Raw genomic sequence first — 1153433 nt, forward strand, 5'->3', positions numbered from 1 at the left:
ATGTCAACCTTTGGCAACATTTCCAATACAGAGAATGAACAGAAAACATGTGCCAGTCTGCAGACCTCACATACGCCAACGCATTCAAAAGTATTAGAGTTGGTGTACTATCTCAAAGAGCACAAGCAATATTAAAAACCAGGCACATCCATGCACTTTATGGCCATAACTCATGTGCTACTGATGTCATGGAACAATTAGCACACAAAAAATGTCAATTGTATGTCCTTGATGCCAACTCTTGCAAGCGGTTCAAAATTCAATGAAACAATGTTGAAAGAAGAAATGCAACCAATAATTGAAATTTTCTCCTCAGATAAACTGGACGTACATGTTATGGCACTACCCATGTGTCAACAAGCCACAACAAGACTAAATACCCTAGAAAACTCTATCTTCAAAATTGTCTTTAAACTGTAGAGTAATGCTTAAACATAACCTTGACATGGAGCAAGGACTAGTTAATGAAGCACTTGGTACAGTTGTTGGCTTTCAAACATACCAACGTGACAACAACATTCAATGTGTCAATAGTCTCTTTGACAAACTAAAGGATAGGACGCTCAACAGCCCGCTTTCTTCTTTTCAAAGACATGTATGTACGCAGAGAACAATTTTCACTAACTCTAGCATACGCAGTTACCATTCACAAATCACAAGGTTTTATCCTAGATAAAGAATGAATAGATATTGGTAGCGCAGTCTTTAATGAAGGCATGAGTTATGTAGCACTATCACACTTATGTACACTTGACGGGATATTTCTAATCAACTTTGATGCAAGTAAAGTAAAGGCAGATATTCCTTGCATTCTAGAATACAATAGGCTGCGTTCACTCCACAGCCCCATCTAAAAACCTATCCTGTTCCACAAAAAGCAAAACGTTGTGAAAGAAAACGACTTCAAACTGAAACGATACAGAATATCACTACAATTCCTCCAAAGGAAAAAAAAAGAAACTAATACTTCATCAAGTACCACAACCAAAAGAAGAATCTACTGGTCAAAGTAACTCAACTACTTCTTCAAAGAAGCAACACACACTCTGAACAAATGACTTTGACACAAAACTGTCAGGTCCATTCAAATTTTCAAGTATAACTGCTGTAAATTGCTATGCAAAAAATAGCAATAGATATTCTATTCCAATTGCCACCAATTATTGAGAACATTTACTTACACAGTACAGACCAATTGTTTTTGCAAATGTTAGTCCTTCATAAAAATGCAACCAACAATCCTGGCAACACTTACAGTGTTCATGGAATAAGACAAGAATTGGACTACTGTGCTGGAATTGTCAAATTCACTATAAACTCACAAGAAGATCCACAAGAATTTCTAATGTACTTACTACAAGTACTGGAAAACAAAACATACCTATAAATTAAATCTTTCAGATTTCATACATGTGGAAACATACATGCACTCTCTGCAACCATGTGGCAAAGGAAGAAGTCCCTAATGAATGATTTGTGTATGTATCCATACCTAACTGTGAATCCATTCCATTTCAGCAACTTGTACAAAATGCAAACCATGGCAGATTATGTACTACCTGCAATTCAGATAATTGCTCCACTTTACAAATACAGACACATAGTAAATACGTAATAGTAATGCTTTTACGTTACAATGCAGATGGTACCAAAAACAACTGTAAACTGACTGGATTCACACATGGTCAAGTATCACTTGGTGAGAAAACCTTCACAACAATAGGTATAATCTACCAGGCAGGAGACACAACCAATGCAGATCAAGACACTGCATATATAAAAAGGAATTGTGGATGGTTCGAATGTAATGATTGTACCATTACTCTAAAGCAGAGATTACCAGCAAATCTTGTAAACGCTTACTTAATATTCTTAAAACCAAAATTTAGTATGTGATCTGTGTATGAACATAAGCAAAACTTCAACTTCAAAACTGCACAGTCAGAGTATGCCAACATGTATCTAACTGCCCCAAGATTCTGCAACAAGCAAACAGATAAATAAACAACCCAACAGCTAGATGAATAGCATAAAAGTAGAAATAAACAATTAGAATACGCCAACAGGTATCTAACTGCCCCAAAAAATCTGTAACAACCCAACAGATAGATGAATAACATAAAAATAGAAATAAACAATTAGAATACGCTGACAGGTATCTAATTGCTCCAAAAATCTGCAACAAGCCAAAAGTTAGAAGATTAGCGAGAAACAAGAAAAAAACAGTAAAACAATTAAAGAAATATATTGTACCACAACATAGAAGTTTTTTTTTTTAATCCAGCATGGATTTTTTTTTCCCACAGACCCAATGATTTAGTAAACACTACAATCTTAACTGCATAGCCTAGTCAAAACTTCACATACAAACTCTACAAATGAAACAGTACACAAACTTTTGGGTTGTGATGGGTGTTTGATTCTATGGGTGTGTTATGCTGCAGTGGTTGTGGCCAGGGCCTAGAGTCTTGGGTGCATGGCCTATGGCCTACGGCCTCCGGCCATGCACCCAAAGACTCTAGGCCCTGGCCACAACCACCGCAGCATAACACACCTATACTACCAAACATTTTGACTGTGGTATGTGGGCTGCTTATAGGGGATATTAATCACAATCAGTCCTCTACTAACAACCCAAAAACAACATCATACTAAAGTAAAATAGCCAGTAGTGCATTTATTATGTCCGCGGACAGCTGCGAAGACCGCGGACATGGCGAACACTTCAGGGGCACCTGCCACCTAAACAAATACATTATTTGACCCATCTCTTACTCCCCAACCCTCCCCAAGCACTTCTGCACACCAACACACTGCCCAAAATTGCATTTTGCCTCTGTTCACTGCCGCGCAGTTGGTGGATCCAAGATTGTGCGTGCACAACAAAATGTGACGCACCTCACGCCTCACTCAAGCTAATCGGCAGACATGTCACGTGTCCGCGGACACGATGCAAGCCAATTAGTCAATCGGTGTCCTGTCTGCGGAGTGAACAGAGAAGTGTGTCCAAGTAGCAGACATAGATTTCACACATTTTTTTGCCTTACATCTTGGCCATTTAAAAAAAAAACTACTGGACGGATTTACAAAAAATTAACAAAAGCACGCTTTCGGGACTAAGCCGCCGCTCCTGCCATAAATTTGGTGGAAATCCGTCCAGCAGTTTGAGCTGTAGGCGTGCGCAAAGTTTTTTCCCAATATGTCTATGGGAAAAAAGACATTTTGGGATCCCCCCTATAACTTTGCCCCCCCCGGACCAAACCTCACCAAAATTTGCAAAGAAATTTAGAGTGGGCCATATACTCTTTTTGGCAAGTTTGGTGAAGATCCGTCCAGGCGGAGCGAAGTTATAAGCCGCCCAAAAAGTGCTCTTCCTATGGGATTAGCAACTTAACCATAACTACCATGGGCTGTGTAATATCAGTCACATGCTGTTTCTTTCCATACTATAATCCCCTGGTTCACCATATAATAATAAAATAACTTTGCAAGACCTTATTTTCAAACATTTTAAATTCTAAAATGACTGCCGAACAACAATGTCAATTGTGAGTCATGTATGCCTTCTGATTGGATATCAGCATCCCTGTATGCACTGTCTATATTTCACCATGGGCAACTTAAACTGGCTGACAACACTCAGGGAGTCCCTTAAATTGATTTTGGATTAATTATGTTTTGGTTGTGCCTTACTGATGTGTGCTCCATCTTGAGGGAGAGCCTTTGGCCGCCTTTCCATTGCCAATCAGATTATACTTACACCAGACTGGAGGAGTTGCTTCATTGTGCAGTCTCCAAGATGATAGCCTCGTTGCCCTACTGCAACCATCAGCCAGCTTTTGCCAGTCCAGAAATGCCCTAATATAGCACATTTGATGTGTAAATATGTAGGAAGATACAGGATTATGTGCACAAATGATATGTCAGATCCAACCCTCTTCATATACACCTTCAATCCTTCATGAAATGGTCACACAGTTTTATTAAATAACATGGTGGAAGGTAATCAGATATTAACTGGGTGTATTGTATTAACTCACTGGTGCCCCGCTTTGCTCATGTTGAAAGGAAAGTAACCCAAAAACTGCATGGAAAAATAATCCCAAAAAGTCAAATAAGCACTGCACCTCTTTGCAAGAGTAAAAAAGGTTTACTACATGCAAAAAGGTGTCATGTGGTTCCTAAGAAACCGAACTGACATGGAGTGCTCTGATTTATTCAAAGGGTATATCTTTTTTAGACTGAAATGCCATAATTAACAATACTAACATAATAATGAGATAGAACATAATACCTCCACCCACATTGGCTGACACCTATATAACACATTAATGTCCCCCTATAGCTCCTGGTCATATCTAATCTAAGCCAATTCCCCTATTCATTTGGTCACCTACATCATCACCTGTAAATCCGGGTACAAGATTGGTGACTTCCCTCATTGATATATTCATGAATTAAGACTCTCACTTGATGTGCATCCATCCATTCCAGACACAAAATAAACTGGTGAGACCAACTCTGCTTTGACAAGACAATAGGCCTTTTCATTATACCAGACGCTGTGGCGCGCACACGTTGCCTAACTGACATTGTGCTTAATTATTTGCCATCAGCTCTGCTCCTCCTATCCCAAATCATGGAACAGTCCAGACACAGCTCCCCCCTTATCTCGTTCGAACCCCTGGTGCCCAATAATGACGTGACTAGGGAACCACTCTTGAGTCTGAATTTCAGGGATATATTTGCTTTTGGTTGTGTGTCTACTTCTAACTCATATGGGATGACCGTGCTTTGGGGAGAGCAGTAGTGCTCTGAATCTTCGCTTTATCCATCAGCATCACAAAACCTTATGCCCTGTTCTCATGAATTTGTCCTTTAAAGGGCACATCACCACCAACTTCCCCCGCCCACTCTCACATTCCGTTCCCACTTATTGAGGCTCTGCAGCTGGATACCAAGTGGTTCTCTGTGTGCTACGAGTGCCTCTGACCTCAGCTTCTTTCCTGGGAGACTGAAAAGGGGATTCTTTTATAGAGTTCAGCTACACAGAGCCACAGCTCCACATCAAGGCCTGCATTTTATTCTGTTCAAAGTGTAACAGGCCTTAGCTTCTAATATGGCGATACTTCTGCCGTATTAACATGCTGACCTCGCTTCTAACACAGTACCGTTCTGACTCTATCTTTCACCTACTTCAACCTTTTCCGCACCTCGCTGCCATTCATTACTTGCATACATAAACTAAACAATGGGCCGATAATACTGCCCTACCTATTATCTCTGCAACCGCAACAATAGTACACATGTTGCTATTTCCATGTTGCTTTATGTAAGCATCTATTCTGTGGCAAACCCAACTAAAAACAATGCACGCGCCTTGCTTGTGCTGTGGAACCCTCGGCCCATTCCCATAATATTTCGTGCTAATACGTTTTTATCAATCTGACCCTTTTTACCTGGCTGAGACGCTGCATGTGCATCCCAACAATGTTTTAATATTTCCAGCGCCCCCTTGGTTCGTTGCTGCAGGAACAGATAAATGGGTGCGCTCATTTAAGCTTGAAATGGCATGTTGATACTGAGATGCACAACTTTCCAATGTCTGGTCACAGCTGCTTTAGTTTAAATGCTTCTCTCTGGTAAGTACCAACAACTTGACTCCAAAGGCCTGACCACGAGTTGGGCAGTAGCCCTTAAATGCGACGGTGACAGTGTTACCACCGCATTTAAGGGTCTGCCCAATCTCGAGTCTGCCGTTTTTACCCCCAGCGCAGAGCTGTGTGTAAACACACTGGAAAAATGCACATTTTCTGCACAATTACCGCCGGTGGTATTACCGCATGGTAATTTTGCGAATGAGGACTAAGGGCCTCATTACGACCCAGGCGGTAAGGGGTTTACGACAGCGTAAACAGCGCCGACCCTTACCGCCTGATTCCGAGGTCCCTTAGCGCCATGGAGGATTTAACACCTGCTTTTAGCAGGTGTTAAAATCCATGGCGCTAAGGGACCTTGTTGTTAAGTACGCCACCGTAATTTACGGTGGCGTAATTAACGCCTTCCCCACTCCCATTATGCCCATTGGGGCAAAAATGGGAATGGGGAAGGGTAAATGGGGATTGGGGACTTACCGCCCCGCCAACCTCGGAATGGGGCGGTAAGTCCGCCAACCACCATGGCGTAAACGTAGTTTACGCCATGGTGGTAAAGGTACGACCCAGGCGGTAACTTACCGCCTGGGTCGTAATGAGGCCCTAAGAGTGCCCAAACCATGATCTGGTGGTAATACCGCCAGATGGGTGGGCACTAACGCTAATAAAGTTGGGCGGTATCCTAGCCGAGATACCGCCCAACTCGTGATCAGGCCCCAAGTGCTACTCTGAAATGGATGTTTCTGTGATCATTGTCATGCTCCCATGCAAATGCTGTCAAAAGACATCCATCCTAAAACCGCACCTTCATTCAACCAGACCCATGCTGCGACTAGAGGAGATGTAGGAAGTCACAGGGTCGCATTCTGAATATTATTCTTGAGCTGGAAGCATCGGACCCCTGACCTCCGGAGGTCACTGCTTCATAGGGGCACTTTATTTTATAAAGACAGAGGCCATGGAAATAAGCAAACTGGGCCACGGGAACTTCCCACTGCTCGGGGCGGAAAAACTGACCGTCCTCTAATTCACTGCAAGTTAAACTGGAAGCCTGCACGGGGAGCATACATTTCTCCCTTTCGGGCAAAACGTGTTCAGGTGTTAACAATCTTAAGATTGGCAACCATTTGTACGTTTACTTCAAATAACCGGTAATGCTATACCCCCAAAATACAAAAAACCTCACCCACCACCTGCCACTTTCTCGGTCTATGATACTGTAGTTTATCGGTGCCCTAAGGAAACCCTGGGGGTACAATGAGGGATGCTTGGCTGCTAGTTTCTAATTAACAACGGGATGAAACGTGATTCATGAGCCAACAAGTCGGGGGAAATCCCACACATTACCTGCTGGCAAACATTAACAGACTCTAGCAATGCAATGATGTTGTATGCCATTAAATGTCATTCTTGTTTTATCCTGAAGGTAAGCAGAGGTGGATAAGCGAATCATTTCACGTCTTCATCTGTTGTAGCTTTAAAGGGCAGACTATCCAACTGTAAAAGTTGGGAACAAAAATCAAACCGCTTTATATCATGTATCTATTCAAGCATTTTGACTTGATTACTATTCAATTGGGTAATAGCACTCGTTATTACAGCAGATATAAGCAGAAAGAGGCAAGCATGAAAGCTATACAAGGACACACATTAGTATTACATTTGAAGGCGCGCGACTTAAACAGAAGTTTACATGCCTCTAAAATGATTCGACTCTAGAGAAAGCAAAACACTTCAACAGATTAACTCTAGATCATAGGGGCGTGGAGAGTTTGGGGCGATCTGAGAAAAGCTGCATCCTTACGTTTCCATGGCCACCTCGCAAAAGTGAAAGATTCGAGAGCTTTCTATCCATTTAGTGGCTATTTGTAAGCTGTGGCAGGCCTCTAAACACGCACTTCAAAGGGACAAGACTAAAAGGGGAGGGCACTGAGGACATGGTTATGCCCACGAGGGACAAAAGAGGTGAGACTGAGGGGTTAGGTATCTTGCACAGCTTCGCACAGAGGGTGGAGAGAAAGGCAAGAAGGTTAGATTATCAGGGAAGAGACAAAGGGACCACATAAGGGACGCCCTGCCAGCAAAACCACCGCCAATATCTTTAAGCCTGTTTTTTACGAGTCCATGTCACCCATACATGGAAGGCTTAGTGTAAGAGAAATGACTCCAGTCGTTTGCAGAATTTCCTATGGTCTGCTGCAGTGTCAGTGTGGTACTCAACTTTTTAAAAGATATGGGACAAGGCGAACTGAGTGACGTATAAACATAGGGTCCCCCAATGAAGCGATTCCGGTTATATTTGCCTTAAGATGAGCGGTATGACTGTTGTTACAATCAACATCACTTATACTAAGACCATTTGTATTTTCTGAAGGTGTCTTAAGGTAATAAAACATGGAATAAAGTCGTTGTCCACAACAGGTGTCTTCATGACTGGACTTGGAGGGTATCATCGAGACAAGGAATTCAGGAAAACAGTTATCTAGATAACTCCTATGTAAAATCACTATATTTACATAAAAGGTGTGGCTTTTCTGAAAATACGGAATGGATTTGTCTCTTGTGGACTGGACTTGGAGATCGTTTGTCAATAGACTGGGTTTATTGCCAAAACATGACGTGAAGGAGGTTTTGAATATTGTGCCAAAAGCAGTGAGAGACCATAAAGAAAGATGCTCCTGTGTTTTATATAGCACACCTAATAGGCGTTTAAATCATCTGGTTTTGGAAAGTTGGATCCAAGAGTATAAGAGAAATGATGAGTCGGTTCATGAAGTGTTCTACTCATATCATGATCACCCCCAGCTATTGAGGCATTCATCCATACATGGCACCCCAGGTCATCTGGGAGATGATCTTACAGTCCCGTTATTTCCAGAAGTGCAAGCAACCACCATGATGTTTGGGAGAGAGTCTTCCTGTTCTGTTTTTTCCTTTGCGTCCTGGGATGTGTAACCGTGGCTTCATAAAGGAAATGCAAACTACAAATCCCAGAGCACAAAGAAAACATAAGATGGATAAGCATCTCCCAGAAACATGGAACATGTTGGAAAGTATGATCCATCTGGTCCTGCATTCTACTGATATTCCACCATAAGGCACGGGCTGCCAAACATTTTTTATGTTGAACCCCCTTAAGTAAACATACTGCCAGAGCTGCTTAGCATCCCTATTAAACTCTGATACGGTCTACCCATTTTCAGGAGCTTTGTGCTCCCCACACAAAGGGCAAAGTACTAAAGCATTAATTACAAGTTTAGTGGTGCAGTAAAAATATGGTAGTAAATCTATTACCAGCACTTTTTTGGGTGGGAACTGATGTTCCGCCAGATTCACCACACCCCGAAATTGCAAGAATGGAGGCAAAATGGAAGAGAAATCTCCTGCTCATATATAGCGGGTTCTCCTCCACTTTATCTCCAAAAATGGAGCATTTACCTTGAGTAGAATTTAGAATGAAGGTGTGTCACAGGGAACTGAACACAAACCACGGCATCAAAGTGAATATCGATAGATTTACAACATGTTAAATAATACCTCTTAACATAGCCCAACTAAATGCTACTCAGTTTATTGAATTGGTAAGATGAAGGCGGTAGACCTGACAGAATTCAAACATAATGGGCTTCATTACAAGTGTGCTGGTCTGGAAACAACCGTGCTGGTAAGCATACCAGCACCGTTGTTTCTGGACCGGCACACTACAACTCTGCGGCTGAGTGCTGTCCCATCTGCCAGGATCAGACCTGCCAGGCACGACGGCACCCGCTCACAGAGTTCTCACCGGAGCACCGGCACCGTTGTTAACGGTGCTGGTGCTCCTGTGTCCCCATTCCCATGGAGTCCTACTGGACTAACAGAATTGCCGGCGCCTGACTTCCTGGCTGCCGGACTTGGAATAGCCCAGTGGCACCAGGGAGTCAGGCGGCAGTGACTTTTTACGGGTCTGGCGGCAACCCGCCGGAGCACCGGCAGGGTTACCGCCAGACCCGTAATGAAGCCCATCGTGTTTTCTCTTTGGGCACAGAATGGTCAAATGCATGCAAAATAAGTGCTCAATATGAGCATTCTGAAATCTGATAGTGGATTACAAAAAGACTATCCACTACTTGAAGCAGAGCTCTCGAATCATGTGGATGCCAGTTTGCAGTCCTGTATATATCATAAACGCAGGACTATATGTACTAGAAAACAATTGAGCATAAACACCATGATTGCTTTATTACTTCAATGACATAGTACAACCTGAGATCTTTACAAAGTAAACTATGACTTTCACATTCATACTACCCAATACTACCCAGAGGAGCTTGTGTGATAGCTGCCTGCTTACAGACCTTGTTTGGCACACGCAAGTATCTTGTTATATTTGTAAACCTACAAGTAAAGGTATTAAACGACCTTTCAACTAAGCCTCCTGCTAAAGCTGAGCAGGAAAAATCCACAGTTATTAATTGGGTTCATTTAAATGTGTTTTGATAGCCATAGGGTCTTTCCAGAGAGGCGGCCGTTGCTTCTCTTTATATCACAGGGCACAATTTGTCAAATAGCTCTCAATATTGATGTGCAGCCCCTGTGCACACTTGTTAATTGGTTAATGAACAAGCAACACCCTGCAGTCACAGAAGGTACAAAGTGCCACAAAATATCTATGTTTAATCCTGTGCCCAGGTTCCACGTGCATCCATGCAAGTTAAACAAATAGGTGGGAACACTATATGTTATCTAACGGAAGAAATCAGACTCAAGGCAAAGCCTTTGGGGTGATGGGTCTCTCTGTTTTTTTTTTCCTCAAGTACTATATGATGTTCCTTATGAGATTGTGTCTGACACTTTTAAGTGTTAGCTTACGTACATCCTATCATATATGATATTCTGTTAACTCATGAACAGCAGAAGCTGCCCCAGGGACTTCATTTCACCAAAATACCAGGGGTAGCGGAAGTGACATCACATGACCCTTGACCTCTGATGACATCACCAGAAGGATGTCATTTGACCCCACTCCCCGAAGTGACATCACGGGATAGCATTGTTCCTAAGTACACTACAAATATTATGGTTACGATATCACTATAATGTGATATACATTTCTGACAAGAAGGGATCACCATATGTATCATTAATATCAGTGTGTATAGGCCCATATTACCAAATTACTGTGAATGCAAGCAGACGTCCAAGGCCAAATTATAATGATGTGTTATTAAATAGCATTTACGCTTAAGCGCTTTATATAGAACAAATATACCTACAATATCACCCAACCTGTGTTGGTACTCATTTATCGACCTCAGAACGATAAAAGGCTGAGTTTAGGTGTTTAAGAACAGACTAAATCAGTGGCTCACCCCATAAAGTGTGCCTGAAATAAACCTTTAATGAGTCTAGCAATTTTTGTATAGAATTCCAGAAAGACAGATTATTTGTTTTTCTTATTCTTTCTTATTTCGGGTCACTGCTCAAAGTGTTACACTTTTGGTACCCCCTGATTTTTTAAAAGGTCTGAAAAAGAAAGCCAGCCACTCCAGAAACAAATAGCCACGTGGCACTGAGCACAGCCCAGGAGCTTACATCTAAAAAAAGAAAAAAGAATGTTTGTAATTTTATTTTAGGGTTATGATATGATATATGATATGATTGTTTATTTATATAGCGCCTATACACAATGTGTTTCAAAGCGCTTCAAGGAAAGGGAGGGAACAAGGGAAAATACAACCACATTCTTACAGGCCATGAATAGTATTGATGTGAAATTAACTATCGTACTCGGCCTGACGACATTTCAGATAGTGCAAGAGCTAAGAGATAGATAAGGAAGGGAGGGGGAGAGTGGGAAGGAAATGGAAACAGACAGGCAACTACCGTACTAGGCCTGACGACATTTCTGGTAGAGCCGGAGAAAAACAAAAGGTGAGGGAGAGGGGTGCAGAAAGGGAGGGGAGGAACAAAACAATCGACTATCATACTAGGCCTGACGACATTTCAGATAGTGCTGGAAGGGTGGTGGGGAGTAAAAAAACAGTAATGGGAGCGTGGAGGAAACAGACGAGGTTGCTCTCATATTAGGTCCAGGGACAATTCTGATAGAGTAAGTGCAAAGAAGAAAGAAAGTAGAGGAGATAGGAAAAGGGAGAAGGGAAAGGAGGAGAGAAAAGAGAGTAAGCAGTCAAAAAGAGTGGAGAAGCAAGAGTAGAGAGCAAATACAATTGCAGAAGTCAGTAGTAACACATAATGTTGCAAGCCAGGATACAAGATGAAGATGAAGATAAAGGGTAGCAAGGAAGACCACAGGGGCAGCAAGGGGGCCACAGGGGGTTGCAGCTGCAACCCCTGGCGACCCCCAAATGACGTCCCTGAGCTTCCCACTTCCTGTTCTCTTCCACGGAATGTCTGTTAGAGCTACTGTCCAATTAGCAGCATACGATGACTTTTACAGCACATTGGGCAAGTGACATTCCACAAAACATGATAGGATTTTAAGACAAAAGACACATTTCTATTGGCACATGCCAGAATGATAATGCTGTCTTTATGATGTGGTGTGTTGCTGGCTTTGTTAATTGCTACTCAATGTTTCATCTAAACCTGAGTGGTGCTATGATTCGAGTTTCTTTGAGGTGTCAGTGGGCAGTCTGAAGGGGGATCTGGCAACTGACCACAAATTGTAGGGCACAAATAGATTGCTTTCATTCAGCTGGGACCTCCCTCTGGAACAGCTTCCCTGCCTCTCTGAAACTTAAGGAGAACCATCTCCGGTTCCGGAAGCATCTCAAGACCTTCCTCTTTGATTCTGCCTTCTCTCTTCCTCTCCCCTGCTGATTTCCTGTCTGATACTGCACTGGTCACCTGGCTACCCACTGATTTCGGACCCAGGTCCCTGCCCGCCCAGTTGCATACCCACACTGCCTCCCAGCAACCCTTGCACTTGGGTCGGTATCTGTAACCCTACAGTCCCCCTACCTGCACCTTTGGACACCTGCTGTCTGCACTTACCCTTGCACCTGCCACCTGCTGGCCGCTATTCTTGTTATTGTTTTGATACCATGTACAGCACCGCCCCTACTCTTTCCCCTGGAAATGTTGCCCTCCCACCCTCCCCTGCACTTGTGCGATCTTAATTTCACTTGGCCTAGTAATATCGTTGTCTTTGTCCTCCCTCTGTTCCCCCTTCCTTGCCTTGTCGCACCTTGAAACACTTGTTTATAGGCGCGTTACAAATGCCATATCATATCATATCATAAATGTGTGCTCTGTCGTAGTATATCCTAACATAGCATAACTTGTTCTCTCCACCTTCTCTGAAACTTGGTGATCTTCTCCTGAGTGTTACCTCCCCTGATTGCTTGTAGAGCGCTTGCTGCCAAATGCCCTCCCTCCCCTGTTGTTAGCTCCCTGCTCCCTTGCTCTCTGCTACCCTTACTGTATTTTCCCCCTATGATTTTAAAGCACTCTGTTGCTTTCTGAAGCTAGCTCTGCGCCCCATAAATACCATGATAATAATAGCTTAGCTCATTATCACACAATATAGTATAACAAGGCATATAAAAGCTGGAGAAACATTTTTTGTATGGATATAAACAAATCAATGCAAGCCCCCTGATATTTTAAAAGTAAAAAATCATGTCTACAGGGTCATGCTGGATAAGGTATGGCAACAATAACCATCTCTAAACCATTTTGCCTCCTACCTCAGCTGACAACAAACTTTGACGCACAACGTACGCACTGAAACAACACAGTTAACATAATGGAATGTGCACCACATACAGACATGTGTCTACATTCAATTTCCCTAAACAGCACGCTAAACCACCACATACACACCAACAGAAACCTCCACACACCTTAAAAACCACTTTGGCAGACAATGCATGTAACCACACAATAAACATGTTATGTTGTGTTATTGTGCTTTATACCGCGCACCGCTGCCATTTTCATGTTCTCCAGGCACTCTGGGAGGGCTTAGTTAGTGGGATTGAGAGGGAAAATTGCAAGATAGCTTTGATGAGCTGTTGGTAAAGTCAGTTCAGGAAAAAAACGGTCACAGTGTGCTGTATATTTTTTTGTTGGTAGACGTTATGTGGAGTTTGGTGTACGAATGTGAATGAGGTGATTTGTGTATAATTGGTTTACTTTCATGTTTGCCATTGCAAAGTGGGTACATTATGTGGTGGGTTTAGGTTTTGCTGTGATAGAGGTATCTATTGGGCTATTGTCTGTCTACATGACTGACCTGGAGTGCACATTAACCAGGTATCTAGACAACTTGCAAAAGATCTCAAACAGAACACAAAGGGCCCTACTTTGTAATCATTTCAGCAAAGCAACCTCAGCCTTGCGGATCATGTAGTGCCTAACGTTGAAGTAGTACTACAAAGGATGCAGTAGCATAATAACAGGGCAAAGCAATGAGTTTCTGAGGCAGAGCACTGCATGGCTTGACTGGCTGATGAGAATGTTATGTTGATGGGATTTATACCATGCACCACTGTCATGTACATGGTGTCTCCATGCACTCTGGCATATCTGAAAGAGAGGGGAAGGGGTTAGGTTGGAGGGATGGAACAAAGGGAAGGCACTAGATCACTTTGCTATTGTGTTGATGCACGCAGACCTGAATACTGTAAGCTCTTTGTGCAGGTAATGTTAATTGTTTTGGACAAAGAGGCATTTGTTTCACGAGGGATGTAAGGTGGTTGTAGAGGTTTAGTGGTGTGTTGTTTGAAGTCTTTTGGGAGGGATGTGGAGCATGTCATGTGCAGGTAGCATAGTTGATCTATACATATTTCAACTGAGCATAGGGTTTGAAGATATTAGTCTGTAAATTTGCAGTTTTGAGTGTGTGAGATGTGTCTGGACCGGGCTAGGTAGGTATATTAAAACGCCATGTATTCAAAGTTTTCCTGAAGGTCAAGTGATTCTCAATTGTGCATATTCCTTTTGGCAGGGCATTCCAGAGATTTGCAGTGATCTATTTCTAGCATATCGATTGGCTTTTAGGACTACCTCATTGCTGGATCTCAGTTTCCTCCTTAATTGGTAGGGAATCATGTTGGATGAATTAATCTCCATCGCACTGGAGGGCTCTATCAGTGATGAAGTGTGCTTTGAAATAAATTATTCTCTTGATTAGTAGCCAGTGGAATAATCTTATTGCCAGCATTGGTTTACAGTGACTTTTTCGAATGGCTTATTTTCGAATGCCATTTTCTCGAAAACATTTTGCTGAAATTTCTTTTTCGAATGTTTCTTTTTTTTATACGGGGTATAGACATATATAAATAAAAATAAATACATTTGAAAAAAAAAAATTCTGCAAACTGGTTTCGACTAAATTGCGTTCCGAACATAAGTATTCGAAAAATATGATTGGATACCGCCAGCATTCTATGTACCCACCTGTCCAGTCGAAGAAGAAGTCTTTCCACTTTGTTGTGGATGCATTAAAGTTTCTTAGTTCGGTAACGTGCATGCCAAGGTAAATGCTGTGTGTTTAGTAGATTAATGATAACACCAACGATTTGACGGTGAGTGTACGGTGCGGGAAGGTGGAGAAAAGCATTATCGACCTGACTGATCTTAGGTTGTAGACACATTTCATATTCATATGATCACCAAGTTCCTAGTGTCATTAACCAGAGTGGGTTGAATTCCTAGGATTGGTGGCCATATGAAAGGGTGATGATGTGGAATTTTGGTTATCATAACAAAACTTCTGATTTGGAGGCGATTAGGCAAAGACTACTGTCAATCATCCAGTCATGGATGCTGAAGAGGCAGACATATATAAGTTCAGAGATGTTTTTATTTATATCTAGCATGAAGGCAATTTGCCTATCATCTGCATACATTTGGAAAGAGTAGGTGAGAAGTGAAAAGAGGTTGGCAGCTAGTTTCACATAAATGTGTCCAGAAGGTGTCTCACCCACTAGTCCCCGGGGATCTGTCATCAGGTGGCCAGTACATGGCTATCAATTTTGGATTCAGTTCCTGGGAGTGGACCAGTGCAGGAGGATCACCTGGGTGAGGGATTGTCAGGGATTGGGAGTGGGACACCGGATAGTGAGACGTGGTATCCCCTTCCCTGTAACAGTATTACCCCATCCTACCCGGTAGGATATTTAGGAACTCCACCCTCTCCCCCCTTTACAACACAAACACTTTCTCACGGACAACCCACTCTAAGGGAAAATAGACTAACACCGAGACGTGTACCTGACATGTCCCAATACTAGGGTCAGGTGAGGTCAGGAAATTATCAACTATCATTCACACCTGACTTCCATTATACTTCCACACAGGGATAAAAGGCAGAGCATGAGAGCACACTCTGAGTGACACAAAGCACACGAGGAAACAGCAGTTTTGAGATGGCAGCTGAGCAAGAGGGTAAAGACGGCAAAACCAAAGGGGATCGCAAGGAGGGAAATTCCCTTGACCTTTTCGATAAGGAACCATTACTTTCCAGAGACCTCAAGAATAGAAAGCGTAAGAACAGGAAACCAGGCTGAAGAATCCTGCATTGTGTGTCGGAGATACCTGCGGCTCTTCTGCATCAATAGTCAAGGCAGGGAGAATCACCAGCCACTGTGGTACCGTCCTTGGCTCCAAGAACAAAGCAGCATCAGTGAAGTCAACACAGCCGGTGAGTTGGGGAGACTGATACAAGACTGGTGTGTTGAAGCCAAGGTTGCAAGCAACAGCATTGTATGGCAAGCGCTGGAATGAACATTGTTAAAACATGTGTGGTAAAAGACGCTAGTGAAGTTAAACTGCTGATGAGTGATTAAACTTTAAAGCAAGTTGCAATACCTTTGACGGAGTTGTCGGCACCACGTGGGTGCTCAATCGAAGGTCTGTGTAAGGTATCCAGCTGAGAAGTAATAACAGTAGATACATTTGGGTGGGCTGAGCCCGGCAGAGAGAGACCAATTCAAAGAGAACAAATAAATGGGAATCGAAGTGGTCCTGCGAAGGGTCAAGCAACATTCCACACACAGTCGAAGTCTTTGATTTTGATGAAATAAAGAAGGTTTGGAAAAGTACCTGAATTTGGTCTGAGCCCGGCAGAGGGAGACCAATTGAAGGTTTTGTGTTAATGTGGGTCCGCGCCCAGTGGAGAGGGACCCCTGGTGAACACTAAATCACCCAAGAAGTTGTATAAGTGAAAATCCTAAGAAGAAAGGAATGTGAATGTTTTGTCATGTTGCATCAGGCCATCTGAAATAAGAGACTTTGAATGGCAAAGAGACTTTGGCACAGAAGGCCCTGATGTTGATGTTTTGAACTGCATCCTCGCGCTATAGAAGCCAGAGAGTGTGCTAAGCTTGAGTGTGCCGTTTTGTCTCATGTTGAAAACGTGGTGAAGTGAAACCAACGGCTTGAATATTCTGACATATTTCTTGAACAGTTTTCTTTTGCATAACATTGTTTCCCACACTATTTGTATTTAGAAGTAAGGATTGACAATAGCTTTATTAGTATAGTCCCTTTTATTTTGACAGACTCGACTAGGACTGCGTTATTATTATTTGATGGTCATAGCTTGCTCCCTGTTTGGATTTAGGATTAGATAGGCAATTTTCAAACCCAATTTAAGTTCAATAAACGCCATTGAACTGTGATCACTTGTGTCTATCTTACTGTTTCATACCATGTCTTCCTTACACCGCACAATACTGAACATTGAAGGACTCTATGGGCGATGGGGACACAGAGCAAAGTTGCCTGATTTAGCAAAGGATACTCTGTTTTGCAGCGATGGAAGTAATCGAATTAATGGCATTCCTTTTGATCCAAATATAACATTCTAACCTGTTAAGTAATGTTTGGTGGTTTACCTGTGTCAAAAAGAGAAGATCATTTTAGTCGGATGAGAATGGCAGCGTTAGCATTGTCATGAATTTACATCAGACGAATGCTCATTCACTGTGATTTTGTAACTGTAGAGTGGGCCGTTTCTCAAAGATCTTGCACATGAATGGGTTGTTGACAACAAGATAGTAGTTTTCCATGACATTGAAGTCAGCTGAGGGTTTCTTGACATAAGGAGTGGATGTGATTGTCTTCTGTCTTTACCAGCTCAGTTGAGGGGCTAGGTCTTAAAAAGGTGAATGTGGCCAGCAGCTTATTTTCCAGAAGAAGAGGATCAGAGGGATTTAGTAGAGTCTGAATACTCAGTTGGATGTTGGAGATTTTCTCTGGGAAGAAGTTAGACTAATCATCTGCTCATGGCTGGGAGGATGCACGTTCTGTTTATTACTTGGGTGGGGGTAGTACTTTGCAGATGTGAGAAGGTTTTGTAGATTTGTTAGGCAGTTTGGAGATGGAGCCTTGATGGAAGGCCTTTTTCCCACTAGTGGTGTCAGGGTAGCCTCTAATGTTTGGCAAGCATTTTTCTTCATGTTCTTGCTCACAGGTGTTTTTTTCTATTTTATCCTAGTTTTCTATTGGTTCATTTTAAGAGGACTATATCCAAGTTGTTCCACATGTTAGAGTTCTTGTTGAGGAATTTACAGTACTTGCGATCAACATTTGAAATATCATCCAAGAATCGACACACTCATAGCCCTGAAACAAGAACCATTGTCTGGTTAACTGACCCCTGTGTGATATGTTTATTTATTTAATTGCTGATAGGCTTAAATACATTAATAGCACATCCCAACTCTTTCTGAAGTGTGGCACCAACCATATTTCCTACTGCCCATGATCACGATTTTAGCTTAGACCTTTTTGCATCACGATCTGTGATGATGTGACAGCCTGTATTTAACTTACATTTTCATCAACTGACTTCAAAGACATGGCATTGATACTGAAGCAGTGGAACAGCCCGCCTCTGATTAAGGAGTACCAATGGGAGCTATGTTCAAATCTCAACTCATACAGAGCCATTTTTGGATTGGCCCTGTTTATTTTTTACAACACAAAAAAAGATACACAATCTAGGGTTGAAGCTACAAAACACTTATGGCATTACTTTTCCTCAGACCTTGGTAGATGGAGGGGGTCCTGCCTGTGCTCTTGGACTTGCATTGGTTGTCTGTTCTGCAGGACACCGAAATCTGCTGCCTTTTCATGGCCAATGTAGCTTTTGCCATGTTTTTCCATTTCATCAAACACATATTTTAATTACTACAAGACCTTACCTTAATTTCTTCCATTTAATTTTGGGTTGAGTTGGGTTGAGTTGCTGTGGGACAAGGGTGCCCCACTGATATGGTGTGCCACTAGATAGAAACCACACCGCCCAAGTGCAAGGTTTTGGCCACCCAGGTGGTTACATGTCTTTATACCAAAGTAATTTATAGAGAATGCACATATATCGAATATTTGATATTGAAAAATGTTATAGTGAATGCACTTGAAGATCTTTGGCCCGTTAAAGCCAAAACTCGAGTAGGGCACTCCTGGACTACATTAATGTATTTCTTTACCCTTGTGTTAGTGGGAAAGAAGCATTCTCAGTAGCGTCTATCCCAATATTTTGAATGAATCTTGCGCACACCAAATGAAACGACGCAGAGCCAATACATAAGTATGGCTTTAGGTACAAGATTTCGAGTTGCTGTTGGCTTTATGTCTTTTCACATTTCTTATTCTCTCTATGTGGTGGTGTTGGTAGCAATTGTGGTGGTTTGTGTGTCTTGAGACAGGCACAGTGGTGTTTTAATTAAATGTAATTATGTTTCTCACATGAATTACAGCGAGACATTTGAGTCTCTTTTCAATTTCTGTTGTACTTTTTCATTGCAACTTGACTGTCTCGAATATTTGTTTTGTTGCATATTAAATAATTAATTATCTTTATACAACCTTTTCAATGTTTTTATTGTCCATTGTAATTTCCCCAAAAATATTGTAATCACCAATTGTGTACTATAAGTACCTTTTTCTCTTCTGTTTTCGGTTCGGTTCTGACCCCACCTTTTAGGTCCTTCTCGTAAATAACTGTATTTGGGATGACTCGCAATTTTGTTTTGGTCAAAGCTTTTCATATATATGCTATTAAAACCCTATTAATTATTGCTCGGGAGTACAGTACACAGAATTAAAGGCCAACTTTTTAATTTTGGATTTTGCAGTCCATTTGAAGACAGATGTTCTCCTGGCCAAGCCATCTAGCTAACCCCTTTAGCGTAAGACATTTTAATTTGTTAGAGTGCATTATTTTACAGTATAATCCACAACACTAATGCAGGTTCCCAATATTTGTCTGCAGATATGCATTTGCAATCTATGTTAAGGAATTGCAATATCTGTCATTAGTTTGTACCAAATCATTGTACCTTTCGGGTACCATTTTCCTTCGGCTTATGTCATTTCCATTGCAAGGCAGATCCATTCTGTCCCAAAGATTGTCAATCCACGAAGGCACGCTTTTAGTGGCATGGACGGTTACTTGTTGTAGAAGATGCTGCTCCCATTTAGAGATCAGTGCAGTCAGATTGGATTAGGTCTTCATAAATAGACCTTTTAGAATCAAACCAGCAGTAAAAGTGCACTTGGAAATCTTTCCTTCAGCTTTAAGCATTGCACAGATCATTGTCACATAAGCAAGTTATATCAAGCAAATTCTCACTTTCTCTGTTTAATGTGATGCCATGATAAGAGAGGAAGTCATTATGAGGATGTTGATCACACAATCTCCAGGGAAGGCTTTGCAGTGTCACAGTGCCAAGTACCATTGATGGTTCTGATGGATCAGACACTGTAAGTAAGGCACAGCACCGAGTCAGGTATGAACATGTGGGTAACGGGAGTGAAGGGCAGTGGCAGCTCAACATTTATTTTGAAGAAGCTAGTGCTGTGGAGCAGATAAGGGAAATGTGTATTCATTCATTCATTCATTTTGTCATTTGTTATAGCGCCTTTCACCATAATTATGGTCCCAACGCACCTTTGGTTGAATGCCCTCGGAGGGGCCAGAGACCAACATTTTGGGAAAATGTGGGTGGTGCTATTAGGCATGTGTGCATTTCAGCCATTAAAGGTATGGATTTCTCTGTACAGCATGGGGTGCTTTTCCAACTGTCTTCAGAAGCTGAAAGTGGTACTGCAAGAATTACATAAACCCATATATCTTTGCAATTAGCCCAGAATTACAGTACATCATGTACTATGGCCTCTATCCTATTACATTAATGGGATGCAAATTGCAACTTACTGTATGTGTGTGTAGAGTATAATTCATGCCAATAAGCGTAGTGCATTCTGGGACAGGCAGATATAGTTCTCGAATCGGAAAAACGTAACATGTGAGGTCACTTTAGCTGCACCAACAGACATTTTGAGGGTGATTGGTGTTGTGGCCATATTCACACAATTCAATACATGTTCAATTACATTAGTTCGTTTTTACACCTTCAACATTGATTGAATAAAAAATATGATGACCAGATGGATAGTCACTTCATCTGCTGCCATTGGTCATTGAATGGAACGGACCATCAATCATGGCAAGGGGGGTTGCTCTACATGTTGCAGGAGCTGAGTTGACACGAAGTGATTCTGTGTGGAAAAGCATATGGGAAAAATGATAATCACCCTATTTCTCAACATATGATTAAAATGACTTCTTATGCACAGCGTTTTGACTGCACCGATTGAACTTACTTGCCTAACCAAAAATCAAACTGTATATAATTAATAATTTCTGATCCTAAGATGAGCAATGCTGCTAAGATTACAAGATCTTTTTCCTGACTAACGAAACATTTATAATAGACACAAAGCTGTCAAACTTCTAAAATAGTGCAAAAAGAGCAAAAAATAAAAATATGTGTTCAATACATTGTAACTGCAAATATAAATCTCCTGCTGTAAAGTTAGTTTCTACGAAGCGTGCCGTTATTTTTCATAAATGCAGTTGTTTAAAATGTAAGCAGATCAGTTGGGTTGTAACTCATTGACTGCACTGTTACTGACTCCATCTGGGCATTGAGCTAATTAAAAGAGTTGCTGTATAAGGCATGCTTAATTACACAATCAACATTTGTAATGTCGGATGACACCCGTTGCATCCCTTTATTGCATTACAGGAGCTGTTTTCTTTGCGAGTAGTCTGTGTGATCTACTGTACAATACACTATTTCTTTTTTTAATGTCCCATCAGCAGTAAAGTGATTGCTTGGCACTATTCTGTATCACATAAAACGAGTGATACTCAATGCATTAAAAGGATGCCTAAAGTACTTCATTATCCTTGTGGCTCAGGTTTTAAATGTGCTTTTAAAGAATGCATTCCCTGAACAACTAGGCAGTGGATACATTAAAACAATAAATCATAAATAAACAAAATATATACAGTACACTCAGTATTGTCCTATTGTATAAAATGTGAAGAATCAAATGATGTAGTCCCTTCTCCCCGATGGGGAGGCCATTCCTATGAGGCCATGGAGGTGAGGCCACTACCCGATAGCCCCCCCTCTGCGATACAGGGAGGACATCATGGGCAGATGCAGTATTTCCCCCATTCACTCACCTGTTTGACACCTCCTTGCATACCTTCCTCTGCTCCTACCAACTTCCCTATCTACTTATGCTAAAACTTTGAGGCCTATAGTACTGGGACGAGGGAGAACAGGGTGGACTATATTGAGTTTGCAGATCAACATACTTTGACGAAGAAGAAGTGCAGAGCCCTGTATAAACACTCTGAGAACTGGATTGAGTGTGTAGTCCTCAAACCTCAAGTAGCTTAAAGATGATTGAAGGACTAATAGAATGTCAGTCCCTCCCCAGAGGCACTGTGAGCAAAGTTTAAATACTGCAGACGGCTAAACTGTGAAGCAAGCTGCTGACCGGGGTGTGCAAGCCCAATGTCTCCCCCTGCTCTGCAGAGGACGACAGACCGAGGCGAGCAGGAGAAGAAATCTGGGTGTGGAAGAATGCTGTGTGAGGCACAGGGTCCGAAACATGCAGCCCGGCTCCAGAAAAAAAGGAAACAGAGAAAAGCCACCGGGAGTCTCGAGGTGCCCGAGACCAACAACAAGGACCAGAAGCCCAACAGAAAGGTACAGGTGCTGCCTGGGAGAAATAAACAATGCTGAAGGGGTAGAGGGCCCAATCAAGAGAGACCACAATTACGGGGTCGGGGACCCAAACACGACAGACCACAATTTCGAGGTCGGAGACCCAAGCAAGAGAAACCATATTGACAGGGTCTGGGATCCAAATGAGAGAAACAAAGTCGAAGAGGTCTGGGAACCAAGGCAATACCTGGCAAGGTAGTACTGCCCACGGAGCCACTAGAGAGGCTCAGATAAAGAGCAAGAGAGAGCACATTGAAAGGGTCTGAAACCCAAGGCAATACCTGGCAGGGGAGTATACGAAGTCTGCCCAAATGAGCCACTGGAGTGGTCGAACCAAAGCCTGAGAACGGCCAGGGGAAGGGAGGCACCCCTCGTAATTTGTTCAAATGTGAAAACAAGCCTGAACAAGACATGGGCAAGGGAGGCAGTCCCCTACTCTCTAGAACTGTGAAAACCAACCTGAGAAAAGCCAGGGGGAAAAGCCAGACATTACCCTAACTTTGGTGAACTTTCAAGAGAAGCCTGAACAAGGCCAGGTGAAGGGACATATTCCCCCATTTTATATGGAATTGTCCTTGTCCAGACGAAAGGAGTCATTCTTCTGGACCAAGAGGACAGTAAACCACTTTAGTTTGTGTTCAAGCATAAGGAACAGAAGTAGGATGTTGACACTGGATGGTGGACTCATTATTTTTGCACATTCTCACATTTTCCTTAGTGTTTAGTTGAGGCAGAGAAACTCCTCTAAGAGGTAGGGAAGTGTAGGGGTTTCTCTTTATTTCTATAAGAATAAAAGTATTTTCCTAAAACGATGCCACCTGTGTTTCATTCTCCTCCTTTCACACCATTCCAATGACTAAATAATATTAGTAGAGCAGATTGAAACCTGGAGCCCCATTGATTGAGGAGTCTACCAGTTGATGCACTTCTACAGATGTTTGAGAGAACCACGGTTGCCTGAAAGTCCATGTGCATGAAAGAATGTCTACTTCACATTCTCCCCCTCCTTGCAGTGCATTTGAGGCCATGGCCCCACAAGCAGGTGCAGGTGCTTTGACTCATTGGGAATGACATGGAGAAAGCATGGGCTGAAGGTTGCTTCTGGTCTTCCAGTATATTGCAGCAACACCAGTGAGCATAATACGCGGTGGCAGGCCATGTTGCTATCCCAGTTGCCCTATGCAAATGGAACAAGGCACAGGCGCCATCGAGGGACTGCAGCCCCCTGCAAGGCCGCATGGATCATCAACAATGTTCCTCCCACAGGAGCCGACGCTGGAGCTCCTAAGACACATGAGACAGAGGTGAGGGGTGGCCAGAACAGCTCCCTCCGACAGTCGAATATATATATATATATATATATATATATATATATATATATATATATATATATATATATATATATATATATATATATATATATATATTCAGTGAAGGGGGCGTGGCTAACCACCATGTAAGCAGGTTTCATCTCCAGGCAGCTCCGCTCGATGCGATATTGATATTGCTGCAAAATCACGATTTAACACGGCAAAACACGTCGGATAATCGCTGCAAACACGGGTGAACGCCCAAAGCACTATTACCCGTGGTCCGGGAGAGCTGCAAACGTCCTTTCTGTCAAAACGCCAAGCTGCGATCGGACTGCGGGCCCTGGGAAATGGCGCCTGCCAAGTGAGGCGCGACCCGGCCCTACATACTAGTCCCAGCGCGGCCCGAACCCAGGGGGCCTGCACCAGCAAAGGAACCCAATGCGAGTAGCGAGAGAGGAGGAAGAGACTGCGCCGCGGAATGGGTGGTGGAGAGACCAGCAGAGGAGAGCTGAGGAGCCCTGGAGACCGGGGCTCGGGAGGCATGAGCGGGGACTATTGCCGGGCGCCCAGCAAGAAGATCAGTGCACTGACACCAGGGCCCACAGAAAAGGGAGGCGCACAGACAGTCCACGACCCCATGCAGCCGTGAAGGAACGCGAGCACGCGGCATGCCCCGGTATGGAGAGGCGCATGATCGGCCCCCTCCCAATACTGCAACGGAGCCCGAGGGAGAAACCAAGAAGAGCGAGGTAAGGAGCGGAGGAGGCAGGAGTGCCGAAAAGTCCACAGTAGCCACGAGCCACTAGAAAGCGGCCCACTGCCTCCCGGGCCCCGGTTAGCAAAGTCCAAACCATCTGCCACTGCAAGCTGAGGCAAGCCTGAAAAGGCATGAGACCGAGCCGAGCACCATTAAGTGCCCTGCATTGAACACTGAAGCAAGCCTCCCACATTGCACCTTGCCAGACAGGGCCGCTTGCACCCTGCCTGGCGGGCGCGAACACAACCAGAGACCCACTACGTAATGCCCCAGAGCTCCCTCCTGTGAAGGGACTTTTTTGATAAATAAGTCAATATTCAAGCGAGCCGAGCAGTGCCCCCACTGCGACCCCTGTGCACACAACAAACAGCAGAAGAGCCCGGGGGCGCAGGAGAGAGCCTGGTAATCTAACTCACATAGAGCAGGCAAATAGCCGGAGACACCCAAAACCAGAGAGCACCATAGGGTTGGCGCAGCAACCAAACTATCCATAAAGCACAATACCACCGCCACCCACGAGGCAGCGGATCGGTGCTGGGAGCGGGCTTACCAGTCTGGGGATGACCTCTAAAAGGGCAAGGTGCAAGCAAAAGCAGACTACCATGGAAACCTTCACTGCAAGTGGTGCAACCAAGCAGGATTCCGCCACTACTGAAGCTGAAATGGCACGTAACGAGCCCCCTGAACCAGCAAACTCGCAGCTCTTGGAAGCCATCAGGGCACTCCAGAGAACAATGGAGAGCAAAATTGACGCTGTGCCGATCGACCTAAATTTGCTGCGCCAAGATGTACGATCCATTGCGAACAGGACTGACGCGCTTGAAACCCAAGTGAGTGAGAACTCTAAAGCAAAAGCCCAACTTCTGAAAATCGTAGATGCCCTCAACAGAAGGTGAAAAACCTAGAGAACAGAGCGGACGAAGCAGAAGGACGGGCACGCAGCAATAACATCAGATTAATAGGCCTGCCAGAGGGAATCGAAGGGAGCGACCCCACTAATTACATCGAGGACCTCCTACTGCAAGAAATAGAAGCCGGCAAATTATCCCAGGGTTTCACCATAGAGAGAGCTCACCAGGCCCTTACCAAGCGGCCGCCACCGGGGGCCCCACCCAGGCCGATAATAGCCAAAATGCTAAACTATAGAGACAGAGAGACAATCCTCGCATTCTCGCGATCGGGCGGCCGCATCCAGAGAGACTCTGCAAAGGTCGCCATCTATCCAGATTATACCTTCCAGGTTCAAATGAGCAGGGCTCAATTCATCCACTCCAAAGTGAGACTGAAAAATACAGGAATGCACCACATGCTTCTCTATCCTGCTAGACTAAAAATACTACACAACAACAAAGCCCACTTATTCGACACGCCTGTGGAAGCTAGCGAGTGGATGGACAGCGAACAGATCCCTGACCTTGAAGTAAAGCAGCGAAAACCACGCCAAGCCACGCGCTAAGGAATAGGACACCATACAGATGCTGAACAAGGCACCCACGGAGCAGCGTGCCACTTCCATAAGCAGCAAGATTGATCTGCAATGAGCGGCCCAGGAGACAAACACTTACATAAGCAACAACAGCTGAAGAAGACTTGCTTCTTCCCCCAGTAGTAGTTTGGGTACTTTACCCGCCCGTAGGGCACCAAGAGACCTCCGGGTGAAATGGATCAGAAACGGGAGAGTCATAACGGGGGCACCTCGCTAGACTTGTTTGGTTACAGGGGTGTTTAATGTTTAAGTGGATGGAACCCCCAAGTTGGAATTACAGTTGGGGTTGTATTTGAAGGGGAGCCAAGACTGCCCAGAGAGACTAACTCTGCCAGAAAGGAATACGGCACCGACACAAGCGCCACCCAGAGACCCTCGACCACACCACACACATGGCTGAAAAAACCAAAATCATGACATGGAATGTTAGGGGAATTAATAGCTACGTCAAACAAAACCAAATCCACACATTCATGAGGCGTAGCAAGGTGGGAATAGCCCTCCTCCAAGAGACTCACCTGAACGCACAAAGGTTAACGGCACTAGCCAAATTTTGGAGTGGGACGGTGATAGGCACTGCATACTCATCGTACGCTAGAGGAGTCCTAATATGGATAGCTCCAACCATCCCCATCAAACTACTGCACACCAAAGTGGACGACGAGGGTAGAATGGCCCTGATCCACAGCACCATAGAGGGAAAGGAACTATGCTTAATTAATACCTACGCCCCAAACCACGATGCAACAGTCTTTTTCCGCTCACTGTACACCGGACTGGCCCCATATAGAGACAGCATACTGGTCTGGGGGGGTGATCGCAATTGTACCCTCAACCCATGCACTGACAGATCAGACAGCAAGCACGCCCGCCCATCCCCTCCTGCAAAAATACTCCTAGCACTGCTGCAGCAATTGGCACTAAAAGACCTCTGGAGAGAACAGCACCTTGAAGAAAGAGTGTACTCCTACTATTCTGCCCCACATGCTGTACACACCAGAATAGACTCCTTATTTGTGAATGAGAAACACTGTGCATCGTTTAGCAACACCCAATATTAGGCCAGAGTATTGTCAGACCACTCCCCACTTACTACCACTTGGTTGGTACTACCACCAAGACCCCCGGCACCCATGTGGAGGCTCAGAAGCGAAGCCCTACTAGATAGGGCCTTCTGTGAGCAAATCAGGAAATCTACAATAGACTATTGGCAAATAAATGAAAATAGTGTCCGACACATTGGCACAGCATGGGAGGCATACAAGGTGGTAATGAGAGGAGAAATGATAGCGGCCGCGGGTGGGGCCCTGAAAGCTGTGGTGACCTCCCTGGAGAAGGCTGAGGGAGAGTTAATCGAGCTAGAAACCAAGGCCACCTCAGACCCAGCCCAAACTAAAAGGGTGGTTGAACTTAAACAGACCTGCCAGGAACACTGGGAAAGAATAGGGAAACTCAGTTATGCAAAACACATTGAAAGGAACCACGCCTTAGGAGATAAGCCGGGCAAGCTGTTAGCGCAGCTCTATAAGCATGACTCCCCCAGACTGCCCATCTGCCAAATCCGCAAGACAGATGGAGAGGTGGTGCAAACACAGGCTGAGATCAATCTGGAATTTGCTAGGTTTTAACAAACCCTCTACACTGATTGCCCATCACCCACAGAAACCGAAATAGATGATGTGCTAGACCTCATCAGGCTGCCCAAATTGGATGAGCAAACAGCAGAGGCACTAGACGAGCCCATTACCCCCGAAGAGGCCATGGCCACCATTAGAACACTGCCATCGGGGAAAGCACCTGGACCCGATGGGCTCCCAGAGGAGTTTTATAAAATGTATGAGGACACATTGGCCCCACTGTTAGCCCAAGTATACAATGAGGCATACGAATTAGGCACCCCCCCCCCGATACTATGAGAGAAGCCTTAGTAATCCCACTGTTAAAGCCAGGAAAAGACAGCATAGAGTGTGGTTCTTACAGACCCCTCTCCTTGTTAAACGTAAACAACAAGATTTTGATGGCATTACTGGCGAGAAGGCTGCGGAGGTCTATCACTCTCCTGATACACCAAGACCAGACAGGGTATGTGCCAGGGCGTTCCATCACTGAAAACCTACGCAAACTACACCACATCATATTCAGTACCAATGGTAACCCCAGGAACTATGCAGTGGGGTCCCTAAATGCCACCAAAGCATTTGATTCAGTTCGCTGGAACTGGCTGTATGCCACCATGACTAAAATGGGCATCGGACCAGCCTTCCTAAAATGGATTAATATTACCTACATCAATCCCACCGCTAGGGTACGCACTAACATCACCTATTCCACCAAACCCCTGAGCTGATCCTCATTCTGCTTTTGGATTTCCAATATTTACAACAGGACAATTGTGCAGGTTGCTGTTCTTGGTTCCTGGTTCCTAGTTCCTGGTTATTAACCTTCCAGATGGCATGCCAAATGGCTTCTGCTGCTACTGCCTCTGCGTCAGCACCCCCACCCCCTCCACCACCACCACGTCCCCAAGGGCCTGCAAAGGTGAACAGGCATGAGAATGCAGAGGAGATGAATGAAGAGGATGAAGAGGATGAGGTAGTGGAAGTCCCTACTACTAGCACTCATCGTGAGTCTTAGGTGTGGCGGTTATTTACCACCGTTGATGGAAAGTCAAAAGCTCATGTGAACTAGGTGATCTGCACTCAGTGCCGCATGGTGCTGAGTCGTGGCAAGCCTGGTTTGTATAGCTTTGGTACTACATCAATGAAGCCTAAAGTCATTCCACAGTGGGGCTATTCGTAAGGTTGTAACACTGGGGCAGCCCTTCTACCCTTTCAACTGCACTCTCTGCACCATTTCCTCATTGGCTACTGTTAAGCAGTCACACAATCATCCACCAATCACATCCAAGAACTCTACATCTAAGTCTGTCATCACAGCTCAGCACTTTAGATGTACTATTGATCACTCTCAGTACAATTCGGTTGTGACTGCAAAGGACCTACAGCAACAACTACTATAAAACTCCCTAAGATTTCTACTTGCAGATTCATGCACATCCACATGCAAGAACAAAGACTACGGGTATGAATATTTTTTACACAGTACATGTATACCTCTTTTAGGAATACAATACATCCCGGGAGCATAACTCAGCGGCAATGTGCGCACCTTGGAAGCAAGACAACACGAAGCAACACAGGTTCGATCCCCGGGTCCGCGCTTGGAAACATCTGGGTGTTTAAGCATGCTATAAATACGCAACTAAGACAAAATAATTATGCAACTAATAAACAAACAATTCCTGTAACAGCGCCTCGATGCCCGCAGGCTGTGTAAGCACTTTAAAAATGTAAAATAAAATAAATAAAAATATGAACAGAGTAACTGCCACTTACCCTGTATAAAATGGAAAATGAACTTACTGTCATTTCTCCCATCTGCTATGATGAAGTGTCAATTGCAAACCTTTCAGCTCTCCAAATTTTTGTTTACACACACACCTATATAAAAAAATATTGTTTCATATTATAAGATGGGTGAAATAACAGTATAATTATGAAAAAGACTGTCCAGTGTATTATAAAATTACACGCAGCCAGGATGAGTACATACATCTTCATTCTAGCACACACCCAGACAATATCATTAAAAAGGCTCCCAGATCAAACAACACTGCTGCCTCTATATGAAATCCTTCTGCTTTATTTCCCACACCTTCACAAAGGCATAATTTGCATGGTTTTATGTACAATCACTGCCATTTACCCTGTAAAAATAGCAAAGAATGCATATGATTATTTCTTCTACCTCTTAACATCCATTAATATAACATTAAAAAAACAAGTGTGCTCTATATTTATACTATTATACTCATTTGTAAAACTTATTCAACTAATAGATTCTAAATAAAATATACAGGATGCACATAGGCAAAGGGAAGTGCATGTGCATACTATGCTCAGTTGTAAGAAAACACTACTACTACAAAAAAACAATGTATACATTAACAAAAGTGCTATAAACACACATATTCACTAACTTCTTTCTGTTACAATTGCAGTGAAGACCACTTTCCTGAAAAGCATCAGCGTCTGAAGTACGAACAAGGACTTGGAAGAAACATACTTTTTCCATACAAAAAAGTAAGTACAAAACTAACATAATATTCTAACGGTTACTCAAACACACTACCATTTTAGTATTGTAGAAGAAACAAGTATATTAACCATTTACCATTAGATGTAGTATTAGTGCTTCCCCTTACCAGTTGCATACTTTAAATTGTCATCTGAAGCCAAGTATGGTAACACACAAATACAAGAATAGCCTTCCCAACATGATGTAGCTGCCCATTGCACAATCACACACATCCACAATCATACTTATCATCATACTCAGACACTCATGCACAAAGCATGCATATACTGCACAACAGCCCAACCCACACTTTCTTTTTTCTCTCCAACAGACTCCAAGGAATGCCTTCCAAAAAGCAACTCTGTAGAAAGCAACGCAGAAGTGAAGCAAATCTAAATAAAAGTGTCCAAAATAAGCATCCATCTCTAGCAGATTTTGTACAAAACGTTTTTAGATATTTAGTAGCGCAACTCACTGAATATAGATATAGATAATGGAAATGTGATAAATGTTTACTAAGACTCCCTTACCTTACATTTATATAACATAGAAAATACTAAACCCCCTGTCCTGCTAGTGATTTTGATGTCCGCGGACCGTGCACACGTGCGCGGGCGGACGCGGTCACCATCAGCACTATCCAAAAACTTAGGGGGTATCTTACATTATTGTATCATACAATAAAAACACAAAACATGTTCAAAAAGCACCACATACATACATTACATTTAATAATAAATAAGAAGTGAAAACTGTATATGTAAGACACCAACCAACCACTGAAGTAGCATTTGCAATATAATGGAATATACCAAAACAAAATAAATATGCCTCCAACTGAATTACCTCACAGAAACGGCACAGCAAGAAGCAAGAGCATACTTACACAGCAGTAACAGCAAAAGTTTGTAAAAAACGAGTAAGTACACTACATTTATTTCATATACTTATACATTTTCTGTATTAGGTACACTAAAACTAATATTTATTTTTGTTAACACAGAAATGTCCAGTACTTTAGAATGGCTGGAAGCACATTTCCCACAAGATGAAATTAGTGAAGAGAGTGATAATAATGGTAGACACAACATTTCTCAATATAAGCCAATTAATAACCATTACTTTATGTGTACTTAACACATTTTTTAACAGACCAGACAACCAATAAATATAATATACCAAAAGAGATATTAGAAGATCCTCTGAAACGAATAGAACTAAAAATGGATTAGTTAATGCAACACTTCAATCAACTAAAAGAGTGTGTTGTGGACCACATTGAAGAAAACATTAAATACCACTGTCCCACATGTACCTGTTCCCCCTCTCCATGTCCTGGCCAACTATCCCCAAACCCTCCCCACCAAGAAAAACGCTACGATGAGACTTCATCCCTTCCTCCCCTCCCATACACCATGTCCAAACCCCTAATTCCCCTGTATTTGTTTCAGTTTCTGCTTCCCCCTCTCTTTCCAATTTTTCTACTGTTCAACAATAATAACATTTTAAGTGTGTTCTTAGTATATGCCCGTGTCTTATTTTAATTTTTTTAAAGGCAGTGCGGTTGCCCGGGATGTCCTCAATTAACCAAAATGGGGGTGTCCTAAGGACAGTATACCTGACTGTACTGTCCGTAATTAAAATGCAGGTGTCCTAAGGACAATATTCCTGTTCGTACTGTTCGTAATTGAAATGGCGATGTCCTCAAAACACACAAGACGTCCGCTTGTCCGCAATTAACCCAAATGGGAGTGTCCTAAGGACAATATACCTGTTTGTAATGTTCGTAATTAAAATGGAGGTGTCCTTAGAACACACAAGATGCCTGCCTGTCCGTAATCACCCAAAATGGGGGTGTCCTAAGAACACCCCCGCTGTTCGTAATGTCAGCAACCAGAATGAATATATACGTAGAACACATATCCCGTCCGCCTTTCCGCAATGTTTTGACGCACATTTATTTTATTCGGGGACTTCAACACTGTTCGTAGAACATCCGCGCACATGCACATCACACACTTGGGTCCTACGAACATCGCGCCCCCCCGCAACTGTCCGCCGCATGTGTGTCACACTTTTAATTAGTTCAGGGACCCAAACACTGTCCGAAGAACACCCGTGTGCATGTGCACAACCTTCCCTTTCATTTGGTGTCCTGTGCCAGCTATCCCATTTGCGAACATGTCCGCGAGATCATCATGTGACCGCACCCACGCTGAGCGTGTGTCCTTATTTGCGGACACTGTCCGCCCCCCAAACATTTAAAAAGTGCTTTTTTGAGCAATACAAGGTATTTTACAGTAAAAGTTCACCATTGCACATGGCCCAGACAATGTCCCTGCCGATCTACATTTTGGAACTTTTTGAGCCCTTCCTTGGTGTTCGGAGTGTTCAGGTATGGCACGGATGTCTGCAAAGCATACCCCAGCACCCCTATAAAAGGCCAAACCCCAGAGCTGATCCTCATTCTGCTTTTGGATTTCCAATATTTACAACAGGACAATTGTGCAGGTTGCTGTTCTTGGGTTCCTGGTTCCTAGTTCCTGGTTATTAACCTTCCAGATAGCATCCCAAATGGCTTCTGCTGCTACTGCCTTTTCATCAGCACCCCCACCCCCTCCACCACCACAACGTCCCCAAGAGCCTGCAGAGGTGAAAAGGCATGAGGATGCAGAGGAGATGAATGAAAAGGATGAAGAGGATGAGGAGGTGGAAGTCCCTACTACTAGCACTCATCGTGAGTCTTGGATGTGGCAGTAATTTACCACCATTGATGGAAAGTCAAAAGCTGATTCGAACTAGGTGATCTGCACTCAGTGCCGCATGGTGCTGAGTCATGGCAATCCTGGTTCGTATAGCTTTGGTACTACATCAATGAAGCAACACCTAAAGTCATTCCACGGTGGGGCTATTCGTACGGTTGTACCTTGCTATAAAGGTAGTAGGTTGAGTTCCTTTGCAGCATCCTCCGTTTCCGCTCCTGTCACCACAAAAGGCACTCCTTTTGGACAGTGCATCCCTCCAGCTGCCTCACAGGCCATTAATGATGCTGTTGACCCTTACCTTTTGAGGGTCACAATATTGTGCATGTACTGTGACACAGTACTCTGCAGGGGGGAGAACCTTTGGACTGCTTTCAAGACTGCGCTAAAGCAGCATGAGAAGGTCTGCAACCTACCTGAATAAGGTCCACCCTACATCTTCCTCTCTCCAACTGCACTTTCTTATCCCTGTGGTTGGTGTCCCTTCCTTACCCTTCTTTCCCCTCCTGTCCTTGTGTGTCGTTTTAAAAAAACCAAAAAATAATATAAAGCAACAAAAACCCCCCAAAAAAAGGTTCTTTTCAGAGCCGCCTTTCACAGTTTAAAAATAGAAGTGACAAATAAATAATGCAGGGCCCTCTGCATTTTTAGAAGTCCGCGGACAGTCCGCTGACATTTCTTTTTTGTGGGCGCTCCCTATCAGAACCATTGCACTTTTTTAAAGGAGGAAGTGGTGGCTCTGAAAAGAGCCTTTTTGTGGTGTATTTTTGTGTTTCAAAAACTTGAAATGGTCAACACCTACTGCAAAATGGATTGCTCTACTTCCAAAAAAGGTTGCAATGCATTTTGTATATTTTGCAGAAAAATCTGATTGCCGGCATAAATAAGATGTACTCCATCTCTGTGAAAAATGTGTGTGCTACAATACATAATGTTTTCATTCTGAAAAGAGGACATACCAACATCTCTCAAAAAGGCACAAACATCCTTGTTAACATTGCGCCTCACTTTCTCCATTTGTGGACCAAATGAAAAATAACGCAACCACATTTGTCTCTGCGCAATATGGGAAAAAATTACTCTGGAGTTTGGATACATGTCATGACTTCCCAAGTCCTTCTTTCATTGCAAATTGCAAAGAGGTTCCAGACACATGTCCTAAACTGTTCCCTCCACAATGAACAATGGATTTCACTGTGTCACCAAAGAAGCATAGAAAGGTACCAAATCCACCCACTTCATTCCACGCACTCCATGCCAGTGAACTTCCACATGAGAGAATCCAAGATGTGCAGCCACTCCACAGCGATCTGCATGCACCTCCAATCAATTTATCCATGAATATCCCAAAATCCATACAATCTGCTTTCTGAAACACACAGCCATAGCTATTTGCACTTTTCTCAGGAAAACAACCTACTGACAAACTCTCTCCTTACACAACACACCCAGTAAACCTTATTGACCAATCCCTTGCTCTGCTCATTGTCATTTGCATGCCTCTCAACCCCAAAATCTCTGCATGTAATATGCACTGTCCGCGGACAACCGCGCTGTCCGCGGACAAATCGGAAAATCGGAGCATGGGGAATGAAAATGTAAATAGTGTGCCCCATTTCCCTTTGGGGTTGGCTCTGAAAAGAGCCTTTTAGGGGGGCAGAGGAGGTGCAGATGCTTCAGAAACACCTTTTATTTTGTATTTTTTGTTTTGTTTTTTTTTTCTTATTTTCCTCCAAAAATCTTCACATTAGCTTCTCCAAAGCAACCCTTATGTTCCAAAACAGCATGCCATTTCCCATAAAAGATAAAGAAATGCCATCTTCTTTAAAATAAACAACATTACCAGAATCAATGTTGTCATTATTACAAAAGAACATACCAGCTCTAAGCATGAAAGCAAACATGCCTCGGTTGATTGCACACCTAGCAATATTTTGGTGAGGACAAAAAACAGAACTATTGTCCCATATTTCTAGGTAACAAAGCAGAAAAAATAACTTTGGCATTTGGGAGGTCTTTCATGATTGCCTGAACCAAGTGTTGCTGATCTTGCAACAAAGTAGTGGCACTGGCATAGCCCAAATGCAGAGCACCACAGTGTAGGACAATTACATGTGGACTATGAAACCTAGCCATAGCCTGACAAACGACTAGAATTGCCTGCAAATTCAAATCAGGCACAGTGATCCACACCACATCCACTCCTTTTGTGTCAAAATGGTAAGCCACATTCCTAGATTTAGCATACTGCTCCAAACCATTCACAAACATATCTCAAACCACCAACACCCTGAATTTCTGCACCTCCACCATCTTCACTGCACACAACCTCTCTCAATACGAAGCAGAACCTCAACACCTGATTGGCTAATCCTGAAAATACACTTCCACTTCATGCTCGGAAAACCCAAATGTGGCATGTCCCTTCTGGGAACAACTGCGCTGTCCGCGGAGCGCATTAGTAACACTGAGGCGGCCCTTCTACCCTTTCCACTGCACTCTCTGCACAATTTCCTCTTTGGCTACTGTTAAGCAGTCACACAATCATCCACCAATCACATCCAAAAACTCTACATCTAACTCTGTCATCACAGCTCAGCACTTTATATGTACTATTGATCACTCTCAGTACAATTCGGTTGTGACTGCAAAGGACCTACAGCAACAACTACTATAAAACTCCCTAAGATTTCTACTTGCAGATTCATGCACATCCACATGCAAGAACAAAGACTACGGGTATGGATATTTTTTACACAGTACATGTATACCTCTTCTAGGAATACAATACATCCCGGGAGCATAACTCAGCTGCAACGTGCGCACCTTGGAAGCAAGACAACACGAAGAAACACAGGTTTGATCCTCGGGTCCGCGCTTAGAAACATCTGGTTGTTTAAGCATGTTATAAATACGCAACTAAGACAAAATAATTACGCAACTAAAAAACAAACAATTCCTGTAACAGCGCCTCGATGCCCGCAGGCTGTGTAAGCACTTTAAAAATGTAAAATTAAATCAATAAAAATATGAACAGAGTAACTGCTGCTTAACCTGTATAAAATGGAAAATTAACTTACTGTCATTTCTCCCATCTGCTATGATGAAGTGTCAATTGCAAACCTTTCAGCTCTCCAAATTATTGTTTACACACACACCTATATAAAAAAATATTGTTTCATATTATAAGATGGGTGAAATAACAGTATAATTATGAAAAAGACTGTCCAGTGTATTATAAAATTACACGCAGCCAGGATGAGTACATACATCTTCATTCAAGCACACACCCAGACAATATCATTAGAAAGGCTCCCAGATCAAACAACAATACTGCCTCTATGTGAAATCCTTCTGCTTTATTTCCCACACCTTCACAAAGGCATAATTTGCATGGTCTTATGTACAATCACTGCCATTTACCCTGTAAAAATAGCAAAGAATGCATATGATTATTTCTTCTACCTCTTAACATCCATTAACAAAACATTAAAAAAACAAGTGTGCTCTATATTTATACTATTATACTCATTTGTAAAACATATTCAACTAACAGATTCTAAATAAAATATACAGGATGCACATAGGCAAAGGGAAGTGCATGTGCATACTATGCTCAGTTGTAAGAAAACACTACTACTACAAAAAAACAATGTATACATTAACAAAAGTGCTATAAACACATATATTCACTAACTTCTTTCTTTTACAATTGCAGTGAAGACCACTCTCCTGAAAAGCATCAGCGTCTGAAGTACGAACAAGGACTTAGAAGAAACATACTGTTTCCATAGAAAAAAGTAAGTACAAAACAAACATAATATTCTAACGGTTACTCAAACACACTACCATTTTAGTATTGTAGAAGAAACAAGTATATTAACCATTTACCATTAGATGTAGTATTAGTGCTTCCCCTTACCAGTTGCATACTTTACATTGTCATCTGAAGCCCAGTATGGTAACACACAAATACAAGAATAGCCTTCCCAACATGATGTAGCTGCCCATTGCACAATCACACACATCCACAATCATACTTATCATCATACTCAGACACTCATGCACAAAGCAGGCATATACTGCACAACAGCCCAACCCACACTTTCTTTTTTCTCTCCAACAGACTCCAAAGAATGCCTTCCAAAAAGCAACTCTGTAGAAAGCAACGCAGAAGTGAAGCAAATCAAAATAAAAGTGTCCAAAATAAGCATCCATCTCTAGCAGATTTTGTACAAAAAGTTTTTAGATTTTTAGTAGCACAACTCACTGAATATAGATATAGATAATGGAAATGTGATAAATGTTTACTAAGACTCCCTTACCTTACATTTATATAACATAGAAAATACCAAACCCCCAGTCCTGGTAGTGATGTTGATGTCCGCGGACCGTGCACACGTGCGCGGGCGGACGCGGTCACCATCAGCACTATCCAAAAACTTAGGGGGTATCTTACATTATTGTATCATACAATAAAAACACAAAACATGTTCAAAAAGCACCACATAAATACATTACATTTAATAATAAATAAGAAGTGAAAACTGTATATGTCAGACACCAACCAACCACTGAAGTAGCATTTGCAATATAATGGAATATACCAAAACAAAATAAATATGCCTCCAACTGAATTACCTCACAGAAACGGCACAGCAAGAAGCAAGAGCATACTTACACAGCAGTAACAGCAAAAGTTTGTAAAAAACGAGTAGGTACACTACATTTATTTCATATACTTATACATTTTCTGTATTAGGTACACTAAAACTAATATTTATTTTTGTTAACACAGAAATGTCCAGTACTTTAGAATGGCTGTAAGCACATTTCCCACGAGATGAAATTAGTGAAGAGAGTGATAATAATGGTAGACACAACATTTCTCTATATAAGCCAATTAATAACCATTACTTTATGTGTACTTAACACATTTTTTAACAGACCAGACAACCAATAAATATAATATACCAAAAGAGATATTATAAGATCCTCTGAAACGAATGGAACTAAAAATGGATTTATTAATGCAACACTTCAATCAACTAAAAAAGTGTGTTGTGGACCACATTGAAGAAAACATTAAATGCAACTGTCCCACATGTACCTGTTCCCCCTCTGCTTCAGAAACACCTTTTATTTTGTATTTTTTGTTTTGTTTTTTTCCTCTTATTTTCCTCCAAAAATCTTCACATTAGCTTCTCCAAAGCAACCCTTATGTTCCAAAACAGCATGCCATTTCCCATAAAAGATAAAGAAATGCCATCTTCTTTAAAATAAACAACATTACCAGAATCAATGTTGTCATTATTACAAAAGAACATACCAGCTCTAAGCATGAAAGCAAACATGCCTCGGTTGATTGCACACCTAGCAATATTTTGGTGAGGACAAGAAACAGAACTATTGTCCCATACTTCTAGGTAACAAAGCAGAAAAAATAACTTTGGCATTTGGGAGGACTTTCATGATTGCCTGAACCAAGTTTTGCAGATCTTGCAACAAAGTAGGGGCACTGGCATAGCCCAAATGCAGAGCACCACAGTGTAGGACAATTACATGTGGACTATGAAACCTAGCCATATCCTGACAAACGACTAGAATTGCCTGCAAATTCAAATCAGGCACAGTGATCCACACCACATCCACTCCTTTTATGTCAAAATGGTTAGCCACATTCCTATATTTAGCATACTGCTCCAAACCATTCACAAACATATCTCAAACCACCAACACCCTGAATTTCTGCACCTCCACCATCTTCACTACACACAACCTCTCTCAATACGAAGCAGAACCTCAACACCTGATTGGCTAATCCTGAAAATACACTCCCACTTCATGCTCGGAAAACCCAGATGTGGCATGTCCTGTCTGGGAACAACTGCGCTGTCCGCGGAGCACATTAGTAACACTGGGGCAGCCCTTCTACCCTTTCCACTGCACTCTCTGCACCATTTCCTCATTGGCTAGTGTTAAGCAGTCACACAATCATCCACCAATCACATCCAAGAACTCTACATCTAACTCTGTCATCACAGCTCAGCACTTTAGATGTACTATTGATCACTCTCAGTACAATTCGGTTGTGACTGCAAAGGACTTACAGCAACAACTACTATAAAAAACTCCCTAAGATTTCTACTTGCAGATTCATGCACATCCACATGCAAGAACAAAGACTACGGGTATGAATATTTTTTACACAGTAAATGTATACCTCTTCTAGGAATACAATACATCCCGGGAATATAACTCAGCCTCAACGTGCGTACCTTGGAATGCTAGACAACACGAAGCAACACAGGTTTGATCCCCGGGTCCGCGCTTAGAAACCTCTGGGTGTTTAAGCATGTTATAAATACGTAACTAAGACAAAATAATTACGCAACTAAAAAACAAACAATTCCTGTAACAGCGCCTCGATGCCCGCAGGCTGTGTAAGCACTTTAAAAATGTAAAATAAAATAAATAAAAATATGAACAGAGTAACTGCCACTTACCCTGTATAAAATGGAAAATGAACTTACTGTCATTTCTCCCATCTGCTATGATGAAGTGTCAATTGCAAACCTTTCAGCTCTCCAAATTTTTGTTTACACACACACACCTATATAAAAAAATATTGTTTCATATTATAAGCTGGGTGAAATAACAGTATAATTATGAAAAAGACTGTCCAGTGTATTATAAAATTACACGCAGCCAGGATGAGTACATACCTCTTCATTCAAGCACACACAAAGACAATATCATTAGAAAGGCTCCCAGATCAAACAACACTACTGCCTCAATATGAAATCCTTCTGCTTTATTTCCCACACCTTCACAAAGGCATAATTTGCATGGTTTTATGTACAATCACTGCCATTTACCCTGTAAAAATAGCAAAGAATGCCTATGATTATTTCTTCTACCTCTTAACATCCATTAACATAACATTAAGGATCCGTTTGGAGCCCAAAGTCAAGTGCAATTCTTGGTATGACTCTGACCTAGCTACACTTAAACGTAATTGTAGGGTGGCCGAGAGGGAATGGAGGGCATCTTGCTCATCCTCTGACAAACTGGCCTGCCGCCTGCTCCAAAGGCAATACAGACTCTCTGTAGCGAGTCCACATTCAAGCCCGTGTCTCTGTGGCATCTAACAACTTGGCTGAACATATTAAAATCTGCAAGGAGCTGGCCAACCCTGCTGCGGTATCCACCCCTCCTCTCGCCTCTCAGGCTCTTTGCAATGCCCTCGCTGCACACTTTGTCTAGAAAACCCAGGATATCTTGTCCACTCTCTCCTCCTTTCTCACCCCCTCCCCTCTCCTTCTCTACTTGCTGACCCACCTTCAGCTAACCCCCCTCCCTCTTTCTCCTCCTTTCTTCTATTCTCCCTCGATGAGGTCGCTAGACAAGTCCAATCTATGAAAGCCTCGTCAAAATAGGTCCATCCCTGTTCCCCTAAAACCTTTAAGGACCACATTGATACCCTTGCTCCGGCCCTTGCCAATTTTTGCAACCTCTCCTTTGCCTCTGGGTGTTTCCCCTCCCTTTCTGTAGCACTCACTTGTGCATCCTCTATTCAAGAAACCCACTGCTGATCCTTCTTGCCCAGCTAACTATCGCCCAATTTCCATAACTCCCTTTTTGGGTAAGCTCCTGGAAAAGCTTGCCATCTCTCAGCTTAACCTTCATTCTGACTCTGTTGGCTCTCTCCACGACCACCAATCTGGCTTCAGATCTGCCCGAAGCACAGAACTGTCATGATGCCTACCTTCACAAAGGCATAATTTGCATGGTTTTATGTACAATCACTGCCATTTACCCTGTAAAAATAGCAAAGAATGCCTATGATTATTTCTTCTACCTCTTAACATCCATTAACATAACATTAAGGATCCGTTTGGAGCCCAAAGTCAAGTGCAATTCTTGGTATGACTCTGACCTAGCTACACTTAAATGTAATTGTAGGGTGGCCGAGAGGGAATGGAGGGCATCTTGCTCATCCTCTGACAAACTGGCCTGCCGCCTGCTCCAAAGGCAATACAGACTCTCTGTAGCAAGTCCACATTCAAGCCCGTGTCTCTGTGGCATCTAACAACTTGGCTGAACATATTAAAATCTGCAAGGAGCTGGCCAACCCTGCTGCGGTATCCACCCCTCCTCTCGCCTCTCAGGCTCTTTGCAATGCCCTCGCTGCCCACTTTGTCTAGAAAACCCAGGATATCTTGTCCACTCTCTCCTCCTTTCTCACCCCCTCCCCTCTCCTTCTCTACTTGCTGACCCACCTTCAGCTAACCCCCCTCCCTCTTTCTCCTCCTTTCTTCTATTCTCCCTCGATGAGGTCGCTAGACAAGTCCAATCTATGAAAGCCTCATCAAAATAGGTCCATCCCTGTTCCCCTAAAACCTTTAAGGACCACATTGATACCCTTGCTCCGGCCCTTGCCAATTTTTGCAACCTCTCCTTTGCCTCTGGGTGTTTCCCCTCCCTTTCTGTAGCACTCACTTGTGCATCCTCTATTCAAGAAACTCACTGCTGATCCTTCTTGCCCAGCTAACTATCGCCCAATTTCCATAACTCCCTTTTTGGGTAAGCTCCTGGAAAAGCTTGCCATCTCTCAGCTTAACCTTCATTCTGACTCTGTTGGCTCTCTCCACGACCACCAATCTGGCTTCAGATCTGCCCGAAGCACAGAACTGTCATGATGCCTACCTCCAAGGAGCCAGGTCCGACCCAGCAACCCCAGAGGCAGGCATCATTCCCCCCAGGGAAGTGCCAGCGGGCCCAAGCTGGGGCCCTTTGGACACAGTCCTGGCGCCTTAGGTGCCAGGCTCATGTTGGACCCCTGTCCTGGCGCCTTAGGCGCCAGGCTCATAAAGCTAGACATGTGTTCAAGTGTTCTAATGTGCACTTACCTGATGCAGACCATGCTGCTACATCCAGGCCCTCTTGAGGCCTGAATGGAACTACTTTACCTGTGGGACTACTTTCCACCTGGGTGTTGTCGGGGAAGGATACATACCTGGAACTTCTTCCAAAGCTATTTAAACCACACCCGATCAGCAACTCACGCTTCGCGTTGTTCTGCTCCTCGCAGCTGGACGCTCACCGTGTCAGCTCCTGCATCTGGACTTCAGCCACGCCTGTCAGCATCCTGGGTCACCTGCAAAGGGAGATAAGAGAGAATTGGAGAGAAAGAAAACCTTACCTGCTAAAGCTGCATCACAGAGACATCACACCGACGATCCTGAAAGGGAAGACATCATTTTTAAAAGCATTTCGCTTCGATCGCTGCAGCGCTGCATTTCACTCACCTTTCCTGGGCACCTCCATCTTCAGCAGCGATCATCCGGATCCGCAGCCACTTCCCAGAGCCTAGAGAGAAAAAGACAAGAACACAAGGTGAGAGAAGGAAGGGAATAGGAAAAGCTCAGTTTCCTTCTAAGACTTACCTGTTCGGTCATTCCCATTTCATTTCGGGTCCTGCCGCTTCCTGGCATTCCGGACCCCGGCCCCTATGGGGTAAAAAGACAAAGACATTGAATGAGCGAATGCAAAGACATTACCCGAACGCTCATCCAGAACTTACCTGTCATTTACTGGAACTGCACGTTTCACTTCGGGTCGGCGCCATATCTCCGGCATTCCGAACCCCGGGCCCTAAGGGGAAAAAGACATAAGCGTTAGCGCTTTCTGCAATAAGACAATGAACATTATTATTAAGCTTGAACTTTTGAACTTGCAACAGAACTCTTACAGCGCCTCACCTGAATAGTCAAGCTTATTTTGAACTTCCATCAAACCTCAATCCAGCGACGTAACTGGTTTTCAACGCACCCCTGCATCAGAAGCAGGATGGAGAACTCATCCTTCCAGACCCTAAGGTGAGACTTCACGGGGAATCGTGGAAGGGTATCGTGGAGGGTTGGAAGGAAGTGGGAGGCTTGAGCATTATTCCGTCAGTAGGTAATACTCCCTTTTCATGCACAGGGGAATATTCCTGCGAGCCAGAAAAGCCAGAGTAGAGGGCCCTTCCTGTCCATCTTCAGAGTCCTGCGCTTCACCATTGAAGAAGCATCAGCACTCGAAGCCAGACCTGCGCCTCCGTGGGAATCAGGTGAGCGTGACAAGAACCTTCTCTCCGGAACATCCGTGAAGACCTGCTCTCCAACCTTGACTCTAACATTCCCTCTGTCCTCATCCTACTTGATCTCTCCTCTGCTTTTGATACAGTCAACCATACCACCCTGCTCAATTGTCTCCATGACAACCTGGGTATCACCGATCAGGCTCTGGCCTGGCTGACCACTTTTCTCTCTGATCGACCCTCCCAGGTACAACTTGGGTCCTTCCTATCTTCTATCTCCCTCTCCACCTGTGGTGTTCCCCAGGGGTCTAACCTTTTGCCATGGCTTTTCAACCAATACCTGGCAACTCTCGCATACTGCATTTCCATCTTATGCTCAAATTTCCAGTGCTATGCTGATGACAACCAACTCATTTTCAGGCTTCCTTCATCCACCTCGTCTCCTTCCCTCATCTCTGACTGTCTCATCACCATTCAAAATTGGTGTGCCACCAATGATCTCTGTTTAAATGCCAACAAGACTGAGATTCTCCTCATTGGTACACCCTCGCTATCCTTTCCCCTCACTCTCTGGCCGGCCTCCCTTGGCCCTCCTCCTGCCCTACCAGAGAAGCTAAGAACCTCTGGGTCATCTTTGACTCCACACTTTCCTTCTCCCCACACATTTCTGATGTCACTAAAAAGTCAAACTTCTTACTGCACCTCCTTAGAGGTACTCTTCCTTTCCTCACCTTCCCTCAGAAGCTCACTGTCTCCCAAGCTCTGATTCTCTCTAGTTTGGACTACTGTAACAGCCTCTTTCTAAACCTACCTGCCTTCACTCTTTCCCCCCTTTCCAACTAATCCAGAACAGAACTGCGAGACTTGTCCTTGGCCTCAAGCCCTGGGATCGTCTCTCTCCAGCTCTGAAATCCCTTCATTGGCTCCCAGTGGATGCAAGGATTAAATTTAAAACCCTTTGCATTGTCCACAAGGCTTTCTCGGGCCTGACTCCAAAATACCTTCAACTATCCCTCTGTAAATCCCTCCCCTCTCGACCCCTTCGCTCCTGTACCTCTAACTCCCTCAGGATCAGTCATTTTTCAAAGAAACAAGCTGGAGGTAGATCTCTGTGTTTGGCTGGGGCATCCCTTTGGAACTGCCTCCCTGCCGCCTTGAAACTTGAGGAGAACCATCTACGGTTCCGGAAGCTCCTCAAGACCTTCCTCTTCGCTTCTGCCTTTGCCCCGCTTCTCCCCTGCTGATCTGCCTTCTCCCTTGGCACTGTGCACTTGGCTACCTTCTGTCCTTCCAGCCAGGTACCTGCTCACCCTGCCATCCTCCTGCACTGCCTCCGGGCCACCCCTTGCACTAGGGCCTGTATCTGTACCCATACAGTTCCCCATCCACTTTTCTTCTGCACTTATCAGATACACCCTATCTGACTAACCTTGCACCTTGCCTCTTACAGGTTGTACTACCACTGCTAACACCCTATTTAATTATTTATTTACTTACTATTTATTTTGTTCTCTCCTATGCACTTCACCCTTTATTTTTCCCTTCCCCATGCATTTCCCCCTTTTCCATTCTCCATGCACTTGCGCGTTCTCAATGTCACTGGGTCCAGTAAGATCATTGTTTTTTGCTTCTCCCCTGCTGCCCTCCCTTCACCTGGTAGCGCTCTGAAACACCTGTGTATGAGCGCGATATAAATAAAATATCATATCATAAAAATATCATATCATAGGTGTGTTATGCTGCGGTGGTTGTGGCCAGGGCCTAGAGTCTTAGGTGCATGGCCGAAGGCCGTAGGCCGTAGGCCATGCACCCAAGAGTCTAGGCCCTGGCCACAACCACCGCAGCATAACACACCCATTCAATCAAGCACCCATGAAATATCCACAACCCAAAAGTGTGTGTACTGTTTCATTTGTAGAGTTTGTATGTGAAGTTTTGGCTAGGCTATGCAGTTCAGATTGTAGAGTTTGTAATAGGACTGCGTTATAAGATACCTTTGGAAGTAAATATGTTGGATTATGGTGTATGAGTGTGTACATTTTCTTTGAGATCTAATGGTAAATAAACTACTTTGCCATGTATGCCTTTCACTAATTCAGGGGGAGGTAATTTTGCTGTTTTTGGTTGAAGGCGTATTATTGCTTGAAATGGGTGCACTGTTTGAATTATGATGAATTTAGTTGTTGCAGGGGTTTTGGTAGTGGGAATAATTCCAAGTTATTTGTGATAGCACGTGAAGGTGTTTGGTTGTTGTCAAGTATTGCAGTGCAGTAATTGCAAAGTATTATGGGGTCAGTCATTTCGTATTTGTTTTCTGCTATAAGGTAGAGAGCTAATTGGAACCATTTGGAATCTTCATTGTCTTATATTTTGTACGTTATGTGTACAGTTTTTGTGCTACTTTTATAAAATGTCCTGCAGCAACACCCACACATGGTTTGGTACCTCAGTGGAGGTACTTTTAATCTTTAGTATTTCTTTTTTGTATGTGTTTAATAGAAGGTTACTATTTCAACAGTAGTTGCTAGTTTGTTGTAAAGCTAATGCATTTTGTAAGTGGCTTTCACAATATTTCCTCTGGATATGCTCTATTTATTCGAGTAGTTCTTTGACTGTACCATGTAGAAGATTGTTATTTAAATTGACTAGTGCTAAAGTCAAGGGATTGGGCCTCATTATGAGTATGGAGGTAGCCATGCCACTTTTAGCGGCATGGCTACCCTCATACCGGGTACCAGGTCTGGGTCCCGGGAATAGGGAATTTACCGGGCATGCCGACTTTGGCAGGCCCGGTAATTCACATTCTCGGGACCCGGTACATCCCCATTTGAGCCCCTATAGGGCTCAATGGGAATGGGGAGGATGCTAACAATGGGACCTTTAATGACAGGCTTGTTGTTAGCATCCTGGTCTGCTAACGGGTCCCGCTACGGACGCCTGGTCTGACCAGGCGTTCCAGAGTGGGACCCGCTGCAAATCTCGTAATAGGGAATGAACGCCCGGCACTGGCACCATTCAATCCGTGGCCACCCTCGTTGTAATGAGGCCCATTGTGTGCACCATACATGATGGAGGTGCAATATTCATAATCTTGCCATGTTGAATAGTGAAATGATAAATGCTTTTTTATTAGAGTTTTGCATACTGTGAAACATGTAATAAGTAACCAATAAAACCCACTTACTACATAATTGCATTATCACAGACAAAACACAAAGAGACAACAACGCATACAAATATAAGCATATACAGGGAAAGTGAAGTAAGCAAAAACGCGTCAGTACTACCAGACAGTGTTTATAACCTAACTGATTATCTTCATGCACTGAAATTATTTCTCTGCTTCAAAGCTGCTACTTCACCTATGTATATGTATCACATGATGTGACTGGACCCTAAGGAAAGTAGTGTGAGTACAATGTATACAAATATGAGCATATACAGGGAAAGTACAGTAATAAAAAAACAGCAGAACTATCAGAAAGTGTTGATAACCTTACTGATTATCTTCATGCACAGAAAGGATTGCTGTCTTTCAAGCCTGTGTCTTCCCCTATGTATATGTTTCATATGATGTGACTGGACCCTAAGTGAATTACTGTAAGAACATTTTTGAAGGATAAGTCTACAAATATAGTACCTTTTGAATATTTAGTTCCTGACTGTTACTGAAGAAATCCATGTGGCCTAGATATGTCAGTAAAGGAAAAAAGAGGGAGCCAGACATGTGATGTCATCAGTGATGTCATCAATGACATTTGTGATGTCACCTTAGATGTCCTGGGTGTTAGCCTTAGCAGTGCACAGTGGTGGCGCGAGTTATGGTTGCTTAGCTTACCATAACTGACAAATTTCAAGGGTTGTTCAGTTTTACGTGGAACCATAACATCCCTTTTACAACGTTTTTTTCACTGAATTTCATAGGTTTTTAGTAGAGCAACTTAACCATAACGTAAAAATCTATCAAATTCGGTGAAGAAACTTGGTTGAAGGTACGTTATAGTTAATTTGCAGTAATAACAACCTATGCATATTATGGTTACAAGTAAAACCGAAAACCCCCAGAAATGTGCCAGTCATGGTAGGCTAAGCAACCATAACTTGCGCCACCACCGGGCACTGCAAAGTGCTCCCTAGGACCCCTATAAAAGGCCACACCCCAGTGCTGCTCCTCATTCTGTTTTTGGATTTCGATGACAGAGCACTTGGTGTCATTTCCATTGCTATTGCTGAATTGCTGCTGCATTGCTACTGCTGGATTGCTGCTCAGAGCACTTGGCTGCAATTGTTATTGGTGTTGCTAAATTTCCAGGAGTACTGCTGCAGGTTGCTGTTTAGCATATTGCTGTGTTCTTGCTGTTTTGCAGATTGCTCTGTTCCTGGTTCCAGGCTACTTTTACTTGGATAATGGCATCCATGTCTACCTTTGCTGCTGCCTCTGCCTCAGCACCAACCCCACCCCCACCAACACCACCGCCGCCTCATAGAAAGGAACAGGCATGACAATGCAGAGGAGGGAAAAGAGGACATAGAGAATGAGGTAGTGGAAGATCCCATTAGCACCTGCCAACGTCACTTGGATGTGGAAGCTCTTTACCACCGTTGAAAATAAGCCCAAGGCTAGAGCAGCCAAGGTTCGCTGCAAGGAGTGTGACATGGAACTCAGTCATGGCAAACCTGGACTGTACAGTTATGGGACTACCTCCATGCAGCGACATCTGAGATCCAGCCACAAAGCAGCAGTTCGGAGGGTCGTCCCCTTCCACTACAGCAACCTCGACATTGGTTCCTGTCACCATAAGGGACACTCCTGTGGGGCAGCAGATCCCTCCAACAGCCTCACAAGCCATATGCAATGCAGCAGATCCTTACCTTTGAAAGGTTACTGTTTTGTGTGCATACTGCGACACAGTACTCTACAGGGGTGAGCAGTTCCTGAATGGTTTCGAGGCTGCGGTTCGGGACCATGAAGGAAACTGCTCCCTACTGCAATGTGTCACACCCAACCTCTTCCTTCATCTATCGGACCTTTCTTATCTGTTTGGTTGGTGCCCCTTCCCTACTCTCCCTCCCCTCCTCTCCCCTCCCTTGTGTGTCATGTTTAAAAAATAATTAAAAAATATCAAAACAAAAAAAATCCAAAAACAGCTCTTTTCAGAGCCACCTTTCACAGTTTAAAAATAAAAGTGCCAATAAAGTGGTGCAGGCCCACGCGCAGTCCGCAAAGTCCATAGACAGAGTGGTAGTCCTCAAACATCAGAAGCATGTAGGGTGTGGCAGCATGTAAACCATTGAATTATTTTACGGGACAAAGTGGTGGCTCTCAAAAGACCCTTTTTGGATATTTGCGCAAAAAAATATGATTGCCACCATCAGTAACATGGACTCCATCTCTGCGGAAAATGTTGGTGCTACGAAATGTAATGTTTTCATTGTCGAAGGAAGACATACCAACATCTTGCAGAAATGCGCAAACAGCCTGGTTGACATTGCACCTGACTGTCATGATCTCTGCTTCCAAAAGATCAGGACTTGCCCGACTCCCTTGGAAGCAGACCCATAACCCCGGTTCCGAGTGCCAGCCAGTCCCAATTGGGACCTTTTGGACCCTGTCCTGGCGCCAGTGGCACCATGCTCATAAAGATGCCCAGTCCCAGCGCTGGAAGCGCCGGGCTCATAATGCTTGGGTGGACTTACCTGCAGCAGACCGTGCTGCTTACTTACCTGCCAGTTGAACCCCTGATCCTCTTCTGTTTGGGACTACTTTTCCTGTTGGGTGGGGCAGGAGCCACTCCCTAGGTTCAGAACACTGGAACTCTTCTGGAAAGCAGGAACTCTTTTCTTAGGCGTGGCTGTGGAAGGAGACACCTAAGCACTACAGGAGGCTATTTAAACCACACCCGATGGATGAATCTTGCTTTGCGTTATTCTGCATTCTTTGCAGCAGAACGCTCATCGTGTCTTCTGCTTCTGATCCTGGGCCTAAGGGAACAAAGGCTTACCATCCTGGAATCCAGTCTTCAACAGCACCTGTAAAGACAAAGAAAGAACAGGTTAGCACTACGGTCTTCAGTGGCAGCGCATCTCTTACCTGGTCCATCGGCTGTCACCAACGCCTCGCGCTGCATTCCGGCATCTGAAAGACAAAGGCTTACCCACTCTTCGCATGTTCCGGAGGTCTTCGCACTGCATTCCGGCATCTGAAAGACAAAAGCTTACCAGCTCTTCGCACGCTCCGGAGGCCTTCGGCGCTGCATCCCGCATCTGAAAGACAAAAGAAGGTGCGTTTAAAGACATTGGGCAACTTTATTACTCACGTGCCATTACTCCTTCCCACGCCGAATCCAGTGGGTATTCCAGCACCCTTCAGCTTCTCTAAATCTCCGAACTTGTACCTGCAAAATAAAAGGGACAGTTAGTGCGCATCGTGAAGCAGGCTACAAGCGCTTACTTACGTGCTTCCAGGCGCTTCTATTCCTCACGCGGGTTCGATCCTCAACTCTCATCAGCCCGCCATCCGCCATCGCCGGAACCCTGCAAAACAAGAGATATCATTACAAAAGACTTTTAAGACATTTGAAGTGCCCAGAACTTACCGTTCGTGCAGTTAACGACGGACAGCAGTCCTCTGAGGTCAAGAGGCCTGCACCCTTATCCAGTGAAGAAACTGGTTACGGCACCCTGCCCCGAGGCAGATGGAGAGCTCGGCGTTCACTTACCTAAGGTGAGGGTGTTAACCTTTGGGGTTCTACAGGAGAAGAGAAAGGGAAGAGGAGAGAGGCACCCAATAACCCCAGTTCATTAATCCCATATTTTCTATCCGCAGACATCTTACTCTTCGAGTTAGACATACAGTGCATAGAGGTCCAGCCCAAAGAGCCAACCGTGTGTTACACATCACCTTTGAAGATACAGCATTCACCCAGTCAAGACCGGCGCCTCTGCGGGAAACAGGTGAGCGTTACAGAACGCAAAGCCTATCGCAAAATTCCCACCCAGGCGCTATGAAAACCTCGGATACCGACCAGCTAGCCCAGTTACTTGAGGAACTAAGAGCAGAAGTGCATGCAGCCCGTCAGGAAACGAATGCCCTAAGAAGGGAACTGATTATTTCCAAGGAGCGAACAGACGATCTCGCTAGACAATTGCTACAGTCACAAGCCGGACAAACTCCGTTACCCGCATCAGGGGCAAATCTTCCTTCAACATCCTCTACGAACCCAGTGCAGATCAACGTACCTGGGAATGTACCTCTGGCTCCGCCCGAACGATTTTCTGGTGACCCAAAGAGGTTTGCAGTATTTATTAATCAGTGCCGGTTGCACTTCTTATGCCGGCCAGCAGCCTTTCCAACTGATCAAGCTAAGGTAGCTTTCGTGCTTTCGTACCTTAGTGGCAATGCGGCAGACTGGTCGATCCCTCTAGTTAATCAAGATGATCCGGTTCTCCATGATTTTCGAGCTTTTCAGCTCAGTATGGAAAAACTGTTTGCAAGACATTCACAGGGGCAGGCCTTGGACAATGAGCTCCTTTCATTGCGACAGGGTAATCAAGACCTTTTGGCTTATATTGCGTCTTTCAACAGACTGATAGTGGAAACTCAATGGCCTGAGGACAAAAGGATTACGCTGTTTTATAGAGGTCTACGTGGAGAGCTCAAAGATGTGTTAGCCCAAGTAGTGAATCCCCCGCAAGACTGTTCGGACTATATTGACTTAGTCGTTCAAATTGACCATAGACTGCAGAACAGGAAGGCCGATCGTTCCAAGTTTGATGCTTGAGTATTTTCCAAACCACCAACTCCTACCAAAGGAGTAGACTCCGGGGAACCCATGCAAATAGGGGGCCTGAAAGGACCACTAACACAAAAGGAGCGGGAAAGGAGAAAACAGCTGCAATTATGCCTCTATTGCGAAAACTCGGGGCACTTTCTTCGAGACTGTCCGGTGAAACCAGCCAAGAAGGCAGTAGGAGCTGCAGTTACCAGGGTCACAAACTCTGAGCAGGGAAACGACCTCGCCCGACAAGAATAGAGGTCCTCTTGCCGAGCGTTAAAACCAGTTCCGTGACCTCGCATTTCGTGATACCTATGGTCCTCATTAGCCCTGAACATCCGGATCGATTACATGCGATTGAAGCTTACGTCGACAGCGGTGCCATCGGCAATTATGTGGATCATGAAATGGTTTTGAGGATGAATCTGACTCTTTGTCCAAAGGCTGTAAAGGACGTCATTACTACGGTGGATGGTACGGAGATAGCCTCCGGACCAGTAACGCATACCACCCAAGAAGTGACGCTAGTAAGTCAAGATGGACACCATGAGAAGATCGTGTTCGATGTGATCAAGGCCCCCCAGTTCCAGATTATTCTAGGAATTCCTTGGTTAGAGAAGCACAATCCTCAGATCGATTGGCGAGCAAGAACGGTTCAGTTTCCAGAATGTGTCTCCACTTGTCACCCTCGACCTGGTGTTGCACTGGCAGCAATTTCCTCGGAGGCTCCTCAGTTACCTCCTGAATACCTAGAATTCCAAGATGTTTTCCGGAAGGATCAGGCTAACTCTCTACCTCCTCATAGGTCTTATGACTGCCAGATAGACCTGATACCTGGATCTACTCCTCCTTGTAGTAGAATTTATGCCCTCACCGAGCCTGAGAATCTTCACCTCCGACAATACCTGGATCAATACCTAGCGAATGGGTTTATTCGTCCTTCCAAGTCCCCTGCTTCCTCAGCTTTGTTCTTCGTTCCAAAAAAAGAAGGGGACCTTAGAACTTGTATAGATTATCGCGCCCTGAACCAGATCACCGTTAAGAATAGATATCCGTTACCTTTGATCCCTGAACTCCTGGACCAAGTCAGAAAAGCATGCATATATACAAAGCTGGATCTTAGAGGAGCCTACCACTTGGTACGAGTAAAAGAGGGCGATGAATGGAAGACGGCCTTCCGCACCAAGTATGGGCTATTTGAATATCAGGTCATGCCCTTCGGACTTTGCAATGCCCCGGCCGCCTTTCAATATTTTATGAACGATGTCCTCAGAGAGCTCATAGATGTGTGTGTTGTTGTTTACATTGACGACATCCTCGTTTATTCTTCATCGGAAACTGAACATCGGAAACACGTGAAAATGGTCCTCGAGAGATTGCGTCAACACAAACTTTTCGCTAAGTTGGAAAAATGTGTTTTCAACGTGACTGAAGTTGAATTCTTGGGATTCATATTATCACCTAGCGGAGTGCGTATGGATTCAAAGAAGGTCGATGCAATACTCAAATGGCCATCGCCATCCTCCGTAAAAGGTGTTCAAAGCATGTTAGGCTTCGCTAACTTTTACAGCAGGTTTATCTCCGAATTCTCTCGAATAGTCCAGCCCATCACCGCCTTGTTAAAGAAAAACAAACGTTTTGAATGGTCTACCGAGGCGGAACAAGCTTTCCAGAATTTGAAGACTAGATTTATCTCTGCAACGATCTTAAAACACCCTCGCCCAGAACTCCCCTACATCGTTGAAACTGATGCTTCGAGCCTTGCCATGGGGGCAGTTCTATCACAAAAGGACCCAGTAACCAATCAGTTGCATCCCGTGGCATTTTGGTCCCGCAAATTCTCGCCTCCTGAAATCAATTACACTATTACTGATAAGGAACTTCTAGCTATCAAGTCCGCCTTTAAGGCTTGGTGGCATTATCTTCTGGGGGCCCGACACACCGTTACTGTGATTACAGATCACCGAAACCTGCAATATTTGAAAACCGCAAAAGCTCAATCCTCTAGGCAACTCCGTTGGGCACTATTCTTTGCCGAGTTTGACTTCATAATTACCTATCGACCTGGTACAAAAAACGGTAAAGCTGATGCCCTTTCTCGGATGGGAGTGGAAGAACATTTGATCAATCTTAAACCTGTACCTATCATTCCCGAACAAAGAATTCTAGGTGTAATTGCCACACAATCCATAGAGGAAGTTAAGGATAAAGCCAGGCTACTGGTAACTCCAGCAGACATACAGAATTGGCATCTGCAGGGAAAGGACTTTACGGTGAAGGACAACCTATTATATTTCCAAGAACGGTTATACCTGCCCAGCGCAGATTTACAGAAAAAGGTAATCTCTTGTTATCACGATTCTTTAATGGAAGGACATCCCGGTATGACCAAGACCTCGGAAAAGATCAAGCGCTACTTCTGGTGGCCGTCTTGGAAAAAAGATATCAGATACTTTATAATGTCCTGTGGAGTATGCGCCCAAAACAAGAGTCAAAAGGAAAAACCAGACGGCCTCTTACGCCCTATTGACATCCCACCTCGCCCTTGGCATACGCTTTCTATGGACTTCATCACCGATCTACCTCCATGCTCCGGATACAATACGATCCTAGTAATCGTGGACCTATTCTCCAAGATGGGGCATTTCATTCCTCTCAAAGGCTTACCAACAGCAGCAACTCTGGCCCGAGAATTTCTCGAAAACATCGTCCGACTGCACGGTTTTCCTTCAGTTCTTATTTCGGATCGAGGTAGTCAATTTATTTCTCATTTTTGGCGAAGTTGCTGTCGGTCGGCTCAAATTGATGTGAGACTTTCGACCAGCCACCACCCTCAAACCGACGGACAAACCGAGAGGACCAATCAAACTCTGGAACAGTATTTGCGCTGCATGCTACAACAAACTGAAAAAACTTGGAAAGATATCCTTTGGATAGCCGAATATGCCTACAATAACTCTGTCCACTCGGGAACTGGGAAGACCCCGTTTTTTCTTTTATATGGTAGTCACCCTCGAACCTCGGAGTTGGATCCACACCAAGATCTTGGAACACCAGCAGTAGACCACCTGCATTCTACAATCACCCAAGCCTTTAAGGAAGCCGTTTCTCACCTTCAAAGGGCTAAAGAACAATACAAGAAAGGAGCAGACCAACATCGGAAGGAAGCCCCCCAATATCAAGTAGGAGATCAAGTCTGGTTATCCACCAAATATCTACCTCTAAAAGGACCACGCACATTCAACCCAAGATACCTTGGTCCCTATTCCATCACTACCATAGTAAATCCTGTAGCGGTCAAGTTGGACTTGCCCCCTCACATGAAGATACATCCGGTCTTCCACGTCTCTCTATTAAAACCCGTGCAACCTCAAACCCGACTAACTACATCTCCAAAACCTATTCTAGTTGATGGAGAACTCGAGTTTGAAGTCAAAAGCATCCTGGATTCCAAGATCTCCAAATCTAAACTATTTTACCTGATTGACTGGAAAGGCTACGGTCCCCAAGAAAGATCCTGGGAACCTGCAGAATATGTCCACGCGCCTCGTCTAATCAAAAGATTTCATCGAACATTTCCTAACAAGCCCAAACCCCCGGAGAAGCCCGGTTTGGGAGGGGCCTTGAGGGGGGTGCTGTCATGATCTCTGCTTCCAAAAGATCAGGACTTGCCCGACTCCCTTGGAAGCAGACCCATAACCCCGGTTCCGAGTGCCAGCCAGTCCCAATTGGGACCTTTTGGACCCTGTCCTGGCGCCAGTGGCACCAGGCTCATAAAGATGCCCAGTCCCAGCGCTGGAAGCGCTGGGCTCATAATGCTTGGGTGGACTTACCTGCAGCAGACCATGCTGCTTACTTACCTGCCAGTTGAACCCCTGATCCTCTTCTGTTTGGGACTACTTTTCCTGTTGGGTGGGGCAGGAGCCACTCCCTAGGTTCAGAACACTGGAACTCTTCTGGAAAGCAGGAACTCTTTTCTTAGGCGTGGCTGTGGAAGGAGACACCTAAGCACTACAGGAGGCTATTTAAACCACACCCGATGGATGAATCTTGCTTTGCGTTATTCTGCATTCTCTGCAGCAGAACGCTCATCGTGTCTTCTGCTTCTGATCCTGGGCCTAAGGGAACAAAGGCTTACCATCCTGGAATCCAGTCTTCAGCAGCACCTGTAAAGACAAAGAAAGAACAGGTTAGCACTACGGTCTTCAGTGGCAGCGCATCTCTTACCTGGTCCATCGGCTGTCACCAACGCCTCGCGCTGCATTCCGGCATCTGAAAGACAAAGGCTTACCTACTCTTCGCATGTTCCGGAGGTCTTCGCACTGCATTCCGGCATCTGAAAGACAAAAGCTTACCAGCTCTTCGCATGCTCCGGAGGCCTTCGGCGCTGCATCCCGCATCTGAAAGACAAAAGAAGGTGCGTTTAAAGACATTGGGCAACTTTATTACTCACGTGCCATTACTCCTTCCCACGCCGAATCCAGTGGGTATTCCAGCACCCTTCAGCTTCTCTAAAGCTCCGAACTTGTACCTGCAAAATAAAAGGGACAGTTAGTGCGCATTGTGAAGCAGGCTACAAGCGCTTACTTACGTGCTTCCAGGCGCTTCTATTCCTCACGCGGGTTCGATCCTCAACTCTCATCAGCCCGCCATCCGCCATCGCCGGAACCCTGCAAAACAAGAGATATCATTACAAAAGACTTTTAAGACATTTGAAGTGCCCAGAACTTACCGTTCGTGCAGTTAACGACGGACAGCAGTCCTCTGAGGTCAAGAGGCCTGCACCCTTATCCAGTGAAGAAACTGGTTACGGCACCCTGCCCCGAGGCAGATGGAGAGCTCGGCGTTCACTTACCTAAGGTGAGGGTGTTAACCTTTGGGGTTCTACAGGAGAAGAGAAAGGGAAGAGGGGAGAGGCACCCAATAACCCCAGTTCATTAATCCCATATTTTCTATCCGCAGACATCTTACTCTTCGAGTTAGACATACAGTGCACAGAGGTCCAGCCCAAAGAGCCAACCGTGTGTTACACATCACCTTTGAAGATACGGCATTCACCCAGTCAAGACCGGCGCCTCTGCGGGAATCAGGTGAGCGTTACACTGACATTCTACATTTGCAGACCAAATGATGACGAGCGCAGCCACATCAATCTGTGCGCAATGCACGTAAAAAATACTCGGGAGTTTGGGAACATGTCCATGACTTTCCCAAGTGCCACCTTCATCGCAACTGCAGAGAGATTCCAGTAACGTGGCCTAAACTGTTCCCTCCACAATGAACAATAATAATGGCTGGATGGTGCTGCATCACCAAAATGGCACAAAGGGGAAGCAAATCCAACCATTTCATGTCACGCACGCCATACCAGTGCACATCCACATGAGGGAATCCAAGATGTGCACCCACTGCACACTGCTCTGCATACACTGGCAAACAATGTATCCATGAGTCTCCCAAAATCCACACACTCTGCCTCCTGAAAGACACAGCCATAGCCATAGCCATAGCAATCTGCACTCATTTCAGCAAACAGACCTCCTTGCACACCACACCCAGGAAACCTTATTGACCAATCCCCTAGCCTCCACAGTCCGATTTCCATGCCTACCATCCCCAAAAAACCCAGAGGTGGCATGTGCGATCCGCGGCCTACTGCAGGGTTTACAGATAAATCGGCTAATTCAAAGGGGTGGGGAGAGAAATGTAATCCAAGGTAGGAGATGGTTCCCATTGTGGTGGCTCTGAAAAGAGCCATTTGTTTTCTTTTTTTAGATACTACTGAATAAACACCTTTTTGTTTTCTTTTTTCCATTTTTTTCTCTACTTTTCCTCCTTACTGCCTTACATCAACCTCTGCAAAGCATCCCTTAGATTCCCCAAAAAAAACGAGCATTTAAAAAAAGGACAACGAAAAGCCATCTCCAGTAAAGTAGTGCACACTAAGTGAATCAATTTTCTCATCTCAGCACGTTACAAAACTACACCCATGCCTCTATTAACAAGGGACCTTCTGACATTTTGCTGGGATTGAAGATATTGGGATTGTTCCATTGTTCTCTTGGTATTATTTCAGAAAAAAACACCTTTGCATTAGGGAAAAGCCCCATTAGGTCTTCCAAGAACAACTTCAATACAGGAACCAAACTTGGGGCACTGATGTAGCGCAAATGCTCTCCTGCACAGTGCTCCACCAAAACATCAGGACTAACAAAAGTAGCCATGTTCCTGCATACAGCAAGCAGTGCCTGCAAATTGCAGCCAGGCATAATGTATCATAAAGCCTCCAGGCCTGGAAAACTAAGATCTGCAGAAAACCATCTTGCCTTTGCATAACTCTCCAAATCACATACAAATGAAACTCCCACTATCCATACAATAACTCCAGCCATCTTCACGACACAACCAACACAGCAATGAACCCCACCAACACCACCACCTCCTCCCAAAGAGCATAGAAAGGGGAACAGGCATGTCGATGCAGAGGAGAAAAAGAGGACAAAGAGAATGAGGTAGTGGAAGATCCCATTAGCACCTGCCAACATGAGTCTTGGATGTGGAAGATCTTTACCACCATTAGAAATAAGCCAAATGCTAGTGCAGCCAAGGTTTGCTGCAAGGAGTACGACATGGTACTCAGTCGTGGCAAATCTTGGCTGTACAGTTATAGGTCTACCTCCATGCGGCGACACCTGTGATCCAGCCATAAAGCAGCAGTTCGGAGGGTTGTCCCCTTCGAAGAGGGTAGTAGGATGACTTCCACTGCAGCAACCTCGACATCTGTTCCTGTCACCACAAGGGGCACTCTTGTGGGGCAGCAGATCCCTCCAACAGCCTCACAAGCCATATGCAATGCAGTAGATCCTTACTTTTCAAAGGTCACTGTTATGTGTGTGTACTGCAACACAGTACTCTGCAAGGGTGATCCGTTCCGGAGTGGTTTCGAGGCTGCGGTGTGGGACCATGAAGGAAACTGCACCCTACCTCAATGTGCCGCACCCAACATCTTCCTCTCTCTATCTGCCCTTTCTTATCCATGTGGTTGGTGCACCTTCCCTCCCCTCCCTCCCCTCCACTCCCTTGTGTGCCATGTTTTAAAAAAAATAAAAATAAAAAAAAATACAAAAATGGCTCTTTTCAGAGCCACCTTTCACAGTTTAAAAATAAAAGTGCCAATAAAATGGTGCAGGCCCCCACGCAGTCCACAAACAGCATGGTAGTCCTCGAACATCCGAAGCGTGCAGGGTGTGGCAGCATGTAAACAATTGCATTCTTTTACGGGACAAAGTGGTGGTTCTCAAAAGACCCTTTTTGTTTTTTTTATTTTTGTTCTTGGAAGTTTTGAACTGCAAACACCTACTGCACACATGCTTGCTATGCTTCCAAAAATGGCTGCAAAGCATTTTGGATATTGCACAAAAAAAGATCATTGCCACGATCAGTAAGATGGACTCCATCTCTGCAGAAAATGTTGGTGCTACGAAATGTAATATTTTCATTGTCGAAGGAAGACATACCAACATCTCGCAGAAATGCGCAAACAGCCTTGTTGACATTACGCCTGGCTTTCTCCATTTGCAGACCAAATGATGAAGAGCACAGCCAAATCTGTCTATGGGCAATGCATGAAAAAATTACTCGAGCGTTTGGGAACATGTCCATGACTTTCCCAAGTGCCTCCTCCATCTCAAACTGCAGAGAGATTCCAGTAACATGGCCTAAACTGTTCTCTCCACAATGAACAATAATAATGGCTGGATGATGCTGCGTCACCAAGGTGGCACAAAGGGGAAGAAAATCCAGCCACTTCATGCCACACACTCCATACGAGTGCACATTCACATGAGGAATCCAAGATGTGCACCCACTCCACACTGCTCTGCATACACCTGCAACCATTGTGTCCACGAATCCCCCAAAATCCACACACTCTGCCTCCTGAAAGACACAGCCATAGCTATAGCCATAGCAATCTGCACTCCTCTCAGCAAACAGACCTCCTTGCACACCACACCCAGGAAACCTTATTGACCAATCCCCTGGCCTCCACAGTCCCATTTCCATGCCTACCATCCTGAAAAGTCCTAGAGGTGGCACATGCCATGTTTCTGCAAACAGCAAGCAGTGCCTGCAAATTGTGGCCAGGCACACTGCATCATAAAGCCTCCAGGCCTGGAAAACCAAGATCTGCCGAAAACCCTCTTGGCTTTGCATAGCTTTCCATATCACATACAAATGAATCTCCCACTATCCATACAATAACTCCAGTCATCTTCACTACACAACCAACACAGCAATTATTACCCTCCCTTCATGTTAAGCACACCCTCAACACCTGATAAGATAATCCCCACAGTCCCATCTCCATGCCAGGCATGCTAAGAAGGACCGGATGGGGCATGTGCGATTCTCCAACTACTGCAGTGTTTGCGGATCTCATAACTCAGGGGCAGCCCTTCTTCCCTTTCTACTTCAGACTTTGCAGCAGTCTCTCATTGGCTAATGGTAAACAGTCCCACAACCATCCACCAATCACATCCAAGATCTCTACCTCTAACTCTATCAACTTACTACAACAATGCCGATCTACTGTTGAACACTCAGAACACAGGTCTCGTATGATACCCAAGCACCTGCATCCAAAAGTACTGAGAAACTCTCCATGATTTCTACTTCCAGATTCATTCATCAACACATACTACAGGTATGCATGTGTTGTATAATGTACAAAGAAAATAAAAACTACATATATGCATACATGCCAACATTCTCAACTACCTAGGAGGAACATTCGACTCCAGAAAGTGGGAGAAAAGAATGTCCCCTTAGGAATGCATTGGGGTTTTATTTATTTCACACGTGAGTAAAAAAAAAAAGGCAATATTTGTTCTCTAAAAATAGGGAGTCTCCCGCCTAAATTGAGACAGTTGACATGTATGTGTATGTTACCAAATCATTGCAAGTACATAGATTGCATGCATAAAACAAGGTGCCTGCCACTTGCCCTGCATAACCTACTCAATAATCATACTGTCATTTGTGTTGGAGAGCAGGTTGAATTACCTGCAGTGAACGCTGAGCTCTTTACTCAGTCTGGACTTACGGCACTGCGAGCACAGCTCTTGCCGCCCCCACGCCCTGCTTCCTGGAGGAGGTGGTTCTTTCATCGTCCACGTGACTGATCACGTGACAACTGCCGGTACTTTACAGGAAGCGAACCGCCCGAGCGGCGCATTTGTGTTGGAGAGCAGCTTGAATTACCTGCAGTGAACGCTGAGCTCTTTACTCAGTCTGGATTTACGGCACTGCGAGCACAGCTCTTGCCGCCCCCATGCCCTGCTTCCTGGAGGAGGCGGGTCTTTCATCACCCATGTGACTGATCACGTGACAACTGCCGGTACTTTACAGGAAGCGAACCGGCCGAGCGGCGCATTTGTGTTGGAGAGCAGGTTGAATTACCTGCAGTGAACGCTGAGCTGTTTACTCAGTCTGGATTTACGGCACTGCGAACACAGCTTTTGCCGCCCCCGCACCCTGCTTCCTGGAGGAGGCGGGTCTTTCATTGCCCATGTGACTGATCACGTGACAACTGCCGGTACTTTACAGGAAGCGAACCGCCCGAGCGGCGCATTTGTGTTGGAGAGCAGGTTGAATTGCCTGCAGTGAACGCTGAGCTCTTTGCTCAGTCTGGACTTACGGCACTGCGAGCACAGCTCTTGCCGCCCCCGCGCCCTGCTTCCTGGAGGAGGCGGGTCTTTCATCACCCACGTGACCGATCACGTGACAACTGACGGTACTTTACAGGAAGCGAACCGCCCGAGCGGCGCATTTGTGTTGGAGAGCAGGTTGAATTACTTGCAGTGAACACTGAGCTCTTTACTCAGTCTGGACTTACGGCACTGCGAGCACAGCTCTTGCCGCCCCCGCGCCCTGCTTCCTGGAGGAGGCGGGTCTTTCATCGCCCACATGACTGATCATGCGACAACTGACGGTACTTTACAGGAAGCGAACCGCCCGAGCGGCGCATTTGTGTTGGAGAGCAGGTTGAATTACTTGCAGTGAACACTGAGCTCTTTACTCAGTCTGGACTTACGGCACTGCGAGCACAGCTCTTGCCGCCCCCGCGCCCTGCTTCCTGGAGGAGGCGGTTCTTTCATCACCCATGTGACTGATCACGTGACAACTGCCGGTACTTTACAGGAAGCGAACAACCCTTGCGGCGTTAAGCCCGGTGGAGACAAGCCTGCTGGCTGTTGTGCGGTTGTTTGGCGCTGGTGGCGCGATTATCGGTTGGGAGACTGCAGAGGTTTTATCTCTTTGATCCCTTCCGAAAATACACATTCTACTTGTGCCTTGGTGTAAGGGTGAACACTCGTCAGCCCACAGGTAACTAAGTTATGTGCTACGTCAACTTGCAAAAAGTCAAGCACTTTTTTTTTAACCTCCTTGCTCAAGTTTGATCTTAGTTCCAAGTCTGAGAAACTATCAGGGTAATTCATCGAATTTCGCAGAAAAGTGTCGCAAGCGGCTGGCGCAGAGTGTCCGCGTGCGATTGTCTGCGCCAGGCACGTGCGCTAAAACCGATTTCCGCGCACAGCGTATTCATGGATTTTAGGCTCCCAAACCAGCCGTGGTGCAGAGTATCGCAGCGACCCTGCAGCAGCGCCAGTAACGCCCCCAAGAACGCCCTCGCGCAAGGAAAAGCCATCAAAATCGCTACATCATCGCAAAGGGCTGCGCTAACCCTGGACCAGTCTACAGGGCTGCCAAACAAGGAACGCAAAGCGGGTAACGTGCATATCAGGGGTACGCATGAAGTTATACATGCGATTAGCCAGGGTACGTGTATTACAGGGGTACGCGTGAATTTTTACACGCGATTAGCCAGGGCACGTGTATCACAGGGGTACGCAGGAATTATCACACACGATTTGGCTGGGTACGTGTATTACAGGGGTACACGGGAAGTTCTACATGCAATTCGGCTGGGTACGTGTATTACAGGGGTGCGCGGGAATTCTCACATGCGATTTGGCCAGGTACGTGTATTACAGGGGTGCGCGGGAATTATCACACGCGATTTGGCTTGGTACGTGTATTACAGGGGTGCGTGGGAAGTTCTACACGCGATTGGCCAGGGTACGTGTATTACAGGGGTACGTGGGAATTATCACACGCGATTTGGCTGGGTACGTGTATTACAGGGGTACACGGGAAGTTCTACACGCGATTCGGCTGCGTACGTGTATTACGGGGGTGCGCGGGAATTCTCACATGCGATTTGGCCAGGTACGTGTATTACAGGGGTGTGCGGGAATCATCACACGCAATTAGGCTGGGTGGGTCCTCACAGGTGTTCCCTGTACACCCTCCACGGCCCCTGCAGGCAGCCCACAAAACAGGGGACTACCCTGCACACCTGCTCATGTCCCCCTGCACCCCCACCACCCAGCAGTGCAGGGGCAGCCTCCACCAGGCCCCCACCCATGTCTCCCAACACCCCCACCCCCCAGCAGTGCAGGGGCAGCCTCCACCAGGCCCCCACTCATGTCTCCCACCACCCCCACCCCCCAGCATCCAGGGGCACCCTCCACCAGGCCCCCACCCATGTCTCCCACCACCCCCAGCCACCAGGGGCACCCTCCACCAGGCCCCCACTCATGTCTCCCACCACCCCCACCCCCCAGCATCCAGGGGCACCCTCCACCAGGCCCCCACCCATGTCTCCCACCACCCCCACCCCCCAGCATCCATGGGCACCCTCCACCAGGCCCCCACCCATGTCTCCCACCACCCCCCAGCCACCAGGGGCACCCTCCACCAGGCCCCCACTCATGTCTCCCACCACCCCCACCCCCCAGCATCCATGGGCACCCTCCACCAGGCCCCCACCCATGTCTCCCACCACCCCCACCCCCCAGCCACCAGGGGCACCCTCCACCAGGCCCCCACTCATGTCTCCCACCACCCCCACCCCCCAGCAGTGCAGGGGCAGCCTCCACCAGGACCCCACTCATGTCCCCTATCACCCCCACCCCCCGCCACCAGGGGCACCCTCCACCAGGCCCCCAATCATGTCCCCTATCACCCCCACCCCCCCCCCGCCACCAGGGGCACCCTCCACCAGGCCCCCATCCATGTCTCCCACCACCCCCACCCCCCAGCAGTGCAGGGGCACCCTCCACCAGGCCCCCACTCATGTCCCCTATCATCCCCACCCCCCCGCCACCAGGGGCACCCTTCACAAGGCCCCCATCCATGTCTCCCACCACCCCCACCCCCAGCCACCAGTGGCACCCTCCACCAGGCCCCCATCCATGTCTCCCACCACCCCCACCCCCCAGCAGTGCAGGGGCACCCTCCACCAGGCCCCCACCCATGTCCCCTATCACCCCCACCCCCCAGCAGTGCAGGGGCACCCTCCACCAGGCCCCCACTCATGTCCCCTATCACCCCCACCCCCCAGCCACCAGGGGCACCCTCCACCAGGCCCCCACTCATGTCTCCCACCACCACCACCCCCCAGCATCCAGGGGCACCCTCCACCAGGCCCCCACCCATGTCTCCCACCACCCCCACCCCCCAGCCACCAGGGGCACCCTCCACCAGGCCCCCACTCATGTCTCCCACCACCCCCACCCCCCAGCAGTGCAGGGGCAGCCTCCACCACGCCCCCACTCATGTCCCCTATCACCCCCACCCCCCGCCACCAGGGGCACCCTCCACCAGGCCCCCATCCATGTCTCCCACCACCCCCATCCCCCAGCAGTGCAGGGGCACCCTCCACCAGGCCCCCACTCATGTCCCCTATCACCCCCACCCCCCCGCCACCAGGGGCACCCTCCACCAGGCCCCCACTCATGTCTCCCACCACCCCCACCCCCCAGCAGTGCAGGGGCACCCTCCACCAGGCCCCCACCCATGTCTCCCACCACCCCCACCCCCCAGCCACCAGGGGCACCCTCCACCAGGCCCCCACTCATGTCTCCCACCACCCCCACCCCCCAGCATCCAGGGGCACCCTCCACCAGGCCCCCATCAATGTCTCCCACCACCCCCACCCCCCAGCAGTGCAGGGGCACCCTCCACCAGGCCCCCACTCATGTCCCCTATCACCCCCACCCCCCGCCACCAGGGGCACCCTCCACCAGGCCCCCACTCATGTCTCCCACCACCCCCACCCCCCAGCATCCAGGGGCACCCTCCACCAGGCCCCCACCCATGTCTCCCACCACCCCCACCCCCCAGCCACCAGGGGCACCCTCCACCAGGCCCCCACTCATGTCTCCCACCACCCCCACCCCCCAGCATCCAGGGGCACCCTCCACCAGCCCCCCATCCATGTCTCCCACCACCCCCACCCCCCAGCAGTGCAGGGGCACCCTCCACCAGGCCCCCACTCATGTCCCCTATCACCCCCACCCCCCCGCCACCAGGGGCACCCTCCACCAGGCCCCCATCCATGTCTCCCACCACCCCCACCCCCCAGCAGTGCAGGGGCACCCGCCACCAGGCCCCCACTCATGTCCCCTATCACCCCCACCCCCCCGCCACCAGGGGCACCCTTCACAAGGCCCCCATCCATGTCTCCCACCACCCCCACCCCCCAGCCACCAGGGGCACCCTCCACCAGGCCCCCATCCATGTCTCCCACCACCCCCACCCCCCAGCAGTGCAGAGGCACCCTCCACCAGGCCCCCACCCATGTCCCCTATCACCCCCACCCCCCAGCAGTGCAGGGGCACCCTCCACCAGGCCCCCACTCATGTCCCCTATCACCCCCACCCCCCAGCCACCAGGGGCACCCTCCACCAGGCCCCCACTCATGTCTCCCACCACCACCACCCCCCAGCATCCAGGGGCACACTCCACCAGGCCCCCACCCATGTCTCCCACCACCCCCACCCCCCAGCCACCAGGGGCACCCTCCACCAGGCCCCCACTCATGTCTCCCACCACCCCCACCCCCCCGCATCCAGGGGCACCCTCCACCAGGCCCCCACCCATGTCTCCCACCACCCCCACGCCCCAGCAGTGCAGGGGCAGCCTCCACCAGGACCCCACTCATGTCCCCTATCACCCCCACCCCCCCACCACCAGGGGCACCCTCCACCAGGCCCCCATCCATGTCTCCCACCACCCCCACCCCCCAGCAGTGCAGGGGCACCCTCCACCAGGCCCCCACTCATGTCCCCTATCACCCCCACCCCCCAGCAGTGCAGGGGCACCCTCCACCAGGCCCCCACTCATGTCTCCCACCACCCCCACCCCCCAGCATCCAGGGGCACCCTCCACCAGGCCCCCATCCATGTCTCCCACCACCCCCACCCCCCAGCAGTGCAGGGGCACCCTCCACCAGCCCCCACTCATGTCCCCTATCACCCCCACCCCCCCGCCACCAGGGGCACCCTCCACCAGGCCCCCACTCATGTCTCCCACCACCCCCACCCCCCAGCATCCAGGGGCACCCTCCACCAGGCCCCCACCCATGTCTCCCACCACCCCACCCCCCAGCCACCAGGGGCACCCTCCACCAGGCCCCCACTCATGTCTCCCACCACCCCCACCCCCCAGCATCCAGGGGCACCCTCCACCAGGCCCCCATCCATGTCTCCCACCACCCCCACCCCCCAGCAGTGCAGGGGCACCCTCCACCAGGCCCCCACTCATGTCACCTATCACCCCCATCCCCCCCGCCACCAGGGGCACCCTCCACCAGGCCCCCATCCATGTCTCCCACCACCCCCACCCCCCAGCAGTGCAGGGGCACCCTCCACCAGGCCCCCACTCATGTCCCCTATCACCCCCACCCCCCCCCCGCCACCAGGGGCACCCTTCACAAGGCCCCCATCCATGTCTCCCACCACCCCCATCCCCCAGCCACCAGGGGCACCCTCCACCAGGCCCGCCCCCATCCATGTCTCCCACCACCCCCACCCCCCAGCAGTGCAGGGGCACCCTCCACCAGGCCCCCACCCATGTCCCCTATCACCCCCACCCCTCAGCAGTGCAGGGGCACCCTCCACCAGGCCCCCACTCATGTCCCCTATCACCCCACCCCCCAGCCACCAGGGGCACCCTCCACCAGCCCCCCATCCATGTCTCCCACCACCCCCACCCCCCAGCAGTGCAGGGGCACCCTCCACCAGGCCCCCACTCATGTCCCCTATCACCCCCACCCCCCCGCCACCAGGGGCACCCTCCACCAGGCCCCCATCCATGTCTCCCACCACCCCCACCCCCCAGCAGTGCAGGGGCACCCGCCACCAGGCCCCCACTCATGTCCCCTATCACCCCCACCCCCCCGCCACCAGGGGCACCCTTCACAAGGCCCCCATCCATGTCTCCCACCACCCCCACCCCCCAGCCACCAGGGGCACCCTCCACCAGGCCCCCATCCATGTCTCCCACCACCCCCACCCCCCAGCAGTGCAGAGGCACCCTCCACCAGGCCCCCACCCATGTCCCCTATCACCCCCACCCCCCAGCAGTGCAGGGGCACCCTCCACCAGGCCCCCACTCATGTCCCCTATCACCCCCACCCCCCAGCCACCAGGGGCACCCTCCACCAGGCCCCCACTCATGTCTCCCACCACCACCACCCCCCAGCATCCAGGGGCACACTCCACCAGGCCCCCACCCATGTCTCCCACCACCCCCACCCCCCAGCCACCAGGGGCACCCTCCACCAGGCCCCCACTCATGTCTCCCACCACCCCCACCCCCCCGCATCCAGGGGCACCCTCCACCAGGCCCCCACCCATGTCTCCCACCACCCCCACGCCCCAGCAGTGCAGGGGCAGCCTCCACCAGGACCCCACTCATGTCCCCTATCACCCCCACCCCCCCACCACCAGGGGCACCCTCCACCAGGCCCCCATCCATGTCTCCCACCACCCCCACCCCCCAGCAGTGCAGGGGCACCCTCCACCAGGCCCCCACTCATGTCCCCTATCACCCCCACCCCCCAGCAGTGCAGGGGCACCCTCCACCAGGCCCCCACTCATGTCTCCCACCACCCCCACCCCCCAGCATCCAGGGGCACCCTCCACCAGGCCCCCATCCATGTCTCCCACCACCCCCACCCCCCAGCAGTGCAGGGGCACCCTCCACCAGCCCCCACTCATGTCCCCTATCACCCCCACCCCCCCGCCACCAGGGGCACCCTCCACCAGGCCCCCACTCATGTCTCCCACCACCCCCACCCCCCAGCATCCAGGGGCACCCTCCACCAGGCCCCCACCCATGTCTCCCACCACCCCACCCCCCAGCCACCAGGGGCACCCTCCACCAGGCCCCCACTCATGTCTCCCACCACCCCCACCCCCCAGCATCCAGGGGCACCCTCCACCAGGCCCCCATCCATGTCTCCCACCACCCCCACCCCCCAGCAGTGCAGGGGCACCCTCCACCAGGCCCCCACTCATGTCCCCTATCACCCCCATCCCCCCCGCCACCAGGGGCACCCTCCACCAGGCCCCCATCCATGTCTTCCACCACCCCCACCCCCCAGCAGTGCAGGGGCACCCTCCACCAGGCCCCCACTCATGTCCCCTATCACCCCCACCCCCCCCCCGCCACCAGGGGCACCCTTCACAAGGCCCCCATCCATGTCTCCCACCACCCCCATCCCCCAGCCACCAGGGGCACCCTCCACCAGGCCCGCCCCCATCCATGTCTCCCACCACCCCCACCCCCCAGCAGTGCAGGGGCACCCTCCACCAGGCCCCCACCCATGTCCCCTATCACCCCCACCCCTCAGCAGTGCAGGGGCACCCTCCACCAGGCCCCCACTCATGTCCCCTATCACCCCACCCCCCAGCCACCAGGGGCACCCTCCACCAGGCCCCCACCCATGTCTCCCACCACCCCCTCCCCCCAGCAGTGCAGGGGCAGCCTCCACCAGGACCCCACTCATGTCCCCTATCACCCCCACCCCCCGCCACCAGGGGCACCCTCCACCAGGCCCCCATCCATGTCTCCCACCACCCCCACCCCCCAGCAGTGCAGGGGCACCCTCCACCAGGCCCCCACTCATGTCCCCTATCACCCCCACCCCCCCGCCACCAGGGGCACCCTCCACCAGGCCCCCATCCATGTCTCCCACCACCCCCACCCCCCAGCAGTGCAGGGGCACCCGCCACCAGGCCCCCACTCATGTCCCCTATCACCCCCACCCCCCCGCCACCAGGGGCACCCTTCACAAGGCCCCCATCCATGTCTCCCACCACCCCCACCCCCCAGCCACCAGGGGCACCCTCCACCAGGCCCCCATCCATGTCTCCCACCACCCCCACCCCCCAGCAGTGCAGAGGCACCCTCCACCAGGCCCCCACCCATGTCCCCTATCACCCCCACCCCCCAGCAGTGCAGGGGCACCCTCCACCAGGCCCCCACTCATGTCCCCTATCACCCCCACCCCCCAGCCACCAGGGGCACCCTCCACCAGGCCCCCACTCATGTCTCCCACCACCACCACCCCCCAGCATCCAGGGGCACACTCCACCAGGCCCCCACCCATGTCTCCCACCACCCCCACCCCCCAGCCACCAGGGGCACCCTCCACCAGGCCCCCACTCATGTCTCCCACCACCCCCACCCCCCCGCATCCAGGGGCACCCTCCACCAGGCCCCCACCCATGTCTCCCACCACCCCCACGCCCCAGCAGTGCAGGGGCAGCCTCCACCAGGACCCCACTCATGTCCCCTATCACCCCCACCCCCCCACCACCAGGGGCACCCTCCACCAGGCCCCCATCCATGTCTCCCACCACCCCCACCCCCCAGCAGTGCAGGGGCACCCTCCACCAGGCCCCCACTCATGTCCCCTATCACCCCCACCCCCCAGCAGTGCAGGGGCACCCTCCACCAGGCCCCCACTCATGTCTCCCACCACCCCCACCCCCCAGCATCCAGGGGCACCCTCCACCAGGCCCCCATCCATGTCTCCCACCACCCCCACCCCCCAGCAGTGCAGGGGCACCCTCCACCAGCCCCCACTCATGTCCCCTATCACCCCCACCCCCCCGCCACCAGGGGCACCCTCCACCAGGCCCCCACTCATGTCTCCCACCACCCCCACCCCCCAGCATCCAGGGGCACCCTCCACCAGGCCCCCACCCATGTCTCCCACCACCCCACCCCCCAGCCACCAGGGGCACCCTCCACCAGGCCCCCACTCATGTCTCCCACCACCCCCACCCCCCAGCATCCAGGGGCACCCTCCACCAGGCCCCCATCCATGTCTCCCACCACCCCCACCCCCCAGCAGTGCAGGGGCACCCTCCACCAGGCCCCCACTCATGTCCCCTATCACCCCCATCCCCCCCGCCACCAGGGGCACCCTCCACCAGGCCCCCATCCATGTCTTCCACCACCCCCACCCCCCAGCAGTGCAGGGGCACCCTCCACCAGGCCCCCACTCATGTCCCCTATCACCCCCACCCCCCCCCCGCCACCAGGGGCACCCTTCACAAGGCCCCCATCCATGTCTCCCACCACCCCCATCCCCCAGCCACCAGGGGCACCCTCCACCAGGCCCGCCCCCATCCATGTCTCCCACCACCCCCACCCCCCAGCAGTGCAGGGGCACCCTCCACCAGGCCCCCACCCATGTCCCCTATCACCCCCACCCCTCAGCAGTGCAGGGGCACCCTCCACCAGGCCCCCACTCATGTCCCCTATCACCCCACCCCCCAGCCACCAGGGGCACCCTCCACCAGGCCCCCACCCATGTCTCCCACCACCCCCTCCCCCCAGCAGTGCAGGGGCAGCCTCCACCAGGACCCCACTCATGTCCCCTATCACCCCCACCCCCCGCCACCAGGGGCACCCTCCACCAGGCCCCCATCCATGTCTCCCACCACCCCCACCCCCCAGCAGTGCAGGGGCACCCTCCACCAGGCCCCCACTCATGTCCCCTATCACCCCCACCCCCCCCGCCACCAGGGGCACCCTCCACCAGGCCCCCATCCATGCCTCCCATCACCTCCACCCCCCAGCAGTGCAGGGGCACCCTCCACCAGGCTCCCACTCATGTCCCCTATCACCCCCACCCCCCCCCGCCACCAGGGGCACCCTTCACAAGGCCCCCATCCATGTCTCCCACCACCCCCACCCCCCAGCCACCAGGGGCACCCTCCACCAGGCCCCCATCCATGTCTCCCACCACCCCCACCCCCCAGCAGTGCAGGGGCACCCTCCACCAGGACACCAACTTCCCTGGCACTGAAGCTGGTGCCCCTCTGCCTCCTTGGCCGGGGGTTGCCACTGGTGCCAGATGTTGTAGTGCCCAACATGGCAACCCCAGAGGCAGGAGTGGGTGGGCAACTGGGTCCTGGGGCTGGGCTGTGGGGCGACGGAAAAGCAGTCGGGAGCCTTTGGTTCCAGCAGGGGTGGTCACAGCAACAGCACCCCTGGCTGATGTGCAGGCAGCAAATGGCAGGGCACGTGGGCAGCAGGCAGTCAGGCAGCAGCAGATGGCAGGTGGGAGCGTGCTCAGGGCTCTGGGGGGCAGTAATTTGGCCTCCTGGGCAGGAGCGTGGTCTTTCGTGTGTGAACGCGTGGACAGCTTGATACGTAGTGAGTGATTTTGCACGTGAAAATCCCACACATCTGCGTGTAAATCGATGAAAGGCCCTTAGCGCGTAAACGCGTATGCGCGTCTATGAAGTCACGTGCACGCGTAGGAAAAAGTTGCGTGACACGTCCGAGTGTCAAAGCGTGTTATTGGTGGAAATAGCCCTACACGCAGAAGTGCCAAAGCGTGTAATTGGTGCAAATGGACCTACACGCGGAAGTGTCAAAGCGTGTAATTGGTGCAAATGGACATACACGCAGAAGTGACAAAGCGTGTAATTGGTGCAAATGGACCTACACGCAGAAGTGACAAAGCGTGTAATTGGTGGGAATGGGCCTAGCACGTACACGCCGCGTAAGTGACGCTGTACGTGTGGGCCTGCATATAAGGTATGTGTAGAACACCAATTCCTTGTACTGCTTTTCATGGAGAGCGAGTGGGTGAATTCTGTACTTCTTGTCGTTTCACACGCGATTTACTTCACGGCGTTTCAAGTTCGTACTCCCTGTTACCTCTGACAGCTTTTTCTATTTTTTCTCTTGTACTGGTTTACCTGGGCCTGTTCCCTCAAACAGTGTTCCCTTCTACTGTTGTCCTGTCTCCTCAGACAGCTTACATATCTTCTTTTGGCGGGGGTGTTGCCAACCAAACACGCTCATTTTTCACGCTCTTTTACCTGGCAGACGGTGAGTCACGCACGTATCTAACATCTGTGCTTGCCCCGTGTGTAGCCTACCCCTTCAGAGGTCATTCTAGGCTGCGTGTGACACGCATATGTTCATTCTTGTGTTACTGGGTGCCACAGCGTAGTGCAGGTTTTTCTTTCTGCACACGTGGTCTAGGAGGGGTTGCGTGCACGTCATCTCCCTTTTTTGGGCCTCCTGTGCGTTGCGTGACCCGTCATCTTTCCCCAGGGGTTACATTCAGCCTTGCTAGAGCACTAGGGTACAATTACCATCTGGTACCCAACTCCTTTGACCCCCAATTGCCCAGGACAATAGTCTACATCCACTCCCATACGCACATTAACATCAGTGCCATGGCTGGGAGGCGAGGATTCCGTAAGGGTGGCAAAGGTGGAAGAGCCACAAGTGGTGGCCGTGGTGGATCCGGTAGGGGACGTGGTCGTAACTTGCAGGGTGAGCCTGTCCCCCCATGTGTGGAGGACCAGTCACGGGCACCCATAATCCCCCCCTCCCCCCCTCCCGTTGAGACTGATGTGGCTGACACCATCCATGCTCAGCCCTTGTTGGACCAGCCCATTGTGGCACCAGACCTGGCTGACTCCATGGCTGACTTCCAGGTCAGCAGGGCTACGACACGTGCGCTGGTGCACGTTGATGCCATCATGCCACGTGGATCTGGGGCAGCAAGGTCATCTGCTGCACCAAGGAGGCAGGGCGGAGAGGCTGCAGGGGCAGCTGCGGCTCTATCCACCCCAGTCCTCACACACCCAGCCAGGACAGTGTCGGTCCTAGTCCATGCTGCTGACATTCCCCCTGACACCATCACACTAGAGCCAATGCCTGCACCAACTCCCATGCTGAGTGTGCAATCCCACACTCCTGATACAGAGTCCACCAGGGCTCCTGCCCCTAGTGTCCAGAGCGGCGCAGGACACTCAGGATCACCACCACCTTCCAAGCGGAAGAGGAAGAGTGCTCGTCCGGCACAGGCTGATGCCCCAGACACGGCTACACAGTCCGGCCCGTCCAGGAAGCCCAGCTTCACGGATGACGAACTGAATGCACTTGTCGAGTATGTGTCCGGACATGACAACGAGATGGTCATTGTTGCAGGATCCAAGACCACACCTGCACAACGCCAGGCACACTGGCAGACCGTTGCGGACATCGTAAGTGCCCTTGGAATCGTGAGGCGCACAGCCAATGATTGCTATAAGCGCTGGAATGACCTAAAGCGCAGGGCAAAGAGTAAGCTGGCCTCAAGTCATGCCGCAACTCTAGTGACTGGAGGTGGGTCTCCAGTAGTAGACATGGAACTCACTCCACATGAGTCAGTCGCTGGGACCTACGTCACGGAGGAACAGATCCAAGGCGTGGGAGATCTGGCTGATTACGAGGCATTGTCCGGTGAGTGCACATGCATGTGTGTGTCATCCATGTGCATGGTGTGTGTGTGAGGGCTTCTGTTTGTGTGCCAAGTGAGAGTGTGTGCGCCTGAGTCGTATGGGTCAGCCATGTGCTTCATGCAATACTTCCTGCGCAGCTGCATTTGGCCATAGCAGTATCCCTTCTGCCAACAGTAGACATCTAGCCCAACTGCACGCCAGTTGCCCTTGAAGTGTCACCTTGCCACAAAATAGTTGCTTATTTTTCACTGTTCATTCAGTCAGATTGTTTGCATTCCCCCACTTTTACTAGCCATGTCGCTGTCCACTAGTCACATGTCTGACATGGCTATGGTAAAGTGGAGTGACTTTGTTACCTGGATATCATTTGTACACACATGTCCCTGTGCAATTGGACCATTTCAGACTGGCAGCTCCAGGTGAAAAATCTGACCTGTTAGAATTAGAAAAGCAATTACATGCGGGAACTGGACTGAATGAATAGGTGCTGCCCTCCTCTCCATCTTCACTCAATAGCAATGGTACATGCCATCTGTGTGATGGCATGTGTGTTTCACCTGGCAATCACAGGCCAATGTGTGATGCCACTGCCAGGCAGCATGCAGAAAATGTGTTCATCTTCCATCTTGGTGTCATCAGTGTGTGCCATTTGCCTGCACTTCATACGCAGTGAGGGTGCATGCATGGGAGGGTTTTAGTCATGTGGGACATGTGTCAATCAAGTACTGGTTCTCTTGCTTCTCAGCCCTCATTGTGTGCCATGGTGCTAATGCCTGTTTCCATTTCTTTGTTTTCATGTCTTTGCAGGGGAAGACGCACCTGATACTGCTGGGGTTGTGGAGATGGTGCAGACCCAGGAGGAGTCCGAGGGCCGACCAACCACCAGTGAGGGACGTGGTGTGGTGGTGGGGGAGAACCCACAAGTGCTGCAGGTCGTGCTCTCAAGGGGTGCCTCTGGCTGCACCTCCCCCGAGCTGTACTCAGGTGTTGATTCAGATGAGACCTACGTGCTGTCGCAGGTGAGTGTTCCAGGGAGGGATTCTGTTCTGTCTCACCCACCTGCACCAGGGTCAGAACCCTCCATGGGGATGTCAGTGTTGGCAGCTACGCCTTTGGTGGTTACGGATGCAGGGTCACACTCCGCGACATCTGATCCTGTTCCTGGGCCAGCAGATCAGAGGGGGAATGCAGTCCTGCAGCCTCAGGCAGTGCCGGCACAGCAAGGCGCAGTTCGCCTTGCCCCAGACAGGTGTGGTGCCCGCCGATGTGGTGGCCGTACGCCATTTGGCAATACCGCATGTGAGCAATCCATTTACGGTATGGCAACCCAACAGGCTGCATCATCCGAGATGATGGCTCAGGCCATGGATAGGGTGGCCACTTCCATTGTCCCCCCAGAAAGGCTGATGGAGCGACTAGAGCAGGCAACCGACTCCATCTGCCAGTCACACAGGGAGGACATGTTGGGGTCCAACAGGGACAGGCGGGCGGCACTGGCGACTCTGCGGGAGGCCATCTCCATTGAGTCCCAGGGCCACAGGGAAGCCCTGAGGCAGGAGCTCCTTCACCTCAGGACGACTCTTGTTGAGCTTGAGGCTTCAACACACCAAAGGACAGAACAGCAGCTGGAGCGTCTCACCCGTACGCTCTCAGCTGAGATGCAGGCAACGAGGGCGGAGGTCCGGGCATCCCGTGAGTTGTTGCATGGGGACCTCCGCACACTCATCCTCCAGAACCAGACCTACCACACCCGCATGCTTGCAGCCATGGAGGAGCAGACTAGGGCCTTGCGTGGGCTGCCTCCCATAGTGCAACCACCTCCAGATGCAGCTGCACAGGGTGATAATAGCGACAGCAGTGATACTCCCACAATAGGGTAGCCGTGTGGGCCATGAGCCCATGGAGGTGTTTTATTTTCCCAGGATCCACGCAGGTGGGTTCTGGTGTGCATCCTGTCCTCGGACCTCCTGGGTGGCCTCCCCAACCCCCCCGGGCCCATCAATGGCCATTTTTGATTGTTTCTTATTTTCATTTTTATTTTTATTTATTTTATTCCCTATTTTTTTGGGACGATTTGTTGGCTTCCGTGGTTCCTGTGGGCATACGCTGCATTGTGGCTTGGCACATGCAGGCTTGTAATGTATTTGGTTCAGATGCTTGGGTTTGAGTCACACACACCCCTCCTGCTTCCCGTTTCCATGGGCTTGCAAAGGGTGTGCCCAAGTGACAGTGAATTACACAGTGATGTTGGACTCCCATGAGCTGTGTGGGCAGTCTGTAGTCAATACTGTGTATACATTCCTAGTGCATATTGCTGTTGTGTTGTACACTGCATGTTGCATTGATGTGTAACTCATCTTCTGTGTCTACCTCCCAATTTGCAGGTCCCTTCCTCATGTCTACACAAGGACCTCTAGTCTGGAGATGGGGTCCATGTTGGCAGCAGTGCACCTACAACTCTACATGGCGCCAACACTGCACAGTTGGTAGTGGTGGGAGTGCAGGCATTTCCAGGTGGTGAGACTATTAATATGTAACATTTGTGATGTCATGTTAATGGTAGTACGTGCTCAAGTATGTTGTTGGTCCGGCATTGCTGTGAGCATTTCAGGTGTTGCAGGTTTCTAATAGGGACACTGTCCATAGTGACACTAGTGTCATGTTGTGGGGATTACTTTGTTTACCTGCAAATAGCATGACATGGCACGGTGTGTCGTGTGGCGGTGCTGGGGTTGGGTTGGCTGACATGGCACTGTCCTCTTGTTGCATTTTGCAAGTGGGTATTATTTTTAGCTGCTTGAATGTGTAACTCCACAAAACTGCATTGGTGGTGTCTGTGTGGGTAGGGATGCACACATTGTGACACTTCCAGGTGAACAATCTCACGCTGATATGGTATTCACGGTTCATTCTCCAGACATTCAGGATCAGTGTCAGGTTGAGTCATCATTGATTGTCAGATGGAATGTGCCAGGGCAGTGTGCACTCCACAGGGGTGTGATTTCTATGTGAAGTAATTAGCCACTAGCTGTGTACGGGCTGGCTCCCCCCGTGCCCTTTCCCCTCCCATGCGCAGCGGCTGTGCATGTGGTTGGGGATGTGGGGCCACCACCATGTCCACGGCCAGGCCCCGGCGTGTTGCAACGTTGTGCAGGACACATGCTGCCACTATGATCCTGCACACTACTGGGGGAGCGTATAACAGCTGGCCGCCAGAACGGTCAAGGGAGCGAAAGCGTGACTTTAGCACTCCGAATGTGCGCTCCACTATGCCCCGAGTCGTAATGTGGGCTGTGTTATATCTTACCTCGGGTGGCGTGGTGGGGTTCCGAATTGGCGTCATCATGTGGGGGCTGAGAGGGTAGGCACTGTCCCCTGTGGTGGTGGTGATTGGTATCATTGGTGGGGTTGTGACCTTGCTCAGTATCCAACATGCATGCATGTGCAGTGGCATACATACTCACCAAGTAGCCATGTATCGCCATGCCACCCAGCTTCTAGGTCCCGGCTTAGGGTGGACATTCGGTAAATGAAGCTGTCGTGGGTGGACCCGGGATAGTTGGCATATACTGAGGTGATGATTCCCTTGGCATTACATGCTACCTGCACGTTGATGGAATGCCAGTACTTGCGGTTCCTATAGATGTGCTCAGATGCCCTGGGGGGACGTAGAGCCACATGGGTGCAGTCGATGGCACCTAGCACTTTGGGGAATCGTGCCACACCGTAAAAATCCAGGGCGGCAGCATGCCTTTCTGCAGGTGTTCTGGGCAGGTATATGTGCCTGCGGACTGATGGGCGTGCAGTGATGATGTTCAAGACCTGGTGTAGGCAGCGTGACTGGGTGGCCTGTGACACCCCACCCACTATGGCACTTGTCCGCTGAAATGATCCAGTGGCTAAGAAGTGCAGTACATTGAGGACCTTCTCCAGGGGGCTGAGTGCTTGGGAGCACAGGGTGGGTGATGTGAGGTCATCCTCCCACTCACTCACCAGGTCCAGTATTATGTGTGGTGGAAACCTGTACCTCCCATACACCTGGTCATCAGGCATCCCGAAAAGGCTGGTTCTGGGTGTGAATATTCTGGCCCTGACTATCCTCCTCCTCCTCCTTTGGTAGCCCACTGCCACTGCTGCTAGGAACGGTATGTTCATCCTGGCGTCTGAGCTTGTTATTGTTAAAGTGTGCAAATTTATGCTTTGCGCGTGTTCTAAGCGAGCGTGTGACCCGCGCACCCCTGGAATCCAGTTCCCAGTCCAATAGCATGTGGAAATTCCCACGCACCACGGGATACAGGTGCACTGACGTACTTGCGTGTGTAAGTGCCCGTGCACCCATGAAATACACGTACATAGGCCAATCGCGTGTACGCGCACTTTTGTCCAATTACACGCTGACGTGCAGTATTTCCACGTGTGCTCCGTCATCACGTGCTGAGTGGGGAACACCCATGCGGGTCACGTCACAGAGGCGCTTACGCGCTGAGGGACTCTGGTCCAATAGAATCGCGTATGCGTGCTGACGCGCTTACGCGCTAAGGGCCTTTCCTCGGATTTCACGCTGACGTGCAGGATTTTCACGTGCCAAATCACTCCGTATCAAGCTGGCCACGCGAAAACACACGGAAGACCACGCTCCTGCCCAGAAGGCCGAGTTACTGCCCCCCAGTGCCCCGAGCAGCCTCCCACGTGCTATCTGCTGCTGCCTGCCTGCCTGCCTGCTGCCACCGTGCCCTGCCATTTGGTGCCTGCACATCAGCCATCTGCAGGGGTCCAGTTGCTGTGTCCACCCCTGCTGGCACTGAAGATTCCCGACTGGGATTACATCGCTCCACAGCCCAGCCCCAGGACCCAGTTGCCCACCCACACCTGCCTCTGGGGTTGCCATGTCGGGCACTTCCACATCTGGCACCAGTGGCAACCCCAGGCCAGAGGGGCAGAGGGGCACCAGCTTCACTGCCACCGAAGTTGGTGTCCTGGTGGAGCATGTCCTGGGGCAGTATGATGCCCTCTTTGGATCGTCCCGCGCCAGCAAGGAAGGACGGGAGAGGATCTGGGCCGACTGTGTGGTTGCCATCAACGGGGAGGGGGTGGCAACCCGCAACGTCCTGAAGATCAAGAAGCGCTGGGAGGACTTGAGGTCCAGGACCCTTGTGAAGGCCCGGCGCCTCGTGGAGGGGGGCCGGGGCCGCATGAGTTCCATCCAGATGAGGGTCCTGGACGTTGTACGCCCAGCGCTCCACACCCAGATCCTTGAGAGGGAGGCCCGTCTGGAGTTGAGCGGTAAGTGTCCAAGCATTACTGTGTGAGACAGGGCATGTTGCGGTGTGCTGGTTCTATGATACTTGCCTGTATGTGTGCCATAGGCCATGTATGCATGTATGTGTGCAGGGACATCATAGTAATGCATGTGCGACCAGTGATGTGTGACCCACATGGTTGTTGCATGTGTTCAAATGCCGCATGGGGAGCCCTATGCAGATTTTGAACATGAGAGCATGCCAGTCTCTGTACCTGGACATGGGTGGGGGTGAGGGATGGGTGCTGATGCCAGGTACATATATGGTAGCCATGTCTGTGTGCCTGACCTGCGTGTCTGTGACTTGTGCATGCCATGGATGCATGACACATGTGTGTGACAATGCACAGATTCAGTGAAGCAGCCAAATTACCCTTGTATCCGCTGTGTTTGGTGTGTTTGGGGCCAGATGGATGTGACTGAGGTGAAGTGTGTGCATGTGATAGGCATGAGCCATGATGCATGTGAGTTACATATCATTGAATGTTTCAAGAGTCCATTGGACATGCATGGAAATGTCCATGGCATGCACCATGCCTGTTACTGTGTGTGTTTTGCCTGGACTGACCCATGTGTTGTGGAGGGACATGATGGAAGTGTACTTTGACAGTGGTGCTCATCTGCTATTGCTTCCTGTCTAGGGGACCATTGTACAGTACCCTGATGCTTGTGTTCTTTGTCTCCCTCTACGCAGCGGCTAGTGAAGAAGAGGGCGGAGACGGCGCTGTGGAGCAAGGCGGCGGGGATGCCCCCACGGCTGCAGCGGAAGGGGTGGGTGAGCCCCCACAGGGGCCTGCTACGGTGGGAGACGGTGAGGAGCCATCCAGGTTGGTGGTTTGCACAGAGGAGGAGGAGGCCGCCACTGGGGCACACATGGGGCCTGGTGGGGGCATCCCTGCTGGTGCAAGTGGTGCAGTCCAGGGGCAGGAGGCAGCACAGGTCACCGTGGAGGGGCCTGTGCATGTCGCTGTCCCTGACCCTGTGAGTGCACCACCATGCACCAGCAGGGATGCCCCGTCCCAGGCCCGTCTACAGGTAGAGGGGATGTCCATGTCACCTGACTCCCCTCCACCTGCGGACGTGGGAACCCCTGGCCGTGTGGAGAAGGTCCTGATTGGGGTCGCGATGCGCACAGCTGTGATTCGTGATGCCGTGCATGCTTCCCGGGAGGAGCACGCACGTCATCACGAAGTGCACCGTGCCGACGTGGCCCAATTGGGACCGGCCATGTTCGGGGGTTTGCTGCATGTGTTGGCCAATCTGGCGGCCCTCTCCTCCTCTGTGCAGGCTATACACCAGTCGTTCTCCTTGCCGTCTTCCTGCCCAGATGCCACCAGGGCCCCCTGTGGACCTGCCCCGACCAATGCAGCCAGCTCGGTGGGGATCCCATCCCTGCCACAGTTGGGAGTCGGAGGTCCAGCAGGGGTGGACAACACAGCAACTGGACCCCAGCAGATGGAAGATGTGACAGCATCATCGGGCAGGGCACGTGCACGACGGCGTCGGTGGTTTCCATCAGCCTGGATGCCGTCGTGCTGGCAGAGGCAGTGGCGTCGGAGGCAGCAGCAGGCTCGACGTGGGAGGCATCATGGCTCGGGGCCATCAAGATCAGAGGGGCAGGCATCGGCCGGAGGGCAGGGCAACCCTGGGATGGTGGTGTCTTCCGTGTGGGAGCAGTTGGTCCAGCGGATAGGTGCGGAGCGGCAGCGGGCGGAAGAGGAGCAGCTCACCATGGTCAGGGCGGAGTTCTCCATGCGTCGGGCGTTGAGGCGGGCTGAGTGCCTCGAGGAAGCTCGCAGGGAGTTTGAGCTGAACATGGGGTTATCCCTGCGAGACCTCGGGGCCAGGACAGAGTCCCGCCTCCAGGACATCGACATGGAGTTCGATGATACCCTGGCCAGCAACATCACCGAGTGAGCCGCAGGACTTGCCCGCTGCCTTTGTATATAGTTATTTAGTTAGTTAGTGTTATGTTTCCTTTATTCATTTTTATTTTTTTGGACCGCTCAGACAATGGCCACTTTTTTGTAGATATTTTTTTCATTAGGTAGTAGTAGGTTTCATTTATGGTGTTGGGCTCATGGACCCTGGAATATTCGTGTATATAGTTTGCTTTTTGAAGAAACATTTTTTTTATTGATTATTGTGTTCACCATGAGGAAATGGTTTTTCATTATTTTCCTTCCACATGACATTGCTTTGGACAACATTTGTTTTTGGATTACTTTGTTTTTTTTATTTTTACATTTGTTCTCGGACATGGACCATTTATTTTGTTATCCCCATTATTGTATGTTTGATTTGTTTACTTATTTTTCATCTTTAATACATGTTTTTTTAACTTTCACTTGTGGTATTTTCTCATTGGTTTCATACATGTCATGATATGGGTTTTGACATTCACTTGCACCCGTTGTGTATGTGTGTGTGACGGACATGTGTTCATTTACATACTTGCCATTGGGGTTGTACCATGTAATTGCATTCACTATGTGGGTGGATGCAATCCTTGCCTGGGTGTTTGTGCTGGGTATGATGCCCATTACTGCCATGATTGAGTATCGTCAGGACCTGGGGGCAGGGGGACATGTGTGGGTGCCTGGTGGAGGATGCCCCTGCACTGCTGGGGGGTGGGGGTGGTGGGAGACATGGGTGGGGGCCTGGTGGAGGGTGCCCCTGGTGGCGGGGGGGTGGGGGTGGTGGGAGACATGAGTGGGGGCCTGGTGGAGGGTGCCCATGGTGGCAGGGGGGTGGGGGTGGTGGGAGACATGAGTGGGGGCCTGGTGGAGGCTGCCCCTGGATGGTGGGGGGGGGGTGGTGGGAGACATGAGTGGGGGCCTGGTGGAGGGTGCCCCTGGTGACTGGGGGGGTGGGGGTGGTGGGAGACATGAGTGGGGGCCTGGTGGAGGGTGCCCCTGGATGGTGGGGGGTGGGGGTGGTGGGAGACATGAGTGGGGGCCTGGTGGAGGGTGCCCCTGGTGACTGGGGGGGTGGGGGTGGTGGGAGACATGAGTGGGGGCCTGGTGGAGGGTGCCCCTGGTGGCGGGGGGGTGGGGGTGATAGGGGACATGAGTGGGGGCCTGGTGGAGGCTGCCCCTGCACTGCTGGGGGGTGGGGGTGGTGGGAGACATGAGTGGGGGCCTGGTGGAGGGTGCCCCTGGATGGTGGGGGGTGGGGGTGGTGGGAGACATGAGTGGGGGCCTGGTGGAGGCTGCCCCTGGATGGTGGGGGGTGGGGGTGGTGGGAGACATGAGTGGGGGCCTGGTGGAGGGTGCCCCTGGATGGTGGGGGGTGGGGGTGGTGGGAGACATGAGTGGGGGCCTGGTGGAGGCTGCCCCTGGATGGTGGGGGGTGGGGGGGGGTGGGGGTGGAGGGAGACATGGATGGGGGCCTGGTGGAGGCTGCCCCTGGATGGTGGGGGGTGGGGGTGGTGGGAGACATGAGTGGGGGCCTGGTGGAGGCTGCCCCTGGTGACTGGGGGGGTGGGGGTGGTGGGAGACATGAGTGGGGGCCTGGTGGAGGGTGCCCCTGGTGGCGGGGGGGTGGGGGTGATAGGGGACATGAGTGGGGGCCTGGTGGAGGCTGCCCCTGCACTGCTGGGGGGTGGGGGTGGTGGGAGACATGAGTGGGGGCCTGGTGGAGGGTGCCCCTGGATGGTGGGGGGTGGGGGTGGTGGGAGACATGAGTGGGGGCCTGGTGGAGGCTGCCCCTGGATGGTGGGGGGTGGGGGTGGTGGGAGACATGAGTGGGGGCCTGGTGGAGGGTGCCCCTGGATGGTGGGGGGTGGGGGTGGTGGGAGACATGAGTGGGGGCCTGGTGGAGGCTGCCCCTGGATGGTGGGGGGTGGGGGGGGGTGGGGGTGGAGGGAGACATGGATGGGGGCCTGGTGGAGGCTGCCCCTGGATGGTGGGGGGTGGGGGTGGTGGGAGACATGAGTGGGGGCGTGGTGGAGGCTGCCCCTGGTGACTGGGGGGGTGGGGGTGGTGGGAGACATGAGTGGGGGCCTGGTGGAGGCTGCCCCTGGATGGTGGGGGGTGGGGGTGGTGGGAGACATGAGTGGGGGCCTGGTGGAGGGTGCCCCTGGTGGCTGGGGGGTGGGGGTGGTGGGAGACATGAGTGGGGGCCTGGTGGAGGGTGCCCCTGGATGGTGGGGGGTGGGGGTGGTGGGAGACATGAGTGGGGGCCTGGTGGAGGGTGCCCCTGGTGGCGGGGGGGGTGGGGGTGATAGGGGACATGAGTGGGGGCGTGGTGGAGGCGGCCCCTGCACTGCTGGGGGTTAGGGGTGGTGGGAGACATGAGTGGGGGCCTGGTGGAGGGTGCCCCTGGTGGCTGGGGGGTGGGGGTGGTGGGAGACATGGGTGGGGGCCTGGTGGAGGGTGCCCCTGGATGCTGGGGGGTGGTGGTGGTGGGAGACATGAGTGGGGGCCTGGTGGAGGGTGCCCCTGGTGGCGGGGGGGTGGGGGTGATAGGGGACATGAGTGGGGGCCTGGTGGGGGCTGCCCCTGCACTGCTGGGGGGTGGGGGTGGTGGGAGACATGGGTGGGGGCCTGGTGGAGGCTGCCCCTGCACTGCTGGGGGTGGGGGTGGTGGGAGACATGAGTGGGGGCCTGGTGGAGGCTGCCCCTGGTGACTGGGGGGGTGGGGGTGGTGGGAGACATGAGTGGGGGCCTGGTGGAGGGTGCCCCTGTTGGCGGGGGGGTGGGGGTGATAGGGGACATGAGTGGGGGCCTGGTGGGGGCTGCCCCTGCACTGCTGGGGGGTGGGGGTGGTGGGAGACATGAGTGGGGGCCTGGTGGAGGGTGCCCATGGTGGCAGGGGGGTGGGGGTGGTGGGAGACATGAGTGGGGGCCTGGTGGAGGCTGCCCCTGGATGGTGGGGGGTGGGGGTGGTGGGAGACATGAGTGGGGGCCTGGTGGAGGGTGCCCCTGGTGACTGGGGGGTGGTGGGAGACATGAGTGGGGGCCTGGTGGAGGGTGCCCCTGGATGGTGGGGGTGGTGGGAGACATGAGTGGGGGCCTGGTGGAGGGTGCCCCTGGTGACTGGGGGGGTGGGGGTGGTGGGAGACATGAGTGGGGGCCTGGTCGAGGGTGCCCCTGGTGGCAGGGGGGTGGGGGTGATAGGGGACATGAGTGGGGGCCTGGCGTCGGTGGTTTCCATCAGCCTGGATGCCGTCGTGCTGGCAGAGGCAGTGGCGTCGGAGGCAGCAGCAGGCTCGACGTGGGAGGCATCATGGCTCGGGGCCATCAAGATCAGAGGGGCAGGCATCGGCCGGAGGGCAGGGCAACCCTGGGATGGTGGTGTCTTCCGTGTGGGAGCAGTTGGTCCAGCGGATAGGTGCGGAGCGGCAGCGGGCGGAAGAGGAGCAGCTCACCATGGTCAGGGCGGAGTTCTCCATGCGTCGGGCGTTGAGGCGGGCTGAGTGCCTCGAGGAAGCTCGCAGGGAGTTTGAGCTGAACATGGGGTTATCCCTGCGAGACCTCGGGGCCAGGACAGAGTCCCGCCTCCAGGACATCGACATGGAGTTCGATGATACCCTGGCCAGCAACATCACCGAGTGAGCCGCAGGACTTGCCCGCTGCCTTTGTATATAGTTATTTAGTTAGTTAGTGTTATGTTTCCTTTATTCATTTTTATTTTTTTGGACCGCTCAGACAATGGCCACTTTTTTGTAGATATTTTTTTCATTAGGTAGTAGTAGGTTTCATTTATGGTGTTGGGCTCATGGACCCTGGAATATTCGTGTATATAGTTTGCTTTTTGAAGAAACATTTTTTTTATTGATTATTGTGTTCACCATGAGGAAATGGTTTTTCATTATTTTCCTTCCACATGACATTGCTTTGGACAACATTTGTTTTTGGATTACTTTGTTTTTTTTATTTTTACATTTGTTCTCGGACATGGACCATTTATTTTGTTATCCCCATTATTGTATGTTTGATTTGTTTACTTATTTTTCATCTTTAATACATGTTTTTTTAACTTTCACTTGTGGTATTTTCTCATTGGTTTCATACATGTCGTGATATGGGTTTTGACATTCACTTGCACCCGTTGTGTATGTGTGTGTGACGGACATGTGTTCATTTACATACTTGCCATTGGGGTTGTACCATGTAATTGCATTCACTATGTGGGTGGATGCAATCCTTGCCTGGGTGTTTGTGCTGGGTATGATGCCCATTACTGCCATGATTGAGTATCGTCAGGACCTGGGGGCAGGGGGACATGTGTGGGTGCCTGGTGGAGGATGCCCCTGCACTGCTGGGGGGTGGGGGTGGTGGGAGACATGGGTGGGGGCCTGGTGGAGGGTGCCCCTGGTGGCGGGGGGGTGGGGGTGGTGGGAGACATGAGTGGGGGCCTGGTGGAGGGTGCCCCTGCACTGCTGGGGGGTGGGGGTGGTGGGAGACATGAGTGGGGGCCTGGTGGAGGCTGCCCCTGGTGACTGGGGGGGTGGGGGTGGTGGGAGACATGAGTGGGGGCCTGGTGGAGGGTGCCCCTGGTGGCGGGGGGGTGGGGGTGATAGGGGACATGAGTGGGGGCCTGGTGGGGGCTGCCCCTGCATTGCTGGGGGGTGGGGGTGGTGGGAGACATGAGTGGGGGCCTGGTGGAGGGTGCCCATGGTGGCAGGGGGGTGGGGGTGGTGGGAGACATGAGTGGGGGCCTGGTGGAGGCTGCCCCTGGATGGTGGGGGGTGGGGGTGGTGGGAGACATGAGTGGGGGCCTGGTGGAGGGTGCCCCTGGTGACTGGGGGGGTGGGGGTGGTGGGAGACATGAGTGGGGGCCTGGTGGAGGGTGCCCCTGGTGGCGGGGGGGTGGGGGTGATAGGGGACATGAGTGGGGGCCTGCCCCTGCACTGCTGGGGGGTGGGGGTGGTGGGAGACATGAGTGGGGGCCTGGTGGAGGGTGCCCATGGTGGCAGGGGGGTGGGGGTGGTGGGAGACATGAGTGGGGGCCTGGTGGAGGCTGCCCCTGGATGGTGGGGGGTGGGGGTGGTGGGAGACATGAGTGGGGGCCTGGTGGAGGGTGCCACTGGTGACTGGGGGGGTGGGGGTGGTGGGAGACATGAGTGGGGGCCTGGTGGTGGGTGCCCCTGGATGGTGGGGGGTGGGGGTGGTGGGAGACATGAGTGGGGGCCTGGTGGAGGCTGCCCCTGGATGGTGGGGGGTGGGGGTGGTGGGAGACATGAGTTTGGGCCTGGTGGAGGGTGCCCCTGGTGACTGGGGGGGTGGGGGTGGTGGGAGACATGAGTGGGGGCCTGGTGGAGGGTGCCCCTGGATGGTGGGGGGTGGGGGTGGTGGGAGACATGAGTGGGGGCCTGGTGGAGGGTGCCCCTGGTGGCGGGGGGGTGGGGGTGATAGGGGACATGAGTGGGGGCGTGTTGGAGGCTGCCCCTGCACTGCTGGGGGGTGGGGGTGGTGGGAGACATGAGTGGGGGCCTGGTGGAGGGTGCCCCTGGTGGCTGGGGGGTGGGGGTGGTGGGAGACATGGGTGGGGGCCTGGTGGAGGGTGCCCCTGGATGCTGGGGGGTGGGGGTGGTGGGAGACATGGATGGGGGCCTGGTGGAGGGTGCCCCTGGTGGCTGGGGGGTGGGGGTGGTGGGAGACATGGATGGGGGCCTTGTGAAGGGTGCCCCTGGTGGTGGGGGGGGTGGGGGTGATAGGGGACATGAGTGGGGGCCTGGTGGAGGGTGCCCCTGCACTGCTGGGGGGTGGGGGTGGTGGGAGACATGGGTGGGGGCCTGGTGGAGGGTGCCCCTGGTGGCGGGGGGGTGCGGGTGATAGGGGACATGAGTGGGGTCCTGGAGGAGGCTGCCCCTGCACTGCTGAGGGGTGGGGGTGGTGGGAGACATGAGTGGGGGCCTGGTGGAGGGTGCCCCTGGATGGTGGGGGGTGGGGGTGGTGGGAGACATGGGTGGGGGCCTGGTGGAGGGTGTCCCTGGATGCTGGGGGGTGGTGGTGGTGGGAGACAAGAGTGGGGGCCTGGTGGAGGGTGCCCCTGGTGGCGGGGGGTGGGGGTGATAGGGGACATGAGTGGGGGCCTGGTGGGGGCTGCCCCTGCACTGCTGGGGGGTGGGGGTGTTGGGAGACATGGATGGGGGCCTGGTGGAGGGTGCCCCTGGTGGCGGGGGGTGCGGGTGATAGGGGACATGAGTGGGGTCCTGGAGGAGGCTGCCCCTGCACTGCTGGGGGGTGGGGGTGGTGGGAGACATGAGTGGGGGCCTGGTGGAGGGTGCCCATGGTGGCAGGGGGGTGGGGGTGGTGGGAGACATGAGTGGGGGCCTGGTGGAGGCTGCCCCTGGATGGTGGGGGGTGGGGGTGGTGGGAGACATGAGTGGGGGCCTGGTGGAGGGTGCCCCTGGTGACTGGGGGGGTGGGGGTGGTGGGAGACATGAGTGGGGGCCTGGTGGAGGGTGCCCCTGGTGGCGGGGGGGTGGGGGTGATAGGGGACATGAGTGGGGGCCTGCCCCTGCACTGCTGGGGGGTGGGGGTGGTGGGAGACATGAGTGGGGGCCTGGTGGAGGGTGCCCATGGTGGCAGGGGGGTGGGGGTGGTGGGAGACATGAGTGGGGGCCTGGTGGAGGCTGCCCCTGGATGGTGGGGGGTGGGGGTGGTGGGAGACATGAGTGGGGGCCTGGTGGAGGGTGCCACTGGTGACTGGGGGGGTGGGGGTGGTGGGAGACATGAGTGGGGGCCTGGTGGTGGGTGCCCCTGGATGGTGGGGGGTGGGGGTGGTGGGAGACATGAGTGGGGGCCTGGTGGAGGCTGCCCCTGGATGGTGGGGGGTGGGGGTGGTGGGAGACATGAGTTTGGGCCTGGTGGAGGGTGCCCCTGGTGACTGGGGGGGTGGGGGTGGTGGGAGACATGAGTGGGGGCCTGGTGGAGGGTGCCCCTGGATGGTGGGGGGTGGGGGTGGTGGGAGACATGAGTGGGGGCCTGGTGGAGGGTGCCCCTGGTGGCGGGGGGGTGGGGGTGATAGGGGACATGAGTGGGGGCGTGTTGGAGGCTGCCCCTGCACTGCTGGGGGGTGGGGGTGGTGGGAGACATGAGTGGGGGCCTGGTGGAGGGTGCCCCTGGTGGCTGGGGGGTGAGGGTGGTGGGAGACATGGGTGGGGGCCTGGTGGAGGGTGCCCCTGGATGCTGGGGGGTGGGGGTGGTGGGAGACATGGATGGGGGCCTGGTGGAGGGTGCCCCTGGTGGCTGGGGGGTGGGGGTGGTGGGAGACATGGATGGGGGCCTTGTGAAGGGTGCCCCTGGTGGTGGGGGGGGTGGGGGTGATAGGGGACATGAGTGGGGGCCTGGTGGAGGGTGCCCCTGCACTGCTGGGGGGTGGGGGTGGTGGGAGACATGGGTGGGGGCCTGGTGGAGGGTGCCCCTGGTGGCGGGGGGGTGCGGGTGATAGGGGACATGAGTGGGGTCCTGGAGGAGGCTGCCCCTGCACTGCTGAGGGGTGGGGGTGGTGGGAGACATGAGTGGGGGCCTGGTGGAGGGTGCCCCTGGATGGTGGGGGGTGGGGGTGGTGGGAGACATGGGTGGGGGCCTGGTGGAGGGTGTCCCTGGATGCTGGGGGGTGGTGGTGGTGGGAGACAAGAGTGGGGGCCTGGTGGAGGGTGCCCCTGGTGGCGGGGGGTGGGGGTGATAGGGGACATGAGTGGGGGCCTGGTGGGGGCTGCCCCTGCACTGCTGGGGGGTGGGGGTGTTGGGAGACATGGATGGGGGCCTGGTGGAGGGTGCCCCTGGTGGCGGGGGGGTGCGGGTGATAGGGGACATGAGTGGGGTCCTGGAGGAGGCTGCCCCTGCACTGCTGGGGGGTGGGGGTGGTGGGAGACATGAGTGGGGGCCTGGTGGAGGGTGCCCCTGGTGGCTGGGGGGTGGGGGTGGTGGGAGACATGGGTGGGGGCCTGGTGGAGGGTGCCCCTGGATGCTGGGGGGTGGGGGTGGTGGGAGACATGAGTGGGGGCCTGGTGGAGGGTGCCCCTGGTGGCTGGGGGGTGGGGGTGGTGGGAGACATGGGTGGGAGCCTGGTGGAGGGTGCCCCTGGATGCTGGGGGGTGGGGGTGGTGGGAGACATGGGTGGGGGCCTGGTGGAGGGTGCCCCTGGATGCTGGGGGGTGGGGGTGGTGGGAGACATGAGTGGGGGCCTGGTGGAGGGTGCCCCTGGTGGCTGGGGGTTGGGGGTGGTGGGAGACATGGGTGGGGGCCTGGTGGAGGGTGCCCCTGGATGCTGGGGGGTGGGGGTGGTGGGAGACATGAGTGGGGGCCTGGTGGAGGCTGCCCCTGCACTGCTGGGGGGTGGGGGTGTTGGGAGACATGGGTGGGGGCCTGGTGGAGGGTGCCCCTGGATGCTGGGGGGTGGGGGTGGTGGGAGACATGAGTGGGGGTCTGGTGGAGGCTGCCCCTGCACTGCTGGGGGGTGGGGGTGTAGGGAGACATGGGTGGGGGCCTGGTGGAGGGTGCCCCTGGTGGCGGGGGGGTGGGGGTGATAGGGGACATGAGTGGGTGCCTGGTGGAGGCTGCCCCTGCACTGCTGGGGGGTGGTGGGAGACATGAGTGGGGGCCTGGTGGAGGGTGCCCCTGGATGGTGGGGGTGGTGGGAGACATGAGTGTGGGCCTGGTGGAGGGTGCCCCTGGTGACTGGGGGGGTGGGGGTGGTGGGAGACATGAGTGGGGGCCTGGTCGAGGGTGCCCCTGGTGGCAGGGGGGTGGGGGTGATAGGGGACATGAGTGGGGGCCTGGTGCAGGCTGCCCCTGCACTGCTGGGGGGTGGGGGTGGTGGGAGACATGAGTGGGGGCCTGGTGGAGGGTGCACCTGGATGGTGGGGGGTGGGGGTGGTGGGAGACATGTGTGGGGGCCTGGTGGAGGCTGCCCCTGGATGGTGGCAGGTGGGGGTGGTGGGAGACATGAGTGGGGGCCTGGTGGAGGGTGCCCCTGGATGGTGGGGGGTGGGGGTGGTGGGAGACATGAGCAGGTGTGCAGGGTAGTCCCCTGTTTTGTGGGCTGCCTGCAGGGGCCGTCGAGGGTGTACAGGGAACACCTGTGAGGACCCACCCAGCCTAATCGCGTGTGTAACTTACCACGCACCCCTGTAATACACATACCAAGCCAAATCGCGTGTGATAATTCCCGCGCACCCCTGAAATACACGCGCCCAGGCTATTCGCGTGTGGAAATTCCCGCGCACCCCTGAAATACACGTACCCTGCTGTAATCGCGTGTGGGACTTCCCGCGCACCCCTGAAATACACGCGCCCAGGCTATTCGCGTGTGGAACTTCCCGCGCACCCCTGAAATACACGTACCCTGCTTTAATCGCGTGTGGGACTTCCCGCGCACCCCTGAAATACACGCGCCCAGGCTATTCGCGTGTGGAACTTCCCGCGCACCCCTGAAATACACGCGCCCAGGCTATTCGCGTGTGGAACTTCCCGCGCACCCCTGAAATACACGCGCCCAGGCTATTCGCGTGTGGAACTTCCCGCGCACCCCTGAAATACACATACTCTGCTGTAATCGCGTGTGGGACTTCCCGCGCACCCCTGAAATACACGTACCCTGATGGAATCACGTGTGGAACTTCCCGCGCACCCCTGAAATACACCTACCCTGATGGAATCGCGTGTGGAACTTCCCGCGCACCCCTGAAATCCACGTACCCGGCCAAATCGCGTGTGAGACTTCCCGCGCACCCCGGTATACACGCACATGTATTTTTTGTCAGCGTGTCCGTGTTTGTGGGTACCCCTTTGCACATCATTTCTCCTGGAGGGCCACAGTATAGGACATTCATCATGGCAGTATATGGGTGCTATTTGTTGGCGCACCTTTTGGCGCACATTTCTTACAGCCGCAGAGACGCTACCGCCTGCTTTCTTGTGGCGGTCGTGTTTGTGCCTGTGCGCTGGTTTGAGCGTGCGCTTTTTTGCCCTATTCTATTCCATGAATACGTGTTGTAGGCGAGCGTGTGGGCGTTCCGCGCACTTGTGCCCTGTACTTCCCCCGTGACGCCCACGTTTTTGCAAGTTGTTCCCCATTCCGAGTGTTACGCCCGTGTTCCGCCTACTTTTGTTGCGTGCGCCGCGCTATGTGCGAATTTCGCTGTGGCCTGTGCGATTTTCGCTGTGACCTGGCGCACGCTGTTAGATGGCCTGTGCGCCAACGTGCGCGGCGCACTTTTTATCGCACATCCGCTGGTTTTCTCACGCACGGACTTCCATGAATCGACGTGCGCTGCTTTTCGTGCGATTTTCGCACTTGCACTGCGATTTTCGCTATTCCACTGCGATTTGCACGTTTTTGCCCACTTGCGCCGCGCTAATTATTCCATGAATCGGCCTGATAGTATAACTTAACTGCAGGAATGCCATGTGTGTTGGACAAAGTTATATTTGGTAATAATTCTTGCACAACGCCAACTGGTGCAATGGTAAAACATTCCTTGAACACTCCGGTTACCGATCTGGCACCCAAATCTTGTGACAAGTCCAAAAGCCTTACGCGAACCTCAAAAGAAACCATCATCTTGACGCCGATCAAAAAAACGCCTGTTCCTAATCGTGACATTCGCAATTTTTATGAGAAGATCCCGAGTGATTCTAATCAAAGTTATGACCCGACTCTAATACCTAAGGCTAATGACCTCATTACTTCTCAAATGCCTATCGATGTGTCACAGAAAGTAGTAGTGCCGCCTAGTGTTCCTAATGTTTCAAATCTAGGTATTACTATCTCTGATTCTACTATACTAGCCATAGCACAGTCCCCTCAAAAAATTAAGAAATGTCCTCAAACCATCCCAGTGGTAGTAGAGGAATCCTTGAATGAAGATGAAATATCTAGTCATGATGATTGTCCCATGTCTTGTAATGAAACACGTATGAATGATTCTGTGGTGTGCATAGCGAATGACGAAATAATAGAAGTGGTCCCTAAAGAGGTCCCGTTATTAGATACATCAGTCCATGTAGATGGTCGAGAACTGGAAAGCTCGAGAGCGTCAGTCCTGACAGATTACAATCGACCAGGCTCTATGGACTCAACTAGACATGGTGAGGACATATCTTTTTTACAACCTACGCCGCGCCGATGTCAAACCACCAGGAAATCTTGTGAAAACTCGGCCAATCCTGCTCCTATGGAGATTACCCTTGGAGCCATAAATACTAAAATATCCAGTCTGTTCAAACTGTATGAGTCCCTGGACCATAAGATTACTAGTCATGCCTCCAAGTTGGATCTAATTGGGAATGGGCTGAAAAATGGTTTTCACCCTGCTTCCAATACATCTAAAATGGAAAATGTCAGGCAAAGATTGTCTATTCTAGAGGCTCATTGCTTGTCCAGTCAAACTGTTGAAATTCATGCTGGCTCAAGTATTGCGCAGAGACTCATAGCATTGGAGTCTCTTCGCAACTCACCTGTCATGACGGATTCAGTCTTGCCCTTATTTACCAACATTATCCATACTGTAGAGAGTGTTGAGATCGTCTCAGAAAGGCAAAATGATTCTTGTATTAATGTCGACTCTCCTGAGAGAACTGCTACCCAAGATCAGTGTGGTGTTAAAACTGCCAATAGAGTTGCACAAAAAAGAATCTCATAAAATGACACTAAGTAAAAAAAAAGAAAATGGTGCAAAATAAATTGCCTTTAGGAAATACGAATGTCCTACCTAAGCCTAACTCACAGCAAGGAAATGCCACTGTTATGAATCCGACAAACTCTGATTGCACTATACCAGGCAACTCGAGAAACCTTATCTAATAATGTAGCATTGCACACAGGTGTACATGAACCAATAAGACCTGTCCCCACTCCAGCTAACCACTCAGAGACACAGGAGTCGACCATGGGTTACGCGCCTTTAGATGATCTCCTTGAATTGCTGTCCCATGGTTCAAATATAGATATACTAGGTCAGCTCCAAAAGCCTGCAGAATCCTTGACACACATACACTCAAGAGTGATGGCAGTTGGTGTTGAGAATCCTTCCACTTCAACTGCTGTTCCACAACAAGGCTTTGAAAATCGGCTGAGTACTCTTAAAGCTGCAGTTGATTCCTATCTCTTGAAAAGATTGACAGAGGTGTTGCCAGAAACGACTCCCGCCAATCTACAGTCCCTTTAACCTAAAACAGTACACTTTAGCAATGAACAGACTAATGTCCCATTTAAAGACTCAAAAATGACAAACTCTAAGACTTTCACAGCCTCAACATCTGGGGGCTGCTCTGGGAATAGGGCCACTCAGAACTCTCAAAAAAATACTAACACTCAGAAAACATTGTCTAAAGTTCATACGAGTGACAAGAAAGACTCTAATGCCCAGAGATTTAAAATTTATCACACCTTGATTTTGAAATGCCGTGATGGGGCTTTTCCAAAATATGATCTATGTCGCGCTAGTGTGCTAAACATTTTTGGCGATGTCGAGGGATTGGAAGCAATTGCTTCTAGTGATATAGATCAAATTAAATTCCTTTGTGATAGAAATCTATCTGTTGTTCGCTTATGGGTTAAATCGGGAGTAGTGTGTAACTCATTATGGAATGCGAGAATGGAACTGTTCAATATGGGTTTTTTATTGGCCCATGACCCATCCTGACAGAACCCTCCTGAGTCTGATAATATAGAGGCATTCACAACCCTTACAGTAGAGCCAGCTTGTGTACGTCATTTCTGTGTCAATGAAAATAGCCACGATTTAATATCATCCTCGATGCCTGACACTCATTTATAACCACGAATGGGAGCTATAAGTATGGAAATTTCACTTGCCAGTTGGAATACGCGGGGCTCTTCTCATCTTCAATTGACTACAAATGATAACCTGAATAACTATGATATCGTAGTCTTACAAGAAACATGGATGTTACATGCCCCCATATGGGACGACCATGACCTTGTTCTATTACCAGCAGAATCCTCTGGCAAAGGAAGGTCTACTTCTGGATTGCTAGTGGCAGTGAAATCCAGTAGGGGACTTGGAATTTCTGCATAGAAATCCCCCAATAAGTTCATTCAACTAGTCAAGATCACCATTGGCCGAGAAACGTATTCCCTGATTAATCTTTATCGAAATCCAGTTGGCATTCTTGAGGAAATATTTTACAGTACCCTGTTGAATCTTTTTGAAATAATTGCTACAGATAAATAAATCTCCGGTATATTGGTAATGGGTGACTTGAATCTCTCATGCCTTGAAACTAACAAAAAGGGTATAAACTCTGATAGTCAGAGATGGACACTATTCATGAATGATCTCAATCTAACGATGGCTAATGGTGCTATTCTTGGCGACATTCCCCCGATGAACACTTGGGAGAGAGGAAATTCCAAGTCCACTATTGATTATAACTTCATGAGCAATAATATTTTTATGAATACCACCATATTTACTGTTGTTAAGCAAGTACAAAGTGACCACCATCTATTATCTCTCTTTTGGACTATTGAAAATCAAATTTTGCCCGCCACCAAGCAATGGTATACACAAGCTCTTACTGTTAATAATGATAAGAATCGTTTTAGCTGGTCTTATGATAAACTTTCAGCCCTGAACACTGCTATTCTGAACAGTCATAGGACGAACAATGTTGAATCATACGTTGATGTCTTAAATACCTTTAAGAATATTCACTTAGTGAAACATAAGACCTCTATGATTCATACCCATGGATTTGACTTGGCCCTTCATGAGCAAAAAAAGGCATATAGGAAAGAGATTAGATGCCTCCGCAAACTACCCATAGCTGATCAGACTAAAGCCATTAAATCAGCTAATTGTCACTATCGCAATTGGGTACGATCAAGGAAGGCAACGCTATTTCAAATTGATGGTGAACATTTTTTGACAGCTTGTTACAAAAAGAATTCTGCCCAGGTATGGGAATTATTAAACAAATGCAATGCTGGCTCTCAAGTGAATTCTCAAATTGATGCAGTGTCAGAAGCGCAATGGATTAACCATTTCACTAAACTATATGCTGATAGCAAAATGAGCAACTATAATCATAATAGGAGTATGGTGAGCAGTTGGCGTTTGAAGTGCTCAGTAGCTATAGTCGAGGACTTTATTAAGAGGTCATCCTCCTCAAGGGCAGCAGGCCCTGATGGCCTCTCGAATTACATGTTTAAACAAAAAGTAAATGAGTGGGCGAATATCTTAAATAATGCCTTTCATCACATTATGCAAACTAAAACCATTCCTAATTCGTGGCGTTCATCTATAATTGTACCAATATATAAAAAGGGTGACCATAAGGACCCCAAAAGGTATCGGCCGATAGCATTGCTAGATGCGCCGGGAAAAATCTTTTCTAGGATGGTTTTAAGAGAATTTAATGAATGGACAACAAAGGCTGGCCTCCGCGATCCTGCCCAAACTGGGTTTGTCGCGGGTTTGGGGACTGCAGTAAATCTGATCACTTTGAACGCCATTAGGCACCAAGCTCAAACCAAGAGATGCCCACTTTATTTTGCATTTGTGGACTTACACTCTGCATTTGACTCAGTTTCCAGACCAAAACTTATGGCTAAATTAATTCATGCTGATTGTCCTCCAACTTTAACTGACATTATTTTTTTACTTCATTCCCAAACAAAGGTATTTGTAAGACTGAATGTGGAAGGGGTACTTTCAAATGTTGTCGTTACAAATAGAGGCTTAAAACAGGGATGCATTTTGGCATCAGCACTGTTTAACTTCTTTATTAATGATGTGTGATGGATTTTTACCAAGCTTGTAGCTGATGCACCAAAGTTAAAGGGTGTGAAAATTAATGCTCTATGGTACGCAGACGATCTTGTCCTGGTCTCGAAGACACCAAGCGGATTCCATAATCTGTTAAACTCACTCTGCTTATATTTACGAGAAAATGAATTGGTTGTTAATAGTACCAAGACCCAAATTGTCACATATGTCCCTAAGGGTGTGCGAAGACATAGAATGGTGTGGCAAATAGAAAACACTGTTTTACAAATAGTTCCAAATTACATTCACTTAGGCCTCTTTTTTGATGGCCGTCCTTCCGACAATGCGCAACTACGTAAAATAGAACAGAAGTTATCCACTGCCATATATCAAACTAGAATAGTCATCTCTAAGTATGGCAAATTTTCAACAAAGCCCGCTATTACATACTGGAGTCAGAACGTAGTTGCTACAATACTATATGGTCTGGAGACATATTGTACAATTCCATTGACTTTTTTGAATTCATTAGAGGCTAAACTTTGGCGTGCTACTTTACATTTACCACAATGCACCCCTGGAGTGCTCATTCGCTATGAACTTGGGTTAATCTCACTAACTGCAATGTATAATTGGCATCTATGTGCCTTGTTTCAGAAATGTTTGCTGTCCTCAAGTAACAATACTACACTAGCTATAGTTGCCAGCTATTTACTTAAAACTTCTGAAAGATTTCCGAAACAATGGTTAAACAACATCTTTGCTGTTATGCTGCACGCTGACATTTCTCTTGAGACCCTCTTATTCAATCCAGACCGGGCTAAAAAAAAAAATTAATCTAATGGATTGGATTGATACGAGGGACAGCAGTCTGCAATATAAGGATTTTGATGCCTCAGTATTTGGTCCTAAACGCTATAGAGAAATGGCTTCATATTTAAATCTAGCTCTGTCAGCGGCTTCAAGAAATGCCATATTGCATTTCCGATTTAATATCTGGCCTACTCGCGAGATTAAAGCTAGAAGAAAACTAATACCTTTTGATGATAGATGGTGTCATTTTTGTAAAGATGATAAAGTCGTTGAGACACTGCAACATGTAATTATTGATTGTCCGGCACTTATAAATTTGAGGAGGATTCATTTTTCAAAACACCTCGCGTATTTTGCACAGATTGACACTGAACATCGATGGATAGCATTGGCTGCTACTGAATCCATGAGTATTAGATTAGCCACCATTAATTTTTTGGCAGCCTTGAAAATGGAATGAATGGTAATTACCCGTCTGCACAGATGCACTTTAAATCACTTTTAAATGGCTTTCTGAAAGTGTTTTCTAAGTTGTTTGTATATTGATATCCTTGTGATGAGTGTGTTGATGGTGAGTTGTTGTTGTAAACTGAAAACTGCAAACTGTAATTGTGTATGTAAAAATCCCTTTTATTCTCTTTTTATTCATTGTAATTAGAATTGAATGATTGATAAAATTCTAATAATTGAAAAAAGTTGATTTATTTCAACTATATTCAATAAATAAAAAATAAAAATACTGTCCTCAAATCAACTGGCAGTTACTTACACTGCTGTTTGCTTTCACAGTTTTCTTTTACTGCCCACTAGCATAACACCTACACACCACAAATTTCAATTCAAGCACCACTGCCTGTGATTTTTTTATGAAAACCCACATTGGGAACATTTGCACAGCACATTCAAATGCCAGATCCTATGTAAAATGCCCACAATGCACAAAATGCACAATGCACAAAAAAAGGGAAACTGCATGTATGTTAGCAAATCATGGCAATTATATGCGTTGTACAGTTGGGAGGAAAGCAAAGCAATGCATGTCTACATTGGAAACAGTGCTAGCTATCAATTTGGATAAATAAAAAAACAAAAGAAAACAACGTCTGTACTCGTATAGTGAACATCCATGTGTCACAAACTTAACAAAATTCCACAGACGGTAATTTTCTCCTTCCCAATCTGTACATCTTTCTGCCCTTTTTCGCACTATAATATTACTTCCACTAATCCATTTCCAAAACAAACAGTGCAAAAACATCTGCACTCTTAAGAAATGCAGCCCCATACACCACAGTTATCACTGCAGCACTGCCCCATACCAACAATGCTAACACTCCCAAGTACCCACGCATATGCAGTACTGCATGCACACACATACTAACTCTTCCTGCTAACAAATCCTCCTAAGATCTAAAACAATGTGTTCTCCTACTGCTATTACTGTACCATTAACCCACATACCCACTAACTTCCTTCTTTCGCAATTACAGTAAAGAACCACCTCCTAAAACCAGTGACGTCTCTGCTGGAAGATGAAACCCAGAAGAAACCAACTCTTCACATCCGACAAAGTAAGTGCAGTACTGTTGTAGTGTTCTGCCTGTTACTCAGACAGTGCAGTGTTGTTCTATTGTATCCTAGACATTTTTTTCCAACCTCATAGAACTCGCTTCACCCTTATTCATTGCACCTTGCCAGGTCCACTGTTTCTATTCTCATCAGAACACTGGTACGTTACTACCCACTAGTTTTATAAAAACATTATAATGTCCTTATTTCGTCAACCACATTACACTGTCATTACACCCTGAAGCAAACCTTTCACACAGCAACACACACACATACCACTACAACCCTTCCAACCAAAAGTAACAGCCCTTTGCACAATCACAATCCTCTACATATACCTACCTTCATATTCATACGCTCATGCACAGTACACACAACTGCATTGCACAACTTCCTAACCCACACTTTCCTTTTTTCTCCAACAGACAGACACAAGAAAATGCCTACCAAAAAGCAACTCTGTAGAAAAAAACGCAAAACTAGAGCAAACAACACTCAAACCACGCAAAATGGCATCCACCTCTAGCAGACTTTGTACAAAAAGTTCAAACAAAACAGGTAATACAGTCACTGAGCAAAATGGAACCAGGTAGCAGGAAAGAAAAGTGTGACTTCTCTTCCAAAATGTATAACTAAAACTGAATGTATTAAGAAGAATGCAACTACCAGTAGTGCTACCACTACATCTACCAACATGAACATAGCCACAAGTAAGCAATCCAAAAAATGTATTTGACAAAAAATGTTCCACCATAGAATCCTTCAGAACTTATAAAAGCTGGAGAAAAATCACGCCCACCCCTCCAAACCTACTGCAGAAAACTGATACTGGAAGCTCTCATAGACAGTGCAATGCTTCTCAAAAGAAAATGATTTATATTAATTTTAAACAGAATGAAACCACTAACAAAATTAATTACTAAACTACAAAAAGTACTTTGCAACATACGCAATATTAACATAGATACCTTTGTAAACCTCTGTGCAGGTGAGTGGATTCAAACAACCAACACAGAGCCATATTTCAATGAAGTGGCACACAAACAAGATCAAACAAACCCAATAGCAGTGGCTGAGGGTATGAAAAGGTAGACAATGCTATAATGCCAGAAGAAACGCTCATTGAGAGAATATCCCCCAAAAACCTTACAATCAACTCTCCATTCCACCAAAACAATCCGTCCTGTCTACAAATGGCCGTGCACCTCAATGTGTAATGTACGAAAGCAATCCTTCAAATCTTTGCGGCAGTTCCTCAATCAATGTGTAAAAGCCAAAGACAAATTAAAATGTTCAAATATTACAAACCATGGACTTCTGTCCAGTGCGTAAATACACAGGACTGCGAGGACATTCATTAGCATGCATTTCCAGACCTGCTCACAAAAGCATCTTCCACCACATCAAAATGTTAGCAACACACCATTCTACTATACAAAATCTTGTTCAGAGATTCTACTATGCATAAAGTCCTGCTTTAGCACAGGAGCATTTAAATCACATTCTCCTACATGGTACAGCCAAACAACTGTTGGAAGAAATAGACCACATCCAAAGCAAATATTTTGAAGTGAACAGCAGTTACAAAATCCAGTAACTGTAGAAGAGAGTAGCGACAACCTTACAGAGCCCAACCTTCTGTTACACACGTACAAAAAAGAAATAGCCAAGTTTAAAAGCACATCTGCTGAAGTACCAAACCAAGTATGTGTCTGTTGTCGCAAAACTTTTTATACAAAGAGCACCAAAACTATAGATATAACATACAAAATAGAAGTCAATGAGGAATCCCAATGGTTCCAATTAGCTCTCTATCTTATAGCAGAAAACAAATATGACATTACTAACCCCTCAATACTTTGAACATATTGCACTGAAAAACTTGACAATAACCAAATGCCTTCACTCCAACAGCTTAATTTGTATGAGAGAATTATGATCCAAACAGTGCACCCATTTCAAGCAATAATATGTCTTCAACCGAAAACAGCCAAGTTGCCTCCTTCTGAATTACTGAAAGGCATTTGTGGCAAAGTAGTTTATTTGCCATTAGATCTTTAAATAAAATTTAGACACACTGCTAGTGCAACAGCAATATATCAATCTTTGAATATCCTAGTGAATCATGTACCTACAAAAGACACATTAATTTGGCAGCAACTAGTAGACTTAAACAAAGTTAGAGAAGCCCTTCATTATCTTAAAGAGAACAATGAATACTACAAAGAAATAAACATTGCAGAAAACCTGAGAGAAACCACACAAATAATTCAGGATTCCTCATCAACTGGCCAATTTGAACTTCTAGATCCTACTATAGCCTCCAATATTTAAGACCAATATACAATGCACCCACTGCACTCCAAAGACACCATAGACGATGCACTAGAAACATATCAAATGCGGCAAGCCAAGGGATCTCCAATCAGCATATGGGGAAAAATGTAGAAGCACAAGCCTTTCCTCTACTCTTTCTTACTGGAAAAGGTGGAAGATATGATGAAAGATGCACACAAATAACAGCATCAGAATACTACTCTTTACGAATGTATTCTGAAGACCCCAGATTCAGACAAAACGTTGAATACATATTCCACCTCTTCTTTGAAAGTGAACTAGCAACTCTATGTTACCGAATTTCGCACACATTGAAAACAGGTTCCAATTTTTAAACATGTCTGCTACGCAGCTACTTCAAAAGGTGCAAGAGAAAGATGAGGTTTTAAATTTAAGTATTACAAATCTCTTGGCAAACATGCATGGTACGAAAGAATACTGGTTCTGACATCACACAGATGACGGTGTATGCTACGCAACCTTGGCCCACCCACATGGTTTGTCACTTTAAGTTGTGCAGAGTATGCATGGGAAGACTGGCACGATTTCCTATGCGTAGAAAACGAAAGCAAAGCTGTGATAGACATGGAAACACGAGGAGAACTCTGCTATCTTGACCTTGTAAATGTGTCAAGGTACTTCCATCACTACTTTATTGCAATGCTGCACTTCATCTGTAATAAAACAATTCTTCCCCTCAGAGAAGTGCAACACTTCTTTTGGAGGGAAGATTATCAATCCAGAGGAGCACCACACATCCCGATGCTTTTGTGGATTAAAGATGCTCCTAAATTTGGGCAAGACAGTGATGCCACTGTTTTGCAGTTCATTCACAAATGTGTCACTTGTGAAATACCTTCATAAAGCGCACATAGTGACCTACATGCACACATTTTGCAGTTTCAAAGATACAAGTGTGGCAAGTACTGTCAGCACAAATATAAAAGCAAAGGCAACTACTACACCAAATGCCGCTTTGGTTTCCCTAGATCAATTTCAGCAAAAGGACAAGTAAACAGCTTCATGTCTTCTGTTAGACACAGTGTGAAAGGCAAATCGCCTAAGAACACATACGACATAAAAAGAACCGTAGCATCAAAGTACATCAATGATTACAATGCAATCATTGCCCTCCTATGGAATGCAAACATAGATGTGCAGTGCATTGCAGACAATTCAGCTGCAGTTGCACAATATGTCACAGCCTACTTAACCAAAGCTGAGAAAACAGAGCTCAAAGACCTCTGGGATGACATATAATTTGACAAAACACTGCCACAAAAATTATACAGCTTTGGCATAAAAATGCTCTCTCATAGAGAATGTGGCTGCTATGAAGCCGCAGACCATTTAACTGGCACAGCCTTATATGGGAAATCTGAAAACATAGTCTGGCTAAGCCTGGGTCCTGCTGCATCCAGAAAGAGTTCTCAAATCATACCAAGAAATAGAAACAATAGCCAAAAAATGATCCCAACAGCCAGGACATTTTGGAAAACAATTTATTGGATACATACTACCCAAATAGGAGTACTACTTTGGAAACCATGTGTCAATACCACATAACCCAAAAGATCTCATACAAAAATAATGTAAAACCAGATGAGAAAAAAGGTAAATACATAGTCGAAGGTTGTGAGGGCAGCCTGGTTAAACTTACCAAACACAGCCTAATTAATCATATGAAGCTATCATTAAACACTCCTCAATATAATGAAGGTTACACTATATGTCCCTACTGCAACTTTTTAAACCATGGAGAAAAGAAGAAGATTTATTGGACACCGATGCCTCCTATGAAGATGCTTTCAATGGGTATTGCACCAAAATGTTACCCTCATTTATGCGCCCCCGCAGTCACTACGTCTTTGGAGGCACACAAAATGAGGGTGACATTTACTGTGCCCAAGCAGATTGGTGGTTGCAGGGTGTCTCCTGCTCTACCTGGGCACAGTTATGGGGGTCAGGGGTTTCGGGGGTGTCCCCTGCTTACAATATCAGAAAGCGGCGGACACATAAAAAAAAGAAAAAAAAGAAAAGCACCCTGCAGCGTCAGCTCCAACCCACGTTAGTGGGAGGAGCTGACACCGCAGGGATCACAGAGTGTGGGCGGAACATTTCTGTATGTGCCACCCTAAAGGTAAGTGGAGTGGGGGGTTGGGAGGGTAATGCAGGCCGGGGAAGTGGGCACATTGATCCATAAGATCACTGCACCACGCCGTAACTGGCATCAGCATTTATTCGGCCGTCACAGTTGCGGGCGGCTCAGTGATCACATAGATCCGTTCAATGCAACTGAAAGCACTATAACAGATATAAACTTTGCACGCTATAAAAACATGCTGGACAATGAACGCTAACAAGTAGAACAACTTCAAGTACAACTAAATATAGACACTCCTGAGAGCAGTCAACCTTCTATTACAGGAAGCCAAAAACCACTTGGAGAATCACTCATACTAAATGAGGCAGAATTAGCCATGACTGAAGTAGAAAACACCATGTGTCAGTATTAGCAATCTGAAGAATACTTTGCTGTACTGCAATCACAACTCAATAATGAGCAGTATAACATTTTCCTAAAAGTAAATAAAGTAATTGAACATAGTGTGCCGCACGAAACTAAAACATGTACCTGTCAAAACTATACACCTGTACTCCTGTATGTAAGTGGTCAAGCTGGTTCAGGCAAAACATTCTTAATAAAACATCATCAGCAAGTTCCTCCAACAATTGAGAAACAGCAAGCTTTCAGCTGTGTTAACTGCCTCCACAGTTTTAGCTACCTATAACATAGATGGTGTTACTTTACACCGATTGCTACTCCTTTCAGTAGAACAGCAAAACAAATTGGACTACTACGACTTTTAGCAGAAGCTGCTATTGAGCTACGGAGAGTTTTGAATCAAATGAAAATGCTCCTAATAGATGAGGTGAGCATGGTCTCCAACCTAATGTTGGCTATGATTCACCTCAGATTGCAAGAGGTCCTCAAATAGACTACGAAGAACTCTTTGGAGGAAAACACGTTATTGTTTCTGGAGATCTTCTTCAATTAACACCAGTGAAAGGTGAACCTAGACACAAACTGTGCTGTAACACACTTGGCAGCATAGGAAATGTAAATCTCTGGCAACATTTCCAGTACAGAGAACTAATTGAAAACATGCATCAGTCTGCAGACCTCACCTATGTCAAAATTTTGAAAAGTATTCAAATTGGTGTACTTTCTAAGGAAGCACAGTTTATCTTAAGTAGCAGACACATCCATGAGCTATACGGGCATACCACATCTGCTACTGATGTCATGGAACAATTAGCACACAGAAATGTAAAATATATGTCCTTAATGCCAACCCTAGCAAGCTGTGCACAATTCAATGAAACAAAGTTGAAAAAAGAAATGCAACCAATAGTGCACATTTACTCCACAGACAAACTAGACATGCACGGTATGACAGTACCTATGTGTCAACAAGCCACTTCATGAATAAATAGCTTAGAAAATTCTATATCCAACACAGCTGGTTTGGAGAAAATCTTAACATTGTGTTTAAACTGTATAGCAATGCTCAAGCATAACCTTGATGTGCAGTAAGATGTATTGAATGTAGCACTTGTTAATGGCTTCCAGACATACCCACGTGACAACAACATTCAGTTTGTCAACATCCACTTTGACTAACTTTCAGAAGTTAAAAGGATAGGAGGCTCAACAGCCGGTTCCTTCTTTTTAAAGACACGTATGTACGCAGAGAACAGTTTTCTCTGTCTCTAGCATACGCCATCACTATTCATAAATCGCAAGGTTGAACCCTAGATCAAGCATTGATTGACATTTGCAGCACAGTCTTTAAATAAGGCATACATTATGTTGCACTGTCACACCTACGTACACTTGAAGGACTATTTCTACTCAATTTTGATGCAAGCAAAATCAAACCTGACATTCCTTGCATCGTAGAGTACAACAGACTATGGGCCCTTTACACACCCCATCTCAAAATGTACCCTGTTCCTCAATAAGGCAAACTTTGCAAAAGAAAACTAGTCCAAACACAAGTTATACATGATTTTGCAACAGTACGAGCATATAAATTGAAAGCAGCTTCTACTCCATCAATTACCACATCCACAGAGTATGTTCTGAAAAGGCAGAACTACTGAAAGAAAGAAAAGCACCTCTTCAAAACAATCATGTGGACTTCCATCGAATCACTCGGACACAGACTATCTGGTCCATTCAAATTTTCCAACACAACTGGTGTAAATTGCTATGCAAATGTAGCAATCAATGTTTTATTCCAATTGCCACCAATTGTTGAAAACATTTACTTAAATGGCAGAGACAAGTTGTGTTTGCAAATGCTACTCCTTCATAGGAATGCAACAAACAATCTGGACACCATTTACAGTGTCTCAGGAATAAGGCAGGAATTGGACTACTGTGCAGGAATGGTGAGGTTCACTATAAACACACAGGAAGATCCACAAGAATGTATAATGTACTTACTGCAAGTACTGGAAAGCAAAAACATTCCTATAAATTAAATCTTACAGATTTCATACATGTGGAAACATACATGCACTCTCTGCAGCCATGTCGACCAGGAACAAGTCCCTAAAAAGCGCTTTGTGTATATATCTATACCTAACTGTGAATCCATTCCATTTTAACAGCTGGTTCAAAATGCAAACCATGGCATATTATGTCCTACTTGCAATTCAGACAATCGGTCCACCTTACAGATACAATCACATAGCCAATACATAATAGTAATGCTTTTACAATACAAGGCAGATGGCACCAAAAAAAAAACGGCAAGCTTACTAGCTTCACACACGGACAAGTATCAATTGGCAAGAAAACCTTCACAACAGTAGGCATAATATACCACACGGGCACCACAACCACTGCAGGTCACTATACCGCACACATTAAAAAGAATTGTGGGTGGTTTGAATTCAATGATACTTCAATTACTCTGAAGCAGAAATTACCAGTTAATCTTGCAAATGCCTACTTAATATTCTTGAAACCAAAATGTATCTACTGATCTACAAAAGTAGCATAGCCTACTGCCCAATACTCACCAACAGATATGTAACTACAAACAAAAAATAACCTTCTGCCCTGTGAAACTATGACAACTTAAGATACACCAAGTGCCCATGAGGACATCAGTTGCGCTGCTATACAGTTTTTTCCCTAATGACCCAATGATTATAGTCACTGAAACACCAACTGTGGAAAGAACACAGTAATATTGTTTCACCCATAGTACTTAAAAAGAAAAGTATTGAGTATGAGGGTCAACAAACTGTCCTCAATGACCTGTAAAACAACCAACTGTTAGAATAAGGCAACAGCTGTCTAACAAAGCCCATACCACTGCAATCAATGCACAACTGCATGTAACTACACCCATAATACTGCAAAGGCACTTCACAATACTGGAAAATGGAACTCTGCCAACAATGAAGAATGAAGGGTCTTGAAGACATTCCCTGCAAAACTGTGAAACTGTAAACAGTTAAAATATGCCAACTGCTATCTAACTGCAACCATAATACAGCAATATTACTTCCCAGTACTACACAACTTCAAATCTACCAGCAGAAATGAAAGTTCGTCTGAGGAAACCCTTCAACACTTATTAAGTACAGACAACCAGAATACACCAAGTGCTATCTTACTGCACCCACAGTACTACAATATTACTTCCAGCAGGTAAACTACCAAAATCAACCTTCAGCAAACACAGTCCTACAAATCTACCCTCAGTAACTTTCAATTGAGTTTCCAATACTACACTATTTAGAAAACAACAACATCAATCAAACGCATAGAGACTTACTGCTAAAAAAAGGAAACAGATAAACAGTTAGAATACTCCAATTGGTATCTAACTGCAGCCATAGTACCACCACTCCCAAAAGGAACATCATACACCATTTACATTCCTCCTACTTCAACAGTGCTTATAACAGCAACACCACACATATATGCACCTTAAACATTCCTGTAAGTAGTGCACACAAAAATGAAACAGAGTGTGCCACATAAGAACAAATTAATGTAGAAGGTTTTCTTTTTACTCCTGCATGGATTTTATTTCCCACAGACCCAATGATTATGTAAACAAACACAGGAACTGAGCACATTGCACAGTACACTTGTTTAAACATGGTACTTCTAAAGTGCTAATTATGAGGGTACACAAAGTACTGAAATATATGGATGCTGCAAGAGATTTAGCACCTTTCATATCGAAGCTAGCCAATGCTTCTTTTTCCAAAGGTACCATCCCAAATAACCTTAAAGAGTCTTGGGTACTCCCTCTCCTTAAAAAACAGACATTTGACCCAACCATACCGACTAACTATAGGCCTATCACTACAGTGCCATTCCTCCTCAAAATTTTAGATAAGATGGCATACCTTGAAATACAGAAGCACCTGGAGTTCAAGCGACTCCTAGGAGCCCGCCAATCAGGTTTTCTGCCACAACATGGCACGGAAATGGCACTAATTGATCTCAAAGCACAAATTTATGAGCTCAGGGACAAGGGTAAATCAGCCTTGCTTCTCCTTCTTGACCTCGCGGCTGCATTTGACCTGGTGGATCATAAGGTCTTATGTAGCCATCTGGACTCAGCAGCACATTTTTCAAAGGAGGCCATAGTCTGGATACAATCTTTCCTTAGCATTAGGACTATGAGAGTCTTCTCCCCCTCAGCAGCCGCAGACTGTGGAGTGCTGCAGGATTCTTGTGTCTCACCCACACTGTGCAACATATTTACCAAGCCCCTTTTTGATGATCTGGACCATCTTGGTATCACCTACACTAACTATGCAGATGATACCCAGATTCTCCTACCACTTTCTGGGGATTATGATAAGGATTTGGCCTTGGTAAATAAAGTTTACATCATCATTCAGGCATGGATGGCTGTCCATGGCCTATGCCTGAAGGATGACAAACCCGTGCTTACTATCCTGGGCACTACATCTCAAAAAACTTGGCCCTGAATACATCTCCTTTAACATTACTGGGAATTCCATCAAAGTCACCAAAGAGGTAAAAACGCTAGGCTTTTACCTCGATTCCACCCTCACATTCACCAAACAAGTAAACTCTATGGCGTCGGCCACTGCATACACATGCAAATTAATTAGAGCGGGTAAACTATTCTTATCCACAAATACCTGTCTTATCCTGGCCAGAGCCCTAATTTTATTTAAATTGGACTACTGTACCTCCCTCTACATTGGTGCCAATAAATACATTGTCAGGAAAATTCAAACACTGCGAATAATGCCCTTAGAGCTGCCTTAATTATAGATAGGAAAGAGCACATTTCAGTGATTAGGAGGCAGTACAACTGGCTAACCACTAGCAATAAAATCCGACTGAAAATTTCCTCACTAACCTACAAATGCTTAAACAATGCAGCACCTCGCTACCTTACTGAGAGAGTCAACAGAAAATCTTCTAGTAGGCCTACTAGAACAGCTAAAACCAATTGCCTAACTGTGCCAAGATTCAAATTGTCTAAAGTCGGGGGCAGCAGTTTCCCAGTTAAAGCAGCACAGCTGTGGAACTCCTTGCCCCCTACCTTGAGAGCTGACCAAACATATGTTAACTTCAGACAGAATCTTATCAAATGGCTCAAAGATAATGACCAGTAATGCACCTGCCCTCATTTCACCCGCACTGTAAATAGATTTCAGAATGCTCTATGTATTTATGTCCTGTTTGTATAGTGTTATTCTTGTATTGTATGTATCTATGCTACATCTATAGCATGTACATTATGCATCTGTATATTCTGACCTGTATTTTATATGCCAATATGTAACCTGAGCAGAAAGTCTTCTTGTTTCTTCTGCGCCCTGATACCTTCGGGTCTGGCGTGCATTATAAATAAACAAACAAACAAACAAACAAACAAGGCTGGAATCCATACTAGTGTGCAGATCTTCACAGGTGTTCCATTACATGCATGACAATAGCTTTTAAGTATTGTGTTGTTTTTAATTATTCTACTACTAGTATGCATACAACAGGTCATGTTTTCCTACGTCTCCTACTTCACGTGACAACAATTCCTCAAGTGTTTTTACTATTTCCACTATTTCCATATTCCATAAAATGTCCTGAAAAAAGGTCCCAAACACCTTATCAAGAACATTGTGCGCTCCCAACCAGGTTGACCACTGAGATACCTTGAAGCTAGAAAAAGGTACGGTCGGCCAAGTAATGAAAACCAAGATAGGAAATAAATTGCTATCATACCATGTCTTTAAACTCTGGAACAACTTTTCTGTAACCCAGAGAAATTCAAGTTAAAGCCCAAAAAGTATCTCTCCAACAAGGAAAAAAAACTATAATCTCTCTCTTAGAAACAAACCTAAAGAAATTCAACTAACTCTTCATCAGAAAAAAACCAAGACAATTTCCCTAAAAGAGGTTAGTGTGCTGTGAATCAGAATAATTCCACCATTCTAACTTATATTCTAAGTTGTCCTTATTCTTTAGTTCCCATTATTTTCTCATTCCATGTTCTGTCGCTTTTACCATTCCCCCCAAGGCATCGCAAAGCGTATCTTCTTCTGCATGGCATGCTGTGTACAAATGAAATATATAAATACCACACAAATCGCTTCCATTGTGCCTGCAGAAGTGTTGGGGGTGTGTTGGGATATTGAACAGTGTGAAAAAGATAACATTGAAATGTTGGCTATTGCTCATGGCCACTCAATTCCAGTGATGAGTAGAATGTAGGTAGAAAGTCCCAACCCAAAGTATGTACAACAAACATCACAAAGCATTTATAGTTGTACTCCAGGAATTTGGGCTTCATAATTCATACATCTTGTGCAGTCAGACACTAAGCAATCCGATTTCTGCTCACAAAATCCTACTACCTTGTTGCTGGATAGATGTTATTTTTTCATCAAATCCCTTTTGGAATGATACAATAATCTAAAGTAGGTCGAGTCCTCTTAATGACTGCTCTCCACTCATGTCATCACATCACCATATCACCAACGACCAACTCAAGCTTCATAACAGGTGAAGGCACAATACTAAAACCTGGCTTTTGGGGTAGTGTGCCAGCAATTATTGTATGCAGACACCTCACTGATGCCATAGGACACTTAAGTGCACTTGGTACCCATAAGTGAAGAGTGGATATTAGCGGTAGTATGCTGCAGTTCTCCATAAACTGGAGTACACATCTAACAGACAAAACAATTGTTGACTCTGTTTTTGTGAATGAATGCATATATGTGACTATGATTGGTCCTATTTACATGATTGTTTAAAGCACATCAGAAGAATAAAGGAAGTGTAAAAATTACTGAATTCCCAACCAACTGAACAAGATGGAAGCACTACCAGCGACACCTGTGGTTGTCTTTCTCATGCAACAGTGAGCATTTTAGAGGCCTACTAGACATAATTAAAGTTATCACTGTGCCAGCATCACAACTCTGAGCTAATCTGTGTGCCGATAATGGTCTTCCAAATGACTCCATCACACGTACATAATATTTCTCAGAAGTAAAGCATATTTTTTCTATAGGAAGTAGATAAATTATGGTGGCCATTACTATTAGAGAAAAAACACACTGCATACGTGTATTCTTGTATTCGGAACTGCCCGCACACTTGCACTTGTTTGTATACATTTAAGTTTTGGCCTTATTTGGGATGCCCTAATAGACCCACAGCAGCCACGAACCTGGCATTACAAATGCATGCCACTGTGCCCAGCTCATATATGTATTCTTAAAGAAGACATTTATAGGTAGATAAAAGGAAATGTGAAAGAGAACAAAAGTAAATATTGTATTTGCCTGTGTCTACATGACAGCTCGATATGACTATATTTTGAACCAGTGACTCAGTTGCTGACATTAGCCTAGGAAGTGTGGAATAGGCTAAAGATATGGCATGCCATGCATGGTATTCAAGGATATAGCACATGTTATACTACAAGGACATAACCAGGTGGAAATAGTAAAAGCACTTGAGGAATTTTTGTCACGTGAAGTAGGAAACATAGACAAACATTTCCTGCTGTATGCATACTAGTAGTAGAATAATTAAAAACAATACAATACAATACTTAAAAGGCCATTGTCATGCATGTAATGGAAATGTAAATGTGTGCTTGTGTGGGCTACATTGACCCACTGAACAGAATTTCGCCAAAACCAAGCTGCATTGCCGTAGAAACAGAAAAATGGTTGTGCTGGCTCCTGTGAGCACCATGGCCTCAAAATTGCATTTTGCAGCAACAAAATGATGGCTGCACCGTCTTGCCAAGCACACATTGGGAAGGATGGAACAAGGGGACACACTGAGGGAGCGTGCCAGTGTGTTCTTACCTATACAAATGGAATAAAGTGAAAAAGCAACGTTGCCTTGCTGCAAGCCCAAAAATCCCCATTAAAAGGGAAACTTTTTCACTTTTAAAATAATACTGCTGACGCTATTTCCATCTGTTCTTCATTAAACCACTGTGATTAATAAGGCCCTGCCATGCCCAATATACACCATTGTGCTTCAGCAAAACCAAGCATGATTTCTGAATGACAGGCCCTGTCAAACCAACTCTGAGGAAAATCAACAAGAAACTCCACTTTTACCTGCATGGGAAAACACGTTCATTTTCTTTACAAAGTATCAAAGATCAGTAGTTCAAAAGAAACTCCAGCTATCTGAGCCATGTCAATTTCAAGGCATCTGTGCTTCAAACAAAACTCCTGCATACAAGAAATAACTATAGCTGCAAGACAGTGTGGTAATCTGATGGAGATTGAAAACTGAATTTAAAAAGAAATGCCAGCTTTTCACCACACGTGTAAAATGGGCTTTGCAAAACTCAAGGAGAAAAATACCTGTTTTAAAAAGTAAACTGTTGAATGAAAGCCTGTCATTATCTAGCAATGTGAAGGGGTTTGTTGTTGGGGAAAATACACACATGGGTTATTTTATTCAACTGGCTTGTTTAATTCAGGACCAAATATAAGAAAGTAAAACTGATAAACTATATTGGCTGGATTTTGCAAGTTCCGAAAGAAAAAAATAGGTTTCTGCTTAGGGGAGATGCTACCAACAGAAGGGCCTCTCTCAGCAGATACCAAACACCCCAGTGATAATTATTAGGTTGGACAGAATCTAGTCTAGGTTGAACTCACTGACAATGGAATTGCCAGGACAAGGAAGTGTGAAGTGGGGAAGGGGCAATAAACATTAAATCCAGATGGGAAACACCCACCTTGCTCTGGAGGAAATGACAGTTGGTGGCAGCTGAAGAAAGAAAACACTGTCCAGTGACAGACAAAGGACTGCCATTTGCTTCCAAAGACTATTTATGAATAAGAATGGAAAGACTTTTATCTCTGCAGCAGGACTTTGTAAAAATTTAAACATTTCTCATTTTAAAAGTGATTGTATGGGCTTTCATTTAAGACATGGTAGAATTCACTTACCCCTTGGGAATGGAAATGGCAAAGAATTAGGTATTGCAAGGAAAGTATCCATGATGCCAATGCAAATTTGTATACTTACATCACTTACTATAATCCACACATGTGTATACATTTATGGAATTTTAGGCCAAATCGTTCATACTCAAAATTACCAAAAAGTATTAGAAGGGTGAAACAGTGTCTCACGGATTGCAGAGTTGGAGTGCTATGCTCTAGACAAAATATGTAACCTGTGTATGTAATTTGCCAAGAGATTTTAACTGTATAATTGTACTGTTTGTGGCAAAATTGGATTTTAGCTAAAATAACTGTGGGAGGTTTTTGAACATTGTAAACTTACATCATAAATCTGTCCTCCTGCTTTGAAATCCAACCAGTTGAGAGTGAGGCGGAGACTAGCGCCCCTGACCAATCCCGTGGGTTAGAGGTGTGCTAAGCTAAGCCTGCCCAGCCATATACTTTGATGATGTCACTCTGCATTATAAATAAGCGTCCCTGACAAGACACACACACTCTTCCTGATTTTCCTGCACCAGTGCTCCTGTTCCATTCATCCTGAGGAGTCCACATTACAACTACAAGGCCAAAGCATTGCTGACCCTACTCCAGGGTCCATTGCAAAACCCAAGCATTGCTGATCCTATTCCCAGTAAGGACATTGATCCAGAATCAACCCACTAATTTCCCATTAAAAAGGGGCAAACGGTGGTACCTTTGCATCCTGAACCAGCCTGGCTTGCTGGCCACTAACTGCTGCCCACTAACTACATGCCTGCTGCCATCCAGCCATCCAGCAGACCTTTAGTATCCAGTCACCAGAATTACCATCCGGTGGCCCAACCTTGCCCAGCAGTCTTTTGCCCAGCTGTCCTTTGCCAGGTGCACTACAGTGTGGTGACCAAAGCCTATTGACGGTCCAGAAATCCAAAAACTAAAAGTGGACTGTAAGTATAATTGCTACCCCATAGAAATCCTTAGCCTATCTTGTCTTGCATTTGTCCTTATCCCACTCTCTATGCCATCCTACCCTGATAACTGTCAGAATTCTCTGTGTTCTTGCCCTTGATCTCCAAGCGTTAGCGCCACTTTTCTCTTCATTTCTGTCTTGCATAGATCATAAATCATTAACAATATGAACAATATGGTGTTTAAGTAAATTAATTTTCCCTAAAGAAAAGGGGTACACTATGTGAAGGGTTACAACTGCAGCATAAGTTTTATATTCATGTGTGGCGTTCCTCTTTTCTTAGCCATTAAATTTAGTTTAAGTAAAATTTGCCTTTCACTTTTAAAACCGATTTTCTCTTTTTCACTCTACCTTCCAAATCCCTCTCAATTCACCAGCTACCCCATTCTTTCACTTCTGTAATATCCCTGTGATGCACCTCTGTCCCTCAGACTAAAAACTGCATCACGATTTGCAATATTTCACCCGTTTTTTAAAGAATCCGTTTGGGTAAATTTACACAGAAATTGAAAGGAAATGCAACTTTTACACGTGTCATTTGGCTGCATTTCGTTTTAAACTTACCACTCAGTTTTCAATTGTATGTTCTTGGTAATCCATTGCTTGTGATTGTTAGTATCTTTGCATTGTTGCTTTAGTGACGAATTGTATTTGCTTCAAAGTTTTTAACACACATTCATTATTTATTTGTCCATTTCCGAGTGTCACATTGCAAGGGGTTTAACTCTTACTTGGTGAGGGAAGGTCGGATTTTGATTACGTTTTCTGCCTCGTATTCCTGATTACCTGCTGTGTCTTTGTATCCATTCGGAATTCAATTATTGGTGGGTAGAGGGAACATTGCAGGGGGAAATCCTAACTCGGGTGCTATCTTTCCTAAATCAAATAGTGCTTCTGTTCCCTGGTGTTTTGCATATGTTCCACTAGAAAGTTAAATCAAATGCACTTCTTACATTTTCACAGTAATTATCACCCCATTGGTGATTACTGCCCCATATAAAAAATGGTATGATATCTTTTGAATTTTAAAATAAATAAATAAATATTGCATTTTACCAACCAGCCTGGTTCATGGTCCATTGTGACCTTTGATATTTGAAAAAGGGGGTATGATATGAGTTGTGTAACATCTCAAACTGACTCTGCATAAAATAAGGAGAAAAGCATCTCAGTTGTGCACTACATACCAGGCCGAGACCAAGGTGTGTGTAGCCTGATTGAAATCCTCAACACTTGCTATAAAGTATTGAAGACAATACAATTTTAGCTTGGTTAAGACAATATTAGTTTATTATCAGGTACAATGGTATATTACAATTGGCTTAAGGTAGCCAAATGCCTAGTCATCTAATTAGTGATGTGCTTGAATGGATGAACAAGATTCCCACTGTCCCTACCTACTATCTAGCTAAACCACAGCCAAGGAAATGGGGGTGTCAGAATCAGCGGGGAAAGAAGACACGTTGAGCTTGACTCTAGTCTGGCACTGTGAAGAGACATGAGAGGTGTAGGATACGTGGGAGGCCCTCTACCACTACTCATCATTTTTTCACTTACCTGGTGTGGCAGGGGGGCGAGCCCCGTGGGGCTCTCGCTTCTGGCTCAAAGCGCCCGGTGTCCGGCGGGTGCGAACCACTGCGGGGAGAGTGGCAGGAGGAGAGTTTGACTGGGGCGCTACACCTGTCAAACAATAACGCAGGTGTCCTAAGCCAAGCTCAGGGAGGAGAAAAACCTCCCGCAGAGCAGAAGGGCAAAAGCTTGCTTGATCTCGATTTTCAGTATGAATAGAGACTGTGAAAGCAGGGCCTCACGATCCTTCTGACTTTTTGGGTTTCAAGCAGGAGGTGTCAGAAAAGTTACTACAGGGATAACTGGCGGCCAAGCCTTCATAGCAACGTCGCTTTTTGATCCTTCGATGTCAGCTCTTCCTATCATTGTGAAGCAGAATTCACCAAGCGTTGGATTGTTCACCCACTAATAGGGAACGTGAGCTGGGTTTAAACTGTTGTGAGACAGGTTAGTTTTACCCTACTGATGATGTGTTGGTGCAATAGTAATCCTGCTCAGTATGAGAGGAACCGCAGGTTCAGACATTTGGTGTATGTGCTTGGTTGAGGAGCCAATGGGGCGAAGCTACCATCTGTGGGATTATGACTGAATGCCTCTAAGTCAGTATCCTCCCTAAACTGTAACGATACTGCAGCGCTGTGGAGCCTCGGTGGCCTAGGATAGCCGGCCTCTGGGCCGGTGCATAGAGCCGCTCGCCTTGACACTCGAGTGTGGACAGAAGGTGGCCACCTCTCTCTTCCGGAGTGCACTGCATGTTCGTGGGGAACCTGGTGCTAAGTTCAACATGATTCTGAGTCAGGGTTTCGTAAGTAGCATAGCAGCTACCTCGCTGAGATCTATTGAAAGTCATCCTCTGAGCCAAGCTTTTGTCGCAAGGCCCTCCAAGGGTCTCCATCCTTCCTCCCGCTTCGCTGTGGGGCGCACGGGAAACTCCCACCCGCCCTAGGTGCACACCCGTGGGGGGGGTGTGGGCTGGCCAGGGAGCGCTCTTTTCACCTTTCCCGGTCAGCCCGGCCGACCAGATGGCCTCGGACCCGGGCCCCGTCGCTCCCCACAGGGAAAAGCTCTAAAGGGGCCATGCTGAAGACTTGGGCCGGCTGGAGGGGCTGGTCCCTGGCCTTGCGTGTCTGCCTCGCTAGTGGGTTAACCGTCCTCCAGCCCAGCGGCGGTGCCAGGGAGCCCCGGCGTGGTCCCTGTCCCTCCCCAGAGGGAAAAGTTCTAATGTGGATCAAAAGGGTGATGTCGTGGGAAGAGGCTCTGCCCACAACTGGATATGCAACTGTGGTATAGCAAAGCATACAAGAGGGAAAGACTTTCACTAGAAGAAGCTCCATGGGCAAGTTGCGGATGAGGGAATGTAAGCAAATTGCCAGTAATTCCTCAGTTTAGTCCAACCTAGCTTGAGAAAGTGATGCCATTGTGGTTGGTGAGAGAGAAAAGGTATAGGGGCTTATAGCTGCCACACCTGTGATTTGACGCAGAGAAATGCCCTCTTACCAGAAATGGGCCCCATTGCAATGCAATAGTGGAGTTGAAAGAAATGTGTTACCAGTGCAGGCCACCATCAATGACGTTATTGGCTCATAGCTCCATGTCCTGCAAATCTGCATGCTTAGCTAAACATGTTTTCATCAAGAGATACCGACAGTTTTTTGCTATTATTCATCCCCCAAACTTCTGGTCTTGGTGTGTATTTATGTTTAGCGAAGGCTCTCCAGACGGTAAAATCTACAAAACTTTCACCGAGCAGTTTTGCCAATATGGCACGAGTAACAAAAAGTAAAAAAAAAAAAAAGAAAGGCTCAGCGTTAATCAATCTAGTTCAGTGTCCCTTTATTTTAGGAGCCCAGGCTCATGATTAAAGTGCAGGGTGAGAATGTTTACACAGGGTCTCTCCTTTTAGAAACCCATTTGTACTCTGCTGCTGTCTAAGAGGAATGCATTCGTGCAGGTAGAAGCAGCTGGCTGCCACTGACAGGCGCAGCTGAAAATAGACTGATTGTTGTTTGCAATGTCAGAGATGTATTTTCAGGCACGCAGCCGTTGATAGCATGCTTGCTAGCAACCGATAAATCAAGGCTATCCGGGGCAAATCTCCAATTCTGTTAGAAGCCGAGCAGGAACAAACAGAGATTCGGGTTTTCAATCTAGAGGACCTCCTCTTTAAATATATTTTCCTGGCTCCGGGGAAAGGGTAGGTCGGGGAAAACGCAAGAAACACAATCCCGGCAGCCCACATTTTTAGTGTAAGCACAACCCTCTCGACGTTCAGCGCAACAAGATCCGCAACTGCGCCAACATGTTGGCTATAAATATCTGGTGGCTTGTGCTGAGGTGTCGGTACCACAACAGAATGGTTTCGCACTATCTCAATAGACTCCTTACATTTAACACCGCGCTTACACGATTTTTAATGTTCTCTTATGTAATTTTTCTTTGAGTCACATGCGCGCCCTTTTGGGATTAATACGTACTCTGTTACGATGCGTTTCTACTTGATCCGGTTGCGGCACATAGGTTTTTGGATGCTGTTATACATATTGTCTAGTTGAAAAAACAATAAGTATACAACCGCTTAAATAACAATAGAAGCAAACGTCATTGCAAACTAGTAACCTGCCGAAAGCAACAACTGGAATCAAGTGGAACCATCCACATAGCAGGATTTCTTTCAAAGCAATATAAAAATTAAAAAAAACAAGCACCAGCCAGTGGATCAAGAAGAACCAATTTGTGAGTCTTAACAGCACTTTACTTTATTCATGGAATCGAACAGGGCTCACCGGCGCACGGCAAAAGAGGCGCAAACCCGGAAACACGTACACCATGCGAAAGCAGGCAGAAGTGCCCCCGCGCACCAAAGCCAATGCATAAAAGTGCGCGCAAACAACAAACGCGCATATACAGCCACGATGAATGTACCATTCCTCTCAGCAATGATCGTGGGACACCAAAGGAGGAGGAGGAGGATAGCCAGGCCCCGCATTTGTATTCCCAGGACCAGCCTTTTTGGGATGCCTGATGACCAGGTCTATGGCAGGTATTGGTTTCCACCTCATATCATCCTAGACCTGTTCACTGAGTGGGAGGATGACCTCACATCACCCACTCTATTCTCCCAAGCACTGAGCCCCTTGGAAAAGGTGCTCAATGTACTGTATTTTTTGGCCACTGGGTCATTTCAGCGGGCAACTGCCATAGTTGGGGGCGTCTCACAGCCCACACAGTCATGCTGCCTACACCAGGTGTCGGCTATCATGACAGCACGGCCCTCAGACTGCAGGCACATATACATGCCCAGAACACCCGCAGAAAGGCAGGCCGTGGTCCAGGACTTTTACGGGGTTGCACACTTCCCCAAAGTATTTGTGCCATTGATTGCACCCATGTGGCCCTACGTCCACCTAGGGCCACTGAGCACATCTATTGCAATCGCAAGCACTGGCATTCTATCAACGTACAGGTTGTATGCGATGCCAAGGGTATCATTACCTCTGTATATGCAAACTATCCAGGGTCCACCCATGACAGTTTCATATTCAGAATGTCACCCCTAAACCGGGACCTGGAAGCTGGGAAGCATGGCAACACATGGCTCATTTGGTGAGTGCAAGTGCCTGTGCACATGCATGCATGTCATAAACAGACAAATAGACAAAGCCAACTAATGACACCCATTCTCACCTCCCCAGGGGACAGTGCCTACCCTCTGAGCACCTACATGATGACACCAATACGGAACCCCACATCACCCCATGTAAGATACAACGCAGCCCATATTGCAACCAGGGCCATAGTGGAGCGCACATTCAGAGTGCTGAAGTCACGCTTCTGCTCCTTTGACCACTCTGGTGGCCAGCTACTATATTCACCACCAGTAGTGTGCAGGATCATTGTGGCAGCATGTGTCCTGTACAATGTTTCAACACGGCTGGGTGTACCGGTGGACATGGTGGTGCCCCCACATCCCCAACCACATGCACGCCTGCTGCGCATGGGAAGGGAAGGGCATGTGGCGAGGCAGCCTGTACCCAGCTTGTGGCACAGTTTTTCACCTAAAATCCCAGCCCTGCGGAGTGCACACAGGCCTGGCACATTCCGATTGACAATCAATGATATAAAAGGGACAATCAACTGTCACAACCATCCCACCCTGAGAATGTGCCCATGGAAGTGCTACATTGTGTGCATCCCTAGCTACTTAAACCAACCCAATCTGGTGTGACCAAAAGGCACATATTCAAGATGCAGAATGTCACTACCCCCATGCAAAACAGCACATCCAAATACTGCTATGTCACCTAAACCCTCCCATACACCATGTCACACATCTGACACACCATGCCATGGAATGTAAAAAGTCACAACTAAATGCACAACACATGACACAACTGTCACAAAGTGCACTCTGACAAATGTAAATAGTCACAAACAATTCCCCCTGAAACATAAAAATAAAACCATACACAGGAACATCCATTTACCAGCATAACACATCATAAACACAGGACCCAACAGTGAAAATGTCAGACAGTGACCAATCACAATAGCACAAGTGCCTTAATATGACAAAGCCACCACATGTACCCCTTCCATCTTGAGTGGGTCTCTGCTAGCTAAAGGGGGCAGGGCAATGCATACAGCATGAAGGGTATCATTGATGGAGACAGGAAAGGTAATACATGAAGATATAACATCATATACACATGTACCAATATCCAAACCAAAATGCATGCTAAACATGCACCGGTCAAACAATCTTGAATCCCCAAAAGGGGTGTATACACAGGTTGGACTGCGGGCTGGCCACAGAAATGATGGAAGCCCAATGCCTCTGCGTAATTACTGTCACACGCTGCCTTCCTTGCAAGCCCATGGAAAGGGGAAGCTGGAGTGGCATAAGTGTCTGGACCCCAAGTCACAAACACAAAGACAAGACAAGCGTGTATAGGCTGCGCGGGAACACACAGTGGATGCCTATGGGTGCCCCACAAAGCAACACACTGGTACATGAATGCACAATAGATAAAAAGAAATAAAAAATGAAAAATAAAAAAATGACCATGGTGGACTGGGGGGTGGAGGGGACCCAGGAGGGAGGAGGTGCATGGTGCACCTCAACACCCACATGCGTGGATGTTGAGAATAAAAGGAAAACCCTGCATGGGTTCATGGCCTGCACGGCTAGACTATAGTGGGAGAGCTCTCACCGCTGTTGGCACCCTCTGGTGTAACATTAGAAGGTGAGGGTGGCAAGGGAGGCTGACCACAAATAGTCTTGGTATGCTCCCCAATGGCAGAAAGCATGCGGGCCTGAAAGGTCTGATTCTGCATGATTACAGTACGGAGGTCCCCATGCAGCACCTCACGCGTTGTATGGAGTTCTGCCTGCAAGGCCTCATGTGATGTACAGATCTCCTCCCGGGTTGCATGGAGTTCCACCTGCAAGGCCACACGTGACGCACAGATCTCCTCCCAGGTTGCATGGAGTTCAGCAGAGATGTTGTTTGTCAGCTGCTCCATCTGCTGTTCCGCCCGTCTACTGCAGCCCATCTCAAGTGCAGCCAGAGTAGTTCTGAGGGAGGAGTTCTCTCCCCTCAGAGCATCCCTGTGGGCCTCTGCCTCTGCAGCCATGGCTATGAGCAGAGCCCCCAGTTCAGCCTGTTGTTCCCTGTTGCCGGCCAACATGTCCAGCCTGTGTGAGCGGCATGTGGACCACACTTCCTGCTGCTGGAGGTCCATCTGCCTTTCAGGGGCGAGAATGGAATTGGTCACCCTTTCCATGCCCTGAGCCATCATCTCACATGATGCCCCATGTTGCTGTGCAATGGCATACATGGAATTCTCCCAGACCGTATTCCCGGGTGGCACACGGCAACTGTGTTGCCGGACACCACACCTGTCAGGCCCAAGCGTACCTGGCCCTTGCTGTGCTGGCACTGCCTGTGGCTGCAGGACTGCATTTCTCCCTTGCTGAGCTGTCCCAGGAACAGGAGCAAACAGTGTGGAGCATGAACCTGCATCCGTAAACCACCACAGACGGACGTACCGACACTGACTGGCCCTGTGAGGGGTGTACCCCCCCGCAGATGTGTCAGACAGAACAGCAACCACAGCAGAATCACTCACCTGTGACATCAATGAGGGTTCAATGTCCGATTCTGCACCAGAGGCATAGGCATCCTCAGAGGTGGACTCAGAGACACCTCTGGCCAGGATGGTCTGGAGCACCAATGGATTTTTGTTGGCTACCACACCATGGCCTCCACTGATGCCTGGTTGGGGATCTGAATCCATCACTCCCTCCACCATCTCCTCCTCCTTCACGTCCTCCTCCACTGCTTCCAGTGCCTCATCACCTGCAGAAAATCAAAAGAAGACATGAACACACATGTTAACAGAATAGGCCACACACAGGTATCACAATGTTGACAGCCAACACATGAACCAGCTAAGTCACACATGACACAAACGCAGTGTCAATGAGATGGAAGGGGAGCCTGGAAGAAGGCATGGATGTGTGTGAAATGGCAAAAGAAGACATGTACTGCATGGTACATAGCACCTGCATCACACACAAGCTTGTGACTGGCATAGTCCATCAACAAACATGACAGATGCCAACACACAGATGGCACGTAGCGCTACCATGCCCGAACTGTCAACCAGACCCAGATGGAAGCTCGATACTACTGTCCATGAGCCATGTACAATGCATGTCATTTGACATTTCATTGAAATCACTATGATAAAACACACATGTGTCACAGGCTTCAACGACGCTAGGGTGTTGAAATACAGTGAAGGAAGGCACATGGATTCATCAATGGCTGTTACGCTCACGTGGTATCCACAGGTACGCCACCCAGCCAGGTTACTCGCTGATATGCTTCTCAGCTTTGCCCTGATGTGGTCTGCGGGGAAGGTTCTGTCTGAAATACAGGAGGACTGTGTTCAAGACTGACCGACTGGGGTAAGTATCCTCCCTCCAACCCCGTATGATTTCAGTCCCTCTGGCGCCCTCTCCTCCCCTTGTGGTAGAATTAGGTGTGCTCTCCGTCCTGCCTTTTTTGCAGGGGCGCGTTGTCTTTCATGGGCGAGTGCGGTCCAGTTACTTCACTGACGCCGGCCCGTTTGATATTGTTCAGGTAGGTCTTATTGCTGTTCTTTAGGTTTGTTGCTATCCTGCATGCCTTTCTTTGTTTAAAATGTCTCTTTTTTCTCCCTTAGGTATGCGTAGCTTCAGCGCGGCGAACTGGCTTGGTTGAGCCCCACTGGTAAATGATGGCGCATTAAGAGTGCTATGATGCGGTAAGTAAGCGCTATGCGCAGCGCTGCAAAGTCTTGCCTTTGCTAACCTGTGTTTTCCTTCCTTGTAGGTCACGGTGTTCTTCAGCGCGAGTGGAATGTCCGGAGTGGTGCCAGCCGAGAGGCGACCAGCCAGGTAAGCCTTTTGAGCAGTTCGTAATTTGTAAATGTCTCTACTGCTTTCTTTAATTTTAATATTGCCTCTGTCTTCCTCTTTCAGGTCGTTCTGTCCGGGAAGCGTGCAGATTCGAGGAAGCTGTTCTCAGTAGCTGCGAGTGTTTAAAGATGAAGACTGCAGGTAAGATGCTGCTGCTAATGATGTTCCTTTTGTCTCCTTGCCGGTTCTGCTTCTCTGAGGTTCCAGGGAATAGCTGGACACGGTGAGCGTCACGTTGCAAGCTGCAAAGTAACGCGAAGCGTGTTATCTTGCTCGGGTGTGGTTTAAATAGCCCCAACAAAATAGTCCAGGTAAAGTAGTCCCTAGGCTACCACACCCAAAACACTACAACGCATAGCTTGGTTCTTAGGAACCAAGCTATGTGGATGCCTCCATACACAATACAATAAAGTAGTTCCCAAGCACATTGTTTTTCATGGTGTATGAGCCTGGCACCATAGGCACCAGGACTGGCCCCATACGGACTTTTGAAGAGGATGCCAGGCTCTAGAGGCCCGAGTCCTGACTCCACCTGGCCAATGGGTTTGCCAAAGGGGGTTTTGGGCGAGGGTCGTGACAGCGCAGGTCACCTTGACATCACGCAAGTGAACAGGCATGTGGAAGGGGAGAACAGGGTTCAGAAGTGTGTGCAGGGGAGTAGCCAGGTCTGGAAAAGACCCGGGGCTATGCTGATGTCGGAACTGTTGGGACTGGGGGCTAGCTAGTCTTTTGGCTGTAGCTCCTGAGATTCTATCCGGAGCTACAACCAAAAGATCAGGGGCTATAGCCCCCTAAGCCCCCCCCTAGCAACGCCCCTGAGTGTGTGGGTGCAGTGCAGTACACGTATACGGCCTCAATTATCATTGAGAACACAGAGGCAGTTTTGTGAATGTTGTGGACTGATGCAAGTGTAATGGCAAGTTCAGTCATTCTGTGTAAAGTGTTTGTAGTGGGTTGTAGGGATACAGCAAACCCCACCCCCATGGGCGGGGGATTGCTTGGAGGCAGTGCATGGCTCAAAATGGTTCCTCAGAGCACTGTGTTGTAGCAGACAGTGTAGGCAGGTGTCAATTGCATTCTTTCAGCCATCTGGGACTACAGCAGGGGAGAGGAGGACAGTAAGCACAACACATGAGGAAGCATCAGAATTGCCCCCAGACCCAGAGAAGCAACAACAGCAGTTACATAGAGGCTTCCGCTCGACACAGACAAGAATCCCAAAATAATGGCCATGAGGAGCAACTGACCCTGAGTGAGCAGTAAAGGGGTGACCAAATGCCATGAGAAGGAAGCAAATACTGCAGCTTGCCCAGGACCCATAGGGAATGCACAGGGTCCAGGAATGAACACTCATAGCCACATCCGCACAGTCTGAGTCTGAGTGAGATACCCTGCACCAAGGTCAAAGGACGTTCCACACAGTCCAGGTCTGGCAGAGTTGCAGAGGGAAGAGTGTATATTCATAGTAATTCGGGTACAGCCCGTTGCAGTAGTCCACCATGGGAATCACCAGTCCTGTGGAGACAGTGAGCTGCTGAGGGATGGAGAGGTAAGGAAGAATGCCTCTGAGGAGGAACAGCTTGCAGGGTGACCTCACAGAGACGTCAGACATGTGACGATAGAAGGTGAGTGTTGAGTGTAAGATCATCACAGGCTATCCGCGACCATAGGTTGGAGCAAGAATAGGGCCAAGAGAGGCTGCAAAGAGATTGACATGGAAGGAAGGAGCAGGTGTGGTGATGAGGATTGCCTCTGTGTGCAAGACATGGTTTGTATGAAGTCTGCATGACAACAAGCACGTATCAGTCCAACATCACATGGGTCACACATGGCAGTCATGTCAATGTAGCCTGAACTGGCAGACAATCATAACACATCACCCAAGCAACATACTCATGGCCTGGACACACATGCATCACCACTCACCGGACATTGTCTCATAATTTGGCAGGTCTCCCACGCCTTGGACCTGCTCCACTGCAATGAAATCACCAGCGATCTCCTCATGTGCAGTGGGTTCTTCATCCTCTGGTGGTGTCCCACTGCCAGTCACCAGAGTAGAGGGGAAAATTGAAGCCAGCTTGTCTTTTGCTCGGCGTTTGAGGACATGCCAACGCTTAACAACATCATCTGCTGTGCGCCTCTCATATCCCAAGGCACTGATACAGTCTGTGAGGCACTGCCAGTCGGCCCTACGTTGAGCAGGCATATGTGTGCTCCCTGCCTGCACCAGCATGTTGCGGCCGTGTTCCCTCACGTAGTCCACAAGTGTGTCCAGTTCCTGATCACAGAAACTCTGCTTCCTTGACGTGTGGGACTCCGGAGTCGTGTCTGGGGTACCAGCCTGTACCTCTGGATCATGCTTCTTCCTCTTGCAAGATGGTGCGGCCCTGAGTGGCTTGTGCCGCTCTGGTCAGTAGGGGCTGAAGTACAGGTGGACTGGCCAATGGATTCAGGCAATGATGTAACAACCGAAGGTCTGACTGCAGGTATTGGCAGCTGGGTGCTGTTGCCAGGACCCTGTGGCGCACTTGCCTCGGTAACAAGGGCTGGGACCAATCCAGTCCTGGCTGGGTGACCCAGAGCAGGGGTGGTGGTAGCAGCAGCTACCCCTGCAGCTTCCACACATGGCTGCTCAGGACAGCAGATGACACTGGTGCTCCAGATCCACGTGTCCTGATGACAGCAACTTGCACCACACGTGGCTTGGCCTTCTGGACACGGAAATCAGCCATTGAGTCACCCTGTGCCTGTTCTGGGATCTCTGCAGTCTGGATTGGCTGACCCAGAGCCAGGGTGGTGGTAGCCGCAGCTGCCCCTGCAGCTCCACACCCTGGCTGCTCGGGACAGCAGATGGCACTGCTTGTCGGGTCTGACGGGTGCTTGGGATGTCAGCAGCAGCTGCATCTCTCTGACCCACTTGGTGGGGGAGGGCATGGCTATCCCTGCATGGGCCTGGACACCTTGCCCTTGTGGACCACCCTAGCCACGTCGTCCACGTTGGCCAGCCTGGCCCACCTCGCCCACCGCAGCCACCTCGTCCACCGCAGCCACATCTAGGAGGTCACTAAGCTTTGCCTCCCTTACCACTTGTTGCCCTCCCAGTCATGGCAATGATGTACTAGCGCAATGGGAGGTGCAGACAAAAATTGTCCTGGGCAATTGGAGTGAGGGGGCAGGGTACATGATGGAAAAGTACCACTGTGTTCCAGCAAGGCTGTATGTGACCCCTGGGAAAAAATAATGGGTCACGCAACACTCAGGCACCCCAAAAACAAAAACAAATGTGCATGCAACCCCTCGGTAGCCCACGTGCGATGAAAAAACATCCTACAGTACGCTGTGGCACCCAGAAACACCAAAAATGCATACGCTGGGAACACATAGGCTACTATGACCTCATCAAAAATGGGTTTACACGACACACAGGGGCAACTACAGTGGGAAAAATGGGTGCGTGACTCACCGTCTGCCTAGAAAAATGAAGAAAAGCACATGTGCATGTGCGCGTAGGCAACTTCCCCAGCAAAACAAGAAGTACGCACTGCCACAGTAGTGAACAATTTGCACGTGAACCCACAAAAGTATGAATATCACGCGTCGGTCTCCACGAAAAGCCCATACATTGCACTGTTGGCCTACGTGGACCTTTAACCGGTACTGAACGGCAATGCCCAACATCCAGTGCGTGTCACGTAACTTACGCGCTTTGGGCCTTTCCTCTGATTACACGCTAACACGCTGTTTCTGCATGTGTGGAGTCACTCTGCATCCAGAAGGCCACGCGAAAGCACACAGAAGACCCACGCTCCTGCCCACAAGTCCATTTACCTGCCTCCAACTGCCCGAGCTGCCTCCTACAGCCATCTGCTGCTGCCAGCCCACCCCGTGTGCCTGCTGCCCACGTGCCTTGCATTTTGGTGCCTGCTCTGAAGCCATTGCCAGTGATCCTGTTGCTGAGACCACCTCTGCTGATCCTGAAGACTCCTGACTGCCATTCCATCACTCCACAGCCCAGCCCCAGGATCACCTGCCCACCCACACCTGCCTCGGGGGTTGCCATGTCTGACCCATCTCCATCTGAGGCAAGTGGCAACCCACCGGCAGAGAGGCAGAGGGCTATCAGCTTCTCTTCCAGGGAAGTTGGCATCCTGGTGGAGCAAGTCCTGGAGCATTATGATACCCTCTTCCCTGGACCATCGGGAGTCAACAAGGAAGGACAGAGTAAGATCTGAGTGGATATCGTGGGTGCACTCAACTCGGAGGGGGTGGCACCCCGCTACTACTGACATGTCCGTAAGCGCTGGGAAGACTTCAGGTCCAGGACCCTCAACAAGGCCCGGTGCCTCCTCAAGGCTGGTGATGATGGAGTGAGGCACCAGGGCCTGTTGACCAACAATGAGATGCAGGTCTTGGAGCGCATCGACCCAGCGCTGTACGCCCAGGTCTTGGAGTCGGTGCTCCATCATCATGGGCTCCTCAGCAGCGGGAGGGACAGGTGAGACCACACAGGGGCAATCCGATGCAGGAGACAGTGGGGAGTCATCCAGGTTGGTGGTGGACGAGGAGGCCAGCACATCAGCCCAGCCCATGGGGCCCGGTGGCGGTCCCCACTGCCAGGGGCTGGAAAAATTTGCAAGTTTGGCGGCAGCCTGGCAGTTTTACCGGCAAGGCTACCGCCAAACTTGTAATGAGGCCCATAGATATGTTCCTTGATACTCTCCCGCTCAGTCTGCTTTCACAAGACACCAGGGCCCTACTGGATCTCCCATCTCTTTATCTGATATTATACAGGCAATTGACCATCTGCCATCAGGGAAATCCCCTGCCACCAACGGCCTCACAGCTGAATTTTATAAGCGCTACAAGGGAATCCTCACTCCACACCTTTTACAGGTGTGGCAAGAATCCCTCATGTCCCAGTTGCTTCCTGGCAGCATGCGTGAAGCTGTTGAAACCAGAGAAACCTGAAAACCAATGCGGCTCATATCGTCCCCTTTCTTTAATTAATACAGATGTAAAGGTGTTCGCAAAATTACTTGCCACTCGACTGATGCCAGTCATGTCATACATTATTCACCTGGACCAGTCCGGATTCCTCCCGGGAAGGTCCGCAGCACTGTAAATGCGGCGCCTCTTTAACATATTGTCACAGATAGACCCTGTGGTCCAGGCGATGGATTGCTACACTAGACATTCAAAGGGATTTGAATTCATACCTTGGCATTTCATGTCTGCTGTGCTATCAAAGTGCGGGTTTGGCCAGTGTTTCTTACAGCCTTGCACCTCCTTTATGCATCACCGGTAGCCAGGGTCAAAACAAATGGGTTGCTCTCCTTGCAATTTGAGATAGGCAGAGGTACCCATCAGTGATGCTCCCTACCACTCCTGATATTTGCTATTATTATTGAGCCATTGGCAGACTTAACAAGACTCAAACATAGACACTGGGGGATCAGAATGGTGGAGGAGCCGCAGATAATTTCCCTTTATGCATATGATGCGCTGGTGTACATTCAGGCCCCCGAAAACACTTAATGCGTATCATGGAAGATATTCTAAACTTGTGAGAGATCTCAGGCCCCTGGGTGAATTGTAGCAAATCAGACCTCTTTCCCCTCACAGACATTACCAGCCCACCCCAAGATCTACAGGGCTTCAAGTGGGCCCCAGTTGAACTGGGTTGCCCAGCCCTTTAAGATGAGTAGCAATACCCTTGAGATGGATGGGGATTCAGATTGTATTCATACATCAATAATCAAGACTCCTCAGGTAGTTTGGCAAAAGGGAGTCTGTTTTAATGTCAAATGTCTAAAACAGGGAGTACAACGAACATCAGCACTCACTCGATCTTCCTACTCACTTAATTTTAGTAAAAATTGTGATTATATCATGCAAAATCATCATCAGTGAAGTGCTGACCTGCGTCACTTAGCCACGTCATCCTGCGTGGCAAACTACAAAACCTATTGGCGGGAGTGACAGGCTCTAAGTGAATATCTAAGGATAAGTTCCATATCAGTATACAACAGTGAAGGAAAGGGATAGGGTACTTAACATCCGGTGGGGCAACTAAGCCCTCACCTCAAAATGGCCACTATGAACCTCACTAAATACACTAAGTTCCATTGGCTACTAAAACTATAGGACACTTAATTACGCGGCCCTCTACAATTGGTTGGCTTCTAACCCCCGTCAGTACTTTTCCACCTACGTCTAGCAGCATGCAGACTGAACATCCAGGTGCTGGTGAGCTCGTTTAACACCAGCTTCCCACCAATTAATGTATCAATCCATCATCACCTCAATGGTCCTGTGTCAATTAGTGCTTTGAAGACTGGCCTTGAGTTTGTACTGGGCTCTGAGAAATTTAAGGAGTGTGGGCACAGCCTGCCCTCATGCGTAGGTGTGACCACCTCAATCGTCCAACTTCATTCTTCCACATGACTGGAGACCATGGAATCGAGTCTTTTAGTGTATTTAATATTATTTTCTAATAGTCCTCTGACGTCTTTTGTTTTGCTCAAGCCTTCTGGACAGGAGTCTCTGTTCTTTCACACGATTTGTATCCAATGTCAGCCAATTCCAGTTTAATAAGACCTTAGCTTCTTGGCTCATCCAACTCCTTTTGCTGAGATTCATTTGTAATCCAATTTGCTTTTTAACTGAGACACTGAAATGAGGCCTTCTTGCTTAATGTTCAGCACTGCTCATAATGTGTAGTGGAAACATCCATCCTTTACTCATTCATATGCATCTATATACATATTGGCGCTTAAAGCAATCTATTTACTATAAAGCTTGAGGCTAGCTTTTAAGATTACTTTGCTGCTTGCATTTCTTTTGCATCTGTACATGTATAAACTAGTTTAATATCTTCATCTGTTCAGGTGGCATAAGCTTCTTCACCTTGATTCCAAGATGTCACTTATACTTGGTACTTTCTTGATGCCTCAGAGAATATCTGCATTCTCTGGTCCCTGCATCTCTTCTGTGTGTGTCATCTCTTTCTGTGGGAACGTCACCATGCACCTTTGCCATTCATCCGCTCTGCTTCTTCAGGAATCTCATTCAAATGACCATCATATTGTGTTGTATGCAGGTACGGTTTTGTCAATGGGTGCCTTGCCTCCTAGATTCTCCTAGGTATGGGTATTCTTATTGGTTCTGCACAGAGTCCACGCTATGCCCTTTGTTGGTTCAACTGTTCTGCATACGTCACATATTTTGGTTCCCACTCTATAGGCAATGGGGGTGGGGCGGTTGGAGTAGGGGTACTTGGCTCCTCCTCTACACTCCCCTTTCTGGGCGATTCATCGACCACTTTCTCATTATCCTTCACATCTAGACATCCTTGTCTGAAGAAATGTTTCTATGGGATCCATATCTTTATGACTCCCTTCAGGCATCCTGCTGATTTCAAATGCTCATCCTTGTTCCATGTCATGAGCATGCACTGTCCACTTGGACTGCAATAGATCCATCTATCCACTATAAAAAAAGTAACATGCTCCATTAATTTTGGCACAAACCAATCCTCAGCAATAGTTGTGGCGAGATTCTCCGTAGTTGTTTGCACAGGGTAGTGAAGCTGTTCCAACGCCACCCTTAATAAGGCTATAGGCATCACAGGTTTACCAGTGCAGTCCTGTCGCCACAATGCTTCAGAAGGGTTTAAAGAACACCTTCTTCGTGTCCACAAATTATTTTCCTCTTGAGGTGCTTCCCCTTGGACCTCCACAAACTGTGTTTTTGACAAGTGGTTGTATCCTTTAGATACAGTCATCATAACAATACATTTTTCATTCACATCAAAAGTCTCAACATTCATCATCTCTTTATCTGTAATTGCTATGCGCTTGGCCTCAGCGTCTGCTGCTTCATTTCCACGTGAGATAAAATCTGCCCCTTTAGTGTGGGCTGCGCATGTAATGACTACAATGCCTACTGGGAGTTGTAGTGCCTTAATAAGCCTATCCAATAAGGCAGCGTGCTGCACTGGCATGCAGTCTGCTCAGAGGTAGCCCCTCCTTTTCAACGTGCTAACCCTGCCTGCACCATTGACATCATATAGGCGAAGTCGCTGTACACTGTTACTCCCTTGTCTGTGTGATTTTCGATCGCGAGTATCAAAGCCAATAATTCTGCAGCCTGTGCTGAATAATGAGACGGCAATCGAGTACTAATAAGCACCTGAAATTCACCATTTGATGTGCGTTTTACCACAGCAGAACCTGTATATCTTTGTCCATCATTTTGATCAATCCTTGAGGAACCATCAATAAAAACAATCTCTCCTCCTGCTAATGCATTCTCTTTTATTCTAGGGAGTTCATCACAGAACTCTTCATAGTTTGCGCAATCATGTACAGGTTCTCCTTCTGTCATTGGCTCAGCCACAAAAATGGCAGGATTCACTATTTTGCATAGAACTATTTTGATCGCTGGGTTTGATATGACTAACTCATAGGCAGAAGCCTATTTGAGAAGTCAAAGTGCCTTTTGGTTTTTCTAAAATGGCAAATAGTGCATGCTCAAATAACATCATGGAGCATCCCATCACTATGCTTGCAGCCTTCTCTATGCCAAACGCGGCAGTGGCTAAACTTTGCTCGCATGGAAAATGACCGCTCATTACTGAGTCTAAGATTCCACTGTAATATGCAAGGGGCTTTTACCCCAACGTGGTTCTCTGCATGAGCACTGATGTCATAACAGTGCCATCTGTATTTGAGAACAAAAAGAATTCCTCAGCATAATTAGGAATCCCTAAAACTGGAGCCGTGCAAATTGCTTTTTTCAATTCGTTAAACCCTCTTCCATTTCCTCAGTCCACACAATTTTTCTTGTGTTGCCTGTGCTTTCTTTAGAGCCTGCAATAAAGGCCTTGTATACGAACTGTAGTCAAAGACCCATGCTCTGACATAATTACATAATCCCAAAAACCTCTGCATGTGTTTTATCGTGTGTGGCTTTGCTGTTTTAAAATAGCCTCAGCTCTTTCAGGGGTAACCTTTTTTCCCTCATCTGAAATCAATGTGCAGCACTACTTTTTGACAATATTGTAACTTTTCTTTGTCAACTTTATATCCTTTGTCAGTGAGAATAATCATCAGCTGGACAGAATCGCGTCTACACTGTTTCTCTGAGGTGCTGCAAACTAAAGTATTGTCTACATATTGCAACACAACGCTTTCTAAAGCAATATTGCTTAAGTCCATCTGAAGGACTCTATTGAAAATCGATGGAGACTCACAATACCCTTGTGGTAAACAAGTGCTTTTCAGGCGCATTTGCCTAAAAGTAAATGATGTCAGAACCTGCAAGTCTTTGTGCAATGGGTTTGAGAAAAATGCATTTATCAAGTCAATCACCATGAAATATCATGCTTCAACAGGCCTATTACATTGGATCTTAGAGGGGTTAGGAACTAGAGGGAACTCGGCCTCTACAATCTTGCACTAAATGCCACAACCCCCCTTACGTTTTTTCACAGGGTGAACTGACGTATTACACAGTGACTCTGACGTCACTAAGATGCTCTGATCCATCAAGGCGGAAATCGTCTTAAAAATACCTTCATCTGCCTCTCGGGACATAGGATATTGTCGTGCTTGAGGTAAAATTGCTCCTGGTTTCAATATAATCTTTACTTCTCCAACCCCCTTTAGTAGGCCTATGTCATAGGGGCCGGTGGTCCATAATGAAACTGGCACTTTTGCCATGTCATTATCAAAATACTCTGGACGTTTTTGTGCTATCATCATTTTCTGAAGAACTTGTCTTTTAATTACTCTTACCCAATAAGTAATGCACATCTCAAATATTATTTCGTCATCAGATGGGTGATCTCCAAACAGATCCTCAGTGACATTAGTCAATCTGTAACCCTCCACGATGGCGATTACTGTGCGCCATTGTTTTCCTTCATCTTCATGTCCATCAAGCAAAACCATTTCCCCCTCGCACTATGGCTGCTTGGATCTTGAAGGGAAAACTTGTCGATTTTCTTCGAGAATAGGTATTCTTGGTCTAAACAAAAATTCATCTGGAGTTCTCATTGCTCTGCCTGCTAGACCTGGTAGCCATGATAACAGAATGGGTACTCCATACTGGAAAACCTACTGGAAAACCTCTGGTTTTAATGGAATCGCTCTCATAGCTAGTCCTGAAAATGCCATAATAATTTCGCACATGTTTAAATAATGCATTCCTGGTGTTGAACACACTATACCTTCATCAGTGAACGAGATTGTCATATTCAACTTAGTCATTAAATCTCATCCCAATATATTGACAGGTATTTGCCTCGAATATAGCAGTGGCACATTCATGTCACATTCTCCTATAGAAACTGGTAATTCTTCAGTGAAAGGAACTCTGCGTGTAGCTACTGTGAACCCTTGAGTATTCATGGCATTGCCACTCATTGAAAACTTTCCCTCTCGTATACAAGAGAGCGTTGCACCCGTGTCTACTAGAAACAAAAAACTTTTGCCCCCTATACTGACATCCACCCATGGTTGCTCATGAGGGTTTGGCGTCATGGATAATATTGAACACATCAGGTCTCTCAGTGAGCTGTCCAATTGCGGGTACAGCCTCGTCCCATTACTTGTGAAAGGATTGCCTCCATTGGCAGTGAAATCCCCTATCCCAGGAGTCATTAACTGACCTGTGTTTGTGTGTTGCTGAAGCTGCACAGGTAATTGCTGTGACTGTCCTTGTGGCGGATTAACTGCCACCTTCTGTGGTTGCAAGCCTTGCTGCACTCTCAGTGCTTGCTGCTGCATTGTTTGATTCTGCACAAATTCATCTCCATTCTGCTGCGAATATGCAGGTGGATTTGGCATCCCCCCTCTTAATAACTGGCCATTTTGCACCATCCCTTGACTCATACACGTGTGAGCAAAATGCCCTGTCATTCCACAAGTCCAACATCTAGGCGGTAGTCTCCCAACCTGCTCATTTTGCATACTCTGGTTACCATTCTGCATATTTTGAAACAAACCTTGGTTATTCTGAAAGTTTTCCTGATTATTCTGACAATTCCCTTGATTACCTTGTCATCCCCTTCCTCGAAAATCCTCTTCCTCGTGGAGCATATCTGCTATTGTTTTGATCTAACTGCCTTTGATTATTCACCTGTGGCATGTTCACTATCTGCTATGAATTCGATCCATCTACACTGGTCAACAGTGCCCCTTCAATGGTGTATTTGGACAGTGTTTTCTGCACTAACTTTGCCTCCTCGCCTTTTTCGAATATCGTCCTTTTTGTGATTCTTTTCCTGCAAGAGTCTGCAGTAATGCGCAGTGGTCAGCTGAATCTCCGACCACAGTTTAGCTTCTATACCCACTAACTTCTTGAGCTGCTTCTGAACTGGCTATGGCAGCCCTTGGCATAATATATGATAGAATACTGGTATAAATTCAACCCACAATTTTCACATTTCCAAGGGCCAATATTCCTGAAAAAATGTAATGTAAAGCAATGGATCATCTCCTTCCTGCATCTTTTTTGTCATTATAGCTCCCATATTGGACGTGTCCGGATATAGTACTCGAAGAGCTTTCCAGACTGCCACCCTACAGTTATTGAATGTTGCTCCGTTGTGAATAGTGTTGACTGTAGTCACACCAGGGTACCCTGCCCTTGTCCATACGTCATCAGCTCTCTCACCAAGTATGGCGATTAAAAGACCCTTAATGGCCCCTATAGCCAATGTATTTCCTCCTGTCATTTTTTCCAATTCATGTATCCATTTCTTGGTGCCGAAAGTTAAACTCTGGAGTTTACATTTTAGATTATCTCCATCCATTTGAGGCCTGTGGGCTCGTTCCTGCGTTCTCTAGCAAAGGAAACTGTGAGGCTCCAAACTCTTTCTCATTTCTCACCATTTGTCTATCTACTGCAGGGGTAAAATTACCACATCGCTGTCTACCTGGCAATGATCTTAACCTACTTACATAAGGCAGCGACTCCCCCCTCTCACCATGGGGTTGCCACCTAGGTCGGTCTGACTGTGTCAATGGCTCAGATGTCTTAGATACAGGCACGTTTAAATCCGACCATTTTACTTCCTTATCCATAGGAAAGCATCCCTCAGGATCACATGCATCATCTCTCTCCTACCCATGGAAGGTTTCCTTGTCTTTGTTGACATTTCCTGTGCCCAACTCGTGCAACTTCTCTCTTCTTCATTTCTTTTCAGACTCAGTCTGTCTAAAGACAGCTTATGTCTCGCACTACATGAGGCTTCTTCTATGTCATATAGCTGAGTGCTCTCAAGTCGATCATTTTTTCCCTTCCCCTTTGACCCCTTCTGAGCTCTCATTTCATGCTATACTTTATCAATCGCTTGCCCAATGCTCCTTGAGTCAAACTCGTCTCTAAATTTGCTCTAGACGGGCCTGTTAATGAATTGTATTCTGGAAAAAATTCCTCTATATCCTCCCATGCTACTTTTGGTTCAGGATTTCTTACTTCCTTTCCTAAGTAATCGAGATTGTGTGCTCTCTGCCTTCTTTTGCGTTCCATATATTTGTCAAATTCTCTTCGCTTTCTCGCTTCCTCTCACTCTATTTTCCTCTTTTCTTTTCATATCCCTTCTTTCATTTTCCCTTCGTATCTCCTCGTCCCTTCGTCTCTGTATTCTTTTTTCTCTTAACTTCTGCTTCCTCTTCTACTCTTTATCTTTCTAGCCTCCCTTGTTCATCAGCTGTTCTTTGTCTATTGTCACGTTTTCTTTGTTCTTCTGCTCTCTCTTGTTTTTTTGATAGCTTGTCTTGATATCACTGCTCTCGTCTCTGTCTATCTTTTTGCTCCTTTGTCTTTCAATCGTTCTTCCCTTTCTTTGACTTTTTTATATTGCTCATCTTGATCTTCCCTTTGTTTTACATCCTCAATGGCTTTACCATCTAATTTAAGCAGAATCTGACCTCCATCCATTTGTTCTGTAAGAGTGCTATCTCATCAGTTTTATCTCTTTCTCCTTTCTATCTCTTTATTTCTCTTCCTATATCTAGAGATGTGCTTGCTCGATCACTTCATTCCTTATCACGTCTATCCTTGTCATTACATCTTTCTCAGGATTTTTATCTGGACCCTCGTCACTACATGGCGTAGGTGACTCATATGCCGGATTACTATATCCTGCAGCTTCTTTAAGTTCCCTTAATGGGTATAACCCATTGTCTTTCTTACTCTCGTCTTCTATTTCAGATGGAGCGGGTGGAGCAGAAGGCTCTTCACCCCTCTCTTTGCATACATTAAGTATCCAATCTAAAGGAGGTGGCTCATCTCGCTCGTCTTGGTATATTTTCCAGAGCTCTAAGCTCGCTATGCGCTTGTCTAGCTTCTTCCCAATATATGCTGCATGCAAATATGTCATCATATGCTGCAAGACTGCCTTCAATAGTGACCCTTCTTGTGGCCACTGCATAAATATTTTATCTGCAGTTCCTTTAAACCATTCTGCACTGTACTGTCTAAGCTTAGGTGCATGTTTCGGTAATTGCTTGCAGAGATCCACTAAGTGAGTAACATCCTCCATTCTCGATTTGTCTACTCTTAACTTGTTTGACAATCGTTTGCTTTTAATCACAGATAAAGAATATGTTTCAAGAAAATAAAACAACATGAGTAAACACCAACCGTCACAAGCTCCAATCCTGTTAATCACAGTTTCATTTTAATCTTGCAAAAAAACAAAACAACCATCAAATATAATTTTAAAAAAATAATTTGATTTTTTTTTCAGCTTCACGCTTCTCTAATTATCATCAGTTTTTCTTTAACTATGACATCATAATTTTTTCAAAACCCCCTAAAACAAACAGACAAACTTGACCGGTCACATAAATCTCCTACGATCGTCTCTTTAAGACTCGTCTTGCCCTCAGATACTTCATTAAAGTGTAAATTAACCCCTTTAGATCCATCTTTAATCAAATCTGTTTTCTGTGTGTTCCACTATGGGACTCTGGGTTAAACGTCTTCTAACGTTCTTTAAAACTTAGGTATGGGCGTATCCTCTTCATCATGGCCTCTCAAATGATATTACTTAGTTATATTGCTCGGCTACACTCAAGTCAATATTTCATTCCCCATTACACAGCCACAGTAGTGGCTGTGTAGTTATGGTTAAGTTGCTAATCCCATAGGAAGAGCACTTTTTGGGTGGCTTATAACTTCGCTCTCCCTGGACGAATCCTCACCAAACTTTGCAAAAAAAGTATATGGCCCACTCTAAAGTTTGGTGAGGTTTGGTCCGGGGGGGGGGCAAAGTTATAGGGGGGATCCCAAAATTTTCTTTGTTTCCCATAGACTGAATGGAGAAAAAACTTTGCGATGGATTTTCACCAAATTTGCGGCAGGAGCAGCGGCTTAGTCCCGAAAGCGTGCTTTTGTAAATTTGGTGAAAATCCGTCCAGTAGTTTTTTTTAAAACGATCAAAAAGTAGGTCTAAAAAAAATTAGTGATATTAGTGATATCCGCGGACAGGACACCGATTGGCTGATCGGCTGCGTCATGTCTGCGGAAATGTGACGTCTTTGCTGATTGGATGGTGAAAAGCGTGAAGTGCGTCAGATTGTTCCGATGCGCCTGCCATCTTGGATCTGATGACAGCGCAGCGGTGAACAGAGGCAAAATGCAGTTTTGGGGAGTGTTTTTGTGTGCAAGAGTGCTTGGGGAGGTTTGGGGAGTAAGAGATGGGTCAAATACTGTATTTCTTTAGGTGGCAGGTGCCCCTGATGTATTCGCCATGCCCGCACTGTCCAGGATGTCCGTAATTAGTCAAAATGAGGGGTGTCCTAAGGAAACTATTCCCGTCCGTGCTGTCCACAGGCAAGTTGAAACTGTTCTAAGGACATGCGCGGTGTCCGCAGACATAGAAAATGCCCATTTGGCACGGTTAAAATGTTTGATTCTATGGGTGTGATATGCTGCAGTGGTTGCGGCCAGGCCCCCAAGACCGAAGTTATAAGCACCGAAGTTGTAAGCCACCATGGGTGTGATATGCTGCAGTGGTTGTGGCCAGGGCCTAGAGTCATCAGTGCATGGCCAAAGCCCATGCACCCAAGACTGAAGTTATATGCACCGATGTTATAAGCCACCATTGGGTGGCTTATAACTTCGCTTTCCCTGGAGGAATCCTCACCAAACTTTGCAAAAAGTGTGATATGGGTTGGCCCATATAGACAGTTAAAATGTTAGATTCTGTGGGTGTGATCTATGGGTATGATATGCTGCGGTGGTTGTGGCCAGGGCCTAGAGTCTTGGGAGCATGGACGAATTTTGGTTTTAAGAAGATTAAATAAGCGTTTGTAAGATTTTCTGGTAATCTCTGCTTTAGAGTAATGGTACTATCATTACACTCAAACCATCTACATTTCTTTTTTATAAATGCAGTGTAGTGACCTGAATTGGTTGTGGCTCCAGCGTGGTAGATTATACCTATTGTTGTGAAGGTTTTCTTACCAAATGATACTTGACCATGTGTGAATCCAGTCAGCTTGCAGTTGTTTTTGGTACCATCTGCATTGTAACGTAGAAGCATTAGTATTACGTATTTACTATGTGTTTGTATTAGTAAGGTGGAGCGATTATCTGAATTGCAGGTAGTACATAATCTACCATGGTTTGCATTTTGTACAAGTTGCTGAAATGGAACGGATTCACAATTAGGTATGGATACATACACAAAGCGTTCATTAGGGATTTGTTCCTGTGCCACATTGTTGCAGAGTTCATGTATGTTTCCACATGTTTGTTTTCCAGTACTTGTAGTAAGTACATTAGAAATTCTTGTGGATCTTCTTGTGAGTTTATAGTGAATTTCACCATTCCAGCACAGTAGTCCAATTCTTGTCTTATTCCATGAACACTATATGTGTTGTCAGGATTGTTTGTTGCGTTTCTATGAAGGACTAACATTTGCAAACACAATTGGTCTGTACTGTGTAAGTAAATGTTGTCAACAATTGATGGCAATTGAAATAGAATATTCATTGCAACATTTGCGTAGCAACTTAGACCAGTTATATTTGAACATTTGAATGGACCAGATAGTTCTGTTTCCAAGTCATTTTTTCGGAGTGTGAGTTGCTTCTTTGAAGAAGTACCTGAGTTACTTTGTGTAATAGGTTCTTCTTTGGTTGTGGTAATTGATGAAGTATTAGCTTCTTTTACTCTCTTTGGAGGATTTGCAGTGAGATCCTGTTGCATTTCTGTTTGAATTAGTTTTCTTTTACAACGTTTTCCTTTTTGTGGAACAGGATATGTTTTTAGATGGGGGTTTATAGTGAACGTGAACGTAGTCTATTGTATTCTGAAATGCAAGGAATATCAGCGTTTACTTTACTTGCATCAAAGTTGATTAGAAATAGACCATTAAGTGTACGTAAGCGTGATAGTGCTACGTAGCCCATGCCTTCTTTAAAGACTGTGTTGCCAATATCTATATATGCTTTGCCTAAGGTAAGACCTTGTGATTTGAGAAAGGTGACTGCGTATGCTAGAGTTAGAGAAAATTGTTCTCTGAGTACATACATGTCTTTGAAGAGAAGGAATCGAGCTGTTGAGCACCCTATCCTTTTTACTTCTGAAAGTTTGTCAAATAGAATATTGACAAACTGAATGTTGTTGTCACGTGGGTATGTTTGAAAGCCAACAACTGTACTGTACCCAGTGCTCCATTTACTAGTCCTTGCTCCACGTCAAGGTTATGTTTAAGCATTACTCTACATTTTAAGATAATATTTCCTCCAAACCAGTTGTGTTTATTTAGTCTTGTTGTGGCTTGTTGACACATGGGTAGTGTCATACCATGTACGTCCAGTTTGTCTGTGGAGCAAATTTCAATTATTGGTTGCATTTCTTTTTTCAACATTGTTTCATTGAATTTGGAACAGATTGCAAGAGTTGGCATTAAGGACATACAATTGACATTTTTGTGTGCTAATTGTTCCATGCCATCAGTAGCACATGAGTTATGGTCATAAAGTGCATGGATGTGCCGTGTTTTTAATATTGCTTGTGCTTTTGAGATAGTACACCAACTCTAATACTTTTTAAAATGTTGGCGTAAGTGAGGTCTACAGATTGGCGCATGTTTTCTGTTAATTCTCTGTATTGGAAATGTTGCCAAAGGTTAACATTTTCTATGCTGCCAACAGTTTTACGGCAGAGTTTGTGTCCTAAGGTTTTAAAAATAGGTTCACCTTTCACTGGTGTCAATTGATGATCTCCGAAAACAATAATTGTTTTCCTCCAAAGAGCTCTTCATAGTTTGTTTTAAGTACTTCTTGCAATCTCAGGTGAATCAAAGCCAACATTAGGTTGGAGACCGTGGCCACCTCATCTATTAGTAGCATTTTCATTTGTTTTAACACTCTGCGTAGTTCCATTGCAGCTTCTTTAGAAAGTTTGTAATATTCTAATTTGTTCTACTGGAAGGACTAGTAATCGGTGTAAAGTGACACTGCCTATGTTGTAGGCAGCTAAACCTGTGGGGGCAGTTACAGCAGCTGACAGTTTGTTGTTTGTCAATTGTTGAAGGAACTTGCTGATGATTTTGATTAAGAATGTTTTGCCTGAACCAGCTTCACCACTGACGTATAGTAGTATAGGTTTGTAATTTTGACAGGTACATTCGTTATTTTCATGTTGTACACCATGTGCAATTTATTTTGTTACTTCGTGAAAAATGGTACGCTGCTCTTCGTTCAATTTTGATTGTAGTACAGTTAAGTCTTCTGTATCTTCTTCATAGTGGCACATGGTGTTCTCTACTTCTGTCATAGCTAATTCTACTTCATTTGCTATTGGTGGCTGTCCCAGTGGTTCTTGGCTTCCTGTTACAGAAGGTTGACTACTGTCGGGAGTGTCCTTATCTAGTTGGGCCTGGAGTTCTTCTTCGTGTTGCTGTTCATTGTGCAATATTGTTTTGTACTGTGTAAAGTTTACATCGGTGATAGTGCTTTCATTTGCTTTGAAAGCGCCTTCATAGGAGTCATAGTTTTCTAGTATCTCTTCTTCTTTTCTCCATGGTTTAAAAAGTTGTAGCAGGGACATGTAATATAGTTCTTTATGTTGAGGAGTTTTTAATGACAATTTGATATTATTAAATAAGCTTTGTTTGGTAAGTTTCACTAAGCACCCTTCACAATTTGTCACTCTATATCTACCTTATTTTCATCTGGTTTTATATTATTTTTGTATGTGAAGTTTTGGGCTATGTGGTATAGACACATGGTTTCCAAAGTGGTACTCCTGTTTGGGTAGTATGTGTCTCGTAAATTGTTTTTCAAAATGTCTTGGCTTTTGGGATCATTTTTGGCTATTGTTTCTATGTCGTTGTATGATTTGAGAACTCTTTTTCTAGATTTAGCAGGACCAAGACTTAGCCATACTATATTTTCTGATTTTTCATACAAAGCAGTACTAGTTAAATGATCTGCAGCTTCATAGGAGCCACATTCTGTATCAGAGAGCATTTTTATGCCTAAACTGTACAATTTCTGAGAAAGTGTTTTGTCTGATGATAGGTCATTCCGAGGTCTTGAAGCTCTGTTTTTTCTGCTTTTGTTAAGTAGGCTGTAACATATCGTGCAACTGCAGTGGAATTGTCTTCAATGTACTGCACATCTATGTTTGCATTCCATAAGAGGGCAATGATTGCATTGTAATCATTGATATATTTTGCTTCTTCTGATCTTTTTATGTAATATGTGTTCTTAGGTGATTTACCTTTAACACTATGGGCCTCATTACGACCCAGGCGGTAAGTTACCGCCTGGGCCGTGACTTTACCACCATGGCGTAAACTATGTTTACGCCATGGTGGTTGGCGGACTTACCACCCCATTCCGAGGTTGGCGGGGGCGGTAAGTCCCCAATCCCCATTTACCCTTCCCCATTCCCATTTTTGCCCCATAGGGCATAATGGGAGTGGGGAAGGCGTTAATTACGCCACCGTAAATTACGGTGGCGTAATTAACTCCATGGTCCCTTAGCGCCATGGATTTTAACACCTGCTAAAAGCAGGTGTTAAAAGCGCCATGGCGCTAAGGGACCTCGTAATTGGCGGTAAGGGGTCGGCGCAGCTAACGCTGGCGTAAACCCCTTACCGCCAGGGTCGTAATGAGGCCCAATGTCTAACTGAAGACATGAAGTTGTTCACTTCACCTGTTTATGTAACTGGTCTAGGGAAACCAGAGCGGCATTTGGTGTAGTATTTCCCTTTGTTTTTTTATTTGCAACGACAATAATTGCCACATTTGTGTCTTTGAAATTGTACAATTTGTGCATGAAGATCACTATTTGTTGCTTCCGATGGAATTTCATAAGTGACAAATTTTACGATAAACTGTAAAACAGTGGCATCACTGTCTTGACCAAATTTAGGAGTATCTTTAATCCATAAAAGCATGTGGATATGTGGTGCTCCTCTGGATTGGTATTCTTTTCTCCAAAAGAAGTGTTGCACTTCTCCGAGGGGAGGAACAGTTTTATTACAAATAACGTGTAGTATAGCAATGAAACAATGATGGAATTATCTTGAAACATTAACAGGATCTAGAGAGCAGAGTTCCCTGGGTGTTAGTATATCTATGTTTGATTTGTTTTTGTTTGATATGCGCAGGGAATCATGTAAATCTTCCCATGCATATTCTGCACAACTTAATATAACAAACTAAGTGGGTGGGCCAAGGTTTCTTATCATACAACGTACATCTCTGTGACATCGGAACCAGTAGTCTTTCGTACCACGCATGTTTGCTAATGGATTTGTAATGCTTGATTGTAAAACCTCATATTTTTCTTGCACTTTTTGTATTAATTGCGTAGCTGACACATTTTGAAAGTGGGCTCCTGATTTCATTGTGTGTGCAACTCTGTAACATAGAGTTGCTAGTTCACTTTCAAAGAGCAGGTGGAATATGTATTCCACATTTTGTCTAAATCTGGGATCTGCAGAATACATTGGTAACGAGCTGTATTCTGATGCTGTTAGTTGAGTGGGTGTATCATCGTACCTTCCTCCTTTGCCAGTAGGAAAGAGTAGAGGAAAAGCACATGCTTCTATACTTTTTTCCCATATGCTGATTGGGGATCCTTTGGTTTGTCGCATTTGGTACGTTTCTAGTGCATCATCTATGGTGTCATTAGAGTGTAATGGATGAATTGTATAATGGTCTAAAATATTGGATACTGTAGCAGGATCTAGAAGTTCAAATAGACCAGTTTCTGGTGACTCTTGAATTATTTCAGTTGTTTCCCTTAAGTTTTCCTTAATATTTATTTCTTTGTAGTATTCATTATGGTCTTTTAGATATTGCAAGGCTTGTCTAACTTTATGTAAGTCTACGAATTGTTGACACATTTTTTTGTCTTTTGTAGGTACACCATTTACTAAGACAATTAAAGATTGCTGTATTGGATGTTGCACTCCCAGAGTGTGCACATTTTCTTTCAGATCTAATGGTAAATTGACTACATTGCCACAAATGTCTTTCACCAATTCAGAGGGAGGTAATTTTGCTGTTTTTGGTTAAGGCGTATTATTCCTTGAAATAGGTGCACTGTTTGAATTATGATGCTGTCATATAAATTGAGTTGCTGCAGGGGTTTTGGTAGTGGGAATAATTCCAAGTTATTTGTGATAGCATGTGAAGGAGTTTGGTTGTTGTCAAGTTTTGTAGTGCAGTAACTGCAAAGTATTAAAGGGTCGGTTATATCATATTTGTTTTCTGCTATAAGGTAGAGTGCTAATTCAAACCATTTGGAATCTTCATTGTCTTCTATTTTGTATGTTACGTTTACAGTTTTTGTGTTACTTTTATAAAAAGTTCTGCGGCAACACACACACACATGGTTTGGTACTTCAGCAGATGTACTTTTAAATTTTAGTATTTCTTTTTTGTATGTGTGTAGTAGAAGGCTGCCATGTGTAGTATAGTTGCTAGTCTGTTGTAAAGTGATTGCATTTTGTAAGTGGCTTTCACTTCCAAAATATTTTTTCTGGATGTGTTTGATTTCTTTGAGTATGTCTTTGGCTGTACCATGTAGAAGATTGTTATTTAAATTGGCTAGTGCTAAAGCAGGACTTTTAGCATACTACACTTTATAGAGTAGATTTCTTATAGTTGAATGATGTGTTGATATCATTTTGATATGATGGAAGGTGCTTTTGCAAATAGGTCCTGAAATGCAGGCTAATGAATGTCCTTGTAGTCCTGTGTATTTGCGCACTGGACAGGTAGTTATCCATATTTTGCAGCAGTTTCACTTTGATTTTGTCTTTGCCTTTCACATACTGATTGAGGAACTGCCGTAAAGATTTGAAAGATTTTTCGGGAATTTGATGTGCATGGCCAATTGTATACTGGACGTTCTGGTTCAGTCAAATGGAGAGGTAATTCTGAGTTTTCTGGGGATATTTTTGTAAGCAGTATTTCTTGTTCCATTATGGTATTATTAAGTTTTTCAGACACTCGTCCGCTGCTATGTATGGCAATTGTGTTTGTTTGGTTTTGTTTGTATGCTTCTTCATTAAAATATGGTTCTGTGCTTGTGGTGTGACTCCATTCACCGCCACAGATATTTAAGAAGTTATTTTTGTTGACATTACGTTTATTGAGAAGTCTTTTTTGTACTTTATTAGTTAATTTTGTTAGTGCTTTCATTCTGTTTAACACTAAAATAAATAACTTTCTTTTGAGAAGGATTGGACTGTCTATCAAAGCTCCTAAGATTAATTTTCTACGGTAGGTATTAAAGGTTTTGCATGATTTGTCTCCTGTTTTTATAAGATTCTGAAAGACTCTGTGGCGGAACATTTTTGCTAAAATAATTTTTTAGGTATGGTTACTTGCTAGTATATCAAGATTTATAGGAGCAGTTTTAGCAGTAGTGGTAGCTGAATTCTTGTTAATCATTTTCTGTTTCGTTTTACATTTTGAAAGAGGAGGCAAAGTTTCTGTACTGGAAGCTTGTTTTGTTTCGCTAAATGACTGTATTAGCTGTTTTGCTTGAACTTTTTGTACAAACTGTGGTAGAGAGGATGCTTATTTTGGACACTTTCATTTTCATTTGCTTTTTTCTGTGTTGCTTTCTACGGACTTGCTTTTTGGTAGGCATTCTTTGGGGTCTGTTGAAAAAAAAAGAAGGTATGAGTTGGGCCGTTCTACGATATATGTGTACTGTGTGCATGAGTGTCTGAGTATGATGGGAAAGAGATATGTGGTGGTGTGTGATTGTGCATTGGGCAGTTACAATTAGTTGGGAAGGCTATTCTTCTATTTGTGTGTTACTATACTGTGGTTCAGATGAGAGTAGAAAGTGAGCTAGTGGTGAGGAGAAGCATTAATAGTAAACCGAATGGTATAAAATTAAAACAGTTCTTTTTTTTGTAATACTAACATTCTAGGGGTTGAGTTATGTTATTTGTGTTCCATAAAACGGGGATTTGTGTGCCATTCTGCCTGCTAATCTCTTACTCTTTTTTTGTGGAATGAGCAGGTTTCTTCGGATATGTTGTTTGTAGTTCAGATGCTGCTGATTTTCAGGAGAGTGGTCATCACTGCAATTGTAAAAGAAAGAAGTCAGTCATTTTGTGTGTTTATAGCACTGATGTTAATTTAGACGTTGATTTTTATGTTTTTGTAGTAGTATTCTTGTTTGATATCTGAACATAGTGTATGCATGCATTTCATTTGACTATGTGCAGCCGTTATATTTTATTTACAATATGTTAGTTCAACATGATTTGCAAATGAGTAGAATTTTAAATGTTTTTTGAAGCTGTGTTGTAGATAGCAGACAGGTTTGGAAGTGACAGTTGATTATAGAAGGTGGGAACAATTGCAATAAGTTCATTTTATAGCTTATGCCAGTTTAGTGGCATTACACTGTTTATATGCATTCATAAGAGTTGTACATGTACTGTGAATAAAATATGCATACATGTAGTTTGTATTCATGCATGTGGATATGCATGCATCTGTAAGTGGAAATCCTGGAGACTTGTAGAGTAGTTTTTGCAGTAGGTGCTTTCCAATGATATGGGACTTGATCAACAGTACATTTGAAGTGCGGAACTCTGATGATGGATTTAGATGTAGAGGTCTTGGATGTGATTGGTGGATGGTTGTGTGACTGCTTAGCTGTATCCAATGAGGGAATGGCACCGAGAGTGATGTGGAAGGGTAAAAGGGCTGGCTAAGAGTTACATGCCTCGCAGACACCGCGGCTGTCTGCAGATAGGGTAGGGCGTACCACATTTGGGGTTTTCCAGAAAATCCAGCATGGAAAGGGGACTGTAAGGATCAGCCAATCAGATGTTGAGGTTGTGGATTTGTGTTGAAAGAGACTGTGTGTAGTGAAGATGGCAGAGGTGGAGAAAGTCAGGATGTTGGTGCTTGGAGATATGTTTGTGCATGCTTTACAGCAATATGCTCAATGCAGGCATGTGGCAAACAATTTCGATGTTAAGGGAGTGGAGGTGGTGTGGAACGCTGTGCCTGATTGCAATGTACAGTGAATTGTACAAGTTTGTGAAGATATGGGCAGGATGAACAGTCCCCATCTGGTGGTTTTGCACTATGGCGCTTTCCATTTGGGCTACGCCAGTGCCCCTACTTTGTTGGCAGATTTGGAACACTTGGTTCAAGCAATAATGAACATCCTTCCAAATGCCAGAGTAATTTATTCTGGATAACTACCTAGGGCAATATGGGACAATAGTTCTGTTTTTTGTCCTCAGCAAAACATTGCTAGGTGTGCAATCAACCGTGGCATGTGTGCTTTCATGCTTAGAGCTGGTATGTTTTTCTGTAATAATGAGAATATTGATTCCAGTAATGCTGTTTATTTTAAAGAAGATGGCATTTCCTTATCTTTTTTGGGAAATGCCATGCTGTTTTGGAATGCAAGGGTTGCTTTTGGGAAGGTTATGTGAAGATTTTAGTAGTAAAGTAAGAAGAAAAACCCCCCCAAAAAATACAAAATAGCAGGTGTCTGTCAAGTATCTGCAAAAAAACCAGAGCCAACCTCAAAGGGGAAATGGGGCACACTATTTAAATTTACATTCACCACATTCATATTTTCGATACATCTGCCGACATGGCGGTAGTCCGCGGTAGACATGGCAGTAGTCCGCGGACAGCACGTATTACATACAGGGATTTTGGGGTAGAGAGTCATGCAAATGAGAATGAGCGGAGCTAGGGATTGGTCAGTAAAGTTTACTGGGTGTGTTGTGTAAGGAGAGATTTTGTCAGAACGTCTTTTTCCGGAGAGAAGAACAGATAGCTATGGCTGTGTGTTTCCGAAAACAGATCATCTGGATTTTGGGAGACTCATGGATACATTGGTTGCAAGTGCATGCAGAAGGCTGTGGAGTAGCTGCAGATCTTGGATTCCATGATGTGGAAGTGCACTGACATGGAGTGCGTGGAATGAAGTGGCTGGACTTGGTACCTCTCTCTGCTACTTTAGATACAGAGCATCATCCAGACATAATTATAATTCATTGTGGAGGGAACAGTTTAGGACATGTGTCTGGAATTTCTTTGCAATTTGCAATGAAAGAAGGACTTGGGAAGGTCATGCACATGTTTCCAAATTCCCAAGTAATTTTTTCTCGTATTGCGCAAAGACAAATGTGGCTGCGTTCTTCTTCATTTGCTCCAGAATGGAGAAAGCGAGGCGCAATGTCAATAAGGCTGTTTGTGCCTGTCTAAGAGATGTTGGCATGTCCTCTTTTCACAATGAAAATATTATCTTTCGTAGCACATACATTTTTCGCAGAGATGGAGTCCATCTTACTTATGCTGGCAGTCAGATTTTTCTGAAACATTTACAAAATGCATTGAGACCTTTTTTGGAATTACAGTCATCTATTGTGCACTGTTTATTTGCCACTTCCATTTTTAAACTGTGAAAGGTGGCTCTGAAAAGAGCCTTTTTTCCAAATTTCTGTTCTTTTATATTTTGTGTTTTTTTTTTTACACACGACACACTAGGAGAGGAGAGGAAAGGAGGGTAATGAAGGTACACCAACCACAGGGATAAGAAAGTGCAGGTGGAGAGAGGAAGATGTAGGGTGGGCCTTACTTAGGTAGGTAGCAGGCCTTCTGGTGCTCCGTGACCGTAGTCTCAAAAGCACTTTGAAGACTCTCCCCCCTGCAGAGTACTGTGTCGCAGTACATGCACAATATTGTGAGGCAGCTGGAGGGATGCGCTCTCCCACAGGGGTGTCTCTTGTGGTGAGAGGAGCGGAAACGGAGGATGTGGCAGAGGAACTCAACCTACTACGTTGATCACAAGGTACAATCTTGCGAATGGCCCCACTGTGGAACGGCGTTAGAGGTCGCTTCATGGATGTCGTACCAAAGCTGTACGAATCACGTCTCCCACGACTCAGCACCATTTTGCACTGTTTGCAGGCGACCTTGTTCACGTGTGCTTTTGGTACGTTACCATGAATGGTAAACAACCGCCACACCCAAGACTCCCAGCAAGTGCTGGTAGTAGGGGGTTCCTCTACCTCATCCTCTTCATCCTCTTCATCCTCGTTCTCTAGATCCTCACGCCTGTTCCCCTCTGTAGGCCCTTTGGGAGGCGGTGGTGGTGGAGCGTTTGGGGGTGGTGCTGAGGCAGATGTAGCAACAGCAGCCATGGATGCCATCAGGGTTGATGAGATAATCTCAGCAAGAGCAGCAAAGGCAGCAAAAGTCAATCTGCAATAGCCAGAAGTACAATGAAGATCAACTCTGGGGTGTGCCCTTTTATAGGGTTGGAGGGGTGCCCTTTGCGAACAGTTCGAACACCCAAAAAGGTTCAAAAAGTTCCAAAAAGTTTTGTGGAAAGCCAGGGTCATTGTCTGGGACATGTGCAATGGTGAATTTTTACTGTAAAATAATTAGGATTGTCTGAAAAATTTCTTTTAAAATGTTGGGGAACCGGATAGTGTCTGCAAATTAGGACATATGCTCAGCGTGGGTGCGGTCACATGATGACGTCTGGAACACGTCCGCGAAGGGAACGGGTGTCCGCAGGACACCAAGTGCACGGGAATGGTCGTGCGCAATGGCGCGGGTGTTCTACGGACAGTGTTCAGGTCCTCAAACAAATTAAAAGTGCGACACAATTGAGACGGACAGATACGGACAGGCGCGATGTTCGCAGGACTTGCGGGTGTGATGCGCATGTGCATAGATGTTCTGCAGACTGTACAGACAGGTATAGTGTCCTTAGGACACTTCCATTTTGTTTAACTACAGACATCCCAGACAACAAGTGTGTTCTTAGGACAGTTTCAACTTGCCTGCGGACAGTACGGACAGGTATAGTGTCCTTGGGACACCCCCATTTTGTTCATTTACGGACATCCCGGACACTGGGTGTGTTCTAAGAACAGTTCCATCATGGTTGCGAAGGGTACGGACAGGTATAGTGTCCTTAGGAAACCCCCATTGTGTTCATTTACGGACATCCCAGATACCGAGTGTGTTCTAAGAACAGTTCCATCTTGCTTGCAAATGGTACGGACAGGTATAGTGTCCTTAGGACATCCCCATTTTGTTAATTACGGACATTCCGGACAGGTGCGCTGTCCACGAACACCTTTACTGCTTTTTAAAAAAAAATAAGACACAAAGGATTTAATTAAAAGACACAAAATATGTTTATTATATACAGATACACAATTTATGAAAGAGAGGGGGAAGCAGAAACTGATACAAATACAGGGGAATTAGGGGGTTGGAGAGGATGGATGGGAGGGGATGAAGGGATGGAAGTCTCATCAAAACGTTTTTCTTGGTGTTGAGGGTTTGGGGATAGTTGACTGGGACATGGAGAGGGGGCAACAGGTACATATATGACAATGGTATTTAATTTTTTCTTTTATGTGGTCCTCTACAAAATGTTTCAAAAGATTGAAATTTTCCATGAGCATGTCCATTTTTTGTTCCATGCTCTGCAGAGTATTTTCCAATGTGTCTTTTGGTGTATTATTTTGAATGTTTGTATAGTCTGTTAAAAAATTACACGGCCACAGTAGTGGCCGTGTAGTTCTGGTTAAGTTGCTGTATCGATAGGAAGGGCACTTTTTGGAAGGCTTATAACTCCGCTCTCCCTGGGCGAATCCTCACCAAACTTTGCACACAAAAAAAAGTATATGGGCCACTCTGAATTTTTTTGCAAAGCTTGTTGATGTTTGGTCAAGGGGGGGAAAAGTTATAGGGGGTCCCAAAACATCTTTTTTTCCCATAGAGTGAATGGGGCAAAACTTTGTGCACGCCAACAGGCCAAACCGCTAGATGGATTTTCACCAAATTTGTGGCAGGAGGAGGACCTTGGTCCCGAAAGCGTGCTTTTGTAAATTTGGTTCCAATCCGTCCAGTAGTTTTCTTTAAAACGGCCAAAAAGTATGTCTCAAAAAATTAGTGATATCTATGTCCGCTCCGCAGTCGCACTTCCCTGTTCGCTCCGCGGACAAGAAATCGATTGGCTAATCCATAGCATCATCGTGTTTTGTAAAAAAAGACACCATTGCACTTCTTTCACTTATGAAATACTGTTTCCGAAGTTGAGCGTTAATGAGGGTGGGATGGCATGTGGCAGCAGAAAGTCAAAAAGTGGTGTTTTATTGTCACCAAAGTCATACTGCGTCTGAGTTACAATGTATTTAGAATAATATTGCAGTCATACTGACGTCCTACAGTTTGAAATCTGAGGCAGCCACCTGCACTGTTTGATGGAAACAGCGGTTCTGCACGTGTATGGGAGTAGCGGTCCTCATGAATGGATTCTCACATGTTGTTGCAAAGTGAGAATGTATTTGCATTCTGAGTGAAGGTCACTTGCTTTGCTTTTTTGGTTGCGAGCTCAGTAGGCCCACACATTCCACTAAACCCATAAGGGTCAATTGTTTTTTGACCTTGAGCAAAAGGGAAAATTAAGCAACAATGCAGGGAGTGAAAGTTTGCAAAAAAATACCATTTGATAAGGTTATGTTTTAAAAACGTCTGTAAGCCACATGAAATATCAGTTCACGCAGAATCTTTGGTGCAAATACATTGCTGTCTGACTTTATCCAAAACCAATGGAGGCGGTAAATATCATGTAAGCTTAATTTTACAACTCTATACCGGACCGAGTTTGAATTTGTTATTTCCAGAACAACAATTTTGACAATATAACTGAAGTATTATGTTTCTGGGCAGTTGTAATTTTTTTTCTCTTACGAAGAGAGCAGATTCTCCGCGTTTGCAGGCTATGAACAGACTTACCCTTGTTCAACGCTACTATTTCTTATTTAAAATGTCATGTTTGACCACATCGCTTTGTGTATCACTTTGGACGTTCTTTTGGTCTTTTTTGAAATCACGAGATGTCATTCTTTGTTACTTGAGCATTAATTTTGGCTGTGTAACTGAAGTTACATCTTTCTTTTTTTAACTTATGGAGAGTACAGATTTTAGGCGTTTGTAGCGTGTCACTAGATTTACCCATGTTCAACACTAATAATTCCTTAAAATGTCATGTATGACCACTTTGATTTTTGTATTACTTTCCACGTTCTTTTTTTCTGTTTTTAAATTGTTTGCTGAAGGCTGGGTATTGATACGTACTTTCTCTTACGTTTTCCGACCAGCTACATCCTGCCTCACTGTGCGTTCCATGGATTCCAGATGACGAGTGATGGCTTCTTTGGACGCCAGATGCAACTGATCGTGTCCTGTCCATCACAATTTTGTGGGATGATCGCGCAGGACCTCTTAGTCCATACGCTGAAGTGGCCATTAGGAGTAACATAACATCTTTTATGGTGGTGTAGGCCAAAGGTCATGGCGACGTCTTGGTTGCTTTATTGAAAACGATAAAAACTGGCGAATTTCAGGGGTTTTTCGGTTTTACTTGTCACCATAATGTCCTTTTAACAAAGTTTTTTTACTGAATTTCATAGGTTTTTAGTAGCGCAACTTAACCATAACATCCCTTTAACAAAGTTTTTTGACTGAATATATATGTATATATATATATATATATATTCAGTGAAAAAACTTAGTTAAAGGGACGTTATGGTTCAAAGTAAAACCGAAAAACCCCTGAAATTCGGCAGTTATGGTAAGATAAGCAACCATAACTCGCGCCACTGTGCACTGCTAACACTAACACCCAGGACATCAAAGATGACATCACAAATGTCATTGATGACATCACTGATGACATCACATGTGTATGTACTTTCATGAAAACTCTGTACAAGGGATTCTTATAATGCTGACCAAAAACTGTCAAGGATCAATGGGATAAATATCATGAGCTAATTAGTGCATTAAGCAATGCATTGATATAAATAGTACTGTGAAGGTACCATAATTAGCACCAAGGTCCCTTTGCGGGTCCAATCCTTTACGGCTGGTAAAACCAGCCGTTAAGGTGGGAACCCGCAAAGGGACCTTGTAATCAGGCGCTAAGGGATTACCGGTACCGGTACCCTTACAGGTACCGGTAATCCCTTAGCGCCAGGGTCGTAATGAGGCCCCTTGACTGTTACTGAGCAAAACCATGTGGCCTAGATATGTCAGTAAAAGAAAAAAAGGGGGAGCCAGACATGTGATGTCATCAGTGATGTCATCAATGACATTTGTGATGTCATCTTTGATGTCCTGGGTGTTAGTGTTAGCAGTGCACGGTGGCGCGAGTTATGGTTGTTTATTTTACCATAACTGCCGAATTTCAGGGGTTTTTTGGTTTTACTTTGAACCATAACGTCCCTTTAACAAAGTTTTTTCACTGAATTTCATAGGTTTTTAGTAGCGCAACTTAACCATAACGTCCCTTTAACAAAGTTTTTTCACTGAATTTCATAGGTTTTTAGTAGCACAACTTAACCATAATATCCCTGACTTCATATACATGTAACATAGAACATACTAACCCCCTTGTAGTGATTTTCATGTCCACGGACTACCGCCATGTCCGCGGACATATCGAAAATCTGAGCGTGGTGAATGTAAATTTAAATAGTGTGCCCCATTTCCCCTTTGAAGTTGGCTCTGAAAAGAGCCTTTTTTTTGTTTTTTTTACAGATGCTTGACAGACACCTGTTATTTTGTATTTTTTTTCTTACTTTACTCCTAAAATCTTCACATAACCTTCTCCAAAGCAACCCTTACATTCCAAAATAGAAAGGCATTTCCCGTAAAAGATAAAGAGATGCCATCTTCTTTAAAATTAACAGCATTACTGGCATCAATATTCTCATTATTACAGAAGACCATACCAGCTCTAAGCATGAAGGCACACATGCCTCGGTTGATGACACACCTAGCAATGTTTTGCTGAGGACAAAAAACTGAACTATTGTCCCATATTGCCCTAGGTAGTAATCCAGAAAAAATTACTTTTGCATTTGGAAGGATCTTCATTACGGCTTGAACCAAGCGTTCCAAATCAGCCAACAAAGTAGGGGCACTGACGTTGCCCAAATGGAAAGCACCATAGTGCAAAACTACCAGATGCGGACTGTTCATCGTGGCCATATCCTCACAAACTTGTACAATTCCCTGTACATTGCAATCGGGCACAGTGCTCCACACCACCTCCACTCCTTTCACATCAAAGTTCTTTGCAACATGCCTGCATTGAGCGTACTGTTGTAAACCATGTACAAACATATCTCCAAGCACCAACACCCTGACTTTCTCTACTTCTGCCATCTTCACCACACACAGTCTCTTTCAACACAAATCCACAACCTTGACATCTGATTGGCTGATCCGTAGAGTCTTCCTTCCATGTTGGATTTCCTGGAAAAACCCGGATGTAGCACGCCCTGTCCACGAACAGCCGCGGTATCCGCGGACGGCGTCCACTTTACTCTCTGTGCCATTCCCTCATTGCATACAGCTAAGCAATCACACAATATGAATAACGTCCTCAGAACACCCCCATTTTGTGAATTTTCGAACATTTCAGGACAATTATCATTTCATTATTCAACATATTAACATTACAAATATTATACTTTCGTCTTGTACTCTGCACACAATGCTATGTTTCTCCATTAGTAGCTCAGTATACTAGATAGAATCCCATAATACAATGCTATTTATATCACTGCATCGTTCAAAGCACTAATACCGGTATGATATTTATTGCAATATCCTTGACACTTTTTTCGCAACATTATAATAAAAATTCCTACTACACAAATTCCATGAAAAGTACATACAGTTGTGATGTCATCAGTGATTTCATCAATGACATTTGTGATGTCATCTTTGATGTCCTGGGTGTTAGTCTTAGCAGTGCACGGTGGTGGCGCGAGTTACTTTTCATAGCTTACCATAACTTGCGATTTTCAGCGGTCTTTCGGCTGTACTTAGAACCATAACGTCCCTTAAACAAACTTTTTTTAATATCAGGCAAACAATATACAAACATGGCGTGCAAAAACCAACTTCTCACAGATGGCTTTACACAGAATGTTGCAAAGCAAGAATTTATGCTCGTTCACAGTGAAGGTCAGCTGCTTCCATTTTTTTCTCGGGCCCCGGAGAGGCTCATGAAGCGGACTATACGGTTGTATTGTGTTTTGACCTTGACAGACAGAGATTGTGATGAAAGACTTCTCTTGAAGGAGTGTTGCTAAAACGTAAGAGAAGATAAGGATGAAATTTCTGAAACAAAACCACTTTTATATATTATATCATGTGGGGATGCGCATCGGCACCCGCAGGGGGTGATGGGCGCACCTGGGATTGGGGGCACCAAGAGCCGAGGCAGCGGACCGACCGCTCCTCTCGCGGCGGTCGCCTGCGCCGGCAGCGGGGAAGCCCGAGCCGATGCTCAGCGACGCAGCGTGTCACCGCTGCACTTACCTGCCGGAGGGCGGGCCGTTGCTCGGGGACGCGGCGCGACGCTGCCGCATTCGCCCGTTGGAGATCCCACACCCAAGGACGGGAGGGGAGCGGAGACCCTCCCTGACAAGGAGGGGGGGCGACCAGCCCTTCAGCGTGCCACGGATCGCGGCTGGAAGACGCCTGGAGCCAGGGCCCACCCATACCCAACGCGACCATGTTTTGGGTCACGTGATTGCCTCAGCAGTTCCCCACGGAATGGATGGGATCATGCAGGCACGGCAGCCTTTATGGGAGGCGGGTCAACACGGCAGCAGCCAATAGGATGTCGGCTGGTCAGGGCTGATGGCGATTGGTGGGGGCTTGATGCTAAGGTAGCCCATAAAAGCCCGCCAAAAGAAACTGATAAGGTTCTCTCATTTTTCAGGGAAAGGACGAAGAGGAGGAACGAAGACCAGAGTGGTGGGCCTATCCAGACACCACGATATAGAATAAGCTTGAGGACTGCCTCACCATATTCTGAAGGGATCAAACACTGGTGAAGTGAACCAGAGGACATTATGTTTTGATTTGTTAAGGACCCTTTATCCAGTTGGAATAAATATAATTTTCAGCACCTGCCTGTCTCCTGAAGGTTATTTCCCACATATCACTATGCGAAAGATCGTTCGCACACGCAGAGTCGTATTTTGGGACTGCACTACTCGTAGACAATGGAAATTGCAATTGTACTGTAAGTAACCCTTTAGATTATTTTATACCAAATATAATTACAATAGCGTAGCATTAAAGACCGCTCAAGTTGAACTTGTTCGTTCAAAGTGGCATAATGTTTTCTACCGCGCACTATCACCGCCGAATTGATCCCCTGTCGTTTAGAGGGCTCTGAAAAAGGCAGATGACACAGGGTGGGTTAATAGAAATAATTTAACCGGTCTATAGGCGGTCAAGCGCTCTACTCGCTGTGCCACTTCACTGTAGCATGTCAAGTGGCACAGCGAGTACAACGCTCGCTTTGACATCCGTGCACAGTTTGCTAACGCAAGTTCGAATCCCGGCAAAGCCTTTCATCCTTCCGTGCTCGATAAATGAGCACCACACACCGTGGGTAATAATAAGCACCGCTTAGATACCTCACGGTTCTTAGCGCTATATGAATGGGAAAATATTATTATTTTATTATTAACATACTCCGTTGCACTATCTTCGATAGCAAATAGTTTCACGCCCTAATAAATAAAATGATGATTTTTAATGAAGATCGGCTGGTGAGACTAATTTATGTTTTTTAAAACAGGTATGTCACCCCATTTTGCCTATGTCACGATTTACAGACTCCAGCGGATGGGGTCTTCAACTGCCAGGTGCAGGTCCAAATATGCAACTTCATGACCCTCACCATTTTATGGGACAATCGCCAAGGACCAATATGCCCTTACGCAGTACTAGCGGCTACAAACAACATACCAACCAATAGGGTGGTCTAATGGCTCGTTGTTGGAGCAACCTTCCGATTATCAGAGCGACCATTTACTGCTTTTATCATAAACCAACAGCCTATCTACCGCAAAGGAACAACGCGTGGCTCAAAATAAACTTTTGCTGATCGACAGCAGAGACAATAGCAAATCGCTGAATATTCACTAAACATTTCATGTGAAATAAATGTACTTTACCAAATGTACAATCCTGCTGTTTACTTTTAAACCACAGTTTCATATTCCGAATTGTGGCGCACTGAGTTGTAAGATGATCTAACACCCTCTGTACCGCAAAGGAACATCGCGTGCCTCAACATGAACTTTTGCGGATCGACAACAAAGACAAATGCAAATTGCTGAATATTCTCTAAACATTTGATGTCAAATAAATGTACTTTACAAAATGTACTATCTTGCTGTTTGCTTTTAAATCACTGTTTCATATTCCGAATTGTGGCGCGCTGTGTTGTGACATAATATGTGTTGTCTTCCGGGTTCTGTGTAAAGTCACTTAGGACTGGAGAGGACTGGGTGCGTTTGATGACGCACCCTGTAACGTCACGGAGAGAGGCGGGGAAAATGAATGCTTTGATAATATCAGGTTTAGGGGCGGGAGATATGATTTAGTGTCCCAAAAGCAAGTCAGCCAGGTCAATAGCGCCAGTCATAGGATTATCACACCGCACACCAGCCGGATTTATCGTTTCTTTAGTGGACAAAAAGTCGGTTGACGCCCACAGGAAATTGTACTATTAGCGGACAAAAAGAGTGGTCTTAAAACACTTTCACCCTGACAACGAACAATACAAACAACGTTCTCAGAACACCCCCATTTCGTGTAATTGCAACCATTTCGGGGCACCGCGAGTGTTCTTAGAACACATTCAACTAGACAGATTACAATACGGACAGCGTCCTGAGGACACCCCCAGTTTGTGTATTTACGAACAATTAAGTACACCGCGAGTGTTGATAGCTCATTTTTACCTTCCTTGCGAACAAAAATGACACATACTCCGTCCTCTAAACACCCCACCATTTAGTTTATTTACAAAATGTCAGAACAGCCGTGTTCTCCACGGACAAATCAAACACAACAGAAACGTCTAGCACATAAAAAAACAAAACATTGAACCTATCTCATACTCCCCCACCCTCCCCAAACACTCTTACACACCAACACACGGCACTAAATACAATTTTTAAACCACGTTTCACCGCGCTGTCCGTGGTCGTCTGCGAATGCAAGATGGTGGGCGCCACAGAAAATCTGACGCGCTCCACGCCCCTCGCCGTCCAATCAGCGAACACGTCGCATGTCCGCGGACATGACGCAAGGCCATGGGCCAATCGGGGTGCTGTCCGCGGAGCGAACAGGGAAGTCTGTCCGCGAAGCAAACACAGATATCGCTAATTTTTTTGCCTTACATTTTGGTCATTTTATAAAAAACGACTGGACGGATTTACACCAAATTTGCAAAAGCACGCTTTCGGGACCAAGCCCCCGCTCCTGCTGCAAATTTGGTGTAAATCCGTCCAGCGGTTTGGCCTGTGGCCGTGCGCAAAGTTTTTTCCCATTATGTCTATAGGAAAAAACACAAGTTTTGGGACCCCCCCTATAACTTTTCCCCGCCGGACCAATCCTCACCAAACTTTGCAAAAAGTGGGCCATATACTTTTTTTGCAAAGTTTGGTGAGGATTCGTCCAAAGGGAGCGAAGTTATAAGCCACCCAAAAAATGCTCTTCCTATGGAAACACCAACTTAACCATAACTACCGCGTCCATGTAATTACACTCTTTCTCTTACGTTATGTTTATCCTGACTCCCTCTGTTACTCTCCTTTATTTTACTATGCATGCATCAATTTGCCACACTCCTCAGTTTCTACTCACCATTTGCATATTTTCTTCTTCTGACCCTCAGGAACGCACAACTCCGTTTACCGCCTCTTCAAACTGTTGTCTGATTCACTTCTCGTAGACCTAGGAGGGGATTCTATGGAAACTAGGCAACCCATCACACCCTCCTTGCAAGGATTGTTTCAATTTCACTAACCACTATCTACGGGGAGCTTCACATCCTGTCAGCCGAATGGCAAAGGTTGTGCGATATTGCAGGGACTCTAAAGTTTACTTATGTTACAGAGGATGGATTTTTTAATAAACCATCATCTCTCTGCTACAAAGATAACTGGGTTGCCCAACCCTTTAAGATGAGTAGCAATACCCTGGAGATGGATGGGGATGCAGATTGTATTCATACATCAATAATCTAGGGAGTACAACGAACATCAGCACTCGTTCGATCCTCTTACTTATTTTTATTAAAAACTGAGGCTATGCCATGCATAATTGTCATCAGTGACGTGCTGATCTGCATCACTTACCCACATCAATCTGCATGGCAAACTACAAAACCTGTTGGAGGGAGTGATAGGCGCTATGTGAATATCTAAGTATAAGTTTCATATCAGTATACAACAGTGAAGGAAAGTGATAGGGTACTTATCAGGTGGGGCAACTAAGCCCTCCCCTCAAAATGGCCACTATGAACGTCACTAAATACACGACATTCCATTGGCTACTAAAACTATTGGACCCTTAATTACACTGTCCTTTATAATTGGTTGACTTCTAACCCTCGTCAGTAGTTTTCCACTTACGTCTAGCAGCATGCAGACTGAACATCCAGATGCTGGTTTGCTCGGCTTAACACCAGCTTCCCACCAATTAATGTATCAATCCATCATCACCTCAATGGCCCAGTGTCAATTAGTGCTTTGAAGACTGGCCTTGAGTTTGTACTGTGCTCTGAGAAATTTAAGGAGTGTGGGCACAGCCCGCCCTCGTGCGTAGGTGTGACCACCTCAATTGTCCAACTTCATTCTTCCACGTGACTGGAGACCATGGAATCGAGCCTTTTAGTGTATTTAATATTATTTTCTAATAGTCCTCTGACATCCTTTGTTTTGCTCAAGCCTTCTGAACAGGAGTCTCCGTTCTTTCACACGATTTGTATCCAATGTCAGCCAATTGCAGTTTGATAAGACCTTGGCTTCTTGGCTCATCCAACTCCTTCTGCTGAGATTCATTTGAAATCCAATTTGCTTTTTCACTGCGACACACTGAAATGAGGCCTTCTTGCTTAATGTTCAGCACTGCTCATAATGCATAGTGGAAACATCCATCCTTTACTTGTTCATATGCATTTATATATATATATTGGCGCTCACTGCAATCTATTGTTACACTCACCTGATATCCACAGGGACACCACCCAGCTGGGTTACTCGCTGGTATGCTTCTCAGCTTTGCCCTGATGTGGTCTGCGGGGAAGGTTCTACCTGAAAATACAGGAGGACTGTGTTCAAGACTGACCGACTGGGGTAAGTATCCTCCCTCCGCCCCGTATGATTTCAGTTCCTCTGGTGCCCTCTCCTCACCTTGTGGTAGAATTAGGCGTGCTCTCTGTCCTGCCTTCTTTGCAGGGGCGCGTTGTCTTTCAAAGGCGAGTGTGGTCCAGTTACTTCACTGACGCCACCCCGTTTGATATTGTTCAGGTAGGTCTTATTGCTGTTCTTTAGTTTTGTTGCTATCTTGCATGCCTTTCTTTGTTTAAAATGTCTCTTTTTTCTCCCTTAGTTATGCGGAGCTTCAGCACAGCGAACTGGCTTGGTTGAGCCCCGCTGGTAAATTATGGCGCATTCAGAGCGCTATGATGCAGTAAGTAAGCGCAATACGCAGCGCTGCAAAGTCTTGCCTTTGCTAACCTGTGTTTTCCTTCCTTGTAGGTTGCAGTGTTCTTCAGCGCGAGTGGAATGTCCGGATTGGTGCCAGCCGAGAGGCGACCAGCCAGGTAAGCCTTTTGAGCACTTCGTAATTTGTAAATGTCTCTACTGCTTTCTTTAATGTTGCCTCTATCTTCCTCTTTCAGGTCGTTCTGTCCGTGAGGCGTGCAGCTTCGAGGAACCTGTTCTCAGTAGCTGTGAGTGTTTAAAGATGAAGACTGCAGGTAAGATGCTGCTGCTAATGATATTCCTTTTGTCTCCTTGCAGGTTCTGCTTCTCCGAGGTTCGAGGGAATAGCTGGACACGGTGAGCGTCACGTTGCAAGCTGCAAAGTAACGTGAAGCGTGTTGTCTTGCTCGGGTGTGGTTTAAATAGCCCCAACAGAATAGTCCAAGTAAAGTAGTCCCTAGGCTACCACACCCAAAACACTAGACCGCATAGCTTGGTTCTTAGGAACCAAGCTATGTGGATGCCTCCATGTTGGCTGACAATACAATAAAGTAGTTCCCAAGCACATTGTTTTTCATGGTGTATGAGCCTGGCCCTGTAGGCGCCAGGACTGGCCCCATGAGGGCTTTTGAAGAGGATGCCAGGCTCTAGAGGACCGAGTCCTGACTCCACCTGGCCAATGGGTTTGCCAGAGGGGGTTTTGGGCGAGTGTCATGACAGCACTCCCCCCTAAGGCTCCTCCCATGGTTTTCCTTCTGTCTGGCCCAGGTTTGGTTGGGAAGTTCCGATGGAATTTCCTGATTAGACGTGGTGCGTGGATAGTCTCACTGGGCTCCCAGGATCTATCTTGTGGTCCAAATCCTTTCCAATCAACGAGATAATAGAATCCAAGATATCTTTGACTTCGAATTCTGGTTCTACGTCAACAAGTATGGGCTTAGGTGGTGTCCCAATCCGTGTGCCGGGTTGCATTGGTTTCAGGAGGGACACATGGAATACCGGGTGGATGTGTAGATTAGGTGGTAAATCCAGTTTCACGGCTGCTGGGTTGATAATTGCCTTAATGTTATAGGGCCCTAAGAATCTGGGAAGAAAGGTCCGGGTTCCCTTGATGGGTATGATTTTAGTGGCTAACCAAACTTTGTCTCCTACTTGATAATGAGGGGCCTTTTTCCGGTGTTGGTCGGCGAATCTCTTTTGTTTTTCTTTGGCATGAATAAGGTGTTCCTTTGCCCTTTTGAAAGCGCGAGTAATGGTTGTGTGTAGAGTCTTTACCGCTGGCCTTTCCAAGCTGGCTGGAAGGTCTAGTTCAGAGGTACGTGGATGTCTGCCAGAAAGGGTATAGAAGGACGTTTGTCCCGTGCTTGAATGCAAAGAATTGTTATATGCATATTCGGCTATCCATAGTAAGTCTTTCCAATTCCTTTGTTCGTGGTGCAGCATGCACCGTAAATATTGCTTGAGTGTCTGATTGGTTCTCTCGGTTTGGCCGTCTGTTTGGGGATGGTGACTGGTAGATAGCCGAACATCGATCTGCGCCATTGCACAACATTTTGTCTAGAAGTTTGAAAAAAACTGGCTGCCTCGATCAGAGACCAGAACCGAAGGGACGCCATGTAGCTTAACCACGCCCTCCAGGAACACTTTTGCTAAAGTGGCTGAGTCTGGGAGGCCTTTGAGAGGAATAAAATTGGCCATCTTCGAGAATAAGTCCACAACTACAAGGATGGTGTTGAACCCTTGGCTTGGAGGTAGATCAGTGATGAAGTCAAAGGAAAGAGTGTGCCATGGAACTGGAGAAATGTCCAATGGTTGTAGGAGACCAGATGGTTTTTGTTTCTGTAATTTATTTTGTGCGCAGACACCGCAGGACTGAATATACTGAATGATGTCCTTACGCCAGGTAGGCCACCAAAGGTTCTCTTTCACCTTAGCTAGGGTTTTGGCGATGCCAGGATGCCCTTCGATCAGTGAAACATGATAGTTTTTCAAATAATATGCTGTTGTAATTCCTTCTTGGGTACATATAGGCGATCCCTAAAAAAGGTTAGATGGTCCTTGATGGTATATTCTTCTCCTTGAGTTTGCCATGCGAGGTAGGCATCAGGATTCATTGTCTGTTGGATTTCTTTTCATAGCTCTGCTTGTGTTAAGGCTGTCGTGATACCCAAGAGTTTGTCTTCAGGTATAATAGGTACTGGGTCTGGAGTTGTATATACTATTTTATCTATGCCCATGCGAGATAAGGCATCCGCCTTTCCATTTCTGACTCCTGGTCGAAATGTGATTACACAATCATATTCGGCGACGAAAAGGGCCCACCGTACTTGGCACGAGGACTGGGCCTTAGCTGTTTTGAGATATTGCAGGTTTCGGTGGTCTGTGATGACTGTAATGGTGTGTCGGGCCCCGAGAAGGTAGTGCCTTCAGGCTTTAAAGGCAGATTTGATAGACAGGAGTTCCTTGTCCGTGATGGCATAGTTAATCTCTGGAGGTGAGAACTTTTTCAACCAGAAGGCCACATGATGTAGCTGGCCGGTTTCCGGGTCTCTCTGTAAAAGGACAGCCCCCATTGCGAGACTGGTCGCATCAGTTTCAAAGACGTAAGGGAGGTCTGGACGAGGATGTTGCAGGATTGGAGCGGAGGTAAACCTTTGTTTAAGTTCCTGAAAGGCTTCTTCTGCTTCTTCGGTCCAAGCAAACTTTTTATTGTTTTTTCGTAATAGTACTGTGATTGGGTGCACAACCTGAGAGAAGTCTGGGATAAACCGGCGGTAGAGGTTTGCAAAGCCCAGCATGCTTTATACCCCTTTCAGAGACATCGGGGAAGGCCATTTCAGAATGGCATCTACCTTGTGCACGTCCATTCTGATGCCTCCTGGAGTAAGGATAAACCAAGAAATTCTATTTCAGTGACGTGAAAAAAGCATTTTTCAAGCTTTGCAAACAAGCGATGTTGACGGAGCTTGGTGAGGACTGAACGAACATGCCTGACATGATCTTGTTCCGAGACTGAGTATACTAAGATGTCGTCTATGTACACTAAGGCGCACACATCAATTAACTCCCTTAAGACGTCATTCATGAGATACTGGAATGCCGCAGGAGCATTGCATAACCCAAAAGGCATGATTTGATATTCAAACAAGCCGTACCTAGTATGGAAGGCGGTTTTGTAATCATCTCCTTTTCTCACTCGGACCAGAAGGTACGCTCCTCGAAGGTCCAATTTGGTATAAATCTGGGCATCTTTAACTTGGTCTAGCATCTCAGGGATAAGTGGCATGGGGTAGCGGTTCTTCACAGTGATCTGGTTCAATGCGCGGTAGTCAATACAGGTTCTCAAGTCTCCTTCCTTTTTTGGTACGAAGAACAAAGGACTGGCTGCGGGGGTCTTCGAAGGACAGATAAATCCGTTTGCAAGGTACTGGTCTAATTAGGATTTCAAATGAAGGTTTTCTGGTTCTGTGAGAGCGTAGATCCTGCCGCAAGGGATTTGTGCACCAGGAACAAGGTCGATCTGGCAGTCATAGGGCCTGTGCGGCGGCAATGTATTGGCTTGGTCCTTTCGGAAAACATCCTGGAAATCATGGTATTCACTTGGCAAGGTATTAGTTGCTCCCAGGGTTGATACTGACGCTCCGGGAGTCATGGGGATACAGACGTCGGGTTTCTCCTCTTGGTAATAGCAGGCAGGGGAGCAGTCACCGGGGAAGGTTAATTTTCATGCCCGCCAGTCTATCAAAGGATTGTGAGCAACCAACCATGGCATCCCTAGTATTAGCCTGAACTGAGGTTCCTTGATGAGATCGAATGAAATAGACTCCCGATGTCCGTCCTGGCACAGCAAGGTTACCCTGGCTGTGCACTGAGTTACTGGTCCAGAAGCGACTTCTGTCCCATCAAAGGTGATTACCTTGTCCATAGTTGGCTTAGAACACAAAGGAAGCCCCCATCTCTGCTGCCAGTTCTTGATCAATATAATTTCCAACTGCTCCGCTATCGATGTATGCTTCAATGGCATGCATTCTTGACGACTGTTGGTGGTTAATTAAGATCACTGGTATTGCAAAGTGCGAGGTCAGCAACTCTTTCTTCTCACTCGACAAACTAACCTCTACGTTTGTCGAGCTTGGTAGTTTTCCGATTCCTAAACTTCATCCTTCTCTGTGGCCCTGACAGTTCTTCTTGGGGGTTTTACTGGACAGTCCTTCGGGAAATGTCCTGGTTTCCCACAATACAAACAAATCAGTTATTGTCTTCTTTTGTCCCGCTCTTGTTTTGTTAATGGAGGCCGTATCCCTCCAATCTGCATGGGTTCTACAGCATTTTCATTTACACGGGGTGTGTTTTCCCTTGGTCGAACATACACGGTCCGAGGGTCCGTCTTAGACCGGTCTGCCTTTCGGACCTGTAACCGGTGGTCAGCTGCACGACTAGATTTATGAATTCTGCACAGTCTCTGGGTGGATCAACCACCTGGGCCAAGACGTCCTTTAATTCGCCTCGTAAGCCTCGATGGAATAACGTGGTTCTTTTGTTTTCTGGCCACCTATCTTCGGCAACGAGTCTGTTGAAGGTAGCAATGTACGTTAACAAGTCCTGATTCCCCTGTCGGAGGGACAAGAGTTCATTGTCTACTGCTTGTTCCTGGGTATGGCGAGCAAAAAATGTTTCCATTTCTCTCTGGAACCCCCCAAAGTCATGTAATAGAGGATCGTCATGGGTTACCAACGGCACTGACCAATCTGCTGCACTACCACTCAGGTATGATAAGACAAAAGCTACCCGAGCTTGGTCGTTTGGAAATGCTCCAGGCCTACAAAGAAAATGAAGGCGGCACTGATTGATGAATGCCGCATACTTCCATGGGTCGCCTAAGAACCTTTCTGGTGGTGCCAGGGGCACTGTTCCAGGTAACGTGATCTGTACCGGAGTGGGTGGTATGGTGGGGTTTTGCATCGTTGGATTGCTTCCAGGTAGAGGCGTCTGTCCTGCCTGTGATTGCAAGTATTGCCTGCTAATCTCTTCAGTGCGTTCTTTGGTCACTATTAGGTCTCTCCGGAGGGCATTAGTCTCTTGTTGGGCAGAATGAACCTCAGCACAAAGCTCTCCTAGTAATTGGGCTAATTGGTCCATTTCTGATGTCCCCATGGTGCCCAGGTGGATTTGTTATGGTAGGCTTTGCGTTCTGTTACGCTCACCTGGTATCCACAGGGACGCCATCCAGCCGGGTTACTCGCTGGTATGCTTCTCAGCTTTGCCCTGATGTGGTCTGTGGGAAGGTTCTGCCTGAAAATACAGGAGGACTGTGTTCAAGATTTACCGACTGGGGTAAGTATCCTCCCTCCACCCCCGTATGATTTCTGTCCTCTAGTGCCCTCTCCTCACCTTGTGGTAAAATTAGGCATGCTATCTGTCCTGCCTTCTTTGCAGGGGCGCGTTGTCTTTCATGGGTGAGTGCGGTCCAGTTACTTCATTGACGCCGGCCCGTTTGATATTGTTCAGGTAGGTCTTATTGCTGTTCTTTAGTTTTGTTGCTATCCTGCATGCCTTTCTTTGTTTAAAATGTCTCTTTTTTCTCCCTTAGGTAGGCAGAGCTTTAGCGCGGCGAACTGGCTTGGTTGAGCCCCGCTGGTAAATGATGGCGCATTCAGAGCGCTATGATGCGGTAAGTAAGCGCTATGCGCAGCGCTGCAAAGTCTTGCCTTTGCTAACCTGTGTTTTCCTTCCTTGTAGGTCACGGTGTTCTTCAGCATGAGTGGAATGTCCGGATTGGTGCCAGCCGAGAGGCGACCAGCCAGGTAAGCCTTTTGAGCACTTCGTAATTTGTAAATGTCTCTACTGCTTTCTTTAATGTTGCCTCTATCTTCCTCTTTTAGGTCGTTCTGTCCGGGAGGCGTGCAGATTCGAGGAAGCTGTTCTCAGTAGCTGCGAGTGTTTAAAGATGAAGACTGCAGGTAAGTTGCTGCTGCTAATGATAGTCCTTTTGTCTCCTTGCAGGTTCTGCTTCTCCGAGGTTCGAGGGAATAGCTTGACACGGTGAGCGTCACGTTGCAAGCTGCAAAGTAACGCGAAGCGTGTTGTCTTGCTCGGGTGTGGTTTAAATAGCCCCAACAAAATAGTCCAGGTAAAGTAGTGCCTAGGCTACCACACCCAAAACACTAGACCACATAGCTTGGTTCTTAGGAACCAAACTATGTGGATGCCTCCATGTTGGCTGACAATAAAATAAAGTAGTTCCCAAGCACATTGTTTTTCATGGTGTATGAGCCTGGCGCCATAGGCGCCAGGACTGGCCCCACAAGGGCTTTTGAAGAGGATGCCAGGCTCTAGAGGCCCGAGTCCTGACTCCACCTGGCCAATGGGTTTGCCAGAGGGGGTTTTGGGCGAGGGTCGTGACATCTATTTACTATAAAGCTTGAGGCTGGTTTTTAAGATTACTTTGCTGCTTGCGTTTCTTTTGCATTTGTACATGTATAAACTAGTTTAATATCTTCATCTGTTCCGGTTGCATAAGCTTCTTCACATTGATCCCAAGATGTCACTTATCCTTGGAACTTTCTTGATGCCTTATAGAATATCTGCATTCTATGGTCTCTGCATATCTTCTGTGTGTGTCATCTCTTTTTGTGTGACGTCACCATTCACCTTTGCCGTTCATCTGCTCTGCTTCTTCAGGAATCTCATTCAAATGGCCATCATATTGTATGCAGGTATGGTGTTCTCAATGGGTACCTTGCCTCCCAGATTCTCTTAGGTATGGGTATTCTTATTTGTCCACGCTCTGCCCTTTGTTGGTTCAACTGTTCCGCATACGTCACATATTTTGATTCCCACTCTATAGGCAATGGGAGCGGGCGGTTGGAGTAGGCGTACCTGGCTCCTCCTTTACACTGTGACCATACGCTATATGGGGATAAAAGTCGCAAGATATGGTTCTATGCTATATGACTAACTACGCTGTGTACATGGCTCAATTAAGGGCCAAACCTATGAGCTGGGCTCATCAAGCCACCACAATAGCCGGTAACATAGCACTTCTCAAAATGAATGTTCTTCCTAAACTCCTCTATCTCTTCCTCAATGTACCGTTGTGGACTGGGTGATTATTTTTTCAGGGGTGCGAAAGCAAAATTTGTAAATTTTGTATGCCACTCCGGGGCAGTGCTGTTGAAATGGGATACATTAGCACAGTCATATGATAGGGGAGGGTTTGCAGCCCCTAACTTCTGGCTGTATTGGATGGCCACACAGGCACAATTTGTGGCCTCCTGGTTTGACAACAACTGAACCCCTCCTCACACACAGTTGGAGAGACACTCAGCGGGTGCAGGGACCTGCGATCGCTAGTTCTCCCTGCCCGATTTGCCGATGCCTGGATTCGATCCAGCTAGTGTCACGGCATTGGCCTGACATAAAATATTGAAGGAGATAGGTGTTCCTGCCCCATAAAATGAGGACTTCCCCCTTTGGAATAGTGTTCCCTCCCTGCCGCAGGTGGATACTGGCTTTCATGGGGTTTGGATACGACACAGGGTCTACACATTATGGTCACTGTACTTGGAGGGTAACTTCATTCAATCCACTGATATCCCTGGGCTTGTGTGCAGTATGAACTCACATGGGTTACAATAGGTGGGCCTGCGCAAGGCATGTAAAAAACTGTGGACTTGCTTTCCGGCTGAACCTGAGAATGATGCTCTGCTGGGGTTTGTTCTGACAGCATACGACAGTCGAAGCAGAGTGTCAACCTTATATCACTTGATTCAAGCTCACTCAAGCATACCACATCAAAATTCACATGCTAAATGCGCAGGTGACCTTCAACTACATATCACTGATGATCTGTTAGGAAAGATTTCGTAATTGTAGGTAATTTTCCTTCCATGTGACAACCCCTAAACTTTTTGCTGTTGTTTTTCACCTTGTTCTTGACTTTGCCAGAGAAATGCAGCCTTCTGCCGCACTCCTCTGGGCTTTCGCTCCTTTCTTACGGGGAAACTGACATGCCCTTAAGACAGTCAGTACCGGGGAACGCTGTTTCCCGTAGTTTCTTTTATCATGTTGCGGCTTTCGTGCAACATGACACAAGAGGGCACTGTAAGCTAAGTTACAGCTCTCTTGGGTCTCTAGCCTTCTACAGGCCCTAGATACTCGTTTAGGATTGTATTTGATCGGTGCAAGTGATTCAGGGACGGGAATGGTGGCAGCGATCGTTTCTTTGTATTTTGAGCTCCTTTTGGCGTTCTAAGCACGTTTTCTGCGCTTAACCCAAAATGGTGGCCTGGCTCCCAAAATGGCCAGACCACGAGGCTCCTTTGTCCTGTCCGCTGACCGTCTTGCTCCCTTCACCTTCCCCAGGTCGAGCCGACCCGGGGCCTTCCTTATTTGGGCATGTACTTTCCCGCGAAACACGGATGCTTTCGCGGGCTTCTACATGTCTTTTGTGTGCCTCCAGGGTGTGGGCTTTTTTTTTGGGATGTCTGGTCCCAATACACATCCTGGGTGCCAGAGAGTCTAGGGTGGTGTGAATGCCTGGGACCACCGTGGTCCGTGATTGGTCCACGAATGGTGTGTGTGTTGATGAGCGGATCTCCCATTGGGTCCCCTCCGTTTTGGCGCGAAGGGAACCGTGGATAAGATGGGGCTGGAAACACCACTACCATGTCGATCTCCTGAGTTCTCACGAACGAAGGAATACAGGAGCCAAGTATCCTGCAAACAAGAGGCTGGACCGAGGAATCGCTGGTGACCCGCTGAAGGACTTCTGCTCTGCACTGCTGTCACCTTGTGAAACCCTTTTCACCTTTGATCGAACCAGAAGGCCTGTACTGGTACTTTGACCTTTGGAATAGCGGGAACAGCTATTCTCGGCATCTTCATCATCTCCTGCCAGTAAGCCTTCGGAAGCGTCTCTGGGCCATCCAGTTGACTGACCAGCTTACAAGGGAGTCTTGCTCTGTAACCGCCGCCAGGTTGTGTTGTATTTCGAGTCCTTGTCACTCTCACACGCTTAGTACACTTGGCGTTCCCAAGTCTGAAGTGAGTAGTGTACATTTGGCTCAGATACACGCGGCCACTCCGTTGCCCTGCTGTGGTGACAAAACTGTGCAGGTTTCATCGATTGGGACGTCTTTTTACTCAACACGACGACGAGGCGTTCCCTGCTCTTCTGAACCTGCCAGCTGCTGAAACTGACGCGGAGAAGCCTGGGTCTGCTTGCATCGGGGACCGGTGAGTAGTTTAGCTAGGATCTGGTCGCCCTCCTGCAGGATCCCATTGCTTTTCCCCACTGTGTAAAACAGCACCCTTTTGCCGTACTCGCGCTCTGCTTCTGCCCACTGTGGAGGCTGCGCTTGAGTCGCGGAACTTGTTCTCCTTCATTTGTGCACTGAACTGAACTGCCTGATTTCCTTAGAAGAGACTCTCCTTTTGCCCGTTGGCACCAGCGTGTGCAGGTACTTTGAGCACAAGGCTCCACTCTTCGCAGGGCTCGGACTTCCATGTAGTTAGGTGCCTCTGAAGGCGAACTGAGTCTAAAGCATTGTATCGCACTGCCTGTTTTCCTTCCCTTGCAGGTGGACTACAAATTTCGTGCATATAACGCTTGCGACTGTCGTATTTGTATATATATTGTATTGGTATGGTATGTGTTGGCTTAATATTGTGATATTGTGATTTTCTCGCTACGGTCATTGTTTTAAAGGCCTTAAAATAAATGTGTATATATTTTTGATATAACAACTGTTTGGAGTAGTTTGTAAGTGATCTTGCTTTGTGTGCTCATTGCGGGCTTTCAGTCACCCTCACCCCTCTTGAGACCTAGTCTTGACCGCCGCGATCGCTACCTTGATTGGTCTGGCTCGTCCAGAGGTTACCCTGTTCCAAGTAATTAGGTTGGCCTTCTGAACTTCTGCGCCACCAGGACAGAGTTCAGAAATCCGTCTTAACAAATTGGTGTACAACGGTGGGATACGACTGAAGGTATCCAGTGTTGCGCACGAACTAAGGCATTTCAGGTTATTCCAACCAGGACACGTAGTGAATTGTTGTAGTATAACTTTAAAAAGGCCATAGTCCTATCTAACAGTATGAAAACAAATACCTTGTTAACTTTAAATGCTTCCAAATCAGAAACATTGAAGAAGATGTGTGCGGAGAGAGGTGTTTCCTCTCAAGGCACGAAATTGGAAATGATCCAAAGAATCGTGGCGTGGCAAGAAGCGCAGCTTGACGCTATAACTTCTGAGGACAGTGCGGAAGGTGGTGGGGCTGCTCTCACTGGTAGAACCGACGGTTCTGCCGCCGCACTGATCCATCGTGACCACGAGGACAGGGAGGACGAGGTGTCTAATGTTTCCTCTGCCAGTGCTGATGGGGAGGTTATGCTTGAATTCAAGAAGCAAGAGCTGCGGTTTAGGCAGCAGGAGCTTGAATTCAGCATAGCCAAACTAAAAAGCGAACAGGCAGAAAAACAAAAAGACAGGGATCACCAGTTGGAACTGGCCAAGCTTCAGTTTGCAAATGGGTCCAAGGGTCCTGGACATGGGTCTGGGGCCTCCTCTCATCCACGATTTCCGAAAGATCTGCTCAGTGTGTATGAAGAAAGGAATGACATTATGGACTGGCTGAATGCGTTTGAGTATGCATGCGAAGTTCAACAAGTTGACAATGCTGATAAGATTGCCTGGTTACTCAGCAGACTGCCCCATTCTGGCTGTAGTGCCATTATGGAAATGTCGAAGGCTGAGCGAGCTGATTTCACAATGTTAAAGCAAACTCTCATTTTAAAGTTTGGGAAGACTCCGGCCCAATATTTGAAACGTTTCAGAGAGTATAAGAAAAAGGAAGGTGGTACTTGGGTATCTTATGTCACTGAATCCTTGAAAAACTTAACTGGCTGGGTCGAAGGTTATAAGGTTTCTACCTTCGAAGGCATGATAAATCTTGTCATGCTGGAACACATTTTTGCTTCTTCTTCCCCGGAGCTTAAGCAGCATTTGGCCGATTCGAAGGAGATAGATCCTAAGAAGCTGGCCATTGCAGCCGACTTATGGGTGTCACATCGAGTGTCCCATAAGGACAAAACTCATCCTGGTAAGCAGGAGGAAGGGAAAAAGTCCAACGATATGGAGGGTGAAGAATCTGCTAAATCTTCTTCTCATAAGGGCCACAAAAAGAAAAATAAGGGTAAGACACAAGAGAACTCACAGGGTAGTGGAGGACAGCCTCCGAAACAGAACTCTGGTTACAATAAGCCTCCCTATGTAAACAGACCCAATGGATCTTGTTTTGCTTGTGGAGCAACTGACCACGTGAAGGGGGATCCCTGTTGTAAGGTTAGACCTTTGGGGGTCCACTCCGCTAATCTGGCCTTCTCCTCCTACGAGGAAGAAGAGATTACAGGAGCATCCTTCTCCTCAGACTCATTTCCCAGCGGGATAGAGGCTGAGGTAGTTTTAGTGTCCCTGGGTTCCTGGGAGCCTAAAGTCGCAGAGGCTTATGCTAGGATTCCGGATAATACCAAGCACTACTTTAAAGACAGTGTGCTGATCAATGGAGTGGATACTCCAGCTCTTAGGGATAGTGGGTGCAGCCGCACTGTAGTGGATTCTACCTTGGTAGACTCAGAGGAAGTTGCCAGAGCTACTCTGATGCCCACTAAGTTGGCAGACGGCCCCCTCCGTATGTTTCCCGTAATACCTGTAAATCTTACTTTAAATGGTACAGCAGTCAGGATTCCAGTGAGCATTCAGAGAAACGTCCCGGGAAAGGTCTTGTTAGGTAATGATCTCAGAGCTCTAGGGCTCGTAGGAGACACTGCCGAAAGACCCTACACACGGTCTCAAGCACGGGCAGCATTGGCCAAGTCCAATACGCCGCCCCAGCCGAAGGGGAAACCCAAGGCGAAAGGAGTCGACAAGTCACGACGAGGGAAAGAGAATATTCCCCTGAGCTCGCCTACCACTGCGGTGGAGGAAGTTGGTCAATCGCCCGGGCCTGACGAGGAGGTGGCGATGCCTGAAGTTTTCGACCCCAACGATCATCCTGAACTAAAAGACTTGTTCGTTGAAGGAGGTCCTGATAGGGACGAATTCAGTAAAGGCCAACGTGAGTGCCCATCTCTGGAAGGCCTAAGGAGACAGGCCTGCGCCCAGCTTGAGGGTGAACCTCCTGGGACGCATAGGATTTATTGGGAAGGTGGACTCCTGTATAGCGAGCCCACAGAGTCTACAGAAGGAGACCATAGGAGGTTGGTGGTTCCCTTTGCTGTTAGGCCCTTCCTCCTGCAGTTGGTGAATGAAGTTCCCCTTGCTGGTCACCTTGGTATGAAGAGGACCAAGCAAAGGTTATCCATGCACTTCTACTGGCCCAAGATGGGGGTGCAAGTAGAAAGTCACTGCAGGAGTTGTGCCTCCTGCCAGATGTCTGGTAAGGTTGGCGCGACAATCCAAGCTCCGTTGGTACCGCTCCCAGTTGTGGGGGTACCATTTAAAAGGGTAGGGATCAACATCGTTGGTCCCCTTGACCCGCAAACATCCTCGGGCAATAGGTTTATCCTGGTGCTGGTCGACCATGCAACCAGGTATCCTGAGGCCATCCCATTGAAAACTGTAACTGCCAAGTCAGTTGCAAAAGCTTTACTCGGCATATTTACTAGGGTTGGCTTCCCTAAAGAAGTTGTGTCGGATCATGGCGGCAACTTTATGTCGACGTATATGCAGGCTATGTGGAAAGAATGTGGGGTCACCTACAAGTTCTCTTCTGCATACCACCCCCAGACCAATGGTCTGGGGGGGCGTTTTAACAGGACGTTAAAGAGCATGATTGGGGCTCTGGAGGAGCCTCAGAGAAGAAAATGGGATCTTCTTGTTTCATGCTTACTGTTTGCCTACCGAGAGGTACCACAGGAGGGTGTTGGCTTCAGCCCCTTCGAACTTCTGTTCGGTCATCCCGTACGGGGACCCTTAGCCATCGTCAAGGAGGGATGGGAGATGCCCACTCCCCCTGTTACTACCAATGTAGTTGATTATGTGCTAGGGCTCAGAAAACGGATGGTACTTCTGATGGGCTTGGCTAGTGATAAATTGAAGGCAGGGCAAGTGCTGGTGAAACATTGGTACGACCAGAAAGCTTCCCTCATCAACTTTACACTTGGTCAGCAAGTCCTGATCATGAATCCCATAAGGCCTCGAGCTTTACAGGACAAATGGTCAGGCCCTTACCCAGTGGTGGAGCCCCTGGGTGAGGTTAACTATTCAGTGGACCTTGGAAGGCCTGGACAGGCTCCAAAAGTGTTTCACGTGAATAGGCTGAAGGCTTTCGTCCCAAGCGTCGGAATCGCAGCACTGCTACTGGCTTCAGACGTTGAGGAAGAGGAGTCTGAACCTCTCCCCGACCTGTTCCAAAGCAGTCCTTCAGATAGCTCTTTTGAGGGTGTCCGAGTGGCCCCTCACCAAAATGGACAAGGCTCAGTGGTTTACCTTGGACATGAAGTAGGTGGAGGGAGGAGACAGCCTCTACCCAGTAAGGTACAAGCAGTACAAGACTGGCCTACCCCCACTACGCAAACCCAAGTGAGAGCCTTCTTAGGACTCACGGGGTATTACCGCAGTTTTGTGGCAGACTATGGCACCATAGCTGCCCCTCTGACTGCCCTCACAACTCCGAAGAAACCCAAGAAGGTAACTTGGACCGACGAGTGTGAGAAGGCCTTCAATGGCTTAAAAGACTCCTTGTGCCAGGCCCCTGTCCTCAGGGCCCCTGATTATCAAAGACCTTTTATCGTGCAGACGGATGCCTCTGACACTGGGATAGGAGCTGTACTATCACAAGTAGATGAGAAGGGTAAGGAACACCCTATCGGTTTTATTAGTCGCCAGCTTAAGGACAGAGAGCTCAGATGGTCCACGGTAGAGAAAGAATGTTTCTCTGTTGTGTGGGCCCTAAGGAAGCTGAGGCCCTACCTCTATGGGACCCACTTCACTGTGCAAACTGACCATAAGCCGTTAAAGTGGCTAATGAACATGAAGGGGGAGAATCCAAAGTTGCTTAGGTGGTCCATAAGTCTACAAGGCTTCGACTTCACTATTGAGCATAGGCCAGGTGTCCAACATAGCAATGCTGATGGGTTGTCCAGAATGTTTAACCGACCTGAACAAGAGACTCATCCAGGGGTGGATTAGTTCCCCCTGTCCATAGTCTGGGAGGGGCGAGTGTTAGGAAAGATTTCGTAATTGTAGGTAATTTTCCTTCCATGTGGCAACCCCTAAACTTTTTGCTGTTGTTTTTCACCTTGTTCTTGACTTTGACAGAGAAGTGCAGCCTTCTGCCGCACTCCTCTGGGCTTTCGCTCTTTTCTTACGGGGAAACTGACATGCCCTTAAGACAGTCAGTACCGGGGAATGCTGTTTCCCGTAGTTTCTTTTATCATGTTGCGGCTTTCGTGCAACATGACACAAGAGGGCACTGTAAGCTAAGTTACAGCTCTCTTGGGTCTCTAGCCTTCTACAGGCCCTAGATACTCGTTTAGGATTGTATTTGATAGGTGCAAGTGATTCAGGGACGGAATGGTGGCAGCGATCGTTTCTTTGTATTTTGAGCTCCTTTTGGCGTTCTAAGCACGTTTTCTGCGCTTAACCCAAAATGGTGGCCTGGCTCCCAAAATGGCCAGACCACGAGGCTCCTTTGTCCTGTCCGCTGACCGTCTTGCTCCCTTCACCTTCCCCAGGTTGAGCCGACCCGGGGCCTTCCTTATTTGGGCATGTACTTTCCCGTGAAACACGGATGCTTTCGCGGGCTTCTACATGTCTTTTGTGTGCCTCCAGGGTGTGGGCTGGGATGTCTGGTCCCAATACACCTCCTGGGTGCCAGAGAGTCTAGGGTGGTGTGAATGCCTGGGACCACCGTGGTCCGTGATTGGTCCATGAGTGGTGTGTGTGTTGATGAGCGGATCTCCCATTGGGTCCCCTCCGTTTTGGCGCGAAGGGAACCGTGGATAAGAGGGGGCTGGAAACACCACTACCATGTCGATCTCCTGAGTTCTCACGAACGAAGGAATACAGGAGCCAAGTATCCTGCAAACAAGAGGCTGGACCGAGGAATCGCTGGTGACCCGCTGAAGGACTTCTGCTCTGCACTGCTGTCGCCTTGTGAAACCCTTTTCACCTTTGATCGAACCAGAAGGCCTGTACTGGTACTTCGACCTTTGGAATAGCGGGAACAGCTATTCTCGGCATCTTCATCATCTCCTGCCAGTAAGCCTTCGGAAGCGTCTCTGGGCCATCCAGTTGACCGACCAGCTTACAAGGGAGTCTTGCTCTGTAACCGCCGCCAGGTTGTGTTGTATTTCGAGTCCTTGTCACTCTCACACGCTTAGTACACTTGGCGTTCCCAAGTCTGAAGTGAGTAGTATACATTTGGCTCAGATACACACGGCCGCTCCGTTGCCCTGCTGTGGTGACAAAACTGTGCAGGTTTCTTCGATTGGGACGTCTTTTTACTCAACACGACGACGAGGCGTTCCCTGCTCTTCTGAACCTGCCAGCTGCTGAAACTGACACGGAGAAGCCTGGGTCTGCTTGCATCGGGGACCGGTGAGTAGTTTAGCTAGGATCTGGTCGCCCTCCTGCAGGAGCCCATTGCTTTTCCCCGCTGTGTAAAACAGCACTCTTTTGCCGTACTCGCGCTCTGCTTCTGCCCACTGTGGAGGCTGCGCTTGAGTCGCGGAACTTGTTCTCCTTCATTTATGCACTGAACTGAACTGCCTGATTTCCTTAGAAGAGACTCTCCTTTTGCCCGTTGGCACCAGCGTGTGCAGGTACTTTGAGCACAAGGCTCCACTCTTCGCAGGGCTCGGACTTCCATCTAGTTAGGTGCCTCTGAAGGCGAACTGAGTCTAAAGCATTGTACCGCACTGCCTGTTTTCCTTCCCTTGCAGGTGGACTACACATTTCGTGCATATAACGCTTGCGACTGTCGTATTTGTATATATATTGTATTGGTATGGTATGTGTTAGCTTTTGTGATTTTCTCGGTACGGTCATTGTTTTAAAGGCCTTAAAATAAATGTGTATATATTTTTGATATAACAACTGTTTGGAGTAGTTTGTAAGTGATCTTGCTTTGTGTGCTCATTGCGGGCTTTCAGTCACCCTCACCCCTCTTGAGACCTAGTCTTGACCGCCGCGATTGCTACCTTGATTGGTCTGGCTCGTCCAGAGGTTACCCTATTCCAAATAATTAGGTTGGCCTTCTGAACTTCTGCGCCACCAGGACAGAGTTCAGAAATCCGTCTTAACATGATCTCTGAGCGGATATGTGTGCACAAACATGCAAAGTGTCATTTAATTCTCGATTCCAACTGCTACAACTAAAAGTGCTACATTGGTAGCACTAAACTCCAGATAGGATACGTTTGTTTTCATATGCTATGGGACTGCCCGCAACTTACGCCCTTTTGGAGTGATGTGTGTGCGACGCTGTCGGAATTGACTTGTAAAAACTGTTGATCCCTACCATTGCTCTGTTTGTTCCACATCTCTGACTAATCATTTGGCAGCATGAGTAGATTTGGATGGCTATATGTCTCCTCCTGGCCAAGGGCTGTATTCTGCTATGTTGGACTAGTGCGAATGCTTCCAACCAAGACCACTGGTTGAAGGATGTAGTGTGGGCTAACAATATGGAGGAACAAGGGGCAGGTATGCAACTGCCTGAATCTCGTCCAAGTGACATATGGAACCCACTTAAGATGTACCTTCTACGCACAGTGTCTATGCCGCATGTGGTCTCAGCCACCCAGTAGATACGAACTATACCCCCTCTTGTCAGAGACTTTATACGAGGGCTATATGGGCCCTCTACTCTGTATATGCACAATTCATCCTGTCATAATTTGTATTGCCCAAACCCAGGTCCCATTGGCCTGACTTCTCTACTGTTAATGATATCCTGCTGTATTGGAGGCAGGGGTTGCACAGTGAGACTCTCCCTGAGCTTGGAGATGCTCGATTTGTAGTAAATACGACTTTGATGTTAAATCTTTGATAGTCAATAGTATGTTGTCTTTTTTGGTCAACCTCCTAAGGTTGAAAAGATAGTAGTCTTCACATTAATTCAAACTTACAAGTGCTCAAGAATATTTTATTAAGAGTTCATTAAGCAGAGGCCCGAGCCAATGCATCTCAGACTCTTTGTCCTTCTTCAGGGCGGGCTCTAAAACACATTAACAAATGTGCGGTTATTGTAACCTCTTATTCATAGAAAACTCAGTGGGCCTCATTACGACCCTGGCGGAATTCCAAAAACGAAGGCGGAAATGAAATACCGCCATCGAATACCGCTCGTTGCGATCATGACCCGTCACCGTAAAGTACGATGCCATTAGCGACACCGTAGTGAACGCCAACGCTAACTGCACCAAGCACGCGCACGCGCGCCTTGCAAAACCGTAATTTCCGCCATGGCGCAACGGTACGCGAATTCTGACCCTAGCGGACATGTACTCAACGCCATCAAGCATGGCGGAAAGTACCTTTCCGCCATGGTGAGAACTACGGCATCGCCAACCAACCGTACATGGCCCTACTGAGTGCCTGTACTCCACTCCCTGCCCACATTGCACAACTCCACGTAGGCAAACGCGGCCAGTACAGTACCACACAACTCCACTCAGAAGCCGGAACCCAATGCAGATCATCTCACAATACATCGCGCCACAAATCGGAATATGCTACATCACTAGTAAAGAATAAGGCCACACAGTCAATATCTGAACATAATTTTAATGCACATCCAAATCACCAAGCCCATACAGCTATTCGCAAACTAACTCCCAAATGACTTCCATCACTGTGGGCTGCATCCGCAATGAATGACCAGCTTCTACTTGCGTGACGCCCTGTTCCTTCATGGTACACAGGGCCTACATTTACGACCAAAAAGGCAACACGGAAGCGCCTAGAACCGCAGGGCAGTCCCATGAAGTAGGCACTAGTCCAGCTGAAAGGTACATATGTTGCTCCTAGCCACTAGTACTGCGTAAGGGCATGTGGCCCATTGGCGATCGTCCCATAAGATCGTAATGGTGCTCCACTGATTAACTCGAAGCTGCAGGTGTCGAGTGTAAAATCCATCTGCAGGAGTGGCGTACAGATGGCAGCGGCAAAAGGGGAGGAGATACCTGTCACCCAAAAGAAACAAATAATAGCATGGGCATCCGAACTTCATATGAATTACTCAGTTCATTCAACACACTAAATATACAACCATATGCATGCTAGCAAACTCAAAAGGATTAATGCCACCAAAAAATCACTTGCGAATCATAACGACATAAATCGAGCTCAATGCACTATTACTAACGAGTGTATGTGTGCATGCGTCTGTCAAAACAGAATCCATTAGATGTGATTAGTAACGTGCAGAGACACAAGTGTTTGAAGGCGCGTCGAGACAGGGAGGGTTCAACAAGGGCAGACAGATGATGGACCCACTATGGCAGCTTTGCATCACATAGCGCAGGGGAAGGGGATAGATATCAAAAAGCCATGCACATGACAAACTCTCAATTAAATCATCTGTCCATGCATCCATTCATCATTCCCTCATCCCGGAATAGAAACGCCTGAATATTTACTCACATTACATTTGAAATTTCCATTGAGTCTGTGCGTAATGCAGTCTGCAAAATCCACTGTGCTCCTGCCCGGTTCACTAGTGTAGTGAAGTAACATGTATTTGGGGACGTCCTGCCTCATCGTCCACTACGCTATTGCGCATCCCATTCAATTCACATCAAACATTGCATTCTCGTCATGGGCCCTGTCCCAAGGACATTCAACAATAGAACGTTACATTTCCAGTCAGACCTGTGGGCGTCTCCTCGCCGCTTGTTGAAAAGCAAAAGCGCTGTCCTTCGAATTCCTCATTTGCAACATCACGTTGAAAAGGCATCTGTGAACGCTTGGATTCACAATTACATCTATGTAGTGCGGCTGTGTGTGAAAATGGCAACTGGCTTCAATCACTAATGGGACTCCCCGCCCGTCGGTGAACGTCGGTACAGTGCTGCATGAGGGTCCACCGTTGATCGAGTACTACATTCCACTGACCCTTCACAAGTTTGTCTGCGACTGCAGAAATAGTATGTGAAACAATGGGACCATAGCAGAATCAACATATTAACCAATATTTCACTGCCATCGGGATCATATACATGATTGTAATTGCAAGATGCCATGCGTCTAATAGCAGCGTTGTGTGCGGGACGTGCTCGCCCAAAAGTAATTGCAGCTGGCACAGGTGAAATGAATCACCACAGGTGGAGGCTACACAGCCTGAAAACACATAAATTGCACAGCTAAACCCCTCCCACAACCACACCCACTCCCAAATGCTACCGACAGGACTAGCGATGTTGGGCCTGGGGGACCTGATAGCACTGAAAGTACTCCAACTCCAAGAAGAAGACGAACAACAACGACTGCAACAACCGGCCGCACAGAGGAGACGCAGGAGGAGGAGGAGGAGGAGGGCAAGGCAGGGGCAGCAAGGCCCACCAGCACAGCCACTACCACCACGCAGGCAGCCCGCAATCCCACGCCTCCGTGCCAATCCGTTCAACCTCACTGCTGAGCAGATCCACACCCTCTACCGTTTGGACCGGGACACCATAACCGCCATTGTCGACATAACACATGCTGACCTTGTCAGCATGATAGATAGCCCAACCGCCATCCCACCCCTACTGAAGGTGGTGTCTGTACTCCACTTCCTGGCCACAGGCACCTACCAGCACACAGTCGGACAGTTGCATGGCATTTCACAGCCACTATTGTCACGGACACTATTCCAAGTGCTTGATGCCCTCCTGGAGCACGCAGACGACTACATCTCTTTACCACGCTCGGAGCAGGAGCTCACAAACGCAAAAGTGGGATTCCATGCACTTGGCGGCATACCGGGTTGCATTGGTGCCATCGACTGCACCCATGTGGAATTGGTTGTCCCACATGCCATGGAGGTCCAGTACCGCAACCGGAAACAATATCATTCTATCAATGTACAAATGGTGTGTGACTCCAACAGGATCTTTACACATTGTTGTGCCCGATTTCCAGGATCAACCTATGGTCTTGAGGAACTCTACAGTACCACGCTACATGGAGCGACACGCAGGGCACCGATCCTGGCTACTCGGTGAGTCTCATTTAATGCATGTGAATGTGGGGTAGGTGATGCGTCAATGACGTGGCAGGAAGGGGGGGTATGCGTACGTAGCAATGTTATTCCACAAACATCCTTCTTTGTCCACATACAGGTGATGCCGGGTATCCACTGAAGAGATGGCTCCTTACACCAATCCGGAACCCACAGAACCAGCATGAGGAGGACTACAACCATGCCCACTCACGTACCCGTGTAGTCATAGAACAGGCATTCGGCCTACTGAAGGCTCGTTTCCGCTGCCTCAGCAGGTCTGGCGGGGCACTCCTGTACCGCCATGAGAAGGTTGCAAAGATGGTCATGGCATGTGTAATGCTACACAACATATGCGTACGTAGAAATGTGCCCATGCCCCCTGACGCAGAACTGCAAGCACCTGAAGATGGTCATGATGAGGGTGGGGATGTGGCATCACCTCAAGGAGTCCGCAAGGCACAGGAGGCCCGTGAGATTCGTCAGAATATCATAGATGCATGCTTCTAGTACTCACGCCTGGTGGCTGTTACATGGACACGGGACTTGTAGCACTGTGTATGTCGGGAACATGCACAATGTGGCCTGTACGCCAAGAAAGGCCTCGTACACAAAGATCAATGTCCACACATCTCATTGGATTAATGTGTATATATGTATTGCAAATGTGAAATGGTATTACACACCCAATCGACCCGCCACCCGGAAGAACCCTAAACACCCCCTCCACCCTCCTACCTCCCCCCAGAACACCAGTGTCCAGAGATGCTCATTGTCATTGGTCAAACGCTATTGCAAGCCCCCTCTCCGGGTGTCAGGGGCACCCCTGCCTGTGGAGCGCAGGTTCCTCCCAGATCTGCGTTGGGGGCTGCCCTGGACGGAACTTGCAACGGATGATGTCTCTGCCTGCTCACGTCCATGCATGTCCCTAAGGGTTTGTGAGAGCTCAGTGAGCACACGGCGCACAGCGGCAAGTTCACCACATACATCTTTGGACGTCGCATGCAGTTCCCCCCTCAGGCTCTCGGTGCTTCCCTCAATTTGTGCCCTTAGTGTCTCTGTACTTCGCTCCATTTCTGCCCTAAGTGCCTCAGTAGATGTTTCAATGGCTGCCTTAGAACCCCCACATTCATCAGCATGCTCCTTGAGGAGCGTGGCCAGTTGCTGCTGTTGCACTATAATCTGCTCGAGGGACTGTTGCCTCTGCTGGGCCATGCCCATTTCCGGTGGTGTCACAGAGGGGCTGATCACCTCATGTTGCCTTGCCACAGGCCTTGTGGGGGTTGGCCAGTCGTCGTCTTGTGGGTGCCCCTGCGTGGTTTCCTCATGGTGTACGGGATGAAACATACAGGGGGATTGGGACAGGTCATGGATGGATCCTACATCTACAGCACCGTTTTCTGTGTCGGAGCATGCTGGCATGAAAGCAGTGTCACCTATGGTGCTGCTGCCACCAGAAGCAGTGCCTTCTGTGGCATCCATTGGGGGGACCTGTGGTGCTGCTGTTGTGGACATGCTGGCTGCTGGGGTGCCTGTTGATGTCCCCTCCAGTGTGCTGCCACTCGATTCGTGCTGCTGACGTGTCTTGATCCGTGCAGCTCAGGTGGAGGGTCTTTGGCCGTTGGTCTTGGCCCTCTTTGCAGGTGTGCTGGTAGGGGTGTCCTGAAGCTTGTCGTTTGATTCGGACCCTGTGGTGGAGTAAAGGAGGGCAAGCGTTATTTATGGGTCTGTTGTAGTTGGAATGGCAATGTATCACATGCATTGGGGTGGTACCTGAAGGTGATTTGGGTCAGGGCCTTGGGGGAGGTCTCATTTTCGTGTGGATTGAGGGTGCAGTTATTTTGCGGCCTGCAGTTAGGGTGTGCATGCTGCACATGCAGAGGGTGTTTTTAGGATTTTTACTTATTTATGTATTTAATCTGACTTTTACAGGGCGCTATCATGGCAATGTATGTGGACGTTCTCCTGGACATGTGTTTCTATTGCACTATGGGGACACATGGTGCTTCACATGATTGGACTTTGTGGATTTAGCATTGTTTAATTTGGCCCACCTACCTGATTCTTCGGATGTCTGCACTCCTTTCTCCATCCCTCCGACTCCCTCTATGCTCTCCATTCCAATGGTGGAGGCACAGATTTCTTCCCAGGGGGTCAACTTGATGGGTGAATCAGATCCTCCCCCGGTAGCTGTGGCAATGTTGCGGTTGGCTGAAAGTATGCTCTGGACGCGTATCCGCAAGTCGTCCCATCGCTTCCTGCATTGCTGTGGGTTGCGGGGTGCGGTCCCCGCCGCACTTACCCGCTGTGCCACCAGGGCCCATATGTCCTTCTTGTTCGCAAGTGCCGTCCTGGTCATTTGCGTCGAGAAGACGACGGCAGCGTTCTCCTGGAGGGTCTCTGTGAGCACGGTGAGTTCCTCATGGGAGAAGTGGACCTGCCGCTTGCGATCGCACGCTTTTTTAGCAACTTTTCCCATTTTTCTTTTTTATTATGGGGTGGCTAACGGGTTGGGATGTGTCTCAGGGTCGGTTTTTAATGGTTGTGTTGGGATTCTGATTTTATAGGTGTACGGCGTCCTGTTTCCCGTTCCGGCCCCATGTTTTTACTTCCGTTTCCGTATTTTTACGGTGACCGTAATTTGCGCTGACCGCTCATTACAGTGACCGCTAAGATGGGTGGCGGAATTGCACCTACGGCTACGTACGACGGCGGTATGGGCCGTTTTGGGGTCATTTCCACCATCGCGGACTTTGCACTTCCGCCATGGCGTGGTGCTCGTGCCCGATGGGTCGGGATTGGCCGCACTTTGCTCCATCGTGCAATGGCGGAAACGGTATTTACGCTATGGCGGTCATGTCAGTTACTTTCCGCCAGGGTCGTAATGAGGGCCAGTGTCATGTTACATAATAAGCAAGAAACTGACATTTTTTGCATCAAACAAAACATACCTGTCCATTAATCGTGTGCACTTCAAAACGTGTTTAGTCCACTCTCCTTGTGTTGCACTGTGTGCTACTTAGTCAGCTTCCTATTATACAGCCTGTGTGCTATAAACAAAACACAAAATGCCAAAGTTGCATTGTTCTTAAATCTACATGTACATCTCGATAATGTTGTGTCTAAAAACCACGTCTCACCAACTGGGCAGTTATTACCTTGCTCGTTACTTAAGCTCCATGACAAGCACTCTGATACAATGATTCCAGCTTAATTAAAACTTTAGTTGTGCTGCTGGTAGACTTAGCACTCCGTTTAGCTGCTGAAATACAAAGTACCAGACTATAGAAAATGTTTGCCATTGTGGCTTCTACGATTAATATTTTATGTTGGTAAAATGACAAAAAAGATTGTCCTGCAGCATTTGTTTTAACAGTCACTTATCTAACGGAAGCGACGCATGAATATTCATTGATGTAAAATGGTCAGCCGCGGCCCGTTAAAGTAGGTGGCATGCACTGGCTCTCAGAGTGCCCTGTCAATGAGAGGCTTGTGTCAGAGGATCTCTTCCTTCCAGTGTATTACTAGCTAAGTACATATTAGAACAGTGGGGTTACTGACTTACTGCTGTGGTGCTGCACTATGACCGTCGAAGGTCCAACAGTGTCTCTGCGTCTCCAGCAACGGGTGTTGCCCTTGACGACAGGACACCTGCTGCATTGTGACATGCACAATTGTTACCTCAGCAACCTCTAGAATTAGAATTTATTCTGAATGTTACAAGATTCAGGTTTCACAAGGGACACAGAATTAGGTACACACAACCACTCTTTGATGGAGAATTTGAACTTCAAAAGACTTGCATTCCCTTACATTCATACAGAATGCAGCTTTAACGTGGATCGGGACGGCTGGGTTTGGGGACTTGTTCGTTTCCTGAATATACCTGCTATATAAGGATCCGGTTGGTAGGATTAGAGTGAATGGGCAAACTACCGAACCTATACCACTTGCACACGGGACATACCAGGGATGTCCGCTGTCCCCTCTGTTGTTCGCCCTGGCAATAGAGCCATGGGCCGAACGGGTAAGGGAACTGCACATACACCGAGGCGTTCAGCTGCACACCCACCGGATGGTGATTTCATTATACGCGGACGATATGGCCCTGTTCATTCGTCAACCTGAGATCAATCTAGACTCGATCATGGAAGATGTCCAGCTGTTCGGGGACCTTTTGGGGCTTAAAATTAACACCACCAAATCGGTCATATTTCCTTTGACAGAAATGGCGGCCCAGTTCCACAGCAACTGGGGTTTTCAATGGGAACTAGTCAGCACCCGATACCTAGGGATCACGATAGCTAGGGAAAAGTGGGTGGTTTACCGTAGGAACTATTTGGAAGCTCTAGAATCGGTCAAAGCGGCAATGCTCAGATGGAACTCGCTCCTGCTTAACTTGTATGGAAGGGTCTCGTGGTCAAGATAACCATTCTTCCCAGGTTTCTTCACATGTTCATCAAAGCTCCTATTCCTGTATCCAAGAAATATTTCCGGGCCATTGGTGCTGCTGTAACAAGATTTATCTGGGCTGGTAAACACGCTTGCATCTCTTAGGAGAGGCTGGTGGCGCCTGTTCAAGAGGGAGGGCTCACCCTGCCGGATTTCGAACTATACTATACGGTGGCACAGGCTAGTTTCCTGCGATATTGGTTCAGGATGGCGGCAGAGCATTGGCATGTAGAGATAGAGAGGGCGATTGCATCCCCTGCCTTATTGCGAGCAGTTATCCTCACGGCACCGGGCCAACCAAGCACGACTTGGGACATGTTCGCTCTGACGTGCAGGGCCTGGACCCGCCTGGAGCGGAAAACTAGGAAGGAAACAATATATTCTCCGGAGCTCCCGGCCACGTATATTCCGGACATTCCCCTGACTAGTGAAACGGGTTACATAACTCTGATGAAAAGGTTGAATATACTTAAATTCGGGGACCTGTTTCCGAGTGGGAGGTTTATAACTATTGGCCAGCTGAAAGAAAGAGGGGTTCTGTCTGCGCTAGATATCTTCTTGTACTTTAGGTTGCGGGTGGTGCTGCAGCGGCTGTTCCCGACCTTCCCTGGGCAACCTCCCACTACTGATATGCTGGACAAGTTGATACGGGGGGAGGTGGGGCGTTGAGCACTCTCTGAACTGTATGCGATGGCCATGAAAAACAGGTTGGTGGTCATGACATCACCAGGGGAGTGGTGGGAGCGGACGCTGGGTAGGGAGATTGCTGCAGCCACGTGGAGCTATTGGTGTGAAATGACTAGAAAAGGGGCAATTTGTACGAGATTTAAATTGATCCACTTTAGCTTTCTGCACCAGTACTTTTACTCTCCTGCTCAACTATAGGAATACTTTCTCCAGAGGTCTGACGCCTGTATTAGGTGCGGACGGACCACTGCTGGGTTTCTTCATGTGGCGTGGGAATGTGTAGAGCTGCAGCAATATTGGACTCATATCTTTGGTGTTATTGGGGAAATAGTGGGGAGGCAGATTGACCCAGATCCTCTGATGGCTCTACTGGGGTACACCAGGCAGTTCCCTGCCGGGACCAGGAAGCTAATAGGTCTCCTTTTGATCCTGGCAAAACAAAGGGTGGCTATGTAGTGGGGCGGGAGCGGTAGCCCCAGGGTCGCCCAGTGGGAAAAGGACATATTGTACTGTAACAATGTGGATTCTAGATGGGATATGATGCACGGTCCGCGTTGGGGAGATCGTCGGATGTGGGATGCATACACTTTAGATCTTCTTCGACAGCCAGAGTTGAGAACGCCGACCCTCCTTCGCTATAGAATATTGTACAGTGCTCCCCTCTGTAGGGTTGGCTCAGAGGGCTTGAACATTGAAATGGGTATTACGCTAAAAATCTGGTTGGTCAGTGGTGTCATTCATGCTCTCATGGACCCCTGGTTTGAACTGGGGGTGGACTCACTCCGGGGATTGCTGTCATATTACTGAAATCTGTTATTTGCCGCCTTTTCATGCTACTGCTGTACCTACTCGCAAGAACTAGGGGTTTGGGGGGGACTGTTGTTGGATGAGTTGTTATGTGAAATGTCAATAAAGAAAGTTTTATTTAAAAAAAGTGGGGAGGAGGAGAAATGTGGAAGAACTCTGCAACAACTGATTCTTCAATGCCCTGTAACCGAGAGCTCTGCAAACTGCACATGTGTCCCAGCGGTGGTCGGGCCCCAAACACTTAAGACAGATTGCATGGGGGTCCAAGGCAGGTGATGATCAGTCGCATTAGGCACATCTTGTGAATCCTCCTGCATCCGACATGCGCAGAGGGTGGCGAGGTACAGAAGGTAAATTAAATAAGATTGTCTCGGGGGATAGCTCATGGGCAACATGCTCGCCTTGGAAGCAAGACGACACGGAGCAACACAGGTTGGATCCCAGAGTCCTCGCCTAGAAACCTCTCGGTATTAGGCACGTTATAATTGACCTACCATATCATATCGTTGAAATAACAAAACGGGGAGCAAGTGGAAAGCTAAAAAAGTCTCTGCACTGGCTGCCAGGCCTGACACCGTCTATACGAAAAATGGCACTGAGGTGAGACACAGGAGGCCAGGGCCTCTGCAGGGTGTTCCCTCGCCAAGGCGGCAGCCCATGCTCTATACCAACTATAAAAAGGGGTTGCCCAATTTTTCGCTGCCAAAGGTTCTGTTACCGTCTGTTGGGGGACGCCCGCAAGGATGGAGGAAAGGGCATGCAAGTTCTAATTGAGCTGGTTACAGTTAACAGGAAGGAGTTTTCAGTGAATTGGAGTAGATAGTTTCACTCACCGGCTCCAAAACAATACAGTTGCGGGTGGCTTCCACGTCCCGACTTTTCTTCATGCTGCTACTCTTTCAAGCACTCTTGGGACCCACACCCCTCTGCAGCACCGGTGTCTCCAATCCGGCCTCGACCACAGAGAGTCTCCTCTCCTACATCCCTCGGCTTGCTTCTGCACACAGGCCTCAGGTAGCAGCATGGCCTCATCTTTGCAGTCACAGCTATAAGGTGAACCTGGGGAAACCTTGAACTTCTCCAAGTCTCTCTCAGTAAGCCACAGCCAGAGAGGGTTTGTGAACCTGCAATGCTCTTCTCTCGTCCTGGAGTCGCTTAAGTGGCCACACTTCCTCATGAACTGTCAGCCTAGTGCTCTTCTGCTACTACTGCCAACTTTCCAGATCCTGCTCCTTCCTGCTGTAGCCTTTTATGCCTCGCAGGTGAGGCAATTGACTTCAGGGGCAGGCCCTTAATGTTAATTGCCTGACTCTGGCAAAGGCTGCTGGGCCTACTTGCCTGTCCTTTACTTCTGCATGCTTCCTCTGCCCTCTTCTTCGTCACAGACCCTGAGGGATTCTGGGACATGCAGTTCATTTTAAGGAAATTATGCTTTTCCACTTATTTTACACTTTTAAGGGTGGTTTTAATTCCTTTAATATTTCTAGAAGAGGGGGTGTGGGGTTTAACCTTACTAGAAACGGAACATGCAGAGACAGCAACCCTCTGGCCATTCCCTGCAGTGTAACCTTGATATTGACAAGGACATTTAAACTTAGGGATACAAAACGATATGTTCTTTTGATGCAATAGATTTAGATATTTCAATCTTAGGTTTTATTACAACAGTTTTAACTGTTAGCTGAAAACCATTAGAATGACAACAAGTCATAACCACTTCTCGAATGGCAGTAAGAGTATCCAAAATACCAAGTCTCATCCCCTGGAATCTCCCCACTACCCTGGGCATTGTGTCCACACAGGTGATCCAACCGCAGTACACCACACACAGGATTGGGATCAGGAAGTGTCTGCCATCTCCTGGCCACCTGGGAGGACACTCTAGGCAGGGTTTTAGTGAGGGATCAACAGGATTCCCCACACTTTGTAAGATACTTTGAAAGGAAGTGAACTAGGCTAAGGGGCTTGAGGGCTGTGGGGGTGTTCTCCGATTGCTTAAAAATGTAATTTCACAGTACCAAACTCTCGCAAGAGTTCCTACATGACTCACGAACAAGGAAATCACATCCTCTTTTTAAATAAACACTGATGCATCTCAAAATAAGGTAACCGCTGCATAGAACACAGGTTTTTAATGTTTCATATATACCTTAATGCAGAAGTACAGTCCTTTTTAATGCGTTCATTATACTTGCTCACTGTTGGGTGTTATCACATTATGTATTTGTTTACAATGTTCTTCACATCCGGCAATCCCATATATGTCATTATGGTGGATGGTCTAGGGAGTGCGTCAAGGGAAAGGGAGTCCTTGTCCCCTAAGTCTCTCCCAGTGTGCTCCAACTTGCCCAGACCCCTAGGGAGAGTCTTGCAGAACAGACTCACCTCCCTAGCCCCAAAAGGGAGTCTCCCCCTAAGGGAAAATGAACAAATACCTTTGATTCGTCACAATACCCACACTGCCTTGCTGATGTGGCTCAGAACTGGAGGTGAACTTCCAGAGCGGTGGCTACTAGGTGGTGTTGTGGAATGTGTAACTTGGCTCAAATGGACTATCCTACTTTCACATTTAAGGTGAAAGGGTTTTTTCAAGCCATTTTATAACCACCATAAATGTTTTGGTGTTTTGTATACATGCCCCAATGCTCCAACCACAAGGCTATCGGGACTATACTGCACTGATTATCCCTAATAAGAGTGAAACTAGGTATGCAGTTCTCCTGACAGTCTTGCAAAATGTGTGCCTTGGGTTGATTAAGCTATGTATAAAGTAGCACTACCTTCAAAGACAAAGACAATTTCCTGGAGAAACAGGCTTTCATTTTGGTCGATTTTCATACCCACAAGGCTTTGCTGATGTGGGCCAGAACTGAAGGTGAACTTTCAGCGATGGCTAATAAATGGCGCTGTGGAATGTGTGACTTGGATGAAATGGACTATACTTCTTTCACATTTCAGGTGAGAGGGTTTTTTTACAAGCCCTTTTAAACCCACCATAACTTTTTGGGTGTTTTGTAAATACGTTTATATGTAGTAAGTGAAGTGAAAAAACCTTTATTTAATGATCAGTAAAGGTAAAAACGTATATTGCAACAAAGCCCCTGAAATTCAACACATTGGGGACATCAGGACAGGCTTAACTCAGTGCGTTGCCATTGATCTCTCCTATAATACAATCTCCTCTTTTCTATGGCTTTGTGAATGGGGATCCTTCTCATCGGGACCGATGCTCCTGCTTTCCCTCTTGTAAATCCCTTCTGTTCTAATAAATATGACCTGTTGGGTTTTTCAACAGGAACGCAGCACGTTAAGCTGGTCCTGAGTTCCTCAATGCATTAAATTTCAGGGGGTTTAAAAGGCATACAGTGGAAAGTTTAAAACAGATTGCAGCAAAAGGACACATTGGAAACTGCAGTTTTTTTAAATTCTCGCCTGAAATTACCCAAACGTTTTTTTAATAAAAACAGGTGAAATACACTGATTTTGAGTGGTGTTTGGGTTGGGGTATAGAGGTATATCCCAGGGATATTCTAGGAGAGAAAATAGGTCTCTAGCTATGAAACTGGGTGAGTTATGCCAGATATAAAAAGGTGCGCTTTGAGTAAAATGAAGCTGTGAAATAGGAAAGGAAATCAGTTGTGACAAGAACAGTTTTACTTTAAACTGGCGTATTCAGGCTAGCCCACCAAAGAGGGACACAGTAAGATCCAGGGTTGATTCGCGATTTCAACCCTGTCAACCCAGCGCCCCACCCTGGCAGAAACCAGTCCGTTCACTCGAAATAGGACTAATGGTTTAGGATTACACAAGACAAAATTACTAAATAGATGGCGCTAGCACTAGAAATCAAGGGCAGGGGTTGCAAGAATGATTCTAACAGTTTTAACAAGTTATCAGGGTAAGGATTGGATGGCTTGGAGAGCAGGATAAGGACAAATGCAACACAAGGTATACTATGGATTTGTACGGGGTAGTGATTAATACTCACAGTCCACCTTTTAGTTTTGTGATTTTTGGACCGTCAATAGGTTCTGATCACCACACAGCGGCATGCCTGGCAAACAGCTGGGCAGTTCTGGTCACCGGATGGCACTGGACTGGAATGGCAATTCAGGTCACTGGATACTAAAGGTCAGCTGGATGGCAGGAGGCAGCGGACATGCAGTTAGGGGGCAGCAAGCCAGGCTGGTTCAGGATGTTTCCCAAAAGAATACCACAGCTTTCCCCTTTTTAATGGGAGATTAGTGGGTTTTCAGAATTGAGGCCTTGCTCAGAATAGGATCAGCACTGCTTGGGTTTTGCAGTGGGCCCTGGAGTAGGGTCAGCAATGCTTTGGCCTTGTAGTTAGGATCTGGAATCTGGATGGATGGAACGCAGCGCAGGAACATCAGGAAAAGTGTCTGTCTAGAGTCTTGTCAGGGACTCTTATTAATAATGCATAGTGACATCATCAAAGTATATGGCTAAGGCAGGCTTAACTAAACACGCCTCTAACAACTGGATTGGACAAGGGTGGTAGTCTCCGCCTCGCTCTCAGCTAGTTGGATTTCCAGAAAATGATGTCAGATTTATGATGTGAGATTTACAATGTCCAAACCCTCCCACAAATACTTTACTTAAAATCCATTGTTGCCCTAAATGGCACCTTCATACAGTGGAAACATCTAAACACTTACATAAGCAGGTTACATATTGTATGCAGCACATAGCAGTTCAATCCTCCAGTTTGTGAGAACTTGTCACAACCTTTTACCAGTTTTTCACACTTTTCAATGGCCCTCATTACGACCCTGGCGGAAAGTAACTGACATGACCGCCATAGCGTAAATAGCGTTTCCGCCATTGCACGATGGAGCAAAGTGCGGCCAATCCCGACCCATCGGGCACGAGCACCACGCCATGGCGGAAGTGCAAAGTCCGCGATGGCGGAAATGACCCCAAAACGGCCCATACCGCCGTCGTACGGCACCCTAGGTGCAATTCCGCCACCCATCTTAGCGGTCACCGTAATGAGCGGTCAGCGCAAATTACGGTCACCGTAAAAATACGGAAACGGAAGTAAAAACATGGGGCCGGAACGGGAAACAGGACGCCGTACACCTATAAAATCAGAATCCCAACACAACCATTAAAAACCGACCCTGAGACACATCCCAACCCGTTAGCCACCCCATAATAAAAAAGAAAAATGGGAAAAGTTGCTAAAAAAGCGTGCGATCGCAAGCGGCAGGTCCACTTCTCCCATGAGGAACTCACCGTGCTCACAGAGACCCTCCAGGAGAACGCTGCCGTCGTCTTCTCGATGCAAATGACCAGGACGGCACTTGCGAACAAGAAGGACATATGGGCCCTGGTGGCAAAGCGGGTAAGTGCGGTGGGGACCGCACCCCGCAACCCACAGCAATGCAGGAAGCGATGGGACGACTTGCGGATACGCGTCCGGAGCATACTTTCAGCCAACCGCAACATTGCCACAGCTACCGGGGGAGGATCTGATTCACCCATCAAGTTGACCCCCTGGGAAGAAATCTGTGCCTCCACCATTGGAATGGAGAGCATAGAGGGAGTCGGAGGGATGGAGAAAGGAGTGCAGACATCCGAAGAATCAGGTAGGTGGGCCAAATTAAACAACGCTAAATCCACAAAGTCCAATCATGTGAAGCACCATGTGTCCCCATAGTGCAATAGAAACACATGTCCAGGAGAACGTCCACATACATTGCCATGATAGCGCCCTGTAAAAGTCAGATTGAATACATAAATAAGTAAAAATCCTAAAAACACCCTCTGCATGTGCAGCATGCACACCCTAACTGCAGGCTGCAAAATAACTGCACCCTCAATCCACACGAAAATGAGACCTCCCCCAAGGCCCTGACCCAAATCACCCTCAGGTACCACCCCAATGCATGTGATACATTGCCATTCCAACTACAACAGACCCATAAATAACGCTTGCCCTCCTTTACTCCACCACAGGGTCCGAATCAAACGACGAGCTTCAGGACACCCCTACCAGCACACCTGCAAAGAGGGCCAAGACCAACGGCCAAAGACCCTCCACCTCAGCTGCACGGATCAAGACACGTCAGCAGCACGAATCGAGTGGCAGCACACTGGAGGGGACATCAACAGGCACCCCAGCAGCCAGCATGTCCACAACAGCAGCACCACAGGTCCCCCCAATGGATGCCACAGAAGGCACTGCTTCTGGTGGCAGCAGCACCATAGGTGACACTGCTTTCATGCCAGCATGCTCCGACACAGAAAACGGTGCTGTAGATGTAGAATCCATCCATGACCTGTCCCAATCCCCCTGTATGTTTCATCCCGTACACCATGAGAAAACCACGCAGGGGCACCCACAAGACGACGACTGGCCAACCCCCACAAGGCCTGTGGCAAGGCAACATGAGGTGATCAGCCCCTCTGTGACACCACCGGAAATGGGCATGGCCCAGCAGAGGCAACAGTCCCTCGAGCAGATGATAGTGCAACAGCAGCAACTGGCCACGCTCCTCAAGGAGCATGCTGATGAATGTGGGGGTTCTAAGGCAGCCATTGAAACATCTACTGAGACACTTAGGGCAGAAATGGAGCGAAGTACAGAGACACTAAGGGCACAAATTGAGGGAAGCACCGAGAGCCTGAGGGGGGAACTGGATGCGACGTCCAAAGATGTATGTGGTGAACTTGCCGCTGTGCGCCGTGTGCTCACTGAGCTCTCACAAACCCTTAGGGACATGCATGGACGTGAGCAGGCAGAGACATCATCCGTTGCAAGTTCCGTCCAGGGCAGCCCCCAACGCAGATCTGGGAGGAACCTGCGCTCCACATGCAGAGGTGCCCCTGACACCCGGAGAGGGGGCTTGCAATAGCGTCTGACCAATGACAATGAGCATCTCTGGACACTGGTGTTCTGGGGGGAGGTAGGAGGGTGGAGGGGGTGTGTAGGGTTCTTCCGGGTGGCGGGTCGATTGGGTGTGTAATACCATTTCACATTTGCAATACATATATACACATTAATCCAATGAGATGTGTGGACATTGATCTTTGTGTACGAGGCCTTTCTTGGCGTACAGGCCACACTGTGCATGTTCCCGACACACACAGTGCTACAAGTCCCGTGTCCATGTAACAGCCACCAGGCGTGAGTACTAGAAGCAAGCATCTATGATATTCTGACAAATCTCACGGGCCTCCTGTGCCTCGCGGACTCCTTGAGGTGCTGCCACATCCCCACCCTCATCATGACCATCTTCAGGTGCTTGCAGTTCTGCGTCAGGGGGCATGGCCACATTTCTACGTACGCACATGTTGTGTAGCATTACACATGCCATGACCATCTTTGCAACCTTCTCATGGCGGTACAGGAGTGCCCCGCCAGACCTGCTGAGGCAGCGGAAACGAGCCTTCAGTAGGCCGAATGCCTGTTCTATGACTACACGGGTACGTGAGTGGGCATGGTTGTAGTCCTCCTCATGCTGGTTCTGTGGGTTCCGGATTGGTGTAAGGAGCCATCTCTTCAGTGGATACCCGGCATCACCTGTATGTGGACAAAGAAGGATGTTTGTGGAATAACATTGCTACGTACGCACCCCCCCCCTTCCTGCCACGTCATTGACGCATCACCTACCCCACATTCACATGCATTAAATGAGACTCACCGAGTAGCCAGGATCGGTGCCCTGCGTGTCGCTCCATGTAGCGTGGTACTGTAGAGTTCCTCAAGACCATAGAGTCATGGGTTGATCCTGGAAATCGGGCACAACAATGTGTAAAGATCCTGTTGGAGTCACACACCATTTGTACATTGATAGAATGATATTGTTTCCGGTTGCGGTACTGGACCTCCATGGCATGTGGGACAACCAATTCCACATGGGTGCAGTCGATGGCACCAATGCAACCCGGTATGCCGCCAAGTGCATGGAATCCCACTTTTGCGTTTGTGAGCTCCTGCTCCGAGCGTGGTAAACAGATGTAGTCGTCTGCGTGCTTCAGGAGGGCATCAAGCACTTGGAATAGTGTCCGTGACAATAGTGGCTGTGAAATGCCATGCAACTGTCCGACTGTGTGCTGGTAGGTGCCTGTGGCCAGGAAGTGGAGTACAGACACCACCTTCAGTAGGGGTGGGATGGCGGTTGGGCTATCTATCATGCTGACAAGGTCAGCGTGTGTCATGTCGACAATGGCGGTTATGGTGTCGCGGTCCAATCGGTAGAGGGTGTGGATCTGCTCAGCAGTGAGGTTGAACGGATTGGCACGGAGGCGTGGGATTGCGGGCTGCATGCGTGGTGGTAGTGGCTGTGCTGGTGGGCCTTGCTGCCCCTGCCTTGCCCTCCTCCTCCTCCTCCTCCTGCGTCTCCTCTGTGCGGCCGGTTGTTGCAGTCGTTGTTGTTCGTCTTCTTCTTGAAGTTGGAGTACTTGCAGTGCTATCAGGTCCCCCAGGCCCAACATCGCTAGTCCTGTCGGTAGCATTTGGGAGTGGGTGTGGTTGTGGGAGGGGTTTGGGTGTGCAATTTATGTGTTTTCAGGCTGTGTAGCCTCCACCTGTGGTGATTCATTTCACCTGTGCCAGCTGCAATTACTTTTGGGCGAGCACGTCCCGCACACAACGCTGCTATTTGACGCATGGCATCTTGCAATTACAATTATGTATATGATCCCGATGGCAGTGAAATATTGGTGAATATGTTGATTCTGCTATGGTCCCATTGTTTCACATACTATTTCTGCAGTCGCGGACAAACTTGTGAAGGGTCAGTGGAATGTAGTACTCGATCAACGGTGGACCCTCATGCAGCACTGTACCGACGTTCACCGACGGGCGGGGAGTCCCATTAGTGATTGAAGCCAGTTGCCATTTTCACACACAGCCGCACTACATAGATGTATTTGTGAATCCAAGCGTTCACAGATGCCTTTTCGACGTGATGTTGCAAATGAGGAATTCGAAGGACAGCGCTTTTGCTTTTCAACTAGCGGCGAGGAGACGCCCACAGGTCTGACTGGAAATGTAACGTTCTATTGTTGAATGTCCTTGGGACAGGGCCCATGACGAGAATGCAATGATTGATGTGAATTGAATGGGATGCGCAATAGCGTAGTGGACGATGAGGCAGGACGTCCCCAAATACATGTTACTTCACTACACTAGTGAACCGGGCAGGAGCACAGTGGATTTTGCAGACTGCATTACGCACAGACTCAATGGAAATTTCAAATGTAATGTGAGTAAATATTCAGGCGTTTCTATTCCGGGATGAGGGAATGATGAATGGATGCATGGACAGATGATTTAATTGAGAGTTTGTCATGTGCATGGCTTTTTGATATCTATCCCCTTCCCCTGCGCTATGTGATGCAAAGCTGCCATAGTGGGTCCATCATCTGTCTGCCCTTGTTGAACCCTCCCTGTCTCGACACGCCTTCAAACACTTGTGTCTGTGCACGTTACTAATCACATCTAATGGATTCTGTTTTGACAGACGCATGCACACATACACTCGTTAGTAATAGTGTATTGAGCTCGATTTATGTTGTTATGATTCGCAAGTGATTTTTTGGTGGCATTAATCCTTTTGAGTTTGCTAGCATGCATATGGTTGTATATTTAGTGTGTTGAATGAACTGAGTAATTCATATGAAGTTCGGATGCCCATGCTATTATTTGTTTCTTTTGGGTGACAGGTATCTCCTCCCCTTTTGCCGCTGCCATCTGTACGCCACTCCTGCAGATGGCTTTTACACTCGACACCTGCAGCTTCGAGTTAATCAGTGGAGCACCATTACGATCTTATGGGACGATCGCCAATGGGCCACATGCCCTTACGCAGTACTAGTGGCTAGGAGCAACATATGTACCTTTCAGCTGGACTAGTGCCTACTTCATGGGACTGCCCTGCGGTTCTAGGCGCTTCCGTGTTGCCTTTTTGGTCGTAAATGTAGGCCCTGTGTACCATGAAGGAACAGGGCGTCACACAAGTAGAAGCTGGTCATTCATTGCGGATGCAGCCCACAGTGATGGAAGTCATTTGGGAGTTAGTTTGCGAATAGCTGTATGGGCTTGGTGATTTGGATGTGCATTAAAATTATGTTCAAATATTGACCGTGTGGCCTTATTCTTTACTAGTGATGTAGCATATTCCGATTTGTGGCGCGATGTATTGTGAGATGATCTGCATTGGGTTCCGGCTTCTGAGTGGAGTTGTGTGGTACTGTACTGGCCGCGTTTGCCTACGTGGAGTTGTGCAATGTGGGCAGGGAGTGGAGTACAGGCACTCAGTAGGGCCATGTACGGTTGGTTCGCGATGCCGTAGTTCTCACTATGGCGGAAAGGTACTTTCCGCCATGCTTGATGGCGTTGAGTACATGTCCGCTAGGGTCAGAATTCGCGTACCGTTGTGCCATGGCGGAAATTACGGTTTTGCAAGGCGCGCGTGCGCGTGCTTGGTGCAGTTAGCGTTGGCGTTCACTACGGTGTCGCTAATGGCATCGTACTTTACGGTGACGGGTCATGATCGCAACGAGCGGTATTCGATGGCGGTATTTCATTTCCGCCTTCGTTTTTGGAATTCCGCCGGGGTCGTAATGAGGCCCAATGGGATTTATACTACTCAAAATTCTATAACTTTATACATGGGTGTGGATTATCATAAGGGATGTATGTACAAAGATACGCATGTGCAACATGGATGCATTTCTTGTAATCCGCAATACTTTGCCATTTCCATTCCCAAGGTGTCAATGAATTCTACCATGTCTTCAATGAAAGCCCATAAAATCATATTTAAATGATAACATTTTCGCATTTTTACAAAGTCTTGCTGCAGAGAAAAAAGTCTTTAAAGTTTATTTATGAAATGGTCTCTGGAAGCAAATGGCAATCCTTTGTCAGTGGACCATTTTTTTTCTCTTTAGCTGCCACCAACAGTCTCTTCAGCCCTGTGTGGGGTGGGGGTTCTCAGTTTGATTGAAGGTTTTATGACCCCCTACACTTTTCACACTTCCTGGCCCTGGGAGTTCCATTGTCAGTGGATTCAGCCCAGCCTAAATTCTTTCCAACCTAGTAATTATCAGTGGGGTGTTAGTCTCTGTTGAGAGTTTATGGTGTGGCTCCCTTCCTAGGGGGAAGCTTTAATTCTGTCAACGGAATAACCTGTTTTTGACAGCTTGCAAATCCAGCCAAGGTGGTTTAAAACCTTTGTTTTCTGATATTTGGTCCTGAATTAAAACAAACCTGTGGAATAAAATAGCCCATGTGTGTATTCTCACCAGCAACAAACCCCCTTTACATTGCTAGGTAATGGCAAGCTCTCATTCAACAGTTTACTTTTTAAACAGCCATTTTTCTACTTTAGTTTTGCGAAAGCCCAATTTTTGCACGTGGTGCACAGCTGACATTTCCTTTTACATTTGTTTTTGCATCTCCATCAGATTCCCTGCAGGTCCTACAGCCATGTTTATTTTCCTGAGTGCAGGGGTTTTGTCTGAAGCACAGATGCATTGAAACTGACATGGCTCAGATAGCTGGAGTCTCTTTTGAACTACTGAGCTTTGATACATTTGTAAAGAAATGAACGCATTTTCCTGTGCAGGAAAAGTGAAGGTCCTTGTCCATTTTTCTCAAAGTTGGTTCGACAGGGCCTGTCATCCAGGTACCATGCCTGGTTTTGCTGAAGCACAATGCGATATCCTGGGCATGGCAGGCCCTTATTGATCACAGTGGTTTAAGAAAGAACAGATGGAATTAGAGTCAAAGCAGCATTTTTAAAGGTGAAAGAGTTTCCTTTTCAATGGGGATTTTGGGGTTTTCAGCGAAGCAGTGCTGCCTTTTCACTTCCTTCCTTTTGTAAGGTAAAAACACACTGGCACACTCCCTTAGTGTGTCCCCTTGTTCCATCCTGCCCAATGTATGCTTGGCAAGAAGGTGCAGCCATCATTTTGTTGCTGCAAAACGCAGTTTTGAGGCCATGGCGCTCACAGGAGCCAGTGCAGCCATTTTGCTGTTCCTGCACAAATGCAGCTTGGTGATGTGGGGAAATACTGTTGTGTGGGTCAATATATCCCACAACACTGAAGCTGTTGGTTGTCTCCATGATCATTAGTCTGGCTTCAGAAAAGCCAGCAGCACAGAAACTGCTCTCCTGAACACCCGTGAAGATTTGCTCTCCAATCTCAACTCCAGCATCCCCTCTGTCCTCATCCTCCTTGACCTTTCCTTTGGTTTCTAAACAGTCAATCACACCATCCTCGGTTACCAGACATTTCGTCGAAAACAAATGGTCGACAGGACATTTGGTCGAAACCATTTGGTTGAAAACCAAATGGTCTAATTTTTTTAAACTTTTATTTTCACTTTCTTTTTTTTGGGGGGGGGGTCCCCCCCAACCCCCTTTTTTTTCTAAAAAACCCTTTTTTTCCCTAAACTAAAACCTAAAAAATATATATATAAATAAAATAAAAAATTCGACCATTTGGTTTTCGGCCAAATTCCGTCGACCAAATGACTTTCGACAAAATGTCTTTCGACTAAATGTCCGGACACCACCATCCTCATCAGTCGACTCTGTGAGAACCTGGACATAACATATTAGGCCCTAGAGGGGCTGACCTCTTTCCTCCTGGACAAACCCTCCCAGGTACAACTTGCATCCTTTCTCTCCACCACCTCTCTCTCTACATGTGATGTTCCCCAGGGCTCCCACCTCTCACCTAGGCTCTTCAATCTCTATGTGGTGCTTTTGGCCCACCTAATCTCTACCTTCTGCTCCAACTTTCAGTGTTATGCGGATTACATGCAGCTCTCTTTCAGGCTCCCTACAGCCTCATCCCCTCTTTCGTGCATTCCTGACTGTCTATCCGCGATTCAGGAGTGGTGTGCCTCAAATGATCTCTGCCTTAATGCCAGCAAGATGGGGATCCTTCTCATCGGGACTGATGCTCCTGCTTTCCCTCTCTCACACTGGCCACCTTCCTTGGGCCTTCTTCCTTAGCTGTCCTGTGTGGTAAAGAACCTTGGGTCATCTTCAACTCCACTCTCTCCTTCTCTCCTCACATCATGGACCTTTCCAAGAAGGCAGAAAGGTGCACTTCCTTTTGTCACTTTCCCCCAAAAGCTCACTGTCTCCAGAGCCCTAGTTCTCTGTTCTCTCTACGTTGGAATACTGTAACAGCCTCTTTCTCAATCTGCCTTCCTCTACTCTCCGCCCTCTACAACTAATCCAAGACTTGACAGCAAGATTTATCCTTGGCATCAAGCCCAGGGACTATATCTCTCCAACCCCAAAATATCTGCACTGTCTCCCGGTGGCTGCAATGATCAAGTTCAAGACCCTCTGCATCATCCACAAGGCTTTCTGTGGCCAGGACCCACACTAAATCCAGCACTCTCTTCCCAAATACCTTCCTTCTCGAGCCCTTCGCTCTGTTGCCTCCAACTCTCTGAGGGTCAGAGGCTTCTCCAGGCAGAGAGTGGGGGGAAGATCACTTTCCTCTGCAGGTGCCTCCCTCTGGAATGTTCTCCCTGCCCATCTCAAACTTGAGCCAAACCACCTGAAGTTTCTAGAAGCAGCTCAAGACTTCTTTTATCCTCTGCTTTCTCTCTCTCCCTTCCCTGCTGACCTCCCTCCCCATCTGCCTGCTGCGATGTCTGGTTGCTTAGATACCGTAGGAGTCTCACTAGGTACCAGGCTCCTCTATGACCAGTCTCCCCCCGCACTGCCTTCGGGCCTGTCACACACTAGGGGCTGTAACTGTAACCTCTACAGTCCCTGACTCCTTGCACTTACCCAGAGCCACGCTCCCCTGGCTGCACTTACAGCAATGTTGCCCTGATTGCACTTTCCCCTTCCCTCTCCTTTGCACTTCTCCCAAATAATGCTCCTTTCACTACCACACTAGCACAATATGAATGACACAAGCCCTACTAAGATTGTGTGTCTGGTCTTTCCTCCGTACACTCTCTTGTCTTGTCGCGCCTAGAACCACATGTGTACAGGCGTGTTATACATGACTTATCATAGATCCTATCATATGCGTTGTGCATTAAGAGAAGTGTATGAATAGAAAGGGAAGTAGGGATTGCCAAGTGATTATAGGAGCCCAGAAGGAAAGTGCAAAGAGATACCAAGGTGGGAGGCCACTGGCTTACTGCTGGGACAGAGGAGTCCCAATGGTGAGGTACACAGCCGCCAGGTGGTAGACCTGCAAGGGCAGTGCTGAGGGGGGATGGAGGGGTGTGCTGGTGTTGACCAGATATAGGGCATATAACCTGTGAGGTTCATGAGGGACCAGGCCATCAGTTTCAGAGGAAGTGGTATGAGTTAGCAGGGAAGGGATTAAGTGAAACAGGAGGAGAAAGGCAGAGTTTAAGAAGTTTCGGGAACTTAAAGAAGTCCAGTTCAAAATATGAGAGGAGCAGGTAGGCTGTTCGAAAGAGAGGCACCGGCTGAAGAGGGAGACATGCCTCCCGCTCTCCATTTCAAAAAGCTTTTGATAAGCAGGGATTTGGAGTTAGAGGAGCAGAGGAGCAGGGGAGTATTTAAGGAGATACAATTGGAGATAGTGTAGTCCCAGGCCCCAGAAAGCCTTGTCAATGATACAAAGGATCTTGATTTTCATCCTTGCAACCACCAGGAGCCAATGTACACTTTTTAGGGCTGCAGCGATACGACCCCTTGGCTTGAGGCCAAGGATAAATCTTGCAGCCCTATTCTCGATTAGCTAAAGGGGGCGTAGACAACAAAGGGGGAGGTTAAGGAAGAGGATGTTGCAGTAGTCCAGCCTACAGAGGAGCAGGGCTCTAGAGACATTGAGATTCTGGGGGACACCTAGAATGCCTGTAAGGAGGTGAAGCTGAAAGTGGGCTTTCTTTACAAGCCCCAAAATGTAAGGAGTAAAGGAGAGAGAGGACTTAAAGATTACCCCAAGGTTTTTGGCGTCACAGGATGGTGCGAGTAGAGGGCCCAAAGAGGACATCCAGAGGGTAGGAGGAAAACAGGGCACAGGTGTCACAATAAGAATGTTTTCTGACTTACTGATATTGAGACATGGATTGTTATCCGCACACAATGCCTGGATAGTGGTCAAGCAATCAGGGATTAAAAAAACAAGGAGTAGAAATGAGTAGAGAGAAGTTTAAGGAAAGGAGTGTGTCATTACCATAGCACTGGAAATTAGAAAAGAAGGCCAGCAGGGGAGCCAGAGGGACGAAATAGATATTGAAGAGCCACAATGATAGGATAGAACCCTGGGGTACACTTCAGGAAGACAGTGAGGTGGTGGAGTAGAAAAGGCCAAGTTGGAGCTGGGAAGGGCAGTTAGTGAGGAAAACAGGTCAGCCAGTCCAGTGCCCAGTCCATGATGCTAAAGGTATCATGTAACTGTTTCATGAGGATAGAATGGTTGACCATGTGAAAGGCACACTATCCTCAATTGTCTTACTACCATAAATACCATATATTCTTCAATTATATAATTCAAACATATTACAAGTATGGTATACTCCCCCTATAGTACCTATAATAACTATACCCATATTCTACTGTATGTGGCCAGTGGCCAGATTCTTGGCCTATGGCCATGCCCCCAAGTATTTGGCCACTGGTCACAACCACCAGAATAGAATGACACCATATAACAAGCATGCACAATACACCTTCAAATAAGATTTGCCCAGAGCGCCCTGCTCCCCACCCAATCCCAATAGCATCTGCGGACAAGAACATTTACGTCAGAGAGAGCAGCACCTCCACTTCCCCACACAATAACCCCAATTATATTTTCCAGACTTCTTTTCCTCACTGCGCTGTCCGCGGACATAGGTCATGATCCGCCCATCCAAGATGGTGACCATTTCTAAAATTACAGCGCACCTTATATTTTCAAACATTCTCGATACACAAATGTTTATTGTGAGTCACACGGTGTTCCTTTTGGGTAGAAAAAGTGCATTGGACGCACTGTGACTCGCAAGGCTTTGGCATCAGCTTGGCGCTAGGCCACCGTAAATGATGTCAGGTTGCTCCTTATCACTGGTAACGCGTAAGGGCATATCCCAAAAAAGAGTCATTGTTATGCAGCCATTCAGGTGTATCTGCAGCTGCCGGTTGAAAAACCCATCAGTTGGTATCTGGAATCGATGACAATCGCAGAAAGGCAGGATATAGCTGTTTGAAATGATAACAGAAATGTGTCTCAGTAGCGAATCTTTAATACAGTTTATCATTTTACCCATTAATTCGGCCCCGTGTTAAAACCAATGATGAACACGGACGTCAAAACAATGGGAACACAGAGAAAACAACGTGGAAAGTAGTCTACAATTTGCTTCAAAGGTTAGTGCTATGGAGTATGTTCAACTCGAAATGGGATGCGGACGCTGACGCTACAATCACGGATCAAGCTAAGGGCAAGAAAACACATAGATGGAATTTTAATTAAATATTTGCGTTGAATTACACGTTTGTGGAATGTGGGGGAACCCACTAGGGGACTGCACGCATCTCGATGCTGAACTTCCCATGTGGGCGTGACAAAGGCAACTACACACACAGGTTGTATTTGCATGTCGTTGCACTATGATACAAACAACAACCGAGTACAATGCAAGGCAGCAATAATGGTCGGCAAATGATAAGTTGACTCATTGGTGTGTAAAATCGTCGAAAGTAAAACGTACATCATATTTGGCATTTCCATTCTCTCGTTGAAACGCTGGCACTCCGTTCACGGCAACACATTTTTATAAAATGAAATTACATGTTCCTTTATCCAGTTTTGGAATGGTGAACCTTATCATATTTGACAATGTTACATCCCTCCCTTCATGCATTCCTTTTGGAATGTTCCCTTTGGTTCGAGGTAAAAAAAAAAAACAATTGAACCTTATACTGTGTACGATGAGTGGGTTTCATCAAGCTCGGAAGCAAAAAATTCAACGGTGCTGACCTTCACTCACAATGGCAGCCAATAGCCCTTCAGACGTAGTGCATTAGAAATATTTTTTTTAAAGATAGGATTTTCTCTGCTACCATTCACCAATGTGGGTGACATTTCTATGGATTTACTTTGTTCCTATGGAGAACTTCGCACTCTCTCAGAGACTACCACAGGCAGGCCACACCACCTGTCAGCTCAGCCCATCTCCTCTTCACACGCCAAATCACGTGAACATTTTTTGCAATGAGCAAATCTCGAGCCCTGACAAATTGTGCTTGTACGAGAATGTCCGAGCAAGCCCTTCTACAACCCCCTCCGGCGTAGGTGCGGTCCCCTGACTCCATGACCGCAGTTATATATTAGAGGCGTATAATGTGCACACGTGCATTTGTACTATCCCACTTTGGGTCACTAGAGAGGTGAATGGTGTGGGGGTCTTGCCACCTTACAAATACAGACACATAGCAAATATGTAATAGTAATGTCTGGATTCCCCTACTAAATTAGGGTAGGACCCAAAGTTACTTAAATATGCAAAAAACAAGAGGGATCCTGGGAGTCTCTCTGCCAGACATTAGTCCTGGGTGTGAGAGCTTTACCCAGATTCTTTAGCTCACTATCTTTCACAGAGGAGAAATATCCCAATCATATCACTCTTTGCCCTACCCAGGGGCAGACCAGCACCGAAAAGCTAGGCAATTGTACTCTGAACAATTTCGGTGCTGGACTGCCCCAAGGCAGGACAAAGACTGACATGTTTGGGATATTTCTTCTCTGTGGTAGATAGTGAGATGAAGACTCTGGGTAAGTCTCTCGTAATCAGGACTAATGTCTAGCTGAGGTACACCAAGAACCCCTCTTGGTAATATGCATGAAAAAACTGCAGTGAGAAAGTCATTGAGCCCACTGATACAGCGTATGTCCTCTTTTTTGTAAGGGGCTTGTTGGAAGAGGACTGAATACAAATAGCAAAAAGGGGTGGGGGGTCCCAACAAGCTACCTTTCGATATCCACACCGGAGGTAACAGAACTAGGTCTCAAACCACATATACTTTTAGGGCCATCTTTTTTTTAACAAATATAAAGAGATGGAAGGCTCAGGTTTTGCAAACAATATATATCATATATTTATTATTCTATAGTAAATCATAAAACAGACCATTAGGTCACATATGCAAATCTCAACAACATAAAACAAACTTAAAAAGAGACAATTGTGCAACAGTGTTGATTAATACAGTGCTATTCTGATTAATACAGTGCTATTCATTTCTTCATTCGAGGTCATTCAACTCTCTGCCCTGCATGAGATAGGGTCTTCTATTTTTGCCCTTTTCAGTGGGCAACCTTTATTTTGTGCTGCTACTGCACCTTTAAAAAAAAAATGTTGTTTGCTGTCTGCGTTTTGTTTAGCATAGAGAGAGATATATGAAAACTCAGACATACCTTTATGGCTTCTTGTGAGTCATATATTCATTCACAAGTAAGCGCGGTGTTTCTTAAATAAACCGCCATTTTCAAAAATTATGTATCTCAATGTAACTAAAAAAGACACATTCAAGTGTTCCATTAGTCTAGTGAAGTTAGGAAAGCTGCATATTCGTTTAACAAAAAGAAATAAATGGTCTAATGGGGCCTACCTAGTAAAGCCACTGTTGCTCGTCTACAAGTGCAATGGCTGGCCAGCATCAGTACCTAGTTATACACAAGACAAAAGACCAGTGTACGGACGAAATTAGTGTTGTTCCGTATGCGCAAAAAACAAATATAACATTCACAAGTGTTCGATAACTTACTTTGAATTTTAGCAGCACTGCTGGATGTGTGATTGCCGCAGGAGCACACCGCACATGGACGAGCTGAGTTTCAGCGTTGTTGTTCAACTGGCTGAGCGTTACGCAGACGCTTAAGCTGTATATATGGTCACGTGATTGGCCTCTGGCAAGACTCGCTCGTCAGTAAGGCACTTACTTTATGCTTCGGAGGCAGCCATCTTGGGGAGTTCATTCCGGCTGTCCAATATAGTGTAAAGGGCTGACATTAAATATTTAAACGAATGTTAACAAGGTGCATATATCTATTTATTTATACTGCTGGAACCAGATGCAATATCGGAAACCCGAGAGATGTATATATAAATCTATGCATGTCTGGGCAAAAGTGGTGTGCCTTGTATACTCTCCTCAGTGCCGTTATGGTGATATGGGGTCATGTGCATGTAAATAGACCCCATTCAATATATAGATTTAGACCATGTTTTACTGAGTCCAGATTATATATCCACTTTTTTTCCAGTCTGCGTAGCTTTAAATCGCGGTCGCTGCCGCGTGGATGATTATCCATCTTTTGTAACACACACCAGAAAATGTCATTGTGTGAGTGTTTGGCCTTCGTATAGTGTTCCACCAGCGGTTTATCTGCAGTGCCATTTTTGATACAACAACAGTGTTCACCAATTCTGGTCTGTACTGGTTGTTTCGTCTTGCCAATGTACAGGAGCACACAACGGCATTTTATGCAATAAATAACCCACTTAGTGGCACAATTACTAAATGTGTTGAGCTTCCACGTTCTCCCTTTTAAGTCAATGGTTTTCAGATTTCTCGTCAACTGGCAAATGCTGCATTTGCCACACTTAAAATGTCCTATCATTGGTGGTAGGTGCCATAGTGTGAGCTGAGTCTTTTCGCTTGTTTTTGGCAGGGATAGGTATGGACTAGTTTGTCTCCAAAATTGGTAAGCCGCTTGAAGGCAAAACGAGGTGGGGGGATATTGAAGTCTTCAGTGTTAATCATTTTCCAATTGGCCAGTATTGTTTTTTTTAGGTCATTTCTAATTGGAATAAAAGCAGACACACAAGTAAATTTATCTAACGTGGTTTTAGTTTGTTTAGATAAACAATCCGCCCTCGAGATATTTTCAGCCTTTTTGTATGCTCTTCTGATAATATGAGAGGGGTACCTCCTTGCTTTCAGATTTAGTTTGAGTGCCTGGCTCTGATTTTTGAAGTGTACTTTATCGGTACAGTTGCGCCGAATGCGGAGAAACTGACCAAAGGGTACGTTTTCCCTCAATGATTGCGGATGATAACTATGAAATTGTAGTAACGTGTTTTTTTTATTAGGTTTCTCATAAAGGCTGGTGCCAGCCTTGTTGTCAGGCATACGGTAAATCCATAAATCCAAAAAGGCGATTCTTTCGCAGTTAGATTTGCATGTACATTTTATCGAGACTTCTCTTGCATTGAGCCATATGTTGAAAGCCCCCAGCTCGTTGTTAGTGCCTCGCCATACCAAAAAGATGTTGTCGATGTAGCGATATCAGGCATGGATATTTGCCTGGTATGGATTATCAAGTGCATAGACGGTGGTTTCAAAGTGGTCCATGTACAGATTCGCCAGATCAGGGCAAACGTGGCCCCCATACTTGTGCCATGGAGCTGTTGGAAAAAGACACTGTTCCATATGAAAAAATTCCTAGTTAGTGCTAGATGGATGCACTCTGCAATAAATGCTGATGGGGGGTGTTTATCCTCACGTGTTTCCAAAAGATTTAGCATAACCTCTATGCATTTAGTTTGCAGTATATTGGTGTAGAGAGCCGTCACATCAAGTGTGACAAACATGTCTTGAGGTTCCACTGTGAGCTCATTCAGAATTTTTATCATCGAAGTTCAATCTTGTACAATTGACTTCATCTTGTTGACAAAAGGCCTAAGAAAGACGTCTACATATACCGACAATGGTTCGAGCAATGAGCCAATGGCCGAGACAATTGGGCGACCAGGAGGTTTATTCACATATTTATGGACTTTTGGGAGGCAATAAAAAGCTGGAATAACAGACTGTCTATTGATGAGAAACATTCTTTCATCATCATTAATCCATCCCTCCTCTGAGGCATATGTCATCAGGCTTATTATTTCATGCAGGATACCGTTAGTGGGATCAGTTGGTATTTGTTTGTAAACCGATGTATCAAACAGCTGCTTTTCCACTTCCAATTTGTAGAAGTTGGAATCCCAAAGAACAATGCCTACCCCTTTATCAGCGGTTTTATGACAAAAAGAGAGTTATTTTCAAGATTTTTGAGAGCTGTCCGTTCTGATTTCGACATATTGTCTTTATAGCGATTTTCATGTTCACATAGATGTTTCATGTCTCGTAGGATTTTATTCTCAAAAGCCAACATTTCCGGTGATACCACAGATTGTAATGGTGTGAAAGTGGAAGGGGGCTTTTGACCTGATCGGTTTTCCTCAGTCTCCTTACAGGACTCTTTATCATGGAAGAAGTACTCAATTCTGATGATTTTTTTTTCTATGAAAAAACTGCATACAACTGTCACAATCCATGGTCGTGACCCCCTCAGGTATAACAGCCCCCTGGCAGCAGTGGGGCTAAGGCCCTTCACACTGGCCTAAAGGGCCTTAAAACTCCATCAGAAACGTACATGGAGTCAGTCCTGGCGCTTCTGGAGCCAGGCTCATTATCAGGAATAAAGCAACACCAGTTTGGGACCTTAATCCAACATGGAGGCCTATTACACAGCTCAGTTCTTTAGAACCAAGCCATGCGGTCTAGTGTTTTGGGTGTGGCTGGGCCTGGAACTACTTTACATGGGCTATTTAAACCACACCCAAACAGCAGAACGCGCTTCGTGTTATTCTGCATTCCTGCAGCGTAACGCTCAACGTGTTCAGCTCCTGCTCATCTGCTTCTCCGGTGGCCCGATCTTGAGTCCTCGATCCAGATTCCATTTCTAACCTGGAAGAACAAGAACAGCATTAGCGAGCAAGAACACTTACCTGTGAGTAACCAGTCCTGAAACCATCCTGCGCTTCGCTTACCTCGCCCATCTCCGGATTTCACCACAGCCTGCAAAGGTAAAGGAACAAGGACAGCATTAACAACAATTCTTACCTGGCCAAGCAGCGCTTTGATCGCTCATCACTCTGAAACATTGCTGCAACCTGTACAAAGAAGGGAAGAGAACACAGGTTAGCAATTAACACTAACAAACAGCGCAGTGCTTCACGCATCAATAACTCACTGTGGTTTTCGGCATCTGGTGCAGCAACTCCGAAAATTGTAATCATCCCTGTGAAAACAAAAAGAGACATTGTTAGGGAACAGCGTAGTGGAGGAAAGACACTAAGAAGACAGAGAAAACAAAGGGAAAGGAAGAGACAGAACAAAGACTGAAAAGACATTATAGCTCACCTGGAACACAGCAAGCAGAGTCAGAGTCACTGCCTGTCTGGACCCGACATAAGAGCATACGGACCAGTGAAGCAACTAGGTCCACGAAACGCGCGCATCGACCACGCGCCCCTGCACAGATACGCAGGGCGGATAGTTAAACGCACAAAAACCTAAGATGAGCAATAACCCCAAGGGAGGGGATTTGGATCAGAGGGAGGTGGAGTCCACCCATCACAGGACCAGTATCCTAACCCTCCATTCTCCTGTTATTGGTGCTACCCAAGGTCTGGCACATAAGCAAGCAGAGAAGGGTCCTGGATAGCGCTTAGACGTCCGTCCATCCAGTATCATGCGGCACCCCCGTGGATACCAGGTGAGCGTAACAGAATGAGAAGCCTTAATTAAACATCAACCTGGGCATCATGGAAACATCAGAGACTGACCAACTAGCCCAATTACTCAGGGAATTACGGGCTGAGGTACACTCCGCCCGGCAAGAAACCAACGCCCTTAGGAGGGAGTTGATTGTCACCAAGGACCTCACCGATGAATTGGTCAGACAATGAAAGCAAGCGTCCCCAAAAGGCAGTACCCTCCCCACAATGAGAGGCAAAAAGGACACACCCCAGGAGGGAATGAGACCAAAAACAAGTGTGGGTGATGTAAAAGGGGTTTTATATAATTGAAATAGGGCATGCAAAGGACTTTGCAAGCTCCGAGAGCGCTCTGTCTGACAATAGCAAAGACAGTCATATTTATTACAAAACCACATCATAAATCCTGTAAACTATAGGGAGCACATCGTCTCGCGGATTGGGTGGCGTCGACTAAGCTATAGTGGTACAACGATGAGCCGCTCCAGGATTGGTGGACATCTGCGTGGTGCCAATGTGGGTGACAAGTCAGCTGGGCTCGTCGGGGTGGAGCTGCCAGGCCAGGCGCGGTCTGTGTCGATGATTGATGGCTGCACTAACACTTTGCCCTTGTGGCCACACACATACAAACACTCATGCTTTAGACAATTCCAGTTGTCCTGTAAATCCTACAATATGTTAATCTCAGAAATAGTAAGAGACCGGAGAAACAACATGCAATGTGAACCTTCACCAATACATCATTACGCAATTACTTTTGACCTACTGACCAGGTGTCATAGGTCTGGGTGTCTTGTCAGAGGGCACAAGGTGAGCTGCCTTGTCATTCTGTTCTGTTAGATGTGGTGAGGGATTGCTTTATGATATGTTAGTACAGGGTTGAATACATATCTCCAAGGCCCATTAACTTGGGGTGAACTGGAGTACTACTGGATCAGCGAGGGCACACCTCTGGCCCCTCATGGCGGTGGGGTTTAGGACCAGGTTGTAAATAATTCATCATTTGGCCGACTACGGCGGCTTCGGACATGGGGGAGGTGATTACTTGAAGCGGGTCAAGAAGAATGTGAGGAGATGGGGCTGTGCTGCACGAGCACCAGCAAGCCTGGCGGGCCTTGGCGGGAAAAGGGGGAGATGGCCTTGTGGCTCTACACGATTCTCTGTGCCTGGGCTGCACAATCTATCATACGGGGGACAGTTAGTAGCATTAGGATGATTACAAATTTCTATTGTTTATACATTTGTTTATTTCTTCACAAGTAGCTATGAGAGTCTGGCAGTGGCACATGCATTACATAACATTAGTTGAACACATATTGGCAATTCATAAGGCAACAGATGGATAACACGTGAGGTAGCATCAGGTTGGGTTGTGTACTCAGGAGCATGGAAGCAATACGTTCATATGTAATTGTGCATTTTCATTCTCGGCTATAACACTTAAACGCGTTTCACTGTATGACACACAAGTATTCTTAGTAATGCTTTTTCGCCTTCCTTTGTACATTAGCAGCAATCATTAGTTAGCATTAGGTGGACTCTATCGAGCCCTTTCACTAAGTCTTCAAGGCACATGGTGTTTTGCAACGGACTGAGGTCATCCTCGCTTTATTAACATTATAAGCTTCATCCTTTCCCAACACCCGTATTATAATTTACAAACAACCCTGGGAATCGTTTGGCTTTGGTATGTAGTTAACACTTCATCTGAGGGAGGGCAGGGGTTCATACAGGAAGGTTATTGACACCATATATTTTAAATGTTAGGGGTTAGCTGCCGGGTCAAGGCCTGTTCAATTGGGATGGTTCTTGTTATTTTCCAGACTCAAACCACAAGTCAGGTCACTTCGGGGACAGTGATGTACTGCGGAAGGTAAATGATACAGTGTTTGTTCTGATACTCGTCCGTGTCTGGTTGCTCGTGAGAACGGGCCTTTAGCGGATCTGCCATGGGGTGGAGGCGCAGGGGGAGTGCATGGCTCCCTGCGCGCAGTGAGCGGTGGCCGAGCTGCAGCTTTCGCAGGCAGGCTGTTTCATTGGGGCTTTGGTCATTTATATCTAAAATGGAGTCTTGAAGCTTTCAAAATGGTGTCTATGGTATGTTTCAGTACAAGTCGATTGGCCCTGTGTGTCGATCAGCAGCCACCCTGCCAACTGGGCAAAGGCGCATGGGGGGCCGCTGATGAGCCACGAACCTCACAGAGGTGGGGTGTGACAGGGAGGGGGTCCTGTAGACCTATCCTCCCATACATTTCCCCCCTTTCGTTACTTAAGTAACGAATACTGTAACTTGCCCAACCTCTGGCGCTCTTTCTCATTCGCAACAGCCTCATCCCATGCTGGTGTGCCTTTTATTGGCATCCAGGCTCTGCATACCCCCGGAGACTCTCCCCCCTCCTAGCATATTCATCTGGTGATCAGGCCATATATATACATCCCCCATCTCCTTCCAAGTCCACCCATACCTCTATATACCATTCCCGTTCTTGGGGCTCCTTTATTGTGGTATGATATAACCTATCTACTATGTTCCCATCGTAGTATAATGGCACCATTCTATACTTGGGTTCAGGGTCCTCACCTGTTTGTACTTGTGCTTCTTGCAGGATCTGTGCCACTCCTCTAGTGTTGCCCATTGTCACCATCATCATTGCACCATTCGGCACCGCATTTGCACAGCATCGAAGACCAGCTGGCACACGCAAAAAATCAGGAGCAAAAATACCACGTTGGGCATCAGCATTTTGACCGTCAGTCCTAGCCATGATGGTACCCAGGAAAAAAGGTTGTCGAACCAGGTGCTGGCGTCTGCTCCACCTTCGTTTTTCATTTGTTGCCCCAGGTTGTGCACGGATGCGATAACATTTGATAATGTTCCATTGTTTGCGTCTTCAGAGGGTACAAATTTGCAACATGCACTCCCGATTTTTCGGCAAACACCTCCATCCATCGCCGTTAACAGGTCTAGGACATACCTGTTCTGCATGGTCATTAACCGCAGGGCCCTTAACTCCACCTTGATCACGTTAAACCCTTCTTCAGTGTCGTTGGCTAGCTGGATCAGCTCCCAGCACGTGATCTGGAGCCATTTTGCATTTGCTCGCGCCTGGATGCTTGGGATAAGGGAGGCGAAAGATGTTTCTGAGGAATTGAACAGCCAGTACTTGTCTGGGATCTGTGCCAACAGGTCTGAGGAGGCTTGGGATATGTAGTTGGATGACCTCCGCCGTCTTGATAACACACCTTGCACATTGCCTGGGGACAGGGCATACAATCGTGGTTCTTCTGTTGGCTGTGTGTTTTGTTCACGATGGGCAACTGGTACTTCTTTTCCTCCATTGATGTGGCTCTCCGGGATTACCATCAGTGCTGAATGCAACGTTGCCAAAGAACATGTGCCCCTCCAGGATTGTGGTAGGTGCAAGTACACCTGTTTAACAGACCCAGTAAGTGTCCATAAGTGCTGCTGTTCCTTTCTTCATGTCTGGGATAATGAGTGTCCGGTTGCAGTTCTTGTTTACACCCATGATGTTTTTCCCTTCGCCATGGAAATACAGATCATACGATATTTCTTTCTGCAATTTGAACAGTTTTTCTATGGCGGTTACCCAGGTCAGTTTCGTAATGTGCTCTTTCCACACTGGTGTGCAGGTTTTCTCGATCCACTGTAGTTTCTCTTTCGTCAGTCCTCGTAGTGCTTCAGCCTTGCACAATATTACTTCATCTTTCCATTTACTGTCCAAAAACAATGTTCCTTTAATCACGAAAAAAGGTTCTTTTAAACATATCACTTCTTTTGTTCTTGAGTAGCAGGTTTTGTCATTTTGCAACATTTCAAAGGATACTTTGTGTGCCTGAAAGGTGTTCTTAATTCTGCACAGAGTGAGATGAAGGAGACACTGGCATCTGCAGGAGGCAGTTCTTTAGGCAGCAGGGCTTTAGGTGTACCTGAGGCGTGGGGAATCAGGGAACAGACATAACTCTCGATGGGTGTCTGTTTTGCAGTGGAACTCATGTCTGCATACCATTTATTTGACTGATGTGGATGTCTAGGGTCTTCTATTGTGTGTAGGCCCAGACGAGAATATTCATCATATTTTTTCCTCCCCGCCTCCCTCCTTCTCCTACTGCTTTTAAGGTAGCTTTTTGCTTCCCTTGCCGCTTGTGACATCGTCCCCTCATTCCCCACACCCCCCTTTTCCCATTTATCATATAGAGCTAAAAATCTTTCTGCCATTTCTACATTCTCTTCCTTACTATGTGCAGGTGGTCTAGTTTCTGCGGTTGGGGTAACTTCTGGTGTGGGCATTGTGGCAGTAGTGTCGTACAACCATGATAGAACAGAAGGGTTACAATCATTTAAACCATAAACATTATATTCTGAGACATTTGAGGGTGGAGCTGGGCTTGTGATTGGTCTGTTATTGGTGTTATTTGGAGGCTGTACATGGGTACGGTCTGTATCATAGCCCCATATAAGCTGAAATCCATCCCATACTAAATAGGCCCCCTCCTTAACCATCCTGGTTCCATTCCCCATGTTAGTTTCATTCCTTCCCCCCTCATTCATCTCAATAGAGATGAATGCCAAAAAACCAGTAAAACACTAGACCAAAAATCATGGCAGAAAATAGAACAGCGCACACAAATAGGCCACATTCATACGAATATCTATGTTAGTCAAATGCATTATTCATATCTCTAACTGTCCTAATGTTATTTGTTGCGGGCTGCCCGTTTGTTGCCATGGTTACTCCAATGTGTTAAAACATAAAAGTGCATTAAGCATACTCAAACAGTTATATTCATCATATTGCTGTAAAGTGAAGTGGAGATAGAAGGAAAGAAAGAGAGAGAGAGACATTTCAATATTTACAGTTCAACACTATTTACATTTTTCATCTCTTATAGACACAATTTTACCTCAATACATTTTCTTCTTATCATTCATTATCCTGTACCCATGTATAAAAGAGATTTCTTTTTTTTTATTGTGTCACATCAGCTGTGTTTTGTACTTCTTCCTCTTGTTCCTCTCTAACACTGTCATAGGCTTTACGTACGTCTGTCAAATGTATCCAATATCTCAGGCCTTTTACTTTTACAGCTGTCGGTGTGCAATACACCACCTCATACGGGCCATGAAATCTTGTAGCATTCCACCTACGTACAAAGCTCTTCACATATATCATCTCCCCTGGCATTAACTTACCTTGTGGGTTTTCTTCTACAAATTTAACTGCCTCATTTCCTTATTCTCGTGTGAACTGTGGTGCCAGCTGTCTTGATATCATGCGAGCTGCTCTGGGGAGTTTTGTCAGATAGTCATTAAATTCTTCACCTAATATAGTGGTGCTTTTGTGGGCATCTGAATGCCTGCGGAGTAGGGAGTGTGCTGTGTGCATGCGCATTCCAGTCACGATCTCGTGCAGTGACAGATGGTGGTCTTTGCTGGGCTGATTTCTCAGCTCAAACAAGGCCAGAGGCAGACAATGCACCCAGTTGCTTTTAAGGGAGAAACACAGTTTTGACAACCTCCCCTTCAGGAAGCAGTTGATTTTCTCAACCACACCATTGCTTTGCGGATGATAAATCGAGCATAGTTTATGCTTAATTCCTAACAGAGCTGTAACTATTTTGAAATGTTCATTGACAAAATGTGCCATTATCCGAGCGAATCCGAAATTCCCCAGCGTGGGAATACTTCCCTCACTAAGAACTTTGCAGCGCACTTGGCATCTGGACGTACACAGGTGTCATGATTCCTGCCCCTCATGTCCCCAGCCCTCCAAGATGTCAGGCTGGAGCCAGGCCACAATCACCTACATGGCCCTCAAGGGCCTCTCCATCCCTCCAAAGACCCACTTGGAGTCAGAGTTGGCGCTTGTGGCATAAGACTCACTCACTCTTATAGGATAACATTGGGAATTGGACTTGTAGTGCATTGATGGGGACAAGATGGATGCCCCCACATATTTCGGTTACCAGAACTGCATGTGCGGTCTAGTCTTTTGGGTGTGGTTCAGCCCAGAGACACCTGGGATACCCAGAGACTATTTAAGCCACACCCAGGCTGAGAAACATGCTTTGCGTTTTCTGCACCTGCAGCGTGACACTCACCGTGTTCGGATCGGTCTCCAGTAGGCCTGCATCTTTCTTCTGCGCTCAGCTCCTGCAAGAACACTGTAAGGAACAGCCTTACCTTGCGGCGCTTCTGCCCATCATTCATCGCTCCTTCTGTTCTGCTGGCATCTTCGGTGGTGTCATTCCCATCCCGGCACGCCGCTTCCTAAGGAAAAGGGAAAAGAACAGAAAAAGGCATTAGTAAGCATTCTGCAAATCTTCGCTTATTTTTAAATACTGTACGAGCTTCAAACGCTTACCTGAATCCCAGCCGCTCTGGGGGAACTCTGTCTCCGGAACTTCTCATCCATCTGCAAGAGGGAAAAGACACTTCAGGTTAGCGTGGAAACATCTAGAGGCGCTGCATACCGCACTTACCCACCGCATTTGTTCTTCATAACCAGCATCCACGCTGAAAACGTCGCGGCACCTAAAAGACACAGAAAAATAACTCAGTTCAATGCAAATACGAAAGGGGTGCAACGGGCATCGCGCTCTCACTCACCTTCAGCGCTACTCATCTCAGCAGCACGCCGCCATCCCCGGACGCCGGCCATCATCTAAGGAAGGAAAGGAACAAAGCTAGAGAACTGTTCAAAAGACTCATTAGACTTACCTGTCGGACTCTTGCCAGTGAAGTAACTAGGCAGCAACAAGCCTGCATCAATCAATGTGCCCCTGCGCTGGAAGCAGGACAGAGAGCACACTATCCAAGAAAACAAGGTGAGCTGTGGATCAAAGGGAATGGTTGGACCCCGGGAAGAAGGGGTTCAAGCACACAGAGACAATAGGGAGTTAAACTCTACCAATCCTGTGTTTCAGGCCCAGTCTCCAGTCGAATAGCCTCCAGGGAAGGGTTCAAGGTTGTAAGAGGTCAGAACAGGCTGAGCGACGTCCCCGTGGATACCAGGTGAGCGTTACAACAGGGCCCTTCTTCGACCCATCTGGAAAATGGACAAACTACCACTATCATGTACTGTGCACCTTTCTCCCATATCTGCATAATCAATATGTAGTTCTATGAAGGGCCCTATTGGTTTGGGTATTGTCCCTCGCAGTGTCCTTAGTGTAATTCCTGAGCTGTATATCTGACATGTTGTACATTCCATTGCCAACTTTGATATATGTTCCTGTAGCCCTGGCATGAACCAGTCCTCTTGTATCTCTGCAGCAATATGTTGTTTTGTATTGTGCGCTGGGAAGTGCAATTGTTGGAAGGCTATTTCTAGGAGTTTGACCAGCATTACCACTTTCCCTGTGTTATTTTGATGCCATAAAAGGTTGGTTGCTGACTGCTACATCCTCTCTTTTCCCACAGCCCTTTCTCTTCTTCGCTTGCCCCTTCCTGCAACTCTAGTATTTGTGACACAGGCATGGTGTTGTAGTCCTCTGGGAGCTCTTCCTCTACTCGTTGGTGCATTAGGTACTCATCTCTCCGTTCTTTCACTAAATAAGAGGCTTCCTTGGCTGAAGCATCCGCTGCTGCGTTTCCCAAAGAGACAACATTTGTGTTGGTAGTATGGGCCTGGCACTTCACTATGGCTACCATGGTGGGCTCTTTCAAAGCCTCAATAAGTTCTTTTAGGAGGTCTGCTTGTTGTACTGGTGACCCATCTGCTCTGTGGGACCCTCTCCGTCCCCACCTCGCTAATCCGCCATGTACTGTAGTAGTCATATAAGCTGAGTCTGTGTAGATTGTTACTGCACACCCTTTTGCGGCATGTAATGCTTCAATGAGTGCTATTTGCTCTACTGCTTCAGCTGAATAATGGGCTGGGAGGCGCTGCTTTACCATCACCTCGTACTCAACTTCTTCCATTCTCACAACAGCTACCCCCACATGTTTTTCTCCTGTGTCTGGGTTTATTGATGCTGACCCATATATGAAGAAAACCTCTCCTTCATTTAGTGCATTTTCGCTCACCACGGTGCTTTCTCCTTCTTCCCCCTTGTAAGTTGTACAGTTGTGTGGCTGCATGTCTTCTAATGTGCATGGTTCTGTGATGAACCTTGCAGGATTCACTGTTTTACATCTAACTACGTGGATGTTTGCACTGGATAGTATTATTTCATAGGCAGTGGCTCTTTGTGTTGTGAGTGTACTTTTTGATCTTTCCAAGATAGCGCACAGGGAGTGTTCCACAAATAGTGTCACGGAGCATCCCATCACTATTGTTGCACTTTTTTCAATGGCGAACGCTGCGGCTGCGAGAGATTGCTCGCAAGCGAAGTGTCCTTGCATTACTGCGTCAAGAGGCTTGTGTCCTAAGGACGTTTTTTGTGTCAGTACTGCTGTCATGAGTATCCCCTTACAGTGGGAGAACAGGTAAAACACACGTTTGTAGTCCAGATTCACGAGCACGGGCGCGCTCCAGATCAGTTCCTGGAGTGACGTGAATGCGTCACTTAGATCCACAGATCATTGTATTTCTGTGTTTTCTCGTTGGGCCTCCTTGAGTGCCTGCAATAATGGTGTTGTGTATGCTGCATAATGTAGTATCCATGTTCGGCAGTAATTACACATGCCAAGACATTTTTGCATTTCCTTCACTGTGTTTGGCCTTCTTACAGCTGTGATGGCAGCTACTCTGTCTGGTATTATTTTCTTGCCATCCTGTGAGATTAGTTGTCCCAAATACAACACTTCTCGTTGGCAGTACTGCAGTTTTCCTCTGTCGACCTTGTATCCTTTATGGGCCAGCAATGTCAAGAGAGCAATGGAGTCTTTTCTGCATTCTTCCTCATTCTTTGCGCAGATGAGTAGATCATCTACCTATTGAATAATCATGCTCTCTGCTATCATATTCCCTAGATCTTCATGTAGGATACAATTAAATATGCAGGGGTTTTCACAGTACCCCTGGGGTAGCCTGCAATGCTCGTATCTTTTTCCCCCCAATGTAAATGCTGTTAGATATCTGCATTCTTCTGCCAGTGGAATAGAGAAGGCATTTTTCAAATCCACTACTGTGAAATGTGACGCATTCTTTGGGATGCTGCATAGGATGGATGCCGGGTTAGGGACCAAAGGGAATTCTTTTTGGATGACGTCATTGAGGGGGCGTAGGTCTTGGATCATCCTCCACGCCCCACCTTTTGCTTTTTTGATTGGGTAAATGCAAGTATTACATGGCAAGTTTGAGGGCACTATTATTCCTTGGGCTAGTAATGCACCGATTGTTTCTTTTATCCCTTCTTCTGCTTCTTGGGACAGGGGGTACTGTTTTACCCTTGGTAGAATGGCTCCAGGTTTGAGTTTCATTTTAACTGGTGTGACCCCATGCAATAACCCTACGTCATGGGGGCCTGTGGTCCACAAATTACTTGGCACTGATTTCATGTCATCATCAAAAAAGGAAGGAGGTGCCCCTACCACTGCCATTAGTTGTACAGGCACCTGTCTTTCCTGTATCATGATGTCACAAGGTATTACTATCTCCATGATTATCTCACCATCACTTTATGAGTCTGAAAAGAGGTCTTCATCTGATAGGTCTCGCAATGCAATGTCGGCATTGATGCACAATACCGTGCGCCACTCACAGCCATGTATATCCATTGCAATGATGGCTATTCTTTTAGCTGAGATCTGAACTGCATGTAAATCTAAGAACATTACTGTCCCGGGCAAAATCTCTGGGCGAGCTATTGGTAGGAAGGGAACTCCGCGGGTACTCTGCATTCTAGTTTTTTCAACTCTGTGACCACCCGTGCCAATGTTTTCAGCCCTTGAATGAACACATCAGGGTCTACCGGTATACCGAGTACTTGCGGTGCTGTTGCTCGCGCATGCACCACCAGCAGTATGCGCATGGCACAGATCCCTGGAGTTCAACAAACTATCCCTCTTTCCGTGAAGGAGATAGTCATATTAAGCTTACTGAGGAGGTCCCTTCCCAGTAAGGTAATCGGGGACTGTTCATGGTGACATCTAAATCTTCTGTGTAAGGAACTTCGACAACAGCCCCAGAGAACCCCTGCGTCTCTAATTTACGATTAGATAGCGGGAACCGGCCTTCACGTAAACATGATTTTTCAGCTCTCGAGTCCTCCATAAATATGAACTGTTTATTCCCTATCTGCGCCCCTATCAATGGTTCCTATGCAGCATTGTAGGTCGTGGATAGTACAGGACACGCAAGTGCTCCCTGTGGGCTGTCCTATGCTGGATATCTCATGTTTCCCCTTTGGCTAAAGACATTACCTGATACCACTGCCACTCCACCGTACGGTGCAGCTGCACCGTTAGCTGTTGTGGCGAAAGGGTTGCCCTGTGTGCATGGCATATGCTCACGGCTTTGTGGGTGCTATTGTAAATTATGTGGTTGATCCCTTCGTTGCTCTACATACCCTTGCTCTGGCTGCCCTTGTGCCCCTCCCATGGGTAATCTGTATGGACTTCCCGGGCGCGGGTGACCATATGGTTGACCATCTTGGTACATGTTATTTGCTCTGATTCTGCATTCCCATGAGAAATGTCCCCACCTACCACAATTCCAACAGTTCCCTTGTCCCCCTCTAGGACCATGTCCTCAATACCCACCATTTCCCCCATATGCTTGACCACCCCCTCTGCGTCCTCTGTACCCACGTCACCCTCCGTGGGGGGCCCACACTTGCCACTGTGGTCCTCCGTACTGCTCCTGTCCATTCCACTGTGTCTGCCCGTTGCCTGCCCAATTTGCTGCCATCCTTCCCTGTATCGCCGCCAGTCCCTCCTCCTCCCCCTCCCTGTCTTGGGGGAGTGCTACTACAGTTGCGGCGACCTTCACCATTTTCGTTTGTACTAACTTTGCCTCATCTGCCAATCCTTTTTGTGCAATTTCTTTTTCCCTTTCCTTTATTCGTTTACAGTGGTGAACTATTATGCTTTGAATTTCTGGCCACCCTTTTGCTTCAATCTCTGCTATTTTGTCGAGTGCTTTCTGCACCTCTTTTGGGTGCCCTCTCTTTATTATAAAGTAAAATAGGGATGTTGACTGGTCCCAGGCCGTACCCGTCTCGGCTCTCCACATCTACTGCACCCGAAAAATGAAATCGATAGCATCCTCCCTATCATTCATGGTGCACTGCATCACTGACTGTAGATCTGGTGTGTCTGGAAATGTTTCCCTCAATGCGTCCCATACTCTTGCGCGCACTGTGTTAAATTAAGCTCCATCATGGCGATCACAATCCAGTGTTACTCCAGGGAAACCAGCTTTTGCCCACACTCTATCTGCCTGGTCACCTACAGCCGACACTAGTAAACTTTTGACATCACCTACCGCTAATGGCACTCCCGCAGTATGCTTCTCAAATGCATATATCTACTTGCTTGCCCACCCCGATAGCAGGGGCAAGGACTTTAGCAAATTGGCTTTGTCCATCTGGCCCAGGGTATGTAATTTGGCCTCCCACCTCCCCTATCTATCAATGGGAGCTGTAGTTTGCTTTTTGTCATTTTGCCTGTACTCACCTTTAATCCTTTCCTCCCTAACGTAGCCATCCTTCCCATTCTATTCCTTAGTCTCCCTGTCCACTCCTCTTCCATGGTTCTTCCCAGGGATGTCTCATCCACTCTTCATGGTCTCCCTCCTGCCGCCACGCCCAACCTACCACTTTCCTGTTCACACCACAGCTCTTCCATCCCCCCAGTGACCATTCCCTCCTCACCTGTGTTTTCTTCCAGTTCTTGTGGTCCCAGTTCTATTATACGAGTTGGTTCTTCCTGAATTCTAAACAGTATTTCCCCCTTCTTCCACCCTTCTTCAGACGACCTGTCGAGTGTCTGTGCCATAGGTGTTTGTTCTGTTCTTGCGACACTTGTTCCACTCTGTTCACATATATCTCTTATTCTAGATAACTTGTCTCTGGCCATTGAGAGCCTAGAGTCTAGGTCCTCTGTTAATTTTTCAATATCTACTGCTAGGGTACTTACTTGTCCACGCTGTCGGGGGCACTCATATGGTGGTGGTGCAGTTGGTCATGGGGTGGCTGTATGGGCAGTGGTGGGCACATATGTGGGATCGCTATACCCTTCTGCTGGCACTGGTTTGTTTAGGAGGGAGTACAATCGTGTTAACTCTACTGACCCTTCTTTCTCCATACTTTCACCTCCATTCTCATATGCTGCTAAGGGAGTGCTAGTGGTGGTGGGCTGATCGGGTGCTATCTCTTTCTTTTTGAGAGGAGGCACTTCTTCGAATAGCCTCCACAGATCTAATATCTCTATTCTCTTATGAAACTGTTTTCCCTTGTATTTTATGAATATGCATGTGGATACCATATCTAAGACACTTTTATCAAATGATCCCCTTTGGGGCCATACCTGGGGTAGTCCCTCTCCTTTTCATTCTGTGACTCACTGGTCATGGTATTTATTTATGCGTTCTGCATAACCAGGTACATTTTTGCAAATGTGGGCCAGGGGTGTTTCCGCCCCCATACTGTATTTCCATTGCACACCTTCCTGTGTTATTAGCAACTCTCACTGTGACTTGTGTGCATGTGTGTCTCTTATCTCTAAAAGGTCTTGGTTGTTTTTTGGTTTTTTTTGTAACTCGTTCGCAATACTACTATCTTAAAACCTTACCGGGTCACACTTACAATGACCCTACCCCAGAACTATTTAGCATCACCAATTTTACATAATTTCTTGCACAATACAATTCTCTAAACAGCTACGCGCTTAGCATATGCAATATGGAACCGACATTTAACAAACTTTTAACATACAACACATAACAATTATTCCCCCTTTTCTTGCCATGGACTTCTCTCTTTGACAAGGCCTTCTTACTCTCACCCAATATTTCTCCCTCCCCCTTGAGGACTATGGAACTTTTTCTAGTATCGAAGTACCCAGAATAAAAGAAGAAGAAAAATCAGTTTCTAATGTATACACTGTGGGCCTCATTACACGGTAGGCGGTGGACCAAGGTGCTAATATCATCTTGGTCCATGCCGGTAAAATACCGGCACCGCCTTGGTGGAAAGGGGAATTACCGCCCCATTCCAAGGTTGGTGGGGCGGTAATTCCCCCTTCCACCATTGTCCATCCCCATTCCCATTTTTGCCCCATAGGGCATAATGGGAATGGCGAAGGTGCTAATTACGGTACCGCAAATTTGCGGTGCCGTAATTAGCACCAAAGTCCCTTAGCGGGTTGGTTTTTAACGCCTGCTAAAGGACCTCGTAGTAAGGCGGTAAGGGTTAACGGTCACCGGTACCATTACCGGTGACCGTTAACCCTTACCGCCTACCGTGTAATGAGGCCCTGTGTCTCCCTATTCTCAGACACCTTTATTTTATTCTCCACTGTTCAACTTAATCCCAGCACTAGTCAAGATAGCACTATGCAGCACCGCCTTCTACCCCCTTGCAGTGCTAAGTTCCCGTCTTTATCTTCCCTTGTTTCACCTTTTTATCCTAATGGCCATATGCAGAGAAAGGAAGATAACAAAGATAGCTGAAAGTATGCCTTAACTGACCTTGTACAATCTGGCACCCTCCCCTTCTCCTTTTATGATCACACGCACTTAATACTCACATGCTCGTCTTGATTCGAGATTCTCCGGACTGGGTTCGTCCAGGCGGCGCTGTCTCACACTCAATGGCCACCCCGGCTCCGGCGAGCGGTACTAAAGGGTTTTTTGGTACAGGGCCCGTACCCTTTGGCCTACTGCGTGCGCACATCTAAGCATACCAGTTGCCGTAGGCGGATAGTTCTCTTGAGCGGGCGCACCGTGCTTCTCCACTGCCGCCCAGAACTTCTCGTGCCAGAGGGAACAATACAAGAATCTATCACGCCTTCGGGGTCACCACTGAAAGCAAGCGTCCCCAAAAGGCAGTACCCTCCCCACAATGAGAGGCAATAAGGACACACCCCAGCAGGTAATGAGACCAAGACCAAGTGCGGGTGATGTAAAAGGGGTTTTTATATAATCGAAATAGGGCATGCTAATGACTCTGCAAGCTCCGAGAGCACTCTGACAATAGCAAAGAAAGTCATATTTATTACAAAACCATGTCATAAATCCTGTAGGCTATAGGGGACACATTGTCTATGGGATTGGGTGGCGTCGACTAAGCTATAGGTGGTACAATGATGAGCCGCTCCAGGATTGCTGGACATCTGCGTGGTGCCAACATGGGGTGGACGTGTCATCTGGGCTCGTCCGGGTGGAGCTGCCAGGCAAGGCACGGTCTGGGTCGATGATTGATGGCTGCACTAACACCTTGCCCTTGTGGCCACACACACACAAACACTCATGCTTTAGACGATTCCAGTTGTCCTGTAAATCCTACAATATGTAACTCTCAGAAATAATAGGAGACCGGAGAAACAACATGCAATGTGAACCTTCACCAATACATCATTACACAATTACTTTTGACCTATTGACCAGGTGTCATAGGTCTGAGTGTCTTGTCAGAGGGCACAAGGTGAGCTGCCTTGTCGTTCTGTTCTGTTAGATGTGGTGAGGGATTGCTTTATGATATGTTAGTACAGAGTTGAATACCTATCTCCAAGTCCCATTAACTTGGGGTGAACTGGAGTACTACTGGATCAGCAAGGGCACACCTCTGGCCCCTCAAGGCGGTGGGGTTTAGGACCAGGTTGTAAATAATTCATTTGGCCGACTATGGCGGCTTCGGACATGGGGGAGATGAATACTTAAAGCGGGTCCAGCAGAACGAGGGTAGGTGAGGCTGTGCTGCTCGAGCACCAGCAAGCCTGGTGGGCCTTGGCGGGAGGCAGGGGAGTGGGCCTTGTGGCTCTACACAATTCTGTGTGCCTGGGCTAGACAATCTATCATACGGGGGACAGTTAGCAAAGTTAGTAGCATTAGGATGATTACAAATTTCTATTATTTATACATTCGTTTACTTCTTCACAAGTAGCTATGAGACTCTGGCAGTGGCACATGATTACATAACATTAGTTGAACACATATTGGCAACAGATGGATAACACGTGAGGAAGCATCAGGTTGGGTTGTGTACTCAGGAACATGGAAGCAAAACGTTCATATGTAATTGTGCATTTGCATTCTCGGTTATAACACTTAAATGCGTTTCACTGTATGACATACAAGTATGCTTAGTAATGCTTTTTCGCCTTCCTTTGTACATTAGCAGCAAGCATTAGTAAGCATTAGGTGGGCTCTATCGAGCCCTTTCACTAAGTCTTCAAGGCACATGGTAATTTGCAACGGGCTGAGGTCATCCTTGATTTATTAACATTATAAGCTTCATCCTTTCCCAACACCCGTATTATAATTTACAAACAACCCTGGGAATCGTTGGGCTTTGGTATGTAGTTAACACTTCATCTGGGGGATGTGGGCAGGGGTTCATGCAGGAAGATTATTGACACCATATATTTTAAATGTTAGGGGTTGGATGCAGGCTCCAGGCCTGTTCAATTGGGATGGTTCTTGTTATTTTCCAGACTCAAACCACGAGTCAGGTCACTTCGGGGACAGTGATGTACTGTGGAAGGTAAATGATACAGTGTTTGTTCTGATACTCGTTTGTGTCTGGTTGCTCGTGAGAACGGGCCTTTAGCGGATCTGCCATGGGGTGAAGGCGCAGGGGGAGTGCATGGCTCCCTGCGCGCAGTGAGCGGTGGCCGAGCTGCAGCTTTCGCAGGCAGGCTGTTTCATTGGGGCTTTGGTCATTTATCTAAAATGGAGTCTTGAAGCTTTCAAAATGGTGTCTATGGTATGTTTCAGTAAAAGTCGATTGGCCCTGTGTGTCGATCAGCAGCCACCCTGCCAACTGGGCACAGGTGCATGGGGGGCCGCTGACGAGCCACAAACCTCACAGAGGTGGGTATGACAGGGAGGGGGTCCTGTAGACCTATCCTCCCATACAACAATTACTCCAAACACAGGCTGGCCAGGCTCCGTTGCCAGGAAGTATTCTGTCGGTTTCAGCCTCATCCATCAATCCAATGCAGGTGGTCCTCATTGGGGGGTTCCTTTGGCCCCACCGGAACGTTTTACGGGGGACCCAAGAATCACCAGTGCCGCCTCCATTTTCTTTGCAGACCCGGAGCCTTTCCTAACGATCAATCGCGTGTTGCCTTTGTTCTGTCATATCCGAGTGGCAGTGCCGTGGATTGGTCATACCATTAGTAAGCCAGGATGACCCACTTATGCGGGATTTCAGGGGTTTCAACAGGAGATGGTGAAGCTGTTCGCCCGACACACCCAGTGCCAAGCTGTGGATAACGAACTTCTGTCCCTCCACCAAGGCAGCCAAGATTTGTTAACATATATCGCCACTTTCAACAGACTTGTCATTGAAACTGGGTGGCCTGAGGAGAAACGAACAACGTTGTTCCATCGAGGATTACGGGGGGAATTGAAAGACGTCTTAGCCCAGGGGGTAAACCTGCCAAAAGATTGTGCAGAGTTCATCAACCTAGCGGTGCAGCTAGACCACAGGCTGCAAGATCGAAGGACAGGTCGAGCCAGAACGGATAATCAGACTGTGTATGTACGCTCAAGGGAGAATATTCCGCGTTCATCAGAAAACAATTCGGAACCCATGCAAATTGGGGGGGGTACGGAGCCCATTAACCAAGGCCGAAAGAGACAAAAGGAGGCAACAGCAATTATGCCTGTACTGCAGGAAATCAGGTCACTTCCTCAGAGAATGCCCAGTAAAGCCCCCTAGGAGAACAGAGAAAGAAGGAGAACAAGAGTCGGAAAACTTCCAGGCCCGGCAAGCTTAGAGGTCTGTTTGTCGAGTGAAGGAAAAGAGCCACAGACCTCACACCTTGCCTTGCCTGGGATTTTAATTAGACACCAACAACCGTCTCGGATGCATGCTGTCGAGGCATACATAGGGCCTCATTGCACGGATGGCGGTAAGGGTTAACAGTCACCATTAATGGTACCGGTGACCGTTAACCCTTACCGCCTTACTACGAGGTCCCTTTGCGGGTTGGAGACTTTAACGCCTGCTTTTTGCAGGCATTAAAAACCAACCCGCAAAGGGACCAGGGAGCTAATTACGGTACCGCAATTTGCGGTGCCGTAATTAGCACCTTCCCCATTCCCATTATGCCCTATGGGGCAAAAATGGGAATGGGGAAGGGCAATGGGGGAAGGGGGAATTGCCACCCCACCAACCATGGAATAGGGCAGTAATTCCCCTTTCCTCCAAGGCGGTGCCAGTATTTTACCGGCATGGACCAAGGTGCTAACAGCACCTTGGTCCACCGCCGTCTGTGTAATGAGGCCCATAGACAGCGGAGCCGTTGGTAACTACATAGACCAAGGCCTGGCAACAAGGATGGGACTTCCCCTCTTTCAGAAAATGACAACTGAGAAGGTCACCACTATCGACGGCACAGAGATAGCTTCTGGTCCTGTAACCCAACACACAGCAGAATTGACCCTTCTGTGCCAAGACAGACATCGGGAAGCAATTGCCTTCGACCTTATCAAGGCCCCTCAGTTCCGGGTGATTCTAGGGATGCCATGGTTGGTGGCTCACAATCCTAACATCGATTGGCGAGCAAAATAATTGGCCTTCTCCAATGAGTGTGCTCATGCGTGCTACCAAGTGGAAATGCCATTATCTGACCCAAAGACACCTGTCCAAGATAAAGAGGCATTGGTACTACATGTAACAAGTACACTACCAAGTGAATACCACGATTTCCAAAACGCTTTCTAAAAAGAATAGGCTAATACCTTACCCCCTTCATAGGCCATATGGCTGTCAGATCGACTGCTTACCTGGTGCACAAATCCCATGTAGTTGAATTTACACACTCCCTGAACCTGAAAATCTCCATTTGAAATCATATCTGGACCAATGCCTGGCAAACGGTTTCATCCGCCAGTCCAAATCCCTGCAGCCTCGCCCCTATTCTTCGTACCCAAGAAGAAGGGGGACTTGAGAATGTGCATCGACTACCATGCACTAAACCAGGTAACAGTTAAAAACCGTTATCCTCTACCCCGTATTCCAGAACTGCTGGACCAAGTCAAGGATGCCCAAATTTACACCAAATTGGACCTCAGGGGGGCATACCATCTTGTGCGTGTAAAGAAAAGAGACAAATGGAAAACCGCCTTTCGTACTAAGTATGGGCTGTACGAATATCAGGTGATGCCCTTTGGGCTTTGGAACGCCGCGTTCCAGTACTTCATGAACGATGTACTATGGGAATTGATAGATGTATGTGCCCTAGTTTACATCGACAACATCTTGGTGTACTCCTCTTCTAAACAGGACCATGTCAGGCACGTTCGCTCCATCCTTGCAAAACTCTGACAGCACCAGCAATGCGCCAAACTTGAAAAATGCTCCTTCCATGTCACCGAAGTTGAGTTCCTTGGTTTTGTCCTCATTCCCAGAGGCGTCCGGATGGATATACACAAAGTAGACGCCATCCTTAGCTGGCCATCACCGTCTTCAGTCAAAGCTGATTCATCCCGGGTTTCTCCCAAATTGTGCACCGATCACTTCTTTATTACGAAAAATAACAACCTGCTCCAATGGACAGAAGAGGTGGAAAAGGCATTCCAGGAACTCAAGAAAAGATTTACCTCAGCCCGGTGCTACGACACCCCCGCCCAGATCTCCCATATGTAGTGGAAACAGATGCCTCCAGCATGGCAATGGGGGCTGTTCTTTCCCAAAGGGATCCTGAAACCGGCCAGTTACATCCCGTGGCCTTTTGGTCGCGAAAATGTACTACACCTGAACTTAACTATGCAATAACAGACAAGAAACTCCTAGCGATAAAGGCAGCCTTTAAGGCTTGGTGGCATTACCTCCTAGGCGCCAGATATACCATCACAGTAATCACTGACCATTGTAACCTACAATACCTCATTACAGCGAATGCTCAATCATCCCGTCAACTCAGATGGGCTTTATTCTTTGGAGAATATGATTACATAATCATGTACCGACCTGGAGTCCAGAACGGAAAAGCCGACGCCCTATCCCGCATCGGTATTGATGAGAACACATATTCAACCCCAGACCCGGCGTGCATTATTCCAGGTGACAAACTACTAGGACTTACAACAACGTTATGTCTGGACAAACTCCAAAAGGAAATTCAGCTCCTAATGAACACCGAGGCTCTACAAGACTGGACCACTCAAGGTGAACATTACACAACAAAGAACCAACTCCCATATTTCAGAGGGCATTTATATCTACCGAATAAGGCACTACAAGAACAAGTCATTTCTGGTTATCACGAACCCCTGATAGAAGGACATCCAGGAATTGCCAAGACCCTAGCCAAGGTGAAAAGAAATTATTGGTGGCCGACCTGGCAAAAGGACATTACGCAGTTTATTCTGTCATGTGGCATTTGCGCACAGAATAAATCGCAGAAATAAAGACCTGCGGGCCTTCTTCAACCCCTGGAAATTCCACCTGCACCTTGGCACACACTCTCCCCTGATTTCATCACAGATCTGCCTCCTTGTCAAGGGTTCAACACTATCCTAATGGTTGTTGACCTATTCTCTAAAATGGCCCATTTCATTCCGCTTAAGGGCCTACAAACGCATCCAGTCTGGCAAAGGGGTTTTTAGAGCAAATTGCACGATTACATGGTTTCCCCTCCATCCTGATTTCTGACTGAGGTAGTCAGTTTGTTTCTAACTTGTGGAGGAGGTGTTGGGCAATTGCCCAAATCAATATTCGTCTGTCCACTAGTCACCATCCCCAAACTGATGGCCAAACGGAGCGGATGAATCAGACACTAGAGCAATACCTACGGTGCATGTTACATCAAGTGGAAGAAAGCTGGAAGGATGTGCTGTGGATAGCCGAATATGCCTACAACAACTCGCTACACACCAGTACTGGACAGAGTCCATTCTATAGCGTATATGGAAGGCACTCACGTACTTCCAAGTTAGATACCCCCATGGCCTTGGAAATGCCCGTGGTGAAGAGTTTACATAAAACCATCACTCAAGCCTTCAAAAGGGCAGCAGAACACTTGATCCAAGCCAAAGAAAGACTGATCAACACCGAAGAAAAGCCCCAGACTACCAAGTCAGATATGAAGTCTGGTTGGCGTCTCGGCACGTGCCCATAAGAGGAACTCGAACATTTGTCCCATATATCTAGTGCCCTATACCATCAAGGCTATTATAAATCCTGTGGCAGTAAAACTAGCTTTACCACCAAATATGCAGACCCATTCCGTATTCCACGTCACTCTTAAAACCTGTTCAGCCTGAAACTCGGGTCAAAACACCACCAAATCCGGTACTGGTTAACAGAGAAACCGAATTTGAAGTCAAGGACATCCTAGATTCTAAACTCACCAGGTCCAGGTTATATTACTTAGTAGACTGGAAGGGATACGGCCCTCAGGACAGGACATGGGAGCCTAGCGAGCACGTCCATGCACCTCGTCTGGTAAGGCGATTTAATCGGAACCAATCTGACCAAACCAGGGCCAGATGGAGGAAATACCTTGAGAGGGGCCTTAGGGGGGAGTGCTGTCACGATCCATGCCCCTGACCCCCTCAGGTATAACAGCCCCCTGGCAGCAGTGGGGCTAAGGTCCTTCACACTGCCCTCAAGGGCCTTAAAACTCCATCAGAAACATACATGGAGTCAGTCCTGGCACCTTTGGCACCAGGCTCATTATCAGGAATAAAGCAACACCAGTTTTTGACCTTCATCCAACATGGAGGCCTATCACACAGCTCAGTTCTTTATAACCAAGCCATGCGGTCTAGCGTTTTGGGTGTGGCTGGGCCTTGAACTACTTGGCATGGAACTACTTTACCTGGGCTATTTAAACCACACCCAAGCAGCAGAACACGCTTCGCGTTATTCTGCACTCCTGCAGCGTAACGCACACCGTGTTCAGCTCCTGCTCATCTGCTTCTCCGGTGGCCTGATCTTGAGTCCTCGATCAGGATTCCATTTCTAACCTGGAAGAACAAGAAAAGCATTAGCGAGCAAGAACACTTACCTGTGAGTAACCGGTCCTGAAACCATCCTGTGCTTCGCTTACCTCGCCCATCTCTGGATTTCACTGCAGCCTGCAAAGGTAAAGGAACAAGGACAGCATTAACAACAATTCTTACCTGGCCAAGCAGTGCTTCGATCGCTCATCACTCGAAAACATCGCCGCAACCTGTACAAAGAAGGGAAGAGAACACAGGTAAGCAATTAACACTAACAAACAGCGCAGCACTCCACGCATCAATAACTCACTGTGTTTTTCGCCATCCGGCGCAGCAACTCCGAAAATTGCAATCATCCCTGTGAAAACAAAAAGAGACATTGTTAGGGAACAGCGTAGTGGAGGAAAGACACTAAGAAGACAGAGAAAACGAAGGGAAAGGCAGAGACAGAACAAAGACTGAAAAGTCATTATAACTCACCTGGAACACAGCAACAACCACAAAATGTCAAACAGTAAGTATATAATAATTGGACTCACAAACACCTCAGCATAACACACCCATTCAAGCAAACACCTGACCATACACTGCAATCCAAAATGTTTGCTTCCATGGGTATTTTAGGCTGCAGCGCTTGTTGCCAAACACTACAATCTTGACTGCATGGCCTGGCCAAAACTCTTCATACAGTCTCACCAAAAGAAACACTAAGTGTATAATAATTAGACTCACCACCACCATAACATAACACAGCCATGCAAACGAACACCTCACCAATAAATACAACCCAACATGCCTGGAGTCTTCAATACCAACGTTCTGAACACAATCCAACAAACAAACTAAGACACATCATCTCACTGTCCTATAAACACTATTACACTACTACCAATCAGTACACACATTTTTAAAAACATATCCCCTAAGCAGCCCACATCAGCAGTCAAAATCTTTGCTAACATGGGTGTGTCTTGCTGCGGTGGTTGTAGCCAGGGCCTAGAGTCTTGGGTGCATGGCCTAAGGCCTACGGCACTTCGGCCGTGCAACCAAGAAAAATAACCTGAGAGATGAAATCTTCCAATAGATATGCTGGCAAAGTATAAAAAGGTGCTCACCTTTTAAAGCCAGATATCTATCTTGAAATATTTCCTGCAAATCAAAATCCCAATATGAAACAATTGCTTGTGGTCTTGCGGGTGAGGGTCTGCACTGGGAACATGAAAACTTGAGTAATATCCTGGTAGCCAAATACTTTGCAAGCTTGCCAACTCTGAACAAAAGTTGCGCTGTCCACCCACATGTGTTCTTAACTTGTGCCCTGAAAAGCAGCCACAATCAGGGGAAAATAACTGCACCAGTGTCCAGGATTGCAAACTCTCTTGCCACCTGGTGGGCAAATACTCATGACTTAATTGCCCTCTCATCATTACCCCTCCTCATCCCCATGTCTGGCTTTCAACAATAATCTGCTTTATAAAGATAACTTGAAAAATACACATACCATAGCCTAACTCAAATATATAGATCCGTATAGAACTTTGTTAGCCAAAAAGTGTCCAATTGTGGTATTATTCCCCCTATCTTGACTGTGAGACTACAAATAACAGAATTAAATTCAGCAAAAGGCAACAAAATGGTCTCTGAGTGCAAAACTTTCAAGGACTGATAGTAGCACAGTTTAACAAAAAAAGAATGTGGATGCTGTGTGTTACGAGATATTTAAAACTAAGTAAACACACAGCATTCTGGACTGTGAACTGTCTCCTATCCATGCAGTAACCGGGACCAACCCTGCTTAGTTTCAAAGCAAGCATGTTGCTATAAGTGGTCTTGTAAGGTGGGATAATTTATAAGGCAACATGGCCTTAGGGGGCTGACCCCCTTCCTCACTTTGAAGCCAAGCAGGGTTGGTCCCAGTTACTGCATGGATGAGAAACTCACTGTAGCTGTAGATATACCTGTTTTTCTGTGCATTATTGACAGGGAGACTACAAATTTCAGAATGCAAATCAGCAAAAGGCAAAATAAATGGTCTCGGAGTGCAAAACCTTCAAGGACTGACAATAGCACAGTTTTAATAAAAAAATTATTCGGCTTGCCATTTGGTCGCTCATCCATGCAGTAACCGGGACTGACCCTGCTTAGCTTCAAAGCGGGACTGGCCCTCCTTAACTTCAAAGCCAAGGCCGTCCCACTTCTCCAAGTGGTCTCGTAACTTTGCCTCATTTATCAGGTAACATGGCCTGAGGGGGCTGGCCCCTTCCACAATTTAAAGCTAAGCAGGGTCTGTCCTGGTTACTGCATGGATGGGAGACCCGGATGACTATCATGTCACTGGCCATAGACAGTGATTTTTTACCCTGACACATACCCTCGGCTATCTCTAGTCCTTTATAGCCTAGATTATTGGAAAAACAGCTGGGGAAAAAATGGTTTCTTGCCCCGCCCCCAGGCCCTCACCAATTGCCCCCCCCAGGCCCTCACCAATTGCCCCCCTCAACTCTGCCAGCTCCCCCCCACACACCAGATGGCCTCCTCACCTCTCCTGCCCTCTCCCTTTCTCCCCACATCACACAATGTTTCTGTGATGCAGTTTGGTTTGAGAAGTCGGCTATTCGAGGCTACAGAAAGGTTTGTGTTGGACACTCAGTCCCTAGACCCCATCCAACACACAAATTTCACTTGGTGCCCTCTAACCAGCCTACCTCCAGCCTGATGGCGTTTACCTTTTTTGTGACCTGCAAATAGCTTTTTTCCTATGTTTCTTTTCCCATATCCTCGGCTATATCCAAGGCTATCTCTCACATCGAGATAAAAACAAGATGGCAGCTGTTTCATTTCTAAAAACCCCTGGTTTTGGTAATTCACCGAGATATAGCCATCTATTTTTGAAAAGGTGGAACCCTCTTCTCTGTCAAATATTTCAAAAACGACTGCATGGAATAACCCCAAACCACAAAAGGATTGAGAGTTAATGATTTGTGCCCAAGTTGCTTTGGACCTGGTCCAATCCATCCAGCGGTTTCGGCTGTGCGCTTTTGCAATAATTGCCCTTGTTTGTGTATGGGAAAATGGAGGGGAAGTAGGCTGCAACTTTGGAGAGAAAAAAATCTTTTTTTATTCTTAATAACTTTTTTATTTTTAAACAGATCATTACGAGGCTTTGCAGTCTTGGGGGGCCCGCAAATCCTTGATGACTTCTGGAATTTTTGTCAAATCCATTACTCGAAACAAAAGTTATTAACAATAGAATTTTAAGGGGTTCCTATGGGAGTCCAACTCACCTTAACTTTAACTATCGGGCAATGATATTACAGGGCCTGCGGTAGCTGCCCTTTAGTTATGGTTAAGTTGCTCAACTCCCAGAAAGAGCACTTTTTGGCTGCTTAGAACTTCACCCTCAATGGATGAATCCTCAAGAAACTTTGCAAAGAAAGTATATGGCCCCCTCAGAATGATTCTGCAATGTTTGGTGCAGTTTCGTCCAGGGGGGGGGCGGGCAAATTTATAAGGGGTCTCATATTTTGTGGAAATCCACATGGACGTAATGGAAATAAAAAATGTGCTCATCCCTACAGCCCAAATCGCTGGATAGATTTTCAGCAAATTTGCGGCAGGAGCAGCGGCTTGGTCCCAAAAGCGTGGTGTAAATCTGTCAAATAGTTTTTTTTTTTAAATGGCCAAAAAGTAGGTAAATATAAATTAGTGATATCTGGGTTTGTCCGCTGACCCACTTCCTGATTCGGTCTGCAGACACTCTCCTGGACCAATCAGGGGGCAGCGTGATGTCCGCAGACATCGGTCATGCCCGCTGAATACACTGTGAAAAGTGTGAGATGCATTATATTTTTGGAAACAGCTGCCATGTTGCATCCGTAGACAGCCTCTGGTGTCCACGGATAGCATGATGGGGAAAAAGTCTGGAAAACATATTTGGGGTTATTTGGTGGCCAAGAGAGGGGCTGGAAAGGGTGGGGGCAGAATAAAGATGATTTGGAGCTGTTTTGGTAGGTGAATAAAGTGGGTGCAGATGCCATACGATACGCGGACAGCGTGGTAGTCCGCAGACAACACTGTGAATGAGCGGCTTGGAAAACACATTTGCAGTTATTTGATTGCTGAAAGAGGGTGTAGAAAGGGTAGGGGAATGGAATAAAGATGGTATGGAGCTGTTTTTATAGGTGAAAGGGTTTGCAGATGCTGCTGAGTCCGCCGTCAGATCTTATTGTTCGCGGATATTACATGGATTGGGTGGGTGGGGGGATTGAGAGCTAGTTTTGTTATTTGAAGGTATATTGTACATATTTGTTGTATGGTTTAATTTTATTGTGCTGGCTGTGGCCAGTGGCCACATTCAATCTGTCCACTGGCAACATACACTATAGTAATGTGTATAGTAATTATAGGTAATCCAGTGGGAGTATTCAGTATATGTAATGTGGTGGAATAATATCATTAAAATGTATATGGTATTTATGATTGTAGTTAGTGGTCGAAGTGTACGAAAAGAAGTAGTGGAACTATGTTTCCTGCTGGTCTGCATCCACTCTTCAGAAACCACATCACCACGTCCCCTCCCACCGACAATACAAACCCCCAAAGAGATGTACTTTCTGAATAAGGGAACATTTACTTTAGTGTACTGAAAGTGTAAGTTTGAACTTCTTACAGTTTTTCTTTCAAACAAAACTATTCCGGAACGGTTTCTTTTTAAAATAAAAGTATAGGAAATGTAAAACTTAATTTAAAAAAGTAGAGGAGTACTGCTCCCAACCACTCCCATTCACTTTGACCACTAATTGTAGTACAATTGAGGACAATGCTTTTTGATGTGCTCTTCACTTTTTAGACATGCAAGAATTGTATCGTCATTGAATGGTTACGTGATACCATTAGCATTATGGAGCAAGTGCTGGACTGGCTGATTTGTTTTCCTCACTGACTGTACTTACCAGGTGCAACTGGGCTGTTTGTACTGTAGCACCTCACTGTTTACCTGTTGAGTGCCCTAGGGTTGTATCCTATAATTGTGATTCTTGCATATTTATTTTGTTCCTCTGGCTCACCTGATGTATGTGTTCTCTTCTTATTTGTAGTGTTTTCTTAATGACACATAGGTTTCCTTCCTCTAATTGTTTAACTGCGATTGAGGGATGCTGTGCAGCTAACAATCTGTGCGTTAATCCTAGTAAGATGGAGATATTTGTTACTGTGATACCTGTGCCCTGTTTTTCGCTGATGCTGTGGCCACTGTCTTTGGGCCGTCTACTTTCACCATTCTATGAGGCCAAAAACACTGGGGTTATTTTTAAGTCTTGTCTGTGCTTTATTCTTTACATTTTGGAGCTTGTAAACAAAGCCCATACTTCACGTGCCACTTCCTTACAGGCATTGTACCGTTTCCCACCTTCACCCAAAAGCTGTACGTCTGTACAGCCCTGGTTTTGTGTAAACTGGACTACTGCAAGAGCCGGTTTATTAACTTCCCTCTTTGTTGTATATGCCTTCTTTGGCTAATATATAATAAGGCTGCAAGAAGTATCCCTTTCCTCAAGCTCAGGGATCGTATCGCTGGATATATAACTTGTGTGCATTATCTCCGGCTACTTGCAATATGTGCAACTTTGTTTCCCAGCATACTGCCCTGCTAGAGCCCTCTGCTGCTGTAACTCTAATACTCTGATTGTCAAGCGCTTTTTGAAATAGAGAGTGGGTGGATTGTGTGTGTATTCGGTCGTTGCTTGTGTTTGGAGCAGGCTTCCAGCTCCTGTTACACTTGAGCTGGACTTCCTAAATTTAAAGAATTTAAGGAACACTCTATTTTTCTGTTCCTGCTTTACTTAATCTCTTCTCTACTAACTTATGCTGGTGCCAATGAGACTGGTGACCTGGTACATTATAAACATTATAGGTTCCAGGGTGTATATTTAGTCACCACTACAGCACTGCCTTTGTGGGTCTACCATTTGATGGATGTGTACCACACTCCTGGAACTCTTGTGCCCCAATAGGTAGCTAGTGGCCTTGTAGTTTGGTATGTCTTGGCACTTTCCTTCTGGGCTTCGATGAGCACTTGGTAATGTCTACTACTCTTTCCATTCATGCACTTGTTTTACTCCACAATGCATATGTGCATTTAAAGCAGCAGTGTGTACAATTCTTTGGGATAAGCAAGTGAAATGCATATGTAAAAGATTGGTAGAACATTTATAGCAGCACTTAGTGTGTTGAAGTTTAATATGTCGATAGGGTATATGTACAATATTTGTTACTAATTGGTGGATATATGTGTAAATGGTTTAAAGCAGGCAATGAGGGAGTGTTACAATCATAACAGTAAAATGAGTAGAAGGGCTGTGTTGTGTGATGGTGTGCATGTGCAATCCAGGTTTTTAATAAGGCATGGGCTAGACAGGGGAATGCAGAGAATTTTGATAGTCATGAAGGGCAACGGATTATGGTACTTATTGCATACTAGAGAGAAGAATTCCAGACAAAAAACATTTCTGTACTTTTTTCATTTTCTGTAGTATACAATTGTCAATTATTTCCATTAGCACAGTTGAACATGCTAATGGGAATTTTGGAGATTCTTATAGGGTCTAACTACTTTACTGAAAAATGTAGATGCGTCTATAAGCTTATTTTTATTTTGCTTCTATTTTTTAAACTGTGAAACGTGGTTCCTAAAGGAACCTGCTTTTTTCTTTTTTTCTTTGTTTCTTTTTTATTTTTTGTAGGAGAGGCCAGGAAATAAGGTGGGGAGGCAAATGAGGGAATGGGGACTAACCACAGATATGGAGGGGCCGGTGGAAAGGTGAAGATGTTGTGCGTGCGTTCAATTTAAAGGTAGGGGTAGTGTTTCTCATGCTCCGTGATTACAGCATCAAAAGCACTTTGAAACTGCTCCCCCCCTGCAGAGTGGTGTGTTGCAGTATATATAGAGTATTGTTGTCTACGAATGATATAGATCAACAGCCTCTTCTATGGCTTTCAACGTAGCTGGTGGGATTTTGTGTCCCACAGGAGTAGGCTGTGTGGTTGCAGTATTTGTTGAGGAAGATGAGGTACAGGAAGACAGAGTACTACTTCCTAAGAAAGAAACAGACTTTCTGAGAACATACCCGTGGCTGGATTTGGTATGGCGGCACATGGAGGTGGCCCCGTAGCAGTACTGTCCAGGTTGTCCGAGTGCAACTTCCTAGATCAGCTGAAAATGCAGTTTCCAACTGTTTGCAAAGCACGGACCAGTCTGCGAAGAACAACCCGTTCGCGAACACATCATCATGCTGCGTGCATGGTCACGTGACACTGTCTGGAAAGTCTGTGGTGCCCTCAGACGTTCACATACGTTGGCGAACACAGCAACAGTGCAAAAAGGTGTATAGCAGTGTTCAAAACGTTGCTAGAAGGCGGGGAATGGCAGAGTTTTAAAGTGAAACGTTCTAAATTGGACAAACATTGTGATATATTGGGGAGCAAGTATGAAATTATAAAGTTGTAGCAAATTAGGGTGCACTGGTAAAAACCCATCAAATTCTGTGACAAAAAGTTGTTAAAGGGACGTTATGATTACAAGTAAAACCAAGCTAAGCAACCATAACTCACACCACCATTGTGCACTGCTAAGTCAAACACCCAGTACATGAAAGATTACATCATAAATGGGATTGATGACATGATTAGGCTAGTTTTTTGTTTTTACTGACAGTGAGAATTTCCAAAATGTAAAAGGCGCTATACATCTACACATTAAACTTTTTACATGTTCTTAATATACTGTCCTAAGAGTTTAATCTGCGCACATAGTGCACATACATGGTGCAATAAGCAGGCCTCAAACACACAATTTCTGTGCATGATTATTGTAATTGTTTGGTGCTTTTTCTTTCTTTCTTGCTTTAGTTTTCTTCCATATGCCTCTAATTTGTATGCATTCTGGGTTTTTGTATGTATTTTTTGTACTAACTCAAGTGTGTGGTAAGTTTTCAATTGTTACCTATTTATTCCATGTTTAACATTACTCAAAACTCTCATGAGGTACCATTTATTATTTTACTATTGGAACTAGATTAAAGCTATTATACTTCTATGGTGCATGTTGCAACCATTGCCTATATGTATGTATGATTAGGTTCCTCTATTAACAACACTTGAATATAATGTTTTCTTTACATTAGTACATTCTTTAATACATTACGTAGTTCATGATAGGTCTCCCAAACATCCCGGACATCATCTTACCAACATTATAAACACAACCCCTTGTAGGGACTTTACATCAAAATTAATTTCATATGTGATGTCATCAGTGATGTCATCAATGACATTTCTGATGTCATCTTTCATGTCCTGGGTGTTAAGTCTTAGCAGTGCACTGTGGTGGCATGAGTTATGGTTGCTTAGCTTACCACAACTGGCGAAATTCTGTGGGTTTTCGGTTTTACTTGGAACCATAACGTCCCTTTAACAAAGTTGTTTCATTGAATTGTTATATCTATATATATATCAGGACATGTTTTATTGGTGTCCTGCCTCTGCCGCATGTTCTAGTTTTTACTGGTTTCTTTCAGTATAATAAACTTGTAGTCATCAGACCTCAGGTTTTATTGTTTTTTCTTTATGATGTGGGACACATTTTCTTGACTCGGAGTGCGATCCTTGCCGCTTCGGCGGCTCCTTTTTCTGTGTGTATTTATATATATATATATATATAAACAAAGGGGTACTTTAGTTTGCCCCGCACGTGCAAGTTCAAGTTGCCATTGCAATTGTCTGTGTATTAGCAGCTCCTTACCCAGAGATAGTTGCTTGTTTCATGTGGGCCTCATGGCAGCTTGACCTTTAGAGTGCAATACCTACAAGGACTGACAGTAGCACGTTTTACAAAATAAATAATGAGGATGCTGTGTGTTTCTTAGTGTGTTATGAGATATTTAAAGCTAAGAAAACACACATCGGGGATTGTGGACCGTCTCCCCTCAGTGCAGTAACCTGGACCAACCCTGCTTAGCTTCAGAGTGAGGAAGGGGGTGGCCCCTCAGGCCATGTTGCTTGTAACCTGTGCTCAGTTATTAGGCAACATGACCTGAGGGGGGCCAGCCCCTTCCTGGCTTTGAAGCTAAGCAAGGTCGGCATGGATAGGAGTCCCGGATGCCATGGCCAGTGACTTTTCACCCCCAATGTAGCTCTACAAATATATATTTTTTCACTTTTTGCTATAACCGCGGCTAGAAACTACAAATACCCTCAGTTATTATTTTGTAGTCATTATACCCACGGATATCGGGAAAGAACGGCAAAACCCAAAAATGCTTCCCTGCCTTAGCAGACTCTCACCAAGTGCCCACCTCATCTATGCCTGCTCCCCCAGATCACAATAGCCTCCTCACCTGCCCTGGCTTACCTCTCCCCCTCCCCCACCACATCATTCGCTGTTTGTGATACAATTTGCTATGAAATGTCAGCTATTCGCGGCTATTCTGTCAAATAGCTGAGGTTATAGAAAATCTTTGTGCTGCAAACGCAGTCCCTACACTTCCTCCAACTTCCAAATTTAACTTGGTGTCCTATTACCCTTCACTGGCCCCGCCCCCCCACCTCTACCGTAAAGGCAGGGATTGTCTACATGGAAATGGCATTGTCCTGCTTTTTTGTTTTCAGCTAACCAAGAGTATAGCTGCGGCCATCTCTCGCACTGAGAAAAAAAAAAGATGGTGGGTTTTTCATTTATAAACACCCAGATTTCTTCTCAGTTTGCCCTAGATATAGCTCATTTATTTTGGAGAAGGGGGCACCCCCTTCTGCAAATATTTGTACGGAGATATCACGAAACCACAAAAGCATTGTGAGTCAACGCTTTGTGTCCAAGTTGTTTCAAACCTGGTCCAAATCTGTCCAGCGGTTTGGGCTGTGCGATCTGGCAAAAAGTGATCTTTATCTAGGGGAAATTAATGGGGACTAGTCAGAAACAGCATTTTCATGACACTTTTTTTGCAAAGTTTCAGTCAAATCTGTGGTGAGAGTCAAAGGTTATTAGCAATTCATTTTTGGGATTTTCTATGTAACTCTGTTTTACGTTAACTATAGGGCGGCGACCGCTCCCCTGTAATATAGCCATACATGACTTATTTGATGTCATTGCCAACTGTGATGCCATCATTGACCTCCTTACTCCTTGGGCAATACAATACGCAGGCTTCGAGTTAAGGAGGTATAGCTTCCAGGACTTGATGATTTCTGGGGTTTTGTGAAATTAACTATCAACCTTGACATCACTTCAACCATGATATTTTTTAAGAATTTCAAAGGTTGTGATGCATTGAGAAGTTTTACCTTAACAAAGTTGTAAATAAAGTTTTTGAAGTAATTTTAAGTGTTTAGCAACAATGTTTTAATCAATGAAATCACTATTCTTTGTAATCAAGCACTAGATAAAAAGGTCTAATTTCTTTACTTCTATCTTTTTTTTAAAAAAATCTTTATTTCTTAGAATCACAAAACGAGTGGGCCCTGCGGCACCACACAATAGGCTTTACAGTGAGCTCATTAAGTTTAAAAGATAGCAGAGTATAACTGAACAGCCACAAAATTAACATTACAATGCTAGCACATTTCACTACAAATGCAATGGACCAGTTCAGTCCACAGGGTCATCTTTGCCATCCATACCTTCACCCCTGAATGTGGCCAGATACAGTCTCAATGGATTCCAAATGTATTTGGGCCTACATATATCTGCAACTCTGAAAACATATCTCCCTTCCATGTTTATGTTTATGTATGCTTATATCGGGCCGAAATCCTGCAGGCATCAAGGCGCGGAGAGCTCAGAAAATTAGAAACATCATAAATCCAGACTGACATAGTTTAAAGGGAAGCTAGCTGACTAGATGCGAATTGAATAATTTTAGCGAAAGAGATGAGTGTTCAATTTGTTTCCTAAAGCTCTTATAGTTTTCCTCTGACCTACGAGTGACAGGCAGCTTATTCCAATGTAAGGCTGCCCTCACTGGAAAAGATCTACCCAAACCTGTAGCACGGTTTGCATGAGGTACATTAAGTGCGCCAGAGTCAGCTGATCTTAAGGTTCTCTGAGGAATATAGGTTGAGAATTGTTTTTTAAAGTATTAAAGTAACTCGGAGCATTACCGAATAAGCACCTATGAACTATTGTCATAGATTTATATAGGACTCTGTGTTCAATTTTAAGCCAGTGCAGGGATTTTCTTCCTGATGTGATGTGTTCTCTGTTTATTCCTTTTACTACGCGAACTGCATCATTTTCCATTACTTGGCATCTCTCTATTTCTCTCTTGGTGGCTCCAAGCAACATAGCATTGCCATAATCTAATTGTGACAATATAATTGCTCTGGAAATGGTGGCCGTGTTTTCCTCATTGATGAAAGGTCTGATGGCCCTTAATAGACGTAGATGGTGTGCATTATTCTTATGCAGGTAATTTACCTGAGCCTCTGATCCAACAGAGGCTTCAGCAATCATCCCTAATGTTTTCACTTGAGCCATTATTGAAATAACCGCCTCTTTGATGGTGAAAGCTTTATATTCTTCACCCAGTTTGGATCTGGCCTGTCGTGTTCTAAAAATCATAAGTTCAGTTTTGGTGTTATTCAAGCACATCCAGTGTTGATGCATCCAGAGGTCTATGATGTTATAGACCTCAGTTAGTTTTGTACTATCCTTTGAGTGGTCGCCTTTTAGTTCAAATACTAGTTGTGTGTCATCGGCGTAATCCGTGAAGAACACGCTGATGCTTTCCAATAAGTCACAAAGACTTCTCATATAGAGATTAAACAATGGAGGGGACAATCTAGCTCCCTGAGGAACTCCAAAAATAATTGGGGTAGCCTCTGAGAAATTGTCCCCCAATGCACGATGGCCCGCCGATCCTTCAAAAAAGAGGACAGCCAGGCCATTGCCAGTGGGGAACAACCAGCTATTTTATCCAGTGCATGTTGTAGTAGATGGTGATCTACCAGGTCGAACACTGCACTGAGATCAAGTAGCATCAGCATCCCTGCCTTGCCTCTGTCTACCAATGCCAGCATATGATTCTGAAGATCCAGCATAGCAGTTTCAGTACTGATTGCTGTTCATGTAAAGTACCTAGGAATTCCACATTCTTTTGTAGTTGGTTAGTTGCTATTTTAACTAGAATCTTCAAAATAAAGTTGGAATTCGTGATTTGTCGTAAATTGTTAGGATCTTTTAGATCTAGGCCGGCCTTTTTTTACAAGTGGTGTTATTGTCACATCTTTAATCTCTCTTGAGATTAAAGCACTCACTGAAGGATGCATTAATTATCCTGGTGAGAACCGGAGAGAACAGCTCTTTATTATCTAATATGATTTTCGTTGGCAGGATGTTTTCTGCACACGATATAGCTTTCATTTTAGCTAGTACTGCACATAATTCTTCCTCTGATAATGGGGGAAAATTAAAGCTGTCTCTTTCTTCCAATTTGGGAGTATCTATGGTGTATGCTGTCATGTCTGCAGTTTCTCTGGGTAGAATGATGCTGTTTCTAGCTTTCAGGATCTTAGCTGCAAATGCTTCCTGCACTATCTCTTGGCAGGAGTGAAAGGAGGTGTGAGCGTCTTAGTTTGTCCATGTGATTAGTTAACACCAATTCCTGAAACCATTCTTCGCTGCTGGGGGCTTGCTTCGACTTCCAATGCTTCAAAATAATAAATGTTGCTACAGCACAAGCAATATTAAAAAAGCGCTGTGTAACAACTGAAACCTTGCCAATATCTCCCAGCAGGTATTTGAGCGGAGTCAGCAGCAGTGGAAGTTCCAGCATTTCATCCACAATTGCCGCTATGCTACTCCAGAACGCATTTTTATTTATTTATTTATTTATTTATTTAATATTTATATTGCGCCAGTAGCTCGCGAGCCTCGGGCGCAGAAACAAGGACACGAGAACGGACGGAACAGATAGTGATTAGACAGAGCAGACGGGACAGTCACATAGAATTAAGCTAACTGAGGTATATGCCGTGATGGCCGTTTATTTGAAGATATGGGTTTTTACCTGTTTGCGAAAACGCGAGTAGTTGGTTTCCAGTCTAAGGTGGTCTGGTAGGTTGTTCCAAAGGTTGGCTGCAAGGGTTGGAAAGGCTCTACCTAAGCCACTTTTGAGTTTGTGAGGTGACGTAGCGATTTTAACAAGTTGGGATGATCTCAGTGTTCTATTAGGAACGTATGGTTTGATCCTAGCTTTTAAGTAGGTTGGTGCCTTTCCGTAGATGCATCTGTGAACGATGGTTAAAGTTTTGAAATGCACCCTATCTTCGATTTTCAGCCAATGAAGCTCCCTTCTGGAGTTGCTATGTTCTGTTTAAGTTTTGAGCTTGACAATTCTTACCGCGTTGTTCTGTACAATTTGGTAGCTTTGTAGGCATTGCTTGGAGGCACCCAGGACTAGAGCGTTGCCATATTCAAGGCACGATAAAATGGTGGCTCTTGCTATGGTCGCACAATTTTCCTCGGATATGAAAGGTCTGATGGCTTTTATTAGACGGAGGTGGTAGGCACAGTTTTTTTTGATGAACTGTACTTGGGCGTCTGCACCCAACGATGCTTCTAGCAGCATACCTAGGGTTTTAACCTTGCTTAGGACCGGATTGGGGGTATCTTTAATGTGGAAGGATGTGTAGGATGAGGGTAGCTTAGCACGAGCAGAGGATGAGCCGAAAATCATGAGTTCCGTTTTTTTTCCGTTTAGGCACATCCAATTGGAGTCCATCCATTGCTCCACGTGGTTGTATATCGTGGTAAGTTGCTCGCTATCTTTCTGATAATTGCCACTTAGTTTGAATACAAGCTGCGTGTCGTCACGCATGGATCAGAAGGCATTCCCAATACATATGGACTGAGTCTGCCTGATCTTTACCACATTTCTAACACTTGCCGCTTACATCCAGGGAGAATCTAGCCAGCCTGGCTGGGGTATAATGGAGATGTTTTAGAATTTTAAATTGGATCAGATGGAAACCGGCTTTCATTTAGAGGTCTTCAGTCAATTGATAGCATTTGCTCCTTGTATCGTCCCCCAATGATATGCTTAAGTCTGCTTCCAAATTGGCTTTCATTGTATTCTGTGACCTTTGGCGGGTCTGGAGTAGACTGTATAGCCTGGACACCCCACGTGCAACCCCATCAGCAGTCACCACCACCACCATACAATCATGTGTTTCTGGCTGTGCCGGGAACAAGGGCCACCTCTTACAAAATGCTGCCCTCGTATGGCAGTACTGCAACACCTGGATGAGGTCGCCATCCAATTTCAGGCAGAAGTCCTCTAAGGACACAAACCACCCCTCTGGAAACATGTCCCACATTGTCAACTGTTCCTGCTCATCCCAAGTTATTTTAAAATCCCTGTCAAATGTAGGGGAGATGCCCGGGAAACTCCACAAGGGAACCACCGCATTATAAGGTGTTGTAACATCCAATTTGCGGAACATACATGACCAAACATTGACCGCGGTAATAAATGGGTGAAATGTACAGGAGTCTATGAACCGGTCACTGAAGATAGCTGATTTCAGGTTGGTGGACGACGCCCCATATCATTCAAGCGCCACATGTACCGGTGAAGGTGCCTGGTCCCAACACAATATAAAAACCCAAATAAACAAAGGACACACCCCTGTAGGGAATGAGAACAGGAGATGGATTGCAAGTTGAACAAAGTTTATATCAATGAAATTGTGCATGCAGAGAACTGCCTGGAGAACGCTCTGCCAGACATTACACAGGCAGCAAATTATATGAATGAAAATAGTCATTAATGACATCATATTACTAATACACAATTCGACAATACGATTGGGTTAGGTTATCAGTACTATATAGATGTGTAGGCACTGACCACGTAGGATTGGCTGGCGATTGGGCGTCACTCCCGCAGCGCGTGGGTCAGCTGGGCTCATCTTCACAGGGTGAAGGTTGGATTTTGTTCACAAGATGACACACTTTTAACCAATCTAAACTACACAATGACCATTGGCATGTATAGAATAATGTTAGACATGGGGCTATTATTTAGATGGAGGGGGCTATAAAATGTGGATCGATATATGGACATTCTAACCCATGCTTCTATGAGGGCAAGGGTACATTTGGCCCTTGTCTTCAGATGTCTTATCTTCAAGACCTTTATTTGTGATTTGTTGCCCCTGGTGCTTCATGATTCAAGTGAGTGGAAAGAGGGGTGTTGGTTTTGCAGGAGGATATATGGTCACATAGGATTAGGTATATGGTGGGCCGTTGAGGGAGGTCGGGAGGGGAAGGGTCATCCAGCAGTTACTTCAAAGTGGGAGAGAGGAATGAGGGCAAAGGGTCTGTAAGCTGTAACTTCCAAAGGTCGGGGTCGGGGTGGCACAGGCAGGTTTGTGGAGACGGATGGGCATGCAGGCCAGAGCTTGCTCTGGTCACACACAGGGCAATGAGCTCAGAGGAAGAAAGAAGAATACTGAGTATTTGCAACAATACATGGCTAAGTGCTTCCGTGAGAAATGGGTCTGAGCAGAGCTGCCAGAGGGAGGAGGAGGAAGCTGGTTGGGCTCATTGAGCGCGGCGCTGGGCAGAGGGAGAGGTGCTTTTGTGAAATCATGACACGGCCTAGAAAAAGATGGTGTTTTAGGGCAGCACAAAATGGAGTCTGAATGTCTCCCCGAATGGCTCTGTTTACCATCTTTTTGTATAATTCTCTTTAAGGCCAAATTATTAGAATTGGTAAACAAACGTGGGGGCGCCTCCCTCCATTCGAGTCAACACGAGATCAATGTCAATGCCAAGGGGGTCTGGAAAGACCTTTCCATCCTTACATTCCCCCCCTTTTGTTACTACTAAAGAAAGGAATATCTTTGACCAGTGTTTCTGAGTTCCTCTGCTTTCTTTACTGCTGCATCTCATGCTGGAGCCCCTTTCATTGGCATCCATGCACGGCATACATGTCTCAAGCTTTCACTCCTCCTAGCATATTCTTCAGGTGTACACGTCATATAAATACAACCCCCATCCCCAGCCGGGTCCACCCATACCTCCTGATGGTTCTCCAAGTTTTGGGGTTCATCAATGGTTGTATGCCACAGATTATCCACTATATCTCCTGTGTCATACACGGCAGTCATGCAGTATTTGGACTCATTATTTTCACCTGCTTGGACTTGTGCTTCCCTAGTATTGTGAGGCACCTTAGTTGGGTTACCGACTGTCACCATCACCATAGCACTACTAGAGATTGCTTTAGCACAGCATCAAACCCCTACCTGGCACACACAGAAAATCAGCAGCAGAAAAACGTTGATTGGGACCAGCATCTTCAGTGCAGTCCCAAGCCATGATGGTACCCAGTCGAATACCGTGTTGAACCAGTCACTGGGTTAGACCCCTCATTCCCGTTTCATTCTCACTGTCATGTACAGCAGCAATCACATGTGATAGTGTCCAGTTGTCGGCATCTGAAGAAGGTATGAAAGGGCAACATGCGCTCCCGGTTTTTCAGGCAAACATCACCTTCCATCGTTGTAAGGCGGTCCAGAACGTAGCGATTTTCCTTGGTCATCAACCGCAAGGCTCTTAGTTCCACTTTGATGACGTTGAACCTCTCTTCAGTGTCGTTAGCCAGTTGGATCAGTTCCCATTAACTATCTGGAGCCATTAGGCATTTGCTCAAGCTTGAATACTTGGTATCAGTGATGCAAAACATTTCTCAGCTGCGTTGAAGAGTTTGTATTGGTCAGGTATCTGCACCAAGAGGTCAGAAGAGACTCGAGAGAGGTAGTTGGATGCTCTCTCTCTGCGCAATACCTGACGATGCAGCTTGTTTTCTGTCAGTATACTATAGATTGGGGGTTCTTCATTCATTGACTGGGGTGCCAGCGACAGTCCGGTGGGCACCCTCTCCCCCTGCACATGACTTTCCTGGATCACCATCAAGGCAGAATGCAGCAATGCTAGAGCACAATCGCCTCTCCATGATTGTGGGATATGCAAATATGCCTGGTTGCTGCACACCCAATAATTGTCCATTAAAGCAGCAGTTCCCTTTTGCATATCAGGAATGAGGTGTTCCGTTTCAATGTTTGTTTGATTCCAGGGCCACTTTTCCTTCTCCACGAAAGCAAAGTTTAAATGTGTCTTCATGCTGTATTTTTATTGGCTTCTTGAGAGCTGCGACCCAAGTGAGCTTTGTGATGTGTTTCGACCATCTTCTGCACAAGTGTCTTCCATCCACTTCAGTCTGTCATCTGTCTGCTTGCACAGTGCTTGAGCCTTGCACATCACTGTTGCATCAAGCCATTTCCTTTAGTAAACATGGTCTCCTTAATTTCGAAAAATGGCTCCTTAAAACATGTTGCACCTTCTCATTTTTCTTGCATAGCTTTTCGTCAGGAGGTTGTAATTGCAACTTTGCTGTGTGTGCCTGGAAGGTACTTTGAATTCTACACAATGGGAGATGAAGGAGACAGTACGCTTTTACTATGGGCGTTTCCTGCAGCACTAAAACTTTAGGTGTTCCTGATGCATGGGGAATCAATGAACAGACATAACAACTCTAATTGGTGGCCTACTTGCCAGTGGTGCTCATATCCGAGTAGCATTTGTTAGATTGCTCTGGGTGACGAGGGTCTTGAATTGCATCTAATCCCAAACCATGGTAGGCATCATATTTATGCTGTTATATGACCCTTTTCCTCCTCCCTTTCACCCATAGGCCACCTTGGACATATATGGCATTCCGGAAATAAATAGGGAAAATTCCTGTGTTCAACAGTTCCTCAGGATTACAATTAGCTTTCCAGTACTGTGCGTTTGGAACACTGGCTAATGTGGTAGCTTGGAGAATAGCAGACATGAATTTGATACTTGAGGTAGGTTGTAAAGGAGTGTGTGGTGTTGCAAATGCTTCTGCAGTTGGGTGGTCATCATTATACATATATATTATATCGTCACTATTACTCATCATAGATGAGTCGTACTGGGAAGGGGAGATTGTACCGTTCTTGTACAGCGTGGTGAGAAATAAATATTGTGGTCCCATATCAATTTTACACCATCCCATATTAGCTTAATGCCCTCTTGTATTAATTTTCCCCCTTCATTCCCCCCTTCTTTTACATTATCAATGACAAAAGATATGTTCCAGAAAAACCCCAAACACAACAATATAATGGAGATTACTATTGCTATGAAGTACAAACCACATAAGCCCTAGTGGCACTAACATTGTCCTACTGCTATCTGACTCTCTTATCTCTGTGTTCAGAGGGTTCTTCTCAGCCATTGTTGCTCCTATAGAGTGGAATAAAAGTGGGTTAAGTACACATTCTGGGCCTGATTCATGGAAGTGTTTTATAATGGTGCAATCCCGTAGGAAAATGTTCCATGAATCAGGATCTCAGTTGTTATACTACTGCCATATTCATTGAGATGCTTTCTACAAGACAGAAAGAATGAGGACGGTAGAGAGAGAATGAGCGAGAGAGAATGAGCGAGATAGAGACACACACTATTCAATTTTATATTTATACATTTCATTATTTACATTTCTTAATTTCCTTCCATTATTGTGAAGCTGAGAGTAGTATGTGCTACTCCTCATCAGTATTTATGCATCTTACTCTTCCTTGCTTCCCTAACACATTTCTCTCATTAGGGCACTGCTACTTAATGTTCCTCTGGCACTACTGTCATGTGCTTTCCTAACGTCAGATAGATGGATCCAATATTTCAGGCCCTTTACCTTCACTGCCGAGGCAGTACAACATATCACTTTGTAAGGGCCATACAATCTTGGAGAGTTCCATCACCTGACAAAACTACGGACGTAAACTAGCTCCCCTGGCATCAGTTGTGTTGCAGGGCTATCTGTTGCTGCTGTTATTGTTTGTACCATTATTCTGCGTGAAGGGTGGCGCTATTTGCTTAACAATTCTTCTTACTGCTCGTGTTAACTGTGTTAAGTACTCGTTGAACTCCTCCCCCTGGATCGTTGCCGTTTTATGTGCATCTGATACTCTCCTTACTCGGAAAAGTGGGGTTTGCATACGTCTTCCTGTCACTATTTCATGCAGTGACAAGGGGTGGTCTTTGCTTGGTTGTGTGCAGAGTTGGAACAGGGCTAAAGGTAGGCAATACACACAATTTTTCTTAAGGGTGTGACACATTTTTGATAGTCTGCTTTTAAGGAGTCAGTTGATTTTCTTGACAATCTGTTTGCTTGCAGGTGATAAATTGTGCACATTTTGTGTTTTATTCCCAATAGTGCCGTCACTTCCTTAAATAGGTCATTAACGAAATGTGTTCCGTTGTCAGAGTGAATGATGTCACATATTCCCCAACGCTAGAACCCTTCCATTACTAAGAATGTTGCTGCACATTTCGCATGCGGGTGTGCACAAGGTCCTGCTTCCACCCATCGTGAAAAGGGGCAGACCACCACAATTATGTATCGTGCTCCATTGCACCTTTCTCCCATATCTGCATAATCGATGTGTAGTTCACAGAAAGGTCCAATGGGGTGCAGTAATGTTCCGCGCAATGTGCAAAGGGTCATTCCTGAGCTGTATGTTTGACACGTTCTACATTCAATGGACATTTTGGTCAGGTATTCTTGAAGGTTTGGAACAAACCAATCCTCCTTAATATCTGCAGCTACGTGCTGTTTCGCCGTGTGGGCAGGGAAATGCAATTGTTGAAATGCTATTTGCAATAATTCTACGAGCATTACAACTTTTCCCGTTGCAGTTTGTCTCCAAAGGAGGTCTGTGGGTGGTTGTGTGTAAACCGCTTTTAACCATGAATCCTGTTCTACTGGTGGAGCTCTCTTTTGTAGTTCTATTACCTGTGCTATTGGTAATGCATTATACCCATCTTACTTTTGTTCCTCCACTTTACTTTTCTGTACACATTCTGTAGGTAATGTTTTCATAAAATATGCTGCCTTTTTAGCTGCGGCATCTGCTGCTGCGTGTTATGCTCCTGCTATCCATCGGGGCGCCACACGATACTGGATGGAGGTCTAAGCGCTATCCATGACCCCTCTCTGCTTGGTTATGTGCCAGACATCGGGTAGCGCCTACAGGGTTAAGATACTGGTTCTGTGATGGGTGGACTCCACCTCCCTCTCGTCCAAATCATCTCCCTTGGGGTTATTGCTCACCTTAGGTTTTTGTGCAGTGAACTCTCCGTCCTGAGTGTCTGTGCAGGGGCGCGTGGTTGGTGCGTGGCGTTCCGTGGACCTAGTTGCTTCACTGGTCCGTGTACCCTTATGTCAGGTCCAGACCGGCTGTGACTCTGACTCTGCTTGCTGTCTTTCAGGTGAGTTATAATGTCTTTTCCATTTTTATTCTGTCTCTTTCTTTCCCTCCATTTTCTCTGTCTTTTCTGCATCTTGCTCCACTACTCTGTTCCCTAACAATGTCTCTTTTTGTTTTCACTTGGATAGTTGCAATCTCGGAGTTGCCGCGCCAATGGCGAAGACCACGGTGAGTTATTGATGCACGGAGCGCTGCACTGTTTATTGGTGTTAATCGCTAACCTGTGTTCTCTTCTCTTTGTACAGGTTGCGGTGATGTTCCGGAGTGATGAGCGATCGAAAGGGCTGCTTGCCCAGGTAAGTGCTTTGTTAAAGCTGACCTTGTTCCTTCTCCCTTGCAGGTTGCAGTGAAACCCAGAGATGGGTGAGGTAAGAGAAGCACAGGCTGCTGCCAGGACTCGCTGCTTGCCCAGGTAAGAATTGTTATTAATGCTGTGCTTGTTTCTTTACCTTTGCAGGTTGTGGCGAACTCCGGAGATGGGCGAGGTAAGCGAAGCGCAGGATGGATTCAAGACCGGTTACTTCACAGGTAAGTGTTCTTGTTTGCTAATGCTGTTCTTGTTCTTCCAGGTTATTAATGGAATCCGGATCTAGGGCGTCGGGATCGGGCCGCCGGAGAAGCAGATGAGCAGGAGCTGGACAAGGTGAGCGTTACGCTGCAGGAGTGCAGAATAACGCGAAGCGTGTTCTGCTGTTTGGGTGTAGTTTAAATAGCCCAGGTAAAGTAGTTCCAGGCCAAGTAGTTCCAGGCCCAGCCACACCCCAAAAAAAAGAGACCGCATGACTTGGTTCTAAAGAACTGAGCTGTGTAATAGGCCTCCATGTTGGAATAAAGTCCAAAACTGGTATCGCTTTATTCCTGATAATGAGCCTGGCACCAAAGGTGCCAGGACTGACTCCATGTATGTTTCTGATGGAGTTTTAAGGCCCTTGGGGCCAGTGTGAAGGGCTTTAGCTCCCACTGCTGCCAGGGGGCTATTATACCTGAGGGGATCATGGGCATGGATCGTGACACCACGTTTCCCACTGAGATTTTGTCACTGTTGTTTGTATGGGTCTGGCATTTTACTAATGCTACTGCTGATGGTTCTGCAATCGCCTTTATTAGTTCATTTAAAAGTTCAGCTTGTTGTACTGGGAACCCGTCTGCTCTTCTGAACCTCCTTCTTTTCCACCTAGATAACCCAGCATGTACCGTAGTGGTTACATATGCGGAGTCTGAATAAATTGTCACGGCACAACCTTCAGCTGCATGGAGTGCTTCTATCAGTGCTACTAACTCAGCAGCTTGTGCTGAATAGTACATGGGCAAGCATTTCTGTACCAGTATTTCATACTCTCCCTCTTCCAACCTCACCACTGCTGCTCCCACATGTTTTTCAGCCGTTTCTTGACAAATCAAAGCTGATTCAACTACAAAGTATACTTCCCCTTCACTCAATGCATTTTCACTCGCTTTGGGAATTTTGTCTCCTTCCCCCTCATATGTGGCACAATCATGATTCTACATGTATTCTACGGTGAATGGTTCTGTGAGAGAAGTGGCTGGATTTACTGTTTTATAACGCACAACATGCATGTTTGGGTTTGAGATTATTATTTCGTATGCTGTTGCTCTCTGGGCCGTTAGGATGGATTTGGACCGTTCAAGTTTTGTGAACAGGGAGTGTTCCACAAACAAAGTTACTGAACATCCCATCACGATGGCGGAATTTTTCTATTGCAAAGGCAGCTGTGGCAAGGGCTTGTTCGCAAGAAAAGTGGCCTTGCATTACAGAGTCAAGAGTTAGGCTGTAATACGCAAGGGGCTTGTGCTCTAGTGATGTTTTCTGTGTCAGCACTGTAGTCATTAGTGTCCCATCTGAGTGGAAGCATAAGAAAAATCTTGCTCATAATCTGGTGTGGCAAGAACGGGTACAGTGCAAATCAGGTCCTTTAGTGTAGTGAAAGCTGTGTGCATCTCAGGTGTCCATGTTATTGTTTTCTTTTCTTTCTGTGCTTCCTTGAGCCCTTGTAGTAATGGTCTTGTGTAGGCGGCGTAATCTAATATCCATGCATATGCCGAGAAATGTGTGCATGTCTTTCACTGTGTGGGGTCTTGCTGTTGCTCTGACTGTTGCAGCACTATCGGGAATCATTCTTTTTCCATCCTTTGAAATCAATTGTCCCAGATATAATACTTCTGTGAGACAATATTGGAGCTTGCTGTTATCTACCTTGTACCCCTTGTGGGGTAACAGAGTGAGTAATTGGACAGAATCCTTCCTGCACATGTCTTCTCCCTCACTACATATTAGTAGATCATCCACGTACTGAAATATTGTGCTTTGAACAGTAATGTGGCCAAGGTCTTCATGTAGTATTCTGTTGAAGATACTGGGGCTCTCACAGTACACCTGTGGCAATCTACAATGTTCATACCTTCTCCCCCTAGTGTGAATGCTGTCAAGTATTGCAAGTCTGGGTCGAGGTCAAGAGGCACAGAGAAGAAGGCGTTTTTCAAATCCACTACAGTAAAATGTGCAGCCTTTTTGGGGATGCTGCACAAGATGGACACCAGGTTTGGAACAAGATGGAATTCTTTCTGGACAATATCATTAAGAGTGCACCCTCCTTCAAGACCCTCCTTATTTTTTTTGATCAGATAAATCGCAGTATTGCATGGGGAGCTGGAGGGGACAAAAATACCTTGCTGTAGTAATGTGTGTATTGTTTCTCATATCTCTTCCTCTGCTACTCTTGACAAAGGATACTGGTTTACTCTGGGCAATACTGCTCCTGGTTTTATTTTTATCCTTATGGTGTCATTTCTTGTAATAACGCTATGTCATGGGGATTAGTGGTCCATAAATTTGATGGTACCACCTGTAAATCGGTATTGCAGAATGACGATGGTGCACCAACGACAGCCATGAGGGGGTTGTTTTGTATCATTATATCACAAAGCATGCATATTTCCTTGATTATTTCTCCATAATGGTCATCGTCAGTGAACAACTCATCTGTCAATTCGCATAAAGCCTTATTGGGTTTTATACATAACACTGTTCGCCATTCACTACTTTTGCCAATACCTGTATGCCGTATATAAACATGTCTGCATTGGTGGGAATTCATCGCACTGCTGTTTCATTTGCTACTGTCTATATGATCAACATCGCCCATAGGGGGCACATACGGCGTGTGGAACATACCACGCCCCTCTCTGTGAATGCAATGGGCATGTTAAGTTTACTAAGGAGATCCCTTCCCAATAAGTTTACAGGTGAGTCTTCATGGTACAGCTGGGGTGCTCTCACTGTTCTGCCCCCTATCTTTACATCCAAATCTTTAGTGTAAGGAACCGTGACCACAGCCCCAGAGAATCCCTGCATCTCTAGATTGTTGCCAGATAGCGGAAACTTGCCTTCACATAGACATGATTTCTCCGCCCCGAGTCCACCATAAAGATGAACCGTTTGTTTCCTATCTCTGCCCACACCAATGGTTCCTCATCTGGCCGTAAGTTAGTTAATAGGACTGGACACGCAAGGGCTCTCTGTGGCCTGTCCTATTCTGGGTGAGTGTCATTTCTGGGGCATGAGAAAGCATTGTCGCCGAGCACAATTGCTCCCCGGTACAGGGCCGGTGCACCATTTGCAGTTGCTACAAAGGGATTGGCATGAGTGTGGGTCATTTGGTTTTGACGTGTAGGACATGTCTGTATATTTTGCAGTGGTTTTCTGGGTACATTGGGTGATGCCATATATCTGCCATCATATTGCTCGTTCTGTGCACATCTCCCCATTGGCAACCCATAAGGGCTCCCTGGGTGCGGGTACCCATACTGGTATCTTTGATTATTTTGATAATTGGTCATGGGACGGGTACAACATTCCCTGGCAAAGTGGCCCCACCTCCCGCATGACCAACATGCACCCTGTCCTCCTCCCCTATGTCCTTGCACTCCATACCTTCCTCCGTGCTGCCCGCTGTACCCACCTCTTCCTCTTGCAGGCCTTCCTTGCCACTGGGGTCCGGTGTATTGTGCCTCTCGCCCCACCGCTCCTAGCCATTATCCGCCCATGTAGATTCCATTATGGCCTATAGTGCTACCGCTCCCTCCCCCTCTTCTGCCTGCCGTTCTTGGGGCGGTCCTGCCGTTAACGCCACAACCTTCACTAACTTGCTCTTTACCTGCTTTGCTTCATCTTCTAATCTTCTTTGTGCCATTTCTTTTTCTCTCTCTTTGATCCTCCTACAGTGGTGTACTATAATGCTCTGAATTTCTGGCCATCCTTTGGCTTCTATCCCAGCTATTTTATCAAGGGGCTCCTGTATTTCCTTTGAGACACCTTTTTTAATGATGAAATAAAACAAAGAGGTGGATTGGTCCCACACTTTACCCGTCTCTGCCCGCCACATATCCTGCATCCGAAGAATGAACTGCAGAGCCTCTTCCTCGTCTCCCATAGTGCATTGCATGACAGTGTGTAAATCTGGGGTGTAGGGGAAGGTCATCCGCAATGCATCCCACACCTGTGCTCTTATGTTATTAAAGGGAGCCCCATCATGTCGATCATTCCCCATTGTCACAGCTGGGAAATCCACCTTCACCCACACCCCATCTGCTTGGTCACCCACTGCCGACACCAAGAGACTTTTTATGTCCCCAATTGCTAGGGTGACCCCTGCAGTGTTTTTCTCTGAGGCATATATCTATTTTCACGCCCCCCTGAAAGTGGAGGGAATTCCACATTCTTTTGTAGTTGGTTAGTTGCTATTTTAACTAGAATCTTCAAAATAAAGTTGGAATTCGTGATTTGTCGTAAATTGTTAGGATCTTTTAGATCTAGGCCGGCCTTTTTTTACAAGTGGTGTTATTGTCACATCTTTAATCTCTCTTGAGATTAAAGCACTCACTGAAGGATGCATTAATTATCCTGGTGAGAACCGGAGAGAACAGCTCTTTATTATCTAATATGATTTTCGTTGGCAGGATGTTTTCTGCACACGATGTAGGTTTCATTTTAGCTAGTACTGCACATAATTCTTCCTCTGATAATGGGGGAAAATTAAAGCTGTCTCTTTCTTCCAATTTGGGAGTATCTATGGTGTATGCTGTCATGTCTGCAGTTTCTCTGGGTAGAATGATGCTGTTTCTAGCTTTCAGGATCTTAGCTGCAAATGCTTCCTGCACTATCTCTTGGTAGGAGTGAAAGGAGGTGTGAGCGTCTTAGTTTGTCCATGTGATTAGTTAACACCAATTCCTGAAACCATTCTTCGCTGCTGGGGGCTTGCTTCGATTCCAATGCTTCAAAATAATAAATGTTGCTACAGCACAAGCAATATTAAAAAAGCGCTGTGTAACAACTGAAACCTTGCCAATATCTCCCAGCAGGTATTTGAGCGGAGTCAGCAGCAGTGGAAGTTCCAGCATTTCATCCACTATTGCCGCTATGCTACTCCAGAACGCATTTTTATTTATTTATTTATTTAATATTTTTATTGCGCCATTAGCTCGCGAGCCTTGGGCGCAGAAACAAGGACACGAGAACGGACGGAACAGATAGTGATTAGACAGAGCAGACGGGACAGTCACATAGAATTAAGCTAACTGAGGTATATGCCGTGATGGCCGTTTATTTGAAGATATGGGTTTTTACCTGTTTGCGAAAACGCGAGTAGTTGGTTTCCAGTCTAAGGTGGTCTGGTAGGTTGTCCCAAAGGTTGGCTGCAAGGGTTGGAAAGGCTCTACCTAAGCCACTTTTGAGTTTGTGAGGTGACGTAGCAATTTTAACAAGTTGGGATGATCTCAGTGTTCTATTAGGAACGTGTGGTTTGATCCTAGTTTTTAAGTAGGTTGGTGCCTTTCCGTAGATGCATCTGTGAACGATGGTTAAAGTTTTGAAATGCACCCTATCTTCGATTTTCAGCCAATGAAGCTCCCTTCTGGAGTTGCTATGTTCTGTTTTAGTTTTGAGCTTGACAATTCTTACCGCGTTGTACTGTACAATTTGGTAGCTTCGTAGGCATTGCTTGGAGGCACCCAGGACTAGAGCGTTGCCATAGTCAAGACACGATAAAATGGTGGCTCTTGCTATGGTCGCACAATTTTCCTCGGATATGAAAGGTCTGATGGCTTTTATTAGACGGAGGTGCTAGGCACAGTTATTTTTGATGAACTGTACTTGGGCGTCCGCACCCAACAATGCTTCTAGCAGCATACCTAGGGTTTTAACCTTGCTTAGGACCGGATTGGGGGTATCTTTAATGTGGAAGGATGTGTAGGATGAGGGTAGCTTAGCACGAGCAGAGGATGAGCCGAAAATCATGAGTTCCGTTTTTTTTCCATTTAGGCACATCCAATTGGAGTCCATCCATTGCTCCACGTGGTTGTATATCGTGGTAAGTTGCTCGCTATCTTTCTGATAATTGCCACTTAGTTTGAATACAAGCTGCGTGTCGTCACGCATGGATCAGAAGGCATTCCCAATACATATGGACTGAGTCTGCCTGATCTTTACCACATTTCTAACACTTGCCGCTTACATCCAGGGAGAATCTAGCCAGCCTGGCTGGGGTATAATGGAGATGTTTTAGAATTTTAAATTGGATCAGATGGAAACCGGCTTTCATTTAGAGGTCTTCAGTCAATTGATAGCATTTGCTCCTTGTATCGTCCCCCAATGATATGCTTAAGTCTGCTTCCAAATTGGCTTTCATTGTATTCTGTGACCTTTGGCGGGTCTGGAGTAGACTGTATAGCCTGGACACCCCACGTGCAACCCCATCAGCAGTCACCACCACCACCATACAATCATGTGTTTCTGGCTGTGCCAGGAACAAGGGCCACCTCTTACAAAATGCTGCCCTCGTATGGCAGTACTGCAACACCTGGATGAGGTCGCCACCCAATTTCAGGCAGAAGTCCTCTAAGGACACAAACCACCCCTCTGGAAACATGTCCCACATTGTCAACTGTTCCTGCTCATCCCAAGTTATTTTAAAATCCCTGTCAAATGTAGGGGAGATGCCCGGGAAACTCCACGAGGGAACCACTGCATTATAAGGTGTTGTAACATCCAATTTGCGGAACATACATGACCAAACATTGACCGCGGTAATAAATGGGTGAAATGTACAGGAGTCTATGAACCGGTCACTGAAGATAGCTGATTTCAGGTTGGTGGACGACGCCCCATATCATTCAAGCGCCACATGTACCGGTGAAGGTGCCTGGTCCCAACACAATATAAAAACCCAAATAAACAAAGGACGCACCCCTGTACGGAATGAGAACAGGAGATGGATTGCAAGTTGAACAAAGTTTATATCAATGAAATTGTGCACGCAGAGAACTGCCTGGAGAACGCTCTGCCAGACATTACACAGGCAGCAAATTATATGAATGAAAATAGTCATTAATGACATCATATTACTAATACACAATTCGACAATACGATTGGGTTAGGTTATCAGTACTATATAGATGTGTAGGCACTGACCACGTAGGATTGGCTGGCGCTTGGGCGTCACTCCCGCAGCGCGTAGGTCAGCTGGGCTCATCTTCACAGGGTGAAGGTTGGATTTTGTTCACAAGATGACACACTTTTAACCAATCTAAACTACACAATGACCATTGGCATGTATAGAATAATGTTAGACATGGGGCTATTATTTAGATGGAGGGGGCTATAAAATGTGGATCGATATATGGACATTCTAACCCATGCTTCTATGAGGGCAAGGGTACATTTGGCCCTTGTCTTCAGATGTCTTATCTTCAAGATCTTTATTTGTGATTTGTTGCCCCTGGTGCTTCATGATTCAAGTGAGTGGAAAGAGGGGTGTTGGTTTTGCAGGAGGATATATGGTCACATAGGATTAGGTATATGGTGGGCCGTTGAGGGAGGTCCGGAGGGGAAGGGTCATCCAGCAGTTACTTCAAAGTGGGAGAGAGGAATGAGGGCAAAGGGTCTGTAAGCTGCAACTTCCAAAGGTTGGGGTCGGGGTGGCACAGGCAGGTTTGTGGAGACAGATGGGCATGCAGGCCAGAGCTTGCTCTGGTCACACACAGGGCAATGAGCTCAGAGGATGAAAGAAGAATACTGAGTATTTGCAACAATACATGGCTAAGTGCTTCCGTGAGAAATGGGTCTGAGCAGAGCTGCCAGAGGGAGGAGGAGGAAGCTGGTTGGGCTCATTGAGCGCGGCGCTGGGCAGAGGGAGAGATGCTTTTGTGAAATCATGACACGGCCTAGAAAAAGATGGTGTTTTAGGGCAGCACAAAATGGAGTCTGAATGTCTCCCCGAATGGCTCTGTTTACCATCTTTTTGTATAATTCTCTTTAAGGCCAAATTATTAGAATTGGTAAACAAACGTGGGGGCACCTCCCTCCATTCGAGTCAACACAAGATCAATGTCAATGCCAAGGGGGTCTGGAAAGACCTTTCCATCCTTACATTCCCCCCCTTTTGTTACTACTAAAGAAAGGAATATCTTTGACCAGTGTTTCTGAGTTCCTCTGCTTTCTTTACTGCTGCATCTCATGCTGGAGCCCCTTTCATTGGCATCCATGCACGGCATACATGTCTCAAGCTTTCACACCTCCTAGCATATTCTTCAGGTGTACACGTCATATAAATACAGCCCCCATCCCCAGCCAGGTCCACCCATACCTCCTGATGGTTCTCCAAGTTTTGGGGTTCATCAATGGTTGTATGCCACATATTATCCACTATATCTCCTGTGTCATACACGGCAGTCATGCAGTATTTGGACTCATTATTTTCACCTGCTTGGACTTGTGTTTCCCTAGTATTGTGAGGCACCTTAGTTGGGTTACCGTTTGTCACCATCATCATAGCACTACTAGAGATTGCTTTAGCACAGCATCAAACCCCTACCTGGCACACACAGAAAATCAGCAGCAGAAAAACGTTGATTGGGACCAGCATCTTCAGTGCAGTCCCAAGCCATGATGGTACCCAGTCGAATACCGTGTCGAACCAGTCACTGGGTTAGACCCCTCATTCCCGTTTCATTCTCACTGTCATGTACAGCAGCAATCACATGTGACAGTGTCCAGTTGTCGGCATCTGAAGAAGGTATGAAAGGGCAACATGCGCTCCCGGTTTTTCAGGCAAACATCACCTTCCATCGTTGTAAGGAGGTCCAGAACGTAGCGATTTTCCTTGGTCATCAACCGCAAGGCTCTTAGTTCCACCTTGATGACGTTGAACCTCTCTTCAGTGTCGTTAGCCAGTTGGATCAGTTCCCATTAACTATCTGGAGCCATTAGGCATTTGCTCAAGCTTGAATACTTGGTATCAGTGATGCAAAACATTTCTCAGCTGCGTTGAAGAGTTTGTATTGGTCAGGTATCTGCACCAAGAGGTCAGAAGAGACTCGAGAGAGGTAGTTGGATGCTCTCTCTCTGCGCAATACCTGACGATGCAGCTTGTTTTCTGTCAGTATACTATAGATTGGGGGTTCTTCATTCATTGACTGGGGTGCCAGCGACAGTCCGGTGGGCACCCTCTCCCCCTGCACATGGCTTTCCTGGATCACCATCAAGGCAGAATGCAGCAATGCTAGAGCACAATCGCCTCTCCATGATTGTGGGATATGCAAATATGCCTGGTTGCTGCACACCCAATAATTGTCCATTAAAGCAGCAGTTCCCTTTCGCATATCAGGAATGAGGTGTTCCGTTTCAATGTTTGTTTGATTCCAGGGCCACTTTTCCTTCTCCACGAAAGCAAAGTTTAAATGTGTCTTCATGCTGTATTTTTATTGGCTTCTTGAGAGCTGCGACCCAAGTGAGCTTTGTGATGTGTTTCGACCATCTTCTGCACAAGTGTCTTCCATCCACTTCAGTCTGTCATCTGTCTGCTTGCACAGTGCTTGAGCCTTGCACATCACTGTTGCATCAAGCCATTTCCTTTAGTAAACATGGTCTCCTTAATTTCGAAAAATGGCTCCTTAAAACATGTTGCACCTTCTCATTTTTTCTTGCATAGCTTTTCGTCAGGAGGTTGTAATTGCAACTTTGCTGTGTGTGCCTGGAAGGTACTTTGAATTCTACACAATGGGAGATGAAGGAGACAGTAAGCTTTTACTATGGGCGTTTCCTGCAGCACTAAAACTTTAGGTGTTCCTGATGCATGGGGAATCAATGAACAGACATAACAACTCTAATTGGTGGCCTACTTGCCAGTGGTGCTCATATCCGAGTAGCATTTGTTAGATTGCTCTGGGTGACGAGGGTCTTGAATTGCATCTAATCCCAAACCATGGTAGGCATCATATTTATGCTGTTATATGACCTTTTTCCTCCTCCATTTCACCCATAGGCCACCTTGGACATATATGGCATTCCGGAAATAAATAGGGAAAATTCCTGTGTTCAACAGTTCCTCAGGATTACAATGTGCTTTCCAGTACTGTGCGTTTGGAACACTGGCTAATGTGGTAGCTTGGAGAATAGCAGGCATGAATTTGATACTTGAGGTAGGTTGTAAAGGAGTGTGTGGTGTTGCAAATGCTTCTGCAGTTGGGTGGTCATCATTATACATATATATTATATCGTCACTATTACTCATCATAGATGAGTCGTACTGGGAAGGGGAGATTGTACCGTTCTTGTACAGCGTGGTGAGAAATAAATATTGTGGTCCCATATCAATTTTACACCATCCCATATTAGCTTAATGCCCTCTTGTATTAATTTTCCCCCTTCATTCCCCCCTTCTTTTACATTATCAATGATAAAAGATATGCTCCAGAAAAACCCCAAACACAACAATATAATGGAGATTACTATTGCTATGAAGTACAAACCACATAAGCCCTAGTGGCACTAACATTGTGCTACTGCTATCTGACTCTCCTATCTCTGTATTCAGAGGGTTCTTCTCAGCCATTGTTGCTCCTATAGAGTGGAATAAAAGTGGGTTAAGTACACATTCTGGGCCTGATTCATGGAAGTGTTTTATAATGGTGCAATCCCATAGGAAAATGTTCCATGAATCAGGATCTCAGTTGTTATACTACTGCCATATTCATTGAGATGCTTTCTACAAGACAGAAAGAATGAGGACGGTAGAGAGAGAATGAGCGAGAGAGAATGAGCGAGATAGAGACACACACTATTCAATTTTATATTTATACATTTCATTATTTACATTTCTTAATTTCCTTCCATTATTGTGAAGCTGAGAGTAGTATGTGCTACTCCTTATCAGTATTTATGCATCTTACTCTTCCTTGCTTCCCTGACACATTTCTCTCATTAGGGCACTGCTACTTAATGTTCCTCTGGCACTACTGTCATGCGCTTTCCTAACGTCAGATAGATGAATCCAATATTTCAGGCCCTTTACCTTCACTGCCGAGGCAGTACAACATATCACTTTGTAAGGGCCATACAATCTTGAAGAGTTCCATCACCTGACAAAACTACGGACGTAAACTAGCTCCCCTGGCATCAATTGTGTTGCAGGACTATCTGTTGCTGCTGTTATTGTTCGTACCATTATTCTGCGTGAAGGGTGGCGCTATTTGCTTAACAATTCTTCTTACTGCTTGTGTTAACTGTGTTAAGTACTCGTTGAACTCCTCCCCCTGGATCGTTGCCGTTTTATGTGCATCTGATACTCTCCTTACTCGGAAAAGTGGGGTTTGCATACGTCTTCCTGTCACTATTTCATGCAATGACAAAGGGTGGCCTTTGTTTGGTTGTGTGCAGAGTTGGAACAGGGCTAAAGGTAGGCAATACACACAATTTTTCTTAAGGGTGTGACACATTTTTGATAGTCTGCTTTTAAGGAGTCAGTTGATTTTCTTGACAATCTGTTTGCTTGCAGGTGATAAATTGAGCACATTTTGTGTTTTATTCCCAATAGTGCCGTCACTTCCTTGAATAGGTCATTAACGAAATGTGTTCCGTTGTCAGAGTGAATGATGTCACATATTCCCCAATGCTAGAACCCTTCCATTACTAAGAATGTTGCTGCACATTTCGCATGCGGGTGTGCACAAGGTCCTACTTCCACCCATCGTGAAAAGGGGCAGACCACCACAATTATGTATCGTGCTCCATTGCACCTTTTTTCCCTATCTGCATAATCGATGTGTAGTTCACAGAAAGGTCCAATGGGGTGCAGTAATGTTCCGCGCAATGTGCAAAGGGTCATTCCTGAGCTGTATGTTTGACACGTTCTACATTCAATGGACATTTTGGTCAGGTATTCTTGAAGGTTTGGAACAAACCAATCCTCCTTAATATCTGCAGCTACGTGCTGTTTCGCCGTGTGGGCAGGGAAATGCAATTGTTGAAATGCTATTTGCAATAATTCTACGAGCATTACAACTTTTCCCGTTGCAGTTTGTCTCCAAAGGAGGTCTGTGGGTGATTGTGTGTAAACCGCTTTTAACCATGAATCCTGTTCTACTGGTGGGGCTCTCTTTTGTAGTTCTATTACCTGTGCTATTGGTAATGCATTATACCCATCTTCCTTTTGTTCCTCCACTTTACTTTTCTGTACACATTCTGTAGGTAATGTTTTCATAAAATATGCTGCCTTTTTAGCTGCGGCATCTGCTGCTGCGTGTTATGCTCCTGCTATCCATCGGGGCGCCACACGATACTGGATGGAGGTCTAAGCGCTATCCATGACCCCTCTCTGCTTGGTTATGTGCCAGACATCGGGTAGCGCCTACAGGGTTAAGATACTGGTTCTGTGATGGGTGGACTCCACCTCCCTCTGGTCCAAATCATCTCCCTTGGGGTTATTGCTCACCTTAGGTTTTTGTGCAGTAAACTCTCCGTCCTGAGTGTCTGTGCAGGAGCGCGTGGTTGGTGCGTGGCGTTCCGTGGACCTAGTTGCTTCACTGGTCCGTGTACCCTTATGTCAGGTCCAGACCGGCTGTGACTCTGACTCTGCTTGCTGTCTTTCAGGTGAGTTATAATGTCTTTTCCATTTTTATTCTGTCTCTTTCTTTCCCTCCATTTTCTCTGTCTTTTCTGCATCTTGCTCCACTACTCTGTTCCCTAACAATGTCTCTTTTCGTTTTCACTTGGATAGTTCCAATCTCGGAGTTGCCGCGCCAATGGCGAAGACCACAGTGAGTTGTTGATGCACGGAACGCTGCACTGTTTATTGGTGTTAATCGCTAACCTGTGTTCTCTTCTCTTTGTACAGGTTGCGGTGATGTTCCGGAGTGATGAGCGATCGAAAGGGCTGCTTGCCCAGGTAAGTGCTTTGTTAAAGCTGACCTTGTTCCTTCTCCCTTGCAGGTTGCAGTGAAACCCGGAGATGGGTGAGATAAGAGAAGCACAGGCTGCTGCTAGGACTCGCTTCTTGCCCAGGTAAGAATTGTTATTAATGCTGTGCTTGTTTCTTTACCTTTGCAGGTTGTGGCGAACTCCGGAGATGGGCGAGGTAAGCGAAGCGCAGGATGGATTCAAGACCGGTTACTTCACAGATAAGTGTTCTTGTTTGCTAATGCTGTTCTTGTTCTTCCAGGTTATTAATGGAATCCGGATCTAGGGCGTCGGGATCGGGCCGCCGGAGAGGCAGATGAGCAGGAGCTGGACACGGTGAGCGTTACGCTGCAGGAGTGCAGAATAACGCGAAGCGTGTTCTGCTGTTTGGGTGTAGTTTAAATAGCCCAGGTAAAGTAGTTCCAGGCCAAGTAGTTCCAGGCCCAGCCACACCCCAAAAAAAAGGGACCGCATGACTTGGTTCTAAAGAACTGAGCTGTGTAATAGGCCTCCATGTTGGAATAAAGTCCAAAACTGGTATCGCTTTATTCCTGATAATGAGCCTGGCACCAAAGGTGCCAGGACTGACTCCATGTATGTTTCTGATGGAGTTTTAAGGCCCTTGGGGCCAGTGTGAAGGGCTTTAGCTCCACTGCTGCCAGGGGGCTATTATACCTGAGGGGATCATGGGCATGGATCGTGACACCACGTTTCCCACTGAGATTTTGTCACCGTTGTTTGTATGGGTCTGGCATTTTACTAATGCTACTGCTGATGGTTCTGCAATCGCCTTTATTAGTTCATTTAAAAGTTCAGCTTGTTGTACTGGGAGCCCGTCTGCTCTTCTGAACCTCCTTCTTTTCCATCTAGATAACCCAGCATGTACCGTAGTGGTTACATATGCGGAGTCTGAATAAATTGTCACGGCACAACCTTCAGCTGCATGGAGTGCTTCTATCAGTGCTACTAACTCAGCAGCTTGTGCTGAATAGTACATGGGCAAGCATTTCTGTACCAGTATTTCATACTCTCCCTCTTCCAACCTCACCACTGCTGCTCCCACATGTTTTTCAGCCGTTTCTTGATAAATCAAAGCTGATTCATCTACAAAGTATACTTCCCCTTCACTCAATGCATTTTCACTCGCTTTGGGAATTTTGTCTCCTTCCCCCTCATATGTGGCACAATCATGATTCTACATGTATTCTACGGTGAATGGTTCTGTGAGAGAAGTGGCTGGATTTACTGTTTTATAACGCACAACATGCATGTTTGGGTTTGAGATTATTATTTCGTATGCTGTTTCTCTCTGGGCCGTTAGGATGGATTTGGACCGTTCAAGTTTTGTGAACAGGGAGTGTTCCACAAACAAAGTTACTGAACATCCCATCACGGTGGTGGAATTTTTCTATTGCAAAGGCAGCTGTGGCAAGGGCGTGTTCGCAAGAAAACTGGCCTTGCATTACAGAGTCAAGAGTTAGGCTGTAATACGCAAGGGGCTTGTGCTCTAGTGATGTTTTCTGTGTCAGCACTGTAGTCATTAGTGTCCCATCTGAGTGGGAGCATAAGAAAAATCCTGCTCATAATATGGTGTGGCAAGAACGGGTACAGTGCAAATCAGGTCCTTTAGTGTAGTGAAAGCTGTGTGCATCTCAGGTGTCCATGTTATTGTTTTCTTTTCTTTCTGTGCTTCCTTGAGCCCTTGTAGTAATGGTCTTGTGTAGGCGGCGTAATCTAATATCCATGCATATGCCGAGAAATGTGTGCATGTCTTTCACTGTGTGGGGTCTTGCTGTTGCTCTGACTGTTGCAGCACTATCGGGAATCATTCTTTTTCCATCCTTTGAAATCAATTGTCCCAGATATAATACTTCTGTGAGACAATATTGGAGCTTGCTTTTATCTACCTTGTACCCCTTGTGGGGTAACAGAGTGAGTAATTGGACAGAATCCTTCCTGCACATGTCTTCTCCCTCACTGCATATTAGTAGATCATCCACGTACTGAAATATTGTGCTTTGAACAGTAATGTGGCCAAGGTCTTCATGTTGAAGATACTGGGGCTCTCACAGTACACCTGGGGCAATCTACAATGTTCATACCTTCTCCCCCTAGTGTGAATGCTGTCAAGTATTGCGAATCTGGGTCGAGGTCAAGAGGCACAGAGAAGAAGGCGTTTTTCAAATCCACTACAGTAAAATGTGCAGCCTTTTTGGGGATGCTGCACAAGATGGACACCAGGTTTGGAACAAGATGGAATTCTTTCTGGACAATATCATTAAGAGTGCACCCTCCTTCAAGACCCTCCTTATTTTTTTTTGATCAGATAAATCGCAGTATTGCATGGGGAGCTGGAGGGGACAAAAATACCTTGCTGTAGTAATGTGTGTATTGTTTCTCATATCCCTTCCTCTGCTACTCTTGACAAAGGATACTGGTTTACTCTGGGCAATACTGCTCCTGGTTTTATTTTTATCCTTATGGGGTAATTTCTTGTAATAACGCTATGTCATGGGGATTAGTGGTCCATAAATTTGATGGTACCACCTGTAAATCGGTATTGCAGAATGACGGTGGTGCACCAACGACAGCCATGAGGGGGTTGTTTTGTATCATTATATCACAAAGCATGCATATTTCCTTGATTATTTCTCCATAATGGTCATCGTCAGTGAACAACTCATCTGTCAATTCGCATAAAGCCTTATTTGGTTTTATACATAACACTGTTCGCCATTCACTACTTTTGCCAATACCTGTATGTCGTATATAAACATGTCTGCATTGGTGGGAATTAATCGCACTGCTGTTTCATTTGCTACTGTCTATATGATCAACATCGCCCATAGGGGGCACATACGGCGTGTGGAACATACCACGTCCCTCTCTGTGAATGCAATGGGCATGTTAAGTTTACTAAGGAGATCCCTTCCCAATAAGTTTACAGGTGAGTCTTCATGGTACAGCTGGGGTGCTCTCACTGTTCTGCCCCCTATTTTTACATCCAAATCTTTAGTGTAAGGAACCGTGACCACAGCCCCAGAGAATCCCTGCATCTCTAGATTGTTGCCAGATAGCGGAAACTTGCCTTCACATAGACATGATTTCTCCGCCCCGAGTCCACCATAAAGATGAACCGTTTGTTTCCTATCTCTGCCCACACCAATGGTTCCTCATCTGGCCGTAAGTTAGTTAATAGGACTGGACACGCAAGGGCTCTCTGTGGCCTGTCCTAGTCTGGGTGAGTGTCATTTCTGGGGCATGAGAAAGCATTGTCGCCGAGCACAATTGCTCCCCGGTACAGGGCCGGTGCACCATTTGCAGTTGCTACAAAGGGATTGGCATGAGTGTGGGTCATTTGGTTTTGACGTGTAGGACATGTCTGTATATTTTGCAGTGGTTTTCTGGGTACATTGGGTGATGCCATATATCTGCCATCATATTGCTCGTCCTGTGCACATCTCCCCATTGGCAACCCATAAGGGCTCCCTGGGTGCGGGTACCCATACTGGTATCTTTGATTATTTTTATAATTGGTTATGGGACGGGTACAACATTCCCTGGCAAAGTGGCCCTACCTCCCGCATGACCAACATGCACCCTGTCCTCCTCCCCTATGTCCTTGCACTCCATACCTTCCTCCGTGCTGCCCGCTGTACCCACCTCTTCCTCTTGCAGGCCTTCCTTGCCACTGGGGTCCGGTGTATTGTGCCTCTCGCCCCACCGCTCCTAGCCATTATCCGCCCATGTAGATTCCATTCTGGCCTATAGTGCTACCGCTCCCTCCCCCTCTTCTGCCTGCCGTTCTTGGGGCGGTCCTGCCGTTAACGCCACAACCTTCACTAACTTGCTCTTTACCTGCTTTGCTTCATCTTCTAATCTTCTTTGTGCCATTTCTTTTTCTCTCTCTTTGATCCTCCTACAGTGGTGTACTATAATGCTCTGAATTTCTGGCCATCCTTTGGCTTCTATCCCAGCTATGTTATCAAGGGCCTCCTGTATTTCTTTTGAGACACCTTTTTTAATGATGAAATAAAACAAAGAGGTGGATTGGTCCCACACTTTACCCGTCTCTGCCCGCCACATATCCTGCATCCGAAGAATGAACTGCAGAGCCTCTTCCTCGTCTCCCATAGTGCATTGCATGACAGTGTGTAAATCTGGGGTGTAGGGGAAGGTCATCCGCAATGCATCCCACACCTGTGCTCTTATGTTATTAAAGGGAGCCCCATCATGTCGATCATTCCCCATTGTCACAGCTGGGAAATCCACCTTCACCCACACCCCATCTGCTTGGTCACCCACTGCCGACACCAAGAGACTTTTTATGTCCCCAATTGCTAGGGTGACCCCTGCAGTGTTTTTCTCTGAGGCATATATCTATTTTCACGCCCCCCTGAAAGTGGAGGGAGTGCGTTTAGTAAATTAGTCTTCTCCATCAGTGCTCAAGGGACGTAATGAGCACACCCCGCGCCTTTATGGATGAGGGGCATTTGCAGTTTCGACCTGACCTTTCCTTTACTCCTTTCTTTTTTGTCATTCCCATTCGCCCTAGTCTATTGCAGAGCCTTCCTTTCCACACCTCTTCTCCTGCTTCTGTCACCTGTGAAGTTGCCCACTGTATCTGCTGTGCTCCTCCTACCGCCCCTTCCTCTAACTCGTCGAAGTCACTCCAACATTCCCCTTCCCCATCTGATGCTACCGTGTCATACCCCACACTCATTGTTTCACCCCCGTCGTTCTACCCGTATCTTCCTGATTGGTGTACCGCCTATTCGGAACAGGAAATCTCCAGATTTCCATTCATCTTTTAATAGTGTGGTGGAGCTTTGCAATGGGGGCTGCAGCTGTGTCTGCCCTCACCCTGCAGTTGACAATGCGATTTCGCAAAGTGCCCGTAATCGTGCTAACTAAGGCTGTCTGTTATTCATTAACACTTCTAAATGTGGGGCACATGTGGGGTTATCTGGGACATATGCTGGAGATGGTGCAGCTGCTGGGGTGGGTCTGAGCGCTTGGTTGTGGTAAATACAGAGGGTCACAATACCCTCAGCGGGTCTTGTAAGTAGTGGGTACAATTTTTTCGTTTCTGTCCTTCCCTTGTCTTTCTCTCCTCCCTCATCCTTTGACACTGCTGTAATCTCTGGTTCCTTAGCTTTATCATTTGTAGTGGGCGTTTCTTCAAACACAAATATAATACTTTGCGCCTGTTTTGAAGCTTCTATCCTTTATATTTGGCCATTAAGTATGTTTCCACATGGTCAAATACTACTTTATCAAAAGACCCCTCTTCTGGCCAGACCCAGGGTGGCCCCTCCCCTTTTACTTCCGTCAGCCATTGCCCATGATATTTCTTTATTTTGTCGCTATAGGGAGGGAGGTACTTACAAATATGCAAGACTGGCGTGTCTATACCCATGGTATTGCTATTTTTCTTTTCCTCTTAGAGTGTGTGCATCTACATGCTTACAACACTAGCTTTCAACCTTTAATATTACACTTGCAATTTCAGTTTTCATGAATAGACCAATTACTTATGCATTGCAATGACAAACCAACAGAAGCACAAAAACATTTAACCAATTAACATTTAGACATAACGGACCGACAAATCTTACTAACAACGTTGAACAAAAAACATGAAACCTAAAAATCTGTCCCATATACCCCAACCCTTGGTTTCTCAAAGATCTATTCCCTGCACATATCTAACATTTACATCACTTCCACCCCTCCTGGGCCTTCCTCCAAAAGACTAGATAGCTAAGAAAAAGAACTACTGTTATTTTCCCTGAGCCCCCTAAATATATAAGGCTCCTACTTTTTCCTCATCTCCACTTATATTTCCTGCACTGGTCGGGACAGTGCTGTGCAGTGCCACCTTCCACCCCCTTTCGGAGTAGGATAGTGTAGCCCCTCTCACATTCTTGTTGAAACATTTGAAACATCGGGGAGCACAAAGCCAACACCAACTTTTCTTTAAATCCCTTATGCCTCCCAGAAAAGAGTCAGCTAATACTAGGCAGAGCTAGACTGTGCAGCACAGCCGACTAGAACAATAACACCTTCAACTGAATTTTAATTATTGGGTAAAGAATGCGTGAATGTTCTTTCCAACTTCCGGGTATAGACCGTTCAATATATGCAGCTCCCTCGTCCAGGAATTCAAAAAAATGCACGCTGCACATGCAACTTGGCCGGGAATATCATGGCATATTGCACCTGTCTGACAGAAGATGCTTCACCTGATCAAGTGTCCTCCAGGCAGCCTGGACCCCGGTGAAAAAAGTCTGAATAGATGTGCACTCTGATGGACTCGTTTTGGAGTGTTTCTTTCTCTCTAGCCAGCTTCAGGAGCAGGTCACAGTCACAACAATTCAAAAGCTGGGCTATAATTTTGAGTGGCGGTGAACCAGACTTAGGGAGCAGGGCGAGAGAGTAATGTGCCCTTTTCACCAAGAATTGCTTGGAATATTGTGCCTCGCTGAAGAGATTTGAGTATGGCATCCACAAATTGCTGCTTCGGGCCCTGAGCCGTCCTGTTCTCAGGGATACCCACTATCCTGATGATATTCTGATGAGAATGAGATTCGAACTCATCGCACTTCAAACGCACTTCCTTTAGCTCTTTCCTGACCACCTTAAGTTCTAACCCATGCTCCCCCACAGTATCTTCAAGGCCACCAACTTGTGTTTCAACTTCTGTAATCTGGCTGCTCTCCTTGTCCAGCTTTGTCCGGAGGGAGCTGATATTGGCGACTATGTCATCAAGCTTAGAATTCACAAAGGCGAACTCCGCCTGCATCATTGTCAAATAAGGGTCTATGGCACCAGCACTCTGAAGGGTCACCTGTGTTTCACACACCGACGGGGTCATGCCCGCTGCATCCCTATGCAGGGAACTTGTATAGGTGTCCATTGGGCCTCTCTTGCCTTTGGCGCCACCTCTGGTCATGTCCACTGATGCCCTGCAAGGTTTCTTGCCAGCTGCGTATGAAGGCCACACAGTTATCACTTTGTGTCTGATCCACTCTGTGCCTGCTGGTTACCCGGGGGACTGCACTTCCTATCTCTCCAGGCCAGTCATGTGGACAAGGCACTTAAAGGGTATATCCCTGGCTGGGGAATCAGTATCACACTCAACCAGGGTACTCAGCTCCTGTCCACCAGACAATGTGGAGCTGGTCTCCGTTCCTTGCCCCAACCTGTAAATAGATATAGTGCCCCACCGGGGACCACAACGTGGCTGGACCCTTTGAGTGTTCACAGCACGACTGGTCGACTTCCCAGTCCCGCAGGCAATGTTTATGAAGAATATGACCCCCAGCTGGATAGGACATTTTCACTCCACAGGGGGCAACAGCTTCACTCCACCAGACCCCATGGAGCTGCCCCCATTTGCACTCTCACCTTCAGACAGAGTCAGTGCGGGGATCACAGTGTGGCACCAGACTAACCAAACGTATACCCTCAGACTACCCTGTGTGCCCAGGAGAGGCATTCACTCCCACAGTGGACCTGTCCTAGCCACCGCCTCACTCCACAGGCCCTATTGGCGAGTTCAATCAAGGCAGCTCCAACAGGGATAGCCTCCTGTCCAATGAAGCTGCAAGCTCCTCCTGTGCTCCCGCCAGGCACCATCTGCAGCTCCAGGCCACAGTCTCGCCTGCCTTGTGTATAGGTGCATTATAAATGCCAGATCACATCAACCCCCATGCTCAATTAGGGCAGCAGTCTGCATTCTCCACCACTCAGGCCTCCTCGCCTCCGGGAGTCGCTCCAGGATCCCTGTGCACACTGCGCTGACAGCAGGGCCCGAGGTCTCCAATGCCTAACTGCGCCAGTTGCCGCCAACCTCACGCAAAAGGGATCCGATGCACGGATTGATTCAGGAGCTGGCCAGTGTCATGCTGCAATCTTCACTGGGCAGTGTATAGATTGAGAACACTCTGCCTCATTCATGAAATGATATTCTTTTTCATAGACTTAACATGCACGCAACAATCGTGCCTTACAGACACTAGTTGATTCAGTCTTTTCCATCAAACCCTTCTCTTCCTAAACTGTCTCCCACTCCCTTTCCTTAACTCCAACCACCTTCTTTCTCTCCTCCGTCCACTCACTTGCCGCTCTGATGTCATTCACTCCTCCTCGGTATCACCTCTATCCTTTTATTTTATTACCCTCTCCCCACTGCACTACTAATCTCTCCTCCAAACTACTACTGCCTCCACTACACCACTACTCGCTCATATACACTACTATGAAACCCTGCTTTCACACAGTTACATCTACTTAATAATCTCTCCTTACACTAGTTCTAAGCACACTTGCAACACAAACACACACATTCGCAAAGCAGTACCACTTCCACTCACTAGCCAATACCTCACTTTACCACACATTAGCCCCTGGTGGTCTCGTGATCTTGTTGGCCTCTACGGATGCTTGCTGTTGTTCCTTGGCAGCACTGTACGGTCCTCGCTCTGCTATGCATGGACTGCATTGCTTCCCTCATTCTCTGATTTTCTCTCTCTTTTCCCACTGCAGAATGATAACCACTGCAGCTCAGCTAGGCAGTGGTTGGGTTTTGGTATCCTAGCCGTTGAAAAGGACTAGATCATCTCTGGTAATAGACAGTTGAAAATGTCATTTTGGGCATGCGTCCCACCCTGCTGTCGAACATTGTAGCAGTCAGAAGTATTGTTCATTGAGGCAGCCAGGCTGCACTTATAGGCAGGTACATTAGAGAATAGGTGACACTGCACACATTTATTTAGGAAAAGACAAAACAAAGGAATGCTCACATTGCACATAACATACAAAATATACAACTCAGCTCCCTCTGACATAAGAAATATCACCCATACTCAATAGAGATTTTTAAAAAGAATAGCAGAATAAGGCTCATAGCAACAACAAAAGGATCCATTACTTTTAAAATGAATGCCACATCATGTACTATAAATGGCTACAGGTCTCAAAGACCCACGACGATTTAGACGTGTTGAGCAAACAGAAAATATAGTGCTGTGTGCAAACTCAGGCAGGGAGTGCATTGGGCAGAAGCCTATATGCAGTGACTAAGCAATGTAAATAGCAGAATAGATGTTTTTTAACAGTGTTGCTTACAAATGAAGCTGGCATAAAATCTGAGAAAAGATAAGGGGGGAGTAGCCAATAAGAAACTAGGCAGATAGTATATGTCTTGGACGCATTGAGCAAAGTAGTCTGAAGCAATGTGTCTTTTCCAAAACCTGCTTTTTCCAGTTTTAAGGTTGTGAAATATATCTTGTGGTTTAGTGAAATTTGGGAAAAGCACCTAGTCATGATGATTAGCATAAATTAGGTAATTCTGACAGAAACTGATCATTTGTTTCAGGAAATGTTTTTATCCAATAAAAAGGGTCAGTGCACTTTGTAGAAATGTGACCAATTGCATTATAATGTTCCTATTAGAAGAAAAAAACAGATGGAATATTTTAAAATCTATAAAACCATGATGCTTGCAGAAATGCAGTGATCTATTTTTTCCAGCCCGTGAGACAGGGGATTACACAAGATGTTCCCAGCCAGCTGCCTATGTGTCTCTTTCTTGCATGGTGTATATTTATTTCCAGGGAAGGCTGACTGTAAGGAGTTTTGGCTAGGAACTGCCCACTTTAACAATGTCGATGCTGGGAGCTGGATAAGGGTTCTCATTCTGATTCTTCATGTTGGTTTCTCACTCAGATGATGTGTTTCTAGAGAAAGCACAAACACTGGCAAGCATCTTATATAGGAGTGAGGGGGTGCAAATATTTTATTATATACCTCTTTAGTGACAAATCAGCTCTTAAGGGCAGCAGCATGATATGCTGCTAGGCAGTTTCTGAATGTGTACATTTAAAGCTACATATAACTGTTGTATCTGAAATGTGTCCAATTCACTTTTCAGATGACAGCGGTTATGAATTTACTAAGGCTGAAGTCTTCTTAGGTGTAACAACCAGGGTTATACAGAGTTTGGTCTGTGGGAGAATAGAGAACGGCGGCAGAGGAGGGGAAAAGGATAAAGGGGGAGAAATGTTAAATGCTTACGAAAGCTTGATACAAGCAACACATGTAATGGTCAAAGAATAGTGCCGATCTGAAAGAATAAAAAAAGCAAATGCTGAATGCTTCGGTGAACAAGTGTATACCTGTGTGGGCAGTTTTAAGCACATTAGGGGAGTACTGAAATCAGTGTTTTATCGTTGAGCTCGAGATGTGCTCAAGTACATCTTTGACGCAAGTGTATTTGTCTGTATGCTAGACGTTACTGTAAACGCACAGCCCCAGCTAAACAAATCTGGGATTGCACAGCCAAATGCGATACATGATCAATCCCAGGGTGGATGGTTTGCAAAGCAAATGAGGAGGAAACACAGAGAAAGAGGCATCAGGTGTGCGAGTCAGCCCTCATTGTACAACATTGTTAAATCGGCAACAGTTTGATTTATATAATAATGGTTGCCACCTTTTCACCATGGCAACAAGATACACCTATATATACATATGTATATATGTAAATGTTTGGGTTAGGTGGTAGTAAAGCTGGAGGGGGTGGAAACAGGTAAGGGGTGGGAAAACCGGGAGGGGGGATCCCCATCAAAGAGAAAAAGGAGGGTGATCTGCCATAGTCACCAAAAATGTGTCGACCAAAATTAATTCACCAATGGTTTGGTTGATTTAACAATGTAGAACTTTCCGTCAAAGTTGTATGGCCACATACTGAGACATAAGCTGCAAAGGAAAAGTGTATTATTCTGATGATATATTGTGATATATTGCCAGCGTGCAGTCATGCAACAGCTCAGGATTTGGTGGGCAATGTGTGTTTAATGACTTACTGCATGAGGTTATCGCACACTGTTCGATTGTATAGCTCTGCACTTCCAAAAATGTAAGCACCAGCGTACCCAGAGGTCTGAACCGGAGGGCCCCTCAGGCACAAACGGCCATTTCTATAAAAGGAATAAATGGGTGAAGAACCTTCCTGTTAGGGAGGATTCTCATAAATGGCCGATTTCCCTTACCTAATGAGTCCCTCAGCAGCTTTGCTGGATTTCTAGGATTTATTTTTTTTCACCTGGTAAGAGTGCGAGCCTTTTTCATACTCTTACATGTGTTTTGCTATGTGTGTTTTTACCATGTGTGTTTTCTTGGGCTCTGGAGCCTCACCTACTCCATGAGCACCACTTTGTGTGCGTGTTACACAGTGCATTGACACAGGGCTGTCTTTTAGACTTCCCACTGACTCCATTTTTCTGGGACTGACTACTGTCCCCCAGAAAAGGGTAACGTTGGCACTAAACTTTACTTTAGTCACTTTAAACCACAGACCCAATACACCCCATCCTACATGGAGTATTGGAAAGGGTTAACTCTTACCCCTTTTTGTCTGTGCCTCTTGGAGCACTGTTTCGCTCCCTTTACATTAAGACTTGGATGGTGGCAGTGGTATTTACCCTAACTTTTCTACCGCGATTATCTGATATAAATGTGGTAATGTTTTAGGCTATTATATTAGCCTCGAACATAAACCTGCTTGACCAAATACATTTTATTTTGGTTCCGGCTGGGTTTATTCGCCATTTCTTTTTGTTAAAGTCTTCCTCGCGTTTTTCTCTGCGTGCCAAACCGGGGATGATTCCTTTGTTCGCTGTCTTTTCGCTGGCTTCTGCACAGAAGCCCTCCTTAAGGCACCTGAAAGTCTAGGTAGGCAGGATGTGAGGGAGGGGTCTTAGGACCCCGGTCATGGGTTCCCTTGGTAACCCAAGTAGCACTCCTGTTTGATTGGCTAAGGGGACTGGCGTTGCCAGGCCAGCCACCCTGCTGTGTGATTGACAGCCAGGCTGTATGAATGGGGGAAAACTGCACAAAAAGCGGGTCTCTGGGACTGGAAAGGCAGAGTCACCACTGGAACGAAAGAACCAACGAGGAACTGGAAGAAGAGGACCCCTACAACGACTGAACCTCCCGGTGAATCCGACGATAGAGAAGATCCTCCAGGAAACGTCTTCCCTTGAGCTGGTGGGACCAACCAGTTCGCCCATACTACAAGCCAGGACCCCTCCTCTGGTTGAATTCTCTGTACAGAGCTACACTGGGCCGGATAGACAGGAAGGGCGGACCCTGCTTGGGTTTTAAGGAGCGCACCTTTTATTAGTTGTTTTGCTCTGCTGCTAGTTTCTTCCCTGGGTGGCACAGGACCCTCCAGTCTTCCTACTTCATTTCAGTCTGACAGTCCCTTCAGGAACCGTGAGCCTGCAGGAACCACCAGGAACATCCGCCTCAGCTACAGCTCCCTCCACGTTTCAAGGTACTGTGCAAATCCGGTTGACCGTTTCATTCAACCGCTGTAAAATTGTTTTAAATCTTTTGCCAATCCGAGGGCTTGTCCTTCTCTTCTCTCTGAACTAACTTTTCTACCAGCCAACCTAGTCCGGAATCTGTGCCACAAACTTTACCGCGAACTACCCTGAACTGTGTGATCTTGAGCAAAAGACTTTTGACCCATTGACTTTGGCCCTAAACCTTTTCTAGCTGATCTCCTCGCTGAAGTTGCTCTTGTTCAATTGCCCTGAGTACTTACCTGTTGGTTTGCCTATTTTCTAATAACTTTGTCTTTCCCTCCCTTTAAAATTGCTGGAGTCCCGTTTTGCTCCCACTTCATTTTGTGAGCTTAACTTGTCTGAAATTTAAGGGGCGTGGTGTATTTATGATTGTGATTTGTAACTTGTTTATAATAGTGAAATGTTATACAACTGTTGAGTAAATAAAAATATACTCTTATTTAGAAACCTTGAGTCATTGTTTGCCAGAATCATAGTAATTGCTGTCCTTTGTGTAACTATTTGTACTGCTCACTTACTCTTGAGATAAGTCTGGCTGCTCTGCTACTGCTATCACTCTGCTACTGCTATCACTTTAACTGTGTAGTACAGGCTTGTACCAAAGGTGAAATTGTACTGTCACTTGTAGTCTTAATTGTGTGTGGTGTTCCCAAAGGGTACTGCATATAATTCTGCCTAACACTTCCATGTTAGGTTGGCCTCCAGTATGGAAAGTCCCAGCTGAGAACACAGATCTGAGGCAGTTCTTGTGCTCTGCGAGCAAACCTAGTGCAACTGATTGCAGAAGTGAGGTCTGCAAAATAGGGAAATGTATTTTACCAAATTAGAAAAAGATTTCCAAATACATTTACACCTTTTCTAATAAGCGGTTTCCAATGAGAGCCAGGAGGAGCATGTTGTATTCAGTGTATTTGGTGGAGGGGAAAAAGCAGACAGGTTTAAATCTCCCCTCCTCACACACATTGCCTGAGCACAACATGTGCATGCTGCCAATAATTAACAGAACAATTTCCTGCAGAGAAACCACCTCCACTTTGTGACACCAAAAAAATAAAATATATATATAAATATATGTTATGTTACTTTTCATTTATATGGCGCCTTATATACCATTGGTATGGTCTGAAGGCGCTGGCAGGTTGAACGCCCTTGGGGACCGAAGTTCAGGTCAGAAGAGAGAGTAGGAGTCAAAAGGTGCTTGTGAGCACCGGGTATGTGTGCAGCTCATGCGGTATTCGTGTAATAGCTGCTTCATAGCGGTAGGTGTGGTGGTGGAGAGATCAGGTGTATGTGTTCGCTCTGGCAGGATTTATCCAGACTGGATGTGGCTGCGTTAGGCCTGAGGAGAACGCCTGGCTGGGGTGTGTGTAACCAGCAGTGTTTACTTAGAATGATGTGGAGTGATGTTGGTATGAGAACAGTTATACCGAATGGTGTCATAGTATCTCTGTGTTCTATTTGAGTGGTGATGTAAAGGTGAGAGTAAGCGTAGTGGTGTGATATGATGAGTTGTATGCTCTTTCAAACGTTCTCTGCATTCCAAACCATACTATATAACATCACGCAACTCTATGCTCTCCAGTCTGTTCCATGCACTCCTATCCACTCCATGCACCCCAGTCTGCGCGATACACTCTGGTCTGCTCCGCGCACTTATGGATTCCAGCCTGCCCCGCACGCTCCTGTCTGCCCCGCACGCTCCTGTCTGCCCCGCGCGCTCAAGTCCGCCCTACGCATGCACCCTTGTCTGCTCTAGACATGTACTCTTGTCTGCTCCACGCATGTACTCTAGACTGCCCCATGTTAATACTCATGTCAACCCCATGCATGCCCTCCTGTTTGCCCCACGCGTGCATTATTGTCTGTCCCATGCTCTACTCATCCATTCTACTCATCAGTATTGGATGCGATCAGTGCCCGTTCGTTCTACGTACTCGTCCTCTCTACGCAACACGTCCGCTCACTCTGGGCACTCGTTCGCTCCAGGCACTCATCCGCTTTATGCCTCACACGTATTATGCCTTCACCTGTTTTACGCACTCATCCCCTCTATGCACTCATCTCCTCTAGGCATTCATCCCCCTCTAGGCACTCATACATCTCTACGCACTCGTCCATCCCCCTCTACGCACTCGTCTCCTCTATGCGCTCGTCCCCTCTACGCGTTCATCCCCCTCTACATGCTCACCCCCCTCTACGCGCTCATCCTCCTCTACGCGCTCATCCTCCTCTACGCGCTCATCCCCCTCTACGCATTCATCTGCTCCCCGCCCTCATCCGCTCCCCGCCCTCATCCGCTTTAAGCATTCGTGCTTTTCACGCATTCAACAGCAATATCCTGTTCTAATTATCTCTTCACTCATCTCTGTACAGTCATCCGCTTCGTACACTGACCCGCTCCATACACTCGTCCGCTCCATACCCTCGTCCGCTCCAAACACTCGTCTGCTCCATACATTCGTCCGCTCCATACATTCGTCCGCTCTATACACTCGTCTGCTCTGTTTTACGCACTCCTGCGTTCTACTCACTTCTCTGTATTTAGGCACTCATCAGCGGTACGCGCTCGTCCGCTCAACAACCCAGCCGTTCTACACACTCATCCCCACAACATGTTCATTCATTCTATACACTCACACATTTGCATTCTTCCACTCAGCGCATTCATCTATTCCATCTGCTTCATCCATTCTAACCATTTCATCCACACTATTCACTTCTTTCACTCCTCATGCATTCTGTCAATTTCAGGAGTTAAAATCTCTTTACTGTTTCCGTATAATTTAGTCTTGTTAACCATTTCACTGCTTTGATCTATTTTATTAGTTTATAAGCTGTCAATTTCTCACATCAGGTAGTTTGTTGGGTTTGGTGTCATTGAGTTGCCGTTAGACTGTTTGGGTTAGTTTGGTATGGCTTGGGTTTTAGGGGAAGAGCCAGGTTTACAGCAGTTTGCAGAAAGACGTTAAATCCTCAGTTAGGCGGATGTGGGGTGGGATTGAGTTCCATAACGTGGGGGCTAAGGCTGAGAATGATGATCCACCTAACCTGACTGAGTTTGTCTTCGGTATTGTTACGCTCACCTGGCTCCCACAGGGGCGTCGATCTGAACTGGACAGCTGCGGTCTCCGCCAATGTGACGCATAGTGCCGAGATGACGGACTGGACTGGCCCACATAGCTTTGTTTGCTTGGCCCATAGGAATATTCTTCTGCAAATGGAGAAAGGGAATTAACCACCCCCCACTCCCGCTGTTCTCCCAACTGATCACCTTTGATGTCCCCTCTTATAGCCTCACCTGATGGTTTGGAAAGATGAGCTCTCCATCCTGCATTGAGCGCAGGGGCGCGTAGATAACCAGTTGCTTCACTGGCTCGAAGGAATTGGTGAGTTCCAGAACAATATTGACTCTGAGATTTCCGGCAAGACGCCGTAAGTATGTAGTTCGTAAGAGTTCAAATGTCTGACTTTCACTCTTGTCCGATTCCTTGCAGGTTGCAGCTTGACCCTAGCGAAGAGTTCCTCGTGGCAACCGGTAATATTCAGGTAAGGATTTGTATTATCCAACACAGTTCGATAAAATAATGTCAATATGTAACCTGTTGCTTTCTCCCTTATTCAGGCGCTGAGAGAAAGTATGAAGTCTCGGGGAATAATGCCTCTGGCGGTAAAATCAGGTAAGTCTATTGTGGTGAGGAGGTTTCGCCTTGTTTGTCCCTTTGTTTCACCTTGCTGTCCTTTTGTTTCCTCTTAGGGGCCGGAGTTCGGCGAGGATACAGTGGAAGCTGCGCCGACACGTGAAGAGGAATAGTACCCCCGTTGGTAAAATCAGGTAAGTTTATGGGGGGTAACTATATTGCCTCTGTGTATTCCCTTGGCTCACCTTGCTGTTCTTGTCTTCCCCTTAGGTGCCGGAGTGCGGCGGGAACATGCAGAAAGATGCGGTGAAATGTGAAGATGCTGCGAAGGCCGGTGAGTTCAGCGCGGCGCTGCAGCAGGCGAGGCGACGCGCATAAAATAACTTCTTTCGTCCAGCTCGAAGGTGCGATGGATCGGGAATTCAGGCAAGGATCAAAAGGTATTGCTCTTGTTCTAACCTTTTCTCCTTCTTTCTCCCTTTTTCTAGGAGCTCCAGACTTGAGGCGGGCGTGGCAGAAGACTGGATGCAGACTTGCAGGCACGGTGAGCGTTACGCTGCTGGATGCAGAATAACGCGAAGCATGTGCTGCTCTTCGGGTGTGGTTTAAATAGCCTCCAAAGTAATCCCAGGTAAGTATTCCTCACCAGCCCCACCCGAGTAAAAAATAGTCCCTAGGTAAAGTAGTCCCTTCTAAGCCTCTTTTGGCCTGGAGCTCTTGCAGCATGGTCTGCATCAGGTAAGTTTTAATCTATGAGCCTATGGCGCCAGGACTGACTCTCTATATGAGCCTTGCGCCATAGACGCCAGGAGTGCACCCAAATAGCCCCTAGCAGGGGTTGTTGGGCTTGCTTGGAATAACTGGATGCCTGCTTCCGTGGTTGCTGGACTTGGTCTGGGTCCCTGGGGGTAGGCATCATGACAGGTATGACTAGGAGGCCGGCTGTGCTTGATCTTAGGGTGCGGGCGGGGTGATAGGGTTTTAGTTTGTCTTGAAGATATTGAGGTCCGGTTTGATGCAGTGCTCGATGAGAGATGCATAAGGTTTTGAAGGTCACCCTTCGGGCTACTGGAAGCCAGTGCAATGTCTCAAGGGCTGGGGAGATGTGGTCTCTCAGACCGAGCGCAAGTAGCAATTTGACTGCCGCGTTTTGTGCCCTTTGAAGTTTATTCAGTTGGTACGCATGGACTCTGAGGTATAGGGGGTTTGCGTAGTCCAGTCTAGATATAACGATTGATTGGACCGTGGAGAGTCTTATGGGAAAGGAGAGATATGGAAACATGCGCCTAAGGGTTTTAAGGTGGTAGTGGCAGGACTTTGAGACGTTGTTGACTTGGTGCGAGAGTGTTAGGTCAGAGTCAAGGGTGCATCCAAGATTTTTCACCGATTTGGAGGGGGTCTGTGAGTTGCCCATGGCGGACGGCCACGGTAGTGGGTGCGGAAGAAGTTCGGAGTTGCCACATACCATGATTTCTGTTTTGGAGGGGTTTAACAGGAGGTGGCTTTGGGTCATCCAGAGTTCTATGTCAAGGAGGCAGGAGGCCAGGTCAGGTTGGGAGTTGGGATTTGAGTTCAGGAGTTTTAGAATTAGTTTAGTGTCATCGGCGTAGTTGTAGCATAGGATGTTGTGTGAACAAATTATTGGAGGGAGGTTGATCAAGTAGCGATTGAACAGGAGGGCGGATAGGCAAGCTCCTTGTGGGACTCCTGTGTCGACTGGTCGGGCTTGGGAGGTATAGGTGGAGAGTATCGTTATTTGGTACCTGTCTTTGAGGATTGAGTGATTGATTGTGTCAAAGGCGGCGTATAGGTCAAGAAGGATTAGTGCAGCGCATCCCGTGGAGTCTGCCGTCATTTTAAGGTCATCCCAGATTGAGGTTAGGGTGGTTTCTGTTCCGTGACGGGCTCTGAAGCCTGATTGGGCGGGGTCTAGCAGATTGTTGGCTTCGACAAAGACATTTAGTTGGGAGTAGGTGGTTCGGTCAATGAGTTTGGCAAGCAACCTGGTGTTTGAGATAGGGCAGTAGTTTTTGGGCTCGAGAGGGTCCACCGAAGGTTTTTTAATTAGAGGTTTGACATGAACCGTTTTGAATGCGTCAGGAAAGATACCAGAGGAAAGGGAGGCATTTATGATGATCTTGCGTGTTCTCCTGCGCAGGTGGAAGTGAACATTTCTTTGAGGGTTGTGGCTGGGCAAGGGTCTAGCGGTGAGCCAGATAGTTTGCGGGCAGATAGAAGTTTGAGAAATTGCTCTGGTGATATTGGACTAAAGGATTCGAACATTGGTTGCGTAGTGGTCGCAGCTGGTGGGTTGGCCGGTACGGGCAGCGAATTGCCTGGTGGATGTAAGAGAGCAAGTTTGGAGGCTAGAGTATTTGTTCTTTCGAGAGCCGTGGTGTAAAAATGGAGGCAGAGTGAAACGCACAGTGATTCTGAGGGGGTCGGGACGGTCGTTGTGCAAGCTGGATTGGTGAATTCGGCAATGATTTTGTGGAGTTCCTTGCTTGGGTTTTTGCAGTTTAGGATTCGGGAGTTATAGTGGGCTTTTTTTGCTTTCCGGATTTCGGCCTTGTACTGATAAAGGTGTCGGGCCAAGGTGGCCCTGCTCTCCTGGGTTTTGTCTTTCTTCCATTTGCGTTCTAGATGTTTATATATTTGTTTAGTGATCTTCAACTCAGGAGTATATATATATATATATATATATATATATAAATAATACACTATGGTGCTCTGTCACAGCTGGACTCTCGGTGCACCTTTTAGGAGATCAGCTTGTTTGGTTAAGCCCAACCTGAAAAATAAAACACAGAAACAAAAAGGCCATCTCGCCAGAGGACATCAACAAGTGAAACACAAAAAAAGCAAACTTAGAAAATATAGATATAGCATTAAGCCTCCAATGTTGCCTCATACTCGATGTTGCAGATGTGATATAGCAAGGAGTTCAAAAAAGGCATGGTAGGCACCGAATATGAAATTCCTGCACCCTCAGAGATTGGTACAAGCTGGCCAATAAATCTGCTTGAGTAGGACCAGGTTGGCCTGTCTGAACCCTGGACCCATACTGTGCAAGCCTCAGCGGGAAATGCAAATTGGAATGAAGTGGATGTGGTATAAGGCAGGAAGCCAGTAGAGATGGCAAGAGTGCTGGGGAGATGAAGTAAGCAATGGTGGCTTTCTTCTGAACATAAGTCAGTTTATCTGGTGTGGAGGCATTCCCATGTAAAATTAATGTGCGTAAACAAGGTGGTTGAGCAATATTTCTCTAGAATGTTTTAAGGTGGAATAAATGATGGCGCACTGATTATTAAACGGGCCCGGGGTTCGAATTCAGGTGGCCAGTACAGATGATCAAGCAAGGTGCTTGTGTGCACAAGTGCACAATAACTGGCAAGAAACGGACATTTATTCGCGATTGGGTTAAAACGTGGGCATGTATCCCCCACAAGGGAGGTTTCAGATGTATATTGCTAGCATGTGTAAAGTATCCTGAGAAACGTTATTGTAATGTTGGACATTGCAAGCCGATATGGTGCTCGTCTAGGCTGTGTGGGTGGATACAGCAGACCAAGCATCACGTGCTCTGTTGTGACAACAGAGCATGGTTGGAAAATTAATGTCTTTCTTTCTGCAACACCTGCCCTTTTCACAGCCACGGTGTTGGCCTATCTAACTCTATAGTAGTGTGAAATGCATGGGGAGCCGATGGAGCATGGAGATGCTCTGGTGAACCTTGTGGGTGAAAATAAGGTCATGTTCAACAACTAAGCTGGGGAGAAAGCATTAATAGTGTGGTGTTGCAAGTCAGTGGGGCGGAGATAGGTACGCCTCAATTGTTCAAGCCCAAACGCTGGCATACTTCTTGTGCACTTGGCAATATGTGAATACATGTGATGACTAAGTGGGCATCTTGCGGCCTGAAGTAGGTTTGTCCTGACCTGTAGTCTTGGGTTTGTCTTTTTATTCCTGGTGCTGGGCAACAATGTTAAGTTTGATGACCGCAGCCACAGCCTTGCTAATATGGATCCAGGGCTAGAAGAGTCCTGGCCATTTAGTTCCTGTCCAGTTTGACTTATTGGAGACCTGCTTATCTGAAAGTAACTCTTGGTGGCTAGACATGTCCAGACAAGCATAGCAGAGGGGAAGTGATTGTCCTGCGCACTGTCCCAAGCTTTCTGCTGCTCATCTGGACACCTTGGCTCTTCTATGCTTCGTGGGACTTTAGCTATTGAAGGCAAGCGTCCCCAAACAGCACGATCCTCCCCGCAATGAGAGACAATGAAGGACTCTCCCAAAATGGGAATAAGGCCAAGACAGAGTGCGGGTGAGCGCAAATGGGAGTTTATCAATCAGAATAGGGCATGCAAAGAACTCTGCAAACTCCGAGAGCGCTCTGTCTGACAATAGCAAAGACAGGCGTATATATTTACAAAAAACGTCATAAGAACCTACACACTATAGGGGGCACAAATTCATGGGGATTGGGTGGCGACGACTAACTATAGGTGCTGCTGTGATGTGGTTGGCTTTGGCTGGAAGACGTCATTGGGCAGCCTCGTGGGTTGGGCTGGGCCTGGCCGGGTGGCGGAGTTCATCCAGGCGGTGTTGTGGGGCCATCGTGGCCAGTGGCAGAGATGAATGTCTCTTCCTGACTTATTAGCCCTATGCCATGCACACCGCAGTCATTCGAGCAGTTTTAGCATTATCTTCTTCAGTAAATCTTACAATAGGTTATACAACAGGTTAATGCAACACAGGAGGAATGCACCTTGTGAGGGGACTGGAGGTAATACGTCAGGGTATGGTTACCGGTGTCCTGTTGACCGGGGCCATAGGTCGAGGGGCTAAGCTTCAGGGCCTGGCACGGGCGGTACATGTCTTTCTGCCTTGTTAGAAGTTGTTATGGATGTTCCGCTGTGTGTTGTCAAAGTGTTGGGTGTCTTTATTGCACAGGGCCATAAGTCCGAGGTGGTCCGGTGGGTTGTGAGGTTTACGAGGGGGCGCGTACGTTCAGGCAGAGGTTTAATGCTGTGCTGTAAATAATGCAGGTGGCGGGTGGTGGCCTTGGGTGCTACAGAGGGGGTTACAAATCTTTGAAGCGGCTCCAGTCTGGTTGGGGGAGGTAAAGCAGCGCGGCGCGGTCTCTGCTCTCATGCCTTTGGCAGCCCTCACAGGGTGGGAGGGGGAATGGCCTTGCAAGTATTTCACAAAGGTATCTCCCTCGTGTGTTGCTGAGTTAGGTAAAAACATTAAACATTCTATAATACTTATTCAAATCCTTTTTAAAACATGCATTTCAACTTTGCTGGATGTGTCTCGATTATACCCAGTCTGAACACCGTATTCGTACACTATGTTTTAACAACTACAGTATTTAATTATATGCATATATATTTGCAGTAAGTGAGGTAGTAGTCGGGTTGGTGGAATACATAGAAAATGACTCGCCACTGTACGTGACGGGGATGGCCCATAAGAAGCTTAGACATACACACATAACAAGTGCATTTCTTGCGCATCCTTCACATGAGTTCCACAGTCTGGTTACATTCGTTTTCTCGTGTATTCTAGCAGCATTAGTTCAGTTATGGCGCGAGCCCATGGGGTGTAAGTTTCTCAGTAATACACGTAACAAATAGATTCTTGGTGCGTTCCTTTATTATTAGCATCCAACTGCAATGGTATATGCTCATCATTGCTTATATCATGGGGGCATGATCTCTTTTAATTATACATCTTACAGGCTTTTATAATATAAGGGATTTTATGAAAGGAAAGCATCCTTTGCAAGTAGTTTAAACATTAATATACGAGGATTGTCAGGCCTGTGACGACCATTTTACTGTTCATTTCATTTTGCCTAGGCCTGCTGGCCGGGTCATGCTGGGAGCGATGATACGATACACTGCGGAAGGTGACTGTTACAATGTTAGTGCATTACACTGGCTCATGTCCTTCTGGTTCGTGGGAACGGGCTCGCAGCGGATCTACCAGGGTGCTGCGGCAACAAGGATGACTGAAACCCTCCAAGGGTGGGGGGCCGCGCTACAGCGCGCTGAGCTCACACCATCTTTACCAGACAAAATGGTGTCTAGGCCTAGCTAAATTTTAATACGTGTGGGCAATTAATACGTGCGGGCAATGTCTCCAGTGGGTGAGCCCTCCACCACCTGGGCCCGGGTGGCATGAGGAGACGCCCAAGAGAGCCATAGTCCTCACCTGGGGAGAAAGTGCAGGCGAGGGGGGTCGTCTTGGACCAGTCCTCCCCTACATTTCCCCCCTTTCGTTACTAAAGTAACGAATTCTTTAAATCGTCTATCCTCCTACATTCTGCCTCGTCCATCACTGCCTCATCCCATGCCGGAGTTCCTTTGATGGGCATCCATGCCCTGCACACTGCTCTTAAGCTCTCACCTCTCCGGGCATATTCATCTGGAGTACACGTTAGATATATGCACCCACCATCTGCTTCTAAATCTACCCAAACTTCCTCATACCATTCTAGTATACGGGGCTCTTTGATGGTGGTGTGCCACAACTTATCTACAATATCTTTATCGTGGTATATGGGCACCAGTTGGTACCTGGGCGAATTATCTATCCCTGTTTGTACTTGTGCTTCTTGCATTGTTTTTATTGTACCGTGTGAGTTGCCCATTGTCACCATCATCATTGCACCATTTGGTACTGCGTTAGCACAGACTCGAAGACCCACCTGGCACAGGCAAAAAAGTAGAAGGAGGAACACAACAGCTGGTATTAAAAATTTCACAGTTGTTCCAAGCCATGAGGGAACCCAGGAGAAGATGTTGTCGAACCAGGTACTCGCTTCTGCTCCACCTTCCATTTTCATTTTTTCTCCTAGGTTGTGGACTGCTTCGATCACATGGGACAGGGAGCCATTCTCTGCGTCTTCGGAAGGTACGAAAGTGCAGCAGGCACTTCCTATTTTTCGGCAAACACCACCGTCCATCGCTGTCAACAGGTCCAGGACATACCTGTTTTGCATGGTCATTAGTCGTAAAGCTCTTAGTTCCACTTTGATTATATTGAATCCTTCTTCAGTGTCGTTCGCCAGCTGAATCAGTTCCCAGCGTGTTATTTGGAGCCATTTTGCATTTGCCCTTGCTTGGACACTTGAGACTAGTGAGGCAAAGAATGTTTCTGCTGAGCTGAATAATCGATATTTGTCTGGGATCTGGGCCAATAGTTCTGATGATGCCTTTGATATGTAATTTGATGCTCGCCTGTTACGGGTCAGCACTTCTCCCTTGCTCCCAGAAGACAGGACATATATTTGTGACTCTGCAGTGGGTTGAGCCACACTCTGCATGCGTTCCTGTGTCCTTTTGCTCCCATCGATGTGGCTTTCTGGTATCACCATTAGTGCCGAGTGCAGAGTGGCCATTGAGCAGCTGCCACTCCATGACTGGGGGAGGTGTAGGTATGCCTGTTTGCCGCACACCCAGTACGTGTCCATGAGGGCCGCAGTCCCTTTCTTTAGGTCTGGGATGGTGAGGGTCTTGTTGCAGTTCTTGTTTGTTCCCATGGGGGTTCTCCCTTCTCCTTTAAAGCACAGTTTATAGTCCATTTCGCTCTGTAGTTTGAATGGCTTTTCAATGGCAGTTACCCAAGTTAGCTTCGAAATGTGTTCTCTCCATACTGGTGTACATGTTTCCTCTATCCACTGTAATTTATCCGGCGCCACACCTCTTAGTGCTTCCGCTTTGCACAGCACTTCTTCATCCTTCCGCTTGTTGTCAGAAAAAAATGTCCCTCCTATCACAAAAAATGGTTCTTTCAAACATACTACTCCTGCCGTTTTTGGGTAACATGTTTTCTCGTTCTGCAGCATTTGAAAAGTCACTTTGTGTGCCTGGAAGGTGTTCTTAATCCTGCACAGCGTGAGATGAAGGAGACACTGGGCATCCACAATAGGCAACTCTTTGGGTAACAATACTTTGGGTGTACCTGATGCATGGGGGATGAGGGAACAGACATAACAGCTTTCGTTTGTTGTCTGTTTAGCTGTGGCACTCATGTCTGCATACCACTTATTTGTTTGATGGGGGTGTCGTGGGTCTTCCATCTTATCTAGACCTAGCCCATAATACTCATCATACTTCTTCCTCCCTGTTTCTCTCTTTCGTCTGGTGTTCTTGTTACTCATGTACTTCCCAACCCCCTGAGCAGTGGGCAAACTAGACCCCCCTTTCTCATTCCCGCCCCCCTGGGCCCATTCATCATATAGTATTTCGTGCATTTCTAGTAGTTTTTCGTTTTCTTTCCTGACGCTATCTGGCAGATTGTTTCTTGGAATGTGGGCAAGTTTGCTGGTGGGGGTGTCATACAACCATGATATGGCAGACGGGTTTCGATCGTTGAGACTATGGGCATTGTAACTGGATACCCCTGGTGGAGACACTGTGTTGCTCTGCATTTCACCATGTGGCTTTTCTCTTTGTGCGGTCACAACACTTGATGGTGTGGTATGATACCCCCAGACAAGTTTATTTCCGTCCCATATCAAAAAATCACCTTCCCTGGTATTGACATCTGCAGTTGTATTGGGCCCGGTGGTACTGTTAATTGGTCCAGTAGTGTTATTACTCCCTCCCCCCTCGTACATCTCGATAGAGATGAACGCTATAAACCAATATGTAACCAAGCCAAACATTATCATAAAAAACAATGTGATGCATACTGATAATCCACACTCATACGAATATCTACATCTTTCATATACTAATTCTCTCATTCTACTAATTCTATCCGTTGCAGGCTGCCCGTTAGATGCCATGGAAGCTCCTGTTTGAGATATAAAAGTGCATTAAGTGCATGCATGTAAACGTTTTGCTGGCACCATCTGTGCCAATACATTTGACGGGGAATGGAAGCGGGTGGGGGTGCGGGGGAGGGGTATTCACAGACAAGGGTGTATACAAGTTATAATATTATTATTATTTCACTAATTATACATCACTCACCTACATAAAAAAAAAAGGAAATCACACACACCCTTCTTTTTTTTTTTTTTTGTAATATCCTTGTCAGTTATTATTTCGTTCAGTTCCAGTGCTGACATTATTCCATTCAGGTCCAGTGTTGACACACACACTCACGCAAGTCGATATTTAGACATCTTACTCATTTGCATCGTTTGCTGTTGTCTGTGCCTCCTCGTCTATCTCCTCGTGTACATTGCTGTATGCTTTTCGTACGTCGGTTAAGTGCACCCAATATCTCAAACCCTTCACCTTTACTGCTGTGGGCGTGCAAAATATTACTTCGTATGGGCCATGAAATCGTGGTGCATTCCACCGACGCACGAAGCTTCTGACATAAATTGAGTCGCCTGGCATTAACTGTAGCTGCTGCTCTGGCTCCGTGACAGATCCTGTTACATTTCCCTCTTCTCTAGTGAAGGGTGGGGAGAGTTGCTTCGATATTGCGCGTGCTGCCCTTGTTAATTTTCTTAGGTAGTCTGTGAACTCATCCCCCAATATTGCGGCGCTTCTGTGAGCATCTGAGTGTTCACGCAGTGGAGAGTGTGCTGTGTTCATTCTTCTCCCAGTCACGATCTCGTGTGGGGACAAGTGGTGGTCTTTACTTGGTTGATTTCTCAACTCAAATAGAGCCAGGGGTAGACAGTAAATCCAATTTTTCTTTAATGAGAAGCATAGTTTTGATAATCTGCCCTTTAACAGGCCGTTCATCTTTTCCACTACGCCATTACTTTGTGGATGATAAATCGAACATAATTTATGTTTTATACCCAATAACGTGGTGACTTCCTTGAAAAGTTCATTCACAAAGTGAGAGCCGTTGTCTGACCGTATTACGTCACAAATTCCCCAGCGCGGGAACACTTCCCTCACTAGGAACTTGGCGGCGCTTTTGGCATCAGGTCGTGCACATGGTCCCGCTTCCACCCACCTTGAAAATGGGCATACCACCACGATCATGTACCGCGAGCCATTACACCTTTCCCCCATGTCTGCATAATCTATATGCAGTTCTCTGAAGGGGCCAATGGGTTTGGGAATTGTTCCCCGGAGTGTGCGTAATGTCATTCCTGCGTTGTATATTTGGCATGTTGTACATTCCATTGTCAATCGAGACACATGTTCCTGGAGACAGGGCACAAACCATTCTTCCTGTATCTCTGCTGCGATGTGCTGCTTGGTGTTGTGTGCGGGGAAGTGTAACTGTTGAAATGCAACTTCTAGTAACTGTAGTGGCATTACCACTTTCCCTGAGTTATTTTGCCGCCATAGTAGATCTGTCCCTGATTGGCTGCATCCCCGTTTCGTCCATGTTAGTTTTTCTTCTGCACTAGCTCCTTCCTGTAATTCAAGTATTTGTGATAAGGGCATCATGTTATACCCTTCTGATAGTTCTTTGGTTGTTGTGTTCTTGATCATGAACTCACCGGTGTCGTATTTCTGAAAATAGGAAGCCTCCTTGGCGGCAGCGTCTGCTGCCGCGTTCCCTAAAGACACAACGTCTGAGTTGGAGGTATGGGCCTGGCACTTCACTATTGCTACGGCAGTAGGGTTTTGTAGGGCCTCAATTAATTCTTTTAACAATTCTGCATGCTGCACTGGTGTTCCATCTGCCCTTCTGAAACCCCTACGGCCCCATCTTGCTAGACCTCCATGTACGGTCGTTGTCATGTAAGCTGAGTCTGTGTATATTGTAACTGCACAGCCCTTTGCTGCGTGTAGTGCTTCTATGAGCGCAACCAGTTCTGCTGCCTGTGCAGAGTAATGCGACGGGAGGCGGTACTGTACTAATGTTTCAAACTCACCTTCCTCTAATCTCACTACCGCCATGCCAACGTGTTTTTCTCCCGTGTCCATATCAATTGATGCGGACCCATCCACAAAGTACACTTCCCCCTCGCTGAGAGCGTTTTCACACACCACTGTGCCCTCCCCTCCTTCTCCTGTGTGGGTTGCGCAATCGTGATTTTGCATGTCTTCTACTGTGCACGCTTCTGTAATGAATGTGGCGGGGTTCACTGTTTTACATCTTACTATGTGAATGTTGGCGCTGGACAATATAATCTCGTATGCTGTTGCCCGCTGTGTGGTCAGTGTGCTTTTTGATCTTTCAAGTATTGCAAATAATGAGTGCTCCACAAACAATGTCACAGGGCATCCCATTACTATTGTGGCACTTTTTTCAATCGCAAATGCGGCTGCTGCGAGCGATTGTTCGCACGCGAAATGACCCTGCATCACGGCATCCAAAGTGCCACTATAGTAAGCTAGGGGCTTGTGTCCTAAGGATGTCTTTTGTGTCAGCACCGCTGTCATAAGTGTTCCTTTGCAATGGGAAAATAGGTAAAATTCGTGTCCATAATCAGGGTTTGCTAGTACTGGAGCACTTGAAATTAGCTCTTTCAGTGATTTGAACGATGTGCTCATTTCCTCTGACCATTTTATTTTTACATTCTCCTGTTGTGCTTCTTTGAGTGCTTGTAGGAGGGGCCTGGTGTATGCTGCATAGTCTAGTATCCATGCTCGGCAATAATTGCACATCCCCAAAAATTTCTGCATATCTTTCACTGTTGTGGGTTCTCCTACCGATCTTATTGCCTCTACCCTGTCGGGAATTATTCTTTTTCCATCTTTCGATATGAGCTGTCCCAGGTATAGGACCTCAGGCAGACAATACTGTAGCTTCTCCTTGTCTACCTTGTATCCTTTGTTGGCCAGTAAAGTCAGGAGCGTTGTTGAATCTTTTCTACACGTTTCTTTGTCTTGTGCACACACCAATAAATCGTCCACGTACTGAATAATCGTACTCTCTACTGATAGGTTCCCCAAGTCTTCATGCAATATGCGGTTGAATATGCTCGGGCTTTCACAGTATCCTTGTGGCAGTCTGCAGTGTTCATATCTTTTTCCCCCCAGTGTGAACGCTGTAAGGTATCTACTCTCTTCAGCCAGAGGTATCGAGAAGAATGCGTTTTTCAAGTCCACTACTGTAAAATGTGATGCGGTTTTTGGGATACTGCATAGTATGGATGCAGGGTTCGGGACTAGAGGGAACTCTTTTTGTATTACATCATTGAGGGGGCGTAAATCCTGTATCATCCGCCAAGATCCCCCCTTTGCTTTTTTAATTGGATAAATACATGTGTTACATGGGGAGTTTGAAGGCACTATTATTCCTTGTACTAGTAGTGCATTTATCGTCTCTTTTATCCCTTCTTCAGCTTCACGGGACAATGGATACTGTTTAACTCTTGGTAAGATAGCTCCTTGTTTTAGGTTTATTCTCACAGGTTGTACTCCGTGCAACAGCCCTACATCATGTGGGCCCGTTGTCCATAAATTGTTTGGTACTAGCCTCATGTCGTCATCAAAAAATGACGGTGGTGTTCCTACCACTGCCATCAATTGGACGGGGATCTCTCTGGCTTGGATCAAAATGTCACAGGGCATCGCTATTTCCATTACTATCTCACCATCTACTTCTGTGTCTGAAAAGAGATCCTCATCTGTTACCTCGCGTAGGGCAAGGTTGGCGTTTGTACACAGTACGGTGCGCCACTCACATCCTTCTCTGTCCATTCCAATCACAGCGATCCGTTTCGTTGATACCTGCACAGCGTGCAAATCCAACGACACCACTGATCCTGGTGTTGCATTCGGACACACTATGGGGCGGAGGAGGAATTCTGCTGGAATCCTCCAATCCATGTTTTTTAGCTCTGGGACTATGAGGGCCAAAGTCTTTAGCCCTGCAATAAACATCTCTTCCTTTTGTGGCAGCCCTCGTATTTCCTGTGTGGTTGTGTAGGCTTGCACTACCAACATTGCACGCAAGGGACATATCCCGGGTGTAGAACACACTATTCCTCCTTCGGTAAATGATATGGTCATGTTAAGTTTACTCATAAAATCCCTCCCCAGCAAATTTATCGGGGACTGTTCATAATACAGTAAGGGTGCTTTTACGGTCTTGCCCCCTATGGTTACATCCAAAGCTTCTGTGTAAGGAACTTCAATTACAGCCCCAGAGAACCCCTGCGTCTCTAACTTCCTGTTAGATAACGGGAATCGGCCCTCTCTGACACATGATTTCTCTGCTCCCGAATCAACCATGAATATAAATTGCCTGTCTCCTATCTGCGCCCCCACCAATGGTTCCTCTGCTGCACTGTGGGTGGTAGATAGAACTGGACACGCAAGTGTTCTCTGTGGGCTGTCCTATGCGGGGTGTCTCATGGCCCCCCCTTCATTAAATACGTTACCTGAGACTACTGACATGCCGTTATAAGGTGCTGGTGCGGGGGCCCCGTTAGCTGCTGTTGCGAAAGGGTTGCCTGGTGTATATTGCATGCTGTCGTTGTTCGGCATGTTTTGTGGGTGGTTCTGTGTTCTATATTGGGGTCCCTGTTGCTGGCTCGTGTTACCCTGGCTTGGATCTCTCAGTTGCTGTTGTCCCATCGGAAGGCCATATGGGCTTCCCGGATGGGGATGGCCATACTGTTCCACCTCCTGGAACCCGTTGCTTTGTCTATTTCTGCACTCCCTGGAGTAGTGTCCCCATCGCCCACAGTTCCAGCAACTCCCCTGAGGGCCCCTGGGACCCTGCCATCCACTTCCTCCCATTCCCCCATACCCCTGTGGTCCACCTCCTCTTCGGCACCTGTACCCACCTCGTCCCCCTCGAGGGGTCCACTCTTGCCACTGCGGACCTCCACCCTGCTCCTGCTCGTTCCACTGCCGCTGTCCTGTTCCCGCCCAATTAGTTGCCATCCTTCCTTGTATTGCTATCAGCCCCTCCTCCTCATCTTCCCCCTCCCTGCTGTGTGGGAGCGCGGCTACTGCTGCTGCAACCTTCACTAACTTTGTCTGCACCAACTTCGCCTCGTCTGCCAATCTTTTCTGCGCCACCTCCTTCTCCCTCTCCTTTATTCGCTTACAATGGTGTACTATTATGCTCTGAATTTCCGGCCATCCCTTTGCTTCTATACCTGCTATTTTGTCAAGCGCCTTCTGCACTTCCTTTGGGAGCCCCCTTTTTATAATGAAGTAAAATAAAGATGTTGATTGATACCAGGGCGTGCCCGTTTCCGCTCTCCACATCTCTTGGACCCGAAAAATGTAATCCATAGCCTCCTCCCCGTCATTCATGGCACACTGCATCACGGACTGTAAGTCAGGTGTGTCTGGAAATGTTTCGCGTAAGGCGTCCCACACCCTAGCACGCACTGTGTTAAAGGAGGCCCCATCATGGCGGTCGCAATCTAATGTTACTCCCGGGAAACCGGCTTTAACCCATACTCTTTCAGCCTGGTCGCCCACCGCTGATACGAGCAGACTTTTCACATCTCCTACAGCTAGGGGTACCCCAGCTGTATGTTTTTCGAAGGCGTATATCCACTTACTAGCCCCTCCTGATAATGGGGGCAATAGCTTTAATAAATTAGCCTTATCCATCTGTGCCCATGGGATATAATTAGGCCTTCCTCCTCCCCTATGTATCAACGGGAGCTGTAGCTTTCCTTTCGTTGTTGCGTCCGGACCCGTTTTGGCTGCTGATGTTCCCATTGATGCCATTTTCCCCACTCTGTTCCTTAGTCGTCCCGTCCACTCATCATCTAGGGTTCTCATAGAACATGCACCTTCCTCCCCCTCGCTTCCCCCTCCTATTGCCATACTCAATCTGTCGCTTTCGTCTAGCTCTTCTCTAATATCACATAGTAATTCCTCTCTAAGTCCCCCAAGCCTTTCTTCGTTACCACCATCTTCCTCTCGGGTCCCTACTTCTATTATTCGCGTTGGTTCTTCCTCAATCCTAAACAGGATCTCGCCCTTCTTCCACCCCTCTTCGGGCCTTCTGCTTTCCTCTGATGCTCTAGACGTACGTCCAGCTCTAGTTGTATCCAGTGCTGTCCGTTCGCATATGTTTTTTATCCTCGAGAGCTCATCTTTTGCTATCGACAGTCTTGATTCTAGGTCATCTGTGAGTTTCTCTATGTCCACCCTTTGTGTACCCGCCTGGCCTCGCTCCCTTGTACTTTCATAAGGTGGGGGTGCAGTGGGCCGGTGGGGTGTGGTAGTTGTCGGGGGAGGTACATACGTTGGATCACTGTATCCTTCTGCGGGTACAGGTTTCTTTAATATCGGGTATAAACTTATTACCTCTACTGGTGGTGTTACACCTGGCAATTCTTTGATATCTTTCTGTAACACCAGTGGATTGTCTGTAGTAGATGGGAGATCAGGATTTGGTGCTGGCGCTTTAGGCGGTGGTACCTCTTCAAATAACCGCCAAAGATCTAATATTTCCCTCCTATTCTGCAGCTGTTTCCCTCGGTACTTCAAGAAAATGCATGTCATTACCATATCTAGAACGCTTTTGTCAAATGACCCTCCCTCTGGCCATATCTGGGGTAGCCCCTCTCCTTTCAGCTCGGTTACCCATTGGTCGTGGTATTTCTTAATCCGCTCCGCGTGCCCTGGAAGTCTTTTACAAATATGTGATAATGGTGTTTCAGGCCCCATCTCTGTGTGCCTTTCTAGTGCTTATGTGTCTCTGTATGTCTGCAACTCCAATGGTACTGTAGTATCGATATTGTTTTTTCGTATTCTACTTCACATCCAGTGTTATGCTCGGTTGGGCTCTCCCTCCCTTAATTGCCCAATACAAAAACTGTCTGTACACAATTTCTACTTTGTTCTCTTCGGGGGACACATACAAGAGCAATCCATCATTTATTTTGACACTATCAAAAAGGTACCCACTCACGTCACTGTCTCAGCGTTGCTTCAAAAGAGGTTTTATCCGGTCACACTTACCATGACCATTTGACAATCATACATTTATAGCCGTTTTACACATTCGCAACATCAAAGTCGTCCCTTGACACATACGAGGTGCACACACCTCTTGGTAACACTCAGTACACCATTCACGCTGCCCTCCCTTTCCTCCCTAGCCGGCTGTCCCTGTCTATCTTACTTAGCGCATATGCATATATTTATAGGTTTTAACCTTCTCTCCCCCCTCTAGTAGGACCCTTGTTCTCTTACTTCTCTCCCAGGTTTGTGCTAATTCCGTTTTTATTCTCCCCCAACCCCTAAAGAAAAAAGAAAAAGAAGTAGTAGCGATCACTAATATATTCTCAGTGCCCCCTTTTTGCTGAACACTTTTATCTTGTATTTCACTTCGTCATATATTCCCAGCACTAGTCAATATAGCACTATGCGGCGCCGCCTTCCACCCCCTTTCGGAGCTAGGTTCCCGTCACTTCTATCTCTTTATTCACCTCGTAATCCTAATGGCCATATGCAAAGAAAAAGAAAGGAAATTTTAGAGTAATCTTTAGTATATCTTCGTACCCCCTTCTCTCCCCGCTCCCTTTACAATCGCTCACACTCAGTACTCACGTGCCCGTCTTGAACCGATAGTCTCCGAAACTGGGTCCGTCCAGGCAGTGTCACCGTTAACTCAACAGTCAGCCCCGGCTCCGGCGAGCGGCACTCAAAGGGGATTTTTTTCCAATCGGGATCCCGTACCCTTTCTCATTGGGTGCGCACTTCTTAGTGTAACGGTCGCCGTTGGCGGGCAGCCTCCCGGAGACGGCTCACCGTGCGTATCCCTTTTCGACCGGAGATTCTCGTGCCAAAAGGGGACGGTTATAATGGGTTTAGGAAGAAATAAAATCACGCTATCGGGGTCACCACTGAAGGCAAGCGTCCCCAAACAGCACGATCCTCCCCGCAATGAGAGACAATGAAGGACTCTCCCAAAATGGGAATAAGGCCAAGACAGAGTGCGGGTGAGCGCAAATGGGAGTTTATCAATCAGAATAGGGCATGCAAAGAACTCTGCAAACTCCGAGAGCGCTCTGTCTGACAATAGCAAAGACAGGCGTATATATTTACAAAAAACGTCATAAGAACCTACACACTATAGGGGGCACAAATTCATGGGGATTGGGTGGCGACGACTAACTATAGGTGCTGCTGTGATGTGGTTGGCTTTGGCTGGAAGACGTCATTGGGCAGCCTCGTGGGTTGGGCTGGGCCTGGCCGGGTGGCGGAGTTCATCCAGGCGGTGTTGTGGGGCCATCGTGGCCAGTGGCAGAGATGAATGTCTCTTCCTGACTTATTAGCCCTATGCCATGCACACCGCAGTCATTCGAGCAGTTTTAGCATTATCTTCTTCAGTAAATCTTACAATAGGTTATACAACAGGTTAATGCAACACAGGAGGAATGCACCTTGTGAGGGGACTGGAGGTAATACGTCAGGGTATGGTTACCGGTGTCCTGTTGACCGGGGCCATAGGTCGAGGGGCTAAGCTTCAGGGCCTGGCACGGGCGGTACATGTCTTTCTGCCTTGTTAGAAGTTGTTATGGATGTTCCGCTGTGTGTTGTCAAAGTGTTGGGTGTCTTTATTGCACAGGGCCATAAGTCCGAGGTGGTCCGGTGGGTTGTGAGGTTTACGAGGGGGCGCGTACGTTCAGGCAGAGGTTTACTGCTGTGCTGTAAATAATGCAGGTGGCGGGTGGTGGCCTTGGGTGCTACAGAGGGGGTTACAAATCTTTGAAGCGGCTCCAGTCTGGTTGGGGGAGGTAAAGCAGCGCGGCGCGGTCTCTGCTCTCATGCCTTTGGCAGCCCTCACAGGGTGGGAGGGGGAATGGCCTTGCAAGTATTTCACAAAGGTATCTCCCTCGTGTGTTGCTGAGTTAGGTAAAAACATTAAACATTTGAACATTCTATAATACTTATTCAAATCCTTTTTAAAACATGCATTTCAACTTTGCTGGATGTGTCTCGATTATACCCAGTCTGAACACCGTATTCGTACACTATGTTTTAACAACTACAGTATTTAATTATATGCATATATATTTGCAGTAAGTGAGGTAGTAGTCGGGTTGGTGGAATACATAGAAAATGACTCGCCACTGTACGTGACGGGGGTGGCCCATAAGAAGCTTAGACATACACACATAACAAGTGCATTTCTTGCGCATCCTTCACATGAGTTCCACAGTCTGGTTACATTCGTTTTCTCGTGTATTCTAGCAGCATTAGTTCAGTTATGGCGCGAGCCCATGGGGTGTAAGTTTCTCAGTAATACACGTAACAAATAGATTCTTGGTGCGTTCCTTTATTATTAGCATCCAACTGCAATGGTATATGCTCATCATTGCTTATATCATGGGGGCATGATCTCTTTTAATTATACATCTTACAGGCTTTTATAATATAAGGGATTTTATGAAAGGAAAGCATCCTTTGCAAGTAGTTTAAACATTAATATACGAGGATTGTCAGGCCTGTGACGACCATTTTACTGTTCATTTCATTTTGCCTAGGCCTGCTGGCCGGGTCATGCTGGGAGCGATGATACGATACACTGCGGAAGGTGACTGTTACAATGTTAGTGCATTACACTGGCTCATGTCCTTCTGGTTCGTGGGAACGGGCTCGCAGCGGATCTACCAGGGTGCTGCGGCAACAAGGATGACTGAAACCCTCCAAGGGTGGGGGGCCGCGCTACAGCGCGCTGAGCTCACACCATCTTTACCAGACAAAATGGTGTCTAGGCCTAGCTAAATTTTAATACGTGTGGGCAATTAATACGTGCGGGCAATGTCTCCAGTGGGTGAGCCCTCCACCACCTGGGCCCGGGTGGCATGAGGAGACGCCCAAGAGAGCCATAGTCCTCACCTGGGGAGAAAGTGCAGGCGAGGGGGGTCGTCTTGGACCAGTCCTCCCCTACACTATACATGTATTCTGGAGATTGTTTCTGGTTGCTGCCTCGTAGTGGTATTCTTAGGGTTCTTTGGATCTATTGTTTGTGGATACGCAGGGGAGTTGCTAGGTCTGGAAAAGACCCGGGGCTACGCTGATGTCAGAACTGTTGGGACTGGGGGCTAGCTCGTCTTTTGGCTGTAGCTCCTGAGATTCTATCCGGGGCTACAACCAAAAGATCAGGGGCTATAGCCCCCTTAGCCCCCCCCTAGCAACGCCCCTGTGGATACGTCACAGTGGCTTGCTAGTTATGAAACGCCTATTGTGTAATGCTGTGTTTTTTGACGTTGGTATCCCTCTACTCGGTTTTAAATAGTTATTACACTTTTGTAGAAATCCTGCCTCTCTTGTTTGGTCCTCAGCCTCTTGCTCAAGCTTCATGTCCCAGATTGTATGGCTCTGTCTGGAAGTCTGTGCTCATCGAAGCCGCAAGGAGTGTTTTGAGCTAGAAAGGACCCATTCCTCTGAGCTCTTGCCTCACAGTGGTGGCTCGCCCCACCGCCTCACTTGAAAGAGAAGGAGCACCTTACCTTGTCCCGTCACCACAAATCCAACCTCTAGCCTTCTTCACCTCCATTAGCAAGGTGCCAAAGCTGCAGCCCCTTTAAATCTTTAAATTGGATTAAATTAAGTGTGGAGTTAGCTCTCACCACCCACTGTAGGTGGAGCCCACCTATAGGCGAGGCGCAAAGTGACCATCTGGCAGAACTATCGGCATAACTCAAGGATATTACAAGTGTAGTAACAACAGCAGAATAAACAAGAATGGCGTTTTTGCTCTGGCCATTCAATCATGAAGGCTTTGAAAGTAGCAATCGGACTGTCGGGGGGAAATTCTGCCGGGGTCGGCCGGGCCGTCCGCAGACCTCCGGGCAGGGAGGCCCCAACTCCTCCCGTATATCCCAAAAGAGATAGAGTATGAGACACACACAAGAAGCAAGGTGACTCTGCTGTTTATTAAACACAAACGGCAGGGATGGGTCAAGGATCATACGCGTCTGTCCTGACACACACACAATCGTGGGGCTCGCAGGCCCTTTTTACTGTAGTATGACGCGCTACTTGCGTCACTTTAGAAAGTTAACAATAAAACCTATCGCCACTCTTAATTGGTTGCTCGAGTGGTAGGGTTAGTATAGCATACGTATACAGAATAATACGAGTGGACAAGGGTTAGTCAGGTGATATATCTGGGTTGTCCCTACAATTAGATAAATGAGAATTGTTACATGAAGACTCCTAATGATTGGTCAATGTTAATGGCGTCAGTGATAAGAGCCCCATGTTCTGATTGGTGCGCCCATGAGCTTCCCAGCCTGGGACCATCGCTGTTCCCAGCTCTCGGTGTACCTGCAATTTGCAACAATGTTTCACTATGGGTACATGCAGACAATGTGAAGACTTATTCATGAGCTGGACGGCCGACTACTCCCACTGTCGCAGATGTCCATTGATCCTTTCAAGTGTATCTGCCTGTGTCTTGTAACGAGGGATCCAGACGCCTTCTTCCTCCGGGGCTTGGCATCTTGTCAGGTTCGGCTTGGTCACGTGAGGTGGGACCGTGTTTGAGGCAGAATTCTGCACAATTAATATTGTTTTTCCACTGTGTGCCTGGTTTAATTTGCAGGTGCGACTTTAATGTTGGTGCACGGCGTGCGAGGTTGCAACATCGTGCCCTTGATGGTCTGCTTTTGGAATGTGGGTTTGCAACATTACGACCTTGGCTGTCTGCTTTCGCCAGGCTCATTCTGCAGGATCAGCAACCTGACTCTTGTTCTGTTAACGTCCACGGGAGCTCTTGCTTGCGGCCTACTTAGGCCTGGTGTATAGGTGGAACCGTTTGGTGCACAGGCGCTTTAGGTTATAGTCTCATATTGTCTTATGACCAGTATCGTGTTTTCGTTATAGTTCTCATTTTGGCACCTAGGTTTAGAAGAAGCGTAAGCAAGCTCTTTAGATGAGTTCATGGTGCATCTTTCGTTTCTGCATTTTGAGAGCCTATGTGGAAAATAATAAAGATGCACGTCCGTGAGTATGTCTGTCGCCTACGTCATAGCACTGAGTATATTCTTCGTGTAGATTGGTGCGGGAGTGTCCAGTGTGTATATTGGCACAGGTGTGCTATCCGTTGGCTAGGTCGTCATGGCATCTCTAACGACGTATAGGTTTTAGTCTAGTTGATCCATGCCGCAGGCATCGGCATGGGCAGGGCGGGCTGCTGGGCAGGCAGATGGACACATCCTTATGTTCCTGTACCAGGGTATCTGGTCGTCTGGTAGATGGGCAAACTCTTCTCGTGGCGGGTGCTTGGGCCGTGAACCTTTAGGCCAGACGCGAGAGGGGGAAGATGGGAGCCTGTTTTTCCATTCTCCCACTTCAGTCCCCCCTCTGGTCGACTTGTCGACCACAAACATATCCTTTTCGTTATCTCCTCTTACTCTCCATATTTTAGTTATTCCTCCTAAATGTCCATAATGGTTAACACGATCTTCAAATGACCAATACATATATTCACAGGTTCCTCCAGGAGTACAGTATACCCATTTCCCTATGTAACCCCTGGGGTTTCTTGGGTTCTCGACCTTCACCGATGGTGGGTCCAGGTGGTTGGTGATGATCTGGTTGCGCAATTTCTCTCTCTCTTGTATGATTATGCCTGTGTGTTGGCCGTCATCTGCTGGCATCAGTGGGTGCATACCGACCATTTCAAGCAACTCGTCAGTGGTGCGTGCCTTCCGGGCTTTCCAAAATCATATTATGATCAGTGTAGCTCCAGCCAAAATAATACAACCAACTATAATTTTCAGTCCATCTGACAGCCAAGATGGCATCCATGACCATAATAGCGAAAACCAGCTCTCATCCTTTTTCACACCTTTACTTTCATCCACCATTTTGGAGTGCAACTGGGCCAATTGTGAAACTGCTTCTGTCAGTGTACCGTTGTCAGCATCTTTGGCAGGAATGAATGTGCAGCATGATTGTCCTATCTTTGCGCAAACTCCTCCTTCCATGGCAGTGAGGAGGTCCAATACATATCTGTTCTGCAGTGCTACCATCCTTATTGCTCGCAGCTCATCTTTTATCGCGTTGAATCCGTTTACTGTAGAATTGATGGTCATCATAAGTTCCCATCTAGTTATCTGGAGCCATTTTGCGTTTGCGTAAGCCTGTAGTCCCGGATGGATTATTGAGGAGAAGAACATTGCTGCTCTGCTGAATAGTCTGTGTTCTGGCGGGATTGAAGTGAGTGCCGTTTCCGACCTTCCCCATAGGTAATTTCCTGTCAGAGGTTCTCCTTGTCTTTTCCGTCTATTTAGGACAGTATCATTGCCGCTGGTCCTGTTCCCTGGCTCCTCCTGAGGTGGTGCAGATCTCTTATTTCTCTTGTCCCCTTCATCCATTTTGGGAAAGTTCGCCACGTTCACATGCTTCTGGGGTACCACTAGTGATGGTACATTGACGTGCACCATCGTGCATACACCATTCCACAGAGGGGGCAGTGTGTGATCTGCCTTTTCTCCACAGGCCCAGTAATTGTCCATTATCACTGCTGTTCCTGCTCCCCCCCTCAGGTAACTCCATCACGCTTCCACAATTGGTGTTGTATCCTACGTCCACCTCTCCTTTATGTTGGTAGCATACTTTAGGCGCAGTCAGCGGCACTATTGTTATCGGGTCTTCATCCGTTTCTATCCATGTGAGCATAGGCACGTATTTGATCCAAGTCGTCCAACATCTGTGGTTGTGTGCATCGATAGTTGAAATAGTTTCTTTTGTTACCATGTTGCTGCCAATCACTCCTATCTGCCATTTGTTGTCCAAGTACACTTTCCCCGTTATCGTCATCAGTGGCCTCTCCCAGCATCCTAGTTTACCAGCAACTTCAGTGGCGTACCAATCACATGATAAATACTGCAGTGTTACTTTCTTTGTTTCTCCTTTTGCAGGACCACTTGTTATGTATCTGAATGCTTCAGCATGTAAACTGCTCTTGTGGTAACTCAAATAAGTCTTGAGGAAGTTGTTTTCGTATGGGTATGAGTCTCGTGTTTTCCACGTCATATGCACCACTGTCCCTTGAAATCTTCCTTTCGTTTGGAACAGTGCCAAGTATATTATGCATCGTGCTGTTTTTTCGTCTATTTCTGTGGCAACAAATGTTCGAGAAGCGCTCATGGCGTATGGTTTTAATGAGCAAACGTAGCAGCTGTCTTCTGTTGTCTGCTTACCAATGCGGGTCATGTGTTGATACCATATGTTGTTTGAGACGTGTGCTGAATCTTGTATATAATTGTCAATACCTTTATTATCTGAGTATGTGCTGCGTTGAACTCTATTTTGCTTGTGCGCAATTTTACTAATATCACCTGACGTAACACCTGTTGCAGCTGGGGATGGGGGTGTGTTAGGTTTGGGTACAGCAATAATATTGATAGCACAGCTGTACTGCCATATAGAGGCAGCTACGAACCCGGTGATTATCAAAATCCCTATTACTTTTATTACATATGCTAATTTCACCGGCATTTTGCTCTTACCTTGCTGCAGTCCGGCAGCGTATTCTTGCGACGTTAGAGTTGCCCGCCTGAAAATTCTCAATATGCTGGTTATTAAATGTTAGTTGTTGTTTTTTAAGCTCTCCCTATCAAATAGTCATTCAGTGCCCAGGCGAAGAGCTGTTCCCACGCTAATCTAAGCGATCTATCTCTTAGCGCAGGCAAGTATGGGTGGAGGTGGGGCATCGAGTATTCTATGGCCAAAAGGAACGCTGTGTAGTAGACACGTACCCTTCTCCTTTTCAGGTACGTTGGCCTTTTTATTTCATATACAAATTGGTGTGACAATTCTTCTGGGTAATTATCGTCTGAGGGTACCATCTACTCCTGGGCAGTGAATTTGTTAGTTATCTACTTTCTTAGCAGTACAATAATACGCGGTTCCTGCATGTGCGAGAGAAAAGAAAAGAGAGCATTCATGTGTTTACATGTGTATTTGTGTAAGGCAATGTCCTTCAGTTCAGTTACTACTGTTATGGGGACAGGGGTCAGTGGATGGTGGGCAGGGGGTTTTTGGGCTCAACTGGTGGACGTGGCTTTTACTCTTTGAGCGTGTGATCATGGGGTGGGCTGTATGGGGATCACCCCTTTCTTCTTCAGTTATTGTCTCTGGGGAGTCTGGGGAGTGACAAGGTATGGGAATACTTGGGCCGCTGGCTGTGGTAGAACTTTCTTCCTCCGTTGTCGATGTTGTCGCTGTTCTCTCAATGGACTTGTCGGTGGCGCTGGGGCGGGTCTGTAGTTTGTAGATCTTTACGTTGTGTAGGTGGTTCCAGGCACGCTTGTCCTGTAGCTTTACTGCTCTTGTTGATACCTCCTCTACCAGATGGGGGCCAGTAAAGCGTGGGCTGTTCCACTTCCTATTGAAGTTGCGAAGTAGTACGTGGTCACCTTTAGCAATCTTACACAGTCCTTCCTTTTCCAGTTCTTTATCCGCGTCTTCTTGTTGGCTTCTATTAGACCCGCCCCGTGTGCGCTCGAGCTGTTGAGACACAAACACTACACTAGTAATCAAAGAAGACACATATTGGTACATTTCATCACCAAGAACACTTGCTGTGCTTTCGTGGTCGGTAAATGCTCTTGACGTTGGCGTTAGGGGAAGGCGCATTTGACGTCCGGTAACCACCTCATGGGGAGTGAGGTGGTGGTCGGACCCTGGCCTATTCCTTAGCTCAAATAGGGCTAATGGAAGACAATATAACCAACTCCTCTTTGTTGTTTGCTGCATCTTTGCAATTGCCTCCTTTAATAGGCCATTCAGGCGTTCACATATACCGTTGGCCTGTGGGTGGTATGCACATGCAAATTTATGTTTAATGTTCAGCAGTGATGTAATGTGCTGAAACATCTCGTTAGCGAAATGTGGGCCATTGTCTGACCTTAACACCTCGCACACTCCCCACCTGGGGAAGACCTCCCTCACTAGGAATTTAGCTGCTCTAAATGCATCTGGGCGTGAACAGGGCCCTGCCTCAATCCACCTAGAAAATGGGCATACTACTACAATCATATACCTATTTCCTTGACATATATTGATCATATCAACATAGTCAATATGGAGATGCCAGAAAGGTCCCTCTGGCCGGGGTATAGTACCTCTTATCACCTTTAGAGTGTGGCCGGCCGTAAACTGTTGACATGTGAGACAATTACTGATAAAATTTGACACATGCGAATTTAACTCGGGGCAGAACCAGTCTTCCCTAATTCGTGCTGCAATTACTTCCTTGCCTGTGTGGGATGGATGATGTAGTTGGTTCAGGGTGGTGTTCAAAAGTGCCAATGGTATTACAACCTTTCCAGTGCCACCCTGGCGCCATAGTGCGTCAGTTGGTGACATTGTACATCCTCTTTTTACCCATATTTCTTTTTCGGCCATTGGTGCAGCCGCTTGTAACTCCATAATCTGTGTGGCTGGGAGATGGGTGTACCCTTCTCTTGTAAACATATCCTTAGCCATTCCCCTCCCTCTCCCTCTCTGTGACTCTGGGGGGTTCCATATCTCACCAAAGTATGCAGCATACTTCGCATGTGCATCCGCTGCTGCATTTCCCTTCGAGACGTGGTCCTCACCATTGGTGTGTGCGGTGCATTTCACTAAAGCTAATTCTTGGGGGTCATTAATTACTTCAATTAGTTCAGCCAATAAGAGGGCATGTTGCACTGGAGTGCCATCAGCTCTCCTAAACCCTCTTCTTCTCCATTTCGACAGCCCTGAGTGTTCAGTGAATGTAACATATGCGCTGTCGGAATATATGGTCACCCGTTTGTCAAAGCATTCCTTCAACGCCAAGATCAGTGCGACCAGTTCAGCTGCTTGAGCGGAGTAATGCTGTGGTAATTGTACACATTTCATTGCCACACACGCCGGTACCTCCATCATTTTTACCACCGCAGCCCCAGTTCTCCTCACACCACCCCTCTGATCGATAGTTGATGACCCATCAATAAATAAGAGCTCACCCCCCTCTAGTGCCTTTTCCTCAACTTTTCTAGTACATGAGTACATTTCAGTTATTTGTGTACAGTCATGGGCATAATCTCCCTCCTCAATTACTTCTGCTAGGAACCTTGCAGGATTGACCGTGCTGCATCTAACAATTGATAGTTTGGCTCTGGATAGAATGATCTCATAACCTGATGCTCTTTGCGTGGTTAGGGTGGATTTAGGTTTATTTAATATCGCAAAAAGTGCATGTTCCACAAATAGTGTAGTCGGGCCCCCCATGGTGATTGCGGATGCTTTTTCCACCGCAAAAGCAGCTGCGGCGAGACCTTGTTCGCAGGGGAAGTGGCCTAACATTACAGGATCTAAGTGGCCACTGTAAAATGCTACTGGTTTGTAGCCCACGCTTGTTTTTTGAGCCAACACTGCTTTCATTACTGCTGAGTCGCAATGTGAAAATATAAAAAATTGCTGCTCATAGTCTGGGGATGCCAGTACCGGAGCAGTTGATATCGCATCTTTTAATTCATCAAAAGCTTCTTTCATTTCCATCGTCCACCCCAGTTTTTTCTCCCCTTTATTAGCTTCCCGTAACACCTCAAGCAGGGGTCCTATGTATGAACTGTAATCAAATACCCAAGCTCTACAGTAGTTGCAGAGCCCCAGGAACTGCTGCAGTTCCCTTACAGTTTGTGGCATTGGAGTGGTCGAAATAGCTTGTGCTCTTTGTGGTGCGATCTTTCTTCCATGTTGGGATATAAGCTGACCAATGTAAAGTACCTGTTCTTGACAGTACTGTATCTTTTCCATGTCTACCTTGTAACCTTTGTCAGCCAATATTGTCAACATCTTTAAGGAGTCCTCTCTGCATGTTTTTTCGTTTTTACTGCAAATTATTATGTCATCCACATACTGCAACACCGTGCTTTCTACTTCAATGTTACCCAAATCCATCAGTATCACTCTATTGAAAATTGAAGGTGATTCACAATACCCTTGTGGCAATCTGGTGTGCTTCCACTTAGTGTTTCTGTAAGTGAAGCTCGTCAGATCTTGTGAGTCTGGGTGTAATGGTATTGAGAAAAAAGCATTTTTAAGGTCGATCACTGTAAATCGTGATGCTTCTGCTGGAATGCCACACAAGATTGTGGCCGGGTTTGCAGCTACGGGATATTCCGCTTCTACTATGTTGTTCAAGGGCCTGAGATCCTGTATAAAGCGCCAAGACCCCCCTTTAGCCTTGCGCACTGGGTACACAGCCGTATTACATGGTGATTCTGAGGGGACCAATATACCATTATTTATAAGGGCCGTTATGGTTTCATATATGCCCTCATCTGCCTCTTTTGATAGTGGGTACTGTTTTACTCTGGGGAGTATTGCACCTTTTTTCAATTTTATTTTTACTCCCCCTAAACTTTTTATGCAGCCCACGTCATAGGGGCCAGTAGTCCACAATGATTTGGGTACTTTTGACATATCGTCCTTAAAGAAAGGGACCGGGGTGCATGAGGGTGCCTCAAGTGCCATTGCAATTTTCTGTGCTACTTGTTTGTAGGCCACTCTTAGCCATATTTCCACACTCATCATAAACACCATTTCACCTTCCTCCTTTTCATCTGAAAACAGCTCCTCATCTGACACCTGGGTGAGCCTACATCCTTCTGCTAATGCTATCACGGCCCTCCATGCTCTTCCTTCTCTGTCTTGGGCATGTACAGCAATATAATCAGCTGTTGCAATAATGCTGTCAATATCCATTGAAACCACCTTCCCTTCTGGTTCATTAACAGGTGTTTCTGGTCTGAACAGATAGGCTGCTGGCCTTCTCCATATTTTCCCTTCTATCCCTGGCATCCATGCAATTGCCATGTCCGTTCCATACTGGAAGAGTTCACCATCTACTGGCTCCGCCCTAATCGCTGTCTGTCCACAGTATGCTTGCATAATCTGTCGTGCCGTGAGCATGTTAATCCCCGGAGTAGAGCAAATTATGCCGTCCTCAGTAAAGGAGATCGTCATATTCAACCTGTTCATTATATCTCTCCCGAGTATATTTACTGGTGAGGCACTATAATATAAAAGTGGAACTGACAGATCGTAATCTCCAATAGATAAGGGAATGTTATCAGTAAAGGGAACCAACCCTCTAGCCCCAGAGAATCCTTGGGTGTTCATGGCCTCGCCTGACATCTTAAATTTACCTTCCCTTATGCAAGACCGGGTCGCCCCGGTGTCAACAAGGAATGATAATTTTTTGTCACCTATCGTTACCTCTATGCGTGGTTCCTCCGCAATATTAGGTGTTACTGACAGGATGGGACACACCAAGGCTGTCTGTGGGCTGTCCTATTGGGGGTACAACGACTGGCCATTTCCGGTATAAGGGTTGTTTCCCAAAACCGTCACCCTACCCAGTTGTGTTTGTGGTGTTTGGGGTTGTTGTGTCATCGCTACCTGTTGTTGTGGCAGTGTTTGGGGCTGTTGTTGTGTTAATTGTTGTTGTTGTTCATTTCCTTGTTGCAACATTTGCTGTTGTGGTATGCCCTGCTGTACTTGTGAGGGCCTTGGTTGTCCCTGATCACTCCATGATGGTGTTCCTGGTCTAACTCTACACGTGCGTGACATGTGCCCCAATAGTCCACAGCTCCAACACACCGGTGGTTCCCTATTCTGCCATGGAAAGCTCCCTGTGTTGTCCTGGTATACTGGTTGCCCTGTGGGGTAGGAATTTCTAAGTCCTCCCACCTGCGGTTGGGTGCCATATCCGTACCCTCTCCCTCTCATAATTCCTCCTCTCCCCCTGTTATAATTATAATACCCGGCTCCTGCCATTGTATGCCCTCCCCCCATGTTGGTCGTGTATGATTGGATTGGTGGCACCTGTTGTGTTATAGCCAGTGAAGGTGGCATTTGAGAGGAATCTTGTGCAACCACTACTTGTGTGGGGTTTTGGGTCATTGTTGTAGGTGTAGTTATTAGTGCCCCTTCCATTGTGTATTTAGTAAGCTTTTTCTGTACTAATTTAGCCTCTTCCGTTTTCCTGTCCTCTTCCTTTTGTTTCATTTTTCCTTGCCACGTCCTACAATGATGCACTATAGTCAGTTGTATTTCGGGCCACGGTTTTGCTTCCATTCCCACTACTTTCTTTAGTTGTTTCTGAACTCCTTCTGGGAGCCCTTGTACCAGTATATGGTAAAATATTGCTGGTGTTTTATCCCATTGTTCTCTAGTTTCCATGCGCCACTTCTCTTGGATTTCCTGGATATAATCAACAGGATCTTCGTTCTCATGCATCTTGCGGGATGTAATTGCTCCTATATCTGATGTGTCTGGGTACTGTACCCTCAGTGCCTGCCATAGTGCATGTCTGCAGTTTGCGAACGGTGCCCCATCGTGCGATGTATTTGTTATTGTTACCCCATGAAATCCCGCTCTCTTCCAGATGTCATCCGCTCTATCCCCTAATATTGATATTAAAAGGCCCTTTACATCTCCTACTGCCAGCTTCTGTCCTGCGGTGTGTTTTTCCATTTCATATATCCATTTACCCGCACCTCCACTTAATGATGGGAGCCTACATTTTATATTTTCTTTATCGGTATGCTTCCAAGGAACATACTGTGGTCTAACCCCACCTCTCTCCAAAAGTGGCATTAAATTATGTCTCGTTTCACCCTTTGTGTTCCATAATATTGAGTCCTCACACCCTTCCTCCTCTTCCCTTTCTTCCACATTTTCACTTTCGTTTGTATTTCCCCTGCTCATACCTCTTTCTTCTCCATCTTTCCCCCTTCTTCCATCTTTCTCTGTATTTAATGTGGGCATGTGTATACCTCTTTCCTGCCTGCGACTAGGGAGGTCTCTAAGCCGCCATGTATAGGGTGTCAGTTCGTCGGTGAAGGGTGCTAGTTTTATTTTGCGTAACGAACGTGAGGTGGTTGAGCATGTAGGGTGCAATAGGGGAGGGCGTGATGGGGATGCTGCGGCCTCATGTGCCTGTCTTTCCTCTATTCCTTCCTTTCCCTCCTCACTTCTCTCCATCTCATCCTTTCTCCTACTGATCCATGGTGAGTCTAGGTTGGTCCGGGTGATGTATAGTTTATCTAAGCTTTCCCTTTCACTGTTTCTTCCTTCATTTTCCGCTCCCTATTCCTCACTACAAAAGCTAGTCCTAAACGGCACCCCCCACTCGGTCTTTTTCCCCTTGATCGTTACTGTTTGTAAATCTATTAGGTCCAGTTCTCCTCTTTCTCCTTTATCAACCGCTCCCCTTTGTGCTGATGTTGTTGCTACTTCTGTGTCACCATATACATCCCCCCATGCTCCACTCTCCCTTCCCCTATCTCCTCTTTCTCCTTCATACCTTTCCTCCATCTCCTTACTATTTTCCTCCCTTTTCCTTTTCAATTCCTCCATCACTTCACTTCTCATCTGTTCTAATATTCTTTCATCCTCTTTCTTCCTTTCCCATTTCGCCCTTTCTTTTTCTACTATACTCTCCATCACCCTCCCTTCTTCGTATTTCTTAGTTGATTCTGATAGTAACCTCCTCCTCCATATTGCCATTTCTTTTTCTTTTTCCCCTTTTCTTTTCCCGCAGTACTACTCTTGATACCCTTTCTGCTGCTGCTTTTACCCTGTCAGCTTCTCTCCTTTGCTCCTCAGTTCGTTCCCTTATTTTTTCCAATTCGTTCTTACCTTCTTTCCTTTTCCTCGCTCTCTCTCTCTCCTCCCTCTCAAGCTACTTGATCAATTCATTCTGTTCATCCCTTAATTTTGCTAATCGTTCCTCCAAAATCTCTTTTCTCTTAACAGCTCTTCCCCCCTCAATTCACTCTCCCTGGCATTATCCTCGTCTGTTTTCTTTACTGCCTCCTTCTCTTCTCCTGTTAATGAACCTCATAATTTTAATAATATCTGTGCAGCTACCCATTCATCATTTCCTATTTCCACAGTCTGGTCTTCTCCAGTCCTCCCCTCCCCTGCTGGCATTTTCCTATGAGCCACATATGGTGGAGGGCTGTATGCCGGGTTTGAGAATCCCTCAGCGCCCTTAACTGTCCTCTTTCTATTTCTCCCAATTCTCTTAAAGGGTACAACCCCCCTCCCTCTGTTTTACTCCCGTTGCTAGGGGTATGTCATTGCTCGGTTCCTTTTTTATTTCATCTGCTTTATTATTCTTTTCTCCTCCCTCACCTCTGTTTCCCATGTTCTTTGGGTCCTCATTCCCCTGTTTCCCATCCTCTCCTTCCTCCTTAATCTCTGTTTCTTCTGGTATTTCCCCCATAGTGAATATTCCATTTGGTCCTGGTCGGGACCCCTGGAACATCCTCCATAAGTTAAACACCTCCACGTGGTTTGCCAACTTCTTCCCTTTATATGTATTGTGCAGATGATTTAATAGTGAATGTTGGGCATATGGATCGAAGCTACCGTTAGGCGGCCACGGTGTTAGCATTTTGTTATCTGTCCCCTGGGTCCATTCTATGCTATACTTAATCAGTTTCTCTCTATGGGGTGGCAGTGTTGTGCATATGTATTGTAGTGGCGTGGTGAGGGTGTTCCCCCACCCTCCCAATCCTGTTCCGTATGACATAGTAGCGCTCCACTTGCTACCCTTCCCTAATCTGGTATCAGTTTATCCCACTAGTAGTTTACAATATACAGCCTTATATCGTTACCTGGCCCCGTAAGTTTGGGGACTTACGATAGTCCGCTTAAGGAAAATTATAAAAATATAGTATGTTACATTTGTAGATTTTCCTCTGCCTTTCTTCCTTTATACAACACCCTTACGGCCCCCTTCGGCCGAGGCGTATGTAGCCCCCTGCGGCTGCGTACCCCTTATTACGTTCTTATACAGTCGTCCTGTTTTCACGTGCTCCTCCCGCTTCTACACTTGCCGTGGCCGGCGTTCTTCGTGCGCAGCCACGTTCCCCGTTTCGCCTTTCCTCGATCAACTCGTTTACCGTTTATCTCCGTTTCCACTCCCTTACCACAGTTCTCTTCCCCACCACTCTCAAAACGAAGATGCCTCGTGCTTGCGATATCCTATGAAAACCCTACTGGTGACGTCACCGATCTCTTAGAGCTACTGGTAAGTTCTTCATATATTCTTTAAATCCAAAATACACCTGCAATCTACCCCCGTTAACCCCACAGCTGTCTTCCTGTCACTCCTGGAACAAGGTAATCAAATCAATAATATAATCGGACTGCGCACGCTGCGTCGCCTCGCGTGTGATACGCCCCTCGACAGGAGGGCTTAACCAGCCAATTATCTTCCGTATTGGGCAACTAACTAGCTACCGCCTACAGGGAAACGTCATCTACCTATCGAGTGTCTTGCTCGAACAATAGGGATCCTCATCTACTCATTGATCAATAAATGCCAAATCGTAGGAAACCACACACACACACACCCTTACACGTAGTCGCGACCTTGGTCAATCAGTGTCTACAAGAGGGGGCACGTGATGTTTTCGTGCTCCGCCCCCTTCTCTCGCGTGACGTAGCCAACTGCTCTCGCGCTTGTTCAACTACCATTCATTCTATTTCTAACACTAAACTGTCAAACCTTCGCCGTTCACCTGTGCAACACCTCCCGCCTCCCGTATTTAATTCCTCCCCCCTCCCTCACAATTTCACATTGTTTGTTGTGCGTGGCATGCTCACCAAGTTCTCTTGATGCGGGGCCGCTCGACTGCGTGCACCCCTCCGAGCGGCTCGTCACCTCCCCTCGTCTGGACCACGTCTGGACACTCGCCAACCGCGGGCGGGATACTTCTCAACCGGCTCCCGAGGGCCAATATCCGGATTGCGCTGTCCGGTCTTCTCGCAGCTCCGCGATGGTCCTGTAGTCCTCAAAAGGGGGCGACGGCAGAGGGGCCACGCCGCCGGGCCTCCTCGCAACCGGAGTGCCTGGAAAAAGTAAAAAAAAATAAAAAGGCGGATCTTAAACAGATCTCAGCAGTGCCTCCAACTTGTCGGGGGGAAATTCTGCCGGGGTCGGCCGGGCCGTCCGCAGACCTCCGGGCAGGGAGGCCCCAACTCCTCCCGTATATCCCAAAAGAGATAGAGTATGAGACACACACAAGAAGCAAGGTGACTCTGCTGTTTATTAAACACAAACGGCAGGGATGGGTCAAGGATCATACGCGTCTGTCCTGACACACACACAATCGTGGGGCTCGCAGGCCCTTTTTACTGTAGTATGACGCGCTACTTGCGTCACTTTAGAAAGTTAACAAAAAAACCTATCGCCACTCTTAATTGGTTGCTCGAGTGGTAGGGTTAGTATAGCATACGTATAGAGAATAATATGAGTGGACAAGGGTTAGTCAGGTGATATATCTGGGTTGTCCCTACAATTAGATACATGAGAATTGTTACATGAAGACTCCTAATGATTGGTTAATGTTAATGGCGTCAGCGATAAGAGCCCCATGTTCTGATTGGTGCGCCCGTGAACTTCCCAGCCTGGGACCATCGCTGTTCCCAGTTCTTGGTGTACCTGCAATTTGCAACAATGTTTCACTATGGGTACATGCAGACAATGTGAAGACTTATTCATGAGCTGGACGGCCGACTACTCCCACTGTCGCAGATGTCCATTGATCCTTTCAAGTGTATCTGCCTGTGTCTTGTAACGAGGGATCCAGACGCCTTCTTCCTCCTGGGCTTGGCATCTTGTCAGGTTCGGCTTGGTCACGTGAGGTGGGACCGTGTTTGAGGCAGAATTCTGCACAATTAATATTGTTTTTCCACTGTGTGCCTGGTTTAATTTGCAGGTGCGACTTTAATGTTGGTGCACGGCGTGCGAGGTTGAAACATCGTGCCCTTGATGGTCTGCTTTTGGAATGTGGGTTTGCAACATTACGACCTTGGCTGTCTGCTTTCGCCAGGCTCATTCTGCAGGATCAGCAACCTGACTCTTGTTCTGTTAACGTCCACGGGAGCTCTTGCTTGCGGCCTACTTAGGCCTGGTGTATAGGTGGAACCGTTTGGTGCGCAGGCGCTTTAGGTTATAGTCTCATATTGTCTTATGACCAGTATTGTGTCTTCGTTATAATTCTCATTATGGCACCTAGGTTTAGAAGAAGCGTGAGCAAGCTCTTTAGATGAGTTCATGGTGCGTCTTTCGTTTCTGCATTTTGAGAGCCTATGTGGAAAATAATAAAGATGCACGTCCGTGAGTATGTCTGTCGCCTACGTCATAGCACTGAGTATATTCTTCGTGTAGATTGGTGCGGGAGTGTCCAGTGTGTATATTGGCACAGGTGTGCTATCCGTTGGCTAGGTCGTCATGGCATCTCTAACGACGTATAGGTTTTAGTCTAGTTGATCCATGCCGCAGGCATCGGCATGGGCAGGGCGGGCTGCTGGGCAGGCAGATGGACACATCCTTATGGTCCTGTACCAGGGTATCTGGTCGTCTGGTAGATGGGCAAACTCTTCTCGTGGCGGGTGCTTGGGCCGTGAACCTTTAGGCCAGGCGCGAGAGGGGGAAGATGGGAGCCTGTTTTTCCATTCTCCCACTTCAGGACCAAGTTGGTCAGTATGGATATTTGCAATGTTCCAACTGTGCATCATAAATAGGGTATTAATTATGCAAACATTAAATTGAAAAAGGTTTTACATCTGCAGAGTTAAAAAAGGGAAATTATATTGCAAAGTGCTCTAATTGAAGCACTGTGAGATTTAGAAGTGTAAACTATGCATATGTAGTGGTCAAATTAAAATATGTGCTATTCGCAGTATTGTCGGAAAAAGCAAAGCATATTAGCATAGTTTTAAGTTGCACACATTTTTCAGTGACCAGTGCATAGCTCTCAGACCCCATGCTCATCGCTGTAGAACGTGGAAGATGCAGTAACAGTCTATGATTGGTTGGCTCGAAAATGACACCGACTATAAGTCGGGGTGCTGCAAATCAAGACCCTGTTCAGAACAAGCCTATGCCTGGAACAGGGGTTGTGGAGCAAGAGACATGAAAACGAGGATCAGCCCTACTCTGACAATGGCAGGGATATCTTACGTGCGTTGGCGTTTACGGAAGCTAATGTTTACGTATAACGGTGCGACTCCCCGGAAGTAAAGCACGTCAAGTGGTTAGGAGATGAATAAGCAAGAGACGTGGCCGCGCGTATGCAAGTTAAAAAACGTTGGAAACCTTGACATTCAAATGTAAATACATTCACCAATGTACGAGTTTCATTGTATAAAACTCCATAAAAAGCAACTGGGTGTGCCTTATTTTGGGAAGGGGATATTCTGCGAGTTTCTCGGTTGGTTTTTCTTCAGATATACAAAAGAAAAACGGTCTCGGTCACCCTATCAAGGACAGAGTGCTCGGATTCTTTATTGCCCTGTAAATTGTTATCATTTCAAGTTCAAACTGGACCAGCATCTCAATATCAAAGGACAACTGCCATCCGTTCGATAGACCGAGTGAAATGCGAGGGTTGTTGAAAATATGGAGCATTATGACATTTCCAAACTGTATGTGCTGAGGGCATATTGCATTGGAAAAGTGCTACTGCGAACAAAGTGTGGCACTGCAAGCGTATGAAAACAGTAACATTAGTGCTAAGTGAAGCATTATGAAAACTATCAAGGTATGCTGCCGCCAGCTAAGTAAAGTGGGAAGGGCATACCTTGTTGGTCAGCTCTGACCCCCTACCCCCACTTGCAGGGTTCCAAACATGGGTTAAAACAGATTTCTTTTCAGCATTAGAAAATGTCAGTTTTGCAACGGTGGCCATCAATAACATTCGCCCCTACTAACCATGAGACTAAATCCCACGCTTAACAGGACTTCGGTTCTCATCCAGAGGCAGTTTATTATACATGTTGATGGCATACATACTGTGCTGTAAAAGTGTGTGTACCTGATTTTAACAGCAACCGATGTAAGCTTGACTTTTAACCTTTATTATAAAATTGTCTCTGAAAATCATGCCCCCTCTTTTGTCCCAGACATCACCACACGCAGTATGAGACTAGTTGCTCTTTATTTGCACTGATGCAAATTCTATAGAAAATGCACAACTGGCATTTGCACATGCACAACTGTAAAGTAATGCAGCCCCTCAAGCTTTCACAGAGGACAAAGACACAAATATGTGCCTTTTTTGCAGGATTTGTGGGCCCTCTCTTTAATGTAAGTGGGGGGCGGGGGGAATAGGGAGAAGCAGCAGATGGCCTCTGGTTTCCTTTAGGATGCGAGTCCGACTCTAGAAGGTTCCTATGGGTAACGAGCTCAGTAACTTATTTGGCGGTGTGACCCCCGCCCCCCCAAACAATTGTACACAAAAATGTAGTTTGCAGGGTTATACAATCTAATGTTAGCAATTTGTTCAAAGAGTACTACCCAAAAATCCAAAATTAGTAGGAGTAGAGACGAGTTTACAGTTGAGCATAATGTAAAGAATTTAAATGTATGACAAGCACCAAATATACAGGAGCGAGAGCCACAAAGTCAGCAGCATGGAGAATTGCAGTGAGTTAGCGGCGACCACTGCAAACGAAGTGACAATGATGCGAGGAGAAACTGTAGCTACTGTCTTATTACCAGATCTGCATGGCAAGCACAATACAATGCAATGAACTTTATAAGACAAAGGCAAAGTAAATTGCTCTTTGGAACATGCATTCTTAATAAAGATGATGAACACCATATAAAAGTCAGAAACAACTTTTTTTTAAATCAATGAAATCAGAACAACATTTAAAACAATGTCTTTGTAAAATACGAAAAATATAAAATGAGTTGTCTGGATCTTATACAAAATATACACTACAAAAATAGGAATTAACCAGTTCACATTTTCAAAATGCATATTATAACAGAATCAGCTATTAGAAAATATATACTGGTTCCATAAAACATACTCCAGGAAATGTACATTCTTCTTAGAAGAGCAGTGCTTGGAACAGTTTCAAAAGATTTCATCCATGGAACAATTTAAATAAAACCACTGCCCTTGAACATTAGTCAAATGATATCCAGCTTTACTTTCTACTCATTCCTCCAATACATATATTGTTCTTAGGTCTCTGAACTCTTGCGCTGGGTCTATAGGATAGATTTGCGATTAGTCTGTTGGTGGGCTTCACTGTGTTTTTTCGGGAAGCTTCTTTTGGAGGAGGTGGCACGTTGATAGGTTTCCAGGGTATTGGATTACAAAAGCCAGGTGCTGGGGATGCAGAGCCATCGTAGTACCCTAAAAATGGGTGGGCGAGAAATCACACAATTTCAACTGCGTTCAAAATATTGCACATCTCAATTAATTGTATGCACTGGCAAAAGCACTCAAAACAAAATTCAAGAAGAACATTATTTGTCTCCCAAATTATTAATAACCCATATTACTATTTCTTGAAGATAATCTTATTTTTCTGATAAATACATTTCTATTACGTTATCAGAGAGAGTAGAAAACACACAGGAAACACTACAACATTGTCAGGTCAAATGAAAAGTGTGAATCAAGCTATGCACTAGCCAAATCTATTCAATTGAGAAACTAGGGATAGACGAAGAACAAAGAAAATAAGCAATGGCAAATCCAACAGATCTGACTTTCCTGTGGGCAGACACCTTCCTGCATTCATGTATTTCTAACATTACAGCTTTTGTATCTTATACTTTTCTGCAAATTAAACAAATCAAATTACTAGCAACCAACCTATGCAAAAGAAAACAGAACAAACTAAACAAGGTGAGTACTTTAATTCTGGGCCGTGTAGTCGGCTACTATGTAATCTAGTAATTAGGAGTCACATTCAGCTACGTTTTTGATGTGTGAAGATGCTCGATTGCTGCAGCTAACCCCCTACCTTTCAGACAGATGGTTTTGTTGGACAAAACAACTGCTTTAAATCACCATAATGTGACAACATTTAGACAGCAAGAAGCTTAGATGCAATTAACCAATTGCCTTACATACAGCAGTTTTTCCAAGAAAATAAATGATGCTTTAAATCAACCTCATGTGACAACCCTGTAGATAACTTATGGATACTGTTCAAGCTACTGGCTCATATGTATCCCTCTCCATATAACAGAAAAAAGTGACAAGCCATCTTTTTTTTCTCCAATATTCTTTGTTTTAAAGGTTATATAAACAATAACATACATTTGCTACTTTATACATAAGTATAGAACATAAATGAGTACATTCCAACGATCATGTTAATAAAGGAAAGAAAATTGAAAGAAAGGGGGAAAGGAGAGATAGGAGAAAGAAAAACCATAGGGGCAAGCGGGGGTGGGTTTTAAAAGAACCATAGAGGACGATTGGAAACAACCAAGCATAGAGGTTGTTAAACACACGCCCGATCGCCTCACACTGATGTTGATCTTCAGCATGGAAAGACACTTTTTCCCTCCTGGCCACCCCTTGCACGGGGGACTGTATCTGTACCCATACAGTCCCCCACCCACATTTTCTTCTTTTTCTGCACTTATCAGACTTACCCAGTCTGCTGCCGTAAACACAGCACTTGCCACTGTTTATTGCCTCCATTATCTATTTATTTATTTTTCTTTTCTTTATTAATATTTATTTTGTTCTCCTCTGCTCCGCACTTTCCACCCTCCCCCTTTCCATGCACTTTCCCCCTTTCCCTTGCACTTGCACGTTCTCAATGTCACTGGGCCTGGTAAGATTGTTGTTGTTCTCCCATGTTTCCCCTCCCTCTCCTTGTCACGCTCTGAAACACTTGTGTACGAGCGCGATACAAATAAAATATCATATCAGATCACCTATCCTAGACAGAAGCAACAAACTCAACAGCCAATCATCAACACAAGGGGCAGTATCACTCTTCCAGAATTTTAGAATATGTCTCTTAGCAACCAACCATGTCATGCATGCCCAGAAGAGTTTACCACAATACCAGACAGAGGCAAATAAGCCTAACACATCAATAAGTGAATCTCGGAGTAGAGCTAGGCCTAAGATCAGATTCACTCTCTGGAAAACACCATCCCAAAACAACTGAACTTTTCTACACAACCACAACGTATGGAAAGTTGTGCCTACATCACTCCTACAGTTCCAGCGAACATCCTTGAAGCATAACTTGCACAACCACATCTTCCGAGGAGACCAATACAAATAGTGGTTAATCACCTTCTGTGTATACCGCAGCTCCAAATCAATCTTGCACTTAACCGCCCGCACATATGTGGTTCCACTCAATATCTGACAACAAACGACATTAGTCTGAATCCCAATTACTTCGACCACATTGCGATGCCAGTGCAAACTCAAAAGGTGTACTAAGTTTGTATAAGGTCGATGAAAAGATAGAGGCATGGTCTTAGATAGGTGCAGGACCGCAGGCACGGCATGTCAGCAAAAAGATCTCTCATTGAGTTATTGTGGCGAATCTCTCCTCCATTTATAGCCTGTACTTAAAACATAGAAATTCAAAGTCAAGCATGTTCGGACCATCATGGACCTGCCCAATTCTCCAAATGCCAGCTTTCTGCCATGAAATCCACAACCTAGCACAATTATCCTGTTGCACAGCCAGGTTTTTACGCAAATAAGAGTCTGCACAAAGTGTTTTTCACCACAAATCTCATTGCATCTCTTCCAAAACATGTTTTATAAATGGAGGAGTCGAGCTGACCGGTAGCCTTTTGTCCGCAGATAGAATTACATCAAGGTACATAGGCAAAACAGCTTCCATCTCGATGCTTAACCAGCATGCACAGTCGATTTGGTCAATCCCAATCCAGTGATGTAGTGCACATAACGCAAATGCAGTGCGATAACGGCTTCTATTCGGATAACCAAAGCCACCCAGATGCACCAGTCTCTGAATTGCATCCGTGCACAGCCTACCCCGCCACACAGAAATCTGTTCATGGACTTATTAATACTTATTAATACTCAAAAGCAGTTTATTTCAGAGTGGTAGAGGAAGCATACTGAAACCATAAAATAACTTAGGAGGCAGAGTAATTTTCACCACTCTAACCTTGCCCCAAAGAGTTAGCTTCAACTTCTCCCATTTGTTTCAAAGTCCAGCTATCTCGGAACGTTTCAGTCGAATGTTATTCACAAGGAGCAATTCAACATCCCTGTTCACATGAATACCTAAATACTTAAAACCTGAATAAACCATACCCCTCTGTCCACACTAAATAACCACCTATGACATGAAAGGGAAATCGGAAAAACAAAGGTTTTGGAGACATTCACCTTATAGTTCGAGATATTTCAAAATCTCTGCAATGACAACAAAAGCTCTCGGTATGAGTGCTCAGGATCAGAAATCCGCACCAAAAGATCGCCTGCGTACAAAATGACCTTTGAAGTGTAATTCCCAAACGGAATGCCCTTTATTACTGCCCTTTATATCTGGATGGTTCCTGAGCAAAGAAAAAGAAGGGAACACTCAGCACACCTAATAATTGATGAAACTTCTGGTATCAAGGAAGTTTAAAGCGGTCTTAGTATTAGCTATTGTAGAGAATTCAAGATGCATGGGAGAAAATCTCAGCCTTGGTATCTAGGCTGGTAGGGGAACAATCTAAAGAAAGGTTTCCAATTAGGAAACCTGCATCCCCTGCACACTGTTAATGGCGTAAGCCTTAAAGGTATTTATATAAGACAGTCAAGCATCTGTTCCCTTGTATAAGGGAGACAGAGAGGACTGTAGTATATTTCAAGAATATTCAGTATTGTTAATTCATATGTTTGACATAAAGCATGTGGGCATGCAATTAATTTGAAGAATTCAATTTGACACTAGAGGTACAGTATAAAAATACTTTAATTTGCAAATGGCCCAACGCGTTTTGAGTCGTTTTCACTCTTTGTAAGGGGCAAAAATTCATTTAAATCATTTTCTACAAAGAAAAAAACATTTATAAGGGACATTTTAGTTTGTGTCTCTTAATTTTGGATACATGACATCTGACTGTGCTCAATATACAAGTTAATGTGTTGAAAAAGAACATATTTAGGTACATAATCCCCTTGTAAATTCGTGTATTGTGGACAATAACCTACATAGCAATCCAGAGCTATAATCTAATATGCAATTTATGTCATTCATTTAATCATGGAATCTCCTTTTTAAACATACAACCTTGTATTATATCTAAAACATACCCTACTAATTAGATTCAAGTGGTCCAAGTGTGTTTGTTCAGGGTTCAGTACATAGATGGAGATATTTTATAGCTCTACCAGAAGAAATGTATGCTAGATCTATGTTCAGGAGAAATTCTGGTCTCAAATAGCCTAACTGTGCAAACTAAAAGACTATAAGGGCTCTAAAAGGCCATTCTCTCAATAAATAGGATGTCTGTCTTAGCCAACGCTGTGTGGGAGATATGACTGCATTAATAATCTCTTGGTTTGAGGAAACCAGTAGTGATTTTAGGAGTCTGTGAGGAACACCTGTCATTTTCAGTACGTATTGTGCGGATTGCTCTTACTCTAAAGGGACAGAACAGTTCATAGTTAATGTACCCATATGGTCAATGTTTGGATATGAATAATATATAATATGGCAAGAATCATACCTATGGTCCCATTCATGATGGTGAAATAGCATCAAAGCGGACTTCCTTAGCGCTCAAATGTTGGCAAAAAATGCCTGTAGGAAGATACCAGCCTTTAGTCAATATGTCAAGTGATATATAAGTAGAAGGTATTATGAAAATAGGTAGGGCTTACCAAAAAAGGAAGGTATCCTAATGTCCTAACACGTAGGCTTGTACAAGTCTGGATGTTGGGTTTTCAACCCACAATATTTGCGAGTGATCGCATAAGATGGGATCTCGAGCAAGCTACCAGAGATCTGAAAGACATGGCAAGTAATTTGGTGAGGATATGATATGCGATCCGAGTGTCAGCGTTGGGTTGTAAATCCCATAAATGTACTTATAATTGTTTCGCAGAGAAAGCGTAGTTTTAAGAGGCATGGATTCCGTCCGGAAGCAGGAGCCGATGCAGCTGTGTCTGCCATTTTGGAATTGTGGCTGTGTTTATGTCTGACGAGAAGTCCATGACGTCACTACATGCATGCGCAAGTGACGTCATAAGGAGCATCACGGAGACGAGATATTAAAGACATCTGATTGACAAAAGAGCCTAACGGACGAAAACAAGGGGCCTGTTAAAATTAAAATGAAACTTTTTGTTAAGTTTTGCAAAACAACATGTATGTGTGAAGGTGACCGGCATCACATAGCTAAACGCTTCCACTTGTGACCGTAGCACTTCATAGTCGACAACGCCTTGGCGAGGACCTTCCGGCAGTCCGCTGACAATTCATAGCCTCCAAACTCTAAGGCTGCAGGAGTCAAGCCTTCAGGTTCAGTGGTCCTGGGTCATGAAGCAGGATTGTGCCTCATTCTCTGGCGAGAAGATCCGGAACCACCAGCAGCTTGACCGGAGGCGACGCTGACAGTCTGAGATTGTCTGGGTACTAAATCTGTCTTGGCCACGGCGGGGCGATGAGTATCAACCTGCATTGACACTGTCTGAGAGTGTTGATGACTAGTAGCAGAAGAGGGAGCGGAGGAAACATGTACAGAAGCAGACCTTTGCACGGGAAGGAGAACGCGTCCCCCAGGCTCCTCGGCTGGTGTAATCTGCTGGCATTTGGAGTTTGCCGCGTTACAACAGATCGATCTGGGGCCTGCCCCACTTGACGAAGATGTGCTCCACCTGATCCTGCATAAGTTCCCTCTCGTGGCAGAAGCGCAGTTCCCTGCTGAGGTAGTATGCGATCGTGTTCTTGACTCCCACCAGGTGAAGAGGGACGAGGAACATCCTTGTCTGACGGCCGAGTGCCACAAGTCCTGTGCTTCCTTGGCGAGTGCTGGGAACCGAGTGCCCCCCTGTTTCCTAACGTAGAACATGGTGGTGGTGTTGTCCGTGAAGACCCTTATCAACTTGCCTTTCAGAGACGGGAGGAATGACTTGAGGGCCCAGAACACTGCCCGTAGCTCCAGGATGTCGATATGGAGATCCTTCCCCCTCCAGTAGCCACAGGCTTCTGGCGTGCAGACGTCCGGTGAGCACTCCCCAGCCTTCCAAGGAGGCGTCTGTGGTGATTGTCTCTTGGTATGGAGGGTTCTGAAATCCCGTGCCCTGGGCGATGTTGGAACGTATGCCCCACCATCCTATCGCACCGACGGAGCTGGTCATCGAGCGGGATCTTGTCCATGAAGCTTCCAGACACCTCTATCCAGCGAGCATCCAGGGACTCCTGAAGGGGTCGCATTTGCAACCTGCAGAGCAGGATGAGGAAAATGCAGGACATCATGCCGAGCAACGACTTGGTGGTCCGCACTGTGGCCGTCTGTCACTGCACCTTCCCTTGAATGGCTGCCACCCTCTCTTCAGAGGTTGACGCCAGGCAGGACACTGTATTGAGTCTGGCGCCTAGGAACAGCGTGTTCTGCTATGGTATTAAGCAGGACTTAGGATAGTTGATGGAGAATCCCAGATCCGTCAGTAGCTGGACTGTCGTCTTCATGTGCCTGACGGCCAACTCCTACGAGCGGGTCCGAATGAGCCAGCCATCAAGGTATGGGTACAAGTGAATGCACCGTAGACGTAGAAGGGCCGCCACTGGTGCCAGCCCCTTTGTGAACACTCTGAGGAACTTCAGTCGAAAAGGCAGAGTCTTGAACTGGTAGTGCTGTCCATGCACTACGAAAAGCAAAAACATCCTATGAATTTTGAGAATGGCGACATGGAAATAAGAGTCTTCCAGGTCCAGCGACGTCAAGAAGTCTCTTTCTTCCAGTTGGCCGAGCATGTGTTGCAACGTGACCATCCTGAACTTTTGGGGCTTCAGGTATTTGTTGCAACGTCGCAGGTCTAGGATGGACCGCCAGCCCCCTGTTTTCTTTCTGACCAGAAAGTATTTGGAATAGAGCCCTGGAGCCGTTGGGAACGAGCTCCATCGCCCCTTTTCGCACCATGGCCCGTACCCCTTCAAGGAGGTGAGGGATGAGCTGCTCCTGATAGGCAACCCAAGGGATCCGGCGACCCCTGCATTGAAACTCTAAGGTGTGTACCTGGGGAAGTGTGTCTAGCACCCATCTGTCGGTGGTAATGTTCTTCCACTCGCTGACGAACCTAGTCAGCCGGCTGCCTACCAGGGTGCACACGTGGGGGCCCAATGTCCTGGCTGGTTCAGGCCTGTTTCAGAGCCGGCATCCTGTCCTGTGGGTGACAGCGATGCTATCCTCCACAACCGTAGGCCTGGGAACGGCCACTGTAGGATTCCTGAGTCGTGGATCTGGAGGGTTGACGGTATGAAGAGGAGAACCCCTTGGAATACCTGCTCGACTTTCCCCTGGAGGCGCGAAAAGAAGAACGTTGTTGCTGGAGGGTGCCCAGGAAAGGACCGTCTCTGCCTTGATGGCCTGTAGGGACTCATAGATGACCTTCCCAAACAAGTTCTCTCTGTCGAAGGGCATGTCCAACACCTTCACCTGGACCTCCTGTTGGAAATTTCTGACCTTCATCCTGTCTTGTTGACGAAGGGAGACACCGTTCCCCATCTGCCGGAACCCTGTGTCCAATGCCACTGTAAATGGTGTGATCAGACGCTACTTCCCCCTCCTGGAAGAGAGCGATTGCCTCCATCCTCTTATCAGGGAGGAACTCCAGAATAGGCCCCAGCTTGTACCACAGTTCCCTGTCGTACCTGGCTAAGATCACCAGTGCGTTGGCTGCCTTGATAGCAGACGCAGTGGTGTAAATCACTTTCCTCCCCATGGCGATCTTCTTCCCCTCGCTATCCGGAGGGACCGAACAAGACGAGGATGGGTTAGCCAACCGTTTCCTCATGGCAGCCGATAACACAGAGTCCGGTGAAGGTTGCAACCTCAGGCACTTGGGTGCAGAGTCCGGCACCCGATACTTCTTCTCCAGCCCATCTCGTTTGGCCGGAGCCGTGCAAGGGTTTTTCATGAGGTCCAGGCATTGCATCCAAATGCAGAGATTTGTCGTTGTCCGTAGTTGTGGCTGTATCCGTATCCATCCCTGTCCCCGTGTTTGGGTCCGCTGGGGGAGAAGGGGCCTGACACAGATGTGGGGGCTGAAATGGGGGGGGTTGGATGACACTTTCTCCTCTTAGTTGGAGACTGAACAGGGTCGTGGGGGACCAGTAGAGCTAGGCCCGGTGGCATCCCCTTCTGGATCTCCGACACCAAAGTGTGAAGAGTCGACAGAATGTTCAGAGACATATCCCTTGGCTGAACCGGAGGGATCGGAACAGTAGGCGCTGCGCCGTCGTCACCCTCTCTTCCATGTCCTTGTGGACTGTGTGCAAGGACTCCTGGTCCTTGTCGTTTGTGGACAAGACCTCCATGGCTTGGGCCACGGCCTGGGAGGGCTGTTTTCGGGCTTCCCCACCCTCCCTTATCCCCCTGAAGGACTTGAACTGGGGCCCGAGCCAGTTTCCCCTTCTGGCGTGCCAACAGACTTTGCCAAAGTCACTGCGGCGGTGTCCCACCTTGGAGGCAGGGATACCTTCTGTGCAGCGGCCTTCACAGGGTCAGCTCCCGTAGCAGTCATGATAGCAGCCGCCACCAGCTCCATCGTCGACGAAGGCTTAGCCTGTGCCATTTGGGCCTGCTTGGGCTGTTCGGCATTCTTCTCATGCGTCCGCGGCTTCAGACTTCTCCCGCAGTTTAGCCGGGGTAGATTTGCTCTTCGAGGAGGAGCTTGATTGCTGGCTGGCAATGGAGGCGGAGGGTGATGTCGATCGCGCCCTATCCACCGTGGGACCCGCTTCCGCAGCAAACCTGGTGGATTCAGACTTCCGGTTCTTGGCCTCGTCTTGCGCCCCCACAGATGAAGCACCCTCAAAGGACTTAAAAGAGCGCCCCTCGGACCGGCAGGTCCTGGGTGAGGCATGACCCTGCTCGGAGCACAGGACAGAAGCCTTGGCCTTAAGCCACGCCGCCAGTCTACTGTGTCTGTCTGTCGTCATCTTGGAGAATCTGAGGCATACCTCGTAGTCCACCACCTTGTGGTCTAGATGCAGGCAGTAGAGGCATTGTAGGCGTTTGTCTTCCACAAAGACATTCCGTAGCCCGCATTTGGTTTAGGGCTTGAAAAGGGACCTTCTCTCCTTCTCCTCCATCATGGTCGGAGGGCACGAAATAAGCCTCATGACCTTCTGGAATCTACAACAATCTTTGCCCTTGAGGGGCGCTGAAATTCACAGACAACCCGCTGTCGGCAGAGGGAGAAAAGATTGGACAGTCCTTTTCAGAACAAAAATAGAACCCTTTTCTGCCGAAAACGCACAAAAAATAGAAGTAGCTCGCAGAGCATACTCGAGGACTCCCAACACTGAAGCATGCTTTAAAAATCTGAAGCGGGCTGCCAGAGGAGGGGCTTAGGGAGAGGGCTGTCATTGGATGGGGGCAGTGTGACTGATGACAGTGATTGCTTTAAAGAGGAAATACAGTTGGTAAAAGAAAAAACTGTTTCACTTTCACTTACAGAGGATTCCCAGCCTGATGACAGGGAATATTCCTGAGCAAGTGAATCCATGCCAGACCGCATGCTGGAGTATCCGGGTTAAACAGTTCAAAGGTAAAGTGGAAGCAGAGGCTAAAACTACCTACACAAGTGTGTTTGGATAAGCAAGTGTTTATATTATAGACACTTGAGAAGAATGTAACAGACAGGCGGTCTTAGTTTGAATGCAAAATATGGATTTAGTTTTTTTAAATTACATTCCTGCTAATTTCAAATAACAGCATCTGAGTAGGATACTGCAACAATAAATGTACTAATGTTGAGCTGGCCGCAGAGCCGCCAGAGTCTGCCCCGGAATGCTGGCAAAGGTTAAGGCCCAAGGGCTGAATGTTGCGTCCGTTTTCTGTTAGGGATGGGGCTGAGAACAAAGAGCATGTCATGACCTGCGAAAGTAGACAATTTGGTGCAGAAAAGGTGGCGCAGGGAATGACCTGCTAGGAGCAGCCAGTCCCATTGATTGTCCACAGGTGGGGGATCAATACGGGGCCCTGTCAGAGAGGGGTCAGGCCTGCTTAAATAAGGGGAACAGTGAGATAAAATTCCTTTTCGCAGTACCAAACGTGGAATTTACTCACCCAGTATCCCTGGGTACAGCGGCACATGTAGCATGCAACCATTATAACGTATGATTCATATTTTGTATTTTCTTCTGTTGCATGAGCAGTGGCCACACAAGCGGCCAAGCTCATCAAAGAATAACAAGTGTGAAGCAATACAGGGGAAGAACGGGACTGCTTGCAGCCCAAGGCTGGAGCCACCTGCACAGTTGTGCAGAGTCACTATGGCAAATACAAAAGTTGGCAAGTTGAAGCCTAATAAGAACAATGGAGAAATGTGGGAGGCAGAACTAGGGCAAAAAAAGCCAGCAAAACTTCAAATCACTGGTGGCTTGTAGTGAATTGTGAAATAAAATGTTTTCCCATCTTTTGCTCGGTTCTAAACATTTTGAATAAACCTGCAGCCTATTTATGGCAAACCCATAGGCTTCCTATTGTGGATTAACTTATTTTTCTACTCGTCCAGCAGCAGAGAAAAAACACTTTTAAAGAATTGCTTACAAATAACATTAAAAGGATTATACAAAGAACCTGAAACGGAGCTCCGAATGAGTTAGGTCATGAGCCCCAGAGCAACCAACATGTCCCAGCACATAAAGGTCATTGTCATGAGTCCTTACTCTTCTTAACTGCTCGTCAAAGAAGATAAGTAGCAATTCGTGCCCTTGCATTGCTGCGTATTCACATTTCTCTTTCCGTACTTTACAATTGCTGCTTTGTTGAAATACAGTTATAGTTCTGTTTCGTAGTTCCTTTGAGTGCTAAATTAGTGCACTGGGATGTTTTGTACTTATGGGGCCCGCGACCCGAGTTCAATGCCTCAGACCAGACACGAATACTTAAAAAAAAAACTACATTAAGCTACGAACGCTCGTGTGAGCGCAATAAAACTTACAGGCGGCTGCTCTATTCAGCACGCTCGTTTCATTACTTTTCTGGTCTGGAGAACCAACTCCTTAACGTTTGCAGTCTGCGGCCGTGGTGCTCGCGAGCAGCGAGTGTCAGGTACTGTCAAGTTACAGTGGCATATTCTCAATTACTTTGGGTCTGGGGAGATTTAGGGGGTAATTCATAGAATTCAGCGCACAAATGGCGCACGCGGCTGGCGCACAGTGTGCGCGTGCGAATCCCTGCGCCAGCCGCGTGCGCCAAAATCCATTTCCGCGCACAGCGTATTCATGGATTCCAGCCACTAAAACCAGCCGTGGCGCAGCGACCCTGCAGCAGCGCCAGTTAAGCCCCCAAGAACGCCTCTCGGGCAGGCAAAAGCCATCAACATACCCAATCCAGCGCAAAGGGCTGGGCTAACCCTGTACCAGCACAGCAAGCGGGCTACGTGTATCACTGGGGTGCGTGGGAAGTACCTCACGCGATTGGCCCCGTGCGAGCAGAGTACGCATATTTCTGGGGTGCGCGGGAAGTTCCACACGCAATTTCATCATGGTACGTGTATTTCAGGGGTGCGCGGGAATTTCCACACGCGATTGGGCCCGTGCAAGCAGGGTACGCGTATCTCAGGGGTGCGCGGGAAGTTACACACGCGATTCCATCAGGGTACGTGTATTTCGGGGTGCGCGTGAAGTTCCACACGCGATATCAGCAGGGTACGTGTATTTCAGGGTGCAGGGGAAGTTACACACGCGATTTCCGCAGGGTACGTGTATTTCAGGGGTGTGCGTGAAGTTCCACACGCGATATCAGCAGGGTACGTGTATTTCATGGTGCAGGGGAAGTTACACATGCGATTCCGGCAGGGTACGTGTATTTCAGGGGTGCGCAGGAATTTACACACGCGATTGGGCCCGTGCGAGCAGGGTACGCGTATCTCAGGGGTGCGCGGGAAGTTCCACACGCGATTCCATCAGGGTACGTGTATTTCAGGGTGCAGGGGAAGTTACACATGCAAAATCAGTAGGGTACGTGTATTCCAGGGGTGCGCAGGAAGTTCCACACGCGATTCCATCAGGGTACGTGTATTTCAGGGTGCAGGGGAAGTTACACACGCGATTTCAGCAGGGTACGTGTATTTCAGGGGTGCGCGTGAAGTTCCACACGCGATATCAGCAGGGTACGTGTATTTCAGGGTGCAGGGGAAGTTACACACGTGACTTCGGCAGGGTACGTGTTTTTCAGGGGTGCGCGTGAAGTTCCACAGGCGATATCAGCAGGGTACGTGTATTTCAGGGTGCAGGGGAAGTTACACACGCGAAATCAGCAGGGTACGTGTATTCCAGGGGTGCGCGGGAAGTTCCACACGCGATTCCATCAGGGTACGTGTATTTCAGGGTGCGGGGGAAGTTCGACACGTGATTCCATCAGGGTACGTGTATTACAGGGGTGCGCGGGGAGCACCACACGTGAATTGCACGTGTGGGCCCTCCCAGGTGTTCCCTCTACACCCTCCACGGCCCCTGCAGGTGGCTCACACCACAGGGGCCTACCCTGCACATGTCCTGCAGGCACCCCATCCACCATGGCCATGCCCCCCAGCCAACCCACATGTCAACTTGCACTACTGCCCACCAACACATGTCTCCCTGCACCCCCAGCCACCAGGGGCACCCTCCACAGGCCCCCACCCATGTCTCCCACCACCCCCCAGCAGTGCAGGGGCACCGTCCACCAGGCCCCCCACCCATGTCTCCCACCACCCCCACCCCCCAGCAGTGCAGGGGCACCCACCACCAGGCCCCCACCCATGTCTCCCACCACCCCCACCCCCCAGCCACCAGGGGCAGCCTCCACCAGGCCCCCACCCATGTCTCCCACCCCCCCACCCCCCAGCAGTGCAGGGGCACCCACCACCAGGCTCCCACCCATGTCTCCCACCACCCCCACCACCCAGCCACCAGGGGCAGGCTCCACCAGGCCCCCACCCATGTATCCCACCACTCCCACCCCCCAGGGGCAGGCTCCACCACCCCCACCCCCCCAGCAGTGCAGGGGCACCCACCACCAGGCCCCCACCCATGTCTCCCACCACCCCCACCCCCCAGCCACCAGGGGCAGCCTCCACCAGGCCCCCACCCATGTCTCCCAGCACCCCCACCCCCCAGCACTGTGGGGCACCTGCCAGCAGGCCCCCACCCATGTCCAACTCATGTTCCCCACCATCCCCACCCCCCAGCACTGCGGGGCACCTGCCAGCAGGCCCCAACCCATGTGCAACTCATGTACCCCTGCACCCCCACCCCCCAGCACTGTGGGGCACCTGTCAGCAGGCCCCCACCCATGTCCAACTCATGTTCCCCACCATCCCCACCCCCCAGCACTGTGGGGCACCTGCCAGCAGGCCCCCACTCATGTCCAACTCATGTACCCCTGCACCCCCACCCCCCAGCACTGTGGGGCACCTGCCAGCAGGCCCCCACCCATGTCTCCCACCACCCCCACCCCCCAGCCACCAGGGGCAGCCTCCACCAGGCCCCCACCCATGTCTCCCACCACCCCCACCCCCCAGCCACCAGGGGCAGCCTCCACCAGGCCCCCACCCATGTCTCCCACCACCCCCACCCCCCAGCCACTAGGGGCAGGCTCCACCAGGCCCCCACCCATGTCTCCCAGCACCCCCACCCCCCAGCACTGTGGGGCACCTGCCAGCAGGCCCCCACCCATGTCCAACTCATGTTCCCCACCATCCCCACCCCCCAGCACTGTGGGGCACCTGCCAGCAGGCCCCAACCCATGTGCAACTCATGTACCCCTGCACCCCCACCCCCCAGCACTGTGGGGCACCTGTCAGCAGGCCCCCACCCATGTCCAACTCATGTTCCCCACCATCCCCACCCCCCAGCACTGTGGGGCACCTGCCAGCAGACCCCCACTCATGTCCAACTCATGTACCCCTGCACCCCCACCCCCCAGCACTGTGGGGCACCTGCCAGCAGGCCCCCACCCATGTCTCCCACCACCCCCACCCCCCAGCCACCAGGGGCAGCCTCCACCAGGCCCCCACCCATGTCTCCCACCACCCCCACCCCCCAGCCACCAGGGGCAGCCTCCACCAGGCCCCCACCCATGTCTCCCACCACCCCCACCCCCCAGCCACCAGGGGCAGGCTCCACCAGGCCCCCACCCATGTCTCCCACCACCCCCACCCCCCCAGCAGTGCAGGGGCACCCACCACCAGGCCCCCAGCCATGTCTCCCCCACCTCCCACCCCCCAGCCACCAGGGGCAGGCTCCACCAGGCCCCCACCCATGTCTCCCAGCACCCCCACCCCCCAGCACTGTGGGGCACCTGCCAGCAGGCCCCCACCCATGTGCAACTCATGTACCCCTGCACCCCCAGCACTGTGGGGCACCTGCCAGCAGGCCCCCACCCATGTCCAACTCATGTTCCCCACCACCCCCAACCCCCCAGCACTGTGGGGCACCTGCCAGCAGGCCCCCACTCATGTCCAACTCATGTACCCCTGCACCCCCACCCCCCAGCACTGTGGGGCACCTGCCAGCAGGCCCCCACCCATGTCCAACTCATGTTCCCCACCACCCCCACCCCCCAGCACTGTGGGGCACCTGCCAGCAGGCCCCCACCCATATCCAACTCATGTTCCCCACCACCCCCATCCCCCAGCCACCAGGGGCAGCCTCCACCAGGCCCCCACTCATGTCCAACTCATGTTCCCCACCACCCCCATCCCCCAGCCACCAGGGGCAGCCTCCACCAGGCCCCCACCCATGTCTCACACCACCCCCACGCCCCAGCCACCAGGGGCAGCCTCCACCAGGCCCCCACCCATGTCTCCCACCACCCCCACCCACCACCAGGCCCCCACCCATGTCTCCCACCACCCCCACCCCCCAGCCACCAGGGGCAGGCTCAACCAGGCCCCCACCCATGTCTCCCACCACCCCCACCCCCCAGCCACCAGGGGCAGGCTCCACCACCCCCACCCCCCAGCAATGCAGGGGCACCCACCACCAGGCCCCCACCCATGTCTCCCACCACCCCCACCCCCCAGCCACCAGGGGCAGCCTCCACCAGGCCCCCACCCATATCTCCCAGCACCCCCACCCCCCAGCAGGCCCCCACCCATGTGCAACTCATGTACCCCTGCACCCCCACCCCCCCAGCACTGTGGGGCACCTGCCAGCAGGCCCCCACTCATGTCCAACTCGTGTACCCCTGCACCCCCACCCCCCAGCACTGTGGGGCACCTGCCAGCAGGCCCCCACCCATGTCCAACTCATGTTCCCCACCACCCCCATTCCCCAGCCACCAGGGGCAGCCTCCACCAGGCCCCCACCCATGTCTCCCACCACCCCCACCCCTCAGCCACCAGGGGCAGCCTCCACCAGGCCCCCACCCATGTCTCCCACCACCCCACCCCCCAGCCACCAGGGGCAGGCTCCACCAGGCCCCCACCCATGTCTCCCACCACCCCCACCCCCCAGCAGTGCAGGGGCACCCACCACCAGGCCCCCACCCATGTCTCCCACCACCCCCACCCCCCAGCCACCAGGGGCAGGCTCCACCAGGCCCCCACCCATGTCTCCCACCACCCCCACCCCCCAGCAGTGCAGGGGCACCCACCACCAGGCCCCCACCCATGTCTCCCACCACCACCACGCCCCCCACCCCCCCAGCCACCAGGGGCAGCCTCCACCAGGCCCCCACCCATGTCTCCCAGCACCCCCATCCCTCAGCACTGTGGGGCACCTGCCAGCAGGCCCCCACTCATGTCCAACTCATGTACCCCTGCACCCCCACCCCCTAGCACTGTGGGGTACCTGCCAGCAGGCCCTCACCCATGTCCAACTCATGTTCCCCACCACCCCCATCCCCCAGCCACCAGGGGCAGCCTCCACCAGGCCTCCACTCATGTCCAACTCATGTTCCCCACCACCCCCATCCCCCAGCCACCAGGGGCAGCCTCCACCAGGCCCCCACCCATGTCTCACACCACCCCCACGCCCCAGCCACCAGGGGCAGCCTCCACCAGGCCCCCACCCATGTCTCCCACCACCCCCACCCCCCAGCAGTGCAGGGGCACCCACCACCAGACCCCCACCCATGTCTCCCACCACCCCCACCTCCCAGCCACCAGGGGCAGGCTCCACCAGGCCCCCACCCATGTCTCCCACCACCCCCACCCCCCAGCAGTGCAGGGGCACCCACCACCAGGCCCCCACCCATGTCTCCCACCACCCCCACCCCCCAGCCACCAGGGGCAGCCTCCACCAGGCCCCCACCCATGTCTCCCAGCACCCTCACCCCCCAGCACTGTGGGGCACCTGCCAGCAGGCCCCCACTCATGTGCAACTCATGTACCCCTGCACCCCCACCCCCCAGCACTGTGGGGCACCTGCCAGCAGGCCCCCACCCATGTCCAACTCATGTTCCCCACCACCCCCATCCCCCAGCCACCAGGGGCAGCCTCCACCAGGCCCCCACTCATGTCCAACTCATGTACCCCTGCACCCCCACCCCCCAGCATTGTGGGGCAACTGCCAGCAGGCCCCCACCCATGTCTCCCACCACCCCCACCCCCCAGCAGTGCAGGAGCACCCTCCACCAGGCCCTCGCCCATGTCCCATCCATGCCCCCCTGCACCTGGGTCCCACCAATCCCCAATCATGTCCGTAATGGCCATCCTCCCCTGCCAAAAGGCCCAACCAACTATCACATCCACCCACATATCAAAGGCAATTACATGTTACACACCCAATGTAAATAATGCAAATGAACACATGTCTGTCACACACAATGGCTGCAAGTGAATGTTAAAACACCCAACATGACATGCATGAAAGCAATGAGATGATACAACACATTGAAGGATGAAAATATAAATGTATTTAAAATCAACTTGAATGGAAATGAAATGAGAAAAACCACAAAGCAAAACAACCAAAAGAAGATGAATGTCCATGAAAAAAATCAAGAACACACAGCACAATCAAAATAAATGTCCAAAGTCACAGTCAGAAAAGAAATCCAACGTAAATGATAAACAAAAACCATTGCTCCATGGCGATGAAAAAACTCCATAAAAAAGAAAAATCCATTGAAGAACTATTTACAAGATAATCCCGGGTCCATGAGCCCAACCAAATGAAACCCAACTATGACAACTAACTAAAAACCGAACTACATACAAAAACGTGGCGCATTGTCCAATCGCAACCAAATAAAAAAAAAAAATAAAGGAAACCTAACACTAACTATATAACTATATACAAAGGCGGCGGGCAAGTCCAGCGGCTCACTCCGTGGTGTTCTGGGCCAGGGCATCATCGAACTCCTGTTCGATGTCCAGGAGGCGGTCCTGTTCCATGGCCCCGAGGGTCCGCAGGGACGACGCCGTCTCCTCCTCCAACCCCCTGCGGATTGCCTCGAGGCACTCGGCCCGCCTCAGGGCCCTCCGCATGGAGTTCTCCGCCCTGACCATTGTGAGCTGCGCCTCTTCCGCCCGCCGCCGCTCCGCACCTATCTGCTGGCCCAACCGCTGCCACACAGAAGACACACCCCGTCCTGGGTCCACCTGCCCTCCGGCCGATGCCTGCCCCTCCGATGTTCAAGGCCCTGAGCCTTCATGGCTCCCACCACGTTGCTGCTGCTGCTGTGCCTCTGCCCGTGCACTGCCTCCTGCTGCCTGCACATCCTCCGCCGGCTGGGGTGCAGTTGTTGATGTGGCCACCCCTGCTGGACGTCCGACTCCCGACTCTGGCAGGGATGCCTCCTCCACCAGCCTGGCCGCACCGTCAGAGGCAGCTCCACAGGGCACCCAGGTGACTGATGGGTGGGAAGATGGCACAGAGGACGACTGGCGCGTAGGGGGTCCATTTGAGGAGGGGGTCGGAGCAAGCCCCATCAGACGGAGGAATCTGGCCTGGGTGACCTGTCCCAGCAGGCTGACGTGGTCAACGAGCCATTCGAGATGACGTGCAGTCTCTTCATGAAAAGACTGCAGGTCACCTCGCATGGCCCGTTGACGCAACGCCACACCAGCCAGGACAGGCTCAACCCGGACCTGGATAGCCACGTCCGCAGGCAGAGGAAGGCCAGTTGACGTGAGCTCATCCCCTGCCTGAAAACGGGTCTGGACGTAGGCATCTCTGCTGGTGCAAGATGATGCAGGGACAGGATTGCACAAAGGCACCTCTGCGGCGGCCTGTGCTGCCTCCTGTCCCTGGTTCTGCACTGCACCACTAGCACCAGTGGGATCCCCACCTCCAGACCCCGTCTCTGGTGCTTGCACGGCCTCCTCCTCCACAAAACCCCCCACCAACCTGGATGACTCCGTGCCATCTTTCCCTGTTGGGCCCTGTGGGGTCCCAGCTGCCCCTTCTGCTGCCGAGGAGTCCAACTCCAACCTCCGCCTCTTGGACCTCCCCCCGGCAGCTGCGGCCTGGGATGCGGCACCGGACTCCTCACTCCCCGACTAGATGACAACCTGGGAGGGGAGCCGGGCCTTGCGTCTCCGGCTGGCGGTGGGATCCCCGCCGCTGTGCTCCACAGCACCTTCTCCGCCCTCTTCATCAGTTGACGCGGCAGACAGGGAGAAACAAAACACAGGCATCAGGGCACTGTACAATGGACACATACACACATGACAGTTGTACATGAGTGGCATTGGCAAACCTCAGACATGTCATCACAATCCCCAACACACATGTCATTACAACTCGCACACATTAGCCATACCACAGCCATATCGCAACTGCCACCACCATCCATACACATACAACAGCATGAGCAGCCAAAGGTGAGCCAGACATCACATGCAACACAGGAAGTGCACCACACATGTACACACACCACCACACTTGCATGCATGTGTACACCTCTGCCAAGTGTCGCACTGTTCAGACGGGCATCCATGTCACATCTGCCAATCAGGCTTCCACATACCGCTGTCACATGCATCCATGTTGCATCACTGTTGCACCCTTGTCAAATACACACACATGCACATGTACACAGTGCTGATACATGCAGCCGAAAACAACATACATGCGTGACATCACGGACATGTCTACTTACATACACATTCATCCAAACATGTGTGCCCACACAACTGCATTTGGCATGCAAGCCTACACACACAGGCACCATCCATGTCTCACACATTACAGCCCTCGCATGTGTCAGCCCCATGGCCCTGTACACCCCCACCCATACTCGACCCCATACAAACAGATGTGCAACCTGCACACTACTGAATAATCACCACACGCACTGCTCACAATCAAGATGCATGTACACTCACCGCTCGACTCCAGACGGGTCTGCTTCTCAAGGACCTGGACGTGGAGCGCTGGGGATATGCGTTCCAGGACCCTCATCTGTTCTTCCGACAAGTGGCCCCGGCGCCCCTTGGCATCCGCTGCCTTCAAGAGGCGCCGGGCCTTGTTCAGGGTCCTGGACCTGAAGTCCTCCCAGCACTTCCTGACATGTTGTAAGTCGCGGACTGCCACCCCCTCTGCGTTGATGGCAGTCACGATGTCAGTCCAGATCCGAGTCCGTCCTTCCTTGTCGGCGCGGGAACTTCCGAAGAGGGCATCATACTGCCCCAGGACACCAACTTTGGCGGCACTGAAGCTGGTGCCCCTCTGCCTCTCTGGCCGGGGGTTGTCAGTGGTCCTAGATGGTGTTTTGGAGGTGAAAGACGGACTGATGGTGTGATTTGTGATGTGACTCTCTGACACGGTCAAGTAATGAGATGCCTGATGAGACACACACAGATGACTTTGAAGCATTAATCATGTGTTTCATGCCCTTTCTGCAGGGGGATGAGCCTCCAGGGCACCTTTGCCAGCAGACATGGCCCATTGGACGACGGAATTCTGGACCCGTTTGTTGGTGCCCACATGCACATGTGTGCAGAAGCAGAGGCACAGTGATTGCAGACCCACATCCTAGAACTGCTGACATGTTCCAAGGAACTCCAGGCAAGGTGAGAATCACAGGGGGGCCACGACACAGCAAAGCTTGCACCAGGCGAGTTGCACATGCAGGCTTAGTCACAGCACTGAGGGTGAGCTTAGACGAATATTGGTGTTGAAGCACACAATGCAGCTCAGATGTGTTTGTGGACTGATGGCTGCTGATAGTAGGGTTGTCTGGGACACATGCAGGGGCAGTGGCACATACTCTCCGGTACACCAAGGTCCATTGAGCCACTTGTATCAACCATGTAGCTTTCCGAGACATGGAAAAGGGCAGCTCACAGAGACATACAGCAAGGGACATACTCGGGTGCAGTGCATGTCTTTTCCACGTACTTCATGATAAATGCACTGCCAACTTTGTTTCGGTCATGGTGGTACGCAATTTGCTCTGTAGTCATGGCTTGCTATATGGGTCTGTCTGCTTACCCAGGGAACATTGCATGTTGTGTGAATTGTGACACATTGGTGTTCCATTTGCCACGCACCCAGCAGCGGCTGCCTTACTGCATTGACTGTGTATGACCCGTCACAGGGGTGATGTTATATATGGGTACGAAGCATCAACCACAGATTGTCTGTTTGTAGAGTAGTCTGTTGCTATGGGGCATGTTTGGTGTTGTGTTTTTGTGCAATTGGCACGTACAGGTTGTTGACTGTGTCTCTCTTTGCAGCATTGCAGTGCTCCTGTAACCGGACCTGAGAGTGCGCAGGCAGGAGGCCAGCACTCAAAACCAGAGCTAAGTGTCTTGTTGTTTTTCTTACGACCTGCTCTGCATAGGCTTGCTGGGGAGTGTACTGATGCATGGATGTATGTGTGGTTCAATTTGGTATGTTTTTTTCTCCCTAATCACCCGTGATCCTATGCAATTTTGAAACCTGTACCCTCTACCCGGTGTTCCTGCTTCCCGTGCCTATCCAAGCAATGTTCCCTGACCCTCTTTCCCCACTGGGGTTGCGGATGCCTGTGTAAGCCCCGAACTTGCTGGCGCCAAAACCCTAGAGGGGGTGGTTGGTTCGTACCACTCCTGAGCCTGAACTACAGAAGGCCATGACAATGATGTCCAAGTTTGTTTGGATTGTGTATGTGTTCATGCAGGTTGTACATTTTCGTGCATTCCCTAGTTTCATGCGTCATACCTCCTCCCCTCTCCTGCCGCTCATTCCAGTCATCCAGTGTGTCAACACCTGTCCCGACTGCATATCCCTGAACCTCATTCCCCACCAGGGTCTCAGGGGCCTGTGTGAGTTTGACCTTGCAGGCACCCGGGACATGGTGGGGGTGGTTGTTTCGTGACACTCCCGCGCCTGTACAGGGGACCTGTGACAGTACACATCCATTCATGGTGCATCATCCTATGTCATGTACCACACATGTCTCACATCCTGTCGTGACATTGTTTTGCTGTGCTACCTTGGTTGTTGCATCATTGTGGTAGTACTTGGCCTTTGTGAGGTACTGCTACGTCAAGTCATCTACTGGAGGGTGTTCGGGTTCGTTTTTATGCCTTCCATTTTGTGATTTTGGAAATGAGTGTGGATTCTGAGGGTTCAGGCATCTTTTTACACACAAGGTGGGAGATGGTGACGAAGGGTAAAGGTGATCCTGTGGCCAGGTGGAATTGAGGTTTGGAGGCTCCATGACCCAGGTGCAGTTGTTCAGTGGGTCATGGTCATTTGTGAGGGAGGGGGGGGGGTGTTGTTGATAGTTGCCTTGCCCTGCAGTGTGATGGGAACTCTGACATAGGAATGGTGGTATCCTATGTACATGTTGTGTTCTGCTGATCAATGCCTGTTCATGTGTTGTGTTTTCCTTTCAGGTGCGAGGGGATAGTTGTGGTTTGACATGCTGGGGTGTACACATGGTGGATGTTCACATGTGATGTGTAGGGAACACTGATGGTCACTTGAGTGCACATGCATATGAAGAGTGCATGTCCTTGCAAAACCACACACTTGCACACTGATGCACTACATGTACTCCCACCCTTGCATATCCACGTGTACACTGTTTATCTTCTGGTGCCCACTGTGTCCCGGCAGCACATGTTCTGTGACCGATCAGGGATCCAGTACATGCCTAATTTGATGTTTGACGTGGTCTGTCACTTAGATGTGATGCTCAGGGTGTGCATCAAACATAATGGCTGTTCACTGTGCTGTGCGCTGAGCAGTGTGATGCAGGAGTAGGACACTGCACACATGAGCTGCAGTGTTGATTTTGCAATGCATAATGTGCATGTAGACAGGCATTCATTGTGATGTTACGTCTACGACTGTTGTAATGCATTTGGAAATTACTTATTTTGGGTGGGAGGTTGTTGGTCTGTCATTTCATCTGATTCCGGGTCAGGCAGCAGTGTCCGATGCCACTGTGCATTTAGGACATGGCAATGTGTACCTTATCGTTACTGCGTTGGTGTATGGGTATTGCGTGCCATGTCATGTTGATGTTTGGGAGGGTTTGAGTGACATGACAATGATGGCCATGGCCTGGTTTGCAGGTGTGTGTGATGCACACCTTGCATGTCCGTGTCATCCGCTTCCCAGAGCAACTAGCTGGGGGTAGATTTCTCTCCGCAGCAGGGCCCTCCCCCTGGAACAGACTTCCGGCCTGACTTGAACTTGAGGGGAATCATCTCCAGTTCTGGAACCACCTCAAGACCTTCCTCTTTGCTTCTGCTTACTGTCTGCCTCTCCCTTGCAGAATTCTCCACTGGAACTGCACAGGAGCTGCAACTGGGCCACTCTCACCGACCTCGGTCCCTGGCCCAGCCACTCTCCACTTGCACTGCCTCCCTGGCAACCCCTGCACTGCAGTACTGTCTCTCTATCCCTACAGCCCTCCCTTCCCAGCACTTGTCTGCACTTACCTTTGTAGTTGCCACCAGGCGACCTATGTATTATTTTTTTGGGCTACTTCCCCTGTACTGGACTCCCCCCCCCCACCCTTCCCCTTGCACTTTTCCCATTCCCCCTACCCCTGCACTTGCACGATCCCAATGACACCTGGCCTAGTAGTACCGTTCTCTGTGTTCCCTTGTTCCCCCCTCCCTGCCTCATTGCGCCTTGGAATACTTGTGTATGGCCCATATCATGTCATATGTCATATGTGTGCCTTTTGGTCACACAGGATAGCTTGTGTTTAAGTAGCTAGGGATGCAGACGATGTGGCACTTCCATGGCAACTTTCTCAGGGTGGTAGGGTTGTGACAGTTAACTGTCTCTTTGTCATCATCGATTGTCACCTGGTATGTGCCAGGCCTGTGTGCACTCCGCAGGGGTGGGAGTTTAGGTGAAAAATGTGGCCACAAGCTGGGTCCGGGCTTCCTCGCCACGTGCCCTGTCCCCTGCCATGGGCAGCACCTGTGCCTGTGGTTGGGGATGTGGGGGCACCACCATGTCCACCGGGACGCCCTGCCATGTTGCAACATTGTGCAGGACACATGCTGCCACAATGATCCTGCACACTACTGGTGGTGCATAGAGTAGTTGCCCACCAGAGCGGTCAAGGGAACGGAAACGTGACTTGAGCACTCCGAATGTGCGCTCCACTATGCCCCTGGTTGCAATATGGGCGGCGGTGTATCTTACCTGGGGTGGTGTGGTGGGGTTCCGGATTGGCGTCATCATGTGGTTGCTCAGAGGGTAGGCACTGTCCCCTGGGGAGGTGATAATAGTTGAGATTATTAGGGTTTGGATGTTTGTCTGAGTGTGACTTGCATGCATGTGCAAGGGCATTTGTACTGACCAAGGAGCCATGTGTCGCCATGCTGCCCAGCTTCCAGGGCCCGGCTCAGGGCGGACATTCTATATATGAAACTGTCATGGGTGGAGCCAGGGTAGTTTGCATAGACAGAGGTGATGATTCCCTTTGCATCACATACCACCTGTACATTGATGGAATGCCAGTGCTTGCGGTTTCGGTAGATGTGCTCAATGGCCCTAGGTGGACGTAGGGCCACATGGGTGCAATCTATGGCACCGAGCACTTTGGGGAAGTGTGCCACCCTGAAAAAATCCAGGACAATGGCCTGCCTTTCTGCGGGTGTTCTGGGCATGTATATGTGCCTGCGGACTGAGGGGCGCGCTGTCATGATTGCCAGTACCTGGTGTAGGCAGCGTGATTGCGTGGCCTGTGAGACCCCCCCACTATGGCAGTGGTCCGCTGAAATGACCCAGTGGCCAAAAAATGTAGGACATTGAGCAGCTTCTCCAAGGGGCTCAATGCTTGGGAGCAAAGGGTGGGGATGTGAGGTCATCTTCCCACTCCCTGACCAGGTCTAGGATGATATGGGGTGGAAACCTATACCTGCCATAGACCTGGTCGTCAGGCATCCCAAAAAGGCTTGTCCGTGGTGCGAAAATGCGTGCCTTGGATATTCTCCTCCTCCTGGGGTGTCCCACCATCAGTGCAGCGACAAATGGGGCATTCATCGTAGCTGTATATACGCGTTTGTTGTTTGCGCGCACTTTTATGCTGTGCGCGGGGACGCTTCCGCCTGCCTTCGTGTGACAGACGCGTTGACGCCTGTGCACGTCTTTTGCCGTGCGTGGGTTTCCCGTATTCGGATACGGTCCGAGTGTCATCGCGTGTGATCGGAGGGGAGTGAGCGTACACGCAACTGGCCTGGGTACGTGTGTTTTGGGGTGCGCGGGAAGTTCCACACGCGATTGGTGGAAATCCACGTGTGTTCTGTCATCACGTGCAATGAGGGAAACACCTGCACGCGTCACGTCACAGACGCGCTCACGCGCTAAGGGCCTTTGGTCCAATGAAATCGCATATGCGTGCTGCCGTGCATACGCGGTAAGGGCCTTTCCTCGTATTACACGCGGATGTGCAGTTTTCCAGGCGCGCTTCCGCGCATGGGCCCTTTCCTCGTATTACACGCGGACGTGCAGTTTTTCACGCGCGCTGAAATGCCCATGCATGTCTGTACGCGTCACGTCACAGGGGCAATTGCGCTTGAGGGGCCTTCTGTCCAATGAAAATGCGTATGCGTGCAGACGCGCTTACGCGCTAAGGGCCTTTCCTCGAATTACACGCTGACGTGCAGATTTTTCACATGCCAAATCACTCCGTATCAAGCTGGCCACGCGTAAGCACACGGAAGACCACGCTCCTGCCCAGAAGGCAGAACTACTGCCCCCCTGAGCACCGAGCACGCTCCCACCTGCCATCTGCTGCTGCCTGACTGCCTGCTGCCCACGTGCCCTGCCATTTGCTGCCTGCACATCAGCCAGGGGTGCTGTTGCTGTGACCATCCCTGCTGGAACCGAAGACTCCCGACTGGGATTCCATCGCTCCACAGCCCAGCCCCAGGACCCAGTTGCCCACCCACTCCTGCCTCTGGGGTTGTCATGTCGGGGCAAACACCATCTGTGACCACTGACAACCCCCGGCCAGAGAGGCAGAGGGGCACCAGCTTCAGTGCCACCGAAGTTGGTGTCCTGGTGGAGCAAGTCCTGGGGCAGTATGATGCCCTCTTCGGAAGTTCCCGCGCCGACAAGGAAGGACGGACTCGGATCTGGACTGACATCGTGACTGCCATCAACGCGGAGGGGGTGGCAGTCCGCGACTTACAACATGTCAGGAAGCGCTGGGAGGACTTCAGGTCCAGGACCCTGAACAAGGCCCGGCACCTCTTGAAGGCAGCGGATGCCAAGGGGCGCCTGGGCCACTTGTCGGAAGAACAGATGAGGGTCCTGGAACGCATATCCCCAGCGCTCCACGTCCAGGTCCTTGAGAAGCAGACCAGTCTGGAGTCGAGCGGTGAGTGTACATGCATCCTGATTGTGACCAGTGCGTGTGGTGATTATTCAGTAGTGTGCAGGTTGCACATCTGTTTGTATGGGGTCGAGTATGGGTGGGGGTGTACAGGGCCGTGGGGCTGACACATGCAAGGGCTGTAATGTGTGAGACATGGATGTGCTTGTGTGTGTAGGCTTGCATGCCAAATGCAGTTGTGTGGGCACACATGTTTGGATGAATGTGTATGTAAGTAGACATGTCCGTGATGTCACGCATGTATGTTGTTTTCGGCTGCATGTATCAGCACTGTGTACATGTGCATGTGTGTGTATTTGACAAGGGTGCAACAGTGATGCAACATGGATGCATTTGACAGCGGTATGTGGAAGCCTGATTGGCAGATGTGACATGGATGCCCGTCTGAACAGTGCGACACTTGGCAGAGGTGTACACATGCATGCAAGTGTGGTGGTGTGTGTACATGTGTGGTGCACTTCCTGTGTTGCATGTGATGTCTGGCTCACCTTTGGCTGCTCATGCTGTTGTATGTGTATGGATGGTGGTGGCAGTTGCGATATGGCTGTGGTATGGCTCATATGTGCGAGTTGTAATGACATGTGTGTTGGGGATTGTGATGACATGTCTGAGGTTTGCCAATGCCACTCATGTACAACTGTCATGTGTGTATGTGTCCATTGTACAGTGCCCTGATGCCTGTGTTTTGTTTCTCCTGTCTGCAGCGTCAACTGATGAAGAGGGCGGAGAAGGTGCTGTGGAGCACAGCGGCGGGGATCCGACCGCCAGCCGGAGACGCAAGGCCCGGCTCCCCTCCCAGGTTGTCATCTCGTCGGGGAGTGAGGGGTCCGGTGCCGCGGCCCAGGCCGCAGCTGCCAGGGGGAGGTCGAAGAGGCGGAGGTTGGAGTTGGACTCCTCGGCAGCAGAAGGGGCAGCTGGGACCCCACAGGGCCCAACAGGGGAAGATGGCACGGAGTCATCCAGGTTGGTGGGGGGTTTGGTGGAGGAGGAGGCCGTGCAAGCACCAGAGACGGGGTCTGGAGGTGGGGATCCCACTGGTGCTAGTGGTGCAGTGCAGGACCAGGGACAGGAGGCAGCACAGGCCGCCGCGGAGGTGCCTGTGTGCAATCCTGTCCCCGATCCTGTCCCTGCATCATCTTGCACCAGCAGGGATGCCTACGTCCAGACCCGTTTTCAGGCAGAGGATGAGCTCACGTCAACTGGCCTTCCTCTGCCTGCGGATGTGGCTATCCAGGTCCGGGTTGAGCCTGTCCTGGCTGGTGTGGCGTTGCGTCAACGGGCCATGCAAGGTGACCTGCATTCTTTTCATGAAGAGACTGCGAGTCATCTCGAATGGCTCGTTGACCACGTCAGCCTGCTGGGACAGGTCACCCAGGCCGGATTCCTCCGTCTGATGGGGCTTGCTCCGACCCCCTCCTCAACTGGACCCCCTACGCGCCAGTCGTCCTCTGTGCCACCTTCCCACCCATCAGTCACCTGGGTGCCCTGTGGAGCTGCCTCTGACGGTGCGGCCATGCTGGTGGAGGAGGCATCCCTGCCACAGTCGGGAGTCGGACGTCCAGCAGGGGTGGCCACATCAACAACTGCACCCCAGCCGGCGGAGGATGTGCAGGCAGCAGGAGGCAGTGCACGGGCAGAGGCACAGCAGCAGCAGCAGCAACAACGTGGTGGGAGCCATGAAGGCTCGGGGCCTTCAACATTGGAGGGGCAGGCATCGGCCGGAGGGCAAGAGGACCCAGGACAGAGTGTCTTCCGTGTGGCAGCGGTTGGGCCACGCCATAGATGCGGAGCGGCAGCGGGCGGAAGAGGCACGGCTCACAATGGTCAGGGCGGAGAACTCCATGCGGAGTGCCCTGAGGCGGGCCGAGTGCCTCGAGGCAATCCGCAGGGGTTTGGAGGTGGAGACGTCGGCGGCCCTGCGGACCTTCGGGGCCATGGAGGAGGACCGCCTCCGGGATATTGAGGAGGAGTTCGATGATGCCCTGGCCCGGAACATCCACAAGTGAGCCGTGAAACTAGCCCGCTGCCCTTGTACATAGTTTCTAGGTAGTGTTAGGTTTCATTTTTGTTTTTATTTTATTTGGACATTGGCCACATTTTTGTATATAGTTTATTTTATTAGTTAGTGTAGTTAGATAGGTTTCCTTTATTTTGTTGGGATAATGGACCCTGGATTGTTCCCATGTACATAGTTGACAGTTGGATTGTATTTTTTTTCCTATTTTTAACCATGGAGCAATGGCTTTCTTTTTTATTTCCCATTGGATTTTGTTTTGTGGACATTGACTTTGGACATTACTTTGGATTTTTATTTTTGCTTTTTTTGACGGACATTTTTGTACATTCACGTTTCTGTTTCTTCATTTTTTATTCTATTGATGTTTCCTTTAATACATATTTTTTTTGGTGAACTTCAATGTGTGGTAACTCATTGGTTTCATGCATTTCATGATATGTGTTTTGAGATTCACTGACACCCATTGGGTGTATGTGAGGGAAATGTGTGTTTCGGAACTTGCAATTGGTGTTCTGTGATGTAATTGCAAATTATGAGTGGGTGGATGCAATACTCGGGTGGGTGTTTTGCATTTGGAGGCTGACCATAGGGACCAGGGACCTAGATTGTGATGACATGTTGGCTGGGGAACATGAGTTGTACATGGGTGGGGGCCTGCTGGCAGGTGCCCCACAGTGCTGGGGGGTGGAGGTGGTGGGAGACATGGGTGGGGGCCTGGTGGAGGCTGCCCCTGCCCTGCTGGGGGGTGGGGGTGGTGGGGAACATGAGTTGGACATGGGTGGGGGCCTGCTGGCAAGTGCCCCACAGTGCTGGGGGTGGGGGGTGTGGGAGACATGGGTGGGGGCCTGGTGGTGGGTGCCCCTGCACTGCTGGGGGGTGGGGGTGATGGGAGACATGGGTGGGGGCATGGTGGAGGCTGCCCCTGCACTGCTGGGGGTGGGGGTGCAGGGAGACATGAGTGGGGGCCTGGTGGAGGCTGCCCCTGGGGGGTGGGGTGGTGGGAGACATGGGTGGGGGCCTGGTGGAGGCTGCCCCTGCACTGCTGGGGGGTGGGGGTGGTGGGAGACATGGGTGGGGGCCTGGTGGTGGGTGCCCCTGCACTGCTGGGGGTGGGGGTGGTGGGAGACATGGGTGGGGACCTGGTGGAGGCTGCCCCTGGTGACTGGGGGGGTGGGGGTGGTGGGAGACATGGGTGGGGGCCTGGTGGAGGCTGCCCCTGCACTGCTGGGGGGTGGGGGTGATAGGGGAAATGAGTGGGGGCCTGGTGGAGGATGGCCCTGGTGGCTGGGGGGTGGGGGTGGTGGGAGACATGGGTGGGGGCCTGGTGGAGGCTGCCCCTGCACTGCTGGGGGGTGGGGGTGGTGTGAGACATGGGTGGGGGCCTGGTGGAGGCTGCCCCTGCACTGCTGGGGGTGGGGGTGGTGGGAGACATGGGTGGGGGCCTGGTGGAGGCTGCCCCTGGTGGCTGGGGGGTGGGGGTGGTGGGAGACATGGGTGGGGCCTGCTGGCAGGTGCCCCACAGTGCTGGGGGGTGGGGGTGGTGGGGAACATGGTTGGACATGGGTGGGGGCCTGCTGGCAGGTGACCCACAGTGCTGGGGGGTGGGGGTGGTGGGAGACATGGGTGGGGGCCTGGTGGAGGCTGCCCCTGGTGGCTGGGGGGTGGGGGTGGTGGGAGATATGAGTGGGGGCCTGGTGGAGGCTGCCCCTGGTGACTGGGGGAGTGGGGGTGGTGGGAGACATGGGTGGGGGCCTGGTGGAGGCTGCCCCTGCACTGGTGGGGGGTAGGGGTGATGGGAAACATGAGTGGGGGCCTGGTGGAGGCTGCCCCTGCACTGCTGGGGGGTGGGGGTGGTGGGAGACATGGGTGGGGGCCTGGTGGAGGCTGCCCCTGCACTGCTGGGGGGGTGGGGGTGATGGGAGACATGAGTGGGGACCTGGTGGAGGCTGCCCCTGGTGGCTGGGGGGTGGGGGTGCAGGGAGACATGAGTGGGGGCCTGGTGGAGGCTGCCCCTGCACTGCTGGGGTGTGGGGGTGCAGGGAGACATGAGTGGGGGCCTGGTGGAGGCTGCCCCTGCACTGCTGGGGGTGGGGGTGATGGGAGACATGAGTTGGACATGACTGGGGGCCTGGTGGAGGCTGCCCCTGCACTGCTGGGGGGTGGGGGTGCAGGGAGACATGAGTGGGGGCCTGGTGGAGGATGCCCCTGGTGGCTGGGGGTGATGGGAGACATGAGTGGGGGCCTGGTGGAGGCTGCCCCTGCACTGCTGGGGGGTGGGGGTGGTGGGAGACATGGGTGGGGGCCTGGTGGAGGCTGCCCCTGCACTCCTCGGGGGTGGGGGTGCAGGGAGACATGAGTGGGGGCCTGGTGGAGGCTGCCCCTGCACTGCTGGGGGGTGGGGGTGGTGGGAGACATGGGTGGGGGCCTGGTGGAGGCTGCCCCTGGTGACTGGGGGGTGGGGGTGGTGGGAGACATGGGTGGGTGCCTGGTGGAGGGTGCCCCTGGTGGCTGGGGGTGCAGGGGGACATGCGTTAGTGGGCAGTAGTGCAAGTTGACATGTGGGTTGGCTGGTGGGCATGGCCATGGTGGATGGGGTGCCTGCATGACATGTGCTGGGTAGGCCCCTGTGGTGTGAGCCACCTGCAGGGGCCGTGGAGGGTGTAGAGGGAACACCTGGGAGGACCCACAGGTGCAATTCACGTGTGCTGCTCCCCGCGCACCCCTGTAATACACGTACCCTGATGATATCGCGTGTTGAACTTCCCGCGCACCCATGTAATACACATACCCTGATGGAATTGCGTGTGGAACTTCCCGCGCACCCCTGGAATACACGTACCCTGCTGATGTTGCGTGGGATACTTCCCCCGCACCCCGAAATACACGTACCCTGATGAGATCGCGTGTGTGACTTCCCGCACACCCCAGAAATACACATACCCCGCTCAATCGCGTGTGTAACTTCCCGCGCACCCCCGATATACACGTACCCCGCTCAATCGCGTGTGTAACTTCCCGCGCACCCCCGAAATACACGTACCCCGCTCAATCGCGTGTGTAACTTCCTGCGCACCCCCGAAATACACGTACCCCGCTCAATCGCGTCTGTAACTACCCACGCACCCCGATATACACATACCCCGCTCAATCGCGTGTGTAACTTCCCACGCACCCCCGAAATACACGTACCCCGCTCAATCGCGTGTGTTGCTTCCCGCGCACCCCCGCAATACACGTGCCCCGCTTGCACAGGCCCAATTGCTGTATGTTGCCACTTTTGTGATGCGCTGGGACTCTACCGCCTGCCTTCGTGTGGCGGACGTGTTTCAGCTGGTGTGTGTCTTTGACTGTGCGTGGCTTTGCCTTATTCGATTCCATGAATACGTGTGGTTCTAGTGCGTGTGGGCGTTCCGTCTGCTTCCCTGCAGTACATCCCCAGTTACGCCCTTATTTTCGCGCGTTGTTCCCCATTCCGCGCGTTACGCCCCGTGTCCCGCCCACTTTCTGGTGTATGCGCCGAGGTTGTGCGCTTTCACTGTGCGCGTCGCGCACGCCTTTCGGGATGTTGCAGTGACTTCTGCGCCATGCACGGGTTTGGCGCACATCCCGAGGTGAACACGCGCAGGGACTTCCATGAATCGCACGCGTGCGCGTGCGCCTGTTTCTTTGCGCTTGCGCCTGCTTGCGCAACGATTTTCGGCGCACGTTTGTTCCATGAATCGGCCCCTTAGTATAGAAAGGTTTTGGGAAGTTTTTATGGAGTTTAATTTTAAAACAGCCAATTTTGCCCTTAACATTCATTGCAGTCTATGGAGAATGCCCCAAGCCAAGATGGAGGTCCTCGGTCTAAATTCTAATTGGCTGGTGATTGTTTATAGGGAAGACAGTGAACATTCTAAACTGCCTTTTATCGTCTTTGCCCAGCTGAGAGGTCGTGTACTAAGCTGCTCCTGCTTAACTTGTTCAGGGGTTTCAAGTTTCAAGCAGTCGAGCGGCTTCTTTGGAAAGTAAGCAGGAATCTTTATGGAGTTCGTTTTGGCACAGGACAGGAGTAAGAAGATTTCAAGTTGTCTAAGAAAATAAGTTTCCAAGACTCTTCACAAGATGAGTTCTTTTAAAACTCAAAACTCTTTATCTAATGTTCTTGTTGAAGAGTTAAATTGATTTTCAAGCTCATATGAAGACATTTAATAGAACGGTAGTGCTATTGTTTGTTTTTCTTTGCTACGTTACGTTTTTTCTATCCAGCGCGTGGTTTTTCCGTTAACAGAAGCCTGCGCGTAAAAGTCTTCGCTTGAGAATCTAGCGCGAGCTCTTTTGTGTCACGTGATACTATAGTGCATGTGTTTTTCTACCGGCGGTTGGTTTTCAGCGCGTGTGTGCGTTTACTCGCTCCTTGGATAAGCGTGTGTGGATTTTTCCCGCGGTTTAGACTGCAGCGCGTGTGCGTTTATTCGTTACTTGGATAAAGCGCGTGTGTATTTTTTCCCGCGGTATGGACATTATCGCTTGTGCTTTTTACTCGCTCCTTGGATAAGCGCGTGTGGATCTTTCCCACGGGTTAGACGTCAGCGCGTGTGCGTTTACTCGCTCCTTGGATAAGCGCGTGTGGATTTTTCCCGCGGTTTAGACTTCAGCGCGTGTGCGTTTATTCGCTACTTGGATAAAGCGCGTGTGTATTTTTTCCCGCGGAATGGACATTATCGCGTGTGCTTTTTACTCGCTCCTTGAATAAGCGCGTGTGCATTTTTCCGCGGGTTGGTTTTCAGTGCGTGTACGTTCTACACTCAGTTTGGATTTTTATGCGTGTGCAAGATATTTCCACGTGAAATTTTTCGTCGCAAGTTTCAAAGGCAGTTAATAAGAAATGTAAGAACTTTCCAGAAACACTAGAACTTCCATTTACTTTTAATGAACTTAAGACTTTGTTCAAGCTTCTTGAGTTTTTAGAAGATATCTGCAAGGTTAATTTCGCATTCATGGACCTACTGAGAAGGCTGAATGATCATTGAGATTCAGGTCAACTAGTAAGGAAGTCTAGTCAGCTTATCACTTCTCTGGGCATTCTGTAGAGAAGTTCAAGGTATGGTTTTTATTTTTTTTGGTAAAGGATATTGAGATTTAAGGTTAGTATAGTACTCAATGAATAACAAGGTGTATATATGTTTATGTTTTTACTACAGGTGAAGAACCAGCTAGTTAATAGCTTCCAGCCTGGTGTTTGTTAATTTGTCCCTTCCCCCTTTCCCCTGGCAGTGAGGTAAACTGAGCAGTTTATAGTATCAGCTCAGAGTGCCACATTTTGGGTGGATTGTCGGGGGCTCAGCAGCTTCCGCAGACACCAGGATCTCAGCCTGACAGCGAGGAGATTATGCTGCTCTGTTAAACGAGTTCACGGTCTTTCCTGACAACCGGTATCCTGTATGGTTCAGCGTACGTATACAAACCGCTGAAGTGCTCCCATCCGTGATACATTTCGCCAGGTAATGGCTTCGGAGCTACCTGACCCTCCGCCCCATTCCACTCAGAAGATCCACAGAGGGGTGCTCAAGCTCTTAAGAATTGACAGGTTAACAACATTTATTTCCATTAATTGTTCCACTTGCTGTGTGTAAGTGCCACACCCTATAGGGTGAATTACCTCTGTTGGGGTCCAAGGAGCGGTGTCGTCTGACCGTGCTCGGACCTACACTCTGCTGGAGTGTATTTCACTGCACGTGAAGGTGTACGAGGGTATTAATACTGGTTTACATTAACTTTTACTCTTTTGGTGCATTTTATCTTAGTAGTTGCACTCCACCTACTCGACAAATGGATTAAATCCATTGAATAAACAGTGCCACATTTACATGTCTTCATACTACTTCTATGTAATGGTGATGCAGTAAAGATGCTGCTATTTTTTAAAATATTCCCTCTGGGACTGCCTGGTGAGGTACACCTGCTCCTTTTTTGGAGCTGTGTCAGAAATACTGGTATCACCCTCTGCCTGCTTTGCAGTTGAATTACTATGCCTGCAAGGATACAGTTGTGGGTTTATTATTGCCCTATATCTTCTACCTGTTTGGCAGGAAAATATAATCCCTGCCAAGGGACTAAACTACACGTCGCTTGTAAATTCCCTACAAATGATGCTTGCACATGCAGCTGTTTTTTCAGAGGGGTAACCCACAGGGGTGTTGTTGCTCTCGCCCGAAAGTTATTTTCCTTTCCACAGAATATAATGGGTTTCCATTTGTCAATAACAAAATCTGCGTATTTTCCAACCAACCCAATGACTCAAAAGGTTGAGAGTTTACACATAAAAGAGTAGAGTATGGGCATCATTAGTTCTCCCTCCATAGGTTCTTTACGGTTTTTCTGCCCTTTTCACACTATCAAGGAGTTTTAGGTCCGGATACATGGCATTGAGAAACATTAATTCTGGTTTAGCTTTGAATAAAAAGGGGTTACACCATAGGAAACAAAAGGATGGAAATCTGTTCGCTCTACTCTTGGAGGGATTCAGTCATGCCTCTTCACACACTTTACTCTCCTGTATGCAGATAAACAAGGCACTTGGATTTTGTGTCTTTCCAGTTATAAGTGCTCCAGTCATTGGTGAAGTTTGGTAATTGCATCTCCTGGGTAATTTCCTGTTAAAATGTTCCTACACCGTATATGGCGTCACCTTTCATGGGTCATAGCTTGGGAGCATAAGGTGCACTTAGTAGCTTTCAGCGTTACAAACATATTCAAACATAGTAGGGGGCATTTATATTGAAATCAATGATGCTCTTGTGTAGAGGATATTTTATGAAGATTGTGGACTTATTATTTTGGTATCTGTATATCTCATAATTGCCTCCCCCATGGTAAAGTTACCCTTCAGAATGAACAGAGAGGTTGGTTTGCCTAGAACGCTTTCTCTCATTGAGTAAAGAATGGTTTCATTGGTTGCAGGCATTCTTACGCAATATCCCATTAAGAATCTTTTTTGCCCCTACCATCCAGGTGCCTATATGTTTCCCTTGCAAGAGCACCAGTGTGTAATACTTGTCCTTCCGCTTGGTTTCCCCTCATAGTATAGGTGGGTGTTGCTAGGCAAAGGAGGCCAAATTAATTTATTCCCACCCTTTTAGGACTTTAGTATGAGCTCTGTGATCTGGTCACTAACGTTTACAATCCTTGCCATATGTCCTATTCGGAGTCGGTTCGGTGAGTCTTTGTGTGCAGACTCTACCTGTTACCTGCACGCTGCTCTGGACTTTGTGTTTGAGGAATCCAGTCCTCTTTCTGTTTTGCTGCCTTTCCCTTTAAAGACTCTTGAACACCACAGAGCGGCCATGGAGTCGGTTAGAAGAGTCTTTGTGTCTTCATGCTCTGCGGGAACGGTGGGCACTGAGGACTCTGAAGACTGGGTTTCATTGGCAGTTTCTGTAGTGCGTCTCTTGCACTGAGAATAATCCACTGTGAAAACCCCAAGGAGCAAAGGAGCTAGCACGCTGAGTGTGGAGGAGTAAACATCAATACTGGTGAGGCACGTCCATTATTGCCTGTATTTAAGGTGCAGATTGTCTGTTGCTGCAGACGTAGTATAGATATAACGCATAACAACGTGCGACTGCCTAACTACTTTTCTGTACCCAGTGATTACCAGCATTGCGTGTTTGTTCATCTGCCTCTGTGACTGACACACATTCTGGTTTGGCATTGTGATTACACGATTGACATATCAAGCAAAACTCTAAAGAGACCTGGCATTTAGGAGTTAAATACGGATGGATTTCGTTCCCACTGCCTAACTTTTAAACTGTCTCAAAGTGGGTGAAAAGTGTGGTAGCAAGCAGTGCCGGGAGACTGTGGGAGATATTGCTTCGATTCCGACACGTTATACGAGAAGTACTGTAAGCAGTGGAGAACTCTGATAGCACCGTCTATTTATTTGGGCTGACTTGTCTATTAGCTGCAAAGCTTTAGTACTTTAAGCCATTTTGTAAATCTGGCAAACTAAACCACCTTGAAGGAAAAATCAAAAAAAGGTAAAGATGTTAACCCCAAAAACACTGCAAGCCAATTCCGTATCACCTAATTTGGCAATTCATGTGGAAAACTCAGACCCAGAGTTAAATGTGGACTCCTTCTCATGCCCGGATGCCTCGATTGAGATACAGTCATCAGTAGCTTCGCTGCAATTTGCATTAAAGATCATTCAAGATCTTGCTGAAAATGTGTGGCCAAACTCTGTCCCTTCCCCCTGACTGGGTGGATATTTCATATATGGTGTTATTGTGAAGTCCAGGCCAGACTGGCTGGAGCCTTCCCAGTGACTGTATGTTGTGGGTACACCCTGTGGGTGGGACCTGGGTGAATGGAGGGTGTGACCAATGTGCACTTCTTGTTGTGGATGTCTGGTTTCTGGTATGAGAGACAAAGACTGAGACAGCCCTGCCCAAAACTGGCATGAATGCAGTGTGTAGTGTTGAATGGCTTGGTACTTGCCCCAATCCACATTCCTTGTTGTGAGTGTCTGAGAGGGAGGAGTATGACCTGAATGCACTTTATGCCTGATTGGCTGACTGACTGCATGAATGCCCTTCTGTACGATTGGCTGCTGAGTGTGACCCAGCAGTGTGGACGAGAGACAGAATCGTATATCTGGGGACCTCTCACCACTGGAAATTGTTCAGAAGCTGCGTTAACACTTGAAGAGTAACTAGAACTGCTCATCCTCGACGCCCAGCTGGAAGAAGAAGAACTGCTGCGTCATTTGATTCAACCCGATCCGAAAGCTGTCGAGTTCGTCGAGGACTGATCCGAGAGAGGACCTGGTTAGGCGTCCTCTTCCCATGCTCCGAGGGACCATTGAGCACCGCCAACCTTCGCCGAAGCTCCCTGGAAGTCAGACCCTCAAAAGGCTGCTGACCAGAGACGTGGACTGCTGAGGAGAACGAAGTGAAGCACCCGGATATCGACGCCGTCAAAGTCCATTGCCATCGACTAGGGTTCGGAGTATCGCCGTAACCGCTGGAGGCCCGTCGAAGCCGTGTTCCCCAGAAGAGGGGACCGCTTGACGCTGTGCCGCCGACAACCGCAGCCGCCCACTCCTTTGCCCAAGACTGTTGAATCGAAGGACTCCCTTGTCCGCATTGTCGACTGCTTTATCCCGCCAGAGAAAGTTGAGGACGCTGACGTGCTGAGGAGAATCTGCCGGTGGGTTTCCCGCCACCCAAAGACCACAAAGACTTCGATGACTTGACGCCCTTGTCGGGCCACAGTTCTTCAGAAACTCTTTGCGGTCCTGAACTATCAATCGCCAAGGTGCCCCGCACACCTCATCCTCGCAGGACATTGCCGACGAGCACCGCCTGGATCGACGCCGTGGTCTCGGCACCCTCGAACCTTTCGTCGACGCCAAGTTCTCATTCTTCGACGCCTCTCGACGATCCGTGGCTCCTGCTTTAAAGGGAGTCGCTCAAGAAGGATCCATCGACGCCTCTTCGAAGAACTCTGCTCTACCAGGTACATTGGGGGGTAGACTCATTATAGAAGGAAATAAGACTTATAGAACAATATATGGACTGGGCTTGTGATACATCTTTGCTTTACAGGTTGCCCAGGTGGGGGGGGATCTCCACACAGAACTGTGTCTAGTGGGTAGGGGCCAGTATTTTGCCAATTATTCTACACAACTGCTTTCCTCCGATGTCTATTGTTGGTTGCCTTTATTAAGTGATCTGTGTGACATTTGACCAGCGTATAGTTGATGCACTTCAATGAGATCTGATAATAATTGTGGTACCACTTTAGAACTGTATATATTTACCATTGTTGATTTCCTGAGCACAAAGTGAGTTATTTGGATAGTGTACATAACCTTGAATATTAATTATATAAAGACTGTGTTTTAACTGATACAGTGTGTGGACATTCCTTTGTGGGGGCTTGGCGACTACACTGTACTTAAGAACCAGCCTGCATCACCTCCTGAGAAGGTAGGCCGTGATTGCTTGACTACGTTACCAATAATAGAGAATATTGGCTGGGGTCCTCTGTGCCTCTCCTCTGCCATATAGAGAGCAGAAGAACAGAACCCCCCCTACAGTCTTTACAGGCGGCGATGAGGAAACAGCCCCATAGTGTTGCGTCACCGCTCCCTAAGACGTTACCACCGGCCAAAAAAACAAAACAAATATAAGAAGACGCCAGGGCCAAAAAGCAACATTTTGAAAGAGCTGGGCGGCTCACAAGCTGGCTTATCCCAGATAAAGATAAGGAGTAAAAATATTCAGGAAACACTCCATGAAATCATGATAAACTGGACGTGTAACCAGGAAAACAAATTGGTGGCGATCATGGAGGGAGGGGGGACTTCAGTTGCCATATGACAGGGGGGGTTGGGACAACGAGCAATCCTCAGCTAAGGTCTAAGAGTACAATGTCACATGCAATCCAAGATCGAGAGTGGCTGTGCCGGCTTAGCTTTTTTGAAATGTGGGACATGGAAATGATAAACGGAACTAGCAGTGATCACCCAGGTAAGGAAACCTGGGCGAATGGTGGCTCCATAGTACTCTATTATATTTTTGGATTATAATTTTGTCTCCCCTGAACTTGCAGTGCGGGTAAATGATATGGAGGTGACCAGGCAAGTTTGGAGTGATCATGCATCACTGGGGCCAACACTGGCCTCGGATGAAATTAGTAATGTGTTGAAACCTATAGGGAACGTCAGGATTAACCATGCCACTACCCGTATCGTCTAGTCTGAAAAGAACATCCTAAAAGCTGCCCAAGCACTGACAGCAGAATGTGATCTGGATATTAGCTTATTTCAGGGGATGTCCAATGACAATAATGAAAACTGGATCGCCTCCTTCGCTAATACCCATGCCACTTTCGGAAACGGAATGGCTGTGAACGGCACCCCCATAAGAAAGCAATACGACAGAGAAATTAGAGACCGAAAACATTACTTAGAGCAGAGATTCGTAGGACTAAGAAAACTAACCCTACGATCAGTTCCTATGTCTCTGCCTGTAAACTACTTAAGGGGAACTTCAGAACTTGGATAAAACAAAAATAAAATATCTGAAGAAGCTTAGACAATGGCAAGAAATTATACATCTCCTATGTAAAAGGAATTCTCGAAATATTTGGTTTTTACGGGGGAAGTAAGGGGTAATAGGACAACTCCCCTAATTAATCCCATTGGTGCGCATATATGGGAGAGGTTCCTGATGGATCGTAATATACCAACTCATGAAATGGGTAACACGATAGGAAACGTTGTTCCATCATCCCCGCCTTTGGAAGTTACTGTTGATTTGCTCCTTATCAAGATAAAAAAAATAAAATCGGCACGTGCACCGGGACCTAATGGTCTCCCTAGCATTGCATTAAAAAGCAAAACAGAGTTTTGGGCTAAACTATTGAAGATTCTTTTTGAAAAAGTTCTCAACAAAGGAAAAATACCTAATTCGTGGCAGCAGACAACATTAATACCAGTGTATAAGAAGGGAGATAAGACCGACCCTGGCAATTCTAGATTATTATCTATGCTAGACTGCACTGGTAAACTTTTTTCCAGCTTGTTATTAGATCAACTTCAAGTATGGGCTGACAATGAGGGAGTGTTTAACCGTTTTCAAAGTGGATTCTGGAAGGATTATTCCACCACACATAACTTGGTCATTCTGGACACCTTGCGTACTAACGCTAGGAAGGCGGGTAATCCTCCCTTAAACACACTATACGTTGACTTCAAGGCATCATTTGACCTAGTCCGCAGAGGAATTCTGTGGTCGAAACTGGAGGCATTAGGATGCCCAAAAGGCCTGTTATACTATCTGAGGCTCCTCCATCAAAATCACACAGTTTCCCGAAAACTTGATTCGCAGAGGAACATGATGTTGGGTGTCCTGACCCACGTTTGGACTATCATGCTGCAACATTTGGTGCTGTGTGCTTAGAAAATCCAAGATGGCTGAAAAAGACCACATTGCGCCAGAATCCAGGAAAACCGCACAGTTTTGGCGCACACCAAAATGTTCCCCTGACCTGCCACCCACCAGTGCGAGCGTGATGGGCCAGAAGTGCCATGGGTGAAATGTGTGCCAAAGGAAAAACAGCAGTGCCGGTTGGCTCAAAAAAGCGCTTTGCAATCACCTTTGTTTCTTTGAAATGCAAGCTAAAAATGCCTATTTTAAACATTGCAAGATATTCAAAAATCTCAATGAACACCAGCAGACATTTGGCAGAAGGTAGACTTGTGTGCATAAAAAATATGGGAAAAGAAAGAGCATAAAATAATGTTAATAATGAAACTGGCTGAGCTGTGGATGTCAGCAGCCTAAGTTAAATTGGACTGAAAGCCACTAAAATCTAAATGTTTAAAATAAATGAGTGACCTACTGTTGAGTGTCACATAGTTTGCAACTGTTAAATGTCAGTTTTGAACTTAGAATCAGCGTTCTAGCTGCATGTGTAAAAATTGTAAGTTTGATTTGGATGACGAAAAACTGGGAACAAAAGTGACATTTAGCTGAAGCCTGGCTTAAAGAGTGCATTCTGCCCGGCAACTACCCCCGACAGGAGTTGAAACTTGCACAGCCACTCTTCCCAGGCCTGGCTGCATTCTGCTGCCCCCACCGAAAGGAGATGACACCTCCCTGATTGGATTAGGGGAGGAGCAGCTGGGGACTGCAGGAAACTGAACAATGAGCCTTCCTTGGCTCAGGCAAATGTTAAATTAGGGGGGGGTCGTAAATGGCTTCCTCTTGAGAGAAACGGGGAGGGGCAGTGCCTCTGTGAGCAACTTGAGTTGGAGGAAGTGGACAAACCAGAAATTCCACAATGTGCTTTGGGAAACCACACCCCTTTGGGCCAGAGCATAATTTTAAAAAGATGGATAATTCATAGTACGGACTTGTCAAAATTATATAATTAATATAATTGTTCTGGTGATTTTTCTTCGCACATTTTAAGAGGTGTTAGTACCATGTTCTGAGGCAAAACCCCATGAATTATGGAGATTGCAGACACGGGGTTCACGCTAGAAAAATGAAAATTTACTGGAATAGGTGTAGAAAGGCGGTGTACATCTGTGTCATTTTTGGTAAAAATCCAATATTGGTAAACCAACCAAAAAGCGCAAAATGTTGTCATTTCTTAAACCAAGCTCTTAGAAACATCAGAGTTGGAACAGAAACTACCTTATGTGATACATGATGTGTATATGTAATGTCAACCACTTGTGTATCTGGGAAATGTGTTTAGTTATGAAAATGATTTTCTAAGGTAAAAGCAAAGGGGAGTGTTCTTTCTGTATGCCATAAAGATGACACCTGATGACTCTCTGCTCCCTTCTCAAATCAGGTCAAAGAGAAATCCTTGACCTATCAAATCATGAGTGGGGTGGGCACAGAAAGTTAGCATCCACACCCATTTTCAAAAGACATAAAAAGAGCCACTGGAAGCCAGACAGGGACATTCATTTTCCAACCTTCAACTGAATTCCTGCGCAGCACGCTGACGGAGAACTCCAGAACTTCACTCCAGAACTTAAAGCAGAGAAGCCTGGACCACCAGCTAAATCCTTTTTCAGCAGGCCTTCAGAATCCAGCAATCCAACCAAACTATTCTACAGCCGGGAGAGCTGTTGAATTCTTTGCCAACAACTTTTGCCAGAACCGGTAGCGGACCCAGAAAGAAGTGCCGACAGCAGAACCACAGACCAGATCAGAACCAGAGAGACCAGAACCAGAGATCCAGACCAGAGCTGACCCAGATAGCTGTGACTTCAGAACCAACCGCCTGGAGTCCAGTCCAACCTGTTGGCCAGACCCTGACGGCCTATTTCAAATTCATAGTGTGAGTACTTAGCCAGAACTGTGCAAAACCAATCTCTTAGCTTAAAACAATCTGATTCAAAACATTTGCTCCTGTCCAGAACTGCATCATAGGAATCGTGTGTTCCTTCTCCGATTTTAAACCTGTAAAAGTGTCATTTTGCCATTTTGAATCATTAGTTCATTTCTGAAAAACTACCTTCACGAAATTGTCCATATCTCTTGAACTGTTTGTGCTAGGAGAGGAGCGAGTTTTAACTTTCAATTGAAAGCCAAGATTCATTCTAGGCTTTCCAAAGAACCCAGAAACGACATTCTATTCAATATACTTTTTCCGTAATCGCGCTCGACGCACTCGGAAAAAGTGCCGCGATTTGGCTCAAATTTCTTCACTTGTCAAAATAGCAGCTTCTTGCTTTCCTTTGCTGAAATTCGTTTGCAACCTGACAATCATTCATAGAGCATTGCTAAAGTGATCCTGAACTAATTTAAAGTAGCTATCACCCACCCTGAATCTCTTATAGGGAATTAAAATCATATTTAGCATATCTTTCCCTTCTTTGCAAACCACATTTAAAGTATTTTGCCCGTGTTTCAAAATCATCCCTGGTGCTATAAGCTTGCTAGGGGGGGGGGGAGAACTGAATTCGGATTGTACTGTGATTGTATTCCTGAAGACTGTGTGTGTTACTTCCATCTCCTTACATTGCATAGGGGGGGGTGAATTTTCAGAGAAAAAGTAATCATATTATCTTTTGCTGAAATCATATCAAGTTTATTTCTGTACTGCCTTTTATTCATCTTTGCATCTCCTTGAAACCATAAAGCATTCCCAGCTACCTTGTTCTTTCCATACCAACTCCTAAGTAATAAAATAAGTGTGCTAGTACAAGATTATCCATTGTTGATCGACATTATACTCATAAGTGTGATATCAAATATTAATTTATTATCAAAGTGTGATATATATCTATTGTTTAATTTTTCAAATAAACCTTTTTAATTTGCAAAACAAACCTACTTCTTGGCTCAGTGGGTCAGGGGGATTCTAAGAGAGGGGCGTTTTATAAGGGTTTATCATCCAGAGTATAACTTGTCATAAAAATATATAAATAAGGGCTTACCTTGAGCGTCCCAGACGAGGCACTGACTTAGTGGGATTGCTGAATTGAAGTCATTTAACAATGACTGCCCAAATTGAGCAGAATAGAGGAGTCAAACAAGGCTGTGTAACAGCGCCTACATTATATAATCTGTTTGTTTACGATCTCTCTGTAGCGTTTGGTCAGGTGCATTAATTGTCCTCTGGTAATTGGTAAATACCACTGTCCCGTCCTTGCATATGCTGACGATTTGGTCATTCTCGACCACACATTTAGTGGTTTACGTAGATCAGCAGAAGACTTATGGCGTTATGCGAAAAGAAATGGCCTCATAATCAATTTGAAGAAAACACAATTGATAGTGTTTACAAACTAAAAACTAGCACGCACCAGATTAATGATACAGGAATCAGTGATTGTTTATACTCCAAGTTAAAAATATCGAGGTATCGAAATTGAATCTAACCTTGGTCCACTGTTTTATTATCAGTCATATCCCGAGAGGATAGCTCAGTGGCAACATGCTCGCCTTGGAAGCAAGATGACACGAAGCAACACAGGTTCGATCCCCGGGTTCGTGCTTCGAATCCTCTGGGTATTTAAGCATGTTATAAATATACTACTAAGACAACAACAACAAATTCTATAACAGCGCCTCGATGCCCCCAGGCTGTGTGAGCGCTTTAAAAATGCAAATAAATAAATAAATGGTGGATTTACTATTTGGGCTGCCCGCTTATTGCATCAGCAAGTTCTAGCCCCTAAGGTCACATATGGCCTGGAAGCCCTTCAGACGATGGATCTTAAACTTTTTCAGCAAAACTGTAGTATATTTTCGGTTTCATCCTTCACATGTAAAGATCACCATTGTGGTTCTTTTTAAAACATTATCTGTGCATGACTGCATTAAGTCAGCAATAGGGTAGTTGTGTCAGCCTTATGTCCAAGTGGGTATCCAGATTAAGGAAGTTTGGTTCATTGGGGTTTCCCCCTTTATTTCCAGGCCCTTGCAGGTTGCAGGTAGTCGAAGGCAAATATTGTAAAAAGATCTTGGGCCTCCCTACCTGCATACCTGGGGAAATCATCAGGCTTGAATTGGGCTTGCAGTCATTAAAATCCATAGTACATAAGGAAAGTTCAGAATTGTACTTGAATATGTTGAACTCTTCGGATAGTCGACTTTTGTTATCTTTGCGACAGGACACTCGGGAGGGATCAGGGAGCTTGTACCTAAAAAACAACATGGTTAACTATCGCAATGAGATCTGTTGGAGTTCACAAGGTGGGGGGATTCTCTTTAACAGCAAAAAGTGCCCTATCTAAAAAAGTTGATCTATGCGACTGGCTGGAAAATTATTCCCATCTCGAAGGTTTAAAGAGTTATCAATATGCGTCATATATGCTGTATACTTTCAGAAAACCTCAGTTGTACTTAAATGTATGCCTGGCAGTCAGGTTAAGACGCTTTATACTACTAGTTAGGATAAATCATTTGCCGGTGCTAGCAACTACTGGAATGATTAATCAGCTACCGCTCACAGAGCACTTCTGCCGAATATGTAAGAAAGAAGAATATATTGCGACAGGGAAACATGTATTGACAAAGTGCCCTAACATGTTAAAAACATAATACCCAGTGTGGCAGATACGTACACGAGAAAGAATAGATAGCGGAGGCAGCCTTTTGGTGGCGTAGAATCAATGCAACTAACATTAAGGTTTTTATCGCAATGTACAATGTATGGTTAGTCATAGAAGGCCTTATAGGGATCTCAATCTGAAGGATTCTAACTTTATACAATTGATATTGTGTGGGGTTAAGCCAGTTAATTTCGATTTCTTATGAATGTGATGAGGCCTTTTATTATTAATCTTAATAATGTGTTGATATTATAACTATAATGTTATTCTTTTTCTTTTTAATTTGAAGATTCTGATGATTATTTGATTATATGCAACACTTGTGTATAGGCGCGTTATAAATACCATATCATATCATTTGTAATGAAGTATATGTGATAAGAAGTACATTTATTTATTTTTGTATTATATGTGTAAAGTTTATTTATAAACTATATCACATTAATAAAAAAGTTATAAAAGTTATATGTCCTATTCCCCCCAAATATTTAGACTCATGCGAGCAAGGAAGTACAACAGTGCGAGGGATTTATGGAATTGGAAATTATATATGTAACCCTGATTTGATCTGGGATTAAACCAAAATAATATGAAAGTTAAAAATGAATTCTGCAGAGGCCTATATTATAAATATGCAGTGGATAAAACATTGGGAAGGTATGCTTGTTTTGTTTCCATGTTGTCCGCATGTTGTGTCCTGTCTGTTTGTCAAATAGAGCACTCATCCCCCATTTCGCAAAGACTCCTATGTGGCAGATTGTGAAATGGTGGACAATGGTCTCGCCCGCTAACATGGGTTACAGGTGATCCTCTGAGGTGATTTCCTATCGCACGCTGACATGACACCCCTCCGAGCGGTGTAGTGGACAAGTCTGGTGAAAAAAAAGAAAAGCGCAGGGAAGGATGTGGGAGAGAGACTGGACACCTTTTCGGTGTCTCAGGCGAGTTCTCCTTCAGGCCACACCGAGTTTGGGCTAGGGCCCTGGTTCCCTGTAACCCGTCTTAGGAATGTGAGCTGTGCGACACCCACCCCCACCACCCCTGGGGAGGTAGCGCGTCCCTCAAGCCACAGGGCCTGAGGGGGTAGCCTGCCTTTCTGACGGGTGGTTTAGCATCAGTGCACAGCGAGTGTTAGCAGCCCGTTTTTTTTCTTGTCAAGCTGACAGGGTGGCCTCCCAGTTGGGTTACACAAAGTCCGCCGAGAGGCGGGGAGGCACCGGAAGCTTCTTACTCCCTCGCTGGCCTGAGTGTCCTATACAAGGTGGTAAGCCTGGGAAGATGGAGTGTGCTATACCCCCAGTCAAGGTAAGCAGTTGTTTAAAACTTTCCCAGTCGGGGATACTATTGCAGTTGCCTTGATTAGTGGCTGAGCATGGCTTGCGCTCATGTTTTATTGTATTACTTATAGTTTGGGCAGCCTGTGATCAACTATCCTGTTAGTTGATAGTATCCCTTTTTGAGAGTCACACCCGTAGAGCCTGGGGTATACCTTGTTAAGTTCTTCTTTCTCCCCTACCCTATGTGTGGTTGTACTGCGTACACGAGGCAAGCGCCGGAGTCATGGTGACGTATAAGTTGCTGTGTGTTAACGGGCCTAGCCACTGTGTGATTCAGCCAGGATTCCTCTAGCTTTGGGTTCCCACATGTTTAATATATCGTACTTGAATAATACCCGACTGGCACCGGTTTAGCTGTTGAGTAGCTGGGTCGGTTAAAGTGCGTGGCTAAAGTTTGTCACTAAACCCTGCCAGCACCTGAGAAGTATCACCATGTATTGGGTGTCTCAGCACACATTTCACTGGGGGTTATATATTTATCTGTCTGTGTGTGTGGCAGACTGCAACTGCCACTAGGAAAATGGTGGAGTTAGTTTCCACCTCAAGGTCTGGAATAATACATTGTTTGGTTATACACTCCATAAACTCCGAACAGTCAACTGAGAGGTAGCATCGAGAGGTCGCATCGCTGCCAGTTACCTATATGTAAGGGATTAGAAAAGTTATTCACCGTTGTTCGTTGGGGTCTGGCCCAGGGATAAGTGCTATTCATGGAACAGTATTGGAAATTAATGAACTCACTAACCCATTTAATTTCCTGACAGCATCTGTTAACAGGGCTCAGCTGATTTTGTAAGCGGGGGCAGCACGATTGTTTTACATGTATTGCCGCTCCACAGTCATTTTCTATAGTCATGAAGCACTGTATGAATTAGGAGGCTTCTTATGTCAGAATTATTTATGCGGAGTGGATTATTAATTCCTACAAGGTACACAGCCCTGCCAAAGTGGTGTGTTTTGCTTGTTTGTTTATTTATTTATTTGTGTCGGGGTAACACAGTAGCCAATCAGCCAGTGGTCAACATTGATGCTATTTGTTCATGTATTAATGTCTGGGTAACACTGCAGCCCATCTGTCAGTGTTCACCATTGATGCTATTCATGTGTAATTCTTTATCGATTTGTACCTGGGTATCACCATAGCCAATTAGCCCGGGTTCCATAGGCATGCGATTTATTGTTATAGTTATTAATTGATGTCGAGCAATAATGCCACCCAATAATTATTGATGGAGTTATACGATACATGTATTTAATGGTTTATTTACTGATGCCTAATATATAAAAGTCAGTGTCATGCTCAAACTCATGAGTGGTGCCGTTATTTCAAGCAGAGTTGTCCCGGCCATAGCAACAAACGATTGGTGGGAATTAGTCCACACAGCAGTAGGACCCAGGCTAGGGTTTCAGGTCACATCTGGTGCCCTCGGACTCTGGTATTCGCACTAGTGTACGGTAAGGGGTGTGCCTATACCATTTCTCCTGTTTCCCCCAGGCTGCTACTCTAGGTGCTGTGGAAGTTCTGTTTAGGGCACATCGGACCTTACATATAGCAACACATGGTGTGTAGTCATGTTCCTTGATGTCATCCATAGTTGACACCCACAAGGGTACACAACACTACAATGTGGCTTTGAACTTGCATAATAGGAAGCCTGCACTCTTTCTATAGATTGGCTAATCCCCCTCGCCATCATAAGTGGGGGAGTTTAGATTCTATTAAAGACACAGAGGAAAGTAGTATCACTTCCTCCTGTGGATATAGCAACATTTATATCCACTTTCGAGTGGGGTTGCTTGGGGGTGGTGGTGAGTAATGGTACAGTGAACCCTTTGAGTGAAGCAGGACAGAAGTAATTTCCCTTCTATGGTTACAGCTTAGGTAATAGACTCATTTCATGTGATGGGTGTTCAGAGTGCCTTTTTTTCTCCATAATGGTAATTCCTCCTATCATTCACTTAAGAATAAGTGGGATATATTTCCAGGGTGTTTTCACTCCTAGTTGTACATTGTGATCCGATATTGCAATGCCTGTAATGGGTGCATTGCTTGTATCGGACATGTATCTTTCTTTTGTCATCAGTATAAAGTTTCCTACATGACTTGACATAACACAAGGCAGTGATTTATCATGGTTAAGAGAAAAATGACAGGAATTTCATAGTGACACTGCATTAGGTAAACGAATGCAGGGGTCCGCCAACGTCAATGGAGAAAGTTAAAGGTCAGAATCATTGAAACGTTTTGATTCATCCTCTGGTATTATAGGCAGAGGTACCCGTTGACACGATATAGGGTTCAAGAGACAGTTCCTTTCCTTTTGAGGAGGAATAAGGCCATAATTAAGTAGTTATGGTCAGGAAATGGTAATGGGGGAACATGTTGATGTTCCTTATCCTATCAGAAACATATTCAGCAAAACTGTAGTATATTTTCGGTTTCATCCTTCACATGTAAAGATCACCATTGTGGTTCTTTTTACAACATTAGCTGTGCATGACTGCATTAAGTCAGCAATAGGGTAGTTGTGTCAGCCTTATGTCCAAGTGGGTATCCAGATTAAGGAAGTTTGGTTCATTGGGGTTTCCCCCTTTATTTCCAGGCCCTTCTAGGTCCTCAGGAACTTTGAAAGTTGGCAGGGCAATAACGCATCATCCCCTTTCGGAATAATTAACCTCTTAGGGGGTTTTCAATCAGGAACCACACTAATATTCCCTTTATAATATGTGCACCTTAGCCCTTAGATTGTCAGGGACGAGTGCTTCTGGCCCAGGGATTGTTTCTCCAGAAGCCACGCAAACTACCAAACTCAGGGGGTTACATTATTCCCGGTATGAGAAGGTCTTGTATGTAAACTCAACTCTTATTTTATCATAGGAAGTATTCTTTCCCTCATAAAGAAGGGCTTGGTAATTCCACCGACAGTCATTCTTTATTATTGTACATGGATGCCAAAAAGAAATAGAAGTGCATTGTAATATTTTTTATTGCATTACAGAAGTGTGATGTAGTAAATTAGAGTGGTAGTTTTATTTCCACAAACAGTTATGGCACATCTTGCGTCAATAAGATGGTTTGGCATTATTTCTCCTAAAAGCATTAGGATTTATTTTCCTGTGTCTTATACTCCACAACTGTTTATCATTCTTGTTTAAACTTAACTGTGGGAGTCGGGCAGAGCCTTCTTTGATTCCTTATGGGAATTTAGAATGAACATTCACGTCCTTAGCACCCAAAGGGGTGATGGTAGAATAGGTTTTCTCCAAGTTTAAAAAGTAGTCTAATATTAAGTTGCCACTGGTAAATATAGTAACCAATATTGTTGGGTAACAGTTCCCACAGATTTTTCCACTTCACCGAGCAGCAATAATATTGCTAGGCTTTCTTCCCTTTTAAGGTTTCTCAGGGTTTTACAAAAATGGTGGATGTGTCATTAGTATTAGACATGTATATATTTTAAGGGCATTTTAATAAGGATTCTAGGACTATTTCTGCCTCCCAAGCATCATGTTTCTCTCTCCACTGAGGTACTAATTACTGAAAGGATGAAACAGATTTCAAAGACTATATTCTTCATGCTACATATTGATTTAGGCTCTGTTCAAATGTGTCATAGTAGTACCCGGCAGGGGGCCCACCCGGCTCGGAACGGGGGCATTACCAGACGGGCTAGATACCGACATCAGAATCTGTTTGGATCCTTTCCGGGAGCGGACGTGCTGGGAACAAGTCGTCCCCCAGCAAGTTCGCTCCCGATCTGCAACACGCTGCAATGAAAAGGAAAGAAGGGCTATGTGTAGTCCCTTCTCTCATTTCCATGACAGCCATTTTGTTTGTTTACTTTTTTAAAAAATATTTTCAATGGCCGCCTTGGAAAGGAAGAATAGACTTAATTTCCCCTTCCTTGGCGGCCATTTTCTTTTCTTATACGTGATGTATTATTACTATTCAAAGGTTGTGGCTCACCTGGACCATACACACCGCAGCTGCTCGTGTATTCCTGCTTCTGTGTGTCGCTGCAGATGTCCGTCTGTTCCCATGTTCTTGTTGCATGACTCTAGAGGCTGAGCCCTGACGGTCCGCCCCTAAAACTTTTCCACTGGATGTTGATTACTTTGGGGTGTCCCGATCCCCATGCCATTCCCGCTGGGGTCTCTTTAGTGGGGTCTGTGACTGGGTTGTGCTTCGTTGCCTTGCCCTATAGCTGTAACGCTCACCTGATTCCCGTAGGGGCGCCGGTCTTGACTGGGCGTATACCGTATCTTCAAAGGTGATGTGTAACCCACGGCTGGCTCTTTGGGCTGGACCTCTGTGCACTGTATGTCTGGCTCGAAGGGTAAGATGTCTGCAGATAGAAAATGTGGTATTAATGAACTGGGTTATTGAATGTCTCTCTCTTCTTCCCTTTCTCTTCTCCTGTAGAACCCCAAAGGTTAACGCTCTCACCTTAGGTAAGTGAACGCCGTGCTCTCCATCTGCCTCGAGGCAGGGTGCTGTAACCAGTTTCTTCACTGGATAAGGGGAGCAGGCCTCTTGACTTCAGAGGACTGCTGTCCGTCGTTTACTGCACGAACGGTAAGTTTCGAGTAATTCTAATGTCTTTAAAGTCTTTAGTAATGATGTCTCTTGTTTTGCAGGGTTCCGGCGATGGCGGATGGTGGGCTGAAGTGAGTTGAAGATGGAGCCCGTGTGATGAATAGAAGCGCCTGGAAGCACGTAAGTAAGCGCTTGTTGCCTGCTTCACGATGCGCTCTAACTGTCTTTTTATTTTGCAGGTACAAGTTCGGGGCGGCTGCAGGGTGCCGGAATACCCACTGGGTTAGATGTGGAAAGGAGTAATGGCACGTGAGTATTAAAGTTCCCCAATGTCTTTAAACGCACCTTGTTTTGTCTTTCAGATGCGGGATGCAGCGCCGAAGGCCTCCGGAGCGTGCGAAGAGTTGGTAAACTTTTGTCTTTCAGATGCTGGAATGCAGTGTGAAGACCTCCGGAGCGCACGAAGAGTAGGTAAGCTTTTGTCTTTCAGATGCCGGAATGCAGCGCGAGGCGTTGGTGACAGCCGATGGACCAGGTAAGTGAAGAGCTGTCACTGAAGACCGTAATGCTAACCTGTTCTTTCTTGTCTTTATAGGTGTTGCTGAAGACTGGATTCAGAATGGTAAGCCTTTTTCCTTAGGCCCAGGATCAGATGCAGAAGACACGATGAGCGTTCTGCTGCTGAGGATGCAGAATAACGCAAAGCAAGATTCATCCATCGGGTGTGGTTTAAATAGCCTCCTGTAGTGCTTAGGTGTCTCCTTCCACAGCCACGCCTAGGTAAGAAAAGAGTTCCTGCTTTCCAGAAGAGTTCCAGTGTTCTGAATCTAGGGAGTGGCTCCTGCCCCACCCAACAGGAAAAGTAGTTCCAAACAGAAGAGGATCAGAGACTCAACTGGCAGGCAAGTAAGCAGCATGGTCTGCTGCAGGTAAGTCCACCCAAGCATTATGAGCCCGGCGCTTCCAGCGCTGGGACTGGGCATATTTATGAGCCTGGTGCCACTGGCGCCAGGACTGGGTCCAAAAGGTCCCAATTGGGACTGGTTGGCACTCGGAACCTGGGTTATGGATCTGCCTCCAAGGGAGTTGGGAAAACCCTGACCTTTTGGAAGCAGAGATCATGACAATAGCTCATCTGTTGTGTTTCGCATCCTGTTTTGGTGGCTTGCTTTTTGAGTGCGTTTGCTTTCTTGAATGGTGCTTGCTGTGGGGACCTCTGGTTTGCGTGGTGACTGTTGCTTCCCTGCTGTGGCCATCTCTCCTTGGGCCTTGGTCAGAGTCCCCGTTTGCATCTGCAGGCGGAGTTGGTGAATCCTTCTCTTGGGTTTCCCAGTTTGTGGCTCTACGTTGTGTTATCCCTCTGGTTCTGTTGGAGGTTTTAGTTGGCGTTCCTGGTGCTCTGAGCTGCTTGTTTCCCGTGTGGTGCTGTTCCTTCTCCCCGGACCGTTTCGCTGACTGGCTGCCGAATTTGAACATTTCAGTTCCGGATCCTTCCTCTGGGTTGCGTTCGGCCCCAGGAGTGTTTCCTGTGCATCTGGCTTCCCTGTTGGCTCCACTCCTAATTATGGGCTGTGGTTGCCAGGTCCTCTGTGTGCTCGTGCTTGCTTATCAGGGCTGGACTAGCTTCTTCCCCTGCAGGCTGTGTGTCCTCTGCATCTGGACCCAGAGTCCAGCATTCTCGTGGTGGCATTTCTTTTCCCCGATGGGTTCGCCCTCTTTTTGATGCCTTGACACCCTTTGTGTCTCTTCCTCCTTCCCTTGGGGTTGGGGGAGTCTGATTCCGGGTCCTGCTTGGAGGTCTATGGACTCTGGGGGGCGTCTGAGGGTTCAGCTGTTGGTGGATCCTCTGCCTTTCTGGGGGTCTTCTGTTCCCATTTCTTGGCCCCCTGGTGCTTGTAGTGGTGTTCGGGGGTGGTGGTCTGTTCCCTCTGGTCTAGTCCTTTGGGATTCTCTGGGAATTGTTTTGCTGTTCTCTGGACCTGCCCTGGCCTTGGTTTTGCACTGGCCAGGTTTCGGTGATCCTCCCCAGGCAGTGGCCTCTTGTCTTTCCCGGCAGTCTTCTCTGGGGTCTTCTGGCATCCCTAGTCTTGGATGCTTGTGTTTCTGGTGGTAGGGGGGTGCATGGCCTGGTGCCCTTTCCTCCGGTGTGGAGTCCTGTCTTCGTTGCTCCTCGTTGGGGGTCCTTTGCTGAGCATTAAGACACCTTGTGGTTCTCTTCCTGCCTCCGGAGTCAGGACATGATGATCCTGTCCTTTGTTCCACATGGCTGTGGTCCGTGTTGGTTTCCCGGGTAGGGTGCTGGAGGGCCCTGGGCCTCTTGTCTCCTGTTGCTTCTGGGGTTGGTTCCTCTGGGAGTGTGAAGGCTGAGGTGCCCTGGTCCCCGCAAGCTGGTGTCGGCCTGATGGCTTTGGGGGTCTGTGGAGGTCTGGCCTTCTGGTGGGTACTCCTGGCTCTCTCTCCTGGTTCTCGTTTTCCTCGGTTCGGTGATCGGGTGGTTCCCTTCTGGTGCTGAGGGGTTGGGTTCCCCCTCCCCTTTGGGCTCTGACAGTTCGTAACCTCGGTTGCTGCGCCGGTGGGGCTGAGTCTATGTGCCCCACCCAGGTTGCGCTTTGTCTTGCCTCTCTGCGGGTGAGTTGGGGCTCTGTGTGTTGTGTTGGTCAGCCTGTCTCCTGGCGGTGTGTTTTGTTGGCCTGGGCTCTCTGGATTGGGGGCTGCTTTTGGGTTGCCTCTGGGCGAACTTGTGGTCTGCTCTTCGTGCCTCCTGGTGGGTTTGGCGGTTCCTGTGGGTGCTGGAGTTGGTGGGCCTTCTTGTGGTGGCCTTGGCTTTCTCTCGCCCGTATAAGGTTTTCCCCTCTGGGGCCTGGACCCTGTTTTTTGGTTCTGCTGTCGGCTACCTTGAGCCGGTTGTTTTAGTGCACTTTGTCTGCAGTTCTTGGGTGCTGTTCCTACCTTCAGCATCGAGCAGCATTTGCCTGTTCTCTGGATGGGTCGGGGTGCATTGGTGGTGCTCCTGTGCCTGTCTCTTGATGCTGCTTCGTTTGCTCCCTTGGTACCTTACACTTCTTTTGGCTTGGGTATTCCTCATAGGTGAGTACTGGGATGAGGAAAAGGGACGTGGAGGTAATGCTACTATTACTTAATGGTTATCTTCTTTATTCCTAGTCACAATACTGCCGACTATCTGCGCCCACCAGTTGTGTGGACGGTCCCATGTTCTGACTGAGCTTGTTATGAACTGGGGATTGTGGGTAAGTGGGAGGATTATACCTCCAAAGGAAAAACAAAGTTCCTGTATGGGAGGCGGAACCTCAGATGTGAGTACTGTGACGAGGAAGAGTAGTACTAGCAGTAATGAAAATTACCGGCAAGTAATCGCAGCATTATTATTCACACACAAATCGAGTGGCCTCAGTTAATTAATGCCAGCGTGTGATATGTTTGGAACATAGAATTGTTTTTTAGCAGCACTGAAGTGGCCAACGTTTTTGTACAAGGCAACATGGCAGATATGTTTAAGTCTTCTTTTATTAATCACATTTCTTCACTAAAGATTGTTGCACTAATTTCGCAGTCATCATTTTTGGCGATTGCTCACATGAATGTAGTTGTTTCCTGGAAAGTTCAACCAAAATCCATTTAAGATTTTCGATGACCCCCTTGATCTCCTTTTATCGGATGAAGAAGACGCCTATCTTAACCTATGGAGCAGAAACTTCCTTTTCTTTTGGGGCATAGAACTGACCAAAGATCGGAGGTATCTTTTGGAAAAAAGTACTCGACCTCCCAAAAAAGCACTCCAATACTTGCAATTTGTTTGGAACTGGGTCTAACACCACTGAAGGCCATAGTAACCTGGAAATCTCTCTCACTCTTTAAGAAATGCATTGAAGATCGGCCAAAGGGAGGCTTTGTGGTACTAAAAAAGGCTTTAGGAGATATGACGGAAACGACACTGTCAGAATGGAAACTCATCTGCCAAGCAATAATATCTCATCTGGGTGAATCTGAACAAACCTTGCTGCACAATCCTGACATGGTTAAATAAATACTGTATATGCACGATTAGATTGTGACGCAGGATGAAAGACAAGTATACAAACTATATGGTAAACCTCTGCAAGAATCAAGAAGCTTACATTCTTTACCAAAATATCTCCAACTCTTCCCGAACTGGTATTATAGAGAACAGTTAATGAGATTTTGTTTGAAGCTATTTCCGACCAGAGAAATACTGAAGCCAAGAAAAGACATAAATGGAACCCTAACGTGCAGATTATGCCAAGCAGAACCCTCGATTGAGTCACTGAAACATCTCGTAATGAATTGTTCATCAACAAAAGGACCCAAGAGTGAAACTCACGAGCGAAGTGATTAGCAAGTATGGATCCAGGTCGGTGGATGACTTGTGGAAAATACTTTTAGCAGGTGACAGAGTCTCGATTACTATGGCACTTATTAAATTGCTTATCTTAATTTTCAAGAGGATTGACGCTGTAAATATATGAACATTTGACTCGGTTTTATACATGGACATTGGTAACGAATAACACTGGATTACAGTTAAGGCATTTTAGATGCAAAGGAAGAAATGGCAAAAGGTTTTGTTGTGATGAATACCATTTAAAGCCAAATAAAAAAAGAAACAAAGATTAAAGATTTTATTTTATTTATTTTATTGTGCATGCGTAAGGTGCTTATAGATTAAGAAATGGTGTTTCAAAATGCCCACAGAGCAAAGAGGAGGGAACAGGGGAACAAAAGGAAAGTAAAATTACAATGATGAGCAAAGGCAGAGGCGGTACTACTAGGCCTTGTGAACATTTGGAACGTGCAAGTGCAGGGAAAGAGACGTGACAAGGGAAGGTGGGTAAGTGCTAGAGGTTCCACAGAGGGGGAAAGTGCCAGGGAGTCAGTTGCGGGGCAACAGGTAAGTGCCTGACAGAGACCACTTGGTCAAGGGTGGTCAGCTGCCAATACAATAAGTGTAGGCCTGTGGGACAGCAGAGGTCGGTGGGTGCCCAAAAGGCAAGTGCAGGGGGAGGGCAGAAGCTGAAGGCGTTTGGATGTAAGGTCAGGACCCAGAATGACACATACGGGCCCAGGCCACCAATCTAAGTGACTGTGGGGTTTAGCATGGGAGGGAGAGAAGGAGGAGAAGAGGAAAGCCTTGAGGAGCTTGCAGAATTTGAGGAGAACCACCTCAAGACTGAGAGGAAGGGGGAGGCTGTTCCAGAGGAGGGAGCCAGCCAAAGAAAGAGATCAGCCACCCGCTCGCGGCTTAGAGAAGCGCTTGACACGCAGAGCTGGAGCCGGAAGATCGGAGAGACCTGGAGGGAGGGAGAGTATTTGGTGAGAGCAAGTTGTATATAGCGTGGGTCCTTATGGATGATGCAGAGGAGTTTGAATTTGATCCTTCCAGCAACAGGGAGCACGTGGAGAGATGTGGGCCCGAGAGATATGGTCCCTGGGCAAGGATAAGTCTTGCAGCCCTATTCTGGATTAGCTGTAGGGGGCGGAGAGAGGAAGAGGGTCGATTGGGGAAGAGGCTGTTGCAGTAGTATAGCCTAGAGAGTACCAGAGCTCTAGAGACATTGAGCTTCTGGGTAAAAGTGAGGAAATGGAGGATATCTCTGAGGAGGTGGAGTTGGAAATGGGCCTTCTTGGCAAGGTCCAGGATGTGAGGAAGGAAAGAGAGGGAGGAGTCGAAGATGACTGGAAGGTTTCTGGCTACAGATGAAGGAAAGGGGGGCCACAGACAAATAAGTAGCTATTCAACACTTCACATGTTTCACACCAATTAAACCCATGACAAAAAGAAATAACTTATTTTACTATTCTCTAGGACAAACAAACCGTTATTACTAACCTGTAAGCTTCCCATTTGCATAGCCGTAGCTGTTTAAAACGGGGCGGGGCTTACTTTTGGCGTTCTCTAACCACTGCTCAAAAGTCAGTTTCGATTTCTGTTTCTTCTCCCTCAATTTTGAAAGCCGTTTCTCTTCTTCTTCCTAATATATTTAAAATATAAATAGACAAGGAAATCCGCTGTCAGAGACAACCCCACAACAGGCAATCGGAGAACACATGTACTCTCAGACGATGAAACGTTTGTCAAACCATTGCCACTCCATCATCATCATCCCCCCTCAAAACGTAACCAAGCACACATTCATCGTCTGAATGGCAGGCCTCTTAAGAGTAATTTACTGGCTTGCAGTACAGACGCCCTAAGACGCGGCTGCTCACTAATGGCTTGAACACAGCAGCGGCAGGTCTGTTTTCCATCAGCATTCAGCTCTGAAAACAGCCTGTCACTTCAGTATGAAATATTTTGATGCACTATGTAACAGCGCGACGTGACCTCGACACATCACAGGCCCATCAAAAATGTAAACACGCATAAATATTTAAAAAGGTACACATTATAAAAGCATCCTTTCTAGTCTGCGCTCGCCAATTCCTAATGTGTTCCTCAAATTCGATTACTGCAGGACATCTGGCGAACGTTTCCGAACAGCTTCTTTACTCTACAAATGTCGTGGAAGTAGAAACGAATATGAAAAATGATGGCCATAATGGCGTTTTAGGTATTTCGTTTGCGTGTTCCTTTTCCACTGGTTCGGTGTACAGCTGCGCAAAAGTCCATGATGAAAACACAACTCTTTAGAGAAAAGATGAAGGAGCCTTCGAATTGTTAAGAGAGGGCACAAGTGTGCACGCCTTACACTTGGCCGTCTCAGTACTAGTTGTGTTTGTGACGCTTGTAGAAAGAGTGGTGGGTGCAAAAAAGTAGAGCTGCAAATACAACGAACAGCGTATGAATTAAACATCGTTTCGAAAACGAACCATTTCTTTTGATCTTATGTCAGAAATCTGCTATAGTCCACCACATCCCCTGCGTAGCGGTCTCAAAGAGCCGAGGCGTGCATGAAAGTTGGCGTATAGTGGCGCCGCCTGAGCAAAACAGACTCTAGTTTGCTGTGGAAAGGAAATGGTAAGGGGTGAAGCAGTGGGGAAAGGAGCATAACGATAAAACAATATGGGGTTTCACATGGAAAAGTGGTAGGTAAAAAGGATAGCGTTTGTGATGGCTTGGGTGCATGTTGATCCAGCCGAAGTAGATTGCAGATCATTATTGCAGAAAGTGGAAGGGTAAACTGCAAGGTGTTTGAAGCAGATGGTCATAGTTATCCAAGAACAATTTCAAAGAGATAAACATATATAAATAAAAGCAATGCGTGGCTGAGTGATGGACTTGATATGTGCTCAAGCTGACCCTTGAAGTGTGCCGGTTTTTATTGCCTGCGAGTACATTTAATTCCTCCCACAAAACATACTCCAGAATTGTAACTCTGGGACTGCCAAGCCGAGTGGCAAGTCAAGAGTAGACTGGTATGAAAGGTAACTATGGTCAGTGATAAACAGGATAAGTCCCTCTCCTTACTCCTAAGGTACTGAAATACCACAACCGGACATGTTCTACAGACTGGAAAGCTGGGAGAATCTACGGGTACTCTTACATTAGGGTGGGTTTTAAGCTGTGGCTCCTCTGGGAGCAATGTCCCAGACCAGTTGAAGTTCCTTATGTCTTTTAGGGGCTTTAGGTTATGGTGGTGTGGGAGGCTGCATTCTTCTTGCCCAAGAGAGTGAGCTCTGCTAGGAGTTAACCTGCAAAATCCAGCCTCGTCTACCCTTCTCAACTTGGGCTGCAGTTAACATGTCTTGTTAAAAGAGGGCAAGAGAAGATACTTAAGTTCAGCAGAGGCCTAGCATCTGCTTCCCAGCAAACATTTGCAGGTCTACTTTGGGCATTATGGGCCTTTTCAAAAGAACTGAGTGCTGCTTGGGCATATTATAGGGGTGTCTTGCGAAGAGCGAAATGTCCCCTTCCTGCGGTTATACAAAGCAACATGACATTAGTATGAACATGAACTAATAAAACCTTACATGACTCTGTATCCAACCAAGCTTGTATAGGAAAACCAGCCCATGTTAAAAGAAAAGAAAATGAAGGCGAGCGATACATAAATAAGACGAAAATGAGCAAAGCTCCCTTAAAGCACCAAAATGCCATTCAGTTACAAACGTGAGAGGGAGAAGGGAGAAATAATGGAAAACCAAATAAAAGCAGTGCAGGGTTAGGTATAGATGTAGTGAGGGAGGATGTATAAATCAGGCAGTAGTGTCTGTGTTTGGTGGGAGGAAAACAAAACCTAAGAAAGAAGGGCAGATTATAAGGGTAGCATAGCACAACCACACAGCAAAAACATGCCAGACAAATAATGAGTAACCCAGTAGAAGGGTGCGTTAGGCAGAAACCTGTGCAGTTCCCTCTGGGACCACTACAAAAGATTTAAGACTACAGGTGTTTGGCAGTAAACCCACTTGGTAGCAGTCTGTACCACACAGATTCACTTGGTAGCTGTGGCTGAGCAGTCAGACCTCCCTCAAGAAGAGTTAGGCAGTATACAGAGTATTCACAATAGGTCAAAAGAACACAGTAGAACAAGCAAACACTGACCAGAGCGTGGTGTAAAAGAGATATAATTATTTATTTAAAACCACATCTAGTAAAACACACAGGCACTAATATTAAGCAGTTCAAAAACATGGTCACTAAAAGATATACACTCCCTTAAAAGAATATTAGACAAGTCTAAAGTAAAAGCCCCACTTATTTTCAAACAGCGGTAAGCGCTTAACGCAGATGGCACTCTAATAATTCGTTTTATAAGGGAGAGAAAAGCAGAGTATAATTTGAAACAGATCCCAACACTTCCACAAGAACACAACAAGAGAGGAAAGTAAAACCGTGAAGTTAGAGTTCAGAAGGCCGGATCCACTTTAAGAGGATCAGAACGAAATGTGTCCAAGGTCACACGGTTGAAAAGTGCACAAAAGTCTCGAAAAGGTTCAGAAAGAGTTGGACCAAAAGAAAGGGACCAGTTAGATGGTCAAGGCGTCCAGCCCAGTCCAGAAGGTTAAGGGATTATTATTACCTTGTAGCAATCTTTAGAAAGGGAGGCCTGGCGGACACGGTACCTTAAAGTGGTGAGAATGCTCCAGCGGGGGCAGTTGTTCCTGGCAGCGGATGCAAGTCGGTGCTTTGTCCGGGGGAAGAGAGGATCTCATCGAGGAGGAAGACAGGAGTCCGTGGCACTGCCAGGGAAGAAACCAGCCGCGGAGTTCTCAGTTAAAAGGAGCGGTCCTTTGGTTCGCGGTCCAGTGGTAAGTGGCTATCCGGTTGCCGGCGTGCTTGGCACGGGCAATTCGACCACAAGACGTCCTGGGATGCGAGAAAAAGAAGGTAAAATGGTTGTGCCCACCAGTCAGGGGAAGAAGACTCTCCAGCCGGGAGATCTTCTCTGTCGTCGGGAAGTGGTGAGTCGGTTCCGCAGGGCTCCACCGGTGGTGTCGTCGTAGCAGGTCGGCTCAGCTTCTCCCTCGTCGGATTCTCAGGTCCTGTGGCGACTTCTGAAGTTCCAGTCCCCAAAGCCCTGCTTTTATGCAGCACACCCCCATTCACTCAGCCTAGCTGTCACTCAAACATGCTAAGTGGTGAGCCGGCCGGCTCACCACTTGGGCCAATCACACAAGAGTGCGACTTGAGTTACCAAGGAAACTCAGTCCAGGGTGCCTAAACCCCCTCCCACACCCCCAGTGGTACCCAGACAGAGTGGCACCACTTTTGGAGGCTTCTGTGGAGAAGCCCGCCAAAAGTGGAACAAAGGGCTCGACTTGGGTTGAAGTCACAGAAGAGAAGACAAACGCCATTTTAGAATCGAGTCCTGGCAAAAAATACCAACGAGCGAATGAATATTAAATAAATAAACTGGCGGTATGTTCGAGGCTATGAGAATTAAATAATTAAAGTTGGTAGCCTCGAACAATGGGAAAATCCCATAGGGATATATTCGCGGTCGAATATAAAAAGTAGTATCCACTGCCACCAGCCAAAACTCGATTAGGGGGGACGGAGACGTGCCCCCTCGACTAACAGACCCCGGGCAATCGAATTGCCCCGACCAGTACGTCCACAATATGATGGTTTGTACTGGTTTCTTTTAATAATTTGGGACTAGTAAAGCCAATGGTGACTTTACATGCCCTGGGAGACAGTAGTCAGTCCCAGGGTATGGAGTCTATGGTGGGGTGTCACTATGACACCCCTGTGTCACTGCACGGATGGTGCTGTGTAACACACATATTAAAAACACATGAGACCCTATGGAGTAAAGGACCCCATAGCCCATAAAACACATTGACAGTCAAAGGAACACCACAAATCATGTCAAAGAGTGGGAGAAAAAGAGTCTCACTCTTGGCAGGAGAGAAAAAAAAAACTCACTCCAGAAATCCAGCAAAGCTGCTGGGGGACTCACTAGGTTAGGAAATTCAGCCTAAACAGAGAATTCTCCCTAACAGGGTGTTCCTAATAAGATATTAGAGAGGATGCTGGAAGACGTGGGCCTAGGGCATAAGAGATAATCCCAGCATAACATGGGGATCTAAAATGGTGATAGAAACAACCAGGAAACTCTCGTAACACACATTCATCATCCCCCTATGCGAGGGCACGCGCACGCACGCACACACACACATACACCCCCCCCCCCTAAATTCACCAAGGGCGACGACTCCTCACTCGGTCTTCCAGGAAAGGGCTTTCTTTTAAGCAAAGAGAAAAGTCTGTGCACCCTGTCGAACAAAATCCCCTTCTTCAATAGCAGTAGTAGTTTGTTCTTTTGTTCTAGTGCAGCACTTCCTCAAGATCACTGGTTGGGCCTTTAGAAAAGACACCTTGCTTTCTTCCTCCTTGCCTTTCCCTGGTCTGGCACTTTTGTAATGTATTTTCCCCATCCCTTTTATTTCTGGATTGGCCTTCCTGTTTGACTTTCAAAAGTGTCAACAACCCGACTTCTCCAATTCCACCCCTCCCTATATGAAGCCTAGCAGTAAGGGGAATCAAAGTTTCTCAATCATTTCTGCCTATGGACCCGCCCCTTCTTCCTGTACTAAATGGCTTTTTAGTTAGTGACATTATGTAAGTATTTGGCTCGGGAAATAATGATTCGAATGCAGCTCATCTCAGCGAGTGGTGTACAATGTACAAACACACAATACCAGCAGCTCATTGGGACCCATGCGAGGGTCTATGCTATAGTGCCCCTGTGGGCAGTGCAGGTGGCTCGCACACCATCTACTTGCAGACCATGTGCTTGCCAGAAGAGCCAAGCAAATCTCAGTGCCAGCTAACCTTTACCATCGGCATTGAACGCTCGATCAACGCCATTTGACTGATTGCAAAGTGGTCCCCCCTATTGGGGGATCCAAACTAGTCATCCCTCAGGACTATAACACCATGGGGTCCTAGAGACATCCATACCTCATTCACAGACGGAAGAGGATTACATAACTGAGATAGTAGGGGTCACCCCACCACACAGTTTAAGGGCTAAATCAATCAAAAATCAAAACAACATGCAAAACAATATAACGAACCAAAATTCATAATGACCGAAAACAAGTAGGCAGCAATATACAATCGTAATTCAGACTACCAATATTTCTGGAAATGCATTGGACATGGAAGCACTTTTAAAGCATGACAGGATTACATATGCTAGTGGAGATGGTCTGAGCCCATTCATGTCGCCTCCGTGACTGTATGTGAAAGAACCTCAAGGATGGGAACTTTAAAATGGGCTCCCAAATCCTCTTGTTCTACTAATTACCAGCAAAAGGTCCCAATCATGCCTTTCATATTTTCACTGTATCGGTACTCCTAATAAGAAACCTTTTTTTAACTTACCCAAGTAGATCCTAAGAGATATTATTTTGAGACCAGGACAGGGATGCCAAAGCAGCTGGTGAAAAGGAGAGGGAACAGAGCTCTTCTATATTGTTCTTTGCCAAACAGTTAAAACTGTGTCCGCTAATGGAAGAAGTGGAACATCCTCCGGTCTGCTCCAACGAAGAAAACTTCAAAGATGAGGTTCCACTCAAGTAATCACACGGATCTTGGCTTTAAGCAAATAACTCCTCATATGGTAACTTTATCTGTCCGCAATCTAAAATGGGTGCTTCAAATCAGGTGGGTACTTAATTCGAAGGCAATGAAAGGAATGGCTGACTGGAATTCCAGAAAGTGGGGTGACAGCTGTATTAGAAATAGCTTATATATTTTACTTTAGTCTTACATTGTAGTAAAACGTTCATGCAGCTGAAAAAGTGAAGTATTCCATCAAAAAGCATAGCCATAATACCAGTCTTGTTTGAGTCATGAGAAACTCTCAGTAATCTTAAATCCCCCTCTTGGAACCTCCTCAAAAGGTGAGTCATCCATTCCTCAGTTCACTGTTATCAGGGACTATGGATGATAAGGTTTGGGAGCCATATCTAAGGCTTAGTGAACTCATGACCTGTGCGCCCACAAACGGTGGCCTACACTTAAGTGCACAATGCAAGGCACCTTCCAAATCTAGAAATTCCTTCTTCCCTTGATTGAGGGTACGAAGGGTGCAGTTTCTGATGGACAGATCTAGTGTACTGTTTTATGCCAAGAGACTGAGAGGTACCATTCTCTCATAAATGGAAATGTGATGTTGGGCACTGAACACTGGAAAAGGCAGAGCTCCATCTTGCACAATGCTTAGGCAACTTATATAACGTGGCTGTTCCATTATCCATTGGTAGCTCCCCAACCGCAGTCACACAACCCTAATTCATTGGGGCTGCCTAGAGGCCAATTGTCTTGCCTCAAACCTGAATCACTAATACCCAACATATTTCGGTAGAATGTGTTTTGGTGGGAGAGGCTTTCCTTCCTGATTGGGCATGCAGATCCCAGTTTGCTTTTTCTCCTTCACCTGCCCGGTCTAAAGTGGTGACCAAATTTAGTAAGATGCCTGCACTGTACCACCCGATCAAAGTAGCTTTCTTTTGGCTGGACACGATTGGGTCCTCCGACTTCCTGGCCTCATTGTTGAATACCCATTTTCTACTCATCCCCCAGAGTACACCAGATTGCCCAGCAAGGAAGAACATATTGCCACAGCAGGAGGAGCTGCAAGGCCAATCCTGACCACAATTTCTCAAGTAAGACCTCTGGTCCCCGAGGAGCGACTACTCATCTTGATGATTCAGCCAGAAGTAGAGATGAACATCTAGGTCTGGCGGGTTATGTGCAATTGTTAACTTAAGTACTTAAATAAAACGCAACCCTGCAGCTTTAAAATCCAGATCTATCAATTTCCCCACATCAATTGTATGTTGAGCGCCCATTTTCCTTACAGCATGCTTCGCATATGATAAATGGGGGGTATTAAGGGTGGTGTTGCTAACTGTTGTTAAAAGGACCTCATTTGATAAATGTCATTGTATAATATGTTCAGGAGGCAGTCAAATTTAGTAGGTTAGTTTATGGAAATGCAAACCAGTGTCACTACTTACTTCTAGGTTAATGAAACAGAATTCATCCCTGACTTGTGGCTTCACTACTGTATGTATAACATGCCCATCCATACGTATCCAAATTGTGTAACATCCTTTAAGGGAAGCATAATTAAAAACAAAGGTTTGTTGGAATCAGGTTGGTCTAGTCGACTAAAAACATACCTATTTATGGGAGTATGGGTGTGCAAGGAATGGGGTCCGGTAGGGTAGCTTTAACAGAAAAAAGAAGGTGGTCGATTAACCTTACCACCATCAAACTCACCACAATTTAGCCACATAGCACTGTTACAAATATACAATAGCTTCCTGCAAGTAGTTGCACTTCTAGTAATGCCTGCAGCCTTTGTTGGAATCTTTCCCCCAGGACTGTCTCGAATAGTAAACATTTTGAAACAAACACATTTACATTGTTACTAGCTGTCACTGTAGTAAAATAAAAATGCATACATGTCCACAATCCGCGTGAATGTCGTCCAAAGTGTTAGGTCATTACATCAGCAAAGCAAACCGTTTGCAAAACTGGGAAAAACATCTAACAGCATTTCAGTAAAAATGAAGCATTCCATTACAATACTTAATATTTTCCACAAGTCTTTTTATCGTAGTTTGTACCCAAAGTGACCATTCTTTGGCATGCAAAACCACTACTTGAAATGAAACCAAAACACAATAAAAACAAAGTCATTACAGAAAATGGATTGTGCTTTTACCAGAATTTAAAGGCCTTTTGTAACCCCGCGGAAGTATACATTATCAACAGAGAATAAGGATCTGTGCAAACACTGAAGGCATACACAAGTTTCTTCAAGCTTAAAATCATAAACCAACCATTTAAATTAAATAAAACGAAAGTAAGATCATCCGGGTACGCCAGGTTACATTAAACGTAGACATGAGGTAATGTGACAATGCTGCAGAAAGACCATGCATTCCTACTAGCAATGTAAAGATGGAAAGGGGCTTTCAAGAAAGATGGTTCAGTCCCAAACACAGGATCCGACCTTCTTTCTTAGCAAAAAGATTCCCATGGTGCATTTCGTCTCGGGACATTCGACTTTCCACCCAGACTAAGGATCACACTGTTTTCGACGAGCACGTGTTGGTAGGAAAGTGTTCTTCCCATCATGAAGGAAAACTAATACATTTCTGATCAGTGGACACTGACAGGTTTCTAAACTGTTGTAGATCCACAAGAGAGGAAAGACCTGGATCTATGCACAATAGTCACTCTCTGCTGAGTTTCTATGGGCATGTGTCTCAATTACCGACAAGATACCAAAAACCAATAGTAGAGCCCTTTAGAAATGCAACTAGAAAAATAAATGTATGTACCAAAATTTGTGCCTTAAACTTAATGCAGCCCATGAGCAGGATCCAGTGAAACCTGGGCCCTTGCTCCCATTGCTAACCAACAAGCCACATTTTGTAACCTGAACAGCTGCTTTTACAAATATCATGGCAGACCTAAATCAAGATAATTAAAAGAGTAGATTTGAAAGTGGACAAGGTCTATTATTACCACTGGCTACAAGCCAGCCGAATAAAACGCATGTCTTAGAAACTGAAAGCATCAGGCAGTGCATTATTAAAGGGAATCAACGAAAAGCCCAAAATCAATAAGTATTCCCAGATTCTCCACAGCTGAACATGCTGAGGACAAGGGTATTGGGTGAAAACATCTACCAACCATAGTTGTGGAGAACCCCTATAGATCAAAGGTTTGATTTTGTACAAATTAGCTTCCGGAAATTTGCTGACAGACACTTTTGTATGGCATTCAGACAGGGGTGGACATTCAAAGATGCCAACGAAAAATCCCTACCCACCCTAAGAATCAGCGGACTATTGCCAGCATAACTGAAAAGTCCAACCCAAAGGAGGAAAACAAAGCTCACTAAGGGCAGAAATACAAGTTGAATTAAACAAGACCGTGCCAGGGGCTCTAGTGCATGCAGGTCTTGCTACAGAAGTAGATGGCTTCGGTGATGCGACCTGCTCGTGTGGGAGGGTGCTGCTCGAGTGGGCTGGAGGTGTGACGAGTGCAGAGCGTGAGCACCATCCTTCGGTGATGCGACCTGCTCGTGTGGGAGGGTGCTGCTCGAGTGGGCTGGAGGTGCGACGAGTGCACAGCGTGAGCACCATCCGGGGCTTCCAGCGTGGAGCCAGCTGTCTGATGGGTCAGCAGAGGGAGAAGGAGCGGGTGGACTGTGTCTCATGACTTAAAACACAGTGACTTGAGTCGAGCTATTCAAACAGGGCCAGGAGGCTGGCAGCTGGAAATTCTGCTGTCCTACACCCATAAACTGCTAAAAAGGTTTGTAAGTTCAAGATGGCTCCCTGAGGCTGCTGCTGTTACTTCTCCTGAAAAAGGGAGAGAAGTGGGGATTGGCATTACTGGCTGTGCGCTCTGCTTGGTGCCTTCCCTGGTGGCCTTTTTCCCGCTAGTCCCCTCTACACTTTCTTGGACTTTATGCCAAGTCATTTGACTATGCTTTTTTTGCAAGGCAGAGTAGCATCTAACCAGCCTTTTATCTGCATTTAGCACTTAACCTGGTATTTAATTGTTGTGCTTTGGCAGGCTGTTACACGAAATGTGGAGCGCCTGTCTATAGCTTCTATTTCTAGTTGAGAGTTTTCTGGCAGTGTTTCTTGAGATTTTAACCCTTGTGATGAATCCAGGGAATTCGTCCCCTCTCCCCAAAGAGGAGTCACCCCTTTGGGACTAGGGAAGTGAGCCCACTGTGTTTAGCTCCCTACTCCCTAGGGGACAAAGAAAGCGAGATGCCACTGGGGGCGACCTCTGTGAAGGCATCAGCAAGTAGACACAGACAACTGAGGAAAGTTTGGGTTACAAACTTTTATTAAAATCACAAAAGGGGTTGGGATAAAGCCTATCTTGCCCTATGCTAAGGAGGTGTTTCCCTACCCAACTGAAACTAATGATAGTCTGTGTCAGGAAGTTCAAAGTAAATGTGTCAGTGTCCAAAACCAATACTTGCCCTCACATTTTTGCTCAAACTGTGTATGGATGTTAGTATCGAATGGAAAAAAAAGTGTTCAAACCAAAGATCAGAGCTTCTTCCAGCACTTGGTCGGAAAGGGGTACTCCCTTCCCCAGGATTCCAAATAGTTCGCTTTCAATCAAAAGGGGTTCCCTTCCCCAAGTCTCTCACTGTTTTCACAACACAATTCCTCTGGATTCTTCCCATCTTTCAGGCTTTTTGGCTCTTTCATCAATATCATACATTTCAACTCTTGAAGCTCACAATGCATCTCTGGATATTCAACCATAAACTTATAGATGAGTCAAGTGGCTTCTCTTTAGTGGGGTGTATTTGGTCTAGGCACAGTTGTCGGCCACACAGTCCACCTATTACAGGTCATGCAACCGACACACCCGATTGGCTTCTTTTCCACAGGTACACCACCACTGCTTCAGCTCAACAGTGGTATTGGACTTATATTCTTGCAGTCTTATTCAACACTTGTTTTGCCACCATTCACTTGTCGGATTATTGAACTTTCTAATAATATTGCCACACTTTGAACCTTCAATTTGTACAGTTTCTCTTTTCCTTATGGCTCTTACCAATGCTTGCTTTTTCTAGCTTGTACAATTCCACAGTTCTTTATATTCAGTACCAATGATTGCTTTCTTTAGTTTCTAAGAATGGCAGTGCCTTTGTATCAGGGAACACCTTTCTCTGCTTTCCACTCATGCAGCATTAACTCATTATTACTTGCCTTTGGTTCGTTATTCAAAACTTCCATTCATTCATATCACAACTGAAACACTCTCCTGCTGGGAATTTGCACTGTGCTCATGGGCTCCTCATTCAATTTAAAGTTTACTGCATTTTTTGGCCCTTCCACAGCCTTCCCAATTTCAATACAATTTAGTTTCCACAGTCCGCTCTGTTCGTCAACCTTCCCATTATCGTAGTCGTCAAACATCTGAGTTTTACATCTGCACCGGCAATCCCATTGCCTCCGCTGTCCTCCGCTCACTTGCGAGCGCTCTGACCGGCATTCAAAACACGGCTCGCACCACAGCATCACAGAGTCATTCAGCCTTACTTGGCTCACCGGGTACGCTGTCCTTGTGTGCCGTTCTCCGCTTCAGTCAGTTCTTCGTGGTTGCTGCTGTTCGCGGCTCAGCAAGTCCCTCTTCCTCGGTCTCCGACACCTTGGGCTACCAGAGAGGGTGTCCTCTTGACTCCAGGAGGATAGCAGCCAGATCCTACCACCAGAGACCTTCCGACAACGCCCACCACAAACTGCTTACACTGCAATGACTCTGCAGCACCTCAGCGCTTCGGACACACGTCTCCCTGCCCTCACCTCCGGCTTCTCCATCTGCAAAAATTCCACAGATCATCTCCTTAGCCTCACCGGAGCGGGCCATTTATACCGCCCCTTTGGCTTGAGGTACAGGCCATTCCCATGGATTTCACAATGGTCTTAGTACTCAGCATCCCTCTTCCTCGTCCCAGTACCAGAGTGGCGTTTGTGTATGTCAGAGTAAAAAAATAAAAAAGGATGAATATAAGTTCCTATGTGGTCTTGTCCTCGGCTCAGTACCATAGGGGTGTGCATTGGGAGATGGTTTTCTAAAACAATAGGGAAGGAATTAGAAATATTCCATAAAAGCTTGGGGAACATTTGATTCCAGATGAAAGGGAAATGGGGGATATCGTGTCTCACCCAAGGGTATCTCATCCCCACTGCCCAAGTCTCATCCTACCAGGTGATCCTCCTTCGCATTTCCACCCTCAGGGTCATGATCCGAAACCAATGGTCTTTTCTTGGACACCTGGGCAGAGGATATTTTGGGGAATGAATTGAGGATGCCCTCAGATTCCACACACCTTCCTCCCCCTTAGAGGACAGGCAATCCTTAGACAAGTATATAGATTATCCTCCCTATCCCCAAAATCCCAATATCTTTACTGGCTACATGGGAGTTAAACTATACAATGACTTGAAACTTCCTGTAAAAATGGCGGATGTGGTTTCCGATACACTATTTAATCGTCATTTGTAAAGTGCCTATACAAAGATAAACCGTGTTTCAAAGCACTCCAAAGCATGGGAGGGAACAAGGGAAATGCAAAAGATTTTTACTGGGCCTTGAGTCATTTAGAATGGGCAAGTGCAATTTGCATTAAGTTACACACATAAAAACACTATTAGAGGACATTAAGCCAGTGGACACAAGAACTTAGAACAGAACTGTCGTACTAGGCCTGACAGCATTTCAGAGAGTTCAAGAGCTATTACATAAATGAGGAGCGAGGGGTGGGCAGGGGCAGAGAGGGAAAGGGGCAGACAATGAAAAACAGATAATAACTATCGTACTAGGCCTGGCGGCATTTCATAGAGTGCAAGAGGGGAAAGGAAGGACAAGATGACGCTCAGGAGAGGAAGGAAACGCAGGGAGGCAAGCAGATACAAGGATGACGAGCAGCCTATAGTTCAGGTTTTAGCAGAAGAGAGAGTGCAGCATGAGGCAATGGGGTATGACACACCTAGGTCAGAAGCACTCACAATCAGTACACATTGGAGCAGTGCACAGTTGGAGAAAGCACACCTAGAATCGAATTTGCCAGAAGCACTCAAAAACAGTACTGATTGGAGCAGTGTACAGATGGTAGGGCACGCCTGGGTGAAGAATTCTTGTAAGACAGACTAAGAGCCTTTAGGAGTGAGGCAGCAAGTAAGAGCCGGAAAAGAGTCTGACAGCAGACAGGAAGAGAGAAAGCCCACGTCCGGTGAACAGAGATGCTTACTGGGGCATGTTGGCGATGTGTTCATCCGGCTCCTGAGTGTAGGGTGCAGTGGGAAGTTTAGAAGAGGGGGGAAATAATGTGGCGGCAGCATGACGGGGGGTCTACCCGTTCCAGACAGGAGGCCTTAGTGTGGGCCTTGCTGCCGGGGACCAGCTAGGCTTACCAGCTCCTGATAGGCCCAGAAGAAGCACCTCACCTCTAATCAGGCACAAGCTGTGCTGTAGTCAAGGTGACCTCCGAGGCACCCAAAGTCGATAAGGAGGGCCGCCATCTTTAAACGGGAATGATGCAATGGAGGAGGTGGAGCGCCACGTGTGCTCGCCAAGTAAACTGCAGGCAAAATAGTACACTCTGGAAACAAGAAAACACTGCAAAGTCCCACCCCCTGGCAGAGAGGAGGATAAAGCGCCAATCGGGATTGAAACAATAGGAAGACAGCCGCAGAGCTGGAGGAACACAGGCTCCTCCTCCTGGGAAGTGTGGCAGTTGACAAAGCGCACTTGCAGTGTGGCGGACCAGACAACAGCCAAGCCTGCGAGACGCCTGGTCGGGAGGAGTTCACCAGCACCAGCCTCCCGACAACCGGTGTGCCAAACGGCTGGCACTGGAGACCTGCAGGAAGCCAGCAGAGAAGGATGCAAGCTCCACTCAAAAGGAAGCACCAAGAAGGAGCCAGAGGAGCAGAGACGCCTGGGCCAACCTCCCAGATTCTCCCAAGGAGCACAGCCACAAGACCAGTAAGCAATGTGAAACAGGACCTCTAGGTGAGTGAGCTGAACTCAAACACCAAGGCAGGGGATTAGTGAAGTGAAACATCAAGGTGAGTGGTAAGCAAAGTTCCCCCCAAGGCGAGGTGAGATGCACCAGACCCTAAAGTGGGGAGAGGTGAATCAGACCCCAAGGCGGGAGGAACAAAGTGAAATCCCAAGACAGAGCAAGAAAGGCAAGACCGCAAGGTGAGGTGAGACGATCTAGGCCCCAACGTGGGGTGAGATGAAGCAAAACTCCAAGATGGAGTGAGAGGCCATCAAGACCCCAAGGTGGGGTAGAATGCACAAGATCCCAAGGCAGGGTGAGAGAAGCAAAAACCCAAGGAAGGGTGAGAGAGAAGACCCATAAGCGGGGCTGAGAAAGAAACCCCCAATGAGGAATGAGAAAAGAGATTCCCTAAGTCAGGGTGCTGGACACACTATCACAAGACGGGGTGAGAGAAACCAAAAACCCAGGGGGATGACAACCGAGCACTATCCAGAGGGCCACGAGTTTTCTTGTTAAAGAATACCAGGACACCCTCACAGGAGTGGGGACATGGACCAGACATTCCCAGGTGAGAGCGGAGGATAAGAGAGACAACTTGATGGAACTACGACTGAAGAGACTTTAAGACTACATATTCAGCCGTTGCAACAACGGCAAGGAGCACCATTGAGAAAGAGACACCAGGGTGGGGGTCAGAAAACAACCATCATTCACTCACTAAAGGCCAAGAGCCTAAGTGTATCTTTGTTGATGTATGCATTTTTTTATAGTGGGAGGGACAGAATTCAGGCTATCCTAGGATTCCGTACAGTGGACTCTTGTTTTGGAACTACATTCCTGATGAACACTCTTTTTACAGCTTCCTTTATAGAATAGGCCCAAGAATCTTTGACTCAGGGACAGTTTAGGTTTGAGATTGAGACTAGAAGTCAGCAACAGGGTCATGTTGCCCGTCTTCCGATACTGATCTACCACACCCTTAAGACCTTATTCATATGCAAACAAAGGGCTAAGTAGGAAACGAAACTCCTGTGGTGGTCCTGTTGGTGAACAACCACCTGTCAAAGAGAGGAAGAGAGCAGTCTCCTAAACTAGTAGAGGAGTACTCACAACCAGTCTGACCGAAGTTCAGTCAAAACTAAGCATCTGCACATTGTTCTGCCTCCCACCCGTCAACGGAGGTTCAAACCACAACTCACATACCCATCCAACAGGGAGGGCCTATGGTTGGCCAGATAGATGAGCGCAAGATAAACCCAAGCCTAATGGCTAGTTCAATTTCCTCTTGGCTGCATGTCTTCACACAATCCATTTGACACCTTAGTATCCTATTAGCCTGCCACCTCACTGGTGTTGCTGCAAAGTATGCCTAAAAGACTGCTGAATCTTCATACAATTGACCCCAATTGGGAAGTACAGGATGTGGTGGCCAACCATCCGATGGTCATGCTTATGGAGAAGTTCTGGACAGCTGTTGCAATGGAAAGACTAGCCAGGAATTTACAAGGCCATTAGAGGATGGTGGAGCTACTACACTGTCTAGAGCCAATGTAGGAGGTAATGTCACAGGTCTACCACCAGATCAACATAGGCAGGCAACAATGACTGAATGTGGGGGTGTGTGTTGTACAGGTGGCAACTTTGTGTACCTTCACGAGAAAGTCATATTTATTGAAAACCTCTTTGGATGAAGCTCAGGTGACAAAGTCTTTAAAAGGAGTTGATCTTCTATATGGACTCAAGACTGGCAAGCTTGGAACTACGTTAAAGGCCCTATAGGAGCCAGCTGGACAGTCAAACAAACCAACTCAAGAATTTTGGAATCACCATGAGCCAATCTAAACCAGGAGGCAATTTAAATCAAAGCATAGAACCCATCTCGGTTGGGAGGCTGTCAAACATTGGTAATATCAAAGGAGGCCTCATTGTCCTCTTTGCATTGCTTTCCAGAGGCTATGGTAATGACTACACCCTCCTCTGTTCAGTTCTCTGGCCCAAATGCCGTTGTATCGATTGACTCTATTGTAGCCCTAGAGCTGAGTATTAAGGATGCGGAAATGGCTGGAGTGAAGTGGCGGAACATTGAAAATAGGGAGGGGCCTCTGCGTGTCCACTGAGAAGTGGGCAGATCTGTCTAGAAAGATGAGAGTCCAGCATGGAAGGAGGACGACACTACAACTGCCCCCTGAAGTGGCCTCACTAGTAGTAGTGTTGGCTAAAATCCCCAACCTGGGACAAATCCGCTAGAGCAAAATTAATTTCCAAATGATGTTATGACAAGCAGAGTCCCCTGGATAGGCGATAGGGAGAAGGATTTTGGTGCAGATTGTAGAAAACAAAAATTCTGCGACAAGATGGAATGGCTCACTGTAATGAGCAATGGCCATGTTGAAATCTCAAGAATATTTTAGTTAGGTCTATACGCCTCCAAGAATAAACTCCTGTTCATATCCACGCCAGCCTGCCCCACTCTGAGAGGCAACCATGCAAAGGCTTTCTCGCCACCCCTTCAGCCCAAATATCCCAACAATTGATCCATTGTGCAATAAAGTGGATGCTTTAGATGAAATAACTCTTACCCCCTAACGGCCCACATCAAATGTCCTTACACAAGATTTTTAAGGGTGTGGCATCATTGAGGTCGATACGTTAGTAGGATGTCTTCTCATGGGATTCTTTCCATCATACACACCTCTGAAATAACTGGGGTCATAAATAGCATGCATATCTTGTGGTGTAAATTTTGCAAGCCTCTCTGAAATATGTAACTGCTTTTCAACCCTATCACCAGGTATCCCAATCATTTACCATATTTTGAAGGCTGCAATCACGTAGTTTCAACTATCTATAATCTGGCTTATCAAACTGTAATCAAGCCACTGTTACCAAGAGCAGATGGGAGAGGGTGCTTGGTAAGCAACTACAGGACACTTGATGGAAAGTTACTATGAAGCATGTTTGAATGGTGTGGATACTATACTCAAATAAAGGCACCCATTTTCAAGTATCTGCATCCGTGCTAGCGCACTCTTCAAACTGCCGCCCAAGTATAGCAAGCTTACAAATGAAGGGCTCCAGGTGTCACACACCAGAAGCTGATTTTCTACACTTGGGATGAGGGTGCCATCCTATTCATTATCTCAGAGATTGTATGCATGCTTCCCAAAAAGCTTGAAGATTGGCATTAAAAAAACTCCTGAGTTGGGACTACTGGGATGCATTCCCAAATTTAACAAAATAGATGTGAGATGTATTGGTCTGGCATGCTCACTTGCTAAATCACTAATTGCAAAATCTTGGATGAAGGGTGTTGTGTGAACAGTTTATTTGTGGATGAGAAATCTCCAGTGGTGGAAAGTACAAGAAAATGTAATTAGGGATACAGCATGTGCCTCCTCTCACACAAAAGATTATTGGAGGTACTTTTGTGCTTACCTTGATAAAACTGTTGAGATTTAAAAAAGGCTGCACCATGTCTTCTGCCTCTGACGCATGCGACAATTCATTGTGAATTGCTGATGTCATGTATACAATGAGTTCAATGGAGACAAATCTTGAATGTGGGAAGCTACTATGAACATTTTTAACAATGCATTATGTTCCTATGTGAAAAAAGGAAGTTTAGTTTGAACTAACCGGCCACATATTCCTCAGCGTGTAAGGTCTGCCCATAATTGAGCTGGGAGGTGGGGTTATTACCACCCAGGGATGAGGGGAAAAGGAGGCTGATTGACTTGGTGGACAGGAGTGCTTGCATTATCTAAATTTGGCGACCATTATAGGGATAAGCGTGTAGCCTCCCACGGGCCAGTTTATCTACACCCCGGTGGAGCCTTCTCACAATTGACACTGGGAGGCAGCCCACAAACCATGGCTGAATATAAATATTACCCACTTTTAAACTACTTGGTCACTAAATAAGAATAACTCTTTTAAAGCAGTGTCAGTGTATTTATACACCAAGGTTTTCATGCTGGGGGTAATGGAATGGATTACTATTGAATGTGCCTGCAATTACTAACTGGTAAAAACAGGCATGTTCTGTAGGAATCATTGTAAATGCCTGCCATAATCATGAATTGCAAGAGGCATTTATAATTTTCCTCAATCACAGTGCAAAAGAAATGGTTTAACTCTGTTATTATAAGGTTGTACACTTTTCTTTAACATTACCATTCAGGAATGATGGAAAATGCATACGAGGGGCCTTTTTTCACTTCAGTGCAACCAGAAGCATCCCCTCTGTGCACTTTAACATGCTAGAAAAGGACCCTATACACTTTGAAACAAGAAGATCTGGATCATGATTATGGGGATAATTTAGTTTTGGTGACTGTTCCCTCTGTTTCTGCTTGCAACCTATCTGGGCTGCTTTGCAACACCCCTAATTTAACAACCTGTTCACATTGTGTATGCCTAGAGATTTGGGAAGGTTTACAATGTGCTGGGGCCCATTTATCCACTCTTTCATGATGCAAACTCATTTTTCCAATAATTATTGCTGAAAATGCATACATTAGCCATCATTGGGGTGCAGGATTCCTTGCTGTCCTTTCTTAAGAGGTCATTGAGTGGGGTCAAAAATGTGTATTCTGTTTCTTCACCAACGCTTAAGATTTCAGTGAAATAATGCCAGTGATCCTAATCGGAGTATCCTTTCTTGCCCAAAACTCTGATCTTGGGCAAATATCTGCTTCAACTTCCTCATCTTAAAAGTTAGGCATGCGTAGAAAAAAATAAACTAGACATCACACCATTATTAAGTGTTATATAAAATAAAAAAGCCAAGGAAAGAAACAGTTGGAGATGTAGTTAAGTGCTAAATGGCTGACTTTGGAAACAGAAGAAGCAGATTGTTATCTGAGTCTCTGTTCTTGACCAAAGTGGTTTTACCCTAGATAATATATAGATCTCCTCGCTCTTGGATTCCTTAGCTGCAAAATGTTAATGTACTTCTCACAAAAAATTGAAGATCTTCAAAGCACCTCATTTTTAAAAATGTGTTAGGTGGCGTACAGAGGAGGTGAAGCCCTGGAGAAGAGGGTAAATGGAGGGAGGTTGGTGGCAAGGGTGCACCTCACCAATGAGGAAAGGGTGGAGAAGCAGAGTGTGGAGGTATCAGCCCTATATTTATTAATTACCTTGGTGAATTGGGTCACAAGCCAGCGTATGCAGACTGGCAAGAATTTGTGGCACAGCATCCGATTGCTTGCCTGCAATAAACGTAGCTGGTGTGTGAGGTGGAGAAGGAAGGGTATAGTACTTTTCTGTTGGCAGCTTGCTAAGGGACCAAAAGGGCGTCCAAAGGCAGGGTTCATCTGCCTTGGTTCACTTGGTTGCTTTTGTTAAATTTGTCCCTGACAATGTTAATAATATTCTTCACATATGGCCGACTGATAGAACTGAGAGGAAGTTTGGAATCCTAAATGTGCATAACACTAATATTGATTGGCAAAGCCTGTCACCAGTGCTGGAAAAACTGGGGCATATTTAATGTCCGACAGTGTTGGAAAAAATGGCAGAAAGATTAAAGCCCTTGGAATATTGGGTGAGGCTGTGGCTTAATTTTAAGGGCCAGGATGTACGAGAAGTGTGCTTGAAATTTGGTGCTTGATGTGAAGGGTCAGTAATGCAAGGCGGACAACTGCTTGTGTTTCTGTCAGGAATAGATACTTTACAAAGAAATAAATTGGCAAATACATCCTGCTAATCTTACTCTAGTAGGGAATTCCCTGCCTGGTTTAAAGGCTAAGGCAATAACTCCTAAAATAAATAAACTGGCCCTCACACTAAACAAAACAGTCAAAGGAAATCAAACAACATAAAAGAATAAACAACATTTAACCAGTATTTTGGATGTCCTTCACCTGTCCTAGATCCCGTGCCCAGGATATTTTAAAGCCAGTTCTCCAAATTTTCAAAGAAAAAGAAAAGTCTTGAACCAGTTCGTATGAGTTCCAAGCCAATACAAAAGTTTAGTAAACAAAAATCAACTGGTAACAATTTTTCAGCTTTCAGTTGAAAGGATCCCCTTCCAAGTTCAACCAAGGAAATAGCACCAGTGGTAATCCTGGATGTTCTTTTTCCAAGATTAAAAGCCACAGTTCAAAGATTAGGTTAACAACTTCTTCTTCCACAAATTTACAACTGATTAAGACCCCTGCAGTACATTTGGTATAATTGTCGGGATGCTTCTTCTTGGTTTGTTGGCTTCCTCTTGACAACCACCCCTCTACTACTATTGCCATGGGAACAGTCCCCCTTATTCCACAGTGTACTACTACTTCAATCACCTTCAATGTGACATCCACTGACAGGTTACACACCACCCAAATTGTGATTTATTAGGCATACAAAGACCAGCCTCTTCAACCTCTACAGGTAGGCAATGTACTCTTCTTTCCTATACTTCAAGAAAAGAGCAGCCGCTTTGCCTCTTCTGCCTACCTTACTGCCACCCAAGTACATCTGCTTCTCTTGACAAGCACCCAGCTCCCTTCCTCAGCTTTGTCCACACCTTCCTTGTTCCAGTAATTACCCTTAAGCTGTATTGTCACTCTTCCAGCTTCAGGTAATGATGCTACACTTGTATCAGAGGACACTGGACCTTTAACAACCTCGTAAACCAGATGGATAGTTCTTAAATAGGGCTAGTATCACTATGGAAAGGGGTTGCCTATTTGGGTAATGCTTGTTCTTTTAGTCATTGCAACAACTTCAAGAATAAATGTTTCAACTTCTACAAGGTTCCGTCTTCAAAGAAAAACAAGATTTCAGTACACCCAATCACTCTCAGCTAGCTCTTTAGCTTTAAAGAGATACCAGTGACTGTATTTCTTATTCAATATCAAGTAGTCGGCTTCCAACTCCTGTAAGAAAAGACAATTGGTCACACGCGATCTTCCTTTGATGCCGACTACTCTAACATTTGTGGAAGATAAAATAAGGTTTTCTAAGTGGCTTTAATAAATGTTCCCCTTTTTATAAGTGACACGCAACCACTCCGGCAACAGTATATTGTTCGACAATGGAATGAACAGGCTTTTCTTATTACGCAAACACTATTTCTCTCAATAATAGTGTGCCTGATACATTTCCATTTAAGAAGAGTTTCCAAAACGACAAACAGTTTATACTCGCTTTAGACCTTATGTGAGTTACTTCTGAGCTGGTAACAGTTACCAGCAAGGCTTGTAAAGTGAACCAGAATGCCAAGCTTCACTCACCAGCTCTAGGAACACTGCGGCCGGGATGCTTCCCTTTCCCAACTTCAACTGCTACTACTCCGGGCACTCTTGGGACCCAACTTCTTCTGCAGCGCAGGTGTCTATCGTCTGGCAACGTTATTGAGAGTCTCCTTCACTCCTCAGTCCCTCGATTTGCCTTATGCTACGGGCATCTGGATTCAGCACGGTCACGGCTCTGCAATCACAGCTACGAGGCGCACATGGTAAAAGCCCCACTCTCAACACGTCTTTCTCAGTGCAGCCACGGCAATGCAGGGTTTCAGACCACAGGACCCCCTCAGAACTTGCAGCCAAAATCTGCTGTCTCCACGCTTCAGCATCCTTTCTGTGATCACTTCTCGTGAATTGCCAACCCTGTGCTCTGCTGCCAGAGTTCCATCTCCTGTTCCAGCTTCTTCTCCTCTCCAGCTACAGCCTTTTATGCTTCACAGGTTTAGCAATTAATTTCAGGGGTGAGACATTGGTTTCAATTACCTGACCTTTGCAAAGGCTATTAGGCTCAATTGCATGACCACTACATCTTCAGCACTCTTCTCCATCTCAGACTCTATAGGATTCTGGGACATCTAGTTTACTTTATAAAATTCAGGTTTTTCTATTTCTTTAGTATCTTTAAGGGTAGATTTAATTCCCTTAGTACTTGTAACAGAGGGGCTGTAAGTTTTAACTATGGGAGAGGAAGATGAATTAGAGAAGACAATTTCCACCATTCCTTGCAGTGTACCTTTGCAAATGAAGAGGACATTTAGGAACCAACCAGATTCTTTCTCTTGGTACAATATGCGTTGGTGTTACAACTTCATAGTTTAAGATCTTAGTTTTAATAGGAGGTTTAGAGACATTAAAATGACAGTAAGCCATAACCTCTTCTGGTACAGTGGTAAGAGTCTCCCTCTTAGAGGAATAATACAGTGTTTCATCCCAAAGAACCTCCTCAGTCCCCTGGGCCTGGTCTCCACCCAGGCGATCCTGCTGCAGTACACCACCCCCAGGGTTGGGATCAGGAAAGCATCTGCCTTCTGCTGGCCACAAGGGAGACTTTAGGCAGGGTTATAGTGAGGGATCTGCAGGATTATTCACATTGGTTTAGTAATTAGAGTTTTTACGTGCAGTCACCCCCAGCAGACGGTTAAGAGGGATTTAGGGTTTGTTAGGGAAGCATATTGAAATTATTAATTAAGACAACAACATTAGGACAATTGAGAAAACACTATGGTTTCCTATGGTAAGGGATTATATGGGCAGAAAGTGCATCCCAGGAAGGGAGCAGTATTTATGGTCCTGTGTCCATCGGCAAGCAAGGCGGCTATATATGATGTTAAGGCTTAGGACTATGCAGCCGTCTTCTCTTCTCTGCCTTATAAATGGAAGAGGAGAAATGCCAATGCTGTAGTGTACCTCTGCAACAGAATTTCACGGGAAACAACGGCCTGTTTGATTTTGTTCTTCTAAAGCCACTTTTCCATTAACAGTAGTTTGCACGTTAAGGGAAGCAAGGAAAGTGATCTTTCTCCCACCTACTAGAGTGTTGTAGCGGGTGATAACTTTCTCTGGCAAGCATGGAACATGATGGCAATGCCCAATTTAGGGCTGGAATGAAAGCTGTTTGTCGCCTGACATTGTTTGAATAGTTGTTTTAGTCATATTCTGTTTTTAAATAGTATTTTAACTTTTGTAACTGGCGTTATGTTGTAATATTGCTTGTATTTTTATTATATCTTCTTTTATGGGACAAATGTTCTGAAATTAAGATTTTGATGACGACAGTGAAATGGATTTAGTCAAATCGATGGCTAAAATTCAGAAAGAAAAGATTCAGCGCCTACCAGCCTAAACAGGCCTAGTTGAGAAAGTAGGATGTCCTAGTCTACGATATCAAATGTTGCTGAGAGATCTCATTAAATGAGTGCCTTTTTACTGCTATTTTCTGTTGCTCAATTGAGGCACATTTCCCAAGGCCACCAAAATGGTTACAATACTTCTTCTAGGTCAGAGGACAGTTTGAAGTAGGTTTTAAAGACGTTAGGACTCCACAAATTCCTGCAACTGCAGTCACTACTGGCTCAATTTAATCAGATAGGATATGTTTGACAAGGGAAAGGATTATGCTGAATTAACACTCAAGGAAGGTTTCTGTAAAAAAAAAAAAGACTTAAATTAAGTGTTCACTTCCAAAGATAGTATAGCTCTGTTAACTTAGGCATTATTATGGAGAAAGATCAAATTGCAATTCGGCGCCGTAAGCCCTTGGGTCATTGCTGCGTGGTACAAATGCACATACAATACCTTGAGCAGCCTCAGCCTGACACAGACAGACAGACACACACACACTTTATGATGGGGCCTGTGGTGAGCCAGAAAGAGGGCTCGGACCACGAGACATTTTTCTAAATAGCTGTGTTTATTTAACTTAAAAATAATAACTTCTCACCTGACCCCATTGCTATTAGGGACTTTAATATCTTTCAAACTTAAGTTGCTCATCAGGATGTCTCATCACAATAATCAGTCCAAATCTATTCTCTCTAAGCGGCAGTACCAATATAGAAAACAAAGGAACAAATAGGGATCAGCAGTTAGAACTGGTTTGCTCTTGTAGTGGACTTCTTACCCCAAATAAATGTCTATATCCAACTTAACTTTTCTCTGGTTTCTGTACATGGGCCTCTCAGCCACAGTCGTTTTCAACAAAAGTCAAAGTCTTGTGAGATGCAGGGGATATTTCTCCTGCCTTGATTGGCCTTGCTCCCCTACACATTCCTTATATAAGAAAATAATGGCTTCTTAGTTTCAACCGTCACAAAGAAAACGTTTGTTGCACTTCACTTAAATAACCATGGTTGTTCCCTGGGTCTCTCCCAGCTTTGTTGAACAAACTTCATAAGTTTATATCCTATGCTTTGTATTCGTTTTTGAATATGCCAACTGACTTATTGTCACGTTGATATTTTGGGATGTGTCGTGGATCCCCAGATATTTAGCTCACTGTGTTCAAATGCCTCTGTAACAGTAAGCAGTTGTATGTGACTTCTATCTCCTTCAGGAACACTAGCCCTTCCTTTATCCCCCCTTCTTGGGTACTCAGTATCTCAGCGGGTTTCACATCCAAGTTTCTAAAAGAATTAGTTAACGTGACCTTTTTCTGAAATGTTGTTCTCTTTCGTTTCTGAATTTGTTTTGTAACAAGTTTTCCCCTTCTTCAGGTATATCGCTAATTGCCTCTAGCACATTACTACATCTTGGAATCACAAAGTTTGGCGTTCCCTTTTGGTGCTAGAGAGCTTGACCTCCTGGTTCCCTCTCAAACTTTTCCACTGTGTGCCTGGCATCTCACTCTCTTCTCTCCTTGGAGGGGTGGTCGCTCCAGTGACTGCTTCTGCTCTGAGGGACTGAGGTTTCTTGCGCTCGACAACGGCTGCCTTCCTTCTCCCTCAGCGGCCTTGTTCCTTGCAGCTTCTGCTGGTACTCTAGGTCTGACAGGTAGGAGCCTTGCTCCCCTGGTGTGTCTGGATTTGGTGGCATTCTCAGCTCTCTTTTCCTGGTTGCTGCGTGAGTTAGTTATTTGCAGTTTTCAACAATGAGAAGCACTGTTCCATTGGTCCAGTGAACTTAGGTTTTGGGAGGGTTCAACAAATACATTTATTCCAGGCAAAGATCCTGTCCATTAAGCGCAATTATCAATTCCCATGTAGGCTGAAAACATGGAACTTAAGGGAAATATCAGTATTCAGAGATTGGGAGTCTTTAACCCCTGAGCCGAGTCACTCCCAGTGAGGTCCTGTTTGCCCAAACCCCTAGGTAGCATTTTGTTTAGCGGGCTCCCCTCCCTAGCCTCAAAGGGGGTGTGGGCACTCTCCCTTGGGAAGAAGGGACGGATTGCCTGGATTTGTCACAGGGCCTTCTGGTTCTTTTCCTGCATCTCCTTGACTAGCCTGGCATGTCTGTCATCCAGTGGATATCCAAATTCTGGTTATTTTGTTGGGGGTACGTTTTTCTGATAAAGAGAAGACTTGAAATTAGATTAAAATAATGATTGGGCTATCATAAGATAGAGTGACATCCACTACAGATGTAGTCGGAGAGTAGCAAGTTGCAATTAATGCCCAATCAGGGACTGTTGAGGAAATGGTCTGCTTGGTCGACCCAATTTTACCAGAGAAGTAATCTCCTAAAAAAGTAAGGCATTCTATAGAGAAGATACACAGATTTGCCAAAGGCAGCAAGCCTTTCCAATCCTGTTTATGACATCCTTTGAGGCCTTTGCGAATCTAGCAGTAACATATAGCTTACTTGTTCAATAGCATACGGAGACCCTGGGATGAAATTTAAAAATTGAAGTTTACATGTGATGAATAAGAGAAACAATATATACTTCTAGCCATACTGGTTTATGCTCTAATAATTCTGTGAAGAACCAGGTGTGGGTGTGCGTGTATATGTAAACGACTGTTTAATATGAACTAGGTGTAAAGTAGAAAATAACTACCTCTTTGCCTATGCTCCCAAGTGTCCTTACACTTTGATTTGGTTCACTGATGCTCTGACAATTTTTTTCCAGCAACTTCCATCCAGATCACACCGGCGTTCTGGGCTTTTAGGACCTTTAGTTCCTGAAAAGAAGGGAGCTAGAAACCAAGCCCCCCATTGGTCTTCCTGAGCAAATAACGTCATCAAAATGCTTTTTCTAGTTGGTGGCCATGTATTTGAAAGCAGTGGCTGCATGACTTGTACCATATTGGCTCAAAGTAAACCTTCTGACTTAGTATGCATACTCTAGTTGCATGGAAATCCAAAGCCAGGTACATTCCTCTGGGGTCCGAGTCTGTATTTGCTGATCTTGCCAATTTGAATGACAACCACAACCGTTCCAGCTGCTTCTCCAACAATCCACCTCTAAAGTTCACCAATGGTGTGATGATTGCTTCAGTTGGTTCTCTTCTCAGACACCACTCCCAGAATCTACTGAGAATGATTGCTTCATTCTCTGGTGCTTCAGAGCTGCTGCCTGAGAACCACAAACTCACCAACTGCCATTTCTGAGGCTACCTCTGCAAGTTCCAAGTGTGCCATTGCAAGCCAACTTAATATGGCTCTCCTCTTGGGATGTGCCCGAACCTACCTTTGTACCTTAGTTCCATTGATTCAAGTCTCTACAGCCCCTATGCTTATTGCAGCGCATTAAAAGATGAACAGTGGCTGATAACTTAATTATGCAATGCCTTCAAAAGGGGGAGTAGAGTTGAACTTGCTGACTTAACGTCTGCATCGAGATCCCCATATCCCTATGGAGGTCTTCTTTGGGCTCTTGTCTGTGGGAAACTGTGTGCAGAAATCATACTTACCTCAGTTGAATTGCATTTGACCATTGACTTCTATTGGGGCCATATGGTAACACTGAAGCTTCACTGAAAGTCCAGAATCTTATTACAAGCTAATCAAGGGTCTTTGTGAGCAGGTTATAGACCAGTAAGACCTGCCCTATATTGTCTAATAATAAGTAAATAGGTAGATCAATCAAGAGATCCTTGTGAATATTGTACTATACTGACACCAACTCAGGAAAAGAGATGGGTACACTGCAGCAATCGGCCCAGATGAAGCAGGGTGGAGACAAGACAGTGAAGTTATCAGAAAAGTTCACCAGGTTTGAGCAACTATGCATCAATGCATTGCTCAAAAACATTATTTTAAGATATCAGATGGGCAGTTTGGTCATCAACGCTTGATATGAGGTTAGATGTACTTATCTCCAATTGGGGACAGTTGATATGAAAATATAAATGTCTACTTGAAGTATTTTCTTCCTACCCAAGTTACAAATACTACATCACAGTAATGTGGCCACATTGTGAGCATGTCAATGCACTAGGACATGTGCCGAGGAGCAATCTCTTGCACAGAGTGTATAGAATGTTCCCTTGAAGCCAGTAATTTCTAACATAAAACTAACCCCACTAGCTAATTCAAGTCAACCTAAACATGTATGCTTATAGGACTCCTGGATGAACAAGACCCAAATGTATTTTAAAAGATAATCTGATAATACATCTATATGTTATACCTAGCAATATTTTACAGAGGCATCATGCATGCACACTAAGCTACCAAATTGGAAATGCATAACAAAAATGATAAGGTAGAAAAATGTACTCTTTGCATTTAAATTGTTTACGTGCTCACCAAATAAACTAGGGTATACCTTCAGTTCAAGCCGTCAACACAAATATAGTGTACTCTTCCTAAACCTTTTTTATATTCTAACAAACCACTGTTTCCTGAATCTAAAGTTCACAGTCACTGAATACCCACAATAAAGTAATCAAATACATTATCACATAACAAGTGGCTACAGTGTGTGAAGATTTCTTAAAATGATGCCATTAGACACGAGATGGAGTGTTAATGTAAATATATAATTAAAAGGGATTGCTAGAGTTTCAGAACTCTGACCGTTGTCTGTTCATTAGCCGCAGGTCCTTTCAAGTAACTTTGACTTCAAGATACAAATTACAATATTTCTTCTCAGTCGCTTTATCAAATATAGCTGGAAACTTAACAGGGAGAACCACGGATCCTGGGAATTAAAGCTAGTCTCTTTATGGTGTTACTCCCGCGTTCCAAGTGCTGGAATGGGGGGTAACGGCCCAACAGCCCAAGTTATCGGCCTGAGCGAAGTGAGAGCAGATAACGAGGGCTCTGGGCCGTTGCCCCCCGTCCCACCACCTGGAACAGGAGATGAAGGCTATTAACACCCTGGGTTGCCAGAATGGCAATGCGGGGTGCTAAGTGCTAAAATAAAAAAGAAAAAAAGGATTTTCCTTTGTACAATGTGACGCCTGCGGGTCCCGCTTTACGAAGGAAAATCCTTTTCCAAGCTGGCCACCACAGAAAGGAAAGCGGGGCTCCGTGCAGAGCCCTGCTTCTCTTTCCATGGCGGCCTGTAGAAGCGTGGTGGTGGCGGGGAGTGCCACAGCCACAGAAATAAGGTAAGTGGGGTGTAGGCAGACAACAAAATAAATAACAGGACTTAGGGTGGGCGGGGAGATGACAGCGGGGGGAGCTAGCCATCAGGTGGGATGGAAAGCGGGCTTGCACTGGCGGTTCAAGCCCACGTTAGTAGCCACCTGATTGGCTGGCTCCCCGAGCCAGGGTGCCAATTTCAGATATAGCTAGGAACTTTGACAGCTTTCCAGCAAGTAATGTGCCTTCCGAAAATCACTATCACTGGACTAAGAAATTTGCTTACAAGTTTCAACATGCATGTACCTATTTAATTGCTTCCCAAAACATCTCCCAATGCCTGTCATTCCTGCTCTGACTCTTGCTCTCAGACTCATACCATGGTGGACATTGTTATGCTGTCTGGGTGTGGTGCTCGTCGCACCCTCACAGCAGGTCGATGGCTTCTGCAGACTGCTCTCTAGTGCTTGGCTTGCATTCTCAGACTCCCCATGGATTCTATGCATGCATCTGCACTTGAGCTCCATCAAGACACCACATCTCTTTGGTTCGTCAATCTTTTCTGGCATTGACACATTATCATAGTCAGTAAATCAAGACTCTTGAATGTGTGTTTTGCTTATGTTTGGGTGTCAGGAGTATTTCATCCTAATTAACTCTGTAGTTCACTGAAGCAAAAACATCATGTCTTTTGAGCCTATCGACATAGCAATCAGACACTTGAAATCAACAGGGTGGACAGATTTTTCAGTGCTTTGAAATAACAGTATTTGTAAACCTGTGCTGAAATTTCATTTTTAGGAGTAGTCTAGATTGGACACTCAATGCACCCTTTTTCTAGATAAAATATTTTGCCTCTCAACCAGAAGACCTCCAAAACACATTTGTTTTACCCCATTGCTGAAAGAGAACTAACTGCACCTCTACACAGTGTAATGCTATATGCAAACCACACTCCCCAAATGCAATGCTTTGGCCTTATCCAACAGGTCACAATCCGTTCTGCCTTGCAGGGTAGGAACTCAATGCCACACCCAAAATGGCACAGCGTGTATAGTGACATACCGTAATGAGCTTAAGTTTATAAACTTCCTGTGATGAATCACCAATGATTCCCCCAGAAAACCTGGCCTGGGAACATTCTCATGTGGCCAGGGAAGCAGGCGCTTTCTCATTCTGACCCTGGTGGTGGTGTTCTGTGGGAGGATCACATGGGGGCTTTGGGGGTTAACCAGATCATGAGGAAATCGAACCCTCCCCACCCCCCTTGTTTACCTTTCCTCGAAACCCCAATCTTTTAATGGCTTATTGCAAGATCAAGGAAGTCAGAAAAACTAACTTTGTTATTAGGGACTTCAAGTCCCATAAATCCCTATGTACTGGGATGAGAAAGTGGGCTGTGCAGGAGTGGTAAACTAATTAATCTAAATGACCCACACCTGATGGAGACTGAAAGGCTTAAAAACCCCCTCCTGGTGCATGTAATGGACAGAAGAGAAGCAGAGGCCAAAGTAGGAGGACAGCAGTGTGGGCAGAAGCAGTAGTGCAGGCCGTGTATGCAGCCGAGGTTGGGACTGGAGATGGAAGACGCCGGGCCGTTAGAAAGCCAAAGACTGGCTGGTCTGTACAGAGATCGCAGGTGCAGAGATCATGCAGCGGGAAGCGTTCTGAGGAGCCGCTGGCCCTTTGAAGGCTCATTCTGCAGAGGCTGCGCAGCAGAAAGCGAAAGCAGCGAGGAAAGTTTACCCTACCGAGAGGTCTCCAGTAGCTGGCGTGCACCTGGAACTCTCAGGAGCCAGGAAGGCTCCAGCAACGAATGACATGGGTGAAGGCAGAGCAAGAGAGGCTGTTTGCCGGGTCGAATAGAGCCACAGCAGCGGAAGACCTGCAACCCTGGATTGGAAGCATATAATCTACCTGGTGAGTCAGCAGTGTGAAAGTGACTTCGGGCCGCTTCGAGACTGCTCACGCATACGAAGCAAACAGTTTTACTCGCGTATGAGTGAAAATAGTGCTAATAGTACTTTTGAATACCGAACAATCAAAAAACAGCAAAACTGGCATTTTAAGATAAGTAACTGGAAAACTAAGCATGTGAATTTATGGGAAGTCTAACAACCCAGTGAGCCAACATTGTTCAACGCGAATGCCTATTATCCAAGCCAGGAAAATCCAAAACCTAAGCAATATAAATCCAACCAACATTGCCAAAGGCAAAAGGGGAGTAATGGAAACCCAAGGGTTGTGAAGTTTGTTATTCATGGCTGATGAACTATAGAACAGATAATATAAACACACATTGCCAAAGCCAAAAAAGAAGCAGAACAAGCCTGTATCCTTGTCAATAATTGGTTACAGGTACAGGGGGGAAACAAGTGTGGCAAAGAGGTGATTCAGAGGGAGAGGAGCATCATTTGGAAAGAGCACAGAAGTAAAGCTGGTTTCCCTGAAATGTTGATAAATGTTTAATGCTGATAAAACAAAGAAAATGATGAAGAAGTTGTTACCACTGAAGCAAGTTCTGTTTATGAAGTAGTGGGCTTGGCATGGGAGTAGACCAGGTAGCAGTTGACGAAGTGGTTCTGACAATCATTGTTATATCATTTATGTGCCGAAGAAAGAATTGTATAATCCTGCTGTGGAGGAGCTACATTTCTTGAAAAGCATTCAGTTGTGGCAAAAACATCCTGACAAAGACAAGTTGTGCTACCTTGAGAAGATTATTTTGAGGTTCATTCTTACATCAAGAAGGGAAAGAACATTCTATTTTGAAGTGTTGGAACTTTCTATTGCCCAGTGTAAGATACAAAGAAATGGTTTGAACTTTGTTACCAAAAATGACTTTCATATTTTCTTTTGAACTGTGGGAGGGGAATTCACCCAGATTGCAAGGCAGGACCTTGGTCATATTGCAAGTTCAATTGTGATATTATTTGGTTGTGTTGAACTGCCATGCATTACCTTACTGATTTGTTGAATGTATGAGTGTGAGGGACAGTTATCCTTTGTTAGAGTGTTTCTGTTTGTTACTTTAGCCAGGGAAATCCTTGTTAGAGTAGGGACAGTAAGAGGTTCATCAACCCTTTTGATTTAATAAAATGGCACATTTTGAAAACTTTTTAATAAGTCGTCCATCTCACATTTCTGACCCCTCACAATACACACTTGTATGCGCTTCATGTGTACAACATTGGTAGTGTAGAGGATTGAACAATCAACCTTGAAAATGGTGCAGGCATTGGAGCTAGATTGGAACCTTTTCAATATGATTATATGATCTCCAATGCTCTTCCCCCTACGATTGTAAAGCACTCCATTGCTTCCCATAGCTATGACCACACTCAATAAATACCGCAATAATAATAATAACTCCCTACCCACTGAAAGAATACAAAATCCCTTACCCAGATTTTAAAAAGAGACAAATCATGACTGTTTGCTCAGGCCCAGTGGTGCCCCAGCTGGCGAGAACCTGACTCATACCTTATGCAAATGGTTTCCTCTGCATGTTCACCGATTCACTATTAACAAATGATCCGATTTTATTTGGAAAGGCTTTATCAGTTGTTAGCTAGGAATGCACAGCCTATGTACTGTGAGTGTTAACATTGTACCTGGTCTTTTTGTGTCTCTTTCTTGTTCTATTACCAAGTTCCTTACACATATCACCATTCTGCTCCTATGTGCATTACCTATTTATGTATTTTCGTCCTGCACCCTTTTCTGTAAGCACCTTGAAGTAGCGCTGCTGCAATCTGGCACTAAACAATACACCAAGATACAATCAAATAAATTAGTACTACAGCTCAAAGCTGTCAGTGGTGGTGTGAAAGGGGCAGGTTTCTTTAAACCTCACCCACTCAATTATAACCACCACCAAGGATATACATCTTGGCTCCAAGCCATCTGTTGATCTTTTGGCTACTTTGAAAAGCTACAGAGGCGGCCACCAACATCTGAACATGAAGGGCATGCATCACCAAAAGAAATGGTACCAGGTGGACCTCCTCCGCTACCAGATTAGTGAAGTAGCATTAATGACACCTGTGAATGCACCATGAAGAGGACACAGACAGCAGAAATGAAGTTTGGGCTACAAACCTTTATTCAACGTAAAAAGGTTGGAAAAGGCCTATCTTGCCCTACGCTAAGGTGTGATTTCCCTACCTAACAAACTAAGGATAGTCTGTGTCAGGAACTACAAAGTAAATGTTTGTCGGTGTCCAATACCGAGTTTAGAGCTTCTTCCAGCTCCTGGCTTGCAACAGGGTTCCACAAGCTTCAAGATAGTTCACAATGCAAAAGGGGTTCCCTTCCCGAAGTTTTCATGTCTTTCTTCAAATCACAGTTCACAAGGATATGATCCAGTTCCTCCGATTACCATTCATATGGCTCACACAATAAATGTTTTTTTCACTTGAAACATAAAACTTCCAATATCTTTGATTGCCGGTTTCTTCTAACACAAAACGTCCTTTATATTCCATAGACAAGTGTTCTTGGTCTAGCCGCAGTTGTCGGACAACACAGTACACCCATTACAGGTCGCGCAACTGATACACAATGTTTGGTGCTTCTCCCAAGTTTCTTTAAGCACATGATGCCACGGTTTCCATTCTGCAGTGAAGCCTGGTTTATTTGCCCGCCAGGTCAAAGGATTTCTCTTATCCCAATTTTGCATGCAGTTTCTCCATAGGTGGTTGGCCAATTTTCACCTGTTAAGGTTTTCCTTCACCCAGCAGTTGAGTGGCGACCCTAGATAGCAGACCACTCTTAAGCTTTGTACAGAGTGGAAATAAATTAATTATTTTCTCCGGCCTGAAGTTAAACCAGCAATTTTTAAGCAATATCTTGGGAGACAAAGATGTTGAGCGCTCCAAGATCCAACAGTGGACTGCTGCTGTGCTGGAAGAACTGCGATATTGAGATCTCGCATCGGAGGACTCTTGTGCCGCACCGGCTTGCAACCATCCCCGAGTTGCGGGAGAGAAGGAGCATTCTAGTGGAGGCATGGCGCTGCTTAGTGCACGCTCTGTGTGCGGGCCCAGGCTGCACTGTGTTCCTTGGTAGACACCTGTCGCCGGCTCGTGGGATCGAGGGTGCTGGCGTGGTGAGGCAACTGCAGATTTGTAGGGTGGGAGATGGTGGTGTGCCCCCACGCTGTTGTGGGCTTGTGGCGCGGAGTTGAAGATCCCCCTGTACTCCTACGTCCAGTCCCCTTTCCTCCATACTTATGGGACATCTCTCCGTCCTGTGGGACGGGACCGGAGCATTTTTGTAAAAAGCATCCTCATTTTTTTCAAAAAATTGTCACTCCTCTCTTTCCTGCGCGGGGCCCGGCACGCGGCCGTAAACCTGCCCACCTTGGCTCCGCCCCGTGCATCGCCCATCAGTCCTTTTCTCCGCAAGATCGGGCCGGACACACTTGCATCCTCGGATGATTTTCTTCCCTTTTTTCCCTCTCTGGCTCTCGCTAGCGTTCGTTTACTAGTCTATCTATGGGCCTCATTACACGGTAGGCGGTAAGGGTTTAGCGGTATTTTACCGGTACCGGTAAATCCTTACCGCCTTACTACGAGGTCCCTTTGCGGATTGGGGATTTCAACACCTGCTTTTTGCAGGCATTAAAAACCAACCCGCAAAAGGGACCCAGGGAGCTAATTACGGTACCGCAATTTGCAGTGCCGTGATTAGCGCCTTCCCCATTCCCATTATGCCCTATGGGGCAAAAATGGGAATGGGGAAGTGCAATGGTGGAAGGGGGAATTACCACCCCGCCAACCTTGGAATGGGGCGGTAATTCCCCTTTCCACCAAGTCGGTGCCGGTATTTTACCGGCATGAACCATGGCGCTAATAGCGCTATGGTTCTCCGCCTACCGTGTAATGAGGCCCTATGTCTTTTAAACTAGATTTTCCAGACTGTTCATCGTGTCACCGTCGCTTCGCGAGGGTGGATCCCCATCCTCTTTGTTTAGAGTGTTTGGGTCCGGAACACCGTTGGGACTCCTGTTTTTACTGTGACTCCCTTTCGGTCTGGAGACTTCAACGTCGATTGTAGCGGTGGGAGGAGGTATTCGGACGGACTCCTCCTTCTCATTTTCAGGCGTTCATCGACGAGAAAAAACACCCGGTAAGTTCTTTAATTTTTAGAGCACCCCGGCCGGGTGATACCTTCCCGGGTTCCTCTCGAGCCGGGAGGGGCGTTGATCGCTCTGTTACCGGGGTTCGCCCTGAGGTGCCTGTCGGGCCTAATAATTCTACCAGAGTTTTCTCCGAGGGTCTCCGTAAGGGGCCTGTGATCACCGGAGTACACTCCGAGGCCCCTCCTGTGGGGGCTGTGTGTAGACCCAGTTCTACTGAGTCGTGGGCTACCGGAGTTTGCTCTGAGGCTGCTCTTTCGGCTTCCCTCAAAAACAAAACCGGGGTACGCCGCGAGGTCTTGGCTGGGCTTGAGGTTACTGTGCCGATAAGGCTTCTACCGGGCCTAGGTCCGAGGTCCCTCGTACAGAGGCTAAGGATACCAACAGTTCTAAGGGGCCGGGCAAGGCCCTGTCAGTGACAGCCCACTGTTCCCGCTCTTGTGGTGACACCAGTTCTATTGAGGGGGCAAAGAAAGTTTCTTCTTTTACCGGCAGTGACGAGGCTCTTCCTTCGAAGGCTCAGGTGGCGGTTGGTATGTCGCAGAAACATTCCAGGCCTCATAGTACCGGCTCGGCCGAGGTTCCTTACGTTAAGGCTAAAATTAAGACCCCTGATCCATCGACGGGGACCCCTGCCTCACTTCCTCACGTGCCGCAGTTCCCCTCGGATGAGGACAAAATGGTGGCCGCTCCCGCCACAACCACGGCGGCCATTTTAGGTACTACCCCTACAACTACGCCATCGGCCCCTGGTGTAGGGTTCGGTCCTTCGGGTGAACCTAAGGTCCCTTGTGCGCATCCTTAGCGGCCGGTTTATGATTGGAACGCCCGGATGCCTCTTCCGCACAATGTTTACATACCTGGATTTGTCCACCTCATGAGAGGCCTCCTCAGGTTCCGAAACAATCTCCTGAGGACGCCTTTTTCAGTAAATTTCAAGCACTTATGCGCACCGACCCCATGAGGGAATATTTCAAGGGGCTTTTCAAGGAGATATGTCCACCCGCGCCTCCGGCTCCACCCGTTCCGACGGTGGTTCCGCCAGTGCCTCCCTTGCCCATGGTGCCTCCCCCTGCGCTTCCGCCTGTGCCACCATTGTCCCCAGTGGACAAGGCAGTGCCCGACATGGCTCAGCAGGATCCGGACCTGTCAGATGACCCTCAAGGCGATCAGGACAACGAGGACCTGCCCCGCTCTACCAGAGCTTTCCATGACCGGGTACTGGACATGATGAGCTTCTTAGATGTTCCGGTGCCCGAGGCACCTGCACCGCAGGAGGGCGTGCTTTCTGGGGCATTCACCTTGTCTCCTTTGGAGCGTACCGGCCTGTTCGTGCAGAAGGACTTTCTGGCCGAGGTCCGAAGAGTTTGGGAAAAGCCACAATCGGGACTTTTTGTAAATAAAAAGATGGACGCGAGGTACAGGCTACATTCCTCGGAAAAAGTGGCCTTGTCGTCTTGTCTGCCTCCCTCCTCCACAGTGGTGGCTGCGGCCACGCTGCAATCCAGACCTGCAGCTTCCTCCTCCGCGACGGCGACTCAGGTCTTGGGAAAGGAGGACAAGCTCCTGGACTCCCTAGGGAGGAAAATCTTTGCCAATTCGGCCTTGCAGCTCAGGCAGGCCAATGCAGAATTGATTTTGGTGGGAGCTAACATGCAGATGTGGAGAGGTCTGTCGGAGTTCGAAGAGCACATTCCGGTCGAGAAGCTGGAGGATTTCAGGAGGCCTTTCCGATGCCAGTGTCTTGGCCCAGGATCTCCTGGAGGCTGCGGCTCATCACGTAGAGACCTCGGCTCGGGGTCTGATGCTAGGGGTTGATATCTCGCGGCAAGCATGGCTACATGCCACTAAGTTCTCGAAGGAGTTGCAAGACAAGGTTCTGGACCTTCCATTTGATGGTAAGGAGCTTTTTCACTCTTCTACTGATGTAGAGCTCACCAAAACCAAAGACAGCACTCAGACGGCCAAATCATTGTCTGTTCTGGTTAAAGCTCCCTTCAAGGCTCAAAGGCTGTTGTCGCAAGGTCGACCTTCCTCTGGTTTTAGGGGCTTCCTCGACTGCAGAAATCGCAGAGTGGATACTCCTGCGGGGAATAACCGCTCTAGACAACAGCGTAGGCGGTATTTCTCCCGCTCCTCAGCCTCCTCATCAGGTTCAGGTGGCACTGCCACCGATAAACCTGCCAAATGAGGGTTTTCCGCGCTCGCACGAGACCCCGGTGGGAGGACGCATTGCGTCTCATTGGGAGGCATGGCAGACCATCACAGAAGACAGATGGGTCTTGTCAGTCGCTCGAGCGGGCTTCCGCTTACCTTTACCCCCTACCCCACCTCTCAACCCTCCTTTTCAGCGGTCGGGCTCACCCTCCCTCAAGGCCGAGGTTCAGAAACTTCTGCTCCTCAGAGCTGTGGAACCTGTTCCCCTTGGGGAGCGAGGGGAGGGCTTCTACTCCCAGCTGTTTACGGTGCCCAAACCCAACCAGGCTGGCCTGCGCACCATCCTAGACCTTTCCCAGTTCAATCTTTCCCTACCCCAAGAGAAATTCAAGATGATCACGCCCGGCCAGATTCGCTCCTCGTTGCAGGCGGGCGATTGGCTCAGCGTGGTGGATCTTCAGGATGCGTACATGCATATCCTGATTTGGAACCCACACAGGAGATACCTCCGTTTCTCTTTGGGAGAGGAGCACTTCCAGTTTCGGGTGCTTCCTTTTGGCCTCAGTTCGGCGCCGCGTGTCTTCACGAAGATGATGTCGGTGATCGCAGACCATCTTCGTCTCCAGGGTATCCATGTGTATCCCTATTTGGACGACTGGCTCCTACGCAGCCCTTGCCTGTTGGCAGCAGCGGGCAACCTCCAGTCTCTCCTTCAGCTCCTGTTCCATCTTGTGCTGTCGGTGAACTGGCGGAAATCCTCCATGACGGTCTCACAGGACCTGACTTTCCTGGGTTTTCGTTGGAACACGATAGACTGCCGAGTGTATCTGACCGGGGACAGAATGGCAGATCTGCTGGCCACATGTCAGATGTTTCCGCAGTCAGAGAGCATGTCGGCCTGGTGGTTCCAGAGGCCTCTGGGCCTCATGGCCTCGTGTGCTGGCTCTTCCTTGTCTCAAAATGAGACGGACCCAGATGGCTCTTCAGAGTTCCTGGCGTCAGGCTGTGGACCCGGATTCCAAGCGGATAATGATTCCGGATTCCATGAGAGTGGACCTGGACTGGTGGTCTTCTCTCAGCAACCTGTCAGTGGGTGTGGGGTTCCAGGACACAGCCCCTATGGTGACGATCACGACAGACTCCTCCGTTTTCGGGTGGGGTGCGACGTTAGATCTTCTTCAGGTCTCGGACCTCTGGTCACCTCAGGACAAGCTCCTGCACATAAATCAATTGGAGCTTCTGGCGATTTCTCTGGCGTTCTAGGCTTTCAGACCTCTCATTGTCAACAAGGTGGTCCGCATAAGAACGGACAATGCGGTGTCAATGTACTACATAAACAAGCAAGGGGGAACGAAGTCTCCCCCTCTCGTGGATCTGTCCATCCAGATTTGGGAGTGGGCCGTGCTTCATGGGGTCTGGCTGCTTGCAGTGCACATCCCGGGCCGGCTGAATGTCACAGCGGATGCCTTCAGCCGGCGGACAGTGGTCAGCTACGAGTGGGAGTTGAAGGCGGAGATCCTTTCATGGATTTTCTCTCGTTGGTGCACACCGGAGGTGGACCTCTTTGCCACGGCGGTAAACAAGAAGCTTCCTCAGTACGCCTCCAGAGGGGGGCGGGGAGCCTCCTCTCTGGGGGACACACTCGAGATCCCATGGCACAACATGAGAGCTTACGCCTTCCCGCCTCTTCCTCTGGTTCATCAAGCAATTTGGAAGTTGAAGAGTTCTGTCAACTGTTCTCTTCTACTGACAGCTCCGTGGTGGCCGGCCAGGTTTTGGTTCTCAGAACTTCAACACCTGTCGGTGTGTCCGCCGATCAGGTTACCAGTAACTCCCGATCTTGTTCACCAAGGGGAACAGCAGATGTGGCACCCCTCCCCACAATCTCTCAACTTGGCGGCATGGTGCCTGAGTTCACGGCTCTAGAGCCTTTGGGTTTGTCTGCGGATAACATGCGCATTATCCAGGCAGCCAGGAAACCCTCGACCAGATCCCAATACAAGAGTAAATGGCTCAGGTTCTGTCATTGGTGCTTGGAGAAAGAATTGGACCTGAGGGTGGCGACGATTGACACAGTGCTGCCCTTTGTCTCCTCCCTAGCAGAGTCAGGGGTTCATGTCTTCTCCTGCAGGACTTATCTCTCGGCGATTTCTGCCTACCTCTCTACAGACCGGTGTTCTTATTTGTTAACTAACCCGGTGGTGAAGAGATATTTTGCTGGTTTGACACGCCTCTACCCTCCGGTTCGTAGTCTGCACCCGCCTTGGGACCTAAATGTAGTCCTGACGGCGCTGTGCCATAAACCTTTTGAGCCAATGGCTACGGTTGACCTCAAGTACATGTCCTGGAAAGTTTCCTTTCTGGTAGCCGTTACGTCAGCGAGGAGAGTGAGTGAGCTCCAGGCATTGTCGGTGGAGCATCCTTTCTTGGTCTTTCACAAGGACAAGGTAGTCCTTCAGACGAACCCAGCTTTCCTACCAAAGGTAGTGACCGTACATATGGGGGATAGCGCTGACAACCGAGTTTGAGGTCCATAAGAATATTATGAAGGAAATATGGCAACATGAAATGCCATTGTCCTCGCTGCAACAATATGCCCAAAACCCATCCTCTACCCAGAGATGTGCTATAAAGACAGAGCTAGATGCATTTAGAGATGTGTCTAGTAGAGAATTGCAATATTTGTATAGACCAGTCGTGGTGAGACGATATGGGGAGGCGGACAGGCCTGGCAGACTGCTTGCGCTGATCATTAGGACCGACAAGGGGAGCACGCATATTCCATGTGTTACGCGACGGGACAGTACCACGGCACACATGGACAAGGACATTAATAAAGGACATTTCACCACTTTTATTCCACGGTCTACATTCCGAAGGGTACTACTACAGACTCAGATATAGGCCAATACCTGAGTGGGATCCAGACAACCCTGTTGTCCAGTTAAGTCAGTGCAGCGCAAAGTCCCAATTACGATTAAAGATATAAAAACTGCTATTACGGAACTTCCTAATGGGAAAGGCTCCCGGGTCAGATGGGTTCTGTGCTGAATTCTAGAAGGAGCTCTGGGATGTGCTGGCCCCTTACATGTTGCCGGTTTGGACACAGGCACTCTTGGAGGAGCTCTGCCTCAAACACTGCGCAAGGCTATTATTATTCTTAAGCCAGACAAGGTGGTGAATGACTGCAGGTCGTACAGACTCCTATCACTTATAAATATTGATGCCAAGATAGTCCGAGCATCCCGTTTGTCCCCATGAATGCATCATATGGTGCACAAGGATCAGTTGGGTTTTATACCTGGTCAATCGACAAGGTCCAATACACGTAGGCTTTATAGTAAACTGGCACAGGTTCCACCAGGTTGCCAGGCTGTGGCAGTGGCAGTGGCTCTGGATTGGATATGCAGAAAACCTTTGACAGTCTCCTGGCAATTCCTTTTCTGGTTGATGGCTAACTATGGGTTTGGCCCAAACTTTACCTCTTGGGTGAGACTTCTGTACTTGCGACTGTTTGCTCTGGTACATGCCAATGGTATGTTATACCAGATCCTTCACCTGGCAGGGGGCACAAGACAGGGGTGTCACCTCTCGCCCTTATTATTTGCATTGATAATTGAACCACTGGCAGACATGATATGGGATAGATTTAAGGGGGCTGGTATTCGACTGGAGTGGCCTAGGGGGACCCGAAATCATTACATTATACACTGATGACATCTTGCAACAGGTCAGCGATCCAGAGGTCCATTTGGCACGTGTACTTCAGGCGGTAGTGGATTTTGGCAAATATTCGGGCCTTCGGCTTAATAGTAGCAGGTATGAAATATTTCCACTGTATGAACACACAAAGACCAGCAGACACATCGGGATTTTCATGGGCAGCGAACAGCTTTTGATACTTGGGGATTAGAGTGGCACAGTTGGTTTCCCTAATGTTTGATTTGAACTATGGTACTCACTTGAAAGGACTAAGAGCTAAACTTCGGAGATGGGGTCAAATACCTCTGTCGCTCGCAGGAAGACTGCCGTTGATTAAGTTGACGGTATTACCAAAACATCTGTACTTTTTTCATTGCATTCCGCTGTGACCGGGGCGGGCATTTTTATCTGATCTTGTAGGCTTGTGCTCTTCCTTACTCTGGGCTGAAGGGCAAGTCAGGATGAAGTGGGAACATATTGCCCGTCCCTGTGTGTGGGGTGGACGGTCAGCCCCAAATTTTGAACTGTATTATCCGATGACTCAGATACATTATGCCATTTATTGGATGGCAGAGCATCTGGAGACTCATGCCCGATTAGAAAGGTTAGAGGCAGGTTCCTCCCCTGCAGTGCTACCGCTTGCTGGCAATACATACCGCCATACACACTGCTTGTATCCGGTATGGGCAACTCGAGATGCTTGGAAGACATTAAACAGATGGGCAAAGATTGTGGCCCCATACAACAAAGGTTTACCCCTATAAGGAATGTCGGTGGTGAAGCCCACTACAGACAGATCAGTGGAGAGGGATTGGGGTAAGGCTGGTATTCTGATGTTGGGCAATCTGTACTTGTCTGGACATTTCATTGAAAGGGATATTAAGGAAGATGTTGGGGACCCGCCACTTCAACTGTAACACTATTACTGCCTTAAGGCAGCGGTCCCTGTGCACCGATATCCCCGGTCGAGCCAGCCTCACATCCATGCTTGTCTTATATTCTGTTGAACACAGCGGGTCAGAAATCAGTATCGGCTTTATATAAGCTTGCACAATCGCTGGATACTAGGCAGGATCCAATAATAGAGCAAAGTGGGTGCGCAACTTAAACACTGAATTCACGGACAAGCAGTGGAAACACATCTGCTCATTAACAAAGGGTATATCAAGAAACTCAAAATACTGCCTTACACAATTTTTAGGTACTGAATAGATTGTATTACACCCCTGCTAGACCCACGAAGTTTCGGCCTGAGGAGCCTCAGATATGCCCCAGATGTTATAGCCCAGGGATTCACTTGCTACATATGGTATGGGATTGCCCTGTGCTTTCTGGTTACTGAGAAGCAATATGCCAGGCAATGGATGGAATATTAGTGCAGCAATTGCATCTAATTCATCTAATTCATATCAGATGATATGCTGGGGTATACTGGGAGGTTGGACACTGTGCAGTGTAGATTTTTAAACCTTGGACTAGCTTTAGCTAAAAGGGCACTTTTGACATGTTGGTCCTGGCAGACTCCACCTAAGATGACAGATTGGCTAAGACCTTTATGTGACATTGGTACAGAACACCTGCCTCCTCAAAGATATTTGGCAGGACTTTCTTTGTATCTCGTTAAGTCTGTAACTTGAGACTGATTCCCCCCCCTCCTCCTCCTTGACCCACCCCCTTTTTTTTCTGTTTTTTTTCTTTTCCCTAGTATATGATTTATAACTACCTGAATCTCTCTTTAAGATGAGTATTGACCACAATCCCACTGTAATGTGTTGAATCGGAACCATTGTAATGTGAATCCATGTAACCTGTTCACCAAGTGCTTTTAATAAAAAAAATTAAAAAAAAAAAAGGTTTTCCTTCACCCACAACATTTGTATTAATATTCGCTTTCAACATTCTCTCAAGAAGCTGGCCAATAGTTGTGTTACAAATCATTTGCTGCTTTGAGCTATGTTCATTCTTAAAGTTCAATGTCTTTCAAACACATTCTTTACATCAATTTGCTTCCTTGTGGAGTTTTCCATTTTTCAGGTCGGTATTCAAAACTACTTGAAGTTCAACAATTCCCACAGGTTCAACCGCCCCCCTCGCTGTGCCTGGGCCCCCTCTGCTATGTGGACTCACTGGATTAAGCATGCAGCGGTTCTGCGAATCTCTCACCTGCCACGGTTGAGCTTCTCAGTGCAGCGTCTTGCATCTGTGGTATGCTGGAGATCGGCGGCTATGCTTACAGTCGCTCTGCGAGTCTCGTATCTGCCATGGTTCAGATTCACTGACCGGTGTCTCGCAACTGTAGTGTGCTGGCATTCGGAGGCTTCGCTTCTCCTAATGGAAGGCTGCCAGCAGGATAGGCACTTCCTTGCGGGTCCCCTTTCTCTCGTCTGCTTCCCTCCAGCACCTCAGCCTAGATCTCTGCATTGCAACTTATCCTACTTATGCTACCTCAGCTCTACAGCCCCCGGCAGCCTTGCAAACCTGTCGCCTTCGAGCACACCGATTGTGGTGCCAGCTTTTCCAGCTGGCTTCAGCCAGTCCAACCTCTTCTTCACAGGTGCTGGGGGATTTAAAGTCCCTGCCATGCCAGACTGATTGGTTTTCTGACAACTAGACCGCTCAATCTCTTTGCGGAAGTCCCTTTTCCATGTTGTTCGTGTTGTCCTCTTCCTCGTCCCAATACCAAAGTGCATTTGGTACTCTTCTTCGTCCCATTACCAAAATGGGGTATGTATGAGTAAATGTCAATGGGAATATAGGAACAGGATTGATAACATAGAATAAAGGCCTAGGGGATATTTAACTCCCTATGAAAGGGAAATGGGGAATACCACATCTCATACCAGGATACCACATCCCCACTGCCCAAGTCTCCTTCACCCAGGTGATCCTCCCTCGCAGATCCACCCCCAGGGTCAGTATACAAAAGCGATGGTCTTTCCCTGGCCCCTGAGAGGAGTATATATTCGGGAAAGAAGTTAGATTGCCCTCACATTCCTCACACACCCCATGTCACAACTGGTAATGTAATGTTTTTCCAACAATGAGACATGCTGGAGATTATGCAATTTTTCCTGACTCTCGAGTTCCTACTGGTTGAACAGTTCCATACCCTGCTTAGTTGAGATCACTATGACGAATCCCAGGTTGTTTTCACTGCTTCCAAAGTGGGAGCACTTTTCCATGAGGCCAGACTGGTGAGGCCGCTACCCTGATAGTCCCCCTGGGGGTGGTACTCAACAGGTGGATCTCATGAGGTGGGAACGCCCTTTGGGACCAGTGACAACTACATCGGGAGAACACAATATTCCCAACAATCACATGTCCCTACACCCGCTTCCCACATTTACCCCCATCCCACCCCACCCCACTTTTTCCACCTCCTTCCGCTTCAATCCTACCCTCATACTCTATGCACTTTTCTAAAGCTGTCCAGTTAGGATTTGATATGATTGGTTATTTATAATGCGCTTAATACCAAGAGATTTCTAAGCGCGGACCCGGGGACCAAACCTGTGTTGCTCTGTGTCAGTTTGCTTCCAAGGCAAGCACATTGCCTCTGACCTATCCTCCCGCGACTAGAGAGTACTCAGAAGAGAAAGATCCTTAGTGAGCTACGTCATCAGTACTCACTTAGTACTGAGACAAGGAGGAAGTGCAGAGCAACACCAAATAACCATCGGAATCACTTTCACCAGTCTAGTGGTGTGTGACAATTGATTGTAAGAAACAAGATAAACACTGAAGAGGGACTTGACAGTGTGGCAAGCCCCCCCTGAAGGAACAGTGAATGCCAGTACGGGCCCAACGTGCAGGCGGGTGCTGACCTGCACACCAAGAATGGGGCAAGAAAGTCTGAGGCCAGTCCAGGACGTGAGGACCGCCGGTGAACTAAGACTCCCTGGCTGCCCCAGACACCATGGAAGCAGGACAATGTGAGACCACGCTGTCCCAGAAGGAAATAAGACTGCAGGGCCTCCACAGAGCAAGGGAAGCTCCAGTGAGTTACGTGAACTGCGCAAACAAGTCCAGCTACCCCAAGGGAGCAGATACTTGCACGGAACAAACCACAAGGTACCAGGGTATTCGAGAAGGCGCTGAAGGCTCAAGGAGGTGGTGGCACAAATCAGAAGGCTAGGAAAGGAGGGTCTGGAACCCTAATGCAGTGGGAGAGAAGCAAAGAAGTACACACACTTGTGTCGAGGCTAGGAAGGAGAGTGAACCAAGCCCACAGAAAGAAAAACTAAGGCAGGAATTCCAAGTCTGGGACTCGCACCCAAATAAAGAGAACTGGAAGTTTATGGACAGTTCATACAGTACCTTGCAGGTTAGTGAACCAAGTATGTATGGGCCACCACAGCTTGGGAAGGCTACTCTTCTTTGTCGCAGTACCTGGTGAGAGGGAACCAGGTCTGCCAACCAGGATCAGGGACCCACTACAGGATTGGGGAGTGCATCCAGGCTGTTGTTCTTCAGTGCACTACACAGCGAGAGGAAGCCCGAGCTGCCAACCAGGGCCTGGCACCCGCAAGGAACTACGTTGTAAGCCTGAGGAAGGCTGGGAGGAGGGAGAAATTTCCCCCAACGGCTAAGGGGTGGCTGAAACCACATTAGGAAAATCCTACCAAGACAATAACTGGGAAGTGAGTCATTCCTCTGGACCAAGACGCCATCTCCTTTTGGTTTAGTTAGCTTAGAGTGTAAGGGACAGAGTTAGGATTTTGACACATTCTGACACAATTTATTTCAATTGAGGCAGGAGTTAGGGCGAGATAGGGTTTTCTTTTCCTTGTGACCCTTGAATAAAAGGATTGTAGCAAACACTATGACCCCTCCATGTCAGAGTCTTACTCATTCACCCTTAAACTATATTGCAGCCAGCCTTGGAGTAAGGGTAATAATGAAACCATGTTCTTTCCTATTCAAATTGAAGCATTTAATGATGGCAAACATGTAAAATGGAATCGTGGCAAAATGGAAAAGGTTAACTACATTTTTTCACAGGACTTTGCATATTCAAACTATGAGAAAAAGTTGATCTGCTACTCGGTCGATAATTTTGGTGATTATATTGAAGATATCCTACATTGTAGCAAGGTGCTCAGAAGTGATAAGACAGAATCAATTAAAGTGCACACACATACATTTGCTGAGACTGTAAAAAAAGCAAGGAGTCTAAAAATTAGGCAATGTAAACAAAAAATATAAGAACTGGATCAAGAGTATCAAAGGCAGGCTGGCTCAAAAAGATGGAGAGGCAATGTTAAAGACCATGCATGGGAATAATAATACCAGCTTTTGGTCTTTAATAAATAAAGATCACAGTAATCAACAGTGTTTACAACTGAACCCCATTGATGCTGGGGTATGGTCCAAGTACTTTGGTTCTTTATATAAGTCTCCGGAATATTGCTTGTGGTCTGAGGTTTTCATAGATGCTGTATGGCAATTGGACACATCCATTCTGAATATCAGAAGCCTAATTAAAAAAGCGAAGCCTACCTCCACCCCGGGTCCCAATCTTTTATCTTTTGCCAACCTAAAAAACAATATTGACCTGTGGTCTAAGATCCTACATTTTTTATTTGTGGACATTTGCCTTAAAAAAAAGATCCCAAATAACTGGAAAGTGTCATATGTTTTGCTTCTATTTAAGAAAGGTGATCGTCTGTGTCCCAAAAATTACCGCCCTATTTCACTTATGAATGTGGAGTCAAAAATCTTTGCTGGTATGGTACTTGAAAAACTGAAAATGTGGATTGATAACAACAATATACTTGACTATAGGCAGATTGGTTTTCGTAAAGCCATAGGTACTGATGCTGGAGGTCTGCTGATGGTTGAGTTAATGAGTGCGGTCAAACAAAAAGCTATGAAGCATTTATATATTGCATCCATAGACCTTAGTTCCGCATTTGATCTCGTTGACAGGCCCACTTTATGGAAAACCTTGTCAATGTTAGGCATAGATAAAGACCTGTTAGACATAATTATTCATCTTTATACAGAAACATCAATTAGAGTCAGACTAAACAACAAAGGAAACATGTCTGATATTATTCCCAGTGAGAATGGGCTTAAACAGGGCTGCAGATTAGCTGCAACTCTTTTTAATCTGTATGTGTCTAATGCAGGCAGGTCCTTGGATTCTAGTGGTCTAATTGGACCCAAAATTGGAGGCTCAATTGTTAGGTGGGTGTCATACGCTGATGATTTTTTATTAATGGACTGCACAAAAAAATCGGCCTGCAAAAGCTTATAAATGATTTTGGTTTGTTTATTGAAGAACAAAAACTGAAAATTAACCCGAGCAAAACCATAATCTTTCACGTGGGCTGCAAAAGTCCAACTCCATTTTTTTTGTATTGGAACTGTAACGGTGCTAAAATCAAAAGTCAATCTGTCCTAATCTGGTTGGGGTATGTTTTTTTCAGTAACTCCAGTAAAGTAATAAAGACCAGACTGATACAAAAAGCAAAAGTAGCTCTTAACCAAATAAAAGGCATTGAAAGAACATATGGTAAATTTACTCTCGAACCTTGCATCTTGTTTTATAGGCTTAAGGTGTTGCCAAGATTGTCCTATGGGTGCGAATTTTTCTCTAAAAACATGTGGTCCTTTTTACGCCAACTGGAATCTATGATATGGCGAAAAGTTCTATACTATGTTCCAAATTGTATTCCTTTAGAGCTAATAAGATACGAACTTGGTCTACGATCACTCAATAGTATCATGTTTAATAGAAAATTGGCTCTATTAAGAAAATGTTTGGTAGCTGAAAATGGCACAATTTATGCTCATCTGAAACATGCGTCAAATGGAAATTTTATGCTTAATCTAAAAGAGGACTGTGAGAAGAAACTTCTTGATTTGGGTCTATCGGTAAATACACTTATCAAGTTTCCACACAAAGTGAAGGAGGTTGTTAATGCATTTGATTGGTTGGAGAACAATGTAGTTCTGCTAAATTCGAAGCTATACACTGAAAGTGTGTCATATTGGAAATTCTGTCCTTACCCGGAAACATATCTGAAAAAATATCCTTCAAGAGAATTTTCGAAACTATTACATGCGATTCAGATTGAACGTTTTAAGCACAAATGAGATTCTCTTTATTCGGGGGTTCAGCTCCTGTGGGACAGAAGTTTGTCGGTTCTGTAAATCAAAAGACGTAGGTGAATCCCTAAAACATTTACTACTAGAATGTCCAAATCTTCGTGAGAACAGATTGGAAAGCTTTGAACATTTTGTTTATAATACAGCCGGGGTGGATAGTAATAAACTGTGGTGTGAAATGCTTCATGGTTCTTCTATCGCCTTGAAAATAAAAGTCAACGAATTTCTGAAATACATTTGTATGTTGACATAAACCTTTGGTGCCTAAATGGATGATGCAGAATGTGTTCTAGTTTAAAAAGGTCAATGAGCTTGCAAGGTGGTTATATATTTTGGATTGGAGTAGGTTATTTCTGTATGTTGTATTTTAATGAAATTGAAATGTATAAATAATGTATTGTGAATTTTTTTTTCTTTAATGAAATCTGTTTTTTGTACATTGTGATTATCTGTGTTTATTGAAATCTGTTGTTTTTTTGTATATATTTCTCTTTGTAAAGCTTTGAATAAACCAAAACAAATAAATAATAAAAAATATTGCAGCCAATTTGGTCAGACTATAAGGCAAAGGCTAGGTTACGCACAGGTTCATACTGTTCGGACATTCATGTAGAAATGTCTCAATGTGGGAGGAAGAGGAGACAGTGTCCTCAATGGGATGATGTTTGGCCCATTATGAATTGCGTCTTAAATATTTTGTGTACTGGTGAAGAGTTGTACCATACCTTACTATCAACGTAAGGGCAAAACACTGAGTGCCTGTCCGCCCGAGAACACAATTGCTTGCCGGCTATGCAAGACAGAAAGTGCTTAGCTGATGTAATGTCACTAAGGAACTTAAGGAAGGATGTCATACTTATCTGTGGCGGGGCAGAAGCAGCATTGGAAGACATTCAGAACATGCCTTCTCCATAGGCTGATCCTTTCTCAAAGCTCACATACAGGTGAGAAATCTTGCAGCTGGCATAAAGAGCACTTGTCTACTCTTATTGTCTACTAAGATGTTTGCCTTGTCTCACTACCAATCTTTAAGTTGTTTATTTTAGCACTTAATATTTGGTTTTATTCTTTACAACGCAAATTAACAGCATATGTACAGTACCATTAGCCAAAGTCAAAATTATAAGTTACTTTTTCACAAAATCAAAATCAAAATTGTTGGCTCCCCAACACACCTTACCACCCCCCCAAAAATGCTGAAGTAAACATTTTTCGATTTTCAAGGATGGTGGATATGCAGAGTGATATTACATCAACAGTCTTAAGTAACAGAAGAAGAAGGAAAGGTGCATAGCATCAGTAGATATCCAGCAGGTATTAGAATATGCGAGCGCCAAATCAGAGAACAAATACATTCTACACTCAAGTTGCTTTATCATCCCCTCCCATGGTGCCCATAGCAGGCATCTAACACAAGGATGAGCTCATCGGAAGGCTCCCTGACAGAAGTGAGCCATACAATACTGCCATCGGCGTAATTTTAGGGTGGGGACAGGGGTGTTTGTCCCCCCCCCAACTTTCATGGCACATGATTTTGGCCCCATTCATTTGGCTGGGGCACTTTTTTTTCAGACGTCATGTCCCCCCTAACATTTTAAACAAAGTTACTCCACTGAATACCGCTCCCACCTTGCAGGGATAGCACCTCTAACAGGTTCCGGGGTCTAGGGTGGGGCCCAAGATCTTATGGGAAATGTCCTTGCATACCTTCATCTTGAAGTTGATTCTTTACATTTTGCTAATTGCGCTATCCTCTCCCTCCACCATTCCAGGCTTGGAAAAGATCATCCTTTTTAAGATCAGTGTTTTGCCAGTCATGATCGCTCCTGAACCACGATCCGTACTTTTGATTGGGTAAGTTTGATTTGTATAAGTTGTTGAAGATTATGAAATAGGGTTACATTCTACAACGTGCCCCAGCACTAGTAGTAGTCTTTCTCCTACTTCCCACATGGCTTGGCCAAAAAGTGAACATGTGCTTGTAGCCACTTCCTGTCGCTTGACAAGTGCAACATTTTTCATTGTTCATCAGTCTACGTTTATGCATCTTCACCAGTGTCCAGTAGTTAGTTATGCAATAAAATCCTCAACAGGGCAGTCTGGTCGTCTGATGGGAAGTCATTGTCCAGGTCTCTGTCCCAATTATTGCAAGCCTTTCAAGTGAGGTTTAAATTGTCATTCACAATGTGGTATGGTATGGTAATGTTTATTTGTAAAGCACCTATACACAAGGCAAGTGTTTAAAAGCGCTCAAGGAAGGAGGGAACAAGGGGAAAAAAACAACAGTCATTCAGAGCCCTTGAATTTCTGAACGATACAAGTCGACACAGGCAGAATAAGTGCACATATGATTAACAGTGTAGATAACAACAAATAGGTCTGACAACGATTATGCAAGTGCATTGAGGTGCCACCATGCAAGGAGGGGAGACAGAGAAGATATATAGACAATCCCCAAGTCATGGTATGTTCAGATCTTGCAAGTGCACAGACGGTAAAGGATAGGGGATGGGGAGACAAGTGCAGGGGGGTCCAAGTGTGCCCAGTCAGTCAGAAAACTGAGAGATGCCACTCCCATGGGTCATTGACCAATTGCAGTAGCGATGAGTGAGGTGCAGGCCCAGAGGCAGTGCAAGAGGACTGGTGGGGGACCAGGGACCTGTGAGACTCTGGGGTAAACCTGGCGGCCAGTCAGCAAGCTCTGTGGAAAAGGAGAGGGGGACAGAGCAGAGAGAGGGGTTAGCACGGTAGAGGGAGAGAGAAAGAGAAGAGGAATATCTTAAGGAGTTTCCTGAACTTCAGGAGATCAGGATCAAGACAGAGGGCGACGGGGAGGCTATTCCAGAGGGAGATCCCTGCTGTGGATAAAGATCTCCCTCCCAATTTGTGCTTGGAGAACCGGCTCACAAGCAGAAGGCTGGAGGTAGATGAGCAGAGGGCTCGGGAAGGACATTATTTAAGTAGGCATTGTGGCAGATAGGAAGGTCCCAGGCCCCAGAAAGCCTTGACAATGCAGAGGGTTTTGAACTTGATCCTTGCAGACACAGGGAGCCAGTGGAGGGATTTCAGCACTGGCGAGATGCGCTCACTGGGCTTGAGGCCAAGGATAAGTCTTGCGATTCTGTTCTGGATGAGTTGCAGAGGACGCAAAGCAGAGGCAGGGATGTTGAGAAAGAGGATGTTGCAGTAGTCCAGCCTTGAGAGAACCAGGGCTCGGGAGATAGTGAGACGCTGGGGGAGGTGAGAAAGGGAAGATTACCTATGAGGAAGGGCAGCTGGTAGTTGGACTTTTTACAGATGTCCAAAATGTGAGTGGAGAACGAGAGAGTGGAATCGAACATGACCTCAAGGTTTTTTTCATCGCAGGTACGTGCGGGCGCAGGGCCAAGGGAGGCCGGACAGAGAGAGAGTGGGAAAGCGGAAGCAGGAGTCCCAATGCGAAGGATCTCAGTTTTACTGGCGCTGAGGCAGAATTTGTGCGCAGCACACCATGACTGAATTGCGGACAGACAGTCAGGTATGAGCAAGGTAGAGGAGGTGGCTGAGGGTATCCATAAGGAGAGTTGCGTGTCATCCACATAGCAATGATAGTTAGAGATGAAAGTGGCAATCATACGTGCGAGGGCAGCCATGTAGGCATTGAAGAACCAAGGGAATAGGTTAGAACCCTGGGGAATGCCACAGGTGTAAAGAGTGCTAGTAGAGAGAAAGGGCCCAAGTTCCACCAGGGATGGGCGGTCAGAAAGGAAGGAGGTTAACCACGCCAGAGCCTGACCTGTGATTCCCAGGGTTTACGGAGACGTACGATCAGGATGTTGTGGGTTACTGCGTCAAAGGCAGAGGAGAGGTCAAGAAGAATGATGACAGAGGGAGTTTTAGTGTCAAGATTTGAGAGCAGGTCTTCAGGGGTGCTCAGAAGAGCAGTTTCCCAGCTGTGGATGCTCTAAAGCCAGACTGATGGTCGTGGAGGCAACCAGTAGATTCAGTGTGGAGGGTGAGCTGAGAGATAGCCATTTTCTCCAGGGGTTTGCCCAGGAAAGGAGTGGCAGAGATGGGATGGTAGTTTTCCCGGAATGGAGGGTCCGCACAAGGTTTCTAAAGCAGAGGGTGCACAAGGGAGTGCTTAAGAGATGTTGGGAAAACTCCAGTGGCAAAAAAGATTGCAGAGATCAGGCAAGGCTGGAGCGAGCGATTCAAGGTTGTCCTTAATGGTTTTGGAGGGGCAGGGGTCCACCTGTTTGGATGAGGCCTTCATAGACCGGACTTGTCTGGTGACCTCATCAGGTGTGATGGGAGAGAAGTGGTGGATGGGCCAAGGGAGGCTCCAGAGGTGTTGGTGTGGAAGTGAGAGAGGAAAGGATGTCTTGGGTTTTTGCGGTGAAGTGTGCTGCCAGGGCCGAGCAAAGGTCTTGGGTGGGTGCGATGTAAGAGAAGGCTGCAGTAGGATTGGCCAGTTCCTTAAAGACTTAGAAAAGTTTGGCCGTGTTGTTTGATGCTGCAGAGATGCAGGCTTGACTAAAAACTCTTTTCTTGGGGTGGATGCAGAGTCGATATTGCCTCTGAAGCAGAGGGCAGGCCAGTTTGTCAGAAGGTCTGCCTGACTAATTCCATTTCCGCTCAGCTGCCCTACAGTTGCGTTTAAGGGCAGCCAGATCAGAGTCGTACCAAGAGTTACACTTTTCGGAATTTTTCCGTCGGACCCTCATGACAGAGGCAAGAGTATAAAGGGTGTTAGAGATAGAGAGATTGAAGTTAGCAAGGGCTGTGTCAGGGTGGGAGTCAGCCGCAGGAGTAGGAGGCAGACAGTAGGTGGAGGCAAAGGCAGGCGCTGTCACTCTTTTCATGGGTCTGGTGACTTTGAATCCGAGTGGCCTCGCCGGGTTTGCCAATGCAAGATGAGAGGAGAGCTTCAAGTGTGAAGAGAGTGGTCTGTCCAAGAGAGAGAGATAGTTAGAGGGATAGAGACGGATGCCGGAAGAGATGAGAGCATCCAAATTGTGGCCCACTGTGTGCGTGGAGCCCGAGGGTAAAATGGAGTGGGAGAGAGAATCGCACAGGTTGCAGAAAGGTCCCGAGGAGTTAGGAGAGTCCAAAAGGATGTTGAGGTCGCAGCAGGAGGAATTGAGGAGTAGAGTAGAGAGGAGGCCAGGTAAGCCTATTCCGAGAGGAAGAGAGTGGACTGTACTGGTGGCCGATACAAGGTGGCCATAAGGAGATAAGATTTAGGAGAGAGTTAGAGCCTGAAGACTAGGCACTCGAAGGAGGAGTAGTTCAGAGTGGGGATGATGGATACAAGTATCCATTCTGAGAAGATCAACGCCACTCCCCCTCCTGACCCCTTGGGCGTGATCACAGAGAGGATCTTGTATCCTTTAGGGAGGAGTGTGTCAAAGCTTGTGACAGAGCTGTCCTTGAACCATGTCTCCATGATGGCGAGCACATCTAGATCCATGTGTTCAAGGAGGTTGAAGATGTCAGACGAGTGTTTGACAGCAGAGTGAGAGTTAAGTGTGGCAATATGGAGCAGCTTGCCATCTTTGAAGGTCTTCCGCGGGAGGCGCGGGGGAGGGCCCTTTCTCCGCTTCCCCCCTACCCCCTCGTCTGGCAAGAGAGCATGAGGGATAGTGGAGGAGGATGGCAGAGGAGCCGAGGCCGACAAGGGACGCGAGGCAGTGGGGTAAGGCAAGGGCACCTGTAAAGAGGAGGAGGAAGGCACAGCAGGCAAAGGAGCCTGTGCAGAAAATAAGGAAGGCAGAGTAGGCAAGGGAGCCTGTGCAGAGGATAAGGAAGGCACAGTAAGCAAGGGAGCCTGTACAGGGGGAGAGGTAAGGTTTGAAAGGTGAGGTAGGAGCCTGTCAAAGAGAAGAAGGCTGGGTTGAGGAACCTGAACCAGGATGGTTCCATTCAGATAGACATTAATGATGATCCTAGAAATGGTGATGAGGTCAAAGAGCACCTCCCACCGGTTGCCACCATTAATGGGAGAAGAGACGATGAGAGAGAAAGGCAACCATATACCGGGTCCATAGGTCGGGTGAGGTAACAACAAAGAGGATGTCCGTGAGAGTCTCTCTGGCGGAAGCCGTGACATAGGTGTCTGCAATTGGAAGGCCTGGGTTGGAGCTCAGTATGTCCTTCTTAAGTTTCTTCTGGACAGATTTAGTGATAGGAGAGGGATAGGAAATAGAGAAGCAGTAAGAGAAGATAGGAGAGATGGATAGTGACATAGCTTGCTGCAACGGTGAGGAGGACACTTACCCAGCTGATGTACTGAGGTACATGGAGGGTGATTGGGTGGTGGGGGGTGCAAAGCAAAAACACAGAGTGGGGGACAGAGGGTACTATGGGGGCACGGAGGACAAGATAGGATGTGCAGGACGTTAATGCAGGAGGAACTCTACAGCAACCGCTGTATGTAAAAAGGTAGTAACAGTTGTGTACCCAGCAAAAATGATTTTCACACAAACAGCTACTTCCAATGCAGGAAGGAGGTACAGCTAAAAACGAATTTCAGGTATACGGGTACTTTCAATGCAGGAAGGAGGCACAGCTGAGAGCGGTTTACATGCAAACAGTTACTTTCAATACAGGAAGGAGGCACAGCTAAAAACGATTTCCAGGCAAACAGGTACTTTCAGCGCAGCAACAGGCACAGCTAAGAACGATTTTTAAAGCAAACAGCTACTTTCAATGGAGGAAGGAGGCAAAGGTAAAAACGATTTTTCAAGCAAACCGAGAGTCTTTGAGGAATGGCACAGGAAGTGGAATCGCAGCAATGCAGTAGTTGGAGTCCGTGGGAATGAGTCACAGAGAGGGGCAGAATGGAGAGTCACCACAGAGTGAGGGGAATCTGCAAGGTTGATGACTTGAGAGGCAGATGAAACTAGTTCTGTGGCGCCGAGGCAGAAGCAGAGTTGCAGTACTCACGTGAAGACACACTTAGCGATGACGCAGTCAAGAGGGCCCTCGTGTAAATAGAACATTGTGGAGCTTTTTACTGAAAGATACCGGGAAGTGGGCCTGGAGCACGCCCAGGAGCAGACAGGGACTTAAAGAGTGTGGGCCTTTGAGACGGGGCCCAGCGTTCGACTGCCGGCTGCCAGAATTAGTGGAATAAGGCTTGGTTGTAGCCAATCCCTGTGGCGACATCAATCAAGCACAAAGAAGCCCAGTGCTTCCCAACACAGCGGCCATTAGTAAAAGAAATGCAGAAAAGGTGCCAGAAAATGCAGGATGCCCACTCAAATCATGGAGCAGTAGAGTGCTCGGTGTACAAAGCGACAATAATATTTTTATTTATAAAAAAAAAAAAAGGAATTGTGGGGCTCAAAGCATCCTTGTTGCTTTAGTCAGGTAGGATGATCCCCAGGCCCAGAAGGGCTTACCTGGTGGGTGGCAGTAGTCAGACAGGCTCCCTTTGTCCCAGAGCCTTGTGGAGATCAGCACATATGTTGCCTGTGTTGCAGCTCACCTCCGCTGCAAGCGTCAATGGTAGGGGAGTGATTGCCCATGTTGTCATTTGTGTGGTAGAACATCCAATTTCTGACAGTATGTTCGTTTAACATTGAATGGTTTTAGGGTGTCTCCTTAAGCTAATTCCATAAGCCCCCTCTTGGTAAGTTGTAGAGGCTGGCAAACTCCTTGAAAGGTATCAGTATTCCTTCTCTCCATATGTCTTTCATTCAGACAACCCCGGCCTTGAACCATCAGCCAAAAAAAGGCTTTGCACTTAGCCTGATGTTGCCATTGTCCATGAACGGAGCTGAAGTGTTTAAAAGTTTGGGACACCCAGTTTTCTAGATGTGCGACCTAAACACGAACTTTGTGATTCTGCCATTAACAAGATGGGGTGCAATGAATGTCACAGTGCCCGCGAAAAGTGCTTTCCATAGTCACTTTCTGGCCGCTGACTGCCATTCTACCTTAACCCAGCCTGGGGTCTCTTGAATTCTTGTTTGCAGCCATAGTCTCCCGTGTTGCAGAGAAAAAAAACATGGTGGTAACTTCTTGGCTCTGGGAACCAACACCCCCTTTTCTTATCAGAATCTTTATCCATAGAGATGGTTGGTTTTCTGGTTAAGTGCCACCACAAATTCAAAGAGGATTTTCCCCAAGTTCCAATAGGCTGCATCAATTGTCTTGTTTCTTCCCACCCTCGCAGCACCTTTCAGACTGTATACTCTCCCCCTCAGATGACCATCTTCTAACAACCTATCTGTCCCCAACTCCTGGCCATGAAAACGATTCCATCTGTTAAACTCTTTCATTTGTTCTTGGCTCATGTTCTTTTACATTACCCTTACACTACCTAGTCTACACTCATCCAGACAACCACCATAAACTAACCTACTCATGGAAAGCCTCCACAATAAGCCATGTATCCTCTGTACCCAATCTCTGTAGTCAATGAAAACTCCTTGCTATTAAAAAAATCCCAAAACACAAACATTGTTTGGATCTTTAAGGGTGGGAAACCTTATGCTGCCTGAGATAGTGCCGTGATTCTGAAGAGTACTTAAGACAGCCAATGCTCATAATTATAGATTGATGGAAAACAGTGCGAAAACCTTGGTTTCTTAAAAAAACACCCTGCATCTGGATGTAAACATAAATGTCAACAATGGAGGGCCCCTGAGAATACCTGTTTTGAAGGGGCCAAAATTAAAGCATGGCAATGTGAATAACGAGACCGAAGGTCCCAGGCATTGACGACAGAAAGCATCTTCCAGACTCAGAAAATATGCAACAACTGAAGCACCATCTGGGTCAATGGCATAGATGGTGAATCGAAGAAGTCTTGACGGGTAGCACCATATTGTTGCGAAGCCGAAGGGGGAAAACAAAAAAGAAATGGGGACTAGCAGAAGACAAGAAAACTGGCTGCAGTGGACCAGTGACCAGAAATTGAGACTGTGCATGGTTGCAGGTTTCCCAATGCTTTTTTCATTCTGGGCAAAGAATGTTGCATTCTATATTGTGTAGCTGTAAGCCTCGAGTCTCTTCATCCATATCCTTTTCGTGAACTAAAATTGACATTTTGTATTAAAACCACTTTACGCAGTTGATACCACTTAATTGTGACCAATCCACGTGTTGCGCCCATAGGGTGCACACAGCACCACAATCAATTAAAAATGTTGAAGGGTCCTCACTGACCCAACAGCAAGAACATGTGCGATGGAACACAAGGACAGGGGGAGAGGGAAGAGGCGAGTGCAAGAAGTGCTAGATCTCATGAATGCATTCAGCGTACAAACATGGCAGGGTTGTTAGTTGGTTTTGATCAAAGTGTTAAGGTAAAATGACATTTTAAGATGTTTTCAGATTTTCTTTCCGGTAAGTGGTTTCCCTTAAGCTCTATGTATACTAGCATGCGTAATAATAATAATAATAATAATAATAATAATAATAATAATTTAGCATTTATATAGCACTACGAACCCTCAGGCATCTGAGCGCCCATGGTGTATGGTGCCGATTTATCGACCTCGGAAGGATGAAAGGCTGAGTTTGGCCCTGCTGGGATTCGAACCTGCGTCAGCAGGCTCTGCACAGATGTCATAGCGAGCGGCTCTACTCGCTGCGCAATCGGACAGGCTAGGTTCCTGATGAAGGCTGGACCTGGCTCCTAGATTACAATGCCTCACCTAATGGCAACAGTGGTCAAACACTGGGCGGAAGAGGTACAAGGTAACCCAGATATCACTTTGAATGATGTATGTCTACACAGAAATATAGGTTACTTACTGTACATCTATAATGGTAGGTACACATTTAACATTAAAGGCAAAGGAAAGGAGATTTGTAGAAAATCCAAAATCTTAGGTTTATGTGTTTGCAAACATCCAACTATTAGGGTCAAATGTGGGTCACAGGTGCTTGTGAGATTTACTGGGGCTCGGGGATTGGTAAATTTTAGTTGTCACTGATGCGGTGCACCACGGGGAGGCTTCTTCAACCTCCACTCGGCCAGCGTACAATACTACTTCAGGACTCAGGCCCCATATGATCAAGAGAAATAAAGCTCTCTCAAGTCAGACCTAACACTCAGAAATTGCAGACTGCCATGGGAAGCCAGCCAACATGCTGTAGATGAGATTAGAAGAGGATATTTTAGAGAAAATTGAAACATTTGGGAAGAGATAGGTAAAGGGTGAGGATGGGCTTAAAAGGCCAAAGCATGCCATGCCGCTTATTAGAATCTAGCAACTTAACGCTAACGTGCACAAGAAGCGGTTTCCTCCATCTTCAAGCACATGGTGATGAGGTCATGCACTGTCTGGATTCGCACCAGCCTGAAATGTACACTCCCTCCATCAGCATTCCATATAATTTGCCCTATTTTATGAACTTAAAATCGTATCAAGTGTGATTGAAGTTTTAGCTCCACCTCAAAACAGTCTTCAAAGTTTGCCAAAAGTGACAAGGCTAATCGTCTCCACGCATCTTTGATCTTATTGCGTTGCTTCTGGCAACGCCACAGAATGCCAGCAGCTTTAACATTCGCAGGGAACAGGATGCACAAACGCCTGCGGTGTGTAATAAAATCTTGGCTTGTCGAGCATCACTATCTGTCTTTCGGGGCGGTTGCAGAGCTTATAGGAAAAAAGATGTGACCTTAAACAACTTGGAATTTCCCTTTAATTGTAAAAGGCAATGTACATTACTTGACGGAGAACCTAGCCTTGGCAAGAGCGAAGTTGCAGGAATAAGTCCAGAAATGGGGAGTTAAACATTTCACTATGAGCCTTTTCAACAACGAAAAAGTTGCATATACAGGGTTCGAAATTGAGATTCGATGAATAGGAGCTAATACCCTGAAGGGAGGAGCTACTGCAGGGGTACCAGGAGCTTGCCCGTTTTCTATAAACCATTGTGTTCAAATGTGTATTAGGTATGTTCCAATTCTTGTTTATTAAAATTCTCAAGTACTCAAAGTTAATGTCGCATTTACATGTTTGGATTCACCAGTTATCCCTAGGAGCCAAAAGGTAGCTCCTGGTAGCTGATGGTTTCAAGCTAACCAGGCCCCACTATGCTAGAAGCAGGAGCTAAATAGCTCCCACCTCCCCTCAATTTCGAACCATGTGTACATTGCACATTTAATTTACAGGCATATTAAATACGGCCTGAAGTAGACACATTTCGAATTCACACTTATAAATTGATTCCTGCCACCTCTTAATATTAATGTTAGAGCCCATTAGGGTCTGCTTAGTACATTTCATAAAATAAATGTGTGGGCGATTATGTCATAAGCAAAAGGGTTAACATGATCCGGTTCAAATAATCATCAAGATGTTTTAATACAGAAATCCTATATAAAAAAAATATTTAAAAAATCACAAATATAGGAAAATACTGGACAACACTGAAGAGGGAGAATCAGAATGTGCCCTCCGTCCCGGAAGACCATTTAACAGGAAGAAGAATCTGCAACAATATGGCCGTCGTTCATACGAACTTGCACCATTCCCACTGCTCCCATGATGGATAATTATCACAAGAGAAACCCTCCCAACAGACCCTACAATCCAGCAGTAGTGTGAATTTTACCCAGAGTGATCGAGGAGATGCAAGACGGAGCTGGAGACGGTTACATGGACAGACTAGACTAAGCACCAATAAACCAAGCTACTTGTCGGTAGAGACACCATGACGACTTAGCCACGTTAGATATAAAGCACACATGCTATCCGCACACCCTGGACCCTCGCACATACTCAACTACATGAAGAACACAGGTATACAGCTCTATAGAGGACAGTGACGTATACATACTGTCTGCACGTTTATCATTTTGCCATTAGGCCTGCTACAGCACCGCGGTAATGCAAGAAGCAGAAGATTTTGTGTAAATGCTTGCAGACGGTCATATGCAGATAACCCCATGGTGTGGCAGGACCACTCAAGGGACCCGACAGCCATAAAGCACTAACCTACAGACTATTAGAGATGTGTATAGTAGAAGCCTGACCATAGCTTATGAAATCTAGCAGGCTGCGAGCAGCTTACAAATGGGAACCCAAGCCTCACAGGATTATGTACAAGCAGAACTGCTGTGGCAGGAGCGAAGCCGCCATCAAGGTCCCAATGTTGCAAATGACATTCCTCACTCTGAAACCAAGTAACACCAGCTGCAGGAGAAGGGCGCTCTCTGACAAAATGCAGACTAATTCAGGGCTCCTGGGCTCACAGACGTGGTCCCCAAGCACGTGACCTGGCCGAACTGAGGGGCTGGCAAGATTGAGGCCTGAGGAGAGCGTTCTGCCCCGCCGTCCAGACAATAGCTGCAACAAAGTGGTTAGTCACCCTACAGTTCTGCGTTGGGAACCAGAGCGCGCTCATTACAGCTATGGGCTACACACCGTCATGATGCGGACACATAGTTGCACCTCTTAGATACATAAATGCACAAGGCACCATTCACAGGTGTTCCGCGGCTGGGAACAGAGTTAGTCCCAGGCTCGGGGGGGGCTCGTGACTTATCCAATCATAACCAAGGTCCTTAGGGTGGACAGTCGGGGGGGGTCACCGACCAATCACAGGGCTTATTCGCTGTAGCATATTTCAAGCAACAACTTTCTGGGACTGGCTAGCGTACCACCTGACACTATACCGCCCAATAACACACCATGTCCATACGTTTCTATATGGGACCTACTACCCAACAGCCTATCCCGAGTGAAGATAGGTTTTTTTGAGACTGTTCCCGAGAATTAATCCAATCGTGATGTTAGATGCCAGCAAAACTGGCCTGTGAGCCAGAGTCCGTTGAGAGATGTGTGGACGTTCTTCCATGTATGTGATCCCTGTGGTGCATTTATTATAATAAACCATAGTAATTCCTAATACAAACTGATGATGTTAGGTGGGAGGACGGCAAAGACGCAGGGTATTTGGTCCAAAATGGAAAAGATAGAATGGGTAGAGAATCTTGGTTATCTTTGGATCACCTTTTACAAATTTCTAGCATGGGGCAGCCATATCAAAAGAGCATCCACTTGCATGAAGCAGACGGAGGGTACCATCTTTCGTTAAGCCAAAACAGTGGGCATTCCCCACTGAACCATACTCCACGTAAGTATAGAACAAAATCTGTGCAAACCGTGGCACATGGGGCTGGTGTTTGGGACTACTCAGAGCTTAACCCACTGAATGTGTAGAAACGATTTCCTATGGAGAGTACTTGGGTTCCCCGTATCTCTCAGTCCATCTTGACCTGGGGTCATGCACCGAAAAGACTACTTGAGCCTAAAACCACTTCTGCTATGGGTTTCAGTATGGTCTAACCAACAGGCTCCCCTAACAAAGAGCATATTTGCAGATGCAAGCAAAAGCAATGTGGCAGCTAGGATCCCATAGCACGGGAATATCAGAAAATAACTAGCTACACTGAGACTGGGGAGTTGGTTCGAAAACCCAAGGTTACGGAATTCAAACTCAGAAATCCAAATTAAACGCGCTTTCTATGGATTGCAGAGTAGCCCGAGAGAACAGGAGCTAGCGAAGCTGGGGGCCAAAAGCATGCTATTCTGAAGTCTAATAGACCTTGTGAGCCATACTTATTATGGATTACACAAAGTTATCGGCGTTCGTTGATAATTAAATTCAGAATGCTCCCACTAAAACATGAAACAAGCAAATGGAGTAGCTTGCTTAATGAATCGTGTGGGTGCATATGTAATTAAAAGGTTGTGGAGAACGTGGCACATTTTATGTTTGTCAGCCCTTTATATAGGGCTGTTTGAGCAAAAACAAGATTCTAAAGGGTATGAACTTCCCAGGTTGTCGTCCTGCCCTCCTTTTTATTATGCTGTGCAAGAAACCATTAGTATGGTATGCTGTGGAACGCTACTTTGTCAATGCAATGAGACAAGAAACATCTTTTGGCTCCGATCTATGACGTTTTTACTTAATTCGAATAGTTGTATTCTCCATCTAATGGTTTTTATCGCAAATAGGATTTTGTATGTCTTAATGACATTTTATTATGCTAGTGATACATTAGTGATATTGGGGTTATACAGCATGATAATGATGTGTTATTTATATAGCGTCTTAATCCAAAGCGCTTTACAGAGCACATATTTACATACAATATCACCCAACCGAAATTAGTACTCATTTATCGACCTCGGAAGGATGAAAGGCTGAGTTGCCCTTGCCGGGATTCGGACCTGCAGGTCACGCTCAGATTGCACAGCGAGCGCTCAATCCGCTGAGCTATCTTACCGATGATGACGATTTTAGTAGTTTTAATAGTTATATTTATTATCTACACTTTCAGGGAGTGTTTTCAAACCGAAATAAAGCTGGATTTTATTTGATTTATACACACAATCCACACACCAAACTGCCCTAATGGAAATCGTTTGGTATACAGGTAAATGATTTTAGCATATCCCGTAGAAAAGGCTTAGAAAAGTTACCTTATGCCAACAACACTTACATTAAACTTCCAAATAGTAAAGTGCTGGTCCAGGCATAACACCGCGTGACTATACCATGCATAGGAGGCCTTAACTGGCATTTTGATGCATTTTGCTTTTGATGGCAGCAACTGGACATGTGGGGCTTCTCATTAACAAATGACTTATTCCATCCATACCAGGCATGAATTGACATTGGATGGTATTAATGCGGTATTTGAGGCTGTGCGTGGCTATGGTGGCAGTACCTTGGCATGTGAGGCTGCACACTACTTAAAAGAGGGCTATACCATATATACAAGCCATTAAATGACATTTCTGAGGCATGTGTACCAGCTCTTGGCATTTGATGGCAGTACCTGTATATGTGAGGCAGTGCCCTACAAGTGGTGAATACAACATGCACATGGTGCCTGAACGGACATTGGATGGCAATATGGAGACAATCCAAGCTACATTTGGCATTTGATGGCAGCACCTGTGCATGTGCGATTGCACATTACATGTGGTGACTATACCGTGAATACAAGGCATGAACTGGTATCCGATGAGATTTGAGGGTGCACTTGGCATAAACTATCAGCACCTGGATATTGCAGCTTGTACCTTACAAACATTTAGTATATCCCAGGCGTTTGAGGCCATAAAATGCCATAAGATGGCAGGATCTGGGAGGCAACACTTGGTATGTTATGGAAGCACCTTGGAATGCGGAGCTACAACATATGAACACGCATGCTGCATAGCACATGAATATACTAGCCATAGGTTATAATACCAGATAAAATAATTGGCTCTGGCCTGCATTCGTCCTGGTAATACCCATGCAATATCATTAAGCATCCCCACCCCCCATTGCATAGCAAAGCAGAACCCTAGTTAAACTATCGTTGGTTACCGAAAAGTCTTGTCTGCTTAATTAACAATGTTATATTTTATTAACCTGCAACATTACTTCCTGTGATGTCATGTGGGGTAGGCAGGTTACTCGTCATGTGACAAAGGGCAAAGGTCATGTGACTTCACTTCGTATTATAGGTGCTAATTCAGCGCCAGATAGGGGGACGCACCTACAGGAGTAGGCAAGAGGGGGATGGGCACCTCCTAGGGGGGAGAAACGCGGCCACTGAAACAAACTTAAGTAACGACGTGAATGATGGCCTCACAGTGAAATGCAGTGGTAGGATTGCACTGTGTACTTCATCAGCCCAGGGAGCTTATGTAAATTACTATGAGATGGGGACAAATCCCAGGTAAAAACATTTAGCAGGGATGCCGCCAGGTTGGGCCTCGCACAAGAACCTGCTCTGAACACATGATCGTCACACCACGGAAAAAGGAGGAGAGAGACAAAGCTCAGGCTGCGCCTCGCGGGCAGGCCAAAGCAGCTCAGACAGCACTGGGTGATGTAATAAGAGCGGCAAGCCAATCCCACAGGCACTCCGGGGTAACAGGGAAGTGGGCCTGAGCCATATAACCGTTCACATAGCTACAAGTGCCTGTCAGCAAGTGGATATGGGAATGCGGAAGCTGAACAGAGCAGCGTTCCTGGGATAACCAATCAAACTAAGTTTCTGTGTCCTTAGGAGGTCACCAGCCTTCAGAGTATCCACCACAAGGTTTGCGAAGGCCGTTATATGGCAGGGGCCGTGTGAATGTCCCCCCTTCCCACCAGAGGCCGGATGTCTTGTGTTTTTTTACTGTGGTAATGACCAATGGTAGAGTAATAAAGTTCTGGCGGTCAGCACAACTGTTCTGTTACTAATTGCAAACTGATCCAGAGAGGTGCGAGAAGGGTTCTATGCGATAATTTCACTTTCTGTAGGTCGGCCAACAAAAAGACAGATTTTTTTCGGCTGATTTTGGGCAGCCTACAAAAAGCGAAAAACCACATTCACATCTCCCACCCACACTCTCCCCCTAAACCCCCTTACGTGATTTGTTCAGAATTGGGGGTTTCACACATCAAGCCCCCCTCAGCAACCCCACGCTCCACACACAAAAAACCCGTTCCAAGCCACTTCCGGGTCCAGGCGTGCATGTCAGCCCCTGCACGCACTCGTGTGTGTCGCAGGGGATGTCAGTTCAATTTAGAAGGACTGCTCTGTGAGGTCACAGAGCGGTCTTTCTAAAATAAAATAAATAAAAAATGCGGGTTCTATTAAAAAGGTCTACTGACCTTGACCTAATACCGTGAGAAGCGATGTGGCACCACATATGGAGGCGATGAGTTGGCGCACTGTTGATCTGCTAGCCCCAATCATGTTCTACTAACATACATTCAGCTCTAAGGATATGATGTAGCAATGAGTATATTTGGAATGTCAGAAAAGACGAAGATTTGAGCTATAAGTGTTTCTAAATGCCCCGTAGTATAAAACTAATGTTTGATGTCTGCCCAGATGTCTGCTCTCATCAATCAGTTCCAGTCCACTGTTCGGTTTGATTTGTGCTTGCCCAGCTGTAATAAACAGTGTTGATTCTTGCCCGGTATGTGCTCCGTTTCGGATTAAGATTTTATATGATGGGCACAGAAGACCCCTTAAACATTTTCTGGAGGCCTCAGCGAGATCCTCATTCCTCCTGGTTAGCTGAGGTTATCCAGGCCACCCACACGACGGGCGTAGGTTCGGCGACCGCAGACCTGACCAATACACATCATTGAGGAGGCCCTGCAGATGCTGGTCCCGAGCAACGCCCACACTCAGTGGGCGGGGTGAGCTCATGTTGGTGGCTCGGCACTGAGGGGACTCAAGGGTTTCTAGGAGGCGAGTATAACCATTTAAGAACGCGCTGCATAGCGATTGCATGCCCACGGAGGGGGAGTGATAGATTGTTATGGTGTCCAGGACGCAGTCTCAAGGAGGAATGACCATCGGCCATAGTAGTATTAGGAATTAGTGCATACCACAAGAGACGTTTTTAAGGGAGGGCAAAAGGGGCACTTGCCCAGGGCCCCCACCTTGGAGGGGGCCCCACTAGGCTGCCTGATCTAAAGAAGTAAGATTCCTTTGCTCACCAAACTTAAATAGCACACATCAGGATATTTTATGGCATGGTGCTGAGGCTCCAAATCTATTGCCTGTCTCTTTTGGCAAGTACAATCTGCCTCGATCAATTCATCATGTAATTCTTTCTGTGTTCACTGTGGTATATTGGGAATTAGCACCCGGCGAGAGTCAAGCAAAATGCAGCACGCATTCTGATTGGCTCTCGCCGGGTCCTTACCCGGCCGAGAATCCTTCGATTCTCAGCCGGGATTCCAGCCGCCTTGTCCTCGGCGGGGGGCGTGGCAGCCCCTCAGCCAATGAGGAGGCTCAAAGCGGGGCCATCCCCGCTCCGAGCCTCCCCACGACTGGGAGGCTGCCTTCGTCCCCTGCTGGGGACTCAGGTACTTTTTTTTTTTTTTCTTTTTTCTTCCCTTAAAGCCCTCCTCCCTGCCCTCCCCACCCCACTTACCTGCTTGCTCCTGCATCCCCGGTGGGGCACGATAGCAGCCTCCAGAAGTGTGGAGACTCGGAGCGGGGCCATCCCCACTCCGCGACTCCACACGGCTGGAAGCTTCCATCGTCCCCCGCCGGGGACGCAGGTACTTTTTTTTTTCTATTCATCCCCTCCCTCCCAACCCCACTGCAGCGTTTCGGGACAGAAAAAAATGCTTTTAGTGCCCCGGTCACGCACATAATGCGGGCCGGGGTACTAAAAGCTATATGACCCTCGCGGCGGGGGCATTACCGACTCAGGTAATGCCCCGGGGCCTTTGTTAAGGCCCTCACTTCGCTCGGGCCTATAAATATGGGCCCCGGGGCATTACCTGAGTCGGTAATGCTCCCGCCGCTCGGGTCATTTTGCTTATTTATGTTGATCATGTGCAATAGCCAATTTTGAAATGCACATTGGTAATTTGAGTGCCACAATGGATCAGAAGTTAGCTCAGTGTGTTAAGCACTCATTGCAGAGATGTACGTTCCTATGCAAGATTAGAATAGCACATTCCTGTAAGGATGGTGAGCCTTTCCTATGTCTGAAGTTTATAAACCTGCCTGCATATGTACTTGGTCTTGCAGCACAACAGGTGGTATTATCAGCAAGGTATCTGCACTAGATAGGGATTGCTATAAAAACAAACATGTCATCCTTACGGTGAAGGTCTAGAAATTGGTTTGTTCAGATGGGGTGTTGTAAAACCTAGGTAATCACCTCCAACGGTGAGCATAAACTTAATCCAAGAGATTAATAAGTATCCGAATTTGGAGCCAAAGCATTCATGCTTGTATTATGGCTTTGCCAGCAGACAATACAGTGATCCTAGTCAAATCATCTAATATCTCGTACGTTACTGTACTGTCTTCTGTGAAGTTTCCCTCCTCGCATGCTGGTGGCATCGTTTAGCCCATTACTTGATCTTTCTTCTTATGTAGGCCATTTGAGTGGAAGGGATAGTAGATAGAAGGGAGCGGACCAGATGGTGCAGGACTCGGGCAAGCATACTTTAAAGTCTACTCCTTTGACACACAAAATCACTTTGCATTTTTTTTTAAAGTCAAAGGTTTTTCTGCACATTTATAAATGACAATTTCACAAGCCAGTGTTTTGGAAGTATGTAAAGCGTTAAAATACAAAAGACCAACCCAGATTAAATCTGTCAAATCACACTGATTGGTATGCTGGTACTTATATACTTCTTTTGATGGAGAGAATGAAGCTGGAATCATTCTGTGTTAAACTATTCTATAAAATTTTGTTTTCAAAAATGGTCATGTTTGGTGATGTGATTGGTGTACTTTTCAAGTCCGTTTTTATAAAATGAGATTATTTTTAGTTCATGGTAAGAACTGGCAATAAAAGTGTTCAAATGCAGAAATTGCAGAGTTGGCACCAATCCCAGATTCACCCCTTAACCAGTGTGTGTAATGCTGGCCATCTAATTGAATCTTGTATTTCCTAGCCTCTCGAAAATTGCCAGTCCCTAAACCTTTCAAAATGGTCAGCCTTTCAGAGAGATTTCCTTCTCAGGGTATGATCTTTAAAGCAGCCTCTTTCATGGTTTCACTGGCTATAGTGTTGGTTCCACTATAATAGTGAGCATTGATATATTGCACACCACAGGCACTTTATTCTTTTGATCTCTAATGGCAACACTATTTGAAAACCATGTCCCACTTATAATATCATTCTGACTGGATACATACACCTTCCTGGTAGCTTCTAATCTGAATAAACTATCCATGCTATCATATGTGTAGCTTTCTCCTTCCTACCAATTGGTCTCTATCCATGCTGGAGCATGTTTGTGTTCTGTGAGGCAGGCAATTTGAGGTCTCTGTCTATTCTGGGTTACATGTACCTTTTACATACAGTCCTGGATCAATACTACAGGCTGCATACCTTCCTGGATGATATTGATAAAAGTCTCCCGTATCTATGCTAGAACAGACGTAACCTCTTTGTAGACTGATCATGTTGGCCTTCAAATGGTACTTTTTTATCATTCGGATTAGAGCAAGAATGGAGAGGGTAAGGGGACTTAAAGGGAGTAAACATCCTTATTTTTAATGCAGTTAGGCAGCATATCAACCTTTGGGTTGTGATTGCGGCAGGGGGGAATGGGGTAGAAATTCTTGATCACTTAATTCCTTTGGTTTGGTGGAGGGGGGCCCCAAAGATGTCCGGCCCAGTGCCCCGAAAGTGCTTAAGATGGCCCTGCATACCAACCAATAGGGAGTGGACACAAGTGTGGGTACGCCTGCATTAGAGAGGTGCATAGTGGGTCGCGAACCCCGTCAGACGGAAGTTGCAGGTAGTACCAGCGATTGCATAGTTTCTTCATTGGGGTAAGTGGTATGTCATTGAGTCTTTCTGTTCTGGGGGTTTTGAGAGGGACACACGTGTGGTAGTTAGTGTTGTCTTATGGTGTGGACTCGTGGTGAAAGAGTCAACACCAGGAGGTACCTTCTGTAAAAAAGTGTACCGGTCTTTGTAGCGGTTGTCGTGTGCAGATGTCGCAGAGGAGTCCGTAGAGCTGGGTTTTGGATACTAACACAGAATGAGTGGTCGAGCCTGTGGACAGGGCCAGCATGTGGAGTGGATTGCTTGGGTGGGCCAGTGGAGAGGGCCAGAGTTAACGGTAAGCTAGGTGAGATAGGGAGTGAGTGCATGTGTAGTGGGAGAAAAGAGTGGGTTAGAAAAAGAAAAGTGGGAAGGATACAAAGGGTGGTCGGGATAAAAAAACGACAGGAGGAAAGAGAATAATGGCCTATTTAGATAGCCCCCTGGATCGTATGTGCTGAAAATTGCCCCACTATTGCGCTAAACTATTAAAGTACAATTCTCAATGGGCCCAGGAGACTGCAGATCAGTGTTTCAATGCATGGCCTGGGGAGGAAACCTTTGACAGCAAAACCATCGAAGAAAAAGTTACTTACCGCTGGTAAAGTTTTTTCGATTGGATGTTCCTGCCACATATTCCTCATCTTTAGATAGATATTCTCTCCATCTTAGCTGGTTTGGAATGTTTTTTTCAGTAGAGGGAGCTGTGTGTCGATGCCGTCGACTCAATGTCCCTCAAGCGCCTCTGCCTCGAGGTTGACGCCATCACTGGTAGATATAGCACGCGCAGCGTCCTTTAGCTTCAATTCCGTTTTTACGCCCTCATGCACAATTAACAGCATTAGTGTGTCCAAGACAGTATAAGACCTTGAAATAGCATAAGGTCTAATGCACTGAAAGTCTACTGCAGGGTAGGTTGGGCGGGGCGATGAGGAATACATTGGACAAACATCCAATTCAAGAACGTTACTGGGGTAAGTAATTAAGTACAATTCCCTGAGTGGGTTCCTTCTTCCATCTTACCCACTCAGCTCTATTCGTCCTTTGAGAACCTGGTATGCAAGTTGGTTATCTCTCTCTCCTCCACCCTGACCATTGCTACCATTTACCAGCCTCCTGGTGTTACCTCCCTGTTCCTCTCTGAATGGGCTGATTTCTGTTCCTCCTTACTCTCAACCACTTCCAATCTGCTACTCCTGGGTGACTAACATCCAATTGGACTCCCCTGGCACATAATCCACTCTCTTCACTGACCTCTGCACCTCTCTATCCCTCTCCATTCTCCCTTCTGGTCCAACCCACACCCGGGACACCCTCATCCACTCCGACCTCCCTGTCTCATTTCCTCTGGTCACCCCTCTCTCTTGGTCTGACCACTCTCTTCTCTCCTGCCACCTGGGTCCCTATAGCCTTCCGACAACTCCTCCAAAAGCCCAGTCAACCTTGTTGACGAACATCCATCCGATAAAACTAGTGTCAGCTGCTGCCTTCACTTCCACCTTCAGCCCCCCCTCTTGCCCATCCAACCAGATTCTACCACGACTCTGCTCTCAGCAACCACTACCTGTCTATCACCAACACCATTGACATTCTTGCCCCAGTCATGGGATCCGCCTGAAACCTGCCTCTAGGCTTAACACTTGGTATGACTCTGAACTTGCAGAGCTGAAACGTAAGTGCAGAGCTGCAGAACGGAAGTGGCACACCTCAGATTCACCCTCTGACAAACTGGCCTGCCGTCTGCTTCAAAGGCATTACAGACTCTCAATCCACGTCAAGAAAAGGGCCCACATTTGGGCATGGGTATCTGGCACAAAATCTGCAGGCAACTTGTCAACACTTATGCAGTAGCCGCCTTGCCTATTCCTTCTCAGGGCCCCTGCAACGCACTTGCCACCCACTTCACCACCAAAACTCAGAACATCCTGAACAGCCTTGTCACGCACTCCCCCAACCCATCCCTTACCTCCACTCACCTTCCTCCTCCTTCACCCTTGTCTCATCGGAAGAAGTCACCAGAGTTGTCAACTCCATGAAGGTCTCTTTCAAACAGGTTGAACCATCAAGGACAAAATGTGCTCTCTTCCCCCTGATCTCTGTAACCACTCCTTTGCTACTGGTTTCTTTTCATCCTCTCTCAAGCACTCCTTCGTGTGCCCCCCCTCCTTAAAAAAAAACATCAGCAGACCCTTCCTGTCCAGCCAACTATCACCCCATTTCCATCACCCCCTTGCTGGGGAAACTGCTTGAGAAGTTGTCCCTCCCACAACATAACTCTCACACTGAACTTGTTGATGGTCTCCACAACCATCAATCTGGATTACGAGCATCCAGAGGCATGGAAACTGCTCTTCTGAACACCTTATGCAGAGCTGCTTGCATCACTTGATTCCAACTCCCCTGCTGTCCTCATCCTTTTTGATCTCTCCTCTGCACTTGACACGGTCAACCACTACATCATCATAAAAAGGCTTCATGACACCCGTGGTATCTTGAAGCGGGCACTGGACTGGCTGAGGTACTTAACTGACCGCTCATCCCAAGTCATCCTGGGCACCTTTCTCCTCTCCTACTTCCTTCTCCACCTGTGGCATCCCCCAGAGCTCTATTCTCTCACCTTGGCTCTTTAACATCTACCTTACTCGGATGGCACGCTTCATCTCCTTCTCTCCCAACTTCCAGTGCTTGGCTAATGACACATAACTCTTCTTCAAACTTCCTGCAGGTGCCCTAGCATCATCCCTGACTGCCTATCTGCAATTCAGGCCTGGTGCACTTCCAATTATCTATGCCTCAATGACAGCAAAACAGAGATCCTTTCTATTGGGACCCCTGCACCCTAGCTATTCCCTTCACTTTGGCCTTCTTCCATGGGCTCTCCCCCTGTTCCCTCATCTGAAGCCAGAAACCTCGGATTCAGCTTCAACTCCTCTCTCTCCTTCCTCCCTCACACTCAGGACATTGCCAAGAAGTCCCGCTTTCAGTGCTTGCTTCTCAAAGGAATTCTACCTTTTTTCACCTTCCACCAGAAGCTCAATGTTACAAGGGCTCTGGTTCTCTCCAGGCTTGACTATTGCAATAGCCTCCTCCTAGATCTACCTTTGTCCACTGTGTGACCCCTCCAGCTAATCCAGACCAGGGCAGCAAGACGTATCTGTGGCCTCAAGCCCAGAAACCACATCTCTCCTGCCCTACAAAGGCTACACTGGCTCCCGGTTGCTGCACAGATTAAGTTCAAATCCCTCTGTATCATCCACAAGGCTGTCTGGGGCTACGGACCACACTATCTGCAACTCTTACTTAAAACATATTCCTCCTCTAGACCCCTGCACTCCTCTGGCACAAATTCCTTGTGGGTAAAGCGGTTCGCTAAACAGAGAGCAGGTGGTCGATCACTTTCCTCAACTGGCTCTGAGCTTTGGAGCAGCCGCTGCCCTCTGTCTTGAGCAGAATATTCTTAAATTCTGAAAGAGCCTGAAGACCTTCCTCTTTTCCTCTTCCTTCCTTCCCTCCCTCCCTCTCTCTCTCTCTATCTATCTCTCTCTCTCTCTCTCCCCTGCTAATCGCATAATAGCTTGATTGGTGTGCAGGGCCCTTATGCATCCTCAGGGCCCTGGTCTCCAACATCGTATCATCCCAGGTGCTGTCTATCCTCAGCACTTGCCTCGACTCACCCTCCATCCATGGAGGTTTGCACTTACCTTTCATTGCACTTCACCTGCTGCTCACCGACAGCACCTATTCCAATCTCTTTCCCTTCTGCACTTGCAGGTTCTGAACACTCAGAAGGCATAATAGGTTTGTCTTTCCCTCCACATTGTTTCTTATATTGCTTATTTTTATGTATTGTAATTTTAATTGTCTATCATCCCCTGTCCCCTGCCTCTTGCCCTGCGGGTGCTTTGAAACAGTATGTGCTTCCTATATAAGTGCCTAACAAGCAAATAAATAAATAAACTTGTTCTTCCAATGGATTGTGTTCACCCAGGTCTTCCTCATCTCCCAAAGCAGTGTTAGATTTGGGGGAGGGAGTCAATATTTTAGATGCAAATTTAAGAATTGGTGTGGACAGCACGTAAAACTGCCTTACCAAATCCTCTTTCCTCACCTGAGGATGAGTCCAGACAGTAATATTTTGTTAAAGTGGGAATGGAAGATCTTGTGGCCGCCGCACAAATATTATGCATCGGCACCCCTCTCTATAAAGCAGAAGATGTTGACATGCCCCTTGTGGAATGGGCCCTGATGCCTTCTGGTGGATCTTTCTCAGCCAATCTGTAGCGTTCTGTAATGCCCAATATGATCCATCTAGACAAAGTTTGTTTCGTAACAGATAGTCCCAACTTGTGACCCATGTATCCACAAGTTGGTCATCCCGACGTAACTTAGCCATTCTGGAAATGTAAACACGAAGTGCTTGTCTTGGATTAAGCCTATGCAGCCTCTCCTCATCCTTGGTAGGATGAGGAGGCAGATAGAAATATGGTAATACAATTTTCGTGGATAAATGAAAGTCTGATCCAACCTTTGGAAGAAAAGTTGGTTCGACTTTAAGAACTACCTTGTCCTTAAATAAAATAGTATTTGGAGGCTTACAAGATAAGTCCTGTAGTTAGCTCACCCTGTCGGTTGATGTTAATGTAACTAACAGGATTGTTTTAAAGGTCATCAGCCTTAAAGCACACAAATGAAATGGAACAGAAAGGAGCGCACATAAGGAATTGTAGAACAAGATTGAGGTCCCAAATCGGAACTTGAAATGGAGATGGAGGGAACTCGTCAGTAGGTCCCTTTAGGAATTGTTCAAATTAAGGGTGGTGGGTAGGGATCACACGCTCACATCAACATAATCCGTGATCAAATGTATACATTCTATCTATATGGACACTTCCATAAATGCAGGGACTAATATATTAAAAACATAGATTTATTAATTCAGAATTAAACACATAGATTTATTAATTCAGAATTAATAAATCTATGTGTTTAATGTATTAGTCCCTGCATTTATGGAAGTGTTCATATAGATAGAATGTATACATTTGATCACGGATTATGTTGATGTGAGCGTGTGATCCCTACCCACCACCCTTAATTTGAATAGTTCAACTTTTGCCAACTCTTGGTGGATGAGCTGGGGGGTCTTGGGACCAGGCTGCCGGCTAAAATGTTTGATTACTGACTATTTCACGTATTTGAAGAGTGATCACGAGCGCACAGCATTCCGTACTCGAATCCACAACCTCTAACCCTTTAGGAATTGTATGATTAATGGCATCTTGAAGTAGGATACCTCTTCTGACATGCGCTTGAAGATTGAAAGCACAACCAAGTATCCTATAATGGTCCTAATCTGGAGCCCCAGATTTGCTAAATGTAACAAAAAAGATAATATCATAGGCGTACTACATTGAAAAAGGTCCACATTCTTTCCCCTGCAACAGCTACTGTATTTGTTCCAATATCATTGGTACAAGGATTTAGTTGCAGGCCTTCTGGACAAAAGCAAAATATCCATTACATCATCCGGGAGAGGTCCCAATCCTTGTATCTCACCCCTCAGAAACAATGCGTGAACATTGAGTTCCTTGACCTCTGGATGGATAACCCGACCCTCCTCTCATGGGAGGCCCTATCTTTGTGGAAGACTCATTGGAGGGCAGAGGGACATGTCCAGAAGGTCTGGGTACCATGTCCTCCTGGCACAATACAAATCATGGATTTCCCAAACTTTCTCAACCTCCTGATCACGTGAAGAATGACAGACTGAAGGAAACGCGTACAGGAGTGGAAACTCCCAGTCCACTACGAACACGTCCCCTAGAGCTCCTCTTGGGGAAATTCCCCGGAGCAGAACAGTTCGCACTTCCTGTTGACACTGGTCGCAAATAGATCTACTCGGGGGATTCCCGAAAGGACACAGATCTCTTGAAGGACTTCCTGAGATAGTTCCCACTTGTGGGAGACTGTGCTCTGCCTGCTCACAGCTGTCAAGACTATCAGACTCTTTTACAGGATTGATCTCAGAATCTGCTATGTCCTCCTCACTGCTAGAATTACTGCACAGCCCCAAAAACCCTTCCTCCTCCTCCTCACCTGATGAGGTAGAATAGTTTAGCTTCTTTCTTCGGGATTGCCGCGCTGGAGTCTTCTTCTTTGTGAGCAGATACGGTCTGCCTCGAAAGGAAGCCACCGTGACTCTATATAGAGAAATTCACAGTGACTCCTCTCCGCGACAGCCAGATATTTTCCAGGGGAAAAAGCCACGAAGGCATAAAAACCCCCACAATGCTTCAAAGAGGACTGTGAATAGGCTGATCCGATGAGAGGTAACCTTTCCGTAACTGAAGCAGAAGTCTCCGTAGGAGCTCTCCAAGACGGGAGTGAGGATGATAAACACTACTGCCACAAGCAGAAAACGAAGGAGAAGGAGAGGTAGGCATCCAGGAGGAAGAGGCAAGGAACAACGGTTAGACTTGAAGCAAGGAATGGAAGAGGGTGGAAAGGGGAAGGAAGGCGGAACAAGATCGCTGAATGAATCACAGAATAGAGCGCACGCAATACGGGAAAGCACAGTTGCAACGCGCTGGTCCGCCGAGTAACTAATGGTTATATACATGACGGCGGCCATGTTGGAAAAAGACTAGACCGCGGTCAAGCGTTTCAAGGAAACGTGGCGGAACAGTCTAATGGCATCGGAGTTTCCACCTCCACCAGACTCGCCAGCTGCCAGCAGTCGTGACAACAGCATCTGCCGCTGTGTTCTCCTCTCCGGCTAGGTGAACTGCTGACGGGGAGATTCCTTCTTGAATTGCCCAGAACCAGAGCTGCATTGCCTTGCTGCACAGTAGTAGTAACCCTGCACCTCCTCTTTTGTGGAGGTAGTACATGGCAACTGTGTTGTCCATCATTATCGGGACATTCTTTCCCCCGTACAGAGGGCATAAAGGCGTTCAGCGCTAGTCTGATTGCCCTCAGCTCCAAAAGGTTGATGCATAGTTTGGACTCTGATGGAGACCAAATGACTGCTTACTGTCAAATCGTTGGCATGGGCTCCATACCCTGTGAGTCAGGCATCCCTAACTACTGTTATCTGCAGCCATGTTTGCCAAAAAGGTTCCCCTTTCAGTATGTTGGTCTTGCAAGTCCACCACAGAAGATCGTGTGCGACTGTGCTCGGAATTCGGATCAGATCGGACATCTTGTCTGAGAACTGGGACCACTGTGTCCTTAGTGTCCATTGTAGCGTTCCCATTCTCAACCAAGCATCTGGCACCAGGAAAAAGCAGTATGCCATGAGGATGACCAACCTCAAAAAGTCGAAGGCTGAAAGACGCTGGACACTCTGGAATTTGATGACCATCTGCAGAACGTGCTCAGCCCTCATCGAGGCTTTTCCCAAGGATGCATCCAGGAGTGCTCCGATGAACTGGAGCTTTTGAGATGGTATCATATGTGACTTCTTGTAATTGAGGGAGAAGCCCAGTCTGTGAAGAGTGGCAGGTGACATTGAGATGATCCAGGACTTGTTCGGGCAAACGCTCCCTAATCAGCCAATCGTCCAGGTAGGGGTAGATGTGAATCACCCCTCTCCTGAGACTCCCTACCATTAGCGCCATCAGTTTGGTGAAAATCCTCAGGCCGAGGTCAGCCCGAATGGCAGAACTCGAAACTGATAATGAGAACCACCAACGGCAAACCTCAGGTACTTCCTGTGCTTGAGATGCATTGGCACATGAACATAAGCATCCTGAAGGCCCAATGACACCATCCAATCCTGGAGTTGGAGGGCCTGAAGGATCTGAGAAAGTGTGACCATCTTGAACTTGTCCTTCCTGAGGAACTTGCTCAAGTATCTTAAGCCCAAGAACAGCCAAGGGTCTCAGTCCTCTGTCCTCCTTGGGGATTAGGAAAGATGGAGAGTACCATCCTTTGTTCCTCTCCGCTACAGGAACCGGCTCTATAGCACCTTTCACTAGCAAGTCAAAATTACCTGCTCAAAGAGCGAATCAGGAACCTTCAAAGAATGGCTCCCCGGAGGATGGTTCTGAGGTCTTTAAATGAAGGGAAGGCAGTAACCTTGGGCTATGGTTTCTAATGCGCAAGCATCCGAAGTAATATCTTGTCATTCTTTCAGAAGCTGAGACAGTCTGCCTCCCACTGGGGTGTCATGACTCAAGACCTCAGAGGTTTTGAGGCGGCTGAAGCAGTGGCTGTTGGTAAAGATGCCCCTGCTTGAGTGGGCTTTGCACCTCTCCCTCGTCCAACACGAGGGAATCTTTTTTTGGCCTCTTTGACCAGCCATTCCTCTCACTCTTCCAACTGAGGAGTAGTAGCGAAAGGATCTACCCATCCAAGAAGGGCCACTGGGGCGAAAAGGCTGAAGCTGCCTAATGGCGGCACCCAAAGATGTGGCTGCCGCCTTTGAGGTCTGCAGCTTCTCTAGACTTTCATCAGCCTTGTTGCCAAATAGATGAGACCCATCAAAAGGCATGTTAAGGAGGTTAGACTGCACGTCCATGGCAAATCCAGATTTCCTTAACCATGCAAATCTGCGAACTACGGTGCTTGCCGCCATGGCTCTGCTGATGCTGTCAGAAGAATCCAGACCCACACATGGCTTCCTTGCCGTCCCTAAAAATGTCCAAGAAACTATCTCTTTTCTCCCCTTGGGGAACATGTTCAGCCGCCATAGAAATGCAGCCCCATAGAGTGTATGAAAACTTTGCTAAAGCACATGTGGAGTTGGCCAACTTAAGAGCCATGCTCCCCGCAGAAAATACTTTTCTTGTCCATGCATCTAACCCTTTGTCATCCCTATCCAGTGGGATGGTTGGATAAGCTGCTTGTTTTGGGGTTGCAGTTGCTGCCTGCACCACCAGACTTTCTGGGGTGGGGTGTTTTGATGAGCAGTTCGGGTCACTACTAGATGGGCAGTATTTTCTTGTCAAGTTCTTGTTTACTGCCAGAATGGACTCCTGCAGCTGCCAATTGGCACTTATCCTTTTCTGAAGAGCAATGTGGAAGGTAAAATGGGATACTTTTGCTGACCTTTATCAACAATGTCTTTTATATCATCCTGCTCGAAGGGGAGGGCAGGCCAGCTCCATTCCAGGTAATCTACTACCTTAGACATCAACTGCCTGTATGAGGCATCTGCATGTTCATCGGACTCAGGCTTACCAAACTATAATTCTGGTGAAGTGTCCACTCCACTGGCTGTTTGTAAATTTTCATAAAGGTCCTTTAGCCTGGATTCCTCTGATATAAAACTGTCAGGGACATTTGGTGTACCATACTGTGACCCAAATGGCGCATCATTATCAGATGGCTCATTGTCCTCATAAATAGAGGTTAGTGAATTAAAGTAATCCCTTCTTGGTAAAGGAGTGAACGTTTTCTCTGGTAAGGGCGTGAAAGGTTTAAAAAATGTTGAGCTCAACGAGTCGTCGATACCTTCAATGAAGACATTTTCGACTTCGATGGCACAGAAGGTTTCGATGGCATTGATGGCCCCATTGGTGTCGATGGTCTGGCTGGCGATGGCGCAGCTGGCATCGAGGGAGCAGCTGGCGTTCGTGGCCTCCTTCGATGATTTCTCAACGTGTCGAGGCCTCAATGGCTCTCGACGTGGATCAGGCCTTCGTCCCGTGCTCGAGGGCATGTAGGATTTGGCTCAAGCCTTCTCCTTACCGGCTTTAGATGGTGCGGTAGGAGCATGGCTTGTCGAGGGTTTTTGTTTTTCAAAAATGTTGAGCATTTCTAATCTGAATGATTCCCATTCAGCAAGAGTGGAGGCCTTAGTGGGACAGGATATAGCTCTCTCAGGAGAAGAGTCAGACAAGGACGTCGAAGTGGGCGACTTACGCGACCTCTCCGACTTAGATGATGAATGGAGTGGGGATACTGAAGAGAGGTGTTGAGCAAGTTGGATCTGGGCGAAAACTTCATAAGGGGAGTGTTTGCCATGTATAGAACACCCACAGGAAGAGTGGCAATGAATGGCCATTTATTGCAGGGTTTTTGCTTGTGCAAAGGGACAAGACAGGGGTGTTACCCTATTGTCTCCACTTTTCACGTTGTCGGTAGAACTTCCAGCTGAGCGAATAAGGCCAGAAACAGACAAAGGGCATTAGCAATGAAGGGGTCGCTCACAAAATAGTACTATGCGCTGATGATATTTTCTTGCCACTTTCTGTACCTGAACGTGCACTCCACCTGACCCTAGCAGTCCTCTAACAATACAGAGCTGTATCAGGGTTCAAAATAAACCTGGACAAATGCAAGACTTGAACCTGTACCTGGCGCACGACAGAGTGCAGGGCCCGCAAAATATCTCCCCCTTCAGATGGGCGGAGAAAAGCATTAGCTATGTGGGTATTTAAATAACGGCTAAGCTTGGGAACTGTATGAGGCTAACTGTCCAGAGGTAATAAGGGAGATGAGGGCAGATCTGACGAAGTGGAGTGCACAGGAATTATCGATACAGTGATAAAGATGAACACCTTGCCGAAGCTGCTGTATCTGTTCCGGGTTCTTCTCGTATTGATTCCCAAACAAGCACTAGGAAATCTCCAAAAGGAGCTGGGCAAGTTTGTGTGGAGTAATCGCCCTGGTCAAGGTATCAGCTGCAAGGATGTACCGATACAATGATAGAGGAAGCCTGGGGTTGTCTCACCCCTGGAAATACTACCAAGCGGCGCAACTCAGAATACTATGAGACTGGACTGACCCGGTCTTGAAGAGAATCTAGCCGTCCACTGCCACCACACTTCGGGTTTGGGACAGGGTTGCAAAAAGGCTGAGGCTGACAACATACCCAGGTCCGGCAACCTCGATTCATCATAATGTGAACTTTACACCGGCCTACGGAAATAGAGCCTTCCAGACCTGGCAGACAGGAGGGTGTGAGTTCATCTCACATGTTTGATGGAGGAGAAATCAGATCATTTGATCTGACAATGGGTCCTGCAGAGGGGAAATAAAGAAGGCGCTTTGAGGCAACTCACGCCATTTGAAAGTCTAATATTCTCACAAAGAGGATTGGCAGGATTGATCTCACAGTTATATAGATACAACTCCCTAGCAAATTAGGGTCTCCCAACCTATGTAAAAGGGTGGCACAGAGATCTAGGCAGGCATTTACACGGGAATCAGTGGGCATAGATATGGAAAGGGGTCTCGAAGGTGACCTTAAGCATCCAATATGCGGAAACAAAACAATAAAATGCCGGCGAGGTGGTATATTTCAAGGGCACAACTGGGCTTTGCTGAAGAGGGTGCAGACAGCAGGCACATACCTGCATATTTTGAGGAGCTGTCCGAAGCAACAACCCTATTGGCAGGGGCTGGTTTTCATCTTGAGATAGATAACAGGATCAATGATTGAATGCGCTCCTGAGGTGTGTTTATTGGGATTGTGGACCCCACAGAAAGGGCAGGAGAGAGGAAGCTCAACAGCTGGTATGACTCCTTAGACTGATGTTGATAGTGGCCAGGAACACTCTGGAAGTCAGCTAGCCTCCCCTCCATTAATGATTCATTAGGTGGAATGTGGAGGCTTATTTGCGAGAAAGTGACAAAAGCCCTACTTATCAGACACTTCTTTAGAAAGTGGGAACGTTTCCTGCAGTTTATCAAATCTACGAATAAGGATTGCTCCTGCCCATCGCGACTCAGGTCATTAGGACTTCTGAACTTGGCGTAAATGTACATATGGTAATGTAAATGAAACATGACAGATATGGATGGGGCTGGAGGGAGAGAATGACCGGTTGTGGACCGTGGTAGAGCTGGAAGGGGAGGGTTTATGTGACATGTGCAATTATTGAAGTTATTATGTAGAGCTGTGATTGTGATGTAAGTGCTGTTTATAACTTCATTGCAGAGTGCAAATTATGATTCAAGATTTGTTTTATTATAGTCTTATGACTTTAATAAAAAAAAGATTTGATCACAAAATGAGAAAAAAAACTTTAGGGTGCTCAGATCTTTCAGAGTATGACATGAAAGACTTGAAAGATGTTTTGTGGACTGTCAGAGGTGCCACAGGAACACACAAACTCTCAAAGATAGTTTAAGGGGTTTTGTTATAGAAATTGCAAAGGGGCTCACTAAGGGACATGCTTCTCATCTAGTATGGGTGATTCCCTCCCTAGCCCAGGTGTCTCTCAACCATAGGATCGTCATTAGAGGTAGGTAACCCCTACTGCATAAAATCATGTCCGTCTGCTCATAGTGGCCTAGAGGCAAACATCCCTTTTATCTAACTCCCTCTGTAAATAATCTAGGTGAATCATAAATAGGTCCCAATGTATGCTCATAAGATGGACTGGTGCCTTGCAGACACTCCGATCCCACTTGGTCCTTTCAACAACCAATAGCTCACCTTAGACAGTCGTTTAGAAATCCTTCTCCATGCTCCTATTCACCGTCCAGCTCTTCCCTTGATGTTTCTGTGTTCCTTTTTCCTCAATCTTCCCCCTCCATTGGCTCGCTCCCTCAGCTGGTTTCCCAGGACAACCGCTGTTTTCCTTCCCACAAGAGATGGGACTACAGGTAAAGAAAAACATAGAATGGACTTTAAGCCCAGCGCCCTTTCTGTATGAAGGCCCATTTGTATTCGGGAATGGCGATCAGCTTTCAACATCTGTAATGTCCCAGTTCATATTGGGATTGCAACCTTTCTATGTGGACCACTCCATGGTGCCATTGCATGTAAACTCAAAATCTGTGCCACTTAAGGCACTGGGATCAAAGCTTTGCTGTGTGCCCTGCTCCGCCAACTGGGTGAAGGTAACCCGCAGGTGTGTAGCATGCAAGGCACTGGAATTGTAATATTATTGCAAGGGATGTTCCACCAGTTAATCATTTTTCGCTTTCTCTCTCCGGGTTGGGCTACTCAGTTTTTCTGCCACCACTATGCCTTCTGGGGAAAGAGACTGGCCAGCATGGTGCAACACAGGTATGAGGCCAGAAAAATGTATCCTTAATGTGCCTGTAGGTGTGAAAGGAGTGACAGTAACTGAGGCTCTCCTAACTCTCACATTCCGCCTGTAGGCCAGGACTATGAAGGCAAGTCCCTTTTTCTGCACACTCCAGAATAAAAACAACCCTTTAGGGACATAGGCCCGGAGATAGCGTTGCAAGGATACCAAAGGTTTAATTGTACAGAATACAAATATCAGCAAAGAACTCTGCTGCTTGAGATCGCTCTGGCTAATCTAGGACAAGCAGAAGCTTAAAAAGCCATGTGACCTCATCTACAGTAAAAACGGATGCTACCGATTATAGATGGGCCTGCTCCATAGGGGATGCCAGGCTACAATTGGTTAGTTCTGTTGCCGTCGATCAATCTCCACGTGAGTCAACTGGGCTCATCTCAGTCTTGGGTGAGGGTCAGATTGCTCGTATAATACATTGTTACATCTGAACTAACACGTTAAGCTCCCTATTCCATCACTGTGTCATGCACCTGGGCGGCACGGAGAATGGTGCCAGAAGGAAGGGAGAATAAAATATAGTCAAGCTGACCCACACATTGAGGGCTTTGTTGATAGCCCACTTCCTGCACTCAAGGTCTCCACCCTGGGTTTGATATTTAATTTACCCCTCCCTGTACCTCGTGCTACAAAGGCTGTGTTTTATGTTGGAAGAAATACAGTCGTGCATGCTTGGATCTTTTATGGACGCTTGATTTGTGTTAAGACAGGAGGGTCGCTTGCTTATCATGAATGCAGAGGTGTGGGGGTCGAATTAGTGGCGTGAGCCTGATATTTGCGCTCGATCAGTGGGGGTTAGAGGCCTATTGCCAGTTTAGTGGAGATAAATGGACGCTACACAGACCCTGGTGTTGTCTCAAGCTCTTGCAGGGCGCATTCCTCTGAAAGATACTAAATGTTTGCAACAGCGGAGGGACAAGGGGGGAGGTGGGTTAACTTCAGCGAGAACGGGCTCTGCGGATTCATTCTGCCTTAATGAGGTTGGGTCTAGTGAACTTGGTTCATGGAGTTTGTAGAGTGTAGCGCAATCGTACAAGCCTGTGCTTCTTGGCCTACTACAAAATGCAGTTTCGTTCTATGCGTTTTCTAGTGCTGTCCATCTACATTGCTTCCACATTGTGTTTATTAGTGCTGTTTTCTCCCCCCTTTATGCACTACATCACTTCATATGGGGTTCGCCTCACCTGAAAGTGCCAGGGGGGGTGGGATAAAATACTAATTTCCATCGAAACAACTGTCTGTTGAAACACCTGTGAGGCCTCCCCACCACAGGCTGAGAAGGTCCCTGTCACAGAAGACAGAGTGATTTGGCTGTTAATGCATTTATGTTTCTCCTGTATGTGACGAATCGGGGCAATGCATCCCTTCTCCCCAATGGGAGCCCCTTCCTGTGAGGCTAGGGAGGTAAGCCCGCTCCGCAAAACCCTCCCTAGGGGTTGAGGCCAGCAGATCTCACCAGGAGACTTCTCCTTGGGGGACAAGGACTCCCGTTAACTCCCTACAGTGGCACACACCATGGCCTACATGACAAGCTCCACAATACAAAAGGCCTTTGCATGTCAAGACTGGGATGAAGTAACTCCTAAGACTTCTAATTATTGTCTTGGAAATAAATATGGCCCTTTAAATTTAAATATGCAACACACTGAGTGAGTATATTAAATAACGTTCCCTGTAGAGAGATGGAGAGAGAGGAATACATACACGGTCTATCGAAGGCCCCATGCTTCGAAAGACTGGGAGAGTAGTGAGAACGCACCAGAGGGGAAAACGCAAGATTGAAACTCACTTGAGAAGCTGGATCATCAAAGGCACGGCACAACACCAGTACGTGAGAGCAACAGAGCAGAAGGGCAGTAGGAGAGGATGACATGACGAAGTCACGGAGCAGCCCTGACACGAGAAAGTTTCAGGGCAGGAGCCTGAGAAGAGAAACTGGGACACCAGAAGAGACACAAAACCCCAGTAACGCCAACGAGAGCGAAGCAAACACGATCTGAAACTTGAGAAGAGGTCGACAAGGAACAAGGCTCCCAGAGATGACCCCCGTGTAAGAGTGGTTAACGAGGATAGTGGGAGACCAAAGAGAGATCATTATATCATGCAGATCACTCGTCCTAGTAGAAACTATGAGAAAGACATCATTGAACCACTTATACCTACATTGCTGGAAGAGAGAGAAAGAGGCAAAACAATCTCTGAAGTCCCTGAACTTAATTATCAGGAAGACGGAAATGGAGACACTTACAAACTAAATGTTACGTGTTAAAACAAGGAATAAAAAAACCGTGGGAGAAGGAGTAGCCCATAAGATGTTGCATATCAGAGGAAGCGGATGTAAAAAGCAATTCACATTGTGAATCAGAAAATATACTAGAGAGCCAAATAAATAAACCAGTGCAACAAAGCAAGTGGAGTCTTACTTCACCCAGAAGGAAAGGACACCTCAATAATAGTATCCTTCTAGGATGCGTTGGAAGTAGTAACAAAGCATATATATATCTCTTGCAAAAGAAACCCAAAAAAGGGATACCAAGGAGAAAGGAAAGATACAGAATGTAACAGAAGAGTTACAAAGACTAATAAAAGAAGTCACAAGAGACCGTTTGAAAATTTCATGTGAGTAAACAAGTCTACAGATTAGTATTAAAAATGCCTGCAAGCAGAAGGGAGTCATTCTCTGCATATATGTCAGTTTTCCAAGTGGTAGGGTCAGGTAGGATAATTTTGGACTACAGACTATTTCTTTTGGACATTCACGACTGACTGACAAGCACCTTAGTTAGAAATACAGACAGGGACCACCCATAGAGTTTGGGCACTTTTCTTTATTTTATGAAAATGTGTGAATCATGGCCTCACAGAGTCTGTGTCCTTCTTCGGACTCGTCACATGGAGGAGCTTCTCATCAGTAGACAAATGTAAACGTAACCCATAGAAGGGGAATGTCTTCACCTTTTCCTGTTCTGCATCAAAGAGTTATGTGCCTTTGAGCCACAAAGAGTGGGAGGTGGAGGGTAAGGGGGGGCGTTCAATACACATTGTCTGAGGAATCTGCATAGCCTGCATATTCTGCAACATGCCTCCCCCTACACCCAATATGAACAATCTCTTTGGTCATCTGGCAAAAAGATAGAACAATCACTGATCTCTTTCCACAGGCATACATTGCAAGCTGAAAGGATGGCATCTTCATTCACTGCTCTGAAATGGAAGGTGCTATTTATCGACATCAGACTCCAACTAGCTCACCACAAGGCATTTTCCAATTTAAGATCTTACCCTTGGCCTTCATGGAGCTCTGGCCACCCACTTTTAAGCAGCTAATTGATAACGTACTAAAACCAAACACTGTGTTCTGTGGGGCCTATTTGGATGTCATAGTGGTTCACAGTGACAGCTGAACTAAGCACGTACATCATCTGTACTTGATGTACTTGATTACCCATGCTCCCAGGCAAGCTGGTTTACGAGAAAATCCTAGAAAAGGTATCCGATCTGGCCTAATCCACTGTGAAAGTATCTCAGAATTTTAGTTGCGAATGGCCTATTCCGACCCCGGGCTAAGAAAGTGAAGTTGATCCAACAAACAGCCACACCAAAGACCAAACAAGACCTTTGTGCCTTCTTAGGATAAACCAGTTATTTTAGAAGGTTAATCCCAAACTATTCTACACTGTTGGCTAACCTAACGTTAAACACTGGCGGCTAACTTGAAGTTAAAGAATTCCCAAACCCAGAAATTACTCTGGGATAAGAAGGAACAAGCGAGGTTCGACAGTCTGAAGAGTATACTTTGTTACGAACCCGACCTTAAGATGCCAGACTTCAATACATTATTTACTCTTACAAACGGATGCATGAAAAGTGGTTTTGGGTGCAGTGCCATCTCAAGTATATGATGGAATCAAACACTCAGTGTTATATACCAGTAGTAAGCTTTTTCCACAAGAACAATCTTATGCTACGGTGGAACTGAAAGCCTTGGAAAATAAATGGGCCATCAAGCACTTGAGGTATTATTTGACTGGGAGAAAATTCAGGTTGGACACAGACCACTCACCGTTGACCTGGATGAGCTTGAGAAAGGACACTAACCCAAGTGCAATGAGGTGGTTCTTGGACTTACAACCTTACTGTTTCACTGAACCGAGAGGGTAAAAAACAAGGAAATGTCAACTTTCTAAGCTGGTTCCCTGTCAATGGAGCTGGTGAAGCCACAACCAGAAGGGGAAGGGTATGTGATGAATCAAGGGTATGTGTCCCTTCTCTCCTCCCTCTTTGAGGCTAGGGAGGTGAGCCTGCTCCTTAAGACCCCCCCAAGGGTCTGGGAAAGTGGGACCTCACTGGGAGAGACTTCCCCTTAGGGCACAAGGACTCCCGTTCCTTTCAGATCATACAACATAGTGGCATATATGGGAGTATCAGATATGAAGAAAATTAGAACGTCCTGACATGTGCACCTAGTATATTAGTGTCTTGGGTGATTTTGTGAGCCAATATGATACCATCAAATTGGATGCTTCCTGGGCTTACTGCCTAAACACTGTCACAGAGAGTGTGCAAATCGCATTATTGTCACGCTCACCTGAGTCTCCGCAGGAGCGATGGAGTCCGCCGACCTCAGCCCTGCTTTCTACTCCACCCGGGGCAATGGGAAGGCTGCCTGTAAGGAGAACAACGTGTTAGCGAGTGGTGCCAAAAACAACCATGGGAGCCCTCTTTCCCTTGTCCCCTGTGTGCTAGAATGCTGTGGTTGAGTGGCTCATCTTTTAGTTCAGGATGGTGGGCTCTCCGTCCAGCATCCGCAGGGGCACTATGGTCCAGAACCCAATGGTCGGTAACTTCACGCGGCGCAGGGTTTGCTTGGTGTCACGGCTGCTCTGCGGTGTAAAGCACTGCTGTTTGGTTGCGGCGAAGTGGCTGCTTTAGAGAGAATGCAGCTAGTTTGGAGAAGTTCTGTAGCTCTCCTGATAAATGTTACCTCACTAGTTCCTCTGAGCTTCAGGATACAATTGGATCACTGACTTCGAATACAGTCAAGTGCAGTATCACTGTAGTCCCCCAGTTACCTCACTGGGTTTGGGCGCATGGATAATTCAGATACGGAACAAAGTTCTACGGTGTTGCAGCTAAAGATGCGGTCCAGGTTCTAACCTGTTTGCTCTGTTTATCCCTTCTGCAGGTCCCCAGGAGTTGCTGTGAAGACGGATGCCTGAAGGCGGATGAAGAGAAGGCGAAGCGGGAGAGACACGTCGGTCCACGAGTCAAAGTGAGATCAGTGGGCGCCTCCGAGAGTAGTGTTCCGCGAGTGGCAGCTGGAGAGTTGGAGAGTTCTGTGGTGTTTTAGCAGCGGAAACTAACGGTGTCTTTCCTTCTTCTTTTGCATTCGCAGAGCAGAGAAGAGGCTTGCCGGCCCGTGGGCGCTGCGAAAATGCTGGCAGAAAACTCTGGGTTCAGGAACAGGTAAGCGTGTGCCTGAAGCTTACAGGGTGCACACGAAGCGTGGTTTGTTCTCTAGGTGTGGCTTTTATAGAAAGCCACGCCCGGAGACTAGAGCATGCAACATGATTCTGAACTGGCACATAAGGATCCATTTTGGTGGAAACAGGAAGTCTCATGTTACTCTATGGGTGAAATGGATGATAACTTATTTCTGCTCACCAGGCTCTCACCCACATTGCTCCTGCCTGTTTTCCCCCTCTGCCATCATGAATTAAGAACGGAAACAACTTGGATGTGCTAATCAGGCCTGTACCCATGACAGTCTTCCCCCTCAAGGCCCCACCCAATGGTGTTTTCCCTGGACCTGGCTTGGTGGGATTGTTTCGATGGAATTTCTGTAATAACCGAGGGGCATGGATGTTCTTGCTCGGTTCCCATGATCTATCCTGGGGCTCATATCTTGGGGCCCATATCCCTTCCAATCCACTAGGCAATACAGGGTATTTCTCACCACTTTGTAACCTAGTATTTGATTAACGTCGTACTTTGGTCCGTCACCTTCCATTACTATGGGGGCTGGTGGCGTCAGTGTTCTAGTCCCAGGGTGCAAAGGCTTTAACAAAGAAACATGGAATACTGGGTGCATGTGCATTTGTGGAGGTAAGGTTAACCTCATGGTGACAGGAGTGATCACACTTTCAATTGTGAAATGACATAGGAACCTGGGTTGGAATTTCCTGGCTCCTTTTAATGCGATATACTTAGCTGCTAACCACATTGAATCTCCTACTTGGTAGTCTGGGGCTTTTCTCCAGTGATGATCGGCATACCTCTTTTGTGTAACCTTAGCCGTCTCTAGATGTGCCACTGCATCTTTGGTTGCTTGACTGATACTTTCATGTAACGTCTTGATGGCTGACATTTCGATAGCCTCTGGTGGGTCATATGCAGACGTCCTTGGGTTGCGTCCATACAGACTGTAGAAAGGAGTCATGCATGTAGAGGCGTGTATAGGGTTATTATATGCGTATTTGGCCATCCACAGGATCTCCTCCCACGAGTGTTCTGTTTGGTGCAAAAGGCAACAGAGGTATTGCTCCAGAGTTTGGTTTGTGCGCTCGGTCTGTCCATCTGTTTGTGGATGGTGACTAGAAGACAACCGTATTTCTACTCCAGCCAAGGTGCAACATTGTCTCCAGAACCGTGACACAAACTGACTGCCCCTGTCGGAAATTAGTACGGATTGGGAACCCATGCAATTTCACAATGTTATTGAGGAAGACTTGGGCCAATGCCTGGGCAGACGGGATGCCTTTTAAGGCTATGAAGTGGGCCATCTTGGTAAATAGATCGACCACCACAAGGATGGCGTTAAACCTGGAGCTGGAAGGCAGGTTTGTGATCAAATCCATCAAGACGGTGTGCCAGGGAGTAGGTGGTACTGCCAGTGGTTGTAATAAACCGACTGGTCTTTGTCTTGAGGCTTTGCTTTGAGCACATGTCCCACATGAGTTGACAAATTCGGAGGTGTCTTGTCGCCAAGTTGGCCACCTTTTCTGGATCTTTCAACCTTTTCTGCAGTCTTTGCCACTCCAGGGTGCCCTTCAATAGGGAAATTGTGGTAATTGGCGAGTATTTCTTCCTGCAAAGCATGTGTTGGGAGGTAAAGACAATCTTGGTAATATGGTAGGCCGTCTTTGATGGAAAAGTGGGTTCCTTTGTTGCTCCAGGTTTGCAGTTCCTTTGCGGACAGGCTGTTTTTTTACCTTTTCCTTGAATGTCTCCCAGGAAGGAGAATTTCCACAAAGACCTAGGATCTTGTCGCCTGGAATGATGTCTACCGGGTCAGAAATGTTGTAGGCTTGCTCCCCTTTGCCGATATGTGATAATGCGTCTGCCTTGCGGTTTTTTACTCCGAGTCGGTAAGTGATTACAAAATCGTACTCTGACAGGAACGGAGCCCAACGGAGTTGCAGAGATGATTGCGCTTTAGCCGAACGCAAGTACTGGAGGCTTCGATAATCAGTTATGATCGTAATTGTATGCTTGGCTCCGAGCAAATAATGCCTCCATTCCTTGAGGTCATCTTTGATCGCGAGCAGTTCCTTAGCCGTAACTGCATAATTCAATTCTGCTGGGGAAAACTTCTTCGACCAGAAAGCCATAGGGGTGTAGATGACCAGTATCGGGGTTCTGTTGGGATAGGACCGCCCCCATGGCTACGCTTGAAGCGTCAGTTTTAACAATGTATGGGAGATCTGGTTGTGGATGTTGTAATACAGGGCCTGTCGTAAATGTATCCTTTAGGGCATGAAAAGCCTCTTCTGCTGTGGGGGTCCATTAACATTTTCGGTGCTTGCGTAGAAGGGAAGTAATAAGGTGTACAATGTGTGAAAATCCAGGTATAAAGCATCTGTAAAAGGTTGCAAAGCCGAGAAAACTCTGCACTCCTTTTAGGGACGAGCGTGATGGCCAGGTGAGAAGGACCAAGTTACTTACCTGTAACTGTTGTTCTCCAGCATGAGCCTGGCATGGATTCACCTGCTCATGAATATTCTCTGTCGTCAGGCTGGGAATCCTCAGTAAAGAAAAAATCAGTATCAGTTTCGTTTCTGATCTGTCTTTCTTAGTAGTAACCAATCACTGGTCTCTGGGTCATACTGCCCCCAGCCAATGACTGCCCTCTCCCTAAGCCCCGCCCCTGGCAGCCAACCTCAGATTTGGTAGCACGTAAAGTGGCAGTATGACCAAGTGAAGAGCCGCAGAGGGGTAGGAGGGAGGGTTCGCATGTAAATCCATGCCAGACCCATGCTGGAGAACAACAGTTACAGGTAAGTAACTTGTTCCTTCTCCAGCATGGGGTCTGGCATGGATTCACATGCTCATGAATATAAGAATACATAGCCGTACACACATGCACAACGGGAGGTGGCAAAGGCTCAATATTAAGCATCACATAAACTCAACATTAAGCAACTCTTACCTCCTCACCAGGCCCACCAGGCCAACCTTCAGGCGAACAGATTGTGCAGCACTGCTTGGTCGACTCTGCACTCCTCCCTGGAATCCCGGTCGACGCAGTAGAATCTCGTGAAGGTGTGCGTCGACCTCCACGTAGCAGCCCTGCAGATGTCCAGCAGGGGCACACCAGACAAGAAAGCCGTGGTAGCAGCGATCGCTCTGGTCGAGTGGGCTCTCGGACGGCCAGGCAACAGTCGGTTTGCCAACCGGTGACAGTGCATGATGCAGCCGGAGAGCCATCTGGAAATGGAAGCCTTCGAGAGAGCCTTCCCTTGGTTCACAGGTCCAATGTTCACAAACTGCTGTGATGTCTTCCGAAAACTCTTCATGCGGTCCACGTAGAACTTCAGTGCTCTAGCTACATCCAGCGAGTGCAAAGTCCTCTCGGCCGGCGACAAAGGCGACGGGAAAAAAACTGGTAACACCTAGGGCTTGTTGAAATGGAAGTCCGACGTCACCTTGGGCATGAAGGAGGGGTGCGTCCTCAGCACTACCCTTGTATCGTGAAAAGTCAAGTATGGAGGCTTGCAGGATAGGGCCTGAATCTCTCCCACGCGTCGTGCGGAGTTGATGGCCACAAGGAACGCTGTCTTCCACGACAGGAACTTCAACGGCGCCGAATACAAAGGCTCGAATGGCGGCCCCATGAGCCTGGTCAGCACCACATTGAGCTCCCACGCCGGGGCTGGAGCCTTCACCGGCAGGAACAATCGGAAAAGTCCTTTCATAAACTCCACCAGGCGATGAGACCACAGGGATGGATGACCGTCCTGTAGTTCTGGTGTATCGGGAAATCGCTGCCAGATGTATCTTGAAGGAGGCATGAGCTAGTCCAGCTTTGGCCAGCGACAGTAAGTACGGTAGCACTTGAGGGGCCGTAATCTGTAGAGGGTTAATCTTCTGTGCACGGCACCAGACAGAGAACCTCTTCCACTTGTGTCCGTAGCCCTTGAGAGTTGAGGACGCCCTGGCCTTTGCAAGGACCTCCTTGCAGTCTGCTGGGATATCGTACCCGCCGAACTCTAGTGCTGCAGGAGCCAGGCCTGCAAGTTCAGCGACTACGGGTTGTGATGAAGGATGGTGCCTCCTTCTCTGGAGAGAAGATCCGCGTCCATCGACAGTTTGACTGGTGGGGACGCTGACAAGTCCAGAAGGTCCGGGAACCAGATCTGCCTCAGCCACGCCGGTGCGACGAGGATCATCTTGCACCGGGACCTCTTGAGCTGGTTGACGAGCCGCAATAGCAACGGCAACGGAGGAAACGCATAAAGGAAGAGGCCGTCCCAGGGGAACGAGAAAGTATCGCCCATGCTCCTCGGCTGGGGAAACCTGCTGGCAAACCTCTGGCACTTTGAGTTCGTCGCCGTCGCGGAACAGGTCGATCTGGGGTTTGCCCCATCGTTGATAGAGTCGATCCACTTGATCCTGATGCAGTTCCCACTCGTGGCACGAGCACAGCTCCCTGCTGAGCGAGTCGGCTATGGTGTTTTTTATCCACGCCAGATGAAAAGGCACCAGAAACATCCCCTGGGCAACGGCCCTGTGCCACAGATCCTGGGCTTCCTTGGACAGGGCTGGGGATCTTCTTCCGAATGTAGAACATTGTGGTAGTGTTGTCGGTGAAGATCCTCACCACCTTGCCCTTGAGGGATGGGAGAAACGACCGAGGGCCCAGAACACTGCTTGGAGCTCCAGTATGTTGATGTGGAGCATCTTCTCCTCCGGGAGCCAGAGGCATCTCGCGTGAAGATCTCTGGTGTGCGCTCCCCACCCTTCCAGGGAGGTATCCGTCGTCACTGTCACCTGGTGTGCTGGGGTCTGAAAGTCTGTGCCCGCCGCGTGATGCGCGCGGGTGCCCCAGCTCTGAACTGCTTGGCGGAATACCTCGTTGAGCGAGATCTTGTCCTCGAAGCTGCCCGTCGCTTGCATCCAACGGGCGTTGAGGAACTCCTGTAAAGGGTGCATCCGAAGCCTGCACAGGCGCACCAGGTAGATGCTTGAAGACATCATCCCGAGAAGGGACTTGATGGACCTCACCCTGGCCACCTCCGTGGCCAGCAGACGCTGCACTTTGCCCAGGATGGCCTTCGTCCTTTCCTCCGACGGCGAGGCCAATCGCACCACTGTATCGAGCCTGGCTCCCAGAAACAGTGCGACCTGCGATGGAACCAGGTGGGATTTGGGGAAGTTGATGGAGAATCCCAGGTCTGTGAGCAGCCGGGCGGCTTTGCTGTGTGCTCGACAGCGAGTTCCCTTGTTCTTGCTCGGATGAGCCAATCGTCCAGGTAGGGGTAGATGTGGATCCCCTGCAGGCACAGCCGCACCGCCACTGGTGCTAGACACTTGGTGAATACCCTGGGCGCCGACTTCAATCCGAATGGGAGGGCCTTGAACTGGTAGTGCCGTCCTTGGACCACGAACCTGAGAAACTTCCGGTGTCCTTTGAGGATGGGGATGTGAAAGTATGCATCCTCCAAATCCAACGACGATAGGAAGTCGCCTTCCTCCAGTTGGCCCAGCACGTGCTGGAGGGTGACCATCCCGAACTTCCGCGCCCTGATGTACTTGTTTAGTCGACGCAGGTCCAGGATGGGGCGCCATCCTCCTGTCTTCTTTCTGACGAGGAATTATCTTGAGCCCCGGAGGCTCGTTGGGACGAGCTCGATGTCTCCTTTCTTGAGCATCGCCCTTACCTCTAACAGCAGTTGAGGGACATGATTTTCCTCCCTGGCCACGGGAGGAATTCGGGGGAACTTCTTTAGAAATTCCAGAGCGTACCCGTGGGCCAGGGCATCCAACACCCAACGGTCGGTGGAGATGGACTCCCACACGCTGACGAACTTCGTCAGCCGGTCTCCCACTGGGGTGCTACGGTGGGGGCCCCACGCAACGGCCGGTTCAGTCTTTCTTGGCAGCAGCCTTGCCACCTTGGCCTCCCTGGCGGCGACGGCGAGATCCACCGACTTGCCTTGTCCCCTGTAAGCTTCTTGCGACGAGGAGTGGGCCGCTTGACGGTACATCGAGGAGCCGCTGCCGCAACCTTTGGAGGCACCTTGTTTGCGGCGGCCGCCGTCGTTGCTGCAGAACTCCCAAGGCCCGAGCCGTCTCCTTGTCGGTTTTGATGGCCTGGAGTGACTCATCCACTGTTTTCCCAAACAGTCGAAGGTCATGTCCAAAACTTTGGCCTGTACGTCTTGGTGGAAATCCATTGCCTTGAGCCACCCCCGCCGTCGAAGGCAAACACTGTTGCCCAACTGGCAGAAACCGGTGTCGGCAATGTCCGTGGCCACCGTTATGGCGTGGTCCGATGCCACCTCACCTTCCTGCAGGATCGCCAGTGCCTCTGCCCTCTTGTTGTCCAGGAGGAAGTCCAACACGGGAGCGTTCTTTAACCACAACTCCCTGTCGTAGCAGGCCACAATCGCTATGGCGTTGGCAGCCTTAATCGTCGTCGCCGCAGACGAGATGCCTCGCCGTCCCATGGCATCCAGTTTCTTTTGATGCCCCCCCGCTTTCTTCTTGGCCGCTGCTGAGACGACCAAATCTGGGGTCGGTTGTGCTCTAAGGCACAATGGGGCGGCGTCAGGGACCCGGTACTTCTTCTCGTACCGGTCCCTCTTGGCAGGCCTCGTGGATGGGCTCTTCAGGAGGGCAAATCCCTCGTCCCAGATGTCATCCAGCAACGGCACCGCGAGGACCGTCTTCCTCTGGGCCTCGCGCCATTGGTAGAGGAAGTCTTCGTTCTTCTCTTCGGGGCAGAGCTGAAAAAACTTGGATGCCCTGGCAATCATGACCTGGAAGGAGCCAATGTCGTCGGGTGGGGACGCCCGAGGAATCGGAGACGGGAGGTCAGTCCCGTCGTCACTGCCGTCGTCATCCGTCCCCCATCGTGGCCATGTCTGTTCCCGTGTCATCCCTCGGGTCTGGGGAAGGCGACAAAGGCTGAGAAGGCTGTTAGGGCTGAAAGGGCACTGGATGAATTCTCCTCCTCTTGTTTTGAGGGCTTCCCGACGGACCCGGTTCAGCTGGGTCGTCCGTCGGAGGTAGGGGCAGTCTCGTCCTTATCTCCGTGCATAAGGCTTGGATTGCTGTCAAAATGGCCGCCGAGTTGTCCTGCGGCTCGGGCTGCGACCGGCGTGACGGTTGCTCCTCCTCCACGGGAGCCTCGTCATCGCCACCCTCGTTCTTGTCGTCCCCCTCGTCAGGATTCCTCCCATGGGACCGGGCCTCCTCCAAATTCTTGAGTCCCTCTTCGACTTCGACCAGTTCCTCCTAGAAGGTTGTGTCCGTATCTGTAATTGCCACCCCCTCTTTTTCCACCGGGCTCTTCACGGGGGTCTTCTCGATGGGCTTAAAAGAGCATTCCCTCCGCGGAGGCAGGGAAACTCTGGGCCCTGAGGTCGCCTCCACTGGGGTAGCCTCCACAGGCTTCGCCAGGGCTGCCGCGACTCCCTGAATCGAGGCCTTGGCTGGGATCAAGGCCTTCACCACCTTGGGCGCGCTTGAGGCCTTCACCTTAGGGGGAGGGTCACTGCCTCGCTCCCCTTCGGCCGGTTCCTTCGAGATCGACCGGGGCCTCTCCAGAAGCTTAGCCGGGTTCTCGGATTTTCTCTTCCCCGAGCCAGAGCGTTGGCTCGTGGTTGATGGCATCGGTGAAGGTGCGCCCTGCCTGGCAGGCGAGGAGCCCGACCGTTCGTTGCTCCCAGTGCCCGCGGACTCACTGTGCTTTGCCTTCTGTTGGGCCCCCGTCGCAAGGGCGCCCTCACAGGACTTAGAAGACCTCTCAGACTTCTTCTCACCTGCTGGGCTCTTGCCTTCCAGCCAGTTGGAGAGACGGGTCCGACGATCCCTCATAGTCCGATCCGACATGTTCATGCAAAACGCACAGTCCTCCACGTGCGTTTTGTCCTCGTGGAGGCAGTAGAGGCATTTCGAATGCTCTTCCTCCTTGAACACATTCTGTAGGTTGCATCCAGGGCAGATCCTGAACAGTTTGCTGGGAGTCGAGTTTCCCTTCTCCTGGACCATGTTCCTCTTGTCCGTGAGGTAGGCCTCAGAAAACTTCTGGAATCCTCCAAGAAGCGCAACTCGATGAAAACTTCACCCTTGAGGGGCGTAGAAAAAACCGAAACGGGTCCCCGTTGATCGGAAGTAGAAACGGTGGAGCTTGAGGCTCGATTAACCGAAAAAATGAGATAAATCTCTTTGAAAAAAGCGCAAAACGCAGTAAAGCTCGAGAGCTATAGCACGAGGACTCCCAACACTTGAACGTCCGGTAAAAATCTGAGGATGGCTGCCAGGGGCGGGGCTTATGGAGAGGGCAGTCATTGGCTGGGGGCAGTTGTTAGGAAAGATTTCGTTATTGTAGGGAACTTTCCTTCCATGTGGCAACCCCTAAACTTTTTGCTATTGTTTTCAACCTGTTTTCTTGACTTTGCCAGAGAAGTACAGCCTTCTGCCGTACTCCTCTGGGCTTTCGCTCCTTTCTTACGGGGAAACTGACATGCCCTTAAGACAGTCAGTACCGGGGAACGCTGTTTCCCGTAGTTTCTTTTATCGTGTCGCCATTTTAGTGCAACACGACACAAGAGGGCACTGTAAGCTAAGTTACAGCTCTCTTGGGTCTCTAGCCTTCTACAGACCCTAGACACTCTTATAGGATGGTTTTTGGATCGGTGCAAGTCATTCAGGGACTGGGCTGGTGGCAGCGATCATTTGGTTTATTTTGAGCTCCTTTTGCCGTTCTGAGCACCTTTTTGCCGCGAACACAAAAGGGTGGCCCGGCTACCCAAAATGGCCGGACCACGAGGCTCCTTTGTCTCGTCCACTGTCCGTCTTGCTCCCTTTACCTTCCCCCGGGTCAGGCGACCCGGGGCCTTCCTTATTTGGGCATGTAGTTTCCCGCGAAACACGGTTGCTTTCGCGGGCTTCTACATGTCGTTTGAGTGCCCCCAGGATGTGGGCTGGGCTGTCTGGTCCCAATACACATCCTGGGTGCCAGAGAGTCTAGGGTGGTGTGAATGCCTGGGACCACCGTGGTCCGTGATTGGTCCACGTATGGTATGTGTGTTGATGAGCGGATCTCCCATTGGCTCCCCTCCGTTTTGGCGCGAAGGGAACCGTGGATAAGAGGGAGCTGGAAACACCACTGCCATGTCGATCTCCTGAGTTCTTCCGAACCCAGGGATACAGGAGCCAAGTATCCTGCGAACACGAGGCTGGACCGAGGAATCACTGGTGACCCCCTGAAGAACTTCTGCTCCTCATTGCTGTCGTCCGGTGAAGCCCTTTCCACCTAAGATCGAACAAGAAGGCCTGTACTGGCGCTTCGACCTATTGGAATAGCAGGACCAGCTATTCCCGGCACCTTCATCAACTCCTGCTGTAAGCCTTCGGAAGTGTCTCTGGGCCATCCAGTTGACTGACCAGCTTACTAAGGAGGCCTGCTCTGTAATCGCCGACAGGTTGGGTGGTATTCTGAGTCCGGGGCACGCTCACACGCTTCGTTTGCTTAGCAACCCTAAGCTAGAGGTGAGCAGTGCTCGTTTGGCTTGAATACACCCGGCCGTTCCGTTGCCCTGCTGTGGCGACAAAACTGTGCTTGTTTCTTCGATCGGGACGTCTTTTTACTCTGCACGACGACGAGACGTTCCCTGCTCTTCAGAACCTGCCAGAAGCTGCATCTATCGAGGAGAAGCTCGGGCCTGCTTGCTTCGGGGACCGGTGAGTAGATTAGCTAGGATCTGGTCGCCCTCCTGCAGTGTCCCTTGCTTTTCCCCGCTGTAAATACAGCACCCCTTGTCCGTACTCGCGCCCTGCTTCTGCCTCACAGTGGAGGCTGCGCTAGAGTCGCGGACCGTGTTCTCCTTCATTAGGGCGCCCTTCAGAGCTGTCCAACGTCCTCCGAAGAGCTTCACCTTCTGCCCATTGGCACCGGCGTGTGCAGGTACTTTTGAGCGCTAGGCTCCACTCTTCGTAGGGATTGGACTACCATCTAGTTAGGGGCCTCAGAAGGCGGACATATCACACGCATTGGTTCGCACTGCCTGTTTTCCTTCCCCTGCAGGTGGATAACATATTTCGTGCTGCTAATGCTGTGAAACTGTGTATTCTGTATATATATTGGGTGGATAGTGTATGTGTTGGTTTAATATCGTTGTATATTGCTGCTTTTACTGTGGTTATTAGTTTCAAGGCCTTATAATAAATGTGTATCTATTTTTGATATAAACAACTGTTTGGAGTAGTTTGTAAGCGCTCTTGCTTTGTGTGCTCATTGCGGGCTTTCAGTCACCCTCACCCCTCTTGAGACCTAGTCTTGACCGCCGCGATCGCTACCTTGATTGGTCTGGCTTGTCCAGAGGTTACCCTGTTCCAAGTAATTAGGTTGGCCTTCTGAACTTCTGCGCCACCAGGACAGAGTTCAGAAATCCGTCTTAACAAATTGGTGTACAGCGGTGGGATACGACTGAAGGTATCCAGTGTTGCGCACGAGCTAAGGCGTTTTCAGGTTATTCCAACCAGGACACGCAGTAAAGTATTGAATATAACGTTAAAAAGGCCATAGTCCTATCGACAGTATGGAAACGAATACTTTATTAACCTTAAATGCTTCGAAATCTGAAACATTGAAGAAGATGTGTGCGGAGAGAGGGGTTTCCTCTCAAGGCACTAAATTGGAAATGATCCAGAGAATCGTGGCGTGGCAAGAAGCGCAGCTTGACGCTATAACTTCCGAGGACAGTGCAGAAGGTGGTGGGGCTGCTCTCACTGGCAGAACCGACGGTTCTGCCGCTGCACTGATCCATCACGACCACGAGGACAGGGAGGATGTAATGTCTAACGTTTCCTCTGCCAGTGTTGATGGGGAGGCTATGCTTGAATTCAAGAAGCAAGAGCTGCGGTTTAGGCAGCAGGAGCTTGAATTCAGCATAGCCAAACTGAAAATCGACCAGGCAGAAAAACAAAAAGACAGGGATCACCAGTTGGAACTGGCCAAGCTTCAGTTCGCAAATGGGTCCAAGGGTCCTGGACATGGTTCTGGGGCTTCCTCTCATCCACGGTTTCCAAAAGATCTGCTCAGTGTGTATGAGGAACGAAATGACATTATGGACTGGTTAAATGCGTTTGAGTATGCATGCGAGGTTCAAGAGGTTGATAATGCGGATAAGATTGCATGGTTACTCAGCAGACTGCCCCATTCTGGTTGCAGTGCCATTATGGAAATGTCGAAGGCTGAGCGCGCTGATTTTGCAATGTTGAAGCAGACTCTCATTTTAAAGTTTGGGAAGACTCCGACCCAATATTTGAAAAGGTTTAGAGAGTATAAGAAAAAGGAAGGTGGTACTTGGGTGTCGTATGTAGCTGAGTCCCTGAAAAACTTGACTGGCTGGGTTGAAGGTTATAAGGTTTCTACCTTCGAAGGCATGATCAATCTGGTCATGCTGGAACACATTTTTGCTTCTTCTTCCCCGGAGCTTAAGCAGCATTTGGCCGATTCGAAGGAGATAGATCCTAAGAAGCTGGCCATTGCAGCAGATTTATGGGTGTCACATCGAGTGTCCCATAAGGACAAAACTCATCCTGGTAAGCAGGAGGAAGGGAAAAAGTCCAAAGATGTGGAGGGTGGGGAATCTGCTAAATCTTCTTCCCATAAGGGCCACAAAAAGAAAAATAAGGGTAAGCCATCCGAGAACTCACAGGGTAGTGGAGGTTCGCCTCCGAAACAGAACTCTGGTTATAATAAGCCTCCCTACGTAAACAGACCCAATGGGGCTTGTTTTTCTTGTGGAGCAACTGACCATGTGAAGGGGGATCCCCGTTGTAAGGTTAGACCTTTGGGGGTCCACTCCGCTAATCTGGCCTTCTCCTCCTACGAGGAAGAAGAGATTACAGGAGCATCCTTCTCCTCAGACTCATTTCCCAGCGGAATAGAGGCTGAGGTAGTTTTAGTGTCCCTGGGTTCCTGGGAGCCTAAAGTCGCAGAGGCGTATGCTAGGATTCCGGATAATACCAAGCACTACTTTAAAGACAGTGTGCTGATCAATGGAGTGGATACTCCAGCTCTTAGGGATAGTGGGTGCAGTCGAACTGTAGTGGATTCTACCTTGGTAGACTCAGAGGAAGTTGCCAGAGCTACTCTGATGCCCACTAAGTTGGCTGACGGCCCCCTCCGTATGTTTCCCGTGATCCCTGTTAATCTAACTTTAAATGGTACAGCAGTTAGGATTCCAGTGAGCATTCAGAGAAACGTCCCGGGAAAGGTCTTGTTGGGCAATGATCTCAGAGCTCTAGGGCTCGTAGGAGACACTGCCGAAAGACCCTACACACGGTCTCAAGCACGGGCAGCATTGGCTAAGTCCAATACGCCGCCCCAGCCGAAGGGGAAACCCAAGGCGAAAGGAGTCAACAAGTCCCGACGGGGGAAAGAGAATATTCCCCCGAGCTCGCCTACCACTGCGGTGGAGGGAGTTGGTCAATCGCCCGAGCCTGACGAGGAGGTGGCGATGCCTGAAGTGTTCGACCCCAACGACCATCCTGAACTAAAAGACTTGTTAGTTGAAGGAGGTCCTGATAGGGACGACTTCAGTAAGGGCCAACGTGAGTGCCCATCTCTGGAAGGCCTAAGGAGACAGGCCTGCTCCCAGCTTGAGGGTGAACCTCCTGGGAAGCATCGGATTTATTGGGAAGGTGGACTCCTGTACAGTGAGCCCACAGAGTCTACAGAAGGAGACCATAGGAGGTTGGTGGTTCCCCTTTCTGTTAGACCCTTCCTCCTGCAGTTGGCGCATGAAGTTCCCCTTGCTGGTCACCTTGGAATGAAGAGGACCAAGCAAAGGTTATCTATGCACTTCTACTGGCCCAAGATGGGGGTGCAAGTAGAAAGTCACTGCAGGAGTTGTGCCTCCTGCCAGTTGTCTGGTAAGGTTGGCGCGACAATCCAAGCTCCGTTGGTACCGCTCCCAGTTGTGGGGGTACCATTTGAAAGGGTAGGGATCGACATCGTTGGTCCCCTTGACCCGCAAACATCCTCAGGCAATAGGTTTATCCTGGTGCTGGTCGACCATGCAACCAGGTATCCTGAGGCCATCCCATTAAAGACTGTAACTGCCAAGTCAGTTGCAAAAGCTTTACTCGGCATATTTACTAGGGTTGGCTTCCCTAAAGAAGTTGTGTCAGATCGTGGCAGCAACTTTATGTCGAAGTATATGCAGGCTATGTGGAAAGAATGTGGGGTCACCTACAAGTTCTCTTCTGCATACCACCCCCAGACCAATGGTCTGGTGGAGCGTTTCAACAGAACGCTAAAGAGCATGATTGGGGCTCTGGAGGAGCCCCAGAGGAGGAAATGGGACCTTCTTTTACCATGCTTGTTGTTTGCCTACAGAGAGGTACCACAGGAGGGTGTTGGCTTCAGCCCCTTCGAACTTCTGTTCGGTCATCCCGTACGGGGACCCTTAGCCATCGTCAAAGAGGGATGGGAGATGCCCACTCCCCCTGTTACTACCAATGTAGTTGACTATGTGCTAGGGCTCAGAAAACGGATGGTACTCCTGATGGGCTTGGCTAGTGAAAAGTTGAAGGCCGGACAAGCGCTGGTGAAACATTGGTACGACCAGAAAGCTTCCTTAATTCACTTTACCCCTGGTCAGCAAGTCCTGATCATGAACCCTATAAGGCCTCGCGCTTTACAGGACAAATGGTCAGGCCCTTACACAGTGGTGGAGCCCCTGGGTGAGGTGAACTATTTAGTGGACCTTGGAAGGCCTGGACAGGCTCCAAAAGTGTTCCACGTAAATAGGCTGAAGGCTTTCGTCCCAAGAGTCGAAATCGCAGCACTGCTACTGGCGTCAGACGTTGAGGAAGAGGAGTCAGAACCTCTTCCCGACCTGTTCCAAAGCGGTCCTTCAGATAGCTCCGTTGAGGGTGTCCGAGTGGCCCCTCACCTGACTTCTGATCAGCAGGCTGAGGTGAAAAGTTTGCTTAGGCAGTTTTCCCCCCTGTTTTCACAGTCGCCTGGTTTGACACCTTGGTGCAAACATAACATTGACACAGGAGACAGTGTACCTACCAAAAGTAGGGGATACAGGATGTCGGATAAAGTACGGTCTTATATTAAGACCGAGGTCAACAAGATGTTAGACCTTGGGGTGATTGAACCCTCTAGTAGTCCTTGGTCCAGTCCTGTGGTGTTGGTTCCAAAAGCAGGCACTTCTGAATTGAGGTTCTGCGTGGATTACAGGGCTCTGAATGCTGTCACCAAGACAGACGCTCACCCCTTGCCTCGAACTGACGAGCTGGTGGATACCTTGGGTGCCTCCAAGTACCTCAGCACGTTTGACCTGACTGCGGGCTATTGGCAAATAGCTTTAGCAGAACATGCCAAGGAGAAGACAGCATTTTCAACTCCCGACGGGCTTTACCAATTCCGGGTAATGCCATTCGGATTGAAGAATGCACCTGCCACTTTCCAGAGGCTTGTGAATCATGTGTTGAATGGGTTGGACGAATTCTGTCTTGCATATCTGGACGATATAGCAGTTTTCAGTGCCACCTGGGAAGACCATGTGAAACACCTCGGGATTGTGCTCCAGGCTCTTCAGAAAGCCCACTTGACCATAAAGGCGAGTAAATGCCAGATTGGACAAGGCTCAGTGGTTTACCTTGGGCATGAAGTAGGTGGAGGAAGGATACAGCCTCTCCCCAGTAAAGTACAAGCAGTACAAGACTGGCCTACCCCCACTACACAAACCCAAGTGAGAGCCTTCTTAGGACTCACGGGTTATTACCGCAATTTTGTGGCAGACTATGGCACCATAGCTGCTCCTCTGACTGCCCTCACAACTCCGAAGAAACCCAAGAAGGTAACTTGGACTGACGAGTGTGAGAAGGCCTTCAATGGCTTGAAAGACTCCTTGTGCCAGGCCCCTGTGCTCAGGGCCCCTGATTATCAAAGACCTTTTATCGTGCAGACGGATGCCTCTGACACTGGGATAGGAGCTGTACTATCACAAGTAGATGAGAAGGGTAAGGAACACCCTATCGGTTTTATTAGTCGCCAGCTTAAGGACAGAGAGCTCAGATGGTCCACGGTAGAGAAAGAATGTTTCTCTGTTGTGTGGGCCCTAAGGAAGCTGCGGCCCTACCTCTATGGGACCCACTTCACTGTGCAGACTGACCATAAGCCGTTAAAGTGGCTAATGAACATGAAGGGGGAGAATCCAAAGTTGCTTAGGTGGTCCATAAGTCTACAAGGCTTCGACTTCACTATTGAGCATAGGCCAGGTGTCCAACATAGCAATGCTGATGGGTTGTCCAGAATGTTTTACCGACCTGAACAAGAGACTCATCCAGGGGTGGATTAGTTCCCCCTGTCCATAGTCTGGGAGGGGCGAGTGTTAGGAAAGATTTCGTTATTGTAGGGAACTTTCCTTCCATGTGGCAACCCCTAAACTTTTTGCTATTGTTTTCAACCTGTTTTCTTGACTTTGCCAGAGAAGTACAGCCTTCTGCCGTACTCCTCTGGGCTTTCGCTCCTTTCTTACGGGGAAACTGACATGCCCTTAAGACAGTCAGTACCGGGGAACGCTGTTTCCCGTAGTTTCTTTTATCGTGTCGCCATTTTAGTGCAACACGACACAAGAGGGCACTGTAAGCTAAGTTACAGCTCTCTTGGGTCTCTAGCCTTCTACAGACCCTAGACACTCTTATAGGATGGTTTTTGGATCGGTGCAAGTCATTCAGGGACTGGGCTGGTGGCAGCGATCATTTGGTTTATTTTGAGCTCCTTTTGCCGTTCTGAGCACCTTTTTGCCGCGAACACAAAAGGGTGGCCCGGCTACCCAAAATGGCCGGACCACGAGGCTCCTTTGTCTCGTCCACTGTCCGTCTTGCTCCCTTTACCTTCCCCCGGGTCAGGCGACCCGGGGCCTTCCTTATTTGGGCATGTAGTTTCCCGCGAAACACGGTTGCTTTCGCGGGCTTCTACATGTCGTTTGAGTGCCCCCAGGATGTGGGCTGGGCTGTCTGGTCCCAATACACATCCTGGGTGCCAGAGAGTCTAGGGTGGTGTGAATGCCTGGGACCACCGTGGTCCGTGATTGGTCCACGTATGGTATGTGTGTTGATGAGCGGATCTCCCATTGGCTCCCCTCCGTTTTGGCGCGAAGGGAACCGTGGATAAGAGGGAGCTGGAAACACCACTGCCATGTCGATCTCCTGAGTTCTTCCGAACCCAGGGATACAGGAGCCAAGTATCCTGCGAACACGAGGCTGGACCGAGGAATCACTGGTGACCCCCTGAAGAACTTCTGCTCCTCATTGCTGTCGTCCGGTGAAGCCCTTTCCACCTAAGATCGAACAAGAAGGCCTGTACTGGCGCTTCGACCTATTGGAATAGCAGGACCAGCTATTCCCGGCACCTTCATCAACTCCTGCTGTAAGCCTTCGGAAGTGTCTCTGGGCCATCCAGTTGACTGACCAGCTTACTAAGGAGGCCTGCTCTGTAATCGCCGACAGGTTGGGTGGTATTCTGAGTCCGGGGCACGCTCACACGCTTCGTTTGCTTAGCAACCCTAAGCTAGAGGTGAGCAGTGCTCGTTTGGCTTGAATACACCCGGCCGTTCCGTTGCCCTGCTGTGGCGACAAAACTGTGCTTGTTTCTTCGATCGGGACGTCTTTTTACTCTGCACGACGACGAGACGTTCCCTGCTCTTCAGAACCTGCCAGAAGCTGCATCTATCGAGGAGAAGCTCGGGCCTGCTTGCTTCGGGGACCGGTGAGTAGATTAGCTAGGATCTGGTCGCCCTCCTGCAGTGTCCCTTGCTTTTCCCCGCTGTAAATACAGCACCCCTTGTCCGTACTCGCGCCCTGCTTCTGCCTCACAGTGGAGGCTGCGCTAGAGTCGCGGACCGTGTTCTCCTTCATTAGGGCGCCCTTCAGAGCTGTCCAACGTCCTCCGAAGAGCTTCACCTTCTGCCCATTGGCACCGGCGTGTGCAGGTACTTTTGAGCGCTAGGCTCCACTCTTCGTAGGGATTGGACTACCATCTAGTTAGGGGCCTCAGAAGGCGGACATATCACACGCATTGGTTCGCACTGCCTGTTTTCCTTCCCCTGCAGGTGGATAACATATTTCGTGCTGCTAATGCTGTGAAACTGTGTATTCTGTATATATATTGGGTGGATAGTGTATGTGTTGGTTTAATATCGTTGTATATTGCTGCTTTTACTGTGGTTATTAGTTTCAAGGCCTTATAATAAATGTGTATCTATTTTTGATATAAACAACTGTTTGGAGTAGTTTGTAAGCGCTCTTGCTTTGTGTGCTCATTGCGGGCTTTCAGTCACCCTCACCCCTCTTGAGACCTAGTCTTGACCGCCGCGATCGCTACCTTGATTGGTCTGGCTTGTCCAGAGGTTACCCTGTTCCAAGTAATTAGGTTGGCCTTCTGAACTTCTGCGCCACCAGGACAGAGTTCAGAAATCCGTCTTAACAGCAGTATGACCCAGAGACCAGTGATTGGTTACTATTAAGAAAGACAGATCAGAAACGAAATTGATACTGATTTTTTTCTTTACTGAGGATTCCCAGCCTGACGACAGGGAATATTCATGAGCATGTGAATCCATGCCAGACCCCATGCTGGAGAATAGCTTCTACTTTCCTGTTATCCATTTGAATGCCTTGTGGTGACAATACAAATCCTAAAAACTCCACTTCGGTGACATGGAAGCAACATTTCTCAAGCTTGGCATATAAATGATTTTCATGCAACTTGCGGAGAACTGCCGCACATGTGACACATGTTCTTGTACAGTGGCCGAGTAGATGAGGATGTCGTCGATGTATACTACAGAACATACGTCTAGCAGTTCTCGCAAGACATTGTTCATTAAGTGTTGAAATGCCGCCGGCGCATTACATAGCCCGGACGGAGTTTCCTGATATTCGTAGAGGCCATACCTGGTGCGAAACGCGGTCTTCCATTCGTCACCCTCTTTTACGCGCACCAGGTGATAGGCCCCTCGAAGGTCCAATTTTGCAAACACTTGCGCTTGTCTCAGTTGATCGAGCAATACGGGGATCAGAGGTAACGGATACCGGTTCTTTACCGTGACCTGGTTTAACGCTCGGTAATCGATGCATGTTCTTACGTTTCCCTCTTTCTTGGGGACAAAGAAGAGGGGGGAGGCCGCGGGAGACTTAGATGGGCGGATGAAACCATTTGCAAGGTATTGGTCTAAGTAGGTTTTCAGATGAGCGTTCTCCCCTTTCGTCAGGGTGTAAATGCGACTGCAAGGAACTTTTGGCCCTGGTACCAGATCGATTTGGCAGTCTTAGGAACGATGCAGGGGTAGTGTGTTGGCTTGTTCCTTGGCGAATACATCTTGGAACTCCTGGTATTGGGTAGGTAGGACTCCTAGTATCCCCAATACCGGTAGTGTCTTAGGGGATGCAGGTATTGGGTATTCTGATGCCTGGCCTGTCCCATAACAGTCGCTGCAGTCACTGGGAAAAGTTAGGGTTCTACTACGCCAATCTATGAGCGGGGTGTGCTTCTCGAGCCAAGGTATGCCAAGGATCATCTGGAATTGTGGAGCCGAAATAAGGTCAAATGAGATTTCTTACTTATGTCTGTCTTGACAGAGCAGGATAACCTTTGCTGTGCAACGGGTTACAGGGCCCAAAAGTAGCCGAGTTCCGTCGACTGCGGTTACATTGTCTGCGGTATCCTTTGAGCAAACTGGTAACCCAACTCTGTCTGCAGTTTCCAAGTCCATGTAGTTTCCGATGGCTCCACTATCCACAAATGCTTCAAGAGCGTGTAACTTGGAAGGATATTGTTGGTCTACAATGATTACTGGGATGGTGAAATGTGAGGTCAGGTGAATCTTTGTTGCGCTCGACAAACCGACCTCTATGTCTGTCGGGTGTTGGAGTTTTCCGTCTCGGTTGCTTCCTTCCCCCATCTACAGCTCCAACAGTCTTTCAAGGGGTCTTAGCCGGGCATTTACGGAGGAAATGACCAGATTGCCACAGTACAAGCACAACTGCTCTTGCCGTCTTCCGTCACGTTCTGCCTCGGTGGGTGGACCTCGAACTCCACCCAATTGCATGGGTTCGGGATGTGTTTCTACGGTCTGACGAACAGATGTCTCCTTGGGCCGGTTTGCTTCGGCTACCAGGCGATTAAAAGTTGCGACATAAGCCAGGAAGTCCCGACTCCCTTGCCGTAGGGATAACAACTCGTCATCCAAGGCTTGTCCTTCTTCACTGCGGGCAAAGAGTTTCTCTAACTCATGCTGGAAACCAGCATAATTCCTGAGTAAGGGGTTGTCTCTCTTTACCAATGGCACCGACCAGTCTGCGGCATGATCCCTCCCCAGCCCCCCACAAGTATGACAACACACAGGCCACTTTTGATTGGTCTGTAGGGAACAACCCCGGCTTGCACAGAAAATGTACACAAAACTGGTTCATGAAGGTTCCAAATCTATTCGGTTCTTCTGAGAACCTCTCCGGTGGGGCCAACGGTACATTGCCTGGAATAACTACTTGTACAGGTGCAATGGGCTGGGGTGGTAATGATGGTGTTGCCATGGCCCCCCCTGGCAACAGGGCCAAACCTGCCTGGGTCTGTAATAATTGTCGGGCAATCTTGTCTGTTTTGTCCCTGTTCACTACCAATTCACGCCTCAAGGCGTTTGTCTCTGCACTAGCTGAGTGTACCTCTGCCCGCAATTCCCCCAATAGCTGTGACAGCTGATCTACCTCCGAGGTCGCCATCATTCAGGCAGAGGAGGTTTAAAGTCGGCTTTGTGTTCGGTCACGCTCACCTGAGTCTCCGCAGGAGTGGTGGAGTCTTCCGACCCCAGCCCTGCTTTCTACTCCACCCGATGTCGATGGGAAGGCTGCCTGTAAGGAGAACAATGGGGTAGCGAGTGGTGCCAAAAACAACCCTGGGAGCCCTCTTTCCCTTGTCCCCTGTGTGCTAGAATGCTGTGATTGAGTGGTTCACCTTTTAGTTCAGGATGGTGGGCTCTCCGTCCTGCATCTGCAGGGGCGCTATGGTCCAGATGCCAATGATCAGTAACTTCACATGGTGCAAGGTTTGCTTGGTGTCACGGCTGTACTGCGGTGCAAAGCACTGCTGTGTTATTGCGGCGAAGTGGCCGCTGTAGAGAGAATGCGGCTGGTTTGGGGAAGTTCTGTAGCTCTTCTGATAAATGTCCCCAGGAGCCAGTTACCTCACTGGTTCTCTGAGCTGCAGGATAGGTAGGTGATACAATTGGATCACTAACTTTGAATACAGGTAAGTGCAGTATCACCGTGGTCCCCCTGCTACCTCACTGGGTCTGGGTGCGCGGATAATTCAGGTACGGAACATAAAGTTCTACGGTGTTGCAGCTAACGATGCGGTCCAAGTTCTAACCTGTTTGCTCTGTTTATCCCTTCTGCAGGTCTCCGGGAGTTGCTGTGAAGATGGATGCCTGAAGGCGGCTGAAGAGAAGACGAAGCGGGAGAGACTCGCCGTTCCGTGATTCAAAGAGAGATCAGCGGAAGCCTCAGAGTCGTGTTCTGTGAGTGGCAGCTGGAGAGGTAAGTGCGAAACAGCTGAGTTTTAGCAGCAGAAACTAACGCCGCCTTTCCTCCTTCTTTTGCGTTCGCAGAGGAGAGGCTTGCCAGCCCGCGGGCGCTGCGAAAATGCTGGCAGAAAACTCTGGAGTCAGGAACAGGTAAGCGTGTTCCTGAAGCTTACAGAGTGCACACGAAGTGTGGTTTGTTCTCTGGGCGTGGCTTTTATAGACAGCCACGCCCGGAGACTAGAGCGTGCAACATGATTCTGAACTGGCACATAAGGATCCATTTGGGTGGGAACAGGACGTCTCATGTTACTCTATGGGCGCAGGAATTCCTATGGGTGAAATGGATAACTTATTTCTGGCTCGCCAAGCTCTGACCCACATTGCTCCTGCCTGTTTTACCCATCTGCCATCATGAATTAAGAACGGAAACGACTTGGATGTGCTAATCAGGCCTGTACCCATGACAATTATAGAGACTTTGGACGCAGGTTAAACTACAGCTTGGGTAGCTGCATCTACATGACTAATGGATGAGGACATTTTAAATGGAATATTATATATATATATATATATATATATATGTGGAGCACCTTTTCGACAGGCTGGGCGAGGGTTGGAAGTTTCCTAATGGATTTTAATCCATTTTTTTAAAATAAATATAAACTTTTAATCTTTCTTTAGACTACGGTGCAATTTGTGGCTGGTGAGCTTTGAACCTGAAATTGGAATTTCACTCTGGGAGTGCAGCTCAATATCACGCCGTTTAGTCGGAGTGATAAAAATTGGAATATATATATATATGTAACTTTCGCACCATCATATGCGAACTTAATGATGGGATAGTGGGAGAAAACAACAGTATGGGCAGAAGTGAATGCAAAATATAGCGAAAAAATTGTGTTGTGGCTCCGTTACATTGACGATTTGTTCATAATTTGGGACGGCTCAGCCGAGCTGTGGTGTGAATTCGTCAAATCTCTCAACATTAATAATGTAAATCTGAAATTTACGGAACACCACAGCCGTACATCTATTGTATTCTTGGACGTGGAAGTCAAGATAGAAGAACAAAAAATTGAGTCATGTCTCCATAGAAAAATCACAGGTGCTAACATTCCGCTACACTCGAATAGTGCCCATCCAAAGAGTCTCCTATGGAGTATTCCATATGGAGAGTTTATCCGCATTAGACGCAACTGCAGTAAAATTGAGGATTTCGACTCAGCCAGCAAAGTAACGGCTTTTAATTTCCTACAACAGCAGTACCCCAAAAGGATTATTGAAAGGGCGTATTTGAAGGTCCGGGAAATGAATAGACATGCAATGTTAACAACATCTAAAACGGACCGAGCAAAAGAGGAGGAGCAAAATACTACCAGGTTAATTCTGACATTTGGAAGCCATTCGAATATCATTAGACGAATAGTCAGCAAGTACTGGAAAGTGATGAAAGCCGATAAGGATATAGGTGGCATGCTTCATGACCATCCTGATATCACCTTTCGTAAAAGTGCCTCCATCAAAGATTTATTGGTGAAAAGTTATATGGCCACAGAAAGGAACGATACGAACACCAATTGGCTTTCTTTAACAGGAACAGGTTTCTTCAAATGTACCAGAAGTAAGATCTGTAAATACGCAAAGAACTGTAAAAGTTATGAGCATCCTATACTGAAACATCTGGTCTACATCAACAGCAAAATCACATGTGAATCTGAATTGGTGGTATATGCTTTGATATGTCCTTGCTCAAAATGGAGAAAACAAAAATGCTGACAGTGGTGCACACCTGGTAACAATTGATATAGAAATTCAAATCATCATTATATGTACAGAAGAGCTGGTTTAAGAATTTAAAGGTGCGGGGGAGGAAAAAAGGCCTTGGCACAAAGCCTAAATCAGAAAAGAGAAAATAGAAGAGGACCCAAAAAGTGGGGCCCTCCCGTCCCCTGCACACTGTTTACTGATGCCACATAGGGCCTTCAAATATATGGATATAGATATATAACAGCAGTTTGTTAGTTGAGCATATAACAATTTATTTGGCAAAGAGGAAAACAAAATTTGCCAAAAGGCACATTCTGTTGTACAAAGTAATTCGTGACGTTTAACATATTAAAACAAATTGCGAAGAAGCAATAAATGATGGAGAGGTGATGCTGTCCAATTGTGGAGTGGCCGACGCGTTTCGAGGGTAACCTCTTCTTCATAAGGGCCCAATTGAACTGTTGACAACATTTCAAGGAGACAAAAAGTAAAATCTTTTATTTTATTTCCATAACAGTCAAGGACTGACTGACAAGCTGTACATAACTCGGGATGCTAGCGAGATGGTGAAGAGCAGAATACTGGAGATCTAGTATGGTGAAAAGAGTGAACTAACAGATCAAAGAGAAACACTCTATACTAATAGCTAAACACATAACAAAGGAGATGTATTGTGTGAGATCCACCTACATGGTGGGATCTAGAAAATGGCGTGATGAAGAGTCAGACAGATCGAGATAAGCCAAAAGCGGTAGTGGGTTCTAAATAGCAAGGACCACCCTTGAATAGTGAAAAAGCTGAGTCAATATGGGGAGCGTGTTTAAGAAAAAACCATACCCCTCCTGTGGACGGAGAAAGAATAACTCCAAAAGAGCGCTACTGAATAAAATAAATAATACTTAAAATAAACCGGAATTGGTTTTAAAGAATGCACTCACTCGAGTTGCGGGACGAGTAGCCAAGGCAACAGGGGCATCCGTGTGGTCAACAAGTATTCGAAACAATTATACGATGCAGGGCATCTGCAAAGAGACACGTACTGCTGGCACCTAAGTGGGGACATATACATTTCTGTTATACTGGAGAAAAATAAACCTGGGGTCTCCCAACCGGGCAAAGGGACCCAAGTAGCGGTAGCTTACCTGTACAGTGCGGGGAACACTGTTAGTGGAAACTGAAACCGGCAGGCAGTGGCTCCGCGCGGTCGTAACCTAGGGAACGAGCTGTGCTGGGGACACGCCGTCAGACGTAGAAAGGAAACTAAATAATAAACATAGAAAAGGGCATAGAAGCCGGTGAGTGAGGAATATGGAGGCCATCATGCAATGGCGCATAGTGCAAGCGTACTCATAGGGACTGACCAGAGATCAGGATAAATAAGAAAAGTAGAGTTAATATGTTCCATAATGAAACATAAGAATTCTGGTGTTCACCATCGCAACGCATTTTATAATTTTGGTTCTAATGGAACAGAAATTTGTGAATAGTACAATAATCGTTACAGTCATGATAGATAGCACAAATGGTACATGCAGTTTACTCTTAATAGTCCAAAACAAATCATGTAGAGTCATGAGGCTACTCATTATATAGTGAGACAAGTATAATTCAATGGCAAGGGGATAAAAGATTGCGATGTAGCCTATTACTCATACAAGGTTCGAACGAATGGAGAGATGGTTCAATTGGTCATTCGTGAACAGGTGCAAACATTTAAGTGAATATAGGCAAGTCAAACATAGGAAAATACAGTTCCCTTGAAGAAAACATCAAAGTCACAACACTTGTAATGACAAAGAAAAAAATTTTTTTTAAGGTCCGGGATACTGACACTTGTGTATAGTAGTTGGCGATGTAACATGTGAGTTTCACAATTCACTATAGAAAGCAACTCAAAGAGAATTCATCATTCAGACCCTTAGGTTGCAAAGTGTCAAGTGTGTGGATCCAGTACTTCTCTCGCTGTGACAACAGGGATTGGTAATTGCCACCTCTGTGTGGACGTTTGACAATTTCTATGACTTGAAATTTAATTTGTGCAATCGTATGTTGGAATTCGATGAAGTGCCTTGCCACTGGGGATCTGAGATTCTTACATCTGATGGTGGATTTGTGTTCTGACCATCTTTCTTTGACGGGTCTTGTGGTTTGTCCTATGTATAATTTACCACAGGGACATTTCAATGAGTAGATGACACCTGCGGAGAGGCAGGTGGAAAAGTCTCTGATTTTGAATTTCTTCCCAGTTTGTGGGTGAGATATCGTTTCACCTTTTATAACATTGTTACAGTTCGTACAGTTCAAGCAGGGAAAGGTACCCTTCTTTATGGTACTCAGTACAAGTTGTTTGTCTTTAGGAGGTCTTTCCGCTCTCACTAGTTTATCTTTGAGATTATGTCCACGTTTAAAGGCCATCATTGGTGCTTTGGGAAATAATTTCAGGAGAGAGGGATCATTGTGTAGTATGGTCCAATTTTTACGCAGAGTTTTGCTGATTTGGAAACTCTGTCGTGAGTACTTTGAAATGTAGAGTAGCGGTGTGGACTTATCCTTGACTTTAGGGATGCGTAGTTGTTCCTTCGTGAAGGTCTCTGATCTGTTGCGGGCTTCTCCTGTGATAGTATCTGGATACCCCCTAGATCCAAATCGTTCAACTAGAAATGAACATTCTGAGTCAAGGCCTGCTGGGTCTGAGATAATTCTCTTCAATCTTAACATTTGACTGAATGGTAGGCTTTTGAGCATGGGTTTAGGATGGAAACTGCTGAAATGTAAAAGATTATTCACGTCTGTTGGTTTATGGTACACCGTGGTGTCGATGTGACCCTCTTTGATCTGTAAGCTCACATCCAAAAAATGTAATGAAGGGTCCCCTACTTCCATTGTGAATTTGATTGTGTTGTTCACTGAATTCAGATGTTCCAAAAAAAGATCCAATTCATCTCGTGTACCACACCAGATACCGAAGATATCATCTATATAACGTTTCCAGGTCAAGATTTTAAATGACCAAAATGGGTGATCCAACACGTTTTCTTTTTCAAATTTATACATGTAGGTGTTAGCATAAACCGGAGCCATGGCCGACCCCATTGAAGTACCTGATGATTGTACATAGTATTGGCCCTGAAATCTAAAGTAACTGTTGTGAAGAATTATTTCCAGTAATTCCACAATAAATTCTTTGTTCCCTCTTATATGTTCATGATTCAACAGGAGCCAGAGTACAGCATCAACCCCTTCGATGTGGGGAATAGAGGTGTAAAGGCTGCATACATCCATACTAAAGAGAATGCAGCTAGTGTCCAGGGCTATGATTTCTTGTAGACAGTTGAGGAAGTCTGTAGTGTCCTTCAGGTAGGTTGGTATTTCCTGGATTAGAGGTTGAAGTAAACGATCCACATAGATGGCCAATGGGTCAAATATGCTATCAGTTCCCGCAACTATTGGTCTGAGTGGCGGATTAATGTTGTCTTTATGAACCTTTGGTAAGCCATAGAACACAGGCGTGATTGGATATTTGTTTATAAGGAACTGACTTGTTTTTGAATCAATCCAGTTGTTTTCCAAAGCATTGTCAATAGCTTTCTGGATGATGGCTTTGATTCTAAGTAGTGGATCATTATCAAGTTTTGTGTAAGTAACGGTGTCGTTAAGTAGTTCCAGACATCTCCGTGTGTAGTAGGATGAATCCATGATCACGATTGCCCCACCCTTATCCGCAGGTTTGATAGTTAAATCTTCATCTTTAGCCAGCTGTTCAACATGTTCAAGTTGGCTATTCTTAATATTAACTGGTTTAGTGCTATGGTAATTAATTCTTTTGAGGTCATTAATGACACTCTTCTCGAAGAGATCCAAGATCGAATTTTGAATCTGAGGGTCGAAAGTACTCTTGGGGCGCATCTGTAGGATGTCATCCTCTAGGGCCTGTGATTCTGTATCCAAATCGGATTCGAAAAACATCTTCAATCTTAATTTCCTCAACAATCTGTGAAGACAGATTTTTTCTTCAAATAGTGATGTGTTGCAAGTAGGAACAAAGGAAAGACCACGGTTTAAGATATCAAGTTGGCCACTCGTCAGGTTTTTGCTTGATAGGTTGATGACTAGATTTTCACTTATTTGTATCTTCCTTTTTGTGTTTTTCTTGCCTCGTCGTGTTTTTCTTTTTCTTTTTGTCTGTCTCTCAGGCCTAAAAAAACACCTGTGGTACTAGCAACTGTCCCAGATTGAGATGGTGTAAGGTGGGGAATTGTGGTCCCAGGTGTTGGTACTTGCTGTGGAATTTGTTCTTGTGACTGGTCTTTCGGTATTGGTTCTCCCACACTGCTACTACTACTATCATTTCCTTGCTCAAAATGGTACATTGGAAGCACAAAATGAAAGCTGAAAGTACGCATCTTGCAACATGTGAGAGCCATTACTAATAAGGACTGCTCTTACCCTATGGCTAAACATTTTTCGGAAATGCATAATGCCGATCCAGCTTATCTTACGTTTTTTGGCATTCATAAGGTCATCCCAGGCCCCAGGGGAGGCGATAATGAAAGAACACTCCGCCAAGAAGAGACTAAATACATCTTAGACTTCGAGAGTAAAACACCGTTGGGACATAACATCGATGAGGAGCTTCACACATTTTTGGGGACATAAAGATCATATTGAATACGATAACACCCCCGGCAGCTCATTTATTCAAAGGACTTTTTTCATAATTGTATATGCTTAATGGATTGTGCATTGTTTCATTTTTTATTCCTTTTTACTTATCACTTCTTTCTTTCACTTTTTATGGTGACTTTCAATTTGACTCAAAAACAATTTGTTTAATACACTTGGCTCAGGTATGCCCATTGGGAGGCCTGTTTTTGATTTATTGATTTCGGCCTGGCAAGCAAGTAGTCCAATCTGAATGCAATTCTAAGATATTAGATGTGCTTAAGATGGTGTGATTATATTTTCAGTTCAGAGTTGACACCTGGGCATTTTTTACCAGGTATGCATACTTGACATTTGAAAGTATCCTTTCCCTTTTATATCTATTTTTTGATATTATCAAGTTATAAAAATACGGGAACATCATATGGCAAGGGAGTTATTTGAAGTCACTACTACAAGTGAATGTTGGGACATACTTGCTTTTATTGTGTTGTACTACACAAGAAAATGAATTCCTTTGTTTTGTATTGAAGAATTTTAGAGAGATGTTTATAGCTGGCACAATGCACTTTATAATATGATATGAATGTTCTTCATATTCTTCTATTAATACTTACTGTATCATAGGAATGCATTGTTTGCACAACAGCACTACGCACTTTATATTGTCTCAACGCTACTCATTTAGCGAAGATATCAATCTCGCCTCCAGGCACTCCATAATTATGGTGAGATGCACAAGTAGTTACTTCTTTGCTTCGCTAATAATATTTTTGGCAGATTTTTTCTGTTGCCCTTGCACTCTTACCTTCATGTACCCAATGTGAAAGGCAACACTATATTATCTAGTCAAAAAAACATGGCAACATCATATGGCAAGGGAGTTATTTTAAGCCACTACTAGAAGCAGATGTCGGGATATATTTGCACTAAGCACTTTATAATATAACATGAATGTGCTTTATTGTTCCATATGAACTTACTAGATCATAGGAATGCATTGTTTACATAAATGCACTATGCACTTTATACTGACTCAATATTATATATACAGCGAAGATATTAATCTCGCTTTGTAGGCACTTCATAAACATGTCAAGATGCATTAGTAGTCACCTCTTTGATCCGCGTACATTTTAGACAGGTCTATTTTGTTATCCTTGCCTCTATGTATCAAATGGGAAAGACAACACTATGTTTACAATATGATAGTTTTGATGTTTCTCGTAATGCACTTACAATTGTAGTTTGTGCCATACATTATGAGCTGATTTTCTGAAATAGCACCAATATTTAAAATGCCAATTTTATTCGTATTTGTCTTGCTGTGGCTGAAAAGTCATGTTTATATTTAAACATATGCTTATATCCTTCTGTAATGTGAACCAGCAGCCCAAGCCAAGATGGCTAATTGCCATTATTTTTGAGATTTTAAGCCACCTTTTTTATGTCTTTCACTTTGGTGGGAGTGTTTGGTATAAAAACAAACACTCTATGGTTGATGAGTAACTGTGAACAAGCCACTGGTTAGTGGTGAAACGCGTCAGGCTGCCGTCTGGCCAAGCATAATTTGCACTGGGAGATTACTTTTTATCTATTGCACACGTAAAATAAAGGCTGTTATATTATATGCAACCTATGCTGCTGTGTTTGCTGTTGGATTTCCGTGATTCCTTGGATTATTGGAACACTTTTGTTCGTGGAGTGCTGCTCGCCTGAATAGTTTCTGGTTGAAGCCGTTCGTAATTGAAATATATATATATATATATATATATATATATATATATATATATATATATATATATATATATACACACACACATATATACACCCACACACATATATACATACACACGCACACAACTGGTCATGTAAAGAAGCTTGTGATTAACTTTTTAAATGTAATTGCATATATATATATATATATATATATATGGGATACATTACTCACCGTAATCGTATTTCTGATGCTTGTATCTGCTTAGATTCACATGCTGTGCATAGGCCGACATCTAGTGGAAGCTGCGGAGTATTACAGTTTGTTTTTCGAAAGTCGAAAATGGGCGTCGACACAGGCGTGCCAGTAATACTATCCCTAGTGTGACGTCCACTGTACCCAAGATCCCTCACGCGTGTAGGATCCTCAGATTGTATTTTTTCTGACATGAGGAAGCATGAGGAGTAGCGTGAGTACAGATAATCCAAGCAGATAGACAGAAAAGGTAAGACTACAAGCAATCATGCGCCTTCTCTCGGAGGGGAGGAAGGGTGGGTCGCATGTGAATCTAAGCAGATACAAGCATCAGAAATACGATTACGGTGAGTAATGTATCCCTTCTGAGGCTTGTGGAATCTGCTTAGATCACATGCTGTGCATAGATTAGCGAGCAGTACCAGAAGAAGGAGGTGGGATGTGAGAAGGGTCATGAGCAAACAGGTGTCTTAGAACCGCTTGTCCCACTTGTGTATCTGTCTTGGAATGAGTGTCAATGCAGTAATGCTGAGTAAAAGTGTGAATAGAGCTCCAAGTAGCCGCTTTGCAAATGGTGTCGAGGGGAACATTTGCAATGAAAGCCAGAGTGGCACCAATGCCTCTAGTAGAGTGGGCCCTTGGCGTAAAAGGCAGAGTCTTGTCAGAAAGAGAGTAACACAGCTGTATACAGTTGATAATCCACTTCGAGATAGCGCCCTTAGAGACGCGATCCCCCTCTCTGCCTGTAGCTACGGAGACAAACAGTTGATCTGTTTTCCTTAGCGGTCTGGTTTTATTTACATAGTATAGGACCGCCCTACGCACATCTAGGGTGTGTAGTTTCACCTCAGCCGAGCTTTGCGGGTTCTGGAAGAAAGCCGGAAGCTCGATGGACTGGTTTACATGGAACTTGGATATGAATTTAGGTGAGAACCTAGGGTGTGTGCGTAAAACCAGTTTGTCCTTGTGGATAGTAAAGAAAGGATCCTGCACTGACAGAGCCTGAATTTCACTGACCCTTCTTATGGAGGTAATGGCTACTAAGAAGGCCGTTTTATAAGTCAGGTGTTTGAGACTACTTTTATGCATGGGTTCGAATGGGGGTCCCATGAGCTTAGCTAGCACCACGTTGAGGTCCCATCCTGGCGGTGGGTTCGAAATAGGAGGGTGAAGTCTCTTTACTCCTTCCATGAAGGCTTTAACCACTGGTACTTTCCACCACGAGACCTTGTTATGGGATGTGGTGTAAGCCGAGAGGGCTGCCAGGTGTACTTTCAGCGAGTTAAAAACCAACCCTGCATCCAGCAGGTGGAGCATGTATGTCACAACGTTGGAAGGAGTGCAATCAACCGGGTTGATTTGTTTATTCTGGCACCAGATAACGAATCTTTTCCACTTATCAAAGTAACAGTGCCTTGTATTTGGTTTCCTGGACTCCTTTAGAATGTCCATACACCTCTGTGGTAATTTGAGATGTCCAAACTCTATGACTTCAGGAGCCATGCTGCTAGGTTCATAGAGTTGGGTTCCTGATGCACTGTTTGACCCTGTTGCTGGGACAGTAGGTTGTACCAGGCTGGGAGTCTGATGGGTTCGCACACCGCCATCCTGCGTAGGTGTGGAAACCATGGTTGTCTCGCCCACATGGGAGCAACTAGGATGAGCGTCATAGATTCCTTGTTCATCTTGTACACCACCTTCCTGATGAGAGGAGTTGGTGGAAAAGCGTACGCAAACATCCCTGACCAGTTCATCCACAGGGCATTCCCTTGGGAGTCCGGCTGGGGGAACCTGGATGCAAATCCTGGGCATTGTTTGTTTTCGCTTGTGGCGAATAGGTCTATAGTGGGGAAACCCCACTGAGAGAAGAGATCTTCTACTACGTCTCTGTGAAGGACCCATTCGTGTTCTTCTGGGAGGGAGTTTCTGCTTAGAGCATCCGCTAGGGAATTGAGCTCCCCTGGAACATGTTGCGATGACAGGAAGATGTTCCGTCTGAGTGCCCATATCCATATTTTCTGGGCAAGCTTGGACAGATTTGGCGAACGAGTCCCCCCTTGCTTGTTCAGATAGAACATGGCTGTCGTGCTGTCCGTCCTGATCTGCACCGACAAGTTCAGTAGATGGGGCTCGAACGCCCTTAGCGCTCGGAATACTGCCAGAAGCTCTAGTAGATTGATGTGGTTCTTGGCTACTGAGTGAGACCAGAGACCCTGAGCTGTGTGGTGGAGATGGTGAGCTCCCCACCCAGTCAGGCATGCATCTGTAGTCACCACGGCTTGTACTTCGGGATCGTAAAAGGGTTTCCCCTTTGCGAGATTCTCTCTTGTCCACCAGTGTAGGCTCTGTACGAGTGTTGGCGAAACGACCACTAGATCGTCCCAATGACCACTTGCCTGAGACCACTGTTTCGCCAACCATTCCTGCATGGGACGCATGCGCAGACGCGCGTGGGGGACCAGGTAAATGCATGACGCCATCATGCCCAGTAACCGCATAGCTTTGCGTACTGTTATCTGTTGACCTGACTGATAATGCGGAATTTGCAGAAGTATATTCCGAATTCTCTCTTCCGAAGGGAAGGTCAATCCTTTCTGAGTATCTAGGATAGCTCCTAGAAACTGTTTTGAGGTGCCTGGCACCAGACTTGACTTTTTCTCGTTGATGGAGAAGCCTAATTCGTGGAGGAGGTCGATAGTCCTCTGAATGTTTGACCTGCAAATTCCTGGGGTTTCCCCCGTTATGAGCCAGTCGTCCAGATAAGGGTACACCGGGATTGCTTCCCTGCGTAGGTGTGCAGCCGCCACCGCCAGTACCTTGGTGAATACCCTTGGTGCTGAAGCTATCCCGAAGGGCAGTACCTTGAATTGGTAGTGGCGACTGTCCACCTTGAAGCGCAAGTACCTTTTGTGCGCTGGGAGCATGGAAATATGAAAATAAGCATCTTTCATATCCAAGGTTGCCATGTAATCCCCCTTTTTTAGGAGGGGGATTACCTCTTGTAGCGTGGTCATACGGAATTTTTGGGGCTTGACATATTTGTTGGCAGGCCGTAAGTCCAATACTGGGCGCATTGTCAAATCTTTCTTTGGCACAAGGAAGTAAGTTGAATAGATACCCTTGTTTACCTGGTGTCCTGGGACGAGTTCTATCGCGTCCTTTTCTAGCAGAATGGCGATCTCCTCGAGAAGGATCCTTTGATGCTCTAGGGAGTGCACTCTTTGTCGTGGAGGATGATTCCGGGGACGCTGCAGTAGTTCTATACAATATCCTGCGGATACTGTTGACAGCACCCATCTGTCTGAGGTGATCCCTTCCCAAGCCTGGGTGAAGGTGGAAATGCGTCCCCCTACTGGGGTTGCGTGGCAAGGGACCCTGAACTGAGCGTCACTGTTTTGGTGGAGGCGTGCCACCGCCCTTGTTGGGGCTGCCTCTGCCTCTTCCACGACCTCTCTTGTTACCCCTGCCGTAACTCTGGGTAGACTGCTGGTTGTTATTCCATTGTGTACCTTGTCCCTGGGCATAGTTGCCTCTTTGTGAATTTTGGCCGCGTGGGCGACGAAAATTATTGTTCCCCCTCTGGTTAGGGGGTTTGTTGGTAAGCTGGCCAAGGGATTTGAGAGTCTCATATTCATCTTTGGCATTTTTAAGTGCGTCTTCGACCGCTTTCCCAAACAATAGGTCGGGTTCCACTGGCTTGTCTATTAAAGAAGCCTGGGTTTCTGTCTTGAATCCCGACTGCCGTAACCACGCATGTCTCTTGATAACAGTACCTTCTGCTATCAATCTCCCTGCGTTGTCAGCGGCGTCGAAAGTTGCTTTTAAAATGCAACCAGACACGGCTCTCCCCTCTGCCGAGATCCGAGCCAGCTGGCCCTTTAACGGTTCTGGAGCAGAGGCAATGAGCGCCGCGACTTCTTCCCATTGATGGCAATTGTAACTAGCCAACAGGGTGGTGGAATTCGCAATCCTTGCTTGGTAGGCGGACGTTGAGGCTACCTTTCTGCCAAACCCGTAAAGTTTTTTGCTCTCCTTGTCGGGAGGAGCTTCTGATGAAGATAAGGGCGTGCCAGCCCTCTTTCTAGTGTTGGTCACCACTAGGGAATCTGGTTTAAGATGTCCCTTTATATACAGAGGGTCAGACTGGGCTGCCCGGAAAATCTTTTCAATTCTGGGGTTGACAGCTCTGGTGAGGTTAGGATTCACCAGGGAAGGATCTATTCTTCGTTGGATGGATTTGAGGATAGGGATGGTCTGAGCGACCGGTCTTCTCTCTCCTACAAACTCCTCCGCGAAGTCCCTTTCCTCCTGTACACCGTGGGTGTCGATGTGGAAGTGTTCCGCTGCTCGAGCGAGAACCTCGTTAAGGAGGGGCTGGTTATCAACTGGAGAGTCAGTAACTGGGGCTTCGCTTTGTACTGGGGAATCTACTCTGTAAATTTCCTGCTCATCTTCTCCCTCCTCCAGGTCCTCATCCTCTGCATAGTAATCTGTCCCGGTTTGTTCTTCCATAATTGCAAACTCCTGGTCCTCTTCAGGGAAAACTTGTCCCTGATAACTGGGGAGTGGAGTAGAATATGGAGTGGAGTAAGGCTGAACCTCGAAGGGTTCAGGTCTTTCGACCCGGGGCTTTTTACTTAGCGGGATAGGATCGGAGGAGCCTGAGGGTGTGGCCCCTTGAGGGTTATATGAAAGAAAGTGTTCTGGGTTCTTATCATAAAAATCAGCCAAGGAAGACATCCTAGACATAACCCTGTCTATGTCTTCACTGGACCATTCCCTGGAACAGGGTATTACTTTAGCAGGTGATTTATTTTCAAGGGTAGACTTGTGTTTGCTTGTCTGCTTAGGCTTTACAGGGGTGGAAGGCTGTGCTTTCCGCTGTTTCCCCCCTTCTCCGTGCGTGGAAAAATGTTTTCCCTGTCCCTTGGGGGCCCCAGAGACTTTCGACGCCTGGCGTCGAGGGTCTGGAAAGGTATCTGTGTGCTTCGGGCGTGGGGCCTCACTGGTGTTAACCGCGGTCTCGGTATCTTGGAGCGCGGCCTGGGGGTGGAAGTCGTCTTCGTCTCCCGACGATCGAACTTCCGTTAGTGTGTGTAGCGAGGCACTCTTGGCAAGAGTGGATGATTGCCTTGCGTCGTGAGGCGATCTCGATCGAGAGCGCCCAGAGGACACCGAGTCGGACCGTTCTTTTTGTGCCTCTTTCCGGGAAGTCGACGTCGTCGAGGTCCGGTTGGTCTTAGTGTGTTTAGTGTGTGTTAGGTGTGTAGCGCTTGCGTCGCCGGGGGTCTTCCCCATAGCCGCCTTGCCGGACGACCTTCCGAGGTCGGGGACCTGCGCTCGTCGGCTGTCTTTCGACGCCGTAATGCCCTCGCCGTCCGAAAGTACGGCGTCGCTGCCATCGCTGAAGGCGCCCTCCGCTGCCATGGCCTCCTGCCTGGCGTGGTGGGCCCAACGCTTTGTCGAACGGTCCTTAAGTGTCTTAGGTTTAAACCTACTACACGCTCTGCAGTTCGCTTCGGGGTGATCCCTCGGCAAGCAGAGATTGCACGTGGCGTGCCTGTCGACCCAAGGGTATTTGCGATTGCACTTGGGGCAGAATTGAAAAGGGGTACCCTCCATACGCACCTTAAGGCAGCGGGCTGCTAAGTGTAGGAATATATATAAATGTAACTATATATCAAGAGTGAAGAGTATGTACCACCCCCCACTCTCCCTACTTGTAAGGGCCGAGGCCAGCGGCCTACTAGGCCCGGGCCGAGGCCAGCGGCCTACCGAGGCCCAGATCCGTCGTGCAGCAGTCGACGGTCGATGACTTCTCCAGCCGTCGTCGAGGTTGAGGGTCGACGTTGGGGTGGGGAAGGGAATGAATAAGAATTAAAATTATAATAACAGCAAAAGTATGGCTAAGGCCAGGGAACTCCGCAAGATGCTTCCGACCAGTATGGCGGAAAAAAACAATCTGAGGATCCTACACGCGTGAGGGATCTTGGGTACAGTGGACGTCACACTAGGGATAGTATTACTGGCACGCCTGTGTCGACGCCCATTTTCGACTTTCGAAAAACAAACTGTAATACTCCGCAGCTTCCACTAGATGTCGGCCTATGCACAGCATGTGATCTAAGCAGATTCCACAAGCCTCAGAAATATATATATATATATATATATATATATATATATATATATATATATATGCAAAGCGTTATGTAAAGTATATGAACAGTAATGAATTGTCATATTGTTCGTTGGTTTGTTTGAATAGTAATTTTTGTAAAAGTTCATTATTTGAACTAAAAACAAATATATCATTATTATAAATTATTATAGATATGAAGAACATTATACGATCCAGGGACTTGGCTGAAGACATAACTAAACTATCCCATTATGGACAAGGAGAAGGATCTGTCTTTTTAAGGAGAGATGTACATTTAACTGAGACAAGTAGGCTGGAAAAGGAGAACAAGCACCCTGGGAAGAGGGAGAGTACGCAGAGGAGAGGCGAAGTGCAGACACAGAGAGCGAGCGTAAGCATGGGAAGCCCCCTAACAAGGTGACGCCTGGAGGAGGCGGAATTGAGGAGAGCCGCAGAGCCCGCAATTTTCAGAGGAGTCCTAAGAATTAGGGGGAAACGCTGGTGGACCAGCGTTTCCGAACTGAGAGAACCCAGGGACAAGGGAATCCTTATCCCGGTGGTGGTGTGGCCACGACGACTTTGCTGTGAGCTGTGCACCTGTTGAACAGCGCCAAAACAACCCAGAGGGGGAGTCAACTAGACTGCATCCAGGCCTGGTCAAAACGAGAATGAGGTCAGAGTACAGGACAGCGACAACAAGGAGAAGTAGGAGATCCAGAGCAGATGAAAATAACCCAAACAAGAAACAAGCTCAACAGTGTTCCCCTGCAGATGCAGAGGTAACAGGGAGAAGAACAAGTTACTCTCTTACCTGGTAACGTTCTTTCGATGGGATGGTCCGACGACGTATTCCATTTCTATGATATGTAATCACCACAGCTGTGCTGCTTCGGAAAATCTTCGGCGTCTGCGTCCTGCGTCGATGGCGTCGATACGCCGCCCTCGAGGACCTCCTCCAACGGCCGACGTCACTGGATGTTATAAGTAGGACGCCTGACGCCCGCAGCCTCAGTTGTAGTTTTTTCCCAGAACGTGTGGCACCAGTCTTCTGCCAGTCTGACAAACAAAGCCTTTCGGAAACGTAAGCTGCAATCGCATAAGAAATTCTGTAGAGGGGAAGGCAGGGAGGGAGCGATATGGAATACGTCGTCGGACTATCCCATCGAAAGAACGTTACCAGGTAAGAGAGTAACTTGTTCTTAGAGGGGATTGGGTTCTCCGACATATTCCATATCTATGACAGACTCCCAAAGCAGTACCAATGCAAGGAGGTGGAAAAGAATTTAGAAAACAGAAATTTAGAATGCCCAATCAAATTGCGGTGTAAAGGACCGCCTTGCCAAAGGCCAGATCCTGCCCATGGATGGAATCGAGGGAGTAGTGACGTACAAAAGTATGTACCGAAGCCCAGGTCGCTGCATCACAGATGTTACGAATAGGAACACCCCTCTGTAGGGCAGTAGAGGCAGCCATTCCCCTGGTAGAATGGGCCCGCAAGCCGACCGGTGGGTCCTTACCCGCAAAACGGTAACACTCAGAAATAGCCAGAATAATCCAGCGAGACAAAGTCTGTTTCGTCACAGCTTGTCCCAAATGCTTTCCAGCGTAACCAATGAAGAGTTGATCATCCACTCTGATCCAGGACATGCGTGAAATATAAAAGCTTAACGCTCTCCTAGGATCAAGCCTATGGAGCCTCAGCTCTTCCTTACCAGGATGTGGAGGAGAGAAAAACGCCGGAAGAACAACCTTCTGGCCTAAATGAAATTCCGACACCACCTTCAGAAGAAAGGAAGGACAAACTCTAAGGACAACCCTGTCCTTATGAAACAGTGAAGGGTGGCTTAACTGAAAGTGCCTGTAACTCACTCACTCTGCGAGCGGAAGTGACCGCAACCAAAAAGACAGTTTTAAGAGTCAACAGTCTCAAAGGGCATGAATGCCAAAGAAAGCAAAAAAAGACAGAGCCATGGGAATGTCACATGCAAAAGGATCCACATTCTTAACCCTGCACAAGTCGCAGAAATTGCACCAACGGGAACGGTCCAGCGACTTAGTTGCTGGCCGTCTGGCCGAAAGCAACACCTCCATCACGTCTTCAGGGAGGTCCCAATCCTTATACCTCAACCTTTCAGAAACCAAGAGTGAAGGTTGAGGGATCTGACCTCTGGATGGAGAACCTGACCCCCCCCCTCCCGTGAGAGCAAATCATCTCGGTAAGGAAGACGACGTGGAGGGCAGATGGACAACTCCGGGTACCATGTCCTCTGGGCCCACCCCGGAGCAATGAGGATCATCCGGGAACCAAACCTCTAACCTCCGCAGTACTTGCGGGATGACAGGGACTGGAGGAAATGCGTACAGCAGTGGGAATGACCACTCCACCACGAACGCGTCTCCTAAGGCTCCTTTTGGAGGAAATTCCCGCGAGCAGAACCTCTCGCACTTCCGGTTGACACTGGAGGCGAAGAGATCCACATGAGGGGTCCCCCAAAGGGCGAAGATCTCCAGGAGAATCTCCTGAGCCAACTCCCACTTGTGAGAGATCGTGCTCTGCCTGCTCAGAGCGTCCACTGTCTCGTTTTCGTCTCCGGCCAGATGAACTGCCGAGATCGAAACTTCCTGCTGGATTGCCCAGAACCAGAGCTGCATCGCCTCCCTGCACAGAGGAAGTGACCCTGCCCCCCCCCCCTTTTTGTTGAGGTAGTACATGGCCACCCTGTTGTCCGTCAGGATCAGGGCATTCTTCCCTCGCACAGTCGGCAGAAAAGCCTTCAGGGCTAGCGTGATGGCCCTCAGCTCCAACAGATTGATATGGAGTCTGGATTCCGACGGAGACCAATGACCGCTGACTGTCAACTCATTGGCATGAGCTCCCCATCCTGTGAGGGATGCATCCGTCACGATTGTCACCTCCGGCCAGGGTAGCCAAAATGGAGCCCCCTTCATCAGATGGCCTTCGACGGCCCACAACAGAAGGTTCTGGGCGACCAAGGACGGCACCTGAACAGGGTCCGACAACCTGCCGGAGGACTGAGACCACTGGAGCTTGAGTGCCCATTGCAAATATCTCATCCGCAACCTGGCTTCTGGCACCAGAAGAATGCAGGATGCCATGAGGCAGAGCAATCTCAAGAGCTCGAACGCTGGGAGACTCTGGGCAAGCTGAAACTTGTGCACCATCTGCTGAATGTGATGAGCCCTCACCTGGGGAGGAAAACACTGCCCCAGGGACGTGTCTAGCACAGCTCCGATGTACTGGAGCCTCTGAGTTGGTGTCAAATGGGACTTCTTTAAGTTGAGGGAGAAGCCCAGCTTGTGGAGGGAGTGGCAGGTGACTGACAGATGATCCAGGACTTGCTCGGGAGAGTGCGCCCTGATCAACCAATCGTCCTGGTAGGGGTAGACGTGAATCCCCCCTTTCCTGAAGTGCGCTGCCACCACTACCATGAGTTTGGTGAAGACCCTTGGGGCGGAGGTCAATCTGAACGGCAGGATCCGAAACAAAGTGCGAGTCGCCAACCGCGAACCTCAGGAACTTCTTGTGCTTTGGATGTATCGGCACATGAAAATAAGCGTCCTTGAGGTCGAGAGACACCAACCAGTCCTGAAGTTGAAGGGACTTGAGAGAGAGTAACCATCTTGAACTCGTCCTTCCTCAGGAGTTTGTTAAAACGGCGCAAGTCCATGATGGGTCTCAATCCCCCGTCTTTCTTGGAAATCAAAAAATAAGGGGAATACAATCCCTTGTTCCTCTACGCTACACGCACCAGTTCTAGGGTGCCTTTCTCCAGCAGGGATTGAATTTCCTGCGCAAGGAGCAGATCCGGACTCTTCAAAGAGAGATTCCCCGGTGGATTGTCTTGAGGCCTCTGCCAGAAACGAAGACAGTAGCCGTGGGTTATGATCTCCAGAACCCACACATCTGAAGTAATGGCACGCCACTCTGCAAGATGCTGCGCCAGCCTTCACCCAACCGGCGAACCATGTGACATGGCCTCATGACTGAGCTGAAGCGGCTGTGGCGTTGCCTGAGAGCAAAGAGGCAACAGCCCGAGCTGCCTTGGCACCTCGAATACCTTGTTTTCCACCTCTGGCACTCTTACGGCGGCCCCTTTGACTGGCAGCTCCTCTCGCTTTACCAAAGGATGAGTAATAACGAAAGGAACCCTCCCCTCCATCGCTGTCCCCTAGGACAAAAAGGCAGAGGTTGGCGAACTGCAGCGTCCAATGACTTCGCTGCAGCTTTGGAGGTCTGCAACCTCTCAAGGCTCTTGTCAGCCTTGCTGCCAAAAAGATGTTCCCCGTCAAAGGGCATGTTGAGGAGCCGGGTCTGCACATCAGGAGCAAACCCTGACTTCCGCAACCACGCAAACCTGCGTATCACGGTGCTCGCTGCCATGGACCGGCTGACGCAATCTGGCATGTCCAAACCCGACTGAACGGCCTCGCCATGGTTCAGGATGGCAAGGATGCCATGTGTAAGGAAACCATCCCGTTCGTCCCCTTCGGGAATATGTTCAGCCGCTAAGCAAACACAGTTCCACAGAGTGTGCTTGAAACTTGACAAGGCACATACGGAGTTGGCTGCCTGAAGCGCCATACCCCCTGAAGAAAACACTTTCTTCGCCCAGCCGTCAAAACGCTTGTCGTCCCAATCAGGAGATATGGTAGGATACGACACCTGCTTTGCCGGGGCCATAGCCGCCTGCACCACCAAACTCTCCAGAGGGGTGCTTGGTCAAGTAGCAGGGGTCGCTATTGGCTGGGTGGTATTTTCGTGGCAAAGATTTGCCCACTGCCGGTAGACTCTCGGGAGCAGTCCAAGCCGCCACCACCCTCCTCTGTAGAGCCATATGGAACGGCAGTACCAGGTCAGTTGGTGGACCTTGGTCGAAGATATCTGTAAGGTCATCTTGAAGAAAATCCCCTGGGGGAGCAGACCATCCCAGGTACTCAGTGACCCTAGACATAAGGCGCCGGTACGAGGAGTCGGCATGAGTGCCAGGCTCAGGCCTACAAAACTCCACCACCGGAGAGGTGTCCAGCCCACTGGCATCGTGCAGGGACTGCCGCAGGTCCTCAATTTGGCTATGGCCGGAGAGAATCTCATCTGGCACCGTATCAGGAACCATGCCATCATCAGAGTCCTCCTCCACCTCTGAAATAAACTCAAGATGGCGGAAAGAAGGCAAAGAATGTGGAGCAAAGCCATGCTTGACCTTGGGCAGAGCCTTTCTAGGAGGTTCCACCGAGCCCCGGGGTACCCCCGTCAAAACAGCCTCGAAAGGCGTCGAGTAAATCAGCGTTGACGGCGAACGCTGCGCCAACAGCATTGATGGCATTGACACAGGCCTCAAGGCCGGAGCCCCGAGCGTGTCCCTCGACAGCCTGGGCGCCGATGGTGTCGACGACTTCTTCGGAGGCGGGGCCTCGAAAGAGTCCATCGACGACCTCGGCATCGACGTCTTCCTCGAAGACACCACAGGTGCACACGGTCTCGAGCGCGTCGAGGACCGGGACCTGGACCGGGCATGACGAGAACGATTCCCCTTGTCCGAGCAGGACCTCTCCCACGAATCGTGCCGACCACCCAAACCCGAAGGCATGCGAGTGGTGTCTCTCGACCAATCACAACCGACCCCACTTGGAGGTGCGGACGGACCAGTGCCCTGCGATTCGAGAATCGCTAACATTTTCTTCCAGAAGGAAGCCCATTCCTCCGGCGTCGCATGCTTGGTGGGATAAGCGACCAGCCGACGGGCGGAGTCCTCGGATGAGTACGGGGAAGGCGACCGATGACGGCGCTTCCGGGAGTGCCTCGAAGAGGCAGAGGAGTGGCGGGACCGACTCCGGGACCGAGACCCACTGGACTTCCGACGACGACGCGGAGAGTCGCCCCTTGAATCGTCTGTCGAAAGCCCTGCAGATCTCGACTTCCGTGGCTTGGACACCTTACCTACCGACAACTTCTTCTTGCGCTCCCGCAAGGCTTTGGACGTGAGCGACTGGGCCTCCCCGAGGCACCAGAGGCAGGTGCCGTGCAAGTCCGTCACTGACATCTTGGACCCACAGTCCCCGCACTTCTTAAAGCCCGGACGCGGGGTGGAAGACGAGATAGACATCTTCACGGAGATTATACTTCACAATACGAACAGGTTTGAAGAACCGAGAAAGAACAGAAACTCCAAAGAGTCGAGGCGCGCCGAGATCTCCGAAGCGAACACATTTGCGGAAAAAACAGAACTGATGCTACGGGCGTCGTGCGTCCTACTTATAACATCCAGTGACGTCGGCTGTCGGAGGAGGTCCTCGAGGGTGGTGTATCGACGTCATCGACGCAGGACACAGGCGCCGCAGATTTTCCGAAGCAGCACAGCTGTGGTGATTACATGTCAGATATGGAATACGTTGGAGGACCCAATCCCCTCGAATGGGAGGCCACATGGGGCATTGGTATTGAGCAGAAGAAACTTGTTGCAGTGAAATTGTTGAGATAATAATATAAAGCCATTAAAATGAAACTGTGTCAAAGTGATCAAAAGAATAACGAATAAACCTGAAAAAGAAGGTATTAAGAACTGGGCACAAAAACCATGGGAAGAGGGAAGTACCCCACGGTTTAAGAAATAAAGAGTGGAGGAAACCATAGAGAGAAGTTTATAAATATGAATGGGAAGTGAAATTAAGCAAACCAGATAACACGAGAAATAATCAAACAGAGCAACCCCACGAAAGGGGGATGATCAAGTCATTATAAAGGATAACCAACCGAAGAAGCCAGAGACTACAAGAGTCCGAAAGGCATATTTGTATTTATTGTGTTTATATAGCGCTTTAATCCAAAGCGCTTTACATTATAATAACAAAATACATAGACATTTTTAACAGTAGAAGCAATTTACAATCATGAATCAAACCAATAAAACAGTAAGAGCAATTAATCTGTGAGGGAAGAGGAAAGGGGCGAGGAAGGGAAGGAGGAGGGAAACGGAAAGCGTATAAGGGTGAAGATGCAAGGAGGGGAAGGGGGCGGGTAGGGAGATGTACATAGGGAAGATGTGAGGGAAGGAGAGAGAATGAGAGGTGTGGAAGGTTTCAGGGTGGGAATGGAGAAGGAGAGATCTCAGGGCAGCACGGAAGGAGGAAAAGGTAAGTATAGAGCGGATTGAGAGAGGTAGGGAGTTCCAGTGCAGGGGGGCTAGGAACTGAAAGGAGCGGAAACGGGAGGAGGCACATGGGGAAGGAGGGACAGTGAGACGGAAAAGATCAGCAGAACGAAGGGAGCGGGAAGGAGTGTAGAAAGAGAGGAGAGAGGAGAGATAAGGGGGAGCAAGATCATGGAGAGATTTAAAGACTAAACAGAGGAAATTAAATTTAAGTTGGGAGGGAAAGGGAAGCCAACCAAGGTACGAAAGCGAACAAGAAATAGAGTCATGAGGGGCAAGGAGAAAGAGGGTACAGACATCTGAGTGGTAGATGGATTTGAGGGGGGGCAAGATGAGCCTGGAACAAAGAATCAGAAAGAGTGATACAAAGGACTGAACAACTCGCCCAAAAGGGGAGACAAAACCCAAGTACATTGCAAAGAGTTACAAGATCTTGTCCAGAAGGTGGCAAGAGACTATTTGAAGATTTTTTACTGAAGGGAAATATGGACTAAGAAGCGATATTGCCCTAAGAGATTACTAGGCGAGGGCAGACATTCTTCTATTATAATTTAAGTTAGTTAAAATAGTAGTAGGGCCAGTTAGAATTGTTTTGGACTATACACACATTCGTTTGGGACTTCCTGATGACTGACGAGCTTGAGTTATTCATATAGGGAGGGATACCCCACTAGCAGTAGGGAACGATATGCCTTGTCTTTATTATTTTAATAAACATTGGTAAAAATGTCCTTAAACTATCCGCCTCCTACTTCCGACCTGCCACAGTAGGTTGTGGAGCTAGCAGGATGACTTATTATGTTTGCAAAAAGGATCTTATGTCAAAGGCCGTTAACATGCATTTACATTTTCGTAAAAGAGCTTCTGCTGAGGAGAGGAGGCCATTACCGATGGAATTGGCTCTGTTGGTATAGACCGAGTATGAGGCTGGGAGGCCGGTGTATTGTCAGTGGGCAATACTCTACAACCAGTCTGTTCCATGTCAAATGTGGCAGACAAACCACATGGTTGAAGAACAGACCAGTCTATGGGTGGAAACTCTAGTGACACAGAAGGCATTGGGGAAACCCAGAAGGTATTGGGGAAACCGGAGGGAAAGGGGAAGATGGCTTGGTCTTGGAAGGTGTATCCAATGTTGTTGTGACAACAATCTGTGAAGCCCTTTGTGGTAGGTTGACATTTTACCCCCTTTTATGATGCCTTTCTTGTTGTCCTTCCTGCCAACTGCCATGCCAGTGGAGCTTGTGGCCACCAGTAATGGCGAAGGCCCAATGGCACGAAAACATGTCCTATAAGGAACCAAGAGGAAAGAATTCTGCTGAACCATCTAGTTTTTAGTCGCCCCCGATTTCCCAACTAAAGCAAGCATTAACATCTAGGTGGTAGTTCCTCAAGGATAAGTCCTAGACCCTGCTATAATAACCCTTTTCACCACTCCCTCTGCATACATAGTTGCTCCTTTGGCTTTAATTATCACCTCTTTTCTGACGATATGTGAACCATCTTCTCCTTCCCCCTCCTTCACCCCTGCATTCTCTGAATGAATAGCCAACTGCCACTACTGGATGGCTCTATGCTGCATCATTTGCCATTCCTTAATTATGGAAGGCATCTTAAAGAAACCGATTCAGGTACGAAACCTAAAGCGAATGTAACAAGCACACGGCCCCATTAAACCAGAGAGCAAGCAATATGAACATTGTGGTACAAGCCTGGAATAGCTACCAAAACGAACGAAAGTCGAGAGAACGTAGCAGGCACCTGGCCCCTCTAGTCCATAGAGAAAAGGGATACAAACAATGTAATACAAAGCTGAAATAACCACCAAGAGTGTCAAGGAAGCATAGACAGAGGTCCTATGTTATGACAGAGTAAATGGAAGCTGAATACAACATAACATGGACAGCATTGTGCATAAAATCATGGCAGCTGTGTTATTCGACTGGGCAAGAACCCTAAGTCAAATTTTATCCCGACTTTCGCCACAGAGCTACTGGACTTTTGGGAAGTGCAAACTCTAAAGGTGGGAAAGAAAGCAGTGCATTTTCAAATCGTCCTGAAGAGATTGAAACATTTAAAGATAAGAAAGAGTTTCCTTCTCAGAGGGAGAAGGAAATCCCTACACAAGATAGTAGTTTTTTTTTTTTTTAAATGATTTGGTACTACAATCACATTTTTTAACTAATTGGATCATGTGGACATGTGATGTATCATGCGAGTCATTCTTTTATAGAACATGTATCCGCTAATAGTATTATGATTATTTCAGCAGGGAATGAGATTACTTACTGTTATAGTTGATGGATGATGAAAACCATTGTGATTGTTTATTTATAACATTGATGATGAACCTATAGTCTTGCTCCTTTTCCTGTTTCTCTTTTTTCTTTCCTCCTCTTCCACCCCCCGTTTTTGAGGATTTGATAATTATCACTGGATTGCTATTTTGCACAGACACATAATATCTTGCATTTTGCACTGTGTGCACAGATATATTTAGCAGAGTCTTGCACAACAGAGCATTTGCACTTTTTCATATGATTCATCTGTCCAAGCGGAATGTTCATTGATATGCATATTATTTGAGGTATTAGAGATTCTGTATTTTCATGCTATTTTTTGCATTTTTTTGCATCTTGTTGCATATTTTTTGCACATGTATGCATTGTGTTTACTCTTAGAGGAATGTGTACAATATGGCAGTTGCGCTTTATTGTATCAATTTATTCCAGTAGATTGTTAATTGTATTTAAGTGCAATATTTGCGATTTTTGTACACTAAAACATTTGCACTTTCTAAATGTGATATGCACTTTAAGCAGTAATTGGACCCTTTGAGTGTCCCATTGTTGTAAAGATAGTGTAGACAACAGTAGTATAGACTGCATTATACACATCTACGAGCTAAGAATGCAAATTTTGCATATCATGGTAACTGTATTGAAACACAGTGCATGTATAGTAGCATTAGGCTGCTTTAAAGTTTCTGAGGCAGCTGCTTTTTCTTCTTTTCTTTAAGACTCTCCCGTTAGGGTTAAGAGCTGCTGAGTGTGGGAGGAACTGAATCCTGTACACAATAGCATCTGTTAAACCAATTATGCGCACTTGCGCTAAAAGCTTCTGTGAACTGTATGACTTTGTTCATTATCGGGCGGAATGGCAGGCAAAGCCTCTATTTTTTATTCTTGGTAATGACTGGTACCTTGCATGATTTCTAAAGTACGAGGTCTCGTAGGTAAATGTATTGGGTATTCGCCTTTAAAAATGGTGGCTTTATTTTATGAAGACGCTATTGACCGTCAAGTAGCCACATTTATCACGTGATAACTGAAAAAAGAGGCGGAGCTTGTCATTCAGTTGAGGTCAAGAAACGCGATCAGGGTATTTCTGGACACGGAGTTGCTGGAAGTGGTTCGTGGCTGGCTGTGCGCAGACGCGAGAGGGAGAGAGCAGTGTTTCATCATATGAGGAGGCGGACTCAGGCAGGGCGGAGCGGTGTCTGGGTGGAGGGTGCTGGGCTCGAGGAGGCGGAGCGGACTCTCTAGGCGGGTGCAGGGGGTGAGTGTGCTTGGATGGCAAAGGGGAGTGGGAAGGCTGAAAATAAGGGGGATTTGAGGAGGGGGCGAAGAGGAGGAGGACGCTGACTGAAATCTACATCTGTGGAGGGGGGGAAGGAGGGAAGTGAGGGGCGGCATCGCAGCAGGTCTACACAGAGATGATGGAGGGGGGCTGGACCGGGGCAACTCTGGGTCTGATAGTCGTGTGAAGACGTTTCTGGGGGAGAATCCGATGGCGATTGCTGGATGGATGAAGGTGGCTGTGGGGGATGTCACTCGGGTGCTAGTGGTGGCTGGGGGCCGGTTGTTGGTGGAGGGGACGGATGCTGGTAGTAAGGCTAAGATTCTGGAAGTGCGTTGTCTGGGTAGGCATGCGGTGCAAGTGTTTGATCAAAGTGATGTGTCGTGTAAGGGGGTGCTGTATGGAGTGCTGGTGTCTGTGAATATGTCTGAGGTGGAGGAGCAGCTGGCAGATGTGGGGGTGGTGGAGGCGTGGAGGTTGGGGAGGAGAGATGCACATGGGGATGTGGTGTCTACAACTGTGGCAGTGAGGTTTGCGAGGGCGGAGTGCCCGGAGGTGGTGGAGTTGGGTTACCAGAAGTTTTGTGTGAAAGTTTATGTAGCGTTGCCTTTGAGGTGTTTTAAGTGTCAACATTTTGGACATGTGGCGAGAGTATGCTGGAACGAGAGGCACTTTGGGAGGTGTGGTCGAGATCACGATATTAAGGAATGCATGGTGGAGACCACGGAGAAATGTGTGAATTGTGGGGGGGGGGCACTCTACTGCATTTAGGGGGTGGGAGAGTCACAGGGTGGCGAGAGAGGTGGTGCAGGTGAGGGCGGTGGAAGGTTTATCTTATGCGGAGGCTGTGGCAAAGGTGAAACCGGTACGGGTAGTGAGTGAGGTGTGTGGGAGAAAGCCGGTGGTGGATGAGGCTGTGGGAAGGAAGAGTATGGTGGATGAGGTGAAAGGCGTAGAAATGGTGGTTGTCCTGAAAACTGAGTTTATGTGCTTTATGGTGATTGTGTTGGAGCTGGTTCAGGGGAATTTGTCTGTCAGTGTGTCGGATCTTACGAAAGGTGTGGTGGAAGCAGGGAGGAGGTTTTTGAGTGTTGTGGATGTGTTGGAACAGGATGTGTTTAGGATGGTTGCTAAAGTACGGAAGCAGAGTGGGGTGTCGGCCTGAGGATTTTGCAGTGGAACGCAAGGAGTTTGTTGAGGAATGGGCAGGAGTTGAAAGCGGTGTTGTGTGGGGAATTGAATGTTGATGCGGTTTGTATCCAGGAGACGTGGTTAAGGGGTGTTGTGAGGTTTGTGATTCCGGGTTTTGAGTTGTTTCGTAAGGATAGGCTGGGGGGAGGGGGGGTGTAGCTCTGACAGTTCGGAAGGGGTTTGTTGCAAGGGAGATTGTGGTGGATGGAGCAGTGGAGGCTATTGGGGTGGGGATTCGGGTAGGGGGATCGGAAGTATCGGTGTTGAATTATTATAATCCGTGTGAGGTGGCGGAGGTGGGTGTGCTGTCTGGAGTGATAAGGGGACATGTGGGACCTTGCGATTTTGTGTGGTGATTTCAACAGTGCCAATACGTTGTGGGGTACTGACCGGACGGATGCGAATGGGGAACTGTTGGAGGGCATGGCGGATGAATTGTGTCCGTTTTTGCTGAATGATGGTTCGGGCACGCGGTTGGATGTGAGAACTGGGAACTTGTCGTGTTTGGATCTGACCTGGGTGTCTGCTGCGATTGCGGGTGAATGTGATTGGGAGGTGCGTGAGGATGGGGATATGGGGAGCGATCATTCTGGCATTTTGGTGACTGTGAGGGGTGAGGTAGGAGTCATGTCCCGGATGCTTGGGAGTCGTTTGAATTTTAGGAAGGTTGATTGGGAATTGTATAGGGGATTGTGTTGGGAATTGATTGTTCCTCGGGGTAGGGATGGGGGGGTGGATGAATGGAATGAGCATCTGGTGCAGGGAATGAGAGTGGCGTCAGTGGCGGCAGTTCCGGAGATTGTGAAGGGCAAGGGTGGGAAGGTCGAGGTTCCTTGGTGGTCGGTGGAATGTTCACGGGCTGTGGCGGCACGTAAGAAGGCTAGGGCCAGGGCGGTGAGATCGGGAATGTTGGAGGATTTGTTGGCATATAAGAAGGCTAAGGCGGTGGTGCAGAGGGTGATTAGGGAAAGGAAGCATGGATATTGGAGGGGCTATTGTGGGTCCCTGGGGAGTAATTCTGGTGTGGGTGAGGTTTGGAAGCAGTTTAAGCGGATGTCCGGGTTGATGAGGCCGCAGGGTGTTATGTCTGTGTTGTTGAAAGGGGTGGAGGTGGTCAGTGAGGATGGGGAGAAGGCAAATTTGTTGGGGGGAGTATTTTGCGGGGGTGCACAGTTCAGGGAACTTCCCGGAGGCGGTGAGGCTAGGTATGGGTGTGGTTGAGGAGGAGATGCGGGAGTTGTTGGCGGATGTTGGGCCTTGGGAAGAGCAGTATGAGGTTCCGTTTTCTATGGTGGAGTTGGATGGGGCGATTCGGAAGGGGAAGTGGTCTAGTCCAGGGGTGGATGGGGTCATGTATGTATTTTTGGAGAAGTTGCCAGTGGAAGGTAAGTTGGAGGTGTTGGAACTGTTCAATGAAATCTGGAAGAGTGGTGTTTTGCCGAGGTTGTGGAAAAGAGCGATTGTGGTGGCGATTTTGAAGGGTGGCAAGGTCCCTACAGAGTGTAAGTCGTATAGGCCGATTGCGCTGACTGTTGTGCTGTGTAAGGTTATGGAACGGATGGTGGTTGAGCGATTGGGGTTTTACTTGGAGTCAAATGGGTGTTTGAGTGATTTTCAGAGTGGGTTCAGGAGGAATCGGTCGGTGGCAGATCCGTTAGTGAGGTTGGTGACTGGTGTGGAGGAGGCGTTGTGTGATGTGGAGCTGGTGGGGGCGTTCTTTTTGGATTTGGAGAAGGCGTATGATATGGTGTGGAGGAGTGGGTTGTTGGTGAGACTGTTGGAGATGGGTGTGAAGGGGAGGATGTTTTTGGTGGATTAGGGAGTTTTTGGCTGATACGACCTTTCAGGTGAGGGGGGTGATGTCTGAGGTTTGGAAGATGGAGAATGGGACGCCGCAGGGGAGTGTGATTAGTGCGATGCTGTTTAATGTGATGGTGGATCGGTTGATTCGGGCTTTGGCGGGTATCGGGTGTCAGGTGGATTTCTTCGCAGATGATGGTGTGATATGGGCAAGAGGGCGGAGTTTGTTGTTGATGCAGAGTCGGCTGCAAGCTGCGATAGTGCGTATGGAGGAGTGGTGTGGGAAATGGGGCTTTTCAGTGTCTGTGGATAAAAGTGTGAGTATGGTTTTCTCGAGGAGAAGAGAGCAGCAGGAGTTGGACTTGGTTTTGAAAGGTGTGAGAGTGAAGAGCGTGGAAAAGTTTCGGTTCTTGGGGGTGATTTTGGATAGGAAGTTGAACTGGAATTTGCAGGTGGATGGTGTGGTGGATAAGTGTAAACATAGGTTGAATTTGTTGCGGGCGGTGTCTGGGAAAGAGTGGGGTGCACAGCAGAAGTGTTTACGAATGTTGTATAAGGGGTTGGTTTTGAGTGTGATGGATTTTGGATGTCAGGTGGCAGTGGGTTTCACGGCGAGTCAGAAGCTGCGGTTGGATAGGGTGCAGGCGAGGGCATTGAGGGTGTGTTCGGGTGTGATGAGGTCCTCTCCAATGAATGCGGTTCAGGTGCTTGTGGGGTAGATGCCGTTGGGGTTGAGGAGGGATTCGTTGAATATGAGGTGGTGGGTGAAGTGCAGTGCGAAGACAGTGGCTCACCCGGTGCGTGAATGTTTGCTGTATAATTGGAGGCTTGACTATTATAGGGACCAGTGGAGGAGGAAGGGGGGCGCTTTGGGGTTTCACATGTGGGAGAATAGGGTGCAGTGGATTGTGGGCGAGTTATTGGCTGTGACGGGTACTGATTTGGTGAAATGGCCAATGCGGATGATGGGGTCTCCAAAGGTGTGTTTGGAGTTGGCGAGCGTGGTGTTGAAGAAGCGGGGTTTACGGGGTGAGATCAAGGCTTTGGGTCAGGCGTATGTGGCAGGGAAGGAAGGGTGTAAGGTGTTCACAGATGATTTGAAGGATCCTGTGTCTGGGAGAGTGGGTATGGCGTTTTATCTGGAAAGCACTGGGGGTATAAAGTGGGGTGACTGACGAATGACGTGTCGATTTGTACGGCTGAGTTGGTGGCGATTGCATTGGCGATTGATAGGGTGTGTGGGTTGGGGTTTGAGAAGGTGGTGGTGTTTTCGGATTCATTGAGTGGGTTGCAGGCGATTGTGGCAGGGGATGGTGATAGGAAGGATGTGATTTTGGACATCGGGAGGGAGATTGATCGGTGTGTGCATGGGGGGATGGATCTGGAGTTGGCGTGGGTCCCCAGTCACAGTGGCATTTTGGGTAATGAGTTGGTGGATTTGGCGGCGGGTGCGGGTATGAGGACAGGAGCGGTTGATGTGAAGATACCTCTGAGTGTGGATGAGGTGAAGGCTGTGGTGGTGAAGCGGGTTATGGATGAGTGGCAGGAGAGGTCGGAGAGTGGGGTGAAGGGCAGGTGGATGTTTGGTGTTCGTGAGAAAGTGTCTGTGAAGGTGGATGCAGGGAAACTGGAATGGAGGAGGAGGGAGGAGGTGATGCTGAACCGGTTGAGGATAGGGCATGTGGGGCTGAATGACAGTCTGTTTCGAGTAGGGAAGCGTGAGTCGAGGGACTGTGCGGTGTGTGGGGTGCCTGAGACTGTGGGACATTTTCTGCTTGCGTGTGAGAGGCATGTTGAGGAGAGAGAGTTGATGAGGGTTTGGTTGTCTGCGCTGGGAGTGGCTGAACTGAGTGGGAAGGCTTTGCTGGGAGGAGTCGGGGTGAGAGGCAGGGAGAGGAGCAGTGTGCTGCTGGATTTTGTGGGGCAGACGGGGCGGTGGGAGGAGTTATGAGAATGTGAGGGCTGTGTGTAAGATTGGTGGGGTAGGTGCACATCATCCTTTTGGATGGGGAAGCGCCTGCGTGGGTCCGCCCACACAATCGATAATTTGAAGAAGAAGAAGAAGTCATTCGGCTTATTTGTTTAAATTCGAGGAAGCTGAAACAAATGTCGTTTGATCTAGCCTGATGAAGCTTGAGTGAAAGAGCGTAACGTGTGACGTTTTCCACCTGATGGGTGACTTTGCACACCATCTGGTCTGCCCAGAATGGTGATCTTTTATATTTACTGAATTGTTGTGATGCACTTTAGAATAATAAAGCCACTTTAACAAGTTTAGCATGGTCTCGAGTGCTTGGGAAGTTTTTGTGTTTCCTAATGGGTGTTTAGTGTATTATCTAGACAACCTTGGGATGCTTGTAGGGATGGTTTCATTCTACCTGCGCAGCTTCATTGTAGGGCTGGTTTCATGCTTGCTGGTTCTGGCTGAGACAGGTGGCAATGATGGCTGGGGCCTGGCCCCACAGTTCCTCCTTTTGGGTGGTCCTGTCCACCACATGGGGCCACCCACCATCACTGCACTATTTCAATTGTTTGGGACGGCCCCCATTCAAGAGTGGCAGTCCACCCATGTTCACTGCCGCGCCCGGCGGCCTCATGCAATTTTCATGGTAGCCCTGTTGTCTAGGGGACCCCACCCGAGCTCCCCACCACAACCATCGCCCTTTCAAATCTTCTGCATGGTCCCACCTGTGATTACTGCTACACCCCACCAGAGGCATAGCCAGGATGGTCTAACAAGTGGGGCCTGACGCTAATGTAGTTGGGCCCACCGCAGTGACATTAACATCTGTAAATGCCCACACAGCTGTGTGTGTGTGTGGGCCTTTACAGATTTTGGGTGTGCCTTGCCCACTCAGGCCCCACCCTGTCTACGCCTCTGCTGACCCCACAGCATTTTCAAATCTTCGGGGAAGCCCTGTTAGTGTTGTTACTACCCCACGTCACTGCGTGGCCTCCGCTACCATTTTATCATCAGACATCGTCCCCATTGTCATGGGGATGTCGCCACGCTCACTGCCGTGCACCTGTGGCCATTTTTATGTCAGGCAGCATACCCATGACAACGTGGCTCCTGCTGCTTTCACCAGTGCACCCACAACCTAGTTGGGCTTCTGGCTCCCTCCCTCCGCAATGCATCATGATACGCAGGGGGCGGGCCACTGGCCTTTACCCAGGCCGCTCTGCTGGGCGGTCCAGAGCTTTCCTTCACCCAGGCTGTCCAACGGAGCAGCCCGAAACTTCCTCACTCCTCCTCTTCACCCAGGTTGGCCAGCAAGACCAACCCGGGACTTCTCTTCACTGCTCCACCCTCCTCGGTTTGTGGGCTTTTACACTCTTCACCTCCCGGGCTGCGCCTGGCATACGCAGCCTGGAACTACTTATGTGGGGCCTGCCTTGCTGGCCACGAGGCAGGCCGTCATGGGCATGGCCGGGCTGCCGGGTATGTGCCACACCCAATACATGGCCCAGGTTTTTCTTTTTTCGACCCAGGATTACCTATAGCTGGAAAGGGAGCATAACAATGGCAATTGATAGATCGGGGACAGCCGCAATCCTAAGAAATTAAGACTTCAATTTAATTTAATAGATATAAATAGGGTATGCTCGCACATGCCTGCATAATATTACCTTAACAGTCCGGATAAAACAGAAAGCCAAACCCAACTTATTTAGAAACCTTTAGTAGGTCAATGAGGCCAAATAAAATATTTTCAGAGCAGTCATAATAAATATTATGTTGATTGGGCAAAGAGAAAACAAAAAAATCCCAGAACACACAATTTGAACAAAAATGGCAATTTGGTCACTATGAAAACAATTTGCGGTTTTAAACCAAAATGCCTAGAGCACAACACCATTACTGTTTTTTGTAACAGACTCCCAAGCACAGAGTTGTAATTCCATAGCTGCACTATTGGGGCATGTAGAAATTGAGAAAGATGGAATGGTATGTGTAAGTAGAGGTGCTAGTACGGTAGAATTACAAATAGCCAAAGCCTTTGCAAGAATATAGAATCCTAAAAAAAGGAAAAACGGCAATTGGCTGAAGATCCACATTTGCTTTTTTTGTTGTTGAAATAATGAACCCGAGGTGATAATGCAATTGTTGACACGCCATGTGGCAAAAGACGTTAGACCATTCACTAGTCCTAGGTCCACTGTTAGAAATAACTTGATTTCTACTTCACCATGCTACTGCTTAGAAATGTATTCAGTACTGCAGCTAAATGATGAAGTCCTACAAAGTTTTAATTCTGAATGAAATGCAGACATGCAAGTGATCATGCCCTTACCTGTTCCTTCCTTTTCTTCTCTTTTTCTTCTGCTTGCTTTTTCTTCAACCACTCATTAAATTTCTCCTTGGCTTTCTCTTCCATTTCTGCTTTCTGTCTCTCGCTCTCCTCTTTTTCCTTTTGTTCTTTCAAAATCTTTAACTCTTTTTCCCTTCTCTCCTACATTAGAATGAGTACTGAATTAGCCACAACTTGCCTGGTGATCTGAGCACAATCCTCATTGTAAACAAATACATATTTTAAAGCACAATTATATAACTATGTTACTAATTCGTAGCACAAAAAACAATGTGTGGCCATGGACACTGTACCGCACAAAGAGAAGAGACAATAATTTGTTTCTTACCCTATGCAAACTCATTGACCTAGATCATGACAATTAGCTTAGTAATCCCCAAGTGAGTAGCTTAGTTAAGTTAACTTTGATTAGCGGGTGTATATATAGGTTCTCCCATGCCTTTCTTAACACAGCTGTAGCGTTGGTCGAATCTCTGAAGAAAGCGCCCATAGCACGAGTTGGCACCAACGCGGCGAGGAGGAAATCTAGACAGACGGGGTGGATATTGGTTTAGGACCCAGAAACAAGGAGGTGAGAAAGAACCCTACCCATTATTTAGAAGTGCTACTAACCTTCCTCATCTATAAGAGACTCTGTGAAACCTATGTACGAAGCTCCAACAAGAGTGCCAGTGATATCTCAAGAATGATCCCGAACCAGTACCCTAAGGGGAAAAGCCAGTCACCCGCCAGCAATTTGTTAATTGTAGCACCTTTGGAGCTCATGTTGCTCCTGTTTGGAATTTGACAGCAGGTTCCTGTTGTGTTTGCACTCTGGCATAGCCAAGTCCCTGCGGCCACATTCTTGTCATTTGCACAGTGGAGTGGAAACATGCAGGGCAAAAGGCAGGGTACACACGTGCAAAGTGAGTAAACGCTGCCTGGCAATCGAACATGCCAGGCAGCGCTTACCTGTAATTGTGAACACTGCTTAATATGCGTGCATGGTAATTCACAATTAAAATTAAGCACTGCCCAACATGCTTTTACACCTTCCATTAATGTTACGCCCCCAAGGAACATGAGCTCCTCTGTGTCAAAGACTATGTGGCACTGCAAGGAGACAAGACATGAAAAATGGCACAAACCAATCATTCACTTGCCTTGCATCTTGTCCCACACTCTGTAAACCAATCTGAGGATAGACATCCCAAGCGGCAACCTAAGCTACCCTATTGCTTAAGGGAAGATTTACTGAGGGTCCCAGGGAAGCTTCAGAGAATGTGATGCGGGAATTACCAGCTGTCCGGGAAGGGAATTCTTGAAGAGATGTTTAAAAATATGCGATCCTTCCTAAGGGGGAGAAGACAGCTTATCCTAACTTGTTTGTAACTATGCCTTTAAGAGAAGTTCCTTTTTATTTTTGCCTATCCTCAAGAACTGTGAAGTCTGAATAATGAACCTGTCTTTAACCACTTAACATTGATGTCAGTGACAACAGTGAAAAACAGCTAACATGAATTTGACAAAAGGGTCTTTTTCACCATACACCAGGAGTCTGCAAACTGTAGATCTCCAGATGTTTTGGATTGCAACTCCCACGACCCCTTACCATTGACTATGCTAGATAGTGTGTATGTGTGCTGTAGTCCAAAACATCTGGAGAGACAAAGGTTGCTGTCCCCTGAGCTATACCAAGTTTACTCACGGTTGTCAACTATAGGATTATGGATGGTTAAAAAGAGTGTCTAAAAAAGCTATGTATGGGAAGTGTGACGACTCTGGGTTTTTCGTCCCTTCAACTCAAAAAAGAGCCACCCCCCTGTGAGGTCAGTTAGGTGTGCCCGCTCAGCAAGACCCACCCTAGGGGTCTGGGCAAATGGGACCTCACTGGGAGCAACTTGCCTATTGAGGACAAGAACTCCCATTGTAGTACGGAACTCACCGGCCAGAGTGTCTGCCTATATGGGAATTGGAAAGACTGTTACTTCTGTTTTGAATGAACCAAACAGTGATATTTCTTCAATCTCTTTGGTTTCAGGTAAGGCTGGATCTTGCCTGAAGTTCACAGTCAAAGTGGAAAGACAAACCCGTTTCGTTTCTGATGGCATACATAAAACCACAAGGAACTTTGAATCATAGAGAGACTCCTGCAAAGAGGTGAGCTTCTGACGGAATGCCATCCTGGAGGGGTGGAGCCAAGTAAGACCGTGGGGCTGGCGGTGGCTTGGAGAGAGAGTAAATCGCTAGCCGGACTCTGGAAGGCGGGCCTCTTAAGGTCAGGAAAGAGACAGTGTGCTTGTCTCGCCTGATGGTGTGACCACAAGGAAGCCATGGTGGGCCTGGGGCCTTTTAACTAACGCAGAGACCAGACTGCAGTGGAGAAGTCTGATGCCTGATTTCCACATAAGTGAACTGCCAAAGCGTCAAACACTGAATGTAGTGACAAACTGAGATGAACGTTAGTCACTTATTTTAAAAGGCGCTTGTCGCATAATTCCAATTCACAGATGGGTTTAATGATCAAGAATGGCCAACACCATGAGAATAGTGTTGTACACTTTTTTATTTATATTTCGTATACATTCATGTATATAACTGTAACCACTGTTACCATCAATGCATGACAAAGGGAAAAAGTATTTAAATATACAAAAAACACAAAATGGTGACTGTCTAGTCTATCGTTCAATCACTCTTGATTTTATTCATAACTAGTTTTGACAGGAAAGTGTAGGCAACAACTTCAGTCTTGAACAAAAGAAACTAATATATTACATGAATAAACCAACACACAAAATGTCTTTAAACAAAGAAATGTATATCTTTAATTGACAACAACATATTTGTTGAATTGCTGACACGTGTTTCGACACTTTAGTGTTGGTGCTTTCGATCAGTTCAGTCTAATTCACTGGTCTCATTTAGTTAGTCAGGGTACTTTAATGGCACAGCTAGGTCACGTCAAGGCGAATGGATGAACCAAAGTGAGCAGCGGTAGGGAGGCATACTCTCCCGAAGCGGTAACGCCATTGAGAGGGGGCGGACTCCGATACGAGGGGCTGAGAAAGCCACAAGGGTTACAGGAACCAGAAAAAACGGAGCGGGCAAATGCCCCACCAAAGCAAAGCTAAAGTAAGCCTATCAGAGGTCCAGAGAGATTTGGAGAACCCTGAGAAACCAAGAGACATTAAAAACACAAGGCTGGAGAAGTCACAAGGATTACAGGATCCCGGAAAACACGTATGCACAGATGCCATAACGAGGCCCTGCTAAAGCAAGACTGGGCCAGAGGACTTTGGGGAGTCCTGGAACTACGAAACTGTGAACAGATATGGGGGAGAATAAACCTGGAAGGTTCCAGTTTTTAATAAGACAAGGACACTGTCAAGCACCAAGTAAGAAATGGGGGAATTGTGTTAAAGAATATTGTGTTTTCCCCCAGGAAAAGTGAACTATATGGAATCTCTGTAAAAACTTAAAATGGACATAAATAACTGGTAGAGAGGCTGAAGACTATACTCCAAGAATTAATGAACGTGGTTTAAAGAAATCTAGTACTTGACAACATTTTAAGCCTTCTTCTTGGAAATGGGAACCAAGTTGTGGGCCAGGCAGAAGCCAACGACACAAGCCATTGCTCCGGCCTCCTCCTTTTTGTTAAATGTTCCCAAGTATTTATTTGTATTTATGTATTTATAGCGCGTACCACCAGGCCCAAGGGCATCAGGGCGCGAAAACTTGAAAGAGGTTACAAAAAATTACAGAGACGTGAGAATTAGGTCACGCAATAGCAGTTACAAGTACATACAGACTGTGTGCATTAGGAACAGGGTATTGCAGAATGAGAATGAGCAGAGGAAAGTTATCATGGCAGTAACATAAGTTAGGCAGGCATAACTAGTTATTAGGATTTGGACTATTTTCTTTTGGACTTGGACGAGCAGCCCTTATTTTTAGTTTAGCCAGAGAATTTCCCTCCTAGTGATAGGGCTGGATGGGCATTTTCGTTTTTTTTCTTTAAATTAACACCCTTGAAACCCTTGAACCATGGCACTACTTAGTCCGACTCCTTCTGGTTCACCACAGAAGCACATTGATAGTTAGACTTAGAGTGATGAATTGTCTATGTATCCTTGCATTCAAGGTGTACTTACTTTCATACATGGAAAGAAAATTAAGCAAAACAAAAACTTCCCAGGCGAGTGCTGGAATGAAAACGCCTAGTGGTCTACAAGACTTTGTAACAATGGTTTCTGAAGGTGTGGACAACAACGGTCTTAACGGGCTAACCCAAACAAAAAGAAGTTCCTGGTTATTTCATGGTTGATGGCAATAATTCCTATCAGCAAAGCAGCAGGGAATGGCATGACGACAATGGTGTGAATTCCTCAGCTAGTCTCTGGATTGACCTTCAAAAGGTTCTCAATTTGAGGCAGCTTAAGAGGTGACAGACAAACATTTATTTTTTAAATCAAAACCTATGTCTCAGTGGGGTACAAAATCAGGTAAGAGGAAGGAAAGTTTGTGAGGAAGATGCAACTTTGCAAGAGAGAAAAGGGAACAAGTAAGACAGTGAATGATCAGGAAGAAGGGGGGGAAGGCTTGACAGGGAGATGTTGATAATTTAGGAAGGAAAGATGTGGACAGAGGAAGGAAAAGGTTGCATTGAAGGTGGCTGGAGAATGAAATTAGGACAAAGCTTAACAGAAGAGAGGCTGAGAAGAAGAGACAGCAGCACCACAGCTAAACAGAGGAGCTAGCAGAAGGTGTAGATATTGAGTGGCAGAGATAAGGTCCAGCAGAGGCCAAAACATGAGCCAAGAAGCAGAGTGGGTAAAAGGCAGAGCCACTGGGGTTCAGGTTGCGTAGAAGCCATTGTGCCATGGCTGAGGAAGTGGAAGGCCTTGTGCAACTGGGACTGGAAAAGCACAAAGCCCAACCCTACAAACCCGTAAAAGCAGAGTGAGACTAGCTGGCAATCTAAAGAGAGTGAATCTGGTGGAAGAAGCAAGACCCTGAACAAGCTCTAAAGAACCTTGCAAATTGTGAGAAATTGAAATGACAACCAGGAATTCAGCTGGCCAGTAGTCTGAGAACACCAGTGGCTGAGCCAGAAACTCCCTAGGGTAGTCAGAACCAGGGGGGAGCTCTTAGGGTCAATCCCAGGGAGAAGGGGTGGGGGAGATAACCCAGCCCAGCAGAGCTGCTGCAACAAGCCTAGAAGCACTGCAGCAACCCACTAAGGAGGGTGAGTACGGGCCAGGAAGGACAACACTCACAAGTGACTAGCATCAGACACTTATCGCCAATGTACTGCATGGTTGAGAGCTGCCAGGGATAGGAGAGAAGACCCAGAGTGAATGCATTGGTGATCTTGCCTTGTGATATGAACATGTTGTTCAACAGTTACTTTGAACATTAACCAACAGTGACAAATCTAAAACATGCTGGCACTCATGTTGGCATGATATAAATACAAATATATCACTCCCAACCCTTTGCACTAAATCATATACCGTTACCCTCCCCAATCCTATATAGATATAGTCACAATCTTGTGTTTTTGTAAAAGTACAACTTTATTGTTTGAACGCTAATTTGCGCCAGTTTTTCTCTCACTGTGTCACAGAGTAAAGGCTTCTGTGTGCTATCCTCGAACGTGTACCACAACTAAACTCTGATTGTAAGTTAGCAGTGTACCTTCCTTGATACATGGGCCAAGGGCAGGCTGTACATTTCGGAGAAGTGAGACCACATTAGAAACCTCCCAACCAAAGAACGTTAAGTACCATAATAAAAGAAACGTCCAAGCTATTTTCTATAAACCTTAGGAGCCATACCTAGACAACTAATAACACTAAACATCTACCCATGTTTGGTAATCCCATGCATAATCAAGAACTGAAATATAGATCCTAAACTCTAGGTATTATAATGCAGTAAGTGAAATGCGGGAGAAAAAAACATTCAAAAAAGTTAAAAAACACACCTAAAATGGTTACTTGTAAAGGCCCAGGGGGTGTCGAGGTATCGATGAATACAGAATTGGGGGACTCAATTAAAAAGGTTTTTTTTTTATTCTCTCAAGCAAGCTAAACAACATAAAGAAAAATATTTGTTCCCGGCATCTTGATATGGCAAGCAGATCAGCGTTCAGAAGGCAGCCAAGTGTGTGAAGTGTGACACTACATAAATCAGGGGTCTGAATGCAGTTCAGTGTCTCAAAAAAGGCTAAAACTCTTCTTCGATGAAAAACTTCACATGAAGACTGACAGCAATGCCAGTGGTGATGCCTTTTGTCCCATGGAGAACTGGTGCCCTCCTTCTGCAATTCTAAAGTGAGGTATGGTTGCCAATGTCACTTGAAAGACTCTTTATTATAACTATGTAGGCTGTACTCACAAGCAGATGAGACCACACCACCTAGGAGTCCATGACATTGGTTTATTCACCTATCACAAGCATAGGGTTCACACAGGGGCCCAAGGAACAGATCAACAAAACCTCACTAAGTGAGCCCTCTCCAATTGGCACCTTCAGAATTCTCCCAAGCTTATAAAGATTCTCCTGCCCTCAGAGTCCATTGCTGGCATAGGGACTCCCCCGGCACATACAGGTGGTGCACATAATCTGTCCAATGTAACCTCTCCCTACCCATTTTAGAACAGGCTGAAACACAGTTCCTTCTTGAGTGTGAGGTTTCCCTTGTTCCAACACATTCCACCTTGCACGACCACAGCATCTGGAAAAACCTGTTTAACTGGGTGCAGTCCGCAAAACCTGGTCCTGCCTTTTCTTAAAAACACAGGTTTCTTCACTTGGACAATATCATCTGTTAACCTCCTTACAGCAAGTAACTGTCAAAACGCTCCTTCATACGAGCAGTCTTCCCTTCCACTCTCCCACACAACATACTTTGCCTTACCCAACCTGGCTGGGCAACCCAAGGTGTACATCTTTTTTCTTGTCAAAACTTCAAAAGGCACCATACAGGTGGTGGAGTGGGGGCACATCTAAACGCAATCGCTATTCTCTACATCTCCCCCTCTCCCTAATCACATCTATTAGGGTACAATTTACGCACTCCATTGCTCCATTGATTTACAAGTGATACAAGGGTGTTCTTCCATGTTGGAATCCAATTCTGTTCATCGCTTGTAAAGCCAATTGTATACCAATGCTGGTCAAAATTTTCCTGTAATATCACACCCTCTGACACACTTCATCAAACAAATCAGACGATCACCTTGGTGTCAGCCTCCCAAACAATCGTCACCTCTACCCACTTAAAGTATAAATCTCCAAGTACAAAAACATATATTTTCTAACCATTCACACCATCAAAAGGTCCAAGCATGTCTAGGACAATGTAGTCCTACAGGTGGTATGGGAGTTCAAGTGGCCTCAGGGGATGGGGATGCACAATAATCATCTTATCCGTCTCCTCGTACTTTTGAAAAGCTTTCACCATTTCCTCAAGTTCATTGTCCTTCCTGTCACCATGGGTTGTCATTGCTCAACTGTACATTGTTTTACTCGTAACCAAATTACCCTGTGACTTAGTTTCTGTTAGAAATACATCTCGAGCCTTGTGGCTCAAGTGAAGAAAGACCCATAATCCTCTTTCCCGACATCTTCCAATATGGCGCCTCTTCTGCGCCGTTCATATGAGCTCACCACTTTCAAGATGCGCACTTCACCTTCTGACTGTGTTCTATATGTCAGAAAACAGAACAGTCGGGTGTGTTGCTACAACACTCCGCTGTTTCCACTGTTTAGTGAAATTCTCTGTCCTTCTAGCCTGCTCTCCGTGACCGCTCTGTGGTTAATCCTTCTGTTTCGTTTCCTTCTGATCCCCGATTACGTTCCTTTCTCTCTCATGTTGTCTTTTCTCCTGTTTGTCATTTCCTTATTTTCCCATTCCGTACTGAGTTTCCCTTTATCTTTATTCCTGTTCTATCCCTTTCCATCTTTTATTACCCTTCTTCAGCCTTGCATCCATTGCCATCCTGCATCCAGTGAACATCCATCCTGTTCATTCTTAATTACCCGGATACTCCTTGCCTTCAGGAATACTACCGTGTTGAACGCTACTTCATCTGACTTCATTATTCCTGAAATCATTCCCAGACTGCAACAGAAGATCTAGAAAATCTTGATATCCAGACAGGGTTTACCTTCCCTTTGAGGGTTTCCTGAGGGCGCTGCCCGCAGGGTCCATGGAGTCCAGATTATCCAGGCCTCTGAATACCTTGTGAGACCCCCTTCAGGAATTACAACCAAACTACTGCTGCTTGCTACTGAACTGTGAGTTTTTCCTTGATTGGCATAACACTTTCAGAATTCTGTTCCTCACAACGGCACCATTTTTGTATCCCTTACAAAGAAATAAATCTACCAGGGTCAGTATGACCCTTACTCTCCAAAACAGCTTCTAACTCCCAGTCTTACTGCAATAAAACCCCCAACCTGATTCCACTATTCTTACAACTTCACTAAGCACTGCATCAGTTTCCTGTGCTTCCTTCCATTCTTTTTCATTGACCATGGCATTGTGTACATTGAATGCGTCCTCATCCTCTAAAAAGCAATTCACGTTTTCCATGTCCCCATCCCACATTGCCTTCAGGAAAACATATCTGCCACAACATTGTCCTTGCCCGACACACACACAACCTCAAAGTCTAACCTTTACTTTGTAGAGGGTCGCTCACCGCATAATCCTCAAGGAGGAGCCATCCAAACCCTTCCAGGCAAGAGCGGGCTTGGCAATGAACTTTCATCCACACAGGAATGTGCAGACTTTGGAAATAGCCCACACACAGCTAAGCCCTTCTCTTTAAATAACAGAGTGTTTGTATTCAGGCCATTTCAAAGTGTAAACCAAATGCAACTACCCTATTCTGCGCCTGCAACAACACATCGCCCAATACAGAATTGCTGGTAACCATTACCACTACCAGACAGGTAGTTTCAAAACATGCGAGGGCGGAAGCTTTGGCGATTTCTTTGGCTAATTCCCTCACACAATTTTCACTACACAAATTAATGATCCTTCTTGCAGAGACTAATGATAAGCTTTGTCCTTTCCATGACCGGCATCAATTCCTCGCAGTTGAGGCCTAGTCATATCTTTTATCACCTTCACCAAGTTTCTTCCGGCTTAACTTCATCCCAACTGAGCTTGTGCAACCTTTAGTCCAACATCCTTTCTCTTAACCAACACTAATATATATATATATTTATATTCAGTGAAAAAACTTTGTTAAAGGGACGTTATGGTTCTAAGTAAAACCGAAAAACCCCTGAAATTCGCCAGTTATGGGAAGCTTAGCAACCATAACTCGCACCACCACGGTGCACTGCTAAGACTAACACCCAGGACATCAAAGATGACATCACAAATGTCATTGATGGCATCACCGATGACATCACATGTGCATTTACCTTTCATGAAAAGTCTGTACATGGGATTCTTATTGTAATGTTAAAATTAGCGTCAAGGATCATTGGAATAAATAACATGAGGTATGTAGTGCATTAAACAATTAATCCAAATAGCATTGTATTATGAATTTATTTCCAATATACTAAGGTACACATGTAGTAACACAGGCACAGTTTGCAAGAGACATGATAGAGATACAATATTAATAATCTTGCCATGTTAAATACTAAAATTATAAATGCTTTCTTATTATAGTTTTGCATACTGTGAAACATTTAATAAGTACCTAATAAAACCCACTTACTACATTATAGCATTACTGCACACAAAACACAGACAACTACACATACAAATATGAGCATATAGAGGGAAAGTGAAGTAACCTAACGGATTATCTTCATGCACAGAAATGGTTGCTCTGCTTCAAAGCTACTACTTCCCTATGTATAACTATCACATATTGTGACTAGGCCCTAAGGAAAGTAGTGTAAGTGCAATGTGTACAAATATGAACATATCCAGGGAAAGTACAGTAATAAAAAAACAACAGAACTATACGACAGTGTTGATAACCTTACTAATCATCTTCATACAAAGAAAGCATTGCTTTCTTCCAAGTCTGTGTTTTCCCCTTTGTATATGTTTCATATGCTGTGAGTGGACCCTAAGTGAATTACTGTAAGAACATATTTGAAGTATAAGTCTACAAATATAGTACTTTTTGAATTTTTAGTTCCCGACTGTTACTGGCCTAGATATATCAGTAAAGGAAAAAAGAGTGAGCCAGACGTGTCGTCATCAGTGACATTTGTGATGTCATCTTTGATGTCCTGGGTGTTAGTCTTAGCAGTGCACCGTGGTGGCGCGAGTTATGGTTGCTTAGCTTACCATAACTGGTGAATTTCAGGGGTTTTTCAGTTTTACTTTGAACCATAACATCCCTTTAACAACGTTTTTTCATTGAATTTCATAGTTTTTTATTAGTGCAACTTAACCAAAACGTCCCTTTAACAACATTTTTTTCAGTGAATTTCATGGGTTTTTACCAGTGCATGCTATTTTCCAACAACTTAGTAAAATCATACTTACCCAATACGGCAATATTTGTGTCCCATTTACAAAGTGTCACCTTAAAACTCTGCCATTTCCCAACTTCCGGAATTATTTTTAACACTTCTATACACTTTTGCATCCGTAAACGTCTATGAACATCTGACTTCATAGCGGACGTTCCGGACAGTGCCACATGACCATACGCTGGCGCGTGGCATGATGACGTGTCCGAGTACCCGTCCGCACTTCACGATAAGATCTCTGCTTCGCGGACAGTTCACAACTGCATTTTCTACTGATCTAGGAACTTTCAACTTCAAAATTTCCCTTGCACAGCTCCAACACCTATTCCTACTCATTATCCATTAACAATCTAGTACACAGTACATACGTTTAGCAAAACTGCTATTTATCTTAAAATGGCATCAGTTAATGCCATTCCTCCTCCCCAAGAGTCACCACCACTGCTGTAATCAAGGAGCATGAGAAACACTGCCCCCTACCTTAGAAATAACACACGTGCAACATTTTCCCTTGTCCACCTACCCCTCCATATTAGTGTTTGGTTCCTCTTCGCTCATTTCCCTCCCCACCTTTCGTTCTCAGCTCTCCTGCCAAAAAATACATCCAAAAACAACAAAAGACATATTTCCTTCAGGGACCACCTTTCACAGTTAAAAAATAGAACAAAAAAAAATGTATAGACTATCTACTTTATATTTCTCAGTAAAGTACATAGACTCAATAAGATTTTCCAACATTTCCATTTGCATTTTGTGTTATGCTAATGGGAATATTGTGGCGTTCATCCTCCGTTCCAGGGACTGGATTGGTGGATACCGGCCCAGCAGCCCAAGTTATCAGCCCAAGCGAAGCGAGGGTGCATAACAAGGTCTCTGGACCATTATCCCCCCACTCCAGCCCCTGAAATGGGGGAAGGCCATTAGAACCCCATGTTCCCAAAGCGGGAACCCGGGGTGCTAAAAAGAGAGGATTTTTCTTCCTACACCGGGACTCCTCCGGCGTCCCAATGTAGGAAAGAAAATCCTTTTCCAAGATGTCCACCAAAGAAAGGGAAGGCGACAGTTCGATACAGGCCCCTCTTCGCTTTCCATTGCAGCCTGCAGAAGGCAAAAAGAGAACCCTATGACCATGGTACCACAAGCACATTTTTCTTCCCATTCAGATCTATCCTAATTTTAAATAACTTTACCACAAAGCCAGTCCCAGGTGGACATGGCCACTTGAATCCTATGTTCTGTCCCTTGTGGTCATGGCTAGTAGCCAGATTGTCTGGATCATGACCTTATACCATGACCCGGACAATCTGGCCACTGCCCATGGCCACAGGCTACCCCTCAGTCACTAAAGGTATACCGCTATTTTTTGTAGCTACATTATGACACTTGGCAAATAATAAAACACTGGCACATTTGCAATACCATGCTTGTTGGTCCTTGCCAATGCTCCTTACGCAAGTTCGCTGGAAATCCACCCACGTTTTATTTTTTCAAAAGTGTCAAATATATGCACATACAATCATCATATAACCTAGCCCCACTTGACAAAATCCATTCAGACGTTACAAAAACATCTATATCTAGATCTATAATCGTTTTGCAAACCTTTGTGTAGAATTGTCAAATGACACCACATTTATAAGCCTTTACAATATTTTGGGACCCCCCCCTCTAATTTAGCTCCCTCTTGACAGAATCCCACCATACTTTGCAAACACATGTATATCTAGATCTATTATCTGTTTGCCAAATGTAGTGTAGATTCGTCAAATGGCACCTCATTTATAAACCTTTACATTATTTTGGGACCCCCCCTCTAATTTTGCCCCCTCTTCACAAAACCCCAAACTTCGCAAAAACAATCATATCTAAATATATGATCAATTTCCCAAATTAAGTGTAGATTTATCAAAGGGCACCTAATTTATAAGCCTTTACATTATTTTGGGACCCCCCTCTAATTGTGCCCCCTCATGACAGAATCCCACCAATCTTTGCATACTCCCTCAGAATCGGGTCAGGAATATACATGCAAAATTTCATACAGTTCCATTAAGTGGCGCCAAAGTTATAAGCCATCCAAGAACTGCATTTCACCAACCCTGTAATGCTGAGGTGTCCGCGAACTTTCACAGGACTGTTCGCGGACATTCGCGGCAAAAAACACCCGTTTTTTTGCTTCTTGCAGCCATATCCCATCCCATCCTCATCCCCCCTCACCTCCCCAGAGATTATTTCATAAGTTTGACAACTGCAATGTTGTGTTTTTTTAACATGTTTTTACAGCGATGTCCGCGGACATCGGCGAAGTCCGCGAATCCAAGAAGGTGGGCATTTCCAAAAATCTGACGCACTTCACGCTCTTCACCATCCAATCAGTGAACACGTCGCATGTCCGCAGACATGACGTAAGCCGATTAGCCAATCAGGACATTGTCCGCGGACCGAACATAGATATCACTATTTTTTTGTGACCTACTTTTTGGTAATTTTTTTAAAAACTACTGGACGGATTTTCACCAAATTTGCAAAAGCACGCGTTCGGGACCAAGCCGCTGCTCCTGGTCCAAATTTGGTGAAAATCCGTCCAGCGGTTTGGGCTGTAGACGTGAGCAAAGTTTTTTCCCCATTCAGTCTATGGGAAAAAAAGACATTTTGGGACCCCCCCTATAACTTTGCCCCCACTGGACCAATCCTCATCAAACGTTGCAAATAAATTCAGATTGGGCTATATACTTTTTTTAAAAAGTTTGGTGAGGATTCGTCCAGGGAAAGCGGAGTTATAAGCCGCCCAAAAAGTGCTCTTCCTATGGAAACAGCAACTTAACCATAACTACACAGCCACTACCGTGGCTGTGTTATATATATATATATATATATATATATATATTTGTGAAAGTGTGTCTGTATGTTCGAGGTTGGCTCCAGCCCCATAACAGTTGGTGGGCTGACATTTTGGCTCAAGGTCAGCATAGCAGTCCAGGGTGTACTGGCGATCGTGAAATGTAACCAACCCCACCCGTTCGCCCTGCACAGTGTTGGACCGGGTTCCGGCACTGTGCTATCAATATAGGCGATTTTAGGAGATTGATGATTTTGCAAAAATAGGAAGTTATGACACAATAAAACATACACAAGGCTATTGCAGACCCCCACGTGCATGTCAGTTACAGACATGTACGACGCTGGGTGGTTAGTCCAGCCTGCCCCAACTTTTCAAGAACATATTCCAACATTCTATTTTATTTTGTTGTGTACGGTTTACAAAACACCTTCACAATCGTATCAATCAAGAGTTTAAAAAAAAAAAAAAAAAAAGGTTACAACCACAAATTCATTACATTTCATCTTATCTTAACTATTTCATCTTAACAGACTTTTAAATGTACCTTTTATCGTATTTCCCTCTTAAGTACACATAATAAAGTCTATTAAAAAAAACATCTCCTTTAGTTCAACTGTAGGGAATTTAATAACCCAGCCATTGACAACTCGTCGTTCGCGTTTTCAGAACTTAAGCACCTCTTCCAGAGAACATCATTCAGCCAATCAATACTCAGAAACCGTTTACCCAAGAATGCCTTTCTCTGTGCATTTAAGGCGGTACAATAGAGAACCAAATGCTCGTTCTCAATTTCACAAAATCTGCATATTGCATCGGACTGATCTGCCCTCTTCTCAAAAAGAGTCAAGTAGGCAGAATATTAAATCTAAATTGTAACATGAGGATAGTGATTTGGGAACAAATTTAAGTCCGGGAGTACATACTCTCTTTTTGTATGTTCCTGAATTAAATGTCCCATAGAAGGATAAGCACGGAAGGATTCTACCGTGTTAACCCAATCATAATCAAAAAGGGCTTTTTTAACCCGATCTGTGGTGAGGAATAGATCCTCCTGTTCCAAATTCAATTCACTCAGGAGGTTTTCACAACAATTCTGGTACCCTAATTTTGGTACCCTAATTTCCCTCCTGCCGGGAGATTGATTTCTATAGCATTTTTCAAAGCACTGTAAATGGATTCTTCCAGTGGGTTCATAATAGCCTAATAAAGAGCCAACATTCTCCAACTCTTACCCTCAAAGAGAGTAAGCCCAACCCGTACCCAATAGCTGATTGTGGGACTGATTTATGAAGAGTTCGGACACGTTGCCAAATGGCAGCTTCCACAAGGTCCAGACATGCCTTCATTCCACAGTTTTAAACCATAGATTAACTTTGGAACAATCTTCCCCTCGTAGAAACTAATAGCCAGACTAACTGAAAATCGTCCAAACCTCCTACTAAACTTCACTGACTGGTTCATGAGGCAATTTACTTTTTGTATTAGGTAGGAGCATAGGCTAACGCTCGATGGTTGTGCATTAATATAAAAGCCCAAATAGATGACACTTAGCAACCGTTTAATTCAAGCATTAGCCAGAACCCTGATTTCTTCCTTCCCCTCGACAATCTCAAAAGGTTGGTCTTATTTGAATTCATTACAAAATGACTGCCATCTGCATAGTTCTCAAAAAGCTGACAGCAATCTCTGCAGACCTACTTGGCTATAGTCAAAAAGGAGGAAGTCATCAGCATAAGCCATCCATATAATCTTCTCCTTACCCACTCTTGGTAGACAAACGAGATGTGGAGTAAAATCACCTGTCTATCATATACATACAGGTTAAATAAGCAGGGGGCCAAAACACAACACTGCCTTAAACCGGACTTAGCTGGAATCCTTCTTGACATGTCCCCGGCCCGATTCAGCCTTACTCGAGTATCAGAGTTTTCATGAAACATCATGATCGGCTTCAATAAACCCCACGGTAGCCCCAAACAATGTAGTTTCCACCATAGCCTATTCCTATCAAATTGTTCAAAAGCCACCGAAAGATCTATTGAAGCCACATATGTATGCTTGGTATTGTCCATCCAGGCGCAATCCTGGATTGAGCTTAGGAGATATTTGTGGAGTGATCTTTTAGAAAACAATTCTGGAATGTATTTATTTGCCCAACTGAGGATGCCCACTGCTATGGTTTAATACCAAGGTAGCAAAAAACTTCTATCAGTATCCAATAAAGATATAGGGCGATAATTCCTTGGTTCACACCTCGTACCTCACTTATGAGTGGGCATGATTCGGGAAAACTGCCTAACTGCACTATGCTACTAAACAGAACAAAAAGGACATTGGCCCAAATAACAGGGTTGGCTTTCCTAATATCCTCCACCTCTATAGGTATATACCAACTCGATCTCTCAGTATGTAATCTGAGCGAAGTATCCAAAGCTCCAGAGATAGAATCAGTTAAATATAAGCTTTCAAAATACCCCGCCCAAACTGATTCAGTGACTGCATGTATCTCTGAAGTAATAGACAGGATATCCTGTCCGTTTACCAGAGGCCAGAAGGATGCAACATCTCTCTAAATAACAATATTTAACAGACGCTGCATCGTCATGCAGTAACCTTACCTTCAAGGATTTACAATAGTTCCTGAAACGTTGTTTTAACAACCTAGACTCCTTCTCACTCATTGCTCTTGAACCAACATAGTTTGCCTCATTTCACGTTTTATAATGGCCAACTATTCATTAAAAATATGTAAATGAGTCTCACTTGGATTCCTCTTGTGACCAATACTGATAGCTCTAAACTTTTCCATGACAGCCATCAGAGAAGAATCAAAGTGTTCCACATTGAATACTCCTAGTTTCCACTCAAATGTCAAGCTATTCATGATGCTCGTAAGCATGTCATTCAATCGGTTAATATTAACGTTGGTCTAGCTAATGCGGTTTCGCCTACAGTTGAGCTTTAAGTTAGTAGGAACGCCCCTAACACATCTCAAAAATGACTTTAAATGAAGCTCTTAGGATCGAGTGGCCACTCCAGAAGTTATTCAAAATAGAGAATTTATTACAAATCTGAAACAAGGCATGGTCCACGAATTTGTAGTCTAAAGTTGATTTATAATGACCTCAAGTCCATGTTGGTTGTGCCAAAGTATCCCCCCTCACCTGGCCATTCAACAACTGAAGTCCTACTGAAGATAATGCAGTGTACCACTTTGGTTACCACTTCCTTCCAGTAATTGACTTGTACTGGGAGGACTTCCTATCTAAAGTATAAACCCAAATTTCCCCTTCTTCATCTTGCATAATACAATTGGAATTTAAGTCTCCTGCATGACCTTTGCATCCCCCACTTTGCCAACTTAAAATTATCTGAACAGCAACATTTAGAAATACTTCCAAATTCCCCATCTCCTTGTGCCAGCAAAGGTTAATCAAGAGCAACTAAAACTCGCTTCCAGACCTTGATAACTTAAACACTAACATGCCATAGGGCAGATCAGGGATCACTTCAGCAGTGACTTTATACACAGATCGTAAGGTGACGAGAACACCACCAGCAGGTTGCCTGCAGCGACTAGGTTTGGCTGCTTGAAAGAAAATCTGATAGCCATCCATAACTGTTTTTTCTAGGGGCCAGGTTTCTTGCAAAAATATGCAGTTCGATTCCTTTGTTAAAGAGAGAACCTAAGGATTGCTAAATAGATGACTGGTCCCTCTTGAATTCCAGGACACCAATTCAGTTAATCTATTTCATCAGTCAACCTAGGCTCATGTATAATATCAGGAATCCCTCATCTGCCATAATGCCGAAGTAATACCCATCCAATCCACTTTCCTTTGGTTATTCTTATCCCGAAAATCACTCGCTCTCTGTTTCCCATGTCCACTGGAACTCACTGAGATGCTCAGCTGGCCCATACCCTCAATGTCTCCCAACCCCCAGTCATCTACATCACATTGATCAATGGCAAAACCCAATTTCTCCAACTTCATTCGTTCTGCTAGAACCAGATCAATCCCTAATCTATAGGAGAAGTATAAAGTACACTTGGTCGTTTAGTTTCTATCCAAATCAGCCGATGACAAAGTAGCCAAGGCAGGCACCTGAGAGAAGATTGAGAGGACATAATTTCTATTTAAACATACTTGAACATTCTCTCTGTGCAGGTTAACCAAATGTAGCCTATTGCCTGCCTGTGAAGGCAGACCAGTACCTTTCTTTCACTCAAGTTACCATTGTGTTTACTTTTGTGACCCCCTTCGAGTGCATATGAATTCCTAGCGAACTTCAACACACTAAATGGTTTATATACCTGCTTGTTTATATATTGATAATTCTTTAATGAGTCACCCTCATCCATACGTTGCATAGGATTATTCACTATACAGTTCACAATGTCTTCCCTCCTACTGTGATTGATCGCAATTGGACTCCAAGGAAGCCCTTTCATCTGTCAATTTTGGAGCACCAGTCCTACCTGGCAACACAAGTTTATTTTAACAATGTACTCATTTCATTTTCTATAGGTTGCTGTTCATTTTCTTTAAACATCATTTCGACATGTACCATCCAAGGTGAAACATGTTATGTATATGTATATGTATATGTATATGTTCAACCTGGTCTGTCCTAGGTGAGATAGTATCAGTACCAACATTAACTGTGATACGATCTGTTTGCGTCCCCAAGGTTGCTTGGCAAACCCTGACCCTCTGTCTATATTTTAATCATTTCCATGCTGAACAATATGTATTAGGGGCACATACTCCTTCTAGAAGGGTTCATCCCCATCAGTTTTAGTAACCAAAGTCAAACAGCTTGATGTTGCAGGGGGACCATCGAAGGCACATCCTTTTGATAATATACCCCTAGGTAATTTTGCCAATTAACCGTCTGTCTGTATTCCAATAGGGGAAGTGGGCTTAATCACACTAGCTCCAACATAACACACCTTTTTCTTATGATCATGCCCCCCATTATTAGCAACATTTATCCCAGTTTCCTGGACATCAACTGTTAGACTTTCCTCACGCAAATTGACTATATCACTGTCATTCCCTAATGCCACAGGTCGATTTACTCCTTTCCTGCCCTTAGTTTGTTTCCGTCAACTCAAAGTTTAAAAAATAGTTACATTTCTTAAGTATTTACGGAAGGAAGAGTTATTTTTTCCCCAGTTTTAAGTTCTTTGATTTCTTTTGTTCCACCGACTTATTAAGCGGTGGTATCACTCGCCCACTTTTGGCTGAGTTGGTGTCTTCCGGTGTCTTATGTTTCATGGCCTAAATTAGAGTTTTTTTGGGTCATGACTTCACCCCAGTATTAACCAATAAAATGAATTCCTCCAAATCAGACGACACATGAAGTTGTTGCCTAAATTCCCTGCCACTCTGAGTATAATGCAGCATGGTACCCATATTAGGTGATCACATTACCCGGCACACTATTACCTTCCACTGAATCATCAATTAAAATTACCGGTGTGTTAGTCATAGTTCTAACATCCACTGCATTGGCTAAGCACTGGTGTGCATTAAAACAAATAGAGGCACTATGACTACAGATAGCTTCCAAGTCCTCCAATTTAAAAAAAAATAGAGCTTAACATCGTTGGATGTTGCTTTACCTCCTCCCAAATATTATCATACAGTGTTACAAATAAACTCGACACCATATTTAATACAGACATGTTGGGAGATGTTAAGTCTGATTTGTTCATCAACCTCTTTAAAGGTATGATGTAGTCCCCCGTCTACCCCACCAAGTTCTGAACTAATTTGATCCAATGCAGGATATTCGTTAATTGCGTTTGCCCTCGCATTAAGTAGCTCGGAGAGAGACCCCAAACACGAAGGGTCACAAGTTTTCTGCATTACATTTGGTAAATCAGGGTGTCAATAATAGAATCAACATGTTCAATAAGACTCAAATCAGTCATCTCATTCAAATACGAGCACTCCAATAGCGCTACTGATTTGTTTGCAGTTATTATCCCCGTACTGGTTCCAGTTATTTTATAAAAAGCAGTTATCTTCTTCCCTGCTATTGGGGTAAAATGCATCCAGACAGCAGGATTACTTAAAGCTGCAGGATTCATTGATCGTGTATTCTTTTTCCCAGGACAGATATTATCAGACTGCAGATTAACTGATGGTCTTGTACTCAGAGATATTCCATCTTCTCCCAGATTGTGAATGAGGGCTGCCACTATCTCTTTCTCTTGCCATTTCAATGTTTCCCATTGGTGCTTATTGGTGGAACAGGCATTTATTTAATTTGAACAGACACTAAGTCCCTGCTCCAGCTCGTGACCCTGCATGGACGTAATTGCCTGACTCCTCAGGCTATTCCGCATGGGCAAATACTTTCTGAGCATGTACTCGATTGAGTAAATGAGTCACAGGTAATTCCACTTAAAATACAGCCATTGAAATGCATTTTTAAACCCTTAATTTCAATAAGATAGGGTTTCACAAAGGTAGTCCACAACTTATGTTACCCTGTAGTGCAAAATTAATCTTAAAACTTTAAAAACACACAAACGGTGGAGTGTTTTAAAAAAGAAAAGAAAAGAAAAAAGGGAACATAGTTATGTAAAGAACCTGGTTCAAAGGGTTTCCCCTACAGTAAACATGGCCTGTATCACTCAGCAGTAACTTTTCCCAACGAGTATTAAAAAAGGTCTTTTATAGTTTCCTCAGTATTTCCCAGCTCAAAGGGCAATCAGCCACAGTCACTGAGAAACTGAACGTCCTGACAAGCCTTTGTCAGGACACAGTTGTCCCGGTCAGATCCAAGACATACTCATGAAGCTTGAAGGTGAACTGCCCCAGAATGGTATGACAAATGCTGGCAGCAGGGTCCGCAGCAGGCCCATAGTCTGACAGCTGATTGCCGACTGCCACACTTTTCTGATGCACTCCACCTGCAGTAAAATTGTGTGCCTTATTACAGCAGCGGTTTCAGCTTCAGTGTCAGCACACCCCCAGCCCTGTTGCCACGTTCGGGCACGAGCAGAGCCAACACACAAACACTGTGCAAGCTCGGCACAACACCACAGCTGCAGAGACTCAAGCTATGCCCCCCTTCCAACTTCCTATTGTGCTCCTGGAGTGTTTCTCCAAAGATCTGGTTATCATCCTGAAAACATTCGACACCTTCAGTGGTGCAAAACAATTGAATGTATAAGGCTTTGAAAAATGGCCGCAGTGGACACCAATCTGAAGGGCATCCTCTTAAAGCACACTGCACCATCCGGAGTAATGAAGTTGGTAATGCCACGACACCGGGGATGTACTTCTACATGATGGTAGGCTGCTGAGAAGTCTAATCAACTCACACACTTTGCATTGCCTGTTAAGGTCACCATCTCCCCTTGATGAGGAAGGGAACTCATCCACAATCACACTTCTATTAATTGCCCTGTGGTCCATGCATATCCCAATATTACCAGTGGGTTTCCTTGCCACTACCACTGGAGAAACCGACTCAGACACCTCCACTGGCTACTTGACACCCTGAGCTTGAAGACTCTTTAACCCTTCAAATAAAAAAAGCTCAGTCCTCAAGCTGAAGAGAACAGAACAAACCCTTAAAACAACCAGAAATGCACCCTCTGTTAGCCTAATGCAGGGTAAGCCATTCAAACATCCCAAATTCTCCCTAATTGCCTCTCCATGCCAGGATTCAGATTAAGGACCCCCCCTGCCCCTTCCCCCAAGGACTCCTGGACCAGCACAATATTCAGGCTGTACTCACAGTAAGATGAAAACACACCACATAGTCCATGACATTGGTTTATTCATCTTTCATCACAAGGATAGAGTTCAATAGGCCCCGAGGAGCAGTACAGCACACCACCCTCAGCGAGCCATCTCCAAATGACGCCTTCTGAATCCTCTCAAGTTCAGTAAGATTCCTTTACTGCTCAGGTTCTGCTAGAAGCCAAACAAGTACTTTTCAATAAAGTACATTCCCTCTTTTGCTGTTATACCCAGAGGCCTGAGACCACAAGAAGTTGGGGGATGTAGAGGAAGTGATGTGAAGCGTAAATCCAAAATGACAGCATTCTTCATTCTGTGCAACTTGCACCCTTTGTTGTCCTAACTCCTATTTCCTGCAGATGAAAATCTCCCCTGTAATTATCTTTCATTTGCCCACCTGCCCCATGATACCAGCTTCCTTTGAAGTAAAATGGTCAAGCCTTTCCCATGAACGTAGCCCTCTCCACATTGGGGTTCAGATGCAATGTTCATACTTGCAACTAGCATCTAAACCCACATTGAGATTTCATGTGTGTAGTTGGACCACCTGGTTTCAGTTCTGAAAAGCGAGAAGCACATTCTGCAAAGGGAGAAATACATCCAGCAAATTATAGTAGGAAGCCAGCTTCCAAATTTAGTAGGCTAGGGATCATGCCACCTGGACACTAGTTCATTGCTAAAGCCAATAGGTGTTTACATGAAAACCTGGTTGACGTTTTTCATTTTCACAAAAAATAAAAACGAAGGAAACAGTAAATGTAAAACTGGGCACAGCTTTGTTTCTGTGTTTACAACAGGTGAATTCTTTGGAGGAAAGCTTCCTTGGGTATCTGAGCACCACCACCCCCCCCCCCCGATTCTGAGGCTGTTGCCATTCTGCTAGAAAAAAGCAATATATTCAATATGAGTTCGCATGGGTTGCATACAGTTCCATGGCTGCTACAGTGAATTTAGCTTTGACACTTAAAAACCGACACCATACTTAAAAGTCTGCAACCCTAAATTGGCCACTTTCTGGAGATTCAGCATGCTGTATATGTTACATAGGGAGCAGCTCGCAAGAATGATGCCCAACACATATTTCAACCCTTGAATGAATGCCAAGGCTTTCTTTAAGCTCATACTTCCACCCTTCGGGAAATGATACTTCCCATCCTTCCCACAGCATTATTCTGCTGACTTTGCAGCCCCTCATTCAGATCGGTTAGCACAGAAGTGCTGTTTCGTTCAACATACCTGCCCGTGCTCTATTGTATCCATTAGGTCATTTAAAAAAATTCTGCATAAATAACGTTTTCTGCAATGCACAACTTTACCCTAGTGCTCATACTGTGCATCTTTGCGGTTGCACCAGCAAAGTAAATCTGGCCCCATATGTCTAAAAATGTGTCTGTTCAGCAGAACCCGATTTCCTGCAGAGAAACCATGTTCACTTTGCATAGCACAAATACAAATAAAAAACCTCTGGACAATACAACCTTGCATATGGCATTTTATCGCACATCATCTTCCGCTGACTGCAGAAAATGTCACATAAAAAGGTGCATGTGAGTGACCGACAGTGGGAGTTGGAAAAAGCAGATGTATCCAAATCCGTTTCCCAGGAGCCACACCCACTACACGTTCACAGGTATCCACAGAAAATACATTTGAATCCAGAAATCCGGACAGTTCATGTTCACATAGTTTGTGGCTTATACTGCAAAGCTGCTATGGTTGGAGTTGTTGAGGTGTGGACGTCGATACCCCAAGGCTAATTAGAAGAATATGACACAACCAACACCGTTTTTGAAGTAAATACTCACGGGGTGGGTTATGTATGAGCAGAGGTATGCTTAACGCAGAGTGAGGAACTCTAACTGACAATATAATGGTATCTAAAAGAGTATAGGAAGGTTGTCATTTAGTTTTAACAACGGACCATAAAAAGGGCCAACAGTATTGACAGCTACCAAGAAAGTCACTGAGAGAAACAGACAGGACTTGGAAGTCTGCGGGAAAAGATCGGTGCTACAATCCTTTGGAGGATTGTCACAAGCACAGCAGAACCTTTTTTGTGTTTAAACGTTTAGGGCTCAGCCATTTAAGAGCGAGCCCTCAAGCAAATGGTTCCACGGAGAGCACTTCGGGAGGATACATTTTCTTCACTCGGCTAAGTGAAACACGTTAATAAATAAAGTGGCATGTCATTTCTAAGATATATTCGCAATGGGTGGCGTACATGCCTCGGCACACACTGTTTGCATGTTAATCTATCAACGTTTCCAATGTAAAAGCCTGTCACTTCTGCGCTGCCAACAACAATTCCTGCCAGATGCCACAAACACGCATTTTGCGTGTTAACAGGCCAGCACTAACAGTAACAGTGCCAGTTGGCCAGACTGAACCGATCTTCGGAGAAGTTGGGTTGGATAAATGAAAGCTATGGGTTGAGTTTGGAGTTAAAACAGCAAGCTACCATCTATGTAACTGTCCCTTTCAAACGCAGCTTTGCAGAACTCATTGTGCCTTTGCAAAGCTCGTTTTTGCCCAATATCTTCATTTCATCAACTTTTTGACTATCATATGCAAACGAAGAACATTTCATTCACACAATAGTTTATAACAAATCTCATTAAGACAGAATTTAAATTATATCGGTGTTCTTACACATGAAATAACATTTTTCAAAAATTAAATCGACTTGTCACATTTAAAGCCTATACATATGACCAAATGTTTCCATTTAGACAATGGCTCAAGACAATTTATACTATTACAAAAATCTCCCTTCATCCCATTTTTTAGGTCCAACTACAGAGAATCTCTTGAAGATGAATATTGGAGAAGATCCCTAGTGCCAGTCACTGCTTCCTGATGCAGAACCAGTGCACCCTGGAAAAAGCTCGGTTAGAACAGTGGCCGTTTTGTAGGACTGAGTGGAGCAATCAAGATTTGAGGAAGAACTGGGGATGATCCTTGTGAAAGCATGTTTCTCTTCATGCTGTTTGGTGCATTCATGTGTTTTTCACTTCTATCATGCAGTTCACGGTTATTGTTGCTTTTGTGATAATGGCAGATATGGTATGCCTGGTGTGGAATTAAAACTCATGAGCCGCACCGATTTTGCAGACCCATTCTCTGCCCCAAACACTGGTCCACAGACCAGGCAAGTCTAGGAGCCCTACTGTACTCTGCAGCACAGCTGGTCAAACATTGCCCGGGCCTCTACATCACACGTGGCAGCTGCCAGATAGACTGCTTAGTGTCACTTGGTCTTTTCAAGTCTGTGACAGAATTTCCAACAAGAGAATGGAGGGGCCTTTTAATAAAAGTCAAGTCATCTGGTCACCTTGTGGCTACACTGCTTGTTGGTGGTGAGTCTGTCGACCAAGCTGAAGGGCAGCTATTTCGTGTGGGGGCCCGACAGCATTTCCTTTACACTGTGTTGGTATCCAATTGAAGAATTTATGGTAGAAATATTACCATTTCATTATGGCCACCAGCTTGTATGCGCATAGGATTCTAGTTTCTATGAAAGGTGCCTTTGTAGCCTATTTTTAATATCTCAAGAGCGACCCATCACCACTTCCTGTGCACCCTCTTCTTTGATTAGCAAAAGGGATTGCTCACACTGTTTACTCTGACATGCCAAAGCCTTCTGGTGAACCAGTTTTCTACCGAACTGCATTCATACTCAAGCTTTATAGGCTTCCTCGCTCAGGGTGACACGCTGCTCTGCTGGTGGCTGGCCTGAACCATCAGGGACTACGCTGGTATCACCTAACTGTGGAGACAAAAGACATAGCATGGTCCAGGATGACCCCAAGGCTGAGAGGAAACCCCATGATGGACTGAGAAGTCGAGTGTACAGCAGGATTGTGATAAAAGGGGCTCACAGCAACCCAGAAAGATGGTGAGCGTGACACTGTGCAGCCTGGAAATGCTGTGCATTTCCCCACCCAGATCTCATACAGTGCATCATGGTGTGCCACATACCCATTAAATGCGTCTGTATGTCATGGTCAGATGGATCCCCAAGATGTTCCTGTGAGCTGCCTCTTTTTCCGTCCCTTCATTTGGACATACAAGATGTTCCAAACTAAATGTCAAACTGTGACCAGTCAGATAGCTTGAGGCATTGGTGGGTGGATCTGGAAGGCCTTGAGCCACACAAGCATAATTAAAGTAGGATGTGATTTCTTTCTCTTGAATGGCAAGGAAGGATAGGTGGCCTACGAATGGAAATGTTTGCTCTTCAAATAGAATGCGATTCTACAAATTAATATGACTGATCAAACACAGCCCATTCACTTGCTAATTTATCCTGCTTAACTTACCAATGTTTATATGGAAACTCGGACGATGGATTGGCAATCAATCAAAAGAGCAATTTTTTAAACCTGGGTCATGTTTTCCTTGGCACTCGCCATCGAAATGCTATTTGATAATTTTACTAACAGCAACTTTTGTTGACTGTGTGCCAAACCTTCAGGGGGCAAACTAACTGGTACCAAAAAACAGGGTGCCTTGCTGGCGCAGGCACCAGTTTGTCGGCATGAGCAGTATCACCCACTTTACCTGCACTTACTGGCTATACCTTCACTTCACCAGATGTTTACTTAAACCTTTACTTCTTTATGCCTTTACTTTGTCTGCATCTTCACAATGGAAAGGTGGTAATGCACGTGGTTAAGGTTAGCTAAACGTTAGGATTGTAGTTTAGGAGTGGTGGGGATCAGAAGGCAGGAGAAGTGAATGTGACTAAGTGAATGTATGAAGATGTCAATGCAGGAGAAGTAAAGACATGGATCCGCATAAGCAGGATCAGAGCATCCCCATCTATGCACATGTGACTGCCTGGAGCAAATGCTACACTGGTCAAGCGGATAGCGTTGCATGAGCAGCCAGGAGTCCACTTACTGCACCACAAGGAATACACACACGATTAATGTGGGTGTGTCTGGGTTGCCTTTAGGATGCATAGGTGGATTATGCAGATCCATTCAAAACTATGACAGGCACTGCTAAACAGGCAGTGGCGTCCACTGGTTGGGCAACCTGAGCGCTGGTAGACTGGTGAACATGTGGCTGGACACACTAGAAGCCAGTGTGGCTGGGCATAAAGATGGAGAAAAAGGCCTGGCAAAGCTGAAGTCCAGAAAGGGTCTGGCAGAGGTAAATCAGGGAGACGAAGCAAAGAAACTGAGGAAACTTGTTGCAGAACGGGGTACAATGAGGGAAGGCCAAGATCAGGGAAGAGGACCGAGTCTGGCAGGCCAAAGAAAGAGGAGGGAATCAGGTCACAAATGGAAAGGGGAAGGGGAAGGAGCAAAGTAGAAAGAATCCCCAGGGAAAGTGTTAAGGCGCAACTTGCGGGGAAGAAGGACCGGTTTAGTTTGGGTTAGTTAGGTGGCGCTGAAAGCACTACCGTTAAGCCTAAACGATAGTCATTAGAATAAGAGCTTTAACAAAAGAGCTTCAAATATGAGCTCTGAATGAAGGTCTGTAAAGCTTTTCAGTTGAGATGACATTTGAGGAGGAATACACATTGTATTTGCTTATGGATCCCCTCCCATTCCCTGCCCCTAGCCATGCTAATCCCTATGGCTAATCCTACCCATTCCTGCCCATCTCAGAACTCTTTGAGCTCTTCCATGGAGGCAGCCATATTGGATGACTGTCTCTAAGGAAGCTCTCCGGAAACAAGCCAAAACTAACAGCAATCTTTTAATTGGAAAGACACAATGCATCTTCCTGTATAATTTTGTTACCCTCTAGGTACTCTGAGGAACAAGAGGGCATCCTCACTTCATCCTCTTCGATATCCTCAGCTCAAGTGGCCAGGGAAGGGCCATCGCTCTTGGATTCTGCATATGCAAGAGAGGATCACCTGGATAGAAGGGACTTGGGGAATGGAAGGAGGATGTCCTTGGGTGAGACAATGGGGTATCCCCCATTTCCATTCCTTGGTGAGCCTCCAGTCCCAGTAGCCTTTTTTGGACGTTATCCTTTTTCCTTCTCTTCCTTCCAGGATGACCCTGGAAAATTACATCAATATAGTGATACTAGGGAGCGGTTGAATATGAGGATGTCTTTGAGCGATACAGGGAATCCCCATTCCATTGTGATAACACACCCTATCCTCCCCCTACCTTCAAAGGTTGTTGCCAGTCCTGTCCTCTTATTTCCCATCAGTCACACCACTCTAGTACTCAGATGAAGAAGAGGTGTTATGAACAGAAAGAGGCGACTAGGATGCGTGCGCACTAATATTCAGTTACATTATTCTGGTACTGAGACGAGGACAAGGCCTAAAAACTATTGCAAGGGTCAGACATGTCCCAAGAACATAAGTAATTTAAGTCAGGCAATTGAGTTGAAGGGCACGCACCTGCAAGCTGTTAACAGGTCACTGGTGCATAAAAGGTGGAGCCACCAGGTGAGAAGGCTAGACCAGCAGGAGAGAAGCCAGACCGGGTGATACAGGCCTGAGAGCGGAGAAATCCTGCTACGGGAGAGGCTGTAGAGAAGGGTCCTGCCTGGAGGCCAGGACTCTGGCAATTGTGAAGGAGAGACTGAGATGCCAGGGCCCGAACGGGCAGTGAGAGGGTCAGAGCGGTCTGAGTCTCCTTGGGTCGTGCTCACAGACAGAGCTGTGGGCCACGCAAGAGACTCCAGTGGCATTGTCAGCCATCAGTCGCATCCGTGAGCGACGGGCACAGCTACCAATGGCCCACAACGAGATTGACGAGAAGCGAGCACCGGTCGCAAAGCTACAGCGACGTGTGCACGGAACGAAGAACGAGGAGAGAAGATGCTCGGAGGAACCACCAATGACCAGTGAGTTGGAGGGAAAATCTGAGAGTCCCTTCCCTTTCGATGGGACCCCCAATCGGAAGAAGCACCCCCAGCCAAATAATCATCGACCATATGAGATTGTCCCTGGTCCCACCACTCCCAGTATAAGCACACATCATGAACGGTACCCAGCCACTCGACCATACAACCCTGCTGTAGTACGAACTCTATCCAGCCCAAACAATGACAACTAAGACCGAGCTGGAGATGATTATATGGATCAAATCGAATAACGCTCCCACAAAGCCATGCTGCAGGTCGTTAGAGACTCCATGACAACATAGCCACATTAGACAAGAAGAACACGTGCAACCTGCACAGTCGGGACACTCGCACACAAATCCACACGAAGAACATACGCGTACAGGTCTATGAGCCAGAGGACAGTGATATGTACATATTGTCTGCACATTTGTTATTTTGCCACATAGGTTCGCTACGGCACCGCAGAAACGCAAGAAGCCAGAAGAGCTTGTGTATATGCTTGCAAATGCTACATGCCACTAACTCTATGGCTGGACAGGAGCACTCAAGAGACCATACCAACCATGACAAGCTCTAACCTATGGACAAATATGTCAAATGAATAACCGGAGCTGAAGTAGGCCTCAGACAAATCCGGCACACAAGAATTATCTCGCAGAGATCCCGAAGCTGCAAGCTGCTGAGCAAGCAAAATAGCCCTGGCGGAGACTGCCACTGCAAAGCCCACGGGCTGCGTTATGCAGGCTAACAAAGAAAGTCTCCTTTAACTCTAAGTTTTGGCTGATCCACTTTATGATACTTAACAGGCTATACTACAACCCAGCCAGACTCTGTCTATTTGGAAACAACTGCATGGGCAGGTGACCAAGGTTTAATAGCGATGAGGCAGATCTGTTGCACATGTTTAATGCATGCCCGCAGTTGTAATCTTTTTGGGAAGGGTTGTGTGATATCTTGAAAGCTGTGTCTGGGTTTGCTGTGGGGTTCCCGCCGAGAGTTATTCTGTTGGGCATCACTGAGCCGATGGCCAAAGAGAGGCGCACATTTTTGAATCTGGGACTCCTTTTAGCCAGGAGACGGATCTTGTTAGGCTGGAAACACCAATCTGCCCTTGCAGTAAAGGACAGGTTGAGGGATCTCACGTGGGCGAACGACATGGAGGAAATGTTAGTAAATATTAAAAGCAGACCGAAGGATATTTGGTCAGACTTTCGCCACTATCTTGAACGAAGGGACTGCGATTGTGTCATCTCCAGAAGCGGTTGTCGCCTCCACCTAGTACAGGTACCTGCATAATATGTGTTATGTAATGTTATAATCGTAACAAGAATCACTGTATCGCAAATGTGTATGTGCTTTCACCGAGTAAATAAAAATAAAGTAAAACATTAAAAAATATATATTTGGGAAACAATTTTGAATACCAACCAAGTAGAAAATTCTCCTAATATAAGGTGTCAGTTGGTGGAAACCTAGAACTAGCATTGCTATAAGCCAAAAGACATTGCAAGAGAAACAAAGCAGCAAAGGTTCTACAATGCTCATGAGATGAGATGTCAGTTGCGGGAAACCTGGAATAAGTATTGCCAAGAGCTATTGAAAGAAAGGTGGCCAGACAGATCTTAAACAAACACTCATATATGGGATGTCAGTATGGGGGAATTTGGTACAAGTAATAACTGAAGTCAACACAGTTGTGCTATTGACGAAATACAATTGTGTGATACACAAGAGAAAAGTGAATGTTGCAAAGAGCCCTGACAAGAGAATTAGGTAGTGAACCTTTTTGGAAAGAGATACCTGGCAGGTGTGTGAGCCAAAAGGGGAGATATTCCTGGCAGGAGAGTAAACCAGGATATCAACAGTTTCAGTTGAGAAGTTTCCTGGCAGGAGAGCCAGGAAACCCTTTTTGAACTGTTTTCTTGAAGAGAAAATGTGTGATATTAAGTTGTGTTGTCAACCAGAGAAGTTGAAAAGACTTGCCTTTTGTCATACTTTAATCACTATTGGAGAAAAGACATTTGTTTAACCATCCTGAAAAGTAGGAAAGAATTTCCTTTGCCTTATTCCAACCAGTGTTGTGAAAAATAAATTCTGTTGTGCCATCCTGAAAGAATAGAAGAGACTTCCTCTTTGTTAGATGTCAAGCAGGGTTGTGGAAGAGACATTTGTTTTGCTATACTTAGGAAAGTATTAGGTGAAAGAGTTTTCCATTGCCGTTAAGAGAGTTTTCTTGAAACACAACATTTTGAACAATTTTCCTGAAGGAACAGAACCAACCCTGGACACAAGGATTGTTTTGGTTGAAGTTATATGTTTGAGTTTTTGCACATGTCTATCGAGTAGAAATTTTAAATAGTTACCTTGAAATTTTTGATTGTGTATGTTATTGTGAGGGTTAGATTTAGTTTGGACACAAGGTCAGCATACTGTAGTTTTAGTTTCATAGGAAGGTATTTATATACAAAAAAATCAGGGTGTGAGATCAAAACAGCAAGTTTTTTTTCGGGTATATTTAATTTTTTATGAACAAAGGCAAAATAACTTTATTTGGTACATTCCCTTCTTGACAAACCAAAGACAGAAACGGACAGTTTTTTGTTTATACAATGTGGGGGTACGCCTAATTATCTCCCTCTAAAATGTCGAGGGAATTTCCTCACAAACATACACAGTCGCTTAACAAATCAAATATGTTTTAGTGACAAAGGATGACTGCGTGTAACCCTGGGCAGCTGCTGGACTCAGGGACTCAGAACACAACACACAACAACATGTGGGACAAAATGGTGGAACAGGACGTTGTGTCATAGATCGACACTGTGGTGTTTCGGCCAACAATAGCTGTTGATTGGAGTTTGTTGGTGGGGTGGCCTTCTTCAGGATTGAGGGCGAGGGATACTCTCTGTCCGTGTGGAATCGTCAAGAACTGTGGCGGGGAGACTTCGTGTGTGATCCTTTAACTTCTGTGGGGGATCATTAGCAAGGCAGTTTGGTAAGTACACAGTCTCAAGGAGTGGGGAAGGCCGAAGAGAGACTTGTTCATGCAGCTCTCTCCAAATCGGTGGCCATAATTCGCCATTTATTGACGCCGCCACCCTCTGGCCGCCACTCTGTGCCCAGGATACTAAGTGGGAATCCTGCCTTCCCCACTCCTTGAGACTGTGTACTTAACCACACCGCCTCACTGATGATCCCCCACAGAAGTTAAAGGATCGCACACAAAGTCACACCGCCACAGTTCTCGACGATTCCACACGGACAGAGTATCCCTCGCCCTCAATCCTGAAGAAGACCACCCCACCAACAAGCTCCAATCAACAGCTATTTTTGGCCGAAACACTACAGTGTGTGTCGATCTATGACACAACGTCCTGTTCCACCATTTTGTCCCACATGTTGTTGTGTGTTTTGTTCTGAGTCCCTGAGACCAGCAGCTGTCCAGGGTTACACGCAGTCATCCTCCGTCACTAAAACATATTTGATTTGTTAAGAGACTATGTTTGTGAGGAAATTCCCTCGACATTTTAGAGGGAGGTACTTGGCAGTACCCCCACATTGTATAAACAAAAAACTGTCCATTTCTGTCTTCGGTTTGTCAAGAAGAGAATGTACCAAACAAAGTTATTTTGCCTTTGTTCATAAAAAATTAAATACACCCAAAAAAAAACGTGCTGTTTTGATCTCACACCCTGATTTTTTTGTATATAAATAGCTACCCCCCCTGGGTATATCAGGGCTTAGCCAGGCGCCCTTTATTCTGATTTGTTTCATAGGAAGGGACATTCAATTTAGGATTAATGCTTCAAACCATTAACATTTAATGAGAGTACTCTTAGGCTCACCTCCCACTAGGAACATCTTATCCCATCAATGACCTGATCCCCAATGCGTTCAGAACCCCCTCCTCTTGCCCCCCCACCCCCTTGACCTTCGGCATTAGCTCTCCATAAAAACCAAATATATCAACATTTAATACACTGAGAACATGAAGCAGCAGAACAAAGCAGTTGTCAATACCTCCTGCTCTCGCCCTTAATGCAATGAAGGTACCCTCTGTCTCCATGACGTTTGGTCACTCCTTTTCCTGATGAAATCACCAACCACTCTCCTCCCTGCCCCCCACCTTCATCAGACATGTTTTCGTTCAACTGTAAGCATGGCTTTATCTGCCTCTTAGGGAGTTTTTCCTCCCCAAAGCGGGTTTCTGTTTTTAATGCCGCCATTGGGTTCCCTGAGCTTTGCTCCAATCTGATTCATTTGCATTTCTTTAACAGGGATCTTGACTTCTCCCTTAACCTTTCTGTTAGGGGACAGTCTCTGCAGTGCTGTTCGTTTATCAATTTACGACAGGCTCCCAAACCTCTCTCCGCCATCCTGTCTCCTCTGTTCCCATGCACTCCTTCTGGTTTGTGCCCATCTGTGCCTTGCTTGTCCATAATTCTTGGTTGGGAGGTATCCATGGCCTGCACTTCTATTTCCTGCAAGTAGTACCAGAGTGTGGAGGGTTCCATGAATATTGGCTTTTTCTGATCTTTGTTGTGACCAGTATCATAGCTGGTTCCAGTAGCCCAAATCGCAAGTCCCATTTCCTTAACATTTATCGCAGATTTGGGAATGGTTTTCTTTTTTCCAGTGTCTCTCTGGAGAAGTCACATGCCATGTAAATGTTATGGCCCACCCATGTTATCAGGCTTTTCCCTTTGGCTGCTGACAGAATCTGCTGTACATGGGGGTATCTGAGGAAACAGGCGATCATGGGCCTTGGTGTTAATGGACTGCTTCCATTTCTCCATCTCACCCTGTGTGCTCTCTCCATTTCCAACCCTCATACAAAATCTAGATTCATGTTGGCCGGTATCCACTTTTCTAGAAAGCCAATTGGGTCTATCCACTGTGCAGTTTCCGGAAACCCAAAGAAATGCAGATTACAGCACCTGTTCGATCTTCCATGTCATTATTCACCTTTCAAAGCTCCTCCACTTGTGCCTGCAGAGCAAAGACTGCATCAACTGCTTCCTCCAATCTTCCAACTCTTTCTTCAACTTCAGCGATTCTTTCCAAAAACTTGCCCATCTCAGTCTTCACGCTCAGAACCCCTCTATGCGCATCCCTTGTTCTTGCATCCATTTAAGCCACTATTTCATTGAGCTTGGAGAATTGCTGTAAGATCAGGTCTAGTTTCAGAGTATCTTGAGAGGGATTGCCTCGCTGTTGCTCTTGGCTCGCCATGCCGCTTAAGCGCTGCTCCTTTTATCCCCTTTAATCTTCTCTGTTTAATCCCCAGAGATGCCTTTGTTTATGCTGTCGCTTATCTGCAACTCTTTATGGCACTTCCAGTACCCCTTCCTTCCGTCTTCACTTCTCTCACTCATGTGTTAATCTTCATCACCCTGAGCTCAAGTTATGAGGCTCTTCATTTATTTTGCTTGCAATCGGTCAGTCCTTTCTTTCTTCTTCAGTCTACGCCTCTTTCCTTTGTTTTGCTCAGGGGACTGTTTCTACAATTTCCTCCGGTGAATCTTTGTATTGTCTTAATTCCCCATATCCCTTGTGCCTATACAGCTCCAGTTTTCTAATGCTTTGCCTATGACTGAGCCTTGTACCGTTCACGATTCCTGTGCCTGCCGGGTTATGCTGCCGGCAGTCCTTCCTCTATGTCTGTCCTCCTCCTCCTCCTCCTCCTCCTCCTTCTCCTTCTCCTCATCCTCCTCCTCCTCCTCCTCTGGCCCAGCCACCCCATCATCCCCACTGATGGCTCCCTGTTCTGGTTGTCACAATTTATCCAGGCAAACCGCTGCTTACACTGCTGTCCCGCTCCAGACAGGATCTGCCGTCACTTCTCACCCTGAATCTCTGCTCCAATGTGTTTCTGTCTCCAGCAAACTGCTCCCGCTGCTTGTCTACTCTGCTCAAGAGTGTGCCCAGCCACTGCAGTTTCCCACCTCTCCTCAGACCTCAGTGAGTCCTCGCTGGCAGGACACCATTTTCTCACTGCCTCTCATCTGGCTGCCATGTTCAGTTATTGCACTCTTTCGCACTCACTACGTGCTTTGCAACCGGGATACTTTAATGCTGCAGCCTTTCCGCTCCTCATAACTCTGTTGCTGGAGCATAAATCCTCTTTCACGCCACGCGTATTGCCTGGGGTTGTGTGGGTAGCCGTAGGTCCGGGACTAAGCACCCATCTTTGTGGGCAGTCAGCCACACCCCCCTGCTAGACTGTTAATAATTATGTGCCTGGTGTCCTTTAGGAGGATGATGGATGTTAGGGAGCTAGACATTATTTCTCCCCGGAGGATGTGACTTACCACATTCATTACAGGACGAAGACTAGTTCTAGAGTTTTGGTTTTTCATATCCCCATGATGTTCCTTGTCTTTTTGTAGTCAGTTGCCTTTGTGTACACAAAACTCAGACCGTCAGCTGAAAAAGATCCCGAGACAAATTCCACCTTCTGAAGATGAAAAGCTAGCTGCACTGTTTTGAAACAGATAAAAATATCCTTCCCCACCACTTATGGTTAGACTAAGTCCTTGGGGATGGGGTGTATAGGCATTTCTTGGAACCACCACTGGAAGCATTTCGCTCCCCACTGGAAGTCTGTTTGAAGGCTGCCATCTGCTCCTCCAGCCTAAACTTGTGCAACATTACAAAGTCCAGCTCTTTCTGTCTCATCCCCCAGTTTCTGTTTCTCTAAGGGCACCAGAGATTTTGCAATGGGATCTCAACCCCCAAAATGACTACTTACAAAGTGGCGGTCAGATCCAAGGCGCCCAACACAAACATGAACATTGAACGCCTAGAGCTGCGAAAAGGAGCAGGGCTTATCACACTATTTAACATTTCTGCTGATTTTGTCACACCCTGGGCAGGAAACCTAGGATTAGATTGGACAGGGAAAGTAAAGCAATGGCAGAAGGAGAGGGTACATAAAAGGAAGGAACGAAAGCAAGATGTTGTGGGCTGTTCGGGTGAGGTTTTAGGAGTTGGCAGACCAAGAGGCCAGCAGGAGGAAGAAATGAGCAGCAGAGTGCAGAGGTGATTCTTTCAGAAACTGAAGTATTAGTGAATAGAAGTGGTACGTGTATGTGTGTCTGTGTGTGTGTGGTTAGGTGAGATAGTGTAAGGAGTGAATGTGGCGCATTCATGACGAGGGGAAGGAGGGTGTAACGCTCACCTGGCATCCACGGGCACGTCACTCAGCCTGTTCTGACCTCTTACGACCTCAAACCCTTCCCTGGAGGCTATTTGACTGGAGACTGGGCCTGAAACAGAGGATTGGTAGAGTTTAACTCCCTATTGTCTCTGTGTGCTTGAATCCCTTCTTCCCCGGGGTCCAACACTTCCCTTTGATCCAAAGCTCACCTTGTTTTCTTGGATAGTGTTCTCTCCGTCTTGCCTTCAGCGCAGGAGCACGTTGATTGATGCGGGCTCGTTGCTGCCTAGTTACTTCACTGGCAAGCATCCGACAGGTAAGTATAATGAGTCTTTTGAACAGTTCTCTAACTTCCTTCCTTTCCTTCCTTAGATGATGGCCGGCGTGCAGCTGAGATGAGTGAGATGAGTAGCGCTGAAGGTGAGTGAGAGCGCGATGCGCGATGCACCCCTTTCGTATTTGCATTGAACTGAGTTCTTCTTCTGTGTCTTTCAGGTGCCGCGACGTTTTCAGCATGGATGCCAGTTATGAAGAACAAATCCGGTGGGTAAGTGCGGTATGCGGCGCCTCTAGATGTTTCCACGCTTACCTGAAGTGTCTTTTCCCTCTTGCAGATGGATGAGAAGTTCCGGAGACAGAGTTCCCCCAGAGGGGCTGGGAGTCAGGTAAGCATTTGAAGCTCGAACAGTATTTAAAAATAAGCGAAGATCTGCAGAAACCTTACTAATGCCTTTTTTTCTGTTCTTTTCCGTTTTCCTTAGGAAGCGGCGTGCCAGGATGGGAATGACACCACCGAAGATGCCTGCAGAACAGAAGGAGCGATGACTAATGGGCAGAAGCGCTGCAATGTAAGGCTGTTCCTAACGGTGTTCTTGTTCTTGCAGGAGCTGAGCGCAGAAGAAAGATGCAGGCCTACTGGAGACCGATCCAAACACGGGGAGTTTCACGCTGCAGGTGCAAAAAACACAAAGCATGTGGCTCAGCCTGGGTGTGGCTTAAGTAGTCTCTGGGTATCCCAGGTGCCTCTGGGCTGAACCACACCCAAAAGACTAGACCGCACATGCAGTTCGGGGAACCGAAATATGTGGGGGCATCCATCTTGTCCCCATCAATGCACTACAAGTCCAATCCCCAATGTTAATCTATGGGAGTGAGTGTGTCTGGTGCCACAAGTGCCAAGTCTGACTCCAAGTGGGTCTTTGGAGGGGTGGAGAGGCCCTTGAGGGCCATGTAGGTGATCGTGGCCTGGCTCCAGCCTGACATCTTGGAGGGCTGGGGACATGAGGGGCAGGAATCATGACAGAGGGTGCCCGAGAAGAAGGTGGCTGGAGGGAGCATTAGAATGGAGGAGGGGGCAGTAGATTGAAGAAGGGGGTAGTAGAGAGGAGAAGAAGGCAGCAGGGTAGCTGTGGGAGCAGTAGCGTAGAGGAGGGAGGAGTAGGGTAGAGGAGAGAGCAGTACAGTAGAGTGAGGAGCAACATCAAAGGGTGGAGGCAAGGCTTAGAAGGCACGAGAGACATAGTAGAGGGGAAGTGTAAAGAAGTGTGGACATGGAGTGTAGAGTGGGGTATGAAAGTGGGTGAGGAAAAACTAAGAGCATGATATGAAAAGTCTGCATCCAGGTGGGTGTCTGTCTGGCACAATTCCATACCCCTTTAGAACACCAACAACTTAGTAGAGTAGGAAAAAAACTAGGAAGTCCCTAAGGGAGTTTAGTGAGATCAGGAGAACAGCCTTTAAGTTGACATGGCAGATATTTTGCGCCTGCTAGTGTGCTAATGGTGAAATAACCATAAACTACTAATGAGGAGTAGGGACGAATGGTTTAAGGAGGAGGTGCTTCCAGACAACAATAAGGAACATCCATAGAGCTCAATGAAAGTTAAATACAAACTGTTGAGCCGTTATTGTGCCAGATGGCGCGTTGAGTGGCGCTTTTGGGGTGCTGGGCAAGGAGCCCTCTGTCAGGGTGACAGTGGTGGACTGGTCCGACTCAGGACCCTGTATACATTGTAGTGCAGGGAGCATGCAGGCCTGCATTGCCTCAGCAAAAGCAGAGATGCTCTTAGCCATCTCCCACACCCTCTGTCCCACAACAATTAGGGTGGCAGATGTGACAGCCGGTTCTGGTCCATGGCCCACGCTATCCTCCGAGAGGAGCCTTGGACACAGTGTCAGATGGCCTGCAGGTGTTGAACTTGTGTGTTTGCCAGGGTTTCTAAGCTCAGCTGTCACTGTTGAATGGTGTCCAGCCTCCTCCATATGGCATCCTGTAACACCTGCACCATGGGTCGAGGGCTATGGGGAGGGATGGTGCTGAAGCAGGGTGAGCCGTAAGACCCGCTACCCACACCTCCATCCGTGTCATGCTCTGACTCCAAGCCGTGATGACCATGTGGCTGGTCACCTCGCTCAGGTGATGAGGTGGTGTCATGGGCCAGTTGGGTGTGTGTGTGTGTGTGGGCACATATCCTTGTGTGCGCCTGCCAGCATCCGTCTCCCCTGTCACGACTACAGTGGCCGTCTGCTGGGTGGCAGTTGCAGGTGCCGTGGGTGCAGAACCATCAGGTGCTGTGCCGGCACTGGCATGCGTGGCGCTGCTGGACCCTTGTTTCCCACTGCTGCCCTTAATCTGTCCCTTTCCATTGCAGGATAGTGCAGGGGTGGTGGCTGTTGGTGTTGCTCTGGAGGCCCGGCCATGGGATGTAAATGGGCCTGCATCCTCCTCCTCCTCCTCCTCCTCCTCCTGGGTCGCCTGTGAACCTGTTGGGTGGACCATGACATACTGTTACTCATCATGCATACTTGTACGTGGGTTTGCTAATCACACATGCGGCATGGTGGTGTGACATAATACACATGTGGTCTGATGGGTATGGTCGATTGCAGGGCAATGCATATGGCCAGTGCAAGGTGGGGGTAGTGTCTGCTGAGGTGTACACCCCATTGGCATGTGCCCTTTGCCTCTTGTGCTGCCAATGTGGCCTGTACTTTCGGTCTTGCTGGTTGACCACTATGGCAGTTTTTTTGTAGCACACATGGAGGCCGCACGCAGTTGCATCTGCTCACATACACAGTCATACTGCTGTGGATGGGTAAGTGCACAGTTGCCCACCTACCCTTGCATTCAGGACCGGCTTTTGCACTGGTAGTGCCCAGATACAAAATAGTTTAGTGTCTGCCCCCTCGCCCAGCTAAGGATGGGGAGTCAGCAGGATTTGGGGTTGCTTTGCCATACCAGCATGGAGTAGCCTCCCAAAGGCTGCCCCATGCTGGTATGGTAGCAGGGCTTTTTTGAAATGGTGAAATCCCCGCCCAAGCACAGGAGCAGGCCACTGTCCATTTAAATAGGGAGCCTGCAACACGCCAGCTCAGGAGAGACCTTGCAAGACACCTCCAAGCTGGCGTGTCGGGGGCGGGGGGGCTGATGTGGTACCCCAGGCATTTATAAGCATTGGGTGGCGTTGCCCGTGGGTGCATTGCCATGTGGTGGCACATTGCCCTGTCCACTGAGCCCATGTATACAGAGGGAGACATGCTTGGGATAGTCATTTGGCCAGTGCATTGCCAGGGGAATGGGTCGGGGGGGACATTCAGACTCCCCAGTTTCTCCTTGGCTGCTGCCTCCGACCTTGGCAATCCCAAGTCCCTCAATCCCCTCCATGTAAAGGATGCAGCTGGCGTTCTCCCACGGGTCAGGACAAGGGGGTCAACGGTGCCGCCTCCTGTGGCCGATGACTCTTGCCGGCTGCAGACCCTGGCCTTGTCACGACCTTATCCCCACCGTATGGTAACGGGTCCCTAAGGAGCCTATTTGGCCCCCCTCGGATCCCTTGGAGCCAGTCCTGGCGCTGTTGGCATTGGAGGCACATGCTAGGACGGAGCTTCCATGGGCAAAGGACAAGCATGGCCGCCCCAATGAGGACTAATGGGGAACTGCAACTAGCGGTCTGGCATCCAGGGCGGGGCCCACCCCCAAGGCACCTAGGATACCTGCTGGCTATTTAAACCAAGCCCGATTAGAGGCACGTGCTTCGCGTTATACTGCTCTTGCAGTGTGACGTTCACCGGGTCCTGCTCAGCATCCTGGCCTGCACGGGCGAGAGAAGACAAGAACCATCGTCATCCTTACCTGCCCAGTGGCATCCGCCTTCAACTGAAGTGGTCCAGCATCCAGGGTCTTCCTCCGGCATCATCTCTGGAGAGATGAGCGTGAACAAGACATCAAGTAAGCTACTTACCAGTCCGCCTGAAAGGCCATCGTCTTCAGTACATCCTCCGTCGGCTTCGGTTCCGGTGGGCCCATTCCTCTGAGAATTTCTTCATGACCTGCAAGACAAACAATAGCACTGGTTAGCCAATTGCAAGGACGCTTGCTGCGCTGCTTGGTGCATCCATCTTACCTCCTCGAACACAGCTCCAGCATCCATCCTTTGCCTTCGACATCTGCAAGAAAAAGGGAGAAGGTTATTTTGGTGCCTTAACCAATACAGACATTGCTCTTATTGACATTGCTCTCATCTTAAAGACTTACCTGAAAAGCGGAGTCGCAGCCGGTCTGGACTCTGGCCCACGCCAGTGAAGAAACTCGGCGGAACGAACGCGCCCCTGCCTAGCGCGGCAGGATGGAGAGCACATCCTTATAAAAAGCAAGGTGAGATATGTCCCCAGGGGAACCCGGGAGGAGGGTCGCAAGGGAAGGAATTGCAGTTAAGAGCTGATCCTCGACAGCACGAACTTCAGTGAATGTGTGGAGTCCCGGAGAGCATTCCGGCCAGTCGAGGGGCGTCCCCGTGGATAAAAGGTAAGCGTTACAGGCCTTCAGGTCGTTCCACCGCATCCTGCAGTCCTCACTGTCCCGTGGGACTGTTCCCACAGCTGTGACCTTGTCACAGATGCCCGACCAGATGTTTTATGATGCCGGGAGCCATACAACTCCTCAGCATGGGCCATCACCTTGTCAGTGGGACCTGCAGTTCGGCCTTTAGATTTTTCCTGCAACATGTTTTCCCTCCTTTGTGGTCTGGATGGCTACAGGAAGTGGTAGATTTAGGGCAGATTGAGCTTTTTCAAAATGATCGCTGCCGTGCTTCCCGTTCCGGCAATGACGCTATTTCCACGCTATTTCCACCAACGGTAATTCCCAAGTGGAATTAGCACAGAGTACGACATTAACGGTAATGCTGCTGAAAATGGCCAGAGCTACTGTTCTGGGTGCAGTTTCTGCATTAATTCCGCCGGAATTAATTACTGTTACCGCCATATTACTGCCAAACCCGTAATGAGGGCCTATGTCTTGATGAAAAAAGTGCAAAGGGGACTTACCTGGTCTCCAGGGCCCCAAAAGGTGAATTAATGGGACAGGGTCACTTGAAAGGGCCTGATCACAATGTTAGGTAGTTCAGAAACGTCGAACCAGATGTGGATCAAAACGGGTTTGGTGCGTCGAGAAGTACTGGTCCAAGCGGCAAGCTAGCATGGAGTCGTTTCAAAGCAGGTGCTTGGTGCAGTTCAAAGACGGCCTTGGAGCAATGCAGTTTGGATGGCTCACCAGAAGCGGATCAAAGGTCAAATTGGTTCAAGACATTCGTAATCGTTGGTTTGTTTGGGTTGGTGAGTGACACGATGAACCAGCAGTTCAAGTAGAGGTCCAGTGATTCGAAGCTGCGATTCTGATGGTCTGAGGCAAGGTTTGAAGAAGCAGTGGTTCAAAGTTGTCCACAGAAGGGAGCTTGTGGCATGCTATGCTTGGTTCGATGCATCGGTGAGACGGTTAGAAGCTGCAGCAGGGGGGTTGTGAAGTTAGAGTGAGTGCCAAAGGCAGCACCGGCCTGTACCATTGGTTCGTAGGTGTGGTACGTGGTTTGAAGATGGCTTGAATGGTGAAAAGGATGATCCTGGCTATTCTGGCTCTTAGGATGCTGTCAGACCCGCTGTAGAGGGCTCCAGTAGAAGGCTAGTCTATTTCGTTCTCTGCTCTCCCAGCTATGAGAGGTTTGCTAGCGGAGAAGTAGGCTGTGATCCTCAACAAGAGTCACTCACAATGCGCCCCGACTATGCCTTAGAGCACTCCTTCACCTCAATGACTGAGGGCTTTGGAAAGATCAACTCTCGAAAAAGAGGTCTAAATTCATTATTTTACATCCTTGAAGGATCAAAAGTAAATCAAAGGAGTGACATAACCCATCTTGTCTAAAGAAGGGAATAGTTTCTTACCTGTAACTCCATTTCTCCAGCATTGGTATCTTTCATGGATTCACATGCTTTGAATATTCCCCGTCGTCAGGCTGGGAATCCCCGGTACATTATATAGACCCTTTCCCGTAGGAAAACTTTTTCGACGCTTATGCGTCCTATCCACCTCGTTTTGTATCATGCGTGCCCGTGCCGTCAGGACGTCATGATATAAATACAGGCCCCGCCCCCGCGCTCCCTCAGATTTCGGCCCCCAAAGTAGTGGGGGAACCGGTTTGCATGATCAGGGGAGGCAGGTGGGCGCATGTGAATCCATGAAAGATACCAATGCTGGAGAAATGGAGTTACAGGTAAGAAACTATTCCCTTCTCCAGCATTGGATCTTTCATGGATTCACATGCTTTGAATAGATTACATAGCAGTACTACCCCCAAGAGGAGGTGTGCATGCAAACCCCTATACATTCCTCGCAAAAGGCCGTTCCCTAAGATTATGTATACATCAGTAATAGTTTACATAGGGAAAAAACGGACCACATACAGTCATAAATTCCACAGGATGCCACCCCGCAGCCGGGGCTTACCTTACTGGAATAGGTGTCGAAGCACCGCCTGTCCCATCCGGGTGTCTTCGGCATGTTGCTGCGACAGGCAGTAATGGCGGGTAAAGGTGTGTGTAGTCGCCCAGGTAGCCGCCATGCAGATGTCCCCTAGAGGGACTCCGGCCCACAGTGCCGTCGACGATGCCGCTGCTCTAGTTGAATGAGCTCTTGGCCGTCGTAGAAGAGGCTTCCCTGCCTTGGAATGGCAGTACGAGATGGTAGATGACACCCATCTTGAAAGTCCTTGCTTTGAAATGGCTTTTCCTCTAGCACCCAACCCATAGGCCACAAACAGCTGTCTCGTTTCTCTGAACGGTTGCGTACGATGAAGATAAAACTTGAGAGCCCTTTTTACATCCAATGTGTGTAGCATGCGCTCCGCTCCCGAGCATGGCTCCGGAAAAAACGTAGGCAACACGATAGAAGAGTGTTTATGAAACACCGAAGGAGCTTTTGGTATGAACTGTGGGTTAGTGGCTAGGACTACCTTGGTCTTGAAAAATCGTAAGTATGGTGGGTCCACCATTAGAGCCTGAACTTCTGAGATACGTCGGGCTGAAGTGATGGCCACCAGGAAGGCCAATTTCCACGACAGAAACTTCAGAGACGATGATGACATTGGCTCAAACGGAGGTTTCATAAGAGACGTTAAGATCAGATTGAGGCTCCACTCCGGTGGAAATTTCTTCTCTGGAGGGAAACTCCGAAAGAGGCCTTTAAGGAAGTGCTTAATCAGGCGGTCGCTGAACAATGGTGCCGAGTGCCGTCGACGAGTAAACCTGGAAATGGCTGCTAGGTGTACTTTTATTGACGACACCGACAGGCCCATTTGAGCTAATAACAGCAAGTATGGAAGGAGCTGTTCCGGCCTAATCGATTGCGGGGCCAAACCTGGTTGATCCTCACACCATTGACAGAACCTTTTCCATTTGTACGCGTATGAGGCGTTTGTGGAAGGTGCTCTTGCCGCTTGCAGGATACGTCGACAGTCCTCCGGAATCGTTAGCCGACCAAATTCTGCGAAGTCAGGAGCCAGGCCGTCAACTTGAGGCTGTCCGGGTCGTGATGCCAAACGACACCCTCCTGTCGAGACAGAAGGTCGGGGGTCTTCTGGAATCTCATCGGTTCCGCCGCCGCTAAGTGTAGTAGGTCTGAAAACCACACTTGTCTGGCCCAGTATGGGGCCACCAGAATTACCCGACATGGGTACCTGAGGATCCATTGCAACGTCCTCCTGACAAGGGGAAAAGGAGGAAATGCGTACAGGAATTTGTTCGTCCATGGGAATGAGAACGCATCCCCCAGTGAGCCCTGCTGAGGCCATCTGCTTGCGTACTGATGGCATTTCTTGTTGTTCTTCGTTGCAAACAGGTCTATGGAAGGGTGTCCCCATTCCTTGAATACTTGTTGAAGTTGTTGGTCGTTCAGCACCCATTCGTGAACTTCGTTCATTTCTCTGCTGAGGGCATCGGCTTCCACGTTTTTCACTCCTGGTAGGTGAAATGCTAAGATTTGTATGTTGTGTTGAAGGGCCCAATGCCAGATTTTCTGTGCCTCTGTCGATAGGGACCTGGAACGTGTCCCTCCTTGTTTCCTCAAGTAGAACATCGTAGTGGTGTTGTCCGTCATGACACGCACCACCGAGTCCCTCAGTTGCGGAAGAAAAGACTTCAGAGCCCATCGCACTGCTCTCAGTTCTAGCCGGTTGATATGCAGGGAGGACTCCTGCAAAGACCACTGGCCTTGTACCTGTAACATATCCAGATGAGCTCCCCATCCGCTCAGCGATGCATCCGTCACCACCGTCTTTTGGAACTCTGGTTCCAGTAGAGGCATCCCTCTCGTTAGGTGAGTAGACACTTTCCACCAGCCGAGTGCTTGAACTAGTTGTTCGTCGACGACCAGTCTGTCGGACCAGCGACCTCTGCTCTGTGCCCAACGGTCCGCTAGAAATTCCTGGCAAGGCCTCATAAACAGACGGCAGTTGTTTATTAACGGAATGCAGGACGACATGGTCCCTAGCAGGGACATGTACTTGCGCACAGAGACTCTGGTACCGCCGCTCCATTCCGACGCCTTGTTTTGAAGTTTCTGAATTCTTTCGCTGGATGGTTTCACCAGGCTTGTGTGCGTATGAAACTCCGCTCCTAGAAAGACCAAGGTCCTCGAAGGCTCTACTGAGGACTTGTTGAAGTTTATTGCGAAGCCCAGTTCCTGTAAGATGGACATTGTGGCTCGTAGACTGTCTCGTGTTTGTTCCTTGGATGACCCTCTGATTAGCCAGTCGTCTAGATATGGATAGACATGATGACCATCCTTCCTTAAATGGGCCGCTATAGGGGCCAAGCACTTGGTGAACGTCCTGGGGGAGGACTTGAGCCCGAACGGGAGGACCTTGAACTGAAAATGCTTTCTCCCGACGACGAATCTTAAATATCTCCTGTGTCGTGGGCGTATTGGGATGTGAAAATAAGCATCCTGAAGGTCTAGTGAAGAGAGATAGTCCATGGGTTGCACCGATCTGATAACTTCTTGGAGTTTTAGCATTTTGAATTTTTGGCTCTTTAGCCACTTGTTGAGTACCCTCAGGTCGAGAATGGGCCTCCATTTGCCGTTTGGCTTTTTGACAACAAAGAACCTGGAATAAACTCCTTGGCCTTCCTGTGCCACAGGAACTCTCTCTACCGCCCCTTTTCGCAACATAAGCTCCGCCTCTTGTCGTAGGATTTGGAGGTGGGGCTGTGTCGAGAATAAAGGAGGAAGACGCGGAGGCTTGTCTTTGAATTGCAGCGCATGACCCATGCGAATCGTGTCTAGGACCCATCGATCTTTGGTGATGCATTTCCATCGGTCGAAGTGATGAGAGACTCGACCCCCCAGGACGTTCCGAAGGCCGTCATTGGTTGCTGGTTTGCTTGTTCTTCGTTGACGACGGACCTGAGCCTCGCCGCCTGGAGGCTTGATAGTCCCTGCTTCCACGTGCCGACTGGGACGCTCGTCTGAACCCTTGTGAAGAGTACGAGGGCCTGTTAAATCCACGGTCCCTCGAGGCTCCAAAGCGGGAGTTTCCAGAAGCACCTCTGAAAGGGCGAAAAGAGCGAAAATTTCTACCCGTTTGAAGGGCGCCGAGGGACCTAGCAGTATCCGTGTCTTCTTTCATCCCTTTCAGCGCTTCATCAACTTTTTCGCCAAACAGGTGCTCCCCTTCGCATGGCATGTCCAGGACTTTGTACTGTACTTCAGGACGGAAAGTAGTACATTTGAGCCACGCTTGTCGACGAAGCACTACTCCATGGTTGATTTGTTTGAAACCAGACTCTGCTAGGTCCACTGCGATATTAATAGCGTGGTTCGAGGCCTCCTCGCCGTCCCGCACCAGTAACATAGCTGCTTTTCGGTGTTCGTCTGGCAGGTGTTCTAGGATAGGGGCTAATTTGTGCCACATTTCCCTATCATATCGTGACACGATCGCTAAGGAATTGGCTGCTCTTACTGTCGTCGCTCCGACCGAGAGCACCTTCTTTCCAAATGCGTCCTGCCTCCTAGCCTCGCTTTCCGGTGGCGTTGAACATTTTTGCTGGACCCTGGCCTTCCTAGCTGCTGCCGCCGACACCACCGAGTCAGACAAAGGCTGTGATGTTAGACATTTTGGAGTGGACTCCGGAGCTTTAAACTTTTTCTCGATCCGTCCCTTTATGGCTGGTTCCGAGAACGGATGGCGCATCGTTTTGAGACCTTCTTGCCACACGTGGTCAAGGATTGGGATGGCAAATACCGATTTTCTCCTTTGACCCATATGGTCAAAAAGGAAACAGTCTTTCCTCTGCTCCTCAGGAATCAAGCCGAATTCGGAACACGCTTTCCCCATCATTGCATGGAAGGCTCCCACATCATCAGGGGGAGATGGCTGTGTCTGGCTCCTCGTAGACTCCAATTCTACATCCGAATTCCATGTCGGGTCCCTCGACGGTGACAGGGAGATGTCTGACCCAGAGTCATCATGTATAGAGTCGGACTCCGACAACTCACCCTCCTCCTGAGCTCGAGGACGATCTTTTACCGCCTGGGGAGCCGATGGGTGATTCGTCGACGAGCGAGCCGTACAAGTTTGCTCGTCGACGGAAGGTACAGACAGAAGTGACGATGACGTCCCAGGTTGAGGGAACTGGGTATCCAGCCGCTGTAGTAGCTTCTGAAGAGTATTAAGCACATCCAGAGACAAAACTGTCTGGGGGTTCAGCAACGTGGATGATATAGGTACCATACCCCCGCTCGCACTCGTCGCCGTCGTCGTCGACGTGGAAGGCCGTAAGCCTAAATCCAATGGCTGCAGAACCATGTCACCTTCCCCTTCCGCCGAGCAGGCCGTGTCTGGCTGCAGTAAGACCTCAGGGGGGATCGGGTCATAGACCTCAGGCAGCCAAGCCATAGACTGAGTTTCCGTCGACGAAGGAATCCCAACCGCTGCTGCTTGAACGGTAATAGGCATCGTCAACGACACCGAGGTCGACGAGGAAGTCGTCGTCGTCGAGCCTTTAGACTTCGTTGTCGATTTTGATGCCGACTTCCCGGCTGAAGCTTCTCGACTCACGGAAGACCTGGGACGGTCCCCTGAGGAGGATTTAGACAGCGCCAGCCTCTCCGTCTTAGATGATGAGGAGGAGGAGGGCTTTTTATGAGATGAGGAGGATCCAGCATGTTTCCCCTTATGCTTGTCCTCAGGGCGAATTTCTGCTGGCCGCACCTTCTTCGATGGAGGCTCCGACTTGCTCCTGGAGGCCGTGGAGCCAACTTCCGAAGCCGGGTAGGCACCCGCTCCGTCATTAAGCCAGTCGACCAGCCTTCTTTTACGGTCCTTAAGGGTTTTTTGGGAGAAACCCTGGCATATCTCACATGTATCCGCCGCGTGGTGCGGGTGGAGACAGTAGATACAGTCCATGTGGCCGTCTCCTTCATAAACCTTTTTGAGGCCACAGGTTGCACATGGGCGAAATAACGCCTTTCCAGACATAATTCTCCAGATTTGAACTTCGCTTACGCGAAACAGACAAAAAAACAATCTAGTTATCACTAGTAGTAACACGAAGATCCCACTGCTTTGAAAGACGGTTGAAATCTGAGGGAGCGCGGGGGCGGGGCCTGTATTTATATCATGACGTCCTGACGGCACGGGCACGCATGATACAAAACGAGGTGGATAGGACGCATAAGCGTCGAAAAAGTTTTCCTACGGGAAAGGGTCTATATAATGTACCGGGGATTCCCAGCCTGACGACGGGGAATATTCAAAGCATGTGAATCCATGAAAGATCCAATGCTGGAGAACAGGTCATACAGTATAGAATAAAAGCAACCCTGCTTTAAGGGGTATCCTTAAAGGAATCCTTCTCACATCCACTTGTGCTCTTTGACTGTCCTAACTCTGCCCCTTTCCCAAGTTTAAAAGCTTGCTAGTCTGCGGCCTCATCGTGCAAGGCAGGCCTTTGTTATGGGATTGGCTGTTAGAAGCCAGGCTCTCAGATTGTCTCCATCTGGAAGATCCCAGGCCTTGCAAGGAAGGAGTTACCCCCTCCCCAGAGCGTCAACAGAGGAACACATCCTGTCTTTAGTTCAATTCAATTCAATGGAATGGAGACCGGAAGGTCCCTGAAATTCACATAGCCTCTCATAGTAGTCTTCACTCACAGGGATGACACTGGTATGTTACAATCAGATGGGGCTTTAATAATGTGAACTACCAACCAACAGATCAAAATAGGTATGGCTTATATTTCCAGATTATCATGCAAGCAGGCGAGTAGTTTATTATAAATATGATCGTTTTGGAAAGAGGTGCAGACTTAAATGCACCCTCTACACGGTGGTGATTTGGCTTTCACAGCAGCTGTCAGAAAGTCACCTGTGCTGTGCTACTTGAGAGCAGGGGCTGCAGATCAGGATACTGTAGCAGAAGCAGAGCACATGTGTACACTATGCTTTTGGCAAGGAGGAAAAAGAAAGGGGGGTCTGGTTAGCAAACCACCCTTTCAGAGATGGATTACCTATGTCATTTCATTATTAATAAAAGTCAATAAGCAAGAGCTTTTACACCCTTGCCAGGTCACTATGCCCTGCAAGCTTTCTTGTCTGAGCCAGACTGGAGGAACTTTTTAGGTTGGGGGACCGGTGAAATTAACATGTGCGTTATGTCTTCTAATGAAAACCTGTGGTGTATGCTTCAAGGGCAGTTTTAGATCGCCAGTGAATATGCAGAAAAGGAAGCTTCTATGCCATGCCATAGAATATTGATTATTGTTAGAAATTAAGGACCAGCACAATTCTATTAAATGGCACAGAGGCAGGTATTTCTCCATTCTCCTCTATTTTCCTCTCTTCATTTGTTACTTGATTTTTCAGCACTTGACGGAATTCCACAATTCTCAGTCATTCTTCTGAGATGTTAAGATACAGGAGAGATGTTTCTGTTCTCACACAAACGGATTCCTGCTGTCAGATTCATTTTGTTTCTATTGGGAGAGGTCTAGTGGCATTCTTGAGATATTGCTTCGCAAAGAGGATTTGTGGATGGTTATGGGCAGTGATAAAGGACTTATTGAAGAGTGACTGGACAATGTATAGTTGCGCAGGGCTATGGGAGCTACACAAACGCTTATTTACTCTGACTTTGTTAAAACCCGACTATCCATTGTAAATTACTAAGACTAATCAAATTTGTTGAGGGATGTAATTTGTCTGAGCTCATCTATGATTTTAGATAACTCCTTCAGAGATATTATTTGACGAGAAAACACTGTCAGATTAGCATTTCATGACTTCATTATTTTGTTCAAATTCCCTTTTAATCTAAGACTGGGAGTATTCTCTGTAGATTTAGTAATCAGAAATATCCTTTCAGATATCCCATTGTAAGCTTTTCGATAGCTAGGTCCTGGCTGTACCACAGTTGTAATGTTTGAGGATGTTTTATTTTTGTTAACTATCTTCTGAGAAGCTAGCATATCTAATACTTTCATAAATATTATTGTTGACTGAAACAAGGATATCATGTACACGTATGGTGGAAGGATCCTTTCGCAATTAATTTAATAGCTGTGAAGTAAAGCATTCCTTAGATACTAGATGTATTCAGTTTCATTAACTATAATCTATAGCAATAAATCAATCATTGAACCAGCACTACTAAATGGCAGTTGGTGCCTCATTGAATTAGCGGTTTGCTCATGAGTAAGGATCCAATCTAAACTGATGGATGGGTTCAGTGGGCAATAAAGATTTAAGAGCTTAGTAGGCAGCAGGTGCCTCCTTGAATTAGCGGTTTTCTCATGAGTAAGGGTCCAATCTAAGCTGATGGGTGGGTTCAGTGGTCAATAAGGATTTAAGAGCTTATTTCCAGATTTCTACATTTTGTTTCAAGCCATGGATTAAGGTTGCCTGTTACAAATAAGAGTAATTCAGCTAAAAAGTCTCAAAACTGGTAGAAGACAGTGAACCATCATTATCCCAGCAGTAGTTACCTGTGTAATAAACCTTTTGCTACAACGAAATTCAATGCATTGATAACTTAGGACTTCAAATTTAGTAACATCATATACATCTTTGTAAATAATGACTACACCACTGCAAATACGAATTAGACTGGTCAAGATAACTGCTTTAAGGTTAAGCGCTAAACCCTTGTTTAAAATGTTGAGTTTGATATAATTAAGCCAGCTCTCCGGAATTCAGGCAAAATCTGCTTCCATAAACGTCCATGTTAACATCTCTTTTTAACAACAGATCTAAAAAGTGTTCAAGTGTTTTACACACAACAGTACTTTGTCAAATACAAATGAGTAATAATTAACATTGTATCAGGCTGTAATAACTGGGACTGTGTTCATGAGCGGAGGAGAGAGGTTATAATCAAAAAATATTCTACCTGCATCATACCTGGCTTTTAACATTTCCCCTTAATGTTTGATAACTAAAGAGACTCACACAAGCAAAAAATGAAATTTAGACTACATTCCCTTTATTTGCCTTTAACTGCGCTGAATTAAATGTAAACACTCATCCTTTCTCAGCTTAGCCATCAGTGATGCAGATAATATTTTGAGGTATTTTACTCCCTATGTTTAAACTTTGAGAGTAAATGTGATTTCAAGAGAGTAAATTACTCATTTGCAAGAGAGTAAAATAGATGCGACATTGAGCCAATGTGGCCAAAAACTATATAGGTGGTCAGGCACATTTGTAGCCTTTCTAATATCGAAGAGTCACACCATTTTTTCTTTTGAGAGGTTGATTCAGGTACGGGTCTATTAAAGCCCTGCCTCCTGTTTTTTCTTTTATTTTTTCCTCTTTTGTCTCACTAAGGGGACACATGCACCCACCTTTGGCAGCCCCAGTGCAGACACGCTGGAAATCGAATTCATTTTCTAACAAAAGTACGGTCCTGAAGAAGATGGCTTAACTCGACCTGTCATCGGAACTGGTCGACCTCCCTGGTCATGAGGGACCTCACGATCTTGACGATATCTCTCCGAATAACTACTATTACCAGATTGATAATACAAACCTAACACTCACGTATAGTGTGTAAGTCTTTTAACATGCTCAGCTTGATTGCGCCTTCTTTTTAATAAATCTAATTTGTGGAACAATCGAACTGCACCCGTTGGCTAACACCGAAGGGTTGATTAAATTTGAACTAAGTCGGCCTCCCAGGTGCCAATTTTTTACATTCACCAACTTGAGCTGTTACGACACAGTCCAATAAACAGTTCTGCCGTCTCTTTAACAACCGCTTGATCTGTTCTTTGTGTATGATAATTTTTACATGTGCATGCTTTCATTGTAGAAAATTAGGGACAGACTCTCCTGACTATCACTGTGATACGCCACCTAGGGCCAGGCACCCTCGTCAGGGACAGGGTGTTCTTCCGCAGGGTCAGCTAGCATCTTGTTTTCTCCTTTTGTACTGTGTGTCTATTTACGATTGATAAGCTCACTGTATTTTTGAATAACTTTTCTCCTAAAGAACCTTTGTTTTTCGTGATAACACATTGTTCTTGGTTAATGTTCAAGGAAGGCAGTTGTCGTAGCGTCTTTGAACCTACCCTGTTGTCTCCACATGAACCAGAAACGTCACCACAGCCTCATGCTGCGCTACCCTCTGCTAATCCTACTGTGCCCACTGAGCTGCAACAGATGATGGAACCGATGACCAGGGGGTTTGCAACTGTGCAAGAAAAACTTGATGACATTACTGCAAATGTTAAGCCTATAAATGCACAACTAGCGAAGGGGGTACTTTGTATCAATGATGCTGAAGAATGAATAGGAGCCACTGAGGACAACATGCACGGCCTGCAGGCGGCAGTGAATACACTGTTGAAGGACACGACAGTCAGCAAAAATAAATGTGAGGATCTAGAATCCCGGTCTAATATCTGCATTGTTGGGGTTCCCTGAGGACACGCTATGTTTGAACAGTTATTGAAAGACCTTCTCGACTACCCCACAATTGTTCCCTTTTTTGCAGTGGAGAGAGCACATTGTAATTTGGGCCCCAGACCTAAAGCAGGGGATTTCACACGTCCCATTATTACAAAGATCCTAAGCTATCGAGACAGGGAACAGCTTCTTAAACTTGCTAGGGACAAAAGAGGACTGTGATTGGGATCCCAAACCATCCGGATCTTGCCAGACTTTTTGGTGGCAGTTAAACAAGAGCAACGTCAATTTACTGCAGTCAAGAAGCTACTCCGCAAACGCAACATCCTTTATGATATGATGTTTCCGGCATGACTACTTTTTCAGTTTCAAGGGAAGTTTTATTGCAGGAATTAGGCTTTACTCAATGGATTCAAGAGCCCACACATAAATTGGGGCATACTCTGGATTGGGTAGCTAGTCATGAGATTAACATCTATAACATAATTTTATCACCATGCCCATGGTTGGATCACTTTTTTGTGGATTTCGACATCCGGGTAGATCCCCCCCATTAAACTCAAAAGTCAGAACCTTACAAAAAAAACACATCGGAACCTAAAGAATATTAAGTTGAACAAGGTAGAATCTATCCTCAACACTAGAACGGACCCTATCATTGATACCCCGGAAAACCTAGCCACAAGGATCTCCTCCAATCTAGAAAGTGTTGCTAATTACTCTTGCCCCAGAGAAAATGAAAACTATCGAAATTGAATCCAATCATAATCTATGGTTTACATCGGAGCTTCAGTCTCTGAACTCACTCACTACTAAATCTTATTATTTGTGGAAGAAGCATAATACATCATTGCTTCTCAACAAATATAAAGCTTCTGTCTCTATGCATAAAAAGGCTAGTCTTAAAGCCAAATCTAGCTTTTTCAATGACAGAATTCAAAATGCAAAATACAATACTAAAGAGCTCTTTCGCATCCTGAAGGAACAAGAAAGAACGAATCACTCCACTCCAGATAGATCTATCTCAGATGATGTTACCTGGTGCAATGTTATGCAACAAGCGATGCACAATAAACTTGATACCATTAAGGGCAACATACTAGAGAAAAGTAACAATCTAAATTGTGCCAAGGCCACACCAGTAGAATGGATCTACCACAGATCAGCGACGATTCCAATTTTTAAATTATCTCCTATAACTGACAAGGATTTAGAAATTATTATTAATCAACTTAAGCCTACGAGAAGTAAAAATGACATTCATACTACCATGATAATTAAAACTTGTGCCCCCTCATTAATCACCTCCATTCGTCAATTTGTTAATACCTCTATTTCCACTGGCACGGTCCCCCTTGGATCTTAAGAAATCTTGGGTCATGCCAATTTTGAAAAAAACCTGGCCTTTCAGTTGATTCACTAAATAACTATCGCCCAATTACCAACACAGCGTTTCTACTCAAGATTCTGGACCGAGTTGCGTACACACAAATTGCAGATCATCTCAAGACCTATCCCATTCTAAATGATCATCAGTCGGGATTTCGGGTTGGATATGGCACGGAAACAGCGCTTCTCGAGCTCAAGTCTAAATTGATGGCCCGTATGGATAACAAGGAAGCATCTCTGCTTATGTTGCTGGATCTATCCGCGGCATTCGACCTGGTGGACCATGATATCATGGCCACCAGGTTGTGTGAAGTTGCTAACTTCTCTCCGCTAGCTCGTAACTGGGTATTGTCATTTCTTAGCAATCGAGATAGCAGAGTCTTCTGTGGCAATGCTGAATCTGACTCCATTGTCACGATTTGTGGTGTTCCACAGGGTGCTTGCACCTCCCCCTGCTTCTACAATATTTTTACTGCCCCTTTGTTCGCAGTGCTTGATCATGAGAATATCATATTTACCAACTATGCGGATGACACTCAATGTGTCATCCCGCTCCCTGATTCTCATAGCATAGATGAGTTGGCCATCAACAGAGTTTTTACTCTAATTGAAACCTGGATGGTCCATAATAAGTTAGCATTGAACAAGTCTAAAACGGAACCTCTTGTAATTGGCTCACCACATACTATCAGCAAACTTGGCCCGCAGTATGATAAATTTCCAGCTGGGAGAAGAATCCATCAAACCCCTCAAAAAAGTGAAAACGCTGGGAGTAACCTTTGATCAACACATGACCATGAAACAGCACGTCAGTACTCTTGTCTCATCATGTGCTTATTATATCAAACTTTTAGCACACTTAAGGCCTCTTATCTCACAGGACAACGCAGAGACTATTGCGAGAGCAATAGTGGGTGCAAAAATAGATTATTGCTCTAGTCTCCTTATGGGAATTAATAAGTCTGATTGTAACAGACTACAAATTTGCCAAAATGGGGCTATTAGAGCCGTCATGAATCTCAAATACAGAGATCACGTTACGACGGCGAGACGTGAGCTGCACTGGTTGCCTGTGGCCACCAGATTCCTATTCTGCACTCTCACTATCGTACACAAGTGCAGAACTGGGAATATGCCTGGATATCTACAACAGCTAATATCCAAGGACCTAACACAAGAATGCTCAGGTCAGTAGCTAATACAGCCTTCACCTCAAATGGACCTAGAGTTTGGAATTACCTCCCTCTAGAACTGAGATCCATTGATTCCCTGGACCTGTTTAAGAAAAGACTAAAGACCTACCTGTTCAATTAATGATTTGGACATGCGCCTAAAATACTCTTTTGCTGCCTTTCCTTGATGGATTTTCGCGCTTTGTTACTTTTTTTGTTTGTCTTGTAGTGCCCTCACGCCTTAGGGTCTATGGTTTGCGCTATATAAATACATTAAAGTAAAGTAAAAGTAAAACAATCGGGGCAGGTCGTGGAGATTTAAACCAGGCATACTCAATGACATTGTCTTCAGGCGGACATTAGATCTGGCATCAACATTTTTTTCACCTGTAATACAGAGGAGGCCACCTCTAGAAGCACTCAGTGTAAGGCGTTCAAAGTCTACATGAGGGGCATGGATATTTCTAGAGGGACAGGAGTACTTAAAAGGATCAGAAGGGACATACGGGAATGTGAAGCATGCCTGAAGGCCCTGGAGACCGAATATGCTTGATCCCCAAACCCTCCTACATTAGCGTCAAATACGGGCAGAGCTGGAAAAATATAGGTCCCATGCTGCGTGCAAGGTTAGATATTTTGCTCATCCGGTAGAGGCCCGGAAATATGGCGTGGGGAAGAGACCAGTGAGAACATTAGCTAGGGTTGTGAAGGCAGAGAGGGGACCAGGCCGTGTCAACTGCATTCTCGATAAGCAAGGGGCAGCCAAATGGATGGACAATGACATTCTGGAGATCTTCTGTAGTTTCTATGAGACCTTATACATGGTGGGAACAGCCCATGGGGACCAAGAAATACGTGTTCTACTCGAGGACGTACCGTTGTCCCTCTGGAGCTAGGGACTCTATGAACACCCCCTAACGAAAAAAGCACTGATGTCAGTGATCAGGGAGTTCCCTAAAAAGAAGGTTCCCAGTTCTGATGGACTGACCTCCAAATTCTACCAGGAGTACAGTACTCTACTGGTTCTGCATCTCCTCGAAATGTGGGAAGAAATCGCTTGAGAACTCTGTACTCCCGGAGTCCCTATGGGAAGCCACTATAATTGTCCTTCTCAAGCCAAACAAACCAGCCAATGAATAGAGGTTCTTACCGTCCCCTTTCATTGATGAATGTGGACTCGAAAATGTATGCTAAAACACTGGCGACCACCTGCTTCCATTACTGCCCCACATGATTCATCGCAACCAGGCGGGGGTTGATCTGGGCAGGTCCACCTCACTTAATGTATGGTGTTTATTCAATGTACTGGCCAGAATGAACTCGACAGCCGAGGCAGTGGCAGTGACAATTGATGCCCAGAAGGCATTTGATATGGCCTCTTGGGAATACTTGTTCTTAGTACTTAAGGAAATGGGTCTGGGGAGTGAGGCGCTCTGATATAGTAGACTCCTGTACACCTCCCCATGGACAGGGACCGTGTGAACTCAGGCCTCTCCAAACTAATTGTGTTGGGAAGGGGCATGTGTCAGGGTTGCCCTTTGTCACCCATGTTGTTTGCTCTGGCCATCAAGCCGATGGCAGACATTATCTGGGACCGCCATATGCAACGCGGTATATGACTAAGTAGCCCCCCGGAAATAATCTCTATACGAGAATGATTTCCCATTATACATTAGAGACCCCAAGATGAGCCTTGACTCTGTTGTTCGGGACATCGCACGGGTGGGTGAATACTCCAGTTTATTGATGAATTACACAAAGTCAGAGATCTTCCCCCAACTGACTGCACAAGAGAACCTAAGGGTGAATATCCTTTACACTGGTGTCACGACCCTCGCCCAAAACCCCCTCTGGCAAACCCATTGGCCAGGTGGAGTCAGGACTGGGGCCTCTAGAGCCTGGCATCCTCTTCAAAAGCCCTCATGGGGCCAGTCTTGGCGCCTATGGCGCCAGGCTCATACACCATGAAAAACAATGTGCTTGGGAACTACTTTATTGTATTGTCAGCCAACATGGAGGCATCCACATAGCTTGGTTCGTAAGAATCAAGCTATGCGGTCTAGTGTTTTGGGTGTGGTAACCTAGGGACTACTTTACCTGGACTATTTTGTTGGGGCTATTTAAACCACACCCGAGCAAGACAACACCCTTCACGTTACTTTGCAGCTTGCAAGGTGACGCTCACCGTGTCCAGCTATTCCGTCGAACCTCGGAGAAGGAGAGCCTGCAAAGAGACAAAAGGAACATCATTAGCAGCAGCATCTTACCTGCAGTCTTCATCTTTAAACACTCGCAGCTACTAAGAACAGCTTCCTCGAATCTGCACGCCTCCCGGACAGAACGACCTGAAAGAGGAAGATAGAGGCAACATTAAAGAAAGCAGTAGATACATTTACAAATTACAAACTGCTCAAAAGGCTACCTGGCTGGTCGCCTTTCGGCTGGCACCACTCCGGACATTCCACTCGCGCTGAAGAACAGCGCGACCTACAAGGAAGGAAAACACAGGTTAGCAAAGGCAAGACTTTGCAGCGCTGCGCATAGCGCTTACTTACCACATCATAGCGCTCTTAATGCGCCATCATTTACCAGCAGGGCTCAACCAAGCCAGTTCGCCGCGCTGAAACTCCGCATACCTAAGGGAGAAAAAAGACATTTTAAACAAAGAAAGGCATGCAGGATAGCAACAAAACTAAAGAACAGCAATAAGACCTACCTGAACAATATGAAACGGGCCGGCGTCAGTGAAGTAACTGGACCGCACTCGCCCAAGAAAGACAACGCGCCCCTGCAAAGAAGGCAGGACGGAGAGCACGCCTAATTCTACCACAAGGTGAGGAGAGGGCGCCAGAGGGACTGAAATCATACGGGGGTGGAGGAAGGATACTTACCCAAGTCGGTCAGTCTTGAACACAGTCCTTCTGTATTTTCAGGCAGAACCTTCCCCGCAGACCACCTCAGGGCAAAGCTGAGAAGCATACCAGCAAGTAACCCGGCTGGGTGGCGTCCCTGTGGATACCAGGTGAGCGTAACAGAACGGAAAGCCTACCACAACAAATCCACCTGGGCGCCATGGAGACATCAGAAATGGACCAATTGGCCCAATTACTAGGAGAGCTTCGTGCTGAGGTTCATTCTGCCCGACAAGAGACTAATGCTCTCCGGAGAGACCCAATAGTGACCAAAGAACGCACTGAAGAGATTAGCAGGCAATACTTGCAATCACAGGCAAGACAGGCGCCTCTACCTGGAAGCAATCCAAAGATGCAAAACCCCACCATACCACCCACTCCGGTACAGATCACGTTACCTGGAACAATGCCCCTGGCACCACCAGAAAGGTTCTCAGGCGACCCACGGAAGTATGTGGCATTCATCAATTAGTGCCGCCTGCATTTTCTTTGTAGGCCTGGAGCATTTCCAAATGACCAAGCTCGGGTAGCTTTTGTCTTATACCTGAGTGGTAGTGCAGCAGATTGGTAGGTGCCGTTGGTAACCCATAACGATCCTCTATTACATGACTTTTGGGGGTTCCAGAGAGAAATGGAAAAACTTTTTGCTCGCCATACCCAGGAACAAGCAGTAGACAATGAACTCTTGCCCGTCCGACAGGGGAATCAGGACTTAACGTACATTGCCACTTTCAACAGACTGGTTGCCGAAGCTAGGTGGCCAGAAAACAAAAGAAACACGTTATTCCATCGAGGCTTACGAGGCGAATTAAAGGATGTTAGCCCAGGTGGTTGATCCACCCAGAGACTGTGCAGAATTCATAAATCTGGTCGTGCAGCTAGATCACCGGTTGCAGGACCGAAAGGCAGACCAGTCTAAGACGTACCCTCAGACCGTGTATGTTCGACCAAGGGAAAACACACCCCGTGTACCTGAAAATGCTGTAGAACCCATGCAGATTGGAGGGATACGGCCTCCATTAACAAAACAAGAGCGGGACAAAAGACGACAACAACAGCTTTGTTTGTATTGTGGGAAACCAGGACATTTCCTGAAGGACTGTCCAGTAAAACCCCCAAGAAGAACAGTCAGGGCCACAGAGAAGGATGAAGCTAAGGAATCGGAAAACTACCAAGCTCGACAAACATAGAGGTCAGTTTGTCGAGTGAGAAGAAACAGTTGCTGACCTCGCACTTTGCAATACCAGTGATCTTAATTATCCACCAACAGTCATCAAGAATGCATGCCGTTGAAGCATACATCGATAGCGGAGCAGTTGGAAATTATATTGATCAAGAACTGGCAGCAGAGATGGGGCTTCTTTGTGTTCTAAGCCAACTATGGACAAGGTAACCACCGTGGATGGGACAGAAATCGCTTCCGGACCAGTAACCCAGTGCATAGCCAGGGTAACCTTGCTGTGCCAGGACGGACATCGGGAGTCTATTTCATTCGATCTCATCAAGGCACCTCAGTTCAGGCTAATAATAGGGATGCCATGGTTGGTTGCTCACAACCCTTTGATAGACTGGCGGGCACGAAAATTAACCTTCCCCAGTGACTGCTCCCCTGCCTGCTATTACCAAGAGGAGAAACCCGACGTCTGTATCCCCATGACTCCCGGGGCGACAGTATCAACCCTGGGATCAACTAATACCTTGCCAAGTGAATACCATGATTTCCAGGATGTTTTCTTAAAGGACCAAGCCAATACATTGCCGCCGCACAGGCCCTATGACTGTCAGATCGACCTTGTTCCTGGTGCACAAATCCCTTGCGGCAGGATCTATGCTCTCACAGAACCAGAAAACCTTCATTTGAAATCCTATTTAGACTAGTACCTTGCAAACGGATTTATCCGTCCTTCGAAGTCCCCCGCAGCCAGTCCTTTGTTCTTCGTACCGAAAAAGGAAGGGGACTTGAGAACCTGTGTTGACTACCGCGCATTGAACCAGATCACCGTGAAGAACCGCTACCCCTTGCCACCTATCCCTGAGATGCTAGACAAAGTTAAAGATGCCCAGATTTATACCAAATTGGAACTTCGAGGAGTGTACCACCTGGTCCGAGTCAGAAAAGGAGATGAATGGAAAACCACCTTCCGTACTAAGTACGGCTTCTTTTAATATCAAGTCATGCCCTTTTGGTTATGCAAAGCTCCTGCGGCATTCCAGTATTTCATGAATGACGTCTTAAGGGAGTTAACTGATGTGTGCGGCTTAGTGTACATAGACGACATCTTAGTATACTCAGCCTCGGAACAAGATCATGTCAGGCACGTTTGTTCAGTCCTCACCAAGCTCCGTCAACATCGCTTGTTTGCAAAGCTTGAAAAATGCTTTTTTCACATCACCGAAGTAGAATTTCTTGGTTTTATCCTTACTCCAGGAGGCATCAGAATGGACGTGCACAAGGTAGATGCCATTCTGAACTGGCCTTCACTGACGTCTCTGAAAGGGGTACAAACCATGCAGGTCTTTGCAAACTTCTACCGCCGGTTCATCCCAGACTTCTCTCAGGTTGTGCACCCAATCACAGTATTATTACGAAAAAACAATAAAAAGTTGCTTGGACCGAAGAAGCAGAAGAAGCCTTTCAGGAACATAAACAAAGGTTTACCTCCGCTCCAATCCTGCGATATCCTCGTTCAGACCTCCCTTATGTCATTGAAACGGATGCGTCCAGTCTCGCAATGGGGGCTGCCCTTTCACAGAGACACCCAGAAACCGGCCAGCTACATCCTGTGGCCTTCTGGTCGAAAAAGTTCTCACCTCCAGAGATTAATTATGCCATCACGGACAAGGAACTCCTGGCTATCAAATCCGCCTTTAAAGCCTGGAGGCACTACCTTCTGGGGGCCAGACACACCATAACAGTCATCACAGACCACCAAAACCTGAAATATCTCAAAACAGCCAAGGCCCAGTCCTCGCGCCATCTACCCTTTTGGCTTAGGTGGGCTGCAGGGGTACTCTCCTAATTCCCCCTGGGCCCCATCAATGATCGCAGCTTCCTTGACTCCTCGGGTAGTTCAGCTCTCCCCCCCCCTTTTGGCTTAGGTAGGATGCAGGGGTACTGTCCTTCCCCCTGGGTCAATAAGTTTCCTCCCAGCTCTTCAGGCAGCTTCCAGGCAGGCAGTGCTCTACGGTAGTCCAGGTTCCTTCACCCAGGCTCCAGCTCCTCCTCATGCAGCTGCATCTGGCAAGAAGTACAGGGAACCTGTCCCTGACTGAGACAAGTTCAGAATGAGCTTGCTCTGCTATTATAGCTAAACTTCTCCTCATCCTGTTGGCTGCCGATTGGTGGAAAGCCCTGCTTACAGGATTGGCTGGCAGGGTGTTTCCACTTTGGTCCTCCTGTGTTTAGGCTCTCTGTCCATTGGCCAGTTGGGCCAATATTACTTAAATTGTAGATCAACTTTCTTCATTTGCTTTTTGTATTCTTGTTTTATCCTGGGCTCCTTTTAAATATTATTTGTCCAATCCTTGGAGCCCAGGTTTTTATTTCATTAATTTGAGTACCTTTTACATTTACCCAGGTTACTCTATGGGGATTTGAAATCAGGTCCTCCTATAGGCTCAATGGAGTTTCCAACATCTGGGACTTCTCCTGGCATTGCCGAAGGAAAAAACTAGGGCCTTTCCTCGAGGTCCTTCAGTGTCTCTCCGCCGTCTTCAGCATCAACTTCCATCCCTCAGAGCAGAGCATGCCGCCATCCGGCTCCCGGTGTTCCAGCACCAGCATGCCAAGGGGTTCCTCCATGCGTCGTGACCTGCCCCACTGCTGCCGCCATCCCTCTCCAGCGGGTAGCATTACTACAGCCACTAGGAAGTCCCAGTAAGGCTCTTTTGTGGATTGCAGCACAACGATTCACCACCACACTCATTGTACAAGATTACTGTCAGCTTTTATAACCTTTTTTGCAGTTTAATTAGGTAGAATTCTATTCAGGGAACCTGCAAAGCTGCATCTTGCCCCACATCTACGGAAAGTAAAAGCAGTATTGGTGCTGAAGTTGTCAGCTTTTGTGACCTCCGACCATCAGTTTGTCAGCTTCTCATAAGAAAGGAAAGTGACAGCCTACAGAACTAAATACTAAATCAATGATCGCTGCAGACAATGCAGCTGAAGTATGGGTTTTGTACAAAAAGACCGTATTTAAACGGTCGCATGTACAAAAAGTTGTACAAATGCTAGCACCAAAAGTTTGAACACCAAAAGTTCTAACTTTTGGTTCTAGCACTGCAGGTAAGTTTAAGAAAAATGTGGGGGTGTCCCCCGCAACACCCCGCTTACTATAATTTGTGGTATAGTGAGTGGGGTGTTGCGGGGGACACCCCCGCAGCACACCCGCAAAAAAAAAAGGTGCTGTGGGGGTGTCCCCGCAACACCCCGCTCACTAGACCTAACAGTACAGTGAGCAGGGGTTGCGGGGGGAACACCTGTAAAAGAAAAAAACGAAAAGGACCCTGCAGCACCAGTTCCCGATCATGGAAGTGAAAGGGAACTGGCGCCGCAGGGACCCAGCGTGAAGAGAAGGTAAGTGGGTTTTTTATGTTGGGGGTGTGGGTGGGGGAGTGTGGGGGGTGTCATGGGTGTGTTCTGGGTGGGGGTGTGGGTATGTATGTATGTTCGCATGAGAAAGATGCAAACTTTTGGTAGTTCGCACCTTTATCATGCGAACATTCCGGCCGCAGTGAATTCAACTGCGGTTGGATCACGTGGATTCGAAGTATGTAGGTCTAAAGTCATCTATAGTCAAAACAAATGTACTCTAGTTTCTAGGTTACTCATTGTAGGGTTACATCCAAACATTACCGCTGTACATTTGGCCACCTGTCCTGCAGCCATGAATTTGCACAAAAATTATCAAAACATTGAAAGGTTATATGACCATTTTCTGTGCACTATTGGAACCACATCACCAGGTAACAATAATAGAACCACTTTTTGCACAGTGTATTTAAGCACAATGAGAATCAGTGGGAAATGTGGGACAGCATAGGCAAACTGGAGAATGTGGCTTTTTATCGTGGTAAGAACTCACTGATACGAATATGCCTCTACCACCTTGGGGTGGAGGTGGTAAGTGCCTCTGAACTGAGATCCAAAAGAGTACCTGAAAATGTTTTTCAAAGTAGCCCCATAAAACAATGTGCAAGCAAGTGCAATCCCTCTAAGAAGGGTTAGGAGGGATCGCTCCGAAGAAAATTGAGAAGACATGGGTCCAAAGTGAATTTTAAGTTGCATGTGTGCATCTTAAGAGATTTATAGGGATTCAAATCGAACAAAAACTGACCTATTACATGTGTGTAGTCAGGGGTTGGCTAGTGAGTGCATAATAAAAAACCACAAACTCAAAAAATTTGCACAAACCAGGCAAGAAGCCACACTGTTCATTAGAGCTGGGTGGGCACAAATTAAACAGAACAGGGGATTAGCTCTGAATGAGACTCTGACATCCGAATGGACTATAAACAGTAGTTTTATAACAAGAAATACAATAATCGGAAGTCAAGAGAAACACTTGCAAGGTGGAGAATTCATTTTTTATGTGCTTCCCAGGGGATTGATTGGTTTGTAATCTCCTCCTCCTCGATAGTTGCATTAATTAATGAAAAGATCATTAGAGCAAGCAGTTCAATGGTTTCCCATCACCTCACCTCCCCCATGTGGTACCACAATTTATTCACAACCCACCCCAGAACATCTCATTATTAATGAAGCAACATTTGTGCTGACCGCTGGACCTTTAATACACTGCCATTGGTCAGCACCATTAAGAACGGACTGCAGCTGGTGGGAAAGGGGGCATTCACACGATACCCGTTAGATAATGACCTTCGTGAGCTCTGTGGTAGATACTTTGAGGGCTGGCCACCTCGTCAGAGCTCAGGAACTTATGTCTGAATGGTCCTCCTAGGAACGCCACTCCTTCAGTTTTCCCTTTCCACTGCCGCCTGCCAATGGGCATCGGCGGTCATGTGATCGGCATACTGGAAAAGAGCCTGTCTCCCTGCTACCATGTAGGGCGGCTGGATTGGCTGACCACCCTGCCATTACATCACCCAGTTCCGGTTGTGTTCATTCCCATATGATGACTGAACTGAGCATGCTCCCCCCCTTTGCACATCCCTGTCGTTGTGGTAACGTGTTTTAAATTCAACGTTCCCAAATCCAGCCCACCCAAGTGATTTCCCACTACATGCATTTGTGATTGTGCTATGTTTGCCCCTCCCCTACGTGAGCAGTGTTTTGGACCAAGTTTACTTCCAATGTATCATTAGCCCTGACCATTCCCGGTGAAGTCCTTTATACAGTGTGTCTGTGGCTCAGAGTATCTGTGTTATTGCTCATGTGGCCACCCCCACCATGCATCTTCTTTCCTCCCGCAGTTGGTACGTGCGTCCCCCTATCTGGTGCTGAATTAGCACCTTCAACACACTTGTAAAGGTGAGTAATAACATAACATACTGGAAGCTTTATAACAAAGTCTCTACTTCAAAAGGGATTTCTGGAATTAGGAGTAATGGAAGGAAGCAGGCGGGGGGCAAAATGTGCATTCGCCACTAGCCATCGGCTAGTGACCTTCAACTCTTGGTGAGTAAAAAATGGTGTGCTGTGTGCATAGAACGGAGGTGGCGAGTGACTTTCTTATGGCTGGCTAGTAGCTTGCAACTTGACTTTTTGCCCTCTGTATGCTATAAGAAACTAAAAAAAATGCATATGGCAGATGCAAATAGATGTAAATAGTAAGGTGTGTAGAACTTTCTGAGAAGAAAGAGTTAGTTGTGTACAAGGGTATCTATATATATAAAGGAACCAAATAGGTGCATGGAAATTGTGCCATAATGTTTGAGGCAGTTTGAGAAACCTGGAAGCAGTGAGTTAGGTCATACTGTGAGGCTATTACATTGGCAGGTAAAGGATAGGAAATAGCCTCAAGGTATCCAATACTCCAAGGATTTGCAATTAAACTTGTGAAACTACTCCACCCAAGTTCTTGTTGAAACCTCTACATATGACAAATCCAGAGAGGCACTTTCTAATAAAAAGTAGTCAATATATGATTCCCACAATGAAATAAACTTCATCTTTACAACCTACAAAAACGCCTGGAACTAGAACGAACAGATCCCCACGCAAAGTGCTGCGTCCTGCAATTTCTTTTTCACAGACAAAGGTTTCTATAGACTTCAGTGCTTTTGACATTCTAATTATACCTCTTGAAACTGGCCTCGTAATTTCACCATGTCAAATAAACAAATTTCAACACCAAATGGCTCTACGCCATCAAAGATAATATTTATTTCATTACCAACGCCCCATTGTAAATCGCCCAACATTAATTCTGATTCAGAAGTAGTTTGTTTAAAAATCCCAATAAAAAATAAATCAGTAGTTGCCACATAAATGCAAAGTTGGGCAATATTAGTTCATTCATGTTGTCATTTGTTACAGCACCTTTCACCATAATTATGGTCCCAACGCGCTTTTGGTTGAACGCCCTCGGAGGGACCAAAGTCCAAAGATTTGGGAGAAATGTTGAGGGGCTATTATGCTTGTGTGAATTGCAGTCATTAAAGTTATGGGAGGGTGGCCAAGACCCTGGTAGACGCCCATGTCCAAATGGAGTGTGCATGGGGGCAACAGAGGTATACTATGGACTAATGGACGGGATTGTGTTTAAGGAGATAGAGAGTTATGTGGGAAGCTATAGTTTGAATGTTTGCTGTTAAAAGTAGCTTCATTCTATTGGCAGAGGTGATGTGCAATAGTGTTTGGTAATATGTGAAGGTAGGGTGTGTGGAGTGAGACTGTGCCTTCCACTAATTTGCAAAGGTGCAGTGTGCTAGAGGGGAAATGGGTTAGCTGTACAAACAATTTCTATTTCCGGAGAAGGCCCGCAGGAAAAGGCCCTGTTTCGCGCCTCATCTCCAGAAGACCACATCCCACGCATAGGGCAGGAGCCCTGCTCTGCATCAGCAGCGGCACCGCATCACGGAGAATCGAAACAGCTGATCGCTGTTACAGCACTGCGCCGCCCCCCCCCCTTGGAGCGAAGTGAGCAGAGCATGCTGCCATAAGGCACAATATCTCTGCCTGAGCACCTTTGGCTTGCCCCCCCTCGACACCTTCGCCACCAGCTGCAGCAAATATCTTTCGCGGCCTTTCTAGCCCTTTGTTTCTATCAGCCTGATTCCAAAATGGCGGGCGCTCCGACCAGGCAATGAATATTGCCTAGCCACCAGGTGCATTTCCCTAGCACCAATCCGCCGGCAGGCAGAAGACGCTGGCTGCGCTCCTTCCGGAGAGGGCCCGAAGCAAAAGGCCCTGTTTTGCGCCTGTTCGGCGCATGTAAGGCGTGGTGTGGCCCTACCCTCTGACCTGTCCTCCTAAGGGTATGATCACTGCGCTCACTAATGCAGCTATTTATCTACATTGTCCACCGCACCTAAGCACTGGCTGACGACCCTTCAAACTGTTACACTTTACTGATTTGCTCGTTCCTCAAACTTCATTGGGCCCTAACAAGCCACTCATTTTCCCTATACTCCAACTATAGCTGCATGTGCCTGAGTTATATCTCTGGCATCATTGACTCCTTCAGAACCGAGACCCCTTGATCACTGCTATCATAACCCTTAAAATTAATCTCAGCACAGCAACTCCCCCCATGTGTTGTCTAACCCGGCTGATATCCTTCAGTATATTGACTATGTTTGTACGCATGTCCTTAATGCTGCCCTATCTTGCTCTACGTTGCCCATTATATATTGTTCAATGTAATTCAGAACTAGGGACTACTTCTAATTTAGTCACCCTCAATCAGTCTATTTAGCCCTGATGTGTTACTGCCTGGCCCTAGCGGCCCTGATCAATTGTGTTAACTGCCTGCCCCTAGAGGCCCTGATTATTTGTGCTAGTGCCTGCCCCTAAAGGCCCTGATCATTTGTGCTAGTGCCTGCCTGCCTGTACATCTGTCGTCTACAAATGCAGCCATTTGGCTCACACTCCACAGCGCCTACGCACCTCCTTTCCTCTTCCTCATCATATCCCTCTCCCTTCTGGCCATCTGCAGCATGCTGCCTGCGCACCCAGACCAGCATGTTCACCCATGCCCTACTCCACCATCTGACCACATACACTCCACACCAACGTCTGCACTCCAACCAACACTAAACCACTGTACCAATCCGATCGGACATCACCCACTCCACCTCAGGCTCTGTAGATTAAGAACACGCACCAAACCCCTCCTAACTCTCCGCAGCACTCCACCCTCCACACTCCTTAGAAACAACAGACTCAGCTCTCGCACCCACACATCAGTCGCCCAGCCTCACCTCTCTGACCATGCCCACTACCCTAACACCCATCACGCCTCACGTATCACGCCCCATCCTCCCACACCCAGACACGCACCTTCCACATCCTGCACCCCAATCGCCAACACACACACACTCCACCACCAGATTTAAGACGTGCCCTCGTCAACGCACGCTCTGTCCATGGTCATGCCATCGAAATTAATGACCTTATCACCACCCACAATCTTGACCTACTTGCCATATCCGAAACCTGGCTCCATGAAGCTTCCAGTCCATCCATCCACCTCGCCCTACCACAAAACTATACCATCCTCAGGCAGGACCGTAAGAACTCTAAAGGTGGTGGCGGCGTCGCCCTCATCTTTAAAGACTCCCTCGCCATGATAATGTGTAATCAACAATGGGACAATAACGCTGATGATCTCACTGCTAAAATAGCCCTCTCTCGTAACTGCACCATAAACTTCTTTATCACCTACAGACCACCAGGATCACCTTCTGACTACCAAAAGCAACTCCACCAAAACATAGGCAACAACCTCAAAAGCACTACCAAAAGCATCCTTCTAGGGGATTTTAACCTTGGCTTATCTGACCCGAAGGACAAAGCAGCCACAAATTTTGCCAAAGAACTATTACACATAGGGTTCGAACACAAAATTACTGCTCCCATTCATAACAAAGGCAGATCCATTGACTAGCTAGCTGATCACAACTGCTCATCTGCTATCACTTCCATCTCGGCCCTCCCATGGACGGAACATTACTTCATTCAATTCTCCATTCCTACCACGCCCACCCATAAAACCTTAACTCATGCCCCCCCGCAAAAGTAAGACGTTCCAAAAAACTCACTGCCTCCAACCTCGTCCCTCTCCTCGATATCCCTGAACTTAAGCCTCCATTTGCCCATGACCCTATCTCCCTCGCCAACATCTACTCCAGTGCAACCACTCAAGCCATCAAACTCATTGCCCCTGTAGAAGATAAAAAAGGGGAAAAAAATCAATGCACTGCAACTCTTGGTTCACTGAAGAACTATCTGACCTTCGCACCAAGAAGCGCAAAGCTCTATCAAGATGGCAATCAGCACCTAACCAATCGTCTCTTAACGATTTCAAACTCATCTCATCGACCTACAAAAAAGTATATTCCATGCCAAATCGGAATTCTGTAACCAGAGAATTACTAATTCCAGCTCCAAGTCAAGAGAAATATTTTCCATATTCAAAGAACTCACTACACCTGCCTCCAGCCCAGACAAAATCATCAAGGATGAAGCATGGTGCTCAAGCATTCAGTCTGCCCTCCTGAATAGCCTCTCAACGCAAAGCTCTCAACACCCCCACCTGCTCGCCCACACCTCCCACTAACAACTCTCTCCCACAAAATCCCCTTTTTGGCTTCAGAAAAGTCTCGGAGACGGAAGTCAAGGACCTCCTCAAAAAAAATCAAACCCTCCACCTGCAAAGGCAATATCTGCCCACCCTCCTTAATCAAAGAATGCTCTGAACCCCTCACCCCCATCATCACGGCTTTCATCAATGCCTCATTCGCATCTGGAACCGTACCTCAATGCCTAAAAGAAGCCTGGGTTTGCCCACTCCTACAAAAAACCCTCTCTCGATCCTTCCTCCCTTAACAACTATCGTCCCATCACCACCGTCCCCTTCCTCCTCAAAATCCTAGACAAAGCTGCACACAACCAAATCCAACAATACCTGGAAACCAACACCATCCAAGGCAAATGACAATCAGGTTTCCGCAAAGGCCACGGGACTGAAACTGCCCTTCTAGATCTAAAGAATCAAATTACCAAGATAATGGACACGGGCAAACTTGCTCTCCACCTACTGCTCGACCTCTCTGCAGCATCTCAACTGGTCGACCACAGCATTCTCACTTCTCACCTTTTCAATGCTGCACATTTCTCTCACAAGGCAACCTTGTGGATCACATCCTTCCTTGAAGGTAGGGCCATGAAAGTGTACTCGGACCAGGCCAGCGCCCCTCCCACCACTATAAGTTGTGGAGTCCCACAAGGGTCTGGCACTGCACCTACCCTTTACAACCTATTCACCAAATCCCTCTTTGACTTACTGGACTCCCTCAACATAGCCTACACAAACTACACCGATGACACGCAAGTTCTCCTCCCCCTTTACGGAGACTACGACCAAGACTCAGAAGCCCTCCTCAAAATCTACTCCACCATCCAAACCTGGATGGCTGTCAATGGTCTCTGCTTAAACGGAGACAAAACCGAAATCATCATCCTAGCCCCCAGCGAAACGCTAGCTAAACTCAGCCCTGATTACTCTCACATGATTGACAGTATTAGCATACCTGTCTCCTCTGCCGTGAAGACCATAGGAGTCTACTTAGACGCCACACTCTCCATGACCAGACAAACCAGTGCCAACGCCTCAGCATCTGCTCTGTCCACCAAACCCATTTATGCCATAAAACCCTACTTTACCACGCCCAACTGCCTCTCCATAGCCAGAGCAACTATAGGAGCCAGATTGGACTACTGCAACGCCCTCCTGGCAGGCACATAGACAAAAAAAACCTAAGCAGGCTTCAAATAGTGCAAAACAATGCCCTATACGCTGTGCTACACATCCCCAAAACTGACCATATTTCACAGGCCAGAAGGCGTGTCCATTGGCTCCCAGTCAAGGAAATAATCAACTTTAAAATTCTCACTCTCACACACAAGTGCATCAATCACACAGCACCCCCATACTTATCTGAAACGATAACAAAGAACTCCTCCATCCGTCCTAGAAGAAGCCATCACGCCAACCAACTCCAAGTACCCACTGTAAGAAGAGCCAAAGCCGGCGGCATTGGCTTCCCACACAGAGCACCTAAGTTCTAGAATGCCCTCCCCAACTCACTCAGAGCAGAACCATCACTGTTCTCCTTTCGCAAATCCCTCAAAACTACACTATTCAACTAACATCATCCCTCCTTCGCCTACACTTGCTATCATACGTCTGCCAAGAAATGTGTCCTTTAATTAAAATTGCTTTGCAACCATCTTCCTTCCATTGTAACCATATTATGTCTTCATGTAACAGCGCCACAATGCCCCCAGGCTGACGTGCGCTTTAAATAAATTTGAATTAATAAATAAATAATAAATAAATATTTCCTTGGTTACATCTCTGAACAAGGAGCAGTGGTAAGTCTTCTCACACCGAGAGATTCTTGGCATGAGAAAAAGCTTCCCCTAGTTCCTTCTAGTGCGAAATAAGGACCCCATTGCATGATTGCATGTGGTGGCCTGGTCCACCCTCCTGTGCTTTAGAGTTATCTGCAGCGCCAACCACAAGCAAGGGGACTGAGGTGACCAGTTGTCCTCCTATGGGATGATCAGCGTGATTTTCCCAAGGTGCATTTAAAGTGCCTTGCCCCCCTCAGAGCCCATATGAGTACAATACCTGGCCCGATGTCAGGATTCATTCTAGGTGCGAGTTTCTGGAGCGACTATGTGAGTCCTCTGTGTATGCTTGGCGTCCCACGAGGAAGGTTTGATGGCAAAGCAAAGCAGTTGAAAGGAGAAAAGAGGCTAAAATCTGACAGATGGGCAGCAGGGGAAAATTGTATGGGTGGGGGTTGGTAGAGGAGGGAGGACTGCAGGGTGAAACGTGTGTGCAATGGGTGGGCCTGATAAGGAGGGAGGATCAGGAGGTCAGGGGGGAAACAACCAGGTTTTGAGGGCTTTCCTGAAGGCCAGGTGATCCTCTATGAGCCAGAGCACGTGGGCAAGGGAGCTCCAGAAAATGGGTGTGAGGACAGAGAAACGGGCACCTCCTAATCTGGAGAACTTTAAAGGAGGGCCTACCAGGAGGTTTGTGCAGCCTGATCTGAGGATTCTAGTGGGGAGGTAATACGTGAGCTTGTTTTGGAGGAATTACAGGCCTTTCTTGCGGATTGTGCAGTGGGTAATGCACATGGCTTTGAAAGGGTCTAGGTGCGAGAGGTTGATGCCTTGATTGATTAAGGGTAGGAGAGATCAGGGAAGATACACTTGAGTAAGCATAGATGGAAGGAGCACAATCTGGAAACTACATTGAATGGCAGGAGAGGGACAGTTCTGAGCTAAAAGTGCAATTCCAGAAAGGGATTTTATTCATGTGTATTATTAATGAACATTTGGAGCTTTTCAGATAAAGTAAGCAGCAGAACCCTGGGATCAGTACGTAGGATTCTTTTTTGCATGCATTTAGATTCCCACTGGTCCTATGTATCGATTCACCTTAGGTGGGTTGACCTCATATTTCCAACATAAAGAGTCTTTAGAAGATCTTGCCCATACAAGGTTCAAACCTAAGTTGACATTTACACCTAATGACTCAGAGGTTCCCTCGAAAACTATTACATTTGAGAACGTGATTCTGAGGGAATTGCCCTCTATACTTTGGCCATCGATAATATGCGAAATGACGATTATCAAGCAATAATAAGAATGTTGTGATTAAACCTGCCGCCAAGGGCAGTAGCATTGTGCTAGTGGCTAAACAAATGTATATTGACATGGTGTCACACTAAGTGGACATTGAAGAACATTACATCAGCATTGTGGGTTCCTTACCCAGGGTGAGGCGATGTTCTTGACCCACATGAATGCAGCATTCTGGTCATATATGTTCTCCCTAAATTCATTAAAAAAACTTAAATCCACAAGGTAGGCCCATAGTTTCCCTTTGCGTGCCTATCTTGGAGCCAACGGGGCAGTATATTGACTCGTTTCTGCAGCCCTTAGTACTTGAAACTCAGTCTTATTTGAAAGAATCCACCATGTCCATAAATGCTTTAGAAGGATTACCTTACAATCCAAACAACAACATACTAGTAATGCTAGACATGGCAGTGTTATATACAAACATGCCTAAGGTATCAGCAATGACTATTATCCAGAACAGATTGGACACTAGATCTGTTGCCTATTGTGTGCCTACTTCGTTTATTATTGACTTTCTACAAATAACCTTGTGTAATAATGTTTTCTCTTCGGGTTAAACTTCTACTTTCAAAAGAAGGGCACCGCGATGGGGGAATCTTTTGCCCAGAGTCTCGCTAACATCTTCATGTCTGAATTTGAGGAACTATGCATTTTCAACAATAATCGTCACTCTACCAAGATAACACACTGGAAACGGTTTATTAATGTCTTTATTTGGGTAAGAAGCGTTGAGTCTCTACAAGACTTTGTCTAGTGGCTGAACCAGCGCAATTCTGACTTTTCTTTTACTTGCAGTTTTGACAGGCATTCTTTGCCTTTTCTCGATCTGTTGATTGGGCACAAAGATGGTGTGCTATACACCACTCTTCTTAGGAAACATACAAACCATAATACATTATTGGCCTATAGCATCCAACACGCAACAGCCTTGAAAGACAATCTTCTGTATGTGCAGTTTCTTCGCCTTTTGCGCAACTGCACTTTTCTAGTGGACTACAAATATGAGGCACATAATCTAGCTTCCAGACAGTCACAACAAGGTTATTCTCAAAAGGTTGTCAAACGTGCTGCCAAGAGGGACAGATACGCCAACAGGGATACACTTCTAGAATCACACAAAATAACAAAGCGATAGACACAATGGTGTGTGTCACAAGTGCTGTGAAGGTATCATGAACGCGGCACAGACACTGCACTGAATGTTTGGGCTACAAACTTTTATTTAAAAATAAATAAGGTTGGGAAAAGGCCTAACCTTCACTCAGCTAAGGTGGGAGTTCCCTACCTAAATAAAACTAAGGACAGTCTGTATCAGGAATCCCAAAGCAAATGTCTGTGTCCAAAGCCTATACTTGCCCTCACATCTATTTGTTTACAATGTGTAGGGATGTCAGTCTCCAAATGTTAAGAGTTCAAATTAAAGTTCTGAGCTTCGTCTAGCTCTTGGTCAAAAGGTTGCCCTTCCCCAAGGTTCAAATAGTTCGCAGCACAAAAATGGGTTCCCTTCCCCAAGCTTTCAACAGTTCTAACACAACACAATTGCTTGGGATCCTACCCACCTCTTCTGTCTTGGTCATCTTTCAGCAATGTCAGAGTTCAATTCCTTACTTTCAAATCACACAAGGTTTCCTTTTAGAATCAAGAACAATCTTCTTTGTGGTGCTCTGAGTTGCTTTTCCATAAAGGGGTGTACTCGGTATAGGCGCAGTTGTTGGACCACACAGTCCACCCATTACAGGTCACACGCAACGACACACCTCACTTGCTTCTTCTTCTTAGGCATATTGCTACGGTCTCATCTCTGCAGTGGCGTTTGACTTATTCTTAAAATGCTTTACCATTGCTTGTTTTGCCACCATTTTCTTGTTGCACTTTCAAATACTCTCATGGCTCTTGCCAATGCTTGTTCTCTCGAGTTACACAGTTCATTGATGGCGCTCGCTAATGATTGTACTCTCAAGCTGCTCAGTTCCTTTACATCCTTATGGCTTTTGCTAATACTTGTTCATTTAATCTGCACAGTTCACAATTATATCCTTGTGGCTCTTGACAATTTTTGCACAGTTGCTTTCACTCATGTGATTCCACAAAATAACTTTCATTCATAATGGTTTTCAACCGTGCTTCCTTTCATTCAAATCGCTATTCAAACTTCAAAGTATTTACTTTCATGTAAATCGGTATTCAATATACTTATTTTTGTCACCTTCTCTAGGCAGACTCACTGGTCAGTGCTTATGTTGTTCCAACGAGGCACCCAGCTGTCAAGAACTCTCTCTCTCGCTCTCTCATGCAGCTCCTTGCTTCGTCTCCACCTCCACAGCGGCTCTATGTGGCTTCGCTCACACCAACAATGCGTCTCTTGCAGGTCGGGACTCACTCTGCAGCTTCTCCTGCTCATGTTGGTTCCTCTTCCGCACTGGCCTCAAGCTTCCTTTAGCCACGCTTCCCGCCTCATACACTGTGCGCATCTTCTCTGGTTCCTCAAGCACTCATCTGCCACGCCGCCCTCCTGGAGAAGTCTGCTCTCGCACAGCAGTCCCAATACCTGCTTGCACAGCTGCCTCTATGTTCTTCAATCTTCCTGCTTTTAAAGCTCCCACCAGGCTGATTGGTCAAAAAAAGGCTAGACTGCTCATTGCTGGTTTGGGCGTTCTGTATTACTCTTGGTTACCTCCTCCTTGTCCCAGTACCTAACTGGTGTTTTCATACCTGTGTTTCAATAAAGAGAGCCCGTGTGTCTCTAGTTAGTCTCTTCCTCTTCACCGTATACACTGGTATGTTTTAGGGAAATATTTACAGGAAAAGTAGGGAAGGGATTGACAACTGCCTTTAAAAGGCTTGGGGGACATTGGACTCATGGTGAAAAGTGAATGAGGGTGCCTCATCGCCACTCCCCAAGCTACCTCCACCCAGATGATCCTCCCTTGCATATCCACCCCCATGATCAGGATCCGATGGCTACAGCCTTTCCCTGGCCACCTGGGAGGACGACACATTGGGGAGAAAGGGGAGGGTGCCCTCAGATTCCTCACAGTACACTAACCAAATCCGTAAACTTGTCAGAAAAGATTGACGCTTGGTCATTTCCATTGGATATACTACCCAAATACCGTTATTTGCTTTAAAAAGAGGAAAGAATTTACGAGACAGGCTCATCCACTCTAGGGCCCCCTCAGACTATCGATGTTCAGTCCAAAACACTTTGGAAGCAGCTTGGAGCTCACTAGCCCTGTGGTAATTGCACTGCATGTGAACTTACCACCAAAACTACAGAGTCTGTCCATGGGACCTTTCGCTGGCCATTAGAAAGTTCAATAACTGCAACTCTACAAATGTGACCTACCGCATTAGATGCTGATGTGATTTATTGTACGTTGGAAGGACCACCAGCAAGGTGTCTGTTCATATTAACGAACATCGCAGCAGAATACGTAACGGCACGAATACTGCACCTTTGGTGCAGCACTTTTTGGATAAACAGCATGGCCCAGAGGGTTTTAGTTGGTCAGTCAATCAATCAACTTAAACCTGATTGCAATAATTATTCTGTATTGTCTTGGCTGTTCAAACCTTCACAGATATCGATTCACCGGTTTAAATGATGAGCTGCACTGGGCATCTTTGTTGAATTAAAAAGGAGTTTGTCCTCTTTTTTGCGTCGAAGTCTCTGCTGGTTGTTATGTGAAACCTTTCCATGTATATGTTTTTTAGTGTCGGTTACAGAGACAAAGAGTGCCAATGTGTTTGAAATGTATGGTTGCTCGTATGACCTTCTCGAAAGCTATACTCTATGCGGCTTGGTGAACAAGATTTGTTAGCTAGATGTGGTGATTTTAATCAGTGTGCATTGTTTATACATATAAGATGGCTGCCGCTGTGAGGCCGTTTTTAGCCATTCTCTTTTGATACGCAATGTGTGCCTGTATCACACATAAGATGGCTGCTGTTTTGAGTCGATTTTCAGCTAGGAGACAGCCCTCATTGATCACAGCGTTCTTATACAATTGAGCCATAGAGTCTTTGCACCATCAAGCCCCTCTCTGGCTACATTTTGCAAAATCGCAATGGCGGTGTCACCACTAGGCGAGATGGGCAGAAGCAAGTAAACGTACACACGTGTGAATAAGAGTACCAAGGGATTGTAGGTGAGCAGATGGATTGGCCCAAGATGTTAAAGTAAGTTGCCAAAAAGGAAGCCAGTGTTTTCAGATACAGCATTGATCCTGTGGCACTAAGGTATCCTTTTTGATAGCAGGATGACCTTGGCGAACGAGCGATGAATTGGGATTCATAGTTGCCTCTAGAGGGGATTGGCACTTGTTGCACCTCGTACACAAACGGTTGTTGTAGCAAAATTTGGGATTCGGTTGAAGCATTTGCCGGCATGCGTTATTTGACAGCAAGTGTGGGCTGTTTTGGGAATTAGGATTCAGATTGGGGCGTTAGATGCTTTTTCTCTTTTCCCCTTTGTAGCACAAGCACTGGGAAATTGGAGAAATTGAACTCAGTGCCTTGCTTGTATGTGCATTGAGCAACCACGGGTCGTTGGCATTGAACCCGTTCTATAATGGGATAATTCTCTCAAAATGAAGCATATTGGTTGTAATCACAAGGTAATTCTGCATTGGTTGCTGCATGGTGACAGCATGTGCAGCGGCATCAATGTCGTTTTTGGTAATTGTGTTATTTTGTTTATTTTCACAGATTATATGTATGTTACGTCCCATTTTTCGTTACAGATTCTTGCTGCCCTAAAGAAGGCTGGGTTGGTGCAAAAATGTACAACCATGTAAGCCGAAACTCGAGTAGGCAACACAAAATGTCCATCTGGACTCCAATTATACACTCTAGCACAATCATTCTTTATTTATTTATTTTAGCCATAGGTGTCATATTGATTCCATGCCCAGCGATGTTAAAGAGCGGCACATGCGATATGTAGTTGCACAGTGCCAGACTATTAGATACCAGTCGCTTTTCAATATTGCACAAATTGCTTGATTGCACAGATTGTTAACTTGGTACAGATGTTTTTATGTCATCAATAGGATGGCTGCTAGAATGTGTGGTGGTGTGGTATGAGTGGGATGGTGTTATCTGTGAGCATATTGTTTTAAATTATTTTTTAATATTGAAGCACCTTGCATGCTGCTATTGTTTCTGATTCTTCATGATTAAAATACTTTTACATTTGTAAATTGACAAACTGTCTTGTGTAATTGAATGTCTAATGTACGTAGGATTCTTTTTTTGTATGTGTTTGGATTCCCACTGGTCCTATGTATTGATTTATGTTTTTGGTGGGTTGGTCTCATGTTTGTGGATATGCCTTGGTATCAGTACAGTGCAGCATTTGGTGAAAGAAACTAGGAAATAATACTTCAAAAAAATACTGAAAGATTTTGGGCTATAATACGCAGAATACATATTTGGAAAAACTCTAATCAGCAGCGTGTACTTGGAATGTTATATTTGGGTTATTCTGACATTCATGCAAAATGAATAAACAACTCAAGTTATGAAATACTTCCATTCATTTGTGTTACGCCAAGACCCACTTTCAAAGTTGTACAAGAGGAAGTTTTCATGAATCCTATGAGAGACACTTTCAAAAATGGTTCTGTCTGCGATTGTAATAGAAGGCCGATCATTATGATCTAGTCTGTCAAAACCAATTATGCAGCTAGAAACGTTCCACTTCTTTTTTTGGAACAGTATTACCTGAAGTAGCATTTAAATTTTTATTTTATGTTTTGTAATTTATCATGCACTACACATACTTGGGCAACTGGAAGAGATATCGAAACTATGGATGGCCTATCTTCGTTCGACTCCCAATTAATTCTGTAAGGCAAACCCTTCAATGATTCATATCATCCCTTCAAGCAACAGCCCACATACAATGGTTGATAACTAGTCAATCACTGTTGGAGTTTATGGGTTTGAGAACAATACTAATGTCCAAAATTAGACTTGATATACCACGTTTCACAGCTACTGCTACTAAACTACAATTGCTCCATATTTTAAAGTGACCATGAAAAAATTAAAGTAGAATGAAGTTCACAGGCATGAGAAAGTAATGACCATCAATTTGCACATGTGCTAGAGCTTTTCTACTGACCAACTTCGCAGTTCTCATTGCTTTCTGATTAATTGTATCATGATGTTATTTTGTAGCAATGTTATTTTTCTATTTTGTTAGGCCTCATAATAATAATAATAATAATAATTAGGCTTTTATATAGCGCTACAAACCCTCAGGTATCCGAGCGCTGCTTATTATTACCCACGGTGTGTGGTGCTCATTTATCGACCTCGGAAGGATGAAAGGCTGAGTTTGGCCCCGCCGGGATTCGAACCTGCGTTAACAGGCTCTGCACGGGTGTCAAAGCGAGCGCTCTACTCGCTGTGCCACTTGACCAGCTTACCTTGATCATGTAGATCAAAGCCAAAGGGTTCACCCGATATTACTACTTACGTAATTTAGCATGGTCATATGCACAGATTCCAGAACACTCAAGAAAAACGAATGGTATATTTGCATTTGTAGCAGAAAGTTCCAGTCTGTTGTCTTCAAGCACCAGAAAAAGAAAAAAGCAATTCGTGATGATTTCACAATAATGGCCATAAACTTCCTTGATGCCAAAGTAAGTTCCCAAGAATGTAATGAATGGGCTAAGAAATATCAGATGAAGCATTGAGATCTTGGCCATAGTTTCCAGAGGCAAAAGTATGTTTCTGGTGATAAAAAGTGTTTCATGATGGAAGACTGATCTTTGTCGGTATGCCTAGGTCTGCCTTGACTGACCAGACCTCAGAGAAGCTGCCTGGGGATTGAGGAGGTAGACCTGATTCCAGGGAAGGTGGTACAAAATTGTTGTGTTGAAGCAAGCTCCAGGAACGTGGCTTAGGTGGGTCTGAGCTCCACTTCGAGGCTTTGTGGCTAGAGTAAAGCAAAGTCAATGCCAGAGTGGCTGCCAACTTCAATTCTCCAGAGTTTAAGAGGGAGAATACAAGCTTGTTTTGGAAAATTCCTAAAACAAATGCATAATGTGGCGAGACAATAACTTTCTTTGGACTATACATGTACCTAGCAAATCATTAAAAAAAAGAAATCGCTCCCAAATCTTTAGTAGAGTGCACATTAGGATTATAATGCACACTTTTACATTTGGTGAAATGCTGACACCAAGGTAAATACATTACCTGAGCTTTCTTCCAAATACACAACTATTTATATTAAAGACGGCATTACTGATCACATGGTTTCATTTGAAAAATTGGAAAAGAGACTGAACTGGCAGATAGTTCGACATGTCAACTCAATCTGCATACTGATATGATCTTTCTAAGTAGCTCCAACAGTGGGGAACAGTGTACACTGGCAAAGTGAGACATTGTAAAGATGTGCGGTAGTACAGCTATGGACAAGACAGCAGAGGTTTTAAGCTGGAAACATGAAAACATATTAATGAAGAGCTGCAGTAGAGAAGGAACATTTTAGCATGGCACCATTTTATGTACATCTATTGTGACACTTTGCTCCAGAAATCACACAAGGACTAATTTTCAGCTTTTTATTAGAATACAAGTCTCATATGTTTTCAACAAAATCAACTGGAATTCTCAGACAAGGGTTGGTCCCTGCTTCTTACTTCAACCTCCAAGTGGGCTACGACCTCCCTAGTCGAGGCTTCCTTATTTCACCCCAATGCTTCTTCAATCTCTGCATTCTACAGCCATGGGACATCCATTGTCTGTGAATATCCTTTTCTCTAAGGAGGAGCCTAAAGGCTGTTGCTTTCTCCAAGTCTCTCCCTAAGTGGCTTCCTAGAGAACCCCCCGCAGGTTTTGCCTGATGGTTCTGACTCTTTCCTTTCAAATGGTTCTGCAGATGTTCCTTGTTTTCTCCCAGACTCCTCATCAATCTGTCTCTCTCTTTACTCTTGCATCTGATCTTACTGGTTTCTCCCACTTCTCTGGTCCCCGCCCTTCAATGGATCTCCCCCTCTGCATGTACTCTGCTTCCTGGTATTGCGTCTCAGCCTCTCCACATTCCTTCCTCTGTTCTCACTGTTCTCTCTCACTATTTCCCCCTCCCAATTCCCGACTGGTCTCCGCTCCCTCCAACACTTATTGCTCCCACTGCTACACCTGCCACTATCCTCCTTCTCCTCCTGCCTCTCACTTCCCTCTCTCCCTCAATCACCCACCCATGCACCCACCCACGCACGCCCACCCACCTAAACTTATAATCTCCCTCTTAAAATGTTCCCTTTTCTCTACTCTCAACCCCCCCTTTCTCCTCTCAGCTTTCAACTGAATCTTACTCATACACAACCCAATTGGCACCACCCTCTCAGGCCCAAACACCTTACCGTCCCTCTCTCACTATACTCCAGCAGTCATCTGCACCGCCTCCACCAAATACACACTCCTTGCTGGTCTCTTGGTCCACCATGTATGCTTTTGACCTTAACTTAACACATTTCATCTTCTGCACTTTCTTGCCTTTTACGGCCAAGCCTACCCTGTTGTGGAGTTCCTCTGTGCTCCTTTTGGCTCTCCATGTCACATGCTCCCCATGCTTTCCCTTGGCCAATTTCTGGCTCAGCTATTCTCCTTGAGCTTTGGACTGCCCCGGAAATCTCTAAGAAGGCTTCTAGACCTGCTTCCTTTTCAGTCTCCCACTTGTCTGATGGCAGTAATCATGTGCTTTGGTTGCTTGTTTTCCCTGTGGATCACCTCGTCTGTTGGTGTGGTTTGTTTCCAACTGGGTTTAGGGAGGATTTTTGTGTCTCTTCTGCTTACCTGCAGTCTATTTTCACTCTCAAGCATTTTTATGTTGTCCCACCATTCCACTGGGCTGGTGGATCGGGTTTTGGCTGTCTCGTTCCTTTAATGCATGGAAAATTCCTGGCCATTCATTTCTGGTCTCGATTCAATTTCTCTGGTTCTGGTCTGGATTTTTCTGGTTGCGCTCAAGTGTATTCTGGGAGTTGTGGTTCTGAAAAAGAGACCTGGACAGGGTAGAAGACAGTGGTACCAATATGCCTGCACATGCACAAGCACTCTGGAGGAGTTAGGGACTAGGATGCCTCTTATCCCAGCTTTCTTTCGACAGGGTCACATCCCTAACCGGATCCTAACACTATCATAGTGAGGAAGTTTGACCCTGATTGGCTGTGGACATTTGTGGTTGCTGAGCTGCTCAAAACACAGAGGTTGGAAATCCCACACAGGAAGGCAGTGTTGTTGTGAAGTCACTTGATAAAGGCTAGACATGGGTCTCTAGCCTTACTCCAGATAGACCTCACTTCTATGCTTTCATGTGAGCTAAGCCACAACCAGCCCCGTGGATCAAGTCGAACTATAAGAAGGATTAGCAGTCCAGTTGGGGGGCCACCAATCAGAGGGTCCAGTGCCGATTAGCCTACAGCTGCCTACAGCAGAATCAGGCAAATCCAAACTAACATCTCCATATGGAAAGCTGTCGATGGTGGCTTTAATCATGTTAACCTCATAGCCACACAATTAATAGATAGATCCATTCACTTTAACTTTACCAAGGCCTCTTCTGATGAAATTGCTAGCCTACTGAGAAACCTGCATCCCTCTTCTAGTTTAGAAGACCATCTTCCAGCCATTTCTGCCAAGACGTTTGCTGATGATATTGCAGTCTCAGTCAAGCAATTGATTGATACATCTCTAGAACAAAGTGTGGAGCCAGTCAAATAAAAATTGCTGTAATATCAATGTAACTGAATGTTACTGACAGTTCTAAATAATGATTGGCCAGTTGCCATCTAAACTGTAGTCCTCAGAACTGCATTTCTTTATAGAACAAAATAACCAGCTGGATGAATATCATTCTGACTTTCGCCCTGCTCATGGGACAGAAACGGCCCTACTCTTGTTTTGGGATGACATGTTAGAAGCAGCTGACCAAGGAGAAATGATGGTCCCTGCTATGCTTAATATGTCAGCCGGCATTTGTTATGGTCGATCACAAACTTCTTTCATCACACCTATAAAGATCAGGTTAATATCTCAAACCGTCAAACTTAAAATTATCAAATTCGGTTTTGGAAACACAACCCAATGTAGAACTATTGTACACCTAATAGGCCTGACATGCACCCAGACTATCACAAAACGTCATTCTCCCGTTGCATCCCGCCTCCCTTAGTTTTTAGCATCGCTATCCCAATTCCCCATTCACTTTCCATCCCCTTGCGCCCTTTCTCTCCACCAGTAAAACAAGGTGTGGGTATTCCTGGCGGGGGCACAGTATGCCACTCCACAGAAAATTCTAGGCGCTATGAAACCACTAATGGGGTGATTTGTTGCAGTAAAAAAGCAGATTAATTTAACATTTAACTTTACCGTGTTGAATTTAGGCCCTGTGTGCACTGTATAATGCTCATCCAGAAAACGTTCTCTATTCAAAGTGTTCCTTTGACAGTCTTAAGTTTATTTTATTATTTCACTTGCAATGGAGGTATAACTTGTATAATTGTTTTGTTCCCTATCTGAATTTTGCTCTTTCTCTTCAAATAGAACAAAAACGATACTTCCACTGCTTGTTAATCCTACTGTCAAAATGACGAGTCAATTTCTAATACTATATTTTCGAAAGAATTTGATGTTCTTAATAGGTGTTGTTTGTTAACACATACTTTAATAAAACATACATGTAAATGTATCTTAAATGTATCTTTCTGCTTTGTTTCAGCAAAAAAAAAAGTATATTGAACATTAATAAGGGCTCTATAAAGCATTTTAACTTGCTTTATCTGCTCGGATTTCCTTTATCGTCTCCTTTTCTTCAGAAAATACAAAAGTGCTCATAGAGGTTTTACATCAATTGTAAAGACCTTTCTTCCCTATTGTACAAAGGACAGCTCCCAAGGAATGCACTGCCTCGCGCTCAGCATTATTTCTCCAAAACAGCAAAAAAGTACCATTTTATCTTATGTGAATGTACGAATGACAATTTAGGAATTGCAAAAGAAGCAAAATGCATTTCTATCATATCTGCACACAAGGCTCTCTCTTTGGAAGCAATGGACATATAAAGCCAATGTCAACACGAAGCACACTGTACACGTTAATATCCGCTCTGAAGAAATTACTTCTGCGTTGGCTTTAATCTAGCGTTGGGATTCAGAGAGCAGCAACACACTGGCTTTGTATGCACGAGCACAGCAGTAAGAAAGTCCTTTATATGACCGACGCGCTTTTGCTTCTGCTACTTAAAAGCCACATTTCTTACTTTTGAGCAAAATAAATCCTAATAAATGCCTCATGTTACGGCCCCTTGGGAGCGACATACAATAGAACCTGTATTCAGACAAATAAAGGGAAGGAAAGCATCCGCACATTAGCTTTTCGCGATGCATCAACAAGGCGACTAATTATGGAGACGGCTTACCCTTACAAAGGGCATTTGTATTATTAAATCAACACAGGATGTTTGGCCTACATAACTATGCGACGCAATGGGACGAACTCTATAGAGGCTGCGATTATTTTCCAATTAGCAAGTGGAGGCCTGCTGCCAATGGAGGTTCCTGATGAATGGCAGCTATAGTTTCAGACGCAAAGCCCTGTAGCACATTTAACGATAAGGATTCCGGGACCTTCCTCATTTGCGAGTTATTTCATTCAATGGCGCTTATTTCACCAAGACTGTATGGTTAATGCATTCAGTATCAAAAGCACGTGCAGCTAAACAGACCATCCAGGAAAACAGAAACGCCTGCCAAAGCTATTGCCTCATCGGTAACCCCAAGGCAATGATATAAAAGCAATAATAGGAGGCAGTAGAGAACATGTCTGTTTGTTTGTCTGTTCAGGAATCTCTTGTGAGGACAACAATGCGTATGAAAAGATGGTCATAAGGCCCCTATATTTTGGGTAGGTCTATAGGCGAAATATGAGATCATGTACATCGTCAAAATTCAGAATAGTAAAAAAGTCAAGGGAACAGCAAGAGTCAAATATGCATCCCACGTTCCCATATTACTTTCCTCAAAAGGACCTCACTATTAGAGGTGGGCGAAATGTCCAACCGCGAAGTGAACAGTGCGAAATTCGCCCTGGAATCCGCTTCCGCCCATTCTGTGAAATCAGCATTCCGATTCGGCCACAACTGAAACTTCGCCACCAATGAAATTTCACCCAGTTTCACTCGCTTTCGCGCGTCCTGATAGGGATGCAACAAAACGTCTGTGTTTTCGATCTGGCACCCTGTCACGTGTGACAAAACAGCATGGCGTTTCGTTCCTATGTTGGTTTCTTGTAGCGAGATGACAAACTTTGCACGTTTCTTTCCTGGTAGAGCTAGGTTTGTGCAAGGACACATGAGCCTTTGTGCAGTTTTTCAAACCGTGCAAGTTTCTTGCAGTGACAGTGAGACAAGAAACTGCATGTTTTTCCGATCCATGCTAGTTTTGTGCAGGTCTTAGCGCCGACATCCTCAATGGGGGGCACGGCTACACCAGCTGCTCCCACACACACACCCCTGCATCCCCACATAACCTACCCACTACCCTCCTGTTACGCTCACCTGGAATCCGCAGGGACGCCACCCAGCCGGGTTACTCGCTGGTATGCTTCTCAGCTTTGCTCTGATGTGGACTGCGGGGAAGTTTCTGCCTGAAAATACAGGAGGGCTGTGCTCAAGACTGACCGACTGGGGGAAGTATCCTCCCTCCACCCCCGTATGATTTCACTCCCTCTGGCGCCCTCTTCTCACCTTGTGGTAGAATTAGGCGTGCTCTCCGCCCTGCCTTCTTTGCAGGGGCACGTTTACTTTCATGGGCGAGTGCGGTCCAGTTACTTCACTGACGCCGGCCCGTTTGATATTGTTCAGGTAGGTCTTATTGCTGTTCTTTAGTTTTATTGCTATCCTGCATGCCTTTCTTTGTTTAAAATGTCTTTTTTTCTCCCTTAGGTATGCAGAGCTTCAGCACGGCAAACTGGCTTGGTTGAGCCCCGCTGGTAAATGATGGCGCATTAAAAGTGCTATGATGCGGTAAGTAAGCGCTATGCGCAGCACTGCGAAGTCTTGCCTTTGCTAATCTGTGTTTTCCTTCCTTGTAGGTCGCGGTGTTCTTCAGCGCAAGTGGAATGTCCGGAGTGGTGCCAGCCGAGAGGCGACCAGCCAGGTAAGCCTTTTGAGCAGTTCGTAATTTGTAAATGTCTCTACTGCTTTCTTTAATGTTGCCTCCATCTTCCTCTTTCAGGTCGTTCTGTCCGGGAGGCGTGCAGATTCAAGGAAGCTGTTCTCAGCAGATGTGAGTGTTTAAAGATGAAGACTGCAGGTAAGATGCTGCTGCTAATGATGTTCCTTTTGTCTCCTTGCAGGTTCTGCTTCTCCGAGGTTCGAGGGAATAGCTGGACACGGTGAGCGTCACGTTGCAAGCTGCAAAGTAACACGAAGCGTGTTGTCTTGCTCAGGTGTGGTTTAAATAGCCCCAACAAAATAGTCCAGGTAAAGTAGTCCCTAGGCTACCACACCCAAAACACTAGACCGCATAGCTTGGTTCTTAGGTACCAAGCTATGTGGATGCCCCCATGTTGGCTGACAATACAATAAAGTAGTTCCCAAGCACATTGTTCTTCAAGGTGTCTGAGCCTAGCGCCATATGCGCCAGGACTGGCCCCATCAGGGCTTTTGAAGAGGATGCCAGGCTCTAGAGGCCCGAGTCCTGACTCCACCTGGCCAATGGGTTTGCCAGAGGAGGTTTTGGGCGAGGGTCGTGACACCTCCTCCCGTGAACCCCCCCCCACCACCTGCAGCCCCAAATGAGAGGCAGGACCAGTTGTCTGAGTGGAAGTAAAATTGATGCAGCAAACTTTATTAACATACATAAAGTTAGGAGTTAACTTACAGGTGTTTTGTTTTGCTGCTACCCTCAGGATTCTGCGCTGAGGAATAGCATCCTAATCCCCGCCACCCCTTCCGGGACTTGCGGACCCGTCAAGGGCCCGTCCCTTCTTATCCGTCCCTCACTACCCTTTGGCCATTTTTCAATTTATTTTTCCTTTTTTCTTTTTCATATTTCTTTTCCCCATTCTATTTAAGTGCATTTATCCTTTTCCATTTCGTTTTCCCTTATTTTCTTGTTCTCCTTTCTTAGGATCCTTCCCCTACTTCTCCTTTTCCCTCCTCCTGCTTCCCTTTTTTCCAAATTCCCTCTCTTCCCCTTATCCCTTGGAGGTCTCTCTTTCCTGCTCCTTCCCCTCCCCCCACCCCCCTGAGTGTTTCCTTTAGCCTGTCGGGATTCCCACCCCTTACGTCGAAACCCAGGGCTGCCCCAACTCCAGTCCGCCTTAGCTGTCCCCACCCCCCTCAGGTCCCTCCATTCCCCTATGCGCCCTCCTGTTCCCAAGAGCCCCCCCACCATAGCTACCTACCCCCCGCAGCCCCCCTGCTCTAAGTACACCCCCCCAGGCATTCCCCAGTGTTCTCCCCAAGTGGTCCCTGGTAACTGCCCCAGTTCTCCTCCTAACCCCCCTAGCTGACCCATCGTCCCAGGTTCCCCTCCCCCCAAACTTTTCCATCCTCCTTGCCGACCCTGTTTAAACAAATTCTTTCATTCCTTCCCCTCCCCTTGTTGTATTCATTGTTACTCTCCTTTTCTTTTTCCCTTTTCCCATCGATGTACTTCCCTTTTTCCCCCACCCATGTTTGGGGTTGGAAGGTCTTCCAAGCCCCCTATCCCTCCCCTTTTATAGGGGCCTCCCCTGAGTCTAATACTCCTGGGCGCCGTTCATTCTAAGTTGATGGCTGTGCAGTTCCCCTTGTGGTATTCACCAGTACTTTTTAAAGGGAACACCATGTAACATCTGCTGGGCGTGTCTGACAGACACCCAACACCTTTTCTCATGGGAAGATGTTTTACTCCCTCATAGTTTCCACTTGTGTTAAACTGCGGCCTGCCAAGCATTAGCCCAATGGGGACACTGACAGTCTCCTAGTATTACTTTCCTCTGAGGAGAAAACGGAGCAAAGGTGACACATATTGAACTATACATTTGCCGCCCATGTCTATGAGGGCCTGGGCGTCAGTAGTTATTTATATACACGGTGCTTGCTTCCAATGTATAATACACGAGCAATTTTGCGCTTGATATCATTCATCGGTTTTAACCCGTGTAGAAAATGACCACCAGGGTAGGCTAGTGCCCAGACAGAAATGCTTTATAGAAAGAAACTGGTGGCCCCTCAATCTAAACATAATCTCGTGTTCCGGGAACGCCATAACACTTTAAATCTCTTCCACAGTAGTGTATTCTTCGTCTTACCTCAAAGGGACCTGATTCACAGAAGTGTTTTATAATGGCGCAATCCCATAGGAAAACACTCTGTGAATCAGGGTTGAAGTGGCAAAAAAGGAAAGAAACCACCCTTTTTCAGCAACCATGTCGTGCAGCTGAAACGAGAGGGGATAGGGGATTAATTCCTCAATGAACGGCTGCCATGCCAGCCACGTCGAAAACCCTTTCTCTGCCCCCTTCTGTGTCCCTTCCCCATCCCCGTGGTCTGGAAACCACCTAGCAGTGACTAATGGATTTGTTTGATGGTTTTTATTTCTTTTGGATGGCTGGCACGAGATGCTTGGGAGGGAAGCCTCAGCGGATGCCTGAACAGGCAGCTCTGATGGCAGTCTTCGCCTCAGCTCTCCCACTCCAATCTGGTAATGGGGTGGAGAACAGACGAGCTATGAAAGGTGATATGAGCTGAAACCCGAAAACAGAGCTTTACCTCTTCCCTGATGTCTGATCAGGCTCTCTCTTTATCGACAGAAAACCTTGGCCCAGCTCCCCTAGAGAAGAGGGGCAGTTGTCAACTGTCCTTTTTGTTTCTCTGTCCTCAGTGGCTTGGGAACCCTCCTGTTGGGGACGCTACCAACGCCCACTACTTCAGCAACCTCCCAATTAGTTAGCTTTATGTGAGTAACTCAAAATGGAGGTTTGAATACATTTATTTTCATAAATCAGAGCTTAACATAATCCAGTCACATCACACAGTAAGTAAGGTATGCATGAATACTATTTCACAGGGAACACAAACCTTTAAATTCCAAGTATTTCAGTTCGATATTTATCCAGGTGTAAATCACCTTCATATTTATTTCACAAGCAATAGCTTTTTCACTTCTAAATGATTATTTTTTTATCACTCAATACATGTTCCTATTCCATACATCTATGGAACATTGTTCTATTTATTCAAACCCCTACATTTTGTGATGGGTTTCATGGATCTGAGCATTATTGAAGTTGAAATGAATAAATGTGTGCAGTGGGTAAAAAGGAATGGCTTAAGTTCTAAGTCTAAGGATGATAGCTCAAGAGCAACGCGCTAGCCTCGGAAGCAAGACGAGACAGTGCATCACAGGTTCGATCACTGGGTCCGCGCTTAGAAACCTGTGGGTATTAAGCGTGTTATACATAACCAATTATAACTATAATTATAATTATGCACACAGTACAAACACTCAAAGACACCGTTTTCTCTTTGTGGACCTCGGCACAACGATCCAGAACCGAAAATCATTGGTCGCGAAATAGAACTACAGTCGCAATGCATTTAAGGCTTACAGAGGCTTCTATAATCTGCAAATTTTTGCACAATTTCATACACTACATCTGGCTTTTTTTTGGGATAATAACCACTTTACAGTTCCAGGATAGCAATCTCAAACGACCAGTCATCCTCCCAGGGAAATATACTTCTCCAGCGAAGTGTGCGTGTATTTCTAGGTTGAGTGCGGTGGGTTCCTGTGTGGCAGGAATCAAATTGCTTCCAATAAATATTCTAGTAGTGTCGATTTGTATAAAATAAGATGCAAGACCAGGAAATGGGAGGATTGACACGACTGTGGTGCTTTGCAATGAGAGAACCACACCATTGCGTCATATTGTAGGGCCATCTCCCCCTCTGATAGTAATAACCTTTAGACAGGTATTCATCCTTCAGTTATGCCGTGATTCCTACATCTCTCGAATGTGCTTCAGAAGTGGCTTTCTTCCCTCCTCCATGAAGGGATGCAGGCCTCACGCCACCATGGCCCTCGCATGCCACTCACTGTTCACTTTTCGCAGCGGCAGACAACTTAACTTCTTCAAAGGGGATGAGGATTTGATAATGATTTGTTATTTAAACAGCACTTCCACCAAAGCACTGTACATAGAAACTATTTACATACAACTATCACCCAGCTGTAAGTTGGGAACTCATTTATCGATCTAAAAGGATGAAAGGCTGAGTTAGTCTTGCTAAGAATCAAACCTGCTTTAAGCACTGCATCACGGGTGCAGGTCCATATCGTAGCGTGCCCCCTGCACCGCATGGCACCGTGTGTTCATCATGAAGCATGAGCACAATGATATCTATGATCTCAAGGTGATCTAGAATTACTTGGGCCTGCACCAATTCAAGGTTTAAATTGTTTCTCCACTGTGATGCACCCCAGGAGCCATTTTACCCAATGATATCCTATGGGATAAATGTTCAAAGGCACACATTCAAGTCGCAAGCTACAAAAAAAATCACTTGCTATCTCAATTCTACACAAACGCATCACACCATTTCTTACTCACCAAGAGTCAAATATCACTGGCCAATGGCATTTTGCATCCTGCTCGAAGGTGTAAATACATTATCTGATCTGGACAAACAAAGGTGCATCTCCATCTAACCCCACATTGAGTATCCCAGAAACCAAGCACACAAACTATGACAACACAGGTAGCTATAACGAAATGAAGAAACACTGCTCAAAGGCATCTCTTATGAAATGCAGAGCTCTCTTATCATCAAAAGAGGAGTGATTTGCCATCTGCCACCACCTTCAGAATCTCAGGCTACACCATATAATAGCGGTGCTATTTTACTTTAGCTTGCTGCTTTGTCATTTCATAACTTTCTCTGGGATGCAACCTGCTTTCTACAATCATAAACACATTATTTTATTACCAGCTCCTAACTCCCATTCCCACCTGCTCATCATCTTATCAGGCTATTTTACAAATCCGACTATCACACAAGTTGCAGATTGTGATACATTTTATTGGACTAACTGAAAACGCTATGCCAGGCCCACATTCCATTAATTCTGTTCCTCCAGCCAAAGAAATGTTCCCTTTTTATCATTTTGAGAATAATCTGTGCTGTGACTTTCCTTTACAAATCATTTCACCCTTACAAAATCTGATGAAGAGGTCTGTGGGACTTCATTAGCGAATGTTTTGTTCCATCTCTGTACAGCTTTTCAGTTAGTTCAATAAAAGGTATCAAAATCTGCAACTTGTGGGATTTTAAAACCGGACAAACACAGCGCCCAACTATTCTTTACATATCCTCGTATAAATGCTCTCGCTGGTTGGCCAGTAACAGGGGCCAGTGTGTGGTGTGCCCACCCTACCTCCAACATCTTTCCAGGTGGGAACTCAAGCCGGGAGGGGAGTGTTTTTGTAGACATTCACTGGGTTATCTTTTCTTCATATCCTCTGGAAACCCAGTATTTCCATGTCAAAGGTTTATGAGCCCTTGGCCTGTCTGTGATCCGCTTGCCAGCCATGTTTAGCTGTAGTTCAGCGCAGCTGTAATCTTTCTTGAAACTGAGACCCTTTTTAAAATAAATAAAAATATTCAGACACTGATGTCTTCTTAATCTTTCCTATGGACATGTGACTGTCCATAATCTCCACCTAGATGTCCACTAAACTATTGTTGGACTGCCCCCTGCTGTAGTGGTGGGAATAGGGCCAAGCCCTTTCTCTTCTCTGATCCTTTTAAAATGTTGTGTCTCACTGAAGAAGCTGCAAGAGCCTTCTCTTCCTCATCTGCTCCTTTCCTGGTGTGCCTCGAGGAAGTGGGAACGCCCATCTCCAGATTGTGCCATAAACACGTACAATCTTCTCAAATGTTCAAGGAAGCTGCAGGTGCAAGAAGTCTGCTCGCCATCTAATATAAACAGATAAGCAACTACCGTACATTTGCTGATATTGATTAAACGTACAGTGCCTGGTGTGCTTCACAACAGTGCTGGCAACAAAAAAAATGTAAAAACAAATTGAATGAGTAACTTATCTTGGGAATCTAGGAGTACACAAGACGCGTACATTCTTAAAAATCCCTCTAGAACTGCAACGGGGGTCCTTTATTTCACATACTGTTCCTATAGGGAAGTGTTTCTGGTGGCTAAGGAACTATCTGCCCCCTCTTCTAGGAAGCAGGCTAAATTACCCAATGCTCAGTCAAAGTGTAAAGCAGTTGGTGTTTTTTTCTTTGATAAAATCAGCAATATCCACCAAACAATCAGGGACGGCCAATCTGTTGATTGGGACAGCCAGTCCTTGGTCAGGCTGGCTGACGTAGCACCCAATCCCTTTCAGTTTAGCAATTTATATCTTGACCCAGTAGACGATGATGTTGTAATGCGAGCATTATACAGCCTTCCATCGGCCTCACCGTACGATGAATGTTCCCCTTCGGATTTCAAAAGCTCTCCCACAAAGGGCGATCGTTCTGTTTACTAAGGCCCTTCAACATTCCTTCACTACCAGGACTATTCCTGCTTCTTTGAAGCACACTGTGGTTGCCCCTCTACCGTAGAAAGATAATTAAGACAAACTTGGAGGTTCCTAACTAAGGCTCCATCTCCCGCCTTCCGGCTATTATGAAACTGATGGAGGCAGTTATTACTCCTCAGCACTTGAGATTCTTGGGGAACAATGACTGCCTACACCCTTTCCAGTCCAGTTTCCATCCCACTATGGACACGGGATCCGTTATGATTTCATTACGGGACGACTTAGCTCTACTTCAAGACCGTGCAGAGTCTGGAGTTCTTATTCTCGATCTCTCGGCGGCTTTCAATACAGTGGATCGTGATATTCTACTAACTCGATTGGAGCAAGCGGGGGGGGGAGAGGGCAGGCTCCCCACTGGTTTGGTTCATATCATTCCTTGAGGGCAGGTCTCAGACTGTTTCTCACACACTCTGGGGCTGACCTGTAGGGTCCTTTCTGGCTCGGCCCTCTCTCCCCTTCTCTTTAACTTGTACGTCCGACACCTTGCCAATCTCGTTGCTGAGTGTGGAGTCCTTTTCTACACTTATGCTGACGACACTCAGTGTTTAGGCTAGACTCCCCTCAAACTGATCCTCCCAGTAAACTTCAAGACTGTTCGGACAAAATCAGTAAACAGATGGCAGGGTATAGGCTAAAATTAAATGGCAGCAAAACTGAGATTATGGTGTTTCTTCCACACAGTGCGGACAAGCTCGTGAACGCCCAATACTGGCCTGACTCTTTGGGTCCTTGCCCTGTTGCCTGTTTATCTGTTAAGAGTTTAGGGGTGGAGCTACTTCCTGATGGCTAACGAGAAGCGCAGATCTCAGCAATATGTAGCACAGGGTTCATGAAGCTCAAAATACTGAGGAAAATTCTCCCTATGCTCCCACCGTCATGTCGGACTATGGTGGTTACTTCCACCATTATGGGGTCCTTGGATTATTCCAATGATGTTTATCTGGGGCATCCTAAATACCGAATCCAGCGGATGCAGGTGCTTAAAAACTCAGCAGCCAGACTAGCGCTGAGGGCACCTTGTATGACTCAGTCTTCAGAGCTCTTAGGACCTCTTCACTGGCTTCCAGTGGCATCAAGGATAGATTTTAAGATGCTGTGCGTCACACATTGTGCTATGGATAATGTTGGTCCTGAATACCTCAAGAAGATTGAACGATATTGCCATACCAGACATTTACGATCTGTATCGCAGCAGCTTTTGAAAGCCCCAAGGTTTCAGCAGGCCTGGTTTGGGAGCTGGTCATTTTCAGTTTTGGCACCCATACTCTGGAATTATCTCCCCCCCCCACCTTACGGGCCATTGAGAAGTATTTTCCTTTACACAGGGCACTAAAAACGTATCTGTTCTGGATCTCCAATGTGTTCATTTTATATGTAGAGGTCTTTTTTGTTGGATTCACTGCCACCCATGTAGCGCCTAGACGCCTCTAGCCCTTAGTCCACGCTATACACATTTTAAAATAAATACTCTACTTAAGAAAAATGCACTCGCCTCATGGTGACTGGTGGTTGCTTCACGTTAAATGATGCAGTCCACAATAGCAAGTAACTTAAAACCTTCTCCACCTTGGGGTCTTTGGCATGGATTCACATACTCATGAATAACAAATACACAGCAGCACACATTACACAACCACGGGAGGAAGCAAGGCTCAACAGAAACAATTAACACTTACCCCTGGAACAGACTCCCCTCAAGGGAACAGGTTGCGTCACACTGCCTGGCTGACTCTGAACTCCTCACTGGAATCCCTGTCGACACAGTAGAACTTCATGATGGTATGTGTGGACCTCCACGTTGCAGCCCTGCAGATGGCAAGCAGGGGCACACCAAAAAGGAACGCCGTCGTTGCATCAATCGCTGTGGTGCAGTGGGCTCTCGGACTGCCCGGCAGAGGCCGGTTCGTCAGCCGATGACAGTGCATGATGCAACCGGAGAGCCATCTTGAGACTGAATCCTTGGACAAGGCCTTCCCATGGTTCCCAAATCCAAAGTTCACAAACAATTGAGAAGTCTTCAGAAAACTCTTTGTGCGTATCACGTAGAACTACAAGGCACGGCCAATGTCTATGGAATGCAAGTCCCTCTCTGCCGGTGACAAAGGTTTCGGGAAGAAAACAGGCAACACCAAAGGCTAGTTGAGGTGGAATTCTGACAGAACCTTCGGCATGAAAGTGGGGTGTGTATGCAGTACCACCCTTGATTCGTGGAAAGTCAGATACGGCTGCTTGCAGGATAGGGACTGGATGTCACACACACTTCTGGCTGAGGTGATGGCCTCAAGGAAGGCTGTCCTCCACAAGAGAAACTTGAGTGGGGCTTGATGCATAGGTCCGAAAGGTGCCCCCAAGAGTCTTGTCAGGACCACGTTGAGTTCCCATGCCGGGGCGGGCGCCTTCACCAGAGGGGAAACAAATCGAAAAAGCCCCTTGCGGAACTCCTTGACGAGTCTGTGGGACCACATCAAGGAACTTCCAGGGATCTGGTGTAGCGCGAGATGGCCGCCAAGTGAACCTTAATGGAAGCATGAGCCAGCCCAGATTTTGCCAAGGATAGCAAGTATGGGAGAATCTGTGGAGCTGTGACCCTCAGAGCTGTAACCTTCTGCAACCAGCACCACTTAGCAAAACGCTTCCACTTAAGGCCGTAGCACTTTAGAGTCCACAACAGCCTGGTTTTGGCGAGGACCTCCCTGCAGCCTGCTCGCAATTCATAACCTCCAAACTCAAAGGCTGCAGGAGTCATGCCATCAGGTTTCGAGATCCTGGGTCGTGATGAATGATTGCGCCTCTCTGGTGACACGGTCTGAGTGTGTTGATCACACGTAACAGGAGAGGAAACAGGGGAAAGGCGTACAGAAACAGACCTTCCCATGGGAAAGAGAACGCATCCCCCATGCTCCTCGGTTGGTGGAACCTGCTGGCGAACCTCTGGCATTTTGAGTTTGTCGCCATGCCAAAAAGATTGATCGGAGATCTGCCCCATTTGGGGAACAGACGGTCCACCTGATCCTGACGAAGTTCCTACTCGTGGCAGGAACAAGCAGCTCCCAGCTGAGGGAGTCGGCAATGGTGTTCTTGACGTCGGCAAGGTGGAACCGGGCGAGGAACATCCCGTGTCTGATGACCCAAAGCCACAACTCCTGAGCATCCTTGGAGAATGCTGGGGATCGAGTGCCCCCTTGTTTCCTGAAGTAGAACATAGTGGTGATGTTGTCTGTGAAGATCCTCACCACCTTGCCTCTCAGAGACAGTAGGAAAGACTTGAGGGCCCAGAACACTGCCTCCAGGATGATGATGTGCAGATCCTTCTACCTCGGAAACCACAGACCTCTGGTGTGGAGACGTCCGGTGTGCGCTCCCCAACCTTCCAGAGAGGTGTCCGTGGTGATCATCTCCTGGTATGACAGGATTTGAAATCCTGTCCCTGGGCGATGTGGAAGCATACCCCAACGACTATCGCCCGCTGGAACTCCTCTTTGGGGGGGATTCTGTCCGTAAAATTCCAGGACATTTGTATCCAACGTGCGTCCAGGAATTGTTGTAGGGGACCCACCTGCAACCTGCAGAGATGGACAAGGTAGATGCAGAAGGATATCATGCCCAGCAAACACTTAATGGCCTGAAGTGTTGCTGTCTTTGCAGACGACAGCCGCTGTACCTTCCCTTGAATAGCCGCTAGCCTCTCCTCTGAGGGGAGGGGGGGCGCCAGGCAAGCCACTGTGTTGCGTCTGGTGCCGAGGAACAGCGTGTTCTGCGATGGCATTCAGCAGGACTTTGGATAGTTCATGGAGAACCCCAGCTCCATCAGTAACTGGACTGTCTCCTCCGTGTACTCATTGGCTAGTTCTCGGGAGCGGGCTTGTACCAGCCAATCGTCCAGGTACGGGTATTAGTGTACGCCCTGCAGCAACAGGTGGGCCGTCACCGGATCCAGGCATTTTGCGAACACCTTTGGAGCTGACTTTAGGCCGAAAGGTAAGGCATTGAACTGGTAGTGCTTGCTTTGTACCAAGAACCGTAGGAACTTCCTTTGTTTCCTGTGGATGGGGACATGGAAGTACGTATTCTCTAGGTCCAATGACGTCAAGAAATCCCCTTCCTGGGGGGCTCTGCTGAGCAGCCAACAAGATGGCTGCATAAAGGAAGAGCTCCGACTACACAGCAACGGAACCCTTGCGAAGTGGTGGTAATACTGTATATTACGCCTCATGATCTGGTCAGCTAATATCCACTGGGTCGGGAGTGATCGACTCCAATATTGCTCAAAATCAGATCAGAGAAGTCCTGCTGCGCCGTCCTGAAATTTAGCAGAGGCAGTGTGGGAGGAGTCAACCTAACTCCGGGACTGAGTGCTGCGAGACATCGCCGGTACCTAACTTTGCTGGTCAACACTCCTTTCCCCCCCCCAGCACTGCGTCCCGAGGTGCTACCAGTGACAGCGGGCTACATTTATGGCTGGAAAGTACAACAAATCTGAACTCCCCCGCCTGTGCCAACTGCTGCAAGCATTCTGCTATGTCCGTCAGACACCCACAGGGCTCATTGCTACACCCCGCCCACCCCAGGTGTAACAGAGGCGGTTCTTTCACTGGCCGGCACCGGCTGAAAATATCACTGACCACTCCACGCTAAAACCATGCTTGAGTCGGTGTCCCTGCCACAGTGGGTGGTGTGACTCCCACTTCGTCTACACTGGCGCTTGCACTAGCAGGCACACCTCTGCACGTGCACCACAGCAGAGATACAGCGAATTGGATCTGGGCTGCACCGGGAAGCGGCAAGTGCCCCCCTAAAGTGGAAACCCACCTGTCCCTCACCTCAATTTATTAGGCGGGCCACCCTGAATACTGGACTCCATCCTGCTTTAACACCCGCTCGGAGTATTCACTGGTCGGTCCAGCCTGGCCACGAACTTCAATTCAGCCCGGCATTCACCCCCTCCTGACGGGAAGCTCCTGCTGGTTCGGGGGGCCATAGTCACTCTAGAACCCCACCCACAATCTACATGCCGGCCTCTTTCCAGCCTGTCATCTGTTTCCCTGGATGCCGATTACTGAAGGTTGTGTTGAAACCTGCTAGAGCCGACCCCATTCTAAAACTAGTAGAGCTGCAACAAATCTTGGAACAACGCTCCAGAGTCCACATCCAACAACCTGAGTGCATCCCTGCTCCCACATGCCAACCCTGGCCCACCACTTACCTGTTCCAGCTGTCTACTGGCCTGGTGCAGCCCGCAGCATCTACCGACAGGCTTCCAGGGTGCTTTTTTGAACTGTGTTGGTGCCGGTTGATGATCTGGCCCCCTCCTCAGTAAATTTGGTTCTCTCCTTCGGGTACTCCTACCCCTACACGACTGTCATGACTAGGAGCACCGGCAGTGGGAAAAAAATAGGAACCATGGGCAAATTTACAAAAGTCGCCCCACGCCAAGCCCGGAGCCCTCTACCGCTCCAGTCCTAGACCCAACCCGTCATGGCATCATCCCCAGACCTAACACACATGATGGAGGCCATGGCTAAAGAATTTGCAGCTGTTCACGAAAAACTGGATGATATTACAGCTAATGTGGCATCCATGGGGTCACAGCTGGCCAAAGAATCCAGACGAATTACTGAGGCAGAGACTAGGATCGGTGTAAAAGAGGACGCTGTGCAGGGGCTTCAAAACACAGTTACATCCCTAGCAAATGCGATGAAAACAATAAAAAAAAAGTACAAAGATCTTGAATTGCGTTCCAGGAGGAATACCATTTGTATTGTAGGGGTCCTGGAGCACGCTCTGTCAGGGGCATGGAACAAGCAGTGGAAAATCTTCTCAAGGATCTATTAGATGCACCTGTCCTCTCCCCCTTCTTCGCAGTGGAACGCGCTCACAGAGCTCTTGACCAAACCCAAACCAGGAGACTTCCCTCGCCCCATAACTGTGAAAATCCACAGCTTTCGAGACAGAGACCATCTACTGAGACTTGCCAGAGAAAAGAAGAAATTCCGACTGGGCTCTCAAACTATCTGTATCTTTCCAGATTTCTCACTTTCAGTCCAAAACGAGAGACGCCAATTTGTGGGTGTCAAAAAAATACTGCAGGACCGAGGTATACAATAAGCAATGCGCCATTTCTTCACAGTACCAGGCTAGGTCACAAAGTTCATAGAGGCCCAAATACCAATCCTGGACAAAGATGGAGTGATGGAGGATGACCAATTTCCAGGCTGAGAGGCCACATCAAGATCTTTTGCAGTTACCTCCGCTTTCACGAGTATATGGCATCTGTAAATTAGCCTACCACCACCGTACATTCAAACATGCAATCATATAACTTAGCTGTGGTGTGTACCGAAGCGACAGTAGTTACCCCTGCAGCAACTGCTTGACTTATGTTGGGTTATGTTGTGATCTTAAGGCCCAGTTGGGGTTGGCTCTGGGTGGGGGGGCGGTGAGAGGGCTTTGCACTACAGGTTGGGGGTGAGCACTGAGGGTGGGTGGGGGTTAAGATCTGCATTGGTGACCAGTCTTTCTGAAAGACTGAGCGCCTGTTGTGCTCTTGGTGTGAATATGAGGGATCATTTTGAAAACGAACTGGCAGCAAAGTACAAGGTGGAGATGCTAGACTCCTATAGAGATGGAATGCATACCGGGAGGTCTGAGGTGCACTCTGTAAATTTGTCTGTGCCCAATAACAGGTCTTGAGGTGATGAGCTGGAATCTAAGGGGCTAGGGAACTTTACGAAATCATGTACGATTATGGCCTATGTTAACAGACACAAAATAAAGGTGCTTTTACTGCAGGAAACGCATGCAAAAGAGGGGACATCCAGAGGCATTGCACCAACGTGGGGGGGCAAACTGATTTACTTCTTCATACTCGACCCAATCTAGGGGGGTCATGACACTAATTCATAAATTGGTGAAATTTCTCTTTAAAAAGAATCATGTAGATCCCAGAGGGGGTTATGTCGTTCTACATTGCTCTATTGATGGCATCAAACTCCTGCTGGTCAACATATAGGCCCCCAATATAGACTCGCCTGAATTTCTTGACAAAGTAGCGTCTATCCTTGTTGGTTTCCTTGGTGTCCCGATCATCAGGGGGAGGGGGAGCATGAACCTAATCCTTAATCAAACCATGGACAGATCCGGTGTGGCCCACAGGGCTACATTCCAGGGCGGCTCGGCAGCTTTTGGCCCATATGAAAGATCTAGAATTGAGTGATGCTTGGCACCGCTTACACAAACAAGAGGCAATACACATTTTACTGATCTGTGCACGACAGCTCCTCACGTATTGATACATTTCTAATATCCAACTCGCTGATGGGTAGAGTTGGGGCCACTAGGATATTTCCTTGCAGTCTCTCTTACCACTCCACAGTAGTACTCACTCTGAACTCAGACAAATCTCCCGGGTTGGGCAGTGCTTGGCGGTTCAAGTCTGAGGCACTTGGGGACATTGAATTTAAGGCAGGGATCCGAGCAGACATCGAGACATACTTTGTATGCAATACGGCAGGGGCAACCTCCGCTGGTACAAGATGGTAGGCCTTTAAGGTTTATATCTGAGGAATGTCAATCTCTAGAGAAGCTGGGGTCTTGAAGACCATCAGAAAACAACCTCCAGTGCTTAGAGACTTAACTCAAATCCCTGAAGCTGGAATACTCTGCTCGCCCCAATCCACAGGTGCTGGAAGAAACACAATCTGAACTGGAGCAATTCGAAGGGCACGCCCTCGGGGAGGTGCTTTATTTCTCCCGGCCGCAGGCTGTCAGAAAATACAGAGAAGGTGAGAGGCCGGGTAGGACATTGGCTGGACTGACTAAATCCGAAGGTGGTCGTACCCAGGTGAACTGCATTATAGACACACTAGGGAATTTCCACTGGTCGTACCAGGAGATCCTTAAAATATTCACCGATTTCTTTAAATCCCTTTATACATCTGACCACCAACAGAGTGCTCAAACTATAAATTCCCTGTTTGAGGGGATGCCCTTGCCGCGATTGAGTGCTCAGTCCATGAAGGCCCTGAAGACCCAGCTGTTGATGGAAGAGATCCTCACAGTGGTTTCCAACCTACCCAAGGGCAAGGCCCCCATGTCCTGATGGATCTATGTTTGAATTTTACAAAGACTACGTGTCTCTGCTCGTCCCTTGGCTTCGCGATATGGGTGGAATCACTTCGGGACTCCACCCTGCCCCCGTCCCTACGCGAATCCACCATAACTATCCTGCGTAAGCCTGACAAACCCAGCAACGAATGTGGTTCTTATAGGTTTCTCTCCCTCATTCATGTTGACAGTAAAAAGTACGCAAAAGCTCTCGCCAATAGGCCTCTCCCACTGATGCTTCACTTGAACCACAAAGACCAGAGGGGGGGGGGGGTTTGTCGCGGGCAGATCAACCTCCTTGAACATTAGGTGCCTATTTGATGTAATGGCCAGAATCGACCCTGCAGCTGAGGCGGTGGCAGCGACACTCGACACTCAGAAGGCATTTGACATGGTCTTGTGGGAGTACCTGTGGGTGGTGCTTACGGAGATGGGTGTCGGCCTGGAAATGCTACAATATATAAAACTGCTATATACAAATCCCTCTGCTAGTGTCTTGGTTAATTCCTCTAAAATTTAACCCTTTGAGCTTGGCAGGGGGCACCCGCCAGGGATGCGACTACGACTGATCCTTTTCGCTATGGTCATTAAAACAATGGCGGATATGATTTGCGCTTGCCACAGACACAAAGGGATCCGCCTCAGCAGACAACCTGGAATAGTTTCTCTCTATGCCGATGATGTCCTATCATAGGGAAGGGATCCTCAAACAAATCTAGATACCATCCTTCGGGACATTATCCAGCAGGGTTGGTTTTCTGGGTTCACAATAAACCACTCCAAGTCAGAAATGTTCCCAGTTGGTTGCTTGGTGCTGCTAGTAAGTGGGAGGTATCCTCTTCGTTGGTCCCCTAATGGAATCAAATATCTAGCAGTGTGAAAGAAAACTATGAGGCCATGGAGCAGTCTGTGACAAGCAGGCTGGCCAAATGGCAATCTCTCCCCCTCACAATAATGGGGAAATTAACCCTTCTCAAGATGGTGCTGGTACCCAAACAATTGTATATATTGGCCAATGTCACGGTCTGGCCTTCACAGACTTTGTGCTCAGTTCTTGTGGCATGCTGGAGCGTTCTGGAAAAAGTGAGTTGATATGACCACCCCATACGATAAAGGGGGCACAGCGACCTCCGCTACTGTAGGCCTGGGAGCAAAATTTGTACTCTTCCTGCATGGAAGATCGCAGAGGTTGCCTGTATGATGTGGAGTATGCCTTGGAGGATCTGCTCGATTTTCCCCTGGAGGAGTGAAGAGATGATGAGCGATGATGCTGTAGAGTGCCAACAGAACATGTCGTCTCTGTGTCCGTCTTTATGGATTGAAGGGATTCGTCGTCCGCCTTCCCAAACAGATTTTCGCTGTCGAAGGGCATGTCCAGCACCTTTGCATGAACATCCTGGCGAAGGTTTGTGGCCTTCAACCATCCCTAATGACGAAGGCAGATTCCATTTCCCATCCGTCAGAAAACTGTCAGCGATGTTGACTGCCACAGTAATGGCAAGGTCCAACTCCACCTCCTCGTCCTAAAAGAGGGCGAGAGCCTCCATTTTCTTGTCATCAGGGAGGAATTCCAGGATAGGGCCCAACTTGTACCAAAGCGCCCGGTCGTATTGTACTCCGGGGGAACTGATGATGCAGAAGCTACATTGGCCGAAAGTTTCCTTGCGGCAGCCGAAACTACCAAGTCCGGCGAATGTTGTGACCGCAAGCACTTGGGGGCGGAGTCCAGCACCCTGTATTTCTTCTCCAACCAGTCTGGTTTGGTTGGAGCTATGCAAGGGTTCTTCATAAGGGCTAGGCCTTCCTCCCAAATGTCATCCGTACAGCCATGATCTTCTTTCTCTTGGACTCTCGTCGCTGGTATAGGAAGCCCTCCTTGGTTTCCTCAGGTACCAGCTGGACAGCTCGGAGGCCCTGGGAATGGAGTGGAATGATTCCACCTCATCTGGTGGAGAGACTATGAGGTGAGTGCAGGTGTGGTGATTTGTTGTCTGCCGAGTACAAAGTCCTCATCTTCATCGGTTTCTGTGGCCGTCTATGTACCAGTGTCTGTGTGTGTATCCAGGTCCACTGGTGGAGTTGGGTCCTGACGTGGTGGAGGAGGCTGATGCGGCAGCGTCGGATGACACTTCCTCTACTTATGCAGGGGCTAGTCATCGGCCTGGGGGCAACCTCTGCTGGATCTCCGTCACTAGGTTGTGGAGAGTCAACAGGATGTCCATGGGTATGTCGCTCGGCTTTGGAGGGAATAATGGAGCACTAGGCCATGTACCGCAGTCGTCTCGTGGACTGTATGGATGGACTCTTGGTCATCGTGCGTGGATGAGATGTCCATTGGTTGAACTCAAACCTTGCAGGGCTGTTTTGGGGCTTCCTTGCCCACCCCCTTTTTTTCTTAAAAAGGGATCTGGACCAGTGCCTTCGTCCCCCCTCCCCCCACCCCAGGAGTGCAGGCAGCCTTCGCTGTTGCCTTGGCGACTGTGTCGCGCCTCAGAGGCAGTGATATTCTCTGCACTGTAAGAACCACCCTCGTCGGGTCTGCACCTACCACTGCCACGGTCGTCACAAAAGATGTCGAAGTGGTTGACAAGGTCTTTGGCTGCACCCGTTGAGCCTGCTTGGCCTGCGCGGCCTTATTCTCTTCCTCCGACCTTGGCTTTTCTGATTTGTCCCGTAACTTGGCCGAGGTAGACAACTTCCTCTTTGGGGAGGAGCTCGATGGCAGACTGGCTATGGAGGCGGACGGCATAAGTGATTGCGGCCTATTCAACCTGGTACCTGCATCAGCGGCGAACCAGGTGAAATTGGACCTGTGGTTCTTGGCCTTATCTTGGACCCCCACGGATGGGGTGTCCTCAAAGGACTTTGACCTTGTCCTGAACAGAGACCGCTTTTTTGCAGCCGCCGGTCCTGAGTGAGGAATGACCCTGCTCGGAGCATGTGTCAGAGGTCTTGCTCGACTTGAGCCATGCCGCCAGCCTGCTATAACTGTCTTTCTTGGTCTTCTTTGAGAAGCCCAGGCATATTTCGCACCCTTCCTCGTGGTCCGGGTGTAGGCAGTATAGACATTTTAGATGTTTGTCCTCAACGAAGATGTTCCGTAGCCCACATTGGGTGCAGGACCTGAAGAGGGTCCTTCCCTCCTTTTTCTCCCCTGTCATGGTCGGAGGGCACAAAGTAGGCCCAAGAGAGCCTTCCAGAGACTTCGAGGAACAACCGCCCTTGAGGGGCCCGCAACTTCAATAACAACGGAGCACACAGGCTCGGATGAAACAGAAATAGAACTTTTCCACAAAAACATTTGGAAAAAAGTACAATAGCTCGAAGAGCAACTCGGGGACTCCCAACACTGAAGTGTGCAGTAAAAATCTGAACATGGCTGCCAGAGGCGGGAATTAGGGAGACGACTGTCATTGGATGGGGGCAGTATGACCCAGAGGACAGTGATTGGCTTAGAGGAGAAATACAGTTTTAAAGTGAAAGTGAAACGTTTTTCTTTTACCGAGGATTCCCAGCCTGACGATGGGGAATAATCATGAGCATGTGCATCCATGCCAGACCCCATGCTGGAGAATTGCAAGTGACCAATCTATCAAACAGACCCTTGAATACTCATGAAAGAGCAGTCCTGTTGATTGGTTTGAGCTACTGCCCAAAATCTGGCCTAAACTATGCACAAACACACGTTTACTTATATAAATTCATACGGAAACTCAGGTTGATAAAATATCATGCAACCCATGACAAAAGCATTGAAAAGTACATAAGAAATGAAAGGCCATCACAACTATGGATTAAAGACATTCCAGCTCTTAAAGTGTTGCAGGATTTAGCAATATCAGAGGAAGCAGAACTCAACCAAAAAAATACAGAAGGCATGTAGGATGATGTTGATCTGGCACCATGAAGAATCAATACAAATCTGGTGAAAGATAGTGGGTTTAAACCAGTCAAGATTCAATCCAATAATCACTAACAGTGCCAATATACAGATTTTCAATGACTTAGTGGTAGATGATTTTAAAAAGATTGGCAAAACGGACCCAATCGCTGACCCATAACTAAAGACACATCAAGCGCAACTATTGACTATACAAAATCTCAGAAACAATAATAAAGCCCTCAGTCAAAGGGGGCAACATTGTACTGATGAATCTAGAAGACTACACTCAAGAAGCGAGACATAATCTACACAACACCACCCACTATCTGAAACTGACAGAAGATCCCAAGAGATATTACAAGGAACTGTTTGATGAGAAACTGAAAGGTTGGGAGAGTGGAAGTGGGACACCGAAGGTTGAGACGCAGTACCCCCTTCCTTATGACACCTTTTCCCCATCCTACCCCGTAGGATATCTAGAAACTCAACCGCCCCCCCTTTCCTAACAAAAACACTTTCTCACGGACCGATTACCATGAAAGATGACAGACTAACACCAGAGCCGTGTACCCGGCATGTCCCAACACAAGGGTCAGGCAATTGCAGAGAATTACACACACCTGACTTCCCTTCCCTTTCCCCATAGGGATAAATGACAGAGTACGAAAGCACACTCTGAGCAAGGCCAAACGTATGAGGAAGCAGCTATTCCAGGACGGCAGTTCAAACGGAGGAGAAAGGTGGCAAGACATGAAAGGACAATGAGGAGGGAGTTGCCCTTGCCCTTCTCAACCCAGACCCCACAGAGCCTCCAACAAGGGAAACGTAAGACCAGGAACTGCAGCTGCAGAATTGTGCAAAGGATGTCAGCGGTATATGGGACCCTCCCGTACTGATAGCCAGGGCTGGGAGAAGCGGTTTCCATTATGGTACCGTCCTTGACTCTAGAGGCAGGAGACACCAACAGAGTTCGGCACAGCCGGTGAGTCGGAAAGAGCTGATAACAGATCGGACTGTGTTGGGCTTAAGGTTGTGAAGAGCAACATTGTATGAAGAAAGAAGACTAAAGCACAAAGGTCTTTTGTAAGCAAAATATCTATCAGTTAGAGTGGTCCGGCGCCACTTGGGCGCTCAATCGAAGGACTGAGTGATGCCCCGCTTCTCAACAAGGACAATGTGTCGAACTGAGAAATCAAAGTGGTCATACGAGGGTCAAGCCAAACCCCTTGTACAGTCGAAAGTCTACAGTTGTTTTAAGAAACTACCAGTACCAAGAGGCCCTAGGTGAGGCCGGTGTGATGTATCGAGGTGGTCATAAAAGGCTGAAGCCAAACCCCTTGTACAATCGAAAGTCCTTAGCACGTTGCAGAAGTCTTCGAGCAATATGGAAGTGTGAACCCAACTAAAGGAAGTGTGAAACTGGCGTTTGAGCCCGGATGAGGGGGAACGCTGTGTGAACTGTGATATTTTGAGGTACGAAATTGACAGAGAATAACAGAGTGACCCAGCAAGACACGATCGCCCCCAGGGGTCTTTGTTTGAACTAGCAAGTGCTTTAGGTTACTTCTTCACTGCTGGTGTTGTGGGCCGGCTGATCCAGTTGTGGCCTTCCTGATGTCTGCACATCCTCCCCTCTTCTCATAGGTAGGACCGCGTATCTGCAGAGGTGTGTGTGCTTTCTTATTTGTTGAGCTTCTATGAAATAAGAACAGTAACACCAGACGAAAAAAGAATTTTTACTTCCAACTTTGCAAAAATCAGTTTCTGCATTGCGGCGACCGCGCGCTGCAGTAATTTGCAGTATTCTGAAATTTGTCAGTGCACACGCAGCCCGAGGGGTGCTTTCGCACACCACCTGTACTCCTTTGACAGGCCCTCGTGGTGATTTAAAGATTGCCAGAACCACTGTGTTTCCACATAGGAGGCCCTTGATCCCTCCTTGGCCAGCCTCTTGCTCATACTGGCTTATCGGGGACCAACAGGTTTTAGCCAGCCCCCTTACCCGAAGGCCGACTTCCTAAGGCCCCTGTCTGCTACCAGTACGCTGCCTGGGATTTTCTTGCACACCTGCTCATGAGCCTCCATGATACCGCTACCTCTCTCTTCAAAGAAATCTGGACTACCATGACATTCACACCCCCTTAACTATGGGTTAGTTCCCTCCTCCTGGACACACTTCTACCCTCTCTTCCTTCTCTGCTTGTTCTCCCATGTTTCCACTTGTGATTACATTACATTTTACACCCATTGCTAGCATCTCATTCTAACTGCAACTTCAAATCTAGCTGTGTTTTGCATTTTGGATAAAAGTGAAATCTAGCTCTGTTTTTGCCATTTTGGCTAAAAGTCAAATCTAGCTTCCGTCCGGGATGTTGGGGGGGGGGGAATGGCGGGTGCTGGAGGGAGGGTGGCCTGGAATGACTACGGCAGCTTTATAAAGACAAAAGACCACTGTAATTTGATGAATGTAAACTTACCTTTATCATGCAGGAACCAGAGCGGATCAGGTACATGCATTTGAGGGGTCACAAGGTCCCTTTCTGCACTAGAGTTGACAGTAGAGGGAGGCACTATGGGGGGGGGGGGGAGTCTCAAGACTGTATAAGCTCCTGGACATGGGTGATCCTGTCATGCGCCTTGCATACATGTCTCAATGGGAAGAAGATCTGGGGGGCACCATAGACAATGAGGAGTGGTTACGAATATGGGGCCGGATGCTCAAGTCATCCCGGTGTGTCACGGACAGGCAATGCTCTTATAAATTCTGCTATAGATGGTACCTCACCCAGGAAAGGTTACATCACATGGATAGTAGTTACCCTGCCACATGCTGGAGGGGCTGTGGGGCAGTGGACTCCCTGTTCCATATATGGGTATGCCCCAAAGTGGGTCTTTACTGGAAAAAGGTGATGGCTAAGATAAAGGAGAGCACGCGGTTGGGCCTTCCCACGGAGCCACGGATAGTGATGTTGGGGGACACGGGGTGGGGTGTTCCCCCTGACCGGTCCAATGGCTACCTTGATTGGGCATCTCCTGCTGGCGGCAAAGCTCGTCATCATCCGAACCTGGAAGACGACCAAGGGCCCGGTGGCTCAGATGTGGTGGGTTAGGGTCTGGAACATACTGGTGGCGGACAAGATCGCTGTGCGAGGGACGTTAGGCAAGGTATGCGTCAGTATGGACTCCATTCATTGACTTTGTGGAAAAATACCCTGCCATGGTGGCTAAACCCCCATTGTTGCAGCAATTGTCTCTGTTGTGATTCTGTCTGCCCTTGGAAGGTATGAGGGTGAGGAGGTAGACAGGTGGCCGGACGGGGATGGACGTAATCTCTGCTTGAGTTATGTATTCAGGGGACGTTCCCCAAAAGTGGCATATCGCACTGTACACAAATCTAAGATCGTTCTGCACTCACAACATGTTGATTTAAATAAAGGTTGTTTGAAAAAAGAAAAAAGTCAACACTAGCTGTGTTTTTGCATTTTGGCTAACAGTCAAATCTAGATGTTTTTTGCAAGCTTGCTTTGCCCTTTGTTTATACTGCATGCTTTTTCTGTAACATGCTGGCCCAGTGACTGCACCGTTCTACTTGTTCTACTCTTACCTGCTGTCCCTCCCACCTCATGCTTCTCCCCCCTCTCTTGCTACCGCACCCATGGCGCTTTCTGATTCTCCATGAACCATCCTTCTCTTCTCACCAAGTCGGGTAGGAAGAAGATCAAAAAGGATATCTTGGCCTCCAACCCTGGTCTCCCTATCGCTGATAACTATTCCAGTGCTTTCTCCAGACAGACCCTCATCCTTTGTCATTCCTTCGCCAGATCTATGGACTCTTCACATGAACTCTGTAGTCTGTCCTTTCTCCTCCTCTCCCATTAATGGTGGCATCCGCTGGGAAGCCCCCATGCCCGCCTTCGACTTCTCTAAGGTCATCATTCATGTCTACATAAATTAAACCGTCATGGTGAAGGGCCTCAGGCCAATCTCCTCTTCGATAGGCGCTTCCGTCGCCTCATCAATTTGCTTCGATCTCCTGCTGTTCCCTCCACCTGCCCCCCGAATCCCTGGCTACCTTGCCCTCTCTTCCCTCCTCTTCTGCCCCCCTTGGGCTCCTTCCTCACCTCCACAGGGCATATCTCTGATTTGTACCCCTCCTTGGAAGGCCTTTAAGGCTGGAAACCTTCATCTTGCCACTCCCAACTCTCACTCTGCTGTCAAACACTCCTCTGACATCTGCCACATCCTGGAAGAACTTCACCTCGATGTCCTTGCTCTCACCGAGACATGGTTCACGGCCAGCTCCGTCATGACCTTTGACACTCCCCTCCCTGATGGCTACAAGATCCTCTCCACACCAAGATCCACTCAATCTGGAGGGGGTGTAGCCCTGATCTCTCCTGAGTGGATTCCTGCCTCCATCATTCCCACACAGACATAATCCTCTTCCGAATGCCTTCTCTGCAGGCTCACTCTCTCCTGGCCACTGTCTTACCCTGGCTACTATCTATCAGCCTCCTGGTCAGATCAGCTCATTTCGCTCGGAGGGGGCAGACCTCTCCTCCTGGCCTCAACCACTCAACTCCTCCTTCTTGGTGACCTCAATATCCATCTAGACTCTCCCTGTTCCTCCTCTGTACTCTTCCATGACCTCTGCAATTCCCTCTCCCTTTCTATCCTACCCTGTGGCCCGACTCACTCGGCAGAGCATACTCTTGATGTTTTGATCTCCCCCTCTCCATTCCTCTGACCACTCCTCTCTCCTGGAGCGATCACTCCCTCCTCTCCTCTCATCTCCTCCTCTCTACCCCCCCCCAGGCCAAGCCAACACCAACACTGCCACCTACCTTCTCGGACATCTGACCCATGAATCGTGTGTCAGTTGAGGCTTTCGCCGCCACTTTCTCTCCTAGTCATCATCCTCCTCCTCCTCCTCTGGCTGACTCACATCCTGACACAGCCCTTTCCATGCTTTACTCTTCAATCTCAGATACTCTTGATGCTGTTGCCCGTCATGAGGATCTGTTTGTAGTCCAAAGCCAAGTGCAATTCTTGGTATGACTCTGACCTAGCTACCCTTAAACTTAAGTACAGGGTGGCGGAGAGGAAATGGAGGGCTTCTTGTTCATCCTCTGACAAACTGGCCTGCCGCCTGCGCCAAAGGCAATACAGACGCTGTCCATTCTAAAAAAAAGAGAGCCCACATCCAAGCCTGTGTCTCTGCGGTATCTAACAACTCAGCCAAACTCTTCAAAATCTGCAAGGATCTGGCCAACCCTGCTGCAGTCTCTACCTCTCCTGTCGCCTCCCAGTCCCTCTGCACGTCCCTTGCCTCTCACTTCATCTAAAAAACGCAGGACATCCTGCCCACCCTCTCGTCCCCTCCCCCTCTACTCCCTGCTCCTTCTGTGAACTCTGGCCCTCCTGCAGCCTCCCCCCCAACCTCTTCCTCGTCCTTTCCTCTTTTCTCCCCTGACAAGGTCTCTAGATAAATCTGATCTATGAAAGTCTCGCCAAAACAGGTTCTTCACTGTTACTCCAAAACCATCAAGGACCACATTGATACCCTTGCTCCTGCCCTGACCGATTTCTGCAACCTTTCCTTTGCCTTGGGAGCCTTCCCCTCCCCCCTCTGAAGCACTCTCTTGTGCACCCTCTTCTCAAGAAACCCACAGCTGACCCTTCTTGCACAGAAAACTATCACCCGATCTCCATCACTCCTTTCCTGGGCAAACTCCTGGAAAAGTTGTCCATCTCGCAGCTTAACCTTCACTCCGATTCTGCTGGTTGTCTCCTCGACCATCAGTCTGGCTTCAGAGCTGCCAGAAGCAGGGAAACTGCTCTCCTGAAAATCTGCGAAGATCTGCTCTCCAACCTTGACTCCAACATCCCCTCGGTCCTCATCCTACTCGATCTCTCTTCTGCCTTCGACACGGTCAACCATACCATCCTGCTCAACTGTCTCTGTGAAAACCTGGGTATCACTGATCAGGCTCTAGCCTGACTGACTTCTTTCCTCTCTGATCGAGCCTCCCAGGTCCAACTTGGGTCTTTCCTTTCCTCTATCTCCGTCTCTACTAGCAGGGTTCACAAGGGGTCTAACCCCTCACTCTGGGTTTTCAACCAATACCAAGCAACCCTTTCCCATCGCATTGCCGTTTTCTGCTCCAATTTTGAGTGCTATGCTGACGACAACTCATTTTCAGGCTTCCCTCAGTCACCTCTTCTTCTTTCATCTCTGATTACCTGTCTGCTATTCCGGATTGGTGTGCCGCTAACGATCTCTGTCTGAACGCCAGCAACACAGAGATCTTCCTCATCGGCACACCTTCACCCTCCTTTCCTGTCACTATCTGGCCAGCCTCCCTTGGCCCTCCGCCTACCCCCACCTGCGAGGCTAAGAACCTCAGGGTCATCTTCGACTCCACGCTTTCCTTTTCTGCCCACATCTCTGATGTCTCTAAAAAGTCAAACTTCCAACTGCACCACCTCAGAGGTATTCTGCCTTTCCTCTCCTTCCCCCAGAAGCTAACTGTCTCTTGAGCCCTGGTTCTCTCTAGGTTGGATTATTGCAACAGCCTCTTTCTGAATCTAACTGCTTCTACTCTCCGCCCTTTGCAACTCATCCAGAACAGGACTGCAAGACTGGTCCTTGGCCTCAAACCCTGGGATCGTATATATCTCCAGCCCTGAAACCTCTTCATTGGCTCCCAGTGGCTGCAAGGATTAAATTCAAGACCCTTTGAATTGTCCACAAGGCTTTCTGGGGGCTAGGTCAAAATAGCTTCAACTGTCCCTCCGTAAATACCTTCCCTCTCAAGCTTGTCGCTGCTCCATCTTCAACTCCCTCAGGGTCCGACGTTTCTTAAAGAAATGAGCTGGGGGTAGATCTCAGTCTTCGGCTGGGGCCTCACTATTGATTAGCCTCTCTGCCACTCTGAAACTCGAGGAGAACCATCCCCGGAAGCACCTCAAGACCTTGAAACACCTTGAAACACTTGTGTATAGGCGTGTTATAAATGCCATATCATAAGACCTTCCTCTTTGCTTCTGTCTTTGCTCCTGCGCTCCCCTTCTGATCTGGTCTTCTTTGGCATTGTGCACCTGGCTACCCTCTGATTTTGGGCCCAGGTACTTCCTCACCCTGCCACGCACCCACACTGCCTACTGGCAACCCTTGCACTTGGGTCTGTATCTGTAACCCTACAGCCCCCCCCTTTTGCTGCACTTATCAGGCACCCCCTGTCTGTGCCTTTATCCTAGCAGTTGCCAATTGCTGGCTGCACTACCATTGTTGTTTCTTTTATTCCTTTGCTCAGCACTTTCCACTTCTTCCCCTCCCCCCTGCACTTTCCCCCTTCCCTCTTCTCTGCACTTGCGCGTTCTCATGTCACTGGGTCTAGTAAGATCGTTGTTTTTGCTCTCCCTTGTTCCCCTCTCTTTCCTCGTAGTGCTCTGAAACACTTGTGCATGAGCGCGATACAAATAAAATATCAATATCAATTTAGGAGGCCAGTGAAGGAAGATCTGAGACAAGATGAGGGAGACCTAACTAAACAAGATGGTTGTTTAAAAAGACATTGAGGCTTTTGAATACAACAAATGAAGAGATTGTGATTGAAAGGCGGTAGTGAACCTGACTGAGGGTCGTCCAGCGAAAAGCTAAGGGAAGTGAATGCCACATTGTGGACAAGCAAAGTGAATTACATTGTGGTGACAAATGTGAACCCGACTGAAGGATGTCCACAGTGAGTGGTTGCCTGCTTGGTCTGAACCCGACTGAGGGAGGCTAACTTTGAGAGAAGGATCAGAGCCCGGCTGAGGGGGATCCAAGGGTGAAGAGTAATCACACGACATGAAGATAAATAAAAGGAACCTTTGTTTTGTTGTTTATGATCAATCAGGCCCTCTGAAGCAAAAGACTTTGCATGAAAGACTTGGACACAGAAGGTCCTGATATTGAGAAAAGGAACTGCAACATCATGCTGGAGAAGCCCAGGAGTGTGCTGTGCTCTAGAGTCCTGCTTTGTCCCATGATAAAAACGTGGGGGGAGGGAGACCCCGGCCATAACATCCTGACTTATCATTTTGTGAACACTTCCTTTTCTTGTGAGGATTATCCACTCTCTTTTGTAGCATAGCCGTAAGGATTGGCAATATTTTATTTTTAGTATAGACGCTTTTTATTTGACTAGACTCCACTTGGACGGTATTATTATTTGATGGTCGTAGCTTGCTCCCATCTTAGATTTAGGTTTAGATTATGCATTTATCTCACCCATTTTTACAGTTTAATAAACACTCTTGAACTGTGATCACTTATGTCCGTCTTACTTTGATACCATGCCTTCCGTACAATACAGGAACCACTCCAGAACGCTTGTGGACATGCTAACGTAATGTTTTCCTGTTTGATGGTACCTTCTTCCTACAAACCTGCAGAACTGAAATGGGCACATATGCCCCAAATTTGACAATGAGAATGTGGGAACAGGAATGCTGCCGGGTTAAGAATTTGAGGAGCATGCAAACAAGATAGTTTCCTGGAATCGTTATATAGACGAATTATTAATAATTTGGAATGGGAGAGCCTAAGAATGGTTGATCTTTATAGAAGCAATCAATCGGAATCAACACAGCATCAAGTTCATTGAACACCATGATAAAAAACAAATCATCTATTCAGAGGTACAAATCTATGTGGAAAATTGATAACTTGAAAGTACCATATATAGGAAACCTATGAGTACCAACTCTGTGTTACTGTGAGTAGCTTCCATCCTAAAAACCTCATTAGCACATTAGCAGCATACCGTATAGAGAAATGATCAGGACTCGAGCTCCAGAAACATGCCAGATTAACAGCACAAAGATTTGAGTAACATGGTTACCCGAAACCAACAATAGAACGGGTATGTGAAAAGGCCAAAGCCCGAAATCGGGAAGATCTCTTGGAGCAAAAACCGTGAAGGGAAGAAAAACAAAACACGCTCAGATTCATCACCACGTATCATGTGCAAGGAACAAGTGGCAGAAAAATACCAAATGCATACTGGAAAATTTTGAAAGCGAATTTAGACATTGCATCCCATTTCAAAAATAGCACAAATAACATTTTGTAAACCTCCATCCATATGAGCGAAAATAGTATACTCGTTTTATCTGAGAGACTGCACTAAAACCACAAAGCAATGGCTCACAAGACCTATTGCAGGTTTTTTTCAAATGCAGCAAGTGCAAAGCATGCCGCTATGGTTTGAATGTCAAACAATATGTCAGTCAACCGACAAAGGAAATTATGTCAATTAAAAAACACTTTTTTCGCGCCTTGAAACACTTGTGTATAGGCGCGTTATAAATGCCATATCATAAAGCATCTGACATGTGAAACTCTTTTCACCATATATGTCTTAAAATGTGGTTGTGAAAATGATATGTAGGGAGCACAAAACACATGGCCAAAATCTGCATCATATAGCACATCTGAGCCACTAATAATAAGGATTACGTATACACCCTGGCTAAACATGTTCAAGAGATACATCACAGAGACCTATACACACTACGATACTTTGTCATAGACACAACTGACAATCATCCACAAGGAGGGTTAGAGAGAGAAGATAACGCCAGAGAGAGTCTCAGTTTACTGTGGACTTGGATGCAAAAGCCCCAAATGGACATAACATAGATGAAGAGATGTATATTTTTCTGAGGGACTGATGACCATCTTTATGTTATGTTATGGCACTCTAGCCAATGTTAACCTAGAAAATGTATAAAAACAATCACACAGGTTGGTGAGGATTCCAAGTAATAGCCCGGATGGGTTCACTTACAGACATGAGAGATGAATTCCCAGGTGACAAGGGCTTAAGACATACATTGGATATATATATATGTAACAATAGATTTACAAGATGATTGGTGTTTTGGTGTTAGAATTCTAGAATTATAGCACACATTTTTGCACATAAGTACACAAAACTGTAAGCACTTTTAATGTTATATAATACTGGGTTCCTCATCTGATGAGAAAAGTGGGAGATGCGCCAAGACGCATTATGAAAACCCTTTTAAGAAATGTTCCCCATGTCATATACTTCTTTACATGTTACCAATCATGATAATTTAGAATCGAATGCAAAGGATGCTGCTTATGCACAATCAAAGTTTATTCACCCGAATGCTGCTAACACACTTTTGCACCTGACTTAGACAAACATCGCAGCCTACCAACATAGGCATAGGATGTAGCCGCTAAGGATTGAAAGAGATATTAAATCTCAACATTCATGCAGGAAAATGAAATGTACGATAACACATGAAATATAGCATTGGATTTGAAATATATGGCTCATGCATAATTGGACTAAGTCACAAATCATTTTAATATGTAATGTGTGATAAAAATACAAGAGATGCATGTATACTGATGCCAATGGAGTAGTTACTGCACAAATGCACTTTATATCAGATTTTAAGGACGTGCTGCTAAATTATGCTGCTAATGCATGATTGCACTTCTAATGAAACCCAATGAATGATGAATGTATATGATTGATGTATATTGAATTCCATGGATTAGCCATTTTACAAATGCACTATATATGAAAATGTAATAACATCCTGCCAAATCAGGCCACTCATGCACGGTTGCACTTTAGTTGAAATGTGGTCTTTATATGATATGGAACACATATCGATGTACTCACTGTGATCAAATGCATATGTTGCACCAAATAATAAAGTTAATAGAGCTGCTTGCACACTTTAATTAGTAGCAGAATGATAAACCACCTGGGCATTGTTTTCCGTTGAGATGTACCATCAGATACATGGTTTTGTAAAGATGCAACACACTACAACATGAGCACCAGACACCAATAAGATGTCATGACACTGACTGTGCTTGATGTAGCATATCTAATTTGTTTCAAATTAAACGCCACAATGCTACTATAGCAGTACCGAATAATTAACAAAAATTGTGACATGCGTCAGGCATATGAGCCAAATGGTTGGGGGACAAGAATGATTGCCAAACCATCATGAATCGACAATAAAACATCTTTTGTCTATTTGTGACTGTGGGGGAAACACAAATTAGACATATTAGGATCCATTTGGATAAAATAAATGAAGTGCATAGAACACATATGCAGTAAAGACAATAGGCCACGATGGCGCTCTGTTTTAGGCAACCTTCACATATGAATTAATTGGGTAGCACATAGCAAAGCATAGAGGTCCAACTCATCCCCACAGAAACAGTATAAAATAAATGTGTTTACTCACACCATCAACTCCGATGAAGCCTTGCCTACGAAGCGCGTTGGTTGACTCACCCAAGTCTCATTGTGTCACCTCACTGGTGATTTTGATATTTTAAATTTTGTGAGTTTGCCCATTAAAAAGAAAACATTATTTTTGAAACCCACTTTGCAATTTGCTGTTTTTTTCATTCAACATTTTGGACACTCAAATGGAGGAGAGAGGGGAGGGGTAAATGAGTGAGAGGAGGGAATTGTCCCTGGAATATATATATAAATAAATAACACACATAGTACTTCATGCACAAGTTAATAAAACAAGCTTTTGTTTATCTTGCAATGATTTCATAATGGTGGGTTGGGTGCTACATTTGTGAAACGGGGCGCACTCTAGTTTTTCACCCTGAGTGACACTGCCCTGGAAGGTGGTAATTAAGGGAGGGAGGAAAGGAGGGAGAGAAGAAAGCATTCTATTTAAGCACTAATGGAAGATCTGAGGGCCACAGTGGGTGCCGAAACGGGATTATGGCACTTTGCAGCCGAGGGCAAATGAGAGGGACCCATGGGACCCCCCCCATCCTCCCTCTGCCTCAGGTAAGTGTTCTCCTCAACACTGAAGCTATCTGTGTCGCTTTCTATCCCTCATATCTTCTCAAACTGATTTGCTATCTCCTATCCTATCACTAAATCTGGCCGGAAGAAACTTAAGGACATACTAGCCTCCAAACCAGGCCTTCCTATTGCAGACACCTATGTCACGGCTTCCGCCAGAGACACTCTTACCGACATCCTTTTCTTCATTAACGCACCTTACCTATGGACCCACTACATGGTCGGCTTTCTCTCCGTCGCCTCTTCTCCCATCAATAGTGGCACTCGCTGGGAGGTTCTCCTTGACCTCTTCGCCATTTCATCAGTAATGTCTACTTCAATGGAACCATCATTGTTCAGGGTCCTCAACCCAACCATCTTCTCTTTGACAGGCTCCTCCTGTGCCTCTCTAACTTTACCTCTCCCTCCATCCAGGCTCCCTTACCTTCTGTGCCTTCCTCCTCCTCTGTACAGGCTCCCTTGCCCACTGTGCTTTCATCCTCCTCTGCACAGAGGCCATTGCCTTGCATAACTGTCCCGGCTCCCTTTTCGGCCTTGGCACCTCTGCCATCCTCACCCATCCCTCTGGCCCTCTTGCAACCCCCCCACCCGCAGCAAACCTTCAAAGATGGCAAACTGCTCCACATTGCCACGATCAAAACTCGCAAACTCGCTCCGCTGTCAAACACTTGTCCGACATCTGCAACCTCCTCAAACTCTTGGATGTTGAGGTGCACACCATCACGGAGACATGGTTCAAGAATAGCTCTGTCACAAGCTTTGATGCACTCCTCCCTGGAGGCTACAAAATACTCTCTGTGCCCTGACCAAAGAAAATCGGGGGGTGGAGGGAAGTGGTGTTGATCTTCCCAGAATGGATACCTGTGCCCATCATCCCTACTAAGACTTACTCCTCCTTCGAGCGCCTAGTCTGCAGGCTTTCACTCTCTCCTAAATCTTCTCTACTCATAGCTACCGTCTATCGGCCACCAGGACAATCCACTCCCTTCCTCTCGGAATGGGCTGACCTGGCCTCCTCTCTACTTTCCTCCTCATACGAACTCCTCCAGATGGGTGATCTCAACATCCATCTGGACTCTCCTGACTGCTCAGGACTTTTCCGCAACCCATGTAACTCTCTCTCCCTCTCCATCCTACCATCTGGCTCCGCACACACCACGGGCCACACTCTGGATGCTCTCATCTCTACTGACATCCCTCTCACTACCTCTCTCTCTCTTGGACTGGCCACTTTCTTCTCTCATCACACCTTAAGCTTGCTTTTCCTCGTGCGGCAGCACACTCGACATGGCCACTCGGCCTCAAAGTCACCAGACTCGTGAAAAAAGTGACAGTGGCTGCCTTTGCCTTCACCTACTCTCCCCCTCCCATTCCTTTGGCTGACTCCCACCCAGACAGAGCCCTCGCTAATCTTAATCTCTCTACCACCAACACTCTTGATACTCTTGCCCCGGTCATGAGGGTCCCACTAATGCCTTCAAAAAAAGTGCAACTCTTGGTACGACTCTGATCTGGCTACCCTTAAAACGCAAGTGTAGGGCAGCTGAGCGGAAATGGAATTTGTCGGGCGGACCATCTGACAACCTGGCCTGCCAACTCCTTCAGAGGCAATATCGACTCTGCATTCGCTCCAAGAAAAGAGTCTTTAATCAAGCCTGCATCTCATGCGGCAGCAAGCAACACGGATAAACTTTTCAAAGTCTGTAAGGAAGTGGCCAATCCTTCAGCAGCCCAGCCTTCTGTCACACCCACCCAGGACCTTTGCTCGGCCCTGGCTGCACACTTCATCACAAAAACCCAAGACATCCTTTCCTCACTCTCTTCCATACCACAGCATACACCAACACCAGAGCCTCCCTTGCCCCTCCCCCTCCACTTCCCCTCTCTTCTCCCTCACCCATCACACCTGATGAGGTTGCCAGACAAGTACGGTCCAGGAAGGCCTCATCCAAACAAAATATATTTTGGCAGTGTGAAGCGGGTAGGAGACGCCTACTCCCCCTTATTAATACTTTCGTTTGGTCGCAGTTCACTGGATTGACTTTAAACCAAAAGAAACCCTTCATAAACAGTATTGAAATACAAAAAATAAGATCCAAACCAACCATGCTTCAGAAAATGTGGTTTTTGCACAATGTGCAAATTTGCAAGTGACAAGACTAAAGAACTTGAGGGTCCAAACGGTAAAACCATTCAAATCAAACATATGATTAACTGCAGACCTAAGTATGTGGTCTATGTAATAATTTGCACCTGCAAGAAAATGTACATTGGGAGTACAAAAAGGGAGTCGAGGACCAGGATTCGGGAGCACCTGATGAAAATTGAAAGTCAGGATTCAGCTCTACCGCTATCCATGCATTGGCAAAGGAACCACCAAATGGATGATATGACCCTTATCAGATTTGTTGGCTTAAAGCATGTCACACTAACTAAATGAGGTGGTGATAGAGTGAAAGCATTACGCCAAGCAGAAGCCAGACTAATCTGTTTGTTTAATACAACTGTGTTAGGCTTACATTTTGATACTGAAATGGCGTTGTTCCTGTAGGGTTATATAAGCAGGCTATAGTATATGTACTTCAGTCTCGGATTAACTAGTGTTATATAATACCACTGAATAATATGTAAGAATACCAGATGTATGTTTTCAATGAACTGTTTCTAATCTGTTCATGAATACTGTAGCTATGTCGCTTTGTTACTGATTTCTTACCATCATAGATTGGGTGCAAGGTCACCCATTATTCAACCAGAATGAGCAAGCTCAGAATAATCTGTTAATAACCCAATACTGATGAGAGATAGGGATGATGAATATGACATGGGATTAAGATAATACGTTATTGATGGCGCGGTGCCACTATATGATCATTTGGTAACGTGAAAGTCTTCTTCCAGACTGTCACATTTCAAGCATTAAAATATTATTAATATGAGTAGTTACTTTGGACCATGAAATGAAGTCCCAGCATTTTGTGCGAAGACTTCATGACAACACTGCAAATATTGAGGTTAGTATGCCTTTAAAGAGGTTTGCTTACATTGTTGTCATCATGAGGACTGTCTGAATGCGGGCAACAGAGCTTAGAAACATGCACCGTTGTTCTGGAGCCAGTGACTACTGGGCGCCAATGTGCTATTCTTTTATACATCAAATCCCCAATCAGTAGCATCTAGACCAAACTGGTATGAATTTGTTCCATGTGTCTTTTTACAAAGGCGGATGTGGCGACGCGTCGCCATGGTAACGTTTAAATAAATAGTTCCAAAATGGCGCTGACCAGTCTACGACTAGCAGCAAGCCAACGCGGATGACCAGAGCAAGACTGAGTAAGTATGAATAATCTAGTGTAACTACGGTGTGCAGTTTTACATGTAACAGTCTAAGCATATAACTTTTAGAACACGTGGCAGAGATACGTGTTTTCCTAGGAAGTTCTAACAATTCAGTTTAACCATGGTGTACAATGGTTAGATTTAACAGCCTAAGCTTATAACTTTTAGAACACGCGGCAGAGATATGTGGTTTTCCTTTCTTACCATAAACAGTCAAACATTGCAACTCAATACGTGGGGCCCAACATGTTCTTATTTTATATAAACAACTTCTGTAAGAAGAGGACAGGGCTTAATATCCCATTAGAATCACTATCAAGTGGAATTACCAGTTAATCAAGCGCATGAGAACAAGACTAAGAATAAAGCAAGTGACTGCTAAAGAGGGTAAGTCATTGGAACATTGCGACTTGGCAACGAATAATATCTTTTAATTTGAACATTTGGGACTAATGAAAACTTGTTTATTTTTTCCCTTTTCCTTTTCTCTGTCTGTCTATTTGTTCCCTCCCCGCCTTTTTCTCCCCTTCATTTTTCTTTGATTCGCTATGATGAAGCACCCACAGTATGTTGCCATGCCCAGGAAGCTCTGCAATTCAGTTGCTGTGGTTGGTGCTTGCGCATTCTTGATACCTTCAACTTTTCCTGGATCAGGGGGATACGCCCTTCTCGTTGAAGACGTAGCTGAAGAAGCTGAGCGTGGACTTTCCAAACTCACATTTCTCCTTGTGTAGCGTTAGTCATGAGTCTTCCAGCCGCTGCAGGGCCGCTGCCAGCCTGACAGTGTTCTTTCTCAGTCTTGCCATATACCAAGATGCCATCGCTGATGTTTGTTACGCCTGGCAGGTCTGGGAGAACTTGGCTGCTGATGATATGCCAAAGTTGAGACGGCGATACCTTCTCAGCCCCAGATGCGAGGAGAAGGTCGTGATGTAGCGATATTCATCTAGCTTGTTTAGGTCCGCTTCTACTGCTGCCCTCATGTGGAAGGGAACTCTCTGGTGTCGTACTGCTTGTGGTTCTATCGTGGGATTAATGTGGAGTTTCACTGATCTGCCTTTGAGGCATCCAATGCCTTTGAACAGCTTTTTGTGCTTTGCCAATGTGTTCAATGTCTTTGGATTGGATGGCGAAGTTAAATTGGATCAGGTCTAGACATTCTGCCATCGGGCAGCTGAGCAGGGTTTCTATTGCTGCGTCCACGACATGGATCCAGGTCTTGCAGCTGTTTCCGTGATGTGTGATGACGGTCTTGAAGTACCCCACCATAGGCAGGGGCTTTTTGCAGCCATAGGCGTATAGTAGCACCGTTTTTCGCCGCAGGAAGGGTTTGGGATCTAGCTTGTCAAACCTGGTGGTCGACATGACGTTGACCGTGGCCCCTGTGTCGAGCATCATGGTGACAGGGGTGTCACCCACTGTTACAGTGCATCGGCGTGATTTGTTTTCACTAGTTTGCTCGCCGTGCCTGTGCTTCACTGCCGATATCATGTGTACTTTTTCTCGCTGGGGTTTCTGTGCCTGTTTGAGTATGCTGAGGAATGCTCTCTGCTTGACTGACTGTCGTCACTGCTGTAGTCATCGCCGTCTATCGCTCTGGCCTTTCCTTTCCTGCTTTCATGCGTCCTGCTTGGTTGTCCCTCTGCCTGCGATCGTGCTGCCTGGGGCGGTCTGTTTGCGTGTTGCGTGGCCTTGCGTTGTTTCTCCATTCCGGGGTGTACCTCTGCGGCGAGTGATCTCTGGGCTTTTGAAAACTCCGACACACTCATGCATAATGGTTAATTTTCCCCCACTTTGGGCACGTGGTGCCGTATGCTGGGCAGGGTTCATCTCTGTGTTGATGACCTCTACACCACATGTAGTTTTTCGGTCTGGCAGCCTGTTGCCCATGCTGGGGTATGCGTCTCTCCAAGGCGTTTACTGTCGTCATGCTGTTTTGTGGCATTTCGTTGTGCAGTGGCAGCCGATTAATTATCTGTTCCATCTCCGATACACGTTCAGCGGTCCTTTCCCCTAGTCGGCCCATGGACAGTATGGTGTCCAGTTGCAGGTCCGTCTCGGATAGGATGGCTCGTCGGAGCTTGTCTGAGGATGATCCATGTATTACCTGCTGCCTTCTCTTGAACTCTTCGTTTGGTAAGGCACAGCTGAGGGCCATCTCCCGCAAGTGGCTGTGGAAGTAGTCAATGTTCTCCTGCGGGCGCTGCCTGGGCTAGCTCATCTTGAACCGTTCAAAGTCAGCACTAAGTTTTGACTTGAACTTCTTGGTGAGGACGTACTTCGCTGTTTCGTAGTCGTCTACTGTACCCCGGTTTGGGAGTACGTTAAACAGTCAAAGGGCCATGGTGCCCAAGTTATGCATGAGGAAGGCTCTCTTTCTTCTTGCTGGTGATGTCACACGTCAGGATGCACAGCTCGAACTGCTGGATCCAGAGTTCCCAGCGTAGTCCTGTGCGTGGCCCAAAGGGTTGAGAAGGCTGCCTGAACATTCCCTGCGTGGTATCCAGCCATGTACTGGTGTCCGGGTTTCGGCTTTGTTGCCTCTATGGCGTCGTGGAGTCGTCGGCCATGTTGTGATGGGTCTGGGTTGTGCTTCTATGCTGGTGTTCCTCTGCGTGGCACTGGCCGTGTGTCTGCTGTGCGTGGGGCCTCCTAGCTGGCATGGATGCTTGCTTGGGGCGCAAGTGCTTCGTTCTGGTGGGCAGCTGCCTGCTGTGGGGGTCCCCACTGTTTTTCCTGGTGCTGTGCTGGGGCCTTTCTATGTTCCCCTTGTTAATGTCAGCTGCCACTGTGAGGCCAAGTGGCTTGGGGATTTCTTTTCAGGCTTCTGTGGGTGCCCTGGTGCCATTTCCGTGTGTGTTGCTTGTGAGGGGCACACGTGGTGCTTTCTCAGCATGTGTGCCTCTGCTGGAGCTGTTTGTGAGGCCTGCATGTTTGCCATGCCTCTGTATTGGGCCTGTGTGCTGGCAGATGGCCGGATGGTGCAGCGCACTTCATGTTATGGCTGCCGAAAATGTGCATTTCTTTTTTCCTCTTTGCTCTGTGCCGACGCACAGGCACCTGGCTGGGAGGGCGCGAGTATGCTCAGCGGGCCCTGGGGTTGCCTGGTGCGCGGTGATGGAGCATGCTGACCTGTTGTGGGTTCCGTGTTGCGCTGCTCAGGCACCTCCAGGGTGGGCACGATTCAATCAGCAGGCCCTGGGGGTGCCTGGAACGCGGTGTCGGCTTGGTCTGCCTCGCTGTGGGGAGGCTGTGTCAGGTGGGCTTGTGGATCCTGCCTCGTTGCCAGTGTGATGAGGGTCAATGGCAGGGGCTGGGCCTGCCAGGCCCTTGGAGCGCAGCGCGGGCCGGCGTGGGACAAAAGGACACAGACACACTGCAGCTCGGAGGTCTAAGCGGGAACTACCCTTTCGCAGGCTTGTCCCGCACCTTTATATCTGTTAGGAAATTCAGCCTAAAGAGAGAATTCTCCCTAACTTAGTGAGTCCCCCAGCAGCTTTGCTGGCTTTCTGGAGTTTGTTTTTTTCCTCCTGCCAAGAGTGAGACTCTTTTCCTCCCACTTCTGGACATGATTAATGGTATTCCTTTGATTGGTAATGTGTTTTATGGGCTCCTTTACTCCATAGGGTCTCATGTGTTTTTCCTATGTGTGTTAGATAGCACCCTCCGTGCAGTAACACAGGGGTGTCATAGTGACACCCCACCATAGACTCCATACCCTGGGACTGACTACTGTCTCCCAGGGCATGTAAAATCACCATTGGCTTTACTAGTCCCAAATTATTAACAGAAACTGGTACAAACCATCTTTTTGTGGACGTACTGGTCGGGGCAATTCGATTGCCCCGGGGTCTGTTAGTCGAGGGGGCACGTCTCTGTCCCCCCTGATCGAGTTTTGGCTGGTGGCAGTGGAAACTACTTGTTATATTCAACTGCAAATATTTTCCTATGGGATTTTCCCATTGTTCGAGGCTACCAAATTTAATTATTTAATTCTCATAGCCTCGAACATACCGCCGGTTTATTCAATTAATATTAATTCTCCGGTTGGTATTTTTTACAAAGACTCGATTCTAAAATGGTGTTTGTGTTCTCTTCTGTGACTCCAACCCAAGTCGAGCCCTTTGTTCCACTTTTTGGCGGGTTCTCCACAGAAGCCTCCAAAAGTGGTGCCACTCTGTCTGGGTACCACAGGGAGTGTGGGAGGGGATTTAGGCACCCTGGACTGAGTTACCTTGGTAACTCAAGTCGCACTCTTGTGTGATTGGCCCAAGTGGTGAGCCGGCCGGCTCACCACTTAGCATGTTTGATTGACAGCTAGGCTGAGTGAATGGGGGTGTGCTGCATAAAAGCAGGGCTTTGGGGACTGGAACTTCAGAAGTCGCCACAGGACCTGAGAATCCGACGAGGGAGAAGCTGAGCCGACCTACCATGACAACACCACCGGTGGAGCCCTGCAGAACTGACTCACCACTTCCCGACGACAGAGAAGATCTCCCGGCTGGAGAGGCTTCTTCCCCTGACTGGTGGGCACAACCAGTTTTCCTTTCTTTCTTCGCACCCCAGCCCGGTTTGTGGTCGAACTGCCCGTGCCAAGCACCCCGGCAGCCGGATAGCCACTCCCCACTGAACCGCGAATCACCGGACCGCTCCTTATACCTGAGAAACTCTGCGGCTGGTTTCTTCCCTGGCAGTGCAACGGACACCTGTCTTCCTCCATGACGAGATCCTCTCTTCCCCAGGACGAAGCACCGACTTGCACCCGCTGCCAGGAACAACTGCCCCCGCTGGAGCGCTCTCACCACTTTAAGGTACCGTGTCCGCCAGGCCTCCCTTTCTAAAGATTGCTACAAGGTAATAATAACTCCTTAACCTTCTGGACGGGGCTGGCCGCCTTGACCCTGCCTGTGGTCCAACTCCTTTTTGAACCTTTACAAGACCTTTGTGCACTGCAACCGTGTGACCTTGGACACATTTCGTTTGGATCCTCCAAAGAGGGATCCGGCTTCTTGAACTCTAACTACACGGTTTTACTTTGCCTTTCTCCCTTGTTGTGTTCTTGAAAAAGTGTTGGGACCTGTTTCAATTTGTTCTGTGCTTTTCTCTCCCTTTTTAAAACGAACTATTAGAGTGCCATCTAAGCTAAGGGCTCACCGCTGTCTGAAAATAATTGGGGCTTTACTTACGACTTGTCTAATATTCTTTTAAGGGAGTGTATATCTTTTAGTGCCGTGTTTCTGAATTGCTTATTATTAGTGCCTATGTGTTTTTCTAGATGTGGTTTTAAATAAATAATTATATCTCTTTTACACCAAGCCCTGGTCAGTGTTTACTTGTTCTATTGTATGCTCTTGACCGATTGTGAATACTCTGTATACTGCCTAACTCTTCTTGAGGGAAGTCTGACTGCTCAGCCACAGCTACCAAGTGAATCTGTGTGGTACAGACTGCTACCAAGTGGGTTTACTGCCAAACACCTGTAGTCCTAAATCTTTTGCAGTGGTCCCAGAGGGAACTGCACAGGTTTCTGCCTAACAATATCTTTGCCCATGTGACACCTGTCACGTGGACATCACACCTGGGTAGATCGTTCTAAGGTTTGTAATGAACCAATATGACACCGAGAGGAGGCACAGCTTTGTTACATGAGAAAAATACTACGTTTTTCACAAGGTGTTAAACGACAACTCTCCCCAAACAATTTCTTCCTGGATCATCAAGTTGTAGGCTGCTTCTTAAAACATATGTTCTCGCAACCCAGATACCTAGCCCCCCTTTCTGGAAGTACGCCCTCTCTTGCCGCCATACTTTACAACTGGAAGATTCCATTTTGAAGATGGTGGATTTTCTGCGCAGCCCGATTCATGTCCGTTGGACACATGATCACATGCACGCATTTTCAAACTTCAGATAGTCGGTGTTAGGGCGAACATGGTGACATATTGCGCATTCAAGAGCTGCAACAGCAGACTCTATACTCCCAACAGAGCATCATTGCAATCATTTAAAGAACGCACAATATACCACATACTCACAGCATAGACAAACAAGAGCTCCTCTTATGCACGGTATTTAGCATAATACTTTCCTTCCGGCAGGCGTTCATGAACTATTTATTGTCTTTCGCAATATGTTGTGGGAAGGCTTCTAATTAATAAAGCTGTGGCAATCGTGAGAAATAGTGCCTCTCTTCGGATCTGTTGAAACATGCTCTCTGAAACGAATCGCTGGCTTGTCAGCACTAAATCTGCTTTAAGTAAGCAGTATTTCCTAACGTTAGAGACAGGATTACCTAATGGCTGTGTAGTATGGAACCCTCTCCGAATGAGAAGAGGAGGGTTGGGTGTATGCGGGTGTATTTGTGATGGATGATTGCTGTAATGCAATGTATATGTATGGATTCATTTAACTGACCGTAACGACTCTAAAGCACATAGGACAATGAGCTGCTGGTGGCAGGCAGAATTTGATGCCAATCTTGATGGTTGGAATGAGGCCAAAACCAAATGCAACATATTTTGCAAAACTACTGTCATAGATATTCATGTGCCAAGAAGTGTGGATTTCAAAACCATATCTATTTTAGAGAACAAATGCATTTAATTCGCATGAAAATATTCCATTCGGAAACGGGAATATATGTTTTAGTCTCTAAAAGCAATTTGCACCTAACTACAAAAAATATTAAGTAAAATGTTCCCACTTTACCTCTAGTCCTGGTAATATTAGTGATAGGTAAGAAATTGGCAGGGGATGGAGAAGTTCATTAGCAAAGCGGTTCCCCTCTCTGAATATAGGGCTCCTTGCTATGGGGAGTTTTAATTTAGCCTACCGGTTTTTGAACCAATTTAAAATAGCCCCCACGTTTTTCCTTGTCATGATTTGAAACATACATGCCCACCCAAAACCGGCAAGTCGAATTTCTTTTTCAGCGCCCAATGACAGAATCGCATCCACTTCCTTTTGTAATGTGTCCTGGTTGAACCCTTCCTCGCCATTGTGACACACTGAGCTCTAACTTTATCTGAAGGCCGGAGAAATCTCTGCCGCCCATGAAAACGGGCCTGTCGGTGCCATCTAGCCAAAGCTGTCCACTACTAGGAGACAAAGGGTGGGAGCACAGTTGGACATTAAAGGAAAGGCAGAGGTTTTGCTCAAGAGTGAGTTTTTTCGGACACTTAAAAAAAATTAGCAAGCTATTGCACACACAAAGGTCAATTGTTAAAAAATGTAGGTCTTACTTCGATAAAAATATTAGAAATAGGAAAAGGCAAATACGAGCTGATTTTGGGAAAATGAGAAGGATAAACGTCTGACTGTAATAGAGAAGGCGGTTCAAGCCAAGCAGATTTGACAAAGGCACAACAACTGGTTAAAATCTTATAGAACACAATCATACATAAAAAAAGAAAACAAATCAAGGTATGATTAAAGTCTTAGTAAAGAAGGATGCAAGGGGGATTTGGAGGATTTTAAATAACAATGAAAATAATCCGATTTTAAAAGCTGTGCCTGGACACACTACGACCCCACTCCCACACCCCGCTATCAAATCACAGAGATTAAGCAATGTTCACCCCCATTACATTTGCCACACTCATTCTGTCAATCTCTTTGTAGTTAACCAGAGGCAGGAAGGGGGCTGGGCTTAGACCTGGGACAGAGGTTTATGATGTGGGAATGATGTCCACTGAGTATACAAAAAGAGGAGTCATGGCTGACGACTGCAATTGTGATAGCTGGTTTCCAGGTGTATGAAGTTTTGGCCAAAAAAAAGGAGCACGTGGACGGCCCTTTGGCAGCTTCTTAATTGGTCTATCAAATATTTTTAAATTAAAAGACTTTTAATTACTAAAAATGTATCCCAAAATGTCTTGGCAGTAGAAATCCAAACAGGAAAGGGGAAAGTGAGGGGAAATGTGTTGATTATTAATGTATATGCTGGGATCTGAGAACTCAGATGAGATATATGAAATGGTTGAGGACATTTTAACCCAGTGAGATGGTGACGGAAAGCAGGGTGTAATGTTTTTTGATGTGTTGACAAACATAGACCCCCCCCAGTATTAGAATGTAACTGACAATAGTGAAATGTTACAGGCGAAAGAAAATGCAAAGGAAGGAGCTGGATGGCCTTTATGAAAGAGTGGAACTTGTCTTTGGTTAATTGGTAGGACCAAGGGTGATGTGCCGGCCCAGTTTACCTGGAATCATGGATGCTCCCGGGCTATGCTGGATTGCTTTTTTGGTAGCAACATGGCCCTGGAGCGGATCCGTGAACTAAAGGTGATTCGCCAAGAGCATAGTGACCATGCCGCTCTGTTCCTCAGTTTTGATATACTAGTCCATCATATTGGTTATAAAATCAATGGGTGTTTGGCTAGAAACCATGCAGTTAATCGTATTTAACGGTCCATGGAAAATCTCTGCAAAGTGGCACAAGATGTTGAGGAGGTATTCCAGCGTGACATGCGTGGCTTGGCTGAACTGTCTCCTGACCAAATTGAAAACTGGTTAAATGAATTGGCTCTGTGCACAGGGGCTGTTAGGGGAAATCATCTGGCAGCTCCTGTGAGTGGCCATGCTAAAACCTTTCACATAGTCATTTGGGACGCCGAGCACATGCTGAGAACAACTATTAGAACCATCAACTGCTTTAAGATGGCTAGGTCTCAATCACAGAGGCTGATATGGCGCGAGAAAACTAGATACAAAGACTGGCTCATGCATTGGGGTATCAAGAACGCTGAATGGCAGCAAATGCTGGGCACCCTGAAATCTCGGAACTCGCACAGTATCTGGCAAAAACTATCTCAAGCAAAAACATTCTCAAGCAAAAGGAAAAGATCATCAAAATATCACAAACCCCATAGGAGGAGAGGTGTGGGAAGCACACAAGATCAAGTAACACCGTAGCTAACAACCTTTTTTTACTGACCCACTCCCGGGTTGTGAGTGGCTGTAAGTACTTTCCCAGGATTAACTAGTGAAGATCATAACAAAATTAAAAAACTCACGGGCACCAGCCCCTAACGGTTCTCCAACTTGGTGCTGAAGTCTGTTACCGACACTTGGGCCATGCTCCTTTTGGTATTGTTCAGGAAAATCGGGGTAACACATGAGGTACCATCCCTGACATATCTCTTCAAATAACGTGCCACCTCCTAGCTGCCCATCTATCTCTTGCCTAACATGAATCTGTCTCTCTGCGCCCTGATGCCTGCTGGCTACCGACGCATTACAAACAAACAAATCAAATCAATCATCCTCATGGCAGCAGTCAGTCTTGGTGCCCATTTATAAAAAGGGTACCAGGAGTTTCCCCAAGAATTATCGACTGCTGTCTATGCTTGACGTGACTGGCAAGATATATGGTCGCTGCTATTGGGTGAACTCCAGAGATGGGTTTAGACCTCAGGGGTCCTCTATCAATATCAGATGTGTTTTCGGCCTGGTTCCTTAACAGTACATAACATCAGGTTATTAGACATGCTACTAAAAATTCAGCTGCTAAGGACAGCCCTTCTCTATATGCCACATTTGTGGACTTTGAGGCAGTATTTGATCGAGTAGATAGAGAGATTGTGGCATGAGCTGCAGACTCTTGGCTGCCCTTCATGGCTAATATACACCATCAAGCGTCTCCATCATAACAACTATGTAAGAGTTTGCTTGGACAATGAGGGAAGTACATCTGGGCTGGTAGAAATAAATAGAGGAGTTAAGCAAGGATGCTTGCTGGCCCCCCCCCTTTTAGCGGATCGGGTACTGTCGAGGAAAATCTACACTTACCAAGGACTAAATCAGGGATGCACCTTAGCTCCCCTGTTGTTGAGCCTTATATGTCAGATCGGAAGGAGTCGCGAAGAAAGATCTGCGCCTTCCCGACGAAAATTAACTACATTGAAATCCCCTGGATCCTGTATGTAGAGGACTTGGTATTCATTGATCTGATGCCTATCACTCTGCAATGTAGGCTGAGCGCATTTGTTCTCTATCTGAAAGAGAATGGTATGCAAATTAATGTGTAAAAATCAAAAATCCTTAGGTCATATGCACGCAGGAAACAAAAGGGAACCTTCTCGTGGAGGACCAAAAGCTGGAGACAGTAGACCTTAGGAGCTGTTTGGGCATAGTGGTAAATAGAACTTAGATGAGAAAGGTCACTATGCAATGTTAAGAGTTAAGTTGGGAAGGCTTGTAATTCAGGGAGCCACCCCACATAGAAATATGGGGTCTATTCAACCCTCCCTCTCATCAAATGTTATAAGCAGAAGGTGGTGCAGATCTTGACTTATGGAGCAGAATCTCTGTTGAATCTATCATGGAAAGTGTGGGGCATATTGGAGGGGCTATTCTGGCGGAAGGTTCTGAGACTGCCCAACTCACTGCCAGTATGCTCCATTCGATACGAGCTGCAGCTACAATAACTTGAGTCAATAGTAATGTGCTAAACCGTATCTTTATACAGAAAGTGTATCACCCATGACAGTTCAGCCCCGTTTGTCATCATGAAGCCAAATGAGACCGTCCCAGATAAGGGATTGAAATTCTGGATGAATAAACGGGAGAACTATCTCAAAGGGTGCAAGGTCAAGATTAATTAGTTTGTAAAGCAAATGATTAATTAAAGCATGTATTTATTTTATCATGAATTGTTGACATTTGATAGAATGTGAAGATTGTTGTAAATTGGATTGGATATGTGAAAGGTTTTTATTGATAGACAAATACACATTATTTAAAAAAAATTATAATAATTAGAGATTACAACAGGCTCTATGGGAAATCATATTTTGCCCATAAACTGGGAAACTGTGACCGATACAGAGACGGTTAATATCTTTCTGAAAAGCACATAAAGAGCACTATCTGTTGATAGGACTCACCTTAAAATTTGACATTGCGCACCAAAGTTATAAGGTATAATATGATTGCATCTTCCCTCGTGTCTCTCTGTTTCCTCTGCTGTCTGTCTGCTGCCTGCTAGCGCATCTCATCAGCTTCTCGGTTCCCGCCTAGCTTTCTCATTCGCTCAGCAGCTCCTGCTGCTCGGGATGGTAGCGCAGGAACAATCTTCTGCCTGACTACCTTGGACATCGTCCTCGCCAGCTTCTTCGCTCCGCTCTACAGCTCGCTTTCCTCCCGTGTCCCAACAAGTGTCGGGAGGGCTGACTCTCTCAATCTGGTCAGGTGTTCCATATTTGAATGTCCCAGCACCTGTTAACATCTTCCAACGACTAGAATGCGGCGTTGGCTTGCCGATTCTAGTGATCTTCAACACTCCATCCCTCTTCCTCGTCTCAGTGTTAGAAATGGTGGGGGATGTACATAAGGTCAGTGTTCAGTAAATAGTGGAGATTCTTTACCCACACCACAATACGCCATACAGGAAAATGCAAAAAATAAATGGGTGTTACCAAGGAATGCAGGTAAAGACCTGTTCTGACCATGCAGGCTCACTTCGCCTCCCAGAGGGTTGTCATCCACCCAGATAGCTACCCTCAAGGTCAGGATCAGCCAGCTTCTGCCTTTCTCTGGTCACATGGGGAGAGATTTCCCACAGGGAGGGAGTGAGGATATCGCCAGATTCATGACAGAACATTCTCACTGTACATTGGAAAAGGGGTTTCCCCTTATTGGCACCTGGCTTACAAGGCAGGAGGACATCCCTAAATTGCATTTCACTAGGCTGAGCCAGATAGAAATAGCCTAACCTCAGGTCACTTCTCAGCAGAGGCAGAGGGTGCTAGCAATTCTAATGCCAACAGGTTGTAATCCACCTATGGAATATTGTTATAGTTGGGTTTCAGTGTATAGTTGGCTGTACCTTCAGTTAATTGGGACTCCTTAAAATACAGCACTTACCTCCATTCTGGGAGAGCTATTGAACTCTCAGGGAGCAGAAGTAGCAATGAGCTTAGGGCTGGCAATAGCTGGGGGCAATTATTCTATGATGAAGGAGTACATATGCCCCTAATAAAAGGTGAGTCAGCGAGACTAGCGGTATTCAGACACCTAGAAGTATTGCCCATTGACCAAGAAAGGAAACTCCAATTCGGTCACATTGTAACAGCTACTTATAGGTTCCTAGGTAGGGATCACCTGGGTAGAGCCCCAGGGGAAGGGCAAAGGAAGGAATCAGGCGAGAGTAAACACCCTAAAAGAGCAAAACCTACTAGTACTACTGGTACCAGGCAGAAATCCCTTTTCAGCTAGAAGAAGAAAGGAAAGGGCAAGGGCTTCCAGTATGCCCTCTTTCGTAGCAGTACAGTAGCTGTAGAAAGAAATAGTACCAGTTCCAGGCAGGAAGCTGGTTGGGACAGAAGATCCTTTAAGGGCATAAGTAGTGAAAGGAGTACCTATCAGTTAAGGAATCGGGCACAGTTTAGGCAGCCACAAAGGTACAGAGATGAAGACTATCCTTCTCCTTCACAGAAAGAGAAGAAACAGGGCTCGGCACCCAAAGGAGAGCAGAAGTCCACCAGGAGTGAAGAGAAGAAAGGCCGCAAGAAAGCAAACTGCAGCTTTGAGTGGACAGGAGCAACCATGGCAAAAACTCGACACACAGGATAATACCAGGGACTAAAGGGATTGGCTAGTGGTACAATTGGACTCTGGCACACAAGTCTCCCTATTCAAAGAAAGACACAAGAAGCTTTTACATCCGTGATGAATCCCAGGATGTCATCCCAGCCTCCCCAGGGGGCCCCTTCAATGAGGCCAGCGAAGTGAGGCTGCTATCCAATAATCCCCCTGCAGATGATAATCAGCGGGAAGATCGCATGGGGAGGGATCCCCCACAACCAGACTAGGGATGATTATACAGAGAGAACACAGTATATACACCCTCCACCCCAACCACCCTCATACCTTAGACAGACCTATGTGATTCCCAATACCTCCATATGTTTTTGTAGAATAGAAAACCCCATTCTCGTAGAACATACTGAGATGAGGAAGAGTCCACCTAACCCAGAAGAAATTAACGACACTGGGACAAAGAAGCTCTGTGGAGGAATGAGAAATGTATAGCGGTACCAACATACGTGTTCCATTAAATACAATCATGCTGAGGATACAAAAAGCAAAGAAGGACTGAAAAAGGGGTTGGATCCTCCCTGGAGTAACCGTGAGAGTGAGCAATGTGCAGGAACGGAAGAGAGGAGACCGGGATATTGAGAACACAGCGGGAAGGTCCAGATCCAGTCCAGACTGGAAGGGCCACTCAACAAATCCTGTCAGAGAAGCTCCGGGCGTTCCTGAGGCTTGGCGAGCATGAGCAGGGAGAACTGCGCTGGCCAACAGAAGCCTGCAGTTGGGCAGCTGCCACAGACCTAAAGTTGAGTCTGCGAAGCCCCACGACTGGTCACAGGTGCCAACGAAGACCCATGACGATTGAGGACCAAGAAAAAAGGTACACCCGTTGCTGGGAAGGCACAAGGACCCTGAGAAGGGAGAAGGAAGCCAAGAATACAGGGTCTGGAACCCTGACCGAGGCAAAAAGACTGCCATATCTAAGGTTGTACGATACTATTTGTCAGAAGAGTAAACCAAGTCTATCAAGGGCAAAGGACTAGCAAGGAAGGCAGGCCTGGGACTCGTACCCATAAAACGAAGGACAATTATCATGGCAGGGTAGTGAACAAGGTTGGTTGTGACTAACGAAAAACCTGAGCAAGGGAGACAATGTGTTGTCTGAAAAGAATGAGCTAGGCCAGGTGAAGAGAGTCATACCGCCTGGTTTGTTTGCGGACATTGTGAAAAGCCAAGAGAAGGGAGGCAGTCTCTTGGCATTGCCAGAAATCTGGAGACGGCCAGGAAAGCCACGTGAAGAGAGGCATTCTCTTGGCAGTGCAAGGAGCTCAGAAAGAACCAGGGGAAGAGAGTCATTACCTCTGGTATGTTTGTGAATATTGCGAAAGGCCAAGAGAAGGGTGGACACGCTCTTAACAGTGCAAGAAAAAAGCTATTCTCGTGATACCAGAGAATATTTTGCTGCTTTGAACTTTGCTTTGAGCTTTGGAAAGGGATTGGGACCTGGGGAAGGGATCCATTCCCTCAGGAACCAGTTCCTCTGATACAGAACTGTGCTTATCCAGAAGAAGGGAGTCATTCTTCTAGAGCAACAAAACAGCAAACTCCTTTTAGGATTGGACACAGGACGGTGGACTCTTTTAGTTCTTGGACATTCTGACGTACTTCCTAGTTTTGTTGAGGGAGGGGACCCCCTCTTAGAAATAGGGCTAGGCAGGTTTTCTTTTCTTTACTTTTCTAAAGCAATAAAAGTCTTTGCCAATCACCATGCCATCACTGTGTCAGACTCATACTTCTGCACCCTTATAGATCACATTCCTACTAACCGAAAACGAGAGGTTACTACTTCCACAGGAGAAGCGGTTAAGGTCATTCATGTGTGTATAGTTACAGTTCAACTTGAAGGGGAACAGCCAAAGGACAAAGAGGATGATTTTGATCTAATTTGCATATAACACAAGATGGCCTTTTAGCAGAACATAATTGGCCCAGGGCCTATGTTAGAGTACACCCTACGGGGGGCAGTGGGGTGGTGGGGGGGGGGGGTAATCCAAACAGCCTTCTCAGATGAAGTTGGGGAAAAGGTAGTGAGATCCAATGTAGCCCATGGGCTGTTTTAGGTGCAGGACAATTGTACAAGAATCGTGTAGGACATGACAGACTGCCCTCCACGTAAAATTGTTTGCAACACCAAAGCCTCAGAGACAATATCCAATCCAATATCCAATCGAAGCACAGACTATACAATACAGCATTACTTGCAGTATCCAAACCAGATGGTTCATATCGGTTGGTATAGAATGCTAATATATTCACAGAGGGTGTACAGAACATGCATAGTTCAGGCCTTCTGAGTAACATACAAAGATACAAATATAAGACTATTAGATCTGGGGAATGGACTTTTTGCACTACCACGACCCGAGAGCTATACATAAGACAGCTATTTTTATTTTTTATGTTTTACTGATATATTTGATAAATCAACTTTTCAATATATTTCATATTCCCCCGAAAAATACATTTGTTTTATCTAATAACACCATACAAACAACAATTTACAAAAAATGACATTATGAAAGGGAGAAAGAAAAAAAAAAGAAAATAATTCATATTTAACAAAATATCAAATACATCAAATATCAAGAATTTAAAAGTTACACATCATATAATACCAGTCCACTTATTTCAGATATCAAAAGCTAATTTTACACTTCACTGCAATCTAATTGCCTTCCAAATTTAGTGCAAACAAGTAGTTCACTATTGCAAGTCTTAATGAAGTCCTTCTAGCATTGTACAAGGCATACCATAATGTTTCTGTTGTTACAGTCCTAGAGCCATCAAAAAAATGCTTGAGGTATTTTCTCCTCAGATCAAGTAAATCCGGGCAACTAGACATCAGATGTACTAGAGTTTCTGGCTCAGCAGGATTTCTGCAGAATCAGTTAATAGCACTGATAGGAATTTGTTGCCATTTGGGCACAACCTCTTTTGTGTGCCAAAGATTTAATCTAAATCTAATGAAAAGGTCTCTAAATTTTGAAGCTGGAAAATGAGATACGATTCAGTGACTTGCAGTCTTTTGTTTAAAGAGATGTAGATTTCAGAGTGTTTTTTTACCAAACATTCAGCTTGGGTATTAATCCAGTCCCACTCCAAATTTCTTTCCTTGCTTTGTTTGGATTGCAGAGGAGTAATTCATCAGAAACATCCGTTGTAGCCATAAACTCCTGGACTTTATGCAGCCATAAAGACATATTTTTATGGACAGTCGCCTTTTTATATTTGGACAATATGACAAGAATGGAATTGGCTTTAGAGTTCATAATACATTTTCTGTATAAGCTGCACATCTTCCACAAACACATAGCATAGAACAATATTAGCCCTAATTCAAATCTTAAAAGACAAATGGACACACTTTTGGGTAGTTTTAGCAGTTTCTTCCAATAGAGGCCTTCAATTATTGCCCAGAATAGATGTCCACGCCAGCTTTCTGTTTCTGAGCTATATAAAGTGGTCGAAACAGCTTTTTGTCTGTAGATTATCAAGACTGGGAGCAGAGAATATCTACAATATTTACCATTTAAAATGGAAGCCTGAGCAACAGCCGTTTTCATCTTTTTGCGAAAAGGTCAAGACACTGGGTATGATCATGGAGGCAACTATGAGGTCTGATGCTCAAGTCGCACATGTCACAAAAAACGACCTACATCATCAGACTATTAAGAGCGATAAAGCCCTAGATTAGTGAAGAGAACTGTACGACAATAGCCAGAGCAATTATACTGCCGCGGCTGGACTACAGAAACTCACTAATGGTTAGTGCAAATAAAGAGTGTACCACAAAACTCCAACACATACAAAACAATGCTATCAAGATTATCAAGCAGAAACCCAAGACCGAACACATTATTAATGACCAAAGGTAACTTCATTGGCTCAAAGTGGAAGACAGGTACTGTTCAAGGCCATGACCCTGGTCCATAAATGCCTTTATGGGAAAGCCCCAGCATACCTCAAATCAAACCTTTCCATATATGTTCCAGGCCGCTCATTAAGATCTGAACACAGAGGCCAAATCACAGGAGCTACCCTGAAAAGATCAAACGGAATGTGCAAGGCTTTTCCCAAATCCGCAGCTGTCAATTGGAATAGTCTGCCTGTAGATCCAAGATTAGAAACCAACCTTTTGTGCTTCCGGAAAAAGCTGAAAACACTCCTCTTCAAATAACTCCAGAACTACACTACCATTTATATATTGTCCCGTCTCCATGTTAGTCTACTTGTTGTCTTATGTGTCTTTATCTGATGCCTGAGGGTGACCGGCGTGATACAAAAATAAATAAATAAATAAATAAATAAATAAATAAATAAAGGGACATTAGACACATGGTTGTTGACATTAAGCCTCAGATGAACAAGTTACTTACTAACTGGTAACATTCTTTCGATTAGATGTTCCTCCAACGTATTCCACATCTTTGACATGTAATGTCCACAGCTGTGTACTTTTTTCGGCAGAGGGTGCCTGCGTCGATGGCATTGGGTCGATGTCCCTCGAAGGCCTCCGTCGAGGGCGATGTCACTGGATGTTATAAATAGGCTGCACGGCGCCGGTAGCCTCAGTTTATTTTTTTTTCCTCCATAACGTGTAACATGCACATATCCAACGCCTGCTTGACTGCACATAGCTTTGCGGAAACGTAAGCTGCAATCGCACAGGAAATTCTCCAGAGGGGCAGGCTGGGAGGGCGATGTGGAATACGTTGGAGGAACATCCAATCGAAAGAACGTTACCAGTTGGTAAGTAACTTGTTCTTCGAATGGGTTGTGTCCTCCAACGTATTGCACATCTTTGACAGACTCCCAAAGCACTACCAGGAAAAAATGGAGGAGGGAAAAGAATTTAGAGTACCCAATCAGATTGCAGAATAAAGAACTGCCTTACCAAAGCCCATATCTTGACCACGGATTGCATCCAGGGAATAATGTTTAACAAAAGTGTGGATAGAAGCCCATGTAGCTGCATCACAAATATTCCTAATAGGAACTCCCCACTGCAGGGCTGTGGAAGTAGCCACGCCCCTAGTGGAATGAGCTCGCAACCCTTCAGGAGGGTCCTTGCCCGCCAAACGGTAACATTCAGTAATGGTGATTATAATCCACTTGGGCAAGGTCTGTTTTTACAGCCGGGCCCAATCGGTGACAAGTATACCCCACAAAGAGTTGATCGTCCACTCTGACCCTGGACATTGTAGAAATATAAAAGCTCAGAGCTCTCTTAGGGTCCAACCTATAGAGTCACTCCTCTTCCTTACCAGGATGAGGAGGAGGATAGAAAGAAGGAAGAACCACTTTCTGGCTGAAATGAAATTCAGACACTTCGTTAGGCAGAAAGGATGGACGTACCACCAGTACAATCCTATCCTTGTGGGACACAGTAAAGGGCGGCTTAGATGAAAAGTGCCTGAAATTCACTCACTCTGCGAGCGGAAGTAACCTCAACCAAGAACACCGTCTTGAAAGACAATCTGAAAGGACAAGAATGCAAAGGTTCAAACGGAGCACCCATCAGGAATTTTAACACCAAATTCAGATCCCAAACCGGTACCTGGAAAGGGGTTGGCGGGAACACATTAGTGAGCCCTTTAAGAAATTGGGAAATCAAAGGAATCTTAAAGTAAGAACATTCTTCAGACAAGCGCTTGAAGGTAGACAGCGTCGCCAGGTAACCTTTAATGGTACCCACTTGAAGGCCCCTGTGGGCCAAAGAAAGCAAGAAAGACAAAACCATGGGCATGGAACACTGAAAAGGATCAACATTTTGTCCTATGCACCAGTCGCAAAACTTACCCCTACGGTACAGGGATTTTGTTGCTGGCTGCTTGGCCAAAAGCAACACCTCCATCACGTCATCCGGGAGGTCCCAATCCTTATACCTCAACCTTTCAGATACCAAGCGTGAAGGTTGAAGTCCTGACCTCTGGATGGAAAACCTGACACCCCCACCTTAAATCCCCCGCGCGAGAGAGAGCAGATCCTCTCGGCAGACAAGACGGCATGGAGGGCAGATGGACATATCTAGAAGGTCTGGGTACCCCGCTCTCCTGGCCCAATCCGGAGCAATGAGGATCATGTGGGATTTGAACCTCAGTAACCTCCTTAACACTTGAGGAATGACGGGGGGACCCGGAGGAAACGCGTACAGCAGTGGGAATGACCAATCCACCACGAATGCGTCTCCTAAGGCTCCTCTCTGAGGAAATTCCCTTGAGCAGAAGCACTCGCACTTCCGGTTGGCACTGGTGGAGAAGAGATCCACTTGTGTGCTTCCTCAAAGGGCGAAGATCTCTAGAAGGACTTCCTGAGCCAACTCCCCCTCGTGAGAGATCGTGCTCTGCCTGCTCAGAGTGTCTGCCGCTGCATTGTCCTCTCCGGCCAGATGAACTGCCAAGAGCGAAATTTCCTGTTGAATTGCCCAGAACCAGTGCTGCATTGCCTCACTGCACAACGGGAGTGACCCTAACCCCCTTTTTTGTTGAGATAATGCATGGCCACTGTGTTGTCCGTCCTAATCAGGACACACTTCCCCCACACAGACGGCAGAAAAGCCTTCAGGGCCAGCCTGATGGCCCTCAGCTCTAACAGGTTGATGTGGAGTTTGGAATCCAACGGAGACCAACGACTGCTGACGGTCAAGTCTTTGGCATGAGCTCCCCATCCTGTGAGGGAAGCGTCCGTCACTACAGTCACCTCCGGCCATGGTTGCCAAAATGGCTCCCCCCCAGTCATCAGGTTCCCCTTGTTGGCCCACCACGGAAGATCCTGGGAGACCAAGATTGGAATCTGAACGGGTTCCAACATCTTGCCCGAGAACTGCGCCCACTGCATCTTGAGAACCCATTGCAGGGATGTCATCCTCAGCCTGGCCTCTGGCACCAGAACAATGCAGGATGCCATGAGGCTGAGCAACCTTAAGAATTCAAAAGCCATGAGATTCTGGGCATGTTGAAACTTGGCCACCATCTGCAAAATGTGATGAGCCCTTACCTTGGGAGACGAGCACTTCCCCAAGGACTTGACCAACACAGCCCGATATATTGGTGCTGTTGGGAAGGTGTCAGATGCAACTTCTTGAAATTGAGGGAGAAGCCCAGTTTGTGGAGGTAGCGGCAGGTGAGACTGAAGTGATCCAATGCTTGCTCGGGAGAATGCGCACGGATCAGCAAGTCGCCCAGGTAGGGGTAGATGGGAATCCCCCCTCGCCCGAGTTATGCGGCCACCACCACCATTAGCTTGGTGCAGACCCTTGGGGCGGAGGTCAATCCGAATGGCAGGACCCGAAACTCAAAGTGTGAGTCGCCAGCCGCAAACCTCAGGTACTTTCTGTGCTTGGGATGAATCGGCACATGAAAGTAAGCATCCTGTAGGTCCAGAGACAACAACCAATCCTGAAGTTGAAGGGCCTGGATGACTTGAGAAAGAGTTTGTCCTTCCTGAGAAGTTTGTTCAACCAACGCAAATCCAGGATGAGTCTCAATCCCCAGTCTTTCTTTGGAATAAAAAAAATATGGGGAATACCATCCCTTGTTCCTCTCCGCTGCAGGCACCAGTTCTATAGTGCCTTTCTCTAGCTGGGTCAAGATTTCCTGCACAAGGAGCGGATCTGGAAGCTTCAAAGAGATTCACTGGTGGATTGTCGTGAGGCCGCTGTAGAAAGGGAAGGCAGTAGCCGTCGACTATTTTATCCAGAACCCATGCATTCGAAGTAATGGCACGCCATTCTTCGAGATGCTGAGACAGCCTGCCCCCAACTGGCAAACCATGGGCATGGACATGGCCTCAGGACTGTTTTGGAGCGGCTGCGGCAGCAACTGAAGGCAAGGAGGCAGCTGCCTGAGCGGCTTTGGCACCTCTAATTCCCCGACCACCACGAGTACTTTTTCGCTGACCCCTTTGACTGGTGGCTCCTCTCGTTCTACCAAAGGAGGAGTAGTAACGAAAATAACCTCCCCTCCACTGCTGTCCCCTAGGACAAAAAGCCCGAGGTTGACGCACAGCTGCGCTCAAAGATTTAGCCGCAGCTTTTGAGGTCTGCCACCTCTCAAGGCTCTCGTCAGCCTTGCTGCCAAACAACCTGCTCTCTGTCCCGAGAGTCTGGAGTCCTAAACAGATCTCACAGACTTGGAAGTAGCCTTCCTTGGAAGATCCACCGTACCAGGGACCTTCGAAGGCAAAGCCCAGCCAAAAGGCCCCAAAGACATCAAGGGGGATGATGGCTTTGGCGTCGAGAGTGCTGCCGGTTTCGGCGTCGACAACGGTGCTGACGGCGCAGAGGGCTGGGTTGAAGGCAAAGCTTCGAAATCTGTATATCGAGCCCTTCGCAGGTTTCTGCGGTCTCGCTGGGGACGAGGACTGTGACCTAGAAGCACATCTCCTGCGACCATCCTGAGCCTTGAACCTCGAAGGTTCCCTATGAGGATTGAACCGAGGACCCGAGCCCAAAGGTGTGTGTAGCCACGGATCGAGACCGTTCCTTGCCGGCTTCATCAGAAGGTGCAAACGGAACTGTGCCTGGCAATTGAAAAATCGCCAACATCTGCACTCTGAAGGCAGCCCATTCCTCTGGATTCGAGGACTTTGTTGGACAAGCCACTTTCCTCGCGGCTCCATCCTCTGAGGAAGACGGGGAAGGCGACCAGTGACAGCGCTTCCTAGAATGCCGAGACGAGGAGGACGAATGGCGGGAACCACTCTGGGACCAAGAGCCCCGATACTCCTTCCGACGCTGAGAGTCACCCCTCGAACCGTCGGTGGACATCCCCTTGGACTTTGATTTATGGGAGTTAGTGGGTTTAAAACCCCTACCTACCTGAAGCTTTTTCTTATGCTGCCGCAAGGCCTTAGCAGTCAGCGACTGGCATCTGGAACAGTTGTCGGTGTCGTGGCTCTCGCCCATGCACTACAAACAAATGCAATGCGGGGCAGTAATCGACTTTAGACTTGCAGTCCCTGGCAAGTCTTGAAGCCAGACAGCAGAGTCGGAGGGGTCGAAGATGAAGACATATTCACAAGGCTCACCAAGTCTACGAAGCAAACACGTTTGTAGAAAAAACAGAACTGAGGCTATGGGTGCCATGCGTCCTATTTACAACATCCGGGGACGTTGCCCTCGACGGAGGCCTTCGAGGGACATTGACCTGACACCATTGACGCAGGTTGCCCTCTGCCGAAAGAAGTTTCTGAAGTACACAGCTGTGGACATTACACGTCAAAGATGTGGAATGCGTTGGAGGACACAATCCATTCGAAACTTGTATTCTCGCACCAACTTCAAGATTACTTGCAATACCCACTTATAACTGTTTTTCTTGCAAATCTGAGTAGTAGCAAAGATCATGATCTTAGACTAATTATGAGATCATTTTTCTGTGAATGGATGTCAAGTTGATTCAATAGTGCCTGCAATTCCCTGTGAGTGTCTTCGCCAAAAGAACTAAATCGTCGGCATTGAAGAGCCAGGGGATTGCATGTTTACCCAAGCGAGGGGAGTCAGAAATGGTATTGACAAAAATCTGGATAATGTCTGAAATGAAAAAATTAAATAAAAATCGATGCCAATGTGCAACCTTGTTTAAGGCCTCTGAAAGTTCTTACCAGATTTGATAGTCTACCATCTAAAGACAGTCTTATTTGTACCGATGTTTTTGAGTGGAACTCTTATCCAATGTCGTAGATGAAGAGGGCAATTTGCCTAGGATAATTTGGAAAATAAGAGCTCTCAAGAGATGGAATCAAAGCCAGTTTGAAAATCAATAAACGCTACATAACATGGTTGCTGTTTCTGCCATTCCTGCTGTTTGATAGCGTGAAGTGTATGCAAGTTCATAGAGGTCCCAAGGCCTGGAATGAAACCCGAATGAAAGGGGTCATGAACGTTGTCATCTTCTGCCCAAGTTGTAAATTTGTTCAAGATGAAGCGTGCAAAAATCTTCCCCGGGATTTCTAAGTGCCACAGGTCTATAATTTTTGGGACAATGGCGAACACCCTTCTTGTAAATCGGCAAAACTACTGATTTTTGCCATGTGGGAGGAATGTGTGAATAACTTGAGGCCTCAGGATGAGCTTTAAGCATGTTATTAGACCGTCAGGACCCGGGGCTCTCGAAGAGGATAGTTTAGAGATTTATATAACTAAATCCTCTTTGTTAAAATTAATATCAGTGTAGTAATGAAGGGTGTTACAAAAAGAATAATCTACTCAAGAAGTGGCAGTATATAGAGAATTGTAATATTGCACCCATACTTCCTCCGGAACTGCATTTATCAGCATCAATGTTTGTGCAGTTGTAGTGGCTTTTATTAGCAAGCCCCATATCAAGGCTGAGCTTTTAGTCAATAAAGTTTGAAGCATTATTTGTGCATCAGTTAGATACATTTTCGCTTTTCTTGCTCTCACCCAATTTGTATATCTGGTCTCAAGTTTAGAAGTTTCACGCAATCGAAGATCAATTGGTAAAGTCTTGAGAGTGCGTATATCAGCTCTCGCAGTAGATTTCCTTGTCTGAAGCTGTTTGTCAAAGTTATGCAAATGTATTACAGGTGGTTTCATCGCATGAAGGTTGTTTGTTTTGGAAATGTGTAAAGCAGCTACGTATACACCTTCAGAGAAAATAAATTCTGGATGGAGTGTATTAGCAGAATAAGAAATGTTCAACATCAAGTTATGAAGCTTATCAGAAGACCATCTTAAGCGGTTACCTCTAGTTGAAATTGCTAATTGGTGACTATAATAGCTGGCTGTATTCATTCTGAAACAGGACCGAACCATACTAGTTCCAAAATGTTATGGTCACTTACAGTCCTCTTTGCCACGCAGGATTAGGTGGAGAGTCCTCCCTGCTAGAACCATTTAACATTAATAGATCTCTCTCTTCCATCAAAAGCATCCAGTGTTTGGCCACTTTTAGGGATTTCGATCCCTTTGTAGGGAGACATTTGATATTCAAATCTCCTGCAATAATCGTGTGATCAATTGATGAGTCATTGGAGATGAGATCAAGCAAAAGCTCCAGGTCTTCCAGGAACTGATAGCGGCGTGATTAAAATATGCATTTATGCATGCAATAGAAAGAGAATTCAATTAATTTTGACAAGTTGTAAATATACATTTGGGGATGCCCAAGGTTGTATGCTGAGGCCTGAAGAGCTCTTAACAGCCATCATTAATCCAGCCATTGGTCGTCCTCTTGTTAAAACTCATGTAGGAAGTAGGGAGATAGTATGATTGTCCCAAATAGGTGAGAGGATATCGATACTTCTTGTCGAAGTATTAGGTCATAAGCATCCAAAGGATTGGATGCAGTTGTAGTCAAGTGTTTGTGACCTCTAGTGTTCCAAGACCACAGACTGAGTGAGGTGCTCTTTCCTGTAACTGGTTGTTAATTAGCCTCTTTATAAGAGATGAGATGAGGTAGAGATAGTGTTCACAAGTTAGTAGTAGAGGTTTGTGCGAAGGAAATCTTCAGGAGTTGTATACCAAGGCTTATTTTGCATACCAGCAGAAGTCTGGGTCAATTTCGGAAGATGTTCAATTGCAACATTCGATTGATGAAGAGAAAGCCCAGATTATAAAACTCCTCACGTGCCTGTCAAATGATATTTCTAACAATACCAGAGGACATCCATAATCTCACAACAGAGGTGTCATAATGATGTATGAATTCAATTTGTGAAAAATCTCTGGAGATTAAATCCTGCATCATAGGGACATCCTCCATGATATTAAGCATGGAAATTCTGTTGAGATCATAAATCGGAAAATCATCCCCTCACCAATGCAAGATCAAACTATAATGAGTGGAGGAGTCGCAGTTGCTATGTTTTGGCTTTTTGGTTTCAGTTAAGAGGCGAGCATTTGTTTCAGACTTAAATGAATGAAATTCATCTTGTGTGGACTCTCGAAGGATATTGCCAGGACCACAAGGTCGTCCCCTCAAGTTCATAGATTGTAAATCAGAATGTTTGTACAAAGATCTGAGTCAGGACATAGAGAGTAATCGATTTCTCTGTCTACGTACGTTTATCTTCAATAGTACAAAAGTAATAATTTATTTCTGTTGTTGGATGTTGTGCATGTAAAGTATCAACACTTCCCGTGACATTATTTGCAGAAGGGAGAGATTGAGAAACGACAGGTACAACAGATTTTTGAACCTCTTCGACTAAACTTGTCTAGGGGTTTATAAGGGAGGATAACGGGTGTAGAAGCTGGTTTGTTAGAAGTTTGTGTATTGCAGAGACATATTTTTATTTTTAGCCAAAGAGGCATATTTCTTTGCAATCATTAGGACACTAGTATCTAAAGGCTACATTTTTAACTTTAAGAAGTCTAAAATAGCTTGGAGAAATTATATTTCCGGAGTTTATTATTCGATGAGGGAAATTGACTTACTCCACAATTCCTAGAGAAATGTGCACACTTGCAAAGCCCACATACACCCAAGGAGTTGCAGGCCAAACTTAGCCTTTTAAATTTTGGGAGATCATATGTGGCAGACGATGCAGCATTAATAAAACCACTATATGACTTATTGAAGCTCAACTTTGTCCAACAGACTGGAAAGCAGAGCACACACGCATCCTGCACCATGTCTACCAACAGACGACTCAAAGTAGTCCTCTTCAGGACAGGAACACAGACAAGGACTTACAAGTGGCACTATTTCCTGGTCCGAAAGCATATACATATGTGGTATGTGACCATGGAGAGACAAAACCCATTGAATACCATTCACATGTCTATACAATTCCAGAGCTGAAATTTGTTCCAGAAGAAAAGATTCTGGCCGTTGTACAAATCGTACAGAAGGAAAGCACATTAGCTCCAAACAAAATGATGCACATAAACACACAGTGCAGTTAGTGGCAGCTACACGCTCAAGTACTGTGAATGAAAAGGCACTACACTTTAGATGGATTCAGTGGGCTGCAGCGCAGGCACCACAAAACATACAATATCACTATAAAACAGAGCAGCTACAAACCTATGAACTGGAATGGTCTCTACAACCAGAAGCAGATGCAATAGTACCAGACCTCCCACTTGGAAAGTTTGCAAATATACTATACTATTATGGAAGTGCTGTTCCAGCAGCTGGGAGTGTGACGGATCAACTTCGGGGCACCAGTGGTCCAGGGATTAAGATCGGTTTGTAAACCTTTAATCAGCCGCACACCTCTAGTATGCCCAAGAAGGGATCTGAACACATTGGCAATGCAGGAAAATTATAAAACTCCAATTTTGGTAACCCGGATAGAACGTAAAGGCTCATCTCCGAAAGGTCGTGGATCGCTGGCTAGCTGCAACACAACAAAAATGATAAAAGGAGTGTCCAGTCAAGGTTGTATAAAAATATCTACTTTATTAATCACAACAGAAAGTCCAACACTATGGGTCCCGGGAGAAGCTCAGGCTCAACGTTCTAGTCTTGGAAGTAAGACGACGTGGAGCAACACAGGTTCGATCCCGGGTCCGCGCTTAGAAGCCTCTGGTTATTAAGCATGTTACAAATAACCTATTATTATTACGAAATACATCCCACCCTGTAAATGGAATGCAGAGGACAATTTCAAAGAAGGAAAAGGATGCATTCTGGATAAGTTTCCATAGATGTGGGAACTTCCGTCCCCCGCACACTATCAAAGAGTAAAGAACAGCCTAAACATTATTGGATATTTCTGAGAAGCCCAACACATTTCGAGATATAATACTCTTCATCGGGGGTACTTTACTGTGAAGATTACTGCAATAAAAAATGGAATGCCAGTGAGAATACTTCTCCTATTATACATTAAATATATCAAATCACTTTAAGCTTGATAAGTCGCCTTATAAATAAAAGAAAAAAAGTTGACTTATCAAGCTTAAAGTGATTTGATATTTTAAATGTATATAATAGGAGAAGTATTCTCACTTGCGTTCCTTTTTAGAATTGCAGTAATATTCACAGTAAAGTACCTGTGATGAAGGGTTTCTCATTAAACCAGAAACTGAAGAAAAAAGAATGTTGTGAACATTCTTTATTTGAAACATGTTTCTCTAATTACTTACATCATTAAGACAATTTGGAAATTTCTATATGATATTCACTTAAGAAATATACAATAAAGTTTTGGCTGTCTTTTAGCCTTTGATAGTGTGCAGGTGAGGGAGTTCCCACTTCTATGGGAACATACTCTTTGGTATTGTATGTTTGCACAGTTCATGGCCAGGACTGCGTTTTCTCCCCTGCACCTCAAGTTTCTTTTACAAATTATTGTAATTCTCATAACTTATTAGACAGACAACACAAGAACAATATCATAACCAGGAGTGTGTTGTAGACTAACTTTGTTTGTATTGCCCTCTGGATACTGACAGGATGGTAGTTGGTATGGTTAAAACCACAACAGTTTATGGTTTCTTGGCTTCAGCACAAGGGGAGCACTGGGTCTTAAAATGTCTCTAGGGGTCTTCTGAGAAGAACCAGGGGGACAGAACCACAAGATACTTTGTGCTGTAGGTGCTCTTGATGCTCGACAGGGTCGAGTCGTCTTATGGGTGCTTCTGTGACTGAGTTCAAGATGAGTGTCAGTTGCGGGTATCATGCAGCAAGACGGTTTGGCGAGCGAGGATGGACGAGCGGCTACAGGGGGCGGCTACACAGCGGCTCGGGGTCGTTGTCTCCATGCTGGTCAGCGGTTCTGAAGCACTGGCCAAGACGTCTCTCAGATGTCTTTAAGCAACTGCGGCTTGGCAATGCAGTTGGTTGCAGCTCGAGGAACTCGACAGGCTTGAAAAAATGTCCTTTAAGGTGGACGTCAGTAGATGCTCGTCGAGGCACTTCTCCCAGCTTCTTCAATGGGCTTGTGTCGTCCTTTAAGGCGGACGGCCCAAAGCGGAGCAGTATGTTGCAGACAGCTACATTGTTCTTTGTTGTAGGTTTGGAGACCTTCTGGTACTTCCTATCTAGGAAGCTTGCTGCATAGCCTAGTAAGGCACGCAATGTGCCGGCTGGGTACTGATTCTGGAACTGTTGAAGGGGCCTCTGAGTTCTGGATCTCTTTTTGTTCCCTCAGAGATGTTTTGGGAGGGATCTTGCTTCCCTCTTTTGAAATCCTGGCCGTCCTTCACTGAGACAGAAGTTGTAATACAGACTGTACCTTCAGCCAGCGTCCAATGAGGAGTTCTTCTTGCTACTCCTTGCAAAGTCTTCAGAGCTGCAAAGAGAAGGGCTCGGCCCTCTTTTAACGTCAAATGAGCCACGGTGATTGGTGTAGGCTAAGCCTATCTTAAAGAACCAATGCTGTGGCCCCTGCCAACAATTGTTATTACAGCCTTGGCTTGCACAAGTGCGATCAAAATGTTGTCGTCTGTTCTGTTTGTACCAGGAAAGGGTTTACCCTAAACAAACAGTAAGAACATGCTGCTGTACAAGAAACCCCCAGTTATAAAAACAAAAGATAATGTTGGTAGAAATGTTTTCCTTTCAGTAGAAACAGTCTGTTGTCTTGCAAGGTCAGAAAGTTAGCACGTACAGAGCATGGAATCACTCACAGAATTGTATGCATGTATGTTTCACAGAAAACCATATACATAGCATGGAGCTCTAAACTGTCATCTATGACATCCCACTCGCAGCAGAACTCATGTAAACTGGAGCGCATGAAAGGATGTCATTTCCTTTCTGTAAATGGCTCACATCTGCACAGTTATTGCTGGGTAGAACTTGAGTCCGTTTGAAGCAAATAAACTTGTATTGTTTATACTCCTATCCAGTGCTATAAGTGGGGTAAAAAATTGAGGGGGGGCCCTCGTTTGGGGGCGTGGCTTCCATTGCGGGCGTGGCCTAAAAGTGCGCAAATCATAGTAAGGTGCGCAAACAAATATATAAATGTATTTGAGCATTTAAATATTTGTTTGCGTACTACTATGGTTTGTGATTTTTAAAGCCTTCTTTTATATACATAGCAATGTTACATATTTCTATGTTTATACAAGGTGGCTTGTAAGTGCACAAACCATAGTAAGTTACGCACATTTGTGTGCTTACCTTACTATGGTTTGTGTACTTTTCAAGCTGCCTTTTAAAAACAGACATTTGTAACATATGTCTATGTTTATAAAAGGCGGCTTGAAACGTAGCCATCTTTTATAAAGCGTTGAGGACGGACAAAACCCAAGGTGGCTTTGTCCGTCGACAAAGCTATATAAAAGATGCCTTGAATTGTGTACGATTCAAGCCGTCTGTTATAAACATAGAAATATGTCTACGTTTATAAAAGATGGCTTAAACGTACACAGTTGAAGGCATCTTTTATAAAACCTTGCCAAAGCAGAAAGGCGCCTCGGGCTCAGTGATCGAGATCACAGATTAGATCACAGAGCCCGTGGGTTCGCTGAGGGTCAGTGACCTGGCGAGGGAAAGCGAGGGAAAACTAAGGGACTCTAGCTTCCTCTGATGGCCCCTCAGATGAGGGGTCATCAGAGAAAGTTACAGTGACTGACGGAAGTGCCAGCCAGTCACAGCAACGCTGTGCCTGGCTGGCACTTCTGTCAGCTTGCCTGACGTTAAAGTGGCGGGCGCATCTCCCGTCGCGGCTGCGGCCGCGGCGGGATAATGCGTCCTGCCATGGCGTGGTGAGGCCGGGGGGCCCCGGCAGGGCCCCGGCTCAGCCCCACTTTTTGGAGACTGCCGGGGCCTGGCCCCGGCAGGCCCCGGCCCACTTAAAGCACTGCTCCTATCCGTGTCTGTTGGTCTCTTATCTTGTTTGCAGTGCAGTTACCAGATTTTGGTTTTGCATCTGGAGATGCATCGTGTACTCCTGCTGTCATTTCCCAACTAAATATGACAGTGCTGACTGTGCCTGTAGGCTGTGTCCACCCAGCGTACATGGGTCTATGCGTTTGTCGTGCTGCAAGCATAGGAAAATGTGTGTGGATTAGCCCCACACATTTTCATGATTAATTGAACATTTCAAAAAAGTCCAGGCGAGCGCACACCCACTGTGCGGCTGGTCGAATTCCTCACAGGGACACACAAAGTTTGCTGCTGCTTGTGCGGCTGTAAAAGAGCGATTTAACCATAACAATGAGTTTGAACACCAGGATACACCCAAAACATATTTCGAGGGATGCATCAGTTCAGGTTGATGAGTTACAAGGTCTTCTCCTTGCACTAAAGCAAATTGATCCACATAAGCCCACTCCAATTGTGTCTGATTCATACTATGTAGTAAGAGGTTATAATGTTGATCTTCAATGGTGGCAAGTCCAATCATTCAGGGAATTCTATAAAGGCAGGCTAATATTGTCAAAACAACTTTGGCAAAAAACTTGAGACATCAAAAAGGCTAGACATCTCATCTGGGTTATGCACACAAAATCACACAAAAGAGATTATGTGTACAATTCTAGGCAATGTGCTTGCTGATCAGTCTGCAAGACAGCGGGCTGTTCAGAACTTGGTGGCAACATTAACACACTCAGCCATATACATAGACAGGGACATAAAAGCATGTCTTGATGCATACAGTCCTAACCCAGAAGGGTTCCCCACTACTTTACAACTATACAGTAAATGAGAATACAGTGATGGTCACTATACCTAGGTCAAAAGGAGGCCCAGTTGACAGGGTACTACCGAACAAGCAGGATAGACTAAAATTAATCTCTGAAGCACATGCAAGTGTAGCCTCAACCCACTTTGGGATTTCAGGTACTACACGGCCCTAGCAGGATAGATACTGGTGGCTAGAGCTTAATGAAGAGTTAGGACAGTACATAGCTAATTACCCCATATGTTTACAGTGGACAATTCCCGTAAACACCAGTAAGCACACTAACCATGGCAATAGTGCCTTTTGAATGCATGTACATGGACCACATAGATCCACTGACCCCTATCAACAAGTAGAATTATCTGTTGGTTGTGGTGGACTTGTGGCCAAGATTCACTTGGCTAATTCTTCTGAAGAAGGTCGATTGTACGGAGGTCATAAAGGGTTTGCTGTCCTTAATAGCTGTGACAGCACCAAAATTGCTCCAAGTTCACAATTGTCCCACCTTTTCAGGTAAAGCCTTAAGAGAGGCCCTGTCAAGCTGGGGCTGTACTCTGCAGTTGTCTAACCCGTTTTTCCCACAAGCTAATGGCATTGTAGAGAGAGCCAATGGGATAGTAAAGCAAACCTTGACTAAATGCATCCTTTCTTCTGGTGGTAACTGGGAGAATCATGCACCTATAGTGCACTATAGCATAAATAATCTACTTTGCCTTTCTTAATCTGAGAGTTAAATGCCTTATGAATTGCTGTTTGGCGCTCCTATATATATATTCTTGACTAACAATTCTTGTAGTTCTCTCACCAGGCCAGACCAGCTGCTTCTCGTTCATCAATCTTCTGGGAGACTCCATCCACAGTGATGAAGCACCACAGCATCAAGACAAATACAAGTCAGAGACTACCTTGAAATCTGGGGAGGCGACTACGTCCTAGAGAAGATGTCTATCAGTGTAATGTCTCATTCCCTTGGACCCAAGTGGCGCTCTTCTAACTAGAGAAAAACGGAATGTCATGTGCTTCAAACTGGCGTACAAATGCATTTAAAATACATATTCTGGTTAATTTGGAGGCATTACTCTTTCTAGACAATATATAATTTCCATTATAATACATTTCATTTTGCACAATTCAAGGCAATCACAAACATGCCGGTCAGTATTAGGAGCACAACAAAATCAATCAAAAAGAGCACAAAAATCATTAACATGCTAAAAAAAAAAAAGACTTGAAAATATATTGGACGACTTACTTGCTCATTCTTTTTTCTAACCCATTCCCTATGTTGTGTTTCAGCAGCCAATTTCTGTAATTCCTGATGTTGCCTTATTTTATCAAATTCCCGGGTTTGTTCCAACTCCTAATCAGGACAAGAACTCTTATTAGTTAAATATTATCATATTTAAAACAATATGCTCTATTTTTACTGATAAAGCAACACAAAACATTCAGATGTTAGATTTAATCAAATATACCAACCTTTTAATGCCAACAGGCAATGCTATATTGCTACTAATTCTATGATAACGAGCCTGGCCATTGCCTGCTTTTTAAAGGAATTATCTTGATATTCAAAAAGCATATCATCATGTTCAAATGCGCCAGCTGGCTGACAACCAAACTTACAAAATAGCGGTAAAGTGTGTGCTGCTGTGAACATTTAAAGGAGAAAATCTACTGCCAAACGAGAAGTGAAGAGGTCAGCCATAAATTGCTTTATGCCAAGCTGGATTGTGGAATCAACTGGATCTCTTCAAAGCTCTGCTTAAATTTCACCTGTGGGAGCCCCTGCGATCTTTCCTGTATCCTTCCCATCTGAATCCCTCGATTGCCACATAACAATGTCATTTTTTTATATCTTTTCATTATGCCTTTTTAGTTTGAAGCACTTGCCACCCTTAGTTAATAGTAACTTAGTAAGTCATATGTTTCTTTAAATTCTTTGTCCTTAATCTATGTTCTTCTTTGTTCACACCCTCAAAAACTGGCTTTCTACTTTTTGGCATCTTCGCGCTAAGGGGAATAGCTCAGCCACCTGCAAATGTGTTGTAAGCCATTTCTGATCAAAATAGAGATGTCTTTTCTTCAATTAAATACAAAAGATGTATGGATTACAAGCAACATGCTTATTTTTTAAATTGAAAACTTTAATATGCCTAAAAATACACCAGTCGGGAATTGGTACTATGGGTTACTCCCCAAACAGGGAGTGAAACTATCTGACCTCCAATTCGTATCTGAAGCACTGAGTTCTAGTTCCAAATTGAGAGCAGGTAAGAACAAAAATATAGGGAAGTAAGAAACAGGGGTTGAGGGATTGCATCCAAGCATGCTAGTCTCAAATGCGACTAATATCCACACATGCTTCCAGAGGTCACGGAAATGTTTTTCTGAGCAATGGTTTCTCAATTCCATCTAAAGTATGGATGTGTATCTGCATATCAATAGTTACAGCAAAATCTTAGTACTTAAAGGAAATAAGGAAGCTAAGTAACAAGTGGAGGAGATTACGGGGAAAATATTATTTTAGATGTTTTATCCTAAGATTTAAATCAGACCTCAAAATGTTCACTCGCCGCTAACCATTGGCTAGTGATAATGGACTTTACAAATGGTTTACTGTATGTATGCTGAGAACGGAGGGGGCAATCAACATTTATGCCCGGCTACTAGCATGCAACTTGAAATGTTATACCCTACTTTGAATAGTGAATCATCGCAAGCAATGTCAAAGAGAGAGGGCATCGCACATGGCAGCCTCATGTACAGAGGAAAAAGCAAGCATAAAAGCTGGGTGCCGATGCCTCCACCCGCTGCCTTCCATTTGCCTCAGCACCCGCTCACACCCTCTATCATCCTGTAAACCCCTCTGAAACAAGCAATGGCAAAACCAACAGTTTTGGTTTATGTGTCGGCATGGGATATGCATTTTCAAGGCACTTCATAAGGGTAACTACTGGCCCTTAAAATGGCAACAGGTGGAAATTGGTGCTAGTGCCCGGCATATTATTGCAGAACTTGGCAAATGCTCATCTAATGCCTATAAAATGCCTGTTTTTTTTAACAAGAATTCAGCTAAACAGATGTTTTGGAAACACATTCTGCTAAATCAAGTGGCCGAATGCCCATTTGGTTAAGACTAACCTATTACATCACAAGATAATTTAGCTGGCTTATGGCTGCAGTTAATGCATACCTTTTAGAAAGATGCTCAGAAAGCACAGAGCTAGACACAAAGAGAACAGTGGGTGTATTTTTGGAGGGGGAAGTTGTCGGTGGGAATGGTTACAGGAACTAGCATAGGTAGGTAAGGGAATAGTTTCTTACCTGTAACTCCATTTCTCCAGCATTGGTATCTTTCATGGATTCACATGCTTAGAACATTCCCCGTCGTCAGGCTGGGAATCCCCGGTACATTATATAGACCCTTTCCCGTAGGAAAACTTTTTCGACGCTTATGCGTCCTATCCACCTCGTTTTGCATCATGCGTGCCCACGCCGTCGGGGCGTCATGACACAAATACAGGCCCCGCCCCCGCGCTCCCTCAGATTTCGGCCCCCAAAGTAGTGGGGGAACCGGTTTGCATGTTCAGGGGAGGCAGGAGAGCGCATGTGAATCCATGAAAGATACCAATGCTGGAGAAATGGAGTTACAGGTAAGAAACTATTCCCTTCTCCAGCATTGGATCTTTCATGGATTCACATGCTTAGAATAGATTACACAGCAGTACCACCCCCAAAGAGGAGGCGTGCATGCAAACCCATATACTTTGTTCGCAAGGCCCGTTCCCTATGATCATGTATACATCAGTAATCGTTAACACAGGAAAACAAACCACATACAGTCATAAATTCCATAGGATGCAACCCCTCAGCCGGGGCTTACCTTACTGGAATAGGTGTCAAAGCACCGCCTGTCCCATCCGGGTATCTTCGGCATGTTGCTGCGACAGGCAGTAATGGCGGGTAAAGGTGTGTGTAGCCGCCCAGGTAGCCGCCATGCAAATGTCCCCCAGAGGGACTCCGGCCCACAGTGCCGTCGACGATGCCGCTGCTCTAGTTGAGTGAGCTCTTGGCCGTCGTAGAAGAGGTTTCCCTGCTCTAGAATGGCAGTACGAAATGGTAGATGACACCCATCTTGACAGTCCTTGCTTTGAAATGGCTTTTCCTTTAGCACCCAAACCATAAGCCACGAACAGCTGTCTCGTTTCTCTGAACGGTTGCGTACGATGGAGATAAAACTTAAGAGCCCTTTTAACATCCAATGTGTGTAGCATGCGCTCCGCTCCCGAGCATGGCTCCGGAAAAAACGTAGGCAACACAATAGAGGAGTGTTTATGGAACACCGACGGAGCTTTTGGTATAAACTGCGGGTTAGTGGCTAGGACTACCTTGTTCTTGAAAAATCGTAAGTATGGTGGGTCTATCATTAGAGCCTGAACTTCTGAAATGCGTCGTGCTGAAGTGATGGCCACCAGGAAGGCCAATTTCCACGACAGAAACTTTAGAGACGATGATGACATTGGCTCAAAAGGAGGCTTCATAAGAGATGTTAAGACTAGATTGAGGCTCCACTCCGGCGGAAATTTCTTCTCTGGAGGGAAAATCCGAAAGAGGCCTTTAAGGAAGTGCTTAATCAGGCGGTCGCTGAACAAAGGTGCCGAGTGCCGTCGACGAGTAAACCTGGAAATGGCTGCTAGGTGTACTTTTATTGAAGATACCGACAGGCCCTTTTGGGCTAAGAGCAGCAAGTATGGAAGGAGCTGTTCTGGCTTAATCGATTGCGGGGCCAAGCCTGGTTGATCCTCACACCATTGACAGAAATGTTTCCATTTGTACGCGTATGAGGCGTTTGTGGAAGGTGCTCTTGCCGCTTGTAGGATACGCCGACAGTCCTCCGGAATCGTTAGCCGACCAAATTCGGCGAAGTCAGGAGCCAGGCCGTCAACTGGAGGCTGTCCGGGTCGTGATGCCAAACAACACCGTCCTGTCGAGACAGAAGGTCGGGGGTCTTCTTGAATCTCATCGGTTCCGCAGCCGCTAAGTGTAGCAGGTCTGAAAACCACACCTGTCTGGCCCAGTATGGGGCCACCAGAATTACACGACATGGGTACCTGAGGATCCATTGCAATGTCCTCCGGACCAGGGGAAATGGAGGGAATGCGTACATGAATTTGTTCGTCCATGGGAAGGAGAACGCATCCCCCAGAGAGCCCTTCTGAGGCCATCTGCTGGCGTACTGATGGCATTTTTTGTTGTTCTTCGTTGCAAACAGGTCTATGGACGGATGTCCCCATTTCTTGAATATTTGTTGTAGTTGTTGGTCGTTCAGTACCCACTCGTGAACTTCGTTCATTTCTCTGCTGAGGGCATCGGCTTCCACGTTTCTCACGCCTGGTAGGTGGAACGCTAAGATTTGCATGTTGTGTTGTAGGGCCCAATGCCAGATTTTCTGTGCCTCCGTCGATAGGGACTTGGAACGTGTCCCTCCTTGTTTTCTCAAGTAGAACATCGTAGTGGTGTTGTCCGTCATGACACGCACCACCGAGTCCCTTAGTTGCGGAAGAAAAGATTTTAGAGCCCATTGCACTGCTCTCAGTTCTAGCAGGTTGATATGCAGGGAGGACTCCTGCAAGGACCACTGGCCTTGTACCTGTAACATATCCAGATGAGCTCCCCATCCGCTCAGCGATGCATCCGTCACCACCGTCTTTTGGAACTCTGGTTCCAGTAGAGGCATCCCTTTCGTTAGATGAGTAGACACTCTCCACCAGCCGAGTGCTTGAACTAGTTGTTCGTCGACGACCAGTTTGTCGGACCAGCGACCTCGGCTCTGCGCCCAACGGTCCGCTAGAAATTCCTGGCAAGGTCTCATAAACAGGCGACAGTTGTTTATTAGCGGAATGCAGGACGACATGGTCCCTAGCAGGGACATGTACTTTCGCACCGAGACCTTGGTACCGCCTCTCCATTCCGACGCCTTGTTTTGAAGTTTTTGAATTCTTTCGCTGGATGGTCTCACCAGGCTTGTGTGTGTATGAAACTCCGCTCCTAGGAAGACCAAGGTACTCGAAGGCTCTACGGAGGACTTGTTGAAGTTTATTGCGAAGCCCAGTTCCTGTAAGAGGGACATTGTGGCTCGTAGACTGTCTCGTGTTTGTTCCTTGGATGAACCTCTGACCAGCCAGTCGTCTAGATATGGATAGACATGATGACCGTCCTTCCTCAAATGGGCCCCTATAGGGGCCAAGCACTTGGTGAACGTCCTGGGGGAGGACTTGAGCCCGAATGGGAGGACCTTGAACTGAAAATGCTTTCTCCCGACGACGAATCTTAAATATCTCCTGTGTCGTGGGCGTATTGGAATGTGAAAATAAGCATCTTGAAGGTCTAGTGATGATAGATAATCCATGGGTTGCACCGACCTGATAACCTCTTGGAGCTTTAGCATTTTGAATTTTAGGCTCTTTAGCCACTTGTTGAGTACCCTCAGGTCGAGAATGGGCCTCCATTTGCCGTTTGGCTTTTTTACAACAAAGAACCTGGAATAAACTCCTTGTCCTTCCTGTGCTACAGGAACTCTCTCTACCGCCCCTTTTTGCAACATAAGCGCCGCCTCTTGTCGTAGGATTCGGAGGTGGGGCTGTGTCGAGAATAAAGGAGGAAGACGCGGAGGCTTGTCTTTGAATTGCAGCGCATGACCCATGCGAATCGTGTCTAGGACCCATCGATCTGTGGTGATGCATTTCCATCGGTCGAAGTGATGAGAGACTCGACCCCCCAGGACGTTCCGAAGGCCGTCATTGGTTGCTGGTTTGCTTGGTCTTCGTCGACGACGGACCTGAGCCTCGCCGTCTGGAGGCTTGATAATCCCTGCTTCTACGTGCCGACTGGGACGCTCGTCTGAACCCTTGTGAAGAGTAAGAGGGCCTGTTGAATCCACGGTCCCTCGAAGCTCCAAAGCGGGAGTTTCCAGAAGCACCCCTGAAGGGGCGAAAAGAACGAAAATTTCTACCCGTTTGAAGGGCGCCGAGGGACCTAGCAGTATCCGTGTCTTCTTTCATCCCTTTCAGCGCTTCATCAACCTTTTCGCCAAACAGGTGTTCCCCTTCGCATGGCATGTCAAGGACTTTGTACTGTACTTCAGGACGGAAAGTAGTACATTTGAGCCACGCTTGCCGACGAAGCACTACTCCATGGTTGATTTGTTTGAACCCAGATTCTGCTAGGTCAACTGCGATATTGATAGCGTGGTTCGAGGCCTCTTCGCCGTCCCGCACCAGTAACATAGCTGCTTTCCGGTGTTCGTCTGGCAGGTGTTCTAGGATAGGGGCTAGTTTGTGCCACATTTCCCTATCATATCGTGACACGATCGCTAAGGAATTGGCTGCTCTTACTGTCGTCGCTCCGACCGAGAGCACCTTCTTTCCAAAGGCGTCCTGTCTCCTAGCTTCGCTTTCAGGTGGCGTTGAACATTTTTGCTGGACCCTGGCCTTCCTAGCCGCTGCCGCCGACACCACCGAGTCAGACAGAGGCTGCGATGTTAGACATTTTGGAGTGGACTCCGGAGCTTTAAACTTTTTCTCGATCCGACCCTTTATGGCTGGCTCCGAGAACGGATGTCGCATCGTCTTGAGACCTTCTTGCCACACGTGGTCCAGGATTGGGATGGCAAATACTGATTTTCTCCTTTGGCCCATATGGTCAAAAAGGAAACAGTCTTTCTTTTGCTCCTCCGGAATCAAGCCGAATTCAGAACAAGCTTTCCCCATCATTGCATGGAAGGCTCCCACATCATCCGGGGGAGATGGCTGTGACTGGCTCCTCGTAGACTCTAACTCTACATCCGAATTCCATGTTGGGTCCCTCGAAGGTGACATGGAGATGTCTGACCCCGAGTCCCCCAGTACAGAATCGGACTCCGACAACTCACCCTCCTCCTGTGCTCGAGGACGATCTTTTACTGCCTGGGGAGCCGACGGGTGTTTTGTCGTCGATCGAGCCGTACCAGTTTGCTCGTCGACGGAAGGTACAGACAAAAGTGACGATGAAGTCCCGGGCTGAGGGAACTGCGTATCCAGCCGCTGCAGGAGCTTCTGAAGAGTATTAAGCACATCCAGAGACAAAACCGTCTGGGGGGTCAATAACGTGGACGATATCGGTACCATACCCCCATTCGCACTCGTCGCCGTCGACGTGGAAGGCCGTAAGCCTAAATCCGATGGCTGCAGAACCAGATCACCTTCTCCTTCCGCCGAGCCGGCCGTGTCTGGCTGCAGTAAGACCTCCGGGGGGATCGGGTCATAGACCTCGGGCAGCCAAGCCATGGACTGAGTCTCCGTCAACGGGGGAATCCCCACCGCTGCTGCTTGGATGGTAATAGGCATCGTCAATGACACCGAGGTCGACGAGCAAGTCGTCGTCGTCGTCGAGCCCTTAGACTTCGTCATCGATTTGGATGCCGACTTCCCGGCTGAGGCTTCCCGACTCATGGAAGACCTGGGACGGTCCCCTGAGGAGGATTTTGACAGCGCTAGCCTCTCCGTCTTAGATGATGAGGAGGAGGAGGACTTTTTATGTGATGAGGAAGATCCATCCTGTTTCCTCTTATGCTTGTCCTCAGAGCGCATTTCAGCTGGCCGTACCTTCTTCGATGGAGGTTCCGACCTACTCCTGGAGGCCGTGGAGCCAACTTCCGAAGCCGGGTAGGCCCCTGCTCCGTCATTAAGCCAGTCGACCAGCCTTCTTTTTCGGTCCTTAAGGGTTTTTTGGGAGAAACCCTGACAAATTTCACATGTATCTGCCGAGTGGTGTGGGTGGAGACAGTAGATACAGTCCATGTGGCCATCTCCTTCATAAACCTTTTTGAGGCCACAGGTTGCACACGGGCGAAATAACGCTTTTCCAGACATAATTCTCCTAGAATTTGAACTTCGCCGAAGCGAAACAGACAAAACAACCTAGTTTTCACTAGTAGTAAAACACGAGGATCCCACTACTTTGAAAGACGGTTGAAATCTGAGGGAGCGCGGGGGCGGGGCCTGTATTTGTGTCATGACGCCCCGACGGCGTGGGCACGCATGATGCAAAACGAGGTGGATAGGACGCATAAGCGTCGAAAAAGTTTTCCTACGGGAAAGGGTCTATATAATGTACCGGGGATTCCCAGCCTGACGACGGGGAATGTTCTAAGCATGTGAATCCATGAAAGATCCAATGCTGGAGAAATAACCAAACACCCACAGGCTTTGTGCCATAACATTTAATCTTTCTCCTATCTTCAATTCCCATGACAAAAGCTTTGGCTTGAGGAAGCGCTTTCAGTGCCACCTCATAGCCAAAACTAAAACTAAAAATGTGCCTACCGCGGTGCAGTACCAAAATCCTTTGCTGCTCCAAGGCCACGACTGGAAAAGGAACCCCACATGCTCCAGTTACATTTACATATTTGTAAAAAGAAAATGTTTACATGAGAAACGTTTAACTCTCCATGTATGCCATTTGTCATATTAAAAAGAGAAAGCACCCATAAGCTATACCGAGCTAATGGCAATAATCACCAGAACAAGGGGCAACTGTCTGTACCCCTTTTTAAGGTGGGATTTCCCTACCTAAAAGAAATCAAGCAAGGTCTGAGTTAAAGAGTTCAACTTAAAAGTCTGTCTGTGTCCAAAACCTATACTTGCCCCCACAACTAGATCTATATAATATGGAGGGATGTCAGCAACCAAAGAAACAGTGTTCAAAACAAAGTTCTGAGCCTCATCCAGCTCGCAGCTTTCCTTCAGCTCCCTTCCCCTAGTGTAAAACAGTTCCACAAAAAGTATAAAAATTACCATTCTTAGGTTCAAGGTGATAGAGTTTTAAACAATCCTCAGTGCTCCCTTCCCCAAGTTACAAGTCATACAGTTCAAACAAAAGAAAGGTCTTGAGGCTCTCAAAGCAACACAGTTCAAACACATAAGGGTCTTCAGGCTCCGTCCTCAAGACAACTGTAGTTCCTCAAATCTCTGGGTTCCCTTCCCCAAGGCTTTAAAATCACCATCACAATGGCCTTGCCTCCTTATGACTCTCTGTCGCACTTTTGCCACTTTCCCACAAGCTGTTTTCATGTGGGCATCTTGGATGTTCTCTTTATTTCCTTGGCTGATAAAGCTTTATTTCCTTTCTTTAAATATGTTTAACTTCAGAGTTTCTTTTAATTCTGCTCTCAATATGCATTCATGCCGTTTGAAGCTTTCATTCAGTTCGGTATTCAATACGCCTTTCTCTTGCTTAATTTTAAAGTTTTATTCAGTTCTATCTTCAATGTGCTTTTATTTTGCTTAATTTTAAAGTTCCATTGAGTTCGGAATTTAACATGTAGAGACTTTGCTTACTTGTAAAGTTTTATTCAGCTCGGTATTCAATGTGCATGCGTTTTGCTTACAGTTCTATTTCCATTCAGCCTGCTCAGTATTTGGTTCATAGTGATAATATCGAATTCAAAAATCTCGAAAACCAAAATCTCGAATACAAAAGGCCGAAAAATAAAATATCGAATTTTTTTTTCAATGTGTTTTTTTTTTAAATGGGGGGGTTCCCCCCCAACCCCCCTTTTTTTCATTTTTTTTTTATTTTACCCCTTTTTTTACTTACCTGACCCCAAAAACATATATAAATAAATAAATAAAAAATTCGATATTTTTTTTTTTCGATATTTTTTTTTTCGGTCTTTTTGTATTCGATATTTTGTTTTCGAGATTTTGACTGACTACCTCAGTATTCATTTGTTTTACTTTATTTAAAATGCACAGCATTGAAAGACTTTCGTAAAAACAGTCTTCCTGAGACACGCGACCGCTCCGATACAAATAATTCCTTCTTGTGCACAATCAACAATGGAAATGTTCTTAACCAGAAACTTTCGAAAACACTCTCTCTCTGAGACATGCAACCACTCCGATACAAAGTATACTTCAACAATGGAAATGTTCAGGCACTTGCGCACCAAGTTATAGCAGGTTTCTCATCTGACAAAAACTCACCAGTCTTCATTGATGGCTTTCACCGCAACGCAGAGCACACATACTTCTGCTGTCAGAGGTCCAACTCCTGCCCCTCATACACTACTGTGTCGGCTCATTTACACAGGGGAACAAGCATTTCTGTTCAAAGGGAAAGTAATGGCCTTTCCACAAGGCTCCTTTCTCTGCCATCAGTCCACTCCAGAGCCCCAGTTCCCGCACCACGCGTCATGAGACAGCCTCTCTCTGCAGTTCCCAGCATCTCAGCGTGCTGTACACAGTGGACCGGTTCACAACAGTTCCCTCCAGTGGCTCACCTCTCCCCAAACAAGATTCCCTGCTGGTCACACAAGCCTCCCTGATGCTTTTCCCCACGCTCTTGTTTCATACAACTGCAACCCTTTGAGAAAGCTCACCTGCAACCTGTTAATTAAGCTTGCCTGCCCACGATTTAAGGGACAAACCTGACCTTCACAACTCTTTGCAGGCATCTTCGTTGTCCCAGTACTAAAGTGGTGAAATGGTACAGTGTTCATTACTCTCAGCGATTTCTTCCTCATCTCAGTACTGTCAAGTGTCACAGGAGGGGAAATGAGGAGAGCCGACTTACAATAACCCATAAAGATCGGGGAAAGGTTAGGTTGGTCACGAATAGGGAAAGGGGATACCATTTTTCGCCTGGATGCACACCGCTTGTTCTCACTCTCCTGCGTCTTTAAGACTTATCATTTGTCCTGACGCTACTCTGACCAAAGGAAATGTAGTAACAACCTTCAAATGTTTCTGCGACTATGGAGTTATTTTGGAATGGAAAGGGGAAACATTGCGTCTTCCGCAGGGTCGCTCTTCCCCAATCCCCAAGGACCCTCCACCCAGGTAATTCTCCCTCGCTTCTCCGCCCCCAAGGTCAGGATCCAAGCATGATGGCCTTTACATGGCCACCTGACAAGAGAATACAGGGGGTTTATGAGTGAGGATACCCTCAGGTTTCTCACACCAGAGACTGTATGGTTTCATACAAGGATGCATGTAGAGATGTGCTGGCTCAGGACGGTTCATCTAATCTCTCATGGTTTAAAGATATTTGTTGTCTAGCTGAGGATTTAGGTCTCGGCAATCTCTGGCAGAGTGCAGATTTTTCACATAGGTCACAGCCCCCATCTCGGATAGATATTAAGAAGGCATATGAAAATTGGTTTAATTCCTATAACTATTCTGAGGGTCCACAATGAGTATAGCTTAGCTATCTAGAAAGGAAGATATGATATGATGGTTTATTTCTATAGCACCTATACACAATGGGTTTCAAAGAGAAACCTAGGTTAAGAGCAATGACCTCTCAGTGATTGGGGGTTGTGAATCTAGATTGCTTTACGAGATAAATAGAGTTTGGGCTGGGAATTTTAGCCCTTGGCACCTTTGTATGCACATGGGAGGAGGAGTACAGTGTGCAACTATCTGAGGATATATATCATGTTTTATTGTTTTGTCCATCGTCTGCTTCTCAGAGGAACAATTAAATCTGTATTCCTATATTCAGGCTAAAGAACAGTGGGCCAGGTTCCATCTTTCGGTTTACAAATGGAAAAACAACCTGCACCATGGGGCTATTTCTCACATTGTAAAGGCTGGCTGGAGATTAAGGAGGAATAGCCAGTAGAATCTGTGAGAATTTGAAAATAGGCCAAAGAAAGGGTTTTTTTGAAAGATAATTTAGTACAGATTTTATATTGTTTTGTCTAATAGGGGATCAACTCTTTTGTATTGTTGGATGATGTATTGTTATTTTCGTTTTACATTTTATTGATCATAAATATGGACCAATCGCTATTGTTGCTATTTTGTGTACAACTGAATATGTATTGCCCGTTTTCACCTGTATGGTATGAGATTGTATGGTGTATATTCACAAAAAATACATCTGTTTTGACTATTACATCCTCTATTGTGAAGGCATGAAGTAATACACAGACAAAAGATTCACGTTCTTAATAAAAGTACTTTTATTTTAAATGTCATGATGGATTAAGGCATAATTTGCCCTTCGCTAAGGTGGGATTTTCCTACCTAAAGAAACTAAGGATAGTCTATGTCAGTAAATTCAACTTAAAAGTCAGTCTGTGTCCAAAACCTATGCTTGACCTCACAATTAAAGACATACAATGTGTGGGGATTTCAGCACAACAAATAAAACTGTTCAAAATAAAAGTTCTGAGCTTCTTCCAGCTCATGCTTGGTACAGGTTCCCCTTCCCTAAGTTTGAATAGTTCCACAAAGAAAAGCGCGGGGTTCCCTGCCCCAAGCGTAACACGATCCAGAAATATCTCAGGGGTTTCTTCCCCAAGTTCGTCACTGTTCTAGGGTACCTCAGGGTTCCCTTCCCCAAGGTCAACACAAAGCCAAAAAAAAGGCTAAACTCTCTTGGGATGCACTAATATTGTTCCAAAAAGGTCAGGTCTCATGAGAAGCACCACTATTGCACAATTCCCACTGGCACTCATTTTACTTGTATCATAAATGGTTTTCCTTCACTTCAGCACTGATATCACACAGCATTAGCCTCTGGGCTCTTTCTTGGCTCTTTCCCAGATTGGGCTAATCGGACTAGGTGCAGTTGTCAGACAACACGGTATACCCATTACAGGTCATGCAACCGATAACCCTTGACACTTTGTGATGCTCTTGATCCTCCTTGAGTAAGACTGGTTTTCCACTTAGCAGCAGTGTCAACATTTGACATTTGCTGTGGTATCTTTCTGCAGTCTTTTGGCTTATCCAAAACATGCATTTCACCCTTGATATTATAGCAATCTTTTAGCTTTGCCACAGTTTGCATTCAGCTTGCTATTCTGAGCTCAACAACTTGTTTGCCACAATTGTGTTCATAATTGTTCATACCAACTTTCACTTTGTTTCACAATGCTTGCAACTATTTTCATTTCTTTCAACATAGCACGTTATTCAATTTCCATATTGTTTCTTTAATTCTGTATTCAATATTGGCTGTCGCGATTTCCCCAATAATGTGCCTCTTTTCCATGCCTCAATATTTCTTCACAATTATTGGGTAATTTATGCACAACTCTTTTGGCTTCACCTGGCTTCAAAACCCTTGTTCTGCACCTCTTGCTTATGCTGTAACGTTAACTGTCCTGTATTCACCCCAGAGCACCCTAATAGGAGTACCTTCTCTGTCGTACTTACTGGATCTGCTCTGATCTGTCGAGCATACTCACGCTTTTCTTCGTTCCTCTCTCTCCTCTCAGGTAGGCTTTGGGAGTCACAGCAAGCAGTGCTCGCTCTCGGAGAACCTTCAGTCTGTGTCCTGTGTTAATCAGGAGTTCGCTCCAGCTGGGAACACAGAATACCGGCCAGTGCTGGGGCTTAGTGTCACGCTCACCTGGTCTTCACGGGGCGTCACACGAAGCTGCATGAAGGATGTCTGCACGTGCGTTGCACGAGGCTGAGTGATGAATGCTTGCACGCGTCTTCCCTCGCACTATCACTTCCCAGGAAGCGTTTGCCTAAAATGTCGAAACAAGATGTTAACCAGCTGTGAGGAGCGGGTTTGGCTCCCACCTCCCGTAACAACCTAGTGCCCCTCTCCGATTATGCCTCACCATGGGTGTTTCAATGGCGGGTTCTGGGTTCTGCAACTACTCGCAGGGGCGCGGTATGTTCAAGCCTCTTCTCTGGATCTAGTTGCTTCACTGATCCTGCGGGGCTGTAGCGGAGTCTTGAATAACTTGATTCCGTAGGTAAGTCTCTATGCCAATAGATGCTTGGTATAGTTTGCTTAATGTCTTTGTTGCCCAAGTTCTCACTATTGTTCTTTTATTTCTCTCAGGTGCGGTTTTCTTATGAAGATTTGCCTCCTCCTACGACGCTGAGCAGAATTCCTGCAGGTGAGTTTTAGCGCGAGTGCGTGGCGCTGGAGTGTCTTTAAATGGTTTCTTTCCCGTTCGCAACTAACCTGCTGTTCTTTTCTTTTCTGCAATGCAGGTGCAGCGCGACTCCAGAGCGGCGATCGTGCAAATCGCTTCAATGCAATTCAAGAAGAAAGCAGCCTCCGGGTGAGTATTGGCTCTCTAAGCGAATGCCTTCCTTTCTGCAGATGCGACGATCCGGATAGCGGCTGAAGTCACAGCCTTCCGGATGGACAGCTTCAGATAAGGCCTCAATCGCTGTTCTAATTCCTGTTCTTTTCCTTTCCTTCTTCACAGATGCCGAAGGATCGTGATCCCAGGACAGGCGTGGCTGTTGAAGATCGGGTACAGGAGCTGAGCAGACACAGTGAGCGTTACGCTGCAGGAGTGCAGAATAACGCGAAGTGTGTTCTGTCTGTAGGATGTGGTTTAAATAGCCCTGCAAGTAGTTACAGGAAAAGTAGTCCCTCCAGCCTCACCCTGCACAAGTAATCCCAGGTAAAGTAGTCCCTTAAGCCACACCCAGGGTTAGGCTGAATGGCTCAGCTCCATTAGGCTGGGCTGTATGTGGTCCCATGCAGTTTACCACAAGATGGAATAATATGAGCCTGGCACCAACGGCGCCAGGACTGAGTCCAGGAAGTCCTAAGGCAACCTTTTGGGCCTTTATAAGTCCTCACGGGTGCCAGTAACTTGGGTAGGCTGGTCGGCTCCTGATGTTTGGGAGCATGCCCCATGACACTTGGCTGTCACCCGGCTCAATCAGAACGTAGCACCTTCTTCCTCCCCTAGGCATACACAGCATCCTCTTTGTCGGTTCGGGTCCAAGTCTGCTCCTCGCCACATGCCAACCACCTTCTCTCCAGGTAGGTTCTCCCTGCAGTGCAGTGCGGTTCCGCTTTTAAGCATCTGTGGCCTCTCAATAGGGTGCAGGTAATTTGCACTCTGACAATTAGAAGGACATGTCTGAAGCTTTATATGCCTCTTCCTCATCTCAAAACTAAAGTGGTGAAACTGATTAGAAGTGTATTGCTCCTAGTAGCCTCTTCCTCGTCCCAGTTTTAAAGGGGCATATTTTAAAGTTAGAGTGGGTGAGTGTGTGCACGCGCACAGGCGAGGTATAGATCAACAAAGCCCCATGAAGGAACAGGGGATACCATGTCTCACCTTCACATATCCTCTCCCAAGGACCCTCCACCCAGGTGATCCCTCCCTTGCATATCCACCCCCAGGGTCAGGATCCAAATGCGATGGCCTTTCTCTGGCCACCTGACAGGAAGATCTAAGGGGAGTAGATGGGAGGATACTCACTCACACTATCCAAATTAAACTTGGCAATTGTTTTTACTCTGCTCATAATCGATTTACATTTTATATATGGCTTTTCTTGCCTCAAATTAACTTGTATTGCAGGATCCAGAGACAAATATTATTCCTTACTAAAACTTTCGGCACCATAGGGTTTTTCTGCAGTTTAACTTTGTAGATCACATAGTTGAATTGAATAGATCCATCCCTGTTAGTTCACATCCTCTCCCTTACTCCACTTCTTTCTTTGCTGCTCTTGCAACAGCTGAGTATTACTACTGGCTAGGTCCATGTACTAGTTCCATTATGTTTGATTCAGTTAACAGAGAAAAATATATGAAATTACCTACGGGCATTATTGGATATTTTACAAGCTTTGGTTGCTGTGCATAGTAACAATACTGTTGTTGCCTGTTATAGTACAGAAGAAAAAGTTACTAAACCCACAGAGGTAAAGTGTGGTGTATGATACGGATGTGTATTGGACCAAGTGTTGATCAACTTATACACTAACTGTGTGATGGGAGGGTGAGGGGAGGATGCAAAAACCCCGAAAAAAGAGTGGTACCTCGATGCCAATACTTTCCTACGTGTAAGACAGTGTTTTATTAGCGCGAACCTCAAATGCCCTCCAGAAACTGCGGTATGCCTATTCAAAGCATATGATGCCATTGCTTGATCTGAAAGTCAACGCTGATAAATAACAATTTTGTACTTCTCCACAAAACTTGTGAAATGTCATTGAACTTTGTATTAAAGGACAAAGCATTCCAATATTAAAGACATCTTGATTATCTAGGCATGAGATTTCCACAGTCATGGTCTCCCATAACACACATTGACAAACCGGTTAGAAAGATGAACCAGGCAATGTGGGTGGGGGGAATTGACGCCAAGCTTTCATGGCCATCCGGTGGACTATATATACACGCCAATGAGGCTAAGGCACACTCTGTTGGTCTGTATTGGGCAAGGGTTTGGGGTTTTGATAGAGGGAAGGCCATAGAAAGTATAGAACACTGGTCCTGGTCACCGCTCCTTAATGTACCTCAATTAACATCAAATGATTTGTGCCATATGGAATGGGGTCTGGATTAACCAGTTTCCATATGGCTCCTGTTAACCTACTTCTGAGCACCACGCAGAGTAATGAAGTCTAACAAATGAAGAAAAATATAAAAGAAATTTGGAAGAGTTACAGAGCGAATGATGTCCCAAGGGTGCTTGTTTGAAAGTGCTATTGTCCGCCATTTTACTTTTATGTTCTCTTGTCTCTTGACTATTTGTGAGCCTAGATATGGAAAGTGTTGCTAGTATGAAGAGGCTCATCTCTTCTTCACACTTTAAATAAAGTACTCTATGGAGAGAAACATACCAAAGAACAGGTCACGTGAGTTGCTAAAAAGAAGACAATTCTGCCTATCTACTGTTACATAGATGTGTAATTACATTTAAATTGTCTCCCTATTAACTCTATTACGGCTAAATGTTTTTCTAAGGGGGACAATGCATTATTTTGGGAAAGCTGCATGTGCCCTTTCTATCTTAAGGAACAAGAACCTATAATGCACTCCTGTTTTTTTGCCCCATTTACACCTAGATTAATCAAGGTACACTGAAACCACTTTTAAGAAAATTAGATTTTACGCAATGCCATCCGGCATTACTAGCTTTACTTCATGTAACCTCTCCTATTAGCACTTGGGCACTTACACACTTTACTAAGCAAACTTTATGGTTACGATACGGTTTACTTAAAGCCGTTACACCAGCCATTATTAGTGTTACAATTTGTGATGGTTGTGACATTGTTTATTTTCTTGCGTTAAGTAGAGGACATAGATGACGAGAAATGTATTCAGTAAATGTTATTTTAATGACTTTAATGATTGTAAGAAGTGTTTAATTAGTGTTGGTACGATATGTGCTTGTATTGGATGTTGCATTATCCTTTATCATAATATGTATTGCAGATGTATGGGTAAACCTTTATGGTATGATTTGTTTTAACCAACAACAACAAAAAGTCCTGACTGGCTAGTTCCATGCATTGATAAAAGTTAGTTGCATTATTATATACTGACGTGTGGATTCAATTTAGTGCTCTTCTGGTTGCGATTGTCTTTAACCTAGACTGTGCACAGCATTATGTAATGTATGTACGCTTATTCAGTGCACATTTAAAGCAAACTCTTTTTCTTAGTTCACCTTGCTCCATCACCAATCGCAGGGACAAGACATGGGCGGTAGAAATCACCATCTTGACTCTTCATGCTGCCTGTTCTGTTGCGACTTTGCAAGGCATGCTAGATGTGTGAAGGGGCCTGGTCCCGCAAATTCTCCTCTGCCCCACGAGCATCTCAGAAATGAGTGGCCCCACATGTCTGATCAGGCAAGTGTTGGTGCCACGGGGAAGCCAGTGAAACACATGCACAGGAGAGGCAAGTACGACTAGGGATTGACTAGCCCAATTTAAACAGTTGGCTAGTAGATCATCACTTCTAGATTGAGGTAATCCAGCTACTGTGATATATATTTTAGAATTGGGATTGGCCGGTGCGTCTGAATGTAAATAACACATGGCAGGTGATACCAGGCTTCCCTTCTCACAAGAGTTTCCAGCAAATCCAATGGCAAGATCAGACTTGGGAATCTGCAAGCCTGGCCTTCAGACTATCCTCTGCCCCACGATGAGCACAGCAGTGGCTTGTCTCAGGAAGTGAGGTGTTGCCTTATTATCTATCTGGATGGCAAGTTATCATGCCCAGGATCCAGGAACCCTGTGCTCTCTAGTCGAGTCGGTAGTGTCCCTCCTCCAATGATTGATGTTCAAGTCAGACCTCAAACTAGCACCGGATATGAGGCAAACCTGCAATTAACAACTGCAAGATGCACAAAATCAAAAAGGGAAGTTAAAGCAGCGCTTTTCAGGAACAGCAAAATCGTTCTGGGAGCTAATCATACCAGTGGGATTCCTGGCTTCCACTACTCAGGCTATCTTTACAGGTCCTGTACTAGCTCGGTCAACTCCACATGGGTCTCTTCTACAATGACAAAGTGCCCCTGGACTTGGAAGCCACTATGGAATAACAGTGTTGGTTAGACTACATGGAGGCTTGGAATTGCCAAGCCATATTTGGAACTGCCCTGAACCTGGCAATATATGTACATGCCAACAGGTCAGGTTGTGCGTGTGCTGCTTCACTGTCTGTGGGATTCAAATGGTTCTCATTGGAGCTGCATATGCATATCAACTGCTTGGAGCTTTTAGCAAGCACCATTGGGATCAGGTTGCTTAGTCAAGATAAGGAGAAAACCTGTATTCCAATCTGGATGGACAATGTTTTAGGTGTGCAATACATCAATCACCTTCGAGGAAATTGTGACTATTAACCGAACTACCAAAACGACTTTTAGCATTAATGCCTCCATAGTTGGGCCTGGCCAATGCAGTGTCAGATTGGAATCACAGGCAACTAATGAATTTCAGCGAGATGATGCTGAATCTGAGCATGTTGGAAGTGCTGCTGCCCAAGCAGAATCAGTTTCAGACTGATTTGTCACCACCTGCCTCTTGTGAGAAACCTGAAGGTGTCTCACCCGATAGCCCCCTGGGGATATGTCATTCAGGTGGCCAGGACAGGACCATCGCTTTTGGATCCAGCTCCTGGGTGTGGACCCGTGCGGGATGTTCACCTGGATGAGGGGTCTTTGGGGAGTGGACGTGGGACACCAGATGGCGAGACGTGGTATACCCTTCGCTGTAACACCTTTACCCCCGCCCACCTCTTTTTTCCAACACAAACACTTTCTCACGAACAGCTCACTATGAGAGAAAACAGACTAACACCTGTATGGGAGCGACGGGTCCTCAGGCCCCCTTCGCGTCGTACGCTCCTCAGTAGAAGGCTTGGACCACGTGCCTCCGGTAGTGGGATTGCCCTTTGCCCTTACGTAAAGTTAACCACGGTTGACTGCTACATAGATGGGACTACTAAGCGGGACACGGGGCATCCATCTTTTGTGCCCCCTTTCAACTCCATCTTGGGTAAACAGGCCTCACTGCGATAGTACAGCAATGCTCAGCTCCCCTTCCACCGCAGCAGCCAAGGACAGAGACACACACACAAACACAAGGCGCGCAGGCAGCTGGCTGGCCCCCACCCTTGCACTCCCCCTGCGAAGGAAAGCTCTGCGCTTCCATTCTCACGCTGAAGCTGGAGAAAGTTGCAACAATCAATATGCTACAGTTTTCTTCCTCTGAGATCACTGTTCATCTGAGAACCGGCATGTGAACCAGGATGAGCTAAGCACTTTCTGCTCGATTCGTCCTCATAAACGTGCAAGCCACCCACCCCCATTGGAACAATGTATTGCCATCCTGACCCTGCACCCCCTCTAAGGTATTTCTTTCAAGTGCCAGACCCTCTCCTGTGCTGCGAAACCCACCCAATACACTCCTTACTAACCTTAAGCATTTTTATTACTATATATGTTTTTATTTGTACTAATGAGTTTGAAACCTAGGAAAAGATGTGAAACACAGCCTGATTCTTCTACACAATAAGGTCAAGGCCTCCAATTAAAGCCACAAATGACCCAATTGTACTGACAATAATCATTGTGTGCGACTTATGTAGAAATGTGACAAGTAGCATAAAATGTTTTAAATAATTTGTTATTTAGTGTGTAACATATTAGCTTAGGTAGTGACCACAGTGACCGGACCCTGACTTGCGTGGAGCACAATATGTTTGACGTCGGTCATCTCGTCAGCCACTCAGCCAACCAGGAGGAAGAGATGCCACCCATACCTACAGCACCACACCGCCTGGCCAATCGGGTCCATTTAGCATTTTTTGTTAGAGTTACCTTAATTAATATAAATATAAGTGTGATGTAATGAGGGTTGGAGGGATTTTTGGGTTATTTCCTATCTGGAGAAATAAACCATCCTTTGAACTCTTGCAGCCGGGTCTCAGTGCCTCTTTCCCCGACAAGGGGTTGTGTCGGCTATTTTATTTTCTCTCAAACGTAGTAAGCCGGGGAAAGGCACCTACATTTTTTGTGTCCCCCGCAACGTGATTTTGAGAGGTGCCTTGAGGCCTGCGCCGCCCCGCAGCAAGATCCAGGGCGCCCCCCAGCAGAACTATCGCCTCCTCGGTTGACCAGACTGTGCACACCAAGAAGAAAGGGTCAAGGGTTCCCGGTTGACGAATACCCGATCGAAAAAGCTGCTCGCCAAGGCAGGCCACGGCTTGGTTGGGGAACGGACCTGAGCGAGGTCCGGCCATGAGCGGCGACCCTCGGAGTACCTGCCTGAACACGTGGAGTCCCGGTTGCAAAGACCCCAAAGGAAGGTAAGGGGAAATACTGGAAGAAGGGAATTAGCAACAAAGGGAAGGTAGTTAATCTATCCTTTATATGGCCATTAGGTGTCGTAAGAAGTGAAAAGAAGAAGAGAAGTGGTATCCTAGCCCGAAGGGGGTAGAAGGCGGCGCCGCGTAGCATTTGTCCCGACCAAGTGCAGAATAGAGATAAAGAGAAAATTAGTAGGGGTCTCGTGTAGGCTCGGAGTAGTTTTTAGAATATTCTTTTTCCGTGAAGGTAAGAAATCTTGAGATATAATAAAAGGTGAAAGAGGTGGGGAGCGAATGCGAAATAGTAGGTAGTATAGGGAAGAAGAAAAACCAGGGACAGTAACGGGAATAGGGAAAGAACAAACGCGCGCAGGCAGTGCATGTGTATGTTGCATGATTATATGTTTGTTGGTCTGCTTTTGTGTATATGTCTTGTTGAACATGCTAAAGTATTTTAGTAGTAATTTGTGATTGATATAAGGTAAAGCAAAGAAATAAATTGTGAGAGGTCATCAGGTAACACCTCTCAGAAAGCTAATGTGACATATGGTAATTGTGAGCATTGATAAAGAACGTATCATTTCCACATATTGTAAATGACATACCAAGTGAGAGGTGGGAAGAGATTCAAAGGTACCAGAATACACAAGAAAGGAAAAGAAACATTGCCATGGGGGGAGTAACACCACTAGCACATATTTGCCAGCACTTTCCATTATATAGCGACAGGATACAGAAGTATCACGATCAGTGGATCACTGAGATAAAGGGAGACGGGGTCACACCAATTTGGCCAGGAGGATCATGTGACAAGAGTTTTGGACCTAGCATCAACACATTTGCTAGCACGATACAAAGGGAAACAGTTACAGAACCGAAGAGAAGTGTTAGATTTATGGCGAATGTTTGAGGAAGTTGCCCCCACGGCAGAGGTAGGTACAAACCGAATGACAGAAAAGCAGAAAAACCCTGAAGAAGTAGGCGGGACACCAAAAGGGGAATGCTCAACAACTACAACCAAAAACAAAGTAACAAAAATCTATCCCTTAATGACTAGGACAGCGGTAGGGTTTAGTGAACCCCTGTATATACCACCCACAGCCACTGCCTAGGGCGGGGCAACAGCCCCCGAACCTCCACCATATGACAAAGGAGGCCTGTACGGCCCCACAAGCGCACCTCCTGTGGATATAGGACGTTTAACAGGTGATTTGAACCGTCAGCTAGCACACGCACAAATGGAAATAACACGGTTAAGAGCTTTATGTGACAAAGGGCAAATGCTGCCAGGGGGAGGGGAGGTACCCCCGCTGTCACTGGCAGATCTCACACCCCCGATATGGGCAGCAAGCAATGCAACCCCAGCAGCCTCGGTATCAGGGCAATCTATAGCATCACAAGGGACGTCATCACAGCAGAGGCAAGAACAAGAGTGGCAGTCAGGACAGTTCCTGTTCCAATTGAATAACAAACCAGTGAGAACAACAAGTTACTTTCTTACCTGGTAACGTTCTTTCGATGGGATGGTCCGACGACATATTCCATATCTATGACAGGTAATCACCACAGCTGTGCTGCTTCGGAAACTTTTTTCGGCATCTGCGTCCTGCGTCGAGGACGTCGATGCGCCGTCGTCGAGGACCTCCTCCGACGTCATCCGATGTGATAAGCAGGACGCACGATGCCCGTAGCCTCAGTTGTAGTTTTTTACCCCAGAACGTGTGACATTAGTCAACTGCCAGTCAGACACAAAGCCTTGCGGAACGTAAGCTGCAATCGCAAAAGAAATTCTGCAGCGGGGAAGGTAGGGAGGGAGCGATATGGAATACGTCGTCGGACCATCCCATCGAAAGAACGTTACCAGGTAAGAAAGTAACTTGTTCTTCGAGGGGATTGGGTCCTCCGACGTATTCCATATCTATGACAGACTCCCAAAGCAGTACCAGAGCAAGGAGGAGGGAAAGAATTTAGAATCAAAATTTAAAATTTCCAATCAAATAGCAGAGCAAAGGACTGCCTTGCCAAAGGGCAGATCCTGTCCTCGGATGGAATCGAGGGAATAGTGATGTACAAATCTATGAACAGAAGCCCAGGTGGCTGCATCACAGATGTTGCGAATAGGAACACCCCTCTGCAGGGCAGTAGATGCAGCCATAACCCTGGTATAATGGGCCCGCAAGCCAGCCGGTGGGCCTTACCCGCCAAGTGGTAACACTCAGAGATGGCCAAAATAATCCAGCGAGACAAAGTCTGTTTTGTCACAGCTTGTCCCAAACGCTTTCCAGCGTAACCAATAAAGAGTTGATCGTCCACTCTGACCCGGGACATGCGTGAAACATAAAATCTTAAAGCTCTCCTAGGATCAAGCCTATGGAGCCTCTCCTGTTCCTTACCAGGATGCGGAGGAGGATAGAATGCCGGAAGAACAACCTTCTTGGCCAAATTAAATTCCGTCACTACCTTCGGAAGAAAAGAAGGACGAACTCTAAGGACAACCCTGTCCTTATGGAAAACAGTGAAGGGTGGCTTAACTGAAAGTGCCTGTAACTCACTCACTCTGCGAGCGGAAGTAACTGCAACTAAAATCACAGTTTTCAGAGTCAACAGCCTCAAAGGGCAAGAATGTAAAGGCTCAAACGGAGCACCCATAAGAAACTTAAGAACAAGGTTTAAATCCCAACCGGGCACCAGGAATGGCGACGGAGGGAACACATTAGTGAGCCCTTTCAGAAACTGTGAAATTAAAGGGATTTTAAAGTAAGAACACTCTTCAGACGAGCGCTTAAAGATGGACAGCGCCGCCAGGTAACCTTTAATGGTACCCACTTGCAAGCCCCTGTGGGCCAAAGAAACATGCAAAAGGATCCACATTCTGAAATCTGCACCAGTCGCAGAACCAACGGCAACGGTACAGAGACTTTGTTGCTGGCCGTCGGGCCGAGAGCAACACCTCCATCACGTCTTCAGGGAGGTCCCAATCCTTATACCTCAACCTTTCAGAAGCCAAGCGTGAAGGTTGAGGGATCTGACCTCTGGATGGAGAACTTGACCCCCCCCTCCCGTGAGAGCAGATCGTCTCGGTAGGGAAGACGACGTGGAGGGCAGATGGACAAGTCGAGAAGGTCCGGGTACCACGTCCTCCGAACCCACGCCGGAGCAATGAGGATCATCCGGGAACCGAACTTCTGTAACCTCCGCAGCACTTGCGGGATGACGGGGACTGGAGGAAACGAGTACAGCAGCGGGAATGACCACTCCACCACGAACGCGTCTCTTAAGGCTCCTTTTGGAGGAAATTCCCGCGAGCAGAACCTCTCGCACTTCCGGTTGACATTGGAGGCGAAGAGATCCACTTGAGGGGTCCCCCAAAGGGCGAAGATCTCCAGGAGAATCTCCTGAGCCAACTCCCACTCGTGAGAGATCGTGCTCTGCCTGCTCAGAGCGTCCGTCACGTTTTCGTCTCCGGCCAGATGAACTGCCGAGATCGAAACTTCCTGCTGGATGGCCCAGAACTCGAGCTGCATCGCCTCCCTGCACAGAGGAAGTGACCCTGCCCCCCCTTTTTGTTGAGGTAGTGCATGGCCACTGTGTTGTCCGTCAGGATCAGGACATTCTTTCCTCACACAGTCGGCAGAAAAGCCTTCAGGGCTAGCCTGACGGCCTCAGCTCCAACAGATTGATATGGAGTCTGGACTCCGACAGAGACCAACGACCGCTGACTGTCAGCTCGTTGGCATGAGCTCCCCATCCCGAGAGGGATGCATCCGTCACGATCGTCACCTCCGGCCAGGGGAGCCAAAATGGAGCCCCCTTCATCAAGTTGCCTTCGACGGCCCACCACAAAAGGTCCTGGGCGACCGAGGGCGGCACCTGAACCGGGTCCGACATCCTGCCGGAGGACTGCGACCATTGCATCTTGAGTGCCCACTGCAAAGATCTCATCCGCAGGCGAGCCTCTGGCACCAGAAGAATGCAGGATGCCATGAGGCCGAGCAACCTCAAGAACTTAAACGCTGGGAGCGTCTGGGCATGCTGAAACTTGTGCACCATCTGCTGAATGTGAAGACCCCTCACCTGGGGAGGAAAACACTGCCCCAGGGAAGTGTCGAGCACTGCTCCGGTGTACTGGAGCGCTGTGTTGGCGTCAAATGGGACTTCTTTAAATTGAGGGAGAAGCCCAGCCTGTGAAGGGAGTGGCAGGTGACGGACAGATGATCTAGGACTTGCTCGGGAGAGCTCCCCCTGATCAACCAATCGTCCAGGTAGGGGTAGACGTGAATCCCCCCTTGCTGCCACCACCACCATGAGCTTGGTGAAAGCCCTCGGGCGGAGGTCAATCCGAACGGCAGGACCCGAAACAAAGTGTGAGTCGCCAACCGCGAACCTCAGGTACTTCTTGTGCTTGGGATGGATCGGCACATGGAAGTAAGCATCCTTGAGGTCGAGAGACACCAACCAGTCCTAAAGTTGAAGGGCCTGTAGGACTTGAGAGAGAGTAACCATCTTGAACTTGTCCTTCCTGAGGAGTTTGTTCAAAGCGCGCAAGTCCATGATGGGTCTCAATCCCCAGTCTTTCTTTGAAATCAAAAAATAAGGGGAATACCATCCTCTCCGCTACAGGCACCAGTTCTATGGCGCCTTTCTCCAGCAGGGCTTGAATTTCTTGCGCAAGGAGCGGATCCGGACTCTGCAACGAGAGGTTCCCCGGTGGATTGTCGTGAGGCCTCTGCCGAAAGGGAAGACAGTAGCCGTGGGTCATGATCTCCAGAACCCACACATCTGAAGTAATGGCATGCCACTCTACAAGATGCTGCGCCAGCCTTCCCCCAACCGACGAACCATGGGACATGGCCTCATGACTGGGTGGTAGCAGCCGTGGCGTTACCGGAGGGCAAAGAGGCAACTGCCCGAGCGGCCTTGGCACCACGGGTACCCTGTCGTCCACCTCTGGTACCCCTGCGTTGGCCTCTTTGACTGCCAGCTCCTCTCGCTTTACTGAAGGACGAGTAATAGCGAAAGGAACCACCCCTCCATTGCTGTCCCCTAGGACGAAAAGGCGGAGGTTGGCGAACTGCAGCGCCCATCGACTTCGCTGCAGCTTTGGAGGTCTGCAACCTCTCAAGGCTCTCGTCAGCCTTGCTGCCAAAAAGGTGTTCACCGTCAGAGGGCATGTTGAGGAGCCGGGACTGCACATCAGGAGCAAACCCCGACTTCCGCAACCACGCAAACCTGCGTATCACGGTGCTCGCCGCCGTGGACCTGCTGACGCATTCAGCCATGTCCAAACCCGACTGAACGGACTCACACATGGCATCCTTACCATGCTGGACCATAGCAAGGAAACCATCCCGTTCGTCCCCTTCGGGAATATGTTCAGCCGCTAACGCAACACAGCACCACAGAGTGTGTGTGAAACGAGACAAGGCACAAATGGAGTTGGCCGCCTGAAAAGCCATACCACCAGAGGAAAACACTTTCTTCGCCCAGCCATCAAAACGTTTGTCGTCCCTATCAGGAGGGATGGTAGGGTACGAAGCCTGCTTTGCCGGGGCCGTGGCCGCCTGCACCACCAAACTCTCCGGAGTGGGGTGCCTGGTCAAGTAGCAGGGGTCGCTACTGGCTGGACGGTATTTTCACGACAAGGACCTACCCACCGCCGGGAGACTCTCTGGAGCAGTCCAAGCCGCTGCCACCCTTCTCTGTAGAGCCATATGAAACGGCAGTACCAGGTCAGTTGGGGGACCAACATCAAGGATGTCCGTGAGATCATCCTGCACAAACTCCCCTGGGGGAGCAGACCATCCCAAGTACTCGGAAACCCTAGCCATAAGGCACCGGTACGAGGAATCAGCATGAGAGCCAGGCTCAGGCCTCCCAAACTCTACCTCCGGAGAGGTGTCCAGTCCACTGGCATCATGCAGTGACTGCCTCAAATTGTCAAATTGACTATGGCCCGAGACCATCTCATCTGGAACCTGACTAGGAACCAGGCCATCAGAATCCTCATCCACCTCCGAAATATATTCCAGGTGGTGAAAAGTAGGCACCCGAGAGTGCTTGCTCTTAAACATAGCCTTCCTAGGGGGTTCCCTCGTGCCACGGGGTACCCCCGACACCCCGGCCTCGAAAGGCGTCGAGGGCATCGAGTGAATCGGCGCTGGCATCGAGACAACAGGCATCGGCACCGAGAGGATTGGCGTCGAGTAAATCGGTGTCGACGTCAGATGCAGCGCCGCCACCATCGACGGCGTCGACACAGTCCTCGAAGCCGGAGCTCCGAGCGTGTCCTTCGACGACCTGAGCGTCGACGGCTTCGACGACTTCCTCGGAGCCGGAGCCTCGAGAAAGCCTGTCGACGCCCTTGACGCCTCAGGCGTCGATGTCTTCCTCGAAGACATCACAGGTGCACACGGTCTCGAACGCGTTGAGGACCGGGACCTGCAACGGGTACGTCGAGAACGAGTCCCCTTGTCCGAACGGGACCTCTCCCGTGACTCGTGCCGACCACTCTTGTTAATGTTAAAGGTCATTTGTACCGTGCACTATCACCACCGGAGTGGTCCCCTGGCGGCTCTGAAAGAGGGAGGGAGAGGTGGGTTAGTGGGTGGAGGCTGGAAAAGTGCAAGATTGCAGTGATGTGCTGTTGGCAGCCTCAGCCCAGTGGTTCCGTCGGCTGGGCCTGGGGTGTATGCGGCGCCGGTAGTCGTCTTGTGCTGATGTGCGAGTCTATGTGTTTTTTGTTTTGTTGTTGCAGTGTAATGAAGTTCGTGCGGTTTGCTGTGCAGGAGGTTTGTGGTTGTATTTGGTTTGGAGTTTGAGAGGTGTATGCAGAGAAGGAAATTGTTAGTGGTATTGGTTAGATGGTATCTCTATCCTGGATTGAACCGGTTGGGCTCGTGTAATCTTACACAACGGGATGCTTCTACACCCTGTGCCTCAGGAGGTATGTGCCCGTTGCGAGTGGTGTCTCTCTACCTCTCACGGCTGACCCCACTCGGGGGCGCGGACGGCTTAGTACCCTCGACTCGAGAATCGCCAGCATTTTCTTCCCAAAGGAAGCCCATTCCTCCGGCGTCGCACGGCTGGTGGGGTAAGCGACGTGCCAGGCAGAGTCCTCAGAAGAGGACCTGGAAGACCACCGCTGTCGGCGCTTCCGAGAATGCCTCGAAGAGGCCGAGGAGTGGCGAGACCGACTCCTAGAAGGAGACCCACGAGACTTCCGACGACGACACGGAGAGTCACCTCTCGAATCATCCGTCGAAAGCCCTGCAGACTTCGACTTCCGGGGCTTGGACATCCGACCTACCGACAACTTCTTCTTACGTTCCCGTAAGGCTTTGGACGTGAGCGACTGGCAGTCGATACAGTCGTGGGCCTCCACGAGGCACCAGAGGCAGGCGTCGTGCGAGACCGTCACCTACATCTTGGACCCACACTCCCCGCACTTCTTGAAGCCCGGACGCGGGGTCGAAGACGAAGTAGAAGACATCTTCACACAAAGGATTTTCACAAAAATGAACAGGTTCGAAGAACCGAGAAGAACAGAACTCCAAAGAGTCGAGGCGTAACCGAGATTCACGAAGCAACACGTTCGCAGAAAAAACGGAACTGAGGCTACGGGCGTCGTGCGTCCTACTTATCACATCGGATGACGTCAGACGTCGGACGAGGTCCTCGACGACAGCGCATCGACGTCATCGACGCAGGACGCAGAAAAAAGTTTCCGAAGCAGCACAGCTGTGGTGATTACCTGTCATAGATATGGAATACGTCGGAGGACCCAATCCCCTCGAATTATACGCCCAAACACACCGGAGAGCCAGCAAAGTGGAGATCAAGGTGAAGGACAAGGAAGTGAACCCAAAGAAAACTGGGAGGAGAACAACGAGCTAGAGTCAGAAATAGAAGAAATATGGAACAATTTATATGAATACGAAGAGGCAGCTGCCGCAGAGGGTTCCCCACTGCCAAACCGCCGTTACCCAGACACACTATCACCACCATTATGGCAAGGTAGATTAAGACAACGAACAGGGAGGACAGGAAACATACTGGTAAGTAAAACGAAAAAAAGGGAAGACGAGCAGAACGGGAAAGAAACAAACTACAAATGCCACTGATACATAAAGGAGCAGGTAGGCCAAACTACATTCCGTGGGCCCAAATGGACAAAACCAACTTGTTAAAAATCCTCCCCCCGCTGACGGGAGAGGCAGGTAAGTGGATACATGTATTTGAGAAGAACACGGCAGGCGTGCCGTTAGCTATAGGTGATGTGAAAAGTCTATTAGTATCAGCAATCGGGGACCAAGCAGACACAATCTGGGAAAGGGCAGGGTTCCCAGGAGTAACAATGAGCTGTGACCGACACGATGGATCACCATTCAACAATGTTCGAGCACAAGTGTGGGATGCATTGCGGCGTGCATTTCCAGATGTTCCAGATTTACATGCAGTGATGCAGTGCACGATGGAGGAGAACGAGAATCCTGTGCAATTCATTTTGCGAGTGCAAGACTTATGGAGAAGCGAAACTGGTACGGCATGGAACCAATCAACAGCTTTATTCTATTTTATCATTAAAAAGGGGTTGCCGAAAGAGGTGCAGAATGCCTTGGACAAAATAGCTGGGATCGAAGCCAAAGGGTGGCCTGAAATTCAGAGCATGATTGTACACCACTGGAGGAGGATCAAAGAGAAGGAAAAGGAGGTCACGCAAAAGAGGCTGGCTGACGAAGCAAAATTAGTACAGACGAAATTAGTGAAGATTGCCGCCATTACTGCCAGTGCAACAGCAGACAGAGGAAACGAAGGAGAGGAAAACGCGGGAGAAAGGCCCGTTGGGATAGCAGCGCAGTGGGTTGGAGAGGACCAAGGACAGTGGAACGGAGAGGAACAGCCATGCCAAGGATCGCAGTGGCAGAACAGGCCGGCCCAATGAAGAGGTGGATAGCGCGGGCAGAGGGGAGGATACGGAGGAATGGGAAACAGGGTATGGTGGGCAAGGACCAAGGGGAGGACGACAGGGGTCGTGTTGGAATTGTGGAAGATGGGGACATTATTCACGAGATTGTAGAATGCGACCATCAGGGTATTTTCAAGGGCAGCAACAACAGCCCATGAACAATGAACAGGGGTGGGGCTGTCCACACCCAGGTAGCCCTTGTGGAGATCCAATGGGGAGGGGGGGGGACAGCAGGATCAATACTGCTATGACCCCCAAATGCAACAGAGACAGCCAGCCCCACAACAGCAGCAACAGCAGCAGCAGCCACAACAGCAAAACGCACTACAGCCCATGGCGAGACAAAACCCAGTAGGGAACATAAACAATAACCCTTTTGCAGCGGCCGCAAACGGTGCCCTTTGCGCCATTTCGCGGCTTAACGGTCGTGGGTGACAATTTTTTTTTCAGTGCCAGGTCAGCAAAGATACCAAGACTAGGACAGCCCACAGGGAGCACTTGCGTGTCCAGTCCTATCCACCACACAAAGTGCAAATGAGGAACCACTAGTGGCGGCAGAGATAGGGAACAAGCAGTTTATCTTTATGGTAGACTCTAGAGCAGAAAAATCATGCCTCACAGAAGGGCGGTTTCAGCTCTCGGGAAGAAATTTGGAGACGCAGGGGTTCTCTGGGGCTATTTTAAAAGTTCCTTATACAAAAGATCTTGATGTAACAGTGGGGGGGAAAAACAGTGTGTGCACCCTTATTGTATTACGAAGACGGACCAATCAATTTGATGGGACGAGACTTGCTCAGTAAGTTAAACATGACCATAGCCTTTACTGAAAGAGGAATAGTGTGCTCGACGCCAGGGGTATGCCCCGTATGAGCACTCTTGATAATAAGCACGATTACAAAGGAAGTGGCAGTAAGAGGGATTTACATTGACATGGACATGTTCATCTATGGAATACAGGTATTAGCCCGAGTAGTGCCTGAAATAACACAAAAAGAGTGGAGAATACCATCCGACTTCATATTCCACCCAATCATACCAACAGATGTAATGCCAGGCACAATTATATCTATAGACATCGAGGCAGTTCAAGTTTCCAACAAACGTATTGTGGTCATAGGCCTGGACACGCAGGGACGCGAGTGGAGAAGTGTGTTATGCATAGAGTCAAACATAATGCTAAAAGATGTAACTGATGAAGAATTGTTTACTGATTACGAAGGGGATGGAGAAATAATAATGGAAATAAGCATACCATGTGACATTATGATCCAATTCAGAGAAATACCCAACCCACTCATGGCTAACATAAAGGCCCCACCGACAATATTTGAAGACGACATGGCCAGGGAAGCACCTGAAATTTGGACTACAGGGCCACACGATGTGGGATTGTTGCACGAGGTAACTCCCATAAAGATAAAACTGAAACCAGGTGCCCTCCCACCCAGAGTGAAACAATACCCGATATCCAAAGAAGCAGAGGAAGGTATTAGAGAAACAGTGAATGCACTCCTAAGCCAAGGTATTTTAGTGCCATCAACTTCCCCATGCAACACAGCGATTTTTCCGATTAAGAAAGCGAAAGGAGGGGCGTGGAGAATGGTCCAGGACCTCCGCCCACTCAATGAAGTCATCCAAAAAGAGTTCCCTTTAGTGCCTAACCTGCATCAATATTGTGCAGTATACCAAAAGAGGCAACTTGCTTCACTGTCATTGATCTGAAAAATATCTTTTTCTCTGTGCCACTGGCACCAGAGTCGCAGTACCTTACAGCTTTTAGATTAGGAAACAGCAGATATGAACATCGCAGACTCCCACAGGGGTATTGCGAGAGCCCAAGCATTTTTAACAGAGTACTAAGAGAAGACATCGGCAACATAGATGTAGGGAGCACCATTATACAGTACGTAGACGATTTACTCGTCTGCAGCAAAACAGAAGAAGAGTGTAGAAAAGACTTGATAACATTGCTTAACGTATTGGCTGCCAAGGGATACAAGGTGGACAAAGGAAAGTTACAATACTGCCATGCGGACGTTGTGTATCTTGGCCAGCAAATATCTAAAGATGGAAAAAGAATACTACCAGACAGAGCAGCGGCCATTCGACACATTATTTTACCAAAAACAGTGAAGGACATGCAGAAATTTCTTGGCATATGTAACTATTGCCGAGCATGGATCCTAGATTACTCAGCATACACACGGCCAATGTTACAAGCACTGAAAGAAGCGCAAAAGAACAGAGCCCCAATAAAATGGACACAGGAGACAATTGCTCAATTCTCTTGATTAAAAGACCTTATTTCAGATGCCCCAGTCCTTGCAAATCCAGATTATGAAAGGGAATTTTTCCTGTTTTCACACAGCAATGGAACATTAATGACAGCAGTATTGACACAAAAGACATCGCTAGGCCACAAACCATTGGCGTACTACAGTGGAATATTAGACCCAGTAATGCAGGGACATTTTGCTTGCGAACAGGCCCTCGCTGCAGCGGCCTTCGCCATTGAGAAAAGTGCCACAATCGTAATGGGATGTTCAGTGACGCTATATGCGGAACACTCGTTATTTGCTATCTTGGAAAGATCAAAATCTACTCTCACGACACAGAGAGCCTTTGCTTATGAAATAATAATATCAAGTACAAATGTACATGTGGTCAGATGCAAGACAGTAAACCCAGCCACATTCATTACAGAGCCATGCACAACTGAGGCTTTACAGGAACACGATTGTAGCACATATGAGGGAGAGGGCGATGACATTCCAAAAGCAAGAGAAAACACCCTTACAGAAGGAGAAATTTATTTCATAGACGGGTCAGCATCCATAAACTCAGAGACAGGAGAGAAACATGTGGGGATGGCGGTAGTGCGCTTGGAAGAAGACACATACGATGTGATTGCTCAAAAATGCCTCCCCTCACACTACTCTGCACAAGCAGCCGAACTGACCACACTAATCAGCGCGTTACACACAGCCAAAGATTGTGCCGTGACAATTTATTCTGACTCAGCTTATGTCACCACCACAGTTCACTCAGGGCTATCACAGTGGCGAAGGAGAGGGTTCAGAAGAGCAGACGGGTCCCCCGTACAACATGCCACATTGCTAAATGAACTAATAGAAGCTTTAGCAGAACCATCGGTAGTAGCGGTGGTTAAATGCCAAGCCCATACCAATAACACAGACGCCGTCTCATTGGGGAACGCGGCAGCTGACGCAGCAGCGAAGGAAGCCTCATACTTTAATAAGACACCAACATCAGAGTACATTGTAAAAACAACCACAGCAGAACAACCAGCAGAAGCATACAGTAACACGCCCATAGCACAGTTGATAGAACTCCAGAGAAGGGCCCCACTGGAAGAGCAGGAGTTGTGGGGTAAACAAGGATGTAAACAATCAGCCACAGATCTCATTTGGAGACAGGAAACAACAGGCAAGGTAGTGATGCCTGTAGAATTATTAGAAGTAGCATTCCAACAACTGCACTTCCCAGCCCACGTTGCAAAACAACACATTGCCTCAGATATTCAAGAGGATTGGTTTGTTCCTAATCTGCATGAATAATTGTCTAAATGTGTGATTGAATGTACTACATGCCAAACTTACAATTCAGGAATGACATTACGAACTCTGTGTGGCACTTTGCCACACCCTACAGGTCCATTTAGAGAACTACATATCGACTACGCCGATATGGGAGAAAGATGTAATGGAGCAAGATACTTGATTGTGGTGGTATGCCCTTTTTCACAGTGGGTAGAAGCAGGCCCCTGTCCCCATCCTGATGCAAAATGTGCTGCCAAGTTCCTTGTGCGAGAAGTATTCTCGCGGTGGGGATTCTGTGACGTGATCCGTTCAGACAACGGCACTCACTTTGTGAATGACCTCTTCAAGGAAGTGACCTCCCTCCTGGGGGTGAAACACAAACTATGTTCGATTTATAATCCAGCTCTGCTTTTCGACTGCTCAGCATGAATCCTAACTGTTTGAACACCACCCCATTCGTGCCCCCTTGTGACTGTTTTTTTTTAATATAATGGTTTTGTAGCAATGGAGTTGTGGAGAGGATCAACGGGCTGCTCAACAGCAATTTATCGAAATTATGCAGCACGTTGAAAAAAAATTGGGTATATTGTCTGCCCCTAGCACTGTTCCAACTCGGAAATCAACCATGTAAGGATCATCATTTAAGCCCGCAAGAAATCGTGACGGGAAGGAGAATGCACACGCCTCTCTCCCCTGTTAGGAGGGCGTCTGATGCGCACAGGGCTGCCACAGTGCTGGGAGAAGAGTTTAAGGAATACCTAACACAGCTAACGCGCGCGGTACGCAGCATAGCGAAACAAATTGTTTCACCATTTACTGAAGATGTAGCAACAGACACCTCCATGCCGACAGCAGAAAGCCCGGAGGGGCCTTTAATGCCAGGGGAGCATATTTTTGTCAGAAATTTTGTAAGAAGGTGGAATTCACCAATATTTCATGGTCCATACACAGTGGTGTACAGCACCCCAACTGCAGTTAAAGTTAAGGGGTTAAAATACTGGGTGCACCTCTCAGATGTGAGAAGGGCACACAGTGTTGCACCTCCCCAAAATGAAACCGACTGTGTGGATGCCATCACTGGCACAGGTTGACATGATGAAAACTGCAATTTAGACAGGGAAAGTATAGGGGAAAAGCCAAAGGTTTTTACATATTTCTTTTCTTCTCATATAAATCGTGTTGTCTTTTCTATTTTTCCTCATTATTTCCATGATAAAATGAAAAGGAATTGTTGAAATGCCTAACTGAGTAAAGGAATGAAAAAGAATGAACAACTGCAAATACGTTTCTTTTCATGATGACTTAACAAATTTGTCTCGCCCACATATGTTCAACATGTGCCAATGCGACGAAATGGCTGAGCAGGCTGAAATGTTAGATAGAAATAGGGATGCCACTAGGGCCAGTAGATTAAATAATTTGGAATGTGCTATAAAATATGCTGCCATACTATTTGCAATAATGATGTTTTATTTTATTTGGTATAATGTTGTTTTATATGTGGCAAATGAAATGAATAAAGGGGGAAGCAGAACTGATATGACAAAACCAGGGTCTAAACTAATATGGACTGAAGCAACAACTATTTTAAAGGACACTTATAACATTGAATCTAATAGTAAAAATATAACGTTACCCTTCAAACAATTGCATGTAAACAAAACTGCTATTTCATTGTTGAATAATACTGTGGCCAAGGAAATAGAGCTTGGATGGAATGTAAATGATGATTACTATTGGTTGACTAACCCCAGAAATACAAGCATGCATACAGACACTGCACCAGAAACCACTACTGAATACACACGTCACCATGAACAACATAGATGAAGCATGGTCTAGAATATTCCCGCTGCAATATCCACGAGTTGGTACCCAATTAAAAAACAGAAGGAGGAGAAAAAGGGGGGTGGGAAAAAACAGATACGATATTTATCATAACCTGGGGTTAGATGAAATAGAGGACCCCGACACCCTGATCAATCAAACAAATGGTATTCAGACATGAGCGCCGCAGCAAAGCAAGCAAGTAATGAAAGTCACGTGTGCTCACTTATTCCTCACACAACTGGAACCCCAAAAATGTTAATCCCACAGGAAGTACCCTTGTCTGAGGCCCAATGTTTGATTCATCTGATGCTGTGTAGAATAAAAAAGACATTCCAAGCACACACAGTCACTATGGAAAAATTGGAGAACGAACAAACTTGCACCAGCAGACGACAAGGAGTAATCTGCCTCCAGGAGCCATTTTTCATTATAAAAGGGACAAGATATGCAGATGACAAGTGGCATGATGAAACGATTGAATGCAAAGCTGAGGGGCTTCGAGGGCTGCCAGATGAAACAAACGAATGGGCAAAAGAAACGTGCATCCCCATCTGGTCACAGCATATCACCAAGCTGACAATGGTCACACCCCTGGAGAGACCCATAAAGATTCAAAAGGAAATACCGCACAAACTTTGCTTCCATGGAGAAGGGAAGGTGAACATGGGAACCGTGCGGCAGTGCAATAAGACTTTGATAATGCCAGTTATGAAAAAAGGCAGTGCTGCATTAATGGACATATACTGGATCTGTGGCAAACGAGCTTACCTGCATCTCCCAGCATCCTGGAGGGGCACTTTTGCCCTAGCCGCACTCCACTGAGCACTAATGGTGATACCAGAGAGCCACGTCCAGTTTACAGCAAGGCCTTCGGCTGACACATCGACAGCAGGCCAATCGACTGACACATCGGCAGTAGGGCAATCAGCTGAACCATCGACAGCGCCCGATGAGACAATCACGGAGCCCCCAGCATACAAACTATTGTCAGAGGAAACCTTGAAAACCAAGTTGTCACGCAGCAAAAGATCCAATTATAGTTCGTCCAAATCGTCAGAACTTCTTGCTGAAATCCCACAACAGTATAAGCTTTTTTCATCTGCAGAAACATTCTTTGCATCGTTTCTAGCACCAGGCGTTCATGCAAGGGCAAACGCCAAATGGCTGCAGATAGCACGCTGGGAGCCCATCCAGCTGGCTAACGACACTGAAGAATGATTCAACATCATAAAAATAGAGCTCCGTGCACTGCGCCTGATGACAATGCAAAACAGATATGTCTTAGATCTTATCACGGCGATGGACGGTGGTGTTTGGGGGAGGTGTTCGTACCAACTTCCGATGCTGATAACGGGACACTGTCACATGTGATAACATCAGTGCATAATTTAGGAGAAAGAATGAGAGCAGAAGGTGGAGTAGACAACAACACGTGGTTCGACGATCTGTTCAGCTGGATACCATCATGGGTGAACATCGCAGCGAAGATACTCATTCCCATTATAGTCTTTCTTCTCCTAATATTCTGTGTGTGCCAACTGGGACTAAGATGCTGTGAAAATAATATGCCTAATTCAGCAATGATGGTAAAAGTGGGCCGACAGACAACGGTGGCTACCACAATAGATGCCCAAGTACAAACCAGAGAATACACCACACCGCAGTATATGATGACTGCCATCTATAGACAATATGGGGATGTGGTCGATAATCTACATTACACTACCATTAGAGAACCAAAGAACTTGCTGTGGTATAACGAGGTTTGGATAGATTTAGATGGGGATGGTGGGATATACTTAATGGTCACCCCAGAAGAATACGCAAGAAGAGGTAACATCTTAAGAAGTGTGTGCAAAGCATGGATGCCAATAAAGAGTACACCTGCTTGGGATGAGGCTGTGGCTGAAGCTGAGCGCTACCGAAGGGAGAATGGAAAGAACGGGATAAAGTAGTTTGTTACTTTAGATGTAACGAAAGGGGGGAATGTATGGGAGCGAGGGGTCCTCAGGCCCCCTCGCGGCATACGCTCCTCAGTACAAGGCTTGGACCACGTGCATCCGGTAGTGGGATTGCCCCTTGCCCTTATGTAAAGTTAACCACGGTTGACTGCTACTAGGATGGGACTACTAAGCGGTACACGGGGCATCCGTCTTTTGTGCCCCCTTTCGACTCCATCTTAGGTAAACAGGCCTCATTGCGATAGTACAGCAATGCTCAGCTCCCCTTCCACTGCAGCAGCCAAGGACAGAGACACACACAAGGCGCGCAGGCAGCTGGCTGGCCCCCACCCTTGCACTCCCCCTGCGAAGGAAAGCTCTGTGCTTCCATTCTCACACTGAAGCTGGAGAAAGTTGCAACCATCAATATGCTACAGTTTTCTTCCTCTGAGATCACTGTTCGTCTGAGAACCGGCATGTGAACCAGGATGAGCTAAGCACTTTCTGCTCGATTCGTCCTCATAAACGTGCAAGCCACCCACCCCCATTAGAACAATTTATTGCCATCCTGAACCTGCACCCCCTGTAAGGTATTTCTTTCAAGTGCCAGACCCTCGCCTGTGCTGCGAAACCCACCCAATACACTGCTTACTAACCTTAAGCATTTTTATTACTATATATGTTTTTATTTGTACTAATGAGTTTGAAACCTAGGAAAAGATGTGAAACACAGCCTGATTCTTCTACACAATAAGGTCAAGGCCTCAAATTAAAGCCACAAATGAACAAATTGTACTGACAATAATCATTGTGTGTGACTTATGTAGAAATGTGATAATTAGCATAAAATGTTTTAAATAATTTGTTATTCAGTGTGTAACATATTAGCTTAGGTAGTGACCACAGTGACCGGACCCTGACCTGCATGGAGCACAAGATGTTTGACGTCCGTCATCTCATCAGCCACTCAGCCAACCAGGAGGAAGAGATGCCACCCACACCTACAGCACCACACCGCCTGGCCAATCGGGTCCATTTAGCATTTTGTGTTAGAGTTACCTCAATTAATATAAATATAAGTGTGATGTAATGAGGGTTGGAGGGTTTTTTGGGTTATTTCCTAGCTGGAGAAATAAACCATCCTTTGAACTCTTGCAGCCGGGTCTCAGTGCCTCTTTCCCCGACAAGGGGTTGTGTCGGCTATTTTATTTTCTCTCACACGTAGTAAGCCGGGGAAAGGCACCTACACACCCGAGCCGTTTACCTGACGTGTCCCACTACAATGCTTAGGCAGGGTCAGGCAATTATTGATCATTACACACACCCGACTTCCATCACACTTCCACACACTGATAAAAGGCAGAGCACAAAAGCACACTCTGAGCAGGGCACAGCACACAAGGAAGCAGCAGTGCCAAGATGGCAGTTTAATACAAGGTGACAGATAGCAAGACCGGAGAGGATTGCAAGTGCCTTTGACCTTTTCACCGAAAGACTAACTTTCATGAGGCTTTGAGAATAGGAAACGCAAGATCCGGAATGAAAGCTGAAGAATCCTGCATTGTGTGTCCGAGGTACCGGGGGTACCTGCGTCGATAGTCAAGGCAGGGAGAATTGTTTGGCGCTGTGGTACTGTCCTTGGCTCATACAACAAAGCAGCTCCAGTGAAGTCAGCACAACAGGTGAGTTGGGGAGAGGATACCAGACCGGTCTGCAGTCAAGCCAAGGTTGCAAGCAGCAACATTGTATAGAGAAAACTGAAGAGAACAGTGTATGAAGCGTATGTGGCAAGCGACGCAAATATAATTAAAAACAGCAGATGAGTGACTGAACTTTGAAACCAAGATACAATACCGAAGACAGAGTGGTCCGGACCACGTGGATGCTCATTTGAAAGTCTCTGTTAGGTATCCAACTGAAAGGTGGCAATTGTTAAAAGGAAAGAAAGTGTTAAATCGAAGTAGTCCTGCAACGAGTCAAGCCAAACCTATGCACATTGGAAAGTCTTTGATAGTTGATGCAAATTGAAATTCGTCCGAGCCCAGACAAGGAAGACCAATTGTGTTAAAAAGGGATCGGAGCCCAGCTGAGGGGAATCCGGGGTGAATCGCAAATTACCCGAAAAAGAATATCCTATGAAGATTGGGTTAAAAGGATCTGAGTCCGAATCAGGGACATCCAAGATGGCGAACACTTTGTTAAAAGGCATCTGAGTCCGGCTGAGGGACATCCAGGGTGAATAGTGAATCACGTAGATTGAGTACTTATGAACATCTGAAAGAAGAAAATAACTTATTTATTTTGTCGTATCAGGCCCTCTGAATGAAGAGACTTTGATAAGCGGACTTGGTCACAGAAGGCTCTGATGCTAATGATTGAACTGTATGCTCATGCTAAAGTAGCCAGAGATTGTGCTGCGCTTGAGTGAACCGCCTTGTCCTGTGCTAAAAACGTGGGGAAGGGAGTCCAATGGCCTGAACATCTGGATATATCATTTTGTGAACACTGCTTTCTTTTCGTAACACTGTTTCCCACACTATTTGTATTTAGAGGTAAGGATTGTAAGGATTGGCAATAGGTTATTTAGTATAAGCCCTTTATTTTGACAAGACACCACTAGGACTGCATTATTATTTGATGGGCGTAGCTTGCTCCCATCTGTAGATTTAAGATTAGATAGGCGTTTTTCAAACCCTTTTTGAAGTTCAATAAACACCCTTGAAATGTGGTCACTTGTGTCTGTCTTACTGTTGATACCATGCCTTCCTTACACTCTGCAGTGATAACAGTCGCTTTTCTACATAAAGTTCAGAGACAGAATTTGCATCGCCTCTCCTTGTGATGAGAAAAAACAGTGGTGAAAGGGAGGAGCGAGGGCTCCCATTTGCTGACAGTAATGCGAATTTGGAATTAACAAGCATGGTTTCCAGCTCTTCTGTGGCATTTCTTTAATCCTCCAATCAGACTCCCAGAGTCCCCCTGTCCTTCTGAATCAGTCTGGAGAGCCTGATCCAATGGTGTTGGAAGGCTTCCTCCCTCACACTAGCAGAATGGATGGCTTCAAGGCTCACTGGACCATCCCACTAATCATGTTAAGTGCTGCGATCCACATCATTGAAAGAAAAGGTCAACTGTACGGGGGAGGCATCATGGATCATAGCCCTATTGGAGAGCACCCCTCATTTCTCTCCTTTCAAAAGCTTGTGACTTCCTTTCCGTCCGGTTTCTATCCTGGTAAGGTGGTACCACAAGGTCCATGTGAATACACGACTCTACAAGGATATATCGGTTGGACTATTTACTGAATACAGAAAATGAAACGGGAGGGAAGGAAAGGCGCGAGATGGCATAAGACAACAGAAGAAAAAAATGCAATCAACTTCACATCACAATGGCATACTTCCTCCTCAGAGCTCTCATCAGAACTCCCCACCTCCAAAGTGTGCTTCTCCAAAGAGAGAGCCTCTACAAAGTTACAACTTCACAAGTTTAGTAATCAAGAGCTTAGGTCTTTAGGTCAGGACAAGGGACAAATGGTTTGGAAATCCTTCCATGTAATGTTCTGTCCACTTTAACTGATAGCTCTGTACAAGGCCACAAACTCCTTAAAGCAAGGTTTACAAAATGTCCTCACCCACTCGCATAGTCGAGGAGATTTTATGACGGTCGAGTACTATTTGCATCGTACTCAACCTTCCTGGCTAGTATGGTGATGTTAACAACTTTAATTTGACATTTAATGCAAATAAACGGTTTGCATTACATGACAAATAAAAGTTTCACTGTGCTTGGCTGGCCTCTTGGTTGCAGCATTGAGCCATAAATGAATCCTGCTACTGGTGACATGTACCATTTCACAGAAAGCATTTGTACATGTTTTGTCACCACTAACCATAAGGCGAGTGCATTTCCATTAGGTCTAGTAGTAAAGTTAAGGAAGTCTACTTGCAGGTCTAGTGGCATCTTTAAGAATTTGCACGGTCTGCAGAGAGTCTTGCAAATGTCCCCTCATTCTTATGCCAGGAATCAAAACAGAACTGACTCTTTGGGTCTTGTCGATGTTGGGTCCAATTCCTAGGAAACTTAAAAATCAAACATGGGCAAGATTCATAATAGTCTCAGATTCTGTACAAATTATTGTCTTTTTTAAACTCTCTCTTCAGGTCACTCCCTGGCAGCACTTACAATTTCTTGTAAAAGACCTTCTTTGATGAGGACTTGGTGGTGGGTGGCTGTTCAGATAGACCAACAGATGCGGAGATGAAGTGTTTCAGCAGGTCACCGTGTAGCTCTGCAGTTCAGGCCAGCAGGTTCCACAGCTTCACTCAGTGATGCGGTTAGCTAGGTGGACCTGTGGATTTTCTACTGAGCCCCTGATCACCTGCCTGACCCATGGGGGCGGATCCTAAAGACTCAACAGGCTCTCCTCCATGACTCAACATGCTCTCCTCCGTGAAGGTCTGATGCTCACTCGTGCCTATGGTTTACCCTCACCTATGTCCCACATTCTATCTTAGGACTAGCCTTCTCGATGTCCCTCCATGTCATTGTTCCTCCTTCCGCACCACCTGTGTGTTCATACATCTTCAAATGGAGTCCCAAGTCTACTTTTCTCCTAGTCTCTCCATCACTTCCTCTAATCTGCCAATCTTCCCTTCCTCTTCCACCAATGTTACTCCTCATTTTAGCTCTTTGACTCCTACCTCTTTCCTCCTGCTTCTCTCCACCACTTCCTCCAGAGACAAGAAAAGCCAAGCAGTTCATCACAGCCGGTGAGTCGAGGGGAGAACCGATAAAAAACTGCACAGTGTTGAACGAAAATGGCAAATGAAGCAAAGTTCAAAGAACTGTTAACGTTTTAGGGGAAAACCAGGTGCACAGGGGTCTGACATGTCGGTATTCAGACGAGAGACCCTGGTGGAGCCGTCGTTTGTTGAAACTACCAATACCAGAAGGCCTTAGGAGAGCCGCAAGGAAAAGGTCAAAGTGGTCACAGAGGGATCTAGCAAAACCCCCTTGTACAGTCGAAAGTCTTAGACAGGCACCATTGGAAAGCTAAGGGATATGAATCCCGAAAAGTGAGAAAGCAAAATGACCATTGTGTTGACACAAGTAAACCACACAGAGGGAGGTCCACAATGAATAGTTTAAAAAGACATTAAAACTTGTGAATGCAACAGTTGGAATCGTTTGGAAAAAGCTGTAGTGAACCCGACAGAGGGAGGCTAACATTCAAGAAGGGTCTTAGCCCGGAAGAGGTGGATCCAGGGGCGTAAAGCCATCACCCACCGACACGTGAATATAACAGATAAAAGTGTTGAATACAAGCCATAGTGAACCTGACAGAGGGATTCAAACATTCGAGAAAGGTCTGACCACGGAGGAGGGAGACCCAGGGGTAAAGAAAATACAAGCCATAGTGATCCCGACGGAGGGAGGCTGATATTCGAGAGGGGTCTGGGCCCAGAAGAGGGGGACTCAAGGGTGAAGAATCATCACGACAAGTGCAATCGGAAAGGAACTTTTGTTTGTTATTTTGAGCATACCAGGCTCCCGGAAGCAAGATACTTCCCCACCAATGGTCCTGATATCGCTAGGAACTTTTTGGGGATCTGGGCCCGGAAGAGGGGGATGCAGGGGTGAAAAGTCATCACCCAACGTACATACAGAAAGGAACTTTTGTTCATTATTTTGAACACTTCAGCTCCTCGAAGGCAAGAGACTTTTTGTAGAAAAGAGACTTAACCACCGAAGGTCCCGATACCTCAGAACGGAACTGTCATCTCGTGCTGGGAAAGCTCAAGAATGTGCTTTGCTCAGGAGTCCCGCCTCGTCCCGTGCTCAAAACATGGGGAAGCGAGACCCCCGGCTACCATATTCTAACTGATCATTTGTGAACACTTCTTTCTTTCTTGTGAACACTATCCCACCCTTTTTTTAATTTAGTAGTAAGGATTGGCAATAGGTTTTTTTAGTATAGGCCCTTTTATTTATTTATACATTTATATAGCATACCAAGCCCTGGGGCATCTGGTCGCTTAACATAAGAAAATGGTTACAGGTTGGTTTGTTGTGGTAATAGGTTACAGTTGTACCAAAGGCTTACATAACTGTTTGGTTTAATTACAGACATTCATAATATGTTTTTACAGATTGTCATGAATCAAGTACATTGTTCCAATTACATCGGATTCTAAACAGTTGCCTTACTTGCACAAGGTCTAGAGTCAACCCTATCGGGGTCGGACATGGTCAGGTACTGGGTTGGACATGGTCAGGTTGGGGGTGCTTTAGTCGGCTTGGATGAATAGCCAGGTTTTAATTCTTTTGCTGAAAGACCAGAGAGGAAAATCATCTCTAAGAAGGGCTAGTGGCATAGAGTTCCAAAGTTTTGCCACGATAACTGGGAAGCTGCAGCCTCCTGCTTTTTTCAGTTTGAATATGGGGATGGTGAGGAGGTGTGAATAAGAAGATCTGGTGGGTCTGTTAGTCTGGTTTTTAGAGATTTGGTTGGCGAGGTAAGCTATGGCCCTCTTGGACAGGCATGTATGCGTTAGCGAGAGAACGATGAATTTAACACAATCTCGTACCGGGAGCTAGTGAAGGTTGTGTCTGGCTGAGGAAATTTTATCTTTTTTGGGAATGTTGAGGGCGGCTCTGATTGAGTTATTTTTAATTATTAGCAGCTTGCTGAGGTTTTGGGTGTTTGAGCTTGCACAGAGGGAATTGGAGTAGTCGATTCTGGATAGAATGAGTACTCTGGCTACGGTTATGCCGTTGTCTTTTGTTAGGAATGGTCTGCTAGTTGTAATCAGTTTGGCAGTGTATGCTGCTTCTGAGGCAATGGCATTGACTTGACTAGTGCGAGACCGTGATGAGTCCAGATAAAATCCAGAGGTTTTTACCTTCTTGGCCACTGTAATGATGTTGCCATCGATATTGAATGATTTGTAGGATTGCAGTAGGGAATTTAGTCTAGGGAGGTTGCTGATGAGTAATTCTGTTTTTTCATCATTCAAACAGAGCTCATGTTGAGCCATCCAGGCTTGGATGGTGAGGTAGATTTTTTTCACAAGTTTAGTGTCAATGTCGAAGTTTCCAGATATTGGTAGGAGTATTTGGGTATCGTCAGCATAGTTGGTGTATGTGATGGCCAGTTTGTCCAGGAGGTCAAATAGTGGTTTGGTGAATACATTGTAGAGAGTGTGGGAGACACAGGATCCTTGTGAGACTCCACAACTTGGACAGAGGGTGCTGCTGCAATGGAGGAGAAAACTCTCTTAGTGCAGTCTGCCAGGAAGGATTTGATACATTTTATGGCATTAGTCGAGAAGTGGACTGCATGTGCTAGATGATGGCATAGGATATTGTGATTGACTAGGTCGAATGCAGCAGAGAGGTCTAAAATGAGAATTCCCAGTTCACCTTTATCCTTGATTTGATCCATTTTGATTTTGAGGTCCAAGAGGGCAGTTTCTGTCCCATGACCCGGGCGGAAGCCTGATTGGTGGAGGCTTAGGAGGTTGTGGTTTTCCAAATATTTTTGGATTTGTAAGTATGCAACCCTGTCTACAATTTTCAGAAGAAATGGCACTGTAGTGATTGGGCAGTAATTTGTCAGGATGTTTGGGTCTAGGGCAGGTTTATTTAGCAAGGGGAGCACCCAGGCTTCTTTCAGGTACGTTACTGGTGGTGAAGGAGTTGTTAATCAGAGCGGTGATAAAAGGAGCCAGCTTGTCAGCACAATCTTTGATGAGGGTTGCAGGGCAGATGTCGCCTTGGCATCTGGATGGTTTTGATCACGATCATTTTTTACAGTTTCAGAAGTGGAGAAGGGGTGAAATCAAATCTGGGGATGAGGCTACTGTGGAGGGAGTGGAGGTAGGTTCAAGGGTGGGTTTGTTGGGGCAAGCTTGGATGATTTGGCTTTGATTTTTTTGTGGAGTGAGCCTATTTTGTCAGATAGGGCATTTTGGATGTTGGTGCACCAGGAGAGATCCTTGATACAGTGGTCTGGGGTGGGGTCTGGTGATTCGAGCTCCCATAGTATGGTAAAGAGTTATTTGGTGTCTGAGTTGGCATTCACGATTCTGGTGTTATAGGTGTTGCCCTTTGAGTGGATAGTGGCTGTCTTGTATTCAGTAGCTTGGGAGTTGAACATACATTTGTTTTCGGGTCAACTCCAGGTGCTCTCTGCTGTTCTTTTGGCAGGTCAAAGATTTTTTAGGCTGGCAGTGAACCAAGAGTTGGTGTGGGTGATAGGTTTAGCTGTGCAATAACATAAGGGGGCCACTTTGTTGATAGCTTCTTGTGAGGTTTGGTTATAAAGTGTTACCGTATGTGTTAGAGTATGGGTGGGTATTAATTGTATGTAGTAGGGGAGCATGTTGTCAGTGGTGATGTTCCTGTGGTTTCTTGGCGGCGCCGCTGGTGTGAGTTGCCGTGGAAGGTTAGACTTAGGTACAAAGCTAATATCAAATTTAATGATGTTGTGGTCTGACCATGGGCAAGGTGTATTGGCTAGGATGTTGGTGAGACAGTTAAAGTCTGCTAACCAATCCAGTGTCCGTCCTTTATCCTGTGTTCGGCTCATGATTCTGAAGGTAAAGCCTTGAGCTTCCAATGGCAATGACGATAGTGGTAGCCTGGGAGTCAGAAGGGTCATTTAGTCAAAGGTTGAAGTCTCCCATGATGATCATTTTTCTGACAGGGGTTTGGTGTTAGCATTGAGGAAGGTCGCTATAACTTCCTCAAAGGAGGCAGGGGGCCGGGCGGTCTGTAGATAAGGTGAATAGTGAGGGTGGATGTTGCTGAAAGTGAGAATTTCAACGAGATCAGTTCCCCTGATGGCAAGGTGTGGTTGGTGATTTTTGTTAGCTGGAGGTTGTTTTTGGCAATAAGCGCTACTCCTCCTCCTTTTGATCCTATTCTATCTTTCCTAAGGATAGTGTAACCTTCAGGGATGGCCATGGAAAGGATAAGACCAGCTGCTGCGTGGAGCCAGGTTTGTTGTTGCTAGGAAGTTGAGGTCGTGGGTGGTGATAACGACAGCTATGTCTAGTGCGTTAGCCAAGAGGTACTAGCATTGATCAAGGTGCCCTTGATGTTGGAAAACTCTGGTGATAGTCCACTATCCAGCAGGTTGGATATGGGCTTTCCTAATTTTTGCTTATCCACAGTGTTTTTTGTGGTTAGGAGGCTAGGCATTTGTTTCTAAGTTTGAGGGAGCATGGAATTGTGTGTGTTATGCGGTTTAGGGTTGGGGGTTCGTTTCTGAGCTCTTTGGGGTCCGACATTTTCTGGTCAATGGTGGTCATAGGAATGGTGTGCAAGTCCATAGGGCTGGTGAAGTAAGTGGAAAGGAGAGATGTCCCAAGCACCAGCGCCATTTGCAGAGGGCGAGTGGTTTTTGATTTGCAGGTTAGGTTAGGAAGGAGACTATATGGTCCTACCGAGTGTGTCCTGATGATCTATGCTGGCCCTAATTGAGTGGCTTGCTGAGATCTATCTGCTGGAGGATGGTAGTACTTGATGAAGCTTGTAACGTTTACAGTAGACCTAGCTACCAGTCTTATTTGACAAGACGCCACTAGGGCTACCTTATTATTATTTGATGGTCGTAGCTTGCTCCCATTTAAGATTTAGGTTTAGATTAGGCGTTTTTCCAACCTACCTATAGAGTCTAATAAACACCCTTGAACTGTCATCACTTGTGTCTGTCTTGACTGTTGCCACCATGAGTTCCTTACACTGCCCAAACCTCTCCACCTGGAGAATGACCTGACTTTCAGGAAATAGATTAAGACTTGGCTTTTCAACCAACCACTTCGAATGAAAAGAAAAATATTAGCAACCAACTAAAAACAGTACACCAGAAACTTGGGCTAATTTATGACAAACATTTTTCGAATCTATTGGCAGTAGCATCTGCGAGAAACCAAGCTGACTCATGAAACCTCTCCTGCGTAGCACTGGTCCACACCTTTTATCTTAGTGAAATCTACCACTAAGAACCAAGAGGTGACAACACCCTCACTCCCACTCTCCTCCCCCTGCATCCCTCAACTAACTGCTCACTACTAAAATCTAGCATCCTTATACCTCCCACACTCCTACAGAAAACTTCCTAGGTCTAGTGTACTTAAGAGATACAGACCCTATCCATCTTCTATCAACAACCATGCTGTTAATTCTTTCATTCCACAATCCACGGGCTGCCCATATGACTAATCTGCGTAGTCAGTACAAACAGAGATGTTCCGATTGCCACACAAGTAACATATACCTCCGACCTGCATCCATCACACCAAAGGTTTCTAAATCCAGCAGACCAAAGGTTTCTGCATATCTGACTAACACACCCTGCCCTCCTTTCGTACAGAGCCATGCGCAGCGAGGCCAACAATATTGGCAGAAGGGCCTTACATAAGACCACTTTACATTACATTAACTGTTGGATTGATTACCACCAACATATTGCATGAAATTCTGGGGCGCTATGTATTCAAAGTAGTTAATATTGTACTGAGCATATTCCATTATATGAAACCTCTCACCACAGCCTTAAACAGACAGCGATAACTGGATGTAAGTGGTTGGTGGCATGAACTTTGATGGAGCACCCAATTGATGGTCTTCACTGCCCTATGTGTTTGTCGAAATCATCACAAAGTCTGAGTGTCCTTTTCAGCCCCATGTTCGATTGATAAGAGTAGATACATTGTCAATGTCCTTAAACATAATGGATTGATTAAAATAAAAAATGTTCAGTTGTGGTCTCATGGTACGTTTAAAAAGGTCCATCTGTATAATTGTATTGGTAAACCGTCGTAAGAGTAAAGGTTAAACCGGTTTCCAATATTTTTTTCTTGTGTCTGTCACAACCATGCCAACAGAACACCAAGTGGCAGCCATTGTGGACCAATTTGAACTCGAAAGGTTCCATATGTTAAAATCGCGGCAAAAAGTCTGTGGTTTTGCCGCTGCAATCCATGTAATGGATGCAGGGGATACCCCCGGAACCCCTGGACCCATTATACCATTCAAGGAGAGCAGGGACCGCCGCAACCTCCGCTCCCCTTAAATGGTATAATGGGGGCACCTTTACCGGGTCAAACCACAGCCTTTTTGCCACCATTTCTTTTATTTATTTATATATTTATTTTTTACAGACAACATTTTTGCTGCCATTTTGTTACTGCACACCACTCGAAATTCATCAACCCAATAACAAACGGACAATACCTATTCCTATCTTTACTTTTCCTTTGCAAGACATTGGTACTTCCCTATTTCATTTCACAAACTACATATTCCATAAAGTTGAGAACGGAAGGTAAGATCAGTGCGCAGATCCCAAAGTTCTTATGGAAAAGTCCATAAAACAAAGTGCAGATTTGGCTTCAAGTCCAATATATTGGTCACTAAACAGCCGACACGTGTTTCGACCTGTCAGGTCGTTCTCAAGACTGTAAATTAGTCCACAAATAATAAATTTATGTATTAGGGTAACAAACCATAAAAAATAATATCAAGTAAGGTGAAACAAATAACAAAAAAAAAAAGAATAACATACCAGTATTTCAGTGCATGGTTGTAGCCAATGGAAACAGAAAATAGTGATCCAAGATGAGGCAAAAAGAAATAAAAATTAGGATGAGCTATTCTAGCATGAGAAAAAGTATTGTATTCTAGTGAATAATATACATGTGGGAAGTTGCAACATATCGCATGTTACTGTTTTGAGATTGCTAAGGCCAACTTTTTGCATATTTTGTTTACCTTGCCAACTGATGCTGTATGCTTTGATTTTCAACATCATTATTTCTTTTGCAATTCATGTACTTGTATTATGCTTTTCAATTTTGTCACTGTTTAAGATATATATTTGTATTTTCGGGCATTAGCACCCAGTACAGTCAAATGTTAATAATGTGATCAACTCACATTATAATTTCCTCTTTGCCTAATATGTAGATATTTGCATTAGCATTAGCATTTAGTATTAGCCACTTGCCGTTAATGAATTATTATTACGAGGTCTAAGGAAGTTCCTTGTTCTGTGCCCATAGTCCGTGTTTACCTGGCTTTAGCTTCCTACATTCAAGCCCTGAGTTTCCTTGTTAACTGTCTGCAGTCCTGCCCTTGTTATTCCAGTTGAGATTAGCAGTACCCTGTATTCCTTTGTCAGCAGTCTGAAGTTCAGCCCTTGTTAAACTAGCCCATAGTTTAAATCCTGAATTTTCTCGTTCCAGCTCTATAGTTCAGTCTGCTGTTCCTTGATTCCGACCATTGCCTACCAGTTTGCAGTTTCAGTCTCACATACCATTGTGCTTAGATTCTTGTCTTCAGGCTCATTGCTCTCCCTTACAGTTATCCGTTCTGAACCTTGCTCACTTTGACTTCCTGTTCTTTCCCTGGATACTCCTGTTACTGTTCTTGTCCTCACTGTTGTTCTTGTCCTCATTTGTGTTTATATAATTCCTTTGTACTGAGTTTGGCTGCTGGCTTTCCCGGCAAACAATCTCTGCCCCTTTCCTTTGTCGCATCTCAATCTTGTCCATTGTGCCATAATTGTAAACAGTGTGCTAGTTCCTGTTTTGGGGGGCAGTCACTGTTCCGTTCTTGCTGGACCTGTACAGGCTTCAGTCTTGAGTGTATTGTTTCACTGTTTGTGCCTCAGGGTCCAGACACAGACGCTCCCTCCAGCTGCTCCTTTCCATGAACATTCAGAGCAGGCCCCTGTAATAACAACTCACTCAAAAGGCTAGAGTTTCCCCTGATCTGTGGGAAAGACTTACCCCCACCCTTTCACTCTGCGTACATCTCAAGTGGAAACCTACGGGTTTGTATTGGTTGTATTCCTTCCCCTTTATGTTCACGGCCTTCGTTGCCTCTAGTTATTGCCGATCCCTCCTTGTCTGCAGAACTCCCTACAGTCTTGTCTCTTGTGCACTATTCTCCTGTCAGCTATGTGGGCACGTTTATGCTCTCATGCCTTTGACAGTGTCAAGATTATCTGAGATTACCCAACACTGAACTTGCATTTAAGATACGTGGGTCTTGCTAGACACATGTATTTTAACTATCTGTCTTCCTCTTATTCCTGAATGTTCTTGCTGTTTTCTTTCTTGGGTGGTTTTTCAAATCTGGATCTTATTTTTTTGTTTGGTCTGCTAAGGGCACTCTTCTTTTGTGCATTTGTTATCTCTATTTTCTCAATTCCCCTAAAAAAGGATAATACTCTTGCGCGATTGTTAATCTTCTACCTCTGATTCATCTGAATTAGTGTCTTTTGTATTAGAGTTATGTCAACGGGTTGCTACAAGTCATTACTTTGATATCGGATTCATACTACCAGATCATAGCAAGCGTGTGAGACAACCTACCTTGTGGCAGAACCTACATACCCAAGGAAAGCTGAATCAGAGATTGTATTTGTGAATCATGAACATTTAGAGGATCTCCAGCAAAGTCGATGACCAAAAAAAGTGCATCAAGATACACATTCATAAAATAAGCTTATGAAAGAAACAGCCAGATAGTGGGAATGGCTAATGTGAGAAACCTGAAGGTGTCTCCCTAGCTAGTCCCCGGGGATCTGTCATCCAGGTGGCCAGGACACGGCAATCGCTATTGGATCCGGGTGGACCTGTGTGGGAGGATCACCTGGATGGAGGGCGGGGTCCTTGGAGAGTGGGGTAAAACACGGTATTTCCCTTCTTTCAACACCTTTTCCCCATTCTACCACGTACGATATTCCAAAATACTGCCCTCCCCCTTTCCAACACAAACACTTTTGCACAACACGAAAGACAAGGGACGAACACCCGAGCCGTTTACCTGACATGTTCCAATACAAGGGTCAGGCAAAGTCAGGCAATTGACCAGAATCATACACACTCAACAGCCCTTTCCATTCCCCAGAGGGATAAAAGGTGGAGCACGAGAGCACAGGACAAGCAAGGCAGACCGCACAACGTGAGGGCTAACTCGGCATGGCAGTTCAAGACGGCGAATACCGAGAGGGTGACAAGGAGAGAAGTGACTTTGCCCTTTCCGATCAAGGCCTGTGAAATATCTGCAAATGAAAACATAAGACCGCAAACAAAGGCCAGCGCTACAACTGTTGGTCACGCATAGAGCGTGTAGGACTCCTCAACGAATCTCTAGATTTCCTGGGGCAGCAGAACAAAGATGCCAGTGGTTTAATGCTAGGGAAGCTGTAATAATGCATGTGTTTTGGGCATGACCAGTAGTGGGGTTTTACTGGCGGGACGTGGCAGTCGGATTACAGAAAGGGGGTGTAGTACTGGATGTGCTTTCTCCGGGTGCATGTTTGTTTGGTTGTTTTCCACTCCCCATGGGCCGGAGACATGGTGCCAAACTAAAAGACCTGGCATTTATTCTGGCTAAACGCAGGAAAGGTATGGCAAGGATATCGGCTAAAGGCCCGGGCATTTAGGAGTGGTGGAGGGACCTGCACAGGTGCGGAGGGACAGAAACCGCGGCATGGAAAGCAGCAGTGCAGCACGACTACAAAGGTGTCTCTGGAGGAATGAGAGAATGGGAAGGCTTATTACAAACCTTGTTTGCTAAGGCGCCCACTGAAGAAGTTGGAAAGGATGGACCCGAGTGAGAGTGCATGTGATGTTCACCAGACAGAATGTAGAGAGGCGTTAGTATGAGTGAAATGCAGGAAAACCAAAGGGTGCGATACATTGAGTGGGGGGAGCGAGAAGGGGTTTTGACATGACATGTTATGGAGATGAGACTGATTGATATGACATATGATCATGAAGTGTTACGTTTCTGTTTGAGTGTTTTGTGGAAATAATAAAACAAAGTTCATTTCAGAAAGGTCGGTGTGTGTTGCAGCAGATGTCTACGGTACATGAGACCCTCCTCAGCTTATAACCAAGCAGAGGAGAGACGCGGGTCTCTGTGGTACCAACCCTGACTCGAAGAAGAAGAAAGGTGAGTCGAGGGGTGTATCGATAAGAAACCAAACTGCGTTGAACGAAAAAGTAGCCAACGGCTAATTTGAACTTTGTGAAAGATATAAAGAAACTATTGAGAGAAGAGGGGGGGGGGGGACCAGCAACAGAGGCGCCCGGTACCACATGGGTGCTCACGAAGGAAACCCGGGCGATTACTCGATAAGAGACTACCATGACCAGAAGTCCTTGGGAAGAGGCAAAGAGATGACAAAGTGGTCATACTGGGGTGTTGTAAAATCTTCTGTACCGTTGAAAGACTTTGACCGACAGATGATTGTGAAAGAAAGGGAAATGAAACCTGCATGGTGAAAGTTAATACATGAACTGTCTGTAGAGGTTGGCGAGAGTGTACCCGGCAGAGGGAAGCCGACAACCAGGGGTGAAGCCTGAAGAGCTGTTTAAAAACACATTACGATTTGTGAACCAAGAAAATGCCATAGTGAACCCGAAGGATAGAGGCTGATGTACGAAAAGGGTCTGAACCCGAAGGACGGAGATGCAGGGGTGGAAAGTAAACACCTCAAAGGTTCCTTGAAAAAGGAACTTTGCATTTGTTTTGTTGAATACGATTCATGAGGGGGCTGCGCCCGGAAGATGGGGACTCAGTGGTGAAGCTTTAACCAACGTTTATGTGGAATTAAACGTTGTGTGTGTTTGTTGGATACATCAGGCCTAAGGCAAGAGACTCTATTGAAAAGAGACTTAGCCATTGAAGAACCGGATAGCTGGAACAGAACTGCCGGCTCGTGCTGAGAAAGCTCGAGAGTGTGCTGTGCTCCAAAGTCCCACCTTATCCCATGCTGAAAACGTCGGGAAGGGAGACCCCAGGCAATCACATCCTGACATTATTTGGAACACTTCTTTCTTTATTGAAACCCTATCCCACACTCTTTCTGTAATTAGGTGTAAGGAATTGGCAATAGGTTTTTCTTAGTATAGGCCCTTTTATTTTGACAACGCCACAAGGACTGCCTTATTTTTCATTTGATGGTTGATGCTTGCTCCCATCTTAGATTTAGTTTTAAATTAGGTGTTTTTCCACCCTGCATTTACAGCTTAATAAACACTCTTGAACTGTGAACACTTGTGTCGGTCTTTACTGTTGCCACCAAGAGTTCCTTACAGTAACATTAGAGAATTGCATACAAGTCAAGTTCCCCTGGATAGGACTAAGATTATATATCTGTCCACCATTTAAAGAAAAGGAACACTCTCCTGAAAGAATCAGAAGAATCCAACTACAGTACCCACCAACTTGCTGAAATTGCTGAATCAATATGAGAAAAATTAAAAGAAGAAAATGCAACGGAAATTGAAAAAGTCAAACAAGCGATAATTGAGATACAAGGACGGGAACCAACCTTTTAGAAACAAGAAACATTTGGATAAAACAATTAATAATCTTAAGCAGGAAATTAATTAGTGGAAACAAAAAAAACTGCAAGGCATATAATAAGCATTGTTGCCTAGAAATTTGCTATGTCATTCTTTAGGTTTGCCAACTAAATGGCAATGAAGCTGGCAATTTAAATTACTGTGTTGCAATGAAAACACAGCTCACCCTGCATTCCTCTCTTGTCCCCACGGCTCCCACTACCCTATTTTCTCTGTCCAACGAAGTTCAAACAGGCTAATGGAGAGGAGAGAGTGCAGCAGTAATCTTCTTCACTTAAAATTGCTAAAAACTGGTGTTAGAGAGCTTTCCAAGAAAAGTTCTTTTTCAAAAAATTGCAAAGCAGAATTAAATCGAGTTGATACTTTTATTAGGCCAACTATACTCGGTTTGGCTACGGCAAACGTGTGTTTATTTTTTTAAAAAAAGGCAGTCCTGCAATTCCCTTCCTAAAAATGTAAGTTTCTAAATAATGCATAATTACAGTATTTCTACGGTAAAACACAGCATTGTCTCCACAATCTCATAGTGTAAACTATATTTCATTTTGTAGAGGAGGGTGCATGATATGGAAACATCAACAAATTTGAAAATATACATGATCACACAACCAAAGGGTTGCTCTTGATGGAAAACCTAGTTTTGTGACCTGCTGGTGGCTGTGAAGAATCCTATGGATCCCTCCCTGAAACCCTGCCTAAAGTCTCCTCCCAGGTGGCATGGGGGAAGGCAGACATTTCCTGATCCCAACCCTGGGTGTGGTGTACTGCAGGAGGAACTCATGGGAGGAAGCAGGGCCCAGGATGGTGAGAAGATTCCGTGGGATGAGACAGTATTTTTCCTCTGTATGAAGAATCTTCCCAAGGTACCTAAAGAGGTAATGGCTTATTGTCATTTTAATGTCCCTAAACCTCATATTAGATCTAGGGTTGTGGACCTTAAGGTTGTAAAATCTGAGCAAACCTTACCAAAAGAAAGATCTTTGGGTATCCCAAACTAAACCCCTTCCTCATTCCCAAGGCAACAATGTAAAGGAATATGGAAATGCAGTCTTCAGTAAACTACCTTCCTCTATAACAGCTCATTCTCATAGCCCACCTTTTAACTTTCATGGAACTAAATCTACCCTTGACAGTAACTTAAATGTTAGAAAAACTAACTTTGTTGAAGGGAACTACAAGTAAGTCCCAGACTTCCAGAAGTACTGGGACGAGGAAGAGTACTGAGGAGGCATGCAGTTGTAACAATCAGGCAATCAAGCCTAGAAGCCATTGTAGTAGTCAGGCAATTGAGACTAACAGCCCATACCTAAAGGAACCTGGGAGGCATAAAAAGCCCCCTGAAGTGCATGCAAGAGGAAGGAGTGGAAGGTGCTGGAACGTTAGCTGGAGTGCAGGCTGTAGCAATGGAAGTAGAAAGAAGGCACAAGTCTGGCAAAACAAGAAGAAGGGGGTAGTTTCTTACCTGTAACTCCATTTCTCCAGCGTTGGTATCTTTCATGGATTCACATGCTTTGAATATTCCCCGTCGACAGGCTGGGAACCTCGGTCCTTTTTAAAATAGTGTTTTCCCTTGGAACACTTTGACACTTTAGTGTCCTATCGACGTCTTTTTGGGTGCTTAGCTACCACCCAATAGGATGTAGGGTATAAATAGGCTCGCCCCCTCGGCTTCCCTTCAGATTTTAACCTCCAAAGTAGAGGAACCAACTAATCCATGAAAGATACAAACGTTGGAGAAATGGAGTTACAGGTAAGAAACTACTCCCTTCTCCAGCATTGGATCTTTCATGGACCCACACGCTTTGAATAGATTACATAGCAGTAGCCATCATACATGGAGGCGTGTAATGCAAACCAATACACCAGGAAAGCAAACACATAAGACCAGCAAAGAAGACATTAGCAATGGTATCATTGAAACAGGTACCCCCCAAGGCTGTGGGGCTTACCTTCTTGAAACAGGCATTGCAGGACTGCACGTCCCATCTGCACTATGCTGCTGTTCCAGGCAATAATGCCGCGTAGTAAAGGTATGCTCCACCGACCAGGAGGCCGCCTGGCAAATGTCCACCAGCGGAATCCCGGACCATAATGCTGCCGACGAAGAGGTGGATCTCGTCGAGTGCGCCTTTGGGCACCTCTCCAGAGGCTTTCCCGCCTTAGAGTGACAGAATGAAATAGCCGATGAGACCCAGCAAGATAGACCTTGTTTGGAGATTGCTCTTCCCTTGACTGAGGGGCCATAAGCCACAAATAGTTGTCTTGAAAGTCTGAACTCCTGAGTACGACTAAAATTCCAATGCTCTTTTCACATCCAGCGTACGCAGCGCCTTTTCTGCCGATGAGGAAGCAGAAGCGAAGAATGATGGTAGTACGATGGAAGAAAGTTTATGAAAAGTGGTTGCCACTTTTGGAATAAAGTGCGGGTTAGTGGCCAACACCATCTTGTCCTTGAAGAAACACAAGTACGGAGGATCAGTCACTAGGGCTTGCAATTCAGATATTCTTGCCGAAGTAATGGCCACTAAAAAGCCACCTTCCATGACAAGAACTGCAGGGGCGCCGACGCCATAGGTTCAAACGGGGCCTTCATCAGACCTGACAGCACAAGATTGAGGCTCCAACCAGGAGGGAATTTCTTAGCTGGAGGAAAAGTCTGAAACAATCCTCTTAGAAAATGTTTGACCAGACGATCACAGAACAGAGGGGTAGCATGCTGTAACGCTCACCTGATTCTCGCAGAGGCGCCGGTCTTGACTGGGCGACTACCGTATCTTCAAAGGTGATGTGTAGCACCCGGTTGGCTCTTTGGGCTGGACCTCTGTGCACTGTATGCCTGACGTGTAGAGTAAGATGTCTGCAGATAGAAAATATGGGGTTAATGAACTGGGGTTATTGGGGTGTCCCTATCTCTTTCCTCTTCTCCTCTCCTGTAGACCCCAAAGGTTAACGCTCTCACCTTAGGTAAGTGAATGCCGAGCTCTCCATCTGCCTCGGGGCAGGGTGCTGTAGCCAGTTTCTTCACTGGATAGGTAGCGCAGGCCTCTTGACTTCAGAGGACTGCTGTCCGTCGTTTACTGCACGAACGGTAAGTTTCGAGTCATTCAAATGTCTTTTTAAAGTCTTTAGTAATGATGTCTCTTGTTTTGCAGGGTTCCGGCGATGGCGGATGACGGGCTGAAGTGAGTTGAAGATGGAGCCCGTGTGATGAATAGAAGCGCCTGGAAGCACGTGAGTAAGCGCTTGTTGCCTGCTTCACGATGCGCTCTAACTGTCTTTTTATTTTGCAGGTACGAGTTCGGAGCGGCTGCAGGGTGCCGGAATACCCACTGGATTAGATGTGGAAAGGAGTAATGGCACGTGAGTATTAAAGTTCCCCAATGTCTTTAAACGCACCTTGTTTTGTCTTTCAGATGCGGATGCAGCGCCGAAGGCCACCGGAGCGTGCAAAGAGTTGGTAAGCTTTTGTCTTTCAGATGCCGGAATGCAGTATGAAGACCTCCGGAGCGCACGAAGAGTAGGTAAGCCTTTGCCTTTCCGATGCCGGAATGCTAACCTGTTCTTTCTTGTCTTTATAGGTGTTGCTGAAGACTGGATTCAGGATGGTAAGCCTTTGCCCTTAGGCCCAGGACTGGATGCAGAAGACACGATGAGCGTTCTGCTGCAGAGGGTGCAGAATAACGCAAAGCAAGATTCATCCACCGGATGTGGTTTAAATAGCCTCCTGTAGTGCTTAGGTGTCTCCTTCCACAGCCACGCCTAAGTAAGAAAAGAGTTCCTGGTAAGAAAAGAGTTCCTGCCTTCCAGAAGAGTTCCAGTGTTCTAAATCTAGGGAGTGGCTCCAGCCCCACCCAACAGGAAAAGTAGTTCCAAACAGAAGAGGATCAGAGGCTCAACTGGCAGGCAAGTAAGCAGCATGGTCTGCTGCAGGTAAGTCCACCCAAGCATTATGAGCCCAGCGCTTCCAGCGCTGGGACTGGGCGTATTTATGAGCCTGGTGCCACTGGCGCCAGGACTGGGTCCAAAAGGTCCCAATTGGGACTGGTTGGCACTCGGAACCTGGGTTATGGATCTGCTTCCAAGGGAGTTGGGAAAACCCTGACCTTTTGGAAGCAGAGATCATGACACATGCCTCCTCCGAGTGAATCAAGAAATGGCCGCCAGGTGTACTTTTATGGAGAACGCCAAACCTTTCTTTGCCAAGTGCAACAAGTAAGGTAGAATTTGCTCCGGTGAAATGTTTAAAGGGTTCATTCCAGGCTGACCCTTACACCACACACAAAACCTTTTCCACTTGCATGCACAGGAGACATTCATGGACGGGGCTCTAGCCGCCTCAAAAATGCAGCGACAAACACTAGGAATGTTCAGTAGACCAAACTCGGAGAAGTCAGGAGCCAAGCCGTCAGGTTGAGAGAGTCTGGGTCGTGGTGCCAAACTGCGCCCTTGTCCTGGCGTCACATGCAACCGAACTGGTTCCACCACAGATAGATGGAGTAGGTCCGAGAACCACGGTTGCCTAGCCCATTACAGGGCCACCAGAATCACACGGCATGGGTTCTTCTGAATCTACTGGAGGGTTCGCCGAATGAGTGGAATGGAGTGAATGCGTATGTGAACCTGCCCGTCCACGGGAACGAGAACGTATCCCCCAGAGACCCTGTTTGAGGTCATCTGCTGGCAAACTCCTTGCACTTTTTGTTCTCTCGAGTGGCAAAAAGATTCAATGAAGGACGACCACATTTCCGGAAAATGCTCGACACCTGCTGCTCCTTCAGCTGCCATTCGTGGTGTTGGTTTATTTCTCTGCTAAGCGAGTCCGCCTGCACATTCATCACCCCTGGCAGATGGAACGCCACGATATTGATGTTTTGTCTCAGGGCTCAATGCCAAAGTTCCTGAGCCTCTCTCGAAAGCACTCTGGAATGAGTGCCCCCCTGCTTCCTGAGGTAAAACATTGTGGTGGTATGGTCTGTCAACACCCTCACCACAGAGCTGCGTATGCGCTGCAAAAACGATTTTTAGAGCCCAGTGAACCGCTCTCATTTACAGCACATTGATGTGAAGACTCGATTCGACCGGAGACCACCGACCTTGAACCTGGAAGCTTCCCAGATGCGCTCCCCACCCTGTCTGAGAGGCATCCATCACATTTTTAGTTTGAAACTCTGGCTCCAGCACTCCTCGATCTAGATTGTCCGAGAGCTGCCACCATCGAAGAGCTTCTAGTAAGTCACAGTTGACCACCACCTTGTCGGTCCACGATCCACGACTCTGAGCACACCGGTCCAACAGAAACTCCTGCACCGGCCTCATGAAGAGACGACAGTCCTTCACCAATGGGATGCATGACGCCATGGCTCCCAACAGCGACATGTACTTTCAGACCGACACTCTCATTCCGACTTTCCACTCTGCCGCTTTCTGCTTCAGTTTTTGAATTCTCTCGACGGAGGGCTTCACCAGGCCTAGCTGAGTTTGAAATTCTGCGCCCAGAAACATCAAGCCCCTGGAGGGAGATAGATATGACTTTTTGAAGTTGACGGCAAAGCCTAGTCGTTGCAACAGCCGCATGGTAACGTTGACACTCGTCTGCATCATTGCCAGTGACGAGCCGCGTATCAACCAGTCGTCCAGGTAAGGGTAGACGTGATGACCTTCTCGTCGGAGCCACGCTGCCAAACATTTCGTAAATGTCCTGGGGGACGATTTGAGACCGAACGGGAGCACTCTGAACTGGTAATGAATTTGACCCACTACAAATCGCATGAATTTTCTGTGTCGTCGGCGCGTATGTAGTAATATGCGTCTTGCAAATCCAACAATGCCAGAAACTCCACCGGCTGTACAGACCGAATGACTTCTTGAAGCGGGACCACCTTGAACTTCAGGTGTTGCAGAGTCTTGTTCAGTGCCCGAAGGTCAAGAATGGGTCGCCACTTGCTGTTGGGTTTCTTCACTACGAATTAACGGGAGTAAACCCCCTGACTTCTCTCGGCCATTGGAACCAATTCTATAGCCCCTTTCTGTAGCACAAGTACAACCTCCTGCTGTAAGATGTGAAGATGAGGTTGCACACCATACACGGGAAGAATGGGTACCAGTGAGCCCTTGAATTCCAGGGAGTGGCCCAACCGTACCGTGTCCAATGCCCAACGGTCTGATGTAATTTTGTCCCATTCATCGACGTGTAGAGCTACTCTGCCCCCCCAGCAAATTTACTTGAAGACCGTCATTGCTGTGATTTTGTCGGTTTACCTTTGGCGGAAGAGGGCTGTCCTCCTCTCCTTCTGGATGCCTGAAAATCTCGGCTTCTCTGCGAAGATTGAACTGCTCGTCTCTATCCTTGTGAGGAGTAGACAGACCAACTGTAACTCCGATCTCTGGAGGCAGCAAATCGGGTGTTTCCTGAAGCTCCACAGAAGGGGTGAAATGACCGCCCGCTTTGCAAAGCTCCCAATGATCTTGCCGTATCGGAGTCTTCTTTCATGCCCTTGAGGACTTCATCTCTTTTTTTCTCCAAATAATTGTTCCCCCTCGCAGGGCATGTCGAGTACCTTGTAATGCACCTCCGGCCTGAAGTCTGTGCACTTCAGCCAGGCCTGCCGACGTAGTACCACCCCATTACTAATCTGCTTGAAACCGGATTCCGCTAAATCTACAGCAATGTTAATGCTGTGATTTGACGCTCCTTCACCTTCACGCACCAGCAACATGGCCGCCTTTCGGTGTTCCTCGGGTAGATGTTCTAACAGAGGGGCCAGTCGATGCCCCATTTCATGGTCGTAGCATGTCATAATTGCCAACGAGTTGGCAGTTTTAACTGTCTTCGCCCCCACTGTTAAAACTTTTTTTCTGAAGGCGTCTTGCCTCCTAGCGTCGCTGTCAGGGGGTGTACTGCATTTGTGCTGTGTTCTGGCTTTCTGGCTAGCTGCAGCTGACACCACTGATTCAGGGATGGGTTGTGAAATCAAACACTTTGGCGTAGAGTCCAGGGCCTTACATTTTTTCTCTAACCTGCCTTTGACTGCAGGCTCCAAAAATGGGTGGCGCATGGTGCGTAGGCCTTCTTGCCAGACATGGTTCAGGATTGGAACGGAGAAAACCGCCTTCCTTCTCTTTCCCATGTGGTCAAATAGGAAGCATTCTTTTCGTTCTTCCTCTGGGGTCAGACCAAACTCAACACAGGCTTTTGCTATCATGGCATGTAATGCCCCAATGTCATCTGGTGGAAACGGTTGCGCCGGACTCCTAGGAGCTTCTATTTCCACATCTGACTCCCACGTCGGGTCCCTCGATGGTGACGAGGAGATATCAGAGACAGAGTCCCTGGGCCCCTGGTCGGAATCAGACTCCCTCAGCTCACCCTCCTCCGGATGGGAACGAGGAAGCTCTGTGCTCATAGGCCAGGAAGCTGGCAACTCAGCCATAGACGCTGAACGCAGAGGGACACCTGCCGCGTCAACGATAGGTGTTAGCGGGGGTGTACCCACGGGAGGCAATCTTGAATCCAGTTGACTTCGTAATGACTGCAGTGTAGATAAGACCTGGAGGAACAGTACCGACTGCGGATTCAGCAGAGGAGACTCAGATGGAACACTCTGTATCCCCGCCGTCGAACGGCCCACACATTGCAAGCCGAGGCTTGTTGGGTTCACCACAGGGTCTCGTTCTTCCTCCATCGACGACACTGAAAGGACCGGCTCCTGCTGTAGTAAGGTGTTTGGTAGAAGGGCGTCATACGCCGAAGGCTGCCACGCTCCACCCACTGGAAGCACGTTGTCAGTCGACGACAAAAACCTCGGGCCCTCGTCGACCGCAGTCACTGGGGCCGACAACACCATGGTGGAAGCAGACACCGTAGCCGATAGTGAAACCGTTGACAACGGGACCCCCGTTGACGGCGCCGGCAGCTGTGCACAGATTTTTCAGGTGATCCCACCTTTTTTGACTCCATGGATAGATGCTTCGAAGAGTCTCTACTCGAGGATGACCTACGATGGTCTCCTGATGAGAAGCATTTCGAAGAGTCCTTTTTCGAAAAAGACAACGTTTTTTTAGGCCTTCGAGACTGGTCGGACTGACCATGTTTAGATGACGAAGGAGCCCCTTTCATCAGGTGTTTTTCTGAAGAGGGGCAGCCGCTCTTCTCTGCAGGCTGTGACTTCTTATCCGGCGGTTCAACCGACACCGACCGGCGAGGAACTGTAGGAGCAGGTCTGTCAGACGCTAGACTGCGCACCGATCCCACCTCTGATGGAGGGTAGGCTCCCTTGTTTAGCCAGGATATCAACCGCCAATTGCGGTCCTTCAGTGTTTTTTGAGAAAAACCTTTGCAGATGTCGCAGGAATCGGAGTGATGAGGGTAGAGGCAATAGAGTCAGTCCATGTGCCCGTCCCCTTCATATACCTTTTTCATTCCACAAATAGTGCAGGGCCGCAACAAAGCTTTTCCCGAAGAGATTTGGAAAACTGACCACAACACACCAATGTGTAGAACCAAAACGAGTACGAGGTGATCCTGACACTTTGGAGATGGTTGAAATCTGAAGGGAAGACGCAGGGCGGGTCTATTTATACCCTACGTCCTATTGGGTGGTAGCTAAGTACCCAAAAGGACATCGATAGGACACTAAAGTGTTTAAGTTTTCCAAGAGAAAACGCTATTTTAAAAAGGACCGAGGTTCCCAGCCTGACGACGGGGAATATTCAAAGCATGTGAATCCATGAAAGATCCAATGCTGGAGAAGTAGGAGAACAAGAGGGATGCCGGAACGTGGAGACAGCAGATTTCACCTGCGTGTTCTGAGAGAACCCTGTTCCCCCAAACTCTGAAATGCACAGGCGGCGCAGCGGAAGACATGCAGGAGAAATTGTTTTGCACATGTGAGCCGGATGCTGTGGTTGCCAAGCTGCTGGCGTGCAGGAGATTGAGACAGTAAGCAATTGTCAAGTCAATGGTCTCAAGAGTAAGAGGAACTACAAAAACATATGGCCGGACTGGAGACACCTGTTCAGGAGAAGGGTGTGGGCCCCATAGAGCCAGAAGCAGTAGAAGTCATAGCGGAATTCGGGAAAGCTGTGCAACCAGTGTTTTGGAAGCAGTGTAAGACTTTAAGCAAGTAGAAGTGGTTAATTGTATTGAAAATCCTCTGAACAATGGAATTGTAACACAGGTGTATAAAGTGAAGAGCTTCTTACTCGCGTAAGAAGCCACGGTTATCAAAACCCATTGTTTTGTTATTTGAAGACTATTTTCTGTTCAAAGAGTGGTCGTCTGTAAAACGCAAAGCTGGTAAGACCATTTCCGAACATATAACTTTGACAGTACAAGAGTTGCAATGTTTGCTGTGGGAAAATTACATTAAAGGATGGCTGTGTGTGCCTAATTGTGATTCCCCAAAGAGGCCTGAACTCTATACTTTTCTTCTAGGGGTAAACAATTATATATACATCTTGAAAGTGTGAAAACTAAATCAAAGAGTGATCCTGTTGCCTAATTGTAGTTCCTACCGAAAGACTGAACCTCATACTTTGTACAAATGTGACATGCCTTTCATTTACAAGAAGTTAAAGAGTGTAAACTGCTGAAGAGAAGAACAGGCATTGCCCAAGCCAAGAGACGCCCCATTCTAACAGTGAAAACAACCTTTCACAGAGTGAAAAAGCAATCCAGCAATACTGTGGAGTTACTAACATTTAAACAGTTAATTGGCCTAAATCAAGAGTGGCATCAAGGATTATGGTTAATTGTTGACCTGAAAGCTAGCAGAAAAGTTTTGGGGAAGGGGAATTGGCTGTTTGTAAAGACTATTTTGAAATAGACTCAACCTGCAATGCACAAGGTTGTGGAAGCCACAGAGAAGTGAGTCTTAAAGGAAACCCCAGGTTGTTATCATGGGAGATGGACAAGAGATGCAAAGAGGCTGCCCCTTTGAAGAAAGCTATTCAGAGGAAGAGCGTCTTGCTTACCCGAGGAGGTTGAAGTGCTTCAGAAATCTATCTTGTCATCAATGTTACAACCAAGGAATAAATCCTACACCTTATCCAAACAAATTATTAAACGATCCCCACATTTCCTCATAAGCAGTCTCCCGAAAACGCCTAGAAGCCGAGCCTTCTCATACCATGAAAGTGTACACATGTCTGATAACCAGTTCTCATAATGTGTTTTTTTTCTAGATTTCCACACCTTCATTTTATGTTTTACCGCCATTAGTAAAGCCCTATCAATCCAGTCAGATGAATCCCATATTTCCCCACTCCTACTATCAATTGAGAGGAAGATGACCGACACAAAAGTTTGAGGAAATGATATACCCGCCACCAAATCAATCCGATCCAAGACCTCCTTCCAAAAATCTAACACTCTATTACACTGTTTGTCTTGTCCTGTTTGGTGTTGTGTTTTGTTTAGTGTAGAATATGGGGTGGGAATTTTATGGCGATGATGAATTGATTGTTGTATGTATTTTAGGGAAGTGGTATATATGGAATTGCTTATACCTTGTTCTCACTGGTATGTTTTTCAATTGTGACTTTTGGAAAAATTATTAAACAAAAGTTGAGAAAAAAAAAACTATCTGGTCTAAAAGTCATTGAAGCTGTGGCAGTAGTCCAAAGAATTGAAACTAAAGTGGTATATCTAGTTGTCAGTAGAGGATACTACATTGCAGGTGTCGAAATCAAGGTGAAATACTGTGGGACAAAGGGGACTGTTCTCATGGTAACACAAGTAGAAATATAGGTGTTGAAGTAGAATCAGCACTAATAAGTCATCCTGACAAATATACCATTTTGAATATTGAAAGTATAATTCAAGGAACCCTAATTGTTAACCAAGAACTGTGTATCATTAAGAGTGTGGATATTTTATTGCCTTTCATTTACAAGAAGTTAAAGAGTGTAAACTGCTGAAGAGAAGAACAGGCATTGCCCAAGCCAAGAGACGCCCCATTCTAACAGTGAAAACAACCTTTCACAGAGTGAAAAAGCAATCCAGCAATACTGTGGAGTTACTAACATTTAAACAGTTAATTGGCCTAAATCAAGAGTGGCATCAAGGATTATGGTTAATTGTTGACCTGAAAGCTAGCAGAAAAGTTTTGGGGAAGGGGAATTGGCTGTTTGTAAAGACTATTTTGAAATAGACTCAACCTGCAATGCACAAGGTTGTGGAAGCCACAGAGAAGTGAGTCTTAAAGGAAACCCCAGGTTGTTATCATGGGAGATGGACAAGAGATGCAAAGAGGCTGCCCCTTTGAAGAAAGCTATTCAGAGGAAGAGCGTCTTGCTTACCCGAGGAGGTTGAAGTGCTTCAGAAATCTATCTTGTCATCAATGTTACAACCAAGGAATAAATCCTACACCTTATCCAAACAAATTATTAAACGATCCCCACATTTCCTCATAAGCAGTCTCCCGAAAACGCCTAGAAGCCGAGCCTTCTCATACCATGAAAGTGTACACATGTCTGATAACCAGTTCTCATAATGTGTTTTTTTTCTAGATTTCCACACCTTCATTTTATGTTTTACCGCCATTAGTAAAGCCCTATCAATCCAGTCAGATGAATCCCATATTTCCCCACTCCTACTATCAATTGAGAGGAAGATGACCGACACAAAAGTTTGAGGAAATGATATACCCGCCACCAAATCAATCCGATCCAAGACCTCCTTCCAAAAATCTAACACTCTATTACACTGTTTGTCTTGTCCTGTTTGGTGTTGTGTTTTGTTTAGTGTAGAATATGGGGTGGGAATTTTATGGCGATGATGAATTGATTGTTGTATGTATTTTAGGGAAGTGATATATATGGAATTGCTTATACCTTGTTCTCACTGGTATGTTTTTCAATTGTGACTTTTGGAAAAATTATTAAACAAAAGTTGAGAAAAAAAAAACTATCTGGTCTAAAAGTCATTGAAGCTGTGGCAGTAGTCCAAAGAATTGAAACTAAAGTGGTATATCTAGTTGTCAGTAGAGGATACTACATTGCAGGTGTCGAAATCAAGGTGAAATACTGTGGGACAAAGGGGACTGTTCTCATGGTAACACAAGTAGAAATATAGGTGTTGAAGTAGAATCAGCACTAATAAGTCATCCTGACAAATATACCATTTTGAATATTGAAAGTATAATTCAAGGAACCCTAATTGTTAACCAAGAACTGTGTATCATTAAGAGTGTGGATATTTTATTCTGAACTGTGGCAAATCTTACTGTGGGAATGACAAAGCATCGTGGCCAGGATTACCATTGGGGCTATTTTGATAGTAGTAGAAAGTGGATAACTTCACCCAAAAGAGGAGATTTGTTGCCAATGGAACTTCTGTTGATGAACCTTTTGACTTTCAAACTGCAAGAGTTAAGACATTTTCTTTCTTTTATTGAACATTTGCAGAAGTGACTTTGAAACCTGGGGAAGGGAAATCTCACAGGACTTTAGAAGGTAATTTAGGAAATATGAATGTATGTTTTGTCATGTTGAATTGTCATATCTTTTCTTCATGTATTTGTTGTTTAGTGTGAGGGCCAGATATCCTGTGTTAGAGTGTATTCCCTTAGCTTTAGGTTAGGCAGAGCATTCTTCAGCAGACTAGGGACAGTGAGGGATTTTGATATATTTTCTTTTACAATAAAAATTGCATATTTTTGAGAAATCCACGAACAGTTGTCCACCTCGCATTAATGACCACTCACACGGCATTGATTTGTGCAAATGGTGCTCAACCCATGCGCTCATCCCAAACTTCTTGACATTCTGTCTTATCACATTGTTTTATACCGGATACCCTCCAAATGAAATAAAATACAATATTCCACCTAATTCACCTGCCTGCTACTCCATCCACTCTGCTTAGGCTCTTACATAATAAATACTGTGACAATTCATGGGGTCTCTGTTGAGCCCACTACGCAACAATCCCCATAGGGATGGCAGAATGCCGGACCACTCAGGGAGAGAATCCCTCACGGTGACGAGGACTCCTGTTCCGTTATAGAACTCCCTAACCCCCTTGACCAAGAAATCATTGAGGTGCACCAAAAACCAACCGGAAAGCACTACTGTTTGTTATTGCAATACTCCTTCCTTTTCTCACTTAAGTCTTAATCCTACCAAGACGACGAAGAACACACAGTGTGATAATAAGGCCACCCCCAAAAGTACTGAGAAGAGGAAGATTGAAGGAGTGATGCAAACTACTCCTTTTTCAAATCTAAACAATACTACCAAGAGGTGGCCCGAGGAGGCATGAAGAATACTCCGTTGACATCAAAGAGGGACTATGGCACTCTGCTGGGAAGGACCCAGCTGCAGGATATAAAAAGCAAGAAGGGATGTCATGAGACAAAACAGAATACATAGTGTGGCCAGCTTGATAAGAGGACAGAATCATAGCAGGGGCCATATCTGTCCCTCTTGCAGGAGTTGTAGACGGCTATGACCGGCAGGTGCCAGTAAAAACACTAGGCTGAGCCCATCTGGGCAATGACCACAATTCCAGGCAGCCTCAGTAACCCCAACTGTCATGAAACACAAAAAACTACAAGTCCCAGCAGCCCCAGTAGCCCCACCATGCTGGAGGCAAAGTCTACGGGCCTACATATTCGCTGGGCAAAGCGCGGGCATACGCACATGCGCACGCAGCGGCTGCTTGTTCACGCTAAGGAAAGCTCCAGGATGGACGTCTACGGAGAAGCTCCCGGCGGGCAGACTCATCACAGAGTCATCGCCTCACCTGTCATTACATCTGCAGGCCCCACAAGCATACTCATAAGTGCGGTACGTAGGGAAAACAAAACACTTGGACATGTTGGCTCCACTAAGGGAAAACCAGACCCTACCGGCTTTAGGGGCACGTACTAAACCGCATGCGGCTAGGGCCGGGCAGCTCGGAACAGCCACTAACACGCATGATGCAGTGCAGAGGGGGCAAGCACTTATAACTAGTCTAAGGAAACGACTCGTGGCACACCCTGTCTCTTCTCTAATAGACCGCCAGAGCCGTTTCGCCACGCTGGTTCACAGCTTGATGACAGTTGATCACCCAGGACAAGCTCCGACGCACAAGAGCAACCGAAGCTGCTTTGTTTTCCCCTTTGAGTGGCATTATTGTAAACGCATGTTTTATTTTATTGCGCAATCAGTCCCTGCTCAATGTTTGGCCCCTATATGTGTGCTCAAGGTTACGTGCGCTTATTGGCTTAACTTGGGGGCTTATGTGTTATTGATGTATGCCTCTGAATTAGTGTCAGCAGGCTATTGAAAACCTCCACCAAGCAGGAGGGACTTCCTGTGGCTAAGACACAGTTAAGCACATGGGGGCAAAGCTCAGTGAGGGCACAACCGAGTGACAGTCTCATACAGAAAGGTAGAGTGTGAGTGAGTGCGCATAATGTGTGGAGAGCAAGCTTGCAAAAAGCCAGCACAGAGCCACCGGCAACAGAAGGGCCACGGAGCATGGCTTTCCCAACTAACCCCCTCCTATCCATAATCTCTACCTAACCCTCTTCCCAGTGACCCCAATTCACCCTTCATATCCAACCTACAGAACCCTAATCCTCTTTCCCCATGGAGGTCGCAGAGGCCATTGTTGTCGCTGCTGCTTGTGCCAAGACCCACATGGGGAGGTAGGAGTTTGTGCTGCCTCCGCGCTGGATTGGGACCAGACAGGCATGAGAAGGGAACCTGGCGTGAAGCCTGACAGCCCCGGGAGAGTCAAACCCTGGAACGAGGAAGTAAACAGGAGAAGCTGGTCTTCGGTCGAGAGGACATTCTGGAACGGTCGGCAGAGCACTCTGTAAACAAACAGATACCCAACCTGCGCACTACCTGGAGAGAAGCCGATGGTGCCGTGACTTTCAGAGAGGTGGACTAGGCTGATACTGAAAGGTCAAGAAGCTTGCAGAGCCAGCGTGGTGCAGCAAGAAGAAGAGAGACATGAAGAGCGTTCAACCAGTGAGAGCGAGACCAACACCCCAGGAAAAAATGCTGATGTGCCTCCTCCAGAACAAAGGTAACGAGAGTCACGGGAGATAGTGTAGTGGTTTGGGTGAGAGTAAAGAGTATCTCAGGAGCAATCTCCCTCGTTACAGTGAATACAGAAGAGATATTAAGAGTAAAGAGTGCCTTGGAAGTAATCTCCCATCACCACAGTAACTGTAGAAAAGATACCAAAGCTGAAAAGGGTCTTGGGAGTAATATCCCTCATCACAGTAATTACAAAAGAGCCATCTAGGATAAAGGCCAATTTGGGAGCAATCTCCCTCGTCAGAGAGCTTGTAGAGAGAGACAAGGACATTACAGAAGTAGATAACAAAGGTCCAGGAATGTAGAACGCTGAGAAAGAATAACTGTTGGGCATTTCAGCAAGCCCAGAGAAGTCCATGCCAGGAATTATATGAACTGATAAGAACTGTAGCTACAAACTATCAAAAACCAGCCCTATAAGGTTGAACCAGTTGGACCAGGAGAAGGCAGTCATTCTCCTGGCTTCATTACGGTTTGCTGAATACCTTTGATTAGTGATAGGGTCAGAGTAGGATAGGTTTTGGACAGAAGACTGATTCTTAAGTTTGACAACCACAGGACGACAAGCACCCGAGTTAGAGATGAGTTAGGTAGGGCAACCCCTCAAAGTATAAGGAATGAAATGTCCTTTTCTTATTATTTGAATAAAAACCATGAGCTGAAGTGCCAGACCTTTGTCCAACTGCATCTTCTAACTTGCCACAGTTCACAAACCTAACTAAATGCTAACGCAAAGAAGCAATCAATAGTTCTATCCAGTTTGTACATCGTGATGAATCCTGTGGAGTCATCACTAAGCCCTGGCCTAAAGTCTCTTCTCATGTCACCAGGGGAAGGCAGCCGCTACCTGATCCTGACCCTGGGGGTGGTATTTTGAGGGTGGATCACATGGGAGGAGATGGCTGTCAGGAGGTGTGATGGCTCCGGCAGGAGAGACATGGCCTTCTGCCCTTGATGGTGAAGAAGAAACCCTAATCCCAAAGTTTCTAACGGCCTGCTGTCATTATTCAGCACCCTTTCATTTATTCATTCTCATAAGTGCATAACCTCTCTAAAACTAATTTGACATCTGATGTTCATGATGATTGTTATGCAGACATACATTTTCAACAAAAGAACTTGAATCACTATGAAAACACTTTGGAAGTAAATTGCCAGAAAGCTTTTGATACTGGGACGAAGAAGAGGAGTAAAGCGTCAATAAGGATCAACAGCAATATGAAGAGTAACATGTGGTCCAGTGTTATTCATTCAATCCATTATGAAGGACGTTTAAATCCAAATATCACCTGCAGGTGAGAGGAGGTGAAGGAGAAGTTGGATCGAGCTGCGAGCACACGGTGCAGGAAGCAGAGCCACGGGCCATGGAGTGAGGCAGGACGGATTCGGACACCCACGGTGGTGTATCCAGTTGAAGGAGAGAGGTGCTCCCAGACTACCACTTATCAACCTGATGTACCGGAGTGGCGGAGGCCCGACAGAGACAGACAGGCTCCAGGGAAGTGCAGCAAAGGAACTGTCAACCGCCGACAGGTTGTCCACGACGCTGTCAAACCAGAAAGCAGCAACCGTATCAGCGAGGAACCACAAAGCCAGCAGAGGACCTGAAATGGGGTTTGACAAGGTGCAGATGTTATACCGGAAGCTGGGCTCCGTCAATACAGTGCACCACAAGTTGGAGACGTCAGGAGATATCAGTGATTTGGCTCTTTGATAGTTGTGATCCTGTGACGTTCCGACAGGCACATTGTGAGAAAGGCATTCCATCAACAGTAAGACAGAAAAGTGACCACAGTTCAAGGGTGTTTATTGAACATTAAAAAGGGTTTGATAAACACCTATCTAACCCTAAATCTTCAGAGGGGAGCAAGCTCACTAGGACATCATAACTCAGTCCTAGTGGTGTCTTGTCAAAATAAAAAGGGCCTATACCAATAAACCCATTGCCAATCCTTACCTCTAAATACAAATAGTGTGGGAAAACAGTGTTCACAAAACAATATGTCAGGATGTTCAGGCCGTTGACCTCCCTGCCTTACGTTTTCAGCAGGGGGCAAGGCGGCACACTCATGCTTAGCATACACTTTGGGTTCTCCAGCTTCTCCAGCACAAGGATGCAGTTCAGAACAAAACCAGGGCCGTCTGGGACAAAGTCCATTTGCCCTTGAAAGTCTCTTATTCGTAGAATACCATGGAGTGCAAAATGATATTTAAAGTTTGCCTCTCTTTCAGGCTTACACAATTGAAACCCGATATCCTCCCCCAACCTTCTTACTTCCAGATTCACTTTGCTTTACTGTCGAGACTTTCAAAACTATATGGCTTTGCTTTAATCCCATACATGACCACTCCAACACTGCTGCATTCTGGTAATTGTATTTCGTAGAATCAGTTAGTTTGACTTTACATTCAGTTCTGTTTCAAACAAGTCTTCTTGGGGATTCTATTCCCTTTTCCTCTACTTAGTGATTTTCCTGTTTTGGCTTTTAGTTTTGTTTGCTTTTCAGTGCTCACATCACTTCCCTTCACTTCACTTCAGGTACTTCGCTTTCATTTTACAGAGACTTCCAATATCATGTTCACTCACACAGGGTCACTCTGTTCCTTTGGCTCTTATTAGCTTTCAGGTATTACTTTCTCGGGTGATACAGGGTTCACCTCTGATCCCCCTGAGCTGGGCTCAGATCCTCTTAACACAATGTTCAATTAGTCTCCCTCCACCAGGCTCAGACCAACTTCATTTATTTTGTCATCAACTTTCACCTTCCTTTTTGGGTTCGGGCCACTTGCCCGCTTTACTTGGTGCCTTCGCTCACGCACTCCAGTTCCACCTGCTAACCCGAGTCTCTCTCACTCTCTCTTTTGATCAGACTCACCGGGCAGTGTTGCGCAGTCAGCAGCCCCGTCCTTTGGCGTGGGGATGAGGTCATGGTCTCACCACCTGCCCCTCTACATCCTTGGGTTCGGCACCGGTCCCAAGGGAACAAGCAATTGTCTGGACCTGAACAGCAAGGTCCTGGCTGCCTGAATAAAACACATAGGAGGCACGACTGCTGTGACATGCTGCAGCCCTTCCTTCTCACTGGGCCAACGTTGCTGCACGCCTCTGGATGCACACCTCTGGATTCACGCCTCTTGGTGTCTCAGCTCCAGACAATCTGCCCAGCTTGCTTTTGGTGTTTGGTGTTTGGGATTTGAAGAGGGATCCTCTGCTGGTCTCAGCCTTGCAGCCTCCCTTGTGCTCTCCCAACTGCATCTGAACTTTCTTCCCCAGCAGCTTCCCTTTATACACCTGTGTGATGTTAATGAATAGCAGGTGTGTGATTTGGTCTGCCTGACCTTGCCTGACTTCATTAAGGGGATAGCCTGCTGCGAGTGTTGTAGTCTGTCTTGTGTGTCTAAGTGGGTTTTTTACTGGTAATCTTCTTCTTAGTATTATGAGAAAATGGGGCATGGGGAGATGTTGTTTGTTTGAAAATACCCCAAAAAGACAGCGGGTTGTGGATAACGGGTGAGAGGAGGATACTGTGTCTCACCTAGGGTATTCCACGAGAATGACCTCAGACTCCCCTAACCGTGTGATCCTGCCGCACTGGTCCACCCCAACGGCCTGGATCCAAAGGCGATGGCCATGCCCTGGCCACCCGAATAGAGGATTCTCTGGGTCCAAATGGGAGAATGCCCTTAGGTTTCTTACAACATGGACAATTAAGTGAAAATTTTGAATACCGACCAAATAGATTTAAAAAGAGAACAAGAGGACAATAATAAGAGATGTCAGTTGGGGGAAACCTGCAATCAGCATTGCCATAATCCGAAAGACATTATAAGATGAAGAGGCAGAAGTTGTACAATTCTCCAGACATGAGATGTTAGTTCGGGGAAACTTGTTAGAAGCATTGCCAAGAACCAAGAAACATTGTAAGAAAGTTTGACGGAAAGAGATACCCGGCAGGAGAGTACACCAGGGTGTCTGTGCGAGTCAAAAGAGGGATATTCCTGGCAAGAGTGTAAACCAGAATATCCAGAGTTTTCAGTTGAACCTTTTGGGGTGATTTTTCCGGCAGGAGAGTATGCCAGGAAATTCAATGTTTTGTTGAAAAGAAACTTACATCAAGTCTTCTGTTAAAAGTGAACATTTTGCTTTACTAGCCTAAAGATTATGCTAGCCTAAAGATTATAAGAGACTGTCTTTCAATATATTTCAACTTGTATCTTAGAAATAACATTGGCCTTGTCATTTTAATGAGAATACCCATGAAAGAGAACTTGTCATCACCTTTAATGGAACCCAGCGAGTTCCACTTGCCGAGAGCTCTAGGGAGGGTCTTGTAGAGCGGGCTCTGCCCCTAGTCTCAAAGGGGTAGACTCCCTCTTTGGGAGAAGGGACGAATTTCCTCAATTTGTCGCATTACCCAAACCTCAACTGTTGCTAAAGTACATTTTTATATACCAGTTGACCTCCTACTTTGTCGAATGAGTGGTCTGTTGCAGGTTTCTTGCCTTTGAAGTCTGTACCACAACCCAATGGGCTACTGCTTTCAGGAACTCCTTTTGTGCCTCAAGTAAAGATGTTGCAATCTTTCACCAGGAAAGGAGGCTGCTCCCTTAGGTGGGCATGGAAACTGTGAACTTCTAAAGAAACTGCAAGACAAAGGAGGAATTGGCTGAAAGGGATCATTTATTGCCAAGTCGGATGCACACCTGCTTCACATAACATAAGCACCACCAGGTTGTAATGAAAACGGTCAAAATGGTTAACCAAGGTTTTTGAGGTGCAAAAGTGAACACACCATGTTTAGTGTGTAATCTCAAAACTAAATTCAAGACCCTTTGCATTGTCCACAAGGCTTTCTGGGGCCTGGGATTGCACTACCTCCAACGTTCTCTTCCTAAACATCTTCCTTCTCGAGCTCTCTGCTCATCCACCTCCAATTCTCTGAGGGTCAGACACTTTTCCAAGCAGAGAATGGGGGGCAGGTCTTTTCCCTGGGGTCTCCCTCTGGAACAGCCCCCTGCCTCTCTCAAACTTGAGCAGAACCATATCCGGTTCCGGAAGCAACTCAAAACCTTCCTTTTCCCTTCCGCTTTCTCTCTTCCTCTCCCCATGCTAATGTCCCTGACAGCTCTGCACACTGGTCGTCTGGCCACCCCTGAACTCGGGCCCAGGCTCCTGCATGTCTAGTTGCCTTTGCACTGCCTCCGGGCTCCCTCAGCACTTAGTGCTTTTGGAAGACTTTTTTTAAATTATTATTGTATCGTTAACCCTACAGTTCCTTCTCTTTGCATTTAAGAGCCACCCTCTTGCAGCACTTATTGAGTAACCTGCACTTCTCCTAACCCCCGCACACACCCCTTGGCACTTCTCCCCTCCCTCTTCCCGCACCTGCGCGATCTGAATGACAAGGCCTAGTAAGATCGCTGTTTGTCCTCCTTCCGCTCCCCCCTCCTTGTCCTGTGGCACCTAGAAACACTTGTATACAGGCGCGGTATAAATTACTTATATCATATCATATCATATATCCTATTTTTTGGACAGACCACCTTTGCTCAATTCTCATGAAGACTTTTAATATAGACATCATACAAGGTCATTTATCAGAGAAAATAATGAAAACATTTGGAATATTAATGACATTATTTTATTAACAAATATCTCTTTTATTTTGGTAAACATTTGATCAGTTGTGCAATATCCAGTAAACATAAATTCTGTCGGACTTCTTCAAAATTAACAATTCAACCAAGCAAAGTAGTGGCTTTATTGAAGCTTAGCACGTTTCGGTTCTAAGACCCTCAATAAAAGTTAAATGGCTAAGGAAAATAAAAGAAAACACTTTATTTAATAGTAGTCTAAATAGTGGGTTAGTACTAACCGTGGTGCCTGGTATCTATCCCGTTTAATGGAGACTTTATTAAACGTGGATAAGTATCCTTAGTTATTTATATGAAGCATGCTAATCAGCGCAACTGAAGGATAGAACCTAAGACTGCATAAATTGGGCATCAAAACCAGGAACTTATGGCCTTGAGAACAATCTAGCGTTGAAACATGTGTCGGCTGAACATACCAATGAACCAGTGAACAATCTAACTATCCAAGGACATTTGCGACTATGCATATCTAATATTATTTGGGTAGTGCGCGGATCTACAGTACTAACCCACTGTTTAGACTTGTATGTTTTTGGGGTGGTTGGGGTACTAGCACCCAGTACTGCGAGTCAGCCAGCCTACTGAAGAAACTAAAGAGCAAAGGGCTCCCGCTAATACGGAGGCACCTCAATTTAGCTTGAACCTTTAGTTAATAGTAGGGCTCAATTTGAAATGATAAAAAAAAACAGTGGTTCTCCCCAATAGAAGTAGTTTTTAAAAAAAACAAAAAAAAAAATGGTGTAACCACCTGTTATTAAAGAGGTAACCAGAATTATATTGTTATAGTTTTATCCAGAGATTAAAAATTATCTTAATTTTGAGTGATGTTATCTCCAGAATGTCATGGTACGGTGGTAAATCATCCAATCTATAACAAATGGAGACAGAAGATTTATGTGTAACATAGTCACATGCTGCTGATATGTTTATACGTTAATGGAATCACTTGCAAAGTACAACTAAGTGTAATCACACTATAGTATAGAATCCCTTTATGAGGACTTACTAGGTCACTGTAGTTTTCAGAGTTCAAGCACATCACATGGGTTCAAGTTTATTACAAATTGATTTCGACAACTTGTCGCTACTAAATAGCATTTTTTTTGGCGAGAGTGTGCATTTGAAGCACTGCCACGCAAGGGCTTAACATCACCATGCAAGTGTGATGATGTCATGGCTAACCGAGGCGCACACAGGGTGATTGTATCCTAGCGTATCATAGCGCATGCATCCAATCTATGAGACAAACAGCCTCCATGAAACAAAAAGAAAAACACCAATAATATTGTGATGAAGGTCACACTAATACAATAATATATCTGGCCATAAAATATACCCCATACTAATTACTTGTTTCTGTAAAAACTGAACTAAGCTGATCCATGATGTACAGGGGTATGTGGTAGGTCAGAAGGAGGAGACAGGCCAGTTTTTGTCATTTCAAGATTCATTACTCAAATAATAGAGGAGAAATGCCTTGCTATCCCTAGTCTATGGTTTTCCGTAGCTAACCAAACTAAGGTGCTTGTTGTCTGTTGTGAAGTCCAAAAGCAAACAGTCTGTCCTATTCCTACCACTAATAGAAAACAACAAAAGACCAGGGAATGAATCCCTTCTCCTGGATAGGCTCCTTCAGCTTTAGTATGCAATCTCAAGATATTGCTATACTATCTCATGAAGTAATTTGTTTAGTTCTGTTAGGGGACTTTTTCCAGTCCTGGTTTCCCCTGCTTGATCCGTTGATAAGCCTTTGCTTCTTGGTTTTGTAAAGATTTTAAAATCCTAGAAAAATATCTCTTCAGTGTCTCAAAGTCTCTCTTCCTGGTTCCACTAGGGAGACCGAGTCCCTCTTTGTATGGCTCTTATTCTCTCTGTTGCTACAGATCTTGAACACTTTCTGCATAACACAGTTGAAACACTTGTGTACGAGCGCGATACAAATAAAATATAATATCATATATATCAAATACCCCTAAACCGATTCACTGTCTTCCTCCTTGCTATCCTTATTGTAGACCCAATAGTAATTCTCTTGTCCAGTTCTCATCTCACTGAGACGAGCAGGATGGGTTTCACAAGAGTTTTTCTCTTTTGACCACTCACTGGATGAGTAGGCCGACTGTATTTTTTATTGGAGTGTTCCCTCCTGGGTCTCCCGCCATCCCAGATACCTTGCTTTCGAGGGTTGGCGGCATTGGGCCTGTTCACAGGAGCGGGATTCATACACTGTCAGGACAGATTGGTTTCTTGATCAGTCTGCTTTGGTGTCATCTGTGCGGCTCCAAGGCTCCAGCGGTCTCGCGTAGTTGTCGGACTCACATGTCCACCCCCCCCCCGGGGTCACACAACTGTTCTTGCGTGCTTCTCCTTCTTGGGGTTTTCTTGCCCTCTGTTCGTTGGCCTTGGACTTCCTTGAGGCTTCTGGCTGAAAACACCTTCTGCCTTCCTCCCGACAAAGAATCTCTTGGTCTCCTGTTCCAGTAACAACATGCCTGATTTGAAGCTCCCAAGCTTTGTTTCTCTCTCCCTCCCGAAGAAAAGTCCTTCTTCCCTTTTCATTACACGTTACTGGGTCCTCCCCAGCAGAGGATCGTAGTCCATCCTCTCTGTTGAACACTCTTCATTCTTGGTTCAGCCATCTTAGTTACAGTATTACTGGTACTAGACCAGGGAGTAATCACTATTACTCTTTCGTCATTCTTCTTATTGGGTTTGCAATATATTGTTCTTCAAGAGGAATCTTGAATCTTATATTACAATAACACACAGTAATTTGGTTTGATGGTGTCCCTGTGGTGTCAAAGGGAAGGGGTTTAGGGATTTCCTCTGCAACGGGAGTCCCTGTCCCTCAGGGAGGGTGGGGTGGAGTCGCTCCCTGCAACGTCAAGCTTACTACCACCCCTAGAGGGATTATTGCATTGCCGGATCACCTCCGTAGCCTCAAAGGGAAAGGCTCCCTCCTGGGGAGAAGTGACTAAATCCTGCAATGCGTCACAGGTAATACTTAAGATTTCAATACAATTTGGAATATGGATGTTTTTGAGATTATATTCATGTCTAAGTATAGTAATAATTCAAAATGTATGCATCAGCCACTCACAAAAGTGAGTATATTGTTCCATTTGACAAGTACACAAATTGGACTTACAAAAAAAATGCTAAGATTCATCCAGATCATTCAAGGCCTTAGTGTGATGCTGGATATGCATCGGGGGGACAGGGCCTCTGTATCATTGTGCTTTAGTCGGTTTATCATGTATGTTCTGTCTTGTTTTCCGCGCAGGAGTTCATGTGGGACTCCTGGCGGTACGGCTCTTCCTCTTTTTTGGTTGTGGTGAACAGACCCTTGGGATACCCTTATGGCACCCATCGGGAGGGGTATAACCCTGTACCCTTAGTGTATGTTTTTGGGCACCTGTGTGTGGCCCTATGGGCTGGTGGCAGCTCCATGGTGAAGTTGACAGGTGCTCTGAGTATCCTCTGTTTTTAAATACCCAGGCCCTGCCATTGGAATCAGTTGATTCCCGATAGGCGACAAGATGGCCCCTGTGACCTCTTGCCTTGTTTTCCCAAAGTCCTGGGAAGCCCGGACTCTGTCCCTTCCCCCTGACTGGCTGTTGGGTGGAAGTTCCATATATGGTATTGTGGGGAAGTCCAGGCCAGACTGGCTGGAGCCTTCCCAATGACTGTATGTTGTGGGTACGCCCGTGGGGTGGGACCTGGGTGAATGGAGTGTGTGACAAATGCGCATTTCATGTTATAGGTGTCTAGTATCTGGTGTTTGACACATGACTGAGACAGCCCTGTGGCTGGGTCCTTGTCCAAATCCATACTCCTTGTTGCGAGTGTCTAGATGAAGAATAATGGCCTGAATGCACTGTGAGCCTTATTGGCTGCCCGCTTGCATTAATGAATGCCCTTTTGAATGATTGGTTGCCAGAGTGTAACCCAGCAGAGTGAATGAGAGACCAAACAGTATATCTGGGGATCTCTCACTGATGGAAATCGTTCAGAAGCTGAAGTCCAAACTTGATGCTTAACCTTGAAGCCAAGCCAGCAAGGAAGATCTGCTGCCGTATTCCTTCACCAACTGAAAGCTGTTGGGTCTTCGAGAACTGATCCAAGAGAGGACCTGGCTAGGAGACCTCTTCCCGAGCTATGAGGGACCCTTGTGCACCAGCTGATCTTTGCCAAAGCTCCCAGGAAGTCAGTCACTCGAAAGACTGCCGACCGGAGAAGGGGGCCGCCGCGGAATCCGAAGTAAAGCAACCGGACATCCGTCCATCGTCAATGACCAGGGTTCGCAGGTTTGCTATAACCACGGAAAGCCTGTCAAAGTGTGTTGCCCAGAAGCGGGGATAACTTGACGTGCTGCTCAACAACTGGAGCCGCCCAGCTCCATTGCCTAACACATTTGATCCAAGGGCTCCCTTGCTCATCATCGTCAACCACTTTGTCCGGCTAGAGAAAGTCAAGGTCGTCGACGACGACCGAGGAGAATCCGCTGGTGGGTTTCCCACCGCCTGAAGACTTCAAAGATGCCGATGAAGACCCAACAGCCAACCGTGGTCATGTCCCGATCGCTGACGCCAGACGCCGACGACCCGACGCCCTTGCTGGGCCAAATTTCTTCATTGACTCTTTGCTGCAACAAACTATCGTCGTCGAGGTGCACCGCACGCCTTATCTTCACAGGACATTCACAAGCTTTTGTCAACAAGCACCCCGAGGATCGAAGCTGGTTCCCCGACAACAGCGTTTATCTTTTCTTCACTTGGGATCTCGACGACCCAGGGTTCCTGCCTTAAAGGGAGTTGACCCAAGAAGGGCCATCGACGACTAATCGAAGAACTCTACGAAACCAGGTACATTGGGGTTGTAGAACTTTTAGAAGGAATCGAGACTATATTAAGCATATCTGGACTGGGCTTGTTAATTTGCTTTATTTACAGGTTGCCTAGGTGGGGTGGTGGGATAGATAGATCGACGCACTCAACGGCATTGCCCCACATCACTACGCTGAATTTGCGCAAGAAACCGAAACCTGGCTGTGCTGGCTCCTGTGCACACCAGGACCTCAAAACTGCGTTGTGGCAGCAACGAAAAAAAATGGCTGCACCATCCTGCCTTGCACACTTCAGGCAAAATGGAACAAGGGGACACCCAGAAAGTATGCCAGTGTGTTCTGAAACCTATCAATGGAATCAAGTGAAAAAGCAGCATTGCTTTGCTGCAAAAGCCAAAAATCCCCTTCGAAATGGAACATTTTCACCCTTTAAAAATGCTGCTTTAATGCTAACTCCATCTGTTCATTCTGAAACCACTGAGTAAAAAGGCCCTGTCATGGCCAGGATATTTCACTGTGCTTCACCAAAACCAGGCATAATCCCTGAGTGACAGGCCCAGTCAAACCAACTCATAGAAATCAAGAAGCAACTTTACTTTCACTCGCACGGGAACATGCGTTTATTTATTTCCAAATGTATCCAGGCTCAGCAGTTCAAAGAGACTAACTCTCTGAGCCAGGTCATGTCAAATGCATCTATGCTTTAGATAAAACTCCTGCATTCAAGGAAATGACTACAGCTGCAAAGACAGTGTGGGCAGCTGAGGGAGCTGCAAAACCGAATTTAAAGAAAGAAATGCTAGCAGTTTTAACACATGTGGAGAAATGGGCTTTGCGGTCTGAAGAGAAAAATTGGCCTGTTTAAAAATAAATTGTGAATGAAAGCTTCTTACTTAGCAATGTAAAGGGATGTTAGTGGTGATAATACACATATAGGCTATCTTCTTTCCCAGGTTTGTTTAATTGAGGACCCAAAATAAGAAATAAAAGAGTTTAAAACACATGGGCTGGATTTGCAAGCTCTCAGAAAAACCAGTCATTCCAGTTGCCAGCTATGAAACTTCCCCAAGGAAGGAAGACACCATAAATCCAGGACACGCAAGTGAAAATTGGCAGCTTGAAAAACTTTGAATGTACCAGGACAAAGAAAGTTCACACGCTCGTCAGACATTCGTCTGTGCTCCAGGCTGGGACAATAGAAGTCCTGGGACACTAACCTGTCAAGTATAAGGGGCAATGAAACCTTCAATTAAGATGGGAAATCCCCCCTTGCCTTGAAGGAAATGACAGTTGCTTGCAGTTGTAGAATAAAATAAAAATCTAGTAATAATGGACTGCCATTTGGTTACAAAGACTATTGTATAAAGAAACTTTAAAGACTTTTAATCTCAGCAGCAAGAATTAGTAAAAATTAAAAAGTTTGCAGTTTCAAATATAATTTTGTGGGCCGTCTTTTAAAACTTGGTAGAACTCATTGCTGCATGGGGAACAGAAGTTACAAAATATAACAGATTCCAAGGAAAGTATTAATGTTGCAAAACATAACATTTTATACATACATCCCTGGGGACAATTCGCATCTGTGTATAAAATTGTGGAATTTTAGGCCAGATCTTTCATGTTAAAAATTACCAAAATGTACCAGAAAGGCAAAACAAGGTCACACAGACTGGAGGAGTGGACTGATCTGTGCTGCACATAATATGTAACCTGTGTGTATAATTTGTCAAGAGATTGCAATGGGGTAAATGTATGTTTTTGGCAAAATCGGATTTTAAGTAAAGTAAATGTTTAGTTTCTGGACATTGTAAAACTCACCTCATAAACCTGACATCATTCCCTTGGAAATCCAACCAGTTGAGAGCAAGGCGGAGACTAGCACCCTTGCCCAATCCAAGTAGTTTAGGGGCGTGCGTAGTAAACCCTGCCCAGCCTCTACCTTGATGTCATTTCTCACTATAAATAAGGGTCCCTGACAAGACCCTAGACACACACTCTTCCTGATTTCCTGTACTGCGTTCCTGTTCCATCTATGCAGACTCCAGATCCGAACTACAAGGCCAAGCATTGCTGATCCTGCTCCAGCAAGGCCTACAATATTAAAAACCCACTAATCTCCCATTAACAAGGGAAAAACTGTGATACTTTTGGCATTCTGATCCAGATTGGCTTGCTGCCACTCACTGCATGCTGCTGCCATCCTGCTACCATGATGACCTAATATTATCCAGTAACCAGAATTGCCAGTCCAGATGTGCTACTCGGTAACCAGTCCATGCCCAGCTGATCCTGTCCAGCTGATTTTGTCCGGATGTCCTTTGTTAGACCAGATCCGTTTGGTGACCAGAACGCTGAGTGTCCAGAATCCAAAAACTAAAAAGTGGACTGTGAATATCAATAGCCACCCCACCTAAAACCATAGCCTCTTCTTTGTCCTCATCCCACTCTCTAAGCCACTCTATCCTTATCCTGATACCTTGTTCAAAATGTCACAATCATTCTTGAAACCTTGCCTTTGATTTCTAGTGCTAGCGCCATCTCTGTAGTAATTCTGCCTTGTGTAAATCCCAAGCTATTAATCCTATTTCGAGTGATCGGACTGGTTCCGCCAGGCGGGCGCTGGGGAAATAGGGTTGAATTTGTGAATCAACCCTGGAGCTTACTGTGTCCTCTTTGTGTCCCTCTTCGGTATCCTAGCCTGAATGCTCTAGTGTAGAGTAAAACTGTTCTTGTCAAAACTGATTTTCTTTCCTTTTTCACTGCTCCATTTTACTCAAAACACACCTTTCTAGATCTTGCATAACTCACTCAATATGATCTATAGCTATGCCCCACCACAAAACTGCATTGCGAATTACAATATATATTTCACCAGTTTTTATTAAAAACCATTTGATAATTTCAGGTGGGAATTGCAAAAGTTTGCAAAATTCCCAGCGTGTTATTTGCTGCAACATGTTTTAAAAACCTGCCACTCATTTTCGAACTGTATGCTCTTGGTTATACATTGCTTGTGATTGTTTGTACTTCTACATGGTTTCTGTAGTGAGGAATAATATTTGTTTCAAGGTTTTTACACACAATTAATTTATTCATCAATTTCCAAGTGTCTCTTTTAGCATTGCCAGGGTTTGAAATCCGTTTTTCTCTCTTGTTTGGGGAGGGAAGGTCCGATTTTAATTCGGTTTTCCATTTGTCATTCCCGATTACCTGCTGCTATCCACTTAGAATTGATTATTTGTGGGTTGAGGGAACATTGTAGGTGGAAATTCTAACTCGAGTGCCATCTTACCTAAAATCAAAAAGTGCTCCTATTTCCTGGTGTTTTGTAGATGTATCAACAGAAAGTTAAGTGCATTGCTTACATTCCTATTGTTCTTATCACACCATTGGTGATTGCTGCCCCATATTAAAAATTGAATGATGTCTTTTGAATTTTAAAATAAATAAATATTATATTTTATCAACCAGCCTGGTTCATGGTCCATTGTGACCCGGGTATTTGAAAAGGGGGTGTGACACGAGTGGTGTACACAATGTTATTGAATCTAACATGAAAACATAAGCATTTCACTTGCGTGCTGCATACTAGGCTGAGACTAAGGTGTGTGTGTCGCCTGATTGAAATCCTTAACAGGGGATCCTCACATAGAACTGTCTCTAGGTAGACGGGAGGCTGTTCTGCCATTGCTTGATTTAACTGGCTATCTTTCTGTGTCCATCGTTGATTCATCTTATGATCTGATTCACATGCCATTTGAACTGTTAGCAGTTCATGCATTTCAAAGGAATCAATAGTTAAGAGTGGCACCACGTAGACCTATGTATAATTGCCATTATAGTATTGCCAGAGTACAAAATGTGTTATTGTGATTGTGTATATAACTTGAACCTTATTTATATAAAGAACTGTGTGGACATTCCTTTGTGGGTGCTTGGGGGCTACACTGTACTTAAGAACCAGCCTGCATCACCTCATGAGAGTTTAAGCCTAGATTGCTTGTCCACCTTTTACGAAATAGAGAATCTTGGCTGGTGTGCTCCGTGCTTCGACTCTGCCATATAGAGAGCAGGAGTACAGATACCCCCCTCCAGTCTTTACACTTAGGAATGAAGGTGTCAAGGAAATCTATCCAGAACACCTCCTGTTGGGACAACAATTTTTCATGATTTCCCCCCGCCAGTCCCAGCTCATCTTCTGAAACAATATTGTCCCATGCAGCCGCAAATAGGGGTTGCCATGTAGTGGAGGGGTACAACCGAGGACCATGTTTGGAGCATGCCGCAAAATTAATTGAGGTCTGTGGCCCAGTAGTCCATCTGATTATTACTGAAGTTTGTTTTCTATTCAGTGTGGAACGTATTTAAACATTTTCCTTTTTGACAAAGAGTGATTGGTGTGGACCTGGATGATTATGGGTACCATTGTTATTAACTCCTGCATAATGATCACCTTCATTACGATTATAATATCAGCAAGGTTGATGTTTTACACTTGTCAAGAAGGAAATTAACTTAGGCTGCTCTTTTATGCAGTGTCTACTGTTTTATTGCTAGGTTCATATAAGAAGAACAAGTTACTTCTTACCTTGTAACGTTCTCTTCGATGGGATGTTCCTCCGGCGTATTCCTTATCCTGATAGATCACTTCCAGCTTGCTGGCCTCAGAAATTTATTTCAGTAGAGGGCGCTGCGCGTCGATGTCCCTCGAGCTGGTGTCCCTCGACAGCCTCCGTATCGGCGCTGATGTCATTGTGCGTATTAATAGACTTGCGCATCGTCCGTTGCTCAGTTCCGTTTTGAAGGTTAAGAGTAGCTGTGCATGAATTTGTTTTGACTTTGAAGGGGCGTAAGCTGCAACTATAAGGGATGTTTTACTGAGGGGATGGATGGGAGGGGCGATAAGGAATACGTCGGAGGAACATCCCATGGAAAGAACATTAGAAGGTAAGAAGTAACTTGTTCTTCGAAGGGATTGTGTCCTCCGACGTATGCCTTATCTTGATAGACTCCCATAGCAGTGGTGTGTAAACGGAGGTGGGAGTAAAATTGAAATATTTCCCTTTAAGAATGAACAGAGTGTAACACAGCTTTGCCTAATCTTGTCTCCTGGCTAGAGGAGGAATCCAGATTGTAGAATTTTATAAAGGTATGTGCGGACGACCATGTGGTAGCCACACATATGTCTCGACCTGGTACCCCTCTTTGGTGGGCCGAGGAGGCTGCAATACCCTTGGTTGAATGAGCCCTAAGGTGTTGAGGGGGCTCTTTCCCTGCCAATTTGTAGCATTCTAGAATGGCTAAAATAATCCATCTGGAAATGGTCTGTTTTGCGATTGGCAATCCTAATTTGAGTCCTGCATAACCTATAAACAGTTGGTCTGCTTGCCTAATCCTAGCAAGTATGCGGATATAAAAACTCAAGGCTCGCCTTGGATCCAGCCTATGTAGCCTCTCTTCCTCTTTCCCAAGATGGGCAGGAGGATAGAATGAAAGTAAGGTTATCTTCTGAGTGATGTGGAATTCAGAGACTATCTTTGGGAGGAAATTAAGCTTTACTTGTAGGACAACTTTGACTTTGTGAAAAATTGTATGAGGAGGTTTGCAAGATAGAGCTTGTAATTCGCTCACTCTTCTGGCAGATATCAAAGCCAAAAGTAAGACTGTTTTAAGGGTGAGAAATCTTAATGAACAAGAATGGAGTGGTTCAAAGGGAGTACCCATCAGGAAATTTAAGACTAGATTTAAGTCCCACAAGGGAACTTGGAACGGCTTTGGGGGATAGACATTAGTCAACCCCTTCAGAAATTGGATTACTAGGGGTAATTTGAAATATGATGGCTCATCCGCAGTGCGCTTGAAGATCGACAGCGCTGCGAGGTAGCCCTTGATCGTACCAACTTGAATACCTGAATTCGCCAAATAGAGAAAAAAAGATAACACCATTGGTGTACCGCATGAAAAGGGTTTGATATTCTTTTCTCTACACCAGCTGCAAAACTTGTTCCAACGGCAGCGGTATAAAGTCTTTGTTGCTGGCCTTCTAGCCGAAAGCAACACCTCCATGACGTCATCTGGGAGGTCGCAATCCTTGTATCTCAACCTTTCAGAAACCAAGCGTGAAGGTTGAACCGGACCTCCCTTCTGCGAGAGAAGATCCTCCCTGTGTGGAAGACGAATCGGAGGGCAGATGGACATGTCCAGATGGTCCGGGTACCACGTTTTCCTGGCCCAGTCTGGGGCAATTAGGATCATAGTCTTCCGGAATCTTCTCAACCTCCTGATCATCTGAGGAATGACAGGGACTGGAGGAAATGCGTACAGAAGTGGAAACTCCCAGTCCACTAAAAACGCGTCCCCTAGAGCTCCTCTCGGGGGAAATTCCCTTGAACAAAACTGATCGCACTTCCTGTTGATAATGGTGGTGAACAGATCCACCTGAGAGGTTCCCCAAAGGGTGAAGATCTCTTGATGGACTTCCTGAGCTATCTCCCACTCGTGGGAGACTGTGCTATGCCTGCTCAGAGCGTCCGCTGTTAAGTTCTTCTCTCCGGCTAAGTGAACTACCGATAGAGAGATTCCTTCTTGAATTGCCCAAAACCAGAGCTGCATCGCCTCTCTGCACAGTGGCAGTGATCCTACGCCTCCTCTTTTGTTGAGGTAGTGCATGGCCACTGTGTTGTCCGTCATTATTAGGACATGTTTCCCTTGTACAGATGGCAGAAAAGCCTTCAGCGCTAGTCTGATAGCTCTCATCTCCAACAGGTTGATATGTAGTCTGGACTCCAATGGAGACCAACGACCGCTGATGGTCAAGTCGTTGGCATGGGCTCCCCACCCCGTGAGTGGGAAATCCGTGACTACGGTTATCTCCGGCCATGGTTGCCAAAACAGTTCTCCTTTCAAAATGTAGTCCTGACAGGCCCACCACTGAAGGTCTTGAGCCACTTTGTCCGGGACCTGAAGGAGATCCGTCATTCTTCCTGAGAATTGCGACCACTGAGTTCTTAGTGCCCATTGGAGAGATCTCATTCTCAGGCGAGCCTCTGGCACAGGGAAGATGCAGGATGCCATGAGGCCTAGCAACCTCAGAAAGTTGAAGGCTGGGAGACGTTGGGCATTTTGAAACTTGGTGACCATCTATAGAATATCTTGAGCCCTCACCTCTGGTGGCGAGGCTTTCCCCAGGGAAGTGTCCAGGACCGCTCCGATAAACTGGAGTCTCTGTGATGGTATCATCTGTGACTTCTTTAAAATGAGGGAGAAGCCCAGTTTGTGAAGGAAGTGGCAGACATAATCTAGTTGGATCTGAGCTTGTTCCGAAGATACTGCTCTGATCAACCAATCGTCTAGGTAGGGGTAGACTCTGATCCACTCTCTCCTTAAACTTGCAGCCACTACCAACATTAGCTTGGTGAACACCCTCGGGCGAGGTCAGCCCAAATGGCAGAACTTGAAATTGATAGTGAGAGTTGCCATTGCAAACCTCAGGTATTTCCTGTGTTTGAGATGGATTGGCACATGGAAATAAGCATCCTGAAGGTCTAGAGATATCAGCCAGTCCTGAAGCTGGAGGGCGTGAAGGATCTGAGAGAGAGTCACCATCTTGAACTTGTCCTTCCTGTGGAATTTGTTCAATTCTCGTAAGTCCAAGATGGGTCTCAGTCCTCTGTCCTTCTTTGGTACTAGAAAATAGGGGGGGAATACCAACCCATGTTCCTCTCCACTACAGTTACCGGTTCTATGGCACCTTTCTCTAGCAGGTCTAGAATCTCCTGCGAAAGAAGCAGATCTGGAAACTTCAAAGAGTTGTTCCCTGGTGGATGACTCTGAGGGGTGCGTAGAAAAGGCAGGCAGTAACTTTGGGTAACTGTCTCCAATGCCCAATCATCTGACGTAATAGCCTGCCATTCCATCAGATTTTGAGTTAACCTGCCCCCTACTGGTGTCGTGTGAGGAGAGACCTCAGAGTAGTTTAGAGGCGGCTGACGCAGATGCCGAGGGCAAGGAGGCACCTGCTGCTGATGCAGCTTTTGTATTTTTAACCCGTCCACCGCGGGTGAATCGTTTTTGGCCCCTTTGAGCTGGCTGTCCTCTGCCTTTTCCGAATGCGGAATAAAAGCGAAAGGACCTACACCTCCAAGAGGTTCCTGAGGGGCGATACAGAGTTTGACGGATTGCAGCTCCAAGAGATTTTGCTGCTGCCTTGGATGTTTGTAACTTCTCTAGGCTGTCATCAGCCTTCTTACCAAACAAATAAAAGCCGTCAAAGGGCATATTCAAAAGTCTGGCCTGTACATCTGGAGCAAAACCAGACTTTTGCAACCACGCAAATCTGCAGATTGTAGTACTTGCCGCCATGGCCCTGCTGATACTGTCAGCAGAATCAATGCCAGTTTGAAGGCACTCACACATTGCGGCTTTACCATCTTTAATGATGTTCAGAAATGCTTCCCTTTCCTCTCCTTCCGGGAGACAGTCAGCCGCACATGAAGCACACTCCCAAAGTGTATGGCTGAATCTTGCGAGCGTGCAAGTAGCATTAATGGATTTAAGTGCCATGGTACATGTTGAGAAGACCTTTTTTGACATAGTGTCAAACCTTTTATCATCCCTGTCTTGTGGAATAATAGGGTATGCAGATCTACTGTTCGATGAAGTTGCTGCTTGTACAACCAAACTCTCTGGGGTTGGATGTTTGCTCAAATATTCAGGGTCAGAAGCAGATACCCTATATTTGGCAGATAGTTTTTTGTTAACTGCTGGGATAACCTCAGGGGTTTCCCAGTTGACAGATATTTTTCTCTGCAATGCAGTATGAAAGGGAACCACAGGATCTTCCTGTGGGCCTTTAAGTAAAATGTCCGTAAGATCATCCTGTTGAAAAGAAGGTGAAGATGTAGACCACCCCTTGAACTCTATTATTCTGGCCATTAAGACCCTATAAGGGGTCTCAGCATGTTCCCCCTGGGTCTGGTTTAGCGAATTCTACTTCTGGAGAAGTATCTAAACCACTTGCCTCATGCAAAGAGACTTGAAGGTCCTTCAATCTATTCTCTTCAGAGATAAATTCCTCTAGTATAGGTGTAGTGTTCCTCTGTAACCCAAATGGTTTTTCATGGTCAGAATCCTCCCCTTCCTCATATATAGAGGACAAAGCTCTGAAATAATCTGACCTTGGGTATGGTTTAAAACCCATTTCTAAAGCAGAAGAGGACAAGCTTGTAGTCACCGGTTGAGAAAACGATGAAGTTGTCGACATGGAAGTCAGAGGCTTCTATGAAACCGAAAAAGGTGTCGAAAAAGGTATGAAGAGGCCTCGAAGAACTCGAGAGGATCGGAATCCTACTCTGAGTCATCAAGGTTATCGACGACATCCTCGAGGTAATGGTCGAAGCACACGTTACGTCTACTGACTCAGATGTAGAAACAGCAGTAGGTCTGTCCTTTATCAGTGTCGACAGCGGCGTTGAAGACGGCGTCGATTCGACCGATTTGTGTGTCGATGGACCCTTCGATAAAGGCGTAGATGACACAGTCTTACTGCCTTTGCTCAAGTGTTCATGACGCTCTCGGGTAGTTTCTTTCGCCGGGTGCAACGACTCGCAGCGCTTTGATTTTTCGGGTCTTTCACCCAGAGTATCACCTTTAGCCATCTCTGAGGGGGTCGGGGCCGCTTTCTCGAAGACGCTAAGCATTTTTGTTAACGGAATTCCTCCCACTTAGCTGGAGAGCTGTGTTTCGTGGGGCAGGTGACCCTTTCTGGGGAAGTAGAAGACGACGAAGAAGAGGGAGATCTACGACGCCTCTTTTTCTAATGTTTAGATCTCAAAGACTGATGGGAACCGCTTCCAGACCTTGAGCGAGAATGTTTCCTGTGACGGCGAGGAGACGAATGTCTCGACTCTGCTGAGGAAACTTTCAAAGAAGTAGAAGTTTTAAGAGTCTTACCACTTTCTAGCTTCCCCTTACGCTCCTTCAAGGCTTTCACCATCATGGACATACAGTCCTCGCATTCCGAACAGTGATGCTCCGATCCCAGGCACCACAAACAGATCCTGTGAGGATCCGTCAATGACATTTTCTTCCCACAATCTCGACACTTTTTGAAGCCGGACCGTGGGGTCGACGGTTCGGAAGAGGAAGCCATCGAATGAAGAAGATATCTTCGAGGAATAATAAGAAATACTTGAAGAAAAAACTGAGCAACACGATTCCGACGCCCCCGAAGCACGGAAAAATGGAACTGAGCAACGGATGCTGCGAGAGTCTATTTATACGCACGATGAAGTTGGCGCCGATACGGAGGCTGTCGAGGGACACCAACTCGAGGGACGTCGACGCGCAGTGCCCTCTACTGAAAAATGTTTCCGAGGCCAGCAAGCTGGAAGTGATCTATTAAGATAAGGAATACATCGGAGGACACAATCCCTTCGAAATGTATGCTTTTACCATGTATTCAATTAAATAGAAAAAGGTGGGGTCTGATGGGACTGACATCCATTATTGCTGGCTAGAGATCCATTGTCTAGCACATCACTTATAGTGACCAGAAAGAGCTCTAATCAGCAAGTGCACCCGCTATTACTGATCTTAATGGGCAGGGTAGTTGACTGATACAGAGTACGTTTAAGAAGTGGTCATGCAGGATCATGGCAAGATTGTAAATGGTAAAGCCTGGTGCTCCTCGTTGCTCCACGGAAGGAGCTCAGTTCATTTGTTCTCAAGTTCCAAAATTAAAAGCTTTTGTTTGTAATTATGTTTGCTTCAATTATATTACTAGTTTGCTTGCTTCAATGATCAGATGTTCAAAATATACTCAATCGAAAGTATGCTGTAAAAGATTTGTGTTTTAATCACACAATTATCCCAAGAGAATCAACAAATCCTCAGTTAACAGTACAAGCTCTTTGGCCAATGCATTTTCGGTGCAAAGCACCTTCATCAGGTCTGCGTTATTTAAAAAAAATAGTAGTTCAAACAAACGTTTCAATCATGTAATAAATTGTAAGTATTTACATACCCTCATTTGAGCGTGTCACAAATGATGCATAGTTGTATGTCGATGAACAGATCAGGAAAAAACAGAAAAAGAGAGAGTACCCTAATTAGAATACTGGAACCCATATTTGCCTTGTGTATCATACCTTTTACAAACTTCAGTAACCCGCGTCATGTTTAATAATTACCTTAGCTATGACTGGCGAGAGTATGTGTCTCGTGTTCCTTCAATTTCAAGTATACGGGGTAGATATCTCTGCGGGAGAAACAGTATGCAATAAGCGTGTTGAGCTTCATGGTGTAGCTGTGTGTGTTTCAATACCCGTGCAGGTAAAGCCATTACCTCTAGGCCATATTCGTTGAACCGTTCTGCTCGCGCGGCAGGCTGCAAATGCATTCGCACACCCGAGCTTCCGGTTTAAACGTTGCCATGACGACCGAGGCGGCACCACACGTCCAGGATTGGATAGTGCAGGCGTGCCTCCGGTCCCACCCTCCCAAGGGATTGGAGGGGTGGGACGTGGTCAACGTCATGACAGCGCTCTGTCTGGAAGTAGACACTACGTACCGGGTCAGTGCGCCATGTAATTATGTGTAAGTGTAAATATGGTGGTTTGGATATCCTTAATTAAAAGTGTGAGTCATAAACCCGACTCACGCCAAGGTAAAAAAAAAAATCACATGCAATAGGGTCTGGTGTGTGTTAAAAAGAGATCGGAAGTCGACCCGTTATAGAAATGTAGATTGGGCCACCCATCCTTAAAGGGCGCCCACATCATGTCGACATGGTTCTCTGAATAGGTGCTGGTGCCTCGTCTGTGTAGCGTCAACACCCATATCTCTAGACAGAAAGGGGCATGACAACCTCACAATGTGGTTACAAAAAGTTAAACCTATCCCTACGAAATTTCCTTACCTTCTTTACCTCCAATTCCGGACTATACTACGTGGGACAATCCACACGTACTGCAAAAGTAAGATGGAACAAGCATCGCTCCTGCATTCGCAACCATAACAAAAATTCGGCAGTGGCAAGACACTGGACAGGGATATGAAAAAACATAATTTATCCCAGATCAGATTTCAGATAATGGAAGTGGTAAAGAAAGTGGATCCGCACATTAATATACAACAGAGACTGGACCAGCGCGAGTCTTTTTGGATTGACAAATTGGGAACTCTGACACCAAGGGGATTAAATGAAGAGTTAAATTTCACCTGCTGTCTTTAAGAATGATGTGCAGTTGTTTGTTTGCGTTTTTCTCTAAATGTCTTTATCTAAATGTTAATGTTAATGCTTCAAAGTCCACTGTTGGAATCTGCTGACAAAGTTGATGGTTTTTGCAGATATGTGATACAAAGAAAGAGAATTGAGGGAAGGTTAGAAGATTAAGAAATGATGTCTCTGGTCAATGGATGCAGAAATATACAAGCAACATGAGGGGAGATTGAGTGTGCACTCTGACTGCAAATATGGTTTAACTTTTTGTAACCACATCGTGAGGTTGTCATGCCCCTTTCTGTCTAGAGATATGGGTGTTGACGCTACACAGACGAGGCACCACCACCTATTTAGAGAACCATGTCGACATGATGTAGGGGCCCTTTAAGGATGGGCGGCCCAATCTACATTTCTATAACGATCAGGTCGACTTCCGATCTCTTTTTAACACACACCAGACCCTATTGCATGCAATTTTTTTACCTTGGCGTGAGTCGGGTTTCTGACTCACACTTTTATTTAAGGATATCCAAACCGCCATATTTACAGTTACACATAACTACATGGCGCACTGACCCGGTACGTAGTGTCTACTTCCAGACAGAGCGCTGTCATGACATTGACCACGTCCCGCCCCTCCAATCCCTTGGGAGGGTGGGACCGGAGGCGCGCCTGCACTATCCAATCCTGGACGTGTGGCGCTGCCTCGGTCGTCATGGCAACATTTAAACACGAAGCTCGGGTGTGCAGTTGCATTTGCAGCCCGCCGCGCGAGCAGAACAGTTCAACGAATACGGCCTAGAGGTAAGGGCTTTACCTGCATGGGTATTGAAACACACACAGCTACACCATGAAGCTCAACACGCTTATTGCATACTGTTTCTCCCGCAGAGATATCTACCACGTATACTTGAAATTGAAGGAACACAAGAAACATACTCTATCCAGTCATAGCTAAGGTAATTATTAGACATGACGCGGGTTACTGAAGTTTGTAAAATGTATGATACACCACGCAAATATGGGTTTGAGTATTCTAATTAGGGTACTCTGTCTTTCTGTTTTTTCCTGACCTGTTCATCGAGATACAACTATGCATCATTTGTGACACGCTCAAATGGGGGTATGTAAATACTTACAATTTATTACATGATTGAAACGTTTGTTTGAACTACTGTTTTTTTGAAATAACGCAGCCCTGACGAAGGTGCTTTGCACCGAAATGCATTGGCCAAAGAGCTTGTACTGTTAACTGAGGATTTGTTGATTCTCTTGGGATAATTGTGTGATTAAAACACAAATCTTTTACAGCATACTTTCGAATGAGTATATTTTGAACATCTGATCATTGAAGCAAGCAAACTAGTAATAATATAATTGAAGAATTGAAGCAAACATAATTACAAACAAAAGCTTTTAATTTTGGAACTTGAGAACAAATGAACTGAGCTCCTTCCGTGGGGTAACGAGGAGCACCAGGCTTTACAGGGTGGATCCCACTCTGTTTTTCTTTTGATGGTATGTTTTTGTTATAGCCCTGGTGTCATTCGGGCTATTCCTAACCTGGTAGCTCCATATATGTGAAGCAAATTACTGCAAACGCAATAAACACGCCATTTGATCCAAATTTTGAACTTATAGTGGTGCCCACCTCTCCACCGTTTTTTTTAAGATTGTAAATGGTACCATGTTGATGACGAGTAGGTGAAAACATATAGCCACAAACAGGAGAAGGGCTGGAAACCAAATGCCTCATCTGCAGGGCTAAAATCTGTTCAAGTAATATGGATACTTTTTTTTATCAGTTGGACCGCCTGCTCATTGATTAAAGTCTCAATGATGTGACCACTAAACTGCTTCTAGCGATTAATTCAGAGACATAGCAGAAATGATGAGCTCAACCCAAGAAGACTAACAGATTATCCTAGTCAGAGATTTGAAATCTGATAATTCAAAAGAAACTGTCGGCACTCACAAAATAGGGGGATAATTATGACTGCCAATTGGTCCTGATAAGTCAAGTGAGCCCTCACCAATCTAAGTAGGTCTGTCTAGCCTGATAAATGAATAGTGTTATTGGATCAGGTCAACAATTCTGGTAGAGGCATCTTCCGAGAGCAAGGTCTCAGCCATAGCTAATAGATCTAACTTTTTTGTTAAGGATTAATCGTTTCAGAGCAGGTGCGTTTTTCCGGCCGAGCAGCAGATGATAAACTAATGTTCTAGTGAACCAATCTGACTATCTATATAGGAAACCTTTCACTAACACCAGTTCCTCTAACCAAAGGAAAGTAGGGGTAACCAAGGCAGAAGTTACTCGGATAAATAAAACCCATGAAGGGGGTTGTAAAAATGAAACATGGGATTGGGATTAGAATTTTTTTCTGGGTTGTTTTTAGTGCACAGAATGCATGGTTAAAACACAGTCGGAGATGGCAAGGCCACAATGTGACACGAGTACAGCAGTTCAACAATTTTTCAGTTTCAGTGTAACAATCTCTAGCAATAAAAAGAAACCAGCAGTGTCTTATGGGTGAAAACAACTGAGCTCCATTAAGTAAAAAGATGAAACTCTTTACCTGCAAAACCTTAGTTTGTAACTGGACACGTTCTTTTCGCCCTTTGGTAACAAGCCATGCTTCCCATGGTGTGAGATTATTATCTGGCGTGGACAGGTTATCTTTTTTCTCTTGATTTTCCTTTTCCTTTGAAGGTCCAATTCTGGGTATAGAATGATCATAACATTATTTAAAAATTCGTTTTGAGGTTGTGCTTTTAATATAGGTAAACCACTTTCTTTAAATGCTTTGTTTGAAATCAAAAGAAACAGATTACAAAAATCAAGCATTTCAATTTCTGAATACGCTGTAAAATATATGATATAGCTACAAAATTGAGAAACATTCATATCTGCATCCATGTATATATGTAGCATCAGATTAAGCAACAAAATGGTAACAACCAGAGCCAACCCATCAAATACAAGAATTCCAATGCTCCAAGACTAACTTTTCTAACAGATAATACATCAGAAATAAATAATACATAAACCTGCACCAACAGGTTGATGCTTACAGGAAGTAGTTAGAACAAATAAACGTACAGCAACAAAATAGAACTATAATTGCAGTAGCAACAATATAAGTGACAACCCTGTAGCAAGGTTCGAAATTGAAAAGAGCTGGGAGCTATTTAGCTCCTTCTTCTAGCCTGGGAGAGCCTGGCTTGCTATTTTGAAACCAACAGCTATCAGGAGCTACTTCTGGCTCCACAGCCAATTGGTGCTTTATAAACCTGCATACGTGGCATTAACTTGGGAGTATTTGAGAATGTTAATAAAGAAGAATTAGGACACATCCAGTACACGTTTAAATGTAACGAATTACACATAATCGACAGAAAGTTAAAGTGTGCATTGCATGTGGAAGCTGGTTTTGCGGTGCACTGGGTAATCGCTCCTGGTTCCCCAGGGATAGCTCCTGCTACTGGGTGATGCCCGACACCCAGGAGCTAGTTTTAGGTCCTGCTCATCAGATCTTAATTTTGAACCCTGCTGCAGTATATGGCAGTACTCAAATAAAAGTCACAAAAAAGCACATTTATTCTACATCCATTGAAAGAGCTTTGGATTAAAACTGGACCCGTTTTATATCATGATGAAAGTCAACTAAAAATCAAAACAACTCCTGGCAATACTTGTTGGCAGTCCAGAGAACATAGTTACCTACCACTTCACATTTACCACTGAAGAACCAAAGAACTGTTCATACCCATGTCACACTAATCCACATCATGCAATTTGGCCTAGTCGAACACGTTTTAGTCTTACACATGTGATGAATCATGAAATACAAATTTCATACTTCAACAGCAGGGTGTTTCTTTACTAGCTGCTGTGAAAGAATAAAATGCTTATATGTGATATTTTCGCATTTTAAAGGCCGAACACAAAAAAGACGATTTTTTGGGGCCTTTAAAATGCTGTAATATGGCACTCTGAACCCATCAAGCCCCTGGGAAGGCGATCCCGCCCCCACCCTCTTATACTGGATTCATAGAAAATCTAAGGGTTTTACCCACGGAGCGCCCCTTTGATCACCCACCAGATCCCTTCCCAGCCAAACAGTCACACAAACACACATACACGGAATGCCAATAATACACGCCAGACCCTCACAAAGTACCTCAAATTACAGAACAACCTAGAGGTCTAACCGCATTTATACTTTACTTTAGGATATTTATAAGGCGCACCAGGTGATCCTGATGCTTACGGGCGCCTACAAACATACAACGTTTAGTCAGCAACAAATACATAGAACATTACTGGACCGGTTTGTAGTGAGTCAACCCTGGTCATACACAAGACCCATCTAAACAGGAATGTCTTCATATGAGCATAGGAACAATTAAGCATCCAGATTCCATATGCTCAACCCCAAAAATACCCTTCCAGAATGTCGTTCAGAAAAACACCTACACTTCTAAGAGGCTGCAAAAACATTTGCCCAAGTATATTTAAAAACCGGTTGAGGTTGGCTAGTTTTAAACAAGAGTCTCCTGAAAGCTGCCACTTTACAATATGTAGATACTTGCAACGTGCGGCCTCAGATTATCGTAAAGCACATCAAGAGAAAATGCAAGTATAGTAGTATCTGCTTGCATGAACCTCTCGCCAAAGTCACAGTTCTAAATATATAAGGTGAGCCCACCATATAGAGCAGATACTCCATAACCCAATGCTTTTTTGAAACCTTAAAAAACTCCTCCCTTCAGAAAAGCCCTTAAAACTAAATTGTTCAACTAATCGGTAATTGTTCAACAGCTGTCACACTTTTCCACTGTAACCAAGGAACACACTGCCAACCCACTCTGTTAACAAATATCTCGAATTTTTGCCTTTATCTCAATGTCCACCACTGTCATTTATCTGTACATACTCTGTAACAAAGCAAGTATACTTAGGCATCGTGGCGCTGTTAAGGGCCGCTTTTGTGCGCTATACAAATGTAAATAAATAAATAAGGTATACACAAACCCACGCTGACAACCCCATTTCTGCCTCTGGAATACCTCTGGAGCGTGCAACATAGAAATGCAGTCTCCCCATCTGCAAACGTGCTGAAGTGGTCTAGATCGGTGAGGAGGCAGGCACAAGACAGACCGCTGTGGTGACCATCCAATTTAAGGGATACAGATGAGCGGCCAAGATGGGAGAAGGCGAGACCTCCTGCTGAGGCACGTGCAAGCCCAGAATACTTTGTAATCAGTCATGCAAGTGCCATAACACAGTAGTGTTGGGGGTCTCTCCATGACCCATATAGCGATCCCCGTGAGTCCCCAACTCCCACAGACTGAGACACACGCGTCTGTTTAGTTCAGGCTCCTGGTCGCACTGCCGGCGGCCGGGAACGCCCCCTTTATTTATAATGCACACAGTGGCGTGCAACGTCACACCGCCGCGTGCGCTTCCCTTAAGGGGACAGCACCACACTCCTCCGTTTTCATGAGGACAAACAAATGTTCATCAACCGTTCCAATGAAAACACCAACAACACATCAAACAGTGCAAGTAAACATCAACCAGTGCAAATAACCAAAACATCCCACAGCACCCCTTTATTCACAGCCGCCCTGGATCCCCGTGACCAATACCCACTGCACAGGGCTCGCTCACGAAACTTGTCCCAGCACGTAGTCTGTGAGGCGAGCGGGTTTCCCCTCGCCCAGTCCTCTGGGGGTACCTCCCGCTGGCCTCCGGTACGGGCGATCCTTCCGGCGGAAATTTCCGGGCTGAGGATGGGGGAGGAGGGGGGGGAGGAGCGCCTCCACCCTCGTCGGGTACTTCCATACTGTCCTGTTCCTGATGTGGATCAGTTCTTGTGTCCCCTAGACGCTTAAAGAAGCTCACATTCCTGGTGACTGCCGATCTCGCGTCTGAGGCCGTCACCATGGACCCCTTGACGGCCACCACGTCCAGCGGCTCCGGCTCATATGGGAGTGATAGCTTCCCGTGGGGGTGCCTATTTCGGATGAGCACTTCATCGCCAGGTTCCAAGCGTTGCGGGCAGGGCCCTCTTCTCACATTTTCCTGCTCCGTCCGCAGCCTTCGTTCAAAATCCACCTGCTGGTCATCGATCACCCCTGGCTCCTTCTCGCCCACCTCTGGCAACAGTCCTCGAGGGCACTGTTTGAAGAGGGCCTCGGTCGGGGCCACCCCCGTCGATGCATGGGGAGTGGTGTGGTAGACTCTCAGGAATTGATATAGCGCTCTTTGCAGATAGCGCCCTTGGCCTTGTGCTATCCGAAATGTCTTATTCAGAGTTCTCATCAGCCTTTCCGCCTCACCATTGGCTCTTGGCCGGTGTCTGGTCAAATGTTCAAATCAAAAAGGATCAAATGACCTTTTGATCGGAAACAAAAGGACCGAAAAAAAGGATCGCATTTATTTATATATGTTTTTAGTTTAGCATGTATAAAAAACGTTTTTTTATAAAAAAGAAAAACGGGGGTTTGGGGGAGAACCCCCCCCCATAAAAAAAAAAAGAAAACTCGATCCTTTTTTTTCGGTCCTTTTACTGTGGAGAAAAAGGCATTCGAGCCTTTTTTTTTTTCGAACCTTTAACCCAGAGCGGGGTGATCTTCCGTTGTTGAACCCCATACCCGTACATCAGTTCTGAGAAACGTTCACTCTGAACTGGCACCCCATTGTCCGAGCACAGGGTATGAGGAAAACCATGAGAGGCGAATACTTTCTCGTGGGCCACGACTACATGCTCAAAGGCCACCGAGTCCACAAACTCCACCTCCGGGTAGCGGGAGTACTCGTCCACCACCACCACCAGGAAATGGGTGCCCAGCGTGGTGGACCCGAAGTCCGCATGCACCACCTCCCACGGTCGCATCCCTCTCGGCATTGTTTCAATAGCCGGCTCTCATTGTACAGGCGATGCTGCCTGACACCAGACACAGGCAGATACACATTCGTCGACCCTCTGTTCCAACTCCTGATTACCTCATGTATTTTGGCTTGGGACACGACGATCCGGTCACCCCTCAGCAGGAGGCCCGAGGCCGAGAACGATAGTTCCTCTTTCACTTTACACAATTGTTCAAGCACCACCTTGGCTTCCTGGGTGCGTCCGGCCAGTGATTCGAGTACGGTTTTCCATGATCCGTGCTGCATCGCAATCTCCAGGATCTGAAAACACCATCCTGGGCTGCTGCCGCCACCAGGTCCTCGATGGGCATGGCATTCGGGATGGCCGCTTCCACCACCATCCGCACATGGTCATCCGCCTCCTCAGGTAAAGCATCCAGTGATTCATTACTGCCATCCCCGGGGTGACAGGACAGGTAGTCCACTGCATTGTTGGCACCGGGTATATACACTAAGGAGACGCCGTACTCCAGGAGTGCGAGCATCCACCGCTCGATTCTCTCCGGTGGCTTGGACGAGGACCCCGCTAGAATAGGAAGCAGGGGTTTGTGGTCCATTATGACTTACCGGCCGGCCCAGGATATACAGCCTGAAATGCCTGCACCCCCACAATACGGCGAGAGCCTCCCGCTCGATCTGGGAGTAGCGCTGTTCAGTGTCAGACAGTGCCTTACTGGCATACGCTACTGGACGCACGTTCTCGTCCCGGCCAATTTGTGTCAGCACAGCCCCCAGTTCAAATGGGCTTGCATCCACAATGATCTCCGACCGGAGGGTTGGGTCGAAGAAGGCCATTGTGTCTTTGGCTGTGAGGGCACGTTTGATGTCCTCAAACGCTGCCTGCTCAAAAGGGCCCCAATGCCAAGCTGTTTCCTTTTTTGTGGAGGCTCTCAATGGCTCTGACCTTGATGCTAAGTTCTGGATGACCCGACCACAGTACATCACCATACCAAGGAAATTCCTCACCTCTGATACGTTCTCAGGTGGTCGGCCCCTTTGATGTCTTACTTTCCTTGGATCTGGTGACCCACCCCCTTCCTTGAATACGAATCCAAAGAATTCGATCGTCGGACGCAGAAACTCACACTTTTCCCAGTGGAACGTCAGGGCCCAGTGACTGCAGTCTCTCGAAAGTCCTGGCCAGCTTGCGCAAGTGGGCGACCTCCGTCTTGGCGAACACCAGGATGTCGTCACTGATGTTTAGGACTCCATCCAGGTCAGCTAGGGCGCCCCTGATGATGTTTTGAAACACCTCCTCTGCCAAAACTGAGTCTCTTATATCGATACAGGCCTCTGTGTGTTGTGAAGGTCGTTATGTATTTTGACTCCAGATGCTGGACAACCTGGTGGTAATCGGCTCGAAGGTCTAGCTTTGAGAAGAAGCAAGCCCCTTGCAACTCCGCAATGATGTTGGCAATGGTTGGCGTCAAATGTCTCTCTCTCTTGATGGCCTTGTTGGGTAGCCTCATGTCGACACATATCCGTACGGAGTCAGGTTGTTTCGGTTTTCTTGCCACCACTATCAGTGACAGCCAAGGTGCGGGGGCCTCGACCTTCTCAATAATGTCTAAGTTCACCAGATTGTCCAGCTCCTTGTCTACTTGTTCCCTGAGATGGAAGGGTACCCTACGACGTTTCAGTGCCACGGACTGCACAGACTCATCAATGTACAGCCTCACTGGGTGACCGGCCATTTGACCGATTCCTTGGAATAGGGCAGAGTACTTGTCCAATAGGTCATGGATGTCCTCCATATAGACAGAGTAAGCAAAGCTTACATTGCCGAGGGCCTCTGCCGCAGCACAGCTCAGCAGTGTATTCGTGCTCACTGGCGTCACATAGAACCTTGCTGTGATCTTTGACCCATCATGTTGCACCTTTGCCACGAATGTGCCATCCAACGGGATCGGTTCTGACCCTCAGGAGGTGAAGATGCGGGCTCTGGGGCTGACCGGTTTCGGTGGAGTGGCCATCGCATCGTAGTGTCCACAGCCATCACATTGACCGACGCCCCTATGTCCACGAGCACCGGGACTGGCGACTTGTTTACGGCCACCACACACCTCTGTTGTTGTCTGTTTTTTTATTTCAAAGCCTGCACACTCGAAACGAAGATGTTGTTCTCCTGCTCTTCTTCCTCCGCTTGGACACCTTCCTCGCCCTGGTCCACCTCTCCCACGTTAGGAGGGCGGGCTTGACGCAGGAATCCGGATCGAACTGGGCCCCTGGGCACTATCACAGGCAGGGACACCTTGCACACATGAGCGTAGTGGTCAGCCAGGCCACACCGTCCACAGGTCCTTCCCACTGCAGGGCACTCGGCGGGGTGCGGCAGGTCATAGCCACACTTTTGGCAGGATTCAACAGCTCTCCCGCCACTGTCACGGGTGCCGGCACCTGGCCTCCTGGCGCCTCTACCACCCTGCCCCACTGCACACACCTCTTCCGTCTTCACAATGCGAGTACCAGCCTCCATTTTGGACGCCCTCGGCTGTGAGACTTCATGGCAGCGTCCCAGTTCAAGGATGCGAGCAAGGGTGGTGCCCGGTTCCCTCAGTACTTGTCGTCTTAGTTTACCTGACAAACAGGCTTGTATTAGGAGTGTTCTAATAATGTCATCTGGGTCACCCTACGCATACGCCAAGGAGAGGCGTTTGAGACGACCATAAAAAGTGTCTAGAGTCTCATCTTCCTTCTGTCGGGCCGACAGCATGACAAACCTCTCGTAGTCTGCGTTGGCGAGTGGTAGAAAGTGATTGTGCAGGGCCGTCTTGGCGACTCCATACGAGGCATCCGTGGTCTGAAGTGACTCAAAGATCTCCTGTACTGCAGGCCCAGCAACGTACAGCAGCGTCGTCAGCTTGCTGTCGTCCGTCTCCATGGTGGCCCTGAAATACATGTCCAAACGGTCCAACCACTGTTTCCACCTGGTCCCCATGCTGGATGGGGGGCCCGAGACATCACAATCTGGGACTTGCTGGAGCACCGCAGGGGCCCGCATATGCATCTGCGCCGTGACTTGGGGCACTGGCTGTGCCACAGGTTGAACTGGAGGTTGGGGCTGGAGTTGAGGCTGCTGTTGGGCTGCAGGCTGCCCACCTCCCTGGCCATTGGGCGCACTCATGAGTTAGAGCGCAGCAGGCACCCCCAAATGGACTGAGGGCCGCAACTCACCCAACCAGCACAGGCCCAAAGGGGGGGCCATGAAGTGCACCAGTCCAGACACACACAGAAAGTCAATTGTCCAGACCTGATGATGATGAAGATGATGATGATGATTAGCAGATGTTGCAGGGCGCAGAATTCACTAGTCCAAAAATATGCCTTTGTACAAAGCAGCTGGTCATGATGATGAAGGAGATGAAGATGAAAACCCTCAGCTGCAGGATGGCATGGATGATCTGCAATCCAGCATGGATGTTCCAAAAATTAGAGCAAGGGAGGAGTACGGGTTAAGCAGGCCTCAGCACTCTTTCCCCTTTCACTCGACGTAGCTCACCCAAAAATCCAAAAATATTTAAAATTTGGGGATGTGTGGGCCGATATAGCTGCCTGCTATTAAGATTTCCAAAAATTCGGCATGGATGCTCCACACGGGCCCTACCAGAGCACTGTGAGTCTCCCCTGCCAGGATTTCAAAATGGTTGCTCGCCGCGTGGCGTCTACCCAGCCCGCGCCATGGAGTGAAGTGGTTGCCGTCATCTGCTCTGCTTCAAAAATTGATTAATGGCTCACCGCCGGGCCCGGGCAACGCACCGACCTCGTCGCCACTGTTGGGGGTCTCTACATGACCCGTATGGCGATCCCTGTGAGCCCCCAACTCCCATAGACCGAGGCACACACGTCTGCTTAGTTCGGGCTCCCTGGTCGCACTGCCGCCAGCCGGGAACACCCACTTTATTTATAATGCACGCGGCGGCGTGCAACCTCACGCTGCCGCGTGCGCTCCCCTTAAGGGGACAGCACCACAAGTAGTATGATTTATCCAACCAGAAAGCGTACATAGGAGGCCCATTCGAAGTACAAAAAGGTGTTGTCTGTGCTGCCTTTTTATTTATTATTTATTTACTTCTATTTTTTAGCTGATCAATACAAACTAAAAGCCGGTTGTTCTGGCTTTGGATAAAATTTTTTTTAAAAAAGTATAACAATTTGAACAATAAACTAATTGCTGTACAATTCAAACTCTATCCACTTCCAAGCATTAACAAATGAGGCTGGCGATTGAATGTCTTTGCAATACTTTTCCATAGCCCGGAGGAAGCCAATGCCTTTCTTGAGTCACTGCCCAGGGTTCTTGAACGCAGGGGGAATAATGACAGAGGGGGGTGAATCCCTGTGAAAGGTATCGGGGTGCAGATAGCTGATGCTACATATTATGTGGTGTACATGTATGGTGGCGGGAAGGGGGCGATGCTGCTGTGGGGGCGCAGAGGTGGCTGGGTGCTACAGTAACCCCCATGCGAAAGCTAATGAGAGTTGTTGTTTATGGGATTGGTGGGAATAATTGGCCTGTTGTGGTTGCCAGTGGTGTGGTGGAGTCATGCTGGGGAGTGCATTGTTTTTTAGTAAGGGCAATGGTTCGGGAGTCACCCCCGCTCGATTCTTTAACTGCCCTGGTCATGGGTGGCAACTGTACTATAGATCAGAGTGTCTGCAGATTAGTATGAGAGAGGCATTCAAGTATGACTAAAGTGCGCCGATGCATGACATGGAACATTTGGGGGCTAATGTGCCCATTCATGTCTCGGAAGGTTCCATTATATATGTTATGTTGTTATGTTATGTTATTTTGCACTTATATAGTGCCTTATATACCATTGGTATGGTCTGAAGGCGCTTGTAGGTTGAACGCCCTTGGGAACCGAAGTTCAGATCAGTAGAGAGAGTAGGGAGAGTCAAAAGGTGCGTGTGAGCACCGGGTATGTGTGCAGCTCGTGCGGTACTCGTGTAATAGCTGCTTCTTAGCGGTAGGTGTGGTGCTTGAGAGACCAGGAGAATGTGTTCGTTCTGGCAGGATTTATCCGGAACGGATGTGGCTGCGTTAGGCCTGAGGAAAACGCCTGGCTGGGGGTGTGGAACCAGCGGTGATTACATAGAATGATGTGGAGTAAGCGGCAGAATGTTGGTATGAGAACAGTTATACCGAATGGTGTCATAGTATCTCTGTGTTCTAGTTGAGTGGTGATGTAAGGAGAGAGTAAGCATGGTGGTGTGGTATGATCGGTTATATGCTCTTTCAGTGAGCACACTTCTAAATGCAACTTTCCCAGAGAGGGTACTGGGCGCACTTCTAAATACAGTTTTCCACAGAGAGGTTATTGGGCACACTTCTAGATTCAGTTTACTAGAGGCTATTGGGCACCCTTCTAAATGCAACTTTCCAGAGTGTCTATAGGATACATTTCTATAGTCAACTTTCACAGATGCTATTGGGAACACTTCTAAATTCAACTTTACAGAGCGTCTATTGGGAACACTTCTAAATTCAACTTTACAGAGCGTCTATTGGATACGCTTCTATAATCAACTTTCAGAGGGTATTGGTTACACTTCTAAATGCAACCTTCACAGCGATGCTATTGGGCGCCATTCTAAATTCCATTTTCTACGGAGAGGCTACTGGGCGCACTATTAAGTCAATTTTTCAGAGAGGCTTTTTCCAGAGAGGCTGTTGGGAACACTTCTAAATTCAATTTACTAGAGAGACTATTGGGCACACTTCTAAATGCAACTCTCAGAGAGGCTATGGGTACACTTCTAAATTTCACTGAGGGGATATTGGACATACTTCTAAATGCAACTTTCACAGAGTGTCTATTGGGAACCCTACTAAATTCACAGCGAGGTTATTGGGCACACTTCTAGATGCAACTTTCCAGAGTGTCTATTGGGCACACTTCTAAATGCAACTGTCACAGAGGATCGTGGGCACACTTCTAAATTCATGGAGAGGCTATAGGGCACGCTTTCTTAATGCATCTTTCACATGTTAACATTCACAATTCCATCTAGATGCGACGCAGGCCAATATTCACAACTCCATCTAAGTGTGGACATGCTAACATTCACAATTCTATCCAAGAGTGGACATGCCAACATTCACAATTCTATCTAAGTGTGGACATGATAACATTCACAATTCCATCTAAGAGTGGACATGCGAACTTGAAGGGTCACCAGATTAAAGTTGCATTTCTTCAGGGGACACACCCAACACAGAGTGGAGAGATGCAATTAGGGCATGGATGGAGATGCCAAAGATACTTGTCATACTCCAGGGGGGGGGGGGGGCGGTTTGCATATTGATACATGGTTCTGTGGGTTTTTGCATGACCCAGGTAGTCAAAGATCAAGAGAGGCGGGCATTGTTGGTGATGGGGGTACTACATGCACAGGCAGTTCGCTTGCTTATCTATTATGGTCCTAATAAAGATACAGTGGATAAGCTAGAGTGGGTGGCCAGGCAGCTAGAGCAGTACTGGGGTGGTAATTTGGGCAGGAAACTTCAATGAAGTGATGGAGCCGGAATTAGACAGAACTAGGATTGCCCTGAGGCTACCGATGACATCAACTAGTAAGCTGCAGGACCTGTGCTGGGCTTGGGAGTTGGTCGACATCTGGAGGGTTGGACATGGGCAGGAAAAGGGTTATACAGTTCACTCTACAGTGCACCAGTCGGCATCCCGGTTCCATGACAAGACCGGAGGCGAACATTATGCTACGCTCTTTTATTACTACTTCCCATAGCAGCCGTTTTTAAAACGTCAAACAAAATCAAACTTTCTTTTCTTTTTCCATCAAATAGACAAAAACAGAAAGAAAACAGTCAACCAGACTACTCCAACTGGGACTACAAATCCCCAAGGTCCTTTTAGTCTTCGCCTCCACCACTAAACCAATCCACGTCGCGCCCAGTCGATACATCACTTCCTGTCCAAACTCCTTCCTCTTTCTTTGCTGCTTCCCAATGAGATAAGTCACTCCTTTTGACTGTCTGGAGCGTGTGAGCATTTGAGACTGTAGGAGTGGTCATGCAGAGCGTATTGGCGGAAGTATATGAGGTTGTGAGTGAGCGGTCAGCATTTTGAAAAAAAAATAAGAAAAAAAAATGATTCTTTGGTAGGCACCGATTCACGGGCAGTTGTGGCCTTAGGACATCGTGGGCCGCGGTCGCAAGGTTTTTATTAGTAGTTGCAGGGAGAACACAGGGGCCGCGAGTACCTTTCCAGCCGCTTAGCTGTCAATGCGGGCTAACCCGTTTTCACGCATGTGCAGAGACTGTTTCCGAGCAGTTTTCACCGCAAATCGATTTCAGAAGCGCCTCAGTCCACGGAGCATCCAGATTAAGGGGATTTGGTAGCGCAGAGCCTCTCTCACATCCTGCCCTCTGCTAGGCATTGGCAACTAAGGCACCAAGCATTGAAAAGAAAAGAAAAAAAAAGAATTAAAAATAATAAACGAAAGAAAGATATTCTTGTCACAGATGGAGATAGAAGAAGGCAGTACCCCTGAGTATAGCGATGAGGAGTGGGATGGAGACAATGATCTGTCTTTGAGTTACAAGAGGGTCCTGGGGGATTCGCTAGCAGTAGCAGTTTCCCAGGGGGTGAGGCCCATTCAGGAGAGTCTGGGGGCGCTAGAATCCCTCATTCAGACATCAGTCCCCAAGAGAAGAGCGAGAGAGCTTAGCCCAAGCGAGGGAACCACACAGGGTATGCTTAAGAAGCGAGTGTCTGCGCAGAAGGTGGTGGATAAGACCCGGAAGAGCCCCCACTCTTCCACTCCCCCCCGGGTCAAGCATTAGGGGTGCAGATGAAGCCCAGGGAGGTTGCCGATCCATTTGACAAGCTGAAAGCAGCTTTCTTGGAGAAGACGGCAGTGCCGAACCTCAGACCCCCTACCCCAGGGGTGCTAAATACAGGGGTAGCCGATGAAGGCAGTTATTCCTCGCAGGAAGAAGAGACTGAAGAAGGTCTCGGAGTGGGGGACAGAGTGGACAGTGAGGGCAGAGTACCGCAAGACACAGAAGATGGGGAAGAGGTCGAGGATATGTTCATCCCGGACAATATAAAACATCCTAGGTCCGCAGACTGGCTCCCCTGCCCCAGAGTAGCCCAATATATGGCCAACAGGATTCGTAAACACCTGGAGAGGGAAGTGCGATTCTGCATGAGGGCAGAGTGTCCGAGGCTGGATCTTCCAAGTAAGATTATGGAGACGCCCGAGTTGGATGCGAAGAGGGTTACCTTTGTCACAAAGGATACGAAAGATGTCAGGCGCGGAGTTGACCGTGCCATAAGGTCCTGTCAGGACAAGGTATTGGATATGGCCGGTCCTTTGGCAAAGATTATGGACTTGGCCGAAAGGGTCAAAGGCACTGGAGTTCCGGTGGACCCCCTTACGCTCGCCAGCTGGGTGCAGAGGACAGTCTGTTTCCTAGGAAACGCCAGCTGTGCTCTTTCAACAGAGACAACAGAGTCTGCTTTTGAAAATCGACAGCAAGCTAGGAGACCTCGCCAACTACAAGGCAGGTCAAGCAGCTAAAGGGTTATTGTTTGGCGAAGCGTTTGTCAAAGATGTCCCGCTTCGTAGGAACATACACAGCGCTGGAGAAAGCACAATCCTCGATCCGCAAGATCTTTCCGGGGCGAGTTTTGCGCCGGGACCGGTCGCCACAGGGGCCGCACGGCCGGTCGTGCCTTCTCAAGGTGGCCTCAAGGACCCAGGACACAGTACTGAGAGAGCAGGCAGCATGACGCTTTCTTCCCTGTTAGAGGGAGAAGGTTTTGCGGAAGAAGAGGCAGAGGAGGTTTCCGTCAGGAGAGTCCTGCCGGAGGTGAGTGCGCAAAGCAGAAACTATCCCAGAGTAGGGGGTGCACAGCGTTATGTATAGACAATTGGCGCGCAATATCAGGCGATGCTTGGGTTTTGCAAGCCTTGGTAGGGTTGCAATTAGAGTTTAGGAGTACTCCGTATCAGACCCGAGTCCCTCGCAGTATGAAGATGTCGAGGGAAGAGGAGTTGTTTCTAGAGAGGGAACTGCTCGCGCTAGCAGAGAAAGGAGTGTCGGTTTTTACAGCAATATGTTCCTGGTTCACAGGAAGGAGAAGGTGAGGCTAGTGATCAATCTGAAGGAGTTGAACACGTGGTTGGTTTACAGGCATTTCAAGATGGAGGGTATCCATCTTTTGAAAGATCTGCTCCACAAGTTAGATTGGCTGGCAAGATTAGATTTGAAGGACGCATATCTCACTGTCCCAGTGGAGCAAGGATTCAGAGAGAGACTAGCTCAGGTTCTTCTGGAAGAAGCGCAGCTGGCGCTTTGCGTGCCTTCCTTTCGGACTGGCCTCTGCTCCGTGGGCTTTCACAAAAGGTGATGAGACCAGTAGCGGAGGCCATCAGGAGCAGAGGGATCAGGATAATTATCTACTTAGACGATATCCTGATACTAGCTCAGAGCAAGGGAGTTCTGATGGAGCAAGTTCGTTGGGTCAGCACTCTATTGTCATCCCTGGGCTTCCTGATCAATCAGGAGAAATCGGAGCTCAATCCGAAGCAAAGGATAGAGTTCCTGGGATTCGTAGTAGACACCAGGAAGGCCACGTTAGAGTTGCCCCAGCAGAAGATGAGGGGTATAAAAAAGGAGTTAAGAGTGGCATTGGGGAAGACAGTTATTTCCTTACAGAGTTTAGCTCGCATAGTGGGACTCCTAGCGGCCTCTATACATGCAATTTTCCTAGGCCCTATACACTACAGAGCGCTTCAGAGGTTGAAGATCATGCACCTCAGAGAGGGGGTGAGGTATCACCAGTTGGTCCCATTGAACGAGGAAGGGAGAATGGAGTTGCAGTGGTGGCTTCAGAATATGGAGGCCTGGAATGGCAGAGCCATATTTGGGGATGTGCCCGAGATAGTCATAGAATATCAGATGCGAGCAGAGCTGGTTGGGGCGCCAGGTGTGGTCAGCTGCAGACAGGAGGAAGGTGGTCAGAAGAAGAGTTTAGACTACATATAAATTATCTAGAGTTGTTGGCAGGTTCGTTCACTGTGCAGGCGTTTGCAAAAGGCAAAGTAGGCAAAGTAAATTGTTGCATTCTCTTAAGGATGGACAATATATCAGCAGTACGCTATATAAACTAGTTGGGAGGTACGAAGTCAAGATGTTGGCAGAGATAGCGGAGGACGTCTGGCATTATTGCCTAGAGAAGAGACTAGTGATAACGGCAGAGTATCTACCAGGGGCTCAGAATATGGTAGCAGACTGGAATTCCAGATATCTGCTGGACTCCAGCGATTGGATGTTGCACAGGAAGGTGTTTCGAGCAATTACAGAGTCTGTGGGGACTGCTGGAGATAGATCTGTTCGCCTCCAGATTGAACGCACATGTGGAGAAGTTTTCTACAGCTGGAGGATAGACCCCAGGGCTTTAAGGACGGATGCATTCCTTCACAAATTGGGGGGGGCTCTATTTATGCATTTCCCCCATTCATAATGATAATGAGGACCCTGGCGAAGGTACGTCGAGAGCTTACGGAGGTGGTGATAGTGACGCAGCTCTGGAGGTCTCAAGCTTGGTTTCCGACTCTGATGGAACTTTCTTCAGATTTTCCAAGACTGATTCCATGGGAGGCGGATCTGCTTTGCAACCCGGCCGGGCAGAGGCACCCATTGGCTGAGCGGGGACTCTAACAATTGTTAGCCTGTAGGATTTCAGGAGACAGTGGGATTTGCCAAGCCTTTCGGGAGAGGCTGCAGATTGTATCAGGGATTCATGGGCCCCCTCCATTCTTAGGAGCTATGACGGCGCTTGGGAGAAATGGGCAGGGTGGTGTAGTCAAAAATGTGTACATCCCGTTTCAGCATCTGTAGTACAGGTGCTCAATTTTCTGGCAGAAATGTCAGCGAGCGGTGGAGCTTTTCGTACTCTAGGAGTATATAGATCGGCGATATCGGCTGGTCACGAAAGGTGCGAGGGCTGGCCTATTGGGGAACATCTGGCAGTAGTTAGACTTTTAGGAGGTGTGAAATTGCGGAAACCGACATTTCCTAAATATTCAGTGATGTGGGATGTTGAGAAGGTTTTCCGTCTCTTTAAGCAGTGGCCAGATAACGATAATCTGTCTCCTCCGCGTTTGTCGGGCAAGTTAGCAATGTTGTTGTGCTCAGTGTCGTGTAGAAGGGTTTCGGATGTGAAAGCCTTGGACAGGAAAATGTTCTCTTCAGAGGGAGTAGCTTTTCAAATTGCGCAGAGAACTAAGAGCGCGGCCAGTTATTTCATATCCGTACTTTCCAGACAGCCCAAGCTGTGTGTGACGCGCTGCATTAAAGAGTATGAGAAGGTGAGACCGTCAAGTGTATGACAGCTGCTCATTGTGCGTAGGAAGCCCTTTCACACCGTGGCTACAGCCACCATTTCTAGATGGGTGCGAGAGGTTATGTGCTGGGCAGGTATTGACTTAGGTATGTTTGGAGCGCATTCTGTGAGAGGAGCTATAGCTTCTAAGGCATTTGCTGTAGGGCTCTCTTTACATGATATTTTAAAAGCAGCAGATTGGTCTTCAGAATCTACTTTTAAGACTTTCTATTTCAAACCAGTAGATTTTTTGGCTAAGATGGTGCTGGAAAGCTTTGAACAAGCATAATGCTCGCCTCCGGTCTTGTCATAGAATGAAGATTACCAAGGCGGTTAGCGCAGGTAGTCTTGATTCTATTAAAGACACGGAGGCAAGCATTATTTCCGCCCTCGTATGCGGGGAGGAACAATGGATGACGATGCAAGATGGCCATTTAGATAATAAATGTTAATGGTACATCTGGAGGGAGACGTGTATTATGTGTGTATATATATATATATATATATATATATGGGTTGAGAGTTCCCTGTATAGTTTTTTCGTTAAGTACTCCACCCTAATATTGTAATTTTGATTTGGTTTCTAGGGGAAGAGACCAAGAACAATTGAAGAAGGTGCATCGATTTGATGGAATCTGGTTTACTCGGTTCCAGTTTAAGTTGAAGAAGTTCTTGGTTATGGTTGTTGAATCATCAAAGAAAGAGGAGGGAGTTTGGCCAGGAAGTGATGTATGGACTGGGCTCGATGTGGATTGGTGTAGTGGTGGAGGTGAAGACTACAATGACCTTGAGGATTTCTGGGGATTTGTAGTCCCAGTTGGAGTAGTCTGGTTGACTGTTTTCTTTCTATTTTTGTTTCTTTGAAGGAAAAAGAAAAGAAAGTTTGATTTTGTTTGAAGTTTGAAGTTTTAAAAATGGCTGCTATGGGAAGTAGTAATAAAAGAGAGAACCATAATGCTCGCCTCTGTGTCTTTAATAGAATCAAGACTACCTGTGCTAACCGCCTTGGTAATCTTCATCAAGGCATAAATTAGTTTTCAAAAATTGATTAGCAGAGTTTGCTAATTAAATTTTTCTTGTTTAGCAAACAAACCCATTTGATTAGCAGTTTTGTACTAATGTTTTTCAAGCCACCAGAAGATACTTGTACCGAAGAAATTAAATGAGCAACAATGGAGCAGTTTTGTGTACCGCTTAAGTAAGACATTAGTGAGAAGTCAGGCCTTAAAATTTCTTTAAAATTCCACTACAGCTGCAAGTTGAGTAACTTAGTTTACCAACTCTACTGAACACACATGCACTAGACCCATGGCAACGGATGACAACACATTTTAATGCTCTTTCTGTAAAATGGTGCATGTCACCACAAACCCACTTTAGTTTGGCACACTGCTGCCACCTAGAGGCCAGCCATGCACAGTGAAACTTTCATTTGATATTTACTGCAAAGTAAAGTTTTAAATAAAGGTTCCCAACATCCCCTGCAAATGGTACTGGCCCTTCTTAAAATCTACTCGACTATTCAAGTGGGAGAAAATACTTTGTGTGCCCTGGAAGAGTGTCTGTAAAAAGGTTAGCTGCATGAATGAACACAAATAAAAAGATATGATAAAAAGGCTCTGAAAACAGTTTGGTCAGCTCGGTCTACTGCAGGTGCAAATATATAAAGCAATCATAATCAGAGAAGAATGAGCTCTGGAGGCCAACTACAGTGTATAGTTTTGCAGTAGGTCTGTAGATGTACAGACTGGATGAAACTATTGATCGCTACTTTAAGTAAATTCATTATGTATAAGCAGAGTTTATGGCATAGCAGGAAGAGAACTGGGAAAACTACAGAGAATATTGTAGTTTACTGCCATTTTATTTTCAGGATAGCGGATATAAAGCAACATGGTAAGATAGAATGTCAAGAAGTATGGGATCAGCTCATGGGTTGAGCAACAGTTGCAAGCTGTATGTAACCTGCAGCCCACGGGACTAGGTTTGTCATCAAAGCATTTGGCTGTGTGGTCATTTACATTTTCAAAAGTGTCCACTAGTCAATATGATGCATCTTCCTCAACAAAATGAAATCTAGTTGACACTAAGATTTAGATACACTTCACTGTAAAAAATGTAGAAAATGCAGTGTTTCACAGTAGCAATACTGTAATTATGCATTATGTAACCCATTACATTTTTAGAAAAGGAACTAAAAGCCTTTAAACAAAAAACTAACACATACTGGTCTTTGGCAAACAGGTTACAGATAGCTTAATAACAGTATTATCCTGATTATTTCTGGTTTGCAATTATTTGAAAAAGAAAACAAAATGTGCGTAGCACTCCCACACATGCCTTTTGTCACATGAGTGAATGTGATGATTACTGCTGCACTCTCTCTCTCCATTAGCCCCTTCAAACTTGCAGTGAACAGAGAAAAGAGGATGGAGATAGCTCTGAAGGTAAGAGGAATGCAGGGTGAGCTGTGCTTTCATTTAACAGAGTAACTTAAATAGCTAGCTTTGCTACACCAGTGCCAATTTAATTAGCAAAACTACAGAATTGCAGAGCAAATTGCTCTGCGACACTGCTCGTTTTATGCCTTGTTCACTGGACTATTTTTTTTATCTGGGATAGGATTGCGCGGTGGGTAGCAGAGGTCACAATTCTGGCGCATACGCTGTCAGACCATGTACCGGTTGTGCTAGCTCTGGATATACCAGGGAGGACAAGTCACGCACTGACCTAGAGATATAAGAATGAGGGTCTGACAGATGAGGTTTTCTGAGCAGGTATTGCGACTGATAAGACACATTGTTTAAGGAAAACGTGGGTCCTGTTACTTCAAACTCAACATTGCGGGAAGCTTTTTAATGTGTGGTATGGGGTGAATGCATTTCGAAGAATGCTAGGGTATTGAGATACGGAGAGAGCTTGCGCAAAGTGAGGAACGCATTCAATATTTACAGACTAGGGTGGATGCTATGGAAGATCTGGTTCTGCAGAACGAGATCAGGGACGAGGTGGAGAAATTTCAGTAGGCGCCCACCAAGAGAATTTACATTTTTAGCGGGATGGGTGGCTATTGGGCAATACAGGGAGGGCCAGCGCCCTGGTAGGTTACTTGCGAGAGCAGCACATGTTGAAGCGCCGGGATTGCACATTTTATCAGTTAAGAATGATCAAGGGGAATCGAAGTACACGGATGACAGGATTATCCAGGAATTTTGGTAATTCTATATGAGGTTATACCCTTCGCAAATTCAGGTTTCGCAACCTGAAATGAGTAGTTTGCTTGATCGAGTGGTGCTTTACCGGTGTACAGATGAGGAGCGGGAATGGTTGTGTGAACCTTTTTTTCAGAGCGGGAAGTTCTGGGGACGATAAAGACGCTTTCAACCCAGAGAGCCCTGGGACCTGATGGTTTTACAGCTGAGTTTTATGACCATTTTGTGTTAAAGTCAACTTCACACCTTTTGGAAGTGTATCAGCAGACCCTTGAGACGGGTGAGTTGCCACCATCTAGGAGAGAGACAGTGGTCACCATACAGTTTAAACAGGGGATGGAGGCAGACAACAAGAACTAAGCCAAACTGTTAGGGATGAGGTTAGCGCCTTTGATGCACAAATGTGTGAGGTCTGACCAATCCGGATTTATTCCGGAACAATCTACATTGTACGGCCTATGGAGGATGTTTGCTTTATTGTCAGTGGTTCGGCAGGAAGAAGATATTGTTGTGGCACTATTGGACGCCGAGAAAGGGTTCGATTCGGTTGAATGGCCCTTCCTCTTCATGCTATTGCGTAGGATGGGAATGGGGGAGGGATTTGTTTCCATTGTTTCATTGCTTTACAACTTGACTGTCGCACGCATCAAGGTGAATGGTCAGCTCATGCCGGTTGTTCCACTGGGCAGATAATACGGGATGGGCTTATAGATAGAGGGATACAGGTGTTTAAACACAGGGTTGTGCTATCACTGTATGCGGATAACATGGTGATCTATGTTAGAATCCGCAGGTGAACCTAGGGCCAATCATGCAGGAGGTATTCCGATTTGGCGACTACTTTGGCTTGAAAATCAAAGTTACAAAGTTGGTGCTCTTCCCGCTCACTGGGGCAGTTCAATTATGGTTTTAGTCTTTAATGGCATATGGTGTACACCCCGTACCTAGGTATTTACATAGCGTTATCCCCAGAAATTCTGTACCATCACATCTATGCCAGGGTGCTGGAGCATACCCTGAGGCTGGTTGATCGGTAGATGGAGTTGCCACTTAGTTTATATGGAAGGATCTCATTGATAAAAATGGTGTTGCTCCCTCGGTTCCTTTATGTGTTTCTGAATGTGCCCCTAGCACTGCCCAAGTCATCTTTTCAAGAGGTGCAGTAGGTGATATCTCGGTTTCTTTGGTCAGGTAAACAAGCACGTGTATCTTGGCAGAAATTAACAGCGTCATTGGACAGAAGGGGTCTTGCACTACTGGGATTTGATGTGTATACCAAGGTGGCTCAAGCAAGCTTCCTGATATATTGGTTCGGAGAGGGAGCATACCGAAGACATGTGGAGGTAGAGGGGGCATTGGTACCCCCCTCCCTGTTGCGAGCGATGATACCGACTGCCCCGGTTAGGATGACTATGGTTGTGGATATGGTATCGTTTACCTGCAAATCCTGGGCATGTATTGAAAGGAAGGTGACTGGGGGACGTTCTTTAATCTCTGAAGCTTCCGGTCATTCATATCCCAAGCATACCATTGACCTTTGAGCCAGGGTTTTATAGGTTTGCTTGAAGTGATTGCGTATCGCCTCCTTTCAGGACATCTTTCCAGAGGGTCCGTTTCCAATGGTGGAGGGGCTATGTGATAGAAGGACTATCAATCCTATGGACCAGTTTCTATATTTCAGATTGAGACACTCTGAAAAGCTAGTTTCCCACCATTCACCGGGAGCTGTGTGAAATAACAGAGAGGACAGATGTGGGTAGAGCCATGTTCAATCTTTAAAAATAAAATACAGGATACAAAGGGGGATCTGGCTGCTTCCACTCAAGGGAAGTCGGAGGTCTCTGTGTTGTGGAGCTGACAACCGGTGCTGCGGTTCTGGTAGGCAGTGTTTGAAACACTGATCGCTATTATAGGGGAGAAGGTGGAACCTGACCCAGTGGTGACCCTATCAGATGACACCCGACAGATTGCTGGTCGAGTAAGAAAGCTGGCTGAAATATTGCTGTTAGCTAGGAGGAAAATTGCGATGGTGTGGGTCAGGTCACTGCATCCTGCTATAGAGCAATGGAAAGAGGATATTCTTTATTGCAATGAAATACAATATGGCAGGGTGGTGCACCCCCGTGACAGACCCGAAGACATCTGGGGTCCTCATAAACAGTCCCTTATCCTGCAAGCCCGAGAGACCGGGATGGGCACTAGTGATGAGAGGCACAGAAAGGTTATTGAGTGAGGGTCAGTTTAACAGTGGCCGTGGATTTAATGCATATGGATGGGTGGGTGGACAATTGTATCACTGTAGTTGAATGTCTATTGGACTATGACAGGGGTGGTGGGGACACTGTATATACAGAATGGGAGTAAGCTTGTGATGGAATTTGGGAGCGGTAGAGGGTTGATTCACTGAACCACTGTTTTGTTCTGCCTTCTTTTTTTGTTCTGTATGGTTAAGTGTTGAAAACAAACAGATTTTTTTTAAAAAAGGTACTAGGCATATGGGTGTATATACCGCTAGTTTTACTCCATTCACAGCATTAGTCAGAAGTTAGTATGCAGAAGTTAAAGATTTTCTCCAGCCTCCAGTGCATTCTAAACAAAGTTTTTGTTGGAACAGACAGTGCTATACGTTTATATTGACTGTAGGATTTTCACCTTTCCATAGTGTTTTCTATATGCAGCTCCTCAACCCAACCTGTCGTGCACTTACATGTGAAGTCCAGTTCTGAGATTGCTTTGGTTGGGTGCAAGTATTTCCAAATATCAAATTCTGGTAGGCCACATTCTGTTTGGAGTGCTCAGAAGGAGTTCATAGTTACAAACAACTGTGGACATTAGAAAAAAAATGATGTTCCTTCCCATCCAGGTGACCAATAAGATTGTCATTGAAAAAGATTAGGGTGCTTTCATAATGGAGCTCGATGCATCCTTTGTGTATTCACTTAATTTTGCTCTCGCAATTTGTAGGTTTATGGGTTGTTCACTGAAGCTCAATTTAGATTGCAGCTAAATTAGCTTTGCCTCCCTAAACCCTGCTAGGGGCTACGGCTGATTTAAATCTGCCCCAGATTGGTGATTGCCTAGTTGTTGTGTCCAGAGGTTTAGCACTTTATCCTATTGCAGTACTATTCAAAGCATGGAAGGCAAAATCCACTGTTGATTGGCGTTTGTAGTGTATTAAGCAATAGTCTGGCATTTTTCCTCTCACATGAAATTGGCCAACATCTGTCAATCTTTAAGAATTGTACTCCTGGGTTTGGAACGTGCATGTTGGTTGGTGAGTGTGTAGAGGACTTTCAGTAAGACCATCATCTTAATTATGTTACAGTTTCCAAAGTGTCCTTACTGAGAGTGGACTATTTTGTCATTCCCTTAAAGAATTCAAGGATAAAAAGGGTCCATGTTCAAGAGCACAATACTTCAGAGGTTGTTCGAAAAATGACAGTTCCAAGATATTTGATGTCATCAACTGATCTGTGCATAAAACTCCAGTTCCAGTCAACGTTTCTCTGTATAATGAACATTCATGTTTATTCAACACATTGAACACATTTACAACATACCAGGCCCCCATTGGGATTACCAACAGGTGCCTCCCTAAACTAGCAGATGATAGGCTTGGGGCAGGAATGGGGAGGATCTCGTGGTCATTCCATGTAATTACCATTTCATGGCAGAGAACAGTCACATTGCCACCACAGGACTCTTTCCCTTTTAAGAGAAACATGAAAATTGGCCATGCACAATCCCTTATAAATCTACAAAATGAAAAGAGGGATCTGCTTGAGAACAAAACAAAAAAACATAGTCGGCCATCCTATACTCGCACAATACCTCTACTCGTATACAGCTACGAACGGATAGGCTACAGGAGTCGCATCTAGGGGCAGGGCATGACATGACAATCAGAAAGCCAGGCCCAGGTCTCACATCAGAACTGGACCACATACTCTGTGGTTGGGCTCACCAGCTAATCCACTGACCAACTGCCTGCAAAGACAGACCCAAGTTTCCTTAGCCCAGTGTTAGGGAGAATTCTCTGTTTAGGCTGAATTTCCTAACCTAGTGAGGCCCCCAGCAGCTTTGCTGGATTTCTGGAGTTTGTTGTTTTCCATCCTGCCAAGAGTGAGACTCTTTTTCTCCCACTCTTGGACATGAATGTGGTTAATTCCTTTTAATGTCAATGTGTTTTATGGGCTATGGGGTCTTTTACTCCATAGGGTCTCATATGTTTTGCTATGTGTGTTACACCGCACCCTCAGTGCCTTAACACTGGGGTGTCCTAGAGGATCCCCACCATAGACTCCATACCCTGGGACTGACTACTGTCTCCCAGGGCATGTAAAGTCACCATTGGCTTTACTAGACCTAAATTTACTAACAGAACTAGTACAAACCATCCTATTGTGGACGTACTGGTAGGGGTACTTCGATTACTCCTGGGTCTGTTATTCGAGGGGGCACTGTCCCATCCCCCCTCGTCGAGTTTTGGCTGGTGGAAGTGGAAACTACTTGTCATATTCGACCCTGAATATAGTTCTATGGGATTCTTCCCATTGTTGGGGACTAATACTTTTTCCCGTTAGTCTCTAACATACCGACGGTTTATTTGTCTTAAATAAATCTATCGGTTGGTATTTTCTGCCAGAACTCGGTTTTTAAAATGGCGTCTGTGTTCATCTCTGTAACTCCGAACCAAAGGTTGAGCCCTTTGTTCCACTTTTGCCGGGCTTCTGCACAGAAGCCTTCCAAAGTGGTTCCATTCTGTCTGGGTACCACAGAGGGTGTGGGAGGGGGTTTAGGCACCCTGGACTGAGTTGCCTTGCCAACTCAAGTCGCACTCTGGTGTGATTGGCCCAAGTGGTGAGCCACCCCGCTCACCACTTAGCGTGTTTTGATTGACAGCTAGGCTGAATGAATGGGGATTTGCTGCATAAAAGCAGGGCTTTTGGGACTGGATCTTCAGAAGTCGCCACAGGACCTAAGAATCCGACGAGTGTAAAGCTGAGCTGACCTGCAACGACGACACCTCCAGTGGAGCCCCGCTGAACCGACTCACCGCTTCCCAACGACAGATGAGATCTCCCCGCCGGAGAGTCTTCTTGCCCTGACTGGTGGGCACAACCAGTCCCCTTTGCTTTTTCTTCATTCCAGGACGTAGTGGTCGAATTGCCCGTGCTGAGCACCCCGGCAACCGGATAGCCACTAACCACTGTACCGTGAACAAAAGGTGGTGCCTTGTGACGGAGCACTCTGCGGCTGGTCTCTTCCCTGGTGGTGCAACAATCTTCAACTTTCCTTCGACGACGAGAGCATCTCATCTCTTGGCAAAGCCCCGATCTGCATCCACCACCAGGAACAACTGCCCCCGCCGGAGCTGTCTCTCCACATACAAGGTACCGTGTCCGCCTGGCTTCCCTTATGACGGTTTGCGTGAGGTGTCTTAATCCTTGCCTCTCCATTGGGTCGCCTCCAAGCCTTCTTAACTTTTTGTTCTGAACTGGTCCAATCTTTCTGTGACAATTTGCGACCAAGACTCGAAGGCCATTTGCACTGGGATACTTTTGGGACATAGCTCCTTGCCTCTCTCCGAGTGGGCCTGGCCTCTGAACTTTGTGATCTACAGTAGATCCTGCCTTACTTGCCTTGCATTGTTTCGTAAAAGTGTTGGTACCGAGTTGATTTCATACCCTGCCTTTTCTCTCCCGTCCTAACGAATATTAGAGTGCCATCTAGGTTAAAGCATTCACCTCTGTCTGCAAATAAGTGGTGCCGATGAACCTAGACTTGTCGACATATTGTTAGAGGATTGAGATACTCCTAGTAATTGTAATTGAAGTTGTTTGCCGTATAGTGTTTTTCATAGATGTGTTGTTATAAATAAATACCTATAAAGCTTTACACCCAAGCTCTGTTCCGTGTCTGCTTGTTCTACTGTGTAAATTGCCCTATTTTGTATACTCCACATACGGCCTAACTTTTCTTGAGAGAAGTCTGACTGCTCAGCCACAGCTACCAGGTGAATCTGTGTGGTACAGACAGCTACCAAGTGGGTTTACTGCCAAACACCTGTGGGCCTAAATCTTTTGCAGTGGTCCCAGAGGGAGCTGCACAGGTTTCCGCTTAACACCCAGAAAAAGAGACTGGAGGGTAAGGCCAGAGTGTGTCAGCTAAGAGAGGAATGCCCAAGGATAGGAGCAAGCCAGTCCCAAGTCCCACATAAGGCATATGCCAACACCAGGAGCAGAGCACGAAAATAAATCCCCATCCCAGCTAAAACACCAGTGTATCCTTTCAACTGGGATGTGGTGGAAGGTTGGGCCAGAGCAATATAAAAGTACACAAGCCCAGTCCGACAGTGCGGATGTTTGGAGTGGGAGATGGAGACCGGAGATTAGAGACAAGAGTTTGTTTGGGGAAGGTTAGAGGTGAGAGTAGGAGATTGGGCAAGACCCAGGAGAGGTCCATGAGTCTGGGCAATACTGGAACCTGGGAGCTGAATGAGACCAGACCGCAAGTCAAGACTGGAGCAAGAGGCAATGAACTGGAGAGAGGTTGCCAACGAGGGTGAAATTACTGAGAAAGCACATAATGCCCAAAGGAGTGGAGAAGGGACCTGGAGGTTGGGGAAGCATCTTGGCACCATTGAGATGCAAAGTAGAGAGGAGAAAGAAGGTGGCACCCAAGGGGCAAAGAAGGTTACCAAGCGGGTGAAAGAAGTGGGATAGACCTATCAAATATATGAATTTGAAAGAGTGGTGCCCAAAGGGCTGATCAAAGGTAGATTGGATGTCGCCAGTATGGAGGTGTCAGCAATGAGAGGTGGACACAAAGAGAAAACTTTCTCAATATTAGTCATTTTATTAAAAAGGGGTATGGGTGAAGACCCAACTTCCCCTATCACAACATAAACGTCCCTGCCTATGAAAATAAAAATAAAACAGGATGACCTTGTGTCCAAAGTCAATGCGACTCTCACACTAACATATTCAAGCAAACAGTGCAACGTAAATGTTTCAAAGTTCAACTTCATATAAAAGTGCAACAACTTATAACTTCAACAAAAAAACTTCTTGTATTCAGGATTGACTCCCTTCTCCTGGATTCCTTTAGGTAAGTTATTCACAATGTTCTGTTATCAATACCTTTCCAGCGGCTCTCTCGGTTCACAAGACTCGCGAGCAGAAGCTGATCGATACATCTTTGTACAGGCACGCACATAGACAAGAATTGAATATGACTCAGATTTACAAGATATGAATGTAATATGAGTTATGTAATACTGATTTTGCCTTAATACCCCCCTGAAGAAGGTTTAATCTGAAATGCATTGGCACTAGTGTATTATAGGCAATACTAGATGGAAACCCATTTGTCGATGTGCACAATTACATCATTTTAAGGAAAACTTCAGGAATGTGAATAAAACATATCCTGCTTTAAGAGATACACTTTTTGAATCAATTACTTAATTTTGATCAATACTGTTAGGCGTACTTAATATTTTAGAAATCCAACAGCAACCACATGGGGCTAACTGAGAAGCGCCATTCCTAACAAAGTAGTGTTACTTTGTTTCGGTTATCAATACCAGTCTTGTAAAGGCATTACAAATGAATGTTTCACCTAATACTTTCTTCAAGATGACAAAACAATTTTTTTCCCTAATGCTTTTTCAGATAAAGCAAGAAAAAGTATTTTCTACTTTTCAGAATGGCAAAGAAAATATCTTTTTCACAACCAATGATTCAAGTACGGCAAAAGGCATGTGTTTTCAAAGTTTTGGGTTGATAAAATGTTCAATTGAAAGAAGAACTTAATATGACCAAATCTCCTTTTAAAACACCAACTCAAAGTTGCCCGGTGCACTCTCTAGCCAGAAAACTTCTCAACTGAGAAAATCTTGATATCCTGGTTTACTCTCCTGCCAGATCACCCTTTTGGTTCACTTAGGTTCCCTGGTGTACTGCAATGCCAGGTATCTCCTTCCAAAAAGGATTCACTACCTGATACCCTTTATCAGGCTTCTCTGCAACATTCACGGTCCTCTTAAATATTCATACAGTTGGGCCTCTCCAGTGGCACAATACTTTTTGGCTTAAGTTAGTTCTTGCAATATTCCCCCTCACAGGGGACTGTCTGTGTCTCTCTCTCTCTGTGTCTTAAAGGATTCATGGAAAATTAATTGCTGCAGGGCTACTTCTATACAACTGCTTAGTTGAACAACACTGGTTCGGTGCCTCTCCCTCAGTTTGAGGAATGGTAGTAGGGGTGGGAGTGGAGAGGCACTACTATGTGAGTGCATAGAGGGGGATGAAGTTGTTTAATGGAGAGGGCAAAAATGCATTATGTCCTCAGGTTTCAATGTTTTTTACTGTCTTTGTTCGCCCATAGCCCTTGGTGAATAACTATGCTCCAAGTCACAATATTCTAAAGTGTAAAGGGAGGCAACTTTGATATAATCATTTTTTTATATAATTATGTGGATTATCACAGTTGCTAACTATACTGCTGAGATTATTTAAATTAAATATTTTTACACAAAGATTGCTCAGTTTAAAAGTTCTTAAGATGAGAAAATCAGAGTAGCCACTGTTGCTGGTCCTACTGACATGCACAACTTCACATTGGTCAATGTAAGGGCTTCTGTGATGATCCTTCACATAGCGTCACTTTTCCCACGGGGCAGACCCTTTGCATGAGGCTAGGAAGGTGTGGGATCTAACCAACAGCCCTCTAGGAGTGGTTATATGCCAGAGGACCACATGGAGAGGAACTCCCCTCCTGGGGACAAGGACGCAAATCGGGGACACGGCCCCTTTAACTCCCAACCCCATAAAGTTAGTGAAATTGACCAACCCTCTTTTTCCTAGACTTATATCGGAAAACATAACACCCTCAAGGGTCCAACTAAAACTGAGATTATAATATTTGGATCCAAGACAAAACTGACTAAAATCTCACAGCGTCTGTCCTGTCACGCACTCTGAGGTCTCAACATCATTTTCATCCAAGGTAAATAACCTTGGATACATCCGGCAGGCAGATTTAACCTAAAACCTCCAGGTAAATTAAATTGTAAAATCTGTATATTACCATCTTAAAAACTGTTAAAACCTCTGCTACTGCTTTTCTTAGATAAAGTTTGCTCACTGGTAGTTTGTGCACTAGTAAACTCTAGATTAGATTATTGCAACGCTCTACTAATGGTTAGGCTGCTTTATTTATTGCCCAGATGCTTGACCATTTCTCAGTTTCGGAGAAACCTTCATTGGTTACCGATACAGCAAAGGGTCCTGTGTAGACACTTTGTCTAATGTTTAAATGTCTTAAAGGGACTGCTGCTATATATCTTTCCCCAAAGATGCTTCCTTATAGCCCAGACCTCTCCCTACGATCCTCAGTACAGTACCTTTTGGTGGTTCCACCATCAAGATGTGCTTCCTCGGGAGATAGACGTTTCATAGTGCAGGTCCCCGAGCCTGGAACTCCCTGTCCTATGATCTTTGGAAAATGTAATCCTTTGTGAATTCAGGAAAAAGTTGAAAACGTAGCGCTTTCAATAATTGTTCTTGATAAATCTGTCTCCCTGGTCATTACTCCTACATCATCTGCACCCATATGCAATTTCTTACTTGGCTCCAAATAGATTTGCGTAATAGAAATATAAAAATCAAGGGGACACTGGGAGCTGTAGTCAGCCTTAGAAATAGGCCTGGAAGGGAATAAGGGGACAGGGATTCCTTATACATGAAAGGAATGTGTATGCAAAAGTGCGAGAAAGGGGAAACCATAGGTAACGCACTATAATGGGGATGCCACAGGTTGGGTTTCACCCTGAAGGCCCACTCCAAATACATGACCTGTGCACCACGGTCGAGGGTGGGGAAGAAGTTGAACTCAAGCTGCTCGTCTCCAGCAGACCATAGTCACTGAGACAGCACTGAGTGATGTAATCAAGATCCGCGAGCCAGTCCCACGGTTGCTTGTAGGAGCTGGGGCAGTTGACCGGATGCAGAGGAAAAACACTCAGATAACGCCATGGCAGTCTTGATAGTATTTCAGCCCTCAGGTATGGGAACGGGGTGGTGTAAAAGGGGTCAGGCTCCTCGAAGAACCAGTCAGATGGTGAATTCTGCTTTACTGAGAGGTAACCAGCACTCTGAGTGCCCACTAGAATATTTGTGAAGGTCGCCATCTTGCAGATGCAGTGTGAATGTCTCCCTTCCCACAAGTTATGGGTGTCTCGTGTTCCTTCCGCTAAGATGTTGACCAATGGCAGGTTAATAAAGAACCGGAGGTCAGCACAAATGTTTTTACTAACTGCAAACTGTTTGCTGGAGAAGTGGGAATCAATGTGGCGCCACATGGGAAGGAGATGAGCTAAGAGAGGGCAGATCTGTTTACTCCAATCATGTTGTAATAATGTAGTTTTAGCAATAGGGGTATGACGTATTTTAGCCAGTAAGCTTCTTGGGAACCGCAAAGATGTGAAGTTTGAAAAGCAACAGTTTCCACTACCAAGAACATTGTATTACCAGTATTAAAATGATGATCACTGCATGCTAGTTTGTCAGCTCTCATCAACCAGTTCTGTTCCACTGTTCGGTTTCATTTACGGTTGCCCAGCTGTAATCAACCGTGTTACTTCTTGCCCGGTGGGCGCTCCTTTTTGGACTACTTGTGGTAATTCTTTATTACAAGCTTCGTGAGGATCCCCAATACATTTTTATGGAACTATTATTTTGAGAAAACTTGGGAGTCTTTGGGACAATTTACATCCAGGAGAAGGGAATTATTCTTCTGGATCATGAGCAGAACGAGAACTTTATTATTTGTTGAAGTGACAGGGATAGCATAGGAGCCGCTTTGAACGGGACGTGCCTTTTGATTTGAAATTACACAGACTTCCTGACGAGCGCCCGAGTTTCTTCAGTTTAGGTTGGGAAATCCTATTAGAATTAAGGTCAGATAGATCAATCATCACAGCATCACATGGTCAGTCTCTTCATTCCTTGTTGCCACACTTCTAAAAACAGTACATCATTTTATTACTGGAAGAGGGGGGCAGATCCTTGACTTTGTAGACCGAATGATTATAGGGGTCAGAAACTAAAACTCTAAACGTTGTCTTGACAGGTCTCGTTCTACTCCAAGTGGTCCCCTCTAGGTCAGCTTGAAATATATTACAAATTAAAGAACTGCATGACTAATATATATTTGGCGAAAGTTGTAGTCTGTGCTAGGCTGAAAGATGGATGCATGATTCTGTGAAATGATGTGTGATGTCATGCATTTGAGTGGAATTGTCAGAGTGAATGATGCAAGTGTGTTGTGTGAGTGTTAAGAGTGTCACAGATGAGCGACCAAGTGGCTTTCCTGTGCAAAGAGGTGCCTGGCAGGGACTACACCTTTTCCCTATCCTATTTACTTTGGTGATTGAACCTCTGCTGCAAAGCGTTTAGAACTTAATGCAGAACAAACTTGATTTTTATATACCCATGTGAACTGATGCTCTTTGTGAGCCTTAGTCTAACACCTATACCTGTTCTCGGGTCTAAGTCTCGGGAGGATAGCTCAGCGGCAACATGCTCGCCTTGGAAGAAAGACGGCACGGAGCAACACAGGTTCGATCCCCGGGTCCGCGCTTAGAAACCTCTGGGTATTAAGCGTGTTATAAATAACCTATCATATTATATCATATATCCCATAATGAGGATGTAATTAATGAGGAATTTACAGGATTGAAGGACAAACATAGCAAAGTTCAGATTCTTCCTTCAACCGGGAAGACAAGTGAATGCACGGTGATCATAGGGTTTTAGTGGCAACTGGATACATTCAATAATTCTGAGTAGTCATTAGCAGTGATGTTGAGCATAGAATATGCCAAAACTATGGAGTGGAAGTCACTACTGTGACTGCACAAGTTGACAAATGGGTGACATTGTCACTATAAATAATTCAACGAGATTTTGTAAAAATAAATCATGGTTTGACCCAAAATTGTATTCCTTTTTCAGGAACATTCAGAAATAACCAGCAATGGCTTTTTTTTTTTTTTTAGCAAGGATTCATAGTATTCTACTTAAATTTGTCCATGTGAGATAGCAGTTTGGATCTTACTGGAATACTAGGTTATTCCCATATGATAAGGGGGGAGAGGAGGGTTGGCTGTTCCTGATATCGAGCAGTCTTAGTAGCTTAAAATCCGTATTTTTGTCAGTGAAATGTGCATGATCAAAAATGGTAGTGGCTCCTCTGGCCTCCCTATTATCTGCATTTATAAACAGAGTTGGTGACAAACATCGACACCCTTGCTCTAGCCTTGGCCGATTTCTGCAATCACTCCTTTACCACTGGAACTTTTCCCTCCCTCTTAAGCACTCTGTTGTGCACCCCCTTCTAAAGACACCCTCGACCGATCCTTCACCCCCGGCTAACTATTGCCGATCTACATCACTCTTTCCTGGGCAAATTCTTGGAAAAGCTGGCCATCTACCAGCTTAATCTTTTTTTATTTTTTTTATTCTTGCATATATAGTTTAAAAGAAACCTTACACAACATACATGACATTAAAAGAATCCATCATGAAAAACAAATCAACATTAAATCACAAAAATCCAGTTCATAATCATAACAAAAAGTAAAAAAAAGAAGAAAAAAAAAACATTAATTTGATACAAATCTAATCTCGTTAAACCAACATTACATGGTTCCAAATTTTTCTTATCCAATTCGGAGTTAAGAAAGATTAAAAAAGAGTTCAGAGAATAAACCAAGGAAATGCTAATACCCCACATGCACCTACACCAAATCTAGTTCCTAGACACTTCTGAAGTGTCAGCGATCTCTGCTTAAAACACTTAACACGTTCTTCCTCAAGATAAGGGCACATAACTCCTCTGAAACTTTGAAGCCTTTGGTGGTTAAGTGCTCCGCAGAGCTGACATTTGCTGTCAGATACACAAGTACCCTCCAGGATAGTACGCTCCCTCCAATGCCGGATCCTCTCAGAGAGGCAATTGGTTGAGCCTGAAGCGCATGTAGGTCATACATATGATTGAACAAGGAAAACGCTGAAGATACAGCGATAAACAGTCTCTCGCATGGACAACCTTCCTCGTAGGTCGAGTAAGAGGAAATGCAATCAACTGTCTCAGCCCAGTCGGTCCTAAAAAAAATCTTTTTAATCTGCCCCGGCCTTTGTACCAGATCTTCATGAGAGAGCCCATTGCAAACCAGTGTTGAGCTCATGCTTTCTCTGAAATCTTCTATAGAGGGAACATTACCAGCATGCATAGCTAAATATAAATTCTCGTAAAGAGGGTTTTTAGGGGGCTAAATCATTCTTCATTAGAAGACAGCTGTCTCCAAACATATCTAGTATTCAGGGAAACAAGGCACAATTCGTGTGTAATGACCGCATTTGGAATGGCCATCGCAAGGCCCAGTACCTCCTTCCAGAGCTCCCCTTGTAAGATGTTAAGATGTTTAAGGCGTTTCCCATATTGTGGCTACATAGGTCCAGACTGTACAAGATGATAGATTCAAATTTGGCTAAATAATATCACCTCAAGGGCAACAGGGAGAATTTACAAACTTTATACCTCAAGAACTTCAATTGAACATTGAGTTTTTTGCCTCATCAGCCAGAATGTTGTTCCAATATTCAGTGCTGGCCCTGTTGAAGAGGTGATAGCCCAGATAAATTACGGTCTTGACCTGTTCCACTTTATCCGGTCCCATGGTCCAAGCATATAGCTGGATTTTATTTCTACGAGATAGAACCTTGGACTTGGCAAAAGATTATTGTCCACAACATGTTTTTTTAAAAGCTGCATTTTGAATCGTAGACCTTGCAGAGTTCTGTCAAGAAGTATAAAGTCGTCCGCAAAGGCCAGCCACTCCAGCCTAACACTCCCCAGCCTGGCCGGCGTGAATGAAGGACCCTGCCACAGTCCCTCCAAATCGCATACATATAGGTTTAAGAGTGTAGGTGCCAGAGTACACCCTTGTTTCACACCAATACAAGTATGTATCTCAGGAGACAAGGACCCATCCTCAGTCAAACAAACTTGTATGGTGGTATGGGAGTGAAGAAGGCCAATCAATTGTACCAATTTGCGGGGGATGTTCATGGAGAGCATTTTACACCAAAGCCTGGACCTTATAACACCATCAAAGGCGCTAGTCATATCTAAAGAGGCTAGATACACCTCCCCCACTGATGAATGTTGAACGTAATGTCGAAGATGTGACAAGATGGTTACATTTAGTTTGGTGCCTAGATCTTCTCGAAACCCCACCTGAAACCGACTCAATAGATTAAGTCCCCTAATAGCACAATTAAGGTCCCTTAGAAGGAGGATAGAGAAGACTTTACTAGTGGAATCGGTCAGTGCTATTGGTCGGTAGTTGGTTAAATCCAATTTGTCCCCTTTATTGTCAATCGGTACAATAATACACTGTACCCAAGAGGCAGGGATAATATGGGACAAAAAGATGTAGTCGAAAATAGGCTTCAACATCTCGGCCCATTAGCCTGAAACTTCTTTAAGAGCAAATGGAGGAATGCTGTCAGAATTGGCCATCTTTACCCTTACACAGGCTTTCTAGCATATTCTGTTGAGGCCTATGATAGTCATCCATTTTAAGAGACTTCACATAATTCTTGTGTCTCTGAAGAAGTTTTAATTTACACAGAGCATACTCAAAAACCGTTAAACTCAGTCTATTTAGAGCCACAAGTTCCTTTCTTTTACGGATCTTAGAGTGAAGGATTCGATCATCGCTCGCACATACTATTTTACTAGTACACAGAGGAAAATGGATCTCCGATTTGATGAGTACAAGCCAGAATAATGTTATACACAGAATCCTTGTAGCCTTCCCTCGAGACACATAGAGGGGTGACAGAAGCAAACTCCCTCTAAGACCCAAGCAGGAGATGATTGAATTTAAGAATAGATTTTCTATTCCACACCACTCTCGTTCCTTTGACATTAGAATCCAGACCGGCCAAGTCCGGTCCGATTGGGAAGGTAGGCATGGCAATATGCAAGGAAAAGGATAAAGGCAAATGGTCACCTAACTCAGAGGGACTATGGCTCAAATAACTACAATTATTCCTGATGCCACTGGAAATATAGATGAAATCGTTCCTAGAGGTCAACTCCCCTCTGTTCCAAGTATGTTTCAATGAATGAAAGAAGGGCGAAAGATCCAAAAGAGACACATTCCAATCCCCCAGGAAGAGATACTATCGAATACCTCATTTGGTGTTGACATGTTAAGGGGTCGGAATGGCCCCCATACTATTCCACCGTGCACCATCTGCACCGAATGAATTAAAATCACCTACTAAAATTACTCGGTAGCCACATCCCCTCTTGATCCAGTCAAACAGAATATCGCCCAGGCCATCCTCAATAGTTTCAAAAGTTACTCTAATGGGTTTCCAATAAAGATTAAGTAGCAAAATTGGTAAAAGTCCTGGCCCCAGCTTCAGCTCAATAGCCAAAAGCCATTCAGTGCTACATATAGTTTCCCATGAAAGGCCCCAATTGGAATCTACAGCAATGTTAAGGCCCCCTCTAGGACGCCCCTCATGACCCCTAAATGCTGGACATGAAATGGTATGAAATCCTTCCAAAAGTGGATTAGCCATGAGCATAGTCTCTTGGAAAAAATAGATTCTCAGAAGCCTATTGCCTGCAGAATTGTGAATGCAATCTCCCAGCTTAATCTACATACTGAATATGTTGGTTGCCTCCATGACCACCAGTCTGGCTTCAGAGCTGCCAGAAGCATGGAAACTGCTCTCCTGAACACCCGTGAATACTTGTTCTCCAATCTTGACTCTAATCTCCCTTCGGTCATTCTCCTTGATCTAGCCTCTGCTTTTGACACGGTCAACCATGCCATCCTGCTCTATCGTCTCCATGACAACCTTGGTGTTACTCATCAGGCCCTGATCTGGTTGACCTCCTTTCTCACTGACCGACCCTCTTAGGTCCAACTGGGGTCTTATCTCTGTTCTATCTATCCCTCTACTTGTGGTGTTCCCAAGGGGTCTAAACTCCCTGGCTCTTCAATCCAATACCTGTCACCTCTTGCCCACTGCATCGCTACTTTCTACTCCAATTTTCAATGTTATGCGGATGACACTCCACTCTCTTTCAGGCTCCCCTCAACCAGCTCTGCTTCTCTCATAACAGACTGTCTGGCCGCAATTTAGAAATGGTGCCGCCAATGATCTCTGCCTTAATGCCATTAAGACAGAGATCCTTGTCATTGGGACACCCGCTCCCTACTTTCCTCTCTCTCTCTCTCTCTCTCTCTCTCTCTCTCTCTGCCCGCCCACTCGGGGCCCTCTTCCTGCTCCTTCCCGTGAGGCTAAGAACCTTGGTGTCATCTTCGACTTCAGCCTCTCCTTCTTTCCTCACATCTCGGACGTCTCTAAAAAGTCAAACTATCAGCTGCAGCTCCTCAGAGGTATTCTCCCTTTTCTCTCTTTCCCCCAGAAGCTCACTGTCTCCAAAGCTCTGTTCCTCTCTAGGCTGGACTATTGCATCGGCCCCTTTCTAAAACTTCCTGCCTCTACTCTTCAACCTTTACAACTTATCCAGAACATGGCTGCGAGACCTCAAGCCCAGGGATCGTATCTCTCCAGCTGTGAAATCTCTTCACTGACTCCCATGGCTGCAAGGCTCAACTTCAAGAGCCTCTGCATTGTCCACAAGGCTTTCTGGGAACAGTGGCTGCTCTAACTCCAACTTTTTTATAATTAAAATGTATTTTATTCTTTTATATAGCAACAAAAAAGTCATATCTATCTTGTGACTGTCTAGTAGCAGCCATTTCCAACTTCATGGCTATGCAGCGCTTGGCCAACACATATATTAGGTCTTTGAGTTTCCCAAGTGCTTTACCATTCTTGCCCCTCTGAAAAAGACCTAGTATGCATGCCTACGGGGATTGGACGTCTAAACCCTTGCCTCCCTTGTACACTTTGTGTGCGATGTCGCACCAACACTTCTTTATGATGTTGCATTCCAAAAACATGTTTACCGTTCCTGAGTTTATAACCTTACCTTTAGGACAACTGTGACCGTTTGCTCCCTTCAAACCAGCTATCACTAGTAAGGAGTAAGGTAAGCTCTCTGTATTACATACAGTTGTAGTAATTGCAATCTCACATTTCCAGAGAGCTTCTTGTGGTAGGTAGACACCCTCATCCATTCATGGTCTGTAAAGGTCTGACTTAGTTTGGATTCCCATTGTCGCCTTGGTTAGCAGTTCCTCTAAAGAGTGGTGTTCTATTAACACATCGTACAGCCTTGTTATGGTGTGTCCTCCCTCTGAAATATTTATTATTGTTTTCACCTCTTCCCAGCCTATTGTGTCCTCCCCTATTGATGGCCATCTACATCTACAATAGAACGGTGTAGTAGGTATTGCCCTCCATTTATCCCGGTTAGTTCATGCAGTTCTTGAAATTGTAATAGTGCACCCTCCCCCCTCATTTCCCCAATGGTAATAATCCCACACGTCTCCAATATAGTCGCACACTGGCCCTCAGCCCTCGATTATCCGACATTACTGTTGCTAGGGGTATCTCTGGTGATATTGGATCTTTGATCTCGAGTTTAGTTTCACTAGCTGTGGGTATCCCTGTGGCTCTGGTGGGGCCACCCATACCAAGTCTTTCAAGTGTAGATGTTGCATTGCTGGTTGTAATAATGCTGTGTCAACTGTAGGGTCATCCGCTAGCCAGCCTACCCCGTACTGCATGGTTTATAGTGAAAAGACAGAACCAAAAAATATCGAAAAAAAAAACGATTTTTTTTTCAATACGTTTTTTTTTCGAAATAGGGGGTTCCCCCCGAACCCCCCTTTTTCATTTTTTTTATTTTACCCCTTTTTTTTACTTACCTGACCCCAAAAATACATATAAATAAATTTGATTTTTTTTTTCTCGAGATTTTTTTTTTCCCGAGATTTTTTTTTCGATATTTTTTTTTCCGGCCTTTTGACTGACCACCGTACTGCATCTGGCATGCAAGGTAATACAGTTCGAAATTTGGAATTCTCAGTCCCCCTTTCTCATACGGTCTCTGCAGAGTGCTGAGCACCACCCTGTGTCTGCTACTTTGCCAGAGAAAGCTTCTGCACTCTCTTTCAAGTCGTATAAAGAATTATTTGGGATGTTGTATGGAACGTTCCCGAAGCAATGCAGCATCCTGGTCAGTGCCACCATTTTTAATGGTGCTGCTCTCCCCATCACCCACACAGGTAACTTCCCCCAGAATGACATTGATTTTACCAATCCTTCCATCACTTTTATGGTGTTATTCATGTGTTCTTATTGTGGGTTATTGTCACGCTATCCTCTCATTCCGTCCCTATTTCACAAGCATCTAGGACAGGCAATACTCACACTGTATCTAGGGCAGGTAACACTCACAATGCATCTAGGACTGGCAACACTCACAATGCTTCAGTTACCCCAGCCATGTTCCCATTTCCTGTCACTCACAGTGGATGGGTGTCACGTGAGCGGGTTTACCCCAAGGGCCACATACGCAGACTCGGGGGTTGCCCGTTCCTTCACAGGCGTCTGCCATGGCGTCTGCAGGAGGGAGCTCGCAGACGCCGGCTGCAGGACGCTGCGCGCAGAAAGTAATTTCCGCGATCATTGAGATCTAAACAGCGTTCACGTGTCGCGCTTGCGGATCACGTGACGCGTTCATCCGTCTCACTCGCGGATCATGTGACACGGAAGCACCCACTACTTAAGCGCTGAACTTCCGCACTTCCGCGCTTCACAGCTGTTCTTCGGAGGACTCTGTTTCACGGCTCTTGACTCTTGGACTGTTATTCGGATTTGCTTTGCTCACGTCCTTTGGCTCTGTTTGCTGGATCAATTGAACTCGGAACGCTTTTTGGACTGCCTTGGATTACCCTGAATGGACTTGGCCTTTTTTCTTCTTCACTTCATTACGTTACCAAGTACTTTGGATTTTTGGTCCTTTTCGTTTCATCAGTTACAGGAGGGCAGGTTGGGTCTATACCCAGTCTACTGTTCTTCTCCCTATTGTCATCGGGGAAACCGGCTCACGTGCCCCTCCACAGAATTATCACCCATCATAGGATTCTGGGCTCCATCAACTTAGGTAAGCACTGCTCTTTATCCTGCTTGTTTGTTTGTACTGTACTCATTTGATTGCTAATTAAGGTTTTCCTTTACAGCTGCCTTGGGTTTCGACATTCCGTGGTTCCAGGCTTCAAGAACTACCCACCTGTGGCCTCAATTATCGCATAGGGAGTAACCTTGTATTCTCTCTCTGTGGTACTTGGGGACAGAGGTATCATACTCTTCACGACAATCAAGCAACTTGACAGTTATGATAGCTGTCCAGCCCCAGGTACCGGAAGGTGTTTCTTTCCCACGGGAGAGGTAGTGTTGCAGTTTCCTACGGCTAGCTCGGCTAGTGGGAATAAACAGCATTTAGTCTTGTTAATTGCGCTGCCAGCCTGCTGAAGTTGTCTAGTACCTCTAGTACATGTGGTAGATTCTCCTCCAGGTTCTGCAAATACAATAACAATACATTGACACTATATGGTACACCCCATTTATTCCGATTCCGGCTTCCTGGCCTCAGGAATGCGGCTACTGGTTCCATTGCCATTATCTAGAGCATCAGAGATAATGGGCAGCCTTGTCTAGTGCCTTTTTTAACTCCCATCTATCAGAGAATATGCTCCTTGCTCTAGCCCTAGCCATAGGCTTAGTGTACACCAGTTTTACCTATTGCATTTAATTTGGCCCACAGCCTAATTTTACCATCGTCCCATTTAGGCAATTTCAATGGACTGAATTGAATGCCTTCATTGCATTTAGCGAGGCAACCGCATTGTGCCCTTCCTTGCCTTCTATGCCAATTATGACATGGTGTAACCTCTGTAGGTTCCAAGAAATCTTCCTACATGAACATATCCCGTTTGGTCTGCGTTTATGAGCTCATTTATTACTCTCCTGAGCCTATTCGCTAGTAATGCAGTAAGGATTTAGCTATCCTGATTCAATCGGGACATGGGGCCTATAAGAGCCACAATCATCTGTTTTTTTTAATTGGGCTTATGTAGTGGAATTATCACAGCTTCCCTCATACTTTCTGGGAGTGTTTCTGCTTCGAATGCCTCATTGTATAATCTTGTCAAGGGTGTCAATATATGCCTTATAGTATTCGCCTGGCAGCACATCCATGAAAGTGCTTTACCTGAGGGCAGCACTTTTATTGTAGCCGCCATCTCTAATGATGTAATGGGTTCATCAAACATGTGTGCGTTCTGTGTTCCCAAGTGGGGTAAGGTTATAAGGTCTAATGCTTCTCGTAGTTCCTCGCTACGCTCTACCAGAGTATCTTCATACAGCGCTCTACAATATTCATAAAATGCTTTGTTCACCCGCAACTAAGTATTGCTTAGGCTGCCATCCTTATTCTGGACAGAGTGTATTTGTGTTTTCCTGCCATCATTCTTGTGCAACCAAACTAGCAATCTCCCTGGTTTGTCCCCCTCTGCATGTGTTTCCTCCACTTGTTTCGCATAGCTGAATTTGCCTAGTCTGTCCCACTGGATCAGGCACTCGTGTCTCAATTTTATTTCTACACTTAGTTGGTGCTGCCCTGAGCTGTTCTTCCTCTCCACCTCCGCCAGTTCTTGTTCTATTCTGAAGGGATGGCCTTGCGTACACCCCTTCCTGCTTGGGATATAATCTCACCCCCTGCTCACCACTTTGAATGTCTCCCATATCGTACCCACTGATTTAACATTCCGTCATTAATTTACAAAAATTCCTCTGCATGTTCCCACACATGTTCTTTAAATGCTAAGTCTCGAAGGGCCTTACTCCGGAGTCGCCAAGGTGGTATTAGTGGTCTTGCTGCAGCTATAACCCACTTCAGCTCCAACAGGGCATGATCAGACAATACCCTTGCTTTATATTCATCCTCCTCAAATTCCCTCGTGTTCCTCCCCCGTGAATAGGTAGTCTAATCTTGTGTACACTTTGTGTAGGGTGGAATGGTGTGAGTAGTCCCTGGTTTCTGGGCGAATTTTCCTCCATATATCCACCAGCTTAAATTATTGTCGGGGTGTGTTCAGGACCTTTGCAGGTGGTGCCGGTCTTCTGAACTTCTCATCTGATCTGTACATTTTTGGATTTAGTGTGTAATTGAAGTTGCCTCCCAATAATATGATCCCCACCTCTATACAGTCCTAACCTTGCGTACAGGGACCTGAAAAATGTTGTGGCATCAGGATTGTGTGCATATGTGTTCACTATGCATACTTTCCTATTTTCCAGTGTCCCGTGTATTACTACCATCCTGCCTTCATCATCAGTCTTAGTAGTTATATCTTAAGTGGGACTGTTGGGCCACACAAATGAAGACCCCCCAGCATATGCCGAGTATGTGGATCCCACTACCAGGCCACCCCATTTTTTAGCAGGATTGTCTTGTCTAGTTTTGTTTAGGTGCGTCTCCTGAAATAGGGCCACACCTATCTTGTGTCTACACAGGTATGTAATAATTCTATGCTTCTTCACGTAGTTAAGACCCAGAATATTCCAGGTCATTACTTTAATACTACCCGCCATCATGTAAATGTTTCATTGGTCTCTGTAGCTGTTTCCACATCATCGTATTTATTCTTCATATTGAAGCACCAAGTGTGTCAGGACTTCGACCTCTAACTTTCTCTTCCAAAACATCTTCCTTCTCAGCTCTCCGCTCATGCCCCTCCAACTCAGACTCCACCTCGGAGGGTCAGAAGCTTCTTCAAGCAGAGCGTTGGGGGCAGATCTATCTCCTCGGCATGGGTCTCCCGGCATGAGTCTTGCTCTGGAGCAGCCTCCTTGCCCCTCTCAAACTTTCACAGAACCACCTCCAGTTCCAGAGGCAACTCAAGACCTTCCTTTTCGCTTCTGCTTTCTCTCTTCCTCTAGCCTGCTGATGCACCCGACTGCTCTGCGTACTGGTCACCTGGTCACCCTCTGAATTCCGGCCCACGCTCCTGCATGTTCAGTTGCCTTTGTACAGCCTCTGGGCTCCCGAGGACTTAAGGGTCTGTATCTGCAACCCTACAGTCCCTTTTCTCTGCCCTTATGAGCTAACTGCCCTTCCCCTCCCCTCTGGCACTTCTCCCCTTCCCCATTCCCCGCAATTGCGCAATCTAAATCACAAGGCCTAGTAAGATCGTCATTTTGTCCACCCTCGTTTCCCCCTCAATGTCTTGTCGTGACTAGAAACACTGGTGTACAGGCATGTTATAAATGCCATATCATATCAAACTTAGCCAAATGAGTGTAGTTAATTCTAAATATTGGCTATGGGAGACAATTGGCAGGGTCTTGTGTTTGGATGTTTCATACTTTCTCAAGATTTACATTGTGCATGTCTTTGCCTTCCTGGTCTCCTTTGGACATTGAAACAGTCATGTTAGGGAAATGTTGGGCAGGAGCCATTTTGGGGATTGGTTTACTATAAACCGGTTCATCTCACTTTTTACATTTCAACAGTGGGGTGAGGACGTCATTAGCACTCAAGCAGTTTTATTTTACTACAGACTGCAAAATGCACTTACGTCCCTGCTGCCCACGGTTCTCATCCAGCTGGCACTCTTCTAGTCTCTTGCCAATGCGTGGGAGTCAATTGGTACCTGCCTGCTGACTGCTGTCCTCAGTAACAAGAACAGAAAATCCCAGAGGAATTCCAGGGGGAAAGCAGGAGGTTGGCGTCTCCAGGTCGATTGTCAAGGATCAATGGGTATACAGCAGACTAAAAAGTTCCTTTTGAATTTTAGGTGTGACACCAAGCGGAAAAATACAATTTCAAAAACATAAAATAAAATGAACACATTTTGAATCTATACATGGGCTCCACCATATTCGCGTCATCATTTTTTACCAGCTGTAATCAATGTTGTCACTGCACAATTTTCTCATTTACCATAGGTATGTCCCCAAATAGGGCATTATGAAGACAGTGTTTTGTTTCTCTTCCATTTACAGAGCCAGCTGGTGTCACTGCCCTAGTTTCCACTGAGAAGCTTAAGAGAGCCCAGTAATCTCCCTTTCCTGGAGTCCGGACTTCTACCCTCTACACAACTACTCTTCTCCTCCTCTGGTCCGGATCCTCCTCGATACCACACCATATACATGTTCCTGCTCCCACCATGGTTTTACCCCTTCTGATCAGGTTCTCACCCCGTACTCATTGCCTTGGGATGGGCATGCACTTTTTCTTCCCTGCTCTCTGTAAGCTAATTCTCTGTAAGCTAATACTGTGCTAGCCCTTTGTTCTTTCCCCTTGTTCACAAGCTCCTCTTGCCTTCCACCTACCACCTCCTTTTATCTTCTGGCCCTGGGAAACCTCCCTCCAGGAATGAACCTCCCTCCAGAACAAACCACCCTCCCGCCAGCCACACCCTGCCACCTCCGCTGCAGCCGCATCCCGGCCCACCTCCGCTCCAGCCACATCCCGGCCCACCTCCGCTCCAGCCGCATCCCGGCCCACCTCCGCTCCAGCCGCATCCCGGCCCACCTCCGCTCCAGCCGCATCCCGGACCACCTCCGCTCCAGCCGCATCCAGATGCTCCGCTCCAGCCACATCCTTACTGAATCGTCACCTCATTAGAAACTCCTGCGACAAATACCTTCTCTGTATGCCCACAACCCCCTTTCATGGTACGTCCATTTTATATGCTAGTGAGTCCTCCCTTTAGCCCATCCGGATGTTAGGACCTGCACATGTGCATTCCTATTATTGTTGCTTTGTGATTGTCTGCGGTGGAATTTGTTTGCTCTTCCTCCATCCACAGTAGCATATAATCTACATGGTAGCTGGGCCTTGGCTTTAAAAAGCCTGTCTACCACCTTGCATTTCTGGACTGTGGAAATTGCACACCCGACTACGGACCACAGCAGACCTACGTCTTCAGCAAGAATCTCAGGAATTGTGGTCAGTGTTTAGACTTGTTAGAATGATTGCGGGCGAGGACAGATGATCCAGATGAGTCTGCTTTGGATAGTTGGTGGATTGCCCAAGGGGTGGTTGTGTGTCTGTTAAATCCCTTAAAGGACCAGTAACAGAGCTATCTGCCATATGACTGTCTTCTGCCGAGTACCAAGGGCTAGGTCGGGGTTATAAGGTTATCTTCGCCATACTGTTCTCCTGGCTATCATACAATGCCTTGGGGAGGTCCCAGTCCCCTAAGCTACCCGATTAGATGTCCCAAGAACCAGGCAGGGGACATTGTCATATTATAGGCTGAGATGGATGGAGGTCTCTCTCACTCTGCCCAAACTGCGGGCATAGTAGTGGAATTCATTGTCAATAAGTCCATTGTGAGGATGCTAATGTTTATCCAATTATCAGGTTGTATGTAATTTCAACAAAATGAGTTACTTCATTATAATTTACTTTGTAGAAAATACTTTGAAATGTTATTTCAAATTATTTTTTATGGAGGGCGTCCCCCCCAAAGCTCAGCTTACAATCCTTACCCCAACACCCTTCCCATTCCCCTTTTAACCTTTAACTCACAAATACATACATCATTTCGAAGTAATTTTCATAAAGTTAATTACCACGTAGTAATTTACTTCGTGAAAACAACGGGAGACCCGATTATCACCCATTTCATCTGCCCCCTCTACTGAGAGAGAGAGAGGATAGTCTGACCCACAGGATGATTTGAAAATCCTGGGCTCTGCAAACCAACTCTTCCACTGTTCCATTTCTGTGTCTTAGCAGAGGACCAATATGGCCAATGTAAGAGCGCCCCTGACAATTCTGTCTGAACTACACATTTGAACAGTGTCTGGGAGTGCAGAAAGCTAGGGAAGACAAAGAAGAGAACCATCCCCCGCACCCACCCCCAAACATAACAGCCAAGATACAACCAGACCCTGGGTACATACGGAGTTCAGGAGAATGTTCTATGAGAGAAGTAACAGAATGCTCCAGTTGAGCAACTGAACAGCAGATTATGACCCTATTTTAGAATGCTAATCCACCCTCTCCAAGAGGTCCACAGCTACAGCAATATGAGGTTATGGAAAGAATTTCACAGAGTTGTGTAGAGTGTTGGGTTAAGGACCCAGTTGTGATTTTCAAAAGTAATTAAGAGGATCACTGCTACATACTGGGGTTATGGAAAATGGTTAATACTGTTATTTTAATTGCGTTGTGTTCTTTATATTGGTATATGTACGGTTTTAAGCATTTTACAATTCATGAACAACCCAGAGTACCTGTAAATATTAGAATGGCGAGAATAAGGGATCTAAGTGGTCATTTCGCTTTACAACTTGTTATCGAAATGAGCAAGCATCTACTAGCAAGTCTTAGTTTTCAACAATTAGTAGGCTTCAGGATTTCTAAGGCTCTACACAAGCATGTTCAGAGCAGCTGATAAATTATCAATTGATAACATTTAACAAAGTAGACACAAACATACCTGGTGTCCACATTCTCCTTATAATCAGACCCCGACCTAGAAGAATCCAACTTTTGGTCATCTTCATCTTCAAAGCTGCTGTGATAGAGTGGGGAGAGCAATGAGCGAGTGGAATCTCCACAGGAGCTAACCTCATAGCTCTGGGAACGTTTCAATGTATGCTCTCTGTAGATTTGCCTTTGTGGTGTTGAATGAGATCGGCGTGGTGCTGAAGACCAGTCTCCACTGTTCGAAGCAGACATTTTGGATTCTAATGAGAGCAAGTTAAAAAGAGAAAGTGTTAAATAATTTACCAAACCGAATTCAGTAGCACCGCTAAATCTTTCATATGTATTTGCAGTTACATTCAACAGTTGTGTATGCTTACATAGGAAGTCATTAGTGAATAACTGACTAATGGCCCTTCCCCGGGTACGAATCAATCAGGGGGCTGGAACAGCGGATGAGAATATATATTCTCTGCCGGCTGTTCAAGCCAACTGAGGCCCTTCGCTGGGTGGCGCCTCTCCCTGTTGCTTCCACATCTCCTCCCACCCCCAATACCAAGCAAACCTGTTTCCCACTCCCTCCCTGCGCGCCTTTTGATCCCAACCGCCGCCAGAGAAATGTAAAAGGGACTTTGTCCCTTTTCCCTATGGCAGCAACCAACATTTTGTCATTTCTTTGTTTGCTTCCCCATTGGGAGATTGGCTGCGCAAGTAGGGTGAATCTTCCGAGGGGGGAAAAAAAAAAACATTTGCACCTCCAATAACCGATAAACCCTGGGGTGTGAATGGCTTTCATCCCCTTGGTGGGTGAACGGCCCGACATGGCCCATAACAGCCCAAAGCCCTCGCCAGGGCTGTTATAGGCCATGTCCGCCCCGCCCGCCAAGGGAATGAAAGCCGTAGTAGTATTTTAGCTGGAGTACAACTCATTAATATAAAACAAAATAAGTTTAAGTGGGAGGCAAGTGAGAGGCAGTCTGCAGTCTGCGGACGGAGAAGGAGATTGTGACGCCCCAGTAACTTCAATCTGTTTGGCAGGTCAGTCCGGCACGATGGCACTACGGAAAGGGATTATCGTTCCTAAATTGTGTAAACCACCAAAGAATATAAGTATGAATGGAAAAAACTAAAAAAGGAATGCCCTAAGAAGTGGAGCAAAACAGCAGGTAGGAGTGGCTATAGCTACTGAAGGTCTGGCAGTAGAGCGAGTTAGAAACTTGTAACAAGGGAAAATCACCAAGTTCTTTCCCCACTGCCTGATCAGCAAGAAATACAGCAAAGTTATTGGATCTACTGCAACCTCAGAAAAAAAACGGTATTGACCTGGTAACTCTGGTTTTAGAGACGGAGGATGGAGTCACATGTGAAATCTCCGGGCCAGTACTCACAGAGGTTGATCGTAGACAGAGCTTACCAAAGCCAATGCATCTGGTCAGCCTAGAGAAGGAAATTGCGGAACACAATAACTTAACCAAAAGATTAAATAGGTCTCTGGGTTTGTTCAACCGTTTTTCTGAGTACTCTGGAGACGGTGACTCGGAAATGGAAAGGGAGGAGTTAACAAAGGATGATCGCTCCGATTTCCCCTTTGATAGTAATGATTTACCTGCCGAAGAATCTTCGAAAGATGCTTCGAGTTCATTGGCGGCTCTGAACATTGTACTGCAGTCTTTCATTAGGCTTTATGATGCGGTCATTCATGAAGTAAGTGCTAATTCAGCGGTTCTCACTGAATTAAAGATCTTACTAAAGTCTCAGTTAACTAAACCCCAAGATCATTCTGTAATAAGTACAGCAAAGCATAAGGATCCCTCTCCTAAGGAATTGTATGCAATACCAAGTTCAGTTGTGTCTACTGGAAATAGTTTAAAAATGGATCCTATTAACACTTATAGTTCTGCAACAGCATTTCTGGTGGGTGCACTGTTAATAAGAAAACCAAAAATATCAAGGGTGTCAAAAATGTGAAAAACAAAGGATCCAGAACATTTATGAGGAAACTCATACTTGCAGCTAGAGAAGCAGTGGAAAATAGGACACCAATCATCTCCGATGTAAACTCAGATGAGATCCATCAGGAGAGGATGGATCGACATGAGTTTACTGAGGCGAATCCCATACAAAGTAATGACATAATAAACAAAGTGAATGGGAACTCCAAAAAATTCAAAACCAAAACCCTGCCTAAAGGAAAGAAAAAGATCCATGGGAAGTCTGGAGGAAATCCTGGGCATGGACACGAGGGCTTCAATCCACACTCACCAAAAAGGACAATGGGTGAGCGGGAGGGGGGCGGGGGGTGTCAGATTCAACATCACTGTCTCATGTGTTGAAGAATGATCAGGGGACCATTACCCCTTGAGACACAAATCTCAACAAGGATGCAGCCCTTTGGCGGAAAAGAACACTATTCAAACTGGCCCATCATTTTTTAGTCCATCTTTGAAGAGGAACAGGATTTCCCGTTAAACAGAGCAAAGATGTTGTGGCTGCTTTCCTCAATCCCGGAATTGACATTTATATCCTCTGCGAATCTGGAATTTGAACACTTGTATGACAAACACTGTTAAGGCAAGTGTGCAGTGCATTTCTTGTAAAAATAGTGGAGAATCTGGTCTACTCCCATCAGGAAGATGTTTTGCTAAAGGGCCACAAAAGCTTCTATTTGAGGAATGCTGAACCAAAACGAGGTAGTAAACCAAGAAGAAACCTGACAGTTACCTGCCACTTTGAAAACGACCATCGCAGGCACCTCTACAGAATCGCAGCTTCTTCCAGTTGGGAGTGGCTTGCAAAATCACTCCCAGAAATCCCATTCCACAGGCCAGTATTCTAAGATCAGGATATTAAGTTTGAAGTCAAGTAACTCCTTTATACAAAATCCTTGTGTTATTTAGTAAAGACTATGTTCTACTACAAGAAACATGACTGTATAAAACTACAGTACTAGATGGCTTCATGATAAATGTGACTCTGGCAAAGAAAGGAGAAAGAGGTTGTCCAATGGGGAGTCTCTCGACAGCCATTAGGAATAGTATAGGGCGCTCCACTAAGGACTGGTATTGTAAATCGGAGGCGGTTAAACACTGTGATTGTAAAAATGGAAAATATTCTGATGAAATGGCCATGATTGCATATGAATAGCCCGATAATTGTAGGAAGGGATTTTAACAGTATATGTAACTGAGATGGCTAGAGCCGGTTTATTTGAGGATGTGACAACTAAAATCCTAATTGAAGACAGCTCAGGGGTTAAAAGAAATTCACATGGGAAGGTTTGGTCATCCCCATTTGCAAGATGGGGCTTTATGCAGTGCAATTTGCTTTTTGGTGAGAAATGGATAAGTGCGCTGACATGGCATAACCTAGGTAGAGCTTCTATTATTGACTGTTTGCGTGCAATTTGTCAGTTTAAAAAATATGTGAATTTGAAATAGTGCACTTAAGCAGGAGTGACCACAAAATGCTGCAGCCATTACTTGATTTGGGAAAGCACAAAAGTGAAGTGCAGGGTGGTCCAACTAATCTTGTTGTAAAGGGAAAGAATAACAGAGTTGGGCAAGTGGCAAATGGTAGAGGAGCCTCCAAGAGTTTGGCAAACTGGTGGTCTTCCTTATCTGATGAGCAAAAGGAGGACGTTGCAAATCCAACTAAATTCAAATTAGTGCTAGGAAAATTGAGACAAACGAAAAAAGGAAAAAATAAACTTAAGGGGGTACTGATACATTACCATTGTAACCCGTTCGATAAGACAATAAATGAGAAGAGGAAAATACTGCAGAACGCAATTAAAGCAGTTGTAAGTAATAAAAAGAATCGACCAAGAATTGAAGTCAAACATAAATCAAAGTGCCTCAGACAGTCCTATAGAAGATGGTTAAAAATATATAGATTGGAAGCATATATTAGAAAAAAAATCAGGCCCTCTTTAACAATATTATTAAAAAAGATACACATGAAATATGGAGAACCTTAAACAGAACAGGTGAAAACCAATCCACCATAAAAAACTGATGCATTTCTGATAAACAGTGGGTTTATTACCCAACTACAAAATTTAAAGCGGACACTGATGGTGAGGCATCTTCTATAGATAATCATCAAAAAGGTATGGGGGGGCCTTGGAATTCGATAGACAAGATATTGAAATTATCATTGGTCAGTTGAAAAACTCCAGAGTTAGTGGTCCGGATGGGTCTCCAACTACATCTATAAAGAAAATCCGACTTTGTGGGCAGATATATGGTTTAGACTGTTTTCACAGATTGTTAAGATTGCCGTTTGTCCGAATTCTTGGAAGAGTGAATTGATTGTACCAATCTTTAAGAGAGGGGATAGAGGTATGCTTGAAAATGACTGGCCCATTGCTCTTAATAGAGTCCTCAGCAAAGATGTTTCCGAATCTACTGCTTGGAGGCCTATATGCATACAGGTTTTCGGAAAGGGGTTGGGATTATTATAAGTGCTTTAACTTTAAGTGCTTGTATATCTGGCATAGATTGCTCATCCAGAAAATCCTTCACATGGCGGCAATTGATCTGGAGGCAGCCTTTGACAATACAGGAAATTGTGGGATTTTAAAAAAAAAAAAAAAGAAAAAAATCGATAAGGGCCTTCTGCAATTATTATACTCTGGACATTCAGTAGGGTGACACTTAATAATCAGGGAAACATATCTAGCACAATACCGATTGAAATGGGGCTGAGATAGGGCTGTACTTTATCCCCCACCTTTGTAAAATCTGTATTTGGCAGATCTCTGGGAAGAAAGCAAGAACTGGGATAGTTATTCCCCGAGATGGAAAGATTTAAGAGTAAACATACTGGTATAAGTAGATCTGGTACGTATAGATTATACACAGACGGGCCTACAGAGATTGTTGGAGGGAGTGGAAATATTCCTAATGAAATTTATGAACTGAGCATGTTTTCACTAATACCTTTAATCGAAGTATACAAGTTAAAGGTCACAGCAATACTCCACTATGGGTGCGAGATGATATCCTTTAAAAAAAAATGCTAATTTGTGGATTCACTTGAGGGAAGGATTTGGAGGGCGTGCTGGGTCTCCCAAAGTCTACCCAGATCAGTGTAATTCGCCTTGAACTGGGTATAGTATCTTGATGGGCCCAATATATGAAGCGAAGTATGTCACTGTTATACAAGTTAAAATTGCTAGAGCCATCGACCTTAGGTTCTTATCTACATGACTGCCTAACTAATCAATTGAATCCGAACCCATTCCCGAGGAATTTCTGTCACGTGAGTACAAAGTATGAAGAAACAACAACGATTTGATGTAATGACGGAGTATATAAAAGAAGAATCAGACATGGAAATGGGATAAGAGCACAGATGTGACGGATTTGGAAAGACTGAAGTTGTACAGGGCCCAATATACTTTACATCCCTAAGTCTACTCCAAGATCTTACATTCAAAGATCCTTTGCAAAAGCTTTGGACATATATCTCAAATTTCGGTTAAATGTATTATCAACATGGGATTCCAAGATGGCCGCTGACATGTAAAGTCGCAGCATTACGAGCTCTGCACCCTCTGAAGCCCAGCTCGGTCCGGAGGAGCACATGCCAGCTGGGAGTGGAGGAATTACACCCTGGGGGTGGGGTGATCAGCAGGTCCGGTACACGCTGTGGGCCGAACATCGCTGGAGTGCACCAGACACTCTCTCTGTAGCTGGCGCTACACTCGGCTGCCTCGGCTCACGCAAGCTCAGTGGCGGCCGGCAACGCAGCTGCGTATGAACACCCTACATATGCGGAGGACCAGGAGGCCCGATAAAGCCCCACTCTACATCCAGCTGGGAGGAGTGGGCAACCCCAGGACCGGCCCCCACGTTCGGGTAAAGAAGCTGCTGCACATCTGAACCCCGCCCCCGCTCCGCTCAATTGCAAGTCAGCACTCTCCGGGGGAGGAAACAATGCAGGCAGGCGCTGGCTGACCCCGCTAGCAATATCCTGGCCCCCCCACTCAGCTCCAGCCCTGAGGCAAGCACTGACCTCCTTGCCACCGGCCTGGGGCATGTCCGCAGCCCCTGCCACCACGTGGTAAGCGGGATTGGCTGTGGGACACAGCGATAATCCCTTCTATCCTGCATGTGTCCGAGATTTATATACTAGCTGGAGGGGGGAAACATGGCAGATTATAATGGTGCCAGGTGGCACTAGCTGGACAAGACCTCAGACGACAGCCAACGCAGCACACCCCCCTTCCCCCATTACTCCTGGAGGTCTCAAGAGGGTCCCTGGCACCCGGACTACAGAGTGCGCCACACAGAAGGAGAGTGGGCCCAGACCTTACCTCAAGCCCAGTTGTAACGTGGGATCTTAAGCAGCAAAGGGGGAGAGGCAACACTTCATTGCAAAACACTCAAAGCCAAGAGCAAAGGGGAGGAAATCATCACAGAAACCCCTGCAACGGCCAACGCCTAAAGCAAACCCATTGCAAGAGTGCTGGGCTAAATCAGAAGGGACCAGTCTCGGTCTGGATCCCAACCTGGACCCAGCAGAGGCACCCCCCCTAGCAAGCCGCATCATGATATGGCCACCTCCAAGGAAGATACAGAGCGATGCTTTCAGGACTTCCAGGAAAAACTCTATACCTCTCTGCAATCGCAATTCAACCAACAAATTCAGGTCAGAACTTCAGCAATGAGGAAAGATGCATCCTCCCTTGGGGAAAGGGTCGATATAAATGAAAAGGCACTCAAGACCTAGACCTCGACTCTTCTAAATCGGAGGAATTGCTGGAACACGTAGTCAGGACAACGCATAACCTCAAACTGCAATGTGAAGACCTAGACAAATGTGTGCCTACTGGAGCAACTAACGGCCAAAAAGATCCTGTATAGATGGACCTTTCCATTTGGTCTTTTGTTCTCCTCGGAGGGTAAGCAACATAGGGCAACAACAAAAGAGGTGGGGGCTTGGATCATGCAAAGTTAACGAAGGGTGGAAGTGGGGGGGTGTTACAACAGTTGGGTGTGGCAGGCAGGGGGGTACACGTGGGACATTTTCAAGGTGCTATTAGTTTACATCAGGCCAGGCCAAGCATGACACTGGAAAGTCAACATACTTTCCATTGCCTAACACTCAACATTCGGGGCTTAAATACCCCTATCAAAAGGAGAAATTTAGATTGCCTTTTGTCCACATACCAACCTGACTTGATTGCAGTTCAGAAAACTCACATTAGGATACAAGACAGATACTGAATAAAACTCAGCCAATACCCTAATATTGTGCAAGCTAACGCCAATGAGAAAAAGGCAGGGCTACTTCTTGCATTTAAAGCCGGCACTCAGGTAACAATTTTGAAGACAGAGGCAGATAAAGAGGGTCATTACATTTTTCTTCTGCTTCAGCTAGGCTCACTCAGTCTTAAGGTGGCATCCGTCCGTCTATGCCCGAACTCAGGCCAGGACTTGTTCTTGAAAATGGTCATCTCCAAACTGGAGCACTTCAGCGTAGGCAACATAATCCTGCAGAGAGACCTAAATATTGCATGGGACCCTATAGGGATAGGAGCTCAAGAACAAAATATACCCAACCGCCAGCTTTGCCTACCCTCAATGCAAGATTCGCACAGATCACACTCATGGATGTCTGGACGTCCATACATGGCGATGAAATTGCATAAACTCACTATTCACATGTCCATAAATCGTTCTCTAGGTTAAACTATGTCTGAGCCTCGGCCACACTGATGGGGTGAATCACACAAATAGATACCCACACCATAACGATCTCGGACCACGCCCCTATAACCATTGTTCTCAAACGTCTAAGCTATGGAACTGGTCATTCCCGAGCACACTATTAACAGACCAAGTCGACTTGGAACACAAAATGGAGGAGTTCTTGGTAGATAATACCAGCACTGATACAAAGATGGGAGTGATCTGGGACGCATTCAAAGCTACGCTTGGGGGGAATTTATGGCAGCAGAAGCACACAGGAGGAAGCTCTGGGGAAAAAAAGAATTCGATTTCGAAGCCGATGTTGAAAATATCATGCAGTGGATGGAGATGGACACTGGCCCGGAACTCCAATGACAATTTAGATGCGCAAAGGGCAAATTAGACCTTCTTTCATACCAAACAAGCTGAAAAGCTTTTGCTTCACTTAAGGCAGAAATACTACATCAAGACTAATAAAGCCAACAAACTACTAATTAGACATATAAAACAAAAAAATGCAGCCCAAACTATCCTGGGGATTGAAGGCCCTTAGGTCGAAGGGGTGATGACAACGGAACAAATTGCTAAACAATTCCACCTGTTCTATTCAACTCTCTATACATCGGATCACACAGAACTTACACTGAAACGCAAATACTTACAATCAACACACTACACAGCGTCACCATTTCAGATGGGGAAAAACTAGAGAAGGACATCACCGAAGAGGAGGTACTACTTGTAATATCTAATCTCCCAATTAATAAATCCCCAGGGCCGGATGGGTATGCTCCCTCCTTCTACAAAAGGTTCTGCACGGTCCTACCCCCAAAACTCACTGACCCGTTCATTTTGTTCGGCACATCTGGAAAACTAACAGACTCCATGGAAGATAGTTTCTTTCCCCAAATCAGGGAAGGACCCAGGCAAGTGTGGGTCCTACTGCCCCATTGTACTCATGAATATAGATACAAAGATCTATACCAAAATCCTCACAAATCGGATGGAGCATCTAATGCCAATATTGATTAATTCCGATCAGACGGGGTTTATAAAATGCTGCCAAACTCACAATAACCTCAGAAGGGTGTGCCATTCATTAGAAAAAGTATCCAAGAAAGGGGACACCGCAGTATTGGTATTGCTCGATGCGGACACAGCCTTCAACAGGGTCGAATGATCCTTGCTCTTTAATATCCTGCAGGAAATGGGATTTGGTCCAATGTTCATAACCAGGATACGAGCCAACTATGTCAATCCCATAGCTACACTTATGATAAGCAGCCACTTATCCCTCCCGGTTTCCCTGCAGAGTGGTACAAAACAGGTCTGTCCCCTCTCTACCCTTCTCTACACTTTACATCTAGAACCGCTTCCGTTGCATATATGCCAACTGGACACAGTCAAAAGGCATACAATTCTGTAGGGTGGTTCATAAAGTGATGGCGTACACGGATGACATGCTCCTCACAATCACAGACCCAGTCGCCTCGCTGCCTGCGGCGATGCAAGAATTGGAACGGTTCTGCATAGTTGCAGGCTTGAAAATTAATATCACTAAATTAGAGATACTAAACTTGTCGCTCAATTAACAAAAGCCAAGGAAATGACAACTCAAATGGATCCCCAAAAGCATCCAAATCTTGGGGGTTGCAATTATCACGTACTCTGAGGGAACTATACACTGCAAACGTCCTACCACTTATAGAGAAAATCCAAGATCAATTGCAGCGCTGGACCCCTCTATCTGGATCATGGCTGGGGAGAGTCAACTCCATTAAAATGGTTCTCTTACCTCGCCTCCTGTACCTATTTCAGGCTCTTCCAATCCCAATACTGCTTGCTTTCTTCCGTACACTAAGCAAAATATATAAGAATAAACCCCCAGATAGCACTGAAAACCCTAATGCTGCCCCCAAATAGAGGGGGAATTGGGCCTCCCAAACTTCCGGGAATACTGTTGGAATGGAAATTAGTATATTCCCACACCTCTAAGCACTTCCAGGTCAGGTGAATCCCACATTAGATAGTGTAGTGTGTAAGTGGGATGTAAATCACACTCTGAAACTCGGTGTGAAAAGCAATATAGCACAAACAGTAGATGCATTGCATTAGGAGACACAGACAAACGCCATCTTGTATTCATGACAAATGCACAGGCGTGCCCAACCTCATTAAGGCAGAATGAATCCGTGCCGCCAGTTCTCATGGAAGTCCACTTCCCCGCCCCATGTCCCTTCACTGTTGCAAACATTTAGTATCGTTCAGAGAAATGCACCCCTGCAAGAGCACGAGACAGCACCAGGCTCCCCGTAGTGACTAACCATCTCTACTAAGCTGCCATCAGGCCTCTAACCCCAACCCAGCCAGCCCAAAGGTAGCCCCACACCACTGTCTCTACCCCCCACACCACTACATTCCATAAGCGAGTGACCCCCCCCCCGTCCTAGCACATACCAAGCGCCCATAAACGATCTAAGCATGCGTGACTGGTTGACCTCCGACCCAGCATAAAACACATCCTTTGTAACAAAAGGTACAGATATGGATAAATTATAGATCAAACCCAGGGTGGCGACCTTGAGTGCAAGAGGTACAGTATCAACGAAGGGCAGAATGTGTGGGGCAGCGTGATTATTACCTTCTCCGTTCTCCCTGGCACCAACCCCCCAGCCACCCACGTGCATGCCACAGTGATGGAGTAGTAGGTTTAGCGTGTTAATATAAATGTAACATTGTATTTTACGAGAGGCCCAACCTTCACCAGACAACAGGATGAACCCAGCTGACCCACGTGGAGCCTGATAGACGGTGAAGAAACTAACCAATAGTAGCCTGGCATCCCCTATGGAGTAGGCCCATGTATATGGTCTTGCCAATCAGTGGCACCAGTTTTTATTGTATATGATGATGCCACACAGCTTTTTAAGCTTCTGCTCGTTCTCCGACTAACCAGAACGTTCTCATGCAGTAGAGTCCTTTGCTGATATTTGTATTCTGTAATATTAAACCTGGTTATCCTTGCAAAGCTATCTCCTGGCTTATTTCCCTAGAGGGTTGTATTCCCTCTGCAGTGTGCATAAAAAAGGGACTTCAATGCTATAGGGCCTCACAAGTAAGAATCATTAAATAATGGTTCAGGGAAGATACAGATAAGAGAAGGGTGCAGATGGAAAAAGCAGTGGTGGGGCCACGAATGGGTGAAAAACGATGGCTACCCAAAAAAGCTCGACCCTGCAAAATACACTATAGTGATATTACAAGAGTTGGTGAGGATTCGTGAGGCCAAGCAACCCAACAATTTATACTACAACATTCCCCTCCCCCTTCACTCCACTCTTTGAGAACCCACAGTTCTCCCCCGGCCTGGAAGCTCATTCTTTCCCACAATGGAAGGCGGGGGGCTGCACGAAATTCCGAGACATGTTCTTGTGTGAGGACATCAAATCTTTTAATACATGCAAAGACGAACAGGGCTTGCAAGAGTCCCAACGCTTCCCATATTTACATGTACGTCACTAACTCATGGCCCGGCCGAATAGATTAGCTGCACAAAGACCCCTTATGCCATTTGAAAAATTCCTCACCTCAAACCCAGGGGATAAACACCAGATTTTGAAAATATACACATTTCTCACAGATTTACCCTCGAAGACAAAGCCCTCTTACCAAACTAGATGGGAAAACACACTTGGGACCAAACTTCCAGCGGAGAGCTGGACATATCTCTGGGCTGCTATCCCCCATTTGATAAGGTCTCTCCAGATTAGGGAATTTTGGTTAAAAATCATGTTTCAGTGGCACTACACCCCTGAGAAGCTACATAACATTAACTCCTGTTGGAGACACTGCGGTAACTGTGAACATAGGGGTGATGTTTAAGATTAATGCAAAACGTCCTAGGGGCGAAATCCTCCCGGGCATAGTGGACCCGGACAACAGACTATGGCCAAAGCACAGAATAAAACCATTGTATACCCTCTACTAGTTATACCCCACAAATGGAAGTCTGTGGATCCCCCCGCTTATCACGGACAGGGGGGGGTGGAGGGGGTGGGACAATCCAGGTTCTCGATAGAATGGGCAGAAATTTTGGACTTCCTCCCTGGAGATTTTGTAGAACAATTCTGTCCTCACAGGCTTCGTCTTTTGGGAATATCTTGATCTACTGGTACTGTTGCATAAGATCCTGTACATGTACTGGGGGTTGAGGGGAGGGAGAATCAGGGTTCAGGGGACGTGTTCTTTTTCTTCTGACCTTTGTATGTTTTGTAATATCAGAAAAACCCAATAAAAAAAAAATGTATTACCAATGTTAGAGGTTATTGGACCTAAATTGGAATTATCAAGAAGTCTACATGGTTGTAGAGCATGTGGGGAGGTGTAAATAGAATCTCTGTTTCATCTACTGCTTGGGTTCACTGATTTTGGGGATGACAATCAGATTATTGGGCCCCTTTGTAAATTCGACAGAACAGCCTACCAGCCCCATTATACATGGTCCAACCATCATATACCGACCACGTTTTGATAAAGACCTGTTAGGTCGAAACACATGTTGGCTTTGCTTATGGAGAAACTAATGTGTCCATACGTATAAAACCACTGCACTTCAGATATAGGTGACATGACACATCATTTGATTGCGCCCCGCGCGCCAGCCTAATGAACCTGAACTCAACCAATCCAGCGCCAAGACCGACAGGGTTCTCCCAATCCCCCCGTTTTGCAGACATTTAAAACAGAACTAAACCTACATCATGGACAGAAATTTAGTATTTGCATCTCATGCCCAGCTTCGTCTTGCAGTGCGCTGTGGACTAGCTCCTGCCTACTAAGTGATGCCCAATATCAAGGAGCTGCTTTTTAGCTCCTGCTTACCAAATCTCAATTTTGAACACTATAATTGCGAAGTCTTCAAAAGATAGATTCCGAACCATAAGAGTTGTACAACAGGACAAGGACCGGACATCCTGCAAGGTTTATTACTTTAAACAGTTGACCTCCCAAAGTAATAGATCTGTAATTGTGTGCAGATCTAGGGTCCTAGGAAGTTCTATAGTCAGGTCCATCTTTGTGTGTATTAGACGTTACATCTCAGCAGCACATCAATTTTCTTCAGTACACAATGGACATTTGTTTGGGTGAACTAGCCACTAATATCTAAAACTTAATTTTATTTGAGTTTTTGTTTGGTGCAGGTCCTACCCAGGCAGTCTCAGAGTGCCTTACAAGGTTCAAAAGGTGGGAGCTGAACAGAAGTTACAAAATGCTTTCAGGATAGGACAACAAGATTAGGATAGGTAGGAGGTAGCAGGGGCGGTGGAGGGGCTGGATTACATGTGGGAAAACAGGTATGATTTGAGGTTCTTTCAGAAAGTGGTGGCGGGGGGTGCATTGTGGATGTGAAGTGGTAGGGTGTTCAATGCTCTGAGTGCCCACAGAGTAAATGCTTAGGTTTGTTTGCAGAGTGGAATGTGTAGATGATGCTGGCTATCTTGCCTGGTATTTGTGTGGGTGAAGGTTTTCAGTTTGTTGTAGAGATAACATGCGGTTTTGAGGTGGGTGGCTTTGAATGAAATGCAATGTCATTTGAATGCAATTCTCTAGGGTGTGGGGAGCCACTGGAGCTTGGCGAGAGCTGGGGTGAGGGTTTGGGGAGGAGGAGCCTTGTTGCTGCGTGGTTTTGTAGGACTTGCAGGGGGGCAAATGTGGTGTTCAGGAGTCCAGTAAAGAGAGCATTACTGTAATCCAGCTTGGGACAGACCAGTGCTTGGACTGAAGCAGAATTCCTTAGGGGGAAGGATGTGTCTAAAATCATGTAGAAAGTGTAGTTGTACATTGCATGTTTTGGTGACGGCAACTAAGTGGTGTGTGAAGGAAAGCTAGAGTGGGGGGGGGGTCGATGGAGAAGTTAAGGGATATCTGTGGGTTGTTTGTGGCAAGTTCTTTGATCCAAGGGATTAGGTCGGGTGTGTGCCTGGGGACCAGCAAGGGGCAGATAAGGAGGTATTGTATTTAAAAAAAAATGTATTTATTTTGCTATGGTTCTAAAAAAAGAACCTTTCACAATCCAACAGCAATTTAGCATGTACATCATCAATACATAGCAGCAATTTAGTAAAAAACAATGATTTTTCAATTAACAGATAAAAATACTGTATAAGTCCTTCTCTTCTCCCCACCCTATTTCCTTCCTGGTCGTCTATCGACCCCCTGGCCCTCTCTCTTCCTTCCTTGAAGATCTGGATCACCTCCTCTCACTTATTTCTCCCCCTGCCTCTCCTCTAGTGGTACTTGGCGACTTTAATATCCATCTGCCTTCTACCCCCAATCTTCTCCTCTCCTCTCCTCTCCTCGATTCCTACCTCCTCTCCCTCCTTCCTTCACCCTCTACTCACTCCTCTGGTTCCACTCTTGACCTCATCTTTAACTCCTCCTACCCCTCCTCCCCTGTCTCTTCTCTCCCTGTTTATCTCTCTGACCATGCCTTACTCTCTTTCTTCTTTTCCCCTCTCTCACCACCTACTAATACTAATCCCTCTCCCCCAATCTACTCACGTTGTGACCTCCGGGACTTTGACGCTACCCTCTTCTTTGACACTTGCTCTTCTTCTCTCCCATCTCAACAAGACTTTACATTACTCTCTGCTGACGATGCTCTCTCTTCCCTTTCATCTTCTATCTCCACTGCCCTTGACCAACTTTACCCCCTTTCTCTCTTTCGCCCTACTCGGAAACCTTCTCAACCCTGGTTTACCTCCCATCTCCGCTTTATGCGACGCCTTCTCAGGCGATTAGAGAGACTCTGGCTCAAAACTCCCTCGCTTTCTAATCAAACCTCTTACTTCTCTTACCACGCACTTTACAACTCTTGTCTTGCAACCACCAAGTCCTCTTACTACTCTAACCTTCTCCAGTCTCAAGCCTCTCATCCTCGTCTGATTTTTCAAACTCTTAACAGCCTTCTTTCTCCTCCTACTCCCGATCCCTCATCCAACTCCACGCTTTCTCCCTCTGACTTTGCTAACTCTTTTCCTCCAAAATCATCTCACTCCGCCAAAAAATTAACTCCCCCTCTAGCTCCCTCTCTTCTTCTCCCCCCTCTCCTCCCTCTTCCCCTATGTCTGTCTTCTCATCTGTTTCTACTTCGGATGTCTCCTCCCTTCTTGCCAAAGCCCACCCCACATCCGCCCCCTCTGACCCTCTCCCCTCCGTTCTCATCCCCAAGATCTACCCTCTTCTTATCCCTTACCTTCCCACTTTCTTCAACTCCTGCCTCTCTTCATCTACCTTTCCCTCAAATTTCAAACATGCAACGATTATTCCTATCCTAAAGAAACCCTCTGCTGATCCACTTCTCACCACTAACTACAGACCCATCTCCCTTCTACCTTTCCTTTCTAAACTCCTTGAGCATCTCGCCTACTCTCAACTCTCTTCCTTCGTCTCTTCTTCCGCTCTCCTTCCTCCCTTCCAATCTGGCTTCCGACCCAAGCACTCCACTGAAACTGCTCTCACCTCTATTCTCAATTCTCAGCTCTCTGCTCGACATGCCAAGCAATCTTCCATCCTTATTCTCCTTGATCTCTCTGCAGCTTTTGACACTGTCGATCACCCACTCCTGCTACACGCTTCTCTCCTCCTTCGGATTCAAAGGCCCTGTTCTGAAATGGTTATCTTCTCACCTCTCTTCTTGTTCCTTTGCCGTCTCATGGGGAGGCCAGACCTCTCCTTCCTTCCCTCTTATCTACGGTGCTCCTCAAGGCTCTGTACTTGGTCCTTTCCTCTTCTCTCTTTACACCTCCCTCATTGCCCCCGTTATCTCCTCCTTTGGTATCTCCCATCACTTCTATGCCAATGATACTCAACTCTTTCTCTCTTTCTCCTTCACACCTGACCTCCATCTTAAACTCTCCTCTTTTCTCACAGCCATCAAGAACTGGATGTCCTCTCGCTTCCTCTCTCTTAACACTGATAAAACTGAAGTCCTTTTCTTCCCTTCTAACACTTCCTCCTCCCTCTCCTCCCCCTTTCATCCACTTTACTCCATCCAACCTCCCTATCTCCTCCCATGCTCGTAATCTAGGCGTTCTATTTGACTCCTCTCTCACCTTTTCTCAACACATTTCACTTACCTCCCGCTCCTCCCGATACCACCTCTACAATATTCGCAAAATCCGTCCCTCCCTCACATTCCACGCTACCAAACTCCTTATCTCCTCTCTCATCTTTTCACAACTCTTCTACTGTTCCTCCTTAATTTTTGGACTTCCTGCATCTCAGCTTGCCCCCCTTAAATCCATTTACCACTCCGCTGTTCGTACCCTTTGTCTCTTTACCTCCCGTGACTCCATCTCCTCTTCGCTCTCTCACCTTCGCTGGATACCTTTCCACTTACAGCTAAAATTCTGCTTTCTCTGCCTTGTTTTCAAATCCCTACATGGTCTTGCTCCTCCTTATCTCTCTTCCCTTCTCACCTTTTACTCCACCTCTCGCTCCCTTCGTTCCGCTGACCATTTCCTCCTCACTGTACCTCCTTCCCCCTGTGCTTCCTAACGGTTCCACTACTTCCAACTCCTTGCTCCTCTGCACTGGAATTCACTCCCCCTCTCAATCTGCTCTTCCACGACCGTCCCCTCATTTCGCACTTCCCTTAAATCCCTCCTCCTCAATTCTCCACCTTGAAGGCCCACCGTCCTCTCTTCTTCCCCCTTCTTTCCCTCTTCTAATTCCTCACTCCCCACGCCTATTTCACTCTCTCTCCCTTCCATTTTCACTCGTTCTATCCTTCTCATGTCCCCCCTCACCAATCCTATTCCCACTCTACTTCCCCTCCCCCTCAGTTAATTGCTCTTTGCACTGTTTTGTTGTAGAATGATTCATGATGTAATTTTTGCACCCAATGTTTGTTGTTGTTCTCTGTATTAGTTGTTCCATTGTACAGTGCCTTGGTGTAAGGCGCTCTATAAATAAACAAATCAATCAATCAACTTTAAAAAGAACATCTAAAACAACAGGCAAGAGGCCCTAATGTACATATAAAAACACAGACCTAAGGATTTTGGTACTAAATCTCTGAGGAGGTATTCTGTTTTTTGAAGGGTTGAGTTTGAGGAAGTGGGTGGCCATCCAGGCAGTAATGGTTGAGAGACAGCTTTTATGGATGTGGAGTTGTGAAGGGGTTGAGTATATTTGTGTGTAGTCTGTGTAATGGTGGACATTGACAATGTGTTGCGTTGGGTCTGTCTAAAGACTTGCTGTAAGATCGAAACACTTCGGCTGTGAGTAGTATACAAATTCTATTTAAATTGATCAATTGTTTTTGCCCTGTTGCTCCACACCATTCCAACGTCAATCTGCATGCTCTGATCCCTGAGCCAGGGGTCAAAGTTGTAAGCTACTTGGAAGCCATAAAAAGTCTCTCGCCACCGCAATTCTAAACATACACACAGCACACCATTTCTTACCCACCAATAGTCAATTGTCACTAGCCAATGGCTAGTGGCAAGTACACATTTTGAGCCCTGCTAAGCTATAGGCTTCTTTGGGACTGGGTTATGTGATGAATCCAGTGGAGTCATCACTGATCCCCAGCCACAGATCTCCCCCCATGTGGCCAGGGGTCGGCATTTGCTACCCGATTCTAACCCTGGGGGTGGTATTATGAGGGAGTATCACAAGGGAGGAGATGGCTGTCGGGAGATGTGGTGACCCCATCAGGAGACACGTGGTAGTCTTCCTTACAAATGAAGAAGACCCTATAATTCCTTAAGGCCTGTAGTCACTATACAAAGCCCTCCAGTTGCAAAAGCCTAAAACACCTTCCTGCCAGACATTCTACACAGAATACCATTTTCACCTTATATGTACATAACACACACACACACATACCTCCGAGTTGGCCTATGCTGAGAGCCAAGCAGTGGCTTAAACTCAATTTTGACAATTCGAAGAACTGCTTGCAACACGACCCACGCAGAGTTGGATTGAGTTGGTTGTAGCAGTCAGGAGTGTTTTTTCACTTTCAACTGTGTTCCAAGAAGGAGAAGTGGATGGATAAAAGCTCATTTCCACAGCGGAGTGGAGTTGGATTGAGTTGGCTGTAGCAGTCGGTGCAGTCTGTGCTGACGGCTAGCATTTGGTGTCCTCTGTCTGCATCTCATGGTTCCTCAGGGACAAATGAAGTAAGTCTGCTTTAACTATTGACTGGCTGGAGTTACTGCAGGAGCGTGTAATGAGAGTGTGGTATACAGCATGAAACGATTAACGCTGTATCATAACCTGCCATAGCCTGCTAGCCTGGGAGCATCAATCAGTACTCCACTTTTGATTTTAAGACTTGATCAGTATTTTATTTCCTCTTTTGCTCCTCAAATGCATCTTAGGATGCTCGTTTCACAGGTGGTGGAGCCGTCAACCTCCTGCCACAACCGGGCTCATATTACTGATCAAGAAACTTTGGCCGTGACCTTGCTTTCCTTGCCATAATCTCTTGTGGGGCTCTTAGATGAAAGAGACGCGACTACCAAACCAAACCTGCCACCTGTCTTGTTGAACGGCCAACCTACTGCGAGCCTAATCGCATGTTGCAATGCACATCAGCCTCTTGATCGGCTGGTGCTGTTCTTCTCTAAAGTCGGTAAAATTAATGCGTTCTACTCTGTGACTGAAAGGACTATCCTCCAACCAGTGACTCTTAAACGTTTTGCCACCTGGTTTAAACAAATCTATTGGTTCAAATAATGAAACGTCTTCATTGGATAACTCCTCGGACATGTTGAACACACCTCCTGTACTTTTTCAACATTCAAAGTTTAATTCTGACTCTTCATTCTCAATTTTTATTCTATACCACCCTTTTTACCTTCTCGACGATACTCTGCTTCTTTTCAGAACATCAAAGAGTGTGTTGACCCATCCATTTGCGAAGCATTGTTAGAAATTAATCAGGTCTAAATTTGATAATGTCAAATTGCATAATGTTGTGAAATCCATCGAATTATGGACATAAAAGAGTTACGCCTAAGGGACTCTTGGACCCTGCCTTGGGAAAGGGGGGTTTCCTCTCCTGGATTCTTCAGTGGTATTGGTCAGTTGTGACTATGTTCGTGCCATCACTCCAGAGGGATGAGCAGAACCCTTTGTTTGGTACAAGGGTCTGACTTTGGAAGATTCTTCACATTTGGTGGTTTCTGGTGACCCTGAAGCTGGTCCTGTGTATGATAGTTCCTCTGAGAATTTGATAACCAAGTCCTCCAGTTTTCAGATTCAATGTAAACCTCCACGCGATTTCACATCAAATTCCTTCAGAGACCAGTCAGGCCCTTTGTATTTTAGAGTGGAATCTAATTGTAGGGTAATGTTAAACGCTTCGACTTCAATAAATCTAGCGGAATCACAGAGGGGTCTGTCTGATTTAAGCAGGTCTGACAACCTGCCAGAGAACCTTCTTCTTATACATGTTCTTTGCAGGTCCCCGGTTTATATGCCAACAGTGGCCGTCGTAGTAGTGGGTGAAGTGGACAATACTGCTTGTTTTTTTTTCAGACACCGAATGACTCTTTGTCGAATATTAACATATTCAGCAGGATTAAAACCACCTCTTCTGCCAGGGCTCGATCTTGCCTTCCTAAACATAAATCACCTAATACATTTTAAAAAGTAATTTTGGGAAAAAAGCAGGCAATCCATAAGACCCTCTATGCGACAACTAACAAATAACTCACTAGGCCAAGATCAGTTGGACTTATCTCTATTGGTAAAGAACTCTGGAAAAATTTGGGATGACTATGGTTCTTCTGGTAATTTGCATTTCACACAGAATCAAATGAGAATCTCCCCAAGTCCTAATCATGATTCTGGTTTATGGTAATTTTGGGGGAAGGCGGGATGAAGCAACCGCTTCTTCTTCAGTTCAAAACCTTTCGGTTACTAAATTATTATTAGAAAGTGTATTACCTGAAAACCGGCATATTGATCTCAATTGTACTAACATATTGAGATTATTTTGTTCAATTCCTTCGTTGAGTGAAATAACCGGTGCTGATCTTGACCGAGCAGACTTTATTGATCATTATAGATCAGATCAAGCTGTGCTGTATATCAAATCTATGATACTTCTGGACAGATTTATGAGTGAATTACAAGCAATAAGGACTTTGGGCTTTAACCTCTCTCACTCTCTGCCTTATGAGGACAACGGTAGTCTATCCCCAAGGAAGATCATAGTTTCAATTCATAGAGATTCTAATTATTTATACTCGGTTCATAACTCGCAAAGTGTTTCTGCTCCTTTTGACCAGAATCCCAACTGGTCTTGGCTACAGGAAGCGCTTTCTTTTGAAAGACCTCCTAAAACTCAACCTGGAAATGTCCCTAACGTCATTATCATGGAATACACGTAGTCATCATTCACTGAATCCAACCCTATGGTTGGTCAGTTACTGAGGAATCACTTTTTAATAGCACTACAAGAAACATGGTTGATGGTGTGTCCAGCGTTTGAAGGATATTGGATGTCCTTTCAACAAGTTACAAGGGGAGAACTAGGACGTCCACCAGGTGGACTACTTACTTTGGTTCGCTCTAGTCCACATCTATGTATTATAACTTCTATAGACACAGCATTTGGTGTATTGGGGACCAATCTAAGGCTTAACTATGAAAACCATCTTGAATTCTTGATTCTCATTATTTATTGGCATCAAGGGATTGGCCCTTTAGAGAAATGTCTTGACATAATGTGGAACTACATTAATAATAGGCAACTGAAATACCCAGGGGGTTGAACTCCTTATTATAGGGGACTTCAATGCCTCCTGTCTCCTAGTTCAATCAGCAATGCCCCTTCCTTCCATAAGTTATGTAAAGAAACGTCATGGTCAAGCTTCGATGAAAATGCTTGAGAGTCTTGGTTTGTCCATGTTGAATGGCTCTATTGGAGGTGATGTCCTAGCGAAAAGTACATGGTGAAATGGTTCCTACAGTTCTACCATTGATTATGTTTTTGTAAGAAGTGGGCTTTATGAAAGATGTTCTCATGTATATATTGTGCCTAATGACTTTAGTGATCACAGTTATTGGACTACTATTTTTGTGCTTCCTCCTCTTTCCCCAAATAAGATCATTTACTACATGTCCTAATATAAAAGTTAATCCTACTGGAACCCGAGTGACTTGGAATAGGACCTCCATCTATGAAGGGTCAACAAAATGTCTTAAGATTATTTGTCATTTCCATCACTGGATTGGCAGTATGCAACTTTCATAGTGGACAGGTATGGGGATTTTTTGGAGGAGCTTGTTTTTTTTTTTAGTAAGAGTGACCAGAGCTCTGTATCTTTTAGGAAGCATCGTCATGTTTTTGACTCAAACGTGATTTGTCAAAAGAAGGTCCTTCGTCAAAAGATTAAATGTATAAACAATAACATGACTCTGTCCCAAAATTCAGTATATAAAAAAGGCAAAACAAGCATATAAAAACTGGAATAAAAGTAATCGTAACTTCTGCTATCAGCGATATGCAGAAACAATGTTTTTGAACCTTAGAAATGTTCATTTTTGGTGTTTAAATGAATGACCGTGCCTGTTCACAGACTGAAAATAGAGTCTCCTCAGTTTCAGAAGACTAATGGGTGACTCATTTCATTTTGTTAAGGTTTTTGGAACCATTTGGATATGGGGTGGGTCGATCCCCCCCCCCCTTTGTTGGGATACTTGGCCATTGAATATAGCGAGGGAACAGATTCTCATAGCTATTAACAAGATTAGTTCCTCAAGAGCTAGTGGACCCAACAATTTGTCCAACATCTTATTCAAGGGGTACCCAGAAAAATCGGCCTCTTTATTATTGGCCTTTTTCGATAATATAGGTTCTACTTGAATGTTTCCCAAATCATGGTCTTATGAATATATTTTGCCAATCTTTAAAAAGGGCTCACGATCGGATCCCCTAAATTTCCGTCCAATTGCAATAGCCGACACGGACAGTAAGTTATTACCACTTTAGTTTTACAACATCTAGAAGTCTGGCAAAAGTAAAGCAATAGAATTCCTTAATGGCAGACTGGGTTTCGAGAACATCATGCTATCCCACTGAATTAATTTCTATTGAAACTAGTCACCAGACAAGTGGAGGACTATCAAAAACTGGATTCACTATATGTGGTAACCATTGACCTCTCAGCAGCGGTTTATGCTGTAGACTGTGGTTTCTTGTGGAATAAGCTCTTGAAATGGGGAATCCCACAGGGTTTGATGCAACTCATTATTGGTTATACTCCAACTCTAAAACACAGGTGGTCTTAGATTATCATGGCAACTTGTTAAGGAGTATACCACCTTTTAGAGGGGTTCGGCAGAGCGGTTTGCTTGCGCCAACTTTGTTTAACCCATATCTTAGTGATATTGGTGAATATCTTAACCCAGCCGCCCTGGCCACTCCAAACATCCAACATATGAAATTTCTTTGGTAAGTGTATGCAAACGATTTCTTAATTTTTGATCAGACTCTGATAGGATTACAACATATTCTGTCTGCATTTTCTAACTTTCAGTTGAACATAAATTGAAAATGTACTCAAATAATTTTAAAATATTGCACTTTACTGACAAATGTAGACCTAAATAATCTACGTGGCATATTGAAGATGAGAGCCTTGAAAAAGTGATGGGTTTTGAGTATCTGGGATTCCCCATTTCCGTGAAATGGAGTGCATCTTTGGTTAGGGAATGTTGTTCTCGAAGGGAATGGCATTGACCAGCCAATTACTCTGTGTGGATACTAAATATGGGAGGTTTTCGATTATCCCCCTCATTGAAGTTTTATGAGGGGAAAATTGTTCCTAATGTCCTGTATATTTCCATTCTGGGCATTAGATTTACTCTCGGGCCTAGAAGGACCGCTTTGGAGGAGGATACTTCAAGTTTCCCAGGGTACTCCAGTAGCTGCCATTCAATATGAGCTTAGCTTACATTCACTTCGAGGCCGTGCCCAGTGGAGGTACTTATCGTTCTACTTTAAATTTTTGTATCCTTGTTGCACTCCCTCCATACATAAGGAAATTAATATGCTGATGTCTAATCAAAAAGAGGCTTTTGCACAAGAATGTTCCGAGTCATGTGATATTCTGCTTGCTGATCTGGGATTTACAGCAGCGGATCTCATGGAGAACCCAGTTAGAGTGAATAAAAACTCCTGTATAGGAAGGATTGGGTAAATACGATGGATTCTTTTCACTCATATAAATCACATACTCACTTAAGATCGGATTTAAAATCTGTTGGAGCGGTTGCTCCTTACTTGGCTATATATTCACATAGAGCTGTGAGGAGACTATTCTTTAAATTGCGTTTGAATGAAATTCAAACTAAAGAAATGTTATTACGTTAAAAGATGTGAACGGTGGACCAAGGTGAATGTAGGTTTTGCGGTTAAAGGAACACAGTCAAAACAATGGCTTACTTGATAACTTCTGGTCTTCGTGAAGTACATTTTAGAGATTTTTAAACAATTTTATCTACATTGCAATGCGATTATTTTATGCAATTTCCTTTGGCAGACAGATGTACTTCTGTGGTACTGGCAGTGACAGGTTTTTTAAAACCACTACAATCAGAATGAATTGCAAGCATTTTCGGTGGAATATTATTAAGTATGTGTATGCTTTTTCATATTTTAATCTTTTTAACGTTTGAGTTTGTCATAATTGGATAATGTGTATTGATAAAGGTTTTTTAAACTGTATAACAATTTTTTTTTAAAGATACCACACACATAACACACCTCATGTCTCTGATGTTTTTGTGCCAGCTAAAAATCAAACAAAATCTCAAAAGTCCTATAAATCCTATGGACTCCAACTCCCATAAATCCTCAAGTACTGAAACGAGGAAGAAGGAGTGAATATGGATCAAAAGAAACACTAAACTGAACATGCATGCAAGTTGTTGCAATGAGGCTCAACTGTGCGGGACATTTAGAAATGGTGTCCGCATTTGCAAGAAAGAGAGAAGCCGAACGGAAGAAGGAAGCCAGACCACAGGAGAAGGCAGAAGCATGGGAACGACTGCGCTGGTGAGAGCAGGTGTTCTCAAGCTGACGCTTGCTGGCAGTGCTAACTGGAGTGGCACAAGGCCACAATTGATACCGCAGGCACCGTGAGAGGACCGCTGGGGAACCAACAGCAACAGGCAAGCTATCGGCAGCGTGGTCGAGTCCAGAAGCAGCAGGCTTACCGGCAGACGAGCGTGGAGTCAGCAGAAGAGCTTAGAGAATGTCTGCACAGTGAAGAATGCCATCCCGAGGTAAAAGCTTCACCGCAGCAATGTGCCACGGGTCGGAGGCACTGCCAGACACTGGCGAGTCTACCCAGAGATGTTGCATTCCGACAGGCATGTGAACCATTAAGAACTTATTTTGAATACTGAGCAAGCAGAAAACAGACAGAATATTATTGAAGAAGTTAAAAGGTCACACTTGAACAAGTCTCCATATCCGAGAAGTCAATGTGGGGAAAGTTGGAACAAGTAATACCTTAAACCAAGACAGCATATACAGTGAAGGAATGCAATTGTGCTATACTGAAAGACTGTGGGAACAAAAAAAGAAGCCCTGGTGTAGGAAGCACATCAGGCAGTAACCATTTGGAGATGGGGTACCTGGCAGGAGAGTATACCAAGGGATCTGCAGACCACAGAAAGCACTTCCTGGCAGGGGCGTATACCCCGCAATCCATGCCAGTCAAGTGGCACAGCGAGTAGAGCACTCGGTTTGACATCCGTGCAGAGCCTGCTAACGCAGGTTCGAACCCCGGCAGGGCCAAACTCAGCCTTTCATCCTTCTGAGGTCGATAAATGAGCACCACACACCGTGGGTAATAATAAGCAGCGCTCAGATACCTGAGGGTTCGTAGCGCTATATAAGTGCCAAATTATTATTGTTATTATTATTTGAATGACACAGACGACAGACATTGTGGGAAGATACCTGGCAGGAGAGTACACTATGAGATCTGATAAACCTACTAAAGGTCTCATGGCAAGAGAGTATACCAGGAGGTTCTCCATAAGAAGGTATTGCTTTGAATGTTATCCTTAAGAAGTGGATGCTTGAAAGAGACATTTTTGCCAATGTTAAGGAGACATTATTTGAAAGACACTTTTGCCATCCTATCCGAGACATCCAGGGCAAGGGACCCCTCCCCCTCCTCTGGATCCAAGGATCATTTTGTTGAATGTACCCATTTGCTTTTGAACACTTCAACAAACCTACATCATAGACACTTTCTTTACACTCTTAGTTGTTCAGTTTTAGTGTGAGGGTCAGATTAGTGTTTTGGACAAAAGGACAGTGTATATACTTTTGACGACTAGACAGACTGATCTTGAGTTTTTTTCCTACGTAGGGAAACTGTCTTTAGGATACGAACAGATAGGCCTTTATCCAACCCTTTTATATTAATAAAGAGGTCTGATGTTGAAAACACTACTACTGTGTGGCTGCCTCTCATTTCTGACAGCTCACAGTTACCAAAAGTAAGCCCACTTTTTCAGTCTGGCTAGATGACTTTAGCTCTCTGCTAGAGCTCTTACAAGTGCTTATTAGAGGGAACGTGGTGTCCGTCAGCTGCTCCGTAATGCAAAAAGCACTGGTGCCTTCATTTCTCAAATGTCTCGGTATCCATATTGCACAGGTTATTTCCACCAGTCTCTTCCACTGTATTATTATCATTAGTAATTTATACTGTGCTTAATGCCAGACTCCTCAAACTTCTACACGGGCTGGACCTGGGATCATAAACACTCATAGCCTACGATTCCCCTCACCAAAAGCCTTGCAACAAAGCTCCTGATTTTCCCAATCATGTTCTGGTTTTTCTAAAAAGAGATTGTGCTCTCTCCCAGAGCGCTTGAGAGAACATATTAGAGAGATCCTGGTACCCATGAGATGCTCCATGATGCAGAACAAGTTCTTCTAAAATCTTGTGAAAACTTTGTTATAATGTATTTGTAGGACCAATTGTTACTGTTTGGGAGTGTTTTGTCTCTATACTGCCAGGTACACTGAAGAGTTTTCCTCTTTGTGCTGCATTTCATTTTCGGTTTGTATTTGTATTTTATTGATTTATAAAGCGCCTTGGTTTGTTTTTTGTTACCCAGTCGTGTGTTTTGCACACATTAATACTAATAGGCAGTGCTCCAGATAAGATTTTGAAGTGGGAGCATTTAAGTTGGACGTTTTTAGGGAGTAAAAAAGTAAGTCCTATTCCCAGCAAGAGTACTTAATAAGCAGGTAAAACTGTTTTATCTGTAAAACACAAATGTTACTTTTTAATGGCATAAACAACTAGATGCAAAGAAACGTGCTTACCCTCTTCAGGTCATGCAGTAATGGTTCTATGTAATTTCATCGTCAGGCATTTCAAAGCCTGCAATTGAAACGCGTTTGACAGTTCATCGAATGTTTTCTTTTTGCGGGATGGAGGGCCCAATCCCCCCCTTCTGCACCTATAATTACCTATACCCAACCCCCCCAACCACTTATGTGCCCTTTCCCACCCCCCCAAAAATTCGATGAACTGGCAAACATGTTTAAACTAAAGGCTTTGAAATGCCCGACAATGAAAGAACGTCGTACTGCAGTAATAATAGTAGAGCTTCTTCCTGTGGCACTACATTTACTACTTGTCCAAACATATCCATGGAAATGTGTGGATGAAAGCAGGGCCATGCTCCGGTGTGTCTGTTTCGCATTTTTGTTGGGAGTGTTTTTACTCCCTATTTTCTGGGAGAATTTGCCTATTTTCAGGTAGTAAAAGTGGCTGATCAACTCCTTATTTCTATGACTGGCAATAGGTATGGAGCCCAGCAGTCCATTTACTCTGTCTATTAATGTTGATCTATGTGTTTGAACAGTAGCACGCCTGTAGAAGTATTTGCTAGGAACGGTGTACCAACTCTAATTGTGGAGAGTTGACAGTGAGGTTTGAGATGACAAAAACAAGATTACAAAAAAGTAGTTATGCCACCAAAATTCCCTCCATACGGCCTCATTCTGAGTTTGCTAGTATTTCTTAGATTTTTTGTAGAATGTATACAAAACTCTTATACTGCTACTGCCACTCAGTCCAGAGCAATTACCATTAGTAAGCGTGGGGAAACGGCAGAGTTAATTTTCATTTTTAGAGTCCAAAGAACTCCACACAGATTTTGGTGGATTTACCGCGAGCAGTAAAGATGTAGATTCCATGGCAATGAAGTAGAGGATTCACCTGTAGCTCTATGCTGGAGGTAAATCCTCCCCTTAATCTCCAAACTCGGTGGTGTGGTAAACATGGTGAAAGTACTATTACTGCCAAAAAATGGCACTAGCAAAAGGACCAGCATGTTTTTACTGCACTACCCAACTCATGAAGCATTCAGTAGTCCTGACATACTTATGTCCAAAAATATATGCAGGCTGTAAGAGTTAAAGGACTTCCATCCATCGGGAAGTCTTATTATGCCTATTGTGATGAGTTACACAGAGATCCACGGATCCCCATATTAGCATGGGAGGCCTTCTTATAAGGACGGAGGTCAGAAAGCTGTACAGGCTCTCTGGCTAGAAGAGTCCTCATCCTACAGGCTTGGAAGGATGAACTTCAGCAAACTCACAGAGAAGCAAGAAAGTTGGGGGTTGAGATAGGGTCAAGGATCTGACTCGGTCATAGGGTGATGGGGTCCCCTTTCAACCAAGGGCAGGAGGCCTACCAGTGGGTTTGCCAGAGTCGGCTCTACCTCCATGGCGGTGTCAGAGAGTCTGGAGTACCCCAGTCTCTGTCTCTTCCACATTTGCGTGGTTACAACTGAAGAGTACCACTTACAATCAACCCATACCAACCTTATCATTTGCTGGCCAATTCTGGCCAACGTTTCCTCTCTACTGTTTAAGAACTACCAAGCCCAGAAATTCTTATGGTGAGGGAAGGAGTCTAGAATCCTCCGGGCAGAGATGCAGTGACGAACACAGAGCTGGCAAAGCACTGATCGCTGCAAATACAAAGGCGGGATGCTCTTGTTCTGACAATTATTTTAACAAGCCGCCACTGCGCATCACTGTCGGACAAGTGTTTGAGAAGGGGGCGTGGCATAAATGGTGCTTTATGGTTTCCCATCAGTAGAACCGGGGCCTGGGGCAGAGCATGCAAAGATTGGACCAGGGAGCCAGTTGAGCTTGAGTGCCAGTGGAAGGGGTGGGGGGTAAAACGGGGCAAACAGAATCGGTAGTGTGGATTGTTCAGGTGAGGTCATGGGCGGAGAACGCACTGAGAAACCAGGTGGAGGAAGGACAGTGAAGCGGGGCATGGAAGAGACTAATAGACAGTGCATACAAGGCAAGGTATTGGTTGGTAAGAAAAAGTGGTACCTGGGTGTGAGAGTATGTATGGTAGGGTGACTGAGTAAGAGTAAGTGTAGCAGAGTGAGAAGGGTGAGTGGGAGAGGGGAAGTATTGTAACTGTAATTGTTCTATTCTCCCTCAATTCCAGTCTGGTTTTCGCCCTCTCCACTCAACCGAAACTGCCCTTCTTTATGTGTCGAATTCTCTTCTTTCTGCATGATACTATAAGCACTCGTCTGTCCTTATCCTTTTAGATGTATCCACTACTTTTGACACTGTTGATCACTCTTTACTTCTGGCTTCACTTTTTTCCTTCGTCCATCAGTCTCATGGGGTCTATCCTATCTTGGTTTCGCCCTTATCTATCTTATAGAACATTTTCAGTTTCTTGGGCTGGCAAGTCTTCTAAATCCCTCCCGCTTGCCCAGAGCATGCCCCAAGGTTCCGTTTTGGGCCCTTTTCTGTTCTCTCTGTATACCTCTTATCGCGCTGCTATCATTTCTTCTTTTGGGTTATCTCACCATTTTTATGCTGATGATACCCAGCTGTTTCTTTACTTTTCTTCTTTTTCTCTCAAAATTCAGCATACTCTTTCTGCCTGTTTAACTGCAATCAAGTCTTGGCCGTCTTCCCACTATCTCACACTTAATGCTGGGAAGACAGACGTTCTGCTCTTTCCTACTAAAACTATCCCTCCTCACCCTTCCCCTTCTTTTATTTTCTTTCCTCTATCTAATTTCACCTACGGCCTGTAATCTTGGCCACTATTTTAACACTAATCTTTCCTTCTCTCATTATATTTCACCAACATCCCGCTTTTGCCATATACATCTGCTTAAAATTCTCACTTTTCAAGCATCTAAGCTTCTAATTTCCTCTTTAATTTTCTCTAGACTTTTCTATTGCTCCACTGTTCTTTTTGGGCACACCAGTTCCAGTCTTGCGCCTCTTAAATCAGCATTCAACTCTTCAATGTGTCTCATGTGTCTCCTATCTTATCAGGACTCTATTTCTTCTTCACTTGCAACTCTCGGATGGCTACCTTCTCATACTCAAATTAAATGTAAATTTCTTTGTCTTGTTTTCAAATCCCTTTATGGTCTTGCTCGTAGCTATCTTACTGCTTTGATATCCTTCCATAGTCCTTCTCACTCCCTTTGCTGTTCTTTCCAGTTTTTATTGGTAGCCCCTCACCCCCCCTTGTGCTCAATCTCGGTTTCGTTCTTTTCAGCTTCTGGCCCCTCTTCACTGGAATGCTCTTCCGTACCCTAATCTGTTCTATTTCTGCCTACTCCTTATTCCGTGGTTCTTTGAAGTCTCATCTACCCCAATATCCGTGATGGATTATTTTCTGTATAACATTGTTTACTCATTTTTACTGTACCGTTTCTTATTCTTTGTACAGCGCTTTTGGTTTAAGGCGCTTAATAAAATACAAACTGACTAAACAAGGGGTGAAGATGGGAGTGGGGTTAGACGAGATTAGAGGAAGAGTAGGAGTAGAGGTGGATAACATCAGAGGGACAGAGAAAGACAAGATGGAAAACAGAGGGAGTGGAAGGAAGAGAATGGAGGAGTAGAAGGAAGTGAAAGTAAGGACATAACACGGTAAGGAGTACAAGGGCACAAGAGGAATAAGATCAAGTAAAACCTGAGCGGGTGCAAGGGTTCTTATTGTGGGACTCCAGGTTTGGTTTCACCTAGAAGACCCCAATGCCCTCACCTCTAGCTTGCAAGAATCTAGATAATAGGAGTTACTGATCTCCAATGACCACCGTGGGGATTAGGGAAGTCTGGGCTAGGGTGGACAGAGACCCGGAGAAGACCAGAGAGAGAGAGAGAGGGACAGCTCTTTGTTGGACTCCCTTTAAATTCATAATAAAAATCCTTGAATCATCTTTGAGAGTCGGTGGGTTCCTGCGGTCATCTGAAACCGGGAGAAGATTTAAAGGAAGTAGAGGCGGTAGTGCTCAATGGGTGAACAAGAAAGGGCACAGACAGGTGAAAAGGGGACAAAAAGGAAAAACAATAGTGGGAAGAACGGAAGAACCCATAAGCATCAAGGTAAATAAGGAGCAGCAGAAATAGGGACCCACAGGGATGAAGAAAGCTGGAAACCTCCTCACCTCTGCACACGCCTGTTCTTGAGTAGCTTGTCTCCCGAGCAGAAACCCAGGGAACTAAACAACATTCTGATTGAGAGACATCCCAACAAGAAGTGCGGGTGCCGGTCCTGCAAGTTAGGATATAGATTTGGGCCAGGTGGCAGCCTGGCAAGAAGCATGTCCCTCCCACAAGCCCGAAGGATACTCAGGCCCAGTGTTGTCCAGAGGAGAAGAAGGGTGTGGGTTCCCCAAAACTCGAGAAACTTATCCAAGGAAGGCCTGGAAGAAATGTTGACTTTCAGTGTGCAATTAGCCTAGTGTATCATTTCCCTCCCCACATGTCCGCTTTCATTCATTGCGTGTAGCTTTCAAATTGGGACACTTGTGATTTTCCCCCTCTCCAGGACAAGGAGCCTTTAAGTTATCATTTTTGTCCATTTTCACCAATTATTTTGCCCTCACTTTTGTTATTCTCCTAATAAATTGCAAGAACGCAAACCTCAGTGCATTTGTTTGATGCTTCGCTTGCTCAGCTCCCATCCGGACATTATTTTGCAGTCTTCTAGTCTGGTCTCCATGACCATTCTACACATCGTTTGTCTGTGCAGTTTATGTTTGATAAAATATAAAAAGGTTTGGCATGCGCCATTGACAGTGAGAGCCAAGTTCTCTGTGCACATTGCATGTTAGATTTAATTTAGCTCCTCAATGCATATGTAAGGAAGGCATGGTATCGAGCAGTAGATGCAGACACAATGGCTACAAGTTTCGAAAACCTTCATTTGGTATTTTAGTTGGGTTGGTAGACTTCCTAACTGGCCCCAACTCTAGAATGGGAGTAGTCTCGACCATTTAACAAATAATGAACAAGTCCAAGTCAATATAGTCAAAATAAAAAGGCCTATACTAAGAATACCTAACCATGCCCTCCTCAAAATGACAAATGCGTTAAGTGAACACAGAAGGAAAATAGCGTCTCAAAAGAAATGTCAGAATGGCTTCTCCACGTTCAGCCCAACGGCGTTTAGCGAGTTTCTTAAAAAGGATAGGTGGATGGCATCGTTCTATCAGTCTTGCCCACTTTGGCTTACTGGTACAATTCAACAGTTCAACTTCTGGTAGTACAATCACTTCCTTGGGCTTCGTCCACCTTGTCATCAATACTCTGTTCACATGCACTTTCTCAATTTCCACAGTTCTGCACAGGCTTCCCTTTGTCGGGCTCGAGACTGTCCCTTGTCACTTTGTGGGGGTTCTCTTCCCCACGTTTTATCTTAAGTATCTTTTCACTGTCGAAGACGTTTGAAACTGCAAGGATTTTATATTGACCTCTGCATGACCACTTCGACTTCTCTTTCAACAATTTTGCAATTTACAATCTTCCTCATCTTGTAACACCAATGCCTCTCTGTACTTTTAGTTCTTCTTCTCTTGAGTTTGCCCTCTTGCCCTTTTCAAAAGTTCATATACATTGCCCTCTTGGCATATTCAAAGTTCACATACTTTGCTTTCCTTTTATTCCACTTACTTTCCTTTCCTTATCGCGGTTACTTTCCCTCTTTTTGTTCCCGCTGTAATATCTTTCAACTCTCATAACATTTCACAGAGACTTTCGAATGTGCGACTTCGCCTCGCAGGACCACTCTGTTACTTGTATCCTTTCCTTTTACAATTCAGCAATTGTCCTTTCCATTTGTGTTTTATCAGCACACACGCAACCTTCAACTTTCATCTTACAATTACTTTGGCTTTTAACACAAAACAGACTTTTGTTGCCCTTGATAACTGGCCGGTCGTGTTAATTGGTTTTCTTTCATGTTATTCATGCAGAAGTCCAGGCCATTGCCAATGCCTCCTCTGCTCCTTCCCAACTCTGCTGTTCACCCAGGAGGGTAGCAAACCGCTTTCATGAAACTTTAAGGTTTCATTCCTCTGCTCACTCGGCTTTAGTCTTGGAACGCTTACAGGTTCAGAGAAGTGTACATTTCTCGCCTGGTTCTCTCTCGATCCTTACAATTGTCGATCAGCCAGTTGGCCTTCCAACTTCCACAGCTTGGTTCGCATCAGCCCCGAAAGAGCTGTTCCTTCTCGGCCCAGCCTCACTCACAGTGTGCCTGTGCACACCATGCTTTATTCTCACAGGGAGTGTTAACAGGTGGCAGGTGTGCATTGTTAACACTTCCTGCCTGACTCGGCCTAGCATAATTACAGGGACAGAGTCAATGGAAGTAATCTTTCTGACTTCATTCCTCATCTTCCTTGGTGCAGTACGGTTGTCAATGTAAAGTGTGGAGGAATTATGGGAACTGTAGTTTCCCACAAAATAAGCGGGGATAGGGGTTAGATGGGCCGTGGAAAAGGGGGAATACCATGTCTCACCACAGGGTGCTTCCCCCTCTCCTGAGGCCTCATACCCAGGTGATCCTTCCTCGATTGTCCACCCTATAGGTGGGGATACAAAAGTGATGGCCTTTCCCTGGCCACCTGAGTACAGGATCCCCAGGGACGAGGTTATGTCAAACACCCTCAGGTTTTTCAAACATAGAAGAAAAGTGAGCCGTGCTCTGTCTGCTGTTATGAGGTTAAACTAGCCTAAGGCTTCCAGTGCTTGAAATAGTTCTATGGCACTGTATGGCTTTGCTTCGGCTGCTGTGAAACAGAATTCTTTTAGCTGCAACTAGATCATTCTTCTATCACTTGGTCTGTGTATTACTCCCCCTGCGGCCTAGAGCAAGAGCTAAGAAATATACTAGCCCACGTAATTTGTATGAAGGGCAAGTACCATTTGCATGGTGTTCAAACTGCAAGTATGGGGATTTTTTTTTACGGATTTACCATATACTGCAAACAAACTTCCGTAAATTGATAGACATTTCACACTACATGGCTAAATTTTGGGTGACAGCATTTCAACAAATATGAAGTGTGCTTATAGTGACATGCACCATTCTACAGAAAGCACTGGACATTTGGAAACCCATCACCTTGGGACGAGTGCATTTCTCCTAGGTAGAGTATGTAAACTGAAGAGCCCGCCCTGCAGGTCTAGTGGGATTTATAAGAATTTGCGAGGCCCGAGAGCAGATATTCACATATGATCACTTAGGAACTACCTTGCTGAAATAAATAGTGATGGGTGGCAGTGAAGTTGCTCTCACAGGTCATTACTGCTATCTTTGACAAAGTGGGAGGCTGAAGAACAGGCAGTGTGGGGCAACCATGCCATGTTTTGGGAATGGACAAATGTCCTGATAATCCTAGTGCCCGAGAGCGGAAAGAGTTTCAAGAAAATTGCCATTTCTGTAGGGTCAACATGTACAGAGCAGACAATAAGCCTTTCCTTGATTTAATTCTCACGCTGGAAAATTGAGGTTTCACACTGATAATATGTCTGATATGTGACAATACCTCCTTGAAAAAAAGGGCTCAATCATGCCACATTTCCTTAGGCTGCAAAAATTGGAACCACCAAGAAATGATTCTCTTAAGTGTACATTACACAAAACACCCAATTCATACATGGTTTAATAGACAAAATTGTTGACTATACATAACAAAAACAAAGAGGTGATGGCTGGAAGGTTTAGAATGAATCTTAACCTCTGGCATTGCTCTGGGCCACCCCCCAGACCATCGTTAATCACCTGCCAAGCCATTAGAGAAGGGGAAAGACGATATGCAAATCAGATTTGGTCGTGCTAGGTCACATCCCTTCTGCACGAGACCACAAGCACCCCTAAACATGTTTCAGCCTTGTTGGGCCTCATTAGTGAGGAGTAGCTTGGAACTGATATGTAGTGGAAATATCTCTTCTGTGAAAGGATGGTGAGCTAAAGAATCTGGTTGAGACTCTAACCCGAGACATAGGCCGGTAGATAGAGACACTCCCAGAACCTCCCCCGTACCTGTGATTATACATAACAACCATAATAATGTTAATCAATTATAAAGTACAAATCACAGGATGAATAGCACCTTAGCTTGCTCTGCGAGTTTTCCTGGTGCATAAGTCTCAACTACATAGGGGGTTTGTCAGCACAATTTATCTTTCTTCTCCCCTTCCTTTTCTTGGGGCTTTGGCCATTGGGTATCCACTTACAACCTGGTTTGTAACTGGGGACTTGGGGGTCATACAGGTGTTGGTTATGGGGTTGCATGCAACCTGCTACACATTTTGCCCCTCTCTCCCTTCAACAAGGACATGTCTGTGCCCTCTGATACTCCCACTTCTGGCTGCTAGGGGACTGGCATGCATACACTCCCCAGGGGCTCAAGCCTGTGTCACGATTCACTAGGTGTCATCACTTCTCCCCAGGGGAGAACCCATGAGACTAGGGAGGTGAGGCCATTATCCGATAGTCCCACTGGGGACGGTACAATGAGGGCGGATCTCATGGGGAGTGACTCCCACCACTCCCAAGAAAGACAAATATCTGGGTAGAAGTAGCCACAACATCCATTACCTAACCTTCCGAAACCCTTTACCATCTTTTAGCCAACCGCCACTTGTTAGCACTCCCATTTGCTGTTGTCGCAATATACCCTTTACTAACTCTGGTACTGAGATTAAGGAGAATACCTGAGAGGCAGGTACTGACACGAAGAGGATGACAGATGCAGTAAGAGCTGTGGGGAATCCTGAGAATCCCTCACCAACCCTGGCCTAAGGTCTCCTCGCAGGTGGCCAGGAGAGGGAAGATGCTTTCTGATCCCAATCCTGGGGTTGGTGTACTTTGGGAGGATGACCTGCGTGGACACAAGGCCCAGGGTCGTGAGTAGACTCCATGGGATGAGACATGGTATTTTTCCTCTGAGAAGGATACTCTTACTGCCATTCCAGAAGACCTTGTGGCTTGCTGTTCTAATACTTTTCAGCCTACAGTTAAAACTAAGGTAGCAAAACCTAAGGTTGAAACACCTAAATCTATTATATCAAAAGAACAAGTCTTTTTTTTATCCCCAAACTAAAAAGGGTACACAACTAGGAGTGGTGAAAGTGTTGCCTTTTCTATAACATTTTTCTCGAATACGAATAAAACTCACAATCTATCTTCTAAAAATATTAAGGGAATCAAAACTGCCCTTAAAAATGTCAAAGAAGTGGGAAAAAATGAAATTCCTTAAATAGAACTACGTGTCCCAGAACCTCTCAGGGACTGGGACGAAGAAGAGGGCTGAGGAGGCATGCAGAACTAAAGGACATGCAAGTAGGCCTAACAGCCTTACCAGGGTCAAGCAATTAACATTAAGGGCCAGAACCTGAAGTCAATTGCCCCAAAAGGCTGCAGCAGGAAGAAACAGTAAAGAAGGAGCAGGAGCTGGAAGGTTGGCAGTAGTAGCAGAAGGATGAGGCTGCCAGTTCATGAGGAAGTGTGACCACTTGAGGGACGTCGGGACGAGAGAAGAGCAGATTTCACCTGCAGGTTCTGAGTTTGTCATTTTCTTCACAAACCCTGCCTGGCTGTGGCTGCACTGGAGACTTGGAGAAGTTAATGGTTTCCCCAGGTGCGCCTAATAGCTGCGACTGCAGAGCTGAGGTTTCCGCAAATACCAGAGGGCTATGTGCAGAGCAAGCCGAGGGAAGTAGGAGAGAAGGAGACTCTCCGTGGGTGAGGCAAGATCAGAGACACCCGTGCTGCAGAGGGGTGAGGGTGCCAATAGTGCTTGAAGCAGTAGTATCAGGTAGAAAAGTCAAGAAGTGGAAGCCGCCGGCAGCCGCAGTGTTTTTGGAGCCAGTGAGTCAAGCTCTGTATGCCAATTCACTGAAAACGCCTTCCCGGTAACTGTACCTAGCTCAATTAAGACACGCGTAGCAGTGATAGTGAGTAAAAGTGGTTTGTTGCAGTGGGAAGTCTTTATAACAAAGGAAATGTATCACGCCACATTTAACAGAAGTCAAAGTGCTTGCGTATAAGAAAAACCTTTTATTTTCCCTTGTTACATTAAATAACTTTACTGGAGTAGTTGCGTGTCTCCAATTAAGAGGGAGAAAGCTGGTTTGTAGTCATTCGAACGGTAGCAGCTGACTTTCCTGAATTGTTACAAGAACATTTAAATCAAAGATGGGTCGCGTACGAATGAATGCGATTCCCGATCCATGTTAAAGCAGTATTCTGTGGGAATGAAAGGGAACACAAGACTTTAGATCTTTTAGTGGAATTCTCCATCAAAGGGTGGTGGTTGTGTGTACCTAATTCGGTTTCCTTTGTGAAACCTGGATCTTTTAACATCCAGCATAAGTACATTGTAATTGTAGAAGTTGCTGAAGTGGGGAGAAGAATAAGCAATACCCAAATCAGTAGGAAAAATACTTTCTAACATGAAAGCACCCCTATTAAGATCTACCCACCCATATTTTGAAGTTTGCAAGTGGTTACAAATCCAGTGTCCTCTGATACAAATGTGCAGGTTATCCAAGGCTGGAAGAGGGGCAATGCAGCTTTGGGGTAACTCCTGGAACCAAGATGGTGTACATAAAGCTGGGGAAGGGAGTTGGGTCCTTGTTAAAAGAACTAATCAACAATCTGTAGAGCTGCAAATGTTGAAGTCTAGAAGCCAAAGCAGATTCGCGTGGTAGCTGCAAGACAGACAGACAAGGCAAAGAAGATGCCCCTTTCTTGTGGCATAAGAAGCAAGAGCGCCTTGCCTTTCTGTGGAGGTTGAAGTCTTGTCTTTAAGTTGGCTAATACATCTTCTTCGAAGTACTAAGTTGCAGTAGAGCTAATAGAACTGTGGTTGTCTATAAAATGTCAGAGAACATTACATTGAAGGTGGTTAAGCAGTAGTACACTGTGAAGCAAAGGAGTTTCCTTTCCACAGTGCCATTAACAGAAGGGAATTGTCAAGAGGAAAGTAACCCCCTTAGAAGAAGCATCCTGACAAGTTATACCAAAAGACGATGCAGAGGCTATACAAAAGATGGACAGCTGTTGAAGCAGAAATTGTACTTTTTATTGAACTTTTGTCAAGTCTGTCCTGGAAGGAGGTTATCCAGGATTACCATTGGTGCTGTTTTCTTAGTGGGAATTGGAAAGAGAACGTTTCAACAGTGAAAGAACTGTTAACAGTGGATTTTTGTTTGGGTGAACTTTTGTTTTCTTTTGGAATTTTCAAGAACTGTTTCAAGACTTATTTTCTTTGGGAGAGATTGACTTTGGACATTCCTGGGAAAGGGATCGACCCAGGGCAATTGAAAGATATACAAGTCACTGGTTATTTGGTAATCATTTATTTATGATGCGATATGGCATTTATAACTCGCATGTACACAAGTGTTTCTAGGTGCGCCAAGACAGGGAGGGGAAACAAAAGGAGGACAAAATAACTATCTTACTAGGCCTTGTGTCATTCAGATTGTGCAAGTGCAGGCAAGAGGGAAAGGGAGAAGTGCCAGGGGGGAGAGGAAGGGAAAAGTGCACTTAACTAACAAGTTCAGCCAGCGGGTGGCTCATAAGTGCAGAGAGAATTGACTGTAGGGTTGCATTCACCAGCACTTACAGACCCTTAAGTGCTGGGGAGCCCGGAGGCCATGCAGGAGCCTGGACCAGAGGTCAGAGGGTGACCAGGTGACCAGTGCGCAGAGCAGTCAGGTGCATCAGCAGGGGAGCGGAAGAGAGAAAGCAGAAGCGAAAAGGAAGGTCTTCAGTTGCTTCCGGAACCAGAGGTGGTGCTGCTCAAGTTGGAGAGGCAGGGAGGCTGTTCCAGAGAGGGGCCCCAGCCGAGGAGATTGATCTGCCACTAACTCTCTGCTTGGAGAAGCATCTAACCCTTAGAGTTGGAGGTGGATGATCGGAGAGCTTGAAAAGGAAGATGTTTTGAAAGAGAACGTTGCAGGTAGAGTGGTCTCAGGCCCCAGAAAGCCTTGTGGGTGATGCAGAGGGTCTTGAAGTTGATCCTTGCAGCCACAGGGAGTTAGTGAAGAGATTTCAGAGCTGGAGAGAGGCCAAGGACAAGTCTCACAGTCCTGTTCTGGATAAGTTGTAAGGGTCGAAAAGTAGAGGCAGGAAGATTTAGAAAAGGCTGTTGCAATAGTCCAGCCTAGAGAGGACCAGAACTCTGGAGACAGTGAGCTTCTTGGGGAAGAATACCTATGAGGAGGTGCAACTGGTAGTTTGACTTCTTAGAGACGTCAGAGATGTGAGGAGAGAAGGAGAGGGTGGAGTCGAAGATGACACCAAAGTTCTCAGCCTCACAGGAAGGAGCAGGAAGAGGGCCCAGAGTGGGCGGCGAGAGAGAGGGGAAAGGAGGGAGCGGGTATCCCAATGAGGAGGATCTAGGTCTTATTGGCATTAAGGCAGAGATCACTGGCGGCACACCATTAATGAATTGCGGCCTGACTGTCTGGTATGAGAGAAGAAGCAGAGGTGGTTGAGGGGAGCCAGAAACAGAACTGAGTGTCATCCGCATAACATTGAAAATTGGAGCAGAAAGTAGCCATGCAGTGGGCAAGAGGTCCCAAGTAGTGGTTGAAGAGCCAGGGAGAGAGGTTAGACCCCTGGGGAACACCACACGTAGAGAGGGATAGAAGAGAGGAAAGACCCCAGTTAGACCTGAGAGCGTCGGTCGGTGAGAAAGGAGGTCAACCAGGCCAGGGCCTGATCAGTAATACCAAGGCTGTCGCAGAGGCGATTGAGCAGGACGGCATGGCTGACTGTGTCAAAAGCAGAGGATAGATCAAGGAGAATGAGGACAGAAGGGAGATTAGAGTCAAGATTGGAGAGTAAGTCTTCAAGGGTGTTCATGAGAGCAGTTTCTGTGCTTCTGACAGCTCTGGAGCCAGACTGGTGGTCATGGAGGTAACCAACAGATTCATTATGTAGATTAAGCTGGGTGATGGACAGCTTTTCCAAGAGTTTGCCCAGGAATGGAGAGATGGAGATCGGGCGATAGTTAAGTGGAAAGGAACGAACGGCAGAGGGCTACTTTAGAAGGGGGTGCACAAGAGAGTGCTTATGGGGGAGTGGACATTTCCAGTAGCAAAGGAGTGATTGCAGAAATCAGCCAAGGGTGTCGATGTGGTCCCTTGATGGTTCCGGATGAGCAGGGGAGAACCTGCTTTGACGAGACGTTCATAGATCGGACTTGTCTAGAAACACCGTCAGGGGTGAGCAGGAGAAAGGAGGAGAAGAGACGGCCTCAGACGGGCCAGGAATGGTAGAGAAGGTAGAGGAAGAGAGGGTGGAAGGATGTCCTGAGTGGTAGTAGTGAAATTAGAGGCCTAGGCCATGCAGTGGGCCTGGGAGGGAACAGAAGAGGTAGAGACTGCAGAAGGATTGGCCAGCTCCTCGCAGATTTTGAAAAGTTTGGCTGACTTGTTAGATGCCGGAGGGATGCGGGCTTAGATGTAGGCTCTCTTTTTAGAGAGGACAGAGAGTCTGTACTGCCTTTGGAGCAGGCTACAGGCTAGTTTGTCAGGGGGTGCGTCCAATGCCATCCACTTCCTCTCTGCCACCCTAAACTTGTGTTTAAGGGCGGTCAGGTTGGAATCGTACCATAGTTGAACTTGGATTTGGACTTCAACCGGATCCTCATAACAGAGGCAACGACATCCAGTGCATTAGAGATAGAGAGATGAAGGTTAGAGAGGACTGTGTCAGAGTGTGAGCCAGCCAAAATTGCAGGATGAGGTGATAAAGTAGGGGCAAAAGCCTCCACTGACACACACTTCATGGGTCGGATGACCGAGGTAGGTGGCAGTGCTAGAGTCAGCTTGACCTGAGGGGAAGAGATAGGTTGGAAGAAAGGAGAAAGTGATCACTCGAAGAGAGAGGAGTGGTGAGAGGGTTAGAGAAGGGGAGGTTTGAGGAGATCAGAACTTCCATGGTGTGCCCTACAGAGTGAGTTGGGCCAGAGGAAAGAATGGAGATAGAATTGCAGAGGTAGTGATAGGTTATTTATAAACGTTCTTAATACCCAGAGGTTTCTAAGCATGGACCTCCGGATCGAACCTGTATTGCTCTGTGTCGTCTTGCTTCCAAGGCGAGCACATTGCCACTGAACTATCCTCTGGAAGTTGCGAAAGAGTCCTGAAGAAGAGCCGGTAGCATCCAGGTGGATGTTCAAGTTTCCAAGGAGGAGAGGTTGAGAGACAAGGAGCGAGGAGCAGAGGTCAGCCCACTCAGAGAGGAAGAGGGAGAGGGAGACCTGGCAAGGCAGCCTGTAGATAGTGGCCACAGTGAGAGAGAGGCCAAGAGAGATAGAGAGGCTGCAAACCAGGCATTCAAAGGAGTAGTAGTGCCGCATTGGAATGATAGAAGCAGGAATCCACTTGGGAAAATCAAGGATACACCCACACCAGGACGGTTGGTTCTGGGTTCGGAGAGGATCTTGTAGCCATTGGGAAGGAGAGTGTTGACACTCCGGAGAGAGCTGGCCGTGAACAAAGTCTCAGTGAGACAGAGTACATCCAAATAAAGCTATTCCAGGAGACGGCAGATGTCGGAGTGTTTGACAGCTGAACAAGAGTTGAGAGTAGCAATGTGGAGCAGGCTGCCACATTTGAAGGACTTCTGGGGAGGGGTACAGGCCAGGGGTACACCCTGCAGAGGTGTTGCAGATGCCGAAGGATGGGTGAAGGAGGAAGGAAGAGAAGGCAGGGTAGTCGGAGAGGGATAAGGGAGTGCAGAGGGGTGGCAGAGTAGGGAGGCAACAGGGTGGCCAAAGAGGGGTAAGAAGGGACAGCAGGAGAGGAAATGTGGGATGTACTGACCCACTAGTCTCTGCCCTGCGACATCACTGTGTCCTGGTGGCACGAGAACCAGCAAAATGGCCGCAAAAAGCCCTATGCGCACTAAACCTCTGAAAAGTGCACCGTGAAACTGGAAAAGATGGCTGCCAATCTACTTTGCCTGGGTCAGTGGTGGAACAGGAGACCACACTGCTGAAACCTGTCACTGGGCTGCCCACAGACTGAAAATGGAAACTACATGAAAGGCAGTGCTTTATTGCAGGGAAACCCAGAAGTGCTCTGAAATCCTTTTTTCCTTGGTGGCTGACATTACGAAATGATTCAAAACATCAGGAAATATCCAACATCCTTGCTGGGTGTTACCCATCACCTTATTAAGGAATCCACATAAGCACACAATGTCAGGAGAAGCAGAATCCATCATAGGAATATCCACATTAAAAAGTGTGCTTGTCTGTGAAAATCTGTCAAATATGGGTGCGGTACCGCCGGCTGCCTGTATGACAGCTGTCATTTAATTGTATTAGAAGCTTAAACTTGTGCAGTTAAAATCAAATGGTGGGAATTAAGTGACTTGCCATCAAAAGTAATATAGGTTGCAACTATTTAATCTCCATGTTTTAAAAGACTGGAATTAGAGTTCTGTTTGCCCGTTTTGAAAATGTAAGTTTACTTTAATCAAAGAAAAATGTAAACAAAGTGATTTTTAAAGTCAGCCTGATGCCAGCCAAAACTACAAAGCAAATTCCACAGCTTGTCCCAACAAAAGGCACCTCCCTTTGCCCTCTGGCTCAGGATCTCACATTCAGGTGTTAAGGAAGAGGGGAGGGGATTTGAGTTGCTGCTCCTGGGAGAGACAAAGGACTTCCTGGGCTAAAAAGAATATGCAGATGCAAATGTCAACAGAAGCCCCTGCCAGAGGAAAGAGGCGGGGATTAATCTTGAGCCACCAGAACTTTGGGGGCGGGAACAGACAGTTTTGTTTATTCTTAAAGCACAGAAATGTTTATTTTTGAAAAGGACTGACAAAGGGCTGTGCGAATTTGTAAAAATTGTAAAATTATAGTATTGTTAATGGGAAATTTTTGGTCACATTTTAAAAGTACTCAGAATTCTGTGCTATGTTCAGGGACCTAACTGCAGAAATTGTGGTTTTGTAGAAATTGTGTTGATCCCAGAAACATGAAACTTTATATGATTATGCCCAGATGTCATGTGCACATACATGTAAAATTGTGGACAAATCTGACATTGGGTACCAGAGCAAAAGTGCGGAAAAATTGCCAAATCTAGACCCAAGCTCTCACAGCGACGGGATTGGGTGAATACTTGCTCCACCAAATCTGGGATAGAGATATGCTATTGCGATCAAGTTTGTAAAATTGTAAATATGCATTATAGGAAAAGAAGATTTCATGTGCAAAGACAAAGGGGAGGTTTTCCCAGGATCATAAAACACATTGTCATGATGACACTCAGGAAAGACCCTAACCAATAGAATACCAGGGGGTGTGCTTAGGGTAATTCAGCATACCCACCCCTTTAGAAAATGCATAAACATGAGACAGTTTAGGACCTAGAAACACACACACACACACACACACACATTCACCCACCAACCGATTGCTGACAGAGCACTTTGTAAGAGAAATCAATTTTCCAGACTCCAGAACTTTGAAAGCAGAAAGGCCCATTTCCAAAGCTGAACCATTCTCAGTTTGGCCTTTAAAAAATCCAGAAACCAGATTTTACCCCAGACTTTGAAGGGGAACAAAAGAACAGCCTGGCTGTGTTGTTGCTGCTTTCTTGCTAAGAATTCTTGCCAGAAACCAAAGATCCAACCCAGTAGAGCCGAGCGGTGACCAGATAGCTGCGAAGCAGAACCCGTCAGATCCAGTCCAGTCCCACTGTGCGGTGTCCAGAGCGCCTCGAGTCCAGTCCGGTGTGCTAGCAGAATTCCTGTCCCGAAAGATCCCTGACCAGATCCCTGATGGGTCCATTGCAAACATTGGTAGTGAGTATCCATAGCACAGGATGGTCACTAGCATATGTACTGTCCATAAATTATCCCTATCCAAACCCATTCTCTATATCCAGAACTGTATTGCTAGAAATCCTTTTGGTCTTGCCTGAACTCTTTCGCTTACCCTATAGTCCTTTGTAAGAGTAATGTTAAAAATCATATTTGCGCCGATATATTTTCTGAAGAAAGGCGAGCGTCTCGGCAGGCCAAACCATCCAGTGATATCCTGGCCTGGTGGCTGCGCTGTCATGTAGTTTGCATCTTCATAGTCTCCCCTAGTGTAAAGAAATCTTGTTTGTTAATTTTAAAAAGCGCACTCTTGTTTTGTAATTTTGCCTCTTCTGAAAAAAACGACCTCCACAAAAACCTTCATAACTTCTTCACCGTTTATGCTAGAAACGAAACTTAAGTGTCTACTTGAAGCGAACATCCTCAGCTTTCAAACGAACCCAATACCACAGCCTTATAATTATTCCGTAATCGCGCTTACCGCGCGCGGAAAGGTTTGCCGCAGATTTTTCGTTTGGCTCAAATCTATCACGTGTGAAATAGCTGTTCATTGCATCCGACCTCAGAATTAAGTTTTCAACCTGCTAGTTACTCAATAATCATTGCTAGTGTTTATCTGAATCCATACAAAGCGGCTCCCACTAGTAATGAAACCATTTTGGTGAATTAAATCCATTTTCAGTGTTTTCACCATTCATGCAAAGCCAACTTTAAACCATTTTGACAAGTTTGCAATCATTCCTGTTTTTATCTGTGTTTGCTGGAGGGAAATTGGGATTGATACTATTTTGTTGAATTCTGTATTCCTGAAACAAGTTTTCTCTCCTTCCATCTCTTTATATTGCATATTGGGGGGATTGAGTAGTGTGCAGGGGGAAAGAGTAATCCCATTGCATTTTGATTTAACCCAAACAAAGTATTAATCTATGCTGCATTATGTTTCCTATCCTTACTCCATGTGATTAAAGAGATTTATTGTGACATCACCCCATTGGTGATCATTGTAAAACCATTAAAGTAGTGTGATATATATATTGTGAAATACCTAAAATAAATATTTTTAACTTTGCAAAACAGCCAGCTTCCTGGTTCAGTGTGACCTGGGGGGATTCAAAGAGAGGGGCGTGATATAAGGGTAGATCAATCAGAAATCAAACAACTTATAGACATAAATAAATAAGGAACAAGTTACTTACCTGTAACTGTTGTTCTCCAGCATGGGTCTGGCATGGATTCACATGCTCATGAACATTCCCCGTCGTCAGGTTGGGAATCCTCGGTAAACAAAAAATCAGTATCAGTTTCATTTCTGATCTGTCTTTCGTAGTAGTAACCAATCACTGATCTCCGCGTCATACTGACCACAGCCAATGACTGCCCTCTACCTAAGCCCCGCCTCTGGCAGCCATCTTCAGATTTGGTAGCACGTGAAGTGGCAGTAAGACCAAGTGAAGAGCCGCAGAGGGGTAGGCGGGAGGGTTTGCATGTGAATCCATGCCAGACCCATGCTGGAGAACAACAGTTACAGGTAAGTAACTTGTGCCTTCTCCAGCATGGGGTCTGGCATGGATTCACATGCTCATGAATATAAGAATAAATAGCAGTACACACATGCACAACCACGGGGGGTGGCAAAAGGCTCAACATTAAGCAATACAAAAAACTCAACATTAAGCATCTCTTACCTCATCGCCAGGCTCACCTTAAGCGAACAGGTTGCGCAGCACTGCTTGGCCGACCCTGGACTCCTCCCTGGAATCCCGATCAATGCAGTAGAATCTCGTGAAGGTGTGCGTCGACCTCCACGTAGCAGCCCTGCAGATGTCCAGCAGGGGCACACCAGATAAGAACGCCGTAGTAGCAGCGATCGCTCTGGTCGAATGGGCTCTCGGACGGCCTGGCAGCGGTCAGTTAGCCAACCGGTGACAGTGCATGATGCAGCCGGAGAGCCATCTGGAAATAGAAGACTTCGAGAGAGCCTTCCCTTGATTCACAGGTCCAAAGTTCACGAACAGCTGTGATGTCCTCCGGAAACTCTTCGTGCGGTCCACGTAGCACTTCAGCGCTCTAGCCACATCCAGCAAGTGCAAAGTCCTCTCGGCCGGCGAAGAAGGAGACGGGAAGAAAACAGGTAACACCAAGGGCTCTTTAAGATGGAAGTCTGACGGCACCTTGGGCATAAAGGAGGGGTGCATCCTAAGCACCACCCTCGAGGCATGGAAAGTCAAGTACGGTGCTTTGCAGGATAGGGCCTGGATCTCTCCCACTCCTTGTGCAGAGGTAATGGCCACCTGGAACGCAGTCTTCCACGACACAAACTTCATCGGTGCGGAGTGCATCGGCTTGAATGGGGGCCCCATGAGCCTGGTCAGCACCACGTTAAGTCCCCACGCCGGGGCCTTCACCAGCGGGAACGACCGGAACAGTCCTTTCATAAACTCTTTTACCAGTCGATGGGACCACAGGGACATCCGTCCTGTGGTTCTGGTATATCTGGAGATCGCCGCCAGATGAATCTTAATGGAGGCATGGGCTAGCCCAGCCTTTGCCAGCGATAGCAGGTACGGCAGCACTTGAGGGGCCGTAATCCGTAGGGGGTTGATCTTCTGTGCTCGGCACCAGATAGAGAACCTCTTCCACTTATGACTGTAGCATTTGAGAGTCGAGGACGCCCTGGCCTTTGCAAGAACCTCTCTGCAATCGGCCGGTATATCGTAGCCTCCAAACTCTAGCGCTGCAGGAGCCAAGCCTGCAGGTTCAGCGACGCCAGGTCGTGGTGGAAGATGGCGCCTTCTTCTCTGGAGAGAAGGTCCGCGTCCGCCGACAGCTTGATGGGAGGGGACGTTGACAAGTCCAGAAGGTCCGGGAACCAGATCTGCCTTGGCCACGCCGGTGCGACGAGGATCATCCTGCACCGGGACCTCTTGAGCTGGCTGATGAGTCGAAGCAGCAACGGCAACGGAGGGAACGCATACAGGTATAGGCCGTCCCAGGGGAACAAGAACACATCGCCCATGCTTCTTGGCTGGGGAAACCTGCTGGCGAACCTCTTGCACTTTGAGTTCGTCGCTGTTGCGAACAGGTCGATTTGGGGTTTGCCCCATCGTCGGAAGAGTTGATCCACCTGATCCTGGCGCAGTTCCCACTCATGACACGCATGCAGCTCCCTGCTGAGCGAGTCAGCGATGGTGTTTCTTTCTTCTGCCAGGTGGAAGGGAACCAGGAACATCCCCTGGGCGACTGCCCAGTGCCACAGATCCTGTGCCTCCTTCGATAGGGAGGCACCAGATCCCCAGCCCTGCTTCCGTATGTAAAACATTGTCGTGGTGTTGTCCGTGAAGATCCGCACCACCTTGCCCTTGAGCGACGGGAGGAACGATTTGAGAGCCCAGAACACGGCTCGGAGTTCCAGGACGTTGATGTGCAGGAGCTTCTCCTCCGGGAGCCAGAGGCCTCTTGCGTGGAGATCTCCGGTGTGGGCGCCCCAACCTTCCAGGGAAGCGTCCGTCGTCACCGTCTCCTGGTACGCCGGCGTCTGAAAGTCCTTGCCCGCCGTGAGGTGCGCTCGAACGCCCCACCACTGAATCGCCAGCCGGAACACCTCGTTGAGGGGGACCCTGTCTTCGAAGGTGCCCGCGCCTGCATCCAACAGGCGTCGAAATTCTTGAAGATGGCGCATCCGTAGTCTGCAGAGGCGCAACAGGTAGATGCAAGAGGACATCATCCCCAGGAGGGACTTGATGGACCTCACCCTGGCCACGTCCGTGGCTAGCAGGCGCTGCACTTTGCCTAGAATGGTCTTTGTCCGTTCTTCCGACGGGGCCGCCAGGCGCCTCACTGTATCGAGCTTCGCGCCCAGAAACAGGGCCACCTGCGACGGCACCAGGTGGGACTTTCGGTAGTTTATGGCGAATCCCAGGTCTGTGAGTAGCTGGGCGGTCCTCGCAGTGAGTTCGACGGCGAGTTCCCTCGTCCTTGAGCGGATGAGCTAGTCGTCCAGGTAGGGGTAGACGTGAATCCCCTGCAGGTGCAGCCGCGCCGCCACTGGTGCTAGGCACTTGGTAAAGACCCTGGGGGCTGACTTCAATCCGAACGGCAGTGCTCTGAATTGGTAGAGGCGTCCCTGGACGAACCTGAGGAACTTTCGCTGACTTTTGAGGATGGGAACGTGGAAGTATGCATCCTCCAGGTCCAACGACTATAGAAAGTCGCCTTCCTCCAGCTGTCCCAGTATGTGCTGGAGGGTGACCATCCTGAACTTTTGTGATCTGATGTATTTGTTCAAACGACGAAGGTCCAGGATGGGGCGCCAGCCGCCCGTCTTCTTCCTGACGAGGAAGTACCTCGAGTACACCCCGGAGCCTCTTCGGGACAAGCTCGATGGCGCCTTTCCTGAGCATCGCCCGTACTTCCAACAGCAGTTGCGGGACGTGAATTTCCTTCCTGGCCACAGGTGGAACGTGAGGGCACTTCTTCAGGAATTCGATAGAGTGTCCTCTTGCCAGGGTATCCAGCACCCAACGGTCGGTGGAGGTGGACTTCCACACGCCGACGAAATTCGTCAGCCGGCCTCCCACCGGGGTGCTTCGGTGGGGGCCCGAGACCACGGCCGGTTCAGTCCTGCTTGGAGGTGGTGGCCTTGCCGCCCTGGCCACCTTGCCGACGGCGGCGAGGCGCTCCCTGCTTGCCGCGACCCCTGTAGGCCTCCTGAGACGAGGAGCGTGCTGCCTGGCGGTAGGACGACGAGCCACCGCTGGATCCCTTGGAGGCACCCCGTCTGCCTTCGGAGCTCCGAAAGGGCCGTCGTTGCTGAAGGGCTCCTAGGGCGCGGGCCGTCTCCGTGTCCGTTTTTATGGCTTGGAGGGATTCGTCCACCGCCTTCCCGAACAAGTTGCTGCAGTTGAACGGCATGTCCAACACCCTGGTCTGGACGTCCTGACGGAAGTCAGTCACCCGGAGCCAACCCCATCGTCGTAGGCAAACACCGTTGCCCAGCTGGCGGAACCCAGTATCAGTAATATCGGTTGCCACTGTTATGGCGTGGTCCGACGCCACCTCGCCCTCTTGCAGTATTTCCAGGGCCTCGGACCTCTTGTCATCCGGCAGGAAGTCCAATATGGGGGCCAGCTTAAACCAGAGCTCCCTGTCGTAACGGGCCACGATCGCCAGGGCATTGGCCGCTTTGATCGTCGTCGCCGACGAAATGACCAGCCGCCCCATGGCGTCCAACTTTTCCCTCGCCGTCCGGCGGGGAATTCGACGTCGAGGCTCCGGACCCCGCAGCTTTCTTCTTCGCAGCCATCGAGACGACCGAGTCTGGCGTTGGCTGGGCCCTGAGGCACAAGGGAGCGGTTTCGGGGACCCGGTACTTCTTCTCGTACCGGTCCCGTTTGGCTGGTGCCGTGGAGGGGTTTTTGAGAACCGACAGGCCCTCCTCCCAGATGTCATCGATTAGAGGCACCGCAATGACAGTCTTCCTCTTGGCCTACCGGCGCTGATAGATGAAACCTTCCTTTTTCTGCTCCTCCGGGCAGAGCTGGAACAATTTGGACGCCCTGGCGATCATGGCGTGGAATGAGCCAATCTCGTCGGGCGGCGAGCCCCGTGCGACGGGAGACCCGTTCCGTCGTCGTCGTCGTCGCCCTCAGAACCCGTCGTCGAGCCCAACGCACCGTCATCTCCCGTCTCGTGGGAGGATGAGGAGGGAACTGTAGGCCTTACGGGGGCGAGCGGAGGAGAGGGTTGGGTCCTCCGTCGTTTGTTCTGAGGACTTCCCGACGGGCCAGGCTGCGGGTCCTCCGGCCTGGGCCGTGGGAATCTCGTCCTTATCTCAGAGCATAAGGACTGGATCGCAGAAAAAATGGCCGCCGAGCCATCCTGAGGCCTAGGTTCCGGCCGCGCCGGAAGGGAAGGCTGCTCTTCCTCGCCATCGTTGTCTTCCTCGGTTATCTCCCGAGGATCTTCCTTACGGGATCGAACCTTCTCGAATTGGACTTCGAAGTTCCTCACGGCCTCCGTCAGTTCCTCCTCCGAGGCTGACTCCGAGCTCGAGGAGGCTACCGTGCCCCCCCTCGCTTCTTCCATCATGGCGGCCACGACGATGCGCTGAAAAGAGGATTCCCTCCTTGGCGGCAGGGAAACTCTACTCCCGGAGGCAGTCTCCGCTGGCGGGATCTCTGCCGGCTTGGCCAGAGTCGCCGCGATCGCCTCGATAGAGGCCTTTGCCTGCTGGGTAGGGGCCTTCACCACCTTAGGTGCGTCCCGGGCCTTCTCCTTCGGGGGAGGGGTGACGCCTCGCTCCCCCTCTTCCGAGATCGGACGGGGCTTCTCCCAAAGCTTACCCGGGGTCTCGGACTTCCTCTTCCCCGAACCGGAGCGCTGGCTCGTGGTTGACGGTGCCGGGGAAGGTGCGCCCTGCCTGGCGACCAAACAGCCCAACCTTTCGGCGCTCCCGGAGCCAGCGGACTCGCGGCGCTTAGCCTGGTGTTGGGCCCCCGTCGCCGTGGCGCCCGCACAGGACTTAGAAGCCCGCTCTGACCCTTTCTTCTTCTTCTCACCCGTTGAGCCCTTCTCCAACCAGCTGGCGAGACGGGATCGACGGTCCCTCATGGTCCGCTCCGACAAGTTCTTGCAGAACTGGCAGTCCTTCTCTACATGAGTCTTGTCCCCATGAAGACAGTAGAGGCATCGCGAATGTTCGTCTTCCTTAAACACATCCTACAGCCCGCATCCAGGGCAGCTGCGAAACAACTTGGGTCCGGGCAACAAACTCGCATCCTGGGCCATCTCGAAGTAGGCCGCGAATCTTCGGGAATCCTCCAAGAAGTTTATTCGACGAAATCTTCACCCTTGAGGGGCGTAGGAAAATCCTGCAACGGGTAGCCGTTAACGGGAGTAGAAACGGTGGAGCTTGAGGCTCGATTAACCGAAAAAAAGTGAAAATTCACCTGAAAAAGCGCGAAACACGCAGTAAAAGCTCGAGAGCTAAGCACGAGGACTCCCAACACTTGAACGTGCGGTAAAAATCTGAAGATGGCTGCCAGAGGCGGGGCTTAGGTAGAGGGCAGTCATTGGCTGTGGTCAGTATGACGCAGAGATCAGTGATTGGTTACTACTACGAAAGACAGATCAGAAATGAAACTGATACTGATTTTTTCTTTACCGAGGATTCCCAGCCTGACGACGGGGAATATTTATGAGCATGTGAATCTATGCCAGACCCCATGCTGGAGAATTAAGGGTTTCAATTGTGCATCCCATGCTAGGCATTGACTTAGGTGAAGTGCCGGGTTGAAATCACTTACAGAAAGGAAGTTGATAAGGAGCGAGAAGAGTCTATAAAAGATGAGGCAATTGGCCGGAGGACCCTGGACGAAGACAGTGCCATTTAAGTAGCAATACAATAGATGGGTGACCCCTACGTCGCTGGCAAAGGGGGAAGCAACTAGTAATAAAGAACAAAAGTCAGGCCAGCGGATGTGCAAACAAGTACACTCAAAAAAGCACAATCCCACCAGCAATGTCGGGAACGGTCCCTCAATCAACCCCTCAGATCACTGCACATGAATCAAAAGTTTTTTTTAAAATACATTTCTTTAATTAGAAACGTTAAAATAGTTATTAAATAATTTAGAGCTCATACATGAATAAGAGTAAATACATGACATACAACGATATAACACAAATAAAGTGCATAGTGTGAAGAAAGTGCTAGTTTCAAGGAGAAACTGCTGGAAACTCACTGCCAAATCACAAGCTGAGGGGAAGTCACAATCATCCCCGAATAGACTTAGGTCAGTGCCAGGTGATTTAACTCATTCGGGAGAAGGGAATCTCTCGAGTAGGAAAATCCTGGTCAACTGAACAAGTCTGCATGATTTAAAGATAAATTCATAAACCGATTAAATCCTTCTATGGCAAATGGCAGGAAAAAAGAAGGTTAATCATATCCAAATATAGCAGTTCAATAGTTTGAAAAACAAGAAACTAGAGAACCTCACAATACTAAACCCATACTCTTAAAAAGTCTGACATGGGATGCTATACGTCGCATAGCATTGTGAGGTTCTCTAGTTTCTTGTTTTTCAAACTATTGAACTGCTATATTTGAATATGATTAACCTTTTTTCCTGCCATTTGCCATAGAAGGATTTAATCGGTTTATAAATTTATCTTTAAATCATGCAGACTTGTTCAGTTGTCCAGGATTTTCCCACTCGAGAGATTCCCTTCTCCCGAATGAGTTAAATCACCTGGCACTGACCTAAGTCTATTCGGGGATGATTGTGACTTCCCCTCAGCTTGTGATTTGGCAGTGAGTTTCCAGCAGTTTCTCCTTGAAACTAGCACTTTCTTCACACTATGCACTTTATTTGTGTTATATAGTTGTATGTCATGTATTTACTCTTATTCATGTATGAGCTCTAAATTATTTAATAACTATTTTAACGTTTCTAATTAAATAAAGAAATGTATTTTTTAAAAAAACTTTGATTCATGTGCAGTGATCTGAGGGGTTGATTGAGGGACCGTTCCCGACATTGCTGGTGGGATTGTGCTTTTTTGAGTGTACTTGTTGCATATCTGCTGGCCTGACTTTTGTTCTTTAGTGCCATTTAAGTAGACATTAATGAAGGTCTTAGAGGAGTGGAAGGGGGCCAGGAGGGCCTCCCACCAGGTGTCACCATTAATGTAAGAAGAGAAAAAAGGAGAGAGAACAAAGACCATATGGGGGTCCATAAGCCTGGAGAGGGAACAACAAAGAGTATGTCGCTAGGGTCTTTCTGGAGGAAGCACTGGCATAGGTATTGGCGATAGGGAGGCCTGGGTTGGAGACTAAGAAGTCCCTTTTGAGCTTCATCCTGCTAGACTTAGTGCGAGGGATAGGATAGTCGATAGAAAAGCAGTTAGAAAAGAGAGGTGAGACAGAGAGCGGGGGTGCAGAGAAGAAGGGGGGTAGGATAAGGGGAGCCCAGGCAGAGGAGGCGAGAGGTGAGGTTGTGCAAGGGGGGGGGCAGACAGGAGGGAGGCACAGGGGGAGCACGAAAGGGAGGGGGCACAACAAAGAACAAGAACAGACCTACAAATCAGATGCAGTACAGAACCATCAGAAAGAAAAGAGCACAACAGGGAGCCTAGAAGTAAATAATTCAGATGCAATACAGGACCAAAAGCAAAACACAGAGGTCAGCCGGGAACCTAGTAGTGAAGAATGCAGGTAATTGCAATGGTGTTTATGATTTACTTTGAATGTTGTGTTGTTTAGTGTGGGGGCCAGTTTTGCGTATGCTAGGAGATTTTCCCCTTGGAACCTACACCAGGTAGGGAACTCCATGGTAGAGTAGGCTTAGTTAGGTTGTCTTTGCATTTTCTTCCATTAACAAAAAGTCAAATACTGAGAAAACTACAAGCAGTTGTCCGTCTCACATTACTGACCCCTCACAGAACACATCTGTGAACTCGCAGGAGCATTCTAGCTTTCCAGGAAGAAACATAGCTGAACAGACTTTAAAAACCGAAGAGGGACTTGGCACGATGTCAAGCCGCCCCTGGAGCAACAGCATTCGTGAAAGCTGTTCAGCATGGGAGATTCAAAGGACTGGATACCAGGACGCTGTCGGAGGAGGAGACACGTCTCTAGCAGGTCTGACACAAGGCCCTGCAAGAAGTGAGCGAGGCAGTAGCACGGCCTCCAGCATGAGGTGGACTGCACGGTCTGTAACAGGACTGCAAGGAGCCAAAGGCAGGGTAGTGAACCAAGTGGGCCAGTTCAAAGAAGATGCGAAAGAGAAACCAGGGTCTAGGACACAATACTAGAAAGAGATACGAGTCATCTTCCTCTTGGCAGTACTTGGCAGGAAAGTGAACCAAGCGAGCCAAATCAAAGAGGTGAAACCAGAATTGGATGCTGTAGGTGTGAAGCCTGATGGAAAGAAGACCAGGGGAAGGAAGTAATTCCCCCTGTTATAAAGTGAAAGCAGGATACAAGGAGAAGGGAATCATTCTCCTGGTAGCCAGGAATGACAGTAAAGTCCAAGAAGGCTTGGGGAAGGGAGTCATTCCCCCAGGCTATATTTGTTTGTTTGCTGGTTAGGCGCTTATACAGCAAGTGAAATACTTCCCTTCGCCCTGTGGGCGCTTTGAGGGAACATGGGAGTGAAGCACATTAAACACAATATTTAAGAGCAATGGGAGGAAAAAGGACAAACCTACTATGCCCTGTGAGTATTCAGAACATGCAAGTGAAAAAGTACTTCAGGAAATGGAGACATTTTTCTGACCCACCAGTTTGGGACTCTATCAGGGGAAAGGGGCCATTCCCACTGATAACACGTAAGAAATATTGTTTGGAACATTACTAGCAGGGGTGGGAGTTATTCCCACTGACAACATGTGAGACACAACATTTTTAAACGGAATAGAACTGTTAGAGCAAACCAGAAACTTGAATCCAGCAGAAGGGAGTCATTTTCCTGGGATCAGGCAGGACGATACTTCTTTGGTTATAGTTTCCAGTGCGAAGGTCAGAAGCAAGGTTTCCATGACACAAGACGGTGGATATTTTGAGCCGACAGTTACCTTCTATCTTTTAGTTGAGGCAGGGAACCACCCCACCCTCCCCTAGAGTTAAGGAGAGGTAACTATTAGGTGGAATTGGGGCATGGCAATACGTTCAGGGTCCTTCCATATTTTTGAGGATCTTTTTCCATATTTCTGAGATCAGGGGCAGCCCCATCTTGGGGGTATGTCTGTATTGCCGTATAGTAGGATCTGCAGCCCTGGACCAATGTTTCTGAGAAACCCATGCCGTCCCACACCTGCAACAGCACAGCTTCCACACCATCCATGTCTATGTACTACTCCTCTGCCTCATCATCCGTGCCGGGGCCCATTGGAAGAGGAGGAAGCAGAACTGGAACAAGAAGAGGAAGAGGAGGCCCGCTTGTATTTCCACCCACCCTCATGTTCACCAATAGCCTGCTTCATCAGGCTTTTAATCTCCTTCTCGGACATGGAGTACTGCAGTGCCTACTTCCTAGCATTTCTAGACTTTATTTTCCTAGGCTGTTCCACAGAACTGGAAGAGGACTGCAGGTTCCTCAGTTTCTCCTTATGGTTCCCCATATCAGTAAGGAGGAAAACTAGAAGAGAAAAAACAGCGACAGCAGTGGCTCCGCTGATAAGACAAATATGGCCGGGGCTGTGGCCCATAAATAGAGCACAAGGCTCCAGAAAGGCCCAATCCCTGCCCTGTCCTGCATGGCAGACCAGTGCGGCAGGGAGCCATGGCATCCATGGCTGCATGCAGCCGGTGCAAGCCAGGCTCGCCCCCTCAGAGGAAGGAGGCACCATGCACCTATGGCAACCCGACCGGTCACTGGAGAGAACACAAGCTGTGCAGGCAATCACCTGGAAAGTCACGGGCCTGAAAACTTGGGGCTCAGCAAAGCTGCACCCTCAAACGGGCCCCCTTGCTCGACAGGCAGACCAAGAAGGACACCGAGGAGAGGTCGCTTAATCAGAGTTCCTGCCCCGCTGGGAAACTAGGAGCGTACACCGCAGGAAAGGATCTTCCGCCCCACAAAGAGAACCTTCCAGGGGGCCAGCAGATAGTGCTCTCTGGTGCCCTGAACCCGAAAAGATGATTCCTTGCCGGAGGAAAGGCAATTCTTTAACTGGGGCTCAAGGGGAACGTGGGAGGTATTATACCTCCAAAGAAAAGAAAAGTAAAAAGGGATGCCTGGAATGGAGGCGGACCTCCAAGGTCAGTACAGGGATGAGGAAGAGGGATGTGGAGGTAATGATTAATTCAAAGCCTTGTATCTATTAGTTTGATTTTACTCCACTCGCCCCTTTAGAATTACATTTCGCATGTACCAACTTTATTTTTCAACTATCCCTAAATAGGTAGACTCACTGTGTAGATAATTTAAATATAATTTGCAAGGTAACTCAGTAGGTTGATGCACCTGCTTCAATATCTTAGTGTAAGCTGCCAGTCCCAGGTTTGCATTTTGTGTCAGCCGGCATAGCCTTTCAACATTCTGAGGCTGATAAAAGGACTAACATTGGGATGTTTCATGGCTGTCGGTCTGGTTTGGGAGATAGCAACGGTGCTGCTAGCGGGTCTAAGGGTGCAGAAAAAGGAGTCTGACACAAAGTCAGGGTTCGAAATTGTGATTTAATGAGCAGGAGCTAAAACCAGCTCCTGGGTGTCGGGCATCACCCAGTAGGCAGGAGCACCCGCAGGGGAACCAGGAGCTACCAGAGATGCTCCTTTAACGTTTTTCCCATTTTGCATGAACTATTGTGTTTAAATGTATATGAGATGTGTTCTAATTCTTCTTTATTAACATTCTCAAGTATTCAAAGTTAAAGTCACATTTAAATGTTTGGAAGGCACCAGTTGGTCCCAGGAGCTAAATGTAGCTCCTGGTCACTGTTAGTTTCAAGCTAACCAGGCTCGAATATGCTAGAAACAGCAGCTAAATGGCTCCCAGCTCCCCTCAATTTCGAACCCTTCAAAGGTGGAATTGTCGTGGGCAAAGACTTGTATTCAGTGGAAAAAGAAAAAAGAAAAGCTACCTATCCCTAACTCTACGAGGGGCGGGGGGAAGCGGGGATTGCCTACCTCAACTAAAAGATCTAAGGTGACTGTCATGTCTATCAACTCAAAATATCCACTGTCTTGTGTCATGAAAACCTTGCTTCTGAGCCTCACGCTTGAAACTATAGCCAAAGTAGTATCGTTCTGGCCGATCCCAGGATAATCAGTCCCTTCTCTTTGGTTCAAGTTTCTGGTTTGCTTTAACAGTTCTATTCAGTTCAAAACTGTCTTGTGTCTCACATGTTGCATGGGGGAATAGCTCCCGCCCCAGCTAGTAATGTTCCAAACAAAACCTCTCCCTTGTTATCAGTGGAAATGGCTCCCTTCCCCTGAGAGTATTGTCATAAACTGGTGGGTCAGGAAAATGTCTCTGTTTCTTGACATACGTTTTCAAACATCCTGGGGGAATGCCTCCCTTCACCAGGCCTTCTTCCAGTTTACTGCAATTTTCGGCTACCAGGAGAATGACTCCCTTCTCTCGGTATCCTACTCACAGTTCATCACAACCAGGGGGAATTACTCCCTTTTCCATGGTCTTCTTTCCATCAGGCTTCACACCTACAACATCCAATTCTGGTTTCACCTCTTCTTTGATATTGCTCACTTGGTTCACTTCCCTGCCAAGTACTGCCATGAGGAAGAGGACTCATCTCTTTCTGGTATTGGGTCCCAGGCCCTGGTTTCTCTTTCGCCTCTTTGAATTGGCCCACTTGGTTCACTACGCTGCCAAGTACTGCCAAGAGGGAGAGGACTCTAATCTTTCTCTTGCTCTCCATCGTTTGGGTCCTCAAGCCTTTTCTGATGGTTTGTGGCCTTAAGAGCACCATGAGGAAGATATTCTCCGATGGAAGCCACGCTCTCTCACATTGGGGTCCTTGGCCCTTCTCTGGTGGTCAGTGTATTTGGTACTATCACTGACACACAGAAGATTTCCTCTCATGCAAAGTTCACTCATACTTCCTTTCAAATTAGGAGACTGGTGCATGCCCATATTTCCCCATGAACTGTTACTTCATTGTCAGACCCTCTTGTGCACCAGACAGTCTGCACTCTCCTGTACCTTCTGGGGTCTTGACTCTCTTGGGGTCTGCACTGGTCCTTTCTTGTTCTCTGGCATCTTTCAAAGGCTTCTGGGTCACTGCGGTAGCACTGCAGCCTTTGGCTCTTTGCAGTGTCAGCAGTGTCAGCAGCACCTGTTACAGGCATCATGGGCCACATCGTGCTGGAGGCCGTGCTACTGCCTCGCCAACTTCTTGCAGGGTCTTGTATGAGGCCTGCTAGAAACGCATTTCCTCCTCCAGCGGCGTCCCGGTCTCCAGCCCTTTGAATCTCCCGGGTCGAACAGCTTCCATGAATGCTGTTGCTCCAGGGACGTTTAACGTCGTGCCTGCCAAGTCTGTTCAGGTCTGTCTCTTCCTGGAAAGCTAAAATGCTCCTCTGAATTCACAGAAGTCCTCTTACTGCATCTGTGCACCCTCTTCATGTCAGTACCTGCCTCCCAGGTATTATTCTTCATTTCAGTACCAAACTCAGTAAAGGGTATAAGGTCACAATAGCAAATGAAGTGCCAACAAGTGGAAGTTGGCTAAAAGATGGTAGAGGGTTTGGGAAGGTTAGGTTGTGGATGTTGTGCCTACTTATAACCAGATGTTCGCTGGCCTTTTCTGGGGGGGGAAAACAGGGGTTGTACCTCTCCATGAGATATACCATCATTGAACAACCCCCAGGGGGACTATCGGGTAGCGGCCTCACCTCCCAAGCCTCATTGGAAGGGGTTCTGAAGAGGGAAAATGGGAGAATCCCTTCCCCCAATTCTCATCCAGACCATGGCCAAGGATGTCACGACCCACACACCCCCTGCGAGAGGAATCCGACCCGCTCACTGCCGCACCAGACGTCAAGATCCACTGTGGCCCCGCCCCACACGGCCAGGGAGCCTGCCAGTTAATGAAACCACGTGCGGGAACGTCAGGTGGAACTGACATCGACCATATGGATCAACTCAATTAGACAGTAACCACAAAATACTGCCATTGTTAGAGATGCCATGACGACATAGCCAACAGACAAGAACACACATGCCACCAAGCACATTGTACACCTACATACCAACCCACATGAAGAACATACTCAGTGCCATGACTTAGAGGACCACGTACACCCACACATGCATCGTTGTTATGTTTCACATAGGCCACCAACAGCACCGCAGAAACGCAAGATGTCAGAAGAGCTTGTGTACATGCTTGCAGACGCTTCCTTACCACTAAAACCCTGAAGACGGAACCACTGCATATGGACTAATGCATATGAATCTCTGTCGCCCCTCGCAACCCCTATATTATGGACGATGTACCGCCACCCATAAGCCAGGTGGTGGTAGGCTGCAAAATCAGAGTGCCCAGGCCGGAGCAGCTCAGACAAGGCTGAAAGGTGCTGATCGTGCAGAACGAGGCCCCGACAAGAGCCCCCAGCCAAGGCCGCAGTGTTGCAATGTACATGCTGCGCTCCACGCGCCAAGGTAACACCTGCCACTGCCAGGCGCTCCTCAGAGCCGAAATACAAATCAAATGCTCAAAATTCTGCTCCAACCACGGTCCCATGCGGCCCTGATACGATGTCAAGACCAGGGACCAGAGAAGAGCTGGGGTCTCACGTATGGGACACAGACTGCAACAATGAAGTGACAAATTGGACACTGACAGCGATGGGAAAGACATGCACACCAGCCAATAGTCAGACCTGTCCATTGTCTGCCACTGACACATAGTCATACTTTGTTATATTATAGTTTAACCAATCACTAATCGTCCCCTTGTAACAATTCACTTGTAGCGATTATTAGGGACGGCCCAAGCGTACCACCTGACCCTTTCTCCACCACTAACTATCCTTCCTGTATGTGCCTATACTAACCCCACCACTCGGAGAGCCAATCCGAGGTGGCGTTAGGTTTGGGGGCTAGTTCTCTCAGGTGACATACGTAACCGCGTCATACAGCTAGAAAAAGGGCCTGCGAGCCCACCAAGAACGAGAGGTATCTCAGATGCCTACTGCCTGTGAGCCCGTCCCTGCCTGTTTTGTGTAATAAACAGCAGTAACTATTTGCTCTTATGTATGCTTCAAACTCTGTTGGGACGCGGGAGGAGTTCGGGCCTCCCCAACCGCGGAGGTCCGCGGACGGCCCTGCCGGCCCCCGGGAAAACTACCCCGACAAGTTGGAGGCACTGCTGAGACTGGGTGAGATCACAGCGAGGCCGCTTGTGTCAAAGGTGGCCCGACAACGCAGCCCCCTCTGCCGTTGCCCCCTTTAGAGGACTACAGGACCATTGCGGAACTGCGAGACGAACTGACAGCGGAATCCAGAGTTTGGCCGTCGGGAGCCGAGTTGAGAAGTATCCCGCCTGCGGTTGGTGAGTGTCCAGACGAGGGGAGGCGGCGAGCTGATTGGGAGGGGTGCCTGCGGTCGAGCGGCACCGGCAGGCGAGAACTCGATGTGAATATGGCACACACAACCAGCAATACAATGTTGTGTGGGAGCAATTGTAAAAAGGGTGGCGGGTGGCTCTTACAGGGTGTTAAGAAAATATTTTGGCCATCAAGTGGCGAATGGTGTGTAAGGTGTAACAGTGACTGGCACGAGGGCCGTCCCCTCTAGTGTTACAGAGTTGGCTGGGTGGGGCTTCAAGCTCCCACGTGTGACTAGCGGATCATGCTGATTGGTCGAGATCGCGGACACCTGTATAAGGGGGTGTGGCATTCCTATGAGTTGGTGTTGTAGATCAATGAATAGGTGGAGATTCCTATTGATTGAGTGTTATAACACTGAATAGATGGCGTATTCCCGCAGGAGGCAGCTAGATTGTTTCTCAGTGCGGAAGATAATTGGCTGGTTAAGCTCCCCTAGAGAGGGGACGTACCACACGCGAGGCGACGCAGCGTGCGCAGTCCGATTATAATAACAAAGTAATTGACGGATACTCCACTCCAGGTGTGGTGGGAAGACAGCTGTGGGGATAACGGTGAACAAGTTTGTCAAATATGGCGCGCATTCATCCCTTGTAATTGTATGTACCGGGGACCCTTTGTAGTAGTTGGTGACGTCACCCATAGGGCTTGTATAGGATACTGCGGTCTTCTTCCTCCAAGAGAAGTCGGGGGATCGGGGCAGGGATACGCGGTAAGGGAGGGGTGAAGGGGAGAGGTTGCCGCGCCTGGAGAACGCCGGCACACGCTCGACTACGGGGGTGGGAGAGGCATCAGAAGAGTGTACACTGTGCAGACAGTGAGGACAGAGGAAAAGGAGGAAGAGTTAGAAGTACGTTGCAGGTGTGCAAAGTAGCAGCGGCACAGTAAAGGTGGGGCAACTCGGAAGCACGCCGCGCGGGGCACGCAGCCGCAGGGGGCTGGTATGCCATGGGTCGAAGGGGGCCCTAGCTCCGGAAGGAGAAGCATAAAAGAAGGTGACACTGCTGTAGGAATAACGAGGACGATGATGCCCAGCACAAAAGCATTGTAATAAAATGTTTTCATTGCAGCAGAAAATCGGAAGACCCCAGCTTACGGGGCCAGGTAACGGTGGTACTGAAAAAGTAAAGCTTTAAAGATGACTGCCTATTATGGGATAGGGGTAGGGTATAGGGCCAGCACTGTAACAACACCACTCCAACATATCTGTGCAACACTAGCACCGCACAGAGATAAAATAGTAAAGCACAGCATCGAATGGACAAAAGGGTCAGATAACAAAATAAGGATACCATGGCCACCCAACGGCAGTTTTGACATGACCACCCAACACTCACTACTTGCGTATTTGCACATACAAGGGGAAGAAGTTGGCGAGCCACCTAGAAGTTTTCGACCTCTGGAAAATGTTCCAGGGGTATGCACCAGGGGTAACAGGGATGTTCACAATGCAGGGAGTAAAGGAGGAAAAGGTGAGTGGAGAGGGCGGGTGCAGCACGCCCGGGAAAACACCCAGTGCTCAGGAGAGTGAGGAAGAATCAGAAGGATTGTTCGGAGTCGCAGAGGTGAAGAAGGAAAGTGAGGAATTGACACCCATAAATAAAGAACTAAAGAAAGAAACAGAGGGGCTGTATCCGATGAGAGAGTGGAGGGAAGCAACATGAGCACAACTAACAGCAGCCGAGGGATATTCCAACCCTGCATACAGCCCACCACCCTACACGCCAGCAGACAGTTACCAAAAGGGGGTGAGCGCAAGGAGTGCAGCGGATACGAAACAAACACAGGTAAGCACCGGAGGTGAAAAAAGGGTGCAGCTAGACTTAGCGAGTATAGGACCAGGCGAATGGATAGCAGCACAGGTGCTACTGGAGCTTTGAGGGCCATTAACTGGGGAGGAGGAAGAAGTGGTAAAGAAGGCAAGAAGAGACAGAGTACACACAGAAGGGGTGCGAGGTAAGTAGAGAGGAGGAAGGGAGACTGACACTGAAGGAAGGGGAGATGCTAGAGGTAAGATTAGCAGAACTGAGGGAAGCACGGAGCGCACTGATTGAACAGTTTGAGCGGGAAGAGAGGGAGAGGAGGAAGGGAAGCAAGGGGGACCAGGTAGGGTTAAAAGGGCAAGAGGAAGAACAGAGGAAACGAGAAGAAGACTATATAAGGGTGATCACAGAAAGGGTGGAACGCATGGAACAGCGGGAGGTTAGGAGAAAAGAAGCGAGAAGAAAATGACAGAAATGGGACTGTGGAGGAAGAGGATCATATCAGAAAGCACTCAAAAATATGAAGAGGGGAAGGTTTTAGAAAGTATACTGGTAAAGGAGGGCTGAATATGGGTCAACAAGGAGGAAGAAGAGAGGATAGATGCTAAAGCAGGTAAGTGACGCAATAATGAATGAGCTTTGCAAAGTACGAACGGAATTAGGTGGTGAAGCAGGCAAGCAAAAGAGTACAGCGCAAGGAGAGGTGCGCAAGGAATGCATGGCCAAGACATACACATATAGCAATAAGGAAGTAGTGACAACACCGCAGGAGGGAGGAACGGAGATGAAAGGTGAGTACACAGACAGAGACAGTTCGAGTAAAAGGAAAGTGCATAGGCCCAGGATTGACATTTTCAGATAGGTTCTGAAGTGAGGAAGAAGGGGGATCAGGTGGAGGACGAAGTTATGGAAGCTGGGAGGGTTTAAGCAAATTATACATAACACGCACAGACTGCGGGTCATCGTGGGAATGTGAGATGCGGGAAGAAGAAAACGCAGGGGAAGAAAAGGAAAGGCAACTGAAAGGGAGAACGCCATGGCCCCTGACGCCGCCAGCGCAACACACACTATATGTTAACAGACTTAGAGACCTCCCAGGACGCAGAATGGAAGAGCTAGCTAATACACACAGGGAGGGTCACGGGGTCAGCAGAGAAGGAATAAGAGCATAGGAGGTGATAGAGTAACAAAACACCTTACTGATTTTATTGAACAACTTTCTGGCATGGAAGAAGACAGCAAATACACTCGCACATCCCCACACAGACGTACACCAGGGGAAGTAAAGGAGTACACTCTAATGCCATTACTAGAGAGAGGGGGAACAAGGCCACAATATGTCCCATGGAAACATGCAGACAAGGAAAACATCAAATGCAGACTCCCATTGTTGAGCAGGGGGGCCGGGAAATGGATATATGAAATGGAAAAACAAACTGCAATGCAGAAATTAGCGGTGGTTGATGTAAAGGGGTTACTCATTTCAATACTGGGTGATGCAGCAGATGACATTTGGAAGAGGGCGGGATTCCCAGGAGTAACTATAAGTGACACATCGCATGATGGGGCGCCATTTGCAAATTGCAGACACACACTGTGGCAGGCGCGGAGGGTGCAATACCCAGACACTTCAGACATAGTAGCAATAAAGTCACGCACAATGCGTGAGAATGAAGTGCCTGTTGATTACTTCCAGGAAATTCAGGACGAGTGGCGCCTCGAAACGCGGGAACCGTGGGACAAAATACTGGCAATTATTTACAATACATTGATTCAGGGTTTTCCAGCGCCAGTACAGAGACAATTAAAGAAATGAGTAGGGATGGAAGCTAAGGCATGCCCCGAGATGCTCACAATAGTGCATCATTGTAGGCTATGGCAAGAAAAGATGAAACAGAAGGAGGAAGATAGAAAGGCAGAGGAAGCAAAACTGGTCCAAAAGAAACTGGCCAAATATGCCATGGAAGGTGCACTGATCACAGGCCCCATACCGGCCACATCGACACAAGACACTACACAACAACAAACAGCAAGCACAAATGACGACACAGCAAATGCCACCACCCCCACCATACACAGCACAATACCCAACACAAATGGGAGGTGGATACACTCAAATGGGAAACGCTTACACTAACAACTACAGGGGGAGGGGCGGATACATGAGAGGGAGGGGATTCGGGCAAGCAGCACCACTGCAAGGGGGAGGGTTCCGAGGACCGAACCAATACGGTCAGCAGGGATACTACGACAGTACTGGGGGATACCCATGGCAAGCCCAGGAACCACCAACGTGCTGGACATGCGCCATGATAGGGCACATATCACGCACATGCAGAGTAAAACTGACACAAGCAGGTTAGGGAGAGCAAGGGCAACAGGTTTACAATAGGGGACAATTGTACCAACAACAACAGCTGCAGCGGGGACAGAAACACTAATACAAGCACGACCACCACCGCCTCAGAAACCACTATAAACATACACACAATCACAGCAGCAACCACACCAAAATGCAACGGCACAACAACAACACGTCCAGGCAGTACAACAGCTCACACAAATACAAGACAACAAATGACTACCCGCAGACACGTCAATACAACAGACGTAACTGGGGAGGGTGACAATACTGGGTCACAACCCTTACACAGGGAGTGGACAGTCACTGTATCCACAATAGGACAGCCCACAGACGTCTTTGATGTGTCCCATCCTATCGGTAACACCTATCCCTGCGGAGGAACCACGCATAAAAGGTGCCGATAGATGACAAGAAATGTTCCTTCCTAGTTCACACAGGGGCCACTAGGTCCAGTATAGTAAGAGAAGTTCAACTTGTCAGGCGAAGCTATGCACACTGAAGGATTCTGTGGGGCTCGAGGACTGGTTCCTTTCACTGATGACATCTCCTTATCTTTTGGAGATCACAACCTGTCTACCACTGCTATACTCAAAGCAATTGGCAGTAAACATACTAGGGAGAGATATAATGAGCAGGTTGAACATGACTATATAATTTACTGATAAGGGAATAGTGTGCTCCACACCAGGAATCAACATGCTCACAGCACGACACATACTTCAGGCGTACTGTGGCAAAACAGTAGCGAGGGCAGAGCCCGTGGATGGGGACCTCTTCCAATATGGGACGGACATGGCACTAGCATGGCTACCGGGAATTGAGGGCAAGGTGTGCAGGAGACCGACAGCTTACCTTTTCAGACAAGAAACACCGACAAGTGAAGGAGAAAGGGCTATAATATCAGTGGACATAGAAAGCATTGTGGCAACCACAGACTACATTGCAGTTCACGCACAGGATGGGGAGGGGAAAGCATGGAGAGCAGTAATAGCACTGGCAGAAGGATGCAGGCTACCACAGGTATCAGATGAGGAACTGTTCTCAGACGAAGCAGGAGATGGGAAATGGTGTTCCAAATGAACGTCTACATTTCGGCTAAGAGTGACATACAAGGAAGTAGCACAAAAAATAGCAATGGCACTAGAAGCTTAGAAGCACCAGCCACTACCCAGGTACCCTTTTACGAGGAAGATTTATCTGCAGTACCCGCCTCTTTATGGACCACTAGTCCATATGACGTAGGCTGCATAAAGAGCATTGGAGGAGTAAAAATAAAGCTAAAGAAAGGTGCCATACTACCTAGGGTGAAGCAGTACCCACTATCCAAAGAAGCTGATGAAGGGATCTATGAAACAATAACTGCCCTAATGGATAAAGGGATACTGGTACCATCAGAATCACTGTGCAACACTGCGGTGTATCCGGTGCGCAAGGCAAAAGGAGGGTCATGGTGTTTTATACAAGATTTGAGGCCCCTCAACAATATTGTAGAGGCAGAATACCCCATAACAGCTAACCTAGCTACTATACTGTGCGGGATACCAGAAGAGGCGTCACGTTTCACTATGATCGACCTCAAGAACGCCTTCTTCTCAATACCTCTACACCTTGATTCACAAGACTTAACAAGCTTCACATAACGCAACACACAGTGGAAACAAACTAAACTACCACAAGGGTACTGCGAGTCACCGTCCATCTTTAACAGAGTAATACAAAATGGACCTGGGACACATTGAAATGGGAAGCACGGTACTACAATAAGTAGATGACATCAACATCTGCAGCACCACCGAGGAGAAGTGCAGAGGGACTCTGTAAAGATGCTCACAGTACTGGCTGAGAAAGGATACAAGGTTGACAAGGGGAAGCTACAGTACTGTCAAGAACAGGTGCTCTATATTGGGCATATTATTTCACAAAAAGGAAGGAACATTGCACCACAAAGGGCACAGGCAATAACGAACACACAACAGCCGCAGACAATAAGAGAATTGCAGCAGTTTTTGGCCTTTACAACTACTGCAGGGCATGGGTCTTTGACTACAGCGCATACATAGGACCACTGCTTGAGGCTCTTAGAGAAGCACAGAGGGGAGAAAAGAAGTTGGGATGGACAAGGGAGATGACAGAGGCATTCAATGAGTTAAAACACGCCATCACAACTGCACCAGTACTAGCTACCCCCAACTATGAAGAACTATTTTACATATTTTCACATTGTGATACTGCAGTGATGAAAGCAGTACTGACATAAAAAAACAAGCATGGGACATAAGCCAGTGTCATTTTTCAGTGGCCATTTAGATCCTGTAATGATGGGCCATTTCCCATGCGAACAGAGCCTAGCCGCAGCAGCATTTGCGGTAGAAAAATTCTCCTCAATAACAATGGGATGCCCCACAACACTGTACGTGGAGCACGCTGTCTTTGCATTACTAAATAAGCCAAAATCCAGACTGACCACACAAAGAGCTACAGGTTACGAGATAACTCTGTCCAGACCGGAGCTCAAAATAGTGAGATGCAGTAATGTTAACCCAGTTCGATTCATAGCAGAAGTGGTGGAAGATGGAGTATGCACATGACTGCACACAAACTATTGAAATGTACTCAAGCACCAGGAAGGTGGAAGAAAATGCCCTGGAGGGGGGGAGAGATAATGTACATAGATGGGTCGTCAACAAATGACCAAAGCAATGGGATAAGAAGAACAGTAGCAGCAGTAGTACATTTGAGGGAAGACTGGTCCTACGTTCCAGTGAAGTGTGTACAATTACCACAACATTATTCAGCACAAGCAGCGCAGCTAGTAGCACTCATCTTAGCCTTAGAAGCAAGCAACGAGAAAAGAGTAACGATATATTCTGACAGTGCATATTTTACATCAACAATACACTGAGGACTAATAAAATGGCAAAGAAGGGGATTCCGAAGAGCAGACGGTAACCCGGTACAACATGCTCTCCTACTGGCTGAACCTCCGGGTAATTACTTCAATTAGAGGTAGCATTGGTAAAATGTTAGGCCCACACTAATGGGGATGACCCAATATCAAGAGGTAACAAAACAGCAGATGCACATGCGAAACATGCTGCTTATTTTGGTGAGACATGGGCCCTCCCAGAAAAACAAAAAGATAAGGGTGGGGTTAGACAGATGCTGATGAAGGATGGGTACACACACATCCCAGAGGCACAGATCATGAAATTACAGGCAGCAGCACCAATGGACGAAAATGAACTATGGCTTAAAAGAGGATGCACCATGTCCCCCACAGATGCATTATGGCGACATAATAATACCGGAAAGGTTGTGATGCCCCTGGCACTATTGAAAACAACCATGACCCAATTATACTGCCCCTCACATACAGGGAAAGAAGTAATTGCTGCACGAATAAAAGAATCATGGTTATGTCCCAAGCTAAACTCACATGTTGCAAATTTCATTAGCAACTGCCTCACATGCCAGAAATGTACGGCCGGTCACACACTGCAAGTGATCAAAGGAACAATACCCCGGCCTGCAGGATCCTTCCTGCACTTACACATTGACTACGTTGACATGATCAATGTATGTCAAGTCTACAGATACATGATTGTAGTAGTATGCGCATTTTCAAGGTGGATCAAGGCTGGTCTCTGCTCTCATGCAGATGCGTTCAGAGCAGCCAAATTTCTGGTGAGGGAGGTCTTCCCGAGGTAAGGGGTATGCGAAGTATTATGGTCAGACAATGGCCCACACTTTGCCAATCAACTGTTCCAGCACGTAACCACTCTCTTGGGAATAAAACATAAGTTTGCATGCGCATATCACCTACAAGCAAATGGCATCTGCGAACGCCTCAACGGCCTACTAAAAGAAGAAATAGCAAAGATCCAACAAACAACAAAAAAGAGTTGGCTATACTGCCTCCCTTTGGCCTTATTTGAGTTGAGAAATAGGCCAGGGTCGGACCACCACCTCACACCCCACAAGGTGGTGACCGGACGTCAAATGCACCTCGCACTCACACCACCATCAAGGGCCACAACTGACTGCTATGCCACAAGTACTGTTTTTGGTAAAGAAATGCACGAGTATGTCTCTTCCTTGGTTACTAGTGCGGCTTTTATCTCTCAACAGATCGAACGGGCACAGGGCGGGTTGAAAAACAATCAGCAAGGAGAAGCAACCAATGAGGAACAAGAACAACCAGCACAGTGGACAGTGAAAGGAGGCAAGGTTCTCCTACGAAACCTCAGCAGAAGTTGGAACAACCCCCGATTTATAGGTCCGTACTTGGTGGACAAAATAGCACCTAGGGTGGTGAAACGGAGGGGAAGAGACGTGTGGACACATATCCACGACATCAAGCCCTACAAAGCACAGACCCACCCTCACCTCAGTGAAGGGGCCAAAGCTTCAGCAACGACAACAACGGAAAAGTGCAGACACTAGATACCCAAAAGGACAGAACCGACCAATCACCCATAGCCCACCCTATGATCACGAGATCCCAAACAAAAGCATATGAGCTAGCTAAAAATCAACTCCTACCACCTCCAACTAACGAAAAACATTATCAAGCAACTTGCAAAATACACCACACTGTGTAAACACGTGCATGTTTTCTTCTTTTTTTGTCTCGCACATGCAGGTATTGCGTATTTGCTACCATATAGATATAAGAAAGATAAGGAATATACGTCATTGCCCAGGAGTAATTGCTACCCATGGATGATAACACCCCAGAAGCACTATCACACCAGTTTGCATACATTATAAAAAGGCCAAAATACTTGAGAAGGAGAAGAATACGTGTATATTATAACACGTTCCTTATGATAATAGCTCAATCATTTCCACATCTCCACGCGGCACTACCCACCCTAAGAGATAGGACGGTAAGGAAAGCATGGGAACAGCTTATTTGATAAGCAGAGCTTGACTAAAATATATTAACAAAATAACGCATATTTTGAGAGATTTTAAGACGGCACCTACATGATCTAAAGTAAAGGAGCTGCAGGACCGCAGCAAAGGTAAGAGAGATATGCCAGTGGTATTAGCAACTGTAATAAAAATGTTAGGGATATTCTTTACCACTGGTCTGATTACTGCCGCTGGCTGGCAGGCCTACTATGCTGTTTACGTGATGGCATCTCCCTCTACTAACAACTCCCCCTACCATGGCTGCAACGAGTATGGTGTCAGGTGGTACAAGTAGTACGGGGCCCAACATAAAGAGGGATAAGCGCAGTGTTTCTATTGAGGTACATGGGGTGTACACATATCTTACAGAATCAGCACACGTTTCTAACAACATGTGGTACAAGCACATGTCCAAAATTGGTAAGGATATGCCTAAGGACAACTGCTATGTGATCCCATACGCCATGAGTGCCTCAAGAACGTTTGTGGCAAGTGAAGTACCTGCAACAACTGCTGAATGCTTGTTGTACCTAGCATTGTTCCAAACACGGGGGCGATTCCAAGGGAAAAGAGCAACACTAGGATGGAAATCAAGACCAATGTACCCCTATGAAGATAACTTCATTAAAACACTACCAATGTATGACGAATTGTGGCAACTGACCGAAGGGCTTAATTACATAACAGAGGGACCCAACAAAGGAGAGACAGAAGAAGTTACACTGAATTACCTACCATGCGAGTGGTACGCAAAAGAAGTTTCTGGAGAACCAGGATGCTGGTAAAGGCCACTGATATTAATATATGGCAAGGTATACACCAAGGATGGATGGGTGGACGGAGTTGTGGGGAGCAAAATATTGACTTTGGCAAAGTCTCTGGTGATGACGGTGCAAGTAGAAAACAACAAATGCTACAAGGAATGGACAAAGAGTGCAGCACTGGTGACATGGTTAGATAAAAAGGAGGAACCCCTAACAATACTTCCACTCACTGCACCCACACTGTGTTACCAGCATGATGGAGAAGTAGATGGAGTAAATGAAGGTTGCAAGAGAACAATAAAGATTCCTGAGGGGGGAGCAGGAACAGCAATTCTGATGGATCACTATTGGGCCTGTGGGTCGAAGGCATACCTCAGCCTGCCAACTTTGTGGAATGGAGTGTGCACAATGGTACACATCAATGTACCATCACTGGTAGTACCACAGAAACACGTTAACATGGAAAGCTTCCCTAAGATGGATGAAGGGAATAAAAGAAAGAAAAGGTCACTGAAGTTGCGAGGAGGAAAAAAACTGAACGACGCTACCCATCTATCAAGAGTAAAAAGACAAGGAGAACCACTGACAGGGAACTACCTGTGGGGAAAGTCAGAAACTGCCCTAAGCAACATCCCACCAGCACAGACTATTTAGCAGGGCAGCTATGTTCTTTTCATCCATCATACATCCAGGGGTGCAGGCATATGCAAATGAGAAGTGCCTTCAGATCACTAGATGGGAACTAATGATGACAATAAATTAATAAATTCAACGGTTAACAGATTCAATGCAATAAAGGAAGAACTAAGGGCGATCAGGATGGTGGCCCTACAGAACAGATATGTGCTGGACCTCCTAACAGCAATGGTACGTGGCGTTTCCGCAAAAATTGGAAGCCCTTGTTGCACGTTTATCCCTGCCAACTACGAGGTCAACGGCGCGCTATCCGAGGCAGTGTCACAGCTGGCCAAGATGCACGCCAAGATGGAAGAAGAAGCAAAGGGAGTGAAGAAAGACGGCAGCTTGTTCTCTTACATCTGGTCCTGGATGCCATCTTGGCTCTCAGATGGTCTTAAGGTTATGGCAGGATGCATAATTTTAGGAATGGCTTTTGTGATGGGGATAAAGGTATGGAAGAAAAGCTCAAGGCGTACTGCTGAAGAGATGATAGGTATGCATGTCCTAATGCCTGCTGAAGATGACAAACGCACAGACATCATTATTAAGGAACATGAACGGTTGCGCCAGCAGATAGTAGAAGCAGACGTGTACCGACCATCGGTAAAGGTCGAGAACCTAAGAAACCCAAAAAGCTACGTTGGAAAGTGGGTTTATTGCAAACCCGGTGGCAGGTGTGTTTATATGTACTCGTCATTTGAAGATCACATGAATCAGTACGGACACTTCGCAGGAATAACGAAGGTATGGCAAGTACGCGGAGACAAGAGAGTGGATAGTTGTGTGGTCGACAAGTCGACCAGAGGGGGGGACTGAAGAGGGAAAATGGGGGCATGCCTTCCCCCCGATTCTCATCCAGACCATGGCCCAGGACGTCACGACCCACACACCCCCCGCGAGAGGAATTCGACCCGCTCACTGCCGCACCAGACGTCAAGATCCACTGTGGCCATGCCCCACACAGCCAGGGAGCCTGCCAGTTAATGAAACCACATGCGTGAACCTCAGGTGGAACTGTCATTGACCATATGGATCAACTCGATTAGACAGTAACCACAAAATACCGCCATTGTTAGAGATGCCATGACAACATAGCCAACAGACAAGAACACACGTGCCACCATGCACATTGGACACCTACACACCAACCCACACGAAGAACATACTCAGTGCTATGACATAGAGGACCACGTACACCCATACATTCATCGTTGTTATGTTTCACATAGGCCACCCACAGCACCACAGAAACGCAAGATGCCAGAAGAGCTTGTGTACATGCTTGCAGACGCTTCCTTGCCACTAAAACCCTGAAGACGCAACCACTGCATATGGACTAATGCATATGAATCTCCGTCGCCCCTCGCGACCCCTATATTATGGACGATGTACCGCCACCCATAAGCCAGGCTGTGGTAGGCCACAAAACCAGAGTGCCCAGGCCGAAGCAGCTCAGACAAGGCTGCAAGGTGCTGATCGTGCAGAACGAGGCCCCGACAAGAGCCCCCATCCAAGGCCGCAGTGTTGCAATCTACATGCTGCGCTCCCCGCGCCAAGGTTACACCTGCCACTGCTAGGCGCTCCTCAGAGCCAAAATACAAATCAAATGCTCATAATTCTGCTCCAGCCACGGTCCCGCAACATGTGAACATGCAGACCCGATGCGATGCCAAGCCAGGGACCAGAGAAGCGCTGGGGTCTCACGTCTGGGACACAGACTGCAACACATGTCTGGGAAAGACATGCACACCAGCCAATAGTCAGACCTGTCCATTGTCTGCCACTGACACATATTCATATGTTGTTACCAGCACCAGGTACACCACGAGCTGGGAACAACGATGGTCCCAGGCTTGGGGGCTCGCGAGTGAACCAATCAGAATACGAGGGGCACACCACTGACGCCATTATAGTTTAACCAATCACTAATCGTCCCCTTGTAACAATTCACTTGTAGCGATTATTAGGGACGGCCCAAGCGTACCACCTGACCCTTTCTCCACCACTAACTATCCTTCCTATATGTGCCTATACTAACCGCACCACTTGGAGAGCCAATCCAAGGTGGCGTTAGGTTTGGGAGCTAGTTCTCTCAGGTGACATACGTAACCGCGTCATACAGCTAGAGAGGGGTCCTGTGAGCCCACCAAGAACGAGAGGTCTCTCGGATGCCTACGGCCTGTGAGCCCGTCCCTGCCTGTTTTGCGTAATAAACAGCAGTAACTCTTTGCTCTTGTGTGCGCCTCATACTCTGTTGAGACGCGGGAGGAGTTGGGGCCTCCCCAACCCCGGAGGTTCACGGACGGCCCTACCGGCCCCCGGGAAAACTACCCCGACAGTTCCTTCCTGGGGAGAAGTGATGACACCCACCAAGTGCATCATGACAGAGGCTTGAGCCTGTGGGGATTGTATGCCAGTCCCCTAACAGCCAGAAGTGGGAGCATCAGAGGGCACAGACATGTCTTTGTTGGAGGGAGAGAGGGGAAAATGTGTGGCATTTTGCATGCAACCCTATAAGCAAGTCCCATATGACCCCAAGTCCCCACTTACATACAAGGTAGTAGGTGGATACCAAATGGCCACTGGCCCCAGGAAATGGAAGGGGAGAAAAAATAAATTGTGCTGACAAACCCCCTATGTAGTCGAGGATTATGCACCAGGCAAACTCACTTTCATACCACACTTTGTAGTACGTACTTGTTTCATGTTTCTGTTAGCAGCTAATCATGGCTCAAATGTGACAGTGCCATGACTACAGTGCAAGTTAAGGTACTATTCATCCTGTAATTTGTACTTTATTATTGATCCACATTCTTATGTCTAGTCAACAATTGTGTCTATTAAACCATGTATGAATTAGGTGTTTTGTGTAATGTACACTTAAGAAAATCATTTATTGGTGGTTCCAATATTTGCACCTAAAGGAAATGTGTCAACCAGAGAAAACTATTTTTTTCAGCAAGGTATTTTCCCAAGGAATCTTCCCAAGGGATGCTAGGTGAATGTCTGATCTCAGGCCCGCAAATTCTTACAAATCCCACTAGACCTGCAAGGGGAGCTCTTTGGTTTACATACTCGTCCTAAGAGAAATTAACTCCCCCACCCCCCAAGGTGACAGTTTTCAAAATATGTCCAGTGCCTTCTGTAAAATGGTGCACGTCACTAAAAGCACACTTCAAATATGTTGCAATACTGCCAGCCATGCAGTATGAAATGTCTATCATTTACTGCAAACAGTTTGTTTATGGCAAAAAAGTTTCAAGCATCCCCATACTTCACAGCAAGGTAAAGCAATGCAAATGGTACTTGCTCTTCATACAATCTTCTCGCCAATGCGCGTGGGCTAGTACATTTTGTGCGCTCTGGCTCTGGGCTGCAGGGGGAGCAATAGAAAGACGCAGTGATGGAAGAATGATCTAGATGCTGCTAGAAGAATTCTGCTTCAGAGCAGCAAAAGCAAAGCAATAGGAGAGTGCCAGGGAACTATTTCAAGCGCTGGATGCCCTAGGCTAGTTTAACCTCAATACAGCGGACCGAGCACGGCTAACTTCTCTTCTAGTCATTAAGGAGCAAAATTACATCTAACACGCGTGTGGCACACAGAACTTCGCTCTCACTGTCAATCACAAACGATGTGTGGAATGTTCATGGAGACCAGACTAGAAGACGTACAAGATAATGTCTGCATGTGTGCTGAGCAAGCGAAGGACCAAACAAATGCACTGAGGTTTGGTTTCTCGCAATTTATTACGGAAATAACAAAAGTGAGGGCGAAAACATACATTGAAGAAAATGGGCTACGGTGGTAACTTAAAGGCTGCTTGCCCTGGAGATGGAGAAAATCACAAGTGTCCCAATTTGAAAGCTACACGCAATGAATGAAAGTAGCCATATGGGGAGGGACATGATAAACTAGACTATACCTCAAAGTAAAGTACTGGGACAAAGAAGAGGGACGTGGAGCTAATGTTCTGATTACTTACTGGCAATCTTCATTAATCCTACTCCTACTCTTCTGCGTCATAGTACTGATGACCCTCGACTCCCTCCCTACGGTGGTGTGGGGGGCATGCTTCAGCTTGGGAAATTGTTAACTGGGGACTTATGGGTAAGTGGGAGGGATTATACCTCCAAAGAAAATAAAGTAAAAAGGGGTTCCTGGAATGGAGGTGCAGCCTCAGAGGTAAGTACTGTGATGAGGAAGAGTAGGACAAGCGTATTAAAGATTACCAGTAAGTAATCAGAACATTACCACCATCATGGTTCTTAGCAGGTCTTCCTTGCCCTAATGTTGCAGCCTGCAGAAGCAGACCAGGCCACACTGAATGTTTTTGGCCATGTGGATTCTGAACAGAAACACAGGTATCCCAAATCATGTTTTCACCTTATGGTCTAGCAGTTTGGACGAGACTGCTCACATTGGCTGTAGGACTAAGATCGATTTAACTGTGGTGGAATGGAAGGCTGACCAGAACATGGGTTTACTGGAATAGATTTTTAGACTAATACCAAATAGTTGGTCAAGTAGTCACCCGAATCTGAGGCCGAATAGTGGTTTTATTCAATAAACTGTGTGAGAAACTTGAAATATACACTTTATTTCTAAACAATGAAAGAAGTATTTTAAATGTGTTCCCACATTTAACTTATGTCTCTTTATTTTACTCAACATCTAATCCTTATTTAATTGGCACAATTCAGAAAAAAAGATTAACAAATAAGCAGAGACCATATATGAAAGGGCATTGCAAACGCAAAATCATTGCTACTCAAAGCGGTAAGCTACAAAAATGATACTGCAATATTCAGCCGTCATTGAGAATCGCACACATTGCAATCCCTTACGAATTGCAAAGTATCTTATGAATGTCAAACCTTTCTGAGAGCTCACACAGAAATGTATAACGTTTACGCCTGCTCTTACAGGGCATGTCTCAGGTCAGTGCACACTACCGCCCTTATATTTGTAAAAAGAGTGGGCTCTCACCACCATACAACACAAATGTGAAAGTACTCTCCCAGTGAGCAGGAGGGGGTAATCACACAGAGAAAAGGAATGACGTGTAACTGAATCTGCCTAAGCCCTACAAGCTCCAAGAAAGCACCTGCCGGTTTAGCAGTCACTATGTTCCACCAAATCTCAATCCATGTCCACTTATCCCAACTTCTTCCCACCACACTAGAGGATGCAAGGCACTGTGACTTTTATATGTCTCACACGCTTAAACTCTCCATTGCAAAACAGCAGCAGATAAGTACTCTCAAATATTTCCTGTTGGGGCAAACTGGATGATAATATAATCCGAGAGATTTCCCAATAAGCAAGCTCTCCCAGGAGGCCAATATAGGTTGGGAAATGTCAGCCGCATCTTGCGCAGCCTGTCATGTAACCGACTCTTCCCAGTGCCTATTGACCTGAAAGAGGCAGCCCACTGTTAAAAACATCCGGATCCCAAACATCCTTCCCCTCCTACTGATTTCACTAACAAAACATAGCTGTCTGACTATGTTCCATAAAGAGCCCTCAGGTTACCATCTCTATGCTCCCTCTTGCATGCTGGTTCACAGGGTAACTGCAGAGATTTCCCCACATGAACTTCCCCAGTGGCCTCCTAGGTGAGGAGAGCATGTCACCTTGTCCGAGATAACTGACCACCTCTGCCCTACTGATTAGCTGTTATGAATTCAAATTTCTCCATTGCATTACCCATAGGAACAAACCATACTCACATCTTCCCCCATCCTCACCACCCCTCTCCAATGCACAAATGTATGCCCCTTAGAGTTATATTTAATCAGGAACGTGTTCAGCCATTGTATACTTCCATTCTCTTATGCAATATGCACTCCATAGTTGGCTAAATTGTTGCATTGCTTTAAAATGAGAAGTTTTCTGCTGGAGCCAAACTGCCATTTTTCAGCCAGAATTTGGCCGAATACTTGCTCAAAGCCATTTTTGGTGCATCCCTAACCCAGAATAGTGCCACTGGTTACGATTGATTCAAAGCTTTTGTAGGGGAGGAGTGGTCCAAAAGACCCGCCTTGCCTGCATCCCCTCCCCAGGTGAGGGCCATGGCTCATTGGGCGTCCCCTCAGACCACCCGGGCCCAGGTGGTGGAGGGTTCACCTGCTGAAGACATTGCCCACACGTATTGAATTTAGCTAGGCCCAGAAACCATTTTGTCTATCAAAGATGGTGTGAGCTCAGCGCACTGTAGCGCGGCCCCCACCCTTGGAGAGTTTCAATTATCCCTGTCGCCGCAGCACCCTGGCAGATCCGCTGTGAGCCCGTTCCCACGAACAAGACGAACATGAACTAGCATAAGATACTAACACTGTAACATTTCACCGTCCACAGTGTATCACTGCTCCCAGAGTGACCCGGTCAGCGAGGCCCGGGTGATGGGAAGATCTGTAGAATGGTCATCCGATGAAAGCAGGAAAATACCCAAATACGAATGTCAAAGAAACTACTTTTAATACGTGTATCCTTTCCATAAAACTACTTCTACTAATGAAACCTGTAAAATTGTATAATTATTGTAAGGAACGCATGTTTACATGACACCAGCAATGAAGGACCCACACCCCTGTAGGGGTGTGCAAATGATAAAAGCATTCCGGGGGATTATTCTTTATATGTATCATTGAAAGCCGTACACCCCGCGGTCCCGCGCCATAACTGAACTAATGCTGCTAGAGTACACAAGAAAACGAATGTAACCATACAGAGGGCTCATGTAAAGGATGTGCGAGAATGCACTCGTCACGCGTGTACGTCTAAGCCCCTTATATGCCACCACCGTCACATACGGTAGCGGGTCATTTTCTATGTATTCCTCCAACCTCAATACTACCTCACTTACTGCAAATGTATATGCATATAACTAAATACTGTAATTGTTAAAACATAGTGTACGAATAAGGTGCTCAGACTGGATATAATCGAGGCACCTCCAGCAAAGTGAAATGTATGTTTTCAAGTGATTCAAACAAATATTATAAAATGTTGTAATGATTGTGATGTTTTCACCTCTATAAGCCGGCAACACACGAGGAAGATACCTTTGTGAATATGTGCAAGGCCATTTCCCCTCCCACCCTGCAAAGACTGCCAAACATGAAAGCAGAGGCCCGCGCCGCGCTGCTCCACCTCCCCCAACCAAACTGGAGCCGCTTCAAAGATTTGTAGCCCCCTCTGCAGCACCCAAGGCTACGGCCCGCCACCTGCATTATTTACAGTACAGCAGTAAACCTCTGCCTGAACACACACTTCCAAAGGCGCCCCCTCGTAAACCCCACAACCCACCCGATCATCTTAGACTTATGGCCCTGTGCAATCAGGACACCCAACACTGTGGCAACACACAGTGGCACATTTATAACCACATCTAACAAGACAGGGAGGCATGTACCGCCCGTCCCATGCCCTGAAGCTTAGCCCCTCAACCTATGGCCCCGGTCAACAGGACACTGGTAACCTTGCCCTGACGAATGACCATCAGACCCCTCACAAGGTGCATTCCTCCTGTGTTGCATTAACCTGTAGAATAACCTATTGGAAGATTTACTAAAGAAGATAATATTGTAATGACTGAATGACTGCGGTGTGCATGGCCTAGGGCAAATAAGTCAGGAAAAGACATTCATCTCTGACACTGGCCGCGAGGGCACAACGACACCGCCCGGATGAACTCAGCCAACCTGCCAGGCCCAGCCCAACCCACGAGGCTGACCAGTGACGTTTTCCAGCCAAAGCCAACCGCATCGCAGCAGCACCTATAGTTAGTCATCGCCACCCAATCCCATCGAACTTGTGTCCCCTATAGTATGTAGGTTCTTATGACGTTTTTTGTAAATATATACGCCTGTCTTTGCTATTGTCGGACAGAGCGCTCTCGGAGTTTGCAGAGTTCTTTGCATGCCCTATTCTGATTGATAAACTCCCATTTAAGCTCACCCGCACTCTGTCTTGGCTTTATTCCCGATTTGGGAGAGTCCTTCATTGTCTCTCATTGCGGGGAGGATCGTGCTGGCTGGGGACGCATGCCTTCACTTTCCATCCATCCCTTTTTGGTTTTAGTCTCCGTAAGTGTAAGACTTAGACATGGTCACCTTCCTAGCTTTTCCAAGGAATCAAGCTGCATCATACGAACTCGGTCCAACAAGGCTGTGTCAGAAGATTTCAAGGCTAAGATGGTGGGCATTGACTGCTTTCAGTTCTTCTTTGCATGTGTACCATCTTAGTCTCAGTGGAAGCCTTGGGCAGATAAGCAACGACCTCTGTAAATTTATACTGTATAAGCATGCCTGTTTCTTGGCCCGGGCGAAGCGGGCGACTGCCCGGGGCACAATCACCCTGGGGGTGCAATCGCCCACCCTGGTGAGGGCTCCAATTGCCCTCGGGGCGCCTTTACCTTGGGGCGGGCACCATTGCCTTGGGCTGTTCGCGATTGCTCGAGTAGAGGCAGCAGGTGCTGGTGCTGCCTCCGATGTGCTCACGTTAGGTGCCGGAGGCAATTGTGCACAAACAACCTCCAATTAACTTCCCCAGACCGTCAACCTTCTTCCATTCCATCCCTGCTGGGGCACCAGGACCCCTGCTGCTAAGTTTCATTAGCAGCAGATGTCACTATCAGACTCGGCGCCACAGCGAGTGAAGTGAAGAAGCCACGGGAAAGTTAACTCATATTTCAATCATGTTAGGAGTTAACTTACCTGTGGCTTATCGGCGGCGCAGAGCACTGCTGCAAAGTTTCATGGGCTCGGCACTGCAGTATGGGCCGAGACCCCTTCCTTTTAAACATGCTTCAGGCTGATACCATAGCAGACATAACTACCCCAGTTCCTACTGACAGAACTGTTTAGGATGATTATATTCCATGCTTGTCTTAAATTACTATCCATGTGTCTGGTCTTTAGATTTTGTATGCTTTGCTAAGGAAACTCACACTACAATGTCCACTCCAAATTATATGGACCTTCTGGTAGATCATGTAAAAGGTAATGTGCGCATATTTTTTTATACAAATGCATGCATATTCACGGTGTGCAAGTTCAGGTCATTTCGTTTATGGTTTTAGGGGGGCAACATTTTCATAACAAGTGTGCGCAAATAAACAATGCCATACAAATAACAGGAAATGCTGTTTTGAAGAAATTAAATACTTTTTCAACAGAACGTATGAACGTATTTCTATGAAATAAAGGAACAGGAATAAAGATTATACTTGGTGTGTCTCGCAGAAAAGTACTTATCAACTGTGGAATGATAATGGCATACCGACTATGAATCACTAGGCGGGACAGTCTTGCTTTAAAGGAAGAAAAGAAAAGGGAAGAGAACTAAGGAAATTCCAGAAAAGCATGTCCATTAGTACTTTTTATGACCTGGGCATCTATTAGCAGTAGCTGCAAATGCCTAAAACGTATACACAAGCCAAAAACTGTTGGGCTTTGCCAATGTTTTTTTTTAACAGGACTTCACTGATGGACATGCACAGTGCTTATACATCGATTGGCTGAAGGCAGACCTGGTTAAGACAGTTTTACTACACCAGTAGTCTTTACAGCTCAAATTAAGTCATTAACTCTCAGAAGACAGCTTGGAAAAAACACTGGCATGCACTTTGAGTGCAAAGTTTGATGTTAAGGCTTGATTAAAGAGAGCTGAAAGAGTTTCCTTCTTGCTCAGTACATTGACAGGACAACTCTGGCAAGAACCAGACCACTGAGTCCTTTCGCCAGTACTGCCATAGCACTTGGCTTGGTCACTTGGGGGAGTACAAGTGGACACTTTGTAAACATTATACAGTTATTTTGCCAAAAATGATGCTTGGTAACCACCCAGGTATTTTATGATTACATCAAAATGTGAGGAGTGAGTAACTAGAGGAGAAATTTATGAGTGAGCCAATGACCAGAGTGGTGATGGGCCATATGAACGAAGGACCAGAGGAGTGATGGACCAGAAGAGCAACTTGTGAGGGAACCAATGACCAGAGGAGTGATGGGCCATATGAACCATGGACCAGAGGAGAGAGATCAACCAGGTTGCTCAAGACCAGAAGGGAAACTGAGCAGAGAAGAGTGACTCACAAGGGAGTCGAGGACCAGAGGGGTGACAGAAAAGCAGAGCAACTCTCAAGGGCCTTGCTGCCAGGTGGGGAGCCCATGCCATGCATGATGCCATGAGCCAGTCCTGGATTTTCACTTCAAATGGTGGTCCATCTGGGCCCATAATTATAATGGAAGAACACAAATACCAGTCCTAGCACTTAACAGGAAATGTCTGGGCTGGCTCAGTGTCACGAAGGACATAGGAATACCTGGCAGGTATGCAAGGGAGCCAAGTACCAGAGGAGAGTGACGAATTTATTGATGTTGGGTAGGAGTTACTTAACTGCAGGGCATAGTTTGGGAGTGGTGCGCATTCCGGTTTAGGCTACTCCCACAAACAAAATGTCAGCCTTGAGGTGCTAGCAGTCATTGCAGATAATCTTGGAGGGAGAGGGGATCCATCTTCTGTCAGCCTTGAGAGTTTTCAAAAAAGTTGTTAAGGATGGACTGCTTTGATCAATTTAAAGAGAAGGAGGCGGCCTTGGATCAATTTCAGTTTGTGAAGCTGTCTTTAATCATCCTTTAGTTGAGACTCGAGACTGTTTCTAGATAAAATGATTGACGATGAGTTGTCCTGGATATTTAGGACTATATGCAAAACCTAAATGAGTACATCAGACGCTGGTGATCTGGGTGATGGGGGGCAGACTTGTGTTACCCTATTATGAAAAAATGTCCTTGACCAGTGTTGGGTTATCGCAGCATCCGTTCGATAAGGAGTTCAACGTCAGTCAGTAGGAACGGGACAATTGGATGGGGCTTTATGGCAAGAACTCCACACGTAATTTCGGTGGTTTGTTCTGAATGCATATATGACTGCCCTAAATCAACTTGGTGGTTTCCCTCGATCAGAGGTCTGCAGCCTTTGGCTCACTAGATGTTTTGGACTACAATTCCCATTATCCCTAACAAGCATAGTCAATAGCCAGATATCATGGGAACTGTAGTCCGAAACATCTGGCGAGCCAAAGGTTGCAGACCCTGCCCTAGATTATAAAACTGGGTGGCAAACCTCTCTTGGTCACCATGTAAGCAACTTCCTTGAATGGAGCGGGGGAAGGCAAGGAGGTTAGACGAGGGTCAGGGGAAAGGTTACAATCTGCTCTCTATCATCACAATGTGTTTTCGCGTATGGGTTTGTCCCTCACCTCCTCCGATTACTTCCCGCTCAACTTCCTCCCTCCGCTGTTCTCAGCTCCCCTTTTTGCTTCACGGCCTGAAGCAACAATATGAGCCGGTTGGTCTGGGGCCCTTTTCATCCACCTGCCGGACAGCGGAGAAAACCTTCAGCTTCAAAATTGCTTACAACCAACACTCTACCCATCAGCCACTGCTGCAGCCGCTGGCTCCTCCAATCACCTAGCACGCTTTCTGACGTTAGTGCTGGAGGAGACAGGATACAAATAAACGTCCTAATCGTCGCTATGGTAACGAGTAACGCCGGATATCTTGGTGGAGTTACCAACTGTAGAGTGCCTGTAAGCAGTCGTTGGGCTGCTTCTGTTATGCAGACGACCAGGGCAGTGAATCAGCTGTTTCTGCAAGGAGGCGGGGCTTTCTGTGAACACTACCTGCAGGGGGTGTTCGTCGTGGATGCTTGGCAGAGGCATACAATTAAATGCTAAACGTGGCAGTGCTCATGGAGAGGTTAAACTATAATATTATAGAATCATTCTTCAATGCCGTTAATAAACAAAAGCACAAGCCAACATTATCCATTCCATTCAGGTGATGACTAACCAGTATTGGTTTTAACTTTGTATTGTGGGACTTGTCAGGCTGTATTTCCCCATTATAAATCAAGGACTACAAGCGCCTAGCTCCTAAATCAAACGCCTTTTGCGGGTGTCCACTGCCTTGCAATCAGGTGACTCACCCGCTAAAGCCAAGCCCGCTATTCGCCCATTCACGTCAATGGGCTCTCACACGCGACACGTTCCAGACTGCAAAGTTAAAACCAGGACTGATCTAGTGTCTCCCAAATGGAATGGTTGGCATGTTATTAAGTATTGCCAAAGCTGAAGAGGATCGGTCTGATTAGATTGTGCTTTATCCACATGTTCGATTAAAGTTCCAACGTACTCTCGGTATCGGGTCCTACTGGATGGTTTGGTGTCTATGGGTTTATTATAGTTTATGGTGGTGTGACATGCAAGGTTGTTTTTCTACTGTCTCGTGGTTTTCACCAAAGAGAATTTACATTTTCTCTTCATCTTTTAGTTTTGGGAAATTTGTGAACTTTTCAAGTTCTCCAAAAAATTGTACTTTGTTGTGTCATCATACAGTGAAGAAGGAAGTGGGTGTCGTGTTATATAGGTTTAGAACCTCCAACGGTACCGATTTATCTAGTTCATTACCCGTTTTTAAGGTGGTGTACCTTGATATTTACTGGCAGTATGTCAGCACTGGTTTTTCTATAGTGTATCTAGCAACTAATACTTTGCCAACAATTTTAAAAGTCAAAGGGGGGGTCTGGGAGTCTCTCTACCAGAACAAACACAGTCCATTGACCTGTTCTTGGGTGGATGGCCCCTGAGAGAGTCTCAACCAAGTCTTTAGCTCACTGTCCATTTCACAGAGGAGAAATATCCCTGCATATCAGTCTTTGTCCTGCCCAGGGGCAGTCCAGCACCAAAATGCTAGGCAATTCTCTGAACAAGAGTACCAACAACAACCCCATACACGTGTTTCAGCCTTGTTGGGCATCATCAGTGAGGTGGAGCTGTGCCTCTCTGAGAACAGTGAGCAAGGGGTCCATGTCTGGATTCCACACCCCCGCATCTCAACATACACTCAAAATACATTCAAACACAAACATTCATACACATCCGACACACCCCCCAACCCCCGCATCTCAACATACACTCAAAATACATTCAAACACAAACATTCATACACATCCGACACACCCCCCCACCCCCGCATCTCAACATACACTCAAAATACATTCAAACACAAACATTCATACACATCCGACACACCCCCCCACCCCCGCATCTCAACATACACTCAAAATACATTCAAACACAAACATTCATACACATCCGACACACCCCCCCACCCCCGCATCTCAACATACACTCAAAATACATTCAAACACAAACATTCATACACATCCGACACACCCCCCACCCCCGCATCTCAACATACACTCAAAATACATTCAAACACAAACATTCATACATATCCGACACACCCCCCACCCCCGCATCTCAACATACACTCAAAATACATTCAAACACAAACATTCATACACATCCGACACACCCCCCCACCCCCGCATCTCAACATACACTCAAAATACATTCAAACACAAACATTCATACACATCCGACACACCCCCCCACCCCCGCATCTCAACATACATTCAAACACAAACATTCATACACATCCGACACACTCCCCCACCCCCGCATCTCAACATACACACAAAATACATTCAAACACAAACATTCATACACACCCCCTTCCCTCCATACACACGCAAACATAAAGCAAAACAAACCCGACACACAAACACAAACAGACCACTTACCGGCTGGAAGGCAGGCAGGTAAGCTGGAAGTCGCTGGAATCGCACTACGGCTGGCATGGTCCAAGGCTGAAATGCCTTCCGGCATCAAGCCTTATCGACCACGCCAGCCGTAGTGCTGGCCCTCCATTGGTGCAGCACACACGCATTACGTGGCTCGTAGGAGCGATGTGATGCGTGTGTGTGCTGAGCCAATGAGGGCCAGTGTTTTCACCGGCCCGGAAGTCAACAAAGACTTTCCTAATGGAGGGCGGCCGCGCGGGCCGCCCTCCATTAGGAAAGTCTTTGTGCCTCGCGGGCCGGTCAAAAGGGCATGGCGGGCCGCAACTGGCCCGCGGGCCGTATGTTGTGCACCCATGCTCTAAGTAGACTGTAGCCTTGCTTAATAATCACCCCATTTAAACCTAGATGCCTTGGAGTACTGCTGCTGTGTTATATTTAGCTGCACTTTTGAGTATAGCCACTGTTATATTCAGCTGCATTTTAGAGTGCATCAAATGTGTCACATTTAGCTGCATTTTTGATATTAGCCACTTTAGTATATTTAGCTGCATTTTTTAGTTTAGCCACCATTTTATTCAGCTGCATCTTGAGCATAGCTACTGTGTAGAATCTAGCCTCACTTAAAACTCGTCCCCTTTAAATCTACCTTTGAGCCTAGCCACTGAGTTATATTTAGCTGCATTTCTGAGTATAGCCACCAAGTTTAACCCAGCCGCATTTTGAATATATCAACAGTTTAAAATGTATCTGCACTTTCAATGTGCCCCTTCTAAATTCAGCTGCGTCTATGAAACCAGCCAGGAAAAACAGGTACGTATCACACTCCATGCTTATGCAAAATAGCCGAAGGCACAGCCACCCACTTGCACGCACCTGCTATCATACACTACTCTAAAACACATTGCACAACACCTCTGCCATAAGAATGCACCTATCCTCGCCAACAACAATTTGGTTTAGCTGCACACATAAGGAGTCTGCTGCTCTTTCTTACTCTCCAGACTATCTCACAGAACCCATCCACATGCCAGCTCGACATGGGTTTAGTTTATTTATTTGTAACGCGCACCAGGCCCATGAGGCAACTGGGTGCTATGCTTACAGGTTACAACAATGTAGACGAACAAAAATTACAGCAGTATGTTACATTGAGTTACATATATACATCATAGTAGGAAGGTACATCATGACATTTCTAACAAACAAGAATTTACTAAGTCGAAGAATATACATACATATATACAAGGCATGACATAATTATACGACCAAATTGAGGTCTTGCTCTTGGAGCCATGCTTTGGCCTTTTTTCAGAAGCGGAAATAGGAGGGTTCCTCTATTAAGGATAGTGGGAGGGCATTCCATTTCTTTGCTGTGATGACTGGGAAACTAGCCCCACCTGCTCGTTGTTGTTTGAAGTGTGGTATGTTTACACAATGCGTCTGGGCTGTTCAAGTAGGCCGTGTAGAGGTGTGGCGGGAAATGTTATTGGACAGGTGAGTGGGGGCCTGGTTGGATAAGCACTTTTGTGTGAGGGACACTGTTTTGAGTGCAATTCTCTGGTTAATGGTAAGCCATTTTAGTGTGTATCTGGTTTCCGAAATGTGTTGATTCCTGGGGAGGTTGAGAGCTGCTCTGATTTTACTGCATAACTTACAATTTGTTGAGGTTCTGTTGTGAGGTGCCAAGATATAGTGCATTACAATAATCGAGCTTGGATAGGACAAGTGCTCTTGCTATTGTAGTACAATTGGCTGTTGACATGCATGGGCGGTAGGCAGTGATGAGCTTACAAGTGTAAGCGGATGAGAAGGCCAAGGCGTTGGTTTGTCCTGTTAAGGTTAAGGCAGAATCAGTATAAATTCTCAAGGGTTTCACAACCTTAGAGCCTTTAATTGAGTTGCCGTCAATATTGAAGGAATCAAATAGCATGTCCAATTTGTTCAATTTAGCTGGTGAGCACAGGAGGAGCAGCTCTGTCTTATCGTTGTTAAGACAGAGCCCATGCTTCGCCATCCAGGCTTCTATGGTGACGTAAATGTCATAGAGTGTCTTGCTATCTACATTGTAGTCACCAGTGATGGGGATGCGTATCTGGGTGTCATCCACATAATTCGTGTAAATGACACCCAGTTAGTCAAGCTCATCAAAAAGTGGCTTGGTGAACACATTGTAGAGAGTAGGAGACACTCAAGACCCTTGAGGGACTCCACAGGTGACTGGGGTAGGTATGGCTGAGGCTGACAGCGCAAAAACCCTCATGGATCCGTTATTAAGGAAGGATTCAATCCACGCGTTAACTTGGTCAGAGAAGTGCGCGGCAGATGAAAGGTGTTTGCATAAGATTTTATGGTTCACCAGATCAAATGCAACTGATAAGTCGAGAAGAAGAAGTAAGGCCAGTTGTCCCTTGTCTTTCAAAGTCAAGGTAGCTAGCAGGGACTTAGTAACGCCTACCTATCTTCGTATTGTCTAAAATGCACACACACATTCTAAACTCCTCTGACTAACTTCCCATATCTGGACTTGAGTCCTCAGAAGACGCTTTGAGGACATACAAATGGGAAATAGGGCTATACAAATGACAATTACATTAAATCCCATGAACTGATGCTGTCCAAATAAATATAGACACACAAATACATTCCTGCCATTTCAAGACCAATATTAAAATGGATCAGTTCACCTCCGTCACAGAAGAGGTGAACTAATCCACTTTAATATTGGTTTTGACATGGCAGGAATGCATCCTAACAAATAATTATATATGACTTGTGGTTTGTAGACGTTTTACTGTTAGAGTGATAGTTGTATCCAATAAAACAAGATCACAGTGCACATTACTTTTTCAAAAGGGTTGCATGTTTGAATTATTTTCACAGGCTTATTTCAAATATACAATTCTGTGATAATTCTTATGTTCCCAGAATGCTCTTTCATGTTACTCTAATCAACACGAAACCACATTGGTACTATTTGACACCGCCTTTCTCATAGGCGATTTATTTACCAAATGAGGGTGAGTGTAACAGAACGCAAAGCCACTACGAATCCCTGCCTGGGCATTATGGAGACTTCCAAGACAGACCAGTTGGCCCAATTACTAGGAGAGTTATGGACTGAAGTTCATGCCTCAAGACAGGAAACCAATTCCCTAAGGAGGGATCCCATTGTGAACCGTGAGCGTACTGATGAACTAGCAAGACAGTTGCTCCAAGCACAGGCTAGCCAGGTCCTATTAGCAGAGTTGGCCCCTTCTGCTACACCTTCACAGTCAATGCCTGAGCAGGTGGTTCTTTCAGGGGCAGTTCCCCAGGCCCCGCCCAAACGTTTCACAGGCGACCCAATAAGTACGCCCACTTCATGAACCAAGGTCGCCTACATTTCCTGTGCAGACCTGGGCAGTTCCCCAATGAACAATCTAGAGAGGTATTTGTACTTTCATATCTGGGAGGGAGTGCGGCGAACTGGTCAATACCCTTGGTCAACCAAGATGATCCTTTGCTTTGGGACTTCGGAGGTTTTCAGCAGGAAATGGAGAAACTGTTTGCACGGCATACTCAAGGACAAGCTCTGGACAATGAACTGTTGTCACTCCGGCAAGGTAATCAAGATTTGCTGACCTACGTCGCCTCCTTCAATCGCCTTATAACCCAGACAAACTGGCCAGAGGAGAAGAGAGCTACGCTCTTTTACCAAGGGTTGCGGGGAAAACTCAAGGATGTTTTAGCCCAAGTAGTAAATCCCCCAGAAGGATGTGCAGAATACATCGACCTGACAGTGCAGCTTGATCACAGGTTGCTGGATCGGAAAATGGATCGAGCACAAGCAGAAGGACTGTCGGTCTACATACGACCCTGTGAGAATCAAACTAAGTCACATGATCAATCTGAACCAATGCAAATTGGGGGCTTTCTGAGTCCGCTCACCAAGGCTGAAAGGGAGAAAAGGAGACAGCAACAACTTTGTCTATACTGTGGTAAGGCTGGTCACTTTCTCTGAGATTGCCCGGTGAAACCACCCGGGAAAACAGTTGGAGCAACTGACAAAAGTGAAATAGAAGAACAGAACTCGGGAAACTCCACTGCCTGGCAATCGTAGGGGTCCACTTGTCGAACGGTGAAAAGGAACCAATGCAGACCTCACATCTAGTCATCCCTGTGCTCTTAGTAAACCACACACAACCGTAAAAAATAAATGCCTTGGAGGCATACATTGACAGGGGAGCTGTGGGGAATTACATTGACCAGGATCTGGCAACTCAGATAGGCCTTCCTCTCCGACGGAAGCAAATATCGGAAAAAGTTACAGCAGTGGATGGATCTCAGCTATCATCCGGCCCAGTGACACACTACACCGAGAAAGTGTCACAGTCATGAAGTCCGAGGCACACGCATGCAGGGGTCGTATGCACAGGAGACCTGGGTGGTCACTGTCCTGGCACCTTTGGCGCCAGGCTCATGAACAAAAGTAAACAAGAACATCCATTTAACACCAAAAAGCTTTTATTATGGACATAGCACTTCAGATGCATTAACTTTGAACATTCCATCCATTAAGCCGGATGCATTAACCTTGAACATTCCATCCATTAAGCAGCCCCAAGTGTATTCTTGGGTGTGGCTTCTAATGGATTGCCTTAGCACGTGCTCACTCTCTAGGAGTGGCAGGGTGTGGCTGGTAAGCCGGCCCTAATGGGCGTGTCCACGATCTCAGCTATATAAGCTGCCCCGATCCTCAAGACAGACACTTTGCATTATTCTGCACTTGCAAGCAGTGTAACGCTCACCATCACCTGAGGTCAGACTTGTCTTTGAAGATCCTGCTTCCTGCCAGAATACTTACCAACTGGGGGAAGCTGTTCCTACCTGTACATCTCTTCGGCGAAACAAGTATTCATCTTTACACTTTCCGGAACGCCAAAATCTTCATCTTGGCACTACAGCACGACACGCTCCATCGTCAACAGCAGCTCCCGCAAGGAAAAACAGAAGACGTGGTTAGACATTAAAAAAACACTCAGTTTAAGGTTGCGCTTCGCCATACTTTGCGCTTTTCCTTAAGCCATCACTTACCTGCTGTCGAACATTGCGGTAGCATCCATCTTCCATCGGGCCGCGTCTCACGTCTCACAGCTGCATTGAGGCCACATTTCCATCTAAGGGAAGAAAACAGAAGAGAGAAATTATTGCAGGCATAAATAGGAGCAACATATAAAGACATTAAACAGAACGAACAGCATCACAAGACCTCAAGAAAGACTTACCAATCATAAGGAGAAGCATAGGCACAGCTGGACTGGACCAGTCCTTATCAGGGATCAGTGAAGAAAGTAGATCCCATTGGACACACCCCTGCCAGAAGTAGCAGGACAGAGAGTTTATCTATCATAATTCACAGGAGCAGTATCACCACGTACCACTGCTCACAGCTTTTCTACTGAGGGAGAGGCCTGAAGGGGGTGATTCAAGTTCAGGTAGGGCTGCAACCATGCTCCAATGCCTCCACAGAGACCAGGTGAGCTTAACAGAAAGTTACATTTCTGTGTCAGGACGGTCACCGAGTGGACATCACCTTCGATCTCATCGGGCTCCTCAGTTCCAGATGATATTGGGAATGCCCTGGCTGGAGACCCACAACCCTAAGACTGACTGGCACAAAAGGGTTCTGACCTTTTCACAAGACTGTGACAACACCTGCTACAACAAAGGACCCCCATTAAAAGGTATCACTGACCCGGGATTGACGAAAACAACCATATTGGGCTTCATCAGTTCGTTACCACCTGAATACCTGGATTACCAAGATGTTTTTCAGAAGGAACAAGCGAACAGCCTACCTCCGCACAGACCGTACGACTGCCAAATTGATCTTGTACTCAGAGCCCAAGTTCCCTGTAGCCGGATTTATGCCTTAACAGAACAGGAAAACCAACATCTAAAAACATACCTTGATCAGCATATAGCAAACGGCTTCATCTGTCCGTCCTAGTCCCCTGCATCCTCGCCCCTCTTTTTTGTGCCCGAAAAGGAGGGAGACTTGAGAACTTGTATTGACTACAGGGCACTTAACCAAATCACAGTAAAAAAACGCTACCCGTTCCCACTTATCCCGGAACTCTTGGATCAAGTAAAAAAACGCTCAGATTTATACGAAACTAGACTTACGAGGGGCCTATCATTTGGTAAGAGTCAAAAGTGGGGATGAGTGGAAGGCGACCTTTTGCACAAAATATGGCTTTTATGAGTACCAGGTCATGCCCTTTGGTCTATGTAATGCCCCTGTGGCATTGCAATTCTTCATGAATTTCATGTGCCACGAACTATTGGACATCTGCGTACTTGTCTATATCGATGACATTCTCATCTACTCAACCACCTGTGACAGAAGTAGAATTCCTTGTGTTTCTTCTCACACCACGGGGCGTATGCGTGGACACGCGCAAGGTAGACGCTATCCTCCACTGGCCCTAAAATTAAGAAAAACTACTGGTGGCCAACTTGGCGAAGAGACATTATCCAGTTCATCACAACCTGTGGTATTTGCGCACAACACAAGTCCCAAAAACAAAGTCCTGCAAGTCTTCTACACCCTTTGGTAGTACCCCTAGCACCATGGCATATGTTGTCAATGGATTTGATTACAGATCTTCCACCCTGCAACAGATACAACAACACCATCTTAGTCATCGTAGATCTGTTCTCTAAAATTACCCACTTCATTCCTCTGAAGGGTCTTCCCACTGCATCTGTTCTGGCTACCGTGTTTCTAGAGCACATTGTTCGGCTACATGGGTTCCCATCCATATTAATATCAGACCGAGGGACTCCGTTTGTCTCCACATTCTGGAAAGGATGTTGCAAAATCACCAAGATCGACCTTTGGTTGTCTACAAGCCACCATCCTCAAACCGACGGCTAGACCGAATGGACCAACCAGACCCTAGAGCAATACAAAAGGTGTATGCTGCACTAAACCGAGGATACCTGGAAGGATATACTATGGTTAGCAGAATACGCATACAACTCCATCCACACCAGCACTGGGCAAACTCCATTCTACATAGTGTACAGATGACATCCGCAGACATCCGTTTTTGACCCAGCTGAGTCATTGGAAATGCCAGCTCTAACAACCTTACACAAGCCCATCACCCAGGTTCTTAAGGAAGCAGCAGAACACCTAGCCAGAGCCAAAGAGAGACAAAAGCAGTTTGCGGATCGACACAGAAGGGAATTCTCAAAGTATCAAGTCGGATACAAGGTTTGGTTAGCATCCAAAAGTATTCCTCTGAAAGGACCACAGGCCTTCTGGCCCAGATACTTGGGACCCTACACCATCAAGGCTGTGATCAATCCTGCTGCCATGAAGTTTTAATTACCATCCCACATGCGGATCCACCCTGTATTTCATGTCTCCCTCTTAAAAACAATGAAACCAGGTACACGGATCGACACTCCACCGGATCCCAAGATAGTAGGGGGGGAACCAGAATACGAAGTCAAAAGTATCCTAGACTCTAAGGTACTCCGGTCAAAATTACACTATCTTATACACTGGAAAGGCTATTGACCTCAAGACGGGACATGGGAACCTAGTGTCATGTCCACGCTCCACGCTCCACAATTGATCAGGCAGTTCCATCGCAACAACCCCACCAAACCAGGAGAGGAATCACCCTTGAGAGGGGCCTTGAGGGGGAGTGCTGTCATGATCACTGACCCAAGAACACAGTCACCACACCATCAAGTGATGGGAGTAATGGGTCACAGGACGCAGGCACACAGAGGACCCAGCTGGACTAAGTCCTGGTGCCTTTGGTGGCAGGCTCATGTAAGAATGTAAGCAGGAACACTTTATTATTGTGCAAGAACGCTTCATTCATAAGAACTTTTCCACATGCTTTTATTTCGGTAACGTTTCCAAGAGCATACCGTTGGGTGTGGCTGTCCAGGCCCAGGCTACACGTGCAGACTCTAGAAACTGCAGGGTGTGGCAGGCAGGCCAGGACCAGTGGGTGTTGCCCCAGGAGCTCAGCTATATAAGCTGTGCTAGCCCCAATGCCAGCACTTCACGTTATCTTGCATTCACATGCAACGTGACGGTCACCGCTGCTTGGACCAGCTTACTCAACATTTGGATCCCAGCGTTTTTCTTGCACACTCACCTTCTGGAATCCAGCGTTCGTCAGCGCATCTTCAGACTCATCCTCTGGAACTCAGTGATCTTGATCCCGACGCCGCGCTCCTCATCCACAGAGTCGATTCCTGCAAAGACGAAAGACAAGGTTAGACAAGCTACCACCCATCAGTCTAGGGTTGCGCTGCATTCAAACCACATGCGCATCCGTAGGAGACCACTTACCTGTTACTGGACCATCATGGGTTCACTTCTTGTTCACGCCGGCTGCCATCTCAAACTCTGCAACTTCTGCAAGGTCTGCAATACCACCAACACAGAGAGAGAGAGCAAAAGAACGACATTACAGAAGGAACAAACTATACAAATACAACAAAAGCAGACTGAAAGCAAACAGGCAAGGAAAGACACACTGAAAAACTCACCTGGAGAGAAGTGGATTAGTCACAGCTGGACTGGGCTACCAAGTTTAGGGACCAGTCAAGGAACTCGATCCCGGTCAGACAAGCGGCCCTGCCAAAAGTAGTAGGACGGAGTGCTCACCAATAATAATCATCCGGTAAGCTTTCTAAGGGCAGCGCAACCTGCGGGAATCACGTCCTGGGAGGAAGGGTCTGGAAGGGGATCTAGATCACAGACTGGCATACTCACATCCCTTTATATCTCACAGGAGCAGTCCTGAGCTTTGTCACATATTGCTGCAGTTCACCGCATAAGTGCAGGGGGGAGAAGCCAGACGAGGGCGGCCTAACTTCTGGGAGGGCTGCAACCGTGCCCCAACGCCCACGCAGAGACCAGGTGAATGTAGCATCAACCCAATGAACTGTCACCGAATGACCCTGAAAAAGGCCTTAATTTTGCACAGTGACAGGTGCATAATGCACCCTTCTTCCTCCACCGTGATCTCTTGGAGCAGGAAAAGCTTGGGCATCCCTGTGATGTGTGGGATGAGAGAGCACATGTAACAAGTGTCATTTTCCCTCTCCTGTCCCACACATTTCATATCATCGTACCACACATTACTAGATGCCGTGTCCTGCCTGCCCCCAATTCCAAAGTGAAATAGATCTACATAAAATATGCTTGGTTTGCTTTTACTTTTTTCATCTTAACTTCTAGCCAGGCTTTCCACCCCTCTACATTGTCTTACTCCCTTGGTCCAACCCTTGTAAACGGCTCCTCCTTGCAGCTCGATTGTGTGCGAGATCTGGCCTGGCCAACAACCCGCAATATGCCAAAGTCCCAAAGGCCCCAAGAATCCGTCCACTGGACTGATTGCCACACCCCTCGCTTTGGAGGAGCGCTCAGTGTCACCCGACCAAATCACAGCTGTGGATGGAATATCTACTCACAGTACTATTTTGAGAGACTCTCTGCCCCCTTTTGCCATAGGTGATTGTTAAAATGGATTTCTAAACTCCGACCTGGTGGGCAGAAGTTTAGGAGGCCACCCTCAGTTTAGTGAAACAGGGGAACCTTCTGGACAAGCCAGACAAATCTAGATAGCTTGGCAGGTGGTCAAGACTAAGTCTCGGGAGAGGTGAGTGATCGGAATCCCACAGTGAGCACACACAGCAACAAACCACAAATTACTCTTAGACAAGTGTATATGAAAAACATCTATACATTTATTGTCGGCCGGACCAATAGACAAAAGTTACTTTAGTAATGCGAAAACAGTTATCACACAAAATCCTAATACTATACAAAATATATAAACAACGTTTTCCAATGCAATACACTAGTAAATCACAGCCAGCCACAACCTGTAAAGAGAGAGTGGAGTTAACACATTAATAGCATTAGGCAATTCTTCAGAGTCATTCCCTAACGTTCAAGTTAAACCCTAAGAAGAGTGGAACCTTGTGCTCAACAGTACAGTTGTGTGTAAAAATGCACGATCGCGCAGGTGAAGCAAAAATATTCTCACTATTCGAGTAGGCCCTGGCCTGGGCGGCAAAGCAGTTTTCAAATGGCGAGAATAGCTAGGGAGCGCAGGCTAACCCAGCCAAGTTCGAATAGTGGTCTGTTGTGCCAGGGGGCCACCGGTAAGTGATGCAAGTACTCACCAACCTTCGGCGCAGTCACAACTTTGCCAGTTTAGTCGAGGTCGCTAGTAGGTTTACAGTCCTGCAGTTTCTCAGCGCTCTGACTCTCAGCGACTGCAGGGTAGAATGATTGTTCATGACAGGACAGTTGCCTTTTCTCAGCTTCTGAAGGAGGTATGAAGAACAAGTTGATGCAGCAGGCTTCAGGGCACAGGAGAGCAGAACAGCAAGGGCTTTACGGGGACCGTCACCAATAGGTAGTGATGCTGGAATCACAGATGCAGGCAGCGCTATGCACTCTCCTAATTCGGGACTCAGAGGAGCTAGGCCTGTGGAAATTGGTGGGAGAATGCATGGGACCACAAGCAAGTGATGTCCCAAGTCTCGGGTTCACAGTCGAGACAGCGGCGGTTCTGTGGGATAACCTGAGGTAGAGCTGGACAGTTTACTGGATGGCCCAGGAACACTTCCGAAGGGGCTCGTTTGGTGGGTAAGCAGGGGCGCTGAGAGTAGGTGTTACCACTAGGGGGGCAAAGCACCTTGGCATGCCTTCTGGATCAAATAAAAGGAAGCAGGTGTCCGATGGGACAGCAGAGGGCAAAGGGTGCCAAAACCTTCCAAAGCGTCACCGGCAGTTTCACAAGTCTGTTTCTTCATGCAAGAGACTTGGCTCCTTCTGTAGTTCGGTGGGAACTCAGATGATTGACCTGGAATGGATGCAGAGCCCCTTCTCTTATCCAAGATTAGATTCATGCCAAAATCAAGGACTTCCAATCAAAGATCTGCTCGCTTGCAGGCATGCCAGTCGTGGACCTATCACGGTCCACTGTGGTCTCAGCCATTCAGACACTCCAGACATCCTGGCACCAGTAGTGTGGATTGGGACCAGACAGTCCCAACCCGCTTCCTGGGCACACACACGTGACAGGCAAAAGCCTGTGAAAGAGATTGGTTTTCGTGAGAGGCTGCATGCCCAAATATGGAAAACCCGGGTTACTTGACCTGGGTGAAGGCAAGGGACAAAAGACTTAGTGGCTCGGCCATTTTCAGACCTGGCCACAGTCTTGAACCAAACGCGCTAAACGTGGTGTGATTCAGTAAAAAGAAGTCAAACATTATACAAATGAACTGCTGCCACCAGTTTGTCTAAGGCACACTCATACAATCACCAAAAAATCCTTCGACGGTGCCTAGGGCCATAAAACAAAAAGGGACCCCAGCGCACGGTACTGGAAGATACATTGTGCAATGTTAATTAGTTACTAAGAAATGGCAACATAGTCAAAGACTAAGGGAAACATAGTTTCCCATTACCAACAGTCTGAAGGATGTGTCAGTTTCCCCATAACAAGTGAAAAAAAGCCCAGGGGAGTTCAGCTGATGGGCTCCACTGGAAAAAGTAGGAAAGCCAAACAAAAGCAACAAGTTTGCGGGGTCAACAAATGGAGGGAAAATTGCACATAAATGAAATCTTTCCTAACAGTGGGGAATTGTTCAACGTCTGCACTACACTCACGTATATTACCAAGGTTCCTCTCTTCTCTACAAATACAAAGGTGCCGACTAGTCCCTCTTGTCCTTCTTGTGTTGACAATACTACTTTGTTAAAATCCACAGTGCCTCTTCTGAACACATGCTCCCTCTTGAAACATGCAGTAGATATTGCCGAACATCTCTCGAAAATATGGTCTTGATATAATAGCCCTTAATTAGACATGGATTAATTTCTCTACTCCTAATGATTCCACTATGTCCCTTCTTCCGGATTATGCGCTCTTTCAGTCTGATCACCCGGCTCAAAAGGGCAGAGGTGTGGCCTTCAAAACACATCTTGCCTGCCATACAGTTGCCCATTCCAGTCCTGATGACTGTAAATCTCCCTTGGTTAAGATAAATATCAACACCCATGTCTCTCTGAGCATCCTGGTTATTTATAGACCACCAAGGGATATGCCTCATTTCGAGGAACAGCTCCTCAAACTGCTCAATCGCTTCACGAAGGCCAAGTCCCTGTTTATTATTCTCAGGGATTTTAACTTTTGGGCTGTAGATGCCTCTGATAATCAAGCTTCCTCCTTGATTGATGCCCTAAACACCATTGGCTATCATCAATGGGTCAAGTGTCCCACGCACAATGGGAGACATACTCTGGACTGGGTGGCTACACACCTCATCTCCCTCTCTGATATTGAAGCTCTCCCCTGTGCATGGTCAGGCCACACCATAGTTAATGTACTAGCGCACCGACCAACCCCACCAGTCAGAATGGATTCTGTATGTAGAATCGAAAAATATTCCAGAAACTTCAAAAATATCACACTATCAACATTTTCGGCTCATCTGTCATCTAACCTCCAGTGGATCAACGGTTTCTCGACTCATCCAATCTGGTGTCTCACCTTACCGACACCATTAAAAATGCATTCGAAAACTGGGCCCCATTAAAGAAAAAGATAATTAAACCTGAGACCCACAAGAACACCTGGTTTAACAACATCATTTCTCTCAGACATGTTAAAAGATCTTATGAAAGAGCCTGGCAGAAGGACCCCAGTCACCAATCTATCTTTCTGTACAAACAGGCCCTAAGAGAATTTAAACAGCCATTATCACTGCCAAGTCTGCTTTTGTAAACAAAAGAATTGAGAGTGCTAAGTCTAGTTCAAGCAAACTGTTTAAAATTCTTGCCGAATTTCAGGGCACACCAGCTATTAGTCAGGATCATATTAAAGGCTTGGTGTCAGTCAATACACAACAAACTATCAGCAAAAATCTCAACCCATAACATCGGACTGGCTTGGGAAGGTAGCGGGCCAACAAGCAGCAGGGTGACCGGAGAGGTACAGTCCTGGAGGCAGGGAGTGAAAATAAAGAAGATAACTAACCCTGGAACTGTTCTGAACTTGTTGGTCGTGCAGATTAATGTTACCTCTGTCCCCAAGTACCACACGGGTATAAATCAAAACTACTACCCGTGCAATCTTTGAGGCCACAGGTGTAGAGTGCAGTCAATCTGGAACCAGGAACACCGGAATGATCCCCTGACCACTGCAAGGCAATGAATGGTTAGTCAAACGGTGGCAATGAACAATAATGCAGTGTGGCAGAGGATGTTGTAAGAGGGCTTACCTAAGTGTGATGAGAAAAACAACCTTAGTAGTAAAAGGATGAGCAGGAGGGACCGGCAGCATCAACAGGTTGGTAGGGTCCCAGCAGCACTCTGGGTAGTTGAAGACATCTGAGCCAAGTGTACAGTACACCTGATAATCCGTGGGCAGTCCAGTAAACAAATCCGAGGTCGGGAGCCAGTAGTAACAACAAAGTCAAGAGAGTTTGTGTCCAAAATCCAGAGGTCGAAATACCAGAAAACAAACAGTGCGACTTAATTCCAGGGACAAAGACATAGGCAATCCGTAGAACGTTCCGTGGTCGTAGCAGCTGAAGAATCCAATAGTATCCAAAATGCCAAGCAGTACTTGAAGGAAGCAGCTGTGAAGCGTTCCTTCCGTGTTTCCCTGATCCTTTTGACTACGTAAAATAGTCACATGACGTAGGTCACGGGGAAACGTGAGATCCGTGTCACGTGACCCGCGATGTTGACGGAGGCTGTTGTTGACGCCTGGTCACGTGACGCGAGAATCTTTGCGCGCGCGTACGGTAGCGCTGCCCATGCGGAAATCTCCATGGCAGATGCCAGTGTAAGAAGGGGTGCAAAACTCCCGGATTGCCAGTTACGAACCTCCCCTGCCTGGTGAGTTGCTGCCGTTGTTTATGTGTATGGCTACGGAAATGGCAGGAGCCTCGGTGGGTGATGTCCACTGAACCAGGTGGGTGAGAACTGGCTGGGGATCTGGTTTGGCATCAACGGGGACGTGCAATGGGTGACATGACAGAGCATCCCCCCAAAGGCCCACAACCCCGTGGGCTGGACGGGTGATCCCGATGGGAGCAAGCAACCAACTGAGGGGCATGGACATCCCGGGATGGAATCCAAGAGTGGTCCTCGGGACCGTAACCCAACCAGTCCACAAGATACTGCAGGCGACCCCTAAAGAAGCGGGAACCCAAAGTGGCACTGACCTCAAAAACATCAGGGGAAGACACAGAGACGGGAGCAGGAGGGGCAGTGATATGGGTAGGACCTGGGCATGGTTTGAGTAATGAGGTGTGAAACACCGGATGGATATGCCAGGTAGGGGGAATCGCAAGTCACAAAGCCACAGGGTTCAGGATCTTGGCAACATGATAGGGACCAACAAATCGAGGAAATAATTTACGACAGGCAGGGATGTGTAAGTGACGGGACGACAACCATCCCCGATCCCCCACTTGGTAATCAGGAGCCGCCACCCAAATCCTATCAGCAGCCGCCTTCATGGAAGTCTGGGACTCTCGCAAATGGACAAGGGTCTGGGCATGGACCGTGACAAGGTCGCGGGCGCAGGCATTGGCAGCAGGGGCACCGGAAGGTGTGAAATCTGGGAGCGGAAGGGTGCGGGAAGTTGACCGTACTTGGAGCAGAAAGGGGAAAAACCAGTGGATGAGTGTAGGGTATTTTTGTAAGCGAATTCCGCAAGGTGCAGTAAATTGAGCCATGTGTCCTGATACTGGAGGGTTAAACAGCGTAAGTACTGCTCCAAGGCCTGGTTCACCCTCTCCATCTGCCCATCACTTTCCGGATGGTATGCAGAGGAGAACCTAGCATCGATGCCAAGCAGTTTGGTAAGGGCTTGCCAGAAACAGGACGTGAACTGCGTACCACGATCTGATACTAGGACCTGTGGCAGCCCGAAGAGGCAAAAGACCGATTTGAAGAACAACCGGGCCAGTGTAGGAGCACAGGGTATACCTGTACAGGGTACAAAGCGTGTCATCTTTGTATAGGAATCCACTACTACCCAAATAGTGTCAGAACCCTGCCTGCGGGGTAGGTCTGTAATCAGATCCATTGAGACCGTATGCCAAGGTCTGGGGGGAATCGGTAGTGGCTGGAGTAGTCCCAGTGGGTGACCATTAGGGTGCAACGTTGCCCCGGGTGACCATTGATGGCGGTGTCATGTGACCATTCCAGTGCCTGATTGCGTGTGTCACTCGTGGGAAGAAAGAGCTTCCCTTGTATGAACGGTAACCCATCCTGGAGGACAAGGTCCCACTCTGCCAATATGTGTGGATGTTGGGAGACCCAATGCCGAATGGTGGATATCATGGATGGGGATGGGGTACAAACACAAACGCCATGACCCTCTTCTAGCAATGTGACAGGAAAATATGGAAGGGAATCCCCCCCTCGAGAACGAGAAAGCACATCTGCTTTCCCGTGGACCGCTCCTGGTCTATGCTTAATCACAAAATCGTATGCTGCAAAAAACAGATGCCAGCGTACTTGTCAACTGTTCACGTACTTGAGGGAAGCCAGATCCTGCAAGTTCTTATGGTCTGAATATACAACAGTTTGATGCTTAGCCCCTATGAGATGGTGTCGCAAGGTCTGTAATGCGTTTTTTATGGCTAGTAGTTCCTTTTACCTACAGTAACCGTGTAGCGAGATTCAGACGGAGTGAATTTCCGTGAATGGTATGCCACGGGGTGCAGGTGGCCTGTGGTCGGACAGGGCTGGGAGAGTACTGCGCCTAATGCAAAAGATGAAGCGTCCGCCTCCAGAACAAAAGGGAGCTCTGGGTCAGGGTGTTGGAGCACTGGGGCAGTGGTGAACCTGGTTTCTAGGGCTTCAAATGCCTCCTGATGTTCCAGGGTCGAACGGAAAGGGACGAGGGGACTGGTTAGGGCGGTTAGGGGGCAACAATGAAGGAGAAACCAGGGATAAAACACGGTAAAAATTAGCGAAACCAAGAAAAGACTGCAGCTGTCTAAGGTTAACCGGAGCAGGCCAATCCATGATGGCACGGACCTTTGACTGGTTCATGGATAGACCCCCGGGTGTTATGTGGAAACCCAGGAAATCTACTTCTTTAGTGTGGAACAGACACTTTTCGGGTTTCGCGAACAATGCATTTACTTTAAGACGGGACAATACTTCCCTAACGTGGACGATATGTTCCTCCAGGGTAGGGGAGAAGATCAGAATGTCATCCAGATAAATTACCACATAAACGTCTAGGATGTCACTGAACACCTCGTTTATAAAGCGTTGAAAGGTAGCTGGGGCATTGCATAGGCCAAAAGGCATGTCATGATCTCTGCTTCCAAAAGGTCAGGGTTTTCCCAACTCCCTTGGAAGCAGATCCATAACCCAGGTTCCGAGTGCCAACCAGTCCCAATTGGGACCTTTTGGACCCAGTCCTGGCGCCAGTGGCACCAGGCTCATAAATATGCCCGGACCCAGCGCTGGAAGCGCCGGGCTCATAATGCTTGGGTGGACTTACCTGCAGCAGACCATGCTGCTTACTTGCCTGCCAGTTGAGCCTCTGATCCTCTTCTGTTTGGAACTACTTTTCCTGTTGGGTGGGGCAGGAGCCACTCCCTAGATTCAGAACACTGGAACTCTTCTGGAAAGCAGGAACTCTTTTCTTACCTAGGCGTGGCTGTGGAAGGAGACACCTAAGCACTACAGGAGGCTATTTAAACCACACCCGATGGATGAATCTTGCTTTGCGTTATTCTGCATCCTCTGCAGCAGAACGCTCATCGTGTCTTCTGCATCTGATCCTGGGCCTAAGGAAAAAGGCTTACCATCCTGAATCCAGTCTTCAGCAACACCTATAAAGACAAGAAAGAACAGGTTAGCATTACGGGCTTCAGTGACAGATCTTCACTTACCTGGTCCATCGGCTGTCACCAACGCCTCGCGCTGCATTCCGGCATCTGAAAGACAAAGGCTTACCTAATCTTCGTGCGCTCCGGAGGTCTTCACACTGCATTCCGGCATCTGAAAGACAAAAGCTTACCAACTCTTTGCACGCTCCGGAGGCCTTCGGCGCTGCATCCCGCATCTGAAAGACAAAACAAGGTGCGTTTAAAGACATTGGGGAACTTTAATACTCACGAGCCATTACTCCTTTCCACATCTAACCCAGTGGGTATTCCGGCACCCTGCAGCCGCTCCGAACTTGTACCTGCAAAATAAAAAGACAGTTAGAGCGCATCGTGAAGCAGGCAACAAGCGCTTACTTACGTGCTTCCAGGCGCTTCTATTCATCACACGGGCTCCATCTTCAACTCACTTCAGCCCATCATCCGCCATCGCCGGAACCCTGCAAAACAAGAAACATCATTACTAAAGACTTTAAAGACATTAGAATTACTTGAAACTTACCGTTCGTGCAGTAAACGACGGACAGCAGTCCTCTGAAGTCAAGAGGCCTGCTCCCCTTATCCAGTGAAGAAACTGGTTACAGCACCCTGCCCCGAGGCAGATGGAGAGCACGGCGTTCACTTACCTAAGGTGAGAGCGTTAACCTTTGGGGTTCTACAGGAGAAGAGAAAGGGAAGAAGAGAGAGACATTCAATAACCCAGTTCCTTAATCCCATATTTTCTATCTGCAGACATCTTACCCTTCAAGTCAGACATACAGTGCACAGAGGTCCAGCCCAAAGAGCCAGCCGTGTGTTACACATCACCTTTGAAGATACGGTATACGCCCAGTCAAGACCGGCGCCTCTACGGGAATCAGGTGAGCGTTACAGAACGCAAAGCCTACCACAAAACTCCCGTCCAGGCGCTATCGAAACCTCGGATACCGACCAGCTAGCCCAGTTACTTGGGGAACTAAGGGCAGAAGTGCATGCAGCCCGTCAGGAAACGAACGCTCTAAGAAGGGAACTGATTATTTCCAAGGAGCGAACAGATGATCTCGCTAGACAATTGCTACAGTCACAAGCCGGACAGACCCCGTTACCTGCATCTGGGGGAAATCTTCCTTCTACATCCTCTATGAATCCAGTGCAGATCAACCTACCTGGGAATGTACCTCTGGCTCCGCCCGAACGATTTTCTGGTGACCCAAAGAGGTTTGCAGTATTTATCAATCAGTGCCGGTTGCATTTCTTATGCCGGCCAGCAGCCTTTCCAACTGATCAAGCTAAAGTAGCTTTCGTGCTTTCGTACCTTAGTGGCAATGCGGCAGACTGGTCGATCCCTCTAGTAAATCAAGATGATCCGGTCCTCCATGATTTTCAAGCTTTTCAGCTCAGTATGGAAAAACTGTTCGCAAGACATTCACAGGGGCAGGCCTTGGACAATGAGCTTCTTTCGTTGCGACAAGGTAATCAAGACCTTTTGGCTTATATTGCGTCTTTCAACAGACTGATAGTGGAAACTCAATGGCCTGAGGACAAAAGGATTACGCTGTTTTATAGAGGTCTACGTGGAGAGCTCAAAGATGTGTTAGCCCAAGTAGTGAATCCCCCACAAGATTGTTCGGACTATATAGACTTAGTCGTTCAAATAGATCACAGACTGCAGAACAGGAAGGCCGATCGTTCCAAGTTTGATGCTCGAGTATTTTCCAAACCGCCAACTCCTTCCAAAGGAGTAGACTCCGGGGAACCCATGCAAATAGGGGGTCTGAAAGGTCCTCTAACACAAAAGGAGCGGGAAAGGAGAAAACAGTTGCAATTATGCCTCTATTGCGGAAACTCAGGGCACTTTCTTCGAGACTGTCCGGTGAAACCTGCCAAGAAGGCAGTAGGAGCTGCAGTTACCAAAGTTACAAACTCTGAGCAGGGAAACGACCTCGCCCGACAAGAATAGAGGTCCTCTTGCCGAGCGTGAAAACCAGTTCCGTGACCTCGCATTTCGTGATACCTATGGTCCTCATTAGCCCTGATAATCCGGATCGATTACATGCAATTGAAGCTTACGTCGACAGCGGTGCCATCGGCAATTATGTGGATCATGAAATGGTTTTGAGGATGAATCTAACTCTTTGTCCCAAGGCTGTAAAGGACGTCATTACTACGGTGGATGGTACGGAGATAGCCTCCGGGCCAGTAACGCATACAACTCAAGAGGTGACGCTAGTAAGTCAAGATGGACACCATGAGAAGATTGTGTTCGATGTGATCAAGGCCCCTCAGTTTCAGATTATTCTAGGAATACCTTGGTTAGAGAAACACAATCCTCTGATCGATTGGCGAGCAAGAACGGTCCAGTTTCCAGAATGTGTCTCTACTTGTCACCCTCCACCTGGTGTTGCACTGGCAGCAATTTCTTCAGAGACTCCCCAGTTACCTCCCGAATACCTAGAATACCAAGATGTTTTCCGGAAGGATCAGGCTAACTCTCTACCTCCTCATAGGTCTTATGACTGCCAGATAGACCTGATACCTGGATCTACTCCTCCTTGTAGTAGAATTTATGCCCTCACTGAGCCTGAGAACCTTCACCTTCGACAATACCTGGATCAATACCTGGCAAATGGGTTTATTCGTCCTTCCAAGTCCCCTGCTTCTTCAGCTTTGTTCTTCGTTCCAAAAAAGGAAGGAGACCTTAGAACTTGTATAGATTATCGCTCCCTGAACCAGATCACCGTTAAGAATAGATATCCGTTACCTTTGATCCCTGAACTCCTGGACCAAGTCAGAAAAGCATGCATATATACAAAGCTGGATCTTAGAGGAGCTTACCACTTGGTACGAGTAAAAGAGGGCGATGAATGGAAGACGGCCTTCCGCACCAAGTATGGGCTATTTGAATATCAGGTCATGCCCTTCGGACTTTGCAATGCCCCGGCCGCCTTTCAATATTTTATGAACGATGTCCTCAGAGAGCTCATAGATGTGTGTGTTGTTGTTTACATTGACGACATCCTCGTTTATTCTTCATCGGAATCTGAACATCGGAAACACGTGAAAATGGTCCTCGAAAGATTGCGTCAACACAAACTTTTCGCTAAGTTGGAAAAATGTGTTTTCAACGTGACTGAAGTTGAATTCTTGGGATTCATATCATCACCTGGCGGAGTGCGTATGGATTCAAAGAAGGTCGATGCAGTTCTCAAATGGCCATCACCATCCTCCGTAAAAGGTGTGCAAAGCATGTTAGGCTTCGCTAACTTTTACCGCAGGTTTATCCCCGAATTCTCTCGAATAGTCCAGCCCATCACTGCCTTGTTAAAGAAAAACAAACGTTTTGAATGGTCTACCGAGGCGGAACAAGCTTTCCAGGATTTGAAGACTAAATTTATCTCTGCACCAATCTTAAAACACCCTCGCCCCGAACTCCCCTACATCGTGGAAACTGATGCTTCAAGCCTTGCCATGGGGGCAGTTCTATCACAAAAGGACCCGGTAACCAATCAGTTGCATCCCGTGGCATTTTGGTCCCGCAAATTCTCGCCTCCTGAAATCAATTACACGATTACTGACAAGGAACTTCTGGCTATCAAGTCTGCCTTTAAGGCTTGGCGGCATTATCTGCTGGGGGCCCGACACACCGTTACTGTGATTACGGATCACCGAAATCTGCAATATTTGAAAACCGCAAAAGCCCAATCCTCTAGACAACTCCGTTGGGCATTATTCTTTGCCGAGTTTGACTTCATAATTACCTATCGACCTGGTACAAAGAACGGTAAAGCTGATGCCCTTTCTCGGATGGGAGTGGAAGAACACTTGATCAACCCTAAACCTGTACCAATCATTCCCGAACAAAGAATTCTGGGTGTAATCGCCACAGAATCCATAGAGGAAGTTAAGGATAAAGCCAGGCAACTTGTAACTCCAGCAGACATACAGAATTGGCATCTGCAGGGAAAGGACTTTGCAGTAAAGGACAACTTATTGTATTTCCAAGAACGATTATACCTACCCAGCACAGATTTACAGAAAAAAGTAATCTCTTGTTATCACGATTCTTTAATGGAAGGACATCCCGGTATGGCCAAGACCTCAGAAAAGATCAAGCGCTACTTCTGGTGGCCGTCTTGGAAAAAAGATATCAGAGACTTTATAATGTCCTGTGGAGTATGCGCCCAAACCAAGAGTCAAAAGGAAAGACCAGCAGGCCTCTTACGCCCTATTGACATCCCACCTCGCCCTTGGCATACGCTTTCTATGGACTTCATCACCGATCTACCTCCATGCTCCGGATACAATACGATTCTAGTAATCGTGGACTTATTCTCCAAGATGGCGCATTTCATTCCGCTCAAAGGCTTGCCAACAGCAGCAACTCTGGCCCGAGAATTTCTCGAAAACATCGTCCGACTGCACAGTTTTCCTTCGGTTCTAATTTCGGATCGAGGTAGTCAATTTATTTCTCATTTTTGGCGAAGTTGCTGTCGGTCGGCTCAAATTGATGTGAGACTATCGACCAGTCACCACCCTCAGACCGACGGACAAACCGAGAGGACCAATCAAACTCTGGAACAGTATTTACGCTGCATGCTGCAACAAACTGAAAAAACTTGGAAAGACATCCTTTGGATAGCCGAATATGCCTACAATAACTCTGTCCATTCGGGAACTGGGAAAACCCCGTTTTTTCTTTTGTACGGCAGTCACCCTCGAACCTCGGAGTTGGATCCCCTCCAAGATCTTGAAACACCAGCAGTAGACTACCTGTATTCTACAATCACCCAAGCCTTTAAGGAAGCTGTTTCTCACCTTCAAAGGGCTAAAGAACAATACAAGAAAGGAGCAGATCAACATCGGAAGGAAGCCCCTCAATATCAAGTAGGGGATCAAGTCTGGTTATCCACCAAATATCTACCTCTAAAAGGGCCACGCACATTCAACCCAAGATACCTTGGTCCCTATTCCATCACTACCATAGTAAACCCAGTAGCGGTCAAGTTGGACTTGCCCCCGCACATGAAGATACATCCGGTCTTCCACGTCTCTCTATTAAAACCCGTGCAACCTCAAACCCGACTAACTAAATCTCCAAAACCTATCCTAGTTGATGGAGAACTCGAGTTTGAAGTCAAAAGCATTCTGGACTCCAAGATCTCCAAATCTAAACTATTTTACCTAATTGACTGGAAAGGCTACGGCCCCCAAGAGAGATCCTGGGAACCTGCTGAATATGTCCACGCTCCTCGCCTAATCAAAAGATTTCACCGAACATTTCCTGACAAGCCAAAACCCCCGGAGAAGCCCGGTTTGGGAGGGGCCTTGAGGGGGGGTACTGTCATGATCTCTGCTTCCAAAAGGTCAGGGTTTTCCCAACTCCCTTGGAAGCAGATCCATAAACCAGGTTCCGAGTGCCAACCAGTCCCAATTGGGACCTTTTGGACCCAGTCCTGGCGCCAGTGGCACCAGGCTCATAAATATGCCCAGTCCCAGCGCTGGAAGCGCCGGGCTCATAATGCTTGGGTGGACTTACCTGCAGCAGACCATGCTGCTTACTTGCCTGCCAGTTGAGCCTCTGATCCTCTTCTGTTTGGAACTACTTTTCCTGTTGGGTGGGGCAGGAGCCACTCCCTAGATTCAGAACACTGGAACTCTTCTGGAAAGCAGGAACTCTTTTCTTACCTAGGCGTGGCTGTGGAAGGAGACACCTAAGCACTACAGGAGGCTATTTAAACCACACCCGATGGATGAATCTTGTTTTGCGTTATTCTGCATCCTCTGCAGCAGAACGCTCATCGTGTCTTCTGCATCTGATCCTGGGCCTAAGGAAAAAGGCTTACCATCCTGAATCCAGTCTTCAGCAACACCTATAAAGACAAGAAAGAACAGGTTAGCATTACGGGCTTCAGTGACAGCTCTTCACTTACCTGGTCCATCGGCTGTCACCAACGCCTCGCGCTGCATTCCGGCATCTGAAAGACAAAGGCTTACCTACTCTTCGTGCGCTCCGGAGGTCTTCACACTGCATTCCGGCATCTGAAAGACAAAAGCTTACCAACTATTCGCACGCTCCGGAGGCCTTCGGCGCTGCATCCCGCATCTGAAAGACAAAACAAGGTGCGTTTAAAGACATTGGGGAACTTTAATACTCACGTGCCATTACTCCTTTCCACATCTAACCCAGTGGGTATTCCGGCACCCTGCAGCCGCTCCGAACTTGTACCTGCAAAATAAAAAGACAGTTAGAGCGCATCGTGAAGCAGGCAACAAGCGCTTACTTACGTGCTTCCAGGCGCTTCTATTCATCACACGGGCTCCATCTTCAACTCACTTCAGCCCGTCATCCGCCATCGCCGGAACCCTGCAAAACAAGAAACATCATTACTAAAGACTTTAAAGACATTAGAATTACTCGAAACTTACCGTTCGTGCAGTAAACGACGGACAGCAGTCCTCTGAAGTCAAGAGGCCTGCTCCCCTTATCCAGTGAAGAAACTGGTTACAGCACCCTGCCCCGAGGCAGATGGAGAGCACGGCGTTCACTTACCTAAGGTGAGAGCGTTAACCTTTGGGGTTCTACAGGAGAAGAGAAAGGGAAGAAGAGAGAGACATTCAATAACCCAGTTCCTTAATCCCATATTTTCTATCTGCAGACATCTTACCCTTCAAGTCAGACATACAGTGCACAGAGGTCCAGCCCAAAGAGCCAGCCGTGTGTTACACATCACCTTTGAAGATCCGGTATACGCCCAGTCAAGACCGGCGCCTCTACGGGAATCAGGTGAGCGTTACAAGGCATCACAGTGTATTCAAAAAGGCCCTGTCGGGTGCAGAATGCCTTTTTCCACTCATCCCCATGGCGCATGCGGATCAAATTGTAGGCCCCACGGAGGTCCAATTTGGTATAGATAGATGCGTGTGTCAATCTGTCTAGTAGTGTGGAGATGAGGGGGATGGGGTACCGGTTCTTAATGGTGATAGCATTCAATCGCCTATAATCCACAAAAGGGCGTAGGTCCCCCTCTTTCTTCGGAACAAAGAATATAGGGCTGGCAGCTGGAGAGGTGGAGGGCCGGATATGGCCTAGCCCTAAGGCTTGTTGGATGTATTCCTCAGGGCCTGTTCCTCTGATTGGGATAACGAATATATCTGGCCTTTCGGTATCGAGGCATTGGAGACTAAATCAATGGGGCAATCATATGTTCTGTGAGGTGGCAGACCCTCTGCTGAAGCTTTGTCAAACACAGTCAGGAAGTCATGGTAAACAGCGGGGATCCCGGCCTGAACAGCCCCAACTGTATGTGGTGTAGTAGCTATCAGATCATCATCTTCTATATGTAAGGAAACAACAGCCCCAAGGACGCTAGCAGGATTGGAGATCGACTCAGGTTCCACCAGGCAGTAATGTTGGCAGACCTCGGACTCGAAGGAAACCTGCCCAGTACCCCAGTTGATTAACGAATTGTGTTCTCTCAGCCAAGAACTACCCAGGATAATCCCGAACTGTGGTGTGGCGATGAGACCGAAGGACAAGATTTCCTTGTGGGTGCCTTGGATCACTACCTCCAGAGGAGCGGTTTGTTGCTTGATTGGGCCAGAAGCAAGGGAAGTGCCATCCACGGCCTGCACTGGTTCTGGGTGTTCCTTTGTTATAAGTGGTAAGTTGAGATTGTTGGCCAGCGTGATGTCTATGAAACAACCAGTAGCCCCTGAGTCAAATACAATGTGTAGTGAATGTATGCAATCCCTGGTGGGTTTCAACAGAGCATGGACTACAACTGGTCTAATAGGACCGAATGTGGCCTCGGAGAGGGTCAGTGAAACGCTCGCCCGTACCCCCGGTTTCAAGGGAGAGCCTTCTGAAAACCTGAATTCTTGTTTCTTGGGCGACAGGGACACTCCTTGGCATAGTGCCCGTTCATACCACAGTAAAAACAGGCGTTGTCTGTTCTCCTGCGTTCTCGTTCAGCATGGGTTATGGGACTACGAATTCCGCCTATTTGCATGGGTTCGGTGGTTGTGTCTCCCGAAGGAAGAGACTGGTGACTAGAAAGACCGGCTTCCACCGTGCGCTCGGTTCTTCGAGCGTCCACCTGCAGGGCCAGGTCCACCAGCTCTGAGTAAACGGCTGGGAGGGACGATACAACCAAGAGGGGTCCTTCATGGCGCTACAGAGACCTCTATAAAACACGACAGCCTTTTTGTTCTCGGGCCATGACGTCTCTGCAGATAGTTGGTTGAACCGGGTTATGTATTCAATGAGTTTTTGTCTGCCCTGGGTGAGATCTAACAGTTCCAAGTCTCGGGATTGTCCCTTGTATCTAGTGTCGAACACCTTGGCCATCTCACTCACTAAAAGGTCGAAATCATAAAGCGCAGGATGGTCACTCTCTAACAAAGGGTTCGCCCAGGTAGCTGCCACACCAAATAAGTGGGAAAGAAGGAAGGCAGCCTTGGTAACGGAATTGGGGAATGCTTGGGGCCGACATAGAAAATGGAGCTTGCACTGATTCAAGAATGTGCGGTACTTCTTGGGATCGGCCTGGTATCTTTCCGGGGCTGCAAGGGGGAACAGGGTTGGGAATACCAAGGGAGTAGATGTTGTAGGGGGTGTGGAAGGAGTTGGGTTTTGGGGTGTGGCGTCCCCGAACTCGGCATCATCGGTTAAGGGGTGACGGGCACTCTGTAGAGCATCAAGGCGGTGGTGGATTGCAGTCGTGGCTGCTGCCATGTCTGTCCTAAGGGCCGCGACTGCCTGCATTAGAGCGGTCACAGGGCCCCCTGTGGAAGTGTTCATGATCCGGACGACTAGGAAGGCTTCACAGTCTGTTCTGAACTTGATGGATCATGCAGATTAATGTTACCTCCGTCCCCAAGTACCACACGGGTAGAAATCAAAACTACTACCCGTGCAATCTATGAGGCCACAGGTGTAGAGTGCCGTCAATCTGGAACCAGGAACACCAGAAGGACCCTCTGACCACTGCAAGGCAATTAATGGTTAGTCAAATGGTGGCAATGGACAATAATGCAGTGTGGCAGAGAATGTTGTAAGAGGGCTTACCAAAGTGTGATGAGAAAAACAACCTTAGTAGTAAAAGGATGGGCAGGAGGGACCGGCAGCATCAACAGGTTGGTAGGGTCCGAGCAGCACTCTGGGTAATGGAAGACACCTGAGCCAAGTGTACAGTACACAGGATAATCCGTGGGCAGTCCAGTAAACAAATCCAAGGTCGGGAGCCAGTAGTAACAACAAAGTCAAGAGAGTTTGTTTCCAAAATCCAGAGGGCGAAATACCAGAAAACAAACAGTGCAACTTAATTCCACGGACAAAGACAAAGGCAATCCGTAGAACGTTCCGTGATCGTAGCAGCTGAAGAATCCAATAGTATCCAAAACGCCAAACAGTACTCGAAGGAAGCAGCTGTGAAGCGTTCCTTCAGTGTTTCCCCGATCCTTTTGACTGCGTAAAATAGTCACATGACGTAGGTCACGGGGAAACGTGAGATCCTTTGCGTGCCCGTGCGGTAGCGCTGCCCATGCGGAAATCCAGTGTAAGAAGGGGGGCAAAACTCCCGGATTGCAAGTTAGGAACCTCCCCTGCCTGGTGAGTTGCTGCCGTTGTTTGTGTGTATGGATACGGGAACTGCAGGGGCCTCGGTGGGTGATGTCCGCTAAACCAGGTGGGCGAGAACTGGCTGGGGGATCTGGTTTGGCATGAACGGGGACGTGCAATGGGTGACATGACAGGAACAGACCCCACCCCGCCGCATGGGCAGGTGCTCAGCACTAACAGTAAGAAGGAGTCTGGAGCACCCCACACTACCAAGCAAGACTCAAGGACAATATCAATACGGAACAGGAGAAGAAAGGGCAGAAGACAGCCGGACACTAGAGGGCTACACAAGCCGAGTGTAAATAAAGGTGCCATGGCAGAAGCCTGGACCATGCAAGCCGAATAATTCACACACACACCAAGCCGGCATGATAGGGTGGAACGAACACTGGAACGAACACTGATAAAGGCCTCAAACAGAAGGAGCATGATTGAAAAGGAACACTGTGACAATAGAAGATGCAAATAACTGCACACCTCGCACTACAGATGGTAGATAGATGTAGCTAAAGTAGGTGGCCACACAAGTGTGGAGACAAATCGCCCACAGCCGAATGCGCCCTAAGAAACAGTATTGATGAGTGGTGAAGTAGTTACGGAGGAGACACTCCAGGAAGGACGTGGGGAGCGTTACAAGTGAGGCACGAGATAAGCAGCAAACAGAAACAAGGTACACTTCCTAGATATGGCGAGGGGGAACAGCGAGAAACAATACGAATGCCAGGAAAGAAGAGATCCTCCGGGGTGAAAGCTGTAGATATGGCGACCAACAGTAAAGTGAAGCAGTCCTCTTTGGACACTTTTGCTAGGCTGACGCAAGCGATGGGAGGCACTAAGACAAAAACAACTGAAGTAGACGAAGGGGATACACAACAGACAATGGACAAGCAAATACTGGCCGCAATAGTAGACTTGAAGGCATCTCTGGAGCTTAAAATGGACGCAATGCAACAGATATGAACCTGCTGTGACAGGACGTTAGACAATTGTCGGAGCACACCAGAGTGCTGGAGAAGGAGGTGCAGGCCAATACCAGTGTCTGTAAAATGAACTCATCGGAGGTAGCGACCCTGAAGCAGCAAGTGCAGATCTTGGAAAATACTTGGAAAATAGGACGGAAGAAGCTGAAGGCCGGTCCAGGCGCAATAACGTGCGCATCATCGGTCTGCCGGAAGGCAAGGAATGTCAGAACCCGACAAATTACACAGAGGAAATGCTCTTGCAAGAAATAGGAGCTGACAAGCTCACTCATGGGTTTGCGGTAGAGAGGGCGCACAGAGCCCTAACAAGGAGACCGCAGCTGGGGGCCCCTCCAAGGCCGATAATTTCCAAGATCCTCAATTACAAAGATGGAGAGAAGATCCTGGAACATTTCTGCAAAGGGGGAACCATCAGCCGAGTGTTAGCAACACTCACTGCGTACCCACCGGATACACCTTCTTGGTACAGAGCAAAGAATGAACTATGGGGTGGTGAAAAGAAGATTGCGAGAAGCCAGCCTCAAGATTTTGCTATTGTACCCAGCCAAAATGAAGGTGTTGTATAAAGACGGCACGCTGTCCTTTGAAACCCTGGAGGATATGAACAATTGGATTGACTCGCAGAATAAGTGGACTGAGCAGCGCAACCAGAATGGAGAAGGAAATAATAAGTGAAACATCGATGGGGCCTTAAGGAGTGATTTGGGGGGTGGCGGTCATGACAGAGGCGGTGACGGAGGGGACATTTTGACAATTGTTCGACTGAGAATGTTGGCCTATATATAGCAGCGTAATGCAGGAGCAAGCGCACTGCGTGGACAGTCAGTGTTGGGAGCACACCTACCCCTCATTAGGTTAGTTAGTAGGGATACTGGTAGTACAGAATCCACCTGCTGCTCTCCGAGTACTGGCAATGGGCCAAGAAAGGGGGAAGAAGTGGGATAGCCTGACATTCATTTATGGAGCTGGGCAATTGTTTCAGGTGTTGGAGAAGTGGAGAAGCGAGCGGTGGAAGGAGTTGGGGAAGTTTTTGAGGGGTTGGCCTACAGATATGCACCAGGAAACAAAGGAAGGGGAGCTAGGGCCAGGGAGGAGGGGGGATAACTGGTGATGATGGGAGAACTTAAGATAGTAACCTGGAACTTGAGGGAATTTAATAACTACATAAAACGAAACAGGGTTATGACATACCTGAAGCGGCAAAAGATAAAAATAGCGTTGTTGCAAGAAACTCACTTGACAAAGGAGAAAAGTATTGGTAACGAGAAAATGGGGAGGGACGACCTTCGGGGCACCTTATTCAGCGTATGGTAAGGGAGTCCTGACATGTATAACACCACATGTCCCGTTTAAAACACTGCAGTCCCACACAGATAAGGACAGCAGGCTGGCCATGATACGGGGGTGGGTGGAAAGCAGGGAACTATCATTAATGTGTATGCATCGAATCAAGATACTGCAGGATACTTCAGAACTCTGTACACAAGGATCGGCCCATATATCGATGGGACAGCGGTGTGGGGGGTGGGAGCCTTCATTTGCACCCTAGACCCAGCAAAGGACAGGCCGGACGGGAAATTGGGGCATCCTGCACCAGCAGCCAAAGCCCTGACCATGATGCTGCAGTCCTTCAGGCTGACAAATGTCTGGCGGGCACAACACCCACTAGAACGAGGCTACTCACATTATACAGCCACACACAACCTATATACAAGGCTGTACTATGTGTTCACAGGTATGAACTTGCTAAATGAGATAATAATCCCATAATATAAGACAATGGTCCTGTTGGGCCATGCCCCCCTAGTGGTGACCTGGCAGGTCCTGCCATCTCGGGCCAGGATACCGACATGGAGACTCAGGGGGGAGGCGCTTAAAGTTGTGGGATTACAGGAGGGACTGAGGATGGAGGTGAAGGAATACTTTGAACATAATGCGGGCAGTGTAAAATCAGCTGGAGTGGTATGGGAGGCGTGTAAAGTGGTGGTAAGAGGGGTGGCCATGGCTAAATCTAAGGGGAGGCAGGAGGTTATCACGCACAAGCTGCAAAGTGCTGGAAAGATTTAGAAACAATTGTGCGCGAAGGCACAGTATCCCTGGAAGGACACAAGAGGGCGGCCCGACTGCAACAGGAATGCAGGAATGCAGGAACCACTGGGATATAGTGGGTAATCTTAGCTGTAGAAAATATATCGAGAGGCAACACGCAGAGAGAGATAAACCAGGCAGATTACTTGCCTGGTTATACAAGAGCGACACCTCCAGACAAACGATGAGGGCGGTGCATGGGAAGGATGGGCGGGAGAGCGATACCCAAGAGGGAGTGAACGAAAGATTTTATGAATATTACAAGCAGACTCGAAAGAGCAGGGAGGCAGATAAACGCGACACGCTCACAGATATAATACTCCCCAGATTAAATGAGGAAGAGAGAGATAGTCTTGAAGTCCCAATAACAACAGAAGAGTTAGAATATGTTATCGAGCAACTGCCCACCTGTAATGCCCCAGGGGCGGACAGACTCCCTAGTGAATTTTATAAGGCATGTAGGGTAGACTTACTTCCCCACTACTTCAGATGCTGAATGAAGCGCTCTCAATAGGCAAATTACCTGAAATACTGCGGGAGGCGATTAACAATCCGCTCCTCAAACCTAATAGGCCGGATACGGAGTGTGGCTCCTACAGACCCGCCTCACTCCTGAATCAGGACGGTAAGATTCTAACAGCAGTTCTGGCAAATAGGTTAAGACCAGTTATAAACAAACTCATACACCCAGACCAAACTGGATATGTCCCACACAAGAATATAATGAATAACTTGAGGCAATTGTAGCACGTTATTTATTACACCAAGGGAGGGGCGCTAGAAGCAGCAATCATTTCACTTGACTTGGTGAAGGCATTTGTCTCTGTCAAATGGCTGTGGGTAATGGCGGCCGTTGAAGGATACGGGATCTGGCCCACTTATCTAAATAGGGTAAGATTGTTCTATAGCGAGCCGATCGCAAGAGTTAAAAGGGTATATGCAGGGGTGTCATCTGGTATAACGCAAGAAACAGAGTAGCATTATGGAAGTTACAGAACTCATATGAACAGGATGGCATCAAACTGCCTAATTTTGAAGTATACTACCTAGCAAGCCAGATTCAATTTGTGGCCAGATGGTTATCGGAGGAGCAGACACCAGGATCTAGGCTACTTAGGGATGAATGCTCCCCATACTTCCTAAATAGATAATATGGCTGCCTAGAAAGAGCAATGTCGGAGAGAGCCGGCTTTTGAGACTAGGTAGAGATATTTGGAGTAGGACATGCCGATTGATAAACCATCCTATCCCATGCTCCCCCCAGATACCATTGGTGGCGCTGGAAGGAATGGACACACAGACCAGGCTGAGTATCAGGAAGTGGTGGGTACTGGTTGGGGTAGCTACAATGGGTGATATATGGGTAGGCGGGAAACCTAGGGAGTTTGAAGAGCTGGCAGGGGACACAGGGTTACATCAAGAACAGCACATTACGTATTACTCCGTTAGATCATCTAAATGACGTAGCTTGAAGCCGTATTAGCCCAACAGCCGGATGCGATGATAGAAACATTTTATGATGTGGCAGAAGGGGGGCATATATGAGTTATTGATGTCAAAGTTTGGACAAGACATAGCACAGACGACACTACAGTGGGAGGAGCAAGCAGGAGCACCAATGTCAGAGAGCATGTAGGGTAGAGTACAAAGGTATCATAATAAAGTATCGAGGAATGCATGGCTGCAGCAGATCCAGCTATATGTGACCTACATAGCATACCTAAACCCTGGGAGAATCGCTAAGTTCAACCAGGTGCTAGGTCTGTCATGCCCAAAGTTTGGGGAGGTGGGGGCGGGGATGGTACACATGTTTTGGTCCTGTGTAGATATAAGAAGATTTTGGGAAGAAGTGGTGCAAATCATGAGTAGAGTGGTAACCTTGATGTGAGCACCCCCTGGGCGTGCCTACTGGGTGGGTCCCACTAGGCCTAGCAGGGCTAAACATGTGAGCAAACTAAGGGGCCTAGCGTATATACTGGCAAAACGCAGAATAGCGATGAGCTGGAAAGCGCAAACGTGACCGTCCGCTAAAGTATGGTGACGTGATATTATAAAGTGGGCAAATGCAGAAATGGGGGTGTGGCAAGAGGCCAGGGGTAGCCAAAAGGAAACAGAGGGTGGGGTGCTAGAGGCCTGGATACAAATAGTGGCTGAACTATCTCTGCAGGACCAAACAAATTCGGGCAGCACCTAGTATTGGAAGGGCGGGATGGGCGACCTGGCTCAACAGTGCAAATATGGAAGCAGTGCAGTGTAGGCCAGGGGGTGAGGGGGTGTCAAAAGGCGGGCAGTGGGGTGAAAAGAAAATGCATATGACTGTATGCCAAAAAGGTGTTGACTGAGTCTTGTGGTATATATTAAAATGTATGGTTGTATGCTGAAAACCAATAAAAATTGGTTTAAAAAAACATGAAAAGGGGCATGCCACTACAATCATGTACATATAAGAGGCACATCTATCTTGCATGTCCACATAGTCAATATGAAATTGTCGGAAGGGCCCTTCCGGGTGCGGCAATATTGCTTTGGCAGTTTTTAGCATGGGTCCTGCTAAGAACTTCTGACAGGTCATACAATTGTTTGTAAATTCAGCAACTAACTCATAAAGATTGGGGACAAGCCACCCCTCAATGTATGCAGCCACATGTTTTTTCAACAAGTATGCTGAATAATGGAGCTGCTCTACTGCTACACTAAGTAATTTCCTGGGCATTACGGACTTGCCTGTGCTGTTCTGTCTCCACACTAGATGTGTGTGGGGGGGAGCACCCTCTCTTGATCCATAGCTCTTTCTCCTCTTGAGGCATCTCACCTTGCAACTCTATCATATGAACAAGGGGCAGTGTTTTAAGAGATCAGTGGTGTTAGTGCTCTTGGGTCACTTTGATCCAACTACCATCATGGGTACCTTCTCTTTTTTACCTGGGAGTAACTTGGTAGTGCCTTCAGGTGTATAGGCTGCTTCTTTAGCTGCTCTGTCGACCGTATTGTTTCCTGGTGAAATTAACACCTCTAGTAGCGTGCTAGTAATTCTGCATGTTGAACAGGGACCCATCACTCCTCCTGAACCCCTTCCTCTTCCATTGGGCTAGTCCTGAGTGCACTGTGGATGTGACAAATGCAGAGTCTGAAATAATGTTGACCACATGCCCTTCTGAAATGTTTAGTGCTGTTATTAAAACCACTAACTCTGCCACTTGTGCTGAATAATGAGCTGGCAGCCGGCATTTGAGACCAAATGTGAAATTCTCCTTCATGATGGTACACTACTACCGCACCTGTGTGAGGGCCAGTCATGCTCTACTCTATTATAGAACACCCATCAACAAAGAACATTTCTCTCCTCTCAATGGGTTCTCCCTGCACCTGGGCGTTCCCTTCCATCCTGTCCATGTAAGATGTGCAATCTAGAACATATTTTCCCGGCACAGTTGGCTGTGCTATGAACGTTGCTGGGTTCACTGCACGACATCTGACAACCTCTGTAGCTGGGTTTGTCAATATTACCTTGTATCCCGAGGTGCTCTGAGTTGTTAACGTGGATTTGGATTTTCCCAGGATTGCAAAAAGTGAGTGCTCCACATACGGAATCACTGGGCACCCTACTGTTATGGTGGCTGCCTTCTCTATGGCAAACACCGCAGCCACAAGCGCTTGTTTGCATGGAAAATTGCCCTGCATTACTGGTTCCAACAGACCGCTAAAATACGCCAAGGGCTTTTGCCTCTGTGGTTTTCTCTGGGTGAGGACAGCCATCATCACTGTGCCATCAGAATGTGAAAACAAATAAAACCTCTCTTTATAGTTTGGAGTTGCAAACACTGGGCATAACCTAGTGCCTCCGAGTTCGGCAACATTTTCGTTAATCTCTGAAGTCCATTTGATGGGGGCTCTTAGACGTTTGCGATTCTTTAAATGCCTGGAGGAGGGGCTTTGTGAACATTGAATAGTCAAATACCCAAGCCCTACAGTAATTGCACAATCCCAAGAATTGCTAAATTTCTTTTACTGTGCAGGGCGGTGGTGTTCAGTGTATGTCTTCCACTCTTTCTGGTGTTATTTTCTGCCCCTCTGCTGATATTAATTGCCCCAGATACACTACCTTTGTCTGACAGTACTGTAGCTTCTCTCTGTCTACCATGTACCCTTTTTCTGCCAGCCGGGTCAAAAGAATGATTGAATCCTTCCTTCATTGCTCCTCTGTCGTGCTACACATTAGGAGGTCATCTACGTACTGTATCACCATACTGGGTATTTGCAAATTGCGTAAATCCATCTGGATCACTCTATTAAACACACTCAGGGACTCACAATACCCCTGTGGCAATCCCGTGCGCTCAAATCGAACACAGTGATATGTAAATGCAGTGAGATATTGTGATTCGGAATGCAATGGGATGGAGAAAAAAGCATTTTTCAAATCTATCACTGTGAAATATTTTGCATCTGGCGGCATATTGCATAATATGGTAGCCAGGTTTGGCACGAGTGGGAACTCAGCCTCTACCACATTGTTCATGGGGCAGAGATCCTATATAAATCTCCATGCCCCCCTTTTTTTAAAATTGTGTATATGAACGTATTGCATGTGGGTATCGATGTCTTTATTATGCCTTGCTGCCATAATGCCAGGAGTGTGTCATATATGCCCATGTTTACTTTGCGGGAAAGTAGGTATTGTTTCAACCAAGGTAGCAATGACCCTTTTAATTGAATGCGGACTGCCCCAGCTCCTTTGAACACTCAGACCTCATGGGGGCCCTTTAGTCCATAAATTCTCTGGGACCTTTTTCAAGTCTTCCCGAGTGTGGGCGGCCTGTTTCCTCACTACCTGTGTCAGTTTTGGCACTAACCTTTCTACCACTTGTAGTGTGCATGGGATGTGGAGCTGGAACACCATTTCTCCCTCCTCCTAACACTCTGCAAACAGTTGCTCATCTGTGACATCAGTCAACCTCAATGTGGGGTCAATACAGAGAATTGTGCGCCATTCTATTTTGTCCCCATCTGTCCCACATGCATGTCCTTTCGTGTGACCCCCATCTAACCGCAACATCATCTACATGCCTGAGGCAACTTCCTTGTGCACCGAGGGCCGGAATAGGAATTCTGTGGCCAATCAGAACGTTTTTCCTTTCATTCAGGGCACACAACGCAATAGTGTTTGGACCCTGTACAAGAACACCTTGGGTGTGTTGCTTGTCCTCTCACAGTGCTGTATGTACAGTAGTCCTGTATGATAACTGCCACCTTTTCTGGATACATACGAAGTGTGGAACACACCATACCCTTCTCTGAGAATGAAACAGTTGCGTTCACCTTACACGTCCCTCCCCATTATGTTAATGGGTGTATCTTTTGAATACAATAGGGGCCACAAGCTGCTGTGTGCCCATCATTAATAGTAAATCCTGTGTTAGTGGAACCATGACAATAGCCCCAGAAAAGCCATGTGTATCCATAACCTTGTTCAACAGCCGGAACCCACCCTCCTTTATACAGGACTTGGTGGTCCCCATATCTATCAAAAAGGAAGAATCTCTCTGTTCTATCTTCACTGCTACCTCGGTTTCCTCTTCAGGGTGTTCAGATACTGCAAGGACTGGACCCACATGCACTCTCTGTGGGAAATCCTATTGGGGTGTCGTGCCCTGCAGAAACAGGAAGGGTTCCCTCAAAACTGTTACTCCGGTGTAGTGGGTTACTACGTTCTGACCCAGCAACCGTGCTGTCCCCTTGTGGGTGTGTCTGTGCAGGTGCCTGCAATGCGTTCACTGGTGGCCCTGGGATCCCCACGGGCTCTGCTTGGGTGAGCATCTGTAGTTGCTGTGGCGGGGGTTGCTGGGACTGCAGGTGTGGGGGATGAACCTGAGGCTGTATCAGCTGGGCCCCCTCCTTCTGGTCCCCCAGGATTGTAATATAGTTGTTGTCCATATGGGCACATCTGTGTGAAATGACCCCATTTCCCACACAGGAAACATGGCCCTGAAATCCTGGGCCCTGCTCCTCAATCCCCTACCCCTCTGCAAGTAACCTCCGCCCTGCAGATAGCATCCCATTGGTGGGTTAATCCCCCTGCGGACAGAAGCCGGGCTGTTGGATGCCCAATACTGCACATAGTGTGGCTGAGGGTACCCCCCTTGTTGTGGCCCTCCTTCCACTGGAAACCCCGCTTGTTGGGTAGGGGTCACTGCAAGGCCTGGGGTGAGCACAGCCCCTTCCACTGCAAGTTTTACTAGCTTCTTCTGCGCCAACATTGTTTCTGCTTTTGCGGCATTATCTGCCGAATCTTTCTCCCGATTTTGCTTTCATTTGCAAAAGTGTACCATAGTCCATTGTATCTCTGGCCAGCCCTTAGCCTCTCTCCCTACTACTTTGTATAGGGAGGTCTGCACATCTGGGAGGAGCCCTCAAACCAGTTTATGATAAAATGTGGGTATGTTTACATCCCACGATTGTCGGTTATCTAGTGTCCATATCTCTTGTATTTGTCGTATATATTCTCCAGTGTCCTCATCTGATTTCATCTTGCGGGCCAGTATGTCCCCCATATCAGAAGTATCGCGGTACATACTTCTTAGCACTTTCTACACATGGGCGCAACAGTTATTCAAGGGCACTCCATTGTGTATTAATGCTCTGTTCCCATATTTTGTCTCTTTGCTCCCTCACGATTGCTGCGAACAAGCTTTTCATATTCCAGATCGCTAGAGTAACCCCTGCTGTCTCCTTCTCAACGGTGTATATCCACTTGCCAGCACCTGCCATGAGGGAGGGCAAGCTGTATATCAAGTTGTCTCTGTCCATCGTCTGCCAGGGTACGTGGTGTGCATCTCCCCTCCAATCTTGCAACAGGGCTAGATTGGTCTGAGGACCAGGACCCACCGCTTTCCACAGGGCCTTCACCACCGCCATCTTCCCCTTTCCGCTGAAGAGTGTCTGTGACCAGTCCCTGCTCTCTCCCCTACTAGCCCCCTTTCCTCTTTGTGTCTATCCCCACACCTTCTCCTGGTCTGCATCCCAGAGTTAGTCACCCCAAGTTTCCTGGTACTCATGCCTGCCCCCTTGACCCATCCTGCCCATCCTCCCATTCATCAGAGTCCCCTTTATCCAGCTTAAACATTATCATCCCAGATGTCCACCCATCTTTACCCTCGGCCACCTCCTGCCCCTTCAGCTGTCGCTGCACCTCCTTTTTTTATCACTCTATCAGCTTCCTTGAACATGGTGTCCAACTGTTGCTGGGCACTTTCTTCTGTGTCAGAAAAATACTTTGTTGCTCTTTTCCTTTTGTTCCCTAGTACCGCCCGCCTCAGACTTCCCTTTCCCTGTGTTAGTTCTTCGTCTTATCGGGGACATGTGTCGTGGGTTGGTGAACCCTGTGGCAGATGTCAATGTCGGGTATGTGAGAAACCTGAAGGTCTCTTAACCACTAGTCCCCAGGGATATGTCATCCAGGCCGCCGGGACACGGCCATCACTTTTGGATCCAGTTCCTGGGGTGGGGTCTTCGGGGAGTAGGACATCGGAGAGTATGACACATTATCCCCTTCCCTCTAACACCTTTTCCCCATCCTACCAGGTAGGATACTTAGGAACTCAACCCCCTGCCCCCCTTTCCCGACACAAACACTTTCTCGCGGACAGCTCACTGTGAGCGAAAAAGGACTAACACTGGAGCCGTATACCTGACATGTCCCAAAACAATGGTCAGGCAAGGTCAGGCAATTACAGATCATTAAACACAACTGACTTACATCACACTTCCCTACCTGGATATAAGGCGGAGCATGAAAACACAATCTGAGCAAGGCAAAGCACACAAGGCAGCAGCATTTCCAAGATAGCAGTTTAATACGAGGAGAAAGACGGCAAGCCCAGAAAGGGTTTCATGGGGGGAAGTGCCCTTGACCTTTTCAGACCGTTGCTTTCGTGAACCTTGGAAAATAAGAAACCTAAGACCTGGGACTAAAGCTGAAGAAACCTGCATTGTGTGTCGGAGGTACCCGCGGCTCTGCTGTGTCGATAACCAAGGCAGGGAGGAGCGTTTGCTGCCGTGGTACTGTCCTTTGCTCCTACAACAAAGCAGCACCAGTAAAGACAGCAGTGTCTGTGAGTCGGAGAGACTGATACCAGAGCAGCCTGTGTAAGCCTGTGCAAGAACCAAGGTATCATAATAAAGGTTGCAAGTGGAAAAATTGTATAAAGAGATCTTCTCAAGCGAAGGGCAGACTAAGAAAAGGGCAATTCCTGTTTGGACCTGTTCAGACCAGGAGGACCTAAGGTCCAAACCCCTGCTCAGACAGCAGGTAAGCATGCACCAACTTGTGTTTACTCCCTCGGTCCCCACGGGCCAGCCCCACCATCATCAGGCAATGCCAAAGTCAACTTCTCTAGTGCTGGGGTGAGGGCAGTTGCTCCTTGGCACAGTAAGTTGTGCATTTGTTAAAGTTTTATTCTCGTGCTGCAGCGTGTATGTGCAGTTTGCTTGCATCACGCGTCCCTGACCGCGTGGTTCCTCGCAACTGCCAATCGCCTGTGCCTCGTGCCCCCCTTCTCCAGCCTCCTTCACCCACGCGTCCCCTTTGCTCTTCCTCATTGACTGCCCCGTTTTGCATTGTATTGCTTTGTGTTTTGCTGCATTCTTCCTTCTTCTAGGTTTACATTTGTTGATTGCCTTGTTCTTTTGTATATTGTTCTGTGTTCTGCTGTGCTCCACCCTCCGCTAGGTTCTCTTTTTAATGACTGCTCTGTTCCTGATACCCTGGGTAACCTGATTTGCTTACCGGACTGCCTTGTTTTCTGCCTGCTCTTCCATCTGAGCTCTTGCCTACTTAGTCAATCGTCCACTATTGTCCTGTCCCTTTCTTCCTCATCTGCTCACACTCCTCCTTGTGTCCTCCCCTAGTGTCTCCCGCCACCTTTCCCCTCCACCATTCTTCCTCACTCCTCTTCCCCCACCTACTCTATGGTGCTCTGTTTCTCCTATCTTTTCAAACTGCTTCTCTATCGACTATCCTGCTCCCCTCACTAAGTCTGGTAGAAAAAAGTTCAAAAAGGATATCCTAGTCTCCAACCCAGGCCTCCCTATACCAGTGCTTCCTCCAGACAAACCCTCACTGACATCCTCTTGTCGTTCCCTCGCCAGACATATGGACTCCTCATATGGTCTATGTGCTCTCTCCTTTCTCTTCTTCCCCCATTAATGGTGGCGCCCAGTGGGAGGCCCTCCTGGCCCACTTCCACTTCTCTAAGGTCATCATTAATGTTTACCTGAATGGCACAGTATTGGTCCAAGGTCCTCAGGCCACCCTTCTCTTTGATAGACGCTTCCCTGCACCTTATCAATTTCCTTTCTTCTCCTTCTCTCCCTTCTCTCCCTTCTCTGGCTTCCTTGTCTCCCCCCTCTGCCTCCTTCTTGGCTACCTTGCCCTCTCCTCCTTCCTGTTCTGCCCCCCCTCTGGCTACTTCTACACCTCCACATGGCATACCTCTGATTTGTACCCCTCCCCAGAAGTGTTCCAAGGTTGTCAACCTTCTCCATATTGCCACTCTCAACGCTCGCTCAGCTGTCAAACACTCCTCTGACATCTGCCGCCTCCTGGAAGAACTTGATCTCGATGTCCTCGGTCTCACTGAGACATGGTTCACGGCCAGCTCTGTGACAAGCTTTGACACTCTCCTCCCTAATTGCTACAAGATCCTCTTGCGCCCAGATCCAACCGTTCCAGAGGGGGTGTAGCCTTGATTTTCCCAGAGTGGATTGCCATCTCTGTCATTCCTATGCAGGGCTACTCCTCTTTTGAATGCCTGGTCTGCAGGCTTTCTCTCTCTCCTGGCCACTCTCTTACCGTGGCTACTATCTATTGGCCACCTAGTCAGATCACCTCCTTCCCCTCCGAGTGGGCGGACCTCTCCTCCTTCCTCCTGGCTTTGATACGATATATGATATTGCATTTATAACGCGTCTATACACAAGTGTTTCAACCTTATGTATGACCACTCCACTCCTTCTTGGAGACTTTATCATCCACCTGGATGCTTCTTGTCCCTCCTTTGGACTCTCACGACCTCTGCGGCTCTCTTTCTATTCTCCCCTCTGGCCTCACTCACTCTGCAGGGCACACTCTGGATGTTCTGATCTCCTCAGACCTCCCCTCTAGATACCCCTCACCACTCCTCTCTCCTGGAGTGATCAATTTCTCCTTTCCTCCCATCTCTCCCTCTCTACCCCTCAGGCCAAGCCAACTCCAGCACTGCCATCTACCTTCTCGGGCATCTGACCCATGAAGTGTGTGTCAGTTGTGGCCTTGGCCGCCACTTTCTCTCCCCCTCCTCCTCCTCTGGCTGTCTCATATCCAGACACAGCCCTTTCCAGGCTCCACTCTTCTATCTCTGATACTCTTGATGTTCTTGCCCCTCTCATGAGGATCCGCTTGAAGCCCAAAGCCAAGTGCAACTCCTGGTATGACTCTGACCTCGTCATCCTTAAACGCAAGGGCAGGGTGGCTTAGAAGAAATGGCTAGCTTCTTGCGCATCCTCTGACAAACTGGCCTGCCGCCTGCTCCAAAGGCAAAACTGGATTTCTGTCTGCACTAAGAAGAGAGCCCACATCCAAGCCTGTGTCTCTGTGGCATCTAACAACTTGGCCGAACTCTTTAAAATCTGCAAGGAGCTGGCCAATCCTGCTGCAGTCTCTTCTTCTCCTGTCTCCTCCCAAGCCTTCTGCACAGCCCTCGCTTCTCATTTCATCTCTAAAGCCCAGGACATCCTGTCCACCTTCTCATCCTCTCCTCCTCCACCTCCTCCCTCTACTCTCTCCTCTACCTCCGGCCCCCCTGTCGCCATCTCTACTCCCTCATTCTCTTCCTTCCCTCTGTCCTCCCCTGACGAGGTTTCTAGACAAGTCCAATCTATGAAAATCTTATCAAAACAGGTTCTTCCCTGTTCTTCCAAAACCATCAAGGACTACATTGAAACCCTCACTCCTGCCCTGGCTGATTTTGCAACCACTCCTTCACCAGTGGAGCCATACCTTCCCCCCTCCTCTAAAGCACTCTTGTGCACCCTCTTCTCAAGAAAACCTCAACCAACCCCTCCTGCCCTGGTAACTATCGCCCAATCTCCATCAAGCCTTTCCTGGGCAAACTCCTGGAAAAGCTGCCCATCTCCAAGCTTAATCTTCACACTGAATCTGTTGGTTGTCTCAATGACCATCAATCTGGCTTCAGAGCAGCCAGAAGCATGGAATCTGCTCTCCTGAACATCCTCAAAGACCTGCTCTCTAACCATGATTCTAATCTCCCTTCTGTCCTAATTTTACTGGATCTCGTCTGTCTTTGACATGGTCAACCATGCCATCCTGCTCAATTGTCTCATGATAACTTGGGTACCACTGATCAGGCCCTGGCCTGGCTGACCTCGTTCCTCTCTGATCGACCCTCCCAGGTCCAACTTGGGTCCTTCCTTTCCTCTATCTCACTCTCTACCTGTGGTGTTCTCCAGGGGTTTAAGCTCTCTCTCTTGCTGTTCAACAAAAACCTGGCACCTCTTGCCCACCGCATTGCCACTCTCTGCTACAACTTTCAGTGATATGTGGATGACACTCAGCTTGCTTTCAGGCTCCCCTCTGCCACCTCTTCTTCTCTAATCTCTGACTGTCTGTCTGCTATCCAGGAGTGGTGTGCCGCCAATGATCTCTGCCTTAATGCCAGTAAGAGGGAGATTCTCCTCATCGGCACACCTGCACCCTCCTTTCCTGTCACTCTCTGGCCGGCCTCCCTTGGCCCTCTTCCTGCTCCCACCTGTGAGGCTAAGAACCTTGGGGTCATCTTTGACTCAACACTCTCCTTTTCTCCTCACATCTCTGACGTCTCTAAGAAGTCAAAATATCAACTGCACCTCCTCAGAGGTATTCTTCCTTTCTTCTCCTTCCCCCAGAAGCTCATTGTCTCTAGAGCTCTTATTCTCACTAGGCTGGACTACTGCAACAGCCTCTTTGTAAATCTGCCTGCTTCTACTCTCTGCAACTCATCCAGAACAGGACTGCAAGACTTGTCCTTGGCCTCAAGCCCAGGGATCATATCTCTCCAGCACTGAAATCTCTGCATTGGCTGCCAGTGGCTCCAAGGATTAAGTTCAAGACCCTCTGCATTGTCCACAAGGCCTTCTGGGGCCTGGGTCCTCAATACCTCCAACTCGCTATTCATAAATACCTTCCTACTCAAGTTCTTCTCTTTGCTCCTCCACCTCCAACTCCCTCAGGGTCAGTCGCTTCTCCAAGCAATGGGTTGGTGGTAGATCTCTTTCTTTGGCTGGGGCCTCCGTCTGGAACAGCCTCCCTGCCTCTCTGAAACTTGAGGAGAACCATCTCCAGTTCCGTAAGCATCTTAAGACCTTCCTCTTTGCTTCTGACTTCTCTCTTCCTCTCCCCTGCTGATTTCCTGTCCGATACTGCACTGGTAACCTGGTTACCCTCTGATTTCGGTCCCAGGTCCCTGCCTGCCAAGTTGCACACCCGCACTGCCTCCAGCCAACCCTTGCATTTGGGTCTATGTCTGTAACCCAACAGTCCCTCCTACCATAAAAATGGTACTTAAGTATTTTATCACGATACTGGGGAAACTTATTAAACAAATGGTCCAGGGGCGTGTCCATTCTGGACACCATTCCCACCCACTTCTGTACATCGGCTGTGCTACCGTCCAAAGCCCCCCTCCTCTTCCACTTTTAGTCCCCAAATTATCCGAATTACTTTTCCTTCTCACACTTGCCCCAATTCTCTCCTATCACTCTTACCTCTTACACACCCCTTGTGATGGCGGAAATATCTTTTGGAGGGACAGGGCCTCCTAGTCCTTCTCATACCACTTCTCTTTGTGTGTTTTCTGTATGTTTTCTACCTCAGAGGTCTATCCTGGACCCCTGGCAGTGCAGCATTTTTCCCTTTGGTGAACAACACACATGGGATACCATTATGACACCCATGGGTGGGGGTACACCATTTTACCCCTTATGTGTGTTTTTGGGCACCTGTGTGGTGCACACAGAGCAGGGTATGGGCTGGTCGCAGCTAAATGTTGACTGAACAGTGGCTTTGAGAGACCTCAATTTCGGGACACACAGGCCCTGCCATAGGAATCAATGCATTCCTGAACAAAGGCAAAATGGCCACTGTAGCCTCTTGGTTTCTATTGCCTTTACACCTTGTTTCCCAAAGTCCTAGGAAGCCCTGACTCTGTCCCTTTCTTCCTGACTGGCTGTTGGGTGGAAAGACCATATATGGCTCTTGGGCTACCTTCTTTTGGAGTGACTTTAGCCTTCCCAGGGGCTGTGTGTTGTGGGTAAACCCTTGGGACCTGTATGAACAGAGTCTAAAGTCCACTCACATTCTGTGTTGTGGGTGTTTGCTTTTGGTTTGTGTAACACAATGCCTGTGCCAGCCCTGAATGAAACTGGGGTGAATGCAGTGTACTGTTCTGAAAGGCTGGGTGCTTACTCCAATCCACATTCTGTGCTGTGGGTGTCTGGTTTGGGTGAATGGCCTGAATGCCTGCAATAACTTTACTAAAGGCTGATAACCTCAAACAATACTTCTTCTCTCACACGGTCAGAGGTAGACCAAACCAAACAAAGACTCATTTCCAGATTTTTCAATTTAACTGATCTATACCTAAACAGACATGTGGGTAAAAGCCTCCTTATACTTATAGTCTAAAAAAAATAGACCAAGTATTAACAATATGTACACAATACTAGAAATATTTTAATAAAGATTATGAATAAATAAAATACTCATAAAAATGTTCTAAATGAACATGACCCAACATTTAATACATGGTGAAAACAAAATAAACAACAATTGACCACGCAAACATTTAACCATAAAAAACAGATTTATACAACATAAATGACATTATATAATTAAAACACTATTTGAGTGTGTAACTCAAATGACAAAATCTTGACATGTTTCAGTTAAAGGAGAGTTCCGGGACTTTTTTTTTATTGTCCCTACGGTTCGGCCATGTGTTTTTAAGCATAACTCGGTCGATCGTAGAAAACTTTCCTATGGACCTTACCCGACTTTTCGTCCATTAACGCACTCGAAATCAGCCGCCATTTTATGATAATCCTATCACTTGCCGCATCGCCCTGGCTCACCTGCTTTTGCGGCACTAAATCAAATCCCCCGCCCCTGAAACAGACTTGATCAAAACATTCATATTCCCCGCCTCTATCCGTGACGTGACTGAGCTGCGTAGGCAAACGCGCCCAGGCGTCTTCTACGCGACTCCACACAGAACCAGGAAATCAACACAGATGAGCTCAAACAACACAGCGTGCCACAATTGGGAATATGAAACTGTACTTTTAAATTAAACCGCAAGATTGTAAATTTGGTAAAGTACATTTATTTGACATCAAATGTTTTGAGAATATTCAGCGATTTGCATTTTTATTTGTTCACGTTCCGAAAAGTTCGTTTCGAGGCACACAATGTTCCTTTGCTGTACACAGGGTCTTAGATAAATGAATTTTTATTTGCTCTCGATCCAAAATATTTCGTCTTGAGGCAAGCGATGTTCGTGTGCAGTAGACATGGTGTTGGTTTACGATAAAATAAGCTCTTCGGTCGCACTGATAATCGCATGGCTATTCCAACAACGAGGCACTAGGGCACCACAACGGTCTGTATGTTGCATCTAGCCGTTAGTACCGCGTAAGGGCATACTTGTACTTGGCGATCGTCCCACAAAATGGTCAGGGTGCTAACGTTGTTCACGCGGAGAAGCAACTGGCGATTATAGAAGCCATCCGCCGGTGTCTGGTACTCGTGACACAGACAATAATGGACGATGTATCTATTTGAAAAACATAAAAAAAGGAAATTAGTCTCACCATCAGATCTTTATTAAAATTATTCATTTTATATATTAGGTCTGGAAATTATTTCATAGCTAGGACAGTGCAACTGGGTTTTATACGTCAAGGGGGGCTGTAGGATACTGAGACAGTCCCCCAGTGCAGGGGTTGACAGGGAGTGCAGGTGGAGAGTGGAAGGGCCCTGGACCGAGACAGTGGACCAGTGCAGAGGTAAGGGGAAAAGGAGAAAGTGCAAGGAGAGGAGGTGGGGGGGAAGTGCAGTACAAGGTAAGTAGCGTAATAAAATAATAAATAATAAATAATGAATAAAAAGGGCCCGCTTGAGGCCAAGGACAAGTCTCGCAGTTCTGTTCTGGATAAGTTGCAGAGGGCGGAGAGTGGAGGCAGGCAGATTAAGATAGAGGCTGTTACAGTAGTCCAGCCTAGAGAGAACCAGGGCTCGGGAGACAGTGAGCTTCTGGGGGAAGGAGAGGAAGGGAAGAATACCTCTGAGGAGGTGCAGCTGGTAGTGTGACTTCTTAGAGACGTCAGATATATGAGGAGAGAAGGAGAGTGTGGAGTCGAAGATGACCCCGAGGTTTTTAGCCTTGCAGGTAGGGGCGGGAAGGGGGCCAAGTAGACGGTTCTCCCCAAGATAGTGCGCGGTACAAAACAACATGCCACATAGAACGAACAAGTACAACTTAACCCGTCTTTAAAGCAACTGTATAGTAATTAAATTGCGGTATAAACTCATCTAAAGAGTTACTTACATTATATTTGCATTTTCCATTGCGTCTGTGCGTAGGGCAGCCCCGAAATACCACTCCTTCTATGCCGACGTTATTTCTTCTAATGAACGAACATGAAATGGCTTTCGTTTCTGAAATTATATTCATTATCGTTTCTTACGTGGTCCAGGCCTGTCAAGGTCAAAATACAATAGAACCTTATTCTGAGTCGTGGGCCATTCTGGCACCCGAGAAAAAATCAAAGCAGCTGACCTTCACTTCGAACGAGCACACATTCCAAGTTAGCTACATTCAGTGTAAGGCATTCTCACAGGACTTGAAATTTACACTCCATCTTTGCATTTTGTCTGCGTGCTTTGCAGCCACACAGAACCATAAATACGTATAGATTCTATATTTATTGAAAAATGATTTATATTACTGTTTGGATTAATTTAATGCGCAAATGAACAAGGTTGGCTAGATACACATATTCAATGGGCCTGCGACATGAGGAGACTTGAGAGAACAGACAATCAAATTACAATCATTTAAACCGTGATGTGTATTTCTCAATGAGTTCTTCTTTAGGTGGACATGGAACAGATGCAATGTTGGGTGGCAATGCAGTTGTCCCCTGCACAGGTTCGTTCACAACTCCATTTATGTGCCTATCTAGGACGTCAACAATAAGTTTCTCAATAAACTCATATTGCAAATCCTCAAACACTGGTTTGATCACCCATTGTTTACTTCTTTTAGTGAAGGCCTTATTGTAGCGAAGCGTCCCTAAAGTTCCGGTCGTCCTACTTTGTTGACGGCCAACATTATGGTTATGTGCCAAGACCGCTAAAAGAGTCCGATTTATCATGCCCTCCATGCCAAAATGCAATCGTTTTGGCCTGTACTTTAGGCACATATTGTGGAACACCTCCAAATCTCCTGTGTGGCAGAATTCCGTGAGTCCCCTCAAAGCTTTTGTTATAGTTTTATCAAATACAATCTTTTCAATGGCTTTGTGAGTGGGTGATGAAGGAATCAACCACTTCTTCTTCCGTGCCTCCTCTGTGGACAAATGGCCATGTTCACAATTGTGGAAATGTTGGTTCGTGTTCCATCGGTGAACGTTCGTACAGTGTGGCATTACTGACCGCCATTTTTCCAGTAGAATTTCCAACGACCCTCCACATGTTTTTGAGCTCCACCAAAGATGGTTGCTGATTGACTTGGACCACTGTGAAATACCTTGCAATTCTTTTTTTTTACCTGCAGCCGACAATTTTTTATTGATTGATTTTGCAAGATGCCAAACGTCAAATTGGTGATTTATATTTTTGTACTGTTCTCTCATTGTCTTGGCAATTGAAACGTGTCTGTCCGTGGCTATCAGGTCGATCACCATTCCCCGCGATTGTAGTTCTTGCAATGATGCTACAAAGCCAACTTTCTCCATGGCCACTGAGGATGTACTTGACCACTTTGAAGTGTACATGGTCTTTGGCACCTCTTGGCCTTTACCGCTCCCTGACAGCTCCAGTTGCCAGCACAAGTACCCCGGTGCGAACTGCCTTTGATAGGGCGGGGGGTGGATTGGGGCGGTGGTCGTGCAGACAAGACACAGGAAGACTCGTGAATGGAGACACACTTATGTGGATTGCAGGGGGCCGTCCAGCGTGAGGGGGGATGCTTGGCAGGAGACACGGGGTCTGGAGGTAGACATGGGAACAACAACCCATGCTCTATAGACCACTTTGAAGTGTACATGGTCTTTGGCACCTCTTGGCCTTTATCGCTCCCTGACAGCTCCAGTTGCCAGCACAAGTACCCCGGTGCGAACTGCCTTTGATAGGGCGGGGGGTGGATTGGGGCGGTGGTCGTGCAGACAAGACACAGGAAGACTCGTGAATGGAGACACACTTATGTGGATTGCAGGGGGCCGTCCAGCGTGAGGGGGGATGCTTGGCAGGAGACACGGGGTCTGGAGGTAGACATGGGAACAACAACCCATGCTCTATAGACCACTTTGAAATGTACATGGTCTTTGGCACCTAGGCAGTTAGTCAGCAGCAGGCTGGCCTGTGGTGGCAAGGCGGCACGGGCCAGAGGGGGTCATCTCTGTACCCGGTGCCCAAAAGGATGATTTATTATGATCAACCATATTGATTATTTACCTATAACCATGTTTTGTATCAATAAAATCCAACGGCCTTCCTTTTATTGCCAACGCTTGAACAAAGTGGTGTGGTAAGTATTTTTGGGGGAGGAGGCAAGGCCGGGAGGCTTGATGCCAACCCGCAAAATAACATATGTATGTCTGCTGCATATGGGTTCAACGGTTATGTGGATTGAAGGTGGGCGGCCAGCGTGAGGGAGGATGCTGGCCGGAGACATGTGGTGTGACAAGACAAGGCACAGGAAGACTATTCAATGGAGACACACTAGATTCATTTAAAAAATCAAAACAACCATTGTTAAAATATATGTTGGGTTTTATTTTAGATCTTAATTTCAATTGAACATAAATAATAAACATTACACATTGTAAAGTTCCGGTTGCAGCACATCCAGGGAAAATCCGCGGTATTGTCCACTGTCGCTGGGGAAATGTTGTCTAATGGCAAGTACCGCACAGGCAGGTATTACTCTCCGAACGCGGTGTCCGAGCCTCCCGTGAAGCCACCAAGTGAAGCAACGATAGGCCACCAGCCTGTACCACCTGTGAAAACGAAAGATGCAAACTGTATTAAAATGACAAAACTTTCTTATCACTGTCGATTCAGGTAAAAAATGTCATTCTGCTTTGAAAAAAATTCTATCTAGAAAATGCACAATATGGAACCAATTTACATGCATTCGAATGATATGTAGATGTAATTTTATATGTGGGAGACGACCATGACATAGTAGTGGCATCACTGACATCAAAACCAGAGTATACTTACTCGTTACTCGGATTACGCGGACGAACAGTGCCGCGAAGTTGGTGCATAAGCACCATCATCATCCTCAACACGGTCCGTGAGAGGCAGGCTTCCCTGAACTCTGGCAGCTCGGTGATGCATTGCGGACTTGGCTCGCCTTCCGAAATGTAGGCCAAGCACCCGGAATTTTCACGGCAGCAGCAGTTCTCCTCCTCAGTTGGCATTAGCTCGCACAGATTGCACGTGCACCAGGTGGAGACGCCGTCCATGCGACATGGTCCAGGCTCTTCATCCGTTGACTGGTCCTCCCAACTGCCGTCCGAATCCCCATCGTTTTCGCGTGCTTGCCTTTCCAGTAGTTCTTCCTCGGTGTACACGGGCTCGTACATATACGGCATTATTGTAGCCATTGTGTGGTAAAGAAAGTAAAATAATTTATAGCGGTGGTACTGGTATCTGTTCACACGGGCTACAATCAACGAAGGTAGCTGACCAGAGCACAGAAACGAGTCACAGAATACTCAAAGTAACACAGAGAGAGTAATGGAATCGAAAATCTGCTGCTGTGTGTTGTGAAACGGTGTGTTTATACTTATTGAGGAAAGAGGCGTCCTGCCGTTTCCATGGCGACACTTCATTAGCTGAGGCGCAGCGATTGTTGACACGAAACGTGCTTTGGCGTTGGGAAATGGGCGGTACGCGTCTGCTGATGTCAGCCTCGGGGGCGGGGGATTTGATTTAGTGCCGCAAAAGCAGGTGAGCCAGGGCGATGCGGCAAGTGATAGGATTATCATAAAATGGCGGCTGATTTCGAGTGCGTTAATGGACGAAAAGTCGGGTAAGGTCCATAGGAAAGTTTTCTACGATCGACCGAGTTATGCTTAAAAACACATGGCCGAACCGTAGGGACAATAAAAAAAAGTCCCGGAACTCTCCTTTAAAGGCTGTCATTGCATGAACTTTCTTCAGGGGAGAAAATCACACGATTTCTTGATTGTCACCATGCAATCCAGGGCCACATGTAGGTTTCCAAATTCGAATAAAGGATTGCTCCTAGAACAACAAACAAAGGGGGCCATCACTAAACACCACTAACCAATTTCTCGTATAGTCAGTACATGCTCCAACCGTAGCTTTACATTACTGTCCCTATACCCCTAATAGTGGGGTACCAGAACACGGTCCAAAGATTGTATTACAAACCTGCCAACCAAAATATCAAACAAAATACCTCTTAATAAGTGTTTGTAGTGCTGGTGTCTTCAGTACATCCACAAATAGCTCCAAACTTCCTCTGTCAAGTTTATTATTGTTTCGTGGAAGCTCTAGAATAGCTCAGAGTCTCAATTAGACCTGCAAACAAACACAGAACAACACAACAAGTTGTCTGTGGGAGTGTGTGACTGGAAAAAAGGTACAAGACCCAACACCATCACCACTTGTAGTGCCACACTTCTCTCTACCATCACCAGTGTTACCAGATGGTGCCAAAAAGGGGAGGGCCTCATTGGCTACTCCTCTAATCCACAAAAAACAACTAAGTGGTTGGAAGTATGGCTGACAATGAATAACGGTAAAACACCCACCACCAAACACTTGTGGTGTAATACTACTCTCTACCATCACCAATGTTTATCAAAGAAATACCTCATTTAAAACTTCTATTGTCCAAATGACTTCAAAGCAGCATCCTGTCCGTCGCGGTATGGTCCGCGTAACTTATTTCCACTTCCTCGTTGTAATACAACTAGAAGTGAAACACACAAGTGTGAAAGACTCTCAAAACTCAAGGTAGGCTCGAACACAATGCGTGTCACATCCTCGCGTGTTGGATACTTATCTATATTATACACACACGGAATCCCATATTCATGTACCTGCGCGGCGGTGAAAAATCACAGACTCAGAACAGGTGGCGCTCTAGCACATCTTACATCCACAGTATGTGTCGACTATACGCCTCACACTTCTCATAGAAGTGACAGCGGAAGGCTTGCAGGCTCATCGGTATAGAAAGAGGACTGTAACGACCAAACAGTAGTATCCATACCGTTGGAAACACAAAGTTTCTAATGGACTGCCTACAATTGTGTGGCATCCAAGAATACCAACACTACTCCACCCCCACAGCCGCTGCATGTTCGTAGTGTGTTCCAACTGGTCTGCTATGAATGGTCCATCTTCAGCATCCCCATGGAGAGGGTTACCTGTGATTCTTGCTTTCCCTGCGCTGATGCAGCAGGTTCCCTTGCGTCTATGTTGTTATGTGTTACAGTGTCCCCCCACCCTTGTTCCCCTCCATACTCAGTCCCTGGGGCTGGGTTCAGTTTCCAGTGATCCCTTGTCGCCACCTTGGGTGTGTCCCCAACTGCTTCATCATTCCCGCAATTGGTGGGTGTGTCCCTCTGCCTGGCGCTGAATCAGCACCTTCATAACAATATAAAGAAGCTGTGTTATTGCCTAACATAGTGTGTGGACATTCCTTTGTGGGGACTAACTAAACTTAAGAGCCGGTCTGCATCACCTCGTGAGGGCTTAAGACTTGGTTGCTCATCCATTGCTACCATATATAGAACCCTGGCTGGGGTGCTCTGTGCCTCTACCCCAACCATAAAAGAGGGCAGAAGTAAAGATACCACCTCCACTCTTAACACCCCTACCTTCCTCTCACACATCCATACTTACCACTCCACCCATTCACACTCTATCCACATTCACTGGCACTTTCCACAGGCCTGCCCACTCACCCCGATCATGCTCACCAGCGTTCTCACTCAACATTAGTACACCCATGGCCTTCTCCATATGCCCCATTCAATAATAGGACACCTATGGCCTTCTCCACATGCTCCATTCAATGATAGGACACCTATGGCCTTCTCCACATGCTCACCTGCTGCCTACCATGGTCTATGTTAGTATGCAAATACCTGGCCACACTCCCTCTATGGCACCGCATTTACCACTACTATGCCAAGCACAATTATTAACGCACTACCTCTGATGTCGGTCCTTCCACCCTGGGCGAACTCACAAAAAACAACAAACAAATACTATGAACAGTAAACCGACAAAACACCACAAATCAAACTGACAGATGTACCCAACATCTACTATCCTACTGCGCACCCTCCTCCAATAGATGGATGTGACTGCCACACACCCTCTCCCTATCTGAGGGGTGGAACTAGCATTTATGACTACTACGCCTGATTGTCCTCTCACCTGTATGATGCGTCCTAAACACCAAAAAGATCCCTTCCCATGCTGTGGGTAGGCAACCATGGCATTGCGTGTTCATGCAAGGGTACACTTGCATGTCCTGGAGATCCTCCCAGCACCAAACCTTCCCCATAGCCTGCACCTGAGCGCCAGTGACGCTCGGAACCAGGCAGACCTATGTAAACTTGGCAACTGCAGGGCCTCCTCGATTGTGCACTTTGGATTGGCCTGCGCTCGCCTGCCTGCGCTGTTCCATCGCCTGTCACTCACGTAATTGGTAGGTGCACCCCCCCTTGGCAGTGCTGAATTTGCACCTTCACTTTATTCCTCCTTCAATTGATCCATTAATGGACACCTTCTGACTGGTCAAGTTCTTCTTTACCATCTTGGGGACCCACAATCTCGTTACACTATCCATATTCCTAGGTCTTCGTACTTATTATCACACACTCTTGGCCATCATCTAAACATACGTAATTGGTATGTGTTCCCTCTTTGGCGGTGCTGAATTTGCACCTTCACTGCACTAGCAAGGTAGCCAAAAGGGGTAGCAGCATCAAATCAGAGCTGTTTCAGGGCTCAATTTACTGGCCATGGAGCTTGCAAACAGCTTGTGCTCACTTTGATTTTTTTCTTCACCCTGCTTCACAGTCCTTCATTTTTATTTCCTCCCACACATTGTGGGGTGTGCACCACGTGTTCACTGCACCACTATCACATAAATGGGACTGGTCACAACGATGATCTAAAAACGTCATATTGTCCGAAAATGTCATGCCAAGCCAAATATTTGTCACACCAAATGAAAAATTGCAACTAATGGATGTGGCCTACATTTTCTTTTTGGTGTCTTGACTGTTTTTTTTTTGTTGTCCCAATTCGACCTCGCCAGGGCTCCCAAGCTAGGAGGACGTTTTCCACACATTCATTGTATGGAGGGAGATCTTTGACTTCCAAGCTAATTATTTTGGACTTTTCGTAGTATATTCTGGCATTAAAAATGCCCAAATCGGTCTAGACAGTAGTGCGCAGTCTGATTATCGACATTTTGCAATCCATTGACGGTAAGCACATGATACTTGAACAGTTTAGTGTGGAAATATATAATAAGTGTTAAAGACATTTCTGTTCTTTTACCACCCACCCACAACTGCCCCGATCACTCCTACTACATACACATCCATATGGCGTAGCTGCACACATCTTGTTTTTTCTGCTTATCCTTTGCCCAATGCTTTCCCAGTCACACCCTTTCCTATTCTTACTCTATTAACTACATTTAATTTAGAATTATTTTACTCTTAGTCAGTCCCATTATTTTGATACTTTGTGTACCCGGCCTACAGTTCTCCAAAGTGTATTTATTGTTTAATACCTGTTCCTACCAAGGTTTCCCTCCCTTGCCATGTAACATCCAGTGGCTCTTTTCAGGCATGTAGTGCACAACATCTTACTCCATGCAATCCCCAACAACCTCTGTGCTGTTCTTGATTTGGAGGCACCTCTGTTGACCTTTTGGACACAGCAAGGTTATTATTATTTTTAATTTTTTGCAATAGGAGGTTCTTTGTTCAGCCATTTACAAAATGTATCAATCGAAATACTTTGTTACGTTTTCAGTCAGAACATCCATCATCACTGAAACAAAGTATTATATCCACTGTTCTTACAATTCCTTCGCATTGCATCGGACGACTTGGTTTTTCAGTGTGAAGAATTAAAAATAAAATGTTCTCAACCAGGGTACCCTCAAAACATAATTTGTGAGAAAAGTGTCAGAATTACACAGATCCAATTCATAAAGCCCGCCTCAAAGACTCAATGTGACAGTTACTTGTGTCCTTACCCATGAACCCTTGACAATGACTGTCAAAAATATCATTCGGAATATTTTTTATTCAGTAGTAGTGACACAGATTTACAACATAATATTAAATGTGTTAACACTAATCTCGCTAAAATGAAAAATAAGGATTTGTTTGATGCACTAAAGTGAACATCCTCTCTCCCATGTACCACAAGCTCCGTTAAGAGCTGGATCATGTCCTTACCTTAACTGCAGTACATGCAACAGTGCGATCAAGAAAGATAGTCATGCATCCATACTCTTAGATAGGATCACATGATAAGCTGCCTGTACCACAGATTTCATAGAATGTTTTGAAATGCTTATGTGGAAAACTATACATAGTTAAGATGACCTGCTAATGAAAGGATTACAAAACATATGTCAAATATTAGGTGTAGGAATGTGAAGTCCTCAGTCGCTTGCCATTTCATTCAAGTAAATCATGCAGTAGCCAAATTTAGATACTAGATTGTAGAAGTGGTAGCCAAGCAGCTACCAGCGTGTTATCACCAAAGCTTATAAAAAGGATTCATATCAGTGGCTATACAAACTGTCCAGACAACCACTTCAAGGTATGACTGACCATACCAGTTTAATTTCAAAATAAACAATATTGTTTCATTTGATCAGGGTAGAATTTGTAGGAGACATTACAATGTGTTTCTAATGGTCATTGTAAAAATCCTTCAGATGTTATATTGTACAGTTTCCATTCTCGTGAAGTTCAATAAGCATTTGCATACATCTTTGGTATTGGGACTTTAATAGAATCACATACTTGGAATTTTCATGATTCTCTGGCCCCAGAATTGATTTATACCAATAACTTAAGTAACCAATGACTCAATTTTCCCCCATTGTTTCACTTAACCTGCATAAACAAGCACCTGCATTTTTAAGAGCACATGCACAATTAGGCTACTGTGAAACATCCTGCGCTGCTAGCCCACATTCTGTGCCCTAGAATTTCATATTCTCCTAGGCTGTGTAGGAGAGTGCGATTTTTTAATATTTGTTGGCAAATAATGGCTACTAGTTTCTCAGTGCTCTGTAGGCCAATGAGAGTGCATAGCAGCTGCTGTATCTGTGAGCCTTCCTGGCCAGCTGGAAGATGAATTTGTTTCAGCTGTGCTCCAAATGCTGGAGAAATACAATCATTGGCGAGAATGACTCTCCCTGCACTCTCAAGCGAGGGGGACCTGTGATCTACATCCACGCCTTTCCACCTGGATAAGTCAGAACAAGGGGACAAAGCTTCTGTACTGGCTACACAAACTCAGAAGAGATAAAGTAATAAAGGAGCCTAAAAAGTATTGCAGTGTTGTTAGTGAGAAGATAAAACAGGTTGGTAAGAACAAAACCAGGACTGAACGATCTTCCCTTCATGTTAATTAATTAATTTTTTGAGGTGCTGCAGCACTTTTGTTCTGGACAGGTAGGTCCAGTTCAGAGGACCTCAGTGCATCTTCAGGTACCAGTGACACCAAATAAGAGCCAGAAAATGTGATCCAGGAAATGTCATGAGAGACAAGGACCACCCCATAGAGATGCTATTGTCACACATGCCCCATCTCCACCAGACGATAATGTGACAGTCCAAGGCCTGATCTCGAGAATGGTGTTACTTCAATGTCCTGATGAAGGGGACAAGCAACAGGAGGATTTTCGGGGTCGAAATTAAGATTGGATAAACAGGAGCTAAAGCAGCTCTTGGTTACTGTGAGGGGGCCGAAATGTGGGGCAGACAACTTTGTGACGGTCTTTCAAAGAATACCATTTTATTATATTCAAAGGTTGGATGAATGCCTCACTAGCCCTATCCTGACGAGGATTTCCCTGCCTAAAATAAACTAAAGGAAACACTAACAAAGGGTATCTGTCCCTCACACTTATGCATGTAACAAATAAATACGGAAATGTATGGCAGTTCAAAACAAAACAATAGTAATTAAGTTTGTATTTTAATAATGGTCTCTTCTTAGAACATGGGTGAATTCCCCTTTTGCAGATTTTAAGTGGCATTCTGCTTCACAGTTCAACAAAAGTGAATAAGTAAATGCTGGTTTGTACCAAAGCTCCAATACAATTCCTTTGCCAGCTCATTTGGTCAACAGAAAGTTCAAATACTCAGATGATTTAACAAAGAAAATGGAAGACTCTTCCTTATACAATTTACACTCTTCAGATATAACTTCACAGTTCACCAATAGCAACAATAAATTGTCTTGGTCAGGATGATTTTCCACAACTAATACGTTTTGAAGAAACAATTCCTTGCAGCTTTATACAGCTCTTTTCTTCTGTAGCACAAGCACATAGATTGCCTTTGTCAAGGCCCCTCTGCAACACTTCTTTGACTTCCACCTTGTTTACTCCCATGCCAGGCCTGCTACTTCCAAAGGTTTACCATCCAGGTATACTCCCCTTCCCGAACAGCGTTTCACGACAAGTGCTCTTATGATTACGGTCAAGTGAGCAACAGAGGTTCACAACAGCTTCATAGTATACAACAATTTGCAGCTTCAAAACTTTTAACCACTCTTTAGGGGAAACATGTTTCAATTGAAGTTCTTTAATACTTTTCTGTAAATAATGCTCCTGTCCTTTTGAATGTCTATTCCCAGAAGGGCAGCCTTTTTTGTCACTCTTGTTTCCCCACTGCACAGGTAACCAAATACTGACAAGCATGGGATCTTAGTCTGCCTCTCTCTTGGCTTTGGCAATGTGTTTACACCAGCTTTTACCCTACATTGTACAAAGTATGACCAATAGGTTTCACCATGCATGGACCTTTCATTAGCCCCGTTCTGCTGTTGACAATATCGGTTGTATTGTGTTTTGCTCGATTTTAGTAGCGTTTGGCTTGGGCAAGACTTGCAGGTATTAATTCCCAATAGTATTGTCCCATCAGGTTGCTGGGTTTTCCATGGACTTGCACATTTAAAGTTACAGTTATTTGGTTTTATTATACAAGACTTTGGGCCTCATCAGGAGTTTGGTGGTAAGCGGGTGCTATTGCCACTAAGCGAGCACGTGCATCGGTCCCCGGAGGTAACGCTATTTGCATCCAGCAGAAATAGCACTGAAACACGTGCTACAGCTGAAAAATCAGCCTCAAATAGCATTATAGCCAAGTGCTTGCGCTATTACCGCCAGCGGAAAATGCGTCAACACGGGACGGGAAGCACTGTGGCGGCTGTTTTGAAAATCCTGATCCATTAAATATTTGAGTTTCCTGTAGCCATCCAGACCAGAAAACCAGACGGAATGTCACAGGAGAGGGTCAGGGGCAAGGCTGCCCAGGATCAGATCTGAAAACCCAAATTTAAAGAGGGAGAGCTGGTTGTGCTTGCCGATGAGGTGGACCCCACAATGAGCTACATGGGTTGAGGCAGCGTAAGACATCCGCACAGTTCAGGACAGACATCTGGCAGATGATCAGTGAGAAAGTGTCAGCAGTGTCTCCTGTCCTCCAGGATGGAAAAGACTGCCGCAAACACTGGAATGACCTGCGGGTCAGGGTCTGGGGACTGCTGTCCCAGGGCTGGCAGGAGTGCAAGGCCACTGGTGGAAGGACTGTGGCGCCACTCACACTAACAGCATTGGAGGAAAAGTGCTGCTCTGTGCTGGACATGGAGGCCATCAAGGGCATCTGAGGTGCAGAGGCAGGTGCCAGCAGCCAGGAGGCAGAAGCTGAGTGACCCCCTAACCCATGGGCATGCAACTACGACAGCCTAGTACAAGATGCCCCAGTAGACAGACCCATGAGCCGGGCATTGTGACAGGGTGCGGAGAGTGGGTGCCACATCAGCCCCCTACGGAACCACCCATGTGCCAGTGCACCAAGGCCACGCCTGTGAGTCAGAGCAGTGGGGAGAGCATCGAAGGGACCCATCCAAGTGCCATGCAACACACACACATGGATGGAGCACAGCAGTGCTCCATAGGGACCTGGAATTGCCATGCACCCTGCCACCCCCCAATCTAAATGGCACCGATGGAGGTGAAATGGGTGCATGGGGATCAGAGGTATGCATGCCCAACAACAGCTGACCCAGCATCGGCATCTTACCATCCCCACACCGGCCAAACGAAAGCACCCTATGTGCCCACCCAAATCTGCACCCATCTCCATCGTTGTGAATCCACTTGCAAACACCCCTGACCAAGACTGTCCATTGGCACAATTTCTCGGGTCCTTACTCATCACCTGTATTGAATGCCATGCATGTCCAAACACTTGGGGGAATGACACCTAACGCCATCACCTATGTCCCCTACAGGCACACAAGCAATGCCAGAGGTGTCTGAGGACAAAGAGGCTGCTGGCCCATCTGTGTGTGATGCCCCAACACACAAACCCCCCCACCAACCTGCAAAAGAGCAGACATCCACACATAGACAAAAGTCACAGAAAGCCACTCCACTTCACAGCAGCAGCACGCCAACCCCAGCCCACAACACCTCTGCTGTTGTGGACACCGCCACAGAGGACACGCCACCAAGTCCAGTGACATTAGAGAAAGAGAGCGACAGCAGCTCTGACTCTGATCATGCGGCAGTACCAGCAACCCCAGGGCTCAGTCTCCGCCAGCAGCCCCCCACATCAGTGACAGCGTGGCCTGACCCCTGCAATCCCACTATGCTGCTGGTGCTTGTGAATGCCGGAGCCAGACACTGACACACACACACTCCTTTGGCTCCCCTGTTGCAAGCCCACACGACAGCGCACCCCCTCACCAATGCCACAAACAGCTACAATCAGCATGCTGATGCAGAGTCAGTGGGACATGGAACAACGCCAACGGGACATGAAGGCCATGGGACATGCCCAGTCCAGCCATTTGAAGGCTATTCACCATGCAATCCAGGGGGCAACACGCAGGATGGCATGTGACAATGCGTGGACCTGAAGGGTTGCAACCACCAGTATGGTTGCACTGACGGCATACAGACAAAGGGTGAGGGAAATGACAGAGGGCGTTTCAGCCCTTGCAGAGGATCCATCAGAACAATGAGCTCCAACAGCAACATCTCCAGAGGACCGGCTCCATCCCTTCCTGTTCTACTATGCCAATCAAGGAATCCCAGGAGAGGACTGCTAGGTGCCAGTCCCTGCGCCACCTGTGCACCAGATCACTGGCTGCTGGGAGTTGGGGGAAGAGGTCACAGCCACAGTAATGGACATTCCCACTATTGGCTTGAATGGCCATGCCATGGGCTCGTTGGAAGGCAGGGGGAGGAGAGACTGTGTGCTGGGGTGTTGGTGGTGGCCTGGGGGATGGAGGACTATGTCCTGGGGTGTCGGTGGTAGGGGATATTTGGTGCACAAAGTTAGATACAAGTTTGCTGAACATCATTCATGCATGGACATTCTTGATTGTGTTCATGTGCAGATTATTCACAGCGCAAGGAGTGGACAGAGGCATGGTATTGTACTAGGCAAAATTGTCTATTAGTGCCTGCCGGGCCAGTCTCCCTTCCTTCACAACATCCATGGGAGTGGCTGCTCTCGCTCCTGCCTCATGCTGTTCATCTGCATCTTCCTCCGGGTGCGGCATGTCCACGTCGGGAGGTAGTGACACATCTCTCCTCAGGCAAATGTTATGTAGCATTGCGCACACCAGCACAATTTTGCCAACTTTGTCAGGGGCGTATATTAGGACTCTGCCAGTGCGATCTAGGCACCGGAATCATGCCTTGAGGAGTCCAAAGGTGTGCTCGATGCACACACGGGTCCATTTGTAGGCATGGTTGTGGTGTCCGTGGGTCAAGCACAGGGGTCATCAGCCATGCCAGCTGCAGATATCCAGAATCACCTACATGGGGTGACATATAGACATTAGTCACATGTCTCATACATGGGTATGCTCTCACACTGTAGCAGGCCATTGGTCAACATGTGCATGCATGTGTCCATCCCACCCATGCAATGCGTATGTGTGATGTCTGTGCAGCCTTTGTTGATGGTGACATGCATACCTTTACCTGCACACACTTTGGCACTGGCAGGCCTGCTGTTGAGTGCTGCAGTGTGGATGTGCACTGTGCCGCATCCCTGATGCATTGTGGTACATGTGGTTGTGTGTTGTTGTAATGGCAGCGGTATGTGGACATCAGCGTTTGTGTCCAGCTGTGTCTGACATGTGCATGCTCCCTTGGAGGACCCCTGTCGTTGGTGCAGGTGCTGGACGGGTGCTGCTGCTGCTAGTGCGTCCACTTGTCACGCCATGCTTCTTGTCAGTGTCACCACCCCACCGCCCCAATTCAGGTGTGGTGCTTCACTGTGCATATGTGGCGGAAATTGTACTCACCCAATATCCATATCCATTGTCCTCTGTGCCTCTCCATGTATCCTGGCAGTGTGCTGTTCCGTAGGACTATGGAGTTATGCGTGGCACCTGGTTAGCGGACACAGCAGTGGGTGATAGTGAGGTCAGGGCCTCAAGTCAACCGCAGATTGAGGGAGTGGTAGTCTTCCGGTTCCTGTATACTGCCTCATGGGCCTGGGATGCCACCAACGCCACATGGGTGCAAGTCAATGGCTGCAATGACCTTAGACAGATGGGCCGTGGCATAGAATCTTGCCTTCATGTCATTGACCTAGCCCAGGGTGGTGGGCAGTGCAATATGGTGGGTCAGGTGCTGCAGGAGAGCATCCAGCACCTGGGCCAAGGCTGCACAGAATGTGGGCTGTGCCATGCTGTGCATCATGGCCGCAGTGTGCTGGAAGGTACCTGTCCTCAGGAACTGCAAAACTGCCACAAGCTTCACCAGTGGGGGCACAGATGTACGGATATTGATCCAGCTGCCTATGTCTTCCTGAATTGTGGCAAGAGGCTCGGAGATGGTCTCCCTGTTGAGGTGGTAAAGGGTGACCAACTGGGTGTCGCTGAGGGCCCAGGGTGATGGCCTGGTCAAGGGGATGGGTGCTCGCCTTGCTTGGACGGTTCTCCTCCTCCTCCTTCTCCTCCTCATCCCCCTCCTCCTCTCCCCCCTGTACTCCCTGCGCCCTGGCCTGGTAGTCCAGCATCTCAAGGCCCAGCTGCAGCATGAACAGCTGCTTGTTGCAGCTTGCAGAAATGAATGGCAGCATGGTGTTGGAAACAGTGTTTGGGGCTTGGGTGTGTCTTATGTAGCCCTATTATGTGCACAAGACTGCTCTGCGCACTGGTTACCTGGTCACCCTCTGAACTCGGGCCCAGGCTCCTGCATGTCCAGTTGACCTTGCACTGCCTCTGGGCATCCCAGCACTTAAGGGTCTGTATCTGCAACCCTACAGTCCCTTCTCTCTGCACTTATGAGCCACCCGCTGGCTGCACTTGTGAGTTAACTGCACTTCCCCCTTCCCTTCGCCCCTGGCACTTCTCCCCTTCCATCTTCCTCGCAGTTGCGCGATCTGAATAACACGAGACCTAGTAAGATCGTTATTTGTCCTCCCTTGTTTCATGCACTTGTGTACATGCACGTTATAAATGCCACATCATATCACATCATATCATTGGGTGCACGCGTGGCTTCATTTCAGGCACCTGTGTTCATTTACAACCAGCTGGAGGTAATTCTCAGCTGTATTAGCGTTGTTTATGGCACTAATACCACCGTACATGCACTTGTGATATGGCTGTAATTGCACTTTGTGTGGGGAGGGTTATTGGCACCAGCTGTAATAGCGCTGCTGCAATTGTACTGGAACATTTTGTGTTCGGCTATATTTGCGGCCAACTCGTAAATCAGCGGATCGGTATTGGGGGCACTAATTCCCTTACTGCCTGATTTAAAGGCATGGTCTAGTAACATTTTTTATTGTCCCTACCGGTCGCCCATGTTTTTTTAAGCCTAAGTGGCTCGATTTTAGAAAACTTTCCTATGGACCTTACCCGAGTTTTTGTCCATTAAACGCACGCGAAAACAAGCACCAGGGAGCCGCCATTTTCTGATAATCCTATCTTTTCCCCCATCACCCTGGATGACCTGCTTTCGCGGCACTAAATCAATTCCCCCCCCCCTGAGCCTGACATTATCAAAACATTCATATTCCCCACCTCTCTGCGTGACGTTACTGTGCTGCGTAGGCAAACGCGCCCAGTCGTCTTCTGCGCGACTCCACACAGAACCCGGAAACCAACACAGATCAACTCACAACATAGCTCGCCACAAATTCGGAATATGAAACTGTACTTTAAAATGAAACAGCAACACGGTACATTTGGTAAAGTACATTTATTTGACATTCAATGTTTAGAGAATATTCAGCAATTGCCATATGAACTCCGAAAGCCATTTATTTTCTTTTATCTGTATCCGCAATAACTGTTCCGTTTCATCTTGAGTCACGCGCTGTTCCTTTATGGTACACAGGGTGTTCATTTTCGTAAAAAGAATCACTTTGGAAGCACGGTGAACCGCAAGGCTGTTCCATCAACTAGGCACTAGTCCAGCCTAAAGGTTGATATGTTGCTTCCAGCCACTAGTACAGCGTGAGGGCATGTGGGCCCTTGGCGATTGTCCCATAATATGGTGATCGTGCTCCAGTTGTTGACACGAAGCTGCAGGTGTCTGCTGAAGAATCCATCCGCCGGTGTCTCAAACAGATGGCAGTGGCAGAATGGGATCAAATACCTGTTATGAAAACAAAAAAATTATAATTAGTCTCGCTAGCCGAACTTCATTAATATTACTCATTTTATTTATTACGGCCGATCAGAAACTATTTGCTTGCAAGGATAGTTCAATGGAGTATGTCCGTCTCTAAAATCAATGCGAAAAGTAACGAGATAAATCGAGGCAAACACACAATGATAAACGACAGTTAGTCTACATGCGTGAGGAATGATATGATATATGATATGGCATTTGTAACGCGCCTATACGCAAGTGTTTCTAGGCGTGTCGAGGCAGGTGGGGAACAAGGGCAGACAGACAACGATCCTAGTAGGCCAGGTGTCTTTCTGATCGTGCATGGGGAAGGGCTGTACATGGTTAGTTGAATATAAATTAAATAATAGGGCCAGCTGGTGGCAAGTGCAAGGTAAATGCCGGGAGAACGGGCTGAAGGATACAGAGACAGTCCCGTAGTGCAGTTAGGCAGTGCAGGGAAAAGTGGCTGGGCCAAGGACCGAGATCGGTGAGACCAGTGGACCTGCATGCCCATGTGCCCACTACGAACACGTTTTACTTGCTTTTCCTAGCTCTTCATTCATTCATTTATTCATGCATCCATTCATTAAATCTTCATCCCGGTATAAAAGCGTGTAAAGATTTACTTACATTATATTTGAAATTTCCATTGTGTCTCTTCGTAATGCAGTCTGTTAAACGGACCATGCTCTTGACAACGATTTTTCATATACTGAACTAAAATGAAACTCGGTCTAGTTTCTGAATTTTCTGCCTTATCGTCTCTTACGTTATTGCGCACTCCCTTCAAATGTAGTTCTTTCGGCATGTCCCTGTCTCAAGGTCAAAAAACAATAGACCCTTATACTTCCAGTGCGACTTGTGGGCCTCATCTGGGCGCTGTCCTTCGCATTCTTTATTTGCAACATCACGTAGTATAGGCATCTGTGAGAACTTGAAGTTTAGAATCCGTCTATGTAGTGCGCCTCAATGTGCAAATGCGAACTGGCTTCTCTCCCAAATGCCACGGCCCGCTTGGCTGGCGCGTTCTAAGTGCCCCAATTTTGTCCCCGTTGTCTGCGAGCTTTGCAGCCCAAATTGAGACATTTAATTTTTTGCGGAAGGTCAGGGAAAGTATAAAGTACCACAGGAGTTGAGTTAAAAGTGAGATTTATTGTTTGTTTTTTATATTATTTGCAATACGCAAACCTCCCCTCCGTTAACAGTGTGCAGCATTTACATTTACATGAGATGAGACATGAGAAAAATATATACATACACATATGTGAGGTGAATAGAGAGAATTCAAAGATGACACCCAGATTGTTCGCCACCCATGATGGTGAAGGTAGGGGTTAGGTTTACAGGTATACTGTACAATAACATTTATTTACAAAAAGACAATCGTATTGCAACTATTTAAACCGGGATTTGTACTTCACAATCAGCTGTGCTTCGGATGGGCATGACACAGTCGCAATGTTCGGTGGCAATGGATCACTGCTCTGCACAGAATGGTCCAAAATTCCATATCTGTGCTTCTCTAACACAGCAACAATAAGGCCTTTCACAAAGTCAAACTGCATTTCATCATAGACTGGTTTGATCACCCATTGCTTACTTCGTTTTGAAAACACCTTAGTGTAGCGAGGCATCCTTACTTTACCCCTAGTCCTAGATTGTTCACGTCCGACATTGCTGTTATGGGCCAAGACCGTTAGTAGAGTGCGATGTTTCATGCCCCGAAAGCTAAAATGCAAGCGCTTTGGCCTGTACTTTAGGCACATATTGTGGAACACCTCCAAATCTCCTGTGTGACAGAATTCTGTCAGTCCTCTCAAATCTCATGATAGAGTTTTGTCGAAAACAATCTTCTCAATGGCTTTGTGTGTCGGTGAAGATGGAATCAACCACTTCTTCTTCCGTGCCTCCTCTGGGGACAAAGGGCCATGTTCACATTGGTGGAAATGTTAATTTGCTGTCCAGCGGTGAACGTTGGTACAGGGGTGCATCAGTGACCGCCATTTTTCAAGTAGTATTTCCACTGACCCCTCACAAGTTTTTGAGCTCCACCAAAGATGGTTGGTGATAGCATGTGACCACTGCAAAATACTTTCAAAACCTTTTTTTTCCCTGCAGCCGAGATTTTCTTATTGATTGATTTAGCAAGATGCCATATGTCAAATTGATGTTTAATATGTGGGAACTGCTCTCTCATTGTCTTGGCAATTGAAACATGTCTATCCGTGGCTATGAGGTCGATGTGCATTCCCCTTGATTGTAGATATTACACTGATTTTATAAATCCTAGTTTCTCCATGGCCACTGACGATGTACATTGTGTTACCTGCACGACCACCGAACTCACAATTTTCTTAGTATCCATGTCCTGAAAGTGGTAGGTGCAGTACTTGGCAGAAAATCCAGGGCTGGCGCACTGTCCATCGCCGGCTAGCCTGAATCGTTTGCCTTCGAATGTACTTGCTAGAGACAATTGTTCAATTTTCCAAGCATCACTAATGGCCGGAAACAGATAATCACGTTGGTATATGTAGTACAGCGCTTTAGAAATGAAATGGAGTCCCACAAACTGAAAGAAAGCCTCTAACTTTCTAAAACTGGAGCCACTAAAAAGTGATGCAGCTGCACACAGTAGATTGCCTGCTGGCAGTTTCCCCAGCATCGGTTGTGCAGACCATGAGAACCTATGATTTAATCTACAGGCGGCATTAATTTTGACGTTACTACCTTTTATTTGACGAGTCACGTTAATCAATGGCTTCCCACATACTTTCCCTCTAATGGAATGCACACATTTCAGCATACTTATAATTTCCATCAAACAACTGTTGAATACAATGTATTTGCTCTCTTTCATTAGACTGTCATCCTGCGTCAACGTTGTTTCGGCCTGTGACGTTGTGGAGATTTCAACACATTGGAAAGTAATATCGCTGATATCAAGTTCTGATGCGTCTATGGATGCTGCGGCTGGTTAATTCTCTGTCATTTCGACATCTATTACTTCAACATTGATGGGAGAACACAACAATGTCGACAGGTTTTTTGGTGGCAAATTTTTGGCGGGTGTAGATTGTGTAAATTGATCTGCAACTACTTCAGAGCTATCTTCAATACATTCAATAACATCTTCTTGTGGTGGTGCGGTCGCACTGTAGCTATGGTCCAATGCAACTTTGCTGTAGTCTCCAAACACAGTTAATTCATGTTCTGGCCATTGGACATGAGCATCTCGAGCCTGAACACGCCTCGCCTCAATTAATACTTCCTCCATAGTGTACACGGTCTGGCAAGCCACATCTCTCATTCGCTTCACTGTCTGTGTGTGTATAGTTCTGACACCCACGGGTAACTGGAGGAGAGATTGGAAAAGGGATGTTCAGTTTAAACACAAGATGGAGTGTAGTAGAATTGACTGGAAAAAAACATAAAATAGTCCCCAGCACAAACATTTTTTTAAAGTTATGAACTGTTTGTAACTAACCTTTTTTTGTTTTTTTTCTTTGCAACTTTTTTGACTCGACCTTCAACATCTGCACGCTGTAGCTCCGATTAGTTTCCGCATGTCCTCCCTTCCTCTTGCGCTGCAACGACTATAGTTTCTGTATCCGCATAGACAGCACGGAATGAGGCTCCATCGTCTCCCTGAAACATAGTACTTTCATTACTATGTATCAAAATATTGTTAGCATAAAACACATGTGAGGACGAACACACAGGTACATCTCAATAGCCAAACATGATTTAAACATTGTGTGCAACAATCAAAGGACAAGTATTCGACCAGTGATGATCTATTTCGATGGAACTGTCAGTATCCATACCTCTGGCTCTGCATGGACTGCCATGAATGGTTGTATTGGAGAGGAGGCATCCGCATCTCCCTGAAACACAGTACTTGCATTAGTATGCTTTTCAATATTGGAAACACAACACACATTTGGGGTCGACGGCACAGGTACATATAAAGAGATAACCACACATGATGCATTGTCCAAAAGAATCAAGGGAAATCCAAATATGATCACATTTCATCGACTTATTTCAACGATTCCTTTACATCTGCATCATCTAAATTGGATGTTATGATTGTAGTGGAAGCTTTGTCGTCTCTCTGAAACACAGCACTTGCGTTAATAGGGAAGAAAGTATAGCAAATGGAATCACGTTATATGATCACACATGATGGAGCTGTCATTATCCATACCTCGTGGTGCTGAAGAATATCTATGATGTTGCAAATGTAGTGCGCACTTCCGAAAGCTGTTGCGCCGATTCGTATACACATGGTCCCGCTTCCACTTCCCCTGGAATTACTTGAATGTCAGGCTCTGCATCAAGTGCAGGGGTTGACGCTCCATCAACTGCCTGAAACATAGTACTTGCATTGGTGAGGATTACAATAGTGAAAACATAACACAAACTGGGGTCGACAGCACAGGTACATATCAACGGCTAACCACGAATGAAACATTGTGTAGAACAATCAAACGACAAGAATTCCAGCTCTGATGATGACGCTCAATGGAGCTGTCAGTATCCATACCTCCTGCTGTTGAAGAACATCTAGAAATGTTGTAGATGTGGCGGACGCTTCAGCATCTCCCTGAAAGACAGTACTTGCATTAGTATGGATAACACTAATTATAACCGAAAACAAACACCAGTGGACGATAACTAAGGTGTATATCAATTGGTAAGCACTAACCAAACATTCGGTAAAATGATTACACAATAAAATAAAAATATTACTTGACATGCATAAAACAGGTCTGTAGCGGATTAGCCTAGTAAGATTACCTGATACGCGCTAGAAAAGGTTTATAACTGCGACCACGTCAAGGATGTAGAATGTTCTTGCTTCAGATTCTGTCATGATGCCTGCCCCCGGAAGACCAGACCAGGCCCAGCAGCCCCGGAAGCAGGCATCATGCCACTTGGAGCATGCCCAAAAGCCCCAGTTAGGGGCTGTTTGGGTGCAGTCCTGGCGCCTATGGCGCCAGGCTCATAAAGATAAAGTCAGCCCTGGCGCCATGGGCGCCAGGCTCATTATTGATAACTTACCTGAAGCAGACCATGCTGCATACTCACCTGAGGCAGAACATGCTGCATGAAGACTCAAGCCAAATGAGGCTTAGGAAGGATTATTTTACTGAAGGGACTATTTTGTTACTTGGGTGGAGCTGTGGAAGAATACTTACCTGGATCTTCTTCCAAGGCTATTTAAACCACGACCGGACAGCCACACATGCTTCGCGTTATTCTGCTTGCTGCAGCGTAACGCTCACCGTGTTTTCAGCAGCTCCAGTCTTCAGCCACGCCCGCTTCAGTCCTGGGACTCCTGAAACAAGAAGAAAAGAAGGATAAAGGTTAGAACAGGAGTTTTAACTTTAATCCTTACCTGAATCCTGATCCATTTCGCCACGGAGCTGAAAGACAGAAGTCTTTGAAGCATCGCTTCGCATTCCTACGGCGCCGCGCTGAACTCACCTGCTTGGCGGTACTTCAGCATTCTGTAAGAGGATTCAATTCAACACTACAGCTAAGTCAATGCCTAGTCTGGGATACTGAATGGATACCCTTATTGATATATCTTTATGTCCAGTTCATGAGTTCTGGATGACTATCCCTATATAACACCCCTCTCTTAGAATCCCCCTGACCCCACTGAGCCAAGAAGTAGTTCTGTTTTGCAAGTTTAAAAGGTTTAAGAATTTAAACAATATATATATATCACACTTTATAATAAATTAATATCTGATAGTACACTTAGACATATGATGTTGATCAACAATGGGTAATCTGGCACTAGCACACTTCTTTACAATCAATGAGGAGTTAGTAGAGGATGGATAAAGTAGCAAAACTACTTTTATGATTTCAAGGGAAAAGCAATGAGGAATAAAATGCAGTACAGAAATACTTGATATGATTTTAGCAAAAGATAAAATAATCACTTTTTCTCTGGCAATTCACCCCCCTCCCCTATGCAATGTAAGACATGGAAGTAGATGGAAAGAGGAGCACACAGTTCTCAGGAATGCAATCAAATACAATACGAAATTCAGTTCCCCCCCAGCAAGCTTAGAGAAAACCGGTAGGAGTTTTAAAACACAGGCCCAAAATGCTTTTTAAATGTGATGGCAATGGATGAAAAATATGCTGAAAATGCTTTTAATTCCCTTTAGGAGGTTCAGGGGGAGTGGTTGCTACTTGGGATGAGTTCAGGCTCACTTTAGCAATGATTCAGGAATGGTTCTTAAGATGCAAACGAATTTTAGCAGTTCAGGCAAAAGCAGCTATCTTTTTACAAGTAAAGAAATCGGGCCAAATCGCAAATCGCGGCAAAATTAGCAAGTGCGTGAATCGTGATTGCAGAAAAAGTATAAGAAGTCGGTTCTAGGTTTGTTGGAAAGCTTAGATTCTAAGCTTTCAGAGGAAAGTTAAACCAAGTTCGTAACCCAAACGGTTCCAGAGATACGGACGATTAAATAAAGGTAGTTTTTCGGATTTTAAGTAAACTCAAAATGACAGGTGACAGCTTTGCAGCTGCAGAATTGACAAATGACGGTGGTGCAGCTTTACAAAATGACAAGTGACAACTTCTAGGAGGCAGTTCTGGTTAGATTAAAATAGTTTGGATTAGATTATTTTAACTAAGAGGTTGGTTCTGCACAGTTCTGCTAGGTACTCACAATATATTTTTGAAAAAGGCCTCGCCACGGATCTGGTCAGGTTTTGGACTGGACTCCGGTTCTGGTCTCGGCACTTCACAGTGATCTGGGTCAGCTCTCTGGTTCTGCTCACAGCGGTCTGGGTCACTCTGGATCTCTGGTCTGGTCTGTCCGGATACAGCGGTCTCTGCACGGCTCCTGGATCTCTGCACTGGTCCTGGCAAAAGTTCTTGGCAAGGGATTCAAGCAGCTCGCCCGGCTGTGAGTAGCTTGCAAGGATTTGAGGCCTGCGGCAGAGAACTCAGCTTGTGGTTTTAGGCCTCTGATTTAGGTTCTAAAGTATAAGTTCTAGGTTCTGGAATATGTAGCTGGAGTCAGTCTGGAACTGGTATCTTCTGGATGTTGTGTGGTCCGGCAAAGCTTCCCGCAAGAAAATGGAAAATGAAGTCCTCTCTAGATTTCAGTGGTCCCTTTTTATGTGGTTTGAAAGTGGGTGGAGAGGCTAGCTTTCTAGGCCCAACCCCTTTAGAGTTCTGATAGGTTGGAGAATTCTTTGCATTCTCACTGGAGAGCAGTGTTGTGTGTCAGAATGATGTCATTTAATGGCTTGCAGAAAGGACACTCCCCTGTCAAATTACGCACAAATCTATATTTGACCTAAAGACATATTTCATAGATACACAGTGGTTTGAAATTACATGCACCCATCACGTATCACATGAGGTATACTCTGTTCAAACTCTGATGTTTCTAAGAGCTTGCATCCAGAAATGGCAATATTTTGCGCTTTTTAGTGGGTTATGCAACATTGGTTTTTCATTAAAATTGATACACATATACACCCTCCTACTACACATATCTCAGTAACTTTCCATTTGTCTAGCTTAAATACAGTGTCTGTGGTGTCAATAAATAGCGGGGTTTTGCCCCAGAGCATCACACAAATTGGAGTTTGGACTTGAATTGTAGGCAAAGTTTCCATTTTAAGGTTCCCCACATTTCACATTTCTGTCATCCGGTTACCAAGAGTTATCAGTGTTTCTGTAAAATATATATTTTGCTTTCAATTCAGTTCTCAGAGTGTTGGAGTCCGCCTCCAAGACTTGGGTGGGTCAGTGATCACATGTCTCTTCTGCTGGGAGCTCTTTGTGTACAGTCAACAGTCAACATCAGCATATTCTATTCAAGTGCAAGAGCCTATTGTGTGGTCTCCAGGAGGCTGCCAGCCAGTCTGCCTTCTATCAATCAAGAGGTCATGTGAGATTCTAACTCCTGGTGTGAATCTCTGGAGGTGAGAGGTTTCCCAGCCTTTTGGCCTGTTAATCAAATCAGATTGTCTTCTGGGAACAGCATGTGGTTAATATTTTAATTAACTCCCAGCCTTTGATGTAAAGGCCTCTCCTGCAACTCCTGACATGCAGTTTCCCTGTCAGAGTTTAGACCGCTAGCGCCGCCTTGAGGTATTTATCGGTACTGCGTCCATTTTTTGGATCAGTCTTGAATGAATGCATTCCAAACAAGAGATTTTACATGGAAGTATATTATCCAGGTTCAGCACATGGCACTGGTGTGGTTCTGCAGTAAATAATTTTGTGCCCGTTGAAGGAATGAATTCCCAATAGTTGTGGGTTGCTTTTGGCAATCAGCATTGCCCCTTTTGCAATGGTTTCAGGCTACTGTGTGTAGCCCAATGGTGGTTTTAGGCAGTGCCCTTCTGTGCCCATAACATCGGCAAAAATGGGTGGCAAGTTAGGCAACCCTTTTGGTGTGCGCATAAACTGTGTGGTTCTCCTGGATTCTGGCACACATGGGGGCTTTTTGGCCATCTTGGATTTTCTAAGCCCACAGCACCAAATGTTGCAGCATGATAGCTCAAACGTGGGTCAGGACACCCAACAATTCCATCACGCTCTCTCCATCTCGCGGCCGCCCTACGACACCTAAGGAGACAAAGACAGCAAGGTGAGCAAGGGGACTCTCTAAGGCTATACAAGCTACCCCCAAGGACTTACCTGATTTACCACGGGAGGTACTCACCTCATCTCGGGTCAGCGCAGTCAACTCTGCTTCATCGCCGTACCCCGGCCCCTAAGGGGAGAAAGCAAAGACAATACCAGTTACCCCCCACAAAACTTACCTGATTTACCACGGGAGGTACTCACCTCATCTCGGGTCGGCGCAGTCAACTCTGCTTCATCGCCGTACCCCGGCCCCTAAGGGGAAAAAGCAAAGACAATACCAGTTACCCCCCACAAAACTTACCTGATTTACCACGGGGGTCTCACCTCATCTCGGGTCGGCACAGTCAACTCTGCTTCAACGCCGTACCCCGGCCACTAAGGGGAAAACCACAATAGACTTACCTGAATCTTACCAATTGCCATTTGGAAATCTTCGAGAGGATTAATCTACAACCTGCAAGGAATCGGACAGAGTGAAGATCAGACATTTGAACTCTTATGAATAATTGGACTTTAGAGTCAATACTGGAACTCACCAATTCCTCTACGCCAGTGAAGTAACTGGTCATCAACGCGCCCCTGCGGTCGACGCAGGATGGAGAGCTCATCCTTCCAAACTATCAGGTGAGACTAAGGAGAGGACGGATCAAGAGTGATCTGTGGGAAGACAACGGGAGTGGGGAAGGTGGGTTGACACTCAATTCCACGGGTGGTTAATTCCTCTTCTCCTTTGCAGAAGAATATTCTTGCGAGCCAGACAAACTAGGCTGAGCGGGCCAGTCCAGTCAGTCATCTCGGCGCTACATGTCACGCTGGTGGAAACAACAGTGGCCCAGTTCCGGTCGACGCCCCCGTGGGAACCAGGTGAGCGTAACAGATTCAAGGGATAGTCAAGAAGTTGTAAAGGTAAATTAATGATTGATAATGAAATGTCAATATTAAAAATAGCCATGTAAGGTGACAGAATACTTGTAAAATGCTCAATACAGCACAGTTCCCTGTTCCCATATATATACATTGCATTTGTGGGTTATGAAATCGAAAAAGAATATATTGGTAAATGTCATTATTCAAAAAACTATACAATCATATCAATATCGAAATTATTACAAGGGATAGAACACCTACAATATCAATTAATCCGTTCGGATACCTACACACTACATGTACCGCAAGGCCTAAAGCTAAATCCGGACACTTGACTCACCGGTGGCGGAATGTGGACGAATAGAGTGGGAATAGCGTTTTCGAACAATTTCCGTGTCGTTCGCCGTTTATTCTTCTTTGTTACCCAAGATGTTGTGTACATGTCCAAGGAAAAGTGCCGGCTGCAGATGCGGTATCGATCACCCCTCTTGTCCTGTAAGACTTGTTGGACTCTACTTTCCATCTCATCCAGTGGATATCCGCAATGTCTGCCCCATTCTCTTATTCGATCAACAGTTTTCGGGAATAAATGCATTGTAGTGCCTTCAGATTTCGCATGGGTCTTCAAAGGGCAACCGCTAATCGAACAGGCAGGCATTGTTGATAAATTTGAAAAGTAAATATCGACATTATTACACAATCTTCAAGAATAAAGATTTGATACAAAAGTAAATGAATCATACAATGATCAATGCAAGGTTTGTTTTGGTCGCAGGAACTATACCAGTTCATTATGTGCGGCTTAGTATTTGCATAAGTTGCAGAAATGTATAAATGATGTGACTAAAAACTGAACATGTGACTCATCCCTTGGATGTTCTGTATTGCACGAGAAGGAAACATGCTTACATCATAGACTGGACCCCCGAAGTATGCAATTCGATGACAATTGACACAGATGAAAATAAATAGATCTATTGATAGCATAGCAATGGAAATTCAAGTCAATAGCAATGAGACCAATGAACATAGCACTATTGGGTACTCTACTCGCAAATAGATAGAAATTTAAAAATCTGCGAAATATGACCAGGATACATGGCCTTACCTTGACCAACAAACAGTTGGATTCAGCAAGCAGAGCAGTATGTTGCGGGAGAATAGGTGGATGGCCACAGGTAGCGCACTGATGGGTATGCTCGAAGCGGTCACAGAAGTTCACGGATAGCACGACGACGAGCAGATTAGCATAGATCTCAGTGGTTCCCAGGTAACACGTTCAGGAGTTGACTTGCAAAGCACAAAGATGTTCTCATGAGACATATCGAGTGGTTTTTAAAGTATTAGAAACTGGGTGTGTTTGTGAATGAATGACGTATGTATGTCGTGGTATTAGGGGGGCGGCCTGCTTGAAGGGGAGGCCTGCATGGAGACACGGGGTCTGAGGAGGCCATGTGACCGATGGCCCCTTGGCGTGGGACACCTTTTGAAGTGTACATGTAGTTTGGCACCTTGGCCGTTTGCGCCCGTCACAGCCCCCTATGCCAGCGCGCATCCACCGGCGCGAACCGCCTTTGATACAGGGGGGTGGGATGGATGGCCCTGGGGTGTGCAGATAAGGCACAGGAAGACTGCTGAATGGAGACACACTTATGTGGATTGCAGGGGGGCGGCCTGCTTCAAGGGGAGGCCTGGCTGGAGACACGGGGTCTGAGGAGGCCATGTGACCGATGGCCCCTTGGCGTGGGACACCTCTTGAAGTGTACATGTAGTTTGGCACCTTGGCCTTTCGCGCCCCTGACAGCCCCCCATGCCAGCGCTCATCCACTGCCGCGAACCGCCTTTATATCAATATATAGTATATCGCCTTTATATCAATGATAGTATATCGTTGCTTATCAATAACAAATGTCACATACCGGAGATTCTTGTGAGCACAGACCCACACTTCAACCGGTGTATTATAGTGGTCAAGACCCTAAGGCCTGTATAATCCAATGGTAATTGTTAGTATAGATATATGTGTGACTTTTATAGAGACATAACCTACTGAAAGACTTTGAACAAGTGTTATTTAGTGCATGCATTATCGAGAATATGTTATGTTAGCTTAGATAGATAGTGACCACCCTGCTTCACAGCGACCAGACCTTCACACATTCGGAGCACAGATGTCTGACGTCCATCCTTGAATGGAGACACACTTAATTCATTTAAAAAATCGAAACAAACGTTGTTAAAATATATGTGGTGTTTTATTTTGTATCTTATTTTCATGACACAAGAATACAAGACTTTAAAGATTATACAGGTCAGGTTGCAGCACAGCGAGAGAAAATCCCCTGTACTGACCGCTGTCACTCGGGAACGTTTCTCTAATGGCACGAACGGCACAGGCGGGTATCACTCTTCGAACGCGGTGTCCAAGCCTCCCGTGGAGCCACCATGTAAAGGAACAATAGGCCACCAGCCTGTACCACCTGTGAAAAGGAATGAAACAAACGGTTTTTAAATGACCAAGATAAGTTTAATAAACGTTTGTTGTCAATAGCAATTCTTGTAACTAATGGCATTCTGCACGGACAAATGCTATCTAAACAATGCACACTATTGAACGACTTACATACGTTACAATGATATGTAGGTGTAATTTTGGATATAGTAGAAGAACATGAAATAGGAGTGGCATGACAAGCAGAGTATACTTACTCGTTACTCGGATTACGAGGACGAACAGTTGTGCGAAGTTCGTGCATAAGCACCATCATTATTCTCAACACGGCCCGTGTGAGGCAGGCTGCCCTGAAGTCTGGCAGCTCGGTGATGCATTGCGGTCGTGGCTCGCCTTCTGAAATGTAGGCCAGGCATCCCGAGTTTTCTCGGCAGCAGCAGTTCTCGTCCTCAGTGTGCATTAGCTCACACCGATTGCATGTGCACCAGGAGGAGACGCCGTCCATTCGACTAGGCCCAGGCTCTTCATCTGTTGATTCGTCCTGCCAACTGCCGTCCGAATCCCCATCGTTTTCGCGTGCTTCCCTTTCCAGTAGTTCCTCCTCGGTATACTCGGGCTCGTACATGTAGGGCATTATTGTAGCCATTGTGTGGTAAACAGAGTAAAATAATTTACTGAGATGGTACAGGTGTTCACACGGGCTACAAGCGGCGAAGGTAGCTGACCAGAGCACTGAAACGAGTCACAGAATACTCAAAGTAACACAGAGAGAGGAATGGAATTGAAAATCTGCTGCTGTGTGTTGTGAAACGGTCTGTTTATACTTATTGAGGAAAGAGGCGTCCTGCCATTTCCATGGCGACACGTCATTAGCTGAAGCGCAGCGAATGTTGACACGAGATGTGCTTTGGCGTTGGGAAATGGCCGGTACGAGTCTGCTGATGACAGGCTCAGGGGCGGGGGAATTGATTTAGTGCCACAAAAGCAGGTCAGCCAGGGCGATGGGGGAAAAGATAGGATTATCAGAAAATGGCGGCTCCCTGGTGCTTGTTTTCGCGTGCGTTTAATGGACAAAAACTCGGGTAAGGTCCATAGGAAAGTTTTCTAAAATCGAGCCAGGTAGGCTTAAAAAAACATGGCCGACCCGTAGGGACAATAGACATTTTTTACTAGACCATGCCTTTAAGGGCTAAGGCCTAACCTGTGATGAGGCCCCTTCTCTGCTGCTTAATGTTTCTCTATTCAGAAGTGCTTTGAAATCCACTTTCACTCAGACATGAGTGCGGCGTTCACTGCTTTTAAATTGTTCGATATTCAAAATTAATTTCAGAGTTACTTCCATTCATACGCAAACACTGCTCTCCTTATGAATGCCTTCCTTGCAGGGTCGGACTGGGACAAGAAATAGGCCTGGACACCCCAAAAAAAGTGGCCCACCCCGCGCCTCAAAAAAAGTGGCCCTCAAACCATCATCCGTGAATTGCCTACCACGCTTCTCACTGCGCAAACACAGATGTTTCTACAGTATCAGTGCCATTAATGAAACACAACCTTTCACCCCTTGACAAAACAGGAAATGGCATCAAAAGTAGACTAATATGGTTATGATTTCACTAATGTGGTATGCATTTCATACAACAATGGATCACCATACGTATCATTAATATCTGTGTGTTTAGATCCATATTGTCAAATTACTGTGAATGCAAGCAGACGTCCAAGGCCAAATAATAATATGTTATTTTATAGCACTTATGCTTAAGCTCTTTTTAATAGAACAAATATGCATACAATATCACCCAAACTGTGTTGGTAGTCATTTATCAACCTCAGAAGAATTAAAGGCTGAGATGGCCTTGCTGGGATTCAAACCTGCAACCTGCAGATCACACACACATCGCAGCAGCATGCGCTCAACCCACTGAGCTATCATATCGGCTATAGTAAAATGAACAATTATTCTGTAACGGATACCATTCAACTGGTAACTGAGATTTAACAGCAGACAAGTTCATCTGCAGGTCTGGTGCAAATGTGGCCGCATGTCAAGCCGACGTGCATCTCTTTTCAAGCTTCAGAGTTTGGCAAAATAGGGAAAGCAGGCAGCACACTTACAGGACATCCCATACTCTCAGCACTAGTTACCTCATACATGTAATGAAAGTTTGATGATCTTTCTGGCCCTTCCCTGACAGGGCCCAGGCTGTAAACAGGTACCTGAGAAAAAGAAGTCATGGTGTGCTTGAGCCAGTTTAAATTGAACCTTATTAAAGTATGGCAGGTGTGTACCCTGCCTGAAATGTCTGCCTTCTTCTGTGCCCTGTTCGTGAAAAGGTGCCAGGGGATGTCTGCCCATTTAGGTTACATATTCATATTCTTTTTAGCAGCAGATTAGTAGCACTGCAAAGAAGCCCCTAGGAGCTGCTACTTTGCAGCCAAACACCCTGCTAAACTCTTAGCGGAGCCCTATCACAAGTCCTTAGTTCCACAGTAGGCTGCTGCTCCTGTAAGTCTGGTAGGGCTCGGGCATAGTCATTCACTGACACCTCAACGCAGGCAGAAACTTTAAGAAGTCAACTGGGCTAAGTCGTCAAATGGCCACAGCATTTTAAACCAACAGCCCGGTAAATGCTGGGACTTGTAGTTTAATTATTCCCATAAGTACAGAACTGTAAGTTCCATACAAATGTACATTGGATTAGTCACAACTTAGTCATACCTAAAATGTTAGTCGGGTGACACACAGGGCATGTTGCCACCCTGATGTAAGGAAGAGCTAGCCACTGGGATAACATGGCGGGCTGGTAGCTCTGAAAGGGCGGCAGGGGTGGGGTGGAGTCAGCGATGTGTTGGGTGCAGCGTGTGCAGATTTCCCCTTTAGGTTGAGCAGCATTTACAAGTGTTCCGCCAAGAGCTCGCTCTGCGTCACTTTTCAAAGTACTTATCTATAGGAAGCTGGTAATACCCAGCCACTGAAGTACTGCTAAGATGATTCTACTGGTTAAAGCAATCACAGGAGTGCGCTAGTGTTTAAAATGAGTTTCATTGCTCTGGAGAATTGCAACATCTGCTCTGCCATTGTGTCATTTGGATGCCCTGGGGGTTGACAGTGATGTGAACAACACGTTTATATGTTTTAAAGAATCTTGAATGTTCCAGAAGATCCAGGTCTGACACCAAAGGAATTTGGCATGTCCCACTCCCTCCCCCACCCATCCCTACCCCTCTCCTTCAGATCCATCAGAACCCCTGGAGACAATGTAAATTGAAACATGAAGGGTATACATTTGAAGAAAATACCTAACATCACATACAAGTTGGATTCTCCCATAGGCATATGTATATAGTATAGACAGACAACCAAAGACAGACAGATAAATAGATAGAGGGTGAGGGAAAGAAATGCATGCCTTTTCACTAGATTAATAAATGAAGGCCAACCTCCTTCAAGGCTTCTGCCCCCCACCTCCGCACCCCCACTTCCCATCGTTTAGTCTGGGGAAGCCAGGAAGTGGAGATTTTGGAGCACTGTGTGAAAACTTGAAGATAGTTGTGACAAACCTCTTTTCGGGCCGACTTTCCCTTCTCGGTCTAATTCCACCGAGCGACATCCTCTGACAAGCGGCATTAAGGTATTTTACGCCGGTGCCCGGCCACTCTCACCTGTTGCCTTCCTGGGTGAACTTGCTTTTTAATAGTGAATTATGGGCTCATGAAAAGTGCTGGGCTGAATGTCACGCGTGTGCAATAAAAATCATTTGCACAGTACACGCTTAAAAAGGAATTGTTTCTTGAAGAGTAAATAATCCTTCTCACTCCACTGTGCACTTTTCTCCACCTCGGCGGGTGAAAGACTGAGTTTGATCAAGAAGCCTACAAATTGTACGCAACATACATGCCAAAATGCCCCATGCACTGATGCCGGTCGGTAGAACCTAGTCCAGTCCCAGGTTTAACTTTAGTTTGCAAAGGTAGCGGGCGCCCCTCTCTCGACAGAACAAGGTCTGATAACCTGTTCAGTGGTTATTAACCACTTGAGAGTTCGCAGCCACTGCTTTTACTCACTGTGCCTTTCACAGATGGGAAATATCCATTTGCATATCAGTCTTTGTCCTGCCCAGGGGCAGTCCAGCACCGAAATGCAATGGCAATTCCAACCTGAACGAGAGCACCACCAGCAACCCCATACACGTGTTTCACCCTTGTTGGGGATCATCAGTGAGGTGAAGCTGATGCCTCTCTAAGCACAGTGAGAGGGAGACCACGTCTGGTTGCCCCCAGGAGACCTACGGTTACCAATCCCAGGTTCCTTGAAATTTAGTTTGCAAAGGTAGCGGGTGCCCCTCTCTCGACAGAACAAGGCCTGATAACCTGTTCAGTGGTTATTAACCACTTGAGAGTTCGCAGCCACTGCTTTTACTCACTGTGCCTTTCACAGATGGGAAATATCCATTTGCATATCAGTCTTTGTCCTGCCCAGGGGCAGTCCAGCACCGAAATGCAATGGCAATTCCAACCTGAACGAGAGTACCACCAGCAACCCCATACACGTGTTTCACCCTTGTTGCATACATGCCAACATTCTGTGACCAAAAATCTGTAGGAATCTTAAAGTTTCAAAAATAGTCAGGCGAGGAGGTAATGATAGGAATAGGGCGCGTCAGCAGCCCATTGTCATTGAATGAGCCCGCCGCCGCGGGTGCATTCAATGACAATGAGGTGTCTGCCACGCCTTCTGCCATCATGCCAGCTCGGGGGAGCCATTGAAAGACTCGCCGGAGTTGACGTGGTGGGGGGCTAATGGCGCCTTTTGTAAAAGGCACTCGCGGCGCAGGGGCGCCCTTAGCCCACCTCCGTGGGCGCCTTTTACATCAAAGGCCTGCATGCTGCACCTTCTCCCGCTACGCCAGCTCAGGGAAGTCCTTGAAAGACTCCCCCGAGCTGGCGTGGTGGGGGGCTAATGGCGCCTTTGGCCAAAGGCACCCGCGGTGGAGGGGCGCTTTTAGCCCACCGCCGTGGGTGCTTTTGACATTAAAAGCCTGCATGCTGCGCCTTCTCCCGCTATGCCAGCTCGGGGAAGTCCTTGAAAGACTCCCCCGAGTTGGTGTGGTGGGGGCTAATGGCGCCTTTTGCCAAAGGCACCCGCGGCGGAGGGGCGCTTTTAGCCCACCGCCGTGGGTGCCTTTACATTAACAGCCTGCATGCCACGCCTTCTCCCGCTACGCCAGCTCGGGGAAGTCCTTGAAAGACTCCCCCGAGTTGGCGTGGTGGGGGGCTAATGGCGCCTTTTGCCAAAGGCACCCGCGGCGGAGGGGCGCTTTAGCCCACCGCCGTGGGTGCTTTTGACATTAAAAGCCTGCATGCTGCGCCTTCTCCCGCTATGCCAGCTCGGGGAAGTCCTTGAAAGACTCCCCCGAGTTGGTGTGGTGGGGGGCTAATGGCGCCTTTTGCCAAAGGCACCCGCGGCGGAGGGGCGCTTTTAGCCCACCGCCGTGGGTGCCTTTACATTAACAGCCTGCATGCCACGCCTTCTCCCGCTACGCCAGCTCGGGGAAGTCCTTGAAAGACTCCCCCGAGTTGGCGTGGTGGGGGGCTAATGGCGCCTTTTGCCAAAGGCACCCGCGGCGGAGGGGCGCTTTAGCCCACCGCCGTGGGTGCCTTTGACATTAAAAGCCTGCATGCCGCGCATTCTCCCGGTACGCCAGCTCGGGGGAGCCCTTGAAAGACAACCCCGAGCTGGCGTGGGCAAAAAAAAAAAAAGTAAAAAAAAATGTATATATATATATATTTTTTTTTTTACAAACAAAATCGGTATTTGGTGTCAAAAAATCGGTAGGCGGTAGGACTGCTTAAAAAGCGGTATCCTACCGCCTAAATCGGTAGGTTTGGCAAGTGTGCTGTTGGGGATCATCAGTGAGGTGAAGCTGATGCCTCTCTAAGCACAGTGAGAGGGAGACCACGTCTGGTTGCCCCCAGGAGACCTAGGGTTACCAATCCCAGGTTCCTTGAAATTTAGTTTGCAAAGGTAGCGGGCGCCCCTCTCTTGACAGAACAAGGCCTGATAACCTGTTCAGTGGTTATTAACCACTTGAGAGTTCGCAGCCACTGCTTTTACTCACTGTGCCTTTCACAGATGGGAAATATCCATTTGCATATCAGTCTTTGTCCTGCCCAGGGGCAGTCCAGCACTGAAATGCAATGGCAATTCCAACCTGAACGAGAGTACCACCAGCAACCCCATACACGTGTTTCACCCTTGTTGGGGATCATCAGTGAGGTGAAGCTGATGCCTCTCTAAGCACAGTGAGAGGGAGACCACGTCTGGTTGCCCCCAGGAGACCTAGGGTTACCAATCCCAGGTTCCTTGAAATTTAGTTTGCAAAGGTAGCGGGCGCCCCTCTCTCGACAGAACAAGGCCTGATAACCTGTTCAGTGGTTATTAACTACTTGAGAGTTCGCAGCAACTGCTTTTACTCACTGTGCCTTTCACAGATGGGAAATATCCATTTGCATATCAGTGCTGGCCCGGCTGTTAGTCATTTTGCAAATTGCACACTGTCTCTCTGAGACTCTGACTCACTTGAGTGAGCCGGCTCGAGCAGTGCACAGCGGCCCCAGCCCCCAGCCCCCTGGAGTGGCGGCACCTTCATCTAATTTCCATACATGCTTCCTGATGCATGCATCATAATTTATGATGCATACATCACATCATGAATGCAAAATTTCAATCATCAAAGCAAGGTAACAGTTACCTTGCTTTGATGATTTATATGCTGCCCCTGTAACCCAGCCCAGCTGCCCCCTCCCCCAGCCAGAGTGCGGCAGTTGATCCGCCAACGCCGTCCTGTTGGCTTGGCCCGCCCCGGGCAAGGGGAATGAGATGGGATCAATTTAATGCTGCGGCACACGCGATCCCGGCCGCAGCCAGGCACACACTGACACACTGACTCTGACTGCACACTGCGGCTGCGGGCGGCTGCACTGCAGGCAGTTGTGTGACATGCACCCTATATTATATTAATAAAACAATTTAATAAAAAAAAATATTCAAAAGAAAACCGGCCCCCTGGCCTCCACACATGATTTCCTATCGGCCACGGGCCGATTGGCCTGATGGGGCCAGTCCAACCCTGCTTCTTGAACACGCAAGCGGTATGGAGCGCTACAGGGTCACTATCGGCATGTGAACCGGGAGACATGCGACTCCAGTCCCCTCGCCGCTCATAGGACTTCTTCTGTGGCTCCTCATGACCCAGAAAACTGCTTCTGGTAGTCCACCTTAGCCCACACCAACTGCAACTGGAGGCCCTGTCGCTCCTGAGGCCCTCAGGTGCACGCCAGACACCTGAAATGGCATCCTGGTAATGAAAGCTTCCCTTTCCTTTGCTTCCCACTGCGCAGCCTCTGCACTTCAGGATTTCAGAGACACAGACCCTCTCAGGAATCACAGCCGCTTTCTGCTGCACAGTGGTGCTGGCATCTTCTCTCTCTTCCACCTTCTCCCTGGGCTGCCTGCACAAACCACTCTGCTACTCTGCTTCTCCTCTTGCTTCTCGTTCTCTATAGCCTGCACCTGAGGGGGCCTGTTAAACCTCCATGTCTCCCTCAGGTGTGGGTCATCAGAATTAACAATCTGACCACTCCTGCAACATTGTACCTTTCCAGCCCTCTTCCTCGTCCCAGTACTTATGGAATTATGGGGCTTGAAGACCCTAATGGCAAAGTCAGTTTTTCTAGTTGAATTTTTACTTTTAAGCCCAAGTATATTCTTTACAACATTCTTAAAAGGAATATTATAAGGATTAGTTACCAGACCTGATGGAAAAGAGGAAGGCAGTTCTTTTTGGGTGTCGTTGTTAACAGCTTTCCTTTCACAATACCTTTGGGTGCTAGGGAGGTTATTAGCTTTACAAGTCTCTAGGATTTTGAATGGCTGTTTATTTCTTCCAAGGCTTAGGAGTTTATGATTGTTTTCACTCCTATTTATATTTATGTCTTGTGGAACAAAAGGATGATTATTACAACAAGCTATTACATACTTTGGCATTATGGAGACCTCTTCCTTAGAGGTAGACAAATACTGTGTTTTATCCCATGGAATCATCTCATTCCCCTAGGCCTTTTCTCCTCCCAGGTAATCTTCCTGCAGAAAACCACCACCAAGGTCGGGATCAGGAAGCATCTGTCTTTCCCTGGCCACCTGGGAGGAGACTTTAGGCAGGGTTTTATTCAGCAGTGCATAGAATTCATCACATGGCGATGTGAAGGCATCATGAAACAAGAACAGACAACAGATTCAAAGTTTAAAAAAAATAATTTATAAACTCAAATGTCAGGATGGTTGAAGGCCTAACTTGCCCTATCCTAAAGTAGGATTTCCCTACCTAAAGAAACTAAGGAAAGTCTGAGTGAGAAAGTTCAACTTAAATGTCGGAATGTGTCCAAAACCTATACCTGCCCTCATAACTAAAGCTAAAAATGTGTAGGGGTGGGGGCGTGGCTTGGAGCGCCATCGATGTGGTCGCTCCTCTGAAGCCGCCCGTGGGATGCCCGCCGCCTCCGTCAAATTCTGGCGGTTCCGCTGAGGCTACCGGGTCGCCAACACCATCTAAGGCGACCGGAACCTACACAGCACAACCTGGCCCAACATGATCTTCGAACGCAGGACCGTTCTACCCGAATCCAGCCACCGAACCCTGCCCCCGTCACCAGCCGAAGGAAACAAGATGGCGGCCACACCGGAGCCTAGCAGCATACTACGTGCCTCGCGGTGACGAAGCTGTGGAGTGCCAAGGAGGAAGAGCGGACGGACTCCTGACTTTCCTCAGGGGCCCGCAAACCCGCCAACAAAGAACCGCCTGGATCGTGCCAGTGGCGACTGGTGTCCACGGCAGGGGCTTTTTTCGGCGGCTCGTATGCTCGGCTGCGAGCGGGGTGCTGGAACCCTCTCCCCTCCCTTTTTCCTGAGCGGACTCGGGGCCCTGACGCACACATCGAGGCGTCCTGAACCAGACCTAGCCTGCTGAAGAGGCAGAGGCCCCCAGCAATCACCCAAGGTCCCCCCCTATCACTTCCTGGGGCGCCCCGGCTCATCCACCCACCCAGTAACCTGGAACACTGCAGGGCAACGGCTGCTCCCCGCCAACTTCTCTGCTTCGTTCGAATATTCCTTGACAGCTAGCGGCGGAAGCACACGACCCTCTGCCCCAACAACTCTCTGGACTCTTTGGGACCAGATCAAGCAGGGAGCCTGAAGCGATATTCACCCCTGGGGTCGTTGCCTACAATCCTTGTCCCCTCCGCGACTCTTCCGGCCCAGACCACCCAGCACAGCCAGCATGTCCAGGCAATCAAAAGTTAGCAAGGGCACGGATATATCCACCATGTTCGCCGCACCGGATAAAAATAAGAAGCAAGATCCTCCTAAACTGACCCCACAGAAACCACAAGAGGACAGGGGAGCCCTTGCTACTAAAGGGGACCTAATAGCCTTCATGGCGGACATTAAGTCAGAGTTCCGCTCGTGCCTTTCAGAACTTACCACCAAAAGGGAGCAGACAGACCAGAGGGTTACAGAGGTCGAACAGAGACTCGGAGAAGTCGAAGACCAGACTCGGGATCACACTACCACTCTAAGGGAAATGCAGAGATCCATTAATACCCTGCAACACAAATGCGAGATCCTGGAGTTTAAACACGAGGACCTTGAAAACAGGGCACGTCACAACAACCTCTGCATTTGGGGGGTCCCAACCTCCGTTCCTGACAACAAACTGACGGTCTACGTGGGGAGCTTCTTCGAGGCCTTACTTCCGGGGCCTGGATAAATCCCAGCTCTTGCTAGACCAGACCCACAGGCTACGCCCGCGCCGGGGGGTGGACTCAGATCCCCCCCCAGATGTTATTACCAGGGTCCACTTCTTCACGACCAAAGAGGCAATTTCAGCGATCAGCCGCCAAGGGGAGGATATCACCTTCCAGGGCACTCCACTTCAGATTTACCAGGACCTCTCACTACTCACCCTACAGAAAAGGAGAGCACTCCGACCCCTGGCACTTTTCCTCCAGGACCAGCAGGTCCGCTATAGATGGTTGTTCCCGACGGCTCTACAGTTCACATACAAAGGCACCCTACGCCAGATTAGCCACCTGGAGGACGCGGAGAAAATCATGCACCAGACCTTGCCCCGAGAGCCTTCCACGCCGAACCCGGAGGGAAACGGGATCAGTAACACCATCGATGCTGGAATCAACCACCATCATCTTGCACAAACCAGGAAAAGATCTGAGAAACCTGACCTCCTATAGGCCAATTGCACTCTTGAACATTGACGCAAACATATACTCCAAAATTTTGGTGAATCGCCTGAGTCGCGTCCTACCGCAGATTATCCACCCCGATCAGGCCGGCTTCATCTTACACCGCACGACAGGATACAACATTCGGAGAACCTTGAACCTGGTAGACCTTGCCTCCCGGAACTCCCAGAAACTAGTCTTAATGGCACTGGACACGGCCAAGGCATTTGATAGGGTGGATTGGGCGTTCATGAAACACACCCTGGGGGCCTTCGGGACAGCATTTCAAGCAATGATTCTAGCTAATTATAGCAGACCAAGAACCTTCCTGAGAATCAACGGGCACAACTCAGCTCCGATCCCCCCTGTCCTGCGGAACCAGACAGGGCTGCCCACTATCACCTCTGCTCTTTGCACTCACCATGGAGCCCTTTGCTCAGAGAATCAGGCGAAACAACCAGATCAAAGGCCCACAGAGTGGCCCCACGCAACACAAAATCGCCCTATATGCGGACGACGTACTGCTCACGATCTCGGAGGCCCAGTCATCCCTGAAACATGCGCTACAAGAAATAGCCAGCAATGGTGAGGTCTCAGGCTTTACAGTAAACTTTGATAAATCATCGGCCCTAAGCATTGGCCTCACCCCGGCAGAGCGTGAACCACTGGCCAAGATGTGCCCGATAACATCGGAAAAAAGAGCCATCCCTGCTTAGGGGTCTACATCCCAGCTGACCCAAAAGACACATATAAAACTAACTTCCCCCGGTTGTTCAAAGAACTGGAAGGACACCTGAAACGTTGGGCGACACAGGAGATTACACTGCTGGGGCGCATTACAGCCTGCAAGATGAACTTCCTTCCAAGGTTCCTGTACGCCTGCGCCTCCCTCCCAGTAGCGATTCCCGCACCAACTCTTCGCGATATCCAGAGAAAGATGTTGAAATTTATCTGGAAAGGTAAGAGAGCGAGAATCCCCTTCAGAACTTTGCTACGGGGCTCCAGACTGGGAGGGTTGGGGGTCCCAGATTTATGGGCATACAGAGTGGCGGCGCAACTAGCACAGGTCCAGGCGTGGCAAATTACTACAAATCGCCCTAGATGGGTAGAACTGGAACAATCGCAAGTGCCCCTACCCCTGCGATTTTTGCCACACATCCCACCCCCCCTCAGAGCACACTGGGGAGACCTCCTCCTATCAACCAAACATACCCTAAGCTCCTGGGACTGGGCGCTGAAGAGTAAGGGAGTGCCACGAGGCCTGAGCCCACGATCCCCGGTCTTCCATAATCCGGCATTTTCACCTGGAGCACACCCCCGCAACTTTCAGAACTGGATAAATGGCTATATACGGGAGAGAAGCCCCTCACATTTGAGCAATGTAAGGAAAAGTTCCAACTCCAGGAAAGGGACAGATTCACCTATATCCAACTGCGCCACTGGTGCTCACACCCTCAAACTCTGCAAGCAGCGACACGCCCTCCCACCGCCCTGGAATTCACACTTGGAGATCTTCCAGCTCGGGGGAAAGTATCCACTCTGTATAGGCGCTTCTAAGGTGACTTCCTGATCGCAAGAACTCGCTGCATGGCCCAGTGGGAGGCAGATCTGGGTCACCCAATAGACGACCAAACCTGGGTAGACATTGGACCAGAACTCACGCCTCATCCACCTGCATCACCAATAGGGAATGCGCATATAAGATCATGTTACGGTGGTATTACCCGCCCCTTAGACTCCACCACATAAATCCACAATTAGACCATTCCTGCTGGAGAGGATGTGGCAGCCCAGGCTCCTTCTTTCATATGTGGTGGGCTTGCCCAGAGATTCAGCAATTCTGGAAGACGTGTTTGGGAACCATCGCGCAAATCACTGGAATGGCGATCCCGCTGGAACCAGAGCCACTCTTGCTAGGAGCCCCGATTCCCGCGATCTACCCACGCTCCGGGACCAGACCGAAACTACTCACACACTGTCTGCTAGCAGGGAAAACGGTGCTGGCCCACTCCTGGAAATCCCCGGAAGGCCCTCACATGCCCCAATGGTGGACTAAGCTTTGGGATATTCTGATTGTGGAGAAGGTGACGGCAGTGCAGGCGGGAACTCTCCACAGATTCCAGAATATTTGGGCCCCAGTACTGGAATACGACCAGCGCTTCCCCGCTCTGACCTACAAACCCACCAGGGCTCGATGGATCCTGAAAGCCCAAGTGATCCCTGGGGGAGACACATAGACTTTGAGGCGCAAAATAGGTGATCTAGGAGGGAGGAATCCACCTCCGAGGACCGAGGGGAAGGTGGGACGGGGGGGTAGGAGATCGGGGGAAAAAGGGACTGGGGATCAACATGCCTGAATGATTGTTGCTGACAATGTTTTGTAATTATCAACCTGCCTTGATTTAAAATAAACAAGTTAAAAAAAAATGTGTAGGGGTGTCAGAAATAAAAAAATATTGTTCCAAAGAAAGTTCTGAGCTTCTTCCAACTCTGGGCTTACTTATCAGCTCCTCTTCCCCGAGTTCAAAATAGTTCAAAAAAAGTCTCAGGATTTCCCACACCAAGTTCAAGGCAGCTCCACAAAACCTCAGGGTCCCCTTCCCCAAGTTAAAGACAGTTGCCCAAAACCATGGGGATCCCTTCCCCAAGTTCAAAACAGTTCCACTTGCACTGGTTCTCACTCTTTCAATATTCAAACGCCGCTCCAGGCTTCCTTTATACACTTTCTGGTTTCTTAACAGTTCAATCAGATTGCTTTCTCCTGTTTCACTACAGCAACCTCTTTGGCTTTCACAAGTGGGGTTCCTGGTCTAGACGCAGTTGTCAGTACACACGGTCCACCCATTACAGGTAACTCAAGCAGCAACACTAGGCTCTCTAGCCCACACAAGTTGTTCTGCATTGGTACCTGTTTGATGGTTGACACTCACTTGGCTTCTCTTTGTCAGCCTCTATTGTTTGCCCCAATGTGTTCTCTCCTTTGCCATTCTTTGGGCCTTGTATTTTCATATATAGGGCCCCATTACAAGTGTGGCGGTCCGGAAGTAAGGGTGCGGGTAGCACCGTACCGGCACCCTTTTACCGGCTGCCACAGTACATTTCTGCCTTCCTGGGCCGTTGTGCCTGTCAGGTCTGACCCGGCAGGCAGAGTTGTCACGGAAGCACCGGCACCATTAGAAACAGTGCCGGTGCTTCCGTGTCCCCATTCCCATGGAGTCCTACAGGAAACCATGGGAATGGGGACTTAAACTTTCCACTGCCTAATATCCTTGGCCACAGGGACTTGTAATGTCCCGGTGGCACCAGAATCTCAGGTGGTGGAAACAGTGTTACGAGTATGGTGGCAACCCGCCGGTAGCACCAGCGGGTTAGCACCGGACTCGTAATGAGGCCCATAGTTTGCTTTGGGGTGGTTTTGTTCCTTCACCATCTTACTTTCATGCTCTCTTGCAATCTTCCATACTTTGTTTTATGCTTCATACGACGCGCCTTTTGCTTTCAATGTGCAATATTTGAATTTCACACATGCTTGTCATCAAGGCACATCTTTGCCAAAAGCCCTCCTTTTGTTCGGTATTCAATTGTTGTGATTTTTCACTCTGCCGATTGCATATTATACATTGTCCTTGTACTTCCCTCTCAACCTGTTACTCTGGGTTAATTTCAGCAGGCGTACGCTTTCCCATTAATTTTTCATATAATTCGGCTTTCTCACAGAGCCCCAGGAGCGCCCTGGTTTGAGTGCTCTTCCCACTACACACACCGTTCCTTGATGTCTCCTTCAGGCTGCTGTGCTTTCAATTTCGGCTCTGCCAACAAGTTTTCTTTCACATGCAAGCCCGCTCACACTTCACTTTCTCTTCGGATCTCAACGGCAGCTCCGTGGACGCTGTCGGTCACCTTTCTTCTTTCTTCTATGTCTCCAACAAATGATGCTTCCCCACCTGTGGCCATTTTGTGGCCCGCCTAGCCCTTGGCTCCACAGCATCCTGGGGTCATCTGCAAGCGTCCTGGCTCTCCTGCAGGACCCACCACAGTGGGCTTCTTGCTCACAGGATTCCCTGCTGGTCTCTTTGCTGCTGGTCTCCTCCCTTTTTATACACCTGCAACCGTTTGACAGGTTGCAAGTGTGAGTCCCAAATTGCAATTGCCTGGTTACAATTAGTGGAGTAGTTGAGACATGCCTAAACTTTACAATAATCTGCAGGCCTCTTCCTCGTTTCAGTACTAGAGTGATGAAATGGCTTACTAGTGTTCACTACTCCTAGTCGCCTCTTCCTCGTCCCCGTACCATAGTGGGTTGAATGAGGGGAAATGATGGAAAATGATTTACAATAGTCCATGAAGGCTGAGGGACGGTGAGGTTGATTATCAGAAGGGAAAGGGGGATACCATTTATCATTATTATTCCTCCTCTCTTTTACCCTCTTTCTGTGGCTTCTAGGTTTATATTATATTTTCTGGTGTTATCCTTGCTAGAGGTAAAGGGGTAACAATACCCCATAAATGCTTCTGTGATTACGGGTTCATCATGGAATGGGAAGGGGGAGTATTGCATCTCCTTTAGGGACGTCTTCTCCCCAATCCCCAAGGCCCTTCCATCCACGTGATTCTCCCTCGCTTCTCCTCCCCCAGGGTCAGGATCCAATAGCGATGGCCGTTCCCTGACCACCTGAGAAGAGGACCCATGGGGAGTAGGTGTGAGGACACCCAGAGGTTTCTCAGAGCCTACACAGAGCGCTCTGGTGTCACTACCTAACAATGTATTCAGTGGGTCTGGCATGCCTGTCCGCTCACCTCGCTTCCGCCAGGTCCTCTTCTTCAGCTTCCCCATGCGGTCTGGGACTCTCTTCTTCCCGATCCTCTGCTGCTTGCGAATACCATCTGCAGGGCTTTCCCGGATCCTACAACACGTTGGTGCCCGCCTGCCACCGGTACTTGCAAAATAAAGGGGAAAGTTTACAAAAGGTGCGCTTTCCGCTGCACGACCTCTGCAGCTGCGTTCCTTAACAGGAGAGTAATTTCTCCCGATGCTTTTCAATGGCGCCCACTGTGCAATCAAAGTCTGGAGCAATTTGGACCCTCTCAGGACCAGCATCGACCTTGTACGCCACTGTGGTCCCGGCATTTCTGCTCCAAAGCAACCTCTGCTTCTGCAACGTGGAGGTAGGAAAACCGATCCACCTTCTACTGCTACTCCTTCTCGTGGCCTGCACGCGAGTAGGCTTTTTATGCCTCCCAGTCATCTTCCGGTGTGGGTCGTTATTCTGTTTAACTGCAAATTGCAGTCTCATGCCTCTGCAGCCCTCTTCCTCATCCCATTATTTTTGTAATTATGGAACTTGTAGTCCATCATTTAAAATTCAATTTCCTTTGTGAACGTTTTATTATCACGTTCACTTTTCTTATTATACTCATTCCCCACAGTGCTATGAGGATTCCGAATATTATTTGACTTTACAGAAAAGAATGATTTTTATTTGTAACATTTAAAAGCTTTTCTTCCTTATTTCTCTGGAACTTATAGGGGCTTTTATGCTTACAAATGTTAGCGATTTTAAGAGGGTTTTTTTGACTTTCAGAATATAACTGTTTGGTTATCTTCATATATATTTTCCAACAGTCAGTTTGGGAAAATAAATACACTCCGACAACAAGCCAAGACATATTCTGCCATTACAGATATCCCCTTCCTTGAGAAAGACAATCATCCCACAAAGTCCTCTTATTTCCCTGGCATTCTTCTCCTCCCAGGTGATCCTCCTGGCTAACACCGCCCCTCAGGGTTAGGATCAAGAAGAGTCTGTCTTTCCCTAGCCAACTGGGAAGAGAGTTTATGTAGGGTTTTCATGAGGAATCCATAGGATTCATAACAGCGTCCAGACCTAGAAGTATCACTGTGCTTGAACAGATCAAGGTGGATGATCAAGATTTAATAACAAAGGGTACACATGAAAACAGGCAGGTTTTCACAAGTTTTCTGATTATTCGCTAGGAGGGTTAATTTTTAATGTTGGGTAGAAGTGAGTTCCAAAGGGTGGGTTTGACAAGAGGACCTGTTGCAGGACAGAGTCCTGGTATCCAACAACATGAAGAGAGCAACATTGAACTATACAGTTGCATACATGCCAACATTCTGTGACCAAAAATCTGTAGGAATCTTAAAGTTTCAAAAATAGTCAGGCGAGGAGGTAATGATAGGAATAGGGTGCGTCAGCAGCCCATTGTCATTGAATGAGCCCGCCGCCGCGGGTGCATTCAATGACAATGAGGTGTCTGCCACGCCTTCTGCCATCATGCCAGCTCGGGGGAGCCCTTGAAAGACTCGCCGGAGTTGACGTGGTGGAGTGCTAATGGCACCTTTTGTAAAAGGCACTCGCGGCGCAGGGGCGCCCTTAGCCCACCTCCGTGGGCGCCTTTTACATCAAAGGCCCGCATGCTGCACCTTCTCCCGCTACGCCAGCTCGGGGCAGTCCTTGAAAGACTCCCCCGAGCTGGCGTGGTGGGGGGCTAATGGCGCCTTTGGCCAAAGGCACCCGCGGCGGAGGGGCGCTTTTAGCCCACCGCCGTGGGTGCCTTTACATTAACAGCCTGCATGCCACGCCTTCTCCCGCTACGCCAGCTCGGGGAAGTCCTTGAAAGACTCCCCCGAGTTGGCGTGGTGGGGGGCTAATGGCGCCTTTTGCCAAAGGCACCCGCGGCGGAGGGGCGCTTTTAGCCCACCGCCGTGGGTGCCTTTGACATTAACAGCCTGCATGCCACGCCTTCTCCCGCTACGCCAGCTCGGGGGAATCCTTGAAAGACTCCCCGGAGCCGGCGTGGTGGGGGCTAATGGCTCCTTTTGCCAAAGGCACCCGCGGCGGAGGGGCGCTTTAGCCCACCGCCGTGGGTGCCTTTGACATTAAAAGCCTGCATGCCGCGCATTCTCCTGGTACGCCAGCTCGGGGGAGCCCTTGAAAGACACCCCCGAGCTGGCGTGGGCAAAAAAAAAAAATGTAAAAAAAAAAATATATATATATATATATATATATTTTTTTTTTACAAACAAAATCGGTATTTGGTGTCAAAAAATTGGTAGGCGGTAGGACTGCTTAAAAAGCGGTATCCTACCGCCTAAATCGGTAGGGTTGGCAAGTATGCAGTTGCAAGTTTTTATGGGTGTGAAGATCACTATGATCCTGGGGCATCAGTCTTTGCTGAAGCCAGCAGGCTTTAGTTCCGAAAGTACAAGCAAACGTTTTGGATTTGTCATTCTCGGTCCACGCACCCCCACCTGGAACTCGATCCCTTTAACCATCCGTAGCATAGAAGATCACCTAACCTTTAGGGAGGCTCTCAAAACCTGGATCATCTCTTCAACAGCTTGACAAAGTCAGCTCAACACCTGGAAGAGTCTTTCTCATGCCTTAAAGGGTATGCCATGGCAACTCAGGAGTCGACAACGGGGGGACACATCACCCCCATCCCCTCACTCAAGCTTTTACAACACGCTCAGTAAGTTCTTCTCCAAACGGGTATCAGTCTCTCTTCTATGGAACAGCAAGCACGCATCCACAACAAATATATCCACATCTGCACAGGCTCTGCCCACTTACCTGCATACCTATCAATGAAGTCTACTTGATTGCACACACTCATAATATGCATAATCGTATCCTATTGGATGCAGTTGAGACTAACACAAAAATGTGATACTAGCCCTTCACATAATTTGACCCTTCTGACTATCCCACTCTCCTCACTACTTGTCACAGCTCCCATTCTCTCACAGGATAACTACGGGTAGCCGCCAGGGGCCTAGCCATCTCAACCCACCTTTGTGCTGGCCAAAAATGCACACGCACATTTTAGAAATACTTCCTTCACTTCTTACATCTCTGACTATGGTCTTCTGAAGGACGTTCAACCCACAGCGTTTCAAGCATATAACAATAGCAGTAGACGCTATACACGTGACATATTACATAATATTTGATGGCATGCAGCTTTTCTGCAAATTCTTGCTTAATGCTCTCACAACTTCCAAGACAGAAACCACAAGGCAACAGGTGTATTGCCCATCATCTTCAACATCTGAAAGTGGTCAGGGACGTCCATTGACCTCGTCCTTCCAGAGACCCCAGACATTTTTCAGTTGTCAACCTCCCTCTATGAGTAACATGAGTCAGAAAGAGAGCAAAGCTTATTCTGATCCTCGTGTAGTGTCCACCGAGGGGGAACAGGAGTAAGGGGATCACTGGACTCTTACCAGCATGGCAGTCGACATCAAACATGTGGGTGCTAGAGATTGTGGAAAAGGTCCATGAACTGGAATTCGAGAACAAGCCTCTTGCATAACACTGGTGGGTGGGGGGCAGCGAGAAGTGTGATTAGATGTATAGATTTGTTTGACAATGTGCAAAATGTTTACCAATATATAACACATTTGATACATTCTTACAATACTAAATACAATCCTCAGTAAAATTCGATATCGATAAAACATTCATGCAATTTAATTACAATTAAAAATACAATATTTCCCTTACAGCTTCTGACACCATATTCATATATTCCTTGCATTACTTACGTGAAGGCTTAGACCCGTATAGTGCATCCTGACAAAAACAAAGACAATCTAAACCGTTCATCTTTCAATCAACCTTTCATCTTTCCATCGCGCCTAGAAACACTTGTGTACAGGCGCATTATAAATGCAATATCATATCACATAACATCACTGCACAGAGCCCAAAAAAGCATCTGGCTATACAGACAGAGCTACAAATATTGGCTAAAAACATGGACCACATAAAAATGGTCAGTCTTCGTACAGAAATTGCAAGGCACTGTGAATTCCCGAATACGATACTCATTTGATATCTGTTTCAGACATTTCTTTCTTATTTTTTCATAATGGGGCGCAAATAATGTGAATAACAGTTTCAATGTAAACCAAAATTCATGAACACAACATTTCATCCTTTCTCAATTTTTTCCATTTGCCCCATAGAGCCAGTACTGGAGGGCTCTGCCACTGAAATTTGAAAAACAATAGTTTCAACAATGGGGGCTACACGAAATCAAGATAAATGTCAAAGGTTGAGGATGTTTTTGTTACAAGGTGGTTGATGGATAATTTTGCTGACAATCTGGAACTCAGATTAATTTCCAGCAGGCTCTGGAGACCAGTAATCTATCTCTCGATGTAATTGTTCTTTGGTCATTCTAGAGCTACACAAGGCCAAACCGAGCAAGGTACAGATGTACATGTCTGAGCCACAGAACCTAAAGCACTGAGTCCATAGAGCAGTTGCTCCCAATAAGAATTAGCATCTAGCTAGGCCCAGCTATGGGCCCAAAAAACAGGAGCCTCAATGCTCTAAATTAGTTGGTCTCACTGGTTCCATGCTCAAAATGTAATTGGGCAGTTGGAATCAAAGTAACATATCAGTAACATCTCAGACCAAGTGGGCAAATGGTTTGCCTCCTTTCTTTCAGAGAGTCAGCAACTGGTCATGGTGGGTGTCTTTGTCTCTACCCCTCTGTTTCCGGGCTGCAGAGTTCCACAGGCGTTGTCACTTTCCCCACTGTTCAATCTCTATTTGCTCCCCCTAATGGATTTTCTCCGAAAACAAAGTCAACTTCCACGCTTATTGGACGATACCCAAGTGTTTGTAAAACTTGGGAATGTGGAAGAGACTTTTCAGACAGTTGATAATTGTCTGGCCGAGATGAAAACATGGATGTCCACCAATTGGCTTTTGTTGAATGCCAGAAAAACTGAGGTTGCGCTATTTGCTCCCAAACATCCCTTGAGTTCAAATCGACGGCCATCTTCACCTTCTATTCTGAATGCAGCCCTACATTTTGCACCCAAGATAAAAAACCTTGCTGTATCTGGCAAAAAGATCTAGGATGTACATCCCAGGTGAATGCCAAAGTACAATCTGTCTTTTACTCTTTGCGCCTTGAAGAGGGAAAATGGGACGGTCCCTTCCCCTGACCCACGTACAAACTATGGCCGATGACGTCACGACCCAAGTATCCCCAGCGGGATGAGTTCACACCTCTGTCTGCCGCCTCAGATGTCAATATCCACCGTGGCCACTCCCCACCTCCACAACCTGGCCGCATCCCACCCAGAGCACGAGGTGGGAATCAAGATGGAGCTGAGACTGACCACATGGACCAGCTCGACTAAACGTCACAAATCTATGCTGCCATCAGTAGAGATGACATGACATAGCCACAACAAACAGAAACACATGTGCTCCCATGCACCTGGATCAGACACGCACCAATCCACACGAAGAACACGCTCAGTGCTACGATTTAGAGGACTGTGCACACTCACAGACATGCATCGTTTTTATTTTTCACATAGGCCAGCAACCGCATCGCAGACGCCAGAAGAGTTCATGTATATGCTTGCAGACGCTCCATGCTACTAACCCCTGAAGATAAGATCCTGCAGGTGGACCGATGTACAAAGAACCACACCCTCACACCCCTTGCATTATGGACGTTATACCGCCACATATAACCAAGCCGAAGTAGGCCGCAAACCAGAGTCCATAGACCCGGGGCAGTTCATACAGAGCTTCAAGGTGCTGATCAAGCAGCCCAACCCTGACTAGAGCCCCGCAGCCAAGGTTGCAATGTTGCAATCGACATGCCGCGCTCTCTACACCAAGGTTACACCTGCCCCTGCTATGACTCCCCGGAGCAGACATACAAATCAAATCCCCGTAATTCTGCCACAGCCACGGTCCCTCAGCACGTGACCAAACCGAACTGATACAATGCGAAGCTCCAAGAACTGAACAGGCTCTGGGGTCCCACGTCTGGGACCCAGCTTGCAACAAAAAAGTAATGAATTAACCACTGACAGCGATGGACAAGGAGTACTCTAAAGGCAAGTAGCAGGACCTGTCCATTGTCTTTCACTGACACATAGTCACACATTGTTGCCAGCACCAGGTAAAACGCGAGCTGGGAACGACGATGGTTCCAAGCTTGGGGCCTCGTGGATGGGCCAACCAGGACACGGGGGGGCTAACCACTGACGGCATCACAACAGAATCAATCACTTACTCTCTCCATGTAACAATTTCCAAGTAGCAATTTTTAGGGACAACCCAAGCGTACCACCTGACCTCTACTCTACCAATTAAACTTTTCACTATACCATCCTATACTGACCCTACCACTCAGGGAACCAATCCGCAGTGGCGGTAGGTTTGGGGGCAAGCTCTCACAGGTTACGCAGAATGTAAGGTCACTAAGAAACAAAAGGGGCTTGCGAGCCCGATCACGTCGAGAAGTTTTTGGGAACCTACGCTCCATGAACCTGTATGTATAAACAGCAGTAACCTATTGCTCTTGTGTGGGCATCTTACTTCTTTGGGACAAGGAAGGAGTTAGGGCCTTCCCACAGCTGGAGGTCCACGGACTCCGGGTACGGCCTTGCCGACTTCCAGAAATGACCCTATCATTTTGGAGGCACTGCTGAGATCCTGAGGTAGATCACAGCAAGACCGTTTGCGAGAAGGTGGCCCAGCAACGCGGCCCCCTCCGCCATTGCCCCCCTAGAGGACTGCAGGACCATCGTGGAACTGCGAGACGACTGGACTGTGCAATCCGGAGATTGGACGTCGGGAGCCGACTTCAGAAATTTCCCGCCCGCGGTTGGTGAGTGTCCAGACGTGGTCTAGACAATGGGAAGTTGAAAGCTGATTCGGAGAGGTGTCTGCAGCCGAGCGGCACCGGCAGACGTGAGCCCGATGTGAGTATGGTTCACACAAACAGCAATATCATGTTTTGCGGGTGGGGGAGGCATTGTGAATTTGGTGGTGGGTGGTTTTACATTGCCGCAAAATTCAGTCCATCAGTAGTGATCGACAAGTGAGTTGTAGTAGGGAACGGAGCAGAGGTTGTCTCTTCTTGTGTTATTGAGATTATTGGGTGGGATGACCAGTCCCCACGTGTTGAATACGGTGTCACGCTGATTGGTCTGGATAGCGAACACATGTATGCGGGTGTGGTATTCCTATGAGTCGGCGTTGTAGTTTGGTGAATAGATGAGGATCCCTGTAAATTGAGTGTTTTAGCTCGGTGAATAGATGACGTATTCCCGCAGGAGGTAGCTAGACCGTCTCTCAGGTTGCAGAAGATAGTTGGCTGGTTAAGTTCCCCTAGTGAGGGAGCGTATCACACGCGAGGTGATCCAGCATGTGCAGCCCAATTATAATAATAAAGGTGATTAAAGAATACTCCACTCAAGGTGTAGTGGGAAGACAGCTGTGGGGATTGTGGGGATTGCTATTGTTGAACTTGGTGCGCATTACATATTCAAACTGTGTGTATACGTTATATGTTGTGTTAGTTGGTGATGTCACCCGTAGGGCTTGCATAGGACATCGCGTTTCCTGTTTAGCTAAATTTGAGCTGCGGCCAGCAGCTAGGGCGGGGTAAAGGTGAGCAGGCAGCCGCGCACAGAGAACGCCAGCATGTCATCGATCGAAGGGGTTGTACCGAGCAGCGGTGCTACCAGTGAGAGTGAGAAGGCACAGACATACACAGTGCAGGCTGTGAGAGAGTAGAGAGGAGGAGGGGTTAAGACACTAACACAGGCGTGCTGAGCAGCGGCCTCCCGAGAAGGAGGACCTTGCGCGCCACAGGTCGAAGGGGACCCTAGCTACATAGGTAGGTGTGTTGAAGGGCGGCAGCAAGGTGAAGGACGACAGAGAAGTCGGTAGTGAACAGTTCGAGAGTATCGTAATGCAAAAAAAATGGTTCCCTCCTATTGACAGCGGAGAGTCGTAAGTCCCCAACTAAGGGGCCAGGTATCAGTGGTATATATTTGAAAAATGTCATTGTATTATGGGCTAGGGACCGACAATGGGTTCCACACACTAACAACACCACTCCACCACATTTGTGCAACACTACCACCACACAGAGATAAAATAGTAAAATACAGTATTGAGTGGACTAAAGGGACAGACAAAAAGATAAGGATACCGTGGCCGCCCAATGGTAGCTTCAGAATGGAAGCCCAACATTCACTGCTAGCATATTTACACAACACATACAAGGGGAAGAAATTAGCAAGCCAATTTTGAGGTTTTCGGCCTCTGGAGGATGTTTCAGGGGTATAGCCCTGGGATAATGAGCATGCAGGAGGTAAAGAAAGAAGAGGTGAGCGAAGGGGAAGGGTGCAGTACGCCCCAAGCTCATCTCAGCAATGTAGCCAAGAACGCTGAGGAGAGTGAGGAAGAGGCAGAGGGGTCATTCCCAATAAAAGAGGTCAAGAAAGAGACAGAAGGGTTATACCCAATAAGAGAGTTGAGAGAAGCAACACGGCCCCAAGAAATAACAGCTGCTGAGGGATACTCAAACCCTACATACAGCCCACCACCGTACGCACCAGAGGATCACTACCAGAAAAAGTTGTGTGCAGGGAGCACAGTAGGTATGAAAGGGACACGGGTGAACGTTGATGGCATAGAGAAAGCACAGCTAGAGTTAACAGGTATAGGGCCAGATGAATGGATAGCAGCGCAGGTGCTATTAAAACTGTGTGGGACGGTGACAGAAAAGGAGGAGGAGGGGATGCAGGCAATAGACAGAGCGGAGATAGGATGAATGCTGAGGGAGAGTGAGGTAACAAGGAAGAAGGCAATACAATGAAAGAAGAAGAGGAAGTGCTGGAGACAAAACTAGTCGAATTAAGAAAGACGCGAAGCATACTCACTAAACAACTTGAGCTAAAGGAACTGGAGAGACAGGTGGAGCTGGAGAGAGGAAAATGTGTGAGAATGGAACTAGAGCATCATGGGGAAGAAGAAAGGAAGAGGGAGGAGGTTCGCATATGGAGTATTGCAGACAGAGCAGCATGCAAGGTCAGGAGAAAGGAAGAAGAGAGGGATTGGGAAATGACGCTCTGGGAGAAAAAGATTCTGTCAGAAGGTACACGTAAGTAAGAGGAAGGGATGATAATAGAGAGCATACTAGCAAGGGAGGGCGGAGAAACGAGTATTAAGGATAGAGATGCAAGGGTGTTAGGCCAGGTAAGTGATGCCATAATGAAAGAGCTACGCAAAGCTGGAGCGGAATTAGGAAGTGGGGGCGAACGACCAGGCGACCAAGAGCTAAGAGAAAGTAACAGAACAACAAGGAGTAGTAAGCTGAACATACACAGTTGCAAAGCAGCCTCGATACCTCAAATAGGGGCAGATATAGGGGGTACAGGTAGGTGCACGGACATAGATTTATAAACAGTAACAGTACGATACCCACGTCCACACACAAAATTATCATTCTCCGGGTGGGGGGGGGTTCTGTAGTGACTGGGAAGAGGAAGAATCATGTGGGGGTCAGAGCGACGGGAGCAGAGAAGGATTTAGCAAACTGTATGTCACACGTACAGGCACAGGGTCGTCATGGGAATGCAGAACACATAAGGAAGACACAGCTGGACGAGAGGGCGCAAGCACACAGAGGGAAGGAATACTACAAACAGTAACATCATCCACCAAGCACACACCATATGTCAATAGACTCAGAGACCTGCCGGGGCGCAGAAAGGAAGGATCAGCAATAGCACATAAGGGCCAGGCAGGCCAATGGGGGCACCATAGGAGCACAGGGAACGCACAGCATGCACGTCACGTTACATTACTGACTTTTTTGATGACCTATCCGATATGGAGGAGAAGACTTAAAACATACACATCACACAACATAGACGCGCACCAGAGGAAATAACAGAATACACACAGATGCCACTCTTGGAGAGGGGAGGGACACAATACGTACCTTGGAAACATGCAGACAAAGAAAACATTAAGTGTAGACTACCATCCCTAAGCGGAGGGGCGGGGAAGTGGATATACGAAATGGAAAAATTAACTGCGGGACACAGGCTAGCGGTTGGGGACGTCAAGGGGCTCTTAATATCAATTTTGGGTGACGCTGCCAATGACATTTGGAAGAGAGCAGAATTCCCGGGGGTGACCATCAGCGACACTTCATACGACGGGTCACCATTTGCGAACTGCAGACATGCGCTATGGCAAGCCTTGAGGGTGCAATACCACAACACATCAGATATAGGGGCGATCACATCCTGCAAAATGCACGAGGACCCTGTTAATTGCATCCAAGAAATTCAGGGGAAATTTTATCACACACTGATACAGGGACTCCCAGAACCAGTGCAGAGCCAATTAAAGAAATGGGTGGGAATGGAAGCAAAAGCGTGGCCAGAGATACAATTAACAATAGTACACCATTTCAGGTTATGGCAAGAAAAGATGAAACACAAAGAGGAAGATAGAAAGGCAGATGAGGCCAAACTGGTCCAAAAGAGCCATCAAAATATGCACTAGAGGGAGCGCTCATAACGGGCCCCACCCCACCAGTACCAGCTCTCACACAACAACCAACGATACAACAACAAGTACCCATTATGACACAATTGCCTCCCTGCCCCCATATGCGGCACAATAACAATATGCACAACCCATAGGGGAGGGTACACGAAAATGGGTAACGGCTACATGAACCACTACAGAGGTAGGGGAGGGTTTAACAGAGGGAAGGGGTTTGGACAATCAGCACACCAGCAAGGAGGGGGGTTCAGAGGGTATTCCCAATATGGACAGCAGGGTTATTTGGACAGCACAGGGGGTTAACCATGGCAAGCCCAGGAGCCGCCCACGTGCTGGACCTGCGGGCTAGTAGGACACGTATCGCGCACATGCAGGGCAAGACCGACACAAGCAGGATGGGGGGAGCAAGGACAACAGGGCTATCAAGGGGGACCTAATAACTACCACCCACAAGAAACGTTACAAGCGGGTCAGGTACAGATGGGACAGTAGGGTGGCATGACACAACCACAGCTACAACAGCAACCAGACATGTTAACCACCACACAGCAGATGCAACACCAACCCGCTCAGCAACAATCGCAACAACAAATGACATCGAAACAACAACAACACATCCACACAGTGCAGCAACTAACACAAGCACAGGACAGCATACAACAACCCATGGACACAGCAATTCAAAAGACACGAATGGGGGGAGTAACAATAATGGGGCATAACACCCTACACAGGCAGTGGACAATCATTGTACCCCCAATAGGACAGCCCACAGACTTCCTTGTTGTGTCCCATCCTGTCTGTAACACCTAACCCTGCGGAGGAACCATGCATAAAGGTGGCGATAGGTGACAAAACATTTTCCTTCGTAGTTGACACAGGGGCCACGAGATCCTGTATTAGGGAAGGGAAGTTCAAATTGTCAGGTGATGCCATGCACACTCAAGAATTTTCTGGGGATAGAAGGGTGGTTCCTTTTATTGATGACATCTCCTTATCTGTTGGAAATCACTTCTTATCTTTGCCCTTGTTATACTCAAAACAATCACCAGTAAATATACTAGGGCGGGACATCATGAGTAGGTTGAACATGACCATCTCCTTCACTGACAAAGGATTAATATGCTCAACACCAGGCATACACATGCTCACGGCAAGACACATACTTCAGGCTTACTGTGGCCAGACAGTTGCGAGGGCAGAACCCGTGGACGCTGAGATCTTCCAATACGGGACAGACATGGCAATAGCCTGGTTACCGGGGATTGAGGGTAAGGTATGGAGGAGGCCCGCAGCATACCTTTTCAGGCCAGAAACGCCCACGAGTGAGGAAGAAGGGACTATAATATCCGTAGACATCGAAACTATTGTAGCAAACAAAGACTGGCTCGCGGTTCACACCCAGGATGGGAAAGGAAAGGCATGGAGAGCGGTATTAGCACTGGCAGAAGGATGCAGGTTAACAAAGGTGTCAGACGAGGAACTGTTCTCAGATGAACAAGGCGATGGAGAGATGGTGTTCCAGATGAGCGTCTATGTGTGGTTGAAAGTGACATATAAAGAGGTTGCCCAGAAAATGGCAATAGCACTTTAAGTGCCCTTCCCCACACACTGATTTCTGTGAGGAAGACTTGGCCGCTGTACCCACCTCACTGTGGACTACTAGTCCTTATGATGCATTCAATGAAATGAAAGAGGCCATTTCAACAGCACCAGTTCTGGGCACCCCCAACTACAAAATTAATTTGACATCTTCTCACATTGTGATGGTGCAGTAATGAAATCAGTACTAACACAAAAAACAAAACCCCACACACTCTGATTTCTGTGAGGAAGACTTGGCCACTGTACCCGCCTCACTGTGGACTACTAGTCCTTATGATGTGGGGTGCATAAAGAGAATTGGAGGGGTAAAAATAAAACTAAAAAGGGGAGCAATACTCCCCAGAGTGAAACAATATCCATTGCCAAAAGAGGCTGATGAAGGGATTTATGAAACAATAAGCGCCCTAGTGGAAAGGGGTATATTGGTGCCATCAGAATCACCATGCAACACAGTGGTATACCCTGTTTGCAAGGCTAAGGGAGGGTCTTGGCGTTTCATACAAGATTTGAGACCACTCAACCACTTTGTAGAGGCGGAATACCCTATAGCAGCTAACCCCACCACAATATTGTGTGGAATGCCAGCAGAGGCATCATGGTTCACCATGATCGACCTCAAGAATGCGTTCTTTTCAATACCACTGCACCCTGACTCACAAGACCTGACAAGCTTCACATACCGCAATACAAAATGGAAACACACTAGGTTACCTCAGGGATACTGCGAGTCACCATCCATCTTTAACAGGGTTATACAGATGGACCTGGGGAATGTTGAACTTGACAGCACGCTATTGCAGTATGTAGATGATATTCTCATCTGCAGCACCACTGAGGAAGAATGCAGGAAGGACTCTGTAAAAATGCTCACAGTGCTGGCCGAGAAGGGGTACAAGGTTGACAAGGGAAAACTACAATACTGCCAATAACAGGTCCTATACATAGGACAGATTATATCACAGAAAGGGAGGAACATTGCACCACAAAGGGCACAAGCAATAAAGAATACACCTCAGCCACAAATGATCAGAGAATTGCAACAATTTCTTGGCCTGTGCAATTACTGCAGAGCATGGGTTTTTGACTACAGCACATACATAGGGCCCCTACTGGCGGCCCTCACGGAAGCACAAAGGGGGTGAAAAAGTTGGGGTGGACAAGAGAGATGCCTGATGCATTCAATGAACTGAAAGAGGCCATTTCAACTGCACCAGTTCTGGGCACTCCCAACTACAAAATGAAATTGACATCTTCTCATATTGCAATGGTGCAGTAATGAAAGCAGTACTAACAAAAAACAAGTATGGGACACAAACCCCCTACCATTTTACAGCGGGCACTTAGACCCAGTAATGATGGGACACTTCCCATGCGAACAATACCTGGCTGCTGCAGCATTTGCAGCAGAAAAATCATCCTCCATCACTATGGGTTGCTCCACCACACTCTACGTTGAACACGCCCTCTTTGCAATTATGCACAAACCTAAAACCATGCTCACTACCCAGAGAGCAACAGGGTATGAAATGATTTTGTCAAGACCTGAGTTGAAAATAATGAGATGCAACAATGTTAACCCAGCACAGTTCATAGCAGAAGTAGCAGAAGGGGAATATGCACACAATTGTACATATGCCATTGAATACTACTCATCCACCCGAAAGGTAGAAGAAAATACCCTAGAGGGGGGTGAGATTTTGTACATTGATGGGTCATCAACAATTGATCAAAGTGATGGTATAAGAAGGACAGGAGCAGCTGTAGTGCGATTAAGAGAGGATTGGACATACGTTCCAGTAAAATGTGTCAAATTACCCCAACAATATTCAGCGCAAGCAGCAGAATTGGTGGCCCTCAAATTGGCCTTAGAAGGAAGCAACGGCAAAAGAGTAACAATATATTCTGACAGTGCCTATGTCATGTTTACTGTACACTCAAGATTAATACAATGGCTCAGAAGGGGATTTAGGGGAGAATACAGTACTCCAGTGCAACATGCTCTCCTCCTGGGTGAACTAATAGAAGTGATAACACACTCACACGAGTTAGCGCTGGTGAAGTGTCAGGCACACACGAATGGTGAAGACCCAATATCTATAAGAAATGAAAGAGCAGACGCACATGCAAAATATGCTGCATATTTTGGCGAGATGTGGGACCTCCAAGAAAAACAAAAAGAAAGGGGGAGGGCAAGACAGATGATAATGAAAGACGGGTACACGCACATCCCAGAGATACAGATTATAGAACTACAGACAGCAGTCCCAATGGCAGAAAAGGAACTGTGGGTAAAAAGAGGATACACAATGTCCCCAACAGATGAACTATGGAGACAGAATAAGACAGCAAAAGTTGTGATGCCCCTGGCCCTACTAAAAACCGCACTGGCCCAACTACAACATCCCACCCATACAGGAAAGGAAGTAATTGCAGCATGAATAAAAGAATCATGGTTCTGTCCCAAACTAAACTCACATGTTACAAACTTCATCAGCAATTGCCTTACCTGCCCGCAATTTACGGATGTTCACACTCTGCAAGTGATCAAGAGTACAATACCCCGGCCTGAAGGAACCTTCCTCCACCTGCACATTGACTACGTTGACATGATCAACGTATTGTGGGATGTTCTGACCCACTAGGCTCTGCCCTGCAATATCACTGGGTGCTGCTTTCATTAGAAATAACAGGATGGCCGCCAAAAAGCTCTATGCGCTAAAAATCTCTGAGAAGTGCGCAGGGAAACCTGAAAAATAGGCCGCCAATCCATTTTGCCTGTATCAGTGGTGGAACCTGAGACCACACTACCAAAATCTGTCATTGGTCTGCCCACAGAGTGAAATGGAACTATTTGAAAAGGCAGTGTTGCATTCCAAGGAAAACCCGGATGTGCTTTAAAATCTGTTTTTCCTTGGCTGTTGAAAGTGCAAAATCATGGTTCCCAAACATCAGAAAAGATCCAACATCCTTGTTGGGTGTTAAACATCACTTTATTTAAAGAATCCACCTAAGCACAATGTCAGGAGAAGCACATTTCATCACAAGAAAATCCACATTCAAAAAGGTGCTTGCCTGGAAAAATCTGTCAGATATGGGCGCAGTACCGCCGCTCGCCTGTGTCAGAGCTGTCATTTACTTATACTGTTAGTTAAAATTGTACATTAAGATCAAATTGTGGAAAAGAAGAGTCTTGCCATCAAAAGCAATATAGGTTGCTACAATTCAATATCTGTGTTTGAAAAAGAATGGAATTATGAGATCTGTGGGTATATTTGTTGAAAATTTAAGTTTATTTAGAAAAGCCAATTTTAAACAAGGGGTTTTAAAACTGAACTAATGTTAGCCACAGTACTTCAAAGGCACATTCCACAGTTTGCCCCAAACAAAGGCATCTTCCCATTGCTCTCTGCTCAGGAACTGTCATTGAGTTGTTAATGGAGGTGGGAGGAGATTTTGGCCTGTTGCTCTGAGGAGAGACAAAATACTCCCTTGATTGAAAAGATATGCAGATTCAACTGTCAACAGAAAACAACTGCCAGCAGGAAGAGAGCCTGGGAGTGCTCTGGACCCAGCCAAACTTTGGGGGCGGGACCAGACAAATGTGTATCTTGACCTACAAGAAAATATCTTTTTGAAAAAGACTCACAGAGAACTGTACAAAATTTGTAAAAATCTGTAAATATAGTGTTGTTACAATGAAATTTCTGCTCACAGTTTGAAACTACTCTGAACTCTGTGCGATATTCAGAGACAGGACTAGCAAAATGTTGATGATGTAGCAATAGTGATAATGCTAGAAATATGAAACTTCACAGGATTATGCCCAGATGTCATGCGCATATATGTAGAAAAATGTGTACAGATCTGACACTGGGTACCCCACCAAAAGCGTGAAAAACTGTCAATTTTGAACCGAAGCTCGCACTAAAATGAGACTCGGACGGATATGTGCCCTACTAAATCTGTGATGTGAATATGTATTATTAGCAAGTTGGTGATATTGTAAATATGATTTATGTGAAAAATAGATTTACTGTACTGAAACAAAGGGGAGGTACTCCGTGGATTGCAAAATGCAGCATCACTATGACACTAGATTTCCTTCTCAAATCAGGAGAAGGGAACTACTCTGACCAATTGGATTCCTAGAGGGTGTGCTTAGTATAATTCAGGCTACCCACCCCTTTGGGAAATACATAAATGGAGACTGCTTAGGACCTAGAGGAACACACAGATTCACCCATCAACTGATTTACTGGCGAAGCACTGTGCAGGAGAACCCATATCCAAGACTCCAGAACTTTGAAAGCAGAGAGGCCCAATTCCAAAGCTGAACCTTTCTCAGCTGGCCTTTAAAATCTTGAAACCTGATTATAACCCAGACTTCCAAGGGGCACACCAAAAATTGAACAGCCTGGCTGTGCTGTTTCTGCTTTCTTGCCAAGAACTCTTGCTACAACACAGAGATCCAAACCAGTAGAGCAGAGCTGTAACGTGATAGCTTTAACCCAGAACCAACCCGTCAGATCCAGTCCAGAGGTCGTGCAGAGACCAGAGTGCCATGCTGAGTGCAGAACCGGGTGCCTGAATCCTGTCTGGTGGGCTAGCAGAATTCCAGTCCAGAACCCTTTGACCAGATCTTTGACGGGCCTATTCCAAACCATAGTTGTAAGTATCTAGCATAGAATTGTCCATAGCCAATATCTTATCCTTAAGTAATCCTATCCAACCCATTCTATCATATCCAGAACTGCATTGTAGAATCTCTTTCTTGTTTTTCTGAATCTTTCCCTCATCCATATAGTCCTTTGTTAATTGTAGTGATACATTTTTATAGTTTTCCCACAATTGCGTTTCTCGCGTGCCGAAAAGTTTGTCGCAAATTTGCGTTTGGCTCAATTTCAACATGTGTAAAACAGCTATTCTTTGCATCCGACCGCAGAATTCAGTTTCCAATCTGCTAGTTATTCAATCATCATTGCTAGTGTTTACCTGAAACTATACAAAGTGGCTCCCACTAGTAGAATTAAATCAATTTTTCAATATTTTTCCCATTCATTACAGACCACATTGAAAGCATTTGAACTGTTTTGAAATCATTCCTGTTTCTCTCTGCTTGCTGGGGGGAATTGGGATTGAAACTGTATTGGTTGAGGTTGTATATTCCCGAAACCTGTTTTCTCTCCTTCCATCTCTATATTGCATATTAGGGGGGATTGAGTAGTATCAGGGGGAAAGAGTGACATTGCATTTGATTGAACCCACATCAAGTATTATTCCCTACTGCATTGCTTTCCTATCCACATCAAGTATTATTCCATGCTGCATTATTTTTCTTATCCATACTCATTCTGATTAAAGAGATTGTTGATTGTTGTGTTATCACCCCATGCTGATCATTGTATAAATATTAATAGTGTGATATCTAGATATTGTTCAAATTCATAATAGCGTGATATATATGTTGTTCAAATCCATAAATTAAATCTTTTATCTTTGCAAAACAACCTGCTTCTTGGTTCAGTGAGACCGGGGGGATTCAAAGAGAGGGGCGTGATATAAGGGTACATCATTCAGAAATAAAAGAACTTATAGACAAAAAAATATAATTAAGGGTTTCAATTGTGCATCACACGCTAGGCATTGACTTAGGTGGAGTGCTGGGTTGAAATCACTTACAAGATTGGGGGCTCATTGCGGGATTTCTGAATTAGATATACCACTTGTGACAGTCTAACACAGGGTGCTAACTAGTGGGGTACATAATCCCTGCTGGGCTACCACGATGTGTTACACTGTGAAAAGCACCCCTCAAAAGGAACACTCTAAGGAATTGGTCTGTTTTGCAAAAATAAAATAAACTTCTGTAAGTCAGAAAGTAAATCAATATTTCCAGAATGGCGACTGTGGTAGAGATGAATATAGCTAAAGAACACCTATTGCATACATTATTTGTAAGGGGTGAATGGACAGAGCAGGATCAGAATATGTGGTTGCAGGCAATTGCAGAACAGATCACTGCAACAGGGTTAGACGGATGGCAAGACCAGGGTCCATTACATATGGTCCTGAGCGAACTATATATGGCCCCTAAGGCAAAGGAAGAGCAAAACAAGATTGCCAAAATAGCGGCATATCTATGCCTATATATTGGAGCAATACAGGATAAATATGCCGAGGGCCAAGATCTGGCAAACAGGCAACTACAGGCATTAGGAAAGGCCCACACTGATCTGGACTCTTCTGGGCAGAGGCTACAGAGGAGCCAGGCCTCAGGAGTCAGAGAATGAAAGTAGGCAGACAGATACATTTCAACAGGGCATGCGCAGAGCGGGTAGTCATCCTGCAAAGCCACCTAGATAAAGAGAAGGAAGAAAGTAATAAATTAATCCTGAAAGATCTGGACACCCAGGCAGAATTTGATGAAGAGTGTCAGAAAGCTGGTGCGCTCCAAAGACAGAGGGACAACCTGGCTGCACAGAGGCAGGCTCTTGCTCTGGAAAGGGACTCCTTAGGCCAGGAAGTCTCATTTAAAAGAGAAAATACATGAAAAACACCTGGCCCTTTAGGGACTGGGTGACCTCCAAAAAGAGCATGACAGATTGTTAGAGCACACCAGGAGGGTGGAAGATGCTCTGGCAAGGAAGGACCAGGCCAGTATGGACAGGACTCAGGAGGTAACCCTCCTGCAGCAAAGACTGGCCCAGTACTCTAAAACAACACAAGAAGCACAGAGAGAAAATGAGGCTCTCTGTGAGAACAATGACAAGCTCCGCAGGCAGGTAGCCATGAAAGAGAGATTGATAGAAACTAGCAAGGCCTTGATTGAGGAACAGAAAGCTCAGATTCTTGCATGGCAATAGCGAGCAGGGGATGACAGAGATGAGGTTTGCTGGGAAAGGGAAACACCTGAGCATAAACTCAGGAACCCTAGTACCAGAGGCCTTCATCTCTTCCAATCCCTGGACTCTGCCACCCCCATTTCCACTGGCGCACATGAGCCAAGGGCCATGGGGATGGAAGATTTCAATCCAATCAGAAATATGGGGCTCATAGACCATCACCTCCCAGAAGTGGATGTGCGGGCATCTGGGTATGGGTTCACAAGTACGGTAAAATTTAGTGGGGAACTCCATGAGAATAGGCCCATTAAGGGCTTCCTGAAAACCTCTGCCCAGCTAGGACAGTGGGGGGGTACTCATCAAATCCTGGGAAGAAAGAGGAATCAGAAATCTCCTCTGAGCGCCCCAGGACACAGGAGACTAGGTCCCCACATTCTGCCAGCCATTCCTAGGCTCGCAGAATACGGCAGAGCCTAGAAAACCAGACGTGCACCTCTGGGAGCAGTGCCTCTGAGTCAGAGGAGGAGTGGACCAGGGTTACCCGAACCAAGAAGGCCAATAAGGCAAAAAGGGCCTTGCTTAAGGACCCTTTAAGCAAATCAAAGTGATAAGGAGCGTCATCACGCCCTATCATAAGAAAACTAAGTATTCTGTTTGGGAGCACTAGAGCTCTTTGAGCAGATGATGGAAACTTCCCAAAGCTGTATTCAATATGTGAAATGGACCTTCTCACTAGAATACTCCAGCTTCTTTGCGGGGCTGGAGGACCAAAATCATTCTTGATGGTCCACCTATAGGGCGGCCATCTTGAAACATTTCTCTGTGCATAGAAATCCTCAGGAGGCTCGCAAGGCAGCCTACCACTTGCAATGTGGGGAGGATCAGGCCCCACAAGAATTTGTGCAGGAATTAAAGCATGCCTTTGTGCAGACCACCAGAAGGGTGCTCACGGACAGCAAAGAATTTGTGAATACCTTTTTCCACGCTCTCCCCAAGTACATCATGACCCAGCTAGTGAGAGATTTTCATGAGAAAAGATCACTAGACTGGGTCATTTAACAGGCCACACGAATTTATGAGGTGCAAAAGCCCATAGAAAACAAAAATAATACAAAAAGCCCCAAACCAACCAACACCCCTGCTGCTGCTAAGGTGGCAGAGGTGACGGTTGCCCCCATTTTAAATTGGGAGATGGGGGGGGGCTAAAAACCCACCTGCACAAAATCAGAGCAATCCTAAGCCCAGAAGGCCCTCAGGCCAGTCACAGACAGGGAGCCAAGGAGGTAGTCCCACAAATGGGATCCCTCACTCCCCTGACTACATAAGTCCCCGCTACAAGGGGAACAGACCCATCCTGGGTTATATGTGGACTCCTCCAGCTCAAGGGGGGGATCCAACCAAACAGCAGCAAACCCAGGGAACTTCCCTCCTCACTTCCCCAAGGGAGGCAGAAATTCCCCAAATCCTGGACAGAACTTCTTCCCCAGGTACCTGCAAAACATTCAACCCCAAAACCATCCATCCTTCTTTTCCCAATTTCCTGAGCCCAGACAACCTAATCTGGGAGAAGGGAGGCCAAGGGTGGAGGGGTACCCATATTTTCCAAACCCGGGGTATTTTCAGAGAAGGGATAGCTACCCTTCCCGGGATCAGCCCAGGGGAGAAATGAGAACCCCTTATTAGCCTGAGCAGGTGTCACAGCTAGAGCGCCAGGTCCAAAACATGGCACAGGATCTGGGTCGCATCCTGAGGGCTCAACAGAACCGTCAGATGAGCATGCCGGCGCAGAATGCCTCAAACTCCGGACCTGGTGCTCCAGAGCAATGAGAGGGGCAGAACCCCAACAGCCCACTGGTTCTCAGGGAGGAGGCACAAGGGGAAGGGGGGGTGTAAAGCCTTGGAGGAAGCTTCCTTCCTCACTTTTAGAAAGCCCCTGGAAACCCAGGAATCAGAACCCAATTCTCCTGCCCCTGAAAGTCTGCCACCCAAGGAGCAGAGGGGGGGGGGGGGTAGGAGAAACAAAGAACGCAAACAGACCCATTTTGAGGAGGAGGTACAAATCTTCCAATTTGAAGGAGAGAGATCCTCAGAGGATCCTGGGAAAAGGATGTTCTCCTTCAGAGATGGGGGAACACCTCCCTAAGAAAAATGGGCCCCAAAGGATTCAAATCCAGACTGGGTAGATGTGGGGACTGAGCTAGCGCCGCCCATCATCCAACCCCAGAACCAACAGCATGAAAATCCCCTGGTTCAAACCCATCCTGGTGACTGCCTCCAAAAAGGGGAGGGCAGCCCAGCACCAGAACCAGGGGAATCCAAAACGTCTTCCATATCTAGTTGTCACCTTTTCTTTTCAGATTCCCTAGACCCCAAACAGAATTCTGCCCAAATCACCTATCAGTGTCCAAAACTAGAAAACTAACCCACCAGTTGTCCAAAAATGTACATTATCTGTGCCCTCTTGAGGAGAAGGAGGGAAGATTCTATGCCCCGGTCCAAATACAGGGGCAGGGTACAATTTTGGCACTGGTGGACACTGGATCCCAAGCTACCCTTCTGTCCAAAAAGGCCTTTGATAAACTGAATTTGGGAAGGGGGAGAAATACAAAATTCCTCTCACCCCTCTTCCTGGACAACTTCAGAACTTTGACGGGAAGGAAATTCCCGTCGAGGGGACTGCAGATTTGGACATTAAAATTGGGCAACACAAGGTGAAGCACCCGGTCATAGTTGTAACTCCAGAGGGCACCCCTTTCTTACTAGGGAATGACCTCCTGCGAAGGTTGTCACCCCTAATAGATTGCGTAAACACGGTCCTCTGGACTCAGACTAGCCGACCAATGAAATTGAAACAGAGTGTCAACCATGTTAGTTTAAACGGCACCTGCCACATGGTTGAACAGAAATCTGACCAAGTAGAATTTCACTTCCAGAACAACCAAATCCCAGACGTGACAGTAATAGCAATAGGACAACAGACTGGTGATGGGGGGTCCTCTCTATTTCTGAAAATCAACCTTCCTTCCAGTCTAAGGTGGCATTCCACACTGGAAGGAAAAACACTCTGAAATTCTTTACAAATTCACAATCAAACATTCCCACTCCTATAGTCCAGAAAGATGATAAATCAGCTCAGAACGTGGCTGATATTCAGCAAATTGGAGAACAGTTGTTCATCCCTGTTCAGTTAAATGAAGGGAAGGACTCTGTTCTCGCCAGAGTGTGTGTGAACAACGATAAGAGCTTCATTAGCGAAGCCATGTTCTGCCAACTTCCAAAAGATCCAGCCATTCCCACATTTAAACTGATAGACAAATGGGAAATGGATCTGGAAACACCCAATTCCAAACATCTCCTGCAAAGCAGGTGTATGCTCAAAATCTCCATAGGCAACAAGAGCATAGTCCATAATTGTTGGGTTGTGCGAGACTTCACTGCCGCCTTTTACTTAGGCAGTGACATTCTCAATCGCTTTGCCAATAGTTTGCACCTAATAAACTTCAAAGCTTGGTCCCAATTAGCAGATAATCCCATGGGCTTTGATGATCCAGAGAAAGCATTTAGGTTAGCTCAATTGCTGCCTTATGCAGTTGAAATTCAGATTGGAGAGGAAGTCACCATCCCAGAAAGGACCCGACAATTCTCCCTGGAAGTGAAAGTTAAAAGAGGACAGAAATTGAAAAACCCTGATGCCTACATTCATCTGAATGCTTCTCTCCAACAGCAATGGTTGGGGGTAAACCCAACACCACTAGTCAATATAGAACATGACACCATTCCAATAGAGGTGGATAACAGCGACTTAAAGAGTATTACTCTAGCCGCAGGCACCATTATTGGAATGGCGGTCGATGACTGACATTTTTCCATAGATTTAGGCAATGAACTGTTAGGACCAATCCCCAAGGACTGTTTTGACAGTGATAGTGATGACAACACAACACCAGACAGAATCTTTACCCGGCATGGGGGGATCCTCCTGGTGTACACTTCCTGCCCTTATGGTAAGGAAGATGCGACCTGTGACTTCAGGAGGGATGAGGTGATTTTCCAAGTCTGCGAGAACTGCCTTCCCCACCTGAAGCCACCAGTCCAAAACAGCACTCTGACCAGGGGCTTCTCCATCCAGCTGGAGGAGGCCGCTGAGATAGCAAAACCAGAAGTCTTTCCAGGTTTCATGCAGATGATTGAAGAGAGAGTCAACCTAGCTGATGCCTGTGAGACTCGGGAGCAGAAGCAAAAATGTAACCAGTTTTCTTGGATTTTCAAGATCTCTTTGCGGTGGACTCACATGACTGTGGTTGCACCGACATCCACACAACAACAATTCCAACGGACTCTGGCATTACTCCAGTGTTTGTGAAGCAATATCGCTTGCCTCTCGCATCAATGGAGTCCCTTACTGAAATAATTAAGAACCTTGAGTCCCGTGGGATAATCCGTCCAGTCCACAGCACCGTCAATAATCCGGTGCCAAACGGCCAGTGGACACTCTGCGCCGACCTTAGGTAGCTCAACAAACGGGTCCATACTTCCCGATAGCCTCTTCCCTACATTGACCAAGGGCTGGCCCAGATCCAGGGGTCACAGGTATTCACTGCAATAGACCTGACCAATGGGCACTGGACTGAACCTGTCAGTAGGGAGGAGCAATACAAGCTGGTCTTTACCTTCGGGGGGCAGCAGTACACATGGACCCGGACTCCCTTCGGATATATCAACTCCGGCAATGAATTCAATATTTTTCTACATAAGGCCATGCCCTACCTGGGTGACAGGGGTAACCTGGTCTATGTAGATTATGTTCTCATCAAAAGCTCAACTGTGGAGGGACAAATAGCAGAGATCCGTTATGTTCTGACACAGTTGAGGGTCGCCAGAGTAAAACTCTCCTTTCAAAAGGCACAGTGGTGTAGAACCCATGTCATTTTCTTGGGGCATGAGATTACTCCTCATGGTCTCGGTCCCCAGGAAAAGAAAGCAGAAGCACTCCAGGAATTGAAAGACCCCACAACTCTGCGGGAACTAAGGAGCCTCCTTGGACTGACTAATTACAGTAGAAAGATCATTGAGGACTACGCAGAGATCACAAGACCCCTGATCCATCTTTTGAAGGGAGGGGGATCAATTGGGAGTGGGGTTTGGAACAAGCTGAGGCAGTAAAACAACTCAAAAGAAGCCTCTCACAAGCACCTTGCCTACCTTACCCTGTCAAAAACAAGGACATCTTCTTGGATACAGGGTTCTCAAATACATGCTTGACTGCAGTATTGTACCAAAAGCATGACAAGGTCAATAAAGTAATCTCCTATGCGAGTAAAACTTTATCCTCGGTGGAGGAAAAATTCAACAATTGTGAGCAGGCACTCCTGGCAACGGTGTGGGCATTGAAGAATTACGCCCGTTTATCCAGGGGGGACACATCATAGTGGAGAATCCAGACCAGCCTCTGCATCTCCAAAGTGACAGAATCCGGGCCGGAAATGTGAGTAATTCCCAAATTACTTCCTGGATTCTGTCAATGCAAGGCTTTCCTGTGGAGGTCAGATATGGCCAAAACAAGAAGAGTCCCCTCGCGCAAGGTCTGGCTGACTTGCATGATTGTGCCAGAGAAAACTGTGTCGAGGACGAAAGTCTAAAAATCAAGGACAACATGGAGGCATACCTCAATTCCCCACACAAAGTCTTTGAAGAAGACAAGTGTGAGGGAATGCCCACTGTTTATGTGGATGGATGCTCCTACCATGTTGACAACAACGGGGAAAAAGAACTTGTGGCCGGCATAGGGAATGCATGGGTGAATGAGACCCCAGAAGCCTTGCTGGGTACAAGATTGGCCCCCAAAGTAGTCAAGTGGCAGAGTTGATGCCTGGGCATCAAGCCATCCTCACTGCTGTCCACCATCAACTCCACAAACGGGTCATAATCACAGGTTTGGATTACGTAAGGAACGGGTTCGTGGAGCACCTGGTTAACTGGAAAACCAGAGGCATGCTATGTGCTAATAATAAACCCTTGAAACATGGGAAATTATTTCAAAACATTGATGATCTGGTCACCTCGAATGAGATGACCATCTACTGGAAAAAGATTGTGGGTCATTCTAAAGTAGAGGGACCAGACAAAACTGGAAATGACCTAGCTGACCAGCTGGCCAAAACCAGAGCCATCCAAGGGGATCTACTAGAGATCGAGTCCCTGTTGGGGGAAATCCAGGTCGCTGCTATCACTAGGTCCCAGACAAATGCTCACAATGAACTCTCAACTGCACAATGGAGTAAGGAGACCCCAATTGCTGATTTGATTACGGCTCAAAAAGGGGATCCAATAATTGGTAAGTTTTATCAACAGATTGAGGACCTCAGAGTGTTGATGAAATGTCCAAAAATGTTCCGAATCCAAGATGGTTTATTCGTAAGGAAATCCCTAGCTGGCCGTGATCAGTGGGTGGTCCCTACCTCATTCCGTAGCCTGATGTTAATTCACGGCCATGATGCGGCCACAGCCGTTCATAGGGGGTTTCATACAACACTTGAAATCTTGAGAGGTTGCATACTGGCCACACAAGGGGCAGGACCTCGACCAATACTTGAAGGGATGTCTTGTGTGTGCACAATTTTAGCCAACATCCCTCACACACTGTGCGCCTCTCCAAAAGAGGGGGATGACCCTGCCATGGTCAGATTTGCAAGTCGATTTTATCTGGCCCGTGATTCGCTCCTCTAGGGGAAATAAGTACATGTTGACCGTGACATGCTTGTTTACTAAATGGGTGGAATGTCTCCAAGCCCCAAACTGCAAGGCAGAAACAGCAGCTGCCCTGATGATCAACCACATCTTTTTGCGTTTTGGACTACCCCAAAGGATCGAGTCAGACCACGGTAGCCAATCACTAGCGAAGTAATGACAAAGATGTGGGAGATACTTGGGGTCAAAAGGCAATTACACATTCCCTATCGGCTAGCCTCTAGTGGTGCAGTAGAGAGCTATAACAAGACAATTGTGAGCATGTTAAAAAAGTTTGTGGCAGATTCTGGGCCAAGTTGGGATATTCGATTAACACTTGTCCTAATGGCCATCAGATCTACCCCTTCATCTGCAACTAAAATGTCACCGTTTGAGCTGATCACTGGACGCAGGATGGTGCTTCCCCAGCATCTGCTCTACAGAACCCAAGAGCAGACATTGATCTACGCCTCCACAACTCATGAGTATGTTGAAAATCTAAGAAAACACCTTCAACATGCTTTTGCCTATGCTCAGCGAAATCTAGAAAGATCTGCAGACAGCATGAAGACCCACTATGATTTAAAGAATACTAGAAAAGAATACCATGTAGGAGACCGGGTCTACTTATACAATTTCCAAAGAAACCAGGCCAAACAGCACAAATGTTTGCCTATCTGGAGGAGTCCTTTTAAAATTGTAGACAAAATCTCACCAGTAGCCTACATAATCCGTATCGCCAAAGGCAGTTGGCAGGGGGGAAGATAAGTGGGTCCATATTAACCAACTGAAGTGTTGCCATCCTAGGCGCACACTGCAGCAACTGGAGGAGTCTTCTGGAACCCCAGAGGGGGTCACTCCAGCTCCATAGAATTCCCACTATAAAAAAGTTCCATCTATATAGTCCATAAATTGCCAAAAAAAAAAATGTGTCCTGATTTGTCAAAATGTATGTCTCCGCCCGGCTACATTAATAGTGGTGGGAAAAATGTCTACAAATATGTTTTTGCTTTGTCATCCTTAGTTAATTGGAAACCCTGGAGACTAAAACCAAGGAGGACCACCCAGGGACCGGAAGGAAAGATCCAAGGGGCCTGGGGTATCGCTTCGTACCCACATCAGGACTGGGAGAGGAACTGGTCGATCCAACCCTGATGGAAGAAAAGATGATGAACTTTACCATTTTTGGAACCAAAAGAAATGAGACTGATCATCCCAGTCGTGCGACTTCCCATTGATGGACGCACAATACCAAATCGCAAGGGGGGGCTTGTGGGATGTTCTGACCCACTAGGCTCTGCCCTGCAATATCCTGTGTGCTGCTTTCATCAGAAACAACAGGATGGCCTCCAAAAAGCTCTATGCGCTAAAAATCTCTGAGAAGTGCGCAGGGAAACCTGAAAAATATGCCGCCAATCCATTTTGCCTGTATCAGTGGTGGAACCAGAGACCACACTACCAAAACCTGTCATTGGGCTACCCACATAGTGAAATGGAACTATTAGAAAAGGCAGTGTTGCATTCCAAGGAAAACCCAGAAGTCCTTTAAAATCTGTTTTTCCTTGGCTGTTGAAAGTACAAAATCATGGTTCCCAAACATCAGAAAAGATCCAACATCCTTGCTGGGTGTTAAACATCACTTTATTTAAAGAATCCACCTAAGCACAATGTCAGGAGAGGCACATTTCATTACAAGAAAATCCACCTTCAAAAAGGTGCTTGCCTGGAAAAATCTGTCAGATATGGGCGCAGTACCGCCGCTCGCCTGTGTCAGAGCTGTCATTTACTTATACTGTTAGTTAAACTTGTACATTAAGATCAAATTGTGGAAAAGAAGAGACTTGCCATCAAAAGCAATATAGGTTGCTACAATTCAATCTCTATGTTTGAAAAAGATTGGAATTATGAGATCTGTGGGTATATTTGTTAAAAATGTAAGTTTATTTAGAAAAGACAATTTTAAACAAGGGGTTTTAAAAGTGAACTAATGTTAGCCACAGTACTTCAAAGGCACATTCCACAGTTTGCCCCAAACAAAGGCATCTTCCCCCTGCTCTCTGCTCAGGAACTGTCATTGAGTTGTTAATGGAGGTGGGAGGAGATTTTAGCCTGTTGCTCTGAGGAGAGACAAAAGACTCCCTTGATTGAAAATATATGCAGATTCAACTGTCAACAGAAAACAACTGCCAGCAGGAAGAGAGCCTGGGAGTGCTCTGGACCCAGCCAAACCTTGGGGGCGGGACCAGACAGATGTGTATCTTGACCCACAAGAAAATATCTTTTTGAAAACGACTCACAGAGAACTGTACAAAATTTGTAAAAATCTGTAAATATAGTGTTGTTAAAATGAAATTTCTGCTCACAGTTTGAAACTACTCTGAACTCTGTGCAATGTTCAGAGACATGACTACCAAAATGTTGATGTTGTAGCAATTGTGATAATGCTAGAAATATGAAACTTCACAGGATTATGCCCAGATGTCATGCGCATATATGTAGAAAAATGTGTACAGATGAGACACTTGGTACCCCACCAAAAGCGTGAAAAGCTGTCAATTTTGAACCGAAGCTTGCACTAAAATGAGACTCGGACGGATACGTGCCCTACTAAATCTGTGATGTGAATATGTATTAGCAAGTTGGTGATATTGTAAATATGATTTATGTGAAAAATAGATTTACTGTACTGAAACAAAGGGGAGGTACTCCATGGATTGTAAAATGCTGCATCACTATGACACTAGATTTCCTTCTCAAATCAGGAGAGGGGAAATACTCTGGCCAATATGATTCCTAGAGGGTGTGCTTAGTATAATTCAGCCTACCCACCCCTTTAAGAAATGCATAAATAGAGACTGCTTAGGACCTAGAGGAACACACAGATTCACCCATCAACTGATTTACTGGCAAAGTACTCTGCAGAAGAACCCAGATCCAAGACTCCAGAACTTTGAAAGCAGAGAGGCCCAATTCTAAAGCTGAACCTTTCTCAGCTGGCCTTTAAGATCTTGAAACCTGATTTTAACCCCAGACTCCAAGGGGCACACCAAAAATTGAACAGCCTGGCTGTGCTGTTTCTGCTTTCTTGCCAAGAACTCTTGCTAGAACCCAAAGATCCAAACCAGTAGAGCAGAGTAGTAACCTGATAGCTGTAACCCAGAACCAACCCATCAGATCCAGTCCAGAGGCTGTGCAGCGACCAGAGTGCCGTGCTGAGTGCAGAACCAGGTGCCTGAATCCTTTCCGGTGGGCTAGCAGAATTCCAGTCCAGAACCCTTTGACCCGATCTTTTACGGGCCTATTCCAAACCATAGTTGTAAGTATCTAGCATAGAATTGTCCATAGCCAATATCTTATCCTTAAGTAATCCGATCCAAACCATTCAATCATATCCAGAACTGCATTGTAGAATCTTTTTTGTTTTTCTGAATCTTTCCCTCATCCATATAGTCCTTTGTTAATTGTAGTGATAAATTAATCTTTGCGCTAATATATTTGCTGAAGAAAGACAAGTGTCTTGGTGGACAAAAGTCAGAGCAGGGGCGTCGCTGTTCTGGTGGCTGTCCGTTGGGTATCTTGCATCTTCATAATCTCCTTAGTGTAAGGAATATCTGTTTGTAATTTCAAAAGCGCATCTTTCATTTGAAAATCTTGACTCTTTCTGAGAAAAATCGACCTCTACTAAAACCTCTGTAACTTCCATACCGTGCATGCTAGAAACTCCTTATAGTTTTCCTGCAATCATGTTTCTTTCGCGCAGAAAAGTTTGCTGCAAATTCGCATTTGGCTCAATTTCAACATGTGTAAAACAGCTATTCTTTGCATCCGACCTCAGAATTCAGTTTCCAATCTGCTGGTTATTCAATCATCATTGCTAGTGTTTACCTGAAACAATACAAAGCGCTCCCACTAGTTTTGAATCCAATTTAGAGAATAAAATCGATTTTTCAGTATTTTCCCCATTCATTACAAACCACATTCAAAAGCATTTGAACTGTTTTGAAATCATTCCTGTTTCTCTCTGCTTGCTGGGGGGGGGGGGGGGGAATTGGGATTGAAACTGTATTGGTTGAGATTGTATATTCCTGAAACCTGTTTTCTCTCCTTCCATCTCTATATTGCATATTAGGGGGATTGAGTAGTATCAGGGGGAAAGAGTGACATTGCATTTGATTGAACCCACATCAAGTATTATTCCCTGCTGCATTGTTTTCCTATCCATATCAAGTATTATTCCATGCTGCATTATTTTTCTTATCCATACTCATTCTGATTAAAGAGATTGTTGTGATATCATCCCATGCTGATCATTGTATAAATATTAATAGTGTGATATCTAGATATTGTTCAAATTCTTAATAGTGTGATATATATATATTGCTCAAATCCATAAATTAAATCTTTTAACTTTGCAAAACAACCTGCTTCTTGGTTCAGATAGACCGGGGGATTCAAAGAGAGGGGCGTCATATAAGGGTACATCATTCAGAAATAAAAGAACTTAGACAAAAAATATAATTAAGGGTTTCAATTGTACATCACACACTAGGCATTGACTTAGGTGGAGTGCTGGGTTGAAATGACTTACAGTATGTCAAGGCTACAGATACATGATTGTGGTAGTGTGCCCTTTTTTAAGGTGGAGTGAGGCTGGCCCGTGCTCCCATGCGGACGCACCTAGGGCAGCAAAGTTTCTGGTACAAGAGGTATTCCTGAGATGGGGGTCTGCGAGGTATTAAGGTCAGAAAACGGGACCCACTTTGCTAATGAATTATTTCAGCACATAACTTCCCTGCTCGGGATTAAACCTAAGTTTGCCTGTGCATACCACCCACAAGCCAATGGCGTCTGTGAACACCTCAACGGCCTCTCGAAAGCATCCATAGCTAAAACATAGCAGACAACCAAATAGAGTTGGCTGTATTGTCTTCTTCTGGCTCTGTTTGAGTTAAGAAACAAACCTGGTTCGGACCACCACCTCACACCCCACGAGGTGGTGACTGGATGCCAAATGCACCTCCCCCTAATCCCACCCACCAGAGCAATGTACGACTGTGAAGGAATAGATAATGTCTTTGGTCAAGAAATGTATGACTATGTCACTTCTCTGGTTACTAGTGCCACCTTTATCTCTCAACAGATTCAACAGGCGCATGGCGGGTCAGAGAACAATCAACAGGAAGCAAGCAACCAACAACGAGGAACAAACTGGACATTGGGTGGTGAAAGAAGGAGACACTGTTCTCCTTAGAAACTACCTAAGGAAATGAAACGCCCCTAGATTTACGGGACCACACACTATCGAGAAAGAGGCACCCATAGCGGTCAAATTGATAGATAGGGACGTTTGGACACATATCCACGACATCAAGCCATACAAAGCACAGACCGCACCCCACCACTACAGCGACAGGGCCAACACTTCAGCAAAAGCAACAACAGACAAGGGAAAAGACACGCCACAGGCATCAGATATACCCAAGGACATAAACGAGCCACAGCCCACAGCACATCCTATGCTGCAGAGATCACAGACACAAACTATCCCCACACTAACTGATAACGATTTTAACGTGATGGTGATATTGTAATAAAGTGTCAGAGTGTAAATTAAAAGTATCCAACAAAATTAATACAGAACAAACACCGGTAAAGATAGTGGCAAATATGCACAACACTGTGTAAACACGTGCATGTTTGCTTCTCTTTTTTGCCTTACAGATGCAGGCATCGCGCATTGTAATTATTGTATGAAAATATATGATAATAGCACATTCATATATCCATCACTGCCCAGGCTTAAATGTTACCACCCAATGACCACCCAGAAGCACTATCACACCAATTTATACACAGAATTGGAAGGCCAAATTACTTCAGGCCCAGGCGGCCGTCCATGCATTATAACGCATTTATACAGTTTAAAGTGCGCTCAGATCCACACCTCCACTCAGCCCTACCTGCTCTGAGAGACAGGACGGTCAGGCGGATGTGGGAGGAGCTTTTCACATGGGCATTGAAGGACTATTTGATACGCAGAGATTAAGTAACAAATACTAACTGTAACAATGCAGAATTTTAGACATTTTCAGGCGGGCACCCTCCCATGTACGGTAGCTGTAGGATGGCAGCAAAGGTAAGGACAACATGCCAGTGGTCGCAAAAATTGTAATAAAAATGTTGGGGATATTTTTGACCACTGGTCTGATAACTGCCGCTGTCTGGCAGCCTACTCTACCTTGCATGTAACCGCAAAACCCAATACTAACCTTTCCCCTGCCTCAGCTGCACAGAGCACTGTGTCAGGTGTTACGAGTAGCATGGGACAAAACGTAAGAAGAGGTAAATGTAGTGTTGCCATTGACATACATGGGGTCGACACATATCTTACAGAGTCCGCACACGTCTCTAACAACATGTAGTATAAACATATGTTCAAAATTGTTAAGGACACGACAAAGGACAACTGTTATGTATGCTCGTTAATACCGTACGCCATGTGCGCCTCCCAAACATTTGTGGCAGCTGAAGTGCCAGCATCCACAGCAGAGTGCCTCCTATATCTAGCGCTGTTTCAAACACGAGGATGATTCCAAGGTAAAACGGCAACACTACGGTGAAAATCAAGGTCAACATACCCATACGAAGATAACTTCATCAAAACCGGACAAAGGAGAAACAAAAGAAGGGACACTGAACTATCCGCCATGCAAATTGAGTGCAAGAGAGAGGAAATTAACCAGGATGTTGGGAAAGGCCACTGATACTGATCTATGGCAAAGTGTACACAAAGGACGGATGGGTAGATTGAGTAGTGGGAAGCAAGATATTGACATTGTCAAAGTCCCCTGTAATAACGGTACAAGAAGAAAATGACAAATGCTAAAAGGAGTGGGCAAAGAGTGCAGCACTACTCACATGGCTGGACAAAGAAGAGGAGCCAATAACAATAATTCCGGTTTCCTCCCTCACGCTATGTTACCAGCACAATGGGGAAGTTGATGTAGGAGTAAATGAAGGATGTAAACGAACAGTAAAGATTCCTGAGGGGGATAGCAGTACTGATGGACCACTACTGGGCCTGCGGAGCGAAAGCATATCACAGTCTACCACAATCATAGGATGGAGTATGCATTCTTGTACACATTAACGTACCCTCCCTAGTAGTGCCGCAGAAACACATCAAAATGGATAACTTCGCCAAGGTGGATGAAGGACACAGAAGAAGGTGGTCTCTGGAACAAACTGGCAGCACATCCCAGAGTGCCACTCTGCCAGAAAAGACACTGACGAGAATAAAAAGACAAGGTGAACCACTCACAGGAAACTTTCTCTGGGGTAGATCACAAACAGCATTAAGCGACATCCCACCAGCTCACAGATTGTTCAGTAGAGCAGCCATGTTCTTTTCCTCCGTAATACATCCAGGAGTACAAGCATATGGCTGCAGATAACCAGATGGGAGCTGATGATGACAAAGAACTCCACGGTGAACGGATTCAACGGAATAAGAATGGTGGCCTTGCAGAACAGATACGTACTGGACCTCCTAACTGCAATGGAAGGAGGAGTTTGTGCAAAAATTGGATAACGGCACTCTATCTGAAGCAGTATCGCAATTGGCCAAGATGCATGCGAAGATGGAAGAAGAAGCGAATGGGGTGAAAAAGGATGGTAGCTGGTTTTCATACGTCTGGTCTTGGATGCCATCATGGCTAGCGGATGGTCTCAAGGTTTTGGCAGGTTGCATGATACTGGGAATGGCATCGCTGATTGGAATAAAATTATGGATGGCAAGGTCAAAGTGTACAGTGGAGGAAATGATCAGCATGCACATCCTAACGCCCGCAGAAGACGAACTACACACAGACACCATCCTCAAGGAATGCAAACGGCTACGCCAACAGATAATAGAAGCAGACTTGTACCCACCGTCGATAAAGTTTGAAAACCCACGCAATCCGAAGAACTATGTTGGGAAATGGGTTTATTGTAAGCCCGGTGGCAGATGTGTATACATGTACTGGTCATTTGAAGATCATGTAAACCGCTACGGACATTTGGTAGGAATAACGAAAGTGTGGCATGTACGAGGAGATAAAAGAGTGGATAATTTTGTGGTCGACAAGTCGACCAGAGGGGGGACTGAAGAGGGAAAATGAGATGGCCACTTCCCCCGACCCATGTACAACCTATGGCCGATGATGTCACGACCCAAGTACCCCCAGCGTGATGAGTTTGCACCTCTGTCCGCTGCCTCAGATGTCAATATCCACTGTGGCCACGCCCAACACCACAACCTGGCCCCATCACACCCAGAGCACGAGGTGGGAAACAAGATGGAGCTGAGACTGACCACATGGACAGCTTGATTAAACGTCACAAACCTATGCTGCCATCAGTACGGCGTTGACATTTCAGGTCAATAAGGACAGCTTGTCAGTGTTTGCTCTAACTGCGTGGGTCTCGTTGTGTAACGCTCACCTGATTCCCGCAGAGGCGCCGGTCTTGACTGGGTGAATGCCGTATCTTCAAAGGTGATGTGTAACACACGGTTGGCTCTTTGGGCTGGACCTCTGTGCACTGTATGTCTGACTCGAAGAGTAAGATGTCTGCAGATAGAAAATATGGGATTAATGAACTGGGGTTATTGGGTGCCTCTCTCCTCTTCCCTTTCTCTTCTCCTGTAGAACCCCAAAGGTTAACGCCCTCACCTTAGGTAAGTGAACGCCGAGCTCTCCATCTGCCTCGGGGCAGGGTGCCGTAACCAGTTTCTTCACTGGATAAGGGTGCAGGCCTCTTGACCTCAGAGGACTGCTGTCCGTCGTTAACTGCACGAACGGTAAGTTCTGGGCACTTCAAATGTCTTAAAAGTCTTTTGTAATGATATCTCTTGTTTTGCAGGGTTCCGGCGATGGAGGATGGCGGGCTGATGAGAGTTGAGGTTCGAACCCGCGTGAGGAATAGAAGCGCCTGGAAGCACGTAAGTAAGCGCTTGTAGCCTGCTTCACGATGCGCACTAACTGTCCCTTTTATCTTGCAGGTACAAGTTCGGAGCTTTAGAGAAGCTGAAGGGTGCTGGAATACCCACTGGATTCGGCGTGGGAAGGAGGAATGGCACGTGAGTAATAAAGTTGCCCAATGTCTTTAAACGCACTTTCTTTTGTCTTTCAGATGCGGGATGCAGCGCCGAAGGCCTCCGGAGCGTGCAAAGAGCTGGTAAGCTTTTGTCTTTCAGATGCCGGAATGCAGTGCGAAGACCTCCGGAGCATGCGAAGAGTAGGTAAGCCTTTGTCTTTCAGATGCCGGAATGCAGCGCGAGGCATTGGTGACAGCCGATGGACCAGGTAAGAGATGTGCTGCCACTGAAGACCGTAGTGCTAACCTGTTCTTTGTCTTTACAGGTGCTGCTGAAGACTGGATTCCAGGATGGTAAGCCTTTGTTCCCTTAGGCCCAGGATCAGAAGCAGAAGACACGATGAGCGTTCTGCTGCAGAGAATGCAGAATAACACAAAGCAAGATTCATCCATCGGGTGTGGTTTAAATAGCCTCCTGTAGTGCTTAGGTGTCTCCTTCCACAGCCACGCCTAGGTAAGAAAAGAGTTCCTGCTTTCCAGAAGAGTTCCAGTGTTCTGAACCTAGGGAGTGGCTCCTGCCCCACCCAACAGGAAAAGTAGTCCCAAACAGAAGAGGATCAGGGGTTCAACTGGCAGGTAAGTAAGCAGCATGGTCTGCTGCAGGTAAGTCCACCCAAGCATTATGAGCCCGGCGCTTCCAGCGCTGGGACTGGGCATCTTTATGAGCCTGGTGCCACTGGTGCCAGGACAGGGTCCAAAAGGTCCCAATTGGGACTGGCTGGCACTCGGAACCGGGGTTATGGGTCTGCTTCCAAGGGAGTCGGGCAAGTCCTGATCTTTTGGAAGCAGAGATCATGACACGTTGTGAGGCGTCAAGAAGGATCTGATGTCTTGGTAGCCTCTTGGGTCGCATGTAGTGCTCCCTCGAGCTCTGTCCAGTGTGTCCCACGTCTGGGTCCATTGCTGCTAATGGGGGCTTAGTGTAGACCTGGGGTACCCAGTGCATTTCTTGGAGGGAGTCATCCAGGGGTTGCCATGTGACTGTGTAACTTGTGCCTGGATAATGCGGGTATCTCGGGCCCAGCAGGTGGGCTGTTTGTGTTTCCTGTGCCAGTAGAAATGGGTGTCTTTCCTTCTTGTTCTGTGATTCCGATTGCCTACACCCGTAGAACTCCCCCCACCCTGTACTTCCACCTCAACTGGGAGCACCTGTCGCCCAAAAATAGAACTTTTAACTGTAAAACTTCTTCGGATAACCCGGACTGGGGTAGTGATTGCACCGCCTAGAGGACGGCGGCCGCTAAATTAGAGTTCCCATAGTGTTACGTTGTAGGTCGGTCCGTATGGTGTAGAGTCCTCATCCATTCTCCGTGGTGCTTTTGACAGGATGCTGTGGCGTTTCGGCTTCCTGGCCCACCAGGGTTAAGGGGGGCATGAGCTGTCCGGGCTTGGGTTTCTGTGTGGACGGTCTAGAAGAAGAGTGTCAGGCTCCGGGACCATTGAGGATCTGCATTTTGAGCCATTCCCATGCCTCTTTGGGGTTGTAGAACAGGTGGGTGGTGCCCTCGTGATGGACTTTGAGCACTGCCGGGAAGAAAAGAGCATACTTGATTGACAGAGAGTTTGTTCTTGACAGAGTCGAACGACTGGCAGACCTTTTGGACCTCCTTAGTGTAGTCTGGGTAGAACCCTACTCTGTATCAATTGTATGTGATTGGGCCCGAGGCCGTGCCGTCTGGAGGATAGCATCTCGGTCTCGAAAATTTAGAAGGCGTGCAATTATCGTTCTTGGCGGGGCTCCAGGGGTGGGTCGCCCGGTGGGCACTCTATGTACTCTTGCAATGGAAAAGAACTTGGATAGTTTTTTGGAGGCGAAGATATGAGCCAGCCAATCTTCCAGGAAAAGTTCAGCACTGGGGCCCTCTTCTTTTTACGGGATCCCGAGAATCCTGAGATTGTTGCGTCGCGCCCTTCCTTCACTGTCCTCAGCGCGGTAATCAAGTGCCTTGGTGGTTGTGGTAGCTTGAGGGGAGTGCGGGCCGACTGCTCTTGTCCGCCAAAATGGTGGCCGGCAACACGCTGGCGGTCACCGGCTCGAATCTGGTGTACCCGGCTCAATTGTTCTCCGGAATACAGTGCGTGCTGCCCTGGTGGGTCCGCCTCACTGTCGTTGCGTTTTGGGGCTTGTTTGATGTCTGGGGGGAAGGATATTACAGGATGATTGCCGCGGCCGCTGGGAGCCGATGCAGTTAGTTCTTCATGCACGGCTCGTGCATGCGCAGTCAAGAGACTGTTTGTTGATAAATTTGTACATGGGCTATTGCCCGACATTCAGTCTCAAATCACAGCCTCTGAAAGTGCATGGCAGACTAAATCGCAATCTGAGATTCTACATATGGCTCAGTATTATGATAATAGAGTGAACAATGAGAAAGAGAAGATTGAAAAGAAAAAGGTTGACTTAAAAACTAGGGTGTTCTTGCAGCAAATTGCAATGGGACCATGCAGAGGGAATGCTCACCAGAGAGGACAGTTTACCCCACAAATAGGGACTGTGAATGTAAACCAATGCGCCTATTGTAAGCAGGAGGGCCACTGGAGGGCACAGTGTACGATTCTCCAGCAGAAGCTAAATGGAATGCCCGGTAGAAGATCGAGATCATGTAGCAATGGTATGCAAGGGCCAAATAGAAATCAGTTCTCCCAGAACCAGCAATATGACAACAATGCAGGGAATAAATATGGGCAACAGAATACTAGGGGCACAAACATTTTTGACAATGCTACACACACATATTTTTCTGAAGACTTTACATCCGATGACATTTTATTTCGCCAAGACAGCCTGAAGCAGGATTTGGAACCTGCTCCTATTCCCATAGACCAGAAAGGACCCTACGTAGAAATGAAAGTAGGGGATAGAGCACATACTTTTCTGGTGGACACGGGAGCTCAAAAATGATCTATTGACCACTCAAAGGTTCCAGATATTTCCATGTCAGGGCAACAAAATCTATCAGTAGGGTTCTCTGGTACTCCAGTAGTAAGCCCGGTCTCTAAACCGGTGCTGATTTTTTTACCGCCTTTCACTGACTCAAGTCCATTCTTGTTGACAACCAACTGCAGTGAAAATCTGCTGGGATTTAATTTATTGAAAAAATTGCATGAATTGATTTACTGCTATCCGGATAGAGCATACTTCACTAATTCTCCCCAGTAGGATTCCACCTCACAATTCATGGCTTTGCCCTTGCCCAGTGAATTGCACCAGGTACTGACACATCTATGGGCGATAAATGCCACTGATGTAGGAATTCTAGATGTCAAACCAGTGCGCATAATTTTGAAATCCGGTGTTACATTGCCTTGCATTCCACAATATAAAGTTTCAGTCGATGGTGAGCAAGCACTTAAAAGTATTGTCTCTGACTTAATGCATCAAGGTGTGATTGAGGAAATTGTTGGTAGCACATGCAATAGCCCTGTTTTGCCTTTTTATAAGAAAGGTGACAATGATTTGCCCTACCATTTTGTTACTGATCTTTGAGCGATTAACAGGGTAGTAGCACCAAAGTTTCCCATTGTTACTGTCATGTCGCCGAGTTCCTGGCGTCTATGGAGCCACCGGCGACGCAGAACTTAGTCCCGTCTGTCAGCAGCTTTCTGTCACGCCCCCTATTTCCTGGTTTCATTTTCCTTCTGTTCTCATTGGTTGAGCGCTCCGCTGCCCGGTGTTTTAACCAGCCTCTTCCGGGTCACGGATGCCTCGCAACGCTTCCGGTTTCGTCCCGTTAGCTCTGAGTTGCTTGCTCTCTGTTGCTCTCTTCTGGGTTACTCGTTTTTCTCCCGCCGGTTGGGTCCCCGCGCCCAGTCCGGCTCCCTCTCTGTTCCTCCTTCGTGCCTCTGCTGTTTTCTGCCTGCCCTTCTCTCGCTCCCTTGGGTTTGCTTCACTCGCCCGCCTCCTCTGCCCTCCTTCCAACTTGCTTACCCTTCCTCCTTCCCTTCTTCACTTACTGCCTTTCTTCCTCTTGCTCTGCTCCGTCCCTTCCGTGTACCAGTTCCCTGCTTTGTCCATTGGACTTGCTCTCGCCTACCACTCGGATAAGTTTGCTGTGACCTTCCATGTACCAGTCTCCTGCCTGTTCCCCTGGACTGCCTTTGCTTACCGTTTTGTTACTTCTACTTCTAGCCTCACGTGTACCAGTTCCTCGGACCGCTTACTGGACTGCCTGTGTCCCTGGGGGGTTCACCTCCACGTGTTGCCTCCAGACACTTTCCACCTGCTCTCACCCTACAAGGATTCCTGGTTCCACTCCTCCAAAGCACCCGGCGATAACACAGGATTTTTTGTGCCTAAGGGCTTTTTCCCCTCCTGGTCGATCCCGGGGGAGGGGCCCCTTGGTCTCCCTTTTTGGGGGGCACGGTGGCTTCCTCCCGGAGTCGTCCCTATCTACATAAAAAAAAGGTGCGATCACGAAGAAAGGAAAAGAAGGGTTCTTGGAAGGAAGAAGAAGGTGAGGAGTCGGGGGAGGGGGAGATCTCAGAATCTACACTGTCGGACGAAGATATCACCGACCCCGGTGACAGTTACCAACATCACTACTATTCTGACTATGATTCCTGCAACGGCTATGCATTTTTCAGTCATCGACTTGAAGAATGCATTTTTTAGCATCCCTATAAACCCAGATTGCAGGTATTTGTTTGGTTTTTCCCTTGGCGGACGCCCCTTTACTTTCACATGAATACCGCAAGGGTACACTGAGAGTCCTAGCATTTACAGTAGGGCCCTCAAGGAACAACTAGACATTCTGGAATGACCTTCCACTTGCACACTTGTACAATAAATTTGTTGATTTGCTTATCTCTGCAGATTCAGAAAGCACTTGTAAGGAGGGTACTATTTTGTTACTGAAACATCTAGCTGACAATGGTCATAAAGCAACTTTAAAGAAATTTCAGTATTGTCAACAGGAGGTCACCTATTTAGGCTTTCTCCTGTCGAAGGAGGGAAGGCAACTTGCACCTGAAAGGATACAAAGCATCACTGACATGGCGGTACCAAACACACAGAAAGAGGTTAGGGCTTTTATAGGAATGGCTTCCTATTGTGCAGGCAATGAATTCCACATTTTTCGCTCATGACTAAGCCTTCAAGAAAGGATGTAGCGTTACCAATACCCTGGGATACAGATTGTAAGAACACTTTTTGATCTGCTGAAAACTGCTCTATGTTCCGCACCAGTATTGGGAGCACCAAATTAAAGCAAGGAATTTGTCCTATTTGTGCATGAGAGAGATGGTTGCGCTTTGGCTGTTTTGACACAGGAACATGGAGGAAGGAACAGGCCATGCAGCTATTTTTCCTCCACGTTAGACCCTGTTGCATGCGCTTTGCCGAAATGTCTCAAGGCTGCGGCTGCTGCCGCCGCCTCAGTAAACCAAAGTGAAGGCATGGTTTTGGGTACTACTGAATAGAAGGTAAACTCAGCATCTCAAATCTGCACAGCTCACAAGATACAAGCTTATTCTATTTGCACCCCACATCAAAATTAAGAGATGCTATTCTTTGAATCCAGCCAAACTTTTACCTCCTCTAAACGAGGACAGTAATAATTATACCAACCATTACTGTCTTTATGTCACTGAACAAGACACCAAAGGGACAATTGATTTAAGCGACACAACCTTGCCATCCACGGATGGGGAAATATTTTGTGATGGTTCTTTTTTCAAACTCCCTTTTACTGCTGCCTATGCAATCACCACCTTAGACACAATTATCGAAAGCAGGGGAATTCCTCACAAGTCTGCCCACTCTGCAGAATTAATTGCTTTGACTAGAGCTTGGGAGCTATCCCCGGGGCTCGGAGTACATTTTTATACTGACAGTCAGTATGCCTTTGGAGTAGCTCACAACTTTGGCAGACTATGGGCAGAGAGGGGATTTTTAACATCTCATGGTACGAAGATTGAACATGGTCCTTTAATAGTGCAACTATTATCAGCATTGGCTCTCCCTAAACAACTATCCATAATGAAATGTGCAGCACACCAGAGAGTGACTGATGTTATTGGGAGAGGGAATGCATTTGCAGTCAAAATAACCGAGCAAACTGCCACAGACACATTATCGAGAATGTATATGTTGGACTCTGCTAGGTGGGTTACTGGGATGATGGAAGAGGGCATTAGTAGCGTGAAAGAAATTCAGGCCGAAGCCACAGCAGAGGAAATTGCCTATGAGGTTCTGGCCAGCAGGGTTGGATAATGAGGGTTGTTGGGTTGATCATGAAAAACAAAGATGGATTCTGCCCAATGCTTATGTAACAGCTGTAGTGACTATGGCATATGGGCCAGTTCACATCAGTGCCAAAGGTATTTGTTAACATCTAGACCTAGGATGGAGTAATGACAATATTCCCAAAATTGCAGAGCGACTAGTTCAGAAATGTATGATCTGTCTACAACACAACATTAGGAAGGGAACACCAGCACCTAAGGGTAGTTTTGGATCTCCTTCCATGCCAATCGAAGTGACTCATTTTTATTTCATTGAAATGGAACACTGCCAAAATTACAAGTATGTGTTAGTAGTGATATGTGCATTCAGTAAATGGGTTGAGGCTTTCCCTTTGAAGGATAATACTGCCATGTCCACCGCAAAAGTCATGTTAAAAGAGTACTTCCCCAAATTTGGGTTACCTAGAGTAATATGGTCCGATAATGGACCTCATTTTATTGCCGCTATCATACTACAGTTATGTGAGGGGCTACAATCTGAAACGATTCCATTGCGCAAGACATCCTCAGAGTGCCGGTTTAATTTAACGCCACACATGCACCCTTAAGAACAAGCTAGCAAAGGTGTGTGCACATAGCAAACTGAAATGGCCCGATGCCATACCATTAGCTCTGTTATCTATGAGAACCATTGCCCAGGCAAAAACAGTACTTTCTCCATATGAAATAATGATGGGGAGACCTTATGTATGGAACGCACCTAGACCTAAAAAGTTGTCTGACATCGAATACCCATTATTAACTGATTAATGTGACCAGTTGACTCAAAATTTGCATTTGATTCACCAACAGGTTCTTGCAGCACTGCCCGATAAATATGAGGGTTCTGGTCACTGCATTCGTCCTGGTGATTATGTCCTTGTGAAAGATTGAGTGGAAGTCCAGTCTTGCTGCTCATTAGAAAGGTTGCGATCTTGTGCTACTGGCCACTCAGACGGCTGTTCAAGTGGACGGGAAGAAGCAATGGATCCATGCAGCACACCTGAAACGAGGTACCTTGCCTTTGCCCTTCGACAAGTGGGTAAAGTAGCGGTAAGGAGACCCTGAAACCAAGTGTGTGCCTTTCAGTGATGGAACATGTTCTGATCCTGAGCCTAAGCAGACTGATTGTCCACTAATTTCTTCAAATACTGATCCTTTGTTCACGTATCACTTTGTGCCTGGAGTGACCAGGTATAAACTTCACGGAATTAGCTAAAGGATGGCATTTTGTAGTTAGGAAAGTATGGTAGGAATACTGCACCCACAAGAAACCAACGATATTCCTTCAATTCCCCCCAAAGACACTTAGTTTGAAGGTAGAGGGGGCTGGGAAAAGAAGACTACAAGCAAGATTGGCCACTTGGTCAGGTGCCACCCACGGATGAACTTATAGAACTTCTTTCAGTGAGGCTTCTTAACGGACACTGAAATACTATGCCTCTGTTTGGGGCACATAGTAGCGAGTACATGGAAAATATTACCACTGGAGAGTCCACGTCTAAACGACTATGGTCCACTAGGGACAAATGTATAATCATAATTATTGTAGCATGTATTATGCTCATATTGATACCTGTGTCATAGTTCTCAACTTCTCTCAGTATACTGTTGCCTACGGTCAGTACCACTACCTTGTCTCCTTTACATATACACTCACATACCCTTTGCCCCCTTGATCTCGAACACAGAGAAGGGTATCTCAACAACACCCTCATACGAATCATGAATGATACACACGTGATCCTGAAAAGAACAAATTGCTGGTTATGTTCTCACCTCCACAACATGTTGAGAAGGCTTTAGTTTGGTACATATATCCACTCCCATTATCAACTGCTTGCTATGCTTTTTTCAGAGCTCTGTTTTTTGGTAAATGGAATGATAGTACCACTGGTACATTTGATGGGACCAACATCAATGAATTTGATCAACAGTTATTGCTGCCTCTAGGATGTTCTGCCGTTGCTAATAAAAGCACAACCAATGTTGCCTCTACCAAACATGCTGTCATGACCACTGTGAGGGGGCACACATTGTGCCACAGGTAGGCTCCCACCAGAACCTTGAGGGCCTTAAAACCACTGCAAAAGGGCTCCTGGAGCCAGTCCTGGCGCCTTTGGCACCAGGCTCATATGTAGGAAGGAAGGGCTGTTCAAACTAGGTCTCATTTACGTACATGGGCCTTTAAATCCAACATGGAAGCACCCACACAGTCTAGTTCTAAGAACCAAGCCATGCGATCTAGTGTTTTGGGTGTGACAGGCCTGGAACTACTTTCTCCGGTACTGCTTTACCTGGGCTATATAAACAACACCCTGACTGCAGAACACGCTTCGAGTTATTCTGCAACCCGCAGCGTGACGCTCACTGTGTCCAGCTCCCGGTCTTCAGCATCTTCCTGTAATCCTGCAAGAACAAGATTATTCTACCCTTACCTGAGAAAACACCATCCAGCACTCAGCATCTCAACTGGGCTGCAAACTGTGGAAACTGAGAGAAGAAGAAACATCACTCACCTGTGAGTACTAGCTTAAGGACTTCCGGCGAACCGCTACCACAGCTGCTATTCGAACATTGCGACCTGCAATAACGAAAAAGGGAAAAACGCGTGCTTCCAAAACATTGAATTCCATCAGTCTTACCTGAATTCCATTGCGCTACGCCACACTTCCATCCGGAGCACCACAGCAACATCTGCAAAGGAAAAGAGACATATTCAGGTTCGCTTTCAATATTAAACAACCGCACAGTGCTGTACTTACCATAACGGATTCCGGGGGACTGTTTTTCATCGCGCTCTCATCCACTCGCAGCACCACAGCTGCCTGTGAGGAGAAGAAGAAGAAAACACAGGTTAGCTTTAAAAGACAATAAAGGTGCTGCGCTTTGCGCTTTCTCTTACCTAGAAAACATGCCTCGCCATCCGGCACGCCAGCATCAAGACCTTCGCACCTGAAAAGAAGGAGATAAAGACATTAACAAATTCCCACCATAAACAGAACAAAGACTTACAATTAACAAACCTGCCTGCCCAAGGAAGGCGTACTGCACCAGTGAAGCAACTCCGGCAGCTTGCCAACAAACGTCAAGCGCCCCTGCACAAGAAACGCAGGACGGATAGCTCACCCTACAAATAACTAAGATTCATTATTCAGCACTGGGCAACTACGCATCCAGGGTTCCAGATCTCAGAGCCTTCCAGACGCCTCCAGGGATATCAGGTGGGCATAACACAAACGTCAAGCACCCCTGCACAAGAAACGCAGGATGGATAGCTCACCCTACAAATAACTAAGATTCATTATTCAGCACTGGGCAACTACGCATCCAGGGTTCCAGATCTCAGAGCCTTCCAGACGCCCCCGGGGATATCAGGTGAGCGTAACACATGCAGATAAAAGATCTAGACCCTACCAATCAATCTCATTCTGAATGTCACCAGTAGGGAATAGGGACGCAATTTCCCCATCCTACACCATCAACCATGATCCTGATACAGTACCATTTTGTTTAATTAATGAAGGTTCTCGTCATATGGGCACATATGTCAAATGTATGCACACTGCGGTTCTAGTCAACAAGACGCCTATACATTGGGGGTCCATTTACTTTGTCTGTGGGAAACAAGCATATCCCTGGTTACCCCAAGATTGGAAGGGAGTTTATGTCACCTCAACTGCAGACATATTGAAACACCAGCCTAGGAGGGGGGTGGATGATGGCACGCCTCTCCAGATATTAGGAGATGTAGTAAAATACATTATTCCTTTTTGGGGACAAATAATAAACTCTTGATATGTTAGAAAGTTGGCCAGAGTATTAGAGAAAACTATTAATGAAACCACTGACATAATGTTTAATATGACGTTAGAACAAAGAGCTATTAGACTAGTTGCTCTTCAGAATAGGATGGTCTTAGATGTCATGTTAGCTGAACGTGGAGGAGTCTGCAAAAGGGTTGGGTCAGTGTGTTGCATGTATATACCCGACTCCTCCCATACTGTGTTTCAGGCTATTGAAAGATTACATACACTAGGTTCTGAAATCCATGTCGATGAAGGTAATTGGGACATTGGGGCATGGGCTTGGAATATGTTTAGAAGCTGGATTTGGAAGATATTCTCTGACCCTTGCCATTTTCATTGGAATAGTGTTATTTGGTTGTTGCTGCATACAGTGTTTTCCAGTTTTAGGTTCTATATTAGGTGACTGCCGCTGTAGAGCTCTGGAGAAACTGAAACCTGTACCTTATCCCTCTACTGTTGTGACAAATGCCTTGATCATGCAGGATGTAGAGATTAGACAATTTATGGCCATCAATATACATGATAATGATCATGTGTGACTGCAATGTGTTAGCTTAGGCTAAAAGTAGGGTTTGTGACAATGCATCCATTTTGTGTTATTCTGTGTTAGCCTAAGCGCACACATTGAAGTGCACCCTTCAGACTCTATTTTTGTTCCTTTGCTCACTTGCTGGGTTTTCATGTCGCATACAGAAAATGATTGCAGCCTGAAGGGCTGATGAACGCGTTCCTGCAAGGAATGCTTAGCTAATGGAATTTACCAGCTTTAAGCTTTGAAAATGCCAGCATGAATGTAGATAAAGGGTAGTCTATGCGTCTTTCTGTCTCTTCCTTTTCAGAGCTAATTGTGCGACCAATGTTTAGGAAACATAATGTATCATGCACATTCTATGTAGGGATAATGAAACTACTGAGACAAAATGTGAAGTTGCCTTTTAGTAGAAGGAAAACAGAGATACGCTGCCAGGAATGTCTCCTTGCCCTGGGAACAGGATGAACCTCGATGCTCTGAGACAGTAAATTGTACATACGTGACAGAGCTAGTATCGATGTGTTGCCATGGTTAATGTCCACATTATGCAGGTCGTAAACCATTTGTAATTGCAACAAATGATGCCGCTCTGAACTGTATAAAGAGGCTAACTTTGTCACCATGTAAACTGCTCAATTTTTCGATGACTGCTTGCAGACATAGCTGTACCTGAGACTGCCTGAAGCGAGAAAAAAAGTTTACTCTTGTTATATATTTGTTTTCATGACCGGTGTTCTTCATTTATTTGCAGTAATACATTTTGGGGGTTACAAGTGGCTGATGCATTTCAGACTTGAAGTCTATCATCAGGGTGAGTTCTATAAATAATGTAAGCAAATATACATATTTACAGTCTTGTTAAGCTGTAGCTGCTACTTAACACAAGTCCATGTTGTCAGTTATACATACTTGATGTTAAAGAAGGGCGCCATCAAGATGGCCCCCAGTGAGCAGAGGAGATTACTTCCTTATTTGGAAAAGAGATTTACCTACTTTGAACAAGTGCGTTATTAAAAAGACTTTTAAAATTGTGGCTCTGCAAAATGACATACCTCTAGTGCAGAAGGGGATCTCCTGTGATCTTTGGGCCTGAATAATACCCATTGCTATCGGCTGATCCTGATTTAAAAAAAAACACTTGAGGAATCCAGATGTTGGAATTTCAAGGAGAGCACCACCAGTTCCTTCCCTTCAGCCTCATATCTGTGTTGAATGCTTTCACAAAGTGTCTTGCTCCAGTGATGGCACAACAGCAGAGGAACACGAAGGCTCCATTGTTTGGACTGGATATAACTGGCTTAGTCCAAAAATGGGGGCTGGGTTGTCTTCACCCAGTGCCACTAAATGTCCCAAAGGTGCTGAATCCAGCACTCCCTACAGTGCATGCTTCATTTCTGGATTTCAGGGCAAGGATTGGCAAATGCCAATAGCCGATGGAATACCCTTAGCCAATTTTCACTAGGATTTAAAGGAAAATAAAAAACAATCTTGCTCATATGGAAATAAACATCAGAGGCATCATAAAACATAAAGTACAATAATGCAATAGGAAACCATTCCATCTCCTTCATTTCACCCTCGCCACATCCAATGAGACAAGGAAATGACATCATATTTATCACTTATTGTAATCCAAGGGGCATCACTGCTGATAATCCCCCCCAAGCCCCTTTGCATTTCCTGTGTAACTAATACTACACTTCTTTCCCTGGCAATGTCTCTCCCAATTCACCTGTTTTTCCTTTGCACAGGGAATTCTATCACTTACTCTCACTAATGATTCCACTGTTATTATTTAATGCAAGGGATCACCTAAGCCTAAATATAGCACTGATATTCAATTAGCCACAGGCTTGCAGTAAGGACAATCATTATGAAAATCCCTTTAATCTTTAGTAACTGTTTATGTTCTTTTTTCAGTATTTTAATCTCCTGCTGCGCCTCCAAAAGGGCAAATGAAGCATAATTATCAGGGGACAAGCAACGGGGAACAGGGGTTGAGGGTGAATTGATCACTATGGCTTCACTTCTACAAAAGCACTTATGGCAACAGGACACTATGCCTTAAAAATTGAGAAAGAAAACTGTTAGACACATGGTGTCGGTAATGTAAGGTTGTTCAGACACTTCTTGGTGAACTGCACATAAGATATCTCCGGGACCACAATCTAGCAGTACGGTGAGCAACTTCAAAGCATGATTCTCTTCATTTTAGACAGTCTCTAGTATCTGTAAGCGCTTAGTGATGTCAGTCACCTTTCTAATGTCTTCTTCAACCTTCTTGATTTCTTCAAATCTTTGAGGCACTAACTTTGGCCAGTCTTTAAAAAACTCTACATGCACCTTCACAATCTTTCTTTCTACTCCAAGCCAAAACACATCAAACTGCCTACTCACTGTATGCACTCAAGAATGTGGCAAAGGAACCTCTAACCATTTATCCTTAGCTCAAAATAATCTCCATGCTAAAGTAAATCATGATGCCTCACCTTCCAAACATATCCTATTCCCTGACAGTATAATCTGATCACAGTCTAATTTATTTCGACATTGTAACTAGGGTGGCTGATAAGGCTATAATTTCCAATTCGAGGCAATTCCAAGCTACAAATCAGGGGTTATTCCCAGGGCAGAGATTAGATATCAGGCAGCACTGTCAGATGGTTTCAACTTCCCGACGTCTTGAAAATTGTATTTACTCCTAGTTGCATCCTGCTCACGGATCATGCAGTATTCAACATGCTAGGACCCAAAGTCCTTTGATTGTGCCTCGTTTGGTGAAGGAGCAGTCCTTTTCTTCACTAAAATCATCCACTGTACTTCCAGAAGTTTTTCCAGGGGCACAGACACACTGGTATTGACAAATCATTCCCCAGCAGTCTCGACCAGCTGTTGTGTTGTACCTCATTGCAGATGGAAAGCAGTTAACAGTTCAGGTTGTCTTGTACTTCTACACATGCCATGTCCCACTGAAGATTATTTACGGTTATCAGCACACTGTACATTAACTGTTGGAGTGCATCTCAAGTTAACTGGCTAAGGGTGCCAATGACATGCAGCTCACGTATATACGCCTTGCTATTAGCGAGCTTTTCCCCAGATATACACATGTTGGCTACCTCAAGACGGTATGCGTAGTCATCCAAAATGTATAGATCCCCCCAAGCCGCAAGTGTAGCATTAAACAAACTCAATATTTTATCTACTACTTCTCTTTTCTGTCATCCTCTAAACTGCTTCTTTTTCTGTTGCTGTAGCTGAATTCCTGCCCTCCTCTTCTCTGGCAAAATGAGTTGTGACCTCAAATGCAGAGAACAGAGCAGTAAATATGACTGTATCTAAAGTTTCATTCAGCACCAGATACCAATATCATGATATATCACACTTTGAAACAGTAGCATACCAAAGACTTTGACTGTGTGCCTGTGTGTATCTCATAAACTCACTGACAATGAGCTTAACTTCAGACAATTTAAAGTGCAGTACCATTGTACAAGTCCTATTACCTAGATATTCTGAAAAGTGGCAAAGAGGATTAGTGGAGTTGGAGCAAAATTTCATCATCTTAGTGTCATTCTTAGAATCGAATACAGTCAACAAATAAGACTCCAGCCATATCAAACACCCTCTATCTGTACTAATGTAGCACTAAGATCATCAATCTTACAATACCCTGGCATCACAACTCAGTGCATAGTGGGAGGCAGGTTGACTGTGTCTGATATTACGCTTGCATTACCGCCAACTTGTCTACATTCCATCACAACCAAAGTGCCTGGTACTTGGGAGTGCCAATTGATAATTGTAATAATAATGGATTAAATCTGAGATGCGGGAAGGCTCTGGATATTGCACAAATATTTTAGACGTTGTTATAGGCGTAATAGCTGCAGGTGCAGCTCTACCTGTAAATTAAGGTAGTGGAGTTGTTGGTGGAGTCTGGGATTCTGCATTCAAAGTGCTGGAGGTAGTCTTCATCGCTCATCCAGTTTGAAAGAGCTTGAAATGCATATGGGACTACTCCATATTGATGTTAGACTGGTCATGAGATAAACCCTAACCACAAATCCACTCCACATGCCCAAATACCTCCCAGGTCCCATGTTCCCCCTTGCCAGCGGATTGTAAGCCTCTTCTTATGCCTTTAATGTCAGAAGTGGAAAGTACGTTAGTCAGATGATATTTTCCTGCCAATTCAGAACTAGGAGCATTAGATATAGAAAGGGCAGAGTGCAGCATACTAGGATAACACATCATTCTGCAAGAGATTCCGGTGAGTTCGTTACATACACCCATGTCCTTCACTGCCAAATTAGATATCATGAGGACAAGGAATGGCCTCTTCCACCTAGGGGAAAGGGAGACTTCCACTGGTGAACTTTTATGAGGACACAGTCTCTAGGCTGTAATGAGTGAACTGGGCCGGACCGTTCTCCTGGTGTATCAGCATTAACCTGTTTCTAAAAGACTGACAGAAGTGATTCGGGTCTTCACATACTCCAATAATTTGTTGTCAGACAGATGTAAATCATTAGCCACAGCTTATACAGGAGGAGATGCATGCAATTGCACTGGTCTCATTCTAAACAATAGCAGGCAAAGGGCCTCAGGGCAATTTAACCCATTTTCTTAGCACTGCTTTGCCAATTTGTCATTTAGTACGCCATTGCTTCTCTCTGCTGCCCCCGCAGACTGAGTTTGGTTAGGACAGTGTAAATTACGCTGTACCTTCAAGGTGGATAAAAGTGCTTTTACAATGTTAGTCACAAAGTGGGTGCTCTGGTCACTTAATAATTACGGGCAACCCGAACCTCAGAATGAAATCTTGTATGAAAATCTTAACAACTGTTACTGCATCTGCCTTTCTAGGTGGATAGGCTTCTACCAAACCAGAGAACACATGCACAATAATAAGGAGGGACTGCCAGTTGTTGCATTGTGGCAGTTGCAGGGAATCTATTTGGAGACCCATAAGGAGATGGATGCACGTTCTTACCCACACTATTCTGTAAACAAACTATCCATCTCTGACAGGATTCCAGGTTATATTGGCAAAATCAGGTGCAAGAAAAAACAAAAGGGGGCGAAATCTCACTAGATATTTGAAAACGGTTAAGCCGGTGCAATATTCTAGAACACGAAAAAGGGGATGGGCAGGCTAACCCAAGCAGTAGGGCTAGAAGGGCAAAGTTGGCGATTACAAACCGTCATGTGTCCTGTGATGTATCAGAGGGTAAAAGAGCAGGTAGCATCCATCCAGAGGGGTAAGAAGATTACCTAATAGATCACCAATAGATGATCGGAGCTCAGCGGGCCCAGAGCCGTTCCTGCTACTACCGTCTATGCTGGTTCTTCTATGCCTGGGGCACCATGGACGAGTCTCCAGATGAAAGATAAGTACACCACTGCAAAACTGTGCGGGGCAAAGACAACCCATACGCTAAAGGTTACGGGCACAATTTTGAGAGAGACAGTCCCTCGGTAGTGCAAAGGATGAGGGAGCCAAGTCGGACAAGGTGCAGAATTCAATTGTGTTCTGCTTCTTCAATCACTACACTACCTCATACCACGCTTCATTTTGCCTGTCCAATGTATAGTGCTGCTTGCTTTTCAGTCTTCACGGACACCATTGTATGTGCTTACATGTGCTTGTGTATCATCTGGCAACCACCCGCTTCTATCTGGGCAATCAATGAATGCTTGGATATGTTAAGACAGGAGGCCCAGAGGTATTCGAAAACAGGGGATCTTGACTAAGGAAGGGCATTCTGGTTACATGGGACTACTGAATCGTCATAAACTACTGAATTTCATGTGTCATGTGTTTCCCCATTTCCCCCTACCTATCCATTTGCTTTTCCTAAACCCCTTTCCAGTTTCCCTCATTCCCCCTACCTATCCACAACTTTCCCCGAACCCTCTTCCCCCCACTGGCTGCCACGTGGTGACCTGTTATTTCTAAAACTAGGCACCCGTGCCAACTTAGGGTGGAAAGTTGACTTCCATTCAGCATTCGTGGTCAGCGTGAAGTTGTGTTGTTTCTTCAGTGAGTCGGAACCATGACAATATAAAACAAAACCCTTTTTATAATATGGCAAAATGCAAAGCAGCGGTGGGGGTGCGGGGGTCGTGGGTGTCTGTGTCCTGCCGCTTTATCATGAGTGTTCAACAAGGAATCGGGTATGGAATCAATCCACATCCTCAGATCTTCTCCCCACTCTCGATTATTAATCTCTGGTTGACTTCACTTCTTTTCCTGCAATGTTGCTAAAACTGCCTCTGCATTTGCATATGGCAGGTTCAGAAACACTCCATCTGGGATGTAATAAATGGTGCATCTAAGATTACACAATAGATCCCTACCTAACACATTTTCTGGTGCAGTTGGACTCAAAAGAAATGCATACTGGTCAGTAATGGGTCCGAGTGTAATAGTGAGAGGCTCTGTAACTGGGTGTATGGGGGGAGCGTTCGAGATGCCTACAGCCTTAACAGTTGCTGCATAAACGGGTATATCTTTAAAGGAATCCATCCCCAAGGCAGAGCTATTAGCCCCCTTGTCTACCAAACAGGCTACAGCGTTTCCCTGTACATGATATTGGGCATAGCGGCCATCCTGATCTACCAGGATTAAGGGGGCGTCCAGGGTCTCTGTCTCTTCTGGCTATCAGAAAGTGTACTGATCCATCAAAGTAGCATTAGGCTACCCGGGAACAAACAGATTTACATTTTGATTAAGGAAAAGAGGTGAAGCCCATTGCTGTGTTTCAGAAATATTGGTTGGTCCTCCCTGCTGGGGAAGTGGGGCACTTGCTGGTCCAACATTCCCTTCCTTGTAAAGTCTCTGTGGTCTGTATGGACACTCATGTTATCCAATGCCCCTCCTATCTGAAACAATTACAAACTAAGGGGACCTGCATGGGTGCCCTCAGACCCTGTTGATTTGGCCACCACCTTCCACATCTGCTGATCTGCAGGCCACAAACTCTGTTAGTCCGGTGACCCGCATTGTTGCTGGAGTGACTGCCCTGGTTAACCACCCACTTGCCCCTTCCACTGCCCCCCCAACACCCTTTATGGATTTGCTTGTGGAATTTTCATCTGGCCCTGTAAACTCTGCATCTGTAAGCCCCTCAATTAGTGCTCAAAAGTCTTCTACCGTTCTTGACATGCAAAGTAATGATTTGCAACTGCAACTAGCTAAGCCAGAGGATTTGTCTGACATTCGATGCACACATTCTTAAACTGTGCTTGGACCTAGGGTGAAAGACTTAACAAATGAATTAGCTATCATTTCCTGTACTGTCTCATGCAGCTTATTGATGCCAGATTTGGGGAAACACCACCTTCAATCTGTCTAAATCTGCCTGAGATTCACCTTTATTTTGATTACAATTTGATATCTTAGCCCAATCGTTTTTTCTCTGGCATGTTTCAGGAATTGTAGCCATTATTCTCATCCTTGACTGGACTAGAACATCCCCAGTATCCGGGTCAAGGGCTGACTATGTAGCCCGCTCCACCAACTGCTGCCTTATTTTGGGTGGCGTTTCTATCCTAATGAGCTGATTTTGCCCAGAAGGGATTGTAGCATTATAAGAGTGTCTGCAACTCTTCCACAAAATGGTGCAGTTCCTCCCTAATGTAAGAGGAATTCCTTTGATACATTTCTCAGATCCCCAGTTTTCCAGGGTACATGTACCATAACGAGAGTGGGCTGCTGTTGCCCTTCCTCCTTGTTGTCTCCTGGTTCTTACTAAGAGGTGCCTGAAAGACCTGAGGGTCGCTTCTGTATAATGTACCTCCCATTGTCACAGACTGAGTGTATGAGGCAGTTGTTCCCCTGCAGCGCCTTGATCGCTTGGTCCTGGTGCTACTGGAGTGAAAGGTGAACGTGTTAAAAGATCCTGAAGTAAAGCTTTCTCTTGCGGCGGATGCTTTGGTTGCAGTGGTCTCTGCCTCACAGCTGCCTGCATACTACTAAAGAACTCCATAATCTCTTCCACTGGTTCACTGTCTTGTTCCTCACATTAGTCTTCCCCTTTGCTCTTCTCTTTATCCTTTTCTGACTCCTCTACTATCTGGGGGCATAAATGTGTGTTTGTATTCAGTGCCCCTCTCTGTCTCAAATACTTTGTCTGTCCCTGCAGTCGGGCATGTACTTGCTTCAACCCTCAAACTTCACTGTCATTCCTTTGTGCTGTCTCCTCCAACCACATTGCAAATGCTCCCTATTGTTTCAGAGTTATTTTCTTGTGTGCTTGAAGTGCCCAACTTGTCCAAATTAAAAGTTGCTTCAGTCGGGAACTGTGTGTGCTCATTATGCTGCATCAAAAAATGCCAAGAGTCTAAAAAATCTCAATAGCACATTTGCATTGGGTGAACATATAATGGATGGGTGGCCCGTTTGGGGGTTCCTCCAACTGGTTTGACTGTTCCTTGCCCATTGCTGTCCCTATTATTACCACTCGTTCAATTTCTACATGTCCCATCACTCAGGCACCCCTGTTCCATTCACTCTCGGACTCAACTCATTTGAGTCCTGAGAAGGAGGGGCTCAAATAACCAGAGACACTGCAGAGTTGTCCTGACCGGTATAGGGACTGTAGACCTGCACAAACGTGTCTCGGCCCATTTAATCAGGCATCAGTATTTATCATCCCAGTGTCCCCTTGTATGTCTATTATCTTAAACAATACCAGAATACAGCTAACACCTGGCGGTCAGTTAAAGGAACGCTCCTTTTACTGGACACAAATGCATTCGGTCAATTAGAAAACAAAATACAACCAGCCTCCCTACGTATTTAGTCCTAGTATTTTGCCAGATCTTTTTCAAGGTACAAATAGGAAACAATCAAGAAAACCCCTGCTACATAACAGGAAAACCCCAAGATCAATATAGCGTACCCAACCCAGAACCTCCATCCCATTTCACAAAAACCCTACACAAATCCCCCACCTTGTTTGTCCATACACTTGTCCCTTAAAGAGCTCTTGGCTACCTTTGCAGACCCGCATGCCCACTCAACAGCCATGGAATCCTTCTCACAATAGCCTCTCCTGGAGATTTTACAAGCACTCTTACCTTCTCTGAAGCGTGATGGAGGGGGTCTTTGGGAGGCAGCAAATTGGTGTCTGGCAGCGTTGTGCAACAAGTCAGAGTCACGAGCACCGTCTATTTATGAGCAGAAAATAACACGACATTAGTTTTAAGGGATAAACAAGCAAGGGCTTTAGTCCAAATCTTGCAAGAAATGGACATCCCATTTTACCTCACTACCCAAGCCAACCCCACAGCTCGCCTCCCTTTATACCTCCCCAGAGGCTCGACCCATGCATCCTTACAAAACTGCTGGCTATTGATTCCCGCCCCATGAACTCCTTTCATAGTTCAATTTAGTCTGTCAATGACCTTTAGTGTTCCCTGAGTATCACGTGCCAGTACACATCCAGTTCATCTCAATCCCATTGTCAACTTCCGGTTCAGTCTTCCACAGTCGAGGGCCATAGGTCCACCACTACCTGATGTGTTTCTGCTCAGGAAGAAGGCTCCATTGTTAGCATTGAACCGTGGAGTCCAAATATGGCAGCGGGTGGCCTTCACACGGTGCCCCTAAATGCCCAAAAGCGCTAAGCCCAGCACTCACAACAGTCGTGCTTCACCACCGGATCTTGGGGCAAGCATCGGCAAATGTCAAAATGTTCAAGGAATACCGTTTACCAATGTCCGCCCCAGGATTTAAAGTAACGTTTTAAAAAACACGCTAGGCATATGGAAATAGACATCATGGAGACATTATAAAACAGTAAGTACTACAATGCAATAGCAAACCTTTCAATTTCCTCCATTTCACCCTCCCTACGATCAATGAGACATGAGATGACGTCATATTTATCGCTTATTGCAACAGTGTGACCCGGCCAAAAGTGAGTGAGCAGATACGGAGAGAAAAGATACTGTGCAAGAGAACACAATGAGAAGCAGTCATAAACCGCACTATATCATATAGACTTCTTGCAGAGACAATAGAGTAAGCAGTCTAAAAAAAAAGATGCAACATAGAGTAACGCAGTAGGTTAGTGGCCATGCTACAGCAATCAGTGAACATCCTTATGTAATGCAGTCATGGTTGCTTTCTTGTGTTACTAGTAACATCGTGCTATACATTTTTTAATGGCAAAAATGATTAGCAATCCATCTAATTGTGACATAGTATGATGCTATGAAAAGACATGTTTGGTAGAAACCTCAGCAGCATATGGTTAACATTAGAACAGCAGTCAGGGCCTGTCTTCTGCAATATATAAAGTATAGAAACTGTAAATAATTCAAACATGAAATCAGTTCTTGTCTATAACTAAACAGCCAGCTACTTCCTCATGATCAGATAAGATGAACAGATCTGCAAATGCTTACGCATTGTACAGAAGTAAAAGGGTCTATTTGTTTAGTGAACAGCACCCAGGGGGCAAATTAGGGCAGAACTTGGCAAAAATTATATTTGATTTAAGAGTATAGAGTGATTTCTTTGTAATTGAACCCAACAAAATGCCAACTGTAGTAATTTCATGGGTTGCAACATGTAAGTCAAGAATAAGGTCTGTGATATTAATTTCTCTGCGTTCTCACACAAGCAGGGAAACTACTTTTCTATGGCCTTATGACTTTATTATGGCTCCTTTCTGGGTAAACATGCCCTCATGACATCGACACATGCTATGCTCCCACAAACTTTCTCTCCCTGATATTTCCAGGATGTCATCATGACTATCATGGAAAAATAATTAGCTATGGGAATTCTGCCTATTCATGTTCATAGGTGAAGTTGCCCCATATCAAGCCTGAACAGTCCCTATAGCTGTGTTCTCATCTTTGCATGCTGGTAATCCCAGCTCTGCTATACTCTACACAGAGCCATGAGTACCATCATTCATTGGAAAAACAGAACTGGATGAGCTACTCAGACCATACCGTCCTATCGTCTAGGACCCTCCTATGATGGTGTAGGTGTTATAGATCTACTAATGTAGACTCCTAGACTATAGCAGCAGCCAGCCATAGCGGGCTAATGTACCAAGTATCTCCTGGACCAGGACCATTTTTACCAGGCCCCACAAAATGGTACTGATCAATGGCTGACTAATTTTTTTTTTTTTTTTTTATTTGTTCTTGGTTTAAACAAACCTTTACAAAATCGATCTGACAAAATAACACTTTTTTAAAATGAAAAAAAAAAAGAACAAAACACTTAAGAATTTACAATCAAAATCATAACAAAAGCATCAAAAACCGAACCATATACACATTTAGAAAAGATAAAAACATTTCTAACTCAAATCACATACTGTTTTTAAAAACGTAATAGCTGACTAATTAATGATTTGAGGATCCCCTTGTCAGGAATGGGTGTCCCCGATCCTGGAGACTGTATACTCAGTGGAGGAGAACAGCCCATTCCAAGATGGTGAACTGCATGCTCCTCCAGCAGCCCGTTCCGAAATGGCAGGCGCATACCAGGAAGTCACGTGTCAGGAATGCGCATGTCGACGTTGAGCCCGAAACATAGGGCTGATCTGTAGATCGCTCCTCAAGTCTTAATGTTCTGCTTCTGAGTGGCTGCTGCTTCCATATCCAATGAGCCCTGACCCGCTGTTCCCCCTCTCCTTCTCCTGTCCTCTTCATTTCCCATGTTCGATCGGTACTGACCTTCCTTCCTCCTTGGTCCTTCCTGAGTTCTCCTTTCTGGACTCCTCCTTGGTCCTTGTAGCCTGCCTTGGCCTGCTGGGTACTTGTCTCTGTATCTTGCCTGCTGAAATTGGGATCCTGCCCATGACCCTTATGAGCTAAGACTACTGTGAGAAACCCGATGGTTTCCTCACTCCTACTCCCTCTGGATCCTTTTCTCGGGTGGCTAGGGAAAGGCCATCGCTTTTGGATCCTGACCCTGGGGGAGGAGAAGTGAGGGAAGATCACCTGCATGGAGGGTCCTTGGGGATTGGGAATGGGGTTACCCAAAGGCGAGACATGGTATCCCCCTTTCCCTATTGAAAACCAACCTAACCCTCCAGTGGCCTTTATGGGTTATTGTAAAACATCACCCCTCATTTTCCCACACTTTACCTATGCCAGTACTGGGAAGAGGAAGAGGCGACTAGGAGCAATGAACACTAGTAACTTCTTTCACCACTCTAGTACTGGGACGAGGAAGATGCCTGCAAAGTACTGTGAAGGTGAGGCATGTCCTGCTAACTACAGTCAGGCAACTCCAATTGAGAAATCACACCTGCAGCCTGTTAAGTGGTTGCAGATGTATAAGAGGAGCGGTAGAGAGTGACAAGAAAACCATCAACAGGGAAGCCTATATGGGAGAGACCTGTAGGGGACCCTGCATGTGAGTAGGCAGCCATGGTGGGGCCTGAGAGGAAGCAAGGACACTGGCAGAAGTCCAAGAGGACCGGTGGAGCCCAGGGCAAGTTGGACCGTTAGATTTCCACAAGTGTGGGAGCCTCTGTGTTCGGGAGAGAGCAGCTGGAGCTGTGGACAAGGAAGAAGGAAGAGAGGATGCCGTCCACTTCTGTGGAAGAGGAGCGGAGCTGGCGGCGAGTGCAGGAAAGCACCTGGAGTGCGAGCGGGGCCAGCAGTGACCGGCCACCAGCCGGTGAAGCAGAAGGGAAGTAGCAAGGCCACCGGAGAGGAATGCAGAGGACCGATGAGTGCAAGGAAATGACACTCAAAGCTGGGGTGCCCCTAGGGGCTATGCTTACGTGACAAACTGCTGTATGAATCAAATTGAATATCGAACTGAATGAAAACCTGATGCAAAGTTGAATCATGCATATTGAATAACAAACTTCATGGAAACATTGTAGACAAAGCTATTAGCTGGTGAAAGTTAAAAGAGAGAGTGCCCATTTGAAAGTAATCTACAAAGTAAGAGCGCACATATGAACGAGCATGACAGAAAGGTGGGAAAATAAAGGAAACCACCACAGAGTGAACTTTATGAATAGATACAGTGTGGCAAGGCCCAAGACTGCCATGAGATCTGTGACACGTTATGGCAAAGCCAAGAGGCCAACCAGGAGAAGAGAGGAGAGTGTGAACTTGCACATAAAGCAAAGAGGCCGACAAGGAGAAGCTAAGTAAATGTGAATCAGTACACAGGGGCAAATACAGAAGAACATGTGTGGGCTGAAGAGCCTATGGTTCTTGGTTTCGCAACCTGTGAGGGGTGGACCATGTGGTCTGACAACTGTGCCTAGACCTGGGAGCCCTCAAATTGTGAAAGCCGGAGACATTGTGCAACAAACCAAGAAGAAGCACTGTAGCTGAACTGTTGATGTAATCCAGAAGGAGGGTCAAGTTGACCTGGAGTTGTGTTGAACGTTGAGACTGAAACTAGCATAACTTGCTATGTTGAAGTCTTGGGGAAGGGAACCCTGACACTTGAACTGCAAATGTTGAGGACGGAGCTTCAGGACCCTTTTCTGTCGAACTGTATTGCCTCGAACATGGGGAAGGGAACCGCAAGGATTTGTGGAACATTCTTGAACTTGGGGAAGGGGAGCTGAGAAGGCAGCTAAGAGCTAGAAGAGGCTGTGAACTCTGTTTTGTTCACATTTCTTTGATTATTGACAGCCCTACACATTGTTTAGCTTTAGTTGTGAGGGCAAGGATAGGTTTTGGACACAAACAGACTTTTAAATTGAACTTTTTGACTCAGACTTTCCTTAGTTTCATTTAGGTAGGGAAATCCGACCTTAGCATAAGGCAAGTTAGGCCTTCAACCATGCTGACATTTGATTGAATAAACTATTTTATTTTGAACTTTGAATCTGTTGTCTGTGTCTTTCTTCATGATGCATTCACACTAATTGGAGGTTTATTTCCACAGGATCTGCTTTTTCCTCCAAAATCTTTCTTTCCTGGAAGTCACCTCCAGACTCAACCCTCTGATTGACGTGCTACACGCACTCAACCCACTAATTGGCACGTTACCTGCACACTACCATCCTGCTCGTCAAATGCTTGCACCTGTAGAGGAGGTCCAAATAAGGCCTGCACTCCCATCGCCCATTTCAAAGTACCAGGAACGTTCACACCAAAGTATGTGACGTATCATGAGCAAATAAACCAGCAGAGAGCCGCAGTAGGGCTAACGCCTTTACAAATGCTTTAAACCACAAGAAAGCTAAGAAAGCAGTGCGGCTTGCTCTGCTTAGTAGAAGATAGACTGCAGCAAGCTCCACCTATACATATCTACCTCAATGAAGCACATTATATAAGTGCGAGACCACTAGGCAGATTCACGGTGTGAGTAGCACGTGACCATCCGAGCAAGAAGAGGCACGGGTCCACACCTACGCCTGGCAGTCGCCCAGACAGAGATATCATAACTTTTCCTGACAAGAAGATACAGTTTCGAGGCCAACCACAGGCAACTAATTGACACATAGCCACTAAAGTAATGATTGATTGAAGGAAGGCCCAGTGAATCGTGGGGCACCCTGCACCTGGCTGACCATTCTGCATGCTGTTAAGTAAAGTGCAGATTTATGCATGGGGTTGAAGCCAACCCAATCACAATGGACCAAATAATCTAGGGTCCTATAGATAGTAGAACCAATGGGACGTCATACTCTTAGTGACGTCTACAAAAGTAAAGTTATAAGGAAGGGCTTAGACGCCCACCTGATAGTGTTTATCCAATCCTCTCACTCCGTTACCATATACAGATATAGTACCGATATTAAAGTTACCTTTTCTTAACCAATAGAATTGCATGTTAACTTTTAAATGTTACACGTCAATTATGTTGAGTTTTGAGTATAAATATTGTTTGAATGAAGTTCATCAGGGTTGAAGCGAGATGGACTATCGCATCACTCTCGATTTCCATGATTCCCTGTTTTTTGTACTTGTCATTAAATGGACTCCCTTTGCCAAACCATTGAGTTGTCTTTATTGATTGGTGTTGGAGTAGTAAACCTGCACCCCGATACATCTCAAAGGTGCAGCTATCTTGTCGTAAAGTCCTCTGGAGCAAACCCTGACTTTATGGGCTGACCAGGGATCTTCCCAGTACACTTGGTAGCAGAGGATGGTTATCAACTATCTATTATTGACTAAAGTAAGACACCTATTGACCGTCGACATAAAGTAACTCTAGGTCTTCAGCAATATCCCCCTATGTCATTCGGCTGAGTAGACTGTAGACTGAGTAGACTGTGAAGCTCCCCATAGACAATGGTAGCCTAAGAAGAATCTGCAGAAAGGGCCTGAAGAGACCAGTTTTCCCCACACATCCCTTCCCATTCCTACGGGCACCTGAGCGGGCGAAAAGCTGAAGGAGGCGGTAACGAAGGTGTTGATCCCAAGGGTCCGGAGACGAACTATGCGAACGGTGAGTGAAGCAAAAAATTGAATGCTTTGGCAAATAGTGCATGCCTTAGAACAAGTAAAGGGAAAAGGTAATGGAGGGAGGAGGAAAAAACTAAATGTAGTTAGAAGTAGAGAAGACTATACATATATATATATAAGGGGATAATGACTCGAGAGTAATAAAAGTAAATGAGTGGTTACCGGGGTAGACACCCGAGAAGAGAGGGGTTACCTTGGTAGACACCCGAGAAGAGAGGTTACCGGGGCAGACACCTGAGAAGTGAGAGGATTTGCCTATTCCTGTGCTTTAAATATAGCGGCTAAAAGAAAAGTGTACCCAGAGTCCCACATAATGGAAAACAATTACACTACCTCAAAGTTTAAAGACGTTGTGAAAGGGGTAAGTTTACACTCCATGAAGGGGTAATGATTAGAGGCAGAGATATCTGTGTCCAGCTGGTGCCCGTCTAGTCTGTGAAGCGTCTGTCTTACAGGTTTCTTTGTTGTGACGTCATACGTATTGGACATTTTTTGAGAGAACTTATTCAAAATTTCATGCGATTTGATAGCTGAGACAAAATCGCACATGAATTGATGTTTTTTGAGCAAATCGGAAGATCTAACATTTTGGGGAAATTTGGATTGGAGCTTGCGATATTTGGTACTCACTCATATTGTTAGAAGCTGTTTAAACCAAACGAAAGTATTGACAAGTGTTATATAAGAAGAAAGGGAACAGATTTAAGCATGGAAGACATAACTCCATTGGCACACTTATGCGAACAGTTGCCAGAGCACGCACCCAAGCTAAAGAAATATAGTACCGAGTGGGTTAAAGGTATCGCCCACAAGATGTTTATGCCGTGGCCACAAAATGGGTCTTTATCTAAACCCATCTTATAGCATATGACATATTTGCATGCCACATATACAGGCAAGAAGTTACAAAAATGCCTTGCTGTTCTCGAGTTGTGGAAAATGTATGAACAGGGAAAGGAGGAAGAGCCACCAACAGATTGAATACTTAATGTATGCAGAGGGGGGTGTGACGCCTACCGCACCACCTGCCCCACCCGAAGCGAAAGTCGAAGAAAGTAAGGACGAGGGATTATACCCGTTGAAGGAACTTAAAGCAGCCACGGGGTACAGCAACCCCGCACATGAGTCACCTACACATAGTAGTGACGAAAATCAAGGGAAGGATAAGGACAAGAATATTGCCTCCACAGTCCCAAGGGATAGGAGGCGCAATGATGAAAGAAAAGATCAGGCACAGATGAATGCATCTCTCGACAAAGAGAGAGAAGGGAAGATGTGCAAGGAAAGCGAAGACAGCACTGACGAGATAGCATTTGCAAAAGATGAATGGATGGGAGGACACATTTTATTAAAACTCGATGGGAAAGGCATTGATGACGTGAAACAAAAGGAGAGGTTAGATGTGACACAGAGGAAGGAGAAGGTAAGGGAGTTAAGAGACGAAAGGATAAGAAGGAAAGGCAGACAAAGGCGAGAACAGCTATATCATGAAGAGCAAGAAAGACAGCTCGATCACAACCCAAGAGCAGCCTATGGTCAAGACAGAAAGAAACAGCAAAGGTTAGAAGAACAGCAAAGGGTACATGAAAAAATGATAAGGAGATGAAGTGATGAGGAAATTCGAAAAGCAGATGAACGTAGAAATGAAAAGAGAAAGGAAGAAGATAGGGTCAGAGAAGAGGCGAGGAAGCACAAAGAATTTGATGACGATATAGAACGTAAGCGAAGACAAAGAGCATGTGATCTTGAATATCTGGGGAGAGAGGTTAAAAAACCCGCTCCAGTAGTAGATTGGGAAGACATCGAGGAATTCTTTCCTTCGTACGATTCAGTACCAGGAACATCTAGGGCGAATATTGACAAGGACTTCGACACCAGAAGCATCAGAGAAACGATCGATTGAATATATGATGAAATGTGGCTAGAACAAATACCCCAAGGGGAGGGGGAAGATGAGCGCCTGGAAAGCACTCAGCTGTATGACACTGAGAATGTCACCCGAAGTAGTGGGAATAGGGAACTATCCCTGGATAGATTAGAAATCAGTAGAAACAATGAAGACACAAGAAGATGCATGAATTGGGGACAGACAATGTCCGACTCCGAAAGGGAGGAGCGTGAGGAAAATGAAGAAGGGAGGCAAAATTAAAGACGACTCCCAAGAGAAAAAGTAGCAAGGTGGTCAGACAATAGCGAACCTATATCGAGAACATCAGAGTCTGCCACGCAGCCTGACCGATATGAAGAAGTATCTCACGGTCAGAGGAGGTGTCTTCACCGCCCTATGTGGACCGACTAAGGGCATTACCAGGCAGATGGCGATGCAGGAATATTACCCCTGCAATAGACAGGAGAACAATGAGAGAAGAGAGAGAGAGAGGTACACGTTCCAATTTACGTTGCTCGAGAAGGGGGGGAATAAGACCACAATATATTCCATGGCCACATATGGATCGAGAAAATTTGAAAAACAAGCTTCCAGTGCTGACATCGGGAGCCGGAAAATGGATGCATGAGTTACAAAAAAAAGACAGGAGGAAACATGCTAGCTGTAGGGGACATCAAAGGTCTCCTGATCGCCATACTTGGTGAGAGAGCAGACGATGTGTGGGCATGAGCAGGCTACCCTGGCGTGACCACAATTAATACCATGCATGACGGAGCGCCATTTAACAATTGTAGAGCCGCAGTATGGAAAGCGCAATTAGTACTTTACCCAGATACTTCTGATATGGGAGCTATAATGTCTTGAAAAATGAAGGAGTCTGAAGATCTGTTAATTTATATACAGAATTTCCAAGACGCATGGGTGCTCGAGACTCATGAATCGTGGACGAAATCTATACCTGTGTTTTACCATATCCTGTGCCAAGGGCTGCCAGAGCCGGCTTAGAAACAACTCAAGAAATTGGTGGGAATCGAAGCCAAACCTTGGGCTGAAATGCAGTTGACCATCGCACATTATTGTAGACTGTTGCAAGAAAAGAATCTCAAAAAGGAAGCGACTCGTATGGGTGAGGAAGTGAAATTGGTGCAAAAGAAATGGTCAAAATATGCTCTTAAGGGAGCCATGATAACGAGCACAGCTGCACCAAGTATGCAGCAGGTGGCTAGTCGGCAGCAGAATAATCAGGGTAATATGGGATTTTATCCAAGGGGAAGAGGATTTAGGGGAAGAGGATGGCAGAGCAATCAGGGAGGTTTCCAAAACAACCAAGGAGGCTTTCAAAATATGCAAAATGGTAACCAAGGTATGTCAAATGGGCAAATGATCTGACCACTGGCAGTTTGTTGGATGTGTGGAATGACAGGGCATTTGGCGCGCACATGCAGAAGTCAAGGCATGATGCAGAATGACCAAGGAACAGGAGCAGGCATGACAAATAGAATCACACGGTGCAACAACAAGCACAAGGAGCGTAGCAAGGGGTGCAACAGCAAAACATGGGGAATTTTGCAGAAGGACAATCCCAACAGGCACCGCTGCAACTATCACAGACCATGAACCCTGGAATGGGGGGTAACAATGGGAATGGGGGAATTCCACCAGCACACAGTGGGCCGAATTTATATATAAGCTAGGACAGCTCACTGGGAACCCTGATGTGTTCTATCCAATCGGTGACACCAGACCCTCACAGGGAACCCAGGGTCGATGTCGTCACAGGGGATAAAGAATATTCCTTCCTAGTTGACACGGGTGTGTCACGCTCGTGCATACGTGAAGGCACATTTTCTTTCTCTGGCGAGGCCATAGATACTCAGAGTTTTACAGGAGCGACAGTCAAGTTCCCTTTCTGAAGGCACTTCCAGTCTCTATAGAAGATTGTGAAATGAATGTACCTCTATTATATTCTCGACAGCCCCGAGTAAATATTTTGGGTTGAGACTTAATGACAAAGTTGACCATGACAATCTCATTCACGGAGGAGGGCATAGTATGTTCCACTCTGGGAATGCACTATTCAAATGTATGTGAAATGGTTAGAGCATACTCAGGACACGTAGCCATGAGGGCCATACCATTCAAGCCAGAAATCTTTGCATATGGCATGCGTGTCCTCATGGCAGAATTGCCAGGCCTTGCAGACAGGATCATGAGAACCCCTGATGAGTTCCTGTTCAGACGCAGAATACCTATGGAAGAGGAAAAGGGACAAGTATTTCCCTTGATGGTACACACCACTACAATACGAGGGAAAGTGGTCTTGGTTGACGGTTACGATGACGAGGGCAGACAATGGTGCGTGATAATTGCCATTGAAAAAGGATATCGAGTGACTGACGTCACCGATGACGATCTGTTTGAAGAACAAGCAGAAATGGGAGAGACAATGGTGGAAGTGAGTCTCACCTTTTGGGTAAAGATAATTAAAAGAGAAGTACCACAGAGAATGATGTTGGCACTAAAATGTCCTGAATATTTTGATGATGACATAGCTAAGGTGCCTGTCTCAGTGTGGACTACAGGACCCTATGACGTGGGTCTCTTGAAGGGGGCTGGAGAAGTAAGGATTAAAATGAAACCAGGAGCAATTCTACCAAGAGCCCGACAATATCCCATGTCTAGAGAGGCAGATGAGGGGATTTTCAAGACAATTTCTGCCATGATGGACCAGGGCATCTTAGTGACATCAGAGTCACCATGTAATACGTCAGTGTATCCTGTGAAAAAAGTAAAGGGGGGTCATGGAGGCTAGTACAGGACCTAAGGCCAATAAACGATATTGTTGAGGCCGAGTTCCCTCTAGTCCCTAACCCGTCTCCAATCCTATGTAATCTACCCATTGAGGCAAAATATTTCACAGTGATTGATTTAAAAAATGCATTTCTCTCAATCCCGTTGCACAGAGACTCACAAGATCTGACGTCATTCACTTTCAGACAGATGCGTCTGAAAAGCACGAGGCTGCCAAAGGGGTACTGTGAGTCTCCTTCTATTTTCAACAGAGTCCTGCAGATGGTCTTAAGCAATATTGCATTAAAAAGTGGCATCCTGCAGTATCTGGATGACATCTTAATCTGCAGCACAACAGAAGAGCAGTGCAGGCACGATTCTGTTCAGCTACTGACTATAATAGCTGAGAAAGGATACAAGGTTGACAAGGAAAAGTTACAATACTGTTAACAAGAAGTGCTGTACATAGACCAGCTGATCTCACATAAAGGAAAGAAAGTGACCCCAGAAAGGGCTGAAGCCATATTGAACATGGCTAAACTGCACACAATAAAGCATATGCAGAGCTTTTTAGGCCTATGCAACTATGTCAGGGCATGGGTCTTCGACTACAGCTCTTACACTAATCCTTTACTTCAGGCTCTAAAGAAGGCCCAAGTGACGAAAGAAAAGATTGAATGGTCTGAGACCATGGAGAAAGGGTTTGCTGAACTCAAAAGAGCTATTTGCACAGCTCCAGTTCTAGGGATCCCCAATTATGCAGAGGAATTTTACCTGTTTTCACACACAAATGGCAGCATCATGATGGCAGTGCTCGCTCAAAGAACCTTGTTGGGGTACAAGTCGCTGGCTTATTACAGCAGGAATCTGGACCCAGCAATGAGAGGCCACTTCCCATGCGAACAAAGTTTAGCTGCTGCAGCGTTCACCATAGAGAAGGCGACAACTATTGTAATGGATGCTCAATGACATTGTACGTCGAGCACTCACTATTTGCTATTTTAGAGAAACCTAAAGGCACATTGACATCTCAGAGAGCTTCTGCTTATGAATGATCATATCGAATCCCTCGATAAAAATAGTCTGATGTAAAATAATGAACCCAGCCATGTTCATAGCAGAGCCAGTCACTGAGGGAGAGCCCATACATGACCGTGCAAATTATGAAGAGTTCTATGATGAAATCCCCAGAGTGAAGGAAAACGCCTTGACAAAAGGGGAGATCGTCTTTATTGATGGGTCTTCAAGGATTGATCAAAATGACAGACAAAGATATACAGGCGTCGCTTTAAGGAAACATAAAGCAAACGGGGAATTTTGAGTACTTATTAGTGTGCGAATACCACCCCATTACTCAGCACAGGTTGCAGAATTATTGGCATTGATACTCACCATTGAGAATCACGCAGACCAGGAAGTAACACCAGGAAGTAACGGTGCACAGTGACTCCGCCTATGTGACGTCAACAGTACATGTAGGTTTAGCGCACTGGAAAAGGAGGCGCTACCTCCAAGCAGACGGCATGCTAGTGCAGTACGCTAGCCCTATTGGACAGGCTGATTAAGGCACTACAGCTCCCAGTGGGCATAGCGGTTGTGAAATGCACCACCCACACGAAAGGGACAGATATTATCTCATGAGAAAACCAAGCAGCAGACACAGAGGCCAACCGTATGGCATCCAAAAGTGAGATGATTATGGAAGTGGAAGTCGCCTGTACCAATGAAAGGATGATGGTTGCACGAACAACACCTGAAGCCTATAATAGCCTTGGGCAAACACAGCTAATGGAATTGCAAGGGGAGGCACCACAGGAAGAGAAAAACCTGTGGAAACATTGAGGGTATTCTTTAAACCCCTCTGACAGCTTGTGGCGACAAGACAGCACTGGTAAACCAGTAATGACTGTAGCCCTATTAAAAATAGCACTGGAGCAGTTACATTACCCGGTGCATATGACAAAGGAGAATCTAGCAGCAATGCTCACGGAAGACTGGTTCATACCGAATTTAGCTGAGCATTCTTTATGGTGAACTGCATAATCTGCCAGCAATTCACTGCTGGGCACACACTAAAAGTAATGAGAGGAGTCATCCCCAGGCCAAATGCGCCTTTTCAGCACTTGCATGTCGATTACGTCGACATGATTGAAGTATGTAACGGGTACAGATACTTAATTGTAGTGGTGTGGTCATTCTCTAGATGGATAGAGGCAGGACCATGTACACACCCAAACTCTACCTATGCGGCCACATTTTTAGTGAGGGAAGTGTTCCCATGGTTGGTGGTATGCGAAGCCCTGAGATCAGACAATGGCCCTCACTTTGTTAATTCAATATTTGAACAGATTAACTTGCTGCTTGGTATAAGGCACAAGTTCTCGTCGGCTTATCATCCGCAAGGTAATGGAATCTGTGAGAAGCTCAAAGACTTGTTGAAGGAGGGAATAGCCAAGTTGAAGCTTACTCTAAGCAAGGGATGGTTGCACTGCCTTCCACTGGCACTGTATGCACTTCGGAACCAACCCGACTCCGACCATCATCTTACACCACACGAGATAGCCACAGGAAGAAGAATGATAACTTCCCTAACACCCCGAGATAGAGCTAGATGTGATGCCCAGTCAACAGGAGAGGATTTAGGGTCTGAAATGCAAAACTATCTGAACTGCATGACATCCTGCCTTACTGTAATTTCAGACTAGCTGCAGCGACAACGAAAAGGGTGCACCGCAGCATGGAACACAGAAGGAGACACTGTTCAGACTCAGTTCAAGGTCTACGTGTTCCACTCATCTTCCCTGGAGACGCCGTCCTTGTGAAGAACCATACAAGGAAAAGGTGGGACGAGCCAATATTCAACGGTCCTTTTATCGTAGAGGATTGCACTCCGTCTGCTGTGAAGCTACAGGGCAGGAGAGCGTGGATTTTTCTCGGTGATATCAAACCCTACAAGCCCCCTGCCTGCACCCCAACAAGAGGAATCGACGAGCAATGGGGAAGAACCACAGCACGTGCAGACGAGATCCATGACGAGGAAGAAGGACACATGACCAGCAAAGTAAAGACAAAGAACTTTTGCAAAGTTGTGGCTTAATTTGGACACTTCCTCTAAGCAAGAAAGGGGATAAGGACACAAATAACAGACACTCTGTGCATCCTAGTTGCTGGGTGAAGAGGAAAATTGCACGCATAAGCCACAATATAATCCGTTGACTTTGAACCTTGGACTGAGGCACACTTAAGCCTTGATGAGAAAAGAATATGCCAAATTTTGACCAAGGACATTTACATTTGAAGCAAACACAGTATCCTGACTCGTTCCACACCGGAACCCTATTCGGAATCACTTATGGTGTCCCACAGTAGAGAGATCACAAAGGACCTAGTCACCTTTTTCAACTTAGCACTGAGGTCATACCCGTCACTGGTAGGGAGGCTCACCAGTGTCACAGACTTTTTACAAGATCCTGAAAACAAAAAGACAATAAGACAACTCCTCACTGTCATTGCTGAACAATTTATCCTACTCCCTGAGTACAGTGAGAAAGAATCAAATGTTCTCAACACAGGCCGAAATAAATGAGCTTGTCTACACACTGTTCTTTCGCATAATCGAAGACTGTCCAACTCTTACTGGAAGAACGACAGACACACTCGCATTTCTTCGAGACCCAGCAAACACTGAACATTTAAGCCATCTTTTAAATAAAATCAGAATTCTAGTCGCACTCCATGTGACCGGACACTGCAGGCATTGTTTACATCAAGGAAGAAACAAATAATCCTGAACCCAGCAAGACAGGACAGATGTCCCTGTCACCAGAAGACAGCAGATTGGCACACAATGTCCTCTTTTGCCTAGTCACTGACTTTCCAGAGCTAGTAGGGAGACCTATCGATGTTGACGTCCTCACATTAATCAGAGATCCAGCTAATGTCACACAGATGGGAATGCTCCTGCATGGAATCGTACTCCAAGTGGAACTTTCCAACCATCAGAGAGACTATCTGAGGAGATTCTAAGAAAGCCTTCCGCCGAGGAACAGATCGAGGGAGCAGAGTCAAGAACTTCATTTGTTATATTTGTTTTCATTTTTCCCCATTTCTTCATACTGATCAGTGTCCAATATGTTGTCAGGACTGAAGCAGATTCGAGGAGTGGACTGGGAGCTTACTCACTTTGAATGTGCACAGTAAAGGAACTCACTGAAACGTTATTTTATTTGATTTTTCTTCCCATAGTCTAGCAAAGGAACTGCATCCTGAAATAAGAGGCAATTTGTCACTCACAAGAAGGGGGACACTTTTGAAGCACCTGACACTCTTAAACACAGAACTTGAAAGACGATATTGGGTGAGGGAAAAATAACAGTGACATTTGTTGAATGATTAAGATGGGGGTCCAGAGCAGCAACCTGGTCCTCCCACAAGAAGAGAGGTGCCCTCGCTTCTCTGGAAGGAAATGCTGTCGCCTAACGTATAGAACCATAATGTACTTATGCATCATATTTATCATTATTTTACTGTCATTAACGATCAGAACTGCATTCTTTATTGGTGCACGAAGCGTTCCAATTTCAGTGCACTCACCTGATGATACACGTATGAAACCCACAAAAGCACCCAGACCTTATATAGTCATTCCAGTCCCTAGGAGATCTGACGGTGGAGTGAATGAACTCGAAATGAATGATTAGCAATGATACACACACACTTGAGGTAACGAATGAAAAGAAAAACCGGAGACAGGGTCGGCACGAGATGAAGGAAGTGAAATCACCGACAACTACACGTACACAAACACTGAATGCACATGAAACAGGCCTAGTGTCAATGTCCGCAGAACCTCGAACCAAAGCAGTAGAGAAGCAGAGACTGCCTGCCATAAAAACCTTCACAACATATATTGTAAGAAAACAAGAAGAATTAAGAGGAAAACCAACAGATGCAGTCATGTTAGAAATTCTTGAGAAAACAAAAGCCAACTTGGAGAAACTCTCTGCACAGACACAACTGATAGTACACTCGTTATTCCCACACATAGCGAGAGCGAGAAAACTACAAGAGGAACTGAAGAACAAAACCACAGAGACTGTATTGCCAAGCACATAGGTCCTAATACAAGGGACAAGTACCAGGTCTACAATACAGCCATACACCAGACCGGCGTCAGGCTGGTTGGCATGGGCATTTGCACACAGCAGAGAAATGATGCATGAGACCAGGAAAGAACTGAGACACTCTTGTCCACTCAAATGGTGTAGGTGAGGAAGCCTGCACCATGGACCAAGATATCCGAAAATCCTCCAGCAAGAAAAAGCCATATCGATGCATTCAGGGATGCAGTTATAGCCAACTACAGGAAAACACTAAGAATCAAGAGAAGCATGCACGCATGAAGATGACAATGAACTAAACGATTACTTGGACAGAACAGAACATCTGGGAAACAACATTTGGTACCAGCACATGAAAGAAGTTGGAAGACGAAATTCAGAAGGAGAATGCTTTGTTTGTGCACTTCTACCGTACAGCATGGGGAAGTCCAAGAGCTTCTCAGCTGTAGAAATTGATGTCCCAACAGCTCACTGTCTCTCACATGTAGCAATGTGCAAGACCAGAGGCCAGTTCATGGGAAGTGACGCCTCATTGATATGGGCAACTGAAACAGCTTATCCCGATGAAGATGATTATGTCCAGGACATTAAGACGAGAAATAGAGCTCATACTAGGAATCATGTGATCAGGTACGAGAAACCTGAAGTTAAAGGAGTAGGAATAAGATGGGAATTAAACCCGAGACTGAACGTCCAAGGGAATACTCCAGAAGAGGCTCAAATTTGGAAAAAACAGAGGCCAAATGCAGATTTGGGGAACAGTACTTTCACCAAACGGATGGGAGCAAGGTGTAGTTATATGCCGAGCATGGATGGTCCTTGGAGCCTGCAAGGAGGCAATTGAGAACTCACAAAGACTGTGCAAACCAGTATGGCCAAAACACACAAAGCTGCTGACATGGGTCGATGACAGAGGAGGACCCTTGGAGATAGTGCCACTAGAAAGCCCGAAATTGTGCTTCAGGAACAATGGCACAAGGAAGATGGGAGAGAATCAGAACTGTGGACGAATCTTTGACGCTCCAGGAATGGTACAAGGAACCACAGTAATTATGGATCATTATTGGGCATGCACATCCAAGGCATACATCAGACTGCCGAAAAACTGGGGAGGCATATGTACAATAGTGAAGGTCCACGTTCCAGCACTGGTGATCCCGAAAATCGACCTGAACATTGACAGTTTCCCAAAAGCAGACGCTCACCTGAAAAAGAAGAGATCTGCGGAACTGATAACTAGAATGAAGAGAGAAAATTACTTCTCTGCCAAATCAGAAGAAGCATTTCATGCAATCCCATATGAACACAGGTTGTTCAGCCTCACCTCATCAGTGTTCACAATGATTTTTATGCCAAGAATCCAAGTTGGAGTAAACACTAAATGGTTGCAGATAACCAGATAGGAATTGCTACAGACAATCAACACGACCATAATAGGATTCAATGCAATTAAGGAAGAGTTAAGAGCAATCCGACTGATGACTCTCCAGAACAGATATGTCCTTGACATGATCACAGCTATGGATGGAGGAGTTTGTGCCAAAATTGGAGAATCATGTTGCACATTTATACCTTCTCACGACGAAGAAAATTGAACTTTAACAGAAGCCATAGGATTGCTGACAAAGCTACAGAATCAGATGATCAATGAAACCGACAAAGTTGACGATGACAGCTGGTTTGGATCATTATTCTCGTGGGTCCCACAATGGATGGCAGACATATTCAAGTTTCTGGGACCCCTGCTATTAATGATATTACTAGGATTTTGTGACATCAAGATAATAATCTCGCAATGCCAGAAAACTGCTAAGAAAGCCATAGGGATGAAGATCATTATTGATGTCAAGCCAGGATGATGAAATAAGAGACTTTGTGAAGGCCAGCGAGCATGCACCTGACGGTACAAAGTTTCTTTATCCCAGGAAGCGCAGAAATTATGAGGGAAAATGGATTTACTGCAGCCCAAATGGACAATGTCAATTAATGACATGGAATAAGGACGAACATGTAAGAACAGCAGGAAGCCTAAAAGGAGTAATAAAAATATGGACTCCAAAGAGACTCTTCTTACAAACCCAGAAGATGAATGAATGAACCCAGACGATGAAGTGAAGTTGAGTACAGAGGAACCCAGTAAAATGAATCCAAAGGAGGAAGCGGAAGTGGTCGATGAATCATCCAGAGGGGGGAGTGTAGAGGAGGTCCCAAATAAGGCCTGCACTCCCATCACCCATTTCAAGTACTAGGAACGTTCACACCAAAGTATGTGATGTATGATGAGCAAATAAACCAGCAGAGAGCTGCAGTAGGGCTCTGCCCAGTACCTATCAGGAGAACACCACCTGTTGAAATACTGATACCCAGAAAACCATGGACAGGAAGGTATCCATTGAGAAAACCCGACCAGCAAATAAGACGAAATGAAGATAGCCTAAACACTCTCCCGGAAGAAACCCAAAAGGCCTTAATGGAAGACGAATGGTGAAGTCACGAGGGGCCGGACTAACGTGCAGAACTAAAAAATGACACACAGAGACAAAACACCATGAATAAGGATATCGTGAACCTAGAAGGAGAGACGATGTTGAAATATAAAGAAACTTAAGCTGAAAAGCAGGATTAAGTCATTCAACTAGATAATGCCTGTACATATGCTTGAAACCGCAAGAAAGCTAAGAAAACAGTGCGGCTTGCTATGCTTACTAGAAGATAAACCGCAGCAAGCGCCACCTATACATATCTACCTCAACGAAGCACATTATATAAGTACGAGTCCACTTTACGCAAAAGCAGAATCAACTCAGGTTACTAGAGGCCAAACAGGACAGGATTCGTATTTCAGCTAAAATGAGAAGAGATGGCTGAATCGAAACTCAGCAGAAGCAATGTGCGCCAGGAAAGAGCCAAGGTCAGACCAATGGAAGGAGCAAACAGTAGCTTTGTGGAATCGAAACTTAAGAACAGAATAGCCTATCTCAGGAAGGCCGAGATAAGGAGGCGTAGGCAGGTGGCATGCCGAATAAGAACTAAATGCACAAATTGAGGGAAACTAGGCAGATTCACGGTGTGAGTAGCACGTGACCATCCGAGCAAGAAGAGGCACGGATCCACACCTACGCCTGGCAGTCGCCCAGAGATATCATAACTTTTCCTGACAAGAAGATACAGTTTTGAGGCCAACCACAGCCAACTAATTGACAAATAGCCACTAAAGTAATGATTGATTGAAGGAAGGCCGGGTTAATCGTGGGGCACCCTGCACCTGGCTGACCATTCGGTGTGCTGCTAAGTAAAGTGGAGATTTATGCATGGGGTTGAAGCCAACCCAATCACAATGGACCAAATAATTTACGGTCCTATAGATAGTAGAACCAATGGGACATCATACTCTTAGTAATGTCTACAAGAGTAATGTTAGAAGGAAGGGCTTAGATGCCCACCTGATAGTGTTTATCCAATCCTCTCACTCTGTTACCATATACAGATATAATACCTATATTAAAGTTACCTTTTCCTAACCAATAGAATTGCATGTTAACTTTTAAATGTTACACGTCAATTATGATGAGTTTTGAGTATAAATGTTATTGTTTGAATGAAGTTCGTCAGAGTTGAAGCGAGACGGACTATCGCATCACTGTCGATTTCCATGACTCCCCGTTTTTTGTACTTGTCATTAAACAGACTCCCTTTGCCAAACCATTGAATTGTCCTTATTGATTGGTGTTGGAGTAGTAAACCTGCACCCCATCTCATCTCAAAGGTTCAGCTATCTTGTCTTAAATTTCTCTGGAGCAAACCCAGACTCTATGGGCCGGCCGGGGGTCTCCCCAGTACACACTGAATCGGTCTGTACTCTCTTTTCCTCAAAAGCGTTTTTAGCATCCAGACTCTCCTCCACTGGTGTCAGAATCAGAAAATTATTGTCTTCTTGCCTCTTGCTTCCAGCGGCTTTTCGAGACGAATAGGTAGGTTATATCTCTGGGGGTGGCCAGACTGACACCTCAGACTAATCCACAAGGTGATCAGCCAGGCCACCACCAGGGTGGATACAATAATCAAGGGGAAACCCTCTTGGGTAGAAAACCCCTCTGATGCGAGAATTCGCATGGTACAAAGTACTCCTTTAATGCCAAAAATGTTGTGCATAGGATCCAATTGGTATTAGGAAGAACCCAGATGAGGTAGTAGCTGTGCACAAACAGAATTCAAAGGCCAGGAAGAGGAGCACAGCAACAAGGTATCACTCAAGTAGAGTAACAGGGTCAGGACGGGTAGCACTAGAATGAGAAGGCAAACAGGCAGAGTATCAGGAACACTCAAAGTTGCACACGGACCAAGGAAACAGAAGGGGAATACTAGGCAGGAAGAAAGGAAGATTTTAGGTAGCATTCCCCCTCCCAAGACGGTCGAAGCCGGTTTTGAAAGGTTTCAAGCAATATAATCTATGGACCAAAACTGGTGCATGAACATGATCGGCTGGCTCCCAAGTCCTGTCACAAATGTTGCAGCCTTTACAATTAACAAGATACTGGAGAACACCTTGGTGGTAGTGGGAATCATAGATATCCACTTTGTACTCCTGTTCACCTTCGACATTGACAGGAAGGGGACGAGCGGGACTGAATGATCAGCAGGTTTACCAAGATACGGACGAAGAAGGGGAGTCTGGAACACTGGGTGTATTCTCTTCCATGTAGGCGCTATGTCTAGGACAAATGCTACAGGGTTGACTCAGTGAATTATTTTGAATGGCCTGAAATTCCTAGGTGCTAATTTGGAAGGAACCAGATGTCAAAGTTGTAGATGAAAGCAAGACCAAATCACCTATGGCATAAGAATGAGCATCTTGCCTGTGTCTGTAAGAAAATCTCTTCATCGACTCTCTGGTTTGGGTAAGCAGTTTCACATTATGATGAGGCGTAGACTGGAGTTCTGCAACCCATTGATCTACTGAGGGCTGTGAAAAACCAGCACGTGTTTCACAACCTAGTCCTCAGGGATCCCGTACTCAGGTGGCCAGGGAAAGGCCATCACTTTTGGATCCTGACCCTGTGGGTGAAAAAGCGAGGGAATTTCACCTAGCCAGGGGGTCCTCGAGGAGTGGGCAAGAAGCACCCGACGGTGAGACATGGTGTCCCCCTTTTTCCACAACCAATCTAGCCCCCATGCTTATTCTATGGAAAACTACAACTCACATAGTTCCTCCCCCTCCCCACTTCATCTTAACAACAGTACTGCACCGAGGAAGATGAGGAATGAGATCAGAAAGATTACCTCGCCTCACTTGGATTGGCCCTGTCATGAGGCCAGGCAAAGTCAGGAACATAGCTCTAACAATGTACAGCTGCCACTTATTAACACTCCCTGTGAAGATAAAAGGTGGCGCACACAAGCACACCTTGAGCGAGGCTGGGCACAAGAAGGAACAGCTCTTCCGAGGCTGATGTGAACCAGGCTGTGGAAGTTGGAAGGCCAACGTGCTGATCGGCAGTTGAGAGGATCAAGAGGAAGCCAATCAAGATGTCCATGCTTTTGGGAAGCCTTGAGTGTTTGAAGAGCAAAGCCGAGTCTGTGGAGGAAAGAAGCCTTCAAGTTGCCAGAAAGCGCCCCGCAACCCTCCCAGGTCAACAGCAGAGTTGGGGAGGAGCAAAGGAGGCATTGGTAACGGTCTTGATCTGCAAGAAAAAGATGAAAGAAATCCAATTAACATGACCGTTGAGTTATCGAAGGGAACAAAAGTCTGGTTGATGTTAAAGGGAAAGTGACTAATTTGAAAATTGAAGGTTGCATGTGTGCTGAGAAAAAGTGAACGAAGAGAACAATTGTTGAAAGGAAAGGATATAAAGTAACAGAGTGGTCCTGCGTGGGGAAGTCACACATTCAACAGTCTCTGTGAAATGTTAAGAGTTTTGAAAGATATCACAGCGGAAATCAAAGGTAAGAACGTAATTGAGATAAAGAAAGAAAGTTGGATAAGAGGAAAGTGAATTATGTGAACTGTGAATACGCCAAGAGGGCAAAATATAAGAACTTAGAAAAAGGCCAAGAAGGCAAGCTAATGAGAATAAGAAATACAAGTACCAAGAGGTACTGGGGCTGCAAGAGAAGATTGTGAATTGAAGGATTGTTGAAAGAGAGGTCAATGTGGTCATGACAATGGAAAACTTGTTTCATTGTGTTTGTGTTTACTGCTAGATACAATGCCTTCCTCATAGAGCACTCAAGTTTCGTGAATTGGGGAGTCTGCTAAGTATTGCGGGTGTTGACGGTAGACCACAAAAAACAGAGTATCCTTTATAGATGTGTTATAAGCATTGTTATAGGTGCATTCAGCCAAGGTTAACAACACCGCCCAGTTATCAGCAGAGATGGCAAAGCAACGTAGATATTGTACTAGAAATTAATTACTCCATTTGGTCTGTCCATTGGACTGTGGACGACTGCCTGAAGACACATCACGTTTGATGTTTAATGCCTTACACGTATGAGTCCAGAATTGAGAAATATATTCGGGCCCTCAGTCTGAAACAGAAGATGGCAAACAATGTAAACGAAAGACATCATGGAGGAAAACCCTTTCCATTTCCAGGCCAATAGGTAACTTGGGCAGGGCCCGAAAAGTGTGATATCTTTGAAAAAATTGTCAACCGTTACCATGATAGTGGTCAGTCCGTTAGAGGGAGGTAGCTCCACAAAAGCTGTCGCTATTGCTTCCCATGCCCTCGTGGGTACTGAAAGGGGCATCAAGAGGCCCATCATGTTTTCGGCATCTTTTCACCACTTGGGCCACCAAAAATATTGGGAAACAGCCATTCTATTACAGGTTACCACTCTATGTCCCGATACTGGATGATCATGACACTTCTGTAGTATCATATTCTGAAGATATGGAGTAGGTCATATCATTTCTTATCCTTAAAAAGATAACCTCGACGTGTATACAGTCATGTGACAGAAGTGGTATCTTGCGGAAGGGATTTGATATCAGCAAGGAGTTGTTGAAAAAAGGAATGTATTCCAAAAACGAAAACCTTGGATGGTAATAATCTTTCACACGTCCTTGTGTTTTTGGAGATAGCAGTATGTTTTCAGGACAAGGCATCTGCGACGGCATTGGTACTGCCAGGAATATAAGTAGCCCAAGAGTCATACTTTGTAAAAAAAATATGCTCATCTTGCTTCTCTACTGTTTCGACACTCTATGTTTTGTAAGGACTGTAAGTTGTGATGATCTCTTTGAAACGCTACCTGATATCTATCTCCCATCAAAAGATGTCTCCACTCCAAACATACTTGTTTCAGTACCGAATCGTAATTTTCACTTGCAGTGAGGGAACGAGAAAGGTAAGTGACCGGTTGTTCCAAGTTGTTTGTCTGGATCTGTAGTAAGATGCTCCAATTTCAGAATCTGAAGCATTGGCTTCCACTATAAGCTGTGTTGGGCTGACAGAGTATGGGAGCTTGTGTAAAAGCTTCTTTTAGGCCTCGGAATGCCTTGTCTTGTTTCTTTGTCCAAAGAAAGGCAGTACCCTTGCGTAGTATTCCGTCAATGATTGAACTAGAAAGGAAAAATTATCAATAAACTTGTGGTAAAAATTAGCCAATCCAAGGAATTGTTGTTCCTGTCTTACAGGTGTTTCCCAATTCAGGACAGCCTCAACCTTTCTTGGATCCATAGCTATTCCTGCTACAGATAGGATATAGCCAAGGTAAGTGACCAAGGAATATGAAAAATACACTTTTCTAGTTTGGCCTTAAGTTTAGGAATCTGTAGAGGGTGAAGGACCTCCCACACATGTACTTGATTAAGACGAGGATCTGCTGAAAACCTGAGTATATCGTCCAGATAAACGATAAAGGTGGTATATAACCGATCGTTAAAGATCCTGTCTACGAAGTGTTTAAACAATGCTGCAGCATTCGTTAGACCAAATGGCATTACTCGATATTCATATAACCTAAAGGGTGTTTGAAGGCCATCTTCCATTAGTCTCTGGATTTAATTCTAATGAGATGGTAGGCTGCTCGGAGATCGAGTTTGGTAAAGATTTTTGCTCCTCTAACCGCTTCTAAAATGTCCTTAATTAACGGTAAGGAGTATTTATCTTTCTTGGCAATTTGATTGAATCCCCGAATATCTAAACACAGTCTCAATTCAGATGTGCCTCTCTTAGGTACAAAGAATAATGAGGCACCTCCAGGTGCCTTAGATAGTGTTATCAGGCCATTTTAGAGGTTCTTGTCCAGATAGTCACAGAGTGCTTTCTTTTCAGTGTCCAACAAAACAAACTTCCTCACAGTCTTTCACCAAATGACCCTTATTGCTGCAGTACATACACCAACTCAAACTACTACTTCTTTGTCCCTCTGCATCTGGCAAAAGGCCCCTTGTTGTTCCAATCTGCATTGGTTTCGACTCTTGTGCTGACTGTAATGAAGACAAGGGAAGATTTTCTGCATATGGCCGGGATGTCTTGTGTTTCCTTCGTTCTGTCTTATGCTCCTGTAAATGATAATCCTACTGTAGTACCAAGGTCACTAACTATGCAAAGCTTCTTGGTCGAGGCACGCAAGCCAGTTCATCTTTCAACTCCTGGTGCAAACCTCTGCGGGAAAGCGTGTCTCGTGTTTCTTCTGGCCAGCCAGTTTTGTTCACCAACTTCTTGAATTGAGTCACATAGGCCATCACGTCTAAAGACTCTTGTACAAAGTCCAGTAATTTCTTCTGGGCAGTATATGCTGTCTCTGGTCTTTCAAACATCTCCTTCATCAGTGCCAAAAAAGTGTCTCAATTATCCAATGATGGATTTCTGGACATAACCAGAGGTGTCACCCAAGCCAGTCCACTTCCCACTATATCAGTGACTACATAGCCCACTCTGGCGCGAACCAAGAGAAAGTGCTGTGGGCGAAACGTAAACTGAATAAAGCAATGATCCAGAAATTCCTATAGTTTACGAGGGTAACCATCGTACTTCATGGCACAAGGGCCATCTGTATGTACACCTTCTCTTGCAACCAAGGATGCCTGAGCATTTGATTTGGAAAGCAAAGAGCCCAGACCTCTGCAGTGAGACCCTGCACTGCATCCATGACTTCTTGCATCGCGCCACATCTTTCTGAGGTGTGTGGGTTCCATGTGTTAATATCCCCGCAAAACTATGGCCATACAAGAATGGCGCCATTTTTTGCAGTGATATTAACCCATGGAACCTGCGGGGGACACCCCCGCAAACCCCATTTTTTTTTAAAAGGGAGCGGGGTACACCCCTGCAGCCCCCGCTCCCATTTACCCGATAAATTATCCTCAAAAATAATGTCACATATGGTCTTTCTCGGTGACCATTTATATGGCAACATTATTGGTGGGGATATTACCTGATACCGGTATGTGGCGTCGCAAGCTGTCAGAATCACGAAATGATGGTCTTTTTACCTCTTGCACACTGGTTCATGACAGCCGACTCCTGAAGTCTCTATTGTATACATCAGGGGAGATCCGGTGTCGCTGGCTCCAACCTCAATACATCACATGAATGCTTTCTCCATCACTTCACAAGGCGGTAAGTGGGCTATTGTCTTTATTGTTTTGAAATTCTGACAGTCAAACCAGCATCATGAAAGTGCTTTAGAGTGGAAATTCTAGTATATATTGTGGGTGCAATAGCATGAATGTGTTTTACCATGGGAATGCTGCTATATTTGCATTTGTTTGTATTTATATAATATAACAATATATATTGAGGTCATAGGCATCATAAAAAGTGCTCACCTTGGCAATGCCGACATATATTGTGGGTGAAACATGAATGTGTTACACAGTGACAATGCTGGCATAAAATGTGAGTATAGCATCATTGAACTGTTTTCTATTGTAATGCTGCCATATTTTGTGGGCACAGGGATCCTGAAACTGCTGTAAAATGCTTCAGTGTTCTTGCGTGCCATCTACTGGATTCTTTTCATGTTTTATCCACAAAACAAACAGTAATTCGTATAGCTTTTTTTCCTGAAGATTGTGCTGCTAAATGCACCATTATTTAAATTAGGTGCCCAATATCTGAACTACGATTTGATAAAGGTAGTCAAAAAGAACTACCTACGAATATTTTACTAAAGTGAACCTGCTGAGAAGCAGCGAAGGGAGTCCTTCTCCTGTGCCTTAGTTGTTGTGCTAGTGGCAGGGACAGCTTAGATTAGTTTTGACACAGGACATATCTTCCTTTTGGACTCGCTGACAACTGACGAGCACCCTAGTTAGTTTTTGTTAGGTATGGAAAACCTGTAGTTTAGGGAAAGTCCAGAGTTTTCATTTTGGTTTAAATAAAGAATATTTGGAAATCGAGAAGACCAGAGTCCTTGTCCGTCTTCTGAATGCCACACCACTCGGGTGCCATCCCTCCCCTGCCCGATCCCTGCCGGCACCAAAAGCTCCACTTCTGGCTATATGCACTGTTTTACGTGAATATAAGATTTAATTCTGTTGTTGCTGCACGTACCAAGGAAAATGAGTTACCTGGTAACAGCAGAGTTAAAAAGTTAGAAGGCTGGATTTTTGTTTGCACCGCTGCATGGCGATTAAGATAGGGATTCCATCATGGACAGTCTGTGATGTTTAGAAGAGTTTAAGATTCATTCACTTGGAAAGCCAAGCCTATGGGTTTTGATTATTATATTTTGTGTGAAAAGTTGAGAAATTGTATAATTGTTTTGTATAACAAAGTAACTTGTGGAAGGGAGTGGACATGTATGAAAATGACATGACTCGAGAGATGAAAAACTAACATGACATTTGCATAAATGAAAAATCAACAGAAATTAAACAATTGTAAATAGCTGCAAGGTATTGTGCGTTATTACACTACAAGACACATAGCTTGTGGGCCTATGTTGGAACTGTGGATGTGTTCTTGTTGCTCATCAATTCACTTCTCTAATGCACTAATCCTGATGTACTATCTGTGGGCATATGCAGGTGTACTCATTTGTTATTTATGAATCAGGAATCCAAGCTTAATGGGCCTATTTTAATCCTATGTGGTTTTAACAAGAAAACATGGAAAGTAGGGTGGTTTTACCTTGCCAATGGGAACAGAGCTTCAATTTCATAGCTGCTCTGTGACTCTAGGTGATCCAACGTCACCTTTGTCTATTTCTTCTGGATAGACAGTTCTTCCACTTAGCCACACCGCCCTTTGTTCTTAACACAAATAGAATGCCTGATTAAAATGGTATTATTTGGTGTGGGGGGGGCGGAACAAGAAAGAAAAATACAGTGCCATCAAGGAGACCCATCTGGATTTGTAAGGAATGCAGAATCAGGCAAAGATCCCACCAGCGCCCGCAGATTGCAGAAGAGTTGTAACACACCTTCTACCAGTCACCAGGCAACTACATGCTTTACCATGCCCAAGTGACAGAAAGAGGTGGTATGCCTTTTTGAAACAGGAAAAAGTCAACCAATAGCACAGTGTTAACCATATTTGAATGAATCGTGTTAATTGTTACTTCCTCTCTCCCTCCCTCCCTCCCTCAATAATTCTAAAGCACTCAGCAATGGAATTGTTCTGCTGCTAGTCTTGACTAAGGGTGGCCAAATCCACACTGAATTTATGGGACAAGCCGAATATCGTTTGTGATATTCAGTGGTCCCAAAGGACCAGACAGAACCCTAAAATCATACCCAAACTTCTGAGAAAGATGTGGCATATGTGATGAATCCTATGGATCCTCCACCAAATCCCTGCCTAAAGTCTCCTCCCAGGTGGCCAGGGAAAGGGAGACGCTTCTTGATCCTGACCTTGGGGGTGGTGCTCTGTGGAAGGTTCACCTGGAAGGAAAAAAGGCTCAGGGTGGTGAGCGGAATCAATGGGGTGAGGCGTGGTATGTACCTTCCTTTAAGGAAGAGGTATTACAAGAATAAGAATGATTCTAGTACCAGACTATTGACAAATGAGGGATCTCAATGTACACTGCAATGTAACTGCTCGATGCTCTGAACTATAACACTCTCCCTCAAGGTATTTACTCCCTTATCCCTGCATATACTTCATTAACTGTAATTTAATTTGCAATTTGTATGCAATCTTTATGTAGTCTGTTTATTGTATTGGAAACTATTGTGTATATACTTCGTTAATTGTAATGTAATTAGTAATTTGTATGCAATCTACATGTAATCTGTTAATTGTATTGGAAACTACCTGCTCTTTAATTGTAACCTGTAAACTTGCGCCTAGATACCTTCGGGTTAAGAGCGCCATATAAATAAATAAACTAAACAAATGCCAAAATACCTAATTGCTTGTTGCCACGATAATCTAACTGTTCCACTTGCTGAATATCTAAATGTGGGTAAAATCAGCCAAAGCTCCTGTGGTATAAAGCTGAATAAACACCAATCTCAAACCGCTATGGCTAAATGCTTACCTAACTCAAAAGGAGGAAATGGAATAATATTTGGCAAAAACCTAGAAACCTTATTCCTCTTTTCAAACCAAACTGGTAACTGATTTGTAGAATGTTCCATCAAAGAATGCTGCAGAAAATAGCAGACAAATCAATAAAGCACAAAGGGTGTGCCGTGGTTGCAGCTGAGAGGGAAACTTGAGGCAAGAGAAGACGCCGGGACTACAGAAATGCCAGAAGCTGTGGCAGGTCCTGAGAGAGTCTTTGCCTTTGACTCTCTCTACTGCAGAAGTCATGCAGCGGGAGTGTGTGGAAGAGGCCCTTGCCCAATACCATTCCGCTGTGCAGAGTTTGCTCGCAGCGAAGGAAGTGTTCCCTCTTTGGAGGTTTCAGGTGGCTGGGTTGCACCTGACCCTCTCCGGAGCAGAGGAAGCTTCATTCATTTGAGGCATGAGTGGAGGAGGACCAGAGGAGGCTGTCCACCCGACCGCAATGAGCAAGAAGCACTGAAGATCTGTGAACACAGAGCGGAGCGTAAACGAGCGACTGACCCGGTGAGTTCACAGATTGCGAGTGACTCTGGAGTGCTTCAACGTTGTCTGCTTGTTCACGGCAGGTTGCCTCACTCATGAGTGAGTGAAAGCAGCAGTAACTTTAAATACCGAACTATACAAAACCAACAAAAGCTGTACCTATTGAAACAAAGTGACTATATAACTAAGTGCATGAGAGTGTGGAAAGCCCAGAAACCCTGTGGGGGAGATCTAGACAGTCCAAAATCTGATAAGCAATACCCAAGCCAAGAGTACATTAACAACCAGCAATACCAGTATAACAAACTGTGGTCAAGGTAAGAGGGGAATACTCAGATGTTTAATGATTCTGAGACTTATTGCTTTTGTGCTATGAAACACAGATCTGCGAGTGATAGAAACCTACATTGCCAAAGCCAATCCTTTTGTTACTATTTGGTTGTTCATGCACAGGGGAAAGAAAGGTGACAAACAGGTTGCCCATCTGGAGAAGGTTATCCAGAGGCAGAGGAGCATAATTGCCAAGGAGTCTTAAAGAGCACTAATGTGGTTCCTTGTTTTCACACTACTTGTTTAAAGTTTGATGCTAAAGAAGTCTAATGAAGTTTTTGTTATTCTAAGTTGAAAGTCAGCACTGAAGCACTTTTCGGTTCTTGTTGTTGAAGTAGACAGACAGGCGAGTATATCCGTAGGGCAAGGAGGTATTGCCTAGAAATGCCTTGTAAAGTAACAATCCAAGTAGTAGATGATGCAAGTGCTGAACTGTGGTTCTAACCTACAGAACTCATGTTGATTTGTGACATTTGAAGAAAAGTTACAATTCTTTTTGAAAACAAAATGACAGTAAACCATCAAGACAAAGACATTTGTTGTGACTACAAAGGTGACATCCGTCCTACTCCAGGAGGAGTTGGAATAGTTTATTTCTTTCTGAAGCCAAAAGTTGTGACTATTATTCTGACAAAGTCAATTGGGGTTGCTTACTTGGAGACAACAAATGTGAGAGTTCTTATTCCAGGAGGAGTGGGAACTTGTGATTCTCTTGAGATGTGTGATTAAAGCAACAGAACTTTGTGTTAAACTGGATTTCCCGGTTTCCTTTGAACTGTGGAGAAACCCTTGTTCAGATCTGGGAAGGGAAACTCACCCAGGTTATGAGCAGAAACATTGATCATATTGTGAATCAGATCATATGTCATTATTGTTGATTTGAATTGCCATATATTTCCTTTTTGCTTTATTTGTTGTACAAGTGTGGGGGTCAGAAAACCTTTTGCTCAAGGGTTTCCTTTAGTATATTTTACGAAGGGAAATCCTTGTCAGTGTAAGGATAGTGAGGCGTTTATCCAACCTGTTTATTTAATAAAATGGCTAAAGTTGAAAACTCTTTACAAAGTTGTCCGCCTCACATTTCTGACACCTCAGACATGCCATGCCATGCATCATCAGGCCAATCGGAACCACTGAATGCCCTGCTGACCTTTTCTGGGCCAATCAGAACCCCTGATTATTTGGGGACGTTCAGCGTTATGATAAAAGGCCCCACACTCACTTATGGCTCTCTGTGGGTTGTTCTTGTATGTTAACGAAAGGAGCACAGCTAATGTAAATGAGGAGAGAGTAAGAGAGAGTGTCCTGTAGTCACTGTACATTTTAAGTCTTTTTTTACATTTCACTGTGTGTGACGTCTTATTTAGTGTTGTGCTTGTTTTTTTGACTGGCTCTCCCTTTGAGAAATCCTTTGTGAACAGTTTAATTTTGACTCCCCTTTATTCCGTCCACCTTAAGAAAGGAGAACATGCAATCCTTTGTGAAAACCCTATGTGTGAACCCCTTTGCGATTGTTTTAACCTCTTTCCTTACACAATCCCAAAAATAGATAGAGAAACCTGTGGGAAATCCCTAGTACTGGGAAGCGTTTCTCTTAGTGCCCAAACCACAACATAAATGTTACAAATGGATCTCTTTGGGAGCTTATCATCCTCGAGTGGGGAGGGTCAGCAGCTAGAGGTGGAACACTCGGCAACGATTGAGAGTCAACAGAAGGCAGACATTGGGAGGAAGAAGGAGGGAGTACATAGAGAGACAGTGAGCAGCACGTGGTACATGAGGTAACAAAAAAAGAGGGGCGGTTGAGTGGCAGATGTTATATGAGTGAAAGGAGAAGGAGGATTGGCAGGAGGAGGTGGAGTGTGCAAGGCACGAGGAAGAGAGGCAGGAAGGTGGAGTGTCAGCCAGAGGACAGAAAAAGCTGATTGAGCTGATGCTTGGTGCTCCCATTCATAGTGGAGTGGATAGTTGGGTGGAGGTGGTCAGGGGGCGGGGGTGAAGTTGGCAATGCAGTCAAGACAACAGGGCAAAGAAAAGGGTCCTGTCCAAGACTTTCAAGTCCAAGCCCCTCCTCTGTGTGACAGTACTTCTCCCTGTCTGAGAGGAATGTACATGTAGAGGTGCATTCAGGTATTTGCAAGCTCAGAAATAAGGAAGTGCAATGGGGTCAGAAGAGTGAGCATTCAGCATTGGCAAAACCTCAATGCGTAAGTTTGTTAGTGGCATAAAATGACTTAATATGCATATGCCAGTGGCCACCACAGTAACCACATTCAGTGGCACACAGAAAGCAACTGCCAGTACAACTGGAGATGTAGATCATTCTCCACCATGGTTTACAGCAAGGCGGAACGAGAAAAGGGCCAACTACACTCAGCAACACCTGCTTCACCTATCAGGCCTATGTTGGCTCGGTTGGCACCAGGCCCTCCTGTGGTAGAAAAGGTTAGCTTTGACAATATCTTTGGCTTGGGCAATAAATTGTATCCTTTCCTTTCGTGTCCTTGTTCAAAGTTGTCATAACCCAAATAAGATTCTCCTTCATTAGTTCGGTATTCAGAATAATGATTAGCAGCAAGCGGTCGACTACGGAGTGTTCTGGGATGACCTAATAAAGGTATTTGTATTTATTTATTTGTATAGCGCTTCAAGACCCTGAGGCAACTGAGCGCTTTTCTTACATGTTGAAGGTATACAGGTTACAGACAAAATATGAGTTAGGCATAATATACATTACTGTACAAAGCGATACGTAAGCAATAAAAGCATTAAAAAAAAAGCATATGTATCTAGAAGTTGGTAACCTAACAGTTGGAAAATATATGATCTTAGTTCTGGTCCTGGTCTTGGAGCCACACTTTAACCTTGTTCCAGAATATCATGAAGGATGGCTCAGCTCTAATGGATAATGGAAGCGCGTTCCATTGTTTAGCAGCAAGGACCGGGAAACTAACTCCACCTGCACGTTGTTGATTGAAACGCAGTATGACGACAATGCGTTTGAGCAGATCTACTAGGCCGTAGTGACGGATGGCGTGAAACCGTGTTGCAGAGGTATAAGGGTGCCTGATTGTGTAGGCACTTATGAGTTAGAGAGAGTGTTTTGAGTTTGATTCTTTGCTTGATATCTAGCCAGTTTAAATGTTGTCTAACTGTAGATATAAGGTGCTTTCTTGGGATGTTGCAGGCAGATCTAACTGCATTGTTTTGCAGGACTTGTAATTTGTTAATATTCTGTTGGGATGTTCCTAAGTAGAGAGCGTTACAGTAATCTAGCTTAGATAACACTAATGCTCTAGCTACTGATATACAATTGGTTTTGGATAGGTAAGGGCGACAAGCTGTAATAAGCTTGCATGTGTAGGCTGTTGCCGATGCTAGGGCATTAGTTTGTCTCGTAAGTGAAAGTGAGGAGTCAATATGTACACCTAATGTTTTAACTCCATTTGCTACATTTATTGTGTTTCCGTCAATGACAAAAGTTTTGAAGGAGGCTTCTAGTTTATTCAATTTAGTAGGGGAGCCGAGTAGAAGTAGTTTGGTTTTGTCGTTGTTAAGATAAAAAATGTTTGGCCATCCAAACTTGTATGATGCTATAGATGTCATTCAATGTTTTACTGTCTTTAGCGTAATCACCAGTGATGGGTATGAGTATCTCGGTGTCATCCACATCATTTGTGTATTTAACACCCAGATAGTCAGGTACATCAAATAATGGCTTGGTAAAAACATTGTAGAGCATCAGTGACACGCATTATCCTTGAGGGACACCGCACGAGACTGGTGAAGGTGGGGATGAGGCGGATGGTGCAAAGACCCTCATAGATCTGTTGCTGAGGAAAGATTTGATCCAAGAGTTAGCTTGGTCGGGAAAGTGTGCCGCAGAAGACAGGTGTTTTAAAGATAAATTTACCGGTTTCTTTATATGTGTCTGCTGCCAGTTCTGCTTTTTCTGATGCTTTCGGAACGCCCAACAGCATCTGCCATATTCCCACGACCCGCGCCGATCGTGAAAGGATCTCTTCTGGCTTCCAGTGCACTACGGTACTCGCCAGCCACCGAGACAAAGCACACAATTAGGAGAGTCTCTCCACAGGGAAAGACTTTCAAAACATTGGTTCCAGCTGTATGACCTCTGCACTTTTGGTCTGCAATCTCGAAGAACCTCTCAGGGCCGATGTCCACTTCAGATACAGCGGCAGCTCCAGCATCTTTGTTTCTCTGCTCTTGCAACTGCGGCTGGCAACTTCTACTACTCCACCTTCTTGTTCTAATGGACTGCACCTGACGGGGCTTTAAATATTCAAACGTCCCGCTCATAAGTGTGTCATTATGACCACTAGACTGCATAATGCAGCTCAACACCTCTCGTCCCAGTTCTTAGGGCATTGTGGGACTTGAAGTCCCCAATGTTCTGTCTCCTTTTTGTATACTAACTTCAATTTCCACCTTATTTAGTTTACTCCATTTATTGAGTACATCTTTAGGGAAGGATTTTAGAGGAGGTATCGTTTTATTCTTGTCTTCATACCTCAGACTCAAGGGAGAATCATACATATCCGACAGTAAGGTGTTACTGCTTGGATTCTTAGTTGTATTATTCCCATATTGGTCATCACGGTTTTTACTTTTAACATGGTGGATAGTTTTGGGAAGGGAAGTCTCATTCTGACAACAAGCCATTTGATAGTCTGGCATCATGGAAATCTTTACTTCGGAAGAAGAGAAATACTGTTTCTCTCCTAACGGAGTTGTCCTATTCTCTTGGGGCCCTTCTCCTCCCAGGTGATCCACACTGGCGTAATGGGTGACTCCACAACTCTGCTGTGCGGGTGGCCCCGCCACCACATGTCCTGAGAGGGGGCCCTATTTGTAGTAAAATAAATGCACAAAAAATTGTTTAAAATAATAATTCTTTTGGAATTCACTGCATTCATAAATAAATAATTTCTGTAACAGAAATAATTTCTTTATGGAGGCAGAGTGACTACAAAAAGAAACATTCTTTGTGAAATATGAGGGCTCCTCCCACCCCATGACATTGAAAACCCTAGGCTGGATGCCTCCGTGTCATACAGTCAGAGGAACCCTATGACTTCAAAAATAAATAGTTTCTTTTTGAAGTCACTCTGCCTTCATGAAGAAATTATTAGTAGTAGCCTGAAGAACCCCCAGAATTCTCACGTTATTGACTCAGAAAGCAGGGTGAGCCCGTAAAATGATCATGTGGACAGCGGCCACCCCTGTTGAAAGGTAGTGCTCTCCTCCATCACTGTGCTTGTACGTGAACAGGACCTAGAAGCAAGCCTTAAGAACAGAAGAATAGTAGCACAAATGCCAATGCAATCTCGTCATAGTGTGACAGTCATCCCTCACATACACCAGCAGTCAACCACTAGAGCTATCCATTTCTCAACCATAAACACCCACTAAACAACTCCACTTCTTGGTTTGTGATTTTAAGCAGAAAACAATGCTTCATCATCAGAACTTGTTCATTGGCTATGACTAGGTTTCTTGCGAAAGTCTTCCACAAAGTAGTACAGATTTCTTTTAAAGAATGTTAATTGTTTATTAATGGGTACTGCCAATCTCCTCCTGTGATCAAAACAATGGTCGCAGCAGCACTAAATACTTGCTCAAACTGTACACTGACAGAGGGCAGCTAATGGATTCAATTGTCACTCTCACAAGTGGTGCTGGCCAGACAGACTGTTTACGGAAGCAGTACTGCAGTTGATCATCATCCCTACTCATATCAGATATGCATATACCATCTAGTTACTAATGGTTTGCTGTATGTTCTTATAGACCCAGTTGCATTGAGGATTCTCGACTGAGTGAGGAGTATATCCCACAGGTTCTCTCTCTTCAAGCATCACTAAAGAGAGTAGTATGCACAGAAGATGCCTGGTGGTGTCGGCAACAAGAGCAATGTATGTCGTGTTGATGAAGACCATGTTCTTGACATCTCTGGTGGTACTGTGTTGTGCACATGAGGTTGTTGAATTTTCTCACTGTGTTCTGTATATAATTTAATTTCTATCTGCTGCATCAGTGCATCATTGCAAATCATAAGTGGTTGTCATTCTCTTGGGTTCTCAGAGTTATCATGAGGCTGAAAAGCAGCCACTTGACACTTTGAACTTGACACGTGGTTCAAGAAATGAGCCCGGGTGTCATTCATTGTAACCTTTTAATTGAATCTATTGTAAGTGATTTCAATCCGGCACTTCACCTAAGTCAATGCCTAGCCTGGAATGCACAACTGAAAACTTTATTTATTTATTTGTGTCTATAAATTCTTTTATTTCTGAACGATGTACCACTTATATCATGCTCCTCTCTTTGAACCCCCCCCCCCCAGTCACACTGAACCAGGAAGCAGGCTAGTTTGCAAAGTTAAATATTTATTTATGGATTTTACAATATATATCACACTGTTTTAATGGGTATACAATAATCACCAATGGGGTGATGTCACACTAAACAATCTCTTTGATCATAAGGAGTAATGATGATCAAAAACAATGCAGCATAGAAATAATACTGTTGTGGGTTTGTTCAAATCAATAGCAATGTGGTAACTATTTCCCCCTGCACACTCTTCAATCCCCCCCAATATGCAATATGAAGAAATAGAAGGAGAGAGTACAGGTTTCAGGAATGCACAATTCAAATAAATGTATCAATCCCAATTTACCCCAGCAAACGCAAGAGAGAAACAGGAATGATTGCAAACTTGTCAAAAATGGTTTTAAAGTTGGCTTTGAATGAAATGGGTAAAACACTGAAAATGGTTTAATTCACTGAAATTGTTGAAATTCTCATGGGAACCGCTTTATCTGGTTCCAGAAACACACTAGCAATGATTTGAGAGTAATAAGCAAGTTGAAAACTTAATTTTGAGGCCTGTGCAATGAAAAGCTATTTTACATGTTATAGATTTTGGCCAAACGAAATATTTGCAGCAAACTTTTCCGCGCACAGTAAGCGCGATTGCGGTAGAACTATAAGGAGTTTAGATGCGGTTTTGGGTTCTTTAGTAAACAGAAAGAGGATTCAACTTGGGAACCCTCCCGTCCCCTGCACACTTTCAAATGTTTGGATTAATCCAATACAGTTGTTTAAACTGCGTTATATGCATTGTACATACATTTGTTTCTAACACATATGGTCAGACACAGGAGTGTGAGATAAAAAAATATATATCTTTATAGTCAGGCTGTATTATTTTCAGCAAGAATTATAGTTCAGACAAAGATTATTTACAGTGCATAGAAACAGTATCAATAGATAAAGCTCAAATTGAAGAAAAATGGAGTCCAAATTGATTAGCGACGCGTTTCGAGGAAGTTCTCCTCTTCTTCATAAGGCCACACTTGGACTCTTAATGTAAAAGGAAAGCATAAATTCAGTAAAGAAAATTTAGTAAGCACAATGCATAGACTGTTCATGTCATATTAAATGTATACAGTTAAAAAATAAATGGCATTAATTGTATTTAGAACATTAATCTGTCCCTAAAAAATAGGGAATTGAAACAATGTAACATGTTCTAATATGCATTGTAATTCATGCAACATTATAAGATTAACTAGGTTGCCCCTGCTCGAGAGAGGGGCTGAAGGTCTACTGAAGCATCTTTTCCTGCAAAATTAACTGTATAACGTCCATCATACTGTAATTTAGTAGAGTACTACCTCTAATGGGATCTATCACGTGGATGGTGAAACATAAGCTAAAGAAAATTAAATATGTAGGTAAAACAGCACACAGATAGTTCTTAGGCTATATCAATCTAATATGGAAGAAATACAAAAATCGTTACCTCTGTGAGTAGAAAGTGCCGGAAACAGAGAACCGGACGGAGCGGTGAAAATAGATAGACAGTCTTCGTACATCAGTTAGTTCCTTAAAACATGGCTAATTCCCAAAAAGATACCAGAAATCTAAAGAAAACAAAGCCTGATCAATGCCAAGCTCAATGTTCAAACGTAACAGTCATAGGTGTGAGATAAAAAAAATTGAGTAACATACCTAACCAAAATATGGAGGGCGGAAAATAATCAATACAGCGGCCCACATAAGGATGTAGAACTTAAGTATCCCGCCGTCACTACAGAGGTGCCTCAGTATGTGGGAATTCTGTCATACGAATAGCCAAACTGAACAGGAATGAAGTCCTGATTAGTATAATATACCTAGCAATCTGATATGAAGTAATGGAAACATAATATGGTGTTTAATCAAGGCAAAAAATGTAAAGAATTACCGTGGTAAGAATGTGCAAATGGCACAATTCTCAAAGCTGATGTGCAACTGATGTCAAGATTGTGTGGCCGGTCAACAGCTGAAGAATCCGGCAGTAATAGGTCAGTTAGAGTATCAACTAAAGAAAGTGTAAGGAAAACAGAAAAAAAAGAATCATGAGACTAAGGAACTATTTCCCTGGTCCCTAGATAGATAAATGCACATGCATTCACGCTTACCTGGAGCATAGGGGGGCAATCCTGAACAGAGTCTGTTCAGCCGAGTGGCTTGTTGTTCACAAACCATGGAGACTACATGTGACCATGGAGATAAATAGAGGACTGAAGTAATAGGTGAAGAAAAAGGACTAAGAAGTAAATGGGCCTCAAGGTCGGCCATCTTGGAACGAGGTTATATTGTAATGAAGGTGTAGATCTCTAGGCATTCAATGACAAGAAGTAACTTAAATCGGGAAGCGTAAAGGTGCGTAACTAAATAAATTAAAAGGAAAAAATTCATACAGTACAGAAACCTATTGTGCGATGTAAATCGGACATTACAAATACTAGTCCGCACATCGTAGAACGGGGAGAGGAAAGTTGAGAAAAATAGTGTACCATGTGAAATAGAGTCGAAATTAGCAATGACAAAGGGTCTTGAATCGAACGAAACGCTCGGATCTTAAAAGGGAAAAAAATAGCACGGAAAAAATGAATATAATGTTCAGATTATCTAGCTAAGGTCATTTAATGACCATGTGTAACCTATCAGTTCAAAATAGGTGGATCACATGGATTCACATTATGCAGGAAGAGGGAAAAAAAACCTTAAATCTCTCTCTCATTGCATGGACAACCTAGTGCAATATAGCAATCTCAATGGGGTAAATGCATTTATTTTACAAAGGATCAAAATTAAATGTGATAAGTATAACAGAATGACAAACAATGAAAATTAAGAATAAGAACAATTTTTACACTGTGTTTACAGGCAATTATTTTTATGGCAACCATCTACTAGTCTCAACAAAGTAGTGCCTTAGATCACAGTCAGACACAGGAATAGCAATGTGACTCTCAATTTTATGTTGAAGATCAATCATTCCTTATTGTCAAATTCAAATCACAGAAAACAGTTCAATGTGAAATCCTCATTTAGACCCCAGGGCTGTAAAGAGCTTAACTTATCAATCCAATAAGCTTCTCTTTGTAGTAAGAGTGACTGATAGTCACCTCCTCTTGTAGGTCGTTTAACAACTTCTAGCACCTGGTATTTTAGTTGGGCAATTGTATGTTTTTGCATGTTGAAGTGGCGAGCTACCGGTGAGTATTGATTATTACATCTTATGTTCGACTTGTGTTCAGACAGTCTTGATTTAACAGGTCTTTTGGTCTGTCCTACATACACTTTGCCACAAGGGCACTTCAACATATATATGACACCTGATGTCAGACACGTAGAATAGTCTCTTAATTTGATTTTTTGACCATTCCTGGGGTGAGTCACTACATTACCTTTGATTGTGTTATTACAGTGTATACATCCTAAGCAGGGGAAGGTGCCTAGTTTTTTGGTAGCTAGGAAAAGTTGTTTCTCCTTTGGTACTCTTTCAGCTTTCACCAGCTTGTCTCTTATATTTTTACCCCTTTTAAAACACATCATTGGTGGTGTGGGGAACAATTCCAATAGAGTTTGATCATTATGAAGAATATTCCAATGTTTCTTTATACTTTTTGTGATCTGAAAACTCTGTCTTGAGAATTTTGATATGTATAAAAGTGGGGTGTCTTTAACCTCCGATTTAGGTTTCAGTAAATCTGTACGGGGGATCTCTGAAGCTCTGTCTTTGGCAATTTCCAAAATTTCTGGTGGATAGCCTCTGTTCTGAAATTTACTAACAAGATTTGTGCATTCCTTATCTAGAACTTCTGGGTCAGAAATTATTCTTTTCAGGCGTAATATTTGACTATATGGTAGACTTTGGAGCATCGCCCTCGGGTGGAAGCTGGAATAGTGAAGCAGATTGTTTACATCAGTCGGTTTGTGGTATATAGACGTAGCTATCTTATTGTTAACAATGCTTAAGTTAACGTCAAGAAAATGTAAATAAGGGTTACCAATCTCAATAGTAAATTTAATCCTAGGATGCACTAAAATCTATACCTTCACTATGGGGTATTGAGGTATATAAGCTACATACGTCCAGGCTGAATAGTATGCAGTCTTCACTGATAGCTGAAAAGTCTTTAAGTCCATTAAGGAAGTCTGTTGTATCCTTTAGGTATGTGGATGATGCCTGTATAAGCGGTTGTAGTAATCTGTCAATGTAGACTGCCAGTGGGTCGAAGATACTTTCTGTCCCAGCAACAATCGGTCTGAGGGGTGGATTTTGTTTATCTTTGTGAATCTTAGGGAGCCCATAAAAGACTGGTGTAATCGGATGGGAATTAGTGAGATATTGATGTGTTTTATCATTAATCCATTCGTTTTCTTTGGCTTTTAGCAGAGTATTGTTAATTAGTTCTCTGATTTCTGGTAGCGGGTCCCTATCTAGTATGGCATAGGTGTCTGTATCGCTAAGGAGTTCAATGCATCTTTTGACATAAAAGGATGTATCCATGATTACGATTGCTCCCCCTTTGTCAGCCGGTTTAATCGTAATGTCTTCACTTTTCGCCAATTTATCTATTAGATCTAGTTGGCGGTTTTTGATATTAATGGGTGTTTTTCTTCTATAGTCAATTCTGCTTAAATCTTGTAGGACACTCTTCTCAAATAAATTCAAAATTGAATTTTGTACCTGTGGGTCAAATGTACTCTTGGGACGTATTACCAGTAAATCACTTTCTGGTAGTCTAGATTCCTTTTCAGGTTGCGAGTCAAAGAAAATTTTAAGTCTTAATTTTCGCATCAATCTGTGTAGACAGATTTTTTCTTGAAATAATGAAGTATTACACGTAGGAACAAACGATAATCCTTTGTTCAAAATGTTAAGTTGTTCTATTGAAAGAATCTTGCTGGAGATATTCACCACTAGATTATTGTCCTTTATTTGTTTCTCTTTTTTGTTTGTGGCTTTCTTCCCTCTCCGGGTCTTTCTCTTATGCCTAAAAAAGCCCCCGTTGATGTATAAGGTTCAGCGTCTTTATTAGTTGGAGATGTGGACACCCCTGGTCTATTGGTGTCTTCTGTTTGTTCACGTTCACTAGTGCGGTCTGTGGAAGGCCTCTGGATGGGTTCACCAACACTGCTGTCGCTACTGTTACCTGAGTTTGCGAAGTTAGAGTCTTGTTGGTTATTACGATTAAAATTTCGCTGTCGGTAATATTCTTGCCAATTGTATACTATATCATTGAGATAGTCAAAGGTGTCTCTTTTAAATTTTCTCAATTTCCTCTGTTCAATTTCAGTCTTATAGTTTGCCAATTTCAGGTTGATATCCTCTAGTATCTCAGAGAGATCTTTTGCCGATTTAAATTTAGATATTTGGTCTTGAAGAGTTTTAATTTCAGAATCAATAGTTACAAGGGATTTTGACAGCTCCTCAATAGTTAGTAGTATAAGGTCCAAAGAACACTTATTCAAGATCTGGTCCCATTTTTGTACAAATATCTTATTTTCACTACAAAGTGTTGGTCTTAGGTAAACCCTCAGACCTCTGGGAATTTTCTTAGCTTTATAATATTCCACTAGTGTGCTAGCATGTAATTTTTGGGAGATCTCACGTCTAATGAGTTTTTCTAGTTTCTGAATAGTTTTTTCGGGGTTGTCTTCACTTTGTAAAGTTTTTTCAGTATCTTTGATGAGACCTAAGATACGGGTTGCTTCTTCTGCACTGAAAGCTAGTGTTGTGGCGTGCTTGTCGGTTAGCTCATTTAACCTTGAGAAGGACATTCTAAAGTTAAGTAGTTAGTTGAGTTAAATGTGGGTGCACCCTATGATTTGTGCCACACTAGATGACTAGTGAACAAAATAGCGAAGGGTTTAGATAGAAGCGCACACCTATAGTAAGTAAGATTAGTAAAGAGATTCGAGGATTATGTTGTATAAACTTTTAGGTGCGGGGGGGAAACTGAGGTCATGGCACAAGACCCCGACAATAAACAGTAAACAGAAAGAGGATTCAACTTTTGGGTTCGAGGATTATGTTGTATAAACTTTTAGGTGCGGGGGGGAAACTGAGGTCATGGCACAAGACCCCGACAATAAACAGTAAACAGAAAGAGGATTCAAGTTTTGGGTTCTTTAGACATTTTAGGATGTTAGCTACAAGTAGACACTTACATTTCGTATGAAGAAGTTATGGACGTTTTCGTGGAGGTTGTTTTTTTTCAGAAAGAGGCAAAATTGTAAAACAAGGATGCGCTTTTAAAATACAAACAAGGTTTTTTTACACTAGGGATGGACTATGAAGAAACAAACTACACGGATGCTCAGCCACTTGATCAACGCAACTGCCAGCCGAGACGCTTGCCTTCTTCAGATGCAATATATCAGCGCAAAGATGGTTTTAACAATATTATTACAGAAGGACTATAGGATAAGAGAGAGAGTTCAGGCAAGACAAAAATGATTTCTAACAATACAGTTCTGGATATAATATAGATTTGATTTGGATAGGGATGACTATGGAAGTACATAGGCTAGCGACAATCCTATACTATGGATACTACCAATGTTTTGAATGGAACCATCAGGGATCTGGTCAGGGATTCTTTCTGGACAGACTGCTGGGCACAGCGGACTGGTCTGGTTCAGCGATCAGCAAGGCGCTCTGGACCCCGTACGGCAGGACTGGACAGCAAGGCGCTCTGGTCTACACTGCACAGCATGACTGGACTGGATCTGCAATTGCTCTCTGGTCTGCACAGCACAGCACGGCACCAGACGGGGTTTAATCTGCCCTTCTGGTTATGAAGATGACTCTTTGGCAGGCAAGCAGTTACAGCACAGCCTGGCTGCTTCTTTGGTTTCCCCTTTAAGTTGAGGGATGGGTTCTGGAAGTTAGGCCCAGCTGAAAGTGGTTCAGCTATGCTCTGAGCCTTTCTGCTTGTAAAGTTTCTGTAGTCTGGAACAAGGAGTATGAATGGATCTCCTTCAGAGTGCTTCGCCAAATTCGAGATGGTGGTTGGATCAGTGTGTTTTCTGAGTCCTCAGCTGTCTCTATTTATGTGTTTGATAAAGGGGAGGGTAAGCTGAATTATCCTAGGCGCACCCCCTAGGTAGTCTATTGGCTAGAGTCTGCTCTCTCCCTTGATTAGAGGAGAAAACAGAGTGTCATCATGATGATGTGGTTTATGAGGCAAAACATCCTCCCCTTTGCCTTTTGCACATAAAATCTATTTTTGTTATAATACATCTTTACATGTGTACAATCTTTATACCAATAACATACATAGATCCCATATTTTGTGGAGCAAATATTCTTCCAAGCCCCGTAGCTGTGGAGTCTTGGGTCTGGATTTGACAAATTTTCGCACCTTTTGTCTGGGACACGATATCTAATTTGTCTGAAATTTTGTACATATGTGCGCATAGTATATGGGCATAATCGTATGAAGTTTCATGCTTCTGACATAAATAAAATTGCTATAAAACTCGAATTTTCACTGTGTCTTCTCAGAACATTGCATAGAGTTCTGCGTCCTTTTAAAATGTGCACAAAAAATCACATTAACAATGCTGTTAATTCTATAATTTTTACAAATTCGCACAGTCCTTTATCAGTCTTTTTCAAAAATAGGCTTTCTGTTCTTTGTGAATCAACAAAAGTGTCTGTCGCCGCCTCCATCTCCATCTTGCAGCTCCAGAGCACCCTCCACCCTCTACCTCCTGGCAGAGACCACTTTGACACTTTACAATCTGCATATCCTTTCAGCCCAGGAAGGTCCACTGTCCACTTCTGCTGCAGCAGCCCAAAATCTCCTCCCCTGATTTAATCAACACAAAGGTGTAAGTTCCTGACTTTGGTGGGAAGCAGGAGGGATGCATTTTGGTGGGGGAAACTGGGGGGAACTGGTTTGGTTACTTTGAGTTCAGCTTAAATTCACTGTCAATTTATTAAATTTCACTTGGTTTAAAATAAAACTTGCAATTTTTAAACAAAATTAGCACTCTAATTCCAGTCTTTAAACCATGGAGATTAAATAGTCACAACCTATATTACTTTTGATAACAGGTCAGTTAATTCTCAGACATTTGATTTCAATTGCACAAGTTTAAGCTTCTGATGCAACTAATGACAACTGTCATACAGACGGCCACTGGTACTGCACCCATATTTTGACAGATTTTCACAGGCAAGCACACTTTTTACTGTGGATATTTTGATGATAGATTCCGCTTTCCCTGACATTGTGTGTTCATATTGATTCCTTAAATGAAGTGGCAGGTAACACACAGCAAAGATATTGGATGTTTTGTGGTGTTTTGGACCAGCATTTTGTATTTTCAGGAACCAAGAAAAGGGGATTTAAGAGCAATTCCTGGGTTTCTTTCAAGAAAGCACTGCCTTTCATGCAGTTTCCATTTTTCCTTGGTAGGCAGCCCAGTGATATGTTTCAGCAGTGGGGTCTCCTTCCACCACTGACAACAGGCAAAGTAAATTTGGCAGCCATCTTTTCCGGTTTCAAAGCACAATTTTCATAGGTTTTGGCGCGCATAGGTCTTTTGCGGCCATTTTGATGATTCTTGCACCATCAGCACACAGGGATGTTGCAGGGCAGAGCCTAGTGGGTTAAAACATCCCACACTATGAGTGGATCTGAATGCAAAATTGAAAACACATCTCTCTCCACCTGCTCTATATCCATCTCGTCAGCCAAATCTTGAACCATTATCATGTTCAACCTGTTGAATTCTAGCAGGTGTACCAGTATCACTACCTCACTGAGTGATGTGTTGGCTAAAATGCTTGATGGCAAAAATCTCTAGCCTGAAACAGACAACCGGCAGCAGTTGGATCTGTCTTTGTGATTATTGCAATAATCAGTGATGGCACTGCAAAGACAGGTGAAAAGTGGAATTCCAAGAGGTAGAAATGGTAGCATTCAAGTGGTACTATGGCACACCCGAAACTGGTACAGCATATTTGCTTTACAAGAGACTAGGCTGACCTGTGAGCTGATATCCTACGTCACAGCTATCCGATTCTTCACAGTCTGGCAATGGCTGATGAAACCAGTCACCACAATGTAAAAAGCATGTGTAAAGCAAACAACATGCATTGGCTTGTCAATTTGTAGAGCAGTAAGGGATTGCAACCCATTGAGAGCAGCAACATATCCCAACTGTAGGTTTCCTGGTGTTAGCCACTGTGCCACTACCATCTCTTCCAATTTCTTCCAGTTGTCAACTGCACTGGGGCTTCTCAAGGCTGAATAGATCCTTCCAGTAAACACGGAATAATCACTATTTGGGGGCCAGTGGGTTCATCCTCAATCTCTCCCTCCCACCCAATTAACACTCTTCCCCGACGCCCCCTGCAAACAAACTCACAAATACACCAAAACACACGCAGACACAAATCTTTTCCCAATCCCCTCCCCACTTAAAATACACAGCATGCACACAAACACTTACCTCAGAACTGTCTTCCAGTGCCCGTCTCAGCCTGCCAGCCCTGCATGCTCTTGTGCGTGGCAATTAAACTAAAGAGACATTGTCACTCCATACAAATAAAGCAACATATTTGTAACTCACCTGAAGTGTCGGCAGAGCTGCTTTATTTCAATGACAATGGGATGGTCTTCAGCAAGGATCCAGGTGTGCAAAAAACGAACTGTGTTAACAGGACCAAGAAATGCCCAGTGAGCTGCTGCAGTGGGTGCAAAAAAGAGGACCCACTGCCCCCAGAGGTTAATCCAATCACCCGGGGTATGTGGCTGCTGAGTTGTGTGGGCTGCAGGTGGAGGAAATCAGAGTCATCCCGGACAGTCGTGATGTCTAAGAAGTAATAGGCCGCCAGGGCAAACGAGCAGAGAGTGGTTTTGAATTACACCTGTGTGGAAAACCAGGTTGAGCAGCCCAGGACAGTGGCCACAGGTGTTGGAAGCGTTGCCGGTGCACATGCAGCCAATTGGTGAGGGGCACTGGAAACAAATGGAGTAGATACAAAGGAGATCACATTGTTAGGCAGGAGAAGCAAACGAAGAGTCACCTCTGTGTGTGCCGAAGTGGCTCAGATGAACCCAGCGGCTGAACCCAGTGGCCCGTGATGGAGGTAACCTAGCAGCTTGTGTTGCAGGCATGCAGTGGTTCGGCAGGGCAACATGGTCACAGAGCCGTTGGGAACAGGGAGTTCCAATGTGAGCCATTGGGATGGCTCCTCAAGTTTGGCAGACGGCGATTTCCATCTGGAGAGATGTTAGTCACGCAACCCTGATAATGCTCCTCCCACTTCCCAGTGTCCATAACATATTGAAGGAGGAACCTGCACTGCTTATCCTCAGACCTTGTTTTGAGGTGAAGCAATTCAACTATACTCTTCACTGCCACCACTCTGCTACTCATCCTGGCTATTAGCAATTCCCTCTGCAATCTGAACCTTTTGCATCCTATCATATAGTGATCCACCGTTTCATGTGCTTCTGCATGTCTCATAATTCGCAGAAGGTGCTCTACCCATCTTAAATTTCCATCCTTTCAAACCTGCATGTCCCACTCTTAGCCGATTCAGAATAGGTTCCCCCTCTGCATGCCAACTCTGCATTCCCACCACATCTTTTACACTGAACCTTGCTTTGTACCATGTACAAGTGCCTCCCCTTCCTGCTCGTATCCCACCTGCATTGCCATTCTCCGCCTTTCACCACCACCTGGACCTCAGTGACACTTAAGTGGATCTCTATATCCACCACCTCCCTAGTCGTGGCCTCAAACGCAGCTCTGTCCAGCAACTTTTCCAAAAATCCCATAATGACTGGGTATTGATGCCAACTCAATCCCCTTCCCACCCACTGTGCATTTCTCCAGCTGTTGTCTAATACACAACACTGTCTTTTCTATCACAGTTCCATCACTGTTCCATTCCTTTATAGCTTGTAATGCACTCAACAAATCCACAAATACCATACTTTTTCTAGCTGTTTCTCCAAAGTTCTAACCACTGCCATGTTCACTGCCTTCAACTCTGTTGTGCATATGAAGACATTAGGCCTCATTACAAGTCCGGTAGTAAGCCTGCCAGTGCAACAAGCGGGTTGCCGCTGGACTTGTAAGACTTGTAAGATTTACCGCCACCTGGCTTGCCAGCAACACCGGGTGATTACAACCCCGGCATTCCAGAAAGTTAGGCGCCGGTAAATGGGACTCAATGGGAATGGAGAACACGCAAGCACCAGCACCGTTATTAATGGTGCCGGTGCTTCCTTTAAGGCTTGCTTACCGTGTCCGCTGTGTCAGGCAGGGTCTGCCCTGTTGGGCACAGTGGCTCCGGTAGGCAAACCCACGCTGTGCCGGTCTGGAAAACAGTGGTGCTGGTAGGCTTACCAGCACCGTTGTTACCAGACCGGCACAGTTGTAATGAGGCCCATTATCAGATAACTTTGCCTTTTTAAACTCCTCTTCCTCCTTAGAATAGTAGGCCATACCTACTTTGTGCTTGTCTGGGTCCCTGGATCATCGGGATATACTTGTGCACCTACTTTACCTTGCACATACCCAAATGCCAATTTTTTTATGTCCCCTCTAGCACCCTTCTTTTTCACCACTACCATTGTCAGTTCTAAACAGATGTTCGGTTCATGTATCAAACATATGGGAAACAATATCTGTAGCACTTACACCCCTAAACAGTTCAATAACCCATCAGCATGAAACCCAAAGGTCCCCCCTCTTCTCTCCCAGCTTTCAAATCTGTACACATGCTTCTAGTTAACCTCCAGGCACTTTTTCACTGGGTTTCATTCACTGTAGGAGTGGCATTTCAACCAATATTTAACACACAATTCCACTCTCCTCGGGTGCAAGGGGATAAAATGATGACGTGTGCTCAGAACGTCATCCAATGTGTCTGAGAAAAGGACCTAACAACCCCATGCATTGTGTTGCCATGACAAGCTGGAGCCATTGAAGCCATGAGGACCGCAAAGTGCAAGAAACCAATGAAGTGGCAGAGGAGGGCTGCATTAATGTCACTTGGTGATGGACGGCATCACTGGTTGCACATTTAGAGCTGGTGTGGTTGGACCCTAGAACCATGACACAACGAGTGCAAAAGTGTTTGGGTGATTTCTGCACTAAGCGTTGTGGCCTTCACTGGGCCTCTCACACGCTCAAACACAGACTATGCCTGAGCCGTACTTCAGTTCAACCTTCTCTTTATTCTCCTAACTCAGACTAACTTCCTTTTCCCACTGTCCCTCACTTTCCTCCTGCCTCCCGCCTCTCACTCATCATCCTGAGTCCCTCCTTCTTAAAGGGACTTGTCGGGTTCCGTCTGGTAACACCCCCCCACTTTAGCACAGAAGTTCCCGGGGTTTCCTCGTAGCTCACTGGGTCGGCCAGGTGACTAGTGGGCCTCGCCCAACCTTTCCGCCGGTGACGTCTCACCAGGCTCTCCTTCGTCGTCCTTGTCTTCTTCGTCTGCCAGCTCTTCCCTTGGTTCTGGTTCTTCGGTGAAGAGCTTGCAGAAGAAAAAGACGTTCCATGCAATTTCCCCTTGGTCTCCTTTCGCTGTCACCATTGGCCCTTTGATCGTGGTGACTAGGAGTGGTTCTGGATTGTATCAGGAGTCTGTTTTTTTCTGTTGTCTTTGCTGTACTATGACGGTTTCTCCGACCGAGAGCTGGGGCTCTTTGGCTCTTCTGTTTCGATCTGCCCATTCTTTGGCCTTTCTCTTCTTTTCCGCATCCCTTTCTCTTAGCTCTGCATCCTGTTCCGGGGTGTAGTCTTCCATTTGAGGGAGGCGAGTCCGGAACTTGTATGTCACCATGGGTTCTGGTGGTGTTCGTCCTGTCGTCTCATGTGGGGTGTTCCTGTAACTCTGCAGCATCTGACACATTGCTTGCGGTTGTGGCATTTGGCCTATCACAGCATTTTGTCTGGTTCACTTGATTGTGGCCATGAATCTTTCTGCCATGCCATTGGCTTGTGGCCACAGCGGTGTTACTTTCTGGTGGTGAAATCCTAGGTGACTGGCGAGCCTCCTAAAATCGTGTCCTTGAAATGGTGGGCCATTATCCATCTTCACTGTCACAGGGATTCCCCATTCTCTGACCAGTTCATCTATCACTGCAGCGACATGGTGGAACGCTGTCAACTGCACATGTTTGATGAGGGGAAACCGGCAGTATTCATCTACTACGACCAGAGGTACTATTTGTAGTGGGCATGGGGAGCCACTTGGCGCTGCTTTTTGGCAGGGCTTGCAGTGGGTTAGTGCATGCTCCGCAATGGCGTCCATGTATGGGAACCATACTTGGTTCCTTAGTATTTTCTTGGTGTTCTCCCCTCCTCGGTGGCCCTCGTGGGCTATCATTACTAGCACTTTCCTGAGGTCTTTGGGGACCACCAGTCGGTTTCCTCTTAGCAGTATCCCTTGTCCTGTTGTCACCAGTTCTGTCTGTATCTTGGCTAGCCTTGCTAGGTCTTTCTTGTCAACCTCCCCTCTTCAAAGCGTTCCGTACCGAGGTGCTTCCATTTGTTCTAGTTGGTGAGGCACACCGATGCTTGTATGGTGGGATCCGCTCTGCTTTTGGTCGTGAAAATGTCCATGGTGATAGCAGGGGGAAGGGCGCTCACTGATAGGTACAAGATGTAGTCTTCCACCTCTCGTGACGTGATGTTTTCCGTTTGTCCTTCAGGGTGGCAGGGCAGGTAGTCCACCGGGTTGGCATCCCCCCCTAGTTTGTGAATGATCTGGTAGTTGTACTCTAGGAGTCTGATGCCCCATCTTTCAATGCAAGGGGACATTTTGGTCCTCGGATTTCCAAATGGGGACAGTAGTGCCTGGTGGTCCGTTATGAAGGTAAACCCCCTCCCGATGATAAAATGATGAAACTTCTCACAGGCCTATACGGCTGCTAGTATCTAGCGTTCTGCTTGGGAGTGGGCCCTCTCAGTGTGCGAAAAGGCCCTGCTGGTGTATGCAACCAAGTTGTGTTTGCGGCCATCCCTGGGGTCTGACTAGGCCAGGATGGCACTGAGGCCGACGGGGCTTGCATCGACAGTGAGATCAGTGTCCCAGTTCGGGTTGAAATAAGCCAGTTGTCGGTGATTGGCTAATTCTGTTTTGATGGTGTGGAAGGCATCCTGGCATTGTTTGTCCCATGCAAATGGGGAGTCTTTTTAAAGCAAGTTCCAAAGGGGGTCTGTGATGGTGGCATAGTTCGTGAGACAACGAGCACAGTATCCTGCCATTTCTAAGAAAGACCTTAGTTCGGTGATTCCCGCGGGGGCATCTAGGTTGACCATGGCATTGATTTTCTTCGGGTCAGCTGTGATGCCTTGGTCCAAAAAGATGTGCCCAAAGAAGCGCAGGCTGGTTTTGTTGATAGCGCATTTAGGGCTGTTGCGTGTGAGGCCTGCCGTGTGAAGGATGTTGCATACAGTTGCGAGTGCTTTGTCGTGTATTTCTTGGGTGGTGCCGAAGATGAGAATGTCGTCAATGTAATTGAGAGCATTAAGCACCAGGGATATTAGCCTTCGTATTGTCTCTTGGAAAATCTCTGAGGCAGAGGAGATCCCGAAGTTAATCCGTTTGTAACGGAACAGTCCATCATGAGTGGCAAAGATGGTGATGGGCCTGGATGCGGGGTCAATCACCAACTCGTGAAATCCTTGGTTCAGGTCCAGTTTGGAGAAGCGGGTGGCCTGGTTTAGACCTCTATGTCCTCTATGTTGGATCCCGGGTGCCTCTCTCTTTGGATTGCCGCGTTTGGGTTGCACATATCCACGCATAGGCGCAGCTGCCCGTTGTCTTTTGGGACTACAACCAGGCGGGACACCCATGGTGTGGGGACTTCCACCCTCTCAATGATGTTGCTTTGCAGCAGTAGGTGTTCTTTCGTCACCTGCGCCTGGAGGTGGAATCCAACCCTGCAGGGGTGTTGGGGTACCAGTGTGACATTTGGGTTGATGTGTTTACTGATGACGGTGTCTTTCAGCATGCCAACATCCTCTAACAGTTTTGGGAATAGAACTTTGAGGCTTTCGATGTCCACTGTCTGGGGCAACATTGATTGTATGACTTGTGTTTTTGGCAGGAGGCCTAGGATGACTTCTGACTGTTCATATTGTAGGTCTATCAGGGCCAGGTCTCGGGCAGTCTGGTAACTGAGGAGACAGCGTCCTATCGAGGGGCTCTGAATGACGTGGATGGCAGTGGAGACTCTGTGACCTCTGTGAGTCAGGTCGCAGAGGAACAGGCATTTGGATAGTAGTGGCTGGGTGGCTCCCCATTGGAAGATTTGGGCATGAGACAACAAACTGGTTATGTATTCCTCCTATTTGTACAGCAACTTTAGGTGCCAAGGTATCGTCCGATGAGGTGTTGATGAGCCTCACGTACTCCCTGCTGTATCTGTCGTGGGGATTTGTTTGGACTTCTCCAAAATCAGGCGTCTTGCATGGAGGCGGGCTTTTGTATGGATCATGGGCGTAGCATGGGATGTGAGGTGCACTCTGGTCGTATTCCTGGTGGTGTCCCAGTCCCTTTTGGTAGCCTGGCTCTGGATTGGCTTGGTATTCCCGTATGTCGGGTACAGGTTGGTATTCATAGGCATCAGAGTGGCACCTGAGCGGCTCAATGGTTAGGTCTTCCACGGCCCTAATGACTTCTGGCTGGGTCGTTGTTGGGTTTGGATACCCCTCCCGGAATGACCTCAGCGGGTCTCTTTCGTTGAATGGTCGGGCTCTGGGCTCTCTTGTGAGCTCTGGGTATCTGGGCGCGCCCAACAGTGGTGATGGCCGGTAGAAGTCGGAATTGGGTAATCTTTCTCTGCACATCACCTGGAAGTGGTTCTCCTGGCCACAGCACATGCACCGTTGTCCGATGGCCGGACATGGACCTCTATGGGGGAATTCAAATCTGCACTGATAGCACTGTTTGTCGCTCTGGGATCACTGTGGTGGGCCTCTGAATCCCTGTCTTCCCAGGTGTCCTGGGTTTCTGGCGTATCCTGGTTGTCCTGTTGCCATAGCCGCAATAGTGTCACTCCTTTTGGGGTTTTCGATGGCTGCCGCTTGAGCATCAACCCTTTTGTATATTCGCACCAGGTCAATGATCTCCTGTAGGGGCAGGGGTTTCTTTAGTAGGTGTCTTATGAATAGTGATCAGGTGCACCCTTCAATGATCCTAAAACGGATCACCTCATTGTCATTAAAGTTAGCAAAGTCACAATACAGGATCTTTCTCTGTAGGCAGATAATGCATTTCCCTATGGACTTGTGTGGGAGCTGTGTGCACTGATTGAAAGCATATTGTTCATAGTCCCTATTGGGGAGTACTATCAGTTTGCCATTGATTGCTGTGAGGAGGCGTTGATATGTGCTTCTCTCCTGCGCGGAAATAGTTTTCATTATTCCTTTGATCTCCTTTCCTGCTAGATTGGCAAATATGTCCATTTTGTTGGGCGAGTCATTGTCTCCCACTGCCCTCATGAAGTTCTCAAATTCTTCAACACATTCTTCCCACTGTTGGCCTTGATTGTGGTGTGGGTGGAGGGTAAATGGGTTGGGTCGTTGCAGAAACATGGCACGTGATGCAGGCCCTAGATTTGCAAGGGCCCGTGCCCATGCATCAGCTGCTTGTAATGCCTGGTCCACCATGTTGGTGGGGTATTTGGGCACCAGTGTTCTGAGTAAACTGTGTCTTCTTCCTTGTCTCCGGATGTGCTAGGTCATGGGCTTGTCTTGTGGAGTGACCGCCGCCTGGGTGTTGGTTGAGGTGGGTGATTTGGGTCTCTGGGACCTTTGACTCACGTTTGTGTGGTGTTCCGTGTGTTCAGCTGGCTTTCAGGCACGTTTTGCTTGTCCTTGTAGTTTGGTAGGACTTTGTTTTGTTTGTCCTGGAATATTAGCAGTTGTAGTTTGCTAGGACTTTGTTTTGCTTGTCCTGGAGGATCAGCAGGTTTAATACGGTGGCGCGGGTGTATCGCATGGGGCTATTATCCCCTTGCCTTGTGTGCCTTGGTGGTGGCTATGGCGTAGGATCGCTGGTGAGGTATGAATGTCCCCCACTTTATGTGACTTTTACAGAACGTCGCAGGACTTTGTTTTGCTTGCCCTTGCTGCGCTGCTTTAGGCGTGTCCTTCTTAAAGGGGCTCGTCAGGTTCCGTCTGGTAGCACTAAATTAGCCCGGTGACTTACAGGCTGTTTAGCGGTCTGGCAATGCTTGACAGGATGTTTTTGTAACAGGTGTAAGAGGTCATGATGGTATTTATCAAAGCTAAAACTGTAGTATGTGTATGTTGCTGTAATGACAGTGTTGGTAGTTTATATGGGCAAGGCTGTCAATGTGATACATGCATGGAATGGTGCTGGATAATAGTGTAATATTACGTTAGCAATTAATATCTTGAGGATTTGCAGGATTCAGCACTGCCAGTGTGCAGTACAGACTTTTAGGAACTGCAGATGGTGTTGCATTTTCTACTGACGGACCTGCATTTTCATCGAGCATGTACATTTAGTGGCCGTATGGTGCATGATATCTTAACTGTTCAGTTTAGTGCTAATGGTCGAAACTCAGTGTGTGGAAGTGAAGTGTCTGGTGATCCATGACAAGTCTCGATGCTGAAAAATTGAGGTATGGAGTGCAGCTTTTCTATGGCATTTGTCATCGTAGTGTCTAGTGTGGGTGATAGAAAACTGGACTAGTTCAGTAGCGTGTGAGTGTAATGGACCAGGTTAGCGATGTTGGGTTGTGGTTAGAGCTTAGCCACCTTTGGTAAAAGCTTGGACAACACTTTAGGTGGGCTGCGGTATAAGTATGGGACTATCAAATCTATGTGATCACTGTGCCCCTCCTTAACTGCGCCGATGAAAACGTCAGCGCCATTAACAGCGCAGCAAAGTGATCACATAGATCACTTTGCCCGCATCCCCGACCCACATTCCCCTTCCCGTACCCCCCCACCTCACTTACCTTTACGGCAGCACATCTCTATCCCTGTGGAGTCAATTCCTCCCACTAACGTGGGTCAGAGCTGATGCCGCAAGGTGCTTTTTTAAAATAACTTTCTTGTCCCCGCTTACTGCAATGGTAAGCAGGGGACACCCCCGAAGCCCCTGAATCCCGTCACTGCGCCCAAGAAGAGCGGGACATTCCCCTGCAGCCCCCGCTCTGCTGGAGCGCAGTAATGGGAGTCAGTATTGTGTGCGCGCCCGAACTTGTGCGCAGTAAGTTCGGGGGCGCACACAGGGCTCAAGTCGAGGGTACACGTGGGTGGACGGCATCCACCCACTATTTTCAGAGGGTGGACACCGTCCCCCCGGGGTATTTTAGAGGCCTGGCCATGTGCATGAAAATATAACTTATAACATTTCATTTTTTAAATACATACAGTCATCCCAAACCGCAGTCGCTAGGTTAGCAGGCCAAGGTCTTCACCACTGCACCAGATATGCAGTGGTGAAGAAATAGGCAGGCAAACACAGTGTTAAAAGCAGACAGGCCAGGCCTGGATCACCCTAACAGAAATACTTTAATTTCATTGGCTGCTTGCCAGCCAATGAAATTTGTCAATCACTGAGTGTGGGTGGGGGTAATGGCTCAGGAGAGGCAGAAAGGAGAACAGTGGACCTGTGCATGTGCCTTCCTTGCATGCTGCCTGGTAGGCAAACACCCCTTTCCTGAGTTTGTTTCTTACTTCACGTTTTGTTTGAAGTAAAACGTGTTTTTTAAAAACTGTTTTGCCCCACGGTGGCACCCCCCTGCATCGCGGGGACCGAGAGTTAGGTCGGCTACTAGGCCCCAGTCTCCCAGGGAGAGGCCGGGGCATAGTAGCTTTGAGATCAACTTAAAAGCTTCACTACGGTCGCCAGTGCAGGGTCAATTATAACTTAAAAGCTTCAGGCTACGGTCGCCAGGGCGGGCTCAATTATATTATAAAAATAATATAATCGAGCCTGCACTGGCGACCGTAGCCTGAAGCTTTTAAGTTGAACTCGAAGCTACTAGGCCCCCGGCCTCTCCCTGGATGCAAGAGCTGCACTGAACCTAATGTAACGTGAGGAGACAGAGCGACGAGGGACCAATAGGACAGAGGTGGGGGGAACACGAGGAGGAGGTAGAGAAGGATGTGGAGAGGGGTGTTGTTGCATGGCACCCCTGTGAGGGGCCATGGTACCTTCCACGGTGTTGTGTGGTCATATGTGAACGACCCAATAAAAGATCCTAGCCGCTTGCAGCTCGGCAGTCAAGAGTGAACCTGACTCCGCGTGTGTGTGCTGTGCTGGTGCCAGGATGGCACCTCGCCACGTGCGCTGGGCCCAAGGACGGGGCCCAGCTTGAGGACGGTGCCCCTGCCGGGCAACGCCATCCGGACGGTGCCCCTGCCGGGCAACGCCGTCCGGTGGGTCCCCAACCATGTGAGGCGGGTTGGGAATGCGACCCCGGCCTGGGTGCCCCCAGAGCTGGGGCCGAGGTGGCCAGGTGGACCTGCCCACGTGTGCGGAGCTCCGGTGTCCCCGGAGCGGGTGAGGTGACCCCCCACCCGGGTGTACTTGCAGCGTGCCCGCTGCACCGAAGTGCGCTGTCGGATGTTCCCCGACAGGAGCACGGGGCTGCCCGGTGATCCGGAGCAGCCCCCAACAGGTGTCAGGAAAGGTGTGCAACGGGGGGGTGGGAGGGGCGCAGGGAGTGTTCAGCCCCACTTTACAAAATTGCTGGCATAGCGAGTACTCCTATACTTTTATTTTAAAAAGAAATCGTTCCGGAATGGTTTCCTTTCGAAATAAAATTGTGAGAAGAAGTTGAAACTTTCACTTTCAGTGCACTGCACTGAGCGTTCCCCTAAACAGCAGGAGCATGTGTTTTGAGGTTTGTATTGTGCTTGTGAGGGTGGGGAGGTGGCAGTGGGGTTTGTGAAGAGTGGTGCAGGCCAGTAGGGAACACATTTCCACTACATATTTTCGTACACTTTGACCACTGACTGACTTCCTATAATTAATGGTGCAGCACGTCTGTGCAATAGGATTTTCTGGCCCTGTCAACACCTTTTTCAGAAGATATTTATTACCCACAGTGGAAGAGCAGTGGCTTGATTTATGGGGGTCTAATCCTTTTTTCTATGGAAAGTCTCTCCTTGGGTTACCTGGCCAACCGCATTTATCAGAGGAAAGAAAGAGCTGTGACACGATGAGAGCAGTGCAGGCCTGTACCCTTGCAGGGAAAGGGTTGCCTAGAATAAACCACTGTGTGTGAGAGGGGAGCAGTGAGCATGCAACTGCAAAAGAAAGGAGTGCATGGGGATTCCACCACAGGAAAGTAGCGAGAATGGGTTCTACCACTGCACGCGAGCGGGGTGCACAAAAGATGACGGGGCAGGGAGGGGGCCTTATGGAATTCTTCACAAGAGACATGATGACATGTCACTGAAAGAATGAGGTACAGCTCTCATCCCATCATGGATTTGTTGGGGATTGCCTGATGTTGAAATGCCTGTTCAACTTGAACTTTGCATTAAATACATTGCACAAGAGGAACGTTGTGCATGGTCACATTGTGAATATGATGCTAACTGTACACACCTGGTATTTTAAATAGCACTGTTTTTTTAAAAAAAAATACCACTGAATTGTGATTTTCAATTGCATGGGATATTTATGGTACAGTCATTGAAAAGTGCTGCATGTAGAAATATAGATTATGTACTTCATGCGGCGCGAGCTATGTACCATGTGTAGTAAATATCCCACGTTACCCCAATTCACAATAAGATGGCATATCCCAACTCATAATAAGGGGGCATTTTAAAAACAGGAGCTTTTCAAAATATATTTCTTATCAAACACCTCTGCTTGCCGGGTGTCATTTATTAGTAAACAGCAAAGCATCAGAGCAGCAGCACCAGCCTCTCCTAAGCAACACAAACCCCACTTGCCCAAACCCAAAGCAGCACCTCCGGTTTCACAACTTCACTCGTCCTCTTAACTCACCCCCATTGTTCCTTTCAGAACCAACCGCTAAAAGGTTGCCAAAATGGAAGGAGTTGTCCCATAACTGCCCTGTTGAATACATCACTATGTCCATTATGAGTCCTTGGATGGCAAAAAAAGAAGGTACATTTGGGGGGCAGGTATTCCAAATGGGCTCCAGCTATGAGTGATGGCTAGAGGGGGATTGGAGACATCACTGCCAGAGAGGGGAGATAATAGCATGGAACATGCCAGTTCAAGAGAGGGGTGATAGCATTGAAGGAGAGAGGGTGGCATGGGTCGGACCACTGCAGGGCAGTGAAGAAGATATTTCATCAGGGGAACGGGGTACATGGCAGAGTACCATCTCTTCATATTATCCCCATTGTATGTCTCTCAAGCCCAAACTACCACCTCCTACCCCATTCCTGCCCATTCCTGCCCCCGCTCAACAACTGCGTGCCTGCCGAGTACGCTGAGTTTTCAATAGCCTCTGGCAAACTGGCATGCCTTGCATGCCTGCACTTCATGAGCCAAAACCCCCATTTCACAACCCCCATTACATCCCGCGTACACACAACCCACACGAGCTACCCATTTGGTATTATCACGCCCATCCTACACCCCCTACCATTACCAATGACAGTCCAATCCTTTCAAGCCACACCCCGTCCCACTCCCTTCCTGCCACCCCTTGCCAGCCTTAGAAACAACACTCAATCTAACAGCATTCCAAACACTGCCACTAGATTCATGGACAAGAGATGGTCTCTCACGTTCCACCCACTACATCTCAACCCACGTTGCCCACACTCTTCCCCAAACTGCCCCAATGCCCACCTTGTAATACTAGAATTCTGAAACCAGATGCACCCGCCCCCACAATCTTCCTTCTTCCACTCCACTCCTTTGCCACCTTCCTTCCCAAAATTAGCCCTATTACGGGCACATCCTACCCAGATCCCACTGTCACACCCCATCGGTCATCACCACTCACACTTAGCCCCAACCACTTTGACTCAAGATCCACTATTGTTACCTCAACCTCCCAAACTAAAGGCCAGCACCTTCCTAGCACCTCTCAACCTTTATTACAGCTAACTTGCCCAGTTATGCACTCCCTGCCCTGCCCCAAAACCTTGGAAAATGCCAGACTCAGGGCCAGAACCACTACCCAGCGACTCCCACACGTTGCTAATTCCTACGCAACCCGAGATTTGGCCAGAGCCAACCACTCCCTAGGTCACACCAAACTTCATACTCTCCACCAACATTGTCAAACCCACCCACCCCAACCTAAACTCCAACAGAGCAAAGTCCCACTGGCCAATAATACATCCCTCAATGGAGCACTGATCAATGCTTGCTCCCTCTGCGCACATGCCACCAATAGCCACAATCTCATCGAAGACTACCAGCTTGACTTGTTGGCAGTAACTGAAACCTAGCTTCATAGTGCAGCAGGCCCCTCCCTCTCCCTCGCCCTTCCTCCCAACTACTCCATCCTCAGAACAGACAGGACTGACAAACTTGGAGGAGGCGTTGCCCTTATCAGCAAAAACGCACACGCCTTGAGAGAGATCGCCATACCAGGCTATAAACTTCTCTTTTCCCAAGGTCCTCATCAACCCACAAACCACTAACCTCACTTATCCAAGCTGACACCATTCAAGCAGCACTCTCGCACAAAATTGACAACTCCAGGATAAAATCCAATCCAAACAAGCAAGCATTCTCATAAAACCCCTTCCCTCCATAAGGCCCCCCAAACCATCCTCTAAAACATCACCCCCTACTTTCCACTTCTCAGCCATCTCTGTGCAAGACATCACCACTACAGTCCAGCACCTCAAACCCTCAAATTGCAAAGGGGATGCCAGCCCAGTTCACATCAAGCTCTGCACAGCCACTCTCGCCCTAACCCTAGCAAACTTTGTGAACGCATCCTTCACCTCTAGTCACATTTCGCCTTGCCTCAAAACAGAATGGGTCTCCCCCTCAAAGAACCCTCTCTCGACCCTAACCCCCCACCAAGTACCACCCCATTACCACCGTCCTTTCCTTACACCCAAATTCAAAACCATCTTGAACACCACCAACTCCTAGATGCCAGACAATCTGGTTTCCGTCCCAACCACAGCCTCAAAACAGCCCTCCTGGACCTAAAAATGCAACTTGACCCCACCTGAGACTCTTGCCATTCTACACCACCTAGACCTATCAGCGGCATTTGACCTTGTAGACCACGATGTCCTCTGCCAACACCAGCTCACAAACTTCCACTTCTCCAACGAAGCAGTACAATGGATCAAATCCTTCCTAAGCAAATGTACCTCCAAAGTCTTTGTAAGTGACTACTCAGCTGACTCCTTCCCTGTCCCATGCAGCACCCACAAGGCTCCTGCATTTCCCTTACACTGTATAATACCTACACCAGAACCCCTCTTTGATCACTTCGATGCCCTAGGGATCCCATACACCAACTTTGCTGGTGATACGCAAGTCCTCCGGCCGATCACAGGAAACTACACTCAAGATGTTGAGAGATCAACCAAACATACAGAACTGGATGGCAACTGCAAGGAACTCATGGTGGCAACAGTAAAGACAGACAAGTGATCACAGTTCAGAGGCATTTATTAAACTGAATAGGAAGGTTGCCTAATCTAAACCTAAATCTAAGATGGGAGCAAGCTACGACCATCAAATAATAAGTCAGTCCTAGTGGTGTCTTGTCGAATAAAAGGGCCTATGCTAAAAAAATATCGTCAATCCTTAAAACTAAATACAAAAAGAGTGTGGGATAAGGTTCACAAGAAAGAAGTGTTCACAAATGATAAAACCAGGATGTGGTAGCCGGGGGTCTCCCTTCCCCACGTTTTGAGCATAGGACAAGGCGGGACTCTGGAGCACAGCACACGCTCCAGCTTTCCCAACATGAGACACCAGTTCCGTTCTCAGGTATCAGGACCTTCGGTGGTGAAGTCTCTTTCCTACAAAAAGTCTCTTGCCTCCAAGGACCTGATGTGTTCAAAATAATAAACAAAAAGTTCCTTTCCGTATGTACGTTGGGTGATGACTTTTCACCCCTGGACACCCCTCTTCAGAGCTCAGGTCCACAAAAGTTCCTAGCAATAACAGGCCCTTTGGTGGTTAAGACTTTTGCTTCCGAAGGCCTGATATGCATTAAATAACAAACAAAAGTTCCTCGTAAGGATTCTTCACCTCTGGGTCCACCTCTTCCGAGCTCAGACCCTTCTCGAATATCAGCCTCCCAATGTCGAGTTCAGTATGGCTTGTATTCAGAAGCTTACATGTGTTATATTTACTTGCAGTTGGGTGATTTCTTTCCACCCCTGGATCCTCCTCTTCTGGGCTCAGAGCCTTCTTGAATGTTTGCCTCCCTCCGTCCGGTTCACTATGGCTTTTATCCCAAAAAGATTTCAACTGTTGCCTTGACAAATCTTTTTAAACAGTTCACTGTGGACTTCCCTCTGTTGGGTTCACTCTTGTCACCACAATGTTCATTGGGGTATTATGCTGTGCCCCTTTTTGTCATCAGCAACCCTCCATCTGGTTCACTCTTGCCAACTTCACAATTCCTTCTCCTTTTCCCTCTATGCGGGATCATCTCCCTTTGTTTTTCAGTTTTGTTTTGGTCAAAGACTTTCAACTGTACATGGGGATTTTGCTAGACCACTGTAGGACCACCGTGACCTTCTTCCAGCTCTCCTACGGCTTTGTGGTTTTGGCAGTTTCACTGGTAGAGAAACTAAGCAGAGTCTCCCGAGTGAGCACCCACATGGTGCCGGACCCCTCTGCAGCTGCTTTTCTCATAAAAAGTTAACAGTTCCTTGATTTCCCTCTAATTTGCCACTTTCAACTTTCATTGAACACAGTTTGGTTTGTTATCGATGCTCCCCTCTGTGATGCTGGAAATGCATCGGAGGGACAGGGCCTCTGTATCCTCGTCCTTTACTGCTTTTTATTGTGTGTTCTGTCGTGTTTTCCGCACAGGAGTTCATGGGGGACTCCAGGCAGTGCAGCTCTCTCTCTTTTGGTTTGGTGAACAGACCCGTGGGATACCCTTATGGCACCCATGGGTAGGGGTACAACCCTGTGCCCCTAGTGTATGTTTTCGGGCACCTGTGTGTGACCCACAGAGCAGGGTATGGTTTGGTGGCAGCCCCATGCTGAAATGACTGGTGTCCTGAGCGTCCTCCATTTTAGGATGACCAGGCCCTGTCATTGGAATTGGTAGATTCCAGATGGAGACAAAATGGCCCCCACGGCCTCTTGCCTTCCATCACCTGTTACTTTGATCTTCCCGAAGTCCCGGGAATCCCTACCTCTGTCCCTTCCCCCTGACTGGCTGTTGGGTGGAAGTTCCGTATATGGTAGTGTTGGGAAGTGCCGACCAGACTGGCTGGAGCCTTCTCAACGACCGTATGTTGTGGGTACGCCCGTCGGTGGGACCTGGGTGAATGGAGTGTGTAACGAATATGCATTCTATGTTGTGGCTGTCTAGTATCTGGTGTTTGACACAATGGTTGAGACAGCCCTGCCTGAAACCGGCATGAATGCAGCTTGGAGTGTTGAATGGCTCGGTACTTGTCCCAATACACATAACTTGTTGTGAGTGTCTGGAGAGAAGTGAATGGCCTGAATACCTCATGTGCCTGATTGGCTGCCTGCCTGCATGAATGCCCGTAGTCATGATTGGATGCTTGAGTATGACCCAGCGGAATGAATGGGAGATCCACAGTATATCTGGGGACCTCTCACTGTTAGGAATCGTGTTCAGAAGCTGAAGTCCACTACGATGAGTAACTGGTGTAACTGAAGCTTGATCTTGAAACCCTGCTGGACGAGAAGAATTGCTGTTGCTCTCCTTCACAATCTGAAAGCTGCTGTGCTTCAACAACTGACCCAGAGAGGACCTGGTAAGGCGCCCTCTTCCCGAGCTACGAGGGACCATCGTGCACAGCTGATCTTTGCCTAAGCTCCCTGGTAGACAGACCTTCGACAGGCTGCCGACCCGATCCGGGGATTGCTGCAGAACTCCAAGGAGAAGCGCCCGGACTGTTGTCCGCCACTGTAGCCGACCGCCGTCGCCGACTGGAACCGCCATGCTCGCGTTGCCTTAGAACTTCATTGATCCAATGACGCTCTCATCCGCATCGTCGTCGCTGTATCCTGAGAAGGACTGACCGTCAACGCGCCGAGGAGCATCCACTGGTGGGTTTCCCGCTACCCAAAGACCACAGAGACGCCGATGACTCGACGCCCTTGCTGGGCCACAGTTCTTCAACTCTTTGCGGTCCAGAACTATTGACATCGAGGTGCTCCGCACGCCTCTTCCTTGCAGGACGTTTACTCTTCCCCGTCAACAAGCACCGCTAGGAACGACGCGGCCACTTCACCGTCGTAGCTCGACCTGTTCTCCGTTGGACGTTCGACGACCCGTGACTCCTGCCTTAAAGGGGGGGCACTCAAGAAGGGTTGTTGATTTCCCCGACTAGGAACGCTACAATGCCAGGTACTTTGGGGTTACAGAACTATTGGAAAGTCTAGTGTGAACAATATATGGACTGGGCTTGTATCTTTCTTTTACAGGTTGCCCAGGTTGGGGGGTGGTATCTCCACACAGAACTGTGTTTAACGGTAGTTACCAGTATTCTGCCTATTGATCAACCATCTTGCTTTGCTTCCTCTCTCTACTGCTGGTTTCCTCTTTATTTTGATCTGTGTGTCACTCTGACCGTATGCACTTTAATGAGATCTAATAACATTAGTGGTACTACTTTAGAATTGTACATATTTGCCATTGTTGATTTTCAGAGTACAAAGTGAGTTATCATGATATTGTATATACCTTTGAACATTAATTATATAAAGACTGTGTTGTAACCGATACAGTGTGTGGACATTCCTTTGTGGGTGCTTGGGGACTACACTGTACTTAAGAACCAGCTTGCATCACCTCCCGAGAAGCTAGGCCTTGATTGCTTGTCCATTGCTACCATAATAAAGAATCTTGGCAGGGGTCTCTGTGCCTCCCCTCTACCATATAGAGAGCGGAAGTGCAGACCCCCCCTCCAGTCTTTACACCCTGCACTCTCTGGCTGTGATGAGCAGCCTGGCCTTTCTTGTCTCTGGAGTCAAGGATGGTATCACAGTAGCAAGCGTCTCTACCTGGCTTGGATATCAGCAGAGGAGGGCTTCATGTACCGTTGACACTTGCAGCAACACACGCTGGTTATTGTTCGCCGTCTTATGATTCCTTTCATGGAGGCTTTGCAGGTCTGGGTCAGAAAGGGCGAGGTCGCTTCTCTCCTTTTCACACCTTCGGTTCCTGCTACCTTTCCCCTTCTCTTGAACTGCGTACTTGGATAGCTCTTTTGTTGTGTGGTCTGCCTTGCTCGTAGTGGGCTCTTGTGCTCGACCTTTTATTCCTGTTGTAACAGAATTTACGACACGGCACACTCCAGGCAAGGACTCTTTCCACTGACAAGGAATGTGGCGCACAATAAAACCGCTTTATCTCTTTATTGATTTTGGATTCTATTTTGAAAAGGCACCCAAACCCGCCTCACACCCACCTTAACAAATACCCCATGTTGCAATGGACCATGAACCAGGCTGGTGTGTAATCATGAAAAATGTATTTATTTTTAAAATTCCAATGCAAAATCAAACAAACCAAATTTAGGGCAGCAATCACCAGGGTGGTGATAATATACAGCAAATGTTATAATACAATTAATTTAACCTTCTGACATCAGATGCATAAGTTTTAAATGGAGATCGAAACAAGATCACTTTTGTCATACTTATAGATGGCACAACTGTTATGCACTCCCCTTGCAATACTTCCCCAAACACCTGCTGACTAAGTTCTGTGTGGATCGAAAGGAGTAGCTAAGAGTCAGAAATAAGATGGAAAAATTGTATTTTAAATTCGATTTATCATCCCAGAATGGGAGGCGAAACGAAAATGAAAACTTTGAAAAAGGAGAAAACTGGAACACTCGGAGCTCACTGGATACTTAAAGGTCAGTTTACATTTGCGGTAGAAGAAATAGGATGGGAATTCATGTGGCTGTACTAAAGAGGCAAGGAACCTTACAAGCTACTGGGCAGGGAACTAAACAATGTGAACACAGGTGAGAAAAATCGACTTTGGGAAAGAAAACAATGCAGCAAAAATCACACGTTGCAGAATTGCAATTTCTGATTCTACACAGACTTTAAACAAGCGAAAAGCTAAGAAAATAGGCTAGCAGTCAAAATCGGAAATTGGTTCTTATGGTGGGGAACAAAGACACGTGGCAGATAGGATTCTGAAGTGAAAGGATGACTCCTTATCGGGTGACAGTATGGGTTTCTCTATAGGAAATGAAAATCTGATTTTTTTAAGAAAAGCAATTACACAGGCAAAATCGGTTTTGGTTGTACAATGACAGGTTCTACTGTGACTATATTTTAATGACTAGATTATTAAGGAATGACACTGCACGCAAGGGGGTAGATTTGCAATTTCAACCAACTCGCGCTGCGCACCTCCTTATTTTATATCAAAAAATAGTACTAAGGATTTACACAAATAGCTGAAATGATTTGAAAAGAACTACGCTAACACATATGTACTAGCACAGATTCTTCTAAGGACAGGATAAACAGAGGATGCTGAAAATGTGGGAAGTTACAAGGGTTCTTTTGGGATTTGTGTAGGCTTTGGACAGAATGCAAGGTAACAGAGCGGTGTATGCAGCTTTTTGGGTACTGGGGAGGGTGATACTTACAAAAGGCACTGGAGTTGGGTAATTTGGACAGCTAACCGGGTCTCCAGACAGCGAGGCAAGGATCTGGTCACTGGGCAGCAGATGGGCTCTCCTATAGGAAACAGCTGGGCAACAGGGGCCTGGTCACTCTGTGGAAGTGCTTCCTTTCCCATGGGGGCTGGTACCTTTGAAGTGCCTGCCTTGCCAAACTGGTTCTGCTGTTTTCAAAACTTTTTTTTACTTTTCCTTTCTTTGAACCCAAGTCTTTTTGTAAATAAATATAATACACATTTAAACCAAACCCCACCCCCACACATGTAATACTGTTCCTGTGCGAGTAATGGCATTCTTTCACATTTAGTTTTCAAAGTGTCATTTCACTGCTTTGCAAAAGCAGGTTTACAAGTGTGCCTCTTAGCTCATGTTCATTTCACAAAACGGGGTTTCTCGGGCATTCATTTTCTGAAAGGCTTGTACAGATCAGGTCAATTTCTGAGCACAGAAATAAGCTTGCAAATAGTTTTCTTGGTAATTGACACACAGCAAGGGAAAGCATATATTCTTTGAAGGTCCTCGTGTGTGTTGGTTTGTTGCAAAATGAACTCAAAGACGTGCAGATTCTCTGCTGCTCATGGACTTGATTTGATTAAAACAATTTGATTTCATGGCATTCAAATACAATATACAGGCAGGGCTGTGATGAATGGAACAAATTATGTGCTGTTTAAAACGAAAAGAGACACCAGTGCGATGTCATCCGACATGCAGCTCATTTTTCTGGTCCAGCCTTGAATTTTTCACTGACAAGAGAAATGCAGGGCCCCTCTGCATTAAGTTATTTTCTCTGAATTCAGGTGGTGAACAGTAAATGCAGCCATTCTTAAGGGGGCTGTGTTTAACTCTCGCCCCGTATGTGCTTAGCAAACAAAAAGCACAGCCATTTTTTGCTAACTGCTCAAATGCAGTTTGTGATGCAGGGGATTTCTGTTTGGGCTGGTAAATGTACCCCACACTGTGGGGAAGGCAATTGGCCATCATGTGTGGGTGATTCTGATCAATTGCCTGACTTTTCCTGACTCCTGTGTTGGTACATGTCAGGAAAACAGCTCTGGGGTTAGTCTGTTGTCTTTCGTGGTGTGCTAAAGTGTTTGTGTCGGACAAGGATGTGGGGGGATAGAGTTTCTGCTTATCCTACGTGGTAGGATGGGGCAAGGTGTTATGAGGAAGGGGTGGTAAATTAACTCAGAAAAGTAAACATTGTATGGTTTGTGACTTGAATAGGGGATTGTGGGAACAGTAGTGTTTTGTCAATGCCGATTGGTGGTTTGGAAAATAATAACTAGAGGGACAAGGAGGAGAATGACTGGGAGTATTCGGGTAGGGCATAGGAAAACAGGGATTCTGGGAGAGATAGTTTCTGACTGGAACACGGTTTGGGATCCTAGGCGATTTGTTATCTACAGAGTGGTCTTTGGATCTGGACAAGAGAGATTGAATGGGAGGAAGGGAGGCAGAGGTGGTACAGCCTACAAAACATCCCGGGATCTCGTTGTCTTTTCCTTCTTCCCTGGTATAATACTGCGTCTCACTTGGGGTATTTCCTCAAGCACACCCTGGGTTCCCCCATCCAGGTGATCTTCTCCTGCTAGTCTGTCCCTAGGGTTGGGGTCTGAGAGCTTCAGCCCTTCCCAGGCCACCTGAATAAGGGATTCTCAGTCTGCTTTGGAGGATTCCCTCAGGTTTCTCACACAACCCACAACCTCTGCCTAAATGAGAAGACCGAGCTACTCATTGTAGGCTCACCTCACCGTCTAAGCTCCCTCAACCATTTATACTTCTCCTTCACCATTGACAGAACTACCATCCACGTTTCCAAGCACGTCAAGACAATGGGTGTCTACCTCGATGCAGAGCTTATCATGTCCTTTCACATAAATGCACTGACATCCTCCACAGCTTACACAGGTAAACTCAATACTTTAAGCAGAAAATTCAGCTCTCCCTCCAACTGCCTAACATTAGCGTGGTCCATCGTCAGTAGCAAACTGGACTACTATAACGTTTTGTTCTTCCGCACCTCTTCCAAAAACATTACTAAGCTTCAACTCCTCCAAAACGAGACTCTGCCAGCGGCACCTGGCCTCAAACATTCCGACCACATCACAACGGCAAGAAGAGATGCACACTGGCTTCCAATAAAAGCAAGACTTGTCTTCAAAACTCTTGTCCTAGCCCATCGATGTCTCCACCAAAATGCCGCCTCCCATCTCACCACCCACATCATCATTATTATTATTATTATACTCAAACCAGCTGCCCGATGCCTCTGATCGTCATCCCGCCAATCACTCTCTACACCCAGATTCAAACGCAAACATGCAGGGGTTCCAGCTTCTGTGTTACTGCCCCCTCCCTCTGGAACACTCTCCCCAAAAACATCAGAATAGAACTCCCATTATCAAAATTCAAAAAACTCTTAAAAACTTAGCTTTTTGACAAATATGCCTAACTGACTATTGAGAACAATGCATACGACTCCCGATGTCTATGTACTAAGACTCTTGATGGCAATGCTTATTTATGTAATGCCACCTCTTGTTATCACAAGCACTGTGATACCTTCGGGTCTGGGCACTATACAAATGCAAAAATAAAAATTAAATAGTATAGATGAGTTAATAAAAGGAAGTGAGAAAGAATATTGGGACTTGACAACCTGTGGTGATCAGGATAAAAGATACATAATAAAAGACCGGAAGAATTTTTGTGAAAGTAAAGAGAAAAGTGTTGATATAAAAGAGAATACCATAGGAAGAAAAGAGAAAGAAGCAAAGACAAGTCAAGGAACAGATCGAGACCTGGAAGAATCCAGTATCTGAATGTTATAGTCTGATGAGAGTGGTGGCTAAAAATTCATATTTAACTGAATTTAGGGAAAATCTGTATAACAGGACCAGGCAGTTATTCTCCTGTGTATTAGTTATCATAATAGTTGTAGGAATCCGATTTAAGATTTGCACCAAAGACTGACAAGCACCTTAGTTTGTTTTGTTAGGCAGGTCAAATCCATATATTAGAGAGAGTTTGGCTGTTGCACCTTATTGCTAAATAAAACTACACTAAAATGGTACATCAGACTCTCTGTCCTTCTTCTGACCCACCAGAGGTCCCACTTGCCCAGACCCCTAGAGAGGGTCTTACTTAGCGAGCTCAACTCCCTGACCTCAAAGGGTGCGTCTCCCCTCTGGGGAGAAGGGATGAAATTGTCCAGATTCGTCACAATATTTAACTGTAAAATTCTCAGTTAGTTCTTGTTGTAGAGCTTTAATCTCTTTGTCAATCTCATGGATAACAAAAGAAGAAAATATGGCAGGCGTCTAAGATCAGGGAGTTTGCCTCGATGGCGCAGTATTAATGATCATGGTCTTCCTCTTATTACAACACCATTGACAGAAGTAGACAAGACCTTCCAGTAAAAGGAAGAACATGGTTATACACATGGTTGTGCTGATTTAACATTGTTCAGAGACCTCATTACGAATAGCACACATGATATCATCAGGAGTAGGCTGCATGGCATGCACCCTCAAAGAGCTTTTTCTGCTCATTACATACCCCATACAGGGAAGGTGAGTTGTGGTGTGAAAGAGAAGGAGGAAGATTGCTGGAGCAGAGAGACAGATTGCTGGGCTAGCTATAAAACCTGTAATAGAATACCAGATGGCAAGATCAAGAGAGGAGAGGCGAGGAAGATTGCAAGCAAGGCAGATTATAGGACCTGGCGTGGAGTGGTGAATTTCTAACCCTGGAGGAGAGAGGCTGATTGTAAGACCGGAATAGGAGAGAGATTGTGAAACCTGAAAACTGGAGGAGAATGAAAGCCGGAGACCAGAAATACAGAAAAGGAGATTGGCGCGGAGACCAACCGGGAGGTGAATAGAGACTTGCTGCAGCCTTAGTCAAGAAAAGGGTGTAGGTGATGGAGGCCTTTGATGAGGGAACGATGTAGAAGGTGAAGATGCAGGCTCTGACCAAGGGGAAGGCAAAGCAGGAAAGGGCAACAGCCTTGACAAGAGAACGAAAGGGCAGAGGCCTGAAAAGAGTGCAGGAGGCAGTGCCCAAAGGCAGCAGACAATGGAAGGGTAGAGGCCCTGGCTGAGGAGAATGGCTGATGAAATGGAGGAGGTGAAGAAATGAAAGGCTCACGAATTTAGAACCTACAGTGTCCTTGTGAAGTGTTGGAGAAGATTATTTTAAAAAAACAACCATCCTGACACTTTATATATAAAAAGCATAAACCTGAATATCCTTTTTGTGTTATTTGTTACAACTTGCGACAGAACGTAAGGAGCTAGAAAACTGGAGAAGGTGGAAAGAGGGGGGAGCTAAGCAGGCATTGGCACGATTATAGGATAGTTTCTGATCTGAATGGGCGGATCCAAATATTTGAGGAGGTACAAGCATGTGACGTGATGAAAAGTAGGGCAGGACCATTCTATTTGATAGGGATGGGAATGCTAACCTCTCCCTCCACTATGCTGTTCCAAAGACCTTGAGCTCATCCATTAAAAAGACCGCATGATGGCAAAGGAATGGCACAGGTCCGACTGTCACCTCAGCAAGGGAGACTTGAAATACACCAGATGGTCCTGCCCTGGAACCGAGTAGTGACCCAGCTGTTTTATTTTGGAGTACAGAAGTAAAAGAGCAGGGGATGTGGGACCTCCCATGTGAAGACCACTCCTAGAGGCTTTAGTGTGGCAATTAATGCTGTGATATCATGGAGTCAAAGTGTCCCACTGCTGGAGTGTCCAAATCCTTATCCCATGAAACCTACTATTATGTTTTTTAGGTCTGACACAGAAGATTAAGGAATCTTTAGTTGGATTACTTTACTAAAGTATTTAAACTATATCTTGGTGTCCCATCTGTCTGTTGATCCCGGTGGCCATCCCGACAAGTGATACAGTCCTAGCTCCAAAAAACACTAGCAGTCCACATTGATGGGATAGGTATCATGCATGGGAGACCATCAAAAAATAGTGTGACACATATATAGTAACCAAACACTTTGTCAAAGGATAGTATAGCACGTTACAGGTTGAAAGGGTCACAGAAAGAAGAGACACATGGGACCAAACCACAACTTAATGTAACATACATTACATAATAGTATATGAGTGCAAAATGTATAGAGTTGTAAACACAATAGCACATGGTAGAACATTGTATAGCATAGTTATTGTTATTGTGGGAAACCTGAGGATATTCACTAACACCCCTAGATACTCTTTTCAGGTGGCTAGGGAAAGGCCAACACTCTTGGATGACGACCCTGGGGTGGAGACGTGAATGAGGATCACCTGGGTGGAGGATCCTTGGGTACTGCAAGTGGGGTACCCGTAGGAGAGGCATGGTCATATGGAGAATCAAACAAACCCTCCCCAACCTTTATAGGTTATTGTAAAGCTGTTCCCTGCTTTTCCCACATATAACACATGACAGTACTGGGACGAGGAAGAGGCAGCTAAGAGTAATGAACACTACACTCTTTCACCACTGTAGTACTGGGAAGAGGAAGATGCAAACAAAGAGCTATGAGGGCCAGGCATGTCCTTTTAATTATGGTCAGGCAAGTCTCAATGGAGGTCCACACCAGCAGCCTGTCAACAGGGTGTAGGTGTATGAAGAGAGCAAGAGGGGAAGTGAGTGAGGTGGAATGAACACCGGTCTTGCATCTGGAACACAAACATGAACTCGGCGGTAGCACGCCACTGGGTTGAAAATGGTTGAAAATGGACATAATTCGACACAGATAAGATTTGTGATTCTGGAAGTACTTACAAAAAACAATCCACATGAGGATTTGAGCCAGCGGCTCAATCGCAGAGAGACCTTTTGGATTGACAAACTGGGTACCTTAACCCCCAATGGAATCAATGAAGACATTAATTATCATTGTTTCTTATAACCTTGCATTTCGACTGCTTTGATTGGTCCTTGCTATCATTGTCAACACAATTCTAGCTTCTCTCATGTAGCCCTTGTACCATGTAATGATGTACCCATGTACCACCCTGCTGTAATTCCTGGACACTAGGTCTGGGACCCAAGGAGCCGTCTTTGACGACACCACACACAGCAGTGGTATACACTGATACGCAAGTTAGACATGAATATTGACTTTTTATATAATTACTGCACAACATGACACCCAATGTCACTGCTGCGTATCTTGGACCATATGTCCTTGACCGTAGGTACCGCTCAATGATGTCACCGACGGCAGCAGAATTAATATTGTGATTTATCTCAATGCATATGTTTTCACATGTCATCACTCACTATTGTTATTTTACCCCGGCATAGTATTTCTTTTATTTCCATTGAATTTCATTTTTCCATTTGTTCTTTTTTACTATATCACAATTTCCCTTTAGGCCACAAGAGGGCAGATAAATAATTAAATCTATCTAAATCAAGCCCTATGGCTTGATTGCAGAGGCACATTACGACCGCGCGCCCACTCGGGTCGCATTGCGGTCACGTGTCATATAAAGGAAGCGTGGCCTAGGCAGCGCTTCAAAGCAACAGCCGCATACCCGCTCGAGCCGGCAACAGGAGAACTTCTCCACTCCCGTGTCATGCACGGTAAGCTTTCCTCCCAACTCTATTTTTTCATTCACATACACGGATTTCAAACACTTCACTACTACGTATTTTTCTGGTTACAGCCAATTCATTGCAGGCTGTTGTTCAGCGCCGATTTCTGTCACTAAGGAAAGACAGCTTGTGATTTCTACATGGCCTTCATGAGCATATCGTGCCACATACTCTGCATGCAACTTACCTATTTCAGGTATATTTTTTCCTGATTTGGTTTTATTATTTAATATCTACAAACATGGTTTCATTATCAATGTATTGATTTATTCTTTTCCCTTGTTCCCTCCTCACTCTCCTACTTTTGAAAACTACAACTGAATGGTATGTTTTTGACTTTATTCCAATATTTCATGACACTAATATGTTGCTTTACACAAATTGTTCTTGCTATTTTTGATCTTGTATGTATTATCTTTAGACTGGCCTTGACGAAGGAAACTCATTTCCGAAATGCATTGGCAATTTGGTCTGATTGATAAAACGATTGTGGCAAATCCTTCCTCACTATTATTATTATTATTATTATTTATATGTTTATATAGCGCTGCAGCCCGCAGGCATCAGAGCGCTTCACAAATAGACAGACTGGAGTATAAAGACGGGACAGTCAAAATCACATGTAGCAGACATTGGAACGGAGAAGGGCTAGCTGGCTGGCGGGAATAGGAATTTTATTTAAAGAGAAATGTCTTGAGTTGCTTTCTGAAGATTAGATGATTAGTTTCCAATCTCAGCCCAGGGGGGGGTTTATTCCATGTGAGGATTGCCTTGGTCGTGAAAGCCCTACCTAATCCTTTAGCTTTTTTGGTAGGGAAAACTCGCAGGAAGCCAGATTTATTGGACCTCAGGTTGCAATGTGATTCATACCACACAAATTGCTTTTTTAGGTAAGTTGGTGCTTTTCCATATAAGCATCGGTGTACTAGGGTAATGGCTTTGAATGTGATGCGATCCTCGATCGCAAGCCAATGTAGGTCCTTTCTGTCTTTTGTGATATGATCTCTCTTAGATGTATTGGTGATTATTCTGACAATGTTGTTCTGCACCACTTGACATTGTTTTAAGCATTTATTGCTTGCGCCAAGGGGTAAAGAGTTTCCGTAATCCAACCGGGAGAGAATTGTGGCTCTTGCTATTGTCGCACTATTTTGTGGGCTCAGTAAGGGTCCGATTTTTTTCAATAGTTTCAAGTAATAGCGACAATTCCTTTTGAGGTAGGCAGTGTGGGCTTCTGCTCCCAAGGATGCCTGAAGATAGACGCTTAGTGTTTTAACTTTTTCTGCTATAACTATCTGTGTCTCTTTGATCTTAAATTCGGTGTATTGTGGACTACGTTTTTTTCTAGCATGAGGGGAACCGAAGATCATAAGTTCCGTCTTGGAGGCATTTAAGCACATCCAATTATCTTTCATCCAACTCTCAATGATGTTGTAGATTCTCGAGAGTTTTTCGCTGTCCTGTTTGTAGTTACCGGTAAGTTCAAACACCAGTTGAGTGTCATCGGCAAAGTTGGTAAAGAAACTAAGAAAACATTAGTGACTTCTCATTCTTGAGATTATTTTGGATAAAATTGTTTTGAAAAACTACTGAAGCTCAATGTTTTTGTCATTTTTTCAACTAGAGGTATCCCCTATTACCTTCAAGCCGAACTTTTAATAATTTTGATTAAACACATGCCCAGACTGGGTTCTATAGAGAGCGGCTGTGTGACCCAGTATTTCACTTGATCTCCTGCTTCAGGTGTATGAAGAGAGACCAGTGCAGCAGCACAGGGAGCAACAGTGAGGCCTCTGTGGGAGAGACCGCCATTGTACCTCGCTTCAGAGGAGGCAGCCACGGTGGGACTGTACAAGGACACAGAACGCCATCAAATTCCCCAGATGACTTGCACAGCCCATAGCCAGTGTGCTGTGTACTTATTGCAAGTCTAGGAGCCTCTGTGACAGGGAATCCACAGCAGGAGCTGCAAGAGTTCACCAAGAAGAAAAGACATCATCCTCATCCAGAAAGAAGCATTCTGGTTGCTGGTGTGCAGAGAGACACGCAGCAGGCAGGCAGACTTCAAGAGGGTGAGCTTCCCGGCTTCAGCGATGAAATAGAGCAGAGAGAACCAACGGAAGGAGATGCAATCGAGCCAGTGAGTGTCGGGAGGACACTCTAACGCCGGGGCGCTCCGACAAATACATACTGAATACCAAATTGAATGGAACTTTAAAATTAAGTGAGACCAATGCTTATTGAATACTGAACCGAATTGAACTTTTAAGTTCAGTGGCATGGATGCTTATTGAATACCAAATTGAATGAAACCCTTAAGATAAGCATTGCAAGTGTTTAATGGAATAAAAACCTTCATGGGCTAAGGACAAAGTGAATAACCCAAATGCCCGGGTGAAAACGAATTACGGAAAAGGGCTCTAGTGTGGCAGAGTCATAAGAAGGTGGGTGTGAGCAAAACACCCTTAAACTGAACTTTTATGATTAAACGTAGTGCGACAAGGCCAAAGACGGGAAAGGATGTGTGACAAGTGTTGGCAGAGCCAAGAGGCTGGCAAGGAAAGTCAGAGGATTGTAAATCTACACATCAAAGCCAAGAGGCAGAGAGTCAGGGCCTGGTTGGGCGACCTGTGATGTGTGGACCGTTCAGTCTGACAACTTTGCCTAGACCAGTGAGCCCCAAATAGTTAAAACCCAAGAACATTGTGATGATGAAATGAAAGTCTTAGGGAAGGGAACCCTGAGACTTGAGGAGCTACATGTGTGGTCTTCAGAACAAAGCCTCAAGACCTTTTGTTTTCTATGAACTGTGTTGCTTGGAACTTGGGGGGAGGGAACCCCAAGGATGGGTTTAGAACTGTATCACCTTGAACTGGAGAAAGGTAATCTTGAGACTATTTGTGGAACTTTCTTATGCTTGGGGAAGGGCAGCTGAAAGAAAGCTGCCAGCTGGAAGAAACTCAGGGCTTTGAGTTGAACACTATTTCTTTTTGGCATCCCTACACATTGGATAGCTTTAGCTGTGAGGGCAAACATAGGTTTTGGACGCAGACAGACTAAGTTGAACTTGTTGACTCAGTCTTTCCTTTGCTTCGCTCAGGTAGGGAAATCCCACCTTAGCATAGGGCAAGTATGGCCTTCTACCAATCTGACATTTGATTTAATAAAGTATTTTACTTTGAACTTTAAATCTGTTGTCTGTGTCTTGCTTCATTATGCCATCACATTACATACTACAGAAACATCTGTGTTTTGACACATTTAAATTATAGGTTCACATTAGGGTTACCTGTCTAATTGCATGTCCCCTTTATAAAGTAAGAAAAACAGAACGTGATTTTTCAAAACTCAAAATGTTTTTAAAATAATTGAGGTAAATCTGAATAAAAGTGGACTCCAGCTCTATGCAAAAGAAAAACAATCAATTTGTCACCAAAAACAAAGGTTCACTTGCCTACATGAATCCTACTAATGTCAATTCACACAATTTTTTATATTAATTTCCATAATTACAAAATAAATATAAATACATATATATGTATGATACTCTAAAAGGTACTCAGCATTCTAAATACACTTATTTTTTGTCAATAAATGTCTCTCAAAATACAAGGGCCTGATCCACAGAGCTTTTTTCAATGGGATTGCGCCATTATAAACTGCTTCTGTGAATCAGTCCCTTAATATCACCACAACATTACAACATGAGGCATAACATTTCTTTTGTACATATCAAAATCCAATCTTCATTTTCCCCAATGACACCCATCACTTATAGAATGAGTGTACATTCTCTACATTAAATGTGGTACGGGGGATTTTTACATGCATATGTAATCTACACTGAATGTATGTGTGCAACTTTCAATGAATATGTGTTCTGGAACTTTCAATCTACATATTTGTGTACAGCTTCTAATCTATGTGTGTGTGCAGCTTTCAATAAACATGTGTATGCAACTTTCAATATATTCTTATTCATTTGCCTTTAGCTCTATTAGTTTGAGCTGGAGATGAGATGGGCTAGAGAAGAGCTCTACAAGTTTGGGCTCAAGATGTAACCTTCTCCAGTAAGAGGTGCTATGTTAAAGCACCATTGCCTTTTCATATTACAAATAGATCTGCCTGTGCATTTCAAGATAAGGGACTTCAGGAGTTTAACACTTTGCTTGATTTTTTTGTTAATACGATGAATTCTCTGTGCTAATTCCTAGTGCACAAAAATCTAATTTATGTCTAGGATCTTCACCGGCCACAAATTTGTACATCACATCACGTTGGGTAATATTATTTCATGAGGACATTATAGCTTGCATTATTCTATGTCAGCATGAGCCAAGGATTCTATTTTAATTTGGTATAATTCTGAAAACAAATATGCTTTCAATTTGTCCAAAATGCTGTCAGTTTCAAAATGCACCTCTCAGTACAAAATGCATTTGTTTTTAAGAAAATAAAATCTCACTTGCATTCAGTTTCAAATAGAAGACACAGGGCCTTTTATTTAGTACTGCACCTGTGTCCCTGTCATATTACCATCCCCTTGGCTCCAAGCCCCTTTGGCAATTTGGAGTTATATATTGAGGTTTCTATGCTATTTTAAATATGGCTTCTTATTTTGGGAGAATCATCTGGGACACGCTCAGTCTGGAATAAGTGCCTTAGCAAGGTCCTTTACAGCTGGCTGTCTGGAACCCAATCTCCAATGTGGACTGATCATCTCTCTCTGAAAAGGACTCTGTCTCCAGCCTGCCTGGGAACCATTCACTGGATGGTTTCAGCTCTGCTCCCCAGCCACCTCCTTCCATTTATATCCAGTAATATTCTTCAATATTAATCTCTCAATATGCATCCATCAATTCTGTGTGCATGCTATTTTATAATCTTCAGCTCCTTCCTTCATCTCATAACTTGAAAGGAGTTTTTTTTCCCCTCCGAGTCCCATCAATGCAAAGGCATGAGGAACCATGTGATAAATCCTGAAAAGTCCTCACAAAAACACTACATAAAGTCTCCCCTCAGGAGGCCAGCAAAAGGCAGATGCTTCATGATCCTGGCAGTGGTATTACCCAGGAGGATCACCTGGGAGGAGAAGGGCCCCAGGGGAACAGGAAGACTCGTGGGATGAGACACAGTATGCGTCTTCCTCAAGGAAGGGAATATCATTGCCATCAGATCATGTAATGGCTTGCTGTCAGAGAAAGCTTTTATTTTCTCAAGCTGTCAGAATGTAAGTAAAGACGATAATAACCAGTCATGTATTGGGAGTAAAAATAAAGCCCTTTGAAGTCACTGTCATTCATAGACATGAAAGCTCCTATGAATTCCAGGGAAATAATAAAGGAGTCTTTAAATTTTACTAATTTATCCCTGAATCCCTGTTATATTGTGAACTGAAAATCCCATAATTCCCAAATACTGGGATGAAGAAGAGAATTGCCGAGGTACAAGACTGCAAGTTGCAGCCTATTAAGGATAATGACCCACACCTGAGTGAGAATAGGAGGCATAAAAGGGCCCCTCAGGTGCTAGCCATAAAGAAAATCAGTAGCAGAAGGCGGATTAATGTTGACACCTACAGGCATCAGCAGACGCAGAAGGTAGATGAGAGCTGAGATGCCGGGACCAGTATGGTGTGTAAAACAGACGCAGGCCAAGAGAGTCTTTTATTCTCGAGACCTTGACTGCAGAGATTGCTCAGCGGGAAGTGTTAGGAGTGATGGATCGACCCCCAGGAATCGCAGCTGCAGAGGTTGTGCAGCAGAAAGTGCACCATTTAACAGTTTTTCCCCATTTTCAGACAAGCGCTGGTGGCAGGCAAGCACTGGCGAGCTGTGGGAGCCAGGAGAACTCGGCTGTTGACAGATGCGAGCTGCGGAAAGCCGCGAAGGAGAATTTGCCAGGGCACGTTGGAAAACAGAAGCAGAGGACCTGGAGGCAGCAAGGCGAATGGACACGCACGCCAGACCCAGTGAGTTCATTATTAGATTGTGACCCTGGAGTGCTCCGTAACTCCCCGCTGGGGCCTTCATCTCAGAAATAATATAAATGAAGTAAAGTTGAAGAAGAGGAAAATATTCGATTACCGAACTAACAAAAAGCAGGCTTATTCTTTTGTTGCAAACCAAGCCGATTTAAAAAGGAGCAGACGGCAGAAAAAGTACCTAATTATCAGACCAGAAAGGTGCGACTATACCATGGTTGGGCATATTAAAAGCCAGCAAGAGAAGGCAATAATCCAAGAAGAAAAAATAAACCACTATAATAAACCACTATAGCCTAAGCCAAAGAGAAAAATTCACAGACAAATCATAAAGAACCAGTATTGCCCAAGCCAAAAGAAGGCAATTGAGAATGTCAGTGTTGGTAAAGACTATTGCCCATATGTACAGGAAGTCATATGAGGAAATGGCTGAAACCCACATTGCGAAAGCCAACAAAGTGTGAAAGTGACTCAGAGTCATCATCAGCACTTGGTTAGTGCAAGAGTGGGGAGAAAGAGTAACAGGAAGGCTGCTCTCCTTATAGAAGACATTCAGGAGGAGTGGCGCTTAACCTGCATTGGGTGGGCCAATCAGAAAGGGGTACCAAGCAGCACCAATGTGTTTCTTGTTCTCCCAGAAATAATACTCGGATGACATTAAAATCGTTGAATATGTGAATGAACGTTGCTCTGATGCTGTGCTGTTACACATAGACGCAGCAGGTGTACGCAATACACTCCTCAAAGCAGCTGAAGATCTACTGCTGTTTGGCTTTGATATTTCGGTCGAACCAGAAAAGCAAGCCTGGACCAGTGATTCCAATCAGTCGGTATTAAGTTTGGCCGACATAAACCCAGCAGAGGTGAGATCTCTACGTCATAGCATGTTCTCTGAGGGGAAACTATCTGAGTCAAACACCCGAAAAGAAAAAAAAGCTAGTCTCCAGAAAAATCGGAACCAGGATTAGCCATGACTATGCTACCAAGACGTCACCTCTTCCATCATATCGTGGAACACACGAGGGTACCATCATCTGCTTCAGGATTTCGAGGTCCCATTAGATGATGTCTTTGCTATCTGCTTGCAAGAGACCTGGTTGATCGATGCACCAATGAGAGATGGATTTGTCACAATGATCAACCCGGCTATTAAAAACAAACAAGGGCGCCCGAGTGCAGGACTATTGACCATGATACGACTGTCGCAAAATTGGTCTAGCCCAAGTTGTGTCAATCCAAACCCATATATTCAAGCCTCTTTAATGCACTCACAGACTGAAAATCCAAACGTCTCTTATTCCTTGCTACTGATAAATTGTTATTGGAATCCAGCGAAAATACAAGAAGCGGACTACATCTCTGCGATCAGTGGCCTAATGGATGACGCGCTGATGAAATATCATAACCTGACAATCATCTGCTGTGGAGACTTAAATGGGTCTTGGTTGAAGTGTGATCCTCAGTCCAACATCTACAGCCATCTCGTACATGAGGATCTAGGCGCGAAGGAACAACGTTGGTCCACTCTAATGGAGACACATAACTGTGTGATGTTGAATGGCAGAGTGAGAGGTGACATGCCGGCTCAACCGACATGGCATCGTAAATCTTTGCACAGTATTATTGATTACTTCTGGGTGTCCAGGAATCTTGAAGAAAAGATAAGCTCTCTGCAGTCCATAAGTTCAACAAGGAGCGATCATAGGATACTAAAACTAGATTGCCTATTGCCAGGGCCCAAATCTGTACTCTGATATCCGATGCAAGTCGAGGCATATCCAAGCGGCAATCGCCTAAGATTGAGCATCAAGAAGATATGCGCCTTAACGGAAAACCTGATAAACCTGCCAAGTGGGGTTGACCATACGCCGCTGTTAGCAATATATAAAACAACAAACAACGCGGTATCTAGTCAACCTACAATTCATAATCATTGGTTTAGCAAAGTGATGGATGCCAAAAAAAAGAGGTTAAGAAGTGACATCCGCCGTTTAAAAAAACAAAAAAATGTTTCATGGACAATTATACGTAATGAAGTCAAATCAAGAAGAGCAACCTATAGAAACTGGACTAGATCCCAGAAACTCATCGTCGAGCAAGACCGCGCTGAACTCATGATGAAGTTGTTGGTCACTAAGAACACACGAGACACTTGGAAAATCTTGAATATGGGGCCGTCAATAAGTACAAACCTAACACAGACTACGATCACTGTTGATAGTTGGTGCAAGCACTTCACAGCAGTCTTTAATAACCAGTCTATAGTGCCGATGTTAGCTCTTGAAGCCAAACTAGTGCCGTGGGATGTTCAAATGTCACAAACTGAAATTGTGGATGCTATTAAGTCACTCAAAAACGCGCGCGCTTCTGGGCCAGATATGATTAGCAATATGATGCTAAAAAAAAATCCACAAATCTGGGCCCCTTTTATTGAGCGCCTTTTTCAAAATATCGCAAGTGCACAAAGAGTGCCTGAGTCCTGGCTTACTGCAATTGTGATCCCGGTTCATAAGAAGGGTAGTTGGGAGGCTACCGAAAACTATAGCCCCATTGCTCTCTTAGACTGCATCGGTAAACTATTCGGTTCCAATTTGAGAGTGAAATTGGCGTCCTGGGCTAAAAAAGCAGGAATTCCTGATGTACGTCAAACAGGGTTTTCAAAGAGCACAGGAGTAGACGTAAATCTCTCTATATTAACAGCCCTGAAACTAGACGCCCTAAAACAAAAATCCAAACTACATCTAGCCTTCATTGATATGAAGTAAGCGTTTGATGGCATTAATCGCGAACTGCTCTGGAAAAAATTAATTAATTGGAATTGCCCTGAAGATATCCTTATCCCAATAATGGCTCTTCACACGAACACTTCATTTCGCGTTCGCCTTAATAACAACGGCGACTTATCAGACAGTATCCTCACGACAAGGGGAGTGAAGCAAGGTTGTCCGCTTGCCGCCAACCTGTTCAAACTATTTCTTGCAGATCTCTCGAATCATCTTGAGCAGGCACACTGTTTCCCCCCCAAGATTAAATCTGTCCTCTGTACGCTATATTGCATACGCAGACGATCTGGTATTGATTGATAAAACTCAAATCGGCTTACAACGGCTCTTGAATTGTCTTTTTGATTACCTAACCATTAATGAGCTGGTAATCAATCCAGACAAAACGAAAATTCTATTAATAGGTACAAAAACTAGCAAAAAAGATTGTGCATTTAATTGGGCCGTTGGAGGACAGCGATTATCTACAACTAATTCAATCCGTTATCTGGGTGTCCAGTTTAACAATTCGATTTGTGAAGAGCAGTGGCTAAGTGTCCTAAAATTGAAAGCAGCACGATTGGCGATCCAAGCGGCAAAGCTCAATAATACCTTTGGAAAATTTTCGCTAACGCCGGTTCTAACGTTCTACCTTCATAAGGTAGTTCCTATCTTAACATTCGGCGCAGAAGCCGGTTGGAACATCAGTGAGCAAAAATGGAACCAATTAGAGGGGCTTTTCTGGAGACGAGTTTTGAATCTTCCGGACTGTATGTCAATCATCTTGATACGCCATGAATTATCATTGAATTCCCTCTTCACCCATATGATATGGAAGTCCATCTTGCTATGGCGGAAAATAAAAGAGGTGAGTGGGGCTCCAGCCTATAAAATATTTACTCCTATTGATGACTCACACACCAGCCGACTGTTAGACCAATGGCTCAATAAAGTTCAAGCGTGGATCTTGGCTGCAGAAATCAATAACTTCGATTTATTTTCTTGTCCCAAACTTGCCAAAAGAAAATTTGATACATGGTCGTGGATCGCTAATGTTGAAAAACGTTCAGCAATTTCAACTGCTCAATGGCTAGGTAATGCTAAAAAAAAAACTCAACTGCCAAGCAAAATATCTGTCACAATGTTATACTCGTTTCTATCGGGAGCAATTTCTACGCTTCCGGCTAAACACCTTGACCTCGAAGGAAATCCTATATCAAAGGAAACACCCCAATATAAATAATAATTTATGTCGCTTTTGTGCTGCTGCTGTAGAATCACTGAAACATTCAATCCTAAATTGTCCAGCAATATGCGACCAGCGCACTGCCTATTTAGGCGAATTTGCCCCCTTGGATGAGAACATGGCAACATGGTGGGACATGATTTCCTCTGGACAAAACAACAAACATGTATGTGCCATTGTAAATTATCTAACTATGCTTCTGAAGTTTCCTTTGGACTATAAAGACACTCCAAACTGAAATCTCGGTAGCACATAAAGATGCCGGTAGACCATTGTGTTTATTGCATAGAAATGATGTGTCGATGTCTTGAAACAAAAGTTTTTTCTTTTTGTCAAAACTGTAGTCTTTCAATAAAATATATATATATATACTTGAATTTGATGTTGTGGAGCAGAAGTGGTGAGACAAGAGTGGCAGGAGGGCTACCATTCTGATAGAAGGTATTCGGAAGAAGTCGAGCATAACCTGCATAGAGTGTGGCAATGACAAATATGTAACAAACAGCACCAGAGTGGTTCTCATTTCCCTTGAAGACATTCTTAAACCTAGTGTTGTGGAGCAAAATACATTTCTAACCTGTTTGAGGTTAACCCTTAACACAGAAGTACTTGCAGTTAGTAGTGTATTATGGCCTGGCACGAGAGTGCACCAGGTCAGAGAACTTTGTAGCATTGTTGTTCTGTTCTGGCAGGGGAGTACACCAGAGCAGAGAGGTTTGTACTAATAGGTCTGGCATGTGTGTGGACCAGGCAGAAGACATTGAAGTACTTTGGTGTGGTTAAAAATCTTGAAGAAGTTGAAGAATCACTCAAGTGTTTTTGTGGATTAACGAAGAATCATCTTGGCACATTTATATGACTGAAGCAAGTGTTGTGTGAACTGATGCAGAATTATTTAATGTTGTCAAGCAAGTTCTTTTGTGATGTAGTGCAGACATATGCTGACAAAGACCTTTTTGTTGAAACTAATGAAAAACCAATACATTCGGGCTGATGTAAAGAAGTTTTTTCAAGATTTTTGTCACCAGTGAAAAGAATAAAACTTGGTTGAACACTTGTGAACTGTTGGTTGAATTCAAGTTGGAACAAAAAGCGATCTGAAGTGGAACTTTTGTTATGAGACAGGATTTCCTTATACTTTTGGAACTGTGAAACAAAATCCTGCTTGAATTTGGGCAAGGGGACCTCATCCAGGTTATAAGGAGAAACAGTCATGATGTCAACTTAATTGTTATATTTTTTTGCTTTTGAACTGCCATGTTTTACCTTGTTAAGTTGGTGTATGCATAAGTGTGATGGATAGACAACTTTTGTTAGAGTGTTTCCTTTAGTTTGTTTTAGACAGGGAAATCCTCATCAGGAGGCGTTTATCCAATAAAATGGCATCTTTTGAAAAATCTACACAAAGTTGTCCATGTCACATTTCTGACCCCTCACAAACGTCACTCCTAAACTTACGTTGAGGCATTTTGTTTTAATAGTGTACATTTGGATGTAAATGTGCAAATTTAATACAAAGAGTATCTTCTATAGATCAGAAGGAATAATTGATGTGTAATGTTCCTGAGCAATGTTTATTTGCAGAGATCATTATTTTTTCTACTTTTGAAAATGTCTTACTCATTATGCAACAAGCACATTTAATATAGTTTACAAGATATAATTCTTTCCGACAAACTGCAATTTGGTTAAGATGGCAGGACCTTCCATGATGGAGATATCAATTTTCAAATGATCACAGTTTTTATTTGAAATGCACACAAAGAACATTATATTCAGTTTGACAAATGCTGATTTCGGCCTGCAGATGTCCATGTTGATCCATTCCATGCACATTCTCCTTCATGATGTTACTACATGTTGACGCTAGTTTCTTTTATTTGTTCACAGAGATCCCATTACTTTATCTAAAAGAATTTTGTGAGTACCAGGATTTGATATACGTGTTTGGTCTTTTTGTCCTTTCACCCGCTTTGGACAGTGTTTTATGAGGCCTGGGCTTTCACCATTTTCCACTGCCCAGCATCTATTGGCTCTGCGCCCTCAGCTGCTAGTGAGGCAAAAAATCTGGGGGTAATTTTCAACTCCACTCTCTCCTTCTCTTCTCACATCTCAGATATCTCTAAAAAAGTCCCACTACCAGCTGCACCCCGTCAGAGGTATTCTACCTTTTCTCACCTTCCCCCAAAGGCTCATCGTCTCCAGAGCCCTGGTTCTCTTTAGGCTGGAAAACTGCAACAGCCTCTTTCTCAATTTTCCTACTTCTACCTTCTGTCTGCTACAACACATCCAGAACAGAACTGCAAGACTTATCCTTGACCTCAAGCCCAGGCACTGCATCTCTCTGGTGCCGAAATCCCTCCACTGGCTCCCCGTGGCTGCTAGGATGAAGTTCAAGACCCTCTGCATATTCACAAGGCTTTATGGAGCCGGGGCCCGCACTATCTACAACACTCTCTTCCTAAATACTCTCCTTCTAGAGCCCTCCATTTGGCCTCCTCCAACTCTTTGCGTGTGAGCCTTTTACCAAGCAGAGATTTGGGGATAGATCTTTATCTTCTGCAGGTGCTTCGCTCTAGAACAGCCTCCCTGCCTCTCCCTGCTTTAAGCCAGAGATCCTTAAGTTCCACAAAATCCTCAGGACCTTCCTCTTCTCTTCCTCTTTCTCTCTCCCTCCCCCTTGCTAACCTCCTCTCTCTTTCTCTCCAGATTCCCTCCTCCATCTCTCCCCTAACTCTGTTCAGCTTTTGCTGACTGGTCGTCTGGCTCCCCTCCAGAGCCTCACAGGTCCCAGGCCCCCCACAAGTCTTTGCACCTGCCACTGGGCCTCTGCACTATGCTCAGCACTACTACACTTTCAGCATATGGTCCACAAGAGAGGTAACTTCTCTGCACTTAACACAGGGCCCTGCTGTACTGGGCACACTTGTTCCCCCTCCTCCTCCCTTGCACTTCCATCTGTACACTTGCATGACCTGAATTTACTAGGCCTTGTAAGTTCTGTCTTGTCTCCCCTCCCTAATCTGGTTGCGCCTGATACACTTAATGCACTTGCACTAGGAGAAATGCCATCAGGCCTTGTACGCTAGTTACTTTTCTGTTAGATCATTCAGAAGCTTCAAGGTCCAAGAATGACTACTGTACTCCCTTGATCCCTTCCTGCCTTGAAGCGCTTTGAAGCACTTCACTTGTATATAAGCACTGTACAAATAAACAATTACCATTACAACTAGTTCGAACATGATAAATCAGGGTCATACTGTAGTCTCATATCTTGTGATGTAGCTGGGATTGGAGGACTGATGTGAATTCTAGGTCAATGCCAGCAACATGCACCATGGAGTAGAGAACCAATTCAATACTTTTTATGTTTCTCATTTCAAGTTAAATAAACATACAGTATTATTCAAAGTGAAGTGAACTGATGGGCAAAATACAATGGAATTTTGAATTATGTGGATTATGATCCACACATTTACCTTCTAACAACAATATTAGAACTTTCATTCTGTAATAAAATCCTGGGATTGTTCATTTATAATTGCATTTTCACATGAGTTCACAATTGAAAAGGAAACAACGCATTTTAAAATTACAGATGTATTTTCTCTACAGATGGTGCCAGAATTATTGGAATATACAGAGGAAAAGTTATTTTAGATTTTCAGGGAAGCATAAATAATGTTTCTGGGACCCAGGCAACGTTATTTTGCTGATAATCGTATTCCAGTGGCAGAAGTTCCGAATTCCAGATGCATTTTTCTGCATGTCATTACATACAGATCAGGCAATAGTTGAGGAAAAACATGATTTGCATTTGTGTCTTCAAACCATGAAAACAGGCATTTTGCACCTTTACAAGTAGAATGGTTGGAGAAATGAAATGTTCTTGGGTGTGCACGCAGTTATTTGTACCTTGCATTTTACAGGGATGTCCTTTTCATCATGGCAGTAAGCACAATGCGCAATCCAACATGAGTAATAATTTTGTGACCAGCTTGTCTCTTTCTCTCTCTCTCTTTTTAGAGAAACATTGGGCCTCATTACGAGTCCGGCAGTAACCGCGGCAGTAAAACCACCTCGTTACTGCCGGACTTGTATTACCATTCCGCTTCCGTGATTCCCGGAATTACCGGGGCATTACAACCCCGGTTTTCCAGGAATCACAGAGGCGGAATGGTGTTAATCCCCATTCCCATTGAGTCCTATGGGACTCGATGGGAATGGGGCTCATGGAAACACCGGCAGCATCTAGTAATGCTGCCGGTGTTTCCTCGTCCACCTGCAGGTTTACCGCCACCGTTGTTTCCATACCGGGTGATTTGTAATACGGCCCATTATCTGTTGTCAGTTCACTTTAGGCAATTATTCTTTTGGTCCAAAGTTCTATAGAACACTGAAAAGCAAAACTATCAATATAGAGTAGTAAATGCAATAAGTTATATTCAAATACTTGATAATTAATAATCAGGTGTCCAGGTCTCCCCAGTGAATAATAAGCTGCATAATAGTAAATACAATTAATCAAAGAGTGCATTTTAGAATTTTGAATTAACAATACAATTATGCCACCAACACCACAAAGGAATTTAGTCTTATTTTTTCTCTACCTGCTTTGTCATGCAAGTGCAGTCTGTCTTCCGGTAAGAGGAGAGGCCATGCCTTAGTTTCATGTAGGAAAGGTCTTTACACAGACACAGCTTGAGGATTTATGCTTTCTTTTGTTCGCAATTCTAGGGCCATAGTCCCACTCTCCTGATTCGGACAGTCTCATTCACTTCCTTCAATCTGTGAAAAGGGCAAGGGTGCCTGCCTGCTCCACATAGAGCCCCTTGCATATCCAAACCTTTGACTCATTGCCGACTGGGCAGGCATGTTTCACAAACCACTATGGAGATCGACATAGATTTGGACATGGCTTCATGATGTGAAGCCACACCATTTACCTCTCTCAAAGACAGGCACATGAAGGAAGGTGGTTAAAATGGTTTGGAGTGTGACACAAAAGTTTAAAGAACCTGAAACAGACCCATGTTAGACATGTTGAACTTATGGTAATACCCGCGAGCACTGCAATGCATTAAGAAGCGGCAATGTAAGATAATAAATAGGTCCTTGCTGTATGTGTGGCTCCTGCCTGTGGCGAGTGGAGCCTTGGGTCCCCTCGCTAGTCTTCCAGTCATGCAAACATCCATTTTAGTGCTCCAGAACATTCTCCCAATGCAATGTCACCTAATGGAAACACTTGCCCTGACCTTCACTAGCCTACAGAACACTGTGATACACCATTCTGACATTTGTATGGCCGAGCACAGTGCACAAGTCCCCATTTCTGGCCCCGCGTGCAACTCCCGTCTCATCCCCCTGAGGCGCCCCCTCTCTCTGTAAACACATAACATCTGCAGCTGAGTCCACTCCAAAGTTCGAGTCAATTTGAATCACAGCCCACCTTCACCACCCTCTAACCCCCATCCCACTTACCACCCTACCAAATCTATGCACCCCAATTCAAACTAGATGAAGTAGAAGCTAGAAGTAGGGGGCCCTAGGCAGGTTTAACAGGAGGAAGGAGGTTCCAGTGGGTCTGGGAACCTAGTGACAGTTCAGAGAGTAGGTGGGAAGAACCGAGTCAGGAAGAAAGGCTAGTAGGGATTGGTTCTTCTTTCTCTCTCCTGGCTAACCATAACATTATCTCCAAGAGACCCCTGGGGTCCTGCAGAACATTAAGGACAGGTTTAGTCTTGCGTTACAAGACTCCGGAAAGCCCATAGCTAGGCTAGGTGGAGTAGAAGAAGGGTTTGCTAAAAACTGGAAGGAGGAGTGAGGAACCTCCTCTGGGACTTTGGAACTGTGGCAGCTGAAACTCAAAAGTTTGACCACTAGATTAGGTAGTCATTGTACACGAAATGTGTTGAAGGCCAGCCTACATTTCGTTATTTCTTTGGGCAAGACCCTGTTTATATTTAAGTTGGCCCACCCCTGTACACATGGCATTTTTTAGCTTTAAGCATCTGGGTCTTGGTTCCAATTGTCCAGGGTGTTACAAAACCCACTCTTCTGTCCTCAGGGACAAAGTTCAAATTGACTGAAAAAAATATGAGTCTAATTTTATGTCATTGCACATACAATCTGCCAATGAAATTGCTACTGACTAAAGATTTTATTTGAACATTGAGCATATATAAAATGTATAAAAAGGTAGCACACAAGTATAAATGCATGTTTCTGAAACCATCCCTCATAAAGCCATCTCATCTGTACAGATTAGTCTAAAACGACCAAAACAGAATATTCCACACAGAGCCATACCCACACAGCACTGGTCGCCTAGTGTGAAGCTTGCACCGTTTCAAAACTTTACCCAGAGACGTTCTGGCATGGGTCTGTGCAAGGCTCAGTTGATCCCACCCAACCGTCTCAGGGATGGGATGGGGGAGGGGAGGGGAGGGACGACAGCATCAGCCCACTCGTCCGGCTACGTGATTATTTCAAATACGAACATTTTGAAGATGAAAATGGCGAATTCTAAATGTTTGTATTCGAAATAAGCAACCTGCATCTAAATGGCCCTTGTAGACCCCACTTCCCCGACCCCCTTACTTGCTTTTTGGCGGCACACTTCGCTGTGTGCTGCAGTGCCAGTTCCCTTCACTTCCGTAGATGGGAACCGGGGCTGCAGGGTCCTTTTTCTTTTTTCTTTATTTTTTATAAACATTGTTGTTTTGGATGCGGGTGACACCTTCGCCACCCCCGATTCAATTATAGCTTCCAAGGGTGCAGGGGACGCCCCCACAACCCCTGCTTCCTTGTTTGCTATAATGAAAACTGAATGGTTGAAATGTTCGGCATTTTCGGCTGTAAGTACTTTTGGTACAGCCGAAATCCCATTATTTCAACCATTTGTTTTTTGTGTGCAATATTTTGTGTAATCCCACTCGTCAACATACTCAAATGGCCAGATCCCCCGTCCCGAACCCCACCTACCCCCCAGCAAGGCACACGCATGTCTGAGACCTACGGGGGCATCATGGAGCTGACCCACTGAGGCGGACAACTGTAGAAGTGGTTCTATGTCAGCCGCAGCAAAATGGTCTGCCATGACAGTCTCATCCAGGAAAGTGCCCAAATTCAGGCCAAACTGCTGAGGCAGTGCGGTCTGCTGCCAGGGCTTGCCGCCTTGCCTTGGACCATACAATGAAACAGGAAAGACACCAGGGAGTTACTATAAGCTCCGGGACGGAGACTCCCGCAATTTCCCCTCAGAACACCAGCCCTAGCCCCTGAGACCCACAGACACTTACCTAGATGACCGGATAGGGAAGGAGACACGAGGACATGGCAGACACAGAACAGGAGAGTCCTGGGTCCTCTATCCAATGCCTTAGAGAAGGGGTGGGGAGCCAGAGAACCAATGAGGAGGGGATGCAGGACTGTATAAAGAAGGCAGTACTCAAAAATGGTAGTGAGAGCCATTCTGATTTTTGCAGGACCAAGAGGCAGAGGTTGAGCCAGAGACAGTAGGATAAGGGGCTATACCTCTGCGTATTGACAAAGCAACAGTAACCTGTTAATCTCATAACGGTCTGAGGGAAAGACCTTACCTCAGAGACTTGCTGAACTTTGAATGGCAAACTAGAGGACAATGCCGTAATTGTCCATTTCTTGAGTAAAAAGGAAATATCGCGAATCAACCACAACGTGTTGCGAGTATCATTACCTGAAAGTGCTCACACACTGGTATTGCTACTATGCTCCATATCTAGAGACAAAGCAGTAGACTACTGCCATTTAACCTCTACATCTTCCTACTGCCATTTCACCTTTCAAAATAAACTACGGCCGGTCAAGCTGCTACACCCAAATGTACTAACAAGGTAAGGATCTGCCACCATAGCCCTTTGCTTACCCCTTCTGCGATTTTTCCTCAATAAGACATTATGCCTTTCCTCCAAAAAGGACCGATGCTCTCTAATGCTCCAGGAGAATGACAAGAGCACTGAAGCTCATGTCCAAAGTGGCAAAATGTGAACTTTCTACAAATCAGTTGCTTTTCCAATGCAAAGGTAAATAAGCGTGAACCCTAATGTGGCAGCTCCTGATGTGGATTCCACAAGTTGAATAGATGCATCCCTATGATTGGACACTGAGTCCTCAATCTCCCATAATGAGACAATGTCTGCACCATTAGGTTGCTCAATTCTGAGATGAGCTCCTTTTTGCAAGAGGGACTCACCTCAACTGTAGGACGCTCTGCAATCTCTGCTGGATTTGCAACTCTTCCAAGACCATTCCTGATGGTGAAGCTCTGGCGGTGTCTGTGGATGCCATAACCTGTGAAGCAGACAAGGGCCCTGTAGTATTATTGCCTTGTTACCTTGATCCGGCAGAGCTCTACCGACTTCCTGCCCTCCAACAGCCTGCAGCTTTTGACCCTCTCCATAAAGAGACATTGATGCGAGGACACGAACATTTAGCAAAGAATGTGGATGCCGGAGAAAAACAAGTACAAAGTTGGGAAATCCATTTGCAGATGATTATCACGTTCACAAACGCAATGTAATTTAAACTTCATAAACCAAACAGCAATTAAAATGCAAAAAACAGCTTGCCTGAAAGAAATGGTCAACATATATACAAGTCTCTGTCCACATGTTCTAGGCAGCCTCCTGTTCTTCCAGTCTAACCCTCAGATTGTTTGAACTCAGTCGCTAGTTCGCTCACCAAACTACATGTTGCTCAACACAGATTCGAAAGAGACACAAAGTGATGGAAAGAAAGTGAGGAAAAGTTAAATGTTCCAGTAGGAGCGAGAGGGAAACAGACATAATGATCTTTTCTGAGCAGAAAAGTTATTGTGGTGTAGAGAAGAGCACTCTGAGGCATCATGATGGGATACGTCATGGCGCGGTAGTGTTAATTAAACGAGCACAGGCCCGCCAAAATGGGACTAGTGCGAGTAGCAGTACCTACCAGTGTGTCATTTCTTCCGTGGCATGACCCACCTGAACAGGCCTGCCACATCACACTTGCGACAAGGCAGCGGCCTCACGCGAGGTCCTTCGGAACGATCCGATCCCCTGCGTAACATCAGGAGCAGTAACGCTACCAGCGGATGGCTGCCCAGGTAAGAAAAAAAATAATAGAAACGTTCCTCTGACATCTGCCACCTCCTGGAAGACCTTGACCTGGATGTCCTTGCTCTCACTGAGGCATGGTTCACGGCCAGCTCTTTCACAACTTTTGACTCGCATTCCTGAGGGCTACACAATTCTCTCCGAGCCCAGAACCAACCGGCCCGGAGGTGGAGTGGCCCTGATCTTTCCGGAATGGGTCCATGCTTCTGTCATTCTTACACAGGCCTACTCCTCCTTTGAATGCCTAGTCTGCAGGTTCTCCATCTCTCCTGGCCTCTCTCTGTCTGTGGCCACCATCTACAGGCCACCTGGCCAGGTCACCCTCTTTCTCTCAGAATGAGCCGACTTCTCTTCTCGCCTCAACTTCTCAACCTCTCACCTGGATGCTTCTAATCCCTCCTCGGGACATTTCCGCATCCTATGTGACTCTCTCTCTCCCTTTCCATTCTACCCTCTGGTCCGACACACTCTGCTGGACACACCTTGGATGTTCTCCTTTCCTCAGACATCCCCCTCTCTAACCCTCTCACCATTCCTATCTCTTGACTGACCACTTCCTGCCCATCAAACAAAGCCTACCCCAGCACTGCCACCTTCCTTCTCAGTAATCCGGCCCATGACACAAGTGTTAGTGGATGCCTTTGCCACTTCTTTCTCTGCTCCTTCTACCTCTGCGGCTGACTTGCACTCCAACACATCATTCTCCAACCTGTATCTTTCCATCTCCAACACTCTGGACATACTTGCCCCTGTCATGAGAATCCACCTGAAGCCTACCTCCAAGCGTAACTCTTGATACGACTCTGATCTTGCTGCCCTGAAACGCAAGTGCTGGGTGGCTGAGAGGAAGTGGAGGGCTTTGTCATGATGCCTACCCCCGGGGACCCAGACCAAGTCCAGCAACCCCGGAAGCAGGCATCAAGTTACCCCAAGCAAGTACAACAACCCCTGCTAGGGGCTATTTGGGTGCACTCCTGGCGCCTATGGTGCCAGGCTCATATGGAGAGTCAGTCCTGGTGCCATAGGCGCCAGGCTCATAGATTAAAACTTACCTGATGCAGACCATGCTGCAAACTTACCTGATGCAGACCATGCTGCAAGAGCTCCAAGCCAAAAGAGGCTTGGAAGGGACTATTTTACCTAGGGACTATTTTTTTACTCGGGTGGGGCTGGGGAGGAATACTTACCTGGGACTACTTTGGAGGCTATTTAAACCAAGTCCAAAGAGCAGCACACGCTTCGCGTTATTCTGCATCCAGCAGCGTAACGTCACCGTGCCTGCAAGTCTGCATCCAGTCTTCTGCCACGCCCGCCTCGAGTTTGGAGCTCCTAGAAAAAGGGAGAAAGAAGGAGAAAAGGTTAGAACAAGAGCAATACCTTTGATCCTTACCTGAATTCCCGATTCATCACGCCTTCGAGCTGGAAGAAAGTTATTTTATGCGCGTCGCCTCGCCTGCTGCAGCGCCGCGCTGAACTCACCGGCCTTCGCAGCATCTTCACATTTCACTGCATCCTCCTGCATGTTCCCACCGCACTCCGGCACCTAAGGAGAAGACTAGAACAGCAAGGTGAGCCAAGGGAATACACAGAGGAATACCCCCCATAGGCTTACCTGATTTTACCACTGGGGGTACTATTCTTCTTCACGGGTCGGCGCAGCTTCCACTGCATCCTAGCCAAACCCCAGCCCCTAAGGGGAAATAAACGGACAGCAAGGTGAAACAAGGGACTAACAAGGGGAACCCTCCTCACCACAAAAGACTTACCTAATTTTACCGCCGGAGGCATTATTCCCTGAGGCTTCATACTTTCTCTCAGCGCCTGAATAAGGGAGAAAGCAACATGTTACATATGGACATTATTTTATCGAACTGTGTTGGATAATACAAATCCTTACCAGAACATTACCGGTTGCCACGAGGAACTCTTCAGTAAGGTCAAGCTGCAACCTGCAAGGAATCGGTCAAGAGTGAAAGTCAGACATTTGAACGCTTACGAACTACATACTTACGGCGTCTTGCCAGGAATATCAGAGTCAATATTGTCCTGGAACTCACCAATTCCTTCGAGCCAGTGAAGCAACTGGTTATCTACGCGCCCCTGCGCTCAATGCAGGATGGAGAGCTGATCTTTTCAAATCATCAGGTGAGACTATAACAGGGGACATCCAAGGTGATCAGTGGGGAGAACAACGGGGTGGGGGGATTTACGCTCAACTCCGCGGGTGGTTAATTCCCTTTCTCCACTTGCAGAAGAATATTCCTACGGGCCAAGCAAACGAAGCTAGGTGGGCCAGTGCAGTCCGTCATCTCGGCCCTACGCGTCACATTGGTGGAGATCGCAGCAGATCGACGCCTCTGTGGGAGCCAGGTGAGCGTAACAGGCTTCAGGTGCATCCTCTGACAAACTGGCCTGCCGCCTGCTGCAAAAGTAATAGAGACTCTCTGTCCTCCCCAAGACAAGGGTCCATATGCAAGCCTGTGCCTCTGCAGCCTCTAACACGGCCAAACTCTTCAAAATCTGTAAAGCAATGGCCAATCCTACTGCAGTCTCCACCTCCCCCGGTTCCCTCCCAGGCCCTCTCTACAGCTCTGGCCTCTCATTTCACCACAAACTCAGGACATCCTGTTCTCACTTACCTCTTCCTCTCTGTAACAAAGACATGGTATCAAGAATAGACCAACACAAGTGATCACAGTTCAAGGGTGTTTATTAAACTATAGGTGCAGGTTGGAAAAAATGCCTACTCTGAACCTAAATCTCAGATAGGAGCAAGCTACGACCATCAAATAATAATAAGGCAGTCCTTGTGGCATTGTGTCACATAAAATAACTGTTACGAAGTTCGTTGGTCGTGTAGAGTATGAACAACCCCTCTGTCCCCAAGAAACACCCTGACAACACCAGAAATACTGTCAGCGTGATTATTAAGGCCACAGGTGGAAGTCCCCAAGCCAGGACGCGGGACAGCCGGAAGAACCCCTTGAGCGCTGTAAGGCAAGGTTCAATGGTTAGGTAAGTAGGAAAGCAGGACACAATCTTCCCAAAATGCAAATACCACAACACTGGAATACCTGTGAGGACTTGTGTCTTTCCCAAGGCTGAAAGAGGCGTGAACCTCCTGACTGTGGCTGGACAAGGCTGTTAGGTAGAGCAGGTGACCACCTATTGTAGGACCGAGGTCCTAATGAAACACGTGATCCGTAGAGAACTCCAGGCAGTCCGAGGTCAGAAAACAGATGATTCAATGTTCCAGAGCCAATGAGGGGTTAAGCATGGACAATCCGTGTAACAAGCATAAGTCGGCAATAGGCAATCCAAGTTCCAGAGTCAGTGAAGGGTTAAGCAAAGGCAATCCGTGGAGCAAGCGTAAGTCGGCAATAGGCAATCCAAGTTCCAGAGTCAGTGAAGGGTTAAGCAAAGGCAATCCGTGGAGCAAGCGTAGGTCAGAATAGAACAGGTCCTTGAACGAAGAGAGAGCGTCACGTGATCCTAGTTGAAACAGCTGTGAAGCAACGCCCTCGGTTTTCGAACTCCTTTTATCCCTGGAAGGGACGCACGCGACAGTATCACGTGAGAAGTGAACCAAAAGCGTTGTAGCGTTGCTAGGCAACTAAGGGTCACGTGATCCGTGACGCACCGGGCAGCGCCGGTCTCCGCGAAGGATGTGAGTTCCTGGAGTGAAGGAGTCTCCACTTGGTTTGCCACAGCCGCGAAGGGCGATAAACGCCAGCTCCGCCAAACATGCCCTGCCGTGCCCTGTTGTGTGAAACGTGAGTGGGAAATGAAGTACATGAATCTGAGCGTGTGTACCGGGGAGCGCGGATAGAGGTAGAAGCAGAGGGGCGTGTCCTTGACGTAGTGGGAAGCGGTGTGACAATAACCTATACTAAGAAAAATCTATCGCCAATCCTTACGCTAATACAAAAGGGTGTGGGATAAGATTTACAAGAAAGAAAGAAGTGTTCACAAATGATAAGTCAGGATGAGGTAACCGGGGGACTCGCTTCCCCACGTTTCGAGCACGGGACAATGTGGGACGCCCGAGCACAGCACATGCTCAAGCTTTCTCAGCACGAGACAACAGTTCCAGCTTCAGCTATCAGGACCTTTGGTGGTTATGTGTCTTTTCTGCAAACGTCTCTTGCCTCAGAGGACGTGAGATGCTCCAAAAAAATAACAAAGAGTTACTTTCAAAAGTATGTTGGGTAACACCTTTTCACCCTTTTATCCCCATCTTCCGGGCTTAGACCCACAAACAGTTCCTATTACTATCAGGACCTTCGGTGGTTGACTTTCTTGCTTCCGAGGGCCTGATAGATTCGAATATAACAAAAAGTTCCTTTCAGATTTACACTCGAGGTGATGATTCTTCACCACTGGTTCTCCCTCTTCCGGGCGAAGACCCATCTTGAATATCAGCCTCCCTCCCGTGGGGTTCACTCAGGCTTATATTCAAGATGACTTCTCTATTGCATTAACATGTCGTTGGGTTGATGGATTCTCACCATTGGATCTCCATCTTCTGGGCTTAGGTCCTTTTCCAACCTTTGCCTCCCTCCGTCGGGTTCACTCGGGCTTTTGCAAAGATATTTTATCCTTGGCATTCACAAATCTTAATGTCCTTTTTAAACAGTTCTCAGTGGACATCCCTCTGCCGGGGTCATTTTTGTCAACACACTGTTTCTTGGGACTTTAGACTTCACCCCTCTTTATTGGCATCCCTCTGTCGGGTTCACTCTTGCCACTTCAAATTTCCTTTTACTTTCTCTTGATGCAGGATTCACTTCCCTTGCATTCTCAAAGGTTTGTCGGTCAAAGACTTTCGACTGTACTGGGAGCTTGCTAGACCCATGTATGACCACTCTGACCTTTTCCTCGTGGCTCCCCTACATCCTTCTGGTATCAGTAGTGTCCTTCTAACACAGGATTAACCGCGTGGTGCCGGACCCCTATGCAGCTGATCTTCCCTAAACAAGTTACAGTTCTTTGAACTTTCCTCAATGTGCCACTTTGCGACTTTCATTCAACACAGTTCAGTTTCTTTATTGGTTCTCCCCTCGACTCACCAGCTGTGATGAACCACTTGGCTTTCTTCGTATCGGGGGTGAAGGCTGGTACATGGTTGCAGGTGTCTCCATTGGTCCTGCTTATCAGCATAGACACGCTCCATGTACCATTGACAACTGCTGCAACACACTTTATTGTTCGCTGTCTTACGATTCCTTCCATGGTGGTCTCGCGGGTCTGGGTTGCAAAGTGCAAGGTCGCTTCTCTCCTCGTCAGCCTTTCTGTTCTCACCACCTTTAGCCTCTTGAACTGCCATGCCTGGATAGTATTCTCGTCGTGCGGTCTGCCTTGCTCGTATTGTGCTCTTGTGCTCCACCTTTTATCCCTGTGGAGAAAGGAAAATGCCATCAGCTGTGTGAGGTTCTCGCAATTGCCTGATTTTGCCTGACCCTTGCGTTGGGACATGCCAGGTAAACAGTTTTATTAGTCTGTTATTTTTTGTGGGGTAAGACAGTGTTCGTGCCGGAAAGGGGAGGGGTTAGTGTATCTGATTGTCCTACCTAGTAGGATGGGGAAAGGGTGCTATATGGAACAACCCTCATACAAGGGGGTTTGATAAACTCAGAAGAGTGAGATAGATAGGGTTTGTGAGGCAGACAGGAATGACCGGGATTGTGGGAATGATAGTGTTTATTCAAAGTCGACTGGGTGTTTGGAAAAAAAGAATAATCAAAGTGACGTGGAGAAGAATAATCAGGAGTATTCGGGTATCCAACAGAAAGACAGGAATCCTGGAACCTGTCGTTTCTGGGTGCACCAGGGTTTGGAATCCTAGGGGATTGGTTGTATACAGGGGTTTCATGGTGTCTGGGCCAGAAAGATTCAATGGGAGGAAGAGAGACAGATGTAGTGCAACCTACAAAGGTCCCAGGGATCCAGTCATCCTCTCCTTCTTCCCCGGTATAATACTGTATCTCTTCTGGGGTATTTCCCCAAGCACAACCCCACGCTCCCCCATCCAGGTGATCCTCTCTTGCTTGTCCGCCCCGAGGCTTGGGGTCTGAGAGCATAATCCCTTTCCAGGCCACATGAATAAGGGATTCTCGAGGCCTGCTCGGGAGAATGCCTTCAGGTTTCTCACAACTCCCTCTACCTCAATCAGGCCTCCTTTGGCTGCCTCTCCCTCTCCTCTTCCTTTTTCATCTTTTGCTCCGACAACACCTAACAAAGTTTCTAGACAAGTCAGATCTATGAAAGTGCTCCCCCACTCCTCCAGAACCATCAAGGACCACATTGCCACCCTCTCTCCAGCCCTGGCCGATTACTGCAATCACTCCTTTGCCACTGGATCCTTCCCCTACCCCCTCAAGCACACCCTTGTGCAGCCCCCTCCTAAAAAAATCTTTCTGCCCATTCAACATGTCCGGTAAACTATCCCCTGATCTCTATCACTGTTTTCCTGGGGAAACTCCTGGAAAAGCTGTCCATCTCTCAGTTTACCATCCACACTGAATCTGTTGGCTGCCTCCATGACCATCAGTCTGGCTTCAGAGCAGCCAGAGGCATGGAAACTGCTCTCCTGAACACCCATGAAAATCTACTCTTTAACCTCGACTCCAGCTCTCCCTCTGTCCTCATCCTCCTTGACCTTTCCTCTGCTTTTTACATGGTCAATCACGCCACCCTGATCAACCGACTCCGTGTGAGGTTGGGCATCACAGATCAAGCCCAGGTGTGGCTGACCTTCACCCTGGACAGTCCCTCCCACGTCCAACTTGGGTCCTTTCTCTCCACCACCTCTCTCTCCACATGTGGTGTCCGCCAGGGCTCTATCCTCCCAACCTGGCTCGTGAATATCCATCTTGCCCCTTTGGCCCACTTGATCTCCTCCTTCTATTCTAACTTTTAGTGTTATTCGGATGACACTCAGTTCTCTTTCAGGCTTCGCTCAACCTCCTCAACTCTCTCGCTCATTCCTGACTGTCCATCTGTGATTCAGGATTGTTGTGCCTCCAACAATCTTTGCCTTAATGTCAGTAAGAAAGCTATCCTTCTCATTGGGACCCCTGCTCCCGCTTGCCCTCTCTCACTCTGGTCGCCCTCCTTGGCCCTCTACCCTAGTCTTCCTGTGAAGTAAAAAACCTTGGCCTCATCTTCGACTCCACCCTCTGCTTCTCTCCTCACATCATGGACCTTGCCAAAAAAAAACACTTCCAGCTGCACCTCCTCAGAGGTATTCTACCTTTCCTCACTTTTCCCCAGAAGTACACTGTCTCCAGAACACTTGTTCTCTCCAGGCTGGACTACAGCAACAGGCTCTTTCTCAATCTGCCTACCTCTACTCTGTGTCCCCTGCAACTAATCCAGAACAGGACTGCAAGACTTATCTTAGGCCTTACGCCCAGGGACCGTACCTTTCCAGGCCTGAAATCTCTCCACTGGCTCCTGGTGGCTGGTGGCTGCAATGATCAGGTTCAAGACCATCTCCATTGTGCACAAGGCTTTCTGGGGCCAGAGCCCACACTACATCCAGCTCGCTCTTCCAAAATACCTTCCTCCTAGAGCCCTTTGGTCAGCTACCTATAACTCTGTGAGGGTCAGACGCTTCTCCAGGCAGAGTGTGGGGGGATAGATCTCTCTCCTCTGCAGGTGCCGCCCTCTGGATCGGCACTCCTAACCCTCTCAGACTTCAGCCAGACAACCTGAAGTTCTGGAAGCAGCTCAAGACCCTCCTTTTCTCCTCTGCCTTCTTTTTCTCGCTCCCTTGCTAACTTACTGGTTTGCTGCACCGACTGAATGCTTGGTTCCCTCAAAGTCTCACTGGGTACCAGACACCTCCACAACCAGTCTTCCTTGCACTGCCTCCTGGCTTACCGTGCTAATAGGGGCTGTAATTAACACTTACAGCCCCCTTGCCTCCTGCACTACCCAGAGCAGCGCTGCTCTGGCTGCACTTACTCAGAACCATGCAGCCCTGTTCGCCCTTTCCCCTTCCTCGCCCTTTCCCCTTGCACTTCTATTGTCACACTTGCATGATCCAAATGAAACAAGGCCTAGTAGGATCGTTTGCCCTGTCGTCCCCTATGTTTTCCCTACCTTGTCTTTTCTTGTGGTTCCTAGAAACACTTGTGTGCCTAACAGAGGGCAGGAAGAGGACCATGATGTAGCCAAGACGGCACTGAACACTAAATTTCAGCCTCAACTGAATCCCGATTATGAGCGTTTTAGCTAAGCCGAATAAGACAACGGCCCTCGGAGAAGATCGCAGATTTTAATGCACGAGTACGCACATTGGCTGAGGGGTGCGATTCCCTGATGAGGAATTCTCTGTGGCAACAAATCATTCACAGCATCTTGTCAGAAAAGCTCAGAAGGGCGATCCTAATGGAGAGGACCTTACCCACGGAAATAATTTTGGAGATAAGGCGACAGAGAAAGAACAGACTCAAGTTGCGGCTATAGAGATGGACATGAGCTGCATGTCAATCAACATAGAAAAGCCGACCACCAGCATTGCCGTGATCGACTAGTGAGGAAACACCAGAGGAGGAGGTCCCCAACTTACAAAAGCTCCCAACACGGGTGCAGCAGTCCTGCAATTGGTGCAGAGGAGCCTGGCACAAAAGAGCCATGCCCAGCCATCAGAGAGATATGCAGCAAGTATGGAAAAATCAACCACTTAGCCTTTATCTGTATCAGATCAGGCTACAGAGAGAACCTTGCAGATCGAACTTAAGAGAGACCAGAACACCGAGAACAAACTACCAGAATAAATGGAAAAGAAAAGCGAGGGCGGTAGGGCGAGAACACAGTGAGAGCAGAAGCGACAGTGAAGACAGCGAACAATCGAAAGAGGAATCATCTTCATAGCACCAAAAATGTTTTGCAAAAGACGGAGTGAGAGAATACTCCTCATATCTGCAGTGGAGCCATCCAAGAGCACCAGAAAAATGAAACACAAATCACAGCCAACATGCACGGTGCTCGTAAACAGCACACCAACGCGAATGGTGATCGACACCGGAGCAACAGTGAATGTTATGCCCCTGAACAAGTTCAAGGAGATTCCAGAAAGACCCCAACTACAACACAAAACAGTCTGGCTCAATGCCTATGGCAGCAAAAAGCCTCTCCCTGTCCGAGGGTTGTTTCGAGCTAAAGTAGCATACCGCAGAGAGATGTGTCGCATCAGAATATATGTAATTGTTGCAGGCATAGAGACACTAATAAGCTGAAGAACAGCTGAGAAATTGAAGCTCAGACACTTCACCTTTAATATTCAGAAGCCAGTCATCAACAAGCTACTACAGAAAAGGATCGGCTGTTTAAAGTACTGAACCATCACACTCCACATATACCCTACCGTGGAGCCAAAGGCATTCTAACACGGAAGAGTTCCATTCCATTTACAAACGGTTTTGGAAGCAGAGCTAAAGAAATTGGAGGACTTCAACATTATCGATTAGACGTCAAGGCCCACCTTGCAGGTGTCCCTGTGGTCATCACAAAGAAGCCTAAAGAGTCGAATGCTGTGCGCATATTATCGATATGAGGCTCCCTAATCTAGCTATTGGGTGAGAACGACACATAACCCCCACAATTTATGAACTAATGGTTGTTCTGGCCGGAGCCACCAATTTCAGAAAGCTGGGCCTCCAGTCAGGCTATCACCAGATTAAGGTAGCCATTGCATCCCAGTACATCATGACCTCATCCTCTCACCTCGGGCTCCGAAGATACCGACGACTCAACTTTGGCATTTTGTTGGCGGGCAAAGTCTTCCAAAATGAGATCCGCAAGGTGCTGCAGGACCTGCCCGGCACTACGAATATCAGCAATGACATTTTAGCGTACGGCTCATCAGAAGAGGAACATAACACACGGCTAGCAGCAGTGTTACGATGGCTTGAAGAGTCAGGGCTGACCGGGCATGCCGAAAAATGTGAATTTGGAAAAAGGGAGCTGGCCTTTTTCGGGTACGTTTTCAATGTGAAAGGAGTATCCCCTGACCCAACCAAAGTGGCCGATGTCAAAAGCCCAAAGCCACCGACCACAGCAACTGAAGTCTGGAGCTTCATGGGCATGGTTACGTGCTGCAGCTGGTTTATACCGGACATAGTGACAGTGGCACCGTCTCTGTGGGAGCTCACTCGGAAGGACGTGCTGTGGACATGGGGCTTAGAACAACTTGCAGCATTTCAACAAACCAAAGACTTGCTTACGACAAACACTGCAATGGTATTCTTCAACACAGCGTGGCAATAGAGCTGTTGACTTGGAGTGGTCCTCACCGAAACAGACCAGGAGGGAGTGATTCAGCCCACCGCATTTGCCAGTCGGGCGCTAAGAAAGACCAAACAAAACTATAAACACATTGAACATGAGGCATTAGCCATTCTATGAGGGGGGTACCGGCATTTTCAAGTATAGCTCCTGGGACATCATGCAAAGATATACACGGATACCAAACTCCTTGTACCAATATTTAAAGGATCGGCACGCATCCATCAGCGAGGCTTGCACTCTGAATGCTCCAGCTACAGCCTTTCGACATTGAGGTATTGTACAGATCAGGAGGAGACAACCTAGTGAATTATCCATCCAGACACCCCCGACCAGTGACACCAGCCGAACAGGAAGCAACGCAGGAAACCAATGAGCACGTCTATCAAGTGATAGCGTACACCGTGTCAAAATGAATGAAGCTGGAGGAGATTGTGGGCTAGACAGCAGGGGACATGTGACTTCAGTTAGCGAAGGAATCGGTCCCGTCAGGAGACTATATAATTCCTGGCAGAATTAACACACTGCACAATAGCAACCCAATAACTACTGCAAGTTATATTTGGAATAGGTCCTGAGCTCTCCATCTCACCACAAGGTATACTACTGAAAGGGCACTGTATCATCCTACCAATAATGCTAGAAGAACGAGCGGTGCAATTAGCCCACGAAGGGTAGTAAGGCATCATAAAAATGTAGGCGTTCCTCAAGTTAGGAATATGGATTCCAAACATGCAACAAAAAGTGAGGGTGCCCATAGGATCATACACAGCGTGCCAGACACAACAACAAGGGCCACCAGATCTGATCATGAGTCCCCCCCACGTAGCCAGCAGAGGTGGAACGCGATCAGCATAGACTTCTGTTCAGTGGCCAATGAAGCGTACCTGTTAGTGGTGGTCGATCAGTTAAGCAGGTACCCGGAGGTCGAAACGGTCAGGTCCACTGATGCCACATCGGTCATAACCTCGCTCGAAATTCTTTTTGCGGTGCACAAAATCAACAGCGACAATGGCCCTTCATTTAAAGGGAAGGAACTGCATGGGTTCCTGGATAACCTAAACATACAACACCACAAAATCACCCCCTGTTGGCCGTAAGCCAACAAAGATGCAGAGAGATGTATGGCCTCACTAAACAAAGTGGTGTGAATTGCAAAAGATCAACAAGTTCCGTGGCTACCAGCAGTATATAGATTCCTCTGAATGTACTGTCAGACATCACTCTTCTCAAGGCAATTGAACCCAGCAATACAGGTGGGACTCCCAGCACACCCCAGCTGGGGAGCACTGGGCATAGACAAAGAGCAAATAGAGAAAACCCAGAAGGCCAGGAATTAAAGGAAAAGCAGTGGGCAAAAAGCCCATCCCAGTGACCTAACTCCAGGGGACACATTGCTAATGAATAATAGAGCTCCACTAAAGAAGTTAGCCCAGTCATACAAGCCACAACCCTGGACTATAATTAACAATGATCATGGCATGGTGACAGCGATGCAAGGTCAAGAAACTGACAGGAAATGCGTCCCGTTTTCAGAAAGTGCCACCCACCATGTGGAGGGAAGCTCCCATACCGCCACCTGAGATGACAACAAGCAGGGTCAGCCCCCCAATACAACAAGAACAGAGCCTGAGGACGATCACAGCAGGACAACGACCGACACACCAAGCCCAATTCCGAGCCTCCAAGCCCAAGTCAATGAAGAGATGAGGTCCAAGCAGAAGCACAGGAGGTCATATGAGAACCATTCGAGGTACTCATGAGAGAACAGCTACAGCGATAAAAAAAACTGGGAGGGTTTGTCCGGCATGGAATGCATCACCGAACTATAAGATGAACATTGTTTATTTTATCATCTAAGCTGGGGAGGGTTGTGGAGTAGAGAAGAGCACTGTGAGGCATTATGACAGGATACGTCATAATGCAGTCATGTTAATTAAACAAGCACGGGACTGCCAAAATGGGACCAGTGCGAGTGGCACTGGCTACCAGTGTGTGTGTGTCATTTCTTCCTCGGCATGGCCCACCCCGCAACATCACAGATATGTGCACAATAAAAACGGCCATGAATCACCCAACTCTTAATGTCTCCAGTGGTCTTCAAATATGCAAAGTCACCGGTTTGCTTGTTGTATAATATCAATAGTAACACACAGGAGACTACTGGGTTGCGGATGAGGCTGCTTTATTCAATTCTTGGCATCAACTTCTCAAATGCATAATGCAAATGCATAATAACTGTGCTTTAATTGAATGGGCACCAGGCCCTGCAACTTTGCTCCAACTGTATGAGTCTGTGGTCTCCACAGATATGATTCAGGTCAGTTCCTGAGAGGAGCACACAGGAGCTGATGTTGCTCCGTGCCCTCTCTCCAGCTCTCTGCCATGCGCGCTGCGTGGGATACGCTCTTCCGCTTTCCCCACAAGAAATCTCGATATCTCTACACACCTCCCTTTGATAATACAAAACAGGTTACTGCAGGACAGTCATTGTATCTCACTGATCTTCTGTGTTCCCTTCTCGGCCGGTTATCCCTCTTGCCACTGGTGTCCTGCTTATGATCATCTTCTTGCTCCACCATGGGTGCATCTGCTTCAATTTCTTCCTCTTCGACTTCTCTTCTGCCTGTCTCCGGCTCTCGTTCTCTCTCCGCCTCTCTGTCCGGTACTTCATAGGTTTCGGGTCCTTCATGGATCTTTTCTCTCTCTTGCCTCTTTTCGAACATGGCAACTCTCCCCATGTTCCATGTGCGGCTGTCCTCGGTGTGGACGTGGTTGGTTTCTCTGTGAATCACTTATGGGTCTGCTGAACCTTGAGCCAGTCATTTGGTCTTTGGACAGTAAACCTGTTTTAATCCAATCTCCTTCTTTTACCTCCAACCCTTGTTTTGTCCTTCTGTCGGCTCAACTTTTCATGCATGCTTTGCTGTTCTCTATTCTCCACACCACTTCCGACATGTTTACTTCCTCGTCTTCTCTTACTCTGGCCAACCATGGTGGCACTAGTGTGGAGGCCGCTCTCCTCCCTCTCAACATGCTAAATGGTGAGTTTTGGGTGATACCGTTGGGAGTCAGTCTGTGAGCTGCCATGGCCTCTTTGGTCATCTTCAGGGGATCCATTCCCGAGGTGGTCGCTAATTGGATAGCTCCTTTAATAAATCTGTCATCCCCAAGCCCAATGGCTTGGGGATGATATAACGCTGCTTTCTTCTGGTAAATGTTGTGTTTCTTCAGGAACAGTTCCATGTCTCTGGATATTAACTGTACCCAGTTGTCTGTCACTAATGCGTTGGGCAGCCCTTCCCTCTGGAAGATGGCGGTAAGGACTTCCATCACGGTGGAAGTCGTGATGTTTGGGACAAACTCTGCTTCCACCCACTTCAATTGGTAATCCACTAACACCATGCCATATCGATGTTCGGGCGCCATTGCTTCCAGTGGTTCAATAAAGTCCAGGCCTACTTTTGACCACGCAGCTTCGGGGATCTCAGTAAGAATCATGGGCGCTTGTCTGATCTTCAAGCGTCTGTCACTGTTGAGACGCTCATGGCATCTCTCGATCATTGTACGAATCTCCTGATCCATGGAAGGCCACCAGTTTGCTTCCCTCACTCTGCGTCGCGTCATGGTCTTTCCTAAATGCCCTGCATGGGCTCGGCACAGGATGGTTTTCCTCATGCCTGTGGGCGGGATCACATGGTCGGTTTTCATGATTATGCCGTCAGACTCTGAGATTTCATCCGCCACTTTCTAATATGGTCTCATTCCTTCTGGCACTGCCCTTTCATCTGGCCATCCATTTTTGATCCATTCCCTGATTCTCACCATGGTGGGGTCTTTCCCATATTCTTCCATCCAATGTCTTTCGCTCAGCTCTAGGTAGTCTGGGGCCTCGAGATCTCTAATGGATGCTACAATGCATTCTTCTTGCAAGAAGGTGGTGGCATTGTCTTTTCCTTCTGGCAATCTTGACATGCAGTCTGCCTGCAAATTCTTCCACCCAGAGATGTGTTGTACATCGAAAGTGTATTCTTGCAGCATGGCTGCTATGCATGCTAACCTGGGTGTCGACACATGGTGCCTCCTGGGCTGAGCATATGGATGAGGGGCTTGTGGTCGGTGACTAACTTGAACTTTGTGCCACATACATGAATCCTGAAGTGTTCCACAGCCCACGCAGAGACCAGCATCTCCTTCTCTACTGTGAAATAATTTTGTTCAGCTGGTGATAGGGCCTTGGAGGCAATTGCAACCACATGTTCCGTGTCACCCTTTTTCTGGGTAAGGACGGCTCCTAGTCCATACGCACTGGCATCTGTGGTTATGACTGTACCCCAGTCTGGATTTAACGGTTGCAGGCACGGCGCTTCAACTATGTATTGTTTGATGCTTTCCACCGCCTTTTTCTGGGCTTCTTGCCACGTGTACTCTGACCCTTTTTTGAGGAGCTCACAAAGCGGCACTGAGATTTCTGGGAATTTGGGGATAAATTTGGCATAATATTCAGCCAGACCTAGGAATGACCTCACCTCATCTCTGTTGGTGGGTTTGGGAGCTTTGATTATTGCTCGCAGCAGGTTTTGTTTGGGGCTAATGCCTTGCACTGATATCTTGTACCCCAAATATTCGACTTCTTGTGCCTTGAGTATACATTTTTCATAACTTAGTTTCACTCCTGCTTCTTGGAGCTTGGTAAGGACTGTCTTCAATGTGGCATCATGTGTTTGATCGTCTGCTGCGTATACTAGGATATCATCCTGGAAATAGGACACGTTCTTGACATTCCATAGTAGCGCGTCCATCATGCATTGAAACTCTGAGGCTGCGGATGATAAGCCAAACGGCATCTTCATAAACTGATCGGTGCCAAACGGGGTGATGAATACGGTCAATGGCTTGGATTCCTTATGGAACTGTATTTGATGGTGCGTCTTCCTCATGTCCAACTTTGAGAACACTCTGGCCTCCTTCATCATGAGGATTAGCTCGTTGATGCTCGGTAGGGGGTAGCTGTCTGCGATTACTTCCAGGTTTAGACTGCGGAGATCAATGCATACCCTTAACTCTTGTGAATTTTGTTTTTTTATAAGCACAACCAGGCTCAGCCACTCTGATGCTTCGATTTCCTTGATGGTTCCTTCTTTCATCATTTTGTCCAGTTGGCTTCTGAAAGTGTCTCTTGCAGTCGCAGGTACTGACCTTACTCTGTGTTTGAATGGGACTGCGTTGGCTTTTAGTAGCATTTTGTGGACAAAGCCTTTGATGTGTCCAGGCCCTTCCGAAAATAGTTTTGGATAATCTTCTCTAGCTACCAGCACTCCTCTGGAACGGACTGACAGTACCCGGTCCTCTGTGCTGGGGACCAGCTTGATTTTAAGTTTTGCCTGATCATCCCACCCTAATACTGCTGGGCCTTCTTGACTGAAGTATACTTTTGTGGTGGTCTCTCTCCCTTTGAACTCCACTTTTCCTTTGATGTAGCCCAGTAGGTCAATGGATGCGCCTCCGAACACTGTGGGCTTGTGCCGGGTGTTGAACACTTTGACTGTCTCTATGCCCATCATCTCCTTGTACGTGCGCAGGGGTATTATAGTTAGATCAGAGCCCGAGTCAGCCATGACTCTCGTTTCCAGTCTGTTTATTTTGATGGCACAGTGGGGCTTTTCTCTCCTGGCCCGTGGGCTGTTCACCATTATAAGAGTTGGCCTCCACTCTTCATCAGAGGACGATTCCCTCTCTGTGTTGTGTTCAGCGTTGACACTGGTGACGTTTTTGTTTCACCATTGGCACACTATTGAGAAATGTGAATCTTTTTGCACACAGAGCATTCTTTGTCCCTTGCTGGGCACTCTTTGTCAAAGGCCAAGTGTTTCGTGCTGGTGCACCTGTGACATTTTAACGGTTCTTTCCTTGCCCACTTCCCTTCTCTCGTGTCGAAGATCGGTTTCTCCTTCTTTGGGCAGAAATCTATTGCTTGTACTTCTGCCGGGCTGTGCCCATTTGCATATGCTTTCCTCCTACCTGCAGTCTCTTCCACTGCTCTCGCAATTTCAATGGATTTCTCCAGCTGCAATTCTTTCTCTAGAATGAACTTGTCTTTCACCCTTCTGCTGTTGGTATGAACCACTAGCATGTCGCAGATCAATCCTTCTGCGTTATTTACAAAGTTGCACAGCGCCGCCAATTTGCATAGTTTGGTCACATAATCGTCTACTGGTTCAGACGCTTCCTGTTTGTGGCTGTACAACCATATCCTGTGTATGACAGTATTCTCCTTGCTGGTGAACCTTTTGACTATTCTTCTAACAGCTTCCTTAAATACGTCATCATTGTCGCCGGCAACTGGCTCAGGGGTGAGACTTTCAAACACTCTTTGGCCTTCGACGCCCAGGGCATTCAGTAGCATTGCTCTGCGTCTCGCTGCCGTGTAGCCTGCACCACCCAAGGCCTCCAAATAAGTGGAGAATAAGGGTTGCCATTGTGGCCAAGGAATGGCAGGCTTACCTGGTGTTCGCAGGAATGGCGGTGGTGGTGTTGCTCCTTGCATGGCACTGCGTGGGTTTCAGTGGTGATTCTCGTCGCCAATTATGTTGTATAATATCAATAGGAACACACAGGAGACTACTGAGTTGCTGATGAGGCTTCGTTATTCGATTTTTGGCATCAACTTCTCAAATGCATAATAACTCTGCTTTAATTGAATGGGCAACAGGCCCTGCAACTTTGCACCAACTTGGTTCCCACACTTATGATTCAGGTCAGTTCCTGAGAGGAGCCCACGGGAGCCAATGTTGCTCCGTGCTCTCTCTCCAGCTCTCCGCCGCGTGTGCTGTGCGGGAGCTGCTCTTCCGCTTTCCCCGCGAGATCTTGTGAGACTCGGAAGTCTTACAATATCTCTTCACTGCTGCCCCTCAAACGAACCCCTGCTGTGCATCATACTGCCAGGACACACTGTGGAACCCTGGAGCCAGCGATTACTGCACCCTCAGTGACAGAACCTAGCCTCAGCAGTCAGCAGGATATATACAAGAGCCCACACTCCAGGCAATCCGCAGTGGATCTCCTACGCACTGCACCCCTTGAGGGAGGCTTGAGTTCAGCAGGCAAGGTCCATGCTCAAAGATTCAGGTGGCTCAGCTCCCAGGAGATGTCTCAGGCAAATATTTGGGATAGAGTTGTTGCAACCAAAATATAGATTCACCTCTTCATTTTCTCAGTCAGCATTGCTGATGCACATTCCAATTTTTAAAGGTTTGCACGTGAACTCCTGTTCTCAAAGTTTATATTCCCTTCCAGGAACAGACTAGATCCAATGTGGAACCTTGTTGCTTAATACATGCAAGGAGTTCACCTGGAGGCAGGGGGAGCAGAGTGCTGCATGTCCCCACAAATGTAATGAGATATGTAATGTAAATGCAAATGCATTTTCACACACCCGGTGTCCAAAGTTACTAGAGAAACATACAGATGTGTCGAATTCCTAAACTGTCACATGTACGTCTTAAACTATATAGGAATTTATTGTTATGGAATTTGAAGGGTTGTAAATGTATAATGTTACTCGTTCCATACTGGGGATTTGGTATTTTGCTCCTTGGATCTCCAACTTCAGTAACTTTTCACTTTCATCCGTGGAATTAAAAGATTGACCCCCATTTGACTGAGAAAATAAACAAATCTCAAAAGGCTGAATTTTTCTACCACTTTGACTGCATATATATTCAGCGGGAGACCCCCCCCCCAAAGCCCTACCCTTTACCCTTCACATTTTCTATTACCTTTACCCCCCAACCCACACACAGACATATATGCGGTCAAATTGGCCATCTCAAATTCAGTCTTTTTGTGATTCTGTCTTTTCTACCTCGATCTTTTTGGGTATTACTGAAATAAAAATGTTCATATTTACTCCCCTGCTTAAGAACTCTGACTTGGATCCCCCATTGTTAGACCTAAAGAGAGATAGGTTGAGGGAAGGGTCCCACATTCTTGGTTTCTGTAAGGGCTCTCTTCCTTTTCCTGTCTCTTATTTCCTGCAGGTAATGCAATCCTGCTAAGGTACCATGGTGTGAGGTCATAAGGCAAAGGGCACTTGTTACAAAAACCTGGGGACCTGTGATGAATCTGAGGATGTCGTCCCTTCTCCCCTAGGGGAGACTTTTCCCATCGGGCCAGGGCAGTGCAACCCCGGTACAATAGTCCCCCTGGGAGTGGTGCACCGCAGGAGTATTACATGGGGAGGAACCCCCTTATGGATTAGGGATGACTGTCTTCAGAGAACGCAGTATTCCCCCGCAATAGTACCCGTTAACCCCTCTACAATGTACAATCCTCCCCACCCTCCTTTTGACCAGGCCAAAATTTGTTATAGCCAGGTTATTCCATTTATTTATTTATTTTTTCATTTATAAAGCGCACAAAAACCTGTGGGCATCAAGGCACTGTTACAGATAGTGAACATTACACATTGTATAGGGTAAATGAGAACACAAGAATTGGTTACAGCGCCAGTTTACATACAGAGGCTCGTGGCTAGAGCATAAAGGCATTTTAGGCAATCATGTTTTGAGGGCTCTGTGGAAGGTCCAGTACGACCTTTCAACTCTCAGTGCGGGAAGGAGAGAGTTCCAGTGTTTTGCAGCATTGGATGGGAAACTTCACCCGCCAGCTTTGGATCCTTTGAACTTAAGTTGGACCAGTCTATGGGCATATGGTGTTCTAGCGGGCCTGGTAGATTGCAACTTGGTGGTTTTCTGAGCTAGGCAGGGTGTGGGGGCAGATCCGGAGATGCACCTGTGTGCGATTGTGATGGTTTTGAAGGGGATTCTTTCCCGCACAGGGAGTCAATGTATCGCATTGTGATTGATAAAGTTCAAATCCTAGAAAATGCAAAGTCTCTGAGATCTGACTCTCTGACATTTACTGAGAAGAAGAAGATGGCTAGGAGTCCAAGGATTACTATTGAGAAAGAGAATGAGCATTCTAGCTTCCCAAGCACTGAGACGAAGATGATGATCAGGAGTCCAAGGATCATTACCAACAAGCAGAATGACTGTTCTCGTTTTCCAATTAATGTGATCGGCCCAAAGCAACTCCCTTTCCCAACACAGGAGTTCAAATCTAATACAGCTGAGATGAAGGAGAGAGACAATTCTCGGATGAGGAAACCAGCAGGCTGAGCTGCGGCCATCAGGAGAGCTTGCTGGAGGGAAGCCAAGAACAGAGGGAGAAGAGAACACAAGCAAGGTCCTAGAAGCAATGACTGCTCCCGTCTTTGTCCTTCAGAGCCTTCAGGCCTCCCGAGCTCCGGCACAGCACCCAGCAGAGAGAACGCAGCACCGGGAAAAAGCAGAAGTTGCTGGCTGCAACGAAGGCCCGAGCATGACTGTAGCCTCCAGAGAAGCTGTCGCCTCTCGGGAAACATGGTTACCTTCCAGTTGGAAGCAAACATGTACGCAGGCTACCCGAATGGTACAGGAGGTCCAGGAGAGAAAAGGGGCAAAAGCCATAGAAAGATGCTCTGGGGGACGTCTTCATTGGAAATGCAAAGCAAAAAGCCAATGTGAACTTTACTTGTCTGGTACTCACACCAACATGAGAATCTGAACCGAAACCAAACCGTACATTGTGAGTCCGGGACCTGCACCCAAAACAAGAGAAGAATGCACAGTACAACAAATCCTATGCTTGGCAAAGGGAATGTGCCAAGATGATGGGATCAGTAGGAAAAGCATACTGAGGATATTCTTATGAACTGCCTATTGACGTTTGTGGAAGCAAGTACGGGCATGAGGGGCCTTTTAAAGAGAGCATTGTATGAAGGATCCTAAGGGAAAGGGCCACAATCCCATTCATTGTAATACTACAGTTTTTGAACACTTCTTTATTTCTATCACTTTTTGGCCAAGAGACTGTGAACTTTCTGTTGTCTGGAATCAGATGAAATTCTTTTACTTTTGTAAGAGATCATCCTTGCACAGTTGGTTTATGTTAATAGAGTTAAGGACAGAAGCAGGCCTTTTGAGACACAACAGGGACAGACTTTATTATGTGGACATTCTGACAGTTTCATTAGTTTATTTAAGGCAGGGGAACCCCTCTTAGTTTGAGACAGAGGTATTTTTGCAGCCCTTTTCATATAATAAAGGTTTCTGATCACAAAGATGCCACCACTGTGTCCAAGTCTTACTTCTGACCCCGCACAGCAGGCTTGCTCCGGACCAATCCCCTGTGACATTATTTTATTCATCTTGGGACAATCAAGATGAGACGGATACACTGGACCACTGTGGGGAGAGCAGTCCATGCCAATTTTTTCCAAAGTCGTCCTCCAGCAGGGTGGAGACCGAAGGCATTCAAGGCAGATGAGAGCTCTGTTCTGCAAATATCTGCTGGGAACAGTTTGGGTCAACTGCTGTGGATCAAGACCTCTCTCTGCTGACTGCACTGGAACCAGGCTCGTGTTCACTGGATGTGAAAAATCCCCTGCATTCTCTGTGTTTCTTTAAGAAGGATGGGATTTTCTAGTGTTTTCTGATTAGTTGTTTGCATGTTAGTCTTTGAATGAAAGCTTATATTTTTATGGAATCTTAATTCGAGATTTTTTTGTTATGCAACCATTGTACTTGCGTTGTTTGGTAGGCTAAAAGAATCGGCTCGCACCCATCCTGAAGAGTGTAACCTGCTCTCTGCCTGCTCTACCACAAAAGATGAAGGAGGTGAACCTTTCAGGCTGTTTATTTCACCTTTTCAGGTTGGGATCACTTCTGGTTTATAGTAGTGTGGGGAAACTACAAATTCCAGTACTCCTGCCAACCGGGCCTGCAAAGTAGTAGTCACTTCATCACAAGCAGCATTTAATTGGCATATCTAATTTCATACATGCAGCATCAAACGGGCAGCAGGAACACACAACCACATGCTCTCTTACTTCCCACACTACGCTCCTATGCACTTTACTGCCTTTACATGTCCAGTGACTTTCTATATTCGGATGGCTCCACCTCTTACCATTGGTGCGGTTTCCCCTTCATCCATTCCACTAGTCCATTATCTCCTTCCTTGTTCCTCTCACCACACCCGTGCCCTTCTCCCTTTGCCATGAAATCCTATATTTGTAAACCACATCAGCACCGTTGGTCTGCAGAGAAGACGGTTTTGGTGTTTGGAAGGGTCTAGAATGGGACGTTTTGGGGCTGCTAGCTAGTGCTTTGTACTTCGCCTCTTTGGTGAGCACAAGGTAACTCTGTGTTTGAGACCTCATCCTCTTGGGAATGTGTTCCTTGCTTGTGTGCTCCTTCTGTGTGCAAAACCTCCTGGAATGACTTTGGGGCATGAAGGTCTTCTATGGGGATCTTGTCAGATGGCTCATCTGCCTTGGCTGCCGAGCATGGCTCCACCGTATGTATCCATCATGCAATGTCAGTGTTCCTCATGCTCTAGGGAGCAGATCTGGTCGTCTAGGCAAAATCCGGTCTCCCTTTTCTGCATGGATGGGCAATGCATCCAGGCTTGCTGAATGCTCTATGGGCTGTGCAGTCCCCAGGAGGCAGGTTGGAGAGTAATCCTGAAAAGCAGGTGGGGTTTGGCGACTCTATTCTCTTTCCAGGTTAGTTGTGTTAGTTTATGTGTGTCTATGGGGGGCCTTGCCTGCTCAGGCCCTACCCTGTCTACGCCTCTGCATAAGGCATCCCGAGCGATCAATGTCTCTGGCACATCTCACTGTTGATAAATCTGCCTAGTTTCTGCTGGTAACAGGCTGTTCACCCTTTTCACACGAGTCAGTGTATCACATTTTACGCTGTGAAACCGCAATGACATGCAAGGGCCAACAGGATGTTATAATGTAAAGTAGGCAGTTGAAAGTTGAGCAACAAGAAAGAGGTACAATTCCACCCAGCAAGCCTCAGCATTACTTGTTTGAAAAGCATTCACAAAGGAGCGCAGGTAATTTGTTCTTAGATCTTTAACAGAAGCGTATAGTAGTGTCACATGTTTTAGAGTCTCCTTAGACTCCCCTACATAGGCGACACAGCAGGTTATCTCCCACAATCTGTTTACGGGCATTAAGGATTTCTTTGGTGTGGAGCAAGTTCAATCTAAATCTCAAAGAGATTGTGGTGCGTTGGGCTTGGAAATTTGGTCAGGTAATTCAGGACCTTATTTAATGCTTCAGTTTCCGATCTAAAGTAAGAGTATAGGATTAATTGTATTTTTTTAGATTGGGTCCTAATCCAATCTCCCTGCCAATTCGTTTTCTTTACTGCTTCCGGGTTGTCTTTTAGCAAGTCCTCCGAAACCCCTGCATTTTACAGGATATCTGAACATCGCCTTGATCACAGGTCCAATGCCCAATCCACCCTCACACCTTCCTTTTCTCTGAGGATGTCAAACTGTGCCGGATAATTTCCAATAATAAACTTCTGATGCAGAGCTAGCGAATTCCACACAACAAGTGCGTATAAGGAAAGCAGGCCTAGCTTGTGCCTGATGATCCATATTGGCGATGTATAATTTTCCTCCAAAGGGTGCCCTCTAACTGTGACCAGTTTCCCAGGGTAAGCATAAAGATGTTTCAGCACCATATATCAATATAGGGCTCGCCTTTTACTTGTAAAAGTTAAGGATTGGAGTCAGGGAAAACTTACCAAATTTCTTATGGATAACCCTGGCTTGAGTTGTTAAATTCTTAACTTTTGATCTCAAATCAGCCTCTCTTTGCGCCTCACAGATGCTCGGATTGATATCACTCACTAAGTATCTCACATTGGTAACCTGACAGATCTCTTTGTTCGTCAGGCGGCAGATGAAATTATTTTTCTTTTTTTTTACCCTCTTGCACCTTGGGGGATTCGAATAGCAGATTTTGAGGCATTGATGTTTTGGCCATTGTTCTGCATGTACTTGGATAATTAATTCAATTTACATTGTAGACCAATCTTAGTCTGATCCAACAGAATCAGATAATCAGCGTACAGCATCCACCCTAGTGCATCGCCATTTATCTGCGATGGATATGCACTTTCCTCACTCAGTTCAACCTTAATGTCAGAAATAAACAAATTAAACAGTTCTGGCGCTAAGGGGCATCCCTGTTTAAGGCCTCTTCTAGTGTGTATTTGTTTGGAGAGAAGACCATTGCAATCTAATTTCACCTGAATTGAGGTATCCATATACAAAGCCATAATGGGCGATGAGATGTCCCAGGGGCATTTCCATTGAGTCAATTCTGCCCATAGCAATTTTCGATCTACACTGTCGAACACCTGTCCAAAATCGACAAAGGCAATATATATTTTCTTGCCCTCTTTTAGTGCTCTTGTCTTGAGGATGCTTAGTAGGAACAAATCTAAATTGCACCCCAACCCCTTGACAAATCCAGCTTGTCTCGTGTCATATTGGCCTGAATCACCTACCCATCTCTTCAATCGGGACAGGAGCAGAGATGCACATTTCTTGCCCAAATCATTGAGTAGGGCAATCGGGTGATAGTTTTTAGGATCAGCCAGAGAGCCTTTCTTGAAAATCGGGATTACTACTGATTTTCTCCAGGAGTCTGGAATCTCTCCCGGAACTGTGATCACCCCAAAGAGCTTCATACAGAACTTCCGCCATTGTTCGGGGGCTTGTTTAAGCATAAGGTTTGACAGGCCATCCAGTCTGGAGGCCTTAGAGTTGCTGGCCTTATTAATCAGTTCTATGATTTCCTCCTTTCCTAAGTTCAGGTCCCAAGCTCCTTTCCTGTGTGTGGCAATGGCACAGTGAACCTGTTCTGATGGGTTCTCATACTGAGCTCTAAAGAAAAGCTCCCACGCTTCTTCAGTTAAAACACTAAGATCTTTCTGGGGGACGTTTATTTCATTTAATAGTAACCACAGACCCTGTGAACCTTTATTGGAGAGTGCTCCCAACATTCTCTCTGCATCATTCTGCGCCCTAATGGCTTTATGGGATCCCAGCCAATTTTTATATTTGTGTCTGCTTTTTCTCATAGCGGACAAACAATCTGGTTTCCCTTCATGGAGAAGCTGTTCAATATCCCTTATTAGCTCGTGTTCATTTGCTATTACAACTTCATCATACTGGTGTTTGAGTTTAAAGTGGGGTTTCCCCCGCCACCCCCCTAAATTCCCAAAAATCTTTCAACAGGCATACATAGTTGCAGCCCATTGATTTGGTGTTCATAGGAGTGGCATAGATCTCACACAATGAGGGCACAGTGTGTCGCTTTAAACGCAAACGATATTGTCCGGGGGCTACTTCTATTTCAGTTTGCCACTGAGATCCCTCCTTACACTTCATGAGGCACATTGACATATCTACCAGGCAGTGGTCGCTGTGTCTCATGCTAACCACCTCCAATCTTTTAACCAAGGGCACAACACCAGCCGAAACAAAGTAGAAGTCCAGGGTCGAGTTTAGGGTGTCTCTGCCCAAAGTAGGGGCTCCCGGTATATCCCCCGGGGTTTCCCCGTTTAACATATGCAGATTCCATTCTATCATTTGTTTCATCCAGAACTCGGCCCTAGACTTCTTCCCCTGCCACTCACAAGATGTCTTATTTAGGATTGCCCCTTTCTTCCCTGACTTCAGGCAATTTATGTTGAAATACCCACATAGTATTATCATTGGGTCTCCAAACTTTACCAAACAATCGTCTAGTTCTTTCATAACCATATTCGCAAAACAATTATCTTTCCACACCAGAGGGTTCCAATAAATATTTGCAAGGATCATAATAGGGGAGTTTGACCTCCCATTTGGCCACTCCAATGTTGAGAGCTGTAGATACAGGTTTGGGGTTGATGAGGCCATAATCTTAATGCCCAAATACCTATTAATCAGAGTCATGAGCCCATATGAGGGTCTCCCCCTCTCTCCCTTTAGGGCTGGATTTATGAACAGATTGAAACCCTCTGCCCCTGGTTTAACCAAAAGCCAGATCTTCTTCGGGCATACAATGTCGAATTTCCGTAAATCATTATCATTCTCATTAAATAGGTGACTAAAGCCCCTTGTGTTCCAAGACCTGAACATTACCTGATCTCCGACAAGGGACTCCTCGCTCTAGCGTTTTGCTTAGCATTTAAGGTACCCGCTAGCCTATCCCAGCTTTCTCCCTTCAATGCGGATACTCTTGTATTTGTATGCATCGTTATCGATCTTTCTAAGTACTGGTGCAAATTTAATATAATACGGATGGGACATTTTCACATTCTTAAGTACTCTATAGACTTAGGAGCCACTCTACTCACTGGGAACCTCACCCCACTCCCAATAGTTTCACCCAGGATCCTCCTCAGGCTTTCTCTACTAGGACTGCATGGTTGATGACCCACTCCCACCTAGTTATGTGTTTTATTATGACATGGTAGATTGTCACTTATGTCAAAACCCAGAGGCCACAAGTGTTCAACTGAATTGATGAATGAGCTTTAAATCAGTTTATAATTAATGTGTAAGCATTCCAGATCGTATTTTAAAGGAATAGGGAATGCCATTGATCTTAAATAACATGATTCAATCGTCCTGAGAGCTGGAATGTGATGTAAAAGTTTCATAATGTTGGTACAATTCATCTTCAGATAGTCGTTCACCGCCAGCATTCTCTCCAGGTATAACATTTGCAGTTCCTTACCTCTGACAAGGGGGGCTCGATGTTCATTTAGGTTGAGGTTCCCACTCTGTTTTTTACCCTTATTAGAGGCCTTATTCTCTGCTTCAGTGTCTTTTTTCTGAAAAATTTCCCTGCGACCGTAAATTGGTCCATCTGGGGTTACCATATTCAAAGAATACCTAATTTCTAGCTCAAGATCTTGATTGATGTTGCTCAGGACTCTTGGTGCACATTTTGTTTCTCTTATATAACTCGTAGGAGGTTCAAGTGAAAGGGTAGTTTCCCCTCAAATAACCACTCACTCTGCCAGTAAATTCTGTTTCTCCTCCCAGGTTATAAAGCTCACAGAACCCAGGCTCTTCTGTATGGCCGTAGGCTGCATAGCCTTTCCGGGTTTGGGTGGCAATTGGGAATTCTCTGCAGCCGCACCAGTATCCGATACATCAATTGGTGGATCAGACATCATAGTATCATCATCCACATCAAACACTGATAAATGTCGACGCTCTTGATCGATTGCCGTCTCTTTCACCTTGATTGGAGTCGTTAAGATTTGTACTCAGGACATCAAGGGAGGGAATCGTTTGCGTTATTTGGGCTCTCTTTCCTTGCTTGGTCAGCTGTTTGTTTCTTTTTTGGTAATGTTTCCAAAGTGCCTGTTCGGACTTCTCCCCAGGATTTCTCAAGTTTCTAATGAAACCAGGTGCTCCATTGGATTTAGTTCCTTTCTTGGCTGGCATATTTTTCAATTTTTTCAAGTGTTGGGCTTGAGTTGAGCTTTCTTTGGCCTCAGCCTGCCGCTATTTCTTTTTCTTAAGAGGAAGATCTCATAGGTCCTCCCTTCATCTTGCTGATCTTCATTCGATATCAAGCCCATATTTTCAGCCTTGTCCCCATATGTCATTGTGGGGACGACAGTTTCCTCCACTTCTGGCTAGAGAGTTTATCATAGTAGGCACGCTAGACCTCACATCGGGCACACCGGAATCTCCTAGGCATTACACGTTGGGCCGGGGGCATCACCCAAGTACTCCTCTCTGCGTCGATGTGTGGGCTGTTATTTTTCTCCAACATATTATCCATGGGACCCAATGGAATATTTGCATCTGTTTGGATGGATGTTTGGGTTTCTTTTGATGACCCCTTCATCTATTTTCTTGAAGGATCTTTTCCCCATTTCAAGATCTCCCTTGCTGCTTCCAACTGCAGTTTTTTTTAGCACCCACTTCAGCCATATGGCCGCACAGCAACTTGTGGAGTATGCTTTCAGAAGCTCCCTCTCTATCCAGACGCTTTTCCAGTATATTTACGAAAGTTTCAATATGGATCATTCTGGAGTGCGTCATGGCCAGCAATGTAACTTGATCTTTATAGCTTTCGCTGATCGCTTCCTATAGCTTCATGAAAGGGGCAAGGGTGATGGTCAGTGCTGACATCAAGCTGCATTGAGTTTGAAAGTGATTTTGGTCACTATTAATTTTGGCTTCCATTTTCTTTTTTGGGGCAAATTTGAATCCAATTTTCTTAGTGCAAGGGTTCTGCCGTTGATCTGACGATGAGGAGGAATCAGAGTCTGATTCAAGTGAGGCATTCCCAGGTCAGCCCTTCTGGGTAATCTCACTATTTAACCTAAATTCCAGCCCCCTGGGTGGCTCCAACAGTGGGGCGAGCTGGTGGGCCTCCATGCTGATAGTTGCACATTGATGATTTTTTTCTATTAACCGAGATATTGAGGCAATGTCCGTAATTAGATGTGCATTTTCTAAATTCAAGTCAGCCCCTGGCATGGCCCCAGATTTAGGAGGCTGATCGACCACCGTACTTCTTACTCTGGGGTGGTCTCTAATGTCCTCTATACACCTTTTTTGAGCCACCTTTGAGGTAGATATTAATGGCCACTCATTTTCATTGCCCCCGCCCCTTGTTGCAAGCTCGATCATCGGCTCCTGAAAGGATTAATAGAGTAGCACTCCTGAGGCCTCAAATAATCTTTCCGTAGTCTCCAATAGTCCTGCTTGTTCGAGGAAGTTGGGGAGATACTAGGTGATTGACCTTTCAGCAAGTCAAGTAGAGGAGGGGGCGAGGGAGGGGGAATCAAGGTGGCTGTGAGCCAGGCAGGGAGGATCTCCTGAAACATTAGGGAATGTAGAATCGAGGTTTCCCCTTGCCCAGCTTTTAAGGGCATTATTTCTTCACTTTCGCCAAGGTTTTCTGATTGTACATCCTGTGTCAGTTCTACTGTTTCAACAGGAGACTGAGAGCCACGTTGCAATCAGGTTTGATGTACCATTGCTGTCGTCACTTGCTAGGGTACCAATAATGCTGGAGAGTTTAATCATTTCTGCTTTGTCAAGTCATCTATGTATTTAGCGCCTGTCTCGGGGCAATGGGGAGAGGGGGACAGAGGGACTGTGGGAGGCTGGTTAGAGGGAGTTTCCATGGTCTCACTCTCCCTCACCCTCTCCCTCCTTCCTTACTGAAATATTTGGAGACTCCTCTCCCACCTCCACCGTGCTCGAGTCGGGCTGTAGACATTGTTGCTTCCCCCCTGCCGAATAACCGCTCACCTGGGTGTCCAGTGAGGGCTTATCCTTTGCAAGCCAGTACACTTACCTTGGAGTCCTTTGTCCAACTGGATCCATGGAAATTAGAGGGAGCTGCTATTTAGCTCACTTAGGCGCACAGACCACACGCAGACAGCCACAAACAGCTCCACTCACCCACCACTCCGCTGCTCTCTGCAGTGTTTATTATTATGACACCTAAAAAATATGAATGTTATTTATCAAGCCTATTATAGCTTTCCATTAGTTGCAGATTTCATACTTTTGAGGGAGATTTAAGGTCTGCGCTATTATAACTATAAATAGATTGTTGTCCAGGAATGATTGTGGTGATCCCACATGACAGGAAGCAGTAACTAGCGAAAAAATGTGTTGCTCACTGAAGCGCAAAACTGAAGTGATGCCCTTTGCCATTGACCTCACCGAACATCCGTCATTCAACTGCCCAATGTCTCTGGGAAATCCACCTGCAGCAGCAATACAAGCTAGAAACCTTAGTGTAGTGTTTGACACCAGGGGCGTAGGAAACATTCAAAGCCTGGGGGGCACAGGGGACACCTTGGCGCCTTTGCTACAGACGCAATCAAAACTGCCATAGGGCTAGGTGCTTAAACGTTAAAACCCCTATAAACATAAGTGTTGTTAATTCTTATCAAACAGTTCGAAATAAAGCATGTGTGCACTGCTAAAACAAATGTTTAAACATTTGAATTCTAACAGGGATTTTAAGGAAACACAGTTCTCTAAATCTCTTTGAAGAGATCCCAATGCAGTTGTAGTGAGGGGGGGATTTGCTATTGTTTTATTGGTCAACTGATGTGTTGGACTTGAAGTTTTTTAAAGAGTCACTATAATTGGTTGTCTTTTATGCAGAAAAAGGTAAACGTTAATATTTGAATGAGGTTCCTCCAAATGAGAAAATAAAGTTCAAAGTTATGTTTTACCACCGCTGGACACCTGTAACATTGGGCGCAGGAGGGAGAAGCTGACCGTTGTCTCAAAAATCAATTTTGGATTCAACAATCTAATTATGCAGATGCGTTAAAATTTACCTTCAGAGCTATTGCTACAAAAACTGCTTAGGAGCCTTATATGACTGACAATACATTGGTGGAGTAAGCCACACTGCCGGTGTCCTATAGCACCAAGGTGGCATAGTTGGAAGAAACTCAGTGTGATTTCAGGACATTGTCATGTCACTGCTTGGAGAATTCCAACGGCCCCCCAAGCACTAATAGGTAACTATTGGTGGAACCTCACAAAAAATGTTGTCATAACACATGGTGAGTGAGAGTAGATCAAGACAGACCCATCCTCACACCAGTTGCATGTATACACCATTGACACTATCAAACAACATTCAAAGGCAGCATTAAGGGTGTCGTGTGTGCTGATCTGGTTATTGATAAAACATCTCACTTATCCACAAACAATAACCTGAACCACAAAATAGGTTGTGTTTCACAATATATATTTGTTTTCAAACATATGTACTACATAACACACACTGGTTACTTAAAAAGAAAAATAAAAACACACGTCAGCAATACAATTATATAAAATACAATATGACAAATAGGATAAGCATGAAATTCCAACTAAAGTGATCAGCCCCATCTCCTTCACTGCTGTTTGCCTTCTTCGCCATCTATCTTTGGAAGAATAGCTACACAGCAAAAAGACAATTAATTCACAGTGAGTATCATGAACGTTTGTTACTTTTTTGTGAGATTCAGTATGTATAATAAATTATTTTGCAATTGCTTTTATTTATACCAAATCCATGGGTTCTAGGTCATATTTCTGCATTTTATAGACTGAACACAAAACATTTTTTATTCAGCTGTTTTTGTGTGAGCTTTAAAATTACAAAATATGACATATTCCCCCACCCCCTTCAACTTCCCCAACCCTACCCTCTCCCACTAGTCTTTTTCTAAATATGAGGGTTGGGGGGGTTAACTCCCCGAACACCTCTTTTTGCCCACCTACCCCCCCTTCCCAGCACAACACACACTGACTAGACGCAGGCATATGCACACACACACACATACACACACCGTCTTACCCGACACTTGTGTACTTTTCAGCACCTGCGTGCACTCGTGTGCGGCAGGGTTGTGACAGTTCAATTTAGAAAGACCGCTCTGTGCGAGAGCGGTCCTAATATTTTCTTTCATTTTTTTAAAAAAGTTCTTTTGACCCAATACCAATCCATGTTATCTTAATGTATATTGCATACAGCGACATGATTCAGTCTTTTCTGAGACATAGGGCCACATTCCAAGGTACCGGGTCTGGAAACAATGCTGGTATGTTTTCCGGTATTACCAGAACCAGCATTTTTTCCGGACCAGGGAAACACAAGTTTGCTGGTGGGGTCAGTGATTATACTGGCAGGCTTAACCTGCCAATAGATCAGGCCCCTACAGGCAGATAAATGCCGGAATCACCGGCACTATCAGTGCTGGTAATTCCAGCAATCCCATCCCATGGAGTCCTACGGGACTCCATGGAATGGGAACTTACCAGTGTCTCCGCCGCCCGTAATATCCTGGTAATACCGAGGTAACGGGTGGTGGAAATGGAAAGGCAGTTTTGCCGGTAATTCCTGTGGCATGTTGGCAAAACTAATGAGGGCCATAGTTGAATGGAGCAACGGTTTTGGACGTTGCAAAGCACTGACGCTTTTTTCAGCTTCACAGAACAAAGCTGGAACAGTTGAAAGGATCTGCAGTGGCTTCACCTCTGCAAAGAAAGATCTTTCTGTGGGAAGAATCCTTCAAAAAATGTCTACATTTTCTGAGACTGAAGAATACTTAGTGATACTGTAAGGGTTGTAAATTGTCCAGAAAGAAGAACATATTTGAGTTCTGGGTATTTATCAATCATTTCAGAGTCTCTCACTGGTTGGTGCAAGAGTTGAATTTTAGATAACAGAAGGTTGGAGTGGGGGAGAGTGGAAGAAAATACTTACTGCATTATTCAGGGTAAATCAGGGACTCTGCAGCGTCTGATCAAGAGGACTGTCTCTGCATCCTGTTCTGTCACCTCTACCCCCCACACAAAGACTTCCTCCGGGGCAAGTGGGCATTGCTGCTAAGAGCGCTGTTTACCGAGACTTCACGCTGCAAGAAGCAACCAATGACATTGTGTTGCTTTTTTTTAACTCCACTGTTCATCTTACTTATATTTCCAACCTCTCAGTTACAATGTAGCTATGTTTGCAAACCTGTCAACATGATTTCTATAATTTAAAGTATGTTTTATTTTTTGTGGGAATATAGCTGTTGCTCCCATCATGCATAAGAGGGTTAACCGAATAAAAAAATAAATGACATGTGATGACGCTTGGGAACAGATTTCTGCAGTAGTTGCATAAACGACTAAAGACCCCGATAAAATACATTCAAAGAATATATTCTGCTGCATTAACTACTTGTGTAGAAGTGAATACAAATAAGGTCAGTAGCAAGTCTTTGAGTTAAACATTCCCACTATCATTGCTCTGGGCAAACTTTCATGCCATAATTACTTAGAATGTCTGTGCCATTACATTAGTGGACAAGCCATTTATCTTGGTACTGCTACCAAACAGCACAGTTCAATATCAATTGCTAGGCTATTTTCCCTCTGCATTGGAACACAGGCCGCTGCAAGCATTTTAGTCCTTATGGTTTAGCAGTATGGGCAGGGCTGCTCACATTATCAATCATTTCTACATTAACAAAGTTAAGCACATAAAATCAATTCACACAAGCAACGTACAACACCACACTATAAACCCATTAAAACATTAATAGAGAAATTACTAACCCCAACCCATCACAATTCATAAAATCTAAATACTACACAAAGAATTAAACTGCCGTAAAAGTGCTTCTCTTACAAATTAATGTCAACTATGAATAAAACTTGATTCATTACAATTCATTAAAAACGAGAACGCATCCAAGGGAACCCTAAAACTATATACCATGAAATGCAGCTTTAGGACCTCATTACAAGTTGGACGGTATCCAATGGTAAATGCACCAGGATACTGCCCAAAGCTATTAGCATTACCGCAACTCGGTACGGCACAATTTGTGCTGGATCCCAAGTGTCACTGTTAATCCCCATTTAGTCCTGAGGACTCTATGGGGCTATTAGGTGCTATTACCACCGGCGGAAATAGCGCCGAAAATGGGCAGAAAGCTCAAGATTTACCTCCAGCTCAAAGCTGAAGGTAAATCTCCAACTTTCCGCCCAAACTCAGGATTGGGTGGAGCGGTAATGCAGTGGCAATAGCATTATCACCACATTTTTACCACTCCGCCTAACCCTTAATGAGGTCCTTAGCCATTTACTAAACAACTCACACATTTTTGCATAACAGTTTAAAGTGGCACACATCCTCCGAAACACCCATTTTACAATAACATTTCTTGTCCATGTGGCTCCCATTTCCTTCGATTATTTAATTGGTGGCTCATTAATACCAGCCTTCCGGACTCTGCCGATTTTATATAGCATAATTCCCCAACTTGTATCATATTTACACAGAGACTGGCGTACATTTTCAAGGAGGAAAGGGTGCACACTTTTTGTCTGCTCATCCCACCATCATGCCTTAATGTGTTTTGTTTCAGGATATCGATTCAATGAAATATTCTTAAAACTATCCAGAATATAAAAAAACCAACTTACTAAAATATTGCGGCCCTCCATAAACCAGACATATTTATTAAAGATGACCCTACTATTTCCTCCAATACTTTAGTCATGTTGGGGTTTTCAGAGTATCCCAAGTATATCTTCAGACAATAGGAAGCAAACCTCAATTTTGCCTGAATTTCTATACTTGAGATCCCCACTTCTAAGCGTACTGCACATTTAGGGGCGCCTTACCTAATAGTCTCTAAGCTTGTATATTACTCCAATTTGAGAACAATTTCAGTGCCCCCAAATTCACTCTTGGATAATAGTAAGGTGCATGGTTTAGCATTATAAACACAAATGACCTCATCACGAGTTGGCCGGGATCCCAGTGTTCAATGCGTCAGGATATGGCCCAACGCTAGTAGTCTTACCGTAACTCGGTCTGGCACAATTTGCGTCAGTTCTCAAGTTGTAGTGGCAGTGTTAATCCCCATTTATTCTGAGTCCATAGGACTGTATGGGGCTTTTCTGTGCTATTACAGCCACGGTAATAGCGCCGGCAGTAATAGCGCCGAAAATGGGAGGAAAGGGGAGGTTTTTACCTCCAGCCAAAATTTAGAGGTAAACCTCCCACTTTCCGTCCAAACTCAGGATTGGGCGCAGCTATTACTGACACATTTTTACTGCTCTGCCCAACCCCTGAAGAGGCCCACTTACCAATTAAACAGCACCATACATATGATAGAATCTTAAAAGACCTCCTAACCTAGCTGAAGCTTTCATCGCAATCATTTTTATGTCAGTCAAAATGTTTTATTCAGCAGTTTTGCCATTAGCATACATACATTTTTAAACATTGCTCCACACATCACATGTTGAATCCAGGACACAGCTAGCATTAAAATGTGCATAAGCGTACCATAAAATCAAGTTAATTGCATAACACAAAAATCAGTTCCACAAAAGACAAAGGTTTCCTACAAAGCCAAACACGATGAATGCATTCGGCAACAAAATAAATATCATTTAAAATTTCAGTCGATAGGTATAGGGCAACTGCATCCACAGTATTTTTTACATGTTTATTCCTAAATAGTGAGATCAGGTACATTATCTTCAATTCATTATAACATTCACAGAAGAGCAAGAAATGCCCAACAGATTTGGGGGCCATACTGCAGGCCAGGCAAACTTCAGAGTTACCATCCCTCCAGCCGCAGGTAAAAGTCGAGACCTGGAGGGTGCCAATATTGAATTTGGTAAATAGGGTGCTGTTACGCTCACCTGGTCTCTGTGGAGGCATTGGGGCACAGTCACAGCACTCCCAAGGATGAAACTCCTCTTGTCGGTTCCTTCCTCTGTGTCTGTGTGAGGCACTGCGGTGATGAGCAGTGCGGTTCCTGCGTGAATATAAGGGTGGGGTCATACGAATATGTAGTCTGTGGTCCCTGACCCCTTCTCCAGACCTCTTCTCCCTGAATGTGGCTTCCCTGGGGTTACACTACTCTTGAGGCTCACCTGCTGAATGATAAGCTCTTCGTCCTGCTACTTCTGGCAGGGGCGCTTGTTGAAGGGAACCAAATTCCTTCACTGGTCCCTTGTCGTTGAAGTCCAGGCCAGCTGCGACTAGTCCACTTCTCTTGTAGGTAAGTGTTTCCCTTGTTTCCATTTGCCCACTTGTCTTCCGACTGTTGTAATTGTATTTGTAAAGTTTGTTCTCTGTCCTTTGTATGTAATGTCTCTTTTCTCTGCACTCTCCCCCTTGCAGGTGGTGTAGAGGTGCCGGCGGTAGCTGCGGTAGAAGAAGCAGAGCCGGTGTTATGGAGGAGCGGGGCTGAGATGGTTCAACAGCTGGTAAGTAGCCTTTAACGGAGCCTTATGGTGTGAGTTGGGTTTTAAATGCGGCGCGACCCTGGGTTGGGTGTTTTTGGGAGTTCTAACCTTGTCTTCTTTTCTCGTTTCAGGACTTCTGCTTTGTGGGACAGATAGCGCAGGTGCTGAGGCATCGATTCGGGATCTGCTAGAGCGTTGCATGAGATGCGAGCCAGGGTCCAGGTAAGGATGCTGTTGCAGGAGCATAAGTTAAGTAGCTGGTCCAAGTGACGGTGAGCGTCACGTTGCACAGAGGTGAAAAGTAATGTAAAGCGTTTGCTTGAGGGATCAGTGGGTTTATATAGTCTTGTTCCCGGCCACGGCCAGTAGCTCTGGCCTACCTGCTGCCACACCCAATGAGTCATCACCTGAACACCAGGCCTAGGGAGCCACGCCCTATGAGTCAGCACATGGGGATGTTCTCTGGGATAAAGGCTTCCAGCACCTGGAAAATTCTTGTAAAATAAAAGCACTCCTGCACTGAAATAAGTGTTCCTGCTCACATCTCTACATGAGCCTGGCGCCAAAGGGACCAGGACTGAGTCCAGCCAGGGCCCCTGTGTTTATGAGTTCCAAAGGGACATAAGTGAGTTAAGTGACCCATTGCCCTCGTCACTAGATGGTGTGGTTTTTGTGTTCTGGGGCCCGTGGCCATGACAGATGCACGCATAGGCTGGAGTTATTTGGTCTAAATAACTCTCACGACCCAAAATGGGTTTTATTGAGGGATAATCCAGGCCGATTTCAATCTCGAGCACTGGCTTAGGAGGTGTTCCTGATTCTCCCATTTAGCAAAGCAAGTCTCTTGACATCTCTTGACATTGCGCAACATATTCTGTGGATTCTTCCAGAGTTTGTCTAGACCCACCAAGCCCAGTTGTTGTTTTACATGGGTAGGCCATTGAAGAGATCGACCTCCCAGATGGTTCAACAAGTCAGTAAGAGCTTATTGGTACTTTCCAACACCAGGGAGGCCCAAAGCCGCTTCCAATATAAAACCAGTTTCCAGGCCAATTGGTGGGTTATGGGTTCAAGTCCACACTCCATCAGTATTGGTGCACATGGTGAACTACATGGTAGCCCAAGTAATCTTTTTAGAAATGTATTCTCAATCACGCCCAGTTTTGAACCATTAAATTGGCCCCATATTTCAGTTTCATACAAAACTGCCAATGTAACTTGGATCATTCAAATATCAATGGCAGGTAAAACCGCTTGCTCACCATGAGATACAAAAATGTACCTAAGGCCACCACTGTTCTCCTCAAGAATAGATTGCGACCTACTGGACTGACCAGCCCATGACCCAGTGTCAGAGAATCGTACCCCCAAGTAGTCGTAGTATGCGACCTGTTCCAGAACAGTCCCCTCTACTTCCAGTCTCCTAACCCTAGACCTCTGGGGCCTAAACGCCATCACTGTGTTCTTATTTCTATTGAGTGTTAGTCCAAGTTGTGAGCACTTACTAGTAAAACACTTCAGACCCCAATTGATCCCCATAGGTGGCATAGATAACAGAACTAAGTCATCTGTGAAAAATTGAGCCGGATAACCATCAGCACAGATTTTCGATGGGTCTAAGTTCTCCCTCTTACATTCCACCAGCAGACTATTGATAATTACATGTATATATAAGCAAAACAGAAGCAGAGCAAGGACACATTCTTGCTGCATGCCTCCATCTATGGGAAACTGGTCAGTGGTTTCTCCTAACGGGCCCAATCTCAAGGTTTCTGTCCTATTACAATAAAGTTGGAAGATGGATACCATCTGGCAAGTCAAACCACTATTCAGCAGAACCATGACATTTCCCTAGGTACACTGTCAAAAGAAGCAGTTTGGTGATCTCTATATACTGCATAAACACACATTCTCTTCAGTACAGTGTACTTCAGCAGAATCATGGACAGGCAGAAGCACTGATCTACTGTGCTTACCCCTTTCTGAAACCCAGCCTGAAGTTGTGAATTAGGCGTCTCACTATCACCCAATCCTGAAGTTGTTGTAGTATCACTTTGGCAAATGATGTCCCTGAAGCATCGAGTAGGGAGATTGGTTTGTAGGTGGTCGGTTTTTCTTTCTATAAATGGTATGATCTTCGCACAGTGCCATGACTCCGGGACCTTGTTGAGGCAAACCACTACTTGCAACAACCTAGTTAATACAGGTATACAGACATCAGGCTCGTCTTTCCAGAGGTCAACAGGGGTTTTGTCTGGCCTGGTGTTTTGTGGCTTTTTGTACTCAGTAATGCCTTTTTCATGGCCAACAGGGTAATATTAATGTGTTGCCCACTATGATTAAGTGATGTCCAGTCTATTTCAACTGGGCTCTCTATAGAAGAACCTTCAAGGTCATCCTCCTCCTGGTACAGGACTTGAAAATGAATTCCTCTGCTGTAATCATACCGCAGAGGGTGTTATCTTCTGTGTCTTTCCAGTCTGAAACTATGAACCAGAAAGTCTTACTGTCTTTGCTTATGGCTGCCTCTCTAAATTCGTCCCATTTCAATATGCTTTGACCACTTCCCATTTTTGTCAGGAAATAATCCCAAATTACAATAGGAATGAACTTCCTCAATGCGCCTCCCCTTTTATAGCCATGAGTAATGGTTCTCATCTTTCCCAAACATCACAATTTTGTATTTGTGCATGTTCAGCTTTAGGCTGTGGGCATTGAAATATTCCTCTGCATACATAAATCCTTGCTGCAGTCCCCTTGGCATCAAGTGTAGTAGGCTGCGTCATCTGCTTACAGGAGCGCTCCAAAAAGTACTGCAGCAGGGGAGAAAGAGGTTTTTTGTGAATGGGGGCAAAATCTGCAATACATAAAATTAATTACAATGGCACAAGTGGACAGCCTTGCTTCACACCTTTGTTTGTTGGGAAATCTGCTAAGGTATTGCCAAATCTGATACTCTGTACTGCTGCATGCTTGTCTGCATAACCGCATTGAATTAAGTTTAGAAGTTTAGTCCTTTCTGCATATTCCATGCAGCCAACTTGTGCCACAGCAGATTTCTGGCCATGGAAATGAAGGTTTTCTCTAAATCAATGAAGGCCACATACAGCTTCTCACCGCTAATCAAACAGTACTTTTCAATAATTACATTTAAAAGTAGGCAATGATCCATCGTAGAGAATCCTTTCTTAAATCCCACCTGAAAGGGTTTCAGTAAGTTCATTGAAACAACCCATTCCTCTAATGTAACAAATAGGCATCTGTTGTCGTTTCTCCTTTTTACAGACTGCTTCACGGCAGCTTCATGCTGCCTGTCTTGAACTAACTCCTTGGTTAGGATTGACATTCTACCAACACAGACTTCTCTTGTTCTCTCCACTGCCTTTCGTTTTCGGGTCACAAGATCTTTGTTTCCCCTCTTGTGCTTTCTCTATACAACCTCTCTCCACCTTGCAGTGTCAACCATCAATACTTTCTCTTCTAGCCTTGTTAGCCAGCTCTCCCTTCTTCTTTGGATACCGAGATTGAGACCCTTCTTTCTTCTCCAGATATCGCTCACCTTGTCCCTCTTTGCCATTTGATATAAATAGTGGCCGCTGCCCCAGCGTAACGTCAGTCCAACTGACAATAACTGGTCAGACACTCTTCATTCTTGTCCATAGCATTCTTAAGTTATCCTTCGTCCCTGTATTTATTGTATCAAGACTATCTGACACTTTACACTAGCACATGGTTTTAGAATTTATGATATGCAAAGGAGGTTTGGGAGTTGTCAATATCCTATGGGTTTGGGATTTAAAGGGACCGTTTTCCCAGACCTACGTCCTTATCCCCAGGAGAGGAGTTCATCCCCATGAGGTACTCCTGCATGTTACCCTCGTAGGGGGACTATTGGTTAGCGGCCTCACCTCTCTAGCCCCCTGAAAAGGGGCTCCCCTCCAGGGAGAAGTGACACCATCTGAAGAATCATCACAGTATAGACATTTGCAAAGTAATCACATCAAATGCTGAGGTACTCGCATGCGTTTCCAGATATTCCCATCTTACGGCCAGGTGGCACCCTTATGGCAGTGTCTGGCAAATAACTATCCCATGTGTACTCAAATCCCCAGGCTGTTGACTTTCCTATTGCTTGATGATTTCAGTTAGTTTCCCCAAGTGAAAGTGAATATGCCAAGATGTTGGTGCCTTGCTTGCTGCAGATGGGGAATCCAGCTGCACCTCACTGTGCTGGGTGAAAAAGGTCCTACCTAAACAGGTCAAGGCTAGGATGGCAAGCATGGACCAGCTTCAGATCTTCTCATCCATACTTACCAATGGTGTTCTGACCCAAATAGAATGCATCGTTGCCTGCGTGGGAGCCCAGACTGCCAGGCCAGAACATTTCATGAACTGATAAGTACTGCCTCGATGACATCATACTGCTTGAGTAACTATTAACAGTATTTGCATGCATACAGAATACATGATGTATATTGTGGACCCTGCTATTTTAAAACTGTATGTAAAGAGTATGTATCAGACAATGATGAATAGTGGGGTAGCAAGTGAGCAGCGGCCTGCCACGCCCCACCAGGAGTGATACCAGGAGGCTGGAAACCCCTTAACCTGCACGGTCTACCTCTTAATCCTGCCTCTCCTCCCACCTTGGCTCTCTTGTGCATGCTAGCACTCAATAACATTTTGTGTTGTACTTGTATGAGGTGTGAGGGTAGCCTAGGTATCGCACTTGGATGCACTGCAGTGGCAGTCAGTGTGGTGCATCTGGGTGAACATTGGGGATGGCCGGTGGATTGCATTCGGATGAATTTCAGGGGTAGCTAATGTACTGCGTTATTTACATACCGAGTAATTTAAGAATATACAATATAGTACATTTAGATGTATTTCCAGGGTGGGCCCAAAGACAAATGTATAAGGTGGCCACTGCATGTGCATCTATATGAATCTAGAAAAAGATATAAAATGTAAACAATACTATATTACACCATAGCAATCATCTCGACTATTAGAACGCAGCAATCTCCCACGGTAAAATTCAGTCTCACTGCTCACAATGTTTCTGCTACCTTACATACTTTTCACAACTCCCCTGCCATTAGAATGCAACTACCCACCACGATAAAATTCGGTCTAGCTGTATACAGAACGTCTCCTGCTTCACACACTTTGCACAGCACCTCTGCCATTAGAATTCAGCTACCCCACACAATATAATTTCGGTCTAGCTGCACACGTAATGCCTGTCCTACCTCACATACTCTGCACAGCACCTCCACCATTAGAAAGCAGCTATCCCCCACGTTACAATTCGGTCTA

At 46.5% G+C, this 1153433-nt stretch overlaps 2 protein-coding genes across 2 annotated transcripts; both read right to left on the reverse strand.

Moving 5' to 3' along the window:
• Nucleotides 1-313668: 313668 nt before the first annotated feature.
• Nucleotides 313669-877247, reverse strand: CCDC34 (coiled-coil domain containing 34). The gene is made up of 7 exons (XM_069623507.1): nt 877023-877247; nt 796303-796552; nt 751845-751986; nt 658469-658576; nt 509583-509741; nt 370235-370376; nt 313669-314345 (listed from the first exon to the last, which is right to left on the reverse strand). The coding sequence occupies exons 2-7, from the start codon at nt 796542-796544 to the stop codon at nt 314134-314136; spliced, it is 1005 nt and encodes a 334-aa protein (XP_069479608.1). The 5' UTR covers nt 796545-796552; nt 877023-877247; the 3' UTR covers nt 313669-314133.
• On the reverse strand, nt 479023-483108 carry LOC138503634 (uncharacterized). The gene is made up of 3 exons (XM_069623506.1): nt 479918-483108; nt 479714-479824; nt 479023-479233 (listed from the first exon to the last, which is right to left on the reverse strand). The coding sequence occupies exon 1, from the start codon at nt 482739-482741 to the stop codon at nt 480654-480656; it is 2088 nt and encodes a 695-aa protein (XP_069479607.1). The 5' UTR covers nt 482742-483108; the 3' UTR covers nt 479023-479233; nt 479714-479824; nt 479918-480653.
• Nucleotides 877248-1153433: the final 276186 nt, after the last annotated feature.

The sequence above is a fragment of the Ambystoma mexicanum genome, chromosome 11 (genome assembly GCF_040938575.1).
Source record: "Ambystoma mexicanum isolate Mex_15411 chromosome 11, UKY_AmexF1_1, whole genome shotgun sequence".
In the NCBI taxonomy this organism is placed as follows: Eukaryota; Metazoa; Chordata; class Amphibia; order Caudata; family Ambystomatidae; genus Ambystoma; species Ambystoma mexicanum.

Bases quoted from the DNA above. Each gene is read 5' to 3' on its own strand.
- LOC138503634 (XM_069623506.1), bottom strand. From the start codon at position 482,741: ATGTTTTTCGAATCCGATTTGGATACAGAATCACAGGCCCTAGAGGAT.
- CCDC34 (XM_069623507.1), bottom strand. From the start codon at position 796,544: ATGTCTGCTTCGAACAGTGGAGACTGGTCTTCAGCACCACGCCGATCT. The intron at 751,987-796,302 runs GTATGTTTGTGT...TTCTATACCCAG, and splicing joins AAGGAGAATGTGGACACCAG to AATTGGACCTTCAAAGGAAA. The intron at 509,742-658,468 runs GTAAGTCGTCCA...ATTCTAATGTAG, and splicing joins TTAGAAAAAAGAATGAGCAA to GAGAGAAGGGAAAAAGAGTT.